Below are 1,153,433 nucleotides of genomic sequence, written 5' to 3' on the forward strand. Positions count from 1 at the left end.
CTGAAAGGGCCAAGGGATAGTACAAGCTTGTTGAGACTGTGATTCAATGTGATATATACTTTGGGCAAATACACTGAGTAGTGTCAGTAACTTATTTATTTGGAATTTTAACTCTGATTTCTTTCAGGGGAAAAAAAAAACTTTGAGGTAGTTTATAAGTTGATCATCATGCAGAAAAATGATACAATAAGGGATTAAAACACAATAGAGATTATACTGTTAATGAGTATAGCTATGCTACTCCCAACTATGGAAATGTACTATTTTTTATTAGATCAGTGAGGGTTAAGAATGAATACTGTTACGCTGAAAAAATAAATAAAATGGAAAAAAAAAAAAAAAGATCAGTGAGGGTTTTTTTCTTGTTCTATACTTTATATAAAATTGGGCCGTAAATGAAAATTTTGGGCATTCTTCATTGTTGACTCGATCATTGGTGACTTCAGATTTTTACCCTCCTTTCCTACTGCTCAGAAATGCTGGGGGTGCCTGGGTGGCTCAGTCAGTTACGCACTGCCTTTGGCTCAGGTCATGATCCTGGGGTCCTAGGAAGAAGCCCCAAGTTGCATCAGGCTCCCTGCTCAGGAGGGAGTCTGCTTCTCCCTCCGCTCCTCTGTACCCTACCCTCAGCCCATGCTACTCTTCTCAGTGAAATAAATAAATAAAATCATTAAAAAAAAAACAAAGAAAAAGAAAAAAAAATGTTGCCCTCAAAGGTGCTCCACAGGGACGCCTGGGTGGCTCAGTGCGTAAAATGCCTCTGCCTTTGGCTCAGGTCATGATCTCAGGGTCCTGGGATCGAGCCCTGCATCAGGCTCTCTGCTCAGCAGGGTGCCTGCTTCCTCCTCTCTCTCTCTCTACCTACCTCTGCCTACTTGTGATCTCTGTCTGTCAAATAAATAAATAAAATCTTTTTTTTAAAATAGGTGCTCCATCTCCCCCCAGCAACCCCCAGTTTGTTTTGCGAGATTAGGGGTTGGGAGAGGGGGACGGGGTTATGGACATTGGGGAAGGTATGTGCTATCATGAGTGCTGTGAAGTGTGTAAACCTGGCGATTCACAGACCTGTACCCCTGGGGATAAAAATACATTATATGTTTATAAAAAAAAAATTGGAAGGGGAGGCGAACCATAAGAGACTATGGACTCTGAAAAACAACCTGAGGGTTTTGAAGGGTCAGGGGTGGGAGGTTGGGGGAACAGGTGGTGGGTAATAGGGAGGGCACGTTTTGCATGGAGCACTGGGTATTGTGCAAAAACAATGAATACTGTTACGCTGAAAAAATAAATAAAATGGAAAAAATTAATTAATTAATTAATTAAATTCAGTTGAATTAAAAAAAAAAAAAAGGTGCTCCACACTGTAGTGTCATCATGAACATAGTGCCTGGAGACCAAGTCTGTCCCCACTGAATTACACAGAGCAGCCTTCAGCTGCTTTGTGACAGCAAACACAAAGGGATAAGACTTGTGTATGTGCTTTTCAGTGAATCATTCATTACCTGCAGTACCTGGGCTATAGATATGATAGCAGGACCCCTGAAGTAAAGCATGCCTGATAAATTATGTAGACAGTGGAAAATTTTAGTGTTTCTCTTTCTAAAGGCTTTAGTTTATCTTGCCAACCAAAGGCATAGTACAAACAACTTCACCAACATCCGTGAATCCCCAAGACCAAGCTCTATTTTTAAAGGTTTAAGAAAGTGATGTATATTGTTTTAAGTCTTTAGTCTTCCAAAGTAAAGAGTTAAAAGTTTCCACAGTTCTGGCTTTAGTGGTTTCCCCCTGACCACTGGCCATCTGTTGTGATGTAGAACATTTCCTACAGGGATACATGCCTTTGCAAATTTTTGTCATCACTGTCATATCAACTCAACATTTTCTTGTCATCTTTCAGTCCTTATAAACTGTTTCTGAATTGACAGCTGTCACCAACATGCTTAGGTGGCAATTTAGAGGTTAACTTAATTGACCAAGGTTAAATTTTCTACTTCTTCACTAAACACAAAAAAATTAGAGTTAATTTATAGTTAGGAACTAATGTCTGATTACATAAAATTTTATAAATGAATTATGGGATATTGTGGTTTCTATGCATCCCTAATAGTACTTGTTCACACAGCACTGGATACAGTATTTTGGCTTTATATGCATCAAAGATTGAATTCACATTCTACAGCTCATTTTATTATAGTTTTATTGATAGAAAGACACGAATATATAGGCTCTGCCATCTTTTGTTAGCACATGATATCTAATCTAATCCTAATTAAGTCTTGAATATCTGAGAAGATACTGTGACAATATTTCTGCTTGAAATATTTTGGTTTTACTTTTTATCATGCTTTTATTGAAGCCTTTTTTTTAAATTTAAAAAAACATGCCCTTCAACGGACAAATGGATAGAGAAGATGTGGTCCATATACACGATGGAGTATTATGCCTCCATCAGAAAGGATGAATACCCAACTTTTGTAGCAACATGGACGGGACTGGAAGAGATTATGCTGAGTGAAATAAGTCAAGCAGAGAGTCAAGTATCATATGGTTTCACTTATTTGTGGATCATAACAAATGACATGGAGAACTTTGGGAGATGGAGAGGATAAGGAAGTTGAGGGAAATTGGAAAGGGAAGTTAACAATGAGAGACTATGAACTCTGAAAAAGGACCTGAGGGTTTTGAAGGGGCGGGAGGTGGGAGGTTGGGGGAACCAGGTGGTGGGTAATAGGGAGGACATGTATTACATGGAGCACTGGGTGTTGTGCAAAAACAATAAATACTGTTACATTAAAAAAAAAAGAAAGTATGAATACCCAACTTTTGCAGCAACATGGATGGGACTGGAAGAGATGATGTTGAGTGAAATAAGTCAAGCAGAGAGAGTCAATTATCATATGGTTTTACTTATTTGTGGAGCATAACAAAGAACAGGGAGGACATGGGGAGATGGAGAGGAGAAGGGAGTTGAGGGAAATTGGAAGGGGAGGTGAACTATGAGAGACTATGGACTCTGAAAAACAACCTGAGGGTTTTGAAGGGGTGGGAGTGGGAGGTTGGGGGAACCAGGTGGTGGGTATTAGGGAGGGCACGTATTACATGGAGCACTGGGTGTGGTACAAAAACAATGAATACTGTTACGCTGAAAAGAAAAAAAAAACATGCACACCACACATACTGAAATGCTTTTGAGAAGATATGTTTTGAAAACTGCATTTTCAAATTCACTGATTAAGGAAAACTACCCTTTCTCTTCAGGCATGCAATTTTTCATTATACATTTTTCAAATGTACAAATTACAGGATGATAAGGGAATTACTGACATGATTTGACCTACATTTAAGGTAATAAAGAGGTTTATCCAGAGCTGACCACAAAGTGAGTTTTCAGAAAATGAGTGATATTTCCACCATTTTATTACTTTGTTCTTCTTCTTTCCCCATCTGCTTGGAAAGCCAAGTGTCAACTATGGATACCTTGCCAGACCCACAGTGATGCACTGAGCAGCTGGTGGACAAATTGTATATGGCCTTCCTCAGACAATCCTGGTGACCCTCTGGAAATGCTGGGTATAAGAAATGCATTTGCTATTTCACTCATTCCCTTGTGGTTACTTTCCCTGCAGGCATACTGAGGTATATACCTTGAGACCTGTTGGCAAATAAAGCACAGGGTTTGGTCTTTATTGTTATACTTTGGGTACTTAATACTCAAACATCATTATAATGTCCTCTAATAATGGGCTTTCTTGTGAATCTGAACTTCTACACCCAAAAAGGACTGGATTGAGTAAGTGTGGATGGCCCAACCTACCATCATAAATGGTAGACCAACTTAGAATGCATAGTTTGTTCCTGCTGCTGAGAATAAGCACTATGTGAAAGACAGTAAATAATTATATTATTGGTAAAGATAATTCCAATTAAACATTTTCTCAGGTTTCTGAGTCTCGTTTATGTGCTTAACTCACAGCTTTTGCTCCCTTGGACTGTATAGTATCTTCTCACAGGACAAGTATCATGCCTGTGATTTGCTCTTATACAATTATACAATGCCTCTTATTGTCCAATAACTGAGACAATTTTAGTTTGGGAGGTGAAAAGGACATAATACCACATTATCTCATCATGGAATTATTTCCTGTATTTCTGCTTGGCTGGAAGTTCTGTATAAATATCTTCTCTTTAATCCAGATTTTAGGCATAAACCCTAAAATTCATTTTAACCAAGTCTATAACTCTTTCTTGAATCATTTGAGACTAGTTATTTAAACCCATATGTCATGGTAACTTTTTGCACTTTCATTTTCTTCATTGCTTTTATTTTATTATATATGATATCAGAATCTATTGCCATACTTTTCTATTTCTTTGCCTTTAAAGGAATTTTCTATTTCTTTGCCTTTAAAGAAACTAAAACATTGCTTAAGTTCTCTGTTCTGATTCATTTTCCTGGTAGTTAATTCATCACTCCTTGTTTTTTGTGCAACAGTTAGAAACAATTTGGCTTTTGGCCATCATATATACTGTCTCTCATTGACTACTGTTTTCTGTACTAGGGAGGTGGATCTTGTTGCCAAGTCAAGGATAAACTCTATTGAATTTTATCTCCTACATCACCAAAAATCTATGTTATTTGTTGACAAACTAAGACCAATGCATATCTCTTCACTTATAACAAAGTTTTATTTATTATTATTATTATTATTTCTTATTATGTTAGTCACCTTACAGTACGTCATTAGTTTCTGATGTAGTGTTCCAAGATTCATTGTTCACTTATAATACCAGTGCTTCATCCAATACATGCCCTCCTTAATATCCATCACTGGGCCAACCCATCCCCCCAAGCCCCTCTCCTCTAAAACCTTCAGTTTCTTTCTTGGAGTCCACAGTCTTTCATGGATCATCTCCCCCGCCAGTTGCCCCCTTCATTTTTCCCTTCCTTCTCCATAATAGAAAGCTTTAATGATTTCTCCAAGTATAAGGACTTACTAGCAAGCACTATAAAAATCTGCAGTCATGTCTTTTCTAATGTGTCTTAACAGTCACAGAAAAGTATTACTATTTTGCTTGGCTAATAAGAGAATTTAGAAGTTTCTTTCTCATTTGTATCATGTGAATAAAACTCTAATATTTTACAAATTACCCACCCCACCCACCATGGTATGGAGTTGGAGGGATACATTTTTGAATTATGCTAAGTGAATAGGTTAGTCAGAGAAAGATGAATACCATATGATTTCACTCATATGTGGAATTTAAGAAATCAGATGAACATAGGGGAAGAGAAAGAAAAATAAAATAAGACAAAAACAGAGAGGGAGGCAAATCATAAGAGACTCTTAACTATAGGAAACAAACTGAGGGTTGTTGGAGGTGGGTGGGGGGATACGGTGATGAGCATTGGGTGTTGTATGCAACTGAGGAATCAATAAATTCTACCCCTAAAATAATATGCTATATGTTATCTAACTTTAATTTAAATTTAAAAAGTAACATTCTTCATGATATATAATGAGAGACTTCAAAATGACATTAAAACAGTCTTCCATCCAGTGATTATGCTGAGTGAAATAAGTCAAGCAGAGAGAGTCAAGTATCATATGGTTTCACTTATTTGTGGAGCATAACAAAGAACATGGAGGACATGGGGAGATGGAGAGGAGAAGGGAGTTGAGGGAAATTGGAAGGGGAGGTGAACCATGACAGACTATGGACTCTGAAAAACCTGAGGGTTTTGAAGGGGCGGGGGTGGGAGGTTGGGGGAACCGGGTGATGGGTAATAGGGAGGGCACGTATTGCATGGAGCACAGGGTGTGGTGCAAAAACAATGAATACTGTTACGCTGAAAAAATAAATAAATAAATTTTTAAAAAAAAAACAGTCTTCCATCCATACTTCTTCTTTTTCTTTACCAGTCATCTGAAAGGAAAAATATCAGTAATTGTGGTAATCTCCACATCAAATCATGAGATACAGTGGATCTTTTTGTTTTTGTTTTTTTTTAAGATTTTATTTATTTGACAGAGATCACAAGTAGGCAGAGAAGCAGGCAGAGAGAGAAGGAGAAGCAGGCTCCCCACCAAGCAGAGAGCCCGATGTGGGGCTCCATCCCAGGACCCTGAGATCATGACCTGAGCCGAAGGCAGAGGCTTAACCCACTGAGCCACCCAGGCTCCCCGAGATACAGTGGATCTTGTAAAAAAAAAAATACAAGGTGACTTAAGAATTGTAAAAATATAACAGGTATTAAATACTCTTCAAAAGCATAAAAATATCAATGACCCAAGAGAGAGGAAGTTGACATTTAAAGCATATTGTAAACTATTATTCAATAAAGCAAATGTATTATTTGATACCTTCTTAGGGTTCAGGAGCAGTTTACAAAATTATGTTTAAATGTCAACAGCTGTTTTATTCCAGATGCATCATCCTATTCCTGAAGCTGTTTAAATGCATATATTTTTAATTGTGATTACTGTAAGGATGCTAACTTATTCTTATGGGATGTTCAGGACCTATTAGAGAAGAAAGACTTTAGTAGGAATATTTGACATTGTTAACCCCTGTGAAGCCCGGTGGAAAAAGTCATGAAGCCCCCAAAGGTATGGGAACTAGCCTAAATTCATTTTACTAGTAACTGACCTTAGGAAAGAACTTCCCCTTTCAGATTTAAGGAAATGCTATTACTGGGGAACAATGAGTAGTGAAAATGCTTACTACTCCTATGTTTTCATAATCCCTTCCCTGAAGACCTTAAGCATTTAGGACTCCAGACCTACTAATTTTGGCTCTGTTCAATGTCTCACTGTTTCTTTAAATAAAATATTACTACATTAGTACCTTTAAGTTGTTTAGCAACCTAGACAAAGGAAGAGTTCATGCTACTCATGCATGGAGATCAGTAATCAAGGGACCAGATAAGTTACTTCAGTTGGTCCAGGGGAGACTCAGAGGAGAGTTTCACACAGTGTCCAGAGGAAGAACAAGAGTCTTGAAGTCAGGCCCAAGATGAAATTGAGATATTAACTAGCACATGGATAAGAGGCCAGAAAGCCTTTCAAAGAATTGACAAAATGCCAGAAGCCTGCCTTCCGATAGACAAGACACCCATAGCAGGGCTGTACAGAGCATCGCAGATGATAACAAATTGTCTCCAAAGTGTTCACATTGAAGGTTTACAGGTCAAGGCTATGTCTATAAAGAACTCAAAGAACAGGGGCGCCAGGGTGGCTCAGTGGGTTAAGCCACTGCCTTCGGCTCAGGTCATGATCTCAGGGTCCTGGGATCAAGCCCCACATTGGGCTTTCTGCTCAGCAGGGAGCCTGCTTCCCTCTCTCTCTCTCTGTCTGCCTCTCTGCCTAGTTGTGATCTCTCTCTGTCAAATAAATAAATAAAAAGTTAAAATATTTTAAAAAAGAACTCAAAAAACAAGCACATCTATTGTAATTTCAAAGGCTTTTCCCTCTCTTTGTTGTGATGTTTAAGCCAGCATTTATTGAACACTGGCAGACAGGTTCTAAGGAATATAGAAATTTATAAAATAGGGTCCTTGCCTACCACAAGTACACAGTATAGTGTGGAGGACTACTGAGAAAACCCACAATTATGAAAGCATTAAGTGGTACAATAATATCATTCAGTGGGAGCTAAGAGAGAGCAATGAAGAGACATCTGCATATTATGGAAGTTTAAATTTTGGGTCATATATGAACAAAACCAAAATGATCTAGAAGAAAATGTCACTGGAGTTGAATCTTTAAAACTAAGGAGAATTGGGGAGCCTGGGTGGCTCAGTCAATTAAGTGTCTGACTCAATTTTGGCTCAGGTCATGATCTCATGGGTCATGAGATCAAGCCCTGAGTCAGGCTCTGTGCTCAGTGGGGAGTCTGCTTGAAGATTTTCTCCCTCTCCCTCTCCCCTCACTTGTGTTCATGTGTGCTCTCCCTCTCCCTCCCTCCCTCCCTCTTTCTCTTTCAAATAAATAAATAAATAAATAATTTTAAAAATACAACAGAATAAAAATATGAATTGGCCCAGCAGAAGGGGAGCATGCAAATTAATAGGAAAAATATGTGCTAAGGCATTGAGGGAAGCAAGTTTGTCTTCTTAGGGAAGCTATAAGTAGGCCGATTTGGGTAAAACAGGGATGGAAAGGAGAAGATGGCAGGACATAATGCTAGAAAGATAAACATGGGACGGATCATGGAAGGCCTTGTAGGCCAAAGTAAACAGTCTGGATGTTACCTTGGAAACAGTAAGCCACTGAAGGATACTAACGGGGTGATATAATCATATTTGCGTTTTAGAAAAAATCAAACTGGCAGCTATGTGATTAGTACTATAATAAAGATAAGCAAGAGGGTTAAAGGAATATAGGGGAGGTACACAGAGGGGTGTACCTAACTAAGTTAATAACTGACAGGTTAAATAGGTCTGTAAAACTGGTATAAGCATTTGTGAAATGTGGAGTTATTTAATTTGAGCTCTTTCTTTTCTCCAGAATTTTTGGTGTTTTTTAGTTTACAGGAGTTGAGGGCATTTGCTAGGATACAATGATTGAAGGATATGGTGATTTCCAACACATGGATAGATTACAGCTGCAAAATGTACTTAGAAGGCTACCAAGATGCATGGGGCAATTTTCCTATTCCTTTAAGGATGACAAGTAAGACAACAGCCTCCAACATGGTCCTCATGGCTTTGTTAGAGACAGAATCCTGACTTCTCATTTCATTAGCAATGTCATTAGAGAAAATCAAGAATTTGATGTTTCACTTTGGGCTTTCTCTACTTAATATGGGTGTCTGAGATTTTTCAAAGAATGGAAAAGGCTGCAAAAGCCAAACAACTTTTCAATTTCCCTTTAGAATAAATGTAAGTTTATACTAACAGCAGGGCCACATCTAGCTCAAGCAATATTGTTCAATGATTTGCCTTGAGGAAGAATAGAAGAAACTTAATTTTAGAATTTAGATTTTCAGTTTCTCTTAGACTGGACTCCAAAGCTACATCGGTGATTAGTTTCCTTTGAAGTGAAATCAAAGGTCATTGTCACCTGATTGAATTGTGGCTCTGGTATTTGTTACAATTATTACATCAAATAGCTGGGAACTTTAACAATGCAAACAGAGCAGAATCACTTGAAAGCAAAGTTCCCCCTGATATTTACACATTTGTGTTTTCATTGCCTAATGCAAGCTGACTAAAACTGTATGTAGCAGAGGGAGTCGGGAAACTGATTTTATTGCAATGGATAAGTAAAATACAAATTAGTAATTGCCAAATCATAAAATATTTCTTATGGTTTTGACATCTTTATGCATGTGTCTTACATTAATTGTTTCTAATGATGTTTTTTAATTGATCTCAATATTCATATTTTGCAAGTTCAGCTGTTATTATTTACACCTCCTGTGAATATCAACAGTTCCTTACTCACAAGGAAGTAAGAATATATTAGGATTATGTATATAAGCCAATATTATTTAACAAGGAAATACAATGTTGCCAAAGACAAAGTTTGTCTGAAGAGTAAAGGTGAACAACTAATCAATACTTGTTTGTACATTATTATTTAAGGGGATAGTTTAACTTAAACTTTGATTCCTCTTAACTCAGAGTTTAGACTTTCATTGTGATTTAACAGCCTATACTTTAAAGTATGATTGCCTTTCATTTTGATATTATAGTCACTGAAACATTCAGGAAAGTGCAGATAGGACTTAAGTCCCCCCAGTTCCCAAGTCAACATTTATTGAAACTTTATGAGGTGTCCAGGACTATATTACTTTTAAAAAGAATATCTCATTGAATCCTCAATACATAACCCTATGAGACAAATACATTTTACATGTAAGGAATTCAAAGTCCAGGGTCATTATGCAGTATGCCCAAGGCTTCACAACTTTTAAGTAATGGAGCCAAGATGTGAATTTAAGCAGAGTCCAAAAATCTTACTCATGACCACTATGCTATTATCTTAATACAGTGTTTTTATCAGTCAGAGTCAAGACTGTCAGCATATATAAGTGAGTTCATACCATTACAAATGAATAGTCTATCTTTAGAACCAAAATTTTATATACATTAAAATTCTTAATCCTTTTATACCCTATGATCTAACTTCCATTCCTAGATAATTACTCTAGAGATAAAAGTATCTCCACAGAAAGACTTTTTTATAAATGCTTATAGCTGCTTTATTCATAACAGCCAATAATTATAAACAATCCAAATTTTTATCAACAGGTGAATGGATTAGGTATATTCATACAATAGAATATCACTCAACAGTTAAAAGAATGAATCACCAAAACACACAACATGGATGAATTTCATACACACAATGATGACTAAAAGAAGCCACACAAAGGAGAATACATACTGTATGATTCCATTTACATAAAGTTCAAGAATAGGCAAAACTAAGCTGTGGTTAAAAAAAAAAATAGAGCAGTGGTTACCTCTGGAGAGGGATTGACTAGGAAGGGCACAAAGAAACTTTCTGGGGGTAGTGTAAAGATCATTTAACTTAATTAAGGTGTGGGATACACAGGTTTATGCATTTTAAAAACCTCATTGAACTGTATACTTAAGATCTGCACATTTTATTCCTTAGAAATTATATTCCATCCAAAACCATAAAACAGAAAAACAAGAGAAGAATTTTACCATCAAAACAACTGTCACACAGTTCAAATGGGTAGAGCATATCCAACCCATTATCAGGACAAGGATCCAGAATCAAGAATTCTGCTGTGAGGAGACTGAGATGGCATTTTGAAGATGCACAGTGGAATTGATGGAACGTGCCTAGCCAGATGTTTCCAAGTGTTTTAGCCAGAAGGAAATGAGCAAAGGGAGTTAGAACCCAAGTTTATCCCCAAGGAAATGACTATGATCTCCTTGAGGGAAGACCCAGTAATGCCAGTGCTTGATATCCCAGGACAAGGATATTGTGATCCGGCCCCAATCGGTGGTTGGGATGCCAGACAACTTTCTTCTGGATATCTTGCCTAGAGGGGGACAGCAATATTTCAGGCTTCCTAGGTAGAAGAGGGCCACATAAGCAGACTGGAAGACCTCCAAAATGCTAATGAAAAATCTCCTTAAAGCATTCAAGATGCTACTGAAAACTGTCTTAAAGCATTCAAAGCTTTAGCTTTGAGCAAAACATCAATAGAAAAGCTTCTGTTTCTTCTGTCTAAAACACTCTGCCCCAGCTATCCCCTCAACTTGCCTCTTCATTATATTCAGGTCTCTGCTCAAATGACACCTCTTCAGGTAGGCCTTCCTTGACCATCTATCTATAATAATCATCCCCTATGCTTACCTTCACTCCTGTTCTCTTCCTTGCTTCACTTGTCTCCATAGACTTTATATTATATTAAATAACTGTTTATCTAGTTACTCTTTGTCTCCATCTACTAGAATATAAGCTCCTTGAGCACAGGAGCTTTATCTGTTTTGCTCACTACTAAATGCTTCTTATAAGTAGCATATTAATGATAAAACCTACTTGTCAAAATAAAATAGTGCAGACTTAACCAGTGAGAGTAAAACCTGTCTCTTTTGTGGTGTAGGAGTACCTGTGCCTAGAGTCAACATACTGTACTCAGAAACATTGGTCTGTTTCATAAAAAGTGCTTAGCATAACTAATAAATCAGGCTGAATTGAGTTGCCTTCTAGTTATAGTTTCTGCCACCTGGGCCATGGAGTTCAAATAGTCTGAAGGGCTAAGGCAGTCGCTCCAATTTGTATTTATGATAGGAGCAGAACGTTCTCCTTTTCTGTGTGTTGACATATGTCAGAGTTAGTCTCCTTTCATACTGAAAGAGATCAGTCCTTCATGTGATAGAGGATTATCCTCTTTGCCACCTGTAAGTTGGTTTTGATCCCTCTTATCTCTTCCTGAAAGGGTGTCACCATTTTACCATTTCTCTAGCAACCTACAGAGTTCTAAACAAGGTACTATTTTAAGTAGAGACATACCTACCAAACCACTCATATATATGGCTATTTCAATGGCTTGAAACTTCTCAGATTTTCTGAAATGAAATGTCGAACATCAGATTTTTAATTTAGGTTAATAGAAGAAGTGGAATTTATGCTACCAGAGCAATACAAAATTTTCTTATTTTTTCCCATCATAGAGTCATTCCACAAACATGACAGTTTAGTTCTCTTTCATAATCAGAACTTAGATTCATTCAATAAGCAAATTTTTATTGAGGTTCAGACTTACTAGCCTCAATGACTGAACCAATTCACTTTAATTCAACCCAACAAGCATTTAATAAACTCTTCTTCCATGCTAGACACTGTACTAGATAAAGAGATAAAAAGACCAACACAATCTCTGCCTTCATGGAGAATATAGTCTGTAAGCATGTAACAAATAATTGAAGGTATGATGAGTAATTTAAAGGAAGATATGCTGGTTAGATGGGTAAAAGCAGCATGGGGAAAATAACCTATAGAATTAGGAAGTCCTTCCTTGAGGAGGCAGTACTAGAGCTGAAACTTAAAAGATAAGTGAAAATTAGCAATAGACAGAAAATGGTTAGTGTTTTTCACATTAAAAGAACGTTTCTTTGATTCTAGCATGCATGATAGCATGTAGTTATGCCAAAGTCCATTGGCTTGTTTCTTAAGTTGGTAACAAAGAATTGGATATAAAGAGAACACCACATGCCTTGAATGAATTTATTCAATCATTCAACAAACATTTATTGTCTGGTATATGCCAGACACTGTTCTAGGTCCTAGGAAGACACTAGCAAATAAGATAGACAATGTTTTTTGTAATCAAGGAGCTTATATCTAGTGTAAGGAGAAGGACAACAAAATCTTAAATGAGGAGATGCCATATATGAATAAATGTTGAGGATTAAATAGACTGAGATGTTTCCTTTTCATTAGATATGAGGTGATATTTAAACTGAGACGTGACTATAAGAAGAAGCCAGTCAAGTAAGGATTAGAGGAGGAAAATCCCAGGAAGATATAGCAGCAAAAGTAAGAGACCTAAGTCAGGAAAAACTTGGCGATCTGGGAGGAAAAGATAGGACAGTATGGCTGGATTATAGTGGGCAAGATGAGAGATTGGATAGAGATGAGGTAGAAAGGAATCAATTCATGTGTAGTTTTGTGAACTCAGAGAATTCTGGATCTTACTCTAAGTGTGAAGAAAGTACCCTAGAACTTAACTATCGAGCATGGTAGGTACTACCCACATGTGGCTACTTAGCACTTAAAATATGTGGCTATTTAAAACTGAGATGCACTGAGGATAAATTACACAGTAGATTTTTGGGACTTAGTGTGAAAAACAGAATGTAAAAATATCTCAATAATTTTATATGGACTGCATATTGAAAGGATAATATTTTGGATAAGTTAGATTAAAAATATATTAATATTACTTTCACATATTTCTCTATACCTTTTTGAAAAGTAGCAAATAGGGATGCCTGGGTTACTCAATCAGTTAAGCATCTGCCTTTGGCTCAGGTCATTGGGATTGAGCCCCACATCAGGCTCCCTGTTTGGCAAGGGTCTGCTTCTCCCCCAGCTTGTGCTCTCTCTCTCTCTCCTTCTTTCTCTTAAATAAATAAATAAAACTAAGAAAAAGTAGTGACTAGAAAATTGAAAGTTACATATATGGCTCATATTTGTGTCTCATATTTCTACTGGATAATACTGACCTAGAAGGTTTCAGACATATTATTTCTGGCTTTCTGAAGATCACTGTGGCTGTTGTATGGAGAAAAGATTGGAGGAAGACAGTAGTGGAAGATAGATAATTAATTTTAAAGTTCATGCAACAATTAGAAAAAGAAAATGGTGACCTGTACTAGGATGATAGCAGTGGAGGTAGTAGGAAAAGGTAAGATTTATGAAATTTTTGGTAGATAGAGTTGATTTTATTTTCTCACAGATTGGATTCAGAAAATGAAAGGAAAGATTACAAAAAACAAAGCTTTGGTTTTTTTTAGCAATTGCATATATGGTAATACCATTTAATTAGAGGAAGATGAAGAGCAGAGACAGTTTCTGGTTAGGGGTAGAAATCAAGCATTCTGTTTAGGAGATCTTAAATTTGAGATATTTGTTACATGTTCAAGTTGATAGGTTAAGTAGGCAGTTGAATAAAAGACTATGAATTGTAAGGGAGAAATCAGAGTTGGAGATATACATTTAGGATTCATAAGCATATAGATGTAAACACAATCTGTGTAAACAGATGACATTGACCAGTGATGATCTATAGAAAAAAGATGAAGTTCCGGGGCGCCTGGGTGGCTCAGTGGGTTAAAGCCTCTGCCTTCGGCTCAGGTCCTGATCCCAGAGTCCTGGGATCGAGCCCCAGGCTCGCGGGGAGCCTGCTTCCTCCTCTCTCTCTGCCTGCCTCTCTGCCTAGTTGTGATTTCTCTCTGTCAGATAAATAAAATATTAAAAAAAAGAAAAAAGATGAAGTTCCAAGGATAGGGTCGTATGACATAAAATCATATAGAGGTAAACAAAAAAGGAGAACCCAGCAAAAAAGATAAAGAAGGAATGTCTAGTGAATTGGAAGGAAAAAAAGGAGTGGAAACACAGAAGACAACTATAGAAAGTGTTCTGTAGCAGGAGGCAATAGTCACCTGTGTTATATGCTGATGAGAAACCAAAGTGAAGACTGAGAAGTGATTGTTCTACTTGGTAACATAGAGGTCATTGATTACTTTGATTTAAAGTGGTGATGGCAGAAGCGCCATAGGAGTGGGATGAGGGAAAAATGTGGGTGAGGAAGTGGAGACATTGAATTATGACAACTCTTTCAAGATTTGCCCTGAGGGAAAGCAAAGAAATGGGACAGTAGCTGGAGAAAGATGTGGTAAGAAGGGAAAATTTTCTTGTTTGTTTTATTAAAGCAGGAGACAGTAAAATATTTAATTTTTTAAAGATTTTATTTCTTTATTTGAGAGAAAGAGAGAGATAGTGAGAGAGAGCAAGAACACAAGAGAGGGGAAGGTCAGAGGGAGAAGCAGACACCCCACTGAGCAGGGATCATGCGAGATCATGGCCTGAGCCAAAGGCAGCTGCTCAACTGACTGAGCCACCCAGGCACCCCAATGCTAAAATATTTTATATGGTAATGAGAATGACCCTATAAAGAGGGAAGGATTAAAAATGCAGGAGAGAAAAGGGACAATTGCAGGGTTATGCTTTGAGAAATCTAGAAGGACATTTTTAGTAGGAAGAGGGACATTTTATCCATTTTAATAGTAGAAGATTGAGAATGTGACAAGACCATCAACTGACATTATGTGTATTTGAGGTAAGAAAGTGTGGAGGGGTGAGGGTCAGAGAAATGAGCAGTTGATTTTGAAGAGAGTGGAAAAGGTGTGAAGAAGGGGCACCTGGGTGGCTCAGTGGGTTAAAGCCTCTGCCTTCGGCTCAGGTCGTGATCCCAGGGTCCTCGGATTGAGCCCCATGTCAGGCTCTCTGCTCAGCAGGGAACCTGCTTCCCCTCCTCTCTCTCTGCCTGCCTCTCTGCCTACTTGTGATCTCTGTCAAATAAATAAATAAAATCTTTTAAAAAAAAGGTGTGAAGAATTTTTTAAGTGCAAAATTAACATACTAGGGAAGTGCAGGAATACCTCTGGGTAATAATCCTGTATACCATCTGAGGGGTGCCTGGGTGGCTCAGTGGGTTAAAGCCTCTGCCCTTGGTTCAGGTCATGATCTCAGAGTCCTGGGATAAAGCCCTGCATCGCATTGGGCTCTCTGCTCAGCAGGGAGCCTGCTTCCCCCCTCTCTCTGCCTGCCTTTCTGCCTACTTGTGATCTCTCTCTTTGTGTCAAATAAATAAAATCTTCTAAAAAATACTGTATCAATGGTATACAGTATTTTTTTTAGAAGATTTTATTTATTTGACACAAAGAGAGAGATCACAAGTAGGCAGAAAGGCAGGCAGAGAGCGTTGTGTCCATGCAGTTAAAGTGAGGTTAGTCCACACAGCTGTATAATTTTCTTCAACAATTGTCTGGAAACAAAAGAAGGAACTTGAAGATATTCCTAATGATTTCAATAGCTAAGTTCATAAAGAGCTACTTGTTGCTTACCTTTTAAAAATTTTGCCTGATGTTTTCTTAGTCTAGCCTAGAAAATTTCCCCCAACCTTGTCTTAATTCTAACATACATCTGGCCCATGATTGTAATAATGCTAAATGATATTTTTTCCATATGTATAAGGAAACATTGAATTTCATGTCTGGTCTTTCCAATTTCCTACTTAGTTTTCTGTCATTTACTCTTTCATCTCAACGTTATCCCCCTCACTCATACTATTTCTGTATTCCTTTCCACACACTACTTGGTCATGTTTCTCAGTTGTCTCTTACTACCTTAAGTATCTGTGTTCTTTTATAGCTCTTCCATCCTTTCTCAGTATTTTCTTCCTGTTTCATGTCTTTCTCAAAACTTCTTACTTGTAGATTCGCTCCCTGCCACATCATATATTGGCATATTTTATTGTGCGATCCCTTTCATACAGAATATATTCTCTTAGGAAAGTACTTATTAATATTTATTAAAGTTTCCTCTCTGAATATTATTTTCTTAACCCAGTATAAGTTCCAAAAAAGAACACCTGTTATTATTATGGAATTATAATAAGAAATCCACTTTCCAATTATAGCTGAAGATTTTTTTGATCACTTGATGTCAGTAATTCAACTGAAAATAGCTACTACTGGAAACTTGGGACAGCATAAAAATAGGTACAAGCTGGAAATATTTCATCAGTGGCACTGGGAGCTTGAGGCATGTATGCCCTCTGCTAAGATGATATGTGTCAGAGTCCCTACCTGAGACTGTTCTGGGAATCTAAAAGCACTGATGATACATATCGTCATCATTCTCCAGCCTTACTGTTGGTATAAATGTTCTTAATTTTTAAAGTTTAAAAATGGTATGATGATTCCTTTATTAACCCTGGCTCTTTTCTAAAGAACCATTATCACCTGATCACTTACTACATCTACTGAAGTACAAAATAAAATCAACTTTGAATTAAGAAAGCTTATAATATACTTTCAAAAAAGCCCAATCTCTGGTATTTTTAAGCACTCTAAATATTAAAGATTACATTAAAATGGTACCTGTTGCTGACAATAATTACATCGGTCCCAGTGTGCTATACAAAATCCAAAAAACTACAGGTTAATTATAATTAAACCTTAGTTATTTTTTTAGGCTCCTAAATTTAACATTCTTTAATGTGATGATCATCAGTTTAGAAAGCACTAAATTTTAGTGGCAATTGAATTACAAGGCTTTTAGGTCCTTCCAAATACAAACATATGCTCACCATCAGTGTAATTTTTACATAACTACCCTAATTCCTGGAATTCTTTTCAAACCCCAGACAAAGTGCCAAATTGACATTCACTTTCTAGGAATCATCACATTTTCAGGCATTGACTATTGCTCTTAGTTTCTCTCCCATCAAGGCATGTGGTAATTCTCCAAAAATGTTCTCTCCCTACCTTTTTACTTTTTTATTTATTTTTATTTTTTAATAATTTTTTTGTTTTTTTATAAACATATAATGTATTATTAGCCCCAGGGTTACAGGTCTGTGAATCGCTAGGTTTCCACACTTCACAGCACTCACCATAGCACATACCTTCCCCAATGTCCATAGTCCCACCACCCTCTCCCTCCCCCCTCCTCCCGACCACCCTCAGTTTGTTTTGTGAGATTAAGAGTCTCTTATGGTTTGTCTCCCACCCAATCCCATCTTGTTTCATTTATTCTTTTCCTACCCCCAAACTCTCCACATTGCATCCCCACTTCTCGTATCAGGGAGATCATATGATAGTTGTCTTTCTCCAATTGACTTATTTCACTAAGCATGATACCCTCTAGTTCCATCCACGTCGTCGCAAATGGCAAGATTTCATTTCTTTTGATGGCTGCATAGTATTCTATTGTGTGTGTGTGTATGTATGTATGTATGTGTATGTATATATATATATATAGATATAGATATAGATATATATCACATCACATCTTCTTTATCCATTCATCTGTTGATGGACATCTAGGTTCTTTCCATAGTTTGGCCATTGTGGACATTGCTGCTATAAATATTCATGTGTACGTGCCCCTTCAGATCATTACGTTTGTATCTTTAGGGTAAATACCCAGTAGTGCAATTGCTGGGTCAATTAAACCTTAGTTATTAATCACAAAAATCTTTCAGTATTGAACTCCAGGTATAATGACAAGCCTAGTTCCCTGCCTCCCTGCCTTCAGCCTCCATGGCTAGGTCATTTTAATCCCCAGCACTGCTTCAACACCTAAAGATCAATCTGGCCACTCATCAGAGGAAATATGAAGACCTATTAGAGCCCTTAGCCCAGCAGCAAGTATGCCTTCATCCACTCTTGCTTGTTTCTTATAACCAAATCCTTGCCAAATCCAAGTTTAAATAACTGTTCCCAACTTTTGTACCATACCACTTGTATAACCCGTTGCTCCCAAATTACCCTAAAACTTGGCCCTACCCACCTGTTGAGATGTCCTATGTTATCTAACATTGGGTCCTTCGGGTGTCAACTGCTTATCTGATTAAACTTCCTAAGATTGCCTTCTGTTGTGATCTGCACAGAATACCTGTACTACTCAGATTAGTATATCTAGTCTCCAGAATTCTGGACATCCCTTCTCTGGTCTACTCTACAGACACCCATTCTCTTTAGGCCCTTTACAATAGTTGCTCAACATAATCATTTGCAAAGAAAAAAGTTCTTTACTCACTAAGCAATAAACGTATCTAGATAAGAAAGCTGGCATTCAGGAGGCTTATCCTGTTTCATCCTTAAGGTATGGTATGATTGTCTTATCTCTCTCTCCCTGAGACTTTCTAGGCAAAAATTGTTCTAATCTAAACAGTGAAGATGATACTTAAAACTCAAATTAAATAGACTCAAGAGCAGTTAGATAACTGCTTCCGAAGAGGAGAAACCAAAACAAATTCATTTGGAGAGTGTTGATTATTAGTAGCATGAACTTCATGGGAAAATTTGGCGTATTTTAAAGTGAAGTTTGGAAATAATAGTTCTAAACATGGAATCTTAATAAATGGATACATCAAGAAATGTGACAAGGACATGGTAAAGGGCTTTCTTATTACATAATAGGTAAACTCAGGAGAAAGAACTCAGAAGCAATTCATAAGCTCAGGTTTACATATCAAAAGAGTGAAAGATGATGTGAAAAAAAGATTGCATCAAAAGTGGGGGTACTTCTGAAGTGAACAGAAATCAGAATCTAGTTAGGTTGTAATTGGGACCAAAGTGAAAGCAAAGGTGGTAAAAATAAAAGTGATGAGTTTCTGCAGAATGAATTTGAAAAGATTGCAGCAAGAGCTGTGTGAAATTGAAGGAGTGCAAGCTGGAAACAGCACAGAATAGAAATGCAAAGCCTTAAAATTTCCTTCAATAGGGTCCTAAGGGTTCCACTTGTCATGGACCAATAATGATAATAGGAGGTAAAGAGGCCTTCTCTGTCTGAACTGCTATATGCAAAAAGCATGGCAGGACAAAAGGAAGTCTATTCACAGAATAAAACATCAGGTTTACAGGGAGAGAGGAAAATAACCCAGAACAAGTTTGAGTATAAAATAAAGATAAGCCTGACAAAGGAAGAGAATGAAAAGAAGAGCTAACCTACATAAAATGCCTCAAAAGCCCATCTATTTCATAATTTTGGTTTTCTGAATGATAGGCAGACGCAAACTCCACCTAAATAACACCTTTTGTGATCTAGAAGTTGTGCCTTACATATTTTGAAATTTCTCCTTGATTTGGGAAATGAAGTCTTTGAATCCTTTTTGAAGTCACAGGAACTAAATATTTTAAATCTTGCAAATGATGGTCCATGAACTCTCTGGGAAAGAAAACCTTAAATTTCATTCTGATAATGGTGACATTTGCATTGTTTACATATAGTATTTACCTTCTACAGTGAAGAAAGTCAGTAGCCATTACTCCAACCCCTGTATCACATCCGCACACAATAAAGTCATTATGTATCAATACTATAGGAAAAGAAAAATATTTTTTTAAAGATTTTATTTATTTATTTGACAGAGAGAGATCACAAGTAAGCAGAGATGCAGGCAGAGAGAGTGAGAGGGAAGCAGGCTCCCTGCCGAGCAGAGAGCCCAATGCGGGACTTGATCCCAGGACCCTGAGATCATGACCTGAGTCGAAGGCAGTGGCTTAAACCACTGAGCCACCCAGGCGCCCAAGAAAAATATTTTTGAAGAGATTCTATGAATTAAGGCCTTTCAAAGTTGAGTACTCTTAAAAAGAAAGAATAATTAAAGAATATATGTTTTATTATATTTAAAAGCCTCCCAGTTTCAAATGATCTATCTTTATAAACACCATCATAATGCCATTTCATTTATAATGTTTTGTTGAAATGATATATAAGTGTTCTAAAATTTTTCATATCCTGGAGAGTCACTGAGATTAGTAAAGAAATGGGTTAAGACAATGATATTAATCTAGACAGAAGAATGTGATCAGTGAGATTCTTAAATATTCTTTTTTTTTCCTCACCGTTGTGGTGATATTTACATATGATAGATTTGCTTTTATATCAGTGTTGAGTAGGAAAATCAATTATATCTTTGCCACTTTTATCCCTCCCAAATATATAATGCACCACCATTTTAAAATAACCATTCAGCATGTTACTTAATTTTTATATTCTACATTACTATAAGCATCCAGTGAAAATAAGAGTAAAATCTAATATGGTCTCTAAAATCAATGAGCCATCATAGAATTGACAAAAATTTTGATAGAAGTTTAGAGTACTTAATTATCACCTAAAATATAGACACTGAGTTTAATCTTGGTTCCAGATGCCTCTTATAATACCACATGTTTAGGATCCTCCATTTACAGATTTGATTTTACAGATGAACATAGTAAAGCCCTAACTTTTAATACTTAGCAATTTTTCACAACCTGTCTCTCTCTCTCAATCTTTCTCTCTCTCTCTCACACACACACACACACCCCAAAGATTTAAACAAAGATAATTACTTTTTTTTTATCCTCTACCTTTTCATAATTGTCTTCCCCATATTTCAACTTTTTGAAACGAATTTTTATTACCACTGTCAGTCTATAACTGGGTCACTTGGTAAGGATGGTAGAAGAAGCCATTCTTTTTTACCATTATGTCTTCCATACCTGATTCTACATCTCTCTCCTTTAATATCTGTCCAGCCACATGTTAATCATATTATTTTTCTCTGTATCTTTGGTTCTCCCATTCTCCCTCCATCCCCACACACTCACATCTATCCTTGCAGAAGATATTCCTCCTCACTTCCAAGATGAGAAATAATAATTGACATTAAAGTAGATAATGTTTATTGAGTGTTTAATATGTGCCAGACATTATTCAAATATCTTTATAGATATAAATTTACCTAATCTTCATTATAACTCTATGATATAAGTACTATTATGACTTTATTGTTATCATTATCATACTCACTTAACAGATGAAGAAATTGAGGCATTGATAGGTTATAAACATTTCTTAAGTTTGCATAGCAGCCAAGACAAAATTCAAATTCCAAATGGTCTGGCTCCAGTGGCCATACTTCTTACCAGTATATTATACTGTGTTAAGATAAAGAAAGCAAGATGCTGAGCTGTCTCAAAGATTCCCTATAGGGAACACTAGGCTTTTCTCCAATTTTATTCCAAAATGTTAAGAAAGTCTCAGAAATGTGAAGTAACAGAAAGGGGAAAATCAGACTTGCCACTCCTGAGATTTCCTTCTCTGAAATTTGAGTAATCCTTAGACAACAGAGACTTTTAGAGTGTGGTTCAAGATGGTGGTATAGGAAGATCCCAAACTCATCTCTTTTCATGGGTAGAACAAATTCACAACTAAATATGGAAAAATTTCCCTGAGAAAGACTTGAAGACTGTATGAACAGAGCCTCCACAACAAAGGATAAAAAGACAGCATTGAAATGAATAGAAGAGGCAGAGAAATTTCTCACAAAACAAAACACTGAGGCATGGCACTCTACAGTTGGAAGGGATCATAAATATATGGGAATTTCCCCTGAGAAGTGGGGGGTCGCTCTGTGCTCCACTTTAGGTACACCAATCCCCAGGTCTCACACATAAAAAATGATCCCTCGAAACACCTGACTGTAAAAACGCCCAGAGATTACATCCAAAAAAAACCATAAAACCATATGAAACAAAGAACACAGTCTTAAGGGGGTTACACACATACTCATTCACCCAGGGACCCAACACAGAAACACCAGTTTGAAAAGTACATAGATCATATGTGAGGGAAACCCACTTAGTAATCTTAAAGCATTTGCTGAAGAAGTAGGAAGTTGTTGGGAATCTCTCTGGGAATGGAGACGATGGCAGGTGTCATTTTTGAGATCTCATTCCAGCCTGCTAATGCCAGTGCTGTTGGGTGTCATTTTAGAATGTTCCCTCTAACTTGTTAATGCTATAGGGCATGATTTGCTGAGGCCCCTACCCACACCTGTGCCACAGCCGTGCAGAGTAATCAGGCTGGGCAAGAATGAAGTGAGAATTTTTCTACCCCTGTGATGCAGCCTCAACCATAACATAGCTTCCTGGTGCATACGGGTCACACAGGGGTGCTGCTTCAGCTCCTGACTCTGGTGGTCAGGAGGGATAGTGCTTCTGATCTCCACAGGACATCACCTATACAAGGCCACTCCTTCAAGACTTGCCTAACACACAGAAACAAACACAAAGAATTAGGCAAAATCAGGAGACAGAGGAATATGTTCGAAACAAACAAATAAGGGAAAAAAAACTCAGAAAAAGACATTAATGAAAGAGAGATGAGCAATCTATCCGAAAAAAAAGTTTAAAGTAATGGCCATAAAGATGCTCACTGAACTTGGAAGAGGAATGAATGAGCACAGTGAGAACTTCAACAAAGAGAAAATATAAGAATGTATCCAACAGAAGTTACAGAGATAAAAAATGCAATAAGCAAACTAAAAAATACACTGGAGGGGTTCAGCAGAGGAAAAGATCAGTGAACTAAAACACAAAGCAATAGAATTCACCTAAACAGAGCAGCAAAAAGAAAACAAAATTAAGTGAGTATATCTTAAGGAACCTATTGGACAACATCAAGCAGAATAACATTCACACTACAGAGGTCTTAGAAGAAGGAGAAATTTATTTGAAGAAAGAATAGCTGAAAACTTACCTACTGGGTGAAAGAAACAGATATCCATGGCCAGGAAGCCCAGAGAGTTTCAAAAAAAAAAAAAAAAAAAAAAGGACCCAAATAGAATGACACCAAGATACATTATAATTAAAATGGTAAAACCTAAACAGACAATCCTAAAAGCAGCAACAGGAAAACAACTTGTTACATACAAGGAAAGCCCACATGGCTATTAGCAGATTTTCCAGTAGAAACTTTGCAGGCCAGAAGAGGTTGGCATGACATATTCAAAGTGCTGAAAGGAAAAAAAAGGTTTCCAACTAAAAATTCTTTATCTGGAAAAATTATCATTCAGAACTGGAGGAAAGATTGAGAGTTTTCCAGATAAGCAAAAACTAATGGAGTTCATCACCACCAACCAACCTTATAAGAAATGTTAAAGAGACTACTTTAACCTGAAAATAAATGGCATTAATTAATAACAAGAAAACATACAAAAGGAAAAATTTCACTAGAAAATGTAAATATATAGTAAAGATAAGGGATCAATCACATAAAGCAAGAATGAAAATTTAAAAACATGTCATAAAATTTATAAAACTACAGTGATTAGTTAAGGAATGCATAAAATAAAAGATGTAAAATATTATATTAAAAACATAAAATGTGTGTGTGGGTAGGAATATAAAGCTTTGGAATATGTTCAAATTGAAGTTTCTATCAATTTAAATCTATCTATCTAGCTATCTATCTATCTATGAAATGGGTGCCTTTATGTGATATATGTGAACTTGATGGTAACCACTCAGCAAAAAAAAATTTGTAAATATATATCCATCCAACATAGTATCACCAAAATGTATAAAGCAATTATTAACAGATCTAAGACAAAAAATTGACAGCAATGCAATAACAGTAGGGGAATTGAACACCCAACTTACATCATCAGATAAATTATCCAGACAATCAATAAGGGTATGTTGGCCATAAAAGACACATTAGACCAGATGGAGAGTATATATATATATTTTCTCTATCTCTCTCTCTCTCTATATATATATAAAAAACATAATATATATAAATATATAATATATATATTTGTATATTTTAAAAAAATATATAAAATATTCCATCCAAAAGCAACAAAATACACATTCTTCTCAAGTGCACATAGAACACTCTCCAGGATAAATCGCGTTAGGCCACAAAATAAATCTCAGTAAATTCAAGATTAAACATATTAAGAACCATTTCTGACCACAGTAGTATGAAATGAGAAATCAATTACAAGAATAAAATTGGAACAACCACACAGATGTGGAGATTAAACAATATATTACTGAACAGCTAGTGGGTCATTGAAGAAATCAAAACAAATTTTAAAAAGTATCTAGAGACAAATGAAAACAAATACAACATACTAAAACATATGGAATGAAGTAAAAGTGGTTCTAAAAAGTATATACCAATACAGGTCTACCTCAAGAAATTAGAAAAATCTCAAATAAATTATCTAACTTCACACCTAATGGAGCTAGAAAAAGAAGAACAAATGAAGTCCAAGTTAGTAGAAGGAAAGAAATAAAAAGATCAGAGCAGAATAAATGAAAAAGTGACTAAAATGACAATAGAAATGATAAATGAAACTAAGAGCTGGTTCTTCACAAACATAAAAAATTGACAAACTATTAGCTAGACTTACCAAGAAAAAAGGGAGGGATCAAATAAATAAAATCAGAAATGAAAGAAAAGTTATGGCTGATACTACAAAAATAAGATCATCATAAAAAATTGCCACAAGCAGTTACACACCAACAAATTGGACAACCTAGAGGAAAAGGATAAATTTCTAGAAACATACAATTATTCAAGGACTGAATCATGACAAAATAGAACACGTGAATAGATAAATTTCTAGTATGAATCAGTAATCAAAAAACTCCCAATAAACAAAAATCCAGTATCAGATGGTTTCACTAGTGAATTCCAAACATTCAAGGATTTAATAGTTATCCTTTTGAAACTCCAAAAAATTGAAGAAGTAGGAATGCTTCCAAATTTATTTTATGAGGCTGGTATTACCCAAATACCATAACCAGTCAAAGACACCATGAAGGAAAAAAGGAAGGAAATAAATTACAAGTCAATATCCCTGATGACATAAATGCTAAAATCCTCAACAAAATATTGACAAACAAAATTTAACAATACATTAAAAGAATCATATGCCATGATCAATTAGGATTTATTTCAATAATGCAAGAATAGTTCAACATTTGCAAATCAATGTGATACACTACATTAAGAGAATGAGGGATAAATATATGATCTCAAGAGAGGCAGAAAAAATTATTTGAACAAATTCAACATCCATTTATGATAAAAACTCAATAAACTGGGTATACCGAGAAGGTGCCTCAACATAATGAATTCCATCTATGGCAAATCCACAGCTAACATCATACTCTATGATAAAAAGCTCAAAGATTTTCTTCTAAGGTAAGGACGCCCATTCTTGCCACTTTTGCTCAACATAATATTAAAAGTCCTAACAACAGAAATAGGGCAAGAGAAAGAAAGAAAAGGCATCCAAATACAAAAGAAGTAAAACCATCACTATTTGAAGATGACATGATACTGTATACAGAAAAGCCTAAAGACTCCACCAGGGGTGAGGGGGAAACCTATTAGAATGAAAAAACAAATTGAGTGAATTTGTAGGATACAAAATTCAGTATACAGAAAATTATGCCATTTCTCTACATTAATAATAAATTATTAAGAAAGAAATCCTTTCAGGATAAACATCATAAAGAGTGGGTGAAAATATTGTCCTTGGGCAGGGAGAGGTTGAAACTCTCAGCTATATATTGAAGTCATAGTAAAAGAGGTGATGTTACAAACACGGAAGAAACTTATTTCTTAGAGAAATGAGAACAAGTCAAATTTGTGATAAAAACTGGTGTCTTGCTCTCAGAGTTCTGCAATCTTATTTCATTTTTGTTGAAATTCTGCGTATCTTTAACATTGAAAATTATGCTAAGGATGAAAATGTTAAGAAACATATACCTTTCAAGGTTCAGGAATATAATTTTATTTTCATCAAATTATGCTTACATGTTATGTTAAAAATTTATTGAAGGATGAAAATGTTGAGGAGACCCTGAATCTTATTTCTACCTATTTTTTAAAAGATTTTATTTATTCATTTGACAGACAGAGATCACAAGTAGGCAGAGAGAGGCAGGCAGAGAGAGAGGAAGGGAAGCAGGCTCCCCGCTGAGCAGAGAGCCCAATGTGGGGCTCAATCCCAGGACCCTGAGATCATGACCTGAGCTGAAGGCAGAGGCTTTAACTCACTGAGACACCCAGGTACCCCTCTACCTATTTTTTTTTAAGATTTTATTTATTTATTTGTCAGAGAGAGAGAGAGCGAGCGTGAGCACAGGCAGACAGAGTGGCAGGCAGAGGCAGAGGGAAAGCAGGCTCTCCGCCGAGCAAGGAGCCCGATGCGGGACTCGATCCCAGGACGCCAGGACCATGACCTGAGCCGAAGGCAGCTGCTTAACCAACCGAGCCACCCAGGCGTCCCCCTCTACCTATTTTTAATAAGGATCTTGTAGTATCTCAAGACCCAGTTGTTGTATGACAACAACTTGTCTTAAAATGGTGCTCACCATTCCCCTCCTTTATATGTTGTGAAGTTTTATCTGCAGAATGTGAGATGATATTATCTAAATTCAATTCACACATTTGGTTCAAGGCTAAATGTCCCCACCCCTCAATGAGGAAGGGGACGGGAAATCCTTTGTTCAATGTTAATGAAAAAATTTCGCCTGTGAGATAGCTTCAGACTGTGTAGTTAAATCCCCCATATATATTCTATGTTCAGTTCTTCAGCTTCCTGCCTCTACCCTCAGCACACTCTCTTTGGGTTCCCCCAAGAAAGTACTTAAATACCATGTTGTACAGATGGTAAATCAAGAGATCTGAGCATGAAGGATCATATATATGACCCTGGAGAATATTACTCCTTTTAAGTATTTCCTCTTCAACTAAATTATAAAATGAATAAGAAGAGACAGAGGCTTACTTTCATGTAGTCTCCTATAATGCCTCACATAGGGGCAGTGCTTGATAAAGGATTATTGATGTTGATCTGAAACAGTCAGCATACTTGACCAGTAACACCCAGATGACTCCACAACTTGGTCGTCTCTGTCCCTGGTGTGGTCCAAGGGCCAACAACAAGAGCATCACCTAGATTATAAGAAATGCAGAATCTCGGGCCCCACCTCAGACTTACTTATTCACAATATGCATTAGAACAGGATCACCATGTGATTTTTTTTAAAGATTTTATTTATTTATTTGACAGATAGAGATCACAAGTAGGCAGCGAGGCAGGCAGAGAGGAAGCAGGCTCCCCGCCGAGCAGAGAGTCCGATGTGGGGCTCGATCCCAGGACCCTGGGATCATGACCTGAGCTGAAGGCAGAGGCTTTAACCCACTGAGCCACCCAGGCGCCCCCACCATGTGATTTGTATGCACATTAATGTCTGTGAGACACTGTTCTATTGCATACAGGGCTGCACATTACTAATCCTATCATCAACACCATTTGGTTTATCCTATATTTCTTCTTGTGTGTCTTATATGTTTCTTTCTTCCTCGTCTGCTTACCATTAAATGCCTACTAATTCCTACTAATTACTTTCTAGTTCACTATATAATTCCAAGTTTTGTAGATGTTAGTCCTCACTATAATGCTTTGAACTCTTCATAAAAAATAACTTCTAATCCTTCCTGCTTACTGAGGTAGCTTTTTTTTTTAAGATTTCGTTTATTTATTTGACACAGAGAGAGAGAGAGAGATTACAAGGAGGCAGAGAGGCAGGCAGAGAGAGAGGAGGAAGCAGGCTCTCCACTGAACAGAGAGCCTGACGCCGGGCTCGATCCCAGGACCCTGAGATCATGACCAGAGCCCAAGGCAGAGGCCCAACCCACTGAGCCACCCAGGTGCCCCCTCAGGTAGCTTTTTGAAAATTATATGAACTTAGATAACAAGATAATTTCTAGCCTTTTTAGCCTTAGTTCTCCTAGGCCAATTCCCTGTCATTTCTCTAAAAAAAATCATGGACTATAATACTATTTCCTTTAAGTAGTGAACAGCATTTTGGTAGGAACATAGCTTCCCTGAAGGGAATGATTTCTGATTCTCATAGCTATGGAATCTTTCATAGCTATGGAATCTATACATTTTGTATAGATAAGGGGCAAGGCAACTAAAAGAAATTTATGCTGAGAATTCAAGCACATATAGGATCTTTATCTTTACCTAATGTGGAGTTTTGCTGTGTTTTGTCTTTCTAAACGCCATGGCGCTTCAAAATTTAATGAGATTATATGACATATTATCATTTGTGAATGCAACTATCAGCTATGATTAATCCTGCTCTTTCCAAGAAGCAGTATTGGATATTATTTTTTCCCTCCCAGTGGGTATTTGTGTCACTCTTACTTTATGAACTTTGACCAGAACTACTGCAGAAGGAAGAGGCAATCAAACGGCATGTTTGTAATAAGATTTTATGACTGACTTTACGTGGGCATTTATGAGAGCCTGAGAAGAAACATCTTATGGGAATTCATATCATCTGGAGAGAAAACAATTTAAATCTTCATATACAGATATAACATATATTACTAATTTGTAGAAGAAAAATAATACTGGATACTTCCTGCTGAATTAAAACATATGTTTAATTAAATTAGACCAACATCAGCTCCTTGTGTGCAACTTTCTCAGGACACCTGTGTAGGCCTTACATTTCAAGGAAAATATAAATGATTAGTCCTAGAGTTCTGAGATCTGTTGAATAAATGAAATGGTAAGTCTCAAGCAACTCCTGTATGCATTTAAGCAATAATTTTTTATACCCACAAGATTGCAAACGTATTCATCAATTAATAAGCAATTAAGTTCACCTGGAATCCTGAGAACTATTGTCTCCAAGAATGAACCTAGAAAACATTTTGAGATTGTGTCACTGTTTGATCCCAGTTGTGTCATCTTAGTACCACCACTATTTTTACCACCGCATAGGCAGGATAACTGAAGCCCTTATTAATTCCATTCTTAGAAGAAGAGGATAGATTTGTAAGGCTTGGGGTGAATATCTTAGGACCAGGACTCACAAGTATTAATCTTCAATCTACTAGTGGTTCTAAAAGCCTCACCTGGTCTTTTTGAGGAACTTCCATACTGTTTTCCAGAGTGGCTGCACCAGTTTGCATTCCTACCAAGAGAGTAAGAGGGTTCCCCTTTCTCCACATCCTTGCCAATACCTGTTGTTTTTTATGTTGTTGATTTTAACCATTCTGACTGGTGTCAGGTGATATCTCATTGTAGTTTTGATTTGTATTACCTGATTATCAGTGATGCCCCTTTTTAACTGGATTATTTGTTTTTTTTGGGTTTTGGGTTTTATAAGTTTTTTAGAGATTTTGAATACTAACACTTTATGAGATATACCACTTGCAAATATCTTCTCCCATTCCATAAGCTGGCTTTTAGTTTTTTTATTCTTTCCTTCACTGTACAGAAGTTTTATATTTTGATGAAGTCCCAATAGTTACTCTTGCCTTTGTTTCCCTTGCATCAGGGGACAGACATATCTAGTAAGAAGTTATGGCTGATGTAACAGAGGTTATTGCCTGTGTTCTCCTCTAGGATTTTAATGGTTTCATGTCTCATATTCAGATCATTCATCCATTTTGAATTTATTTTTGTGTATGGTATAAGAAAGTGGTCCAGTTTCATTCTTTTGTATGTTACTGTGTAGTTTTCCAAATACATTTGTTGAAGAGACTGTCTTTCTCATTGCATGTTCTTTCCAGCTTTGTTGAAGATTAGTTGACCATATAGTTGTGGATTCATTTCTGCATTTTCTATTCTGTTCTATTGAATTATGTGTCTATTTTGTGCCAGTACCATACTGTTTTCATCAATACAGCTTTGTAACTTAACTTCAGGTCTGGGATTGCAATGTCTCCAGCTTTGCTTTTCTTTTTTTAAGGTTGCTTTGGCTTTTTGGGATCATTTGTTGTACCATATAAATTTTAGGATTGTTTGTTCAAACTCTCTGTTGTCTATGTTGTTGGTATTTTGATTGAAATTGCATTAAATATGCAGATTGCTCCAGAAGTTAAAAATAGAACTATCCTATACCCAAAGAATACAAAAAATACTAATTCAAAAGAATATTTGTACCGTGATGTTTTTAGCAGCATTATGTATAATAGCCAAATTATTGAAACAACCCAAGTGTTCATCAACTGATGAATGGATAAAGATGTAAGATATACATGTATATAGATACATATGTAGATATATACACATGTAGATATATATAATGGAATATTATTTAGCCATAAAGAAGAATGAAATCTTGCCATGTGCAATGACATGGATAGAGTTAGAAAGTATTATGCTAAATGAAGTAAGTCAGTCAGAGAAAGACAAGTAACATATGATTTCACTCATATAGAATGTAAGAAAATACAAATGAGCAGAGGGGAAAAAAAGAGAAAGAGTGGCAAACCAAGAAACAGACTCTTAACTCTAGAGTAAACTGATGGTAAACAGAGGGTTGGTGGGTGGGGGCATGGGTTAAATAGACAATGGGAATTAAGGAGTGTTCTTGTTGTGATAAGCACTAGGTGTTTTACGGAAGTGTTGAGTCACTAAATTGTACACCTAAAACTAATATTGCACTGTATTTTAACTAAATGCAATTTAAGTAAAAAGTTAAAGAAATAAAAGCCTTACACCTTACACCAGTTAGAATGGCCAAAATTAACAAGACAAGAAACAAGTGTTGAAGAGGATACGGAAAAAGGGGAACCCTCTTACACTGTTGGTGGGAATTCAAGTTGGTGCAGCCACTTTGGAAAACAGTGTGGGGGGCACGTATTGCATGGAGCACTGGGTGTGGTGCATAAACAATGAATTCTGGAACACTGAAAAGAAATTCAAAATAAATAAATTAATAATTTTTTTTAAAAAGAAAGAAATTAAAAATAGAGCTACCCTATGACCCTGCTATTGCATTACTGGGTATTTACCCTGAAGATACAGATGTAGTGAAAAGAAGGGCCATCTGTACCCCAATGTTCATAGCAGCAATGGCCACAATCACCAAATTATGGAAGGAGTCAAGATGGCTTCAACAGACAAATGGCTAAATAAGATATGGTCCATATACACATGGAATATTATGCCTCCATCAGAAAGGATAATACCCAACTTTTGTATCAATATGGAAGGGACTGGAGGAGATTATGCTGAGTGAAATAAGTCAAGCAGAGAAAGTCAGTTATATGGTTTCACTTACTTGTGAAGCATAAGGAATAACATGGAGGACATTAGGAGAAGGAAAGGAAGCATGAATTGTACTAAATTGGAGGGGGAGATGAAGCATGAGAGACTGTGGACTCTGAGAAACAAACTGAGGGTTTTGGAAGAGAGGGTGTGGGGATGGTTGAGCCTGGTGGTGGGTATTAAGGAGGGCAAGTATTGTATGGAACACTGGGTGTGGTGCATAAATAATGAAACTTGGAACACAGAAAAAATAAAATTGAATTTAAAACAAAACAACAACAAAAAAAGCCTTGCCTGGTTAATTGTAAAAACAGAATTATTACATTTATAAGCCTTTTCCCAAGGGGGCTTTCTGCCAAGGAAAAAACCTAGCTGACAGCTGTCTTTCTTATTTCCCATCTGTGCTTACCTCTCATAACTTTCTTTTACTCCAGCCAGTAACTTGTATCCTCAATTCTTTCATCAGTGTAAGGCTTGGCTAGATGTTGAAACAGGTACAAAGATGGATAAGGGGCATGCTGAAATTGAAAGAAGTGAAGTGACTTGTCTTTACTTGCAAAAGATAATGGAAGAACTGGTGAATGAGAAGTGTCCAGTTATTTTTTTTAATTAAACTGTTCTTTAAACATTGGGAAAAACTTTAAAAAAAAGAACAGTTTAAAGAATGCTGATGCATAGTGTACAACTTCATTTTATAAATAAAGAAACTGTGTCCAGATAGTATGACGTGTCCAGAACTACACTAAACCTACGTCATCTGACACAGGCCAGCACTGCTTTTCCAGCATAATGTCTGATTAGTATTCCATAGGCCAACTGTATCTACCACTATTTAGTTAAATATTGGAGTATACTTATTCTTTGTGCTAAACAAGGAGATTTTGTCATAATTCAAATTTTGGTAACATGTAATAGTATTTAGTGTTTAAATTGGGTAGTAGTAGGGCCTGGAAATCTGTAAAGTCTCTTCCAATGCTAAAAATTTCTAGTCATAATATCCACCAATGCCAAAGGTAAAAGTAATTCATACTAAGCACAGCACCAAGCACACTAGAGCTCTGCTCCTTCCCTTTGAGGAAGATGGAACATTGACTTACATAATCATGTTTTCCTTGAAATTTACTTTTTTTTAAGATTTTATTTTATTTTGGGGTGCCTGGGTGGCTCAGTGGGTTAAAGCCTCTGCCTTCTGCTCAGGTCATAGTCCTGGGGTCCTGGGATTGAGCCCTGCATCGGGCTCTCTGCTCATCGAGGAGACTGCTTACCCCTCCTCTCTGCCTGCCTCTCTGCCTGCTTGTGATCTCTGTCTATCAAATAAATAAATAAAATCTTTAAAAAAATTATTTTATTTTATTTTGACAGAAAGAGAAAACTCACAAGTAGGCAGAGAGGCAGGCAGAGGGGGGAGGGGCAAGTAGGCTCTCTGCTCAGCAGAGATGTGGGACTCAATGTGGGGCTCAATCCCAGGACCCTGAGATCATGACTGGACAGCAAAGGCTAAGCCCACTGAGCCACCCAGGTGCCCCTGAAATTTACTCTTTAATAAGGATAATTTTGTTAGAGTCACAGTGGAATGTGAGCTGATAATGTAGATAAGCTGCAAAGATTTAGTGATAAGATCAGAAATGATCTAGACACCTGGGGTAAATGAGAAGAGAAATGTCAAGAAAAGTTGATGGAAAGAAACTACAAAAGCAAAATAGAAAAAGTCAGAAGTTTTTTAGTACCATAAACACTATACTTTAGTGACTCACTAATGATGAACTCAGTAATGGTAAACTGATTAATAAAGGCAATACTACTTTTTTTCAAAATGGCAAGTGCACTTTTTAATAAAAGAGAGAAACATCTTTCCTGTTTCTACCCAGATTTTAAGGTATTGTTTTTTCAGTGTTTACTAATTATAGTGTTATTCCACTTATACTGAACTATCATGCCTTTTCCAACTGTTCTCTCTAGGTTCTCTGTGCTCTGCGTTGAGCCAGGCACATTTTCTCTTCTGGGTCTTTTCCTCCAACACATAGTATGCATTTGAAGATGGTCATGGATGGGGTGTGCAGTCTATGGTCATCAAATAAAGGGATATTAAGTGAACTATGCTAAAAATTTGGTCTTGGCTTAGAGAACACCATTCTCATCCAGAATACGTGGAATTGGGTTTTTTTCCCTTACATTTATTGACCATTAGTAACACTTCCGAAAGAAATCTTTTTATGACCTTTGGCCATTTCCTGCTGGCCTGTGGGGTTTTAACTTTATGATTTTTTTGTTAGCACATAATGTATTGTTTCAGGAGTACAGGTCTGTGATTAACTCATAAACAGCACAACTGCAGGTATCAAGAAAGCTCAACATTTCCTCTCTTTCCCTCACTCATACCTATTTCAATGAGCAAATAAAATTCTACTGTCTAAATATTATTCTGTTATTGTAAGACCTTAGTCTCTGGCACAGTCATCCTAGATCCTCATCAAATTGTTAGTAATCATTGGCAGCTTAATGTGAATGAAGTGTCTGAGCCCATATTTTTAAAGAAAAGAACAACAACAATGAAGAATCTAGGCCTCTAGTCCAGGTAAAGGGCCCACAGCATGGATGCTAGATAGGTACAGGTAAATAGCCTATTAAACAATTTTGTCTCAAGTGGGCCTGCCCTAGAGGCAAATAACAATGTTTATCAGGCAAGTGAATCAATACTTCTGATCCCATTCATTGGGTTTAGTAAGTGAAGGTTAGTATAGACAGCACAAAGATCAGAAGGCATTGTCATAGACTTTCAAAACTAGGGCCTTCAGACACAACCAAGAGTGAAAGAGGTAAAGCAACTTGTCTGAGATTACAAAAGAAAGTTGGCAGAGCTTTGACTAATGAGAAGGCACTTGATATTGTTTGTCTCAAAGATGTTTTCAGTTAGAGAACTAATGTGATGAAAATAGTGTTTTTATCTGTTTGTAATACTGTTTTCTTATGTGTCAATTTTCAATACTGTGCTTTTCATGGAGTATTTCCCTCTGAGTATGTGCAGATCCTTACCATCCTCTTGCAGAAGTCTCTACCAGCTACCTTAAATAAGGTTAGCCTTGAGATCTACACTCTGGAAATAACCTGTGCATAATTTTTAATTCATGTTTTTATTTTACTTTTTAAAATAGCTGTGCATAATATTTAATTATTTATCTTTTGTATGCAAGGGACTTGTATTATCTTGCAATGTGATTCTTGTCATCTTTTCTATAGAGATATTTTTGGTTTGGGTTTTGTTTTTTAGTCACACTATTTTAAGAGCTGGTGGGTCTCAAGAGTAAATAGTGAATTGCATATTTGAATGGCTTCTGTGAAAGTTAGGGTACATTCTGTTAACCCAGAAATGCCAGTCTGATATAGTCCAAATAGAGGTTTTTCCCAAAATAGCACTTGGCACCTTGGCAGTATGTGCATTTCAACCTGTTTTATTATTTACTGTGGTGCAAGAGTTTAAGTCTCATTCTGGGATGGACTTGTAGTGTTTCATTTGCATGCCTGTTCTGCTGGTAACAAACTATAATTTTTTTATTTTATTATGTTATGTTAGCAACCATACAGTACACTATTAGTTTTTGATGTAGTGTTTCATGATTCATTGTTTGCATATAACATACTGTTTTACTTTTTAGCATCAGTTGTTTCTCTTTCACCACACGTTAAAGTTTGCTAGTTAGATCCACAAGGGAACTATTTGCTGCCCTTTAATACTTATATTAGAAGGCATAATGGGGGGCGCCTGGGTGGCTCAGTGGATTAAGCCGCTGCCTTCGGCTCAGGTCATGATCTCAGGGTCCTGGGGTCGAGCCCTGCATCGGGCTCTCTGCTCTGCAGGGAGCCTGCTTCCTCCTCTCTCTCTGCCTGCCTCTCTGCCTACTTGTGACCTCTCTCTCTGTCAAATAAATAAATAAAATCTTTTTAAAAAAAAAGAAGGCATAATGGAAGAGAGAAAATGTCTTTGTGGTAAATGGCCATTTCCCCCACCTTAATAGCATTCCAGAACAAAGTTTCTTTAGATAGTAATGCTCAACAGAAGGCATTTGTGCTGCCTCATCTTTAATTCGTCCATTCCTATGTTTACCAAAGACTCTGAGGCTGTTGTTTAGCATTTGCTGCATGGCCTGGGCCAGAGGAAGGGTGAACTGAAAAGAAATGAACAAAAACAAAGAATTCTGGAATGCTGCAAAATTCAGAATTAACAAGGGTTTATGATATTAGGTAAGTCCCAGCTTCAAAGCAGTTTTTTATGATGGAAATTAAGTTAGTTTTTAAAAAATCTCTCTAATTATTTATAGCCCAATAGTAGAAGTAAGGAGTCTGAGTCACTCTCCTGCTGAGATGAGTGCAACATTGGCAGAGTAGGGGACTGGGGAGGTAGCAATATTAAGAACTTAAAGGGAGGGTCTTGAATAGGAGTTAACAATAAGACATTTACTTGAAAATCACAGCATATGGCTAAGGACGTGAGTTTTGTGTCCAAATACTGGTTTTTCCCTTTACTAGTTGTGTGACTTTGGATAATTTACTTAAACTTTTTAAGTCTGCCTCCTTATATGTGAAGGTAGTTCAATAATTCAACTTTATATTCTTGCTGTGAAACTCAAAAGAGATAATATATGTAAAGCAATTAGTGAAAGCTTGGTACCACAGTAAGTGTTCAGTAAATGGAAAATAACATTAATATTTTATTTAATTCTCAGCATTTTTTATGACTCCCCTAGGATTCTCCTTTTATTGAAGTATCTCTTAAAAGCACTGTTTCCATTTTCCCCCTTGCTTTTTAAATTACTTTTGTAAAAAATAAATTTATGGAAGTATAACTTACACACCATAAAAATCACCTATTTTAATTTTACATTTAAATGAATTTTAGTAAATTTTAAAAGCTTTGCAACCATCACCATAATCCAATTTAGATCATTTCATCATAACCATCTCTAGGCAACCACTAATCTATTTTCTCTCTCTATGGATTTGACTGTTCTAGATAATTCATATAAATGGAATTGTGTACAATGTGGTCTTTTGTGACTGGCTTCTTTCACTTATCAAAATGATTTTTCAAGATTTATGTTGAAGCATCTGTGTTGTCACATAAATCAGTACTTAATTCCTTTTAGTGGCTGAATAATATTCCATTGTGTGGATATACCACATTTTTATCCATTAGTCAGTTGATGGGCATATGAGCTTGTTGCCACTTTTGGCTATTATGAATAATATTGTTATGAACATTTATGTTCAAATCTTCATTTGGACATATGTTTTCCTATATATTTTCCAGGTAGATACCTAGAAGTGAAATTATGGTGGCATTACTATTAATATTAGCAGTAGTATTTGCTACCGTATCATAATCCACCTGACAACAAGTCAGGTGTACTAATTCTTATGACAAAATGAAATACTTCAGATGCCCTTAAAGAAGTATTCTGAAAAACAACCAGAGGGTTTTGAAGGGGCGGGGGGGTTGGAGGTTGAGGAACCAGGTGGTGGGTAATAGGGAGGGCATGTTCTGCATGGAGCACTGGGTGTGATGCCAAAACAATGAACACTGTTATGCTGTAAATAAACAAACAAACAAACAAACAAAAACACAGGATAAAGACAAACCAATTCAAAAAAAAAAAGTATACCTAAAAACAAAACAAACAAATATGCAATAGCTCTTAAATTTAAAAAAAAAATGGAAACACTACTGCAGGAAACCCAGTTTAATCACAGGATGGATCATTTGAAGGCATTTTATTCATATCACCTTTAGGAGAATTCCAAAGACTATGTTTAAGTTTTGTTTTTGTTTTTTAACACCTCAAGTTTTGTCTTGTCTACACTTTTATAAGATAACCATCTGAAGGTCTAGAGTACATATAATGCCTCAGGATAGCACAGACTTTTCAGTGATTAATACAGGGTATAAATAATGGGTGTCTGAATCTGGGCATCAAAACAAGGGAGATATATCTTGTGATATTCCTAGCTTCTTTTATTCCCTGGGATACACAAATCATTCCTTAAAAGAAATGGGAGAAAAGAAGAATGTTTCCAGCCCAGTCAGTGAAATGAAATTCAGTTCTATTGCAAGGAAGTCTACACAGTAATTTGTCCACAATGAAAGGGTCAGGGTTTTCTAGGTTCCCAGCCAAGTGGTTAGACTCACATGTCCCTCACTTAAAGCAATAAGTGAGTTCCTGAAAAGTAATTGATGCTCATCTTGTGGGTCTACTAATGATATGTATTTTGGTATCAGCTTTGTTCCCAGCTTGTAGAAGTAGTCCTTTAGGCAGGGAAACAAGGTTGGCTTTTGCATGTATGTGTGAACATACACACACACTCACACATACTTCAACAAATAATGGATAAAATATAATACTAAGTTCTAATTTAGATGGTTCCATAGGATTTCAATAAAGTCGAGGTAGTTTGGAGTAGTCATATTAAGCAATAACATAATTTTTAAACATTTTTATTGTAGATTTCTTCAATTTTTTTTTTTCAGGGACAAAAGTCTTGCTTTTTTTTTTTTCCATTTTATTTATTTTTTCAGCGTAACAGTATTCATTCTTTTTGCACAACACCCAGTGCTCCATGCAAAACGTGCCCTCCCCATTACCCACCACCTGTTCCCCCAACCTCCCACCCTTGACCCTTCAAAACCCTCAGGTTGCCCCAACCTCCCACCCTTGACCCTTCAAAACCCTCAGGTTGTTTTTCAGAGTCCATAGTCTCTTATGGTTCGCCTCCCCTCCCCAATGTCCATATTTCTTCAATTTTTTGTTCTTGCCCTACTCACATCTCTTATAAAAAGGAAATTAGTTATTTTTCTTTTACTGCTGATAGGAAAACCCATTGAGTAATGTGTGAAGTCAAAAAGATTCAGTCAGGTTAGATGGCTGTGGAGGAGTGTTTCTAAAAGTGTGGTCCAGATTAGATTAATCTTGAATCTGTGTTTTGGATATAAAGTAGACTTCTTCCAATAAATTCAATTATGCACATAAAAAAATAAAAAATAAAAGTGTGGTCCAGGGAACTTCTTTCATCCAAATAGCTTAGAATGTGTGCTAAAAATGCATGGAAGTAAGTCCAGAAATACTCATTTGGATTATGCTTTTCCAGTGATTGTGATACACACTGGTTTGAGAATATTGAAGTGGAGATCTGAATGTTATCCTTGCTTTATCTTCATCTATTACCCAAATTTAACTTGATGGGAAAGAATTCAATGGGATATTATTTGTAAGCTATAACTGAAAGAAAGGAAGGTAGAATATATGTGAAAATTCCTGTGGCTTCTATCAGAGTCTCAGACAACTCCATGACCCCAGGAAATATTAATAACCATTGTTGCTGGAGACCTTCAGTGAGATCTCCAGCTTTAGTCTGATTCCTTTTGTGTTCCTAGCTAGGCCAGCAGAACAGCAGCATCAAAGAGGAGATGAACATCTTCAACTCTGTTCCTCTCATTCTGCAAGAAGTCCATGTTCAGCCATCCAACCAACATGTATTCCTTCATTTGGATACATATTTACAGAGTACTCACTGTATACCAGACAAAGCCAGACACAGACTCAGCCCTCATTGAGGGAACTGAGTAATGAAATAAAACAAATAAATAAAAATTTCTATTTTTGAAGAATGAGAAAAAAAGAGAGGTGCATCCTTTGGGTTGATTATCACAGTGGGAGGGAGGGTTCTGATGCAGCTCCATTAGTACTCGGGAATGCTGTGAAGTATCTACATTGAAAGACGACTTTGAGAAGTAGAGACAGACTCCTTCCACCCAGTAAGATCCCCATACCTCCTGGTCACTGTAGACAGAGGTAGGTCAATCAGATTTCGGAGTAATAACATCTTAGATTATAGAGAGAGAACCTGAGTCCTCCTTTGCTGGTATTGATGAGGAAAATAGAGGTCTCTGGAGAATGGCAATCCAGCTTTCTGCTCTGATGACTCTCTGTGTGAGGAAATCACCTACTTTCTCATTTCCTCCCTTTGGAAGGCAGATTTTCTTGTCCTATGCCTACCAAAAATCCTCTTCATTATTCAAGTCTAGTTCAAGCTTTAGCTCTTGCACATTTTTTTCCAAGATAACTTTTCTACCACACTGATCACTTTCTTCCATTGACTCTTATGGCACATAATCAATGTCTCAGTAGATTTTACTTTATTTTAAAATTGTTCTATATATTTATTTCTTCAATTAGATTTAAGCTACTGGTAAACAGGACAGAGATGTCTTGACTCCTGTGGTATAACTCAACAAATCCAGCATAATATGCACTAGGCATATAGAAGGTATTCAGTTACTTGAACTGCAGTGACTGGAATGTCAATTTAGAAGGGTTTTTGAACATAGCACCCCAAAATATGCTATTTTGACACACTGATTATTTTGATCTAAAGGGGCTTGAGAAACAGCAAATGCCAAAAGAGCTTCCCTTTCTACCTAAAAACAGGCCATAAAGTTAACCATAAGGAAGATGACCTCCCTATACCAGGGAGAGAAGAACATTCTTTGTTTTTTTTACATTCATTTTAATTCCACCATTGTTAACATACAGTGTTTTATTAGTTTCAGATGGACAATACAGTCATTCAACAATTCTATACATTATTCAGTGCTTGTCATAATAAATGTACTCTTTAATCCTCATCACCTATTTCACTCATGCCCCCCCCAAATCCTCTCTGATAACCATCAGTTTGTTCTCTGTAATTAAAAGCCTGTTTCTTGATTTGGCATGCCCTCTTTTTCCTTTGCTCATTTGTTCTGTTGCTTAAAATCCACATATGCGTGAAATCATATGATATTTGTCTTTCTCTGACTGACTTATTTCACTTAACGCTATACTGTCTAGCTCCATCCATGATGTTGCAAATGTCAAGATCTCATTTTTTATGGCCAAATAATACTCCATTGTCTATATATACCAATTCTGTTTTAGCCATTCACCTATTGATGGACACTTGAATCCTATCTTGGCTATTGTAAATAATGCTGCTATAAACATAAGGGTACACATATCCTTTTGACTTGTTGTTTTTGTATTTTGGGGGTAAATACCCAGCAGTGTGATTACTTGATTCTAGGGTTGTTCTATTTTTAACATTTCGAGGAACCTCCATACTATTTTCCAGGGTAGCCACACCAGTTTGCATTCCCACCAACAGTATGTGAGGATTCATTTTTCTCAACATCCTCAACAACACTTGTTTCTTTTGATTTTAGGCATTGTGACAGGAGTTAAGGTGATATCTCAGTGTAGTTTTGATTTGTATTTCCCTGATAATAACTGATATTGGCCATCAGGATGTCTTCTTTTTTTTCAATATTTTATTTATTCATTTGACAGAGAGAGAGAGAGAGAGAGATCACAAGTAGGCAGAGCAGCAGGCAGAGGTGGGGGAGGAAACAGGCTCCCCGCTGAGCGGAGAGCCTGATGCAGGTCTCAATCCCAGGACCCTGAGATCATGACCTGATGATGACCTTAAGGCAGAGGCTTAACCCACTGAGCCACCCAGGTGCCCCATCTGGATGTCTTCTTGGGAGAAATGTCTGTTCATACCTTCTGATGTTTAGTTGGATCCCTATTTAGTTGGATTATTTGTTTTGGGGGCATTGAGTTTTATAAGTTCTTTATAGATTTTGAATACTAATCTTTTATCAGATATGTCATTTGCAAATATCTTCTCCCATTCTATAGATTGGCTTTTAGTTTTGTTGATTGTTTCCTTCACTGTGCAGAACCTTTTATATTTTGGTGTACTTCCAGTACTTTATTTTTGCTTTTATTTCCCTTGCCTCAGGAGACATATCTAGAAAAATGTTATTATGGCCAACATCAAAGAAAATGCTGCCTATGCTCTCTTTTAGGATTTTTTTTTTAAGATTTTATTTATTTATTTATTTGTAAGAGAAAGAGAGAGCACAGGCAGGTGAAGTGGCAGGCAGAGGGAGAAACAGGCTCCCTTATGAGCAAGGAGCCCAATGTGGTACTCAAGCCTAGGACTTTGGGATCATGACCCAAGCTGAAGCCAGACACTTATCTGAGTCATCCAGGTATTCCTCTAGGATTTTTATGGTTTCAGGTCTCACATTTAGGTCATTCATCCATTTTGACTTTATTTTTGTGCATGGTACAAGAAAGTGGTCCAAATTCATTCTTTTCCATGTAACTGTCCAGTTTTCCCAACACTATTTGTTAAAGAGACTGTCTTTTCCCCACTGCCTATTCTTTCCCTCTTTGCCAAATATTAATTGACCATATAGCTGTGGAGTCATTTCTAGATTTTCTATTCTGTTCCATAGATATTATGTGTCTATTTTTGTGCCAGTATCATACTGTTTTGACTACTATAACTTTATAATAGAACTTGAAGTCTGGAATTGTGATTTCTCCAATTTTGTTTTTCTTTTCCAAGATAGCTTTGGCTATTTGGGTTGTTTCCAGTTCCATACAAATTGTAGTATTATTTATTCTATTCTGTGAAAAATGCTGTTGATACTTTGATAGAGACTGCATTAAATCTGTAGATTGTCTTGGGTAGTGTAGCTGTTTTAACAATATTTGTTCTTTTAATCCATAAGCATGGAATGTCTCCATTTCTTTGTGTCATCCTCAGTTTCTTTCATCAGTGTTTTATAGTTTTCAGAGTTCAGGTCTTTCAACTCTTTGGTTAAGTTTACTCCTAGGTATTTTATTGATTTTGGTGCAATTATAAATGGAATTATTTTTAAAATTTTTCTGTCTGTTGCTTCATTATTTGTGTATAGAAATGCAACAGAATTCTGTATATTGATTTTGTGTCCTGTGACTTTACAAATTCATTTATCAGTTCTAGTTTTTTGGTGGAGTCTTTTGGGTTTTTTACACATGGTATCATGTCATCTGCAAATAGTGAAAATTTGATTTCTTCTTTACAGATTTGGATTATTTTCTATTGGTTGTCTGATTGCTGTGGCTAGAACTTCCAGTACAACGTTTAACAAATGTAGTGAGATTGGACATCTTTGTCTTATTCCTGACCTTGAAGGGAAAACCTCTCAGTTTTTCCCCATTGAGGATGATGTTCACTGTGGGATTTTCATATATGGCCTTTATTATGTTGCATTATGCTCCCTCTAAACCTACTTTGTTGAGGGTTTTTATCATGAATGGATGTTGTATTTTGTCAAATGCTTTTTCTGCATCTATTGAAATGATCATATGGTTTTTTCCTTCCTCTTACTGATGTGTTGTATTACATTCATTGATTCTTGAATATTGAACTACCCTTACATCCCAGGAATAAATCCTGCTTGATCATGGTGAATGATTTTTCTAATGTATGGTTGGATTCAGTTTGGTAGTATTTTGCTTAAGATATTTACATCTATGTTCATCAGAGACATTGGCCTGTAGTTCTCTTTTTTAGTGGAGTCTTTATCTAGTTTTGGTATCAGGGTAATGCTGGCCTCATAGAATGAATACGGAAGTTTTCCTTAAATCCTTTCTGGAATAATTTGAAAATAGACATTAACTCTTTTTTAAAATGTTTGGTAGAATTCACCTGTGAAGTTATCTAATCCTGAACTTCTCTTTAGGGAGTTTTTTGATTACTGATTTAATTTCATTGCTGGTAATTGGTCTGTTCAATTTTTCTGTTTCTTCCTGCTTCAGTTTTAATAGATTATATGTTTCGAGGAATTTATCCATTTTTTCTAGGTTGTCCAACTTGTTGGCATATAAGTTTTCAAATATTCTTTTAGAATTCTTTGTATTTCTTTTTTTTTTAAAGATTTTTATTTATTTATTTGACACAGAGAGATCACAAGTAGACAGAGAGGCAGGCAGAGAGAGAGAGAGGGAAGCAGGCTCCTTGCCGAGCAGAGAGCCCGATGCGGGACTCGATCCCAGGACCCTGAGATCATGACCTGAGCCGAAGGCAGCGGCTTAACCCACTGAGCCACCCAGGCGCCCCTAGAATTCTTTGTATTTCTATGGTGTTGGCTATTTTTCTCCTCTTTGTGATTTTGTTCATTTGGATCTTCTCTCTCTCTCTCTCTCTCTTTCTCATATTTTTTGATGAGTCTTGTGAGGTTTATCAGTTTGGTTGATCTCTTCAAAAAACCATCTTCTGGGTTCATTGATCTGTTCTAATGTTTTTCTTAGTTTCCATATCATTTATTTCTGCTATAATATTTATTCCTTCCTTCTACTGGATTTAGATTTAGTTTGTTGTTCTTTTTCTATCTCATTTAGGTGTAAGATTAGGTTTCTTATTTGAGATTTTTCTTGCTTCTTGAGGCAAGCCTGTATTGCTATAAACTTCCCTCTTAGAACCACTTTTCTTATATCCCAAAGATTCGGACCATTGTGTTTTCCTTTTTATTCATTTCCAAGTACTTTATTTATTTGTTTGTTTGTTTAATTTATTTATTGGGGGAGGGGCAAAAGGAGAGGGGGAGAAGGAATATTAAACAAGCTCCATGTCCTGTGCAGTGCCTCATGCAGTCCTTGATCTCACCACCCTGAGATCATGACTTGAACTGAAATCAAGAGTCAAATGCTTAACCAAATGAGCCACCCAGGTGCCCATTCATTTTTGATTCCTTGGTTGACACATTTGTTGTTTAGTAGCATGCTATTTAACTTCTATATATTTGTCATCTTTCTGGATTTTTTTTGTCATCTTTCTGGATTTCTAGTTTATAATATTGTGGTAAGAAAAGATACATGGTATGATTTTGATCTTTTTTTTTTTGAAACATTTAAATTTATTTATTTTTTTCAGCGTAACAGTATTCATTGTTTTTGCACCACACCCAGTGCTCCATGCAATACGTGCCCTCTCTATTACCCTCCACCGGGTTCCCCAACCTCCCACCCCTGCCCCTTCAAAACCCTCAGGTTATTTTTCAGAGTAGATAGTCTCTCATAGTTCATCTCCCCTTCCAATTTCGCTTAACTCCCTTCTGCTCTCCATCTCCCCATGTATTCCATGTTCTTTGTTATGCTCCACAAATAAGTGAAACCATATGATACTTGACTCTCTCTGCTTGACTTATTTCACTCAGCATAATCTCTTCCAGTCCCGTCCATGTTGCTACAAAAGTTGGGTATTCATCCTTTCTGATGGAGGCATAATACTCCATAGTGTATATGGACCACATCTTCCTTACCCATTCATCCGTTGAAGGGCATCTTGGTTCTTTCCACAGTTTGGCTACCGTGGCCATTGCTGCAATAAACATTGGGGTACAGATGGCCTTTCTTTTCACTACATCTGTATCTTTGGGGTAAATACCCAGCAGTGCAATTGCAGGGTCATAGGGAAGCTCTATTTTTAATTTCTTGAGGAATCTCCACACTGTTCTCCAGAGTGGCTGCACCAACCTGCATTCCCACCAACAGTGTAAGACGGTTCCCCTTTCTCCACATCCTCTCCAACACACGTTGTTTCCTGTCTTGCTAATTTTGGCCATTCTAACTGGTGTAAGGTGATATCTCAATGTGGTTTTAATTTGACCTGGAATGTTTCTGCTGAAACATCTTCTTATAGCCTTACCAGGTTTTCCTTGCATGTAACTGTCTTTTCTTCTCTTGTGGCTTTTAATTTTTTTTCTTTATCACTACTTTTTGCCATTTTAATTACTATGTGTCTTACTGTGGACCTCTTTGGTTTGATTTTTATCCTGGATCTGGATATCTGTTTCCTTCTCCAGATTAGGGAAGTTTTCAACTATTATTTCTTTTTTTTTTTTTTAAAGATTTTATTTATTTATTTGACAGAGAGAGAGGTCACAAGTAGGCAGAGAGGCAGGCAGAGAGAGAGGAGGAAGCAGGCTCCCTGCAGAGCAGAGAGCCCGATGCGGGGCTCGATCCCAGGACCCTGAGATCATGACCTGAGCCGAAGGCAGCGGCTTAATCCACTGAGCCACCCAGGCGCCCCTCAACTATTATTTCTTTAAGTAACTTTTCTGCCCCCTTTTCTCTCTTCTTCTTCTGGGATCCCTATAATATGAATGTTATATCTGATGGAGTCACTGAGTTCCCTAAATCTATTCTCAATTTATGTAATTGTTTTTTCTCTCACTTAGCTTGATTGTAAAACAGATTTCTCTGTTTTACAGGTTATTAATTCATTCTTCCTTTTCCTCTAGTTTGCTGTTTATTCTTTCAAGTGTATTTTTAATTTCATTTATTGTGTTATTCTTCTATGGCTCTTTTCTTTAATCTCTTTTTTAAGTGTCTCACTGATGTCCTCCATTTTCTCCTTGAGTCCTGTGAATATCTTTATGATCATTACTTTAAATTCTCTATCAGGCCTTTTCTCATATCCATTTCATTTAAGTTTCTTGCTGCAGTTTTTTCCCTCTTCTTTCATTTGGGACACATTTCTCCATCTCTTCATTTTGTTTAACTCTCTGTGTCTTTTTCTGTGTATTAGAAAAGTCAGCTAAGACTTTCTCTTGAAGGTAATGACCTTATGAAGAAGAGGTCCTGTGATGTCCTGCAGTGCAGTGTCCCCTGTCCTCTAGGACCTGGAGCTTCAGGAAGTGTCTCCTGTATGTGTTGCCTGTGCCCTGTGGTTGTGTCATGACTGCTTTTTCCTTCAGTCCAGTTGTCTGCAGAGGTTCTCTTTGACTGTTGTGGGCAATGTTTGGTCCTGCCCAGGGTTGGGCATGTTTTAACAAGTTGTGCACTGGTCTGCTTGCAAAATGAGACCTGTCACCACCACCACCAGAACTAAGGCCCTGCAAAAGTTGCAGGTAGGAAGAAGTAGAGCTGGTGAGATTTGTGTTGGGCTTCTGAGGGAGAGGCCTCACAGCACAGGGACTTAGGCAAGTGTAACTGAGAAGGGTGGATCTGCTGAAGGAAGTGATAAGGCTTGTTGTAAGCAAATTAGGTTGTAACTGTTGGTGCTCTGCTGGTTACCACAGGTGCCCATGTGTTTGTGCTGAGGGATAAGGGAGGGAAATGGTGTATCTCTGCTTTTTTTTTCCTGAAGAGGTCTTGCTGTGATCTTAGCCTCTCTGGGACACACTCTGAAATGAGTAAATCACTTTCCCTCTCATGTGTCCCAGGCATTTTTCAAACCGCTGCTTCTACCCTGTATTTCCATAAACTGTTTTTCTGCTGTCTCTTTAAGGATGGGGCCTCAGCTTCCTAATCCCCTACTGGGCTCTCCCAGAGCCCAGTCCACTGATTTTTAAAATTCCAGGCTTTAAGCTCCTCTGGCTGTAACAACTCATAATATTTGGCTCCTTTAGCTTTCAAAGCCAAATATTATATATTATATTATATTATATTATATTATATTATATTATATTATATGGATTCATCTTCCCTGTGAGCTCCCTGGTGTGATAGTCTGTTTCTCACCCTTTTCCATGCTACCAACTCCTCCTGATCACTGACAGCAACGGTCTGTTTCATTCCCCAACTGTGTCTCTACCCTTCTTACATTTTCAAAATGGCCTCTTCCCTACCTTTAGCTGTGGAGTTTGTTCTGCCAGTCTTCGGGTAATTTTCTGGGTTATTTACACTGATATGAGTGTTTTCTCTTTGTATCTCTGGGCGAGGATGAGCTTTGGGTTTTCCTCCTTAACCATCTTCCCAAACTCTCTAGAAGAATATTCTTATCACTGAAGACTGAAAGTAAATGCCAAAGTGGATCTATACAAACAAACCTACTGAAATAACCCTTAATTTTCATTAGATTAACCTATTTATTTCCTATTTACTTTTCCACAATTTGTCATCCCTAGTTCAAGCTTCTTTGTCTTGTTGCACCTCTAGAATTTATTCTCCTTTGTTTCAAAAAGTATATATGCTTTTTTTTAAAAAAGATTTTATTTATTTATTTGACAGACTGAGATCACAAGTAGGCAGAAAGGCAGGCAGAGAGAGACAGGGACGCAGGATCCCTGCTCAGCAGAGAGCCCCATGCGGGGCTCGATCCCAGGACCCTGGGATCATGACCTGAGATGAAGGCAGAGGCTTTAACCCACTGAGCCATCCAGGCGCCCCATCAAAAAGTATATATGATTTGTGGCCTAATGTCTTCTTTGGGTCATCATTTTCCTTTTGAAGACTCCCACATGCAAATAGAAATATTAAATAAAATTTGAATGCTTTTCTCCTGTTAACCTGTCTTATGTCAGTTTAATTCTTAGGCCCCTGCAGAAAACCAAGGATGGTAAAAGGAAAATTTTTCTTCCCTATAATTACTTATAATTATATTCCTACAACTGTATGTCTTCAAAGTTAAGCCTCTATAAGGGACATAGAAAGAATGCTGGTAAAGAAATGGGAAACACATCACATCAGAAGAAAGCCACTTTTATTAAGTAAGAAGTAACTATAGTTTTAATAGTTTAAAATACATTTGCAAGTAAGTCAGATTTTGTTTATAAGGGAGAGGGTAATTGTCCCTCAAAACCAAAGGAAAATAATTGAGCACTTGGATCACACTTTTAAGTGTCTGAATTTTTCTTTGAAGGTGAATAGCTTCTAAAAACAAAAAAAAACTCTAGCTCTTAGAAACCAAACACGACAAACACACACACACACACACACACACACACACACACACACACACACACGATTGCAGTGTGCAATTAAAGTATTACTAAAAAAGGGAAGAAACTAAAGAAGTGGTTCCAATAGCATTTTATAGAATGGAGAGGGTGTAAGAGCTAAGTGAATAGAACAGCACTGGTAGGCAAGAGACTATGGGGGTAGGGAGCAGAGACATATCTGGCAATGAAAAGAAAAAGAAAAAAGAAATGAAATAGAAAAGAGACATAAAAGGAAAACAGCTTATAGTAGTAGGAAGCTTAGAAAAAGGTGACTAAGGAGAAATAATGGCTGAAACCTGAGCACTTGATATGTTCTACTTAAAAAATGACTACTCAGGAATGCAAGTAAGAAAGCCAACCCTCCTCTGCTTTTAGGCAACCTACTGAAAGCAACGTGAAAAGTTACCAGGAGAAGCCTCTTGGCCAAAAGTAACACCTCCCTCCATGAGAAGTCTGAAATCCCAACCATTAAACTCATTGTTTGGGTTGAAGCTTTGCATTTCCAGGTATCATTCCTTAAAAAAAAATAATTTAAATTGATTGCAAGGGTTAAAATACATATAACTTTGATGGGGACATGGACCATTCATGAAAATTAGTCTTTCAGATTACTTTTAAATGGAACCAAGCAGAACAAAGCACTTCATGATTTGACCTGTCCAGCCTCAACTTTTCCTAATCCTTACCCTTTTGCTTGTTACACTCTAGCCATAAATGAGCACACCATGTTCTTTTGTGTTCCTTTGTCTTTGTATGTGACCTTCTTTCTGCTGAGAATGCCCTCCTCTTACCTTTTCCCCAACCTCAGCTCAAAAATATCTCCTGTGAAGCCTTGTGTTCCCTTCTTTTGTACTTCCACTGCCATTTGCATATGCCTTATTTTGAGCAATAGTGTCGATGTATTAAAATTGTTTTCAATATCTATGCTCCTCTCTAGACCACATTTTCATGTTTCTAAAGTGACTGATGCTTATTTCATAACCACATGTATCACACGGTAGAGGCAACACTGTTTAAAGTCTGGGGCACTGGGGTCAGAGACACTTGAATTAGAGTCCCTGCTCTGATATTTTTCTAGCTCTGTGATCTTGGATAAGTTACATAACCTCTCTAAGCCTCAGTTTTGTCACTTAAAAAACAGGGCTAATGACAACAACAACAACAATAACATCTAATAATATTATGGAAATATTCAAATAAAATAGTGCATGCATGCGAAAGTCCTCTGGCTACGCATATGTTTTAAGCCTCCTTCTATGGAAAAGTACAAAAGAAACAGAACTAGGAGAAAAGAACATTGAATGCTATTTTGAGTTTCTGCACTGACTCACTTTTTATTCCCAGTTACTTACTCAAGTTCCCTGTTTTCCCTCTTTACAACAAACATTAGGATATTGGTATCCTACATTCCCTATGTGACCAATGAATTTAAACAGAGGGGTTAACAGAGGAAGGAAATTGGAGCTTCTCAGAGTGAGGTAGCCAAGAAATGCCAGGTGTTGCTATGGCCATCTGAGAAATAGCTGATCATTTTAATCACAATTGTTACCATTTCTTGAAGAATTACTTATAATGTGCCCAGGCACTAGGCCAAGCACCCTATTTATAGTTCTCTGTTTTTAGTTATATATAAGCCAAGGCTGGTTGGTCACCAGGCAAGCATGCAATGAGAGTTTTCAAGTATGGAATTGGGTAGCCTGAAAGCATATGACTTTATTCTTTGGTAGCGTCTTTTACTATCTTGTAGGATTATTTTTTTCTCTTTTCTTTCTTTCCTAACTGTCCCTCCAGCTGTTTTTCCTTTGTTCAAAGAAATATGAAGAGAACAATGCCTTCAACCATTGTGTGAAGTCCTATGTCATATCTGGAAGCTAGTTCATGGGGAAATCTATAAAAGTTGAAACACCAGCTCTATAAAAACAGCAATAAGTGCCTTCTTACTAGAGTGAGGTTACTGCTAAGGTATAATTAGTAGTAACACGTATATTAGCAATTAGAAAGTCAGGGGAATCAAGACACGAACAAAAGACCATCTGTTATGAGAGAAATATCCAGCCCTCAAAATCAGTAGGTAATAGATGCTCTCACCCTGAAACATAATAAATAGTTAAAGAATAACAAAGGAATGTCTTATTGCTTGCTAAAAATACTCTTGGGAATTCCCCCAAAAGAACTACACAATAATAGTAAAGGTTCTGATTTAAAAAAAAAAATAAGCTAGGAAAGAGAACTGGCAACAATTTTCCTCTGACCTTATTCTTATATTCAGGGACTCCCTCAAGAGTAATTGCAGATCTCAATTGTTAATTTTTAAGGAAAGCAATTTTTGGTTATGATTAAAACAGACTGACTTTGAATTTAAAAATCCCTTTAACTCATTTATGAAAATCACATGAAGTATATTTGGTTTATCTCCTGAATGTAGCAGATCATGAGGAATTGCAGGAGATCCTGGAGAGTAGGGACAAAGGCCCAGATTTTGAAGCTGGAGAAAACTGAGTGTTAAAATCCTGCCTTCCTCACTTAATATGGGACCCTGGGCAGTTTCTTAACTTCATTTAACTTGAGTTTTCTCCTCTATAGAATGGAAATAATAATATAATATTGCCAAGCTCAATGTAACTAATGTGCTAATTAGTTAAAAGAACTAATGATAGCAAGCATCCAGCCCAGTGCTATTGCAGTTGTTGTTGTGACAGAATTCTGAGCAAGATGGACCAGAGAGTTATCCTGAGTGATAGTCTGATGTCTTTACCTAATGGTGGCACTTTGACCTGGATTCTGTAAAATGAGGATTAATAATATTAGTACTCACAATATAGGACTATGAGAATACAAGGAGGTGTAGTACAGGTAAAATAGCACAGTACCTGGCATGTAGTATACACTCAATAAATGCTAACTACTATTATTATTTAGTACAGTATCTATACATAGGCTCTCATTAGGTTTCAGGTTTTATTGTTACTCCTAGGAATTCCCCGGTTCACTAAATAATTATAAGAGGGTAGAGATGCCCCCAGCATTGGCTAGTGTTTGGGGAAAACCTACGTTGCTGGTGGACTTGAGCATCAGTGAGAGGAACAGAGAAGAGACAAAATAAATGATACTGCTTATATAATGTAGATTAGATATAGGGGAATAGGCACTTTATGCTAAATTAAGGTGACTAGGTACTCATTTAAAGATATTTCATCCCTGCATTAGCATATCCATTTTTTTCACATCATTTATCATGGTTATTGGAACAGTGTCAGCAGGTTTCTAAGATAAATCCATCCTGCAAAATAAGCTGATGTCCTGTTTCTATTCAGTTTTAATCTGATTGTCAGATCTAACTTGAGGAGATAGACCTGAATTATTTCCAGATAACTTACATGAACATTCCACAAATCTCTTGAGATATACTCAAGTCAAAGTGCTGGTTTGTGTTCCATTGTAATGCAAGGTCAGGGCCTCTAACACAGATATCATTTCAATCCTTTAGTGTTTATTTCCTCTGCAGGACTGTGGATGTTAATTCTGGAGTGCTGTGGTTCCAGGGCCATCTGAAAGACTCTGTGGCTAGGAAAAACTACATTGAGAAAGTGCCCTCTACATTTTTATTCCCATAAAATCAAGTTAAAAGAAAAATCAAAAGCATTCGAAAAATGGAAGGAAAGTCCCTTTTTGGGTATGATGGTGGGAATGTATATTGATTGTGGGGCTTTGTAGACGTGTGAGCTAGCTAGGGAACTGAGGACATCTCCTCTGTTTGTTTCACAGAGTCACTACTCAGTCTACCAGTAGTGTAGGACTTTCCAAAACACCAGCCATGGCTGGGGCATCTCTGCCACTGGTACTTACTTAGTAGACGGGAAGAGTCTCACTACTTTCTGGAGGCTTAGCTATTTAAGGCAGTCTTCATCTATTTTCATTTGCCACAACTTCCATTCTGTTAAGTTTACTTGTTCTTTGGATAATTGTGGTCATGACTATGACTGGACTGCCCAAGGCAGTACGTGGGCATTTGCCTATAATAACCTGAGCCTTCTACTTTCCTCAATTTCCTCCTTCCTTTCTCCCCATTTATTCAAGTAGGAAATAATATTTAAGCTTATATTTATCATATGATAGGCAGAGTGTCAAGCTAGAGATACATAACAGCAATCAAAACATGCATGGCCCTTGTCCTTCGTTAGTCGGTACAATTAGGATATGAACATTAATAGCAGTCATACATTTTTACAAAGTGACAAGTGAGTGGAGGTACTCCCTAATGCACATTTCTGAGCATTTTATGTCAGTTATTCTTATCCTTCACAAGATTTATATCAATTCCCTTTTCTCATAAGGAACTTTGAGATATTAAAACAAATAATAATAAAAATATATATATAAACAAAATATATGGAATTTAAGAAACAAAACAAACAAACAAAGTAAAAAGACAAAATAATAGACTTAAATAAAGAGACCAAACTGGTGCATGAGGAGATGACTGAAATAAGTGAAGGGAATTAAGGGTACACTTGTCATTATGAGCACTAATGTAAAAAATTGCTGAACCACTATAGTGTACATCTGAAACTAATATATTGCATGTTAATTATACTAGAATTAAAAACAGAAACAGCACAGAAGGTGCTGTTAGGGGAAGGGAGGGAATACTGAATGGAAAGTCATCGAAGAGAGAGAAAAAACATGAGACACTCTTAACTAAGGGAAGAAACTGAGGGTTGCTGGAGTCGGGGTGGAGGATGGGGTAATTGAGTGATGGGTATTAAGGTGGGCATGTGATGTAATGAGCACTGGGTGTTATATGCAACTGATAATTTATTGAACACTAAAAAATGATATTAGTGGAAATATTTAGATGCATAATACCATATATATGTATGTGTACATGTGCACACACACATATATAGATATACATATTTAACATAGAAATTTAAAATATGTATAGTCCAAGGTTACTGAAAATCTTAGATAGGTAAGGACTCAGCATAAGGAGGAATAAGGTAATTTAATAAATATGACTCCTTCTAAGCAGTTTACTTTTTCTCACTGTGATACAAGAAAAAATAAGAACTGGATTTTAATTTTTAATTTCGAAGACACTGCTATTTTACTTTGTAAGTGCTTCTTTTCTAAAGAGCTCATAGTAATGTGTGCTATATGACTTATAGATACATCCTTCCTCTATCTTAATGGAGTGCTTGATCGAGAAGCAGAAGAAATTTAAACCTTAAGTGATGTCCCACTTGACACTCCAGGTTACTGGGGAAATAAAGTCTCCAGTCTCCTTGGCTTTCAGCTCTGTGCTCATTAATAGATGTTAAACCCACAGGTAGATGGCATAAGAGACTGCCTCTTAAGTGTGATGTGAAAGACACTGAAAGTTTCGGCCACCAGCCTCCTGAGAAGTAAAAACCTCCTCTCCCATTTCAGTGACTTCTTTGGGATTTATGGAAGTCTGTATTTGAAAGTCAAATATCTGCTTTGAGAGGGCAGCACCACACAGTTCCATCCTGTAGAGGAAATGGTTAGTGGAATAGTGGATTTTCCCCCATGGAGAAGGACTCAGAAAAGGAAAGGTCTAAAATCTGAAATGCCTTTATTTTTACAGTTTATGATTAGTGGATGCTAAGGCCACTGAATACCTCTTGATACCAGCTGCAAGCTGAGGTATATGTATATGAAAATAAAATATATAGGGCATTAAATGATAGGAAAATAGACATGGAAAGGAGATAGAATGTGTATGACCTCAGATAACCTTTCCCTATTTTATAATTTTGTTAGGCTAACGCTGTCTTTCTTTAACAGAGCTAATCCCAATATAAGCACTAGAGTCCTCAAACATGTCTAGCTACTCCACTTGACTATAAGCTGTTTGAAGTTAGAAACCTGGATTTTAGTTATTTTTTATCACTTGCCCCAGGTCTGACCTGATACTTGATAAATGTTTAGTAAATGCTGGGTGGGAGAAAAAACAAGTGAATATCATTTCTGGTTTCTGAAACTTTAGAGTCTTCTCTCGCATCCTTTATTCTGGTCAAATGTCTTCTTGTTGGATATCTTCTCTGATCACCGTATCTAAAATTGCACTGTCTTGCTCCAGCACCTTAATTTGCTTTATTTTGCTCTATAACAATCATCACTACCTGAAATTATATCATGCAATGAATTCTTATTCTGTTTATTGCCTGCCTTTTTTGCTAGAATCTAACTTTTATAAGGGCAGGGGCCTTTTTTGCTTGTTCACTGTTGCATCTCCAGTACATAGAACAATGTCAAATACAAAATAGCATTTTAATAAATACTTGTTGAAGGATGTACCAGCAGCACTAGAAATGGTCTCTCAAATAGCTTTACTCCATGCATTTTTATCGAATTTGGATTCTGAAGAATATGAGCCAAGGTTGGGAGATAATATTAAACATAGATCCTTAGAGAAAAATTTCTTCTAATTCTAGGTATCATTGCTCCAAGTAGTCAATAAAATGTTAAGAAGAATAAAAAAGTAGAATAGGCAATGAAGAAGAAATCTTGTCAACATCAGTATGTTTTCATCTTCTCAGGGGCAGGTGGTTTTTGTAAGTACTTTTTATTTCAAAAGGGTAGCATTATTTGAATTAATTTACTAGTTACAATCTTCAATGCTCAAAAGTGATTTTTCCCATTTCAATGATTATTTTCTGAAATATTTTGAAGGATAGTGGCTTCATGGTGAAAATAGAAAACAGGGGCACCTGGGTAGCTCAGTGGGTTAAGCCTCTGCCTTCAGCTTGGGTTATGATCTCAGGTCCTAGGATCGAGAACCACATCAGGCTCTCTGCTCAGCAGGGAACCTGCTTCTCCTTCTCCCTCTGCCTGCCTCTCTGCCTACTTGTGATCTCTGTCTGTCAAATAAATAAATAAAAATCTTAAAAAAAAAAAACAGAAAATAGAAAACATTCTTGAAGAGCTATATGTAGCTCACGATTAACTGAAAGTTTTCAATCAATATCCTCATGTATTTGGCAATTATTATACTCCTTTAAAATAAGATTCAGAGATGTAAGTATATTTTACAACCAAAAGGAGAATATTTGCCTTGTTTTATTAAAGGTCCTGCATGTAACAGCTCAGCTAATGAGAACAGTCCCTTCTGTCAAATTCAAATTCTCATTTAGCACTTTTCCCAAGCAAATAGCTTTCTACCCAATCATATGATTTCACCTTGAAGCATACTGGCAATGGGCAATATAGGGAGACTTGGAGTCAAATTCTGTTTTTAATATGGAACTAGAAATAGTCCTTTCACTTCCAGGTTTATCCTTAGATGATATATATGTGACACTTTCTTTTTCTGAAGTTCATCCCCTGGATTTACTATGAACACTATCAAGTGCAGACAGATATAAACTTTTACACTCTTTGAAGTAATGCAAGAGAGGATAGTGGTGTATGACTATGATGTGAAATAATAGCACAAAATTCTGTAGGTGGACTATTACATGATTAAGTGAAGAAAAAATGATGTGAGAATCAAATTATGGTTTAGAGTCTCTTTTGTTAGGGGCTTAGAAACAGGTGAGGAGTAAGTAGTGATAACAAAGACTGAAAATTAGATGTTCCTGTTTTTGTTGTTGTTTGGGGCAAATGGTGGTTTCTGAAAGATTCAGTGGTTGAACAGAAGGAGTGTAATTCTAAAAGTGTAAGAAAAAAGAGGACTCATTACCATTAACTGCAAGCTTTTACAATTCTCTGTCCAATATAAACATATTGCTTCCTATAAACATATAGCTATATATGTTCCCTATAAACATATAGCTGCTGGGAGGTGTGCTGGGTGGCGTTCAGTAACATGAGACAGCATATTGATGTTGACAGAGATGGAGCAGTTATAAATTTGGCAAGTGATTCTCATTACTTGTCTTTTTGTTAACTTCTTTCCAACTTATGATTTGTGAGTGGAGTTGCTATGCTGTTTTTCACACTTTTCCTTTGCTTTTCTTTAGTAGCAGTGTTTTGTTGTTTGTTGTTTTGTTTTGTTTTTTTTTGATGGAAATGCATTTTCTATGCCTGCTGATATCAAGTCAGACTTTTTCTTTTCCAGCCATTTTTTTTCCTGTGGTGACATTTGAAAATGAACTTGCAATGTTTTCACTGTGTGTTGTCGGGGGTGGGGGGTTATAGACAAAAAAAATTGATATATCTTATCTTGTTCCTGCTTAGAACTATTATCAGTTTCACACATTCTAGTTTTCTTGTCTTTAAGTATGATTGAGGAGAAAAGAGAGAAGGCATCTCAAAACATATTTCTTACTTAAGACAAGTGAATCTTTTAATATGATTCTATTTGAAAGCTTATAACTCTAATTATTGCTCAACTATGTTGTCAGGACCACTTTTTTGTTGTTTGTTTTTTGGAAACTATCTGAAGTGGAAATCATGTCCTCTAAGTAGCCAGGCTGCTATATTTTCCTTAAGCAGTAAACTGACCAGACTTTAACTTTGACTTCAGCTTATTTCTGGCCTATTCTTAAATGCCGAATTCATCTTAAAAGTCCATAGGATTAATGTTGAAAATTATTGCATTTTTCCCTATTAATTCAGCAATACTGCAATATACCTCTCCCCTTTTCCTCTTTTAGAGCATAAGGGCCATAATCTTGATCTGATTTCTTAAAGCTCAAAAGAGTCACTTTGATGATACCATGAAACTTACCAGGTTATGTTACTTCAAAAGAAAATAATAAAATCATTGCATAAGTGTGTTCATAAGTTATTTACAAGGCAAACTCATTCACAAGACTTATCATTATTTCCTGTATTCCCTCCCCTTTCACCTTCTCAGGCATCCATTAATAGCCACAATATTCTTTAATATTTGGCAAAAGGTATTTTGTGAAAGAAAAGAGTGTTGTGTAAATAACTGCAGCTATTTCTGTAGTCAAGGTGGGAAGAAGAACAAAGCCAGCTTGTTTATTTAGGGAAATGCATTAATGAACTTTTTGGTTGTGAAGGAAAGGCCCTGAGCCTAAGGGTAGATGTTGAAACAAATAGGAGCTAAATTGCTGTTCTCAATATGAGAACAGCATTTTGAATTTTCTACCAGGCAGCCAAAGAGACAAGAGTAAAGACCAGGAATCTTTGGAAAATTGTTGATGGGTGAATGGGCTCCAGAATCATGACAGCTGGCCAGTAACAAAACAGAACTATGGCAGGAACTGGTGCTTGACAGTCAATTTTTGTAAGTCATTACCTACTCTGTGCAGTAATGCCCCTCCATTAGACTAACTTTAGTAAAACTCTGTTACTTGCAAAAGCACTGTGTTAGTGGTACATTAGGAGTCATGCAAAGTGGTTTATATCTGAAGCAGTGCAGAGAGAGAAGAGCTTTCAATAAAAATAATGCCACAATGACAGAAGTAGATCAAGAATAGAGCTAGAAGGTGGAATTCAGAATTAAAGATAATAACACGGGTGCCTGCATGTCTCAGTTGGTTAGGTGACTGCCTTCAGCTCAGGTCATGGTATTGGAGTCCCAAGATTGAGTCCTGCATCAGGCTCCCTGCTCAGTGGGGAGTCTGCTTCTCCCTCTAACCCTCCCTGCTCTTGTGCTTTCTCTCCCTCTCTCTCTCACACACATTCTCTCTCTCAAAATAAATAAATAAAATCATTTTTAAAAGAATTAAAGATAATAATAATGATAGGAAATACAAGAGAATATTAAGAGTGCTGGGCTTCCTGCAATTAATATAAAATAGAGACTTAAGTTCTTTTTTAAAGAATTAGCCCAGAAACCCAGAGAACCAGGGGACATTCAATTTAAATATGTGAGGTAAAATATAAACACATACTTCTAGGGACATGGTAAATATATGAATAATCAGTATTCAGATTTTATATATTTTTCATTATTGTACTTGGCCAGATTGCTGTCTTTTTTTTTCAGATTTCTGTCTTTTTAAAGAAAGATTTATTTATTTATTTGAGAGAAAGAATGCAGTGGGGAAGGGGCAGAGGGAAAGAGAGAGAACCTCAAACAGACTCTGTGCTCAGTATGGAGCCTGATGAAGGGCTTGATCCCATGACCCTAATATCATGACCTGAGCTGAAACCAAGAGTTTGATGCTTAACGGACAGAGCCACCACCCAGGTGACCCAAATTTGTTGTCTTTAAATAAAGTTGTTCAAGATCTGTTTGCAATACCTTTATATTTTACTTGGGTTTAGTATTTTAGATTTATGCATCTGTCATTCTATGTTTTCACTGAAGCCCTATACCTATTTTTCTATAAATTTTAAATGAATTTTCAAGTTAATAATTATAATACTACCATAATGATAAATTGTTTGTTAAAAACTGCCCTCTCTAGCACACTTAATCCTCTTCAGAAAGGGAATCATGTTAAAGCAAACTTGGGAAACATTAAACCAGAATCTACCAAGAACAGATTCTGAGTTCACATCAGCAAAGTAATGGCTCTAAAAGGCACCATGGTCAGGGGGGAACTAATGTAGTACAATAGCGTTATTTGACTATTGAACACATGTTTTTACCTAATACCTATTTATGTCCCATGGACCTAATATTTATTAAAACAAAAGAATCTAGGGGCGCCTGGGTAGCTCAGTGGGTTAAGCCTCTGCCTTCAGCTCGGGTCATGATCTCAGGGTCCTGGGATCGAGCCCCACATGGGGCTCTCTGCTCAGCAGGGAGCCTTCTTCCTCCACTCTCTCTATCTGCCTCTCTGCCTACTTGTGATCTCTCTGTCAAATAAAGAAATAAAATCTTAAAAACAAAACAAAACAAAACAAAAGAATCTAAAGTGCTTTTATGTAATCTCATCAGTGGTCAAAGGGAGAAAAAAATTATAAAACTCCATTTGTGTTTAATACATCTTTATATATAAAGAGATTATACTAAAAACAATTTATGTTTTTTATTTCATGAGAAAATTGAATTCATTCTGACTTTTTCCATCTTACACTCACATTTACTAAGATCTTCATTCTCTCTTTATTACAATGTTTATTATGTTCCACTGAACAGATATAAAGTATTACTATAATGCTTTAATATAGTAATATAGTTTCTTTTGTTTTATATGAGTCCCTCACTTCTGAATCCAGTTTCTCATATAGTTTATATAGCTTCCTCCACCAACCATAGCCTCCATGGAAGATCATGAAGCATCTATATCATTCTTCTGATAATAAGGCAAAAACAAAAATAGTTAAAAGGAATTTGTCTAACATCTATGAGAAAGACACTTTCTCTTAATTTAGGAGTTTGTAATTCCAATCCTCTGGTTTGCTTAATGCCCTCTTCCATTCATGGCAGCCCACCAGATAAGTCCCTGAAATACCCTGAAGCATGGACAACCATGGATCCAAGCCACATAAGATTCTAAGAAATGAAAGCACAGAAAATTTAAGCTAATTAACCAAGATCACACAGTTAGTTGGCAGCAATGTAGAAGCTATAATATGTTACTCATCCTAGTCCTTGCTTCTCTTTTTTATGGAATAATCCAGGTATTTTTTTAAGTTTCCAAAACCAACAACTACTATCCGTAACATATGCATACACACAGAAGCTAAAGAAATACCACATTTGGAAAAAGGCATCAGTGAGATATTTTACTGGTCCATTTACTAAGTCAAAAGAATAATGCCAGAAAAATTATCCTTTGAAAAACTAAATAAAAGTTTATGTTTTTATATAAGTTTTATTGGGAATATTTGCCTGTCTATCTAGCATATGCCTTGATATTATAGCACAACTAAAGGATCGATTTGTGTCAAGAACACACATGTTGAATGATTTCTAAAATCTTGTTAGTGTGACACATAATAATACTTCTTTGGTATGAATTTGAAATTAGCACTTGTTTATAAAAATATAAATAAATATAATGTAATATTATTCAGACATTAACAAGAATGAAATCAGGGCACCTGGGTGGCTCAGTGAGTTAAAGCCTCTGCCTTTGGCTCAGGTCATGATCCCAAGGTTCTGGGATCAAGCCCCACATCAGGCTCTCTGCTCAGCGGGGAACCTGCTTCCCCCCGCCACCCTGCCTACCTCTCTGCCTACTTGTGATCTCTGTCTGTCAAATAAATAATAAAATCTTTAAAAAATGAAATCTTGTCATTTGTGACAACATAGATAGACCTTGAGGACATTACCCTAAGTGACAGAGAAAGACAAATATTATATGATCTCATTTATATGTGGAATCTGAAAATATCAAATTCATAGAAACAGAGGGTAGAATGGTAGTTGCTAGGGACTGAGGGGTGGGAGAAATGGGGGAAATGGGGAGATGTTGGGTACGAATTTTTAGTTATAAGATGAATAACTTCCAGGGACCTAAGGTGCAGCATGGATACTATAGTTAATAATACTGTGCTATATACTTAAAAGTTGTTATGAGTGTAGAGCTTTAATGTTCTCACCAAAACAACAACAAAAAAATGGTACTTATGAGAGGTGAGAGGGACGTGTTAGCTAACATTATTGTGGTAAGCATTTCACAATATATACATGTATCAAATCATCATGTTGTACACCTTAAACTTATACAATGTGTGTCAATTATGTCTCAATAAAGCTGGGAGAGAAAAGAATTACTATATTTTGTCTTCACCATAGAGACTTGTTAGAGATAATGGAAAAACTCTATCTTAACTCAGAAGTTAACTTAGTATATGCTTCTGAAAATCATAGAGATCTAAAAGGTGAAACGACTCTTTTGTGGATATTAATATGCACAACTTTGCTGATGTATATTACTTTAGAATTTCCTAGAAGAAAAAAGGAGTGGGAAAAAATAGTGTTTGGAATAGGAAATGCATGAGTATAACCTAAGAAGGCTGGATGGGAAGTTTATGGGATGATGCTTATTACCTGAATGTCAAAATTGATAGTTGGATTGGAAGGGAAATGCAATAAAGGGTGGGGAGGATAGTGATGTTACTTGAGAAAGGTTATAGGAAAATTGAAATATTGTGTGATAGTGACTTGTGGGGGAGGAATGAGCAAGGTGTGTGGGCTTGATAGGGGAGGGTGATTAATGGGCTGCAATAGAATGGAGGATTTTTTTCAGTGAAGAGAGAGGAAAGGTTAGATAGTCACAGGGAGCAAAAGATGCTAGACTGGGGATTGTGGACTGGATAGGAGTGTGAGATGACAGGATGAACCGTGGACAGGGGAAGCAATATTCATCAAGCTCCTTCCATGTGCCAATCAATAGGCCAAGGTCTTCACATTTATTATCTTACTAAAATCTACCTAGCAGCTCTCTAAAGGATATTTAACTTTGAATCCATATTCATGCTCTGCTTCCCCTTATATTACAATGACTGCAGAGTTCAAGCACATATCAAAGTCCAGCCCTGCCTTATGTGATCTGGGTCCCATTGCCTCAACTTCTCTTTTTAATGGAACATATCCAATGGCATTCAAACATGCTCTACTCTCTCCTGTCTTAAATAAACAAGCAAATGAAACTCTTCAACCTCTACTTTTCCCTTAGCTACTGTCCCATTTCTCTACCTCTTTCATGGAAAAAACTTCCTGAGATTTTCACATTCATTGATTCCATTTCCACACCTCTAATTGGCTTTTGAACATAGGTAGGGGTGGAGCAAGGGGTAACACTCCTTCCTCTTAAGTTCAATTCTCCAAAAGTGTTATGCTGTCATAATTGTTGTTAAGAATATAGTAAAAAACTGGGACACCTGGGTGGCTCAGTGGGTTAAAGCCTCTGCCTTCGGCTCGGGTCATGATCCCAGGGTCCTGGGATCGAGCCCCACATCAGGCTCTCTGCTCCGCAGGGAGCCTGCTTCCTCCTCTCTCTCTGCCTGCCTCTCTGCCTAGTTGTGATTTCTCTCTGTCAAATAAATAAAATATTAAAAAAAAAGAATATAGTAAAAAACTATAGAAGTAAACTATGGGAAAGCATAACCATGAGACAGATAAATTAGTCACAGATTTTCCATCTTTATAAAATGTGCTTGATCTCTCACCAATTGCCCAAACACTCCTCCTCTGGCCTGGACATAACCACGGCCTCATGCCCACACTTCTGCTAGTCAATCAGTTCCAATCTGGCCACTGTTCATCTCAATCAACTGATACAGCTCCTGTTAAAGTCAACAATGACCACCATGTTGCAAAATACAATGGTAACTTCTTGTCTTCATATTATTCCATGTCTCAGTAGCATCCAGTTAATCATGTCTTCTTGAACCTCTGTTTCTCCTGGATTACTTGACATTATACTCTCCTGGTTTTTTTCCCCTAGCTTGCTGTCCAGTCATTCTCACTCTACTTGCTTTCCCTTTTCTCCCTGACCTTTAAATTTTGAATTGTAGGGCACTGGGGAAAAGGAAGCATGCAGGGTGTTTTGTATCCCATCATACCATTTTGGTGGAAGAGCATAGTGGCTATAAAATCTCTTTCTAGGTACATGATTAGTGACTGAACCTCCAGTGCCCTGTGTCCTGGTCATAGTAGAAGATTAATTATCTACATTTTGCATTAATTCCTAGCTCCTTCTTTGCATTTCTGCTTTCTACCTGTATTTTGTTTCCCTGCAGGGCTGTGTCCTTCTGAATCCACTTCTTACTTTACTAAAGTAGCAGGTTAAAAGAGAGAGAAAAGGAATGTAAGGTAGGATCAATGCCTATAAGCTATGATGTCATGGCAGGGGAAAATATCATATTTGAATAGAACGAGGAAAACAGGCTTTCCTTGGTTTGAGGACAGAGGGAATAATTTATAGTGATGATTAAAGGAACAAAATGCAAATAACCTGGCATAGGGGGAGGTCTAAAGATCTCCAAATATCTTCAATTGTACAAATATTAGCTAGAGAAAATATGGATTAGTTTAGTAAATAGTACAAAGGGGTGAAACTAACAATAATGAACTTACACAAAGAAACTAGAGAGGATGCAATGGAAATATTAGAGTAAACATATGGATTAAACTGTGGAAATTCCTTTAAAGGAAGTTTTTACTAATAAAGGGAAACCAAGTCAATGCAATGAAACAAATGACAATTAGGCAAAATCAGTGACATCTTCAACTGCAACCTTGCACAGCAGCAAAGAACACTAGTTCTCTGTCTTCTGTGTCCTTAATGGTGATGACAGTTCCTGTGCTTCCCAATATACCCATAAATGGGTTTTGGGTCAACTTCTGCTTATAGCCATCCCCTGATCTTTTAAAGACAATGATTGCCACCTTGTTTTCATATCAGAGCACATATAGAAAAGGAAAATATATTTGTGACTCTCGGGATATAAGAAGAGACTAGCCACAAACCCTAGCTGCTTCAGACTCTGCTCAACCATCTTAATGATGGTAGGGATTGATATGTTGGCTTACCTGAAATCCATTCCTGGCAAACAAGTACTCTGGTAGCACCATCCTAAAACATTTTGTATTCAAGTTTCAATTCCTTCTTCCATTCTCCCTCTTTTACTAACTTCTTTTTTTAAGATTTTATTTTAATTAATTTCTGTACCCAATGTGGTGCTTGACAAGAGTCATACAAGAAAGGAAAGGTAATCATAATAAACTGGGTAGCTCAGCTATAAATAATGTTATACTATCATTATAATGTAAACACTGAACTGATTTAACCTAAATGTGTTGTATACATTAGGTGAGGAGAAAACTAAGGAAAGCCCAATTCTCAGCTTATAATAGGAAGTCAGCCAATCTATTTAAAAACTGGGAAAAAAAGTTAAAATAATGTGATAAATGTATAATTTAGATATGTATTGATTAACACCAGACAAAATGGAACAAAGAATTGAACGTAGTTTGCTTTTGGAGAATATGGTACAGGGGACTGTTCATTATAAGCCCAGTAGTACCAGTTAACTTTTTAAAGTATGAGCATTGGGGCACCTGGATGGCTCAGTGGGTTAAGCCTCTGCCTTCGGCTCAGGTCATGATTCTGGGGTCCTGGGATCAAGCTCCGCATGGCATCGGGCTCTCTGCTCAGCAGGGAGCCTACTTCCCCCTCTTTCTCTGCCTGCCTCTCTGCCTACTTGTGATCTCTCTCTGTGTGTCAAATAAATAAAATCTTTAAAAAATGAAGTATGAGCATTTATTACTTATGTTAAAAAATTACTTTTTGAAGATGGTATTCTGACTAAATAACCTTTGATGTCTTCTACTTTGAAAACTTAGTAACTATGAAAAACTTGAATACTTCTCTCAAGACCCTTACTCCTTCATTAAATTAGATACTACTTAAAAAGAAGCTGCATTATTAAGACTTCCAAGCCCTTAAAGACTCCCTAGTATATAGCATGCTTAAATTACTCATGTGCATAGTTTACCACTATTGTTAAAATTTGGATAGGTAAATGTATTCCCTGCTACAGATGTAAAGCTGTTTTTACTTTAGATACTGTATGACCTTCATATAGGTACTTGTTTGGAAAAATACATAGAAAGTAAATATGTGTTGAGGCAACACATACATAAATATGTATTTATGAATACATACATACTATGAATAGTATTAGTCTGATCAAGGAGGGAATTTTTTATGTCCCACAATTGACCCATCTCATCTCCCAGGATGTTCAGGTACTTAATTTCTCTTTGAATTACAACTTGGTTTACTTGGTTCTTAATGTTTACCTAAAAACTCCAGTTACCAGTTCTTAATAGGTATCACTAGCAATTATATCCTTTGTTATAATTTTAAATATAACACTGGTGACCACCAGAATGCCATGTAAGTCTTGTTTACTGGTGGGTTTGAGCACAATGTTATTTCTTTTTTTATTCTTATTAGTTACTTCTCTATTAGATGTCATCCATCTTTCATTGTCCATTCTCCACACTGCTTTGTTTACCCTCATAAGAATTAAGATTTTTTTTTCCTTTTTGGTACCAGACATAGTAAAAGGACCAACACAAGCAATTTGTCTCTGGGGCATTTTTTATCCCCCTTACTCTTCTCCCTTCCTCCCATTTATCTCATCAAATCCTTTTACATGATCATAATTCTCATCCTGCCCTCTCCCTTTATTCATGAATATCTAAAGATTCCTGGTGTTGTTACTTTCACATATTAGGAAGTATCTGAATATCTCCTTCACAACAAAGTGAAAAAGGCCACATGGAGATGGGGTAGGGCAGTGAAAACTTAGTCCCATCAAAAAGCATAACTCTGCCAGTGTGGCAAACCACAGTTGGGAGAGATCTCAGAAATCCAGAGCTTCTCTCTGAGGAGTAAGGGATTTGTGCCCCACATTAGGCATTTCATCCCCTGGGGCCTACAATGGAGAGATGAGCCCCCAAAACGTTTGGCTTTGAAAACAAACAGGCTCTTGTCCAGGAGACTGAAGGGACTGTGGGGAACTGAGATACTTCCCTCAAAGGGCTCATGCACGTACTCACTTGCCCCAAAGGCTAGCATAAAAGCTACAGTTTAAAAACAGCCTGAACTCTATGTGAAGGAGGTTTTTTTTTTTTTTTTTAAGATTTATTTATTTATCTGGGAGAGAGAGAAAAAAAAGAGAAAGCATGGGGTCGGGGAACAGAGGGAGAGAGAGAAAATCTCAAGCAGACTCCCTGCTGAGTGCAGAACCTGTATGTGAAGGAGATTTATCTGCTAATCTTAAACCATCTGCAAGGGGGATAAGGGCCTTTTGGACTTTCCCTGGGGCCAGAGGCACTGGCTGGTCCATTTTTCACTCTCCCTCTACTTTCAAATCATCAGTAAACACACTCCAGTCCTGCATTCTCCCTTAGCCTGCTAAAGTTGGTGGGTGCACACAATACACAAAGAGGATACTCCTTGATCACATGACAATGGTAGCCAGTGGGGCTTGTGCTTCTGGGTCCTACAAGACTGTAAACATCAGATATATAGTTCTTAGCAGGCTATTATCCAAAATGTACTACACAGGCAGCAGACTGAAACATACCCCCAGTCTTTCTGTGGAAAAGGCTTATTTACTCATCCCAGAGCTTTAGCCCGAGGGGTAATCTTCAGGTTTGCCACACATCTAAAGGCTGTCAGGGAATGTAGTTGGGGGATCCTATTTTTGCATTCTCCCTTGGCCTTGCTACAGCTTACTGGTAACTCCCAGAAAGGAACTTACATACACTTGTCTGAAGTCCTGATTTTTATGACTGTTGTCCAGATTGTCTAGTCTGGAGGGTAGCAGAGTTTATGATTGTGGTCCAAGAGAACTGTATACACCAGCGTACTTTAAAGGTTGCTGCCTGTAGGTCTCACTTCCAATCAGCCTGAAACTGGTGCTAGGTGAAATGCCTCCCATTGGAGCACTGACAGGTCTTGGCATACCCTCAACAACTAAGACTTATCAAGAATAAATTAGGTTGCTTAGACAATCACAAAGGTTTGATGGACAACCAAGAGCTAGAACAACATTGAAAGAAAAGTTTCATTTCTTACACAAGGCCACAACTTCAACACTATGTATTAGCCATTTTGCCTAATGCATAGAAAGAAATACAGAGTGTCAAGCAAAATGAGGCAACAGAGGAGTATATTCTCCCTCCCCACCCCCCAAAAGAACAGGATAAAACCTGGGGGGGAACACTAGCAAAATGGAGATAAGTAATTTACCTAATAAAGAGTTCAAAGTAATGGTCATAAAGATGCTCACCAAACTTGAGAGAGGAATGGATTAACACATTGAGAACTTCACTACTATAATGTATATAATTACAACTTAATTTAAAAAAAGCAACTGTCTAGATTTTCATCTACCTTGGGCTATGGTCTCTGCTAGAGAATTGGAACTTAAAACTTAATCCAAGTGGTAAGGTTGAGATTTCTTTAATGTAATTTTCCTCCCAGGTAATAGCTGGATGGGCTCCTTCATTCTATATTATTTAAAGAAAGAACAGGTGGTGTGTGTGTGTGTGTGTGCACATGCACATGCACATGTATGTGTGCACACACACACGTGTATGAGGGAATGGCAGCTAATAGCGGGGGACCAAGGGGATTGGGAGGTGTTTCTGGTGGCATTCATTTCTCACTATGTGCAGGGAGTTGCATATTCCTCTATGTACAGTGTTTTTTTTTAAAGGTAGAACTTCATTTGAATATCTTAATTTTGGGTTGGAAATGATACATATTTAATAGACACCATCTATTATTATACTAAAATATTATCACAACTTTGGTAATTTGCATTTCCTTCTGACTTCTTTTTCTTTCAGACCTCCAACAATTTTGAATTCTCTATGTATGTTTGGTATGCCATTTTACTCTGTAAAATCAGTATGCTGTTTCAGCCAATAAAAACAGAAAATGGTTTTTATTTTGTTTTAAGTAATTCATCTCTTCAGTCATTTATTTTTGGCAAGAAAGGTAATTCACTTCCATGAAATATTACCTTTTTGGTGATATTAGCTTGGGTGTTATGGTTTCAGTCCAGCTGCTAATTATGTAGGATTCCTAGGCTCTAGAGAGGTTTTTAGAAGTAATTAAGTGTGAATGACTCCTCATCTGCTCATCTTCTATGCTAACAAGAGCTTTTCTTATTTAAAAGTACCAGCTTTAGCCTAATTTTTTTTTTTTCAGAGTGAGCACTTTAGGATTTGTGAGCAAGCCATGTATTCTCCTTTGATTCAGTCATCATACTTTGGGAAAAGAGACAATATGATAGAAAGGATGCGAACTGAAAAACAACTGTCAGTTTCTATCACCAAGGAAGATTGGATGACAATCATAGGTAATCTGGGGTGTTAGTTTATGCCTAAAACATGGTTAATCTGAGAAAAAGAAATTGTCTTTCTGTAAATCAATAGATTAGAGGAAAAGAGAAGAGAGAAAAAGAGATGGCAGAATACAGCAAATCCAATTAAAGAATGGTGATTCAGGAGCCCGTGGGTGGCTCAGTCAGTTAAGCATCTGACTCTTGATTTTGGCTCAGGTCATGATATGAGGGTTGTGAGATCGAGCCCCATGTGGGGTTCTTAAGATTCTCCCCCTCTCTCTCCCTCTCTCTAAAAGAAAAAAAAAAAAAAAGAATGGTGATTCAACAGCCTGATGGATTTGCTTTAGAAACAACTTATCAGACCACTACTGAGACCAATGCTAATGCAGAAATGAGGAGGTAAGGAGACATTGTGGCAGGAGAAGGAGGAATGGAGACAGCACACCAGGAAGTGTGTCCATTATGACAGTCTAGGTAGAGGAAGTGGAAGGAAAGGAAACATAGCTGTGAGGGGACAAGTTAGTTCCCCATAAGATATTAATGAGGTTTTCATTGCGTGTGTCATAAAGCACAGGCTAAGGAAAGAATTCATTTAATGATGCACTAGTCAAAGAATTATAAAATTTCACAGTGCTACTTCAGTGTTTTTTTTTTTACTGATGATATTTTTTCATGCTTAATGAACTAAACCATTGGCCTGATTTATTTATAGCAGCTATGTCCAGAAATGTGAGTTAATATGTAATTAAATTTTTTCTGATAGCCAAATTAAAAAAATAAAATAAAATAGGTGAAATTTAACTTAATTTATTTAGCACAATGTATTATTAAAAATCTTAACTTTAGGGGTACCTGAATGGCTCAGTGTGTTAAGCCTCTGCCTTTGGCTCAGGTCATGATCTCTGGGTCCTGGGACTGAGCCCTGCATCACTGGAGACTATGCTCAGCAAGGAGCCTGCTTCCCCTCTCTCTCTGCCTGCCTCTCTACCCACTTGTGATCTCTATCTCTCTGTCAAATAAATAAATAAATATTTTAAAAAATCATAACTTTACCAAGTAATCAATATAAAAATTATTGATGAGATATAGTACATTCTTTTTTTTCACATTAATACTTAGAAATCTACTTTGTACTAACAGTGTATCTTAATTTGGACTAGCCCATTTCATGAGTTCAATAGCCACAAGCAACAAATGGCTGTCATATTAAACAGTATAGGCTTAGAACACATATGAAGTAGTCTTAAAGACAAAACAAAGTAGAATTTGATAAAGTTGCTAAATCTTCACTAATACAGTAATCACTAGCAACAAGTGGCAATTTAAATAATAAAAATTAATTAAAATTAAGAATGTGGTAACTTGGTTACACTAGTCACATTTCCAGTTCAAAATAACCACATATTAGGCTAATGGCTACCCTATTAAGCATCACAGGTTTAGAGACTTAATGCTTCTATCATTGAAACTGAAAACTAGAGAATAATTTCTAAATCATAGGGAATGTGTATTACCCTTGATGAAAACAAACAATTCTTCTTTTGCATTTCATTCTGAAATCCTCTTTTACACTGAGAACATCTTGGGCCGCTGCCTTCGGCTCAGGTCGTGATCTCAGGGTCCTGGGATCGATGAGTCCCGCATCGGGCTCTCTGCTCGGCGGGGAGCCTGCTTCCCTCTCTCTCTCTCTCTGCCTGCCTCTCTGTCTACTTGTGATCTCTCTCTGTCAAATAAATAAATAAAATATTAAAAAAAAAAAAACTTACCATGGTCCCGCCTACAGAATACAACATTGTCCAAGAATCCTGAAATTTTAAATTATGTGGATACCCCTTCGGTCTCAATAATCACATTTTTTTCAAGTTTTATAGATGTGTGGCATTTTGTACTTATAATATATGGCACATCTGGAAAAGAGTTGTTAGGAGTGAGCATGCTGACATAACTTCCAAAACGTTATAATTTTAGCTGGCACTCTGACAGTTGTAGGATGTAGATTTAGGAAAGGAAGGAAGGAAGGAAGGGAGGGAGGGAGGGAGGAATGAAAGAAGGAAAGAAAGAAAGAGCAAGAGAGAAAGAAAGATGAAGGAAGGAAGGGAAGGAGGGAGGGAGGAAGGAAGATGCAAACATATAGCAATACTCTTTCTACCCCCCCCTTCTCCTATATTTTAGGGCTTTTTGGTTTTGGTTTTGGTTTTGGTTGTTTTGTGTGTGGTTTGTTTGTTTGTTTTGTTGTTGTTGTTTTGTCTATGCTCTGGGCAGTGTTCTAACTTGATTTTTGCAAGTCAATGGCAAGGCCGGCTCAGCACACAGGGAATTACATAGTCACAGACAATTAGTCTTTTAAAAGGTCTGCTGCTTGGAAATTTGCCGCTAAACTCAGTAGAGCCACAGCACATAATGTAAATTTTTAATGATTATAACTTTTCTAAATTCAGCCTTTAATAAATCTTATAGTAGTCTCTTGAAACTTTTAAATCAAACATAACCCAGTTAGGTTGGTATTTGATTAAACTGAACTGCCACTTCACTGAAGTGTTTAAATAAATCAACATTAATATGCTTTTACTACAGTAAATAAGGTTACATCTATATAGTTGAAATGTCAATACCCACACATGACTCTTGAAAATTAAATACTCTCTGTACTCTGAATAATGAATCCAGTATTAATTTGGGGAAAACTATTGATTTCTTTTTATAGGCCTGTGGGAATACTTTGGCCAAAAATTCTAAAAGTTCTTAATTCTTAAAAATAATAAACCAAATAGTTGTTCAATTTAAAATAACTGAGTTGTCCTAATAATGGTCCTGATTAATGATCTTTTTCTCCCTAAAATGAAATACTGATTGATCCTTCAAAGAATAGCTATATAAGGAATCATTCTCATTTTAATAGGGTAAAATTGTTAGGAGACCTTTGGCTGCTTTGCTTTCCCACTCTGCCAGCAGGTACTTGCCTTGTTTGCCCAATAACCGATTTTCTATAACAGATAGTCTTCATCAAAGTTTAACTAGCATCAAGTGATAGGGAAAAATATCCTATTTCTGTCCATAGGTGCTGCATGATGAACTTAAATATCTCATCTATGGGTAAAGAAAGCTTTTTATTTTTTTAAAGATTGATTGATTGATTGATAGATCTGAGAGAGAGAGAATCTCAAGCAGGCTCCACACTGAGCATGCACCCTGATGCAGGGCTCCATATCATGACCCCAAGATCATGACCCTGAGATCATGAACTGACCCAAAACCAAGAGTCAGACACTTAACCAACTGAGTCACCCAGGCACACCAAGAAAGCTTTTAGAAGCAAGACTTAAGTATGCTGAAAAATATAGCTTTCCATTTTCCATTTCTATTGCTGTCCAATAGATAGTTGTTATAAGATGGTGTTGCATTTTCCATCCCCTACATAGTTCTGCATTTTATTGATAGGCCATCTTTATGTGTTCTTTGATTTTTTTGACTACTCCTCTGAATCTTGCATAGGATGAGTTTCTTTTTTTTTTTTTTAGGATGAATTTCAAAGTACACTAAATTCTTATTTAGGTACCCTCTGTTAGTGGTAAACCTGAAGCAAGTCTACTTTGGGACACTTGTTCACTGGAAAGAGATATTTATACAGTCTATGCTAGAACATGTATGATTCATTAGAATTAGGCTTAGGTGCAAGTGACAGAAAACCTTAAATAAGAGTGGCTTAAATATGGGTTCTTTCTTTCATGCATTCAAGTACAGAATGACATGACAGGACTGGTGTTGTCTAGCCCTTCGATCTTATAGTTCTCCTGTAGCTGGCTTTCATTCTGAAAGGTAGCCTGTGGTCAAAGAGGGCTTCCTCCAGCCATCATGTCTGCATTCTAGCCAATAAGGAAGAAAGGAAAGAGAAGGGCAAACTTCCCCCTTTAAGGAAATTTCTCAGAATTTGCATATTCTACCTCCACTTATATCTCTTCTACTGGGGCTTAGTCTCCTAACCCCAAGTAGGTACAAGGATGACTGGGAAATAGTCTTTTTTTTTAATATTTTATTTATTTGACAGAGAGAAATCACAACTAGGCAGAGAGGCAGGCAGAGAGAGAGGAGGAAGCAGGCTCCCCGCGGAGCAGAGAGCCCGATGTGGGGCTTGATCCCAGGACTCTGGGATCATGACCTGAGCTGAAGGCAGAGGCTTTAACCCACTGAGCCACCCAGGTGCCCCTGGGAAATAGTCTTTATGCTGGGTGACCATAAGCTCAGCTAAGAATCTGGAATTCTGTCATCTCAAAACAAAGGTGTATGTTGGGGGAAAACTAGGTGTCTATGTCATACTGTTCTCTGGCATGGAACTCTTGGTCAGCAAAAGACCATTGCATGAACTTGGCAGCAGCTTCTAAAAAAATAAAGTGACTATGTTTCTGGTAGAGCTGCCTGAAAGAATTACTTATAATGCTTTTTTTTTTTCCTGGCTTGCTATATTTTCAGAGCCCCTCTCACCACAGCATATGAAAACTCCTACTTCTCTCATAGGTCTTAAAATGCCTTAGATTTCAGCTGTCTTTCAAAACTTCCTATACTGGGGCACCTGGGTGGCTCAGTGGGTTAAAGCCTCTGCCTTTGGCTCAGGTCATGATCCCAGGGTCCTGGGATAGAGCCCCACGTTGGGCTCTCTGCTCAGTGGGGAGCCTGCTTCCACCTCTCTCTGCCTGCCTCTCTGCCTGCTTGTGGTCTCTTCCTGTCAGATAAATGAATAAAATCTTTTTAAAACACCTTCCTATATACTGCCCTGATAAGAATTTACTTTCCAATTTTCCACCCTGGCATAGTATGTCAGGAGGAGGAAAAAAGTTGAATCGTTTTCTCATGTGCCTGAACTTTTATTCTTTTCCAGTTTTGCCCTTTTTTAGTTGCCACACATTGAAACACCTCTGCTGACATTAAAACTGTCTACATAACCCAAAATTAGTAGAAGATTCAGAGTTGATTAAATAGTAATAACAACAGTGTTTTGAGTACTTTGTGCCAGGACTTTTATTATTGCCCTTAGATTCTAAGACTTAATGAGATAACGTAAGTGAAACCCATAGAACAATACCTAGATTCCCATCAAGCCTCCTCCCTGGTCTTAACCACAATATGCCCTGATTGGTTGACATTACTCTACATGAAAAAATCTAAATCTATGCTGTTCAATATGGTAGTCACCAGCCACATATGGCTATTTACATTTAAATTTGAATTCATTGAAACAAAAATAAAATCTCAGTCTTCAGTCATGCTAGTCACATGTCATGTGCTCAGTAGACACGTGGTTGGTGGCTATCATACCGAACAGTGCAGGTATGGAACATACTTATCATCATGGAGTCTCTTGAAGAATACTGATCTAGATAACTCAGGTCCTAACCTGGATATCTTTTTAGCCTGAATTATCGGCCTGTCAATGTAGATATGACCAAAAAGAACAGGTATAATATCTTAAGGGAGATATTGACTGAATTTATCACTTTGCCTCATAAATTACACATTTATAAACAAAGATTTGAGTGAAAAGTATGAATATTCCTTGACTACTGTCTCTGAAATCATCACCAACCCATTACCATGTCATTATAACCCTACTTATTATTATATGAATGTGAATATTTTACACTTGATCTTAGCCAAAAGGCCAAGCAGTGATACAATATGAATATTTTAGTGGTGAAATCATGTCAGACATATCATATCAATTCTATATAGTCAGTGTCTGATAGTACACAGCTTGACCTATATAGCATACATGACATCTGGTAGTCCTTTCAATGTTATAATATGATAACTTTGATTCTTTTATTACTTTTGGCATTGTGCAGTGAATGTTTTGACAATAGTAAAAATAAAATGAGAAATGCAAAGATACATATCCATGTGTAGCAGCTAAGTACAATTGCTTATAATCGTATCCTTTGCTATTCTATGAATTTATATTAAAGACTAAAAGGTGAGTACTTAAAAAAGAAACTGGATTCATGTGTGGATTTAATATACAGTAAAATATCCTTTAAAAATATCCTTTAGAAATGTCAGTAGTTACCACTTCAAAACCTATGTGGTAAAAGCACTCAGTCTCACTAAATCATGCCAGCTTTTACCGAAAAATCTCAGTGGGTTTGCCTATTTGAAAATGCCATTTATTTGGTAGTTGGCCAGAGGAAGAGCAACCAAAATGCCTTAATACACTGCTGCATTCAATTGGGCCCACTTTTCTTTTTTCAAAGGTGAAAGAGGAAAATTTTAACTTTAAAAAGCAACATTTTCCTGTAATTTAAATATCTATTGTTTGTGTGGCTAAGAAAACTCATTCCGAGGATAAATTAGCAAAAACCTCAGTCATTTTAATTTTGAAAGAAAAATGTCAGGTTTCTTTCATCACAGCCAAATCAGTAATTTTCCTATTTGTATTATTTCTTACTTAAAGAGCTCCAGCTAAAAATAATAAAATGTCATACTAAGGAAGCATATATTCTCACCTCCACACACTGGAATTTTTCTTAGCACTAATAGGTATTCTTGAAAAAAAAAAAAAGATTTGCATTTCAATCAAAGAACAAAGGCTATGGGAGGGAGCAGTGATGGCTTTTCAAAGCTCCATTTCAATGCTCCTCTGAGATAAAAGGAGATTTCTGACTATTTTTAGCATCCTAGGTTGCACTGTATAATTTGAGGTACTATGTAAAATCCAAAAATATACTTGGTCATTATAAAACCCACACCTCTGAACTGGTTAAAAAAAACCAAGTAGGGGCGCCTGGGTGGCTCAGTGGGTTAAAGCCTCTGCCTTCAGCTCAGGTCATGATTCCAGGGTCCTGGGATCGAGCCCCGCATTGGGCTCTCTGCTCAGCGGGGAGCCTGCTTCCTCCTCTCTCTCTGCCTGCCTCCCTACCTACTTGGGATTTCTGTCTCTCAAATAAATAAATAAATAAATAAATAAATAATCTTAAAAAAAACAAGTATTATAAATGTATGATAATTGCAGTCTTGATTTGAAGAAATGAAGAAATTTAGGGTTAGAAGAAACAATTAAGATCATCAAGACTAATCCTTTTATTTGTGAGAAAAGAAAAGATAACCCCAGATAACTTATCATTAGCAGTGTGGATATAGATCAAACCCTGAATTCTGAAAGAGGAAATCTGAATGTGATTCTCAGCTCTAAGATTTATTGTGTGACTTTAGCTAAGTCACTTTCACTTCCCCTGGACCTCTTTCCTCCTCTGTAAAAAAAACAAATGTGAAACTCCTTTTAGATCTTAGGGTCTATGTATGATTTCTTGTTATTTGCCAAAGTTTAAACAGCTTTAGTTTAAGTTTAGTTAGTATTTTACCAGACTCTAAAACACTAAATTAACCAGAATACATTATGATGGTGATGGTGATGATGACAATTCATTTAATTTGGAGAAGAAGCTAAACCCTAAGCAAGCTAGTATCAAGAATTCATTTTTTTTAAATGGCTTCTAGAAAGTATTTTTAAATATTTAATTAAATATCTCAAACCATGGTCTTAGACATTCTAATTTGCCATCTCCTTCTTTGAAAAGTGGGTTCTGGGGCCCCTGAGTGGCTTAGTGAGTTAAAGCCTCTGTCTTCAGCTCAAGTCATGATCCTGGGGTCCTGGGATTGAGCCTGGCATAGGGCTTTCTGCTCAGCAAGGAGCCTGCTTCCCCATCTCTCGCTCTGCCTGGCTCTCTGCCTACTTGTGATCTGTCTGTCAAATAAATAAATAAAATCTTTAAAAAATAAAGAAAAGAAAATTGGGTTCTGATATGCACAGTGATGACCATAATGTCCTGAGTGATCATCACTGTCAGTAAAAACTCAAAGCTTTTTACTAGATTTTGCTCACTTGAGCTGGAAATTTGCCTTGAGAATTTAAAAATAATTTTCAACAACGGTAAAAAATAACAAAAATGCTTTCTTCTCAACTTTTGATTGGACAGTTCAATTACCTACAACATCCTATTCACCAAGCATTCTAGTTAATGAAGGTTTTACTGTACATTCTTTAAGCTCGCTAGTAAGTTAAGTGGAACAAGTGAATTTTTGGCCTGGCTAAATGTCTGAACTGATGTTATTGCTTGGATTTTATTGTACTATTCAGTAAAGAGCAAATTATAGAAACAGTGATATATGTATGTTTGGCTAAGGCAAAGACACTTCATATATGATGAACACAGTCAGACTTTAGCAGACATAGTTAAGTCCTTGCTACCATGATTACAGTTTCCCAGCCAACTCAGTAAATGATACTGAGACCACTTACCTACATCCAAGAACAATTGTTAGTCAATTCTCTTCTACAGCCTATTTCCTATGCCAAGTCATAATTTAGCTACTTCCATCTAGCAGCTTCCCTTGCACTGAATCATAGGATCTTTCTATTATGAGGAAGGAACTGGGGCTTTTCATCATTGTCTCTCTAGCATGAGACAGAGCGTCTAATACATAGTAGATGCTTCATAAATGACTAATGAACTAAACAATGGAACAAGAAGTAGGAGTTATTTTTGATTAATAGGTTGCTCTTTCAGGGCCAGTTTTATAGTTATCTTAAATTAGATAACTCAAATTCTAGCCATGGAACAGCATGTTATCTGAATGTATTTAGAAATTTACCTCTCCCTCTTCCTCCCTTTGCTGTCAATGAGAGAAAATTGACCAATTTTTTTTAAACAAATGTCATTCATCGTTAGACACACAGAGTAAATTTGTTGACTGTAAATATTGGAAACAAAAGAAGCTTACAGAACAAAGGTAGAGCCGTTTTTGCAGATTTTTTCCCTTTCCTCCAGGAAAAAAAATATATATGTATGTATATCTCTTAGAATTAACTCAATTTAGGTGATGACATTGACAAAGTGAAGAGGGTGTGCCCACAGAAGGGAAGGGTTGACACACTAAACAAGTCATTTTTTCCAGAAGTATGAACATAACTCAGCACCAAGTGAGGGAGCTGCCATGTCAGTTTCCATGATGAAAGCCAAATATTTTAATGAGGGTAATCACACAGGCAGTTTTCTGCCTAATTACTTCAAAGCTTAAAAATGCAGGACTAGGATCAAGTGCATTTTATCTGGAAGTGAAATCCTGACAACCAAGAGCAAAAATGTTTGTAAATTGTTGGCAGATAATTATCAATTGTTGTCTGCTCTGGAGGTAAATGTGAATATGCATGATAGGGACATGCTTCATGACAGTCTGTTGACTGACCAAAAACTGAGGTACTGGAAATGCATTTCATGTTCGAAGAGTTTGGTTTCTGCTTTATCGCTAATTAAAGAAGAATCTGGTTTAACAAGAGCTACAATGTTGACCATACACCCCACACTAAACAATGGTAATAGGCTCTATCTTCTATCAGCAACATATAAGCTAGGACTTTCTGCCAGCAAAATTAAGGGCTGGTCGTTGAAGACTTCACATTTCCATCTTTGATCTCTGTGCCAAAGCATCTAATCAAGGAACTGGCTATGTTTATCTTCATTATATCATTACCAAGACCATTGCAACTAAATGCTGAGAGAACTTCAGTATATGTTTCATGGAAAGTGCTAAACAATGTTCTGCTTCAACCCTTCTGAAAAATGTTTGGAGCCACTCGGTCTGAGTAACTACTAAACAGGTGGGAATTGTGCCCCTCAGTCACCTGTCAGCCAGTTCCCTTTGAATCAAAAGGAAATCAAACCTGTTGAGTTTCTAAAACCTATTGACTATGTGAAGAAAGCATTTTGAAATGATTAGAGGATTGCATGTTTTATGCTATGTAGTTTTCTGGAAACAAAACTATGAAGACGAAATAGGCAGCTCAATATAGTAAATAGATTTTATTGGGAAAAAAAAACACAAAACCTGATGGTAATGGAATGCCTAGCCCCTGATGAGCATCAGGTCCAATTTAAATAATTAGAAAGGTCAACTAGAAAAGAATGGATTTGAGAGTTCAAATGATATACACAGAAAGACAATACTGTTTGATTTCTATTTTGACATGTAATGGAGCTTCTATAATGGATTTTGATGAGAACTAGTGGTTATAAAAAAGGTCTCCTGGGTGATTTGATGCCTAATCTCATGTTTAGGTGATTATTTATATTAATTTATTTCTTTCAGACTCATATAAATTTCTCTTATTGGCATCTCATCCTAAAAATCACTAGTTTCACACTCTGGTTAGGCATCCCTTTCTGCTACCTGCCAGGGCAAGAAGTGGGGCAAGGCATGGGGGAGCAGGGAGTCTGAACTAAATCTATTTTGAGAAAAATCCAAGTCTGTGACTATGGTCTCAAGAGGGTAACCTATTGTCAGACTTGGAGAAGAGTCAGAATAGATAAATATGAAGGGCATTGCAAAACATAAAACTCTCAGTGGTCAAATACATAAAACTATCCCTTTTAAGTAAAATGCTGTCAGTGAAATTGTGTTGCCATAGTTGTTTATAAAAAAATTGTGTGTGTGTGTGTGTTTACTGTACTTTGTTTTAATTTAATTTTTGTTTTACAAGTTGCAGTGATTAAAACCTATTACATAGAAGATGTTGCCTTAGGCAGGAGTTGTATTAAATTTGGTAACCATGGACACCTGGGTGGCTCAGTCAGTTAAGCGACTGTCTCTGGCTTGGATCATGATTCTGGAGTCCCAGGATCCAGTCCCGCATCAGGCTCCCTGCTCAGCAGGGAGTCTGCTTCTCTCTCTGACCCTCCCTCCTCTTGTGCTCTCTCTCTCTCACTCTCTCTCAAATAAATAAATAAAATCTTAAAAAAATAAAATAAATTAACAAATTTGTTAACCATGGTAGGATACCTGGCTGTTTTCGGGTTTATCTGTGTTTGTGTCTCTCTTCTACCCCCATTCCTTGCTTTCCCTCTCTGGAAGGGAGTTCCTTGAGGTGGTTTTCCAATTAGTACTACTTTTACACAACATGTAAAAGGGACGTGGAATTAGCTGAACATTGCAAGTTACTGGTGATGAGAGAGACGGGGAATACAGGTGAAGGGAGGTGTGAAGATTTTTGATGGGAAACACGTTGAAATATATTGGCACAGAAACCTGAAAGGCGTTCAGTTTTGAAACACTGATGCTAAAATTTTCCTTTCTCTCCCCGCTCTCAGAATTCTATCTCTTCTTTGCTTCTGCCTAGCATTTCAGTGAGGCAATTGCCTTTGTTCTCATCCCAGAACATGTCTTCATCTGTTTCCCAAGCGATCCTGCCTGCTTACCACATCCAACGCTTGTTGCTTATTATCTTTAACTATTTTAACTATTTAACTATTATATTATTATTTTATTTATATATAAAATATATTAATATATTATATTATGTCATTATATTATATTAACTATTAACTATTTCTTGAGTAACACTTCTCTAAAGCAAAACCTACTAGCATCAACTGTGACACTGACTAAACTCAAATGTGTCCTCAGAGCAGCTGTCGATATTTTGACTGACAAATCTGATGGGGCAGAGTAAGTTGATTTTGTTAGTTACATAAATGGCCTAGACTAACCAGCCCCATGGAGATGTATTTTTGTCTGGTGTCTCAGGGTTGTAAAACTCAATATAGACCAACATGGACTTAATAAATACCAATGTGGCTTATGGGGAGGGCTTATGAACTCTCTAGTCTGTATGCTCAAATAATTTTGTTTTGATGGTGGGTAGCTTTTCATTGTTACCATGGTTCTCCCTTTTCCCTCTCTACACACATTTTGAATTAACATTTATAAATATGTGTCAGTACAAATAAGGTAAATTAGGACATGATATAAAAAGTAGCACCAGGAGGGGCACCTGAGTGGCTCGGTGGGTTAAGACTCTGCCTTCGGCTCAGGTCAATGTCTCAGGATCCTGGGATCGAGCCCCACATCGGGCTCTCTGCTTAGCAGGGAACCTGCTTCACCCTCTCTCTGCCTGCTTCTCGGCCTACTTGTTAACTCTCACTCTGTCAAAGAAATAAATATATAAGTAGTACCAGGAATACTACACTGAACTTTGCCTTAAAACTAAGAGAAGGCAACAGAATTCTAAATGACAGGCCAAAACTCCTCCTTCCCAGATTCTTACTTGAGATGCTGAATTAATGTGCCATCTCTTTAAATATAACCATGTTTCAACCATATTCTGGACCAGAAGTCATATAAGAAAAGTGCTTCAAGAAATTTGCACTTGGAAAAAAGAGAATTTTGCACTTGGGGTAAATTAGAAGGATTGGTTGATGCTGATGAATTAAAAAGGAGCATCATGGGACCTCTGAGTGGCTCAGTGGGTTAAGCCTCTGCCTTAGGCTCAGGTCATGACCTCAGGGTCCTGCGATCAAGCCCCCCCCCAATACGGCTTTCTGCTCAGCAGGGTGCCTGCTTCCCCCCACCCCCCGCCTTCCTACTTATCTCTCTCTCTCTCTCTCTTTCTCTCTCTATCTGCCAAATAAATAAATATTTAAAAAAATAAAATAGAAAGGAGCATCAGTTCTCTAAGTTAAGATTTCAGCTTTCAGAAAAAAAGTTAGAAATCACCTCTCATAGTCACCAGTGTCTAAGGTATCTATGAAGCTTTAACACACACACACACACACACACACACACACACAAGTTCACGCACACAAACACAAACATACCCAAATTTTCTCTCCAATGGAAATTCAGATTCAATAGATTTGGAGTAGGGCCTGAGCATCTGCATTTTTAAATGTGCCATGGGACATTATGATGTAAAGCCAGTATTGAAAATTTCCTGCCCCAGATGTTTAAATTTGGTTTGGAGTTTGATTCCATGTAGGAGCTTTATTGTGTTACAGATTTATTTAACAAATATTATTTGCCAAGGACTGTTCCAAGTGCTTTAAAATATTAATTCACTTAATATTTTCATATCAACTCTATGAGGTAGGTGTTATTATCACCATTCCCATTTTGAAGATAAAGGCAAAAAGAGGTGCTTAGTTTATTCAAAATCATATTAATAATCTTATAATAAGTAAAAAGATACTAAAGTGATAACCTATATAAATATATTTATTATTCTTAATTGTATTAACTGATTAATTGATATAAAACTGTTAATTTTATATTAATGTCCTACAAACATTGTGAAATAACTATGAAAGTACCTTACTTATGACATTAACCAGAGTGGGGGAAGATACCTGGATCTAGTTTATGAATATTAATGAGTGCCTAAAATGACTTCGCTCTCAAAATCTCCTAAAACAAAATAAATAGCTAAAGAATAGGCTCTCCAGTGAAACCTTATTCCAGGGGAAGGGGAGAGAAAAACAGGACACAAGTGAAATATATTTTAGCATATGAATGGTTGCTACTATCATTAAAGCTTATGATTGTAGTCTTCACTTTGTGCATGTTTATAAATAATAATAATAAACAACCCTAGTCTTCCTCATAACCTTAAAATAGACTCAAATAATATCAATATTATAATCTGTTACTACCAAATTCAGCAGCAGCACTTCAGAATCTAATCCATAAATTCACTTTTTGTGTTTGTTAATCCATGGTGCTCTGCTGACCTTTCAAAACTGTTTTGTTAGTGTAATAGACCAGGGGGTAATAAAGAGACCTGGGTTTCTAATTTCTAGTTCTGAAACTAATGGTCTCTATATTCTCTCCCATCCCAAAGCCTCAATTTCTTCATCTGTAAATTGGATGACTTTGCTTTAGATGATCTCTCCAAGGTCTCTACAGTATTAACACTCAGTTAAGAGCCACTGTGATAGGAAGCACATGACTTTCATTTCTTCAAAATAATTATTTGTTCCTACCTGTGTCCTGGGATCTATGAGTAAGCATCAGTTAGAACAAATGTAGTGCTCTATGGTAGACCCCTGAGTTCTTTTACCTAGAAGAAATGAATCTGTCTTCTTTCATTAGGTGTTGTCAGGTAACATCTTGTTCAGTGATAGACTGAGCCAGAAGTAGTATTAAGCTAACACTCAGTTATACCATGGTTCTAAAGAGACAGTGCATTATATTCTTTTTTTTAATTTTTTAACCTTCTTTTCAGTTTTATTGAGACATAATTGACATACCCAGTTTATTTTAAGTAAACTCTACACCCAACATGGGGCTGGAACTCATGACTCTGAGATCAGGAGTTGCATGCTCTATAGACTGAGCTGGCTAAGCACCTCTATATTCTGCTTCAAATCCTCAAGAATTGAGAAGCCTCAAAACATGTAAAATGGTTGATGAGATACAAGAAATTTTTCCCTACACATTTTAATGCTTTCATTTTGAGATTGTTGCTGCCGTATCTGGTTTTACCATCTTTTAAAATTTGTAAAGATCAGAAGAAAAGATTTCTGGAAAATTTCATTCTGGTAATCACTACTGAGCCTTTGTGCTTTTATCCAAGTTGTTCCTCAGCCTATTGTCTCCCAAAATAGCAGAAGGTGAGGAAAACTTTCGAGGGAAAATAGCCTAAAAAAGATCAAGCTGGAGGTAGTAGTTAGGAAGTGGGAGAGGATTGAGGGCTGTGGAGTAATCATTTTTTTTCTTTGAACAGAAGTTGAATTGTCAGTCTCTTCATTATCAACTTTTCTCCTTTAATCAAATAGTTAGAAGCTGTTGTTCTTATTGAGATTGATTTTTTTCTTTCTCACTTTACTTCATCAGCCGTTTTGGTGAGGAGCAAAGGAATAATTCAGGACATTCTTCCTAAGGTATCAAAGAAGTATGGCTGGTCCCAGCTCCTTAGCCCCTTGCTTGGATGATAAAGGACTTGCTATAAGTTCTTTTGCTGGGCAAAGGATGGCTTGTGATTTTCTTGATGAGCTTATTGCCTGATATTTCAAGAGTTGCTCTAAATTTGGCTTGGGAATCTCTTAGGCTGGGCAAGGCCAGGCTGAAGGGACTGTTTTGCTCCTTGGAGAAGAGTATCTTACAAAGGCTCCTTATTATCTGGGGAAAAGAAAAAATCCATTCTTCTTCCCCTTGCCCCGCAGAGTCTTTTTTCCTACTTTATACTTAATTTGGCAGTGATGTTTGCTGTGTACCAGACACCAAGGAAATAGCCAAGCAGAGTTCTTGGGTAAATATCCTCTACCACGAATGGCACTGGAAAGATCCCCAAGTTATTTTATTTTTTAAAAGAGTTATGTTTTCTAAGATTTCAAAAGTAATAATGAATTTATGGACCTTTTCAAACAATATGAAAGCATACAGAACAAAACATGAAGGTCCTCCTTAATCCCTGTCCCATTCTCAGTGGTTTCATTTGCAATTTTCCAGTTTCCTTTCTATGTATTTACACACACATGTATATATAAAGCTATGTGGTCAACATGGACGGGACTGGATGAGATTATGCTGAGTGAAATAAGTCAAGCAGAGAGAGTCAATTATCATATGGTTTCACTTACTTGTGGAGCATAAGGAATAACACAGAGGACACTGGGAGATGGAGAGGAGAAGTGAGTTGGGGGAAATCAGAGGGGGAGACAAACCATGAGAGACTGTGGACTCTGAGAAACAAACTGAGGGTTTTGGAGGAGAGAGGGGTGGGGAGTTGGGTGAGTCTGGTGGTGGGTATTAAGGAGGGCATATATTACATGGAGCACTGGGTGTGGTTCATAAACAATGAATTTTGGAACACACACACAAAATTAAATTAACTTTTTTTAAAAAGCTATGTGATTTTTTTTCTTTGTGTCTAATAAAACTTTCTGTGATGTGGAAAAATGATCTAAATCTTCAAACCAATATGATAACTATTAGCTACATGTGGATTTTGAGTACTTGAAATGTGATTAGTGTGAGTGAAACTGAGTTTTTCATTTTAAATAATTTTAATCTGTTTAAATTTTAATTTTAATAGCTGTATGTGGCCGTTGACTATTATGTTGGACAATGTAAATCCTAATAGCAGAAATCAGGAACTCAGACAAGAAAATAGCAACAGGGCGCCTGGGTGGCTCAGTGGGTTAAGCCACTGCCTTCGGCTCAGGTCATGATCTCAGGGTCCTGGGATCGAGTCCCGCATCGGGCTCTCTGCTCGGCAGGGAGCCTGCTTCCCTCTCTCTCTCTCTGCCTGCCTTTCTATCTACTTGTGATCTCTCTCTGTCAAATAAATAAATAAAATCTTTAAAAAAAAAAAAGAAAATAGCAACAGTGTCGTATACAACCTATTCGTCCTTGGGTACCAGTGTTTTCCCTGAGATATGTTCTATTATTAACAGATAAAAGAAGCGAGGAAAAGAGAGGTTAGATACCTTGTCCAAAACAACCTAGCTCTAGAAAGTACCTCCCTGAGCTTAAGCATGTGGGAAGCCATGTGGTGAACTGGAAACGGCATGAGCTTTAGCATAGACAAAATTAGGTTTGAATCTTCACTTAGCGAACTCCTTGACCATGTGACATTGGGCAAGTCACTTAGCCTCTTTGTTTCTTGGTTATAAAGCCTGTAAAATAGGGCTTATAATCCTCTCCTTCTTACCATCAATGTGACATCTACTTTAAGATGGTGTATATGCTTTCCCCTCTTCCGTCATCCTTCTCAATTTGCCTTTGGGTGATGATTATCTACTTACATTTGGGGATATTGTCATGAGCCATGAAACAGAATAAAACTAAATGAGTTTAAAACAGATCGAAATTAAGTATACACATTGGTCTCTGTGGACAGAATTCTATTGTATGATTTTTTTTAAGATTTTATTTATTTATTTGACAGACAGAGATCTCAAGTAGGCAGAGAGGCAGGCAGAGAGAGAGGAGGAAGCAGGCTCCCTGCTGAGCAGACAGCCTGATGCGGGGCTCGATCCCAGGACCCTGGGGTCATGACCTGAGAGGAAGGCAGAGGCTTTAACCCACTGAGCCACCCAGGCGCCCCTGTGGACAGAATTCTATCCAGCTTAAATAATTGAGGTTTACCCTCAAGGGAGACAAGGAAGTCTCCTGAACTACCACACTAAGTATAAAGCTAAAGGCAGGAAGTAGCTTGGTTTGCTGGAGATTAATTCATCAATGCCTAAGATTTGTAGTCAGAGTGTAGGTCAAGTTCCAGTTCCAACGCTTATTATCTGTGTGACCTTAGAAAAGTCACCTATCCTCTTTCTGTATCAGTGTTCTCATCTATAAAATGGTGGGCAATAATACTATGTACCTCTTATTGTGAGGATTCAGTTAAGTGCAGGTTAACTACTTAGAGCCTAACACAAGGTATGCAGCAGCAACTGCTCCTGCTGCTACTGCCATTTTCACTCTTCTAAACAGCAGCAACAGCCAGTAGTTCAGTCATCACCACCACCAGTCAGGGAATGCAGATGCTGGTGACCTAGGTTCTGCTCCCAACTCTGCAACACCCTTAAAGATAGAGGGCAGTTCCTCAAACTCCATGTGCTTTGGGCATTTACTTTGTCCAAACAGGATAATGACAATTCTTCATATAGGGTTCCTGTGATAATTAATTAGAAATACCTCTCGCATACCTAGGATATATAGATCCACCCACTTGAAGTGTTTTTTTTAGAGTCACCCACCTGCAAAGGAGAGTTTCTTTGATGTACTGGGATTTGTCCTGACTTGCACATAGGTTTCATGAGATATGTAATTTTTTTACTGGGCTGTCTCTCCCACTTCACATCACCCCCAATGACATGCTGTCAATTGAGGATGAGAAACAATTGAGGAAAGAAAACATTGCAAGCAGATTTCCTTGAGATGCAGCCCTGGGATTGTTTTTGTATTCTTGATTCTCCCTTCATTTTCTTAATTCTGAGAGAAATGTAGGCACTTCTGACAATGTGGTTTATGAACCTTATCACAGTTTGATTGGAATAATGTAGTTCTTGTAACACATTTTAAATGCATGCCTGTGATACACCCCATTGCATGACAGTTTCTCTAAGATCTACTGGAAATGTCAGTTTGTTTAAAGGGAGTTGTTAAATGTTCATGTAAGAACGTTTATGAAGCTCTTCCAGAAAAGGATATTTACTGTGTAAATCATAACACCAACCCAAATGGTTAATGATTTGCTCCTGTTAATTCAGGCTAATTGCAGGAGAAACCAGTCTGAACTGTTGGTGAATCCAAAAAGTAGAATACATGAAAAGGAGTGCTGGGTAGTTGGTGATGAATAAGAATCATGCTGGGCCTGCTTTAATGAAAGATAAGATTCATTTGTAATTGTAATCACTGTAATAATGGGATGGAATTAAAGTACTTGAAAGCACAGTTTGGTCTATTAAGTAGTTTGAATATTCTTCCAGCTTTCCTGTTTATACCGTTAATTTGCTGAGCAAAGCCTTTCTTCATTGATAATGCAAGGTTGATTTAAGCCAAGCCTGTGTTCAAATGATCTCCAAACTCAAGTTTTCATGAAGTGCACATTAATGAGGACTTATTACAATAGTAAGTCCAGAAAGATCAAAACCTAGAGAAGGCATAGGTTATGCTGTCTTTTATTTTACTTAATTGTTTTGTTTTTTCCATACTATAAATTTCACCTTTAGTGCTACTCTATGTGTGATGTTAGGATTAGAAATCTCCTGAAAATACCAGAACTGTGTATTTTTTTTTTAAGAGATTGGATTGGTGGAGAGAAGGGTCTTTTTTAAAAGATTTTATTTATTTATTTGACAGAGAGAGAGGTCACAAGTAGGCAGAGAAGCAGGCAGAGAGAGGGAGAAACAGGCTCCCCACTGAGCAGAGAGCCCCATGCGGGGCTCGATCCCAGGACCCTGAGATCATGACCTGAGCCGAAGGCAGAGGCTTAAACCACTGAGCCACCCAGGCACCCCTGTGTATTTTTAAATAAAGACCAACTTATTAGTGTCAGTTAATCTTCAATGAGTGTAACATCAATAAAGTAAGTAGATAATACAAAAACATTAAATTTTTTTGCTAATCTTAAATTCTGCTTTAAGGTGAAGAAAAACCTTAATATTATGGCTCATGAATCAAGTCACACTAGATTAACATTGTTGTACATTAATCATGAAAATACTTGAGCCTGATTAGTGTCACTTAAAGTTTTTGTGAATCAGGGATATGGCCTTACAAATTAAACAGTTTCAATACACCAGATAAAGAGTCTAGGGAAATAATTCTTATTAAAAAGTGAAAAATTTTGCTTCTCTTCTAAGGGAAAATGTATCATTGGTATAAAATTACATACCATTCACTCTGCAGCCTGATAGGATGGAACTTTGCTGACTATAAAAGTGTAACAAAGGAGACACTAAAATTGATTTTCATTTAAGTAGATTGCCAGTGTTTTCTTCCTTAAATGGAAGGAGTGTTCTGTACTCCTCCAACCTATTTTCAGCCATGATACTCTTTCTACATGCACGATTAGACACCACTCCATTTGAGGATGCTTAAATGTCCCTTGTTACTCCCATCCTAAACTCCAAAATCTTTTTCAGCTTAGCAAGAAAAGAGCAAATCTATAAAAATGAATGTGCAAAAACTTATAATAAGTGTAAAGATAAACTAAATTGTAAGGTAGGCAAAGAAGCTCCCCATTATTTTGCTTACTTTCTGCATGCTTCTCTTCCTCCAATCCTGTTCAGCCCTAATAAACCCAGTGGGCTTCACCCTGGCCCAAGATTTTCTAGTGCAGTGCACCAGACAAACCTGAACTCTCCTCTCCACTTCCTTCTCCACCCAGGACTGACTGCAAAACTTATTTGTTCTGACAATCATTTGTGGCCAGTGTGGCAGGACTGGTTTCATTCAACACAAGTTACAGCAACTTATGTGAGAAAGAACTCCTTAGTGAACTTTCGGTAACAGGTCTATAAATACAGGCCTATCTATAAATATGGCAGGCTTGAGGTTACCCCAACTCCTCCTAGAGCCTAATAAGTACAAATCAGTGTGATTGTCCCAGGGCTGAAGCAATTGGTGGACAATATAAGAATTGGGGCAATCTCCAGATGAGAAGAATTAGCTTTGTGTCAGGTATGAGAGTTCTTCCAACCCCAAGACTATATCCTGAAATATTTGCTACTACACTTTTGCTTCTATCCCACTGCCAAAATCATCACTCTCTCCTGGGTACACTTGGGTATCTCACTGGTTTCAAATCCCATTCCTAATTAGCCATCCATGATTTTGGCTATCTGAGTATAAAAATGCTTTTGTTTCCTTTAATATGAACCATAAGAGTTCAGTATCCAGCTGGCCTTGGTACTTAAGGGAACTGTTGAGCTCTGTTTTAGTGGCAATTGCCTTTGCTGGTTGAAAGGTCTGTTTTGCTCTCCAGCTGTGTTTGTGTGTTACTTATATAAATTAGCTACTTTTGGAACTGCAGGTGATTTTGAGATAAAAACTTTTACTTTGATACAACTATAAGTAAGAGCCCTACCTTCTGAAACTAACCTGAAGTACATACTCTTGCATCTGTTTCCTGACCAGGTTCTAGCTTTGTTCTTCAACTGGAACAGCCATTCAGCAGAGGTGTCCTGGAGCTCACTGCAAAGAAAGCATGCTCTCAAAAGTGCCCCTGGCAGTGGTTCTCCCATGAGTGGTCTTCAAAGTTGACAGTTTCTGGGTCATCTACCTTATGATCATTTTCCATTACTAATTCACTATGCATGATCCCTCATAAACTTCACAGGTACAGGATTTGACCTTGGAATAGGAAAAACTAAGTTATTAGACACTAGCTGTTGGGGTGACAAATCATTCTGGTTTGTCCAGGATTGTTCCAGGTTTAGTACTGAAAATCCTATGTCAAGGGAAACCCCTTAGTTCAAAAGAATCAAGGATTTTGATCACCCTATTTGATCTATTTTAGGCCATATAGTGCATTAGACAGAACACTAGTCTTCAAAAATCTGGGCTCAAGTCCTACCAGTGTTACTTATTATTATATTTAACCATATATTCTTCTGTTTTCCAATAGTCATTATAAAACTTTTAATTCTATATTTTGACATTTATTTAATATTCATGTCTTTCACTAGAGAGTAAACACCATGAGTGCTAGTGTCATATCTCTTTCATTCTCCATTACATCACCAACACTTAGCAAGCACAATGCCTGACATGAAGTAAGCGCTCAACACTTCCCTATTGAATGAATGAAGTCACTTAATTATGTTAGCTCTGTTTTCTTATCCATAATAAAGATATTAGTTATTTCCAAGAATTATTGTGAAGAATTAAGACTGTATATGTGTGAAAGAGGTGATGTACATATTTCATAAGCCATACAAAAAAAGCTTATTGATGATGTGATTATGGTATGTGCTCCATAATACTTGCCTTCTAATTGAATAATATACTGAACTCTAGGCCATTTTAATGTGTTTTTTAAATTCGTTCTTACATTTAGTCTTCAAATAGATAAGTAGGAAGCATCCCCATTTTAGACATGAGTAAACTAAGATTGCAAAAAGATAGGGGCCAACTACAAAGTAAGAGGGCACAGTCCTCAAGATCACCCTCACTTTTGACACCAACTACAAATTTGGATGGCTCCCAAAACCTCCCCTATATAAGATGATTCAATAGAAGGACTCATAAAAGTTACTGAAAGCTATTGTAGTCACAGTTATGGTTGATTACAGAGAAAAAGTACAAAGTAAAATCAAAGGAGAAGCACATAAGGCAGAAACCAGGAGAAGTACAAAATGTGGAACTTCTGTTATCTTCCTGTGGAGTCTGGATACATTACCCTTCTCATTGATGTATGACAGTATGCATGGAGTATTGTCAACCAGGGAAGCTCACCCAAAGCCTCGGAGTTTGGTGTTTACTAAGACTCTATTAAATCAATATACCCACATGGCTGACTTCTGTTTCCAGGTAAGCTGATACTATGTGACCCAAAGCCCTTACTCTAAATTCCATTGTTATGATTTGGCTAGTCCAACACACTTAAACAAATATTATCCTCCAGGAGCTGAGGGAAAAGGCCAGACCTCTGTTTTAAGAAAATTTAAATTCTTTACTACACACAGATACAGAGAAGTCAATCAACTTGCCAAAGGTTGCACAGCTAATATATATGTAAACTCTAGTCAAACTCCCTCTAGTACCCATGCTTTTATTTTTCATTGTTTGTCCTGTGTAGCTGATAAATGAATGCAATTTTGATATACTATAAAATGATACATGCTCTCATATACAGATTAAAGAAAGAACTGCTTGGAGTTAAAAAAAAAAAAAAGTCAAAACCTGCAGCCCTCAAACATGAACCTTTTTTAATGCCTCAAACCCTGACCTTGGTCCACACTGGGAAAAATGTAAGTGGCCAAAGGTAGATAATTTGTCCATGCCACTATTTCACTCACCTCCTCTTCTGTGCATTAAGGCTTATAAACACAATCACATGCACACAAACAAACACATATCTTTACTCACAATGGACTTCATTCTAGATGGTGCATTTAAGAAATTCCATTTTAAGTATTAAATAAGAGTTGACAATTCTTCCTGGGTCTATTTGCTTTTAAAATGAGCCTCTTCAACGTACAAATGGCTAACAGACACAGGAAAAGATGCTCAGCATGACTCATTATCAGGGAATCGCAAATCAAAACTACAATGAGATATTACCTCACATCTGCCAGAGTAGCTAAAATCAAAAACACAAGAAACAAGAAATGTTGGCAAGGATGTGGAGGAAAATGAATCTTCATGCATTGTTGGTGGAATGCAAGCTGGTATAGCCACTGTGGAAAACAGTATGGAGGTTCCTCAAAAATTTAAAAATAGAACTATACTCCAATCCAGCAATTGCACTACTGGGTATATACCCCAAAAATACAAAAACACTAATTCAAGGGGATACATGTACCCCTATATTTATGGCAGCATTATTTACAATAGCCAGATTATGGAAGCAGCTCAAGTGTCCATGAATACACGAATGGATAAAGAAGTGATTTTGTAGCCATAAAATAGAATGACATCTTGCCATTTGCAACAACATGGATGGAGCTAGAGAGTATAATGCTAAGTGAAATAAATCAGTTAGAGAAAGACAAATACCATATGATTTCACTCATATGTAGAATCTAAGAAACAAAAAAACAAGCAATGAAAAAAGAGAGAGAGACAAACCAAGAAACAATCTTAATTATGGAAAACACACTGATGGTTGCCAGAGGGGAGGTGGGTAGGATGATAGGTAAAGAAAGATAAGCCTTGGGGATTAAGGAGTGTACTTGATGCAATGAGCACTGAGTAATGTATGAAAATGTTGAATTATTATATTGTATACCTGAAACTAATATAATACTGTATGATAACTATACCAGAACTTAAAATAAAATTAAATTAATAAAATAAATAAAAATTAAACTACCCTATGATCCAGTAATGGCACTACTGGATATTTACCAAAAAATGTAAAAACACTAATTCAAAAAGATGCATGTGCCCCTATGTTTTTTGCAGCATTATTTGCAATAGCCAAATTATGAAAGCAGCCTGAGTGTTCATTGATAGATGAATGGATAAAAATATGGTAAATACACACACACACACATACACACACACAATGGAATATTATTCAGCCATAAAAGAATGAAATCTTGCTATGTGCAACAATGTAGATAGAGCTAGAGAGGAAGACCAGGAAGGAAGGCAGGAGGGACACTCTAAAGCTCTGAAGTAATATGTACCTGTTCAGAAGTGAGAAAACAGAATTCAAAGTTTCATGTCACACAGAAGAGCACCCCATGCTTAAATCAGCCAGAGAAAGCTTGGGGACCATTTAAGAAAAAGAAGGGAAAGAGTCTGATACATCCCAATTTTTTGTTACCTTTTCTAATGAAAGGGGAGACAGAATGAAAAAACTGCAGCTAATCTATTGCAAGAGGCTAACAGTAGACAGCACTGGCCTTGGAGTCAGGCACACTGAAGTTTAAATCTCAACTCCATTTTGTGACCACAGGAAAATTATTTATCTTTGGTTTCCTCACCTGTACAACTAGTGCTAATAATAGAATAAGCCTCATGGGATATTTACTATAATTTTAAAAGAAACCTCTTATTTGTTTATTTGAAAGAGTGAGTGAGAGAGAGAATGAGCCAGGGAGGGTCAGAAGGAGAGGCGGAATTCCTGCCATCAGGGAACCCAACTCAGGGCTAGGTCCCCAGACTCCAGGATCATGACCTGAGCCAAAGGCTGATGCTTAACAGACTGAGGCACCCAGGTGCCCCTGTAATTAAATAAGATAATGAATATGAGATGTTAACATAGTGTCTGGAGCAAGGTAAACATACAATAAATGTGGGTCATAATAATGATGATGATATGATGATGGTGATGATATTTACTGTTTTCATCCATGAAATAGAGATTACACTCCTGATTATCTCACATGGTTATGTCAGTCTTTGTTGCTATGTTTAATGTTAAAATGCTTTCCAAAAAGTGCATTACAAGATCCTTAAGATCAGCGTTGTCTCTAATTTTAACTTGGCAATGAACAATAGTGCAAGAAAGGTTGGTGGTGAGTATGTGCTAAGCCATTTCCTCAGGTATGATTAAAAACATTAATAAAGTCTTATTATCCTGCTTGGTGCAATGGAAACATCTTGCATTATGAGGCAATACATCAGGTTTAAAGTCAGAATATGCCATTTTCAAGTTGTGTGACTTACACATTTTCTGATAGGAAAATGCTTAACCTTTTTGAGACTCAGTATTCTTATCTGTAAGACAGGGGAAACAGCATATGTTTTAAAAGTAATGTAAAGGACCTATCACAAGGTACTGCTTTCTTTTGGTCCTCAGTGTTTCCAGATCCTAAAGAATAAACATCTTTTTCAAAAACTTTTTAAATTTTGGATTGCTTCAGTCACATATTTTGCCAATCAACTTATTTTTTTGTTTTGTTTTTTGTTTTTTGTTTATTTACAACATAACAGTGTTCATAGTTTTGGCATCACACCCAGTGCTCCATGCAGTACGTGCCCTCCCTATTACCCACCACCTGGTTCCTCAACCTCCCACACCCCCGCCCCTTCAAAACCCTCTGGTTGTTTTTCAGAATACTTCTTTAAGGGCATCTGAAGTATTTCATTTTTGAAATTTTTTTCAGGTTTTGGTTTTTCAAATTTTAAACACCCATTTCTTTTCTTTTTTTTACATATTTTTAAATTTCTATTCAGCATAACAGTACTCATTGTTTTTGCACCACACCCAGTACTCCATGCAACGCATGCCCTCTGTAATACCTACCACCTGGTTGCCCCATCCTCCCACCCCCTGCCCCTTCAAAACCCTCAGGTTGTTTTTCAGACTCCATAGTCTCTCATGGTTCACCTCCCCTTCCAATTTCCCTCAACTCCCTTCTCCTCTCCATCTCCCCATGTCTTCCATGTTATTTGTTATGCTCCATAAATAAGTGAAACCATATGATACTTGACTCTCTCTGCTTGACTTATTTCGCTCAGCATAATCTCTTCCAGTCCCGTCCATGATGCTACAAAAGTTGGGTATTCATCCTTTCTGATGGAGGCATAATACTCCATTGTGTATATGGACCACATCTTCCTTATCCATTCATCCGTTGAAGGGCATCTTGGTTCTTTCCACAGTTTGGCGACCGTAGCCATTGCTGCAATAAACATTGGGGTACAGATGGCCTTTCTTTTCACTACATCTGTATCTTTGGGGTAAATACCCAGCAGTGCAATTGCAGGGTCATAGGGAAGCTCTATTCTTAATTTCTTCAGGAGTCTCCACACTGTTCTCCAAAGTGGCTGCACTAACTTGCATTCCCACCAACAGTGTAAGAGGGTTCCCCTTTCTCCACATCCTCTCCAACACACGTTGGTTCCTGTCTTGCTAATTTTGGCCATTCTAACTGGTGTCAGGTGGTATCTCAATGTGGTTTTAATTTGAATCTCCCTGATGGCTAGTGATGATGAACATTTTTTCATGTATCTGATAGCCATTTGTATGTCTTCGTTGGAGAAGTGTCTGTTCATATCTTCTGCCCATTTTTTGATGTGATTATCTGTTTTGTGTGTGTTGAGTTTGAGAAGTTCTTTATAGATCCTGGATATCAACCTTTTGTCTGTACTGTCATTTGCAAATATCTTCTCCCATTCCGTGGGTTGCCTTTTTGTTTTGTTGACTGTTTCCTTTGCTGTGCAGAAGCTTTTGATCTTGACGAAGTCCCAAAAGTTCATTTTCGCTTTTGTTTCCTTGGCCTTTGGAGACATATCTTGAAAGAAGTTGCTGTGGCTGATATCCAAGAGGTTACTGCCTATGTTCTCCTCTAGGATCAAGAGCCCAGGACCTGACGGATTCCCTGGGGAATTCTACCAAACTTTCAAAGAAGAAATAACACCAATTCTCCTGAAGCTGTTCCAAAAAATTGAAGCAGAAGGAAAACTTCCAGACTCTTTTTATGAAGCCAGCATTACCCTGATCCCCAAACTAGGCGAAGACCCTACCAAAAAGGAGAATTTCAGACCAATATCACTGATGAATATTGATGCAAAGATTCTCAACAAGATCCTAGCAAACAGGATCCAGCAGCACATTAAAAAGATTATCCACCATGACCAGGTGGGATTCATCCCTGGGTTGCAAGGTTTGTTCAACATTCGCAAATCAATCAATGTGATAGAACAAATCAATAAGAGAAGAGAGAAGAACCACATGGTCCTCTCAATGGATGCAGAAAAAGCATTTGACAAAATCCAGCATCCATTCCTGATGAAAACACTTCAGAGTATAGGGATGGGGGGAACATTCCTGAACTTCATAAAATCTATCTATGAAAGACCCACAGCAAATATCATCCTCAATGGGAAAAAGCTTGCATCCTTCCCGTTGAGATCAGGAACACGACAAGGATGCCCACTCTCACTACTCTTGTTCAACATAGTATTAGAAGTTCTAGCAACGGCAATCAGACAACAAAGAGAAATAAAAGGTATCCAAATTGGCAAGGAAGAAGTCAAACTCTCTCTCTTCGCAGATGACATGATTCCTTATATGGAAAACCCCAAAGACTCCACCCCCAAACTACTAGAACTCATACATCAAGTCAGTAACGTGGCAGGATACAAAGTCAATGTACAGAAATCAGTGGCTTTCTTATACACTAACAATGAAAATACAGAAAGGGAAATTAGAGAATCAATTCCATTTACTATAGCACCAAGAACCATAAGATACCTGGGCATAAACCTAACCAAAGAGGTAAAGGACCTGTACTCGAGGAACTACAGAACACTCATGAAAGAAATTGAAGAAGACACAAAAAGATGGAAGACTGTTCCATGCTCTTGGATTGGAAGAATAAACATTGTTAAAATGTCTATACTGCCTAGAGCAATCTATACTTTTAATGCCATTCCAATCAAAATTGCACCAGTATTTTTCAAAGAGCTGGAGCAAATAATCCTAAAATTTGTATGGAATCAGAAGAGACCCCGAATTGCTAAGGAAATGTTGAAAAACAAAAACAAAACTGACAGCATCACGTTACCCGATTTCAAGCTTTACTACAAAGCTGTGATCACCAAGACAGTGTGGTACTGGCATAAAAACAGACACATAGACCAGTGGAACAGAGTGGAGAGCCCAGATATGGACCCTCTACTCATGGGTGAAATAATCTTCGACAAAACAGGAAAAGATATTCAATGGAAAAAAGACAGTCTCTTCAATAAATGGTGCTGGGAAAACTGGACAGCGATATGTAGAAGAATGAAACTCGACCATTCTCTTACACCGTACACAAAGATAAACTCAAAATGGATAAAAGACCTCAACGTGAGACAGGAATCTATCAGAATCCTAGAGGAGAACATAGGCAGTAACCTCTTCAACTTATTTTTTTAAGTAAGCTTAAGTCCAACATGGAGCTTGAACTCATGTCCCTGAGATCAAGAGTGGCGTGCTCTACCAACTGAGTCAGTAAGGTGCCACAAGAATGAGCATCTTAATAAACTGATAGATCCAATAAAAATATTTTTGTACAAACCATCTGTCACACATACAATATGTATATATAAAATATATATACATATATTGAAAAGATTATTTTTCTCCATTGAATGACAATAGCACCCTAGCTGAAGTCATTGACCATAAATGTATGTTTTTCTTTTTCTTGGATTCTCAATTCTATTCCATTAATCCATGTGTCTATCCTTATATCAGCTTTGTAGTAAGTTTTGAAATCAGGAAATGTGATTCCTCCAACTTTGATCATCCATTTCAAAATTATTTTGGTTACTCAGAGTCTCTGGTAATTCTACATGAATTTTTAAATTAGCCTATCAATTTCTGCAAAAACAAAAATGTAATTGGAATCTTGATAATGATTACATGGAATCTTTGGGGAATATTGCCATTTTAACAACATTAAGTATTTCAGTCCATAAATACTGTATGTCTTTCCATTTATTTAGATATTCTTTAATTTCTTTAAATAATGTTTCACTATATTCAATGTATAAATCTTCACTTCCTTCATTAAATTTAAGTTTTCTCCTTCATGCTATTATCATTGGCATTGTATTCTTAATTTCATTTTCAGACCATCCATTGCTATGTACATTTTTGTATATTGATCTTGTATCTTGCAACCTTGTTGAATTCATTTATCTCAAATAGATTTTTGTTGTATTCCGAGGGATTTCTATATACAAAATTGTATCATCTAGAAATAGGTAGTTTTATTTCTTTTCCAATTTGGATTCTTTTTATTTCTTTTTTTTTTTTTCCTAATTGCCCTGTCTATTCCCCTGTAACTTCAGTACAATGTTGAATAGAAGTAGAAAGAGTAGACATTCTTGTCTTGTTCCAGATCTTCAGGGCAAACCTTTCAGTCTCTCATCACTAAATATGCTTCTAACTCTGTGTTTTTCATAGATTACCTTTATCAGGGTAAAGAACTTACTTTGTATTCTTTATTTTTGGGAGTGCTTTTATCATGAAAACATGTTGGGTTTTGTGAAATACTTTTTCTGTATCTATTGAGATGATCATGTGTTTTCCTCCTTCTTTGTTTTATTAATATTACAAAGCTACAGTAAGAAAGATAATGTGATACTGGATAGACATAAAGGTCCATGGAATAGAATTGAAAATCCAGAAGAAATATGATATATCAATGGTCAATTGATTTTTGACAAGGGTACCTAAACTGTTTAATGGGGAATGAATAGTCTTTTCAACAAATGGTGCTGGAAAAACTGGATATCCACATGTGAAAAGATGAACTCAGACCCGTACATCATATAATATAAAAAAGTCTAACTCAAAATTGATCACAGACATAACACATATATATATGAGCTAAAACTATAAAACTCTTAGAAGAAAACTTAGGTGTAAATCTTTGTGACATTGGATTAGGCAATCTTTTCTTAGATATGACACCTAAAACAGAAACAACTAAAGAAAAACTAGATAAGTTAGAATTCTTCAAAATGAACTTTTGTACATCAAAGGACACTATCAAGAAATTGAAAAGATAACCCATATAATGGGAGAAAAAAATTTACAAATCATATGTTTAGAATATATCAAGAATTTTTTAAATCAACCATAAAAAGATAAACATTACAAATTTTAAAAGGTAAAGTATTTGAATAGACATTTCTCTAAAAAGAATATACAAATGGCCAATAAGTTCACGAAGAGATGCATAATATTATCGATCATTAGGGAAATGCAAATCAAAACCACTATGGGACACTACTTCACATCACTTAGAATGGCTATAATTTACAAATAGAAACAAATAAAAATCAATGTTGGTGAGCATATGTAGAAACTAGAAACCTAATGTACTGAAGATAGGAATGTGAAATGGTACAGGCATTATGGCAAATAGTTCAGCATTTCCTCAAAAAGCTATACTTACAGTTATCACATAACCCAGTAATTACACTCCTAGATATATATCCAAGAGAAATGAAAACATATGTCCACACAAACATTCATACATGAATGTTCACAGCAGTATTTTTCATAATAGTCAAAATTTGGGAATCATCTAAATGTCCATTAACTGAAGAATGGGGGGAAAATAAGTTATATCAGCATAATGGAGTATTATTGAGCCATAAAAAGGAATAAAGTACCTCTTCTGAAACTGTAGGAAACAGGGCTGGATAATGTACCCATCATATAGGAAAAAGGTCTTCTAGTATCATCATTTTGTTCTCACTTTCTGTAAGATTGGAACACAAATCTCATTCCAGAAAGATGTGTGAAAAATACTTCTACAATAGCCTGTGGTAGGAGTATCTACACTTTCCCTGGGACCCTGAGAGGCAAAATGCGCTTTTTAATGCTGGACAATTCTGAATTTTAACATTATCTCCTTCCTCATTGTATAACGCTCCCATATATCTTATAGAATTTTTGTCCTTTACTAGCCCCTTCAATTTCTTCCTTCTGTCTCTTGCTCTCAATCCTTATTTTCAGTTTTCCTCCCTGTCTCTTTTTTATTTTGTTTCCTTGATGAAACACAGCTTATATTTTCTTCATTTTTATTTTCTTAACAGGATTTTTATAACTGGGTCTGCCTAATCAGTTTCCTGCTTTTTAGCCTCATCCATCTTTTCTCTGGTGCTACTCAAATTTCTTGGCTGGATTCCCCACCTAACCCTACTGCTGTTCAGAACAAATCAGGAAAAAAATCCCACTGGGACATCTTTCACTTTGAAATATTTTTTGTCTTGCCTCAGAAGCACAGAAATTTGGTCACTTAGATAAAGGAAGTATATTTTCAAGTACTTAACAAAGTGTCCATCTGGACACAATTTGAAACAACTCCTAGAAAAAAACCCTGATTTTTTGTTCCCAAATATTTAGGTATCCATTGATATCTAAATATCCATTTTAGATATCCATTGATATCAATTTTGATCTGCAGGCCTTCTTTATGTTGTCCACACTTTGAAAAAAAACGTGCTTCATAAAGCATCAGACTGAGTACAAGAAAATCAATAAGCAATCTGTGCAATAATTAATTAAGGTACCAGAATGGATTACTATTTATCCCCCTCCTGATTTAGGTCAGAGTTGTGTTTGATTTGGGAAGTTGTCCATTTTCAATTACGGTTTGTTCTGCATTCTTTTGGTGGGGCTGCAATGAATGGCAAAAAAATTATGTTATGACAGAAAACTATGGGATAAGTTTAACATGGTGAAGGCGTAGTTTGGGAAAAGTTATTTCCAAGACAATGCTAATATAAGGGCAAGATAGTATGGGAAAAGTTTCTCTCCTCACATCTATAGACAAGGCTATGATGAAGCCAACTTTGTTCTCTGTGCATTGCTCTCAGTTTTTGTATGTTCAGCAAACATTTAGTGAGCAATTGCTCTATGTCAGGCATTGCCTAATGCCTTAGGCTTGCAGCCATGTACAAGAACATTGTGGTCTGTGAGAGAATGTATAGTCTAAAAAGGGATACCAATATTAAACACAGTCATACACATAATTCATTAATTATCATTTTTAAGGGCTACAAGAGTGTACCTTGCATAGCTTGATTCTTCCACAGTCCAAAGATTACTGTTCAAACTAAAATCAGAAAACATCCTGAAAGCTCTCTATGCCCTTCTGTGTATCATAAAGACTAAAGACATAAGTAAATAGTGAATAAAGGGATTCCTTTTCAGAATGCAGGGAGAGGTCCAGGTGACTCCATTTTGGGGTCTAGAGTATCAGACAATGTGCTGAAACAAGAAGGCTCTCAGTGGTATAATGCAGCTTGTTGCCAAGTCCCAATCTCAACTTCCTGGATACTTGTTTTACTTGGTGAGAACTAGTCCTCTTTGGAACATGGCCTGAAGACTAGCCAATAATAATGAACAAGAATAGGCTGCTTTGAAATAATCCAATCAAGAAATGGGCAGAAGACATGAGCATATGTTTTGGCAAAGAAGACATAGAAATGGCTAACAGACTCATGAAAAAGTGCTCAACATCACTTCGCAGCAGGGAAATACAAATCAAAAACCACAGTGAGATACCACTTAACACCAGTCAGAATGGCTAAAATTAACAAGTCAAGAAATGATAGATGTTGGCCAGGATGTGGAGAAAGGGGAACCCTCTTACACTGTTGGTGAGAATGCAAGCTGGTGCAGCTACTCTGGAAAACAGCATGGAGGTTCCTCAAAAAGTTGGAAATAGAGCTGTCCTACAACCCAGCAATCACACTACTGGGTATTTACCGTAAAGATACAAATGTAGTGATCCGAAGGGGCACGTGCACCCAAATGTTTATAGCAGCAATGTCCACAATAGCCAAACTATACAAAGAACCTAGATGTCCATCAACAGACGAATGGATAAAGAAGAAGTGGTGTATATATATATATATATATATATATACACATATATATATATATATATAATGGAATACTATGCAGCCATCAAAAGAAACGAAATCTTGCCATTTGCAATGATGTGGATGGAACTAGAGGGTATCATGCTTAGTGAAATAAGTCAATCAGAGAAAGACAATTATCATATGATCGCTCTGATATGAGGAATTTGAGAGGCTGGATGAGGGGTCATGGGGGTTGTTGGGTGGTGGGGGGTAGGGATAGGGTAGCTGGGTTATGGACACTGGGGAGGGTATGTGCTATGGTGAGCATTGTGAAATATGTAAGCCTGATGACTCACAGACCTGTACCCCTGGGGCAAATAATACATTATATGTTAATTTAAAAAAAGAACAGGCTGTTTTTGTTGTTAATTAATGTTGGTAGGACCGGGGTGATGACAGATTAAATTCTCTGAGAGAGAAGTATGCCTAATAGAAAGGACTTCTGGATTACCTAGTGTCAAAAAAAATATATCAGAAAGATTGAAAGAAGGAGGCTGGAGAACTTCAACAAGTGAATGGGTTCCTATTTATTCTGGGTGGTAAAGCTGGAAGGTAGGGAGACTGGAGCAGATCTTTCCAGATCTAGGATTTTGTGAAGTTTGACTTACAGGGGCACTAGCACTCCTAGAAGAATGGCTGAATGCCAACTCCACTTTCCTTAAATGTACATTTAAAGAACATTTGCTGGTGCCAATTTATTCTTAGCTCTGTGGGCCTTCCTATGTATATGCCACATAGATAGGGACATTACTTATATTTGATACACTGATCCCAGCCTAAATGTGCTCACACTTCTCATAACTCAATTTAGTGTAATTGTACTCAACTTAGGGAATAAGTAACTGCCCCTTTCTCTTCCCTATGGGCATGTGATTAATTGGCATCATAGTAAAATGCCTTCAATACAGACCTAAGCTTCAGTGGGCTCCCAGGAGCTTAGATTTTAAATCTAGACAGCGTTTACTTGGCCTTACCTCATTAAACTTAGATAAGTCAAGTTTAAAAACCAAGGCCTTTTCATATCAGGAAGGGCAGGAAAAGCCTAGTCATTGCAAGAGTTTACCTTAACATCTGTGTCAGACAGGTTCCAAATACTAGTTGACTAGCACACCTTTATTCATGAGGATGCTGCATTTTAATGCTTAATCCCATTTTATAATAAGTGGCATGTAGAATCTTTCTGGTATATTTTAGGATAACGTTACAGGAGGTGGGGTCATTCTGACTCCATCTGCACATTAAGTTTTCACCAGTATCTACGTGATATTAAACATCTATGATCTTAGGCATATTCAGATATTTGTAAAATCAATATACTGCATGTGTAGATGCATTTGTGGTTATATGAGCACAAATGTGTGCAATGATAGTGGTCTTTTCCTCCAGCTGTACTAAGGACTGTACCATTCCAACAGTTTTAATGATTTTGACCTTTTATTTAGCCTGCCTAAAGAGAAGTAGGCATTACTGCTTAAGTGGTACTATTAGGGAATGGCACGTAGATGATTCAAAGACCTAATCACATTCTTTTTCTACTCTGAGACAGTATACTACTGTTGTTAGGAACACAGGCTCTGGAGTCACATGGCCTGTGTTTGAATCATAGGACCACAGGTTATTAAACCTCTCTGTGTTTCTGTATCCAAATCTATAAAATGGAGATAATGATAGTATTGACCTTATAGGGTAGTGATGAAGATTAGATAAATTAATTCATGTAAAATGCCTAGAGCAGCACCTAAACATAGGTATCATTCAGTGTTTGTCAGTTCTTATTATTATTTTCCAAATAAAGCCCAAATCCCCTTCCTTACTTTTCACTCTTTTTAATCTTTTTTCTTTTTTCTCTCTTTTCACCACTACTATAATCAAAGTCACTTTCACTTTTTGCCCACATTCATTCTCAGCAGTACATTAAGTGTAATCTTAAGACACAAATCCTATCAAGATATTCTCTTATTTAAAAGCTTCCAGTGTCTTGGAACACCAAAAAAAATTAAATTTAAAAAAAGAATTTGAAAAATAACCAGTTGAACTTCAAAAAATAAAAAAAGTAATAAAACTTTCCAGTGGCCCCCCTTCACACTAAGAATATCGCCCAAACTTCTTTCCCTGATCTACAGAGGCTTAAATGATCTGACCCATCCTCCTTCTCAGATCTAGTATCTTATCAATCCCCTACACTTTTCTCATTGAACCTCTATTGTGCTTGCCTGCTTGCTGTTAGTGAAATCACACAAATGTGTCGGCCTTACAACCTTTGCATAAGATATTTTCTCTGTCCAGAACAGTCTTCTCTCTGATCTTTATATGGCTTGGTTCCTTGTTGTTTTGCCTTACCAGAAAGAACCGCCTGGGCACTACCTACCCATCAGCCTGTTTAAATTCTTTGCATAGCACTTAGCACTCTTAGAGACATTTGTTTATTTGTTTATAGTTTGTCTCCCCTCACCAAATTGTAATGTTCATCACAGAAGGATCCTTGAGCACTATTTTATTCATTCAATACATATTTATTTAGAGACTTCTATGTGTCAGGCACAGTTCTAGGGATCTGGGAGATACGATATTGTATAATACAGATAAAAATTATTGCCCTGTTAAAGCTTATTTTCTACTAGGTTTGGATGAGCAATAAGAAAATAAATAGTAAACTCTATTATATACCAGATGATGAAAAGCAGTATGGGAGAGTAATGAATGTACTTTGGTGGCAGTGGTGGTGGTGATGGATGTGTGTGTGTTGTTATTTTAAATAAGGGTGTCAGCTCTGGGTGTTATACTCAGCCAATAAATCATTGAACATTATATCAAAAACAAATGATGTACTATACCTTGGATAATTGAATTTAAATTTAAAAAGTTTCATTCTACAAAGGAAAAAATAAGTAAATAAATAAATAAAGGTGTCAGGAAAGGCCTCACTGGCAAGAGGATATTTGAGCAAAGACATGAGGGTAGAACCATCTGTATATTGGAGGGAAGATCAAGTACACATGCCCAGATATAGGATAAGCATACTGTATTCAAAGAACAAGAAACTACTGGGGTTGGAGTGCTTTGAGTGAGTGGAGTGGAGTGAGGCTGGGAATAGAAGGAGGTGAGCTCAGAGTGGGTAATTTGGGGAGGGGTGGCCAGATCACGTAGGTGCTAGTAATGATCAGGTCTGTGGATTTTCTTCTGAGTTACATGGAGTGTAAATGGCTCAATTTGAATAGAGGAGTAATATGACTTACATGTTTTAGAAGCATCAGTTGGTTTTCTGGATGGAAAATAGTAGGAGGGCAAGCATAGGAGAGAGACTAATTAATAGGCTATTGCAATAATACAGAGTAGGAGATGATAAAGATACAGATCTGGTTGTAGCAGTGCAGATGGTGAGAAATGTTAAGAGTCCACATATACATTTGAGGCATGGGCAATTCGTTGATGGAATTGAATGAGGGGTGTGATATAAAGAGATCAAAATTGAGAGCTTGAGCTCTTTTTTGTTTGTTTCTCTTTGTTGTTATTGTTTTATTTTGTGTTGTTTTTTGACCCTGAGCAAATGAAAGGATGAAGTTGCTGTTTACTATGATAAGGAAGACTGTGAGAGTTTTCTGCGGATGGAGAAGTCATGAGTGTGGTTTTAAACATGTTCAGTTTGATACCTTTTAGACATCAATTTAAGATAGAATTAGAGGGGCGCTGGGTGGCTCAGTGGGTTAAAGCCTCTGCTTTCAGCTCAGGTCATGATCCCAAGCTCCTGGGATCGAGCCCCACATCCGGCTCTCTGCTCGGCAGGGAGACTCTTTCCGCCCCCCCCAACCCCACACCCCCACCCCACACCCCCGCTGCCTGTCTCTCTACCTACTTGTGATCCCTGTCTGTCAAATAAATAAATAAAGTCTTTTAAAAAAAAGATACAAATTAGATGTTTTTGGTGCCTAGAATGGTGTCAAGCATGGGGTTGGCACTCAATAAATAATTTTAACTGAATGGATCAATGCCCTTTAAGTTTCCTCTATTTCCTTTCAACCACAGCCACATCAGCTTACCAAGTCAGTCTACTCCCTCTTCAAGCTGGATTCTCATATTTGATGTCAAGTGAACCTTTAAAAAAATAAATTTTGGGGGCGCCTGGGTGGCTCAGTGGGTTAAGCCTCTGCCTTCGGCCCAGGTCATGATCTCAGAGTCCTGGGATTGAGCCCCACATTGGGCTCTCTGCTCAGCAGGGAGCCTGCTTCCCCCTCCTCTCTCTGTCTGCCTCTCTGCCTACTTGTGATCTCTCTCTGTCAAATAAATAAATAAAAATCTTTGAAAAAAAGTACATAAATTTTTTTACCTTTTTTCTAAGGTGTCTCTACTTGGTCTCAGACACTTTCTGTTTCTTGGAGATATCAGGAAAGTCCTGTTTGCTCTGGTTTCCCATCTGTTGGAAAGAAAAAAACAGCTAGAAAGCCTATTATTAATCTTCTTGCTTCGATACTTACATTGTAAACCTACAGGATCTTCTTTCATTAGTCACAGAGAAGACTAATTACACTGACTAGACTAATGAACTCGGTATGCAAGTGTTCATTTAATGAGATAATCTGTTCAACTTACCCCTGCAGTTGTTCAAATACCTCCTCAATTCAGATTTTACAGCAAAGCCAGAAAATTCCAGAAAATCCCCCACAGTTCACTAGTGTTAATAAATGTGTATATGTATACTTATGTGGGCTTATGGGCTATGGGTACATAAGTATGTACAACTTGGCATGTACACCCATCTTTACAACTTTGATGGTAGACAAAGCAGAACAGGGTGCTTGGACCCAGAAAGGCCCTAAATGACAATGTCTCCGAAGATTATATGACAGAGATTCATAAGCCAGCACCAGCACAGCAAGTCATTATAACTGAAGGAGGGCAGAATGACCCAAGATTTCTGCCATCCTGAGTGAACTGGAGATTAAGAGAGTTACTGACTCTAACAAAAGACAAATGATTAATTCTTTTGGGTAGGGCAATTTTCAAATAGGTAAAAGTCTGCTGTGGTTGCTTCTTTCCCTGAAGGGCAGCTCCAGTGACTGTAGTGGCTTTGGGACAAGTTGGCAAACAACATTTCTGTCAGAGAAGAGTCTGAGTTTCAGGGTCTCTCTCTTCACTGAAAGGTTCTAGTGCAGCTGAGAGTTGCAGGCCGAGAAGACTGTAAACTCCCTTTGAGACCTGCCTATTAACACTAATCTATAAGTCTAGAAAAGGGACTTGTATCATGAAAGATGAGTCACTGGGTATAACTATTTTATCTCCACGAAAAGGAATAATTAAGGGTCATCATCTTCTACTGAATATGACACTCTGTTTTGGAGAAAAGTGTTTTTTTTAAACCCCAGTGAGGGAGCTTTATAGCAGATGTTGTTGTTGTTCTTATGTGTGTGTGTGTAGGCAGGAATAGTATAAGATCTAAAAATTAAATTAAAAGAAGATAAGAGCTGGGAAGTAAGGAGAAAATTTATTTTGAAACTGGTAAATATGGCTGGATGGACAGTGGACACAAATGTCATGACCAGAAAAGGGCTAGAGCATTTAGTTGGATTCTGGAACAATCAGGGGTTAACAAGAATTCACTGGTCCCTAGACAATGACTAGTGGTGTGAAGGGTCCAAAACAGGAATATTTGGCTCATTCATTCATTACTCACTCAACAATCTTTTTTTTCCAAGTGCTTTTTTCTGTTGTATAACTGAAATTTTATTTTGCCTTGTGCTTGCTTGACTATATAGTTTTAGGTTGAAAATATTTTTTCCTCATACAAATTAAGGCATTACCACATCAATTACTTTCTTTTTTTTAAGATTTTTTATTTTTTACTTATTTGACAGACAGAGATCACAAGTAGGCAGAGAGGCAGGCAGAGAGAGGGGGAAGCAGGCTCCCTGCTGAGCAGAGAGCCCGATGCAGGGCTTGATCCCAGGACCCTGGGATCATGACCTGAGCGGAAGGCAGAGGCTTAATCCACTGAACCACCCAGGTGCCCCCCAATTACTTTCTTATTTAGCAAAATTTTTAAATTACAGCAACATATAATATTTATTTCATATAGTGAAACAACTGAAATGTTTATGAATAACATTTACCTGATATGAGATTCCCATTATATATGGTTTGGTATTTGTTTTATAGCAGATTTCCTCAAGTTTCATTGTATTACTCCACTATTGCTAATGAGTTTGACACCTATATAATTCTCACATCTTTGTAAATAATTTTTATATTTTGGAAGTTTTGGGGGGTCTTGCCATATTCTTCATGTTTTAAAATTTCACCATGTAATTTCTAGTTATGAGTATGCACCTAGATATATGCATTTGTGTGTGTGTGAATGCATGTGAGGATGTGCATGTCTTAGTTTGCCTTGATTAATCAAACAGACATGATCCATTCTTCTGGAATTCACATCTCAGTGGTTGAGATGCAGATAGATATGCAAGGAAAAAGTACAATAATAAAAAGTTAATGCTATTGAGGGTTCACCACGTAGGAGACACTCTATAAAGTGATTTATATTTCTTACTCAAGACATGAATGGATCCTGCCAGTCGTTAGCACTTTTCACTACTTGACATGATCTCAATTCCTTATTTATATATTTATTTTCTGTCTTCTGCACCTGTATTCAATGTTCCATGAAAGCAAACATTCTGTCTGTCTTGTTCACAGCTGCATCTGCAGGGTGTTGCACAGTGTTAAATAATAATTTTTTAGATGAACGAATGGATGAATTTTATAGTATCTTCATGTTAGCCCTATTAGATGGCAAGTACAGAAATTATCATATCCATCCTATATATAAGGATATGAGGCTCCAGAATGGATATAGACTTGGAAATCAGAATCAAATAAAGATACTACTACTAATAATAATTATAATAATGCTTTATTGAGTGCTTACTATGTATAATTCAGTGTGCTAGTTTCCCTATATGGCTTATATTGCTGAATTTTCACAATTCTGTGAAGTAGGTATTATTATTCCCTTTTTATATGTGAGGAGTCTGAGGATCAGAGAGATGAACTGATTCGCTCAAGATCATATAGCCAGAGTGTGTAATTAATTCCCTTGTGTTTTGTTTTTCTTTTTTTCTTTAAAGATTCTGTCCATTTATTTGACAGAGAGAGCCCACAAGCAGGGGGAGTGGCAAAGGGAGAGGGAGAACCAGACTCCCACTGAGCTGGGAGCTAGATGTGGGACTCTATCCCAGGATCTTAGGATCCTGACTTGAGCAGAAGGCAGACCCTTAACCTGCTTAACAGACTGAGCCATCCAGGCATCCCCCCCACCCCAATGTTTGTTTTCAAAGCCTACTTTATCTCTACTACACCAAGGTGCTTGCCTTAGTCTCTGAGGACTGCTTGGGCTTCTATAAGACAATGCCAGATAGTGTATTTCTGACTTACTTCATTGCCATTTAGGCTCATTAGTTTAGTGTGAGTACAAAGGAAGAAACTAGAATCAAAAAAGGAAAGTTATTTGCTCAAGGTTTCAGTTTCTAGTGACAGAGCTAAGGCCAGAGCTAGGGCTCCTTATTTCCAGTTCAGTTTTCTTAGACACAACCATGTTATTTCCTCCTTTGTCTCAGTGGCTTTCAAAAGTAACCCCTCCTAGGAAGGTTTGCTTTTCAATGGGGGCTACAAGTATTAAAGGTTCCTTGTACTTTTGGAGGAAAGATCAGAAAATTAAAACTTGTTTCCTCATACTATAATATGTGATTTAGTAAACATTTAACATGCCCTTCCTCTGGGCCAAGCACTGTGCTAGGCACAGAAGAGATGCATGAGATGTAGTCCCTGCCCTCAAGCACTGTCTAGTCTAAGAGGATACAAACTAACTATAATGCCATTTCTTTCCTCAGTAAGCATTTCCAACCACAGGCATTATTTGCCACCTTTTATCTCCTTCTCTTTATCACTTAGCTATTCAGCATACAGAATGTTAAAGACCAGATGGTGTTAAGCTGCCTATTTTAGGACTAGTTGTAAAATTTCATTCTTTACCTTACATTTAACACAGTATCTTAATAATAAAACCATTCACAACGCATTTATGGAGTACTTACTCTTAGTGGGTACCTTGAGAAGGATATAAAAAGGAATGCAGCTGTGGGGCTTTGGGAAAAACCCAAGACTTAAAGTAGGAAAATTTGGGCTTGAGTCAGGGCTTTGCTATTGGCAAGTTGAGTGACCTTGGATGAATCGTTTAACTGTGTTGCTGGGAATATTAAATGAACTAAAAAATGGGAAAGCTGCTGGCTTCAAGAATTATCCAGTTTTTCAGTCTTTCATTAATTCAGTAGAAGACACAAAGTTCTCTGCTTTTAGTGAAATAATTTTCTTTGGGAATATTTAGAAAGACAAAGTGCCATAACAAGCTTCCTATTCTCTCCTCCCCTACTATGTGATGAAATTTGTCTCTTGCTAAGTTTATTATTGACTTTATTGTCAATAAATCCAATGGTCACTTCTAGATCTTCATTTTATTTAACTTTTCAGCAGTTCTCTCCATTGTTGGCCACTTTGTCCTTAATACAAAGTTTTCCGGGTTTCTGTGATACACAATCCTCTATAAATTTCCTGTATAACTGTTCTTTCTCAATCTTGATTTTGAGAACGCCTCTATTATCTAAAAATTATATCTCCTCAAGCCTCAGTCTATACCTTCTTTCCTTCCTACCAGTCTACCTTCCCTAGGCTTCAGTTACTATCTATACATAAATATGAAGCAGATCTATTCATCTTTAGCCCAGCTCTCCTGGGCTCAGACCCACATAGTCAATTACTTTACCAATACCTGCATCTGGATACCCATATTTTATAAGCATCTTAAACTCAATATGTCACAAGACGAATTCACCAACTAACCTCCTCTCTGCAACCCATTCCACTAGTCCTCACGTTTTCCCTCTTTCAATAAACACCCATTTGTTTAAGCCAGAAACCTAGACCTCACCCTTGACAGTACTCTTCTCCATCCCTTCCCAATCTAATCCATCAACAAGTTCTGTTAGTTCTTATGCCAAAATACATGCTGTCTATGTTAAAGTCTCTTAATCTTCTCTGCTATCACCCATGCCTAAGCCTCAAGACACTAAGCTTCTAGTGTCAGTGCTAGAACACTGAAACATTCTCTTAACAAAATCCAGTGTAGGTACTCTTCCTTCCAACCCCAACTTCATTTGCCTGAATAGATCTTTCACAAATATAAATTAGATATTTCATGTCCTTTTTTAAAACTCTAAGGACCTATTAAGATAGGTCCACATTGCCCTTAGAATAAGCCCCTGAATCATTACCATACTCTATAAGGCCCATCATAACCTGACCTATGTCCATTTCTCCAGTGTTATCTTGTACCTTTCTCCCTTTGCTTTTCCCTTCTCACTCTACGAACATAGTGGGCTTCCTATTTTGGTGCCTTCATGAATGCTCTTTCTCTTTCTCCTTTTCCACATGTCAACTTTTAGTTTAAATATCACTTTCACTAGAAACACCCCTGACTAACCCTTGCCCCTAGCCTGGGTTAGTCCACCTATTTTGTATTCCATAAAATCCTGCACTTTACCTTTTTCCTACTCAGCATCCATTGCTTTACTTTTTCAGTGTTTTTCCTCCACATTTTACTCTAAGTTCTATGAAAGCAGGGACTGTGTCTCTCTTATTCATTAAACACAATGCCTAGCATATAAGCAGATACTTGTTAAAATGAACATACACAAATGTTCATAGCAATATCATTCATAATAGCCCAAAAGTAGAAACAATGCACATGCCCATCATGTGATGAATGGATAAGCAAATATAGCATCTCCATACTGTAAGGTTTTATTGGCGAGATAAACACGACACCAGGCGAGGTAGGCACAAGGCAAGATTTATTAAAGGCGCCCTTTGGCGAGGTTCCATGACTCCAGAGAGGAGTCAGGGAAGTCGCCCTGGGAGGGGATCGAGTGGGTCTTTTACCTGGGTTAAGACAGGGAATAGGTTCACAGCCATATAAGGTACGGTATTCGGTGTTGGAGGGTTGGGGGAGTCCTGATGTTCCGGGTTCTTGCATAGGTATCGGGTTACTTGTGGAGACATGACCTGGGCATATATCCTTATGGCAGGAGAGTCAAGGGTTAGGAAAGGGGGAGGGGCCTGGAAGATGGCGGCCCGGCCGTCATTTCTGTTGTTTCTCCTGCATTCCCAGAGCCGCGGACCCAACACATACCATGAAATATTATTTAGGCATAAAAATGAATAAATTATTGATTCACACTACAGCACAAGTGAACCTTGAAAACACTATAATAAACGAATGAAGCCAGTCACAAAAAATCACACACTGTATGATTCTATTTAATGAGAAATATCCAAAAAAGGCAAAACAATCTAGAGACAGAAAATAAATTAGTGGTTGCCAGAAGCTGGAAAAAAGAGGGAATGGGGAGTGACTGCTAACTTTTTGAGGTGATGAAAATACTCTAAAATTAGATAGTGGTAATGGATGCACAAGTCTGTGCATATAGGTATACCTAGGAGATATTGCGGGTTCAATTCCAGACCATCTCAGTAAGGTGAATATTGTAATAGAGCAAATGAAATGATTTTTTTTTGTTTTCCCAGTGCATATAAAAGTTATGTTTATACTGTACTGTAGTCTATTAAGTGCGAAATAGCATTTTGTTTCAAAAACAATGTACATACTTTAATTAAAAATACTTTATTGCTAAAAAGTGCTATACTGTTACCTAAGCTTTCAGCAAATTGTATTCATTGATCACACATTGCCACAACAAATATATTAAGAGTGAAAAAGTTTGAAATATTGCAAGAATTGACAAATTGTGACACAGAGATACAGAATGAGCAAATGCTGTTGGAAATAATAGCACTGATATTCTTCCTTCATGTAGGGTTGCCATATACCTTCAATTTATTTTAAAAAAAAACCCACAATGTCTGTGAAGCTCAACAAAGCAAAGTGCAATAAAATGATGTACATCTGTATAATAAGAAAGCACTAAATCTCACACAGATTATGTGAGTGAGAAACAGGAAATAGTAAAGCTTCATCTTATGAATTACACATACCCATTTCATGCCTCTGTTTTTACCTCCTCAGGCTTCTATAAGACAATACCAAGACTTGGCAACTGGGAGAGGAAGCATAGAGTCCTAAATTTGGAAAGGACCTCAGAGACTATGTAATTCAACTGCCTCATTCTACCTATGAGAAAATGGAGGAGGCAGAGGGAAACTGACTCACCAAGTTCACACAGCAAATTAGTAACCAAATCTATACTAAATCCCTTGTCTCCCAAGTCTCATTTCAGTGTTCTTTCCATTATACCCAGCCAAGTCAGCCTTCTTAAGAGCTTTTCCACAACTGCAGCTTACAAATTATTGTTCACTCCTATCTGCAAACGAGGCTGAGAAATGTAGTTTCTGTTAACAAGGAGGAAAGAGGGAATGGATTTCGGGGAGGCAACTTGTAGTTTCTGCCGCAGATTCTTGTGATAATTTTGGATAGGCCTGTATTGAGATCTGAAAGAATCCAGTGTTCTCTGAGGTTACCTCTGAAGTCAACATCAATGTTTCCAGTAGAGTGTGAATACAATAGTCACACATTGAACACTTTTCATGATAAACATCTCTAGCCCCAGTCCACAGACTCAGCAGTTCCTGAGTAAATTGCATTTGGCAGGGACTGGCTGCAAGGCCCCACTGGCTCAAATGAATGCAACTTTGCTTTAGAAACAAATCAAGGCAGCACTCACTATCCTGACCTAAAAAAACAGAAGGTAAAAGACCCTTTTTGAATGCAAATCGCAGCCTGGAATGAAAAAATGCTGGGTGACTTGTTAGTGTCTATTTCTTTTTTTTTTTTTTTGTAAAGAAAGGCTCAAAATGTTTTCTTAAGTGTTCCTCTTTGCTACATCTAATTATGGCAATTTAAGGGAAAGAGTTGACAAGAGTGGATAATATTTATATTAAAATTATTTTAGAGTATAACAAAAATTGCAGGAATTTAAATAGTTTTATCATCCACTTTACTCTTGACGGCAGTACTAGTTTTAATAGGACGTGATTGACAATATTTTCCACATTTTTTTAAAGATTTTTTATTTATTTATTTGACAGAGAGAGAGATCACAAGCAGGCAGAGAGTCAGGCAGAGAGAGAGGAGGAAGCAGGCTCCCCGCGGAGCAGAGAGCCCGACGCGGGGCTCGATCCCAGGACCCCGAGACCACGACCCAAGCCGAAGGCAGTGGCTCGATCCCAGGACCCCGAGACCACGACCCAAGCCGAAGGCAGTGGCTCAATCCACTGAGCCACCCAGGCGCCCCTCCACATTTTTTTTCTGTTTGTTTTCTCTATTTGTTGGAAACAGCCTCTCTAAAGTAAAAATGTACTGGGGAGGTCTAGGTTGCAGATGGTATAGTGGTCTCTTTTCTCTTAGAGTTAGCAACAACTTTCCCCCAAGGAAATCAGTGTTAATGGTGCTGAAAATACCTGGGAGCTTGAAGTTGAGAGGACAAAAAGAAAAGGGCGACTAGTTCTTATCTATACAAACAATGTGTCCTTATTAAGAAACCGGCTCTGCAGAATCCTTTTTACTTTCTTGACTTAATTTCGTATCAACCCCAAGAGTCATGTAATGTTGTCCATTTGCTGGAAAGAGCATGCAATGACAACAATTCCTCCAGATAAGTTAATTATCTGCTTTGAAGAATGCTTCAAGTGCCTTGATCTACTAATGATATTAGATAGCACGGTTTGTTCTGAGGCATTATAATGAGTACCCATGCAGCAACGACAGTCTTCAGCAAAGTATTTCTGACTTCTAATTAACTTAGAAAGTTTTCTTGGGCATTTTTTTTTTTTGGTTGTTGTTGTTTTGAAACTGAGAGTGAATGAAGGAAATTATATGGTAGGTAGCTAATGTACTCTTTCTGAATCTCTCTCTAGATGACATAAATTAATGGCTGGTCTCATTTTTCATGCTCCTATGCATGAAAAGAAAGAAATTAAGACAGTGATGCTATTTAACTATTATAGGAAGAATTCATTTTTGATCAAAATTATCTAGAGTTTTCCAGCTCTGGCATCCATGTACTTTACTCAGCCACCTCTTGGGTCAACGAACTAACTCAGGCTCTGCCAAATGGCACTGTTGAAATTTTAGTGATTCTGGCCCCAAATCTTACTGTGTGTATCCACTGCATTGAGGGGACACCCTTTTCTGAAGCATAAGAAATTCTATTACCCAGCAGCTTGGGACAAGTTAAATTAGTCTGTAGACAATTTAACTACAGGAGCACTTGCCTCTAGGAAAACCATTAATTTTGTTTAAAGTGACTATATTGCTGTCATTGGGGACTTTCCAAATTTCTTTGTTGCCACAGAGTCTTGCTTAAAGAGAAGAATGTTGATTGATTAAATGCTTTTTTTTTTTTTTGCTCCTTTTTTGCCAAAAAGTTCACCCACACAAATATGCAAATATGTACATATATTTAGCTAAATTTTGATTGAGCTTTTCATGGGTTTTCTGGACAATTAAAGTAGGGCTTTTATAGGTCAAAAAGAGAAAGAAGACTCTGGAACTGGGTTTACATTATGCTCTGCACTAATTAAAATGCCTCACATAAAGACATTTTATAAAAAAGTGAACAGAAAGGTATTTGGGGAGGGGGAACCTGGCTGATGCAGTCAGTTATGTATCTGACTATTAGTTTCAGCCATGCTGTCATCTTGGAATCATGAGATCGAGACCCGTATTGGGGCTCTGTGCTCAGTACTGAGTCTGCTTAAGGTTCTCTATCCCTCTGCCTCTGCCCCTCCCCTCTGCTCACTCGCAAACGCTCTCTCTCCAAACAAATAAATAAATCTTAAAAAATAAAGGTATTAGGAACTACATTTTATGAAATGTAATGTGTGTAGTCTATTAGTCAAAAGTGCAACTTCAATGAATGTATATCAACTTACATTTCTAAATTTATGTGTCAGCTTGCATTTTTTTGTGACTGTAAAGCCCTCAGAGCCACACAAGTCTGTGTGGGTCAAGTCCTATATCCTCACTCTACAGGGTCGCTCACAGATGCAGGAATCTTCTGCATCCAAAGTTGTTACAAAGGAAATAGATTAAATAGATTAATTCTGCTTGTAGCTTTCTAGATGCTCTTAAGGGCAACAAGTTATTCCTTGGGGGAATTATGCATGTTCCTCTAAAGCAATTGTATTATCAGTTAAAGGGCCCTATTGGTCTCTGTCCTACATTAGAAGTGGCTTTTAAAAGATTGCTAGGCCTGCCTAACAGGTAAATAAAAGAAAAAGACAGTCTGCACAGATCTCACCTGTGGTAACCCACCAAGGCAAACATTTTGACAGAAAACCTTGAATCTGTTGCAATTGAGACACGGGCAAATGGCTGTAGTTATACAAGAATGGAACCATTGTTTTTCTTTTTTGACACCAAATCTTTACATAGATCTCAGAACTCTATTAGCGATGCATTCTCCAGGGTCTGACTACCAGCAAACAGGAAATAAGTCTATCTACCTTGAAGGAGTATGAGCTATTCCCCTGGGGAGTATCATTAGAGGTAGTGTTGCTGTTGAGTGCTACCATTGGGCTGTCTTCTGTGTAGCTCATGCTAAGTGGGAATGACATTATTCTCCTAGCCTCTCTCCTCTCTTTCTCTATCATAAATAATGGCATGATGAGGTCTTGGGTATTCTCCTATAGATAAAGTTTACTCTGTGTGTGTGTGTGTGTGTGTGTGTGTTGGGTGAAAAAAAGAGATTTGGAGTTGAGAGAATCTAGCCAGATTCATGAATATATATTACCCAAAAGCTCATGTGTAGCAAAATGTGTTTCTCTGTGTTGTTAGTTTTCCAGCAATACATTCTCATTCACTCTGCCTCACAGTGGGCCTTTCCACGGTGCAACATTGTGCCTCCACTGACTGGAATCTTGCTTTGAATTCTAGCTATGCTTTTGCATCCCTACCACTTCTCTTTCAATCTGTATCTACCTTCCCTGAATCCTCTCTGACACTTAGCTTATTGTAGTTTATATATGAAAATGAAAACTAACCAATTTTTTCCCATGTGTTACTATTGTTGCTTGTTTCTTTCTTCATATTCTGACTTCAGATTTGAGGAGTCGTTATTGATTATTCATAATAATTGTAAGGCACACAGGGGCACCTGGGTGGCTCAGTGGGTTAAGCCTCTGCCTTCAGCTCAGTTCATGATCTCAGGGTCCTGGGATCGAGCCCCACACTGGGCTCTCTGCTCAGCGGAGAGCCTGCTTCCTCCTCTCTTTCTGGGTGCCTCTCTGCCTAGTTGTGATTTCTCTCTGTCAAATAAATAAATCTTAAAAAAATAATAGTAATTGTAAGGCACACAAATGCAATTAATTCAAAGCATAATATGGGAAGAATGAGGGTTTTAGAATGAAAGAGATCTAGATCCCAGTCCTATCCCTATTGTTTATTAGTTACCTTATTTGAGGCACATTGCTTAACTTCCCTTAGCCTCAGTTTTTTCCTCCAAAAATGGGATTTTTAAAACAGATTTTATTTATTTGAGAGAGTGAGAGAGAGAGCGCGTGCACAAGCAGGGCAGAGAGGCAGAGAGAGAGGGAGAAAGACTCAGAGCTAAGCAGGGATCCAGTTATGAGGCTCAATCCCAGGACCCTGAAATCATGACCTGAGCTGAAGGCCACCTAGGCACCCCAAGAAAATGGGATTAATAAGAGTGTTTATTGTTGGAGTTTTAGGCTTAAAAATCATTCCCCTTTCCATATCCTGAGTTCCATATTCTATATTCCACTCTTTGAGTTAGGCAAATGGAAATCAAAATGTCAATCTCATTATTAATAAAGTTGATTTAAAACTGAAACTAATTATTATAAATAATTCCCTATACCTATACCTTGAATTAAACTTACCCAACCAGGCAGTGACAGGCAGAACTGGACAACCACAGTCCTTCCCCACAAGGGTAAACCCTTCCCCAAAGCTTTCCTAATGGTTGAACTGGAACTGACGAAAGACTGGAAACTCAGAAATGAATGATTTGTACTTCCCCAGTCCCTTCTTTCACTTTTTTTAAAAAATATTTTATTTATTTGACAGAGAGAAATCACAACTAGGCAGAGAGGCACCCAGAGAGAGAGGAGGAAGCAGGCTCCCTGCGGAGCAGAGAGCCCGACGTGGGGCTCGATCCCAGGGCCCTGGGATCATGACCTGAGCCGAAGGCAGAGGCTTTAACCCACTGAGCCACCCAGGCGCCCCCAGTCCCTTCTTTCAATCTTGCCCAGCAGATATGTTCTTCTTCCCTTAGGCAGGAGTGAGGAGGAGTGGAGAAAGGTCAGAATTGTTCCTTCTCTACTTCTTGTCCTAGGAAATATAATTCCTCTCTGCAGTAATTTGAGCAGTGAACCATTTCTTTTTAATTTAACAGCTAGGATTATTGGGAAGATTAAATGAGAAACTGCATGTTAGGTATCTTACACAGTGCCTGGTATACAACAGTTCAGATAGACAAAATTAGGATTGAAACCCAGTTCTATTGGCTCACCAGGTGGTTTTGGGCAAAACTTTCTGAACTTCCAATTTTTAACCTTTAAAATGAAGATAATAATAACTAGCTTGCACAACTGTGAAAATTTAAAAAAATGTATGTGAAGAGTTTGGTATATGTGGACACAGTAAATGACAACGATTATCATGACACAGTTATATAAATTTGTAGAATGTGTCCCACAATTTTTCCACAGCAGATTGATGCTTCTGGATATAGTTTGCTTTGGCTTATATGGCCTGGCAGCCACAGTACTCATGCTTACCAATGAAACTAGTCAAGGAGGTGATGGGTCTGCAAGAAGCTGAGAAAGAAGTCCAGGAATGAAGAAAAGAATGCTGGGAAGGCAAGAATTTTTGTGACTTCGTCACACAGCAGCAAACCTACATATTAATATTTGAGGTGACTGAAGCATGAAGTGTCCTTTTTTAATTTAATTATGCTTTTGAAGATTGAAAAAAAATTGCCCAAAACACTTTTTCCAATATAGAACTAATTTTTTTGTAGGAATTTAGAGTTATAGAGCAAGGGCTTTAACACATTTTACTCTTTCTCAGGGTCATAAAATATCTTTCTTTAAAAGATTTATTTATTATTTTAGAAAGAGAGATAAAGAGAGCATGCAAGTGGAGTGAGAGGCAGAGAGAGAGAGAATCCTTAAGCAGACTCCCTGCAGAACATGGAGTAAGATGCAGGGCTCACTCAGTGCCAGGACCCTGAAATCATGACCTGAGCCAAAAGCAAGAGTTGGTCGCTCAACTAAATGAGACACCCAGGCACCCCAGAGTCATAAAACATCTTTTATCTGAGGCCCTGGTCCTTCTTGGTTGATTTAACATTGCTGACAAATGTGCCTATAGGACAACTTAAGTTTCACCTAGGTCCAGAAAATGATTGTCAAGATATTTTGGAAAATTCCTTGTAAAAAATTAAGTTTTCCCTAGATAGGGATTTGGTATAATGGCATCTTCTTAAAACAATAATTTGCAACTATTTTAGACCTTCTGGTTTGGTGAGCTTATTACTATCATGCTTCATATCTGTGTTTCTCTCTGGTGTAACTTACACATCACAATCACGATTTAGAATATTTTATTCTAAATAAGTAAGAGCTTATTTTTTAAGAATATGGTACTTTTTGTTATAAATTAAGTACAAATGTGAAAATTCAATATCTGAGAGTCAAGACCGCATTGTTCAGTTGTTTGTGGGAAATCAGTGAGTTTGATTAGGGGTCAGGTGGGGAAAATGATATAGGAGAGAGAATGTAATATTTTGTTTTGGGGTTTGGGGGTTAATTTTTTACAGGCGAGTCTCTAGAAACTGCTTTCCTAACATCTTTCTTCTAATGGATTTAACCCTTAAAAAGAACAAGTTACCTTCCCATAGTTGACACAGTTAGGCAGTCAAAGCAGGACGACGGAATGGGCTCAGGGCTTGAGACTGTACCATTCATTCCAACAGCTTACACGGCCTACAAGAGGGACTGATCGAGAGTAACTCAGCCACACTACTGGATAAACAAGCTAAAGTTTAAATTTTTTTCTTGAGATTATTAATATAATATAGGCACATGAAGTAAATGACCCACTTTCTACCTTGCAGAACTGTGCAGAGTAAAGACAGAAATAAACTCCATTTTTGAACTGTCTCTATTAGTTGTTGCCTGACAGTCTTAAAGTCAATATTGGACCAGTAAACCTCAGCAAATATTCAAATGGAAATTCCAAAATAGTTGCTGAAAGTAACTAAATTCTCACCTCAGTGTAGAGAACAAAATAGTCTATGCGTACTGTGACTGATTCAATAAAATATTTGAGATGGCATTATCCAACAATTTAAATGAGGCCTTTGGTGGTCCAGAAACAAAAGTCACTAGATGAGTTATTGTGTGTCATCACCAAAGGGCCATCATCCCCTGTAGCTGAAGGAAGGTAATGGTGCAAAGTGCCTCTGGCACTGTGGCTGGTGAGATGATAGGAGAGGACAGCCCTAGGCAGCTACTGTCCTGTTTTCTTGTCTCCCAAGCAGTTGGTAAAACCAGCTAACACACTTAAGTCTATTAACAAATGTGCCAAGTAAACTGAAACCAATTTGTATTAGGAGTAAATTTGCATCACAAAGGTGGCTCACTTGAAAGGTCTGAGCTGGCCAGCCTTTTAGCTACTATAGCTCTGAGAGTTACTTTAGGAATGCCAAATTAACTATAAAAAGGAAAGGAGAGGAGAGGAAAGGGGAGGGGAGGGAAGTGGAGGGGAGGAGAAAGAAAAAGGGAAAGGGAAAGAAAAAAAGACAAAAATTCTCTTACAATGGCCTACAACTTCCAAAGACTTATATGCAATTTCTGTTGTTCTTCTGAAATATATTGTTTTTCGTTTCTCTAGATTTGGTGTTTAAATGATAACTGAATATACCTGTTTGGAGAAGCTCCTATACAGAGAGCTATTTCCCAGTGAGCAGAGATGTGTGAGCATATTACAAAATGTCCATTGTGTGTAATGGTTCAAAAAATTATTTTGGGGTACTCTAGTGGGGGGACTAAATGTGGGGCATCCCAATTGGATGGGGGCTGGCGGCTCAGGAGGTGAAAGAATTCACCCAAGGCAGAACAAAAGAGATAAAGTAGGGGTGCCTGGGCGGCTCAGTGGGTTAAGCATCTGCCTTTGGCTCAGATCTTGATCCCAGAGTCCTGGAACCAAGCTCAGCAGGGAGGCTGCTTCTCTCTCTGCCTGACACTCCCCCTGCTTGTGCTCTCTCTTTCTTATTAAGAAAATCTTTAGCAAAAGAAAGAGAGAGAGAGAGAATTTTTTTAAAAGATTTTATTTATTTATTTGACAGATAGAGATCACAAGCAGGCAGAGAGAGAGAGAGAGAGAGAGAGGAGGAAACAGGCTTCCCGCTGAGCAGAGAGCCCGATGTGGGGCTCGATCCCAGGACCCTGGGATCATGACCTGAGAGGAAAGCAGCGGCTTAACCCACTGAGCCACCCAGGTGCCCCGAGAGAGAGAATTTTACTGAATACTCTGCAAGGGAGTGGTAGGCAGGACTGCAAAGGAGACACTGTGACAACATAGGGGTGAGGGGCCACAGTTATAGAGTAGAGTAAGGGCTTATGGGGAAATATAGAATTTTCCCTTTTTTGGTAATCTTAAGAAACTGTGTCTTGTTGTAATTGGTCAGTTGACCTCTGTCTATGTTGAAATTTGTCTGGCTATGTTGAAATTTGTCACTTAATGAGCCTATTTGCATTTAGCTCGGTGGTTACTATGGGACATTTTGCCCTGCTCAAGTTTCCATTGCTCCAGCCTGTTGCCTCAAAGTGGCGGCTACAAATATGGCACAGAACCCTAACAAAAATGAGATGTAGGGGCGCCTGGGTGGCTCAGTGGGTTAAGCCTCTGCCTTCGGCTCAGGTTATGATCCCAGGGTCCTGGGATCGAGCCCTGCATCGGGCTCTCTGCTTAGCAGGGAGCCTGCTTCCTCCTCCCTCTCTCTCTACCTGCCTCTCTGCCTACTTGTGATCTCTGTCTGTCAAATAAATAAATAAAATCTTTAAAAAATGTTTAAAAATGAGATGTAAATTCTACAATGGGTGGGTGTTTCTTCATTGTTATCTGCAACAATATAAATTTTAATTTCATGCTTTGATAGGTGAGTTACTGTTAGCAAAGCCAGTGTCTTGGGGACAGACCTTATGGATGTTAGTCTTACAGAGAAACCAAGCTCAGCACAGTTTTTATATTTCATAGGGCCCACTTTGACCTGTGATCTAGCCAAGTATTTAGATACAAGCTCTGTCATAACAGGATTCTGTTGTGTTTTACACAGTTCAGTACATCAACTTGAACACCTATGTCTCATGTTAGAAAGAATTTAAGTCATGTTTAAAAGAAGTGAGGAAGCCAGCAAGAATGATCTGAATACAAACTGAGGTATATCGTTATGCGTCTTAGAGGTCATTTGATCACAAGGAACAGAAACCCTTACAAGCTGAGCTAAGTAAAGGAAAATGAATTTTAAGAGTAAAGGAACTCTCATGGAACCTCACCTCACTGGGAATTAGAAATTGTCAAGCAGTTCATCTATCTATCTCTTGTTCTCTGTAGCCACACAATCTGTCATCTCTGCTTCTTTCAGCCATCCTGCCTTCTGCATAATGGCTTCCTCCATTTGGTTCTTAATTTTGACTTCCCCATACCTCCTGCTCATCTGGGGCTTTAGGCTGTTGTTGCACCTATTTTGCCTTCAAATATTTTTGACCTTATACTTCCAGTGACCTTATACTTCCAGATAACTTCTGACCTATTTTGTCTTTGTTTTGCTTTCTTCACATTCTTAAGAGAACTGGATTGGCTTTTGCCAGTCAGTGAATTAACTCATTCCCAGGCATATGTGTCCAACTAGGCAGTGTTGAGGGTGGGAAAAGGTGGTGACAGAGAATGTGCAGGTGTGAGCAATGCAGCTTAAGCAAATGGATTCATTGGGTACTGCAGACAAATGGAATAATGTATCTTATGCAGCCATTATTGTAATGATGATAGTGATGGCTATAGTAAATTAAATTACTATAGTAATTAAATCAGCTACATTTATGGAGCTCTTGTCAAGCATATTACATACACTGTTATTTAATCTTCACAACAACCTTATAAAGGAGATTATATTATTACAGTTATTACTGACAGGAAAATTTAGGCACAGAGAAGTTAAGTGATACATGCAAGGTCACAAGGCTAGTGAGTGGTTGGGCAAGACTCAAACATTGACAGTCTGACACCAGAGGCTCTGTTTTTTTTTTTTACGATTTTATTTATGTGTTTGACAGAGAGAGAGAGAGATCAAAAGTAGGCAGAGAGGCAGGCAGAGAGAGAGGAAGAAGCAGGATCCCCGCTGAGCAGAGAGCTCAATGTGAGCCTCCATCTCAGGACCCTGGGATCACAACCTGAGCCAAAGGCAGAGGCTTAACCCACTGAGCCACCCAGGCTCCCCGGCTCTGCTTTTCTTAACTACTATGCCCTTAACTCCTGAACTGATTATTCTGAACCAGTCATCATTAATTTGTAAAATGTGGGCTGCGGGGACGCCTGGGTGGCTCAGTCAGTTGGGCCGCTGCCTTTGGCTCAGGTCATGATCCCGGGGTCCTAGGATCGAGTCCCACATCGTGCTCCTTGTCCAGTGGGGAGCCTGCTTCTCTCTCTGCCTCTGCCTGCCACTCTGCCTGCTTGTGCTCTCTCTGTGACAAATAAATAAATAAAATCTTTAAAAAAAATGTGGGCTGCAAAGTAGCTTCTTTGTGAAGAAAAAGTAAAATTCATTTTAACCAGCAAAGTCTTTATCATCTATCTATCTATCTGTCATTAACATAGATATAGACATGTGTATAGAGATAGATAGAGAGAGAGAGATAAAGATATCAAGTCCTGACATAAGGAGAAAGGCATTGGGACTTTAAGAAATATGTGTGTCTATGTAGGTGAAAGAGAAGAAGTCCTTTCATTTGAGTTATTCTAGTGCTTTCAGGTAAATGAAATAACCTTTAAATATTTGTGATCAGAGCATTACCCATTTGTCTCTTTGCCTTAATATTTATTCGAATTCAAATTAAGTCTGCCTTTTAGTAAGATCCAGCACTTTGGAGTGAAAGCTAAAGCTGGTGTATGTGATGTTACTGCCCTCCTCCCGAGCTACCATTTTACTGCTCTTCTGGGAATCCAGTTAAATTACAGCTGCTGATATATTGTGGACTTTGGATCTAAATTCTGGCTTTGACCAAGTCAAGGGCTGGTTTCTTTGGGCAGTATTTCACCTCCTGTTTTATCTGTGCTGTCACCTAAATTTAGCACTTAGACTATACTCCCCTATGTCTGTAGAAGTTTTAAATTATTTTCCAGTGATGCATACATGTCCATGCAGAGTTGCATTTGACAGATTTGCAGTAAAATTTTGGAGCTCTCCAACTTCTTTTTTAATAAATTAGATCAGTAGCTCCCATGGATTTGACTTTGGAATGGGTTGTAAGGTGATGTGTTTCCTACAAAACTGAGTTCTCTTCAGGGTTTTTTTTGGCCGTGCTGTGCATTTTTCCATTTGGCAGACCAATCAGCTTCTTGAGAGCAAAAGATAGGTGCTCTCTCCTGGATCTTAGGGGGTGTCAAATGCCTGATGCATTAAGACCCTTCCCCCTTAATTGCAGGAATGACGGCTGTGTGCAGAGCAGAAATAGTGTTCTAAATTGAGGGATCTTGAATAAGACATAAATCCAAATTCCACACCTGTTTTATATGGGCTTTAAGAAGTGTCAGCTGTAATTGGTAGAACAGCCTGACCTATTAATTCATAGATAAAAATGATTTAATTAAAGTGAAATATAAATATCGAAGGTAACGTAAAACCAAATGAGGCACATCACAGAATTTATGTGCAAATAAATTCACTGAATAAAAATTATCCAGTACATACAAAGTCCATATGCTGTCTTGGTAATGCTATAATTAAGTCAGAGAGTCATGTCATACTGGCCTTTTCCATCTGCTCTGTGATCTGTTAACGGACCCGTTCAAACAGAATGACAGCTGACCTCAAAATGATACATTCTGCTGCTGCCCATTATAATAGGGCTGTTGGTTATGCACATTTTGTCTTCATTTGTACTGGGTGTTGAGTGGTTTTCCATTACATCAAGTAAAATGGAACATCTGGTTTTCTATTAAATGGGTCCTCTAAACTGCTGTTTTATTTTCTGAATAAATTATTTGTTCAGTTTTCACAGGCAATAGATGGTCTTGGAGGATTAAAAAAATGTTGTTCCATAAATTCGAGTGGTATTACAAAGAGACAGTGATTAACAAAAGAGGCAATTCATCTCTTTTTCTTCTTAGTTATTGTTATCTGATCAAAGCAAGGGGGTTAATATTTGGAGCCTCAATGTTGTATGTATGTAATTCACATGAAAGTCATATGAATGAGGAAACAATATTTGTAGTACTAATTGATTTCATTTATTTTGCTTCTCTTGTGCATGCCTCACTGTCATTCTTGCCATTATCTTAATGTTGTTTCTAATAATACTCAGAAAAGTCATTTTAAAGCAGGGGATCTGGAACACAGATGTGTCAGGTGTAAAGGCTCTCATCCTCAGAGACATTCAAATTGGCTAAAGGAAACCCCACTGAATGGTGCAGCTGAAGATCGAGCATTTGTCCATCTGTTTGTATCCAGGTTAACTTGTGATAGTCTATTTAATTTCTGGTCCCTGGAGTGTCTCTGTTTCATCAGTACATGCATTTTTTTTTATTGGAACTGCACAAGGAGAGAACTGGCAACCCTTGGAACCAGGGTGACCTTTAGAAAATTAGGTATTTTGTTTTGTTTTGAACAAACAATTCAAGTTCTAACAAGAGGGTTTGCTCAATGTCTCAAGTTATTGGGGGGGATTTTTAAATGTCTCCTCTTTGGGTTTGGAGGCAAAAAAGAAAGAAAGAAATGACACTAGTATAGTATAATAGGTAGTGCTTGGAAAACTGATGTTCAAAATATACACCAATTGAAAAACTTCTTAAATAAAATGTGAACCACAGCCAGGGACAGGCAGTATCCATGGAGTCAATCAGACTAACTCACATAAGAGTCTAGAGAATTATGAAAATATAATAATCAGGCAAATACCCATTGCTGCCTGGGGAAGTGTGACCTTGGCATAGTAGCCTCTCAATCAAATCAGAGAACCTAATCTGCCAATGTGAAAATGTCACATTATACATGGGATATTATTTATAAATAAAAATCCAAATGGAATTTCCTAGAAAATGTATTTGAGTGTGTCTACAAGAAGCAGGAATCACATTCATTCATTTTTGCAGTCAGGAAACATTTGCCTAGTATCTAACAGGTTCCTGGCATTGTTTTAGGTTCAGGGGATATGCTAATGAAAAAAAAAACCAGTCTGTATTGTCATAAAGCTAACATTTCAGTTGGGGGAAGGCAGACATAAACAAAACTGTTATCTGTTCTGTACAATGCAAAGAACCTATCAGTTAGTCTTTAACTTGCATGTTGCTTCAAATATAAATATTAATGATGCTTTCCTGAAACTCCAAAGTTTATACCTAAAAACATCCTAATGAGCAAAATGAAATGGAGAATACTCATTTTAATGAAATAATGTTCATGTTAGCTATTCACTTTGAAAATTTTCCTTTTGTTTTGCCCAAGTCCATATAGTACTTGATTATAGTGCTGTGAGAAGAATACAGGATTATATTCTGCCAAGACACTTATACCTAAGTCCTTATATCCTAGTGGAGACAAACAGCAATTTCTAAAAAAAAAAAAAAAAAAAAAAAGAATAAAAACAAGAGAATGAGCCAGAGAAAGAAAGATGGGAGGAGGGGTTTGGGAACACTTTGTTCCTTGAGATTTAAGGATTTATTTTTACATTGGGACAATCTCCAAGTAGCAGAGTTTAGTTGGTGGGAACCCCATGTTAGGATGGCATCATAGTTTAAGATTCAGTCTTTGTTTGAACTAGATCTATCCCATATTCTTATCCCAACCAGTCATCAAATGCAAACCACAAATTATAAGCAGGTGCCTATATTCCCCACAACTGGAAAAAATAATGAATGAAACATATCCTCATTTTGTATGATCAGCAACACATGGAAATAATTGGTAGATTATCTAAGATTTAGTTGGTGAATTAGAACCATGAAACCTGCCAGACCTTTCAGAATGAAGAGAATACTAAATGGGATATATTTGTGGGTGGTAATGGCTATAGCAGTATGGAGGATTGACTATTTATTTATTTATTTTATTTGAGTAAGGAAAACAATTATTTGAATACATATTTAAACATTCAACCTATATATGCAGGTATATAAATGAACCAGGATTTTTCTTTCTTTCAGTGACCTTGAGACAGGACTACATGTATCAAAGTTCTCATTTTATCCCCCTCTACACTCCTCAAAACCGACAGGCTTTTAAACAAAGACCTTCCATAACTAATCAAACATATCTCTTTCTGGGCGTCTCCAAGACGATTTAAAGATAAGTAGCCGCAGGGAGAGGAGGAGTCAAGATGGCGGAGAAGTAGCAGGCTGAGACTACATCAGGTAGCAGGAGATCAGCTCAATAGCTTATCTAAACATTGCAAACACCTACAAATCCAACGGGAGAGCGAAGAGAAGAAGAACAGCAACTCTAGAAACAGAAAATCAACCACTTTCTGAAAGGTAGGACTGGCGGAGAAGTGAATCTAAAACGACAGGAAGATAGACCGCGGGGGGAGGGGCCGGCTCCCGGCAAGCGGCAGAGCAACGGAGCACAAAATCAGGACTTTTAAAAGTCTGTTCCACTGAGGGACATTGCTCCAGAGGCTAAACCAGGGTGAAGCCCACGCGGGGTCAGCGTGGCCCCAGGCCCCGTAGGGTCACAGAAGGATCGGGGGTGTCAGAGTGTCGGAGAGCTCGCAGGTATTAGAACGGAGAAGCCGGCTGCAGAGACAGAGCCGAGGACTGAACTCTAAGCTCGGGGTTACCTTGAACTGTCGCGGGCTGGGTGAGCTCGGAGCGCGGCTGGAGGCTGGGGATACGGGAGTGATTGGGTGCTGTCCTCTGGGGGCACTGAGGAGTGGGGCCCCAGGCTCTCGGCTCCTCCGGGCCGGAGACTAGGAGGCCGCCATTTTCATTCCCGTCCTCCGGAACTCTACGGAAAGCGTTCAGGGAACAGAAGCTCCCAAAAGCGAACCCGAGCCGATTACTTAGTCCGGCCGCCGGTAAGGGCGGTGCAATCCCGCCTCCGGCAAAGACACTTGAGAGTCACTACAACAGGCCCCTCCCCCAGAAGATCAACAAAATATCCAGCCAGGACGAAGTTCATCTATCAAGGAGAAAGCAGGTTCAATTCCCAAGACAGCAGAACAATTCCAGAGGAGGAGAAAGCAAAGCACGGAACTCACGGCTTTCTCCCCATGATTCTTTAGTCTTGCGGCTACTTCAATTTTTTTTTTTTTTCAATTATTTTTCTTTTTTCTTTTTTCTTCTTCTGCTAAATTTTTTAAAACTTTTACCCTTTTCTTTTTTAATGTTTTGTGACTAGTTCATCTAAATATATATATATTTTCTTTCTTTTTTATATTTTTTATTTGTTTTTTTAAATTCTTTTCTTTTTTTTTCCTTTTTTTTTTTCTTTTCTTTTTTTTTCAGAACCTGTTTTTATCCCCTTTCTCCCCCCCACAATTAGGGGTCTCTTCTGATTTGGTTACAGCGCATTTTTCTGGGATCTTTGCCACCCTTTTAGTAGTTTATTTGCTCCTTCATATCCTCTTATCTGGACAAAATGACAAGGCGGAAAAAATCACCACAAACAAAAGAACAAGAGACAGTACCGAAGGCTAGGGACCTAATCAACACAGACATTGGTAACATGTCAGATCAAGAGTTCAGAATGACGATTCTGAACATTCTAGCCGGGCTCGAAAAAGGCATGGAAGATATTAGAGAAACCCTCTCTGGAGATATAAAAGCCCTTTCTGGAGAAATTAAAGAACTAAAATCTAACCAAGTTGAAAAAAAAAAAAGCTATTAATGAGGTGCAATCAAAAATGGAGGCTCTCACTGCTAGGATCAATGAGGCAGAAGAAAGAATTAGTGATATAGAAGACCAAATGACAGAGAATAAGGAAGCCGAGCAAAAGAGGGACAAACAGCTACTGGACCATGAGGGGAGAATTCGAGAGATAAGTGACACCATAAGATGAAACAACATTAGAATAATTGGGATTCCAGAAGAAGAAGAAACAGAGAGGGGAGCAGAAGGTCTATTGGAGAGAATCATTGGAGAGAATTTCCCTAATATGGCAAAGGGAACAAGCATCAAAATCCAGGAGATGCAGAGAACCCCCCTCAAAGTCAACAAGAATAGGTCCACACCCTGTCACCTAATAGTAAAATTTACAAGTCTTAGGGACAAAGAGAAAATCCTGAAAGCAGCCCGAGAAAAGAAATCAGTAACATACAATGGTAAAAATATTAGATTGGCGGCAGACTTATCCACAGAGACCTGGCAGGCCAGAAAGAGCTGGCATGATATATTCAGAGCACTATACGAGAAAAACATGCAGCCAAGAATACTCTATCCAGCTAGGCTATCATTGAAAATAGAAGGAGAGATCAAAAGCTTCCAGGACAAACAAAAACTGAAAGAATTTGCAAACTCCAAACCAGCTCTCCAGGAAATATTGAAAGGGGTCCTCTAAGCAAAGAGAGAGCCTAAAAGTAGTAGATCAGAAAGGTACAGAGACAATATACAGTAACAGTCACCTTACAGGCTAATAATGGCACTAAATTCATATCTCTCAATAGTTACCCTGAATGTTAATGGGCTAAATGCCCCAATCAAAAGACACAGGGTATCAGAATGGATAAAAAAACAAAAGCCATCAATATGTTGCCTACAAGAAACTCATTTTAGACGCGAAGACACCTCCAGATTGAAAGTGAGGGGGTGGAAAACAATTTACCATGCTAATGGGCATCAGAAGAAAGCTGGGGTGGCAATCCTTATATCAGATCAATTAGATTTCAAACCAAAGACTATAATAAGAGATGAGGAAGGACACTATATCCTACTCAAAGGGTCTGTCCAACAAGAAGATCTAACAATTTTAAATATCTATGCCCCTAACGTGGGAGCAGCCAACTATATAAACCAATTAATAAAAAATCAAAGAAACACATCAATAATAATACAATAATAGTAGGGGACTTTAACACTCCCCTCACTGAAATGGACAGATCATCCAAGCCAAAGATCAACAAGGAAATAAAGGCCTTAAATGACACACTGGACCAGATGGACATCACAGATATATTCAGAACATTTCATCCCAAAGCAACAGAATACACATTCTTCTCTAGTGCACATGGAACCTTCTCCAGAATAGATCACATCCTGGGTCACAAATCAGGTCTCAACCGGTATCAAAAGATTGGGATCATTCCCTGCATATTTTCAGACCACAATGCTCTGAAGCTAGAACTCAATCACAAGAGGAAAGCTGGAAAGAACCCAAATACATGGAGACTAAACAGCATCCTTCTAAAGAATGAATGGGTCAACCAGGAAATTAAAGAAGAATTGAAAAAATTCATGGAAACAAATGATAATGAAAACACAACAGTTCAAAATCTGTGGGACACAGCAAAGGCAGTCCTGAGAGGAAAATATATAGCGGTACAAGCCTTTCTCAAGAAACAAGAAAGGTCTCAAGTACACAACCTAACCCTACACGTAAAGGAGCTGGAGAAAGAACAAGAAAGAAACCCTAAACCCAGCAGGAGAAGAGAAATCATAAAGATCAGAGCAGAAATCAATGAAATAGAAACCAAAAAAAAAATAGAAAAAAATCAATGAAACTAGGAGCTGGTTCTTTGAAAGAATCAATAAGATTGATAAACCCCTGGCCAGACTCATCAAAAAGAAAAGAGAAAGGACCCAAATAAATAAAATCATGAATGAAAGAGGAGAGATCACAACTAACACCAAAGAAATACAGACAATTATAAGAACATACTATGAGCAACTCTACGCCAACAAATTTGACAATATGGAAGAAATGGATGCATTCCTAGAGACATATAAACTACCACCACTGAACCAGGAAGAAATAGAAAACCTGAACAGGCCCATAACCAGTAAGGAGATTGAAACAGTCATCAAAAATGTCCAAACAAACAAAAGCCCAGGGCCAGACGGCTTCCCAGGGGAATTCTACCAAACATTTAAAGAAGAACTCATTCCTATTCTCCTGAAACTGTTCCAAAAATAGAAATGGAAGGAAAACTTCCAAACTCATTTTATGAGGCCAGCATCACCTTGATCCCAAAACCAGACAAGGATCCCACCAAAAAAGAGAACTACAGACCAATATCCTTGATGAACACAGATGCAAAAATTCTCGCCAAAATACTAGCCAATAGGATTCAACAGTACGTTAAAAGGATTATTCACCACGATCAAGTGGGATTTATTCCAGGGCTGCAGGGTTGGTTCAGCATCCGCAAATCAATCAATGTGATAGAACACATTAATAAAAGAACAAGAACCATATGATACTCTCAATAGATGCTGAAAAAGCATTTGACAAAGTACAGCATCCCTTCCTGATCAAAACTCTTCAAAGTGTGGGGATAGAGGGCACATACCTCAATATTATCAAAGCCATCTATGAAAAACCCACCGCAAATATCATTCTCAATGGAGAAAAACTGAAAGCTTCCGTTAAGGTCAGGAACACGGCAGGGATGTCCATTATCACCACTGCTATTCAACATAGTACTAGAAGTCCTAGCCTCAGCAATCAGACAACAAAAAGAAATTAAAGGCATCCAAATTGGTAAAGAAGAAGTCAAACTATCACTCTTCGCAGATGATATGATACTATATGTGGAAAACCCAAAAGACTCCACTCCAAAACTGCTAGAACTTGTACAGGAATTCAGTAAAGTGTCAGGATATAAAATCAATGCACAGAAATCAGTTGCATTTCTCTACACCAACAACAAGACAGAAGAAAGAGAAATTAAGGAGTCAATCCCATTTACAATTGCACCCAAAACTATAAGATACCTAGGAATAAACCTAACCAAAGAGACTAAGAATCTATACACAGAAAATTATAAAGTACTCATGAAAGAAATTGAGGAAGACACAAAACAATGGAAAAATGTTCCATGCTCCTGGATTGGAAGAATAAATATTGTGAAAATGTCCATGCTACCTAAAGCAATCTACGCATTTAATGCAATCCCTATCAAAATACCATCCATTTTTTTTCAAAGAAATGGAACAAATAATCCTCAAATTTATATGGAACCAGAAAAGACCTCGAATAGCCAAAGGAATATTGAAGAACAAAGTCAAAGTGGGTGTCATCACAATTCCGGACTTCAAGTTCTATTACAAAGCTGTCATCATCAAGACAGCATGGTACTGGCACAAAAACAGACACATAGATCAGTGGAACAGAATAGAGAGCCCAGAAATCGACCCTCAACTCTATGGTCAACTAATCTTCGACAAAGCAGGAAAGAATGTCCAATGGAAAAAAGACAGTCTCTTCAATAAATGGTGCTGGGAAAATTGGACAGCCACATGCAGAAAAATGAAATTGGACCACTTCCTTACACCACACATGAAAATAGACTCCAAATGGATGAAGGACCTCAATGTGAGAAAGGAATCCATCAAAATCCTTGAGGAGAATGCAGGCAGCAACCTCTTCGACCTCAGCCATAGCAATATCTTCCTAGGAACAACGGCAAAGGCAAGGGAAGCAAGGGCAAAAATGAACTATTGGGATTTCATCAAGATCAAAAGCTTTTGCACAGCAAAGGAAACAGTTAACAAAACCAAAAGACAACTGACAGAATGGGAGAAGATATTTGCAAACGACATATCAGATAAAGGGCTAGTATCCAAAATCTATAAGGAACTTAACAAACTCAACACCCAAAGAACAAACAATCCAATCAAGAAATGGGCAGAGGACATGAACAGACATTTCTGCAAAGAAGACATCCAGATGGCCAACAGACACATGAAAAAGTGCTCCACATCACTCGGCATCAGGGAAATACAAATCAAAACCACAATGAGATATCACCTCACACCAGTCAGGATGGCTAAAATTAACAAGTCAGGAAATGACAGATGCTGGAGAGGATGTGGAGAAAGGGGAACCCTCCTCCACTGTTGGTGGGAATGCAAGCTGGTGCAACCACTCTGGAAAACAACATGGAGGTTCCTCAAAAGGTTGAAAATAGAACTACCCTATGACCCAGCAATTGCACTACTGGGTATTTACCCTAAAGATACAAACATAGTGATCCGAAGGGGCACGTGTTCCCGAATGTTTATAGCAGCAATGTCTATAATAGCCAAACTATGGAAAGAACCCAGATGTCCATCAACAGATGAATGGATCAAGAAGATGTGGTATATATACACAATGGAATACTATGCAGCCATCAAAATAAATGAAATCATGCCATTTGCGAGGACGTGGATGGAACTAGAGCGTATCATGCTTGTGAAATAAGTCAATCGGAGAAAGACAACTATGATATGATCTCCCTGATATGAGGACATGGAGAAGCAACATGGGGGGGTAGGGGGATAGGAGAAGAATAAATGAAACAAGATGGGATTGGGAGGGAGACAAACCATTAATGACTCTTAATCTCACAAAACAAACTGGGGGTTGCTGGGGGGAGGTGGGATTGGGAGAGGGGGAGGGGGCTATGGACATTGGGGAGGGTAAGTGCTATCGTGAGTGCTGTGAAGTGTGTAAACCTGGCGATTCACAGACCTGTACCCCTGGGGATAAAAATACATTATATGTTTATTAAAAAAAAAAATTTGGAAGGGGAGGCGAACCATAAGAGACTATGGACTCTGAAAAACAACCTGAGGGTTTTGAAGGGTCAGGGGTGGGAGGTTGGGGGAACAGGTGATGGGTAATGGGGAGGACACGTTTTGCATGAAGCACTGTGTGTTGTGCAAAAAGAATGAATACTGTTACGCTGAAAAAATAAATAAAATGGGAAAAAAAAAAAAGATAAGTAGCCGCAAACCTGGCTTGGTTTAGTGCTATAATCATTTATGCCTCCTTTTGGAGATAGCAAATTCTCATCAACCTTGCTCCTATTAATCATGTATCTAAATGGAGCAACATCAGGATAATTTCAAGTTTTTTAAGGCACAACTTGGACTTTGCATCATTTGGCTCATAACATCTGGGGCACTCTGCTTAAGTGCTTAAATAGTCATTATTCCTCCCTGAACTACAAAGCCTTTATGCTGCCAATAGCCCATCCTGCCTTTCTGGTGTCTTTCATCATGTTACCTTTAAAACAGTGATTTTTAAATTTTGTAGTGAGTGGGTGGGGGGAGGTGGAGTAGGTCATAGGTCATTTTTGAGGATCTGGAGAAAACTGAAATCTCCCTACAGGAAAAAAATGCACATGCACACTGGCTTTAAGTACATTTTCAGGGGAATTAGACTTTTGAAGCCCATCATCCATAGACCTCAAATTATAAGGTCTCGTGGTAAAGATTATATGAATCATAAATTTATTTATTTGAAGTAAAGACCACCTCTGCCTAATTATAGACTTATTTATATCATCATATTTTTAAAAACTATTTTATTAAAACAAGGTGTGTCTATTTGTTTTTCTCCTTTTTGAATTTTTTTTGAATTTTTTTAACCTGCTTCAAAAGACTTGTTTGTTTATTAAGTTGATCACAGGGACAAGTATATAAAATGTGAGTAAAATGTTTCGAGTTTTTATGATTCCTAAATGCATCATTTTGCTTTATTTATTCGTTTATTTCCTATTTACTTAGAGAAGGAATTTTTTAATGTACCGTGTGCCTTACACAACCATATTGATCCATGGACAGTCTGAACATTTTTTGTTCCAATGACATATAGTTTGGGTTACTTTCTTTTCCAGCTCTGTTAATTTCTAGAGAATAATTAGAGAGGGGATACTGTTTGTAAATACAGATGCATTTCTTCACTAAATTTACATTGGTTGATGTCATAAATTCTAACAGAGAAGGGGTCATGTCTGTTTTATTTTCCTTTGTTTCTATTTCCAGAGCTTAGCACAGTGCCTGGCAGACAGACGTTGCCCAAGAAATGTGTGTGGAATGTATAACAAGGCACTAAAGTTTGCTTATTTGGAAAACTTAATGTTTTAAAATGTCATTTAATCATTCTAATTCTACAAGTTTTTCCTGTATTTATCTATTTTTCTCAGTCATGTGCTAACTCTTTACTAATTTTGGCTGAATGGTAATTATAGTGATAGGTATTCTATGGGAGGAAGACACACCAAAAAAAAAAAAACCAAAAAACAAAACAACAACAACAACAAAACAAAACCCTTTTGAATGAATGCAATTTTATTTCACTCAGGTACAGAAGTTCCAATTAAACAAAGACTGTTTCCAAGCAGATGTTCTTTGATTTCATTAAGGAAGTAGGTAATAATATCTTATTACTTTTTTCCAGTAGGTAATTACAAAGTACTTAAAATTAGTTCTCTCAAGAATGGTAAACATAGTCCTACAAAATATAATTTCAGAATTAGAAAGAACCTTAGAAACTATGTAGTCCAAACTCCCATCCGGTTTAAGAAATCCTTTGACAATACCTCACTGCAGTGACAAAGAGCATGCTATTTATGTAGGCAGTCTATTCTGTTGTTGAAAAGTTTTTATTTAATATTGACTCAAATCCTGCCTCCTCCATAATTGTCCTAGTTAAACCTCTGTAGCCACACAGAATAAGTTTATTTTTCACATGAAAATGCTTCACATATTTTATGACATCATACAATGCTGACAAATTGACCTATTGACCTAGCATGTAACTCTGTACCAGTATGTACTAGCTGGTGTCTAAGAAATTTCAAGCAAGGAATCAGTTGGAAGAAGCTATTTGGAGGACAGAGATTATATCCATAATTTTTTACCTGATCTGTCCCCTCTTTATAGGGAGTCACCCCTCATGATTTACTAATCATAAGAATGTGGCCATGGTATCATGTTGGCAAACATGCCTGCATAGTAGACACTGGATGTAAACTTACGACCACCATTCATTTGTTTATATGTTCCTTTTTTCTCCCCACATATATTGTTATAGCTTCAAGCTAGTGTTATCTATGTAGTATTATCGGAATGCCTTTTTTTTTCTGCTAAGGATTAAATAAGCTCCCCATTTAGCTATTTGCTAAAGAGGTGAAATTATTTTTCTTCGTGGTCAAATTTAAGTATAGCAGATGTGCCAAAGTGAATTAATATGCCTCTGAAATACCTCTGAATTGGGCCAGAAATTTTAATTGTGAAAACTATTCTCTTTGCCTTAGTTCTCATTATAGATGACTAGGTAGGAAAGGTGTATGTAATGATGTTGGTGTCAGCTGTATTAATATTCTCTGAATGCCAGAACACTTCCTTAGTAACAAATACAACAAGGCAATATACTAGAGGTTCAGTTTTTTCCTAAGTTGGTCAGGTATTGCTGCATGGTTCTGACAGAAGGGCATCACCACATATAAAAATGAGGATAGTCCTCCTCTTCATGACCTTTGATATTTTACCCAGAATTGTTGCTGAGAGTTGGAAATTAATTACAGTATAACAAAAAGGCTATAAGCATTAGTTGAAGCTTCATCTTTGCCTCCTTTTTCTTTCTGAAAATATTGACTCTGGTGATTTTCCTCTAGTTTTTACATGTATGCTATGGAGACTTCCAAAAAAGCAAGCAAGGAAAGGAATTTAATGGCTAGATGCATTTGAGGAGATGTCCAGTAAGGACAGGGTAATCAATGAAGCTATAAACCTGTAAGAAACCAATAACTTTTTCCCAATCAATTGTTTTGATATTTGAAAGACTGACAGCCTCACAGACATTTTTTTTTATCCTAGCAAAGGGAGAACTGTATTGTTAACTACTTCCCTAAAGATTGTCAACCAAATATTTGTTCAATATATTTATCATGGCTTATTAATTTTGTTTTATGTGTAGATATCTACATTTTATCCTAAATAACTCATGAGACTGAGGCCAATCAGTGTCTAGTTTGAGCATGAGTGTAAGTTGTATGGCGGTTTTTGTAGGACAATATATTTTTAGGATTGAAAGAAACAGATCTTTTGAGCTTCCAGCCACATTAGACTAGGACAATGATCCTCTTAGATGAATAGGGTAACCTGTCGAAAGTAACAAAACTAGGTCATGGGAAAGAGTGATAGAAATTTTTGTGTGACTCTATTTAGAAATCCTTATACAAAAAAAAAGAAAAAAAAGGAAAAAACCCAAGAGAGCAATCCCTTCAGATTTTTTTTTTTTTATGTTTAGTTGAGACATGATGTTACATTAGTTTCAGGTACACAACATAGTGATTTAACATCTCTATTCATTATGCCATGCTCACCACACCACAAGTATATTTATCATCTGTCACCATGCAAAGCTATTACAATACCATTGACTGTATTCCCATGGTGTACCTTTTATCCCCATGACTTATTCATTCTATTACTAGAAGCCTGTTATCTTCCACTCCCCTTCACTCATTTTGTCCATCCATCCACCCCTCTCCCCTCTGGCAAACATCAGTTTGTTCTCTGTATTTATAAGCCTGATTCTGCTTTTATTTGTTTATTCATTTGTTTTGTTTCTTAGATTCCACATATAAGTGAAATCATATGGTATTTATCGGTACCTGTCTGACTTATTCCACTTAGCAGAATACCTTCTAGCTCCATCCATGTTTTTGCAAATGGCAAGATTCATTCATCTATCAATGGACACTTGGTTTGCCTCCATATCTTGGCTGCCATAAATAATGTTTCAATAAACATAGGGGTACATATATCTTTTCGAATTAGTTTTTTCATTTTCTCTGGGTAAATACCCAGTAGTGTAATTATTAGAAATATTCTATAAGGGGCCTATATCCAAAATATATAAAGAACTTCTACAACTCAACACCAAAAAAAAAATAATAATGCTATTAAACATGGGCAGAGGAACTGAATAGACATTTTTCCAAAGAAGACATACAGATGGCCACAGGACACATGAAAAGATGCTAAAAATCACTAATCATCAGGGAAATGCAAGTCAAAACCACAATGAGATATCACCTTACACCTGTCAGAATGGCTAGAATAAAAATGACAAGACATGACACATGTTGGCGAGGATGCAGAAAAGAAGAAACACTTGCATACTGTTGGTTGGAATGTAAATTGGTGTAAACACCGTGGAAAACAGTATGGATCTTTTCAGTTTTTAATAACAAATTTCAGTCTTGACAAATAAGTTGTGATGAACCAAAGACTTTATGGAGAACATACTTTGGTGTCTTACTAGCTGTGTTAGGTCCTGAGGATACCACAAGGAAAGCTCAAAGATGCTTCACTCTAAACAAACAAATAAAAACAATTTTTATTGAAAATTTTAAAATAAACAACTGTAAATAGAAAACAGCCAATTTCCACAGTGTACTGCTTCCACAGATATTCAGTCAAGTGTCCTAGACTTCATTCCATTTAGAGATATGGGATTTTATATATTTATGTACTATATACATAGTACAAAAGACAGTTCTTTTATGAGAATGCGTTATGTTTTGCTCTTCAGATTTACATAAACTAAATCAAAATAGGGGCACCTGGATGGCTCAGTCAGTTAAGTGTCTGCCTTCAGCTCAGGTCATGATCCTGGGGTCCTGGAATCGAGCCCCACATCCAGCTCCCTGCTTAGCCAGGAATCTAGTTTTCCCTCTGCCTCTGTACCTCCCCCTGTTCATGCTTGCTTTCTCTCTCTCTAAAATAAATAAAATTCCAAAACTAAATCAAAATAATATTCAAAGGAATCTGTTATCCATCTCCAAATCTGTCTGCTTAAGCAACTTATACTAACCATTAAAGAGTGGCTAAGAAAAGGATCTAATAGAATTCTTGATTCTTGGGCATCTGGGTGGCTCAGTTGGTTAAGTGATTGTCTTTAGCTCAGGTCATGATCCTGGAGTCCCAGGATCAGCTCCTATGTCAGGTACACTGCTCAGCAGGGAGTCTGCCCCTCCTTTGACCCTCCCTCCTCTCACGCTCTCTCTCTCTCTCAAATAAATAAAATCTTAAAAAAAAAAAAAAAAAGAATTCCTGATTCTCCTTTTTGTGTCCCTGGACTTCTCCCAGTCAGGGTTTGGTGAAATATCTCCTCTTTGCGTCAAGACCATTGCTGCTTACCCTTAGGTTTTTTTTTTTTTTCTTTAAGCACTTGTTCAAAAAATGGATTGTAAATGTTATGTCTTTTCTTATTCTTTCCTCTTCCTATTACGCCTTACTACCATCCTCTGTCAGAACCACTTATCTACCACTACACTTAAACCAATATTAACAACCTGGTGTATATTTTTATGTAAATTTCTATACATATAAGCCCACACATGGGAGATTTTATGCGTTTTTATGCAAGTGAGACTGTGCTACATAGACTTGTCTGTATTATCCTGGAAATCCCTTCAAGTACACTGGTATGATACATTCACCTCATTAGTTTCTAATTTACTTTATAATATTGTAAGGGGTGAATATGGCATAATTTATTCATCCATTCCTACAGTGTTTCCTGCCTCTATACATTTAATAATGTTGCCAACCCACCCTGTTTTTACTTCTGCTTCAGATTCTATATATTTTCCAAGTTTGGCTTCTCTTTCTGCTATTTTCCTGATTAAACCCACCTCTTTTAGCACTTGCTTGTAGTCTGTCTTCCATTGCCCTCTAGTGATTTCTTGTATTTAGGACTTAGTTCTATAAATGAACTGTAAGCTCCTTAAGGACATACATGGATTTTGTCTAATATTAACCACAGTAAAAAAAAAAAAAAGTGTTTTCACAGAGCAATAATGTCAGTTTGATAATTCGGCAATGACGGAGTAGAAGTGTTAGAGCTGTAAGTCTAGACCAGCGAAGGATGGAAGAATATCAGAGCCTTTAAATTTTCCTTGTACTGTTATTTTTGCCAGACATTAAATTCTTTTCTAAAACTGCCTTAAAGTATAACCTTCTATGAAGCTGCTTAGTTCTGTGCATTTTTTGTCTCCATGAAGTTATGGCTTTCTCCTAGACATTTGATTTTTTTTCTTCATCCATTTTCTGACTCTTTAGACAGTGTGATTGAATTATTGACAGAATAGAAAGGGCCTCAGGCATTTTAGATCTACGGGTCTTTCTAAATCTCATGTTAACTGTGAACTTGCTGAAGAGGTATCTCTGAGTTACCAAGAGATATCTCTGAGCCCCAGATCAACTGTTATATAATCTACATATTGAGGAGTTCTAGGATTAGAGTTCTTTTTATGCGACCCAACATCACAAGCCTATTGAGAACTAGGTAATTATTTTGGTGTATTTTCCCTTACCATCCACCAAGACAAGTTCACTGAAGCTTGAGTAGCTCCTCTGTTTAAAACACTTCAATGGTACTCCAATATGTGCAGATTAAAATACAAGTTAATTTGTATCAAAACAAGCTCCCAAATGGTCTCTTTTCACCCCACCAACATACTGAGCTTATCTTTTCACTGATCCTAATGATGATGATGATAGTCGTGTTGGTAATCATAATCCTGATAATAGTAGCTAATTTTTATTGAGTGCATAGCATATGCTAGACACATTTATTCTCTAGTTGAATCTTCATGAAACTGTATAATGGGAGAATTTTTTGTTAACCCTATTTTACAGATGACTAAACTGAATCTCAAATTGTCTAAGTAACTTGATATCACAGGGCTATTAAGTGAGAGAACTAAGAATGGTCCTCTAAAAATATTACATTTCTAACCATTATTCCAGTGCTTCTCAAATATTATTATGCATAATAATCACCTGGACTGCTTTAAAAAGCAACAACAACGATTTTTAGACCTCACACTAGCGACTCAGTTTCAATAGGACTGGAGCCTCTCAGGTTAAGGAATCCACATGTTTGCTTAGCACCCCCAGGTGAGTCTGAAGTATAATAGCCCAGGTTTGGGAAGTACTGTCCTACAACAGTGCTTCTCAAACTTTAATATGCATAAGAATCACCTGGGAATTTTGTTAAACTGTAGGTGCTGATTCAGAAGGTCTGGTGTGGGGTCTGATTTTCTGCATTTCTAACAAGCTCCCAGGGGAAACAAATATTGCTAGTCCACAAACCACATTTGAGGTAGGAAAGTCCCACAAAATGGTATGCTTTAATCCATGGACCAAGAGAAAATTGGAGTTTAGCATAAATTTGGGATTAATTGTAGTTGAATAGTATGTTATACAATAGATATATTCCCAAAAACTCATGTGTAAATCTAATTTCTTTTACTTAAATTTCATTTTCACAATGACTTTTATGATCATGACAGAGTTACTGCCATTTTTTTTGGATAGAACTCTAATAACTGATCACTTCAATTTTATTAGTCAAGTACTTGGTAAGGAGTGACCTCTTATACAAAAACTCAAGTACCATAGAAACAAGAGCTAACTAGATATAGAAACCCTCTGGTGACTCCTTTAGTAAAGTGAATGATCTTTTTGTTATGTAAATACATTTAAAAAGAGAAGAAAATCTGAGATTTCTAGATTTAAAAAAGATGAGACCAATTATTTTATTCAAACTTTTAGGGTTTTTTCTTTTTTTAAGATTTTTTATTTATTTATTTGACGGAGATAGGCAGAGAGGCAGGCAGAGAGAGGAAGGGAAGCAGGCTCCTTGCTGAGCAGAGCACCAGATGCAGGGCTCAATCCCAGGACCCTGGGATCATGACCAGAGCCGAAGGCAGAGGCTTAATCCACTGAGCCACCCAGGTGCCCCTCAAACTTTTTGTTTTAAAGATAGGAAAAGAAAGGTGAGAAAGGGAAGTTAGCATGACTAGATTCATAGAGAGAATTATTGACAGAGCTAGAACTTAAACCCTATTCTGGTTGGAGTTTTTATTTATCCTTATTAGCTGGTTGCTTTCATTTTTAAAAAGTATCCTCATTTATAGCTTGGCTGAACTGTTTGAGAAATGTATTTTTACTGTCTTGTGTAAGAGGAAAGAGCTCAACACATATCACTGTTTCCCCCCTTATTAAATATGACTCTAGACAAGGTTTAGAAATCTTATTCTGTAAAGGACCAAGTAATACATATTTTAGGCTTTGTGGGCCATATAGTCTCTATCACAACTATTTAACTGCTATTTTAGCATGGAAACTGCCATATATAATATGTAATATACATGTAAAAATATATGTGTATATATATATGCTGTTGCATGTATATTACATTACATATATATATCCAAATGACCATGGATATGGGCACAGAATTTTGAATTTTCACATTTGTGGAGATATTATTATTCTTTTGATTTTAAAAATCATTTTGAAGTAAACTGTGAAAGTCATTCTTAGCTTATAAACCATTACAAAAATAAGAAGCAGGCCAGATTTGCCCCAAGGGCAAATACCCTGTAAATTTGTTTCATTCTTCCAATCAAATGATACTATAGTCTTTCCTCAGGTTCAGCAGGTATTGATTTCTTGACCATCACATGAAAAATAAGTTATCCTTTCAAAGTATACTTACATGGTTAGTGGTGTTGCAGGAGTTATTCTTTCTTCTTTCTTTCATTCATTCATTTGTTCACTTATTTTTTTATTATTTATTTATGTATTTATGTTTCAGGAGTAGAAAAAGGAAAGCTAACAGTCAGAAAGAGACACATAGCTTGTGACTGGATAGCTCCACTTTGTTAAATTATGTCTAATTGGCTGGAGGGTGGTTGGAAGGGGGTCATAAAGGAAAGCTCGAGAAGATAGGCATGCTAAAAAGCAATTTGCTTCACCATAGTCATATCAGACTTTGTTACTAAAACAACACTGCATTTCTTTTAAAACAGTCTATGGTCTGTGTTACTCACAGGTTAAGATATGAGGAATTTGCTGAAGTTTTAATGCAGTCTGCATTCATGGCAAAGCAGCAGGAAAATGACGACAGTTTGAAAGCAAAAGATGTACAGGTGGCACTTGGTCAAATACCAAAGGTTTCAAGGAAAGTGCTCTTGGTTTATTGTCAGATCACACCAAAGTACCAAGAAAAAAAGGAAAATGTCGTATTAGCATAGTTGTTTTGCAAATGTCAGTTTTAACAATGCTCAGGTGACAAAGTTGGTGCTCCACCACTTACTTATTTATTTTAATCAAAGGAAAATCACAGCTGGAATCCAAACAGAATACTGTCAAATGTCATTAGCCTTTTTACACTTTACTCAAAATGGTGAGTAGGTTTATTCTTCTCAAGAAGGTTCAATTAAGATAATTTCCAGCATTTATAAGTTGGTAAGGGTCCTCATAATAATAATAATCAACATAGAATTCAGGGTTCTTTAAAAAGATCGGCTTCCAGGGAGAAAAACACAAGCATAAATTTAACCATTCCAGCATATTTTTACAGACTGCCCAGCCTTCGAATAACCAGCTGCAGTAGGAAGATGGCCAAGAAAAGAGAACAATGTGCCTGGCTGGCTTCCCACCCTACTTCCTTTCCCAAACCAATGACTTTCCTCATAAAAAGTTATCCCATAAGGAAATCTCAAAAAGGATTCTTGCTAGGGATATAAATGAAAGAAAGAATTAAACTCTCCCACTATGTACTAAGAAGAGGTCATGCTGTTCCTTGTAGTCCCTGTATTGTGATTAAAACAGAACACATTTTGGGCAAACTCGCTAGGGGGAGAAGAGCACAATTTGTGGTTTCTTGGGTTCTCAGAGGTGAAACTTAATTGAAATCGATATGAGAAAAAGCAGAGTAAAAAGTGCTGCTCTGACAGAGGAAACTTGAATCAGCTAAAACCATGATATGTGTAGTTCCTTGTGGGGTTGAAGTTTGCTCAATAACAATGTTTCTATGAAGTTATATTGCTTTCCCTATTTTACTGGCAACAGCTGAGCCTCAGAATCACCACCATTGTTTCTTTTCTTTTAAATATCCACATGTGCATAAATCTAAATGTATCTGTAGTTACCTAAAGATCAATCGAAATATCAAAGTAGAGCTAGACTTAATTTTGTCCAGTAAACACATTACTAGAAATGTTATGTGTAAATAGAATCTTTGAATCAAATTCTACTTTCTCACTGATTTTCATGATTTTGGAGCGACATTTAATGTTATTTTTATTGATCTTCAACAGACCATGGTTGCTAACACTTTAGCATTGTTTCTTTTCCCTCCTATTCTTAACTTTTTTCTAATAGCAAGATATAAACAAAGATTTAAATGTATTTGTAACTTAAGACAAGTTGACTTTAATATTTTCTGTATAGTGAAAACAAGATTTATACTGAAAACAGGATTTATACAAATATCCATTTCAATGTATCTTCTCTTAATTTTAGGATTTTAAATAATGAATTCTACTTGTGTGTATATATGAGTGTGTATATGTTCCCATGTGCACACATGCACACATGCACCCCAAGTGTCTTTCATATAAATATTCTCTCAGGACCAACAATCAAATAATTCCAAATCATATTATATATTTATACTGCACCACCACAGACCTGTAGATGTATTCTTATCAGAAATGACACATTCTACTGCTTTTCTATTTCTGTAAGATATATTAGAGCTTAGTGTTTGTAAAATTGTCTTGCTAATCTCAGACTTCATTTAATTCCATTTTCTCATTGACTTCTTCAGCTTGGGTGGTTTCTGATGTCACAGACTGCTTTTATTAACTGTAAACATTTATCTGTGATGCCAAAATAATCCAAAGTGGATTCAGTCATATAAATTACCTGATCAATACAGTGAGCAAATTCAATTCAACCTCTTTTCTGATACAATTGGCCAACAGCTTGAAAAAATTTCTGGTCAATTAAATAAAAATTTTAGAAAAAGTAGTTTCATGTAGATACAACTGTACTATGGGATTTCATCCCCCAGTCCATGTCATTGAAATAGTGTAATGCATTGCACACTAGTTCACTCAACAAATATTTATTAATTGCCTGTCATGTGATGACCCTGGGCTATGTTCTAGAGATATAATGAGAAATAAGATGGTTATCTCTCTCTTCAGTGTGCTTACAGACAGAATTATTCAAGAGTTGCTTTACTTAGTTTTTCCCACCTGTGGTATCAGATTTCACTAGATCAGGTATTTAATACTACGTACAGGGGCTTTTTATCTGAGGGCCAGGGGAGACTTTATGACCAGTGAAAGAAAGAGTTGATAATTATGAGGACCCACATAGAGTGTAATGTGAATCTATACTATGTTATAAGGTTATACAGTGAATCATAATATTAACTTCCATTTAGTCTTCAGAAAGGATTAGTACTAGTGCTGGCCAAGTACAGATCTTCTCCTATCTGCCCTATATTTGTGCTTTTCCCGCTGAGTCTGATCTCTGCTTTTTTTTTTTTCACCCCCCCCCCCATAAGACCCTTCATTCTAAGACGTAATCTTTGGTCTACAGTTCTAGAAATTATTGTGAAATTGTATACCCCTGCATCTCCAACTGGAGTTTGTTATCCCTTCAGTCTGTCTACCAGAGTTGTTCTTCTGTTTGGGACCAGGATGGGGTAGGAAAAAGGAGAGGTGTTACTTTGAAAAAGTCATATCTTACTTGAATTCGGTGTTACAAAAGGGAACCCCCACTTGGTATTACTGGTGCTATTTGTCCATGCCATCTTTTGGGTAACACAAACATCTCCAGGTAATGGTAGTTACTATTTAATATATTTAGTAATTGTGACTTGACACATCCTGTGGGATGCACTGCAAAATACTCCCCCTGGTGCTTTTATTTCAGTAGTTCTCAATTTAACAGCTATAGTTGGTGACTGGTGGTTTAGTAGTTCGAGCAGCTATTAAATGATTCAGTGTGTTTGTAGAATTCTCCTGTAAACACATGTTACTTTTAGTGAGTTTCTTTTTTTTTTTCAAAGGCTGGCAAAACACCAAATTAGCTGGTTGTTTATCTAGATTAAAATAAAAGAAGAATTTAAAAAGCAAATCTTTATGCCATCCAAGCATTTCATTATCCATTTGCAGACTGCATGATATGGAAAGACTCATTTTGAAATAGTACAGATAATTGCTAAATAAATATTTTTGGCATTACTAATACATGATAATAGAACTTGAGTGGAGAATTAAATTGTAAGATCCTTGATATGAGCTGTATCTTAAGTCATAACTTTAATCCTTAGTAATTGCACGTGATGGGCACTTAAGGCCCAAAAATTATGTGATGATTCTATAATATCAAAATGATTAAGTTGATAATTTGTTAAGGATCTAGCTTAGGGATTTCAGAGGAAGCACAGGATATATTTACCTTTCATAGTCTTCCATAACAAAATATGTTATACAGATGGCCAGATTCTTCTAAAGACTACTTTCTCTGCACACTGTGTCAGAAGGGGTTCAGGGTTTTTAATTACTGGTTGTTGTTCTGCTCTACTGAAACTTTAAGCAGAGGTTTTAAAAATTTAAGCTGTGGATTTGGAACTAACTCCACACTTTAGCACTTTCTTGGGATTGCCACCATAGTGAAACCTGGGAGAGAAGAGTTCCACATAGGTCCTAGAAGGTGGTATCATCAGCTTTAATGGAATCAACTTCATATATGTCAAATAAAGCATAGAATTAAGAGTAACCATGAGAATTAGGGAGGATAGTGTTTTGTGACTTCATGCACTGTTGAATGTATTCAAGGGTTAACAAGATGATTATTCATTGCACCTGAATGCAGGTTAATGCTTTCTTACTGAAAGGAGATTTCATTAGGATAGTGTTTATTCACACTGATCCTGTGGACTTCAGAAGGTGGTATAGATTTTTCTATAGTCAACAACTGTTAGAAGACCCAGGCTTATATTAGATTTTCCCTACTACTCATTTAGCTTACTTTGACCCTTACTGTCTGTTTCTTCTAAACCCTCCTTTCTGGGCAATTGCAAATGGGTGCGGTAAATATTCTCCATATAGGCATGTGCAAATGCTACATGCAGCATACAGATGCTTTGGAATAAATGAGCACTTGGATGACTGTAGTGATTCATACAGTTAAGGAGGCTGTGCTTAAATATGGTGTTTATTTACATTCACTAATTGACTCTAAAGAGTGTTATCAAAATGTGCTCATGGTGTATATATTCAAGTCCTTGGAAGAACTGAAGCCATTATCAGAAAATACAGTATTATCTCAATATTTTAGTTGAAAGTAATTTGTAAAAACAAACTCCCATTTTCTTCTAGACCCCCACCTTACATTACTGACTTTGTGCATTACATACGAAAATAGAGTAGCAAGAGATTAGTGGAGTAGGGATAGAGAATGGGCAGGATAAATGTGGGGACACTTTCTGCAAGAGTCAACATCTAAGGTAGCTTTGTAAGATGGGGAGGGATATACATAAGAGAGCAGTAGAGCCAAATTAGAATGTCCTGTTAGGTTTTCTTATGTTCTGACTTGGAGAGATCTTGGGCAGGGGTAGCTGTATAAATACATGTTGGATTGAGTTGTCTCCCCACTGTGAGCCTTCTCCTGCCCTGCCAAGTAAACTAAATTAAGAATATGATAACTGAGTCATTGTATGCTTTCTAGTGAAAGAATGAAGACTTAAAATAGTAGAACTTGATGAATGGAGAAGGAATATCAGGTGGCCTGAGGCAGGTAGGAAGAGCAGATAGCACTCTTAGAAAGTCCTGTCTTTCCATACACTCTAGATTATGCTGTCCAGTATAATAGCTACTAACCACATGATTCTATTTAAATGTACATGAATTAAAATTCAATTAAAAATTCAGCTCCTTAGTCACAATAGCTACATTACAAGTGTTCAGTAGCCACGTGTGGCTAACCACTACTCTTTTAGATAGCAGATATACAGAACATCTCCACCACCACAGAAACTTCTATAGGGCTGCACTGTTCTAAAGTAATGGGCAGGAATAACTATTGGACACATCAATTGGTAGGAGACCTCTAGAGAGCTATGAGTGACAGAGTGCTAACAAAACTTTTGTGTGTGTGTGTGTATGTTAGAGAGAGAGAGAGCAAGGGAAAACACTAGTGATACTAAGTGACAAAGCAAGAAACAAAAGCACAGATACGTGTGTATATAATGCTCCTGGAAATTTTAAATGTACCTCTGTGATGGTTTTCATTGAAAGACAAACTTGGCCATATATTTAAATCAAGGTGATTGAAAGTTTGTTCTTTTACTTTTAGTTTGTGTTGATTGGTCTGATATTTTTAACTAAAGATATCTGGTGGATTAATAGGTAATCTTACCTATTTTGGTTGTGTTTAGGCCCAATTTCTACTTTGTATGGGTCCACTGTTTTGATGTCAAGGTATTACCAAACTGGTCGAGTACAATTCCAGTATAAAAACAGAGCAGAAACGGATGCTACTTTTTGTGAAAGGATAATTATTTGTCTTTTCTTAACTGTACATTTCAAGATGATAGGGTTTGAGAAGGTTTTTTGATAGACATCAAATACTAATCAAATATAAAACTCTATAGTTATACTGCCCATAACACTTTAAGGGATATACACATTTTGATATTGAAAAGATGTTTGCTTGCACTGTTTTCTGTGATTTTTTTTTTTTACTTGAAACCTGTGTTTGTACCTCTCTCAAAATACAATCTCTTCATGGGCAAAGATAATTGATGCAGTTGTTCTCAGTAAATGTTTGTGAAATTAAAGGGTGACTGCCTGTGCGGATGACAGCTACTAGTATTAAGTTTTCCCTTGGACCCTTTCCAAATGCCTCCACTGACCAGCAAGAAAATTCATTTAGATGGTTCAAATGTTCTTATTTTTGCCTATTAAGGCGTTAGCTTATTTTTTCATTCTTTCATTAAACAATGGAGCACCTACCATATTTGAGGCATTTGAGGGTTAGCAGACTTTGTGAAGTTTGCAAGGTTAAATTAGGCATTCCTTGCCCTTGAGGTGTTTATAATCCTGTAATAGATTACTACCTTAAAATAAGTCAATCGGAGAAAGACAACTATCATATGATCTCCCTGATATGAGGACATGGAGAAGCAACATGGGGGGTTAGGGGGATAGGAGAAGAATAAATGAAACAAGATGGGATTGGGAGGGAGACAAACCATAAATGACTCTTAATCTCACAAAACAAACTGGGGGTTGCTGGGGGGAGGTGGGATTGGGAGAGGGGGAGGGGTTATGGACATTGGGGAGGGTATGTGCTATCGTGAGTGCTGTGAAGTGTGTAAACCTGGCGATTCACAGACCTGTACCCCTGGGGATAAAAATACATTATATGTTTATTAAAAAAAAAATTTGGAAGGGGAGGCGAACCCTAAGAGACTATGGACTCTGAAAAACAACCTGAGGGTTTTGAAGGGTCAGGGGTGGGAGGTTGGGGGAACAGGTGGTGGGTAATAGGGAGGGCACGTTTTGCATGGAGCACTGGGTGTTGTGCAAAAACAATGAATACTGTTATGCTGAAAAAAATAAATAAAATGGGGAAAAAAACAATGAATACTGTTACGCTGAAAAAATAAATAAAATGGAAAAAAAAAAGAGGAAATGACTATAACCAAAAGAGAAGCATAGGCAAGGTGCTATGAAAAGTGAGAGAAAGAAACAGGAAGGGGAGCTGTTGTCATTTATTGAGTACCCACTATATACCAGGTTTTTAACCTATGTAACCCTATTATTACACACCACTGTGTCTGAAAGGCACATGCTGTTATAGAAAGAATACATTTTCAGTAGCAGCTAAATATGAATACCCTTAAGAGTATACAGGATAGTATACAGCATATCTTGACTTTGAAACCCCCAGAAAGTCAGCCTCAAATTAGCATGTGAAAGCTCCCTCATCCCTTTCCAGAATTCTACCCTCTCCCTAGAGTCCTGGCTCCATCATGCTAGTGGCTCATGTGGTAGAAGCCTGTAAGTCTGTCCTTCATGGATCTATGCTGGTTCTTTCAGACCTCTAGAGAGATAAAGTTAAATGTTATTTAGATTCTTGATGTTGGAGCAGTATACAGACAAATCTTTCTTGCTATATGAATAATTTTCTGTGTATAACCTTGCTTATAGTGCTAAAAAGAACCCTTACTATACACAAGGGGTGAAGTTGGAAAGAAACTATAGGGGCATAATACTTCATCCTGTCCTCTGTCCTAATACTCACATACTCACTTCATCTCATTCATCACAAAAGATTTTATGGAAGACATTGAAGAATTTGGATATTGAATATGGTAAGAGCACCCTATGGGTGACAGGACAAATTCAAGTGCTAGGGTTTGTTCTGGTTGTCATTGCTTATTTGTTTCTTTGTTGTTCAGTTGAGCATATTACACAAAATAATTCATATATATATTGAATTCAGAACAGTGAGGAGTTCTGTCTGAGAAAGGAAATGAAATCTGTAAGAGAGCAGTGGGATATAAACCTGGAGATGTTGGTGGGGAGAGATTAGGTTGGGGAGGGTTTCAAATGTCAAGTAAGTGGTTAAAATTTATTTGGTAGAAAAAAGGAGCCATATCACCATCTAATGTGAATCCAGCTGTTTAAAAGTGATACATACTGCTTTGCTTTTTTAGGAACTAAGCTCATTCACACAGACAAATGTCATCTAGATAAGTGTAGGAAAGAACATGTGGTATAGCTGCCTACTTGGTTCATTCAATTACCATCAGACACGGAATGGTACAAGTATGCTAAGGGGAGGAGGGAGACACAAAAGAAATTAAATTAATTAATGTCCTCTGACCTCAGAGAATTTATAATTTAATTAGGGTATAGATTATGGTCACATTTAATGTGACTGAAGAACACTATAACAGAAAATGTTACTAAAACCTCAAGTTATTCTCCTTTTTACTTTTCTCCAGCACCCCAATTTTGTTGTTGGCAGCAACCTACCTTTTCAGATTCACTTGCAACTTTGGTGGTTGTGTGATAAAATTCTGCTGAATGGCACATATGCTGAGATTAGACACTACCTCTTCCTACTTTTTCTCCCTTTTTGACTATAATGCAGTCATTATTAGGCAGGAGGTGGAGCAGCCATCCTGGGGCCATGAAGTGACAAGCCACAAGGGTAAAAATCAAATGTCAGGGATAAAATATAAGGATACAATGAACTTGGAATGTTGATGATGTTGCAAAGGAACTGTACCAGTCCTGGGCTGCCTTATCTCTGGCCTTTTCATTATGTGAGAGGGAAAATAACCCGCCCATTTTGTTTCAGCCACTGCGGCTGGGTCTTCTATTACTACTCAAAGTCAAATTCAAATCCAATTGATACAATACTCATAGAGTAGCCTCTCCCAAAGTGCAAATGAATATGTACCCCATAACACCCTAAGAAGGCTTTATAGAAGAGTTTTTAAGCTGAGGTGTAAACTTTGGAGGATTAAAGAAGTAATTTCAGATACTCAATAGCAAATGCTAATATGGAGTTGTAATGTAAAATTATGTTCATCAGAGGAAAGAATTTTTAAAAAGCCAATGGTAGAATAAATTCATGTTAGGGGTGTGCAACATGCTTGTGAGTTATGTGGAGAAAAAAAGGTGCAAGTGGTGTGGAGGAGCATCAGAAATCATGTAGGTCAAACCGTAAATAAAAAATCCTGCAATCAAATTGGCCCAAAAAATTGTTGCAAGGAAGGGACCAAGCCAGAACGCAAAACCCCTTCCTGGGGATCCATTCATGTCTTCATTTACTCTTCTAAATGAATCTATGATGTGTCTCTGGCTAAACCTAAAGGAATGCCATTCTTTTTCACTAGTAAGTTGTTTAAAAATCAATAACATTTTCTTTAAGGGAAAGCTTAGGTGTTACTAATTTATATCTCATTAACTTTTCCCTTTATTTTCCAGGGTTCAATCTGAGCTACATCTTTCATTTAGATTTTAAGATACAGAATATATGTAATTCTATTGAAATATATTGAAATTCTATAGATAGACAGGATGGGTATTTGAAACCCATAGGTTAATATTACTTTAGAAGGCTTTGATTGTTGCAAGGCTTTGTATGAGGTTAATCATTGTTGTATGAGGTTGTATTAGGGGGGCGCCTGGGTGGCTCAGTGGGTTAAAGCCTCTGCCTTCGGCTCAGGTTATGATCCCAGGGTCCTGGGATCTGAGCCCCGCATCGGGCTCTCCACTCAGCAGGGAGCCTTCTTCCTCCTCTCTCTCTGCCTGCCTCTCTGCCTACTTGAGATCTCTGTCTGTCAAATAAATAAATAAAATCTTAAAAAAAAGGTGTCAAGTAGGGGTAAACAGTGGTGTCGTAGGTTATGGGGGGAATGTATCCTTTTCCCATGTTAAATTTGAAACTCAAGGCAAATTAGGTTGCGATTTTTTATGTGTAGTACTTAAGGCAGGTTACCATGTCCAAGAGAAAGGAGACTTAAGATCTCACCATTTTGGATGCCATATTTCAGGATATATGGATCTAAATAGGACCCAAAAATGATATAATAAAAAGTTATGTAGCCTAACTTGAGCTGTCACAGAGTCTAAAAATTCAGTACAGTTTTCCCCCAAAAGTAGTTGGCTGAAAGTATAACCTCAGTACCCTATTATTTTCCTTGCATAAAATTAACACATCACAACCAATGGTTATTTTCAATTCTATAGCATAAGATGAGTCTTAAAAGAGATTAGAACAAGATTTGTGGTAGTTTTGGAGAATTCCTGCAATTGACAGTTTGACACAGCATGGTTTCAGATTATGTCAAAACGTACAAAAGCATGTGTAGGCTGTTTGGGAGGAAGGAGTCTTTTCAATTCCATCTTGTTGGAAATATTTGCCATGAAGTAATAATAATGCCTTTAATATGCAAATTATTATAATTGCATTTATTAGACTGTCAAATGCAAGCTCAAATACCGTTTCTTTGTTTTACAACCTGACACATCACAAAAAATAAGAGAAATGACTGCTTTCATTATTGAGTTTATAAGAGGAAGAACAAATTATTTTTTCCCTGAAGTTGCCTTTTTTTCATTTAGATGTGTTTCTTCCCCCAACCTTGAAAAAAAATAAGAGTTTAGCTGATCACTGAAAAATTTTGACATACAGATTTTCTCCTTAGCCTTCATCTGTATCCCAATAGTCCTATATGTGCACAACGGTTTTGGTAACACAAATTGCACCTTTGAAGAGGATTTTGCAGTGAACTCCCCTTATTCTTATCTATTTTATTTTAATATATATATACACATATATATACTATATACATATACATATATATGTGTATATATACATATGTATATACTATATATGCATATAGTATATATATGTGTATATATACATATGTACATGTATATGTATGCATATACAGGGAATAAATATATATATTTATATTTTTATAATATATATTTAATTTAATATATAATAATAATAATAATAATTTAAATATATATATATTTCCCAGGGAAATAAATATATATATACATATATATACACATATATACTATATATATATATACTATGTATATACATATATATATATACATATATACACATATATACTATATATATATATAGTATATATGTGTATATATATGTATATACATATATATGTATATACATATACATATATACATATATATACATATATATGTGTATATATATGTATATACATATATATGTGTATATATATGTATATACATATATATGTATATACATATACATATATACATATATACATATATATATACATATATACATATATATGTGTGTATATATATACACATATATATATATGTGTATACATATGTATATATATATGTATTTCCCTGGTGTCTCATCATTTCCTTATCACTTAAACAGGAGTAATGTTTTGTCCTATTCATTTTTCCAGCCACCTCCACTTCATTCACCTGGGCTCATTTTGTCTTCCACTCCTGGCTGGAGAGGCACTTCCTAGATGCTGTGTTTTCCCCATAATTAGGCACATGTGTGAGGAGAAGGGGAGGAAATAGTCACTCTGCAGCTTCAGTCAGGGTTGTTTAAATCTGGCTTTCAGAAGACATTCCTCAGTATGTGGAACTTCTCTATTTTCTCACATGGAGATCCTTTTATTCAGAACATTAAATGCTTTGTTCTCTTGGTATACCTATGAGACTCAAAAGATTATGGCCACAGTCTCCTTTTCTCCTTTTCACAAATGGATGTGGAGGGTGTGTGGGTCTATTGTCTTCCCTCTATTTCTTTGCTTCCCTTATTTGCTCCTGCCAACCTTTCCTGTGCCCATGGTTGCTGCTATTGCTTCTTCTTCTTCTTCTTCTAGATTATATTTGTGTGTGAGAGAGAGTGAGAGCACACAAGCACAAGCAGGGGGAGTAGCAGGCAGAGGGAGAAGCAGGTTCCCTGCTGAGCAAGGACTCAGGGATCATAAATTGAGCCAAAGGCAGACGCTTAACCCACTGAGATACTCAGGCTTCCCTGCCCATGGCTTCTTTTCCTTCTCCCTTTATGGAAGCAACCACTTACACCAATGTTTTATCGGTAGCAGCACTATTTCTTTGGGTTATTTTTTTACTTGTCTATGTTCTTCTTTCCAACTACCTTTTATAGGTAAATAAGCAGATTTACCATCAATATTGGAAGATTCTGAGCTAGGACAGATTTGCGATCAATATTGGGAGATTTTGTTGTTTCTTTTCTCTCTGAATCATAGACAGTTCAAACTCTTATTTCAAATGCAAATCTTAGAAAGGCTGTGCTTTAAATCAGTATCAGCTATTAACTCCTATATACTAATTAGGTTGTTAGAGGTTAGCCTCACTATTATTCAGCCTCTAAGGGGTGGGGTATGAAATAGATAAGTTGGGGTGCTAAGGAGGAAGGAAAGAGCCAGTGCATGGAGTCTTTCCATCAAGGGTATAGTTTATCTCCTCATGCTACTGTGCTTTTTTTTAGTTTATTATTTTTTATGTTATGTTAGTCACCATACTGAACATCATTAGTTATTGATATAGTTTTCCAAGGTTCATTGTTTGTGTATAGCACCCAATACTCCATGCAATCCATGATCTCCTAATACCCATCGCCTAGCTCACCCATTCCCCCACCCCCACTCTAAAATGCTCAGTTTGTTTCTCAGAGTCCATAGTCTCTCATGGTTCACCTCGCCCTCTGATACCACCCCTTCAATTTTCCTTTCCTTCTCCTAATGTCCTCTATGCTATTCCTTATGTTCCACAAGTAAGGAAACCATATGATAATTGACTTTCTCTGTTTGACTTATTTCACTTGGCATAATCTATTACAGTCCCATTCATGTCGATGCAAAAGCTGGGTATTCATCCTTTCTGATGACTGAGTAATATTCCATTGTGTATATGGACCATATCTTCTTTATCCATTCATCTGTTGGAGGGCATTTCTGCTCTTTCTACAGTTTGGCTATTGTAGATATGGCTGCTATGAACACTGAAGCACATATGGCCCTTCTTTTCACTACATCTGATTCTCTGGAGTTATTATCCAGTAGTACAATTACTGGGTCATAAGGTAGCTCTATTTTTAACTATTTGAGGAACCTCCACAATGCTTTCCAAAGTAGCTGTACCAACTGCATTCCCACAAACAGTATAAGAAGGTTCCCCTTTCTCCACATCCTCTCCAAGCCTTATTTTTTCCTGTCCTGTTAATTTTGGCCATTCTAACTGGTGTAAGGTAGTATCTCGGTGTGTGTGTGTTTTTTTTAAAGATTTTATTTATTTATTTGACAGAGAAAGATCACAAGCCGGCAGAGAGGCAGGCAGAGAGAGAGGAGGAAGCAGGCTCCCTGCCGAGCAGAGAGCCCGATGCGGGACTCAATCCCAGGACCCTGAGATCATGACCTGAGCCGAAGGCGGCGGCTTAACCCACTGAGCCACCCAGGCGCCCTCGGTGTGGTTTTGATTTGAATTTCCTTGATGGCTAATGACGAATATTTTTTCATGTGTCTGTTAGCCATCTGTGTGTCTTCTTTGAAGAAGTGTCTGTTCATGTCTTCTGCCCATTTTTTGATGTGATTATTTGTTTTTTGGGCATTGAGTTTGAGAATTTCCTTATAGAACTTGGATATCAGCCCTTTGTCTGAAGTGTCATTTGCAAATATCTTCTTCCATTCTGTGGGTTACCTCTGTGTTTGTTTGTTTTTTTTACTATTTCCTTCACTGTGTAGAAGTTTTTTTTGTTTTTTGTTTTTTGTTTTTTTTTTATCTTGATGAAGGCCCAAAAGTTCATTTTGGCTTTTGTTTCCCTTGCCTTTGGAGATGTGTCTTAAAAGAAGTTGCTGTGGTTGATGTCAAAAAGGTTACTACTTATGTTCTCCTCTAGAATTTTGATGGATTCCTCTCTCACATTGAAACCATTCATCCATTTAGTGTTTATCTTTGTGTATGGTGTAAGTGGATGGTCCAGTTTCATTCTTCTGTATATAGGTGTCTAGTTTTCCCAGCACCATTTATTGAAGAGACTGTCTTTTTTCCATTGGATATTTTTTCTCGCTTTATCAAAGATTATTTGACCATAGAGTTGAGGGTCCATATCTGGGCTCTCTACACTGTTCCATTGGTCTATGTGTCTGTTTTTGTGTTAGTACCATGCTGTATTGGTGATTAGAGCTTTGTAATAAAGCTTGAAATCAGGCAGCATGTTGCCCCCAGCTTTGTTTTTCTTTTTCAACATGTCCTTGGTAACTCGGGGTCTTTTCTGGTTCCATACAAATTTTAGGATAGTTTGTTCTAGCACTTTGAAAAGTGCTGATGGTATTTTGATTGAGGTGGTGTTGAAAGTATGGATTATTCTGGGCACAGTATAAACATTTTAACAATGTTTATTCTTCTGATCCATGAGAATGGAATGTTTTTTCATCTTCTTAATAAAATTATGAATGAAAGGGGAGAGATCACAATTAACACCAAGGAAATAATCAGAAATTATTATCAGCTATATGCCAATAAGTGAAGCAACCTGGAAGAAATGGATGAATTCCTGGAAAACTATAAACTATATAAACCTATAAAAGACTGAAACAGGAAGAAATAGACAACCTGAATAGACCAATAACCATAACAAAATTGAAGCAGTGATCAAAAACCTCCCAAAAATCAAGAGTCCAGGACCTGATGGGTTCCCTGGGGGAATTCTATCAAACATTCAAAGAAGAAATACTGTTTATTCTCCTGAAGCTGTTTCAAAAAATAGAAACAGAAGGAAAACTTCCAGACTCTTTCCATGAGGCCAGCATTACCTTGATCCCCAAACCAGGCAAAGACACTATCAAAATGGAGAATTACATACCAATATCCCTGATGAATATGGATGCCAAGATTTTCCACAAGACCCTAGCTAATAGGATCCAACAATACATTAAAAGATTTATTTATCATGACCAGGTGGGATTTATCCCTGAGATGCAAGGGTGGTTCAACATTTGTAGATCAATCAATGGCATAGAATACATAAGAGAAAAGAATCACATGGTCTTCTCAATTAATGCAGGAAAAGCATTTGACAAAATACAGCATCCTTTCCTGATTAAAACTCTTCAGAGTATAAGGAACATAGGGAACATTCCTCAATTTCATAAAATCCACCTATGAAAAATCCACAGTGAATATCATTCTCAATGTGGAAAAGTTGAGAGCCTTTCCCATAAGATCAGGAACATGACAAGGATGCTCACTCTCACCACTATGGTTCATCATAGTACTAGAAGTCCTAGCAACAGCAATCAAACAACAAAAAGAAATAAAATATATTCAAATTGGCAAAAAAGATGTCAAACCTTCTCTCTTTGCAGATGACATACTTTATGTGGATAACCCAGAAGAATCCACCCAAAATTATTAGAACTAATACAGCAGTACAGTAATGTGGCAGAATACAAAATCAATGCATAGAAATCAGTTGCTTTCTCACACATTAACAATGAAACTGTAGAAAAAGAAATTAGAGAATTAACTCCATTTACATAGCACCAAAACCCATAAGATACCTTGGAATAAACCTAACCAAAGAGGGAAAGAATCTATACTCTAGGAACTACAGACCACTCATGAAAGAAATTGAAGAAGACACAAAAAGATGGAAAATCATGCCACTGTCCTTATGCAAGTTCTTTTTTCAGCCAGGATTGTCTCTTTATTTTTTTAAAGATTTTATTTATTTGAGAGAGAAAGCACAAGCACAATCAGGAGGAATGGCAGAAGAAAAGGGAGAGAGAAGCAGACTCCCCAGTGAGCACAGAGCCAGACATGGGGCTCCATCCCAGGACCCCGAGATCATGACCTAAGCCAAAGGCAGATGCTTAACTGACTAGGCCACCCAGGCACCACAGGGTGGTCTTTTAAAAACTCACATGTCCTATTGAAACCTGTACTGGCTCCCACTATTTACAGTAGAATATTTTGGTTCTTTAGTATAGTTAAGATCCTTTAAGACTTGGCCCTAGCACCTATTTTCTATCTCTCACTGTCATGCACCATCTTCTCACTTTGCTTTCTAGTCCTACAGAGTTGTTTCTACTTTTCCCATGCATCCCATGTGGTTTGATGAACTCCATGTCTTTGTTCACAATGTTTCTACTACCAGGAACATTCATTTCTCATCCTTTGGCTACCCATCGCCAGTACCTACCACAAACAGACCACCCCCTCCCATATCATAAGACTTACCTTCTCTAAATGCAAGGGACATGTTTTACTCTGTTCTTTGTCCCCAACACCTCATAAAAGATCTGGCTGAGTAGTGGTATTCAGCAAATGGTGTTTTTGTTTGTTTTGTTTTTTACAATAAATGTTTTTTGAACCCAGTTCTTATTTTGGAGAATAAACATTAGCAAATCTTTGGTCAAGTGAAATCTAATTTCTGCTCTTCTAATACCAATCTAGGCCCCTGAAGATGGAATATCTCTTAAATCCATTCAATAGTGGTCAGTATTTTGGATATCAAACTGAGATAGTGCACATAGAGTTTCTTTATAAACCCTAAAGTACTATACTGTTGAGACGCATTATTATCTATTTTGTACATATCAAATGAATGAAATTATTCAGACACCATTCAGTCAAAGGCAGGGCTCTGCACTTTTCTATTTCAGCCTTCCTCTGTTCTCTTTGGTCCCTATAACTCCATGAATTTTCCTGCAGTAGTTCAGGTGTGTTGGTGAGGAACTCTCAAAGTGAGGATTATTTACAAAGAAGGATAACATTAGTTAGGGTCTTTATTTCTTAGATTCAGAATCATCCAGCAGCTGAGATAGTCTTGCAGACTTGGATTTCAAAATAATACTAGACAGATTCACCAGACACTTCTGGGCATTGTTACCTCCTTTTCATCTTCTTCCCAGTCTTTAAGAGGTATAGTAGTCCCTTTCTTTGTCCCTGTGGAAGTTTGGTCATTTCTTTCAGGGTCCCAGGCCTATCATAGTGATCCAGCCTACACTGATGCCAGAGCTATTTCCTTTGCTACTGAGACCATAGTAGCTTTCATTCCTAAGAAATCCATTTTGGGCTGTGTGAGTAATTAACCCGGTTCTACATCTTCCTGCAAAGTAGATATATCCTGTTCTGCCTTTAATCTGGGCTGGTCCAAAAGGGTTCTGTTCCCTTTCATATTGATCTTATGCCATATTCTTCTGGCTCTGAATTTGCACACTAGACCTTCAAAGAGCCTCTCCCTCCTGCTCTTGCTCTACTGAGAAAGTCTTAGAAAGTCTGAGAAAGTATCCCACAGCCCGGTCTATGAGAGGGAGGAAGAAGATTCTCTGCCCCACCATTCCTTCTATCTGAGCAGCTGAGAGTTTTCCAAATTCTCTTATCCAGCTCATATAAATCTTACATTTGTATTTTGTATTTCAGAAGCTAACCATTCCTGACTTCTATATTTACTTAAAAATATATAACAGGTTTATTAAGATATACTTCACATAACACACAATAGTCATTTAAAGTATACAATTCAGTGGTCTTCAGTGTATTTATAGAGTTGTGCAACCATTACCACAATCAATTTTAGAACATTTTCACCACCCCCCCAAAAATCCTCAGACCCTTTAACAGCCAAACCTACCCCACCCTGGCCAACTAGCTCCTGGCAAACACTAATCTACCTTCTTTTATTTTTTTAAAAAAGGATTTTATTTATTTATGAGAGAGAGAGAGAGAGAGAGAGAGAACACAGGAAGGAGGGGCAGAGGGAGAGGGAAAGGCAGACTCCCACTGAGCCTGATGTGGGGCTTGATCTCAGAGCTTTGGATCACAACCTGAGTCGAAGGCAGATGGTTATTTGACTGAGCCACCCAGGAGCCCTTTAATATTAGGAATTCAAAGTTGTAGGGTGCCTGAATGGCTCAATCAGTTAAGTCTCTGCCTTTGACTCAGGTCATGATCTCAGGGTCCTGGGATTAAGTCCCATATCAGCCTCCCTACTCAGTGGGGAACCCGCTTCTCCCTCTCTCTGTGTGCATGCCCTCTCTCCCTCAAATAAATAAATAAAAACTTAAAAAAAGAAAATTAGAAATAAAAAAGACTTCAGACTTTTATAGCAACACTAATATCTACTATGTTCTCTTATGAAGGTAAAAGAGAAGGCATTGCTACTCTTGCCCTCTAAATCATAGAGTAAACAAACCTAATTATTAAAGGAAGCTGCCTTTTACCTGCCTTCAAAGTAATCAAAACAGTATATTATTGTGTTCACAAACCCTGTGTAATGAGGTAATTGTTTTATTTTTTTGCTTATCAAAAGTCAATGATAAATTGACATTTGCATTACTAACCACCCTATTTCAAAGTAAAACATCCTTCTCCCAGGAAAATATTTTTTTTCTCTACATATGGCTGACGCTAATTAGCAAACAGACCTACAGGCTATAACACAAATTCTATATTCTCAAGAATCTGTACAAATTACAATTCTGATGGCCAATGTAATGTCCTAATTTTTATTTTATACTTGAACAGCAGCAGTAGGTTGACAGTATCCAAAGGAGTTTATTTGAAATTGAACTATTTGTATTTTATTAATAGTATGCTATGAATGTGTCATCTGATGAAACTTATCTTTTCTTGTTAAATTTACTTAACATTTTATTGAAATCTAGGAAACTTGTTTTGTTACAAAGGAAGTAGAGGTACAATCTCTCAGAGGCATGTGTGAAGATGGGGAAGATAGTGATTTATAGTTTTCTTTTATAGGGAATTCTAAGTTGCCATTTTACATCCACTAATAAGTTCAAGTTTGTCCCTGAACCTAAGACATTTGTAGAAGAAAGCTTCCAAATTAGCAAGGAAATACTCATAGGTCACCAGATGTGCATATTCTTTGTCTCTGTTTTTGAGTCAGAAAATTTAAAAAAAAATAGTGTATCCAATGAAAGATGAGAAAATGACAGCAGCAGAAGCCAACTTCTTAGAGACTGAACTGGGACTTTTAGAGATAGCAAACCATACTGCTCTTTTAGTCTGAAGCCTTTAGCTTTGATTGTTTGGTAAGGAAAATCTATGGAATCTTTTTTAAAATGTCAAACATGTGTTTTAAAGACAACAACCCAAGTTTCTCTTTTAGTCTGAAGTACTTATTTTTGTTTTGTTTTGTTTTGTTTTAATTTGTGGGGAGAATTTCTGGTATCTTCTTTTTAAATGCCAAATATGTATTTAAAATATGTATGATCCCCACAGACTGAAATTTCACTTGAGTGACCTAAAGTCCAGAAAAAAGGAACATAATGAAAAGCCCTTAAGTGAAAGATCTGCAAAATCTGTAAAAAGTAGCTAAAGTAGGGGAGAAAGAGCAGTGGACCTAACATCTGGTTGTAGTCTTATCTCTGCCACTTACTAGGTATATGACCATGAGTACATTGTTTAACTATTCTTTGCCATAGTTTCCTCATCTCTAAAATGGGGATAAAGAGTAATAATACCTACTTCATAATGTTGTGGTGATCAAATGAGAACATGCATATGAAAGCACTATGCGAATGGTAAATCACACTAAAAATATGGATTTAAGTAATTTTTAAAACATCAATATAAATTTTAATTAATAATGATAATAATATATTATTCTTTTTTTTAAATATTTTATTTATTTGGCAGAGAGAAATCACAACTAGGCAGAGAGGCAGGCAGAGAGAGAGGAGGAAGCAGGCTCCCCGCGGAGCAGAGAGTCCGATGTGGGGCTCGATCCCAGGACCCTGGGATCATGACCTGAGCCGAAGGCAGAGGCTTTAGCCACTGAGCCACCCAGGCGCCCCAATAATATATTATTCTTAATAGAAAGGTGATCCTATGGTATCTGGATGTAGTGAAGGGGAAGACTAGATTTACATGAATTTAAATTTTCATCGGTTAACATATGTTCCTTTTAAAAGCTAGGCTTTTGTACTAATTTCCCTTTAGTTCCTCACAGTAAAATATAAGAAATGAAGACACTCCGATATCAGATTCATTTGACATCAATATAAAGTCTTCAGCCAAGAAGGGAAAAACATCACAACACAGTTAAACCAAATACTACTTAATTAACTGAGCACTAACATATTCAAATACTGTTATCAGAAGACACACTGTATTATCAGGACTTTATTCTAGGTACTCTTTTTGGTAACTAGGTCAGAGTTCAACATTTAATTTTGTCTACCAATGTGGCAGAATGATAACAAGGAGGAGCAACCTTTAACTCCAGGGTCCTGAGGTGCAAGCCAGGTCCCAGATGGATCTGTTTCCACGAGACCCACTGAGGGTTAAAAATCCATTTGTTTAAATATTTCACTGGCACTAGAAATGGCTTGTTTAAAGGGCCCCAAGGTGTCTTTCTCTACATATACGGTGCATTCTTTTTGACGTTTCTTAGTTCCCAATCTTGTAACACATCCTCATTACTTTGATGAAATGAACAGCTGCCTCCATAGAAAGGAGGTCTGCTGTCTGTCTCAGGTTGGACCAGGCTGAGAGTTCTCAGGCTGTTTCAGGCTTAGGGACAGAACTAAGTGGTTTGTCTTTCATGGAGCGTAATAAGCGCTTCTGTTGTTGGTTGGTTCATCTTAACTGCTCAGGCTCTGGCACTCAATCTGTCATGGATCTTAATAAGTTACCCTTTTGGTTATGCACTTAAAAACAACACTTGTAGGGGCGCCTGGGTGGCTCAGTGGATTAAGCCGCTGCGTTCGGCTCGGGTCATGATCTCAGGGTCCTGGGATCGAGCCCCGCATCGGGCTCTCTGCTCCGCGGGGAGCCTGCTTCCTCCTCTCTCTCTGCCTGACTCTCTGCCTACTTGTGATCTCTCTGTCAAATAAATAAATAAAATCTTTAAAAAAAAAAAACAACAACACTTGTATTATTAATATAACACCAAATGTTGAGGTAAATCACCACAGGTGACAAACAGAGCTTAAACCATTTGCCCCACTATTTCCTTGAACTGTTCTAGAAAGTGAAGAAATGGAAAAGGAATCAAGTGATAGGAATGTCCTGCATTTGTAGAGAAACAGAGAAAACTACTCTATATTTGAGGGGAAAAGTATATAGTAACTGTATTTCTAAAGAGATTGTTTCAATTATGTGTCACTGTTTCAAAGTTTTCTTTTGATTTCAAATTGTTAAAAAATCTAAATTGTGTCTACTTTCCTGTGTTAATAAAAAGTTGATCAAACTGAAATAAACCTTTCTATAATGATGGGAACACTCATAGTGCCCTTGAGCAATTTTATTGTGTAAGTATGGTCCCCAGTGTCTCGGGACCACTGCTTTGACCATCAGTGAACAATGTCCATAGTTATCTATGGAGATGCAGATGGTTTAGGAGATTGAGCTGAATTGCACTGAGCTCTTCATTCATTCACTAGAAGTATTTTTAATGAAATTACTGTTAATGTTTTTTTTTCTCCATGTGATTTACCATTCTCTTTTCTAAGTAGAGTATTCAAAACATGAGCTGAGAGTTCTCTTAATTGTTATATAATTGTGATCTGGCTCATCCAGATTTTATTTTAGTAGTGGGGAGAGAGACCAAGAGAAGGAGTGAGAGAGAGAGAGAGAGAGAGGCAAGGACAGAGAGAGAGAGATATTGAGATCACAATAATTAAAAAGATGTCCATTCTATGGGCATGTTTATGATGTAGAAGGTTTTAATGAATCTTGGAATGCTGAAAAAATAAAATAAAATGTAAAAAAAGATATGCAGATTTATCACAGTGAACAGGAGAGAATTTAATGAGAGGGAAAATTCTACTTCCTCAATTTTACTGACATTTTACTGACTATTGAGAGTGGGGGTAAGATGATAAACATAAATAGTAAATTTGGGATAATACCCAGAGCCTATATTATTTTAACATATTAGAAAATGAGCTATATGATGATATGACAAAATTTTACTCCTATAAAAATGATTTTTCCGGTCTATATTGCTGACTACAAGTGCATACAATTCATCTTGTAAAAGAATTTTCAACTGGTTGACTATCTTCCTATTCATAGTTTACTGAATGTGCCCTATGGTTCATAAAAATAACAAGGAACATTTTTATTATGTGGTACAGCATTATCCTAAGGAGCCACTGCATAACAACAAGTACTTCATTTGTTGTTTACTAAATTCTCTAATCAAATTAAATGAGGCATTTTATGTGCCTTGTAATTCATTTAAACCATCATACATGTTGGAGACTATGTGCAAAATCCTGACTATTCGTAGGGTCCTATTCAAGGGCATTTTAAAGCCTAAATAGAAAACTCTTCAGTTTCTGAACATGTCAAATATAATTCAATCAGTTAATTATTTTCTTTACTTAGCTCAGCTGAACTCTGAGACAAGCTGACATGTATATGTTAGTCCTCTTTCAACACGCATTAACACCGGAGTTAATTTGGAATAATTCTTCCAACTTGGAGTCCTTTTGGGCAAATGAGCAGGTGTCTTTATGTCTGTAAAGGGCCAAAATATGAATGGATTATGTACTAATAATAAACACCATCATAATACAGCTAACATTTGTTGAACATATTTTATATTCCAGTCACATGACCTACCTTAACTTACTATATTAACTTACTTAATTCTGACAATCAAGTAGGTAATATTTTCATTATCCCCACTTTGTGTATGAGGAAAGTGAATCACAAGGAGGTTAAATAAATTGTCCAGTTTTCCCTGGGTTCAAAGTGGCAGACCTAATTCAGCTAGCCTGAACTTACTATCTACACTCTTAATCACTAAACCATTTAACTCAACAATGTCTGCATAGGATATAGTAGAGCCCCATTTTACCAAAATTATTGGTTTGTTCTTTCATGCCTTTTAGCTTCTGTTAAATTTTTATCCTCTCTTAATCTCAGTGTCAAACACCTATTCTCTCCATTCCCTTACCACTCAGGGTATCCTACATCTTATGCTGATGGTTTGGGTCCCTAAATGTGGCATCTTTTTGAGATCGGAATAAAGGTTGTTGAGGTCTTTGTTTTGTTTTCTTTCTTATTGTGTTCAAGCTCTTTGTTTATGTTGCTCTTTCTACTACTCCTGTGTCTTTTCCCCTGGATTCTCTTCTCTAGCTTCTCTTTTCTCATTCTTCCTTCATTTTTTTCTTATAAATACATTTATAATTATGGCTCCAATTACTACTGCTATGTAGCTTTCTCTCAAACCTGTATCACCAGCTCTAAGTATTTTTATAAGCTCTTTTCTTTCTAACCCCCGACTATACCTGCCATGATGAGCTCACTTTAGCCTAAGAACAAATCCATTACCTTTTTTACCAAACCAGTTTGACTCTCCCTTTTTAATCTTAATAGTGTGATTCAGCCTCAAAACTCATTTGTTATTCATTCTTCTGATTCCCTAACTCAGTCATCAAATCCTGTTGATCCTTCTGTTGTAATGTATCTCACCATTAATTCCTTTATATTCCCAGGGCCTGAATATTTTCCAGGCATCATTGTTTCTTGCTTGCAAGAGTACAATACCCCTCTAATTGGTCTCCTGGCTTCCATAGTGCTTACCACCTTGTGTCATTTATGATTTCGTATCATGATCACCTGTTTGCTGAGGTTAGGGAGGAGGAAAACACCCATAATAAAGTTAAAATAAGTGCCAGTAGAATAGTTTTAAGTAGGGGAACAAGCTCTTATTGTTGGTTGGGGTACTAAGGGAAAACCTTCTAAAGGAGATGGAATTTAGAATTTATATCAATAAAAAAAAGACTAGGGAGGCATTTAAGATGGGGAAACTGTGGGAGTAGAAGCTTGAGATGGAGATGTAAAAAAAAAAAAAGTTTGATTAGGGACATGTGGGTGGCTCAGCCGGTTAAGCATCTGACTCTTGGTTTCAGCCCAGATAGTGATCTCAGGGTCATGAGATAGAGCCCTGTGTTGGCTCCCTGCACAGTGGGGAATTTGCTTTAAATTCTCTCTCCCTTCCCTTCTGCCCCTTCCCCCTCTTGCTCACTCTTTCCCTCTCTCAAATAAATAAATAAATCTTAAAAAAATACCAACAAGTCCTTTAAAAAAAGTTTGGTGACAGTTAGTAGGCTTGGCTGAGCCAGAATGTTATTGTAGGAAAATTGAAGTTGGAAATATAGCCTGGGCTCTGATTGTAGGGAGATTAGAAAATCAGGCAGAGAAACATAAAATGTATCCTATAGAAAATGGATAAAGACATAATAAAATAGGCATTTCAGGAAGATGAATCTGGCAGCTGTGTGCAGGATAGATTAGTGGGAGGAAAGACTGGAGAGAGAAGGCCTGGAGGTTGTAATAGAGTTCAGATGTGAGTTATTGAAGGCTTTCAATAGGATGGCAGTGAGAACAGAACTGATGAGATGAATGCAGATGTGAGAAGCATTATGGCAGGAGATTTGATAAGTTTTTTGAAAGGCTCAATTTGCCCCCTTGCGGTTGGGTCAGGGGACTGTGGGAGGGTTGGAGTCCAGATGACCAGGAGAGTATCTATCAAAATGTTCTTCTCTTTCAAGCTTCAGTGCTTCCTTCTGTAAAAGGATTTGTTTTGAAAGAGCACTGGGAGAAAGGCACCTTGTCCTTAATAGATGCTCAAACAGGATTAGGCAAAAGCCCATTCCAACTGGCAGTGACTTTTTATGCTCTGAGGTCCTAGAGACCTAATAACTGCACTTTTAGTAAACACTTAGCATAAACTGCATGCCTTCTAGTAAACTGACTTTTGAGGATGCTTTACCTCTATAGTGAGAGAGCTCAAGAGCTTCTTGAGGATCAAAACCATGTCTTATTCTTTTGACTTTCATCCTACCTAGTCCAGTTCTAGACCCATAGTAGTGGTTAAAAACATATTCCTTGATTGTTTCCTTTCATTCTCTCAAGGGACTTGGATCAGTCATCTTACAGGCATAGGTCACCATCTGTAAGGCTGATGAGAACTACAGTTTAACTATATTACCATATCTGAATCTTAGGTACTTACTGAGACTTTTAATATCTCTTCCTCCATAGTCTCTTTTCTCCTTCCAATGGTGTTTACTGAATTAGATCACATATTTTATGTTTCAGTAGGTACGTGCTAAATGTTGGTTGATTTTATTCTAACATTTCTGGCTCTGCTTCATAGCTAATGCAGCTTTAACTCCATTTGCATTCTTTAGCAACACTCAAGAAAGTGAATGTATTTGCACAAATGATGGGTTTTGTTGGTTTAATTTTGTAAACTGTTTAAAATTCGGTTCATTTCATTTTTTCATTGAATATTTTTTATTCAAGGTAATTATATGGCTACTCATTTCTTTTTTTTTACTTCATAGATACAACTTTTATTTTATTTTTTTATAGCATTACTGTTATTTATTTTTTTCTTTAATTTATTTATTTTTTCAGCGTAACAGTATTCATTGTTTTTGCACAACACCCAGTGCTCCATGCAATACGTGCCCTCCCTATTACCCACCACCTGTTCCCCCAACCTCCCAGCCCCGACCTTTCAAAACCCTCAGGTTGTTTTTCAGAGTCCATAGTCTCTTATGGTTCGCCTCCCCTTCCAATTTTTTTTTTTATAAACATATAATGTATTTTTATCCCCAGGGGTACAGGTCTGTGAATCGCCAGGTTTACACACTTCACAATGGCTACTCATTTCTGAAGAGATTTGCTATTGCCTGAAAAATACAGTTAGCTTTATGATCTTAATGTTATAAAGCAACCAGGTAATGGAATATCTCTATAAACAAAATATTAATTTGACCTTGAGACTCTTTTCCCAAAAACTTTTCCTTCATACATTGGCACCAGTTACTACAAAGATACATATAAATATTATCTTAAATTAATGATCAACACAATTTATATTGATAAGATTTAATGTAATTGACAGTACTTCCCATTAGAGGAAATTGTTACAGGAATTTCTCTGTTATGGCTAAAATTTGAGAGCCCTGCATTCTAATGCCAGTTCTGCCCCCTTCAGTGTTATGAGAACTTAGGCAAGGCACTTAACTTTTCTGGGTCTCTTTTTCTTCTATCTATAAAATCAGAGTGTTAAACCATACCACCTTCTGTCTTAGCATTATTTTTAGTTTCAAGTTAGCTCTAGGGGGAAAAAAGCCCTTTTAAAGCATAGAAGATGAAAATTTCAGGGGCATGTAAGACTCTATGAACATGTTCTTCCCCAGCACACCACACCTCATGGAAACTGGAATAGCGACAAGAAAGCCATCAGAATTGGAGGTTACTTTCTCTCAGGATCTTCTTAATTACAAAGCTAGTTCATCTCTCTCTCTCTCTCTCTCCTTTCTTTCTGTACTTTTCTTTACTTATCTACAGTATTCTCAGTCACTGGTCTCCTCATAGCTTTGACTTATACTAAGCCTCTAGACCTAAGTCTTCCATGACCTTCTAAATCAGCCCCCACAATTATTAGGCTCATCCTCTTAATTTCCAACTATAAAGATTGAGAGGTAAATGACTGGGCCAGCTCATCTTTTCAAGCCAGACCTCAGAAGTCTTACACTACTGGCCAGCCTATGGAATGAATGTGTTTGTGTCAGGGATTCACAGTAATCTAATTAGCTGTGGTTTTGAGGGTGGGAGGTTGGTGCATATGGAAAGAAAATGGGAGTTAAGGACAGCAAAACCTATATTCCAGGCAAGTGTGTGGGTAGGCACACAGGTATTCTAACTGTACCAAATACATCTTCCATCACTGAAATTCTATGAATCAAAAAGCATTATTTCTTACTGAATAATAAACAAATGCGGTAATGAGTAACATTTTATGAATTAACCCAGCAAGTGGGAGAGATTTTTGTTGTTATTGTTAAATATTAATTTTTCTGTAATTGTAAGATGTATTTCAAGCTGTTGTTACTTATCTTTAGTGTGGATGAGTTTTAGCTTTTTTCCTTCTTAAAAAATAGTTTTGTTTGACTCAGGCACAAAACCTAAGGGTTATTCTTGGCTCTTCTATTTCTACTATATCCCACATTCAATCCATCACTCAGTTCTTCAAAATATATTCCAAATTCCATTATCTCTTCCATTGCTACCTTAATAGAAGAAGATTATCATCATCTCTTACTGGGACAACTGCAAGAGCCTGTATAATTGCCTGCTTTGGGCTATATAATGAAATACAGGTAAAGTAGATTTTCAGGAGATGGCTTGAATAGGAGAAATAACTCTAGGATGAGAGTAAGATAATACGGGCTCTAGTTCCATCTTTTCTATTAACTAACTGTGCAAACTAGGGCAAGTCACTTCACCTTTCTATAATGCAAAGGGGTTACCTTCTTAGCATTGTGTTTTCCCACCTTACTCACCTTCATTGCCTTGATTTTGAATTCTGTGGGGTGCCATCTACTGGCTTTTTGGAGGAACTCTCCCTTCATAGTACCCAAATGCTCTAGGCTGGTGGTTGTGGAAGAGGGAAGTCTAGTTTTTAAAGCACTTAATATGTACCAGGAACTATACTAGGCACTTTACATATATTATCTTGTCTAAACCTCTTCACAATTCCATGAAATGGGTATTATTTATTTCTAAATTTGGCGATAAACTAAGCTCTAAAGACGTTAAACATGTTAAGTTGTAAAGCTAATAAGAATTAGCCAAACATTTCTGGGCTTTCTGTAAGAGAGAATATCTTTCAATTCTTTAGAGACTGAAGATTAGTAGGACATTTTAACTATAAAGGTCCAGAGTTGAGGTGGGGAAAATGTTAAGTGCTGCCATTATTCTCTTTCAGATTGAGAAGAGAGAAACATGGAAAGATAAAAGGAAGTGACAGAAAATGGGAGAATAAGATAGGGCAATAGTTAGGCCTATCCTGTACCAAATCCCTTCCAGAATCTTCTCTCTCTCTTTTTTTTTTTTTTTAGGAATAAAAGCATCTGCACTAACTTGGTGATAAGAGCCTGAAAGTGTCTGTATCTCATAAATTTCCAAATGGGCCTTCTGGAAACACATTGCTTTTACACAAAAACATTACAATAATAAGGAAGGGAATTTTTTTAGAGGTATGTAATCATTTTTTATTAACATATAATGTATTATTTGCCCTAGAGGTACAGATCTGTGAATCATCAGGCTTTCTGATTTCACAGCACTCACCATAACACATACCCTCCACAGTGTCCATAACCCAGCCATCCTATCTCTACATCCCCCAACCCCCAGCAACCCTCAGTTTGTTTTGTGAGATTGAGTCTCTTATGGTTTGTCTCCCTCCCGATCCCATCTTGTATCACTTTTTCCCTCCCTACTCCCCACGACCCCCCACCTGCCTCTCAAATTCCTCATAACCGAGAGATCATAAAATTATCTTTCTCTGATTGGCTTATTTCGCTTAGCAAAATATCCTCTACTTCCATCCACATCGTTGCAAATGACAAGATTTCATTTGATGGTTGCATAGTATTTCATTGTATGTATATATACACATACATATACATACATATATCTGTATATACGTATACATATACACATACACATATACACAACAACATGTTCGTTGTTAATGTTAGACATTCTGACCTGGTGCCAGGTGCCATCTCACTGTGGTTTTGACTTGTATTTCCTTGATGATTAGTGATTTTGAGCCCTTTTTCATGTGTCTGTTAGCCATTTGGAACTCATCTTAGCCTAAATGTATGTTCATGTCTTCTGTCCATTTCTTGATTGGGTTATTTGTTCTTTGGGTGTTGAGTTTGATAAGTTCTTTATAGATTTTGGACACTAGCCCTTTATCAATATATCATTTGAGAATGTCTTCTCCCATTCTGTCAGTTTTCTCTTGGTTTTGTTGACTGCTTCCTTTGCTGTGCAAAAGCTTTTGACCTTGATGGAGTCCCAATAGTTCATTTTTACCCTTGCTTCCCTTGCCTGCGATGTTTCTAGGAAGAAATTGATGCAGCTGAGATTGAAAAGGTTGCAGCCTGTGTTCTCCTCAAGGATTTTGATGGATTCCTGTCTCACACTGAGGTCTTTCATCCATTTTGAGTCTGTCTTTGTGTATGGTGTAAGGAATGGTCCAGTTTCATTCTCCTGCATGTGGCTGTCCAATTTTCCCAGTACCATTTGTTGAAGAAACTGTGTTTTTTCCATTGGACATTCTTTCCTGATTTGTCAAAGATTAGTTGACCATAGAGTTGAGGGTCCATTTCTGGGCTCTCTGTTCTGTTGCATTGATCTCTGTGTCTGTTTTTGTGCCAGAACCATACTGTCTTGATGATGATAGCTTTGTAATAGAGCTTGAAGTCTGGAATTGTGATGCCACCAACTTTGATTTTCTTTTTCAACATTCATCTGGCTATTCAGAGTATTTTCTGCTTCCATATAAATTTTAGGATAATTTGCTCCCTTTCTTTGAAAAAAAATGATGGTATTTTGATAGGGATAACATTAAATGTGTAGATTTCTTTAGGTAGAATAGACATTTTCAGGGCGCCTGGGTGGCTCAGTGGGTTGAGCCGCTGCCTTCAGCTCAGGTCATGATCTCAGGGTCCTGGGATCGAGTCCCACATCGGGATCTCTGCTCGGCAGCGAGCCTGCTTCCCCCTCTCTCTCTCTGCTTGCCTCTCTGTCTGCTTGTGATCTCTCTGTCAAATAAATAAATAAAATCTTTTTTAAAAAAAAAGAATAGACATTTTCACAATATTTGTTCTTCCAATCGGTGAGCATGGAATATTTTTTCCACTTCTTTGTGTCTTCCTCAATTTCTTTCATGAGTACTTTACAGTTTTCAGAGTACAGATGCTTTGCTTCTTTGGTTAGGTTTATTCCTAGGCATCTTATGGTTTTGGGTGCAATTGTAAATGGGATTGACTCCTTAATTCCTCTTTCTTCTGTTTTGCTGTTGGTGTATAGAAATGCAACTGATTTCTATGCATTGATTTTACATCCTGACACTTTACTGAATCCCTGTATGAGTTCTAACAGTTTTGGAGTGGAGTCTTTTGGTTTTCCACGTTAAGTATCATATCATCTGAAAAGAGTGAGAGTTTGACTTCTTTGCCGATTCGGATGCCATTTATTTCTTTCTATTGTCTGATTGCTGAGGCTAGGACTTCTAGTACTATGTTGAACAGCCATGGTGATAGTGGACACCCCTTCCATGTTCCTGACCTTAGCAGAAAATCTCTCAGTTTTTCCCCACTGAGAATGATATTCGCTGTGTGTTTTTCATAGATGGCTTTGATGATATTGAGGCATGTACCCTCTATGACTACACTGTGAAGAATTTTGATCAAGAAATGTTGCTGTACTTTGTCAAATATTTTTCAGCATCTATTGAGAGTATCATATAGTTCTTTTTTTATTAATGTATTCTATCACATTGATTGATTTGTGGATATTACACCAATCTTACAGCCCAGGGATAAATCCCACTTGGTTGTGGTGAATAATCTTTTCAATGTACTGTTCAATCCTATTGGCTAGTATTTTGGTGAGAATTTTTGCATCTGTGTTCATCAAGGATATTGGTCTGTAATTCTCCTTTTTGATGGGGTCTTTGGTTTGGGGATAATGTAATGCTGGACTCATAAAATGAGTTTGGAATTTATCCTTCCATTTCTATTTTTTGACACAGTTTCAGGAGAATAGGAATTAATTCTTCTTTAAATGTTTGTTAGAATTCCCCTGGGAAGCCATCTGGCCCTGGGCTTTTGTTCGTTTGGAGATTTTTGGTGACTGTTTCAATCTCCTTACTGGTTATGGCCTGTTCAGGTTTTCTCTTTCTTCCTGGTTCAGTTGTGGTAGTTTATATCTCTCTAGAAATGCATCCATTTCTTCCAGATTGTCAAATTTGTTGGCATAGAGTTGCTCATAGTATGTTCTTATACTTGTCTGTATTTCTTTGCTGTTAGTTGTGATCTCTCCTCTTTCTTTCATGATTTTATTTATTTGAGTCCTTTCTCTTTTCTTTTTGATGAGTCTGGCCAGGGGGGTATCAATCTTATTAATTCTTTCAAAGAACCAGCTCCTAGTTTCATTGATTTGTTCTATTGTTTTTTGGTTTCTATTTCATTGATTTCTGCTCTGATCTTTATGATTTCTCTTCTCCTGCTGGGTTTAGGGTTTCTTTCTTATTCTTTCTCCAGCTTCTTTAAGTGTAGGGCTAGGTTGTGTACTTGAGACCTTTCTTGTTTCTTGAGAAAGGCTTGTACCGCTATATATTTTCCTCTCAGAACTGCCTTTGTTGCGTCCCACAGATTTTGAACCATTGTGTTTTCATTATCATTTGTTTCCATGAATTTTTTCAAATCTTCTTTAATTTCCTGGTTGACCCTTTCATCCTTTAGAAGGATGCGGTTTAGTCTCCATGTATTTGGGTTCTTTCCAAATTTCCTCTTGTGATTGAGTTCTAGCTTCAGAGCATTGTGGTCTGAATATATGCAGGGAATGATCCCAATATTTTGATACCAGTTGAGACCTGATTTGTGACCCAGGATGTGATCTATGCTAGAAAAGAATGTGTATTCTGTTGCTTTGAGATGAAATGTTCTGAATATATCTGTGATGTCCATCTGGTCCAGTGTGTCATTTAAGGACTTTATTACCTTGTTGATCTTTTGCTTGGATGATCTGTCCATTTCAGTGAGGGGAGTGTTAAAGCCCCCTACTATTATTGTATTATTATTGATGTGTTTTTTTGATTTTGTTATTAATTGCTTTATATACCTGGCTGCTCCCATGTTAGGGGCATAGATATTTAAACTTGTTAGATCTTCTTGTTGGACAGACCCTTTGAGTATGATATAGTGTCCTTCCTCATCTCTTATTATAGTCTTTGGCTTAAAATCTAATTGATCTGATATAAGGATTGCCACCCCAGCTTTCTTCTGATGCCCATTAGCATGGTAAATTTTTTCCACCCCCTCACTTTAAATCTGGAGGTGTCTTCGTGTCTAAAATGAGTTTCTTGTAGGCAACATACTGATGGGTTTTGTTTTTTTATCCATTCTGATACCCTGTGTCTTTTGATTGGGGCATTTAGCCCATTAACATTCAGGGTAACTATTGAGAGATATGAATTTAGTGTCATTATATTGCCTGTAAGGTGACTGTTACTGTATATTGTCTCTGTACCTTTCTGATCTACTACTTTTAGGCTCTCTCTTTGCTTTGAGGACCCCTTTCAATATTTCCTGTAGAGCTGGTTTGGTGTTTGCAATTTCTTTCAGTTTTTGTTTGTCCTGGAAGCTTTTTATTTCTCCTTCTATTTTGAATGATAGCTTAGCTGGATATAGTATTCTTCACTGCATGTTTTACTCGTTTAGTGCTCTGAATATATCATGCCAGCTCTTTCTGGCCTGCCAGGTCTCTGTGATAAGTCTGCTGCCAATCTAATATTTTTACCATTCTATGTTACAGACTTCTTTTCCCGGGCTGCTTTCAGGATTTTCTCTTTGTCACTAAGACTTGTAAATTTTACTATTAGGTGATGGGGTGTGGGCCTATTCTTGTTGATTTTGAGGGGGGTTCTCTGCACCTCCTGGATTTTGATGCTTCTTCCCTTTGGCATATTAGGGAAATTCTCACAATAATTCTCTCCAATAGACCTTCTGCTCCCCTCTCTCTTTCTTTTTCTTCTGGAATCCCAATTATTCTAATGTTGTTTTGTCTTATGGTGTCACTTATCTCTCGAATTCTCCCCTCGTGGTCCAGTAGCTGTTTGTCCCTCTTTTGCTCAGCTTCTTTATGCTCTGTCATTTGGTCTTCTATATTACTAATTCTTTCTTCTGCCTCATTTATCTGAGCCGTAAGAGCTTCCATTTTTTTTTTCATTTTATTTATTTTTTCAGTGTAACAGTATTCATTCTTTTTGCACAACACCCAGTGCTCCATGCAAAACGTGCCCTCCCCATTACCCACCACCTGTTCCCCCAACCTCCCACCCCTGACCCTTCAAAACCCTCAGGTTGCCCCAGCCTCCCACCCCTGACCCTTCAAAACCCTCAGGTTGTTTTTCAGAGTCCATAGTCTCTTATGGTTCGCCTCCCCTCCCCAATGTCCATAGCCCGCTCCCCCTCTCCCAATCCCACCTCCCCCCAGCAACCCCCAGTTTGTTTTGTGAGATTAAGAGTCATTTATGGTTTGTCTCCCTCCCAATCCCATCTTGTTTCATTTAGAGCTTCCATTTTTGATTGCACCTCATTAATAGCTTTTTTGATTTCAACTTGGTTAGATTTTAGTTCTTTAATTTCTCCAGAAAGAGCTTTTATATCTCCAGAGAGGGTTTCTCTGATATCTTCCATGCCTTTTTTGAACCCGGCTAGAACCTTCAGAATTGTCATTCTGAACTCTAGATCTGACATATTACCAATGTCTGTATTGATTAGGTCCCTAGCCTTCGGTACTGCCTCTTGTTCTTTTGTTTGTGGTGATTTTTTCCGCCTTGTCATTTTGTCCAGATAAGAGTATATGAAGGAGGAAGTAAAATACTAAAAGGGTGGCAAAGACCCCAGAAAAATGCGCTTTAACCAAATCAGAAGAGACCCCAAATTATGGGGGGAGGGGGGGAAAGGGGATAAAAAGATGTTCAGAAAAAAAAAGAAAAAAATTTAAAAAAGAAAACAAATAAAGAAAATATATAAAAAAGAAAGAAAATATATATATATATTAGATAAACTAGTTAAAAAAGTTAAAAAAGAAAAGGGTAAAAGTTTAAAAAAATTTAGCAGAAGAAGAAAAAAGAAAGAAAAAAAATTGAAAAAAAAATTAAATTAACTGCAAGACTAAAGAATCATGGGGAGAAAGCCATGAGTTCTGTGCTTTGCCTTCTGCTCCTCTGGAATTACGCTGCTGTCCTAGGTATTGAACCTTGGTAGAAGAACTTGGTCCTGGCTGCATTTTTGTTGATCTTCTGGGGTAGGGACCTGTTGTAGTGACTCTCAAGTGTCTTTGCCCGAGGTGGAATTGCATCGCCCTTACCGGGGGCCGGACTAAGTAATCTGCTTGGGTTTGCTTTCGGGAGCTTTTGTTCCCTGAACGCTTTCTGTAGAGTTCAGGAGGACAGGAATTAAAATGGTGGCCTCCTAGTCTCCGGCCCAGAGAAGCCGAGAGCCCGGGGCCCCAGTCCTCAATGCGCCCCCAGAGAACAGCGCACAATCACTCCCCTATCCCGGCCTCCGGCCGTGCTCTGAGCTCACCCAGCCTGCTACCGGTTCAAGGTAACCCCGAGCTGAGAGCTCACTCCTCGGCTCTGTCTCTGTAGCCAGCTTCCCTGTTCTAACACCTGCGAGCTCTGCGACACTCCGACACCCCTGAACCTTCTGTGACCCTGCAGGACCTGGGGCCACGCTGACCCCGCGTGGGCTTCACCCCGGTTTAGCCTCTGGAGCAATATCCCTCAGTGGAATAGACTTTTAAAAGTCCTGATTTTGTGCTCCGTTGCTCCTCCGCTTGCCGGGAGCCAGCCCCTCCTCCTGTGGTCTATCTTCCCGTCGTTTTGGATTCACTTCTCCACCAGTCCTACCTTTCAGAAAGTGGTTGATTTTCTGTTTCTAGAATTTCTGTTCTTCTCTTCGATCTCCTGTTGGATTTGTAGGTGTTTGCAATGTTTAGATAAGCTATCAAGCTGATCTCCTGCTACCTGATGTAGTCTCAGCCTGCTACTTCTCCACCATCTTGCGATTTTATTGTTTTAATATTCATTGAGAACTGATTTGTGACCCAGGATGTGATCGATTCTGGAGAATGTTCCATGTGCACTAGAGAAAAATGTGTATTCTGTTGTTTGGGGATAGAATGTTGTAAATATATCTGTGATGTTCATCAGGTCCAGTGTCTCATTTAAAGCCTTTATTTCCTTGTTCATCTTTTGCCTAGATGATCTGTGCATTTCAGTAAGCAGGGTGTTAAAGTCCCCTACTATTATTGTATTATTGTTGATGTGTTTCTTTAATTTGTTATTAATTGGTTTACATAATTGGCTGCTCCCATGTTAGGGACATGGATACTTAAAATTGTTAGATCTTCTTGTTGGACAGACACTTTAAGTATGGTATAGTGTCCTTCCTCATCTCTTATTATGGTCTTTGGCCTAAAATCTAATTTGTCTGATATATGTACTGTCACCTCAGCTTTCTTTTGCTGTCCATTAGCATGGTAAATTATTTTCCACCCCCTCACTTTAAATCTGGATGTGTCTTTTGATCTCAAATGAGTTTCTTGTAGACAATATATTGATGGGTCTTGCTTTTTTTTTAAAAAAATCCATTCTGATACCCTCTGCCTTTTGATTGGGGTATTTGGCCCATTTATATCCAGGGTAACAATTGAAATATATGATTTTAGTGCCTTTGTATTGCCTGTAAGATGACTGCCACTGTATATTTTCTCTGTTCCTTTCTGATCTGTTATTTTAAGACTATCTCTTTGTTTAGAGGACCCCAAATATTTCCACTAGGGATGGTTTGGTGTTTGCAAATTCTTTTAACTTTTGTTTGTCCTGGAAGCTTATTATCTCTCCTTCTATTTTATTTTATTTTTTATTTATTTTTATTTTTTTAAAGATTTTATTTATTCATTTGACAGACAGAGATCACAAGCAGGCAGAGAGACAGGCAGAGAGAGAGTAAGAAGCAGGGTCCCCGTGGAGCAGAGAGCGTGATGTGGGGCTCAATCCCAGGACCCTGGGATCATGACCTGAGCCGAAGCAGAGGCTTTAACCCACTGAGCCATCCAGGCACCCTTATCCTTCTATTTTCAATGATAGCCTAGCTGGATATCGTATTCTTGGCTGCATATTTTTCTCGTTTAGTGTTCTGAATATATCATGCCAGTCTTTTCCAGTCTGCCAGGTCTCTGTGGATAGGTTTGTTGTAATATTTCTACTATTGCATGTTACACACCTCTTATCCTGAGCCGCTTTCAGAATTTTCTCCTTGTCACTGAGACTTGTAAGTTTTACTATTAGATGATGGTGTGTGGACCTATTTTTATAGATTTTGAGAGGTTTCTCTATGGCTCCTTGATTTTAATGCTTTTTCCCTTCACAAAATTAGGGAAAATCTCTGCTATAATTTGCTCTGATATACCTTCTGCCCATTCCTCTGGGATCCCAATTATTCTAATATTCTTTCATCTTATGCTATTACTTAACTTTTGAATTCTCCCCTCGTGGTCCAATAGTTGTTTGTCTCTCTTTTACTCACCTTCATTATTCTCTATCATTTGGGCTTCTATATCACTAATTCTCTCTTCTGCCTCATATACCCTAGCAGTAAGAGCCTCCATTCTTTATTGCACCTCATTAACATTGGTTAGATTTTAGATCTTTTTTTTCTCCAGAAAGGGATTTTATTTCTCTGGAAAGGGATTCTCTAATATCTTCCATGCTTTTTTTGAGCCCAGCTAGCACCTTGATAATCATCATTCTGAACTCTAGTTCTGACATATTACTGATGTCCATATTGATAAGGTCCCTAGCCATTGGTACTTCTTTTTTCTGTGGTGAGTTTTTCCACCTTGTCATGTTATCCAGGTAAGAATAGATGAATGAGAGAAAAATACTAAAAGGGTAGCAATGACACCAGAAAAATATACACTAACCAAATCAGAAGAGATCTGAAACTGGGGGGAGAAGAAAAGGGGAAATTAGAAAAATATATACATATATATTAGAGTGGTGAATAGAACAGAGCCACACACTTGATTTTGAGTGTATTTTGGTGTGTTAGAAGGAACTACCTCCTAAAATTTTAAAGAAAGAAAAACTTATGTATATACCAAAATTAGGGTAAATACAATGAAGGGATGGAATATGACCATAAAGATGAAAATTTAAAAATATTCTAAAAAAGATTTGATAAGATAAGAAGTTGGTTGAAAAAAGAAAAAAAAAAGAGGAAAGAATCTGATCGGGCTGGATACTAGAACAAAGCTATGTGCTAGATTTAGGGTATATTTTGATCTATTAGAAGAAACTGTATACCAAAATTTTAAAGAAAAAGAAACCCTACATGTATAAAAGAAATAAGGTTAAATACAATGAAGGGATAAAATATGACTATAACAATGAAAATTTTAAAAGATTTTTAAAAAGGTATTGATAAGATAAAATAGCTTAAAAACATTAAAGTAGGAAGGAGGAAAAATTTTAAAAAATAAAATAAGAAAAAATAAATTAAAAAAATTTAACTTTGAAAGACTAAAGTATCATGGGAAAAAAGTGTTGAATTCTCTGTGTTCCTTTCCCCTAGTTCTAGAGTTCTGCAGTTCTCACTGATTAGTGAACTTGATCATGGCTGGATGTTCTTACTGATCTTCTGGGGAGGGGCCCATTGCAGTGATTCTCAAATGTTTTTGCTTGAGGCAGAATTTCACTGCCCTTGCCAGTGGCCAGGCTAAATAATCTGCTCGGGTTTGGTCTCAGTAGTTTTTGTTGCCTGTACGTTTTCCATACAGCTTTGGAGGATGGAAATGAAAATGGCGACCTCCCAATCTCCAGCCCCATAGGAGCCGAGAGCTCAGGGTCCCACTCCTCAGTGTGTCCTCAGAGAAAAGCAGTTAATCCCCCCAGTGTGTCCTCAGAGGAAAGGAGTCATCCCCTCCCATCACCCTGGGCTTTGGTTGCAGTCCAAGCTCACCCAGCCTATGACTGAGCATTTCTATTTCTGGTGCATGGCCCCAGTTGTAGTCTCCAAATCCAGCAGATTCCTGCAGCATGCTCCCACACTGCTCCTGCTGGAGAAGGAAGGAGGGGGTCTCTCCAGATCTGTTGCTTTTGGGGTCTGTGCTTGAAGAGCAGTGGCCTGACTGTGCCTCAGATCATGGTTTAAGGTAACCCTGAGCTGAGAGCCCACTGCTCAGCTCCGTCTCTGCAGTCAGCTTCCCTTGTCTGATACCTGGGAGCTCTGCCACAGTCAGTCACCCCTGGTCTTTTTGTGTTTCTCCGGGTCCTGAGACCACACTGTTTCTGCCAGTGCTCTAGCACACACTTAGCTTCTGGAGTGAGGTCCCTTAGTGGAGCAAACTTCTAAAAGTTCCAATTTTGTGCTCCTCTGCTCTCTCACTTGTCAGTAGCTGGCCCCACCCCCCGCAGTCTATCTTCCCATCACTTCAGATTCACTTCTCTGCATGTTCTACCTTCCAAAAAGTGGTCAATTTTCTGTTCCTAGAATTGCTGCTCTTCTTCTCTTCCATCTCCTGTTGAGTTTGTAGGTGTTCAGCATGGTTTGATATCTATTTAGCTTAGTCTCCTACTCCTCCACCATCCTGCTCCTTTCCCAAGGAGAGGAATTTTAAGTTCCAAAGTTGGGCAGTAGAAGAGCGATTTGGGGACAGACATGTGAAGTACTTTGGGAAAATTTCTGCTTTTTACTCCATGTCTACATGGAGACATGTTTTCTGCAAGCCTTGCTATGCTCTCTGGTATTTGGCTTAACCCAATACCAGAGGACGGGTGATTGTTTTGCCTTCATCATAGACTTTGAATTAGAAGAGACTTTAAAATTCATGTGGCCCCTCATTTTTCATGAAAGGAAACAGATTGCCTGTATTAAGCGACTTTCTTAAAGCTTATTTAGTTAATGATTACATAGGCCTGGTTTAAAGAGCTAACATACTTGTTGTTATTGTTGGTAATGAATAGGTTTACTTTCCCAGAAAATGTTTACTTTATCAACACATTATCTATTGGGGTCTCACCTAGTAAGTCAACCTGAGGCCCATGCTGCTTTGAACATTTGCCATTATCTAAAGTCCAAAGAAAGCCTTTATCAACTTCTGTCTCCTGTGTTCCTCCTCTCCCACAGAATTGACAGTGAGGATCCACAGACCTGTTAAACTTTCTTTGCAGTCCTTTTTCAAATGTGTGATTCAATTCTAGGTTTCTCATAAGATTTTGACTGAGCTTATTCTTTTAATGTCTGATTGGTCCCTGTATTCATTCCATAGCTCAATACAAGCAGATATGAAAATTGTTCTGGCATCCTAGATGCATTCTGTTACATTTATTTCATTATACAACATGATAAAATTTTATGTGTGTTTATACCACATCTAGGGATGACTCACAATTTAGGGACAGTACTACCACTTAAAACAAAAATGTGAGAATGGAGTTAGAACAATATATATTGTAATTGCTGCTTGCATCTTTAGGGTATTTCCATATTTCAATTTTGCAAGTGTTCTGAAAAGTTTCTCTGAATATATCTACTTAAATATTCCAATATTATATATGTATATATGAGATAGATAGATAGATAGATATTTCAAACTAGTTTATCCATCTGCCCGAAATTTAAAACAAGTAAACCATAAATGTATGAGAGAAGAAGGGAGGGGTGGAGAGACAGAGAGGAGGGGTGTGCTGAGTGAGATAGATTGATTAATTTCAGTTTATCTGAGATAAACAAAAAGGCATCTGTGTTTCCCAACTGCTTTGCTTTCAAACTAGAGAAGTCTACACAGTTAATTAATCCAAATATAAGAAAGGGAATTCAACAGAATATCTGATAAAGAATTTGTCCTCCTGGCCTTACACATGGAATTATTAGAAATGGTCCATCTTGCTTGTAAACTCTAGATGTCACCTGATAGGTAGATCATGTTCCCTTTGAACTGGGCATGGTTAAAATAAGTTGCTACTTAAGTCATTAGCCTGTTTTAGAAAGTACATCAACAAATCATTGCAGTTTTTTTCATTTGCTTGAATTTAAAATTGGATTTTGGATAATAGGATAGGAGACAACTGGGTATAACAACTATACAGTATAAATTGCTCCAGGTGATGGTACCATAGCAAAATTATTATAGGCAGGCTCAAGATGCAAATATTATTTATTTGACAGCAAGCAGAAAGACAAATTACTCAGAGACTGTGTACATGTGCTTCTATAATTGCTCATAAGTTATTATGGTTCATGAAAAAATTCACCCAATTTGTGTATTCCACGTGGTTTTATTTTAAATAAGAAAAATGCAAATTGTTAAGAATTGGAAAATATAAACTGTATGATAAAATGAATTACTAACATTGGAACACAGCAGTTTATTTGCAACTTTTTCATATCACCTATCTGTCAAAATCTTTATTTCATGACAGTTTTTAATACCATGTTGCTTGAAAAACCACAAAAGAAATATCTGACATTGGAATCTAAATAAAATATTTGTCATAAATTAGAGTTCATTATAAGGTGGGTATGTCTTAGACCCTCTCCAAGGAGATTTAGTTTCTGGATGACATAAGGTACTTTCCCTTATCATGTGGCTTTCCTGGCTCTGATCCTAAAAATTGTATTACAGGAAGCTTTAGCAGGCTTATCTCTGAATAGCTTTTTTAAGAAAAATATTATTTTAGAGAAAGAGAGCACACATGTGCACTGTGGGGGGATGCCAGCAGGAGAGGGAGATAAGCAGACTGCCTGCTGGGAGGAGGGGATGGCCAATGCAGGGCTCCATCCCAGGACCCTGAGATCATGATCTGAGCCAAAAATCAAGAGTCAGACACTTAACAGACGGAGTCACACAGGTGTCTCACGCATAGCTTCTTGAGTTGACTTTTATGATAGGAATAAACATCATTAGTTTAGGAATAAATGCCTCATTATGCAATTCAGTCTATGTCCATTCCCCACTGTTAGATGATACTATAAATCAAGTGTTGTATAATGGTATAAAGTATGTGATTATCTTATTTATGCTACAGTGGCAGGAGCACTAGCTGCGGAGTCAAGAATAGGGTTGTAACTTTTGTGTCATGTAAGTAAGTTGCATAGCTTATCCAGGCCTCAGTTTCCTATGTAACTTGGAATAACCTTGTACCCTGTCTACCACCCATGACTTGTAAGGAAAAAAGGGAAATTCTTGGGAAAATACTTTATAAATCTAGAATGGAAGGTATTTCTTTTGCTACTGAAATGATGATTAATTACTTCACAATATTATTCAGAATGTGTGTGTGGCCAGGAACAACTTTGGAATTTTAGGAAGCATTCAAATCAGGCAAAAGAGTATTCTAGGGCCTGTTATATATACAATGGCCACAAGGGTCTGAAGAGAAAATAAACACAAGCCTCCTTAAACAACTATTTCTGTGCTTCAAATGATGTTAGGACAAATATGTTTCATCCACTATTTAATGTAACTGAATTATGTTTTAAAAACCACAATGCACGGAACTTTAAAAGGGCTCTTTACATACATGCAAACCCACATTTATAAAAATGTGGACACTATGCATAATGCTGTGTATGACAGTAGAGTTAGGCAATTGTCTTGGAGTTCCTTTAACGGTTAGATCACATATAGGCAAACTATGACCAAGGGGCCAAACCCGGCTCACTGCCCGTTTTTATAAAGTTCTATTGGAACAGAGCGATGCTTAACTGTTTGTATATCACCTATGGCTGCTTTCTCTTTAAGGTGGCAGAGTTGAGTGTTTCTGATAGTCACAAGGGCCTACAAAGCTGAAAATAATTATTATTATTATCAGGCCCTTTACAGAAAATGTTGGCTGGCTTCTGCTCTATACTGCGCAGAAAAGACTGCTCAAAAAGTCCCTCCCTCTTGTCACATGAAATACACCATTTTTCCATGCTGTGCACCAGCTTTTCTCAGACTTGTTTTTGCCTAATGAAGGAAGCTACAAAGATCAGATGACATGGTTCTTGCTTCTGCTCTTGGTTCCTTCAGGTTTTCTTGCGAACTTTCCCTGTAGAGGCAATAAAAATACAGCTAATCTTCACTAACTGGAGTCCGCTAACAAGTTTAGAAAATTTCATTTTTCATACAAGTATTGAAGGGAGGTAAACCATGTTTTCTAGAAACTTTGATATACCTCTGTTAATATATCATGCATATTTCACATTGAACTAACAGAACCTACAAGTGTGATACACAATAAATACTCTCTATGCTTTTGACCCTGGTCTCTGGGAGCTCCTGTCATTTCTGGATCTCTAGGTCTTGCAGGTTTCTCCACGAATCACACCCCATTCCAAAGAAGGTGGTCATTTCAGGCTCAAGAATGAGAGGAAAGTCTCACAGTCAGGCTTGGCCCAAGGTAAGGAGAGACCAGTCCAAGGTCTTTTCCTATGTGCACTTGTCCATCACATCACTGAGCTCTATTTAAGGACCTGTCATTTCAATAAGACTCCCTACCCCCACCATTGTTCTAAAGATGAGAGTGAAGAGAACTCTTCCAAAGGTATCACACTCTATACAAGTTATCTGGGAAGCTGATGAATTAGACGTTTGTTGTAATGAGTTAAGGACATTCACGTGCTCCTGTCAACAGCTGAAGGTGGTGAAGAATAACTTAAAGGATTACAAATGCGTTTAAAAAAACAAAACAGAGGGGCGCCTGGGTGGCTCAGTGGATTAAGCCGCTGCCTTCGGCTCAGGTCATGATCTCAGGGTCTTGGGATTGAGCCCCGCATCGGGCTCTCTGCTCTGCGGGGAGCCTGCGTCCTCCTCTCTCTCTGCCTGCCTCTCTGCCTACTTGTGATCTCTCTCTCTGTCAAATAAATAAATAAAATCTTTAAAAAAAAAACAAAAAACAGAAATCTTGAATTATGTTGGAATTTACTAATCATGATCTGACAGCAGATTGCCTAGTAATCTGGCCATGCATTAGAAGTAATTGTGCAAAAAGAATGAATACTGTTACGCTGAAAAAATAAATAAAATGGAAAAAAAAAAAGAAGTAATGGCTGATGGAGATCACATATCCTTCTTTGGATATGAGATGGTAAGATTCAAATTGGCCTGACCTGATTCCTAAACTTCCCTTTCTTGATTATGGTTAAATGTGTCAGGATGACCAGTTTTTCCTGTTTTCCCCAGGACTGCTCTGGTTTTAAAACTGAAAGTCTCATATTCTGAAAAGCCATTCAGTCTCAAACAAACTGGGACAAGTTGGTCATCCCAGATTTGACTATTGGATAAAATAGTAGTCTCAACCCTGGATACTCTGCAAAGAAATGTGGAAAAAATAGGTGATCAAATGTCAGCTAATGGCAGAACTGAGATCTGCTAAGAAGCAGAATGAACAGGGCATAAGTGAGAGCTCTGCTGGGTTAATGCAATGGGTAACATATTACAGGGACTCCCTGCCTTAACCACATTCTCTCTTAAGTACTTTGAATTCATGTGTTGTCTCTGCTATGGATTGGCAGGTACCAAAGCATAATGTTTAAAACCTCAGTCTTGGGACTAGAACAGTGTGGGTTTAAGTCTTGGCTCTACCCTTTATAAGCTGTGTGAATGAGTTACTAACCTCTCTGACCATTAATTTCACTGTCTATATATAAGGGTACTAATAGCAATAGCTAACTTGTAGGATTTAGGTAAATACTGAACAAGTCATTACAAAGCACTTAAAACAGTGTTGAACTGAGTATATACTTAGTGTTAGCTACTATTATGATATCATCCCTATCCTGGTTTCTTCTTTGCACATATTGCTTCATGTGGGTGTCTCATAGGACCTCTAACTTAATGTATTTAAACCCTAACTCCTCATCCTTGTCCCCAGTTGCTCATCCTCCTGTGGTGGCTGTCTCGTGAAGGAAGAAAGTTACATGAGCTAGAAACCTTGGACCATTCATGACTCATTTTTTCCTTCACTCTCTACATCCAGGCAATGATACATTATACTCTCTAAATATCTAACACTGGCTATACATTGATTTACATATTCTTCATTTATTATAGAACAGTTGTTGGTTACCACCTATTGTGCTCTAGAATTTGGGAGCTCGGTAGTACTGTCAACCAAGGAGAAACTGGGGATCTGCTAACTCCTCCCTTCCCCTCATTCTCCAAGGCCAATCTTCCTACCTTTTTCACATTGCTTATATTCATCCCTTCCATTCTCTTTTTTATCAGTCTGGTTCATCTTCATAAATTTTTTATGTGAACTATGGTAATAATTTCATAAATGATCTCTATGCTTCCAGTCTTGACTCCCCTGTCCCCAGTCTGCTCAATACTACTACCAGAATGATTGTTGTACAAAACTGTTCTAAAGGTCCTTCAATGGCTATATATAACTTTCAGGATAATTTTCAAACTTCTTAGCTTACTCTACAAAGCATCTTTATGATCTGTCTATTTCCCCTGCTAGAATCATCTCCTGACATTCACCCATATGTTCCTGCCATATGGAACTACTTGTAATTTCCTGAACATGTCACAGTGTTTCAGGCCTTTATGACCTCATATGTATGGTTTCTTCTGTTTGAAATGCCCTTTCCTCTGTATTCATCTAGCTATTGGCTCCTCATCCTTTAAAATTTAGTCCAATAGTCACCATCTCTGCAAAGCCCTCTTCTAGTTCCCAATCTGGCTTAGCAGTTTCCATGACACCTCTTTTCTCTATGGTACCATATTGAAGAGGCAGCGTGCTTAGTGGTTAAAAGCCTCGCCTTAGGATCAGTCTCCCTGGATTTGAATGTTGGCTCTCATACTTACCAGCAACGTGGCTTTGGGCAGGTTACTTAGTCCTCAGTATCCTTGTCTATAAATTGGGAAAATAATAATAATAATAGAACCTACCTCAAGGGGTTTTGGTGAGGATTAAATGAACTAATACATGTGGAATGCTTAGAATTGTGTGTGGTACATGGTAAATACTTTGTGTTGCTTATTAACATCATTATCACCATACTGGTTTATTAAATAATCCCACTAGGCCATAAGCTTCCTGAGAGCAAGGACCTTGCATGACTTGACAGTGTAGTCCTAGGGCTTACTGTTGCCTAAAACACAACTGCTCAATAAATGCTTGCGAATGAATGACTAAGTAAATAATAGAAATAAGTGAAATAAAGAAATAAGAAATGGAGAACTGAAATACCTCCCCTCACTAGAAAGAATTAACATCTAAACCCACCAACCTCCATTTAGTTTCATATACCTGGAAGAGGCAGGGGCTAATGGCTTTCAGCTGGCACCTTCTTTTTGTATACACAGTATCTATTATGCTATTGGGGGAAATTATGCAGGCCTACCTCTGTAAATACCAGGAATTTTTGCCTTAATTATCACTATAAGCCTTGAGAAAATAATCAAAGGATGACACTATCCCCATTCCAAAAGTGAAGTCCTAACAAATCACAAAGGGAAAAACTAAGTGGGAAGTCTTCTTAATCATAAAGCTAGCTGTGCTCCATTCTGCTCATTCTAGACACTTGGAGAGATGATTTTGAGAATTTGCCAGATTCCAGATTAATCAGAAAGTGCATGAACTGGGATGGCTGACAACACAGTAAGAACATCTCTGCTTCACAGAAATGGAGACAGGCTGACCTAGATTTGAGACTGTGCAGTTAGCCAAGAAGAGCCTTCTTGATGACACTTTTAATGGGGAGTGAGGAGGAATCTTCTATTTGATTGGCAGCTCTTCTATAGTTAAGACTTAGTCCAAACTCAGAGCAAGACCATTTTTTTAAATGCCATCAAAAGTTATAAGCTTTATTGCGAATTATCTTATTTCTATCCATTTCTCTTTGTCATCATTACTACTCTGTGGGATTTGATCTTGCCTTTCTTCAACCAGATAACTAGGCAAGCCGGACTTAATGCTACAACTTCTCCCACCTCTTGTCTGAACATACAATCAAGGCGTCCCAGATCACTGACTGGAGCAGTGAGATAGTTGTTCGAACTCTGATATTCAGAGATAATGAGGTGGTGGGAAGCACTGGCCCAGCACGCTATGTTGAACAGGTAGGAGTATTTATGATTTGATGACCAGTATTTACCAATTTATGACCAATTTTGCTGGACCACCACAAAGGACCTCTTTATAAAGAATGATTTCCTAACTCTGTGAATGAGCTATATAGGCAGAAACAAAATTTTCAGAAGATAAGCATTACTTTTGTTTGGTCAGTGTTATTTTTCCTTCCTTAGACCTGCTTCTCATGAACTTGCTCCAACTGCAACACCACTCTATTGGGTTGTTGTGAATGGCGGCAAAAAACTACCTAGTTGATTTGGTTGGTTCAGTCTACTGGCCAGTCAGTTTAACAGGAGATGGCAAACACAATTCTGCAAAAACTGCTTTGGAAGGGTTGCAGATAGAACTGCTAGAGAATGGCACCACCCCAGCTCATCCTCTTGACCCACATACAGACACCATCATAGCAGCTTCCAGAAAAGCCTTGACTGAAGTAGAAGTAGGGCAACTTCATTACAAAACTGTAAGGCTGGGGAAGCATGTCTTCAGGAAAAGCAGTGAAAGAACATGTACTTTGGAGTCAGGACACTGTTTTGCCACTTTATTGTTATTGTTATCAGTAGTGGTATTAGAATGCATAGAGTGTTTGCTAGGTACCCACCTCTACATTGAGTCCTTTATATAGTTTACATTTCATTTTTTAATGACCCAGGAGAAAGGTACTATTACAATCCCTATATTATAGATGGGGAAACTGAGGCACAGACAGGTTATCCTAAATTACCCAGAATCATACAGCCACAATCAATAGCAGATCTTGCATTCAAACTTTGGTATGTCTAATTCTAATTTCTAAATGAACAGCTTTACTCTTCTGCTTCCCTAGCAAACATGTGACTGTGGCCAAGTAATCTAACTCCAAGTTTCCCAGCCGGTGTGCCACAGATAGGCTACAAATGTACCAACACATTAAATCCTCAGCTCTTGGGTGGCCAGTAAGGCCTGGGGTGACCAGTTACTTCGAGCTACTAGAAATGTTGTCATTTTAGCCCAATAAGCAAATATATTTTATTATATTCTATGTGTACAATGACATGAAAAAGTTTAGGCAGTGCTAATTAACTTCTGTTAACTTCAATGTAGTCATCTATAATGTTGGATTAATCATTTTTATTTGCTGGGGTTTTCATGAGGATTAAATGAGATAATATACAGAAGTTACTGCATTACTCAGGGTTCTTCAGAGAATATCTATCTATCCATCTATAGAATGTCTATAGAATATCTATCTATATATCTATCCATCCATCCCCAGTCTGTCCCTATATATATATAATAAATCTCTTTATATACATAAAGAGATTTATTACAAGGAATTGGCTCATGCAATTACAGAGCCTGACAAGTCCTAAGATCAGCAGTTAGCAAGCTGGAGAGAACTGATTGTATAAGTTTCAGTCCAGTTGCTGGCAGGCTTGACCCAGGAAGAGCTGATGTTTCAGTTTGAATACAAGGCATGAAACAAAACAAAACAAAAAACAATGTCCCAGTTCAAAGTAGTCAGATAGGAGGAAATTCTCTCTCACTCAGGGGAAAGTCTTGTTTGATTTGGGCCTTCAACTTATGAGATGAATTCCACCCACGTGAAAGAGGACAATTTGTTTTTTGTTCAGTATACTGATTCAATTGGTAGTCTCATCCAGAAATACCTTTGGAGACCTACACAGAATAAATGTTCGACCATATTAAAATATGTTTGACTAAATGTCTGGGTACTCCATGGCCTAGTCAAGTTGACACATAAAATTAACCACCATAATAACCTGGCATGATATCTGACATGTGGCAAGGACGTAGTAAGGATCCCTCCTTTCAGGGAGTAATGGGTTTATCAGAAAAGGGAATATATGCTCACATATAATAATATCTCTGCTAGGAGGTTTGCACTCATCCGAGGGAGCAAGACCTTCTGATTCAGGAAAACTGCACGATTCCCAGAGTCTCTAAAAGATTACACAAAGGAGGTAAACCCCTTTGGTTGGGGAGGCTTTCAGTGCCTCTCAAACTGAACAAGACCTGGCAGATGGCAGTTGTGAGGGGAGGGGGGTCTGCTTATTCCTCCTATAAATTTAGCTGGTCCTTGGGCACAGTCAGGAAGAAAAATTGGCTTTATATGTTGCAGCCTTGAAAGTCAGCAGACATCAATGAGGTGTCCATGTCAGGTCCCCTCTCCTAGCTATCTCATAATATTGAAGTCAATGTCATAAAGGACAAAAAAATATGTAGCCACCTGTAGCATCTGCCCTGTTACAGAAAGTTTCCATGAATCTTGCTAATAATGACCCCAACCAAAGAAATATATAACAAATGGGGAAGTTTTTTTGAATCTTTTGTATTTGTCATCTGCAAAGCAATGTGCAAATATGATAATAGCAAAAAATTAGAAACAATATATTAAAGTATTTATAACATTTTAAGCGGAGATTATCAGGATAATGAGTTAAATTATGGTTGCCAATGTGAGCTGAATTAATACTACAATTATTAAACATTATTTCTAGTAATGTAAGTCATCATCCTAATATTAAACATTATTTTCAATATCATAAATTATATTACAGATAAGAATTATCACAGTTAAATTCATACATAAAATTGCATTTACTACCTCTATTATAAACAAACTAATACTTACTTAGTGCTTACTAGGTGTTAGATACTTGTGTTCCAAATGCCTGACATATATTTATCATCAAATTCCCACAATAACCGTATACAGTAGGCCCAGATATTACCTCTGTTTTGCTGATATGGAAACCAAAGCACAGAGACGTTGAAATGACTCTGCCAAGGAAACACAGGAAGGGAGTTGCAGGACTGGTAAAAGAACTTACTTCCAAGACCCAAATCCTTAATCCCATGCTATACCACCTATAAGGATTTTTTTTTCTAGACTTTTCTACTATTTCATTCTGTTTGAGAATTTGCTGGAATTAGGCAAAGAATAGTGCCAAAGAATAGGTCCGAGAAGACCTGGCATTTGTGAGGGTTTGGATGAAGGCCAGGTCCTTTGATTTTTTATTTTTGTTTGTTTGTTTTTTTGGAATGGGGTTTGGAGAAGTCCAGACACTGGCCAGAGGTCACACATTAAGCATGTGCCTGTGGCCTGGGCCTGCATCCCCTGTTTAGTAAGGCACAGGCAGGGATGATGTTAAGCTCATATTCTGGGGGGGATTATTGAGCCAGCAGGACTGAGATAAAAGAAACAGTAGGATTTAATGAACCATTGGGACTTCATCAGGATAAATAACTGTTGCACAACAAAGGGAACAATCAGCAAAACTAAAGGCAACCTATAGAATGGGAGAAGATATTTGTAAATGGCATATCTGATAAAGGGCTGGTATCTAAAATCTATAAAGAGCTTATCAAGCTCAACACCACAAAATCAAGAAGTCCAGTAGATGGGATTGGGAGGGAGACAAACCATAAATGACTCTTAATCTCAAAAAACAAACTGGGGGCTGCTGGGGGGAGGTGGGATTGGGAGAGGGGGAGCGGGCTATGGACATTGGGGAGGGGAGGCGAACCATAAGAGACTATGGACTCTGAAAAACAACCTGAGGGTTTTGAAGGGTCAGGGGTGGGAGGTTGGGGGAACAGGTGGTGGGTGATAGGGAGGGCACGTTTTGCATGGAGCACTGGGTGTTGTGCAAAAAGAATGAATACTGTTACGCTGAAAAAATAAATAAAAAGGGAAAAAAAAAAAAAAGTAAAAAAAAAAAAAAAAAAAAAAGAAGTCCAGTAGAGCAATAGGCAGAAGACACGAAGAGACATTTCCCCAAAGAAGGTGTACAAATGGCTAACAGACACATGAAAAAATGTTCAACATCACACAGCATCAGGGAAATCCAAATCAAAACCATGAGATACCACCTCACACCAGTCAGAATGGCTAAAATAAACAAGTCAGGAAACAACGGATGTTGGCAAGGATGTGGAGAAAGGGGATCCCTCTTACACTACTGGTGGGAATGCAAACTGGTGCCGTCACTCTGGAAAACAGCATGGAGGTTCCTCAAAAAGTTTAAAACAGAACGGCCTATGACCCGGCAATTGCTCTACTAGGTATTTATCCAAAGGATGCAAAAATAGTGGTTTGAAGCAGCACATGAACTCCAATGTTTATAGCAGCAATGTCCACAATGACCAAAATATGGAAAGAGCCCAGATGTCCACTAAGAGATGAATGGATAAAGAGAGAGAGAGAGAGAGAGAGAGAGAGAGAGTGTGTGTGTGTGTGTGTGTGTGTGTGTAGATATACAATCGAATATTAGTTAGCCATCCAAAAGGATAAAATCTTGTCATTTGCAAGGTCATGGGTGGAACTAGATGGTATCATGTTAAGTGAAGTAAGTCAGTCAGAGAAAGACAAATGCCATATGATTTCATTCATATGTGGAATTTTAGAAAATGGATGAACCCAGGGAAGGGAAGGAAAAATAAAATAAGATAAAAATAGGGAGGCAAACCTTAAAAGACACTGAACCCTAGGAAACAAACTGAGGGTTGCTGGAGGGGAGGCAGGTGGGGTGATGGGGTAAATGGGTGATGGGCACTTGATGTAATGAGCACTGGGTATATATCAACTGATAAATCACTAAATTCTAACCCTGAAATGAATAATACACTATGTGTTAACTAACATGAATTTAAATAAAAAATTTAAATAGACAGGAGGATTTAAAAGAAGAAAGCTCAGGTTTCAGAGGGGTCTAAGACTCTCTCTCAGGTTCCACCTCTACTGAAGAAAGGATGTTTAAATCTCCTGGGAATTCACTCTCTTGACCTCAGAGTTCAAACAGAATGGCCCCATGTAACCATGGGAGATGTGGTGTTTCTAGAGACAGACCATACTCACAGCAGGTATCCCCAGGCTCTCCCTACAGCTGTGACAGGAACTTCTGGGGTCCATGGTGGGAAAGGCTTCCTATGGGGAGGCCCTCTGGAATCACCCACACCTGATATGCAGTATGATATCTGTGAAGATAAATGCAGCAGACACATGTCACTACAAATGGTTGTATACAGGGATAGAAGGAACAGGACTGTGAAAGTCAGGAAGAAGGTGAGGCTCATGCTAGGGCTTCTACAGGCTATCTTGCTCCCCCACCCTCCCTTTGTCCTTGCCACAACACAGGTTTGTATTGTGAAGGGTAGTCTTTTTTCACTGCCTTAGGTTTGGGAGGTCTGTCAAAGAAGGTGATGGAAGGTGATCTAGCCTCCATTATATGTTAGGGAACATATCAGCCGACGTTGGTCCTGATATCCTCATTTGTTCCTGTTTAGGCTGAATGCCTCCTGTGTTCAGTGCTAACTAAAATAGTCAAAACCTCTGTGTGTACCTATGTATGAATGTGAACAGACCAGACCCTGTTGATCACATTCCCTCTGATCTCTACCCCAACTCACTTGCTTACGTCTCCCTTGAACATACAGACTCCAAAGGGTGGAGGTTAACACTATGGGGAACAGGGAAGACCTCTCTAAGGCCACCACAACTGCAGGTGATTCATGCTTCAGGAAATTTTTCTAGAGGATTGACAATGTAACAACATTCCAGATCTCTCTGGATACAGCTCCTTCTCTAGTTTAGATTTCATGCCCTGGATGGGGTGAAAACAGTGCAGTTTAGAAAAGTAATAGCACCAAAAGTGTGGGTAAGTGGATGAAAGAGAGAAGGAAGGAGGAGGAGTTGAGAGCAGGAGGAGGAAGATTTGTCAATGGTAGGAGGTGGTGTCAGATGGGATATTTTTGGTAAATTTTATTGAGAAGAACTGTTTGGGGGGAGAATCTGTACTCCTATGTACCTTACTGGTTATGCCAAGAATGCAAGGCCCTATCTGTTCTTTACCTGGGCCATTTCTCAGGGTTGTGTTTGCAGCATGCAGCCTTTGAGGGATGAGGTAATGTCTCTCTCAGGACAAAGACTGGCCTTGTTTAATGCTTGCTACAAATTGGTACCTTTTCCTAAGCTCAGTGTTTGGTCAAACCTGGCCTGATCTATGTTGTTCCTGTCAGATTGGAGAGAAAAGGAGAATGTATGCAAGAAGTGTTCATGCTGCTTGCTGTCCTGAATATAATACTATCCCTTGTTTCCAATCCAGAGGTCTTATCCTTCTATCAGCATTCATGAAACAGGATAACTTATTAGCTTGTAGGGTAAAATAAAAATCTCAGCTGTAGCAATAACATGTATAGAAAAGTGTGCATATTTCAGGGGCGCCTGGGTGGTTCAGTGGGTTAAGCCTCTGCCTTCGGCCTAGGTCATGATCTCAGGGTCTTGGGATCAAGCGCCACATCAGGCTCTCTGTTCAACAGGGAGCCTGCTTCCATCTCTCACTCTCTGCCTGGCTCTCTGCCTACTTGTGATCTCTCTGTCAAATAAATACATAAATAAAAATCTTTAAAAAAAAGAAAAGTGCATATATTTCAAATGTACCTCTTAAGGTACTGTCAAAAGTGAACACTTCTGTTATTAGGCAACCTGATCAGTAAACAGAATCTCAACAGTACTTCAGAACACCCGGGAGTTGATGGTCTTGGGAAGGTTGAGGATCTTAGCGAAGATGATCATCTTCAGAAAAGGAGCAAGTCATGGGGAGTCCGTAGTCAGGTGTGAAGCTGACAGCTGGGATCCATTAGAATCTTGTCACATTGGGGCTCCTGGGTGGCTCAGTGGGTTAAAGCCTCTTCCTTCGGCTCAGGTCATGATCTCAGGGTCCTGGGATTGAGCCCCATGTCGGGCTCTCTGCTCGGCGGGGAGTCTGCTTACCTTCCTCTTTCTCTGCCTGCTTCTCTGCCTTCGTGTGATCTCTGTCTGTCAAATAAATAAATAAAAATCTTAAAAAAAAAAAAAGAATCTTGTCACGTTTCCCAGGCCTCATGGGTAGGCAACCTGAAGCATGTGGCATTGTTTAGGTGATGGGGTGGTTCATGGGAACATCTACCCACAGGCACCATGTGTCACTTGCTTTGGAGCAGGAGGTCGGGCAAAAGAGTCAGGGCAGTACCAGGAGGTAGAAGGGGCACTGTACTTCCCCTCACAGTTCCTGTCCTTCTCCTCTATCCTAGGAAGAGACGAGGAAAAGAAAAGGGATTAGAAAAGAGGCAGATGGACCCAGGAAGTCTGGAAGTCAAAGGGAGCAGTCCCTGAGGCTGTAGAAACACCTGGGGAGGGTACATTCATAGAATTGTCACAACTTTTCCAGGAGAACCTACCTCAGCTAAGGTTGCACAGAAGTATGTCAAATGGCATTTTGGAGAATTGCACAGTCCCAACCCTCAAAGACACTGGAGAGGGTCAGCACAGTGCACCCCATTGACAAAGACACCCTATGGTCTGACAACCATCAGCACCAGCACCAGGATGACCTGGGACAAAGAAACAATCAGCTGTGTTTGGCAGTCCTGGGAGGACAGTTGGGGGAAACTCAGTGGATGAAATGCATGTGGAGAAGGCCTGAGGTCAAAGAGTTTGAGCAGGGCAAAGGCAAGAAGGGCAAGAGATTGGGAACATTACCTTATGGATGAAACCAGTCATCCTCCTGAATGATCAAGGAGAGGAACTAATGTGCAAGGCTTCCTTAGGGTCCTGATAATCTGTGAAATGAAAAGGAAAGGGGTGGAGATTAAGAGATTATACTAGTTTTCTAATAGTTATATTAAATTGTCACAAATTCAGCAACTTTAAACAATACCCATTTATTAGCTCACCATTTGGTAGGGTTTGGTTGGGTTTACCAAATTTTTTTGCTTAAGGTCTCAGAAGGCCAAAGTCAAGTGTCAGCCTCGCTTGCCTCTTGGAGGCTCCAGGGAAGAATCCTTCTGTGCTCATTCAGGGTGTTGGAAAGATCCAGCTTTTGTTGGCTGGAGAGTTGAAATGCCCACTGCCTTCCTAGGTATTTGTCAGGAGCCAATCTCTGTGTATTCAGGTCCTTGCTTTCCTTTTTAAGGGCCCTACTCCATCTTCATAAGTCAGCAGTCCTGCACTGTGTGTTTCTCACACTTCAACTTTCTCTGACTTCCCTTTCTTCTGAAGCTGGAGAAAGCTCTCTGCTTTCCAGTACTCATGTGCTTGGGTTAGACCCAATTGAATAATCTCCCTATTTTATGGTCAACTGTGCCATATAACAACATTATCACAGAAGTAGTATTTCATCATATTCACAAGATCTAAGGATGAGGACAGGGCATCTTTGGTGGGTCATTGTAGGATTTCTTTTTTTTTTTTTTAAAGATTTTTAAAAACATTACTTGAGAGAGAGAGGGAGAATAAGGGAGGGGGGAGAATACCAGTGGGGAAAGACAGAGGGAGAAGCAGGCTCCCTGTGAGCAGGGAGTCTGACGCAGGGCTTGATGTGGGGCTTGATCAGAGGACCCTGGGATCGTGACTTGAGCCAAAGGCAGATGCTTAACCAACTAGCCACCCAGGTGCCCCATCTCACTGTAGGATTTCTGTCTGCTACATGAGTGTTTAGTGGGTGGGGAGACTTACTATTTCACCAGGAATGTCAGGCCCCAGAGAGCTACCCCACTCCTTCAGGCAAAGCAGGGTCTAGGAACTTATTTCAGTTCAGGAGATGGATGTAGGGAGAAGATGACAGGCATACCCGGGCAATTATTATCTCTTAACAATTTATGATCTAGTGAAGTTGATCGGTCCCAGAAACTGAGCTACAACGACTGGAGGTGAACATGGAAGGAGGGAGAAATGTGTAAGGAGGACTCTTAGAATTCTGGGACTTAAGATTCTCCTATCCCTAAGTTTCCTAAAAAGAATGTGGAAAGATACCTCCCCCCTCCCAGCCTCCTTAAGTGGAGGCATTACTTACCCCTCTGGAATTGCATGGTGAGACCTTTATGGCAGGGACATATTGCTGTCCAGGCTCACCCATGTCTGAGTCACACTGAATTGCTTAGAGATATGGTGGGTACACAATTGCAGGCTTGCTCAGGAGTGGTTTGGAACAGAGCCAGGAGCAAAGCAAAGAGCAGCAGGAAAATGGGGTGTGTGGCATTTAACTTTGCCTTGCAGGAGGGTAGAGGAAGTGTTAGGCTTCCATGGATTGGTGGGCTCCATAGTTTGGTGGAGTCTGGGGCTCCTTGTTCCAATGGTTCTAACTGTGGCAGTCTGCAGTCTGGGCTGTATTATTCTCAAAGGTTTTGCAAAATGCCCAAACTCATCAGTAAATAGATAATTATTAATAAGGAACTGTGGCCTGGCCGGTGTAGGCATGCTCTGGTAAACCATACCCTCTCTGTTTTACCTTGTAGAGATCTTTCATCCAACCTTCTACTCATGTGCAGACTGGTGTTGGGGTTGGTGTACTTGGGGTTCTAAGAGCATTTTAAACAGAATTCCACCTGATGCTACCTTTAAGTCTTACCTTTACCCTCCCACCACTCCTAGAAGGAACCCTTGCCTCCCATTCCTTGTTATGAGGGGCTGACAAACCTCTATCCCATTAACAAATCTCCTTTGTTCCTTCTCTCAATGCCTCCTTCACCCAGACATCATCTTTCTTCCCTTTACCTTCTTCATTCCATTCCCTCTAGTCTTCCAGGGCATTATCGATGGAGATGGATCTTATCCAAGTGTGTATTGGACACATGCAGGCTGGAAGCCTTGTACCACTGTGTGGTGTCAAATACTACCTGTATAAACAGCTGTGAACAACAGGCTATTGACATGAGGTATCTCTCTTTGACCAGGGAATTCAGGGAAGGTGGAGAGGGTGGTGTCACAGGTGGTGAGAGAAAAAGTACTCATTACCTCAGCATCAAGAATAGTACCTTTCTTTGCATTTTTCCTTTCTAAAATTTGCTTTTTCTTTTTGTCAGGGCTACTAGGAAGCTAACTAAGCAGCTAATGAAAGATTAACCAACCTTTAAGAAGCATTTATTGCACACCAACACTGTACCAGATGCTTTCGATCTGAGTTACTTCAAATGTGTCTCCTGACAACATCAGGAGAGATAGCTTTTTCTCCCCCAGCTCCTACTCTGGTCACCCCACCCCTGCCTAGATCCCAAACATCAGCACCTCTAATACCAGCCACTGCCTGTGTCTATGACTATTTTATGATGAAAAAGAAGGAAACCCTCATTCTTTTCTAATGTACCATAATAATAAGATAGTAACTTGGATAAAAATATTAGTTATACATGATAATTATTCCCATGAATACCCAAGCAGTGGTTAAAAAAATGGAACCTGAAATCAAACTGGTTGTGGAACATCAGGCAAGACATTTAACCTCTCTGAATCTCAGTTTGCTCAAATATAAATTGTGGATATCTATAATTCCTATCTGCTCACATGGTTGTTGTGGAGATTGAGTCAATGCATGTAAAACACTTAAGCAGTACCTGATACACAGTAAGGAGTTAAGAAACTCTCCTATTGTTAATATTATCATCATTAGTATGGTGTGCCAAGTTTTGACTCATTTAAATCTGACAAAAACATTGTGAGGTGTGAATTTCTCCCTAGTTTACAAGAAACCGTTATTCCTAGTAGCACTAATTACAACTATAGTACTAACATAAATGCAAATAACAATATCGGTGATGACTCATAATTATGTCCATTGTACAGATGCATGCCAAGATTCTGAGGAGTGGTAATAATTAGATTATAATATCAATGTAATGTAAATTTTCAATATTCCAAATTCATCTCCACTTCAGAGGAGGTATCAGATAACATCATTATTCTTGTATTGATATCCATTATTAAGGTAGATGCTAAAATAACATTAGCAATAATAATAAGAACATTAATCATGCGATATCATTATGTCATTTCCAAGAGGGGAAGATTATTATACCAGCATTACCAGGTATGGTAGTTACTGTAGTTTTTTAAAAAATATATAATAATGCAATTAACTGCATTAATGCTTTACCTCAGTTATCCTGGTTCTGATGAGATGAAAAGGTTAACATCAGGGTTTCTTAGTAGTATAGAATTAATTTAGTATTAATTATTTTTATTAGTAAATTATTAAACTGTGCTATACTTACTTTAACATTTATAATAAATAATACAATTATGGTATACATAATAGTTAATACAATTGTGGTATTCATTATGATAATGATTAATGACATAATAACTTAATTATGACCTTAATTATAATAATGGATACTATAAAGGTGAATAATTAAATAATACAGTTAATAATAATGTAAGCACAAATAATAATGGATGGACAGTCATTATCCCCAATGAATAAATGGTAAAGCATAGCATGGATCTTCCTGGAGGTGCTTCCAGGGTAACTAATATTATAACATTATAATATTAATTTAAATACAGACAATATTAATTATGTCCCTTTTATCATGTCTACAGTCAATACCCGGGCACAGTGATATATATTTAGTTCTTTAAAGTTAACCTAACTGCGCAAAGTAATATTACGGAATGTCCTATAACCATACCCAGTTCCCAGAGAGGAGAAGGCGAGGCCAGCATCCGGGGTAGTGAAACTATGACTATGGCGCTAACACTACGCAGATGCAGACTATACCCAGGAAGTGCTCTGAGTCGGGCCATTTCCCTGGCAAAGAGGGCTGGGGCCAGCTCCGCAGAGGATGGCGCCCCCTTGAGCAACGTCTTAGGCTTTTTGGTGTTACAGGTACTAAGCTGCGCTGCATCGCCCCCCCCCCCCACCTCAGTCCCTGGCTTCCTGGCTGGCCTGCGGCCCCAGAGCCCACTGCACTTCTCTGCACGCTCTCCCCAGAACACGCTACCTTCTAGCAGTCTCTGAGGAGAGGCGCTCCACTGCGCCTGTGTTGTGGACAGTTCTTCCTTGAGGCCACGTGAGCCGAACCGCACTCCAGGTGCGCCAGGGCTGCGGTTGCCTCCAGTCCTGAAGAGGAGTCGGATGGGGAGGGGACCGGGCGGAGCTGCCGCTGAGGGCAGCGGAGGGGAGAAACTGCTTCCCCCTTTCTTTAGCGCCCTTCCTCAACACCGATCTGAATGAGGCTGGCATTCATGGTGTGTACCCTGCACACGTTGCAAGCGGATGGGAATGAGATGCGCTTTGGGTATGGGGTAAGGAAGGGAAGTGTTCAGGTCTGGGAGATGGTTCTGGAGATAATGTTATTGGGCGGAGGTTATCAAGCAACTCATTCCTTTGGCCAGTCCAGGAACCAGTAATTGCCCCACCCCCAACTTATTTGAACCGGTAAGTGGAGGATGTTGGTAGCCAGGGAGCTAATTGTATATCTGAGGGAATGGTGCATTAGGCATAGGGCACAGCCATTGCAAAGGCCTGGAAGCTAGAAGAAGCAGCTCTGCTGGTTTTATAAATTATCAGAAGGGCCCTAGCACAGACCAATTTGTGTTGACAAATAATAAAAATATTTACCAGCTAACATGGAAGTCTCAACTCTATTTAGCTCTATTCTTCCTTTTTAGGATTGTTACAACATTATCTGATAAATGTTTGTTTAAATATGTGATATTTTATATGAAGTATATATTAGGATGAATCATTCAGTTTTCAATATTTAACTTTTTTGGTTTATAAAAACAGCAATTTCATATGATTCAAACAATTATCGTCAATATACATTTAGTTATAACAATTAATTTTATTCTATAAGTTACATTATGATTACATAAATATAAGGAAAATATGTTATGTAAATATGTGTAAATTTATAAACTACAAGTGTTATATGCAGTCTGTACATTTATATGTCATTTATACAATATAAATATATGCAATCTTTAATAATATTGTAGCATTACACCTATATACATATGAACCTATTACTCTATCATATATAATTAATATGAAAATATATATCATGTCAAAATATTTCATAATGACCCTTCACAGTCCTGAAATGAAATTTATCAGTAATATGACTTATCTCTGCTCCAAATTTGAAAAAAAATTCAATGACCTAACTAATAAAAGATACTTTTTGTTGAAATAATGTGCATTGTTATATGTAAACACTTGGGAAGTATGGTAGAAGAATTAGTAAACTAGATATATAGTTAATCGAATAGTAGCAGTAGTCAAAGTAGTAATAGAAAATACTTGCTGAATATTGTCTGTGTGCCAGGCACTGTTCTAAGCCTTGAAGTAAGCACTTGAAGTGCACTGATGTATTTAATTCTTATAGCCCCCGACAGTCAGAGGCAGCAGAGGGTTTCCATTATTTAGTTAGTTCAGCATGAGGAGGGGTTTGTGGTAGCCCAGTGATGTGCTAAGCTTGCACATGGAGGAGGAAATAAGTTAGCTAAAGAAGACGAGTAAGTCCTAATCGGCACTTAACTTTGGAGTCTGTGTATCCTAGTTGACACAGAATTTGATTTGCAGTAGGGGCAGCCAAGCGTAGAATTGAAGATGTGGGCTCTGCTTGTAACTTTTAGGACCTCGCTATTTGATGAGCAACAATTGTGTCTCTGCCCATGACAGAGCTCTTCCCATGACAGAGCATCTATCTTCGACAACTTCAACAGTATCAGAGGTCTCATCCTGCAATTTGTGTGGCAGTGCATGGCATGGAAACAACTAACTTTGGGCGGAAAATGCTTGTAGACTCTGAGGGTTGCCTGCACTAAGGCTGTGTATGAGAGGGGCAGTGTGTGTTTCTACAGGGTATGTGCACACCTCTGTTTCATACTCTGTGAGACCTCAGCTGACTGGAACCCACATCACAAGAGCCTTCAGTTCTCTGGCTTTTATTCCCACCTATACTCCCCATTGTAAAGCAAACTTTCAGTTACCACAGTAATTTTTCTTCAGTTTACCTATTAATGTGTGCAAGAATCTAAATGTTGAAGGGAATAGTGTTTATATCCAGACAGGGGTTTGAGGTAAGGATGGGGCTGTGTATGGTGGCTAAAGGGGACATTAGCTATATCTGCAATGCTTTAATTCTTTAATAAGACAAAGCTACTGAAAGCAAATTGGAAAAAAAAGTTAACATTATTAAATTTGGATGGTAAAATCATAGGATTTGTAATATTATTATTTTTTTGGTTCTCTGTAATTTTGAAATTAAGAAAAAAAAAAGAAAAAGAAGATTGCCAGGGGAGATTTTCCAATTTAGCACATATGCAGTTTGTCTTCTTGACCAAAGTCTTCATCAACCATCAGATAATCTGTTTTATTGGTGCTGGGTTAAGCTTGTTTAGTGTAATGCCTCCATTTCTTCTCAGAGTAGAAACTGACTTTCTCAGATGTCATGTATCTTTTTAAAGAGGCAGAGGCGGAACGAGAGCCCAGAGTTTCTGATCTCTAGCTAACTCTATGCTTTTTTCATGCTGTTATGGCCTTTTCTTACATTGTCTTGGCATTGGGGTCTAGGGTGACGACACAGAGGGCCTGACAAATCCTCAGTCAATCTAGAAAGATTTTAGTGTCATCATGTTCCTTTACTTACTAAAGTAGAAAAGTGAATTTGGACATTTTAGAAAAGACTTTCAACAATCTAAAGGTTAACCTCCAGCTAATGTGAAAATTAATTAACCAAAGCAACTTATTCTATTTGCACTTAATTGTGCAAGTTGCCATGGAATGAGAATATATAAAACTACATTCAGTAAGACCTACTAAGTGTCTGATCCAGGAGGTACTCAAGGAGCAATGATATGAAAAAGGAAAAAAAAAAAACCATGAGGGGTCTCTGACCTTGGCTTATGTGTCAATCAATATTGCAGGAAAACTGGGATGCCACTTCCACCTTGATACCTAGGTAAGCTAAGCTCAGGGCATGACTAAAATTTGGTTTGGGAGGTGTGGAAGGTGGAAGAAATGGCATGAGGGTGTAGACAGGGGAGAGCTTTGTGGGTAAGGAACCACAGCATAACTGTTTCCTGACAAGGAGGGCTAGGGTAGGACTGGGAGGACGAAGGTCAGCCTGTCAAGAGTAAGGCATTTTGATAGGTAGGGCCTAATTTGGAAGAGCCTGGGTGGTAGAGTTGGCGATTTTAGCTGACTTGCCAGGGGATTATGGGCTCTGGAGCAGGAATGTGGCATAGTTTATTTTGTTATTCTGTTTCTAGTGATACAGGCTAATGGAAATGTGGCAAGCATTTGTTCTTGTGAACACATTTTGTACATTGGGGTCTATCTCTTGACATTCCTATCAGAGTTTGGATACATCACTGTTTTCTGTGGTGGGAAGTACCAGGAGGAATCTTTTTTTTTCCTAAGATTTTACTCAAAAACTAGTGATACACTGTATGGTGACTAACATAATAAAAAAAAGATTTTATTTATTTATTTTAGAGAGGGCAAGAACAGAGTGAGAGTGAGAGAAAGAGAGAGAGAGAGCGTGCACACAAGCTGGGGGAAGGGGCAGAGGGAGAAGGAGAAGCAGACTCTTCACTGAGTAGGAAGCCTGATATGGGACTCAATCCCAGGAACCTGGGATCATGACCCGAGCAGAAGACAGATGCTTAACCAACAGAGCCACCCAGGTGTCCCCAGCAGAAGGAATCTTAAGGTCTTTGATAAATTCAAACAACTTTCAATTATTAGTAAATTTGTTTGGGGAAAGAAAAACCCACATGATTTCATGCCATAAAGATTTAATGAGTGCCTACTATGTACAATTCTTTGGACCTTTTCCCAGAAATACAAAGTAAATGAGATGCCCGTCTAACCGGGGAGATGTGTAGACAAGCATGTGGTGAGAACACTACAGGGGAAAGAATTCACATGGGACAATGAGTAGTTTCATACAAGTGGTGTTTGAAGCTGGATCTTGGAGGATTAGTAGGATCTTAGTAGATAGGCACAGAGGCAAAGGGTATTCTAGAGGAAGAAACCTGAAAGGCAAAGGCAGAGGAAAGTGAATGGCGGGGAAGGTGAGTACTGACTGAAGTATAGGATATGTGCAGAACTATGGGGAGGGGTAGAAACAACAGGCAGTCTAGAGTGAGCCAGTGGAGCTAGGCTTAGGGATGTGCATCCTGGGAGCCATTGTAGGTTTTGAGCAGTGAAAGGACATGTATATGTTTCAGAAAGATCACTTAGTAGCAATTTAAAGAACAGATTGGAATGTGAAAGTCAGAAAATCATTTAGAAGGAAATTACAATAGTCCAAACAAGATAGGAGAAGGACCTGGACTTTCACATCTGTGAAGATGGAGAGGAGGGGAAGAATTTAAGTAACTTTTCAGAAATGACAAACTTTAATGTCTTTTTGGGAGGAGCAGGGGGAAGTCAGTGGGAAGGAAAAGGCAAGATTCAGGGATGATTTCAAACGATTTTGATTTGAATGACTGCAGACTTAGGAGGCGGAGCAGATTTGGCGTGGAAGATAAATTCACTGCCAAGCATTCTGGATTTGAGGGGGCAACAGAAAACCTGCTAGTGGGGTTGGCGGACAGTGCAGATATACTGTCTCCCACAGGCTCATTACATCAGTGCATCTGAGAAGGGCTCCTGACTAGTGACTAATTCCCAAGGAAGCTCTCATCAGGCCTCAGGTAATCAGGAGTTGAAGAGTTGGTTGTAATGTTTCATGCCGCTTCACCTCCAGAACATAATTGAGGCTCATTTGTCGGGTAAAGATGTAAGGAATGATCTTGACAAAGCATAGCACAGATCCTGTAATGAAAGGGAAATGAAGATGGCTGCCAGCGCATTATTAAGCATAATAACTAGGTTGAAATGAGATGAAAGACTTCATTTAGGCAGAAATTTCCCATTGACAAATGGTAGGGGGTAAAGTTGAAAGGAAAGCGTATAATCCAATTCATAAAAAGTGTAGAAATGCTTTTTAAAACCTGAAGCGATAATCACTCATTGTATTTATAGAGCTGGGGTGGCAGATATTTTCTATGTTTATGGATACTGATGCACAGATGAAATTAAAAAAATTTTTTTTCTACTGACAGAATTTTATTCAAAAAATAATGAAACAACTCTGTCCATATTTCTAGGCTGGAAGTAAGGAGCCATGGGTCCAGCAGTAAGGGCACAGGCCATTAACTTCTCAGAGGGTTTGACTTCTTATGTCTGGGGTTGCCTAACTGAGGCAGATAGTGTTCACCATGATGGGTATAAATGCAAAGAAGCTTGTCATTAGTTCTGTGTTTGGGGGAGAACTGAGAAAGAAAGAGAAAGCATTTAACTCCCACATTAAAATATTAAGAATAAGAATAACATTGTGTTCAATAATTATAGTACATAAATACAGATGCTAAGATAAACACACAATTCTATTCCTAGGTTATGATTTTAGGAATTGGGTGATCATTCCTAGATATTTGATTTTAAATATGTCAATATGGGTCAGATAAAATTGATCCAAGTCTTAGATCTACTCTTCAGAAGTTAAATCAAGTATACAAATTATTAAGAATTCATTACTCTGTAAGTACTGTGTGTAATTCATAGATAAATAATTGGCAAACATTATTTGATGGCTATTATTGCCACAATTGTTATTATTTGGGGATAGATTATCATTCAGCTGGAAAGGTCTGCTCTACTGGACAGATGAATGTTCTTTGGAATACATATGACAATTTGGATAGCATCAAGCAAACCTTAGTATTTTAATAGCTCATGAGCTAGATGAGGAGTATAGGAGGCAATGTATAGAACCCACAACGATGAAGAACGTAAGTTCTGGAGTCCAACTCACCTGTGTTGGGATCCACATTCTACTACCACAATTTGGGTAACCTTAAGCAAGTTATTTAAACTCTGAGGTTTTTTGTTTTTTTTTTTTTTCCCTCAGTAAAATGGGAATAAGAGGCCCTACCTCCCAGAGTTAACAGGATAATAAAATGAGAAAAAAAATATGCAAAGCATCTATCACAGCACCCCAGCTATTCTGTACCAAAGGCTCAATGAATGCCAGTAGCTGCTGTTAGACCTTTCTGTTTTGGGTCATCCACCTGCTGTGTGTGTAACCTGATTACCCAGTTTGAGCAAGAACTCAGCTGCATGCTCAACTTTTGGCTCCTTCTGTCACACACTGTGGTGCATCCCCTAGTTGTGCTGTGATCCCTCCCCAGCAACCAGTGGTTGGCAGATAGCAATTTTTTTAGTTTCAGAGGTTAGGTGGGGAATGTGAGTGCCTCGCAAAAAACTTGGGCAGCTCCCCCTCTAGTGGTTATTTGATGAATTGCCCCTAACAATTGTCCTGTTAATTACAAATAGGAGAGCTGGCTGTAAACATGAAAGGGATATAGCAGACATAGTTAAAAGAAAACAGCTGGCTAACAAATGAATTTATTAATCACAAACACATAATAAACTAATCCCAGGTGTATATCTGAGGCAGAGGACTTAATTGTAATGAATATCATCAAGATATCTGGAGCTTGCATATTTTCCGCTGTGCTAATTAGCCATTTTACCTAAACAGAGTCCTAATTTGGGGTAGAAATCCTGAATTGGCAATTCTAAACACAGCTATATATCCTACCCCCCAATAAAAATTGTAATGTATATAGCCAATAGAGTGTAATTTTACTGTATGCAATATTTTTTTCTAAAATAATATAATTATTATCGATGACAAAGTCTTATCCTCTTTTTAGGGATTTATGAACTTTTCTCAGAGCTTTGTTTTCACAGCAGGTTGGTGTAGCAGGTTTTCCTCTCCTGGTTGTTTTGAGGAGAAATCCAAGGCTTGTCTATAAAGAGGTTAAATAGATTTTCTTTTGTCACCCAGGGCACGTCCCATGGGATTGTATTTTAGTTTACCCCTAGGAATCTCCTCTTGGCAAAACAAATTGCATGGATACTGGTATGTCCCCTTATGTGCTCATACAGTTCTTTTGTTGTTGTTGTTGTTTCTATTTGAATCTTCATGTCAGACTCCCCAAGAACACACCTGTTTGGCAGATTGGAATGAAAATGATTAAAACGGAGATTTTTAAAAGATTTATTTTTATTTGAGAGAGAGAGAGAGAGAGAGCACATACATGCACTTACATGCACGAGCATGGGGCAGAGAGGCAGAGAAGCAGACTCCTCACTGAGCTGGGAGGCGGACATGGGTTTCCATTCCAGGATGCTGGCTTCATAAAAAGAGTCTGGAAGTTTTCCTTCTGCTTCAATTTTTTGGAACAGCTTCAGGAGAATTGGTGTTATTTCTTCTTTGAAAGTTTGGTAGAATTCCCCAGGGAATCCGTCAGGTCCTGGGCTCTTGTTTTTTGGGAGGTTTTTGATCACTGAAGAAGGGGCTTTTTTGCTCCATTATAATTGTTTTGGATAGCTCAGATATTAAAGCATTTCTGCCAACAAGGCTAAACTGAGAGTAATAACTTCGTGAACTTTACAGAAATGTAAATCAAGGGAGTAGAGATGAGAATCTAAAGAAATACAGTTTTTTTTTTAATACTTGAATTGTGATTCATAAGACTTAGGAGTGAACACAAAATGGGTAATTTAGAAATAGGAGGTATTTTCTAATGGAATGACAAGTATATTTATAACCATATTGAGTTTTTGTGAAGCACAGAACAGGCAGCATTCACTTACAATTTGATGAGCTTATGCTGTAGCAAGCTTCAATCCAATAGAATTTCACTGTTTTGGGGGGGGAAAGTGGTTTTCTTCTTGTAGGGCCTCTATTTACACTTATGGCTAGTCAGTGAAACCCAGTTCTCAAATCACCTGCGGGAGAAGCTGGTCTGTCCAGAAACCACTTTTCTTTCTTTTTTTTTTTTAAGATTTTATTTATTTATTTGACAAAGAGAAACACAGCGAGAGAGGGAATACAAGCAAGGGGAGTGAGAGAGGGAGAAGCAGGCTCTCTGCCACGCAGGGAGCCCGATATGGGGCTTGATCCCATGACGCTGGGATCATGACCTGAGCCGAAGGCAGAGGCCCAACCCACTGAGCCACCCAGGTGCCCCCAGAAACCACTTTTCTTAGGAGTTCTTTGGGGGCCAACTTAAACAGATGTGACTGGTGTTGTAAACAGAATGGGGCTGGATCACTCTGGATTATAGGCCTGTGCTGATGAGATCAAGCTTGGCAGGCTGGCTTCCTCTGTAGGTTACTCAATTCCACTATGTCACCAACCTGGCCATAGTCTGCACCTTTGTCAACTGCACCACAGATCTCTATTTGCCAATTATTTATAGAGTATCAACATGTGAGGGGCCCTGAAAGTGTGGCATATTATTGCCAGCTCCTTTTCATGATAGAAATGTGACTTGCACTGGTGACTTCTGGTGGCACGACCTTTGATTCCTACAATGATCTTGGCTAATTGAATTGTATGTGACCTTTCTCCTCTTCCTTTTTGTGGCTCTCTCATACCTTTCAGTGCTTCTCTCTTAACCTCACTATTTCAGTCCCTTCATGCTGCCTAGCTACCTAACTTTCCAGGTCTCTTACAGCAGTATATCCTTCTTAGTTTCTTCACTACTCTCAAATCTAAAAGAAATGAGTTTACTATATTGTGGTCTATCCCCTCTTGCCCCATTCTTGGTTTGTTTGCCTAGGAATAGAAACCCAAGAGAAACAAGTCATATCATCATGTTGGAATCTAGTAGTGGTCCAATACTACAATGCCTCAACTCATGGGAATGGATTTCTACTGATGGAAGTTCAGTGTGTGAAAATATCTGGTGGCAGATGGGCTTTCACAGACCCTTGGTAGCATATCCTTTGATTACTTTTGGGGAAGATTCCCTCAGGTTTCTTGAAATACCTTATATTGTAAAGGAAAAGAATAAAGAGGATACCATTTGGAAATTGTTTTCTCCATTACTGCAGATCTATTTTCTGCCTGTTGACTACCTTGTAACTAAATACTTCCACTCTGCTAGCTAAACAAGAGAACAGAGGAAAAGGAACCATGAATCTATTAAATCAAATATATTTTGTTGAAATGGTACTTAAAAGGAAATGAATTCTTGGTATATTCTCAAGGTCTATATAATAAAGCTAATTGTAAAGGCAATTAAATGTCTTCAGCTGTCATTGAGTATGATCGTTGTGTCTCAGGAGCAGATATTTTGATTATCTTCAATACCAACCATGTCCTGTCACTAATGGGCCAAACCAGCCCGTTAACAATGTAAAAGCGAGATTATACAACAGATTGTTTGAAGGAGGCAACTAAAGGGATTTAGGAAACAAATGGAGAAAACATTCCCCAAACTTTTTTTTTTCTGTTAAGTAGCTAATTATAGAGGTTGAAGCTACATTGCTAAGCCAAATCTGCTAATTCAGAAACACTTGCCATGAATTTTAGGGTTTGGGGAAAAACTGGACTCTTAAAGAGTCTTTTTAAATTATCCCCAGGTTTTTGTTGTTGATATATGGGAACAGTGTCACAGACAATCCATAAAAGGGAATAATACAAAATTCATTTAAAGATGATAAAATAAGAAATATTTAAAAAGAGGGAATTTACTGTATATGTATTTTGAAACGGTAGATTTACCCACCTAATATTATTTGATTAAAGCTGATGTTAATATATTGTCATGAGTAAACACAGTTGAATGGCAAGGGAGTCCTTGGGGTATAGAAAGAAATTGAACTGTGATTAAATATCTGCTATTAATAAGTTATACCATGGAAAACCGGCATGTAGATAATGGCAAATAATCTTTAGGTGCCTACTTTAGGTTCCTACTGCTTCCAACTTTTCTCAAAGACAAATAACACGGTCGTCCCTGTCACAATTATAGGCAAAGTATAGGGTAGGGGTTAAGAACACAGTCTGTAGAATCAGAGACTGGTTTTCTACCACTTATTAGCAGTGTGACCTTGGGCAAAGTCACTGAACTTCTCTGAGTCTCAGTTTTTTTGTCTGTAGTATAAGAATCATAAGTGAGGGGCACCTGGGTGGCTCAGTGGGTTAAGCCTCTGCCTTCAGCTCAGGTCATGATCTCAGGGTCCTGGGATCGAGCCCCACATAGGGCTCTCTGCTCGGCGGGGAGCCTTCTTCCCCCTCTCTGCCTGCCTCTCTGCCTACTTGTGATCTCTCTCTCTCTCTGTGTGTCAAATAAATTAATAATAATTAAAAAAGAATCATTAAGTGAATCTCAAGGCTGCTCGTAGGTTATACAAGGGTCCCCTGGAAGTCTTTCTTTTGTGGGGTTCCTGTCCAAATAATCTGAGTCATCTAAAATCTACATGTCAGTGTCATCCTCACAGTCCAATCTCACACAGTCCTGTGAAGCAACTGCCATATGACTGGCAGGAGTAATCCTTTTACCAGGCTGCTCTGCTGGAATTGGAACCTAGTGGTGGGGCCCTGGGACAAGCACATAAACACCCGTGCTGGAGCTTCTTGGAGGATCCAATCAATTCCAGTCAGAAGGTTATTGTAGAGAACTGGAAATTCCCTGGAGGCACAGAGCTAGAATAAGGATCCTGCCTGGGAGGTCTAAGGAGAATGCTGATCCATCTCAAAGAGTCACTGGGAAGATTAAAAGAGGTAGAGGTAATCTATGTAAAGCACTTGCCATGCAAATTCTATGAATCCTGGCTCACAGTAGGTCCTCAGTACATGTTGGCAATGATTGTTGCTCTTATCATTAACAATGCTCACTGCATTTCATGCCCAATCTGGTTTTCTTTCAGTGGATGGCTGCATTGACTGGTCAGTGGATCTCAAGACATACATGGCTTTGGCAGGAGAACCAGTACGAGTGAAATGCGCCCTTTTCTACAGTTATATTCGTACCAACTATAGCATGGCTCAGAGCACTGGGCTCAGGCTTATGTGGTACAAAAACAAAGGTGATTTGGAAGAGCCCATCATCTTTTCAGAGGTCAGGATGAGCAAAGAAGAAGATTCAATATGGTTTCACTCAGCTGAGGCACAAGACAGTGGATTCTACACTTGTGTTTTAAGGTGAGTGCCACATTAAAGTGAATGTTGCATGAAAATATTGCTGAATACCATAGCTGGTAGTCTTTTGATCGGGCCTGGAGTATGTGGAGGTGTTGCTTCTGTTATACAGTGGATATATTCTTGAAAGGTTGCAGTGCATGTAGAGCTTCAGTAAATTCAGTTCTAATTATTTATTGGAAGTGGACAGCAAATTCTTTTTTTTCCCATTTTATTTATTTTTTCAGCATAACAGTATTCATTCTTTTTGCACAACACCCAGTGCTCCATGCAAAACGTGCCCTCCCCATTACCCACCACCTGTTCCACCAACCTCCCACCCCTGACCCTTCAAAACCCTCAGGTTGCCCCATCCTCCCACCCCTGACCCTTCAAAACCCTCAGGTTGTTTTTCAGAGTCCATAGTCTCTTATGGTTCGCCTCCCCTCCCCAATGTCCATAGCCCGCTCCCCCTCTCCCAATCCCACCTCCCCCCAGCAACCCCCAGTTTGTTTTGTGAGATTAAGAATCATTTATGGTTTGTCTCCCTCCCAATCCCATCTTGTTTCATTTATTCTTCTCCTATCCCCCTGCCCCCCCATGTTGCTTCTCCATGTCCTCATATCAGGGAGATCATATGATAGTTGTCTTTCTCCGATTGACTTATTTCACTAAGCATGATACGCTCTAGTTCCATCCACGTCGTCGCAAATGGCAAGATTTCATTTCTTTTGATGGCTGCATAGTATTCCATTGTGTATATATACCACATCTTCTTTATCCATTCATCTGTTGATGGACATCTAGGTTCTTTCCATAGTCTGGCTATTGTAGACATTGCTGCTATAAACATTCGGGTACACGTGCCCCTTCGGATCACTATGTTTGTATCTTTAGGGTAAATACCCAGTAGTGCAATTGCTGGGTCATAGGGTAGTTCTATTTTCAACATTTTGAGGAACCTCCATGCTGTTTTCCAGAGTGGTTGCACCAGCTTGCATTCCCACCAACAGTGGAGGAGGGTTCCCCTTTCTCCACATCCTCTCCAGCATCTGTCATTTCCTGACTTGTTAATTTTAGCCATTCTGACTGGTGTGAGGTGATATCTCATTGTGGTTTTGATTTGTATTTCCCTGATGCCGAGTGACGTGGAGCACTTTTTCATGTGTCTGTTGGCCATCTGGATGTCTTCTTTGCAGAAATGTCTGTTCATGTCCTCTGCCCATTTCTTGATTGGATTGTTTGTTCTTTGGGTGTTGAGTTTGCTAAGTTCCTTATAGATTTTGGATACTAGCCCTTTATCTGATATGTCGTTTGCAAATATCTTCTCCCATTCTGTCAGTTGTCTTTTGGTTTTGTTAACTGTTTCCTTTGCTGTGCAAAAGCTTTTGATCTTGATGAAATCCCAATAGTTCATTTTCGCCCTTGCTTCCCTTGCCTTTGCCGTTGTTCCTAGGAAGATGTTGCTACGGCTGAGGTCGAAGAGGTTGCTGCCTGCATTCTCCTCAAGGATTTTGATGGATTCCTTTCTCACATTGAGGTCCTTCATCCATTTGGAGTCTATTTTCGTGTGTGGTGTAAGGAAGTGGTCCAATTTCATTTTTCTGCATGTGGCTGTCCAATTTTCCCAGCACCATTTATCGAAGAGGCTGTCTTTTTTCCATTGGACATTCTTTCCTGCTTTATCGAAGATTAGTTGACCATAGAGTTGAGGGTCGATTTCTGGGCTCTCTATTCTGTTCCACTGATCTATGTGTCTATTTTTGTGCCAGTACCATGCTGTCTTGATGATGACAGCTTTGTAATAGAGCTTGAAGTCCGGAATTGTGATGCCACCAACTTTGGCTTTGTTCTTCAATATTCCTTTGGCTATTCGAGGTCTTTTCTGGTTCCATATAAATTTTAGGATTATTTGTTCCATTTCTTTGAAAAAAATGGATGGTATTTTGATAGGGATTGCATTAAATGTGTAGATTGCTTTAGGTAGCATAGACATTTTCACAATATTTATTCTTCCAATCCAGGAGCATGGAACATTTTTCCATTTTTTTGTGTCTTCCTCAATTTCTTTCATGAGTACTTTATAATTTTCTGTGTATAGATTCTTAGTCTCTTTGGTTAGGTTTATTCCTAGGTATCTTATAGTTTTGGGTACAATTTGGACAGCAAATTCTTAACAAATTTTCATAAAATGGGACTTTCGTTTACTATGTATGCTCACATAATTTATAAAAGTTTATAATTCATTTTTTCCTCAACTCCATCCCTATCTTAGGGTCTTATATTAATGATTTTTTTTCATAAAGTCAGTTGGCTCAATGGTCTTAATATCTGCCCATGAAAATGGCCTAAAGTATCACTTAGGCCAAGGTCTCTTTTTGTTGATAGAAATAGCTTCAGATGCTCCTGGGAGATCTCTTAGCAAATGAGCTACGATTAAAATTTTTCACATAATTTGCAGTATGAGCTTGAGTCTACTGTATCTAAATATTCAGCATGCAACCCTGTAAACACATGGTCATCCTCAGTTCCTAGGTGCTTTACAGGGAAGATATCACAGATACAATTCTTTCTTGCAAGAAGTTTACTGTGAAAAGTAATCTGTTTTATACTTAGGGATTCCATAATATGTCCTTCCTTCCCCTTCTGCCCTGGTGCTACGATCTAGGATCTAGAATCTCAGAGACTGCATTAGGTATTGAAGTAGATATTGACCTTTAAACCAATGACCTTTAAACCACTTTTCAATTCTGCCATTTTGGGAGTCTCTGATCTTGCACACCAGAGACCTACACTCTATTTTTTGATTTTAACTTCTTGGAAATGCAGATCCTTCCTATTTTTGTCTCATGTGGACTTTGATGCCAAAGCTATGCCACCTTTTCATCAAAAGCACTTCGAAACCCCTGGTGAGGCCTCATTGATCAAAAGGCCAGGAGAACAAGGTGGTGTATAAATAATCTTCTTGATGCTCTAAGCATCACTTTTGTACTTGTATGTTTCGAGTGGGAAGTGTTGGGGAAGCAAGTGGTGAGTTTAGTTTCTGTTTATGGTGGGCAAAAACTCCAGGATATTGGCAGAAATTCTCATCACATCCTTAGTGATACCTACTTGGGTATCTCTTGGCAAATTGAGAAAACGATGGTAATTCAGCTTCAGTGACTGACATTATATTCTTTAGGGTACAGTTACTCTTTTCCTACTTTCCTCCTCTCTACCCCCACCCTCATTAAATCCTGTCAGTCTAAAATAGATCTCTTTCCTCCTTCTGATTCATTTTTTTTCATTTTCACAGATTTAAAATTTTATTTCCAAGGCATCAGTTCACTGTACAAATGTTTTATACTGATAATGAATTATCAAATTAATTATTGCTTATTTTCCCTGCCCTGCTTATATCCCCAGACTTGCTACCCCTCTCCTCTAACCCCATTCTCCTACTCTGAGCAATATTGTAATGCAGTGTGTATCCTTGAATACCTTCTCTCTATTCTTTTTTTTCTCATTGTTTTATAAAATAAAAGAAGAGTTACACATTTCTCTACATTTTCTTTTCTTAGTAAAAATATATAGTAGGAATTTTTCCAAGTCAACTGATAGTTAACTCATCCTTTTAAGTATATAATATTCTGTGTTGTTTTATAATCTATGATACCACAATTTAGTCAATAATTTTCCTATTTATTTGCATGTATTTTGTTTCCAGTTTTTTGTCCCTATAACATGTGTTTTAATAAAAGACCCCTTCATTTGCCTTTATTTTTTAAATTAAATTAACTTAATTTAATTTTTTTCAGTGTTCCAAAATTCACTGTTTATGTACCACACCTAGTGCTCCTTGCCTTTAAATAAATTTACAAATTTTAGAACAGGTTTAGATTTATAGAATTATTGCAAAGATAGTACAGTAGGTTCCTGTATACCCTGCACCCATTTCCCTATTATCAACATCTTACATGATTATGGATCACTTGTTACAATTAATGAAGTAATAGTGGTAAATTATTATTAACGGAAGTCCATACTTATTCAGAGTTCCTCAGATTTTCTTAATGTCTTTTTGCTATTCTAGGATCCCATTTGGGATAATGTATTACATTTAGTTGTTAGGTCTCCTTAAGTTCCTTTTGGCTGTTGGAGTTTTTCAGACTTTCCTTATTTCTTATGACCTTGAGAGTTTTAATAGTACTGTTCAAATATTTCACAGAATGTCCCTCAGTTGCAATTTATCTGATATGTGTTTCATAGTTAGACAGGGTTTATGTGTTTTTTGGGGGGAAGACCACAGATGTAAAATATTCTCCTTATATCAAGGATAGAGAGTTTCAGTTTGCCTTATCACTTATTTATTTATTTATTATTTTTAAAAAATATTTTATTTATTTGATAGAGAGAGATATCACGAGTAGGCAGAGAGGCAGGCAGAGAAACAGGGAAGAAGCAGGCTCCCTGCTGAGCAGAGAGCCCAATGTGGGGCTCGATCCCAGGACCCTGAGATCATGACCTAAGCCGAAGGCAGAGGCTTTAACCTACTGAGCCACCCAGGCGCCCCTGCCTTATCACTTTTGATACTGACATTGATCACCTGGATTGAGGTTGTATTTGTCTTTCTCAACAGTGAAGTTACTTTTTTCCTCTTTTTTTTCATACTCTCCTCTTTGGAAGGAAGTAGTTATTCACAGCCATAATTAAGGAGTGGGGAGTTATGATCCACCTCATCAAGAGCAGAGTACCACATAAAATTGTTTATAATTCTTCTGCATAGGATATTTGTCTCTTTACTCCTATTTATTTAATCAGTATGAGCTCATGGATATTTATATTATACATTAGGTAATAACCCAATGCTACTTTATTTTCTAGCTCAAATTCTTCTACTTCTGTCCATCAGAGTTCTTTCAGTTGGCATATCTGTCCCTTTGACATAGCTTCATCATTGTGTGTGTGTATTTTGAGCATTTATTTATATTTCAGCGCTATAAGATGCTCCAGGCTTATCTTACATATTTCTTGTCCCAGTCCTATTCCTGCCCCAGCCATTTCTCCAAGGAGCCCTCATTCCTTTTAATGGAGAATGGCATTAGAAACCAAGATTTCCATGCTAAATATGCTCATTGCTACGGGGGTGTGATTGCTTCGAGGCCTTCTCAGTTTACAGCCTATTTGCTTTTAAACAAAGCCTTGTAGTAGTTCATGCACAAGTGGAATTTCCCAGTGCTCCTGAAATCCTTTCCTGTAAGGTGGCCCTCTCTTTCAGGTATAAATCAGACTAAATTTATATCTATTGTAGATATCATCTAAGTCTGTGGTTCTCAACTCACATGTAGATCAGTAGAAGAGAAAAGGATGATATCACACTGAGCAGAGGCTTAGATTCATGCAGTTGATCTTTTATTCATGCAATAGATCTTAGGGAGTGACTGATGGGATGACGTGATGTCACTGTCGGGATGTCAGTGACTGACATCACTGACGGGATGGGTGAAACTTTTAAATATCATACCTCATATGTGCCTTGGTAAGGAAAAAAAGAAGTTTGGGAAGCACTGTTCTAAAGGAAGAAACAGTTTTTTTGTGAACTCAGACATAGAGAAATCTATTTCAGAATGATTCAAGTGATGTAACTGGCATTTGGCTGTGTATAATAAATATGTTGTTCAGATCTAGTATTAGCCAGTGACTCCAAATATGTGCCAAGTGAGAAATTCAGTCCATATAGGAGATTTTATGCCATTGTCAAGAGAGTGACATTTATAGTGAAAAAAGGTTCTGAATTTGACATTGTCTGTATCCACCGAAAATCCCCAATTTGATATCACTTTAAGGTAATTATGAGTGATTTTTTTCTATGCATTATTGACCTCATTAAAAATTAGTCTGTTAGATGGAAGACTGTTCCATGCTCTTGGATTGGAAGAATAAACATTGTTAAAATGTCTATACTGCCTAGAGCAATCTATACTTTTAATGCCATTCCGATCAAAATTCCACCAGTATTTTTCAAAGAGCTGGAGCAAATAATCCTAAAATTTGTATGGAATCAGAAGAGACCCCGAATTGCTAAGGAAATGTTGAAAAACAAAAACAAAACTGGCGGCATCACGTTACCCGATTTCAAGCTTTACTACAAAGCTGTGATCACCAAGACAGTGTGGTACTGGCATAAAAACAGACACATAGACCAGTGGAATAGAGTGGAGAGCCCAGATATGGACCCTCAACTCTATGGTGAAATAATCTTCGACAAAACAGGAAAAAATATACAATGGAAAAAAGACAGTCTCTTCAATAAATGGTGCTGGGAAAACTGGACAGCGATATGTAGAAGAATGAAACTCGACCATTCTCTTACACCGTAAACAAAGATAAACTCGAAATGGATAAAAGACCTCAACGTGAGACAGGAATCTATCAGAATCCTAGAGGAGAACATAGGCAGTAACCTCTTCGATATCAGCCACAGCAACTTCTTTCAAGATATGTCTCCAAAGGCCAAGGAAACAAAAGCAAAAATGAACTTTTGGGACTTCATCAAGATCAAAAGTTTCTGCACAGCAAAGGAAACAGTCAACAAAACAAAAAGGCAACCCACGGAATGGGAGAAGATATTTGCAAATGATAGTACAGACAAAAGGTTGATATCCAGGATCTATAAAGAACTTCTCAAACTCAACACACACAAAACAGATAATCATATCAAAAAATGGGCAGAAGATATGAACAGACACCTCTCCAACGAAGACATACAAATGGCTATCAGACACATGAAAAAATGTTCATCATCACTAGCCATCAGAGAGATTCAAATTAAAACCACATTGAGATACCACCTGACACCAGTTAGAATGGCCAAAATTAGCAAGACAGGAACCAACGTGTGTTGGAGAGGATGTGGAGAAAGGGGAACCCTCTTACACTGTTGGTGGGAATGCAAGTTAGTGCAGCCACTTTGGAGAACAGTGTGGAGACTCCTGAAGAAATTAAGAATAGAGCTTCCCTATGACCCTGCAATTGCACTGCTGGGTATTTACCCCAAAGATACAGATGTAGTGAAAAGAAGGGCCATCTGTACCCCAATGTTTATTGCAGCAATGGCTACGGTCGCCAAACTGTGGAAAGAACCAAGATGCCCTTCAGCGGACGAATGGGTAAGGAAGATGTGGTCCATATACACAATGGAGTATTATGCCTCCTTCAGAAAGGATGAATACCCAACTTTTGTAGCAACATGGACGGGACTGGAAGAAATTATGCTGAGCGAAATAAGTCAAGCAGAGAGAGTCAAGTATCATATGGTCTCACTAATTTGTGGAGCATAACAAATAACATGGAGGACGTGGGGAGATGGAGAGGAGAGGGAGTTGAGGGAAACTGGAAGGGGAGATGAACCATGAGAGACTATGGACTCTGAAAAACAACCAGAGGGTTTTGAAGTGGCGGGGGGGGGGGGGATGGGAGGTTGAGGAACCAGGTGGTGGGTAATAGGGAGGGCACGTACTGCATGGAGCACTGGGTGTGATGCCAGAACAATGAACACTGTTATGCTGTAAATAAACAAATAAACGAATAAAAAAAATTAGTCTGTTGAGGGGTGCCTGGGTGGCTTAGTCATTGGGTGTCTGCCTTTAGCTTAGGTCATGGTCCCAGGGTCCTGGGATCAGGTCCTGGGATTGAGCCCATCATCGGGCTCCCTGCTCAGCGGGAAGCCTTCTTCTCCCTCTCCCACTTGCCCTGTTTGTGTTCCCTCTCTTGCTGTCTCTCTCTGTCAAATAAATAAATAAAAATAAAATCTTAAAAAAATAGTCTGTTGATTACAGTGTGTTTAAAAATGCAGATATGAAATATTTAGTAATATTATTCATCCATTTGAATCGTAACAAGAAAAATTTACTGTTTGTGATCTTTCTGTAGCCAATCACTCATTTTTGTGTTTTTTCATTGGCCACCCTCAAAAGTTGTTAGTTGAATTTCTCAGCATATCAGTTAAGGGTTGTGGTAATAGAGAAATGATGGAGAAGTGAGTCGTATTTTGAGAGGTAGTGTCAGTCCAAGAATTACTGTCTCCCCTGCTTCCCACCTGAATCTTTTCAGTGGAGGCACTTAGTAGGATAAAAATGACAAGAGTAATCTTATTTAACAAATCCCACATATCACTTTGCCAACAATTTGTAATGAGGGGTGACTTAAGCTGTGGATGAAGACAGATACATTTATATAATCCTGAATTTAATTCATAGATAATGAAAAGAACGATTAAGTATTATCAAACATCTATAGAAACCTGAGTGTTTGGGTATTACAATGGCCAAGTGAAGTGAACCAGTTATAGGTTCAAAAACCATTATGACCATTTACCTCTTCAACAAAGCAAAGAGAACAAGGAACCCCCTTTTTTAAAAGGGAACATTGTCCAACTATTTTTGGTCTTTAGTAATCTTTGAAATAATGAAGTTCTCAAAATCTGAATGTCTCACAGACTCTTTCTAAAGTGTTTCTTAGTGCGTTTATCCAGCCCTGAGGCTGGATACATTTGCAAGACATTTGCCTTGCTATTCATCATATTTTAGTGATTATTACTCCAACAAAACAACATCCTCAGAAAAGTTGAGGTCATAGAGGTATTTGAAACAAGAAATGTAGCAGGTTGCTAATTATTTTGAATCTGTGTAATGAGTATATGATGGTTCATTATAATGTTATTTTTATTCTTGAGTATATTTGAAATGTTCCACAATGGAAAAGAAAATAAATAATTATAAGTGCACAGTAATTTTGCCTGATATTAATGGCCCTTAAGTGATCCTGACATATAAGTGCCTGTGTAGTATATAATAAACAAGGTTTATATGCTAGTTAACAAATGTTCATTGAGCAGGTACTGTAGGATTTGCTTTATGCCATATTGCAAGGAAACCTGTGTCTTTAGAAAAGAAATGTCTACCTAAGACAAATTTTCAGGAGAGAAGACAATTTCTAATAGAAAAAATGAGAATCTGCATCTTATAGAATTAATTGAACTCAGAAAAGATCAAGATTGTATAGTAGAGTCTTGAGAAAGCGGTGATGTCTTCTCTGGTCTGCATAGACTAAGTGTGATGCAATTAGTCATGTTTTCCACCTGGTTTTGGATGTAAGTGGGAGTCCTGGTTTAACTTATTTTTTGTAGCAAATATGCATAAAGTAACACATATATAATATGAAAAGACTAATATTTCAACCTCCAAAACTTGATTATCTGCTTATTCATAAAATTACAGGTAATGTAAATACCAAAGTAGTAGTGATTATAATTTACTTACATTTCACTGAAAGTTAATTAGATATTCTTTAATATTGAGAAATAAAACTATACTGTTTTATGTTAACTATGTAATAGTTAGAAATATAAGCCACTTTATTGTACAATACCTGTGTAACTTGAACTCTATTTAGTTTGTTTATTGGAGGGGAGCAGATTTTATAGTATAGTCAGCAGATTATGTGCTTTGTAAGAACTAGTGGGTTAGACTTGATAATTATAAAATAAGAATTGATTTCAAATAATCATTGATGAGCTGGTGAATACTGGTATTTCATATATATATATATATACATATACATATATATATATCCCTTGTATCATTATACAAATTTTAGTGACCTTCTATTTTATGATTATTTTGCTCATATCAAGGTTTTAATCTGTTGCAGTAGTTGCAAATTCAAAATCTCTTCAGGGGCCAAAAAGATTTTAGGGCATTGAAGGACTACATCAGTCTCCTCAGTAATCTCATTTCCATGTTTCTCATTTTGCCAATACTGCTAGCTTCCAATTTCTATACCCCAATTCCAATAATCTATTGACCCCCAAAGTTGCAGCTCAGTGATCCTACAATTTTTTAACTGTCCTTTGATCTCTTCCCATATAGCATAGTTTTTTTTAAAAGACTTTATTTGAGACAGAGAGAGAAAGAGAATTAGAGAGAACATAAGCTGAGGGAGCTATAGGCAGGAGGAGAAGCAGCTTGCCCCCTGAGCAAGGAGTCTGATGTGGGACTTGATCCCAGGACCCTGGGATCATAACCTGAACCCAAGGCAAATACTTAACTGACTGAACCACCCAGGCGTCCCTCACCTAGTATAGTTTAAGTTTCATGATCAGTCTTTTAAAAAAAATTTTATTTTTAAATTTTTAAATAAACATATAATGTGTTTTTATCCCCAGAGGTACAGGTCTGTGACTCGCCAGGTTTACACATTTCACTGTACTCATCATAGCATATACCCTCCCTAATGTCCATATCCGCACCACACTATCCTGTCCCCACTCCCCCCAGCAACCCTCAGTCTGTTTTTTTTGACATTCTTTTATGGTTTGTCTCCCTCCCGATCCCATCTTCTTTCATTTTTTCTTTTCCTACCTGCCCAACCCCCCCGTGTTGCATCTCTATTTCCTCATATCAGGGAGATCATATGATAGTTGTCTTTCTCCGACTGACTCACTTCACTAAGCATAATACTCTCTAGTTCCATCCACATCATCGCAAATGGCAAGATTTCATTTCTTTTGATGGCTGCATAGTATTCCATTGTATATATATATACCACTTCTTCTTTATCCATTCATCTGTTGATGTACATCTAGGTTCTTTGTGTTGTTTGGCTATTGTGGACATTGCTGCCATAAACATTTGGGTGTACGTGCCCCGTTGGAGCACCACATTTGTCTTTTTAGGATATATACCCAGCAGTGCAATCACTGGGTCATAGGGTAGCTCTGTTTTCAGTTTTTTGAGGAACTTCCACACTGTTTTCCAGAGTGGCTGAACCAGCTTGCATTCCCACCAGCAGTGTAGGAGGGTTCCCCTTTCTCCGCATCCTCACCAGCATCTGTCATTTCCTGACTTGTTCATTTTAGCCATTCTGACTGGTGTGAGGTTATATCTCATTGTGGTTTTGATTTGTATTTCCCTGATGCCGAGTGATGTGGAGCACTTTTTCATGTGTCTGTTGGCCATCTGGATGTCTTCTTTGCAGAAATGTCTGTTCATGTCCTCTGCCCATTTCTTGATTGGAGTATTTGTTCTTTGGGTGTTGAGTTCACTAAGCTTTTTATAGATTTTGGACACTAGCCCTTTATCTGATATGTCGTTTGCAAATATCTTCTCCCAATCTGTCAGTTGTCTTTTGGTTTTGTTAACTGTTTCCTTTGCTGTGCAAAAGCTTTTGATCTTGATGAAATCCCAATAGTCCATTTTTGCCCTTACTTCTCTTGCCTTTGGCAATGTTCCTAGGAAGATGTTGCTGCGGCTGAGGTCGAAGAGGTTGCTGCCTATGTTCTCCTCAAGGATTTTGATGGATTCCTTTCTCACATTGAGGTCCTTCATTCATTTTGAGTCTATTTTCATGCGTGGTGTAAGGAAGTGGTCCAATTTCATTTTTATGCATGTGGCTGTCCAATTTTCCCAGCACCATTTGTTGAAGAGGCTTTTTTCCATTGGACATTCTTTCCTGCTTTGTTGAAGATTAGTTGACCATAGAGTTGAGGGTCTATTTCTGGACTCTCTATTCTGTTCCATTGATCTATATGGCTGTTTTTGTGCCAGTACCATACTGTCTTGATGATGACAGCTTTGTAATATAGCTTGAAGTCTGGAATTGTGATGCCACCAACTTTGGCTTTCTTTTCCAATATTCCTTTGGCTATTCGAAGTCTTTTCTGGTTCCATATAAATTTTAAGATTATTTGTTCTATTTCTTTGAAAAAAATGGATGGGATTTTGGTAGGGATTGCATTAAATGTGTAGATTGCTATAGGTAGCATAGACATTTTCACAATATTTGTTCTTCCAATCCATGAGCATAGAACATTTTTCCATTTCTTTGTGTCTTCCTCAATTTCTTTCATGAGTACTTTATAGTTTTCTGAGTATAGATTCTTTGCCTCTTTGGATAGGTTTATTCCTAGGTATCTTATGGTTTGGGGTGCAATTGTAAATGGGATTGACTCCTTAATTTCTCTTTCTTCTGTCTTGTTGTTGGTGTAAAGAAATGCAACTGGGGGCACCTGGGTAGCTCAGTGGGTTAAGCCTCTGTCTTCAGCTCAGGTTATGATCTCAGGGTCCTGGGATTGAGTCCCACATTGGGCTCTCTGCTCAGCAGGGTGCCTGCTTCCTCCTCTCTTTCTGCCTGCCTCTCTCCCTATTTGTGATTTCTGTCTGTCAAATAAATAAATAAAATCTTAAAAAAAAAAGAAATGCAACTGATTTCTGTGCATTGATTTTATATCCTGACACTTTACTGAATTCCTTTACAGGAATTCCTTTACTGAATTCCTGTACAAGTTCTAGCAGTTTTGGAGTGGAGTGGATACTACATATAGTATCATATCATCTGCAAAGAGTGATAGTTTGACTTCTTCTTTGCCGATTTGGATGCCTTTAATTTCTTTTTGTTGTCTGATTGCTGAGGCTAGGACTTCTAGTACTATGTTGAATAGCAGTGGTGACAATGGACATCCCTGCCATGTTCCTGACCTTAGCAGAAAACCTTTCAGTTTTTCTCCATTGAGAGTGATATTTTTGGTGGGTGTTTCATAGATGGCTTTGATAATATTGAGGTATGTGCCCTCTATACCTACACTTTGAAGAGTTTTGATCAGGAAGGGATGCTGTACTTTTTCAAATGCTTTTCAGCATCTATTGAGAGTATCATATGGTTCTTGTTCTTTCTTTTATTAATGTGTTGTATCACATTGATTGATTTGTGGATGTTGAACCAACCTTGCAGCCCTGGAATAAATCCCACATTTGTCGTGGTGAATAATCCTTTTAATGTACTGTTGGATCCTATTGGCTAATATTTTGGTGAGAATTTTCGCATCTGTGTTCATCAGGGATATTGGTCTGTAATTCTCTTTTTTGATGGGATCCTTGTCTGGTTTTGGGATCAAGGTGATGCTGGACTCATAAAATGAGTTTGGAAGTTTTCCTTCCATTTCTATTTTTTGCAACAGTTTCAGGAGAATTGGAATTGATTCTTCTTTAAATCTTTGGTATAATTCCCCTGGGAAGCCATCTGGCCCTGGACTTTTGTTTCTTTGGAGATTTTTGATGACTGTTTCAATCTCCTTACTGATTATGGGTGTGTTAAGGTTTTCAATTTCTTCCTGGCTCAGTTGTGGTAGTTTATATGTTTCTAGAAATGTATCCATTTCTTCCAGATTGTCAAATTTGTTGGCATAGAGTTGCTCATAGTATGTTCTTATAATTGTTTGTGTTTCTTTGGTGTTGCTTGTGATCTCTCCTCTTTCATTCATGATTTTATTTATTTGGGTCCTTTATCTTTTCTTTTTGATAAGTCTGGCCAGGGAGTTATCAATCTTATTAATTCTTTTGAAGAACCAGCTCCTAGTTCCGTTGATTTGTTCTATTGTTTTTTAGTTTCTATTTCATTGATTTCTGCTCTGATCTTTATGATTTCTCTTCTCCTGCTGGGTTTAGGCTTTCTTTGTTGTTCTTTCTCCAGCTCCTTTAGGTGTAGGGTTAGGTTGTGTACTTGAGACCTTTCTTGTTACTGGAGAAAGGCTTGTACCGCCATATATTTTCCTCTCAGGACTGCCTTTGTTGTGTCCCACAGATTTTGAACCATTGTGTTTTCATTATCATTTGTTTCCATGAATTTTTTCAAATCTTCTTTAATTTCCTGGTGGACCCATTCATTCTTTAGAAGGATGCTGTTTAGTCTCCATGTATTTGGGTTCTTTCCAGCTTTCCTCTTGTGATTGAGTTCTAGCTTCAGAGCATTGTGGTCTGAAAATATGCAGGGAATGATCCCAATATTTTGATACCAGTTGAGACCTGATTTAGGGCCCAGGATGTGATCTATTCTGGAGAATGGTCCATGTGCACTAGAGAAGAATGTGTATTCTGTTGCCTTGGGATAGAATGTTCTGAATATATCTGTGATGTCCATCTGGTCCAGTGTGTCATTCAAGGCCTTTATTTCCCTGTTGATCTTTTGCTTGGATGATCTGTCCATTTCAGTGAGGGGAGTGTTAATATCCCCTACTATTATTGTATTATTGTTGATGTGTTTTTTTTGATTTTGTTATTAATTGGTTTACATAGTTGGCTGCTCGCACGTTAGGGGCATAGATATTTAAAATTTTTAGATCTTCTTGTTGGACAGACCCTTTGAGTATGATATAGTGTCCTTCCTCATCTCTTATTATAGTCTTTGGCTTAAAATCTTATTGATCTGGTATAAGGATTGCCACCCCAGCTTTCTTCTGATGTCCATTAGCATGGTGCATTGTTTTCCACTGCCTCACTTTAAATCTGGGAGTGTCTTTGGGTCTAAAATGAGTTTCTTGTAGGCAGCATATTGATGGGTTTTATTTTTTTATCCAATATGATACCCTGTGTCTTTTGATTGGGGCATTTAGCCCATTAACATTCAGGGTAACTATTGAGAGATCTGAATTTAGTGCCATTGTATTGCCTGTAAGGTGACTGTTACCGTATATTGTCTCCGTTCCTTTCTGATCTACTACTTTTAGCGTCCCTCTGCTTCAAGTACCCTTTTCAATATTTCCTGTAGAGCTGGTTTGATGTTTGCAAATTATTTCAGTTTTTGTTTGTCCTGGAAGCTTTTTATCTCTCCTTCTATTTTGAGTGATAGCCTAGCTGGATATAGTATTCTTGGCTGCATGTTTTTCTTGTTTAGTGCTCTGAATATATCATGCCAGCTCTTTCTGGCCTGCCAGGTCTCTGTGGCTAAGTCTGCTGCCAATCTAATGTTTTTACCCTTGTATATTACAGACTTCTTGTCCCTGGCTGCTTTCAGGATTTTCTCTTTGTCGCTAAAACTTGTAAATTTTACTATCAGGTGATGGGTTGTGGACCTATTTTTATTGATTTTGAGGGGCATTCTTTGCATCTCCTGGATTTTGATGTTTGTTGCCTTTGTCATATTAGGGAAATTCTCTACAGTAATTCTCTCCAATATACCTCTGCTCCCCTCTCTCTTTCTTCTCCTGGAATCCCAATTATTCTAATGTTGTGTCGTCTTATGGTGTCACTTATCTTTCGAATTCTCCCCTCATGGTCCAGTAGCTGTTTGTCCCTCTTTTGCTCAGCTTCTTTATGCTCTGTCATTTGGTCTTCTATATCACTAATTCTTTCTTCTGCCTCATTTATCTGAACCGTAAGAGCTTCCATTTTTTATTGCACCTCATTAATAGCTTTTTTGATTTCAACTTGGTTAGATTTTAGTTCTTTTATTTCTCCAGAAAGGGCTTTTATATCTGCAGAGAGGTTTCTCTAATATCTTCCATGCTTTTTTCGAGCCCAGTTAGAACCTTGAGAATCGTCATTCTGAACTCTCGATCTGTCATATTACCAATGTCTGTATTGATTAGGTCCCTAGCCTTCGGTACTGCTTCTTTTTTTTTTTTATTTATTTGACAGAGAGAAATCACAACTAGGCAGAGAGGCAGGCAGAGAGAGAGGAGGAAGCAGGCTCCCCACAGAGCAGAGAGCCCGATGTGGGGCTCGATCCCAGGACCCTGAGATCATGACCTGAGCCGAAGGCAGAGGCTTTAACCCACTGAGCCACCCAAGCGCCTCTCGGTACTGCTTCTTGTTCTTCTTTTTGTGGTGAGTTTTCCCACCTTGTCATTTTGTCCAGATAAGAATATATAAAGGAGCAAATAAAATGTTAAAAGAGTGGCAAAGACCCCAGGGAAATGTGCTTTAACTTTCAGAAAGTGGTCAATTTTCTGTTTCTAGAATTGTTGCTCTTTTCTTCGATTTCCCATTGGATTTGTAGGTGTTTGCAATGTTTAGATAAGCTATCTAGCTGATCTCCTGCTACCTGATGTTGTCTCAGCCTGCTACTTCTCCACCATCTTGACTCCACCCCCATGATCAGTCTTTATAATTGGTCCTATATATATCCTCTTGATTTCCTTGACCCTTTCTCCATCTTACTTGTGAAAACCATGGTACTGTTTAAACCAACTCTCCATCTGTGCTTGCACCTGCATCCCTGCAGCTTAACTTGACTGAAGAGAAATATATAATAACTTTGACTACTCTCACTTTGAAATCTTTATCATAAACCTCAGACTCTTAATTTTGCCAAATAGCTTTACGATGTAATCATTCTTTTCAGTCTCTCACCCTCCTAGATGACTATTTTACATTGCTCTCCTCAAACATCAAACATCTCCTCCCTGTGCTTCCTATTTTACTGAAAGAATTGAAGTAATTAAAAGAGAACTTCCACTATATTCACCCACCGACTGGCATCCGTACCTGCATCCTCTGCCTTCAAGTCTGCTATCATTGCTGCTATGCACTTCACTTGTACACTAGATTCTGTCCTTATTTGCCCACTCAAGGAAATTACCTGAACATTTCTCCCATCTCTCTCCTATGTCATGGAAATTTCTATTTCTATTGGATCATTTCCATCAGCGTACAGATAGGTCAATATTTATGCTATCTAAGGAAGTCTCCTGGGTGGCTCAGTCAGTCAGGCATCTGCCTTCAGCTCAGGTTATGATCCCAGTGTATTGGGATCTAGCCCCATATCAGGCAATCTGCTCAGTGGAGTGTCTGCTTCTCCCTCTCCCACTGTGCTCTTTCCCTCTGTGTTCTTTCTCTGACTTTCTCTCAAATAAATAAAATCTTTAAAAAAGGAAGTCTTCTCAGCTCCACTTTCTCTGCCAGACACTGCCCATTTCCTTGCTTCCATTTATGGCAAAACTACTTAAAAACAAAACAAAACTGCTGTCTTCAGAGTCTTGAGTTCCTCTCCATTAATTCTCTATTAAACCCAACCCAATTAGAATTTTACTTACACTATGGCACCAAAATTGCTCATATCAAAGTCTCCAAAGTGTCAATGTTGCTAAATCCAATGGTCAGGTCAATTTTCACTCCTTCTTTTATGTAACCAGTGCATTGGCACAGCTACTCACCCCCTCCTTTTTGTTATGTGTTCTTTACATGACTTCCAGAGAATTACACTATCCTGGTTTTCCTTCTATCAGTTACGCTTTTTTAAATTCTTTTGCTGGAGGGGGACTTGGGACTTGGTCTTTAATTTTGTTTTGTTTTTTCCCCCCATCTCTATCCATACTCCCTCCATGATTTGTTTATATGGTCTTACAGTTTTACATACTATCTGTACACTGATAACTCCAACATGGATCCCTTCCAGTGCAGATCTCTCTCTTAAAATACAGAATCTTTTATTCAATAGGATTTTCAGCATCTCTGCTTGGTGTTAAAACAAATATGTTCCAAACTGAACTTCTGATCTTCCTCCTATCTTACCACAGGTTCGTAGGGGGAAAAATGAGGCAAAAGCTAATGTGTATTAGGGAATATAATCCCAAGGACAGAAGAGTGAAGGAAAAGGTAAGTGAGGCAGGGGAAGGGTCGGTTTCAAGATAGTTGACCTACGAGGAGAAATAGAGAATTTCTCTCTGAGCTCCCATGTCCCATTGGTCAAGAGGTTATCTCACAGGGTCTCCTTCCTTCCTTCCTTCCTTCTTCCTTTCTTTTTTAGATTTCATTTATTTATTTGAGAGAGAGAGAGAGGAGGAGGAGGAGAAGAGACAGAGGGAGGAGCAGAGGCAGAGGGAGAAGTAGACTCCCCACTGAACAGGGAGCCTGATGTGGGACTTGATCCCAGGACCCTGGGATCATGACCTGAGCTGAAGGCAGGTGTTTAACTGACTCAGCCGCTCAGGTGCCCAGTATCCCATAGGATCTTAACTCCCTTAAACTTTGTGGATTACACAATCCACACCTTCCATATCACTGCTATCACTCTGGCCCAAACCATCATCTCTTACCTCTCTTGTTGCAATGACTTCTAATTGGTTTCTTTACTCTTCTACATATCTTCTTTCAATCTCTTCTTAATACTAGTAGTCACATAATGTTTGTGTTCTACTCAGGATGTTCTGATGGTGTTCCATTTCATTTGGAATTAAAGCCAAGACTTTACAGGGGCTTACAAGTCCCTCTAATCTTGTTATTTCTCAAACAGGTATACCTTTAGACAGGTATAATCCAGCCTTAGGGTTTTCGTACAGATGGTTACCTCTGTCTAAAATGCCTTATTCTCCTATAACTACATGATTAACTCCCTCATTTCCTACAGTTGTTCAGTTTCCTCTATTTTAATGTTATCGATGCATCTTCCTTGACTATTTTATTTATATATAATCTTAAGATTCTCTTCTACTCAGTGCCCATACCCTGTACTCCTGATAGTTCTTATCTTGCTCTTATTTTTTCCATAGCAATTAACAACTTTTATGATATATATAATTTACCTGTCATATTTATTGTCTATTTTCTATCTCTTTCTGCTAGGATGTAAGTTCCTTAAGGATAAAGATCTTATGTCTTTTCTGCTTCCTGATATAGCTCAAAGGCCTACAAAGTATACGGTGCATAGTAAATGCTCAACAAATGATTTTTGAATGAGTGAATGAACTATGTCTCTGTTAAAGTTGGGCAATCACCTGACATCCAAATGATTGTTACCATATAGGAATATAGGCCAAATACTACCAGATCTTCTGACTTTTTGAAGAAAAACCTGAGATCTGAACAATTATATAAAATTTCCCTAATTTTTAAATTTTCTGGGCTCCTCTCCTAAGAGTCCCTACTAAGATTCAACCAGTAGACTCACAGTTTACAAACTCTGTACAACTAGGTTTTGACTCCAATATTAACCAAGGGAATAATGGTGTATTTTAGTTGTGTGACCTGTGCCTTGATTTCCTTACCTGGAAAGTGAAAATTTATTTATTCAAATTAAGCTATTTTGAACACTTACAGTAGGTGTTTAGCATATAGCATTAAATAAACAGATTAAAGTTCCTACTCTCCCGAGACTCACCTTCTAGAGTGGGGGAAACATAGATACATTCACAAGACTATGCCAGGTAGTAATGATGATGAGAATAAAAAAAGGTCATGTTACAAGAGTGACTGGAAGGTCATTTGGTTGAGTGGTCAAGAAGGGCCTCCCAGAGAAAGGGGCTTATAAACTGTGACCTGCATGGCAGGAGGAAACCAGTCTTGTGAAGATATATGGGAATAGTGTGCCAGTCAGAATGAACAGCAAGTGCAGAAGTCATGAAACAGGAACAGGCTTTATTCAAGGAAACTAATAAAAAAAGCCAGTCCGGGTGGATGGAGTACAGTAAATTGAGAGGGAAAATGGTATTGGATAGGGCTGGAGAGGCAAGCATAGGTCAGATCCTGCTGCATATTGTGGGACAGAATAAGAAGTTGATTTTTATTAGCAATCAGAGGCAAATGGAGAGAGTTACATTTTGTCTGTTTATTTTAAGCCAGGGAATAACATGATCAGATTTCCATTTTTTTTAAAAGATTTTATTTATTTATTTGACAGAGAGAAATCACAAGAGAGGCAGGCAGAGAGAGAGGAAGGGAAGCAGGCTCTCCGCTGAGCAGAGAGCCCGAAGTGGGACTCGATCCCAGGACCCTGAGATCATGACCCGAGCCGAAGGCAGCAGCTTAACCCACTGAGCCACTCAGGCGCCCCCAGATTTCCATTTTTTAAAGATCACTCTTGCTGCCCCAGTGAGAATGGATTGTATGGAGACAAGCAAAGAGACCACACTGATAAGCAATTACATCAGTTGAAGGGAGATACATGATGGTAAACTTAGATTGGGGTGGTAGCTAAGGAGATGGGGAAAAGTGAATGGAGCCAAGATATGTATTGAAAGATGACCTGACAGGACATACTGATGCACTGAATGTGCAAAATGAAATAGTTGAATAAAGGATGACTTGTGTGTTTTGACTTAAGCAACTGAGTAAATCATTGTGTTCTTAACTGAGAAAGAGAACACTTGAAGAGTGTATGTTACTACAAATTAGATAAGCTTAATTCTTGACTGTATGAAGTTCTGTGATTCTGCTTTCAGTTTCTGGAGTGTAAAATATCATCTGGTGATGAAGATGAGATTCTATTGATTAAAGGTGAACAATAGAGGACAGTGGAATAGAGATTCTTAGTTCATGATAAGTGAGGATCAAGTTAAAGCAGAAATTCCAGAGATAAAAACAGATAAAACTTGTCTTACAGAGTTTGGAAATCTTCGTGATCATTTATCAGTTTCCAAACATTATGTAGACATGCTTAAAAGTTGTTCTCCACCAAATAATAAGAGATGGAGGAAGCTTGCTGGATGTATATACTTAGCTGACTTTCCTTCTTCTGTTTACTCTGATTCCCAAATTTCCAAGATAGAAGATTCATTATGAATCAATTAGAGAAACATATACATTAGTATATGATGAAGTGCTAGAATGAATATAATGAGGTATTATAAAGGCAGGGTTATGTTTTTCAAAAACATATTGCATGAAAACACTTTCTTCCATTCATCTTGAAGGTAAAATATTTCATACTAGTAGAAAAGTGAGAACACATTCTTTCCTAACCACAGTTTTATTTTGTTTTTTAATATAAGGGATGCTTTTTAGCTGATATCATTTCAGGTCTCTGGCATCTATTAGTCACTAAACAAATATTTATTGAGCATCTGCTCTGTGAAAGGTATCAAAAAAGTCAAAAGTGGGGCACCTGGGTGGCTCAGTGGGTTAAAGCCTCTGCCTTCAGCTCAGGTCATGATCCCAGGGTCCTGGGATCAGGCCGGGCATCGGGCTCTCTGCTCAGCAGGGAGCCTGCTTCCTCCTCTCTCTCCCTGCCTGCCTCTCTGACTAGTTGCAATCTCTGTCTATCAAATAAATAAATAAAATCTTTAAAAAAAAAGTCAAAAGTGAATGACAGGCCCCTGCCTTCTAACAAATTAAAACAGGAATTAGGACCTGTATACAAATTACAATTGAACAAGTAAAAATCAAATAAAAGTCCATGTGGTTCAGCATATAATTTTATCCTAAGAAACAGTATAGCAACTAAACAATTTTGAAAGTTTGAATATTTAAGGATTTACTATAGTCCTTTGAAAAACTTCAAGAGGAAGCCAATTTGTAATGCCCAGCAAGATTTAAGATCAGCTTTTCATATTACTTTCATGTTCAATATCTCTTACACATTACAACAACCCAGAAAACTCTTATCTCTCCTCATTCTCAACTAAAAAAAATTCAGTCTGAAATGTTTCCCCTGCAAGTTTTTCCTCTTTTTTTCCCCTTTCCATACTTTATCACATGTTTCTTCTTTGTAAGAAGCTCTTGCTTCCATTTCTATTGTTACTTAATCGCACTACCATTGTTCCTTACAATTTTTCAGCTCTTTCTGCCAATTACAACTGTTCTGCACAGTAAAAGCCCAGGAACTGATCTGGCATACCAAGAATCTTCATAGAAGTTACTGGATTTTACTGGATAAGTAGAGACCCATGCATCCAAAAAGATGATCATCTTTAGAGGGCAAGGAGAAACCTGCCAACACTAACTTAATGTCTTTTTTCCATCACATATGAGAGAAAGTGAAGGGCTACAAGAAAGATAGAGATAAAATAGCAGAAAGTAAGGAAAATAGATTTTGACTTATAAAATCAGGGGTGTTTGAGGTGGTTCTTCTTTTAAGAAAAGATTTTTATTTATTTATTTGGCAGAGATAGAGAGAGAGAGAACGTGCACACACACACACAAGCAAGGTGAGTGGCAGACAGAGGGAGAGGGAGAAACAGGCTCTTTGCAGAGCAGGGAGCAAGATGTGGGGCTCAATTCCAGGACCCTGGGATCCCACTGAACCATCCAGGCATCCTTGAGATGGTTCTTGAGGATCTGAATAGGTGGCAATAGTGGAAACCTTCCCAGGCAGATGGAACAGTGTACAAGGGCAAGGAGGCGGTAAAACATGGCCTATGCACAGGGAAAAACTGGGAGGTCATTTTGGCTGGAATCTGAGTTTATCAAGACCTTTTTACTCAATGTGAAACTAACAATAACTAGATATATTTTGGGAACATGAGACTTTAAGAGTCTAAGGCACTGATCAATTCTTAGAAAACAAGTTAAAAGACACAACTAATGAGGACCTTAACTTATAGTCCCATCACAATGCAAGTTTTTAGCAGATGCTGTTTCCATGGAGAAAGTATACATTTAAATGGGGTAAATTCCCTTCTCTGGTTCCCCTTAATAACAAAAGAAGATGCTGCTGACCTCAGCATTGTCACTTAGCACATGCACTCCAACTTGTTTTCTCAGGGATGGGGATGAATTCACACGAAACCATCCTCATTCTTTCACCACTGTGAAGGGTGATCCACTTCGGCAAGAGAAGTTTAGTAGGTAGAGTCTGGATCTATGGCTGTGAAATACAAAAGCTAAATGGGAGGGTGAGGTGGAATTCCACATCACCTTGATCTCATTAACACAAGACCCAGGTTAACACTAATCTATATCTTCTTATTTTGAAACCAGAACATACTACTAAGGCAATATACATTTATATGGGTGGAGAGATGTCATATACATTGTTATTTTTCAGCCCCATTATTCTGTCCTTTACCAGTACCTTCCTTCAGCTCCTCATAAAGGAGGGTGATTTGGCCATGTTTCGTATTTACATTCATCTCTTTTACTATCAGGTGAAATCTCTCTCTCTCTGTACTGCTCCTTCCTTATCGCCCTCCTTCTGCTTTTTTAACTGGATCTAAAGACCAATAGACTACCCCCTCCCATGCTTCACACACACACAGAGCAGAGCAGGCTTTCCACACATGTTGGTTGCTGACTCACTGGCTTTAACCCTCTGATCACTAGGGTCTGAAGGTTTATAATTTGGTCACATGAACCCTTTGTTCCCCTGATGTGTTAAATTTGCCAATAGAGACAGAAATAGATAAGCAGGAAGGCAGTTATTATGACAGTACAAAGAATGATGCTGGAAACACCACTATTTACAACAAGCTGCAAAGTCATAGAAAATTCTGATTTTTAAGGCATTTAGGGAAGTTTCCTATCAGGTAACATCTTTGTATAAACTTTCTGGCAAACTTTTGACTTTGATCCTGCATGATATAAAGATGAAAAAAACATTGTTTCTAAATTTAATTATGGTTTGAGTTATTTTTACTTTCCATTGTTTTAGAGAAATGTGTAGCCATGTTTGACTTCCCAGAGTGTGGATAGGTCATTACTCTACATTACTCTACATTAAGAGTAGAAAGAGGGAAGTCAGAGGTAACTTCCCTGGTCATTCCCTTTCACTACTTTGCCTGCCATTACCTCAAATGCAAGCCCAGAGAGCATCATTATCATTTTTACAGAGGTAAAAATCACTGTTTTTGACCAAGACATTGGCCCCTGTGAAATTTTCATCCCCTTCCCTTGTCCATTAGAGTTGAGTCTTTCTTCCAGCACCATCATTTTTAAAGCTGTCTTATTCTTTAGCTACCAATGTTACTAAGCATGCTAGCCTGAAGGCTCAAAAGCCAAGTCAGATCACCTCTGTTAGGTTTGTTGAGGATATTTAGTGATAAAATAGAATTAATTCTAATTTATCAAATTCTTTCCTCTGGACATATAGAGAAAAAACTTTAAAATGGCTATAACACATGAAATTATGAAAATATCAGCATTTTTCTGAAATCTTACCAAACATAAATCCTAAATCCAAACAAACTGACTGAATCTCTTTTTGAGAAAACTAAATTATGAAAACAAGTTACAACACCAGAGATTTATGTCTGGTATTCCTCCTAGAACTACTTACCTTCCTTTGCAGTGACCTTGCTAGGCTCCCCAATTGCCCTCCCTTTTGGTTTTCTTTCAGTTGGGTCCTATCCTAATTGGATACTATGTGCAGCTTGATGATCCTTTGCTCCCCCCAACTCCCCACCTACCCCTAAATATGCTTTATTCCTAAATATGTCATTGCCCAGAAGCCCCCACCCCCACCCAGACCTTCTGTACTCATTCTTAGGTGTCTTGTCTAAAGGACACATGAGGGAACCCTCTTCATTTTCCATCTTTTTGCCACATATATCTGTATCCGCTTTCCTCTTCTCCTTTCCCAAAGGAAGAGGTGGCTTTTCCAAACCAATTCAAGTCAACAAATTCACATCCTTTAATTTTTTTGTATATCTGTGAACATTTATTTTCACAACACAGAAATATATAAAGTAGAAGCCCTCCATCCTAATGCCCCATATTACTCCATTTCTTGAAAAGGAAAAACAAGTTTTTTCCAGACCTTTCCTATGCTTTTTCAAACACCAATCTATAACATAATGCACACATAAATCTATAATATACATATACATATGTACATTTGGAGAACTTTGGGGGTTTTGTTTCCTACAAACATATTTTTTATTGAACAGTACATTGGACCTGCCTCCAAAATAGAGTCTATTCCCTTCTTTTACAAATTTCCTGTACTTTCAAGTTTTCCTCAGCTTTCTCCTCCATGGTTCAAGTTCTCCCATATTCAGAAGAACGTTTTTATCTCTCAGTCATGTATCCTACCCATCTTCTTCCCTTCACCACCAGGAGTCCTTGAAGAGCCTCTCTCATGACTGCATTTTGCTTCCCACTTAGTCCCTGGTCCTTGCAGTTTGGTTTCTGCCCCTCCCCTACCCATATCTGCTCAAAAATAACTTTTTCTCCTCCTTAGGGCCTCCCCTGCAGCCCTGGGCACTGCTGAGCATGTGCTCCTTACAACTCTCTTCCCTCTGTTCTAACTATCCCTAAGGATTTGGTTCCCAACCAGGGGTGATTTTGCCCTCCAGTGGACATGTTATAGTATCTGGAGACATGTTCAGTTGTCCCAATGGAAGTGTAGGTGCTACTGCCATCTAATGTGTAGAGGCTAGGGATTTGGCCAAACATCCTAAATGCACAGGACAGTCCCCTGAAACACGTAAGTATCCAGCCCAAAGCATCAAGACTACTGAGGTTGTGAAACCCTGCCGTAGAATTTAAACAAGTCCAAGAATATTTCTGACAAGTACAGGCCCTTTGATAACTACCTAGGGGTCTCGCCCCAAATCTTGAAAATAATTATCTGTATCTGTTCCCAAATGAGATGCCTCAAAGTCATGTCCAGATTCTGCAAAGATGTCCTGAGCCCATGACAGCTTCAGTTTCTAGGTCCACAGTCCCCAAGTAATGTCCAAGTCTCCTCCAGTTTTCTCAGTCTGGTCCAGGTGTGACACCTCACCATCCTTCCACCTGTGAGCTAAACCATACATTTAGCCATACTCAATAACACTTAGCCATACTCAATACAGCTTATAGTCATAAGAGGGGAGACACAGACAATCCTCCCCGTCCCCCTTTCTGGGTATACTCCCCCTCTGGAAATTGATTTCCACTGGGATATGTACTATTTTACATTTCTGAATTCACTAAGGCCTTTGTAGCCAGATTGCCCCTCCTGCTATTATTCGGTGGTGCCTTGGGACAGAGAATCCCTCAGGATGGCACCACACTTTGGTCCGTGGTCTAAACCAGTAAATCCTCTGGGCACTAGCAGTTGCTGACTCACCTCTTTGGCAGTGGCAGGAGTTTCCAGTTCTGCCACTGAGATTGGGGACTGTTCTATTGTGGAGCTAGACAGTCATAGCAGTCCTTGTCTGCAACTGGTGCTGGTGTCCTGTTTGCAGACCTAAAGGATTTTCTTAGGGGTTGCAAATCTCTGCTGTGTTGTAAGCCCAGGGTTAACTACAGGCCTGTTTGGATTGTTTCTCTATAACTTGATCAGAACATGAGCAAGATTCCTGTCCAGTTCATTTCTGGAGACTCTTGGGATGCAGGAATCCTCACTACCCATAACCCTCTGATACTCCTTCCCAGCCACTTCCAACATTTTGACTGTTTGTGGTTTGCAACTGTTCTTCTAGTGCCAGTTTCTGACTTGGAAATAACCTGGTTGCCCAGAACAGGAACCTGCTCAAGTTAGCGTAAAGAAAAGGGGATTTGTGTAGAGTATATTTTCATGCAGCACAATTGTAGAAGTGGAAAAGTGGTCATGTCACAGATCTTCCATCTCTGAGGTTGCAGGATCAACTCCTTTCCTGCTTCTCTGTGCTTGTCTGCTGCCTGGGACCACATTCTCGCATCCTCTAAAAGATACTTGGCTTCTATAAAGCACACAGTTCTTCTCCCTGACAACCAGGACCAGGCCTTGGCTGTGGCCTTGGCCCCAACTCCAAATAACCCACTGTTTCCTTACCCAACACCACCCTGACTATGGAATCTGCTTCTCGGTTCATATTCTCTAATGTGAGAACCTGTTTGGCTCAGGGTGGGTCAGGTGTCCCCTCCTGCTCCAATCATATACAGCCTAGGTGGGGAGAGGGGTGTGTTGCCATATACATGGCTACTCAGGCCCACCAGATACTAGGGTTGGAGAGGGAGATATATACTAAAAAGCTACGGGGCTTCAGGGGTGTGGAATGCTAATGGTCTGAAACACAAAAGAGTTAATCAAAATAAGACTTTTTCTATGTTTTATCCCAACAGCTACCCCATCTTCACCCTCCCCAGCCACCACCCCATACTCCATCTCCCAGCCCACTTTTCCACCTCTCTCGCAACCCTCTTGCCCTATTTGCCCACCCTCCCTACTCCCCCTACTCTTCCCAAACCCTCCCCTACTTCTCCCCTTCCCTCTGAAATTGATTTCCCATTGGGATTTTCTGTTCTACTTCACATTTCTGAATTTACTGAGGGCTTTGCAGCCAGATTCCCCTCCCACAGTGGAAGCAAATTTTCCTCCTTGAAAAATTCACAGCTTTACACCAAGGACAGTCCCAATCCCCAGGCCTGCGAAATATGGGAGGTCTTCTCTGCTGATGGGGTTCGGAGTCTTTCCTGTCTCTTTGGGATTCTTGAGGGTCTGTTCCCTGGGACCCCCCATCAGACTGCGAGCTACCATTAGGGGGCTTCCAGTGGGGAGATGTCGGAGGTGGAGCTCCTGCTGTGACTGTTGCTTCTGGTGGGGATGGTGTGGGCGCAGGTGGAAAGGGGGATGAGGGGCATGAATAGGAGTATGTGAATGAGGCAGGGAGCTGGACAGGAAGGGGTGATGGTGAGACTCTGGATGTAGGCTGGAGGATCCCAGAGAAATAAAACATGTCTGTTTCCACTGACCTGAGATCTCCCTCCCTCTGCCCACCAGAGGTGTAATTTTTCTGCTCCTCAGCTCCAGGAGGGTGCACAAAGCCTCTACCCAGCTTCTGGGTGGCCTCTGCCCCTTCTGCATCCTTTTGTCTTCTTCTTCCTCTTCCTGTGGTGCCAGCAGCTGTAGCAGAAATAGCAGCAGTTTCTGCCTCCTCTTCCTCTTTGTGTGCTCCTTCTGTTCCAACCCCACTGGCAGTGGCCAGATCTGGTTCCTCTGGGACCTGGACCCACTCGCGCTTCCGTGGAGACTCCAGCTCCTGGAGAAAAGTAGGCAGGATTAAGACCTATTCTGGGGGCAGCGAGGGGGTGGGGCAGGGAAATGGGGCCAGGAGATGGGGCAGGGACAAATCGAGGTAATCTTACAGCCCGGAGGAGCTTCCACCTCAGGAGGTCCCTTTCCTTTCGCATCTCTGCCAGGTTTGCTTGTGTCTGCCGCAGCCTGAAGGCTGTCTCCCTGCGCTCCATCTCCTGCTGTGCTGTGAGCTCCTTTAGGTCTGAGGCCAAGGCCTGTGCAGCAGACTTATGCAGTTTGGCGAAGTTCTGCAGCCAGTGCACCCTGCGCCCATGTAACTGGCTCTGCCTGCGTGCAAAACGTATACCCAGGGCCAGGCTGCTCCAGGCACAAGTGTCTTTGGCCTCATTGGGCATCGCTCTGTCATCTAGGATGTCCCTGAGCTTGTTTTCCACCTCATCCCAGGACAGGGCTATATTCTCCAGGTAGAACTCAGGGCCTTTTGTGTGCCCCGCCATCTTCTCATTGATGAAGGCCACAACATTGTTGTGCTGGAACCCACTGCTGGCATCGTCAGGTTTCAAGGCCATAATGGCTGAGGGCCTTAGAGGGTTGGCTGGTTCTGTGGGATGAATCAACTAGTTGCTCTTTCCCGTCCCCTTTCGCCCCTCCCCCCTCAGTCTCTTCCCATCTTATCTCCCTGCCCTGCCCCGCCCCCCTCACCCTCCTCGGACCCTCATAAAGACACACCACCTTCCCCCGACTGGCTTTTCCGCCATAGCACACTACTCACCAGGCCTCACTTCTCTAGCTGGGATTAGTGGAGGTGTGGACCTATGACGCTTGACTAAGTTACGGAAAAAGAAAGCGCACCTCTCTTCCTTTAGGGGCTCAGAGGAAAGGAAGTCTTGGGGCCAACCCTTGAGGCTTTTACCCTGGGACTGTTCCAACTTCCAGAGACAGTGGGGGTGGGAAGGAAAGCATGAGGAAAGTTCCTCTCAAAATCTAGGACATAAGAGAACCTGCCTGCCACATTATTGAAAGTTATCGAAGGCGGGGAAACATCAGTAGGGGTCCGAAATATATAATCAAGTACAAAATATAATCAAGTACAAAAAGTTTAATCCCCCACTCTCCACCCCACCATAATGGTTTATTCCACTTCAGGGGCCCCGCCCCTCCCAGAGGTGGAATGTTCTAGAACAGGAAAAAGCACCCCCCACCCAAGATTCTGTATCTCCTAATCCAGACATTCCTGAATTAGAATATGAAGGTCAGCAAATTTTTTTATGTAAAGGGCCAGGTAGTAATCATTTGAGACTTTGTAGGCTAGAGATCTCAGTCCTAACTACTTATAGCATAAAAGCAGTCATAAAAAGTACTTGAAGGAATAGTGTGGCTATATTCCAGTAAAACCTTATAAAAATAGGCAGCTGGCAGGATTTGGCCTGTAGTTTGCCAACTTCTAGTCTAGACTCATATTTCCTGCATATCCCAAAGATACTGAAAATCCGAATATTCACCCTTTCCACCTGGAGATGATTATACTCCTATATTCCTGTGTTCAGTATAGAAACCTCAAAATTGTCAGCATCACTTGCCTTTAATAACATTAGCAGATTGGCACCCAAGTCTTGTTGCCACTATCTTAGAAACATCTTTTGACATCCATTTCCATTTAGAGAATGCCTGCATTGGCTCCTAAATAATCTCCCTAATTTTAATATCTTTCTAACTCCTAATCTTTCCTATGATTATGCTACTTTCAAGCTTAAAAATATTTGATGGCTTCCTGTGACATACTCCTTGGTCTAATACTAGAATCTCACTTTAGTCTACCTTTCTAATTTAACTCTCTTCATTCTCTTTTCTGTGCCATCATTTATACACTGAAGAGACTGGCCATGCAGAGATAAACTCATTTTGGGTTTTAATTTATTTTCCTATTTGAAAAATAAGAAAATCATTATTTATTGTATGGAAATTATGTTTTGTTCTATGAACTACATTGAAATAGATAGCATTTCTTCTTGAAGGGTCTTGTGTCAGAAAAGAAATGTATCAGGCATCAAAATATTACTTAAGAAGGTGGTTAAATCCCAGAGGTTTAACTCCCACTGCTTTAGGTCTCATTTTAAACTGTTATCTTTTTTATTTTTCATTTCAGTTTGTGTATTTTAAATGATTAGTCTTAAATGGAAAGGGGTTTTTGTTTTGGCTTGTTCAGCAGTGACTTCTATCGAAAGATCATTTAGGAGATGATATAGAAATTGGAATGGCAAGGAAAGAGGGGAAGATAGTGGAGTCAGGGAGACCCATTAGGGGGATGTCACAGTAATCCAATATGTAAACCAAGGCAGTGGATGTTAGAATGGAGAGAAGAATGTAGAGAATGTAGAGAACTCTTTGGTTGATAGAATTCATAGGAATATCAGGGTGAGGGATGAGAAAATGAGTAGGGTAATTCCCAGATTTCTGATAATGGACCTAAACAGCAATGCTGTAGACTTAGATGGAGAATGAAAGAGAAGTTGTTTGGGAGGGAGTTCACCTGTACGCAAACTGATACTGAGATACATGTGGGGCATCCTAGTAGAGATACCCCACAGGCAGTTAGATGTAAGAGTCTAGTACTTAGGAAAGATATCAGGGCTGGAGATATAGTATTGAAAAGTGGATGCTGGGTTCCAAGTAGTGGTCGAAATAATCCAGGGAGAAGATATAGAGCAAGAAGGACAGGGTGCTGAGGAAAGTTCTATTCTTACCACTTGCCACTCTCACTGATGGTTTTATAGCAGCTGACCTGCTTACTCCTTGGCTTTCTATGCTTCTGGCCTCAGAATATTTTTTACCCTTTTCTATTCCTTCCATAACACTGTAAACATGGACTTCAGTTTGTGATCGCTTGTAACTATATGCTACCATTCTTCCACTTCTGCTTATAAATATGTTTAGAAGATTAAAGTCATTCTTTTTAAGTTTTAATTTAAATAACCTGAGGGTTTTGAAGGGTCAGGGGTGGGAGGTTGGGGGAACAGGTGGTGGGTAATGGGGAGGGCACGTTTTGCATGGAGCACTGGGTGTTGTGCAAAAAGAATGAATACTGTTACACTGAAAAAAATAAATAAAATGAAAAAAAAATAAATTCCAGTTAGTGAGCATACAGTGTAATATTAGTTTCAGGTGTATAGTATAGTGATTCAGCACTCCCACACATCACCCAGTGCTCATCACAAGTGCACTTCTTAATCTCCATCATCTATTTCACCTGTTTCCCAGCTACCTCCGCTCTGGTAACCATCAGTTTGTTCTCTATAGGTAAGAGTCCATTTCTTGGTTTCTCTCTTTTTTCCACTATGATCATTTGTTTTGTTTCTTAAACTCCACATATGAGAGAAGTTACATAGTATTTGTCTTTCTCCAACTGACTTACTTTGCTTAGCATAATACTTTCTAGCTCTATCCATGTTGTTACAGCCAATGGCAAGATTTCATTCTTTTGTATGGCTGAGTAATATTCCATTCTATGTGTGTTTATATGTGTGTGTGTAAAAATTTATATATGTGTATATATGTATCACATTATTCTTTCATCAGTCTGTGGACGTTTGGGCTATTTCCATAGTTTGGCTGTTGTAGATAATACTGCTATAAGCATTGGGGTGCCTGTATCACTTTGAATGAGTATTTTTGAATTCTTTGGGTAAATACCTAGTAGTACAATTGCTGGATCATAGGGTAGTTCTATTTTTAAATTTAAGTAGCTCTTTTTTAAATTTAAATGGAGGAAAAACCTCCATACTACTTTCCAGAGTGGCTGCACCGGTTTGCATTACCACCAGTAGTGCTGGAGTGTTCCTTTTTCTCCACTTCCTCCCCAGCACCTGTTGTTTCTTGTGTTGTTCATATCAGCCATTCTGATAGGTGTGAGATGGTATCTCATTGTAGTTTTGATTTGCATTTCCCTGGTGATCAGTGATGTCAGCTGCTCATTTTTAAAATTGGATTATTCATTTTTTTGATTTTGAGTTTGGTAAGTTTTTTTTAATAGATTTTGCATACTAACTCTTTCTCAGCTACATCATTTGCAAATATCTTCTCCCATTCCAGACATTGTCTTTTAGTTTTGTTGATTGTTTCCTTTGATGTACAAAAGCTTTTTATTTTGATGCAGCCTCAATAATTCAATTTTTGCTTTTTGTTTCCCTTGTCTCTGGAGACATGTGTAGAAAGAAATTGCTATGGTCAATACCAAAGTAGTTACTGCTTGTTTTCTACTCTAGGATTTTAATGGTTTCCTGTTTCACATTGTTTTTAATCCTTTTTGAATTTATTTTTGTGTGGAAGAAAGTGGTCCAGTTTCATTCTTTTGCATGTTCCTGTCTGGTTTTCCTAACATCTCATTTGTGGAGGAGACTGTCTTTTTCTAATTGAATCTTCTATGCTGCTTTGTTGTAGATTAATTGACCATAGAATTATGGGTTTATTTCTGGGTTTTCTATTCTATTGATCTATGTGTCTATTTTGTGCCAGTACCAAACTGTTTCCACCAATCAGCTTTGTAACATAACTTGAAATCTGGGATTGCAATGCCTCTAGCTTTGCTTCTCTTTTTCAAGGTCACTTTGGTAGTTCAGGGTCTTCTGTGGTTCCATACACATTTAAGGATTGTTCTAGCTCTGTGAAAAATGCCGATGGTATTTTGATAAGGATTGGTAGGGGTTGTTCATTGCTTTGAGTAGTATAGACTTTTTAAAATTGTTTATTCTCCAATCCATGACCATGAAATGTCTTTCAGTTTCTTTGTGTTGTCTTTAATTTCTTTCATCAGCATTTTTTTAAAGATTTTTTTTTTATTTCTTATTTTTTATAAACATATAATGTATTTTTATCCTCAGGGGTACAGGTCTGTGAATTGCCAGGTTTACACACTTTACAGCACTCACCATAGCACATACCCTCCCCAAAGTCCATAACCCCCCTCCCCCTCTCCCAACCCCACCTCCCCCCATCAGCATTTTATAGTTTTTCGAGTACCAGTCTTTCACCTCATTAAGTTTATTCTTAGGTATCTTGTGGTTTTTCGTGTAATTGTAAATGGGATTGATTCCTTAATTTCTCTTTCTGCTGCTTCATTATTGGTCTATAGAAGTACAACAGATTTCTGTATGTTGATTTTGTATCCTGCCACTTTACTGAATTGCATCAGTTTTAACAATTTTTTGGTGGAGTCTTTCAGGTTTTCATATAGAGTATCACGTTATCTGCAAATGGTGAAAGTTTGACTTCTTCCTTGCTGATTTTGATGCATTTTATTTTATTTTATTTTTATTGTTGTTTTTGTTGTCTGACTACCCTGACTAGAACTTGCAGAACTATGTTAAATAACAGTGGTGAGAGTGGGCATCCCTGTCTTGAGTCTTACTTTAGGGGAAAACTCTCAGTTTTTTCCTCATTGAGGATATTAGCTGTGGCTTTTTCATGTATAGCCTTTATTTTGTTGAGGGTTGTTTCCTGTAAACCTACTTCGTTGAGAGTTTTTAATCAAGAATGATGTTGTAGTTTGTCAAATGCTTTTTCTGCATCCATTGAGAGGATCATATGGTTCTTATCCTTTCTTTTATTCATGTGGTGTTATCAGATTGATTTGCAAATATTGAACCACCCTTGCTGCCCAAGAACAAATCCTACTCGGTTGTGGTGAATGCTTCTTTTAATGTACTTTGGATTTGGTCTGCTAGTATTTTATTAAGAATTTTTGCATCCAGGAACACCTGGGTGGCTTAGTAGATTAAGCCTCTGCCTTTAGCTCAGGTCATGATCTCAGGGTCCTGGGACTGAGTCCCACATCAGGCTCTCTGCTCAGCGGAGAGCCTGCTTCCCCTCTATTTCTGTCCATCTCTCTGCCTACTTGTGATCTCTCTCTCTCTCTCTGTCAAATAAATAAATAAATAAATAAATCTTAAAAAATAAAATACCTTTAAAAAAAGAATTTTTGCATCCATGTTCATCAGGGATATTGGCCTGTAGTTCTCTGTTTTAGTGGAATCTTTATCTGGTTTAGGTATTGGGGCAATATTGGCCTCATAGAATGAATTTGTATGTTTTTCTTCCTTTTCTATTTTTTGAAATAATTTGAAAAGTTTAGGTGTTAACTCTTCTTCTCCTGTGAAACTGCCTGACCCTGGACTTTAATTTGTTTGGAGATTTTTGATGACAGATTCAATTTCGTTGCTGTTTGTCAGTCTGTCTAAGTTTTCTATTTATCCCTGTTTCAGTTTTGGTGGTTTATATGTTTCTAGGAATTTATCCATTTTTTCCAGGTTGTTCACAATTTGTTGGCATATTCTCTTATAATTGTATTTCTGTGGTGTCAGCTATTATTTCTCCTCTTTCATTTGTGATTTTATTTGTTTGAGTTTTTTTTCTTTTGTATAAATCTGGCTAGATGTCCATCAATTTCATTGATTTTTTTTTTCCAAAGGACAAGCTTCTGGTTTCATTGATCTATTTTTTTTTAGTTTTTATATCATTTATATCTGTTTTATTATAATATTTTTATTTTAATTATACATTATTATGTAGTTATTATTCATTTTTATTATATTCAATTAGCCAACTTCTAGTACATCATTAGTTGTCGATATAGTATTCAACATAGTTACATATAACACCCACTGCTCATCACCACATGTACTTCCCTTAATACCCATCACCTGGGTAGCCCATCCCCCTACCCACCTTCCTATTGTAACCCTCAGTTTGGTTCCAGGAGTCCAGAGTCTCCCATGGTTTGTCTCCTCCTCTGATTTCTTCCCATTCAGTTTTCTCTCCCTTCTCTTATGGTTTTCCATGCTATTCCTTATTTTCTACATATGAGGGAAACCGTAATTGTTTTTCTCTGCTTGACTTATTTTACTTAACATATATATTTTAAAAATATATTATTTTATTATAATTAGTATATATCATAATCATTATTATTTCCTTCCTTCTGCTGGCTTTAGGCTTCATTTGTTCTTTTTCTTGCTCTTTAGGTTTAATGTTAGGGTGTATATTTGAGATTTTTCTTTCTTCTTAAAGTAGGTCTGTGTTGATATAAATGTCCTTCTTAGGAATGCTTTTACTGCATCCCATATTTTTTGGACCGTTGTGTTTTCATTTTCATTTCTTCCCATGTATCTTTTTAAACATTTCTTCAATTTCCTGGTTGACCCATTAGTTATTATTTATTTATTTGAGAGAGTGTGTGTGTGTGAGTGAGAGGGGAAGGGAGAGGGAGGAATAACCAGAAGCAGACTCTGCACTGAGCACAGAGCCCAACGTGGGGCCTAAGCCCACAATCATGAGATCATGACCTGAGCTGAAACCAAGAGTTGGACACTTAACCAAATGAGCCACCCAGACACTCCAACACATTCGTGGTTTAGTAGCATGTCATTTAACCTCCATTTATTTTTGGTCTTTCCAAATTTTTTCTTGTGGTTGACTTCAAATTTCATTGCCTTGTGGTCAGAAGATATGCATGGTAGGATCTCTGTCTTTTGGTATTTGTTAAGGCTTGATTGTGACCTAATATGTGGTCTATTCTGCAGAAAGTCCCATGTGCACTTGATTTTGTTGACAGTTTCCTGTGCTGTGCAGAAGGTTTTGATCTTGATGAAGTCCCAAAAGTTCATTTTTGCTTTTGTTTCCTTGGCCTTTGGAGACATATCTTGAAAGAAGTTGCTGTGGCTGATATCGAAGAGGTTACTGCCTATGTTCTCCTCTAGGATTCTGATAGATTCCTGTCTCACGTTGAGGTCTTTTATCCATTTCGAGTTTATCTTTGTGTATGGTGTAAGAGAATGGTCGAGTTTCATTCTTCTACATATCGCTGTCCAGTTTTCCCAGCACCATTTATTGAAGAGACTGTCTTTTTTCCATTGAATATTTTTTCCTGTTTTATTGAAGATTATTTCACCATAGAGTTGAGGGTCCATATCTGGGCTCTCCACTCTGTTCCACTGGTCTATGTGTCTGTTTTTATGCCAGTACCATGCTGTCTTGGTGATCACAGCTTTGTAGTAAAGCTTGAAATTGGGTAACGTGATGCCGTCAGTTTTGTTTTTGTTTTTCAACATTTCCTTAGCAATTCGGGGTCTCTTCTGATTCCATACAAATTTTAGGATTATTTGCTCCAGCTCTTTGAAAAATACTGGTGCAATTTTGATTGGAATGGCATTAAAAGTATAGATTGCTCTAGGCAGTATAGACATTTTAACAATGTTTATTCTTCCAATCCAAGAACATGGAACAGTCTTCCATCTTTTTGTGTCTTCTTCAGTTTCTTTCATGAGTGTTCTGTAGTTCCTCGAGTACAGGTCCTTTATCTCTTTGGTTAGGTTTATTCCCAGGTATCTTATGGTTCTTGGTGCTATAGTAAATGGAATTGATTCTCTAATTTCCCTTTCTGTATTTTCATTGTTAGTGTATAAGAAAGCCACTGATTTCTGTACATTGACTTTGTATCCTGCCACGTTACTGAATTGCTGTATGAGTTCTAGTAGTTTGGGGGTGGAGTCTTTGGGGTTTTCCATATAAAGAATCATGTCATCGGTGAAGAGAGAGCGTTTGACTTCTTCCTTGCCAATTTGGATACCTTTTATTTCTCTTTGTTGTCTGATTGCCATTGCTAGAACTTCTAATACTATGTTGAACAAGAGTGGTGAGAGTGGGCATCCTTGTCGTGTTCCTGATCTCAACGGGAAGGATGCAAGCTTTTTCCCATTGAGGATGATATTTGCTGTGGGTCTTTCATAGATAGATTTTATGAAGTTCAGGAATGTTCCCTCTATCCCTATACTCTGAAGCGTTTTCATCAGGAACGGATGCTGGATTTTGTCAAATGCTTTTTCTGCATCCATTGAGAGGACCATGTGGTTCTTCTCTCTTCTCTTATTGATGTGTTCTATCACACTGATTGATTTGCGAATGTTGAACCAACCTTGCAACCCAGGGATGAATCCCACCTGGTCATGGTGGATAATCTTTTTAATGTGCTGCTGGATCCTGTTTGCTAGGATCTTGTTGAGAATCTTTGCATCCATATTCATCAGTGATATTGGTCTGAAATTCTCCTTTTTGGTAGGGTCTTTGCCTGGTTTGGGGATCAGGGTAATGCTGGCTTCATAAAAAGAGTCTGGAAGTTTTCCTTCTGCTTCAATTTTTTGGATCAGCTTCAGGAGAATTGGTGTTATTTCTTCTTTGAAAGTTTGGTAGAATTCCCCAGGGAATCCGTCAGGTCCTGGGCTCTTGTTTTTTGGGAGGTTTTTGATCACTGCTTCAATCTCATTACTAGATATCGGTCTAGTCAAGTTGTCAATTTCTTCCTGGTTCAATTTTGGGAGTTTGTAGCTTTCCAGGAATGCATCCATTTCATCTAGGTTGCTTAGCTTATTGGCATATAACTGTTGGTAATAATTTCTGATGATTGTTTCTATTTCCTTGGTGTTAGTTGTGATCTCTCCCTTTTCATTCATAATTTTATTAATTTGGGCTTTCTCTCTTTTCTTTTGGATTAGTGTGGACAATGGTTTATCGATCTTATTGATTCTTTCAAAAAACCAGCTTCTAGTTTCATTGATACGTTCTACTGTATCTCTCGTTTCTACCTCATTGATCTCTGCTCTAATCTTGATTATTTCCCTTCTTGCATGTGGAGTTGGTTTGATTTGTTGTTGATTCTCCAGTTCTTTAAGGTGTAGAGACAGCTGGTATATTCTGGATTTTTCATTTTTTTTTAGGGAGGCTTGGATGGCTATGTATTTCCCCCTTAGAACCGCCTTTGCTGTATCCCATGGGTTTTGGACCGAAGTGTCTTCCTTCTCATTGGTTTCCATGAATTGTTTAAGTTCATCTTTGATCTCCTGGTTGATCCAAGCATTCTTAAGCAAGGTGGTCTTTAGCTTCCAGGTGTTTGAGTTCCTTCTGAACTTTTCCTTGTGATTGAGTTCCAGTTTCAAAGCATTGTGATCGGAGAATATGCAGGGAATAATGTCAGTCTTTTGGTATCAGTTGAGCACTTGAAAAGAATATGTATTCTCCTCTTATAGGATGAAATATTCTGAATGTATCTGTTAGTCCATCTGGTCCAGTGTGTCATTCAAAGCCATTGTTTCCTTCTTGGTTTTCTGTTTAGATGATCTGTCCATTGATTCAAGCGAGGTGTTAAAGACTCTTAGGCGCTTACTATTATTGTATTATTAGCAATTAGTTTCTTTTATGTTTGTTATTAGTTGTTTTATATATTTGGGTCCTCCCATGTTGGATGGATGACTATTTACAATTATTAGATCTTCTTGTTGGGTTGTCCCCTTTATTATGATACAGTGCCCCTCTTCATCTCTTGGTAAAGTGTTTGTTTGAAAGTCTATTTTGTCCAGTGTAAATTTTACCCTTCTGGCTTTCTTTTGATGTCCATTTGATAAATGTTTCTCCTTGTATCTTTAGGTATAAAATGAGTCTTGTTTAGGCAGCTTATAGATGGGTTTTCTTTTTTTATCCATTCTGACACTCTATGTCTTTTGATTGTAGCTTTTAATCCATTTGTATTCAAAATAGTTATTGATAGGGATGTATTTAGTGCCATTTTATTACTTGTTTTGTTATTGTTTCTGGAGATTTTCTCTGTTCCTTTCTTTCCTTTGTCGTTTTTGGTCTTACCTTTCCACTCAAAGAGACTCCTTTAGTATTTCTTGCAGGGAGGTGGTTTAGTGTTCACAAACCCCTTTAGTTTTTGTTTGTCTGGGAAACTCTTTCTCCTTCTAGTCTGAATGATAGCCTTACTGGATAGTGTACTCTTTGCTACAGATTTTTCTCATTCAGCAATTTGAATATATCATGTTACTTTCTTCTTGTTTGCCATGTTTCTGTGAGAAATCTCCAGCTAGTTTTATGGTTGTTCTCTTGTAAGTTAAGGATTTGTTTTGTCTTGTTGCTTTTAAGAATTTTTCTTGATCATGATATTTCATACATTTAATCCCAATGTGTCTTGGTGTTGGACTGCTTTCATTGATTTTGATGGGAATTCTCTGTGCTCCTGAGTATGGTTGTCTGTTTACTTCCCCGGGCTAGGGAAATTTTCAGCTATTATTTCCTCAAACAAAGTTTCTGCCCCATTTTCTCTCTCTTCTTCTTCTTGGGCTCCAATAATATGAATGTTATTATGTTTGATAGAGTCACTGATTTTCCTAAGTCTATTCTCATGTTCCATAATTCTTCTTTTTCTCTTTTGTTCGCTTTCTTATTTTCCATTATTTTGTTTTCTATATCACTGGTTTGTTCCTCTGCTTCTTCCATTCTACTGTCAAGCCTATTTCCAAACTCATTTATTGATTCTTCACCTCTGACTGATTTTTAACTCTTTTATCTCTGTGGTAATGGTCTCCCTGATGCCTTCTATTCTTTTCTCAAGTCCAGCAAATATCCATATAATTGTTGCTTTAAATTCTCCATCAGTCTTATTACTTTTATCTGTTTCACTTAGATCTCTTCTGTGGCCTTATCTTATTCTTTCATTTTGGATGAATTCCTCTGTTATGGCATTTTGTCTAAGACTCTGCTTCTTCTCTGTGTTAGAAAAGCCAGTTATGTTTCCTGCTCCTGAGAGTAATGGCTTTATGAAGAAGAACTCATGTAATGTCCAGGGTCTGGCACATCAGGATTTGTTTTCCATGTGTAGTGCATGTGCTCTGCTGTTGTGTTCTGGCTGCTCTTTCCTTCAGACTAGACATCTACAGAGGCTCTTCTTGCCTGCAGTTGGCAATGTTTGGTCCTTGGCCAGAATGTGGTGCATTTAAACTAGGTGTAGTCTGGTCTGTTTGTTAAATGAGACCTGACACTACTTTCACTAGAACTGAAGCCCTACATAACTCTCTGGTCTGGAGATGTGGTGGGGCTGGGGTTTCTCCTGGTTTCTGGGGAAGAGGCCTGCTGCACTTGGACTGGGGGAAGCTTAACTGAGAAGAACAGACCTACCAGACTATAAGGTGTGGGGCTTGGTATAAGCACGTTAGGTAACTGGTATTGGTGCTGTGCTGCATCCCTCAGGTGGCTCTGTGTTTATGCAGAGCAGCAGGGGAGGAAATGGTACCAGCTATTCATGGAAATGCCAGAGGGCCAAATGCCCCTCTGGCATTTCCATGAATGCGGCCTCTCAAGGATGTGTCCCAAGAAGAGCAAATATCTTCGTGCTATGTGTCCCAAGCATTTTCCGATTGCTGTTTCCACACTGCCCACCTCCTAGTTATTTGCCTTCCTTCTCTCCAGGAGCAATGCAGTGCCCTCTTGGCTCTATCTCAGCCAACCCCACTGACCTTTAAAGCTCCAGACTTTAAGCCTCGGTGGTTGTAAGAACTCATGAAAATCAGCCCTTCTTGTTTTTCCAGGCAATGACTTTAGGGAAATGTTCTTGTGTGTTCCCTTGTGTGCTCTATTCTCTCTTACCCTTCTCTATGACCACAACTACCTCTCCTCCATAGCTCACTGTCCTCCACAGCATCTGCAATCCAATTCTCCTCTAAAACATGTTTGCACTTCCTACCTTCTTTGATGTGGCTTTTTCTCTCTTTTTAGTTGTGGAGTTTGTTTTATAAATCTTCCAGTTGATTTCTGGGGTTTTTAGAATGATTTGATAATTATCTAATGTGTTCATGGGACAAGACAAGCCTAGGGGTCCTTCTCCTCTGTCCCCATTTTCTCTTCTCCTGCTAATAAGTAATTTCTTTTGGAGAAGAGAGAAAATGAAGACAGGGAAACCTGTTAAGATGTTACTTTAATTGTGCAGGCAAAACATGATAACAGCTTGAACTGTGGCAGGATGTAGTTGAGATATCAGATAAGGAAAGAATTTTGAAACAGAATTAGCACAACTTGTTAAACAATTGTACACAAGGAATAAATATGGGAAGTGGAAAGGAGGATGATTTTAAGGCATCTGATTTGAGAAACTAGGGGTGTGATTAGTGATGCCTCTAATCATAATAGAATTATAGGAAGAAGAGAAGACTATAGGGAAGAGATAATAACTTTAGTTTGGGACTGGTAAGTGTCTTCATGACAATCATATGGATATACTTGGCTAGATCTTAGGAGAGAGGACAGAATTGGAGAAAAATATTATGGGCTTGGATGTCTTTAGCACTTAGTTTGAGGTTGAAATTTAGTGCTAGAACACTTAATGCTGGAGATGAGTGTTGGAGGGAGAGAAGAACACAAACAAATAAAACACAAGAAGTAATCATGAGGCCTGGGGGAAGATGGAAAACTTTTTTGGAAATAGGTTGAGGAAGATAAGACAGTAATATAGTAGTAAGGAATGATCAGAGATGTAGACAATCATAAGAGAGATATATTAGAAGTAAGAAGAGATTCAGAAAGTTGGAGGAAATTTTTCAAGTGTCAAATAATGTACAGAGGTCAGATAGGATGAGGGTGAACAAGAGTTCATTAGATTTGGCTAATAAAATATCCTTAGTGAGATCTGTGATAGAAATTCAATAGAATGTTAGGGCAGAAGCCAAATGATAGTGGGTCATAGAGTGGTGTTAGAGCAGCATGCAGAAATTTTGATTGTTGACAAGTCTTTCAAGATCTTTGATAGTGACAGCTATAGTAAGTGGGCAGGAGTCAGAAACTAGATCTTGGTGTCATAGGGTATGCCAGCTTAGTTGCTAAGACATTTAACAAATAATTTCAACACCAAGACAAGAATAATACTCTGGCATCTACTGTATGGGGAGGAAGATAACTATATATAAGAAAATTGTGCTTTTGAAGAATTTGAAATGTAACTCAGGCAATAAAGCAGAATCTTTGTGAATACTATAGGAATACTTACAAAATAACATATTACTAGAATTAAAAATAGTGTGATCTAAATAAAAAGCAGTGAAGAAATAAGAAACAGTTATTAGAGTTAGTAAAATTGGTTGGGGAAGTTTTCTAGAGGAGAGTTTTGTTTTTGTTTTTAACAGAAATGACAAGGTTCTCCAAAGATTTCTGAAGAGCATTTTGGCTATGGTATGATGTGAAGCTGATTGATTCTCTTAAAATTTTCTTCAACCAAATAACAAATCTGGGGTCACTCATAAAATGTTGGGGATGATGGTGATGACAGGGAATGTTTTGAGTTTACTCTGATTATTCCTTTACCTTTACCACATTTCAGGCAGTTATTGGTAGACAGATTTTGAACTAGCTACTTGTTCCCTTAGGTGGCAGATTGCAATTGCTTTCCTTGTGAATGGTTACTTGAACTTACCACTGGAAAGATCTGTAATTCTCAATTATCTGTGAATACATTATCTCATATATATAATTTTTTCTTGATTAGGTACCTGACTTAAATGCTCAACCCCCAAATAAAAGTTTGTTTTGATATCAAGGTGTATGACATTTTGATGATAAAATCTTATTTTAAGTAAGTAGTTTTTTTTTTTTTTTTTTTTTTAAAGATTTTATTTATTTATTTGACAGAGAGAGATCACAAGTAGATAGAGAGGCAGGCAGAGAGAGAGAGGGAAGCAGGCTCCCTGCTGAGCAGAGAGCCCGATGCGGGACTCGATCCCAGGACCCTGAGATCATGACCTGAGCCGAAGGCAGCGGCTTAACCCACTGAGCCACCCAGGCGCCCCAGTAGTTTTTTTAATTTTTAAATTTTTTTTTATAAACATATAACATATTATTAGCCCCAGGAGTACAGGTCTGTGAATCGCCAGGTTTACACACTTCACAGCACTCACCATAGCACATACCCTCCCCAATGTCCATAACCCCACCACCCTCTCCCTCCCCCCTCCCCCACCACCACCCTCAGTTTGTTTTGTGACATTGAGAGTCTCTGATGGTTTGTCTCCCTCCCGATCCCATCTTGTTTCATTTATTCTTTTCCTACCCTCCAAACCCCCATGTTGCTTCTCCACTTCCTCACATCAGGGAGATCATATGATAGTTGTCTTTCTCTGATTGACTTATTTCGCTAAGCATAATACCCTATAGTTCTATCCACATCATCACAAATGGCAAGATTTCATATCTTTTGATGGTTGCATAGTATTCCATTGTATATATATATACCACTTCTTCTTTATTCATTTATCTGTTGATGGACATCTAGGTTCTTTCCATAGTTTGGGTATTGTGGGCATTGCTGCTATAAACATTCAGGTGCACGTGCCCCTTCAGATCACTATGTTTGTATCTTTAGGGTCAATACCCAGTAGTGCAATTGCTGGGTCATAAGGTAGCTCTATTTTCAACTCTTTAAGGAATCTTCATGCTATTTTCCAGAGTGACTCCACCAGCTTGCATTCCCACCAACAGTGTAGGAGGGTCCCCCTTTCTCCACATCCTCGCCAGCCTCTGTCATTTCCTGGCTTGTTAATTTTAGCCATTCTGACTGGTGTGAGGTGGTATCTCATTGTGGTTTTGATTTGTATTTCCCTGATGCCAAATGATGTGGAGCACTTTTTCATGTGTCTGTTGGCCATCTGGATGTCTTCTTTGCAGAAATGTCTGTTCATGTCCTCTGCCCATTTCTTGATTGGAGTATTTGTTCTTTGGGTGTTGAGTTTGCTAAGTTCCTTATAGATTTTGGATACTAGCCCTTTATCTGGTATGTCATTTGCAAATATCTTCTCCCATTCTGTCAGTTGTCTTTTGGTTTTGTTAACTGTTTCCTTTGCTGTGCAAAAGCTTTTGATCTTAATGAAGTCCTAATAGCTCATGTTTGCCCTTGCTTCTCTTGCCTTTGGCGATGTTCCTTGGAAGACGTTGCTGTGGCTGAGGTCGAAGAGGTTGCTGCCTCTGTTCTCCTCAAGGATTTTGATAGATTCCTTTCTCACATTGTGGTCTTTCATCCATTTTGAATCTATTTTCATGTGTGGTGTAAGGAAATTGTCCAATTTCATTTTTATGCATGTGGCTGTTAAATTTTCCAACACCATTTGTTGAAGAGACTGTCTTTATTCCATTGGACAGTCTCTCCTGCTTTGTTGAAGATTAGTTGACCATAGAATTGAGGGTCTATTTCTGGGCTCTCTATTCTGTTCCATTGATCTATGTGTCTGTTTTTTTGCCAGCTCCATACTGTCTTGATGATGACAGCTTTGTAATAGAGCTTGAAGTCTGGAATTGTGATGCCACCAACTTTGGCTTTCTTTTTCAATATTCCTCTGGCTATTTGACGTCTTTTCTGGTTCCATACAAATTTTAGGATTATTTGTTCCATTTCTTTGAAAAAAATGGGTGGGATTTTGGTAGGGATTGCATTAAATGTGTAGATCGTTAAATAAGTAGTTTTTAGGATATATAAAATTTCTACTGTAACCTGGTTCATTGGCTGCTCTCTTTTTAAACAACAAAAAACAAAACATCTTTTAAAAACATTATTTTATTTTTTCAGTGTTCCAAGATTCATTGTTTATGCTCCACACCCAGTGCTCCATGCAATATGTGCCTCCTTAATACCACCACCAGGCTAACCTCACCCCCACTCCCATCCCCTCCAAAAACCTCAGTTTGTTTCTCAGAGTCCACAGTCTTTCCTGTTTATCTCCCCCTCCGATTTCCTCCAATTCACTTTTCCTTTCCTTCTCCTAATGTCCCCCATATTATTCCATATGCTCCACAAAAAACAAACATCTTAATTTAAATTACAGTTTCACTTGAGAGTAAGTAGACAGTGTATTAATAGTGGTGATGATGTTAAAAAGGGTTAATTTTTATTGAGCTCTTTCCATGAACTAGGTACTATGCTAAGCATCTTATATGAACTGTCTCATTGTTGGAAGACAATTCTCCATGGGTCTCTTGTACTTCTGTATGTTTTATGACAGAGACACTCACTATCCCTTTTTCCAGATTACCTTTCCAAGGATGTATATATAGAGAACAGTCACAAAAGATAGAAAATACTGTCTTTCACCAGCAAAGGGAAGGTTTGCTTACAGCCTTGGAAAATACAGCTAGTGCTGCCTTTGAAGCAAAGGACAGTCATGCTTATGACCCATTATAAAAGGTCTGTATTTTCTAAACTTGGCATTCTTATCCTTTAACGCAACCCACAGCTTGTGCAGGTGTCATTTGGCCCATACCCAACTTTTGTAGCAACATGGACGGGACTGGAACTGATTATGCTGAGTGAAATAAGTCAAGCAGAGAGAGTCAAGTATCAAATGGTTTCACTTATTTGTGGAGCATAACAAATGACATGGAGAACATTGGGAGATGGAGAGGAGAAGGAAGTTGAGGGAAATTGGAAGGGGAGTTGAACCATAAGAGACTATGGACTCTGAAAGACAACCTGAGGGTTTTGAAGGTTGGGGGAACCAGGTGGTGGGTAATAGGGAGGGCACGTATTACATGGAGCACTGGGTGTTGTGCAAAAACAATGAATACTGTTATGCTGAAAAAATAAATTAATTAATTTTAAAAAAAAGATTAAACTACACTAAAAATTATAAAAATAAGTTTTTCAAAAGATACTGTGTTTCCCCAACTTAGCACAGATATTTTTTCTGTTATTTTTTGTTTTGGGGGGCTCCCCATGGGGACAAGTCCCTTTTAAAAATTTTAATTCTAAGATAGTTAACATACAGTGTTACATTATTTTCAGGTGTATAATACAGTGATTCAACAATTCTGTTACTCAGTGCTCATCAAGATAAGTGTACTCTTAATCTCTTTCACCTATTTCACCAATCTTCCCACTCACCTTCCCTCTGATAACCATTTGTTCTCCATAGTTAAGGGTCTGTTTTTTGGTTCATCTCTTTTTTTACCTTTTGTTCATTTATTTTGTTTTTATTTTTATTGCAGCATTATTTACATAGTATGCATATTTTTATGATTGTATTAAGTTTATATCTGTTTTATCATACATGCATAAGCAACATGGCACATAGCAGATGTTCAATGAATGTCATTTGAATGTATCTGAAAGGTTGCAGCTCTTCATAAAATGATAATATTAAGACATTGATCAGAGCTTTGCCTGTCCTACTCTTTTATTTAAAGATTTTATTTACTTATTTGACAGACAGAGATCACAAGTAGGCAGAGAGGCAGGCAGAGAGAGAGAGGGAGAAGCAGGCTCCCTGCTGAGCAGAGAGCAGGATGTGGGGCTGGATCCCAGGACCTTGGGATCATGACCTGAGTCAAAGGCAGAGCCTTTAATCCACTGACCCACCCAGGTGCCCCTGTCCTACTCTTTTGTTAAGGCTTTTTTAAAAGAGATGTTTCAGATTCACAGTAAAATTGAGAGGAAGGTACAGAAATTTCCCATATACCTCCTGCCCCCACATATGCATACCCTATTATCTGTATCCACTGCCAGATTGAACACTTGTTACAATTGATTAACCTGCATTGACACATCATTATCATCTAAAGTCCGTAGTTTTCATTGTGGTTCACTCTTGTTGTACATGCTATGAATTTGGATACATGTATAATGACATGTATCATACAGAGTATTTCACTGCCCTTAAAGTCCTCTGTGTTCTACCTATTCATCCCTCCTCCCAATCTTGGGCAACCACTGATCTTTTTAGTGTTTCCATAGTTCTGCCTTTTCCAAAAGTTGGAATCCTATAGTATGTAGCTTTTTCAGATTGGCTTCTTTTACTTAGTAATATGCATTTAAGGTTTCTTCATATCTTTTCATGGCTTGATAGATCATTTCTTTATGGCACTTAATAATATTCCACTGTGTGGATACACCACAGTTTATTTACACATTGATCTACTAAAATATATCTTGGTTGCTTCCAAATTTTGGCAATTATGAACAAAACTTCCATAAACATCTGTGGGTAGGCTTTTGTGTGGACATAATTTTTCTACTCCTTTGAACACCAATGGTAGATCATATGGTAAGGGTATATTTAGTTTTGTAAAAAACAAACAAACAAACAAACAAAAACAAACCTGCCAAACTATAGCCAAACTATATTCCAAGTGGCTGTACCATTTTGCCTTCCCATCAGCACTGAAAGAATTTCTATTGCCCCACATACTCACTAGCATTTGGTGTTGTCATATTCTGGATTTTGGGCATTCTAATAGGTGTACAGTTGTGGCTATGTTTGTTTTCATTTGCATTTCCCTGGTGACATATGATATACATCTTTTCAAATGTTTATTTGCCATCTGTATATCTTACCTATTTGATGAGGTTTTTGTTAACGTCTTTGATGTATTTAATTTTTTGTTTGTTTTCTTACTGTTGAGTTTTTAAAATTCTTTTTATATTTTGGATAATAGTCCTTGAGTAGATGTGTCTTCTGCTAATATTTTCTCCCAGTCTGTGCTTTGTTTACTAATTCTGTTGGCATTGTCTATGGTAGAACAGAAGTTTTAAATTTTATTCGCTTTCAGTTATTTCTTTCATAGATCATGACTTTAATGTTGTAATAAAAAAAATCATTGCCATGTCCAAGGTCATTTAGGTTTTCTCCTGTGTTTTCTCAAAATTTTATAGTTTTGCATTTTACATTTGCATTGCATTTAGTTCTGTGTTTTTACTAAATTGTATTAACATTTACATTTGCATTGCATTTAATTCTGTGATCCATTTTGAATTATTTTTCATGATGGGTGTGAAGATCTGTATCTAGATTCCTTTTTTTTTAGATTTGGATATCCAGTTTTTCCAATGCCATTTGTTTATTTTTATTTTTTATTATTTTATTTTATTTTTTAAAAAAGATTTATTTATTTGCTTGAGAGAGAGAGAGAAGGAGAGGCAGAGGGAGAGGAAGAGAGTCTCAAGAAGATTCCCCGCTGAGCATGAAGCCCTACATGGGACTCAGTCTCACAACACTGAGATCATGACCTAAGTTGAAACCAGGAGTCAGTTGCTTAATTGGTGAGCCACCCAGGCACTCCAGTACCATTCATTGAAAAGACATTCTTTGCTCCATTGTGTTGCCTTTGCTTCTCTCTCAAAGTTCAGTTGACTATATTTATGAAGGTCTATTTGCAGGCTTGATATTCTGTTCCATTGATGTGTTTGTCTGTTTTGTCTTAATTACTATGGCTTTAAGGTAGGCGTTGAAAAAAATAATAAAGTAGGTGTTGAAGTCAGGTAGCATCAGTCCTCCAACTTTGTTGTTCTCAGTTCAGAAGAACTTTGTTCTCAGTTTTTTAGTCATTTTCATGTAGATCTTATAGGTACTTTGTTAGGTATATACCTTACTTTGTTAGGTATGACATTTTGGGGGTTTCTAATGTAAGTAGTATCATGTTATTAATTTCAAATTAAAAACTTTTTCATTGCTGGCATATATGAGAGAATTGGATTTTGTGTATTTTTTTTAAAAAGATTTTATTTATTTATTTGACAGAGAGAGATCACAAGTAGACAGAGAGGCAGGCAGAGAGGGAGAGAGAGGGAAGCAGGCTCGCTGCTGAGCAGAGAGCCCGACGTGGGACTCGATCCCAGGACCCTGAGATCATGACCTGAGCCGAATGCAGCGGCTTAACCCACTGAGCCACCCAGGCACCCCGTGGATTTTGTGTATTAACCTTATATCCTGGAACCATGTTATAATTGCTACTAGTTTCAGATTTTGTCAGCTTTTTCAGATTTTCTGCATAGATCATCTATCTGCATAGATCAATCATATATCCATGAAAAAATATACTTTTATATTTTCCTTCTGAATCAATCAGATATTTCCTTTTCATATCTATTGCATCGACCAGGAGTTTTAGTATGGTGTTAAATAGGAATGGTGAGAAGACACATCTTTGCCTTATTCTTAATTTTAGTGGGAAATCTTGTAGTTTCTTACCACTAAGTATGATGTTAGCTTTAGGTTTTTCATAAATACTCTTTACCAAGTTGAGGAATTTTCCCTTAGAAATACTTCTGGGAAAAAAGTATAAATTATGATCTAAAGTAGTGAACATGAAAACTTTGGAATAGGAAGTGAGGTTTATTCATAAATTTGTAAATTATTTTGTGCTGTGCATATTAACATTATTTTTTAACTGTTATATTTATATATCTACATTTTTTTTCTGTGAGCTTCCCCAAGTGTGTATGAATAACCACAACTTAGTTTGATTGTTAACCCATATTAACATCAAGTTCTGAGAGTAGCCAGGGGCTAACAGCCAGGGGCTAACAGCTAACAGTGGTTCTAATCCACGAACCAGTTATATGGGCTTAACTGAATTATTTGTCCTCTCTGTGTCTACATCTTTCTCCCCTGCAAAGTGTAGATAATACTTAACCTGCACAGTTCCTGTATGACTGGCAGAATTAAGTAAAATAAGAGATGTTGAAGTACTTAAAAAATTAGAAATGCATACATTTGTAAGGGCCCTTCTGTAATACCACTGCAAAGGCCCTTTGCTCATATTGAGCCTGAGTGTTCTCCTTGTCCTCCTCAGGATGTGAAGGGAGGTCAAAAAATAAGTAGAAGCCCCATTGTTGCACACTAGTCAGTCTACTTCCTCAAACTTGCACAGCTCTAATTGTACCTAATGAAAGAAAAGTAACATTTCTAGGTCCCAGTTGCAGGAAACATTTTAAATAGAACTGGCCTGGGGCATTTTTCTAAATAAAATCTAAATAATGTAAGATTATTAGCGGGAACTGTATCAGGGCTAGATTACACAGCTAATAAAAATGAACCTGGGGCGCCTGGGTGGCTCAGTGGATTAAGCCGCTGCCTTCGGCTCAGGTCATGGTCTCAGGGTCCTGGGATCGAGCCCCGCATCGGGCTCTCTGCTCAGCGGGGAGCCTGCTTCCTCCTCTCTCTCTGCCTGCCTCTCCGCCTACTTGTGATCTCTCTCTGTCAAATAAATAAATTAAAAATTTAAAAAAAAATGAACCTGAGTCTTAGACTGTCAGGTAGCCTTGATCATACCAACCCCAGGTCAGTGATAGAGACAGTAGGTCTCATACCTGGCCTTTTCTTCAAGTTCCAGAGACCTTGGGTCATCATCAAGTACTCTATACTGGGGCTTGTTCATGTGTTAACAAGCAATTTGTCAACAGCCTTTCACATTCTGGAGACCAGAGCAAGAATGAATTCATGCAAAGACTGAACCTAAGGTTATTTGTGGGTGAGAGTTAGAGAAAACTGAAACATTTTCTCCTTCAGTCCATCAGCCATCCCCAGGTTGGGTTTCCTACCCTCATCCCCATCCCAAGATAATAAAGGTGCTTTTGGTGTGACCTGCATAGTTTATAATTTGGAGGGGTTGGGGAAGGAACACATAAGATCATCTCTTGTTTTTTGTCCCTTGAAAATTTACCTAGAGATCTGAGCTTTATTATAGAAGGGATTTGTCTAAGAAAGTCCCAGAAGTTTTAGTGAAAATTTGCTAACAATTTGACCTCCAAGGTTCTGGCCTTTGCCAAGTAACTACTGCTCATATAAACTGGAAGTTTCTCCCTGCCTTAGATATTTTCTTTTTTTTTTTTTTTTATTGTTTTATTTACTTATTTTTTTTTCATTTTATTTATTTTTTCAGTGTAACAGTATTCATTCTTTTTGCAGAATACCCAGTGCTCCATGCAAAACGTGCCCTCCCCATTACCCACCACCTGTTCCCCCAACCTCCCACCCCTGACCCTTCAAAACCCTCAGGTTGTTTTTCAGAGTACATAGTCTCTTATGGTTCGCCTCCCCTCCCCAATGTCCATAGCCCGCTCCCCCTCTCCCAATCACTTCTTTTTATGTCTATGTCAGTGTATCTTTTTGATCCTTTCAGACCACCATGACCCTCTGGTACTAGGCTTATTGCCCAACTGACCTCTTTAAGACTCTTTCCTATAAAGTAGCACCCTTAACCCAGTGGCACACTTTCACCCATTGCTGCCAATATATTGTTTTTATTATACTGGTTATTGATTGTAATTACTATATCACATGTAAATTATAATTATTATTTATTAGTATTGTGTAACAACTAATCCTAATAGTAATAAGAATTCTAATCACAATTTATCAAATACCTACTATGTCCCAGAAGCTCTATTATAAGTTTTATATATATATTATTTTGCTTAATAGTTACAACAGACTAGAGAGGTCAGTTATTGTAATCATTCCAACTGAAAATGGTAAACATATTTTTGCTCATCGTTGCATAATGAAAGGAATTCCTGTTTCCAACCTCCAATGGAATCACCATAAAGATTTTCTTATCCTCATTTGTCAGCTGAGGAAACTGAGACTGAAAGATGTTAACATTACTTGTTCAAAGAGACAGAACTAGTTGAACCCAGTGGATCTTAGTTCAAAGCTGCGACTTTGTTAAGAAACCACTGTATTATGTTGGTTCCTGACTTAGAGTATGTTTCCCCCCCACCCAGGGCTAAATACATTTGGAATAGTAAGCTTCTTTTAGGGCACTGGACATTCTGTCTTCTTTTATTGCTGAGACTGCAAGTCAATAGCTCTCTTTCCTTGATGGCACACCATAATAATGGGAAGGTATTTAACAACTAATTCTCTTTCATCTGTAGGGATGAATACCATAGAGCAGATATGATGAGTCTGTAACATTAAGAACTGTTCAGAATACTTTGTAAACCCGAGAGGTAATTCTTTCTTCTGTGTTCAATACCTTTAAAAAAAACTGTGACCATTTATCTTCCCTCCATTTCGTATTCCTACCTTAGTCCTCCTTGTCTCTTACTTGTTACTAGTATATTCTTTCTTTGTTAATATGCTGATGCGTAAAACATGACTAATCCTTATCCTTGTGATACAAGTATACCTACAAAATTATCCTGAGTCATATTTAAACAAGGAATGTGACATTTGACCAGCCAAATACCTGAATCTATAGAATGAGGAAGGGAGGTTAGTATCATGAGGGGATTGATGCAAAAGTAAAACAGAGAGGACATGTCTCATCAATCAACATACTTTGATGCCCTCTCTTTTAATCAACTAGTATTTACTGAACATCTACTGTTTATTCATTTAGATCTCAGGGATAGAATGATGAACAAAAGCAACAAATTCCATGCTTACATTTAACAAATAAACAAATGATAGAAGGTTGGAGAGAAGCGCAAGTGTAAAAGTCCATGGCTCAAATTGGTATAGTATATATAAGGAACAGAGGGAATGCCATTGTGACTGTATCCAAAAGTAAAGGACAGTATTATGACAGGCCAGATTATGTAGGAGGACCTCAAAGGAAGCATGGAGACATACATGGAAATGTTTAGCACCAAAGTACTGAAGGTGGGGTCAAGAAGAACCAAATTGCACCAAAATTTTCCTTCTTGCCTGAGAGTATTTTTGTTTTGTTTTGTTTTGTTTTTTTTTCTTATTCTGGTGGTTTTTAGCTTCATGGCTTTTAGAGGGTCAAACATCTAACAAGAGAATTAAATGGTCTTATATTTGATCCCCAGTGGGCATATCCCTAGGATCTAGGAACCTACATTAAGGAAGAGACAAAAGCAATAGCACACAATTTTCATTGTGTAATGGGGTTGCATCTGAACATTAGAACAGGAGTACTTTGATAATATCCTACTCAGATGACACAGACATGGGCATAGTCAGAAGTACTTGCCAGTAATTAACTTCACTAGAAATTTGAGTGGTAGTCATTTTGATTGACTCCATTTGTAAACCCAATGGGCAGTGACCGTCTGCACTTAATGTGTTTTATGTATCTGGCATATTGTGGAATTTCAATGAATAAATAGTATGAATATTGACAATTATTTGAGGTCATCTTGAATTATTGGCTGGCATGCTAATCCCATCTGTCAGGATTGCTATCCTTTGGCTATAAAAACGCTTGGTTTTGAAGTGCCCTTGGCACTTGGTTTTTGTAATAGTAGGTATCCCTTGATGTTTAGAACAGATATCCTGACATGTCCCACCAAGAGATTTATAGTTGACTTTCTTCTAAGTCTTACCAGGTGCTTCTGCTCTCTACCTCATACTTTCCAATTTTCTTTTGTGTGATTGATATGTTCTGCAGCCTAGTCAGTATAAGGAAAAATCATGGGGCATACATAAGGTAATGAAAGCAGGATTGAACTCCATAAATACCCTTACATCATGAGTTAGCCAATTAATGCTCAACTTCTAAAGTGGCCTTATGGTAAAATTCAGTATTGAAATTCCTTTATAATGCTAATGTTGGTGGATACAATTAATCTAGACCAACATTATTCTACTAGAATTTGTTCTTTGTAGGAACCCAGAATTTGATCACTGACATATCTCAGTAAACAATTTAAAAAGCTATTTAAGTTAACAGGCATCTTCTGTGTGTTGATCTGGTTTGGGGTATGTATCTTGAAAAAGTAAATGTTAGGTTTGAAACCAATGACAAATCAAACAACTCTTGGAATACCTTTGAAGGGACTGGCCATAGGGACAGGACAGAAATAACTATAGCTCTAATTACAGACTTTCTCATAAGTTTTCATTATCAGATCTTCAATGTGACAATGTGGGAAAGTAGTCAAGTGTCTTACAGTTTAGAAGATGGGTACAGTTGTTCTATGTACCTACTTGATTGTCAGAGGTGTCCTTAATTAGCATTTTGCTTTATATCTTCCTGTCAGTTGGAATGGAAAATTGTTCTCTGTTGTTTTGATGTTGTTTCTGATTTCTAGGCAAAGTCCTATATGGAAAGGTAAACATCTTGAAATATATAGCGTATAAAGTTTTAAACACCCAGTAAAGCTGTTTTGCTATTTCTCTGTTCTACAGAAACTCAACGTACTGCATGAAGGTGTCAATGTCCTTGACTGTTGCAGAGAATGAATCAGGCCTGTGCTACAATAGCAGGATACGCTATTTAGAAAAATCTGAAGTCACTAAAAGAAAGGAGATCTCCTGCCCAGACATGGATGACTTTAAAAAGTCCGATCAGGAGCCTGATGTTGTGTGGTATAAGGTAACTCGACATGGTGTCAATTGCTTTTTTTTTTTTTTTTTACCTTAAGTCAATAGCTGGCTTGGGGATAGATAAAGGGAGAGATTTTATTTCTAGTTTTTGGCATCAGATATTTCATTGAGAAAAATTAACATACCCACACTCAGAGTTATGACTTCTATATAGTACTCGTTTGTTTTTAAGATTTTATTTATTTATTTGACAGACAGAGATCACAAATGGGCAGAGATGCCGGCAGAGAGAGAGGAGGAAGCAGGCTCCCTGCTGAGCAGAGAGCCGGATGCAGGACTCGATCCCAGCACCCCGAGATCATGACCTGAGCCGAAGGCAGAGGCTTAACCCACTGAGCCACCTAGGCACCCCTATAGTACTCGTTTTAATGACTTCCATCAGCAGGTGTCACGTACAATCCCATCTTCTCCAACTGCTAAAAATAAGTAAAAACTCCCTCCACTCAAACTTTTGAGAGCAAATGAGAAGAAGAATAAAGATTTAAGTAACACATGAAAGAATGTATTTGAGGGACATAGAAATACTATTTATTGTTAGGAGCAAAGGCCCATTATTACAAGTACAAGTAATAGTCCCAACAAGGAAGGAAGCTACAAGTTACCACTCCTAGGTCTACAAAGACAATGAGAAAGAGCAGTGTCACTGGAACCTGGCAATAGCAGAGTGGACCTGACAAGAGCTGTGGCCTTAAAAGAACATATGAGCTGTGGCAGATAAAGAGGGATTGAGCAGGATAAACACCCTAACCCCTCTTAGCTCCTGCCTTCTGATTTCCTCCTAGCACCTATGGAAAATTAAGCAAAATTCAGAGGGCAAAATCAGGAGATAGAATCAATAGTTTTCAGATTCCCCAGGCATATAATAGATCAGACAGGGCAGAGATTAGATCTATGGGAAGAAGCAGAGAAGTAACCGCACAGCCTTCTAGCTGTGACATTCTGGTTGCTAGCCTGTGGCCCTGTGGTTCTATAAGACAACTGTGTACTCTCTACCAACTCTGAGCCATGGTAGTTGACACATGGTATTTGTATGTTTATATGTTATAGTTAGAGGTAACCAAGGGGGTTTTCTGCACAGGTGTTGTGTACATTGTTGGACTCAAACACACATAAAAGAAGGAACAAGTTGTTTCTATAGGATATGACAGATTCTCAGTTTCCAGGGAGGCCTAGACCCTAACTCTTATAGCTGTCATGTGTTTCTATATTTGGAAGCCACTCCATCTTCATGCCTATGGGAACTTACCAGGGGACACCGAAAGCATGCTGTGACCTGGGACCTCAAGTCTCTATGTGAATTGTCCTTCCTTTTCTTTCTTGATAAAGATAATATTCTGACAGATAAAAAGGAACATATGATGATCATTATTCATTAATATAACTGTCTATAATTTAGTGGGGCCCTCCATGCCATTATCATCAGTCTTCTCAGTATTAAAGCACTCACTATATGCCATTCACTGTACTAAGCTTGGCCTCTATATTATCTCAGTTTAAGCCTCAATGCAAATCTTTGTGGGGATGTTATTATCCTCATTTATAGAAAAAAATATTAAGGCTCAGAGGGACGTAGAAAATTGTACAAAACTACTCAGCTAACAAGACCTGGTTCTGTGTTGAAGGCAGTGTTTGCTATTCCAGAGTCCATTTTTTTAATCACTACTCTTTCCTGCAGTGATCCTGGAGTTAAACCTAGCTTTGGTCACAGTCAACACTGGTGCAGAAAAGCCTGTGAGAAGATAGAAGAATGTTTTATTTTAATTTTATATTTGAAAAAGGAAAATTGATCAGCTCCAGAGTTAGCAGCTAGGAGTGAAATCTGGGTCATCAACTTTTTCCTTTTCTTATATATTCAACTATCTCATCTTATTTTTCTACTAAATTCTTTCTTCTTTCTTCACATCTCTAGACCGTACTATCATCGTTGTATAACAAAGCAATTTCTTCCTTGGGAAATGCTAAGCACCATTCTTAGAAATAGACCAAAAATGGTGAAGTAAATAGTTTTTCTAGATCTGCTTGGGCAATAGCTTTTAGGATTTCTATAGCATTTTACAATTGACAAATATTAATCACAATGATAACTAACATTGAGTGCTCACTATATGCCAGGCTGTTTTAAGTGCCTTAGATAGATTAACTCAGTCTCTAGAATTACTGTATTAGGTAGGTATTATTATTATCCCCATTTTCCAGAAGTGACTGGAGACTCAGATAAATTAAGTGACTTAACAAAAGTCACACAGCAGTTTATGACTGGCATTTTGGCTACTGGGCCCATTCTTTTAGTCACTATACTATACTAATGCATCAAAAGAAAAAACTACTGAAAAAATAAATAAAATGGAAAAAAAAATGCAAAAAAAAAAAAGAAAAAACTAAACCCCAAAGAGTTCCTAAAGCTCCCAAGTGTTTTCTTTTTTTTTTAATATAAAATGCATTTCCATTCCTCATACTTTCTTTCTTTTTTTATTTTTAAAGATTTTATTTATTTAACAGACAGAGATCACAAGTAGGCAGAGAGAGGGAGGAAGCAGTTTCCCTGTGGAGCAGAGACCCTGATGCGGGGCTCCATCCCAGGACGCTGAGATCATGACCCGAGCCGGATGCAGAGGCTTATTAACCCACTGAGCCACGCAGGCACCCCTCCCAAGTGTTTTCTTAACTGCTTCTCACAGTTTCAAAGTATATCCTTGAAAAAAATGTATTGATGTAATGGGAAAATATTTTCTACTCAATAGTTTAATAATCTTCCCTGCTGGCTTTAAAGTCTCTGTGTGCCCTATCAGGCTAAGCATAAAGTGATTTTGTTCCAGCTACCACAATGTAAAGACATTTGCCCAGACTTCATTCTGGTGTACATCTAAATTTAGATTTAGATAATATATTATCTCCAGTGCTTTAACAGTAAAAAGTATGCGTGCTACTTGATCAATTTCCAAGTGATAGTCTACTTTTATATAAAATGCAACATTTAATTTTTTACCTAAAGAAAGCTGAGTAAGTCAAGCCTGGTTGTTCATGGAATGTAAGGGATGTGTGGAAGGGGGCTCTCTCTCTCCTCTATCTGAACTCCATCAAGTAGCAAAAAGAGGTGAGGCTACTTATTGGTGACTGTTACCATCATCTTTTTACAGACAAGGAAACGGAAATAGTTTACAGAGGGACACTTGGCTAACACGCAGCTGATTAGAAGTTCAAATCCTGAACTTCTGACTTCTCATACATGTTATTTTTTTTAAGATCTTATTTATTTATTTGACAGAGAGAGAGAGATCACAAGTAGGCATAGCTGAAGGAGGCAGAGAGAGGGGAAAGCAGGCTCCCCGCTGAGCAGAGAGGCTGATGCAGGGCTTGATCCCAGGACCCTGAGATCATGACCTGAGCGGAAGGCAGAGGCTTAACCCACTGAGCCACCCAGGTGCCCCTCACACATGTTCTTAATAGCAACTGACTTGGATTGCTCCATGAAATGTATCTCTTATGTATTTTATACACTCACATCACTAACACAAAAAGAATGCTCTCAAAATTGTTATTTCAGAAACAGTTCCTGAAATCCTTCTGAAGATCTCTTTAATGACTCTAAGTGTCCAGAGGGACTCAAGTGGACCAGAAAGAGATTTTTCTTAAGATCAAATTGGAACTAAGTAGAAGAAATTATATCATTGGGACTTTAGACCACATCCAGCACAACTTATTGCTCATATATGACGAAACTGAAATCCAAAGAAGTCAAGTGATTTGCTTGTCTAATGGAACCCATTTCTCCTTTTCTTTTTGACATTTACTGTTTTATGAAAAGCTTGGAGTCTAGCCAAAAGAAATTAGTTGTATATATTTAAAAATGTACATTTTGACAAATCAGTGTAGAGATGTATGAAGTCAGTTATACCCTGCTCTTCCACACTGTTTTAACCATCTAAGGTAATTAGTGTTATCTGTTTATCATTCCACACTTTCCTCTATGCAAATATACTCTTTCTATATATGTATCATTTATTTTATTTATTTATTTTTTAATTTTTAAAGATTTTATTTATTTATTTGACAGAGTCACAAGTAGGCAGAAAGGCAGGCAGAGAGAGAGAGGAGGAAGCAGGCTCCCCGCTGAGCAGAAAGCCTGATGCCGGACTTGATCCCAGGACCCTGGGATTATGACTTGATCTGAAGGCAGAGGCTTTAACCCACTGAGCCGCACAGGCTCTGCAATATATATGTAGTATTTATTTATACACCCACACACACACATCTCCCCGTCCTTCATTTTATAAAAATGGAAACCTTGTGTACATATCACTTCCGCTTTCCCCATCACACACAAATGTGTCATGAACATCATTCCCTGTTAGTAATATAAATATAAATCATTTTAATAGCTGTATCATAGTTCATAGGATGCAAATGAACTTTTATTCGACCACTCTTCTGATAGATATTCAAGTTTTTTTTTCCTGGGTTTCTTTTTTTTTTCCCCCTAATTTCAGTGTTACAGTAAATATCCTTGTAAATATATCCATATATCATTGACATACAAGATAGGAATGCTCTCTGTCACTACTATTATTCAACATTGTTTTGGAGGTTCTAGCTGATGCAATAAGAAAATTAAATGAAATAAGCTATATAAAACGTGCACATGCACGCGCACACACACATATATTAGAAGAGACAAAATAACTGGGCACCTGGGTGGCTCAGTGGGTTAAGCCTCTGCCTTCAGCTCAGGTCAGTCATGATCCCAGGTCCTGGGATCAAGGCCCACACTGGGGGTTCTCTGCTCAGCAGGGAACCTGCTCCCTGCCCCCCCCGCCTGCCTCTCTGCCTACTTGTGATCTCTCTCTCTCTCTCTGTCAAATAAATAAATAAAATCTAAAAAAAAAGACAAAATAACCTTATTTTTCAGATTATATAATTGTATACCAAGAAACCCCAAGAGACTCAACAATAACAAAAAATAGAACTAATGAGATAATTTGATAAGGTAGCTTAATAAAAATATATAAAATATTCAATAACTTTTGTTTTTACTAGTAATAATCAGACACATAAAATGAAAGAAATGAAATTATTCCATTTACAATAATAACAACTATGAAACACTTTGAAATAAAATTAACGAAGATGGAGGGGATAAAAATATAATTTTATTAAAGGACATAAAATGGTCTAAATTAATGGAGTGACAGGATGTATTTCTGTGTGGGATTATCTCATAGAGTAAAAGGTCTGTTCTTCCCATGTATAAATAATTCATTTTGTTAGAATATAATTTTTTTGAAATTAGACAATATGATAAACATTATAAAGTTTATGTGAATGAATGAATGTACCATAATTGACAAGAAAATATTGGGTTAAACATTCATGAAAAGGGGCTTATTTTACCTGATACTAAAATTACTACAAAACAGCAGCAATTAAAATAGCAAGTTTAGGAAAAGATAAGTCAGTTGAATAGAATAGAGCATCCAGAAACATATTAAAAATACGTATTTTTGAGAACTTAGCATATGACAATATTTCATTTGAATGGGTGTGGAGGGGATAGATAAATGGCTTATTATAAATACTGTGCATATAATTGACTTTCCACTTAGAAAAAATAATTAGATCTCTGACTCATACCATGTTTAAGAAAAGTTCCAGATGAATTATAAGGAGGTAATTTCATCTGCTAAAGTAATATTTTAAGAAAGACTATTTCTAAATGTTGTCACTCATTATAATGACTTAAGCTTCCAAAGTTAAGAGTTTTACACTGATTTATCTTGCTATACATACTGACAATGTTCACAAAGGGGGAAAAAGTCACTGGAGTCCTTGTAATACCACAGTCCAAATGACCAATACTTTCTTGCTAAAATGTAGTTTGGCAAAATACTTAGGGATTTTGAATCTCTTTGGTAATGTAGTGATATTACTATGTACCTTCTTTTGTAATCATAAAATTACATTTCATCCTTAAATTTTTAATCTCATAACTAGAATTTTCAAAGATATTTTTATCTAGAAGGGATGGGCTGTGAAACCCATAAAAGCTTCAGTTTAGTGTGCCTTAAAATCAATGAGTTACATAAGATTAAAGTCCCACTTATCCTTGTTTTTATTCCTATATGTCCCACTTATTCTTGTTTTTATTTCTGACTTTATTAGAAGTCAGAAAGGGATTCTTTACTTTTTTAAGTTACAAAGAATATGGGTTAATGTGAGAGAAATGGGTATTTGAGATACATAAGAAGCACTGGTCTTTGAATCTGGGGACCTGGATTCTGGTCACCATTCCACCGTTACTGCAGATAGGTAATTGTATGTCACTGGACCTCTTTTTCCTCACATATAAAATAGATGTAAAAATGTCTGTCATATGTCCCAGACATATTATAAAAATTTGATGACTAAAGTCCTTACTTGATATTTGCTGCTACTATAGGAAGGGAAATGTTACACGGGAAGCTAAGAAAAATACTTATCTAAGACATCTTAGACTCTAGTTGGGAATTTAAGATTTTTTTAAGTCATGTTATTCTGTATAATCTACAAACATAAAACTTATCATTTTTACCTGTATAATTTGATGTGTTTTGGCAAATGTATACACCAAAATTGAAATAAAGAATGTTTCCATCACTCCAAATTCCTCCATGTCCCTTCCTAGTCAATTACCTCCTCTTAGCCCCAGGCTTTGGTAAAAACTCATCTGGTTTCTGTTCCTATAATTTTGTGGAATGTTATACAAATGGATTAGTATCATATACAGCCTTCTGCGCTTGTCTTCTTTCACTTTGTGTAATGCATTTGAGATTTGTCTGTGTTGTGTTATCAATAGTTCATTCCTTTCACTGATGAGTAGTAGTCCAATATTCCACTGTAAAATTGTACCACTGTTTCGCCATTCACTATTTTTTTAATTTAAATTCAATTAGCAAACATATAGCATATCATTAGTTTTTGATATAATGTTCAATAATTCATTATTTGCATATAGCACCCAGTGCTCATCACATCACATGCCTTCCTTAATGCCCATCACTCAGTTACCCCATACCCTCACCCACCTCCCTATCTGAAACTCTCAGTTGTTTTTTAAAATATTTTATTTATCTATGTGTAAGAGAGAGAGAGAGAACATGAGTGGCAGAGAGGCAGAGGAAGAGGCAGACTTCCAGCTGAGCAGAGAGCTGAATATAGGCCTTGATACCAGGGTGCTCGAATAATGACCTGAGCTGAAGAGATATGCTTAACTGACTAAGCCAACCAGGAATCCCTGCCTTTTTTTTTTTCCAATTATATACCATTTGGCACTCTGAAAGATATTTTATTTATTTTTCTAATTTTATTTTATTTTTTTAGTGTTCCAAGATTCATTGTTTATGCACCACACCCAGTGTTCCATGAAATACGTGCCCTCCATAATACCCACCACCAGGTCCTCCAACCCCCCGTACCCCTCCCCTGCAAAACACTCAGTTTGTTTCTCAGAGTCCACAGTCTCTCATGGTTCATCTCCCCCTCCGATTTCTCCCAACTCACTTCTCTCCTTCACCCGATGTCCTCTGTGTTATTCCTTATGCTCCACAAGTAAGTGAAACCATATGATAATTGACTTTCTCTGCTTGACTTATTTCACTCAGCATAATCTCCTCCAGTTCCATCCATGTTGATACAAAAGTTGGGTATTCATCTTTTCTGATGGAGGCCTAATATTCCATTGTATATATGAACCATATTTTTATCCATTCATCTGTTGAAGGGGATCTTCCTGCCATTTATTTTTGATGATCATTTGGGATGCTGTTGGTCTTTGGCAATAAAATATTATAAGCTAAGTTTTGATTATACAATTTCTGATTTATCAAAATAATGTATTTTTGTCAATTTTTATACTCTTATTTTGACATATATGCTTTTCTCAAGCTTAACAGGAGTTTGCTATTGATCTTTCCTAAATTGCTGTAAGAATCCAGGCTTTGGAGGGACTTCCTGTATATCCTTAATCATGTTCAAGGGATAAAATGAGATCAAAACAAATTAAAGCCTCTTAAGTAATGTCTCTTTCTATACTCTGACTACATTTTATATATCCACTAGAATGATCATTCAGAAATGCACATCTGAATGTAGGATGCCACTATTTAAAACACACCATTGATTCCATAGAACCAATTTGTTAATAGTTCCTTTCCTTGAGTGTTTATAGAACCTAACACTGTGTCAACCATGATCATTTATTACCTAATTTAATTTATAGAACAGTCTTTTTTTAAATTTTTTTAAATGTATTTATTTGACAGAGAGAGATCACAAGTAGACAGAGAGGTAGGCAGAGATAGAGGGGGAAGCAGGCCCTCTGGTGAGCATAGAGCCCGATGTGGGGCTCAATCCCAGGACCCTGAGACCATGACCTAAGCCGAAGGCAGTGGCTTAACCCAATGAGCCACCCAGGCGCCCCAATTTATAGAACAGTCTTACAGGTTATATAGTGAATTGGGTTATATAGTGGCAGAGCTAGGAATTGGACTGCAACAATGTGTAGGCTTTTTATTTATTATTATTAATTTTATTTTTTTAATATATTTTTTATTTTTTTATTAACATATAATGTATTATTAGCCCCAGGGGTACAGGTCTGTGAATCGCCAGGTTTACACACTTCACAGCACTCACCATAGCACATACCCTCCCCAGTGTCCATAACCCCACCACCCTCTCCCTCCCCCCCTCCCCCACCACCACCCTCAGTTTGTTTTGTGACATTGAGAGTCTCTGATGGTTTGTCTCCCTCCCGATCCCATCTTGTTTCATTTATTCTTTTCCTACCCTCCAAACCCCCATGTTGATTCTCCACTTCCTCATATCAGGGAGATCATATGATAGTTGTCTTTCTCTGATTGACTTATTTCGCTAAGCATAATACCCTATAGTTCTATCCACATCATCACAAATGGCAAGATTTCATATCTTTTGATGGTTGCATAGTATTCCATTGTATATATATATACCACTTCTTCTTTATTCATTTATCTGTTGATGGACATCTAGGTTCTTTCCATAGTTTGGGTATTGTGGGCATTGCTGCTATAAACATTCAGGTGCACGTGCCCCTTCAGATCACTATGTTTGTATCTTTAGGGTCAATACCCAGTAGTGCAATTGCTGGGTCATAAGGTAGCTCTATTTTCAACTCTTTAAGGAATCTTCATGCTATTTTCCAGAGTGACTCCACCAGCTTGCATTCCCACCAACAGTGTAGGAGGGTCCCCCTTTCTCCACATCCTCGCCAGCCTCTGTCATTTCCTGGCTTGTTAATTTTAGCCATTCTGACTGGTGTGAGGTGGTATCTCATTGTGGTTTTGATTTGTATTTCCCTGATGCCAAATGATGTGGAGCACTTTTTCATGTGTCTGTTGGCCATCTGGATGTCTTCTTTGCAGAAATGTCTGTTCATGTCCTCTGCCCATTTCTTGATTGGAGTATTTGTTCTTTGGGTGTTGAGTTTGCTAAGTTCCTTATAGATTTTGGATACTAGCCCTTTATCTGGTATGTCATTTGCAAATATCTTCTCCCATTCTGTCAGTTGTCTTTTGGTTTTGTTAACTGTTTCCTTTGCTGTGCAAAAGCTTTTGATCTTAATGAAGTCCTAATAGCTCATGTTTGCCCTTGCTTCTCTTGCCTTTGGCAATGTTCCTAGGAAGATGTTGCTGCGGCTGAGGTCGAAGAGGTTGCTTCCTGTGTTCTCCTCAAGGATTTTGATGGATTCCTTTCTCACATTGAGGTCCTTCATCCATTTTGAGTCTATTTTCATGTGTGGTGTAAGGAAATGGTCCAATTATATTTTTATGCATGTGGCTATCCAATTTTCCCAACACCATTTGTTGAAGAGACTGTCTATATTCCATTGGACATTCTTTCCGGCTTTGTTGAAGATTAGTTGACCATAGAATTGAGGGTCTATTTCTGGACTCTCTATTCTGTTCCATTGATCTATGTGTCTGTTTTTTTGCCAGTACCATACTGTCTTGATGATGACAGCTATGTCATAGAGCTTGAAGTCTGGAATTGTGATGCCACCAACTTTGGCTTTCTTTTCCAATATTCCTCTGGCTATTCAACATCTTTTCTGGTTCCATACAAATTTTAGGATGGTTTGTTCCATTTCTTTAAAAAATGGATGGGATTTTGATCGGGATTGCATTAAATGTGTAGATTGCTTTAGGTAGCATAGACATTTTCACAATATTTTTCTTCCAATCCATGAGCATAGAACATTTTTCCATTTCTTTGTGTCTTCCTCAATTTCTTTCATGAGTACTTTATAGTTTTCTGAGTATAGATTCTTTGCCTCTTTGGATAGGTTTATTCCTAGGTATCTTATGGTTTTGGGTGCAATTTGAAATGGGATTGACACCTTAATGTCTCTTTCTTCTGTCTTGCTGTTGGTGTATAGAAATGCAACTGATTTCTGTGCATTGAGTTTATATCCTGACACTTTACTGAATGCCTGTCACGTTCTAGCAGATTTGGAGTGGAGTCTTTTGGGTTTTCCACGTATAGTATCATATTATCTTCAAAGAGTGATAGTTTGAGTACTTCTTTGCAGATTTGGATGCCTTTAATTTCTTTTTGTTGTCTGATTGCTGAGGCTAGGACTTCTAGTACTATGTTGAATAGCAGTGGTGATAATGAACATGCCTGCTGTGTTCCTGACCTTAGTGGAAAAGCTCTCGGTTTTTCTCCATTGAGAATGATATTTGTGGTGGGTTTTTCATAGATGGCTTTGTCGATACTGAGGTATGTACCCTCGATCCCTATACTTCACAGAGTTTTGATCAGGAAAGGATGCTGTACTTTGTCAAATGCTTTTCAGCACCTATTGAGAGTATCATATGGTTCTTGTTTTTTCTGTTATTAATGTATTGTATCACATTGATTTGTGGATGTTGAACCAACCTTGCAGCCCTTGAATAAATCCCACTTGGTTGTGGTGAATAATCCTTTTACTGTACTGTTGGATCCTATTGACTAATATTTTGGTGAGAATTTTCACATCTGTGTTCACCAGGGATATTGGTCTGTAATTCTCTTTTTTGATGGGATCCTTGTCTGGTTTTGGGATCAATGTATGCTGGACTCATAAAATGTGTTTGGAAGTTTTCCTTCCATTTCTTTTTCTTGGACGACTTTCAGGAGAATAGGAATGAATTCTTCTTTAAATGTTTGTTAGATTCCCCTGGGAAGCCATCTGTACCTGGGCCCTTGTTTGTTGGGAGATTTTTGATGACTGCTTCAATCTCCTTACTGGTTATGGGCCTGTTGAGGTTTTCTATTTCTTCCTGGTTCAGTTTTGGTAGTTTATATGTATTTCGGAATGCATCCATTTCTTCCAAATTGTCAAATTTGCTGGCATATAATTTTTCATAATATGTTCTTGTAATTGTATTTCATAGGTGTTGGTTGTCATCTCTCCTCTTTCATTCATGATTTTATTTATTTGGGTCCCTTCTCTTTTCTTTTCTCTCTCTCTCTTTTAAGATTTTATTTATTTATTTGACAGAGATCACAAGTAGACAGAGAGGCAGGCAGAGAGAGAGAGGTAGAAGCAGGCTCCCTGCGGAGCAGAGAGCCCAATGCGGGCTCAATCTCAAGATTCTGGGATCATGACCTGAGCCCAAGTCAGAGGTTTTAACCCACTGAGCCACCCAGGTGCCCCCCTTCTCTTTTCTTTTTGATAAGTCTGGCCAGGGGTTTATCCTTATTAATTCCTTCAAAGAACCAGCTCCTATTTTCATTGATTTGTTCTATGTTTTTTTTTTTGGTTTCTGTTTCATTGATTTCTGCTCTGATCTTTATGATTTCTCTTCTTCTGCTGGGTTTAGGGTTTCTTTGTTGTTCTTTCTCCAGCTCCATTATGTGTAGGAATAGGTTGTGTATTTGAGATCTTTCTTGTTTCTTGAGAAAGGCTTGTACTGCTATATATTTTCGTCTCATGACTGCCTTTGCTGTGTCCCACAGATTTGCAACAGTTGTGTTTTCATTCTCATTTGCTTCCATTAATTTTTTCAATTCTTCTTTAATTTCCTGGTTGACCCATTCATCTTTAGAAGCATGCTCTTTAGTTTCCATGTATTTGGATTCTTTCCAAATTTCCTCTTGTCATTGAGTTCTAGCTTCAGAGCATTGCGGTCTGAACATACGCAGGGAATGATCCTAATCTTTTGATATCAGTTGAGACCTGATTTATGACCCAGTATGTGATCGATTCTGGAGAATGTTCCATGTGCACTAGAGAAAAATGTGTATTCTGTTGCTTTGCGATGGAATGTTCTATATATATCTGTGATGTCCATCTGGTCCAGTGTGTCATTTAAGGTCCTTATTTCCTTGTTGATCTTTTGCTTGGATGATCTGTCCATTTCAGTGAGGGGAGTGTTAAAGTCCCCTATTATTATTGTATTATTGTTGATATGTTTCTTTGATTTTGTTATTAATTGCTTTATATACTTGGCTGCTCCCATGTTAGGGGCATAGATATTTAAAATTGTTAGATCTTCTTGTTGGACAGACGCTTTGAGTATGATATAGTGTCCTTCCTCATCTCTTATTATAGTCTTTGGCTTAAAATCTAATTGATCTGATATACGGATTGCCACCCCAGCTTTCTTTTGATGTCCATTAGCATGGTACATTATTTTCCACCCCCTCACTCTTAATCTGGAGGTGTCTTTGGGTCTAAAATGAGTTTCTTGTAGACAGCATATTGATGGGTTTTGGTTTTTTGTCCATTCTGATACCCTATGTCTTTTGATTGGGGCAGTGAGCCCATTTACATTCAGGGTAAATATCTATCTATTGAGAGATATGAATTTAGTGCCATTATTTTGCCTCAAAGTTAATTATTACTGTATATTGTCTCTTTTCCTTTCTGATCTACTACTTTTAGGCTCTCTCTTTGCTTAGAGGACCCCTTTCAATATTTCCTGTAGAGCTGGTTTGGTGTGTTCAAATTCTTTTAGTTTTTGTTTGTCCTGGAAGCTTTTTATCTCTCCATCTATTTTCAATGATAGCCTAGCTGGATAGGGTATTCTTGGCTGCATGTTTTTCTCATTTAGTGCTCTGAATATATCATGCCAGTTCTATCTGGCCTGCCAGGTCTCTGTGGATAAGTCTGTTGCCAATCTAATATTTTTACCACTGTATGTTACAGACTTCTTGTCCCAGGCTGCTTTCAGGATTTTCTCTTTGTCGCTAAGACTTGTAAATGTTACTATTAGGTGACGGGGTGTGGACCTATTCTTACTGATTTGAGTGGAGTTCTCTGTGCCTTCTGGATTTTGATGCTGTTCCCTTTGCTATATTAGGGAAATTCTCACAATAATTCTCTCCGATATACCTTCTGCCCCCCCTTCCCAATTTTTCTAATGTTTTTCGTCTTATGGTATCACTTGTCTCTCGAATTTTCCCCTCATTGTCCAGTAGTTGTTTTTCTCTCTTTTGCTCTGCTTCTTTATTCTCCATCATTTGGTCTTCTATATCACTAATTCTCTCTTCTGCCTCATTTATCCTAGCAGTAAGAGCCTCCATTTTTTATTGGATCTCATTAATAGCTTTTTTTATTTCAATTTCGTCAGATTTTAGTTCTTTTATTTCTTCAGAAAGGGCCGTTATTTCTCCAGACAGCGTTTCTCTAATATCTTCCATGACTTTTTCGAGCCCGGCTAGCACCTTTAGAACCATCATTCTGAACTCTAGATCTGACATATTACCAATGTCCATATTGATTCTGTCCCTGCCCTTCGGTACTGCCTCTTGTTCTTTTTTTTTTGTGGTGAGATTTTCCGCCTTGTCTTTTTATCCAGATAAGAATATATGAAGGAGTGAATAAAATACTAAAAGGGTGGCAAAGACCCCAGTAAAATGTGCTTTAGCCAAAGCAAAGGAGACCCCAAATTGTGAGGGGAGAACAGGGGTAAAAAGAAGTTCATAAAAATAAAAAAAATTAAAAAGAGAAAAAAATAAAGAAAAATATATGAAAGACTGGTGAATAGAACAGGTTCGCCTACTTAATTTTGGGAGTATTTTGGTCTCTTATAAGGAACTACCTCCCCAAATTTTAAAGAATGTAAAACATATATAAGGGTAAACATGATGAAGGGATAGAATATGAGTATAAAGATGAAAAAAACTTTTTAATTTCTAAAAAAGGAGTTGATAAGGTAAGTTGGTTGGGAGAATAAAGAAAAAAGTGAAGAGAATTTTCTCAGGTTGGAGACTAGAACAAAGCCCTGTGCTAGATTTACGGTATATTTTGATCTGTTAGAAGAAGTTGTATTCCAAATTTTTTTAGATGAAAAAAACCCTATGTGTATACAAAAAATAAAGTTAGATACAATGAAGCATAAAATGTGACTATAATAATGAAGGTTCAAAAAATATTTTTTGAAAGGTATTGTTAAGATAAAGTAGTTAAAAAACGTTAAAGAGGACAGGGTCAAAATTAAATAAAAATTAGCAGAAGAAAAAAATAAAAAAAATTATTAAATTTGCAAGTCTAAAGACAATGGGGAGAAAGCCATGAATTCCATGCTTTGCTTTCTCCTACTCTGGAGTTCCACTATTCTCCTCAGTAAGTGAAGTTGTTCAGGCTGGATTTCTTGCTGATCTTCTTGGGGAGTGGCCTCTTGTAATGATTCTCAAGTGTCTGCCCCAGGCAGAATTGTACTGCCCTTACCAGGGGCCAGGGTAAATAATCTGCTCAGGTTTGCTTTCGGGAGCTTTTGTTCTCTGAACACTTTCCAAAGAAGAGTTCCGGAGGACGGGAATGAAAATGGCGGCCTCCCAATCCCGGGCCTGGAGGAGCCGAGAGCTCGGGGCCCCCACTCCTCAATGGACCCTTGGAGAAAAGCGCTCAATCACTCCTGTCTCCCTGGCCACCGGCTGCACTCAGACCTCACCCAGCCTGTCACCAAGTGTCTCTGTCTCTGGCACACAGCTCCGCCTGGAGTCTCCTAATCCTGCAGATCCCTGAGCTCTTCCAAGGGAGTCTCACCAGATCCTGTGGGGTCTCTGCTCTTAGAGCAGTCACCTGTGCTATGGATCATGATAAGGTAACCCTGAGTTGAGAGCTCGCTCTTTGGCTCTGTCTCTGTAGCCCGCTTCCCTGCTCTAATACCTGTGAGCTCTGCGACACTCAGACACCCCCGATCCTTCTGTGACCCCGCGGGACCTGAGACCATGCTGTCCCCGGGTGGGCTTCACCCCTGTTTAGCCTCTGGAAAGATGTCCCTCAGTGGAGCAGACTTTTAAAAGTTCTGATTTTGGGCTCTGTTTCTCCGCTGCTTGCCGGGAGCCGGCCCCTCCCTCCGCGGTCTATCTTCCAGTTGCTTTGGATTCACTTCTATGCAGGTCGATTTTCTGTTTCTAGAATTGCTGCTCTTCTTCTCTTCAATATCCTATTGGATTTGTAGGTGTTTGGAATGGTTTGAGAAGCTATCTAGCTGATCTTCTGCTACCTGATGTCATCTCAGCCTGCTACTTCTCTGCCATCTTGGCTCCTCCCCTCTGTAGGCTTTTTAGTAATTTTGTTTCAGCCTACTCATTGCTACTCTCAACAATAAAATTATTCAGATTTTTTTTCTTTACTTCATGTTATTTCTCATCTGAGTGCTTCACATGTTATTCTCTCTATCCAGTATGTCTTACCTAACTTTTATATATTGTTTAAAACTCAACTCAGATATTAATAGTAGCCTACATATACACCAGACCTCTTTGTCCATGCCCAGTCTGCTGTAATCTTGGATGATCCAGGGTTAGAATTACTTCAGATGTTTCTTCCACATCTTTCTCCTCTTCTCTTTTGTGTATTCTTATTACACTTATGTTATACTTCTTTTATTTCTTCCATAGTTCTTAGATATTCTTTTTAAAAATTCTTTTTATTTTTGCTTGTCAGTTTGGGAAGTTTTTATGGACGTATCTTCAAACTCACTGATTTTTTTTCTTGGCCACGCCCAGTTTACTAAAGTGCCTATGAAAGGCATTCTTTATTTCTGTTATAGTGTTTTTTTTTCTTTTTTTTTTCATTTTATTTATTTTTTCAGTGTAACAGTATTCATTCTTTTTGCACAACACCCAGTGCTCCATGCAAAACGTGCCCTCCCCATTACCCACCACCTGTTCCACCAACCTCCCACCCCTGACCCTTCAAAACCCTCAGGTTGCCCCAACCTCCCACCCCTGACCCTTCAAAACCCTCAGGTTGTTTTTTAGAGTCCATAGTCTCTTATGGTTCGCCTCCCCTCCCCAATGTCCATAGCCCGCTCCCCCTCTCCCAATCCCACCTCCCCCCAGCAACCCCCAGTTTGTTTTGTGAGATTAAGAGTTATAGTGTTTTTATTTGTAGTATTTCCTTTTATTTTTTTAAAGAGTTTCCAACTCTCTTCTGTTCTTACGTATTTTCCACCCTTGTCATTAGGTCCATTAACATATTAATAATATTTATTTTAAATTCCCTGACTGATAATTCCAAATTTTCTACCATACCTGAGTCTGGTCCTAATGCTTGTTCTCTCTCTTCAAATGGTGGTTTTTACTTTGTTCTGTTTGTCTCTTAGTATACCATGTAAATTATTGTCAAAAGCCAGGCATAATGTACTAAGTAAAAGGAACTGAGGTAATAGGTCTTTAATTTGAGATTTTTACATTTATCTGGCTAAGAGTTAGGCTGTGTTTACTGCTTGCTATAGGCATAGATATTAGAGGCTAAAATTCCTTCTGGTGTCCTTGATTTCCACTCTCCTGTTATCTTTGGTCTTCCCTAGAGACTTCTTAAATAAGGCCTGAATTGTGCAGTTATTTTTGCAATAATATCCTATTGTTATACAGGATCCCTATTGATGTCTTGTTAAAGTATAGGGTAAGGGAAAGCAATTTGTAATCTTATGATTAGATTTCAGTCTTTTAGTGAGCCTTGTCCCTGGGCTATGACCATCACAAGTGCTTCTCAGCTTCTCTCCCACCTCTGTTAGATGAGACAGGAAGGATAGAGGGAGCTGGTGCTGGCTATTTTTCTTCCCTCACTTCAAAGACTAGAGGGGCTGCCGTCAGATATTTCCCTTTTCCCATATACTTTGAGGACAGGCTGTTAAGGAGAATAGGACTCTTCGGATATATTTCATAATGTTTACTTTTTCCTTCCTTTGCTGGGAGCATAAGGGGATTTTTCTCTAGTTTCCATGCTGAAAACCTGGTGGGGCTCCTGGAGGTAAACATTCTAAAAGTGTGCTCTTCAAAAGATTTGGCCCCCTAGGGGTTTATATATATATATATATTAGCTAGTTCATGGTCTTCAGAAATTAGTAAGTTATCCTTAAGTGCTCCTGCTAGTTGCTGGCTCTTGTGTTTGCTTCAGATTGCAGTAAGTTGTGATTCTCTGTATCACCTGTCTGTGGTTTTTGGGGTGGTGGTTTTCACTGTCACCATAAATATCTGATGAATATAAGAAGAGTTGTTGATTTTCAGTTTGGTCACATTTTTTCTTGTTGTACGGATGGTAGTGACAACTTCCAAACTTTTGCATGTTGAATCAGAAACTGGAAGTCAACACCTGCATTAGAATTATAACTTGGGGGGGTTGCTGGGGTGGCTCAGTTGGTTAAGCATCTGACTCTTGGTTTTGGCTTAGGTCATGATCTTGGGGTCATGGGATCAAACCTTGTGCTAGGCTCTGCTATGCACAGAGTCTGCTTGAGATTTTCTTCCTTTCCCTTCCTGTCCCTCTGTCCTTCCTCCTGCTCTCAATGCATTATCTCTCTCTCTCTCTAAAATAAATAAATAAATTAAATCTTTTAAAAATGAGTTATAACGTTGGATTGTGTTTTGGATTGTCTCAGACCTCTTTAGAAATGTGAATCACATTAATTCCTGAGAGACATTAACATGTCATAATAGATGTGTATGTAATCTGAAAGCAGAGTAATGAGAGTGATAATAATAATAGCATAGTAATTAATATTTATTTTTTTAGCATGTGATGCTCTGTATTACCGAACACCTATATATATTACCTCTTTAAATCCTTATAATTGGCCATATTGGTAAATACTATCACCACTTTTTTCAATAGTTGAAAAACTAAGGTTTAGATCAATGAACTGGCACGTTTAAGAACATACAACTTAGGATTCCAACCCAAGTATTTGAGTCTAGAACGTACACTTTAACCACTGTGGGGTACCAACTTTGACATTAAGACTATGAAGAGAGAAAGAGAAATAGAGCTAGGGAGGGGAAAGACTTTGTCAAATTTGTTTTCCTGTGAATTTGGAGTATTAGGTAGGGATGAAAAGGGCAAAGTTGATACCTAATTTACAATTGTGCTCCTATGTCTTCCATCTTTAAATTGAAGAAAGTTCAAGTTCACTACGGATTGTTAGGTAGATGCCTAGATACTCTATGAAATAGTCTAGTCTCCAGGGGAAAGGAGAGAAATTGGGTCAGATTGCATGAGTATTAGGTATTTGAACAAAAACTTGAGGACCAGAGATTACATGATTGGTTTATCGTTGTCTAACTATTTTGTGTCTGAACTTCAGAATCAGAATAAATATTTAAATAAATCTTCCTGGTGTATTTGCCATGAGAAATGTGTCCTGTGCTCTGACAGCACTGAAATAACCAGACCAACAAATCAAACTGATTAAAAAATACCTGTTTGTATGATGATGATATCTCAGAAATGTACTGTGAATATGGTGGTGACTGTTTCAGGGTGGAAATTCCAACATCCAAATGTGGCTAGCAACATGTTACTTTAAGAAACTTGGTCAACAGATGTTCTTTTTGAACCTTCTATGCTCCCAACTTAGTAAATACTGGCAAGTGACAAGTGCCACTCAGGAAGGCTGGCAGAGAGGGAAGGAAGCTGGGCTTTAAGGATTGACATTATTTTGATTGAACAAGGAGGTTGTACAATAAATGGCTCTGTGAGGGATCAGTCAGGACATGAACTGGAAGTGTTTATTGAACTTAGGTACCTCTGCAAGACTGGCCTTCAGCAAAACCTTCAAGCTGATGAAGTTTATTTTAATGGTCCCAAAGTACAAATATAAGGGACCTGCTCATATTTGAGGCTTTGAAGGTTTTTCCTCAACTCAGATAAATGACCATCTTTAGATTTGATTTACATGTTTCAAATTTCTTTGCTTACAGACTGTCAAAATTAAATTAAATGGATATGGAGCAGTGAGGTATGGCAATGATGCTTGTTCACTAGGAGAGAGGTCATAGGGAGATTGGGGACAGGAGAGAAGCAATGACAGTAGTAAACCTAGCAGCCAGCAGTTTAAGGGAGAGATGCTGTAAACGGTGGAGTAAAAAGGCTGGAAGACTTTGGAGATTTGATATAGGTACCCAGATATGTGAAGGATAGCCAATGAAATAATTTTGTAAAGGATGGGTTGCTTGATGTATGATGGTCATCTATAAGCCTCTTCTGAATAAAATAGAGTTCCTCTACCCACCTGCTAGGATTAGTGTTGGAATGGCCTCTTAAGAGCTATACATTTTCAGTGGATTAAAGTATTATGTTCCTGGGGATGGTTAACCAATTAGTGAAGATTTGTTTTCATCTGATTAGTCCATTAGCACCAGTTTTCACTAGGGGTTTGGAGGAGACATAATCCAAGATTGTGAAAGTTTAGGGATAGAAAGCATTCTCTGTGCTGAAGACCACCATGTATTGTGCTGCCTAACAAAAGTGTAATGAATAAACTCTGTAAGCCTCTGTGCTCTGGCTGCTCACATGGTAGTATATGTTATTTTTATATGTAGAGTAAGAAACTGATACTTAAAGAACCTAAGCAAATTTGACCAAGATAACAGAACTTGGGTGAACCCCAGATTTTGACTTAGAGCTGTCTTTCTCTGACTACAGTTTATCTTTTCATCTATACTACATTGTCTCTAGAAGGGTGGAGATGACCTGACAATAACATTTTCCTATGCCACAGTTTAAAAAAATCCACAAAACTCTATTAAGTACAAATAATCTTTTATAAGGCTAGATGGCAACTTGGAAGGCAGTTGGGACTATCTTGATCTAGCCCAAGATTCCAGGCTGTTCTTCAGCAGGGGTTATTTTCTAACTCTTATACACTCTTTAGATTTTAATTCCTAGGGAAAAAAAGAAATCAAAGCAGTGTGCAGGAAAAATGAAAATGATTAGAGCTAATTGCAGATGGACTTTCCCAAAAATTACATTAGAAAACAAAGTCATTTCTCTTTGAATACAATGAGTGTGTGGGCTCATTTTCCCACCCTCACCACTGCTAATGTGAAAGTGAAGCAGCTCAGTTTTCATTTTCCTTTCCTCTCAAAATGCCCAGAGGGACCATATTTTTGTTTAATAACCTTCAGAATGATTCTTTAGAAATCTGAGGCTATTGGAGTTCGAAGCAATGCGAAAATAATTGTGGATTATTATTGTATGACGATAGTGGCAGCTGGACTATTTTTTTTTGTTGTTGTTGTTCAGACTTTGTTCTTCGTTTTCCCAGAAACCTTATATCCCAAGGTTTAACTCAGAAACAAATCTCATATAGGTGATAAACCTTGCCAGACATGGTATGTAATATAATTTCAGACAGACCCTTAAGTGTTCTTTGGAAAGACCCTACAGAGTGAAGCAGACTTATATTTAGATGCCCTAGATAGTATTACTTTTATTTACTCTCTGACAATGTGTGTGGGTAGTTGTACTGGACATAAAGCAAGTATATCTCTTAAATATTATACCTGTGAACTTAAGTGCCAGTTCTTGTGTTTTGTTGTCAGAACTACTGCTATCATAAAAGAAAAAAATCTGTTACAGTAAGAAACTATTAAATGGATACTCATTCGATTAAATCATTTTACACACTCACACACACATGTGCATACGTAGAGCGGAGGTTGAGAGTCAACACTGATGCTACTTTATGTGAATGTTTAGGATGTATTTGTGGAGGGCAGGAATGGGGGTGAGGAAGAGAAGGGGTGGAAGAGATGTTATATATACCATAATGGGAAAAGCGAAAATTTCTCTTAATTATTTACATCATTGGCCTCACAATCATTTTTTCATTGTCTTAACTGACATTCAAAATTTAGATGATAAAATATTTTTGCCTTGATTACTCAGCACTCTCTCACAGTTGTCCCCTACACCTCCTCTTGATGTTTGTATAGCTTTTGGCCAGTTTGGTTGAACATTTGAGATGAGTGGTAGACATATCTAAAAAGTAGTCTGAGAAAATTCCCAAAAGGCAAAGCCACTTGGCTGAATATTCTTGCATACTTGGTTATTTCTATGTCTTTGTCACTCTCTGGAAAATTGTTAAACATTCCTTTCTAGAGAAGTCCAATCTTAGTAGCAAGACTCCCTCATGTTCTCATCAGGCATGTAGAAAAATTGTCTTCCAAACCCAGATCTTATTCTCTGGTCATGTGTCACTGAACTCAGAAAATGAGCGGATAATTTCTCCTATTTATTACTAGAACAAAATGTATCCTTATTTTACCTAGCTATGTCTCTGAAGAACTGCTTAAGCCTAATCTTCTTGACCCTTGCTCTCACCCCCACCCACCTAGATGGATCTCTTGATTATGGGAAGGGAGACTCTGGAATATTAGCATCAGTCTTTAACTATAAGAAGTAGTTAATAAAATTATTGTAGACTATATTGCCAATGTAAAAGCTTATTATGAATTTTTAATAATGCCTCAGACTCCCTTGTAGTATGCTTTGTTACTAAATTAACACTATTCTTTTAGGACTTTTAGGAAAATCCCTGTCAAATAGAAAAAAATACAGGACTTTATAATGACATTTAGCAACTTTTAAGGTTTTGCTATATCCTTTTTGCTTCTTGGGGAGTTTGTATGCTTTTCCATTTTTGCAGAATATCTCTAAAGACTTTCTGCACTTGGGATCAGTCTTTTAAGGTGGCTATTGGGCTGATAGTTGTGATATTTAAATTGGACACATTAAGATGCTGTTGTGATTTTTTATGGTCATTGACTTAACTCTAGTTATATATTTTGAAAAGTAAAGAGAAGAGCACAAGAAAGTGAAAGTACTAACTTGTCAGTACTAAGACTTGATGAGAATTTAAATTTTTTTGTTTATTCACAAATATTTTCTCTGCAGGAATGTAAGCCCAAAATGTGGAGAAGTATAATAGTACAGAAGGGAAATGCTCTTCTAATTCAAGAAGTTCAAGAAGAAGATGGAGGAAATTACACTTGTGAACTTAAGTATGAAGGAAAACTTGTAAGACGAACAACTGAATTGAAAGTTACAGGTAAGAATTGGTTCTACCAAATTATGGCAAATGAAATTTGAAAACAAATGGAAGGTTTTGGAAGGGAGGAACATGGGGGGATGAGTGAGCCTGGTCATGGAGGTTGAGGAGGGCTTAGATTTCATGGAGCACTGGGTGTTATATGCAAACAATGAATCTTGGAACACTACATCAAAAACTGATGATATACTGTATGGTGACTAATATAACATAAAAATAAATAATGATTTGTTATGGGAAGAAAGAGTTTCCAAAACAAACAGTGAACTTGCAGTGAATTTAGGATTGGCTGCAAATCAGATGGTTTGAAACCTCACTGTTAATAAGTTGTACTGATAAACTATGTGTGGAATATAGACAATTGATTTAGGGAACATGAGGCCAATTGCTGCATATCTCTTCTCTGCCTTTATGATGTGTTTTTAACTCTTCAAGATATCATTGTTACTAAGAATCTCAGAAAAGATACTGGAACCACTTTAGAATGTTGATATGTAGAATCTCCTTATAGGTAATGCCTGCCTCAGAATGAGATTCTACTGGGCTTTTGGAATGATACCCTCTTGGACTGCATCCAGAATATCATTTATACAAAACTGCTCATAAATGACTGATGTTATTGTATGCTTCTAGTGATTCTTAAATGGAAAAAAAATCCCAACAAATAGTATGTATATGTGTATTTTTTTAAAAGATTTTATTTATTTATTTATTTGACAGAGATCACAAGTAGGCAGAGAGACAGGCAGAGAGATAGAGAGGAGGAAGCAGGCTTCCCGCTGAGCAGAGAGCCTGATGCGGGGCTCTGTCCCAGGATCCTGGGATCATGACCTGAGCTGAAGGCAGAGGCTTTAACCTACTGAGCCACCCAGGCGCCCCTATATGTGTATTTTAAATCTGAAGTACAAGTAAAATATAAACTAGTAATTCTACTCATATCAAATGAAGGAGAGAAACTCAGGATATTCTGGTCTGGTGGAGAATGTTAGAAAGTAGTTTTCAGTGACATGACCGAACCTAATACCATAAATGTTATCCCTGATGATGGGTATGATGGACCCAAGAAATTTCATGACAAAAGTCTACCTGCTATTGTTCCTGAGAAAACCTTGCCTAAGTTTTTTCTTCTTATCTATGTTTTAGATGTGTGTGTGTGTGTAAGTGTTCATACACACATTTTTATTGTAGATAAAATCTGAGCCATAGTAAAATTTGACATTATCCAGACAATCATAATTATGATTACATTGATTAACTTAAGACTGATGCTCTTGGGCATTACCAGTTTAACTATGTAATATTGACATCAACTAATTGGTTAATTATAACATATTCACACAAATATCAGAAATACAGATTTCCTTCTATGTTATTTTTGCATATGTTCATCTGACCTTTTCGGGGTAGTATTAAAATCAGTCTACTAATAATGACATTTACTGAGTAAGTTCATTGGTGTAACTCATTTAATTAAGTTTTTGATCACTAAGAGTCAGCAGTTTGTTTTGTCTTTTTCAAAATTGTGAATGTTAACACAAGGAATAAAAAATATTTTATGAGGGGGCACCTGGATGGCACATTTGGTTAAGAATCCAACTCTTGGTCATGATCTCAGGGTTGTAAGATTGAGATCCAAGTCAGGCTCTGTGTTGATGTATGTACATATACTTTAGTTCATTTTTTATCCTAATACATGACAGTTCTACTTAGTCTGAATTTGTAGAGTAACTTCTGTGGAGGTTTGAATTATTCTTTTAATTAGTATTGCACGTCTTTTCCTGTATGAGCTTTCACAATAACTACCCTGTTGGGCCAAATCATATAGGAAAGATCTGCTTTTGGTTGATTTCTGATTTTCTCAATGTGAACTAGACTTCCTGTCTCATTCAAGGAGAAGAGTCAATCAGGAAGTTATATATCATTAATAAGTGACCTGATCATGCACAAATCCTTCCAGTATCATCAGTTTGACCACAGTCACACAATCCTTATCAGCTGTTTGCAGAACACCTCCATTAGGAATTATTTACTAAACTTTGTAACATTATAGTGTTGGCTTGGGTTTAAATTGGACCAGAATAAAGTTAACATCAAACCTCTTTTATGCTCCCATCTGATGGGTTGTGGTGACAGTACATTTACTTTTTTTTTTAGTTTCTTTTTTAGATTCTGGAAAAACAGAGCTAAAGCTACTACTTTTGGGCATTTTATAAGGTGTTAATTCACTTTCCCTAAACTGTTCGCGTGGTTGAACTATACATTTAAAATTTCACCTCAACTCTACTTCCCATAGATTTTCAAACTTTAATGCACATCAGAATCATGTGGAAGAACACGGGTAGGATGAAGATGAGGTTCTTTAAATACAGGTTCCATCTCTTTCTTCAAGATTCGAACTCAATACATCAGTAACAATGGGAACATGCCTTTTTTTCCAGGTAATTCTGTTGTATGCCTTCTAAGGATTATGTTTGGAGAAATAGTAGCTGAGAGAATAATGCTAAAGAAGTTAATCACAGGTTTGATTTTCTTGTGGGCATGTTAGTTCACAGACACACACACCAAACTCATTTTCAGAGGCCCCAAATTGTTTTACCTAACTTCCTAAGAGCTGTCATGAAACTATAAATCCTTGGTCACCAAAGGAAATCTGTTAAGGGAATGTGGGGTTAAGCAGCCTCAGCCACTGAAACAGTAATTTTTCATTTACCATTTGAGTAAAAATATACTGAATATGTATCACATGCTGGAGAAAAAATAATTCAGAATTATCCTTGGGTCAGTGGTCATTATTCTGATAAGAAGATACCAAGTTTTTGTATGTATTAACATACTTCAAATGTTATGTTGGATGTAGAAACAAAATGGTATCTTGTTATACCAGTTCAAGAGGTTGTTTTGTGAAGATTTATTTTTAACTTGTACTTTTTTAGAGGTTTTATTTATTCATTTGAGAGATAAAGGGAGGGAAAACATGAGCAGTGGGAGGGGCAGAGGGAGAAGCAGGCTCCCCTCCAAGCAAGGAGCCTGATGTATGGCTCCATCCCAGGATCCGGGGATCGTGACCTGAGCATAAGGCAGATTTTTAACTGACTTGAGCTACCCAGTTACCCCTAATTTGTACTTTTATATAAGTTATATTGTGATTTGTGTCAGTATTACAAAGCGATTAAACAGTTTATCCTCTCATAATTCAAAATATAAGGCTGGGATTATTTAAAACATAACTCCCTCATACTTGTTTTCTGTTTAGCAATATGCAGGTATGGAATAAGAATTTAAATATAAAATAATAGGATTGACTAATTACAAAATTATGTAGAGCGTGATTCTTTAAAATTATATATTTGTAAGTATGCAAAATATAAAAGTTTATCAAAATTTTGAGTTTTTTTTCTGTTTTTTAAAATTTATGAGTCTGAGAAGTACTTCTTCAGTAAAGCAAGTGTTTTTTTTTTTAAGTGTATAGGTGCTACTTGTTTTAAATAGATCAGTTACAAAAAGATCCAGATATTCAAGACTGATGAACTAGAAGGTAATCATTGGTTTTATGAAATGATTTTTTTCCATATAAAAGAATTCATCATAAGATTTCTTTAAATAGCCAGCTTTCCTGCCGCATTAAAATAGGATTTGATTTAAATGCAACTTTTCTGGAACACTTTTAGTATATAAATTATTTCAGACTTTTGTGATGTCGTGGACATTTCCTTTTATTTCTTCCGAGGGTACAGATGACTAGGGAAGGGTATAACAACAAATAGACATGTACATTAGTGTGTTAGTCGTTTGTCAAAGACACCAACAGCTAACAATTTTATTTCCCACAGCATATTTTAGGTGGCTGTTTGTAATTTTAGAGATATTTTCCCTTTATTCTTACATTGAATTTTGTGCAGATGATTAGTTGAAGTGGTAAGAAGAGAAGGGAGTGTTGATTATATGATAGTGAGAATGTAGAACAGGTGATAATGGAAGAAGATGAAGAGTGGGGGAGGATAGGAAAGATAAGGTAAAAGGGTCTTCTGGGATTAGAGGAGAATGTCTACCTTGAGAAAGTCAAAGGCAGATAAAAATTATAGGGGCTTCCCCAAATGAACAACAACAGGAAAACAGTGCTAATTAACTGTATTTGGAAGATAATTCACCATTCACCTGACAAATCATTCACAAATGCATGATTTTTTATTCAGCTTTTTAGAAATGCACTTGACTACTTAGGAAAAAAACAAAACAAAACACCAACCTGTTCTTTGGTGACTATGCAAATAATACCAGTCCTCCTGATTATTATAAACAGCTCTCGAGTCCAGATTTGGGATTCTTCACATGTTAGGACAATCTTTTAATCCATTTGTGTCTAAATGCTGTGGCTAGAAAGAGAGGTTTATTCTATGGATATATTTAAAGGATTTGCTGCTAGGTTACTATTAAGCAATGGTAGCACACAATCTGGATACACAAAGCTTGGTAAAATTACAAGTAGAAATTGGGATCAGTTTTTGGTGAAGATGTTCAAATGCATGGCTTCAGTAAGTGCTTTTAATTTCACTTCGCCAAGTTATAACTAACTGTAGTGCATTGTTGTGGGTGTCCTTGAGACTGCATAGTTTATTAGAATAACCTTCCTCTGGTATAGAGAATGGCTGCTATTTATACACAGAGGGAGCAATTTCACATCAGGCTTGAAATCAGGCTTTTGTTGGCCCTGGCTGTTTATTTATGACCCTACTGTTAATGCTGAGACATGGGGGTAAAAGTGGGTTTAGGAGAAACAGGGGAATGTGGAGATATGGTGGAGAGTTGGGGGAAGAAACAGAATGGAGATTCTGACTGAGGAATGATAGTATAATAGGAGAAGTGATCTGTAAGCCAACAACTACATGATAATCATAATAGGGGGACCCAGAGATCTAGTATCTATTGACAGCTCACTTTGTGGCAGACATTATGCTTAGTGTTTTTTATTCATTTTTTTATTTAATCTTCAGAACAACCATATGAGGATAGATACTATTATTGCCCCCATTTTATTGAGGAAGAAAACTTAGGTGAAGTAATGTGCCTTCAGTCACATATTTGGTAATTGACAGAGCATGGATATGAATCTAGGTCTTTCTGACTCTCAAATATAACTTTTTAACCACCACCAAGAACAAACCATATATCGCCAGATATATATTACATACATTGAAAAATATATCATAATATTGATCATAATGTTCATTATTCCACTGTAATTTCCTTTCTAGACATTAACTATTCAAAATTTCCTGTTGGAATTTAGATGCCACTAAAAAGGATGCACTTGACATTTTGGAGCCTAGTTCTTGTAGATCTCAGTGATTACCTTAGAGTAGATCAATAGGAATGGGACACAGAATTAAATTTAAACTTAGGATGGTGCCAGGAAACAGGAAACAAGAAAAAGTAAGGTTCCAAGAAAAGCAAGAATGTACAGAAGATGAAATTTGCCAAGCTTCATATTTTGGTGTCAAAGGGCACTATTAATATGAAAATCTATATTGAGAAAAAAATGGATTCCAGTAAGGTTCATAGCAGTTATCATGATTTTAAGCTAACAGAAGTGAAGCAATGGAGAGCAGTCTAGTTAAACAATGTTGATTCAATTGGTAAAGAGGAGTCAACACATAAAATGGTGCCTACTCTGTGCAACAAGGAACATAGGATTCAGATTTCTTAATGTGATTCTGAAATCAGACAGGTAGAGACAGAATTATGTTCCTTTTGGAACCTGAGAATTTTTTAAATTTTTTTCATTAGAACAAATAGTGTTTCAAACAGTTTCTAAACTTTTCCAATTCTAAGAAATGTTGATAGTTATTTCTGGAAGAGAGGAAGGAAAGGAGAGGAGGGGGGTAGAAAAAGGTTCTGTGGCAATGTGTTTATCTGCCAGGTCAAAGTTAAACAGGTCTCTTTTTTGCAAGGCATTTCAGGGCATCTTACTGTATATCATATTCTAATATGTATTACAGTTTTCTGAAAAGGGGATGAGATATAATAGTTTAGGACATTTCCTAAACCTGTATGATCACATAACATAATCCACCCCCTCTAGACTAAACTATGGCTCAGAGTTTAAACCATTTGCCCTGGGGTGGCAGCTGGTGAACGGCATGGCTCTAACTAGAACCCCCATTTCTTATTACTAATATACTGTTTTTTTTACCATATCCCATTATTACTCTGTCCTTAGTCCCTTAATCCTGGGTTCTGGGCCAGAAAAAGAGGAGATGTATCCCCAGAAAGACTCCAAAATTGGAGACTTCAGAGCTCAGGTCTATGGATCCCTGAAATAACCTGGTATATAAAATGTTCATTGGCTAACCCATGGTTTTGGCTTAAAGAAGAAATAGCTGTGATTCTATTCCTTCTATAAAAGGAAAAGCATTTACTGCTGATGACTGAATCTAAACCAGCAAAAGGGTGATGCCCTAATCAATAGTCAAATGCTTCTAGAAGCCAGGTGAGTCATGTACCTGAATGGGTGTGTAAGTAACATGGAGAGGCAAGCTGGAGAACACTAGCATCATTGACTCAGCCCTAGCTGTGAGCATGTGAACTTAAGGATCCAGTACTATTAGGCCCTCTAATTTTTGAAGAGAATGTAGAAGTCTGGATTTTTATGTGGAGATCTGTGGTTTGTTCATCATTGTGTGGACTAAGTAAAACATGCCTATATGCTGAATTCAGTTTGGAAATTGTCTTTTTGTGGCCTTTCCTTAAAGAGTTTGGTTCAGTAGCACTTTGAAACAAGTGAATGACTGTGTGGCTGGCTCAGACTTTCCTCCACTACTTCCACCCCCAGCAGTGAGCAGGGGAAAAAAACAAAAACAAAACAAACAAACAAACAAAAACACAAGTGGCCTGGAGAGCAGTTAATAGACAAACTGAGAACAGCACTCAGAAGCCATCCTAATCACACCACCCAACAGACTGGTCGATCCAAGCAGAGAGTGAAGGGCGCAATTATGGATGTAATACTACAGGAGGGGTATTGGCGAATTTATCACCTTACAGAGAAGAACAATTTAAATGATGAAGCAAGTTGGTCTCAAATATTACAGATAAATGAAAAGCCCTGGGGATAAAGTACCCACCTTGAAACTGCCCCAAAGCAATGGAATGTGAAGCAGTGAGGGGGAAAAAAAATCATTAGCATATGTTCTCTCTCCTTCATGTTCTGAGCAACGAGTTAACATGATCTGAATGTCTGTGTCCTGATTATCATGTGAGAATGTATCTCATTTATACCTTTCGTGTGACTTAAATAGGAAAGCCCTCAGCAGTCAATAGTTCTTGGCCACCTTAAGGAAACTTTCACATGACTGACTGTGCATTTCATAACTGACTGTTCTTTTGCACAGTCGCAGGTGCAAAAATCTTGTGACCAAAACCGGCTGGTAGCAGCTCCTTTGCCTTTCCTCCTAGGACTCCCTCTCCCTTCTTGGGTGACCCTGGCCTTTCCAAGCATACCCAGCCCACTGTGAATGACATCTTTGTCCCTTCTCTGACTCTTTTAAATGTCCTAATGTCCTGTCTTTTCTGTAGCCCATCTCCTCAGATCCTTGTTTTCTGCTGGGTCTAATCTAGTTCCTCAAAGAGATAAAGAATTCCTGACCATAATGGCCCAAAATGTTTCCCTTTACAGCTAACATATTTGCAGTTTAATAGATATTTCAATTCTGTAACTCATAGGCATGACTAATGGTGGGAATTTCTGGCAGCTTTGCAGTGCCTGCAGAGGACTTTTCCCAGAGTGTCACAATTCATACCCTGCAGGTGGCTGCTTTCTTCCTCTAGAAACAAGGTCAACTCTACTCATGACCTTGGGTGACTAGGAGAAAAGAAAAAAAAAGCCTGCGTAGAGTTAGTGGGAAGAAAGGCCTTGAGTATCAGTCTAAGGAGTGATTTTTTCCCCCCTTCCTTTACTGCCTCTGTTGTTTGGTCTTTCCTTTTTTCCCCCTATTTCTCTCCTCCTGCCTCAACCTATGATATAGGGCTATCAACCCTGTTGGTGACAGACAAGGTCCAAGATATTTCTAGTCTCTGTCCTAGGAAAATGTTTGCATGTTTCTATGCCTTATAGGGAGACAAAAAAAAAATAATACTAACTGTCCCATTAGTAGAAAGCTGGTCTTGTTTCTCTGCAAAGTTTCTCTGGAGTATGAGAACATTAATGCCTGTGGGTTTGTTTCGTAAGTAGCTGTACAGGAGACCAGCTTGGAGGGCTGAGGGTGAGCAAGTTAGAGCACATGGCAGCAGGATATGGCAAACGTGCCCAATTCAGGTCAGTTCTGCTCCAGTGGCTCTCTTCCATCACCTGAGGTGATCATTGACTCCTTGGCTGACTCCTCTGACTTGAGTTAGGGATAGGGGAGGGGATTCTTGGGAAGGAATTGCAGTGTGCCTTCTGGGTGTATAGACCTCTAAGATTCATGGACACAGGTTTTCCTAGGTCTGTTATGTTCATTTGTGAAAGTCTCAGCTACCTTGCTCTCCTCCAACCTGAAAGTAGTGGTTTGAACAAGCTAAGACTATTCTCTCAAACCAGTCTTCTAGAGGATGAAAATGAGGAGTTTTATATGGTGGGAGATTAGCCATGAGCCAGATCCAACAGAATGGAACAGATGCTCAGAGGACCACCATTTATTGGGTCAGGTTTGTATTGTACAATCAGTCAATGTTCACAATAACCTTGAAAGTTAGGAGATATTTATTTTATAAGGGAAGAAAGGGAGACTCAGAGGGGATAAGTTACTTGTCTATGATCACACAGATAGTAAGTGGTAGAATTAGGATTCAAACCCACATTTGTTCCAAAACCTTGCTCTTAAAGCAACCAGCTAAAAACTACCTACGTGGCTTCTGCACGTAACAATGCTCACCAAATCCTATTAGTTCCTTTTCTTCTTCTTTTTTTTATTTTTTTATTTTTTTATTTATTTTTTCAGCGTAACAGTATTCATTCTTTTTGCACAACACCCAGTGCTCCATGCAAAACGTGCCCTCCCCATCACCCACCACCTGTTCCCCCAACCTCCCACCCCTGACCCTTCAAAACCCTCAGGTTGTTTTTCAGAGTCCATAGTCTCTTATGGTTCGCCTCCCCTCCCCAATGTCCATTGCTTGCTTTCCTGCTTCATGCTCTTTCACTCCCCTTTGCTAAGACGTATTTGTACTTCGGTACTTCTTCCATGAAACCTTCACAGATTAGTCCCATTTACTCCTAAATTCCCTTGGCAATTTTGAAAAGTTTTCACCACGCTGTTTGACACTAATTTATAATTAATTATCTTGAAGTACTTGGTGTAGGTTTTGTCTCACCAATTAGATTAATGTCCTCCATATTCCATTGTTTCCCATACAAAGGTTTACCTTGACATTTAGATATACAATTATGGTACTAGGAGGGAAGCACTAAGTTTTCGCATATATGATCTCATTTAAGCATGTGAAAATCCTGAGTGGTATTGTCACTTTAGCCCCATTTCACCAATGGTGAAGTTGAAATTCAGAGAAGTTAAGTAATTTTTCTCAGTGTCCTACTGTAACTAAGTAATAGCACTGGAGTGAAGGTTCAGGTGATGGTGGTTGTTTTTTTGTTTTTTTTTTTTTTTAAAGATTTTATTTATTTGACAGAGAGAGAGGTCACAAGTAGGCAGAGAGGCAGGCAGAGAGAGAGGAGGAAGCAGGCTCCCTGCAGAGCAGAGAGCCCGATGCGGGGCTCGATCCCAGGACCCTGAGATCATGACCTGAGCCGAAGGCAGCGGCTTAATCCACTGAGCCACCCAGGCGCCCCTGGTGGTTGTTTTTTTAAAGCCTGAGCCCCTCCCACTAGTAAATCCTTATAGAACTATATATTGTTTGCAGTACTATTGGATTTGACGATAACAAATTTTATTATGTGGAGGTGGTTAAGATCTTTTGCTGAGAAAAATATCTAGAGACAGTCATTTCTAAGAAATTTTAGCTAAACAAAGAATTTGATTCGTAGAGAAGACCTGTGGAAAACTGAAAACTTGATTTGCTTCCTTGGACCTTGCTTCAGAATCAGAAAAACATGACTCAAATCCTTAGTATAATAGTAGCTGTGTGACTTTGAGAAAAATTAATTTATTCTTCTGAACTTCAGTTTTTTCCCCATGCAAAATAAGGACATGTTACTGCGTTGAGTGAAGAAAATATATGAAAATCACTTAGAATGGTGTTTGGGAATTAATATTTAAAAAACGATATTCATTATTATGATTAGCATCATTTTCATCATTATCATAACTGGAAGTTTTGCAAAGATGACCACACAGCCATTTTACCACAAGAAAACAGTCTAACAAATGGTTTAAGACAAGTTGCTATTTTTTAATAGAGTGCTTAATTTACAGGGGATGAATTTAAAAAAAAATAGGGAGTTCACCAGGGGCTATGACAAACTCAAGCACAAGGCTACATTCATAGGTATTTGAGGCCAAACTTTTTCATTCAAGGAGATGCAATCATGTGGAATAATTTGTCAATTAAGATGGTCAGAGAAAATATTGTTGTTTATATAATGAGCTTTTACAGCCAGCAAAACATTTTAATGCTGTGTGAGCCAAGAACAAAGGCTGCTGAGACAAAGCTGAGGTGGAATTGAGTCCCGAGAACAAGCATGTTAAGGAAAGAGACAAAGCTGAGGTGGAATTGTGTCCCGAGAACAAGCATGTTAAGGAAAGTGGCCTTTTCTTGTCCAGAAATTCTTTATGTCATTATGATTCATCACTGGTGGTTTATAAAGGCAGTTAAGTTGCCTCCTTTGGCTGTCAAATAGGAAAATAATTCATCAGTTCAAGTCTATAAATCATTTCTTGGTACTGGGTGTACTCTATATAGCTAGAAATCTCTTTGTGATTTGACACCATGCTCCTGTGGGGATCCTGAGGAGTAACTGGGAAGCACTAGATACAGAAGCCCAAGTGATGAGCTGCGTATTCATGCTTTGATTCTGTCTGACTGGTTAGGAAGAACACCCCACCTGTGTATCTGGCATACAGTAGTCATTTAATACATTTGTTGAATGAGTGAATTTAAATGTTTGTTGTGTTTTGAATCCTTTGCTTCAGAGCCCACCTAGAGTGTCTGATAACTCTTTCCACTGTATTCTGGGAAAATGAGATTAAAAAGGTGGTAATAATTACGTTCAGAAGATAGTGGGCCAATACCCTGACTTGTTTGCTCAGTTTTTATGGTCAGGACATCATAGCCTCACTATAAACTCTGGTATGAAAGTTACATGAGAAATAATTGGGCTTTCACTTTTCCTAATGAAAGCCTTTTAAAATCATAATCCAATCACCTAGCCCCCCTTGCTCCTAAGATCAAACACCTGGTAGTATCTATATCATCATTTTTTAGAGGGGCAGGGAGGAACAGAGGAAGACGGAGAGAGAGAATCTTAAGCAGAACCCAACACAGGGCTCGATCTCACAAACTTGAGATCATGACCTGAGCTGAAATCAAGAGTCAGATGCTTGACTGACTGATGCATGCAGGCACCCTTATATCCTCATATTTTGGCAGTAAAATTATCTTCATGATACTAATTAGTTTACCTCCTGTCTCTATATGAAATAAAAGGTGAAAAGAACATTTTATGACAAGTGAATAGGTATCTATCTAATTCTGTCATTATCAGTCCTGGATCCACAATTAGTATATTTGATATTCTCTTCACATTCATCAAATACTCATTGGGCTGGGCGAATAGAGGTGAACTTTATTCTAAGAGTTAAAAGAGTTAATAAGTTAGCTTTTGCTTTAAGAGATATGGTTCTGCTCTAACTGAGCTTGTTAGTATAATGAAGGGTAAGGAAAACATAGAGATTAAACAAATAAGCACATGGGTAAGTATATAATTAGTAATTGCAATAAGTGATAAAAGGTAAAATAACAGAGACTAAAAAGTACATCATTGGCAAAGTCTACTTGAAGCAAAATAACATTGAGATGGGACCCCGAAGTTAAGAAAAAGTCATCTAGATGAAGAGTGGGGAAAAAAATCTCAGAGTAAATAGCATGTTTTAGCTTTGCAGTGTAAAGATCCTTGTAAGTTTAGGGAACAGAAAGAGAGCAGTGTGGTTAGATCATAGGGAGTAGTGGGAGGAGTGAGGTAAAATGAGATTTGGAAGGTAGGCAAGAGCTAGATAACACAGTGCCTTAGAAGGTTTTGGTCTTTATCCTAAGAGCAGGAGGATGTCACTGAATAATTTTCAGTAGGAAAATGTCACATTCCTTCTGACTTACATAAAAAAAAAAATCTTCCTCTGGATCGCCCATGGAGAATAAATGGAAGGAGGTAGAGAGACATGATAGAAAGCTATTAGAGCATTTCTGAGAAAGATGATGGTAATAGAGATAGAAAAATGTAGACAGATTCAAGAGATACTGTAGAGACAGAAATGATTGGACTTTCTCATGATGATTCCTAGATTTTTGGTTTTAGTAATAGAGTAGACAATAGTGATATTTACTAAAATGGGGAATACTAAGGGAGGCAAGATTTTGTGGCAAGATTCAAGACTTCTGTTTTGGCCATGTTTTATTTGAGATACCCATTAGACATCCTAGAGGAGATGTAGAGTAGGCAGTTGGATATATGAGTCTGGCATTCAGAGAGAAGTCAGCAATAGAAATATAAATTTTGGAGCTATCTGCATGGTATGCATGGTAGGCTACAATGAAGTATTAAATTTTGTGGGACAACTGATATTGCTATAGGAGATCAGTACAAACTGCAGCTGCTAGGCCTTATATTACATATTTTCTACAGAGGACTATGACAGTGGAAGAAAGCTACTTGTCATGATTTTCCCAAACCTCATCAAGTTGTTAAATATCATGTATGGTATTTGTACCTGTATTTTGCTGATATGTGGAGATGACATCCTGCATTTAGCTGACATTTGAATCTCTCAGAGCTAGAGGAATATAACTAATGACATACTAGATATAGTCACTATTATATATGTCAGGTACCATATTAGTCACTTTAAATAAATTTATTTCCGGGGCGCCTGGGTGGCTCAGTGGGTTAAAGCCTCTGCCTTCGGCTCAGATCACGATCCCAGGGTCCTGGGATCGAGCCCTGCATCGGGCTCTCTGCTCGGCAGGGAGCCTGCCTCTCCCTCTCTCTGTGCCTGCCTTTCTGCCTACTTGTGATTTCTGTCTGTCAAATAAATAAAATCTTAAAAAATAAATAAATACATTTATTTCTAATCATTACCACAGCTCCAAAAAGAACAGGCCCCAATTTATAGATGAAGAAACTCAAGCTCTAGTTACATGACTTGCCCAAGGCCACACAGCAGGTGTGCTGGTCTTGTCCCCATTCCAATCCTACGCTTTGGAAAAGTGACTCTAAATTTCTTTTCAAGGTTCTTCCAATTTCCTAAGCCTTTTAAAACTGAAGGAAGAAAGATTGAGATATGCAAACTTGCTGCTAGATCTCCTCAATTTTGAATAAAAGCCTGCTAAGTTAGATTGTTGCAAAGGCCCTTTTATTAGACTTCTGGTGCATACATACAGCCTGCTGTTCTGTACCATTGTTTTCTGGTCATTATTCCTTCCACTCAGGTTTTTTGAGATAAAACTGATATATAAGCTCACTGGTTATTCTGAAGCTGACTGCCTGCCTAGACCAGTAGATGTCTTTGTACCCTCTGGATACCTTGTTCTAAATTCTTAGTCTGAGGACTACTCCCAACAGGAAGACAAGTCCCTAAGTGTGGTACAATGAAGGGAGCACAGAACCTGGTATGTAGTTGGTTCACAATAAATTATAGCTACTATTAGTGTAATTTTATCATCTCGTTGAATGATAAATTAAAAGTCCTATAGAATAGGTGTTAACTATTTTCCTGGTGAGGAAATCAAGACTCAGCAAGGTTAAGTAACTTGCCCAAGGTCACACAGCAAATAAGGGACTGAATTAGTATTTGAAGGCCATCTGTCTGATTCTTAAACTTATAATTCATGCATTCTCAAGTTTAATGACCAAGTGAAGCCAGGGGACTGTGGGAGAACATAGGAAGGTAGAGTTAGTTAGGCAAAGTAGACTTGATTATTGGAGGGCTTTGAATGTCAGGGAGAATAACTCATATTCTTGGAAAATTTAGGCATATGTATCATGGAAAGTTAGCAGTTTTCCTCACTGATAAATAAGGTCCAGCTTTTGGACATTGGGTCCTCTTTCCCAACTGAAATCCCTCACAAATATACATAAGCTCTGCTCCTTCATCTATGCCTGTTAGAACCCAGGAGACTTTCCTTACCTTGTGCTATCTGGTTTGCACACCTTTGCTTCTTGTAGTTCCTCATTTGAACTCAATTCAAGTAAGATTTTTCTACATCTCTCTTCTCTGCAAAGCACTATGCTAGTTGCTGCTGCATTGTTTGTTGGGGGCATACAAGTGTGCCCCATTGAACCAAGTGGCCTATATAAGTCTAGGAAGTAAGAAGAGCCAGGAAGACAGATACTGGAGAGATAGCTAATGTCATTTTCTTGGAGCTTCTGCAAGAGAGAATATGTATTTATTTTGTCCTGTAACCAAATATTCTCCAGTTCTCAAAGCCTTTTTAAAAAATTAATCAGTTTATTTCTACTCACTTGGAATTCTAGGTACACAGACTTTTGATTTAACAAATAACATTTGCAAACAAGAAGTAGCTTCAGTAGTTCAGATTGTCTGAAGAGCATACAATCTTATAACCTCATTCTGTAGATGAGCTAGCAGAACCCAGCGAGGTTAATTTATGTGCTCCAAAGACAGTTTGGGAATAACTAAGCTTGGGCTTTTCCTAATGCAATGCTGTTTTCTACCACTTTCTACCACCCCACAGTGCCTTTCTAGCTTAGTCCCAAGTCTTGTCTCAGAGGCTTTTTTATGCCAGAATTAATCGATGTCTTCATTATAATTGAAATATTTAAGTCAAATTAATGTACAGCCTTCAGAAAGTTCTGCTGATCTGGTTTATAAAAGTCATTCAAACAAAACTGTAAGTATATGGGATTTTTGACATTTTCCAGAAGATATTAGCTTATATTCTTCAATAACTCTCAGAATTTATGATAAAAGAAGACAATTCAAGTTAACCTTGGCAGACTCCATATTTATCCTCATTTGGTTGGTTTGTAAGTCAGTTTTCTAATCCAGAGGCTTCTTTTGGTCTTTGAAGCATGCATCCTTCCTTAGAGACAATAGGTACTGAAAAATCACCTCACGAACTACTTTATGAACATTAAGGTCTATGAGCAGGTACACAACAGGAAGCAGAATTGAGGAAATCATTCCAGCAGCCTTTCTTGTTCTAGATAAGTGTGGCAGATAAGAGTATAGGATTTAAAGTCAGAAAGATTTGGTTTAAAATTCTTTCTTTACCGCTAACTTACTGAGTGGCCCTGGGCATTGAACTACTCTGAGCCTCTGTTTCTACATATGTTTGTGTATCTTTGTCTTACAGAATTGTTGGGAGAATTTGAGGTAACAGAGTAAATGACAGATATTTCTGTTATTGCTATTGTCATTGTGATTATTATTTACAGCCCTTATGACCAGTCCTACTACTAATAGTCCACTGTTACTACTATTAATATCACTAATCTACTTAGTGAGCTGCAAAGAAGGAAAATGTCCCTGTGTATATATTGGCAGATGGAATCAGCTCAAGAACAGAGAAGACGTGAGACAGGGTAAGACGACAAATGATAGGATAAAAACAGTTTGTAATAACACATTGCAAGCTAAAGAGTTCAAATAACCTATGAAATAAAAACTGTAACTTAGTTGAATTATGGAAAATATAACTTTATAAATGCATTTGTTGAACAATAACCTTTTCATTAAACTAACCTTCAAGTTCCAGCAGTGAGTGGAACAATGAGCTAAATATCTTGATAAAAGTCTGCAAAGGGTGCTATGGAAGCCCAGAGGTTGAGAATCTTCTAGAGAGCAGGCAGAGTTGGGGAACTTATGGCAGAGTGGGTGGGAAAGGGAAACCAAAGAAGAGAGAGGTCATTGTGGAGCTGGGTTATTTTGGGTTTGATATGTACTCACTTGTCAGACCTGTCGAGTAGACATTAAGTTTTCAAGGAAAAACAAAACAAAATGACATTTTCCCCCTGCCTCACCTCCATCTTCCCCTTACAATGATAAGCAAACTGGCAGTATATTCCATGCCTATGACTCAAGAAGGAATTCCTAATGTCACTGACAGATTTCTCAGTCTCTGGCAGACTATTCAGTGTTCCTATCCTTTTACAAGACTCCTATAAAGTGGTGTGTAAATTAAATGAGTAAGTTAAATCTTGTTTTAATAAACTGAGTAGTTTGCTATTTGATTCTGTAAATTAAAACATCATTTTGTAATTTTTCCCATATACTTCCATTAAATTCTTCAACTTTGCATAAGGCAACACCCATTTATTTACTTAAGTTTTATTTAAATAACTTCTAAATAGATTTTTCTTGTATACATTTATTTTTAAATCAACTTTATTACCCCTGAAAAGTTTTAGTTAATCTCCTTTACCTCTGGTCCCAGGAAATCAACTATCTTTTTTTCAGTAGATATACTGGGGAAAATCATCCCCTACCTCTTTTTACTATAAATTAAAATTTTTACATACCAAACTTTAGGCTATATATGAATGATTACATAGACTGGGGGTAAATGCTGACCACATCATGCTTGCTTTAGAATGCTTCCTGGGGTCATGGTAGTGGTAGTACTTTCAAGGAGGGAATTCTAGGAAGGATAATCAGTGGGGGCTACAAAATAATGGGACTTTATTTACAGGAAGTCAGTTAATCATTCCCATACAAATTAAGTTATCAATTGTGTATTGATACTCTCACTTTTTGTTAAAAATGTCACCTTTTTGGTAGATATGTATTTATTTATTTATTATGTTATGTTAGTCACCATATGGTATGTCATTAGAAAAATTTCACTTTTAACCTTCATATGTCAAGGGTAGTTTATCTGAATGGACTCATGAGTTGCCATACAGGCCAGGATTTAAATTCTTGTTCCTCCCTCCTGCCAGCTATATGAACATAGACAAGGCACTTAGCTTCTCTGTAAAGTAGGAATAATAATATATTCCCTGTAGGATTATTGTGAGGATTAAAAGGAGACATTGTGTAATAAAGTCTGCTTAGCCCACAAAAGCCATTAACAAATGCAGGTTCCTATAATTCTAAATCATAGACCATCAACAAGTATTTACTGAATACATAATATTCCTGAGCACTTAGCTTCTCTGTAAAGTAGGAATAATAATATATTCCCTGTAGGATTATTGTGAGGATTAAAAGGAGACATTGTGTAATAAAGTCTGCCTAGCCCACAAAAGCCATTAACAAATGCAGGTTCCTATAATTCTAAATCATAGACCATCAACAAGTATTTACTGAATACATAATATTCCTGATAACGTGCTAAGAGGCCCTGAGAGGATTCAGAGGAAGAGTAAGTTATAAGTTTATGGAGTGATGAAACTGGATGAGTCTTAGTCTAAACCTATCATTTTACTAGAAATCAAGAGAATCTGTAGAGGGGTAAAGTGACTTGCTTGAAATCAACAGCAAGTTTGCTCATCATCTATTTAATAAAAAAATATTTGCTGAGTATCTGCTATACTCTGGGTATTATTCTAGGGAATACGGATTTCACAGTAGCAAAAAAAAAAAAAACAACTATCTTCATGGGGTGTACGTTATAGTTGGGGAAGATAGGAAGACAGACAAGACAAATGAGCAGTGTGTGCATGTGCACATGGTGGGGAGGGGTACTATGGAGGAAAATAAAGCATAATATAAGAAATTTTGAGTATATTTTACAGAATGGTCAGATGAGGGCTCAGTGATAAGGTGGTATTTTGAATAGAGGCAAGACAGAAGTGAGGGAGTTAGTCATGCTGACCTCTCAGAGCTGGTTTTTCTAGGCAGCAGGGTAGCAAATGCAAGGGCTTTTGGTGGAAGCCTTTAGATTTCAAGGAACAAGAAGAAGTCTAGAATGGCTGGAGCAGAGTGAGCAGTGGAGAGAGAATTAGGAGATGAGGTCAGAGAGGTGATGGTGGTAGGGTCAGATCATATAGGGCTGCATAGGACTTTATAAAGATTTGCACACTTACTCTTTGATGAAAAGCCATTGGGGGTTTAAGCAGAGGCTTGACATGGTTCAGTATATGTTACAAGGAGCATTCTGGATCCTGGGTGGGACACAAAGTAAAGGGGCAAAGACGGGAACAGAGAAGCCAATTAAGAGGCTACTGATGTAGTACAGATGGAAGTTGATGCTGGTTTGAACTAGGGTATTAGCAACAATGGTAATTTAATGTGATAGAATTCTGGTTATGCTTTGAAGGTAGAGCCAACAGGTTTTTTTGTTCGTTTGTTAGTTATATTGAATGTGAGGTATAAGAGAAAGATACAAGACACAAATAATTCCAGCTTTCTTGGCCTGTGTGACTAAAAAAAAGTAGAGTATCCAATTATTGAGATGGGGAAGAGTAAAGAATTGGGAGTTTGGTTTTGTACATGTTACGTTTGAAATATCTCTTAGACATCTAAGTGGAGATGTAGATGAGCAGTTAAGTATGTGAGTTTAAGGGAGAAGTCTACCATGGAGAAAAACTTCTGGGACTGAACAGCATATAAATAGCAAGCAAATACATAAGATTATTGAGGAATGTAGACAGAAGAAGAGATCCTCAAATCTGTGTTCCTTCCAGGTGCTTGTCCTTGAGAGTATTCCTTCATTCCTTTACATAGCATTTACTTAAGAGCTTGTTGTGTGCCAGGCATTGTTTTAGGTGCTAAAACCCTAAAATAAACAAACATTTGTCTATGCCTTTAAGGAATTCATGGTCTAGTAGAGAAATGAGATGCATTAACAATGATAATACAGCCTGTTTCGTGCTATGGTAGAATCATGTGCAAAATACAGAAACCCAGAATTATCTTGGGTGGAAGTAGGGATGGTGGAAGAAGTCTTTGCAAAAGAAGTGACTTTTGATAATGAAATTTCAGTGATGAAACAAAAGCAAAACTTGTCCAGAAATGTTTCATAGAGCTGAAACTTTTGAGGATTATTTTGAAAGATTGGTTATAATATATCAAGAGGACACATGGGCGAAGGGCTAGAGAGTTAGGCAAGGGCCAGATGATTCTGGGTTCATGGATCCCATACTAAATCCTGGAGCTCAGATTTTATCTTGTAGATGGTTGATTGCCATAGAAGACTTTTAAGTGGGGAAAATTTTTTATTATTACAGGACTCAATGATGACAAATTGGGAAAGGGGAAAAGAAAGGGTGTCAAGTAAATAACTTCCTCATTTTCTCCTTGGGTGATTGAGTTGATTGTTATGCCAAAGTCATGGGTTATTGAAACTCCAATATTGAGTATGTCAGAAACTACAGATCTCTTGCTCAAATTTGATAAAGTTGAGTACCTTTACACTAGAGAAGTGAATACTGCATAACCAGGTGTCTTACTAACACTTGATGAAGTTGGATTTTCCTAAGGGAACCATCCAAGTTCAATGAACTTTTTACTTTTCTATTAGGAACATTTCTTTTTTTGCAAAGGCAAAAGTGGGTCAAGTATTGGGACATGTGGCTCTGAAGGGCCATCAAATGACATCTACAGCTGGGCCCTTAGCCTCTCATAAAGACTGTTTCTGCCTATTTAAAACATCCTTTAGGCTTGATCAAAATCAAAACCATTTTGAAATGTAATGAATTATTTTATTTCGTGAATTGCTACTGCCAAAACATCTTACATGGAACAGGATGTTTGAGAACTGAATTCACTGGGACATTTATGTGACATTTTGTGCTTAAAAAAAAAAGGAAACAAGAGTCTTACAGAACAGATATATTAGAGGTATATTTTTTTAATGACAAAATGCCTGCCTATTACTTTTAAATATTTATTTACTCTTTGTTAACTATTTGACAGAAAGTCAGGGGAAACAAGAGTGAAACTTCAGTGTGGAGGCCTGTGTCCAACTGAATCATAATCCTTTTCAAGTTATCATGATGGATTTGTGGCATTTATGAAACAGTCAAAAAATTATCAGGAATATAAGTCAAATTTCTCAAACATGGGTCTTTTGTTAAGAATCAGTGGTGAAATCACTTTACTAAGGAAACAAAGAGAATACCTGTTGGTCTTTATTTATTTTTAAAATATGCAATACTTGCACAGAGTAAAAACAATCCAAACTACAAACACGTGTGCACTAAAAAATCCCCCTTCTACCTCTAACCTCTTACCCAGATGCACTCCTGTTTTCCAGTTTCTTGGAAATCTTTCCATAAATCTTCTATTGCATGTAATAGTGTTTCTCAAAGTATGGCCCAAGAGCTCCTAGGAACTCCATGACTCTTTCATAAGATCCATGGAAGTTCAAAGCTATTTTCATAATAATACTGATAAAATCATCAGTTATATTAATAGATATCTAACAATTCCACTTCCAGGAATTTTTCTTAAACATAATGACACCAACAGTGTTTGGGAATATCTAATTCCCAAATCCTTGTCAAAGGTTTTTCCCCAAACATTTTGCTTTTGCCCAGCAGGTAGGAGAAACATTTTATCACATTGTAGCCTTATTTGATTTATCTTTTTTTTAAAAAAAATTTTATTTATTTATTTGACAGAGAGAGATCACAAGTAGGCAGAGAGGCAGGCAGAGAGAGAGAGGAGGAAGCAGGCTCCCCGCTGAGCAGAGAGCCCAATGCGGGACTCCATCGCAGGACCCCGGGATCATGACCTGAGCCCAAGGCAGAGGTTTAACCCACTGAGCCACCCAGGCACCCCTTATTTGATTTATCTTATTACAATTATTGTTAAGCATGTCTTCATACATTTTTAAACCATTACATTTTATTTTTATGTAAACCATATATTTTCACTTCTTTAAAGAGTGTCATGGCACCTTGGTTCAGGTAATCTTTAGATATCTAAATATAAATCTTAGACAAAGTAATGTAACCCTTCAATTTTTCCTTTTGGAAGGAACTTAGCACTTCAAACTCTACCAGCTCTTCAGCTCTGACATTTAGCCTCCAAATAGTAACAGATAAAATTGAGCTATGTAAGAAGTTAGCTTAGAATGTTTACATTATAGTGATTGAATGGTTTGTAATAGAACTAGAACTGGAGAGTTGAGCAAAAACAATTTGCAACAATAGATCATAATGTAATGAAAAACTTTCTTTTGATATAAGTGATGTGCTGTTTCCTTTACCTGTCCTTTGTGGAAAACAATGAGGCACGTTATTCCTGGATCTGTCATCATTTCCTACAGTTCAGTGGACAAGTTCCTCAAGATCTTGTACTTTCTGTTTACCAGAGCCTGGCTTTCACAGAGGCAAAGCAGAGGGAAATTTCTGTAGACTCGTATCAACAACCTTGAGCTAAGTAATAACTGGTGTAATTTCAGAAATGAGACTATTCCATGAAATAATAGGACTTCACTAGAGTCACTATCTTTTTTTTAATATGATGGGGCTTCTCATCCAACACAGAAGTGAAGTTTGTCTAACAAAGATCACCAGCCACATAGTTGACAGGTCTGTTTTGAATCCTTTGGTGCAATTTAGTCTACAGAGGAGAATACAACAAGGGAAACTATGAGGAAGAGTCACAGCAACATAAAAGGTGATCAGGAGAAAGCACTGCTTTTTCAATGTCTATCTGCTGAACTTATTTCTCAGAACATCTTTGGGAGCATCCCACTGCTAATTTTTAACGTAAGTAAGTGAAATGAAAAAAAATTAGATGGTTTACCTTCATTTCTTGCTTCATTCCTTTTTTTAAAAGAAGATTTTATTTATCTGAGAGAGAGAGAGAGAGAGACAACATGAGCAGGGGAAGTGGGAGAAAGAGAAGCAGACTCCCCACTGATCAGGGAGCCCGAAGTGGGGCTTGATCCCAGGACCCTGGGATCATGACCTGAGCAGAAGGCAGATGCTTAACTGATTGAGCCACCCAGGTGCCCCTCTTGCTTCATTCTTTAGTTGCCTGTAATGACTGGAGAAATGTTATTTGTTTAGATCTAATGATAGTGAAGAAAAGTAGATTTATCAACAAGTGTACAGATTCTAGTAAGTGCCTACTATGTGCTCAATGCTTTGTTAGATGCTATATAAAACGTGGCACCTGTTTTCAAGGGAAAATGTGTAGGGGAAAATAGTAATTGATCTATCAGGTACTTTGTTAGGTCTTTTACACATGTTATCTCATGTAATGCTCAAAATAAATTTTTGAAGTAGTTGATATTATTTGTACTTAATGGATATGTAGTTTAAGGCTTAGAGAAGCAGTTTGCCAAAGCAGTTTGCCAAAGGAGACATGACAAATAAATGGCAGATTCAGGATGTGAATTATGTCCATTTGGCTCTAAAGTTTGTGCTCTTTCCATTAATCATGTTATCTCAGGTTATGGAGATACATCTAATACAATTAAAATACTTAGAAAACATTCTATGGTAAAGTTATATATTGGGTGGTTAAGTGTGTGTGTGTGTGTGTGTGTGTGTGTGTGTTTTGAAGTGATTCAGTGTGAAGCAGAGTAATTAGCATAAAACATTCAGAAGTAGATGGGCTAGACTAGGCAGTTATATGATTCAGGGGAATTAAGGGGAGGGCATTCAAGACAGAAGCTTCAAAATGAGCATACTATTGAGGAAGGAACAAGCAGTATGTGTGTGGGATTAGTCAATCTAACTTAAACATGAGGAGTTGTAGAAAATGAAGTTGGATAGGAAGGGTGGAGATAAATTATGTAGGACCTTAAAAGTTAAAGCATATATATAGCTTAGGCTTTTTGAACTAGGCAGTAGAGAACCATAGAAGGTCTAAGTGGATTTCTCTGGCAGGTAAGTTTGGTGGCAGAATGACTAGACCTGAAGTTAAGTTATTGTAGTAGTCTGATGTGAGGTTAGGTGAGTATCTTTTTACATGAAAGTATTCGAAAAAGACAAGTTTCTAAAGACATAATTCCTCTATGCTTTAAATTATTTGTTTTAGGTTAAACCAATTAACTCTTGGTAAATGGGTAGGCAGATGTAAACTGAATTCCATTACCTGGGGTATATGTGAGTTAATGACATCTAAATCACTAGGACTAAATCTGGGGAGCATTTTTCAAACTGTGGACTATGACCCATTCATAGGTTATAAATCAGTGTTGAAGATTGTGGTTGGTGTATTTTAACTGAAATAGAAAAAAGAATAAACTAGCATTGGATAAAAGAGTGTATGTTTGTGAAATTTTATGTCAATTATGTGTGTATGTGTGTGCACACGTGTGTATTAAAGTCATGACATAAAATATATTTATTACTATGGTTTGTGGGAGAAAAAGTTTGAAACTGTCTGATCTAGAAAATAACACTGAATTAGATCTTTTTTTTCCCCCGCTCACATAAATTGTCATTGTCAAAGTCTGCGTGATTGATTTGAACATTGATTGACAAGCCCCATCACCACTCTTCTGTTCAGGACCTCTTTACCTCTTGCCCAGTCTGTTTTTTACCACTCAAACTGACCTGTATGCCTTCAGTCTCACACTACCAATCCATAGTATACACAGCTGACGGATCAATCTTTCTAAAGCACTGCTTGCATTATATCATTCCCCTTTTCCAAAAGAAAAAAATGGTCCTTCATTTATTTAATATTCATTCAGCATTTGCTGGCTGATCACTATGAAATGAAACCCAAACTCCTGGTTTAGTAAGATATTGTCTTTCATATTCTTGCTCCAGGTGATCTTTCTCACTTTATTCATAACTATAGCACAACAGAGACCACAGGGATCATCTTAACTGTGCTACTTATTCTTTCCAGAATACATGTGCTTTTATCCCCCCATAACTTTTGTTCATGTCATTCCCTATTTACTTGTCCTTCTCATTCTTTAAGGTCCATGGCAAATATTATCTCTTCTATCAAGACTTTTATAATCCTGAATTTGCTGTGCATAATTAGTTTCTCCTCTGGATCGACACAGTACTGTTTGTCACCCATGTGAGACTCATCACATTTTGTTTTGCATTATGTTAATCTGTTTTGTTCCCTTTTCTAGATAAAAAAAGAAATTATGTTAATCTGTTTTGTTCCCTTTTCTAGATAAAAAAAGAAACTTGAAAGTGAGAGTCACTTCTTTTTCACCTCTGCAGTGGAAGTGATACCTTGCATATAGTAGATGATCAGTAAACAGCTGCTGAATAAATAAGAATACTGAATTCATATAGTGCCTTGGTGGCTTAGTTGGTTAAGTGTTTGACTCTTTCTTTTTTTTCTTTTTTACAGAGAGAGAGAGAGAGAGAGAGAGATTACAAGTAGGCAGAGCAGCAGCCAGAGAGGGGAGGAAGCAGGCTCCCTGCCAAGCAGAGAGCCCGATACGGGGCTCGATCCCAGGACCCTGAGATCATGACCTGAGCTGAAGGCAGAGGCCTAACCCACTGAGCCACCCAGGCGCCCCAAGTGTTTGACTCTTGATTTCAGCTCAGGTCCTGATCTCAGGGTTGTGAGTTTGAGCCCTGAGTCAGCATCCACACTGGGTGTGTAATCTGCTTGGGATTCTCTCTCTGCCTCCCCCAACCCTGCTTGCACATGTGTGCTCTCTCTCTCTCTCTTAAAAAATTGAATTCATGCCACAGTTTAATATCTTTTTTTTTAAATTTAAGCACAATGACCTTGTATAGTTCAGTGAAGTATTTTCCCAATATTTTTCTTAGTGTCACTAACAACATGAGGCAGAATGGACCAAAAGAAAGAGTATTAGGCTAAGAATCAGAAGACTTCAACACTAGTTTTGGCTCTGTCACCAGAAAATTCTGTCACCTTTATTATGCCATTTGATTTCTCTGGTCCTTTTGGCTTAAGGTACTGATCCTATAAAAATATGGGGCTAGTCTAGTTAACTTAAGATCTTTTCTAACATTTAATCCTAGGTTATTTACTATATGAATTTCATTCACCCAACAAATATTTATTAGATCCTTACTGGGGATACAGCATTGAACAGAACTATATACTTCCATGGAACTGGTATTATGACAATGGAGACAAACAATAAACAAATAGAATGTGATATAGTAAGATAGTAATAAATGCTAAAATTAAAATAAAATAGGGCAAAGGGAAGAAGAATGACAGGAAAGGTCTTTCTGGGGAGATAACTTTTGATCAGAAGTCTGAATAAAAATGAGAGATCTGGGGAGCAAGGAAACCTTACCAGACAAATGCAACTGCTATGTGAAAGCCTGAGATCAGAATGTACTTTGCTCTTTGCAAGAACAAAATGCATACCATTATTTCTGGACCATAGAGAGCAAGAGGTTGAGTAGTAGGACATGAGGTCAGAGAGTGCTATGGACTTAATGTTTATGCCCCCCCCCATTTATATGTTAACACTTAATGCCCAATATGATGGTATTTGGAGGTGGGGCCTTTGGGAAGTAGCTAGGTTATGAGGGTGGAGCCCTCATGAATGGGATCAGCATGCTTATAAGAGAAGCCAGATGCCTAGGAACTAAGAAGTGGGCCCTCATTAGGTACTGAATCTGTTTGTGCCTTTTTTCTTTTAATTCATAGCCTCCAGAAATGTGAGAAATAAATTTCTCTTATTTAATTCATTCAGTCTATGGTATTTTGTTCTAGCAGCCCAGATGGGAGAAAATAGAGAAATAGTCAAGGATTAAATCATATGGAATCTTTTCAGTAGGGTAGGGAATGAGAATGTCATTCTAATCATAATGGGAAGCCACTGGAAAACTTTAAGCAGGGCTGTGGCATGATCTGCCTTCCACTTTAAAATGATCACTCTGGCTGCCCTTAGAGAATGGATGGTAAGGGTGGAGTCAGGGAGATTGACTAGGAAGCTATTATAATAGTTTCTTCAAGAGATGATAATAGAGGACAGTCACAAGCCATGTGCTGCTGTGGTGAGAGGGTGTTAGGCTTCCTGAGGCAGCTGAGCAGCCATTCCAGCCTCAGAGCATGGAGCAGGAGGGATGGGTACCACAGCCTATGAGAGGGCACTGGAGTATGAGGTTGGAGAGAGGATCCACGGGTTCATAATGAACCAGGTGACGTCTGTTGCTGAGCAGTCCCTAATTTCAGTGAAGCTTACTCATGACAGCACAGAAGTGAAATACTTACACTTAACCAGTGAAGATACAAATATCTTGTTCAGTGTGCAGTTTTGCACCACTCCCGCAGACAGTACTGGTTCCACACATTCTGGAGCATTCAGTCCTGTGTGGCTCTCAGAAGTACCCATGTAGAGATCCTTTCTTCAAAATATTAAATATGTCACTGTCTACTTTTATGAATGCCTATGTCTTATACTCTGTATCCATTTTCCACACAAAATCTCAAGGACTTCTGAGTCTCCTATGTATTTATATGCAGCCTTTCCCCCATGCTTGCAGGAACTAGATTTCTGGCAGGAAGGATGGTGACTAGAACATGAGAATCTGAGGGACTTCCAGACACCCTTGATCTTTAAAGGAGTTGTCTTTAATGAAATGAAGGGGGAATTTCAGATAATGAGAATATAGTCTCACAGCACCTTTGGAACCAATTCCTGCCTGACCATGCATATTTGGTGATCTCCGGTGGCCATCCATTTTGCATCCCAGACCTCATATGGAAGCATCTTAAACAGTTCCATGCTATCCGTTATCACCTCAGTAATGCTAGGTAATATTTCATTTTTAAAGTTTAATTAATGGTGGGATGATTAAGAGTTGACTTGTTTGCATATACTAAATAACATGGCTTCTCTCACATTTGGCAAAGAATTGTTTGTTCAGAGAACTATGTAAATTAAGTGATTCTTCAGTTAATGGATTGTCCCTCTCATTTACTTGGAAGCTCATTCTGAAGGTCTACAGCAAAAACTCTTATGTGCCCAGCATGATAATTACACCACCTCCTAAAGGAGGACCCTATGCTGCTACTCTCCCTCCCTTGCGTCTCAGCTTTATGATGTTACATGGGAGTGGTAGCTATTGTCCCTCTTCTAAGGCAGACAGGACCAGGAAAGCTTGTAATCCCTGTTAGGGAAGTGCTCTGGAAATGGCAGTTGCCCTTACTAAATCTTGGACATTTGCTTTTTGATAAATTATTTGTTTCAGATATTATTGATAATAAAACACTAATGTGTGCATTTATAAATAAATCAAACACTGCTGTAAAATAAAAGAAAATGATATTTGATTAGACTAATTGATGGCAGTTGTCATGGAGAGAAGTACATAGATTTAGGATATAATTTGTAGGGAAAATAGAACTTGTTAAAGGATTGGCTGTGGGGAATGAAGGAAAAGAGGGTATTAAGGGATGGCCCTCAGATTTCTTGCTTAATCAACGGGGTAGGATAGAGATACCATTTACTAAAATGGCAAAAACTGGGAGTGGGAGAGAGAAAGTTGGAGACTTAGGGCTGGAAACTGAAGTGTTCAGTTTGTGATGTGATAAATTGAAAATATCTTTTAGATATTTAAATGCTGAAGTAAAATATGTAATTGGATATATGAGTCTTGAGTATGGGGAGAATTCAGTACTGGAGATATAATTTCAAGGGCAGTCACTATATAAATAGCACCTAGGAAGTCATCTTAGCTAGGGAAGAAAAAAATATATACATATTAATAAACATTCACCTGAGGTATAAAGAAATTCAACATTTGCAGACTGAGTAGATGAGTCCCCAAAAGACAGTGAGAAAGAGGGGCCACTGAGTATGGATATCACAGAGGCCAAGAGAAGGTACTGTTTCAAGTTGATGGAATTATCATGAATGGCAAATGCTGCTAAGACTTTGAATCAGTTGAGGACTAGGAATATATCATTATGTATGGCAACATGTAGGTCATATGGACACCTTAACAAAAGTTATTTTTAATGTGATGGTAGGGACAAAAGCCTAACAAGAACAGAGTGAAGACAGACTAAGAAATGAGAAAAGGAAGAAAATGAGTGTAAACAACCCTTTTGAGAAATTTTGCTATGAAAGAGAAATTAAGGAATAGCTGAGGAAAGATATGGGCATCAAAGAGGCTTTTTGTTTTTGTTTGCAGGAAGATAAGATACAATGCTGATAAGGTCCCTATCTTATATGAGAATGAGGTGCATTTCTACCATTCTCATGAACATATTAGATCCTTTTTTTAAAAATACACCTTATTCCTTAAGCACCACTGGTGACAGGTTTCATTTAAAAAATATCTCTTTTCCAGGGTGCCTGGTAGCTCAATGGGCTAAGCGTTTGCTTTCAGCTCAGGTCATGATCCCAGGGTCCTGGTATTGAGTCCTGCATGGTTCTCTGCTCAGTGTGGAGTCTGCTTCTCCCTCTGCTCCTCCCCCAACTTATGCACTCTCTCTCTTTTTTTCTCTCTCTCTCTCTCTCAAAAATAAATAAATAAATAATCTTTTAAAAATATATTTTCCTTTATTTTTATTTTTCCCTTCCCTCCCTTCATTCCTCCCTCCTTCTCCCTTCCTCTTCTCTCTTTCTTTTTCTCTCTCAATAAAAAAGAAAAAGCCAAAATTCCCACTTGGCAAGTCTTCACTGCTCTTTGAAATGCTTTGCATTCCTTTCTAAATGGAAATTCTTTCCAAATATATTTTGAAAGTACCAGGTTCATGAGAAAACAAAAACTACAAGCTACTGTTGCTGGATAATAAAACTCATCCTTTTATTATGGCTAATATTCCACACGGGGGGTAAATAATTTAATTTATAGCATTTAGAGATGACTTATAAAGGCCTCGAATACAAAATTAAATGGGAGGCTTGCAAGGGACATCTGCTTGGGACAGAGGAATGTTATGTTTTCATACCATCATTGTATTTACTAAGACTGATAGGGAAATAACTTTTTAAATCCAGCTTTTTAAAATTTTGAGTATTTTTCTTTTTCTTGTTTGAGCAATTAGATGACATTCCTTATGATTACATAGGTTCAATTCCTAACCTTTTGGTTGTAGCTACTTGGTGTGGAGTTGAAAAATTTCAAGCATGGTGTAGTGACTTTCCATATACCATTTCAACAGAATAAATTTTTTTAAAAAGATGCACATTTTTTGCCTTATTTACTTTTCCATTCTTGATATCTTTAAATCTATATTTATATAGATACAGATATATCTCTATATAGATATCTAATTTATAATATAGACAGTATATTATGATGTATAATTATAATATTATGTATATATATATTTCTTCTGAACAATTTGAGAATTGGAGATATTATGCCCCTTCAATCATATATATTTCAGTGTGTATTTCTTAAAGACAATAGAGTATTCTCTTGCATATACCAAGGTCCAGTTAATCAAAGTCAGGAAATTTAACACTGATACATTACTTTTGTCTAATTAGAAGTCCATATTCAAATTTGGGTAATTGCTTTAATCATGTCTTTTGTAGCTAATTTTTTTTTCTAATTCAGGGTCAAATTCAGGAGCACATATTGCATTTAGTTTATATCTATTTAGTTATCTTTAATTTGGAACAATTTTTAATACTTTGTGTTCCTTGATTTTGAAAATTTGGAATGTATAGGCCAGTTATTTTATGGAATGCTCCTCAATTAGAGATTGCTTGATGTTTCCACCTAATTACATTTAGGTTATGCATTTTTGTAGGAATATCACTAAATGGAGGTTGTATCCTTTCCAGTGCATGTTATTAGGAGGCATATGATGTGGTTTTGATGACCTGGTAAGGTACAATCTATCCTCCAGGTTTCTCCACAATGAAGTTAGTTTTTTTTTTTTCCCTTTACAAATAATCAGCAATTTGTGGGGAGTCATTTTGAGGTTATGTATATATTCTTTGCCTTATCAAACTTTTACCTACTAGTTTTAAACATCTACTGGTAGTTTTCTAACTCCAGCATTTCTTTTCCTATGAGTTGACATTTCACTATTAAGAAGTTTCCTTTCTCTCCTACTTGTTTCATTATTTAAATCAACGTGGACTCATGGATTCTGATGTATTCAGTGGGTTATAATAATTTATATGTACCTTTTTAATATGCAGATTGTCCCAGAATTGGCCAGGAGAAATCCCTTCAGTCTGGCTCCTGTGTCTCTTTAGCACATCTTGTCTCCATTTATCAAGCACTTTCTTACTTTATGGTGCAACAAGCTGTTTGGGGTCCATGATATTCTTTCATTATTCCAGACTTAAAAGCAGCCATTTTTGTTCCATAGGCTTCTGATTACTTTTAGTGAGAAATAGTATTTAATAAAAGAAGATCTGGGCACTAAATCTGCTCATTCTAATAAGCTGCATCATTGTTTCTAGTCCTTCTCAGCAGACTGAATGAGAAAAGACATATCTATCTATCTATTATAACTGTGAGTTCATATTGATACCTCTGATTCCATCCCAATGTTAGGTCCCCCAATAATGGGTCCGTGGTCAAAGGAGCGAGACTGATACAAAGCAAAGGTCAAGCAAAGCTTTATTTCTCGCCAAGCATCGAGAATCAAACCAACTGTCAAACCGACCGGTCGGGGCCCGCCTCTTATAGAGCTGGTGACCCCTCCCTGCCTTACAGACTAACTTTTATAGAGCAAAGGCCATGTGGTTGGGCCTGGCCACACACAGGTGGCCAATGAGATTGTAACACACAGAGAAAGTTGCATAGTCATGCTAGGTCACACACGAGTGGCCAATTGAATTACAATTTACCCTAGTAGATATTTGAACTAGCCTATCACCTTGGTCAGAATTGGCGCCCAAAAGGTGGGACCCACACTCCTTGGTAGCTAGGGAGACAGTATGCGTGCCCCACTGATTGGATGTCTCCACCTGGCCTGACCCGCCCTTGTATTTGGGCTTTGTTACCTGGGACTGGTTTCCTGGACTTGCTTTTAAGTAAGTTCCCTGAGCAGGGGCAGGGTCAGTTTAAGTTTTACTGCATAAACAACAAAATCACTGTTTAACTGGATGGAATTGCTCTGGCTAAATAGGCCCTTATACCAATACCACAGAGAACATTCTAGTCTTCCCTTTTTCCATATTTTTAACTCTTTTTACTAAGACAAATGTGGCCCTGAGTATCCTTTGTAAATTTACTAAAAACTAGAATATATAGAAATTAGAATATACAGAATTTAGAATTGCTGACTCATTCCACTATGTTAAGGTAGCTTACAAAGAAGTATTTGGTATTTGTTTACAATTCTTTTTATTTTTGTTGACATAAAATTTACACAATATGAGATGCTTAAGTCTTAATTGTACAGTTCAATAAATTTTGGCCAATGGCTACAGCCATTTTATCCACACCCCTATCGAGATTTAGGCAATTTCAAGTTCTTCTGTCCCCTTTCAAGTCAATGCCTCTTTTCTTTGTTGGGGTACTTGTTGTTCTGAATTTTTTACCAGAGATTATTTTTGTTAATTCTAGAACTTCTTATAAATGGAAACATACACTGGTAATGTTTTATATCTGAGAGATTTGTCCATGTTATTGAGTGTACCAAAAGTTCATTCTCCTTTACTACTGAGTATCCATTCTCCTGTTGATGGATATTCATGTTATTTCTATTTTTGAGGAGTTATGAATAAAGATGTGAACATTGCTATACAAATCTTTTTTTAAAAGATTTTATTTATTTATTTGATAGGCAGAGATCACAAGTAGGCAGAGAGGCAGACAGAGAGAGAGGGGGAAGCAGGCTCCCTGCTGAGCAGAGAGCCCGATGTGGGGCTCAATCCCAGGAACCTGAGATCATGACCTGAGCCAAAGGCAGAGGATTAACCCACTGAGCCACCCAGATGCCTCTATACAAATCTTTTTATGGACATATATTTTCATTCTTCTTTGGTAAATACCTAGTAGTAGAATTCCTGGTTCAAGAATAGTTGCATGGTGAACTTTAAAATAAACTATCAAATATTTTGCCAAGATGATTATATCATTTTATTTCATACCAGCATTGTGTGAGAGGCACAAGGGAGAGGCAGAGGGAGAAGGAGAGAGAGAATCTTAAGCAGGCTCCATGCCCAGTGTAGAGCCCAACACGGAACTTGATCCCACAACACTGAGATCATTACCTAAGCCAAAATCATGAGTCTGATGCCAAACCGACAGAGCAACACAGATGCCCTTGTAAATGGAGCTTAAAAAAATACATACACACACACACACGTGTATATATATATATTCTGAAAAAATTCATGTCAGATATATATTTTGCATGTATTTTCTATTAAGTATATATATTTTTATATATTGTGAGTTTCAATTTGCTAAAATTTTGGTAATTGTTTTTGCATCTATGTTCATGAGGCATGTTGCTCTGTACATTTCTTCTAATATCTTGGGTTTTAGTGTGATGATTATGCTGGCCTTATAAAATAAGTTGGGGAATGGTCTCTCCAACTCTTTTCTGAAATTGTTTACATGTAGTTGGTATTATTTCTTCTTAAAATGTTTTTTTTATTTGTTTATTTACAGCATAACAGTGTTCATTGTTTTGGCATCACACCCAGTGCTCCATGCAGTACATGCCCTCCCTATTACCCACCACCTGGTTCCTCAACCTCCCACCCCCCCCACCGCCCCTTCAAAACCCTCTGGTTGTTTTTCAGAGTCCATAGTCTCTCATGGTTCATCTCCCCTTCCAGTTTCCCTCAACTCCCTCTCCTTTCCATCTCCCCATGTCCTCCATGTTATTTGTTATGCTCCACAAATAACTGAAACCATATGATACTTGACTCTCTCTGCTTGACTTATTTCGCTCAGCATAATCTCCTCCAGTCCCGTCCATGTTGCTACAAAAGTTGGGTATTCATCCTTTCTGATGGAGGCATAATACTCCATTCTGTATATGGACCACATCTTCCTTATCCATTCATCCGTTGAAGAGCATCTTGGTTCTTTCCACAGTTTGGCGACCGTGGCCATTGCTGCAATAAACATTGGGGTACAGATGGCCCTTCTTTTCACTACATCTGTATCTTTGGGGTAAATACCCAGCAGTGCAATTGCAGGGTCATAGGGAAGCTCTATTCTTAATTTCTTCAGGAATCTCCACACTGTTTGATGGAATCTGCAGTGAAACCCTCTGGACCCGGATATATTCTTTGTGGAAAGTTTCTTGGACTTGAATTTATCTGATATATCTAGGGATATTCAGATTTTACATTCATTTTTTTTCTGCTTTGGTAACTGTGTTTTTTAATTTTTCTATTTTATCTAAGGTTTTGAACTGGCATAAAGTTGTTTATACAATTGTCTTATCCTTTTCATATCTGTAGTATTTTTAATGTTATCCCTTTTCTTTCTGGCATTGGTAATTTGTGTTTTTTTTCTTTTTTGGCATCAGTGTCTCTAGTTTTTCAATTTTAGTTATCTTTTCAGATAGTTGACTTTTGGGATTTACTGATTTTCTCTAGTATTTTTCTACATCAATTGATTTATTTCTGCTATTCTCTTTATTATTTCCTTTATTCTACTTAATTTGGGTTTAACTTGTCTTTTCATAACTTCTTAAGCTAGAAATTTAGATAATTGATTTAAAACTTCATTTAGCATAAGCATTTATCACTAAGATTTGTAAATTTTACTATTAGGTGACAGGGTGTGGACCTATTCTTGTTGATTCTGAGGGGGGTTCTCTGCACCTCCTGGATTTTGATGCTTGTTCCCTTTGCCATATTAGGGAAATTCTCTCCAATAATTCTCTCCAATAGACCTTCTGCTCCCCTCTCTCTCTCTTCTTCTTCTGGAATCCCAATTATTCTAATGTTGTTTCTTCTTATGGTGTCACTTATCTCTTGAATTCTCCCCTCGTGGTCCAGTAGCTGTTTGTCCCTCTTTTGCTCAGCTTCTTTATGCTCTGTCATTTGGTCTTCTATATCACTAATTCTTTCTTCTGCCTCATTTATCCTAGCAATGAGAGCCTCCATTTTTGATTGCACCTCATTAATAGCTTTTTTGATTTCAACTTGGTTAGATTTTAGTTCTTTTATTTCTCCACAGAGGGCTTTTATATCTCCAGAGAGGGTTTCTCTAATATCTTCCATGCCTTTTTTGAACCCGGCTGGAACCTTCAGTATCTTCATTCTGAACTCTAGATCTGACATATTACCAATGTCTGTATTGATTAGGTCCCTAGCCTTCTGTACTGCCTCTTGTTCTTTTTTTTGTGGTGAATTTTTCCGCCTTGTCATTTTGTCCAGATATATGAAGGAGCAAGTAAAATACTAAAAGGGTGGCAAAGACCCCAGAAAAATGCGCTTTAATCAAATCAGAAGAGACCCCAAATCGTGGGGGGGAGAAAGGGGATAAAAAGCGGTTCAGAATAAAAAAAATTAAAAAAAGAAAACAAATAAGGAAAATATATTAAAAAAGAAAGAAAAAATATATATATTCGATTAACTAGTTAAAAAATGTTAAAAACGAAAAGGGTAAAAGTTTTAAAAAATTTAGCAGAAAGGGGCGCCTGGGTGGCTCAGTGGGTTAAAGCCTCTGCCTTCGGCTCAGGTCATGATCCCAAGGTCTTGGGATCGAGCCCCGCATCAGGCTCTCTGCTCAGCAGGGAGCCTGCTTCCCTTCCTCTCTCTCTGGCTGCCTCTCTGCCTATCTGTGATCTCTGTCTGTCAAATAAACAAATTTAAAAAAAAAAATTAGCAGAAGAAGAAAAAAAAATTGAAAAAAAAAATTAAATTAACCACAAGACTAAAGAATCATGGGGAGAAAGCCATGAGTTCCGTGGTTTGCTTTCTCCTCCTCTGGAATTCCGCTGCTGTCCTTGGTATTAAACCTGCTTTTCTTGGTAGAAGAACTTGGTCCTGGCTGGATTTTTGTTGATCTTCTGGGTGAGGGGCCTGTTGTAGTGACTCTCAAGTGTCTTTGCCCGAGGTGGAATTGCATCGCCCTTACGGGGGGGCCGGGCTAAGTAATCTGCTCAGGTTCGCTTTTGGGAGCTTTTGTTCCCTGAACGCTTTCTGTAGAGTTCCGGAGGACGGGAATGAAAATGGCGGCCTCCCAGTCTCGGGCCCAGAGGAGCTGAGAGCCCAGGGCTCCACTCCTCAGTGCGCCCCCAGAGAACAGCGCCCAATCACTCCCGTATCCCCAGCCTGTAGCCGAGCTCCGAGCTCACCCAGCCTGCGACCAGTTCAAGGTAACCCCGAGCTGAGAGTTCAGTCCTCGGCTCTGTCTCTGTAGCTGGCTTCTCCGTTCTAATACCTGCGAGCTCTGCGACACTCCAACACCCCCGATCCTTCTGTGACCCTGCGGGGCCTGGGGCCACGCTGACCCCGCGTGGGCTTCACCCTGGTTTAGCCTCTGGAGCAATGTCCCTCAGTGGAACAGACTTTTAAAAGTCCTGATTTTGTGCTGTGTTGCTCTGCCGCTTGCCCGGAGCCGGCCCCTCCCCCTGCGGTCTATCTTCCCGTCGTTTTGGATTCACTTCTCCGCCAGTCCTACCTTTCAGAAAGTGGTTGATTTTCTGTTTCTATAATTGCTGTTCTTCTTCTCTTGGATCTCCCGTTGGATTTGTAGGTGTTTGCAATGTTTCAATAAGCTATCTAGCTGATCTCCTGCTACCTGATACAGTCTCAGCTTGCTACTTCTCCACCATCTTGATTCCTCTAGCATAAGCATTTAAATGAAAACATTTCCTCTAATAACTGTGTTAGCTGAGTCTCAGAAATTTTTATATGCTGTACTTTAATCATTATTCTGTTCAAAATATTTTTCAGTTTTTATTGTGGTTTCTTTTTTGGCTAATACCATGGAAATATATTGCTTAATTTCCAGATATTAGGGCTTTTTAAGTTATCCCATTATTGCTATCATTTCTAATTTAAGTTCACTGTGTTCAGAGAATATATTTGTAATACTTCAAATTTTCAAATTTATTGGGACATATTTTATAGCATATATCTATTTACTTCCCTCTATATATGTATTTATTTTTACTATCTCTACAGTTAGTGTACTTACTGATATGCTTAAGTCTATGCCTTCCATTTGATATATGTTTTCTATTTGTCCCATCTGGTTTTTGTTCTTTTCCTCCTTTCATGCCTTCTTGTGTGTGTGGGGGAGATTAATCAAATATTTTAATAGGATATTTTAATTTCTTTTTAGTCATTCAACTATATTTCTGTACATTTATTTTAGGTGGGTATTTAAGGATTATAGCATATGTCTTTATTTTATCCCAGTGTACTTAAAATTAATTTTCTACTTCTTATAAAATGAGAACTTTGGAACAGTATATTTTTATTTATCTACCCTTGCCTTTTGTGGACAATTATATATACATACATGCATATATATGTATAAAATTTATATTTTATGTATATTTTATTGTATAGACATCAAGACCCAATGCAATGTTATAACATTTAAATTTTAAAAAATAAGAGTTAGGAGAAAACTCCAAGTAAATATATAGGCATCATCAAAAGTAAATATATAGGCAGCATCTCATAAACTGAGAGCTAGAGGGGAAATAGAAATGCTGTGAAAAACAGACACAAGAACTGAAAATTGATAGTGTACTGTGACCATGTTGTGTTAAGCAAAACTCTAAGATCACTGCAACATAGCATAGCAATTGCTTTTCTTAATGACATTGCATGTAAAAAATGTTAAATATTAAATATTAATCAGCAAATATAGTTTCCAAAGGCAGATAAGTATAGAATAATATTTAGAAAGCTTTCAACTCCAAGGCTTTATCTGGAAAATTCAGTTAGGTGAGTATATGTATTCCCTGATAATTCAAGATAATTCACTAGTAACTATTAATGTGTGCATTAAGATAGATATCTTAGATAGAAACAATATGTGTGTATGAGTTCATTTTTGTGACATTGTTCATAAGGAAATTGGGCAATGGAGTTACCAATTTGAGTGTTTCTTCTACTGCTGGTGGTGGTTCGGGGTAAGTGACCTCTTTTATACATCATTTGAACATTCTCTTTAAAAAATGACCATCTGAACCTTAGTTATTCCCTTATATACCTGGGAAGAGTGTGAAACAAAAGCATTATTTCAGGTTAGGACAAGACAACTTGACCCTAGTTGCGAAGAATGGGAAAGAACATGATACTAGAAAATGAAATCCACAATTCAGCTGAAGCAATGAGATGCATCCAGTTCTCTTTTATTGGAAGTATACATCATATCATTTAGTATCTAGAGACTTTAGGAAGTCCGTTAAAGATGACTATAAATAATATGTTATAGCAGTAGTGTCAGTGGCTCAAAGTAGTTCCATTATGGAAAAAGACCTTTAATTTACAACCCTAAGTGTTATTATCAGATAACTTATGTCCTTCCATTGTTCCATGAGGCATGCTACTCTTTGTTCTTTGTTGGGTATTCTGTTTGGATACAGAAATTGTTGGCATGACATTTCCTGAAATTGTATAGTATTACACAAGAGGAAGGCTCAGGAATTAATATGAAATTTTTGAATTTTTAAGAGTATGTTCAGGACTTTAAGAATTGTGCAGATACTCTTAGAACTTTATATATACATGGTAAATAGTTAAGGTAAAATGCAACTTAAGAACTTTGTTTCCCCCCGACACACATATGCCAAATATATTTTTCCTAGATTCAGACCGGTGTTTAGTATCAATTGAATGAGAAAAAAGTGTAAATTAATGAAAAATTAAGATTGTGAGAGACCAACATGTCCACTAAACTATTTGACTTTGGAATATGTGTTCATACAAATATTTTAATATTGTCAGAATCATGCAGCAGGCATTCTAAAAGTTTAGCATAAAGTTGTTCAACTCCCCATTCTGACCCAGTACCTAATCAATTCTGGGAACAGATTGGCTCAATTTTTCTCTTTTTGCTGCCTTTCAAACCAGCCTATGGTGAACTGCCTTAGGTCAAACCTCCCCTGGAAGAAGGTTTCTGAAATCTTGCTTGGAACTTGAAAAAGTTAAGTAAGTCATGATATGGGATTTTAACAAATAAAATAATTAAGTGGTGCTATATGCATTCCCAATCAATGAATTTGAGACCTGGAAGATTAGAAATGATTTTAGAGCCCAGAATAATTCAGCAGCACAATTTGAGATTTAAAAATCACTAGAGAGCTTTGCGCAGTGGCAGTATCGTAGCCAATGAGGTTTATCCAAGGCGCGATTATTGCTAATTAAAAATCACTAGAGGCTCTAATCTAGGCTTCACTAATAATTGGCTTGGTCATTTTGGCTAGTAGTTTACCCTTTTTCATCCAATGTTTTCATTTTACCTCACCTAACACATAATGATTTTTCACAGTAAAAATAGGCTATTTGTTGAAAAACTCTTTGAAAAAGAATACAGCAGGGCGCCTGGGTGGCTCAGCTGGTTAAGCCACTGCCTTGGCTCAGGTCATGATCCAGGAGCTCTGGGATAAAGTCCTGCATTGGGCTCCCAGCTCTACGGGGAGTCTGCTTCTCCTTCTGACCTTCTCCCCTCTTATGCTGTCTCTCACTCTCTCAAATAAATAAATACAAATCTTAAAAAAAGAAAAAACTCAGCAACTTATAATTTTAATATTTACAAATATCTGTATGTTTGACTTCTGAAAATAAGAAAAATATCCTTTCTGCTGGGGTGTAAATATTTATTAAGGATTTAACTGCTAACATCAAATTCCTCTGTAAAGTGCAGTCACTAGTAGTTCAAGCTGGTGTTTTGATGTGGTTTGCAAATACGAAAAAGCTGCTGATTATGTTTATCCATTTTCACAGGGTTTCCACTCTTTCTGCTCTGAGCTTGTGAATTAGTCCTTAGCAGCTTCTTGTATCCCTTCAGCCCAGGTCACAATATTTTCTCCATGTGTCTTATGATTTCAGAGGGACCAAGGCATTTTTAAGAATTGTAATTAATCGCAATCCACATGTGAGGGAAGGGTCTTCTTACAAGAGGTTAGTCTGGATAAGTAAACATAATCCAAGTCATGAAGCATCTTTTATGATACAAGCCAGTTTAAGAAGTTTAGATATTTATTATCAAGGTATTCACAAGCCTCTTAAGGGTTTCATGCAAGGTGTGATATTATCAGGTTTGCATTTTAGAAAAATCACTCTACCTGACTTCTGGACTAAAGGTGGGAAAGACTAGAATGAAGACAGTTAAGAGAAGAAAGATGATGATGATGTCTAAACTAAGGTGGTGACTGTGGGGAGGGAGAAAGTAAATGGATTTGAGAGATATTGAGGAAGTAGAATCAATAGGACTTCATGAGTGATTGAATGTGGGAGTTCAGGGAGGAAAAATAAGTAAGGATAACATCTAGGTTTCTGGAACCATTCATTTAAATTAAAAAGCAAACAACCAACAAATAGCCATTCTACCTTGTGACTGTATTTATTTGGAAAACTTTAGCTATTAGGTTTCTTTTTCTTTTCTGTCTTTTCTAAATGTTATTGGAGACTCAGTATGATACAATGAGTAGAAACACGGGTTGTAGAGTCGGAGAGACCTGGTTTCAAACCCTGGTTCCACTCCTTACTCAATGTGTTATTTTAGGAAAGTTGCTTAACCTTTCTGTGACTCCCTTGGCTTCCTCATTTATAATATAAGCATAGCCATAATACCTATCTCATAGGTTCTGATCAGCGGAAAATTAGTTAATCTTCATAAAGTGTTTAGAACAGTACCTGACAATAAGTACTCAGAAAATGTCAGAAAATGTTATTGTTTTTGATGATGTTGTTATTATTATTAGTTTTAGACCAATTTCACAAATACTACCTAAGGCTATATTTTATATTTTTAATATCTTTCAAGTATGCACATTTGTAATATGAATGAACATTAATGATATCTTACATCCCCATAGACACCTTGACAATAAGATTTGGGAAGAAAAGGAACAAACAGGATGAAAAGTGTATTTTCAGTCCCCTATTTAAAGTAAAAAATCATGTTTGGTGGCCATTCAGCTGATTTGGATTTGTCTTCAGCAGCATTCTTTACCAAATATAAATAGACTTTAGAAGACTGAAATTTCTCTGAAGTGGCTTTTCCTTTTTTTTTCTTTTCCTCCCTAAGAACTAAAGCATTAATATAATTTCAGTGGCAGAAATGAAATTGAAAACAAGACAGAGCTTATTCTGTGAGGTAGCTGCTATTATTTCCATTTTACAGATGAGAAAACTAGAGCTTCGTAAAGTTAAACAACTTGCTTATAGTCATACAGGTAATGTTACAGTTTGGATTCAACTTAAACAGTGAGCATTTTATAAATTACTGTGTGATGAGCACTCTTAGGTACTATATGGGAGGGAAATAAGTCCCTGATCTCTGAGAGTTTTATATTAGAGAACTATACAAGATTGTGCAGAAACAGGGTCCAAGCAATGTCGTACAGCTAGTAAGCATTTCAAAATGAAGAGAAAGAAGACATCTTTGCAGTTTGTTAAGTCAGGGAAGGCTTTTTGGAAGAGATGGAGCCTGAGGTCCCTTTCAAAGGAAAATGTAAGAAATAGATTGTTTGAAGTTGAAGGTAGTCAAGAGAGTGTTATTCCAAGCAGAATCCAAAATAGAGTGAAGACACAGAATGTGCTGTGCTGAAAGAATATAGTGTGGGGGCGCCTGGGTGGCTCAGTGGGTTAAAGCCTCTGCCTTCAGCTCAGGTCATGATCTCAGGGTCCTGGAATCGAGCCCTATATCGGGCTCTCTGCTGGGCGGGGAGCCTGCTTCTTCCCCTCTCTCTGCCTGCCTCTCTGCCTACTTGTGATCTCTGCCTGTCAAATAAATAAATAAAATTTTAAAAAAAGAATATAGTGTGTGCTGAAAGAACTCATGATCTGTTCATGGTAGACAACAGCAGAGTGAGGTACAGAATGGCAGGGTAAGCTAAGCAGATAGAAGGCCTTGAATGCCAACCTCAGGGGTTCTCTCCGCTTTAGAGTTCTTTATTGAAAAAGCAAATTTCTCCTTGTCCCACTGTTGTTATCCATCAAACAGAACAGGAGATATATTGGCTTTCCAATGTGCTGCTATATATCATGTTTGTAAGCGGAAATGTGACGTGATGAGTCAAGATGTCCAAAGACAATCATAGCCATCAATGTGGTATGAAACTTGACTCAAGCTGCTAGGATTTTCATGCTCACCAGCAGCCCAGAGTTACATTGTTTAATATTTTAAATTATATCTTTTTTTCCTTCTTTCTCTAATGGGCCTCTGTTTCTTTCAATGTTCTGCCAGTTCTAGCAGCTCCAGCTGTTGCTGTCACACTTAATAAGGCCGTCGCAGAGCTTAGATACTGTGCTGCTGCACCAACTTTCCCACAGCCCAGGAAAGGAACTTTGAGATGAGCTGTTCTTTCTATATCAGTTGATGTTTAGGTTTCAACCTGACAAAGATCCCAGGTGACCTGCAACTTACCCTGCTATCAGTGAGAGGGTAAGAATCAGTAAGATTAGTTCCTTCTAATGCCACAGCAAGGTCACTTACAAAGCTGGTAGCTTGTTGAATTGCATGAAATGATCCAAACTAGCACAAAACTCCCAATGTATTAAATGTCGGTGCCTGCATTTGCAAAGTCAGGCATCCAAATTGTGCCTGGTATGAAGCATTAGACGGTGGTTCTAGGAAATTGACCTCAAGGCCAGGAACATCATAACTTTGGAATTATTGGCATTGACATGGTTGTTTTCACCCACTGTGATGGGAATGTGTTCATGAAAGAAGCAAGATGATTCTAAAAAGTGCCATGGAATTATGAACAATTGGAGGATTAAAAAGTGTGCTCTCATGCTTTCTTTCTTGCTACTGATTTTTTTATTCCTTATTTTACTTTATAGTAGACCAAATGTCAGTTAAATAAAATATAAGTGGTAGTTTACTCTTTGGTGATTTTACCGCTGCTTGTACAAAATATGCAAATGTCCTAAAATTTGTAAAATGCCAGGATATCACAAATGAGATGCACATGCAGTGGAAATAATACTGTGTACACTCATACATACACAAACACATAGGAGTCTGATCTTTCGAGACTCAGAGAATACTTGGCTAATGGTTTTAAGAAGCAATCATGGAGGGACACCTGGGTGGCTCAGTCAGTTAAGCAGCTGCCTTTGGCTCAGGTCATGATCCCAGCGTTCTGGGATCGAGTCCCACATAGGGCTCCTTGCTCGACAGGGAGCCTGCTTCTCCCTCTGCCTCTGCCTGCTACTCTGTCTGCCTGTGCTCTCTCTCTCTCTCTGACAAATAAATAAATAAATAAAAAGAAACAGTCATGGAAAAGAATGCAAGCAAAAAAGCTAAAGCTCACATTTCCATTGATGAAATACTAGAATGGCTTATGTTCTCAAAACTGGAAGGGAGTTGATCTAAAATGTAGGGAGATATAGCTAGATATGTGTGTTTATACATATATACATATGCCTATATATGTGAGTATGTGTACAGATATGGATATGAATAAAAATACATATACATATTGTATATGTGTGAGTGTGTATGAAGTTCATACTGACACAGAAAATGGCTGGGAACCATGGGAAGAAGCAGTTAGTGCCAAAGCTTGATTGCAACCCTCCTCCTGATTTGTGAGACCATGTTCCACACCTGTGCACCATCTCTGGCTTTGCACAGAGAAGTCCTTGGTCTCTGGAAAATTTTTCCATCCATCTCTGCCTGGGAAATCCTGATCCATCCCTCAAGGTCCAGCTCAGATGCAGCCTCATCCATTAAACCTCTCCACCTTCGGGGCGCCTGGGTGGCTCAGAGGGTTAAAGCCTCTGCCTTCGGCTCAGGTCATGATCCCAGGGTCCTGGGATCGAGCCCCGCGTCGGGCTCTCTGCTTGGCTGGGAGCCTGCTTCCTCCTCTCTCTCTCTCTGCCTGCCTCTCTGCCTACTTGTAATCTCTATCTGTCAAATAAATAAATCTTTAAAAAAAAAAAAAAACCTCTCCACCTTCACCCCTGATCTCATGTCCTCTACCCCCAGGAGATGTGACTTCTCCTTTGGCTATGGAATGGGATGAGACATCAGTTTTGGGGTGTTGGAGACATTAAGATGGGAGCAAGTTGACAAAAAGGATTACAGGTTTGCACTTAGAATTTGTGCTTTGTAGTCATAACAATCACCCCTGGTGATTCTCATTATCAGACAAGTTTGGGAAATGCTGACAGTTTTTTCCCCTCGATTAATAGAGGAGACAAGTGAGGATCAGAGAGGGGGGAATTAAGTTGCTTGAGATCACACAGTCATTTAGTGACAGAACCAAGACTAGCATGCAGATAGATCACTGTCCCTTTAGTCCGGTTATGTACCCCTTTATATTATATTGCCACAGGAGGACCAGCTACAGAATTTTTAGAGCCTAGCATAAAATGAAAATGCAGGTCCCCTTCTTAAAAAATTATACAGCATTTCAAGACAGCAAAAGCAGAGCATTAAACCAAGCACAGGGCCCTTCTACATCCAGAGCCCTGCACAACTGCATAGATCACAGACCCATAAAGCTGGCTCTGTCCACAGAGAATAATGGCTTTATCTTGTATGTGATAGGTCTTTCTATAAATACTTACTGGATTAATGAATGGATCGTAATATCACCTCTCATTTGCCAGGAAGCTATGAGAATGGGACACTGGGCAAATATGTTTTGATACAAACATAGGAGAGAAGAAAAATAAATATGGAACATGAGAGATAGATAAGGTTATAAACATTTGTATTGGGATATCTGCCTGAGTTTCATGCATCAGTTGAGGTTGCTATAAGGGCTGTCCAGTATAAGCAATTCCTAAGTAATCCACACAGACTCTTAGACTAGTGAGAACAATGAATTTCAAACACTTGGGAACCATGAGTGGGGAAGATTTTGCAGCCATATCTGGCCGGGGGGATAGGAGCAAAAGGAAAAAAAAAAAAAGATTCTACTAGACAACTATATATATTTAACAAAGAATGATTTGGGGTACAAAAGTAAATCTTCTGAGTTTCTTAAATCCAGTCTGCCTGGGGAATTGTGTAGTGGAGCTCTTTTGTTAAAGCTTAGACCTAAAGAATAATCAAAATAATCAAAGCTTTTCTGAGATGTCTGGAATTATTGGTCCTTATTCCACCATCTGACCTCTGAAAGCCACAACTGCTTTGGAATATTGTCTGGGTGATTCATGTTATCTCTTTTGGTCACAGATTCTTAATTTAAGTTTATATTAATTTTATATTGCTATATAACAAATACCACAAAGTTAATGGCTTTTAAGCCCCCTATTTTTTATCCCAATTTTTGTAACCCAGAAATCCATAACCAGTGTAACTGCTTTCTCTGATCAGAGTATCACAAGGCTAAAATCAAGTTGAAGTGTAGTCTGAGTTCTCATCTGGAGCTTGGGGTCCTCTCCCAAGCTCATTCATGTTGACAAAATTATGTTCCTTGTGTCTATAAGATAGAGGTCTTCATCATTCTTACTGTCACCTGGGGGGGCCATTTCCAGCTTCTAGAGGCTGTCTTCAGGTCCTAGCTTAATAGCCCTTTCAATAGACAATTCCTAAATGGTTATTTGCTTTCTTTTAGGCCAGCAGGAGAGCATCTCTGCTGCTTAGAATTTCTCTAACTTCTCTGGTTTTTTAAGGTTTCACCTAATTAGGTCAGGCTTAACCAGGATAATTTCCCTTTTGTTAGCTCAAAGTCAACTGATTAGGTACCTTAATATCACCTGCAAAATCCTTCACCTTTGCAATATAGATTAAGCTAATCATGAAAGTGGTATCCTATCATATTCACAAAGAGGACTATATAAGGTGTATATACACCAGGCTTCAAGATTCTTAAAGGCCGTCTTAGAATTCTACCTACCACAATAGCCATGAATGAACTTTGGAGGCATATCTAAAAATCATATAAAATGTCAGGCAAAAGTTTGTGTGACTGCATTTTTCCTGGGAGACTGTTACCAGCTTTCATCAGGGGAGGACCATGACCCAAATGCCATTAAGAACAACTGGCGTGCCAGATAATATGCATTGACAGGAAGTGACCTAGAATCAAATATTTATTTCTGAAAGAATTGTACTTGTAGAACCAAATAATTCAAATGTGTGTGTGTTTTTTAAAGATTATTTTTTTGAGATAGGGAGTGAGAAAAAGCATGAGTCAGGGGGAGGGGCAAAGGGAGATGGAGAAGCAGTCTCCCCACTGAGCACAGAGGAGCCTGACTCAGGACTCAATCCCAGGACCCCAGGATCATGACCTGAGTTGAAGGCAGACACTTAACCAATTTAGGCAGCCAGGTGCCCCTCAAGTGTGGTGCTTATTAAGATGAGAGAGTAAATGGCTCAATTTTCCTTTAAAACATATATTTTTGTGCAACTTTGTTTTAAACTAATAGCTAATGGACATTTCAAACAGATTTTGTTATTATGTTTGTTTCTTTTTAAATTTACCATTGAGGAAGCACCTGCTACTCTCTTTATCATGTTTGTCTGTGTCTCCACTCTTCTCCATCTGGCTGGCTTTAACAGTTTGGCCAATGGCAAGAAGTCAAGTCAGATATATTTTACTGCCCTGTTAGATATTAGTTATGGCAGACAATAACCACTGCTAAATGCATTGCATTTCATTTCCTATCACTTTCCAAATAATTTCACATGAAGCTTGGGATCGTCTGGCTAAGTTGTAAGCAACCTGAGGATGGGCATCAAGTCCTGTGCTGTATTCTGTCTACCTTGACATAGAGCAGAGAATAAGCCCTTAATGAATATTCAGTGAATTATCTTCAATTCTGTAAATAATTTTGAGGTATTGTGTGCAGGAACTGTAACAAAGGATACAACAAAATTCTATACCTCAAGTTTACAATCTAGGGAGTATATGATAATCATAACCCAAAGATTATAATGCGATGCAAGGTTGGAATACTGCCAAGTGGGAAGCATAAGCAAAGTATCAGGCCAGATCACATGTCACATGTGATGGGGAGGTGGGTACAGGGGCTAGGCAGAGAGTACTCTGTAGTAGGCAGAGAAAGCAAAGAAGAGGAGGTGAAATTTGGAAGGTCTGAATAGAAATGGAATACAGAGAGAAGAAACCTTTCAAGTGTAAAAAGGGATAAGGAAACAAGAAAATCATGCTTCAGGTAAATGGATGTATATTACGTGCTCATTGTGGCCCACACTTCTGCTTTTTCTGTCTAGATTCTTTTATATCTTCTCTACTTGCTCAAATGGAAATATCTATCCTTCATGTTCCAGTTCTAAATATCAGCATCTCCATGTAACTTTTCTGTTCAGTCAGGCCAGAAAGAATCTTTCCCTCCAAAATGTCATAGTATATTATCTACATCTCTCTCAAGTCACTTTCTGCTCTTTAGCGTAGTTTTTGTATATGCTCATCTTAGATATTCTACCATCATTAATAAAAAGACCCCTTTGCAATTTCTGTTTAAAAAGCAATTTCACATACATTGTTCTATTGTTCCCTTAATGCAGGTGGAAACAAAACAAAACAATAAAACCTCAGAAAGCCCCAGACCTTACTGTTAGCAAGTCATAAAGCCAGGATATAAGTCTAAGTTTCAGAATTCACACTGATACTTAAAATGTTGTTAGTCCTAACCACTTGACTTCAGATGTCCAGTTAAATTGTCATTTAACTCATGTGACAGATCCACCTTTATAAATCATCTTCCTCACAAGCAAATTATGGGAAAGAGTGAGTCTAACTCAGTTTCATATCCCTACATTTCTTTTAAATGGAACTTTAATACAAATTCTCAGTACCTTTATAATGATATAATTTAAATACTATGAAATTTACCCATTTTGAGTGTACAATGTCTAAATGATGTGGAGTATCTTTTTATGTGCTTATTGACCATTTACATATCTTCTTTGGAGAAATGTCGGTCCAGATCTTTGACCAGTTTTTATTAGATTGTCATTTTATTCTCTGAGTTTTAAGAATCCATTAGGTACTATGGATAAATATTCTTTATCAGATATATGATTTGCAAATTATTTTCTCCCAGTCCATGATTTGTCTTCATTTACTTCATTTATTTAATGGTAACCTTTGAGACAGAACTTTTTATTTATTATTGAATTAGAATTGACATAAAATGTTATATTATTTTCAGGCGCGCAACATATTGATTCATCAATTCTATGCATTACTCAGTTTGCCATTGTAAGTGCAGTTCCCGTCTGTCACCATATAACATTATTACAATATTATAAAATTTATTTATTTGAGATGGAGAAAGAGTGTGTGGGGGGAGGGGCAGTGGGAGAGAATCTTCAGGTAGACTCTTCCCGAGTGGAGGGCCTGACATGGAACTCCTTCTCAGGACCCATGAGATTATGACCTGTGCTGACTGAGCCACCCAGGTTCCCCCACTATAAAATTTTTGATAAAGTCCAATTGACTGTTTTTTTTTTTTGTCACTTGTGCTTTTGGTTTCATATCTAAGAAAACTTTGCCTAACTCAAAATTATAAAAATTTTCTCCAGTGTTTTCTTCTAAGTGTTTTATAATTTTTTTTAATCATTTGCCTTCAGGTCTAGGGTCCATTTTGAGTACACATTTGTGTATGGTATGAGGTGGAGGTCTAAATTAATCTTTTTGCACTGGCCCAGTACCACTTTCTTTAAAAAGACTATACTTTTCCCACTTAAATGACTTTTTACTTTTGTTAAAAGTTTATTGACCATAAACTTTGTTTTTGTTCTATTGGTTTATATATCTATCCTTAAGAAAGTGTAAGTCATCTGACTGTTCTTTTCCAATTGTTCTGGCTGTTCTAGATCCTTTGCCTTTCCATACAAATTTTAGAGTTAATTTAGCAGTTTCTTCTCAAATAAAGCCTACTAGAATTTTTTTTTAAGCCTACTAGAATTTTGATTGAAATTATGTTGAATTTATAGGTAAAGTGGAGGATAACTGCGATCTTAATATTCAATCTTCAATCCATGGACATCAAATGCCTCTCCATTTATTTAGGTCTTCTTAAACTATACATTTTTCTTAAATGAATATGTAAATGGTTTTTTTTTCTGTAAAATAGTGATGTTTCCAATTTCACCCTAGCAAAGGCTGTGTGTATAAGAAAAGACAACTCTAGGTGGTAGGCTAATACAAATTATATTGTCTAGCATTTTTTGAAAACTTAACCAAAGTTGAGTGATTATTGTATTTTTTCATTTATTCATTAGTGAATAATTAATGAATAGGAGATGAAAAGAAATTTGGGTAGAAAAGTTCTAGGCTGTCCAAAAGTCTAAGAAATGTTTGACAAGGCCACCAATGAGTCCTCAAGCGAAGATCAGCTAACAAGGTGTTTTCTGTCTCCCAGGTATGGACCTGCATGTCTATCCCTGCCATGCTTAGTCAGTGCTTGGGAGAAGCCTGTGTGACACATGGCCTCAACACCAGTGTGGTGATGAATTTCAGCACATAGTAGCTAGAGTCCTTGGTCAATTACATTTCTTATAGTTGTAGGTTTGTGAGGTGTGTTCTCATGGCCATTATAATACATGATCAAGGAGTACTCTTCTTCCTCTGGTCACTTTGGCCATGAACCAGTTTCCCTTGGTGTTCAGTCTTACTGTATGCCTAATGCTATGCCATGTAGATTGTCCTACATTAATGTTGACACTGCATTCATGTGCTTGACTGAGTCCTGGTTGTTTCTGAAGAAGTAGCAAGGAAAATGGGACTGGACCTTAGCAACATTGATTATGCAAGTTCTAGCAGTAGGTCCTGCTAAAGAATTATCCAGATAAATTGTGTATGAGATTACCTCTTTATACCTGTGTACTTCTGGCTGTTTTAGCAGGAAAGTGGAAGAAGCAGGAAGTCTCTAGCGGTTGGTGGGAAGGCTTCTTTTCAGAGGATGTAGACTTTGTACCAATTGAGATGAATGTCATGGGAAGAGTCTAAGGAAATGGATGAGAAGCATGACCTTGGAAACAGCATGTAGATAGAATAGAGAGACTACTGAAATGATGTATTCCCTATAGTAGGCACTTTAGTGGCAGATCACCTTTCTTATATGTGTGGGAATTATATATTTAAATGGGCAGATTTAGGAAAGTATACTTTCTTATCTATGTTTTTAATTCTTCATATCTCTAAAAATTAATCTTCTGTTGAAGGTGACTTACCAATGAATCACATACTATCATGTAATTATAAGCTTCTTTCCATTATGATGTTTTTTCAGACTCCAGCAAAGGCAAGAGAGGAGTTGTGAAATGGAACATTCTTAACTTACGACAGTGAAAAAAAATAAATACTACAACTATGAAGGAAGCAGAATTATTGTCTGGGGCAAAGAATTTAGTTTAATCTAAATGGTTTAACTGGTCCCTTTGTCAAAATTTTTCTGATTCTAAGAGGAAGCTATAACAGTTCTCAGATTGCCCTATACTCTCAAAAAAATGTCATTACCATTTCAAAAATATAATCAATCATTTTTTGGAGTTATGGGGAACCTCACCATTTTGAAGTAAAATTATGCTTTACTTCATATGATTTCAAATGTTCTGATTACACTTTAGTTTAGTAGCTTAATTCTCATGGCTCTAACCCATCCTAATAATATATTTAACACAGGGACGCCTGGGTGGCTCAGTTGGTTAAGCAGCTGCCTTCAGCTCAGGTCATGATCCCAGCATCCTGGGATTGAGTCCCACATTGGGCTCCTTGCTCAGCAGGGAGCCTGCTTCTCCCTCTGTGTCTGCCTGCCACTCTGTCTGCCTGTGCTTGCTCTCTCACTCTCTCTCTCTGACAAATAAATAAATAAATAAATAATCTTAAAAAAATATACTTATCACAAAATAGATTGTATTGAGTAAAATTTTACCAACTTGTAATGGAGAAGAGATTTTTAACTTGTTATGGTTTTGCCATGAAAATGGGTATAATAAGTACACTTCTTTCTTCTCTTCCTTCTTGATTTATATATGTTTGCTTCAGTCTGGCCTTGCCATGAATGTCACAAGCAACAAAACCCTACAGAATTTAGTTGAGAGTTGAGACAACAAATTATGATTGAATTATTGAGCAGTGTTTATCAAAGCTCTATTCTTGCAGGTCACTGCTGCCATAGCAAAGGCTATTTTTCTTTGTAGATTGACTATTAAAGTTCAGTCTTTAGAAAATATTTCGTTACAGATTCTTATTCAAAGCTTATTAGTCAACAGCCCTGATACATTGTTGAAATGACTCAGGGCCTAGAAGTGTTGGCTTATGCCCATTTGCTGCTTCGATTGTTGATTTGTGATTATAATACACTCAATTTGCGTATTATAGTATTATAGTATATAGTATTGCGTATTATAGTATCTATAGTATTAGATGCAGTTTAGTAGATCATGAGAACTGGGGTGAACCAGTGATCATCTGGTCCAACCTTCCCATATTTTACCAGATAGGAAACTGTGTGGCCTTAATCACAAGCAAGTAGATGGGAGCAAAACTCTCTTGGGCCAGACTTCATATCTCCAGATTCCTACTCTGGTGCTTATTCTACCTGTGCAGTTTCTTAGTGGCTTGGTTTGAAGTGAGTTTATCAGATATTTGGCAGCTAAATGGAAATTGAAAGTAAGCATTGTCCAAGGTAAGGAACTGTTTAACTTCACATTGAAAATTAAGAGAGCAGGAGTGCCTGGGTTTGCTCTGTTGGTTAAACAGCTGACTCTTGATTTCATCTCAGGTCATGATCTCAGTGTCCTGGGATTGAGCACTGAATTGGGCTCTGTGCTCAGCAGGGAGTCTGCTCGAGATTCTCTCCCTCTGCCCCTACCTCTACTCATACTCTCTCCCCCTAAAATAAAGCAATCTTAAAGAAAAAGAAAATTAAGACAAAGCAAAATGGCTATGAATAGAGTAAGATGAAATTTCTCAAATTCATTGTAGAAAACTGAAGTCTGTTTCACAGGAATTATTTCAGGTTGTTGATCAGATGTTCATGACACCTGATTTGAAACAGAGTCTCTGGGCCTTCACTGTCTGCTTGTGGCTTTAAGTACTTGAAATGTAGCTACTCCAAATTGAAATAGATGAACTGTGAGTGTAAACTGCACAACAAATTTCAAAATATTGTACAAAAGTGATATAAAATATCTCATTAATATTGTAATATTATATATTGAAATTATAATATTTGAATATATTAAGTTAATTAAATTTAATATTAAAATTAATCTCACATGTTTCTTTTTACTCTTCTAACATGGCTACTAGAAAGTTTCACGTTACATATGTGGTTCACATTATATACTGTTGTATATATCTGTTATATGTATATATATGTTATGTGTATATACTGTTGCACTTATCCAGATTGTTGCTATGCAAAGTATGGTTCATGGACTATTGGTGTTGCCATTTCCTGAGAGTTTGATATAAATGTAGTTTTATGTCTCACACCAAAACTATAGGATCTGAATCTGCATTTCAATAAGATTCCCAGGGTGATTTCTGTACACATTAAAGCTTGATAAATACTGATCTGGCATAGGCATTCCTTATTCAGATACTTCCTAGTTCTCCATGTAGAACTTGTTGGATCCCTTCTGCCCTAACATGTGGCAGTTGGGGCCAGGCAACCCAAGGCATTGCTGGCTCTAAGCTTTGGTATATTTTTAAGCTGCCTTTATGTGCTAACATCTTCTGCTCTCAAAGAATTCTACCCTTTGTTCACGTTTGTTCACACAAACATGATTCTTACTAATAAGTCAGACAGTAGTAATGAAGGCAGGATCTCCAGAAGACCAAAGATAAAAAGTGAAAATGCTGTTGATACCCAAATCTGTTTCCTTCTCAGATAACTCTCCTACTTCTACATCTGGACAGGTAACATCTGTTTTATATTTACCTCTGGTATATTACTGGAATCGCAATACAGGGCATCCAAAATGAATTTTTTTCATTACCTCTAAAGTATTCTTCCATCTACATTTCTTGTCCTGATGAATATCACCACATCTACCTATATCCCCAAGTGAGACCTGGAAATTATAATTAATAATCCTTCTCTCACTGTTCCTTCTAAACCTGAAATCCAATTGGCTACATAGAATGGTCAGTTTGCCTCATATCTCTCTCTTGAATTTGTTATTTGTTTCCATTTCAATTGTCCAATTCAGAGTTTTTATTAAATCTTACCTGAATTATTATACCAGTATCTTTCCTAATCTTCTCTCTCTAGTCCCTATCCTTTCTAAGACATCTTCCACATTGCAGCCATAAATACCTTCTCACATACAAATCTGATCATGACTGAAACCCATTCCTGATATCACAATAGCTCTCCTAATAAAATCGGGTTAATAGTAGTACCTATGCAAAGGCTTGCTGTGATAATTAAATAAGTTAATGTATGTAAAGGGTTTAAGAACAGTACTTGACACAGAGTGATTACTCTGTGATTATTTTTCAAGGCCCTTTACAACATATGACCTCAACCTGATTTTTTAATGAAACCAATGTTCTATTTCTTACAACATCCAAAACATTTTGTGGTTTATGTGTGTTCCATGATCCTGTTTGCTGTGCTGGAATATACTTTATTTTTATGCCTAGAAAAATCTTGCTTCTCTCTCTCTCTCTCTCTTTTGCGTGAGTTGGTTTCTGGCCTTCAAGGCTTCTTTTGGATGGCAAATATTTACCTATACCCCATGCCTACATATTGAAATACATCTGTGAACTGAGATTATCTAATGCTGGAAACTTATATAGTTTATCTGATAAATGTATGATGGTGTCCAAATGGAATATGTGGCAACATTTCAGATTTCATTCCCATGAACATTCAAACCAAAGTAACCAAAGATCTCCCAGACAGTGAACTGAATAGCTAATCTTTTAAACAGAACAGCAGGTGGTTTCCTAATTTACCCAAAATCAGAGGAAAAAAACTCATTTGTGACCTTCATATAGATTCAGACAGATTGAAAAAAAATGGTCATTTATTTATATATTAAGTTTTAAAGCACTCTTGCTTGGTGCTTTTCTCCTGTTTCATTTCATATAATTAATTCTAGTTAGGATTATAGGCATACTTTGCTTTATAAAATATATCCATTCTAGAAGAGTTATACATTAGCGGAATTACTTCTAATAAAATATCTTAATGTCATTGAGGAAATTTGAAATTTAAAGAAACTTAGTGACTCCTAACAGGATATCACCTCTTAACTTAAAGTTTCCTTAATGTGAACTCTGACAACATGCATCAGCATCCCTTGAAGGTGCCTATTAAAATTCTCAATTCCTCAGAAGTACCCCAGACCAATAAAATAGAATCTCTGAGGGCAGGTCCAGAAAACTTTATTTTTAAAAAGCCCCCCCCCCCCCCCGTTAGAGAATCAATTCCATTTACTATAGCACCAGGAACCATAAGATACCTGGGAATAAACCTAACCAAAGAGGTAAAGGATCTGTACCCGAGGAACTACAGAACACTCATGAAAGAAATTGAAGAAGACACAAAAAGATGGAAGACCATTCCATGCTCTTGGATCAGAAGAATAAACATTGTTAAAATGTCTATACTGCCTAGAGCAATCTATACTTTTATTGCCATTCCGATCAAAATTCCACTGGTATCTTTCAAAGAGCTGGAGCAAATAATCCTAAAATTTGTATGAAATCAGAAGAGACCCCGAATTGCCAAGGAAATGTTGAAAAACAAAAACAAAACTGGCAGCATCACGTTACCTGATTTCAAGCTTTACTACAAAGCTGTGATCACCAAGACAGTATGGTACTGGCATCAAAACAGACACATAGACCAGTGGAACAGAGTAGAGAGCCCAGATATGGACCCTCAACTCTATGGTCAAATAATCTTCGACAAAACAGGAAAAAATATACAGTGGAAAAAAGACAGTCTCTTCAATAAATGGTGCTGGGAAAACCGGACAGCTATATGTAGAAGAATGAAACACGGCCATTCTCTTACACTGTACACAAAGATAAGCAGGAAATGGATAAAAGACCTCAACGTGAGACAGGAATCCATCAGAATCCTAGAGGAGAACATAGGCAGTAACCTCTTCAATATCAGCCACAGCAACTTCTTTCAAGATATGTCTCCAAAGGCAAAGGAAACAAAAGCGAAAATGAACTTTTGGGACTTCATCAAGATCAAAAGCTTCTGCACAGCAAAGGAAACAGTCAACAAAACAAAGAGGCAACCCACGGAATGGGAGAAGATATTTGCAAATGACAGTACAGACAAAAGGTTGATATCCAGGATCTATAAAGAACTCCTCAAACTCAACACACACAAAACAGATAATCATATCTAAAAATGGGCAGAAGATATGAACAGACACTTCTCCAATGAAGACATACAAGTGGCTATCAGACACCTGAAAAAATGCTCATCATGACTAGCCATCAGGGAGATTCAAATTAAAACCACATTGAGATACCACCTTACACCAGTTAGAATGGCCAAAATTAGCAAGACTTGAAACAATGTGTGTTGGAGAGGATGTGGAGAAAGGGGAACCCTCTTTCACTGTTGGTGGGAATGCAAGTTGGTGCAGCCACTCTGGAGAACAGTGTGGAGATTCCTCAAGAAATTAAGAATAGAGCTTCCCTATGACCCTGCAATGGCACTACTGGGTATTTACCCCAAAGATACAGATGTAGTGAAAAGAAGGGCCATCTGTACCCCAATGTTTATAGCAGCAATGGCCATGGTCGCCAAACTGTGGAAAGAACCAAGATGCCCTTCAATGGACGAATGGGTAAGGAAGATGTGGTCCATTATGCCTCCATCAGAAAGGATGAATACCCAACTTTAGTAGCAACATGGACGAGACTGGAAGAGATTATGCTGAGCGAAATAAGTCAAGCAGAGAGAGTCAAGTATCATATGGTTTCACTTATTTGTGGAGCATAACAAGTAACATGGAGGACATGGGGAGATGGGAGGAGAAGGGAGTTGAGGGAAATTGGAAGGGGAAATGAACCATGAGAGACTATGGACTCTGAAAAACAACCTGAGGGTTTTGAAGGCGTGGGGGGTGGGAGGTTGGGGAACCAGGTGGTAGGTAATAGAGAGGGCACGTACTGCATGGAGCACTGGGTGTGGTGCAAAAACAATGAATACTGTTACGCTGAAAAGAAATTTTAAAAAGTGGAAAAAAAAAGCCTTCCCCCAAGTAATGCAGATATATATAAATGTTTAAAAACCACCGAGTTCAGTCTATATTTGCTGCTTATCCCCAATAGGAAACTTGAACTATAACTTATTTGTATTGCTATGGTGATTCTTTGAATATGCATTGCTCCTTTTGCTTACCTGTCTTTGCTTGTGCTGGTTCTGCCTTTGAGTCATTCTCTACCTTGCCATTGTTTCTTTTTTCATCTTTTACTATTTCATTAGCTTTTAAGATGTTCTCTCTTTACAGATGCTTTCTCTGGATTCTGCTGTTGGGAGCAATCTGTCTCCTGATAAACACTTAGTGTGTACCAATCATGAAATATTGCATGTATTGATTTGCGCTCCTTGGCATATGAATTAGTATTACTCTTATCTCTTCTAGGATGAGCTTCTCTGTCTTATTCACCACTCAATGGCATATGGCACTCATAAGGCAAAAACATGAAACAAAACTTGAAAGGTAGTTTTTTAAAGAAAAAGTGAATGCTTTTTTATATGGAAGCTTTCTGAAATTGAAGCATTGGCACAATTCAGCAGGCTAACCAGATGCCAGGGTGAATCTTTGGAACAAAGGTATGACCTGGAATAGCTTGGTAGAATGAAATCTAAAGATACAAACTTCTAGACCTGTGTCTGCCCAGCCTACGCTTCTCAGATCTTCTGTCTTTTTGCCTCCTGTATTCTACGGGATTCTATGTTGTTTCTCTCAATTTGGTGATCTTACATGGATGTCTCTGCAAAGAATCTGGTCCTTGATGCCATTTTTCCTGATCCTGAACTCATCCTTACCCATATTAGCTCAACTATAGCTATTTAGTGGGCAGGGCCAGATCCCTTCCTTTAGGTAATGTATGAAAGTAAGGAGATGCATCTGCCATTTGATGACTAAAGTAATTGAGAGCTAACTGGTGCCACAATAAGCACAGAGCTGTGTCACAAAGAGTTCCTCTCAGTGGGTATATCTGAAATAAGGAAAAAAGTAGTTGCTTACTCCTGATGCCTTTCTTCTAGCAGTCACAACATTGTTTTAGTTCCTAGTTCCTGGCCTAATTATTTCAAATTTAGAAAAGAAAGCCATGGCATTGAACCAGGACAGAGATTTTAAATGAATGCTTGATGTGTCCAAGCATGTGAGAGCACAGACCCATACATATAAAACTCATATTTACTGCACATAAAAAATTAGATGAAAATCTTTCCAGTAGACTACCTCAAATAGTTGAATCCATTTTAAATAAATGTGCTGTTTTAAGAAAACCACCTTTGAATTGGGATGAGAAAGGATAGAATGTGGTGAAAGAGCTGAAAATAGAGGATTTTCTGGAAGAACACACTAAATTTTAATGTTGCCTGCTCTACCAAAACTTTTACATTGAGAATTCTGGTCTCACTACACAATAGTAGAAACCATGGGTGAGAGAAAATGTCCTTCATTTTTCTCTGAAAACATCTTTTTGCTCTAACACAAAAGAATGTTTTCCAATAAAAATGCACACCCAAATGAGTACAGTTATTGGTTGAGATTAAATATTTCTCATTTAAATGTTTCATGGATGTTATGAAGAAAATTTCTACAGTCCTTGAAACTGCCTGATTGAAACTGATGGAAACCACCTGAGTTATAATACTGGTGAAAAGCCACAGATTTCCCACTTTGAAAATATATGTGATCAGAAAGCCATTTAGCTCAAAAGAAAATGATCATCATCCAAGCAGGAGATTTATTGAGCCTTACCAACCAGATCAGATAAAGTTGTAAAATTTTAGTATCACTCACTTACACACTGCAGAGTTATATTTGAGATACCTAGTGACTGAGATGCTCTTGTCCTGAAAAGGGCTCTGATGTGGCCTGATTTTCTTGTCTTCTCCACTATGGATCCTTTCTAGGAATCATTTATTTATTCAGTAAGTCTTTATCACATGCCTAGTATGTGCCAAACAATTTGATAGTCTTTTAAAACTATGCTGTTCCTTATAACTTTCACATACTTTGGATTCTGGGATACTGTATTTTCCTGGTTCTGCTCTTTAGTTGCAAATGTAGTGTTCTTTCTTTATTTACCTCTAACATGTAGCCTTGTTTCCCAAGGATTTATGCTTGGTTCTTTTCTCTTCTTGTTCTACACCATCTCTGGGTAACACCCCATATTCAGCATGACTCCCAAAGTCTCCACCTCTAACTCTGGCTTCCCTCCTGAAATACAGATAAACACTTCCAGCCTGCCCTACTGGCAAAGTTGTTCTAGTCACTCTGTTGACATGCTCTTTATTTTTTTTTTTGTTTATTTCTTTTCAGCATAAGAGAATTCATTGTTTTTGCACCACACCCAGTGCTCCATGCAATACGTGCGCTCCTTAATACCCACCACTTGGCTCCACCAAACTCCCACCCCCCGACCCTTCAAAACCCTCAGATTGTTTTTCAGAGTCCATAGTCTCTCATGGTTCACCTCCCCTTCCAATTTCCCTCAGCTCCCATCTCTCCATCTCCTTATGTCCTCCATGTTACTTGTTATGCTCCACAAATAAGTGAAACCATATGATACTTGACTCTCTCTGCTTGACTTATTTCACTCAGCATAATCTCTTCCAGTCCTGTCCATGTTGCTACTAAAGTTGGGTATTCATCCTTTCTGATGGAGGCATAATACTCCATCGTGTATATGGACCACATCTTCCTTACCCATTCGTCCATTGAAGGGCATCTTGGTTCTTTCTACAGTTTGGCGACCATGGCCATTGCTGCTATAAACATTGGGGTACAGATGGCCCTTCTTTTCACTACATCTGTATCTTTGGGGTAAATACCCAGTAGTGCCATTGCAGGGTCATAGGGAAGCTCTATTCTTAATTTCTTGAGGAATCTCCACACTGTTCTCCAGAGTGGCTGCACCAACTTGCATTCCCACCAACAGTGAAAGAGGGTTCCCCTTTCTCCACATCCTCTCCAACACACGTTGTTTCAAGTCTTGCTAATTTTGGCCATTCTAACTGGTGTCAGGTGGTATCTCACCTGATTCAGATTAATTTGAATCTCTCTGATGGCTAGTGATGATGAGCATTTTTTCATGTGTCTGATAGCCATTTGTATGTCTTCATTGGAGAAGTGTCTGTTCATATCTTCTGCCCATTTTTTGATATGATTATCATTTTTGTGTGTGTTGAGTTTGAGAAGTTCTTTATAGATCCTGGCGAAAATGAACTTTTGGGACTTCATAAAGATCAGAAGATTCTGCACAGCAAAGGAAACAGTCATCAAAACAAAGAGGCAACCCACGGAATGGGAGAAGATATTTGCAAATGACAGTACCGACAAAAGATTGATATCCAGGATCTATAAAGAACTTCTCAAACTTGACACCCTCTTTATAATCAAAATGACACATATTATCTTCTACCTAATCCCTATTTTTTATGCAGATTTTTCCTTCTCATCATACATCAAATGCTTTCACAGCTTGGTAATTCTATCTTTCCTGTGTATTCTCTCCTTTCCATTCCAACATCTTAGTTTAGACCACTAATTACAAACTGACAGCCTGTAGGCCAGATGTGTTTGTTTCAACAGCAAAATGTTGAATTTTTTAATGTAACTGCCTCTGTGTTCATCAAGCTAAGTGTACTTTTAATCCTCTTTATCTAGTTCACCCATCCCCCAAACTCTGTCCCCTCTGGTAACCCCCTATTTGTTCTCTGTATTTAAGAGTCTGGTTTTTGTTTGTCACTTTTTTCCTTTGTTCATTTCTTTTGTTTCTTAAATTCAGAATATGAGTGCTGAGTGAAATCGTATAGTACTTGTCATTCTGTGACTGACTTAATTCACTTAACATTATATACTCTATGTCCATCCATATTCTTGCAAATGACAAGATTTCATTCCTTTTTTATGGCTAAGTAATACTTCATAGCATATGTATACCCCATCTTCCTTATCCATTGATCTTTTAATGCATACTTGGGTTGCTTCCATATTCAGCTATTGTAAATAATGCTGTGATAAACATAAGGGTACATATGTCTTTTTGAACTAGTGTTTTCATTTTCATTGGGTAAATACCCAGTAATGGAATTACTGGATCATATGGTAGTTTTGTTTTTAATTTTTTGAGAAAACTTATACTGTTTTCCACAGTGGCTACATCAATTTGTATTCCCATCAAAAGTTTATGTGTGTGTGTGTGTGTGTGTGTGTGTGTGTGTGTGTGTGTGTTGAGATCTATAATTTTTTAATATATTTTGGATATTAATCCCTTATTGGTTATATCATTTGCAAATATCTTCTCTCATTCAGTGGATGGACTTTTTGTTTTGTCAGTGGTTTTCTTCACTGTGCAGAAGCTTTCTATTTTGTTACAGTTCCAGTAGTTTAATTTTGCTTTTCTTTCTAGATATGCCAGAGGAGGCATATCTAGAAAAATGTTTCTATAGCCAATGTCAAAGAAATTACTACCTATATTTTCTTCTAGGAATTTTATGGTGTCTGGTCTCATATTTAGGACTCTAACCCATTTTGGTTTATTTCTGTGTATGGTGTAAGAAGTGGTCCAGTTTCATTCTTTTACATGTAGCTGTCCAGCTTTCCCAGCACCATTTGTTGGAGGGACTTGTCTTTTTTCTAATGTATATTGTTGCCTTATTTTCCATAGATTAATTGACCATAAAAGTATGGGCTTATTTCAGGACTCCCTGTTCTTTTTCCATTGATACATGTGTCTATTTTTGTGCCAGCACCATACTGTTTTGGATTACTTCAACTTTGTAGTGTATTTTAAAATCTTGAATTGTGATACTTAGCTAGCTTTGTTATTCAATCTTAAGATTGTTTTGGCTATTAGAGGTCTTTTGTGCTTCCATACAAATTTTAAGAATATTCTAGTTCTGTGAAAAATGCTGTTGATATTTTGATAGAGGTTGAATTAAATCTGTGGATTGCTTTGGGTAATATGGACATTTTTTTTTATAAATGTATTTATTTATTTATTTGACAGAGAGAGAGATCACAAGTAGGCAGAGAGGCAGGCAGAGAGAGAGGAGGAAGCAGGCTCCCCACGGAGCAGAGAGCCCAATGCGGGGCTCGATCCCAGGACCCTGAGATCATGACCCGAGCCGAAGGCAGCGGCTTAATCCACTGAGCCACCCAGGCGCCCCGGTAATATGGACATTTTAACAATATTGGTTCTTTCATCCATGAGCATGAAATATCTTTCCATTTGTTTACATCATCTTTAATTTCTTTCATCAATTTTTATAGTTTCTTGACTACAGATCTTTCACCTTCTTAGTTAAATTTAATTGTAGGTATTTTATTCTTTTTGGTGCAAATATAAATGCAACGGTTTTTTTTTTCTCTTTCTGCTACTTTATTATTAGTATATGGAAGTGCAACAGATTTCTTTATATTTATTTTGTATCATGTGACTTTCCTGAATGCATTTGTCAGTTCTAGCAGTTTTTTGGTAGAGTCTTTAGGGTTTTCTATACATAATATCATGTCACCTATGAATAGTGAACATTTTATTTCTTCCTCACCAATTTAGATGCCTTTTATTTCTTTGTCTTGTCTAATTGTGGCTAGGACTCACAGTACTATGTGGGATAAAAGCAGTAAGTGTAGACATTCTTGTCTTGTTTCTGATCTTAGAGGGTTAACTCTGTTTGAGATTGAGTACGGTATTACTGTGTGTTTTCATTGCCTTTATTAGGTTGAGGTATGTTCTCTTGAAACCTACTCTGTTGAGAGTTTTTATCATGAATGGATGTACTTTGTCAGATGCTTTTTATGTATCTATTGAAATGGTTGTGAGGATTTTATCTTTTCTCTTATTAATATGATTTATTAATCATTTATTAATCATGCTGATTGATTTATGAATATTAAACCCCCCTTAAATCACAGAAATAAAGCCCACTTGATAGTGGTGAGTTTTTTTAATGTATTGTTGGATTCGGTTTGTTAATAATTTGTTGAAGATTTTTGCATTTATGTTCATCAGAGATATTGACCTGCAGTTTTATATCTTTATAGTGTCTTTATCTGGTTTTGGTATCAGGGTAATACTGGCCTCATAAAATGAATTTGGAAGCTTTCTTTCCTTGTCTATTTTTTTGGAAAAGTTTAAGAAGAATAGGTATTAACTGTTCTTTAAGTGTTTGGTACAATTCACCTATGAAGCCATGTCATCCCTTTTGTTTGTTGGGATTTTTGTTTGCTGGGAGTTTTTTAATTTATTTTCTTTTTTTTAAGAGTTTTTATTTATTTTGACAGAGGGAGATCACAGGTAAGCAGAGAGGCAGACAGAGAGGGGGAAGCAGGCTCTCTGCTGAGCAGAAAGCCCAATGTGAGGCTTGATCCCAGGACCCTGAGATCATGACCTCAGCCAAAGGCAGAGATTTAACCCACTGAGCCACCAGGCATCTGAGTTTTTTTTATTTCTGATTCGTTTTCATTGCTAGTAATTGGTCTGCTCAAATTTTCTATTTCTTCCTGATCCTGTTTTGGAAGATTATTTGTTTTTAGGAATTTATCCATTTTTTCCTAGGTTTTCCTACTTGTTTGTGTATAGTTTTTTTTGTCATATTCTCTTATAATCTTTTTTCTTTCTGTGTTATCTGTAGTTATTTCTCCTTCATTTCTGATTTTACTTATTTGATTCCTTGTTTCTTTCTTTCTTTCTTTCTTTCTTTCTTTCTTTTCTTTCTTTCTTTCTATTCTTCTCTCTGGCTAAGAGATTCTCAATTTGTTTATCTTTTCAGAGAACCAGCTCCTGGTTTCATTGATCTGTTCTATTGTTATTTTAGTCTCTCATTTATTTCTGCTCAGTCTTATTTATTTTCTTCCTTATACTGGATATGGATTTTGTTTATTCCTCTTTTTCTAACTCTTTTAGGTATATGGTTAGGTTGTTTATTTGAGATTTTTCCTGCTTCTTAAAGTAGGCTTGTATTTTTAAAAAATTTATATTTTTTAATGCCAGTATTATTAATGTACAGTGTTATATTAGTTTTGGGGGTACAATTTAGTGATTCAGCAATTCTATAAATTACTCAGTGCTCATCCCAGTAAGTGTACTTGTAATCCCCTTCACCTCTTTTACCCATTCCCATACTCACCTCCCCTCTGGTAACCACCAGTTTGTTCTCTATGTTGAATTGTCTGTTTACTGTTTGTATCTTTTTTTCTTTGTCTATTTTGTTTCTTAAATTCCACAATGAGAAAAATCATACGGTGTTTGTCTTTCTCTGACTGACTTTTTGTGCTTAACATTATACTTTCTAGATCCATCCATGTTGTTTCAGATGGCAAGATTTCATTCTTTTTATGGCTGAGTAATATTCCATTGTGTGTATGTTTGTGTGTATATCACATCTTCTTTATCCATTCATCTCTTGATGGACATTTGGGTATGAGGTAGGCCTGTATTGCTATAATCTTCACTCTTACAACAGTTTTTGCTATATCCCCAAGATTTTGCAACATTCATTCATTTTCATTTATTTTCATGTATTTTCTTAAAATTTCCTCTTTAATTTCTTGGTTGACCCATTCATTTTTTAGTAGCTTGTTATTTAGGCTCCATGCATCTGTGTTCCTTCCAGATTTTCTCTTGCAATTGATTTCTAGTTTCATACTGCTGTGCGCAGAAAAGATGCATGATGTGATTTCAATATTTTTAAATTTATTCAGACTTATTTTCTGACCTAACATGATCTATCCCAGAGAATGTTCCATGCCCACTTGAAAAGAGTGTGTGTTCCACTGTTATTGGTAGGAATGTTCTGAATATGTCTGTTATGTCTGTCTGATCCAATGTGTCATTTAAAGTCATTGTTTCCTTGCTGATTTTCTGTCTGGAGATCTATCCATTGATGTAAGTGGAGTCCCCAACTACTGTTGTATTATTACCAGTTAGTTCCTTTATGTTTGTTATTAACTATTTTTATATATTTAGTTGCTCCCATGTTGGGTGCATAAATATTTATAATTGTTGTATCTTGTTGGATTTTTCCCTTTATGATTGTGTAGTATCTTCTTTTGTCTTGTTATAGTTTTTGTCTTAAAGTATATTTTGTCTGATATATATATTTCTACCTCAGCTTCCTTTTTGTTTATGTTTGCATGGTAAATATTTTTCCATACCTTCACTTTCAGTCTGCATGTGTCCTTAGGTTTGAAGTGAGTCTCTTGTAGGCAGCATATTGATGGGTCCTGTTTTTTTCATTCATTCAGTCACCCCATGTCTTTTGAAGATTTTATTTATTTGTCAGAGAGAGAGAGAGAGAGAGAGAGAGATAGCGAGAGAGCACGAGCAGTGGGGAGAGGGAGACAATGTGGGGTTTGATTCCAGGACCCCAGAATCATGACCTGAGCCAAAGGCAGGCACTTAACCAACTGAACCACTCAGTTGTCTTTTGATTGGAGTATTTTGTCCATTTACATTCAAAGTAATTGCTGATATGTATTTGTTGCCATTTTTTTTTTACTTGTTTTCTGGTGGTTTTGTAATTCTTCTCTGTTCCTTTCTTCTTTTGCTCTCTTCCCTAGTGGTTTCATGGCTTTATTTAGTGATATACTTGGATTCTTTTCTCTTTACTTTTTGTGTTGCCTATACAGGTTTTTCATTTGTCATAACCATTAGATTCAGAAACAACATCTTACACATATAGCAGTCTATATTAATTTGACGGTCACTTATTTAAGTTTGAATTCATTCTAAAACACTGCGTATTTGCTTCCCCAAAATTTTATGTATATGGTGTCATATGTTACTTCCTTTGTGTTTTAACTTCTGTACTGGGTTTATAAGAAATTAATCTACTACTTTTATTATGTTTGTATTTACTTGTGAATTTTTTTTTCTTTTCATAATTTTCTTTCTCCTGATTATGGTCTTTTCTTTCCACTCAAAGTTCCCTTTAATACTTCTTGTAAGGCTGGCTTAGTTTTGACGAGCTCCTTTAGCTTTTTATTGTCTGGGAAACTATCTCTCCTTCTATTCTGAATGATAGCCTTGCTACATAGAGGATTCTTGGTTGCAGGTTTATACCTTTCAGCACTTTGAATATATATATTTTTTTAATATTTTATTTATTTGACAGAGAGAAATTTATTTATTTGACAGAGGAAAAAAATCACAACTAGGCAGACAGGCAGCCAGAGAGAGAGGAGGAAGCAGGCTCACCGCAGAGCCCCACATCAGGGTCTCGATCCCAGGACCCTGGGATCATGACCTGAGCCGAAGGCAGAGGCTTTAACCCACTGAGCCACCCAGGCGCCCCAGCACTTTGAATATATTATGCCATTCCCTTCTGGCTTGCAAAGTTTCTGCTGAAAAATTAACTTATAATCTTGTGAGGTTTCTGTTGTATATAAAAGTTTTCTTTTCTCTTGTTGCTTTTAAAATTCTCTTCTTATCACTACATTTTGCCACTTTAATAATTATATGTCTTAGTGTGGACCTCCTTGGTTTCTTTTGTGGGGAGCTTTCTATGCCTCCTGGATCTAGATGTCTGTTTACTTCCCCAGATTAGGGAAATTTTCAGCTGTTATTTCTTCAAATAACTCTTCTGCTTTTTTTTTTTTCTCTCTCTCTTTACCTGGGAACTCTCTAATACAAATGTGATTATACTTGATAATGTTGCTGAGTTCCCTTAACCCATTCTCATTTATTGTTGTTGTTGTTTTTTTCCTTTTGCTGTTCAGCTTAATAACTTTCCATTACTCTGTCCTCTAGCTCACTGATCTGTTCTTCTGCCTCTTCTTATTTATTATTGACTCCTTGTGTATTTTTTAAAATTTTGGTTACTGAGTTCTTCATTTGATTCATTCATTTTCATATTTTCTTTCTCTATGTAGAAGGCCTCACTGAGATCCTCCATTTTTTTCTTAAGTCCAGTGAGTATCTTTATGACCATTACTTTGAATTCTTTATCAAGCATATTGCTTATCTCCATTTCATTTATTGCTTTCTGTAGTTTTGTCTTGTTCTTTCATTTAGGACATATCCCTCTGTTTCCTCATTTTTGTGTCTGTGTGTTTGTTTCTATATATTAGGAAAGTCACTATGTCTCCTGATCTTGAAAATAGTGGCCTTATGAAGAAGAAGTCCTTTTGTGCCCTGTAGTGCAATGTTCCCTATTCATCAGAAGCAAGAACTTCAGCAGTATCTTCTATGTGTGTTGGGTGCCCTGCTGTTGTGGCTAAGCCTCATGTACCTTCAGTCCAGTTGGCTGCATGGTCCACTTTGCTTATTGTGAGCAGGGTTTGATTCCTGTGCTGTTAAGGGCCCAGACTGAAGCCTCCATGGATTTATAGCTAGGTGGTGTCAGCAGTCAGACCAGATGCCTGGGTCTACAAAGCTATTTGCTGGGTCTATAGCTCTACTGAACTGTAGGGCACTCTCCTTGTGTTGTCTCCTGAAGCTTTAGTTGGTGGATGTGGGTGGGACCTGCAGAAAAACCAGATACCTGTCTCTAATACATCTGTTGGGGTTGCTGTAGCACTGACCCTCAAGGTGCTCTCACTGCCTTGTTGCTAAGAGGCTTTTTTGGATGAGTGGGCTGGTAGACCAGATTCCTGCCGCCAGATTTTATGCTGGGGCTGCAGATTCACTTGTTGGGAGGACACTTTCTCTGCACTGCTAGTTATAAGGTTCAACTGCTGGGGCTGCATTCAAACTGCTGGGTATGGTTATCTTTTCCTCTTCCCGGCGCAGAAGTTACTTTGGAGCGGTGTCAGTCCCTTCCAGGGCTACTTTAATAATGAGATGAGGAAGGAATTGCTTTGGAGGGACTTCTGCTGAGTGGTGTGGTTTGGATGTGGCATATCACAGGAGAACACAGGGGTAGGGTGTGTGATGGTAGCAAGTTAGGTGGAGAGTGTTCATGTTCATTCCCACAGGGTCCAGCTATCTAGGCTGTGGAGTTGGGGAGAGAATGGAACCTACCAGCTCTTTTGTCCTCAGAGAAGTCTCCTAAGGATCAATTTCCTTCTGGCACACATTTTGAGATTAGTAAATAAATCTTCATGTACACCCCAGACACTTTTCAAACTGCTGCTTCTACACTGTATCTGCAGAGAGATTGTTGTGCTATTTCTTCAAGGGTGGGTACTTCATTTCCTGTCACCATCCAGGTCACCCAGAGCTGAGTCTGCTGATTTTTAAAGAACTCTGGAGTTAAGCCCTACTGGTTTAAAAAGTAATGCAGTTAAGCCCATTTGATTTTCAAAGCCAAATGTTATGGGGATTTGTCTTCCCAGTGCAGATCCCCGTGACTGGGGTGCCTGGGATGCCTGGGATGGGGTCTGCTTCTCTCACTTTCCATGCTCTTGATGTCCCTCACAGTTATGGTTAGTATAGCAGGGATTTTGGTGTATGATTCCATCTCTACCCTTCGGCTATTTTCAACATGTCCTTGTTTCTATGACTAACTGTGAAAAGTCTCTTTTGCCAGTGTTTGGGTTGTTTTCTGAGTTGGTTGCATTGAGGGGTCTGTTACCTAGGTATGTCCATGAGACAAGGTGGACTTAGTATTCTCCTTCTCTACCATCTTCCCCACCAAAACTTGGCAGTTCCATCATCATAGAGTTGCAGAGAGGATGGTACTTTGGTGAAGCTAAGGGGAGCCAAACTGCAACTGTCCTAAACCAGCTGGGCTCAGCAATACTGTATTTGAAAAGAGGATTCAACATCTTCCCAGGAAAACGGCAAAGGCAAGGGAAGCAAGGGCAAAAATGAACTATTGGGATTTCATCAAGATCAAAAGCTTCTGCACAGCAAAGGAAACAGTTAACAAAACCAAAAGACAACTGACAGAATGGGAGAAGATATTTGCAAATGACATACCAGATAAAGGGCTAGTATCCAAAATCTATAAGGAACTTAGCAAACTCAACACCCAAAGAACAAACAATCCAATCAAGAAATGGGCAGAGGACATGAACAGACATTTCTGCAAAGAAGACATCCAGATGGCCAACAGACACATGAAAAAGTGCTCCATGTCACTCAGCATCAGGGAAATACAAATCAAAACCACAATGAGATATCACCTCACACCAGTCAGAATGGCTAAAATTAACAAGTCAGGAAATGACAGATGCTGCGAGGATGCGGAGAAAGGGGAACCCTCCTCCACTGTTGGTGGGAATGCAAGCTCGTGCAACCACTCTGGAAAACAGCATGGAGGTTCCTCAAAATGTTGAAAATAGAACTACCCTATGACTCAGCAATTGCACTACTGGGTATTTACCCTAAAGATACAAACATAGTGATCCAAAGGGGCACATGTACCCGAATGTTTATAGCAGCAATGTCTACAATAGCCAAACTATGGAAAGAACCTAGATGTCCATCAACAGATGAATGGATAAAGAAGATGTGGTATATATACACAATGGAATACTAGGCAGCCATCAAAAGAAATGAAATCTTGCCATTTGCGACGACGTGGATGGAACTAGAGGGTATCATGCTTAGTGAAATAAGTCAATCGGAGAAAGACAACTATCATATGATCTCCCTGATATGAGGACATGGAGAAGCAACATGGGGGGTTGGGGGATAGGAGAAGAATAAATGAAACAAGATGGGATTGGGAGGGAGACAAACCATAAATGACTCTTAATCTCACAAAACAAACTGGGGGTTGCTGGGGGGAGGTGGGGTTGGGAGAGGGGGAGGGGGTTATGGACATTGGGTAGGGTATGTGCTATCGTGAGTGCTGTGAAGTGTGTAAACCTGGCGATTCACAGACCTGTACCCCTGGGGATAAAAATACATTATATGTTTATTAAAAAAAAATTGGAGGGGGAGGCGAACCATAAGAGACTATGGACTCTGAAAAACAACCTGAGAGTTTTGAAGGGTCAGGGGTGGGAGGTTGGGGGAACAGGTGGTGGGTAATAGGGAGGGCACGTTTTGCATGGAGCACAGGGTGTTGTGCAAAAACAATGAATACTGTTACGCTGAAAAAAATAAATAAAAAAAAAGAAAAGAGGATTCAAAAGAGGACTTTTCCATTTTTTTTTCTTTTTCTCTCCTTTAGCATCTTTCCCTTCCTCCACCTCCTGGTTACAACCGATTATCTGTTGTATCTGTATCTGTTGTATTATCTGTTGTATCTGTAACTATCTGAGGTAGTTTAGGGGCACCTGGGTGGCTCAGTGGGTTAAAGCCTCTGCCTTCGGCTCAGGTCATGATCCCAGGGTCCTGGGATCGAGCCCTGCATGGGGCTCTCTGCTCAGCGGGAAGCCTGCTTCCCTTCCTCTCTCTCTGCCTGCCTCTCTGCCTACTTGTGATCTCTGTCTGTCAAATAAATAAATAAAATCTTAAAGTTTAAATATGTGTTCATTTAAAATAGCACAGTAAACCATTTCACATGATGCTCCCAAAGGGAGGTTGAACTAGTATTTAATTCACCACTGCCAAGGAACATTCCAGTTGTTTGACTAGTGGAAAGCTAGCATTGTTTTTGATGATTTCTCTTGGATGTTCTACTCTGCCATCTGCCATGTAGATTTCTTATTGGAAAAATCTAGATGTTACTCAAAACATATAGAGAATCATTTATTAATAAAGCCTCCAAATTAACAGGTGGTCTCAGATTTTAGTTGTTAGAACTCTCATCACATATAATTTCAGAATCTTGTAATTAATTGTGTATGGAGAATTTGAAAAGAAACTAGAAGTGGGGAAGAGTTGAGGAAATACCTGATAAGTATGTATATAAGGATAAGGGGAAAACATTTTAAAGAAAAACATCAAAATTACAGGTCATTTAAAAAATGGCCCATAAATTCAGCAACATGGCGGGATACAAATCAGTGCACAGAAATCAGTTGTGTTTCTATACAGCAATATGACTGAAGAAAGAGAAATTAAGAAACTGATTCCATTTACAATTGCACCAAAACCCATAAGATACCTGGAAATAAATCTAACAAAAGAGGTAAAGCATCTATACTCTAGAAACTACAGAACACTTATGAAAGAAATTGAGGAGAACACAAAGAGATGGAAAAACATTCCATGATTGTGGATTGGAAGGAAAAATATTGTTAAAATATCTATTCTGCCAAGAGCAATCTACACATTCGATGCAATTCCTATCAAAATACTATCAGCATTTTTCACAGAGCTGGAACAAACAATCCTAAAATTTGTATGGAACCAGAAAAGATCCCAATCAGCTAAGGGAGTGTTGAAAACCAAAGCTGCGGGCATAACAATGCCTGACTTCAAGCTATATTACAAAGCTGTGATCATCAAGATGGCATGGTACTAGCACAAAAACAAACACATAGATCAATGGAACAGAATAGAAAGCCCAGAAATGGATAATCAACTCTATGGTGAATTAATCTTTGACAAAGCAGGAAAGAATATCCAGTGAAAAAAAGACAGTCTTTTCAGTAAATGGTCCTGGGAAAATTGGGCAACTACATGCAGAAGAATGACACTGGACAATTCTCTTATACTATATATGAAGGTAAACTCAAAATAGGTAGAAGACCTAAACATGAGACAGGAATCCATCAAAATCCTAGAGAAGAACACAAGCAGCAGCCACTTTAAGCTCAGCTGCAGCAACTTTTTGTAAGACACTTCTCTAAAGGCAGGGGAAACAAAAACAAAAATGAACTTTTTGGACTCTATCAAGATAAAAAGCTTCTGCATGGCAGGGGAAATAGTCAACATGGAATGGGGGAGGATATTTCCAAATGACGTTACAGATAAGGGCTGATATCCAAGATCTATAAAGAATTTATCAAACTCAACACCCACAAACCAAATAATTCAGTCAAGAAATGGGCAGAAGACATGAACAGACACTTCTCCAAAGAAGACCTACAAAAAAAAAAAAAAAAAAAAAAAAGAAGACCTACAAATGGCCAACATACACATGAAAAAATGCTCCACATCAGTTATCAGAGAAATACAAATCAAAATTACAATGAGATGTCTCTTTACACCAGTTAAAATGGCTAAAATTAGCAAGACAGGGAAAGACAAATATTGGCGAGGATGTGGAGAAAGGGGAATCCTCTTGCACTGTTGGTGGGAATGTAAGCTGGTACAGCCACTCTGGAAAACATGTGGTATGGAGGTTCCTCAAGAAGTTAAAAATAGAGCTACCCTATTACCCAACAATTGCACTACTGGGTAGTTACCCCAAAGATACAGATGTAGTGAAAATAAGGGGAACATGTACTCCAGTGTTCATAGCAGCAATGTTCACAGTAGCTATACTGTGGTAGGAGCTGAAATGTCCTTCAAAAGATACATATATACAATGGAATATTACTCAGCTATCAGAAAGGATGGATACCTACCATTTACATTGACATGGATGGAACTGGAGGGTATTATGCTAGGTGAAATAAGTCAATCAGAGAAAGATAATTATTATATGGTTTCACTCATATGTGGAATATAAGAAATAGCAGAGAGGATCATGTGCTGATCCTGAATGAGAGGAAATCAGAGAGGGAGACAAACCATGAGAGGCTCTTGACTCTGGGAAACAAACTGAGGGTTGTAGAAATGGGAGGTGGGTGGGAAGATGGGGTAACTCGGTGATGGGCATTAAGGAGGGCATGCAATGTGATGAGCACTGTGTATTACATAGCTAACAAATCATTGAACACTACATCAAAAACTAATGATGTATTATATGTTGGCTAATTGCATTTAAATTAAAAGAAAAAAAAACCATAATTTTTATTTTTTATTTTTTAAAAACCATATTTCTGTATTTATTTATTTTAAAGTTCTAGTATATTTTCCAAATAATGTTATGGTAGTTTCACGTATATAGTATAGTAATTCATCAATTCCATATATCACCCAGTGTTCATCATGACAAGAGTACTCCTTAATCCCCATCACCTATTTAATCCATCCCCTCATCTACCTCCATTCTGGTAACCATCAGTTTGTACTCTGTACTTGAGTCTGTTTTCTTGGTTTGTCTCTCTCTTTTTGCTTTGTTTGTTTATTTTTTTTTCTTAAATTCCACATGTGAGTGAAATTATATTTGTCTTTCCATGGCTGACTAATTTCACCTTGCATTATACTCTCTGCCTCCATCCATGTTGTTGCAAATGGCTAGATTTCATTCTTTTTTATTGTTAAATAATATTCCTCTGTGTGTGTGTGTGTGTGTGTGTGTGTAATATTCTCTTTACCCATTTATGTATTGATGGACACTTGAGCAGCTTCCATAATTTGGTTATTGTAGATAATACTCCTATAAACGTGGGGGTGCATGTATCCCCAAATACAAAAACACTAAAAACCTTAATTTTTAAAGTTATAATCCAGTGTTATCCTTATGCTTACGCCAGGCAGATATGTCATCTGAGAAACTACCTGCATGCTCAAAAGTTCAAAGTTAAACCTGGTTAGGTAGGCTTCTAAATAGAACTAAGAGTAACAAAAGTAGATAGCAACCAGATGCAAAACTGGTGGAGAATACACCTATAGCAAAAGTGTGGTTGCTTAATTACTTCGGGTTTTATCTTTTTTTTTTTAAAGATTTTATTTATTTATTTGTCTGTGAGAGAGTGAGCACAAGCAGAGGGAGAGAGAAAGGGAGAAGCAGGCATCCTGCTGAGCAAGGAGCCTGACTTGGGGCTCAATCCCAGGACCCTGGGATCATGACCCAAGCTGAAGGCAGGCACTTAACCAACTGAGCCACCCACCAAAACATCCCTTATTTATTTCAGGTTTTTAAACTAGAGTATACAAAAATCATATTCAGTGGCTTACTAAGTGTGGAAGCAGTCCACTCTAGGTGCAGGCAATAAAGGAGTGCATTGTCTTGTACAGACATACAAACAACTAGAAGTCCAATGTTTAGATGGTGTGTATTTTATTATAATCATGTGTCAGTAATTCTAAACAATGACACTAACAAAAACTTCTCATTGCCAGAGTACACTCCCCCTAACACTCTCTCCCCCCTTAACTTCACCCCCAAAACACATACAACCAGAGTGGTGGGGGAGAGATATACCACTACACCTTATATTACAGTGCCTCAGGCTTAATCACTTGGATTTGCCTTTCTTTTCTGTCTATACTTAGTCCTTTAAGTAATTTCTATATGCTGAATACTCTCAAATTAATATCTCTGTTCATCCAACTGCCAACTCCATATCTGTATATGGAAATCTAATAAACATCTCAAATATAACTTTTCCAAAACTGAATTCCTGGTATCTCCCCAAAACCTACAATTTTCTCCATCTCAATTGATGGGAGCTTCATCCTTCCCATTAGCCAGATCAGACATCTTTGAGCCATCCTTGAGAAATTCTCCTCTAAGAACACAACAGATCCAAAAGGAAGTTATCTTGTCTCTAACTTCAAAATGTTTATAGTATCTAAGCTTTCCTAAGAATGAAAACAGGTCCTTACAAGGGCCCGTAACACCATATCATATACATCTGGTATCCAAACACCTCTGTGATTTCATGTACTATTTCATTCCCTTCACTCATCCACACTAGCTGCTTTGCTATTCCTTGAACACACAGAGCACACCTCAGCCTCCTGGGGTGCTTCTTCTGCCTGTTAGGTTCTTCTACCCTGTTATCTGCATGTTTCACTTCCTTATCTCGTTTAGGTCTGATTCAACATCACCTTCTCAGGGAGGCCTATCCTGACCTGCATGTTTAGTATACAGCTTGCCTGTACTCTATTCCCACCTCCCTATATTCTCTATCTATCTTATCTTGATCTAGGTTTTTCTTTTTTTACATATTATTTATTATTTTCTAACATTCTATGAAATGTATTTATTAGTTTTACTTATTGCTTATTGTGTGTCTTCTGTCACTAAAATATGAGCATATGTTTTTGTCTCTTATTCACTCATATATTCCCAGTGGCTAATACAGTTGCTACATGACATATAATATGCATCCAACAAGTTATTATTGAATGAATAAATGACTTTCATTTAATTACATCTATTTTCTCAACAAAGTAACTCGCTGAGATAGAGAAATCTAGGCATGTGGCAGGTCTAAACTTGATAACCAGACACTTCAATATAGACTTGCTTATACTCTGAAGAATTTGCGGATGTTCATGTATGGTCTTGTTTAGATTATAACCCCATTCTTTTTTTTTTTTTAATTTGACAGGCAGAGATCACAAGTAGGCAGAGAGGCAGGCAGAGAGATAGAGAGGTGGAAGGAGTCTCCCTGCTGAGCAGAGAGCCCAATGCGGGGCTCCATCCCAGGACCCTAGGACCATGACCTGCACGGAAGGCAGAAGCCTTAACCCACTGAGCCACCCAGGCACCCTTAAAACCCCATTCTTAACAGAAATTATAGGTGCTTATACATACATTCTTACAATCCCTTACTCTCTCCCAACCTAGATGAAGACTATATTGTAAGAATGCCCCTGCTTCAGCAAATGTCAGTTACTCTAATTCCTTTTGACACACTGGCACATTCACTCTTTGTGTGCTTTCTGTTATTATTTACTGAGAATTGTTTTTGAAAGTAACTATACAGGATTTTTTCAATTTCAATGATTGTTTACCTAAACCTCTCATTTATCCAGATATTTCCAGTGAAAACAAAGAGACAAAAAAGAGAAATCACCTCTAAAATTACCTGAATTAACCCTTAATTACCTGGTATTTTAAATTAAGCTTTAGTCTCCAACTAACCTGTAACTAAGATATTATTTTACTGTTTTATGTATGAACCAACACCTTTTATCATATAGCCTTATGAGATCTCCCACCAACCATGTGGCAAATGTTAAGAATTATTTTCTTCTCTTAGGCAAAGAACATAATTCAGTAATTTCTTAGGCCTATAGTTTATCACAAGTATTTTAAATTATATGATCTTTTTCTTTTCCATCATTACCTACGATTTTTCTGTATAAATTTTCTTTACAACTTTTCACAAGGAAATCCTGCTGATGCTTTTAGCCACATCCAGTACAATTGTTCCTAAAGGCTTTTGTTGAGAAGAGGGAAAGCTCACTGACTAGCTTCATAAGGGGTAGTATAATGGGATGAGAAATATAATCTTAGAGGCGACTCAGTCCATTCTGTTATAACCATCAATGAAACAGACAAGACAGATTTATTTATGAAACTGAACTAATGGTTAAAACAGGATATAACTTTCTGGGACAAAAGGTTGAAAATATCAATTCTGTAACAAGGTTAAACATGTTTCTTATTTATTTAATCTCAATTAAGGTACAACAGACCATTTATTGATTTAATTTAAAAGAAACAAGAAAAAACATGTTGTAATTAAATTGAACTTTTCTGTCAAGAGGTCCTGGCAATTTGGTTTGACACTGTATTGCTTTGTAGGGTACATTTCGAAAATTCCTACTCCATAATAAGAAAGACTTCATTTCTGTCTTTACAAGATCTCATATATCATGTTTTATCTCAAAAGAAAAACAAGAAAGTACAGCAATTGACTGTGTACTGAAACCTAGGCAATAGATCTGACATAGCTACTTTGTTGAAAAAAATGAGGAATCCTCTAAAATGGAAAGATTGGTCGTGTAGCTAAGTTGAAGAGTCACAGTTGTTGGAAGGCCTATTTATCTTCAGAAAATCATTGAATAGAGCTAGTGAATTTCTGACTTTCCACCAAACAAATCAAGGCTAGCTTTATATGTAGGTAATATGTTCTTTGAAGTCTTAATCTTTTTTCTTTGGTGTCTTTAAAATGGGAAATAGCTAATTAGAAAACTGTATTGTAAATATTTGTAAAATATTTGAAAGATTTTAAATCTTTTCAAAATATTTGAAAAGATTTACCCCATTACCACTACGCTTATACAACTTCTATTAGCATTTTGATTTCTTTCATTTTAGTCTTTTTAAAGCCTATTAATAAAGGTTACATGCTTGTAATTGTACTGTCCTTACAATTTTGCATGCTGCTTTTTAAAATTTAATATTTTATCATAAGTATTTCCTAAACTGTTGCAAAATTGTCATAGTCATGATTGTAATGGCTGCATAACAGGCCATTGAATAAATGTATCATAATGGACATTCGAATTCTTTCTAATTTGGACTGTTGTAAATAACAATTTTGTGGGCATATATGCATACATGTCATTATCACTCCACAATTGGGTATTATTTTCTCTAGTACAGATACCTGCAAATCAAGACATTAAGTCAAGGATATGGTTCTTTTATAAAATGATATTACAGCTTAATTATTTTTTTTGCAAAAGATTGTGTGTGTGTGTGTGTGTGTGTCCAAAAAAACATATATTCTTAAAATTTAACAATGATTATTTCTGCTGGTGGGTTCACAGATAAATAACTACTCTTCTTTCTTTTTTACTTTTAGTTATTGCCAAAATTTTCTACAATTAATGTGAAAGTTTGTAAGTTAAGACATATGATAAAACAAAGGTAGAGCAAAGTGTAATGATTTAGAGCACAGGGTCTAGAGGCAGACTGCCTACGTTTGATTTTCTGCTGAGTTACTTATTAGCTCTTTGATCTTAGGCAGATAACTTAGATTCTCTGTGCCTCAGCTTTCTTGTCTATAAATTGGGATAATAATGGTACATAGCTCATAAAGCTGTTGACTTCATATCTGTGTTTTGAGGATTGAGTTAATCCATGTAATGTGCAGAGAACAATGTCTGTTATATAGTAATCACCCCATAAATGTCAGTTGTTATTATTATTTGGGACTGGAACAGAAACTCAACCGACCCACCCCTCAACTGATCACCTGTTCTGAAATTCTAACATCAGCAATTTAATCCAGTACGGTCTACTCATAGGACGAATATACTTGAATTTACTAAAGAGTTGCAGTGAGTAGGAAAGGTTTTATCTGAAGCCCAGATTCTTCTACTGTCTTGTATGTGTATATACTGTCCTCTCTGCTCTCCAGAATAGTTTTATTGAAGGAGAAAGTAGGATATCCTGAGAGCCCTGGATGCTTGGACAAGGGAAAAGTGTGAAGCAAGCTTTCAAAGACAATCTTCACATACCTTACGATTTTACCTGTGATTGGCACTGAACTTAAAATAGAATGCAGTGAAATATAAATCTGAAAATTTGTAGAAGTGGATATGTCTTGGCACAAATCTCTATAAGTCTCAAAGATGGCTTTCTTCTAGAAGTAGAATTGATTGTCTTGCTTCATCAAACTTTGCTAAACTGAATGTCTTATTAACTGTCCCATATACCAAAGATTATTAAGATATAACCTCTCAGTAAATATAAAAATGAGAACTAGGTTTCATTCATATTATAATAACAACGTGAGTAATCTGTCTAGAAACTCACATTTAATTCTGGGGAATAATTTATGAATTCTTCAATGGATATAAGAAGTCAATGTCTTTTATCCAGCTCTGTTTAAAAATCACTTACCAGATACTCAATTATTTTTTTTATTTTTCTTATTTCCCAGAAACAATATAAACAAACAAGTATACTAGCAAAGTTCACTGTGTGAAGGATCACTAGAGAGATTAGTTAATGTACTGATAATTGTTATTTTATCTATTAGTTAAGTGCAAGTTTTCATATATATAACTTAAAATGTACTTCTATATCACATAGATGAGAACTTTTTAACATTAAGCCCCTCTGAGACTTCGTAATATTTCTAAGTCTCCTGATACTTTAATATTTTTTTTAATTTTTATTTTTAAATTTTTAAATAAACATAAAATGTGTTTTTATCCCCAAGGGTACAGGTCTGTGACTCGCCAGGTTTACACATTTCACAGTACTCATCATAGCACATACCCTCCCCAATGTCCATATCCCCACCACCCTATCCTGTCCCCACTCCCCCCAGCAACCCTCAGCCTGTTTTTTGAGATTGAGTCTTTTATGGTTTGTCTCCCTCCCAATCCCATCTTCCTTCACCCTTTCCTTTCCTATCCCCTCAAACCCCCCATGTTGCATCTCCACTTCCTCATATCAGGGAGAACATATGATAGTTGTCTTTCTCTGACTGACTCGCTTCGCTAAGCACAATACTCTCTAGTTCCATCCACGTTGTCGCAAATGGCAAGATTTCATTTCTTTTGATGGCTGCATAGTATTCCATTGTATATATATACCATATCTTCTTTATCCACTCATCTGTTGATGGACATCTAGGTTCTTTCCATAGTTTGGCTATTGTGGACCTTGCTGCCATAAACATACTTTAATATTTTTTTTAAAGATTTTATTTATTTATTTGACAGAGAGAGAGATCACAAGTAGGCAGAGAGGCAGGCAGAGAGAGAGGAGGAAGCAGGCTCCCCGCAGAGCAGAGAGCCCGATGCGGGGCTCGATCCCAGGACCCTGAGATCATGACCTGAGCCGAAGGCAGCGGCTTAACCCACTGAGCCACCCAGGCGCCCCATACTTTAATATTTTTAAGAAGAAAAGTAAATATCTATCTGGTTCTCTCAAAGTTTTTTTTTTTTTTATTTCAAAGACTTTATAGCATATGTGAAATGGACTTCAAATCAATAATTTCCAATTAGAATCTTCTTGCTCTGAGCATGATTATGGTATTTCATGCTATTCACTAAACCCCATGTTGTTCCTTTTTCCTTCAGATTTATCATCTCCTTTTCATGCCCTGGAATATATCACAGAAGTATCCTCAGGAGGCAGTTAGAAATTTAATTTGCCTACTCCCCTGACCCTCAAGTCAGAGGACATACTACTGGTATATGCTATTCATGGCATAAGCACAGGAATAGACTTAGGCTGTTTGTCTGTATTTCTACTCTAGGGGGCAATATGAAAATCACACCAAAATTATAATAAGGCACTTGAAGGTTAGGGCACAACTGTTGTCCCTCTTGTGATGGGCTCCAGATAGGAAGTTATTATCTGGACCATCAAGGCAAGGAGTTTACATAATAACTGTGATACCTCTCAAACTTTCCTCTTTTCTTAAACTCTCCATCACTTAATTATGAAATATTATAAAGTTAAAATACTTACACACATGCACGCGTATACACACACACACACACACACACACACACACAAACACAGCTTTATTTTAAGCAGTAACCACTGAGTATAAAGCCCAAAAGTCTTTTGAACAAGCTGCCTCTCACTCTAATAAACTCTGTTTTAGAAAATGCAGTTTAATAACTCCCATAACCCAGGTGTCAGTGATTCTATGTCCCAGGAAAATAAAAGGAGATGATATGAGTTGAATAATATTGAGGGCTCTGAACACACAATGCAGTGTATGAACTCCAGGTATTTCGTATTTCATTTTTTATTTCTATGAGCAGTGATCTTTTTTTTTTGTTATAAAAAGAAAATGAAAACTATTGGAGTACTCAAATATTCACTTCTCTGCACAGTATAAGCCACAAGGAAACAAAAGCTCTGCTTACGAATAAGCTCTAAAATCTATCAGGAAAAAAAGCTACCTTTATTTCCATTGTCACCAGAGCCTTATGCCAAATGAGAAAGTAGATGTGCTGACTGAGGCTTTAGTTTGTGACAGCAAGAAAACAGAATTTGACTTGAGATGTCCTGAAGAAGAATGTCAGGCCTTTATCATGCTGGTTTGGGGGGACAGGACTAACATCAGTGTCACAAGCTAACTGGGGTAGACCTGGCTTCCACTGAATGGGGCTGTTGTTTTTCCAAGATAAAGCCTGGCTTCTGGGTATAAGCAGCTCAAGTGTAAGGAAGGCCAACTCTAGTTGAAAACCATTTTTTTAAAGACTTCATTGTGTAATAATTTAGCATCAAAAAGGATAGTAAATGAAGCTATTTTTGTCCAGGTAGAATCATTGAAAGGGGCATTTTTTAAATTTTTTTTAAAGATTTTATTTATTTACTTGACAGAAAGAGATCACAAGTAGGCAGAGAGGCAGGCAGAGAGGCAGGCAGAGAGGGGGAAGCAGGCCCCCTGCTGAGCAGAGAGCCCAACTCAACCTCCCCGACCGAGGACCCTGAGATCATGACCTGAGCCAAAGGCATCGGCTTAACCCACTGAGCCATCCAGGCACGTGAAAGGGGCAATTTTAAACAGCCTTCTTCACTTTTAGCAGAGATAATACATAGGTTGTCCTTGGTGAGAAAGAAGGTTGGCTGCCAACTCCAGAAGGAATGTGAATGTGACATACACGCCTGCTTGGTTTTTTTTTTTTCCCTTAAACTTTTCATAGCAGCCTGAAAAGTACCTGAAAAGGGTTTATCCTGTCTCCAATTCTGACTCCCGACCCTTAGGTCAAGTGTTAACGTTTAACCAATTGTACATACACTATAGAGTGTAGAGTATAGTGGTGTTTGGGGCCAGACAGACTTGGATATGAATTATGATTGGGTCATTTACTAGTTATGTGATCCTGGGCAAGGCACTTAACTTTTCTGAGCCTCATTTTCCACATATGTAAAGTTGAACTAATAATAGCGATTATTGCATAGGTTTGATTTGAGGATTAAGCAAGATAATTAAGAGCTTTTCAAAATGTCCAGTAGACACTCAAAAATGGTAGTTTCTGCTTTTATTATTTTGTTCTGGTATCTTAACTTCTATTTCATAATCATCAGCAGCAGCGGTATCAACATCATCATCATCATCATCATCATCATCATCATCATCATCATCACCATCATCATCATCATCCTTGGCCAACATTGTCTGTAGGGTCTGCCTGGTCAAACTGAAATCACTAGGCTAGAGTTTCTCGATAATGACACCCTTCACATTTTGGGCTGGATAATTCTTGGTTGGGGTAAGAGGAAGTTTTCCTATACATTATAGGATATTTAGTAGCTTCCCTGGCTTTTACCCACTGGTTGTCAATATCATACTCTGCACCTTCAATCTATGCAAACCAAACTATCTTCAGACATGCCAAATGTCCTCTGGGGGGCAACATTGTCCCCAGGTGAGAACTGCTACTGTAGGTATTCTTTGGTTTAAAAATTTCCCTGAAAACTATCTGCTCTTCTACCATTCATAAACCTGTTGCCCTTCATTAGCTTGACTCTGGTTTCATTTGGCAACTTAACTCTTCATTTTGGACTCTCTTTTTGGTTTCTTGAGGTTCCCTCTTTTGGGCCTTCATTTTGGAACTACAACTCTGTGACAGCCAGTTCTAATCCTTAATATATTTCTGGAGTAACAATTTATTTGTCCCTGCTTGGGCCTTCAGCCTTTATCTGCCACTCCCTAGTGCTAGACAAGTGGCCTCCTACCAGAGGCTTTCCTTTAAATTTTTGTATAAAAAATGGTATCCTAGCTTTGCCCATTACTCAGTGATCTTAACCTTAAGGTCTTCATTTTCTTATATCTGTAAAATAAGAATATTAATAGTTACTACCTCATAGGGTTGTTATGGGGATCAGGTCAATTAAAGCATACTTATAGCACTGTCTGGTGCAATAGCAAACACCATGTAAGTGTAAACTATGCTTATTACTACTCTCATAGACTCCTATGTGAGAAGTGTCAGCATAATGCAAGAGTTAACTAACCTCTGGGCCCCATCTCAGTGCTCCATAAAGGCTGCCAAATTTTTCATGCTATGTTGCATATTGAAAATGATAAATATTTGTCCAGCAAACTAGAGTAAATGAAGTAGGCTCTGACTACCTGAGGGCTGAGGAGATCAATATGTCAGCCATGTGTAACCCATTTTGTGATGTGAAGTGGTCTACAACATGCTGGTTTGAAAGCTTTGCACCAGGCTCATCAAAATTAAAGGACAAAGGTTCCAAATGGTGACCTAGTTAGAAATCCTGATTTCCAGTTTTGACACTAAGACCCCAGCACCTTCTAGATCTATAAGACTTGCAATGTCTACAGTGATTCTATGGTTTTCCTCTTTGAACAAGATAAACTAAAACAAAGCAATGTCTGTTGAGTATCAGGTAGTTTTAAATACTTTTTTCTCTTCTAAAACCTCAATCTAGCAAATCCCACAAAGTATAGAGTTATGGGAATTTAACTCAATAATATTTGAGAAAAAGAGCTTTTCAATCAAATTTCACATGATGACCCCCTCTTTATATTTTATACTTTTCTTTGGGGAGTAATGGGGAAAAATAGCTCAGGATATAAAAAGGGCTATTTTCTCTGGTTTTCTGTTTGAGTCCTGTGCTTTTGACTTTATGGCATGATAGGACTGTTTTTCATTTGTGACCTCTCCAAGTGCTGATTTCTAAGCAACTCATTATCATATGCTTCCTCTGCATGATTCAACCATTCAAGCAACTGATTCTTTGGTTTCTTCAGCACACTGTGAATAATATACTATCTTCCTCTGAGAGGCTTTCTAAATTGTGGTTTAAATGTGTTGAGCCAGAAAAAAAATTTTTAAGTCAACTTCCTGAAAAGTATCCTAGACAAGAGTATGGTACAGTGAAACTTTTGAGGTAAGGCAAGGCTTTGGCTGAAGAAGCCAACCCTTCCAATTAAGGTCTTACTTACTTATACAACACACTATCAGCTCTACTATAATCTGCGGCATTGGACACATTGTATTTTCCCATTGCCATTGTCAGTACCCTAGTTTGTGCTTTTGTTAGCTCATGCCTTGACATTGGTGTTAGCCACATGATTAGACTGCTTACTTTTCCTCTTCTAAGACCTACCATAATTACTTCCTAAAACATAGCTTTGATAGTATAATTTCACTTCCCCAAACCCCTCAATAGCTCCCTACTGCTTGATGAATAAACTCCTAGGAATCATAGAAATTCTAGAATGTCAGCATTAGAAGGAATCCTGAAAGATAATTCAGTGGTTGCCAAACTCTGGTCTCTGGACACGTACCAGAAGCTTGCACCAATCCTCAGTGGAAAGAAAAAATATAGAGAAAGTGAAATAAATTTCATAAATGAAATTTATCCATTTTGAAAATTCTCTGAAGTTTTTTTTTGAAATATCTTCTATTTTTTGAAATGATGGTACTAATAGATGATAGTTTTTTATTTCTTTGTTGTTTTTAATGTTCATACTTGGTAAAATGATGTCAGCAACCCTAAACCCTGACTCTTTAAAAACTTCTAGTGATCCATGCAATCTAAAAGTCTGGGATCCATTTATTTAATAAATGAGGAAATTGAAGAAAGAAGGATTAAATGACTTGTTTAAGGCCATACTGATAGTGGCAATTCTGGACTGCAAACCCAGACATTAGCCTCAACACTTTACCATGACATTCAAAGCTCTCTGTATTTAAATCCCATGTGCCTTTGCAACTTTATTATCAGGGTACCCTCAAAGAAACTCTGTGTGTTCTAAACAGTCATGATTATGTGGCGTTCTTCAAATGTGCCTGACATTCTTTCACTACCTCCACTCTCCTCCCCAAATCCGACCCAATTCAAGCACTGCCTCTTGTTATTAAATTATAATAATTTGATGTCAGAGGGATCCTTCCCTTTTCTGTGCTACCATAAATCTCTACCATTTATCAGTATCTTGCCCAGGCTGTCATCAGCTATTGCCTATACCTCCCACTATGTACTCCATTTCAGTAAATGGCATCACCATCTATCCAATTGCTCAAGCTGGAAACTTTGAAGTCATCCTTATCCACTGTCTGTACCAATGTCTAATTAATCATGAAGCTCTGTCATCTTTACCTCCAAGGTTCATCTTGTATATGTCTGCTTTAATTCTTTAACTGGACTACTGTACAGATCATTCTGTATTTCCTTGCTCTACCCTGCAATCCACTTTTTACTTCACCACCAATTTTAGGTCCAGTGCATTTCCTTATAAAATCCTTCAGTGGTTTTCCATAGCCTTCAAAATAAAATCTAGAATATTCAATGTTATACAAGATATGCAGAATCCTTGTCTACTTTTCTAGCCTTATATCTTGCTACTCATGTTTGCACACTTTCCTTCAGCCTTATTGAACTTTCAACTCCTTGAATGCATTTTTCTCACTCTTATACTCTTTTGCTAACAGAGCCTCTTACCTCTCTGGACCCTCACATACACTGTTTACACTGCCTGGAGTACTTCCTTTAGGAAACCCTGGATTCCCTAAGTATCTTTCCCTTTCCATAACACCACATTGTATTATGATTGCTTGTTTAACTGATTACCTTTCTACTAGATTATACGAACCAAGAGGTCAGTCAGGGATCATATGTATTGTACTCACATTTTATTCTAGCTCTGGGCTCTGGCATTTGGTATGCAATTAATAAATCCATACTGTATGGATGAAAGTTTAATACTATACTTCTACTTACACAATTGAAACTTGCATGCCAGTTTTATTTCCTTGATTTGGTTATAATTTCCTGAAAGTCATAGAAGTCTTTTATGATGTAATACCATTTTATAGTACCACACATATTATAGACTGTTGGTAAGTATTTGATAAATACATGATTAAGCTAGTTTTTCTTAAGGGGCCAAGGAACTAGGTACAACCAAGAACAAGAACTGCAATGCATATTTATAGTTGCAGCACAACCCTCTACAATGTAAGGATTTTAGGCTCATACTAGTGCTGATTGCTTATAACCTTACATTTCAGGTACTACACACCCCCCCTATAAAATATTCCTATCTTACCAGGTTTAAATTAGGAGGTATCCTATAGCTTCATAGAAATAAAGCACAGCTTCAAATAAATAATAAATAGAAATAAAACACATAGAAATAAAATACAGTTCAAATAGGGATTCTGCTGCATTTTAGATAATAAAAATTGGAAAACTCTTTTTTTTTTAAAGATTTATTTATTTATTTATTTGACAGAGAGAGATCACGAGTAAGCAGAGAGGCAGGCAGAGAGAGAGGAGGAAGCAGGCTCCCCGCCGAGCAGAGAGCCCGATGTGGGGCTCGATCCCAGGACCCTGAGATCATGACCCGAGCTGAAGGCAGAGGCTTAACCCACTGAGCCACCCAGGTGCCCCAAAATTGGAAAACTCTTAAAGTGATCTAGGATGTCTAGGCCTTCGTGTGTGTGTGTGTGTGTGTGTGTGTGTGTGTGTGTGTGTGTGTGTGTGTTTTAGGGATTGAGCTCAAAGTGGACTTTATAGAAAATTGTGGTAAGAATGATAGCTTTACACTGAAAACAAATATTTTACTTAAACCATCCAAAAGTCCAGTTTTTGTGGAGGGTTTTATCTATTGAAAAGACATTTTTGAAATTCTAGTTTATTGATTTATTTTTCAACATCCAGAACATATGGAGATGTCATCAGTCACGATACTTCATATTGCACAAACTGGGCGCTAATCCTCAGCTTCTCTGTATGCATCATAATTATTGAAATTTTTTAACAAAATAATCTATAAGAAATGAAGCTTTTCTTCTTTCGTTTTCAACAGACTCAACCTAAATGGATTATTTTCTTTGTAAAAGGTGAACAAAGCATCTGCACTGGTGATTGATTTTTTACAGGTTATGCTTCAAGCCTGGCTCATTCCTCTTGTGTACAAGGGTTTTTCCTTCTCAGATCATTTGAATTTATTGAGTTCAGATCAAACTGAAACTAAATGATGGGAATAGTATTTAACTTTTATGTAACCTATCTAAATGACAACCCAGTGTACATAGTGGAGGACAGTGCCAAAAGTCATATTAGGCTCAGGATCCCATTTCTATATCAAATCAGAGAGTTCTTGGCAATGGATTGGACAATGTGGGTGAAGGAAAGGGAGGAAGAATCAATACGACCTTCACCAGTATAATCCCACCATTATTACCTTGCTCATGCTAGGCTTTAAATAAATATTTATTGAAGGAATGAATAGATTGGAATAAAACATATTTGGCACTGTCAGCCACAATATAAAGACTGCAGAATTCGTGCTTGTTCATATTTCTTGATGGCCATATGTGTAGTTGTTAAGACCATAGTTTTGGAAGTCAGGAAGTCTGGGGTTTAAATCCAGACTTTACCATTCAAGCTATGTGAACTAGCAAGAGTTACTTATCCTTGCTTTCCCTGCCTATAAAATGGAAATCAGCTCTTACCAACTTTAAAAGTAGTGGAGACAATTAGATAAAACAATACATTTAATGTGTTTGGAATGGCATATGGCAGAGAGTATTTCACAGAGGTAGCTATTGTTGTTGTTATTGTTAGTGTGTAATAGCATGTACTACCATTAGGTGTCTGGGTAGTAGTAAACATTCAATAATTGTTAGCTATAAGTATTATAATTATTATTATGATAGATTTGGTATTTAAATTATTTTCAGTGGAATACTTAATGGGAACAAAAATTTCACTTTTAATATTGGGCTAATATTAGTCATAATTGCAGTAATTGTTACCTCTTAAACTGGAATAGGCATGGGATAGCTTTGCATTTATAACAATAGGGTATTGGTTATTGCTCTTATCATTTATGTAAATTGTCCAGAAATGAACAAATTGAATGATTTGTTTGTTCTAACCCTGAAAGTTTGCAAAAAATATCAGGACAGGATAAAGTAGGACTTGGCCATAATACCTACGTGGCTTTTGCTTTCTTTGATGAACCATATTTCAAATTCTTTCTTGTGTTTGTTTTCATGCACCTAGCATAACTGCTTCAATTTCTAAAAGTTTGTATATATGTATATGTGTGTACTCACACACATGTATGCATAGCATTCCTATATGTTTATGTATATTTTATACATAATATCAAATTTATATATATATATAAATATATGTATATATAATTAATATATATGATATATTAAAATGTTTGCTACCTAGGACTTCCATGGAGAATAGTTTAAGGAAGTGCCATTCAGATGTTTGGGCAAATGGTAATTGCTGTTGGTAACCACAGATTGAGTCAAGGCAAATTTATAGGCTTTAGAAAAATTACTATTCCCCAGGTTTATTTTCTAATTTGATCCTACAAGTTTTTTTTGGTGTTTCTTTTGGCATTTTTCCAGTTTTACTGAAATATGATTAACAAAGGTTATATATATTTAGGTTGCACCTTGTGATGTTTAAAGTTATACAATGTGTGATCTAATAAACATATACACTGTGAAATGATCAGCACGATCAAATAATTAAGATAATAGCCATTACCTCACATAGTTACCACTTGTTTTTCCAAACAAAAAGGAGATATCATCTCACACCTGTTATTATAGCTATTCACAAAAAGACAAGAGATAACAGGTGTTGGCAAAAATGGGGAGAAAAGAGAAGCCTTTTGCACTGTTGGTAGGAATGTAAATTGGTATAATCATTATGGAGAAGAGAATGAAGCTTCCTCAAAAATTTAGAAATAGAACTGCTATATGACCTTATATTTTTTATTTCCACACAATCCATTTTTCTTTCACTATCTCATTTATTTATGTTGATATGCTATGAGTGATTATTTAGGAAGACAGACTTTACATTATTAACAAACTCAGTCTGATTTTTTAAATAATGAAAACAAGTTTTTTTAATATTGTGGTTAGCAAACCAATAAAAAAAATCCAGAATATTCATTGAACACCTACTATGTGTCTTTTCTCTGTGTTCCTACAATGAGTCAATGAAGAAAGGATGAAGCTCTGTCTCTGCCTTGAAAAAACCTCAACCCTAGCTAGGGAGATGTGATATAAATAACTGGAAATAGAGTTCATCACACAAGGCAGAATATTACTACATTGACAAATGAGTATAGGGCCTCAGAGGAACAAGAACTCTTATGAGCTCCCATGATCTAAAGAGGTTTCTGGAGATATATTAGTTTGGGTTCCATAGAAACAGATTCTGAAACAAGGAGTTGTATGCATAGTTTATTTGGGAGTGATCTTGGGAAACAACACATGCAAAAGTACAGAAGAAAGTCAAAAGTTAAGATTGGGCAGAGGGAGAATTTGACGTATAATATAGTTGCTACATGGCCCCAGCAGATCTTATAGAGCGATCTGGAGCTGGGATGGGCCTTCTTTGTTATCCCAAATTGAAACAAGAGGGCTAGATTTTGAATCTTTGTATATCACTCAGTGTTTAGCTATGGACCACTTCCTACAAAGGGAGTTAACCTCAGTCAAGACAACTCCTTACAGTCAAGGGCAACTATTGTAGGTAGGTCTAGCTTTGATAGTCAGCAGTCTGATATTCCCGGCAGTTGGGGCATGGATACATTGGCCCTAAAGATTACCAGAGTATCTACCACAAGACACTATAACTTGAACTGGACTTCAAAAGTTGGATATGATTTAAATAAGTGTAGAGGAGAATTGACAGATATGCACCATCAGGTGGAGAATGGTATGGGAATAGACAAGTTATATAATGGAGACAGCAAATAAATCAGGTTTTGACTCAACTTTGGTTGAATTCCTACTTTATAAAGGTACTATGCTATGATGGGAATCTTTATAAAGTAGCATCTCATGTGGTCATTATTATAAGCCTTTGAGGTTATTTCCATTTCATAAACAGAAAAGATGGATCTCAGCATGGTTATGAATGGCTCAAAGTCATTCATTAACTAAGTGGTAGAGTCAGCACTTAAACCTAAGTCTTCTGTCTTCAGTGATTTCTCCGTCTCTTATATTATGTTTATGTGATGGAAAACTAAGAAATATACCTGCAAATGGGAGCAGTAGGTTATAGAGAGTCTGTCTAAAGGAGACATTCGGTTCTTGGTCCCATACTTTATAGTGTTGATCTCTAGTTGTCTCAGGAGTATAATATACTGCTATTGCTATTAATAATAATAATAACAATAACAATACATTCATTATTAGTATTAATATTTATAGTACTGGCTATTGTTTGCCAAGACTATGTTACATTTTCCCTCTCTCTATGGATTAAAGCATTTATTCCTCACAACAAACTGGAGGAAGGTAGTATTGTCTTTATTTTATGGATGAGGTAAGTGAAACTCAAACAATGTAATAAACTTATTCAAGGTCACATAATCAGAATCTGACAGAGCTGAGATTAGAATGTGAAAGAGTTAAGATTAGAATCCAGATCTCTGACTCCCAACATCCATAATTTTAAGTACTACACTTTAAGCCTTCTTTCTTGTATCTTCTATAGCACTTTAACATTACTGTACACATCTTATCACTTTAGTAACCTGAGATAAGTGGCTTTGGCTCTCTACTTCAGTGTCCACAATTTTCACAAAGGTGGATAAACAGGAATAGTATGTGAAACCAGAGAGTGAGCTGGTGAGCCCCAAATAATGAGTCTTTACTTGATTTCTTCCAGGTTTCAGGCTCTATAGACTATGTCTATATTCTTGGATTGAATTTATTCATCATTTCATGCTCATCATTCATCTATCCTTTATTATAATAAATATATGTTGAGACTTGTTGAGCCAGGCACTGATCTAGATGGTAAAAAATAAGGCAAAGTTCTTCTCCTCACTGAGTTTATATTCTAGAGCAAAGAGACCTCTGACTATTTACCAGTCACAAGTAAATAGTTAAATTTTGTAATATGTCCAGATGGGGACCAATGCTCTGGGGGAAAAAAAAGTCTAGTAAGGAGTATTGGAAGGACTGGGTTAGCCAGGAGGGTTTTTTGATGAGATTTGAGCAGAGATAGGAAGGAAAAGAAGTGAGCCATGCAGATCTACTGAAGAAGAATATTATAGGCATGGGGAACATCAGCTGTCAAGGCCTGGAAGCAGGGACTTTCCTGGCATGTTAGAGGAACACCCAAATACAATTAATGAGATGTTATAATATTTTGCTAAACGACTCACCAGTGATACGAAAGATGTAAAAGCCTTGTCTCATGTTGGCTATATATATATTTTACTAGAGTGGATTTGGCATAAGAAGAAAGAATTAAAAAACAGGAACAATGAGAAAAGCTCAGTGTTTGGAGCCAAATCATCAAGAAGAAATAAATGATATGGGCTATTTAATGACTGTTTTTAGCAGTTCCATGCAGGATTTTTATAAGGCGCATTGGAAGAGCCTTCTGAGGAGTAAATTTTCTACTTCCCTTTTGGAGGTAGTTACAAATTAAAAAATCAGTCAAGAAAGAATGTGGCTTCTAATGATATGAGAATAATTTGGGGATGGTAGGAAGGAGGAAGGTGGTTGTTTTCAGCCAACAGGTGAGAAGTTTGGAAAAAATACAGAAAAGAGGTTGAATTGAGCAATTTCACAATGGAATTAATCTCTATTTTATTTTCCAACTAAACAAAGTGTTTTGATATAAGGGGAAATAACTCTAAAATGGCAGCTCTACCAACATGTTCTGAGTCATATGCATGAATGACAAGCTTCTAGAGACAAGTATGGACTTGATGTTAAGATGAGTAAGCCTGAAAGTGGGTTCTTAGGGAGGATTGATTGGTGCATTTATTCAGTTATTTATTTATGTACATACTGATGTTTTGCCTTTTCCAAAAATGTGTTGAAACAGGCTACAGAGTTATGTTTATAATACACAAATTGAAAAGTAAGAGAGGAAATTAGGAGGAAATAATAGTAGTAGGAAAAACTAGATATAATGAAATTAGGATGAAACAGCCTAAACTGCATACCACAACATTCTGCACAGTTAGCTAGAGGGAAGCCATACACATTTAGCTCTGAAATTTCTAGAAACAATTGAAAGAGTCCAGTAAATAAATAGTTCTTTGATGTGTAGTTCTTATAAGATTAAAACTAAGTAGAAGTTCAGGAGGGGAAGAGAAATTTTGTCTTCTCTGTGGCAGACAGATCCTGAGGTAACCCTCAGTGATTTCCCACATCCAAATGCTCATGCTTCTGTGTAATCCTTTCTCTTTGAGTATGTGGACACCTGTGACTTGCTTCTAATAAATAGTATATAGCAAAGATGATGGATTGACACTCTGATATCACGTTGTTATGTAAGATTCTGTCTTTGCAGACTGGAGTAGGAGACTATCTACATTGCTTGCTATAAGGATGTAGGTAGCCATATTGTGAAAGGGCCTATGGAAGGGTCCATGTGGCAAGGAACAGTTTGCAGCCTCTAGATGCAGAGAGTCGTCTCTCACTGACAACCATCAGGAAAATGGTATCTCGGGCACCTGGGTGGCTGAGTGGGTTAAAGCCTCTGCCTTCGCCTCAGGTCATGATCTCAGGGTCCTGGGATTCAGCCCCGCATCGGGCTCTCTGTTCAGCTGGGGGCCTGCTCCCCCCCCCCCCGCCTGCCTCTCTGCCTACTTGTGATCTCTGTCAAATAAATAAATAAATAAAATCTTAAAAAAAAAAAAGAAAATGGTATCTCAGTCCTATAATCAGATAGGGATAAATTCTTCCAATACCAAGAATGACCCTGGAAGGAGATACTTCCCTAATCAAACCTCTGATGAGACTACAACACCAGTCAATACCTGGATTGCAACCTGGTGATATCTGGGAGCAATAGATCTAATTAAGCTGTGCCTGGACTCTTGATTTATGGAAGCTATGACATGATCAACTTGTATTGTTTTAAACCACTAAGCTCTGCCTCAAAGCATCCCTCAGTCTCACTCTTCAATAGATCTGAAAGGGAAGTTAGGTGACTAATTTCCATGGAACTTTATACTTCTCACAGAAGGCTTAACTGCAGTTCTATGTAGAATCAAGATTAAATAGGCTTTGTGACTATTGAAGGTGTTTGAGAGATCTTTCCTTACATGTATACGGAACCGTGCTTTGAGATACTTTAATGCAGCAATCTAAATCATCTGGAATAAGGTCTGTCACCTTCCACATAAGACTCTTGTATGGTATCCATCTACTCTTTTGCACTTTGAACCCTTCATGCTTTTATTGAGTATGTAATTACTTTATTGACTGCTAAACAATAATATCATTTGCTGAATTCCTTCATCACTAGATACATAATCATCTATTCAAAAACAATTATGCAAGATTCTCACTGATCTTCTGAATGTCTTCAAAACTTTTCAACTTAAAATTAACACATATATTTGTCTTCTTTGCTTTAGCAAATGTGAAACAGAATGGTTTTCCTGTTGTAGCATTTTCATCATTCTCCAGTCTTCGCTGTAATCCTTGAAAATGTGAAGGTGGATGGGTGCTTTTTGCCTTAACTCAGTGTGATAAAACCCATAGCTTCTATCCAAGCATTCCATTTAATTTAAAAAGGAAACTGATTACTTTTATTCCAAATTAATATGTTTTATCATGTGGGAGACTGATGGAATTATATAATTCTCTCAATTAAAGTGGATGATAAAGTTTTAAGACATATTCTACAACTTTTCACTATTATAAATTACATGGGATTCTAGGTTATTTTTCCCCTTCATAGCCTGTGGAGTTAGGAACACCACCTTCCAAGAGAAAATAGATTTTATCCTGAATGAAAAACAACTGTACAGTATAATCATAGAAAGAAAATATTCTCAATAAACAGGCCTGGTACTTTGCTAAAATAGTCCTTATGTCTTACAGTTTCAACTATCCAGCAAATACCTTGTGAAAGGAGGCAGGTTATCAGTAAGAAACAACAAAACATTTTTTAAGGTATTAATCACTTTGATTTATGGTACTCAACTGGTTATTTACTTTGCTCAGGTTAAGTTACAGCCTTACAAGTCAGTACTAAATCAACATAGCATTTATAGGATTTTATTTTTCACCAGGCTAATGGCTTTGCTTTCAAATGCCACCAATTGTAGAGAAGGAAAAAATTTTTCTTCTGCCTTTTCAGGTTCAGTGCCTGAGGCCTGCAAATTAAGCTGACAAAAGACAGATTAATAGAAGAAAAGGTTAATTTTGCATGCACATGAGAATTTCACAGAAAAGAAGTGAAAATCCAAAGAAATAGTTAGGCTTGAGAACTTGTATACCACTTTAACAAAGGCCAGTACATTGTAGAGAAGTGATAAGGCAAAGGAAAAGGGATTTGGGCTTTTAGGGGCAGTAGATTGTGGGAAGGTAAATATATAAGGAAGCTAGTGGAAGGTATGGGTTATTTTTACTAAGATTTATTTAAGTAGATTCATCTTGGTATTGTCTTTTCATCTTCTGTGATTAGTGTCCTTCTATCTCTCCTGGTATGAGAGTGGGGGAGGAGGAAACCTTCAGAAAGGGAAATTTATACTTTCCTTTTAGGCAGAAAGAGGGAGGTCAGAGAGTCCCTCCTGTGTCTTCTGTTCCTTAATTGCCTTCAATTCAAAATAATCCTTATTTCAGGTCTGAGAATGGGATATTCTGATCACTTTCACTAGTAAAATCTTGATTAATCAATATCCAGAGTATTGTAAATTTTAATTAACTGGAACTTATCCATCAGCAAATTATTAAAAATCTAATTGATTTCAGAGATATTGTTAAGAGAATCAACAACTTCTCACATGGCTTCAACCCCATGTTAAGAATAATCTACATTTTTCCTGTCTCCATCTTTAACCCTTCCCAATGAGTAGTGATTCCTCTGCTCATGATCCTGAGACCCTCTGAAAAGAAGATAATACAGTAATGATAATAACGGTAACAGTAGCTGGCATTTACTTAGTTCTCATAATAATCCTTCACTGTTATTATTTCTATTTATATAGTTAGGAAAAACGAAGCTCAGAAAAATTAACTAACTTGCCCTAGGTCACATGGGTAGATAGTAAGGTAGAATTAGGACCAAACACTAGTTTTCCTGGTCTATTGTAATTTTCATTAAGTTTTCTTATCTATAAAGTGTGACTAATGATCATAGTATGACCATAGATCATAGTTTTGAAAATAGAATAATTTCATATGTCATACAAGCCTGTGATCCTTAGATACATGGTTTTGGGGCTGTTGCTTACAGTTGCTAAAGTTTAGTTTTCTCATTTAGAGTTTTTAGTTATATCAACCTTCTAAGGTTAGTTATTGTGAACATTAAATAAGATAGTCAATGTCATCTTTAGAGCAGTGTCTTATCCATGGTAAGTGCTCAGTGTCAATAATCCATTATTATTATTACCAATAATAACATTATAAGTTGTAATAGTTTATTAGTATAATTATCATCGTAATTGTTTCAGCAAGGTTGTTAATTATTTCCATAGGCCCAACCCAATTTATAGGCCAAATAGTCATACCTGATTAGAAATGCCTTGAGGGATACCAAAAGACCTCCTTGAGCTTAAATGTCTTTTCATAGGACTGGCATACAATTCCATCATTAACGTTAACTTTTAATGGCTTTTTGAATATGCATGCACACACGTTGGCATGCTATTAACCCATTCCTAGTGGAGAACAATACCCTCAGGGAAATGAAAATTAAGTCAGTCAGGGTTTTTTGTTTGTTTTGTTTTGTTTTGTTTTGTTTTTGATTCAGTCAGTTTTAATGGGAGTGGGGATAAGGAAAAAACATTATTGTCATTATATGTAGACTCAGGCACCATTCTAAGTTTTCACTTTTGATCCCTATAACAAACTACTAAGTAGAGACTATTATTCTCCTCATTTTATATGTAAGACAACTGAGAGATGATGGGGTTAATTGACTTGCCCACAGTAAGTCACTAGCACCAACTAGGATTCAAACCCAAATTTGCTTGACTCCAGTATGACTGCTCTTAAGGACAGTTGGTTGCTGGCATATAATCTCCTCAGGGGAGAAACTCAGCAGCCAGAGGAACCCGAGACTGACCTCTGCTATTCAGTACTAATCATTAATAGTAAATTAATAAAGGCTTTTTCTGGGAATATACGGGGTCTTGCTGTTAAAAGTTATAATATTTGGACCATGACTATTACTTTGACTTTTCAATGAAAAGAAATACCACTTATACATTTCTTTTGAAGAGTCATAATAAATGAATGCTTATGGAGAGAGATTTTTTAGTAAATTATTATAAATATGAATTTAGTAAATAAATAGTAAATTAAAATAGGAAAATTTGTTTTCCTATTTCAAACCTTGAACCCCAGAGAGGATTATATAGAGGGGTGTGATAGATTCAATCAGCAAGCATAATTATTTCGATTAGATGATTTGAAGAGTCTGAATCTGAATATAAGTAAGTCTCCAGTATATGATTTTTCAGTTGAAATAATAATTTTCTTTAACAGAATTACTTCCCAAAAGTTAGATTGTACCCATTCATTATTCCTCACTTTTTGTTTGCCCTTTTATTTATGATTTTACCCTTGGGCAATCAACTCTCTATCTAATGAGCACATACCTGGAGCTTGAACTAGTCTCCCTTATTCTTGGATTCTAGCCTACCTGATTTCTCTCTTAGCACTCCTACTTTCCCAAGACATGCCAAATCTCCCTATGAAACCAAACTACTAAAGAACTTCTCATTGTTTCCTCTCTGCTAAATATGCCAATCTCAGGACACCCTCAGTAACCCATTCTTTTTTTTTTTAAGATTTTATTTATTTATTTGACAGAGAGAGAGAGATCACAAGTAGGCAGAGAGGCAGGCAGAGAGAGAGGAGGAAACAGGCTCCCTGCGGAGCAGAGAGCCTGATGTAGGGCTTGATCACAGGACCCTGAGATCATGACCTGAGCTGAAGGCAGCGGCTTAATCCACTGAGCCACCCAGGCGCCCCTCAGTAACCCATTCTTAATTGTTCACAGTGTTTGTGTTAATCATACTCCATCACTATATTTTATCAATGTAAATTTAATTCTTATCAAGGTTCTTTGTGTGTTCTCTGTGACATTGGCTACAGAACCATGAACAGATAATATTTATTTTTTAGATTTGTCAAGTGTTTATTCATTCCAAAAGTGGTAAACAAACCAGGTATAGGCCCACATATCTGTTTCGTTTGACCTCTACTGTTTTCAAAATTTACTTTAGCTGCCAACATTTAAACATCTAAAAATCACATAAAAATCTGTATTTCCAGATTATCTTCAATTTCTTTATGTTAATCATGGCTAAAGTTGAGTAGCAGCCACCTCCTTTCAAAAGAGAATGTAGAATAAATGAAACAAGATGGGATTGGGAGGGAGACAAACCATAAATGACTCTTAATCTCACAAAACAAACTGGGGGTTGCTGGGGGGAGGTGGGATTGGGAGAGGGGGAGGGGGCTATGGACACTGGGGAGGGGAGGTGAACCATAAGAGACTATGGACTCTGAAAAACAACCTGAGGGTTTTGAAGGGTCAGGGAGGTTGGGGGAACAGGTGGTGGGTAATAGGGAGGGCACGTTTTGCATGGAGCACTGGGTGTTGTGCAAAAACAATGAATACTGTTATGCTGAAAAAAATAAATAAAATGGGGAAAAAAAAAGAGAATGTATTCTCCAGGTTGTACCATCTATTTTCTCTTCCCTATTGTTCTTACACCTTTGGCCCATTTGTTCATTTGTATTGCCAGGCTGACTCCTATAGCATGTAAATTTAGAAACCCTGATTATTTTGGAGGAAATACATGTTTCCTTTAGGAAAATTAGAAGATAAAAATAAGCAACAAAAAATTATAGCCATTTACAGATCCACCAGCCATAATTAATGTTTTATTCCCATTCTTCCAGTCAATTCTCTCAGATATGTAGGCAGGTAGGTATAGTAGTGATAATAGACCAATATTTATTGTTTTTCTTTATTGCAGTGCAATGAAGACAGACTACTCAGGGAATGAAAGTTCAAGTTAGTTTTCTAGAAAACTGAGAGATGGGCTTAAACACATTTATTTTAGTATTTGACATGGAAAATATATTCAAATATCACATTCTAGTTTTTTGCCTAATAAACTAGCAATTAGAATTGAAATGGTCTAATACAGAATAAGATATTTAAAATTTTTATGATTCTCATTCAGTGATAGTTGAGGTGGTTATTTAGGAAATGGAAATGGATGGAGAATGTATAATAGTTTGATACTAAATTTAGACTGTACCCTAAATCTTGAGGCTTCATATAAATTCCTTCCTTTTCATGTCTTCTGTGCTGAAGTTTTCTCTATAACTTCACTGTTAGGAGTTTCTAAATCTGTATTTTAATGTCTCCAATGACATAGAACTCATTACCTCTTAAGCCACAACCTGAATTTTTTGTTTAGCTCTTAAAAAAAGCTTTCTTTTAATAAGGTTAAATCTGTGTCCTTACCACTTCAACCCACTAGATTTAGTTCTACTCCTTGGGAGAACACAGAGAATAAATTTATTTTCTTTTCTGTATATCAGTCCTCTAAATATCTAAAGAGAATGCTCCTATATTCTTTCCTCAGTCAAACCTCAGCTCTTTTAATGGATCTTTATATTGTAGCATTGTTTTCAGGCCCTTTTTCATATTGATGGACCCCTCTGAAGATGCTGTTATATACTAATATCCCAGATATTAGCACCCATAAGAGAAAAAAAATATAGTATAAAAAGTAAATCCCATTTTAATAAGAAATTAGTTTCCTTGAGATTTAATCGGAGGCAGTTTTGTTGTTCTTGTTAGAGTCTATTGTGCTGAATCAGTCAAACGATTGCGTAAACTTTACATTGCGTTCTACATCTTGTAAACCATTTTTGTACAATCTTTACCTTTAAATATTTCACGGGTTTCATTAATTCACGATCAAGTTAACTATTGACCATTTTAAAAATTAACTTAATATATAGAGGTGAGATTCCTAACAACTCTTCTTACTTTATCAATCAGTATCATGTTTAGTGAGAGAAAGTCCGAGAAGTCATTCAGAACATACTGCCTAAAATCTCCTCTATCCTGATAGTGTCAGAGTCCCAAAGGGCAATCGTGTTTATTCCAAATGGTCCAAAGAAAAACCTGTACTTGCTATATTACTCAGATTTTACAAAAGTCAAAAGAAATTCCAAAGTCATCATTCATTATGTAGGGGAGGAAAAACTTTCTCTACCCTCTTATATTAAGTCACTGGGCTTGCAAATTAAACTGACAAAAGACAGATTAACAGAAAAAGAGGCATACACATTATGATATTTTTATGTGGATTGAGGCTTCACAGAAAAGAAGTGAAAACCCCAAAGAGGCTGTTAGATCTGTAGGTTTATATACCATTTCATAAAGGGAGGTAAATTGTGGAGAAGTGATTAGAAAAATTTTGGGGCTCCTAAAGGCAGTAAACGGAAAGAGAAGGTGACTAGGAAATGTATGGTAGATAAGGGTTATGTAGCAAGGTTTATTAGGCAGACTCAAATTGCTCTGGTGATAAGAATCATTCTCTTCTTTTTGATGTGGGGGAGCAGGAGGAGACCTTTAAAAAGCATATAAATTTCCCTTTTATAGGGAAGGGGAGGGTAGAGAGCTCATTCTGTATCTGTTGTTTCTCAGCTCAACGTAATCAATATGCTAAAGTAGCATACATTGAGGTGACATATCTTAATCTCCTTTGATTACTCAAAACCAAGCTTGGCATTTTGGAAATTAGTCAACCTGTTCAAAGGTAATATGTAAACTACAGCTACGTTGCTTGCTTTTGAGATAACTGGCATCTGCCCTCATTTATGAGTTGTTAGAAGCTAGCTCAGTTTGTTGAAGTTCATCACCCATGATTTGAACTATAGTATTCATAATCTGTTCTTTATAATATAGCATTTGGTTACATAATGGCTTTTATTATTCTGTAGTTCCTGTACACAAGTCTTGTCTTGCCAACTGTTTCATAAGTTTTTGAAACCAAGACTCATGTCTTATACTTCTTTTGTGCATACCCCCCCCCCCACAACATCTAGTAGAGTAAGCACTTAATAATTACTTCTTAACTGGACAAGATCCAGATGTGGGCTGTGTAACTTGGCTCCATTCTGACATTACAGTTTATGCCATTAAGCCCACCCAGCTTTCTAGGTAGATTTCAGTCACATGGAACTGGGCAAGGAAGTTTAGATGACTTAGAAAAACCAGGCCTCAGTGCTACAGAAAAAAACTAAAAGTTCTTATGCTCCTACTCGGATGTCACATCCCCAGGCCCATACAGACAGTGCACTTAATGAGGCTAACTAGTTGTGGCAAGTTTAAGCCTCTACATGCAGCCTTAACTTGTTCTTTGTGGACCATTGATAAAGGGTGTTCACACATTAGGACAAGTACTCCCCCAGGTCATGGTTTACATGTTTACTTTGAGAGATTTATTCTTCCTCTGGCAAGATTCTTCCCTCTCCCTCCTTTAAGAAATGTGAAATTTGTCTCCAGTCATGAAGATTTTATATTAACCTATTTTTCAATCTTTACTGAAGAAAATCCTTTTTTCTGCTGCTTTTGCTTCGATCAGCAAATGGTAGCTACCTTACTTTAGTACATATAAGTCTGCTACTCAGCACTTCTCAAATTACCTGAGATTTTTGTTCTTCATGGTAGAAGATAAACCTTTAGACTTTTTCATCAGAAATTATTACTACTTTAAAGGAACCCCTGAGAGGTTCCTAGTCTAGATATTAAAAATACAAGCTTTTCAACCATTTTCTCCAAGTCATATCAGCATAATAGAAGTAGGTATATACAAAGGAAACTTGTTATTTATTAAAGAGATAATTTTAGTTCTAAATTTCCTGTTTTAGAATATCAAACTATAGAGAATTCTTAAGGTAGAATTGCAGTAGTTTTGTCTTGTAGAACAATCTGTATATTGATTGACAGTGAACAACAATGCCAGATCAACTATGCCATTAGACATTTGATATAATAACACATTAAACCTTTAAGTTACTTTTATTAAGAAGTGAATACATCTGGGGATGCCTGGATGGCTCAGTGGGTTAAATCCTCTGCCTTCGGCTCAGGTCATGATCTCAGGGTCCTGGGATCAAGCCCCGCATCGGGCTCTCTGCTTGGCGGGGAGCCTGCTTCCTCATCTCTCTCTGCCTGCCTCTCTGCCTACTTGTGATCTCTCTCTGTCGGATAAATAAATAAAATCTTTGAAAAAAAGAGAAAGAAATGAATACATCTGTATAGTGAATAAAATGTTCAAGCAGTATAACATTGCAAGTAAAAAAAAGTAGTCTGCCTCCTGTCCTGTATCATCAGTCTTGTTTCTGAAAGGCAGTCACTCTTAAGAGATTTTTGTCTAAATTTCCCCCAAATTTCTACAATTATACAGGCTTAGGTGTGTCTATATAGATGTATATAGACTGTCTATATACACGTATATAGACTGTCTATATATCTCTTTCTTTCCTTTTAAACAAATGGGGGTAAACAACATAAAATTCTATACCTTGTTTTTCCTTATTTTCACAATATGTCTTGGAGATATTTCATTTCAGCACATATTGATATGATCATCATGTTGAACTACTGCATATGATTTTACTATATAGATGTTCCACAATTTATTTTAACAAGTGCCCATCCACATCTAGGACATTTGTGTGTGTGTGTGTGTGTGTGTGTGTGTGTGTGTATGTGTGTGTGTGAGAGAGAGAGAGAAAGGGGGGAGAGAGAAAATGCTGAGAAAAATTTTTCAATGCATGAATTTGCTAAACATGTTGGAATGATTGATTTTTCATATGATCTTTTCCTGATATTTGACAGTTATACCTGTTGGGAAAAATGTACCAATTCAGTTTTTCAAGAATTTATGAAGGCTTACTCTGTATCTAGTACTATGCTGGACACTATTGTATATTAAAAAAAAAAGTCTTATTGTATATAGGACAAAATCCATATTCCTATGTATTTTCCTTTGTAATTAAGACCAGGTTTACATGCATGAAATAATGAGATAAGATTTTGAGATTGGGTACACTGGAAAAGAAGCACCAATTAGGTGCTCAGTATAAACAGGGCATCTCCCAGAAGGACAGCAGGCTAGGTGTGTAGGCCAGCTAAAGTGACCTTCTCCATCAGAAGAATTCAACACTGGGAATATAGATTGCCTTTCTGGGACACCTGAGGTTTAACCTAATCTCACATTTGAAGACTATGGACAAATTTTGAAGATCATGAGGTTTTCTCACAGAGAAACAACTTAGTAAGAAGTAAGGAAATCTGACAAAAGCAAACTGCAAATTAAAATAATATCTATCGGGGAGGAGTCAAGATGGCGGAGAAGTAGCAGGCTGAGACTACATCAGGTAGCAGGAGATCAGCTCGATAGCTTATCTAAACATTGCAAACACCTACAAATCCAACGGGAGATCGAAGAGAAGAAGAGCAGCAATTCTAGAAACAGAAAATCAACCACTTTCTGAAAGGTAGGACTGGCGGAGAAGTGAATCTAAAACGACGGGAAGATAGACCGCGGGGGGAGGGGCCGGCTCCCGGCAAGCGGCGGAGGAACGGAGCACAAAATCAGGACTTTTAAAAGTCTGTTCCACTGAGGGACATTGCTCCAGAGGCTAAACCAGGGTGAAGCCCATGCGGGGTCAGCGTGGCCCCAGGTCCCGCAGGGTCACAGAAGGATCGGGGGTGTCAGAGTGTCGGAGAGCTCGCAGGTATTAGAACAGAGAAGCCGGCTACAGAGACAGAGCCGAGGACTGAACTCTCACCTTGGGGTTACCTTGAACTGGTCGCAGGCTGGGTGAGCTCGGAGCACGGCTGGAGGCTGGGGATACGGGAGTGATTGGGTGCTGTCCTCTGGGGGCGCACTGAGGAGTGGGGCCCCAGGCTCTCGACACCTCCGGGCCAGAGACTAGGAGGCCGCCATTTTCATTCCCGTCCTCCGGAAGTCTATGGAAAGTGTTCAGGGAACAGAAGCTCCCAAAAGCAAACCCCAGCTGATTACTTAGTCCGGCCCCTGGTAAGGGCGGTGCAATCCCGCCTCGGGCAAAGACAGTTGAGAGTCACTACAACAGGCCCCTCCCCCAGAAGATCAACAAAATATCCAGCCAGGACGAAGTTCATCTATCAAGGAAAGCAGGTTCATTTCCTAAGACAGCAGCGCAATTCCAGAGGAGGAGAAAGCAAAGCACGGAACTCATGGCTTTCTCCCCATGATTCTTTAGTCTTGCGGCTACTTCAATTTTTTTTTTCTTTTTTCAGTTTTTTTTCTTTTTTTCTTTTTTCTTCTTCTGCTAAATTTTTTAAAACTTTTACCCTTTCCTTTTTTAACGTTTTTTGACTAGTTTATCTACATATATATATTTTTTTTCTTTTTTATATTTTTTCTTTATTTGTTTTATTTTTTAAATTTTTTTTTCTGAACCTCTTTTTATCCCCTTTCTCCCCCCACAATTTGGGGTCTCTTCTCATTTGGTTACAGCGCATTCTTCTGGGGTCTTTGCCACCCTTTTAGTATTTTATTTGATCCTTCATATCCTCTTATCTGGACAAAATGACAAGGCGGAAAAAATCACCACAAAAAAAAGAACAAGAGACAGTACCAAAGGCTAGGGACCTAATCAACACAGATATTGGTAATATGTCAGATCAAGAGTTCAGAATGATGATTCTGAACATTCTACCCGGGCTCGAAAAAGGCATGGAACATATTAGAGAAACCCTCTCTGGAGATATAAAAGCCCTTTCTGGAGAAATTAAAGAACTAAAATCTAACCAAGTAGAAATCAAAAAAGCTATTAATGAGGTGCAATCAAAAATGGAGGCTCTCACTGCTAGGATCAATGAGGCAGAAGAAAGAATTAGTGATATAGAAGACCAAATGACAGAGAATAAAGAAGCCGAGCAAAAGAAGGACAAACAGCTATTGGACCACGAGGGGAGAATTCGAGAGATAAGTGACACCGTAAGACGAAACAACATTAGAATAATTGGGATTCCAGAAGAAGAAGAAACAGAGAGCAGAGCAGAAGGTCTATTGGAGAGAATCATTGGAGAGAATTTCCCTAATATGGCAAAGGGAACAAGCATCAAAATCCAGGAGATGCAGAGAACCCCCCTCAAAGTCAACAAGAATAGGTCCACACCCCATCACCTAATAGTAACATTTACAAGTCTTAGTGACAAAGAGAAAATCCAGAAAGCAGCCCGGGAAAAGAAGTCTGTAACATACAATGGTAAAAATATTAGCTTGGCAGCAGACTTATCCACAGAGACCTGGCAGGCCAGAAGGAGCTGGCATGATATATTGAGAGCACTCAATGAGAAAAACATGCAGCCAAGAATACTCTATCCAGCTAGGCTATCATTGAAAATAGAAGGAGAGATCAAAAGCTTCCAGGACAAACAAAAACTGAAAGAATTTGCAAACACCAAACCAACTCTACAGGAAATATTGAAAGGGGTCCTCTAAGCAAGAGAGAGCCTAAAAGTAGTAGATCAGAAAGGTACAGAGACAATATACAGTAACAGTCATCTTACAGGCTAATAATGGCACTAAATTCATATCTCTCAATAGTTACCCTGAATGTTAATGGGCTAAATGCCCCAATCAAAAGACACAGGGTATCAGAATGGATAAAAAAACAAAACCCATCAGTATGTTGCCTACAAGAAACTCATTTTAGACGCGAAGACACCTCCAGATTTAAAGTGAGGGGGTGGAAAACAATTTACCATGCTAATAGGCATCAGAAGAAAGCTGGGGTGGAAATCCTTATATCAGATCAATTAGATTTTAAGCCAAAGACTATAATAAGAGATGAGGAAGGACACTATATCCTACTCAAAGGGTCTGTCCAACAAGAAGATCTAACAATTTTAAATATCTATGCCCCTAACGTGGGAGCAGCCAACTATATAAACCAATTAATAAAAAATCAAAGAAACACATCAATAATAATACAATAATAGTAGAGGACTTTAACACTCCCCTCACTGAAATGGACAGATCATCCAAGCAAAAGATCAACAAGGAAATAAAGGCCTTAAATGACACACTGGACCAGATGGACATCACAGATATATTCAGAACATTTCATCCCAAAGCAACAGAATACATATTCTTCTCTAGTGCACATGGAACCTTCTCCAGAATAGATCACATCCTGGGTCACAAATCAAGTCTCAACCGGTATCAAAAGATTAGGATCATTCCCTGCATATTTTCAGACCACAATGCTCTGAAGCTAGAACTCAATCACAAGAGGAAAGCTGGAAAGAACCCAAATACATGGAGACTAAACAGCATCCTTCTAAAGAATGAATGGGTCAACCAGGGAATTAAAGAAGAATTGAAAAAATTCATGGAAACAAATGATAATGAAAACACAACGGTTCAAAATCTGTGGGACACAGCAAAGGCAGTCCTGAGAGGAAAATATATAGCGGTACAAGCCTTTCTCAAGAAACAAGAAAGGTCTCAAGTACACAACCTAACCCTACACGTAAAGGAGCTGGAGAAAGAACAAGAAAGAAACCCTAAACCCAGCAGGAGAATAGAAATCATAAAGATCAGAGCAGAAATCAATGAAATAGGAACCAAAAAATCAATAGAAAAAAATCAATGAAACTAGGAGCTGGTTCTTTGAAAGAATCAATAAGATTGATAAACCCCTGGCCAGACTCATCAAAAAGAAAAGAGAAAGGACCCAAATAAATAAAATCATGAATGAAAGAGGAGAGATCACAACTAACACCAAAGAAATACAGACAATTATAAGAACATACTATGAGCAACTCTACGCCAACAAATTTGACAATCTGGAAGAAATGGATGCATTCCTAGAGACATATAAACTACCACAACTGAACCAGGAAGAAATAGAAAACCTGAACAGGCCCATAACCAGTAAGGAGATTGAAACCGTCATCAAAAATCTCCAAACAAACAAAAGCCCAGGGCCAGATGGCTTCCCAGGGGAATTCTACCAAACATTTAAAGAAGAACTAATTCCTATTCTCCTGAAACTGTTCCAAAAAATAGAAATGGAAGGAAAACTTCCAAACTCATTTTATGAGGGCAGCATCACCTTGATCCCAAAACCAGACAAGGATCCCACCAAAAAAGAGAACTACAGACCAATATCCTTGATGAACACAGATGCAAAAATTCTCACCAAAATACTAGCCAATAGGATTCAACAGTACATTAAAAGGATTATTCACCACGACCAAGTGGGATTTATTCCAGGACTGCAAGTTGGTTCAACATCCGCAAATCAATCAATGTGATAGAACACATTAATAAAAGAAAGAACAAGAACCATATGATACTCTCCATAGATGCTGAAGAAGCATTTGACAAAGTACAGCATCCCTTCCTGATCAAAACTCTTCAAAGTGTAGGGATAAAGGGCACATACCTCAATATTTTCATAGCCATCTATGAAAAACCCACTGCAAATATCATTCTCAATGGAGAAAAACTGAAAGCTTTTGTGCTAAGGTCAGGAACACGGCAGGGATGTCCATTTTCACCACTGCTATTCAACATAGTACTAGAAGTCCTAGCCTCAGCAATCAGACAACCAAAAGAAATTAAAGGCATCCAAATTGGCAAAGAAGAAGTCAAACTATCACTCTTCGCAGATGATATGATACTGTATGTGGAAAACCTAAAGACTCCACTCCAAAACTACTAGAACTTGTACAGGAATTCAGTAAAGTGTCAGGATATAAAATCAATTTTATAATTTAATTGTGAGTGCTGTGAAGTGTGTAAACCTGGCGATTCATAGACCTGTACCCCTGGGGATAAAAATACATTATATGTTTATAAAAAAAAAAAAAACAATTGGAAGGGGAGGCAAAGCATAAGAGACTATGGACTCTGAAAAACAACCTGAGGGTTTTGAAGGGTCAGGGGTGGGAGGTTGGGGGAACAGGTGGTGGGTAAAAGGGAGGGCACGTTTTGCATGGAGCACTGGGTATTGTGCAAAAACAATGAATACTGTTACGCTGAAAAAATAAATTTAAAAAATAAATAACTAAAAAAATAATATCTATCTATATCAAGACTATTTTGTTCTCAGGAAAAAAACTGAGTAACAGTCTTTCCAAAGTTTACAGGTATAAACTTATCTACACCATATAGATGCATATACTATACATATGCTATACATATGCAAATACTCTAATTTATTTTCAAAAAAACATTCTACTTTTTTCACTGTAAACTGCTGGTTGGAAAAAAAAATAACCCCCATTCAAAGAAGCAAGGGAAAAGATATAAGAGAGGAGTCTGATCCTGGTTAGATTACTGATCTTTGAGGTTTTAGGTATAAGGAAGATTCTTGAGTTTTAAAATATTATACATGGAAATTGAGAGCGTAAAGATTTGCGAGAATACATGAATCATCAATTTCATTTTCTAAAGAAAATGGTGTATTTTTTAAAGAAATGAACTTTTTTTAAAAGATTTTATGTATTTATTTGATAGACAGAGATCACAAGTAGTCAGAGAAACAGTCAGAGAGAGAGGAGGAAGCGGAAGCAGGCCCCCTCTGAGAAGAGAGCCCGATGCAGGACTTGATGTAGGGCTCGATCCTAGGACCCTGAGACCAGGACCTGAACCAAAGGCAGAGGCTTTAACCCACTGAGCCACCCAGGTGCCCCAAGAATGGTGTATTTTAATTATATCTTTTACTTGTATTTTCAAACTTGAAATTTGTTGACTCTTGACAGGTGAAAGAGGTACATATTAGAATCCAATATTTTAGTGGGTCATAGGCTTCCTTTTGCTAATATAATCTATGTGAGCAAAATGATATGGTAATAGAATGTGATAAAATGCATTTGGAGTTAAACATGCTATGCTGCTGGGTATCCAAAATTTGGAAAATGTGTTGTGATAACAGAACGAATGAACAACTTTGACAGAATACATTTAGTTAAGATGAAAGCAGGTAATGGAGAAAAAAATGCCTTTCCTTAACAGATTTTGCAGCTGAACTATAAAACATTTAGTGAAATACATTTTTTAATCCCCAAAAATATTTCATTCATCCATTACGTCTTACTCCTTGTAACATGTTTACCAACTAGGAGCATATGCTCTAGCATTTAATAAAGTACAAAAAATACATTAGCTTCTCAGAAATACTATTCTATCTGATTTTCTTTTCTATTCAACAGATATTTCTTGAGTAGCTATTATGTACAAAACATCATAGTAGGCAAACTCCAAAGGCAGTCCACTGGTTATAGTCAGGAGATTTGCTTCCTAATCCTAGTTCTGCCACATACTAGTTATGTAATTTAGAGATTCACTTCTTGTTTTTTGGCCTAGGGGCTGGATTCGATGTTATCTGAGATTCCTTTCAGCCACAACATGGTTCAATCCAGTGAGTAAAACAGTTTGTGTCCACAAGAGGTTTACAGTATCTTTTTGTGGCTTGAAGCTGTTACAGGGAAAAAAATAACTATGAGAAAAAAACAGAAAGATATCAATAATTTTGAGAGTTATAAACAAAATGATGTAATTTCAAAGGAAGGAGGTATCAGATCTATGGATGATGTCATTAATAGCTTCATAAAGGAAGTGGCCTTGAAGGATTAACCTTTGATAGGCAAAACGAGAAGTCTTGGGAACTACCCAGTTTCTTTTTGGACGTTTTCCAAGCAGGATGTTACTTAGGATTTGTCGTTGATGAAATAAAGATGATAGAAAGTCAAACTTAGAAGGTTTTTTTTTTTAATATTTGAAGTAGTTATCAATGGGTATATTTTGGAGTGGTAAACCATGAAGCTAAAAGGGAGAATGGGAGCATGGAGTCGGGCGTCATAAGAATTTATTTCTTATGTATTTCCCTGCAAATGCCAATTACAGTTGTCCCTTATATTTGTAGAATACTTAATCTGCAAAGTGTTTCAATATCTCCAATCTCTAGGATGTGAGAGTATGATAGAGCTATTAAGCTTTGGACTCAAATCTGGATTTATGTACCAGTCCTGCTATTTACAAGTGGCATAATCATGAACAGTCACTTGGCCTCTTGTGCCTGTTTTCTTTTTTTTTTTTTTTTTAAGATTTTATTTATTTATTTGACAGAGAGAGATCACAAGTAGATAGAGAGGCAGGCAGAGAGAGAGAGAGAGAGGGAAGCAGGCTCCCTGCTGAGCAGAGAGCCCGACGCGGGACTCAATCCCAGGACCCCGAGATCATGACCTCAGCCTAAGGCAGCGGCTTAACCCACTGAGCCACCCAGGTGCCCCAATGCCTCTGTTTTCTTATTTGTGAAATGGGAATAACAACTACATCATTAGATGGTTGTAAGTTTTAAATGATATTGTGTATATAAAGCATTTAACAATGTAACTGACACAAGACATACTCCAAAAATGGTATTTACAAGGTAATATGTCAGATATTGTTCTTCTCTTTCAATAGAAAGTCTAAACTGAGGCTCTGAGATTATCATTTATTAGAATCTAGTATTTTTTCTATTATACCAGTCATTCCCAGACTGAGTTTTCTGGGAGTTTCCCCAGGGGGAATCTGTGAAAGTAATAATGAAAAATTATGAGTCATTTTCAATATTTGAATGTAGCCTAACAGAGAGCATTCATTTACTTGTGATAAATTATACAACTTGACTAAAATGTCAAGTTTCTTTGCTTTTGCCTGAAATTATATCAGCTTGTTTTGGTAATACTGGCTATCTTATGCTGATGGAAAACTGATTGGCAGCTGTATATACCTCTTTGATAATAGAAATGGGAAAAGTAAGTTTTATCATAAATGCAGTTGATCTAGATTTTTTTTAAAGCTTGGGAGAACATGGAAGAAAAAACATTCCCTTGTTGCTTAAACCATTGAGAAGCAATATACTGTACCATGCTTCCTTGATGGCTCAGGGAGAATGAGGAATAGGAGAGTAGAAAGACAGGAAATTGTGCTCAGAGAGAACTTCAGAGTTTGACAGCTTGAAGGTAATTTTTCTTAATTTTTTTAATGTTACATGCGCTTGAAATGAGGACACGTCTTGTGGTTTCTTCCTGTGAGAAAAAGATAAGGAAACTGAATCCCAAAGAGGGGCAAGGAATTGGCCAAACTGGAAGAAGCAGTTTATGGCAGAGCCAATATTTCAATCTAGTCTCACGACTCCCTATTGTTCCATAGCTCTCTCCACTCCAAAGCAAAGAAATATAATTATGTTGTCTTGAGTTCATAATGTCTGCAATGGTATTTCCCTAAACTTGATTTTAATATTGACCTATTCTAGTCAAAGAGAGAGAAACTGGTTAAAAGATGAATGAAAGTGCAATTAGAGACTTACAGACAGCTAACTAAAAAGGTCTCTTTTGTATTGATTGGCTTCTTTATTGACCTGGCAGTACAGATCACCAGATCCTGCTCTAAAGCTGCAGTGGGAATTCTTCGGTTCCACTTCATTCTTCAGAGTTAATACAAATGCAACAGGCACAGAGGAAAAAGAAGATGAATAATCATAATAGTTACAATTTACTAAGCACAAATCATGTTTCAGGGACTTTCCCCATGCATCTCTATTTGTTGAGTGCCTACTATAGGTAGAGGTCTTTTTACATAGATTACCTCACTACCACTTTATAAGATTGGTAGTTATCTTTAATTTACAAATGCGGAACTGAACATAAAATTGGTGAGTGCCTTATTCAAGGTCACACATCCAAGGATATTAGATTTGGAAGTTGAGCCAAGATCTGACTGTTACATGCATGCTTTTCTGTTATTCTTTCCTAGTTGGATTACTAACTATGCAACCTCTCCACAGATTTTGTTTGTCATTATTCTCAACTCCCACTTCTCCTTATATCCATTATTCCTTTATATCATAATGCTGAAAGCATAAAGTTCAGGGAACCAAAGATAGAAAGGCAAATGTATTCATGTCAATGAATGAAGTTGTATATAGGCTAGCTTGCACACTAAACAGAGATATGTAGAACAGTTTGGTTTGGGGAGAGCAGATAGGATACATTTTATGTTAATGGACACAATTTAATGACTACTTATTTTATGTCACTCAGTACACCTTTATGCATGTTAATATGTTTAATTCTTACAACCACATAAAATAGATATTTTTATTATTATCGTCATCCCTATTGTGTAGCTAGGGAAAGTAAACCATAGAGAGGTTACATAACTTGCCAAAAAACCCTAGGTAGTAAGTACAAAAATTTGTTTAAGAGAGATTTAAACCTAGGCAGCCAATTTCCAGACTTCATGTTTATGATCATCAGAATACTACTTACAAAAAAAAAAAAAGAAAAAAGAATACTACTTACAATGTAGTACCCAGTACCGTAATTAAATGATTGTTTAAAATAATCTAGGGGTGCTTGGGTGGCTCAGTCAGTTAAGCATCTGTCTTTGGCTCAGGTCATGATCCCAGGGTCTTGGATGGAGCTCCACGTCAAGCTCCCTACTCATTGGGGAGTCTGCTTCTCCCTCTCCCTCTGCCCTGCTCATTCTCTCTTTCACTCTCTCTTTCTCTCAAATAAATAAAATCTTTAAAAAAATAATCTAGAAGTGAGAAGATAAATGTATAAACTGAAGCTGTAGCAGTGAGAGCTGAAAGAAGAGTATGAATGCCATAGTCATTTTAGAGAATGATGCAACTGGACTTGGCAAGTGTCAGATTTGAGTGACAAAGAGAATGATTGTATCATTAATAGAGATTTTTTATTTAAAGAGATAAAAGATTTGGGGAACAAAACCTTTAAATTGTTTTTTGACACTCTGAAATTGAGCTGATAGTAAAGTATACAAATAGAAGGATCCATTAAGCAGATGAAATGTGGAATTGAATCTCAAATGTGAAAACAGAACCAGGCTCTGGAGGCAGAAGAGAGATATGAAGAAAAATGATAGTGGAAGCGAAAAGAATTGATGAGAACCAGAAGGAGCAAAGGCTTACGACATTTAGACATTGCCTCTTTTCTCTTTCCTCATGGTGTTAGTATTGCAGTAAGATTTAACCTCAGATTTCATTTGTTCCAAGTTAGATGTTTCTGTGCTTTCTCAGACCCCTCTTTACCAATACTAAACTACAACAGAAAGTAATCACATTCAGGAAAGGAACCTGTTAACACATTAAGCCTTTAAAGGAAGAAAACATCCTATGGACCTCTATTGTGCTCTAAAATGTTTATTATATATCATAAAATTCTGGACAGATACAGAATTAGTTTTAAATCCTTCAAGGTATAACTTTTATTCGAAAACAGAATTACGAATGAAATATATATAAAACCACAAAACTGATAAATTAAAATCATGTGAATTAACCAAGTTTTATTGAAATAAGGTCACTACATGAAATATGACTATATATTAACTGATAAGTACAGGTTCTTTTGAGTTCTACAGGGCTGGGTTACTATTTGTTGTATGGTGCTTCGATTTCCCTACCTCTTTTTATTGTTTGGATTACAGTGCACCATGATGTCCTTTGATTCTCATTTGACATGAAGGCATCATTCATATATACTTATATGTGTACACTTATATAGGGTACTGGTTGGTGCCAATATAATTATAAACAAATATGCAAAAGTTGCCACTTAAGCCATGTGGAGTACCCAGTTATGAGAGGATCACCTAGAAAATTCAAAATACATTGTTATTGATTGATTTAGTTGAAATATACATACACACACACACTCACAGATGTCCTCATAGAGGAGTTCTATACCCCAAAATATAATTTGAGAAATGATTATTTGAAGGTAAGAGATAACATATGCAATCTTATTGTAGCTTAATATGTTATAACATTTCCTTAGTACTACTAAACTTGATCCTGCCTATATCATCATAATAATGAAAGTAAGATTTAGGAGTCATGAGTTTTCAACTTGGTTCTGCCACTATGCTGTTATAGGACCTTAAAGAAAGTGCTTTACCTCTCTACCTCAGTTTTCTCAGGTCATTTACAAAGGTAGTTCATGACTCCAAATTTGTTCTGTTGCTGTTCTGGACATGTAATCAGAAATTGTGTACCTACGTTTAAAGCTTATCACCTGCATATCTTTCATCACACTGCATGCATTTTCTATAAAAAATGTATCTAACTTAATGGTTATGAGTAGATAGTTCTGTTTTATTTTGTTTATATAGTTACAGTAGTCAGGACCATTCCCTTATTATGAAACATAAAATTGTACTGTAAGTGAAACAGAATTAGTGTGTAGTTATTTCATCATTATATTTAATTTAATAAAGATCTGTTTGGAAATTAGGGAATAAAGAACTTGGCATTTATAGTAAACTTAAAAAAATTTAAGACCTTTTCAGCTTCTAAAGAATTTAGCTTAATTTAAATAAAAGTGATTGACTTACGTTGTGCTTTCAGTTTCTAGTAAATAGGCAATTGCTGAAAATAAGTTATTCTATAAAAGCTAAAATGAGTAACTCTGACCATGTCAGTTGCCACAATTTTGCCTCACTAAACAAAACATTTAGAATATACATACTCATATTGAAAAATACCACAAGAAGTTTCTGATCAAAACACATACTTTACCAAAACATCAAGATTCTTTTTACTAATAATGACTCAATGTTAATATCATTAAGACAAAATAATTTGTTGTGACTGCAGATTTTCTGCAAACATTGTAAAAAAAAATTAGTGATTTTATGCATATTAGTTGAGAGGTCTTTACAATTTCCAGCTTAAATTCTTCAAGTTATAAGAACAAGCCAGTTTGATCATTGAAAATGAGAGAGAGCATTAACTATAGTTTATGAAGAGGCCAATTTAGTAATGGTCTAATTTACCATTGAAAATAGTGAAAGGTTTACATCTTTCAATATCTCAGCCAATGACTATTTTGCTTGTGAAAACACCCTTTAAGACAAAGTCTGCAGTTGCTTGTGTCTAGATTTACCAGAGGTTTTTGTGCAGAGTATGTCTCTTTTTTTTTTTAAAGATTATTTCTTTATTTATTTGACAGACAGAGATCACAAGTAGGCAGAGAGGCAGGCAGAGAGAGAGAGGAGGAAGCAGGCTCCCTGCTGAGCAGAGAGCCTGACGTGGGGCTTGATCCCAAGACCCTGAGATCATGACCTGAGCCAAAGGCAGAGGCTTTAACCCACTGAGCCACCCAGGAGCCCCCAGAGTATCTCTCTTATTCACAGTTTGGCTTTATTTAATATATCCTGATTGCATCTTGTTATCATTTTGTCTTGATTTGCTTTGTCTCTTATTACATAAAAGGGGTAATACTCTTTGGGAATTAGTTCCTTATGAAAGTCAATTAAAATTAACAACTTGAGTTGTAAGCTTGTATTTATGATTATAAATAATTTACTACAAAGAAATTCTTAGCATGATATATTATCAGCATAAATTACTATTTTTTAAATTTTAATGTGTTTTTAAAATATGATCACAGAAATGATTTTCTGCCTGCTTAGTTTTAGTAGAAGATAATTTTGTGCCTTCCTGCTCCATTCCTAGTTTGGATTCCAAGATATACCACTCATTTGATAGTGCTATTTTGTTATTACTGGTAATTTATGGAATATTTTATTCATAATTTTAAGTATCTTTGACATAAAGTGGATCACCAGATTGAGTTTGATTCTGTTTATCTTTGGAATAAAAGTGTAATTTTATGTCAATCACCACTTGACATTTAATAACTCAGTTTGCAGAGCACCCTTTTTAATGGTTTTTTAAAAAGATAACTCATTTATTGGCTTCCTCACTTTCTTCTACACCCAGTAGCTGGGTATAGGCATTAAATTGTCATTTTACCTAAAAGCCAAACCATTTGACTTTCTCTCTCTCTCTCTCTTTGAGATAAGTGAGAGGGAGAGCAAGTGGGGTGGTGCAAAGTTAGAGGGAGGGGGGCAAGCAGACTTGGTGCTGAGCACAGAGCCTGATGTGGGGCTTCATCTCATGACTCTGAGATTATGACCTGAGTCGAAATCAAGAGTTGTACATTCAACAAACTGAGCCACACAGGTGTCTCTGAGTTTCTCTCTTAATTATCAAATGCTACTATTGAGATGACTTGAACTGGATCATGCATAGTTGTTAAGCAAGTACCGTTCAGGAGCTATGAATGTATTAGAGAAGTTTCTTCAGGGTAATTTTGCTCAATGTTTTTAGGGTAGGAACTGGAGACTGGTCAGCAATATGTTTAATAAATATTCCATTAGCCATCCATGTTTTCCCTTCTTGGGAATTTCCATTCTTCTAGGGCAAATATAGAAGGTGTTTTATTTTGTTCCGATCAGACCAGCAGGTAGGATCTCCAACATTGTTCTTTGAAAAATGATTTCCGGGGTGCCTGGGTAGCTCAGAGGGTTAAAGCCTCTGCCTTTGGCTCAGGTCATGATCCCAGGGTCCTGGGATTGAGCCCCGCATCGGGCTTTCTGCTTAGCAGGGAGCCTGCTTCTTCCTCTCTTTCTGCCTACTTCTCTGCCTACTTGTGATCTCTGTCTGTCAAATAAATAAATAAAATCTTTTTTAAAAAATTTTAAAAAATAAAATAAAAATGATTTCCAAGGTGACAAATGAATATTTTGTTAGTAGAGCCTACCTTTAGGTAGGGTACCTATATAATTTGTCATCCAAACTGGAAAATTTTTGACGGTGAAAGAGGTTACTACTAATAATTATTCTGGGACAACTGGCATAAATTAGGACTGTCCCAGGCAATTACGTTATATGATCTACTCAACTTGGGACAACATGGAGACTTGCTCAACCCTGCTGCCCCACCTTTCCTTGTCCCTCTATCCACCCTCCCTGCAGCCTATGGGAATATTCTGTAAGATACATGTAGCTCATAGTCTCTTCAATCATATTGATCAGTGTTCCTCTTTCCTGAGTCACTTAAAAACTAAGCATCTCTTACTCATCTGTCTTCGAATCAATCAAGAAACATATTTCATCACGTTTCCCTGTTCACTTCTTTTTCTGTGTGTCCCTTTAACAGTCAGACTTTCAGAGAAAAAGGAAGATGACAGCATGCTCTTCCTAAATTGTAAATCTAATCACAACACTCCATTACATAAAATACTTCAGTGGGTATCCACCATGGTCTTTGTGATCTCGCCCCTACCTGAAATCCCACCATTTTCTATCTCCCTCCTTTCACCAATCATGAATTTCTCCCCATTAACAAGCTGGCATTCCAGAGACACAGAAGCGTTTATATTGTTGAAGCCTAGAGGTGAGAAGTGTGCCTATACATCAGAAACTGTGCCATCATCTAGCAGAGTGCCTGATGTATAATCGTGTTTAATATGAGTGAAAATTTAAATGCCCTATCAGAACTTATATATAAGGAAATCTATTTGTAATGAATTAGTATACAACAACCATCATCCTTTTGATCTACCTAGTTAAGAGTTTCCTATGTTGCTTTTAAAGCTACACGCAGAGACATTGCTTTATAAAATAGTATTCCCCACTATCTTATAGACCTTTAACATGCTTAGGGGAAGTTAATGTATTAGTAACAGGAAGCCAAATCCCAGGACCTTACTTAACCAAATTTCATTCTTTGCAATTCTGTGTGAGGGAAATATCTTCACAGATAGTTACACTATCCATGGTAAGAGTTTTTGCCCCGGTATATCCATAGTGAAACGCTAACCTTATAAATATGCATTCCAGATGACTTTCTTCAGATAAGTCTGATAAGAGACACATTGACAAAATAAATTTTTACGTCAGTAGATAAAGAAAATATACGATAAAATAAAGACCTGAAATCACTAGTAGCAACCTCACAATAATTCCTTATATTATAGCATACAAAACACCTTCACAGACATTTTCTTCATTTAATCCTTAGACTCGTGGTGGGTGGGGGGAGCACTGTAAGGTTGGCAAGGTGAGGTAGTTATTATTACCTATTTTTTACACATGAGGAAACTAGCTTGTGATATTAAGTTCATTTATTTCAGCAATGTAGTTAGGCTTCAATTATTTATGGAACTCCAGAGTGAATAATAATCGTGCCATAGAGTAATCCAAGAAATTAATGATATCTAAGGAGTCTGAGTCCTTTAGTATAACTTTTATTTATTTAAAATATGCTATTCTACAAAACCAGGCCATTAGGCTTAACAAGACCATATCTAAAGATTAGAATGATAAAGATTAGCTAGCTTCTGTTGACTACTTATTCTGAATACTTAAGACACATAATCAGAAACCAATGAAGTTTTATTTACTTGTCGATTTAGGACCTCTTATCAGCAACAGCTCACAGAGTTAGTTTGAAACATTCATTGGTAGTAGAGATTTGTACAGGAAAATCTTGTGTTACTCCTTCCTCTTAGGAAACAAAATAAATAAATAAACAAAAGACCCAAATATATACATATATACATACATACATGTGTACATACATGCATAAATGGAATCTTCTGATCTTGACCTCAGTTGATGAAAAATAAGTCGAGCTCTAGACTAGGTATAATCATTTGGCACTTCACCAGTACTTGAATTACTGAATTGTCACCAACATGTATATCAAGTATTTTTCACATTTAAGACATTGTGCAGCATGCCATATACCCCAGGAGAGGATGAGGAACTTTGACAGAGACATATTTTTAAAGGTACAAATGGCATATTTTTGAGTTATGAGCCTTATTCTCAGTAGTCCTAATAATACATTTATTCCTCTTAGTGAAAGGGCCTCATAAATCAGCCATGGCAGTGTGCAATAATTCATGTATGGAGATATATGTATATTTTTAGTATTCCCATCAGTTGCGCTGAAGGGTTGATGAGTGAGTGTGTATGTGTTTCCTCTAGACTTTGACTTTGATGAAAACATTTAGAATCTTGAAAAGACCCTTTATTCAAGTTAACAAATCTCAGTGCATTTCTGTTAGCTATATTCTCTAAGTCCCTGGTTCTTTTTAGCACCAATTTTCAAACTGAAATACTTACTGAAAAATAATTAGAATTAAGGTATGATTAAAAGGAATTTTCTTAGAATCTGGTGATCTCATTAAGATGTCAATTTAATAAATCCTGAGTATTTATTGAGTCAATTCAATGTTATTGAGCATGAATATATAGACTATGCTTGATAGCAATAAACACTAACAACAAATATACACTCATAAAACACTAGACACTAGTGTCAGCACTTAGACATATTTTATATCATTTAATTTTTGCAGCTATGCTCTGAGAACGTTATTATTAATCTCCCTATTTCATAGATAAGGAAACTGAGAATGAGAGAATAAAATGATCTGTCTTTGATCAAAAGGTGTTCAATAATTCTTTTAATAATGTGCTTTCCAATAAAGTGAGTATAAGCAAATTCACAGTATTGTTTAATCAAATGAGATAATATTTGTAAAATGGCTTTTGTGTGCTCTGAACTACCATGAGAGGTTTGTTGTTTACCTAATTTTACTAGCATTGCTAGATTGCTTAATGAGCAGATAAAGCTTATGTTGATGGCATTAACAAGGCAAAGAAATATACAAATATTGATGAATATTTTTAAAGTATAGAATTAGGCATGAGAAAAATATATTTTTGGACATGCTAAAACTTATTTTATATTTTAGAATTGTGTTCACTTTGAATTACCTATATTGAGGGACATGATCTTTTCAGAGCTCTAAATGTTTTAATCTAACTCCTTGAATTTTTGGGTTTGGGAAATTATTTTAATCATCCAGTCTCTCATCATTCCAAAATGTACAAAGAACTGTCTTCTGTTCCTTCTCAAATTTTCAGAGTATCAGCCTTCTTTGCTAGTCCAATGGCATTACTTTAGTTTGGGCCCTTGTCATCTCTTTTTTTTTTTTAAATTTTATTTATTTATTTGACAGAGAGAGATCACAAATAGGCAGAGAGGCAGGCAGAGAGAGAGGAGGAAGCAGGCTCCCCACGGAGCAGAGAGCCTGATGCGGGGCTCGATCCCAGGACCCTGAGATCATGACCTGAGCCGAAGGCAGCGGCTTAATCCACTGAGCCACCCAGGTGCCCCCCCCTCTTGTCATCTCTTATAACTAATCTCCTTCTATAGTCTCCTTCTTCTTTTAATTTATTTAGTTACCAAATAAATTTAAGGAAGGGACGTTCCAAAGGATTTTTAAAGATTTTATGTATTTATTTGAGAAAGGGAGAGAGTGAGCACAAGCGGGGGGTGGGGGGGCAAGGGAGAGGGAGAAGCAGACTCCCCACCTACCAGGGAGCCCAATGTGGGGCTCTATCCCAGGATCACAGGATCATGACCTTGCTAAAAGTAGATGCTTAACTAACTGAGCCATCTAGGGCTCCTCAAAGGATTTTCATATGCTAAAGAAGAATCATAGGATACCCAGAGGCCTTGTTATGGTCAAACCAGGGTTGTTTTTCCCTCTAGGGAGGCATTAACATTAAGACAGTTGGGAGCTTCCTGGAGGATTGTTAAAGTCTGCCTGCCCAAGTATTTGTCAATGGGCTGCAGGTTATAAGGACATTTAATTTTATCTGCATTTCCTTCTGCCTTGGTTTTCCACATCATTATCACTGAGTAGGAAGATATAACAACGTAGCTGGGAAGGCAGTAAGATTTACCTTACCAAAACTCTACTTCTTAAATTCAGGAACCTCTAAAGAATCCCTATTGCTTACCACATCAAGACCAAATACCTTTACATTGTTTTCAAGATCTTCCAAATGCTGACGCTTGACCACAAATCTAGTCTCTAGGTTCACTCTGTCCTTAACATTCTATTCTGGTTAACCCATTCTTCTCATTGTGTTCTATACAAGCTGTGTTAATTCTTGCTTCTAACATTTTGCTCTTGTTTTTGCCCTGACACACAGTGTTCTTAATCCTTTTTTCCATTTATGTAAATTCTTATCAACCTCCAATATTCAGCTCAAGCTCTGAATCTTCAACAAAGTTTTCTCTTTAATTTTAGGTGATGCTCAGTTGCACATTCTCTGATTACCCTATTATAATTATAGCACACATTTTAGTACTTAATTGCGCTCTAATTATTTGATATATGTGAATTTTTTCTCTATAACCAGATTGTTATAGAGTCTGCAGAGTACTGTGCAGTAAGTACCCAATAACTCAATAAATTTTGTTTATGAACTATGCAGTATAGAGAGTCTACAAATTTAATGTTACCTAATTTGGAATACTGTATATGGTAATGTGTATTTTTTATATCATTCACAACTATATGGGTTTTCTTTAAATACTCATATCTTGGCACTAGAAGAAACTAGAAACTACTTCTCTAATCAGTCTTCCTCCTCTGGGACTGAATGTATTCTCATATACACCCTCATGGAACTGTCAGAAGGAAAAGGATGCTCCTTTTTTAAAAGAGATATTCTTAAGCTCATTTTCATTAAGGACAGAAAGTTTGTTTGTGTGTTTGTTTTAAGTTTTCATTTAAATTCTAGTTAGTTAACATATAGTGCAATATTGGTTTCAGGAGTAGAATTTAGTGATTTATCACTTACATAAATACCCAGGGTTTATCACAAGTGCCTTCCTTACTACTCGTCACTCATTTAGCCCACCTCCTGGCCACCTTCCTTCCAGTAACCCTCAATTTGTTTCCTATACTTAAGAGTCTCTTATGGGTTGTCTCCCTTTAAGCTCATTTAAAAAATTATTTATGCATTTTTAACTCCAGTATAGTTATATATATATATATATATATATATATATGAGTATGTATGTATTACATACTCATAAATATACACATATATACATTATATTCATATATATCCATAATGTGTATATGTGTGTATACATATATGTATATGTATATACATACATATATATATATAACTATACTATAAAATATATATTATATGTATATACACATATAATGTGTATGTGTGTGTGTGTGTGTGTGTGTGTGTTTGTGAGGGTTACTTCTGTATCTTAGCTATTGTAAAAATATTGCAGTAAATATAGGCAAAACTGGGCAGGAACATGGAAAAGAATGAAAGTGGAACACTTGCTTACATCATGAACAAAAATAAACTCACAATGGATTAAAAGATATGTGACCTGAGGGGCGCCTGGGTGGCTCAGTGGTTTAAGCCTCTGCCTTCAACTCAGGTCATGATCTCAGGGTCCTGGCATCAAGCCTCGCATCGGGCTCTCTGCTCAGTGGAGAGCCTGTTTCTCCCTCTCTCTCTGCCTGCCTCTCTGCCTAATTGGGACCTCTCTCTCTGTCAAACAAAGAAATAAAATATTTTAAAAAAATGTGTGACCTGAAAGCATAGAATACCTAGAAGAAAACATAGGCAGTAATCTCTTTTACATCAGCTATAGAAACATTCTTCAGATATGTTTCCTTTGGCAAGGGAAACAAAAGCAAAATTAGAGTATTAAGATTATACTGACATAAAAAGCTCTTGCACAGCTTAAGTTCATTTTCAGACCAGAAAGTAGAGCCTAAGAAAAGAAGATTAAAATAAGAGGTACTCAAGTTGCATTGTGACAGAGAAATAAGATATTCATAAGAAAGAAGGGTGAGAGGCAAAGGAATTCTAGACATATAGATCATTGGAACAGAAACATGATGTATCTTCAGTGCGTTCAGTAACTTATAAATAATAAAGATGACTAGAACCTAGGGTTGCTTCAGGGCAAGTTAGGGTATGGGAATAGAAGATGCAGTTGGAAAAAACACTTGATCATTTCCAGAGTTGATGCCACCTTCCCAACTAAGTTGTTATATCTTCCTTCTCAGTGATAATGATGTGGAAAACCAAGGCAGAAGGAAATGCAGATAAAATTAAATGTCCTTATAACCTGCAGCCCATTGACAAATACTTGGGCAGGCAGACTTTAACAATCCTCCAGGAAGCTCCCAACTGTCTTAATGTTAATACCTCCCTAGAGGGAAAAACAACCCTGGTTTGACCATAACAAGGCCTCTGGGTATCCTATGATTCTTCTTTAGCATATGAAAATCCTTTGAGGAGCCCTAGATGGCTCAGTTAGTTAAGCATCTACTTTTAGCAAGGTCATGATCCTGTGATCCTGGGATAGAGCCCCACATTGGGCTCCCTGGTAGGTGGGGAGTCTGCTTCTCCCTCTCCCTTGCCCCCCCACCCCCTGCTTGTGCTCACTCTCTCCCTTTCTCAAATAAATACATAAAATCTTTAAAAATCCTTTGGAACTTCCTTTACCTTTGTTTTCCCCAACCCCTAAGTATATAAGCAGTTGCTCCTCACAACATCAGCATTTTCTGCCCACCCTGTCTTTTAGTAAAATCATCTTTTTGCACCAAAGGCATCTCAAGAATTCTTTCTTGGCCACTGGGTCCAAACCCCAGCAACACTACTCCAAAACCCATCAATTGTACCACCACCCACCCAATTTCTTAAGATTGTGATAGCAGAAATTCAGGTGTCATCCTAGACTCCTCCTCCTTTCCCTTCCCCTCTTCCACAGGAAAGTTCTAAATTCTGCTCAGTGTGCATGCAGATTAACATAGAAAATTGTTAGAAATGAAAATTCTGAAGTTCAAAACCAGAACTGCTGAATCAGAAACCCTGGGGTTAAGGCCTAACTCTCCCTGTTTTAAGGAATCTTCTAGGGTATTCTTATGAACGTGAGAGTTCAAGAGCCATAGCTGCACGCAATGAGTAGTCTTTGAGAGGCTTAAAGCAGGCAAGTGACACAGCTGGATATGCATTTTTAGAAAGGTTATTCTGATATTTAGGTTGAAGTTAGAAAGGAGTAAAACTGGAGGTAACAGGACCAGTTAGTAGAACATTTTAAAAAATCCAAAATGAGATAGAAGAAAAAATAGATAAACGAGCTATTAAAGAGTTAGAATTGATATATTTATGTCATCATTTGAATGAACAGGATAAATCAGAGGAAGTCAGGGTAACTGGTCTTGTACACTATGTAAATATAGTGATAAGGGTTTGGACAAAATAATTAAGGATTTGGATTTTTTTGTTCATTTTATTTTGTGATACTTTGAGTTGAGGTGACTTTAAGGTACCAGGTGTCAATGTTTAGTTAAAAAGTTGGACACTTGAGTCTGAACCTTAGGAGAGAGGAGAGAGAGATCATGGCCTACAGATAAAGATTTTTGAGTCAACAGTATACTAGGTGGTAATAGACATTGCCCAAATGGGTTAAATAACCCAGAAGAACATTTGAGAGTGAGAAGAAGGCCAAAGATGCAAGTTTTGGAGAATGCCAATATTTAAGGGAGGCCTTCAGGGAAGACTGAGGAGTGACTAGAGAGTAAGGGAAAGAGCCAGAAAATTGGTATCATGGAGGCAGGAGAATAGGGTTTCAATGAGAACAACAATAACAAATGCCATAGACAGGTCAAATAAGATAAGAACTAATTGATTTTATTTGTCATTTATGTAGTCACTGGTACACTTAGTAATAGCAGTTTTAGGAAAGTTTTAAGAGCAGAAGACAGTAATGAATTGAGGAGTTAATTAGAATAGATTAAGTGGAAATTTGAAATGTAACTTGTATATGAAAGGAAGGAAAGAGAGAGGAAGTGACAGATTGGCCACACATCAGTGTCTTTCTTTATTAACTGAGAGAATTGTGTGTATTTGCAATCTGAAAGAAAAAAAGCAAGTTAAGAAGGAAAGCCTGAAGATAAAGTAGGGAGACAGGGAACTTGATGGAATAAGATGTAACAAGATAAGTGAGGAGATAAGGTCCAGCGCACAAGAAGAAGTAATAGCTTTGAATACTCTACTGTTCTTATCTATAAATATATTTGCCTGTCCCACCTAAATTGTCCCACCTAAATTCACTTCCCAAGTGAATGGACAATCTTTTTCATCCCTAGTGTACAAGGCCTAATAAATAATTGTTAAATGAATGAAGACTAATTCTTTTGACACTTCCTTTCTCCCCCACTCTGTTGGTTTCCCCCCAATTTTCCATCCTCACCTCTTTTCTTTTGTCACAATATCCATTGATTGATTGATGAGATCTCATTTATTGATGAGATATCATCCATGTCCAAAAGTTCCTCTTTCTGAGACAAGAAAGGCTAAGTTATAACTAGATCTTTTATACTCGGAAAAATACTTAATAATTATACTGTCCCTTGCTTTCTGTTTGCCTTCTCTTTGAGCTGTGGTAAGTAGAAATGGACTGGCTTTGAGGGTTATATTCCAATATGCTGCAGATACTGAACATATACCATTTTACTTCTTTTTTTTTAAGATTTTATTTATTTATTTGACAAAGAGAAATAACAAGTAGACAGAGAGGCAGGCAGGCAGAGAGAGAGAGAGAGAGAGAGGGAAGCAGGCTCACCGCTGAGCAGAGAGCGGGATGCGGGACTCGATCCCAGGACCCTGAGATCATGACCCGAGCCGAAGGCAGCGGCTTAACCCACTGAGCCACCCAGGCGCCCCACCATTTTACTTCTTATTATTCCTTCCAGTCCCCTTTCCAAATCCTCTAACCTCAGGAACTTTCCATTTTCATCCTCCATTGCTTCTTCCAGTAGAAAATAACCTTTGTTGCATGCTTTCTTGTTCTGGGAAAGGCTTCAAAGAAGCTTTTGGATGGTGATTTTAAAATCTATCAGAATAACTTGCTTGTTCTAATAGACTTTGTTTTGACTTTGTTGACTTGTCATTTGCTGAAAGATATAAGTAGCTTCACAGCAAAAGATGGAGTATTTATACATAGGTTAAAGTAGGATAATTATTTTTGTCCTAAGATAAAAATCTTATCTAAAGATATATTTGATATTTTCATGTATGTAATTAGGAATGACCATTTGAGATAGAACTGGAGATGCCCAGGAGACCAATTTCCAAAGTAGTAATTTACTATATTTATTTCAAAGTAAGGCTCTATGGCTAATTTTAGTGAATGCCTTGGAACCAAACCAATGTGCTTTAGAAAGATTTGGGTGTTTAGTTTTTAACCCTTCCATATTTGCTTTTAAAAATTCTAATACTTGGGGTGCCTGGGTGGCTCAGTGGGTTAAAGCCTCTGCCTTCGGCTCAGGTCATGATCCCAGGGTCCTGGGATCGAGCCCTGCATCAGTCTCTCTGTTCCGTGGGGAGCCTGCTTCTCTCTCTGCCTGCCTCTCTGCCTAGTTGTGATTTCTCTCTGTCAAATAAATAAAATATTAAAAAAATAAAAATTCTAATACTTGCCTTTGAATGAAATACATTTAAATATAAGGAAAAAAAACTGTTTCCTTTTCAGTGCCTAGCTGCAGCAACTGGAAGGTGAATTGGAATGCCAGCTGTTATAAAGAGCACATTAATCTTCTTCTAGGGCAAGACTGGTCTTCTTTCTTCTCCATAGTGCCTAACACAGTGCAGGGGAAACAGTAGAACGTCTGCCCATGCTTGTTGACTGGAAAGCTTACAGATACATCTTGACCTCTACCTCCTCCTTGAGGATATCCCTGTTAATGCTATGTTTAGACAATGGGTTCTCTTTTAAATCTGGAGACAAGATTATATCTGTGGAGCAGATGCTCATTGTAGTTCTTATGCATAGTGAACAAAAATTCAGAAAAGTGATGAGGTAATCTGTATAATTTTCAGAAATCCCCTCAAAATGTCCATAAGAATAGGAAGCTGGTAAACATCCTTCCAACTTATCTACTCTTTCATTGGTAGTACCAATGATCTAGTTTCTAATTCTATGAGCCATTTCTTATTCCTTTTGTTTTTTATCTACAAACTTTAAAAGACATTGTGTTACTATCTACTATTGCCACTTTACTGGTTACTTTTTGCATTTTTCTTATAAGCAGAATAAAAATCAAAAATCCATTTAAATATTGCCCATACCTAACAGGCAATCTCCCCTTACCATCCCTATCCTTTTTAGAGGTCTCTTTCTTAATCTTTCAAAAGCACTGTACTTCTGTCTATCACAGCGCTGATCACCCTATATTGTAATTTTCTGTTGTTTTTATCTGTTTTACCCATATTAAATAGATCACAGGAATTATCTTTCATACCTGGCATGAAGTCAAGTGTATAGGGCAAATTCAATATATATTTGTTAGATAAGTGATTGTATGATGTTCCAGTATGGCCAAGTTTGCTAGCTCAATGTAAAAACTTTCATTACTCAGACCCTACTTCAATTATCCAATTTATTTATTTATGAGCACCTACTATATGTCAAGCACTGTTAGGTACAATGGATATAATGGTAAATTAAAATAAAGATGATCCTTACTTTTATAGGACTAATAATCCAGTAGAGGAAGCAGACACATAATCATGCAAATACATGTAAAATTACAACTGTGTCATTAATGAGACATGAATTGTCATTAATGAGGTACCTAGAGCTATAAGAGCTCGTAATAGGGCAGGACGGGACATTGTCTCAATCTAGGAGTAAGTGATACTTGAACTGAGCTCTGAAAGATCACTTGGCATTACCTAAGTAAAATGCAAAAGAAAATGTTCCAGAAAGTAGAAACAGTATCCTATGAAGCTTTAACAGAGGCACCAACAGGAAGAGATGAGGTTGGAGATATAGTCAGGTGCTAAATTATTCAGCATCTTACAGGCCATTTATAGGCTTTGTTTTTATCCTGAAAGCAACAGGGAACTTACCTATTCTCTAATTATATTCTAACCACCATTCCTTTCCACTAATTCAAATCTTATAGGTCATTCAGGTGTAGTTCAAATCTTATGTCCTTCAAAATTACTCCTTGATCACTTCTGTCTAGATGGAGTAACCTCTCAATTTTTATAACACTGATTTGTATTGTTCATATACTCATTCTAATGGCTCAAATATTGTCCTAACTTGTATTTTTATAATGGTTCCACACATGGCTTTTGGCTCAAGAGACTGTAATAATTGTTTTCTGAATCCCTCCTAAATATTCATAGCCCAGTACTTTATTTATACTGCATTCCCAACATATATTAAGCCATGAAACCAGATATAAACCCATATTTGGAATGGATGAAGGGAAATACTTTGATATTAATGCTCTTCCTGATGATATAAACGTAGTCATTTGGAAAAATGAAAAAAAAAATCACTTTGACCAGTTTTATTGGTTGCTTCATGACAATTATTTCACTAAGTTGGCTTGTATTTTTTATTTTTTTTTCAAAGTTTACTCATCTTTTCATTACATTAATCAATCAGTACTTTACTGATTCAACAGGAATATATTAAATGAACATTATGGAGCAATGTGCAGCTAGGAACTAAGGATTAAAATATAAATATAACATGGTCTTGAACATCATGAAGCTCAGAAAGACGATATCCATAGCACATGTTAATTTCCAAAAACACCAGTATAGATTGGTTAACAGTCAAAATCCTTAAGCAGCTTCCAAATGATGCATTTCATTTTCACAGAAAATGCAGGCTCCCCATAAGATTAGGATTACAAAGTTTGGATATTGTAGGATGCATTCAGCATTAAGTTAATGCAACAAAAAATAATTTTCTCTGTGATTATTTCAGTTATTGATATTGAACATCTAGGTATTGTATAGTTAATGTGAAAAGCAGAGCTTTGTAAGAATAGCAACTCATCTACATTTTTCAGTAAGGACAGATAAATTTGCTTCCAGTTGTGAGACAATCCAGAGCCAGGCCTCCCCGTAGTCTGTGATTTCCTTTGTGATGCCACTAACAAATTATGGAGAAGTCCACAGATAGAACAATCAGCCACTTATCATTAGTTTTTTTTAAAAAGTGTTTTGGCCAAGAATACAGAATTTTAATTACTCACCCTAAGTTCTGGAGTTGACTAAAACCCGGCTTAAAATTCTTATCTTCTTAGAAGGGACACAGCTAGCTGATTCTACTAATTAGATGTATTTTTAAGTATCTTAAAGAAAAGTAAATAGCAGAGTTTATGTGTTTGAAAAGATTTCTGCTTTCTGAACTGACAGTCAAAAAAAAGCTCCTAAAATGAAATAATTTTATATAATTGCTTAATTTATTAACATTTAATTAATTGCTTAAATCACTGGGACATGTCACATCAGGGGCTGTTGCTCTAAGATCTTATAAAGAAGCAGTCAAAAAACCTTAGAAAAATGAAAATAAAAAATTTAAAAATAACCTAATATCCATTGAGAATCTTTTTTTGACATCTTCAGTTATTTCATCCCAAACCATACAATCTCTAGGAATTGTCATTAGATTATAAGAATTTCTCAAGAAGGGTATATCACTCTGCTATGATATGCTTATTTCAAAATACTAATGATTCTGAGCCAGAGTATCTATAAACATACTTTTCAACTTTGAATACTAGGTAGACTTTCAGCAAGATAAGGGTAACAAGAAAACTTAACTTTCTTGGTCTGTTTTCAAGGCATGTATGAAGATGTTAAAAAAGGCAGAGGTGGTTGGGTTATAAGAATGTATTATGGTAGCTATTCCCTGAATTAATTTATTTTAGGTCTCTTTTTGTTCATATCTTTTATATCTTTGTCACAACTATTGTAGTTTTATATGATGAAAGTTAGATGAAATAAAACCACTGAGAATATTTACATTGTCTTTGTTGCGGGAGGACAGATGGTGACCTGAGTCATGGGCTGCTTTGGCTTTGATTAAAATTAAAATCTTGTACAGATTCCAGTTCTGAACATATGTCTCAAACTCTACATGCCCACATTATAGTGCATTCAAAATATTTTATGCTAACAGATTACAATAGGTAACAATATGCCTCTGTTTCCTACAAAAGAATAAGTCAGTAAATTGTTCTACTTAGTTATAAAAAGACCAGTTCAAAATGCAAATATATCTCAATAGCTCTAAATCCCACTGTAATTCTTCCTAATTTAAGGCATTTATGAACTCATAACAGAGGCTCAAGCTGTTCATATTTCTAGCTTATTTTATTTATCTTCCTCTTATTAACTGTTCCACTCAAAGCTTTGCAAATCTTGAAAATCCTGCACATGTTAAAGGAGAAACTTCGTCCATTAAAATATACTGCAACACAGTAGGAAGAATAGAGGCATTGTGTGCTTCATGGAGAACTGCATGACTTATGTGAGTTTATTTTTCTTTCCCTGGTTTGTTATAATAACCAAGTTTACCTAGTCATGTAATGATTAGAAGAAGATTCTTAAGTCTTCAGCTGGACTCTGTTTCAAAGTACCTGTTTAACTAGGTGAGGAGAATGCCTTTTTTTTTTTTTACAGTAGGGGATTTGATGAAATGGTTGAAGGTCCATGTAACACATAGCTTTCTAAATGCCTTCTAAGAACAAGTGCAAATGCACAGTTTATTAAAGAGATTCAGCAGTGCAGTTTTCCTGGAGCGTACTCACCAAGTAAGTAACATTTTTGAAATACTACTTTTCTCTTTTTTACATATAATGTTTTTTAATTTTTTTTAATTTTTTCCTTATTGTAAGCATTTATTTCTTTTTATTATTTTTTTTAATTTGTTTATTTTCAGCATAACAGTGTTCATTGTTTTTGCACCACACCCAGTGCTCCATGCAGTACATGCCCTCCCTATTACCCACCACCTGGTTCCTCAACCTCCCACCCCCCCCCACAGCCCCTTCAAAACCCTCTGGTTGTTTTTCAGAGTCCATAGTCTCTCATGGTTCATCTCCCTTCCAGTTTCCCTCAACTCCCTCTCCTCTCCATCTCCCCATGTCCACCGTGTTCTTTGTTATGCTCCACAAATAAGTGAGACCATATGATACTTGACTCTCTCTGCTTGACTTATTTCGCTCAGCATAATCTCTTCCAGTCCCATCCATGTTGCTACAAAAGTTGGGTATTCATCCTTTCTGATGGAGGCATAATACTCCATCGTGTATATGGACCACATCTTCCTTATCCATTCATCCATTGAAGGGCATCTTGGTTCTGTCCACAGTTTGGCGACCATGGCCATTGCTGCAATAAATGTTGGGGTACAGAAGGCTCTTCTTTTCACTACATCTGTATCTTTGGGGTAAATACCCAGTAGTGCAATTGCAGGGTCATAGGGAAGCTCTATTCTTAATTTCTTGAGGAATCTCCACACTGTTCTCCAAAGTGGCTGCACCAACTTGCATTCCCACCAACAGTGTAAGAGGGTTCTCCAATGAAGACATACAAATGGCTATCAGACACATGAAAAAATGTTCATCATCACTAGCCATCAGGAAGATTCAAATTAAAACTACATTGAGATACCACCTGACACCAGTTAGAATGGCCAAAATTAGCAAGACAGGAAACAACGTGTGTGGGAGAGCATATAAGGTTTTTTAAAAAAGATTTTGATTATTTATTTGAGAGAGAAAATGAGAGAGAGAGAGCGAGCACAAGAGTAGAGAGGTCAGCAGGAGAAGCAGACTCCCTACAGAGCAGGGAGCCCGATGTGGGACTCGAGCCCAGGACTTGATCTTGGGACTCCAGGATCATTACCCAAGCCAAAGGCAGTTGCTTAACCAACTGAGCCACCCAGGCACCCTGAAATACTACTTTTTTTTTTCTAAAAAATAAAAAATCCACCCAACCATTATATAAAATAAAAGGGAAAAAAAAAACCTCTTGTTGTGTTGTCTCTAGTCTCAGGGAAGCTGTTTTATGACATTTACTAGCACAATTTGGTTGCAGGTGCTTGTGATTTATAGAGAAGTTCATGGAAATAGAATCTGAATAAAGAACCAAAACAAAAACAAAGGCATTAGATAACTCACATGGAGTACATGTCAAATTCATCATGTTTTTTGTCATGTTGGTTTAATGTTAATGTCTTGAGAAGTACTGGGGACTCATACTCTGTGATCTTCAGATGTCTAGGGAATGGTACAGGATCAAACTCCCAGAAGGATCTTATGTGAAAAGGTTTGTGCTACTCCTCAGCCTGCATGATTTGAGACTCTCCCCTTGCCCTAGACTTAACCAATTTCTGTACACCTCCAAAAGACTATAAAGTTTTGCAATCCTACTGCTGCCTTTGTTCCTTCCTTTGTTAATGGAATAATTTGCTGACTAATCTTTCTTTGGGAAACAAAAATAGATTGCTGCTTAATTTGGTATTTGCATGCAGTGTTTTAGATGGCACATCTCTGACAGATACATGGTTATATGCTCTCTTCCAATGTGACTCATACAGTGATAGTTATAAAATCAGTGTTCAGTAAAGATTTATTAATTGATGATCCTTGTAGCTATCATTTAACTAGTCTTAGACATAAAGTTCAGACGATAAGAGAGCTGGGAATTTTTAATCCTGCTTCATGGTTCCTCCAACCACAGAGATATGAGCCACCTAGTGATGAAGCACCAGAAAAAAGATCAGACTGTAGCTCATCCTTATGAATCAGAGCATGAGACTTGTTGAGGTGATTTTCCCAGTTGATGTAAACCAAGTTCTCATTTCTCATAGTCAGCCTTACAGATCAGTTAGACTAATGTTTTGACATGTCCGCATTGCTTTTCTCAGCCTCTAGGTTACCTCATCTCACCAATATAGAATAGAGTGTTAGTATTTGTTGTAGATAAATTCTAATACGTAATTTATTATCCCTGTAAAACTATGCTTTATTCTTCCCTGAATTTCTCTACTATCTCTTTGTTTTGTTTTTCTTTTATCTTCAGGGATAGGGGAGAGGAAAAAAAAATCCTGAGAAAGGGCACAGTTTCAGCGGTTAGTAGGGATGAAAAGATCTTTTGATCTTACAATTTTATTTTTTACATATTTATAATCAAATGGTTCAACAGTTATAAAGGCCAGGATCAGTTTCTAGCTCTGATGATGTGTTATGTGAATAAGTTTTCTTTCTTCACAGCTTGAGATGTTAAAGCGAGGTTCTTGGTATACATTCAATCTGTACTGCTAGAAAAGAAAAGATTCTTTTGGCTCACAGCATGAAATCAACACATATTAATATATTTTACTATAATTTCTCAAAATATTTTTTCAACTAAATAGAAATATAGGTGATATGTTACCCTAATAAAAATTCCGTGAATAAAATTACATATTTCCCATGCAAGCAGATTTGTGTGTGTGTGTTTTGAAAACATTCTACACCAGTAATGACTATACTTTTTTCTCATGCATAGTGATATACAGATATAGGTACAGATATATTTGTTTTTTATAAATGATGTGAGGTTCACATAAGTGTGATTACAATGTGTTGTACTGAGGTTAGTATTTGTAGATGTGTGTACTTAGATTTTTGGAATTTCACAGCAGTGAAAATTGTTTTGGTTAACAATAATAAAAAGTAAGATAAGCCGGGGGAGACAAGATGGCGGGGAAGTAGGAGGAGGTGCCGTTTCAACCTGTACCCTAAAGTGAGCTGATTACCTACCAAAGAACTCAGATCACCCATGAAATCAGCCTGAGAGCAGAATTATACATGTCTGGATCTCTACAGGGGCAGAAGACGCCAGTGGGCACGTAAAGCAGAGTGGGAACATCGGACTGATATCAGAAGATAAACAAAAGGGGGAGGGAGCCAGAGGCCATCGATTGGAAAGTAATACCCCAATATAAGAGTGCCCTGTGGAATGGGGACCAGCATTAACTTGGAGTCTGGTTGAAAACACTCAAAAAGAGCAAAGGATCGCGGAGGGAAATTGTGGGAATCGGGGCGGTTAGGGACAGGGGCTTAAGTCCCCGGACCCAGGACAGCCTCCTCTGGTGCTGAGCCAGAGAGAGTGCAGCAGAGAAACCAGGTCTTGGTCCCTGAGCCCCAAGCACACCTGAGAACTCATGGGGTCCAGCTCTAGTGAGGGGCTGGGAGCCTTGCCAGACAGCAGAACACTGGGCCCTGCCATTAGAGCCTGAGACGAGTGCGCCCCACACCCTGCCTTGAGAGAGGTGTGGGCAGGCACCAGCCCGGTGCTCGCTCATAGACCCATGAGGCGCCATCAGAGCCTGAGAAGTGCGCGCCCCACACCCTCCCCTGGGAGAGTGCACACAGGCTCCAGCTGGGAGCTCTCGGACCCTGAAAAACCCAGGACGGGCCAGAGGGAAAATCTCAGTGTGTGATTCCTGCTTGGAACCTCTCTGGCAATCTAGAGCTGCCCAGATTGCCGACGCTGCCCTGGTTTTAGGTACAAGGAGGAGATTCTGCATCCCCAGGGACCGTGACTCGGAACCTACTCTGCCAGCAGCTCTGCAGAGCATTCTGAGGCTTCTCTCTTAGGGAGGTCAGGGTGCAGTTTGCTCTCCTCTAAACCTCTAAAAACCATCAAAAGCTGTCAAGGCAAGAGAAAACAGATGAACAAACATAAAAACCTCCAGAGAACAAAAGCCTGAAAAAAATGGTTTGCTCAGAGCCCACCCCCTTGAGGGAGTGGGAGGACCTAACTCAGGCAACATAATTGACTGAAAACCCACGTGGCAGGCCCCTCCCCCAGAAAACTAACCAGGAAGGAAGAAAAAAAAAAAAAAGACAAGAGAACAACCACCACTACTTCATAAATACAACTTTTATTTTTAACTCTTTACCACTATTCTGGTTCACTTTTTTTATACATATAGATAATTTTTTAACCTATTTACCATCACAGTGAGATGTCCAGTACATCAAATTCCTTAATAACCTTCTAACCTGAACTTTTTGATACATACACCCATGTTTTTCTTTTGCTTTTCTATTTTTTTAATTTTTTTTTAAATTTTAATTTAGTCTAGTTTATTCTTTTTTAATTTTTATTTTCTAATATACATATAGAGTTAAACTTCAAGGTAATCCTCTTTCCCCAGTCAACGCTACCCCTATAGGCAAACCAATTTTTAATCCCCCTTTATCTTAGGAAAGTTGAGTCCCTTAAAAAAGACATCAAGATACATCCAGGAAGAATCAAAATAACCTTCTTTGCCTACACTGAGAATTTATAACCACTCTCACATCTTATCCTTCTGCCAGTGTATCTGTGTATTTGTGTTTGTACTGATAGTATACAAATCTTATACTTGGGGTTCTTTTTGATGAGGTTCTTCCTTTTTTTGCTTTCATATATATATATATTTCTCTTGTCATATACGTTTATCAGCCTTTTGTTTGTCTGTTTTTGTCTGTATACTTCATAAATCTTACCTTGGGGCTCATTTGGGCTGAGCCCTCTCTTTAATCTTCCCTTTTATTCCTGTCTCTCTCTCTCTCTCTCTTTTTTTTTCTCTATTTCTTTTTCTTTTCTTTTTTCTCTCATTTGGGTGGGGAATCCTGATTGCTCACAAGCATTCCAGGGTACACCTTGACTGCACCATGGTCGATACGTCCAGCTACATCTGATCAGTCATCTCTCACCAATATGACTAGGAGGAGAAATGCCCAACAGAAGAAAAATACAGAGGATGGGCCTTCTACAACAGAGGTAATGGCTATCGACATAGACAATATGTTGGAAAGGGAATTCCGGCTAACAATTATCCAGGCAATAGCTAGGTTGGAGAAAGCCATGGATGACCAAACTGAATTGATTAGGGCAGAACTGAAAGCCACCAGGGATGATGTTCAAAATGCTGTCAATGAGTTCCAATCTAATCTAAATTCTCTAAAAGCTAGGGTAACTGAGACAGAAGATAGAATTAGTGATCTGGAGGACAAACAGATAGAGACAAAGGATCAGGAGGAAGCCTGGAACAAACAGCTCAGAAGCCACGAAACCAGAATCAGGGAAATAAATGATGCGATGAAACATTCCAACTTCAGAATTATTGGACCCCTGAAGGGGAGGAGAAAGAAAGAAGTCTAGAAGATATAGTGGAACAAGTGTCTAAGAAAATTTTCCCAATCTCATGAATGGAACCAGCGTTCATGTACTAGAGGCAGAATGGTTTCCCCCCAAGATTTTAGATTCTCCAAAGTCCTTACGACACCTGATAGTTAGAATGAAGAATTACAATTGTAGGCAGACCCTCTTGAAAGCAACTTGGACAAAGAAGCTCCTTATATAAAGAAGAAAGCCCATTAGAATAATGTCAGACCTGTCCACAGAGACCTGGCAGGCCAAAAGGGCTGGCAAGATATATTCAGGGCACTAAAAGAGAAGAGCATGCAGCCAGGAATACTTTATCCAGCAAGACTGACATTCAAAATGGATGGAGAGAGAAAGAGTTTCCAAGACTGGCAAGGCTTAAAAGACTATGCAACTACCAAGCCGACACTGCAGGAAATATTAGGGGGGTTCTATAAAAGAGAAAAAATCCTAAGGATATCATTGAACAGAAATATAGAGACAATCTACAGACAGAAAGACTTCAAAGGTAACACCATGTCAATCACAACCTATCTATCAATAATCACTCTCAATGTGAATGGCCTAAATGCACCCATAAAACAACACAGGGTTGCAGATTGGATAAAACGACAGGAACCATCCATATGTTGTCTACAAGAGACCCATTTTGAACCTAAAGATACACCCAGACTGAAAGTGAAGGGATGGAGAAGCATCTTTCATGCCAATGGGCCTCAAAAGAAGGCCGGGATAGCGATTCTCATATCAGATAAATTCAATTTTAAACTAAACACTGTAGTCAGAGATACAGAAGGACACTACATAATTCTTAAAGGGACTATCCACCAAGATGAACTAACAATTGTAAATATCTACGCCCCCAATATGGGAGCAGCCGATTACATAAGAAAACTATTAATCAAGATAGAGTCCTATTGATATGAATACATTAATAGTAGGAGATCTTAATACACCTCTCTCAGTAATAGACAGATCATCGAAGCAGAAAATCAATAAAGCAATAAGAGCATTGAGTGAAACATTGGACCAGATGGACCTCATAGACATATACAGAACATTCCACCCTAAAACAACAGAATACTCATTCTTCTCAAGAGCACGTGGAACCTTCTCCAGAATACACCACATACTGGGTCATAAAGCAGGACTCAACCGATAACAAAAGACTGACATTATTCTCTGCATATTCTCAGATCACAATGCTTTGAAACTGGAGCTCAATCACAAGGAAAAGTTCAGAAGGAACTCAAACACCTGGAAGCTAAAGACCACCTTGCTTAAGAATGCTTGGATCAACCAGGAGATCAAAGAAGAACTTAAACAATTCATGGAAACCAATGAGAATGACGACACTTCGGTCCAAAACCTATGGGATACAGCAAAGGCAGTTCTAAGGGGGAAATACATAGCCATCCAAGCCTCCCTCAAAAACATTGAAAAATCCAGAATACACCAGCTGTCTCTACACCTTAAAGAACTGGAGAACCAACAACAAATCAAACCAACTCCACACATAAGAAGGGAAATAATCAAGATTAGAGCAGAGATCAATGAGGCAGACACCAGAGATACAGTAGAATGTATCAATGAAACTAGAAGCTGTTTTTTTTAAGGAATCAATAAGATCGATAAACCATTGTCCACACTAATCCAAAAGAAAAGAGAGAAAGCCCAAATTAATAAAATTATGAATGAAAAGGGAGAGATCACAACTAACACCAAGGAAGTAGAAACAATCATCAGACATTATTACCAACAGTTATATGCCAATAAGCTAAACAACCTGGATGAAATGGATGCATTCCTGGAAAACTATAAACTCCCAAAACTGAACCAGGAAGAAATTGACAACCTAAATAGACCAATATCTAGTAACGAGATTGAAGCAGTGATGAAAAAGCTCCTAAAACACAAGAGCCCAGGACCTGACGGATTACCTGGGGAATTCTACCAAACTTTCAAAGAAGAAATAACACCTGTTCTCCTGAAGCTGTTTCAAAAAACTGAAGCAGAAGGAAAAGTTTCAGATTTTATTTATGAAGCCAGCATTACCCTGATCCCCATGCCAGGCAAAGACCCTACCAAAAAGGAGAATTTCAGACCAATATCACTGATGAATATGGATGCTAAGATTCTCAACAAGATCCTAGCAAACAGGATCCAGCAGCACATTAAAAAGATTATCCACCATGACCAGGTGGGATTCATCCCTGGTTTACAAGGATGGTTCAACATTCGCAAATCAATCAATGTGATAGAACAAATCAATAAGAGAAGAGAGAAGAACCACATGGTCCTCTCAATGGATGCAGAAAGAGTATTTGACAAAATCCAGCATCCGTTCCTGATTATAAAGCTTCAAAGTATAGGGATAGGGGGAACATTCCTGAACTCCATAAAATCTATCTATGAAAGACCCATAGCAAATATCATCCTCAATGGGAAAAAGCTTGCAGCCTTCCCATTGAGATCAGGAAAATGACAAGGATGCCCACTCTCACCACTCTTGTTCAACATAGTATTAGAAGTCCTAGCAATAGCAATCAGAAAACAAAGAGAAATAAAATGTATCCAAATTGGCAAGGAAGAAGTCAAACTCTCTCTCTTCGCAGATGACATGATTCTTTATATGGAAAACCCCAAAGACTCCACCCCCAAACTACTAGAACTCATACACCAATTCAGTAACGTGGCAGGATACAAAGTCAATGTACAGAAATCAGTGGCTTTCTTATACACTAACAATGAAAATACAGAAAGGGAAATTAGAGAATCGTTTCCATTTACTATAGCACCAAGAACCATAAGATACCTGGGAATAAACCTAACCAAAGAGGTAAAGGATCTGTACTCGAGGAACTACAGAACACTCACAAAAGAAATTGAAGAAGAAGACAGTAAAAGATGATCCATGCTCTTGGATCAGAAGAATAAACGTTAAAATGTCTAAGCTGCCTAGAGCAATCTATACTTTTAATGCCATTCCAATCAAAATTCCACTGGTATTTTTCAAAGAGCAGGAGCAAATAATCCTAAAATTTGTATGGAATCAGAAGAGACCCTGAATTGCTAAGGAAATGTTGAAAATCAAATACAAAACTGGCGGCATCACGTTACCTGATTTCAAGCTTTACTACAAAGCTGTGATCACCAAGACAGCATGGTACTGGCATCAAAACAGACACATAGACCAGTGGAACAAAGTGGAGAGCCCAGATATGGACCCTCAACTCTATGGTCAAATAATCTTCGACAAAACAGGAAAAAATATACAATGGAAAAAAGACAGTCTCTTCAATAAATGGTGCTGGGAAAACCAGACAGCTATATGTAGAAGAATGAAACACAACCATTCTCTTACACTGTACACAAAGATAAGCTGGAAATGGATAAAAGACCTCAACGTGAGACAGGAATCCATCAGAATCCTAGAGGAGAGCATAAGCAGTAACCTCTTTGATATCAGCCACAGCAACTTCTTTCAAGATATGTCTCCAAAGGCAAAGGAAACAAAAGCGAAAATGAACTTTTGGGACTTCCTCAAGATCAAAAGCTTCTGCACAGCAAAGGAAACAGTCAACAAAACAAAGAGGCAACCCACGGAATGGGAGAAGATATTTGCAAATGACAGTACAGACGAAAGGTTGATATCCAGCATCTATAAAGAACTATAAAGATCTATAAAGAACTCCTCAAACTCAACACCCACAAAACAGATAATCATATCTAAAAATGGGCAGAAGATATGAACAGACACTTCTCCAATGAAGACATACATATGGCTATCAGACACATGAAAAAATGCTCATCATCATTAGCCATCAGGGAGATTCAAATTAAAACCACATTGAGATACCACCTTACACCAGTTAGAATGGCCAAAATTAGCAAGACAGGAAACAACTTGTATTGGAGAGGATGTGGAGAAAGGGGAACCCTCTTACACTGTTGGTGGGAATGCAAATTGGTGCAGCCACTTTGGAGAACAGTGTGGAGATTCCTCAAGAAATTAAAAATAGTGCTTCCCTATGACCCTGCAATGGCACTACTGGGTATTTACCCCAAAGATACAGATGTAGTGAAAAGAAGGGCCATCTGTACCCCAATGTTTATAGCAGAAATGCCACCGTCGCCAAACCGTGGAAAGAACCAAGGTGCCCTTCAATGGATGAATGGATAAGGAAGATGTGGTCCATATACACGATGGAGTATTATGGCTCCATCAGAAGGGATGAATACCCAACTTTTGTAGCAACATGGACAGGACTGGAAGAGACTTTGCTGATTGAAATAAGTCAAGCAGAGAGAGTCAAGTATCATATGGTTTCACTTATTTGTGGAGCATAACAAGTAACATGGAGGACATAGGGAGATGGAGAGGAGAAGGGAGTTGAGGGAAATTTGGAAGGGGAGGTGAACCATGAGAGACTATGGACTCTGAAAAACAACCTGAGTGTTTTGAAGGGGCGGTGGGTGGGAGGTTGGGGAACCAGGTGGTGGGTAATAGGGAGGACACCTATTGCATGGAGCACTGGGTGTGGTGCAAAAACAATGAATACTTTTATGCTGAAAAGAAATTTAAAAAAATTAAATAAAACATCTGAACTTAAAAAAATATATAATGCATCGCAAACATACAAAAAAGTAAGATAATTCATAAAATCCACCTGTATTTTTTATATGCATATGTCTGCACAGAACTTGCACTGAACATTTAAACATTCAAACATTCTTACTGTTTTTTACCCTTTGGTTTTACGTTGATTAGTTTTAATAACATAAGATTAGTGCTGATATTAATTTTGATTATTCTTGAGAGAGACCACTAACATTAAAAATCCTGCATTAATATCCTGTAATTGTGTGATAACTTAAGGAGTTTACAGGTATAAAGTATGATAGGCTTTCTTTATCACATAGATTAGCATTTACTTGGAACTTGTTCTGAAAGTTAGGTGTGATGCAGGCTAAGTTTTAGATATAACTCTACCATTTACTTGCTATAGGAGCTTGGATAACTTATTTTTTTTTCTATAGGTTTTAATGCTACTATTTGTAAAATATATTACATCATATTATTCTAAATCCAAATGTTTTTTTTTAAGTTTTTATTTCTTTATTTGACAGACGAAGATCACAAGTAGGCAGAGAGGCAGGCAGAGGGGAGGGGGGATGCAGGCTTCTCACTAAGCAATGAGCCCGATGCGGAGCTCAGTCCTATAACCCAGAGATTATGACCTGTGCTGAACTCAGAGGCCTAACCCACTGAGCCACCCAGGTGCCCCACAACATATTACTCTAAATCACTAACTGATAGCTAAATTTTTATTGTAACTAGTACTTGGTTTATTTCCCAAATCTCTCTTTTAGGTATGTTCATAAGCATATAGTTTAAAATGTCAAGCAAGATGTTAATTACCTTTAGTAATTTTTTCATAACTGTAACTTGAATGCCTCTTCTAAACCACTAAATTAATTTTTGTGTTTAATTAAATTGTTGAAATCATATGTAAAATTCAGGCTGAATTACCATTGGCCCTAAAAATACTATAGATTAAATATTCTTTAAAAATTCTATACATTAAAGGTTCCTGGGTGGCTTAGTTAGTTAAGAGTCCAACACTTGAATTTATCTCCAGTCATGATCTCAGGGTTGGGTCATGGGATCAAGCTCCATGTCAGACTCCATGCTCAGTGGTGAATCTGCTTGAGATTCTCTCTCTCTCCCTCTGCTTTACCCCCTCCCACCACTCGCATATGCCCTCTATCTCTCAAATAAATAAATATTTAAAAAATAAAAATAAAGATGTTATCTATGTAACAATTATTTTTTGAGATTCTGCTATGTTTTAGGTATTGCTTTCAGAGCAAATGATAAAAAAATGATGAATAAGGTCTCTGTTCTTATAGCGATTATATTCTTTGGGTATGAGGCATAAAATGGATAAAAAACAAGCACAAAATATCAGCTACTGGTGTCATTTCGAGAAAATATATGTGAAGTGGTAGAAGGTGGTAAGGTGAGAGGCATCGTATAGTGAGGAATGTCCAAGATCTGAATGCCACAAAGGAGCCAGCCAGAAGATGAGTGGGGAAAATATGTCAGGCTGATGGTATGCAAAGATCTGAAGCAAAAATAAGCTCATCATGTTTGAGGACTTGAAAGGAGATAAGGCACTCAAATATTCAGAATTTAGACAGAGAAGGAGAAATTAGCAAATAGGAAGATTGGTCAGTGAGGTATAAGGAAAGCCTAAAGATGAGCATTTCAGTGGGACAGGAGTAGTATACTATGACAAATATAGCTGAGAAGATAATTAGGGTAAGAACTGAGTAATGGCTGTTGAATGTGGTACTATGGAGATCATGAGTGGTGGTAAAAGAAGTCCAATTAGTGTTGACTGAGGAAAGAGTGTGGAGTTATGAAATGAAGTCAGATAATCCACACAATTCTCTCAAGAAGTTTTGCTGTAAAGCAGTGGAGATAGGAAGCTATGCTCTAAAGGGGCATATTAAGTCAAGGGAGGGTTTTTGTTTTATTTATGTGAAGATTAGAGATACTAGAGTTTGATGTTCATTGATGGAAATAAATCAATAGAGAGAAACACTTTTGCCAGAGGAGAGAAAGGGTGTAATTGTAAAAGCAAAGTTCAAGAAGAGGTGAAAGTGTGGTATCCATTGCACAAAGGAGATGTTGGTGTTTAAAGTAGAAGCTTTTTATCCAAAGCCATAGGAATAAAGGAAGATTTTGAGCATTCATATTTGGGAATTACTGTTTGCTTTCTCCTATTTTCTCAATGAAGTATGACAGGGTCACCAACCTAAGATACAGGGTTGCAGATGAACAGAGGTACAAGGTTGAGGAGAAAAGAGAAAGAATAAAATAGTAATTATGGAACATGGAAAAGAGAATCTACTAAGGAAAACAGAAGACTAATATACTCTGATTTGGAGCAAGTCACTGGGTCTCTTTCTTGGTTTTAAGTTCTTTTTTTCTCTAAAATATAAATATCAGAGGCTATTATTTAAAGTTAAAAATGGAACTTATATGTAATGAGTCAAAGCTCAATATTTTTATAAAATTTTTTTAAACATCAGATAAATATTTGGGGAATTAGTATCTATTATGGTGGAGAAAAATATATTTGAAGTTCAGTAATTTCTTCTAATTCAGTGCAATTTATTTTTTCTTCTGTTAATGTTAAGTAAAATTAATCAATTTAATGCTTTTTATCCAAAATAGAATATATACTGTGATTTTATTTTTGAAGAATTATTTTTCTTTCTCCATCCTTCTATCTATATCTGTACACAGATGGCTGGAATGATGTTTAATAAATATTGATAAAATGTTTCTGAATGGTAAGATTTTGTGTAGTAATATTTGTTGTTTAATTTCTTTTTTGTGCTTTTCCATATTTTATCAATTTTTGTCATATGGTTTCTATAAAATAGTGAATTCATTATTGTTTCAAAACATTGTTTTAATGTAGATAACATGGCATCTTGCTGTAGTAGACAGAATAGCATCCACCATTTCCCCCCAAAAATTGTCCAAATCCTAGTCCCTAGAGCATGTGAATGTGTTTGGTTACATTGTAATGGAGTTAAAGTTGCAGATTGAATTAAGGTTGCTGACCTTGACAAAATCAAGGTGACCTTGAGATGGGAAGATTTTGTTGGACTATCCAGGTGGGCCCATTATAATCACAAGGGTCCTTATACAAGGAAGAAAAAGCAGAAGAGAACCAAAAAGATGGCAGCATGAGAGAGACAGAGCCAATATTGCTGGCTTTGAAGGTGAAACAATGAACTATGAGCTAAGGCATGCCCTAGTTTCCAGAAGCTGGGAAAGGCAAGGAAATAGATTGTCCTCTTGAATCTCCAGAAGGATTACAACCCTACATCTTGATTTTAGCCCATCAAAACCTGTGTTGGAATTCTGATATACAGAACTATAAGATAATAAAGTTTCTTTACTTTAAGCCACTAAGTTTGTGGTAATTTATAACAGCAGCCATAGGAAATTAATACACTTGCTTTCACCTATTCTTTTCCAATTTATTCTTTATACAGCAACCAGAATGAACTTTATAGACCTACATTATATAGTACAGTAGCCACAGGCCACATGTGGCAAATGATCACTTGAAATGTGACTGGTCTGAAATGAGGTGTGCTGTATGGTAAAAATTGCACTCAATTTTAAAGATGTAGTATAAAAAGTGTAAAATATCTCAATGATTTCTTACATTGATGTATTGAAATGGTAATACTTTGGAAATATTGGTCTAAAAAAATACAATATCAAAATTAATTTCATATGTTTTTTTTTACTTTTTTAATGTGACTATTAGAAAATTTTACTTACATGAGTCACATTATATTTCTGTTAGCACTGATAATAAGTTAATAAGATACTCTAATTTCCCCGGTTAAAACCCCTTACTAGTTTCCCACTGTGGAATATATGTCTATTGTATATATGTCAAATTCTCTAATTTGAATTTGTAAGGTCCTGAATCATTTGGTATCTGATACCAGTCTAGGTTTATCCTTTGCCTCTTCCATTCCATTCTAATGGGCGATGCCTTTTTCTTTCTTTCTTTCTTTCTTTCTTTCTTTCTTTCTTTCTTTCTTTCTTTCTTTTCTTTCTTTCTTTCTTTTTTTTAAGATTTTATCTATTTATTTGACAGAGAGAGAGATAGCAGAAGTAGGAACAGAAGCAGGGGGAGTGGGAGAGGGAGAAGCAGGCTTCTTGAAGAACGGGGAGCCTGATATGGGGCTCAATCCCAGTACCCCGAGATTATAACCCGAGCCATAAAGACGGAGCCACCCATGTGCCCTGGGGCCAAGTCTCTTTCTGCCTCAGGGCCTTTGCACATGTTATTTGCTGAGCCTGAAAAACTCATCCTCTTGCTCTTCATCTGACTAAAAACTTCTCTTCTTTCCATTTCAGCTCAGGTCTACTCAGAATTTCTCAGGCCTTCCAGCATAAACTAGGTCCACTGTGTTCACCATTCATAGCACCCTGAAATTTTTCATAATGGCTCTTTTTACAGGTCGTACTGATAACTTTATTTGCTTATTTAAAAAACTTTATTTGAAAATGATAAACTCAATATACTTTTTTTAAACCACTGTATACTTAAGGCTGGGCAAGGTATAGATGCTCAGTAAATATTTATTAAATGAATGTAGAATGATCTAATGAAATGATGTCTATGCAAGCGCTTTGTCAACTGTAATATACTATATACATGTATAGCCTTACAGTAGTAGCAATAATAGGAAGAGATGAAGGAAGTTGGGAAGGAAGAGGAAGAAGAGAAGAAATTGAGTAGTCTTAAAGTCTTGGCCTTGCATCAAATTTTAAATAGATTTTCTTGGTATCTTGGGTTATATATTCAAACCATTAGGAATAAATAGCACAGTAGGCAGCTATATAGTACACTGCCTTTTAAAAACACTTGTATTTTCAAAGACATATTTTTTCCTTAGAGGAAGTTTGTTTTTTTTTTTAAGATTTTATCCATTTATTTGACAGGCAGAGATCACAAGTAGGCAGAGAGACAGGCAGAGAGAGAGAGGAAAGCAGGCTCCTTGCCGAGCAGAGAGCCCGATGTGGGGCTCAATCCCAGGACCCTGAGATCATGACCTGAGCCAAAGGCAGAGGCTTAACCCACTGAGCCGTCCAGGCTCCCCTCCTTAGAGGAAGTTTTTATAGAGGTTCTTCTTAAATGTCTTTCTTCTTCTTTAATTTCTTCTTTCTTACTAAAGAATTCTTCTTATACAAAGTTAACAAAACTGCTTGCCAGTGACTCAGATTCCTACATGCCTTCTCTAAATTATATATTTCTATTTCTGCAGTGGAGGACACCATGGAATGGAGCAGGAGTGGTGGAGAAAATAAAAAACAACATTGGGGATATTTCAGTAATAGTTTTCATATAGTAGAAATCAGAACAAATGAATCAATGACAGAGATATTTCCACCATCCATTCATTTCTTTTGGTTTCCTACATGTTTGGTTTTGCCTGTTCCTCTTATCCCACAACCTATTAGTCATTTCAACAACTAAACATATCACTTGTGATTCAGGTGCTTTTTGATTGAATTCAGTTGGAATGGTTGAACTGGTAGCCTTGGGTAAATACACTGAGGGTGTGGGAAAGACTTTACAAGCCATTGTAATGAGCAGTAGGGCATGAGTCACAATTTTCTCGCCTAAAATAAATTGAATGCTGGAGAAGATAAAATTTGGGAGAGCTTCATGAAGCCCCAAATATATCTAAAGGCATTTTGCAATGACCATATTAGGGCCTTGTGCAGTTCATCATATTTAGGAGAGTAGGTGCAGTAGTAACAAACATTTGCACAGATTCACTATTAGTACTCTAGGTGAAGCTGTCCAAAGATATGTCTGCTTGAGACTGTTAGTTTTCGCAACACCAAAGTGAAATAATATGTCCCTTAGTCTAATGTTCTGCAGTATTGCTATGACCAAATACAATTGCCCTGTGCCTCCTTTATATTTTTTTCTTACAAGAAATTTCTTTTTTTCACTGACAAAATCAGAGTTTAAGTTTAGCCTTTCTTAAATGACCTTAAAGTAAATTTTCCTGCTTTCTACCTTTTCAACAATAGTTTCTTTTTTTTTAAATTTTTTTATTTATTTCTTATTTTTTATAAACATATAATGTATTTTTATCCCCAAGGGTACAGGTCTGAATCACCAGGTTTACACACTTCACATCACTCACCATAGCACATACCCTCCCCAATGTCCATAATCCCCCCCCAACCCTTAACAATAGTTTCTGACTTAAAGTTAACCTTCTCATTAGCATTTTAATAGCCCCCAAAGCCTACCTTGTACTTAGTAGCACATTACAATATACATTTAAATGGGAATGTTGTAAAAGAGCAACATAAAAATTACTTTTGTTAGAAAAGTTGTTTTTCTGGGTTTTGTTTTTATGTTTTCCTATGGCAAAACCTCTGTATTTTAGACAAAGATTGAGGATGCTCTTTTTGAAGTCTTCGAATTAATTCTGAAGAAACAGTTATCAGAACCAATCTCCTATAATTAATAATTAATAAGAACATCCTAATTTGATAGTTGAAAAATAATACTGAGGAATTGATGCTTTCAAAATCAAGATTGATCTGCTCATTTCAAATTAAAAAAAAGGCAAACTAAAACATTTTACCTTGTATTTATTAGATATAACTTGATAGATTGATAGATGGGATAATCAGACTTAAGGCTGTTTTGAATAATGGGAATGTATAATTATTATAAGATACAACTTAATAAGGCATAACCAGAAAAGTTCTATTTCATGATACCTGGTATTCTTTGCCTTAAAAATCTCTCTCTTTTGCCACCACCTTCGTCTTTACCCATACACATATGTCAATTATAGCTCTATTATAACACTCCAATTTCTCCCATCTCTGCCTCTGTACTTTTTTCAATCATGGTGCTTCAGATAAGACTGCCTGAGTTCAAACTTTTTTCACCCCTTACTAGCCATGTGGCCTTGGCATGTCACCCAAACTTTCTGTACTTAGAGAAAGTTTCTTTAACTGTATCTGTATCTGTACCTGTAAAATGAGGATAATGATGGTACTACACGGAATTGTTGTGAAGATGGAAGGTAATACATGTAAAGTGTTTTGACAATGCTGACAATAAATGTAAGCTATTATTTTTGTTGCTTCATACTATGAATACTACTATTACAACTATTTGTTTACCACCAGCCTTCTAAATACCTTACATTTATTAAACCAGCTCCTTAAAACATCCTCCTTTTCACAGCTCTCCTGTATTAAAAAAATATAGATAGGGGCTATTCTCTCACCCCACCTTTGCCTCAGTCCCATTGCTTCTGATTGTCAAGAGAAAGAGACTGACAATCTTAAAGAAACGTATCTTTGGCTCGTGTAATCCCAACCCAAAAAGTAACATATTAAAAACAATGCAGGGCATCGAACCTGGTTCTTTAATTCCATTTCTTTCATCTTCCTAACATCTAGGCCACAATATTTTTTCAGTTTGTCCCCTACCATATGTCTTGCCTGCCTAGCTCAGTTTTGTAAATTACACCATTGTCTTTCTTTTTTCCTCAGAAGTTAATTCATTTCATTCAGGATTAACAAAAAGTATCTGTGTTAGGAAATTGAGAGGGGGTGGGGAAGTTTTTATAAAACACAAAATTTGGAAGCACTGCCTCTCCTACCAAACAGAAATTAGATTTGCATGAGATTTTAAAGATTACTTATTTATTTATTTATTAGAGAGAGAGAAAGAGAGAAAGAGAGGTGAGCACAAGCAGGGGAACAGCAGGCAGAGGGAGAAATAGACGCCCCACTGAGCAAGGAACCAGATGGGAGACTTGATCTCAGGACTCTGGGATCATTACTTGGGCCATGTCCCATATGTATAAAATTTGCATGAAATTTTTAGAAACCCCTGCAAGAAGTAGTATTCATTTGGTAAGCATTCATCACATGTACTGCAATTATTTGTTTTTACATTTTTCTCTATCACCATATGAATTCCATCAAGGCAAGGTCAGTGCCTCAGTAATGCCATCTATCTGCTTTAGTTTTTGTCTTGTAAGGGATACTCAGAGGATGATTGAATGAGAAGATGAAAAGATGAAAGGATGAGACCTGGATCTTAACCTCAAGAAAACTTTTTTTTTTTTTAAAGATTTTATCTATTTGACAGAGAGAATGAGAGAGGTAGCAAGTAGGCACAAGCCAGGAGGGTGGCAGAGGGAGAGTGAGAAGCAGACTCCCCACTGAGCAGGGAGCCTGATGTGGGGCTTGATCCTAGGACCCTGAGATCATGATCTGAGCTGAAGGCAGATGCTTAACTGACTGAGAAACCCAGGCACCCCAGGAAGTTTATAGGCTAGTAGAAAGGACCACCTACATAGATAAATAGCAGTAATCCTTACCTTAGCTAAATTTTTAGTCCCTTCCTCATCTACCCTCCTACTTATTCAATCCACAGGTCACCAAGAATACGACCTGTACTCTTACCTGTACTTCCACAGTTTCTTCTGCCTAGAACACCCTTCCCCTCATTTTCTGCTAAGTAAACTGCTGTTCATTTGCCAAGGTATAATTCTAAGTTTCTTCTCAGTTAAGTCTTTTTTGAGACTCCTCCCAAGCAAAATGAGTACCTCTCTCCTCTGCCCACTTGTAACCCTTTTAATATACCTCTCTTAGCACTTAGTACATTGAATCATAGTTACTTATCTATCATCTCTTCAGCTTTAAGGTAAACTCCAAAAGGACTGGAAATTTATCTTACTGATTTTTGTAACTCTAGGGCCAAGGACAGTTTCTGGCATATAGTTAGTGTTCAACACATCGGGTCTTGGGATCAAGTCCTGGGTCTGGCTCTGTGCTCAGTGGGGAGTCTACTTCTCCCTCTCCCTTGCCCCTCTCTTCCACTTGTGCACACGAGCATTCTCACCTCTCTCTCTCAAATAAATAAATAAAATCTTTAAAAATAATAATATCCTATCAGTATTGGCTCATCAGTTGTAACAAATGTGCTATATTAATACAAGATGTTAATAATAAACTATGTATGAAGGGAGAACTGAAGTACATGCAAACTATACTTTACACTCAGTTTTTCTGCAAACCAAAAAATAAATCCTATTTATAAAAAAATCCAATGAAAAATAAATTCCTAGAAGAAAACTAAAATATTTTACCTAAATACCTAAACTTCCTACTATTATGTGTGTAGAACTGGAATTTATTTAACTTTACCTCATAAATTTGAATTCAGGTGTCACATGAGCAGTATCTATTCACGGTCTTCAGCATCTTATAACACTGACCTTTGCAAATAGCAACGTGTCTTATAGAAGGAAGACTAAAAATCCCAAATCTGCCTTTGAAGAAATGAACACAGATGCAGCTAGATACTGTTCTTCCTTTAGATTTTATATACTTAACATTTGGGGACCCGACTGTACATTTGCAGATAAGCTGATTAAGGCTTTTGCAGATGTAACAATAGTTATAATTATTATTCTATAAAAACATTTTATTTGAGACTGTTCAATTATGCCATGAATTAAGATATAATAATATTTCAGGTATCCTGCATGCAAAAAATTCATCATGTGCATTTCTAGATGGCTCCAGTTCTATAGTAGAAATACTTTTATTAGCCAATAGGAATTTAAAAATAATACAGAACTTGCACAGGGACTTTTATGTTTCTTATGTTTTTAAAATGGGATTTATTGTATTTGTTTGAATGTGCAACATAAGCAATAAAACAAATGTGCTCTCTGGGGGAAAAAACACATGGCAAATTCCATTATAACAATTGGTTAGTGGACATCTACAATGTGTGACTGTTCAGGGATATTGTTTTGTTAAAATTCATCCTAAAACAAGTGGTACGGGGAGCCTGGGTGGCTCAGTGTGTTAAGCCTCTGCCTTCGGCTCAGGTCATGATCTCAGGGTCCTAGAATCAAGCCCCGCATCTGGCTCTTTGCTCAGCAGGGAGCCTGCTTCTCCCTCTCTCTCTGCTGCCTCTCTGCCTACTTGTGATCTCTTTCTCTCTCTCTGTAAAATAAATAAATAAATAATTTTAAAACAAAACAAAACAAAACAAGTGGTCCAGTAGCCACATCTTTAAAGTCTATTTTATTATTTAAAAATTCAGTGTTCTGGTATTCATTTTCATGGGGTTTGGCTTGTATTATCAATCCACTATTATTTTAGAAATGTGATAGTGATAACCTTTTGTTATTACTGGGTTTTACTGAGATTTTTCTGACTTTCTAAGAGTTTGATGAGCTTGTGATAGAAATATCAGTGTAAAAAGCATCTTACAGTCATCATATATAGTTACTTTTAGTATTTGCTTTCATTCTATATGTACCAAGGAATCAAAGTCTATTTCCATAAACCTTCTTAAAAGCCAGAATTCTACTGAACTGAGAGTGGAGGTGTTCATTGTTTTCCAGAAATAGACTTGAATGCTACTATATTTTGGGCAGATGATTACAAACACATTCTCATGAGAAGGCAACAGATGTAAGGAAAAAGTGTTAGATTTATTTCAAACTCAGAGAGCAGTGCAAGTATCACAGAAAATTTGTGTCACTGATTATATATAGTCCTTTGCTGACAGCTTGGTCTACAAAGCTGCTGGAGTGCAGCATCAGCAAGTCTAACCCACAGGCAACTCCAAACTGATGGATAATATTTGATTCAGTAATGAAATCAAGTAGGAGTTTTAAAATCAGTTATGTCTCCTTTCATCACTTCTTCTTGTCATGTTTTTTATGGACTATACATTGGAATTAATAGGAAATGTTATCTGCAAGGGCTTTGTTTTTTCTTTTTTTCCTTGTTGTAAAGTAAGACCATTTGTGAAAAGAAGGAATCATTAAAAATGCATATTTATTACTGATAAGTGATAGTATTTGTGATCCAGTGCTTCAGAATCTCTTCTACATTAAAAAAAAGTAGGTTTGATTTGAGAATATTAAACCCAGGTGTTTTGTTTTATTTTAAATATAACAGATAAAAAGAAAATTGAATCTGGAAGATTTTTGAAGTCATGTGGTTCATTGATTCCCAAAACTATCTTCACATTATAAACCAACTACAAGCACTCTTTGAAAATATAGTCTTGGGTGCCACTCAGAGTTTTAATTCAGGAGATCTGAAATGAGACCTAAGAGCCTACATCACAAGCAAGCCTGGGATATAATTGGTCCATGTAGAATTTTAGAACTCCTGATCTAGTCTAATTCCTTATCCAATGTAGAATCTTCTTTACAAAATCCTTAACATGTAGTCATTTAGTGACACAAGGCAGTCTATTCCATTGTTGGCTGACTCTAATTGGAGAAAGTTCTGTTAAACCCAAGTCCTAGAAACTTCTCCCCAGTAGTGTGTTCCCAAAAACCTCATAATTAATGTTCCACAGTCAGACATGTAGTTGACCCAACAGGGACTCCTTGTCTTGCTTAGATAATTCTGTCTGAGGGACTAAGGACTGTGTTTATCAACAAACTAAATTATAATGCAAGTTACTTTTATATTGTGAAAGCAAAAAATATCCATAGGTTTATGCCCCTTAGTTAATAGTTAAAAGCTTTATTTTAATGTTTTCCAGCAATGGTTTCTTGTTTTTTTTTTTAAGATTTTATTTATTTACTTGACAGAGATCACAAGTAGGCAGAGAGGCAGGCAGAGAGAGAGAGAGGAGGAGGAAGCAGGCTCTCTGCTGAGCAGAGAGCCCCATGTGGGGCTTGATCCCAGGACCTTGAGATCATGACCTGAGCTGAAGGCTGAGGCTTTAAGCCACTGAGCCACCCAGGGGCCCCTCCAGCAATGGTTTCTAATAACAACGTAAATCCTGGCTAAGTATCTAAGATTAAGATTTGTCACATTAATGACAGCACCAACTCAATTGGAATAGGGAAGTTTGAGAATTTTGACTGAAATGCCCCAATAACCCACTCAGAGGTATCAGGGTTACAGCTGGATTTAACTCCAGCCATAGGCAGCTCCTGTAAAGAAAGAGCCTCATCTACTTCTCCTGAACTTCCTTAAGAAAAAAAGACAAGTCTGGGAAACCTATACCAAGATAATCATACCTTTGAGGATAAGAATAGTACACAATTGGGGTAGGAAGTGGAAAGATAAAGAGGGTTTACATTGAAACTAAGCTGAGGTGGGGGTGGAGGGAACCCTCCCAGAAGCTAAATAATGAACAAAGGAACTGAAAGTGTAACTGACAAGCCTTTTCTTTTTCTGTGTCTTCCTTCTCAATATGCATGCTTGTCTCTTGCTTGCTCCAGGGCTCAGCTCTGTTATGCTCATGATTCTACAGAACACCACCCAGGAGTGCCCTGAGTGTCTTCTTCCAAGTAGCCAGCTGAGGTTGGAGGGACAGGTTGTTTACTCTGGTTGTCCATCCAACTGAGCCACCAGGGTAGGGCCACTCTGAAAAGAAATCTAGGGCAGCTCTGAGTCTGTCCTGATGATGAACCACCATCCTCAGTTCTAGAGTGAAGCCAACCTAGAAAAGGAAGTTTAAATCTCACCTTAGAGAGGAGAGGTTGTCACAACCCCACCTGTAACTGAGAACAACAGTCTGACAAAACCATGAAGGGTTGTGGCCCAAATAAAGGAGATAACCTGGGTTAGGGCTCAAAACTTTGTTTTTACTGAATGCAGCTAAGGAGGCAGATGTCATCTCCCTGTGACCACCTGACTGACTTAAAGATAGGTAGGGGAAGAGGCAGATAAATGGACAAGTATAATAAAGAAGATCAGAGTAGAGAAGAGTCAGGAAAAGGGAAACTGAAGAGATAGGAAAAAGAAAGGGATATAATTAAGGATGCTGGGAGCGTTTCCCCCAGGAATTGTAAGTAATGCAGCCAGTCTTTTTTTTTTCCCTCCTGAAGCCAATTTCCATGGATAGGATTCAGCCAGTTTGAAGTAAAATGACAGTAACTTTCTTTTTAGACTCAACTGTCTTTTTTTACTATCTTCTTCCTTTTCTTTACTGGTTTGTGCTCACAGACCCATTACTGGGCAAAGGGGAGCTGAGCATGCGCTGACCTAGACTCCTCCAATCCCTAATTAGTCTCACAAGGTCTTTTAAAGACTGAAGTTTTGATTTTCTCCCCTTTTTTTTGCCCCCAGCTTTATGGAGGTATGATTGACAAAAATTGTATATGTTTAGGATGTACAACGTAATTTTTAAAGCTGTATTTTTAAAGTTGGAGAACTAGAAAGCAGAGTGAATTTCTGCTTACTCTGACATCAGCAATAGCTTTCCAGATTTACTTTAGCTCATTTCAATAAAAAATGCTAAAAATCCCCATAGTGGTGAAAACAATAACATAAACCTGACTAAGTACAAGCCCTATGCCTGGAGATTAAAATAGTTAAAGGCGACCCCTCTCCGTGTTATTCTCTATAATAGCACTTACCTATTTTTGTCATAACACATATGAAAAGCTGTAATTATCTTGTTTATTTTTCCTGTTTTCTTATTTACTGCCTGTCTCCCTTCCCTTCCCATCCCTTATGGCAGATTCATAAGGGCAGGGATTATTGACTGTTTTCTTCCCTTTTATATATATTCCCAGGGCCTAGAAGAGTACCTGTGTAGCAGACTCACATTAAACATGTATTGAGTGACTGACTGACTGAATGAATGAATGATGAGACTCATTGAACAGGCAGAACAATTCCTTAGGAAACATTCAAACCACTAGCCTGTAAAAACCTGTATTCTCTAACCCGTTCCTACCCCTTCAACCTTAGAATCTGCTCTCCCCTGGCCTTTCAACTCCTCTCACACATCATGTTCTTGCTAATTCAGGGTGTCACATGTGTGATTTCATTTACTTGGGATGGTCTTCCCTGGCTTGGCAACCTCTCACCCTTCGTTCTTATTCTAAAAGTCACCTAAGTGAGACTTCCTTTGCCATCCCATCTAAGCAGTATCCCCTCCCACCCCCCACCATGTTACCTTCTTTCACTGTGCCCTGTTCATTTCCTTCAAGTCACTTTTTTTTTGGGTAATTTGTGATTATATGTCTATTTGCTTCTTTATGCTCTGTTCCCTTCTTCTGTGGTATCCATGAGGACTGAGATTGTGTCTCTTTTTCTCAACTCTGTATCTTCAGCACCTTATACCATTTTTGGTACAGATTTGACAATTAAATATTTGCTGACTGTATAAGTGAGTAAAGAGATGGATAAATCAATTACTAAGTATTCCGTCTACTATCCCTCAATCTGCAGACATGCCATCCTGAAGCTTGGTGTTTTAATAATATTCTAGGCATGGCTCTGTTCTCCTAGCCCACATAAGAGGCTTGGTTAGAAAAGTCTTGATAACCTCAATTACATTTTAATGATTTGAAATGAAGTTTACAAACATTATTTTGAAAGGAAGGAGTATAAAGAAGGGATACACTTTTGTTTTCATTTCTTATGCACCGAGTAGTTAGGGTCCAAAGCTAGATTCTCTTTATAAATATACTACACTTACAGCAACATCATATACCATGTTATTTTTTGTCACAAGCAGCAAATTCCCAATTGGGTGTCAAAAATGCTCTTGGAAATTTGACTGGCTGGGCCTTGTAAGGCATTTTAGTTGGATCACTTTGTATTGGTTACTATCCCTGGACTGGATTCCATTCTTCCTCATGTTTGGGAGGGCAGGGCTTGTACAGGCTCCTAGTCAGGTCTCTGGCTGCTAGCACTAGCTGTTTCCCTCTCTCCTGATTCTTCATCCTCCCACCTGTTCTGAGAATCCCTAACACCCCATGACTTTGAGCAGCTGTTTTCTCTGCCTCTGAGTTAGGCATGTGTCCAACAGGGGTTTATATAACTAGGCCCTGGGAGGGATTTTTCCCAAATGGAGCCACCTCAAATATTTTATTTACTTTAGGATATATCACTTCTGCCTTCTTATCCTTCCTAGTAAGTGTCATGTCTCTAAACTTTCTAGAGTCATGTTTATAAATGCAACATCTGTGTATACTATATACAGACTTTGCTGATTTATAGCTCTTGGCACCCCTCCTTCTCTTATACCAAACATTGAGTAAGTATTGTTTAATCAAATTGGATCAAATCCGAAAGCTTATTCGTGTCATTAGAAGAAGTAGAATCCAAAAGGACTGAATTCCTAGGAAGGAAATATCTTCATCCTCTTGACATTTTAAGAAATACATTTGTGTGGACAACATGTTTAGGTGAGATTTAGATTATGGTGTAGGACTAATTACTAACTGCTGGCCTCTATCAGTAACAGGAAGTGTCATTTAACAAATCCATGACTGAGTTTCTAATTCAGTCCCTATTGAAAGTATCTAAAGTAATACATATACAAAGTCATCATAAATAGATGTTGTAGATTTGGAATACTCCAACAAGGATTCTGGTTTTACATATTGAAATGTATGCCTTTAATATACATAAATTCAAAGGAATATATGAAAAAAATTGAAAAGAAAACAAGAATCATAAGCAGAGGAGTTTGGTTAATGTTACAACAGAAAGTAAAATTGGATCATGTAGCAACATCTAGGTTTCTCTATTTTCAAAAAGTAGTATCAGAGTATCAAAATGAAGGCAATAATAATATCTAAAATTAAAAAAACTTTAAAATATTTGATGCACTAAATTAATTGAACTATCAAGGCTTTTCAAAGGCTTAAAGTTTCCTACATATAGGTACTAGTTGTATAAAATGTATGTGAGTTTTAAAAACCCCCCAGTTCCAGACTCCAGGGCTGCAAATAAATATGATAGCTTTTCCTTTCTCTGTTGAAACTGAATTTCACTAACTCTCAGTTTTATTTTCATTTCTGGATCATCACTTTGCTAACTCAGATTTACCTTGTCTACACTTGATCCTAGCCAAAAGGCAGAGAAGCAATAGATTTACCTTGTCTAAATGTCATTTGTTTTCATAATATCTGAAGCCACTCCCCACACAGAGTTCCTGACAGCAGCAGTCAGCTCTGAGATTTCTCCTGAATTTTGAGGCCTCATTTGACTCCACCTTCACCTTACATCTGTTGTTCCTTTCATTCACACTTGGAATGAAAAGGAGCTTCACTTACCTTATTTTTGTATTTGGCAAATGATGCCAAACAATAGTATATATAATTTTTGACATGCATAACTGAGAAAGAAAGCAGAAATGATTTTCCAAGATTTAGTCAATATTAAATCTGTGGTGTATTTGTATAGTCTCTTGATTTGGGCATTTCAGGGATGTAGTGTTCCTCCTATAGAACTAGCCAATCATGCTTAACCCTCATTTACTTTCTTACTCCCAAGATCACTGTGATTTATGTAAAATGAGTGCAAAAAGGTCAGTTGCCTTGAGAATTCAGATCTGGTTGAGAGACTTGGAAATTAGGTGGAATGTGCATGGTTCCCCCCCCCACCCCCCCACCCCCAAAATCTGAAAAGCCTGTGATTTTCGTATCCCTGGAGGCAATCAGTTAGATTAGATAGAGACACCTTCTGCCCCAAAGACAGAAACTCAAGAACAGCTAGAAATATCTTGATCTGAAACAAAAGCCATGCTAGGCTTCATGAAAAAGCTTTGGAATATAAAAATCAGATTAGAATAAGAATCCCAGAATCTTACCTTTTATCACAGAAATTGTTCACTACTTGGCACATGGTCTAGTGCTATATATATTCTAAATAAAAATGGGATTACATAAATTAAATATTGATCAAAAATTTTGAAAATGAGTTTTAAGTTATAAATGAGTTGTAGCTGAACCTCAACATGGTCAGAATGCTGAATATTCAGGAGAGAAGCGTATGGAATTTCTGTTATTTAACTCTAGGAACACCATGAATGTATTTAATCAATCTGGCAGGTGAAAGATACTGTAGGCATCACTCATTGTCAAGAGATTTGATTTAGAGACTGTATAAAAGGTGGTGACACAAAACAATGGTTTTCAAAATTTAACTTGCTTCACAATAAACTGCCATGCTTGATAAAATGCAAAAATTTTGTCCCTTACCAAAGAGACTCTCATTCACTGGATTTAGTGTTGGCTCAAGAATCTGCATTTTAACAAACAATGCAAATTGACTATAGACTACCTTTGGCAGCTAGCTCAACTATGCCCTTGTAGCATGAAATCATCCATAGACCATATGTAAACAAATGAGAGTGAATGTGTTCCAATAAAATTTTATTTACAAAGATGAAATGTCTAAAGCTGGATTTGACCCATGGGCCATATGTAGAATGCATAGCTTTCAGGCCCTGAGCCCTGGCCCAAAGGATTAACTCATCTTACGTACCTAAAACTTCTAGTCTCAGAATTTTGTGGTTTATGTGTAAGGAGCACTTATTGGTCAACTGTGGTATTGAAGCTCATTTCCATTTACTGTTGTAAATATGAAATAAGAGGGAGAACATATTTCCTTAAATTGTGTACATAAAGAATTGTAATGATCCATTTTCTCCAGAAAATCTTCCTGCATTAATAAAACCCAGTCTCCAGTTAGTCAAAACGTTTTCTTGCTTATGTTTTCTCCATGATTCACATTGATAATTTTGAGTGCTTTTATGACAATAATATGGGGCAGCAGGATTGAGTAAGACCATTTTGACAGAGCAAGGATGGAACACACCTGGCATCTGTGCTGCCATTTCCATTTCTTAAACCATGGCAGACATTGCCAACCATTTATAGTACTCTTTCCTTCTGTTTATTCTATTTGAGAGAACTCAATATTACTTCTACTATATCTTTTTTTATTCTACTATATCATAAACTAATTCTGAACCTTTCCCAAAAGAGTTCCATAGTATATTTTGACTAGTTGTCATTGTTTTCCTCTTAGATCATAAGTATTTTAAATTCATGGACTATGCCTAGTTTATCATGCTATACCCTAAAATCATTCCAGAAACACTTGTTGAACGGTATATATAGCATCTTTTCTCATTAGGATGTCAATATTAATTTTGATATCATTAGTATAATACAAACTCCTGCTAATGGTTAACTAACTAAAGTGCATTTGAAACTATAAAAACTAATATTGGCAATTTGGAAATTGAAGATGATTGTAGTATTGTTTGGGGTTAGATATCTATAAACTATAACATAGGTTTTTCACTTGGTCTTAGCCAAAAGGCCAAGAAGTGATAAACTATAGCATATCCTATGAAATAGTGTTTTAGGTCAATTTGGGTTAATACTTACTGTTAAAGGGTTATTTGGCTTCATAATCAAAATGTTTGCTTACCAAGTACAATATAGTGTATAGCATTAAATAGACTCACTTGGATAGCATAGTCCTGACTCTGAAAACTTGTTATGTCATATGCTGGCTTATTGTAGTAAACTTTGTTTAGTGAAACTTGAAGAAAATTACCATTTAACAAAAACAAAATAGTTTTCACAGGATTTTCAATTTTTCCTGATACATTAAGCTCATGTGGAATATTACTGTATCTGATTATTTACTGTTTGTAGTCAGTATTTTATTGTTAGTAGGATTGGTTACAAAGAAGCCTTGGTCAGAAATTCAAACAGGGTTAAAAGCTATGTCCAGAGGATTAATCAGTCCTACTGGGTAGCTTGCCCTAAAATTTCTAGGATAGGACAAGTGCTAAATGGGACTTTTCTAGTGGTATGTGATCTGAGAGGTTATCTCCATCAGACACCTAGCTTTTTACCTAGCAAATTTGATAAAGGCTCAAATATCAAAATAAACTAGATGGGTAGTAGCATCCCTTTATATCTAATATGTGTGTTTCAGCACCAAAACCTCCCTTACCACGTCAAGCCATGTTCTTTTAAGCTTTTCCTACAGTCCCAGGTTAGCCCTTGGAAAACATTATCTGATCTCTGATATTTCCAAAGTTCTATGACAGGACCTGGCTATTTTTATTTTAACCAAATTACTTCTCTTAAAATACAGAAAAGCTCTTCTTGCTGCTCAAAAAAAAAAAAAAATATCAACACCTGTAGGCAAAGAGAGGGCATTTGTTAAAGACTCTAGGAAGAACCGTCTCCAGAAAAAAACAAGTTTCCTGTCTTTATAGTTCTGATGTCTGTCTTTGAGACAGGTAAGAACCTGTCTACCCTAGGTATTCTCTAGTCTTGGCACTTCGTGAAAGCACACAGGAAGTAGGGAGAGTTTATAAGTGAATGTAGGAGAATGATAGATCTGGAACTCATGTGCGAATTACAGGGAGAGAAAAGACAGTGGAAAAGAAATGTTGGTGCAAAGGGGCTCTTGTAAAAGAATCTGAAGTTAAGAAATCTGATGAGAGTTTTGAGTATATTGCAGAAAATCAGATCCATATGGTTTATGGACATGCTCTGGCCAAAATTTGACCAGGCTTGTAAATTGCTTATTGACAAATTCACATTACCAAACAAAGAACCCTCATGTTCCAAAATTTAGGTGGGCAGGACTAGCCCCCAGAAGATTTGGGCAATAGAGTAAGTGTTCTCAGCCTGCATTTTCTATACTTTTCTCAGCCAAGAGTGTTCCCACCATAACTATCATATCTGGTGGTCAGTAGCCTTCCCAGTTATTCAGCATCTCCCTCTGGAAAATCACAACATATGGTAAATATTTGGAGAGCTCATTTACTTTAAAGTGTTAATGATGGCTGATAGGGTTCAGTGTGTTTCTTTTCCCAGGGGAATGTGCTTTAGGTCTAAGAAATATTCTGTTTGAGCAATTTTGAATATTCATCAGTTATATGGGAGAGGTATTGGTGATATAGCCTACCTTTTTACTCACCCTGAAATCATGGCACCTATAAGCAATTGACCACTCACAAAGTCTGCCCTGTGGCTGGTTAAGGGAACAGAGGTAGGGAAGTTGGGAAAAGTTGGCTCTCCCAGTGTTTGATTCAGCACCATCACTAAACCTTTTTTTATCCTTTTATTTGACACTTTGAATTTAGTTTTCTTGAAATGAAGCTCTGATAAGAATACTATAGAGTCCTAAAATACTTATCCCAAGATTTCCTAGAAAAGCAATGTATATATTCTTTCTTTGTTCAAAATTATTGGGAAGTAGGATGGGAGAGCATTTAGAGTTCAGAAAAACCCCTAGGATATAGACACAAATTATAAAGTGTCAGGCAGGCCTCAGGGAAACTACTTGTTACACCCAGGGAGCTCACTGCTAAAAATCAAGCACCAATTTGTTGTTTTTAACCCAAAGTAATTTCTCATCAAGTCATTTTATCTATCTCAACAATTATCTGACAGTAGGTATAATTGATTTTTTTGTCTTGGTGACAGATGGAAAACTAATACTTGTAATGTTATAAACTATGCCTGAGTAGAAATCATTAAATCAACTTGAATTTTAATATACAAAGCTATTCTTGTTTTTTAATAAATGGTTTGTTCATTGGTATAGAAGGTACTTTTATTATCCTTTTCATTACTTCTACATAGTTCAGGGTTTAATATTCTAGTCTAGCCATGCTTAGTTATAAAATTGACACACATCCTTATCACTGAACACAATATAGTGACTATCAATGTATTTTTTCCCCACAGTGACTATATTTGTTTCTAGTGAGAATTGAAAATCATCAGCTATTTATTTACCTGGTCCCATTTCTCTTAGTTTATTAAAACTACTGCTCATATTGTTGGGACCCCTAGTTTATTTTATTGCACCTGATTAAATCAACCTAAATGAATTAAATGCTTCTATTAGTTGCTACATCTACAAAATTAGGAAACTGATAGGATGAATTTAAGGTACCATAGATAAGTCCTCCAATATTCCTTTCAGCACTAAACATCTATGAATCTATGTTTATATTGGTTCTGTAACAATAATACCTTACATAACAATAATACCTGATAACACTTCCTAATTTACTTACATAAGCCTAAATGATTCTTGAAATTATGTATTTACATAATTTACTAAGTTTCTACTAAGTGTCTGTAGTGTCATTAGTCTCTGGGAATGTAAAGCTGAGGGAGATAGTCCAGAGATTATTATCCCCATTTTGGAGAGAAAGAATTGGAGAATCAGAGAAATTTAGTGATTTACCAAAGGTTAGAGTTGTGGAGCTGAGACAGAATTGCAAGTATTTTGACTTAATCTTTTGATAGTTTCATTCTACCTCTTGTGTACAGGTACATGAAATAGCCTGAAATGTAAAAGTTAATGATATGGATAAGGCACCAAAAGCATCACCCATAAAAGAAAAAAAATTGGACTTACTCAAAATTTAAAATTGCCCTATAAAAAACACTGCTAAAATAAGGAAAAGACAAGTCACAGAGTGGGAGCAAATATTTGAAAATCACATATATAATAAAGTACTTGAATCCAGAATATATAAAGAACACTTGAAACTCAGTAATGAGGATAACAAAAATGGAATAGGCACTTAACCAAAGAAGGTATGGAAATAACAGACACAGAAAAAGATGTTAAATGTTATTACTTATCAGAGAAATGCAAACTAATACCACACTGTACTACCATTACATGCCAATTAAAATAGCTAATATTAAAAAAAAAATACCACTGATAATACCAAGTGCTGACAATGATGTGGAGCAACTGGAAATTTCATATAGAGTCTTGATAGGAATGGAAGTGGTTAAGCCATGCTTGAAAATGGCTCATCAGGTTCTTATGAAATTAAACATATGCTTACCATATGACCTAGAAATCTTTAAAAGAAAACTTATGTTTGCATAAAACATCTGTACATGAGTATTTATAGCACTATTCATATTCATAGTTCATAATTGTCACAAACTGGAAATAGCCCACATGCAATTCAACAATGAATGTATAAAGAAACTGTAGTGTATCCACTCAGTGAAATGGTATTCAACAATGAAAAGAAATTGATCATTGATATATGCAACATTATGTATGAATCTCAAAGGCATTATGCTTAATGAAAGAAACCAGACACAAAAGATTACATTCTATATGAATCCACTGAGACAACATTCTGCAGAAGGCAAAACTGTATGAAGGAATAAGATATCAGTGGTTACCAGGGGTTTAAGTATGGGGAAATAGACTGACTTTTTAAAAAATAACATATAATGTATTATTTGTTTCAGAGGTACAGGTCTGTGAATCATCAGCCTTACACAATTCGCAACACGCACCATAGCATATACCCTCCCCACTGTCCGTCACCCGCCAGCCACCCTATCACTCCCTGCCCTCCAGCAACCCTCAGTTTGTTTCCTGAGATTGAGTCTCTTATGGTTTGTCTCACTCTCCAGTTCATCTTGTTTAATTTTTCCCTCCCTTCCTCCCACGAACCCCTGCCCTGCCTCTCAAATTCCTCATATCAGAGAGATCATATGATAATTTTCTTTCTCTGATTGACTTATTTCACTTACATAATACCCTCTAGTTCCATCCACGTCATTGCAAATGACAAGATTTTTTCGATGGCTGCATAGTATTCCATTGTGTGTGTGTGTGTGTGTGTGTGTGTGTGTGTGTGTGTATCTTCTTTATCTATTCATCTGTTGATGGACCTCTAGGCTCTTTCCATACCTTGGCCATTGTGGACATTACTGCTATAAACATTGGGGTGCGCATGCCCCTTTGGATCACTACATTTGTATCTTTGAGGTAAATACCCAGTAGTGCAATTCTGGGTTGTAAGGTAGCTTTATTTTCAACTTTTTGAGGAACCTCCATACTGTTTTCCAGAGTGGCTGCACCAGCTTGCATTCCCACTAAAAATGTAGGAGGGTTCCCCTTTCTTCACATTCTTGCCAATATCTGTTGTTTCCTGACTTGTTAAAACTCATTGAACTCTACATGCAACAAATGTTAAAAAAGTAATTATTATACATTAATCCTTATATCCAAGATTTAAAAAATAAGTGAGAATTGGAAGGCAGCTATGCTTGCCACTATACCACCAAAATTCAGGACTTCAAATTATATTATAAAACTGTAGTAATCAAAACACTATGGTACTGACACAAAAAATTGGCATATACATCTATAGAGCAGAATAGAAAACTCGGAAATGAACCCACAACTATATGGCCAATTAATATTTGACAAAGCAGGAAAGAATATCCAGTGGAAAAAAGACAGTCACTTCAACAAATGGTTTTGGGAAAACTGGACAGCAACACGCAAAATAATGAAGCTGGACCATTTTCTTATACCATACAGTAAAGTAAATTCAAAATGGGTTAAAGACCTGAATGTGAGACCTGAAACCATAAAAATCCTTGGGGAGAACACAGGAAGTAACCTCTTAGACATCAATCATAGCAACTTCTTTCTAGATATGTCTCCTGAGGCACGGGAAACAAAAGCAAAAATAAACTATTGGGACTACATCAAAGTAAAACTTCTGCAAAGAGAAGGAAACAATCAACAAAACTAAAAGGCAACCTCCAGAATGTGAGAAGATATTTGAAAATGACATATCTGATTAAAGTTTAGTATTCAAAATATATAAAGAACTTAGAAAACACCCTCAAATGAACAAATGAACAATCCAATTAAAAAATGAGCAGAAGACATGAATAGACATTTTTCCAAAGAAGACATAGAGATGGCCAACATACAGGTAAAGATGCTCAAGATCACTCATCATCAGGGAAACACAAATCAAAACTACAAAGAGATAATCACCTCATACCAGTCAGGATAGCTAAAATAACACAAGAAACAACAGGTGCTGGTGAAGATGTGGAGAAAGGGGAACCTTCTTACATTGTTGGTGGGAATGCAAACTGGTGCAACCACTCTGGAAAACAGTATGGAGGTTCCTCAAAAAGCTAAAAATAGAACTACACTACCACCCAACAATTATACTACTAGGTATTTATCCAAAGGATAAAAAGTTACTGATTCAAAGGGATATGTGCACCCTGATGTTTATAACAGCATTATCTACAGTAGGCAAATTATGGAAAGAGCCCAAATGTCCATCAAGTAATGGACAGATAAAGAAACTGTGGTATATAATGGAATATTACTCAGCCACCAACAAGAATGAAATCTTCTCATTTGCAGTGATGTGGATTGAGCTAGAGAATATTTTGCTAAGTGAAATAAATCAGTGATAGATAAATACCATATGATTTTAGTCATATGTGGAATTTAAGAAACAAAACAAATGAACAAAGGGAAAAAATAAGAGAGAGAGAGAGAGAGAGAGAAAGCAAGAAATAGACTCTTAATTATAGACAACAACTGATATTTACCAAAGGAGAGGGGTTGGGGGATAGGTGAAATAGGTGATGAGTGACGTGCAATGTATAGAATTGTTGAATCACTATATTGTCTGCCTGAAACTAATATTACTCTGTAGGTTAACTAATTGGAATTTAAAAAGTTAAAAAAGCAACAACAAAAAAAGGAAATATAAAAAAATAAGTGAAGTTTTAATTCAGCACTATACACTTCTTTTATCGCATTGGCAAGATTCCTCTAGGCATCTAGTCTCTCCTCTGTACTTTCTCTCAGCTTTCATGAGATGGGTTCTAAGGATTGGCCAGTGACTAAAGGAGCCATTGTAGACAGAATAGACCCAGAACAACCCTCTGTGCATTTCTGAAACTGAAGCATATTTGCTTAGCTTTTCAAATTTTATTTTGGAGAGTGTATAAGAGTATGGCATAGTCTGTGTGATGCTATAGATGAGTATATATGTGTGTGTATATATATATATATATATATAGAGAGAGAGAGAGAGAGAGAGTGAGAGAGAGAGAGAGAGATCCCCAATACTGAAAACACTCAGATCAAGAAGGGAAATCATAGTTGGAATGAAAAGAAGCATCTTGAAATCTTCACATTGTAATAAAAGAAATCATTTAATTAATGAATTTCTTACATCAAAATTCTGAAACTGTACCAGCATTATTATGTACACATTACTTTATTGGCACTTTCTGAGAGCTGAGTAACTAGTTGCATTTAAATTGCTTTTTAAGTTATCTAACAGTGAGATTTCTTTTGTAAAGTACAAAATGTTTAAAGCAAGAAGTTACTCATGATTGATTTTTTAAAAAGATTAACTTATTAATTTGAGAGAGAGAGAGTGGTGTAGGAGGGCAGGAGGAGAGGGAGAGGAACTCTCAAGCAGACTCAATGCTGAGCATGGAGCACCTCATAGGGCCCAATCTCACAACCTACAAGATCATGACCTGAGACAAAAATCACTGATCAGATGTTTAACTGACTAAGCCACCCAAGCAACCCTCATTATTTATTTTTAAGGCTAATTTACATGTTAGGTTTTCCTAAGGTGGGGCACATGTGTGCAAGAATTGGAAAGTTTCAAAGAATGCAGAATTTATTACCAACTTCTTTTTATATTCTTACTGATATCAAATAGAGTTAAACATTACAAGACATTACAGGCCATACTACTAAGAGTATAGTGAATGTACACTCATCATATAAATTCATGCATATTAATATCAGTAAAAGTAATAAAGCAGCATAGCAGCAATGTCCACAATACTGTGAAAGTATTGTGGAAGGAGCCAAGCTGTTTTGTGGAAGGATCCAAGACATTCTTCAGCAGATGAATGGATAGAGAATATGTGGTTCATATATACAATGGGATATTACTCAGCCATCAGAAAGGTTGAATACCTACCATTTATATCAATATGGATGGAACTGGAGGGTATTAAACTAAGTGAAATAAGTCAATCAGAGGAAGACAATTATCATATGGTTTCACTCATATGTGAAATATAATAGCACAGAGGTTCATAGAGAAAGGGAGGAAAAACTGAATGAGAAGAAATCAGAGAGGGAGAAAAACCACGAGAGACTCTTGACTCTGGGAAACAAACTGAGGGTTGTGGAAAGGGAGGTGGGTGGGGACATGGGGTAACTGGGTGATGAGCATTAAGGAGAGCATGTGATGTGATGAGCACTGGTTGTTATACGCAACTAATGAATCATTGAACAGTACACCAAAAACTAATGATGTACTATATGTTGACTAATTGAATTTAAATTTTAAAAAATGTAATAAAGGACCTCAAAATAAATTAGAGGTGCAGTTCTTTCCAAAATAACACCTTCAACAATGTGTCTGAATTGGTATATTTTACATATTTATTTTCATTTTCATGCCAGGTTTGAAAAATATTTCAAGGTACACATCACAGTGCATAAGACATATGATCTTAATAGTACTTTTTTGCTGTCAAAATCAGATGAAGTGGAAACAGAAGAATTACTAAAGCTATCTAAAGATAGGTGCTAGTAATACCCAATTTTGGATTATATCTGCTGAATCCCAATATTAGTGATCAACTCTATTTAAAAGCATTCCAATCAGAATATTCCTTGAGACAAACAACAATAATGCAGAGAATATTATAGTGAGTTAAGAAAATAGTTGAATGGTTGAATTTTTAGTCATATCCATTAACCTTCAATTTGGATGATATGGATGGAGGAAGAGGGTTTTGTTTTCAGCATGATGAATAAATTAATAGTTTGATCAAAGTGTACTATTAGAGTTTAAAATTATGAGATGGATAGTACAGTATCAGAGAGGCCAGTAAAGCCACAAGAGAAATTATTTCAACCTGAAAAAGAAAAGAACTCATTAATAGTCAGAACAAGATTAAATATTTGCATTTCATCAAAATAAAATGGCTGTGATTCAGTGTTTAAATATTATCAGCTGTTTTTTCTTCCAGGTATTCTACACCCTACCCCCAACGTTAAGCATATTCCACCTTCCTCTAACCACTCCAGCTAGAGGAATGTCTAAGAGTAAATGAAATTTGAGCAGTGGCACAGAGGTGGATTACTTGAGAAATACTGATCTGGTTAAAAAGCACCAAATAAAGGGTATATGCCAAGGATTAAGGAGAAGCTTTAGCTAGAAATGAAGGAAAGATTGAAATGACATAAGACTTAAGATCCTGAAGCAGCCAGCTCCAAATAAGGTGGACAGGAATATTAAATCAGAATAGAGAGAAGAGGTAAAAGACCAAACTTGGTAATCAAAGTAGTAACTATTGAAAACTCTGTTTTGGGGTGACTTGAGGAGGTAAGTTAGGGATTGGGTATCTGTGTGCATTAGAGAGAAGTGCTGTATTGGAAAAAATGAGTTATGAAGCTATAGAATCCCTTTTTGTGCCCATTCATTATACTAAGCTGATATCATTGTGTTTTTTGCCCTGGTCAGATGGGCTGGTTTGTGGTGAATTTCAAAAAAAAAAAAAACTGGCTTTACTTAAGATGGAGTCCTTTAACACATCAGACTGGTGCAATTGAATGATATTGCTGTGGCATCCCTCTTCTTCCGTTAGTCCTCAAAACCCCAAACAGAAAACAAATAACCGATCAGACACATGAAAAAATGCTCATCATCACTAGCCATCAGGTAGATTCAAATTAAAACCACATTGAGATATCACCTTACACCAGTTAGAATGGCCAAAATTAGCAAGACAGGAAACAACGTGTGTCGGAGAGGTTGTGGAGAAAGGGGAACCCTCTTACACTGTTGGTGGGAATGCAAGTTGGTGCAGCCACTTTGGAGAACAGTGTGGAGATTCCTCAAGAAATTAAAAATAGTGCTTCCCTATGACCCTGCAATTGCACTGCTGGGTATTTACCCCAAAGATACAGATGTAGTGAAAAGAAGAGCCATCTGTACCCCAATGTTTATAGCAGAAATGGCCATGGTCGCCAAACTGTGGAAAGAACCAAGATGCCCTTCAATGGACAAATGGATAAGGAAGATGTGGTCCATATACACGATGGAGTATTATGCCTCCATCAGAAAGGATGAATACCCAACTTTTGTAGCAACATGGACGGGACTGGAAGAGATTATGCTGAGTGAAATAAGTCAAGCAGAGAAAGTCAAGTATCATATGGTTTCACTTATATGTGGAGCATAACAAAAAACATGGAGGACATGGGGAGATGGAGAGGAGAAGGGAGTTGAGAGAAATTGGAAGGGGAGATGAACCATGAGAGACTATGGACTCTGAAAAACAACCTGAGGGTTTTGAAGGGGCGGGGGGTGGGAGGTTGGGGAAGCAGGTGGTGGGTAATAGGGCACATATTGCATGGAGCATTGGGTGTGGTGCAAAAACAATGAATACTGTTACGCTGAAAATAAACAAAAAAAAAGCTTTAGAATAAACTAGAAAAAAAAAAAGTAAACAACCGGAATAAGAATGTTATGCAGATCTCAGGTTCATGTAGAAAATGAGAAGCCACATAGTACCCTCTCTTGTCAGTTAGTGACTCACCTTTCTGTCCTGTTGTCATTTGTAAGCTTGAACCTTACCTCTTCTGTCATCTTGGCTTGACTATTGGTCCAGCTCTTGTATGTTTATGACTTCACTTCCTTTGTGCTGCATCTGCTTTACTTCAGATTCTGATTAGGTCCTGTGTTTCTGAGCCTAAATGACGAACCACAAATCCTAATTGTCCCGTGCATGAATGTTTGGTTTTGGAATTTTTATTTGGACTGCACTATGATTCCTATTAATTCCACTATAGTTGCTTAGCCAAAAGTGCCCAAGACCCTTCCCCTAGCAATAGAACTTTTATTGAATAAGAAAAATGGAGGAGAAGGATAGGCAGGAAATGATACTAAGGAGACATTAAGGTAGCTCAGAGATCCTATTTAGCATTTTGTGTTTTATTTCACAGGGAACAAGAACCATCTTCTCCTATAAAATATTTCTTGATTAGAGAAAAAACATACCATATTAGAATGGATAATTGCCCTGGTGCAAAGAAGTATTATGTGGGTCTGGAAAGGAGCCAAGCTCAATGAGAACAGAAAATATCAATAAGAACAGGAATAGGAAGTTGAAATTTAAGATTAACATGCATAATGAAAAACATCTGGTGACCTTAGCTGACTACTAAATTAAATCTGGCTTAAAAGATGATGATTTGGATTTTTAGGAACAGGAGTTCTCAGGTATTTTTCCCTTTTGACAACTATCTGTAACTGCAAAGACAAGGTGAGGACTGCCTTGGCCAGGATTTTTAACAGCAAAGTTGAAACATACAGACTCATGCAGAAAAAAAGTCATGGAGATTTACCTTTCCAAATAAGTTCATATGCCAACCCAGAAAACATCCCCCAAAATGACAGCACATGGAGGGTAGTCCCCTTAAAAAGGAATTCAGTTTTGACTTACCTATACCATAGACCTTGAAAGGTTTAGTCACATCATCCAATGAAAAATGGAGATGTTTGACTTGTGACAGATGATCTGTCCAGGAGTGTTTTCTTTTTGCTATTGCTGCTTCAATTGTATATTTGGTAAATTAGCTGTGATTGATGATAGCATTTTAGGCCCTTGCTAGTTTTTCTGGTGAAAAGATGGCATATTTTAACTATATTAATAGCTTTAGGTTTAAGTGTAGCACAATATATTTTTATAATATTTCTCTTTTTTTAATCTTTTTTAAGATTTTATTTATTTGGCACAGAGAGAGAGAGAGATCACAAGTAGGCAGAGCAGCAGGCAGAGAGAGAGGGGGGAAGCAGGCTCCCTGTTAAGCAGAAAGCCTGATGTGGGGCTCGATCCCAGGACCCTGAGATCATGACCTGAGCTGAAGGCAGAGGCTTTAACCCACTGAGCCACCCAGGTGCCCATATTTTTATAATCTTTCAATAGTGAAGCCACAACTTATACAAATGGATTCATTCTGTCTTTAGCTCAAGCAACTCTGACAACAAGATGTCATTTGAAGTAATGTTGCTCATCCTTCAAAGATGCAAAAGCTGAAGGCTACATTGCTTTGATATGAAATAACTTCATAGTTTTGAATACCTGGCAAAATCTATATATGCCACTAACAGCAGCTTAAGTAGGTTGTACAACTGAGGCCAAATGTACTCCTAGGAGAAAACTATCAATAACAGTGGTGATTTTGAAATAAAAGAGCTAAAGAAACAGTTTTGTTCAGAAACACAAACTTCCCTAAAAACTGGTTATGGAATATTTAATCAAATTAAAGTTTATAAATATAATTTTGCATAATGTGAAGTGTTGGTAATAACAGCAGACTGTAGAGATACTGTTTTGGCTTAAGCAGTCTTTTTTGTCTTTTTCCTTAAGCAATCTTTTTTTTTATTTTAAAGATTTTATTTATTTATTTGACAGACAGAGATCACAAGTAGGCAGAGAGGCAGGCAGAGAGAGAGGGGGAGGCAGGCTTCCTTCTGAGCAGAAAGCTGGATGCAGGGCTTGATCCCAAGACCTGGGATCGTGACCGGAGCCGAAGGCAGCAGCTTTAACCCACTGAGCCACCCAGGCGCCCCTCCTTAAGCAATCTTATTTGGAGTTTGGTGTATATCAGATTTAGGGTGAGTACCCTAAAACTTTTTAGGAAATGTTATCAATTGAATATTATTTTCTACTTGGTCTATTCCTCAGTAAAGATTAGTTTATACTTTTGCTTGTAAACATCACTGTGAAGGAGAAAATACAAGGGTTTACTCATATTGTCTCCTTTAGTATAACTACTATGTTGCAATATTGTGTGGCTCTCACTGCTATTTGAATGCCAGTAGTTCAATTCTGTAAACAGAGAAGAAAGATAATTTGAGAAACTATCTGGTAAGAGATGGGTTTATCTGTCTAGAGTGCTGGTTAATGAAGTATTCACTTAAGCCTTTAGGCCTTGAAGAGAACTCTCAATATTTTTAATATTGAATAAACCTAGGTCTTCTAAAACATGCCAGTTTATATGTATTATAGTCACAATACTGAAGCCATTTTCTCATAGCAACAGCTTTAAAACTAAAATACACTGAGGTATACTTAGTTTATAAAAGTCAAACTGAGACATGACAGGTTTCCAGAGACATGTAAACATGACCCTGAGTGATAAATGTGCTGAGAGCTGGTTCTAATTTACAGGTTGTAGCCTCCATTATATTCTAGTTCAGGGTGTGTGTGTGTGTGTGTGTGTGTGTGTGTGTGTGTGTGTGTGTGAAGTTGATTGTATAAGTGTGTGAACTTGTATTTTTTTAGAGAGAGATAGGGAGAGAAGGGGCAAAGGTAGAGGGAGAGAGAATCTTAAGCAGGCTCCATACCCAGTGCAGAGCCCAGCTCGAGCATTGATTTCAGGACCTGGGAGCATGACCTGAGCTGAAATCAAGACTCAGATGTTTGACCAACCAAGCCATTCAGGTGCCCCAACTTACTGATACTTTTGATAAGTGTTTCTGTAGAGGCTTTGGATGGTACCTCATCAAGTTCAGGGAAATAATAAGGCACCCAGAAGCGAGTTCCTTTGTATGTGATATATATAGCAGTACCTTGGTTGATCCCTGCTGACTTGGACTTTCAAAGTATAATTTTAACACTATTACTTTTTTCCATAGAAACATTTGACCTATAGTATTCATAAATAAGAACTATGAAAATAGGCTCATTATTATGAATTGGGTTCTTGTATACCTGGGGCTTAAGGATGTGTAGTCTTTTGATGATAGGCCCAGGTAAACAAAGTCATAAGGCACAAACTTTGTTTATTCTCTTCAGTATTGCCTTCTATTGCTATACACAAATGTTAACTCCGTATTATTCCCAACCTTGGCAGCATATTTAAAAGCAGAGCTACCCTATGACCCAGAAATTGCACTACTGGGTAGTTACCACAAAGACACAGATGTAGTGAAAAGAAAGGCCATATGCACCCCAATGGTCATAGCAGCAATATCCACAATAGCCAAAATGTGGAAAGAGCCAAGATGCCCTTCACCAGATGAATGGATAAAGAAGATGTGGTCCAAATACACAATGGAATATAACTCAGTCATCAGAATAGATGAATACCCAGCTTCTGCATTAACATGGATGGGGCTGGAGGAGATTATGTTAAGTGAAATAAGTCAAACAGAGAAAGACAATTATCATATGGTTTCACTTATTTGTGGGACATAAGGAATAGCATGGAGGACATTAGGAGAAGGAAGGGAAAAATGAAGAGGGAGAAATCAGAGTGGGAGATAAAGCATGAGACACTATGGACTCTGGGAAACAAATGGACGATTTTGGAAGGGAGATTGGCAGGTAGATGGGTTAAATGGGTGATGGCTATTAAGGAGGGCATGGATTATATGGAGCACTGGGTGTTATATGCAAACAATGAATCATGGAATACTACATCAAAAACTAATGACGTATTGTATGGTGACTAACATAACACAATAAAAGAAAAGCCATCTTTGACCTTTAATTACTCCAGATGGTATGAATTTCTCATCTGCATGATTACAGTTCCTAGCTCTGACAAAAGCACACCTAGAGCTATGTCTACATTTTAACACCCCTACATATTAACACCCCTTTCTTTGTAGTATTTTCCCATCTGAGCTCCCTAATAATGTGTAGTGAAAGCTCTATGCCCAGACTGTTTTGGCATAGGATCATATGCTAGGTCCTCTCTCCTTTAAAGGAAGACAATGAGTCTTCATTTCAAAAGGTAGATCATAATGTATAAGCACTTCATATGTAGTGTCTTCATTGAATTGACAATTTACATCTATTTGGATGTTTTCTAATTCAGTCTAACAGGCTGTCAGTAACCAATTAAACCCATTAAAACAGTAATAAGTTTAGAATTTACTTGTTTAAAGTCTAGCCTCAAATCTTCAATTGTCCTCATGGAATACTTAATAAGTGATCCAGTGAAGAACTCTGAGAGAAAGAAGCAACACTTTGTATTGAAGTTTTCAGTGTGTATTTCAAGGGAATTGCCAAAAATGGAAGTTTGTGAATTAAATCAACTTAGCATAATTTGCAATAATAATCTCTTCTGTTTGAGTAAATTTGTTTATTTACAGAACACATTCATACACATTTGTGAATCTGATTTTTACAACAACCTTATGAGGACAGTAGGATAGACATTGCTATTCCCATTTTACAGATGAGGAAATTTAACAAATTTTGTTAAGGACACACAGACATAAATGATGGAGGCCACAACTCAATCCTAAATCTGTTTTTTTTTTTACTTCCCTGTTAGAATTACAGTAGTACTGTTGGTATTGTTCTTTTTTTAATGAGGTGGATTAATTAGTGACATTACTCATTTGTATCTCTATGTCCTTTTACAGTGTGTTCTCTTGCCCAGAATGTCTCTTCCCTTTTCTGCTAGGCCTAGCTCCAATCCTACCTCCTTCAAGAAACTTCTCTGGTTACTCATGGATCTCCTGCTTCTCAGAACTTCTACAGAACCTCTAGTTTATACTCTAAAATCTAACACTTAATTTTTACTGTTTTATATTTTGTCCAAACTGAAATGTGGGAATGAAACAGAAATTGTACTCCTTGTATAAATGGCTTTTATTATTTATTTTTTTAACTTAATCAAATAAGGATTCTTTATGATTTATGATCATAGGGAGTGCAATGATAAACAGTGAATAAATAATATCATACCATAATATCATAAATGCATAATGTATCATATGTGATAAATATATATAATATACATATTTATGGTATATCATAATTATATCATGATACAATTTATGATCATAGGGAGTGCGATGATTAATGTTGATTACTATAAGTTTTTATTGCTAAATTGTATATATTTATACTTTTAATGTAATATTTAAAAAAGTTTTTATTTAAATTACAGATTGTTAACACATAATGTGGTATTAGTTTCAGGTATACAATTCAGTGATTCAGCACTTCCACACAATACTGGGTGCTCATCACAACAAATGCACTCCTTAATCCCCACCACTTATTTAACTCACCCCACCCATCTCTGCTCTAGTAACTGTGAGTTTGTTCTCTATAGTTAACAGTCTGTTTCTTGGGTTGCTTTTTTTCTTTTTTCCTCATTTTGTTCATTTGTTTTGTTTCTTAAATTCCATATGAGTGAAATCATATGGTTTGTGTCTTTGACTGACTTACTTTGCTTAGCAAATATGCTTAGCATAATAATGGCAAGATATCATTCTTTGTTAATGGCTGAGATATATATATATATCACTTCTTCTGTATCCATTCATCAGTTGATGGACACTTGGGCTATTTCCATAATTTAGCTATTGTAGATAATGCTGCTATAAACCTTAGGATGCATGCTTCCATTTGACTTATATTTTTGTATTCTTTGGGTAAATACCCAGTAGGGCTATTACTGGTTTTTTTTAAAAGATTTTATTTATTTATTTGACAGAGAGAGATCACAAGTAGGCAGAGAGGCAGGCAGAGAGAGTGAGAGGGAATCAGGCTCCCTGCTGAGCAGAGAGCCCGATGCGGGACTCGATCCCAGGACCCTGAGATCATGACCTGAGCCGAAGGCAGCGGCTTAACCCACTGAGCCACCCAGGCGCCCCTATTACTGGTTTTTGTGGGATAGTTCTAATTTTAACTTTTTGAGGAAACTCAATACTGTTTTCCAGAGCAGTGGCACCAGTTTGCATTCCCACCAACAGTGTAGGAGGGTCCCCCTTTCTCCACATCCTCGCCAGCATCTGTCATTTCCTGAATTGTTAATTGTAGCCATTCTGACAGATGTGAGGTGATATTAAAAGGCAACCTATGGAATGGAAGAAGATATTTGCAAAAGACATATGTAATAAAGGTTTAGTATCCAAAATATAAAAAGAACTTAAAAAAATCGACATGCAAAAAATAAATAATCCAATTAAAAAATGGGAAGAAGACATGAATAAACATTTTTCAAAGAAGACATACAAATGGCCAACAGACACAAGAAAAGATGCTCAACATCATTGATCATCAAAGAAACACAAATCAAAATGATAATAAGATATTGGTGTATAAATGACTTTTAAACATCTATATCCCTTGTCCTCTCCTCTTCCTCCCATGGGCTTATCTGATGGCCCACACCCAGAATTATCATTTCACAAGGAGATTGTCAGATATACCTTGCTTTTTAAAAATTAACATATAATGTATTATTAGCCCCAGGGTTACAGGTCTGTGAATCGCCAGGTTTACACACTTCACAGCACTCACCATAGCACATACCCTTCCCAATGTCCATAACCCCACAACCCTCTCCCGACCCCCCGACCCCCTCAGCAATTCTCAGTTTGTTTTGTGAGATTAAGAGTCTCTGATGGTTTGTCTCCCTCCCGATCCCATCTTGTTTCATTTATTCTTTTCCTACCCCCCCAAACCCCTCATGTTGCTTCTCCATGTCCTCATATCAGGGAGATCATATGATAGTTGTCTTTCTCCGATTGACTTATTTCACTCAGAATGATACCCTCTAGTTCCATCCATGTCATTGCAAATGGAAAGATTTCATTACTTTTGAAGGCTGCATAGTATTCCATTGTATATATATACCATTCTTCTTTATCCATTCATCTGTTGATGGACATCTAGGTTCTTTCCATAGTTTGAGTATTGTGGACATTGCTGCTATAAACATTCAGGTGCACGTGCCCCTTCAGCTCACTATGTTTGTATCTTTAGGATTAATACCCAGTAGTGCAATTGTTGGGTCATAGAGTAACTCTATTTTCAACTTTTTGAGGAACCTCCATGCTGTTTTCCAGAGTGGTTGCTCCAGCTTGCATTCCCACCAACAGTGGAGAAGGGTTCCCCTTTCTCTGCATCCTTGCCAGCATCTGTCATTTCCTGACTTGTTAATTTTAACCATTCTGACTGGTGTGAGGTGGTATCTCATTGTGGTTTTGATTTATATTTCCCTGATGCCAAGTGATGTGGAACACTTTTTCATGTTGTCTGTTAGCCATCTGGATGTCTTCTTTGCAGAAATGTCTGTTCATGTCTTCTGCCCATTTCTTGATTGGATTATTTTTTCTTTGGGTGTTGAGTTTGATAAGTTCTTTATGGCTTTTGATTACTAGCCCTTTATCTGATATGTCATTTGCAAATATCTTCTCCCATTCTGTCAGTTGTCTTTTGGTTTTGTTAACTGTTTCCTTTGCTGTGTAAAAGCTTTTGATCTTGATGACGTCCCAATAGTTCATATTTGCCCTTGCTTCTCTTGCCTTTGGTGATATTCCTAGTAAGAAGTTGCTGCAGCTGAGGTCAAAGAGGTTGCTGCCTGTGTTCTCCTCAAGGATTTTGATGGATTCCTTTCTCACATTGAGGTCCTTCATCCATTTTGAGTCTATTTTCATGTGTGGTATGAGGAAATGGTCCAATTTCATTTTTTTTAAAAGATTTTATTTATTTGACAGACAAAGATCACAAGTAAGCAGAGAAGCAGGCAGACAGAGAGGGGGGAAGCAGGCTCCCTGACAAGCAGAGAGCCTGATGCGGGGCTCGATCTCAGGACCCTGAGATCATGACCTGAGCTGAAGGCAGAGGCTTTAACCACTGAGCCACACAGGCGCCCCCCCAATTTCATTTTTATGCATGTGGCTGTCAAATTTTCCAGCACCATTTATTGAAGAGGCTGTCTTTTTTCCATTGGACATTCTTTCCCGCTTTGTCAAAGATTAGTTGACCATAGAGTTGAGGGTCTATTTCTGGGCTCTCTATTCTGTTCCATTGATCTATGTGTCTGTTTTGTGCCACCATACTGTCTTGATGATGACAGCTTTGTAATAGAGCTTGAAGTCTGGAATCGTGATGCCACCAACTTTGGCTTTCTTTTTCAACATTCCTCTGGCTATTAAACATCTTTTTGGTTCCATACAAATTTTGATTATTTGTTCCATTTCTTAAAAATAATGGATGGGATTTTGATAGGGATTGCGTTAAATGTGTAGATTGCTTTAGGTAGCATAGACATTTTCACAATATTTGTTCTTCCTATCCATGAGCATGAAACATTTTTCCATTTCTTTGTGTCTTCCTCAATTTCTATCATGAGTACTTTATAATTTTCTGAGTACAGATTCTTTGCCTCTTTGGATAGGTTTATTCCTAGGTATCTTATGGTTTTAGGTACAATTGTAAATAGGATTGACTCCTTCATTTCTCTTTCTTCTGTCTTGTTGTTGGTGTAGAGAAATAGAACTGATTTCTGTGCATTGTTATTATACCCTGACACTTTACTGAATTCCTGTCAAGTTCTAGCAGATTTGGTGTGGAGTATCCACATATAGTATCACATCATCTGCAAAGAGTGATAGTTTGACTTCTTCTTCGCCGATTTGGATGCCTTTAATTTATTTTTGTTGTCTGATTGCTGAGGCTCAGTCTTCTAGTACTGTTGAATAACAGTGGTGAAAATGGACATGATTGCCATGTTCCTGACCTTAGTGGAAAAGCTCTCACTTTTTCTCCTTTGAGAATGATATTTGCGGTGGGTTTTTCATAGGTGGCTTTGATGATATTGAGGTATGTACCCTCTATACCTACACTTTGCAGAGTTTTGATCAGGAAAGGATGCTGCACTTTGTGAAATGCTTTTTCAGCATCTATTGAGAATATCATATGGTTCTTGTTATTTCTTTTATTAATGTATTGTATCACACTGATTGATTTGCGGATGTTGAACCAACCTGCAGCCCTGGAATAAATCCCACTTGGTCGTGGTGAATAATCCCCCTTTTTTTTTTTTTTGAGGTTTCAATATTTTATTCAAGTTTTACTTTAAGTGATGTTAATTACAGCATTTGAAAGGGAGGATCTAATTCCACACAAAATGGAAGACTCTAAAATGTACCCATTAAACGGCTAAAAAATAAACTGAGTGGCGAGAATATAACAAGTCCAATTTCGATTCCAAGTGTTGTCACAATGCGATTACAGTCACAGAGACTCTTCCTAGTTCAGAGCTGGGACTCTTAGAAGCTATTTCATACTCTGGTGCAAGGGCAGAAAACCACAACATGAGAGGGAATTAAGTCCTGAATTATTGGCTTCATCACATCCAACTTCTCCACCCTCAAAATGGCACAAAAGAAACAGCTACCACACCCTGCAGACTACTTTTGGTGTTAAAGAGGTGATGGACTGGAGTGGAAACAGGTCAGGAAAATCTGTCTAAAAAAGTCTCTTTCAGATGAGTGTGTACATTACCACCCATGAGTCTCTCCTTCCTTCAGACAGGAAACCCAGTTCAATTCTCAAGAAGTCATAATTTCATTCATGTACTCAATACCAATGAACAAATTGCCTACAACTTACCAGCTTCCATTTACAGCCATTTCTAGATAAAAATGAAACTTGGACTCTCGAGAGGGGTGCCCCAAGCTCCTCTAAGTCTGCAGCTCAAAGGACTTTCCTGGAACTGGGTTTCTTCTATACCTCTGAAAGGGTAACATCTTAAAGCTGAATCATCTTTAACCTGGAGGTCTAACATGATATTTAGCAATACTTGCATCCCAGACATATAACATTAAAAGGTACACTAAATTCTGAAGGTAGCTATGCTCAAAATAGTTTAAAATTAAATGATTGTACAGTATTCATTTACGCTTGAAATTCCAGTCCTAGACCAAGCTTGTGGCTGCCAGCATTGACATTCTTACCATCTAGCAGAGCTGATAGCATCAGTTTGATACCTGGCTTTAGGGTCTGAGTGTATCCTAAACCTATCAGGCTGGAGTTGTTCACTTTAGCTGAGAAGCAGGCATCAGGGTCGAGGTCGATCTGATACTTGGCCGCTATTCCTAAGTGAGTGTTACTATTTCCTGCTGTCCAGGCCAGATTGACAGCGGTCTCTAACTTCTTGTTCACCTTCTGATAAATGGAGCCACCAAACTCTGTCCCACCGTTTACGTTAGTGTGGAGCTGGAATTCGTCAGTCTTGTAGCCAACCGCGAAGTTGCTCTGGGTCACTCGAGACTTCGCAGTCTCAAAATTCATCTGGTAGCCAGCCAGCCAGCCTTCTTAGCCCAGCACCACAGCACCCCAGACTGAAGGACCAGCAATGTCGAAATCCACATCATAGCCCAGGTTGATGTGCTCCCGCTTATACCCTGTCTTGATTTTTGCATTTTTTTCCCTTGTGTTTGGTGAGAAGGATGAATCAAAGGTCAGCTTCAGTCCACGTGCAAGCTGATCTTCCACAGTGATCTCTGTGCCTAGCGTGTTGTCAGTGTTCCATTTCTCTGTAAACGTCAGACCATATTCGGTCCACCTGTACTTGGTTTCCAGACTGCCCATCACTTTGGTGGTCTCAGTGTTGGCTGAACCTGAGCTTGTAAATTCCAGTCCATTCTCAGATTTTGTTTTCAAGTCAAGTTTTATTAAGCCAAATCCATAACCCTTGGTGAAGTCATCCCTGGCAGATTTGCCAAGATCAGCACACGGGGGAGGCACAGCCATCTACTGCTCAGCCGTGGCGGGCTCAGCGGCTGCTCGAATAATCCTTTTAATATACTGTTGGATCCTATTGACTAGTATTTTGATGAGAGTTTTTGCATCTGTGTTCATCAAGGATATGGTCTGTAATACTCTTTTTTGATAAGATCCTTGTCTGGTTTTGGGATATAGGTAATGCTGGCCTCATAAAATGTGTTTGGAAGTTTTCCTTCCATTTCTATATTTTGGAACAAAAAGTTAGGCAGAATTCCCCTGGGAAGCCGTCTGGCCCTGGGCTCTTGTTTATTGGGAGATTTTTGATGACTGTTTCAATCTCCTTATTGGTGATGGGTCTGTTTAGGTTATCTATTTCTTCCTGGTTCAGTTTTGGTAGTTTATATGTCTCTAGGAATACATCCATTTCTTCCAGTTTGTCAAATTTGGTGGTGTATAGTTTCTCATAATATGTTCTTATAATTGTTTGTATTTCTTAGGTGTTGGTTGTGATCTCTCCTCTTTCATTCATGATTTTATTTATTTGGGTCCTTTCTCTTTTCTTTTGATAAGTCTGGCCAGGGGTTATCAATCTTATTGATTCTTTCAAAGAACCAGCTCCCAGTTTTGTTGATTTGTTGTACTGTTTTTTTGTTTTTTGTTTTTTTTTTTTTGTTTGTTTCTATTTCATTGATTTCTGCTCTGATTTTCATGATTTCCCTTCTCATGCTGGGTGTAGCTTTCTTTTTTGTTCTTTCTGAAGCTCCTTTGGGTATAGGCTTAGATTGTGTATTTGAGACCTTTCTTATTTCTTGAGAAAGGCTTGTCTTGCTACATATTTCCTCTCAGGATTGCTTTTCCTGTGTCCCACATATTTTGAACCATTGTGTTTTAATTATCATTTGTTTCCATGAATTTTTTCAATTCTTCTTTAATTTCCTGGTTGATCCATTCATTCTTTAGAAGGATGTTCTTTATTTTCCATGTATTTGGATTCTTTCCAATTTCCTCTTGTCATTGAGTTCTAGCTTCAGAGCATTGTGGTCTGAAAATATGCAGGGAATGATCCCAGTATTTTGATATTGGTTGAGACCTGATTTATGACCCAGGATGTGATCTATTCTGGAGAATGTTCCATATGCACTAGAGAAGAATGTGTATTCTTTTGCTTTGGGGTGGAATGTCTGTGATGTCCATCTGGTCCAGTGTGTCATTTAAGGCCTTTATTTCCTTGTTGATCTTTTGCTTGGATGATCTGTCCATTTCAGTGAGGAGAGTGTTAAATTTCCCTACTGTTATTTTGTTATTGTCAATGTGTTTCATTGATTTTGTTATTAATTGGTTTATATAGTTGGCTGCTCCCATGTTAGGGGCATAGATATTTAAAATTGTTAGATCTTCTTGTTGGACAGACCCTTTGAGTATGATATAGTGTCTCTTCTTGTAGTCTTTGGCTTAAAATTTTATTGATCTGATATAAGGATTGCCACCTCATCTTTCTTTTGAGGTCCATTAGCATTGTAAATTCTTTTCCACCCCCTCACTTTAAATCTAGGGGTGTCTTTGGGTCTAAAATGAGTTTCTTATAGACAGCATGTTGATGGGTTTTGTTTTTTTATCTATTCTGATACCCTGTGTCTTTTGATTGGGGCAGTGGACTCATTTACATTCAGGGTAACTATTGAGAGATATGAATTTAGTGCCATTGTATTACCTGTAAGGTGATTATTACTGTATATTGTCTCTGTTCCTTTCTGCTCTACTGCATTTAGGCTCTCTATTTGCTTAGAGGACCCCTTTCATTATTTCCTGTAGAGCTGGTTTGGTATTTATAAATTATTTTAGTTTTATTTAGTTTTGTTTGTCCTGGAAGCTTTTTCAGTGATAGCCTATTTGGTTATAGTATTCTTGGCTGTATGTTTTTCTCGTTTAGTGCTCTGAATATATCTGCCAGTTCTTTCTGGTCTGCCAGGTCTCTGTGGATAAGTCCACTGCCAATCTAATATTTTTACCATTATATGTTACAGACTCCTTGTCCCAGGCTGCTTTCAAGATTTTTTCTTTGTCGCTAAGACTTGTAAATGTTACTATTAGTTGATGGGGTGTGGGCCTATTCTTATTGATTTGAGGGGATTCTCTGTGCCTCCTGGATTTTGATGCTTGTTCCCTTTGCCATATTAGGGAAATTCTCTACAATAATTCTCTACAATATACCTTCTGCTCCCCTGTCTCTTTCTTCTTCTTCTGGAATCCCAATTATTCTATTGTTGTTTTGTCTTATGGTATCGCTTATCTCTCGAATTCTCCCCTTATGTTCCAGTAGTTGTCTGTCTCTCTTTTGCTCAGCTTCTTTATTCTCTGTCATTTGGTCTTCTATATCACTGATTCTCTTTTCTGCCTCATTTATCTTAGCTGTAAAAGCCTCCATTTTTGATTGCACCTCATTAATAGCTTTTTTGATTTCAACTTTGTTAGATTTTAGTTCTTTTATTTCTTCAGAAAGGGCTTTTCTTTCTCCATACATGGTTTCTCTAATATCTTCCATGCCTTTTTCAAGCCAGGCTAGCACCTTGAGAATTGTCATTCTGAACTCTAGATCTGACATATTACCAATGTCCGTATTGATTAGGTCCCTGCCCTTCAGTACTGCCTCTTGTTCTTTTTTTTGTGGTAAGTTTTTCTGCCTTGTCAATTTATCCAGATATGAATATATGAAGGAGTGAATAAAATACTAAAAGTGTGGCAAAGACCCCAGTAATATGTGCTTTAACCAAACCAGAGGAGACCCCAAATTGTGGGGGGAAGAAAGGGCATAAATGGTTCAGAAAAAAAAATTAAAAAATTAAAAAAAAATTTAAAAATTAAAAAAAATTAAAAATTAAAAAAGAAAACAAATAATGAGAAAATATAAAAAAGAAATATATATATATTTCATATATATATATATATATATATATATATTTGACTGGTGAATAGAACAGTTTCACCCACTTAATTTTTGGAGTATTTTGGTCTCTTAGAAGAAACTACCTCCATAAATTTTAAGGAGTGAAAAACATATATAAAGGTAAACATGATGAAGGGATGGAATATGACTATACAGATGAAAATTTTTGTTTTAAATTTCTAATAAGGAGTTGATAAGATAATTTGGTTAGGAGAATAAAGAAAAAGTGGATAGAATTTGTTCAGGCTGGAGACTAGAACAAAGCCCTGTGCTCGATTTAGGGTATATTTTGATCTATTAGAAGTGAATACCATATTTTTTAAGAAGAAAAACCCCTATATGTATACAAAAAATAAAATTAGATTCAAGGAAAGAAAAAATATGAGTATAATAATGAAGGTTCATAAAAGATTTGGGGGGAAAGGTACTGTTAGGATAAACTAGTTAAAAAACGTTAAAAGAAGAAAGGGTAAAAGTTAAAAAAATAGCAGATAAAAAAATAAAATTGAAAAAAATTAACTTTGCAAGACTAAAGAATCATGGGGATAAAGCCATGAATTCCATGCTTTGCTTTCTCCTCCTCTGGAATTCCGCTGTTCTCCTTGGTAAGTGAACTGGTCATGGCTGGATTTCTTGGGGGTCTTCTGGGGGAGGGGCCTGTTGAAATTATTCTCCTTGTGTCTTTTCTGGAGGCAGAATTGCACCGCCTTTAACAGGGGCCAGGCTAAGTAATCCGCTTGGGTTCTCTTTCGGGAGCGTTTGTTCCCTGAACACTTTCCGTAGAGTTCTGGAGGACGGGAATGAAAATGGCGACCTCCCAATATCCGGCCCGGAGAAACTGAGAGCTCGGGTCCCCACTCCTCAGTGGACCTTCAGAGAAAGCGCTCAATCACTCCTGTGTCCCTGGCCTCTGGCTGTGCTCTGAGCTCACCCAGCCTGTGCCCAAGCGTCTCTGTCTCTGGCACACAGCCCGGCCTGGAGTCTCTGAACCCTGCTCATCCCTGATCTTCCCGGATCTTGTGGGATCCCCGCTCACAGAGCATTGGCCTGTGCCACCGATCACCATAAGGTAACCCCTAGTTGTGAGCTCGCTCCTCAGCTCCATCTCTATAGCCCACTTCCCTGCTGTAATACCTGTGAGCTCTGTGACACTCAGACACCCCCAATCCTTCTGTGACCCTGTGGGACCTGAGACCTCTCTGTCCCCAGGTGGGCTTCACACCAGTTTAGCCTCTGGAGCCATGTCCCTCAGTGGAGCAGACTTCTAAAAGTTCTGAATTTGGGCTCTGTTGCTCAGCCACTTGCCGAGAGCTGGCCCTCCCCCACCCCCACCACCAGTGTATCTTCCTGTTGCTTTGGATTCACTTCTCTGCTACTCCTACCTTTCAGAAAGTGGTCAATTTTCTGTTTCTAGAATTGCTGCTCCTCTTCTCTTTGATCTCCTGTTGGATTTGTAAGTGTTTGGAATGGTTTGATAATCAATCCTGCTGATCTCCTGCTACCTGATGTCGTCTCAGCCTGCTACTTCTCTGCAATCTTGACTTCTCCCCCCAGATGTACCTTTCTTTAAGTTTTCTTGCCTGCCAGATTGAGATAATAATTACTATTTTACAGGACTGTTATAAATGAATGAGAATGAATACAAAAGTGCCTCCATTGTTTCTGGCATCTGGGAAGGCACTCAATAAATAGTGTATGATGAAGACATTAAAGTGTTAAAAAGAGTGAGAAAAAGAAAAGGCAGTATTTTAAGTCTTTTTTAGTCTTTTTAGTGATTCCCCTTGGCTTTAGGCATGCCTGCATTTCCACCATTCCCTCTATGAACATCTGTGCTTTGATTACATAAACATTCTTGTTTCCCAGATTAGTCTATCCATGATAACATCTGTGAAAAGATGAGGTATGTGTGTAAGCATAATATCTATAAAGAGAGGCTAAAACCACTTCTGGATACATATTGTCTGCAGGTTCCCATGTCATCCAGTCCAATTTAATGCTGCCTTTGTGTGTATGCTGAATGAAAGACACAAAAATATTTGGTGAATTACCCATTGACTACATTCAACAGAGGGATAGGTAGAGTTTTTCCTCCACTGATAATCATGAATTTATGCACATTGTCTCCGATTGCCTATATAAGTTGTCCAGTATATAATTACTAATCAAAATATAGTTATATGGCCTTAAAAGAAAAACAGTCCTTAAGACACTTTTAGATGCTTCCTGAGTTTATATTTTCAATTGTACCTTTTAATATAGGAGGTACTTAAAAGTATGCTTCATCCCTGGCAAAATTTCCAGTGTTGAGTTCTTCCTGTTTTGCTAAATAACACCTTTGAAAGAATTTTATGTTATCTTGTAATGACCTAAACTTGATGTGTACATTAAAATAAGGGTTGGAAAAAAACCCACTTCATATACAAAAGAAGAAACCCCTGCAATTTGGAGAAGTTTAGAAACAAACCAAAAATTTTTCTGATTTTTGTGGCTATTTTGATCTTTTTAAACTTACTTTTTTGAATGATAAGGTGAAAAACAGAATACACTTAGCAGAAATCATAGATTTTGGTTTCAAGAAAGTTTCAGAGGTGGTAGTATATATCTTCCTGCGCAAACTAGTGAATAAAGTTGCAAAACTAACTGATGGTTTAGGAGCAGTGCTTATGGAAGCCCCAATGAAATTCCTATGCAGACAACATTCCAGCAGTTGATGTTACCTAGAAAAAAATCTTATTTTCACCCTTTATATGCTAGGACAATCATAAAAGAGTCATTGTGAGGAAGTCTTGTCTTGTTAATGGTTCTGAATTAGCTCTCTGCTTTTATTGGGCTTTATTTCTATTGCTCCTGGGAGATCAGAACTCTTTAATTTTGTACTCATATCCAATATATTTTAAAAGAAGCATTTACTGTTTTATAGATGTCATTATTATAAATAATGATGTTAAGCTCTCAAATGACCAAAACTCTCAAAGATTTTTTCAGACTCAACTCTACATATCATGTGTGCTTGTATGTTCTAAATGTCCATCTAACTGAAGAATAAAAAATGAGAATCCTCCCAAAAGTTCATTTTCACTTTTGTTTCCTTTGCTTTTGGAGACATATCTTGAAAGAAGTTGCTGTGGCTGATATCAAAGAGGTTACTGCTTATGTTCTCCTCTAGGATTCTGATGGATTCCTGTCTCACGTTGAGGTCTTTTATCCATTTCAAGTTTATTTTTGTGTATGGTGTAAGAGAATGGTCGAGTTTCATTCTTCTACATATAGCTGTCCAGTTTTCCCAGCACCATTTATTGAAGAGACTGTCTTTTATCTACTGTATATTTTTTCTGTTTTGTCAAAGATTATTTGACCATAGAGTTGAGGGTCCATATCTGGGCTCTCTACTCTGTTCCACTGGTCTATACCACGCTGTCTTGGTGACCACAGCTTTGTAGTAAAGCTTGAAATCAGGTAACGTGATGCTGCCAGTTTTGTTTTTGATTTTCAACATTTCCTTAGCAATTCGGGGTCTCTTCTGATTCCATACAAATTTTAGGATTATTTGCTCCAGCTCTTTGAACAATACCAGTGGAATTTTTCAATATCAAAAGCTTCTGCACAGCAAAGGAAACAGTCAACAAAACAAAAAGGCAACCTACGGAATGGGAGAAGATATTTGCAAATGACAGTACAGACAAAAGGTTGATATCCAGCATCTATAAAGAACTCCTCAAACTCAACACACACAAAACAGATAACCACATCAAAAAATGGGCAGAAGATACGAACAGACACTTCTCCAATGAAGACATACAAATGGCTATCAGACACATGAAAAAATGCTCATCATCACTAGCCATCAGGTAGATTCAAATTAAAACCACATTGAGATATCACCTTACCCCAGTTAGAATGGCCAAAATTAGCAAGACGGGAAACAACGTGTGTTGGAGAGGATGTGGAGAAAGGGGAACCCTCTTACACTGTTGGTGGGAATGCAAGTTGGTGCAGCCACTCTGGAGAATAGTGTGGAGATTCCTCAAGAAATTAAGAATAGAGCTTCCCTATGACCCTGCAATGGCACTACTGGGTATTTACCCCAAAGATACAGATGTAGTGAAAAGAAGAGCCATCTGTACCCCAATGTTTATAGCAGCAATGGCCATGGTCGCCAAACTGTGGAAAGAACCAAGATGCCCTTCAACGGACGAATGGGTAAGGAAGATATGGTCCATATACACAATGGAGTATTATGCCTCCATCAGAAAGGATGAATACCCAACTTTTGTAGCAACATGGACAGGACTGGAAGAGATTATGCTGAGTGAAATAAATCAAGGAGAGAGAGTCAAGTATCATATGGTTTCACTCATTTGTGGAGCATAACAAAGAACATGGAGGACATGGGGAGATGGAGAGGAGAAGGGAGTTGAGGGAAATTGGAAGGGGAGATGAACCATGAGAGACTATGTACTCTGAAAAACAACCCAAGGGTTTTGAAGGGGTGGGGGGGTGGGAGGTTGGGGAACCAGGTGGTGGGTAATAGGGAGGGCACATATTGCATGGAGCACTGGGTGTGGTGCAAAAACAATGAATATTGTTACACTGAAAAGAAATTTTTAAAAAAGTGAAAAAAAGAAGAGAATCCTGACAGATTTGGTTTGAGTTTTAGACTTCAATAACCTTAGCCCTGCAATAGTATATTTTATTAGCATTTTGAAAGTATTTTTAAAAACTTATAAAACAAGGATTTGAAGTGACTTGACAAGAACAGTAAGATGAGGCATGGTGCACATTCACTGCAAAAACGTAAGTTGAACTTTGTAGAAAGCCTTTAAAATGTTCAGACCTACTTTTCAGGAGGGACACTAAGAAATTCAATATACTCTACTCCCACTGAAAAGTAAAATTGGGAAATACCCTTGGGATATTTGGGAATATTGGGAAGTATGTTTTTAGGATCCTATCATCCCACTCTGACACTTATATTTTATGAACTCTCATCTATCCAGTGTCTGATGTCTTCCTACTGACACAAAAGCACACACAGAATCTTCTACATCTTAGACACAATGTAAACACTTGGTAAATATTAGTTATTGGTGTGGATGGAGGTCCCTCTGACTATTTTAGCCACTTTCCCTCATTTGCAAGGCTGGCTTCATGAGGAGTTCTAGGTTCACAGTTCCAAAATAATTTAGGCTATGTATGGTCCATGTTAAATGAATCATCTGAGTTCTGTTTATTCTTTCTGATCATTGACAGTGACTCCAATCAAAGCCACTTGTTCAGTCTTATTTCATCATTAAAGCAGATCACATGGTGTAGCCAAAATTTTGCATCCTCTTGATTTTGTATGTCCAAATATTCAAATAAGACTGATTTTTTTTGCACTGTCTCTTAACAGTTGACCTGTAAATAGCCAATCTACCCAGAAGTAAAGATGCAGCCTTATGCAGTTTCTTTTTTTCTTTTTTTTTTTTTTAAGATTTTACTTGTTTATTTGACAGAGAGAGAGGAGGAAGCAGGCTCCCTGCGGAGCAGAGAGCCCGATGCGGGGCTCGATCCCAGGACCCTGAGATCATGACCTGAGCCGAAGGCAGCGGCTTAATCCACTGAGCCACCCAGGCGCCCCTTTATGCAGTTTCTTAATAGCAAATCCCATTTTCCTTTTAGATTCTCTCAGTTCCCTTTGTCTATGGCAAAGAAATAACACTCATACATTCTCTGTGTTGTGCACTTCAGTCTCCCTCCCTCTACCATATACATCTCCTGCTCCTCCAGTAATTTCTGTAAACTGAGATTATAGTGCCAAGTCAGCAGGGAAGAAGCAAATGCCTAAAAAGTACAAGTTGTTTAGAAAACTATAGCATGATAATATCAAAATACTGTATATTTATTATTTTTTCTAACATGCAAGTTGGAATGGGTCTAGGCAACCTATGGTCCCTGTTGTCTTCAGTTTGATTTCAACCACTTTAACCTCTTTCAGCAGCTTTAAACAATTCCTTGTATTTTGAAATTCTGCAGATTCATATGTACCTATAAGAAATAATAAAGACATCCCATGTACTTTATATCCAGTTTTTCCCAATTGAGACCTCTTGCAAAACTATAGTACAGTATCACAGATGGGATATTGACATTGATACAATCCACAAATTTTATTTAGATTTCCCAATTTTATTTGTGCTTATTTGCATAGGTATAGTTCTACACAATTTTAATATACTTGTGAGTTTGTGTAACTACCACCACAGTTAAGATACTGAGTAATTCCTTCACCCTGTGTTGCTCCTTTTAAATACATCAACCTTCTTGTTCTCTATCTCTATTTTTTTTAAATTTTGAAAATGTTTTATCAATTGAATCATACAATATGTAACCCATTGGAGTGGCACTTTTTTTCTCTCAGAATAATTCTTTGGAGATTCATGCAAGTTGATGCATGTATCATAAATTCATTCCTTTTTATTGCTGAATGATATCCCATGTTATAACTGTACCACAGTTTGTTTAACCATTCATCTGTTGTAGCTCTTTCCAGTTTGGGGCTATTATGAATAAAGCTTCTACAAAGCTTCTGTACATTTGTGTACAGGTTTTTGTGTAATTTTTTTTTTTAGTATGGGATAAACGCCCAAAACTGAAATTGCTAAACTATATGATAGTAGAATACTTATTTTTATAAGAAACTAACAGTATTTTTCTAGAATAGCTATTATACTTTACTTTATTGACAGCAATTAATAGTTGATTCATTTTCTACACATCCTTGCCAGCATTTGGTGTTGTCAATATTGTTTTATTTTACATTTCTGATTACAGTGCAGTGATGTTTCATCATGGTTTTAGTTTGTATATCCCTAATGATTAAGAATACTGAATATATTCTTATGTGCTTTTTTGCTATCAGAATATTTCTTTGATGAAGTGTCTCTTCATGCCTTGTGCTCATTTTATAAGTGAATTATTTTTCTTTTCTTATTTTTTACTGTTATTTTGAGAGTTCTTTATATATTCTATATACTATTCCTTTATCATATATTTAATCTGCAAATATTTTCTCTCACTATGTAACTTGTCTGTTTCTCCTTTAAAAGGGTCTTTAACAGAGCAACACTTTTTAATTTGGTGATGTCCAATTTATTATTTGTTTCCTTTTATGGGATTATGCTGTTGTTGTCAGGTCTAAGAAGTCTTTGCCTAACCCTGGATTCCAAAGATATTCTATGTTTTTTCTAAAGAATTTATACTTTTAAGGTTTTTATTTAAGTCCATGAGCCATTCTGAGTTATTATTGCATAAGATAGAAGTTTTAGGTTGGGATTCATTTTGGGGGGATCTATAGATAGCCAATTATCCTGGCATCATTTAAAAAAATGCTATCCTTCCTTTTCTGGATTGTTTATCACTTTTGTCAAAAATCTATTTTGAATATTTTTGTGGGTCTGTTCTGTGTTTTACATTTTCCCTTTGATCTATATATCTATTCCCCATACTAATGCCACACTGTTTTGATAATTGTAGCTATATAATAGTCCTTGGTATCAGGTAGGGGTTCCTCTTGGTCAAGAGGAACTAATTTTCTTTGGTCAAGATTATTTTCACTAGGGCTGTGCCTTGTCACATAAATTTCTGAATAAACCTGCGTATGTCTGAAAAATACCATGCTGAGATTTTTAAAAAGATTTTATTTATTTATTTATTTATTTATTTATTTATTTATTTATTTGACAGACAGAGAGTACAAGTAGGCAGAGAAGCAGGCAGAGAAAGGAGGAAGCAGGCTCCCCACCAAGCAGAGAGCCCGATGCGGGGCTCGATCCCAGGACCCTGGGATCATGACCTGAGCGAAAGGCAGAGGCTTTAACCCACTGAGCCACCCAGGCGCCCCATGCTGAGATTTTTAGAGGAAGTGAATACACTTTAAAATCCATTTGGGGAGAACTGATATTTTTACTATGTTTAATCTTCCAATTTATTAACATAGTTATTTCTATTTATTTGGCCTTTGATTTTCTTTCTTTGATCACCAACATTTTATAATTTTCTATGAACAGATCCTATACATGTTTTGGTACATGTATGCCCTAAGTATTTCATTTTCTCATTTTTTTTTCAAATTTGATAAATATTTTTATATTCTTTTTTTTGTTCTTAATTTTAATTTATTTATTTTTTCAGCGTAACAATATTCATTGTTTGCACAACACCCAGTGCTCCATGCAAAACATGCCCTCCCTATTACCCACCACCTGTTCCCCCAACCTCCCACCCCTGACCCTTCAAAACCCTCAGGTTGTTTTTCAGAGTCCATAGTCTCTTATGGTTCGCCTCCCCTTCCAATTTTTTTTTTATAAACATATAATGTATTTTTATCCCCAGGGGCACAGGTCTGTGAATCGCCAGGTTTACACACTCCTGAAGTGGGGAGGGGCAGAGAGGAAAAGAAGCAGAATCCCTGCTGAATGGGGAGCCTAATGCTGGTCTTCCCAGGAACCTGAGATTATGACCTGAGCCAAAATCAGGAATTGGGCACTTAACCAACTGAGCCACCCAGGTGGTCCAAGTATTTCATTTTCTATGGAGAGATTATAAATAATATTGTGTTTTAAATTTTATTTTCCACATATTCACTATTAATATATGGAAATATAGTTGCGTTTTTTTGTGTTGATCTTATATCCTATCACTTTGCTGAGCTCATTTATTAGTTCTAGTGTTTTGTTGTTGTTGTTGTTGTTTGTTTTTGTTTTTGTTTTTTGGGTTTTTTTTTTTTGGTAGATTCCCTAGGATTTTCAATTTGGATAATCATGTTTTCTGTAACACTATTTCTTCCTATGCATGCTCTTCTTCCCTGCTTTTCTTGTCTTATTGCAGTAGCTATAACTTCTATTACTATGTTGAATAAGTGTGGTAATAAAAGACATCCTTGTCTTGCCTTATTCCTGATATTTGGGTGAAAACATTCAGTTTTTTTAAAAAGATTTTATTTATTTATTTGACAGACAGAGATCACAAGTAGGCAGAAAGGCAGGCAGAGAGAGAGGAGGAAGCAGGCTCCCTGCTGAGCAGAGAGCCTGATGCAGGATCCCAGGACCCTGGGGTCATGACCTGAGCTGAAGGCAGAGGCTTTAACCCACTGAGCCACCCAGGTGCCTCAGCATTCAGTTTTTGTCAGTTAAGTGTGATATGTGATGTTAGCTGTAGGTTTTTGGCATTTGTTCTTTATTGTTTTGATGTAATTCCCTTCTAAACATACTGAGAGTTTTTATCATAAACTGGTGTTGAATTTTGTCAAATGTTTTTTTCTTAATCAAGTGACATGATCTTATGATTGTTATTATGCCTATTAATATCGTAGATTACACTGATTGAATTTCAAATGTTGAATCATCTTTGTGTAGTTGGTAACAATGCCACTTAGTCATTGTGTATAATTCTTTGTATGCATTTTTAAAATTTCATTTGATATTTTGTTGAAGATTTTACATCTAACCTCTTGAGAGACATTGGTATATAGTTTTCCTTTTTTGTAAAAATTTTCAGGCCTGTTATTGGGGTAAAACTGTCTTAAAATAATGAGTTGGTAAATGTTCCCACCTCTTTATATTTTGGAAGATATTGTATAAAACTAGTATTGTTTTCTCTTTAAATATTTGGTAGAATTATTCAGTAAAGCCATATGGGCCTAAAAAAGTATTTTTCAGGATCTTTGAAATTACCAAGTAAAATAAATAAATAAATAAATAAATAAATTTATTTCTAAACACATTTGACAGAGATCACAAATAGGCAGAGAGGTAGACAGAGAGAGGAAGGGAAGCAGGCTCCCCGCTGAGCAGAGAGCCTGATGCAGGGCTCGATCCCAGGACCCTGAGATCATGACCTGAGCCGAAGGCAGAGGCTTTAACCCACTGAGCCACCCAGGCACCCCCCCATGTCAAATTTATTTAATAGTTATAAGACTATTCAGATTATCCATTTTATCTTGCTTGATTTTGGTATTTTTCAGGGAATTGATGCATATATTCTAAATTGTAGAAATATTTAGTGTAATGTTGTTTATAGTATTTTTGTTATTCTTTTAATGGCTGTACAATCTATAATAATAGCCCTTATTTCATTCATGGTATTGATGATTTCTGTCTGCTCTCAACTTTTGTCTGTCTTGCAAGAGGGTCATTGATTTTATTGATTCTTTTTTTTTTTTTTAAAGAATCAGCTTTCAGCTTTTTTGTTCCTGGATTTTCTCCATTTCATTTCCCCTTCCCAATTTCATTGTTTTCTTCTGTTTATTCTTTCCTTTTTTCTTGCTTTGGGCTTATTTTGCTTTTTGCTTTGTAGTTTCTTGAAGTAGGACCTTAGACTATTGATTCATATCTTTTTGTGTTTTTTAATGCAAGCATTTAGCACTACAAACCTCTCTCTCAGAATTTCTTTAGCTGCATCTTAAATATTAACATATTGCATTTCTATTTACATTTGATTCTTTGTATTTTTAAATTTCCTTTAAGTTTCCTCTTTAACCCATGCATTATTTAGAAGTGTGTTAATTTCCAAGTATTTAGAGAGACCAAAAAAAAAAAAAAAAAACCAGGGAAACTTGGCATTCCATCATTGATTCTTTAGTTTGATTTCACTATAATCAGGTAACAATCTATAAGATTTTAATTATTTTAAATTTTGTTGATGTATTAAAGTACAGGATATAGTCTGTATTGATGAGTATTCTTTTTTAAGAATTTTTTTTAAGATTCACTTATTTATTTATTTGAGATAGAGAGAGAGGAAGCATGATCAGGGGCACAGGCAGAGGGGGAGGGAGAGAGAGAGGCTAGAAGCAGACTCCCTGGTGAGCAGGGAGCCCAACATGGGCCTTGATCCCAGGACCCTGAGAATATGACCTGAGCTGAAGGCAGAGGCTTAACCTACTGAACCACCCAAGCACCCCTCACCTTTTTTTAGATTATTGGTGAGTATTCTTTAGAAACTTAAAAATTGTTTTGTCTGGGGGCACCAGGGTAGGCTCAGTTGGTTAAGTGTCTATCTCAGCTCAGGTCTTGATCTCAATGTCATGAGTTCAAGCCTGGCGTTAGGCTCTACATCCAGTGTGGAGCCTACTTAAAAAAAAATTGCTGTTGGGTAGAATATTCTGTTGATTGCAATGAAATCTTATTGGTTGATTGTGTTTTCAGTTTCTCTATATAATTGATGATTTTATGTCTAGTAGTTCTAACAATTGCTAAGATGGGGTTGTTGAAGTTTCCAACTCCAATGTTGATTTGTCTATTTCTCCTTACAGCTTTATCAGTTGCTTTTTCTTGTTTTAAGACTCTGTTGTTTGGTGTATACATGTTTTAGGATCATAGAGTTTCCTGATGGATTCATTATTTTATAATTATGTAATGTACCTTATTATCACTATTAACTTTCTTTGCTCTGAAATCTACTTTCTCTGATATAAATAACCATTTCTGCTCTTTTTTGGACAGTCATTGCATAGTGTATCTTTTTCTATCCTTTTACATTAAGCATACCTATACTGTTGAAATTCAAGTGAATATTTGTAAACAACATATATTTAGATTCTTCTCTTTTATCTACTCCTTCAGTCTTTTAAAAAAAGACTTATTTATTTATTTTAGAAAGAGAAAGAGCATGAGCACAGTTGAGGGGAGGGGAAGAGAGAGAGCGAGAGAGAGAAAATCTCAAGAAGACTCCCTGCTGAGCGTGGAGTCCAATGCAGGCATTGATCTCATGACTCTGAGATCATGACAAGAGTTGAAATCAAGAGTTGGATGCTTAACTGAATGAGCCATTCAGCCGCCCCTGTCTGTCTTTTGACTGATGCACTTAGACCATTTATATTTAAGATAATTATGGATTTTTATTATTTTTTAATTTTTTATGCTTCACTCTTTTTTATTGTGGTAAAATATACATTATATATTATTTCTCATTTTAATAATCTGTAAATGTATAATTCAGTGACATTAAATACATTCACAATGTTTTATACTGTCATTACTATCTATACCCAAAACTTTTCCTTATCCTGAACACAAACTCTGTATTCATTGAGCAATAACTCCCTATTTCTCCTCTCCTCATCTTCTGGTAAACTTTATACTACTTTCTGTCATTATGCATTTTCCTATTCTAGGTACTTCATACAAGTAGAATCATACAATATTTGTTTTTAAGTTTCTGGCTTAATTAGTATGATATTTTTGAGGTCCATCCCTGTTGTAACATATATAAAAATTTAATTATATTTTTCTGGCTGAATAATATTCTATCATGTATATACACTACATTTTGTTTTTCCATTTATCTATGGATGAATCTTGGGTTGTTTCCATCTTGCTGTCAATAATGCTGCTATAGACATTGGTTTACAAATACCTGTTTGAATCCCTACTTTTAATTCTTTTTGACATATTCTCAGGAATGGAGGAGAGTTGCTGGATCATGTGGCAAAACACATTTTTTTTTGTTTAAATCTTTGAAAAACTACCAAACAATTTTCCACAGTGTCTGCACAATTTTCATTCCCACGAGTAGGGCACAGATTTCTAATTTCTCCACATCCTCAACAATTCTTACTTTATGTTTGTTTGTACTTAATAATAGCCATCCTAATGGGTATGAACTGGCCTCTCACTGTGGGGTTTTAATTTGTATTTATCCAGTGATTAATGATGTTGTGTACCTTTTTTATGTGCTTATTCACCATGTATATATCTTTTCTTAGAGAAATATCTATTGAAGTCCTTTATTTTTGAAATGGGTCTTTTGTTATTGTTGAGTTGTAGTTTTTTAATATATTCTGGATATTAACCCTTTATAAGATTTGCAAATATTTTCTCCGATTATGTAGTGTCAGTAGTGTCAATTATGTAGTTCAGAAGTTCTTAATTTTAATAAAGCCCAGTTTATATATTTTTTTTCCTTTTGTTGCCTGTGTTTTTGGTGCCACACCAAAGAAATCATTGCCAAATCCAATGCCATGAAGATTTTCTCCAATGTTTCCTTTTAATGACTTTATAATTTTAATTCTTAAGGTAATAACTTTGATCCATTTTTAGTTACTTTTTGTGCATGGTATGAGGTAAGGATCTACCTTCATTCTTTTGCATATGGATAGCCAGTTTTCCCAGCATACTTTGTTGAAATGATTGTCCTTTCCCCATTGAGTGGTACCCTTGTTGAAAATTAAGTGACGATATATGTGAAGGTTTATTTCTGGAATCTATTCTATTTATTAGTTTATATGTATGTCTTTTATTTTATTATTTTTTATTGATTTTTTTCAGTTTGATTCCTCTAGTTTTTACTCTTCTATTTCTCTTTTCTTGTCTTTCTGTGAGTTACTTGAGCATTTTTTAAGATTACATCTTGATTTATTTATAGTGTTTTTGAGTGTACCTCTTTACATAGCTTTTGTACTAGTTGCTTTGTATATTACAATATACATATGTTACTTATGACTGTCTCCTGGTATCAGCATTTTACCACTTTGAGTGAAGTACAAAAACTTCACCTCCATTTAGATACTATACTTTTTCCACATTTAAACATTATTGTTTTTATTATCAAACAATATTATTTTTCCCACCATTAAATCTGGTACATAAACTCATAAATAAAAGGATAGCTATTGTATGTACTCATATTTTGCTCTTTTTGTTGTACCTCCTTCCTTTCCAATGCTATAAGATTCTTTCATTTATCATTTCCTTTGCTTGAAGAACATATTTTAACCAAACTTTAAAGGTAATTTTGCTTTAAAGGTAATTTTAGTTTTCCTTCATCTGAGAATGTCTCTATCTTTCATTACCAAAGAATAGTTATGCTGGATATAGAATTGGAAATTTTGCCCAGTTGAGGAAACATTCAGCCATTATTCCTTTAAAAGCTCTTTCAGCCCTGTTTTCTTTCTTTTCTCATTCTGAGACTCTGGTGATACGAATATCAGATCTTTTGTTATTATCCCACAAATCTTTAAGCCTCTGTTCATTATTAGTCAGTTTACTCTCTATTGTTCAGAACATGTGAATTATATTATTTTGTCCTCAAGTTCACTGATTCTATCAGCTGCTATCTCCATTCTACTATTGAGTCTATCCATAGTTTTTATAATTTCTTATATTTTTCAGTTCTATAATTCTCATTTTTAAATAATTTCTATTCCCAGAGCACCTGACTGGTTCAGTCAGTAGAGCATGTGACTCTTGATTTCAGGGTTTTAAGTTCAAGTCCCACGTTGGGTGTAGAGATTACTTAAAAATAAAATCTTAAAAATAAATAAATAAGCAAGTAAATAAATAAATCCATTCCATTTCTTTGCTAAAATTTTATTATTTTTTTATTTGTTTCAGGATGATTTGTTATTAATTGTTCAAGTATTTTATGATGCCTGCTTTAAAATTCTTTTCAGCTAATTCCAACATCTCATTCATCCCAGTATTTTTCAGTTCATTGCATTTTCTCATTCAAGTAGTGATTTCTCTGGTTCTTGCAATGGTGGGTGATTTTTTATCATCCCTATACACTGTGTCTGTTATCTTAGGAAAATCCAAGGCCTATTGCTTTCATACAGCAAAGGAAATGGTGAACAAAACAAAATGATAACCTACTGACTGGGAAAAGATATTTGCAAATGACATATCCAATTATCCAATAAGGGGTTCATATCCAAAATATATAAAGATTCATACAACTCAACACCAAAAAATTGTAAATAATCCGACTAAAAATGGGCAGAAGACATGAACAGACATTTCTCCAGAGGAGATGTACAGATAACCAACAGTCACACAAAAAGATAATCAGCATCAAGGAAATGCAAATTAAAATCATAATGAGATTTCAACTCATTCCTGTCAGAATGGCTAAATTCAAAAACACAAGAAACAACAAGTATTAGAAAGGATGTGGAGGAAAAAGGACCCTATATGCTGTTGTTGGGAGAGCAAACTGCTACTGCCACTCTGGAAAACAATGTGGGGGTTCTTCAAAAAGTTAAAAATAGAACTACCCTTCAATCCTCCTGTTGCTGGATTTAACCAAATATTTAAATACAGTTGTTATATTTAACCAAGGAATACAAAAATACTGATTCGAAGAGATATATTTATCCGATGTTTATAGCAGCATTATTTATAAGAGCCAAGATATGGACACCCAAGAGTCCCTTGAAAAATGAATGGATTAAAAAAAGTGGTGTATATATACAATGTAATATTACCCAGCCATAAAAAATAATAAAACCCTGACTTTTGGAACAAGATGGATGGATCTAGATGATATAATACTAAGCAAAATAAGCCAATCATAGAGAGATAAATACCATATGATTTTACTCATATGCAGAATTTAAGAGACAAAACAAACAAACAAAGGGAAAAAAGAAAGAGGAAAACCAAGAAACAGACTCATAACTATAGAGAACAAACTGAGGGTTACCAGAGGGGAAGTGGGTAGGGGAATGAGGGAAATCAGTGAAAGGGATTAACAGTACACTTATCCTGATGAGCACTGAGTAATATATAAAATTGCTGAATCTCTATATTGTATACCTGAAAATAATATGATACTCTATGTTAATTATACTGTAATTAAAAATAGCTAAATAAAATTTTTAAAAAATAATATTATATATTCAACCTGTTTAGGTTCAGTCCATAGATCCTGTCCTAATTTTACAGGCTGTGTTTTCCATAACTATTTTATTTTTAGAGCATTTATGAATCTATTTTAATCTATTTGGTTCATCTGGTGCTGCTGAAATGAAAGCATATGTGTATAGAAAAACGTATGTCGTTGCTTACAATAGCTAAAAGGTGGAAATAACCTAAATTTTTATCAGCTGCTTCATGGGTGATGAAAACATAGTGTAGCCATGCAATGGAGTACTTTTTGGCAATAAAATAGAATGTAGCACTAATGCATGAATGAGCCTTAGAACAGTATGCTATTAAGTGAAAAGAGTTGTGCAAGCATCAACACAATTTTAGGATACATTCAGCCCTCCAAAAAGAAACCCATGCACATCAGCAAATATTTTCAGGTTTTTCCTGGTCTTGGGCACAGTCTTGCTCATGTGTGTGAGCTTCAGTTATTCATGAATATCTCAGAGCTTTTCAAATCCCTCTTTGGACATCTTATTCACCAGTATTTCCTTTTACATGTTTTTGGTCAGCTTCTTGCTAATTTCAGCGATTAATGTCATCCTAGGCAGCTGAGGTGTTAAACAGTCACCACTGATCATTTTTTCATAAGTCCCTATAGATCAGACTGTTGTCACAGAGTAAGCTCTGTGTCTGGTCAAAGAAATCAAGCTCTAAAAATTGAGTTTTTCATGAAGCTTCTAGACAGGACAAATAGTAAGTTATCTGGGGATGAGGCTTTTGGATTGCTGGAAATCTGTTCTGCTTCCTCCACTCCAGTGACTGCTAGTCTGTTGATTTTTAAGCTACCATAGTGGTGAGGATGTGGGTTTTTAAAGCTGTGATACAGCTCAGGATTAGGGCAAGTTAAAAATGCCACAAATTTCATTGGTATTACTCAGATTCAGTCATTTCTCTTTAATAAAAATTTGGATTGTTTCAAGCCTTAGTTACTTTCCAATGTTATGAAAAATTTGACTTTGACCATTTTTGCCACTGTTGTCATTGCTTTTACAAAGCAGTGGATTTTGGGAGTTATTTTACTCTACCCTTCCATAAGTTGTCTCAGGTGAAGTTTTGAAAATAGTTCAACATAAAATGAATATGTGTGTGTATGCATATGTGTTTGTGTCTATGTATATATTAATCTCTCATATATATATATATAATGTAATTTTTTTGTTTTTTATTTCTTTTCAGCATAACAGAATTCATTGTTTTTGCACCACAACCAGTGCTCCATGCAATACGTGCCCTCCTTAATACCCACCACCTGGCGCCCCTAACCTTCCACCCCCCGCCCCTTCAAAACCCTCAGATTGTTTTTCCGAGTCCATAGTCTCTCATGGTTTACCTCCCCTTCCTGTTTCCCTCAACTCCCATCACCTCTCCATCTCCCTATGTCCTCCATGTTACTTGTTATGCTCCACAAATAAGTGAAACCATATGATACTTGACTTTCTCTGCTTGACTTATTTCAATCAGCAAAGTCTCTTCCAGTCCTTTCCATATTGCTACAAAAGTTGGGTATTCATCCTTTCTGATGGAGGATAATACTCTATAGTGTATATGGACCACATCTTCCTTATCCATTTGTCCGTTGAAGGGCATCTTGGTTCTTTCCAGTTTGGCGACCATGGCCATTGCTGCTATAAACATTGGGGTACAGATGGCCCTTCTTTTCACTACATCTGTATCTTTGGGGTAAATACCCAGTAGTGCAATTGCAGGGTCATAGGGAAGCTCTGTTTTTAATTTCTTGAGGAATCTCCACACTGTTCTCCAGAGTGGCTGCACCAACTTGCATTCCCACCAACAGTGGAAGAGGGTTCCCCTTTGTCCACATCCTCTTCAACACACGTTGTTTCCTGTCTTGCTAATTTTGGCCATTCTAACTGGTGTCAGGTGGTATCTCAATGAGGTTTTAATTTGAATCTCTCTGATGGCTAGTGATGATGAGCATTTTTTCATGTGTCTGATAGCCATTTGTATGTCTTCATTGGAGAAGTGTCTGTTCATATCTTCTGCCCATTTTTTGATGTGATTATCTGTTTTGTGTGTGTTGAGTTTGAGGAGTTCTTTATAGATCCTGGATATCAACCTTTTGTCTGTACTGTCATTTGCAAATATCTTCTCCCATTCCGTGGGTTGCCTCTTTGTTTTGTTGACTGTTTCCTTTGCTGTGCAGAAGCTTGTGATCTTGACGAAGTCCCAAAAGTTCATTTTCGCTTTTGTTTCCTTTGCCTTTGGAGACATATCTTGAAAGAAGTTGCTGTGGCTGATATTGAAGAGGTTACTGCCTATGTTCTCCTCTAGGATTCTGATGGATTCCTGTCTCACGTTGAGGTCTTTTATCCATTTCAAGTTTATTTTTGTGTATGGTGTAAGAGAATGGTCGAGTTTCATTCTTCTACATATAGCTGTCCAATTTTCCCAGCACCATTTATTGAAGAGACTGTCTTTTTCAGTGGCTTTCTTATACACTATTAATGAGAATACAGAAAGGGAATTTAAAGAATCAATTCCATTTACTATAGCACCAAGACCATAAGATACCTGGGAATAAACCTAACCAAAGAGATAAAGGACCTGTACTCGAGGAACTACAGAACACTCATGAAAGAAATTGAAGAAGACACAAAAAGATGGAAGACCATTTCATGCTCTTGGATCAGAAGAATAAACATTGTTAAAATGTCTATACTGCCTAGAGCAATCTATACTTTTAATGCCATTCTAATCAAAATTCCACCGGTATTTTTCAAAGAGCTGGAGCAAATAATCCTAAAATTTGTATGGAATCAGAAGAGACCCCAAATTGCTAAGGAAATGTTCAAAAACAAAAACAAAACTGACGGCCTCATGTTACCTGATTTCCAGCTTTACTACAAAGCTGTGATCACCAAGACAGCATGGTACTGACATAAAAACAGACACATGGACCAGCAGAACAGAGTAGAGAGCCCAGATATGGACCCCGAACTCTATGGTCAAATAATCTTTGTCAAAGCAGGAAAAATATATATATGTAATTTTTATCCTATTAATGTACTTAGACTGTATACCTTCTGTCTATGTTTTGGTTCTGAAATATTTATTATTTTTATTTTTAAATTTAAATTTAGCCAACATATAGAACATCATTAGTTTCAGAGGTAGAGTTCATTAATTTATCAGTTACATATAACACTCAGTGCTGATCACATCATGTGCCCTCCTTAATGTCCATTACATATTTATCCCATCCCTTTACCTCCCCTCTAGCAATGCTCAGTTCCTTTCCCATAGTTAAGAGTCTCTCATGGTCTGTCTCCCTTTCTGATTTCTTCCCATTCAGTTTTCCCCTCTCTTCCTCTATGATCCTCTTCACTGTTTCTTATATTCCTCATATGAGTGAAACCATATGATAATTGCTTTTCTCTGATTGACTTATTTCACTCAGCATAATACCCTCCAGTTCCAACCACATCAGTATAAATGGTAAGATTTCATCCTTTCTGATGGCTGAGTAATGTATCCAAGATCTATAAAGATCTTATCAAACTCAGCACCCAAAAACAAATAATCCAGTTAGGAAATGGGTAGACGACATGAAGTATTTATTATATATATAATTTTTACAAATATTTTTGGCTTCCCCTTAAATATCATCTTCCTTTCCCTTATATAATCATCCATACCTCTGTGCTTATCTTTTAGCATCAATGCAATATCCAAGATTTTGTCCTTCTGGCTTGGGCATATAAGCAGGATGCAAAGGATAATAATACAACATGTCTTGAAGAGAACAAGAAGGTTGCTCTAATAATAGAAAATCTATTTAAATATACTTGACAACCCTTTATATAGAAACTAACAAAAATCCTACATAAATAGCATGAATTTTGAGATATGTGCACATGAGTGTATTCTTTAAAAAAAAAAAAATAACTATTACAAGTGCTCTGTAAGTTCCTTTTTCCAATTGTCTTGGCTATCCCAGTCAGGATTATGATCCAAATCAAGTATCCAAATTCACAAAGATAAGCAAAATGTAATATACATTCATTAAATTACTGTAGAGAAAATTTAGTTAGCAAAAAATTATACTAATCTACTGTGAATATGTCCAACTTATCAATATGATTCTGTATTTTGGTTATCTTGGCCATCCTAAGTTAAAATTCTACTATTACCCCTTGGAATATCAAAGGATTCTTTGCTATCAGATTGGTCCAACAGCTAATCATATGTTCTTAGTACCTATTTTGATAGACAAAATTCTGTCTTCAGCACTGACAAATCCCCCTGATTCAGTTCCCTGTGTTTCTTTTGCCATAGTATATGGGGAAGTAGGTAATTCTTCTCTGTAAGAGTCTCTCTCCAGGTGTCCACACACATGTTTTAATAACAGTCATTTTCATTTAAGAAACTAGACAAAAACTGCAAAAGGATATGCATCTCCAACCTGAAGAATATTACCATCTCCTTATAAGAAAGGCTGCTGATGCTCTGATATCTTTTTCCTCCCACCCTCCATCTCTCCCTTTGTCCCTTCCATCTTTTCTCTTCCCCTTCTTCCCCCCCTCTGTTCCTTATTTCCTTCCAGGCATATGTAAAACACATTTTTTAACATTGTATCTCTCAAATATGGAGTATTAATCACATAAGTGCATAAATAATGACATGCTGTTCTTCTGGGAATTTTTCCAAGCAGTGGAGGCTAGCAAGCTATATAATGAGTTTGCTGTATCTCTTTTTTCTCACCCTGAAATGAAATGGCAGGATCCGTGACTAGAATATTATAATGCTAAACAGACTAAAACATCTGATATTATTTAGTCACTGATGGGTAAGAAGAGTTTCCTTGGTCTCTTCCTTCTTCATTAAAAAAAAAAAGATCCCCCTTAGAAGACTATCTGTATTCACCGTGGGCTTTTTATACAGATATGTGCAAAAATTCTGTCACCTATCAACACAGACCAAATAGCAGACAGTGATTCATCCATTTATCCAGAATAATACCATGTCCGTGTTAATACAATGGCAGTGTAGTTAAAATGGGTCATTTCAGTTTGTCACTTGATAGAGAACATCGAAGGAGTGCAAGCATTTGAGTCAGACAGACACAGCTTTAAATCTGTGTTCTGTTATATATTTGTTATTTTCTGCATATATATGAATTTCCTCTATTTTACTGTGGTTGAAATGTTTGAGGTCTACAGGATTAAATGAAACAATATGTGCAAAGTGCCCAGCACTGTGCCCAGCACATAGGCAGACTCAATGACTATTGTTGGTTGCTTCTGACATTCAAGGAAAATGCCCAGGGCCTCAAGTTCTGAGGATTTCCAAATGGATTTGCTTCATACTTTATAGAATTTTTTTTTAACTGTAGTGTCAGTTGTCCTTAGTGTGTTTTAGCACAAGAATGTAGTCTCCTTCAGCTTCACTGTATAGAAGGAGATTATTAGAGACTGAGGCAAGGAGAAGCTAGTGCTAATGATTTTTTCCCTCATAGACACTTTTATTTAATCAACAAAATCTGAGTTAGAATTTATAATTTACTAAATGTTACCCTAGTGTCTTAAAAAGGTTAATGCCACTTCCAAATTGAATATGTTAGACCCTAAAAAAAATGTGAACACAAATCCATACACATGTGTGAATTAATTTCAGCCTGTTTTTCTTTAACCTTGAAGGCTCAGTCTGTCTAAATAGAAAGCTTCTAGATTCTCTTAAGCAATCTGTGTTTAAGAAAATTACTGAACCTTCCTTCATAAGTAATTCCTTTCATTGTGGAGAACAATATTATCCTGTCATAAATCCACTATAGTAGAAATGAAGTAAGTAATAATAGTGTAGTTCAGTAGCAAGAAAGGAGGCTGAGGAGAACCTAAGGCAAGTTTGTGACTACTTAGAGCAAGACACAGAAGAATGAAGAAATATCTCGGCATATGTGTGTTGAATGTGCAAAAATGTGTGTGAATATGTGTGAGTGCGTATGTGTATAATTTATAAAAGGCAGCCCCATAAGAAGTAAGTATCTTGGGGTACCTGGGTGGCTCAGTAAGTTAAGGGTCTACCTTCTGCTCAGGTCATGATCCTGGCTTCTTGGGATCCTGGCTTCCCGGGATCAAGCCACACATCAGGTTCCCTGCTCAGCAGGGAATCTGCTTTTCCCTCTGCTGCTCCCCCTGCTTGTGGTTGCGTGCACATATGCAAATTATCTATCTCTCTTCTCTCTCTCTCCTTTTCTCTGTCAAATAAATAGATTTTAAAAATCTTAAAAAAAAAAAAAAAGAAGTATCCTGTTAAGATGTTGCTCTCTTAGTTCCTAAACAAGCAGGACACTGAAAAACATCCACCTTCAGCTGTACTCTTGGTTTGCATAGCCCTCCCTCCATGCCACCCCAAACAAATCTTTCATAGAGTATCATTAATTCCTCCTGCCTGGGGATAGTTTCCAAATTATCTCATTACTGGGCTGCTTAGTGCTATCAAAAGTCAGATTGTTAAGGAGCTGTGTGAGCCCTTGTTTCCTAATAATAAAAGCACAATGGCCATCTGGATGGAGATTAATATCTCACTTGGGGTTATGTAATAGTTTCTTTATTCCATTCCAGTTGCCGTTTCCCTTCCTAATTTTTCAAAATGCCACTGAAGCCCATTTCATGAAATTGCAAAGTAATCTGACGGTGATGAATCACTTTTGGAAAGAGAAAATTTGCTGAAGCTATGGATTTGCATTCCCTGTATCATTTTAGTTAAAATGAGAAATGCTTGGAATTTATACATAAACAGCACTGCATTTTGGCCTTATTTATTCAAGTAGGCTTTTGAAATAGCAGCTGGTTTTAATTATGCTTTGCCATTGTGTGGATAGAGAAAAAGTTGTCTTCTTGAATTTAGCTATTTGTTATCAGTTTAGGACTTTTAAGGAATAGTTCGTTAAAATACTATTGAAAAAGTTAAGGTCAGAATGATTGTTCTTAGAGGCAAATCTATGAATTATCTTTCTACCTGGCAATTCATCAAATCAGGGCCTCTGAGAGAGGCAGCCCAATTGTTTTAGCATCAATGCATTCTCTCATTTTCTCCCCACCCTTCTTTTCCAATATAATTCTTTAGTCCTGCATCAAAATTAAGAGGTTGAATTCTTAAATCTCAGCAAACATGGCCTTTTGTCCAACTCAGTGAGTCCACACTACTCATCTTTATTTCAGATCCCTAGAGTACTCTCCTGATCTGGCATCTGTGTCCTGATTCCCGTTTTTTCTTCCCTCTAGTAGTTGTTAGAGAGACAGATTCAGTATTCTGTCTTATGAAATCCCTCCCTTGAAATCACTGGGTAATCCACTTAGCTAAATGGTTTCCTCTGTGAAATGTGATTGTTTGATATAAAAACAGCTAAGAATCTCATTAATGTGATGTGTTTGGGACAGCAGAAAGGATCACTAGCTTTACCTTTAGCAACAGGACATTCACCTTGTTTGGAATAGGCAAGGATTTTTTTTTTTTAACCAATGTTGAATTAAGCTAGAATGTTTTCCCTTTACCTAGATAAGCACCTATTGAACACTCAATGTATAGCCCATCCAATGGACAGTAAGAAGTTAGAAAGTGGATGTAGGCAAAGGATGTCAAAGATGTGGGCCTTGCTGTGGTGCCTGAGAGGCTCAGTCTGATGAGGGATGGACTCTTGATTCCAGCTCAGGTCATGATCTCATGGGTCCTGGGACTGAGCCACATGTTGAGTCTTCCTTCCATCTCAGTGATCAGCATAGAGTTTGCTTGGGTTTCTCTCCCTCTACCCCCTCGACTCACATGCCCCTGTGCGCTCGATCTCGCTCTCTCTCTAATAAATAAATAAATTAAATATATTTTTCAAAAAAGATGTGAGCCCTCTCATAAAGATGCATAAACTTTTGACTTCCTTTGAAGGAATTAGGCAACTGATTTGATCATCCTTCTAGAACCTCAAGAGATACTAGCTAGTTCCAACTCAGTGTTCTACTTCTTGTTTTGCTAATAAACAAGTATTTGACTCGAGGCAGTCATTTTACCTCTTTGGGTTACCATTTATATAAAAATAGAGGATTGACTGCATGCTTAGTGTCTCTCTTTCACACACACACACATGCATGCATGTGCATGTATATATGTGCACATACACACACATATGCCCACCTAGAATACAAGCAAAGTATGCGGTCAGTAGAAAAATAATGAGTCAAAGAAAATTCCTTCTAGGATATAAGTCTTATTTATGTTGTCCTTTAAATATACAGAGGAATGACTGCACCGAGAAGTTTTGCCTCAACTACAGTTTCCAGTTTTATCTAAAATATGTAAATAGGGGTCTGGGTGACTCAGATGGTGAAACGATTGACTCTTGGTTTCAGCTCAGATCATGATCTCAGAGTGGGGGGCTTCATGCTCAGTAGGGAGTCTGCTTGACAATTCTCTCCCTATCCCACTGCCTCTCCCCACTATGCTCTCTGTGTCCCACCATCCCTCACCCTTTCTCTAAAATAAGTAAATAAATCTTCAAAAAAAAATAAAATCTATAAATAAATTGCTTTTCAACAAGATCATAGTATTTGTCCTTTTACTGTAGTTCTGCATGCAGAAAGCAATATAGTTTTATATTCTAGTCCGGGGCATATCCCACTCATTATAGATAAAGCATTTCTAGTTTCTACCAGAGACCATTTATAGCATTCAGCCAAAACTTCCTTGAAGGCAGGGTCTATAAAATCTGGTTCTTTACAGTATCTAGCACAATATCAGGCACATAACAGATATCAGTAAATACCTTTTGATACAGGTATCTTTGGGAAATAACCTTGAGGTATGGCACCAATGTTTGGGCATTCCTATTTAAATTTTGTAAAGATTATAAATTGGATCAACAGAATAAGACTGTGGTAATAATCAAAATCACATGAGCAACAATTTATCAAGTGCTTACTATGTGCCAGGCATTTTACATATATTATCTCATTTAATCTTTACAACAATCATATGAGAAAAATTCTAATATTCTCACTTACCTATGGAGAAAATGAGGCACAGAGTGGTTACATCAATTTTATAAGTTCATATAGCTAATAAGTAGTAGAGCTGGGATTTTTATCCATGTCTGGTCAGTAAACTGTTAACACTGTTGTATTGACTTCTTGACATTAAAGAAAAACCACTTACCAGGACCTGTGAGCTAGCACTTATCTGATTCCATAATCTTCTCTTCTCCTCCCATCTAAATAGAAAACAATGTAGCTTTCACTTCTTTTTCAAGTTTCAATCCTGAGAGACATCCATATTCTCTGTTTTTGAAGTTGATTGTATAAAAGGCTTTTTTTTTTCTGGGCAAGTAAGGTAAACAGCATCAAAAATCTCCTTTAATGGGAAGATGCATTATCATTTTGTACTATCAAGTCATGGAAGTGAGTAATTATGTAACTTGAGAGCTGTTATTTATCTCTTTTTTTATTTCTTTTTTTTTTAATTTGTTTATTTTCAGCGTAACAGTGTTCATTGTTTTGGCATCACACCCAGTGCTCCATGCAGTACATGCCCTCCCTATTACCCACCACCTGGTTCCTCAACCTCCCACCCCCCCGCCCCTTCAAAACCCTCTGGTTGTTTTTCAGAGTCCATAGTCTCTCATGGTTCATCTCCCCTTCCAGTTTCCCTCAACTCCCTTCTCTTCTCTATATCCCCATGTCTTCCATGTTCTTTGTTATGCTCCACAAATAAGTGAGACCATATGATACTTGACTCTCTCTGCTTGACTTATTTCGCTCAGCATAATCTCTTCCAGTCCCATCCATGTTGCTACAAAAGTTGGGTATTCATCCTTTCTGATGGAGGCATAATACTCCATCGTGTATATGGACCACATCTTCCTTATCCATTTGTCCGTTGAAGGGCATCTTGGTTCTTTCCACAGTTTGGCGACCCTGGCAATTGCTGCTATAAACATTGGAGTACAGATAGCTCTTCTTTTCACTACAGCTGTATCCTTGGGGTAAATACCCAGCAGCGCAATTGCAGGGTCATAGGGAAGCTTTATGCTTAATTTCTTGAGGAATCTCCACACTGTTCTCCAAAGTGGCTGCACCAACTTGCATTCCCACCAAGAGTGTAAGAGGGTTCCCCTTACTCCACATCCTCTCAAACACACGTTGTTTCCTGCCTTGCTAATTTTGGCCATTCTAACTGGTGTCAGGTGGTATCTCAATGTAGTTTTTATTTGAATCTCCCGATGGCTAGTGATGATGAACATTTTTTCATGTGTCTGATAGCCATTTGTATGTCTTCGTTGGAGAAGTGTCTGTTCGTATCTTCTCCCCATTTTTTGATATGGTTATCTGTTTTGTGTGTGTTGAGTTTGAGGAGTTCTTTATAGATCCTGGATATCAACATTTTGTCTGTACTGTCATTTGCAAATATCTTCTCCCATTCCGTGGGTTGTCTCTTTGTTTTGTTGACTGTTTCCTTTGCTGGGCAGAAGCTTTTGATCTTGATGAAGTCCCAAAAGTTCATTTTCGCTTTTGTTTCCTTGGCCTTTGGAGACATATCTTGAAAGAAGTTGCTGTGGCTGATATTGCAGAGGTTACTGCCTATGTTCTCCTCTAGGATTCTGATGGATTCCGGTCTCACGTTGAGGTCTTTTATCCACTTCGAGTTTATTTTTGTGTATGATGTAAGAGAATGGTAGAGTTTCATTCTGTCCAGTTTTCCCAGCACCATTTATTGAAGAGACTGTCTTTTTTCCACTGTATATTTTTTCCTGTTTTGTCGAAGATTATTTGACCATAGAGTTGAGGGTCCATATCTGGGCTCTCTACTCTGTTCCACTGGTCTATGTGTCTGTTTTGATGCCAGTACCATACTGTCTTGGTGATCACAGCTTTGTAGTAAAGCTTGAAATCAGGTAACGTGATGCCGCCAGTTTTGTTTTTGTTTTTGAACATTTCCTTAGCAATTCGGGGTCTCTTCTGATTCCATACAAATTTTAGGATTATTTCCTCCAGCTCTTTGAAAAATACCAGTGGAATTTTGATCGGAATGGAATTAAAAGGATAGATTTCTCTAGGCAGTATAGACATTTTAACAATGTTTATTCTTCTGATCCAAGAGCATGGAATGGTCTTGCATCTTTTTGTGTCTTCTTCAATTTCTTTCATGAGGGGTCTGTAGTTCCTTTACCTCTTTGGTTAGGTTTATTCCCAGGTATCTGAAGGTTCTTGGTGCTATAGTAAATGGAATCAATTCTCTAATTTCCCTTTCTGTATTTTCATTGTTAGTGTATAAGAAAGCCACTGATTTCTGTACATTGACTTTGTATCCTGCCACGTTACTGAATTGCTGTATGAGTTCTAGTAGTTTGGGGGTGGAGTCTTTGGGGTTTCCATATAAAGAATCATGTCATCTGTGAAGAGAGAGAGTTTGACCTCTTCGTTGCCAATATGGATACCTTTTATTTCTCTTTGTTGTCTGATTGCCGTTGCTAGGACTTCTAATACTATGTTGAACAAGAGTGGTGAGAGTGGGCATCCTTGTTGTGTTCCTGATCTCAATGGGAAGGCTGCAAGCTTTTTCCCATTGAGGATGATATTTGCTGTGGGTCTTTCATAGATTGATTTTATGAAGTTCAGGAATGTTCCCTCTATCCCTATATCAGGAACGTATGCTGGATTTTGTCAAATGCTTTTTCTGCATCAATTGAGAGGACCATGTGGTTCTTCTCTCTTCTCTTATTGATTTGTTCTATCACATTGATTGATTTGTGAATGTTGAACCAACCTTGTAACCCAGGGATGAATCCCACCTGGTCATGGTGGATAATCTTTTTAATGTGCTGCTGGATCCTGTTTGCTAGGATCTTGTTGAGACTCTTAGCATCCGTATTCATCAGTGATATTGGTCTGAAATTCTCCTTTTTGGTAGGGTCTTTGCCTGGTTTGGGGATGAGGGTAATGCTGGCTTCATAAAAAGAGTCTGGAAGTTTTCCTTCTGCTTCAATTTTTTGGATCAGCTTCAGGAGAATTGGTGTTATTTCTTCTTTGAAAGTTTGGTAGAATTCCCCAGGGAATCCGTCAGGTCCTGGGCTCCTGTTTTTTGGGAGGTTTTTGATCACTGCTTCAATCTCATTACTAGATATCAGTCTATTCAGGTTGTCAATTTCTTCCTGGTTCTATTTTGGGAGTTTATAGTTTTCCAGGAATGCATCCATTTCATCTAGGTTGCTTAGCTTATTGGCATATAACTGTTGGTAATAATTTCTGATGATTGTTTCTATATCCTTGGTGTTAGTTGTGATCTCTCCCTTTTCATTCATAATTTTATTAATTTGGGCTTTCTCTCTTTTCTTTTGGATTAGTGTGGCCAATGGTTTATCGATCTTATTGATTCCTTAAAAAAACCAGCTTCTAGTTTCATTGATACGTTCTACTGTATCTCTGGTGTCTACCTCATGGATCTCTGCTCTAATCTTGATTATTTCCAGTCTTGCATGTGGAGTTGGTTTGATTTGTTGTTGATTCTCCAGTTCTTTAAGGTGTAGAGACAGCTGGTGTATTCTGGATTTTTCAATGTTTTTGAGGGAGACTTGGATGGCTATGTATTTCCCCCTTAGAACCGCCCTTGCTGTATCCCATAGGTTTTGGACCGAAGTGTCTTCATTCTCATTGGTTTCCATGAATTGTTTAAGTTCATCTTTGATCTCCTGGTTGATCCAAGCATTCTTATGCAAGGTGGTCTTTAGCTTCCAGGTGTTTGAGTTCCTTCTGAACTTTTCCTTGTGATTGAGTTCCAGTTTCAAAGCATTGTGATCTGAGAATATGCAGGGAATAATGTCAGTCTTTTGGTATCGGTTGAGTCCTGCTTTGTGACGCAGTATGTGGTCTATTCTGGAGAAGGTTCCATGTGCACTTGAGAAGAATGAGTATTCTGTTGTTTTAGGGTGGAATGTTCTGTATATGTCTATGAGGTCCATCTGGTCCAATGTTTCATTCAATGCTCTTATTTCTTTATTAATTTTCTGCTTCAATGATCTGTCTATTCTGAGAGAGGCGTATTAAGATCTCCTACTATTATTGTATTCATATCAATATGACTCTTTATCTTGATTAATAGTTTTCTTATGTAATTGGGTGCTCCCATATTGGGGGCATAGATATTCACAATTGTTAGATCGTCTTGGCGGATAGTCCCTTTAAGAATTATGTAGTGTCCTTCTGTATCTCTGACTACAGTCTTTAGTTTAAAATCTAATTTATCTGATATTAGAATCGCTACCCCAGCCTTCTTTTGAGGCCCATTGGCATGAAAGATGCTTCTCCATCCCTTCACTTTCAGTCTGGGTGTATCCTTAGGTTCAAAATGGTTCTCTTGTAGACAACATATGGATGGGTCCTGTCGTTTTATCCAGTCTGCAACCCTGTGTCATTTTATGGGAGCATTTAGGCCATTCACATTGAGAGTGATTATTGAGAGATAGGTTTTTATTGACATCGTGTTACCTTTGAAGTCTTTCTGTCTGTAGATTGTTTCTATATTTCTGTTCAATGATATTCTGAGGATTTTTTCTCTTTTATAGGACCCCCCTTAATATTTCCTGCAGTGTCGGCTTGGTGGTTGCATATTCTTTTAAGCCTTGCTGGTCTTGGAAACTCTTTCTCTCTCCATCCATTTTAAATGTCAGTCTTGCTGAATAGAGTATTCTTGGCTGCATGTTCTTCTCATTTAGTACTCTGAATATATTTTGCCAGCCCTTCCTGGCTTGCCAGGTCTCTGTGGACAGGTCTGACATTATTATAATGGGCTTTCTTCTGAATGTAAGGAGCTTCTTTGTCCTAGCTGCTTTTAAGCGGGTCTGTCTTGAAACCTAATTCCTCATTTTAACTATAAGGTGTCATGAGGACTTTCAAGAATCTAAAATCTTGGGAGGAAATCTCTCTGCCTCTAGTACATGAACGTTGTTTCCATTCGTGAGATTGGGAAAATTTTCATAGACAACTTCTTCCACTATATTTTCTAGACTTCTTTCTTTTTCCTCCCCTTCAGGGATTCCAATAATTCTGACGTTGGAACGTTTCATGGCATCGTTTATTTCCCTGATTCTGTTTTCGTGGCTTCTGAGCTGTTTGTTCCAGGCTTCCTCCTGATCCTTTCTCTCTATCTCTTTGTCCTCCAGATCTAATTCTATCTTCTGTCTCAGTTACCCTAGATTTTAGAGAATTTAGATTAGATTGGAACTCATTGAGAGCATTTTGAACATCATCCCTGGTGGCTTTGAGTTCTGCCCTAACATTGTGAACATCATCCCTGGTGGCTTTCAGTTCTGCCCTAATCAATTCAGTTTGGTCATCCATGGATTTCTCCAACCTAGCTATTGCCTGGATAATTGTTAGTCTGAATTCCTTTTCCGACATATTGTCTATGTCGATAGCCATTAGCTCTGTTGCAGAAGGCCCATCCTCTGTATTTTTCTTCTGTTGGGTATTCTTCCTCCTAGTCATTTTGTTGAGAGATGACTGAACAGATGCAGCTGGATTTATCGATTGTCGTACAGTCAAGGTGCACCCTGGAATGCTTCTGTGCAATCAGGTTTCCCCACCCAAATGAGAGAAAAAAAAAAGAAAAAGAAATAGAGAAGAAGAAAGAAAAAAAAAAAGGAGAAGAAAAAAAAAGAGAGGGAGAGAGAGAGACACAGGGAAAAAAGGGAAGATAAAAGAGAAGGCTCAGCCCAAATGGGCCCCAAGATAAGATTTTTGAAGTATACAAACAAAAACAGACAAACAAAAAGACTGGTAAAAATATATGACAAGAGAAAAAAAAATATATATATAAGCAAAAAAGGGGAAGAACCTCATCAGAAAGAACCCCAAGTATAAGATTTATATTCTATCAGGACAAACACAAATTCACAGAAACACTGGCAGAAGGAAAAATTGGGAGAGTGGTTATAAATTCTCAGTGTGGGCGAGGAAGGTTATTTTGATTCTTCCTGAAGGTATCTTGATGTTTTTGTTAAGGGACTCAACTTTCCTAAGTTACAGGGGGATTAGAAACTGGTTTGCCTATAGGGGTAGCATTGATTGGGGAAAGGGGATTACCTTGAAGTTTAACTCTATTTTTATATTTGAAAATAAAAATTAAAAAGAATAAACTAGACTAAACTAAGTCAAAATAAAAAAATTAAAAAAATAGAAAAGCAAAAGAAAAACATGGGTGTATGTATCAAAAAGTTCAGGTTATTAGGTTATTAAGGAATTTGATGTACTGGACATCTCAGTGTGATGGTAAATAGGTTAAAAAATTATCTGTATGTATATATAAAAAAAGAATTAGAATATTGGTAAAGAGTTAAACATAAAAGTTGTATTTATGAAGTAGTGGTGGTTGTTCTCTTGTAGTCTTCTTTATTTTTTCTTCCTTCCTGGTTGGTTTTCCGGGGGACGGGCCTGCCAAGTGGATTTTCAGACAATGATGTTCCCTGAGTTAGGTCCTCCTGCTCCCCTCAAAGGGGTGGGCTCTGAGGAAACTGTTTTTTTTTTTCAGGCTTTTGTTCTCTGGGGGTTTTTATGTTCTTTCATCTGTTTTCTTTTGCCTTGACAGCTTTTGATGGTTTTGGGAGTTTTAGAGGAGAGCAAACTGCACCCTGACCTCCCTCTCAGAGAGAAGCCTCAGAATGCTCTGCAGAGCTGCTGGCAGAGTCAGTTCTGAGTCAGGGTCCCTGGGGATGCAGGAGCTCCTCATTGTACTCAATACCAGGGCGGCTCTCTGGGCAGCTCCAGATGGCCAGAGAGGTTCCAAGCAGAGATTGCACACTGAGATTTTCCTGCTGTCCCAGGCTGGGAATGTCTGTTTTTTCTGGATGCCAGAGCTCCAGGCTAGCACCTGTGTGCACCTCTCACAGGGGAGGGTGTGGGACGCAGGCGTTTCAGGATTGCCGTCTGGCCAGGCTCCCAGCCCCTCATGGGAGCCGGACCCCACTCCTTCTTGGGTGCGCTGGTGGCTCAGGTGCACTGGCAGCTCAGGCACCTAGACCTGATTTCTCAGCAGCACTCTCTCTGGCTCAGCACCAGGGGAGGCTGTCCTGGGTCCAGGGACTTAGGTCCCTGTCCCTAACCACCCCGATTCCCACTATTTGCCCCCGCGATCCTTTGCTCTTTTTGTTTTTTGAGTGCTTTCAACCAGACTGCAAGTTAATGCTGGTCCCCAGACGCAGGGCACTCTGGTATTGGGGTATTACTTTCCAGTGGGTCACCTCTGGTGGCTCCCTCCCCCTTTTGTTTATCTTCCGATATCAGTCCAATGTTCCCACTCTGCTTTACCTGCCACTGGCGTCTTCTGCTCCTGTAGAGATCCAGACGTGTATAATTCTGATCTCAGGCTGATTTCATGGGTGGTCGGTGTTCTTTGGTAGGTAATCAGCTCACTTTAGGGTACAGGTTGAAACGGAGCCTCCTCCTACTTCCCCGCCATCTTGACTCCCCCCTGTTATTTATTTCTGAAATATATTATTAATTGTAAACTATTGTTGATTTATTTTCCTCTGTTACTAAAGATAGACTTCCTTTTATGTTAAGGGTGTTAAAAGTACAAGGATATTAATATTCTTCTCAAAATTTTTATATAGATGTTTGTAGGCAACTAATCAGTTCATCCTGATGATAACTACTTTACCTACCCCTGAATTTTAACCTGATTCTGGATAGCCAAAGGCAAACAGCCCTGAATATATTTACAAATTTAAGGAGTAAGGAAATAAACTATTATCCTAGTTAGTAGATTGCAAGCCCAGCAAGGAAAGTGCTATCAACATTTCAGAGTGGGAAGATTGGCCTGCCTTTTCTGTGGAAGGGGCTTTCTCACTTTGTTCAAGGACAATGGGATTTTAAGAAAATATGTCTCTGACTCAGTTTAATTTTCAAGCTGCTTGTGACTGCTTGTTAGCTGTCAATAAACCTGTTGTCTTTGTTCTGTAGCTTTTCTATCTTTTAAGAGTATAAAATCCCTTGAGCATTCTGAATGGGCATACTTTATCCCTGACATTATTGGTGATGCACATATATCCTCTTAGACCATCCAAATTGGCATATTCCAAGGATTTGCAAGGGATAGAGGTAGCACCATTGAAAGCCAGAATTGATATTCTAAGTCACCCAGCCAAGTGATGACTTTGTCTCCTGAATCAGAAATCAGTATTCTGTAAGTACCAGCCATGAGTATGGTCCTTAAGAAGTTGACCTTTTAGGGGCTGGACTCCTTGGTGACATTACCAAGTGCCTAATATCAAATAATTTAGGATTTTTATTTCAGCTGCTTTTCATTGTCAAGACATATTCAATCACAATATTTTTGGAAAATACATGCTTTTAGCATAAATAATATACTGACTTGAGTTGGTTGGAAATCACAAGTTAAAACTGCTCTGTCTTCTGTAGCTAATAATTTTTGGCACTGGAATTATGTTTCAGGGTGGAAGAACACTCTGCATGAATGCTCTGACTGGTAATGGAATATTAATTGGCTGCAGACATAGGGTTTAGAGCTCCAACTTAAGGATGGCAAAAATGATAGCTTTCATTTGTATGCAAAAACGCTAACTGTCCCTTCAAGACAAATGATTAGAACCAGCTTCATCTGTTACTCTTTCCTTACTTTTTAATAGATGAAAAAGAAAAGAGAATGAAAGACAGAACCTTTCTTACAGATGCTTTGCAAAATCACCTTGAGCCAAACAGGGTGCCTCAATCATATTGCCTCTCAAAAGCCTACTTATTTTTCTCTTTAAATTTTTTATTTGAGGGGCCCCTGAGTGGCTCAGTTGGTTGAGCAACTGTCTTCCACTCAGGTCATGATCCTGGAGTCCCGGGATCGAGTCCCAAGTCGGGCTCCTTGCTCAGCGGGGGGTCTGCTTCTCCCTCTGATCATCCTCCTCTCATGCTCGCTCTCATTCTCTCTCTCTCAAATAATAAAATCTTTTAAAAAAATAAAATAAATAAATTTTTTATTTGATATATTTAACACACAGTGTTAACATTAGTTTCAAGTGTACAGCATAGTGATTCAGTATCTCTATATGTTATACTATGCTCATAAGTGTAGTTGCCATCTGTCACTATACAGTGCTATTACAAAACTATTGACTATATTCCATATGCTGTACCTTTTATTCCCATGATTTATTCATTACATCACTGGAAGCCTGTATTTCTCACTTAGCACTTACCCACTTGCCCATTTCCCCACCTCCCTTCCCTCTGGCAACCATCAATTTGTTCTCTGTATTTATAGGTCTGTTTCTGCTCTTGTTTGTTTATTCATTTGTTTTTGTTTTTTTAGATTTCACATATGACTGAAATTATATGATAATTGTCTTTCTCAGTCTGACTAATTTCACTTAGCAGAATACCCTCTGTGTCCACCCAAGTTGTTGCAAATGGCAAGATCTCATCCTTTTTTTTATGGCTGTGTGATACTCGTGTGTGTGTATCTATCTCACTTCTTTTTATTCATTCATCTATTAATAGCCACTGGAAATGCTTTTGTACTTTGGCTATTGTAAATAATGCAGCAATAAACATAGGGGTGTATGTATCTTTTTGAATTAATGTTTTTGTCTTCTTTGGAAAAAAACCCAGTAGTGGAATTATTGGATCATATGGTATTTCTATTTTAATTTTTGACTAACTTTCATACTAGTTTCACAGTGGTTGCACCAATTCACATTCTCACCAATACTGCAATAGAAAAGCGTGCTTATTTTCTTTTCATCAGATTATAAAGGGCATGAACTGTGTCTTAATCTGTTTGGGCTTCTATAACTAAAATGTCATATACTTGGTAGCTTCTAAACAACAGACATTTAATTCTTATAATTCCAGATGTTGGGAAGTCCAAGATTAAGGCAGTGGCAGGTTCAGTATCTGGAAAGGGCCTGCTTCCTCATTGACAGATATCTTCTCACTGTAATCTCACATGGCAGAAGGGGCAAGGGTGTTTGCTTTATAAGGGCATTCATCCCACTAATGAGGGTTTCACTGTCATGACCTAAGCACCTCCCAAATGTCCCATCTCCTAATATTATCACATTGGACATTAGGTTTCATTATAGGAATTTTAAGGGGACACAAACATCCAGACTATAGCAAGCTGGTATAAGGTGAATATTCATTGAAAATATCAAAACACAACATATTGCCTCTGAGATTTTTAACACTTTAAAGTGATATGTCTAGCTTTATATGAGCTATTTCTTGATGACCAAAGAAAAATATGATCTCCTTTAATATTTTAGTGAAATGAAGTATTGATGTTCATTGCTTTCACCATGCCATTCAATTGCTTGGACAAGTTACTTAGGGAAGGCTTGGCTTTATATGAAGGCAGAGAACAACTATCTGCATAAGGAAATATATATCTGGGACCTGAAAGAGCATCATATTCCAACATAATTCCCTTTGGGTTAGGATTAGATTCTACTACATATAAAGAAAACCCTACTTAATAGTTTTTCAAACACATAAGCACTTATTCTTTCAAACAGTAAGATTCATGGGGCGCCTGGGTGGCTCAGTGGATTAAGCCACTGCCTTCGGCTCAGGTCATGATCTCAGGGTCCTGGGATCGAGCCCCACATCAGGCTCTCTGTTCCGCAGGGAGACTGTTTCCTCCTCTCTCTCTGCCTGCCTCTCTGCCTACTTGTGATCTCTCTCTCTGTCAAATAAATAAATAAAATCTTAAAAAAAAAACAACAGTAAGATTCAGAAGTTAGTCCAGGGTTGATATGGAAGCTGCAAGAAGTCATCAGGGACCTAGGCTTCAACTCTCTTTTTGCTCCCAGATATTTTGCATATAATTTCCACTCCCAAATTATAAGATGACTGCTGGAGCTCCAAACATCAAAACTGTATTCCTTGGAGCAAAGTAATTAGAAATATGAGGTAAATGTCATCTAGGAAACAAGAGTCAGGAAAAAATTGAACTTAGGGCAGGGGACATTGTGATAGGAAAAAGTGGAAGGAAAAGCCTATAGCAGTGGGTTTCTAAACTTGCCTTATTGTAAGAATCAACTGTTGAGGTATAGGAGACTACTTAAAAGTATAGGTTAACACTCAGACTTACTGAATTGTATTCTCTAGTAGAAGGACCCAGGAATCAAAATTTCTATTGGCTTTCTACGTAATGCTGATAATCAGGTAATATATTATCTAGAGTGATACTAGCTGCAGTAAAAAGCAAACCAAAAGATAAATAAGGGTTCAACCATAATAGAAATTTATTGTTTGCTCAAAATCCTAAAAAAGTATTTTTAATTCAAGGACTTAAGTTTCTTTATATATATATATGGAATGTATATATGTAATATATAATATGTTTATATATATATATATACACACACACGCACACATATATTTTAAGATTTTATTTATTTGACACAGAGAGTGAGATCACAAGCAGGCAAAGAGGCAGGCAGAGAGAGAGGGGGAAGCAGGCGCCCTGCCAAGCAGAGAGCCCAATGCGAGGCTAGATCTTAGGACCCGAGACCATGACCCAAGCCGAAGGCAGAGAGGCCTTAACCCACTGAGCCATCCAGGCACCCCAAGGTTCTTTATTCTTGAAACTCTACCATATTTAGCATTTAACTTCCAGGTCTCCATTATCATTTGTATCAAGCTGATTGAAGAGAAAACAGTATGAGGAAACTGTAGGAGATTTTTATGGGCCAGGCCTGGAAATGGTATGTGTCACCTCCATTCACATTGCACTGACTAAAATTAAGACTCATGGTCACACCTAACTGCAGTGGAGGTTGACACATGTAGTTTAAGCACATGTTCAGAAAGAAAAGAAAACAGATTTTGCAGGAGAGTCTGGGGACAAACCTGTTTTTATAGGCATGTGACCTGTGGGTTCACACGGGGCCACATGCTTAGAAGGGCCCCACATTTGGTTTAATGATCTCCTGTTACTATCTTGAAATTCTTAATATCTTTTGAATGAAAGAATACATAGGCGCCATGTTTTCGTTTTGCACTGGACTCTACTATTTAGCTTGTCCAGTTGGAATAAGAATGTCTCAGAGCATGAGGCAAAGCCAAAAAATATGGATTGGTTGGGAAATTTGGGCATTCAGCAGGCACTGTACTTCAGAAGTATTGATTAATGAACCACTAATGTTAACCAACAGAGAGCCCTCTCTCAGGGTACTGTCCTGTTCTGCATTTTTTTTTATTGGTGACTTAGAGGACATATAAATTATAATTTTCACATTTGCAGATGAGAGGAAGTTGGGAGGGGCAGTTAATTCATCAGAAGACATAATTTTTATTCAGGAAGATCTCAGTAGTTTGGAATTATGGGTTGAAACTAACCAGATGACATTTAATCAGAAAAAAAGATGTAAAGTTTTTCATTCAAGTCCAAAAATCCAAATGTAAAAGTACAGTCCTGGGATTTTATTTGGCTAAGAGCACAAGAAGGGTGACTAGTTTGCCAAAAATGCTAATTCAGTCTCAGCCTGTATCACAGGAAGGTAAGGCCCAGAATTAAAGAAGTATTGGTTCCACTATACTTTAGATGACATCTGAAATTGTATGTTCAGTTTATTGTGCCATATTTAAGAGGCCCAGTGACACACAAGATTGTGCCTAAAAACGTATGTCTAGGATGGTAAAAAGTTTTGGAATATGTATCATCTAAAAGACAATGAACAATTGAAAGAATTGGGAGTACTTAGCTTGGAAAAAGGATGATTTTCAGAAGGGCAGGGGGTGGAAAAGATCAAGAAATCTGTCTAAAAACATTTCAGGCATTGGCATATACATGCATTGGTTTATTCTGTGTTATTCCAAAGAGCAGATATAGGACCAACAGATAAAACATGCCAAAGAGAAAGATTTTAGCTGAATGTAAGGAATATATTCTTAATATTTATTAAAAATTGAAATGATCAAACTTGTGAGGTAGTGAGCCTATTGCAAAAAAATTGTCAAGACAAGGTTGAATGCTGGGGACTCTTTAGAGGGAATTCTAGGAGGACTAGAGTCTTTCCAATAATGATTTTGTAGGAATAAATGTGTGTTGAAATGATGCAAGTTGATCAGGATTCTGTTAATCTTATATTTAACAAGGACTCTGGAGCCAGACTGCCTAAATTTGAACCTCAGCTCTGTTTCTTACTTGCTATGTTGCCTCAGGCAGGTCACCTAATTTTTTGATGCCTCGGTATTTTTCTGTAAACTGAAGCTCATAATATGTATGCCATATACAGAGTTGTTGTATTAAATGACTTAATGTCTGTTAAGTCCTTAGAACAGTATCTGACTTATAATAAGTGCCATATAAGTGTTACATACTGTTTTCCAAAAGTAGTTGATTCTTCTCCCTTCTCTTCAGTAAATGTAACCTTTCATTGCAGTTAGGTAAATTTATACTAGACAGAAACTAGAATGCCACGGTGGCAAAACTTGTTAAAACACTGAACAAGCAACCAAAATGGTCCTCTAAGTTTCTTCCTCAGAGGTCTCTAAGAATAGCATAAGACAGCTATATCTCTTGGATGCATTGTTCAGAGTGTAACTTTAGGAGGACATTTTCCACTTTACAGCTTATGTTTTTAGAGTATTTTTTAACCTCATAGGATTTGTATATTTCTTATTTTATTTAATTCTTATATTCTCATAATAACTGTATGAACTACACAAGGCAATTATCCCCATTTTGAAGGTGTGGAAAATAAGCAACATAAAAGTTAACTGAATTGTCCAAAGTCACATAGTAAATTATTAGTGGAATTAGAATTAGAACTCGGATCTCTTAAATTTTAGCTTGGGGCTCAAACAGTAAAGCACATGGAGACTGAGCTGCTGTTAGTCTTTCCATTCCATGTAAGAAATTTCATTAAGCTGATGAAGTGCCTTGTGTTGTTCTCCTAATAATTTGTCTACCTGCTTTGCAGCAAAATTGACAGCCTGAAACTCCATCCAATAAGCTTAATTTCCTTTTGGTTTTTCAGGGGCTAGGGGAGTCAATAAAATCACTGACTTAAACTCAATGTATTATCTACACAGATACTATTGAAACATACCTGCCAGTTTAATCCATTTCCTTACACATTGTTATAGATAGTTTTTAAGCTTGTAAAGAAAAATGCAATCCCCTTTACCAGGGCAGAAGCTGGCTTTTAGATATGGATCTCTATACACAAGTATTGTGGTATCTCAAGGTATTGATTTTTTAAATTTGTTTTATTTTTTAAATAAACATATAATGTATTATTAGCCCCAGGGGTACAGGTCTGTGAATGACCAGGTTTACATACTTCACAGCACTCACCATAGCACATACCCTCCTCAATGTCCATAACCCAGCCACACTCTCTCTTCTCCCCCTCCCCCCAGCAACCCTCAGTTTGTTTTGTGAGATTAAGAGTCTCTGATGGTTTGTCTCCCTCCCAATCCCATCTTGTTTCATTTATCCTTTTCCTATCAAGGTACTGAATTTTTGAAGTGAAACTTGCTTTGGTGATCCTGATGTTCTGTTTCTACCTTGCCCCCACTTCTTCCCTTCAGTACCCCCACGTTTCAGTCTTCCTGTTTGTCATGCCTATTCTGATTCCCTCCCTAAGGGTAGATACAGCTCAATGTTTTATTTTAATTGGCAAAATAATAATTGCTATCATTATTGATAACTATGAGCCAGTTCTCTACTTCATACTTTAGAAACATGATCTCATTTCATCCTCATGACAATCTTAAAGAGTGGGTACTATTACCATTCACAGGTATGTGTTAAGGAAATAGAATCCTGGGGTGTTGAGAAACATGATCAAGATCAAACATTAAATGGCAGAGCCATATTCAAACCCAAGTATTTCTAACCCAGAGTCTATGCTCTCCACAGCAATATTATGGGGCTTGTGACCTAGATAGGAGGTGGCAGATGTTTTTAAAAGTTGAAAGGGGCTTTTCTTATAAAATCATAACATATAAGCAGCCATCTGCTCTGAATTAGGGTGACATCAGCCCAATGCTGATATTTCCAGGATCTGGATACACATAAGACAGGAAAGATGAGAAGCTTTTATCATCCCCAAAACTAAAACTCCCTCCTCAAGAACTAGGTAGGAAGAACTTTTTCTTCTTGTGGGTTCTCTGAGACTAACCATCTATATGCTAGTGAGTCCCAGCTGTCAGGCTAAAGCATTGATGGGGCATCTGTCTATAGACAAAGATCCTAGAGCCCTGGGTTTTGGTCAGATACATAACTAGTCTATCAGGCTAAACTCAGAGAAGTAGACAGTCACCTAATATAAGATCTATCTGCAGTGTTTTCACTGGTTTGTAACCCCAGGTAACCACCTCCACAGAAGAGAGTTTCCTGAAAAGCCTTTTGTTCTCTCACAAATGATCCAACTACTTCTTGACTAAAGACACTATCAGAGAAAGTGCATGTTTACTGTGGAAACATCCAATGGCACCAGATCAATGTGGCAAAAGGCCAGAGAAGCTTTGAGCACCTGGGTTTCCATTTGTACTGGAATGTTCTGTAGGGAAGCATTAAACCAGATCAGGGGATTGGGGTGGAGAGGGGAATGTGCAGATCATCAGGTAAATTAGACCACACTTGGAAGCTGCTACATTTAAACCATTATGGAGAAAACTCTAGTGGGGAGTAAGAGTTTGTGACTATGTTGTCAAAGCATTAGCCTGCCTTATGGTTTTCAGTCTCCTAACTCAGAGATGCAGATTCTCCTTCTGAGCACTGGGTTCAATCTCTTGATGAAATTGCATCAGGAGGTTAATTAATTAAGCTGAGAAAATGGTTATCCTATCAGAATACATAGAGCCATCTTTAAAATTTCAGTTAGAGGGAACATTTATAAAGTTGATAAGAAAGGGAAAGGCATTTTGTTTTGGGATATGTGGATCCTACTTTGAAATTTCTGAGATTTTATATCTCAGTTTCTGGAGACAACAGTCCTTGTCCTACTAACTTCCCAGTTGGTCTTAATGAGATAATAATTAAAAGGATATAGTGCTTTGTAAATTCAATAGATTTTTTTTCTCTTTTCTTTGATTCTTCTGCATTTGATAATTGCATCTTGAAATCACCCAGCTTATATTTTCTCCTTGGAACTGTGAACAATCACAATTGGCTTCATTTGAAAATTAATTCTAGCATTATAGGTCATCAACTTATATTTGAATAATTAAATTAGTGCTCATCAATGTTACAAAGACAGGGAATAAGCTTTGAAACCCCCCAGAAGACTGCCATCATGTAGGAAATTAAATAAGGTTTCCAAATGTTAGGTTCTGACTTGAGTGATGAAAATGAAAAGCAAAATGACTTTACTTTCAGATATTGTTCTAGTAGGATTGAGTTCATTTGAAATGCTATTACATATTTATCCTAGAGATTCAAGGGAAAAGATCCTGGCTTTAAAGTCAGATAGACTTAGATTTGGTTAGCAGTTCTCCCATTTTTGCTAGCTCGGTGAATTGATCAAATTACCCAACCTCTCTGAACCTGAATTTCCTCAACGATAAAACAGGAATGATAGCAGTACTCACTTTAAAGGAATGTTGTGAGGATTAAATGAGACTGGGAGACTACAGAATAGGAGTCAGGGAATTAGAGTTTATATCCTGGTTCTGGACCTTTAGAGCTATGTAACATTAGATGAGTAACATAACTTCCCTGATCCTATTTCCTCATCTGCAAAATAAATATAACACTGTAATGTATAGGTTTTTGATGACCATGCATTCAACTTACTCTCATGCAAACAAAAGGGTTACTCATGATGAAACACTATCTGGAAATTAAAAGATGACATTAAGGAGGGTAAATGGATAATGCCTTGTGATTGATACCAGCTCTATTTTCCACTTTAGATCCCAGAACTAAGTAATTTTTTTAGGTTAGGATGGCTCTCTACTTAGGATAATTTCTTCCTGAGTTCTAAATATCACATCATGTTTAATGTCCACCAAAAGATTACTTGTGAATTAGAAAATTATTCTTATCATGAAACTTTTGATTCTAAAGTAGTTGCTAATTTAGCATCCATAGTTGTGGGTTTCATTGGAACAATTAGCATATCCAAACAGTTTACATTGTTTAAGTGATATTTTGCTTTTCCCTTGTTACTTTGCATTACAAAATATGTTGGTAGGCCATGGATGAGTTCAATAGTAATAAATAAATTTTTTAAAAGATTTTATTTATTTATTTGACACAGAGAGATCACAAGTAGGCAGAGAGGCAGGCAGAGAGAGAGAGGAGGAAACAGGCTTTCTGGCGAGCAGAGAGCTGGATGTGGGACTCGATCCCAGGACCCTGAGATCATGACCTGAGCCGAAGGCAGTGGCTTAAACCACTGAGCCACCCAGGTGCCCCAAATAAATATATTTTTAAAGATTTTATTTATTTATTTGACAGACAGAGATCAGAAATAGGCAGAGAGAGAGAGGAGGAAGCAGGCTCCCTGCTGAGCAGAGAGCCGGATGCAGAGCTTGATCTCAGGACCCTGGGATCATGACCTGAGCTGAATGCAGAGGCTTTAACCCACTGAGCCACCCAGGTGCCCCAGTAATAAATAAATATTAAGGTGAAAAGAAAAGTGTCAATACCAACCCAATTTATTCAAATAATTGTTTTGAATAGACTTTGGTTGCAATACAAAGATTAAGTCTATATTCACAAATTGATTTGGCTGAAATGAGACCAATGAAGAGAAGTTTATTTCATAAAAATAAACACATGCAATGTATGTCATTGTTCCACATGACAATCGAGATATTGTATTCACCTTTGCATTTCATTTATATTTTATTTGATTACCTTTTGTGACATTTTAGTAGGTAGAGCAAGGACCTCTTGAAGATGTCCACATCTTGATCTGTTAGGAATATGTTAGGTTATACAGCAAAGGCAAATTATATTTCCAAATAGACTTATGGTAGCTAATCACTTGACTTTAAAATAGGGCAATTATTCTGAATTATGCCGGCAAACCCAATGTAGTCACAAGGGTCATTAAAAGTGGTAGAGGGAGACAGAAGGGAAAGTTGGAGTGATGTGAGGAGGACTCAACACACCATTTCTGACTTTGAAGATGGAAGAAGGTCAAGCACCAAGGAATGTGGGCAGCCTTTAGAAGCTGGAAAGGAGAGGTTAAATTCTCCCCTCAGAACTCAGAAAAGGACTCAGCCCTGTTAACACTTGAATTTTAGTCCGGTAAGACCCACATCAATTTTTTTTTTCTTTTCCTTCATTTTATTTATTTTTTTCAGTGTAACAGTATTCATTCTTTTTGCACAACACCCACATCAATTTTTAACCTCTCAAATGATAAGATACTTACACATGTGTTGATTAAAACTACTGTTTGTGATGACTTATAACAATAACAATAAAAATGAAACAGGCATTTACCACAGACATTTATACATGAGTATCTCTTGTGCTAGAGTAACCCTGTTGACATAACTCAGTGTATTATTCAAATCTGTACTTTTTCCACAAATTTGTACATCCTAACCCCAGCACAGACACACACGCTGTTTAGTAAAGTACTTTTCTATAATAGAAGAATTATAAAAGTTTGTTAACTGATTGAAACAATGAATGACACCAAATAATCTAAGATTGGATTTTCATCCCACTCTTTGACCTATAGAATTGTATAGACACAACTAAAGGTATTCATCAGCACATTCCCAAACTACATTAATTAAATATCTATCTTCTTTTGATGATGCTTATATGGAAACAAGATGTATTTTGAATTGAAAAGAAACACTCTTAAATCAAAAAACCAAGGAAGAGAGGTGATAGTATGGAATAGTGGCTATGAGTTCAGACTCAACAGTCACGTAGAATTAGGTTGAATCCTGGTCTATTTGTATTTATCAGCAATATGATTTTAGGCAAATCATTTAATCTCACTCAGCCTCAATTTTCTCATCTGTCAAATGTTGATAATATTAGAAACTATTTCATACATTACTGTAAAGATTTAATGAGGAGAATGAATGTAAAAGAGCTTGGCATGGAATGCATGAATATTCAGTTTTAGTCATTGTGTAGTGGCAAGAATGTTGAACTGTAATTCAGAAAAAGGGGATTTAATCTGCTTTATCACTAATTTGCAATATGATGTTCAACAAATCCCTTTCATTTTTACCTTTAAGTTTATTCATCTGTCAAAATAGCTACAAGAATTAGACAACAAGAGCTTGTCTATTTCTAAAATTAACCATTCTTGAGTTTCTTAGGCATCACTATCTGGGCCAAATTTCTAGAATCCAGCAGATCAGTAACCACAGAACCAAATAAAGATATTGATACAAGTTAAAAATTGATCTATCTCATAAATATGTGGTATGTACACACACACACACACACACACACACACACACACAAAATGGAAAATTATTCAGCCATGAGAAAGAAGGAAATCCTGACATTTGTAACAACACAAATGAACCTTGAGGGCATTATGCTAAGTGAAATAAGTCAGGGAAAGACAAATACTGTATGATCTCACTTATACATAGAATCTTAAAAAGCCAAACTCATAGAATCAGAGAGTAGAATGGTAGTTACCAGGGGCTGGGGAGCAGAGGAAATGGGGGGAGATGTTGGTATAATCGTCCTTTTAGAAAGGCTAATTATGTAGTGTGATGTATGTGTTAACATTGTGGTTATAATCATATTGCAATATATAAGTATGTCAAATCAACAAGTTGTATACTTTAAATTTATACAATGTTATATGTCAAATATATCTCAATAAAGTAGGAAAGAAAACTTTATTTATTTTTTTAAAAGATTTTATTTATTTATTTGAGAGAGTGTGTGAGAGAGAGAATGAGCATGAGAAGTGGAAGGGTCAGAGAGAGAAGCAGACTCCCTGCCAAGCAGGGAGCCTGATATGGGACTCGATCCCGGGACTCCAGGATCATGACCTGAGCCAAAGGTAGTCGCTTAAACAACTGAGCCACCCAGGCGTCCCAGGAAAGAAAACTTTAAAACTGGTATTTCTTCTGTTTTACCTCCCATGTTTGCTTAGTGCTAACTCCTACCTAAGTTCCATGTGGAACCCATAAATACACTCTCTTGTTTAATTTCTTGGATAGTATAGGAACTACATTTGGAATGTGTTAGACATCTACAAAATAAAGGTCCAGGGTGTACTATTTTAGAGATAGAAGGCAAAATCTTACTTGAGGGGGAAATGACAAGAAAGAAGAAAAAGCATACTCTGTGAAGGAGGAAAAAAAATGAAAAACCAACTACCGTCACAATCTCTGTTTAACTTTCCATTTGCCCCAAGGTTGTTTTCTTTTCAAGTTTGAAGGAGTTGTTTTATGTCTGGGCAGATTTGTGCTGAATAAACATTCTTCTCTCCAGAGAAGGGCCCTGTGTCAAATGGCATTAAGAAGAAATTGCTCTGCCTTTATGTTCAAGCTTTCCCAAAGCTCATGCATTGCTCAAAACTCAAATATTAGTGGAAGTAGATATGGAATCTAGAAGAAAGGGCACCTGAGGGCAACTGCACAGCAACACTTGACCATTCACCACCCTGAAGGCACATCCACTGAATCACAAGTCAGGACATACGCTCTGAGCCAGATGCCCAGAGTGGTTGCTAGAGGAAACTTAAGCAGTGCAGGGGCAATGGCCAACTAGGTTGCCCAGAATTTCCCTTGGAATTTGCATCTGACTGTAAAAGGATCACTTATTCATTTAAAGAACTTAAAACCTTAATTTCTGTGATAAATAAGCCAAATACTTACAATGGCTTTAAATGATGTCAAGAATATTTTTAATACAACTAGGATCTGTTTTTTAAGAGAGCAATTTAATTCTACAAACAGTACCTCCTATCTGTTTGACTCTGTGGTGCTCCATAATTTTATCTTTCAACTACACACATTAGGAACATGAGCCATCACTATGAGTAATAGTGACTTACTAAAGGAAATTAGACAGAGATCACAAGTAGTCAGAGAGGCAGGCAGAGAGAGAAAGGAGGAAGCAGGCTCCCCGCTGAGTGGAGAGCCCGATGCGGGGCTCGATGCGGGGCTCCATCCCAGGACTCTGAGATCATGACCTGAGCCGAAGGCAGAGGCTTTAACCCACTGAGCCACCCAGGCGCCCCAAAAGGAAATTATTCTTAATGAGGGGTAGGTAGGTGTGGGAGATACATATCAAAATACCTGAAATTTAAAGCACCAGTGGTTTGAAAACAAATACCCAAATGAATCCGGAAATCACTGGCTTTAGTTTTAACTTGAACCAATCACAGCCTTTTTATTATGGCTGAAACACATAGAGAATACATGTTCTCCTTGGATGTTAATAAACAAAGATTATGTGTCAATCTGACCACTCCTGTTTTAAATAAAGCAGAGAATATTAGAGTTTTGGCAGAGAAAATATTTATAAAAAAATAACTGGCCATAGTGCTTAGTTGATGGAGATAAAAACAGGTTGAAATTAAAACCAGATTTGACTTTTAATGGGCATTAATATATTTTTAAATTTTTAAATATGTCTGGGTTCTCTTTCTCTTAAGATTATTAAGATGTCAAGGAATCACTCATAATAATGATGTTGGGATCTCAAGGAAAAGAATGTCTTCATCAGGTTCTACTGAAGGCCACCCTATTTGTTGGCCAATACCAATGTGAAGATAGGAGTTCCAGGAAGGGTCCTTGGGCTCAATATGCATCTGCTGTTTAAACTCCTACTAAGGAGTAAAGCCTATCATTTCACATTTAGAGACTGTCCTTCAAAAGTAATTAGCCTTAGGAGAGGAGGTAGAGATGTCTTAAGTTTGTACTAAATTTTAAATTGCAGAGACTTCTTTGAAGCAAGTTTTGATTAGGGAGACACAACTCCCTATTATTCAGCACAAATCTGCCCTTCTCTCTCTCTCTCTCTCTCTCTCTCTCTCTCTCTATATATATATATATATATATATATATATATATATATGGTGGAATATTACTCATCCATCAAAAATTGAAATCTTGCCATTTGCAGTGATGTGGATAGAACTAGAGGGTATTATGCTAGGCAAAATAAGTAAGTCAGAGAAAGACAATTATCATATGCTTTCACTCATGTATGGAAATTAAGAAATAAAACAGTATCATGGGAGGAGGGAGGGAAAAATAAAACAAGACAAAACCAGGGAGGAAGCACCTCGGTGGCTCAGTCTGTTAAGCATCTGACTTTTGGTTTAGGTCATGATCCTCGGGTCCTGGGATTGAACTCCATGTCAGGCTCCCTGTTCAGCTGAGAGCCTGCTTTTCCCTCTCCATCTGCTTGCCACTCCCCCTGCTTGTGTGCACTCTCTCTCTCTCTGTCAAATAAATAAAATCTTAAAAAAAAAGACAAAATCAGAGAGGGAGACAAACCATAAGAGACTCTTAACCATAGGAAACAAAATGAGGGTTGTTTAAGGCGGGATGAGAGGATGGGGTAACTGGGTGATGAGTGTTAAGGAGGGCATGTGATGTAATGAGCACTGGGTGCTATACACAACTGATGAATCACTGAACTTACCTCTGAAACTAATAATGCACTATATGTTAATTAATTAAATGTAAATTAAATTAAAAACAAAAGGTATGCAAAAAGCTTAGGGCACATTATATCCAGCACTGGATTTATTTGAGCTTATAGACTTAGAGAGTTAAAAATGAAATTAAATACTCATGTTTATTGTGTATTTTTCCTGTATGATCTTCTAACTTAGGGGACTTTCAGTTTAGTAATCTTAAAAATAAAATACTTATATATGACTTTAGATTCACTAAGTGGCCAATAAAATGTGTGCCTCATAATTCAGAATTAGGAAGTCTATGTAGTTAATTCAGAAAGAGTTATTTCTTTCCAAAGATTAATAGTGCTTATGATGTTTCTAGAGATCAGCAATTTCTGGATTCATTCTACATTCAATTTATGAAATCTTGAAACTAGTTGACTCCTTCAACTAGGCTTAGCTAATCTCCATTCATGGTTACAGGAAACTTTTAAAGATATTAACAATATCCCTGGCTCCCTCTAGATCTAACTTGCTTAGTTATGGCTTCAATTTTATTTCCCACATGAAGATCATTCCCAAGTCTTTTTTTCCCAATTTCCTCAATTCCTTTAGAACACCAGGCAACCTAAATTTCCTTCAGGGCAATGGTTCTTAACCATGGGTGATTTTGCTCCCCAGGGAGTATTTGTCAGTGGCTGGAGACATTTTTGTCACAACCTGGGGAAGATGCTACTGCTTGTAATGATTAAAGGCTAAGGATGCTGCTAAACATCCTTTAATGCACAAGACAGCCCCATGCAATAGAGAACTATCTGGCAATAAAGTGCTGATGTTGAGAAATCCTGCTTTAAGGAGTCCTTTTCCTCAAGGTATACATGCAGTCTTGGCTAGGGCTGGAGCTCAAAACTTGTCTATTCACAACCAACACTACAGAAATACAAAGAATTACAAGACAATATTATGAAAAATTATATGCCAACAAATAGGACAGCCTCGAACAAACGGATAAATTCCTAGAAACATATAATCTTCCAAAACTGAATCAGGAAGAAATATAAAATTTGAAAAGGCTGATTACTATTAATGAAATTGAATCATTAATCAAAAAAAAACTCCCTGCATGTGGCTGTCCAATTTTCCCAGCACCATTTATTGAAGAGGCTGTCTTTTTTCCATTGGACATTCTTTCCTGCTTTGTCAAAGATGAGTTGACCATAGAGTTGAGGGTCGATTTCTGGGCTCTCTATTCTGTTCCACTGGTCTATGTGTCTGTTTTTGTGCCAGTACCATGCTGTCTTGATGATGACAGCTTTGTAATAGAGCTTGAAGTCCGGAACTGTGATGCCACCAACTTTGACTTTGTTCTTCAATATTCCTTTGGCTATTCGAGGTCTTTTCTGGTTCCATATAAATTTTAGGATTATTTGTTCCATTTCTTTGAAAAAAATGGATGGTATTTTGATAGGGATTGCATTAAATGTGTAGATTGCTTTAGGTAGCATAGACATTTTCACAATATTTATTCTTCCAATCCAGGAGCATGGAACATTTTTCCATTTTTTTGTGTCTTCCTCAATTTCTTTCATGAGTACTTTATAATTTTCTGTGTATAGATTCTTCGTCTCTTTGGTTAGGTTTATTCCTAGGTATCTTATAGTTTTGGGTACAATTGTAAATGGGATTGACTCCTTAATTTCTCTTTCTTCAGTCTTGTTGTTGGTGTACAGAAATGCAACTGATTTCTGTGCATTGATTTTATATCCTGACACTTTACTGAATTCCTGTACAAATTCTAGCAGTTTTGGAGTGGAGTCTTTTGGGTTTTCCACATATAGTATCATATCATCTGCGAAGAGTGATAGTTTGACTTCTTCTTTACCAATTTGGATGCCTTTAATTTCTTTTTGTTGTCTGATTGCTGAGGCTAGGACTTCTAGTACTATGTTGAATAGCAGTGGTGATAATGGACATCCCTGCCGTGTTCCTGACCTTAACGGAAAAGCTTTCAGTTTTTCTCCATTGAGAATGATATTTGCGGTGGGTTTTTCATAGATGGCTTTGATAATATTGAGGTATGTGCCCTCTATCCCCACACTTTGAAGAGTTTTGATCAGGAAGGGATGCTGTACTTTGTCAAATGCTTTTTCAGCATCTATTGAGAGTATCATATGGTTCTTGTTCTTTCTTTTATTAATGTGTTCTATCACATTGATTGATTTGCGGATGTTGAACCAACCCTGCAGCCCTGGAATAAATCCCACTTGATCGTGGTGAATAATCCTTTTAATGTACTGTTGAATCCTATTGGCTAGTATTTTGGTGAGAATTTTTGCGTCTGTGTTCATCAAGGATATTGGTCTGTAGTTCTCTTTTTTGGTGGGATCCTTGTCTGGTTTTGGGATCAAGGTGATGCTGGCCTCATAAAACCACATGCAGAAAAATGAAATTGGACCACTTCCTTACACCACACACGAAAATAGACTCCAAATGGATGAAGGACCTCAATGTGAGAAAGGAATCCATCAAAATCCTTGAGGAGAATGCAGGCAGCAACCTCTTTGACCTCAGCCGCAGCAACATCTTCCTAGGAACAACGGCAAAGGCAAGGGAAGCAAGGGCAAAAATGAACTATTGGGATTTCATCAAGATCAAAAGCTTTTGCACAGCAAAGGAAACAGTTAACAAAACCAAAAGACAGCTGACAGAATGGGAGAAGATATTTGCAAACGACATATCAGATAAAGGGCTAGTATCCAAAATCTATAAGGAACTTAGCAAACTCAACACCCAAAGAACAAACAATCCAATCAAGAAATGGGCAGAGGACATGAACAGACATTTCTGCAAAGAAGACATCCAGATGGCCAACAGACACATGAAAAAGTGCTCCACGTCACTCGGCATCAGGGAAATACAAATCAAAACCACAATGAGATATCACCTCACACCAGTCAGAATGGCTAAAATTAACAAGTCAGGAAATGACAGATGCTGGAGAGGATGTGGAGAAAGGGGAACCCTCCTCCACTGTTGGTGGGAATGCAAGCTGGTCCAACCACTCTGGAAAACAGCATGGAGGTTCCTCAAAATGTTGAAAATAGAACTACCCTATGACCCAGCAATTGCACTACTGGGTATTTACCCTAAAGATACAAACATAGTGATACGAAGGGGCACGTGTACCCGAATGTTTATAGCAGCAATGTCTACAATAGCCAGACTATGGAAAGAACCTAGATGTCCATCAACAGATGAATGGATCAAGAAGATGTGGTATATATACACAATGGAATACTATGCAGCCATCAAAAGAAATGAAATCTTGCCATTTGCGACGACGTGGATGGAACTAGAGCGTATCATGCTTAGTGAAATAAGTCAATCGGAGAAAGACAACTATCATATGATCTCCCTGATATGAGGACATGGAGAAGCAACATGGGGGGGTAGGGGGATAGGAGAAGAATACATGAAACAAGATGGGATTGGGAGGGAGACAAACCATAAATGACTCTTAATCTCACAAAACAAACTGGGGGTTGCTGGGGGGAGGTGGGATTGGGAGAGGGGGAGGGGGCTATGGACATTGGGGAGGGAGGCGAACCATAAGAGACTATGGACTCTGAAAAACAACCTGAGGGTTTTGAAGGGTCAGGGGTGGGAGGTTGGGGGAACAGGTGGTGGGTGATGGGGAGGGCACGTTTTGCATGGAGCACTGGGTGTTGTGCAAAAAGAATGAATACTGTTACGCTGAAAAAAAATAAATAAATAAAAAAAAAAAAAAAAAAAACTCCCAGCAAAAGTCCAGGACCAGATGGTTTCACAGGTGAATTCCACTAACGATTTTTTTTTTTAAAGATTTTGTTTATTTATTTGACAGAGATCACAAGTAGGCAGAGAGGCAGGCAGAGAGAGAGAGAGGAGGAAGCAGGCTCTCTTCTGAGCAGAGAGCCCGATGTGGGGCTCGATCCCAGGACCCTGAGATCATGACCTGAGCCGAAGGCAGCGGCTTAACCCACTGAGCCACCCAGGTGCCCCTCCACTAACGATTTAAAGACAAGTTAATACCTGCTCTTAAACTACTCCAAAAAGAAAACGCAGAAGGAAATTTTCCAAATTCATTCTGGGGCCAGCACTACCTTGATATCAAAATCAGACAAAGTCACTATGAAAAAAGAAAACTCTGGTGAACATAGATCCAAACACCCTCAACAAAATATTAACAAACCAATCGAGTATTCACCATGATGCAGTGAGATTTACTCCACGCAAGCAAGGGTGTTTCAATATTCACAAATCAGTCAGTGTCATACATCACAATAGGAAGGAGAAAAACTGTATCGTACCAATAGATGCAGAAAACATTTGACAAAGTACAACATCCATTTCTGATAAAAACTCAACAAAGTGGGTGTAGGGTTTACATACTTCAGTGTGACAAATATATATGAAAAACCTGTAGCTAACATCATACTCAATGGTGAAAGCTTTTCCTCTTAGATCAGGAACAAGAGAAGTATGTTTTCTCTTACCATTTTTATTCAGCACAGTACTTAAAGTCCTAGCTGCAGCAATCAGACAAGAAAAAAATAAAAGACATCCAAATTGGTAAGGGAAAAGTAAAACTGTCACTATTTGCAGATGACAGGTCCTATATATAGGAAACTCTGAAGGTTTCCACAAAAAAACTGTTAGAACTAATAAATGAATTTGGCAAAGTTCAGGATACAAAATAATGTACAGAAATCTGTTGTATTTCAATAAACTATTAACAAAATAACAGAAATTAAGAAAACAATCCCATTAACAGTTGCACCAAAAAGAATTAAATACTTAGGCATAAACTTAACCAAGGAGGTGAAAGAATTGTGCTATGCAAACTACAAACCACAGATGAAAGAAATTAAACGACATAATTAAATGGAAAGATATACCATTCTTATGGACTGGAAGAATTAATATTGTTAAAATATCCATATTACCCAAAGTAATCTACAGATTGAGTGGAATCTCTATCAAAATGCCAAAAAAATTTTCACAGAACCAAAACAAATAAACCTAAAATTTGCATGGACCCACAAAAGAACCTGAATAGTCAAAGAAATCTTGAGAAAGAAGAACAATGCTAGAAATAATCCAAGATTTCAAGATATACTACAAAGCTAGAGTAGTCAAAGCAGCATGGTACATGCATGAAAATAGAAACATACATCAATGGCACAGAATGGAGAGCCCAGAAATATATCAATACATACATGACCAATTCATCTATAACAGAGGAGGCAAGAATATACAATGGGGTAAAATAGTCTATTAAATAAAAGGTGTTGGGAAAACTGGACAGTTACATGGAAAAGAATAAAAAGTGGACTATTATACCACACATAAAAATACACTCAAATTGGATTAAAGAACTAAATGTAAGACCTGAAACCATATAATGCTCCTAAAAGAAAATATAGGCAGTAATCTCTTGGACATCAGCCCTAGCAAAGTATTTATGGGTGTTCCCCTCAGGCAAGAAAAACAGAACAAACAAAAAAGCAAAAGTTTACTTCACAGCAAAAGAAATCATCAAAAGAAAAAGGAAACTTCATGAGTGGGAGAAGGTATTTGCAAATGATATATACCATAAGAAGTTAATATACAAAATAAAGAATATATAGAACTCAACACCAAAACAACAACAACAACAAAAAAACTATGTGATTAAAAATGGGCAGAGGCCTTGAATAGACATTTTTCTGAAGAAGACATCCAGATGACCAACAAACACATGAAAAGATGCTTGAGATCACTAATCATCAAGGAAATACAAATCAAAACCACAGTAAGATATCAGTCAGAATGGCTAATAACAAAAAGACAAGAAATAACAAACATTGATGAGGGTGTAGAAAAAAGGTAACCCTTGTGCACTGTTGGTGGGAATGTAAATCAGTGAAACCACTGGAAATTAATATGAAGTTTTCTCAAAAAACTAAAAACAGAAATACCATATTGTCTAATAATTCCACTACTGGGTATTTACCCAAAGAAAACAAAAACACAAATTAGAAAATATATATGCATTCTTATGTTTATTACAGTGTTATTTATAACAGCAAAGATATGGATGCAACCCAGGTATCTATTGATATGTGAATGGAAAAAGATGTGATAAGTAAATATCTATCTATCTATATATATAAATGGAATATTCCTCAGGCATAAAAACGAATGAGATCTTGTCATTTGTGACAACATGGCTGAAAATAGAAGGTATTATACTAAGTGAAATAAGTCAAAGACATATATGATTTCACTCATACATGGAATCTTAAAAACAAAACAAACAAACTCTTATACAGGGATCAAACTGGTGATTGCCGGAAGGGTGTGGGGTAGAAGATGGCTGAAATAAATAAAGGAGATTTAAAAAATTGTGCATTTAGCCTCTCTTTCCTGGAATTTTGAACCTTAATCAAAGTGACACAAGGACAAAGAACAAGATATAACAATGCAAAACAAAAAGAAACACAAAACTAGTTGGTATAAATTCAATTTGTTGATGGGATCAAGAAGAGATTGTTGTGTAGTCTTTTTTGCTTATACATCTAGACCTGGCCTTAGTTGCTCTTCTCTCTAAACTTAGTTCCTCAGACATCCTGTCCATCCTTGAGATATCCTTCTGATAAATTCCCTTTTTGCTTAAATTTGCAAAAATGTGTTTCTGTTCTTTGCAACCTGAGGATACTATGGAAAGCTTCTGACTTTAGAGAAAGAATATCATAGGAAAATTCATTTTGAAATTGTGATTATTTGTTCCAAAATGTCAGACACTATCTTAATTTCTGAGTTATACTTGTCTTCCAGGAGCATAAAAATCTAGTTAGGGAGACTAGACATACCCATGTAAAGTGAGGTTTAATTTGTAATCAAAGTGGTGTATGCTATGAACCAAATAAGTGATTCAAAGAAATAGTAAATGCTTTAGTATTCCATTTTCAGTCAAACCACAGATAGTAAAGGTTAGCTTGGGCTTTTTTTCAGGGAGGTTTTCTGGAAAATGAAGGACTGGATTTTAGAGGTTGGATAAGACTTGGGATGGCAAAAACCAAGGTAAAGTTCTTAGAGAAGCATTGTGGCCATGGTTAAATCAGACCAAACTCACTTGAGATCTCTGCTTTATAGTCCAAAGCTGCTTGACTTTAGGAAAGTTATTTGTAAAATGTAATATAAAATGCCTTAGAACAATGCTTAACACAGGGTAGATGCCCAATTAATGATAATTATGGGAACTGTTATTTGTTTTCAAGCTTAGGGAAAGTGTTTAAGCCAAGAGTTAGAAATTAATGCAATGTGTTAAGGGACAAATGAGGAAAGTAATTTGACCCTCACATTGATAAAGTGGAAGAGGAGTAAAAAGGCGGGAAGGTTTTTTTTTTTTTTTTAAACCTATACTTGGCTTTCTTTATAGTCCCAGCTGACAGTTTCAGATTTTATCCTCTGTAAATATAGGAAACATTGGTAGATTTTTCAGTGGTTAAATGTTCTGATGAAAATAGTGATCTTAGAATGTGATTTCAGTGTTGGTGTGTTGAATGGATTTGGAGGGATCCATTTCATTAACCTTAACCTACACATTCCATAATGGCTTCATTCATAGAAACTAATGAGTAACTTCATGATCCTAGTGTGTTCATACATTTAGTGTCCTTTGCATATAGTTGTACTACTTCCTACCACTTGGTTCTCTGGCAAGTGTAATTAAACAGACAATTTAACAATAAAAGAGAACAATGAAACTTATAATAGTATGTAACACTTAAGCTATATAGTCAAGTAAACTGATTTATTCAATCAAACAACTAATTCTATTGATTTTTTATACTGTGTTCATGGTAACTGATCATTTCAGTAAAACCAATTAATTTGTACATGTATACACAAACTTTACTTATAATAGAAAAAAGAGAGCTAATTCTCCTCAGGAAAGTTAGTGTCAAATGCATAAAACTTAGCTCTATGAAGAAGCAGGCAGAAACAGTAACAGTTTCATTAGCACATTAAGACTACTGTCATGGTATACTCAGTAGAGCAATTACATTCAAGGATAATTAAACATAAGCAGCTACAGAGGGAAATGCAGGGGAGGAATTATGGAGTGAAACATTAGTACCAAACTGCATTGCTTGCTCTCCTTGTTTCAATCAAAACTTGAAGCTTGAACAGTAAATTCAAAGACTAGCACAGACCCCAAATTAGTCCCTGTAGAGGTCCTAGATAAGTTTTCTAATAAAATTGTAAATCTTCACTCTGTTGTTTAGGGGCCTGGATATTGACAGTTCTCCCCTTTCATTTCTCAAATAGTAACTGAATTTCAGTTACTTTTTAAAGATATTTTTAGATATCTTTAGATATTTTTAAAGAGAATAAGGAAATGAACTTGTCTGTCCATGGCAGCATGTTCTCTAGCTAATCTGCAAATGCTGTAATTACACTGGGTGCTGATAGATTTGTCTCTGAGCTGGTGGTCAGGATCCAGATGAACTGCTGCAGTTGCTGTTTTTTCATCACAAATGTCCTGCACTTCTTGGCAATTCCCAGTCCTAGACATGATATTAGAATTTAATGAGGCTCCACACCCATATATCCCACTGGGATGTGTTAAGGTAAGTGTAAATTCATCCCCTTTCATTCATGGGTTTAGGGGAAAAAATGTATGTGTGTGGAATGTCCTACAGCAATCATGTCTCTGTTGGCTATTTGCCACAAAGCCACTCCCACTGGCCTAGGAACCTTGGGTTAGTGTGTAGTCAAAGAGGCTAAAACCATTGATTCAGTATTGAGCATTTATACCTGTCTTCTGCCTACAACTTTAATGTCTTCCTTGCAGTTCTGTAAATGGGTGATTTTGGTCACAAGGGGGCACCAAATGAGACAATGTAAGCTTCATCTCTAAATTGGCCATAATTGTAGCTAGCCGTCTTCCTTACTTTCCAAGACATTGTGTAGATCACATGAGCTAATGTGTCTGAAAACACTTTTTGAAAATTATGAACTGCCTATAAATGTAAGGCATTTAAAATTATCATTTCTATTAATAAATTGGCATTTATTATCAGTAATTGACACTTAACAATAATGAAATCAGGCTAAATATATCCATAGTCCATGGCAGGAGGTAAGGATGAGGGACAACAATGACTCCAAATTCATATCCTGATAAGGATTGAACAAGATATTCATCTTTGAATACAGATGTAGTGAAAAGAAGGACCATCTGTACCCCAATGTTCATAGCAACAATGGCCACAGTTGCCAAACTGTGGAAAGAACCAAGATGCCCTATAATGGATGAATGGATAAAGAAGATATGGTCCATATATACTGTAGAGTATTATGCCTCCATCAGAAAGGATGAATACCCAACTTTTGTAGCAACATGGACAGGTCTGGAAGAGATTATGCTGAGTGAAATAAGTCAAGCAGAGAGAGTCAAGTATCATATGGTTTCACTCATTTGTGGAGCATAAGGAATTACACGGTGGACATGGGGAGATGGAGAGAAGTAAGATAGGGGAAACTGGAGGGGGAAATGAACCATGAGAGACTGTGGACTCCGAGAAACAAACTGAGGGTTTTGGAGGGGAGGAGGTGGGAGGTTTGGTGAGCCTGGTGCTGGGTATTAAGGAGGGCACGTATTGCATGTAGCACTGGATGTGGTGCATAAACAATGAATTCAAACACACTGAAAAGAAATTTTAAAAAATAAATAGGGCGGGGGAGTCAAGATGGTGAAGAAGTAGCAGGCTGAGACTACATCAGGTAGCAGGAGATCAGCTAGATAGCTGATCTAAACATTGCAAACACCTACAAATCCAATGGGAGATCGAAGAGAAGAACAGCAATTCTAGAAACAGAAAATCAACCACTTTCTGAAAGGTAGGACTGGCGGAGAAGTGAATCCAAAACGACGGGAAGATAGACTGCAGGGGGAGGGGCCAGCTCCCGGCAAGCGGCGGAGCAACGGAGCACAAAATCAGGACTTTTAAAAGTCTGTTCCACTGAGGGACATTGCTCCAGAGGCTAAACCGGGGTGAAGCCCACGCAGGGTCAGCGTGGCCCCAGGTCCTGCAGGGTCACAGAAGGATCAGGGGTGTCGGAGTGTCACAGAGCTCACAGGTGTTAGAATGGGGAAGCCGGCTACAGAGAAAGAGCTGAGGAGTGAGCTCTCAGCTCGGGGTTACCTTGAACCGGTCGCAGGCTGGGTGAGCTCAGAGCGCGGCCCAAGGCCAGGATACGGGAGTGATTGGGCGCTGTTCTCTGGGGGCGCACTGAGGAGTGGGGCCCCGGGCTCTCGGCTCCTCCGGGCCAGAGACTGGGAGGCCGTCATTTTCATTCCCGTCTTCCGGAACTCTACAGAAAGCGTTCAGGGAACAAAAGCTCCCAAAAGCGAACCTGAGCAGATTACTTAGCCTGGCCCCCGGTAAGGGCGGTGCAATTCCACCTCGGGCAAAGACACTTGAGAGTCACTACAACAGGCCCTCCCCCAGAAGATCAACAAGAAATCCAGCCAGGACCAAGTTCATCTACCAAGGAAAGCAGGTTCAATACCAAGGACAGCAGCGGAATTCCAGAGGAGGAGAAAGCAAACCATGGAACTCATGGCTTTCTCCCCATGATTCTTTAGTCTTGCGGTTAATTTAATTTTTTTTTCAAAAATTTTTTTCTTCTTCTGCTAAATTTTTTTAAACTTTTACCCTTTTCTTTTTTAACATTTTAACTAGTTTATCTAATATATATATATTTTTTTCTTTCTTTTTTATATTTTTTCCTTATTTGTTTTCTTTTTTTCTTTTTTTTTTTTTTTATTCTGAACCACTTTTTATCCCCTTTCTCCATCCCACGATTTGGAGTCTCTTCTGATTTGGTTAAAGCGCATTTTTCTGGGGTCTTTGCCACCTTTTTAGTATTTCACTTGCTCCTTCATATACTCTTATCTGGACAAAATTACAAGGTGGAAATATTCACCACAAAAAAAAGAACAAGAGGCAGTACCAAAGGCTAGGGACCTAATCGATACAGACATTGGTAATATGTCAGATCTAGATCAGAATGACAATTCTGAAGGTTCTAGCCGGGCTCGAAAAAGGCATGGAAGATATTAGAGAAACCCTCTCTGGAGATAAAAAAGCCCTTTCTGGAGAAATAAAAGAACTAAAATCTAACCAAGTTGAAATTAAAAAAAGCTATTAATGAGGTGCAATAAAAAATGGAGGCTCTCACTGCTAGGATAAATGAGGCAGAAGAAAGAAATAGTGATATAGAAGACCAAATGACAGAGAATCTTTATTCTGAAGCTGAGCAAAAGAGGGACAAACAGCTACTGGACCATGAGGGGAGAAATAGAGAGATAAGTGACACCATAAGAGGAAACAACACTAGAATAATTGGGATTCCAGAAGAAGAAGAAACAGAGAGGGGAGCAGAAGGTCTATTGGAGAGAATTATTGGAGAGAATTTCCCTAATATGGCAAAGGGAACAAGCATCAAAATCCAGGAGGTGCAGAGAAACCCCCTCAAAATAAACAAGAATAGGTCCACACCCCGTCACCTCATAGTAAAATTTACAATTCTTAGTGACAAAGAGAAAATCCAGAAAGCAGCCCGGGAAAAGAAGTCTGTAACATACAATGGTAAAAATATTAGATTGGCAGCAGACTTATCCACAGAGACCTGGCAGGCCAGAAAGAGATGGCATGATATATTCAGAGCACTCAACGAGAAAAACATGCAGCCAAGAATACTCTATCCAGTTAGGCTATTATTGAAAATAGATGGAAAGATAAAAAACTTCCAGGACAAAAACTGAAAGAATTTGCAAACACCAAACCAGCTCTACAGGAAATATTGAAAGGGGTTCTCTAAGCAAAGAGAGAGCCTAAAAGTAGTAGATCAGAAAGGTACAGAGACAATATACAGTAACATTCACCTTACAGGTGACTGGTGTAAGGTGTAAAGACACAGGGTATCAAAATGGATAAAAAAACAAAACCCATCTATATGTTGCCTATAAGAAACTCATTTTAGACGCAAAGACACCTCCAGATTTAAAGTGAGTGGGTGGAAAACAATTTACCATGCTAATGGGCATCAGAAGAAAGCTGGGGTGGCAATCCTTATATCAGATCAATTAGATTTTAAGCCAAAGACTCTAATAAGAGATGAGGAAGGACACTATATCATACTCAAAGGGTCTGTCCAACAAGAAGATCTAATAATTTTAAATATCTATACCCCTAACGTGGGAACAGCCAACTATATAAAGCAATTAATAACAAAATCAAAGAAACACATCAATAATAATACAATAATAGTAGAGGACTTTAACACGCCCCTCACTGAAATAGATCATCCAAGCAAAAAATCAACAAGGAAATAAAGGCCTTAAATGACACACTGGACCAGATGGACATCACAGATATATTCAGAACATTTCATCCCAAAGCAACAGAATACACATTCTTCTCAAGTGCACATGGAACATTCTCCAGAATAGATCACATCCTGGGTCACAAATCAGGTCTCAACCGGTATCAAAAGATTAGGATCATTCCCTGCATATTTTCAGACCACAATGCTCTGAAGCTAGAACTCAATCACAAGAGGAAAGCTGGAAAGAACCCAAATACATGGAGACTAAACAGCATCCTTTAAAGAATGAATGGGCTCAACCAGGGAATTAAAGAAGAATTGAAAAAATTCATGGAAACAAATGATAATGAAAACACAATGGTTCAAAATCTGTGGGACACAACAAAGGCAGTTCTGAGAAGAAAACATATAGCAGTACCAGCCTTTCTTAAGAAACAAGAAAGGTCTCAAGTACACAACGTAACCCTACACCTAAAGGAGCTGGATAAAGAACAAGAAAGAAACCCTAAACCCAGCAGGAGAAGAGAAATCATAAAGATCAGAGCAGAAATCAATGAAATAGAAATAAAAAAAAAAAAACTAGATCAAATCAACGAAACTAGGAGCTGGTTAATTAATTAATTAATTAGTTAATTAATTAATTCTTTGAAAGAATTAATAAGATTGATAACCCCCTGGCCAGACTCATCAAAAAGAAAAGAGAAAGGACCCAAATAAATAAAATCATGAATGAAAGAGGAGAGATCACAACTAACACCAAAGCAATACAGACAATTATAAGAACATACTATGAGCAACTCTACGCCAACAAATTTGACAATCTGGAAGAAATGGATGCATTCCTAGAGACATATAAACTACCACAACTGAACCAGGAAGAAAGAGAAAACCTGAACAGGCCCGTAACCAGTAAGGAGATTGAAACAGTCACCAAAAATCTCCAAACGAACAAAAGCCCAGGGCCAGATGGCTTCCCAGGGGAATTCTAACAAACATCTAAAGAAGAATTAATTCCTATTCTCCTGAAACTGTTCCAAAAAATAGAAATGGAAGGAGAAATTCCAAACTCATTTTGAGTCCAGCATTACATTATCCCCAAACCAAAGACCCCATCAAAATGTTTGGGGTTTTTTGGGTGTTGAGTTTTTTAAGTTCTTTATATATTTTGGATACTTACCCTTTATCAGATATGTCATTTATAAATATCTTCTCCTATTCTGGAAGCGGCCTTTTAGTTTTCTTGATTATTTCCTTTGATACACAGAAGCTTTTTATTTTGATGAAATCCCAATAGTTTTTTTCCCTTGCCTTATATATCTACAAATCTTATCTACATCTTATCATATCTACATCTTACATATCTAGTAAGAAGTTGCTTTGGCTGATATCACAAAGGGTACTACCTGTATTCTCCTCTAGGATTTTGATGGTTTCCTCTCTCACATTTAAGTCTTTTATCCATTTTAAATTGATTTTTTTGTACAGGGTAATAAAGTCCAGTTTTCCTTCTTTTGCATGTTGTTGTCCAGTTTTCCCAACACCATATGTTGAGTCTTTCTTTTTCACATTGGCTAGTCTTTCCTGCTTTATTGAAGGTTAATTGATGATATAGATGTGGGCTTATTTCTGGGTTTTCTATTCTGTTCTATTGACCCATGTGTCTATTTTTTTTTTTATTTCTTTTCAGCCTAACAGTATTCATTGTTTTTGCACCACACCCAGTGCTCCATGCAATACGTGCCCTCCTTAATACCCAACCCCTGGCTCCCCCAACCTCCCACCCCCACCCCTTCAAAACCCTCAGGTTGTTTTTCAGAGTCCATAGTCTCTCATGGTTCACCTCCCCTTCCAATTTCCCTCAACTCCCTTCCCCTCTCCATCTCCCCATGTCCTCCAAGTTATTTGTTATGTTCCGCAAATAAGTGAAACCATATGATACTTGACTCTCTCTGCTTGACTTATTTCACTCAGCATAATCTCTTCCAGTCCCATCCATGTTGCTGCAAAAGTTGAGTATTCATCCTTTCTGGTGGAGGCATAATACTCCATTGTGTATATGGACCACATCTTCCTTATCCATTCATCCGTTGAAGGGCATCTTGGTTCTCTCCACAGTTTGGTGACCATGGCCATTGCTGCTATACACATTGGGGTACAGATGGCCCTTCTTTTCACGCCATGTGTCTATTTTTGTGCCAAGTTAGAAGAAATATATTTGATTCAATGAGGACAAGATGTGTTGTATTCCATCAGTAAAAATTAGAAAAAAATAAGAAAAATTCACTAAAATTTTCCCATTTCAAGCAATTTATATATCAGAAAGATAAAGCTAATGTAACACAGAGCTCTTTTCTAAATGAATTTCTAAGTACGTATGTTTATTAAAAAAAACTATTTTGGGCATCTCAACAAATTTATATATTCCTTTATCTGTCATCTGATAAGCTTATTTTTTTCTCTTCTAAATAGCGTTATAAATATGAGATGAACTTTTCTCATGTCAGCACAGAATTCCTATGCCAGCCGATTAATCATGGTTTAATGACCTCTTAAATGCCCAGCTCTATTCTATGTCTTCTGTGAATTACAAAGACATATAAAACTTATCCCTTTAATACATTAAGAGTTTGGTTGGAGAGTTGAAGCAAGATATAAATATGGGAATAGTTTAAAAGAATTCAGGACATAAATAAAGATTGAAACAAAGGTTGCCATAAACCATTTTGTATCTGTGTGCCAAGTGTTCTCATTTCTTTCTTCAAGGTGGATCTCAAATTTGGCTTTTTAAAAATTTTCCCAGACTCCACCATTAATGACTTTTCATCTCCTATCACCCCTGCCCTGCACTACTGTGTTATTACTGCATACTCTAAGCTGTTTTTGTTCTCCTCTAACCCATCCTATATAGGAAGCCAATCATCTTTAGATAGCACTTCCCTTGAGTCTGTTGTTGCTATAGTTCCAAGAATCTACAATGTTCTTATAGTTACTACATCATGTCCAAATTTCTCTGCATATTTCTCAGGATCCGCAAGAATTAAGTTCCATCCTATCTTTTTTCATTTCTTTTTTTTTTAAGATTTTATTTATTTATTTGACAGATAGAGATCACAAGTAGGGAGAGAGGCAGGCAGAGAGAGAGGAGGAAGCAGGCTCCCTGCCAAGCAGAGAGCCCGATGCGGGGCTCGATCCCAGGACCCTGGGATCATGACCTGAGCGAAAGGCAGAGGCTTTAACCCACTGAGCCACCCAGGTGCCCCTCTTTTTTCATTTCTAATTACTCTACATCATGAGCAACTTGCTCTTTACCCTACCCCACCCAGCTCCTTCTCACCAGATCCTTTTCTTCTAGTCACATTTTGTTCTAAGTTCTACCTCTCTTCCTTGGTTTGCATTTCCTTTCCTTCATTTCTTCTTCCTTACTCTCTACCTTTCCAAATCTTTCCCATTCTTTAAGGTTTATGTGAAGACCCATTTCCTTCAGAAAACTTTTCCAAACTCTGCCAGCCAATATTGACCTTGCCTTTCCTCATTCCTTTACCACATATAGTCTTATGGCTCAAATGCTACCTTTGTTCTATTATCTGTTTATTTTGATGGGCTAACTTTGGTTCATAGTCCTAGATTATAAATTGAGGGTAATTATAGAGACTTTACTTCCTTTTCCCTTAGCACTTGGCACAGGACTTGGTGGACAAAATATGTTCAATCAATATTTTTAATCATTATCCTAATGAAGTATCAGTGTTATATTGTTTCAGAGACTGAGTGGGGAATTGAGCAAGATTCAGAGGTGTAGAAGGTTCAATCCACCAGAAATGTCTATTATGGTTGTATTTTATTAAGAATATTTGGTACCATAAAGTACATATGGAGATTTAATGTTTATCTGATTATACTTGAAGAGATTATGCTGAGTGAAATAAGTCAAGCAGAGAGAGTCAAGTATCATATGGTTTCACTTACTTATGGAGCATAAGGAACAACATGGAGGATATTGGGAGAAGGAGAGGAGAAGTGAGTTGGGGGCAATAGGAGGGGGAGACAAACCATGAGAGACTGTAGACTCTGATAAACAAACTGAGGGTTTGGGAGGGGAAGAAGGTGGAAAGTTGGGTGAGCCTGGTGGTGGCTATTAAGGAGGGCACATATTGCAGGTAGCACTGGGTGTGGTGCATAAACAATGAATTTTAGATCACTGAAAAAAAATTAAATAAAAAAATCAATATTTCTTTGTACTTACAACCTTATAAAAATTACTCAAAATAGTCCATTTGTTTGATCTTGTTTGAAAGTGTAGCTGTTGAAATGGCCAATTTACAGTGAATCATTGGTGCTCTAAATATGCTGGAAAATGGATATTGTGTGAATAGAGTAACAACTCAAGTAAGAACACTGTCTAATAAATGTTTCACACCATCAAGTCTACAAATATTAAATATCATCTGTGATAGAATCTTTCTTATCCTGTAATTTATCTCAATTTTCCCATTACCTTCTTTCACTTTCTCTTCCAGCTTTACTCACAGACAAGCCTCCCAAGCCATTGTTCCCCATGGAGAATAAGCCAAGTGTTATAGATGTCCAGCTGGGTAAGTCCCCTTCTGGGAATAATAGATCCTAAACTTGCTCTCTGCTAACAGATGGGGGAAGATTTCATGAACCAGGAAAGGTTTATTGCCACTGTAATTACATGCAAATCAATTTGTTTCTGCTCATTTATAAGCCTTGGGTTCAGTGCAATAGCAGTTAAAGGAAATGAGTTTGTATTGCATCAGGGAATTGTAATACTAATTGGTTACACTAGGCATTATGTGTGCTATAGAACAGAGCTTTTTAACTCTGTGATTGATAGAGGCATAGATGACATGCATTGGTGATTGGTACAAAAAACTTTTCATGTTTGTCAGCCAAAAATTTTCATTTAGTGAACATTAACTCCTGGACAACAGCACTTTTTTAAAATAAAAGAGCCCTCTAGTAAAATCCTTAAAATGATGTGATAATATTATTCCCAATGGCACAATCCAGGGCTGTTTAAAACTTGTATTTAGATTGAGATCCTGAATATTTATGAATCATAGAGTGTTAGTAAAAGTAACAAGATGATTTATTGGTGCTAATGTTTTTTACAGACTCAAATAAGGACACAAGGTGTTGAGCCTTCCTTTTGAGTCTGTACCAGTAATCCATATGTTTCAAGAACTGTGAGCTTGAGATTCAGAAGACTGTTAGTATCTCTTTCACATCATGGCCTTTACTCTAAACCATGTACTTCAATATTTGTGAGCTTTTATCTACCTTGGGTTTCAGTCTATTCTTCAATTCCCAGAATTTCTTCAGTTTGAAGCAAGAGAAGTGAGCTAATATGCCAGAAATGCATTAGGTTTATTTTGGGTATATGATTTATTGAAATCTGTGACTGTAGTGGTACCTACCAATTGTATAGCCAAGGAAGATGAATTGCCCCAATATTTCACCTACTTTGGAAGATGTTTTACTCAACTTTTGATCTTTCCAATACAATTTGGACTGTTAGAGGCTTACTTCTACCTTGAGAATAGATGAGAGAAAATTACATTCCTAAGAATTTGTTTATTTTTCCAAAAGGAAATATAGCACATTGTAGGTAATGTAGCCCACCTAAGTACTAAATTTAAGTATTTTAAAATAAACAAACAAAAGAAAAGAAATATGTTAGTAATAGATTGTGGAAATAATGAATATTTTGTAGCTAATGTTGATGTATTAGGGTATGGTTCTACCCCTGCCACCACTTCTATTATTTCATAGAGTCATTACATTTTGTTATAGCCAAATCTAGATGTGCAGACACATACCCTCAGTAATTTTTGCTTACACCTTTCCATCAATACTGGGATTAAAATACCTCAAGTCGAACTCTGTGGTTTGCCAGGGATTACACGAACCAAAAGATGATCTTATATCATTAGTTTTCATTAAGGTTCAAGTGGATAAATTATTTTTATATTTTACACAACTACCTCAAATTTTGTGTTTGTGGCCCATCAGTGGGCCATCATTCACCTCTGCTATTCGTCAAGCCTTAACAAAAATGTTAGAGGAGTACTGGTTTAAAGCAAGGAAAGAGACCATTGTAGGGGGTACATTTCACTCAGATTCACTGGGTATAGCAATTATATATGCTATTTAGGACATCTCTAAGATGTATGCATGGTATAAATGTATATTTCAACATAGGTATATATGCCAAAATAGCCCACCATCATCACCCTGTAAAATTACTAAAGTGATTTGCTTTCAATTTGCATTAAGTTCAAGGCTGAACTTTTCAGTTTTTAGTTTGTGACAGAGTTGGGAGGCAACGTTTTTGACAGAAAGATGAAGACCTGCCCATTTTTCATCCCGAAAGACTATATCTCTAAAATGCTAAGGCAACTGTGTAATTGAGGCAAAAGAAAACCAAATCAGCTAAACCAGGTCTTTGGCACTTGAAAGAGCACAAAACTGGTAATTTTAGGTGATTTTAACTTTTCTACATATTTGTCTAGCATCATGTATTCACACCTGTGTGTCATTTTGTAACTTAGACTTATGCTTCAATAGTAAGGTAGTGTTAGGAGCACTATAAATGTCAAAAAACTCAGTGTCAGTGGGAGTTCTGCAGTCAGAAAGTTTAGAAACTACAAGTGCAAAAAAGAGAGAAAAATAATTCAAGTGATTGGATGTCCCTGTTTATATCTGAAAAACTTTCAGAATTCAGTAAGATCATGAAAACTTTTGGAAATTATTTTTCTTCATTTTTTAAAAGATTTTATTTATTTATTTGACAGAGACAGAGAACACAAGTAGGCAGAGAGGCAGGCAGAAAGAGAGAGGGGAAGCAGACTCCCTGCTGAGCAGAGAGCCCAATGCAGGGCTCTATCCCAGGACCCTGGAATCATGACTGGGCAGAAGGCAGAGGCTTAACCCACTGAGCCACCCAGGTGCCCCTCTTCATTTTTTTTTTTAAGTTTATTAGGAGAATTCAGCTCTAGACATCCTCAGATTAGAACAAAAAACAAAAGTACCAAAGAACAGTCCAATTTAAATGGCTAAGCACAATTCAAATGGTTAAGCTCAAGTTTCCCAAATCTCCGTACCTAAAATTTGACACAGCATTCTATTCAAGTTGGCCACAGATTTTTTGCTATCTTACCACCTAAACATAGTTTATCATCCCCTTCCCCTTGAATTCCAAGATGGCCTTAGGGACATGATTGATCAATAGAGTATGGTAGAAGTGGTATTCTAGAATTCTGAAACTACTATGCTATGAGAAGCTCAAGCCACATGGAGAAGTGCTAGAGGATGGGGCACCATTTGAAGAAAAAGAGGCCAATGAGCTTCAAGGCTGGTAAGTGAAGAAGCCATGTTGGAAGTGGATCCAGCTACCCTGGCTTATGCCATGTAGTTCAGGGACAAACCATTAAGGTAAACTGTTCTCATATTTCTAACCCCCAAAATAATGAGCAAAATAAAATTGTTGTCTTTAGCCACTAAGGTAGTTTGTTAAATAACAATAGTTACCAAAACAAACATTTTTTTAAAACATTGTAAATTCCATTTTCCCTATGGACAAGAATCCCATGCAGGCATTTTATGCAAAATGAGAAATATTGTGGGAAATACTTGAGTACTCGCTCCAAGATAGTTTTAGAAAATGTGGTCTGGAATAATTATTTATGTGTTTGTTGAGGGTTATACTAAGTTCTCATTTCTGCATATTTGTAAAGACAATCTAGTAAATGAAATTTTTCAGTAGAAATTAATATTATTTTGTGCATGGTTGGCATCATGGCAGATATTTTGTTGTGCCTCTAGAGGAAAATAAACATCTTGACTTTCTCTTTTCTGTAGTGTAATCCATTAGTCATCAACACTGTTGTAGAAATTTACATACTTTTTTCTGACATAGTGATGATAGTTTGGTTGTTGTTAAATTGTATTCAGATTGCAATCCTAAAAGAAGATTAATCTTAACCAAACAACCATATATTTTGAAATGATAAACACATTCTTAAAGTAATATGAAAACTATTGCTCTCACAAAGCAAGCCTATTCTGCTAAAGCTGCCTCTAGTAATATATGACATATACAGCAATGTACAATGTAATGTATAAAATTATGTAATATAAAATGTAATATAAAAGCAATGTACAAAATACACAAAAAGTCCTATTTGGTCCTATTATCTTCTATTTTCTTACTGTGAAGGTAAATTTTTTTGAATTTGATAAATAAACTTACTATATCAGCGTTGTCCTTTTATGGCAGTTGAAAGTAGAAATATTTTCAAATTTTCTAAGAAAAAAATAACACTGTATTACAGTATATTAATTCATATTACACTTTAATATCAAAGTATTGAAACATCATAACAACATTTGTCCTACTTAGAATGTATCAATGCTAGGTAGACCCTTCTTTGGATACTGTTTTTTGTGGGTTTTTTTGTTTTATTATAGAACTTAAAGGCATGTTTATGAATTAACAGGCTCCTAAAAGCATTGAAAAGCCATGAATAAATGTGCATGAAAAGATTTGAGATCTGACATCTAATTTTTTTTGACATCTAATTTCAATTGAAGCTGAATTTAGAAATGTAATCTGTTCTTCTCATTGATGATGATAATTTTTTTAAATGTCCTAAGACTTAAAATAAACCAGTCATTGTTATGCAGAAAGAAATAGGAATACTGTTTGCTTTCTCTTTTTGTGTTGAAGAGTCAAAAAAAAGTTTTGGGGGCTTAAAGTGTATCAGAAAAACTCAGACCAGTGAGACAGTCCAAGCTAATTGAATACCGCAGGTGTTTCAAAAGAAAAAAAAAAGTCATCTCTGGATAAATCTGATACAGTATTAAAGATTCTCTTCTATTCTTATTCAGAATTTATCTTACTATTACAGGCTCTTCAAATTCATATTTAATGACTCTGTTATGTGCTACTGGTTCAAACTTTCTCTGTGTGTAAAGGAATGTTAATCTTCATGAGAAATCGATTTCACCAGCATATCAGTTTCTACTGAAAATTGTATTAGTTCTAAGAGACTACTGTAAAAGCCTCTACAAAGGAATAAAGCAAAATATAATATTTAATGCAATACTCATGACTACAAAGCAAAAATAAGTAACTAATTGAAGCCTTAAAATAGGAAATGAGCTGTTTAACCATATCTATCTTTTTAAAACTTTATTTACATAGAAACAATTTTTGTGTTCTTAACAGATGTCAAATACAGTGTTAGATCCTGGGGATATAGAGATGAATAAAATGAGATCCTTGACCTTAAGGTATTCTCAGTCTACTGGGGAAAACAGATGTGGAAGCAGAATTACAGTGCAATATGATAACTGCCAAAGTAGAGATGGGAAAAGGGAGAGTGACTATTTTTGTGGGAAGACCTCATAAATTAACAGCTCTACACTTTTTTTTAGCCAATATAATGTTATATCTTTGTAACCTTAACCCAAGTACTACATTTACATGAAAATAATTAAAATTACAAAAGATATAACCTTTTAAAATAATAAATTATTCATCATTTGCATCAATATGGCAATGTTGAGAATGGAAACTTTTTTAAAAAGATTTTATTTATTTATTTGAGAGACAGTGAGAGAAAGAAAGCATGGGGGAAGGGGCAGAAGGAGAGAGAGGAGCAGACTCCCTATTGAACAGGGAGCCATATGTGTGGCTGGATCCCGGGACACTGGGATCATGACCTGAGCTGAAGGCAGATTCTTAACCTACTGAGCCACCCAGGTGCCCCTAAAAATGGAAAACTTATGATACCCTTGCATCTCTTCAGTTTAGCAAAATTAGTCAACTCTTTCTAATGTTATCATAGAACAAACAATCCAAAGCAAGTCACCAACCAATTGAGTGAAAATGTCAAGCCAGAATTACTATCAATATAAATAGCAATATGTGATAATTTCATTAGCTTGAGTAATGATCTGGTATATGTATTGTGGATATAATGGTGGTAGCAAGGGATTTCTTTGAATTCTTTGTGTTTTTGTATACTTTTTTGTATATTTTGTATTTTTGTATACTCCTTCTACACTTTAGCTTCAGGTAACTCCTTGAAAATCTTCATTTGCTCTAGAGTAAGTGAAGACTTTGGGAAGCAAGTTCACTCAGTTTTCTTGGCACACATAGTTCCAGCTGGTTCATGGCAGCATTTATTCTCCCTTATAAGCATTCTAGGATTAATGAGCTATTTCCTGAAGATTTTTTTAATTTTACTTTTTGCTAGATAACATGCATGAGCTTAGCATGGACCACCCCAAACTGAAAACCATTATATTACCCAGAATGTACAACAATGAAAATATACAATTATTTAAAACTTTGAAAAATCTGAGCCAAACCTTTTCCCTATAAGTTGGCTGCCATATTAACACTTTAGACTGAAACTGGTTTACTTATTTTGTCTCAGTTTCTATAACATAGTTGTACTTATTCTGAGACACTTAGGGATAAAAACTTTTAAAAAATCAAAAAGAAAAATTTAATAGTTTACCAAGCTTTGTCTGTAATATGATAAGTTGTCTATGAAAATTTTAGGAATAACATGATTATTGACCAGACCTTTTGCATATATTGATGTTTTGGGCACATTGTCAAAGTTTATGTCCCATTGAGATTTAATATCAGCTTAAAAGTATTTCTTTCTTTTTTTTTTTAAGATTTTATTTATTTATTTGACAGAGAGAGATCACAAGTAGAGAGGCAGGCAGAGAGAGAGAGGGGGAAGCAGGCTCCCTGCTGAGCAGAGAGCCCAATGTGGGACTCGATCTCAGGACCCTGAGATCATGACCTGAGCCGAAGGCAGCGGCTTAACCCACTGAGCCACCCAGGCGCCCGTGCTTAAAAGTATTTCATCACACTTTGTTAATGCCAATATTGTGATTTTATACATATGGTAACAAAGTTATTTGAAAATTCACTATGTACTAGGCACTGCAATATGCATTTGTGCATACACTGTTTTATTTATTCCTCATAAGAGCCCAAAGTAGTAGTTGGTGTTGTTGAAATATTTTGCAGATGAGGAAACTCAGCTTCAGACAGATAAAATAACTTTATTGAGGCTTTTGACTCCAAAGTTGTGTTATTTTTGTCATAGCATACCAAGTGTGGTAAGATTATCTAGGCCTCAGGGGAGGGGGTGTTGGGGAATGGGGCAACTGCGTGATGGACTTTAAGGAGGACACACGATCTAATGAGCACTGGGTGTTATATAGGACTGATGAACCACTGAACTCTACCTCTGAAACTAATAATACATTGTATGTTAATTGAATTAAATAAATTTTGAAAAATAATATAAAAATAAATTAATTAACCAAGTAGGACCATTGTGTAAAAAAAAGATTACCAAGGCCTCATATTAGATCCTCCAAAAAGCTATCACTCTAATACAGACATTTTAATAATAATAACTATATTATGTGTTTAAATATATAAAATAATAGTTATTTAGCAAGAGCTCTACAACTAATATTATTATAAAAATATTTAGTATTAATAATAGATATACTTCTAGTAATAATTGTTATAATAACATTTAGTATTATTTAATAATAGCAGTACTACTATATTATAATACTGATGATATTATTTAATCATATAATCAGTATTATAATACTGATACTATTATTTAATAATAGCTCCAATACTACTACTACTATAGTTATTATTGCTAGTAGTAGTAGTGAAATTATTATTTATTGATTGCTTGAAAGATGCTAGACCCTGTACTAAATATTTTATTGGATTATTTCATTTAATCTTTCCAATAATTCTTTGAGATAGAGGAAACTATTTGTTCCATTTTTTAAAAAAGCATTATTAAGGTATTATTCATATACCATACAACTGACCCACTTATATATTTCAATGATTTCTAATACATTCACAGGGTCATGCACACATCACCACAGAATGTTGCAGCATCCCCAAAAGAAACTTCATACCCATTAGCAGTCATTTCCCAGTCTTCCACCTCCACCCACACCTATGGCTCCAGGCAATCACTAATCAGTTTTCTGTGTCTATAGATTTGCCTTCTGGACAGTTCATATAAATGAAATCATACAGCATGTGTTCTTTTGTGATTGGCTTCTCACACTTAGAATATTGTTCTCAAGATTCAAATATATAGCTTGTATTAACAATTCATCCTTTTTATTGCCAAATAATATTCTATTTATGGTTATATCACATTTTATTTATCTATCCATCAGTTGAAGTACATTTTGGGTGTTTCCAATCTTCAGCTATCATATATAATTCTGCTACACACATTAGTGTATAAATTTTTGTGTGAACATATGTTATCACTTTAGGGTATATATAGAGTGTAGACTTGTTGGGCTATATGGACACTCTATATTTAATCTTTTGATGAACTGCCAGATCTTTTACTAAAGCAACTGCACCATTTTACATTCCCAGCAGAAATGCACAAACTTCCAATCTCTTCACGTCCTTGCCAACACTTGCTGTTTTCCACTTTTTTAAAAAATAGTATTTATACTAATGGGTATATAGTGGTATCTCATTGTGTTTTTGGTTTGCATTTCCCTAATGGCTAATGATACTAAACATTTTTGTGTGTGTGCTTATTTGCCATTTGTATGTCTTCATTGAAGAAATGTCTATGGTCCACTTTTTATTTCTTTTATTATTTTTTAAATTTTGTTTTATTTTTTTCAGTGTTCCAAGATTCATTGTTTATGCACCACACCCAGTACTCCATGCAAGATATGCCCTCCTTAATGCCCACCACCAGGTTCACCTAACCCCTCACCACCCACCCCTTCAAAACCCTCAGTTTGTTTCTCAGAGTCCATGGTCTCTCATGGTTCTTCTCCCCCTCCGAGTTCCCCCAATTTACTTTTCCTTTCCTTCTCCTAAGGTCTTTTGTGTTATTCCTTTTGCTCCATTTTTTAAATGAGGAGATTGGCCTCAGAGAAGTTGTATAACTTACCGAAGCTAGTAAGCACTTCGTAAGAAGTGAGGCCTAAGCTGGCATTCTTAACATTTATGCAAAATACACATTAATGTTAATACTACTTTTTACTCAGTCTTCTTGCACTGGGAGTTTACTTCTGTTCCCTTTTTATAAAAAATAGATTTTTAGACAGAAAGTGAGTGGTTCTATATGAATAAGTTAAAAGGGTATTGAGTGCGAATTGATTCAGTGGAAAAATAAAAATGAGCAAGAGAGCATTATTTTGACTTTCTTTACATTTGTAACTTAGGCCAAAACACTTTTTCAAATGGCAAACTAATTCAAAAGCTGCAGACATACCTGAAAACTGGCTATGAAGCGCAAGGCCACACAGAAAATTTCTTGAGGGATGTACATTTAAATGGTTAGAAAGCTGCATCTACTCCAGAATCTGAAGAAATATTAAGAAATTCATGTGTCATTCAAGGATGGGAAAGACAGATTAAAAACTAAAAACAAATTAGGGAGCTCTCTGCTTTTGGAATTTATTAGGAACATATGTCAAATGAGGACATTATTCTCTAACAATGTGCTCTGTTTGTATTGATATCAATGCCGTCATCTTTATAGTACTTTTTAGCAGTTCTGTCTTCTAATCCATTTTAGTCATTGGGTAATGGATGCTATTTAAATATCTGAAGAGGGAAAAAATAAAACTACACGTTCTATGTTTAAACATCCAACATGAACTGGGGGATAAAACAATTTAGACCCTTCCAACTCAAATGTCTTATATTATTTTATACAAATAAAAGTGGATTTTATATTCTGGTATACCTGTAGAAAAGTGAGATAAATATCATCTGGCTAGTTCATACATAAACCACCTTTAAGTGTTCTCATAATTGAGGAGGAAGGGTGGCTTTGCATCATTTAGATAATTCCCTTAATTATTCTTTACACTTTATTTGTATAGATATGACTTAAACTTTGGAAGACCTTTTGTTCCCTTAGAAATAGTTCTTTCCACAAATTACTTAGAGATATCAGGGGTGATATATAAATATCTGGTCCTATTAATAGACACATGTTTTGCTGTAATTTAGAGAACACCAGAAATCATACCACTTCCCTTACTACCTTTACTCCAAATATCTCCATATTATTATGGCTGACAATAGTAGATCAGGATCAACACAAAAAGGGGGTCAGGCAAGAGATCTGGAGGTAAATCTCAGATGTTTGTAAAACCAGGTCTGATAGTGTAGAGTCAAGGTAGCAACCTGAAGCTTAGAATCTTAGACCTTGCAGGTGTTAGCAAAGTTGTGAACAAATAGCTCAGGTCAAAGAACACACCAATCTTGAGTTTCTAGTAAGATGAGAAAGTCAAAGGCTAAGAAGCCATCAGAAATCAGGCAACAAATGGATAGTGAAAGGTCAAAGGCAGTGACGTTAGACCTACAAGAGTTGATACTTGATTTTCACAAGAGACAAGTATTGTCATGGGCAAAGCCCCTGAAAAAGAAAATTGGAAAGAACTGGAGCTTTGGGTGATGGAGAGGACACATTTAGCAATTAGATGCAGTTTAAGACTTCTTATGTGAGAAAGGAACCTCCCTAAAAAGAGTAGAAGACAACTTGACCTAAGACCAGTTCATGTGTGTGTGTGTGTGTGTGTGTGTGTGTGTGTGTGTGTGTTATGTTAGTCACCATACAGTACATCATTAGTTTTTGATGTAGTGTTCCATGATACATTGTTTGCATATAACACCTAGTGCTCCATGTTCTGATATAAGCAGTATAGTGTTTGCCAATATCTGAATTTCGAAAATTGAATTAATAGTGTATGCATCATATCAAAAAGTGCAATTTTGTTTGTTTACAGATGCAGCATAAAACCAGGGACTTGTTTATTTTTTTAATTTTTAAATCTAAATTCAATTAGCCAAAAAATCATTAGTTTTTGCTATAATGTTCAATGATTCATTAGTTGCAGAACTTCTTTATATCAAAATTTTGCATGTGCCCTAGATACTTGTTTTCAAAAATAGGCTCTCTGGACCACGAGGGTCTAATTCAGATAGTTTAATTTCCTTAGTTGCAAATATCTTGAGAGTCCACATATTGCTATAATGATTAATTTAATTTATGTATAATTAAGCTATTTGTTAACATTTTAACTTGGTGAGATGATAACTATTTTGTGTCTCAAGGCTGATTGTGGTGATAAGTCAGCAAAGGAAAAAAAGATTGTGAATGTGTAGAATGAAACCCTCCTAATGAGGAGAGGGAATTTTGATCAAGACTCAAATTGAAAACCCTCTACCTTAATTATGGGATAATGAACATACTTTGGAAAGGAAGAGAATTATGCTAATTCTGGATAGGAAAATCACAGAAAAAGAAAGGTTAATTTTAATAGTGATAGATCATATTTATGCAGTATATTTCTCCAAGGACTCAAAAGCTTTTATTTCAGGCACCATTTAATTAATTTCTTTAAACTGTAAAATAAGATGAGCCATTATTAACCACTGACACTTGTGGGGTTAAGTTTCTTTGTGACACCCATAGGCAGTTTAATTGAACACACTAGTGAAGAATCTGCTGTATCAGTAATGAATAAATAATTATTAGTCCGACCATTATTAGACACCTCAGAATTACTGTTGGCTCTGCTTTTATATATTGGAATGTACAGCAAGAATGGTCTATCCACTCACCACTAGCTGTTTTGCTACTTCCTTTCTCAGCCTTGTAATTAGCTTATTAACCTAGGAACAGATGTTCTCATGACCGACCACTTAGTATATTAAACTAGTAGCTCTTAAGCTCTGCAGATTGATACTCTGTGCTTTTGTATATTCTCTAGTGCTATTTGTTGATTCCAAGGACTTTAGTTTGTACATTCTTCTGATGGGAAAATAATTATTTTTAAATTTTTTATGTATTTATTTTAAAGATTTTATTTATTTATTTGAGAGAGAGAGAAAGAGAGGGCATGAGCAGGGTGGAGGGACAGAAAGAGAGAGGGAGAAGCAGACTTCCACTGAGCAGGGAGTTCGATGTGTGACAAGATCCCAAGACTCTGGGATCATGACCTGAGCCAAAGGCAGACACATAACCAGCTGAGCCAGCCAGGCACCCTGATGTGCAAAGAATTCTTAAAGAGGACAGGCAAAAGAACAAATAAGGTGGCAATAGCAGTGGGGACAGAACAAAATTTGCAGAAGATGAGAGAAAGAAAGATCTTTCTTTCAAATAATGTGTAAAAATAGCTAAGTAAAAATGTAACTTCTCATTTATGAAAGGCAGGTTCATGGTTCTAACAGCCCACTAGACTGGTGTGTCTTTTAAGTCTTCTACTTCACTTTCATTATGACTGTATATGTAATTCTATTAGTCATAGAATAATTGTATTAGTTATCCTTTGTTTGTCTTCTTCATATGCAACATTTACTTGTATTTAATCTACTCTTACCAGCCTTCCAACTCCTCTTCAGTGACCTTTATTCCAGCAGAAGGAATCTTGTTGTAACTTATTTAATTCTATAAATCTGGATAGGGTGTCACATATGAAGTCACTAAAGAAACAAGCCAAAACTGGGGTGCCTAGGGGCTCAGTCAATTAAGTGCCCAACTCTTTTGATTTTGGCTCAGGTCATAGTCTCTGGGGCCTGGGATTAAGCCACACATCATTTGGTTCCATGATCGGAGGGGAGTCTGCTGGAGATTCTCTCTCTCTCTCTCTCTCTCTCTCTCCTTCTGCCCCTCTCATGCAAGTTATCTCCCTCCCTCCCTCTCTCTCTCTCTCTCTCCCCCTCTCTCTCTTTTCTCTAATAAATAAATAGGGCACCTGGATGGTCAGTCAGTTAAGCATCTGACTCTTGGTTTTGGCTTAGGTCATGATTTCAGGGTTATGCGGTCCAGCCCCATGTGGGGTTCTGTGCTCAGTGGTCTGCTTGTCCCTCTCTATCTGCTTCTACCCCTGCTTTCTCTCTCTCTCTCTCTCTTTTTATCTCTATCTTTCTCTTAAATAAATAAAATATTAAAAAACGAAACATACCAAGACCATTCAACATAAAATGCTTCAGTTTTCTTCCATTCTATTTCAAAATATTTCTTTGTTTTTGTCCTTTCTTTCCGCCTTTTCTCTATTCTAAGAAGAGGTACAATTATCTCTCCAAATTTAAATTGTCTACCTTTATTTATTATTTTACACCTTCCCATATGTTATCCTAACCTTCAGTTACCCCCTCTTACAACTGCATTTTCAAATTTTGTCCCATAATAAATACAGTAAACTCCCCCACCCATTCTAAATGATTATACATATTTAAAAATACTTTCCTTAAAAAAATACTTTCTTTATCCTGCTTTCTCTTCAAGGTACACTATCTCATTTCTCTTTTTGCTATTCACACTCAATTGTTTGAAAAGTTTATATAGACCATTTGTTTTACTATGCCTCCTTTAGTTCTCATCTTACTGAAACCTGACTTCAATCCCACCATTCTGTTAAAGCTCCTCTAGTTACTTAAATATCTTCTTATAATTACTTAATTCTGCATCTTCCTGTATTGCCTCTTTCTTTTCAAGACCATTACACCCTTTGGCACCACTGAAAAGTTATTTGCTACACCTTGTCTGGCACATAAATCAATGGACACTTCCTTTTACCCTTAGATTTCTCTGCTCTCTTAGTTCTCAAACTAATTATCTTCTTTCTTCTCAGTCTTTGCTTCTGATCTCTGTCTACACCTGCTTCCTTAATTGGTTGTGGTAGGGAAGAGGATTGAGTAGAAATTTGAACCATAAGGAAAAATTTTAAATCTTTACAATATTCAATCATGAAAATTAGGATTTGGATAATGTGTAGACCTTTCTTAAAGAATCTAGAAATAAGTGTCTGCTTTGGCATATTTGGTAAAGATGAATGCTTATGCTTATTTAATGAAAGTTTTAGGAATGGCCTCTTATTCTTAACTAAGATTGTTGATAGGACTCATCCAGTCTCTAAGACATTTATTGAAAATCAACTGTGTGTAAGGTCCAGTGGAGATACACAGATGACTAAGGGGTAGACATGGTGCTAGGGAGATTGGAATTTAGCTGAGGTGATTGAGATAAACAACATTAGAGGAAACATCAATAGGCTGGTAGAATAGGAAGCATCAGATCTCCTCTCTCTACAGAAACAACTACTTAACAAAAATAAACAGTTCAGAAAACCTTTATGAGAACTCCAAAAATCAGATAAGAATTCATGGTACCACAAACAAACTCAAAGCCAAGAAGAGTTGCACTGAAAGTGTAAGAAAAGCTATTGTATTTTAACCATATCAGCTCCTCCTCCAAGCTGGAACATCTTGCAAATGGTAGGAAAAGTCCATCTTGCAACTTCTCCCTTGGAAGGGAAAGATAAGAGTGGGGTATACATCCAATGTTCTGACTTTTAGGGGAACTGTGAAATGGATTGTTTTCTGTGTCTCCTGATTTAGAGTGCTGATGTGGAGCCAGCATGTCTGAGATATCTAAGGGACCACAGAAAACAAGAGATTTCAGCACTTTGAGGCAGTACAAGGGAACCTGCAGTATTGCAGACACTGGAGGGAGCAAATACTCTAAGTGCCTGAAAAAGAAAAAAGCAAACCTCCCTAATTGGAAAATTATAAAGCCTATAGAAGATGCATCTGCAGAAAAGATTTGAGAGAACCTCAGAATCTCTAGCTAGGTTGATGAATGAAGGTATTTCCCTATATGAAGCCTTTCTGTAAAGACTGGGAGAGGTGGCTGTGTTTTCCAATGCATGGATAATAGCACAAAGTTTCAAGGCACACAAAGTAATAGGAAAAAAAGGCCCAATTGAAGAAAAAACTAAGTCTCCAGAAACCAACCCTATAGAGATAGAGATAGGTGAATTACCAGACAAAAAATTAAAAATAACAGTCATGGAAATGTTCAGTGAGTTCAGGTAAATGATTCGTGGGCAAAATGTAAGTATCTACAAAGGGGTAGAAAATTAAAAGGAAAACAACACAAAATTTTTGAGCTGAAGAATACTGTAACTGAATTGAAAAAAAAATTATTAAAAAAGTTTCACAACCAATTTGATCAAGCAAAAGAAAGAATCTGTGAACTCAGGATATTCATTTGAAATTATCCAGTCAAAGGAGCAAAAGGAAAAAAAAATGAAAAAGAGTGAAGAAAGTCTGAGACCTAGGGGATACCAATAGGTGGGCCAATATGCACATTATAGGAGTCTCAGAAGGGGAAAAACGTAAAAAGGGGGCAGAAAATATATTGGAAGAAATGAGGAGAGAAAAATCCCCAAAACTGGGGATGGTGATGGACATCCAGATTCAGAAAATCCAAAAGATTTCAATTAGGATGAATACAAAGAAGTCCACACCAATATACACTATAAGCAAATTGTCAAAAGTCAAAAACAGAGAAAGAATTTTGAAAGCAGCAAGAGAAAAATGATTCATTGCATACAAGGAAGCACCCATGAGACTATAAATGAATTTCTCAGCAGAAACTCTTCAGGTCAGAAGAAAATGGAGTGATGTACTTAAAGAGTTGAAAGGAAAAACAAAAACAAAAACAAAACTGCCAACCAAAGATATTAGGTTCAACAAAATTGCTTTTCAAAAAATGAAGGAAAAGTACTTCCCCAGATAAACAAAACCCAAGGGAGGTAATTACCATTAGATCTGCCTTATAAGAAATGGTAAAGTAAGTCTTTCAAGTTAAAAGGAAAGCACAGTAGGTGGCAGCATAAAAACTTATGAAAATATAATGTGCACCTATAAAGTTACTAAATAAACAAATACAGAGTAATATTGTAATGGTAGTGTATAAATCATTTTAATTATGGTATGGGAGTTAAAAGACAAAAGTAGAAGAATAAATATAACTATAAAATATGTTAATGGATCACAATTTTAGAAGGATGTATTTGGTGACATCAATAATATCAAGTTACAAAGGTAGGGGAGTAAGTTTTTTTTGGGGGGGGGAGTAAGTTTTTGTATGCAATTGTAGTTATTATTAGCCAATATAGATTGTTATAACTACAAGATGTTTTCTGTCATCCCCATGGTAACCACAAAGAAAATGCCTGTAGGAGATACACAATATTGAAGAGAGCGGAATCAAAGATTGTCACTGCAAAAGTAAATCAATGAAACACAAAGGAAGAGAGCAGCAAAAAAATGGGGGGAGGGGAGAAAAACTACAATACAGAAAATAATTAATAAAATGGCAATAGTTAGGTCTACACTATCAGTAATTACTTTAAATAAAAATGAATTAAACTCTCTTATCAAAACAATAGAGTGGCTTAATAGATAAGAACCCAAAACAAAACAAAACAAACCCAAAACCCAAGAGATAACTACACATTGTTTATGAGACTTAGTTTAGGTATAAGGACACAAAGAGGTGGAAAGCAAAAAGATGAGAAAAATTTTCCATGCAAATGTTAACTAAAAGAAAGCAGGGGTGGCCATACATATATCAGACAAAATAGACTTCAAGTAAAAAAAAAAAAAAAAGCTGTCACAAAAGACAAAGAAACACATTACATAATGACAGAAGGCTCAATTCACCAGGAACATAAAACAACTATAAATGTATGTACACCAAACAACAGGGCATCCAGATATATAAAGCAATCTTTGACAGAACTAGAGGGAGAAATAGATAGCAACACAATAGTAAGGGGCTTTATTACCCCACTTTCAATAATGGATAGAACATCCAGACAGAAGATCAACACTTCTGTGATCTGAAATAAAGGACTTGAACAAAACTATAGACAGATATACCTAATAGACACATACAGCACATTCCATGCAACATCAGCAGAATATACAAGTTCTGAAGCACACATCCATGGAATATTTTGTGAGGACACATCACATGTTAAGTCATAAAGCAAGTGTTAACAAATGTAAGAAGATTGAAATTTTATCAAGTATCATTTCTGAACATAATGGAATGAAACTCACAACAAATTATAGAAGAAAATCTAGAAATTTCACAAATATGCAGACATCAAATAACACTCTTAAACAACCAATGGATCAAAATGGAAATCAAAAGGGCAACTTGAAAATATCTTGAGAAAAACAAAAGTTAAAATACACCATACTAAAACTTATAGGAGGCATCAAAAGCAGAACTGATGGAAGTTTATTGTAATAAATATTTACATTAAAAAAGGAAAGATTTCAAATAGACAACCTACCTGAACAACTTAAAGAACTGGAAAAGGTACAAACTAAGGCCAGGTTAGCAGGAAATAAAAAGGAAATTACAAAGATTAGAGAAGAAATCAATGAAATAGAGAATAGAAAAACAGTAGGAAAAAAAGCAACAAAACTAAGAGTTTTTTTTTTTAAGATTTTATTTATTTATTTGACAGAGTGAGACACAGTGAGAGAGAGAAAACACAAGCAGGGGAATTGGGAGAGGGAGAAGCAGGCTTCCCACTGAGCAGGGAGCTGGATGTGGAGCTCATTCCAAGGACCCTGGGATTATGACCTGAGCCAAAGCTAGACACTCAATGGCTGAGCCATCCAGGTGCCCCCTAACAGTTTTTTATTTTATTTTATTTTATTTATTTGACAGACAGAGATCTCAAGTAGGCAGAGAGGCCGGCAGAGAGAGAGGAGGAAGCAGGCTCCCTGCTGAGCGGAGAGCCCAATGCAGGGCTCGATCCCAGGACCCTGGGATCATGACCTGAGCCGAAGGCAGAGGCTTTAACCCACTGAGCCACCCAGGTGCCCCAGTTTTTTTTTTAATCAGCAAAATTGACAACTTTATGTAGACTAAGAAAAACATATAGTATTCTCAATTAAGTAAAGTTAGAAATGAAAGAGAAAATACTACAGCTGATTCCACAGAAAGAAAAAGAATGAGAAGAGACCATTATGAACAATTATACACTAACAATGGATAATCTAGAAAAAACTAATACATTCTTAGAAAGATACAGTTTATCAAGACTGAATTATAAAAAAATAGAAAATCTGAACAGATCTATAACTAGTAAGGAGATTAAAGCTGTTTTAACCAAAACCCTCCCAACGATGAAAAGTCTAGGAGTAAACTACTTCACTGGCAAATTCTATAAAAAAATTTGAAGAAAAATTAATTTTAATCCTTTCAAACTCTTCCAGAAATTTGAACAGCAAGGAGTACTTCCGAACTCATTTTATGAGCCCAACATATCCTGCTAACAAATATAGACAAGGACACTACAAGGAAACAAAATTATAGGCTAATATCCATGATGGATGTAGATTTAAGACTCTTCAACAAATTACTAGCAAACCAAATTCAACAGCACATTAAAAGAGACATACACCATGACCAAGTGGGATTTATCCCCACGGTGAGAGGATGGTTTAATATATAGAAATCAGTCAATGTAATAAACCATATTAACAGAATAAAAGATAAACAGCACATGATCATCTCAGTATATGAAGAAAAGGTATCTTACAATATTCTTTCACTCTTTCATGATAAAAACACTGAATAAACTGAGAATAGAAGAAAATTACCTCAATATAGTAATGGTCATATATAAAAGCCTACAGCTAACATTACACTCAACAGTGAAAAACAAAAATTTTCCTCTAAGATCAAGAAAAAGGCAAGGATGCTGATGCTTGCCATTTCTATTCAATACAGTAATGAAAAATCTAGCCAGAGAAATTACTTAAGAATGAGAAATTAAAGGCAATCAATTCAGAAAGGAGGAAATTTATTTCTGTTCATACATGACATTATCTTATATACAGAAATTGCTATGGATTCCATAAAGCAAAAACCTGATAAATGAATCTACCAAAGTTGCAGTATACAAATGAACATATAAAAATCAGTTGCATTTTTATAAACTAGCAATCAACAATTTAAAAAGAAAATTAAGAAAATGATCCCATTTACAATAGGACTAAAAAGAATAAAATATTTAAGGATAAATATAAGGAGATGAGAGACTTGCACACTGAAAACTACAGAATATTGTTGAAAAAAATTGAAGAAGACACAAATAAATGGAAAGATATCCTATGTTTGTGGATCAGAGGACTTAATATTAAAATGTCCTTACTTCCCAAAGAAGTCTACAGATTAAATAAAATCCCTCTCAAAATTCCCATAACATTTTTCACAGAAATATTTAAAAAACAGGTTTTTTAAAATTTTTAAAAGATTTTATTTATTTATTTTTAGAGGCAGGGAGAGAAGCAAAAGGGAGAGGGAGAGGGACAAGCAGACTCCATGCTGAGTGCAGAACCCAATGCAGGGCTCAGTCCCACAATCCCGAGATCATGACCTGAGCCAAAATCAAGAGTCTGAAGCTCAAGCAACTGAACTACCTAGGTGTCCCCAAAAGCATGTTTTTTTCTCAAAAAAGCAGTTTTAATATTCATACACAACTACAGAGTACCCTGAATAACCAGAATAATCTTGAGATGGAAGAACAAAGCTGGAGGCCTCTTACCTCCTGAATTTAAAACACATTTATGAAGATAATCAATCAAAACAGCATTGTACTGACATGAGAATATCCATGTAGACCAATGGAGCAGAGTACAGACCCAGATATAAACTCTTCAAAATGTGCCAAGTTCTCTCTCAATCTCAAAGGATTGTCTCTTTAACAAATGTGTTGGAAAAATTACATATCCCCATGCCAAAAAACAAAAAATGAAATAAAACTCTTGCTCTACACCATATACAAAAATAAACCTAGAATTGGTTTAAAAAATAAACCTAGGGCCAAAAACTCCTACAAGAAAACATGGGGGAAAAACTTCATAACATTGGTCTTGGCAATAATTTCTTGGATATGATATTGAAGGACAGGCCACAAAATTTAAAAAAAATAGAAAAGGGGACATAACAAACTAAAAACATTTCTGCACAGCAAAGGAAATGATCAATAGAGTGAAGAGGGAGACTACAGAATGGAAAAATAATTGTAAACCATGTTTCTGATAAGGGACTAATGTAAAAAAAACATATAAGGAACTCTTACAACACAGTAACAAAAATCCAGCAATCTGATTTTTTAGATTTATTTATTTATTTGAGAGAGAGAGAGCAACAGAGCATGAGAGGGGATAGGGTCGGAGGGAGAAGCAGACTCCCCCACGGAGCTGAGAGCCTGATATGGGACTTGATACCAGGACTCTGGGATCATAACCTTAGCCGAAGGCAGTTGCTTAACCAAAAGAGCAACCCCGGCACCCACATCTGAATTTTTAAATTGACATTTCCCCAAAGAAGACATATTAATGGTTAACAGGTTTATGAAAAGATGTTCAACATCACTAATTATCAAGGGAATGCATACAAAATCCCATTGGGATATGACCTCACACATGTTAGGATATGCATTATTAAAACAACAACAAAAACAAAAATCAATAAGATCCCAGAAAATAAGTGCTGCTGAGAATGTAGAGAAATTATAATTTTTACACACAGTTGATGGAAGTGTAAAATGGTGTAGCCATTATGAGAAACAATATGAATGTTCCTCAAAAAATTAAAGTTGCCGGTGAGTCAAGATGGCGGGGAAGTAGGAGGAGGCACCATTTCAACCTGTACCCTAAAGTGAGCTGATTACCTACCAAAGAACTCCGACCACCCATGAAATCAGCCTGAGATCAGAATTATACACGTCTGGATCTCTACAGGAGCAGAAGACGCCAGTGGCAGGTAAAGCAGACTGGGAACGTCCGACTGATATCGGAAGATAAACAAAAGGGGGAGGGAGCCACCAGAGGTGACCGATCGGAAAGTAACACCCCAACACGAGAGTGCTCTGCGTCTGGGGACCAGCATTAACTTGGAGTCTGGTTGAAAGCACTCAAAAAACAAACAGCAAAGGATCGCGGGGGGTAATAGTGGGAACCTGGGCAGTTAGGGTCAGGGACCTAAGTCCCCGGACCCAGGACAGCCTCCCCTGGCGCGGAGCCAGAGAGAGTGCGGCGGAGAAATCAGGTCTCCATCCCTGAGCAGCCAGTGCACCTGAATGCCAGCGCGCCCGAGAACGAGTGGGGTCTGGCTCCCGTGAGGGGCTGGGAGCCTGGCCAGACGGCAATCCTGAAACGCGCACGTCCCACACCCTCCCTTGGGATAGGTGCTCATAGGCGCTAGCCTGGAGCTCTGGCAGCCCTAAAACCAGACATTCCTAGCCCGGGACAGCGGGAAAATCTCAGTGTGCGATCTCTGCTCCGAACCTCTCTGGCGGTCTGGAGCTGCCTAGACAGCCACCGCTGCCCTGGTTTTGGGTACAACGAGGAGCTCCTGCATCCCCAGGGACAGTGACTCAGAACCGACTCTGCCAGCAGCTTTTGCAAAACAGTCTGAGGCTTCTCTCTGAGAGGGAGGTCGGGGTGCTGTTTGCTCTCCTCTAAACCTCCAAAAACCATCAAAAGCTGTCAAGGCGAGAGAAAGCATATGAAAGAACATAAAAACCCCCAGAGAACAAAAGGCTGAAAAAAACAGTTTCCTGAAAAAAAAAAAGAGCTCACCCCCTTGAGGGGAGCAGGAGGACCTAACTCAGGGAACATCATTGTCTGAAAACCCACGTGGCAGGCCCCTCCCCCAGAAAACCAACCAGGAAGGAAGAAAAAAAAAAAAGACTACAAGAAAACAATCACCACTACTTCATAAATACAACTTTTATTTTTAACTCTTTACCAATATTCTGGTTCTTTTTTTTTTATACATACAGATAATTTTTTAACCTATTTACCATCACACCGAGATGTCCAGTACATCAAATTCTTTAATAACCTTCTAACCTGAACTTTTTGATACATACACCCGTGTTTTTCTTTTGTTTTTCTATTTTTTTAATTCTTTTTTAATTTTAACTTAGTTTAGTCTAGTTTATTCTTTTTTAATTTTTATTTTCTACTATACATATAGAGTTAAACTGCAAGGTAATCCCCTTTCCCCAATCAATGCTACCCCTATAGGCAAACCAGTTTCTAATCCCCCTGTAACTTAGGAAAGTTGAGTCCCTTAACAAAAACATCAAGATACCTTCAGGAAGAATCAAAATAAACTTCCTCACCCACACTGAGAATCTATAACCATTCTCCCAATTTTTCCTTCTGTCAGTGTTTCTGTGAATTTGTGTTTGTCCTGATAATATATAAACCTTATACTTGGGGTTCTTTCTGATGAGGTTCTTCCCTTTTTTTTTTTTGCTTATATATACATTTTTTTTTCTCTTGTCATATACTTTTATCACTCTTTTTGTCTGTCTGTTTTTGTTTGTATACTCCACAAATCTTACCTTGTGGCCCATTTGGGCTGAGCCTTCTCTTTTATCTTCCCTTTTTTCCCTATCTCTCTCTCTCTTTTTTTTTTCCTTTTTTCTTTCCCCTTTTTTTTTCTTTCTTCTTCTCTATTTCTTTTTCTTCTCGTTTTTCTCTCATTTGGGTGGGGAATCCTGATTGCACAGAAGTGTTCCAGGGTGCACATTGACTGCACCACAATCGATAAGTCCAGCTGCATCTGTTTAGTCATCTCTTACCAAAATGACTAGGAGGAGGAATACCCAACAGAAGAAAAATACAGAGGATGGACCTTCTGCAACAGAGCTAATGGCTATCGACATAGACAATATGTCAGAAAAGGAATTCAGACTAACAATTATCCAGGCAATAGCTAGGTTGGAGAAAGCCATGGATGACCAAACAGAATTGATTAGGGCAGAACTGAAAGCCACCAGGGATGATGTTCACAATGTTAGGGCAGAACTGAAAGCCACCAGGGATGATGTTCAAAATGTTCTCAATGAGTTCCAATCCAATCTAAATTCTCTAAAAGCTAGGGTAACAGACAGAAGATAGAATTAGTGATCTGGAGGACAAACAGATAGAGAGAAAGGATCAGGAGGAAGCCTGGAACAAACAGCTCAGAAGCCACGAAAACAGAATCAGGGAAATAAACGATGCCATGAAACGTTCCAACGTCAGAATTATTGGAATCCCTGAAGGGGAAGAAAAAGAAAGAAGTCTAGAAGATATAGTGGAAGAAGTTGTCTATGAAAATTTTCCCAATCTCACGAATGGAAACAACGTTCATGTACTAGAGGCAGAAAGATTTCCTCCCAAGATTTTAGATTCTCGAAAGTCCTCATGGCACCTTATCGTTAGAATGGGGAATTTTGTTTCAAGAGAGACCCTCTTAAAAGCAGCTAGGACAAAGAAGCTTCTTACATACAGAGGAAAGCCCATTAGAATAACGTCAGACCTTTCCACAGAGACCTGGCAAGCCAGGAAGGGCTGGCAAAATATATTCAGAGTACTAAATGAGAAGAACATGCAACCAAGAATACTCTATCCAGCAAGACTGACATTTAAAATGGATGGAGAGAGAAAGAGTTTCCAAGACCAGCAAGGCTTAAAAGACTATGCAACCACCAAGCCGACACTGCAGGAAATATTAAGGTGGGGTCCTATAAGAGAGGAAAAATCCTAAGAATATCATTGAACAGAAATACAGAAACAATCTATAGACAGAAAGACTTCAAAGGCAACACGATGTCAATAAAAACCTATCTCTCAATAATCACTCTCAATGTGAATGGCCTAAATGCACCCATAAAATGACACAGGGTTTCAGATTGGATAAAACGACAGGACCCATCCATATGTTGTCTACAAGAGACCCATTTTGAACCTAAGGATACACCCAGACTGAAAGTGAAGGGATGGAGAAGCATCTTTCATGCCAATGGGCCTCAAAAGAAGGCCGGAGTAGCGATTCTCATATCAGATAAATTAGATTTTAAACTAAAGACTGTAGTTAGAGATACAGAAGGACACTACATAATTCTTAAAGGGACTATCCGCCAAGACGATCTAACAATTGTGAATATCTATGCCCCCAATATGGGAGCACCCAATTACATAAGAAAACTATTAATCAAGATAAAGAGTCATATTGATACGAATACAATAATAGTAGGAGACCTTAATACGCCTCTCTCAGAAATAGACAGATCATCGAAGCAGAAAATTAATAAAGAAATAAGAGCATTGAATGAAACATTGGACCAGATGGACCTCATCAACGTATACAGAACATTCCACCCTAAAACAACAGAATATTCATTCTTCTCAAGTGCACATGGAACCTTCTCCAGAATAGACCACATACTGGGTCACAAAGCAGGACTCAACCGATACCAAAAGACTGACATTATTCCCTGCATATTCTCCGATCACAATGCTTTGAAACTGGAGCTCAATCACAAGGAAAAGTTCAGAAGGAACTCAAACACCTGGAAGCTAAAGACCACCTTGCTTAAGAATGCTTGGATCAACCAGGAGATCAAAGACGAACTTAAACAATTCATGGAAACCAATGAGAATGATGACACCTCGGTCCAAAACCTATGGGATACAGCAAAGGCGGTTCTAAGGGGGAAATACATAGCCATCCAAGCCTCCCTCAAAAACATTGAAAAATCCAGAATACACCAGCTGTCTCTACACCTTAAAGAACTGGAGAATCAACAACAAATCAAACCAACTCCACATGCAAGAAGGGAAATAATCAAGATTAGAGCAGAGATCAATGAGGTAGAAACGAGAGATACAGTAGAACGTATCAATGAAACTAGAAGCCGGTTTTTTGAAAGAATCAATAAGATTGATAAACCATTGGCCACACTAATCCAAAAGAAAAGAGAGAAAGCCCAAATTAATAAAATTATGAATGAAAAGGGAGAGATCACAACTAACACCAAGGAAATAGAAACAATCATCAGAAATTATTACCAACAGTTATATGCCAATACGCTAAGCAACCTAGATGAAATGGATGCATTCCTGGAAAGCTACAAACTCCCAAAATTGAACCAGGAAGAAATTGACAACCTGAATAGACCGATATCTAGTAATGAGATTGAAGCAGTGATCAAAAACCTCCCAAAAAACAAGAGCCCAGGACCTGACGGATTCCCTGGGGAATTCTACCAAACTTTCAAAGAAGAAATAACACCAATTCTCCTGAAGCTGTTCCAAAAAATTGAAGCAGAAGGAAAACTTCCAGACTCTTTTTATGAAGCCAGCATTACCCTGATCCCCAAACCAGGCAAAGACCCTACCAAAAAGGAGAATTTCAGACCAATATCACTGATGAATATGGATGCGAAGATTGTCAACAAGATCCTAGCAAACAGGATCCAGCAGCACATTAAAAAGATTATCCACCATGACCAGGTGGGATTCATCCCTGGGTTGCAAGTTTGGTTCAACATTCGCAAATCAATCAGTGTGATAGAACACATCAATAAGAGAAGAGAGAAGAACCACATGGTCCTCTCAATTGATGCAGAAAAAGCATTTGACAAAATCCAGCATCCGTTCCTGATGAAAACGCTTCAGAGTATAGGGATAGAGGGAACATTCCTGAACTTCATAAAATCTATCTATGAAAGACCCACAGCAAATATCATCTTCAATGGGAAAAAGCTTGCAGCCTTCCCGTTGAGATCAGGAACACGACAAGGATGCCCACTCTCACCACTCTTGTTCAACATAGTATTAGAAGTTCTAGCAATGGCAATCAGACAACAAAGAGAAATAAAAGGTATCCAAATTGGCAAAGAAGAAGTCAAACTCTCTCTCTTCGCAGATGACATGATTCTTTATATGGAAAACCCCAAAGACTCCACCCCCAAACTACTAGAACTCATACAGCAATTCAGTAACGTGGCAGGATACAAAGTCAATGTACAGAAATCAGTGGCTTTCTTATACACCAACAATGAAAATACAGAAAGGGAAATTAGAGAATCGATTCCATTCACTATAGCACCAAGAACCATAAGATACCTGGGCATAAACCTAACCAAAGAAGTAAAGGACCTGTACTCGAGGAACTACAGAACACTCATGAAAGAAATTGAAGAAGACACAAAAAGATGGAAGACTGTTCCATGCTCTTGGATTGGAAGAATAAACATTGTTAAAATGTCTATACTGCCTAGAGCAATCTATACTTTTAATACCATTCCGATCAAAATTCCACCGATATTTTTCAAAGAGCTGGAGCAAATAATCCTAAAATTTGTATGGAGCCAGAAGAGACCCCGAATTGCTAAGGAAATGTTGAAAAACAAAAACAAAACTGGCGGCATCACATTCCCCGATTTCAAGCTTTACTACAAAGCTGTGATCACCAAGACAGCGTGGTACTGGCATAAAATAGACACATAGACCAGTGGAACAGAGTGGAGAGCCCAGATATGGACCCTCAACTCTATGGTCAAATAATCTTCGACAAAACAGGAAAAAATATTCAATGGAAAAAAGACAGTCTCTTCAATAAATGGTGCTGGGAAAACTGGACAGCGATATGTAGAAGAATGAAACTCGACCATTCTCTTACACCGTACACAAAGATAAACTCGAAATGGATAAAAGACCTCAACGTGAGACAGGAATCTATCAGAATCCTAGAGGAGAACATAGGCAGTAACCTCTTCGATATCAGCCACAGCAACTTCTTTCAAGATATGTCTCCAAAGGCCAAGGAAACAATAGCAAAAATGAACTTTTGGGACTTCATCAAGATCAAAAGCTTCTGCACAGCAAAGGAAACAGTCAACAAAACAAAGAGGCAACCCACAGAATCGGAGAAGATATTTGCAGATGACAGTACAGAGAAAAGGTTGATATCCAGGATCTATAAAGAACTTCTCAAACTCAACACACACAAAACAGATAATCATATCAAAAAATGGGCAGAAGATATGAACAGACACTTCTCCAATGAAGACATACAAATGGCTATCAGACACATGAAAAAATGTTCATCATCACTAGCCATCAGGGAGATTCAAATTAAAACCACATTGAGATACCACCTGACACCAGTTAGAATGGCCAAAATTAGCAAGACAGGAAACAACGTGTGTTGGAGAGGATGTGGAGAAAGGGGAACCCTCTTACACTGTTGGTGGGAATGCAAGTTGGTGCAGCCACTTTGGAGAACAGTGTGGAGATTCCTGAAGAAATTAAGAATAGAGCTTCCCTATGACCCTGCAATTGCACTGCTGGGTATTTACCCCAAAGATACAGATGTAGTGAAAAGAAGGGCCATTTGTACCCCAATGTTTATTGCAGCAATGGCTACGGTCGCCAAACTGTGGAAAGAACCAAGATGCCCTTCAACGGATGAATGGATAAGGAAGATGTGGTCCATATACACAATGGAGTATTATGCCTCCATCAGAAAGGACGAATACCCAACTTTTGTAGCAACATGGACGGGACTGGAAGAAATTATGCTGAGCGAAATAAGTCAAGCAGAGAGAGTCAAGTATCATATGGTCTCACTTATTTGTGGAGCATAACAAATAACATGGAGGACATGGGGAGATGGAGAGGAGAGGGAGTTGAGGGAAACTGGAAGGGGAGATGAACCATGAGAGACTATGGACTCTGAAAAACAACCAGAGGGTTATGAAGGGGCGGCAGGGGGGTGGGGGGGGTGGGAGGTTGAGGAACCAGGTGGTGGGTAATAGGGAGGGCACGTACTGCATGGAGCACTGGGTGTGATGCCAAAACAATGAACACTGTTATGCTGTAAATAAACAAATAAAAATAAATATAAAAAAAAATTAAAGTTGCCACTTGATCCAGCAATCTCACTTCTTGGTATTTATCTAAATTAATTGTAATCAGTATTTCTTTTTCATAATTTTTATTATGTTAGCCACCATACAGTACATCATTAGTTTTTGACATAGTGTTCCATGATTCATTGTTTGCTTATAACACCCAGTGCTCCATGCAATATGTGCCTTCCTGTAATCAGTATTTCTTTTTTTTTTAAGATTTTATCTATTTATTTGACAGACAGAGACCACAAGTAGGCAGAGAGGCAGGCAGAGAGAGAGAGAAGGAAGCAGGCTCCCCGCTGAGCAGAAAGCCCGATGTGGGGCTCGATCCCAGGACCCAGGGATCATGACCTGAGCTGAAGACAGAGGATTCAACCACTGAGCCACCCAGGCGCCCCTGTAATCAGTATTTCTAAGAAATATTTGCACTCCCATATTTACTGCAGCATTATTCACAGTAGCCGAAGTATAGAAACAATCTAAAAGTCCATTGATGGATAAGTGGATAAAGAAAATGTAGTATATACAATGGAATGTTATTCAGTCTTTAAGAGAAAGGTATAGGGAGTTAAGATAATGGAGTAGTAGGGGGACCCTGGGCTTGTCTTGTCCTTTGAACACAGCTAGATTGAAATCAGATCATTTTAGACACCTAGGAAATCAATCTGAGCATTAAGAGAACAATCTGAACAAATAGATAGACTTTGGCAGATATGAGATGTGGGAGATGTGAATTAGGGGAGGAAAGCCATGGTGCCTCAGAGGGGAGGGAACCCTTTCCACAGAGAAAGAAAGAGAAAGGGGGAGAGAGAGCAGTGAATAATGTTCACCCAAGAAAAACACTTTCATAAAACCATTGATAAGGAAGTCAAAAGGATCTATCACATTTTTGCAAATAGCAGAGCTCAAATTCTGAGGTGTTGGAAATACATGGCATTCACTGCAGTTGAGCTAGGTCTGTATGGCAGTACTCCAGGGAAGAAGGTGGGCAGAAGCCTGGGAACAAAGAGCATGGTATAGGGATCCCCAAGGTCATGCTGGGAGAGAATGTTCCCCTTTATGGAGTACATTTGGAAGAGGGTATATCACCTCTCCAAGGACAAAAGATCCAGTGGGCACCACTGAGTGACTGTTTATTGGCAGGGGACAGAGGTTCATACAGAGGGTAAATAACTGGGTCAACTGTTTTTTTACTGTGCTTCACTGTAAAGCACCTGTATGGCCATGGGACTGCTTTTCTGGATTAAATGGCACCAGACACAGCTTGGCAAGGCTCTCCTCTGGAGGAGAAGAGTGGCCCATGCCCTACCCAGTTCTTTAAAGATTTGGCGCTTTGAATTCCAGCTTCATTCCAGAGGAAAAACACAGGGCAACTGTGGCACTGGGAGTGCAGATAGCCCAGGCATAGATAGGGTGGATGCAGTGATCTGATGGAAGCCTGGGACATAAGAGGGAAGGAGAGATTGTTCACTTTTCTCTGAGGACTTTCTGAGCAGCAGCGGGTGCAAGCTCCCATCTCCAGGATGGAGAAAGTGGGGGGATATCATTTCCCCACCCATCCACCAGGATGCTGGGACTCAGTGAGCAACACAGTGACCCCAGTGGAGGTTGGAGCTACTTATACCAAATCCCACTCCCACGACACCTTGCAAGTCCATCTTTGCTGGGGCAGGTTTGACTGAGCCAGTGCAGTGGGCCTCTACCCCAGAAGACCAGCACAACCTCCTACATGTCCCAAGTCTACTGACCATAGAGTGTTCCAAAGTGTCAGCTTCAGTTCTGGTGGAAATAGGAACCGGCTTTCTTTCTTTCTCCCCCACCCCCACCGCCTCCTTTGGAATCAGGCTTACAGTTTTGTGTTTGTTTCTTTTTTCATTTCATTTTCTCTTTCGTGAATCAGGCTTCTTCTTTTTTCTTTCTTTTTCTTTGGAATCAGGCTTATAGTTTTTTGTTTGTCTATTTGTTTTTGTTGTTCCTTTTCTCTTGTTTTTTTATACCAGGCTTTTTTTTTTTTTTAGGTCTTTTAGCTCTGCAGCAAAGGTTTCTCTGGTGTGTTCCATGCTCCTTTCAAGCCCAGCTAGTTTCTGATGACTATTGTTCTAATTTCTTGTTCAGTTACATTGCTTACATCTGTTTTGAGTAAATCCCTGGCTTTGATTGCTTCTTGATCTTTCTTTTGGGGATAATTCCTCCAACTTGTCATTTTCTGTGGGTTTCTGTCTTTTGTGTGTTATGAAAGCTTGTTATGTTTCCTGCTCCTGAGAGTAATGCTATAATAAGAAGGGGTTATAAACTGTCCAGAGTCTGGCACTTCTGGAATTGTTTCTGGTGTATGCTGTGTGCACTCTGATGCTGTGTTTTGGCTGATCTTTCCCGTAGGCCAGTCTTCTGCAGGCTTATTTTAAAAAACATATCAAAGCATTCCTAGTTAAAGGTCTACACACTTCCCACTGCAAACAAAGAAGAACTCTGCAGATGACTGGCCTATGGGAAAGAGCAGAAACCTAAGTAAATGACAAGATGGGGATAGTTTCCAAGACAAGCAAAAACTAAGGGAGTTTGTGAACACTAAACCAACTCTGCTAGAAGTACTAAAGGAGACCCTTTAAGTGGGGAAGAGAGACCAAAAGCAACAAAGACTAGAAAGGAACAGAGATAATATACAGGAACAGCAACTTTAGAGGTAATATAATAACACAAAATTCATATCTTTCAATAATTACTCTGAATGTAAATGGACTCAGTGCTTCGATCAAAAGACATAGGATATCTGAATGGATTTAAAAAAAAAAAGAATCACTGATATGTTGCTTACAAGAGACTCATTTTAGACCCAAAGAACCTCTAGATTGAAAATGAGGGACAAGAGAATGATTTATCATGCTAATGAACACCAAAGGAAAGATGGAGTAGTATTACTTATATCAGGAAAAAAAATCACACTAGATTTTGAACCAAAGACTGTAATAAGAGATGAAGAAAGGCTCTATGTCATGATAAAGGGGTCTATCCAGCAAAATCTAATAGTTGTAAATATATATGCCCCCAACTTGGGAGCAGCAAAATAAATAAATTGATTAATAACAAACTTAAAGAAACTTATTGATAATAATATAATCATAGTAGGAGACTTTAACATCCCACTCACAGCAATGGACAGATCATCTAAGCAGAATGTCAATGAGGAAACACACTGGACTAGATGGATTTAACATATACATCAGAATATTTCATCCTAAAGCAACAGAATACACATTCTTTTTGAGTGCACGTGGAATATTCTCCAGAATAATTTACATACCACATCACAAATCAGGCCTCAACCAATACAAAATGACTGAGATCATACCATGATATTTTCAGACTATAACGCTCTAGTCTAGTCAACCAGAATTTTGGAAAGGCCACAAATATGTGGAGGTTAAGAAAATCCTACTAATGAATGAATGGGTTAACCAAGAAATTAAAAACATACATGACATAAATAAAACAATGCATGAAAACATATATGACAGCAAATGAAAATGAAAATACAACAATCCAAAACTTTTGGGATGCAGCAAAGGTGGTCAAAAGAGGGAATTGTATAGTACACAGGCCTTCCTCAAGAAGCAAGAAAAGTCTCAAATACACAACCTAAATTTACATCTAAAGGAGCTGAAAAAAGAACAACAAATAAAGCTTAAAACTGGCAGAAGGGAAATAATAAAGATTATAGCACAAATGAATGATAGAGAAATAAAAAAAAAAAAGAACAGGTCAATGAAACTAGGAATTAGGTTCTTTGAAAGAATTATCAAAGTTGATCAATCCCTAGCCAGACTTATAAAAAAAAGAGAGAAAAGACCCAAATAAATAAATAAATAAAATCACAAATGAAAGAGGAGAGATCATAACCACCACCACAGCAATACAAACGATTATAAGAGAGCATTATGAGCAATTATATGCCAACAAATTTGGCAATCTGGAAGAAATGGATAAATTCATAGGAACATATAAACTATAAAAACTGAAACAGGAAGAAATAGAAATTGTTTTTTAAAGATATTATTTATTTGACAGAGAGCGATCAGAAGTAGGCAGAGCAGCAGGCAGAGAGAGGGGGAAGCAGGCTTCCCGCTGAGCAGAGAGCCCAATGCAGGGCTCGATCCCAGGACCCTGAGATCATGACCCACTCAGCCACCCAGTTGCCCCAAGAAATAGAAAATTTAAACAGACCCATGACCAGCAAAGAAATTGAATCAGTAATAAGAAATCCCCCAACAAACAGAAGTCCAGGGCCAATGGCTTCCCAGGGGACTTCTACTAAACATTTAATAGTTAGTACCTGTTCTTCTAAAATTGTTCCAAAAAGTAGAAATGGAAGGAAAACTTCCAAGCTCATTCTATTAGGCCAGGATTACCCTGATTCCAAAACCAGACAAATACCCTACTAAAAAGGAAAGTTATAGATCAATATCCTTGATGAACATGGGTGCAAAAATTCTCAACAAGATACTAGCAAATCAAATCCAATAGTACATTAAAATAATTATTAACTACAGTCAAGTGAGATTTATTCCTGGGCTACAGGCATGGTCCAATGTCTACAAATCAATCAATATGATATACCACATTAATAAGAGAAAGGATAAGAACCATATGATCTCTTCATTAGATACAAAACAAAATTGACAAAATACAGCATCCCTTCTTGATTAAAACCCTCAAGAAAGTAGAGATAGAACAAGCATAACACCATAAAGACCATATACTAAAGACCCACAGCTAATATCATCCTCAGTGGAGAAGAATGGAGAGCTTTTCCCCTAAGGTCAGGAACAGGACAGCAATGTCCTCTCATATTACTGTTGTTCCACACAGTACTGGAAGTCCTAGCCTCAGCAATCAGACAACAAAAACTGACAAGGAAGAAGTCAAACTTTCACTCATCAAGGATGACATGATACTCAATGTAGAAAACAAAAAAAATTGCTAGAACTGATACATGAATTTAACAAAGTCTCAGGATATAAAATAAATGTACAAAAGTAAGTTGCATGTTTATACACCAATAACGAAGCAGCAGAAATGAAATCAAGAAATTGATCCCATTTACAGTTGCACCAAAAGCCATAAGATACCTAGGAATAAACCCAACCAGGAGGAAACTCTGAAAAACTATAGAAAACTTATGAAAGAAATTAAAGAAGACACAAATAAATGGGAAAATATCCCACACTCATAGAATGAAAGAACAAATATTGTTTAAAATGTCCCTACTACCTAAAGCAATCTACATATTCAGTGCAATTCCTATCAAAATCATACCAGCATTTTTCACACAGCTAGAACAAATAATTCTAAAATTTGTAGGGAAACAGAAAAGAACCTGAATAGCCAAAGTAATGTTGTAAAAGGAAAGCAAAGTGGGAAGCATCACAGTTCTGGACTTCAAGCTCTAATACAAAGCTATAATCATCAAGACAGTATGGTACTGGCACAAAAGCAGATACATTGATCAATGGAACAGAATAGAAGATCCAGAAATGGACCCTCAACTCTATGGTCAACTAATCTTCGATAAAACAAGAAAGAATATCCAATGGAAAAAAAAATAGTTTCCTCATATGGTCAACTAGTCTTCGATTAAACAAGAAAGAATATCTAATAAAAAAAATAGTTTCCCAAAAAATGGTGTTGGGAAAACTGGACAGTGATATGCAAAAGAATTAAACTGGACAACTTTCTTACACCATATACAAAAATAAATTCAAAATGGATGAAAGACATAAATGTGAGAAAGGAAACCATAAAAATCCTAGAAGAGAACACAGAGAGAAATCCCTTTGACACCAGCCACAGCAACTTCTTTCAAGATATGTCTCCAAAGGCCAAGGAAACAAAAGTGAAAATGAACTTTTGGGACTTCATCAAGATGAAAAGCTTCTGCACAGCAAAGGAAACAGTCAACAAATCAAAGAGGCAACTCACGGGATGGGAGAAGATATTCACAAATGACAGTACAGACAAAAGGCAGATATCCAGGATCTATAAAGAACTTCTCAAACTCAACACACACAAAACAGATAATCATATCAAAATATGGGCAGAAGACATGAACAGACATACAAAGACATGAAGACATACAAATGGCTATCAGACACATGAAAAAATGTTCATCATCACTAGCCGTCAGGGAGATTCAAATGAAAACCACATTGAGATACCACCTTACACCAGTTAGAATGGCCAAAATTAGCAAGACAGGAAAAAACGTGTGTTGGAGAGGATGTGGAGAAAGGGGAACCCTCTTACACTGCTGGTGGGAATGCAAGTTGGTGCAGCTACTTTGGAGAACAGTGTGGAGATTCCTTAAGAAATTAAAAATAGAGCTTACTTATGACCCTGCAATTGCACTACTGGGTATTTACCCCAAAGATACAGATGTAGTGAAAAGAAGGGCCATCTGTACCCCAATGTTTATAGCAGCAATGGCCACAGTGAGAAGTGTTTTAACAGAGATTTTTCATGTTAGAAACTTTAGAAGACTTGAAATGCACATCTCCCTCTATTTCATTTTGCATATCATGCCATCAGTGTTTAGAATTCTCCCTACTTAGAATCTTCTGTATCATTGTCTCAACAGCTTCAGATTGGGCCCCTGTATTTCTCACTGGGACAAGTATTATAATGGATTCTAAATTGGTCTCTTTGCTTCTAGTCTTGCACACCTTCAATCAATTATCATCACTATAACCAGTAAAATATAAATGTAAAAATGTAAATCTTATTTATCTCTCCTGATTAAATCACTTCAGTAACTCTTTATTACATACCTAGGAAAGAAAACACTTTTTCCTTGATTACTGCCACCACCTACTTCTTTGGTCCTATCTTGTCTTTGCACCCTTCATTCCAGCTATGTAAAAATATTTCCCTTACTTTTATTTATGCATGAACTCATTCCCTTCTCCACCACCCACCACCTGACACTTTTTTTAATAGCAATAATGAGTTTAACATTACTTTCTGTTTATATCTTTCTTGATCTCTGATTCATAATTCCAGGAAGAAGTTATATCTCATTTTCTTAAAAAAAAATGCCCCTTATGAAAGATTTCTTATGAAATTATCCATCCCATCACATATAGCTTTTAATTATACCTTAATCTGTTGATTGTCTGTCTCTCTTTAATATACTGTGAACTTGACTCTTAGATATTATTTGTTCAGCATTTCCCCCCCAGAAATTAGCACAGTGCTTAATGGTCAGTGAATGTTTTATGTATGTATATGTGCATATATGAATGAATGAATAAACAAGTAAAAGAATTTCTGAGATAATCAAGTTTCAGATGGCCTGGCAACATTCCTCACTGTAGCCCTCCCATTAATTTTTGTATACTTTCCAAATTCAGTTTACTTTAAAAGACAACCTTGTGGTTTTATTCACAGAATCTTAAAATCAGAAGAAATTTTAATTCTTATATTAGTAAGGATAAATAAACCCAGAAAATATAATAAATAAATTACCACAAAACTGAAGTGGATTAACATAAGAAAACTTTAATTTTTGCTATTACAAAGTCTGGTTGGGTGTTCAGGTGATTTTCTATGGTAGTGGCCTTATCATTCCCTAGTGACCTTCCAGAGCCTTCTGCTGAGTCTTCTGCATTTAACTATTGGAAGAGGCAGAAAGAGAGTGAGAGTGAGAGTGAGAGCAAGCATGAGAAAAACAGAGACAGGGAGAGGAAGATATCAGAAAATAGTATTTATTACTTCCAACTGCATTTTACTGTTCAGAGTTCAGCTAATGGTCAACCTATTTTCAAGGGAGGTTGTGGAATGTATTGGAACACATGAATATGGGTGAGCACTGATGGTCCCCACAATAGTCATCTACTCCTATCCAATGTTGGGATACCTCTGGGAACATCTCTAAAAGAGGAGTGCCTGGAAAAAATTTGATGACAATGGAGAACTCACTATCTGCACAAGGCAGCCTGTTCAATTATTTTATGATTCTAGTCACTAGAATATTCTTTACACTGAACCATGACCTCCCTCTTATAGTAAGAGAGCACATGTATTTTTTTCCATTAAGCCATTCAAATATTTGAATAAAGTACCAGATCCCACCACTATCTTATCTTCCTTAAGATAAATATTTCCGATTTTTAGTAATTTCTTATAGAAACTTTACACTATTATGGCTATCCTCTTCTGAATATACTATAATGATGTTAGTCTGTATCTTAAAATATGAAACCATATACCAATTGTGGCCTAAATCTCATAGAGAACAAGATACTGACTTCCTATAATCTGGTCACTATGTGAATTGAATTCATGTGTATGAAAACATTTTTCACAATGTAAAGCAGTATGTTTGTAGAAGGTCTCATTATTATAATAAATGTAACCTGAGATTGTCGAGCTTATTCAGCAGCCACATCACACTGTTGACCAGTACTTTAAATTTGTGGTCAGCTAAATCCCCAAACCTTTTTCACAGGATTGCTATGGGAAAGAGCCCCATAATCATTTGTTCCACAGTTAATGATAACTATTACCATTCATTTTCTGCCTTTGAGAAAATAGGCTTAATGGTATCTAGGTTTTCAGGGCTAACTACCAATTTAAAATTCTTGACAAGTTTTAGGCCCTATCAACCCGCACAAATCACTTTGACCAAATTCAGTGTATTTTTTTAAGTACAGATTCAGTTAGCTAAGTATCCTTTAAAATTTTGTCAGCATGACAACAAATACCTGATTTGAGGCCCATTTTATCTACTTGTGTCATTGGTGTGGGAACAGCCTTAAACTTTTGATTTCCTCTTCAGTAGCTAATGATTTTCTTTTCATTAACTGCTGTCTGTGGTCAAGAACTGCACATTTTCTTGGAATTTGGAAAGAGTAAGAGCAATTTAAATTATAAAGAAGTAAGGAAACCATAAATAATAGTAACCTTGAGATCTCGTTATTAGTATAAAGCAGAAATATGGAAAAAACATAATTTTTCCACAATATTCTTCTCTCTAGGAATATCTGGATCATTTATTTCTCAAGCCCATAGATTAGAGCCATTTCTTAAATCCAGGATTAGCTGTCCATAATGAAAGGATCAGAATTTTTAAATGAAATTGTTTTAATTGCTTAGCCTATTTGTATGTCTCCATAGGGAATGTGATAATGTTTTTTAAATATTGAGCTTTTAAAATAGTACCCAATGAATTAATTGGGCTACTTCAACCTGTAAAAGACAACTACATTATTTAATGTTTGAAGTATATTAACTCTCTTCAATCTTGGTAGACCAGAAGTTACAGTTTTCTAAATAGAGAAAAAAAGAAATTAGCTTCTATGTCAAATAATGAAAAGTCCATAGTGGTTTTGACAAAGCCTAAAAACCTAATAATACTTCTCTATTTACCACAAAAATACAGTGGTGCAAGCCTATGTAAGTAGACTATATATTTCACTGTGACATACTAACCCTTAGTCTTACTTAGTTACTTAGTCTTACTACATATACAGTTTCCTGGGTCTGCTATAAGAAAGTGCCACAAACTGGGTGACATAAAACAGCAGAAATGTATTGTCTCACAGTTTTAGAGACTAGAAGTCTGAAATCAAGGTGTCAGCAGTGTGGGTTCCTTCTGAAGACTCTGAAGGTAAATCTGTTCCATGTTTCTTTTCTAGCTTCTGGCAGTTGCGAATAATGCTTCATCCCTTGCCTTATAGATGTGTCCCTCCAAACTCTGTCACTGCCATCCCATGCTATTCTTTCCCTGTCTGTATCTTTTTCTGTCTCTAAATTTTCCTCTTATAAGGGCAATAGTGATTTGTTTATAGATCTCATCTCAGTGTAAACGTCTCAACTCAGCAAAGACCCAATTTCCATATAAGATCATATTCATAAGTACCAGGTGTTAGGTACATAGCTTGTTGGGTACACAATTCAATCCATAACACCACACCTACTTACAATGATATCCATACGATAGTGAAATCTGGATAAGAAGTTAAATCTTCAGTTCCAAAGTGAGAAGTTTCCTGTGCTTGGAAACCTTGACTTTTGAGTTTTCATATTATTGGTGGCTTCTGGAAAGATACTCTTAGACAAGCATGTAGGTCTCATGCAGATCTTAAAAGGGAAGTCTTATCTAAAAATAAGCTGTGGCTTCAGTCCAGAATTTACAAATCTAGTTTATCAAGTACACAGAGAAAAATCCTTGTATATATATGAAAACTCCTTCAAAATTGGGACATATTTGAAGTGTTTTTTTTTTCTTTCCTATCTTAAGGTCATAAGGACTTACTCATTTTAGCTGTCTCCCTTGACATAAATATTTCCTCATGACTGGGAAAAATCTGGGATCCTGATATGTATATATAGTTTGTATTTATGGAGCAATATCAATTTATAGATCAAAATTGAATTTAAAACTTTCATTATAACATAACAGTGAAGAGAGAAAAATCTAACCAACTTAACCTTAAAGGTATACGTACGTATGATAGAAATGGTATGGTAAACAAGTGCAACTTCAGGGTTATGCTTCTTTCTTATCGTAGCCAAAAAAAATATGAAGAAAAGGAGTAGCTTGGGAAGTGGAGAAAAAATAGCTGACACACATCTCTTGTTATCTTATTAAGTAGATTACAGATAATTATAAATGAGGTTTCTAGATTATTGCTTTGTAGTAGTGGGATTGTGTATTGCTGTATGTCACTAGGATTACTTTTAGTCTAAACATGTGATGCAACCTGGGTCTTCCTTCTAGTATCCAGTACAGGACATTGTAGATGTCGTGTATAGTCAATGTAGTCAATAGGTAGTTCAGATAGTAGATGGTCAAAAAGTGCTGAATAAATAAATGTACTATGATCCAGTGAATAAAAGTATAGGACTCACTTTTTTTATCTCTAGGTCCTGTTAGAGTCAGTATGGCCATGTGGGATGGTTTTTGTTTTTGTTCTTTTGAGAGCCATAAAATACCTCTACTTTCCCTTTCTTACCTAGGGGTGTTCTTTCATGCCCACAAACATGGCCTTTGCCAGTGTATTCTAATTTGCACAGATTTTTATTGGCACTTAATACAAGTAGGTAATTTATGTGAAGGTTCACTAGATTTAACTCATTCAGCAAAGACTTATTGAGTGCTAATGATGTACAGGCAGTGTTCTAAACATTGCGGATATAACACAGATACAGTTTTCCTCATGGTGATTATCGTCTAACAAGGGAGATCAAGGTTAAGTAAATTAACCAATTTTGCATAAATGTGTAATTAAAAATAGTAATTAAGTGTTATGAATGGGAAGTAGAGAGTTCTATGAGAGACTTCAGTTAGATTGTGGATAGAAAGAGATGCATGGTTTCAGCAAGTTTAGAAGTAGAGCCTTAATGAGAAAGAAGCAGCATGCAAAAATTGAGGAGAATGTGTTTCCTGCAAAGGGAATTGCATGCGTTATGGTGCTACAGAAGGGAAAAAGTTGAAAGTACTTGAGACTTAAATACAATATGGCTAGAACATTGCCGTCTGTGGAAACAGAAGTAGGGATGGCCTGAAGTGACATTAGAAAGGTGAGGAGTTGTCACATGATGCAGAACCTCAGGGAGGATTCTAAGCAAAGAAGTCTCATGATGCAATATATATACATGCATATATTTTTTAATTTCTTATTTTGCAATAATTTAAGACTTACAGAAGTTTTGTAAAAATACCAGAGTTCCTATATACCCTTCACTCAGCTTATTTTGTCATTTATTTTATTTTTAAAAATATTTTATTTATTTCTTTATTTGAAGTGGTGGGAGGAGCAGAGGGAGGGGGATAAGCAGACCCTGCTGAGTGTGGAGCATGATGTGAGACTCCATCTCATGACCCTGAGATCGTGACCTGAGCTGAAACCAAGAGTCAGACCCTCAACCGACTGATTCACCCTGGTGCCCTCAACTAGCTTATGTTAGTTAAAAAAGATACTGTAGTATTTCAGGCAAAATATGAAGATGGTTCAGACTAAAGTTGTTGGTAGAGGTAAGATCAATAGCACTTTCCTTAAATGAAACTACTATGTCTCAGACACTGTGTTTAAGTGCTACAGATGCAGTAGTGAGCAAGAAAGACATGGTTCCTGTCTCAAGAAGGTTATATATCGTGGACCTAGTAATGGATTGGATATGGGGTGGTGAGAAAGAGGATAGTGTAAAGTTTACCGTGTTTCTGATTTGAACATTTGAGTGAATAGAGAGATGTCATTTACTGAAGTGGGTGTTTCAATTATATATCACTCTATAACAACCTTAAAATTCAGTGTCTTTTTTTAAAAAAAAGATTTTATTTATTTATTTGACAGAGAGAGAGAGATATCACAAGTAGGCAGAGAGGCAGGCAGAGAGGGGGGAAGCAAGCTCCCCTCTGAGCAGAGAGTCTGATGCAGGGCTTGATCCCAGGACCCTGAGATCATGACCTGAGGCTTAACCCACTGAGTTACCCAGGCACCTCTAAAATTCAGTGTCTTAAAAACAAGTATTTATTATTTCTTATGATGCTGTGGGATTCTGGGTGATTCTGTTGCTGCACATTATTTCAACTGTGATCATTCATGCAGTTGAATTTGGCTGAGAGCTTTGCTGTGCATGGAATATTCATCATGACCTTACTCACATTTCTGGGGCGTTGGTGTTGACCTTGTCAGAAGTACCTCATTTCTCTTCCATGAGACTTCTATTTTCCACATGATATTTATTATTCACTTTTTTTTAGTCCAAGCTTCTTTACTTAACTACTCTCTTCTATGATAGGGAAAAAATACTAGGTCTCTTAAAAACTGGGCCTGAAATGGACATCACTTTCACTATATTCTTTTGGTCAAAGTATATCACAAGGCAAACTCAAATTAAACGGAAAGGAAAATCAATTCCATTTTTCCAAAAAGAAACTACATAATTTTTGGTGGCAATCTTTGGAAACAACCTACTATGGAAAAGTCCGGAAGGAGATTTAGATTATAAATCACAACATCAAATGAGAAGTCAAGATATTAGAGCTAAGAAGATCCTAAGAGAACTTCTGGTCTTATCACATTATTGTTCTTATGAGGAAATTCAAGCCCAGAGAATTTAAGTGATATTTTAAGGTAATATAACTAGTTAGGACCTAATAACTAAGGTACAGTTTTCCCAAGTCCACCAATGCTTTTTATACTGTATTCCTGCTGTCTCTTTGTATAACAAAATGTGATCTACTTTCAAATTCTTCTTTCAACATTTTTAAGCTAACATTTGAAGGAAATGTAACTTATTTTCCAGGGAACCTCATGGGTTTCTAGTGCCTGTGTAAGAATAAATAAACAGGGCATCATTGCAGGAAATCAAGGATATTGGGCTCTGGTTACGTTTTATTTCTTTTGCCTGTTTCTTGAATGGATTCATGTTATACCATTTTAATGCTGTTCTTACTCTAGCTGTCAAGAGGATAAGTTATTTGAATTTGAGTGCCTCATATATTCTGTAAATTGCAAATAGCAACATTCGAATCCACTATTTTGACCTTTTCAACAATGTATAATTTTAAGGGTATGCCACTGTACATCTTCTCTTGTTTACAGCCTCAATGAACTGTAGGAAAGAGGTGAAATGGCTATCAAATTAAAATATACAATACTTATAAGGTAAAAATAATGTATCATGAGCCTATTTTTCAAAGCAAGGATTAAAATCACGATATCTGTCTTAGTACTCCCTCACTTCCCCGTCGTTCCCATCTTACACAAACAATGGAAACATCTGATTTAAAAGACTGTGTACATGATGATGGTGTGAATGGAAGAAATGACAATACAATAACTAAAGCTGTATTAATATTTGAGCTCATTTTGAAAAGGAATTTTGTTATGTATGGACAGTTCTGTAGATCTATTTCACAAATGGGTTTGATAGTGTTGCATTTATGAAACCTAGTCTGGAAATGTTCTTAGGGATCTGTAATCATCTCAATTAAAATATTAATGAAAAATTTAATCCTAATTCATTTTAATGTTAATGTTGAAAAACCATTTAGCACATACTTAAGAGAAGCACAGGGTATCAAATAAAAATAGTAGTATTGGGACTTTAATACATTAAGAATCATTATCTATTTCAGTGCTATTCCCCTTTCAGTAGTGGAACAATTTCTAAAAAAGCAATTTAAAACTGAAGCCCAATATAAAAACATACTGAGGGTAAGCAGCTCTTGTGAAGGAAGACATGATCCTAATGAAGTCTCAATCTCATTGGGGTCCAGCCCATAAATCCCCTAGGGCTCTACCAAATAGCTTTTGAAAATCTCTGTTCTAATGCAATTTACTGCTGCCTGAAACAGCCACCGACCCTCAATAAAGCTAACTTTCATTATATTGCCCCAAGGAAAGTGTGACCCAGAATCCCCCTGAGTGTAGGAGAGGGGTATTTCTTTTTATTTTCTTCTAGACTCCATATACCAGTCTTGACAGTACTAGGCCCACAGTTAGATTTCATTCAATACTTGGTACTACCTTCAATATCAGGGTACTTTTCAGTGATCATATTGCCAAGATTAGTAAAACAACTTCTGAAAGAATAACAAAAGCTAATGGCAGCCGTATACCATAGATGTGGGCTATATTATTCACATGATTTAGCTTTAATCATCAAACTTCTTCTCTTTCATCAAAATTATTGCAAACCTGTTATGTGAATGACTATGTTGTACACCTGATACTAATGTAACATTGTATGTAAGCTACACTCAAATTTAAAAAAATAATTAATTCAAACCTGTTTTTGAATTTCACACTGCCTCCATACTGTTACTTGCATTTCATAGGGCTTATTTCAAGTAGTTAATGTTTGCTAGCTCTGAAGAACTGTTCTTCAGTAGATGCTCTTAGGCTTCAGAAATTGGAAAGAATACTTGTGGAGCCACCCCCACAAGGTCCTTCAGGAGCTGGCAGAAAAAAGGAAAAAAAAATAGCGGGGGAAGCATTTCTTTACTGCTGAGTTATAAAAAGGTAGAAATGTGAGCTTTCCCATTTTTTTGCGTGTCTAACATGGGAGATTTATTCCTTGATCACATACCAGTGCTTACAGATTCATTCTTAAATCAGTGAGGGAAAACATTAGTAAAAACCAACTAAATCATGGTAGATCTACAAACCAATAATTAACAAGTTACATTATATAAAGAAAAGGGCACTTCTCTAAGCATTGGGAGACAAGGGATATGGTCCTAGCTGAGTCACAAAAAAGCTTGATATTAGGTAAGTAATTTTGCCTCAGTAACTCAGATTTTTATTTCTAATCCATAGAATAGGGATTATTCATTTAATCATCATATATTTATTGACCACGGGCTATGTGTCAAGCAAAATTCCAGACATTGGATATTTAACAGAAAACAAGACCAACACACTTCCTTCCCTCATGGTGCTTATATTTTTGGGGGGAAAGAGATAAATATTAGGTAAGCAAACAAATATATAAGATGTTCATAGATCCTGATAACTTCTATGAAGGAAAAGAATAAGATAATGTGGTATAAACTCACTGGGGAGACTACTTCATATGGAGTGATCAAAGAAACTACCACTAAGGATTATGAAAGGAAAAGAATGCACTAACCATGGAAGGAGCTTGAGAAACTTATGACAAAAAGCCAGCCTTTAATTGACCAGCAGGAGGATTATAGGCTGGGACAATGACTGTAGTCATAGACTTGATATAAGATGATGGGCTTAACAACTGGGCCTCATTACTAGCCTCTAGCTAACAGAAAATAATGCAATTTTCTCAGGAGTTAACATGCTTGAAAATATATAAATCATGTTTAGTTCATAAAGTAAAATATATAAGCACTGGTATATATGTGTGTGCTATACCTCTGAGTTCTACCAACAGTAACCAATGAAAACATTTCGAAAGGGAAGATCAGTGCTTAGATGTAGTTTGTAGCCATGGGGTAGACCAATTGGGCTGTTTCTAAAAGCAACTAGAACTAGATAAAACAAACAAACAAACAAAAAAAACAAAAAAAATTAGGGTAGTGTTTCCCACTGGTCCAGCAAGATACACTTACAAGCAAGAGTTTTATAATCAGTTAAATTTGATAAAGGCCTCAAAACCTCTCCCCATCTTGGAATTTTATAGTGAATATTGGTCCATCAGCCTGTGCAATATCATGTAATAAAACAACCTACTGAGTTCTGATTTATTCATCATTTTATAAATGTATTTCACAGTAGGATAACCAGTGTAGCAATGTATATGAGTGTTTGTGTGTTTATGTTTTTATGTATAAATGCATTTGTGTATGTGTGTGTGTTATACCTACCAACATCTCACTAGCAAAGCTCTATCACCTTACCAAAGCTATATCTGCATTTTGGTAACTTGTATGAAAACCAAATGGAGGGCACCTGGGTGACTCAGTCAATTAAGCATCTGACTTCAGCTCAGGTCTTGATCTCAGGGTCCTGGGCCCCATGTTGTGTTTCCCACATAGTGTTCCTCTCCCTTTGACCCTCTCCCTGTGATCCTCTCCCTATGACCCTCTGTCTCCTTCTGATCCTCCCCCTGCTTGTGCCCTCTGTCTGTCTCTCAAATGAATAAATAAAATCTTAAAAAAAAAAGAAAAGAAAACTAAATGGATTCTTTTGTTAGTAACATTGAACTTTACCTCATGTGGTAGATCAAATAAAGCTCCTTTAAAAGTTGTACATAACCTAATCCTTTAAATTTTTAGAATATTACCTTTCATGACAAAGGAATTAAGATTGTAGCTAGAATTACACTATATTATATAGATGGACTCAATGTAATTACAAGAGTCCTTAAAAGTGGAAGGATGTGTATAATAATAAATTTGCAACCACCACAACAGGAGAAAATATTTGCAAACTATCTAAAGATAATGGGCTAATATCCTAAATATATAAGAATTTCCTACCCTAAATAAAAGGAAAAAAAACAAAACAAAAAACTCACAAAAAGTAACCTGATTAAAAAAAAAATAAGCCAAGAACTTGAATAGACATTTCTTTAAAGAAAACACACAGATGGTCACCAGGTATATGAAAAGCTGTTCAGCTTCACAAATCATCAGAAAAATACAGGTCAAAGCTATAGTAAGATATCAACATCTCACATCTATTATGATGGCTACCACTAGAAGAAAAAGGGAAAAAAAAAAAAACCTCAAAAGATAAAAGCAAGTATTGGTAATGATATGGAGAAATTAAAATCCTTGTATACTGTCAATGGGAATGTGAAATCGTATAGCCACTATGGCAAAGAGTATGAGTGTTTCTCAAAGAATTAAAAAGAGAACTACTAACCACATGATCCAACAATCCTATCTTATGGGTATATATCCAAAATAATTAAAATCAGGATCTCAAAGAGATATCTGCACTTCCATGTTCATTGTGACATTGTTCACAATAACCAAGATATAGAAAGAGTCCAAATGTCCATTGACAGATGAATATGTAGAGAAAATGTGGCACATGTATACAATGGAATATTATTCAATCTTTAAAAAAAAAAGGAAACCCTGCCATTTTCAACAGCATGGATGAACCCAAAGGAAATTATGCTAAGTGAAATAAGCCAACCATATAATGACAAATAATGCATGATTCCATTTATAATGGGTATCTAAAATAGTTGAACTCATAGAAGGAAAGAATAGAATAGTGGTTACAGGAAGATGGGGTAAGGAAAAAATGGGAAACTGTTGCTCCATGGGTATAAAATTTCTGTTATACAGATGCAGTTTTAGAGATTTTCTGTACAAGATAATGCATGTAATTAACAATGTGGTATTGTAAAAGCAAAAATGAACTTTTGGGACTTCATCAAGATCAAAAGCTTCTGCACAGAAAAGAAAACTGTCAACAAAACAAAAGAGGCAACCCATAGAATGGGAGAAGATACTCACAAATGACACTATAGACAAAGGGCTGAAATTCAGGATCTATAAAGAATTCCTCAAACTCAGCACTCAAAAAACATAATCACATCAAAAAATGGGCAGAAGACATGAACAGACACTTCTCCAAGGAAGGCATACAAATGGCTAACAGACACATGAAATATTATTCATCATCACTAGTCATCAGGGAGATTCAAATCAAAACCACATTGAGATACCACCTTACCCCAGTTAGAATGGCCAAAATCAACAAGACAGTAAACAAGTGTTGGAGAGACTGTGGGGAAAGGGGAACCCTCTTACACTGTCGGTGGGAATGCAAGTTGGTGGAAACACTTTGGAGAACAGTGTGGAGGTTCCTTAAGAAATTAAAAATAGAGCTCCCCTGTAACCCTGCAATTGCAGTACTGGGTATTTACCCCAAAGATACAGATGTAGTGAAAAGAAGGGCCATCTGTACCCCGATGTTCATATAAGCAATGGCCACAATCACCAAATTGTGGAAAGAGCCAAGATGCCCTTCGACAGACACATGGATAAAGAAGCTATGGTCCATAAATACAATGGAGTATTTATTATGCCTCCATCAGAAAGGATGAATACCCAACTCTTGTATCAACATGGATGGAAATGGAGATTATGCTGAGTGAAATAAGTCAAGCAGAGAGAGTCAATTATCACATGGTTTCACTTACTTGTGGAGCATAAGGAATAACATGGAGGATATTGGGAGAAGGAGAGGAGAAGTGAGTTGGGAGAAACTGGAGTGGGAGACAAACCATGAGAGACTGTGAACACTGAGAAACGAACTGAGGGTTTTGGAGGGGAGGGGCGTGGGTGTTGGATGCACCTGGTATTGGGTATTAAGGAGGGGATGTTTTGCATGGAGCACTGGGTGTGGTGCATAAACAATTAATCTTGGAACACTGAAAAAATAAAATTTAAAAAAATTTAAAAAAATTTGGTGTGGTGTTATAAATTTTATACATTAAAAGGTTAGATATCATGGTAAGTGTTCTTACCACAACAAAACACAAAGGAGCACAGGGAATTTTTGGAGGTGATGAATATGTTTAGTGACTTGATTGGGTTGATTGTATTAGGAGTGTGCACCTAGGTCCAAACTCCTCAAGATGTATACATTAAATTTCAACACTGTGTTTTATATCAATTATACTTTAATAAAGCTAAAAAGAATAAATTTGTTTGATTTTAAGCCACTATATTTATAATAACGTGTTATAGCAGTTGTAGATAACACATACCTTATCTTAGGTAGACTCCACTCAGTGGAAAAGGAGCCAACACCATATAGCAAACACATTTAGTAGACTACTCTTTTGATATGACAGAGAGAATGCAGTTCCCTCAGCCATATTGACTAGATATACTCCTGAAGCTGACCACTCACACTTACATAGAAAGTGGAGATGAATCAAGATCAATTGAACCTCATAAGGCATGCAAATCATAAGATCATTGCACTCATTGACATTCTTATATTTTTCACTGGTTCTGTTTAACTCTTTAGCTATTAGAAAAGATTACTGGTTATGATGAGAAAACTCTTTTCCATTGTATCACAGCTTTGTTACCCTAGGTCCATAAGGATAGTGTGAGTTTGAATAATGTCTTTATTTCTGCAACGGGTATTCTTGGATCCTGCTTATTGAAAGCTGGAAAGAGTTTTCTAGGAAAACTCTTTTCAGTAGAATATTTTTGTGCCATATATATACAAAGCTCCATTGACCTAGCCTCAGTAGGGCATATGCTTTGAATTGTTTTCTAGCCATGAGGAAGAATTTTTCCTGAGCCATCCATCTATCCTCCCACATGTGCCTTCTCCTTAATAAACAGCCAGCAATTCATTGCCCAAAATCAAACTGCAGACTGACACAATAATTTTAGAGATGTACTAGAGAGAAGACAATTGGCTTATATAACTGGACCCATGAACTTGGTCTCTAGTAGCCAGATGAAAAAAAAAAACAGGAAAAAAATTTTACTTTAGGTTTGAGAATGATTATCTTAGCATCTTCTATATAGCATAGTATTCAAAAAAAGCGTATCTCTTTCTTTATAGCAAACATCTTGAAATTTACATCTGAACGAATGAGACTTAATATACTATGCTTAACTGTTTTACAAAGAATATATTTTGTGTTTTTAAAATTGAATTCCTGTGTAATTATATACTTAGATACCAAATGTATACCAGTCAATTTTTAGGTGGTTGGCTCCTTCAGTGAACAGGTAACAGAGGAACTGAAAATTTGAGTGAAACCAAATACTTAAGATACAGTTCCAAACTTCTAAAATTCTTTTTCCCTAATTACAGTGCAACCATATGGCATTTTTGGGTGAAAAATTGTTACAGGCAGCTTTTGTTTTTATGGATTATTAAATTGGCTCTGAACAGGTCTCAGTATAAGTATTGTGATTGGAGATGGGCCTTTCACCTCTTATCTGCGGTTTCTTTTCTTTTTGTGTGTGTTGTGATTTTAAAAAAATGATGTATAATTGGCAAATAAAATTATAAGACATTTAAAATGTACAAAATTATAAGACATTTAAAATATACAATGTGATGATTTGTTATACATTGTAAAAGAGTTCTCCCCATTGGGTTAATTAACACATCCCTCACCTTACATATTTATTTTGTTTGTTTTGGTGAAAACATTTATGTTCTACTCTTTATAAACTTCAATTATATAATACAACATTATCAACTATACATTATATTATCAAACCTTATATATCTTATAATTGAAATTTTGTGCTTTTTTTCCCCAACGTGTCCTTATTTTCCCTACCCTTACCTCCAGCAACCTCTTTTTGACTGTTTCTATGAGGCTGACTTTTTTACTTAAGTTCACCTATAAGTGGTTACATACAATATTTGTCTTTTTCTCTCTGGCTTCTTTCACTTAGCATAATCACCTCCAGGTTTATCTATGTTGTCACAAATGACAGAATTTCCTTCTTTTAAAACTGAATAATATTTTATTGTATAAATGTATATACCTACCACATTTTTATCCATTCATCCCTCCAGAGATACTTAGGATGTTTCCATATGTTAACTTATGTGAGTAATGCTGCTATGAATATGAGAGTATAAATATTTCAAGATAATTATTTCATTTCCTTTGGATTGTTTGATCATGTGGTAGTTCTATTTTTAATTTTTTTGAGGATCCTCCCCAAACTGGTAAGTTTACATCCCCACTTAACAATACACAAGGGTTTGACATGTACAGACAATAACCACTGGAACTCCAGTGCTTAATTTATCAAGCTGAGGAGAACAGTGTGGTTCAGTGTCCTCTGGAGGCATGTGGGGCAACAAGAGATTCTTATTTCCAGTCCTGCTGAATCTTGAGCAAGTTGCCAGATCCTTCTGTGCCTTTATTTATTTACCAAATAAGAGGAAAGACTCCTACCGGAGCACAATTTATACATGGCAAAGAGTGAAACAGATACTACAAAGGTCCAGAAACATAGAATGTTGTTAGAAATAAACATTACATTGTAACACACTATGCCAAGTGTAGTTACGAAATATCCTAGAAGTATACAGGTAATCCAAGAATCAAAGGGGGAATAAAAGAAGGCTTTTGAGGAGAAACTACTGATGTAGAGTGGAATGGGGGTAGCCACAAAAAGGAAGCAAAGGGTTAATAGAAGTTTTGCTTTAGAAATTTACCTAACCAAGTTCCTTAATGACCAAGTGCACCTGTAAGCCACTGTAAACAAAGATTCTGCTTTCTTTAACTTGTTTAAAACATTAACCTTTGTCAGCCTCCAGGGCAGATTCTGCTAGAGCAAATCAATCAAATCAAGGTCAAGGAGAAGTAGAAGAAAAAATAGAGTTAGGATGGGAATGAAGGTAGTGCAGGAGAGCTTTATAAATTGTTCAGTATTATGAATATGTAAGGAAAAATGCTGATGATAATAATAAGGTTACTCCTAGGCTTTGAACTCAGAGTTATTTTCTTTTTAGAATAGCCATGTGTTCATAGCCATTTCCTCCTCCACTATCCCTGAAAGTGGAGAGGATATATATTTGCTGATTGCAACATTCTTTCAACTGAAGACAGAACCACAGACCAGTATTTTCCTGATAAAGCCAAGAGACAGAAACCCCAATAGTTCTTTTTTTTTTTTTAAACCCTAGTGGTTTTCAACTATTTGGCAGTCACAGATCATTTTGAGAATATAATGAAAATTACAGAAACTCTGCAGAAAAAATAATGTCCACAAGCTGAAAATTGTGCAGGAATCTCATAGTGTCTCAGAACACAGATGAGAAATCTGTTTATCATTGGACTACTCTAGCATCTTTTTATGTGCTCATTTGTCAGCTTCACCACTGAAGAGGAAGACTAGTAAGGATATTAGAGTGATTTCTATACTGTACATTTAGACCTTAAAAAAGTCAACCACCTCTCAGGTCAGGGATTATTAACAAGATGAAGCATAACTGGAATGCAGTAGATGGTAAGTGTTTTGGGAGCTCACTGGAGGTTTGAGTGATCAAGGGGATCTTCAGTAAGTCTGAAGGATCTGAACTATCCTTGAAACATTTAAAGCAGGAGAGAGGGAGAAAAAGACTTGTTTATATTATTACATAAGACTGTCTTCAATGGCCAGAGATTCCTGTTATGGATGTGGTGGGAAAGAAAACTAGAAACTTGTAAGTAGGAGGAATAGAAGGTGGAAGAGATATGATCCAAATCCCTTGACATCTGCTTTGTGACTTGGCATCAAGGAAATGGATCAAGCTTATCTGATAAAAGTAAATGGTGTGGGGGGGGGCACCTGGGTGGCTCAGTGGGTTAAAGCCTCTGCCTTTCGCTCAGGTCATGATCCCAGGGTCCTGGGATTGAGTTCCTCATCAGGCTCTCTGCTCAGCGGGGAGCCTGCTTCCTCCTCTCTCTCTCTCTGCCTGCCTCTCTCCCTACTTGTGATCTCTATCTGTCAAATAAATAAATAAAATCTTAAAAAAAAAAGTAAATGGGAAAATATATAGACCTGTGAGAATTGCACCTCTATCTTTGTGATTTGTTTTAGTTTATGTGACAAGAGAATTTTCTGAGCTGTACTTGGATTCACAGAAAATCTATTCCTACAGAAGTTGAGGGATTGTCAGTAAGGTTTAGAAGTTTGTGATGTGTAAGGATATGTTTCTGAGAGAACTCCAGTGCCCACAAGTCAAGGGATGAATGGGAGGGATGGATATGGGTAAATAATATGGGGGCTCAAACATTTTATTTTCAATAAAATAAGGTTCTGGGGACAACTTGTTGCAGTGGTTTTTCCCAGCCAGACCATATTCTCATTGAGTGCATATCGTTTATTTAGATAGCAAGTAACCAGTGCAGTAGTGACTTGGCAAGAAGGAACTTTATCCCTCTTGAACTGGGCAGGGTTTTTTTCATTTAATCCATCATTCTGAAGTTACTGCAATATTTTCAAAAGGCAGCAAGTTATTCAGAGTTGATTTTCACAGCAGCCCTAGAACACAGGAGAGACAGCCCATAATTACAAAATAGCATGACATCTAGAGGAGAAGCTAAAAATCATCCAGGTGTTGGGTATCCAGGATATCAAACACCTGGCTGGGATGAAAGACTTTTAGGGGGCAGTGAAAGCATCTGTTTGGAAATTGTTTAGTTAAACTTTTTGGTTTGTGTGTGTATATATATGTATATTGTGTGTATCCCTGTGTGTATATTTGTACAGGCCACATCTCCCCTAGTGGACGAAAACCTGAGGACAGAATACGTTTGATATCACACTATACTAATTAGAGTGCCATGCACATAAGAAATAATAAATGTAATAAATTCAAGATTGATAGTGATATTTAAAACAGACTTTGACACCATCATTTCTACATTCACATGATGATATTTAGAGTGTCTACTGTGTCTTAGACACATAGTTGGGGATACAAATATAAAATATATACTTATTTTCTAGAAGGACCTCACAGCCCATTAGAAGACACAGAGAAGTAGGTAAATAGAGTGTGTAGTGAGTATTGGTGTGATAGAAAGAGCAGAGAGTCCTGAATTATTTCAGAGGAGGGGTAAATACCCAGATTGCAGGGTTGAACTGGAGTTCAGGCATAGAGGAGATACAACAGGACTAGGTCGTTTGGTATTAGTAGAACATTTGTAATTGGGCTCCAGATTTTCAGACTAGAGTTCGTTCTTCTATACACAAGAAATATGTTTTGTAAGGTCATAGAAATCAAAGGTCAGAAGTGTTTTGAAGGGAAATGTTGCCGGTCATTAAGTAGGCATTATTTATCCTTTATTGACACCAAGATATCATACTAAATGGTGAGGATAAGGCAGGTAATTAATATGAAATGTTCACAGATTATTTTATCAAGAAAGTAAATAACATTGGGGCGCCTGGGTGGCTCAGTGGGTTAAAGCCTCTGCTTTCGACTCAGGTCATGATCCCAGAGTCCTGGGATCGAGCCCCGCATCGGGCTCTCTGCTCAGCAGGGAGCCTGCTTCCTTCTCTCTCTCTCTCTCTCTCTCTCTCTCTCTCTCTGCGTATCTGCCTGCTTGTGATCTCTGTCTGTCAAATAAATAAAATCTTTAAAAAAAAAAAACTTAAAAAAAAAGAAAGTAAATAACAACCAGGTACAACACTGTAAATGTGTGATGAATTTTCTACCTAATTCCAAATTCACATATGCAGTTTCCTCCAAGGTGTTTCAATGTGGTGGTCCTGCTAGTACCTTTAGTTCAAATACAATCAAAACCCTATGGCTATCACTTAAGATCCCCTAAAATCTCAGCAAACATTAATTGTGACTACAGCATTTATTCATTTTATAGTGCAAACAGAAATGCTTGCTGTTTCCCATATATGGTCTGTTGTTTCCACCAATGTGTTTTTGTCCATCCTGTTTCCTCTATTGGAAATTTTTTCTCCCATTTCTGCATACTCAAATTCTTCTCCACACTTTAAGGCTCTATTCAAAAGCTACCCTCCTACCAGGAAATTTCTATTTTCCACTTTATTTTTTTTCTTTTTTCTTTTCCATTTTATTTATTTTTTTCAGCGTAACAGTATTCATTGTTTTTGCACAACACCCATGCTCCATGCAAAACGTGCCCTCCCTATTACCCACCACCTCTTCCCCCAACTTCCCACCCCTGACCCTTCAAAACCCTCAGGTTGTTTTTCAGAGTCCATAGTCTCTTATGGTTCGCCTCCCCTCCCCAATGTCCATAGCCCCCTCCCCCTCTCCCAATCCCACCTCCCCCCAGGAACCCCCAGTTTGTTTTGTGAGATTAAGAGTCATTTATGGTTTGTCTCCCTCCCAATCCCATCTTGTTTCATTTATTCTTCTCCTATCCCCCTAAACCCCCATGTTGCTTCTCCATGTCCTCATATCAGGGAGATCATATGATAGTTGTCTTTCTCCAATTGACTTATTTCACTAAGCATGATATGCTCTAGTTCCATCCACGTCGTCACAAATGGCAAGATTTCATTTCTTTTGATGGCTGCATAGTATTCCATTCTGTATATATACCACCTCTTCTTTATCCATTCATCTGTTGATGGACATCTAGGTTCTTTCCATAGTTTGGCTATTGTAGACACTGCTGCTATAAACATTCGGGTACACGTGCCCCTTCGGATCACTATGTTTGTATCTTTAGGGTAAATACCCAGTAGTGCAATTGCTGGGTCATAGGGTAGTTCTATTTTCAACATTTTGAGGAACCTCCATGCTGTTTTCCAGAGTGGTTGCACAAGCTTGCATTCCCACCAAGAGTGGAGGAGGGTTCCCCTTTCTCCGCATCCTCGCCAGCATCTATCATTTCCTGACTTGTTAATTTTAGCCATTCTGACTGGTGTGAGTGATATCTCATTGTGGTTTTGATTTGTATTTCCCTGATGCCAAGTGACGTGGAGCACTTTTTCATGTGTCTGTTGGCCATCTGGATGTCTTCTTTGCAGAAATGTCTGTTCATGTCCTCAGCCCATTTCTTGATTGGATTGTTTGTTCTTTGGGTGTTGAGTTTGCTAAGTTCCTTATAGATTTTGGATACTAGCCCTTTATCTGATATGTCGTTTGCAAATATCTTCTCCCATTCTGTCAGTTGTCTTTTGGTTTTGTTAACTGTTTCCTTTGCTGTGCAAAAGCTTTTGATCTTGATGAAATCCCAATAGTTCTTTTTTGCTCTTCCTCGCTTGCCTTTGCCGATGTTCCTAGGAAGATGTTGCTGCGGCTGAGGTCGAAGAGGTTGCTGCCTGCATTCTCCTCAAGGATTTTGATGGATTCCTTTCTCACATTGAGGTCCTTCATCCATTTGGAGTCTATTTTCGTGTGTGGTGTAAGGAAGTGGTCCAATTTCATTTTTCTGCATGTGGCTGTCCAATTTTCCCAGCACCATTTATTGAAGAGGCTGTCTTTTTTCCATTGGACATTCTTTCCTGCTTTGTCGAAGATTAGTTGACCATAGAGTTGAGGGTCGATTTCTGAGCTCTCTATTCTGTTCCATTGATCTATGAGTCTGTTTTTGTGCCAGTACCATGTTGTCTTGATGATGACAGCTTTGTAATAGAGCTTGAAGTCTGGAATTGTGATGCCACCAACTTTGGCTTTCTTTTTCAATATTCCTTTGGCTATTTGAGGTCTTTTCTGGTTCCATATAAATTTGAGGATTATTTGTTCCATTTCTTTGAAAAAAATGGATGGTATTTTGATAGGGATTGCATTAAATGTGTAGATTGCTTTAGGTAGCATGGACATTTTCACAATATTTATTCTTCCAATCCAGGAGCATGGAACATTTTTCCATTTCTTTGTGTCTTCCTCAATTTCTTTCATGAGTACTTTATAATTTTCTGTGTATAGATTCTTAGCCTCTTTGGTTATGTTTATTCCTAGGTATCTTATAGTTTTGGGTACAATTGTAAATGGGATTGACTCCTTAATTTCTCTTTCTTCAGTCTTGTTGTTGGTGTACAGAAATGCAACTGATTTCTGTGCATTGATTTTATATGCTGACACTTTACTGAATTCCTGTACAAGTTCTAGCAGTTTTGGAGTGGAGTCTTTTGGGTTTTCCACATATAGTTTCATATCATCTGCGAAGAGTGATAGTTTGACTTCTTCTTTACCAATTTGGATGCCCTTAATTTCTTTTTGTTGTCTGATTGCTGAGGCTAGGACTTCTAGTACTATGTTGAACAGCAGTGGTGATAATGGACATCCCTGCCGTGTTCCTGACCTTAGCGCAAAAGCTTTCAGTTTTTCTCCATTGAGAATGATATTTGTGGTGGGTTTTTCATAGATGGCTTTGATAATATTGAGGTATGTGCCCTCTATCCCTACACTTTGAAGAGTTTTGATCAAGAAGGGATGCTGTACTTTGTCAGATGTTTTTTCAGCATCTATTGAAAGTATCATATGGTTCTTGTTCTTTCTTTTATTAATGTGTTGTATCACATTGATTGATTTGCGGATGTTGAACCAACCCTGCAGCCCTGGAATAAATCCCACTTGATCGTGGTGAATAATCCTTTTAATGTACTGTTGAATCCTATTGGCTAGTATTTTGGCGAGAATTTTTGCGTCTGTGTTCATCAAGGATATTGGTCTGTAGTTCTCTTTTTTGGTGGGATCCTTGTCTGGTTTTGGGATCAAGGTGATGCTGGCCTCATAAAATGAGTTTGGAAGTTTTCCTTCCATTTCTATTTTTTGGAACAGTTTCAGGAGAATAGGAATTAGTTCTTCTTTAAATGTTTGTTAGAATTCCTCTGGGAAGCCATCTGGCCCTGGGCTTTTGCTTGTTTGGAGATTTTTGATGACTGTTTCAATCTCCTTACTGGTTATGGGCCTGTTCAGGTTTTCTATTTCTTCCTGGTTCAGTGGTGGTAGTTTATATGTCTCTAGGAATGCATCCATTTCTTCCAGATTGTCCAATTTGTTGGCGTAGAGTTGCTCATAGTATGTTCTTATAATTGTCTGTATTTCTTTGGTGTTAGTTGTGATCTCTCCTCTTTCATTCATGATTTTATTTATTTGGGTCATTTCTCTTTTCTTTTTGATGAGTCTGGCCAGGGGTTTATCAATCTTGTTGATTCTTTCAAAGAAAAAGCTCCTAGTTTCATTGATTTTTTCTATTGTTTTTTTGGTTTCTATTTCATTGATTTCTGCTCTGATCTTTATGATTTCTCTTCTCCTGCTGGGTTTAGGGTTTCTTTCTTGTTCTTTCTCCAGCTCATTTAAGTGTAGGGTTAGGTTGTGTACTTGAGACCTTTCTTGTTTCTTGAGAAAGGTTTGTACCGCTATATATTTTCCTCTCAGGACTGCCTTTGCTGTGTCCCACAGATTTTGAACTGTTGTGTTTTCATTATCATTTGTTTCCATGAATTTTTTCAATTCTTCTTTAATTTCCTGGTTGACCCATTCATTCTTTAGAAGGATGCTGTTTAGTCTCCATGTATTTGGGTTCTTTCCAGCTTTCCTCTTGTGATTGAGTTCTAGCTTCAGAGCATTGTGGTCTGAAAATATGCAGGGAATGATCCCAATCTTTTGATACCGGTTGAGACCTGATTTGTGACCCAGGATGTGATCTATTCTGGAGAAGGTTCCATGTGCACTAGAGAAGAATGTGTATTCTGTTGCTTTGGGATGAAATGTTCTGAATATATCTGTGATGTCCATCTGGTCCAGTGTGTCATTTAAGGCCTTTATTTCCTTGTTGATCTTTTGCTTGGATGATCTGTCCATTTCAGTGAGGGGAGTGTTAAAGTCCCCTACTATTATTGTATTATTATGGATGTGTTTCTTTAATTTTGTTATTAATTGGTTGATATAGTTGGCTGCTCCCACGTTAGGGTCATAGATATTTAAAATTGTTAGATCTTCTTGTTGGACAGACCCTTTGAGTAGGATATAGTGTCCTTCCTCATCTCTTATTATAGTCTTTGGCTTAAAATCTAATTGATCTGATATAAGGATTGCCACCCCAGCTTTCTTCTGATCCCCATTAGCATGGTAAATTGTTTTCCACCCCCTCACTTTAAATCTGGAGGTGTCTTCGCGTCTAAAATGAGTTTCTTATAGGCAACATACTGATGGGTTTTGTTTTTTTTTATCCATTCTGATACCCTGTGTCTTTTGATTGGGGCATTTAGCCCATTAACATTCAGGGTAACTATTGAGAGATATGAATTTAGTGCCATTATTAGTCTGTAAGGTGACTGTTACTGTATATTGTCTCTGTACCTTTCTGTTCTACTACTTTTAGGCTCTCTCTTTGCTTAGAGGACCCCTTTCAATATTTCCTGGAGAGCTGGTTTGGTGTTTGCAAATTCTTTCAGTTTTTGTTTGTCCTGGAAGCTTTTTATCTCTCCTTCTATTTTCAATGATAGCCTAGCTGGATAGAGTATTCTTGGCTGCATGTTTTTCTCATTTAGTGCTCTGAATATATCATGCCAGCTCTTCCTGGCCTGCCAGGTCTCTGTGGATAAGTCTGCTGCCAATCTAATATTTTTACCATTGTATGTTACAGACTTCTTTTCTCGGGCTGCTTTCAGGATTTTCTCTTTTTGTAAATTTTACTATTAGGTGACGGGGTGTGGACCTATTCTTTTTGACTTTGAGGGGGGTTCTCTGCATCTCCTGGATTTTGATGCTTGTTCCCTTTGCCATATTAGGGAAATTCTCTCCAATAATTCTCTCCAATAGACCTTCTGCTCCCCTCTCTGTTTCTTCTTCTTCTGTAATCCCAATTATTCTAATGTTGTTTCGTCTTATGGTGTCACTTATCTCTCGAATTCTCTCCTCATGGTCCAGTAGCTGTTTGTCCCTCTTTTGTTCGGCTTCTTTATTCTCTGTCATTTGGTCTTCTATATCACTAATTCTTTCTTCTGCCTCATTGATCCTAGCAGTGAGAGCCTCCATTTTTGATTGCACCTCATTAATATCTTTTTTGATTTCAACATGGTTAGATTTTAGTTCTTTAATTTCTCCAGAAAGGGCTTTAATATCTCCAGAGAGGGTTTCTCTAATATCTTCCATGCCTTTTTCGAGCCCGGCTAGAATGTTCAGAATCGTCATTCTGAACTCTTGATCTGACATATTACCAGTGTCTGTGTTGATTAGGTCCCTAGCCTTCGGTACTGTCTCTTGTTCTTTTGTTTGTGGTGATTTTTTGCACCTTGTCATTTTGTCCAGGTAAGAGGATATGAAGGAGCAAATAAAATACTAAAAGGGTGGCAAAGACCCCAGAAAAATGCGCTGTAACCAAATCAGAAGAGACCCCAAATTGTGGGGGGGAGAAAGGGGATAAAAAGAGGTTCAGGAAAAAAAAAGAAAAAAATTTAAAAAATAAAACAAATAAAGAAAAAATATAAAAAGGAAAGAAAAAATATATATATTTAGATAAACTAGTCAAAAAACGTTAAAAAAGAAAAGGGTAAAAGTTTTTAAAAAATTAGCAGAAGAAGAAAAAAGAAAAAAATTGAAAAAAGAAAAAAAAAATTGAAGTAGCCACAAGACTAAAGAATCATGGGGAGAAAGCCTTGAGTTCTGTGCTTTGCTTTCTCCTCCTCTGGAATTGCGCTGTTGTCTTAGGAATTGAACCTACTTTCCTTGATAGATGAACTTCATCCTGGCTGGATATTTTGTTGATCTTCTGGGGGAGGGGCCTGTTGTAGTGACTCTCAAGTGTCTTTGCCCGAGGCAGGATTGCACCGCCCTTACCAGTGGCCGGACTAAGTAATCGGCTCGGGTTCGCTTTTGGGAGCTTCGGTTCCCTGAACGCTTTCCATAGAGTTCCGGAGGACGGGAATGAAAATGGCGGCCTCCTAGTCTCCGGCCCGGAGGAGCTGAGAGCCTGGGGCCCCACTCCTCAGTGCGCCCCCAGAGGACAGCACCCAATCACTCTCATATCCCCAGCCTCTAGCCGCGCTCCGAGCTCACCCAGCCCTCGACCACTTCAAGGTAACCCTGAGCTGAGAGTTCAGTCCTCGGCTCTGTCTCTGCAGCCAGCTTCTTCGTTCTAATACCTGCGAGCTCTGGGACACTCCGACACCCCCGATCCTTCTGTGACCCTGCGGGACCTGGGGCCACGCTGACCCTACGTGGGCTTCACCCTGGTTTAGCCTCTGGAGCAATGTCCCTCAGTGGAACAGACTTTTAAAAGTCCTGATTTTGTTTTAGATTCACTTCTCCGCCAGGCCTACCTTTCAGAAAGTGGTTGATTTTCTGTTTCTAGAGTTGCTGTTCTTCTTCTTTTCAATCTCCCGTTGGATTTGTAGGTGTTTGCAATGTTTAGATAAGCTATCGAGCTGATCTCCTGCTACCTGATGTAGTCTCAGCCTGCTACTTCTCCGCCATCTTGACTCCTCCCCCTATTTTCCACTTTCTTGTCCCTTAAAAAACAAAATAAATTCTTGAAGTGACTGCTACTTTATTCAATATTTCATAGCATTTTATTTGTACTTCTCTCATACAGAAAGAGAGATTTGGGTATCGTCCATGCAAATATAATAATTGAAGCCTTAAAGTAATATGAAATTGTCAAAGGACAAAGTATAGAGAAGAAATAGAATAATATTGAGGTCAGAGTTTAGGGGAACAAACTTTAGGGAGTCTGAGGGGAAAAAGACCCATAGAAGGGGACAGATACAGTAGCAAAGAACTGAGAAAGAACAAGGAGAAAGTTATGGTTAACAGTGTTGAATATGGGGCACCTGGGTGGCTCAATCATTAAGCATCTGTCTTCAGCTCAGGTCATGATTCCAGGGTTCTGGGATTGAGCCCCACATCGAGCCCTGCATTGGGCTCTCTGCTTGCCTGGAAGTCTGCTTCTCCCTCTCCCACTACCCCTGCTTTTTTTCCCTCTATTGCCATGTCACTCTCTGTATCAAATAAATAAAATCTTCTAAAAAAGTATTGAATAAGATAGGAAATCAAGAGAAAGAAATGAACAATGAATATCTGTTGAGTGAATGAAAGGTTGGAGGAAGAATAAACAAATGAAAGAAGACAGAACAAATGAAGAGACCACTAGATTTAACAAGCGGCAATATGGAAAAATTTTGATGGAAGATAAAAGAAAGAATTGAAATCTGAAAAAGCTGTGGTGGACTCCTGGATCTTCTACTGTGTAAATTTAAGCAAGTTACTTCTTTTTTTCTTAAGATTTATTTATTTATTTTAGACACAGAAAGAGAGAGCAGAGGGAGGGACAGAGGGAGAGAATCCTAAGCAGACTACTCCCTGAGCACAGAGCCTGACATGGGACTCTTTATCTCATGACCCTGAGATTATGACCTGAGTTGAAGTCAAGAATTGGAGGCTCACCATATAGTACATCATTAGTTTTTGATGTAGTGTTCAATGATTCATTAGTTGCATGTAACTGAACATAATAAAAAAGAGTCTTACGAAAAGTTGGTTAAATGATAATTTTTGCTACATATATATTTCTATAGTAAAAATAATAGAAAAAATCTCAAATTTTATATCTGTTACATGCCAAAATAATAGTATTTTGAGTATACTTGTTGAATAAAATATATTAAGTTAAAAAAAAAGGAGTCGGACACCCATTGGACTAAGGGACTATGACCCTTTAAGGAGGTTACTTCTGTGAAAGAGATTTACTTTTTCTAGGATTCATGTAGCTCTTCACAACACTCCTTGAAGAAATTACAGTCAGAGAGCCAAAGGTGTTTCAGATCAGTAGTTTTCAATCTCCAGTGATTTATTTAAGTAGTTGGTTACAAATAACACTTGTAACTAGATTCAAGTATAGATTTACTACAATTATAGATTTACTCACTGGATTACATTTCTATCTTAATTCTTGAATGAGAGAAAAAGGCTAGTGTTCCAGGAATTGTTTATAATCTACAACCTCCCTTACTTATACTACAACTCAAATATCTGTGCAACTTCCACTATGAGTACACTGATAGAGAAAAGATTAATAATCAACCACATTTTCAGAGATCATCCAGTCCTATAATCTTATATATAGGTGAGGAAAGTTAAGACCTCAGAAAGGGGAGGGACTTAACCTCAAAATAAGTAGTTAGAAGCAGCAGCACAGATTTCCTGATCTTAGTCCAAGATCATTTTCACTATATCAGCCTTTCTCAAAATGTGTGAATGTGCATGGTGTCACACACACCCACATGCACACACATGCACATAAACACACATTCATGTACATGTGCATACAAGCATTTGTTGGGAGGGGAGGTTAAGTAAAGTTAGAAAGTAATATGCCCTATACCATCTTCTTCATGATTCTGTCATGACATCTCCCCAGATAGTGCCAACACAACTTTTGAATAAAACAAAGTTGGCTTTATTTCTTAGACACCCCCACAAAATTTTGGCTGTGTCTTAGAGTGGGAAAGTGAGGGCAGAATTAATTGAGAATTAGAAGTTTGGTTTATGGTGGCTATTTCAAATGTAGGGGTTTGATTAGAATTCACTGAGAATCATGCATGATACAAAAATGTGTTATTGGTGGAAGCAGCAAGGTGAAGATTTTGAGGGGAGGATTCAAAGAATCTTAGGACTCAAACTGTCTGTTGAATATTTTCCCTTGAGAGTTGGCTGAGTCTTTCAGGTATTTCCTGTAATGGAGAAACAATTTTCTTGTATAGAACAGTCTTGAAAGGGTAAAGAAATGCTAATAAAGATAATGAAATAGCAAAGTCATGTTAATATAGACAACAACGTATGGTTTTGTCTCAATGTGTAAACTAAGTGTGAAAGTAGAAAGTTTTGGTTTTCAATTAATAGTTCCTGGGTAGCTCAGTCCCTTAAGCCTTTTTTGGATGGCTGATCTATCTAACCAGTCTACCTGACTAGGTTCTTCTATTATATGCTACATAATGATTGCTCTCCCCCCTTCTCTGAGAAGAACTGTATAAGTTCTAAAGCTTTTAGTCAAGGACCCTTTAGCGCTACAGGAATTACGTGCCTGGAATAGACAATTCATTTTCCTTTTCATCACTTTGAAACAGAAAAATATTTCTTCGTATCTATATTTCTTACACCTTATTTGTCAATGAGTTGGGGTCATCATTTGCCTTTTGAGATGCTCACACTTAGGTGATTTCCAAATATTACTTTTCAGTTATATTTTAATATAGTTTTCAGAATCATTTCCCAAGCCATTTTAATTAGTAGCTATTGTACATTAATCACCTGTCAAATTTGATTTATAAAAATGAGACTGTTTTGAGTTTATCAGCTTCATAAGAGAAGTGTCAACAAACTCTTAAATTCCTCTTTATCTAATTTTACCACAGCATAGCCAAGACAGGATTTTGCCTTTTTTAAACTTAAAATTGTGCCATATTATTTTTTTTTCTTGAAGCAAAAGTTTATGGCCTATTCATTTCCCTAAATTACTCAAACATGTTCAGGTATTTAGTTACAGGGTCAGGCAGAACTTTAAGTGTGAAAAGACTCAGTGAGTTCAAAGACAATTGTGTGAGTGAAAATGAATTGAAGGGAAACTCACAAATGAAGGATGTAGCTATAATGCTGTGCTTGCTAAAGCTAACTGCTTAGATTCTGTTAGATTACACTTGATTGTTCTCAAGTTCTCAAGGTATTAACCAGATAGTTCCTTTATTATAGCTATTTCTGACAGCAAAGGAGCTCAAGGTGGGGCCATGTGGGTTTTGACAGATGCGTTAAATGGGTTAGAGACTTACATGGGGATTTGGAGGACAAGAACAATAAAATGGGACCAGGGAGGAGCAAATAGACTGTTACTTATGCTCTAGCTGAAATTACATGACAACAGACATTTAAAGAAAATAAAACAGTCACCCGATGTTTAGATGTACATCCTGAAGCTGTGTGTGTCTTAGTGATGTAAATCATCCTTACCACCAGATAATATCAGATGTCACTTAGTAGTATTTGTATAGATAACTACAGCCTACTGACTCATAGGATGAATAAATGGTTTGTGGAAATTTCATTAAATCAATTTTAATTTTTAACATATTCTAGTATTTATTGTTGATCAGCACTTTCACCTGTATTATTTCAGTTGATCCTCCCAGTAACTCTTGACTTGGCTATTATCATACAGGATTAATGTCATACAACCATAATATATGTTAAATTGAGCAATACAGTACAGAGCCATCAATGAATTTTAATTGAATTAAAGCCTTGAGTTTCAAGAGTTAGAACTTTCTTCTGTGACTATAATAAGCTTGTAGGCAGAGTTATCAAGCTTTTGCTATATGGAATTATTTTATTTAAAAGAACTGATTTGACACATAGCATATCTGAGTCATAATGATAAATCTCATGTCTATATAAGTTAGTACTTTTGCATATAACACATTAGGTAAAAAAAAAAACTTCGTTTAGTCATCAAGATAAATTTTCTTCACGATGTCAAGCGTCTGGGTACTCAGAACCATACAGCAATCAAATTGGAACCATCTGGGCATTTAGCAATAATTAGAAACAAATAACATGACATACTTGCCTGTGTACATTAGTCTAACATATAGTGTTGAGATCAGTAATTACATACCTGTATATTGAATCCCACCCCAGCTTCTGGGATAATTTATGTGTCAACGCAGGGAAATATAAAGAATTCTAGTTACTCCATGACTTGGTACTTAGTTCAGTGGTTCTAAAACTTACTGATATTATAGTCAGTCAGGGGTTTTTAAAAAGTATTAATGCCTTGATCTCATTCCCAGAGATTCTGATTAGTTGGTCTGGAGTACAGCCTGGATATCAAGATTTTTTTTAAACTTCACTAGATAGTTCTAACATAAAGACAAAGTTAAGAACCATTGATCTAGTTCATTCACTTGCTGGTCTTGTGCTGTCCTTGGTATCTCAATACTTCCCCAATAATCAGTATCATGTTTCATACAGTAGATCTGTAGTGGTTCTCAATAACTGGATCACTTAAACTTATTTATCTCCTATCAGTCACCTCCCTACTTGGACTCCTACCAAATTCTTTCCACTTAAAATTTAATCATGTGCTTGATCTGGCCCTGCTTGGCTAGAAAAGAGCAGGTCTTAATATGGTTCTTTGTTGACCAGTCTCCTAGTTTTCCAGAGTATGGTGCCCTTTTCCCATGTTCTGACCCCTGACCTTTGACCAAATCTAAGAATCTTCCAGATTTTCAGTACTGATTCTGTTCAGTCTGCTACAACATACTATTAAAAGTTTGATTTACAACATGAGTATGTAGATGATTATGGAATGTTTTGCCTTGGGGCTCCAGGGTGGCTCAGTTGGTTAAGCATCTGCCTTTGACTCAGGTCATGACTTCTGGGATTGAGCTCTATGTCAGGCTCCCTGCTTGGCAGGCAGCCTGCTTCTCCCCATTCCACTCTCCCTACTTGTGCTCTTTCTCTCCTTCAAGTAGACAAATAAAATCTTTAAATTTTTTTTTTTTAATTTTTTTCAGTGTTCCAAGATTGTTTATGCACCACACCCAGTGCTCCATGCAACACGTCCCCTCTTTAATACCCACCACTGGGCTCACCCAACCCCCAAACCCCCACCCCTCCAAAACCCTCAGTTTGTTTCTCAGTGTTCACAGTATCCCATGGTTCATCTCCCCTCCAATTTCTCCTAAGTCACTTCTCCTCCCCTTCTTCCAGTGTCCTTCATGTTATTCCTTATGCTCCACAACTAAGTGGAACCATATGATAATTGATTCTCTCTGCTTGACTTATTTCACTCAGCATAATCTCGTCCAGTCCCATCCATGTTGATACAAAAGTTGGGTATTCATCCTTTCTGATGGAGGCATAATACTCCATTGTATTTATGGACCATAGCTTCTTTATCCATTTGTCTGTCGAAGGGCATCTTGGCTCTTTCCACAGTTGGGTGATTGTGGCCATTGCTTCTATGAACATTTGGGTAAAGATGGCTCTTCTTTTCACTACATCTGTATCTTTGGGGTAAATACCCAGTAGTGCAATTGCAGGGTTACAGGGGAGCTCTATTTTTAATTTCTTAAGGAACCTCCACACTGTTCTCCAAAGTGTTTCCACCAACTTGCATTCCCACCAACAGTGTAAGAGGGTTCCCCTTTCTCCACAGCCTCTCCAACACTTGTTGTTTACTGTCTTGTTGATTTTGGCCATTCTAACTGGGGTAAGGTGGTATCTCAATGTGGTTTTGATTTGAATCTCCCTGATGGCTAATGATGATGAATACTTTTCATGTATCTGTTAGCCTTTGTATGTCTTCTTTGGAGAAGTGTCCATGTCTTCTGACCATTTTTTGATGTGATTATCTGTTTTTTGAGTGCTGTGTTTGAGGAGTTCTTTATAGATCTTGGATATCAGCCCTTTGTCTGTAGTGTCATTTGTCAATATCTTCTCCCATTCTGTGGGTTGCCTCTTTGTTTTGTTGACTCTTTCTTTTTCTGTGAAGAGCTTTTGATCTTGATGAAGTCCCAAATATTCATTTTCTCTTTTGTTCCCTTTGCCTTTGGTTGGAGACATGTCTTGAAAGAAGTTGCTGTGGCTGATGTCGAGAGGTTACTGACTATGTTCTCCTCTAGGATTTTGATAGATTCCTACCTCACGTTGAGGTCTTTTATCCATTTTGAGTTTATCTTTGTGTTTGTTGTAAGGGAATGGTCAAGTTTCTTCTTTTTATACATAGCTGTCCAATTTACCCAGCACCATTTATTGAAGAGACTGTCTTTTTTCCAACTAATCTTTGACAAAGCAATGAAATGTTTTGGCTTGATCCTCCAAATACTTTGTTATTATGCTGCCACAAATGGTATAACATGGTAGTAAATTCAGAGTTGGACTATCTAAAATGTATTACTGGAGTCACATGGCATGTAACTTTTCCAGACTGGCTTCTTTCATTTAGTGATACACAATTGTACTCCACTAATGGGGGATGTTAACCCAGGGGAATTTGCATGTGTAGGGGTGTGGGTGTGTGATGTTAGCTGACAATTACTGCTCAGTTGTTTTATAGAACTAGAACTGCTTTAAAATATATCTACTAATTTAATTAAAAAATAATGTAATCCTGATTCCATCATTTTCTAGCTGCATGACCTTGAGTCACTTATGTAACCTCTTAGCCTCAGTTTTCACATTTATAAAATAGAGATAATGATCATAATTTTTAGGGTTATGAATATTTTTTTAAAAGATTTTATTTATTTATTTATTTATTATTATTTTTTTTTAATATTTTATTTTTATTTATTTATTTGACAGACAGAGATCACAAGCAGGCAGAGAGGCAGGCAGAGAGAGAGGGAGGAAGCAGGCTTCCTGCTGAGCAGAGAGCCCGATGTGGGGCTCGATCCCAGGACCCCGGGATCCTGACCCGAGCCGAAGGCAGAGGCTTTAACCCACTGAGCCACCCAGGCGCCCCAAGATTTTATTTATTTATTTGACAGAGAGAGAGATCACAAGTAGGCAGAGAGGCAGGCAGAGAGAGAGGAGGAAGCAGGCTCCCTGCGGAGCAGAGAGTCCGATGCGGGGCTCGATCCCAGGACCCTGAGACCATGACCTGAGCCGAAGGCAGCGGCCTAATCCACTGAGCCACCCAGGCGCCCCTAGGGTTATGAATTTTAAGTGAAGTAGTACCTGTAGCATGTTTAACACAGAGCCTGCATAGTGAAGTATTCAAATCCATGTTAGCAACTCTGTTTTTAAAAACTAAAAATTCAGCAAGTATTTAGAGTTTGTTTAAAATCAACAAACAATGATTTGACATTAAAACAAATTATCTCATCCATCTTACTTGCCATTTATTCACTAGGTTTCTCATGTTTACAAGTCTTTCAGAACAATGAATCTGCCTTGGAAATACTGAATTTCTCAGGGAAGAAGCAGATATGGATCTACTTTACTTCTAATGTATGGGACACCCATTGCCTTTGATATTACAGATAAATGCTAGGATACTTATTTTATAATTACTTTATTGTCAGGAGTTTTCAACGAAGCCATAAAAGAAAAGAAAAATGATCAACCTACTTGCCTCAAGATAGATATGTAACACATAAATCTCTTGTTTAATGGGTCTAGTAATAGCCCACCTGTTCCTTTGCCTCCTTCCCAATTCAGTTATATGAAGGACTAGTGCTTTCTGAAGTTAACAAGTCCAGAATTTGAAGTGCTGTATTGTAAATTAATGACAGCTTATCTCAATTTTGCATCTTACATAATCAGATAATTCTATTTTGAGAAAATATCCATGCCCTGATTATCACTTTTATTGCAGAGTTATCATTGAGCTATACTCTAGATAGACACACTGGGCTTAAAGTTCTAGCTTAGAGGATGAATAAGAAATAAGTAGAAAAAAGGAGATAGAAAGAAACAGGTGGTGTGGTACTTGCTTGATTTGTTCAAGACCAAATTCAGAGCATTCTAGCATAAGTGAATTTAACATTCAGTCAGGCTGTTCAGCAATCATTTCCCATTTGACTTAATTATTTAATCGATCACAATATTCAAAGGCTGCCATGCATGATCCTATACAGAACATATATAAATTAAGTCTAAATGAGCCTTGCCACTTTTGACATATCAAAGATTTTGGCTCTAGTATTTGGAATTTGTTATGAATCAGACAACTCTGAAGAAATAGGGTGTAATTACTCTCAGCAGATTAACAATGTTATCTGAGGGAGGGAGGGGTGTTTAAACCACTTAAAACACATAGTTTCCAAGCACCTACAAACTCATTTGCTACAAATACTAGGTAGGATAGTTATAAATCATTGTGACAAACATGATGAAACTTGTTATTATGTTTACAGTAAAGATTTTTTTATGAGGACATTATTCATTATTTGCTCTACAAAAACTCAGGGAATATACATTTCTCTCTGGTCTTATTAATAGAAAAAGTTGCACTTACAAGGAAAAAGAATATTAATTATTAATTATTAATTATTAAAATCTGGACTTTCCAGTCAAGACTAGCTGGGGTTAAATCCTAAATCTGTCACTTCCTGGCTGTGTGACCTTTGGAAAATCGCTTAACCTTTATGACCCTCAGTTTCCTCACCTGTAAAATAAGAATAAAGTAGCCCCTTTGGTGAATTCAATGAACAGGAAAAGTAGTTAGAACTATGTTTGACACACATGCAAATGTTCAGTAAATATTTGCTGTAATAGTATCATTTTTTATTAGTAACGAATTTATTTTTTCCAGATAAAGATGTGACTATTTCACTCCTCATATTACTGCCAGACAGCTTAAGTTTGACTTTGTAGTCCACCTCACACAAGAGTAGAGACTTCCTATGTTGTGATGCCTCATTACATTTCAACTATTATTTTTGATTTATTTGACTTTCTTAAATTCTTTGAACATCTCTAAAACCTTTTTTAGACTAGGAAATATATATATAAGCCAAACAATCAAGAAAATATAAGGCATGAAACAAGATGGGATTGGGAGGAAGACAAACCATAAATGACTCTTAATCTCACAAAACAAACTGGGGGTTGCTGGGGGGAGGTGGGGTTGGGAGAGGGGGAGGGGGTTATGGACATTGGGGAGGGTATGTGCTATCGTGAGTGCTGTGAAGTATGTAAACCTGGCGATTCACAGACCTGTACCCCTGGGGATAAAAATACATTATATGTTTATAAAAAAAAAATTGGAAGGGGAGGCAAACCATAAGAGACTATGGACTCTGAAAAACAACCTGAGGGTTTTGAAGGGGGGGGTGGAAGTTTGGGGGAACCAGGTGGTGGGTGGGTAATAGGGAGGGCACATATTGCATGGAGCAGTGGGTGTTGTGCAAAAACAATGAATACTGTTATGCTGAAAAAAAAATAAATGAATTTATAAAAAAAAAAGAAAAAAGAAAATATAAGGCAAATCTAGCTTACCTTCAGTTACTATGAAGAATCAAAGCCCCACAGGAAAGTCTCTTTCAAAAATTGCTATCATTTAGGCCTTTTTATGATTTTTTTTTAATTTTAAAAATATTTTATTTATTTGATAGAGAGATGGAGCATGAGTAGGCACAGTGGCAGGCAGAGGGAGAGGGAGAAGCAAGCATCCTGCTGAGCAGAGAGCCTGATGTGCAGCTCAATCCATGGACCCCAGGATCATTACCTGAGCTGAAGGCAGATACTGAATCCACTGAGCCACCCATGTGTACATTCTTTTTATAATTTAAATTGATTTTTTCCCACTAATCTGAATTGGTGAAATAAATTAATGTTTTATTTTAAGTTTGAAGGCATACAGAAAAGCAGAAAGAACAGTATGAACACCACTGTATCAAATACCTAGATTTTACAATTGTTAAATATCTATCAAATTTGCTACTTTTTCATTTTTCCAAATTTATTTTAAGGTGACTATAAATACATGATATTTCACCCCTAAATACTTCATCATACATGTCTAAAAAAATAAGTGCATTTTCTTTTGTAACCACAGTATGATTAAAACACCTGACAAAATTAACAATATAAATTAGTGTATTTTATTTTATTTATTTTAAAGATTTTATTTATTTATTTGACAAACAGAGATCACAAGTAGGCAGAGAGGCAGGCAGAGAGAGAGCGGAAGGGAAGCAGGCTCCCTGCTGAGCAGAGAGCCCGATGCGGGGCTCGATCCCAGGACCCTGAGATCATGTCCTGAGCCGAAGGCAGCAGCTTAACCCACTGAACCATCCAGGCACCCTATAAATCAGTGTATTTTAAAAGCTGTAGGTTTCTTGGGACACCTGGGTGGCTCAATCGGTTAAGCCTCTGCCTTCAGCTCAAGTCATGATCCCAGGATCCTGGGATCGAGTCCCTCATTAGGCTCCTTGCTCAGCAGGGAGCCTGCTTCTCTCTCCACCTCTGCCTGCTTTTGTGCTCTCTCTCTCTCTCTCTCTCTCTGACAAACTAATAAAATCTTTAAAAAATAATAAAAATAAAATAAATAAAAGCTATAGATTTCTTGAAAGCAGACAGAGTGGCTTCTACTATTTCTCATATCAGTGATTGACAGAGATATGGATATATGTTCTCAGTGCATCCTTGTGAATTGCCTCGTCATTTAATTGCTTCATGCAGTTTTATTGTATTTGCTCAGTTCTTCCCTCTGAAATACAGAGGTAGAAAACTCTTCTTTGCTCTTCTTGTTCCCTCCTTCCTGCCCCTTCCAAAACCATCAAGAAAGAAAGGAATGGAGGGAGATTAAATTACTCTTTGTTTGTAAATTCTTACAGATTGCCCTTCCCATGGCATCCTGAATCTGTAGGCAAGTTAATAACTCTTTCCCCATTGGCAAACACTGATTTCTCATGAACTGTGGTAGTTAATATTTGTTAGCTACTTTGAGAGTCATAGATGGAAGTTGTAATATATACCTGTAGCTATCTTAATCCCACAGTTAAAATGAACTATGTCAGTAAGTAATAATTAAACTAGTTACTATATCTAGCAGCAGGAGTTCTAAGACAAGCCATATTAACTAGCCTCAATCCTTCCCCACCTTTTCCCATATATAATATCTTTACTTCTTTCCTTTCTAGCTTTTAAAAATTCTTTCATTGGGGGCACCTGGGTTATTCAGTTGGTTAAGTGGCTGCTTTTGACTCAGGTCATGATCTCAGGGTCCTGGGATCAAGCCCTGCATTGGGCTCCCTGCTCAGCAGGGAATCGGCTTCTCCCTTTCCTTCTCTCACTCTCAACTCATGCTCTCTTTCTCTTTTAAATAAATAAAATAAAATATTTTTAAAAGTAAAAATTGATAATTTTATAAAATATTTAATAATTTTTGCATGCTAGAGATAAGAAATTTTCTTGAATTTGATCAGATATGATTAGTGTGCTGTCCATTTGAGGCTTTGTGCATTGTTTTCAAGAAATACATTTTTTTTCCTTTTTTTAATTTTATTTATTTTTTCAGCATAACAGTATTCATTGTTTTTGCACAACACCCAGTGCTCCATGCAAAACGTGCCCTCCCCATTACCCACCACCTGTTCCCCCAACCTCCCACCCCTGACCCTTCAAAACCCTCAGGTTGTTTTTCAGAGTCCATAGTCTCTTATGGTTCGCCTCCCCTTCCAATTTTTTTTTTTTAAATAAACATATAATGTATTTTTATCCCCAGGGGTACAGGTCTGTGAATCGCCAGGTTTACACACTTCACAGCACTCATGATAGCACATACCCTCCCCAATGTCCATAGCCCCCTCCCCCTCTCCCAATCCCACCTCCCCCCAGCAACCCCCAGTTTGTTTTGTGAGATTAAGAGTCATTTATGGTTTGTCTCCCTCCCAATCCCATCTTGTTTCATTTATTCTTCTCCTATCCCCCTAACCCCCAATGTTGCTTCTCCATGTCCTCATATCACGGAGATCATATGATAGTTGTTTTTCTCTGATTGACTTATTTCACTAAGCATGATACGCTCTAGTTCCATCCACATCGTCACAAATGGCAAGATTTCATTTCTTTTGATGGCTGCATAGTATTCCATTGTGTATATATACCACTTCTTCTTTATTCATTCATCTGTTGATGGACATCTAGGTTCTTTCCATAGTTTGGCTATGGTAGACATTGCTGCTATAAACATTCGGGTACACGTGCCCCTTCGGATCACTATGTTTATATCTTTAGGGTAAATAGCCAGTAGTGCAATTGCTGGGTCATAGGGTAGTTCTATTTTCAACATTTTGAGGAACATCCATGCTGTTTTCCAGAGTGGTTGCACAAGCTTGCATTCCCACCAACAGTGTAGGAGGGTTCCCCTTTCTCCGCATCCTTGCCAGCATCTGTCATTTCCTGACTTGTTAATTTTAGCCATTCTGACTGGTGTGAGGTGATATCTCATTGTGGTTTTGATTTGTATTTCCCTGATGCCGAGTGACGTGGAGCACTTTTTCATGTGTCTGTTGGCCATCTGGATGTCTTCTTTGCAGAAATGTCTGTTCATGTCCTCAGCCCATTTCTTGATTGGATTGTTTGTTCTTTGGGTGTTGAGTTTGCTAAGTTCCTTATAGATTTTGGATACTAGCCCTTTATCTGATATGTCGTTTGCAAATATCTTCTCCCATTCTGTCAGTTGTCTTTTGGTTTTGTTAACTGTTTCCTTTGCTGTGCAAAAGCTTTTGATCTTGATGAAATCCCAATAGTTCATTTTTGCCCTTGCTTCCCTTGCCTTTGCCATTGTTCCTAGGAAGATGTTGCTACGGCTGAGGTCGAAGAGGTTGCTGCCTGCATTCTCCTCAAGGATTTTGATGGATTCCTTTCTCACATTGAGGTCCTTCATCCATTTGGAGTCTATTTTCGTGTGTGGTGTAAGGAAGTGGTCCAATTTCATTTTTCTGCATGTGGCTGTCCAATTTTCCCAGCACCATTTATTGAAGAGGCTGTCTTTTTTCCATTGGACATTCTTTCCTGCTTTGTCGAAGATTAGTTGACCATAGAGTTGAGGGTCGATTTCTGGGCTCTCTATTCCATTCCACTGATCTATGTGTCTGTTTTTGTGCCAGTACCATGCTGTCTTGATGATGATGGCTTTGTAATAGAGCTTGAAGTCCGGAATTGTGATGCCACCAACTTTGGCTTTCTTTTTCAATATTCCTTTGGCTATTCGAGGTCTTTTCTGGTTCCATATAAATTTGAGGATTATTTGTTCCATTTCTTTGAAAAAAATGGATGATATTTTGATAGGGATTGCATTAAATGTGTAGATTGCTTTAGGTAGCATAGACATTTTCACAATATTTATTCTTCCCATTCAGGAGCATGGAACATTTTTCCACTTCTTTGTGTCTTCCTCACTTTCTTTCATGAGTACTTTATAATTTTCTGTGTATAGATTCTTAGCCTCTTTGGTTATGTTTATTCCTAGGTATCTTATAGTTTTGGGTACAATTGTAAATGGGATTGACTCTTTAATTTCTCTTTCTTCTGTCTTGTTGTTGGTGTACAGAAATGCAACTGCTTTCTGTGCATTGATTTTATATCCTGACACTTTACTGAATTCCTGTACAAGTTCTAGCAGTTTTGGAGTGGAGTCTTTTGGGTTTTCCACATATAGTATCATATCATCTGCAAAGAGTGATAGTTTGACTTCTTCTTTACCAATTTGGATGACTTTAATTTTCAAGAAATACATTATTTAATCCCATCATTCTCTTCTGGGGGAACTCAGTCCAAAATAATGCTATTGGAACAATCAGACCCCTCAAAATTCTTCACAACATGGAAAATGTACCTAATTATTTAATAACATCTTTTATCACCATTTCCCTCAATTCATTCTACCTTGATTGTGTTCTCTCAAATATTAGAGATTAACTCTTGAGTCAAATATTTAATCTTGGACGTCGCATCACATTTAGAAATAGCACGGGTTCCATCATGCCTAGACAAGCACTGTGCAGCTCTTATTCCCATGATGGTGGTTATTGACAGGAATGCTGTCACTCTTTGCTATTACAGGCTACATTAATGCTGCCAGGAAAAAAGGGACTCTGGCATTTTGGCAGATGCTCTTTGCCAGGCTCTAAACTTTTTTCTAATCTTTACAACTTGGCTATACAAAGATTTTAGGAGTGCTATTTGACATCCTGGCTGTTGACTTAGTCATAAGTGAAAAGTACACTAAATTGTCTTTGTGTTGTCTGGTTGGTCTTCTGGTTTTGTGCTTTCTGGGCAGGGGACATATATTACACATAGTCAAAGTTTGATGCAAAGTAATAATGTTCACATTTGATAGTATGGCTCACCTTAAATGAATTTCTGGATTTGATCATCATCATAATGCTAGGGTTAAGCTTGAACTAATTAGTTCATTTCATAGATGAGCAAGCTAAGAATATTTTTGTTTTAATTTCCTAAGATCACAAAGGCCAAGAAGAGAGCCTGGCTTGGCCAAAGTCTAATGTGCTGCTTGCTGATATAACTTGGTTATCTCATTAATGAGAATTTGACAAAAAGGCACTAACCACAACCCAAAAGACTAGGTTTTACAGTCAGTTGGAAGAATTGAATGAATGAATGGCAGTGTCTATAAGTTAAAGAAGGTTGATCAGTAGTTTTTATTCATAAGGTGTCGCATTTGAATGGACCTGTGTTTCTGGATGTCTACTATTTATGTTCCCATGTTGATCAATGTCTCCACCAAGTAAATAATGGCCATTGTGGATAATACGTCACAAATGTGGCTTTCTTTCCAAAGTCTACAAGCAAAAGAGGACATACAGTGAATATGAGTTTGTCCTCTCTGAAATAGTTCAGGGAATCTCACTATTTTTTGACCAGTAGTTACCCTTAGATTAACTGTGGCACAATTTATATGCTAAGGATATTGAATAAATAAGTAAAAAATACGAGTCCTGCCCCATGTAATGATTATTGGTAAAGAACAAACATGGGTATTTCTAAGGAATTTGAATGAGACATTGGCTTTTGGACAGTCTTTTTACCCCTAACCACATGGGAAATCGGTGACCTGTAGTAAGTGGTTGTTCTAGTGAAAAGTCAGAACACCCCAAGGAGGTGGTTATCTGAATGTAACAGTCAGGACTTTCTGGTTCTCTCCCTTGAAATATATCAAGCAGTCCCTCTATGACCCTGCCACCTTTCCTTCCTCTTTCCTTCTTCCACCAGCCTCCCTTCTGCCTGCCATCTTCTCTGGTTACACTTGTTTTAACCAGAACTCCTACCACTGACTCAAATGGAAAATATGTGGAACTGCTGCCCAGAAAGCAGGCATGTGGCAGAATCTGCTTGGACTCCAGTGGTCTCATTGAGTGCTAATGATAGCCTGCAAGGACTATCAGTCATTTCAGGGAATACCCATGTCATAGGATATAGAGATTTCAAAAGCAAAGGGGTAAAGTGAACCATTAAAAATGTGCAAAACAGTAGTTGTTAGTTTCCAGAAATGAATTTGGTAGTGGACAATGTAAGATGGCAATAAGAGTGTCCCCTTGTCAGTATACTTTCCCATCTGTTATGTCATTTAATCCTCATGACAGCCCTATAAAGTAGGCATGGCAAGAGGGTATTATCACCCCTATTTGACCCATAAGAAAACCCAAGTGAAATGACAAGTTAATGACAGAACCTGGACTAGAATTTAGGGCATCTGACTCTGACTATTTATTCAGCCATCCAGCTATTCCTTTCTTTCTTCAAATATAGCAGCTTCTGCCCTAGTATTTCAGATGCCTTTAAGGAGAGATAGTGAATATCTTTTTTTAGATATTAATTTTATTTTTTGTGAATTTATTTACTTGGAAAAATTTCAAACCCACAGAAATATTGCATTAAAATTACAGTGACTATCTATATACCTTTTATCTAGATTCACCGAATTGTTAACATTGTGACATATTCATATTATTTCTATGTATGCACATATGCTTAAGTATATCTGTACGTATTTTTTCTAAGCCATTTGGAAGTAAGCTACAGATATGAGACTTCACTTGTAAATAATTTAGCATGTGTCTTGTAAAAATAAGGACCTTCTACATAACTAGAATACAATTATCATAATCAGGAATTTTAAGATTGATATAATTCTATACCCACTATATATTCTATATTCAAATTTCCCCAATTATTCCAATAATGTTCTTTATAATATTTTCCTGATCCAGAATCTAATAAAAGATTATGCATAACATTTATTCAACAGTTGTTTATAATTTTTAAAATTAATTTTTTTATTTTTAAAATTTTTTAAGATTTTATTTATTTATTTGACAGACAGAGATCACAGTTAGGCAGAGAGGCAGGCAAAGACAGAGAGAGAGAGAGGAGGAAGCAGGCTCCCTGCTAAGCAGAGAGCCTGATGCAGGGCTTGATCCCAGGACTCTGGGATCATGACCTGAACTGAAGGCAGAGGCTTTAACCCACTGAGCCACCCAGGCGCCCCTTAAAATTTATTTTTAATTGAGTTCATGACATTGGCATTTTCAAAGTAACTAGGCCAATCATTGTGTAGAATTACCTTCCATTTGAATTTGTCTGTTTCCTCATGATTAGATTCATATTATGTATTTTTGACCAAAATACTACTGGAGTGACCCTTGTGTCCTTCTCTGTGCCTAACTTATAGAGCCACATGATTTATCTTAGTCTCACTATTGGTTATTTAATGTTTGATCATTTGTTTGAGGAATTATCTGACAGAATAATCCACTGTAAAGGCATCTTCTATCAGTGATGAAATGATAAATATGCATATATATAATTTATATGTATATTTTATACATATGTGTTAAATAATAACTCCCATTTCCACCTACTCCAAGCCCCTGGCAGTCACCATTCTACTTACTGTCTCTCCAAATTTGACTATTTTAGGTACCTTGTATAAGTGGAATCATAAAATATATATTCTTTTGTGCCTGGCTTATTTCACTTAGCATAGTGTCTTCAAAATCCATCCATGTTGCAGCATGTATCAGAATTTCCTTTCTTTTCAAGGGTGAATAATAAATCAATGTTCTGAACATGGATGATGGTGATGGTTGAACAAAATTGTGAATATTCTAAGTGCCTGGAACTGGCACTTAAACATTGTTATAATAAAAATAACTTACTGAGCTGTACATTTAAGATTTGCACATATCAAAATGGACAACACTGGGTGAAAAAGTGTCTGTGAGTCCATGTAAATAAATAGTAATGAAAGGGAGGTGAGCTCTTTTCTTATGTTGGAATATCAATTAATACATGCAGAAGTTAGAAATCACCAGAGATCAACCGTCATTTTCATCACTGATTCAGGAAACAATTATCAACAAAAGGTTTTATGGGACAGAGTATTCAAATTGTCTCAAGGTATCACCCACCAGATTATTCATTAACTATAAAGGATAAAAGATATACCTCATTTTGCTTATCTCTTCACCTTTAGATGAACATTTGGGTTTCTTCTATTTGGCTATTATAAATAACACTTTAAAGAATATCGATGTGCAAATATCTGTTCAAGTCTCTGTTTTCAATATTTTTGGGGATATACCCAAAAGTAGAATTGTGGATCATATGGTACTTATATATTTAATTTTTTTGAGGAACTGCTATATCATTTTCCATAGCAGTTACCCATTTTACATTCAATGCAAATGTTCCAATTACTCCACTTCTTTACCAACATGTTTTTTAATAATAGTAATCCTAAAAATGTAAAATTGTATCTCATTATAGTTTTGATTAACATTTCTCTGATGATTAGTGATATTGAGCATCTTTTCTGTGTTTATTGCCCATTTGTATATCTTCTTTGGAGAAATTTCTACTCAACTTCTTTGCTCATTTTTAAAGTATATTCTATTTATTTGAGAGAGCACAAGAGTGAGAGCAGTTGAAAGAATGAGTGTGGAGAGGGGCAGAGGGAGAAGCAGACTCCCTGCAGATCCGGGAGCCCGATGTGGGACTTGATCCCAGGACCACAGGGTCATGACCTGAGCTGAAGGCAAACCCTTAACCAGCTGAGCCACCCAGGTGCCCATTTTTTGCTCATTTTAAAATAAAGTTGCCTATATAAGTGTTTATTTAAATTCCAGTTTATTAACATACAGTGTAACATTAGTTTCAGGTGTACAATATAGTGATTCAACACTTCCACACCCCACACTGTGCTCAGCACAACAAATGCAATCCTTAATCCTCAACACCTATTTCACCCATGCCCCACCCACCTCCCCTCTGGTATCCTTCAGTTCATTCTCTATAGCTAAGAGTCTGTTTTTTGGTTTGCCTCTCTCTCTCTCTTTTTGTCCCTATGATTGTTTGTTTTCTTTCTTAATTCTACATATGAGTGAAATCATAAGGTATTTGTCTTTCATGACTGGCTTATTTCGCTCAGCTTAATACTCTCTAGCTCTATCCACATCATTTAAATGGCAAGATTTCATTCTTTTTTATGGCTGAATAATATTTCTGTATCTTCTATACCTATTCATCAATCAAAACTTGGGCTGTTTTCATAATTTGGTTATTATAGATAATGCTACTATAAACATTGTGTTGCATGTATCCCTTTCAATTAGTATTTTTGTATTCTTTGGGTAAATACATAGTGTTGCAATTGCTGGATCATAGGATAATTCTATTTTTAACTTTTGGAGGAACCTTCATACTATTTTCCACAGTGGCTGCACTAACTTGCATTCCTACCAACAGTGCAAGAGGGTTCCCCTTTCTCCACATCCTTACCAACACCTGTTGTTTCTTGTTTTGTTGATTTTACCCATTCTGCCAGGTGCAAAGCAATATCTCATTGTAGTTTTGATTTGCACTTCCCTGATTATGAGTGATGTTGGGCATCTTTTCATGTGTCTGTTGGCCATCTATATGTACAAGTTGTTTATTTTTTATTTGTTGTTGAGTTGTAAGCATTCTTCATATATTCAGGATACTAATAACGTATCAGATATATGGTTTGCAAATATTTTCTATCATTCTGTGGGTTGTCTTTTCATTCTGCTGATGGTGACCTTTGATGCACACAAGTTCTTAATTTTGATGAAGTCCATTTTATTTATTTTTTCTTCTGTTGCCTGTGCCTTTGTTGTTATACCCAGGAAATCATGACCAAATTCAGTGTCATGAAACTCTCCCCCTACATTGTCTTCTAGGTAGTTTATCATTTTTTTCTCTTATGTTTAGATTTTTTGATCCATTTTGAGTTAATTTTTGTATATAGTGTAAGTTACAAGTCCAGTGTCATTCTTTTGCATATGGATATCTAATTTTCCCAGTACCATTTGTTCAGAAGACTATCTTTTCTTCCATTGAATTTCCTTGGCCCTTCTGTCAAGTATTATTTGACTCTGTATGCAAAGATTTATTTCTGGGCTCTCTCTTCTATTCCATTGGTTTAAATGTTTCTCTTTATACTAGAACAACACTGTTTTGATTGCTGAAGATTTGTGGTGACTTTTGAAATCAGGAAATGTAAGGACTCCAACTTTATTCTTTTTCAAGAGTATTTTGGCTATACAGAATCTTTTGAGATTCCATGTAGATTTTAGGATGAGTTTTCTTATTTATGCAAAAAAACCACATTGTCATTGTTGATAGGGATTTCATTGAAACTATAGATGGTTTTGAGTACTACTGATGTATTAACAATATTCAGTCTTTTAATCAATAAATGCAGGTTGCCTTTCTATTTATACGTATTTTTAATTTTTTCAGCGACATTGTACTTTTCAGCATACAAGTCTTTGAACTCCTTTGTTAGATTTATTCCTAAGCATTTTGTTATTATTATTATTTAAAGATTTTATTTATTTATTTGACAGAAAGAGAGAGATCACAAGTAGGCAGAGAGACAGGCAGCAGGCTCCCTGCTGAACAGAGAGCCCAAAGTGGGGCTTGATCCCAGGACTCTGAGATGATAACCTGAGCCAAAGACAGAGGCTTTAACCCACTAAGCCACCCAGGCACCTAAGTATTTTATTATTTTTGATGTTATTGTAAGTGAAATTGTTTTCTCAATTTCCTTTTTGGGTTATTTGTTGTTTAGTGTATAGAATCACAACTGATTTTCTGTATTGATTTTTATCCAGTTCAGGGAAGTTTTACATATAAATGTATCTATGTAATTAGCACATCAAGATATAAAACTCGTCCATCACCTCAGAAAATTCTTTCATTCATATATCTAGTCTATACTCCCCAATACTAGTATGGAGTCTATTAGCATACATTTGATTGGCAAGTTTTTGAACTTCATGTAATTGATGCCAACAGTATGCATCCTTTTTTTTTAAATTTATTTATTTTTTCAGCATAACAGTATTCATTGTTTTTGCACAACACCCAGTGCTCCATGCAATATGTGCCCTCCCTATTACCCACCACCTGGTTCCCCCAACCTCCCACCCCCGCCCCTTCAAAACCCTCAGGTTGTTTTTCAGAGTCCATATTCTCTTTTGGTTCGCCTCCCCTTCCAATTTTTTTTTTTTTTTATTTGACAGAGAGAGAGATCACAAGTAGGCAGAGAGGCGGGCAGAGAGAGAGGAGGAAGCAGGCTCCCCGTGGAGCAGAGAGCCCGATGCGGGGCTCGATCCCAGGACCCTGAGACCATGACCTGAGCTGAAGGCAGCGGCTTAATCCACTGAGCCACCCAGGCGCCCCCCAATTTTTTTTTATAAACATATAATGTATTTTTATCCCCAGGGGTACAGGTCTGTGAATCGCCAAGTTTACACACTTCACAGCACTCACAATAGCACAGTGCTATCGTGAGTATGCATCCTTTTGCTCAATTTTTTCATGAACAGAAGTTATTAAATTCCTACATTTGTTAATATACGAAGTGTTTGGTACCTACACAGAGCCCCTGCCTTCAAGGAACTAAGGATTTAATATGAGAAAGAAGTTGCCACCGCTTGAAATAGTGACAGTATAGTTTAGGTGCAGACTGACCTGAATCGACAAACTTGGGTCAATGACATGGCTCCTAAGGTTCTGGTACCCACTGGAGGTGAGATGAGAAGGAAGGAAGTTTGCCAGGTAAAGGGAAGAAGGTGTGCAAACACATGGATAATTCTGGGCTTGTCTGGGGAGCTGTTTGGAGTGTCAGGTTTATTGGAGTGTAGTTGGATGACTTTCATTCCAGAGGTGGATAACCATATGCATGTTTTTGAGATGGATTTATAGTATCCTTGGATCAGCAGTTTATTCTTTTTTTTTAAGATTTATTTATTTATTTGACAGAGAGAGAGCTCACAAGTAGGCAGAGAGGCAGGCAGAGAGAGTGAGAGGAAAGCATGCTCCCTGCTGAGCAGAGAGCCCAATGCGGGACTCGATCCCAGGATCCTGAGATCATGACCTGAGCCGAAGGCAGCGGCTTAACCCGCTGAGCCACCCAGGCGCCCCTCAGCAGTTTATTCTTATTGCTGAAGAGATTTCATTGCATGAATATACCAAAACATGTTTATCCATTCTCTTGTTAATGGACATTTGGATTATTTCCATGTTTTGGCTTCTGTAAATAAAGTTCATATCAACATTCTTGTTAAAATCATTGGTAAATGGATGGACTCATTTCTCTTGGATATATACCTAGGAGTGGAATAACTAGGTCATATGGTAAGTGTATGTTCAACTTTGAAAGGTACTGCCAATTTTTTTTTCAAAGTGGTTTCATGATCTTGGCATTGTAATTGTCATTTTTTACTTTCTGGTGTGTGTGGTGGTATTTCATGGTAGTTTTATTTTGTATGTTCCTGACTACAAATGGTATTAAACACATTTTTATATCCTTATTGACCAGATATCTTGTTTGAGAGATGCTCTTCAGGACCTATGACTATTTTTTAAAATATTGTTTATGCTTTCTTCATTGGTTTTAGGAGTTCTTCATATTTTCAGGTTGAGAAATAGTTTTTTATGTTTTCTGGCACAGTGTTCCAGACTCATTTTGTACATTTCCTTTCCTACCTCTGGAAGGAGTGCTGGTTCATTTCAGGGGATTGGCTTTCTGGGACCAAGGTGTCTGGGCATTAGTTGTGCTTATTGCTATTGGGATGTCATTGATTCTAGACTTTTTCAGAGTAAATGAGTTCATACCAATACTTCTAATTCCAATCAAAACCATAGGTTTCATTCTCTCTTTCTTCCATTTCATCTTTGTTCCCTCCATCCAAATAATGAAACTTGATTTCCTAAAGTGTTAATATATTTATTTATTGGTTCACTCCTACAATAAAAACAAAACAGTTTTGGAATTTTTACACCCATAATAATATCAACAATGAATCTTTTAATTAAAGTTCAAAATTTTGATGCAATTATTTTTGCTCTTACAGTATATCCACTGAGTGTGCATAGTCAGAATACTTTGTACAAAATTTACTTTGTTTATCATCCATAGGGTTATCTATTTGATATATTGTTAGTTATACTTGTTTCTGATTGTACCCAATTTTAAGGTTTTTCTCACCTTTTTAATTTATGTACTTGAATCTGTAAAACATCAACATAGTTAAAAAATCAGCACTGTATAAAGAAGTCAGAGTTCTTTTACTTTAACCCTATGCCTACTTACTCCTTTTATGTAAACAATTTCATTTATTTCTGCCTTATTATTTCCTATGTTTTGCAAAAATAAATCCATAATTACACATTTTCTCTTTTTTCATGTTTCCCTTTTTCTTTCAAGAAAAAGTGTATTATATATTCATTATCTTTTCTAATTTTTTATTTAATTTTGAAATAATTATAAATTCACAGGAGGTTTCAAGGAATGTATAGGAAAGACCTGTGTATCCTTCTCCCAGACTCCCCCAGTGTTATCCTCTTCTATGACTGTAGTTCAGTATCTATACCAAGAATTTTACTTGGCACGGTCCAAAGAGCTTATTCAGATTTCACCAGTTAAATGTGTACTCATTTTTGCTTGTGTGTTCAGCTTTTTAATATTTTATCACATGTGTAGACTTGCATAACCACCACCACAATCAAAATATTTGACTGTAATATCACCACAAGACTCCCTTGAGCAGGTGGAGAAAAGTGAGCCCTGTGCACTATTGGTGGGAATGTAAACTAGTACAACCACTGTGGAAATTATATGGAATTTCTTCAAAAATTAAAAGTAGAACTACCTTATGGCCCAACAGTCTCCTTCTGGGTATAATATATGAAGGAAATTAAATCACTATCTTAAAGATATATGTGTACTCCTATGTTCATTGCAGCATTTTTTTTACAACAGCCAAGATATGGAAACAGCCTAAGTGTCAGTCAGTGGATGAATGAACAAAGAAAATATGATATATATATATATATATCACATTTATGTATATGTATATATGTATATATACATGTATACATATGTATGTATACACACACACATAAACACACAGTGGAATATTATTCAGTCATAAAAATAAAAATTTTACCTTTTGCAGCAATATGGATGATGTTTGAAAGATTTGTTATCTGAAATAACTCAGAAACAGAAAAACACTGTATGATCTCTCTTTGGAATCTTTAAAAGTTGAACTCACAGAAACAGAGATAAAATTGTTGATTTCTGGGGCGGGGGGGAGATGGGGAGATATTGGTCAGGGTACAAACATTTATCTATAATATGAATAAGTTCTGGGTACCTAGTGTATGTCATGATAACTATAACAATATCATATTATATACTTGAAAGTTGATAAGAGAGGAAATCTTAAATGTTCTCAAGACACACACAAACACACCCAAATGGTAATTATGTGTGGTGATAGAGGTGTTACTTGACTCTGTGGTAATCATTTTGCAATATATAAATATATCAAATAAAACTAAGACAAAATCAGAGAAGGAGACAAATCATAAGAGACTCAACCATCGGAAACCAACTGAAGGTTGCTGGGGGGAGGGGGTTGGGGAGTGTGGTAACTGGGTGATGGGCATTAAGGAGGGTATACGATATAATGAACACTGGGCGTTGTATACAACTGATGAATTACTGTACTCTACCTCTGAAACTAATAATACACTATATGTTAATTAATTGAATTCAAATAAATTAAGAAAAAGAAACCTATAGTACAAAAAAGCATCATGTTGTAAACTTTAAATTGTGTTTAAATAGTGTTATATGTCACATATATCTCAATCAAACTAGAAAGAAGACTCCCTCCAGTTACTCCTTTATAGTCACACCACTTCCCTCCTTCAATATCCTCAACCCTTGAGAACTACTAATCTGTTTTTTGTCTCTATTACTCTATTTTGCAAATATTACATAAATTGAATCATACAATATATATCCTTTTGATATTGGATTTTTTTCACTCCAAAATTTCCTTGATACTTATTCAAGTTGTCATGTGTTTTAATAGTTTCTTCTTTATTACTGCTGAGCCGTATTTTATGAAATAGTTGTGCCACAGTTTATATAACTATTCACCCATTGAAGGACATTTGGGTAGTTCCCACTTTTAGCTATAATGAATGAAACTTCTCTGAACATTTGTGGTCAAGTTGCTTCATCCTCATTCATTTTTGCAGCCACATAAAACTTCATTGTGTGGATTTCTTACATATGGGCATGTAGACTCTTTCCAGTGTTTTGATATCATAAACATTCTTGCAGTGAATAATTTTGTGCACATGCATTTTTATATTGTTGAAGTTATGTCTTCAGAGTAAATTCCTAGAAGTAGGAATGTTGGATTGAAGGGTAAATGTTAGCTTTTCAGTCACTTCAATGGTGTGCTGAAGGTGTGCATACTGGTTTTCAAAAATCAACTGTTAACATTTTCAAGAATTTTGTGAGCTAGTTGCAAAACACAGCCATTAGGAAAAATTAAATCACATACACTTAACATATAAAATAATAGTTAATATTTTATGAGAAGACCCAGTAGTTGATATTTTACTTTTTTTTCCCTTGCTTCAGGAGACATCTATAGAAAGAAGTGTCTATGGCTGCTGTTAAAGAAGTCACTGCCTGTGTTCTCTTCTAGAATTTTTATGGTTTCAGGTCTCACATTTAGGTCTTTAATCAGTTTTGAATTTTTTTGTGTGTTTGGTGTAAGAAAGTGGTCCAGTTTCCTTCTTTTGCATGTTGCTGTCCAGTTTTCCCAGCACCATTTGTTGAAGAGATTATCTTTTTCCCATTGGGTATTCTTTCCTGTTTTGTTGAAGATTAATTGACCATAGAGTTGTGGGTTTATTTCTGGGGTTTCTATTCTTTCTGTTCCATTAATGTATGTGTCAGTTTTTCTGACATTACCATATTATCTTTTTTTTAAGGTTTTATTTATTTATTTGACAGAGAGAGAGAGAGAGAGAGAGAGATCACAAGTAGAGAGGTAGGCAGAGAGAGAGAGGGGGATGCAGGCTCCCTGCTGAGTAGAGAACCCAATGTGGGGCTCCATCCCAGGACCCTGAGATCATGACCTGAGCCGAAGGCAGCGGCTTAACCCACTGAGCCACCCAGGTGCCCCCATATTATCTTGATCATTACAACATATTACTTGAAGTCCGGAATTGTGACGTCTCCACCTTTGCTTGTCATTTTCAAGCTTACTTTGGCTTTTTTTTTTGTGGTTCCATACAATGTTTAGTCTTGTTTGTTCTAGTTCTGTGAAAAATGCTATTGATATTTGATAGGGATTACTTTTAATGTGTAGATGGCTTTGGGTAGCTTTTGCACAGCAAAGGAAATAACTGAGAAAACTAAAAGGCAACCTTGGAATGTGAGAAGATATTTGCAAATGGCATATCTGATAAAGGGTTAGTGTCCAAAATATATAGAGAACTTAAAAAACTCAACACCAAAAACCAAATACTCTAATTAAAAATGGACAGAAGACATGAATAGACAGTTTTCCAAAACAGACATCCAGACGGCCAACAAACACATGAAAAGATGCTCAACATCACTCATCTTCAGGGAAACACAAATCAAAACTACAATGAGATATCATTTCGCACCTGCCAGAAAGGGTAAAATCAACAACACAAGAAACAATGGATGTTGATGAGGATGTGGAGAAAGGGGAACCCTCTTGCACCGCTGTTAGAATACAAACTGGTGCAGCCACTCTGGAAAACAGTAGGGAGGTTCCTCAAAATGTTAAAGATTGAACTGATCCTGCAGTTGCACTACTATGTATTTATCCAAAGAATCGAAAAATACTAATTCAAAGGGATACATACAACTCAATGTTTATAGTAGTATTATCTATAATAACAAATGTTCATTGACTGAGGTATGGATAAAAAAGATATGGTGCATGTGTGTATACACATATATAATGGAATATATAATTTATATATATACTGTTTACTATATATGATGGACTATTATTCAGTCATAAAAAATAATGAAATTTGCCATTTATGATGACATGGATAGAGCGAGAGAGTATTATGCTAAGGGAAATAAGTCAGGGAGAGAAAGACAATATCGTATGATGTCACTCATATGTGGAATTTAAGAAACAAAACAAACAAGAATAGGAAAAAAGAAAGAAAGAGGCAAACTAAGACATAGACTCTTAACTATAGTGAACTGATGTTTACCAGAGGGGAGGTGGGCAGGAAGATGGGTGAAATATGTGTTAGGGATTAAAGCGTGCACTTGTGATGAGAACTGCGTGTTGTATGTAAGGGTTGGAATACTAAATTTTACACCTGAAACTAGTATTACACTGTATGTTAACCACCTGTAATTTACATAAAAACATAAAAACCAATAATAATAATATCTATAATTAAGGTAATAAATAATCTAAACTCACCACTTCCTAATTCTTTTAAAGTACATTTTGCTATTATCTGTGTACTTTCAGTGATCTATGTTATTTGTAGTTATATGGCATAAAAATAATATAACCATGTCCTAATGTTCATCTCTTCCCAGTTTGTGTTCAGTAACTTCAGCTTACTAGTTTGAATTTGGCCATTCTGGGAATATTTTCACCAAGGAAATCAGTAAATGGTTTTATTTTGGTTTTATTTTTGGGTTATTTTCCCAAATAAGCTGAGAACCAGCTGTGAAACATCTATCAGCACACCATTGTGTATTTTGAAATTCCCCTTGAAGGAGTTATATCATTCTGCAGTCTTACCAGTAATATATGAGAGTGCCTGTTTCCCCATAGCCTCACCAACAGTGTATTGTCAACTGTGAAATTTTTCAAACTGATGGATGAGAAATTGTTTCTCAGCAGTTTTGATTTACATTTCTCTTATTACAGGTAAAGTTGAACATATTTTTAATATATCTAAGCGAAAATTATATATATATGAACTATTTTATATATATGTGAACTGCTATATATAACATATTATATACTAATAATATATTATATTATATTTTATGAATACTAATGTATATATTTATATGAATATTAATTAAATTAAATTAAATATACTGATATAATATTTAACATAAATATAAATTAAAATATTATATAATTATAAATAAGTATAAAATTATAATATAATAAATTATATATTAAATTATTATATATTATATATTAATATAATAAAATAATTATTATTATTTTAATTTATAAATAAAAATAAAATAAAATAAATAAAATAAAGAATTAAAATTAAATTAAAATTAAAATAAATTTAATTTATTAAATTTAAATAATTTAATAAATTACTAATTTAAATAATTTAATAATTTAAATTTTATAATAATATTAAATAAATTTGATAATTTAAATTTAAAATTTAAATAATTCAATAAATCAAATTAAATTTATTGATTTAATTAATATTATTAAAAATAATTATATAATAATTATATATTAATATGTAATAAATTATATTATTTGTATAATAAAATAAATATAGTTATAATAAACGATATAATAAATTATAATATAATATAATATTGATATAAAATTATAATCTTATTGTAATTATATATAATTATATATATATTATATATATGCTGTTTGTCTTTTGTCCATATTTCCTACACAGTTTTGATCTTTTCCTTCTATTTTGAAGATGACACATTTGTATATTAGGGATATTAGCACTTTTGTGGTAAAAAAAATAACATTGTTTATTACTAATTTGTTATTTTATGTTTTGCTTTGTTCAGGATTTTTTTTGCCATGTAGAAATTTTTATGTAATTAAATTTATCAATATTTTATTGTATCTATAATTTGCATCATAGTATGATTGTTTAGCAATCCTCCCTCCTATGATTTTATTTGGGAGAATAGATCAAACTCAATGAAATAGAGTTTAGGTGTATACTACTTGCAGGATGCTGTGGTGAATACACAGACAAAAAGTCATATCCTTAACCTCAAGGAATCCATAATTTCATGGGAAATACAGACCTGAACCTGACTTTTCTGAACCTGTTAAACATCACTGGCTGCATTCTGTATATTTAAATCTTTTTTTTTTTTTTTTTTTTTTTTTTTCGTTCTCATTTTTAGAGAATTTCCAGGTATTTATTTTTCTCCGCTTCTTTTTTTTTCCCTTTTTATTAATATTTTCAGCGTAACAGTATTCATTCTTTTTGCACAACACCCAGTGCTCCATGCAAAACGTGCCCTCCCCATCACCCACCACCTGTTCCCCCAACCTCCCACCCCTGACCCTTCAAAACCCTCAGGTTGTTTTTCAGAGTCCATAGTCTCTTATGGTTCACCTCCCCTCCCCAATGTCCATAGCCCGCTCCCCCTCTCCCAATCCCACCTCCCCCCAGCAACCCCCAGTTTGTTTTGTGAGATTAAGAGTCATTTATGGTTTGTCTCCCTCCCAATCCCATCTTGTTTCATTTATTCTTCTCCTATCCCCCTACCCCCCCATGTTGCTTCTCCATGTCCTCAAATCAGGGAGATCATATGATAGTTGTCTTTCTCCGATTGACTTATTTCACTAAGCATGATACGCTCTAGTTCCATCCACGTCGTCGCAAATGGCAAGATTTCATTTCTTTTGATGGCTGCATAGTATTCCATTGTGTATATATACCACATCTTCTTGATCCATTCATCTGTTGATGGACATCTAGGTTCTTTCCATAGTCTGGCTATTGTAGACATTGCTGCTATAAACATTCGGGTACACGTGCCCCTTCGGATCACTATGTTTGTATCTTTAGGGTAAATACCCAGTAGTGCAATTGCTGGGTCATAGGGTAGTTCTATTTTCAACATTTTGAGGAACCTCCATGCTGTTTTCCAGAGTGGTTGGACCAGCTTGCATTCCCACCAACAGTGGAGGAGGGTTCCCCTTTCTCCACATCCTCTCCAGCATCTGTCATTTCCTGACTTGTTAATTTTAGCCATTCTGACTGGTGTGAGGTGATATCTCATTGTGGTTTTGATTTGTATTTCCCTGATGCCGAGTGACGTGGAGCACTTTTTCATGTGTCTGTTGGCCATCTGGATGTCTTCTTTGCAGAAATGTCTGTTCATGTCCTCTGCCCATTTCTTGATTGGATTGTTTGTTCTTTGGGTGTTGAGTTTGCTAAGTTCCTTATAGAAAGAAATTGAGGAAGACACAAAAAAATGGAAAAATGTTCCATGCTCCTGGATTGGAAGAATAAATATTGTGAAAATGTCTATGCTACCTAAAGCAATCTACACATTTAATGCAATCCCTATCAAAATACCATCCATTTTTTTCAAAGAAATGGAACAAATAATCCTAAAATTTATATGGAACCAGAAAAGACCTCGAATAGCCAAAGGAATATTGAAGAACAAAGCCAAAGTTGGTGGCATCACAATTCCGGACTTCAAGCTCTATTACAAAGCTGTCATCATCAAGACAGCATGGTACTGGCACAAAAACAGACACATAGACCAGTGGAACAGAATAGAGAGCCCAGAAATCGACCCTCAACTCTATGGTCAACTAATCTTCGACAAAGCAGGAAAGAATGTCCAATGGAAAAAAGACAGCCTCTTCAATAAATGGTGCTGGGAAAATTGGACAGCCACATGCAGAAAAATGAAATTGGACCACTTCCTTACACCACACACGAAAATAGACTCCAAATGGATGAAGGACCTCAATGTGAGAAAGGAATCCATCAAAATCCTTGAGGAGAACGCAGGCAGCAACCTCTTCGACCTCAGCCGCAGCAACATCTTCCTAGGAACAACGGCAAAGGTAAGGGAAGCAAGGGCGAAAATGAACTATTGGGATTTCATCAAGATCAAAAGCTTTTGCACAGCAAAGGAAACAGTTAACAAAACCAAAAGACAGCTGACAGAATGGGAGAAGATATTTGCAAACGACATATCAGATAAAGGGCTAGTATCTAAATCTTAAACCTAAAATAAGTATGTAATTCTACAGGGTAGTTCTACTTCATTTCTCTTTAGGCTCACCTTCCCATGTTCAAGATGACTATTTCATATTTTTTTCTCTCTCATCCAAGCTTTCAACTTTTGCTTATATCTCATTACTTTATCTTGTATTAACATATGATTAAAAACATGAACTTTGAATCTATACTGATTAGCTATGAATTGAAGCTGTATGTCAATATCCCTGTGTGATGTTGAGCAAGTTTCTAACCTTTCTTTTAGTTTCTTCATCTGCAAAATGGAGATAATAATAGTAATTGCCTTATAGGTTTGGATAAATGTGTGTGTGTGTGTGTGTGTGTGTGTGTGCGTGTGCATATGTGTGTGTGCACATAATGCCTGGCAAATAATAACTGTTTATGTTTGTTATCATCATTATCAGCATCAGCATCAACTAGGAATTTCCTCATTTACCTATGCCCAAATCTATAGGCCTACCTTTGTCTGTATCCATACTCTTCCCCTTTCCAACAGTTTCCAGAAGAGGATACATCCCTCATTGTATCAAAAGAAAATCATTCCATCTTTTCTTTATTTTTTATATTATTGGGGTTTTCTATTATTAAAGTATATATGTCAACCAATGTTATATTAGTTTCAGATATACAAGATAGTGATTCAATAATTTTATGTATTACTCAGTGCTCACCACAGTAAGTGTAGTCACCATCTATCCCCATACATTTTATTATATTATTGACTCTACTCCTCATGCTTTAGTTTTATTCTCCATGGCTTTATTTACTTATTTATTTTTATTTAAATTAATTTATTTTTAAATTCCAGTAGGGTTAACAACATACAGTGTTATATTTCCTCAACATCTTTGCCAACACTTGCTATGGATTATATTTTTGATACTAGCCATTCTGACAGGTGCGAGGTGATATCTCATTGTGGTTTTGATTTAGACTTCCCTGGTGATTAGTGATGTTGAGCATCTTTTCCTTTGTCTGTTGGCCATCTGTATGTGTTCTTTGGAAAAATATCTATTCAGGTCCTCTGCCCACTTTTTGATCAGATTGCTTGATTTTTGGTGCATAAGTTGTATAAGTTCTTTAGATGTATTGGGCATTATCCCCTTCTTGACTATATAATTTGTGTGTATCCTCTCCCATTCATTAGGTTACCTTTTGTTTTGTTGATCACTTTCTTTGCTGTGCAAATGCTTTTTATTTTAGTGGTTTAATTTTACTTTGGTTTTTCTTAATGAGGAGATATATCTATAAATATGGTTCTATGACTGATGCCCAAGAGATTACTGCTTATCTTTTCTTCTAGAGATTTTATAGTGTTAGGTCTCACATTTAGGTCTTTAATCCATTTTTAGTTTATTTCTATGTACAGTGTAAGAAAGTGCTCCAGTTTAATTCTTTTGCATGTAGCTATCCAGTTTTCCCAACATCATTCATTGAAAATACTGTATTTTCCCCATTGTATATTCTTGCCTCCTTTGTTGTAGAGTATTTGACCATATAAATATGGGTTTATTTGTGGGCTCCCTATTCTTTTCCATTGCTCTATATGTCTATTTTTGTGCCAGTAGCATACCATTTTGATTACTGTAGCTTTGTAGATATCTTGACTTCTGGGATAGCAATACCTCCATCTTTGTTCTTCTTTGTCAAGATTGTTTTTGCTATTCAGGGTCTTTTATGGTTTCATACAAATTTTAGGATTATTTATTCTAGCTCTGTGAAAAATGCTTTCGAAATTTTAATAAGAATTGCATTGAATTTGTAGATTGTTCTGGGTCCTAAGGAAATTTTAGTAATACTAATTCTTCCCGTTTATGAGCATAGACTATCTTTCCATCTGTATCATTTTAAGTTTCAACAATGTTTTGTAGTTTTCAAAGTATAGGTCTTTTACCTCTTCAGTTAAATTTATTCCTAGGTATTTTATTCTTTTTTGATGCAGTTGTGAATGGAATCATTTTCTTAATTTCTCTCTCTGCTAATTTGTTATTCATGTATAAAAATGCAATAGATACCTGTATTTTTTTTTATCCTGCAACTTTCTTGAACGCATTTATTAGTTCTAATAGTTTTTTGGTGGAGAACTTTAGATTTTTTAAAATATAATATTAAGTCATTTGCAAATAGTGACAGTTTTACTTCTCCCTTACAAATTTGGATGTATTTTGTTTATTTTTCTTCCTACCTGCGCTAGGGCTTCTAGTATTGTGTTGCGAACACTAGAAGTGGCGAGAGTGGTTAACCTTATCTTATTCCAGATCTTCGAGATAAAAATCATGGTTTTCCCAGATTGGTATGATGATAGCTGTAGATTTTTCATACATATTCTTTATTATGTTAATGTATGTTCTCTCTACACACACTTTGTTGAGAGTTTTTTTGTTTAATCAGAAATAGATTTTGGGGGCACCTGGGTGGCTCAGTGGGTTAAGCCTCTGCCTTCGGCTGGGGTCATGATCTCAGGGTCCTGGGATTGAGCCCCCCATCAGGATCTCTGCTTGGCGAGGAGCCTGCTTCCCTCTCTCTCTCTGCCTTCCTCTCTGCCTACTTGTGATCTCTGTCTGTCAAATAAATAAATAAAATCTTTAAAAAAAAAGAAATAGGTTTTGTACTTTGTCAGATGTTTTTTTGGCCTCTGTTGAAATGATCATATGGTTTTTATCTTTTCTCTTATTGATGTGCTGTATCACATTGATTTGGAAATATTGAACCACCCCTACATCCTGGGAATAAATCCCACTTGATTGTTGCAAATGATTTTTGACGTAATATTGGATTTTGTTTGCTAATATTTTGTTGAGGACTTTTGCATCTATGTTCATCAGAGATATGGGCCTGTAGTTGTCTTTTTTTTCAGTGTCTTTATATGGTTTTTGTTTCAGAGTAATTCAGGCCTCAGAAAATGAATTTGGAAGTTTTCCTTCTTCTTGTATTTTTTGGGAGAGTTTGAGAAGAATAGGTATTAATTCTTCTTTAATAGTTGGTAGAATTTGGCTGTGAAGCCATTTCCCCCTGGACTTTTGTCCTTTGGGGAGATTTTTGATTACTGATTTAATTTCTTTGCTGGTTATCAGTCTGTTCAAACTATCTATTTATTGGGGAGGAGTCAAGATGGCAGAGAAGTAGCAGGCTGAGACTACATCAGGTAGCAGGAGATCAGCTCGATAACTTATCTAAACATTGCAAACACCTACAAATCCAACGGGAGAGCGAAGAGAAGAAGAACAGCAACTCTAGAAACAGAAAATCAACCACTTTCTGAAAGGTAGGACTGGCGGAGAAGTGAATCTAAAACGACGGGAAGATAGACCGCGGGGGGAGGGGCCGGCTCCCGGCAAGCGGCGGAGGAACGGAGCACAAAATCAGGACTTTTAAAAGTCTGTTCCACTGAGGGACATTGCTCCAGAGGCTAAACCAGGGTGAAGCCCACACGGGGCCAGCGTAGCCCCAAGTCCCGCAGGGTCACAGAAGGATCGGAGGTGTCGGAGTGTCGCAGAGCTCACAGGTATTAGAACGGAGAAGCCAGCTGCAGAGACAGAGCTGAGGACTGAACTCTCAGCTTGGGGTTACCTTGAACTGGTCGCGGGCTGGGTGAGCTGGGAGCGCGGCTAGAGGCTGGGGATACGGGAGTGATTTGGTGCTGTCCTCTGGGGGCGCACTGAGGAGTGGGGCCCCAGGCTCTCGGATCCTCCAGGCCGGAGACTAGGAGGCCACCATTTTCATTCCCATCCTCCAGAACTCTACGGAAAGCGTTCAGGGAACCCAAGCTCCCAAAAGCGAACCCAAGCCGATTACTTAGTCTGGCCGCCGGAAAGGGCAGTGCAATCCCGCCTCGGGCAAAGACACTTGAGAGTCACTACAACAGGCCCCTCCCCCAGAAGATCAACAAAATATCCAGCCAGGACGAAGTTCATCTATCAAGGAAAGTAGGTTCAATTCCTAAGACAACAGCGCAATTCCAGAGGAGGAGAAAGCAAAGCACGGAACTCATGGCTTTCTCCCCATGATTCTTTAGTCTTGTGGCTACTTCAATTTTTTTTTCTTTTTTTCAATTTTTTTTCTTTTCTCTTCTTCTGCTAATTTTTTTAAAACTTTTACCCTTTTCTTTTTTAATGTTTTTTGACTAGTTTATCTAAATATATATATTTTTTCTTTCTTTTTTATATTTTTTCTTTATTTGTTTTATTTTTAAATTTTTTTTCTTTTTTTTCTGAACCTCTTTTTATCCCCTTTCTCCCCCCCACAATTTGGGGTCTCTTCTGATTTGGTTACAGCGCATTTTTCTGGGGTCTTTGCCACCCTTTTAGTATTTTATTTGCTCCTTCATATCCTCTTACCTGGACAAAATGACAAGGTGGAAAAAATCACCACAAACAAAAGAACAAGAGACAGTACCGAAGGCTAGGGACCTAATCAACACAGACATTGGTAATATGTCAGATCAAAGGTTCAGAATGACGATTCTGAACATTCTAGCCGGGCTCGAAAAAGGCATGGAAGATATTAGAGAAACCCTCTCTGGAGATATTAAAGCCCTTTCTGGAGAAATTAAAGAACTAAAATCTAACCAAGTTGAAATCAAAAAAGCTATTAATGAGGTGCAATAAAAAATGGAGGCTCTCACTGCTAGGATAAATGAGGCAGAAGAAAGAATTAGTGATATAGAAGACCAAATGACAGAGAATAAAGAAGCCGAACAAAAGAGGGACAAACAGCTACTGGACCACGAGGGGAGAATTCGAGAGATAAGTGACACCATAAGACGAAACAACATTAGAATAATTGGGATTACAGAAGAGGAAGAAACAGACAGGGGAGCAGAAGGTCTATTGGAGAGAATTATTGGAGAGAATTTCCCTAATATGGCAAAGGGAACAAGCATCAAAATCCAGGAGATGCAGAGAACCCCCCTCAAAGTCAACAAGAACAGGTCCACACCCCGTCACCTAATAGTAAAATTTACAAGTCTTAGTGACAAAGAGAAAATCCTGAAAGCAGCCCGAGAAAAGAAGTCTGTAACATACAATGGTAAAAATATTAGATTGGCGGCAGACTTATCCACAGAGACCTGGCAGGCCAGGAAGAGGTGGCATGATATATTCAGAGCACTAAACGAGAAAAACATGCAGCCAAGAATACTCTATCCAGCTAGGCTATCATTGAAAATAGAAGGAGAGATCAAAAGCTTCCAAGACAAACAAAAACTGAAAGAATTGGCAAACACCAGACCAGCTCTACAGGAAATACTGAAAGGGGTCCTCTAAGCAAAGAGAGAGCCTAAAAGTAGTAGATCAGAAAGGTACAGAGACAATATACAGTAACAGTCACCTTACAGGCTAATAATGGCACTAAATTCATATCTCTCAATAGTTACCCTGAATGTTAATGGGCTAAATGCCTCAATCAAAAGACACAGGGTATCAGAATGGATAAAAAAACAAAACCCATCAGTATGTTGCCTACAAGAAACTCATTTTAGACGCGAAGACACCTCCAGATTTAAAATGGGGGGGTGGAAAACAATTTATCATGCTAATGGGGATCAGAAGAAAGCTGGGGTGGCAATCCTTATATCAGATCAATTAGATTTTAAGCCAAAGACTATAAAAAGAGATGAGGAAGGACACTATATCCTGCTCAAAGGGTCTGTCCAACAAGAAGATCTAACAATTTTAAATATCTATGCCCCTAACGTGGGAGCAGCCAACTATATCAACCAATTAATAACAAAATCAAAGAAACACATCAATAATAACACAATAATAGTAGGGGACTTTAACACTCCCCTCACTGAAATGGACAGATCATCCAAGCAAAAGATCAACAAGGAAATAAAGGCCTTAAATGACACACTGGACCAGATGGACATCACAGATATATTCAGAACATTTCATCCCAAAGCAACAGAATACACATTCTTCTCTAGTGCACATGGAACCTTCTCCAGAATAGATCACATCCTGGGTCACAAATCAGGTCTCAACCGGTATCAAAAGATTGGGATCATTCCCTGCATATTTTCAGACCACAATGCTCTGAAGCTAGAACTCAATCACAAGAGGAAAGCTGGAAAGATCCCAAATACATGGAGACTAAACAGCATCCTTCTAAAGAATGAATGGGTCAACCAGGAAATTAAAGAAGAACTGAAAAAATTCATGGAAACAAATGATAATGAAAACACAACAGTTCAAAATCTGTGGGACACAGCAAAGGCAGTCCTGAGAGGAAAATATATAGTGGTACAAGCCTTTCTCAAGAAACAAGAAAGGTCTCAAGTACACAACCTAACCCTACATGTAATGGAGCTGGAGAAGGAACAAGAAAGAAACCCTAAACCCAGCAGGAGAAGAGAAATCATAAAGATCAGAGCAGAAATCAATGAAATAGAAACCAAAAAACAATAGAAAAAATCAATGAAACTAGGAGCTGGTTCTTTGAAAGAATCAATAAGATTGATAAACCCCTGGCCAGACTCATCAAAAAGAAAAGAGAAAGGACCCAAATAAATAAAATCATGAATGAAAGAGGAGCGATCAGAACTAACACCAAAGAAATACAGACAATTATAAGAACATACTATGAGCAACTCTATGCCAACAAATTTGACAATCTGGAAGAAATGGATGCATTCCTAGAGACATATAAACTACCACAACTGAACCAGGAAGAAATAGAAAACCTGAACAGACCCATAACCAGTAAGGAGATTGAAACCATCATCAAAAATCTCCAAACCAACAAAAGCCCAGGGCCAGATGGCTTCCCAGGGGAATTCTACCAAACATTTAAAGAAGAACTAATTCCTATTCTCCTGAAACTGTTCCAAAAAATAGAAATGGAAGAAAAACTTCCAAACTCATTTTATGAGGCCAGCATCACCTTGATCCCAAAACCAGACAAGGATCCCACCAAAAAAGAGAACTACAGACCAATATCTTTGATGAACACAGATGCAAAAATTCTCGCCAAAATACTAGCCAATAGGATTCAACAGTACATTAAAAGGATTATTCACCACGATCAAGTGGGATTTATTCCAGGGCTGCAGGGTTGGTTCAACATCCGCAAATCAATCAATGTGATACAACACATTAATAAAAGAAAGAACAAGAACCATATGATACTCTCAATAGATGCTGAAAAAGCATTTGACAAAGTACAGCATCCCTTCCTGATCAAAACTCTTCAAAGTGTAGGGATAGAGGGCACATACCTCAATATTATCAAAGCCATCTATGAAAAACCCACCGCAAATATCATTCTCAATGGAGAAAAACTGAAAGCTTTTCCGTTAAGGTCAGGAACACGGCAGGGATGTCCATTATCACCACTGCTATTCAACATAGTACTATAAGTCCTAGCCTCAGCAATCAGACAACAAAAATAAATTAAAGGCATCCAAATAGGCAAAGAAGAAGTCAAACTATCACTCTTCGCAGATGATATGATACTATATGTGGAAAACCCAAAAGACTCCACTCCAAAACTGCTAGAACTTGTACAGGAATTCAGTAAAGTGTCAGCATATAAAATCAATGCATAGAAATCAGTTGCATTTCTGTACACCAACAACAAGACAGAAGAAAGAGAAATTAAGGAGTCAATCCCATTTACAATTGTACCCAAAACTATACGATACCTAGGAATAAACCTAACCAAAGAGGCTAAGAATCTATACACAGAAAATCTATACACATGAAAGAAATTGAGGAAGACACAAAGAAATGGAAAAATGTTCCATGCTCCTGGATTGGAAGAATAAATATTGTGAAAATGTTCATGCTACCTAAAGCAATCTACGCATTTAATGCAATCCCTATCAAGACAGAAGAAAGAGAAATTAAGGAGTCAATCCCATTTACAATTGTACCCAAAACTATACGATACCTAGGAATAAACCTAACCAAAGAGGCTAAAAATCTATACACAGAAAATCTATACACATGAAAGAAATTGAGGAAGACACAAAGAAATGGAAAAATGTTCCATGCTCCTGGATTGGAAGAATAAATGTTGTGAAAATGTCCATGCTACCTAAAGCAATCTACGCATTTAATGCAATCCCTATCAAAATACCATCCATTTTTTTCAAAGAAATGAACAAATAATCCTAAAATTTATATGGAACCAGAAAAGACCTCGAATAGCCAAAGGAATATTGAAAAAGAAAGCCACAGTGGGTGGCATCACAATTCCAGACTTCAAGCTCTATTACAAAGCTGTCATCATCAAGACAACATGGTACTGGCACAAAAATAGACACATAGAACAGTGGAACAGAATAGAAAGCCCAGAAATCGACCCTCAACTCTATGGTCAACTAATCTTTGACAAAGCAGGAAGGAATGTCCAATGGAAAAAAGACAGCCTCTTCAATAAATGGTGCTGGGAAAATTGGACAGCCACATGCAGAAAAATGAAATTGGACCACTTCCTTACACCACACACGAAAATAGACTCCAAATGGATGAAGGACCTCAATGTGAGAAAGGAATCCATCAAAATCGTTGAGGAGAATGCAGGCAGCAACCTCTTCGACCTCAGCCATAGCAACATCTTCCTAGGAACAACGGCAAAGGCAAGGGAAGCAAGGGGAAAAATGAACTATTGGGATTTCATCAAGATCAAAAGCTTTTGCACAGCAAAGGAAACAGTTAACAAAACCAAAAGACAACTGACAGAATGGGAGAAGATATTTGCAAACGACATATCAGATAAAGGGCTAGTATCCAAAATCTATAAGGAACTTAGCAAACTCAACACCCAAAGAACAAATAATCCAATCAAGAAATGGGCAGAGGACATGAACAGACATTTCTGCAAAGAAGACATCCAGATGGCCAACAGAAACATGAAAAAGTGCTCCACGTCACTCGGCATCAGGGAAATACAAATCAAAACCACAATGAGATATCACCTCACACCAGTCAGAATGGCTAAAATTAACAAGTCAGGAAATGACAGATGCTGGCGAGGATGTGGAGAAAGGGGAACCCTCCTCCACTGTTGGTGGGAATGCAAGCTGGTCCAACTACTCTGGAAAACAGCATGGAGGTTCCTCAAAATGTTGAAAATAGAACTACCCTATGACCCAGTAATTGCACTACTGGCTATTTACCCTAAAGATACAAACATAGTGATCCGAAGGGGCACGTGTACCCGAATGTTTATAGCAGCAATGTCTACAATAGCCAAACTATGGAAAGAACCTAGATGTCCATCAACAGATGAATGGATAAAGAAGATGTGGTATATATACACAATAGAATACTATGCAGCCATTAAAAGAAAGGAAATTTTGCCATTTGCGACGACGTGGATGGAACTAGAGGGTATCATGCTTAGTGAAATAAGTCAATCGGAGAAAGACAACTATCATATGATCTCCATGATATGAGGACATGGAGAAGCAACATGGGGGGTTAGGGGGATAGGAGAAGAATAAATGAAACAAGATGGGATTGGGAGGGAGACAAACCATAAATGACTCTTAATCTCACAAAACAAACTGGGGGTTGCTGGGGGGAGTTGGGATAGGGAAAGGGGGAGGGCGCTATGGACATTCGGGAGGGGGGGTGAACCATAAGAGACTATGGACTCTGAAAAGCAACCTGAGGGTTTTGAAGGGTCAGGGGTGGGAGCTTGGGGGAACAGGTGGTGGGTAATAGGGAGGGCATGTTTTGCATGGAGCACGGGGTGTTGTGCAAAAACAATGAATACTGTTACGCTGAAAAAAATAAAATGGGTAAAAAAAAATTATCTATTTATTTCTGAATCCATTTAGGAGATTGTATATTTCTAAAAACATATCCATTCTTATATTTTGTCTAATTTGTTTGTTAGCATACAATTTTTCATAATATTCTCTTTCTGTAACTCCAATTGTTATTTCTCCTCCTTTGTTTCTGATTTTATTTATTTGAGTCCTCTCTTATTCTTCATAAGTCTGGCCAAATGTTTATCAGTTTTATCTTTTCAAGGAAACAGTTCTTGGTTTCATTGATCTTTTCTATCATCCTTTAGTCTCTATTTTATTTCTCTCTGCTCTGATCTTTTTTTTTTTTTTTTCATTCTCTTTACTGGTTTTGGGCCTTGTTTGTTCTTCTTTTCCCATCATTGTTAGGTGTAAGTTTAGATTATTTATTTGAAAGTTTTTTTTTATTTCTTTAGGTAAGCCTATATTGCTATAAACTTTTATCTTAGAATTGCTTTTGCTCTGTCAGAAAGATTTTGGACAATGGTGTTTTTATTTTCATTTGTGTCTACATATTTTTTATTTTACCCTGGTTTCTTAGTTGACCCATTTTTTGTTTAGTAGCACGTTGTTTGGTTTCTATTTGTTTATGTTCTTTACAGATTTTTTCTTTTTTTAAAAAAATATTTTTATTCATCTGAGAGAGAGAGAGAGAGAGCGAGAGAGAGAGAGCAAGTGAGCACAAGTGGAAGTGCAGGGGTGGAGGGGCTGAGGGAGAAGCAGACCCCCAATGGAGCAGGGAGCCTGATGCAGGGCTCAATCCCAGGACCCTGGGATCATGATCTGAGCTGAATGCAGATGCCTAACTGACTGAGCCACTTAGATGTTTCTTTTCAGATTTTTTTTCTTGTAATTTATTTCTAGTTTTATATTTTTGTGGTTTGAAAAGCAGCTTAATGCGATTTTAATCTTTTTAAATTTATTGAGACTTGCTTTGTGGTTTAACACATGATCCATCCTTGAGAATGTTCCATGTGCACTTGAGAAGACTATGTATTCTCTTGTTTTTGGATAGAGTGCTCTGTATATATCTTTTAGATCCATCTGGTCTAATGTGCTGTTCAAAGCCACAGTTTGTTTTTTGATTTTCTATCTGGATTATGTATCTATTGATATAAGTAGAGTGTTAAAGCCCTCTACTATTACTGAATTAATGTTAATTTCTCCCTTTATGTGTGATAATACTTGCAGTGTGAGTTTAGGTGCTCCTATGTTGGGTGCATATATATTTACAGTTGTTATATACTCTTATGGTATTGATCTCTTTATCATCATACCTTTCTCTTGTTTCTCTTTTGTTATAGTCTTTGTTAAAGTCTATTTGTCTGATATAATAATTGCTACCATAGCTTTATTTTTGTTCCCATTTGCATGGTGTTTATTTTTCCATTTCTTCACTTTCAGTCTATATATATCTTTAAGTCTGAATTTAGTCTCATATAAGCAGCATAAAAGGCAGTCTTTGCTCTTTTTTCCATTTATTCACTCTGTGTCTTTTGACTGAACATTTAGACTATTTATATTTAAAATAATTATTGATAAATATGTAATTATTGTCATTTGTTAATTGTTTTCTGGGTTGTTGGTTTGTTTGTTTTTTATTTTTTGTTTTTCATTTTTCGGTTTTGTTTTTGTTTTTGTTTTGTAGCTCTTCTCTGTTCCTTTTTTCTTCTCTTGCTGTCTTCCCTTTTGGTTTGATGGCTTTCTCTAGTTTTACGCTTGCATTTCTTTCTCTTTATTTCTTATGTATCTATTATAGGTTTTTGATTTTTGGTTGCCAGCTGTTCTTATATAACATCTTATATGTGTAGCAGTCCATATTAAGTTGATGGTAACTTAAGTTTGAATACATTCTAAAAGCACTGGGTTTTTTTTTTTAACTGTTTTTATTTCTTATTTTTTATAAACATATAATGTATTTTTATCCCCAGGGGTACAGGTCTGTGAATCGCCAGGTTCACACACTTCACAGCACTCACCATAGCACATACCCTCCCCAATGTCCATAACCCCCCTCCCCCTCTCCCAACCCCACCTCCTCCCAGCAACCCCCAGTTTGTTTTGTGCGATTAAGAGTAACTTATGGTTTGTCTCCCTCCCAATCCCATCTTGTTTCATTTATTCTTCTCCTATCCCCCTAATGCATCTCCATATCCTCATATCAGGGTCTTTCTCCGATTGACTTATTTCACTAAGCATGATACCCTCTAGTTCCATCCATGTTGTTGCAAATGGCAAGATTTCATTTCTTTTGATGGCTGCATAGTATTCCATTGTGTATATATACCACATCTTCTTTATCCATTCATCTGTTGATGGACATCTAGGTTCTTTCCATCTATATGATCTCAATTTACAGAATTTTTTTTAGCCCATGACTAATTTTTGTGGGTATAAGTGACTTTACTACTTTATGTTTTAACCTCCACACTGGCTTTATAAGTGATTAATCTACTACCTTTACTATATGTTTGCTTTTACCCATAAAAACTTTTTTTATAATTTTTTATTATGTTATGTTAGTCACCATACATCATTAGTTTTTGATGTAGTGTTCCATGATTCATTGTTTGTGTATAACACCCAGTGCTCCATGCAATATGTGCCCCCCCTTAATACCCATCAACTTTTACTTTCATTAGTTTCTTACTTTTAATTATGGTCTTTTCTTTCTATTCAAAACTTCCCTTTAACATTTGAAAGGCCAGTTTAGTGGTGATGAACTCCTTTAACATTTGTTTGCCTGGGAAACTCTCTCTCTCCCTCTGTGCTGAATGATAACCTTGTCAGGTAGGTTATGCTTGGGGATCGGTTTTCTCCTTTCAGTACTTGGGATATATCGTGCCATTCTCTTCTGGTCTCAGAGTTTCTGTTGAAAATCAGCTGATAGCCTTATGGGGTTTCCCTTTTATGAAACTGTGTTCCTTTCTCTTGCTGCTTTTAAAATTCTTTATTATTATTATTATTATTATTATTATTATTATTATTATTATTTTGCCTTTTAATTATTACATGTCTTGGTGTGGCCCTCCTTGGGTTCATCTTGTTTGGGGTTTTCTGTGCTTCCTGGATATGTATGTCTGTTTCCTGTTCCAGATTAGAGAAAATTTCAGCTGTCAGGTCTTCAAATAAATTTTCTGCCTCTTTCTATCTTCTTCTGGGTTCCCTTTAAAGTGAATTTTATTACTTGATGATGTCACTGAGTTCCCTTAACCTCGTCTCATTTTTTTAATTATTCTTTTTTATTTTTGCTGTTATGCTTGGTTGCTTTCCATTATCTTGTCTTCCAGATCTGTTCTTCTGCCTCATAATTTGCTCTTGATTTTTATAACATATTTTTAATTTCAGTTATTGAATTCTTTTACCCGTTTTTTAAAAAATATTTTCTATCTCTTCAATAAAGTTCTCACTGAGATCATCCACTCTTTTCTCAATCCCAGTGAGTATTTTTATGACCATTACTTTGAAATTTTTATCAGGCATATTGCTTATCTCTGTTTCTTTTAGCTCTTTTGCTGTGATTTTTTTTCATTTGTGACATGTTTCTCTGTCCTTATTTTGTCTCTCTGTTTGTTTCTATGTATTAAGTAGGTCAGCTATGTCTCCTAGTCTTGAAAGTAGTGCCCTTGTGTAGAAGAGGTCTTGTGGTGCCCTGTAACACCATCACTCATGGTCATCAGAACCAGTTACTCCAGGGGTGTCCCCTGTGGTGACTGCATGCACCCTAATGTTGTGGCTGAGTTGCAACTGCCTCCAGCCAAGTTTTCTGAAGTGATTCATTTTGTCTGCTGTGGGTGCATAGATCAGGCTTTGGTCCCTGCATTGTTGAGAGGCCTATTTGTGGTTGGTTATTGCAGGCCTGTTGGTGGATGGGTCTAGCAGTCAGCCTAGATGTCTGCAGTTAGCCTCTCTGCCACACCTGCAGATGAACTAAAGTTCAGGACTTGCTCTCTATATGGCTGAGAGGCTCTTGGTGAGTGGGGCAACCAGTGAGACTATCTGCAATTAGTCTCTGCAGGTACACTGAAGAGCAGAGCTTGCTCCCCACATAGCCATTTAAACAGCCAGGATGCTGAAACTGTGGCCATATTGATGTGTGGGGTTATCTCCCTTCACCCCAGGGCAGGGATCACTTAGGAGTAGTACCAGTTCTTTTTTTAAAATTTTATTTATTTGACAGACAGAGATCACAAGTAGGCAGAGAGGCAGACAGAGAGAAAGGAAGGGAAGCAGGCTCCCTGCCAAGCAGAGAGCCCAGTGTGGGGCTCGATCCCAGGACCCTGGGACCATGACCCGAGCCGAAGGCAAAGGCTTTAACTCACTGAGCCACCCAGGCGCCCCAGTAGTACCAATTCTTGAAGGGGCTGCCTGCAAGACCTGGTGGGACAGGGATTTTGGAGGGATGCCTGCTGAGGCAGGTGGGTTGAATGGAGTGAGTCTACAGCAAAATGTCAGGTGGTACATGCCATGCTAGCAAGGTAGATGGAGAGTACTAGCACTGGCTCCTGCAAGCATCCAGCTATGTAGGCTGGGTAAAGGGAAGAGAAATTATATACATTATATATATATATATATATATATATATATATATATATATATGACAAGTACAGAATTGGGTGGGTGCAACAAGAAGGAAGAATTTGCATTAATTTTGTTGTATCTGCAAGAATGTCCTGAAAGGGGCACCTGGGTGGCTCAGTGGGTTAAAGCCTCTGCCTTCGGCTCAGGTCATGATCTCAGGGTCTTGGGATCGAGTCCCACATTGGGCTCTCTGCTCAGTGGGGAGCCTTCTTCCTCCTCTCTCTCTGAGTGCCTCTCTTACTACTTGTGATCTCTTTCTCTCTCTCTTTCTCTCTGTCAAATACATAAACTATTAAAAAAAAAAAGAATGTCCTGAAAACTGTGCACTTGGAGGCTGACCTTTGAAGGAGAAACTTGTATTATGGCAAAAAAAAAAAAAGGAAAACATACCTCATGAGTAATTAAATTCATCTTTATCAGAGGTCTAGTTATCTCTAGGCACAAACTGCATTTCTATAGATCTATGAGATTTTCATATGATTTGGAGTTGAACACCCAATATAATGAATGGCATTATATTCTACTTCTATTTTCTGAAATATATTATTGTTGATTATAGTCAGTGAAGTTGAGCATATGGTCCTAAAATCGCTCTAAATGATTTTATATATTTTCTGTTTTATTATTATCCATCTGATACTTTGAATGAGGCAGCATATGGCAGTTAATTTTCTTCTCCAGTCTCTTGTGCACAATATTAAAACAATTCAAAGCAATGCATATTTCATCTGTCTTATATGGATGTATTATTCCTCTTGCATTCTGTACATGGAGACATAGAACAAGCCATGAGACAGATTTCAGCATAAATGTTATTTTGTTTGCTAGGAAGCATTTAGAGAATATATTTAAAATTATGTGAACTTTAAGAACAAATGGAATGCTGAAATGTTTCTTTAATTATGTCGTGTACAGTAAATCCAAACAAACAGATGAATAGCATCTATGGTGAATTTCTAATACAAAGGGACTTGTTAGCTCTTTCAAATGACATTTAGGTGCTTCAAAAAGACATTCAGTACAATTATAGATTTTAAGTACTGAGGCCATTTAAGGTTTATCTGTTATTGAAAAATCTTCTATAGCATCCCCTGATTCAGTTCTTTCTTATTGTCTAACCAATCCTCCCCAAATTATTTTATTTTATTTTTATTTATTTGACAGAGAGAGAGAGAGATCACAAGTAGGCAGAGAGGCAGGCAGAGAGAGAGGGGGAAGCAGGCTCCCTGCAGAGCAGAGAGCCTGATGTGGGGCTCGATCCCAGGACCCTGAGACCATGACCCGAGCCGAAGGCAGAGGCTTAACCCACTGAGCCACCCAGGTGCCCTCCCCAAATTTATTTTTAAACAGCTATCATTTACTTATTTTTTTTCTCATGATTTTGTAGTTCACCAGTTTGGAGAAAACTTAGCTAAACAGGTTTCATCTGGATTTACTCATATGACTGCAGTCATCTGGTGGCTTTACCATCTAGCAGGTTTGTAGTGTGGTCTCACTCATATGTCCAGTGGTTACTAGCAACTCTTGGCTGCATCTCTCTTCATCTGGTATCTCATTTTAAAAGTTAACACAAACTCCAGCAATCCTTATATCAGATCAATTAGATTTTAAGCCAAAGACTATAATAAGAGATGAGGAAGGACACTATATCATACTCAAAGCATCTGTCCAACAAGAAGATCTAACAATTTTAAATATCTATGCCCCTAACGTGGGAGCAGCCAACTATATCAACCAATTAATGACAAAATCAAAGAAACACATCCATAATAATACAATAATAGTAGGGGACTTTAACACTCCCCTCACTGAAATGGACAGATCATCCAAGCAAAAGATCAACAAGGAAATAAAGGCCTTAAATGACACACTAGACCAGATGGACATCACAGATATATTCAGAACATTTCATCCCAAAGCAACAGAATACACATTCTTCTCTAGTGCACATGGAACATACTCCAAAATAGATCACATCCTGGGTCACAAATCAGGTCTCAACCGGTATCAAAAGATTAGGATCATTCCCTGCATATTTTCAGACCACAATGCTCTGAAGCTAGAACTCAATCACAAGAGGAAAGCTGGAAAGAACCCAAATACATGGAGACTAAACAGCATCCTTCTAAAGAATGAATGGGTTAACCAGGAAATTAAAGAAGAATTGAAAAAATTCAGGGAAACAAATGATAATGAAAGCAGAATAGTTCAAAATCTGTGGGACACAGCAAAGGCAGTCCTGAGAGGAAAATATATAGTGATACAAGCCTTTCTCAAGAAACAAGAAAGGTCTCAAGTACACAACCTAACCCTACACCCAAAGGAGATGGAGAAAGAACAAGAAAGAAACCCTAAACCCAGCAGGAGAAGAGAAATCATAAAGATCAGAGCAGAAATCAATGAAATAGAAACCAAAAAAAAAAATAGAAAAAGTCAATGAAACTAGGAGCTGGTTCTTTGAAAGAATAAATAAGATTGATACCCCCTTGCCAGACTTATCAAAAAGAAAAGGGAAAGGACCCAAATAAATAAAATCATGAATGAAAGAGGAGAGACCACAGCTAACACCAAAGTAATACAGACAATTATAAGAACATACTATGAGCAACTCTACGCCAACAAATTTGACAATCTGGAAGAAATGTTTTCATTCCTAGAGATATATAAACTACCACAACTGAACCAGGAAGAAAGAAAAATCCTGAACAGGCCCATAACCAGTAAGGAGATTGAAACAGTCATCAAAAATCTCCAAACAAACAAAAGCCCAGGGCCAGACGGCTTCCCAGGGGAATTCTACCAAACATTTAAAGAAGAACTAATTCCTATTCTCCTGAAACTGTTCCAAAAAAATAGAAATGGAAGGAAAACTTCCAAACTCATTTTATGAGGCCAGCATCACCTTGATCCCAAAACCAGACAAGGATCCCACCAAAAAAGAGAACTATAGACCAATATCCTTGATAAACACAGATGCAAAATGCTCACCAAAATACTAGCCCATAGGATTCAACAGTACATTAAAAGGATTATTCAGGGGCACCTGGGTGGCTCAGCGGGTTAAAGCCTCTGCCTTCAGCTCAGGTCATGATCCCAGGGTCCTGGGATCGAGGCCTCCATCGGGCTCTCTGCTTGGCTGGGAGCCTGCTTCCTCCTTTCTCTCTTTCTCTGCCTGCCTCTCTGCCTACTTGTGATCTCTATCTGTCAAATAAATAAATCTTAAAAAAAAGAAAAGGATTATTCACCATGATCAAGTGGGATTTATTCCAGGGCTGCAGGGTTGGTTCAACATCTGCAAATCAAACAATGTGATAGAACACATTAATAAAAGAAAGAACAAGAACCATATGACACTTTCAATAGATGCTGAAAAAGCATCTGACAAAGTACAGCATCCCTTCCTGATCAAAACTCTTCAAAGTGTAGGGATAAAGGGCACATACCTCAATATTATCAAAGCCATCTATGAAAAACCCACCACAAATATCATTCTCAATGGAGAAAAACTGAAAGCTTTTCTGCTAAGGTCAGGAACACGGCAGGGATGTCCATTATCACCACTGCTACTCAACATAGTACTAGAAGTCCTAGCCTCAGCAATCAGACAACAAAAATAAATTAAAGGCATCCAAATCAGCAAAGAAGAAGTCAAACTATCACTCTTCGCAGATGATATGATACTATATGTGGAAAACCCAAAAGACTCCACTCCAAAACTGCTAGAACTTGTACAGGAATTCAGTAAAGTGTCAGCATATAAAATCAATGCATAGAAATCAGTTGCATTTCTGTACACCAACAACAAGACAGAAGAAAGAGAAATTAAGGAGTCAATCCCATTTACAATTGCACCCAAAACTATAAGATACCTAGGAATAAACCTAACCAAAGAGGTTAAGAATCTATATGCAGAAAACTATAAAGTACTCATGAAAGAAATTGAGGAAGACACAAAGAAATGGAAAAATGTTCCATGCTCCTGAATTGGAAGAATAAATATTGTGAAAATGTCTATGCTACCTAAAGCAATCTACACATTTAATGCAATCCCTATCAAAATACCATCCATTTTATCAAAGAAATGGAACAAATAATCCTAAAATTTATATGGAACCAGAAAAGGCCTCGAATAACCAAAGGAATATTGAAAAAGACAGCCAAAGTGGGTGGCATCACAATTCCAGACATCAAGCTCTATTACAAAGCTGTCATCATCAAGACAGCATGGTCCTGGCACAAAAACAGACACATAGATCAGTGGAACAGAATAGAGAGCCCAGAAATAGACCCTTAATTCTATGGTCAACTCATCTTCGACAAAGCAGGAAAAAATGTCCAATGGAAATAAGACAGCCTCTTCAATAAATGGTGCTGGGAAAATTGGACAGCCACATGCAGAAAAATGAAATTGGACCACTTCCTTACACCACACACGAAAATAGACTCCAAATGGATGAAGGACCTCAATGTGAGAAAGGAATCCATCAAAATCGTTGAGGAGAATGCAGGCAGCAACCTCTTCGACCTCAGCCGCAGCAACATCTTCCTAGGAACATCGGCAAAGGCAAGCGAGGAAGAGCAAAAAAGAACTATTGGGATTTCATCAAGATCAAAAGCTTTTGCACAGCAAAGGAAACAGTTAACAAAACCAAAAGACAACTGACAGAATGGGAGAAGATATTTGCAAACGACATATCAGATAAAGGGCTAGTATCCAAAATCTATAAAGAACTTACCAAACTCAACACCCAAAGAACAAACAATCCAATCAAGAAATGGGCAGAGGTTACGCTGAAAAAATAAATAAAATGAAAAAAAAAAAAAAAAAAGAAATGGGCAGAGGACATGAACAGACATTTCTGCAAAGAAGACATCCAGATGGCCAACAGATACATGAAAAAGTGCTCCACATCACTCGGCATCAGGGAAATACAAATCAAAACCACAATGAGATATCACCTCACACCAGTCAGAATGGCTAAAATTAACAAGTCAGGAAATGACAGATGCTGGCAAGGATGCAGAGAAAGGGGATCCCTCCTACACTGTTGGTGGGAATGCAAGCTTGTGCAACCACTCTGGAAAACAGCATGGAGGTTCCTCAAAATGTTGAAAATAGAACTACCCTATGACCCAGCAATTGCACTACTGGCTATTTACCCTAAAGATACAAACATAGTGATCCGAAGGGGCACATGAACCCGAATGTTTATAGCAGCAATGTCTACAATAGCCAAACTATGGAAAGAACCTAGATGTCCATCAACAGATGAATGGATATAGAAGAAGTGGTATATATACACAATGGAATACTATGCAGCCATCAAAAGAAATGAAATCTTGCCATTTGCGACAATGTGGATGGAACTAGAGGGTATCATGCTTAGTGAAATAAGTCAATCGGAGAAAGACCCTGATACGAGGATATGGAGATGCAACATGGTGGGTTAGGGGGATAGGAGAAGAATAAATGAAACAAGATGGGATTGGGAGGGAGACAAACCATAAGTGACTTTTAATCTCACAAAACAAACTGGAGGTTGCTGGGCGGAGGTGGGGTTGGGAGAGGGGGAGGGGGCTATGGACATTGGGGAGGGTATGTGCTATGGTGAGTGCTGTGAAGTGTGTAAACCTAGCGATTCACAGACCTGTACCCCTGGGGATAAAAATACATTATATGTGTATAAAAAAAAAAAGAAAGGATGAATACCCAACTTTTGTAGCAACATGGATGAGACTGGAAGTGATTATGCTGTGTGAAATAAGTCAAGCAGAGAGAGTCCAGTATCATATGGTTTCACTTATTTGTGGAGCATTACAAATGACATGGAGGGCATTGGGAGATGGAGAGGAGAAGGAAGTTGAGGGAAATTGGAAATGGAGGCAAACCATAAGAGACTATGGACCCTGAAGAACAACCTGAGGGTTTTGAAGGGGTGAGGGTGGGAGGTTAGGGGAACTAGGTGGTGGGTAATAGGGAGCGCACGTATTGCATGGAGCACTGGGTGTTGTGCAAAAACAATGAATACTGTTACGCTGAAAAAATAAATAAATTAATTTTAAAAAAAAGTTAACACAAACTCCAAATGGTAGGCGTTATGTTTCAAGACCGCAGAAATTTCAGTGGACACATATTTTGTGAGTCTTTATTTCTATCACGTTTGTTAATGTCCCATTACAAAAGCAAATCATATGACCAAGGCTAGTTTTAAGGGATGGAGGAATAGACTATCTATTGAAGGAAGGAGTAGGAAAAGTGTTGCAAGGAAAGATGTAACAATTTGTGGCTCTTAAATAAACTATCAAATTCTGTTACTGTGACTGTATATCTTTTGCTTGATCATCTCTAATGGAAAGAAGTTTACTACCTTCCAGAATAGTCTCTTTCATTAGAGTTCAGTTCTGACTCTCTGTGGATTCCATTCATTGGTGGTAGTTTTTCATTTATGCATACAGCTACTCGTGCCATCAGCAAGTAAGCACACACCTAATATGCTAAGCATTAAATAGCATGAAACAATATAGTGAATAGAACAGATATGATTCTTCCTGTCAAGAAAATAATATCTACTATGGATAGACATACAGTAAACAAGAAAATAAGGAAATGTATTTTGAAAAATTTATATGTGCCTTGAAGTAGTCAAGAGAACCATGAAAGCATGTAACAGGAATATCTGGTCTAAGGGAGAGGAAGTCTGGGAAAGCTTACTTGAAGAAGTGATATAAGGATTAAACATGTAAAGAGTGAGAGAAAACAGCATTTCAGACAGAGTGAACAGCTTTGGCAAAGGCTCTGAGGTCAATGGAACTTTACTTGCTCTAAGCCAATAAAACTGGAATAAAATGGAAAGTGTTGTAAAGTACTTTTGGAAAACTAGACAGTGAGCAATTTGTTTAAGGCCTTGTAAAGTTGTGTTATATTATTTCTTGGAGTCATATAGAACAATCAAATTCCTTTTGTATGTGATAGCAGTTTAAGACAGAGATTAGACTATTGAGTTAGATTGTCTAGATAAGGATCCACACTATCATTTATTATGCGCTCTTAGATCTGTTTCTTCATCTCTAAAATGCAGATTATAATATTTACCTCATGAGTTGTTATGTGAATTAGGTAGAATAATTTATGTAAAGGGCTTAACACAATTTCCAACACATAGTAAATGGTAAATAAATGGTAGTTATTATCACTTTTTGTCCCTTCACCAAGTTGAATCATTGTCCTCCAAATGTGTTCTAAACATAGATTTTATTTCTTTTTAAAAGTTTTTATTCAAATTCCAGTTAGTCATGGGTGCCTTGGTGGATCAGTCAGTTGAGCATCTGCCTTCAACTCAGGACATGATCCCAGGTCCTGGAATCCAGTCCCACATCGGGCTCCTTGCTGAGTGGCTTCTGTTTCTCCACCTCCCTCTGCTGTTGCCCTGCTTATACTCTCTGCCAAATAAATAAATAAATAAAATCTTAAAAGAAACCCAAATTCTAGTTAGTTAACATATAGGGTAATATTGGTTTCAGTTATAGAATATAGTGATTCAACAACTCCATACAACACCTCCATACAACAAGTGCCTCTTTAATCCCCCTCACCTATATAACTCATCCCCCTACCCACCTCCCCTCTGGTAACCATTATTTTGTTCTCTAGAATTAAGAACCTGTTTCTTGTTTTGCCTCTCTCTCTTTTTTTTTTCCCTTTGCCCATTTGTTTTCTTTCTTAAATTCCACATATGAGTGAAGTTATATGGTATTTTTCTTTCTCTGACTGACTGACTTCACTTAGCATGATATTCTCTGGCTCCATACATTAAACATATGGACTTTAACTGGGCCTCCTCTTTGGACTGTCCATAAGAATTTTGGGACAGAAAGATCAACCAAAAATTTAACCAGAGTCCTTCATCTCTGGTATAGAATAAACTCAGTGCCTTGGATTTGTTTTTTTCTAGGTATAAAGAACACACAATTATTACATTATCTTACAAACCTTGGTATGAAGTATTTTATTATTTATTTCCTGACATGCATAGATATGTGTTGGTGTATTGTGTGTGTGTGTGTGTGTGTGTGTGCGTGCGTGCGTGTGTGTGCATCTCTAGTCATAGTTCCCAAATTAATAGCAATGACTGGAATCTCTTTCTCTTTAGTATAGTGGTTAAATTATTTCCCAATAATAAAGACTGAGTTTTTTTTTAAATAACTCAAGTCTGTTATGATATATATTATTGTTATTTATTTGACAGACATAGAGAGAGAGAACAAGCAGTGGGAGCAGCAGAGGAAGAGGGAGAAGCAGGCTCCCTGCTGAGCAGGAAGCCTGAAATGGGGCTCGATCCCAGGACTCTGAGATCATGACATGAGCTGAAGGCAGATATTTAACTGACTGAGCCATGCAGGTGCCCTATATATATTATTAGTCTTAATACAAGTTTTTGGGCTAACAGAGAAACCTTATCCCTCATCTTATGTAAATCTTTCCCATCTAATTCCAGTTTTGTGATCTATAGAGAGATGTATTGCCAAGATTGTCCTTAAAGGAAAGACTTGGTTTATCTGTGGGGATATTGTGAGCCAACAGGCTCCCATTGTCACCTGCTTCAGTGTTTGTCACAACAATAGAGAACAGATTTTCCCAGAAGCATACCATTCCTATCCAATGACTACAGCAGGAATATAGAGGTTGAACCATCTGAATCCAATATGAGACATACTGAGCCATATATACTCCAGAGTTCCCTCTAGGGTTGGCCTGCTTGGCAGTTTTTCTTGGCCTGAATAATCCTATGTCTTTTCTTTGTTTTCAGTAGGTGTTGATCCCTAATTAGCACCCGGCATGACTTAATAAATTCCCTTTCTGTATCTACTTCCAGAGAACCCAACCTGTAACATATCTTAACTCTTGCATCTCACATCTACTTTTGGATCTGAACCTAGAATCCAGTCTCTAAATTTCAAATCTTAGGCTCTAGACAACCATTTTCTTTGTTAAATTTTTTCATAGGTTCCATTTTCCATTTATTTACTTTTTTGTTGCTTTTCTACATATCCCTCCAAAATATGGCCCCTTTCTAGGTTCCAAAATCTGTAAGACTTACTTAGCCTTATACTAATATATATTTCTTTTTTTATTGTTATGTTAGTCATCATACAGTACTTAATTAGTTTTTGTTGTAATGTTCCATGATATATATTTCTATGTACAGAACAAATTCTGGGCGTGATAATGGTACTACTACACAAATGAAAAACTTTTACATTGCAACTCAATTCCAGAAGATAGGATCTGAGAACTCTGAAACTGTCATTGATAAAGAGGGAGAGGCAGAGGAATAGGCAACATTCAGGCAGATAATTCACTGGGGTCCATCTCCCTGAGTGTCTTCTACCTCAATTAGCTCAGCCGTTATAAATCCCCTCATGTCTCATGTTCTGTATTTTCACCTGGATTTCCCTCAGTATAATCTTTTCTCAGTGTCACTTAAAAATGCTGACTTTCAAAGAGCTCTATAAATTTCTTCAAATATCCCCTGACTCAATAAAAAGGGATGGAACCGAATACTAAGGCTATATTCCATTGTCTATCTCACAAGAGTATTCAGATAAACTAGAAAATAAATCTTTCTGTCCCATCCAGGTCATTTCACTAGCCTTAATATTATTTACAGCCCTATCCATCCAATCTCTGTTCCTTACCTTGAAATCATCAGAATGCTTCCTTTCTTTTTGTTGGAAGCTCACAGGGTCTTTCAAACTGAAAATTGCTGATGCCTCTAACACTGATAATGGAAAAACAAATGCTCCCCTGGTTGCTTGTAGGCCATTTCTTAAAGTGGGATGTACTTTAGATATGCAGAGAAGATATGTTTAAAATGCAGGGTGTGGTTCCAGGGCATATTAAGAGTGTCAGAGATTCTGAAAAGTAGTGTTTACCAAAAGACAAAAAGTCTAGAAAGTTATACCATAAAGAGTGGCTATCTCTACTTAGTGGGATTACAAATCATTTTTATTTGGCTTAGCTGTATTCTATATATTAAATATATCACTTTTGTAATGAATTTTATGCTAAAAGAAAAAAGGAGTATCAGCATTCTAAAAAGCCATCATGCTGCATTTTCATACACACACACACACACACACACACAAACGCACACACATATATATACCTACATATGGTATTATTGTTTTATCAGTATAGGACTATATATATATATAAAACATATTATATGTATTTAAAACTGGCATTATTCAGTATACTTCATAAATACAGAGACTAAAGTGAATCCAGGTGAAATTAAGTGACATGCTACTCACAGTTTTATAGTGAATAGTGCTAGAACAGGACTACAGTTCTTTCTCCTGGCACCCAGTCTAATATTTTTCCCACAGCCCAATAGTTTTTTTTTTTTAATAAAGATTTTATTTATTTATTTGACAGCGATCACAAGTAGGCAGAGAGGCAGGCCAGGGCGGGGGCAGGCTTCCTGCTGAGCAGAGAGCCCTGCAGGGATTGATCCCAGGACCCTGAGATCATGACCTGAGCCAAAGGCAGAGGCTTAACCCTCTGAGCCACCCAGGCATCCCCCAGTGCTAGTTTTAATAACACGGAGGACATGGGAAGATGGAGCGGAGAAAGGAGTTAGGGGAAATTGGAGGGGGAGATTAACCATGAGAGACTGTGGACTCTGAAAAACAATCTGAGGGTTTTTAGAGGGACAGGGGGTGGGAGGTTGGGTGAGCCTGGTGGTGGGTATTATGGAGGGCACGTATTGCATGGAGCACTGGGTGTGGTGCATAAACAATGAATTCTGGAACACTGAAAAGAAATTAAAAAATAAAAATTTTTTAAAAAGTAGTGGAAAGTTGCTTTAAAGAGCATTTTTTTTCCTCAAAATTTCAGGATTCCATTATGTCTCTGAACATGCTTATTATTAGGAATATTTTAACAGCATCACTTATGCAGATGGAATGGAGAAGAATCAATGTACTTTCCAAAAAAATATGTCAGAATCAATGCATCTTAAAATAAAAATTGTACCCAGTCTTAATAGATGGCTTTTTTTCTCTCTAAGATTTTTCTTGATTTCAAATTAGTTAACATGTAGTATAGTATTAGTTTCAGGAGTGGAATTTAGTGATTCATGACTTACATAAAACACCCAGTGCTTATCACAAGTGTCCTTCTTCATTTCCATCACGTTTTAAAACAGTATGCAAGTTCCTCAAAAAGTTAAAGGGGGGAACCTGGGTGGCTCAGTGGGTTAAAGCCTCTGCCTTTGACTCAGGTCATGATCCCAGGATCCTGGGATCGAGTCCCACATCGGGCTCTCTGCTCAGCAAGGAGCCTGCTTCCTCTTCTCTGTCTCTCTGCATGCCTCTCTGCCTACTTGTGATCTCTGTTAAATAAATAAATTAAAAATCTTTAAAAAAAAAAAGTTAAAGGTTGAACTACACTGTGACACAACAGTTGCACTACTAGGTATTTATCCAAAGGATGGCTTTTTTTATGATGTAGGTAAAAGAGGATTTTAATCTCAAACATTCAATTCTTGATAAGAGCAATTTTTTAATATTATTTAATTCTTTCTCTTTTACCTCTGGACATTTCTGTTAAACAATTCCCCACCCCCAACCATCTTCATATCCCTCAAAACAGCAGGCCTGCAAAAATAATCTACTCAATAGCCATATATATATATATATATATATATACCCTTCCATTCACCTAAAAATGTTGGTAAGAAACATAAAGCAGAATGTTTAGTGAATATTAAATAAGCAAGAATTTAGCTCCATAAAATGTGTGTAACTTCTGGGCTGCAAATAAAAATATCCACAATCCAACAATGAAGTGATAAAAGTTATGAATTCTCTCTTTCCTAATTACTCAACTTACACTCCATTAATAGGCAGTGAAAAATATCTTTCCTGAGCTAAAGAATGGGAAAATGGTAAGTGAAAAGAATTTCTTTTAGAGACAAGATCTTTGATTCCCTGTATTTACCTATAGTGTAATATCTCTCTGAATAGCAAAAATCAGTTTATGTGTGTTTTCCTTCACTGTACCATGAACATGTGAAGGATAGTAAGCATATTCTAGTTATTTTTTAATTCTGATGCTTAGCACAGTGCCTAGATCATAGTAGGGATTCAATAAATATTTGTTAAGTGATATTCTTAAACCTGTGACAAGTATTTGTTGGTTACCAATACTATCTCCATAATCCCCAAGATTACACCCTGTGGCAGTGATAGTCTAATTGCTCATTGAACTCATTTCTTTTTCTTCCTTGACACATTGCTAGAATACACTCCACACCCTTCCTTAAATGTGGCCTTTGATTGAATTTCTGGCCAATGGCATGTGAATGGAAATGATATAAATTACTTACAGCCCAGGCATAAAAATACTTCCCATGCAATTCTGTCCTCTCTCAATTACCCCATCTTCTGATAAGATGTTGAATCCCAAAGTAACTTTGGAACTCATGGTGCAGGTGACAGAGCCTGCATCTCTGAATAAGTTAGAAATTTCTATTGTGTTAAGACATTAAGATTTTTTGGTTTAAATGCTGCTAGAACTAATGTTACTCTGACTGGTACATGTCTATAATACTGATATGTAACTGTTCAATGTTTGAAAAAATTTTAGTGTTTATACCATCTGTTGGAATGTTGTGGGGTTTTTTGGTATTTTTTTTTATTATGTTATATTAGTCACCATACGGTACATCATTAATTTTTTATGTAGTGTTCCAAGATTCACTGTTTATGTGTAACACCCAGTGCTCCATGCAATATGTGCCTTCCTTAATACCCACCACCATGTTTACCCCTCCCCTACCCCCTCCCCTCTAAAACCCTCAGTTTGTTTCTCAGAGTCCACAGTCTTTTATGCTTCATCTCTCCCTCCAATTTCCCCCTCTTTACTTTTCCCTTCCTTCTGCTAATGTCCTCCATGTTATTCCTTATGTTCCACAAATAAGTGAAACCATATGATAGCTGACTCTTTCTGCTTCACTTATTACACTTAGCATAATCTCCAGTCCCATCCGTGTTGATGCAAATTTGAGTAGTCATTCTTTCTGATGGTTAAGTAATACTGCAGTGTATATATGGACCACATCTTCTTTAGCCATTTGTCTGTTGAAGGGTATCTTGGCTTTGTTGGAATGCTGTTTAATTTAAAATTTATTTTTTTTAGTTTGAATAAACTGATAATTTTTAAAAAAAACACTGAAAATGTTCTGTCAAGTTTAATTTGAGTGAAATATTCTTTGTACTCTAACTGATTTTATTTTTTTAAGATTTTTCATTTATTTATTTGACAGACAGAGATCACAAGTAGGCAGAGAGGCAGGCAGAGAGAGAGAGAGAGGAGGAAGTAGGCTCCCCCACTGAACAGAGAGCCCAACGCGGGGCTTGATTCCAGGACCTGGGATCATGACCCGAGACGAAGGCAGAGGCTTTAACCCACTGAGCCACCCAGGCGCCCCTCTAACTGATTTTAAATGCAAATTTATAGTATCATAATTTTTTGATATCTGGCAAATTATTTTCTGAAAAATTTATAGTAAGAAAAAATAGAAAATTTGCTGGTAGACAGTCCTAGACTGGTGTAACACTGGCAAAGGAAAAAGTAGCTAAAAGAAATCATAACTCTACAGCTACTAATGACTCAGAGTGGACTGAACCAATGTCTGTGGCTTTTTAAAATTTACATATTTTCCCAACAGTATATAAAAGAAAGCTCCAATTTAGTAAGGATAATTAATAATCACTGTATTCAAATAAAACTAGATAAAATTTGTCTCTGGTATTTATATTTGTTTTTAAATTTCTCTAAGTAATTTAAATGGGGCATTAAATATGGAGTTTATTTAATAATATTTGTGTAAATATTATAATAATTAGTTTTTCTAAACAAAACACTTCAAGTATAAAAAATTCATTGTTTTTTGTTTCTCAATCTTGTATACTTGTAGCAACACCAAATATATGATTTATATTACATAACCCAATGTACCAGTTGTCACTTGGGGGAGGACTTAGAAATCTTAGGCTTAGTGCCTAAGGGAAGATAAGATAGCTCAACAGGATTGACCTTAGAAATTCAACTCTGTAAGGCTTTATGTCTATTTTTTGTTTCAGTTTTGAAAAGCTTTTATCTTCAACACTGAGTGCCCCAACTAGGATCCTTACTGAGGCCACAGTCATCCTGAGTCCAAATTTCAAAGTTGATAAAATTTATCTGCTGTATCTTTTTTGTCTCCCCTCTTAATAATGTATCACCTGGGGTTGCCTCACATACCAGAGCTCATTCACAAATATTTAACCTGTGGCCTTTTGCCCCATGGCCCTGCCCTCCATCAGATGGTCTATTCCAAACTAATCCTGATACTCCTCCATCACATGTTCTATTCCAAAGTAATCCTGAATCACCTACACAGGATAGTTTGAACTGTATAATGTGCCTTCTCCTCAATAATATTTATGTTTTGGGGTGTTTAATGTACAGCATGTTGATTATAATTAATAATGCTGTATTATATATTTGAATGTTGCTATAGATTTGATTTTAAATGTTCTCACCACAAAAAAGAAATGATTGTTATGTGATCTGAGGTAGGTATTAGCTAATGCTATGGTGGTAGTCAGCTTGCAATATATGTGTATCAAATCAACATATTGTGTACCTTAAACTTACACAATGCTTTATGTCAATTATATCTCAGTAAATCTGGGAAAAAGAATATTTACATTTTGACCAAGGATTCTAGAAAAATAATACTTTTTGAAGGCAAGGAAACTTTATTTTTTATTTTTATTTTTTTATTTTTTATTAACATGTAAGTATTATTAGCCCCAGGGGTACAGGTCTGTGAATTGCCAGGTTTACACACTTCATAGCACTCACCATAGCACATACCCTCCCCAGTGTCCATAATCCAACCACCCTCTCCCTACCCCCCTACCCACAGCAACCCTCAGTTTGTTTTGTGAGATTAAGAGTCTCTTATGGTTTGTCTCCATCCTGATCCCATCCTGTTTCATTTGTTCCTTCCCTACCCTTCAACCCCCCATGTTGCCTCTCAAACTCTTCAAATCAGGGAGATCATATGATAATTATATTTCTCTGATTCACTCATTTAGCTCAGCATAATACCCTCTAGTTCCATCCACAGCATTGCAAAAGGCAAGATTTCATTTCTTTTGATGGCCGCATAGTATTCCATTGTATATGTATACCACTTCTTCTTTATCCATTCATCTTTTGATGGACATCTAGTTCTTTCCATGGTTTGGCTATTGTGGACATTGCTGCTATAAACATTAGGGTGCACGTGCCCCTTCAGACGACTACATTTGTATCTTTAGGATAAATACCCAGTAGTGTAATTTCTGGGCTGTAGGGTAGCTCTATTTTCAACTTTTTGAGGAACTTCCATGCTGTTTCCAGAGTGGTTGCACCAGCTTGCATTCCCACGAACAGTGTAGGAGGGTCCCCCTTTCTCCGCATCCTCGCCAGCATCTGTCATTTCCTGACTTGTTAATTGTAGCCATCTGACTGGTGTGAGGTGGTATCTCATTGTGGTTTTGATTTGTATTTCCCTGATGCCAAGCTATGTGGAACACTTTTTCATGTGTTTGTTGGCCATCTGGATGTCTTCTTTGCAGAAATGTCTGTTCATGTATTCTGCCCATTTCTTGATTGGATTATTTGTTCTTTGGGTGTTGAGTTTGCTAAGTTCTTTATAGATTTTGGATACTAGCCCTTTATCTGATATGTCGTTTGCAAATATCTTCTCTCATTCTGTCAGTTGTCTTTTGGTTTTGTTAACTGTTTTCTTTGCTGTGCAAAAGCTTTTGATCTGAAGTCCCAATAGTTCATATTTGCCCTTGCTTCCCTTGCCTTTGGTGATGTTCCTAGGAAGAAGTCGCTGCGGCTGAGGTCGAAGAGGTTGCTGCCTGTGTTCTCCTCAAGGATTTTGAACGATTCCTTTCTCACATTGAGGTCCTTCATCCATTTTGAGTCTATTTTCATGTGTGGTGTAAGGAAATGGTCCAGTTCCATTTTTCTGCATGTGGCTGTCCAATTTTCCCAGCACCATTTGTTGAAGAGACTGCCTATTTTCCATTGGACATTCTTTCCTGCTTTGTCGAAGATTAGTTGACCGTAGATTTGAGGGTCTATTTCTGGGCTTTCTATTCTGTTCTATTGATTTATGTGTCTGTTTTTGTGCCAGTACCATACTGTCTTGATGATGACAGCTTTGTAATAGAGCTTGAAGTCTGAAATTGTGATGCCACCGACTTTGACTTTCTTTTTCAACATTCCTCTGGCTATTCAAGGTCTTTTCTGGTTCCATATAAATTTTAGGATTTTTTCTTCCATTTCTTTGAAAAAAAATTATGGTTTTTTGATAAGGATTGCATTAAATGAGTAGATTGCTTTAGGTACCATACACATTTTCACAATATTTGTTCTTCCAATCTATGAGCATGGAATATTTTTCCATTTCTTTGTGTCTTCCTCAATTTCTTTCATGAGTACTTTATAGTTTTCTGAGTACAGATTCTTTGCCACTTTAGTTAGGTTTATTCCTAGGTATCTTATGGTTTTGGGTGGAATTGTAAATGAGATTGACTCCTTGATGTCTCTTTCTTCTGTCCTGTTGTTTGTGTATGACAATGCAACTGATTTCTGTGCATTGATTTTATATCCGGACACTACTGAATTCTTGTACAAGTTCTAGCAGATTTGGAGTGGAATCGTTTGGGTTTCCCACATAAAGTATCATATCATCTGCAAAGAGTGACAGTTTGACTTCTTCTTTGCTGATTTGGATGCCTTTAATTTCTTTTTGTTGTTTGATTGCTGAGGCTAAGACTTCTAGTACTATGTTGAATAGCAGTGGTGATAATGGACATCCCTGCCGTGCTCCTGATCTTAGTGGAAAAGCTTTCACTTTTTCTCCATTGAGAATGATATTTGCTGCAGGTTTTTCATAGATGGCTTTGATGATATTGAGGTATGTATCCTCTATCCCTACACTTTGAAGAGTTTTGATCATGAAAGGATGCTGTACTTTGTCAAATTCTTTTTCAGCATCTATTGAGAGTATCACATGGTTCTTGTTCTTTCTTTTATTAATGTATTGTATCACATTGATTGATTTGCAGATGTTGAACCAAACTTGCAGTCCTGGAGTAAATCCCACTTGGTTGTGGTCAATAATCCTTTTAATGTACTGCTGGATCCTATTGGCTAGTATTTTGGTGTGAATTTTCATATCTCTGTTCATCAAGGATACTGGTCTGTATTCTCCTTTTTGATAGGTTGATAGGGTCTTTGTCTGTTTTTTGGGATCAAGGTAATGCTGGCCTCATAAAATGAGTTTGGAAGTTTTCCTTCCATTTCTATTTTTTGGAACAGTTTCAGGAGAATAGAAATTAATTCTTCTTTAAATGTTGGGTAGAATTCCCCTGGGAAGCCATCTGGTCCTGGGTTTTTGTTTGTTTGGAGATTTTTGATGACTGTTTCAATCTTCTTACTGCTGATAGGTCTGTTTAGGTTTTCTATTTCTTCCTGGTTCGGTTTGGTAGTTTATACATCTCTAGGAATGCATCCATTTCCTCCAGATTGTCAAACTTGCTGGCATATAGTTGCACATCATATGTTCTTATAATTGTTTGTATTTCTTGGGTGTTGATTGTGATCTCTCCTCTTTCATTCATGATTTTATTTATTTGTGTCCTTTCTCTTTTCTTTTTGATAAATCTATCCAGGGGTTTATCAATCTTTTAAGATTTTTATTTATTTGAGAGAGAGAGAGAGTGAGGGAGAGAGTGAGAAGGGAGGTCAGAAGGAGAAGCAGAATCCCTGTGGATTGGGAGGGGTTTATCAATCTTATTTATTCTTTCAAAGAACCAGCTCCTAGTTTTGTTGATTTGCTGTACTGTTTCTTTGGTTTCTATTTCACTGGTTTCTACTCTGATCTTTATGATTTCTCTTCTCCTGCTGGGTGTAGCTTTCTTTGTTGTTGTTTCTTCAACTCCTTTGAGTATAGGGTTAGATTGTATATTTGAGACCTTTCCTGTTTCTTGAGAAAGGCTTGTATTGCTACATATTTCCTCTCAGGACTGCTTTCCCTGTGTCCCACAGATTCTGAACCATTGTGCTTTCATTATCATTTGTTTTCCTGAATTTTTTCAATTCTTCTTTAATTTCCTGGTTGACCCATTCATTCTTTAGAAGGATGCTCTTTAGCTTCCATGTATTTGGGTTCTTTCCAAATTTCCTCTTGTGATTGAGTTCTAACTTCAGAGCACTGTGGTCTGAAAATATGCAGGGAATGATCCCAGTCTTTTGGTACTGGTTGAGACCTGTTTTATGACCCAGGATGTGATAGATTCTGGAGAATGTTCCATGTGCACTACAGAAGAATGTGTATTCTGTTGATTTGGGATGGGATGTTCTGAATATATCTGTGATGTCCATCTGCTCCAGGGTCTCATTTAAAGCCTTTATTTCATTGTTGATCTTTTGCTTGGATGATCTGTCCATTTCAGTGAGGGGGGTGTAAAAGTCCCCTACTATTATTGTATTACTGTTGATGTGTTTCTTTCATTTTGTTATTAATTCATTTATATTGTTCGTTGCTCCCATGTTAGGGGCATAGATATTTAAAATTGTTAGATCTTCTTGTTGGATAGACTCTTTGAGTATGATATAGTATCCTTCCTCATCTCTTATTATACTCTTTGTCTTAAAATCTAATTTAATTTGTATAAGGATTGCCACCCCAGTTTTCTTTTGCTGTCCATTAGCATGGTAAATTGTTTTGGACTCCCTCACTTTATTTTTTTTCACTTTTTTAAAATTTCTTTTCAGCTTAACAGTATTCATTGTTTTTGCACCACACCTAGTGCTCCATGCAATACGTGCCCTCCCTATTACCCACCACCTGGTTTCCCAACCTCCTACCCTCCATCCCTTCAAAACCCTCAGGTTGTTTTTCAGACTCCATAGTCTCTCATGGTTCATCTCCCCTTCCAATTTCCCTCAACTCCCTTCTCCTCTCCATCTCCCCATATCCTCCATGTTATTTGTTATGCTCCACAAATAAGTGAAGCCATATGATAATTGACTCTCTCTGCTTGACTTATTTCACTCAGCACAATCTCTCCCAGTCCAGTCCATGTTACTACAGATGTTGGGTATTCATCCTTTCTGATGGAGGCATAATACTCCATCGTGTATATGGACCACATCTTCCTTATCCATTCATCCGTTGAAGGGCATCTTCCACAGTTTGGGGACTGTGGCCATTGCTGCAATAAACATTGGGGTACAGATGGCTCTTCTTTTCACTACCTCTGTATCTTTGGGGTAAATACCCAGTAGTACAATTGCAGGGTCATAGGGAAGCTCTATTTTTAATTTCTTTGAGGAATCTCCACACTGTTCTCCAAAGTGGCTGCACCAACATGCATTCCCACCAACAGTGTAAGAGGGTTCCCCTTTCTCCACATCCTCTCCAACACACGTTGTTTCTTGTCATGCTAATTTTGGCCATTCTAACTGGTGTCAGGTGGTATCTCAATGTGGTTTTAATTTGAATCTCCCTGATGGCTAGTGATGATGAACATTTTTTCATGTGTCTGATAGCCATTTGTATGTCTTCATTGGAGAAGTGTCTGTTCATATCTTTTGCCCATTTTTTGATATGATTATCTGTTTTGTGTGTGTTGAGTTTGAGGAGTTCTTTATAGATCCTGGATATCAACCTTTTGTCTGTACTGTCATTTGCAAATATCTTCTCCCATTCCATCACCCCCTCATTTTAAATCTGGAGGTGTCTTTGGGTCTAAAATGGGTTTCTTTTAGACAGCATATTGATGGGTTTTGATTTTTTATCCATTCTGATACCCTGTGTCTTTTGATTGGGGCAGTGAGCACATTTACATTCAAGGTAACTATTGAGAAATATGAATTTAGTGCCATTATTTTGCCTGTAAAGTGACTGTTACTGTATATTGCCTCTGTTCCTTTCTGGTCTACTACTTTTAGGCTCTCTCTTTACTTAGATGGCCCTTTCAATATTTCCTGTAGAGCAGGTTTTGTGTTTAGAAATTCTTTCGGTGTTTGATTGTCCTGGAAGCTTCTTTTTTTTTAAGATTTTTTAGTTATTTATTTGACAGACAGAGAGATCACAAGTAGGCAGAGAAGCAGGCAGAAGGAAAGGGGGAAGCAGGCTCCCTGCTGAGCAGAGAGCCCGATGTGGGGCTCGATCCCAGGATCCTGAGATCATGACCTGAGCTGAAAACAGAGGCTTAACCAACTGAGCCACCCAGGTGCCCCTGTCCTGGAAGCTTTTTATCGCTCCTTCTATTTTCAATGATAGCCTAGCTGGATATAATATTCTTGGCTGCATTTTTTTCTCATTTAGTGCTCTGAATATATCATGCCACTTCTTTCTGGCCTGCCAGGTCTCTGTGGATAAGTCTGCTGTCAATCTAATATTTTTACCATTGTATGTTACATGCCTCTTGTCCCAGGTTGCTTTCAGGATTTTCTCTTTTTCACTAAGACTTGTAAATGTTACTATTAGATGATGGGGTGTGGCCCTATTCTTAATGATTTTAGGGGGGTTCTCTGTGCCTCCTGGAATTTGATGCTTGTTGACTTTTCCATATTAGGGAAATTCTCTACAATAATTCACTCCAATATACCTTCCACCCCCCCCCTCTCTCTCTTCTTCTTCTGGAATCCCAATTATTCCAATATTGTTTCATCTTATGGTATCACTTATCTCCTGAATTCTCTCCTCGAGATGTAGTAGTTTTCTGTCTCTCTTTTGCTCAGATTCTTTATTCTCTGTCATTTGGTCTTTTATATCACTAATTCTCTCTTCTGCCTCATTTATCCTAGCAGTAAGAGCCTCCATTTTTTTATTCCTCCTCATTAATATCTTTTTTGATTTCCGCTTAGCTAGATTTAGTTCTTTTATTTCTCCAGAAAGGGCTTTTATTTCTCTGGACAGGGTTTCTCTAATATCTTCCATGCCTTTTCTGAGCCCAGCTAACACCTTGAGAGTCATCATTTTGAACTCTGGATCTGACATATTACCAATGTCCGTATTGATTAGGTCCATATCCTTCAGTACTGCCTTTTGTTCTTTTCTTTGTGGTGAGTTTTTCTGCCATGTTCTTTTATCCATATAAGAATATATGAAGGAGGGAATAAAATACTAAAAAGATGACAAATACCCCAGAAACCAAATCAGAAGAGACCCCTCATTGTGGGAAGAAAATGGGGTGTAAAAACAAGTTCAAAAAATTTAGAAAGAAATCAAATATATATATTAGACTGGTTAATAGAACACTGCCACCACTTGATTATGGGTGTATTTTGGTCTCTTAGAGGAAACTACCTCCCAAAATTTTAAACAACAAAAAACATATATATGTATATATATGTGTGTGTGTGTGTGTGTGTAAATATATATATATAAATAAGGGTAAACACAATGAAGGGATGGAATATGATTGTAAAGATGAAAATGAAAAAAGAATCTAAAAAAGGAGGCAGTAAGTTGGCACATATATATATATATATATATATACACACACATATACACACATATGTATATATGTGTATATATATATATACACACATAAATATATATATGTATATATATATATACACATATATATTTTCACATATATATATATACACATATATATTTTCATCTTTACAACCATATTCCATCCCTTCATTGTGTTTACCCCTATTTATATATATATATATATATATATATATATATATATATATAAATAGGGGTAAACACAATGAAGGGATGGAATATGGTATATATATACACATATATATATACATATATATATATATATATATATATAAATAGGGGTAAACACAATGAAGGGATGGAATATGGTTGTAAAGATGAAAATTAAAAAAGAATCCAAAAATGGAGGTGGTAAGTTGGTTGGGAAAAGAATGAAAAAGAAAGTGGAGAGAAGAGGTGCCTGGGTGGCTCAGTGGATTAAGCCGCTGCCTTCGGCTCAGGTCGTGATCTCAGGGTCCTGGGATCGAGCCCCGCATCGGGCTCTCTGCTCTGCAGGGAGCCTGCTTCCTCCTCTCTCTCTGCCTGCCTCTCTGCCTACTTGTGATCTCTCTCTGTGTCAAATAAATAAATAAAATCTTTAAAAAAAAAAAAAAAAAAAAAAAAGAAAGTGGAGAGAATTTGCTCAGGTTGGAGACTAGAACAAAGCCCTGTGCTAGATTTAGGGTATATTTTGATCTATTAGGAGAAGTTGTAACCCAAGAATTTTTAAAAGAAAAAGCCCTATATGTATACAAAAAATAAAGTTAGATACAATGAAGGGTAAAATATGACTACAATAATTAAGGTTCAAAAAGATTTTTTTAAGATATATATTGTTAAGATAAACTAGTTAAAAAACATTAAAAGAGTTAATAGTAAAAGTTAAAAAATTATAATTAGAAAAAAATAAAATTAAAAAATTCAATTAGCTTTGCAAGTCTAAAGAATCATGGGGAGAAAACCATGAATTCCATGCTTTGCTTTCTCCTCTGGAATTCTGCTGTTCTCCTTAATAAGTGGGCTTGGTCTTGGTGGGATTTCTTGCTGATCTTCTGGGGGAGGGGCCTGTTGTTGTGATTCTCAAATGTCTTTGCCTGAGGCAGAATTGCACTTCCTTTGCCAGGGGCTGGGCTAACTAATCCACTCCCGCTCGCCCTCAGGAGCTTTTGTTCCATGAAAGCTTTCTGTAGAGTTCTGGAGGACAGGAATGAAAATGGCGGCCTTCTACTCTCCCGCTGGGAGGAGCTGAAAGCTGGGGGCCCCACTCCTCCGTGCACCCTTGGAGAAAAGCGCACAATCACTCCCGTCTCTTTGGTCTCCAGCCATGCTCTGAGCTCACTTCGCCTGTGACCAACCATTTCTGTCTCTGGCACACAGCCCCATTTGGAATCTCTAAACCCAGCAGATTCCTGTCACCCTGCTCTTCCCGGTGGCTGTCCCCTGATCTACCACTTGTGGGGTCTCTGCTCAAAGAGCAGTGGTCTTATTGTGCCACGGATCACAGTTTAAGGTACCCTCAAGCTGAGAGCTCACTCCTCAGCTCCATCTCTATAGCCGGCTTCCCTGTTCTAATACCTGTGAGCTCTGCTACAGTCATCGCCCCCGATTCTTCTGTGGCCCTGCTGGACCCAAGACCACACTGTCCCCTTGACGGCTCCACTCCCACTTAGCCTCTGGAGCAATGTCCCTTAGTGGAGCCGACTTTTAAAAATTCAGATATTGTGCTCCATTGCTCTGCCACTTGCTGGGAGCCGGTCCCTCCCCCTGCAGTCTATCTTCCCGTTGTTTCAGATTCACTTCTCCCCTTGTCCTACCTTTCAGAAAGTGGTTGATTTCTGTTTCTAGAATTGCTGCTCTTCTTCTCTTCCATCTCCTGTTGGGTTTGTAGGTGTTGGGATTGGTTTGATAACTATCTAACTCAACTCCTGCGACCTGATGTTATCTCAGCCTGCTACTTCTCCACCATCTTGACTCTATTTTTTTAAGATTTATTTATTTATTTGACAGAGAGAGAGAGAGAAAGAGAGAGAGGGAACACAAGCTGGCAGAATGGGAGAGGGAGAAGCAGGCTTACTGCCAAGTAGGGAGCCCAATGCGGGGCTTGATCCCAGGATCCTGGGATCATGACCTGAACCAAAGGCAGACGCTTAATGACTGAGCCATCCAGGTGCCCCAGGAATCTTTTTTTTTAAAATTCCTTTGGATGCTTTAACAAAATGTTTATTGTTGCTGGTTTCAGCAATTTAATTATATGTCTTAGTGTAATATTCTCTGTGTTTACTCTTCATAGGATTCACTGACCTTCTCTAATTATGTGTTTGATATTGTTAACCCAATTTGGAAAACTTTCAGCTAATTATTTATTCCCATATTTTCTCTTCTCCTCCACTTAATGAATAATTACACATAAATTCGATTGTGTGATATTGTTTCATATGTTACTGAGGATCTCTTTAATTTTTTTAGCTTTTTTCCTTCAATGTCCTTCAGTTGTGGTTGTTTCTATGGCTTAATCTATAAATTTATTTTTTTGCTTCTATAATGTTTAATCATCTATTAAGCCCATCCAGTGAATTTTTCTTTTTCTTTTTTTTTTTAGGTCTAATTGTATTTACTTCCTTTTTTATGTTTTCCTTTTCTATCTTTGTTATGTTCATCTTTTTCTCTAAATCCTCTGTCATAGTCACAATGACTATTTTAATCTTTGTATGATAATACTATTGTCTCTTATAATTTCTGGGTCTGTTTCTATTGGTTAACTTTTCCAAGCTAGGTATGACATTTAACTACTAAGGGTAGGCCTTTCAGCATTCTCTACTCATTGCCTTAGACAGTCAATGAGGTTTCTACAATTCGGATGATTAGAACTCAAGCATTTCATATCTCTCTGTGAGTTTTGGGAATTGCTTTGCTTATGGTTCCCTGGTAGTTTTTTTTTTTTTAAATTTTGTTTATTTGACAGAAAGAGAGACAACCAGAGGGAACACAAGCAGGGGGAGTGGGAGAGGGAGAAGCAGGCTTCCCGCAGAGCAGGGAGCCTGATGCGGGGCTTGATCCCAGGACCCTGGGATCATGACCTGAGCTGAAGGCAGACGTTTAACGGCTGAGCCACCCAGGTGCCCCGAGTTTTTGATTAGCCATTTAGTTTTACCCTGTGCACATGCAGCTTAATATTATGACAAAGATTGAAGAGGACTCCATGTGGATTTGTAAAGTTATTTCTCTGACTAGTGCCATCTTCTTCAGCACTCTGTTTTGCAAATCCCAGTCACTTCAGCCTTCTCAAACCTCGGTCTCTAACTCCTCAACTCAGCAAGACTACAATGCTCTCCTTGGGTTCTCCTGCCCTGCTTTGCAGTTTAAAATTCCCCCAGGCAGAAAGCCAGGGTAACTTTCAGGGTCACCTTGCTTATCTCCTTTCTCTAAAGGATCAAAGTTCTATGTTGCTTGCTGTCAAATATTTGAAAACAATTACTATGAAAGTTTTGTCCAATTTCCTACTTGTTTATGGTAAGACAGTAAGTCCAGTACAGTTATTCTTTCATGGTTAGAAGCAGAAGTCCCAAGGAGGCCTTTTGAAAGCTCTCACTTATAATTCAGAGATGGCTTTCCTTTATGGCTTAGCATGAAATCTGGTCCCTTGACAGTCTCAGTTTGATTAAAGTTATTTCAGACAATAATAGTTCCTTATTAGTTAAAATATAGGTATTTTATATATTATATATATAATATATAATATTCAAGACATTGTATATTTAATGTCTTATAGAATTTTTTTATATATCCCTTTCCCTGTCCACCCCAATCCACATGATGCTATGATGTTACATTGAAGCTTTAACTTTGGAGAAAAGGTTTTGGGATTGAAGCCTTAAATGGAAGGTATATTCAGTTGTCTTCAGTGGGTAACTAAACATTTACGAGTTGTTCTTTTGTCTGAAAGATATTGAGAGTTTCAGATGGAGAATAAAACCTTTTTTTTTTTCCTTTTTTAAAGAGCAAGCTCCATAACTTTGTGAATTTGAAATGTGGGTCTCATTTTATTCACTACTCATTTACATTATGTACCTTTAGTAGTCAGTGATCAGTAAAATCATCTGGACTTCAGAGGCCTTTGCAAAGAAGTGATCAAACAGGCCAAGATTATGGGGCGCCGGGTGGCTCAGTGGGTTAAAGCCTCTGCTTTCAGCTCAGGTCATGATCCCAGAGTCCTGGGATCGAGCCCCACATCGGGCTCTCTGCTCTGCAGGGAGCCTGCTTCCTCCTCTCTCTCTGCCTGCCTCTCTGACTAGTTGTGATTTCTCTCTGTCAAATAAGTGGAATATTAAAAAAAAAAAACAGGCCAAGATTATGTTAGTCATTTAGTTTTTCCTTCTTTAAACCAGAGGCATTATCCACCATATACCCACCCCACTTTAGTATTGTGTCTTACATAAAAGAGTTAATTAAATCAATGACTATTGTGTTCACATCGTCATATTTTGTCATGCTATAGGAGGACATTATCAGAAGCTTTATGTACCTACTTATGTAGCTGGTCTTTCTGAAATTGTTTTGTTAGGTTTTTGCTGGCTGCATGTTTGTTATGCTTTTTTTTTAAGTAATTTAAAATAATGACTTATCCATAGCTACTTGAGAGTACCACTGTTTAGTGTGTTTTTCCCCACAGGGTAGCTGAGAGGCAAGACATAAGATATTTATTCAAGGTCATTCAGTAATCAAGAAATGGAATTAGAACACAAAACTCTATTTCTTGAGGCTTCTATTTCTTGAAGCTGCTCTTTTCTACTGAAATTCTTATTAAAAATAACCGTCTGTGGGCACCTGGGTGGCTCAGTGGTTTAAGCCACTGCCTTCGGCTCAGGTCATGATCTCAGGGTCCTGGGATCAAGCCCCGCATTGGGTTCTCCACTCAGCAGGGAGCCTGCTTCCCCCTCCCTCTCTGCCTGCCTCTCTGTCTACTTGTGATCTCTCTCTCTCTCTGTCAAATAAATAAATAAAACCTTTAAAAAAAATAACCGTCTGCCTCCAACACCATTATAGCATCTCTAACACCATCATCCCAAACCCCAATATCATCATCCCATCCAAGTGGCCTATGAATTACTACATCTCCTTAAACTCTAACACCATCATCCCAAACCCCAATATCATCATCCCATCCAAGTGGCCTATGAATTACTACATCTCCTTAAACTCTAACACCATCATCCCAAACCCCAATATCATCATCCCATCCAAGTGGCCTATGAATTACTACATCTCCTTAAACTCATTCCATTCTCTGCATAGTAATCTTTATTGATAAATACTATGGTACACAAAGAATTTTAGCCTCAAATGTTTAAATTTGTTTAAATTTGAGGACATGCATGTGACTTGCTTGGTAATTAGCATTTCCTAGGAAAAATTAAGTCCTTTCTCTAGTTTTTATTTTGTTCATCACATTATAAATGTTTAATGGAAGATTCACTCAGCTCTTTTATAGACATCAAAATCATATTTGAAATAATTTGCTAACAAAATATTATTGAATCAAATACAGAAAATAAATTAGGTAATAACTGTGAAACATGAAACAGCAAAATTCTCTCTTTAGAGAAATAGAAAAAAAATACAACAGAGTGATCGGCTTCATATGACCTTTTCTGCCATATTGCCACAAAACATAGGGCTATATAAAATTTCCTTTTGATCTCTTACATGGGAATATATTTATTGCATGGTTGTTTGAAGTTGAAAGTCTTCGCAGTTTAGAAAAACAAATCATATCGTACTATGTGCTGTGGCTTAGAGAAGACTTAGAGATCCACACGGCAGATGTTCTAATTTGAAACCGTCTGTTAACAATCCTCATATTCCCCAGCATTGCTGTTAGTGGTGAGCTGTCATATTTCCAAAGAGATGAGAGACCATTGCCCCAAAGCCTATTAAATGAAATAAAGAGAGGCACTGGAATAATACAATATAATCCTAGCCAACAACTATTTTTCCTGGAGATCCTAAAAGAAGTAGTACTTTTTGACACAAATATTACATTCCACCAGATCCCAAAAGAAACACCAGGAATCTCAATATTTTTTAGTAAATACAAATGTTAGCAGCTTTATAGGGAACAGAAACTGCTTCTTGATACTCATGTCTCTGTTAATTAAAAAATTATGTCTTTTGAGTATCATTAATTTGGGCAACAAATTATACTGTTCCTTTGTAATCTTCATGCTATTCTCTTTTCCTGAAATAGAAGAGGACCAATACAAAGGGTTCCCTTCCTAATTCCATCCTGGAGCACAACTCCAAATGTTAACAATTGCCCGTTTTCATGTTACTAAAACTTACATAAGGTGTATCTTAATGCTGAATGAGAGTTTGGAAGAATAGCTGCTCCCTCCAACCCTGCAATAAAAGATTCTAGTTGGCAATTGATATCGTTTTGAATAGTTCATGACACTGGAAATAGTTCATGACACTGTTATGCTTTCATGGGAAATTGCTGTGTGCTCTATAAATTGACTTGCAGATAATCTGCACTGTCTTTATTTATTTGTCTCAGAAGAAGAAAACATGCATAATACTGTCTTTGGGATGTTTTATCTTTTATTTAATATGTGTACTTATTAAAGGTCTTTGCTCATTCAAACTGGTCAATATTCAAACTGAAGATTTAAGGATTCACACCCCCAAATAGTTCCATCACCTATTCTAAGAGGCAACATGGTATCGTTGTTAGGCATAGAGACTCTGGGATCAAACTGCCTGGAGTGAAATCCCTGTTCTATCACTTACTAGTCCTGTGCCCTTGGGCAAGTCTTGTCTCATCTTTTTTTTTTTTTAAGTCTTTATTTAAATTCCAGTTAGTTAACATGTAGTGTAATATTAGTTTCAAGTGTACAATATAGTGATTCAACACTTCCATACAACACCTGGTGCTCATCACAAGCACATTTCCTAATTTCCATCACCTATTTAACCCATCCCCCTCCCACCTCCCTTCTGGTAACCATCAATTATCTATAGTTAAGAGTCTGTTTCTTGGTTTAACTCTCTTTTTTTCACCTTTGCTTGTTTGTTTCTAAAATTCCACATATGAGTGAAATAATATGATATGTCTTTCTTCTGTCTTATTTCACTCAGCGTTATACTCTCTAGCTCCATCCATGTCACTGCAAATGGCAAGATTTCATTCTTTTTTCTGGTTGAATAGTATTCTATTATATATATATATGTATATATATATACATATATACATACATATACATACATAAATACATATATATACACACATATACATCTTTTTTTGTCTCAGTTTATTTTACTGTAAAATGTAGATATAGTACTACATGTCTTGCAGGGTTGTGATAGCAAGTGGACATACACAAATTATTTAGTATGCATGGCCCATGATAAGCACTATTCAGACATCAGCTTTAAGTAGGAAGTGTCTTATAGCAAAAAACACATATTTCACAATCTTCCTTCTCTACTACCTTCATTTCAGAATGTTGTTTAGGTGAAGCTGTTTCCAGATTAGCCAAGGGGAAATGATTCCTTCCACTCACTCCTCTCACTTTTTTGCCTTCTTTATTCTTTAAGACAAAGGTCAACTTGGTTAAATAATTATTTTCTGTTCTGGATGCTGTGTACATATTAACACTCTATGAATATTTATCCATCTGATTAAAAAGGACAACCTCAATTTGGTTTCATAATTTCCCAGAAAGTGAATCAAGATTTGACTCAAACTTTATGCACTTCCAGAAATCTAAAGTAAAATTTTCTTTTCAAATCAGGTAGAAAGTAGTTCGCAGTATCTTGGAGAAATGTTTTAATCATGGTCTTCTACACACTGAACACATTTTACATGTGTAATGAGATTTGTGTATTAGTGACATCTGCTACTGCTTAATCAGCTCCCAAGAATAATAACAAATAACCACAGAAAATGGATTTAGGAAGTCAGTGTTTTAATTAAAGCTGTTTACCTCAACTTTTGTTACGTTTTCTTCCTTCCCTGGGTGTAGGTTCCATTCTATCTCTTGGTACAGTTTTTAATCCTTGCCCAGAGCAGACATTTATCTTTATTTCACATTGCTTCTTCTAAGCCTAAAGCCATTGACTCAAAGAGTCTTCTAATTTTTACTTATAACCCAACTTATCTTTATCAGGTTGCTAGAGTGCAGAGGGAATATATTTATCAGAATCATGGCCAGTTAATTCAGATGGCTAGAATGTACTAATGAGGTTAAGGCCAGGGTTTCTGATCCTTATAAGGGCCAGTTAGATTTACTATTTTCCATCAGAATAGCTCTGACAACAGATGTGTATTCTTGACCAAAAGGGAGATCCATCCGTTGCGAGGTTGTGGATTCTTCAGCAGAAATTTTTCTGTTATCTGAAAAAAGAAAAAAAAAATCTCAGATACACATCTGAAAAGTTCTGAGTCAGTAGAGCCATCTTTGTATATTCAATGTGAATTCTTCAGACCTCTCCAGCTAGTGGTTACAAATCAGTTCATGTGAACTGTAATAATGCCAATATCACTGCCTTATAATTTCCACTTGCATATTTCAGGATTCTTTGATTCTCTCCCCCAAAGTGTCACCCAGTTATGTAGGAAAATCCCCACAGTACTCTCACCTGTGCTCACAAATAGTACTTTCATATTCATCCACTTTAGGCTTCTTGCTGATATCTGTTGTCCAAAAGGACACTTGAAAATGTCACTTTAATATTGTCATTGCTGTCATGCCCTCTTATGAGACCATGATTTTTTGTTTAATCTGTTCTTGTGTTCATCAAAGTAGAAAACTTTGTGAGAAGCCAAAATGACACTTAGGGTCTTTTCAAGCTTCACTGTGTGAACGTTTTTCTGAGTAAAATGGAAAGAGTGTTATTCTGCCCCCAGTCTAGCACTTTCGTCTGGGCATTGAGGCAGTATTGCTTGTGTCACTGTCTTTCCCTATTGATATTATAAAAATGGCTCCTTTGGCTTCTGTCTTAAGTCTTGCTCTCCATGGGGCTCAGTTTCCTATTCTTGAGACTGAGTGGGGCACTAGACATCACCTTGGCCTCTCCTTTTCCCTTTATTTCCTCAGGAACCTGTGCAAAATATGGACAAAATTCTTCCTCTTCCTTCAGCTCTCAAACAGATTTACTCTACTAGTTTACCATAATCATCCTGACGTGCCTAAACTCTAATAACAGGCATAAAAAGACTCAAGCTGAGATCTCTGTCAGGTTTCTCAGTAACTAAATGGAAATGAGACCGCCAAGGCAAGCGAGGGTCCGAGAACAGATTTTTATTGCAGGCACCCTCGGGCGAGGTTCCGCGACTCAAGAGAGGGCAGTGAGTTGGGGAAGTCGCACCCCAGACAAGGTGGTAGGGGTTTATATTGGGTTCTGTTGGGGAAGTCCAGAGAGGAAGTGTTGAGTCTCCGCTGAGTCTTCCTAATAAGGTTTCTGTGTCAAGCTGTCAGCAGCTCATCAGTCCATCGGCGTCCCGGGTGGAGGGTTTCGGTTTCCTGCTTAGGATTCGGTTTATTGGGTCTGACGTGGCTGCCACAGGGTGGTGGCGGGAACCTCGGCCATTTTGGGGTATCCGCCATCTTGAAGAGTTTCCCTTCCCGCCTGGCCCAACAATCTCCACCACATGTTTAAAGAAGGAGGCTTCCTTTAAAAAATTATTGTGTTATGTTAGTTTAAAGAAAGAATCTTCCTTGAGAATCTATATGAAGATTGTTGTTCCGAGCCAGGCCAGCTTAGAGTAAGATATACTCTATGGTAGAATTTCAAGGGAGCTGGGAAGACACTGATACTCACTTGTGGTTCATATATGCAACCCAGTCTTCCTCCAACTGTTGGATGGATACATGGACTTTCATCTCAGAGATGTCTCCTTTCACTTAAGTTTTTTGGTCTTTACAAAAAGAGTTCCTGGAAAGGGCAACATACCACATACTTACAGTCATCTACAGCTAAGTGGGAATGAAACAAAATTTTGATAGGAAAAGAGCAGAAGAGAGTCAAGCTCAGAGAGGTAAGATGGTACATGGACCCCAGAGAGGAAAAAAGGTGAAAGTCAGCCAGTGTATATGAAGATAAACTTTCCTGTCTTCACAGGGTTTCCTGAAGACCATGCCTTTGATAAAGTACACTGCCTGTTAATTAAATCTATGACAATGTATTCTCCATTCTACTTTATGTAGGGAAACATTTTTTTTTTCTTTTCTGAATGTAATTTTGATAATAATTTTTAAAAAAGGACATTTTGTCCCTCTTATTTATGCACATTTTACCCATTGTTTCTTTCCATCTTCTTATACTCTTATATTGCAATCGCAAAACCAACAATAATGAAAGAAAGTAATGAAAAGATGCATCATAAACCTACCTTCCATGAAATCAAATAAGAGAAGCTGAAATGGAAAGGAGAAATGAAGTCCATAGGTGAAATGCCTAGTTTTCATTTGCAGGTACTCCTTAGGTCCCCACAGCTTTATTTCCTTTCAGGCTTGACCTAAGTAGGCTGTTTTCAATTTGTAAGGCTGATCTATGACATCATGGGAGTTAGCTTATCATAATTCATTTTGAACCACAGAATTCATTAACCCTAAACAAAGTCAGTTTTAAACCCTACAAAGAAATGTTATTCTCAGAAAAACGCTGGTAATAGAATGTCTTACCTATAAAATGACCCACAGCATGAACTCTTAGAATAGGGTTCTGCTCTAAGTTGGGGCTATTACACTACACAGAGGGATGGCATACCCTAGTACCATATGCTTACTGAGATATGGTTGCTGTTTGTAAGGATGTGGCCCAAGTGAATTTTGCCCACAGCTCACTTTCAGAAGCCATTAATATTTAGTTTCGTCTTAGGGGTCAGATCTAAAGTGAAGAAGTGCTGGCAGAAATCTTCTTTGATCCACCTTTGCTTTGAAATCCCTGGCCTAGAATTGGTAGGTGTGTAAGAACCAGAGTTACCCAAGTAGTCATTCATGCTGAGGGGCATGTAGCCTCTTAATAAGTCACAGCTGGTAGCTATCAAATCCAAATGGACTTGAGATTCCTACTGACACAGAGGAATCAATATTTATTAACAGGAAAAGTGATATTCATTACTGCCATTTGAAGGTCATGCATATAAAGCATGTATGAGCAATGCTAGAGCTCAGAGCTATTTCCTCTCATAATTTAGTAGATAGAGTACTTCTGGTTCATTTTGCCACTGCACAACAGTCTGGGTTTTTCCTCTGCTAATGTCTAATCTCCAATCCTCTCTTAACCTTTGCTATATTACTTAAAAATAATAGTGCTGTATAGAAATAAGCAGAAGGGAAGCTTTAGGGACAATGCAGGGTTTCACTTTACAAGAGGAGAAAGATTCATACTAAATAGACAATTCCCATAGACAATAAATAGACAATTTAACAGAAAATCTCAGGGTTAGAGCAGAAAACAAGCTGTCTGTGTGTAGCATTTTATTGCCTATGATTTCCAAGTAGACTTGGGCAATGGAGATGCCTGAGGGGACTTGGCCTGAAGCCCTCCAGCTCCCCACTCTCATTATACACAGAGTTGCTCTGACTCTCACTAACCTGTTATATCCACTTTGTTGTTATACTAGTAAAAAGGAAGAGGTGGGATTTGAGATCCATGGTTACCCTATTAAGGTGATAAACCATTCAAAATCTTTTATGACCTGGGAAGGAAATTTAAAGAAGCAGAATTGTCTTTTTTTAAGAGTCACATAATATGGTACATCTTAGGGAATTTATTTATTTTTTTTAAATATTTATTTATTTATTTGACAGAGAGAGAGAGAGAGAGATCACAAGTAGAGCAGCAGGCAGAGAGAGAGGGGGAAGCAGGCTCCCCACGGAGCAGAGAGCCCAATGCGGGGCTCGATCCCAGGACCCTGAGACCATGACCCGAGCCAAAGGCAGCGGCTTAACCCACTGAGCCACCCAGGCGCCCCCATCTTAGGGAATTTAATTACAAGCCTCATAGCCAGGCTTCCAGATAAGCAGGAGTTTATGTCTACACTGAAGAGAAATATTCAAGTGTTCTAGTCAGTAAGAGGGCTTAGTTTAGCTTTCAGGATACTTTTCTTTTCTTTTTTTTTTTTTTTTTAAAGATTTTATTTATTTGTTTGACAGAGCGAGATCACAAATAGACAGAGAGGCAGGCAGAGAGAGAGAGAAGGAAGCAGGCTCCCGCTGAGCAAAGAGCCCGACGTGGGACTCGATCTCAGGACCCTGAGATCATGACCTGAGCCGAAGGCAGTGGCTTAACCCACTGAGCCACCCAGGCGCCCCAGGATACTTTTCCTACAAAGAGGATCAGTAGACAGTAGGAAGTCTCCCACACTCATATCGTGGTCTCCTTCATCCTGAAAGAGCTGAGATTCTCCTTTCATTCTAATGTTTTCTGTAGAATTCATTCATCCAGTTGATAAATGTTTATTTACTGTTTACCGTGTTCCAGGCACTATTCTAGGCATTGGGTATAAAAGAAAATAAAGAGCTTAGTTTTGTGGAGATAATATTTTAGTGGTAGAGGGAGCAAGACAAAAATAAGCAAATACACAAACAGATAAATATATATTTTATCAGATGGTGGTAATTGCTAAGAATAAAAAAGAAGCAAGATAAGGTAAAAGAGAGTAAGAGTAAATGCTCCAATTTTATTTTATTTATTTTATTTTTTAGGGGCTACAATTTTAAATAGGGTAGTCAGGGAAGACCTCTCTGAGAAGGTAATATTTGATTTTCACAATGCATATTTATTGAATACTTATTATGTGCCACCCACATGAATTAACTCATCCCATCTTCACCAAAATCCTATGAGGCACGATCATTATTACTCTTGTTTTGTAAGTAGGGAAACTGGGCCTGAGAGAAGTTAAGTAAGTTGCCCAAGGAAATAGGTAGTAAGAGTCAGAGCTGGACTTTGAGCTCAAGCAGTCTGACACCAAATTTGATGCTTAGAATCACTGAAATACTTGGCATTTTAGATTCTGTGTAAAGGCAGAGGGATGTGCACACTTGTCTCTTTAGCCCTGCAGGCACCAATGGGACTATACAAAAAGTAGCAGACAGGGGAAGTACCTTGACAAAGAAAGTACAGAAAGAGAAAGGAGAATAAGGTAACAATTATTCAAGTATTTTCTATATCTAAGCTATTCTCTACATATAATCTCATTTAGTCATTTCAACAAAACCATGAAGTAGTCAGAACCATATTTATTTTGCAGATGAGAAAATTGGGGTACAGCCTGGCTAAGAAAATTGCCTGAGGTCTCACAGTCACAAAGGATAAAATTATAAATTTGAGTCAGTCTATCATCAAGGTCCATGCTGTCTCTAGAAAGGAAAGAAAAGTAGTACAAGGACATCCAGAGAGAAATACATAGAGACAAAGTGAGAATAAAATAAATATAACAATAAAAATAACAACTTAGTAGGTTTGGAGAGCCAGAGGACTGACAGTGGCTTAAGAAACATTTAATGGCATCTTCATCCCCAACCTCTTCCACACGATTAGGTGGATTTCCGGGAGTTTTTATGATTTGGGGGTTTAAAGAATTGACAGGTCTAGTTTCTTACCAAGACCTGGTGTTTATATGTGAAATAGCTCTTGACCAGTGCATCATCTTCTATAAATGCTACTGTCATTGAATCAGGTACTCCAGGAAAACAAGGCAAGTAAACTTAACAAAGACATGAAGGAAAATTTAAGACCCATTGAGTGAGGGCTAGCATGTAGTTGTTTGATAACCAGATTTTTTTTCTTCAGATGCACATTTTAAAGCTGTCAGCTTTAATGAAATAACTTTAGATATGCCTTGCCTGCAAACCTTTCCTTTTCTAATAGTACAGTAGCAATACTGTGGGAATGTTAGAATAATAGGCTGATGGGCAGTGTTAACAAGGAAAGTCAAATGGAATACTGCCTGTCTTGTGCCTTAGCCTTTGTGTGGTGTGAAGAAGCCAGAATGTGATCAGATCACTTGTGGGATGGTGCCAACTCACCCATTCATTATTCTGGACAAGCAGCAAGGCTGCCTCTTGCCCCATGCCTTCTTTACCTTGTCTTGTTTCTCTCTTCCTTACCTTTCTCTTCCTACACACACTTAAGGCTTTGATTTTTTATGAGTATTAGACAAAAATAAACAAAATAGCAGAGATTTGCCAGTTACATTTTTAAGAGTGCCTTATATGGCTCCCCACAAAGCGAAGCTGAGAGAGGCCCAGCATAGGAGATTAGCTAGCACTATCGTTTTCTTCAGGTAACTCTTGTAAGCCTCCATTTATTTAGCTATAAAATTCAATTTCAGTGGCTATTGCTTCCACAAAACTTTCTAGGATATAGTATACATCCTTGAGAACTAGGTGTGTGTATGTTTGTTAGGGGTTGGGAAAATTGTCATTTTAAAAATGAAAATATTGTCCTTTTTAGAATATACTCAGGGGACCTGAGAAGTCATTGAAATTTACATTTGGCTCTGTAGAGACAGTGTTGGGCTTACTACCCATTCTCTGTTGAAAATGAAATTAGAACTGGAAGTTGAATATAAATAAATTATGAATAAAGCTGATTTTGAGAAGATTATTGCAAGTACATAAGTTTTGAGGACCTAGAAAATGAGAAATCCTGTTACGTATTTTACAGTTTTGTTACAAGGGACTAAGGTAGACTATTTCTATGACAGTGGCCCATCTGTAAAATGGATATTGATGCAGTGCCATTTTTTTAAAAGATTTTATTTATTTATTTGACAGACAGATCACAAGTAGGCAGAGAGGCAGGCAGAGAGGAGGAAGCAGACTCCCTGCTGAGCAGAGAGCCCCATGCAGGGCTCGATCCCAGGACCCTGGGATCATGACCTGAGCTGAAGGCAGAGGCTTTAACCCACTGAGCCACCCAGGTGCCCCAATGCTGTGCCATTTTGATCACAAGTCTTCTATGCCAACATATTCCAGGAATTTTAATCTCAACTTATAAACAAAGTACAGAAAAATCAAGTTGACTGAGGTGGTATAATTGCAAATATAAATATTGTTGTCTCTGTACCATTTTTCCACATTACATTTTCACCTTCCTCTCTGGCTGCCTATGTAATCAATATTAAAAAGCCTAGTTTCCTATTAAAGTCTATACTTGGCAAGTAATATTTAATTGAAACACAGTTTTTGTTCCTTTGGGTTGAATTTGTTCCAGGTTCCCTTTCCAAAACACCAATGACCACCTGCTGCAGCAAGGGAAAGGAAATGGGGCAAAGAAATAAGGAGAAAGAAAGGTTGTAGAGTCATCAGGAGAAAATGTAATTATGGAACATGTTCCACAAATTAAGCAATCTATGGAGAGTAATTTGGCTGGTGAAGATTTTCAGAGTGTCATGTCAGCCTCAGAATCTAAGATCTGCCATCCTAACTTGGCTTGTAGTGATTCACATGGGAATAATGGGAGGGGGAGCCAGTATGGATGGAGGCCAGACAAAAAGAAAATAAAACAAAGTGCTTTGTTTACAGAAGTCACCTCCGAAAAATAAAACCAGTGTCAATTCCATGAATAAAACATGTATCTTCTTAATGACAACAACACAGAAAGAGCCTGGCACCTAAATCTAGTATGTAGCTCCAGAGTACAGGTCACTTGTAAACGGTGGGACAGGAAGTAGGGCCTCCAAAATGAGTACTTGCATGTAGCCATCTCTCTCATTGTGCTTCTTGGCCCAAGTTTCTAAGTAGCTTTACATTTCTGCTTTTAGCTACCTAGCTACCTCAGCCAGGGGATCCTGGCTTCCACATTCTTTTCTAATCAGCCAGAACTGGAAAACTGAACCATAGTGTCTATTTCTTGATGAACTGGAAGAGTATCCATGCATTTTGATTGTGTTAAGAACTTTAACAGCTTAGGTTTCCTATTTCCCAACTGACATAAGCCAGCCTTCCAAACAAGGTACAACTGTGGGACATGCTCCAGTTTGACCATCTGTCTTTCACAACTTCCTCTCTTGATTCTCAAAATATTTTCATGTGTTCACCTACCCTAAAAAATCTGCAGGGCACTAACTCTATGTAGACACTGTACTATGCATTAAAAATACAAAGTGTATAAGATGCAGTCCCTCTCAATCTAGTAGTGGAGATATAGGTAAAATGAAATTGTTGAAATATTATGAGAAAGAGTGAAAAGAGGCATCTAAAAAACTATGCCTGGGAGATTAGAGACTCTTCCACAGAAATGATAATATTTAAGCATGTTAAAAGCAGAGATGTAAAAGAAAAATGTTCTACACAGAGAGAAATTACAAATTAAAAGTCCTAGAGGCACAAAAGTGTGTGACCTGTTTAAGGAAGCACAAATAACCCAGTGTAATGGGGTGGGCGGGGAGGGGATGACAAATGGTATGAATGGAGAAATGTAGTTACTGAAGCCAAAGAGATAACCTAGAGCATGCTCATGTAGAGCCTCCAATTATAACATTTAAAACCAAAATAGACTTCATCCTGAAGTAATTGTGCCCTCTGACCATTTTAAGCAGGAGAAAACATATTCAAGTTTACATTCGAGGAATCTAGTTTTGTGGTATTTTCTGAAAGACGAATTGGATGGCCATACCGAAAATAGGGAAAATAGGGATACTAGTTAAGAAGCTGTCACAGTGATTCATTCACACCTTTGACTAGTAGCTCTTGAGTAGTATATAGGGTATATTTGTGTGTGGGAGGGTAGGAGTTAGCAAGAGATAGTGGAAGAGGAGTAAAAGGCTTGGCTTCAGAGATAGGAATAGAAATGTGTATCAAAGAGGAGAGGAAGGAGTAGAGTTGATAACGAGGTTTCTGATTTTGACTAATGGGTGAATGGCAGTGCTGGGAAAATATATGCCTTCTCAAGCTATCTGCTCTCTTTATTCACCTTTCCTTTTTTTTAGTATCTGCTGCTCCTCTTACCTCAAATAAACTCCTGACAAATTTGCCAAGGGGTTTGAGAAACTTAGAACACAAAACACTAAGGACTTCTGGAACCCATATAAACTGAGAAGCTGTGGCTTGAAGAGTGGCCAAAATCATGTTTGCAAGTGTAGGAAAGATTTTGTAGAGGAAATTTTAACCTTCGATTCCCATCTATGTAGAAGAATAAATGAGGACGAGGGATAAAATTATAGTAAAGAACATTGCAGTGGGATATAAAGAAGGTAGTTTTTAGCTATTCTGGGGAAAGAGATTAGAATGAAACAACTGAATGGAAATCATGCAGATCTTCAAGGGAAGATAGGATAATTGAGATCTAAATAATTTAGATACTACCCTGAAGGTAGGGGCCTATCTTAGATGATCTGAGTATCCATTCTGCAAATGTCCTTCAATTCTGCTGCAGATATTCCCAGAGGAACTATCATCCTATTAATTTAAGTAGATACACGGAGTAAAGGGCCAGAACAAATAATTAAAATTATCTAACCAATATGGTTTTAGAAAGGAAAATAGAGACCAGAGAGAGGGATAAAATGGCTTACTTCAATTTTGAAAGTATTTTTTAAAGTGGAAATTTTAAGTCCAGCTCTGTTAGGGGAAAAATGTGCCTAAGAGACAGAACTTGGAACACACTAGTTTTCCAAGATAAAGGAGATGGAGGGGAGTAGTACAAATAGAGAAATGTAAAGCATGAATGATACACTTCACTAGGCATGAAACCAGAGCATTACACTCTCTCAAAGTCTAAAGCTGTAGTTTTATGAGGAAAGTAGTTTATATTCGAGGGCCAAAGACTGAAAGGCATGAGCATCCTCCATACTCTGACACACGTGGGGAACATTCATAACCATCCATATACAAACAGTACACATATTTAAGCCATGTTTCTAGCAGAAAATCAGAATAATTTATTTTAACGATTAGACATGAGGACCAGAAGACTTCTAGCTAAATAAAATAACATCTTATCAATGATATAGATAGTTCTCTGAGTAATGGGTCATCTTTCATTTCTTCTTAAGAGTTCATTTACATTTGAATAATTAATTCCATTTCAGTGGATTTTCTCATTCTGAATTACTTGGTATCTTCTACCATACCATTATTTGTGGGTGAATCTGGCTTACCGAAATATAAAATCTCATTTTTCAATTTGTCTTGGATTTTCTTAGCCTGGAAAGTTTTATAGACTTTATTAAATAGAACATTATTGATGCATTGGGAATTTCATGCTTTTTTCCCAGGGAGTATTTGCTAAATATCTACAGCCTATAACATTTATCCAAGGATTTGTGGAGAGTTTTCTTCAAAGGAAGATAAAAATCCTAAAAAAAAAATAAAGAAAATCCATAGAGTTGCCATCATGGAGTCACTTCTTAGTAATTTCACTCATGCATTGGATTTTACAAAGAGTACCTGCTGCTATCAGGCCCCAGGGTATATTAACATAATTTAAATAGAAGACAATAAAACTGTCAGAACTCTGTGTGTGTGTGTGTGTGTGTGTGTGTGTGTGTGTGACAGAAGGAGAGAGAAAGAGAGGGAGAGAGAGAGTCAGAGATACAGAGAAACAGAGAAAGACAAAAATAAAAATAGCCATAAACACAGCAGTAATCACATCATCTATGTTTTTGCTGTCTTCTCAAAAAGAACAGTATTGCCCAAGAAGATGAATAATGAGTGATTACCCACTTCTTTCTTCATTCCCTATCACCCTAACTTTGATTTTGTGACATTCTCTGGCTCTTCTAGATGTACTATATGTCATTGATTTATTAAAAAGAAAATCAGGTATGTGAGTTATATCTTAGGCTGTTCTGGCATTGTATGTGACTGATATGAATTGTAACAATGTTCTAGGCATCCTTGAAGTTTAACATATTTAAAAGACTGAGTTATTTGGCTCCTTCAGAGATTCAAAACAGGAATTTTGGGTTACTACCTTGTTAAGGACTTTATCTCTTTATACATGCCAGTCCAGGAAATATCAACTGGATGAATTTCAGTTAAGGCCAATTTTAATTGCAGCAATTCATTGAATAAATACTTTCCATGATTGCATTGCATGGAATTCTGCCTTTAAAAAAGAAATTATTGGGGCGCCTGGGTGGCTCAGTGGATTAAGCCACTGCCTTCGGCTCAGGTCATGATTTCAGGGTCCTGGGATCGAGCCCCGCATCGGGCTCTCTGCTCCGCAGGGAGCCTGATTCCTCCTCTCTCTCTGCCTGCCTCTCTGCCTACTTGTGATCTCTCTCTCTCTGTCAAATAAATAAATAAAATCTTTAAAATAAAGAAATTATTTGAATATGAAAGTGGCCATGACCATTGTTAAATGCATGAAACTACTGGCATTGTACCTAGCCCTCCCTCAAAACAGACCCTGATCTCCGAAATATGTCACTCACCCCAGAGCTACACTGGCAGCATTTTCATTTTTTTAAAGATTTTTAAAATGTATTTCTTTATTTCTTTGTTTGTTTCTTTCTTTATTCATTCATTTATGCTTTTATGCATTTATTTATTTATTTATCTGAGAGAAAGAGAGAGTAGGGAAAGGGGCAAAGGGGAAGGAAGAGGGAGAGAATCTCAAGGAGACTCCACCCTGAGCTCAGAGCCTGATGTGGGGTTCATTTAATCTCACGACCCTAAGATTATGACCTGAGATCATGACCTCCTCCAAGACCAAGAGTCAGATGCTCAACCGACTGAGCCACCCAGGTGCTCCAGCATTTTTTTTATGAAGAGTCAAACATATGATTTTAAGGAAGTCATTTTGTATATGCTTTTTGTGATTAGTAATTTATTGTTAAATCATTGCTGTTACTTGATTGCTGGCCCACACACCCACAAATTGAATTCCTATACCCTCTCTACATAAGAAACATCCATGCCCCTGTTTTTAAATGAAAAGAATTCATCATAAATGTATGGATAATTTAAAAATTACATTTGATTAATAGTTTATGCTTTTCATTTTCTATTACTTCTTTGATCCTCACAACAAACCAGTGTGGAATGATTATTAAGCCCACTGAGTTTAAATGCTACAGGTCACATATCTAACAGTACAAATAAATCTGGTACTCTTGATTCATGATTTTCAGTCTTTTACTCTGTGGTAGTCAATAAACTGTCACAAATATTTCAGGTCTCCTTACATCCATGATAGGATTATATATTCTTGCCCAGTTGAAATTAGATGTAACTATATGACTTGCTTTGGACATTGAAATGTGAGTAGAGTGACATGTATCATCTTTTTGGTGTAAGCATTAAATTGCCAGTGCTCGCTCCCCCTCTCCCAATCCCACCTCCCCCCAGGAACCCCCAGTTTGTTTTGTGAGATTAAGAGTCATTTATGGACATTGGGGAGGGGAGGCGAACCATAAGAGACTATGGACTCTGAAAAACAACCTGAGGGTTTTGAAGGGTCAGGGGTGGGAGGTTGGGGCAACCTGAGGGTTTTGAAGGGTCAAGGGTGGGAGGTTGGGGGAACAGGTGGTGGGTAATGGGGAGGGCACGTTTTGCATGGAGCACTGGGTGTTGTGCAAAAAGAATGAATACTGTTACGCTGAAAAAAATAAATAAAATGGAAAAAAAAAGGAAAAAAAAAAAGTAAAATTGCCAGTGCTCAGCCTTTTAATTATCTTTCTTTGGTGATTGTGGAAGCATATTTCAAGATAGGTCCTCCTTAAGTCATTACCATAGACAGAGCCTCCACCCCACCAAACTACATTACACACGAAACCTAAATAAAAAAGAAGCCTTTCTTTCTTTCTTTCTTTTTTTTTTAAGATAGATATGTGGATGATCATTGTGGCATAACCAAGTCTATCCTGAGTTACAGATACACTCTTTTCAAAGGAATTTCCTCTATATTGTCATTTAAGTAGGTCTTCCTCATAGCTTTTTATCTGTCAAAACTTGCTTTTCTGGGGCCAAAACTATTTGTTACAGCTAAATTAGAAATATTTAATGAGGGATGCCTGTGTGGCTCAGTGGGTTAAAGCCTCTGCCTTCAGCGCAGGTCATGATCTCAGGGTCCTTGGATTGAACCCCGCATCAGGCTCTCTGCTCAGTGGGGAGCCTGCTTCCCCTTCTCTCTCTGCCTGCCTCTCTGCCTACTTGTGATCCCTGTCTGTCAAATAAATAAATAAAAATCTTTAAAAAAAAAGAAACATTTAATGACCTTTCACAGATTAAAGCATTTTGGACTTGGTAGGTTTGCTGAAGTGAGTCAGTGTCCTATTCTCTTTGAATGTAGTATTGATAGATTAATCACATATTGAAGGAATCACACTTGAAGGATTTCATGAGTCCAGCAATTCTATCTCTCAATTTTAAGCAGGTAACCACTTCCTTTTCCTCCATTATGCATACTTTGCATCATAAAGGAAGGTATTTGACATGAAAAGGGAAAGCTACAAAGGGAAGTAGAGAAGAAGAACATGGCACTGATCACAGTGTCATGCATTTGGAGACTGCCTTGTCCTATTAAGCTTAAGTGTACTTCAGATATTGCCTATGAAAGAGAAAACTAAGAGAATGTGTAGGAATTGGAGAAAGAGGGTAGTTATCTTTGGCACCACTTTAGAAACAAAAATTTCCATCTGTCAAAATAGAAGTAGATTTCTCAGAATAAAAAGGCTCACTTTTAAGGATGCAAATGTTAGATGTCATTACCACAGTATTAAAAACACTTTAGAGTCAACTTTTTGTAGCCATAATTCAGGATTAAATATGGCTTTTCTCTCACCAGTTTCTAAATCCCATTCACTTTGTTTGATTGGTCTTATCAAATCACTCACAAGCAAAAATGCAATAGAACCTGTAGAATCTTAGAGTCATAACCTTTATAAATGAAAGAGCCTTAGAAATCATGTGGTTCAACTCCTTCTCATACAGTTGAGGAAACTGAGACCCAGAAAGAAGAGACTTGGTTCAGTTTATACACAATTATCTTTTGCCTGGATATATACATATGACTCTTAGTGTTCATAAATACTTAATAAAATCATAAGATTATATCAGGGACACCTGTGTGGCTCAGTTGGTTAAGCATCTGACTCATAATTTCAGCTCAAGTCCAGGCTTCTCACTCAGCAGAGACTTTGTGTGAGATTCTCTCTCTCTTCCCCTCCCCTACTTGTGCTTGCTCATACTCTCTTTCTCTCAAATAAATAAATAAATCTTTTTTTAAAAAAAGTATCTTATAGCCAAGTTCCTAACTGCTCTATAAGTTATTTTAGTAGCCTGAAACATAAACTAGATCCTTTGCAAGTGATAGATGGTTACAATAATAAATCATTTAAATTAGTTATGATATAGAAGGCTGTGCTGCTATAACAAAGAAACCTAAATATCCATTGTCAAAATAAGATTTTTTTTCTCTGTACATGTTCATTTACATGCAAATAGTCCAGGGCTGATATTGCTGATCCATGCTGTGAAAGATCTAAGTTCTTTCTTGTGACTCTAGTATACTGTTTCAGCCTCATCCACAGGACAAAAGATAATAATCTCATACTATGGTTGTCAATGGGTAATAAGTGCTTCATGTGTTACTACTTCTTACAATTTATTCTTACTTGACTTATTATTTAAGAACATTGCCTTAATTCAAATATTGTTTAGAAAATTAGCATACTGAATTTATCAGATTTATCTCTGGAAAGGGGAACAGTATTGGAGGAGATGATTAATATGCTTGGTATTTGAAAGTATGGTAAGGGAAACTTGGGGGAGGCTCAAAAAAACTAGTCCACAGACAACCATCCACTCTTCTTACATATATAGGAGTAAATCCTTGGTTTGACTCTATTTTTTTCCTTTTACTTCAGAGGAAATTATCAAAGCCTTCCTTAATGATCAGTCACTACATCAGATGTAAAAATCAGATTTTCTTTTTTTTAATTTTAAGATTTATTTATTTATTTGAGAGAGAGTGAGAACACAGTGGGGGAGAAGGGGAAGAAGGAGATGGGAGAGTGTCTTTAAGTAGACTCTTCACTTAATGTGGAGCCCAATGTGTAACTCTATCTCATGACCCTAGAACATGACCTCGGGCTAAACCAAGAGACAGATGCTTAACTGAATGTGCCACCAGGCACCCCCAAAATCATATTTTCAAAAATTTGCCTCCATTCCTAGAAATAAAGATACCCTAAGCATTTTTACTTTTAGTTTCCTTCAGAGCAAGGACACTCAGTCTGCATATCCAATGATATAATAGGTCAAGGGAGCATTTGGTGACATCAGTCTTTCCCTGACATGCCCAGCATTTATCAGACCCTGGACTTCCCCCTCCTCTGCAAGCACAAACATCTAGAAACAGACAAGAAATGATTTACAAGAAACTTTAGCATTAGGAAAAATGAAAATACACCATAAAGATAAGTAACTACGTCAAATCTCATAAAGCAAATATTTCTTTGAAGGTTGTTTATTTTCCAAGAGAAAGTACAGACTTATGGACTGCTTAGGAAAACTTAAGTCTATATTATGATCAGGAAGTTAATTTATGGGTAGAAATTGATTATTCTTTGGTCCTATTGCTTTCTGAGATTAATGACTTTTACATAGTGTCTTGAGTATGGCATATCTTGTTTTAAGTAAACCTAACATTTGAAAACCTTAACTGATACAGAAAATCAAAATTAGATTTTAACTTTATCAAAGAATTCAAGACAGGATTTCTTTATACACTATGGTCATCCTGTTCAAACATAAGCAAACTATGACCCAAGGACAAAACCTAACCAGTGCCTATTTTAATATTTAATATTATAATATTATTTAATTTAATATTTTAATACATATTTTAATTTAAAAAATCTAATATTTCATATCATATAAACATATTATATATTTTACATACAATATTATATATTTAACATTATCATACTATTATTAATATCATAAAATTATATATCAATAATTAATAATCATACTATTATAATCATATGTTATATATGATAATCATTATAATAATTATTAATAATTAATCATTATAAAATTGTATAATAAAATAGTAAGTATATGATATTATATATTATATATATTTATGTTATATTTAAAATAATATTATAAATAATATAATTTAATATTTTAATGAAGTTTTCTTATAGAACATAGTCATGCCCTTTCATTTAGTTTATGGATTATTTCTGGCCATTTTCACACTACATTGGTTAAGTTGTTGCACAGAAACTGTATGGTTGGCAGAGCATGAATTATTTACTATCTGATTCTTTACAAAATAAATTTGCTAACACCTAGTTGTTAAATGTTATTCAGATTGCATTAATGTGATTTATTTGAGGGAATTAAATATATTTTGATATGAGTGGAATAAAGTGCACATGTACAGAAGTGACAGAAATGAAGCTAGTGGAATAAGTAGAGGTCATGAAGAGTTTTTTGTATTCTGCTGAATAATTTAAACTTTATCCTGAAAAAAGTAGGCAATCAGAGAAGGTTTTTAAGTCAGTGTACTGATATGAACCACTCTGATGTCAATGTGACAGATGAATTGGATGGAAATCAATTAAGAAACTCTGAGAAATAAACTGAAGGTTTTGGAGGGGAGGAGGTGAGAGGATGGGGGAGCCTGGTGGTGGGTATTAAGGAGGGCACGCATTGCATGGAGCACTGGGTGTGATATATAAACAATGAATCTTGGAACATTGAAAAAAGAAAAGAAGGAAAGGAAAGGAAGGGAAAAAGGAAAAAGGAAAAGGAAAAAAGAGGCTGTTGTTAACCACGCAAGATACCTGAATTTAGGTGGTAAAGATTAAAGTTTGAATGAAATTGAAGGAAACCAATGCTAGTGTTACCAAGGCAGAAGCAACATGATTTTGTGAATGGGTGAATGAATGTTAGTAGGAAGAAAAAAGAAGAATATGTGATGACTTACAGATTTCTGACTTACAAAACCATGTGCATGGTGGTACCATGAAACAAGGAGGAAAATTTCAAGGGAACAAGATTGGTTTGGCTTTGTACATGGTGATATGATATGTTTGTGAGACATCCAGGTGGAAATATTACTTAACTAAGTTGAACATGAGTCTGGAATATAGTTAAGAGTTCTGAGGTATAGACTTAGAAATCATCAGATATAACTAGAAATTTAGGCCATGGTTTGGAACAAATAATTCAAAAGAATTCTATAGAATAAGAACAGCAGAAGGCTAAGGATGAACACCAATTTTTAAACAATTGCAGAGGAATCCCATGAAGAATGAGAAAACCGCGAAAGACACTGAAAAGGATTTGCCAGTGGTTAAGGAGAAAAAAACCCAGGGGAGTATCCTGAAAACCAAGAGAAAATGAAATTTTAAGAGTGAATGTCATATACATAAGAGATATCAAATAATCAAGTAATATGGCAGAATATTATTCATTGGGTTTGTAAATTAGTGAATTAAATTAAATTAAATTAGTAAATTAGACCTTAGTGAAAACAGTGACTGGGAATTAAGGAAAAGAAAACAGTGAATGTGAGCTAATCTTTTTTTTTTTTTTTTTGAGCTAATCTTTTAACTATTTTTTTTTCTATAAAAACTGGACAGGGCAATAGCAAGAGGGATTCTTAAACTAAGGGAGTGGTTTTTGAGGATGGGAAAGATCAAAGTGTGTTTATTATGCTAAAGGAGAGAAGTCTATAGAGAAGAGAGAGAAGATACAGGAAAGGCCCACTGGTGCTACAAGCTACCAGGCCAAGCAAGATCTGTACACAACCATCCAATCTTCCAGTTTGGCAGGTCAGTGTCAGCCAGGCTAATCCAAAAAGAGTTGACATTTAGACTTTGGGTGATGATCACATGTCTAAGAATGAGACATAGTTCAATGACACTTGCTTTCTCAGAACTGTCTTTCCTTAGTAGAATCAACTAAGAGGGACATATTTTAATTTCTTTTTCCATCAAGCAGGAATCATTAGAAGGTCCAGAGAGAGGCTAGGTAGCAAGAGAATGTATGGAGTGTTGAATGTCTCTTTGCTGTCTATGATGGTAGTTGAATGTGCAATCAGCTCTATGTTAATGCTCTGTTTAGAGAAGTAAAACAGTAGTGTTAAGTACACTTGGGAGAAACCTGAGCTCTTCCTTCTCTGTGCCAGATGGTACAATTTTGAGACTGTAGTAGTACACATTACCGGATATGTGGTCAGAAAAGACCTACTATACAAAATGGCTAATTGGTACAATTTATTAAAATATCCCCCGACTCTTACAGACGTTTACCAGATCATCCATTGGTGCAAAATTAGTGGAAAGTTACTTCTAGAAATATTCACACACACACACACACACACACACACACACAGATGCCTAAAACTTACTGAGCTATTCTAATTGACTATTTTTTTTTTTTTCTTTTTTTTTTTTTTCCCTTTTTATTTATTTTTTTTTCAGCGTAACAGTATTCATTCTTTTTGCACAACACCCAGTGCTCCATGCAAAACGTGCCCTCCCCATCACCCACCACCTGTTCCCCCAACCTCCCACCCCTGACCCTTCAAAACCCTCAGGTTGTTTTTCAGAGTCCATAGTCTCTTATGGTTCGCCTCCCCTCCCCAATGTCCATAGCCCGCTCCCCCTCTCCCAATCCCACCTCCCCCCAGCAACCCCCAGTTTGTTTTGTGAGATTAAGAGTCATTTATGGTTTGTCTCCCTCCCAATCCCATCTTGTTTCATTTATTCTTCTCCTATCCCCCTACCCCCCCCATGTTGCTTCTCCATGTCCTCATATCAGGGAGATCATATGATAGTTGTCTTTCTCCGATTGACTTATTTCACTAAGCATGATACGCTCTAGTTCCATCCACGTCGTCGCAAATGGCAAGATTTCATTTCTTTTGATGGCTGCATAGTATTCCATTGTGTATATATACCACATCTTCTTGATCCATTCATCTGTTGATGGACATCTAGGTTCTTTCCATAGTCTGGCTATTGTAGACATTGCTGCTATAAACATTCGGGTACACGTGCCCCTTCGGATCACTATGTTTGTATCTTTAGGGTAAATACCCAGTAGTGCAATTGCTGGGTCATAGGGTAGTTCTATTTTCAACATTTTGAGGAACCTCCATGCTGTTTTCCAGAGTGGTTGGACCAGCTTGCATTCCCACCAACAGTGGAGGAGGGTTCCCCTTTCTCCACATCCTCTCCAGCATCTGTCATTTCCTGACTTGTTAATTTTAGCCATTCTGACTGGTGTGAGGTGATATCTCATTGTGGTTTTGATTTGTATTTCCCTGATGCCGAGTGACGTGGAGCACTTTTTCATGTGTCTGTTGGCCATCTGGATGTCTTCTTTGCAGAAATGTCTGTTCATGTCCTCTGCCCATTTCTTGATTGGATTGTTTGTTCTTTGGGTGTTGAGTTTGCTAAGTTCCTTATAGATTTTGGATACTAGCCCTTTATCTGATATGTCGTTTGCAAATATCTTCTCCCATTCTGTCAGCTGTCTTTTGGTTTTGTTAACTGTTTCCTTTGCTGTGCAAAAGCTTTTGATCTTGATGAAATCCCAATAGTTCATTTTCGCCCTTGCTTCCCTTGCCTTTGCCGTTGTTCCTAGGAAGATGTTGCTGCGGCTGAGGTCGAAGAGGTTGCTGCCTGCGTTCTCCTCAAGGATTTTGATGGATTCCTTTCTCACATTGAGGTCCTTCATCCATTTGGAGTCTATTTTCGTGTGTGGTGTAAGGAAGTGGTCCAATTTCATTTTTCTGCATGTGGCTGTCCAATTTTCCCAGCACCATTTATTGAAGAGGCTGTCTTTTTTCCATTGGACATTCTTTCCTGCTTTGTCGAAGATTAGTTGACCATAGAGTTGAGGGTCGATTTCTGGGCTCTCTATTCTGTTCCACTGGTCTATGTGTCTGTTTTTGTGCCAGTACCATGCTGTCTTGATGATGACAGCTTTGTAATAGAGTTTGAAGTCCGGAATTGTGATGCCACCAACTTTGACTTTGTTCTTCAATATTCCTTTGGCTATTCGAGGTCTTTTCTTGTTCCATATAAATTTTAGGATTATTTGTTCCATTTCTTTGAAAAAAATGGATGGTATTTTGATAGGGATTGCATTAAATGTGTAGATTGCTTTAGGTAGCATAGACATTTTCACAATATTTATTCTTCCAATCCAGGAGCATGGAACATTTTTCCATTTTTTTGTGTCTTCCTCAATTTCTTTCATGAGTACTTTATAATTTTCTGTGTATAGATTCTTAGTCTCTTTGGTTAGGTTTATTCCTAGGTATCTTATAGTTTTGGGTACAATTGTGAATGGGATTGACTCCTTAATTTCTCTTTCTTCAGTCTTGTTGTTGGTGTACAGAAATGCAACTGATTTCTGTGCATTGATTTTATATCTAATTGACTATTGATTGATGGAGTGATTTGTAAAAGTTTGAGTCGGAGAATTTCTTCCCAATAACTCTCAAGCTACATGTTTGCCCTCGTGGTAAATGCTGATGGTATTAATATAGTGAATCATGATTTGTCACGATCTATGTATGTTATGTCACCTTAGATGAGTTGTAGTTGATCAAAAACAGTCTTTTATGCTTCCCTTTTCTTCCCACTGTAGGCACTAAGTACATACTATTGTGATTGATTTGATTTTTTAAAATATTAGATATATCTCTCCTCAGCCAAAACTGAGGGTACATTTTCTAGATGACACTGACCTATGAAAAAGCACATACACACCCCCCATAAGCCTATATTGAAGGAGTTTAAGTGCCAGAATACAATAGTTGCCCTTCTATTGACCATACTCCTCCACTCACCCCACCAAACCCCAATCCTTTTTTCCATTCTGTGGTTTCCATTGCTCTGAAGTTATGTGAGTCTTGAAGAGTTCAAGATGTTTTCAGTTATAGGAAAATTTTTACTTTCTTTGTGCAAAGCGTACTTTATAATTCATCTATATAGCAGAAAGGCTATAAGTGCTTTTGACCCCCTTCCATAAACACACTTACAGTTCAGTAAATATATATGATTGTCTCACACTGGAAGTAGATCCTGAAACAAACTATTTTTCAAGGGAGGAGTCACCTACTATGTTCAGGGTTAAGTAATATGTCAAACATAAGGGTTGTATAAGACATAGACCATGACTTGATTTTAGTATTTATATTTTATTTTTTCCTACAAATAACTTGGTATAATTATGCTTTAATTCACTTTAAGTCACTAATAAGTCTGAACTAATAGTCTGCCTCACTGGAATTGAAATATTTCCTTCTTAGTTTAGTCTTCTAGAATTCCAAATATCAAAAGTAAGGAGACAAAATCAATACAATTCTGATTCATGTGTTATTGGAATTCAGTGTAGGGTGATATGCTTTCAAATCTGTTGACGCCTTGAAAGTGCACTACATATAATTACAAAAGGAGCAGAAGCCAAACGTTAGTCCTAATATTTATCAGACAAATTTGTACTACTCCTAGAGTTAAGAGGATATATTGAAAATCTATCAGTGATTTCTAAAATCTATGTAAATGTACCATTGTTTAGTTCCTTTCTAGGGTTGTATGATCAATAAATGTTTATTGGATAAATGAATAAAATGATGAGTCTGTGTTGCCCTCAAGGTCCATGTTGTGAGGCTGCCTTGTACTTGAGGTATAGTTTATATTGAGGCTTTCTGCTTCTTCAAGAATTGAATCCCACTGGATAGAAATTCCAGCTACTATGGTATCTAGCCCTCTTCCATCAGGAATAATGTTAGAAGTAGCCTCCCAGTATTTGCCAATGTGCCTGACTTTTGCTTGACTTGAAAATCTTCTGAATGAGCTTTCTATTGGGGATACAAGTTCTGCTGTGTAGTTACATTTACACTCGGCATTCAGGAATATGAATGCTAAAATAGAGTAATTTCTTTCCTTCCGACTAACTTTTCATGTCTGTCTTGTCAAACTAATTGCTTATTTTTACTTTCAGGAAAAAATTCAAACCCTGTGGTGAATTTTCAACCCCTAAAATAAATTCATATGAGGAAGACAAATGTTTAAATATAACCCTGGCTAAAACTTTTTTAAAAAATATCTTAAAACAAAAGATAACCAGTGCTCTCTTTGGCAGCACATGTACTAAAACAAAAGATAATCAAACACATTTGCTTTTTTTTTTCCTTCAGGGAAACTTCAGCAAACTCCCCCATGGCGGGGCACCTGGGTAGCTCAGTGGGTTAAAGCCTCTGCCTTCGGCTCAGGTCATGATCCCAGGGTCCTGGGATCGAGCCCCACATCCCGCTCTCTGCTCGGCAGCAAGCCTGCTTCCCTTCCTCTCTCTCTGCCTGCCTTTCTGCCTACTTGTGATCTCTGCCTGTCAAATAAATAATAAATAAAATCTTTAAAAAAAAAACTCCCCCATGGCAAGCAGTAATTTGTGTTTAATAATCAGTGAAATAGGAAGCTAAAATAAAAAATAACTACTCCTTCTACTCCTACTATTTCTACCACTTTTACTATTTATACTACTATTGCTATTAAACATTGAGATTACTATGAGCCAGATGCTAATCGTTTTATATTATCTTACTTATCACCAAAAATCTGGACAATATTAATGCTCCATAACAGATAAGGAACTAAAGGTCAAAGAACAACATTAATTTGCTCAATATCACATAAGCAGGAAGATGTGAATGTCAATTCACAATTCTGACTCTACTCAACACCAATCATGTGCAGTCATCCATATTGCATCAGAACATAATCAGATTGGTAAAAATGCTACAAATTAAAATATTGGATACCTTTCCAGAACCCAGGATAAAAGATGCAGAGTGATTGTAGTGTCCCCACAGACTATTATGTTGATAACTAAGAAACGAAGATAGTCGTTGAAGCCCAAGTCTTATTCTTTTCCCTTACTATGCACACAAAAGAATAAGACCCATACTGCTCTATCTCTGTGAAATATTATAGCACAGATTGCTTTTACAACTTATTTGCTATAAGTAAATGATTCAGGTAAAACCATCTTTGCAGTCCATGCTCAATAGATATGTGTTGGTAGTTAATTTGTGATATTATTAAGGCTTTTCAATGGAACATTGATGGCAAATCCCATGTGCTTTCCTACTCCAACTCCCATATTTGTATACAGTGAAATAAGGCTAAAATAAAACAAATGGAAAATAACCTTTATTTTAAAGATTTTATTATTTATTTATTTATTTATTTATTATCTAGAGAACATGAACAAGGATAGGGCAGAGGGAGAGAGAATCTCAAGCAGAGTCTCTGCTGAGCACAGAGCCTAATATGGGGATTGATCTCATGACCTTGAGATATGACCTGAGCCAAAATCAACAGTTGGATACTTAATTGACTGAGCCACCTAGGTGCCCCAGAAAATAACTTTTATTTTTAAATTAAGATTTTTTTTTTTTATTTATTTATTTATTTATTTATTTATTTATTTATTGTAGAGATAAAGAGAGTGGGGGAAAGGAGAGAGGGAGAGAGACAAGCAGACTCTGGGCTGAGTGTGGAGCCCAACCTGGGGCTCAAACCCATGACCCTGAGATCATGACCTGAGCTGAAACTAAGAGTTGGACACTCAACCAACTGAGCAAGCCATGTGCTCTGGAAAAGAGTTTGTAAATAAGCAGTATCATTTATATAGATAGAAATATCCTTTTCTGGGCAATATTTATGTCTTGGTTCTGATGTGAGGAGAAAGGCTAAGAACTAATGTTAAGTGAACTTCATATATTGTTTGGCATACTCTGGTAAAGGCCACTTACTTGCCTTGTGTCTACCAGCTGAATAACTGTATAGGTGCCAATAGTATGTATCCCCCATTTCCCCTAACAAGGGGACCAGGGCAATCACCTTGATTCCTTACCATAGGTACAATTAGGGATTCTGCTAATGTTAGACCTTTGACAACAATAGCAAATAGCATGAATTCTGAAACATAAGAACCAGCAGCAGACATATTTTACAACATAAACGCATAAAGGTTGCAGAAGTGGACAAGCAAACAAATTTTTAAAACCAGTTATCAAACCAAGACCTTGAAGCATCTCCAAGAAAGGTTGTTCAGAGAGTAAGGGAGAGAAATATCCTTAGGATAAACTTTATGGGATGAGGCTTTGGCAAGGCTTTGGCAGTTCTTTTGATTGCTTAAAAATGAATACTCCGAGGCCTCATGAGACCAATTTTGTGCAACTTAAAGCATTTCATTAAACTTAAAAATTAAATTTAAAAATATATTAAATTTTCATGCTGCTAAGTAGGAGGGAAAGGGATAACATGATTTAAAAGGGGAGAGAGGGAAGAGATAATCCTAAATCATTAACACTTGGTTTGGAAATGCATTCTGAGTTATTTTTTTTTTCTTTCTATGGACTCACCTTAGATTTTGTTCAGACGAATATGCAAAGTACTTGTAAGTCCCGGGATACACACCAACTTGCATAAGACTGGGAACCTAGATGAAAGGGTTTGACTTAGAATCTGGGATGTACAATCTACTATAGATGAATTACAAAGGAACTTTTTTTGAAGTTTTTATTTAAATTCCAGTTAACAAGAAGTTTTATATTAGTTTTAGGTATACAATATAGTTATTAAGCAATTCCATACAACACCTAGTGCTCATCACAACAAGTGCACTCCTTAATCCCCATCACCTATTTCACCCAATCCCCAAATGACCTCCCCCTGGTAACCATCAGTTTGTTCTCTACAGTTAAGAGTCAGCTTGGTCTTTTATTTAATTTTTTATTATGAACATTCCTCATGTAGTTCAACATCCTTCATTAGAAATTGGATTATGTTTTTTGACCTTTTTAAACCATTTAGACATGCCATAATTTATTTAATCATTCCACTGTTCTTGGACATTTAGGCTGTGTCTAATTTTTCACTAATATAATGAATATTATTGTAAATAATTTTAAACTATATTTTTTTATTATTTCCTTGAGATATGGTCCTAGATTCAGAGGGTAAAATCCCTTCATATCATAATTTCTGTGGGTTTTTATAACAGTTAAGCTTCTTTCTATAAAAATTGTAAAAATTTGCAAACATACTTGCAATTTATATAAGTATTCATTTTGCCATACTTTCCAAGGTCTAGAACACACCTACATATGCATATTTTAGGTACAAAAATAGCATTTCAATTACTAGTATTTGTATTATTTTACTTGAGTTAGGATTTAGGTTTATAGGCTATTTGAATTTTTTTCTTGAGTTACCTACTCACATATTTTGGCTATTTTCACTTGGATGTTAACTATTTTGTCATTGATTTCTACTATTTCTATGTATATCAAGGATATAATACTTCATCTGCCATATCTGTTGCAACTTTTGCCTCAGCTTCTTTGAGGAATAATTTATACACAATAAAATTTGCCCATTTTAAGTATACAGTTTAATGAGTTTAGGTAGTGGTCAGCATCACAACAATCATGATGTAGAATATTTCCATCAACCCCCCCAAACTCCCTTGTTCACAGTTAGTCAATCCCTCTTTCTGTCTTGCCCCAGACAACCAATGATCTGCTTTATAGCATTATAGTTTTGCCTCTCCTAGAATTTCATATAATTGAGAGTATATGGTACAAGTATTTTGTGCCTGGCATCTTTCACTTAGCTTAATTCTTTTTATATCATCCAAGTTATTATATGTATTGGTAATTGTAATGATTCTTTTTATTGTATGAAAATACCACAAATTGTTTACCCATTCAGTATTTCCTGATTTTTTTTTTCATTTTGGGGCTATAATGAACAAAGCTGGTATTAGCAGTCTTTGTGAGAGCATGCATTTTTACTTTCCTTGAAAAAATTGCTAAGTTAATGGTAAGTGCAAGTTTGAAAGAAACAAGGGCTGTATTATCTTGCGTTCTCTAAAACATTGTATGAGTTCAATTTACCCCATGTTTTTGTCAACATATGATATTGTATGATATTGTCAATGTTTTTTTTGTTTGTTTTTTTGTTTTTGTTTTTGTTTTTTTAGAGATGGGGATTGTGTAGGTGCAGTGGGAGAGGGAGACAGAAAATCTTAAGAAGGTTCCATGCCCAGTGCAGAGTCGGATGTGGGCTCCATCTCACAACCCTAAGATAGTGACCTGAGCTGAAACCAAGAGTTGGATGTTTAACTGACTAAACCACCCAGGCAACCCAGTATTGTCAATATTTTTATTTTAGCCATCCCACTGCATGTGAAGTGGTATCTCAATGTGGTATTAATTTACATCTTAATGACTGATGATGCTGAATATTTTTACATGCTTATTTGTCATCATATATCATCTTTGATGAGGTAAGTGTTCAAATATTTTGCCCATTTTTTAAATCAGATAACTTGGGCGCCTGGGTGACTCAGTGGGTTAAGCCGCTGCCTTCGGCTCAGGTCATGATCTCAGGGTCCTGGGATCGAGTCCCACATCGGGCTCTCTGCTCCGCAGGGAGCCTGCTTCCCTCTCTCTCTCTCTCTCTGCCTGCCTCTCTGCCTACTTGTGATCTCTCTCTCTCGCTGTCAAATAAATAAATAAAAAAAATCTTTAAAAAAATAAAAAAAATAAAATCAGATAACTTGCTTTCTTATCATTGATTTATAGGAGTTCTATACATATTTAAGGTCCAAGCACTGTATCAGATGTTTTACAAATCTCTCATCGTATGGGATTTCCCTTTCATTTCCTTCATAGTATGTTATGAGGAGTAAAAGTTTTAAATTTGATTCAGACAGCCCATTTTTAAAAAATTTTATAAACATATAATGTATTTTTATCCCCAGGGATACAGGTCTGTGAATCCCCAGGTTAACACACTTCACAGCACTCACCATAGCACATACCCTCCCCAATGTCCATAACCCCACCCCCCTCCCCCGACCCCCCTCCCCCGACCTCCCTCCCCTTAGCAACCCTCAGTTTGTTTTGTGAGATTTAGAGTCACTTATGGTTTGTCTCCCTCCCGATCCAATCTTGTTTTATTTATTCTTTTCCTACCCCACAAACCCCCATGTTTCATCTCCACTTCCTCATATCAGGGAGATCATATGATAGTTGTCTTTCTCCGATTGTCTTATTTCGCTAAGCATAATACCCTCTAGTTCCATCCACGTCGTCGCAAATGGCAAGATTTCATTTCTTTTGATGGCTGCATAGTATTCCATTGTGTATATATACCACTTCTTCTTTATCCATTCATCTGTTGATGGACATCTAGGTTCTTTACATAGTTTGGCTATGGTAGACATTGCTGCTATAAACGTTTGAGTGCACGTGCCCCTTTGGACCACTACATTTGTATCTTTAGCATAAATACCCAGTAGTACAGTTTCTGGGCTGTAGGGTAGCTCTATTTCCAACTTTTGAGGAACCTCCATGCTGTTTTCCAGAGTGGTTGCACCAGCTTGCATTCCCACCAACAGTGTAGGAGGGTCTCCCTTTCTCCACATCCTCGCCAGCATCTGTCATTTCCTGACTTATTAATTGTAGCCATCTGACTGGTGTGAGGTGGTATCTCATTGTGGTTTTGATTTGTATTTCCCTGATGCCGAGTGATGTGGAGCACTTTTTCATGTGTCTGTTGGCCATGTGGATGTCTTCTTTGCAGAAATGTCTGTTCATGTATTCTGCCCATTTCTTGATTGGATTATTTGTTCTTTGGGTGTTGAGTTTGCTAAGTTCTTTATAGATTTTGGATACTAGCCCTTTATCTGATATGTCGTTTACAAATATCTTCTCCCATTCTGTCAGTTGACTTTTGGTTTTGATAACTGTTTTCTTTGCCGTGCAAAAGCTTTTGATCTTGAAGAAGTCCCAATAGTTCATATTTGCCCTTGCTTCCCTTGCCTTTGGTGATGTTCCTAGGAAGAAGTCACTGCGGCTGAGGTTGAAGAGGTTGCTGCCTGTGTTCTCCTCAAGGATTTTGAACGATTCCTTTCTCACATTGAGGTCCTTCATCCATTTTGAGTCTATTTTCATGTGTGGTGTAAGGAAATGGTCCAGTTCCATTTTTTGGCATGTGGCTGTCCAATTTTCCCAGCACCATTTGTTGAAGAGACTGCCTATTTTCCATTGGACATTCTTTCCTGCTTTGTCGAAGATTAGTTGACCGTAGATTTGAGGGTCTATTTCTGGGCTTTCTATTCTGTTCTATTGATTTATGTGTCTGTTTTTGTGCCAGTACCATACTGTCTTGATGATGACAGCTTTGTAATAGAGCTTGAAGTCTGAAATTGTGATGCCACCGACTTTGACTTTCTTTTTCAACATTCCTCTGGCTATTCAAGGTCTTTTCTGGTTCCATATAAATTTTAGGATTGTTTCTTCCATTTCTTTGAAAAAAAATTATGGTTTTTTGATAAGGATTGCATTAAATGTGTAGATTGCTTTAGGTAACATACACATTTTCACAATATTTGTTCTTCCAATCTATGAGCATGGAATATTTTTCCATTTCTTTGTGTCTTCCTCAATTTTTTTCATGAGTACTTTATAGTTTTCTGAGTACAGATACTTTGCCTCTTTGGTTAGGTTTATTCCTAGGTATCTTAGGGTTTGGGGTGCAATTGTAAATGATATTGACTCCTTAATTTCACTTTCTTCTGTCTTCTTTTTGGTGTATAGAAATGCACGTGACTTTCTGTGCATTGATTTTATATCCTGACACTTAATTCCTATCAAGTTCTAGCATATTTGGAGTGGAGTCTTTTGGGTTTTCAACATATAGTATCATATTATCTGCAAAGAGTGATAGTTCTTTGCTGATTTGAATGCCTTTAATTTCTTTTTGTTGTCTGATTGCTGAGGCTAGGACTTCTAGTACTATGTTGAACAGCAGTGGTAATAATGTACATCCCTGCCATGTTCCTGACCTTAGTGAAGCTGAGAGTTTTTCTCCATTGAGAATGATATTCGCTGTGGGTTTTTTGTAGATGGCTTTGATGATATTGAGGTAGTATCCTCTATCCCTACACTTTGAGGAGTTTTGATCAAGAAAGGACACTGTACTTTGTCAAATGCTTTTTAAGCATCTATTTAGGTATAATGTGGTTCTTGTTCTTTCTTTTATCAATGTATTGTATCATATTGATTGGCAGATTTTGTTTTTTTTTTTAAGATTTTATTTATTTATTTGACAGAGAAAGATCACAAGTAGACAGAGAGGCAGGCAGAGAGAGAGAGAGGGAAGCAGGCTCCCTGCTGAGCAGAGAGCCCGATGCGGGACTCAATCTCAGGACCCTGAGATCATGACCTGAGCCAAAGGCAGTGGCTTAACCCACTGAGCCACCCAGGTGCCCCTGATTGGCAGATTTTGAACCAACCTTGCAGCCCTGGAATAAATCCCACTTAGTCATGGTCAATAATCTTTTTAATGTATTGTCAGATCCTATTGGCTAGTATTTTGATGTGAATTTTCACACCTTTTTTCATCAAGTATATTGGTATGTAATTCTCTTTTTTGATGGGGGTCTTTGTTTTTTTGGATCCAGGTAATGCTGGACTCATAAAATGAGTTTGGAAGTTCTTATTCCATTTTGGTTTTGTTTTATTTTGTTTTGTTTTGCATTTGGAACAGTTTCAGGAGAATAGGAATTAATTCTTCTTTAAATATTTGGTAGAATTCCCCTGGGAAGCCATCTGGCCTTGGGCTCTTGTTTGTTGGGAGATTTTTGATGATTGCTTCAATCTCCTTCTTGGTGATGTCTTTTCAGGTTTTCTATTTCTTCCTGGTTCAGTTTTGGTAGTTTGGTAGTTTATATGTCATTTCTTCCAGATTGTCAAATTTGCTGGCATATAGTTGCTCATAATATGTTCTTATAATTGTTTGTATTTCTTAGGTGTTGGCTGTGGTCTCTCCTCTTTCATTCATGATTTTATTTATTTGGGTCCTTTCTCTTTTCTTTTAGATAAGTCTGGCCAGGGGTTTATCAATCTTATTAATTCTTTCAAAGAACCAGCTCCTATTTGTTGATTTTTTTTTTTTTTTTGGTTTCTATTTTACTGATTTCTGCTCTGATCTTTATGATTTCTCTTCTCCTGCTGGGTGTAGCTTTCTTTGTTGTTGTTTCTTCAACTCCTTTGAGTATAGGGTTAGATTGTATATTTGAGACCTTTCTTGTTTCTTGAGAAAGGCTTGCATCGCTACATATTTCCTCTCAGGACTGCTTTTCTTGTGTCCCACACATTCTGAACCATTGTGTTTTCATTTTCATTGTTTCCATGAATTTTTTCAATTCTTCTTTAATTTCCTGGTTAACCCATTCATTCTTTTTTTTTTTTAAGATTTTATTTATTTATTTAATGAGAGAGAGAGAGAGCGCGCACAATCAGGCAGAGAGGCAGGTAGAGAGAGAGGGAGAAGCAAGCTCCCTGCTGAGCAGAGAGCCCGATGTGGGACTCGATCCCAGGACCCTGAGATCATGACCTGAGCCGAAGGCAGCGGCTTAAACCACTGAGCCACCCAGGCGCCCCAACCCATTCATTCTTTAGAGGGGTACTCTTTAGTTTCCATGTCTTTGGATTCTTTCCAAATTTCCTCTTGTGATTGAGTTCTAACTTCAGAGCATTGTGGTCTGAAAATATGCAGGGATTGATCCCAATCTTTTGGTACCGGTTGAGGCCTGATTTGTGACCCAGGATTGATCAATTCTGGAGAATGTTCCATGTGCACTACAGAAGAATGTGTATTCTGTTGCTTTGGGATGGAATATTCAGAATATATCTGTGATGTCCATCTGGTCCAGTGTGTCATTTAAGGCCTTTATTTCCTTATTGATCTTTTGCTTGGATGATCTGTCCATTTCAGTGAGGGGGAGTGTTAAAATCCCCTACTATTATTGTATTATTGTTGATGTGTTTCTTTGATATTGTTATTAATTGGTTTATATAGTTGGCTGCTCCAATGTTAGCAACATAGTTATTTAAAATTGTTAGATCTTCTTGTTGGATAGACCCTTTGAGTATGATAAATTGTCCTTCCTTATCTCTTATTATAGTCTTTGGCTTAAAATCTAATTTATCTGGTATAAGGATTGCGACCCCAGTTTTTTTTTGTTGTCCATTAGCACAGTAAATTGTTTTACACCCCCTCACTTTAAGTCTGGAGGTGTCGGGGTGCCTGGGTGGCTGAGTGTGTTAAAGCCTCTGCCTTCAGCTCAGGTCGTGATCCCAGTGTCCTAGGATCAAGCCCCGCATCAGGCTCTCTGCTCGGCTGGGAGCCTGCTTCCTCCTCTCTCTCTACCTTCTTGTGATCTCTGTCTGTCAAATAAATAAATAAAATCTTTTAAAAAATAATTTAAATCTGGAGGTGTCTTTGGGTCTAAAATGAGTTTCTTGTAGACAGCATATTGACAAGTTTTTTTTTGTTTTTTTTTTTAAGATTTTATTTATTTATTTGACAGAGAGAGATCATAAGTAGGCGGAGAGGCAGGCAGAGAGAGTGAGAGGGAAGCAGGCTCCCTGCCGAGCAGAGAGCCCGATGCGGGACTCGATCCCAGGACCCTGAGACCATGACCCGAGCCGAAGGCAGCGGCTTAAACCACTGAGCCACCCAGGCGCCCCGACAAGTTTTGTTTTTTTATCCATTCTGATACCCTGTGTCTTTTGATTGGGGCAGTGAGCCCATTTACATTCAGGGTAACTATTGAGAAATGTGAATTTAGTGGCATTGTATTACCTGTAAGGTGATTATTACTGTATATTGTCTCTGTTCTTTTCTGACCTACTGCATTTAGGCTCTCTCTTTGCTTAGAGGACCCCTTTCAATATTTCCTGTAGAGTTGATTTGTTGTTTACAAATTCTTTTAGTTTTTGTTTGTCCTGGAAGCTTTTTATCTCTCCATCTATTTTTAATGATAGCCTAGCTGGTTATAGTATTCTTGGCTGTATGTTTTTCTCATTTAGTGCTCTGAATATATCACACCAGTTCTTTCTGGTCTGCCGGGTCTCTGTGGATAAGTCTGCTGCCAGTCTAATATTTTTACCATTATATGTTACAGTTCTTGTCCCGAGCTGCTTTCAGGACAGCTGAAAGCTGTTCTCTTTGTCAGTAAGACTTGTGAGTTTTTTTATTAGATGACAGGGTGTGGACTTATTGATTTTGAGGGAGATTCTTTGTGCCTCCTGGATTTTGATGCTTCTTTCCTTTGCCATATTAGGGAAATTCTCTACAATAACTCTCTCCAATATACCTTCTGCTCCCCTCTCTCTTACTTCTTCTTCTGGAATCCCAATTATTCTAATGTTTCATCTTATAGTATCACTTATCTCTCAAATTCTCTGCTCTTGGTCCAGCAGTTTTTTGTATGTCTTTTGCTCAGCTTCTTTATTCTCTGCCATTTGGTCTTCTATATCACTAACTCTCTTCTGCCTCATTTATCTTCGCAGTCAGAGTATCCATTTTTTATTGCACCTCATTAATATCTTTTTTTATTTCATTTTGGTTAGATACTGGTTCTTTTATTTCTCCAGAAAGGGCCTTTATTTCTCTAGACAGGGTTTCTCTAATATCTTCCATGCCTTTTTCGAGCCCACCTAGCACCTTGAGATTCACCATTCTGAACCCTAGATCTGACATATTACCAATGTCCATATTGATTATGTCCCTAGACTTTTGTACTGCCTCTTGTTCTTTTTGTGTGTGTGTGTGTGGTGAATTTTTCAGCCTCGTCATTTTATCCAGATACGAATATATGAAGGAGAGAATAAAATACTAAAAGGGTAGCAAAGACCCCAGAAAAATGTGAGTTAACCAAATCAGAAGAGACACCAAATTGTAGGGGGAAGAAGCAGTAAAAACAAGTACCAAAAAATAATAAAAAAGAAAAGAAAAGAAAAAGAATATACAGATATTAGACTGGTGACTAGAACAGAGCCACCCACTTAATTTTGGGAGTACTTTGGTCTCTTAGAAGGAACTACCTTCCAAAATTATATAGAAAGAAAAACTTATACACACACCCACACACACACACACACAAACACACGCACAGAAATAAGGGTAAACACGATGAAGGGATGGAATATGACTGTAAAGATGAAGATTTTTAAAAAAATTCTAAAAAAATGAGTTGATAAGTTGGTTGGGTGAATAAAGAATAAGAAAGTGGATAGAATTTGCTCAGCCTGGAGACTAGAACAAAGTTCTGTGCTAGATTCAGGGTATATTTTGATCAATTAGAAGAAGTTGTATCTCAGAATCTTTTAGAAGAACAAACACTATGTGTATACAAAAAAATCAAGTTAGATACAATGAAGGATAAAATATGACTATAATAATGAAGATTCAAAAAGTTTTTTTTTAATGAAAGGTATTGTTATCATAAACTAGTTAAAAATGTTAAAAGAGGAAAGAGTAAAAATTTAAAAAAATAGAATAAGAAAAAAATAAAATTAAATTAATTAACTTTGTAAGACTTAAGAATCATGGAGAGAAAGCCATGAATTCCATGCTTTGCTTTCTCCTCCTCTGGAATTCTGCTCTTATCCTTCATAAGTGAACTTGGTCTTGACGGGATTTCTTGCTGATCTTCTGGAGGAGGGGCCTGTTGTTGTGATTCTCAAGTGTCTTTGCCTGAGGTAGAATTGCACCACCTTTGCCAGGGGCTGGGCTAAGTAATCTGCTCTGGTTTGCCCTCGGGAGCTTTTGTTCCCTGAAAGCTTGCATAGAATTCTGGAGGATGGGACTGAAAATGGCAGCCTCCCAATCTCTGGCCAGGAGGAGCCAGGGGCTCGGGGCTCCACTCCTCAGTGCGCCCTTGGAGAAAAGTGCTCAATCACTTCTGTCTCCCTGGTCTCCAGCCATGCTCCAAGCTCACCTGGCCTGTGACTGAATGTTTCTGTCTCTGGCATAGAGCTCTGTCTGGCATCTCCAAAACCAGCAGATCACTGCTGCTCTTCCAGGAAGGTCTCCCCAGATCTGCCACTTGTAGGGTAACTGCTCAAAGAGCAGTGGTCTGACTGTGCCACGGATCACAGTTTAAGATAACCCCAGCTAAGAGCTCACTCCTCGGCTCCATCTTTGTAGCTGGCTTCTCTGTTCTAATACCTGTGAGCTCTGCGATACTCAGACACCCTGATCCTTCAGTGACCCCGTGGGACCTGAGACCACACTGTCCCTGCAAGGGTTCCAGCCCTGCTTAGCCTCTGGAGCGATGTCCCTCAGTGGAGAAGACTTTTAAAAGTTCAGATTTTGTGCTCCATTGCTCTGCTGCTTGCCGGGATCTGGCACCTCCCCCCACAGCCTATCTTCCCGTCGCTTTGGATTCACTTCTACACAGGTCCTACCTTTCAGAAAGTGGTCCATTTTCTGTTTCTAGAATAGCTGCTCTTCTCTTCAATCTCCTGTTGGATTTGTAGGTGTTCAGAATGGTTGGATAAACTATGTAGATGATCTCCTGTTACCTGTTGTCATCTAAGCCTGCTACTCCTCTGCCATCTTGACTCTTCCCCTAAGTTCTTGTCTTGATGACTTAGTTATTTTATCACCAAGAAATGTCTTCCTTTACCTCTGATAATATGACTTGCTCTGACATTAATTTGTATGATATTAGCATAGCCATTCCAGATTTCTTTTAATTAGTGCTTTATGGTATATCTTTTTCTGTCATTTTACTTTTAAGATGTTTATTTCTTTTTGTTCTTTTTATTTAAAGAATGTTTCTTGAGTACACCACATAGCTGTGTCTTGCTTTTTTTATTATCAAGTTTGACAGTCTATATCTTTCAACTGATGCATTTTGTTTATTTACACTAATGTAATTTTGGTTGTATTGAAATCTACTATACTGGTTTTTTTTTACCTTTTTCTCTTCCTGAGTTGCTCCTTTTCTGTCTTCTTTATTATTTTTTTATTTAAATTCAATTAGCCAACATATAGTACATCATTAGTTTCTGATGTAGTGTTCAATGATTCATCAGTTGTGTGTAACACCCAGTGTTCATCACATCATGTGCCTTCTTTAATGCCCATTACACAGTTACTGCATGCCCCCTACCCACCTTCCCTTTCATAACCTTCAGTTTATTTCCCAGAGTTAAGAGACTCTCATGGTTTGCCTCCCTCTCTGATTTCTTCCCATTCAGTTTTCCCTCCCATCCCCTATGATCCTGTGCACTATTTCTTATATTCCACATATTAGTGATACCATATGAAAATTGACTTTCTCTGGTTGACTTATTTCACTTAACATAATACCCTCCAGTTCCATCCATGATGATGTAAATGGTAGGTATTCATCCTTTCTGGTGGCTGAGTAATATTCCATTGTATATATGAATCACATCTTTTTCCACATCTTGTCTCCTTCCACAGTTTGCTATTGTGGACATTGCTGTATGAATATTGGGGTGCAGGTGCCCCTTATTTTCACTCCATCTGTATCTTTAGGGTAAATACCTAGTAGAACAATTGCTGGGTTGTAGGGTAGCTCTATTTTTAACTTCTTGAGGAACCTCAATAATGTTTTCTGGAGTGAATGTACCAGCTTGCATTCCCATCAACAGTGTAAGAGGGTTCCTTTTTCCCCACATCCTTGCCAACATTTTTGTTGTCTGTCATGTTAACTTTAGACATTCTGCCTTCTTTAGATTTGAGTATTCTATTAATTCCATTTCATTTCTACCATTGGCTTTTTAGCTATATACATTTTTGTTTAGAACAGTTGTTTTAGAGCTCCCAATAGAATCATTTAGCTTAGTCTTAATACCCCTTCACATATATTGTAAGAAGCTTAGAACAGTTATCTACTCTTATTGACCTTTATGTGAGTGTTGTGATACATTTTATTTCTACATATTATATGAATATCACAATATGTTGTTTGGGTTTTTTTTTTCTTCTAAGATCAATTATGTCTAAAACAATTAAATAGGTGAAAAGAAAGTTCTATACATTTACCCAAATATTTACCATTTGTTGATTATAAAATTATGGGTTGACAGTCTTTGTATTAGCTTTTAAAATATTATGTTCTATTATATTTTGGCTTGAATCATTTTGAAAGAACATGTATTTTCCCTGGTGTCTTTTGAGTGTCTCTTGATCACTAATGTTCAAGAATATAATTATAATTACAGGTTTCATGAAATATTGAACAATTTTAGTCTTTTTTTTTGTCCATTCTTTTCTTTTCTGGCACTCCTATAGCCTTAAATTCTGTCTCCTTAACTCAAAGGTACTCCTAGTCTTCTGGCACTCCAATTAAGTGTATGTAGAATGTTTTTTATCATTACACCCACCTATTCACTTTTTCCATGATTTTCTTTCTGTGTGCTTCCTTTTAAATGACATTTTTTTTCTTTTGTAGTGCTTAATCAGCTGTTGATCTTATGGGTTTCTATATCATTTCAGATATTCTATTTTTAATTTCTAGAAATTCTACTTGTATCTTTTTATATATCTTCTTTTCTTCTCTTTATCATGTTCATGTTCTATGATCTTAAATATACTGAATATATTTATAGTTAAGTTATGCTGTTTTTGTTTGTTAATTTAGTAATTTGCTTTGGTTTTGGTATGTTCTACTGACTGATTTTTCTTCTGGTTATGGTCATATTTTTCTACTTCCTTAAATGCTGGCCATTGTGAATAGTATGTTTTTAAGTATTGGAGTTTTTTCTGTTCCTTTAAATATTGCTGGTTTGTTTTTTTCCAGGATACAGATGTTCCTTGTAATCAGTTGTATCTTTTTGAAGATTGTTCTTAAAATTTTAGTTTAGGTTCAGAGAAGCCTTTAGTCAAGTACTAATTTGTCCCCATGACTAAGGTTATACAGTTCTGGGGACTCTATCTGATATATGATATTTTTCACTCTGGCTTGGGAGAACATAAACTACATCCAGCCTGGAGCATGCTGCAAAGATTGTTCTGCCTACTCTGGTGGTTGGTTATTTCTTGGCTTCAGACGTTTCTCCCAATGCATGCACAGGCCAGTGCTCAACGGAAGACTTGAGAGTACCCCATCTGAAGGTCTCCACAATTCTCTCTGTATGTCCTCTCTAGTATTAAACCCCAAATTATAGATTCTCTGGCCTCCTAAAGCCTTAAATTCTGTCTCCTTAACTCAAAGGTACTACTAGTCTCTGTTGGGGGTCCCTTTCCAAGTTTTGCAGGTGCCTAAAGACTCTCTTCAAGTTGGAAGGGACAATCATAAGGCTCGCTTCACTTAGTTCCTTTTGTCAGAGATCACTGTCCTACTCTGTTTCTTGTCCAATATGCAAAAACTATCATTTTATATATTTTGTCTAGTCATCTCCTTATTTAAGTCAAGAAGTTGAATTTGGCCCTGTTAATCATGAAGAGTGGTAACCCTGTATTTCTTCTTGAATCAATTTTCTGAAGATATTTTCTATACATTTTTCCCATTTTACTGAAGTTTTCAAATTTATTGACTTAAGCTGGCTGACAATTTTTTTATCGTTTGATGCCTACCTTATCTATAACAAGATCTCCTTTCTTATTTGTAAAATAATTATTTGTGCCTTTTCTTTTTTCCTTAATCTTTCTGAAACTCTATTTAGTTCATTAGATTATTCAATAAGCAAATAAAATAAAATAAACAAATTTGCTTTTGTTGATCCCCCTTATTATTTTTTTGTTTCCTATTTTTTTGTTTTCTGTTTTAATTGGATTACTTTATAGTTGATAGTTTTAATGAGAGCATAGAATATTTAAATCTTTATGTTTCTGTTTTCCTGTTGATTTTATGCTTATAAAGTTACAAATTTTACCATAATTTGATAGTCACCTATTTTGTTTTTAGTTTTCTATGTGTTCCTCTCTTCATTTATCATTTCCAAGCAATTTAGAGTTTATTTCAGTATAACATGCAGGGTGAGAATCTAACTTTTTGATTTCTATATATTTAAATAATGTAACTTTATAACCATTAATAAAATAACTTTCAAGACCATATCTTACTGATTTATTATGCCACCTTTAACATAATCTTAAATGTGCTTTGATAGGTCTTTGGGTTTTCTCTTCTGATCCACTGATACTTTTTAATACTAATATCACACTGTTTTGTTTATTTTACCTCTATAGTTCATTTTACCATCTTGGAAGACAAGTTCTGTTTTTAAAATTCTTTTTAAATAGAGCATAAACTATCCATTTTGGTTTACCCCTACAGATGAAACATGAAATAACTATCAAATAAAAAACCATGCTGAGATAGATTAAGTACAATTTAGTTGAAGAAATCTTGAATTCACTACATTACTTCTTTGTCATTTTATCTCCATACCAATAACTTACAGCATTTTATGATTTGGTAAGAGGAAAGATTTTCTTTGATGGCTAAAATCTTCAAATTATATTTTAGATTTATATTTACTTTTCCATTGCTCCTGCAGCCAGTGTAATGCCCCATTATCTACAAAGTTCCCTAGATCATGTTCAGTTGGAACACTAATGTAGACAAAAGTTTAATGATTAAAATATATTTTCCACCAAATAGATTTGTAAGGGTCTGTGTTAAACAATATGAAATAGGCTTTTTACCACTGGAGTTTCTCAGAACACTTAATGTGCTAATGAGCATAATATTGAGGCTATCCAATATAGAAATATAATAAGTGGTATTTCCCAAGACTTTTTTTAAAATTTCTTTTCAGTGTAACAGAATTCATTGTTTGTGCACCACACCCAGTGCTCCATGCAATACGTGCCCTCCATAATACCCACCACCAGGCCCCCCCAACCTCCCACCCCCTGCCGCTTCAAAACCCTCAGATTGTTTTTCAGAGTCCATAGTCTCTCATGGTTCATCTCCCTCTCCAATTTCCCTCAACTTCCTTCTGCTCTCCCAAGACTTTTAACCTGACAATCAGTGTTCTCTGTGATCTTAACCTAGTCTCATAGAATTGCTATAGGGAATAAATGAGTTAAAACTATGAAACACTTAGAACAGTTCCTGGTACTTAGTGAGTAGTCAATATATGTGAATTGTTTTTGTAAATTCTTCAAGTTCTTCCTTCTGCCTAGAATGCCTTTCCCTCCATATTCAAATATGCCAAAGACATACATGCAATAAAACTTTATCTATGAAATCTTTCCTGACTCCTCAAACCTCCTCTCCCCACCAGTACCAGAGATATAATGATATAATGTCTCTTTTGGGGGGGGTATGTTAAATAATCCTTTGAACTTGTCTTTTGAACTACCAAAATACATCCTTACATATTTCCAAATGTCCCCATGGCAGTTTTACTGCTGCTGGTTGAGAACCACAGAGAAGGGAAGCTGAGTGTTTAATAAATACATCTTCATTGGTTATTTCCCAAAATATTTATGAAAGATACAATGATATACCTTCCAAGGACCTTTTTATCAAAATAAGTTTTGGTCAATACATCTGCCTTGAAGTCTACATAAATTTATGATTCTTCTCTTAAAACATGGGTCTGACCACTTTGGTGCCACATAATTTATATCTTATTTCTAACAAAACCTTTTTCCATATCTCTGACAGATGGTGAGCAATGAAAGTACATAGTTCTCCCATGAATAGTGTGCTAAGGCTAAAACTAATTTGCCAAATAGGGTGTGAAACACAGCTACATGGAAGATATATAAAGCACATTGTCACTGGGAATTAGCATAGGTCCATTGAACTAATTAATAAAATAGAATAAAATTTTACAAAAATTTGGAGTGGGTAAACGTGGGTGTTGAGTCTAAGGCCCAAGTTTGAATCCTGGCTCTGTATTTACCAGCTGACTAGCTGTGTTTCCTTAGACCAACTTCCTCACCTCTAAAATGAATGTAATAATACTAGATTCAAAGTATTGTTACACTGATTTTGCACTATGGAGAGATAAGTGAGGTACTCACCTTGGGTGCAAAATGTAGGGAGTACCAAAAGAAGTTGATAATCAAGATATAGGGGTGCCTGGTTTCTCAGTGGGTTAGGCCTCTGCCTTTGGCTCAGGTCATGATCTCAGGTCCTGGGATCCAGCCCCACATCGGGCTCTCTGCTCAGCAGGGAATCTGCTTCCCCCTCTCTCTCTGCCTGCCTCTCTGCCAACTTGTGATCTCTCTCTCTTTCTCTATGTCAAATAAATAAATAAAATCTTTAAAAAATAATCAAGATATATAATATTTAATGCAATCTTTATAAAAAGTAAAATTAATGCAAAAATCCATAATAAATAAAATATATTTTTAAAAATAAAGACAGGAACCAGTTTTGTACGTGGATGACCTGGTCTCACTCACCTCTCTCTAATCCTGGCCCTTATTGTTAGGGAAGATAAATGACTTAGTGGGTATAGATTCATATTTTTTTGATAGTCCCTGCCTTGAATAATTTGTTATAAACTGTAAGACTGAGAAATGGCCTTTTAGGCTTGCAAAAAGCAATTTATAGTCAATGTTTAGATACAAAAAAAAATGTATTTCTTACTCTGTTTTTAATTCTCAATTATATAAATAGGATATAAATATATTATAGGTAAGGTTAGTATACCCTTAGACCAGAACTTTTTCTAAGCACTTTTGTACATAGATATGTAGTGATAAAAATATATAGTATTGTTTTTGTTTCTGTTCTTTTTTTTCATGGAATTGGCATTCACCTGTACAAAAATAGAAGTTTGCTTTTTTATTATTATTTTTTTTATGTAGTGTCTCTGTCTGGTTTTGGTATCAGGGTAAAACAGCCCTTCCTTTTTTTTTTTTTAATTTATTTTCAGCATAACAGTATTCATTGTTTTTGCACCACACCCAGTGCTCCATGCAGTACATGCCCTCCCTATTACCCACCACCTGGTTCCTCAACCTCCCACCCCCCTCCCCTTCAAAACCCTCTGGTTGTTTTAGGAGTCCATAGTCTCTCATGGTTCATCTCCCCTTCCAATTTCCCTCAACTCCCTTCTCCTCTCCATCTCCCCATGTCCTCCATGTTCTTTGTTATGCTCCACAAATAAGTGAGACCATATGATACTTGACTCTCTCTGCTTGACTTATTTCACTCAGCATAATCTCTTCCAGTCCCATCCATGTTGCTACAAAAGTTGGGTATTTATCCTTTCTGAAGGAGGCATAATACTCCATAGTGTATATGGACCACATCTTCCTTATCCATTCGTCCATTGAAGAGCATCTTGGTTCTTTCCACAGTTTGGCGACCGTGGCCATTGCTGCTATAAACATTGGGGTACAGATGGCTCTTCTTTTCACTACATCTCTATCTTTGGGGTAAATACCCAGCAGTGCAATTGCAGGGTCATAGGGAAGCTCTATTTTTAATTTCTTTGAGGAATCGCCACACTGTTCTCCAAAGTGGCTGCACCAACTTGCATTCCCACCAACAGTGTAAGAGGGTTCCCCTTTCTCCACAGCCTCTCCAACACACGTTGTTTCCTGTCTTGCTAATTTTGGCCATTCTAACGGTGAATGGTGATATCTCAATGTGGTTTTAATTTGAATCTCCCTGATGGCTAGTGATGTTGAACATTTTTTCATGTGTCTGATAGCCATTTGTATGTCTTCATTGGAGAAGTGTCTGTTCATATCTTCAGCCCATTTTTTGACATGATTATCTGTTTTGTGTGTGTTGACTTTGAGAAGTTCTTTATAGATCCTGGATATCAACCTTTTGTCTGTACTGTCATTTGCAAATATCTTCTCCCATTCCGTGGGTTGCCTTTTTGTTTTGTTGACTGTTTCCTTTGCTGTGCAGAAGCTTTTGATCTTGATGAAGTCCCAAAAGTTCATTTTCACTTTTTAAAATGACTTTAGAAGTATTCCTACCTCTTCAGTTTTTCTGTAATAATTTGAGAAGGATAGGTACTGACTCACCTTTAAATGTTTGGTAGAATTCACCTGTGAAGCTGTTTGGTGTTAGAGTTTTGTATTTGGGGAGTTTTTTGATTACCAGTTCAATTTCATTACTTGTTAATATTCTCTTATGATCCTTTGTATTTCTCTGGTATCAGTTATTTCTTCTCTTTCATTTCTAATTTTATTTAGCTGGATCTTCTCTTCTTTTTCTTGATGAGTCTGGCTAGAGGTTTTTTATTTTGTTTATTCTTCCAAAAAACCAGCTTTTAGGTTCATTGATCTTATCTATTATCTTTTTAGTCTCTATTTCATTTATTTTCACTCTGATCTTTTATATTTCCTTCCTTCTACTAACTTTGGGCTTCATTTTTTCTGCTTTTTCTAGTTCCTTTAGGTGTAAAATTAGATTATTTGGAATTTTTCATGTTTCTTGACATGGACCTGTATTACTAAGAACTTCCCTCTTGGAACTACTTTTTCTGCATCCCACAGACTATGGAAAGTTGTGTTTGCATTTTCATTGTCTCAAGGTATTTTTTTAAAATTTTCTCTTTGATTTATTTATTGACCTGTTTGTTGTTTTGTTGCATGTTGTTTAGTCTCCATGTGTTTGTGGGGTTTTTTTTTTTTCAGTTTTCTTCTTGCAATTGATTTCCAGTTTCATACTGCTGTGGTTAGTAAAGATATTTGATAACATTTCAGTCTTCTAGATTTTATTGAGATTTGTTTTGTTTCCTAACATGTGATCTCTCCTGGAGAATGTTCCATACACACTTGAAAAGACTATGTACTGTGCAGCTTGGGAATAAAATATTTTGTACTTACCTGTTAAGTTCATCTGGTTTAATATGTCATTTATGGCCAGTGTTTCCTTATTGGTTTTCCTATCCATTGATGTAAGTGGGGTATTAAAGTACCCTACTATTACTATATTACTGTCCATTTCTCCCTTTCTGTCTGTTAATGTTTGTTTTATATATTAAAGTGCTCTTATGTTGTAGATATTTACAAATGTTATATTCTCTTCTTGGATTAACCCTTTTATCATTGTTTAATGCCCTTATTTGTCTTTTGTTATGGCTTTTGTTTTAAAGTCTATTTGTCTGATATGAACATTGCCACTTTAATTTCTTTTCATTTCCATTTGCATGCAATATCTTTTTCCATCTCTTAACTTTTAGTCTGTGTTTTTCTTTAGATGTGAAGTCTCTTATAGGCAGCATATAGTTTTTTTTATTATTATTATTCACTTGTCTACCCTGTATCTTTTGATTGGAGGATTTAGTTTATTTAGATTTAAAGTAATTATTGATAAATTTGAGTTTCCATATTTACTTTTTGAGAATGAGCATCTATTCATATGTTTATCAAACATTTGTGTTTTTTATTCTGTGACCTTTTCATATTTTTTGTCCACATTTCTGTGGGGGAATTTGTCCCTTTCTAATTGAATTTCAAGAGTTCTGTATGTATTTTGGATATTACTAGTTTGTCTTGTGTATTATAAATAATTAAAATAATTATACATAAACTACTGATTTTTGTTTGAACTTGTTAAGAATATTTTGTCATAGAGTTTTAATTTGGTAAAGTTAAATTAACAATTATTTTATTGAAGTACATTGTTTATTTCTTTTAAGATTACTGCCTTGCTTAAAAAAAAACATACACAGTCTCCTATATTGACTTCTATATTATTTGATGGTATTTATGGTTCATTAAAAAACAATTTGGCTTTATTTACTAGTGTTTGATATGGATAATTTTTTCTTTTTTCTTTCCAAACAAATAACCGATTGTTCCAGTATTATTTATATGAAATGTCTCCTTTACCATACACTAAGTTCTGTGGTTATATCTGGGTCTGTTTTGAAGCTTTGTTGTCTTATTCATATATTTTTTCTATTACCATACCACTACCATACTCTTTTAATTTTGAAAACATTATAATATGGTACTTTGACCTGTGAGAGTCAGACATTTTCATTAGGGAAGTTACTCTTAACCACCTTTTAAAAGATTCATAGGCATTTAACAGGTGATAAAAAGGAAATACGAGGGGTGCCTGGGTGGGTTAAATCCTCTGCCTTCCGCCCAGGTCATGATCCCAGGGTCTTGGGATCCATCCCCACATCGGGCTCTCTTCCGCAGAGAGCCTGCTTCCTCCTCTCTCCCTCTGCCTGCCTCTCTGCCTACTTGTGATCTCTGTGTGTCAAATAAATAAATAAAATCTTTAAAAAAAAAGGAAACATGCTCTTCCAGTTAGAAAATAACTTGTTGATAGTTGATATACAAAGGTATGAAACTGTTTGGCATATGTAAGGACTCTGAGTTTGTGTGGTATTACTAGAGGACAGTATTTATAGACCAGGGTGGGTTTTGAGGCAAGAGAAGATCAGGGCCAGGTTATAAAGGATTTTAACTTCTCCATTTTAACTTTTGCAGTTATTCTCAAGGCAGGGAAGACTTATTAGAAGCTTTTGAGCAGAGGAATAATATGATCCGCTGTGTTTGGCAGAAGCGTAAGGATGGTTTAAAGGGGAAAGAGCCTGTGTAACTGCTGTGGGAATTCAGGGAAGGAAGAGACTTTTGCAAACTGAATGAGTCAGATAAAACTTCATAAGGGATTGTTAAGCTGTAAAGAAATAAGAGGATGTAGATAATTTATGGAGAGCACTATGACCCATGGATTCAGAATGATCAATTTAATATATGTTTATTAACTTTATATTTGTACTTTTTTGGTCTTATATCCTTTTTAGAATGAGGTAAATTATAAAGTAAGTAAATAAATATATTGGGTGTAGATATTTTCCCATGTAATTTAACTTAAGCCAAGGTTGTCTTTGTTGCAAAATGGTATAGTAGGGTTCTTTAAGTAATCAGGCTCTAAAATGTCAAAATAAGATCTTTTCATTTACCAAAAGAAAGTAGTCCTCAGAGAATTTTTTAAACAACTAAGGACAAACATGCCTCCAATTCAAAAGACAGTTTGAAAATTGAGAATGAAGGATAGAGCAAGTGGGCAAATAAAGTAGAAATTCAAGTTGAAGGTTAACCAGAAATGAATTATTTTAGCAGACAGAAAACAAAAAGCTAGAGAATTTATGTTTCTGAAAAGTATTTCTGACTTTTAGTACAGAGCAAGAAAGTGTTAATGGGACATCTCAACCTTGAAATGTAATTGTTTAAAAACTGATTAATCTGAGATACATATGGCCAGAATTCTTTTAACAATTACTGCAACAACCTGTTGACAGAAGTAGGATAACCAAAGCAAAAGTTAGAAAACTTCCATGGTCTTCTATTTCTTCCCACTTATTCTATGTGAAATTGTATGGCTACCTTAATTAACTGATTATAACTACTTTATTATATTAAAATTATTTTTAGAGATATTAGTGAGCATATAGTGTGGACTATACAGGGGTTTTTTAAATTAATAATTGTTTATGCCTATGATAATCCAGACTGTTATATCTGCTATTCTAGCCTAATGATTCACCATGAATTATGCATTGGCAACTTCCTGAAATAAAGGCAGAGTTCAGTAGGGAGAAACTCAACTCCTCTCTATGATCTGTTTTGAAACCTCATCCTCTGAATCATGAAAGAATATCACACCCTTTGTGCCACAATCTTTATGTGAGTTAACTCTTATTCTGAGCAACTGCTTCAAACTGTTTTGGCTCTGTGTATTCAAACTATTTAAAAAGCTCTATAAAGAAAAAAAGGGGGTTTATGGGGCCTCATGTACAACTCTCTTTAAAAACCAGTTAGTTGTAGACAACAAATAATTTGGGCAGAAATTAAGAGGTTTTTAAGCAAGGAGATCAATATTAATATTCTTACTTATTAAGAGAGATATAATTTAGATGAAAAAGTTCTGGAAATGGATGATGGTGACAAAGTTGCTCTGCATTGTACAGGTAATTAATACCACTGAATTACACACTTAAAATAGTTAAAATAGTAAATTTTATGTTATGCATGCTTTGCTACAATATTTTTTTAATGCCAGAAAGAAGGGAGAGGAAGAGAGTTATGGATAATAATATAGAGTTCCCCAAAAGGAGCATTTTTCGTGATATGGGAAGAGTCATTGTATATATTATGGTCTTTGTAAAGTTTTAGCTTTTCCTTCTTTAAGCACATGAAACCTGACTAGGGTAAAGATGTCCTCTCTCCATCCTCTGTCCAGGAAGCATACCAGTTTAAACTAAATTGAGAACAGCCCGTGAGTCAGGAATCGCTAAGGTCTTAGCAGAAAGTAATTATAGTTAGCACGTGATTAAGAGGTTTCGGTGCTTAAAGTGACCAGCTTCATGCCAAGCCTTGATGCCCACAGCCTCAATCAAAGCCAACAGATCAGGCAGGATGCAAACAGCTCTTGTGCTCAGGCCAAGACCTAGGGCAATTTTTCTAACCTGAAATTGATCCAAATGAGTTCTAATTAGATTGGGGGCTTAGTATAATCTGATTAAGCTAATTAGGATTGATAACAGTCTATTTTTTGTGATAGGTATTCTTTTTATTCATTTTACTTAAAATTTTTCTTTGATACATTCATGTCATCTAGCCATCAGATTCATAATTATTTTTATTATATAATATATGTAGACAGAAAAGAATAATGATATATAGTTACCCATTGCTTATCTCATTGATTCATGTCTGGAGGGAAGTGAGGGGAAAGAATTAGTTTGATAACCCATATCTATACCACCATGTGATGGTGACTACCTGAATTGCAGATGTATTCAACTAAGATAGAATAACCAAGCTCTTAAGGGCATAGCTAAATATGGAATGTTTGAAAATTCTAGAAACATAGGGATTTTTATTTTTAAACCCCCATATTTTTACTGGCAACGTGCCACTAAGTATGCCAAGGGAACAGTAACTAATTTGAAGAAGTACCATAAAGAAATCAAATATTTTTCCTATGTCTCTTTACTTTTCAGACAGTATGTTCCCTGCTCTTACACATCATACTCCATGGAATAATGGGACTTCTATTCTAGTTGCCTTTGTAAGTCAAAAGGAGAAAGAGCAATGCCATTCTATTGGTCAACCCCACTGAGTTCTGATTATACCTTTTTCTAGGGTTTCTTTTATACTTTAAAGACTGTGAGCTTGAAATAGGACCATAATTGAAGTTTAGTTTGTATCTCAAATTTTGAAAATGACAGACTATTTGTGACTGTGCTTTGATACTCAATGGGAGAAACAAAAAGGACTTTGGGGCCTGGGTTCAAATATTGCCAGGAGAGATTGATAAACTCCAAGTTTAAATTCCTAAGAGCACCCTCTCAGAGAGTTTGAGGGTTCATTGTGAGCCAAGATAGTCAGAAGCCCAATGTCCAGTCTCTGGGTGCATAACATTGTATGAATATTAGGTTGTTGGCCTAATGTAACACCAGGGCCCTTTGCACATGTTCTTTGATCTAGGACTAGTTGTCTTCAGAAGGACAGAAGGGAACTGATTATGGAATGCCTTGGGATCCATACTTAGAGTGACACTGATATCTCCAACTTCCAGGGGACTTATGAGTTCTTTAAGAAATAAGATGAACACTAGAGGAGACATTGTATTTCCTATGGAACCGCTTATAGGAGAAATCTCTGCCTGCTTTGGCTGCTTTTGATAACAGCTCCCAGTGGGGAAAGTGTTGCCATCATCCATGGGAGTACAGACAAGAATAGGTGCTATTGCATATCCATTTGTTTTTAAGATTTTATTTATTTATTTGACAGAGAGAAATCACAAGAGAGGGAGGCAGAGAGAGAGGAAGGGAAGCAGGCTCTCTGCCTAGCAGAGAGCCCGATGTGGGACTCGATCCCAGGATCCTGAGATCATGACCTGAGCTGAAGGCAGTGCTTAACCCACTGAGCCACCCAGGTGCCCGCATATCCATTTTTATATGACAGGTACTTCCCTAGCTGTTGAGTTGGATTTGGTTATAAGATACAATACTGATTTTTGAACACCATATGAACAATAATGACTTTTTTCCTATTTTGTTGACTTACCGACTTATTTTATCAAGCTGAATCTTCTTTCAGTCCGGGTATATATATTTAAATTATTTTTTATTACACTTTGTTAGTCATCATACAGTATATCCTTTGTTTTTGAGGTAGTGTTCCAAGATTCATTGTTTATGTATAATACCCAGTGCCCCATGCAATATGTGCTCTCCTTAACACCCATCACTGGGCCAACCCATGCCCTCAGCCCCCTCATCTCTAAAACCCTCAGTTTGTTTCTCAGAGTTCACAGTCTCTCATTGTTCACCTCCCCCTCTGATTTCCCTCCCTTCCTTATTCCCTTCTTTCGCCTAATGTCCTCCATGCTATTCCTTATGTTTCACAAGTAAGTAAAACCATATGATAATTGACTTTCTCTGCTTGACTTATTTCACTCAGCATAATTTCCTCCAGTCCCATTCATGTTGATACAAAAGTTGGGCATGCATCCTCCTTTTTTTTTTTTAAGATTTTATTTGTTTATTTGACAGAGAGAGAGATCACAAGTAGGCAGAGAAGCAGGCAGAGGAGGAGGGGGAAGCAGGCCCCCTGCTGTGCAGAGAGCCCCATGTGCGGCTTGATCCCAGGACTCTGGGTTCATGACCTGAGCTGGAGGCAGAGGCTTAACCCACTGAGCCACACAGGCACCCCATGGGTATTTATACTTTCTGATGGCTGAATAATATTCCATTGAATATATGGGCCACATCTTCTTTATCCATTCATCTGTTGAAGGACATCTCAGCTCTTTGCACAGTTTGGCTATTATGCACATTGCTGCTATGAACATTGGGGTGCATATGGCCCTTCTTTTCACTACATCTGTATCTTTGGGGTAAATACCCAGTAGTGCAATTTTCAGGTCATAGGGTAGCTCTATTTTTAATTTTTTGAGGAAACTCCATGATGTTTTCCAAAGTGGCTGCACCAACTTACATTCCCACCAACAGTGCAAGAGTGTTTCCCTTTCTCCACATACTCTCCAACATTTGTTATTTCTTGTCTTGTTGATTTTTGCCATTTTAACTGGTATAAGGTGGTATCTCAGTGTGGTTTTGATTTGAATTTCCTGGTAGCTAATGATGATGAACATTTTTTCATGTGTCTGTTAGCCATTTGTATGTCTTCATTGGAGATGTGTCTGTTCATGTCTTTTGCCCATTTTTTGATGTTATTGTTTGTTTTTTGGGTATTGAGTTTGAGAAGTTCTTTATAGATCTTGGTGATCAGCACTTTGTAGTGTCATTTGCAAATATCTTCTCCCATTCCGTGGGTTGCCTCTTTGTTTTGTTGACTGTTTCCTTTGCTGTTCAGAAGCTTTTTATCTTGATGATGTCCCAAAAGTTCATTTTTGCTTTTGTTTCCTCTGCCTTTGGAGATGTGTCTTGAAAGAAGCTGTGGCCAGTGTTGAAGAGGTTACTGCCTATGTTCTCCTCTGGGTATATTATTTTTAAGTTTTTATTTTAGTTATAGTTAGTTAACATACAGTCTAATATTAGTTTCAGGTGTACAATTTAATGATTCAACACTAACATATGACACCCTGTGCTCATCACAAGCACATTCCTTAATCCCTATCACCTATTCAGCCCTTATTCCCACCCACCTCCCCTCTGGGAACCATCAGTTTGTTCTCTGTTGTTAAGAATCTGTTTCTTTGTTTCTCCCTTTCATTTTTCTTTCTCTTTTGATGGTTTGTTTTGTTGTTTAGAGTCCACATATGAGTGAAATCATAGTATTTGTCTTTTTCTGACTGACTTATTTCACTTAGCATAATACTCTCTAGTTCCATCAATTTTGCTGCAAATGGCAAGATTTCATTCCTTTTCATGGTTAAGTAATATTCTCTCTCTCTCTCTCTCTCTGTGTGTGTGTGTGTGTGTGTGTACCAACTCTTCTTTATCTATTCATCAGTCAGTGGACATTTAGACTGTTTCAAAAATTTGACTATTATAGATAATGTTGCTATGAACATTGGGATTAATGTGTCCCCTTGAATTATTATTTTTGTATTCTTTGAGTAAATGCCTAGTAGTGCAATTGCTAGATTATAGGGTAGTTCTATTTTTAACTTTTTGAGAAACCTCCATACTGTTTTCTACAGTGGCTGCACCAGTGTGCATTCTGAACAACACTGCAAGGGGATTCCCCTTTCTCTGCATCCTCCCAGCACCAATTGTTTCTTGTGTTGTTGATTTTAGCTATTCTGTTGGTGATACTTCATTGTAGTTTTGATTTGTATTTCCCAAATGATGAGTGATGTTGAATATCTTTTGATGTGTCTGTTGGCCATCTGAATGTCTTCTTTGGAAAAATGTCCATTCATGTCTTCTGCCCATTTTTTCAATTGGATTATTCATATTTTGCCAGTTGAGTTTTATAAGTTGTTTACATATTTTGGATATTAACCCATCCAAGTCAGCACAGAAGTAAAACATTCACTATTTTCAGATGAAATGATACTCTATATAGAAAAACTGAAAGACTCCACCAAAAAATTGCTAGAAATGATACAAGAACTCAGTAAAGCTGCAGGATACAAAATCAATGTAGGGAAACTGTTGCATTTCTATACAGCAATAATGAAGCAGCAAAAAAAAAAGAGAAATTAAGGAATCAATCTGATTTACAAGTGCACCAAAACCATAAGATACCTAGGAATAAACCTAACCAAAGAGGTAAGAGACCTGTATTCTGAAAAACTGTAAAACACTGAGAAAGAACCTGAAGAAGACACAAAAAATGGAAAGACATCCCATACTCATGAGTCAGAAAAACAAATATTGTTAAAATGTCTATACTACCCAAAGCAGTCTGCACATTTAGTGCAATCCCTATCAGAATACCAATAGCATTTTTTGCAGAGCTAGAACAAACAATCCTAAAATTTGTATGGAACCACAAAAGACTTTGAATAGCCAAAGCAACTTTGAAGAAGAAAAGCAAACCTAGAGGAATCGCAATTCCTCTACTACAAAGCTGTAGTGATCAAAACAGTATGGTACCACCAAAAAAACCAATAACAGACGCATAGATCAAAAAACAGAATAGAAAACCCAGAAATGAATCCACAACTATATGGTCAATTCATCTTTGACAAAGTAGGAAAGAATATACAATGGGGAAAAGACAATCTCTCCAACAAATGGTGTTTGGAAAACTGGACAGCTACATGCTAAAAAATGAAATTGGACAACTTTCTTAAACCATACACAAGAATAAATTCAAAATGGGTTAAAGAGCTAAATGTGAGACCTGAAACCATTAAAATTCTAGAGAAGAACACAAGTAATAAACTCTTTGATATCGGCCATGACCACTTCTTATTAGATATGTCTCCTGAGGCAAGGGAGATAAAAGCAAAAATAAACTATTGGGACTTAATAAAAATAAATAGTTTCTGCACAACAAAGGAAACAGTCAACAAAACTAAAGGGCGACCTCCAGAATGGGAGAAGATATTTGCAAATGACATATCTGGTAAAGTTTAGTATTCAAAATACACAAAGCACTTAGAAAGCTTAACACCCCAAAAAACTAACAATCCAATTGAGAAATGGGCAGAAGACATGACTAGACATTTTTCCAAAGAAGACGATTGGGGCATTTTAAAGACAAATTTTTCTTTATAATACTTTTTAATTTTTTCCTTTGTTGAAGTATAATTTATATATAAGAAAATTCACATTGTAAGTCTACGGATTGATGATATTTGACAAGTAAAACCTCCCATGTAACCATCGTTCCAGCTGAGGTAGAAAATATTACTGCCTCTCTCAAAAGTTCCTTTGTGTCCTTTTGTAGTCAATCTCCAACATCGTCCCCATGTGTGCCCCAGGCAACAACTGATATATATTTTTTTTTCTTAAAGATTTTATTTATTTATTTGAGAGAGAGAGGGAGAGTACAAAGGGTGAGTGGGAGGGAAAAACAGACCACCTGCTGAGTAGAGAGTCCTGTGGAGGGCTCCATCACAGAACCCTGAAATCATGACCTGAGCTAAAGGCAGACAGTTAACTGACTGAGCCACCCAGGTGCCACTTCTTTTTATTTTTAAAATAGAGATTCATTTCACATATTCTAGGACTCCCTGTTAATGGAATCATGTAGAATATATTCATTGGGTTTTGGCTTCTTTTGCTTATCATAAGGTCTATGAACTCTATCCTGTTTTTGTGTGTGTCAACATCTTTTCTTTTTTGTTACTATTGTGTGACTATAATACAGATTTATGAGTTCAACAGCTTATGGGCATTTGAGTTATTTGTGTTTTGGGGGGTATTATAAATTACGCTGCTATGAACCTTCACATGTAATTCTTTCTGTTGATTTATTTTATTTCATTTGGGTAAATACCTAAGAGTTTTGCTAATTGCTAATTTCTAGGTCATGTGATAGATATATATTTATCTTTATGAGAAACAATAAAATTGTTTTTAAAATGAGGTACCATTTTACAGTTCCACCAGCAGTCATGGAGAATTGCAATTGTTCTTCTTCCTTACCAATGTTTGATATTAACAGTCTCCTAAATTGTAGAGATTATAATAGATGCCAAGTTGTATCTCATTGTGGTTTTAATGTCCATTTACCTGATGATTAATGTTGAGCTTCTTTTATGTACTTATTAGTTATTCCTATATTTTTTGAGTGAAATATCTGTACAAATCTTTTGCCCATTTTTATTAGGTGGTTTTCCTCTTTGTTATTGATTTGAAGGAGTTTTTTATATATACTGGATAACTGTCCCTCATCAAGTATAGGTGTTGTAAATATTTTATCCTGGACTATGGTTTGCCTTTTCATTTTTTAATAGAAGCTTTTGAATAGTAAAATTTTTTGCTTTTGACCAAGTCTAATTTATCAATTTACTTTTTTAGTTCATATTTTGAGTCCTACTCAATACAATGTTATGTTGACAAATACTATCATTACTATTAACAAAAATAACAATTGGATACTTATTAAGTAATTACTATTGTTACTGTGTTATGAATTATTAAGGACATAGACATGGGAGTTACTTACACCTGGGTCTCAGGGGTACTGCCACTTTCTATGTGACTGTGGGAAAATGACCTAAACTCTGTTTCTGTTTTCTCATACATAAAATTGGGATGATTTTATTATATACTTTCTAAGACTGTTTGTGAGGATTAAAATAGATAATATATGTAAAGTACTTGTACAGTTCCTGGAATAGCAAACACTTATTAAAAGTTTGCTTTTATTATTTTCAAATGTGTGTCTTTAAGGCTTTCTCATCTTTTTAAAATTCCTCTCTTTTTTCCTCCCCCATCTTCAGCAGGCAGCCAAGAAATTTCTGTACACACATTGAATGGCAAACTCTATGAAAGGATTGTAACTAAAAATGACTCTAGCATACTTTGGCTCTTAATGAAGCAGTCAAGGTGATACTCCTCTGAAAATAAGAGGATCATAGGGGACAGTTAACAAGACCCTGAGTGGCCATTGACCACCTCAAGAAGCAGCTACCTCATTCTGAGGAACTTCTTTGGGCCCAGAGCATCATATAACTCATAGGAGATCATCAAGCTCCCTTTTTCAGACATGCTTTCCTGTATTTGATCTTGAGTCTCATCCTACTCAAAGACCTTTTCTTTATTTTTAATATCCTCTCAAATTCGGAAAGATACTACTTTCCTGACCTTGTCATAATTAACAATAGCTATTTCTTGCTAATGAGCTATTACCTACAACTCCACGTAATTCTTCTGAGAGGCTGGCAGCCAGACTAATTAACAAGGTTTGACCACCCTCTCAAATCAGCTGGCAAGGCTTTGGGCTTTGACACTGAGAAAATTCTTTGAAGCCTACTTACCAATTTTATCTACTGTGTGTGAATAACAAATAAAGTGTTGGTGAATATGGAAGCTTGTCTTCAGCATGTGCTTAGCATATAAAGCCATTTTAAAGCTCTTTTTAATGGATTATCTGATAGGGATTAGAAGTTGTCTCAACCACTTCCCCGTGGATAAACACCTACTTAGAACATTAGCATTAAGTAATTTCATAAAGAACAATTGATTTTTAAACAGGTATCTTTCGGGGCACCTGGGTGGCTCAGTAGGTTAAGCCTCTGCCTTTAGCTTGGGTCATGGTCTCAAGAGTCCTGGGATGGAGCCCCCCATAGGGCTCTCTGCTCAGCAGGGAGCGTGCTTCCCCCTTTCTCTCTGCCTGCCTCTCTGCCTACTTGTGCTCTTTCTGTGTCAAATAAATAAAACCTTTAAAAAAATAAACAGATATCTTTGAAAATTACCATTAACCAGACAAATTTCCCCAAGAAGGTATTAACCTCAATACTTTTGAGGTTGCCTTTTCTTAATATATGTGTCAATTTTACCCACATTTCTAGTAATAAGAAATAGTCACACACACACGAACACAAATACACAGAAGGAACAAAGAGAGGGGAAAAAGAAAAGTATGAGAGGGCTCAGCTGAGAAGCATGGTGGGAAATGGAGTTTTCCAGTCAACTAAACCCTCTGGTTAGGGAAATAGTAGGGAAAACGTCAGAGTTTAGAGTCAAAGTAAGTTTTTAAGTCCTCTTTTCACCTGTGTGACCTTGAATCATAATCTCTGTGATCCACAGTTTTCTTATATGAAAAATTGAGATAGAAATGTGTATGTTACAGAGCCATTGAGACAATTCAAATTAAGGCATAAAATTTCATAAAATATAAATGTTATATAATGGCAAGCAAATGTAAGAGGGTTGCCCATTTATCTCTTGGAACCAACCAGGAGAGGGCTTTCAACTAAGATATCTGTTGAGATGAACATAGAATTGCACTGTTCAGATTTCCCTTCACCAAGAGACTTGTTGCCACAATTACTAGAAGTGTATCAGCTGATGTTTCTTGTTTTTAACTCATTTGGGGACTCACTTGCACAGAGCTGCCTCATGCTCTTCCCAGATTTGAAGGCCAAGCATAGGTGCAGGCAGATCAGTTAAGATGCTTTTAGTAGTTGTCCAAGTGAGAGATGAAGGAGGTTTGGCCAAGTGTCATGGCAGTTGAGATAGAAATATGTATATTAAAGATATGCTTTATAGTTTCAAGTGTTGGGTAAAAAGAACAATGGAGTAAAGGATATGCATAAATTTTGGCTACTTATATGATGTTTATTTTAAAACCATATTAATTTTAAAATGCCTAGTAGACCTCCAGAAGATGTAAAGGGGATAGGCAAATATATGAGTTTGGAACTCAGAGGCGAAATCAGGGCAGGAAATATAGATTTAGGTGTCATCAACATAATGGCATGGGACTAAATGATATTAACTCACTATGATGTGAGAAGCTAGGTCTCTGTACCACTCAAATATGGAGAAAAGTAGTTGTCAATCTCACAATTATACTGTTGTAGAAATACAACACTTAATCAACCAGATGACTTAAATTCAGTAATAAGACCATTTAGAAAGGGGCTTCATTAAAATAAAGAGATTTTGATTTTGCTGTTGTTTTCTTTAAGCTAATAATTATAGAGCTCCTACTATGTGCTAAGTAATTTATATTCATCAGTATTTGATCCTTATGACAAATCTAGGTAAGACTTGCTATCATCCTGATGCTATCATCCTGAGGTTACAGATGAGAAAACAGTTTCAGAAAAGTAAAGCAATTATGAATTACAGAGTTAATAAATAATGCAGGAGGTCTCATGGCACTTTAGCCTCCATATACATTGCATCATAACAGTAATAGCAGTCATTAATGGAGTACATACTATGTCCAGGTCCAATGTTAAAGCTCTCTATATAATGTATCTCATTTCATTTTCATAAAAAAACTCTACTATTATTCTCATTTTTAAAAATGATGAATACTAAGCTTAGGGATGCTTAAGTAATTTGACCAAAACTTTACAGCTTGTGAACGGCAGACTAGGGTTTCAAACACTTTGATTCCAGAGTTCATGCTTTTAACCATTATGTTATATTGCCTTTCATCTCCTATGATCTTTGTTAAGTAGAAGGGAAAACATTTCTTCTAGAAGGAAATATAACTATCCCCAAATGCCAAGCCAATGGAAAGTATAACCTTAAATACAATGGGTATTTCAAAAACAAATTTCATTAGAAATAAGCTGAAGGTGATTATTAAAAATCAACAAGATTATAGAAAGCATCTGTCCAAGCATTTTCTAAAGCTATCATTTTTAAATAATGGCAAAAATATAAATGTGATTTTGTTTCTGAATCTAAATAGTTAATGGCCAAGAAACAGAACGAGCATCATTAACAAACATGGAATTGAATCCATGGCATTGGGTTTTCAGGTGTTTTCAAACACTTCGTGGACTTGAATGAAGGTTCTTCTATGCAGTGTTTTCAAAGACTTAGTGGACTTGAAGTTTATTTTATTACCCATTTTGGAAGGACTAAGAAATGTCCTAATGGCAAAGAAACTTGTGGTCCAATATCCTTCAACATGACATCAACATAAAGATCTACCTGCAGTTTCTCTTCTCCTGCCACTGTTTTTTAGCTCCCAAGGAAAGTGTTTCTAAACATGTCATAAATATATCCAAACTCAACAGATGTTTAATTAATATATGCATTATCCACAACACATTAATAATTGCTTTGAGGACTCCAAATAGTTTTTGAACATTTTGGATGAGGCTTGGCTGAAGGCCTATTAATGGAGAAATTTATCTCAGAAGGTTTCTTACTAAGACAAATACTTGTTTAATTAATAAATGAACCTTCAAATATCTAAGCAAGGTAATGTTCAATAGTGTGAATTTAAAGTATCATGAAAGCCCATTGGTTTTTAACCAAGTTTGCCTCCTCTTAGTAGTGAGGCCTTCCTTTGGAATAAGGTTCAAGTCGAAGGTAAAATTAATGACTTTTTCCTTGTGATCCTCACCCCCCCCCAAAAAAAAGGTCTGAAGGACTCACTAAAGGATTGGTGAATGCTGAACAAATGAACATAAAGTCTGAAACTTTCCACGTGACAGAGACATGCTAGTCTACAGGGAAGAGACATGTGTAGAATCTGTATTTACTTTTTCTTTCTAAGCTGTTGCCAGTCTTTAACGACAATTACTGATTGAGGGTGTTTGGCTTAAAATAATTGTATGTGTGAATATTGCTCTACAATTATGTCCTCAGAGTGGATAAAGTCTTTATTCTCTGATTTTCTAAAGCTACTACCTTGTACACATTCTGAAACACTACTGATGGGGACATTAAGTTGACCATCTGTGTAGCTTACTATGTTTACTGAGGCCAGTGCTCCAAAGAAGCATCCAGATATTCCCTCTGGCTTAAATATGTGTGTATGTGGGAGAGGTGGGAGCAATGACACTCCTCTGTCATTAGTACCAAGCAATTTTAAATACTCCTTGTAAGTATTCTTTGAGAGTTCCCCAAATTGGAAAATTCCACTTGGCTTATTTCAGATCCTCTGCCTTTTTAATTATATCACAATTATACCAAATTTGATAATGGCCTAACAATCAAATGTTTTAAAATATTTATTTAGAACATTGCATACATTTTAAATATATACTTAGTAGTAACACAATAAATAATACCTATTTTTGTGAGCTGAATTAAAAGTAATTAATACTGATAACAATAATAATAATACAAGTATGGAGGCTGCCTAGGATTTCAAAATACTAGTTCAGCTAAGCATCACGTCCTGTGGAAAAAATGCATAGCTAAATACATAGCAGCTGTCTGACACTAGAACAGCAGGAGTGTGTTTCTCAGTAGGAATTTTTCTGTTTTCCAAAATTTTCATTCTGGGTATTATAAATGGGATGTGTTGTTACAGTTCTGTTATCTTTCAATTATGTAATCTGAGAGTATATAGGATTCATTGAGGTAATCTCTTCCAACTTCCCTTCCATTGAAATTACCATTTCTAGGATGGATAGATGGCCACTTATACTTTCTTTGAATGTGTCCAATGACAAGGAACTTGCATCCTATAAAGCAGCCTTTTCTATTGTTGAAGTGTGCTGAGTTTTAGAAAAGTTGCTTTCTGTGTTGGTTATAACCCTAACCATCACTACTACTTTTACTCCCTTGAGTAATATTGAATAAGATTAATCCTTTTTTATATGACAGTTGTTTGTATTTTAAAATACAGCTACCACTGTCCAGCTACCTGTGACAGCCCCCACCCCTATGTTCTTCTAAAAAAAAACAAACCCCATAGTTTCCACATCTATTTCTCTCGTGAGTTTGTCTTAAAAAACTGTCCCCTTGAACAGGTGGTGGGTAATAGGGAGGGCACGTTTTGCATGGAGCACTGGGTGTTGTGCAACAAACAATGAATACTGTTATGCTGAAAAAAATTAAAAAAATTTCAAAAAAAAACTGTCCCCTTTTCTTTGAAATAATATAAACCTGGGTTCAAACACTGACTCCCTACTATGTGAACTCTAAAATGGGGGAAACTATTACTATCAAGAGATTTTGTGAGAGTTATTTAACAGGTAATTTGAATTTAATATTATTGGTTAAGCATTATTCTACTTGTGTTACAAATGATAACACACACACACACACACCCCTAGTATAGTGTTTGATATAGTAGTAGCTTGATAAGATTTGTTTTCTTTCCTACTCACCATTCTATTACCTCTCCTTGGAGTACTCTTCAGTTTCTCAAAATTCTAAACATGGGCCTGATACCCCACAGGTAATCTAGTAAGCAACAACAGAGGGGAAGTTTCTTCTAGTTCTAGGACCAAGTATCATTAGGACACTCTGTAGATTAGATGAACCTAAGTAAATTCTACTGTCTCTGATCACTACATGAAGATCCTTCCCTAAGTTATGGTGAATTACTCATTTATTCAACAAACATTTATTGAATGCCTGTCATAAATAAATCATGGTATCATCTCTTGAGAATATAATTGGTGATAATAAAAACATATATGCCCCATGCCTTTGTGGAGCTTAGAGTTCAGTTTTAAAGATCGACATTAAAAAAACACAAAGATAAACATGTAATTACTAATAGTAAGAAGTTATCAATGAAGAGAATAGGGTGCATTAAGAAATAATAATAAGAATACATTCTAAATCGGGTCAATGTGTACCTAAGGAAAGATCTTTTCTTGGAAAGAAATTCAGGCTGAAACTCAAAGGGTGAATTGGAGTTAGCAAATGATAATATTGGGAAAGGAATAATAATAATAACAATAATAATAAGGAAGGACTTAAAAATTGGTTGAAGACCCTGAAGAGGGAAAGAGGTTGACTTGGTCAAAGACCTAAAAGGAGGGAAGTGTAGTTGGAGAATAGTGAAGAGGAACCAGAGGAACCAACTTCTAAATAAAGTTGGAAAGGTAGTCTGGGGCTGTATCATGCCAGGTGATTGTTCTAAACTGATCTTGCCAATGGGACTATGTGGTACAATGTTGCACAGTCACAGCCAATATTTGGAGAGGTATCTTGAAAGGAGGAAGCTCAAAAGGATGCAGCAAGGAAACCCCACTGGTTGTTCTTAACTCACCTGAAGCTTATATACAAATGTACAATCAATCCATAAATAGTGGTAAATCTTTCTCATTAATACTTCCACTTACCCATTACCTGCATCTATGACTCTCACTTCAAGTTACCTTCCTGTGCCTAGTTTTTGTCCTCCAATCTTCCCCAGATAATCCTTTCTAATCAGAGGTCACCTATATACAAGAGTGGAAGGAAATGGTATTCAAGGCAATTTGCACAAGTATAGTCTACTTCTAGATATGGGGCTGGAACCTATATTCTGAGGTGGTTGAACCTATATACTAGCCAGCCATTTGCTAGCTCATTTTGCCAGTAGTGATACCATCAAATCCCAAAGTTAGGCTCTGGAGTCATACTGACATGGCATGCATTCATAACCAAGGATAATTTCCATGGATAGCTCTGCTACTAATTTTCTGTGTGACTTTGAACAAATAAGTTAACCTCCTTGAGCTTCAGTTTTCTCATTTGAAACATAGTAATAATAGTTACCTAGAAGGGTGGTTGTGAGAATTAAATTGAATAAAATACTTAATATATGCAAAAGCACCTGTCACAGTGCCAAACATGCAGTAGATAATAAATGGTAACTTTATTAATGCTATGAAAAAGAATAAGTCTCTTCTACATAGTCACCATTGAGTGAACCTTCACATCCAAATCATAAAAACTTGTTTATATTTTAGTGTATTTAGACATAGTTGTCTTATTTGAATGTTGCTAACTTCAATTTCTATAGTATTTTTATGAAACCATAGTACTAGCATCTAAAGGGAGCCTGGGAAACCATTTGCATTCTTACCCTGTGAAAATAATGATGAAGAGTCCTAACCCTGAATCATACATAACACATGTGTACATATATATCATAAAATACTAATTGATAGTTCCCTTTGTGCCAAGCTCTCTGCTAGGTCTTGGAGATATTAAATATTAGTAAGCATGATCTGTATCTTCAAGTAGTTCATAGTCAAGGGGCACTTGGGTGGTTCAGTCATTTAAGTGTTCATTTCTTGATTTTGCTCAGGTCATAATCTCAGGATTGTAAGACAGACAGAGCCCCAAGTCATGCTCCATGATCAGCGGGAGAGTTGACTTGAGATTCTCTTGTCCTCTCCTTCTCCCCCTCTCCCTGCTTGTGTTCTCTCTCTATCTCAAATGAGTACATACATCTTTTAAAAAAGTAGTTCATAGTCAAATGAGTATGACAGATCCGTGTGGAACTCTATTACAAGGCTTGATCAAAAAAGTGCTAAATATATTCTGTGGGAGCACAGGGGAAGGAGCAATGAATTATGCCTGTGGAAATGGCCACAATAACTAGGCCTCTTATTATGTGTATTTAATTTTGATAGGCATGTTAACATCTCCAGACTCACTTGCTTAACAACTTAAAAATTGCATTTCATCTTTAACTACTGAACACATTATGGTTTGGAGGATATTATCCTCAAATCAATCAACAAACCTTTTCTAAGTGTCCACTGTGTGCTAGGGGTTTTGAGGGGTAGAGGAGAAACAGATTATTTGGGAGCAGATTATTGCCTTCAAGGGCCTACAGGCTGGACAGCTGAAAGTTTAAAATCCCCCAATAGAGCAATTAGAGAGCAATAAACTACTATTCACTATGGCACTGCCTCTGAGTACATTCAGAAAATAGAGCTCAGGGTGAGTTGAAATAGTTAGAAAAAAGCAGAAATCCTTGTCCTTTCAGATTCAAACATCACTTCAGACATCTAAAAAACTACCTACAGATGTTTAGAGAGCCATTCAGATATTCTCCACTGCATCATAACTCAAAAGAGAAAAATAAGTTGTGTGTTTCAGTATCTCTCCCAATGTTTGTTAAACTGAATTTATAGCACATTGCTTTAGGAGTGCTTTATTTAAATTCTGTTAAAAATGTTAAGTGGGTTGGAAGAATAAACATTGTTCAAATGTCTATACTGCCTAGAGCAATCTATACTTTCAATGCCATCCCAATCAAAATTCCACCAGCATTTTTCAAAGGGCTGGAACAAGCAATCCTAAAATTTGTATGGAACCAGAAGAGACCCTGAATTGCTAAGGAAATGTTGAAAAACAAAAACAAAACTGGGGCATCACGTTGCCTGATTTCAAGCTTTACTACAAAACTGTGATCACCAGTACAGCATGGTACTGGCACAAAAACAGACACATAGAACAGTGGAACAGAGTGGAGAGCCCAGATATGGACCCTCAACTCTATGGTCAAATAATCTTCGACAAAACAGGAAAAAATATAAAATGGAAAAGAGACAGTCTCTTCAATAAATGGTACTGGGTAAATTGGACAGCTATGTGTGGAAGAATGGAACTCGACCATTCTCTTACACCATACACAAAGATAAACTCGAAATGGATAAAAGACCTCAACACGAGTCAGGAATCCATCAGAATCATAGAGGAGAACATAGGCAGTAACCTCTTTGATATTAGCCACAGCAACTTCTTTCAAGATATGTCTCCAAAGGCCAAGGAAACAAAAGCAAAAATGAACTTTTGGGACTTCATCAAGATAAAAAGCTTCTGCACAGCAAAGGAAACACTCAACAAAACAAAGAGGAAACCCACAGAATGGGAGAAGATATTTGCAAATGTTGCTACAGACAAAGGGCTCATAATATCAAAGATCTATAAAGAACTCCTCAAACTCAACACACACAAAAACAGATAATCATGTCAAAAAATGGGCAGAAGACATGAACAGACACTTCTCCAATGAAGACACACAAATGGCTAACAGACACATGAAAAAGTGTTCATCATCATTATTAGAATGGCCAAAATTATCAAGACAGTAAACAACAAGTGTTGGAGAGGATGTAGAGAAAGGGGAACCCTCTTACACTGTTGGTGGGAATGCAAGTTGGTGCAGCCACTTTGGAAAACAGTGTGGATATTACTTAAGAAATGAAATATATTTCCTGCAGTGTCGGCTTGGTAGTTGCATAGTCTTTTAAGCCTTGCTGGTCTTGGAAACTCTTTATCTCTCCATCCATTTTAAATGTCAGTCTTGCTGGATAGAGTATTCTTGGTTGCATGTTCTTCTCATTTAGTACTCTGAATATATTTTGCCAGCCCTTCCTGGCTTGCCAGGTCTCTGTGGAAAGGTCTGACATTATTCTAATGGGCTTTCCTCTGTATGTAAGGAGCTTCTTTGTCCTAGCTGCTTTTAAGAGGGTCTGTCTTGAAGCATAATTCCTCATTTTAACTATAAGGTGTCGTGAGGACTTTTGAGAATCTAAAATCTTGGGAGGAAATCTCTCTGCCTCTAGTACATGAACGTTGTTTCCATTCGTGAGATTGGGAAAATTTTCATAGACAACTTCTTCCACTATATCTTCTAGACTTCTTTCTTTTTCTTCCCCTTCAGGGATTCCAATAATTCTGACGTTGGAACGTTTCATGGCATCGTTTATTTCCCTGATTCTGTTTTCCTGGCTTCTGAGCTGTTTGTTCCAGGCTTCCTCCTGATCCTTTCTCTCAATCTGTTTGTCCTCCAGATCACTAATTCTATCTTCTGTCTCAGTTACCCTAGCTTTTAGAGAATTTAGATTAGATTGGAACTCGTTGAGAGCATTTTGAACATCATCCCTTGTGGCTTTCAGTTCTGCCCTAACATTGTGAACATCATCCCTGGTGGCTTTCAGTTCTGCCCTAATCAATTCTGTTTGGTCATCCATGGCTTTCTCCAACCTAGCTATTGCCTGGATAATTGTTAGTCTGAATTCCTTTTCTGACATATTATCTATGTCGATAGCCATTAGCTCTGTTGCAGAAGGTCCATCCTCTGTATTTTTCTTCTGTTGGGTATTCCTCCTCCTAGTCATTTTGGTAAAAGATGACTAAACAGATGCAGCTGGACTTATCAGTTGTGGTACAGTCAAGGTGCACGCTAGAACGCTTCTGTACAATCAGGGTTCCTCACCCAAATGAGAGAAAAAAGAAAAGAAAAAGAAATAGAGAAGAAGAAAGAAAAAAAAAGGGAAAAGAAAAAAGGAAAAAGAGAGAGAGAGAGAGATAGGAAAAAGGGAAGATAAAAGAGAAGGCTCAGCCCAAATGGGCCACAAGGTAATACTTGTGAAGTATACAAACAAAAAGACTGATAAAAGTATATGACAAGGGGGGAGTCAAGATGGCAGGGAAGTAGGAGGAGGCACCATTTCAACCTGTACCCTAAAGTGAGCTGATTACCTACCAAAGAACTCCGACCACCCATGAAATCAGCCTGAGATCAGAATTATACACGTCTGGATCTCTACTGGAGCAGAAGACGCCAGTGGCAGGTAAAGCAGACTGGGAGCGTCGGACTGATATCGGAAGATAAACAAAAGGGGGAGGGAGCCACCAGAGGTGACCGATTGGAAAGTAACACCCCAACACGAGAGTGCTCTGCGTCTGGGGACCAGCATTAACTTGGAGTCTGGTTGAAAGCACTCAAAAAACAAACAGCAAAGGATCGTGAGGGGTAATAGTGGGAACTTGGGCAGTTAGGGTCAGGGACCTAAGTCCCCGGACCCAGGACAGCCTCCCCTGGCACGGAGCCAGGAGAGAGTGTGGCCGGAGAAATCAGGTCTCCGTCCCTGAGCCGCCAGTGCGCCTGAATGCCAGCGCGCCCGAGAATGAGTGGGGTCTGGCTCCCGTGAGGGGCTGGGAGCCTGGCCAGACGGCAATCCTGAAACGCGCGCGTCCCACACCCTCCCTTGGAATAGGTGCTCATAGGCGCTAGCCTGGAGCTCTGGCATCCGGAAAAACCAGACATTCCCAGCCCGGGACAGCGGGAAAATCTCAGTGTGCGATCTCTGCTCGGAACCTCTCTGGCAGTCTGGAGCTGCCTAGACAGCCACCGCTGCCCTGGTTTTGGGTACAACGAGGAGCTCCTGCATCCCCAGGGACAGTGACTCAGAACCCACTCTGTCAGCAGCTTTTGCAAAACAGTCTGAGGCTTCTCTCTGAGAGGGAGGTTGGGGTGCTGTTTGCTCTCCTCTAAACCTCCAAAAACCATCAAAAGCTGTCAAGGCGAGAGAAAGCAGATGAAAGAACATAAAAACCCCCAGAGAACAAAAGGCTGAAAAAAACAGTTTCCTGAAAAAAAAAGAGCTCACCCCCTTGAGGGGAGCGGGAGGACCTAACTCAGGGAACATCATTGTCTGAAAACCCACGTGGCAGGCCCCTCCCCCAGAAAACCAACCAGGAAGGAAGAAAAAAAAAAAAAAAGACTACAAGAGAACAACCACCACTACTTCATAAATACATTTATTTTTAACTCTTTACCAATATTCTGGTTCTTTTTTTTTATACATACAGATAATTTTTTAACCTATTTACCATCACACTGAGATGTCCAGTACATCAAATTCTTTAATAACCTTCTAACCTGAACTTTTTTTTTTAATTTTTTTTTCTTTTTTACAGATTGAGAGAGAGAGAGAGAGAGAGATTACAAGTAGGCAGAGCAGCAGCCAGAGAGGGGAGGAAGCAGGCTCCCTGCCAAGCAGAGAGCCCGATACAGGGCTCGATCCCAGGACCCTGAGATCATGACCTGAGCTGAAGGCAGAGGCTTAACCCACTGAGCCACCCAGGCGCCCCTAACCTGAACTTTTTGATACATACACCCATGTTTTTCTTTTGCTTTTCTATTTTTTTAATTCTTTTTTAATTTTAACTTAGTTTAGTCTAGTTTATTCTTTTTTAATTTTTATTTTCTACTATACATATAGAGTTAAACTTCAAGGTAATCCCCTTTCCCCAATCAATGCTACCCCTATAGGCAAACCAGTTTCTAATCCCCCTGTAACTTAGGAAAGTTGAGTCCCTTAACAAAAACATCAAGATACCTTCAGGAAGAATCAAAATAACCTTCCTCACCCACACTGAGAATCTATAACCACTCTCCCAATTTTTCCTTCTGTCAGTGTTTCTGTGAATTTGTGTTTGTCCTGATAATATATAAATCTTATATTTGGGGTTCTCTCTGATGAGGTTCTTCCCTTTTTTTTGCTTATATATACATATTTTTTCTCTTGTCATATACTTTTATCACTCTTTTTGTTTGTCTGTTTTTGTTTGTATACGCCACAAATCTTACCTTGTGGCCCATTTGGGCTGAGCCTTCTCTTTTATCTTCCCTTTTTTTCCTATCTCTCTCTCTCTTTTTTTTTCCTTTTTTCTTTCCCCTTTTTTTCTTTCTTCTTCTCTATTTCTTTTTCTTTTCTTTTTTCTCTCATTTGGGTGGGGAATCCTGATTGCACAGAAGCGTTCCAGGGTGCGCATTGACTGCACCACAATCGATAAGTCCAGCTGCATCTGTTTAGTCATCTCTTACCAAAATGACTAGGAGGAGGAATACCCAACAGAAGAAAAATACAGAGGATGGGCCTTCTGCAACAGAGCTAATGGCAATGGACATAGACAATATGTCAGAAAAGGAATTCAGACTAACAATTATCCAGGCAATAGCTAGGTTGGAGAAAGCCATGGATGACCAAACAGAATTGATTAGGGCAGAACTGAAAGCCACCAGGGATGATGTTCACAATGTTAGGGCAGAACTGAAAGCCACCAGGGATGATGTTCAAAATGCTCTCAATGAGTTCCAATCCAATCTAAATTCTCTAAATGCTAGGGTAACTGAGACAGAAGATAGAATTAGTGATCTGGAGGACAAACAGATAGAGAGAAAGGATCAGGAGGAAGCCTGGAACAAACAGCTCAGAAGCCACGAAAACAGAATCAGGGAAATAAACGATGCCATGAAACGTTCCAACGTCAGAATTATTGGAATCCCTGAAGGGGAAGAAAAAGAAAGAAGTCTAGAAGATATAGTGGAAGAAGTTGTCTATGAAAATTTTCCCAATCTCACGAATGGAAACAACGTTCATGTACTAGAGGCAGAAAGATTTCCTCCCAAGATTTTAGATTCTCGAAAGTCCTCACGGCACCTTATCGTTAGAATGGGGAATTTTGGTTCAAGAGAGACCCTCTTAAAAGCAGCTAGGACAAAGAAGCTTCTTACATACAGAGGAAAGCCCATTAGAATAACGTCAGACCTTTTCACAGAGACCTGGCAAGCCAGGAAGGGCTGGCAAAATATATTCAGAGTACTAAATGAGAAGAACATGCAACCAAGAATACTCTATCCAGCAAGACTGACATTTAAAATGGATGGAGAGATAAAGAGTTTCCAGGGGCGTCTGGGTGGCTCAGAGGGTTAAAGCCTCTGCCTTCGGCTCAGGTCATGATCCCAGAGTCCTGGGATCGAGCCCCGCATCGGGCTCTCTCCTTGGCAGGGAGCCTGCTTCCTCCTCTCTCTCTCTCTGCCTGCCTCTCTGCCTACTTGTGATCTCTCTCTGTCGAATAAATAAATAAAATTAAAAAAAAAAAAGAGTTTCCAAGACCGGCAAGGCTTAAAAGACTATGCAACCACCAAGCCGACACTGCAGGAAATATTAAGGGGGGTCCTATAAAAGAGAAAAAAATCCTAAGAATATCATTGAACAGAAATATAGAAACAATCTACAGACAGAAAGACTTCAAAGGCAACACGATGTCAATAAAAACCTATCTCTCAATAATCACTCTCAATGTGAATGGCCTAAATGCACCCATAAAATGACACAGGGTTGCAGATTGGATAAAACGACAGGACCCATCCATATGTTGTCTACAAGAGACCCATTTTGAACCTAAGGATACACCCAGACTGAAAGTGAAGGGATGGAGAAGCATCTTTCATGCCAGTGGGCCTCAAAAGAAGGCCGGGGTAGCGATTCTCATATCAGATAAATAAGATTTTAAACTAAAGACTGTAGTCAGAGATACAGAAGGACACTACATAATTCTTAAAGGGACTATCCGCCAAGACGATCTAACAATTGTGAATATCTATGCCCCCAATATGGGAGCACCCAATTACATAAGAAAACTATTAATCAAGATAAAGAGTCATATTGATATGAATACAATAATAGTAGGAGATCTTAATACGCCTCTCTCAGAAATAGACAGATCATCGAAGCAGAAAATTAATAAAGAAATAAGAGCGTTGAATGAAACATTGGACCAGATGGACCTCATAGACATATACAGAACATTCCACCCTAAAACAACATAATACTCATTCTTCTCAAGTGCACATGGAACCTTCTCTAGAATAGACCACATACTGGGTCACAAAGCAGGACTCAACCGATACCAAAAGACTGACATTATTCCCTGCATATTCCCCGATCACAATGCTTTGAAACTGGAGCTCAATCACAAGGAAAAGTTCAGAAGGAACTCAAACACCTGGAAGCTAAAGACCACCTTGCTTAAGAATGCTTGGATCAACCAGGAGATCAAAGATGAACTTAAACAATTCATGGAAACCAATGAGAATGAAGACACCTTGGTCCAAAATCTATGGGATACAGCAAAGGCGGTTCTAAGGGGGAAATACATAGCCATCCAAGCCTCCCTCAAAAACACTGAAAAATCCAGAATACACCAGCTGTCTCTACACCTTAAAGAACTGGAGAATCAACAACAAATCAAACCAACTCCACATGCAAGAAGGGAAATAATCAAGATTAGAGCAGAGATCAATGAGGTAGAAACGAGAGATACAGTAGAACATATCAATGAATCTAGAAGCTGGTTTTTTGAAAGAATCAATAAGATCGATAAACCATTGTCCACACTAATCCAAAAGAAAAAAGAGAGAAAGCCCAAATTAATAAAATTATGAATTAAAAGGGAGAGATCACAACTAACACCAAGGAAGTAGAAACAATCATCAGAAATTATTACCAACAGTTATATGCCAATAAGCTAAGCAACCTAGATGAAATGGATGCATTCCTGGAAAGCTACAAACTCCCAAAATTGAACCAGGAAGAAATTGACAACCTGAATAGACCGATATCTAGTAATGAGATTGAAGCAGTGATCAAAAACCTCCCAAAAAACAGGAGCCCAGGACCTGACGGATTCCCTGGGGAATTCTACCAAACTTTCAAAGAAGAAATAACACCAATTCTCCTGAAGCTGTTCCAAAAAATTGAAGCAGAAGGAAAACTTCCAGACTCTTTTTATGAAGCCAACATTACCCTCATCCCCAAACCAGGCAAAGACCCTACCAAAAAGGAGAATTTCAGACCAATATCACTGATGAATATGGATGCTAAGATTCTCAACAAGATCCTAGCAAACAGGATCCAGCAGCACATTAAAAAGATTATCCACCGTGACCAGGTGGGATTCATCCCTGGGTTGCAAGGTTGGTTCAACATTCGCAAATCAATCAGTGTGATAGAACAAATCAATACGAGAAGAGAGAAGAACCACATGGTCCTTTCAATTGATGCAGAAAAAGCATTTGACAAAATCCAGCATCCGTTCCTGATGAAAACGCTTCAAAGTATAGGGATAGAGGGAACATTCCTGAACTTCATAAAATCTATCTATGAAAGACCCACAGCAAATATCATCCTCAATGGGAAAAAGCTTGCAGCCTTCCCATTGAGATCAGGAACACGACAAGGATGCCCACTCTCACCACTCTTGTTCAACATAGTATTAGAAGTCCTAGCAATGGCAATCAGACAACAAAGAGAAATAAAAGGTATCTAAATTGACAAGGAAGAAGTCAAACTCTCTCTCTTCGCAGATGACATGATTCTTTATATGGAAAACCCCAAAGACTCCACCCCCAAACTACTAGAACTCATACAGCAATTCAGTAACGTGGCAGGATATAAAGTCAATGTACAGAAATCAGTGGCTTTCTTATACACTAACAATGAAAATACAGAAAGGGAAATTAGAGAATCGATTCCATTTACTATAGCACCAAGAACCATAAGGTACCTGGGCATAAACCTAACCAAAGAAGTAAAGGACCTGTACTCGAGGAACTACAGAACACTCATGAAAGAAATTGAAGAAGACACAAAAAGATGGAAGACTGTTCCATGCTCTTGGATTGGAAGAATAAACATTGTTAAAATGTCTATACTGCCTAGAGCAATCTATACTTTTAATGCCATTCCGATCAAAATTCCACCGATATTTTTCAAAGAGCTGGAGCAAATAATCCTAAAATTTGTATGGAGTCAGAAGAGACCGCGAATTGCTAAGGAAATGTTGAAAAACAAAAACAAAACTGGCGGCATCACGTTACCCGATTTCAAGCTTTACTACAAAGCTGTGATCACCAAGACAGCGTGGTACTGGCATAAAAACAGACACATAGACCAGTGGAACAGAGTGGAGAGCCCAGATATGGACCCTCAACTCTATGGTCAAATAATCTTCGACAAAACAGGAAAAAATATTCAATGGAAAAAAGACAGTCTCTTCAATAAATGGTGCTGGGAAAACTGGACAGCGATATGTAGAAGAATGAAACTCGACCATTCTCTTACACCATACACAAAGATAAACTCGAAATGCCTCAACGTGAGACAGGAATCTATGAGAATCCTAGAGGAGAACATAGGCAGTAACCTCTTCGATATCAGCCACAGCAACATGTCTCCAAAGGCCAAGGAAACAAAAGCGAAAATGAACTTTTGGGACTTCATCAAGATCAAAAGCTTCTGCACAGCAAAGGAAACAGTCAACAAAACAAAAAGGCAACCCACGGAATGGGAGAAGATATTTGCAAATGACAGTACAGACAAAAGGTTGATATCCAGGATCTATAAAGAACTCCTCAAACTCAACACACACAAAACAGATAATCATATCAAAAAATGGGCAGAAGATATGAACAGACACTTCTCCAACGGAGACATACAAATGGCTATCAGACACATGAAAAAATGTTCATCATCACTAGCCATCAGGGAGATTCAAATTAAAACCACATTGAGATACCACCTGACACCAGTTAGAATGGCCAAAATTAGCAAGACAGGAAACAACGTGTGTTGGAGAGGATGTGGAGAAAGGGGAACCCTCTTACACTGTTGGTGGGAATGCAAGTTAGTGCAGCCACTTTGGAGAACAGTGTGGAGATTCCTGAAGAAATTAAGAATAGAGCTTCCCTATGACCCTGCAATTGCACTGCTGGGTATTTACCCCAAAGATACAGATGTAGGGAAAAGAAGGGCCATTTGTACCCCAATGTTTATTGCAGCAATGGCTACAGTCGCCAAACTGTGGAAAGAACCAAGATACCCTTCAACGGATGAATGGATAAGGAAGATGTGGTCCATATACACAATGGAGTATTATGCCTCCATCAGAAAGGATGAATACCCAACTTTTGTAGCAACATGGACGGGACTGGAAGAGATTATGCTGAGCGAAATAAGTCAAGCAGAGAGAGTCAAGTATCATATGGTCTCACTTATTTGTGGAGCATAACAAATAACATGGAGGACATGGGGAGGTGGAGAGGAGAGGGAGTTGAGGGAAACTGGAAGGGGAGATGAACCATGAGAGACTATGGACTCTGAAAAACAACCAGAGGGTTTTGAAGGGGCGGGGGGGGTGGGAGGTTGAGGAACCAGGTGGTGGGTAATAGGGAGGGCACCTACTGCTTGGAGCACTGGGTGTGGTGCAAAAACAATGAACACTGTTATGCTGTAAATAAACAAATAAAAAATTAAAAAAATATATATATAAAAAAGAAATTAAATATAGAGTTACCCTATGACCCTGCAATTGCACTACTGGGTATTTACCCCTAAGATACAGATGTAGTGAAAAGAAGGGCCATCTTTACCCCAATGTTCATAGCAGCAATGGCCACAGTTGCCAAACTGTTGAAAGAACCAAGATGCCCTTCAATGGACGAATGGATAAAGAAGATATGGTCCATATATACAATAGAATATTATGACTCTGTCAGAATGGATGAGTACCCAACTTTTATATCAACATGGACAGGACTGGAAGAGATTATGCTGAAAGAAATAAGTCAAGCAGAGAGAGTCAATTATCATATGGTTTCACTTACTTGCGGAGCATAAGGAATAACATGGAGGACATTTGGAGGTGGAGAGAAGTGAGATGGGGGAAATCAGAAAGGGATACAAGCCATGAGAGACTGTGGACTCTGAGAAACAAACTGAGGGTTTTGGAGAGGTAGGGAATTGGGTGAGCCTGGTGGTGGGTATTATGGAGAGCATGTATTGCATGGAGCACTGGGTGTGGTGCATAAACAAACACTGAAAATAAATAAAATAAAATAAAATGGGGAAAAAAAAACAAACCAAACCAAAACAAAACAAAACCTTAGCTGGAATATTCTTTGCTGGTCTGAAGACAGTTAGGTTAAGCATGTATTAGCGAAGATATTAGACAGACTTACAGGCTCTCCAAGCTATTACACATTTCAGAATAGGAGCAACCTGACATAAGAAAAAAGTAGGGATGCAATGAAATGCTTTCAAACCTTGCTTTTTTGTGTCAGATGAGACTTTGTAAAGGGTGTTTTGAATTTTTGAGGTGCACATATATCCTTTTGTCAGTGAAATGCCACAAGAAGGTGTGTTTAGAAAGAAGCTGACAGGGAGTGAGAAATGAGGAGAGCTGCCAAAGGGCATTAATGAGTTGGAAGAAGGTCAACAACCTATTTCGAGCTCATTAAATCTATTATCTGAGTTCAGAGTGGTCCCAGGTGGAACTTGTGCTGATATAACCAGAACTCCCTGAAAAGCCCAGAGCAATGGAAACAAACAAACAAACAAACAAATGTAAATGTGATGGTGATTTTCATGCTGTTCTTCTAAGTATGAGGAATAGAAATTTCAGACTCCTTGGTTTTGGGGGAAGATTTAAAATATAAACATGGTCAGTGACAGCTGTTTTTGAGAGGCGAAAATTTTTATTGGGTGTTTAAATATACACAAAATTGAAAAATTCTTCACACTAGTCATTTAAATTACATTGAGATATTATTCTCTACCTGTCCTTAAAATCACTCCTGTTTTCTAAGCCTAGAAGTTCTCTAATTTCAGTGTGCATCAGAAACACTTGGAGAAATCATATAGAATGCGGACTCTTGCTCCCCTTTCACTAAAGATTCTCACTAAGTAAGTCTGAGGTTTTGCCCAGGAATCTGCAGTACTAGTGACAAGAATACAAAATAATAAGAGGGAAACAGATTTTCAACTCATCTCAGAAATTGTCTTTCTTTTTATCTATTATTGTTTTTAATGGAATTAAATTGAAGAACAAGCCTCTTCTGTATTTTAAAATGATTTCTTTCTTTAGTAAGCCCTCATATAGCCCTTTTGAAAATCTTAATTTTCTAAATTAAGACTGCACTTTGGGTTAGACCAAAATTTATTGCTTTATTTAAATACATTTTAAATATCCATAATATCATTATCCATTAAATATCATCCATAATAGCATATTTAAAGATAATCTAGCATACTCCTTTATTTTATTTTTTAGCATAATCCTTTAAAGATTATATTTTTTTTCCAATTCAGTACAAGCATTATCCATTTTACACTTATAACTCTAGTTTACAAGTAAATTCCATAGAAGTTAAGTGACTACCCTAATATCACACAGTAACTACTGGCAGAAAGAAGGGCAGGATTTTTATTTCCTGAAAACAAATACAATATTCTGTCAGGAAATGCTGCTTTAAGCTAGAAAATAAATATATAAATGAAGTCTAGGAATTGACATTTGAACCACAAATATTAAAATGTTTCTCCCCACTACCTGGCCAACACTTACCTCCATTATCCCTTATCCACCCCCCACCCTCGACATCCTATCTACTTTCAACCTGAAGTTATCTTTCTATTCTTTAAGTAATAATTTTGGTACTTAAAACCCTTGGACAGTCAGAAAGTTTTTCTCTTGATGACAAGAAGTTGTACTGATCACCATTTGAAATCAAATCTATCCCTGAGCTCCAGTGAAAACAGTTTTATCACATCATTTTTTGGCTTGGGTGTGAATAGGCCCAAAAATGTATTGCTGAGCATGTGTCCCAGAATCCTATTCAATAATTAATGAAGGTGGTTTGCTTCACAAAGTCGTCTCTCCTCAGCCATTCTGCATATGGCAGGTTAAGGAATGGCACCTACGTTGCTGAAATCCTTGCCTACAGTATCTCTGTGAAAGTTTACTTGTTCTGTTCAGGTAAGACTGTGCAGCAGAGTATTTTGCTGGAGATTTCATCTATGGATGAAAGGGGTGGGGTGGGAGGAGGAGGAGCATGTTCTTCCTGCTGACTGTGCCTTTTACATCTTTTGCAAATAGACTTGCAGGCTGTCCTTGCAGAGATGCTTTGATGCTATGGTGCATTGGTCTCACTGCCCATTTCAAAAATGAAAAGACCCAACTTGCTTACTGTAGTTCAACAAAGAGATTAGGCCACCAAGCACGAGGAAATCACGACTTGCCAAAAACTATATCTGAAGGGTTTGAGTTATTCACTAAAGCCTTCCTAACTTTTAAAATCTGTTATCTGTTTCATATGTTGTCTAGATAACCAAGGGGTAAGGTATTTTTATATCCATGGTGTGATTACTGTTAAAAAATGATTTACCAAAATATGTAAAATCGTGACTTTTATCCAGATAAAATGAACAAATATTAAAGACTTTAACTCGTTTTTTAATGAAGAAACAGTTGAGAAGTTACACAATGGATTCAAGAAAAAAAAAAAAGAGAGAGCCATACTTATAGATCAGGAATGTTGAAATGGATGTACAAATAGAAGCAATTTTTATTTTTTTTCCAAAGAGTGTGGAGGGGCACCACTGAACATTCAGTGAATAGAATTTACATATCTGGGGATAAGAATTATTTTTCATTGCTATCAGTTTTCTATAGTTCACAGAGTTATACAATTGCTCAAAAACAGTGAAAAACTAGTATCAGATATAGTGGAAGGGTATGATCTAGATGATGCATAGTTCTTCCATTCAAAGATAATTTTTTTTTCCCTGTATTGTCTTGGGGGAAATGGTGCATGCCTTGGCAAGACTAACCAATGAGCTAAAAGCCATAGTCTCCCTGTTTCCAGTTCTCCTTGATTGCGAACTGGCCAGCTTAGAAAAAAATTTCTTGAACTTTGTTTTAGGGTGATTCAGAATGCTGCTTGATTCCCGTTTTTTGTGTGTGTTTGTTTGTTTTTGTTGTGTTGTTGTTATTGTTTGTTTTAATCTCTTCCTTTGGAATAGTACAATTTGTTCATATGACAGTTATACCAACACAGCTAGGAAATAGAAGAAGAGATTGGCAGCTTCATGGAAAAAGCCAGGAGCTAAAAAGCCACATTTTCCCATCCAGTTTCCACTCCAGATTTCCTTTCCTTAAAGAAAGAGAGTACTCCAAGTTGCTACTCTCTCCTACATCATGAAGCGCAGATTGCCACAGCAGTTTGCTTTTGACTTGGTAAACTTAGTTTCAGTCTTCTATTTGACAGAACTTCTCTTTTTCTTTTCTGTATATTTCAGTCACTGAGACTATATGCAGGATGGTCTGATACACACACCCACACACACCACTATGTATACACTTTAGGAATTAAATGTCCAAGTTTGCTCCCAGATTATGTTAACATCTATTTGACTATTCATGATGAAGAAGAGGAACAGAGGCATGGCTAATCCAAAATGCTAGGTAATGCTCAAATCATGTGATATGGCTTTGGAGTATGTTTTCTCACTGATGTTTGAAATCTGATGTGCCTTATGGAAGGAGACATTATATAGAAAATATATGGAGGGGTGCCTGGGTGGCTCAGTGGTTTAAAGCCTCTGCCTTCAGCTCAGGTCGTGATCTCAGTGTCCTGGGATCTAGCCCCCCACCTGACTCTGCTCCGTGGGGAGCCTGCTTCCTTTCCTCTCTCTCTCTGCCTGCCTCTGCCTAATTGTGATCTCTGTCTGTCAAATAAATAAATAAAATCTTTAAAAAAAAAGAAAGAAAATGTATGGAAAGAAATCCTTAAAAACTCAAAGCATGGTTCCACCTCAAGATTTGTGGCCAAAATGAATTCAATTTCTCTCTTAGCCTCAGTTTCCAACTCTATAAAGTGAGTTTGAACAAAATGATCTCTAAAACCCCTTTTAGTTTTGAAAGTTTCAGGATATTCTAGGGATTGGATTTGAGCCAACATTAAAACAAAAACAAAAACAAAAACAAAACCAGTAATCTAAACTCTAACCCAAGGGAATGCTGGGAACTATCCAATTTCTTCTCTTGACCCTTTGTTTAAACTCTTCTCCAAGACCATCCCGTTGAGAGTGGCCATCTCACTTTTCGAGTCTTCACTCTCGCCTTCACCAAGTGATACACATGGCCATCATTTATTGAGTATTTACTAACATAAATACCCTGCCAAAAACTCTTTATGAATTACCTCAGTTGTCACAACACCACAATGAGGTAAATAGCATTATTAGTTCTGTTTTATAGATGTAGAATTAAGAATCCAATATAGTAAACTTCTTACGCAAGGCCCCATAGCCAGTATTCATCAGTGCTGAGATGAAAACTAAGTCTGGCTTCAAACTCAGAGCTCTTCTTTACTAAACTGTGTTGGTCCTCCATCTACTTATCAAACAAATTATGTGAAGAACTGTGAAAGGCACTATGGAGAACAACATTATACAAGACTCAACAATTGCCTTTAAAAGTTTTAACCAAAATGGAAAATTTTGTATTCATTTATGCTTGCGGGGGTGGTGGTGGAGAAAGCTGTCTGTAAGATAAGCATTAAGTGATGTTAAGTGTCAATAAATTGAAAAGTGAAAAACTAGAAGAATAAATTGCCTAAGAAAAAAAAAAACAGAAATATTTAATACTACATTTCTTATGCAGCTATTTTTCACTCTTGCCCATCAAAGATCCTAGCTCTACCATAAATTTCTGTGCAACATGAGCAAATCCTGTTTACTCTCTGGGTCTTGATAACCTCACTTTCTTTCTCCCTTTCTTTCCTTCTTTCCTTTCTTCTTTCCTCCCTCCCTCCACCTCTCTCTTCTTTTCTTTTCTTTTCTTTTCTTTCGTACCTTCTTTCAGAGAGAGAGAGAGAGAACAGTTTGGGGAGGGGCAGAGGGAGAAGAGGGAATCACAAGCAGGCTCCATACCCAGCATGGAACCTGACATGGAGCTTGATTTCAGGACCCTGGGATCATGACCTGAGCCAAAAATCAACAATCAGATGCTAAACTGACTGAGCCACCCAGATGTGTCCCCACTTCTTAAGTGGTAAGGATATCTGAATGGTCTCTAGTTCTCTCCCGCTGACATTCTATGATTATATGCTAATATGGAACTCTTTCCTATGTCATCCGGAATGGAAGAATGGAGACCGAGGAGGATTTTATCAGGGATCTGATCCAGTTATTTGGTAAGATTCTTCAAAGGAAATGTGTATCTCCAGAAGAGCATCCCAGAGAACTTGCATGCCCCTTTTGTACAGAAATCTAATTGTGATAATGTGGGGGGGGGGGGAGCCATATTTCATAACTTTACTTTGCAACGTGTCTACAGAATATTTAAAATAGAATACATTTGTATCTGAGTTATTCAGGTAAATAGGAAGTGCCAGAGAAGTAAAGACAAATTTAGTCACTGCTTCTGGTATATCTGGTGAAATGTATATTCCAGCCAAAAGGTTAAAACCGAATAGCCCTAAATGCAGAGAATTCAGATAAGGCATATTCAATAGCCATGAACACCATGACTATCCATTATCCCATTTGATCCTTCTTCACAGCAAATGGAAAGGGATGATGAGGACGTGCTGCCCTGACACAGTCTCTAATTTTCTCAGAAATGGGTCCCTCTTTTCTCTGGCATCCAGAATCCAATTTCAGGAATGAATAAACAAACCAACCCTGACCTGCTTCTCCAGCGGCAACATAATTGTCTAGTTCCCTTCTTGACTAGAAATTTAGCCTCCTTAATAAAAGGCAAAATAGCCCAGCACTATTCAAGCTTCAATGTCTTATGCAATGAGAAGGCAAGATTTATTCTCAATGCAAGCTTAGGAATGTCTAAAGCCTTGACATTGTAACAGGAAGATGAAATGATTCAAGCATGCCAGAAGTCCCTGTCCTTTGTCTTTCTTTCAGCTGTCTTAGCACAAAATCACAGCTAATCCTCCTATGGATCTTGGCTTTTGACTTAAGGAATACAACACTTTTAAAGTTTGTGTGACTATTAATTAAAGAGCGGAGGCAGCCTAAAATTTGGGTCCCCAATGTGGCCTTCCTTCTTCCTAACTAATCCTTCCTATGTTTTGTACCATGTTTTGTACCTTATTTTTTTTCAGTCTCACACAACCTTTCCTCTGTCTTATACTCTCCCAGGTCTTCTATTAGTCCTCAAGTTTTTTTTTCCTGCTTGTGCCTTAAGCCTGTCTGAACTTACTATGGCTTAACTTTGCTGACAGCCATACTAAACTAAAGAAGTCCCTGGCCCCTGACCTTCAAAATGTTCAGATGTGGTCTTCATAAATGCCCTGATATTAAAGGCCTGCCATATACTTTTGCATTCTTTACCACATCTAGAGCTAGATGCTGAGAAAATGGTCAATAAATCCTTTTTAGTTAAATATAATGAATGAATTATTCCTCTAGGTTTCAATATGTTTCTGGGAATTAGACATTTTGGCTTTCAACATCTGATAGAATTTGACATTGACACGAGAACTCAAAATTTGACCTGCTTGAGAGACTATAGATTTTTAATATTCCTATTCTATCAGTATTGAATAAGACTTAGTAACAGCCTCAAAATTCAAAGTTGTCACTTTTTACTGAAAGTAGTAGAGTAGGTAATTGGAATAACTTTTTGATAACAATTCTTGGCAATAATCATTCTTGTGTTTAACTCCCAGACATCTCACTTTTAGGAAACAATTCCAAATTTTAAGCAAGATGTTAGCTCAGTTTTGTTTTTGCTGAATAGAACAGAGTTTAATACTTGAGGTCTAATAGGTTGTGAGCTCTTCATCCTTCCATTATAATGTGCCTTCCAAGGTCATATAATATAACTTGTGTAAAATTTGTCATTATTGAAGACCTGATTCCAAATATAACAAATCCAAATTGTTAACTTTCTAAGTTGGGAAAGCCATGGTCCCAGACAGATGTAATCAGACATGCCAGTTCTCACTGAGAGGAGTTTCAACCACACCCAATCGTGCAAATTTTATACAAAACCAACTTTCTTTTCCTTGCTGTCTTGAGGAAAGGAATTTGGCACAGAAACTTTCTCTTGGTGCTCAAGTGCAATGGTATACCATCAACACATTCATTCATTTCATTCTCTTTCCAGTCAGGGAATCATCTCTCACCTCTCAGAGAGAAAGAGAAATATGAGTTACAGGCCAAATATGAAGATAGATCAAAAAAAAAAAGAAGATATATCAAATGGATTGAAACTTATAATGCTGCTTCTCTACTGCAATTTTTGCTATTTAATTCTTTGCTATTTTTTAAATTAACTATTTTTTTTTTCTTTACTGTCAGGCATTCTGTCCAAGAGACCTTGTAGATAAAGGGGGCAACCAAGAACCAAGTCAGCTAGGTCTTTTTGCAGCATGTTATGGAATTAAGAGAGAATGAATACCCTCATAAATTTATAAGTCCTTACTTAGGATGTTTGTTAATAATTATCTTTTGCTTTGGTTTTCCCATAGGAAGATATGGTAAATCCAGAGTGACCCCCTAGTTATCAACTCTCTTGAGCTTATACTAGGTTTCCCTTTGTTTTCTGATCTTCAAAGACTATGAACACAGGAACAGCTGCTGACCTTGAGTCTTGAAATTCCCAAACAATAAAGGAAAATTAATGCTTTCATTATTGAGCCGTATACCAATTTGACAGCAAGTTTGTTAAGATGAGGCATTATATGGAGGCAGGCAGAGCAGGGACCTATATGCTCTGAACTCAAAAGTGCTAGGAAAGCCTCTTTATTTCTCAGAATTTCTGCCACCACTTTCACTTATTGACTAATGTGTATCATTCATTCATTCATTCGTTTGTTTATTTATTATAGTAAGAGTATGCACACAAGCAGGATAGGGTGGCAGAGGGAGGAGGAGAGGGAGAATCTTTTTATTTTATTTTATTTTATTATTATTATTTTTTTAAACATATATCACTTTATTTTTTTTTTCTTTTCAGCATAACAGTGTTCATTGTTTTTGCACCACACCCAGACCGTGGCCATTGCTGCTATAAACATTGGGGTATGGATGGCCCTTCTTTTCACTACATCTGTATCTTTGGGATAAACACCCAGTAGTGCAATTGCAGGGTCATAGGGAAGCACTGTTTTTAATTTCTTGAGGAATCTCCACACTGTTCTCCAAAGTGGCTGCACTAACTTGCATTCCCACCAACAGTGTAAGACGGTTCCCCTTTCTCCACATCCTCTCCAACACAGGTTGTTTCCTGTCTTGCTAATTTTGGCCATTCTAACTGGTGTCAGGTGGTATCTCAATGTTGTTTTAATTTGAATCTCCCTGATGGCTAGTGATGATGAACATTTTTTCATGTGTCTGATAGCCATTTGTATGTCTTCATTGGAGAAGTGTCTGTTCATATCTTCTGCCCATTTTTTGATGTGATAATCTGTTTTGTGTGTGTTGAGTTTGAGGAGTTCTTTATAGATCTTTATAGTTCTTTATAGATGCTGGATATCAACCTTTTGCCTGTACTGTCATTTGCAAATATCTCCTCCCATTCTGTGGGTTGCCTCTTTGTTTTGTTGACTGTTTCCTTTGCTGTGCAGAAGCTTTTGATCTTGAGGAAGTCCCAAAAGTTTATTTTCGCTTTTGTTTCCTTTGTTTTTGGAGACATATCTTGGAAGAAGTTGCTGTGGCTGATATCGAAGAGGTTACTGCCTATGTTTTCCTCTAGGATTCTGATGGATTCCTGTCTCATGTTGCGGTCTTTTATCCATTTTGAGTTTATCTTTCTGTATGGTGTAAGAGAATAGTTGAGTTTCATTCTTCTACATATCGCTGTCCAGTTTTCCCAGCACCATTTATTGAAGAGACTGTCTTTTTTCCACTGTATATTTTTCCTGTTTTGTCAAAGATTATTTGACCATAGATTTGAGGGCCCATATTATTTTTTTTATTAACATATAATCTATTATTTGCTTCAGGGGTATAGGTCTGTGAATCATCAGTCTTATACAATTCACAGCACTCACCATAGCACATACCCTCCCCAGTGTCCATAACCCAGCCACTCTATACCTCTCCCCTACCCTGGAGCAACCCCCAGTTTGTTTCCTGAGATTAAGAGTCTCTTGTGGTTTTTCTCCCTCCCTGGTCCCATCTTGTTTCATTTTTCCCTCCCCCCACCCTTCCTCTCAAATTCCTCATATCAGAGAGATCATACGATAATTGTCTTTTTCTGGTTGACTTATTTCACTTAGCATAATAACCTCTAGTTCCATCCACATCATTGCAAATGCAAGATTTCAGGTTTTTTGATGGCTGCACAGTATTCCATTATATATATATAACACATATCCATTCATCTGTTGATGGACTTCTAGGTTCTTTCCATAGTTTTGTTATTATGGACATTGCTGCTATAAACATTCAGGTGCACATGCCCCTTCAGTTCACTACATTTCTATCTTTAGGGTAAATACCCAGTAGTGCGATTGCTGGGTTGTAAGGTAACTCTATTTTTCAACTTTTTGAGGAACGTCCATATTGTTTTCCAGAGTGGCTGCAAAAGCTTGCATTCCCACAAACAGTGTAGGAGGGTTCCAGAAAAAGAATCTTAAGCAGGCTCCATTCCCACTGTGAAACCAGCATTGGGCTCAATTTCACAACCCTGAGATTAGTAACTGAGCTGAGAACAAGAGTTGAATGCTTAACTGAGTGAGCCACCCAGGCGTCCCTTGGCTAATGTTTAAAATCTAACCATCAAATTGACATCTTTTAGACTTAACGTTTTGATTTCTTTTCAAAATGTAATCTACAGATACATACACACACCCACTGAAACTCCCTAAGTTGTTTTTGGTGATTTATATCTGAGTGTGAATTTTGCATTTAAATTTAGGGAGAAAACATTTGGTGCTGAGCATCTGTTGGGGACCGCAAAGAGATTACCTGCAAGGACTAGGAAGAAAGTACATGGACATATAACAAATGCCTTTGTTTCATGATTTTGCCAAAATTTGACGCTAATAATGCTCCCAATAGGGATAGTTTATATTCTCTTTTCCTTTGTTTTTTTAGGTTTCTGTGTGATAGCTCAGGAAAGAGATCACAGAGCTAACTGAGCTCTTCTTAGGATTGGGAATGCATCTTCCACTTTTCTTGTATGCTTTTTAGTGCCCAAGGGTATATACACCAAAATAAACACATAAATAATATTGGTCAACTTTCCCTGTTTGAAAAGAGGGTTTGAAAGGAGTACAAGAAAGAAAGATAGAATTTCCCTTTCTTATAATCAGATCTACAATTTCTTCCATTAACTCCAAGGCTAATCCCTGTACCCACTTAGTCCCAGTCAACACAATACCTAAGCAAACAATTTGCTGTGAGAGATGAAGCAAAGGAAAGCCAGAATCTATTCAAAGATAGAAGGAAAATATTACAAAGAAATGTCTTACATTCTTACACTAATCACTACGGCTTTCTTTGGAACTGAATAAAAGAGGAGCGGACAAAGAAAAATGCCAAAAGAGATCAGCAGAAAATAGAATTCAATTTACTTAAATTCAACAAAAACATATTGAGACCTTACATAGTAAGGAAAGGAGGACATGGTCCTTGTTCTCATATTCTAATATTGGAAGAGGTTAATGACAAGTGTCAACATGTAGATAAATAGTTCAAACAAAAGTCAGAATTAGAAAAGTTCAGTAAAAGAGGTAGACTCAAATGTTCTCAATTTCTAAATGAAGATATTATACTACTACTAGTAGTAGCAGAAGTAGTGCCAGCAGCAGCAGCAGCAGCAGCAGCAGCAGTAGCAGTAGTAGTAACAATAGCAACAGCAACAATAATAACTACTAGTGTCTACTGAGGTTATTATATATGAAATACTGTGCAGAGCATTTTTGTAAGAAATTTTTCTCATTTAATTTATTTTTTCTCATTTAATTTAATCTTCATACCAACTTGATCAGTTAGGGACCATAATTATTATCATGTTCTGAATGAATAAATTGAAACTAAGATATTTAGTAACTTTCCCATGGTTACATTGCTAAAATGTAGTAGAACTAGAATTATCATTTCAGAACCTATGTTGATAGGAAACATTTCACAAAGATTTAAGAAAGTCTTTGAGGAATGGGTTGGATTTTAATAAATAAGCAATACAAGCAAAACTGTAGAGACCACAAAAGCATATGTGGCATGTTTAGAGGGTTGCAAATGGTAGAGTTTAGCTGCAGCAAAGCCAAATCTATGGCACTAGTGGCAGAAGGAGCCAAATCAGAAGGAAAGCCAGTTTTAGAGCGAAAAATGATGAGTGTGGCTGTAGACTTGCAATAACCTCATCCCTGATTCAAGACTCATATTTTCATCTTCATAGAGGGAAAGATTGATAAAGAGAAAAGAATAGGTCAAGAACAGAAACTTAGGACACAGCCATACTGATGGCATATGAAGATGAACAGCTATCAGCAGTATGGATGAAAACAAAAGCAGTTAGATGGGTAAGAGGAAAGCCAGAGGTTTTCAGTGTGGTAGATGCCATGGAAGATCAGGATGCCAAAAGACGGCTTTTAGTCCCTAGTGTCAAATGCTATCAGAATTGAAGAGAATCGGGACTTATAGTAGGTTAAATTGTTATTACTTCTTGATCACTTTCTGTGCTCCAGATACTATATTCAGTCACTTTATAGGAATTGTCCCACTTGATCCTCATAACCACTGTAAGGTAAGGGCTGTTATTTTACCCCATTTGAAAAACAAGAAAACTAAAATTTGGAAAGGTTTAGAAACTTGATCAAGGCCTCATAGCTAGTTAAGAGTCACAGCCTGGACTTAAACCCAAATCTGTTTAATTCTGAAGCCTATGTTCTGAATCTCTAATATCTGCCATTAAATTTATGGTCCCTTTGAGAAAGAGATTTCAGCAGAGTAGTAAGTATAGGAGTCAAATAACAAAGATTGATTGGGAAGGAGAGGACAGATGTGAGAATGATTATGGAATAAGTGGCTGGTTAGATAGTGGAGGTTATAGGTATCAACTTATTCCGTCTACAGTTTAGAAGGATCAGAAAAGAAAGGTAAACAGTAGGGAAGGGTAGCTTGAGATAACAGAAGAGTCAAGGGAAGTTTCTTTTAGATTAGGGTAGAAGAGAACCCATTGTTTATTGAAGAGTAATAGCCAATGGGGAGGGAGAGAAAAGCAATGTGGCAAAGAAAGGAAGATTAAGATTAAGATTAAGAGGAGAAAGTTTCAGTTTATAAAAAGAGACATTTATTAGTTTGATCCTATCAAAATGTGACTTCCTCGTGTCTGATTCTTTTAACATCTTACTTGGCCAAGTATAATTAATTATAAGCGGTATATTTTATATAAACATTTATTCATGTAAGTATAATAAAATATGAAATTAATATGAAATATTAGGTAAAATTTATTAGGAATTATGAGAAATGAATTAATTGGAAGTGTCAAGGCATTAGATAATAACATAGTATGTTAACTCTGTGATAGTTAAATTTTTGTAGAAATGTTGGAAACAGAGAACATTTACACTGTTCCATGTGACCCTCAGATACAGACCTTATTAAAGTGAACCTGGCATTTATTCAGCAAACATTAATTGAAAGTCTGTTATGTGCCAGACTTTATGGTAGGCATAGAAGATACAGATAAAAGACAAGAGTTAGCATCTCCAAATATCTCACAGCCTAGGGAGGAGGCAGAAAAACTACCATAGCATAGTGTAGCATGATGAATGCCATGATAGAGGTAGAAATAATGAAACACTGGAGCCTTGGATAAGGAGACAAGGGTGAGTTACAGGGAATGCTTCCCAAAGAGATGATATTTGAGATGAATTTTGACCTTGTACTGTTGCTTTTATAGGAAACTGCACAAGGGGCCAGGCATTCCCCTAAGAGATCACCTTACAGGCAACAGCTGCAACTCACCATCCCGGCTTCATCCTCAGTGTCTGACATCAAGGTCACTGAGCTGAAAGTTTAAGGGGGATGGTAAATAAAATGGTCTAAACCTAACTCTGGGCTATTGGGTAGTAGGAGATGAAGGCTGTATGTTCCAAATTATAATATAAATAGGTAGCTTTCCATTTACCAGGGTCCGGATCATGAGAAAACAGGAAGGGGAAGTGGAGAGGGACTAGAAGAAGAAGGAAAAGAAGGAACATCTACCTTGTTATTAGATCTTCCTACCTACTAGGAAGAAAGTCTTATCTCTGCATATATATCACTTTTCTTGTTTCAGACTTCGTTCTTGCACTTTTTCCATGTGAAACGGAAAGTGCATATACCTCACAGCAATGTGGAGACACTTAGAAATAAAAAACAACCATAACAAAGCTCTATTTCTCTTTCCCTTGAAGGGAGAGACTGATTGTAGGTCAGTTTCTATTTTATCTGAACCACTTGGCCCATCTGGAATAGTCACTCTAGGAAATTGAAAGCTAAATTTAAATTTTATAAAGAGGAAATTCTAAAATGACTCCCTCAATCTGATAAGACATACTTCATTGCATCCCTCCATCCTTGCATGATACGAGTGTCTGAAGAAACTGAATGCTAATTGTCTGTTCTTAGTATTAAATTATTTGGCATTGCCCCCATATCCTTTCATTTGCATACTCAGACATACTATACAAAAGACTCAGGTCGAATAGTCTGCCTTTTAAGTTCGCCTCTCATTTTTTTCCTTGCAATTAGAAATAACCAGAAATTGAAGCAGGAAAGACTATGGCTAGACATAAGGAAGAACATCAGGTAAATAAAATACTGGGTTTGGCATTGCTTGGAAGACATTATGGACTTTGTACTCCTGAAGATTTTTGAAAGATTCCTGGTTTTGTTTTGTTTTGCTTTGTTATTTATTTGGTGTTGTTTCCCTTGCTGTTTGGACAAAGATGTTTTTAATAAAAGAAGACATGCTTACTAAGGACAATTTGAGGGAGAAATGAGATAGCTTTACCTTCTGGCTTGTCATTGTGAAGCGTGAAAAGAGCAACATTTTACCCTGAAAATTCTACTCTATGATCCTTAGGTTACCTACAGATTCATTAGCCCTGTAATACTGATAGTCTTCTCTTATACCTGGGAAGGTTTCCTGCTTTCCAGAAGCTCCTTTATTGGTATGGAAGAAGTGTAATTCTAATCAATACAAAAGCATTTGAAATGAACCACTATTTCAAATAAGACTCTTCAAGGGAAAGAAAAGGAGAGGAATATAATTTTAAATAATTAAAACTATTGGAGGACATTGAATTGCAATTGAGTTAAATCTTATTAAAAATGAAATATTTCAGTTTTGGTAGCAGGGATTTTATATACCATGGGCACTATGTATGGTGCTGGGTAGACTATCTTCTGAAAAAAGCAGACCTTTTTTATTCATATACTGGGATTCCCCTGATCTGGCTCAGGCTTTTATGTTGGCATGGCTTTTATTTTTCTCTTATTCTTGTCCAGAATCATCCAGGAGTGATGTCTCATGAAAAAGTAGTAGAGAAGAAAATTATATTAATGATCAAATAAATATTTCATTTCTAAATATGAATTAACACATAGAATGTTTAACAACTTAGCCATGGAGTGAATCTAAGTAGAAATAGAAGTTCTGTTTCAGGAGGTTTATTTTTCTTTTCTTCTAAGTTTCCCCAGTTAGCATTAAGTCCTATCCAGTTTAGTATTCCATACAAGTATCCAGTATGGATTTTGTCAGATTTGTGCCTAGGAGAAAACTCAGTAATTATTTCAAATTTTAAATCTATTCTGGATATCTCCATGTTATATCAGTTTATGATTTCAAAACAGATTTTCAAACTTATGTCATGATTATAACATTTTTATTCTGCCATAAGAACCAATAGGATCTTGCTGCATTGCATGGGACACAACTTACCATAACTCTTCACTGGGCATTTTCCATACACAGCCATGTTAATTCCTCACTCTTGTGAAATCTAGCATTTGTACAACTCTCAGAATGCTGCCATTAGGAAAATATTGAAAATAGAAACTTTAAAAGGGTAACGGAAAATCTGTTTCTCTGGAAACAGAGGGGTTCTGTGCTTAGAATGAAAGATAATAACTTACAGAAATGAAGAGCCTTGTGATGAGCACTGGGTGTTATACGTAACTAATGAATTATTGGATACTACATCAGAAACTAGTGATGTACTATACATCTAGTATTGATGTAGATAGATGAACTATAGATGAACACAATAATAATAAAAAGAAAGAAATGAAGAGCCTTAAAAAAGGGTGAACCCTTGTAGAAAACTAGAATTAATTTCCCCATATAAGTGTTTTACTTCTATAATTCACTTTATCTTCATACCAATAATCACCATTGCTCATCTTTATTGTAGAATAACCATCCAGTTCCAGTTCTATTTTTTCTAAAATATCCTTTAATAGATTTTATAAGCATTCATCTAATTCCTTCACGTCTCCTCTGTCCCCCAAAAGAGGAAAAATAACAATAGAAAAGGAAAAACTGCTCCCACAAACTCACACAGAAAAGCCATGAATTTAAAAGACCCAAGATTTGGAGCCTATTAGCAGAAGTGACAGGCATACTATTTTTCATGGTCTATTGTGGAGTCACTGGTTTCTTATTATAGCCACTCAAGTCATGTCAAACTTCAAGTCTACTCTTTACCATCACTTATGTCTGCTAAAGCTTTGAAGAGAATCTTTGAAAAGCCGCAACTATATCTTTCTATCCATATCTATGTTTTATATCTAATTGAAGACTATATGAATTACTTATGTTTTATGAAATATATAGGAGGAGCTTTTAGTAGTTGTTACTGTTGATATAATTCATATCTAAATTCATTTGAGCTTATGTGGGGATTCTAATTAAGGCCAAGAGCTCACTTGAAAAAATAAATTTGCTACCATCTGTCACTATGGTAGCTACATTTATGAGCTACCATAATGTAAAGAGTTATTGAGCATCACGTAATGTAAAGAGTTATTGAATTACTATGTTGTGTACCTAAAACTAACATAACATTATGTGTCAACTATCCTTAAACAAAATTTTGAAATAAAAAAAATAAAGAAAAGAATTTACAGAAAATTTTAGTGGCCTAGCTGATCAGGAATGGCTAGTAGCAACATGGACCAGTCACACATTTATAATAAAACACCTCTACTCAGTGTCCCCTCTCCCGTCCCCCACCATATTAGCCATGACAGGAATTTTCTTGCTATTTCAGTTATTTTCTCTTATGCAGTAACTACAAATAATGCTGCAGTAGACTCAAAATACCCACATCTTGAGCCCCTGTTACAAGAGGATCATACAGGGCAGATTTTTGTGTTCGGAGATTAAATTGTTGATAGTGTTTGCTTTCATTGTGCACAGATGTCTGGGGAAGACTAACAAGCTATTTGCCTAAAAGCCCTAAACCATTTCAAAAGTTTTGAAAAAGCAATGTAAGTATTGGTCATTAAGGTACACAAAGCCTTTTGAGTAAAAGATATTAAGACAGCCAAACAGGTTTGGCCATTTGTGTTTTTCCCCTCCCTTAAACCCAGGCTCTTGGGCTTCCCAACTAATCTGTTAATGGCTAGAACTGATTGACAGGTGCAACAATGCCAGTGTAGGCACTGTAGGGTCCTAATTGGGTAGTTCTTTATAAAGGGAATTAATGGCTGAGTAAATACAACATTGAAAATAGAAGGAAAACTCAAGAAAATTAAGCACAAAATAGCTAGATTTAGGTTCAAAATACTTAATATCAGAGAAGTCTAGGCTAGCATCTCAAGTTCTGCAATTTAGTCAGCCTATAAGGATGTGAGCCCCTTCAGAAATAGATTTCTTTGAGTAGATATGTCTACCCACAAAAATCCTTAATTTGCACTTGAAAGTTTGTTTGGAGGTTTGAGTATGATATCCAACAATTTATTTTAAAACAAATTTCTTGAGTTCATTCACTCATTCATCAAACAGTTACTAAGCACATAATCTATGCCAAGAATTCTATTAAGGAATACAGAAATGATTAAGATACAACCTTTGTCTGAGAAGCTCACAAGCTAGTAGAGAGGCCAGAAAAATAGCTAGAAAACCTTGACACCATGACAAAAACTATGGAAGGGCTAAGCATAAAATTCTGTGGGAACTCAGGGGAAGCATACCTCACCTTTTGGAGAGATAGGAAAAGGGGACAAAAATACAGGCTTTCCTGAGGAGGTGATGTCTGAGCTAAGTCCTAAAGGGTGAGAAGTTAGCTAGTTCAATATGGGTGACGGATGTAGGAGTTCGAATATTCAGAGGCACATGGATATGAATTAGCATTGCAAGTTGGTGAAAGAGAAATAATTTTATATAAGTTAGAATAAAAGGAACATATAAAAAAGTAATGGATGATGAGAATAGAAAGGTAGATTACAAACCTTGTCTTAGTAGCCATGTAATGGAGTTTGGGGTTTATTTGGTAGATAACTGGAAGTCAATGGTGTGCAAAGGTGTCACATCAGTAGAAATCTTATATTACTCTCAGCATTTTGGAGGATCTGACATCATTATCATGGGAGAAGGCTGGATACAGGAGATTGATTTAGGAGACAGTTTCAATAATCCAGACAGTAAGCAAGGTGAACTTAAATGAAGGCAATGACAGAGAGAATGGAGAAGGCATAACAAATATTTGAATTTCTTAAAAAGATAGTCTTGGATCTATAGGCATGGTGGTGGTTGAAAGAGAGATGGCATGATGAAGAAAAGGAAAGATTCTGGAAGGAATTCTATATTTCTGACTTGGATGACAAAATAATTAGAAGGTGATCCCATCAACCAAGATGGAGAGTACAGAATATTTATGGATGCCAGTGACATCTTCTATGGTGATCATGTTTTTGTTTTTAAATTTTTTTTTTTAAAGATTTTATTTATTTATTTGACAGACAGAGATCTCAAGTAGGCAGAGAGGCAGGCAGAGAGAGAGGAGGAGGCAGGCTCCCTGCTGAGCAGAGAGCCTGATGTGGGGCTCCATCCCAGGACCCTGAGATCATGACCTGAGCTGAAGGCAGAGGCTTTAACCCACTGAGCCACCCAGGCACCCCTATGGTGATCATGTTTTGTTTTTGAGGTGCTTGGTGGGACATGAAGATGTGGATATCCAGTATGTATTTGAACACATGGGTATGGAGCTCAGGAGAAAGTCTTGAACCTTTATGTTTTTTTTGTATGTCTACAACTGATATCTACAAAGCTTTTTGGTTCCACTTTCACTTTCTGACCCTTCTGTGTATTATTCTCCCTCTAATGCCACAAGGTTTTTTCAAGTTCTGTATATCCTTACAATGTTCACTGGCTGCCTAGGGATCCCTGCTAGGGAAGAAGGGCATAATAAGTTACACAATCTCTACTCCTAAATAACCCCCCCCCACATTCTGGGACATTTTCCCCTTCATACCATGACTCCTGAACTCACTCCCCCTCTGTACCCTGCTCCCATCATTTAGCTATCTGGCATCCCATAGCCTCAGTGCCCTTCTAGGTGCTTGGATAGTGTAAAGAAAGTAATTTGTACTCAGGTGTAATGATCAATTCTAGCTTTATGTGGTATATTTCCCTAGTATATTAATATATATCCTTTCTAATAGATACAAGAATGTGGAATTACAGGGATGCCCGGGTGGCTCAGTTGGTTAAGCACCTGCCTTCAGCTCAGGGTCCTGGGATCCAGGCCCACATAGGGATCCCTGCTTAGCAGGGAACCTGCTTCTCCCTTTGCCTTTTCCTGTGCTCCCTCTGCTTGTGTGTGCTCTCTCCCTCTCAAATAAATAAATAAATAAATAAATAAATAAATAAATAAAATCTTTAAAAAAGAATGTGGGGATTACAGTGTAATGGTAGAATAACAGAGAAGACATTGGACATCAGTTGAGCACCTTCAGTGTTTTTTAAGCACCATCATTTAAACATCATTACTCACTTATATGCCACTTTCATTAAAAACCCTGTTACTGAACTCTAAGTCCACTAGAAGTCTTTGCTCCAAATGAATTACTACTCATTAACTATACCCCCCTTCCCTGGATTGAGGATATACAACTAACGTCCAATTTCTGATCTCTCTTATTTAGCTGTGAAATTTATTGTTTTTATTTCCAGATAAAGCTGCCTTATTGGAAATCAGGCTTCTGGGTGTCCATAGAGTCATTTGTACCCTCTTCCCTTGCCTGTTAGGCAATAAATTAGTCCTAGATTATGAGTTGTGGAATTGACTCAGGAGGTCATTTAATTGGATAGTTTCTTTACTAAATAAAACAAAACACAAGGCCCGGAGAAGGGACAGGGCTGACCCAAGCTCACACAACAATTTGTAGTTGATTTTGGCTAGCACCCAGTTCTCCTAACACCTAGGCTAGTTTTCTTTCCATTCTATCACAACTGCCTCTATAGGCATGCCGCTATCACTTGCTTTGCTCAAAACACAATCCCCTTTCACACCTTAAAATTAATCATCCTGATTGACAAGGCTCTGTCCCCTGTAATCTCCATTTTGGCTGTTAGAAGCCTGAACATGAAACCAATACAAATTTTGGATTTTTAAAAGTGTCTTTTCAATGGAGAAATATTCTTCTATGCTGAGTGTCCCATCTGCCATCTTGGCAATAATTCCAGACAAGCTGGCATAACTAGTGTAGGCCTTACAGGGCTGAAGTGGATGGTGGGACTCTCTCACCCACAGTTTCAGGTGTTTGTGATGCTGATGGTATGTACAAAGTTGAAGGCTAAAAATTGTATACAGATAGCTACGGTAAATAAACAAGAGAAGGCTAAATGCGTTGTCAAAGCAAGGAGGGCCTATGATAAGAGTTAGCAGCCAGAATGTAGGGCCTTTAGGGGCTGAGAGTCAGGAAAAAGGGGGTCTGGTTGAAATGAGTGAGTAAGTGGATAAAGACCTAAGACAGAGTGCTTTTGCTTACACTTGGACTTCTGTATGTACCCTTTGGTATGTTATAGAGATGGGCCAAAACCACATAAAGGACTGGGATGGGGACAGAAACAATGCCACAGGTTGGCAGAAAACAGTTAATATATGTATTCTCCATGGGTCATGTTTCTGGTTCTTTGCTTCTTTACAAGAAAATTGGATTCAAGTTAATGGTCCCAGAATTTTACTTGCTCTGTTTCAGAAGTTTCACAGCCAGACAAAGTTTTGTATAGTGTCAGTAGCTGGGCAAGCTCCTTTTCGGCCCTGTCCATCTGCAACCTTTCATGCCCAGTCTGCCTTTGGCATCTTGGCTGAAATTGCTCAAGATGGTGCCATTTGTGCTGGTGATTTGATCCCACCCAGTGGTAACACTTTGTGATGATGACCCATATGGCTTATATTGACAATGTTGTCTTATGGTACAATAATATATTCAAGCAAGTTTTTCCATCATACTTCTTGTTTCAGAAACAAGGTCTCTGACCTGATGTCTTAGTTTTCAGCACTATTTTCCAGGTGGCTCTGTGGAAAGTCCTGCATTCTCTATTCTTATAAAATGATGGCAAATTTCTGTCATAAACACCTGACAATGATGTATTTTCTTCTCTCTTTGATTGCGTAGCTCAAGGTTGCCAAGTCTTCAGGAAGCTTTTCCTGATGGACACAGCCCAGTTTTGAACCTGCTATAATGATTCCCTTTTCCCAATACACTTTCGTCATTTTTGAATTCCTGGGTTGCTTTTGTATGTTTGTTTTAAGAGGTTGAGTTTACCTTCTTTAATCAGATGATAAAAAGCTGTGGTCTTTGTTAGCAGAGGCCATGAATAATCTTATAGACCCCAAATCTCAAATACAACATACTATAAATCTTGATAGTCTAGGTGGTCTTGATAGGTGAGGAAGCAAAGTAGTATATAGAAGGTAAATTCATCTAGAAGAACTGGGTTCCTAATTCAGCTCTGCCATCTATTAGCTGTGTGACTGTCCATAAGGGAGTTATCTTAGAAAATTTTGTTGTTTCATCTGAAAATGGGAGTATATGAATATCTATTTTATAAGCTTATATTTAAATAATTATTTGAGATACAGGTAAAGTGGTTAGCACAGAACCTGGCACATGGGTGTTCAACACATGGCAGCTAATATAATGGTTGGTGTTTATTCAGGTTAATTGCCTAAAGAACTGAGCTCTTGTGTCTGCAGCACTGACAGGTGTAATCTGCAGTCTTGGCCTCCCTGGTCAACCCCCAAGATCATTATTATGGCTGTGCTACTATTTCTAGCATAAGTTCAGCTTTATTATCCTTTCTCCTCTTTTGTTCCCTCTCATGCCTTTTCTTACTTCAACTCTCCCAGATGCCTTATTTCTCACTCCTATTTTCTCTTCCTATCCTGCCCATGATATGAACTTGATTCCACATTGGGTAACCAGGAGCTTTCATAAGCCCTCTTATTTTCTTTAAATATGACCTTGTGGGTTAAGGCAGTTCTTCTTTGTGTTTAGAGCTATTTTGCTCTCCAGAATGAAGATGTGATTGTATTTTATGAAGTTGAAATTACATCACAGCAATGTGTGGAAGGGTGAGTGTGTGTGCATATGTGTGTGTCTGTCTGGGTCTGTGTGTGTTGATTTAGAAGTGATTTGGGGAGGCTTTGTAGAATAGTTCAAATCCTGAAGCTTTTCATTCTGTGAGGAGGGTCTAGATTAGGAAGGGCAAAGTGTTATAATTGCTCCTATTATTCTTAATTGTTGTAATTGTAATTACAAGTGTTTGTTAGCTTTGGGTTTTCTAGGGCTAGTCGTTTTAGGAGCCATTTAAGGAAGTTATCATCCCATTTTTGCAAAGTGTCATAAAATCATTTTTATTACTTTGCAAGAAGGAAGACTACTGCTAGCTAAGTGATATTCACTCCATATCAATCACCAACCACTCTCTTGTGCCTATCAGGTGCTGTGAGAGGTACAAAAATGAGTAAGACAGAATCTTCACCTTCAAAAGAATTTGGTTAGTAAAATGTGGGTAAACCAACTTTTCTAATTAGAACAAAGGCCTTGAGTAGACCCGTGAATCTAACCCCACATATATATCCATTGTAGAAATGAAAATCTGTCTCTCAGTTTTTCCACTATGGGAGAGTGTAACTAAAAGCCTTAGGTGCTGTGCTCTGCATATACCACTGCTTTAGGGGCCAGCTCCTCATAGGCTGCCACCAGCCTATGACTTAACATGGAAAGAACACAATGGCAGGTCCATTCCTGGGAGATACAAGACTCCTCTGATGGATGACTTAGCAAGGATTCCTGACCGGCTTTGCTGAAACTTTTTTAAAAATTGCTCTGCAATTTAAAGCTCATATTAACTAACCCTTATTATTTCCCTCTTTTCTCCACAAGGTTGAGAACTACATCACAATCTGTTGGCTTTACTGGCCTCCTTTCACTTCCTCCCCATTTCCTTCTCAGGTTGCCCCACCCCTACAATAAAGCTCTTTCATGTCTAATCCTGCCATAGCATCTGCTTCGCAAAGGATCTGAACCAATATATCTAGGAACTCTACCAGGTACTTGACAAGTGACTTGTTCACAAGCTAGACCTGGTGAGCAGTCTAATGCTTCAATAACTATAGCGTAGTATGAGAAATATAAACTTTTCTCTTAAGTTCTCTGACCCTGTTGCCAAATGCATAAAATGAGGTACATAATATTAATCTGCTGTGTTGCTGGGAAAAATCATGATAATAGATGTAAAATCCCCATCACATGGTAAGTACTTGATATATTTATTCAGATTAATGAGTAAAGAACTTTCCTACTAATGGCAGATCTTATTTCCTACTTATGGCAGCTTTGTAAATGAATGATAGCACTTTCTCATTAGGAAAAAAATAATCCACAGAGGGGACTCAGAAATGTTTCTGGTACTCAGAACTGTACCTTTTTTTTTCTTTTCTAGTAGAAATGATGACAGGTAGGAAATGTTCCTGGAAATTCTGCCTGTGGCCTAAAATGCTGGGAATTTGTCTAGCTTGCCTTTTGCAGGTTATCTCAGGCTGATAGGGGACAAGAAAATAACAGACAGTCAAGGGAGAAATGAAGCAAGAAAGTGAATTTCAAGTTCTAAGATGCAAATTTATAATCACATTCGCAGATATGGCTATCTTTATTATCTTCAACACTTTCACCAGGTCTGTGATACTGCAGGGAATATGTAGAGCAGTGAAGTGCGCTGCAAGAAGAAAGATATGGGAGGAGGGCAAATTCTGGTCCCCTCGGGACTGCATCTTTATGACGTCACATTTGCTGTGAAAGAGAAGCTTTTAGGTGTTTAACACACTTGGCACAGAGCATTATATTCTGTTTTCTAGGGCAACAAAACAAAACTGTGACCCTCCTTTGGCAAAAGGCACAAGCAAGCTGATCACGAAGTTAGGGTACTTGCCTGAGTGTTGAGAATTCCTGTGAAGCCACTGAAAGGGTAGGGAAAGCACAACACAGCCAGATTCCTAGTACAGTCAATCTCCAAGCATCAGTGTGGTCTCAGAGCCTTGGGCTGAAGGCAAAGCAGACTAACAATACACCTAGTGAGCAGTGGGTGAGAAAAATCAGTAGGTTATTTAAAGCTAGGATTAAAGCCTTTTAAATTGCAAAAGTACCACTTTCTGCATTACTGCTAGTTAATAATAGGAAATTATAACTGGGAGATCCATTATGCAACTTAAGGCAGCACAGCATTTTTAGCTCTCTACTTCCCATGTTTTCTATGTTACTAGATTTCAAGAATCATCAAGATGTAGGCAACAGATTTCCACAATGGAGTAAATTCTATTCCCTTGCCTTAGTCACCCAATAATACTTAACTAAGGACCTAATTATTTTCCCCACAACTCCTTAATTGAACTGATTCCTCTACCCAGCATCAGTCAAGCAAAATGAGACAGAGACAGAGGATTCTAATAATGACCCTAAGGCAATAAATGATCATAATGGGCCATTTAAATTGTCAAGTAGAGATTAAATGATATTCGCTGTAGTTTATATTTAGTGTATTTGGTTTCTTTCCAATTACTTGATAAAACAGTCAGTGATTTTCACTTGGCATCTCTAATGGCTTTCAGTTAACCAGAGTGTTTGATTAACCAGAATGACTCATATTGCTTCCATTACTAAATTATAGTCGTTATGAACTTGAAAAAATATTAGCCAGACTTAAATCACAATGTAGAAAATTTCCCAACAAATATTTGATTTGTGTTCACAAGTGTAGCCAGAACCTACAATAGGGTAGAAGCAAAAAAACTGGAGGAAATGGTGGGTGGGAAATCTGCATGGGGGTATAAATGGAAGTGTTCAAGAAGTGGAGCAGGACAGCTTGGCTAGCTCTGAACTCGAGAGGAGCATTCCTGTCATCTCATAAGAGAAAGTGTATATGCTCACTCGGGAACTTCTGACAAGACTAGAGATCGAAGAATAGGCAGCGGGAAATATACAACTTTTAGGGGTAGAACTTGGCATAGCCGTCATAAGTAGGTAAGGAAAAGTATCTTGAATCTTCTGAGGTCTTCCCATCCTTCAGAAAATAAGGAGGACCGAGGTAGCAGGGCCAAATATGCAGCACATTAGTAGAAAAACAACGTCCTGAGAAAACCAGAATGTGACACAAAGTTCAGACTACAAGAGCTATCTTCCTCTAGATAGTGGTTTCCATCTGTGGTGTCGATCAGAGGGCCTTCTTTAAGCTAAGCCAAGACTTCTTAACCTTAGCACTCTTAACATTTTGGGCTGGATAATTATTTGTGTGGGGGCCCATTTTGTGCACTGTAGGACATTCAGCAACATCCTTGGCCTCAATCCACTGGATGCCAGTAGCCCTATCATCCTTAGTTATGACAAAAAAAAATTTCTCCAGACATTGCCAAGGTCTCTGGGGGGGGGGGTGCAAAATTGCCCCTAGTTGAGAGTCACTGGTTTACAGGGACATTTAGAGGAGCACTTCGTGATGATAGAGAGAAATGGCACCCTCACAGAGTAGCCGAGTTCCAGCTATTATTCTATTAAAAGGTAATGCCAAGATTCCTATATGTTTTTGTTTCTTTGTGACCAATGTTATTGGATTCATAGTCTTCAAATTTTTACTAAATCAAACAGACAGGCCATGGTGGAAATGCCTGCTATTTATTTAAAAAATGACATTTTCCTCAAATCTTCTTTTTATAGAAATAATAATATTGTACTGCACATAAAGAAAGATAGCATTTTACCCTGAATGGAATTCCTTGTCGACTCGTCTCTAAAAAAAACAGCATATTTGGGTGCCTGGGTGGCTCAGTTCGTTAAGCACCTGTTTTCAGTGCAGGTCATGATCCTGGAGTCTCAGGATCAAGTCCCACATTAAGCTCCCTGCTCAGCGGGGAGTCTGCTTCTCCCTCTGACCTCTCCCCTCGCATGCTCTCTCTCTCATTCTCTCTCTCTCTCAAATAAATAAATAAAATCTTTAAAAAATTAAAATTAAAAGACAGCACATTTGCACAACATAAGGTCCCTATTACAGATTCACAAGGTTCTTAGTGTCTGTGTAACAGAATTAAACTAAAAAAGTTCATATGGTAATCAATTTTACCCTCTTTAGTAGGGGACTTATGCCTGATTCTAACAGGAACCTAGGGGCTCAGCTTCCAAGTGAAGAGCCAAACAAACCATCAAAACATTATAAATGTACAGTTAGGTTGGTAAATTATATTGCCTTAGAAACAATTCATAAAGCTTTCATCTGAATTGTAGGGGTGAGTCAGAGTTGGCTTAGTATATTTTAAAATTGATTATGACTTTCTCAACCCTTTGACAGTATTTTTCGCCTAGGTTTTGGGAAAAGTGTTACTTTATTATTTTTTTTTTCCATTTTATTTTTTTTTTCAGCGTAACAATATTCATTCTTTTTGCACAACACCCAGTGCTCCATGCAAAACGTGCCCTCCCCATTACCCACCACCTGTTCCCCCAACCTCCCACCCCTGACCCTTCAAAACCCTCAGGTTGTTTTTCAGAGTCCATAGTCTTTGAAGGCCTCGAGATTTTCCTCCACCATTAGCTTTATTTAGGTTACTGAGGAGAACTAGGAACGGTGAGTTCAGAGTTCAGGAATATAACCCTTGCCTGAGGCTATGTAAGTTGGTAAAACTTCCTATGTCAGTGGCATTTTGAGTAATTTTTCCTTTTATGTAGCTACACAATTTACCCATGAAGACAGAAAAAAAAAGTTGATTTCTGTCTGCAGCAAAAATAATTCTTCTGCACAGTTCAACTCCTTAGAGAAATACTGTTTTTTAGGTTAAGTAAGATTTTCCACTGGCATTTGTCATTGAGAAAAGAAAAAAAAGCCTAATTTTAAAAATATTCTTGGCCTTAGAAACCTGGATGGATATATGCTCTTTTTTTAAGGTAGAGATTTAATTGCATGATTATTTGGCATGAAATACAGCAAGATTGTTTTTCTTATTATAAAGCTAACCCAGCAAAGAAATGATAAACACCAGGAAAATAAACTGAAGAAGAGAAAACCAAAGGGAATTGAGATTGTTCAGCCCGTAGAAAAGCTGGATAAGAGGTGATTAATAATGATCTTCTAGGACCTGAAGGGCAATCATTAGGACCAGATGCTCTCCATCTGCAGTGAGGGTGGAGCCACAGGAAATGACACTATAGAATTAGGAAGTTCAAGAAAGAAATTACTGGCAGTGAAGGCTGTCATACATCACAATACATCACTATGTAGGTTAAGAAATTACCTCTGGGCTGTTTTACAGTTTGGTTTCGACCAGGATAGATTCTCTCTTGTCTGAAATGATTGAGGTGAGGTTAGATCAGAAATATGGGCAAAAGGATAGATCAAGATCTTTCTTAAATTCTATGATTCTATGAAGCCTGTATTTTTATTTGCACCATGTCCCTTAAGGTGCTAGTTTTACAGTGTGTTTTTTGCATTATATTTCCACTTAATGAAGTTTCAATTTCTGAGTTATTCCCCATTATGGAAATTTATTGTATGACTTCTTTACCCTCTTAAATTATTGAAAACTGTGACTTTGCACTACTGTTATTCCTTTCTTTTTCAGCTATTTATTTTCTCCTTTTGCTAATTCTCCCACTTTTCAGCTTTGTGTTCACTCTCCTGGACAGACCGTTTGAGAACATGCAGAGACTTTGCACAACATTTGGCACATTGTTTGAGGCCAATTTAATTGCTCATTATTGTTTTATAATTCCAGGGTATGATGTAATATGGGAGAATGTGATTCCATACAATAATAATTTCAGTGTAATTCATAATCTTCTCACTTGACCTTCACTGAGTGTATGTTTTTGAAGCCATGTTTGCTGTGTCTATATCAAAATAACCATTTGGCTCAGTCATTCTTAGGCAAGGGGTAAGAGGCTGGAATCAGAAAGAGAAACTGTAAATCCACTTAATAGATAACTTTTTTTAAAAGTTATATTCATGAGAGAGAGAGGTAGGGAGGTAGAGGCAGAGGGAGGAGAAGCCTCCCTGTGGAGCAGGGAGCCCAGTGTGGGACTTGATCCTAGGACCCTGGGACCAAGACCTGAACTGAAGGCAGATGCTTAACTGACTGAACCACCCAGGCTCCCCAATATACAATTTTAGATAAAAACTTTCATTTGGTTGTCTGAATCTTTCTTTGCACTGAGTTGCATTGGGGAAATATAGGTACATGGTATGCCTCTTAATGAAAATATCTAAAGAACCATTAGACTGCAATAAGAATCCATCAAATGCCAAGGAGTCCTCATTGCCTATGGAAAAGTAAGTTTTAATGCATCAATCTGACACTCAAAGTCCTCCTCAATCTTGACATGGACCTTCCTCTCTGTTGTTCTTATCCTCAGAATGAGTCCTCTATTGTTACTGTTCCCATCATGTCATGCTTACTATTAAAATCTACTCTTTGTTTAGATGCTTTCTACTACCTAAAAATTACAAGCCTATCCTCTTATCTAATCCTCTTTTTCATCTTTTTCCCATGATCATTCTCATCATTATATGTATACTTGTCAATTATTTACCATGTTTAAGACACTGTGTTAAGCCTTCAAATTCATTAGCCTACTTAGTATTTGCAAGAACACTGTGAGGCATATATTATTGTTCCAGAGCTTATTTTTTTAAGATTTTTTTTTTATTAGAGAGAGAGAGCACAAGCAGGGAGAGGAGCACAGGGAGAGGGAGAAGCTGACTCCTGGCTGAGCAGAGAGCCAGATGTGGGCTCAGTCCCAGGACCTTGGAATCATGACCTGAGCCAAAGGAAGACACTTAACTGACTGAGCCACCCAGGCACCCCTAGAGCTCAGTTCTAACAGTGTCTCTTAGAGACCTCCTTTAACTAAATGAAGCCTAATAATGTCCCCTTTTCTGAATTCATAATACGCTTTGTCTTTACCATTTATTGAGACAGAAAATCTCAATAGTTTTTTAAAAAAGATTTATTATTGTTATTATTTAGAGAGAGAGAGAGCATGCAAAGGTGAGAGGGACAGAGGGAGATGGAGAGAGAATCCCAAGCAGACTCCATGCTGATTGCGGAGCCTGACTTGGGACTTGATCTCACAACCCTGAGATCATGACCTAAGTCAAAACCAAGAGTTGGATGCTTAACCTACTGCACACCCAGGCACCCCAATATTAATATTTCCTCATGTGAATATTATTTCTCTGATTAAAATGTAAGTTCATTGAAAGGAAAATCTGTGACTCATACTAATTTTCATGCCATTAAAATGCAAGGTACATAGTAGACCCACAATAAATATAATACTCTAAGGAAGGAAGGAAAGAAGGAAAAGGAAGAGAAGGGAAGGGAAGGGAAAAGAAAGGAAGGGAAGGAAGCAGAAGAAGGGTCATCAGTTTCTGGTGAAGTAAACTGTGATATCAATGGTATATTATCACTTCATTAACAGATTTTTATTGGACATCTACTGTATACCCAATACCATGCTGTGACCTATGAGGAATAGAAGAGAAGGGTAAAATATTGCCTCTGCTCACAATCTAGATGGGAAGATAAGAGTAAATGCACACTTAGGAGGAAAATGCAATAAGGGTCAGTAAGAAAAACAAGAGCCAAACAAACCAAAAGACACAATACCAACATGGTGCTGAACTGAGTAGTACTGTGTAATACTGGAATGGGGAAAAAATACCTTTTGCATCCCTAGAAAATACCCTCTGTTTGGATTTCAGGTTTTGTTTTATTTTGGTGGCCACTTGGATTTCCCCTTCTTCCTTATGCCTGGCATCAAAATACTTGAGAATGTAACAGAACAGAATAATAGAAATAATTTGTGATGCTTAAAAGCAGAGCCTTTACCCATTTCCTGGCAAAGTAATGGCACACTACAGATGTAGTATAAAACAGAACACTTTTGAAATTCAGTGAGTTTATGAATCCAGGCAAAGGGATTCACACCATATCTGACATAACAATGACATTTTATGTATTGGCCATTTTCTTTCCCTTCCTTACTTCCTTTTGTCCTTCCATTTGCTGAGAATTTTCTTTCTTTAAATGAGGTAGACAGTTGTGATATTTTTTCTCCTGGAAGTAGAGCAATTAAAAAACCTAGAAAGATAGATTCCTGTCAAGAACTTCTCAAACTCAACACACACAAAACAGATAATGATATCAAAAAATGGGCAGAAGATATGAACAGACACTTCTCCAACGAAGACATACAAATGGCTATCAGACACATGAAAAAATGTTCATCATCACTAGCCATCAGGGAGATTCAAATTAAAACCACATTGAGATACCACCTGACACCAGTTAGAATGGCCAATATTAGCAAGACAGGAAACAACGTGTGTTGGAGAGGATGTGGAGAAAGGGGAACCGTCTTACACTGTTGGTGGGAATGCAAGTTAGTGCAGCCACTTTGGAGAACAGTGTGGAGATTCCTGAAGAAATTAAGAATAGAGCTTCCCTATGACCCTGCAATTGCACTGCTGGGTATTTACCCCAAAGATACAGATGTAGTGAAAAGAAGGGCCATCAGTACCCCAATGTTTATTGCAGCAGTGGCTACAGTCGCCAAACTGTGGAAAGAACCAAGATGCCCTTCAACGGATGAATGGATAAGGAAGATGTGGTCCATATACACAATCGAGTATTATGCCTCCATCAGAAAGGATGAATACCCAACTTTTGTAGCAACATGGACGGGACTGGAAGAGATTATGCTGAGCGAAATAAGTCAAGCAGAGAGAGTCAAATATCATATAGTTTCACTTATTTGTGGAGCATAACAAATAACATGGAGGACATGGGGAGATGGAGAGGAGAGGGAGTTGAGGGAAACTGGAAGGGGAGATGAACCATGAGAGACTATGGACTCTGAAAAACAACCGGAGGGTTTTGAAGGGGCGAGGAGGTGGGAGGTTGAGGAACCAGGTGGTGGGAAATAGGGAGGGCACGTACTGCATGGAGCACTGGGTGTGATGCCAAAACAATGAACACTGTTTTGCTGTAAATAAACAAATAATAAAAAAAGAGTGAGAAACAGTAACACAGAACAAGAGAGAGAAAGGGAGGGAGAGATGTAAATAACCTAATAATGGAAGTGATATCTCATTACTTTTGCCATATTCTATTCATTAGAAGTATATCGCTAGGTCAGTGACTCAAGGGGAGGAAATTGTATGGGAAAATGAATATCAGAATGTAAAACTATTTTAGAAGCTATCTATTACAATAGTATAAACAGAGCCACAGTATTTGAATTTGTATCTCACTTTTTTAAAATAAGTTTGGTTCTTAGTCATGTCATGGTCTTGTTTTTAAAGGTACTATGATAATAAGGTTAAAGCAAGAATCACAATGAAACTTTTGCACAGCTATCATTAAAGGACATAAATACCCTCTGGAAAAAAAAAAAAACCTAGAAAGAAAGAGAAAAAAAAATGCGTTCTCTTTCTCACCTTTGAAAATATATTATCCACATGAAATTTTTCTTAAAGAAATGTCTTCAGAATTTCTCAAAATATATACTGCTTCCTCTCTGGGATTAAATGTTTTAAGAGAACAGAACCATGACAGACTGTGGACTCCAGGAAAAAAACTGAGGGTTTTTTAGAAGGGAGGGGTGTGCAGGTTAGCCTGGTGATGGGTATTAAGGAGGGCACATATTGCATTGGGCACTGGGTGTTATATGAAAACAGTGAATCTTGGAACACTATATTAAAAACTAATGATGTACTGTATGGTGACTAACACGACATAATGGAAAAAAAAAAGAAAAACAAAGGGAACAGGACCATCTAATGTATTGCATGTGTATGTGTGTTTGCCTGTACATATTATTTGGGGGAATAAATCAGGAGACTGAATATCAATCTCCTTTATAAACTGATTTTAAGGTCTTATTTTGTAACTTTCATAATGTGTGTGTATTTACACACACAAATATTGTGTGTGCACACTCCTTATGTTAGAGAATTTGAGTGGTATAAGTAATATCCTTCAAAGGTGCTCGATTTAATTCACGAATAAGGAAGAGACCATGGAAATGCCAGAAGCAAGCCCTGGAGAGTCCAGTGACTTGGCTGTGAGTTAGTCATCCTTTGAACTTTGAGGTGACAGTTGAAACTGAATGCTTAATCTTTTAAAATCTTCAATCCAGAAAAATCTTGTGAAGTATTATAAAGTATTATAAACTCTCATCAATATTTCTAGAGACCAATAGAAGACAGAAATTAGGTCTCGTTCTCCCCTAAGAAAATGGAGAAGCAGAAGTTAGCTTTTCTTTTAGGCCATTTATTTCCTCTCTAGGTCAGTACTTCATAGGCCAAATTCCACTTTTTTTTTTTAACCTGCTTTAATCACTTCCCTTAGCCTGTGAGACATGAAGGTTTAAACTCAAAATGAAGAGGTTTTCTTTGACATTGTGAATGAAAGTCTTATTTAATATTTACTATTAATATGGTATAATTTACTATTAATATGATCTCCAGGTCCTGGTATCCAGCCTGACTTTGGGCTCCCAGTGGGGAGTCTGCTTCTCCTTCTCACTCTGCATCTTCCCCTGCTTCTGCCTTCTTCCTCTCTTTCTCTCTCTCTCTCTCTCTCTCTCTCTCTCTCTCTCTGTGTCTCTCTCTCTCTCTCTGATGAATAAATAAAATCTTTTAAAAAAAGGAAATAACTGAAATGGTGGAAAATCCTCATTTTTCATTTTCAGAAGAAAATTGTTCACTCCTTCTGAGAGTAAAGCTTCTTCAGTTGGACCATACAACATGACTTCTTTTCACTAAGAATTTTATTTCCATGTTTCCTACTGCTGTAAGTCAGTAGTACTTTGCTTTAAGGAAAGTAAAATTATGTCATATTCCTGATTTGTTGAGCCAGGAATTTGCTTCCTACCAAGTGTCCAAATATTACTTTTCTTTCTTTCTTTCTTTCTTTCTTTCTTTCTTTCTTTCTTTCTTTTTTTAGATTTTGTTTATTTATTTGACAGAGAGAGAAAGATCGCAAGTATGCAGAGAGGCAGGCAGAGAGAGAGAGAGGGGTAAGCAGGCTCCCCGCTGAGCAGAGAGCTTGATGCGGGGCTCAGTCCCAGGACCCTGAGATCATGACCTGAGCCGAACGTAGAGGCTTCACCCACTGAGCCACCCAGGCGCCTCCAAGTATTACTTTTCTGTCCTGAAGACAAAAATATATCTTGGACTAAAAGCCAGAACTCAAATACCAAGCACCAATATTTAGTCTGCATATATACACATACATATATACGTGTGTGTGTGTGTGTGTGTGTGTATAAAATTTGTTTAATTAGAAAATAAGCATTTATCTTCTAATTTTGAAAATGTCTTCTTTATTGCCAATTACTTTGTAACTTTTGGCTTGTTGGGCTTTATAATATTGTTCAGACAATGTTGTTCTTCTTATGTTCCAGTGAACATATTTGGCTGCAAAAATGTTATGAATAAACTCATCGTATTTTGCATATATCTATTACTTCAATATTAGGGCACAAAACAGAATGCATTTTTGATTGAGATAATATACTTACCATATCACCTATAAACTTGGGTCTTTGAAAAACCATGAATTGGAGAGTAGAATGTGTACAAATGAGATCAGTATTCTTTTCTGATTTTAATTCCTCTAACAATGATATTTTGTTGAGTAAAGAATTAGATCATTGTTATCAACATGATACATCTGACAGAAACTTTGATCCATTGCAATCATGTTTTTGTCTGAGTTGAAACATTGGAAGGTTGACCTTTGTCTTTAATTTTTTTCTCATTTTTTTATCTTTTGGTCATTGTGGAGGAGAGCAGGTAGTAAGAGAAGAAAGGAAAAAATGAGGTCTACGTACACATGTTCCTGTTATTTGTTTCTTTGTTTAGGGGTGGAGACAGATAAAAGAAAAAGAATCACAATACCTTAATAACAAGTCTTCATATGACAGCCTATTTTTCTATTATTCAGCAGAAGAGAAAAGACAAAACATATTTCTTGAGCATGTGTTTTGTGCAAAACAGTTTATCACATGTTCCAGGACACCAAAAATGATGAGATATAGTTATGTCTGCAAAGAGTATATTGCTCAGTGGTTATTTCATTTTTTTCCTTTGAATAATGAATACATGCCGTATCTTTGCTTTGTTTTCATGCAAGGTGGAAACCATAAGATTTAACCTATCACTCCTTTGGGTCCCTCTTAATAAGTGGTACCTTGGATTTTACCTTAGATTTTACTGGTCATCATGTCAATACCTTTCAGCCATGTGGTTTTTTGGTTTTTCCCTTTCCTTTCACAGAGTGTATAGTTGACAAATTTTGCAAAAGATATTGTGGATTTTTCAGTCTCTCAGACCAAAAGTTTTGGATTTAGCTGTACAAGCAGCACATTCACTGTTTGTAAAGAAAGCAACAACTCACTGTTCAGAATGTTGTTTGTTCTACTTCTGACTTGCCCCAGACTCATGGATCACACATACATTACACATAACTTTCCATTAATTTTTTAAAAGATTTTGTTTATTTATTTGACAGAGAGAGACACAGCGAGAGAGGGAACACAAGCAGGGATAGTGAGAGAGGGAGAATCAGGCTTCCCGCTGAGCAGGAAGCCTGATGTGGGGCTTGATTCCAGGACCCTGGGATCAAGACCTGATCTGAAGGCAGATGTTTAATAACTGAGCCACCCAGGCACCCCTTTCTACTACTATTTTTAACTATTAAAATAATTTAAGTTTTTTGAACAGAGACAATATCCTTGTCATATTTATAGTCCCTACAAAATTTACTATTACCCTTGCCACTGCAACTATTTGTGCTCTCTTGTTCTCACTCTTATTCTGTCATTCTCTTCCTTTCTCAATCACGCTATTCTTTTTTTTAAGATTTTATTTATTTGACAGACAGAGATCACAAGTAGGCAGAGAGAGAGAGGGGGAAGCAGGCGCAGAGAACTCAATGTGGGGCTCGATCCCAGGACCCTGGCATCACAACCCGAGCCGAAGGCAGAGGCTTTAACTCACTGAGCCACCCAGGCACCCCTCAATCATGTTATTCTTGACAAGACCATCAAGATATGTACGGTTGTGGTAGGATGATGCTATCCATAATATCAACCTCAAAAATTAAGAACATCCCTATATATTCCTATCTGTCCTTAATTTGTTATCAGTCTATCATCTAGGAATGTATACCAAATTCTCCTTGAATCTAATAATGTATTTTTTTTAATGCTAGTACAGTTATCATGCAGTGCTATATTATTTTCAGGAGCACCATATCAAAAATTCCATATAACATCCAATGTTCTTCATGAGAAGTATACTCTTTAATCCTCATCACCTATTTTATCCATCTGCCCACCCACCTCCCCTCTGGTAAACATCAGTTTGATCTCCTTGGTTGAGAGTCTATTTTGTAGTTATCCTCTTTATTTTTTTTCCCTATGCTCCTTTGTTTTGTTTCTTAAATTCCACATATGTGTGAAATCATATGGTATTTGTCTTTCTCTCACTGACTTATTTCACTTAGCATAATACTTTCTAGCATCATCCATGTTGTTGCAAATATCAAGATTTAATTCTTTTTATGGCTAAATAATATTCCATAGTGTATATATGCCACACCTTTATCCATTTATCTATTGATGGACACTTGGTCTGCTTCTATAATTTGGCTATTGCAAATAATTCTGCTATAAATATAGGCGTGCATGTATACCTATGAATTAGTATTTTTGTATTTTTGGGTAAATACACATTAGGGCAATTTCTAGTTCATAGGATAGTTCTATTTTTAACTTTTTGGGGAACCTCCAGGCTGTTTTCCAGAGTGGCTGTCCCAGTCTGCATTCCCACCAACAGTGCAAAAGCGTTCTTTTTTTTTTTATTTTGTATCCTACATTTATTAACTGCATGTCAAAGGATTAATATTTATTCATTCTTTTTTTTCATTTCTTTTCAGCGTGACAGAATTCATTGTTTATGCACCACACCCAGTGCTCCATGCAATGTGTGCCCTCCATAATACCCACCACCTGGCTCCCCCAACCTCCCATCCCCCACCCCTTCAAAACCCTCAGGTTGTTTTCAGAGTCCATAGTCTCTCATGGTTCATCTCCCCTTCCAATTTCCCTCAACTCCTTTATCCTCTCCATCTCCCCATGTCCTCCATGTTATTTGTTATGCTCCGCAAATAAGTGAAACCATACGATATTTGACTCTCTCTGCTTGACTTATTTCACTCAGCATAATCTCTTCCAGTCCCGTCCATGTTGAAACAAAAGTTGGGTATTCATCCTTTCTGATGGAGGCATAATACTCCATAGTGTATATGGACCACATCTTCCTTATCCAAAGCGTTATTTTTTCTCCACATCCATGCCAACGCTTGTTTATTATGGGTTTTGTTTTGTATATTTTTTAATTTAATTAATTTATTTTTTCAGCGTAACAGTATTCATTGTTTTTGCACAACACCCAGTGCTCCATGCAAAACGTGCCCTCCCTATTACCCACCATCTGTTCCCCCGACCTCCCACCCCTGACCCTTCAAAACCCTCAGGTTGTTTTTCAGAGTCCATAGTCTCTTATGGTTAGCCTCCCCTTCCAAATATTTTTTTTTTTATAAACATATAATGTATTTTTATCCCCAGGGGTACAGGTCTGTGAATCACCAGGTTTACACACTTCACAGCACTCACCATAGCACATACCCTACCCAATGTCCATAACCCCCTCCCCCTCTCCCAACCCCACCTCCCCCCAACAACCCCCAGTTTGTTTTGTGAGATTAAGAGTCATTTATGGTTTGTCTCCCTCCCAATCCCATCTTGTTTCATTTATTCTTCTCCTATCCCCCTAACCCCCCATGTTGCTTCTCCATGTCCTCATATCAGGGAGATCATATGATAGTTGTCTTTCTCCGATTGACTTATTTCACTAAGCATAATACCTTCTAGTTCCATCCACGTCGTCGCAAATGGCAAGATTTCATTTCTTTTGATGGCTGCATAGTATTCCATTGTGTATATATACCACTTCTTCTTTATCCATTCATCTGTTGATGGACATCTAGGTTCTTTCCATAGTTTGGCTATTGTAGACATTGCTGCTATAAACATTCGGGTGCACGTGCCCCTTCGTATCACTATGTTTGTATCTTTAGGGTAAATACCCAGTAGTGCAATTGCTGGGTCATAGGGTAGTTCTATTTTCAACATTTTGAGGAACCTCCATGCTGTTTTCCAGAGTGGTTGCACCAGCTTGCATTCCCACCAACAGTGGAGGAGGGTTCCCCTTTCTCCGCATCCTCGCCAGCATCTGTCATTTCCTGACTTGTTAATTTTAGCCATTCTGACTGGTGTGAGGTGATGTCTCATTGTAGTTTTGATTTGTATTTCCCTGATGATAATTGATGTTGAGCATTTTTTCATGTGTCTGTTGGCCATTTGAATATATTCTTTGGAAAAATGTCTTTTCATATCTTCTGCCCATTTTGTAACTGGATTATTCATTTCTTGGGTGCTGAGTTTTATGAGTTCTTTATATATTTTGGATATTAACCCTTTACTGGATATGCCATTTGCAAATATCTTCTCCCATTCCATAGGTTGCCTTTTAGTTTTCTTGATTATTCCCTTCACTGTATATAAGCTTTTTATTTTGATGAAATCCCAATACTTTATTTTTGCTTTTATTTCCCTTGCTTCAGGAGACATATCTAGAAAAATATTGCTAAGGCTGATGTCAGACACATTGTTACATTCTCTTCTAGGATTCTTATGGTTTCAGGTCTCACATTTAGGTCTTTAACCCATTTTGAATTTATTTTCTTATATGGTGTAAGAAAGTGGTCCGTTTTCATTATTTTGCACGTAGCTGACCAGTTTTCTCAAAACTATTTGTTGAAGACACATTTTCTCATTGAATATTCTTTCATGCTTTGTCAAATGTTAATTGACTATATAACTGTACGTTTATTTCTGTGTTTTCTGTTCTGTTCTATTGATCTATGTGTCTATTTCTGTGCCAATCCCATACTGTTTGGATAACTACAGCTTTGTAATATAACATGATGTCCAGGATTATGATACCTCTAGCTTTTCTTTTCTTTTCCAATATTGCTTTGGCATTTGGGATCTTTTGTGGTTCATATAAATTTTAGGATTGTTTGTTCTAGTTCTGTGGAAAATTCTGTTGTTATTTTGATGGGAATTGCATTAGATCTGTAGAATTCTTTGGGTAGTATAGACATTTTGACAGTATTTGTTCTTCCAGTCCATGAGCATAGAATGTTTTTCCATTTTTTCCTGTCATCTTCAATTTCTTTCATCATTGTTTTATGGTTTTCAGAGTATAGGTGTTTCATCTCTTTGGTTAGGTTTAGTCCTAGTATCTTATTATTATTGGTGCAAATTTAAATGGAATTGTTTTCTTAATTTCTCTTTCTGCTGCTGAATTATTAATGTATAGAAATACAAAAGATCTACACATTGATTTTGTATCCTGTGACTCTACTGAATTCATTTATCAGTTCTAGCAGTTTTTTGGTGAAGTCTTTGGGCTTTCTATATAGGGTATCATGTCCTCTGCAAATATGAAAGTTTTGCTTCTTCCTTACTGATTTGGATGCCTTTTATTTTTTGTTGTCTTTGTTGTCTTATTGCTGTGGCTAGGACTTCTAGTAGTATGTTGAATAGAAGTGGTGAGACTAGACATCCTTGTCTTGTTCCTGAACTTAGGGAGAAAGCTCTCAGTTTTCCTCCATTGAGTATGATGTTTGCTGTGGGGTTTTCATATGTGGCTTTTATTATGTTGAAGTATGTTCACTCTAAATCTACTTTGTTGAGGGTTTTATTATGAATGTATGTTGTACTTTATCAAATGTCTTTTCTACATCTATAGAATTAATCATATGGTTTTAATCCTTTCTTGCATTAAAAGCAGAATGGATTTTCATAATTGAACCCTTGTCCTAAATGGTTATACCCAAGGAGTTAAGCCTTAGATCAAAAGACACTTGATGAGCTCTTATTGTGTATGGGTGTGTGTGCACACATGGGGTATAAGTTTAGCCACCTTAACACAATAGTATGATTTATTATTTTTCTCCTATCATTAGAGGGAATAAAACGAAACTACAAGAGCAAATTGTTGTATTTTTATGAATGGACCTCTAGAACACTTGATTTTTTTTCCATTTTATTTATTTTTTCAGCGTAACAGTATTCATTGTTTTTGCACAACACCCAGTGCTCCATGCAATACGTGCCCTCCCTATTACCCACCACCTGTTCCCCCAACCTCCCACCCCTGACCCTTCAAAACCCTCAGGTTGTTTTTCAGAGTCCATAGTCTCTTATGGTTCGCCTTAGAATACTTGATTTTTAAAAATTACATCCACTGTAATACTATTTAACATTACTTGTTTTTATAAAAAGGACAAACAGCAAGATACTTTCTTTCATTTTGACAGATTAGAAGAAATCAATTTCACTGTTAATTATTCACTGCGTTACTGAAATAAAACATTAATTAACAGCTAAGTATATGTTTATTGAATTTATTTTTTGTCTCTTTTATTGTAGATTTTTTCAAAATGGGTTTTTGCTTCTTTGAGCAAAGAAGGAGTGCAGAATATAGAATAGTTTATGAATTTTTCCCAACTTAAAAGCTAAAACAATAAAAACCACTTAGTTTTATGATCTAATTCAAATAGCTTTAAAATTATCTAATGTAATTTTATGTTTATTACACCTCACAATTAGTTTATTTCTTTGTGTTTTAACAATGTTTTCAACATTAGTGTCTAAATAAAAATAGTTATGTATTTTTGTGAATTATATAGATTTATATAGATTTAAAATATCTTAGGATAAAAGATAACCTTCTACAAACAAGCAAAACAAAAAAGATTCCCTGCATCAGTAGTCTCATTCAGTCCTCTTTCTGGGTTCCATTGCTTCACTTTTCTTAGTGTTCTGCAAATGTACTTATTATCACTGAAGGATAGGAAAGATAAAAACATTGTATATCACCTACATAGAGGAAAGCCTGGCTTGCCTCATTCAAAAACTAACCTTGGCTCCCATATGCAAATATTTCAGATTTTTAAAAAATTTAAACTCAATTAATTAAGCGGTGCCTGGGTGGCTCACTGGCTTAAAGCCTCTGCCTTCAGCTCAGGTCATGATCCCAGGATTCTGGGACCGAGCCCCATCGGGCTCTCTGCTTGGCAGCTAGCCTGCTTCCTTTCCTCTCTCTCTGCCTGCCCCTCTGTCTGTTTGTGATCTCTGTGTGTCAAATAAGTAATAAATAAAATCTTTTTAAAAATAAATTCAATTAATTAAAATACAATGTATTATTTGTTTCTGGGGTAGAGCTCTGTGATTCATCAGTCTTATATAATACTCAGTGCTCATTACAAAACATACCTTTCTCAATGTCCATCACCCAGTTACCCCATCCCTCCTCCCTCTTCCCCTCAAGCAACCGTCAGTTTGTTTCCTATGACTGAGAGTCTCTTATGGTTTGTCTCCCTCTCTGGTTTCATCTTCATTTTTCCCCCCCTTCCCTTATGATCCTCTGCCTTGTTTCTTAAATTTCACATATTAGTGAGGTCCCATGATAATTGTATTTCTCTGATCGACTTATTTGCTTAGTATAATATCCTCTAATTCCATCCCCATTGTTGCAAATGGCAAGATTTCATTTTTATGGTTGTGTAATATTCCATCATATGTATACACCAAATTTTTTCTATCCATTCATCTGTCAATGGACATCTGTACTCTTTCCATAATTTGGCTATTGTGGACAATGTTCCTATAAACATTGGGGTGTGAGCGCCCCTTCAGTTCACTACATTTGTATATTTGGGGTAAATACCCAATAGTGCAATTGTTAGGTCATAGGGTAGGTCTATCCAACTTTTTTTTTTTTAAAGATTTTACTTTATTTATTTGACAGAGAGAGAGAGATCACAAGTAGGCAGAGAGGCAGGCAGAGAGAGAGGAGGAAGCAGGCAGTCTCCCCGCGGAGCAGAGAGCCCGATGTGGGGCTCGATCCCAGGACCCTGAGATCATGACCGGAGCCGAAGGCAGGGGCTTAATCAACTGAGCCACCCAGGCGCCCGGTCTATCCAACTTTTTGAGGAGCCTCCATACCGTTTTCCAGAGTGGCTGCACCAGCTTGCATTCCCACCAACAGTGAAGGAGGATTCCCCCTTCTCTGCATCCTTGCCAACATCTGTTTTCCCTGACTTATTAATTTTTGCCATTCTGACTGGTGTGTGGTGGTATCTCATTGTGGTTTTGATTTGTATTTCCCTGATGCCGAGTGATGTTGTACACTTTTTCATGTGTCTCTTGGCCGTTTGTATGTCTTTAGAGAGATGTCTGTTCAGGTCTTCTGCCCATTTCTTTGCTGAATTATTTGTTTATTGGAATGTTGAGTTAATTTTATTTGATAAATTGTGAGACTTATTTCAAAGTTCATTATTTTTGCTTAAGGATATCCCATTATTCCAGCACCAATTGTTGAAAAGTCTATCTTTTCTCCATTGGCTTGCTTTTACATTTTTGTAAAATATCAGCTGGGCATATTTTGTGTCAGTCTATTTCTAGGTTTCCTGTTCTGTTGATCTGTGTGTCTATTTCTCCATTAATACTGCACAGCCTTGATGACTGTAGCTATATAATAAATCTTGAACTTACATAGACAAATTTATCCCACTTTGTTTTTTGTTTTCAGTATTGCTCTAGCTATTCTGGGTCTTTTGCCTTTTCATATAAATTTAGAATAATCTTGTTTATACATATAAGAAGTCTTGCTGGAACTTTGTAAGAATGAATTAAAAATTTATTTCAATTTGTGAAGAACTAACATCTTTACTAGATTGAATGAAACAATCTATTAACACAGTGTGTTTCTCCATTTATTCAGATCCTCCTTTTAGATTTGTTAGATTTACACCTAAGCATTTAAATTTTTTAATGATGATAAATGACATTCTATTTTTATTTAGTTCTTTTTTTTATTTTTTGTTTTTGTATTTCTGGTTTTGCTATCCATGGTTTCATGATAGCTTATAGAAATACAATTGATTCTTGAATCTTTATATTATATCTTGAAAACTTGCTGAATTTATAAGCTTTAGGGGGGTTTTCTTTTTATATGTTATTTGGAATTTTTGACATAGACATCATGTCATCTTGCAAATAAAGGCAGTTTTTTTGTGTGTGTGTGTTCAATATGCATGCCATTTATTTCCTTTTCTACCTTAGCACCAGCTGGAATTTTCAACAATAGATTGCATAAAAGTTATAATTTTCACCTAATAAGTAATGTATCATTTTGGTCTATCTACTTTCAAAATTTTGTCTTTGTGCTTATTTTCAGAAATTTAAATACAATGTGTCTTTGTATGGATTTCTTTTTTATGTTTATCCTGCTTAGAGTTTATTCAACTTCTTGAATCTGTAGGTTTATGTCATATGCCATTTGTGAGACATTTTCAGCCATTGTTTCTTTGAGTACTTTTTCTGTCCTATCCTCATTTTCCTCTCTTCTTAGAAATCCAATGAATAAATGTTACATCATTTGTTTTGGTCCCTCTCACAGGTCCCACAAGCTCTGTTTAATTTCTCTAGTCTATTTTCTCTGTTTCTTAATAATTGGTTATTTTTATTGTTTTATTTCCACTTCAGTGATTCTTTCCTCTGCCCCTACCACTCTGCTGTTGAGGCCAAACACTGAGTTTCTTATTTTGATTATTGTATTTTTTTTCAGTTCTAAAATTTCCATTTGGTTTTTCGTTATATCTTCTAATTATTTGCTAACACTATTCTTTGCTAAAGCTTCTTATTTTTTCATTTGATTCAAATGTTTTCATAATTGTTTGTTGAAATTTTTTTATCATGGCTGTTTAAATCATTGTCTAATAATTCCAACTCTATCATCTTAGAATTGATATCTATTGTCTTTTTTTAGTTGATATTTAACTAGTAGTTTCCAATTTAAATATGGATGTTTTTCTATTATGTTTTTATTTAAACCTTTCTTTTTATCTGGCTTTCTTTTATTTTCTTTTTCAAATATTTATTTATTTATTTTAGAGTTAGAGTGAGAAGGAGGGGCAGAAAGAGAGGGAAAGAGAAACTTTAATAGAATTCTGCCCTGAATGAGGAGCCTGGCATAGGGCTCATTCCCAGGACCCTGAGATCATGACCGAGCCAAAACCAAGAGTCAGATGCTTAACCAACAAGGCTACCCAGATACCCCTTAACGGATTTTCTTTTGACATTGTTCTATCTGAGGAAAATGGGAGGGATCATCATCTCATTATTGCCTGGTAAAGGTAGAAGTCTAGGTTCACTAGTCAGCCTCTTCTGACACTCAAAGTGAGGCTTTCCTCACTACTGCTGAATGGGTGGGAGTTCCAGTCTCCCCCATGTTCTCCATTGACACCATAGTGTGAATGACTTCATTATCACTCAGCAGTGGTGAAATGCTGCCTCTGACGGCAACTCAGTGGAAAGGTGGAGAGATGCCTGATTACACCTGGGTGAGGGCAGAAGTCCAGACTCCCCACATTGTCTCCACTGACACCACAAAGGGAGGGGAGAAGGGTGGACCTTGTTACAGCTGGTGGGGATAAAAGTCTTGACTTCCTATTTGACCTTCTCTGATACTACCCTGATAGGGATGTTAAGGTACCTTGTTACAGCATCCTGAGAGTAGATATCTAGACCCACCTCCCATAAGTCTTTCCTGGCATGGATAAGAGTGGGGCCACTTGTGTTTATGATGTTTACCTAGAGTAAGGCGACTATTGTCTAAAAGTTTTCTGTTTTCCTAGGTTGCCCTTTTCCTGGTCCTTTAGCTAGAGAGGACAAGTCTTTGTTGGACTTTTGTTTGTGCTTGTTGATATTTCTAGGTTGCTGGCTTGTTGAGCAACAAATCTGGAACATGTGAAACACAAAGAAAACCCAGAAAACTCACCATCATGCCATTCCTTGCATCCTGAGATCCCTAGTCTGTATTTTTCTCTCTGCCTTTTGTCTTCTTATGTTTATTTTATATATAATATCCAGAGCTTAAGTTGTACTTAGCAGAATGAAAAGGAAAAAGTACATCTGCTTCATCTTCTCAGAACCAGAAGTCTAATCAAGCAATTTTTAAAGGGAAAAATTGTGTCCAAATGGGTACCATTCCCCATTGGTAAAAGGTAATGACCCCTTTCAAGATCATGGAAACATCATAGGCCAGAATAGACTTCTGCTTTGCAGTAACTTCCATCATCTCATGGTAGTTTGATATAGGCTGTTGGTGGTGATAAACATTTTCTCAAACACAATTGTTCTTTTATTGGTCAGTTGGAAGGCAGGAGAACTGTTCAGTGTCTCCATAGGTGGTCAGCAATGATTACGAAGAGACCATAAAAAAAAACAACTGTCTTTTCCTTGATGGCATTAGGCTCACTAGAATTCACTTAAGAACTTCTCAGAAGCTAGCAACATTGGGGCCAACTAAAACAATGTAGGAGAAAAACATTCCCTTATACCAAAATACTACCACTATACCCAAATTCTATCACTTGAATATCTACATCATTGAAGGGATCTTTAAAAGTTCACTGATACAAATCTTGGGAGATCTGTTCTACCTTGGATACTGTTTGGTACCATACTGGAGGGGCTGCCACCCAAGGCAAAAGAAGTGTTACATGAGTGGCCTCTTAAGTAATTACATAGCAACAATTGAATGGTCAACTATATAGCACCTTGTCAAAACTGGATAATAATTACATGTATTTTTCATTTCCCTCAACTAGTGTTATTATATCAGAAAAACAACAAGATACTAATCCATAATGCTTTAGTGACTGCATATTTATTTACAAATAACCAGGTGGGACATAAAATTCAATTCTTAAATAATATTTGACAAGGCACACAGTAATTTTCTACTGTTTCCTATGTAAAGTAAACCTCACATTTTTTTAACATTTCAAATGCCTCTTGGAGTTATTAATACTCTTGTTGTTTTAGTTCTTACAATTTTTGATTAACACTTGTGTTTCATAAAGAGGCACTTTACTCTGTAATTGAATAATGTAAATAATTTAGTATAGTTTCTATCTTCCAGTTTCCAGTCCTGTGCATTGAAGATTTTTAAAGTTGATTATTTAGATTACAAGGGAAAATTGTCACTGAACATTGCCAGATCAAACAAAATGATATCAGTTCTATCAGCTCCTAAAAAATTGCTCCTGTTTGTAGTAAATGTAAATATTGCATCTCATAGGATAAGTAAAGCCTGCTTAACTTCATAGAATGATTTTATTCACTAAGCATCTATATGTATTGCACACTTCCAAATTCACACTACTTTCCCATTCTGTATTATTTAAGCTTCTACAATTTCCCCATTCCTTACCACTGGGCTCTAAAACAAGGAAATAGAAATACCTTGGTTAAATTCAAGACAATATTAAGAGTCTGATTCTAAGAAAGTAAAAAAAAAAAATGTTTGTTTTTTTCTGGGCAGTCCTTATTTAAAATACAAGCAGTTTAATATCAGGCAGATAACACTGTTGGCACACTAGGCCAAGTTTTGAGTTTTCTCAAACTCAGTTACTGTTGACATTTAGAATCAGAACATTATTCTATGGCGTATATATATATATATATATATATATATATCACATATACATATATATAATGGAATATTATTAAACCATCTAAAAGAATGAAATCTTGCTATTTGCAATGATGTGGATAGAATAGAGAATGTTATGCTAAGTGAAATAAGTCAGTCAAAAAAAGATTAATGCCATATGATTTCACTCATATGTGGAATTTGAGAAACAAACAGATGAACATAAGAGGAAAAAAGAGAGAGGCAAATCATAAAAGAAACCCTTAAGTGTAAAGAACAAACTAAGGGTTGCTGGAGGGGAGGTAGGCAGAGGGATGGGCTAAATGGATAATGCGTATCAAGGAGGGCACTCGTGATGGGTACTGGGTATTGTATATAAGTGATGAATCACTAAATTCTATTTCTGAAACCAATATTACACTATATATTAACTAAATAGAATTTAAATTAAAACTCAAGGCAAGGGGTGCCTGCGTGGCTTAGTGGGTTAAGCCTCTGCCTTCAGCTCAGGTCATGATCTCAGGGTCCTGGGATCGAGCCCCACATTGGGCTCTCTGCTTGGCAGGGAGCCTGATTCCCCCCCTCCTCTGCCTGTCTCTCTGTCTATTTGTGATCTCTGTCTCTTTCAAAAAAAACTTAAGGCAAAAAAATGTTCTTATGGAGATTACAGTATAGTCAAATTTACTAACATATCATAGCCTATTAGAAAAGTGAAGCTATTCCAAGAGGAAGATTTCCTGAGAGGAATGCTGTACCCTCTGCCTTTTACTAGTGAAGTAAAAATTAGGAGTGTTGTCATCTATGGGAGTTGTAGTTCCTTACAGATATCAAAATTATGGATACATTATCTTCTGATATTTAACCCAAATCAAAATATGTCCATAAACACATAGGGAGTAGAGGTGGACAATAGAAAGAGTAGAAGGAAAGAGGATAGATACAAATACTAAAGAAGTTGTGATATATATATATATATATATATGTGTGTGTGTGTGTGTGTGTGTGTATGTGTATATATATATATATATACATATTACTCAGCCATAAAAAAGAATGAAATCTTGCAGCTTGCAATGATGTGGTGGGAACTAGAGTGCATTATATAAAAATATTCAGTAGAGCTTCTGAATTGTGAAGGGGTCAGATAAGGACAATAAAATCATTTACAAATGTTTCATTCAGTTTACAAAAGTAGAGTTTACTAAATTGTTATGAGTTATAGATATAGTTTAAAAAGAAATGAAAGAATTTTTTATGAAACCAGAAAATAAAACATTAAAATATCAAGAATATTCTTTAAAAACAAATCACATCATTTCATTGTCATATATAATGAATTCTTGTTCTACAGGATCTTGTGCTAGCAGAAGCCTGTACCCAAAAGTACTTGGCATAATCCTTTTCTTGATGAAGCACACAGGCCTTTAGTTGATTGCAAATACCTCTAGAGAAGCATCAGAGCAAAACAAACAAAAAAATCAAATCTATAAAACAAAACAAAACAAATATGAACAACCAATAGAGTCATAAATATAGAGAATGAACCATTGGTTGCCAGAGGGGAGAGGGGGAAGGACAGGTGAAATAGGTGAAGGAGATTAAGAGGTGGTACAAACTTCCAGTTACAAAATAAATAAGTCACAAGGATACAAAGTTTAACATAGGAAATATACTCAATAATATTGTAATAATTTTTTACAGTGACAAATTGTAATACACTTATTGTGGTTAACATTTTGTATTGTATGTAATTATCAAATCACCATGTGCCATACCTGAAACTAATGTAATATGTCAACTATACTTCAATCTAAAAAAAAATCTGAAATATTTATACTAATCACATTTTACCCACACAAATTTAAGTTAGAGAAGGTTGAGCATCTTTTCTGATTTGAAAACTTTCCCCATACAACTCATCAATAATAACATATCAAATAAACCTAATTACTTCTATAACTTCTCTTTTTATGAAAATCATATCTGTGTGCTTTTCCAGGAAGGCTTAAAATATAACTCAGAGGTTATTTTATGCTATATTGTATTTCACATCTAGGAATCGATTTTATGAAGGCAAAATCAGTGAAGAAAGAGATCTTTCTCTTCTTTCTTCTTATAAGGACATGGTTCTATTAAATCAGGGCCCCACCCTTACTTAACCTTATCTCCTAAAGATCCTATCTCCAGGCTCATTGGGGGTCAGGGCATCAACATATGAATTTAAGGATTGTGCAGTTCAGTCCATAGCACATCCACACAGAAAAAACCCTTATAATTTCAATTCTAAAATTTCAGCCATGGGTCAAGTTAACAGAGAAGCATATAACTTACTTATTTACATCAAAAAGCTATTCTCCTGGGTGCCTGGGTGGTTCAGTGGGTTAAACCTCTGCCTTCGGCTCAGGTCATGATCTCAGTGTCCTGGAATCAAGCCCTGCATCAGTCTCTCTGCTCAGCAGGAAGCCTGCTTTCCCCTCTCCTTCTGCCTTCCTTTCTGCCTACTTGTGATTTCTCTCTCTGTCAAATAAATAAATAAAATCTTTTTAAAAAGCTATTCTCCTCTCAGTAGGTAAAAATACTTAACAGACATGAGTTTAAAATTGACAGGCACACAATCAGAAAATATTAATAAATCAGAATTCCTCTTGTCTCTCATCCAACAGGCACAAGCTCTCTTGGTTCCTACTGGGCCAATTTGGTTCAACTATTAATCAATTTACAGGGATCACCAAATGATCAAACCATAAAACCAAATTCCCAATCAAAAAGGTGAAGAAATTATACTCTCTGTTGTCTTTTGCCCTAACAAAAAATATATTTCTATGAACAGTCTATTTACAAAGATCACCAAATGGTCAAATCATAAAACCATATTCTCGGTGGAGAATAATTTATTGGCTGTAAACAAACCTAAAACAAGATTAGTAGAGAGGAAAATGAAATTTGAAAAACATAGTCAACATAGCTTTACTGCCACTTTGGATTCACCTCTGGGAACCAAGGGAAGACATGCCAGGACTAAAACTTAAAAGATACTTTTAAGAAAAAGGTAAAAATCATGACTCTTATATTGATATAAAATGAACATGTGCTAAAGATTTTTACTCTTACAAAATGAGGGAGCCAAGAAATGTTATAATCTGTTTAAAGGAAAAGACAAAAGTGCCTAAATTTTTATAGGATGAAGTATATCACAATTCTGGACTTCAAGTGATATTACAAAGTCATAGTAATCAAAACAGTATGGTACTGGCACAAAAATAGACTCATAGATCAGTACGCTAGAATAGCAAACACAACAATGAACCCACAACTATATGGTCAATTAATCTTTGACAAAACAGGAAAGAATACCCAATGGGGGGGGAACAGTGTCTTCAACAAATATTGTTGTGAAAACTGATCAGCATCATGTAAAGGAATGAAACTGGACCACTTTCCTACACTATACACAAAAATAAATTGAAAATGGATTAAAGACCTAAATGTGAGACCTGAAACCATAAAAATTCCAGAAAGAACACAGACAGTGACTTCTGTGACATGCCATAGCCCCATCTTTCTAGATATGTCTCCTGAGACAAGGGAAACAAAGCAAAAGCCAACTATTGGGTCTTCATTAAAAATCTATACATGACAAAATACTTAAAATGGTTGTGGGTATTTATTGCAGATAACTTTCAAAAAGGAAAGTTCTGAACTGATTTCATTAGAAGAATAATGCAACTAACAAGAAAATTTTGTTATTTTTTTTGATAGGCAATAGAAAGTAGTAAAGTCTGTCCAAAATATTTTAGACAAAATAGTTATAAACATAGTAGTTAAGTTAACCTTATTCTCAAAAAAAAGACAGTGAACATTATATGTAACATTTTTAAATAGATTAACATAATTTTTGCATAGAAAAGAATCTTAAAATATATAATAATCCTGATATAATATGCAATGAATATTCCAAGCATACAGTAAGAATATATAAAGAACATATTCATATCAAGTAAAGTGATTTGATGTGGGGTACATTCTAAACATCTCTATATTAATAATTTTCCACAGGTAAGTGGTGTGAATCTCCATTTGAAAACCACTGGCCTAGAAGATGCTAGATTCTAATTAAAAAATCAAAAATACCCAATTGGGGGGAAAAACAATGTCTTCAACAAATATTGTTGTGAAAACTGATCAGCATCATGTAAAGGAATGAAACTGGACCACTTTCCTACCCTATACACAAAAATAAATTGAAAATGGATTAAAGACCTAAATGTGAGACCTGAAACCATAAAAATTCCAGAAAGACCACAGGCAGTGACTTCTGTGACATGCCATAGCCCCATCTTTCTAGATATGTCTCCTGAGACAAGGGAAACAAAAGCAAAAGCCAACTATTGGGTCTTCATTAAAAACGAACAAGAAAACCTTCTGCACAGTGAAGGAAACAATCAAGAAAATTAAAAGGCAACCTACAGAATGGGAGAAGATATTTGCAAATGACATATCTGATAAAGGGTTAGTATCTAAAATACATAAAACACTTAAAAAACTCAACACCCCCAAAACTAATAATTTTAAAAGGGGCAGAAGATGCGAAGAGACATTTTTTTTTCCAAAGAAGACATTCAGATGGCCAATAGACATGTGAAAAGATACTCAGCATCACTCATCATCAAGGAAATGCAAACCAAAACCACAATGCACTATCTCTTCACACCTTCCAGAATGGCTAAAATCAATAACACAAGAAACACAGGTGTTGGCAAGGCTATGGAGAAAAAGGAACATCTGTGCACTGTTGGTGGGAATGCAAACTGGTGCAGCTACTTTGGGAAACAGTATGGAAGTTCTTCAAAAAGTTAAAAGTAGAACTACGCTAGAATCCAGCAATTGCACTACTGTGTATTTACCCAAATAGTACAAAAATACTAATTCAAAAATAGCAGCATTATCCACAATAACCCAATTATGCAAACAGCGCAAGTGTCCATTCACTGATGAAAGGATACAGAAGAGGTGGTAATCATATAGAATGGAATATTATTCAGACAAAAAAGAATGAAATCTTGCCATTTGCAATGATATGGACACATATAGAGTATTATACTAAGTGAAATAAGTCAGAGAAATACAAATACCATGTGATTTCACTCATATGTCGAATTTAAGAAACAAAACAGATGATCAACAGGAAGAAAGAGGGAGAGGCAAACCAAAAAACATACTCAACTATAGAGAACAACCTGATGATTACCAGAGAGGAGGTGGGTTGGAGAATGTGTTAACTAGGTGATTGGGGTTAAGGAGTGTAATTGTTGTAAGGAGCACTGGGTGTTGTATATAAGTGTTGAATCATCGTATTGCATATCTGAAACAAGCATTACATTGTATATTAACTCAAGAATTTTAATAAAAATCTAAAAAAATAAAATTATGCCATGTGTTAACTGAAATGTAAATAAAAATTAAATAAATTAAATGTTAAAAACAAACAAGCAAAACCTTAAAAAAATAAAATAGTATTTATATGACTTATGAATGGAGACAAAACTGTTTTTCCTTTGAGGGTGAAGGGAAGGAAATCAATTATACCTCTCCCAGGAAGATAGGATTTATAATTTGCAAAGAGTTACAAAATAGCTCAAAGAAAAATGAACAGGGGGGCACCTGGATGACTCTGTAGGTTAAGTGCCTGACTCTTAATTTTGGCTCTGGTGGCCTCCCACCTCAGGCTCTGCGCTGGGTGTAGAACCTGCTTAAGATTCTCTCTCTCCCTCTTCCTCTATGCCTCCTTTATGCTGGCTTGCTTTCTATCTCAACAACAAAAGAAAGAAAGAAAGGAAGAAAGAAAGAAAGGAAGGAAGGAAGGAAGGAAGGAAGGAAGGAAGGAAGGAAGGAAACAGGCTAGAATGAGACAGGCCACAACTTTTCCACTGAAATGTAGATTTCCACTGAAAGACAATATTCTTTTCACATATAGAAGTAACTGAGAATGGTTTTATTTTAGAATACATTCTATAACTAGTTTTTTTTGGAAATACTGCAAATTACATTCTTGACATAGTATTGTTCCAGGTAATTTTTAACTGAGTTCATACACTCTCACAGACTTTGTAGGTAACATCACCAACACCACTACCACCACCACTATCATCATAATGATTATTAGTACTTACATAACACTAACTCACTCCATACATCTTCTAAGCACTGTACATGCATTAATTGATTTATTCTCCACAAGTTCATAAAATAGGCACTAATATTGTCCCCATTTTATAAGTGAAGAAACTAAGACACACAGAATTGAAATAATGTCTATGATTGCACAACTAGCAAGTTCTAGTAGTTAGGCCACTGTGGTGTGAGCTTATTATTTGGAGAATCTCATCTAGATCTTACTAAGTTGTCTTATATGATATAAAAAATGCAAACATTAAAAAAAAATCAAACTGGACATTACTGAAAACCAAAAGATATTTCATTCTTCCCTTGGTTCATTGAATAATTATTAAGTACTGCTATATCCTAGGTGTTGTGCTAAGTGCTATACAAGTGCAAAATGATGGTGTTCAGAACATGCTAGCCCCAAATATGGCATCTTGGCATATTGAATATTTTAAATTGAAGAGTTTTGAGAAAGTAGCAGAAGTAGGAAAATCACTCTGACCTCTTCCTACATACCCTTCACTACTGAAACAGGTCACAAAACCCTCATGTGGGAGGTGCCCTCCCTATACTTGGAAGGAGCAACCTTCTTTCTGGAGACAAAAGGACTCCTAGAAGAATCCAAACAGGCCTTACTAAATCTTTTCTATTTTAGTATACTTACTTCATACTCATTAACCTATTGTTTTTTCTAAACAACTGCCCACTCTTCATCAAATCTAGCATAAAATACTCAGCTCTGACTGATTCTCTGGGTTTTCATTTTCTTATGAAGTATACAATATCACTTAAATAAATTTGTGTGTGTTTCTTCTATTCTCTGTCAGTTTAATTTTCAGATCCAGCCAGGAACTCTAAGATGGTCAAGGAAAAACTTTTTCTTCCCCTACCATATATAAGTGAAGGAACATCCATAGCTTCCAGTTGCCAGTCTAGGGAGGGAAGCAGACATGTATTTAGACAATTATAAATCAATATGCACTAGCAAGAGCGTGACGTTTGCTGATGCAAGAACACACATTTCAAAAAATATATAAATGTTGAAGGAAAGGAAAGATTGAGGACGCTGGCAAAGTTAAAATTGGAAAGAGCTTTGAATACCATGCAAAGTGACTTTGGCTACCCTGATAGTTAAAAAAAAATTACAAAGTTTGAAGTAAGAATTGCATTTTAGAAAGATCACTCCAACATAGTATGGGAAGTAATTAGGTAATAAGTCTGCATCCAGAGAGACTGATGTATCCACTGTCTGAAAAAAAGAACTGTCAAAACTTAGTGGGCCATTTGCTCAAGATACTTTGTATCAGCAATTTGGGCTGCATTCAGCTCAGCTGTTCTGCAGGTCTCTCCTGGGGCCTCATCTGCATGTGTGATCATTTGTGCTAGCTGTTTCCTGGGCTTTTCTTTCCCTGTGTTTTTTTAATCTTCAAGAAGGATAGCCTATACTTTTTTTCATAGAATGGTTGGTGGAATAATGCCTCCCCGAGGGCATCTATTTCCTAATCCCCATAACATGTGAATATATTGCCTTATGTGGCAAAAGAGACATTGCAAATATGATTAAGTTAAGGATCTCGAGATGGAAAATCATTCTTGAGATAGTATCCTGAATTACCCATGTGTGCCCAATCTAATCACAAGGGTTTTTATGAGTGAGGCAAGAAGATCAGAGTCAGAGAATGAGATTTAATGACAGAGCAGAGATGAGACAGTTGGGAAAAAAATTGAATACCCTACACTGCTAGCTTTGGAGCTGGATAAAGGCGTCATATGCCAAGGAATGCATGTGGTCTATAGAAGCTGGAAAACATAAGGAAACAGATTCTTCCTCCAAACCTCTAAAAGGAACCAATCAGATGGGCTGACAACTTGATTTTAATTCAGTGAATCTGATTTTGAACTTCTGACTTCCAAAACTATGTGATAAATCTGTGTTATTTTAAGCCACTGAATTTGCGGGAATTTGTTACCACAGCAATAGGCAACTAGTATACATGGCAACCTTACAGCAGCAAGAGGTTAAATAAAAGCAAAAGCTATGAAGCTTCCTGAGTCTTTGCTCAGAAGTTGCACAATGTCATTTTTGCCACATTCTGTTGGTCAAAGCAAGTCACAAAGACAGCCCAAATTCAGGGATGAGGAAATAGAATTTATCTCTTGATTGGATGAATGATAAAGAATTTGTTGCCTTTTTATTTTTTTATTTTTTTTATTTTTATTTTTTTTTAAATCAAACAAAGCTTTATTTCGCGCCTTTTTAAAATCATCACAAGTTTAGGAGGCAGTTAGAGTAATCCATGTAAGAAGCGAAAAGACTTCAAGGTGCTATAAATTGAATGAAAAGAAAGGGGGAGTTTCAAAAGATATTTAGTAGATAAAACCATCAAAATTTGGTGCTTAATTGAATGTGTGGTGAGGGAGATAAATGTATTTAATTCTCACATGAAGTTAAGTAAACATTATCATTTACCTTTAGCACAGGAAGAAACATTTGTACCTACCTTAAACCCAGAGGGATTAAATGATTTGCCTGATGTACTTTAGCTTAAGCTAGAACACAAGACTCCTGAACCTCTGATATTTTCTCCTGGCTGGATTATGTTGTTTATGTATTGCCATATCCCTGCCTTTACCTCACCCCTTCCTGAGGTCCCAAATTAATGGAAGTATTTCCCCACTTCTTTTTTATCTGGAATGGGTGCCCATGTTTAGGTACCCATTTGAGATTTCATATAACTTGAGATTTCATATAACTGTTATAGCAACACCAACATATTCCAAGCTACATAATGGGAAACTCAATAAAGAAGTTAGTAACAAAAATGCAGATCCAAATAAAGCCATCTTTTAATGATCATACCAAAAGGACAGTAGGTATAAAATGCTGAGCTGACTAAGGTTAATCTGAGGAGTTGAGATTTACAAAGGAAGAAGGGCCCTTTAATGGCTTCTTTCTCTAGAAAAGAGATTATTTTCCTTCTCTTTCTCTTTCTCCTTAGGAATCATTAGTGAATGAAGGAAGCAACAAGCATCCAAAATTGAAGAAGATGAATCTTATTTCTTTTTTTTCTTTTTTTTATTTCTTTTCAGCATAACAGAATTCATTGTTTTTGCACCACATCCAGTGCTCCATGCAATACGTGCCCTCCTTAATACCCACCACCTGACGAATGGATAAGGAAGATGTGGTCCATATACACTATGGAGTCTTATGCCTCCATTAGAAAGGATGAACACCCAACTTTTGTAACAACATGGACGGGACTGGAAGAGATTATGCTGAGTGAAATAAGTCAAGCAGAGAGAGTCAAGTATCATATGGTTTCACTTATTTGTGGAGCATAACAAATAACATGGAGGACATAGGGAGATGGAGAGGAGATGGGAGTTGAGGGAAATTGGAAGGGGAGGTGAACCATGAGAGACTATGGACTCTGAAAAGCCAGATGAATCTTATTTCTTAAGAGCTATTACATCATGTAGCTTGTTTCCTTAGCAACAATATGCATATCTCCCTACATAGTATCATGAAAACTGCAAAGACAAATACAGTAAGTGGTGTTCTTAAAATTAACAACAACAAAAATGCTTCTAAGTACTCTAACTTTGAATTTCCATGTAAATAGCTACATTTTAGCTTTTGGACTCAATCAGTAGACAGTTACTCTAATATTATGTTCTGAATCAATAGATAAGTGAGGTAGTTAAGAAACAAATTTATCATATTTTCAGGAAAAACATTCAGACACAAAGTAAATTTTCACATTGAAAATCTCTGTGTTACCAAGTACAGAATGTCAAGTATTATATATCCATATTACTTCCATGAGACTTACAGCTACATGGTATTAACCTGGCGAAATTATTTTATGGTAAGAAATCTAACCAAAACAATTGTTCAATAAATGTCAGATGGCATTATTATTGTTACTATATTAGAAGTTAATACCAAAAAAATCTAAAAAGAGAAATGCAGATGTCTCCTTGATATGTATTATCTATGTACAAAAACATGAATTCCAAAACCTACCCATGTATGGGATGAATGGACAGTCCTAAGCTGCTCACCTCCCAGGTCAAAATTGGTTTAGAAACAGAAAAGTCTTGGAACACCCAGGTGGCTCAGTTGGTTGAACAGCCGACTCTTGATTTTGACTCAGGTCATGATCTCAGAGCTCTGTCTTGGGCTCTATGCTCAACATAGAGTCTAGTTAGGATTTCTCTCTCTCTCTGACACTCTCCTTGGAGCTCATTCTCTCTAGACATATACACACATGACACTTGAAGACTAAATCAATATTACATTTTATGTGCATGTCTGTATATGATATTTTTGAGTTGTGTACAAATGTGATGACTAAAATGTCAGTTTATTTCAAAGCATTAGTGAATTAGCAGATGTTTTGTCATTAAATATTTTTCTAAAAATGCATGCTAAAAATGAAAGTTATAACTCAGGGAATTTTTGACATTGTTGCACTAGGCTCTGGAGGCCCTTTTTACAAAACCACTGCATGAACAACATAGATATACAAGCCAACAGTTTTTCCCTTCTTCTTTCCGAGATTGACATCAGACCATTAGGATGTAATTCCTACAAGGGATTTTCAAGGGAGAAGAGTACATACAGCATGAATGACTCTTAAACAGCCAAGTATGGTTTTTCCAGTAAATTGTTACTTTCTACAAATGTCACTAGGGTACATTTTTGGTGATGCAAAGTGGTTTATTTTGTCATTATAAAACTATATTCACTTTTATACCTAATTCTACATTTGTAATTTTGTATTGTTTTTCTTAAAGACACCCACTTGAACTGTAGAAACGCTAGGCCCACAAAACCTAGATTGGTCCCCTGTATATGAATTGTTATTTAATCTTCAGAATGTTCCTAGATATGTGTTTTTTACACATCAAAGAGATACACTTTGGTCATTCAGACTTTCGACAAATATTTATTTAGGACCTACTATGTGTTAGTTATTATTCTAGGCTCTGAAAACATCAGTGAACCTTGCACACAAAAATTCTTTCCTTCAGGGGTGCCTGGGTGGCTCAGCGGGTTAAAGCCTCTGCCTTCAGCTCAGGTCATGATCCCAGGGTCTTGGGATCGAGCCCTGCATCGGGCTTTCTTCTCAGCAGGGAACCTGCTTCCTCCTCTCTCTCTGCTTACTGTGATCTCTGTCTGTCAAATAAATAAATAAAAAATCTTTAAAAAAATTTCTTGCCTTCAGAGATCATACATTCTAGTGAAGTAAAATACATTATGTAGACAAATTGTTGCTTATCCTGTGTCATAGATTTAAAAATGAGTAAATAATATTACGCCTGACCACAAACGTTTTCCCTTTGGTACATTTCCCTTTCTTTGAATAGTTTAACCTACGATGGCTCTTGCTTCATCTTCTACATCTTCTGTGGGATAAGATTTAAAATCAATTCTCTTGTAGTCTTGGACAAACCTCTACTTTCTCTGTGACTTTCTCAAGGGTCATAATATGAAGTGAGATACATTTCTTAGAGAGGTTTAGTTATTTTTAACATGGCTTTATTTTTTCTCTTTTGGATAAAACACACTCTGCACATGAACTTTTGGGGTTTTTTAATCCTATTCTCTAGGTCACTGCTTAAGGTTTGTTTGTTTGTTTGGTTGGTTGGTTGGTTTTTTGTTTTTTTTTTTTTTTTGTTACAAGATCGTAAGCAGCTCATGTTGTTGCAGAGAGAACAAATTATTAGCCATCACCTTTTACTTTCTAGGTAAGAGAAAATAGGAGATTACTCCTTTCAAATATCTTCCAGCATCTACTGAATTTCTCTCAGTAGTATCTTTTATCTCCATATAGTCCATGTTGTTTCTTTTGGTTTTGGTTTGCCTACAGAGTTTTTCTCTCTCTGGCTATTTCTCCCACTTTTCACTCATTGTGGAAATGGTTGGTGTTAATAAGAGAAGATAAATTTTCCTAAGGCTATAGAGTACAGTAATAACAGCAATATAAATTGGAATGAGCTAATTGTTCAGTAAGGGTTACCTTTTCTACACTGCTTTTGGCTCCATCAATGTATTCAGGGAAAAGTGATTTCTGAGAGTCAGTTTCCTGGACAAATCTGGCAGGGAGCTAAATCTGAGGCAGGAGTGGGCTATTTTGACATTGAATTACTGAGGTAATTGAGTCATATAACCACATTATTCTCCATGTTTAGACAGAACTTTACACTTCATTTGATCTTCTTCAGACATGTACATTGTGAAAAGAATTTCCCTAAGTGACTTACCTACTCTCCTGGACTCAAATCCTATAATTTGATTTCCCTCATTCCAGATAAAGTATAACTGCCTACCATTCTCCTAAGCATTAGAGATTGAAGTTCTTGAAAATTGCTTAAATCTCAGTGGGACTTTATGGTGACATTTTGCTGGTGTTCTTTGGTAACAAAACGTTTTAGGTTTGGAAATCAAAGCCCATTTCTATGGTTTTATTTTTATTTAAACACACTGATAAGAAAGAAAATATGTCAGAGAGATCAGACTTACTACTTCAGTATTCATTTGCTTTATTACCAGTCTAGAACTTATTTATCAGAATCTATTTAATAGTATTAAGCATTTCATCCTTTGTTATAGAGAAAAATGAAAAAGATATCCTTGTAATCATGTTGATCCAATTTGCAGATTGAAAGGTTTTTGAATTTTTTAAATACTAATAGCTTGAAAAAAATTGAAATCTTTACTATTCCATTGTCTTTTTCAGTACACCCTGTCCTTCTCAAGTGCTCCCCAGTGATGCACCATGTTCACCATCCACATCTGCTTTCCCCCTCCTCTGAACCATATTAATATTTCCTCCTGGACCACATATCCTGTCTGCCTTTGGGATTTACTCCCAGGTGTCCCAGTGAGGATTTACCTTAAAAGTGAATTACATTTGGATGATGAGAATAACTTTATATCTTATCCCTGTTTTTCTCCCAGGAGTTTTTGGATTTTGATAAGGGACACCTGAAAGTAAAATGCATTAACCTGAGGAAGGAATGGTAGATGGAATTGCAGGCACTATGTAAGCCAATTAAGTTTTCAGGAGGGATGAAGGGTATGGAGAAGCAGGAGAAGAGTGTGAACACTTAAATTATAAACATATAGTGGTCTGTTATGTACAAGTATGTGCCTAGACCTTGAAACAACTTACAGGATTCTAATCTACTCATTTAGACATTTGACATCTGTTTAAGAAATGAATTTTCACAATAAAAACTGCTGTTCTTAAAACAGCTGAACACAGAGAGTATTTCTTCTTTACTATATTGCTGCACTGAATTTCTGCAATTCCTCTAGCCAACAACTTAGTTAAAAATGTGTATGTCATTCTAGTCTAGTTAGATCTGTATCAAGCTGATCGCTTCAGTGCAGCTGTGGGTTTATGTTCCAAGTCATGGAAGAACAGTCTCTTTACCTGCCTGCCTGCCTGCCAGGTAGAGCAACTGCTATTTTTTAACTCTCCCCTATACTCAATAATGACTGCTCATTCCATTTGAACATTTTAAGAGCATCCTCATAGATTTCAAATGAAAAACTATATCCTTACTTTTTACATGATACTGTGTTTGTATTGTGGTGTTGTTATTGATAGGTATGTGCTTTTTGTTTTGTTTTGCTGTGTTTTCTTAGTTTCAGAATTTTGTTCTTAGATTGCAAGAGTGACCTCTAGTGTGAAACATCTGTATAGTTATAATCTCAAACTCCAGAGCCTCTTATCCAGCCCTAATTTCCATAGGTATTTGTTGTATACAAAATATAGCCAGCCAGACCCCCACAAATATGATAGATTATTATCCAAGAATGAAAGCCCTAAGTCAGGTTTTTTCTTACTAGTTGTCATGTATTTTATTCCCAAACTTTGGCTACCAAAGGATACTTGCACCCTGGGGATTATAAAATGGCAAGGACAACACTTCCAAAATGCCCTTGCAAGGAACTGGAAGTAAATTATGACATTCTTTATGAGCTGGATGGATTTGGCTGCAGAAAATTGTTTTGCAGGTCTTTTGTTGCCCCTGGCAATCCCGTTGTGAATAATTGGCTGGTGCACTCACCTGTTCTCTTTCTTCTCCAGAGGAAGGAAGTGTTTTCCTTACCACCACACTAAGTAGATATAAGGCATAAAGAACACACTGTACTCTTCACGGGAAAAATTAAAGTAGTCTTGAGCATATGCCCTGCCTTCACACAAGGTCAGCCAGAAAATCTGTAGTAAGGTCAATGGCATTTCTTTTTCCCTACACAAGGTTACATGGAAGCTTTACCTGCCTTTCAAGGACTAGCTCCCCTTGCAGTAAAAATAACAATCCTTCACACTGGCATAATGCTTTAAAACTTACAAAACATTTTCATGCATATAATTTTACTTCCTCCCTTTGCTTTCTTTAGGAATTAGACATTATTTATCCTATTTCAATGATGAAAAATATGAGGACTGGTAAGCTTAAATTGCATGTTAAGGTTAAATACCTTGATGGAGTTTTAAGTCTTTGGACTCCAAGCTTAATATAATTTTTCTCACAGCTGCTTCATAGTCTAACAGTCAGACTTTCCCAAAATAATGTATATATTTTTAAGTAGCCTACATATTAATTTCTATGAGGCTTGAGAAGAGAAAAAGATGATCTGGTTGTAAGGACGGGGGAAAATTTTTATGGATAAAGTCGCATATAATTTCGTTTTTAACAAATAAGAAGAATATGGAAAGATGAATAAAGCCATTCCAAATAAGGCAAAATCAAGGCAATGGAAAAGTATGGAACATGTACAAGAAATAAAAAGTAGTCTAATTTTTTTTAAGTAACAGAGGCAGTGGAAAATAAGATTAGAAAAGAAAATTGAGATCAGGAGATGAAAGTTCCTTAATTCTAGAAAAGCGTTCAGTGCTTTGCAAGATGTTTAGCAATATGACTGGCCTCTATCCACTAGATACCAATAACTCTCCCTCCCCCAGTTGTGACAACCAAAAATATCTCCAGATATTGCCAAATATTCCCTGGTAAGGCAAAATTGCCCCTTATTGAGAATCATCTAAATTGGTAGATTATGAAAGCTATTTCACATTTTAAAGAATAGTGTCGTGAATGAATCTATGCTTAGGGGATACGAACGTGGTAAAAAAAACAAAAGACATATTGTAAGGAGTAAGGCATTGAAGGCAAAAACAGACAAACAAACAAAACCTGTTTGGAGGATATGACAACGGTCTCAACGTAAGGACCAGAGGTAGCTACTATATTGGAAAAACGTTAGATTTAGAGGCAGGGTACTTGGATTGCATTGCAAGTTCTACCAACAGTTAGTATGTGTTCTTAGACCAGTAATTTAAAACCAGTGTGAAAGGATGAGGCATTGATGATCTCAAAGTTCCCTTCTAATTCTGTGAATATGGATGCAAAGATTCTCAACAAGATCCTAGCAAACAGGATCCAGCAGTGCATTAAAAAGATTATCCACCATGACCAGGTGGGATTCATCCATGGGTTGCAAGGTTGGTTCAACATTCACAAATCAATCAATGTGATAGAACAAATCAATAAGAGAAGAGAGAAGAACCACATGGTCCTCTCAATTGATGCAGAAAAAGCATTTGACAAAATCCAGCATCCTTTCCTGATGAAAACGCTTCAAAGTATAGGGATAGAGGGAACATTCCTGAACTTCATAAAATCTATGAAAGACCCACAGAAAATAATTCTGTATACTGTGAATCTGTTAAAGACAGATATGCAAATGTTGTTGCTAAACAACTGCATCTGATCTTTTCTGTACGTCCTTCAGAAGACTCTTGGTGGGTATCAGAGGTGTGTCTGCTTTTCTGTGTAAAGATAAACAGCATGGTCTTACTTCTCAGACTAAGTTGGGTGAAAAAGCAATTCAGCAATAGTGAAGAATTTGAATTATAAGCTACATTTTTAAAACATGTAGATGCATTACGTTCAAGTACATGAAGTACTTAAAACATACATGTTGAAGCTTTGTCTAAGTGAGGTATTTTTGGAAGCTAGTTTAGCTAATTAGTTTAGCATTTACTGAAAGCATACTAAGTGCAAGACACTATGCAAAGCTTCACAGGGGTTACAAAGAGGTTAGTTATGGAGCCTACCACAAAGTTTATAGCATAGTAAGAGAGATGAACAGTATACACAACTATAATAGAACAGAATGTAGTACATGCCAGAGAAATCATTTGGGTAAGTCTCACACACATCAATAGGTTAATTTTCAGGTTGTTTAGTGTAGAATACAGGTGAATTTAGGTTTAAAACAAATCAACAAGTTTTGAAAATACATATCTTTTTCTTTGAGTTGTTAAAAATGGTTGAGTAAGAAAAAAATACATAGCAAAAAATTTTTCATCAACTCAAGATGTCTGAATAATATATATGTTATTATACTGTTTTCAATGCCTTTTTTTCCTTCCTCTTATCTTCCTTTAATAGTACTTTTTCCACACCTAGGCTGACCTCATTTGCCAGTAGAATCTTTTTTTTTTTAATTTTTTTTAAATTTTTTTTTTAATTAATTTATTTATTTTTATTTGCTTATTTACAGCATAACAGTGTTCATTGTTTTGGCATCACACCCAGTGCTCCATGCAGTACGTGCCCTCCCTATTACCCACCACCTGGTTCCTCAACCTCCCACTCCACCCCACCCCCTCCCGCCGCCCCTTCATAACCCTCTGGTTGTTTTTCAGAGTCCATAGTCTCTCATGGTTCATCTCCCCTTCCAGTTTCCCTCAACTCCCTCTCCTCTCCATCTCCCCATGTCCTCCATGTTATTTGTTATGCTCCACAAATAAGTGAGACCATATGATACTTGACTCTCTCTGCTTGACTTATTTCGCTCAGCATAATTTCTTCCAGTCCTGTCCATGTTGCTACAAAAGTTGGGTATTCGTCCTTTCTGATGGAGGCATAATACTCCATTGTGTATATGGACCACATCTTCCTTATCCATTCATCCATTGAAGGGCATCTTGGTTCTTTCCACAGTTTGGCGACCGTAGCCATTGCTGCAATAAACATTGGGGTACAAATGGCCCTTCTTTTCACTACATCTGTATCTTTGGGGTAAATACCCAGCAGTGCAATTGCAGGGTCATAGGGAAGCTCTATTTTTAATTTCTTCAGGAATCTCCACACTGTTCTCCAAAGTGGCTGCACTAACTTGCATTCCCACCAACAGTGTAAGAGGGTTCCCCTTTCTCCACATCCTCTCCAGCACACGTTGTTTCCTGTCTTGCTAATTTTGGCCATTCTAACTGGTGTTAGGTGGTATCTCAATGTTGTTTTAATTTGAATCTCCCTGATGGCTAGTGATGATGAACATTTTTTCATGTGTCTGATAGCCATTTGTATGTCTTCGAAAATTTTATTTATTTATTTGACAGACAGAGATCACAAGTAGACAGAGAGACAGGCAGAGAGAGAGGAGAGAGGAGGAAGCAGGCTCCCTGCTAAGCAGAGAGCCCGATGCGGGACTCGATCCCAGGACCCTGGGACCATGACCAGAGCCAAAGGCAGAGGCTTTAACCCACTGAGCCACCCAGGAGCCCCTTGCCAGTAGAATCTTAACAGGTAGACAGGAATGGCTGGCAAAGAGCAACTTGTTTATGTGTAAATGATTGTTTTAAATAACTTAACATCTTTTTCCTTTTTAAAGCCTTTGACATAATAAATATCTTTCTTAAATCTTATCTATACTATTTTGTTCCTGGCTTTAACAGTCTTTGTTCTAAATTATCAGCATTTTAAATGTTAAAGTTTTATTATATGCCATATAATTAAGTGCAAATTTTGAAGAACACATTTCCTATTGAGCTGTTTTTTTTTTGTTTGTTTACTTCCTCTCTTTATTTTTTTTAATTTTTTTATTTCTTTTCAGCATAACAGTGTTCATTGTTTTTGCACCACACCCAGTGCTCCATGCAACATGTTGAGCTGTTTTCTATTATTTTCTTTCTTGCCTTCCCTTCAGGCCATCAGCAGACCTATGTATATAACATATATATTTCTTCAGTTAATAGGTCCTACTTGAGATAATTTTTGAGGTACATACACACTCATGTGCATACATATACAGTGTAAAAGGAATATGGCAGAGACAGATGTAAATAATTCAGGGGAAAATGCCATGTCATTCATAGATAGATATTAAGCACAGTAAATAATAATATTTACACGAGTGTATATGTGGGTGAGATTAAGTGTGTATATGTATGTCTAGGCCAAAGACAAAAAACACAGATAACTGGTAACTATTCTGGAATTAGTTTTGTCATTTGAATGGCTTATTTTTCTTCCTTTTACCGACCAAGTTACTGTATTGCTTTTTCTTTCCTTATTCATGAAATTAACAGCCAAGTCAGTTTGTCTCCTTTAGCAATCTTCTGGAGAAAAATATTGTAAAGAGAAGTTCAAACTAATACACAATATGTGGTCTTATACTATTTATGGATCTCAATAAACTCTGTTTTCCTTGTCCCCTCTTTGTAAATAGCCGTGGGTAATTATGTTCAGATAATTTTGACCTTGCAAAGACATCTGGAATGATACATACATATCTTGTAAAAGGTAGGAAAAGAGGAGATAAACAGAAGAAAATTTGAAATGTAAAGTAGAAAAAGAGAAAACAAGACTGTTCTAAGGAAAAACTCATGGAAACAAGCTGCTAACTATAAAATGCTATTCTAGCATGGAACTACCTCCTGTCTACAAGAATGTTCAAAGTAACAATATAAATGAAAACACAAGAAAGAAATTATTCACAGAACTTTGGAGAGCTAAGACTAACCATTTTAGTTTAAAAGGGAAGGTTTAAGGCAAATATTAGGAACAAGGAAATTAGAAGAAGTATAATTGGAAATAGACTACTAAAGGAAGGCCTAGACATTGTGGTTGGTTCAGATATTTAAAAAGTGATAGCAGTGAAAACTAAATTGTGCTCTTGAGGACTGTCATTTAAAACAGAAAAAAAATGAAGCAGATTTAATTCAAACAAGCAAACCTTCATTTTCTGTACCCATCTATCCTTAAATTAGGGGTATTCTAGTTAAAAAAATAAATTCAAACCTTTTGGGTGCCTAATAGCATTCTAGCTACTAAAGAGGATAGGCAAAAATGATCCAGTTCTTTATCCTCAGGGAGCTCAATGTATGATCTTCTCAAGGAAATCACATGCAGAAAATTGATATTTTTTTATTGTGTGGTTCTGATAAGAAACAAAGAATAGAAATAACAGGAGCATTGGGTCTTTTGCATTACCAACTGTACTCCTAGTTGCAGAGGCTTTTTGATATGTAAATTTGAGTATTTCTTCCAAAAGGTGTATCCCTGTTTCTTCTGTTTACAAGCTGCCTTCCTAACCCACTTCTAGCTAGTAAATTGAACATCTTTCCTCATCAAAACTTATTTGCCTCTGTGCAAATAAATAGGCTGCCTCTTCCATTGTACAGTCATGAATGTTATTATGGCAGAAGGCCAGTCTGCATACATAAGATATACCTCACAATGGACAGTTTCCTACCCAAATGTATTGGGAAAGATGCATTCCTTTATTTTCTGAATTGAATAGTTAAGGAAAATCATTTTTAAGTGTTTAATTAACTTGAGAGCTGCAAGGGAAAGAGGTTGTGTACAATCAGGCCTTGACTACAGGGAGCAGGTGAAAAGGGGTGTAGAGAATGGGCCAAGGTAGAAGGATACTGAGAGGTCCCAATTAGCTCTAGTCAAATACAGAGGAGGGTGTAACAGAAAAAATAACTGGTTTTGAGATCCTTTTCCAACAAGATCATTTCCCAGCCTACTGTTTGTACAATACTCACACTGTGGGAAATATGGGGCAGCATAAGATACAGAAGCTTGTGAATAGTTCAGAAGACAGAGCAGAAAAAAAGTGATATGAAACTACAAGTCTAAGAAACACCATAAAATTATCTTTGATAGATAGTTCTTAGGGACACTGTGAAATTTTGAATGTAGGGACTGATCATGTATTATTTAACTTTATATCCCCTCAGTACCTAAGAAAAGACCTTGCCCATAATAAACACTTGTTAAATGCTTGTAGAGATGAAGGAACATACTTGTGGAAGAGACCATAAAAACTTAAAATATATAAAAAAATTAAAATACATGTAGATCATTATTTCCAGAAGCCTATTTACAGGATAACTGGGAGGCTGCAGTGTGTGACAGTATTAGGAGAATAAGGGATTTTAATTTTTTTTAATTTTGTGCATTACTGAATTTTATAAGCATTTATTATTTTTATACTGAAAAAAAATCACAGCTTTCTAGAGCCTTTATAAAGGAAAGGACAGGGAAAATCTCATGGAACATAAGGGCTAGATCCAAAGAACAGGAGGAGTGGGGATGATTGAGGAGATAGGAGAGTTCCCTGGAGAATGGGGAAAGAATTTTACAGGAGAGAGAGAAAAGATTGTGAGCATCTGCTTTGAAAACTTTGCATCAATAGGTTAATAGAGAATATTTTTTAAAAGCTCTGCTGCATTAAGCAATTATTATGTTAGCCTGCTCTTTGAGGTGTGTAAGTTAGCAAGGCTGACTGATTAGGAGCAGTGCAGAATACCAACAAAGAAGGGGAGAGCAATGATGGGCAGAGAATTTATCCCTAGCAGGGTGGTCGGCTTAGTGTTGAAGGAGGAATAAAGTAATAACCAGATCTGTAAATCATATATAGTTCAAGGAATGGGGATAAACAGTGGAGGATATACAAGATCCCCAAATCTCACTTCTTCAAGTTTCAGAATTTGATTCAGGCTATTTCTGGTATAAGACTCAGAACTTGGCTTTTGACTTTCTCTGTGAGCAATGATAGGTCTCTGTATATTTTAATCGTCATGCCTTTCAGCAAAGGCATATAGAGAAGGTAGTTTTCCTGTGTTATTATATTGCTAACTATAATAATTTGCTTCAAAATCCTTTTTCTGTTCTTCATGCATCCTTCTGTTTTTAAAGTATAGAAAATTTATTTGAACATATTAAGTAAACAGAATATAACTGTTCCGCTCTTCTTCTTTTGATCCATTGAACTCACTCTCTTTCCTCTTCTGGAATTTATGGACATGGGGAAAGAACAATTCAAGACAAAATAGAGGGGGTATAGCTCAGGGGAGAGCATTTGACTGCAAGACACAATAGAAAAAAAAAAAGAAGAAGTGATGGTGACCGTCTTTGATTGCTATTGCATGAATACAGCACTCTGGTCAATTTGCACAGGCATATAACCATTGCTGACACTGCCTTAATGGAGCTGTTCAAAGGCAACATAGATCATGTCTGTTCCTCTTTTTTTTTTTTTTTTAAGACAGGGAGTGTACAAGAGTTGGGGTAGAGGCAGCAGAAAAGGTGAGATAAAATCTTAAGGAGGCTCCACACCCAGTGCAGAGTGCAACACGGGGCTCAATTTCACAACCCTGAGATCATGACTTGAGCCAAAATCAAAAGTTAGACACTTAACCAACTGAACCACCCAGGTACCCCAGTGTCTGTTCCTCTTTTGTTTTCTTTACCCTCTTCTTTTCTAAGAGGGTAGGGAAAAGAAAAAATGTGAACTACAGGACATTTATTTATTATTTGTGCCCTATTTTATTTCAGAATGAATTTGTGATGGCTTACAAAAGTATATTTAATGCCACAAGAGAAAAATAGTTTAAAAAGAAGAAAACTTGGGGATGCCTGGGAGACTCTGAGACCAGTCAGTTAAGCATCTGAATCTTGATTTCACCTCAGGTCATGATCTCGGTGTCATGGGATCAAGTCCCACATTGGGCTCTTCACTCAACATGGAGTCTGTTAGAGATTGTATCTTTCCTTCTCCCTTTGCACTTCCCCCTGCTCACATAATCAATATGTAAATACATAAATAAATAAATAAAATCTTTTTAAAAGTAAAATAAAAACAAGAAAAATTAGAAAGTTTGATCTAAGCTTTTGAGAATCAAGCAAGTACTATTGAGCACACTATGTGCCTTGCTAGTTTCTCTAAGGAAATGAAAGCAAAATATAGGATGGTTTCCACCTTTAAAGACTATACATTTAATTGGGAAGATGAGACAAATATTTGTGAAAAGCCAGTATAGAAGAGTGGTTAGGATCTTTGGCTGTGGAATCAAACTGTCTGGTTTTACATCTCTGCCACTTGGGATATTTGTGACTTTGGGCAAGATGTTTAACTGCTTACCTCCATTAGCTCATTTGTAAAGTGAGAATAATAGTGAGAATAATAACTAATAAAAGTGAGAATAATAATACCTTATTCATTGGGTTTCTGTGAGTGAGGATTAACTTAGAACATACTAAGTACTTAGCTTGTTTTTGTTATAATTATTATATGAAGTACAGCACGATTAAATGTTTAACTCTCTATGAACATATGCAAATAGGTTTCAGAGAAAAGAGAGAAGTCAGTTTACATATAGTGTAGTCAGGGTCAGCTTCATGGTGTAGGTGACATCTGAGCTAGACCTTGAAATGTGAGGCTTAAGTGGGCAAAGGAGGCAGACAAAGGCATGTCAATCAAGTAAGCAGCCAAATATAGTAAATGAATGGCAAGACCAGGGTGCTTTGTAGTAAAAATAATAATAATAATAATAATAATCGTACTAAAGAACCCTTATGGGACTTCAGACAATCAATAATGTGACACGAATCTGATCAGTAATCTGTAGATAGCCTTAGATTGCATTTTCTCAATGAGGCATTAAACTTGATGCTTCCATTTTCTGAAGGATTAAAGGATCCTTGTGGGACTATTGTAAACATCACTTCTGGAGTCACAGCCTACAAACAACCAACAAGACTTATCAAAGTGAATGGCACCTATGTTAAAACCATAGCCACATTTTATTTTTATTTTATTTCCAAAATATTTTTAAAGCTTTCCACAGCCACATTTTAAACCACACTATTATGCTCAGAAAACACACTAGTATTTTTGTCAGTCACTATATAATACCTGGATCAATCTTCAGATACACTGTAAGAATTGTCATGTTTGTATTGATACATTTCTTCCTCCAAACTGGTATAGTACGATTTGACTAGTAAGTCATTCCTTGTACCAGAAGTTGTGATCTTATCATAAGGGATTCATAAGTACTTTTGATGATGCAGAAGGAGAAAAATACTTTTTTTTAAAGATTTTTTATTTACTTATTTGACAGAGAGAGATCACAAGTAGGCAGAGAGGCAGGCAGAGAGAGAGGGAAGCAGGCTTGCCGCTGAGCAGAGAGCCCGATGCAGGACTCGATCCCAGGACCCCGAGATCATGACCTGAGCCGAAGGCAGCGGCTTTAACCACTGAGCCACCCAAAGATTTCTGTTTCCAATCAGATGTTCTGAAATGACAAAGATGACCTTGTTCAGAGGAAGTAATGGTTATCCTTGTTCTATTTTTACTACTCTCTTGCCTGGCTGCTAAAATAGACCTAACTTTATAAACCTTAACACCTTATTTTGTTTAGTTTGAAATCAAATCTGGAATTGTGATGCCACCCACTTTGGCTTTGTTTTTCAATATTCCTTTGGCTATTCGAGGTCTTTTCTGGTTCCATATAAATTTTAGGATTATTTTTTCCATTTCTTTGAAAAAAATGGATGGTATTTTGATAGGGATTGCATTAAATGTGTAGATTGCTTTAGGTAGTATAGACATTTTCACAATATTTATTCTTCCAATCCAGGAGCATGGAACATTTTTCCATTTCTTTGTGTCTTCCTCAATTTCTTTCATGAGTACTTTATAGTTTTCTGCATATAGATTCTTGGCCTCTTTGGTTAGGTTTATTCCTAGGTATCTTATAGTTTTGGGTGCAATTGTAAATGAGATTGACTCCTTAATTTCTCTTTCTTCTGTCTTGTTGTTGGTGTACAGAAATGCAACTGATTTCTGTGCATTGATTTTATATGCTGACACTTTACTGAATTCCTGTACAAGTTCTAGCAGTTTTGGAGTGGAGTCTTTTGGGTTTTCCACATATAGTATCATATCATCTGCGAAGAGTGATAGTTTGACTTAATCTTTGCCGATTTGGATGCCTTTAATTTCCTTTTCTTGTCTGATTGCTGAGGCTAGGACTTCTAGTACTATGTTGAATAGCAGTGGTGATAATGGACATCCCTGCCGTGTTCCTGACCTTAATGGAAAAGCTTTCAGTTTTTCTCCATTGAGAATGATATTTGCAGTGGGTTTTTCATAGATGGCTTTGATAATATTGAGGTATGTGCCCTCTATCCCTACACTTTGAAGAGTTTTGATCAGGAAGGGATGCTGTACTTTGTCAAATGCTTTTTCAGCATCTATGGAGAGTATTATATGGTTCTTGTTCTTTCTTTTATTAATGTGTTGTATCACATTGATTGATTTGTGGATGTTGAACCAATCTTGCAGCCCTGGAATAAATCCCACTTGGTCGTGGTGAATAATCCTTTTAATGTACTGTTGAATCCTATTGGCTAGTATTTTGGTGACCATTTTTGCGTCTGTGTTCATCAAGGATATTGGTCTGTAGTTCTCTTTTTTGGTGGGATCCTTGTTTGGTTTTGGGATCAAGGTGATGCTGGCCTCATAAAATGAATTTGGAAGTTTTCCTTCCATTTCTATTTTTTGGAACAGTTTCAGGAGAATAGGAATTAGTTCTTCTTTAAATGTTTGGTAGAATTCCCCTGGGAAGCCGTCTTGCCCTGGGCTTTTGTTTGTTTGGAGATTTTTGATGACTGTTTCAATCTCCTTACTGGTTATGGGCCTGTTCAGGTTTTCTATTTCTTCCTGGTTCAGTTGTGGTAGTTTATATGTCTCTACGAATGCATCCATTTCTTCCAGATTGTCAAATCAAGTAAATAATTTTTGAAAGAAATGAAAATAAAAACTTTAAAGTATGAATCTCATATGGATTTAAATCATTTTTTCAATTGGTATGATTACACAGGTTGACTACTCTACATAGGTAGATTTCTAGATCAATAAGGGAATTTTTTTTTAAAAAATGAAGTCATTTAATCTTAAAACTTTTATGGAATTTATCTTTTTTTTTCTTCTACATACCAAATGTTATGCAGATAATCATGTGCATTTAATTTTCAAGAATTAATTAAATCCAAATGGGTTATTTCACAACTAATTATATGTATACTTGAATACACAGACATATAGAGTATTTGCTTACTTCAACTCCTTTGTCTTCTTAATTTGCTGAGTATGAATTAGACTTGCTAGTGTATTGAGTTAATTCCATGGTCTTTGTCTTTTCCCATAGGGAGCTTTTTAAAATCTCTTTGTCAAGCCGAGATATGGAAAGCACTGGATCAAGGGAAGCAGGACCATAAGCCAAGATCAGTGGAGCCAACATAAGCAGCCAGGGGTCAGGGAGCAGAGAGGAACTAGGGTTCAAGGCAAAGTAGGGTTCACAGAGAGGAAAACCACTCTGCGATAAATAGAGAATAGGGAATACACAGGAACTAGGACACCAGGCTTAGTGGTCAGGCAGACTCAGACACAAAACACCAGAACCAAGGGACTTTGGAGCTAAAGCCAAAACCTATCCAAGGCAGAGGTACCCACATCCTCTTCCTCTTAAAGAATCAATGACTGGTACTCTAGGTCTAGGTCTCCAAGTGAAGCAGTTCTCTACCTGGAAAATCCTAATACTCACTTTCACTATTCTAGGCCAGCTACTTAAAATATGAGAGTGCCAATCCAGAAAGAGTCCTTAGAAATTCTCTTAGCAGAATCTATTTTTAGGAGAGGAAACTGAGACTATTTGGGAGAATGAATTTGTCCAAAATAAAAAAAAAAAATCACAGCAACTTAGTGGAATGGCTGAGGCTATAATTCTAGTGTCCTGACCCCAGTACACTTTCCATAACATGTTTTAGCCTTGCCTACATCTGATGCCTTTGAATGGAAAATATGACTGAGAAAACTAGTATTGTTAGACACTGAGTCAACCAGTCCCCCTTCTAAGAAGATAGAGGAGGAGAAAATAAGTGAGGTTTATGGGGATGATAAACAGTCACAACAGAAGTTCCACTCACCCTTAATGAAATTCAGTAACAGAAACTTCTATTGGGATTAAGGCTACTTGAGGAGGTTTGGTAAATCCTATAACTCTAAGTAATTCATCCTCCAGTGAACTTTGCTCCACTTACCCTATAAGACAATCATAGACTAATGCAGCCCCACTGTGCATACTTCTAACCATGTTAACAGTCCTCTGCCTCATCTTTGAGGCCTGCTTCTGTACTACCTGTATAAAGCATAGGCAAACAACTATTGGCATGTTCCATACCACCCCTAAAAAGATTTCCTGGCTTTACATACATTGCAAAACAAGAAACAGTAGAAAGTTTGAGTCCCTCTGCCTTTGTCTCCCTCTTTCCCTTTCTTTCTCTCTCTTTCTCTCTTACACACGTGCGGATGCACGCACATGCATGCGCGCGCACGCATACACACACACACACATTTTTAACCATTTCCAAATAAGAGTACCCATGGACTGTTTCCCTTTATCCTTTCTTCCCTGATCAATTAGCTTTGGTACCTATTTCTTTTTCTCATGAAATCTTACTCTTTCAGGGGCACGTAGAAAAGCCTACTATGCTGCAGTTTCCACCATCTGGACAGCTAACCTATGTTTCTGCCTTATCAACTTTTCATCTCCCTTTGGCTCTTACCAAAAAAAATACATGCTCTTCCAGCCTTTAGCTTCATAATAGTTTCTTCTCAATTACAATTACAAGAGTGCAAAGACTCTATCCTTGATCTCTCACTCAAGAAAAAGTATACTGGAATTGATATGACTAAGAGGGATACACACACACACACACACACACACACACACACACACATATATATATATATATAAATAATAAATAAATAAAGGGATATATATATACATATATACATACACATACACACACACACACACACACACACACACATATATATTTATATATCTCCTCAGTACTGCTGTAAATTTTTGAGGAACTTACAAACTTAAGCACATTATTAGAAAAAATATAAAGGATAGAGTCTTTGCACATGGGAAATGCCCATTAAAAGTGTAACAATGAATGTCATCTCTATCCAGTGTGTTAGGGGGAGAAAGTTGAGGACCACTATACATAAAATACATATATAACAAAATAGTTATATATAGCAGCTTTTCTTTATTCATTTATCTTTCTTTTTTAAATTTATTTTATTTTTTTAAAGATTTTATTTATTTATTTGACAGACAGAGATCACAAGTAGGCAGAGAGGCAGGCAAAGAGAGAGAGGAGGAAGCAGGTTCCCCGCTGAGCAGAGAGCCTGATGTGGGGCTCGATTCCAGGACCCTGAGATCATGACCTGAGCCAAAGGCAGAGGATTTAACCCACTGAGCCACCCAAGCGCCCCTCATTTACCTTTCAATGGACACTTTGGCTGCTTCCATAATTTGGCTATTGTAAATAATGTTGCAATACTCATAGGAATGCATATATTCTTTTGAATTGGTGTTTTTTTATTTTTGCATAAATACCCAGTAGAGCAATTACTGGATCATAGGGTAGTTCTATTTTTAACTTTCTGAGGAAACTCCATACTGTTTTCCACAGTGGCTGCACCAGTTTGCATTCCTACCAACAGCATAAGAGAGTTCCCCTTTCTCAACATACTAGCCCACACTTGTTTCTTGTACTTTTGATTTTAGCCATTCTGACAGGTGTTAGATGTTATCTCATTATAGTTTTGATTTGCATTTCCCTGATGATGAGTGATGTTGAGCATCTTTTCGTGTGTCTGTTGGCCATCTGTATGTCTTCAGAAAAAAATGTCTATTCATGTATTTTGCCCATTTTTAAAAAAGATTATTTGGGGGAGTTTGTGTTGATTTCTATAAGATTTAAATATATTTTGAATACTAACCCTTTATTGTATATGACATTTGCAAATATCTTCTCCCAATCAATAGGTTGTCTTTTAGTTTGTGAATGTTTCTATTGCTATGCGGAAGCTTTTGTTTTGGATGTAGTCCTAATAGTGTATTTTTGCTTCTGTTTCCCTTGCTTCAGGAAATATATCTAGAAAAATATTGTTATGGCCAATGCCAGAGACATCACTGCCTGTGTTCTCTTCTAGGATTTTTATGGTTTCATGTCTCACATTTAGCTCTTTAATCCATTTTGAGTTTGAGTTTATTTTTGTGTGTGGTGTAATAAAGTGATCCAGCTTCATTCTTTTGTATATTGCTGTCCAGTTTTCCCAACACTATTTTTTCAAGAAAGTTTTTCCCATGGCATATTATTGCCTCCTTTGCTGAAGATTAGTTGATTATATAATCATAGGTCTATTTCTGGATTTTCTATTCTGTTCTCTTGATCTATGTGTCCTTTTTTTGTGCCAGTCCCATACTGTATTGACTGACACAGATTTGTAGTATAATTAAAATATAAAATTATGATACTTCCAGCTTTTTCTTTTTTTTTTTTTTTTTTATAAATTTTTTTTCCCCTTTTTATTAATTTTTTCAGCGTAACAGTATTCATTCTTTTTGCACAACACCCAGTGCTCCATGCAAAACGTGCCCTCCCCATCACCCACCACCTGTTCCCCCAACCTCCCACCCCTGACCCTTCAAAACCCTCAGGTTGTTTTTCAGAGTCCATAGTCTCTTATGGTTCGCCTCCCCTCCCCAATGTCCATAGCCCGCTCCCCCTCTCCCAATCCCACCTCCCCCCAGCAACCCCCAGTTTGTTTTGTGAGATTAAGAGTCATTTATGGTTTGTCTCCCTCCCAATCCCATCTTGTTTCATTTATTCTTCTCCTATCCCCCTACCCCCCCATGTTGCTTCTCCATGTCCTCATATCAGGGAGATCATATGATAGTTGTCTTTCTCCGATTGACTTATTTCACTAAGCATGATACGCTCTAGTTCCATCCACGTCGTCGCAAATGGCAAGATTTCATTTCTTTTGATGGCTGCATAGTATTCCATTGTGTATATATACCACATCTTCTTGATCCATTCATCTGTTGATGGACATCTAGGTTCTTTCCATAGTCTGGCTATTGTAGACATTGCTGCTATAAACATTCGGGTACACGTGCCCCTTCGGATCACTATGTTTGTATCTTTAGGGTAAATACCCAGTAGTGCAATTGCTGGGTCATAGACCAGTGGAACAGAATAGAGAGCCCAGAAATCGACCCTCAACTCTATGGTCAACTAATCTTCGACAAAGCAGGAAAGAATGTCCAATGGAAAAAAGACAGCCTCTTCAATAAATGGTGCTGGGAAAATTGGACAGCCACATGCAGAAAAATGAAATTGGACCACTTCCTTACACCACACACGAAAATAGACTCCAAATGGATGAAGGACCTCAATGTGAGAAAGGAATCCGTCAAAATCCTTGAGGAGAACGCAGGCAGCAACCTCTTCGACCTCAGCCATAGCAACATCTTCCTAGGAACAACGGCAAAGGCAAGGGAAGCAAGGGCGAAAATGAACTATTGGGATTTCATCAAGATCAAAAGCTTTTGCACAGCAAAGGAAACAGTTAACAAAACCAAAAGACAGCTGACAGAATGGGAGAAGATATTTGCAAACGACATATCAGATAAAGGGCTAGTATCCAAAATCTATAAGGAACTTAGCAAACTCAACACCCAAAGAACAAACAATCCAATCAAGAAATGGGCAGAGGACATGAACAGACATTTCAGCAAAGAAGACATCCAGATGGCCAACAGACACATGAAAAAGTGCTCCACGTCACTCGGCATCAGGGAAATACAAATCAAAACCACAATGAGATATCACCTCACACCAGTCAGAATGGCTAAAATTAACAAGTCAGGAAATGACAGATGCTGGAGAGGATGTGGAGAAAGGGGAACCCTCCTCCACTGTTGGTGGGAATGCAAGCTGGTCCAACCACTCTGGAAAACAGCATGGAGGTTCCTCAAAATGTTGAAAATAGAACTTCCAGCTTTTTCTTTTTCAAGATTGCTTTAGCCATTCAGGATCTTTCATGCTTACATACAAATTTTAGGATCATTTGTTCTAGTTCTGTAAAAAATGCTATTAGTATTTTTATAGGGATTGCATTAAATCTGTAGATTGCTTTGGGTAATATAGACATTTTAACATTTGTTCTTCCAATCTACAACCATGGAATATCTTTTCATTTCTTTGTGTCATCTTCAACTTCTTCATCAATGTCTTACAATTTTCAGAGTATGAGTCTTTCACCTCCTGGGTTAAGTTTATTCCTATGTATTTTATTATTTTTGGTGCAATTGCAAGTAGGATTTTTTTTTTAATTTATGTTTTTGTTACTTCAGTATTAGTGTATATAAATGCAACAGATTTCTGTATCCTGCATCCTTACCAAATTTATTTATCAGTTCTAGTATTTATTTGGTGGAGTCTTTAGGATTTGCTAGATAAAGTGTCATGTCATCTGTATATAGTGAAAATTTTCTTCTTGCTTACCAATTTGGATGAATTTTGCTCCTTTTTCTTGTCTGAATGCTGTGGCTAGGACTTCTAGTACTATATTAAATAAAAGTGGTGAGAGTGTAGATCCCTGTTTTGTTCCTGACCTTAGCAGAAAATTTCTCAATTTTTCACCATTGAGTATGATTTTAACTGTGGGTTTTTCATGTACGGTCTTTATAAGGTTGAGGTATGTTCCTTCTAAACATACTTTGTTGAGAGTTTTTATCATAAATGGATGTTTACTTTGTTAAATGCTTTTTCTGCATCTACTGAAATAATCATATGGTTTTTATCCTTTTCTTGCCAATGTGATGTATAACATTGATTTGGGAATGTTGAACTGCCCTTGCATCCTGGAAATAAATCCAACTTGATCATGGTAAATGATTTTTTTAATGTATTGTTGGATTTGGTATGCTAATATTTTGTTGAGCATTTTTGCATCTGTGTTCATGAGATATATTGGCCTACTATAGATCAATATTTTTTGTGTGTTGTCATTATATGCTTTTTCGTCTCAGGGTAATTCAAGCCTCATAAAATGAATTTGGAAGTTTTCCTTTCTCTTCTATTCTTTAGAATAGTTTAAGAATAGGTTTTAACTCCTCTTTAAATGTTTGGTTGAATTCGTTGTGAAGCCATTTGGTCCTGGACTTTTGTTTGTTAGTTTTTTAATTACTGTTTCAACTTCATTGCTGGTTAACAGCATGTTCAAATTTTCTATTTCTTTCTGATTCAATTTTGGGAAGTTATAAATTTCTAGAAATGCATGCATTTCTTCTAGGTTGTCCAATTTGCTAGCATATGATTTTTCATACTACTCTCTTAATCTTTTGTACTTTTTGGTGTTGGTTGTTATTTATCCTCCATCTCCGATTTTGTTTGAGTCCTCTCTCTTTTTTGATGAGTCCGGCTAAATATTTATCAATTTGTTGATCTTTTCAAAGAACCAACTCCTGGTTTTGTTGATCTGTTCTATTGTTTTTGTTTTAGTTTCTATTTATTTTGGCTCAAATCTTTATTATTTCCTTCTTTATACTGGTTTTGTTTTGTTGTTTGTTGTTCTTTTTCTGCCTTCTTTGGGTATAAGTTTATGTTGCTTACATGAAGTTTTTCTTGCTTTTTGAAGTAGACCTGTATTATAATAAATTTCCTCTTAGAACTGCGTTTGCTGCATCCCAAAGATTTTGGACTGTTGTGTTTTCACTTTCATTTGTCTCAATGTATTTTTAAAATTTTCTTTTGATTTCTTATTTGAGCCATCCATTGTTTAGTGGCATGCTATTTAACTATATGTATTTGTGGTCCATCCAGATATTTTTTTCTTGTGGTTGATTTCTAGTTGCATAGCACTGTGATCAGAAAAGATGCATTGATTGACTCAGATCTTTGTCAATTTGTTGAGACCTGTCTTGTGGACTCATATGTAATCTAGTCTGGACAATGTTCCATGTGCACTTGAAGATAATATGTATTCTGTTGTTTTAGGAAGGAATGTTCTGAATTATTTGTTCAATCCTTTTGTCCAAATATGTCATTCAAAAGCCACTGTTTCCTTGCTTATTTTCTCTTTGGATGATCTTTTAATTGATGTATGTGGGTTGTTAAATTCCCCTAATTTCAATGTTTTACTACCAATTGATTAACTCATGTATTATTAACTTTTTAAAATATTTGGGTGGTCCTATGTTGGGTGCATAAATAGTTACAACTGTTATATCTTCTTGTTGGATTGTCTTCTTTATTATTACATAGTATCCTTCTTTGTCTCTTTTCATAGTCTTTTATTAAAGTCTATTTGTCTGATATAAGTATTGCTACCCTAGGTTTCTTTTTACATCCCTTTGCATGATAAATGCATCTTTATCCCTTCACTTCCAAACCGTGTGTGTATTTAGGTCTAAAATGAGTTTCATATGCAGCATATAGATGGGTCATTTTTTTTCATCTATTCCATCACCCTAAGTCTTTTTATTGGAGCATTTAGTCCATTTACATTTAGAGTAATATTGATAAGTATGTATTTATTTCAAATTTGTTGCTGGGTTTATGGTTGTTTCTGCAGTTTTTCTCCATTCCTTTATTCTCTTGCTCTCTTTCCTTTGGTTACTTTGTTTTCTTTTTTCTTTGTTTTCTTTTTCCTTTTTTGTATATCTATTTCTAATTTTTGAATTGTGGTTACCATTTTGTTTGTATATAACATTTTATGTACATAACAGTCTATATTAAATTGATGGTCATTTAAGTTTGAACCTATTCTTTACTCCTCTCCTCGCCATATGGTGTCATCCTTAACATCCTTTTATTTGAGTCCTTTAATTTTTTACAGATATATTTATTCTTACTACTTTTGTATTTTCTACTTTGCTTACTCTTGCTTATCATCTTTCCTTTCCACTCAAAGAGTACTATTTAATATTTCTTCTAGAGCTGGTTTTATAGTCATGAACTCCTTTAGTTTTTGTTTGTCTGAGAAACTCTTTATCTTTCCTTCTGTTGTGAATGATAGCCTTACTATATAGAGTAATCCTGGTTGCAAATTTATTTCCTTTTAGCACTTTGAATATGTAATGCCACTCTTCTGATCTGCAAATTTTCTGCTGAAAAATCAGCTGATAGCTTTATGGGGTTTCCCCTTGTATGTAACTGCCTTCTTTTCTCTTTCTGGTTTTAACATTCTTTAGTCATCACTACTTTACTATACTCATTACTATGTGTCAGTGTGGACCTCCTTGGTTTGATTTTGTTAGGGTATCTCTGTACCTCCTAGATCTAGATTTCTCTTTCCTTCTCCAGATTCAGGAAATTTTCAGCTATTATTTCTTCAAATAAATGTTCTGCCCCATTTTCTTCATACTCTACTTCTGTGATCCCTATAATGTAAATGTTATTTTGCTTGATTGTGTTGCTGAATTCCCTAAGTCTATTCTTATTTTGCATATTTTTTTCTCTCACCTACTCATCTTGATTACATTCCATTACTCTGTCCTCTAGGTCACTGATTCATTCTTCTGCTTTGTCTAGTCTACTATTTATTCCATGTGGTATATTTTTAATTTTAATTATTGTGTTCATCATCTCTGCTTGTTGTTTTTTTTTTTAGGGTTGTTCTGCTTGTTTTTTTTTTTTTAAATCTCATTATTAAGGGTCTTGTTAATGTCCTCTAGTCTTTTCTCAATTCTAGTATCTTTATGACCTATCTCTATCAAATTCTCTGTCAAACATATTAATTATCTCCATTTCCCTTAGGTCTCTTGCTGTGATTGTGTCCTGGTCTTTTATTTGGTACATATTCCTCTGTCTCCTCATTTTTTCTAACTCTCTGTTTTTCTGTGTTAGGAAAGGCAACTATGTCTCTTGCATTTGAAAATAATGGTCTTATGAAGAAGAGACCCTTTAGTGCCCTGCAGTTCAGTGTCCCCTGTTCATCAGAAATTTGCACTTGAGGGGTATCTCTTATGTGTGATGCATGTGCCCTGCTGTTATGGTGGAGACTTTTTCCCTTTGGTCAAGTCACCTGTAATGGTTCTCGTTGCCTGCTGTGGACAGTGTTTGGTCTCTGCCTGTTAGTGGGCAAGTCTGGGGATGTGCTGGGCTTGAGTTGAATCAGACTAACCATTTACCAGAGATGCAGTAGTACCATATTGCAGAGCACTTTCCCTATGTTGTACCCTAAGAAGTTTTGTTGGTAGGCAGGGCCTGCAGGCAGACTAGTTGTCTGCCTCCAGCCCACTCCTGGAGTCTCCATCTCACTGTTGTGTGTGGTTATCTTTTACTCTCTAGGGAAAGAATCACTTTGGAGTGGTGCTAGATATTGTAGGGGCTGCTTGTACACTGTCAGGCTCGTAGTACCATCCTGTATGTGTTCTGGCCAAGAGCATTGGAGAGTGTGGATCAGCCAAAGCACAGCACAGAGTTGGGGCATTGGAGCTATGATGCTAACAAGCTTTGCATACATCTGGTCCTCTGTGGAAGAGGCCCTTCAGTGCCAGGGCTGAGGTGGGCCTGTGCAGAGGAGTGGATCTGTGTAAGTACAGCACAGTGGGGTGGGACAGTGGTGCTAGCCAGCTTTGTGTGCCCTTATTCTTCAGGAGAGGCCCTGCAGTACCAAGACTGAGGCAGAACTGTATGAAAAGGTTATCCACTCTGCTTTTCATCCATCTTGTAAAAGTCAAATGTAAGTAGAAGTTCATGGAAGAAAAGAGAAACTCTATTTCTGTTAGCAGTAACAGGAATAAAAATTCTAACTCCTTGGATCATTCAGGCCTAAGATATACAACTTACATGTTTCTGTCATGTAACTTTAGACATCTAGTTAATATGATAGATGGACTTACTATGGTAAAGACTCTGTTCTTGTTCTAAACACAGACAGAGGTTAGGCAAAATAAAACAAAGATTGTGCATGCTTAGCCCAGCTTGAAAGTAAGTAAGGGAAATTTCCAGACTTTAGAAATGAAAAGAGAAATCAAACCCAGAGAAGGGAGCATAAATTGAAGCTAAATACCTCCTGGAAATATCAGAAACAGATATGGACATTAGGAGTATAAGGGCTTAGGACTAGGGTCAGACCATAGAGCCACAGATCTATGTAAAGTGTACAGCTGGAACTGAGATACAAGCAAAAATATAGAAGCTTTAATAGTCTTTAATAGTCTGTGAAGCTTTAATAGTCTGTGAAGCCTAAATATCAATGAAAAGGGGATGAGAAAACTACTCATTGGTCTAGGAAAGCAGCCGGGAAATTCACACTCTGTTGAGGGCCATGCCATGAATGAAAAGAGATACTCAAGAGAAATCAGAACTCTAAATTTGTACCAGTCATGGATGTGGACACTAAATTCACACAACCCACATGTGGTACAAACCCCCAAGCTAAGAAATTAACAAGAACACTTGTTCCAAACCAGTGAAACTTTTAAGGCCTTGGCAGATGCAAACTTGGAACTACTCTGAGGAAATGCCTTTGAAGCCCTCAGCACCCAGGACTCTCACACACACAAAAAAATCCCTGTTGCAGCTAAAAACACAGTAATGAAATTAGAAACCTCACAAGAAAATTAACTACCATGACTGTTCTTCCATTGACACAAATGGGGAAAAAATTGTATCCCAAGAAGTAGAGATAATAGGACATTTTAAAGGAGACAAAATGGTTCATTGAAAATTGTCTAAGAAAAGTCAAGAGTTAAGAACAACTATGTGGCAAGAATATGTTATTGATGGTTAATCTAAGGCCTTTATAAAATCAGTAGCCCATCAAGAGATTGGGGTGGCAGAACTAAAGAAAGTAGAAATTAAATTTTACCCTTGATAAATTCTTAGAAAATCTCAGTACATGGGGAGATTATGATGTGTGGCCAACTCTTAACTATAGAATACAAACTTAAGGTTGCTGGAGGGGAGGTTGGTGAGGGAATGGGATAACTGGGTGATTGGGCATTAAGTAGGGCACATGATGTAATGAGCACTGGGTGTTATATGCAATAGATAAATAACTGAATTCTATATGAAACTAATGATACACTAGATGTTGACTAATTGAATTTAAATTAAAAAAATAAGTTTAAAAAAAGGTGTGTGGGGGTGCCTGGGTGGCTCAGTGGGTTAATCCTCTGCCTTTGGCTCAGGTCATGATCTCAGGGTCTTGGTATTGAGCCCCAAATCTGTCTCTCTGCTCAGCAGGGAGCTTGCTTCTCCCTCTCCCTCTCTGCCTACCTGTGATCTCTCTCTCTGTCAAATAAATAAATAAAATCTTAAAAGAAAAAAGATGTGTGGCCAAAATTAGATTTTATCTTTCCACACTTACCTGCAATTCTCTCACGTTAGGTAAGCTAGTCTCAGGTCCTTTTAAAGCTATCTTACAACAATTGTATGGGTTTGAAACACAAAACAGAATCTCTCTGAGCTAGATGAAACTTATGCATAGACCATTGAATGATTAGGGTGATGACTTTAGTTTTAAAACAAACAAACATTAAGAGCTCATAGAATATGTATACAAAACATACATTATATTTAATTTATTTTGTGTATTGTCCCTTATGTGTCTACTCCCAAATGTAAATTTCCCAAGGACATTGATTTTTTTAACTTTTAACAGCTTTATTGAGCTGTAACTTACATGGCATACAATTTACACACCTAAGGGTACCAGTCAATGGCTTTTAGTAAATGTAAACATTTCTGTAGCCCTCACTACAATGTTGCTTTAAACATTTCCATACCTGAAATCACGCCATAAGTAACTACTGATCTACTTTCTGTTTCTATAGTCAAGTGTTTTCTAGAAATTTCACATAAATTGCATCATACAATATGTAATCTTTTGTGTCTGGGTTCATTTACTCACCATGACTTTGAGGTTTATTCATGTTGTAGCATGTATCAGTAACCATCCATATGTTGGTGGAAATTTTAGTTGTTTTGAGCTGCTACAAATAATGCTGATATGGGGAGGTAGTTCAAGATGGTGATGTAAGAAGGGACTGAACTCACCAGGGAGACACCAAATCTACAGTTACACATGTAACAATTTACTCTGTACAAAACCTGAAAACTACCTGGAAAATTTCTTCACATTGGGCAAACAAGAAAAAGGTCATATGGTAGCAGGTAGGACAAGCTAAGACACAATCTCACCATAAACCTCACCCCTGGTGCAGCAACTTACAATCAGGGGAGAATTCACAAACCTGGAGCTTCTCCCTGAAGAGAAAAAGATTCATTCACCACTTTGGTTACCACCAGTTTTTTAATACCTGTAACTAAGAGAAGAGCCTTCGAATATCTGGTTTTAAAAATCATTGGGGCTCACGTCTCCAAGATCCAAAGGGCTGTAGTGAACTGAGAAACATCTTTTAAAGGGCCCACGAATGGACTCACTCACCCCAGGGCCCAGTACAAAAACAGTTATTTACAAAGCACTCAAACCAATGTGAAAGAGATTAATTTGTTAATCTTAAAGTACCAGCTGGAGGGTCAGGAGACTGTCAGGATACTCTCCGGAGATGGAGGCTAGTGGGCACTGTTTTCACATTCTTCTTCTGCCCTGCTAAATCTATCAGGCACCATCTTTTTTTTTTCCTTTTCTCAGGAAGAGCCATCTTTGGGCTCTCCCTCTGTTGTGCTCCAGAGCACCAGTATCTCCTAGATGGACATTGGGGAGGGGAGGCGAACCATAAGAGACTATGGACTCTGAAAAACAACCTGAGGGTTTTGAAGGGTCAGGGGTGGGAGGTTGGGGCAACCTGAGGGTTTGGAAGGGTCAGGGGTGGGAGGTTGGGGGAACAGGTGGTGGGTAATGGGGAGGGCACGTTTTGCATGGAGCACTGGGTGTTGTGCAAAAAGAATGAATACTGTTACGCTGAAAAAATAAATAAAATGGGAAAAAAAAATAGATGGGAGATTTTACACACATCTTGTACCCTAGTTTTTGTGTCTGGTGCCCTGTCTTTTGTTTTTATTTTTCAGCTGATACCCAGGGAATGCTCCTTTATCTCTTGGTTCCAGAGGCCAGGGGTTTTATGTTCATAGGCCCCATGGGACTGTAACAACAAAAGAAACAGTTCTTCACAGACTTCCACCCCAGGGTGCTGCACAGACAGCAAACTGAAACAGACCCTCAATCTTTCTATGAAAGAGGTCTATTGCTTGTCCTAGAACTAAAGCCTGAGAAGCAAGCTTTAGGTTTGGCACATATCTAGAGGCCTATGTAGATACTCTCAGGGAACATAGGCTGTGGGATACCATATTTGCACCCTGCCTTGCTCCATCTCACTGGTATTTCCCAGAAAGATGCTTGTATGCTTGTCTGGAGCCCCAATTTTTGTGACTGTCACTAGGGGATACCTCCAGCTCATCTGATCTGGAGGCTAGCAGGGCTTATGCTTACAGCCACACAGGACTATGTATATTTGCATACTCTAATCAGCCTGAATTTAGGGGTGACTGAAACACTCCCTTGTGAGATACTGATGGGTCTTTACACACCCTCAACTACTGGGGACTATTAAAAATATAATAAGCTATTTGGACAATCACAAAGGTTTGAGATACAGTGAAGACTATAGAGATACAACTGGGGCAGTTGAAAAACAAGAATCATGTCCTACACAAGGCCACTACTCCAAAACTAGGCGAGGTGCTTATTTCATCTAATATACAGAAACCAACACAGTGGATCAAGTAAAATGAAACAGAGGAGAATGTTCCAAACAAAAGAACAAAGTAAAACCTAAGGAAAAAACAAGTTTAACGAAATGGAAATAAGTAATTTATCTGATTAAGAGTTCAAAGTAATAGCCATAGACGTGCCCCCCAAACTTAGGACAGGGTGGATAAACACAGTGAGAACTTCGACAAAAAGATAGAAACTATAAGAAAGTACCAAATATAAGTGACACAGCTGAAGAATACAGTAACTGCACTGAAAAAACACAGTACAGGGGTTTACAGATTAGATGGAAAAGAAGAAAGAATCAGTGAACTTGAACATAAGACAGTAGAATTTACCCAATCAGATCAGCAAAAAAGAAAAAAAAAAGTGAAAAAAGTCAAGATAGCTTTTGGAACTTAGGGGACAATATCAAGCAGACTAACATTTATGTTATAGGGATTCCAGAAGAAGAGAGACAGAAAAACCCAGAAAATTTATCTGAAGAAATAATGACTGAAAATTTCCCTAACCTAGGGAAAGAAATAGGCATCCAGATCCAGGAAGCTGAAAATACCCAAATAAGGGAAACCTAAAGATACCCACACCAAGATACATAATTAAAATATCAAAACTATTCACCAAGGTACAAGAAAAAGCACCCCAGAACAGTCCAGACTCATGCCACTTTGGCTTCAGATAACTTGTTAGGGCATTCCACATGCAGAACACTTTGGAAACTCTTGGCTGATGTCTGCTTTAGGTCCAGCCATCCTGCCAAATTGTTCCTTGTGTGGAGTGCCCTGGAAACCCCAAGTCTATTCCTGCACTGGTTTCAGTCACTCCACTAGAGCATCCCTGGTGTGAAATGCCCTCAAACACTCCTGTCCCTGTCAGCCACAGTTCCACTCACCCATGTAGGTAAACCACAGTGCTAAACACCTTGAGATACCCCAGCTTGTACCCAATTCAACTTCAGCTATCCCACCAGTGTGGGAGTCCTGGGACATCCTGGCTAATACCCACTTAACCTTTAACCATTCTGCCAAGGCAAATATTGTATGGAGAACCCAGGGACCATACCAGACCATGCCCATTCTGGCTTTAACCATCCTGCCAGGATGCCTGCTGCATAGAACACCATAGCACCTCCCAACCTATATTCCACCTTTGCTCTAGCCACCCCTTCAGGGAGCCCTTTAAGCAGAAAGTCCAGGACCACCCCAGTTTACAACCACTTCAGCTTCAGCTATCTTGCCAATGTTTCATCTGTGGGCAGGGTTTGGGGTACCCCTAGTTTGCACCCACTTCAGATTCAGCTATCCTGACAGGGTACTCTGTGGGAAGAGCTCAGGGGCTCCCAAACTGCACACTATGTCAGTCCTGCCACCCTGCCAAGGTACCCCCTAAACAGAGAATCTGGGACATACCAGTTTGCACCCAATTCAGCTTCAGCTATCCTGATAAGGTACCCTCAGTGCATAGACCCCCAGACACCCCAGCCTGTATCCACTTCAAATTTGCCTGTTCTTACAGGGCAGCTGTTACATGAAAAGCCTCGGGACCCCCATCCCATGCCAGCCATAACTCCATCTAGCCAACAAAAGTCACTAAGTACACACAATCTACATAAGAGACAACTGTATACAAGACCGTCATTTCCAGTTTAGGAGAAGTAGCTGTTTTGCCTAATCCACAGAAACAAACAAAGAAAATCAAGGGAAATAGAGGAATATGCTCCAAAGGAAAGAAGAAAATAAAATCCCCCCCCGCCCCACAAAAAACCTAAATGAAATGTAGACAGCAATATGCCTGATAGAGTATTTAAAATAATCATTGTAAAGATATTCACTGGGATGGAGATAAGAGTGGAAGAACTCAGTGTGGCCTTCAAAAAGAGATAGAAAATACAAAAAGAACCAGTCAGAGTTGAAGAATACAATAACTGAAATAAAAAAAAAATACACCAGATGGAGGGAATCAACAGTAGATTAGTAGATCCAGAAGAATATATCAGTGATCTGGAAGACAAGGTAACAGAGCACCCAAGCTGACAGCAAAAATATAATTTTATTTTATTTATTTTTTGTTACATTTAGTTAGTTGATGTATAGTACATAATTAGTTTTTGATGTAGTGTTCAGTGGTTCATTAGTTAGGTTTAATTGAATTTTTAAAAATGAGGATAGTTTAAGGGATTTCTTAGACAACATCAAGTGACCAAACAATTGCATTATAAGTACCCCCCCCCCAAAAAAAAAGAAGAAGAAGAAGAAAGAGTGTGGCAAAACACATATTTGAAGAATAGCTAAAAACTTTCCTAACCTAGGGAGGGAAATAGACATACAAGATCAGGAAGCACAGAGAGTTCCAAAGATGAGTCCACAGAGGTCTAGACCAAGAAACATAATAATCAAAATGTCAAGGTTACAGATTAAGAGAAAATCTTAAAAGTAGCAAGAGAGAAAAAAAGTTACCTACAAGGGAAAATTTATAAGGTTATCATCTGGATTTTAAGCAGAAATTTTGCAGGCCAGAAGAAAATGCCATGATATATTCAGTTCCCAAAGGAAAAAACAAAAAACAAACAAACAAAAACTATAACCAAGAATACCCTGCCTGCAAGTTTATCATTCAGATTTGAAGGAGCAATAGTTTCCCAAACAAAAGAAAAAGAAGTTTACTGCCATTAAGCCAGGCTTGTAAGAAATGTTAAATGTGATAAGGGACATAAAATGGCAGAGGAGTAAGAGGACCTTGATTCATCTCATCCCACAAATACAACTAAATAACTATCAAAATATTCAAAATATCCAAGAAATCAATCTGAAGACAGACAGAACAAACTGCACAACTAAAGGGAGAGAAAAAGCAACATTAAAGAAGGTAGGAAGTATGGAGATATGGCTTGGGGGAGAAAAGGATTGCTGGTGTTCTGGAGGGGAGGGAACCGTGATTGTGTAAAGAGGCAAGAGAGGACCACAGAAGGGAGCATATCCGGAGAATATTTACCCAAAGCCATTGGCTTGGAAAATGACAGGGGCTAAATTTTGTGAGTTCTTGCAATCAGTGGGGCTTAAACCTTGAAGTTTAAGTGTTGGTGGGCTTGGCTGGGATAGATCCTGGAGGACACTGGACTGTTCCTAGAGAGAAGACAGGAAAACAATCCATGGGGAGATGTCATGGAAACAACAATTTAAGGAATGCTTAGGGCATTTGGTAGGGAGATTATATGCTCTTCTTGGGCAGTGTCCCTGAGAGGCAGTGTTCATGGAGATGCCTCTCTGGGGACAGACAAAGGAGCTGGCTGGCAACATTTTCCTCACCCACCCCTCAGATAAACATCGAGTTATCTGTGGAAAACATCTCAACCCCAACACTGGCTGTCTAACTTCCATACACCAAGTCCCACATCCCTGTGTTCTGGCAGGACTGCCCTTCTCAGTCAAACTTGTCACAGTCCCAGAGTGGCAGGCTTCTCCCCCAGAAGACTAGCACAGGCCCCTAACCACACCACATCCCTAAAGCCTAGAGTTTTACAAGTCAGGAGGTTTGGGTGGGGAAAAGCCCAGAGAACACTGCACTGTTACTGGAGAGAAAGAAGACAAAAAAACTAGAGGTAGATGGTATGGAAACAGCAGTCTGAAAAAAGCACCTCAGACACACAGCAGGGAGATTATTTATTCTTTTCAGAGTGCTTCCCTGAGAGGCAGCTTTTATGGAGTTGCCTCTCCAGGGACAAAGTCACTGGCTGGCCCCATTCTTCTCCCCCAAGCCTCAGCATAAACATAGAACCACTTGTTGGAAGTAACAATGTGCCCACACTGGGTGCCTAACCTCCTTACCCAAGTTCCACATCCTTGTGCTTCAGCAGGACTGCCCTCCTTGGTCAAGCTTACCTCCATCCCAATGCATCAGTACCCTTCCCCAGAAGACCAACAGAAACCCCTGCTCACACCACATCTGCTGACCAGAGCTCTGTAGGGCTTTATTTCTAGTGAAAAGTAATATAAAGTCTTATTTTAAAAGCAGACCAGAATATAACTAGTTAAAACTTGCCACATTCTGGCCAAGGACCAAACACTGCCCACTGTGAGCAAGGAGATTCTCTGCAGATGACAGGCCTGAAAGATAGAGCAGCCAAAACACAATAACAGAGCACACACAATATACACCAGAGAAACTCCCTAAAGTGCCAGGTCTTGGACACTACATGACCTCTCCTTCATAAAGCCATCACTCTCAGGATCAGGAAACATAATGGACTTTTCTAACACAGAGAAGGCAAAGACAGACAATATGCCAAGATGGAGGAATGTATCCCAAGTGAAAGAACAAGATAAGATTATGGCCAGAGATCTAAGCAAAAGAGGTATAAGCAACATGCCTAATGGATAATTTAAAGCAATAATCATAAGGATACTAGCTGAGCTTGAGAAAAGAAGGGGAGACTTTAGGGAGACACTTCCTCATGGATAAAAAATTTTTAAAAGAGCCAGAATTAAAAAAAAATGCAATAACCGAAATTGGAAACAGGCTTGAGCACACAGGCTTGCGCACAAGTATGGAAGAAGCAGAGAATGAAAAAGTAATATAGAGAACAAAGTAATTATCTGAAAAAAGAGAGAAAGAATTATGGAACACGAGGATAGACTTAGATAACTCAGTGACTCCATCAAACATAATAAGATTCATATTATAGGAGTCCCAGAAGAAGAAGAACAAGTAAAGGGGACAGAAAATTTATTTGAGGAAATAATAGCTGAAAATTTCTCTAATCTGAGGAAGGACACCGACATCTAGTTCCAGGAGGCAGAGACAACTCCCATCAAAAACAACAAAGGCAATCCAGGGCCAAGACATATTGGAATTAAATTTATGAAATATAATGATTAAGAAGAATTCTTAAAACCATCAAGACAAAAGAAATCCTTAACTTAGGCGCCTGGGTGGCTCAGTGGGTTAAGCCGCTGCCTTCGGCTCAGGTCATGATCTCAGGGTCCTGGGATCGAGTCCCGCATCGGGCTCTCTGCTCAGCAGTGAGCCTGCTTCCCTCTCTCTCTCTCTGCCTGCCTCTCTGTCTACTTGTGATCTCTCTCTGTCAAATAAATAAATAAAAATCTTTAAAAAAAAAAAAAAAGAAATCCTTAACTTACAGGGGAAGAACCATAAGGCCAGCTGGAGATTTCTCAACAGAAATGTGGCAAACAAGAAGAAAATGGTGTGATATATTCAAATCACTGAATGAGAAAAATCTGCAGCCAAGAGTACGTAGTATGGCATGGCTATAATTCAGATGAAGAGAGATAAAACATTTCCCAGACAAACAAAAACTAAAGGAGTTTGTGCACACTACACTATCCCTGCAAGAAATATTACAGGGGACTCTTTTAATGGAAAGGTAAGACCAAAAGTGACAAAGGTAAGAAAGGAACAGAGAAAATCTCCAAAAGCAACAACAAACAAGTAATAAAATGACACTAAATACATATCTATCAATAATTACTCTGAATATAAATGGATTAAGTGTTTAAGACACAGGGTGTCAGAATGTATTAAAAGAAAAAAAAAAGACCCATCTATATGCTGCCTACAAGAGACTCATTTTAGATGTAAAGACATTTGCAGATTGAAAGCTTGAAAGTGAAGGTATGGAGAAACATTTATCATGCAGATGGTTGTCAATAAAAGGTGGAGTAGCGATACTTATATTGGACAAACTAGACTTTAAACCAAAGACTATAACAAGACATGAAGAAGAGCACTATATAATAATAAAGGGGGAAATCCAACAGGAAGTTCTAACAATTGTAAGAATTTTGCACCCATCATAAGATAGTAAAACAATTATTAACTGTTTTATTAAATATTAAATGATTAATATTAAATATTAAAACAAAAATTAATACCAAATATTAAAACAGTTAAAAAACATAACAGAACTCATTGATAATAATACAGTATGAGTAGGTGAATTTAACACCCCCACTTATATCAATAGACAGATCATCTAAGCAGAATGTACACAAGGAAACAATGGCAGTTAGACAGATCATCTAAGCAGAATGTACACAAGGAAACAATGGCAGTGAATGACACACTGGACCAGATAGACTTAACAAATATGATCACAACATTCCATTCTAAAACAGCAGAGTACACATTCTTTTCAAGAGCACATGGAACATTCTCCAGAATAGATCACATACTAGGTCACAAATCAGGCCTCAAAAAGTACAAAAAGATTGAGATCATACCATGCATATTTTCTGACCACAATGTTAAGAAACTTGAAGTCAACCACAAGAAAAAATTTGGAAAGATCTCAAATACATGGATTAAAAACATGCTACTAAGGAATGAATGGGTCAACTGGGAAATCTCAAAAGAAATTTTAAAAAATACATGGGAATAAATACAAATGAAAACACAATGGCCCCAAAACTTTGGTATGCAGCAAAAGCTGTCCTGAGAGGGAAGTATATAGAAATACAGGCCTACCTTAAGAAGCAATAAATTTTCAAATAAACAAAGTAATCTTACACTGATAAGAACTAGACAAGGAATAACAAGTGAAGCCTAAAGCCAATAGGAGGAAAGAAATAATAAACATTAGAGTAGAAATAAGTGATATAGAAACTAAAAAATATAATTGATCAATGAAACCAGGAGATGGCTCCTTGAAAAAAAATTAAAAAATTAATAAAGCCCTAGCCAGGCTTATCAAAAACAAAAGAGAAAGTACCCACGTAAATAAAAGCAAAAATGAGAGAAGAGAAATAACAATCCACACCCCAGAAATACAAAAAAAAATAAGAGAATATTATGAAAAACCATATGCCAAAAAACTGAACAACCTGGAAGAAATGGAGGCATTCCTAGAAACATGTAAACTACAAAAATGGAAACATCAAGAAATAGAAAACTTGAGCACACAGATAACCAGCAAAGAAATTGCATCAGTAATCAAAAATCTCCCAGGAAACAAAAGTCAAGGACAACATGGCTTCACAGGACAATTCTACCAAACATGTAAAGAAATTAATACCTATTCTTTGAAAGCTGTTCCAAAAAAAAAAAAGAAAAGGAAGGAAAACTTACAAATTCACTCTATGAGGCCAACATTTCCCTGATACCAAAACCAGATAAAGACTCCACTAAAAAAGCGAACTACAAGACAATATCTCTGATGAACAAGGATGTAAAATTTCTCAATAGAATACTAACAAACTGAATTCAGCAGTACATTAAATGAATCATTTACCACAATCAAGTACAGTTTATTCCTTGGCTGCAAGGGTGGTTCAATATTCACAAATCAATCAATGTGATACACCATATTAATAAAAGAAAGTATAAGGACAATATCTTTTCAGTACATGCAGAAGAAGCATTTGACAAAGTACATCCATTCATAATAAAAACTCTCAAAAAATTAGAGTTAGAAAGAACACACTTCAATATAATAAAGGCCATATATGGAAAACACACAGCTAATATTTTCCTCAACCAGGAAAAACTGAGAGATTTTCCTCTATGGTTAGGAACAAAACAGGGATGTCTCTCTCACCACTGTTATTTAACATAGTACTAGAAGTCCTAGGCACATCAATCAGACCAAGAAAAAAAAAATAAAGAAAGAAAAGAAAGAAGGAGAGAGAGAAAACATCCAAATCAGCAAGAAGAAGTAAAATTCACTATTTGCAAGATGACATGATACTCTATATAGAAAACGTGAAAGACTCCACCAGAACTTTCTATAGCTGATACATGAATTCAGTAAAGTCACAGGGTATAAAAGCAATGTGTACAAATCTGTTGCATTTCTATACACAAATAATGAAGCAGCAGGAAGAGAAATCAAGGAATCAATCCCATTTACAAGTGCACCAAAACCCATAAGATACCTAGGAATAGGCCTAACCAGAGTTTGAAAAACCAGTACTCTGAAAACTATAAAACAGTGATGAAAGAAATTGAAGAGGACACAAAGAAATGGAAACACATTCTATGTTCATGAATTGGAAGAAAAATTTTGTTAAAATGTCCATATTACCTGAAGCAATCTGCACATTTAATGCAATCCTATCAAAATATCACAAGAATTTTTCACAGTTCTAGAACAAACAACCCAAAAATTTGTTTGGAACCACAGAAGACCCAAATAACAACAACAACAACAACAACAACAAAAACTTTGGAAAAGCAAAGCAAAGCTAGAAGCATCACAATTTTGGAATTCATGTTACATTACAAAGCTGAAGGGATCAAAATAGTATGGTACTGGCACAAGAATAGACACATACATCTATGGCACAGAATAGAAAACTCAGAAATGAACCTACAATTACATAGTCAGTTAATCTTTGAAAAAGCAAGAAAGAATATCCAATGGGAAAAAGACAGTCTCTTCAACAATTAGTGTTGGGAAAACTGGACAGCTACATGCAAAATATTGAAACAGGACCACTTTCTTATACCATTAAAAAATAAATTCAAAATAGAGTAAAGACCTAAATGTGAGAGAGAAAGCCATTAAAATCCTACAGGAGAAGGCAGTAAGTTCTTTGACATTGGCTATAAAAATTTCTTACAAGCTATGTCTCCTGAGGCAAGAAAAACAAAAGCAAAAATAAACTATTAGGACTTCATCAAAATAGAAAGCTTCTGCACAGTGAAGGAAACAATCAACAAAACTAAAAGGCAACCTATGGAATTAGAGAAGATATTTCCAAATGATATATCTGATAAAAGGTTAGTATACAAAATATATAAAATTTATAGATGTCAACACTCAAAAAACAATTAAATTTTAAAATGGGCAAAGATATGAAGATATATTTTTCCAAGGAAGACATCCAGATGGTCAACAGACACATGAAAAGATGCTCAGTATCACTCATCATCAGGAAATACAAATAAAAACTACGATGAGATATCACCCCCCACCAATCAGAAAGGCTAAAATAAACAACACAAGAAACAACAGGTGTTGGCGAGGATTTGGAGAAAGGGGAACAATCTAACATTGTTAGTGGGAATGCAAAGTGAGGGAACCACTCTCAAAAACAGTACAGAATTTCTCCAAATAGTTAAAAATAGAAGTAACTTATGATCCAGCAATTGCACTATTGAGTATTTAGTCAAAGAATACAAAACTACTAATTCAAAGGGATACCTGCACCTGGAGGTTTATAGCAGAATTATCTATAATAGCCAAATTGTGAAAACTTCCCAAATGTCCATGGACTGACAAAAAATGTCCAAATGTCCATTGACTGATGATTGGATAAAGAAAAGTTGGTGTACATATATATACAATGGAATATTACTCAGCCATATAAAGCAATGAAATCTTGACATTTGCAATGATGTGGATCGAGCTAGAGAGTATAATGCTAAGCAAAGTAGGAGAGTAAGATAAAGGCACATATCACACGAATCCAATCATATGTGGAATCTAAGAAACGAAACAGATGATCAAAGGGGGGAAAGAGAGAGAAAACAATAAACAGACTCTTAACTACAGAGAACAAACTGGTGGTTACTGGAGGGGAGAAGGGTGGTATACTGGGTTAAATAGTTGAAGAGGATAAAAGAGGGCACTTGTGATGATTGCAGGGTGTTGTATGTAAGTGATGAATCACTAAATTGTACACCTGAAACTAATATTACACTGTATGTTAACCAATTAAAATTTAAATAATAGATTTTTTTAATTAATTAATTTATTTTTTCAGCGTAACAGTATTCATTGTTTTTGCACAACACCCAGTGCTCCATGCAATATGTGCCCTCCCTATTACCCACCACCTGGTTCCCCCAACCTCCCACCCCCGCCCCTTCAAAACCCTCAGGTTGTTTTTCAGAGTCCATAGTCTCTTATGGTTCGCCTCCCCTTCCAATTTCCCTCAACCTCCCTCTCCTCTGCATCTCCCAATGTCCTCCATGTCATTTGTTATGCTCCACAAATAAGTGAAACCATCTGATACTTGACTCTCTCTGCTTGACTTATTTCACTCAGCATAATCACTTCCAGTCCCGTCCATGTTGCTACAAAAGTTGGGTATAGATTTTTAAAAAGAGATTCACAGACCTGTACCCCTGGGGATAAAAATACATTATATGTTTATTAAAAAAAGATTTTGGAAGGGGAGGCGAACCATAAGAGACTATGGACTCTGAAAAACAACCTGAGGGTTTTGAAGGGTCAGGGCTGGGAGGTTGGGGGAACAGGTGGTGGGTAATGGGGAGGGCACGTTTTGCATGGAGCACTGGGTGTTGTGCAAAAAGAATGAATGCTGTTATGCTGAAAAAATAAATAAAATGGAAAAAAAATAACAATGATAAAAAAAAGAAATGTTAAAGGCATTCCTTTAATTGAAAAAAAATGGATGTAATTAAACATAAGAAAATTATGAATGAAAAGATGTAAAATATGAAAACATCTACACAAAACATGAGGATGGTGTAAAATAAGAATTTATATTTTTTCATTTTCTTTTTTAAGAATGTGATTGAACTTAAACAACCATCAAATTAATAAAGACTACTATTTACTTAAGATGTTATGTATGAACCACATGGTTACCACAAAACAAAAGTCTATGGTAGACACATAAAATTTTAAAAAAAGGAAAGTCAAACATAAAACTATAGAAACCCATAAATCACAAAGAAAGAGAGCAGAAGAATAAAAAAGGAACAGAGAATTTCAAAAACACCAGAAAACCAATGACAAAATGACAATAAGTACATAATTATCAATAATTACTTTAAATGTAAAAGTCTTAGGGGCACCTAGGTGGCTCAGTTGGTTGAGCCTCTGTCTTCGGCTCAGGTAATGATCCCAGGGTCCTGGGATAGAGCCCTGCATTGGGCTCCCAGCTCCTTGAGCCTGCTTTCTCCTCTCCCTCTGCCTGCCTCTCCCCTGCGTGTGTGCTCTCTCTCTCTCTGTCAAATAAATAAAAATCTTTAAAAATGTGTAAGTCTTAAACTCCAATCAACAGACAAAGGATGACAGCATGGATTTAATTTAAAAGAAAAAAGGACGATCTATATGCTGCCTAAATGAGATTCAACTCAGATCTAAAGACAGGTACAGACTTAAATTTAAAGTGTAAAAGGCATTTACCATGCAAATAGAGAAAAACAAAAAAGCTGGGGGAGCAGTAATTATGTCAGACCAAAAGGACTTTAAAACAAAGTCTGTGCCAAGAGGCAAAGAAAGGCATTACATAATGATAAAAGGATCAATCCAACAAGAGGGTGGGACAATTGTAAATAACTACACATGCAATACTGAAACACCTAAAAGCATAAAGCACCTATTGACTGACATACTGAGAGAAACTGTTGCTTATACAATAATAGTAGGGGAATTTAATACTCATTCACATCAATGAAATGATCATCCAGGCAGAAAATAAAGAAGGAAACAGTGTCATCTGATGACACATTGAACCTGATGGATACAACATATATACAGATCATTCCATCCAAAAAGAGAATACCCATTCTTTTCAATTGCACATGGAAAATTCTCCAGAATAGATTGCATATTAGGTCACAAAACAAATCTCAAAAAATTTTAAAAGATTGAAATCATACCATGCATCTTTTATAATAACTACAGTATATAACTAGAAATAAATCCAAGAAAAAAAACCCGGAATAAAAAACAAATACATGGAGAATACACAACATGATACTAAATATTCAATGTTTCAATGAAGCAATGAAAGAAGAATTTTTTTTAAATGCTGGAGACAAAATGGAAACACAAAAGTCCAAAATCTTTGGGACACAACAAAGGCAGTTTTAAGAGGAAATACAAAGCAATGACAGGCCTGTCCCAAGAGACAAGAAAAAGCTTGAATAAACAATCTAACCTCACACCTATAGGAACTAGAAAAAGAAGAACAAAGCCCAAGTTGAATAGAGGGAAGGAAATAATAAAAATCATAACAGAAACAAATGAAATAGACCAAAGGGAAAAAAAGAGGAAAAGAAAGAAAAAAGTCAATGAAACGAAAAGCCAGTTCTTTGAAAAGGTGAACAAAATTGATAAACCCTTACAAAAACAAGAGAAAGGACCTAAGTAAATAAAATCAGAAACGTTATAGGATATATAACTACTGACCCCACAGAAATACAAAGGATTATAAGAGGATACTATGAAAAATTATAGGCCAAAAAGTTTAACAACCTAGAAGAAATGGATCAATTCCTAGAAACATGCATTCTTCCAAAACTGAGCCAAGAAGAAATAGAAAATCTGAGCAGATAGATTGCAAGCAATAAAATTGAATCAGTAATCAAAAAACTACCAAAATGTGATAGTCCAGGACTAGAGAGATTCACCAGTGAATTCTATTAAATATTTAAAGAAGATTCAATACTATTCTCTTCAAACTATCCCCAAAATAGAAGATTAATGTAAGCTTCCAAATACATTCTACAAGGTCATCATTACCTTGATATCAAAACCAAACAAAGACACCACAAAAAAAAAAACAAACACAGAAAACTATGGGTCAATATTCCTGATAAATATGCATGTAAAAATCCCCAACAAAATACTAGCAAACCACATACAATTTACTAAAAGGATCATTCAACAAGGATTCAACAAGGATCAAAAGCAATTTAGTCTGGGGATGCCAGTATGGTCCAACATTTGCAAGTTGATGTGATATACCACATCAACAAAGTGAAGGATAAAAGTTATAAAATCATCTCAGTAAATGCAGAACAAGCATTTGACAAAATACAACATCCATTCATGATAAAAACTCTCAAGAATGTGGAGATATAAGGGACATACCTCAACATAATAAAGGCTATGTTTGAAAAACCCATAGCTAACATCATACTCAATGGTGAAAAACTAAAAGCTTTTCCTCTCTGGTAAGGAACAAGACAAGGATGCCACTTCTCACCACTTTTATTCAACATAGTAATGAAAGTCCTAACCACAGAAATCAGACAAGCTAAAAAAAAATAGGCATCTATATTTGCTAAGAAGAAGTTAAACTGCCACTATTTGCAGACAATAGGATGTTACACACAGAAAATCCACCAAAGACACCACCAAAAATTTATGAGAAATAATATATGAATTCACTAAAGTTGCAGGATACAAAATTAATGCTCATAAATTGGTAGAATTTCTATACACTAACAACAAAGTAGCAGAAAGAGAAATTAAGAAAACAACACTAGTTATAATTGTAACCAAAAGAACAAAATACCTAGGAATAAACTTAAAGAGGCAAAAGACTTGTACTCTAAAACCTATAAAACACTGAGGAAAAAAATTGAAGATGAGGGGCGCCTGGGTGGCTCAGTGGGTTGAGCCGCTGCCTTCAGCTCAGGTCATGATCTCAGGGTCCTGGGATCAAGTCCTGCATCGGGCTCTCTACTCAGCGGAGAGCCTGCTTCCCTTCCTCTCTCTCTGCCTACCTCTCTTGTGATTTCTCTCTGTCAAATAAATAAAATCTTAAAAGTGGCAAAAAAAAATTGAAGATGATGCAAAGAAATGGAGAGATTCAATCCTCTTGGATTAGAAGAATAAATATTGTTAAAATGTCCATATTACCCAAAGAAATCTACAGATTCAATATAATCATTTGCAAAATACCAATATAATTTTTCACAAAACTGAAACAAATAATACCAAAATTTGTATGGAAGCACAAAGACCCTGAATAGCCAAAACAATTGAGAAAGAAAAATAAACCTGAAGGTATTATAATTCCAGATTCAAGATATACTACAAAGCTGCAGTAATAAAAAAATGTGTGTTATTGGCACAAAAGTAGATCAAAAGAACAGAATAGAGAGCTGAGAAATAGACCCATAATTATATGGTCAATAAATTTATGACAGAGGAAATAAAAATATACAATGGGAAAAAGGCAGTCTCTTCAATAAATGGGGCTAGGAAAGCTGGTCAGCTGCATGCAAAAGAATGAATCTGGACTACCTTTTAACACCATACATAAAAATAAACTCAAAATGGATTAAGGACCTAAATGTGAGACTTGAAACCATAAAAATTCTAGAAAATAATACAGGAGTAGCTTGCTTCACATTGGCAATAACAACATTTTTTCTAGATAATGTATCCTAAGTATCATCAAAATAAAAAGCAAAGAAATCAACAAGACAAAAACCTACTGAATGGGAGAAGATATTTGTAAATGATAAATTGAATAAGAGGTTAATATCCAAAATGTATAAAGAACTTATATAACAATGCCAAATAATCATCATAATTATCATCATCATTGTCTCATCAAAAAGTGTGCAGAGGACCTGAATAGACATATTTTTTCCCAAAAAAGATATCCAGATGGCCAAAAGACACATGAAAAGATGCTCAATATCAGTAATCATAAGGGAAATACAAATCAAAAAACACAATGAGATATCACCTTACACCTGTTAGAATGGCTAAAATAAAAAAGACAAGAAATAAATGTTGGCAGTGATGTGGAAAAGGGGGAAATTGTGCACTGTTGGTGGGAATGTAAATTGGTGCAGCCACTATGGAGAATAATATGAAGATTCCTCAAAAATGAAAGCTATTTCACTTCTGGGCATTAAAAAGAAAAGAAAACCGAAGGGGCACGTGCACCCGAATGTTTAAAGCAGCAATGTCTACAATAGCCAAACTATGGAAAGAACCTAGATGTCCATCAACAGATGAATGGATAAAGAAGATGTGGTATATATACACAATGGAATACTATGCAGCCATCAAAAGAAATGAAATCTTGCCATTTGCGACAACGTGGATGGAACTAGAGGGTATCATGCTTAGTGAAATAAGTCAATCAGAGAAAGACAACTATCATATGATCTCCCTGATATGAGGACGTGGAGATGCAACATGGGGGGTTAGGGGGTTAGGAGAAGAATAAATGAAACAAGATGGGATTGGGAGGGAGACAAACCATAAGTGACTCTTAATCTCACAAAACAAACTGGGGGTTGCTGGGGGGAGGTGGGGTTGGGAGAGCGGGAGGGGGTTATGGACATTGGGGAGGGTATGTGCTATGGTGAGTGCTGTGAAGTGTGTAAACCTGGCAATTCACAGACCTGTACCCCTGGGGATAAAAATACATTATATTTTTATAAAAAAAAAAGAAAGAAAACGAAAAGAAAAATGACCTCAAAGAGATATCTGCACTCTGCACTCTCATGTTCATTGAAGGGTTGTTTAAAATAGTCAAAATATGGAAACAACTTAAGTGTCCATGATGGGTGGCTCAGTGAGTTAAGCCACTGCCTTTGGCTCAGGTCATGATCTCAGGGTCCTGGGATGGAGCCCCACATCGAGCTCTCTGCTCAGCGGGGAGAGCCTGCTTCCCCCCCTCCCACCTCGCCTGCCTCTCTGCCTACTTGTGATCTGTCAAATAAATAAATAAAATCTTTAAAAAAATAAAAAGTAAATAAAATAGTCAAAATATGGAAACAACCTAAGTGTCCATTAATGGATAAGTAGTGTATACCAATACTTACTCCTTTTCACACTTGATTAATATTTTGTGATATGAATGTACCAGAGTTTATCCCTTTACCTGTTAGTGAATATTTGGGCTATTTCCAGTTTTGGGCTATTACAAATAAAGCTGATAGGAACATTCTTGTACATTTTATTGTACAAATATGTTTTGTTTCCTGTCTAGACTTAAGAAAATGATAAAGAAATTGTTAGTAATACAGCATAATCCTAAAGGGATTATCTAAACCCATTATCTTGGGGTCCCTGGGTGTCTCAGTCAGTTAAGCATCTGCCTTCAGCAAAGGTCATGATCCCAGTGTCCTGAGATCAAGCCCCAAGTCCAACTCCTTGTTCAGCAGGAAGCCTGCTTCTCCCTCTCCTTCTGCCTGCTGCTCCCCCTGCCTGTGCTCTTTCTCTTTTTCTTTCTGTCAAAAATCTTTAAAAAAATAAAACCATTCTCTTGTGAAAGGCACAAAACACTGAGAAACTCATTAAGTTCTTTTTATTTTGATAGTTTTCAATCTACTGTACTATGCCCTTTAGATGCAAATGTGAGCTGGTCATCTCTACTAGTAGGGTATACAGTACCATGGGAATGACACTGAATATGTCCAGAGGCAAGACAATACAGTAGCAAGCAGAAGGAAATGGTAGATAGGAGTTTGCACATGCACATGAGCCATAATTTAGAAAAGCCTGGATAGATTTCATTCAGGTCATTTGCTTAATCAATACAGAGATCCCTCAAATATGTTTTGGAAGAGGAGGTGCCCACACTCTTGGACACACTCTTATTATTTGATACAAAAGCTAATCAGAGTGTTGCATACTCTCTCCTCAGAGTACTCTCTTCAGAGTATTGCACATGATGGTTAGATGGTTGTCCTGTTTTAGCCATTAACAAACGAATACTCAGGATATTTATTCAGCATTTGCATAAAAAACTAGACCTCTGAAATATCTGTCTCTTGCATTTATTTAACAAGAACATGTTCGAAGGGAGAGTAAATACATTCCCAGAAGAAATTGCTGCTCTGCATGGTATAGTGCCAAGGAAAGGGCAGAATCTTTTTTTTTAATTAATATATAATGTATTATGAGCCCCAGGGTTACAGGTTTGTGAATCACCAGGTTTACACCCTTTACAGAACTCACCACATACCTTCCCCAATGTCCATAACTCCACCACCTTCTCCATAGGCCCCTCCTGCTGGCAACCCTCCGTTTATTTGGTGAGATTAAGAGTCTTTTATGGTTTGTCTCCATCCTGATCCCATCCTGTTTCATTTATTGTTTTCCTACCTCCCAAACCCCGCACATTGCATCTGAACTTCCTCATATCAGGAAGATCATATAATAATTGCCTTCCTCAGATTGATTTATTTCACTAAGCATAAGACCTTCTAGTTCCATCCATGTCATTGCAAAGGGCAAGATTATATTTCTTTTGATGGTTGCATAGTATTCCATTGTGTATATATACCACTTCTTTATCCATTCATCTGTTGATGGACATCTAGGTTCTTTCCATAGTTTGGCTATTGTAGACATTGCTGCTTTAAACATTCGGATGCATGTGACCCTTCAGATCACTACATTTATATCTTTAGGTAAATGCCCAGTAGTGCAATTCCTGGGTCATAGGGTAGCTCTATTTTCAACTTTTTGAGGAACCTCAATGCTGTTTTCCAGAGTGGTTGCACCAGCTTGCATTCCCACCAACAGTGTAGGAGGATTCCCCTTTCTCCACATCCTCGCCAGCATCTGTCATTTCCTGACTTGTTAATTTTAGCCATTCTAACTGGTGTGAGGTGATATCTCATTGTGGTTTTGATTTGTATTTCCCTGGTGCCGAGTGATATGGAGCACTTTTTCATGTGTCTGTTGGCCATCTGGATGTCTTCTTTGCAGAAATGTCTGTTCATGTCCTCTGCCCATTTCTTGGTTGGAGTATTTGTTCTTTGGGTGTCGAGTTTGCTAAGCTCTTTATGGATTTTGGATAATAGCCCTTTATCTGATGTGTCATTTGCAAATATCTTCTCCCATTCTGTCAGTTGTATTTTGATTTTGTTAACTGTCTCCTTTGCTGTGCAAAAGCTTTTGATCTTGATGAAGTCCCAATAGTTCATGTTTGCCCTTGCTTCCCTTGCCTTTGGCGATGGTCCTAGGAAGAAGTTGCTGCGGCTGAGGTGGAAAAGGTTGCTGCCTGTGTTCTCCTCAAGGACTTTGATGGATTCCTTTCTCACATTGAGGTCCTTCATCCATTTTCAGTCTATTTTTGTGTGTGGTGAAAGGAAATTGTCCAGTTTCATTTTTCTGCATGTGGCTGTCCAATTTTCCCAAGACCATTTGTTGAAGAGACTGTCTTTATTCCATTGGACATTCTTTCCTGCTTTGTCGAAGATTAATTGACCATAGAGTTGAAGGTCTATTTCTGGGCTCTCTATTCCGTTCCATTGATCTATGTGTCTGTTTTTGTGCCAGTACCATACTGTCTTGAAGATGACAACTTTGTAATAGAGTTTGAAGTCTGGAATTGTGATGCCACCAACTTTGGCTTTCTTTTTCAATATTCCTCTGGCTATTCAAGGTCTTTTCTGGTTCCATATAAATTTTAGGATTATTTGTTCCATTTCTCTGGAAAAAACGGATGGTCTTTTGATAGGGATTGCATTAAATGTGTAGATTGCTTTAGGTAGCATAGACATTTTCACAGTATTTATTCTTCCAATCCATGAGCATGGAACATTTTCCCATTTCTTTGTGTCTTCCTCAATTTATATCTTGAGTACTTTATAGTTTTCTGAGTATAGATTCTTTGCCTCTTTGGTATCTTATGGTTTTGAGTGCAATTGTAAATGGGATTGACTCCTTAATTTCTCTTTCTTCTGTCTTGTTGGTGTAAAGAAATGCAACTGATTTCTGACACTTTACTGAATTCCTGGGTTTTCCACATATAGTATCATATCATCTGCAAAGAGTGATAGTTTGACTTCTTTGCTGATTTGAATGCCTTTAATTTCTTTTTGTTGTCTGATTGCTGAGGCTAGGACTTCTGGTACTATGGTGAGTAGCAGTGGTGATAATGGACATCCCTGCCATGTTCCTAATCTTAGCAGAAAATCTATCAGTTTTTCTCCATTGAGAATGATATTCGCTGTGGGTTTTTCATAGATAGCTCTGATGATATTGAGGTATGTACCCTCTGTGCCTACACTTTGAAGAGTTTTGATCAGAAACGGATGCTGTACTTTGTCAAATGCTTTTTCATTATCTATTGAGAGTATCACATGGTTCTTGTTCTTTCTTTTATTAATGTATTGTATCACATTGATTGATTTGCAGTTGTTGAACCAACCTTGCAGCTCTGGAATAAATCCCACTTGGTTGTTGTCAATAACCCTTTAATGTACTGTCGGATCCTATTGGCTAGTATTTTGGTGAGAATTTCTACATCTGTGTTCATCAAGGATATTGGTCTGTAATTCTCTTTTTTGATGGGATCCTTGCCCAGTTTTGGGATTGGTAATGCAGGCCTCATAAAATGAGTTTGGAAGTTTCTTTCCATTGATATTTTTTGGAACAGTTTCAGGAGAATATGAATTATTCTTCTGTAAATGTTTGGTAGAATTCTCCTGGGAAGCCATCTGGTCCTGGCCTCTTGTTTGTTGGGAGATTTTTGATGACTGCTTCAATCTCCTTACTGGTGATAGGTCTGTTTAGGTTTTCTATTTCTTCCTGGTTTAGTTTTGGTAGTTTGGTAGTTTATGTCTCTAGGTAGTTTATATGTCTCTAGGAATGCATCCATTTCTTCCAGATTGTCAAATTTGCTGGCATATTGGCATATAGTTGCTCATAATATGTTCTTATAATTGTTTGTATTTCTTGGGTGTTGGTTGTGATCTCTCCTCTTTCATTCATCATTTTATTTATTTGGGTCCTTTCTCTTTTCTTTTTGATAAGTCTGGCCAGGGGCTCATCAATCTTATTAATTCTTTCAAAGAATCATCTCCTAGTTTCTTTGATTTGTTCATTATTTTTTTGGTTTCTATTTAATTTATTTCTGCTCTTATCTTTATTATTTTTCTTCTCCCGCTGGGTTTAGGCTTTCTTTGTTGTTCTTTCTTCAGCTCCTTTAGGTGTAGGGTTAGGTTGTGTATTTGAGACCTTTCTTGTTTCTTGAGAAAGGCTTGTATTACTATATATTTTCCTCTCAGACCTGACTTTGCTGTGCCCACAGATTTTGAACCATTGTGTTTTCATTATCATTTGCTTCCATGAAATTTTTCAATTCTTTAATTTCCTGGTTGACCCATTCATTCTTTAGAAGGATGCTATTTAGTATCCATGTATTTGGTTCTTTCCAAATTTTCTCTTGTGATTGAGTTCTAGCTTCATAGCATTGTGGTCTTAAAATATGCAGGGAATTATCCTAATATTTAATACCTGTTGAGACCTGATTTGTGACCCAGGATGTGATCTATTCTGGAGAATGTTCCATGTGCATTAGAGAAGAATGTGTATTCTGTTGCTTTGGGATGGAATGTTCTGAATATATCTGTGATGGTCCAGTGTGTCAATTAAGGCCTTTATTTCCTTGTTGATCTTTTGCTTGGATGATCTGTCCATTTCAGTGAGGGGAGTGTTAAAGTCCCCTACTATTATTGTATTACTGTTGATGTGTTTCTTTGATTTTGTTGTTAATTGGTTTATATAGTTGGCTGCTCCCATGTTAGGGCATAGATATTTAAAATTGTTAGATCTTCTTGTTAGATAGACCCTTTGAGTATGATATAGTGACCTTCCTCATCTCTTATTATAGTCTTTGGCTTAAAATCTAACTTATCTGAAATAAGGATTTCCACCCCAGCTTTCTTTTGCTATCCATTAGCATGATAAATTGTTTTCCACCCCCCTCACTTTAAACCTGGAGGTGTCTTTGGGTCTATAATGAGTTTCTTGTAGACAGCATATTGATTTTTTTTTTTATCCATTCTGATACCCTGTGTCTTTTGATTGGCGCAGTGAGCCCATTACATTCAGGGTAACTATTGAGAGATATGAATTTAGTGCCATTGTATTGCCTGTAATTGATTATTACTGTATATTGTCTCTGTTCCTTTCTGATCTACTACTTTTAGGCTCTCTCTTTGCTTAGAGGACCCCTTTCAATATTTCCTGGAGAGCTGGTGTCGTGTTTGCAAATTCTTTCAGTTTTTGTTTGTTCTGGAAGATATTATCGCTCCTTCTATTTTCAATGATAGCCTAGCTGGATATAGTATTCTTGGCTGCATGTTTTTCTCTTTTAGTGCTCTGAATATATCATGCCAGTTCTTTCTGACCTGCCAGGTCTCTGTGGATCAGTCTGCTGCCAATCTAATATTTTTACCATTGTATGTTACAGACTTCTTTTCCTGGGCTGCTTTCAGGATTTTCTCTTTGTTGCTAAGATTTGTAAATTTTACTATGAGATGACGGGGTGTGGACCTATTCTTACTGATTTTGAGGGGGGTTCTCTGCACCTCCTAGATTTTGATGCTTCTTAGCCTTGCCTAATATGGGAAAATTTCCCTAATATGGGAAATTCTCTACAATAATTCACTCCAATATACCTTCTGCTCCCCTCTCTTTCTTCTTCTTCTGGAATCCCAATTATTCTATTGTTGTTTCATCTTATGGTATCACTTATCTCTTGAATTCTCCACTCATGGTCCAGTAGTTGCTTGTCTCTCCTTTGCTCAGCTTCTTTATTCTCTGTCATTTGGTCTTCTATATCACTAACTCTCTTCTGCCTCATTTATCCTAGCAGTAAGAACATCCATTTTTTATTGCTTCACATTAATAGCTTTTTTGATTTCAGCTTGGTTAGATTTTAGTTCTTTTATTTATCCAGAAAGGGCTTTTATTTCTCCAGACATGGTTTCTCTAATATCTTCCATGCCTTTTTCAAGCCCAGCTAGCACCTTGAGAATTATCATTCTGAACTCTAGATCTGACATATTACTAATGTCCATATTGATTAAGTCCCTAGCCTTTGGTACCGCCTCTTGTTCTTTTTTTGTGGTGAATTTTTCCACCTTGTCATTTTATCCAGATAAGAATATAATAAGGAGAAAATTAAATACTAAAAGTGTGGCAAAGTCCCCAGGAAAATGTGCTTTAACCAAATCAGAAGAGAACCCAAATCATGGGGGGAAGAAAGGGAGTAAAAAGAAGTTCAGAAAAAAAATTTAAAAAGAAAAAAGTAAAGAAGAAATATAAAAAAGAAAATATATATATTAGACTGGTAAATAGAACAGGGTCACCCACTTATTTTGGGTGGTATTTTGGTCTCTTAGAAGAAACTACCTCTCCAAATTTTAAAGAATGAAAAACATATATAAGGGTAAACAGGATGAAGGGATGGCATATGACTATGAGGATGCACATTTTCTTTAAAAAATTTCTAAAAAAGGATTTGATAAGATAAGTTGGTTGGGCAAATAAAGATAAAGAAAGTGGAGAGAATTTGCTCAAGCTGGAGACTAGAACAAAGCCCTGTGCTAGATTTAGGGTCTATTTTTATCTATTAGAGATTGTATCCCAAATTTTTTAGAAGATAAAACCCTGTGTGTATACAAAAAATAAAGTTAGTTACAATGAAGGATACAATATGACTATAATAATGAAGGCTCAATAATGATTTTTTTAAATATAATGTTTTAAAAACATTAAAAGAGGAAAGAGTAAAAGTTAAAAAAATTAGTATAAGAAAAAAATAAAATTAAAAAATATTAACTTTGCAAGACTAAAGAATCATGGGGAGAAAGCCATGAATTACATGCTTTGCTTTCTCCTCCTCTGGAATTCCACTGTTCTCCATGGTAAGTGAACGTGGTCTTGACTGGATTTCTTGCTGATATTCTGGGGAAAGTGCCTGTTGTAGTGATTCTCAAGTTTTCTTGCCCAAGGTGGAATTGCACCACCCTTACCAGGGGCCGGGCTAAGAATCTGCTCGGGTTTGCTTTCAGGAGCTTTTGTTCCCTGAATGCTGTCTGTAAAGTTCCAGAGTACAGGAATGAAAATGGCGGCCTCCCAATCTGTGGCCAGGAGAAGCCAAGAGCTCAGGGGCCCACTCCTCAGTGCAGCCTCAGAGAAAAATGCTCAATCACTCCTGTCTCCCTGGTCTCCAGCCATGCTCCGAGCTCACCCAGCCTGTGACCAATCATCTCTTCTTTGGCACACAGCCCCTCCTGGAGTCTCCAAACCCAGCAGATCCCTGTGCTCTTCTAGGGCATCTCCCCTGCTCTTGTGGGGTCCCTTCTCAAGGAACAGTGGTCTGACTGTGCCACAGATCATAATTTAAGGGAACCCCGAGTTGAAAACTCACTCCTTGGCTCCATCTCTGTAGCTGGCTTCCTCGCTCTAATACCTGCAAGCTCTGCGACACTTAGACACTCCCGATCCTTCTGTGACCCTGCGGGACCTGAGACCATGCTGTCCCTACGTGGACTTCACTCCAGCTTAGCCTCTGGAGTGATGTCCCTCAGTGGAGCAGACTTAAAAGTTCTGATTTTGTGCTCCGTTACTCCACCACTTGCCTGGAGCCAGCCCCCCACGGTCTATCTTCCCTTTGCTTTGGATTCACTTCTCAGCTGGTTCTACCTTTCAGTAAGTGGTCAATTTTCTGTTTCTAGAATCGCTGCTCTTCTTCTCTTCCATCTCCTGTTGGACTTGTTGGTGTTCAGAATGGTTGGATAAACTATCTAGCTGATCTCCTGGTACATGATGTCATCTCAGCCTGCTACTTCTCTGCCATCTTGACTCCTCCCCCAGAATCTGTCATTTTTGATAGACCACCTTAAGGAAGTCCCTTTTTGAACATTACTATAATTGTCTTTCTTCATTAAAATCAAACCAGACCTTAGCACCCACATGCTAGGAATTGCTACAAGGTTTTTTATTTGATATATTTTTCAACATAGCCTAAAAGAATAACAACCAGAATTTATGTCTATAAATGTATATACTGGTAGTTTTAGCAACTGGGATTATTTATAGTAATGTTTATCACAGTCTCTGGATTTTCTGCCACATGATTTGATATCCGTTAATACCTTCAATTTCATGGGAATGAACAGTAAGACACAGAAAAGACCCTGTGTTCAAGTTTAGAGAACAAAGCATCTGCTTGGATAAATCACACTTATTTTAGAATCCAAGAAATATTTCTATAGCATGGATAAGAGAAGGCTGTTACCACATAGGAGCTCATAAATTTAAAAAGGACATGAAATTGGCAGAGCCAAAATTAATACTTATCTATCCCATTATCCACATCAGATTATGCTTCAAATTTAGCTTCTTGAAGACCAAGCTTCAGAAGGAAAACACCACCATGCTAAATTTGGATGAGATTTTTGTGGGTTTGTTTTGTTGTTGTTGTTGCTTTGTTTTGTGATTGTTGTTGGAGTGTGTATGTGTGTGTGTGTGCATGTGTGTGTGTGTGTGTGTGTTTCGGATAGGACTTTTTAATTCACCAAATACATTTGTAAACACTGTTTTATCTGAGCTTCCCAAATATTCCCATCCTTATTACATGTATAAAATTTAGTTTATAAAACGTTAGGTAATCTGCCTGGTGCCAGATAATCTGCTTTTCATGATAGAACCAAAACCAGGATCCAAATCTCCTGTGCACATTCCCAGTAGACTACCTTTCATTTTATTGCATTTCATTTAAATAAGCCTATATCACAAAGCATATGTTCATCACAACAATGAATAACCTTGTTTCAGATTTGTGTTAGACATATATGACAGACTACTGGCACCAAAGGTTTTGACATAATTGAATGACCCTAAAGGTCCACAGCATGTCATTTTGCTGAGATATAAATTTTCACTATAGAAAGATCAATATACAAGTCACTTATTATGGTTAAGCCCAACCTATCATCCAGCATCTACATGTTTGTGAAGTTCTTTCAATTTCTACTTTGTCTTAATGTAGAACCTAACTCCCATTACAATTGTTTCTTTTTTTTTTAAAGATTTTTTATTTATTTATTTGACAGAGATCACAAGTAGGCAGAGAGAGAGAAAGAGAGAGGAGGAGGAAGCAGGCTCTCTGCTGAGCAGAGAGCCCGATGCGGGGCTCGATCCCAGGACTCTGGGATCATGACCTGAGCTGAAGGCAGAGGCTTTAACCCACTGAGCCACCCAGGCGCCCCTACAATTGTTTCTTCATGAAAATGGTCCTCAAAGAAAGTCATTAGCTAGTTATGGTAATTAAACAGAAAGTAGTCCCAGAAAGTAATGGTTTTTACGCAATAGAAGTTTTAGATCAACTAAAAAATAGAATGGAAAATTTTTCTACAGCTCAGAGTGATTATGGGAACAAATCATGTACTTTACAAGGAAAAATATTTTTTTAATTTTCTTTATCTGGTGCTTCAATGAGGGCAAAAAATGCATGTTATAGAGAAAATGATAGGCTACATTATGATTTATGAATTGGGGATTCCTTTGTCAAAATTGTCTAGACTGTGCTCTTTAAACTATTCTTCTCTTATTAATCTACTTTGCAAGAAGAAAATAAAATCAATATCAGCAAAAAATAATTTCTTATATATTCGATGATTAAATTTTTAATTAAAACAAAGTTTTTAGCTATAATCACAAAGATGAATAATAAAAAATGCTGTAGTATTGCCTAGAATTGTTTAAATACTATAAATAACTCCAAGAATATAAAAGGCATGTTTAGACTGTTTTCCCAGCATGTACTTTTAATAAATATATTTAAAATATTTTCTTTATTTGTCAGAGAAGGAGAGACAGAGCACAAGCAGAGGGACCCAAAGGCAGAGGGAGAAGCAGGCTCCCTGCTGAGCAAGGAGCCCCACACGGGACTCCATTCCAGGATTCTGGGATCATGAATTGACCTGAAGGCAGACGCTCAATTGACTGAGCCACCCAGACACCCTATAAATATTTTAATTAAAAAGTCTTTCTTTGATTTGCATTATTCAATTTTTCTTAGAATGACAATCATCAGAATAAATGAATTTTCCCAATGCAATCTTAATAATAGTGGATAGTCTATTATTTTCTCACCAATAAAAATTAACATTCTTTTGATTAACGTTAACTTCAAAGGAAAGTCCAAGTAATCAGTAATTAATGCTCTCAAAAAAGAAAAATATGGGGTTTTGCCTTTTCTGGACATTTTATATAAATGGAATCATATAATATATGGTCTCTTGTGTCTGAGTTTTCTCACTTTAACAAGATGTTTTCAAAGTTCATTCATGTTTCAGCATGTATCCACACTTCTTACTTTTTTAGGGTTAATAATGTTACTCCATTCTATGAATCGACACCATTTTGTTTATCCATTCATCAGTCGATAGACATCTGAGATGTTTGCATTCTTGACTATTATGAATAATGATGCAGTGAACATTGTGTATAAATTGTTGTGTGAACATAACATTTTCATTTCTCTTGAGTATATACCTAGTTCTGGAATTGCTGGCAGTTCTATGCTTAACATTTTTTTTTTCCCTTTTTATTTATTTATTTTTTTCAGCGTAACAGTATTCATTCTTTTTGCACAACACCCAGTGCTCCATGCAAAACGTGCCCTCCAAAGGCAAAACCCCATAAAGACAGAAGGCAGATTAGTGGTTGCAAAGGGCTGTGATTTTTAATGGATATAGAGTTTTTTTCTAGCTTTTAAGAATGGTTTGGAATTAGATAGTGATGATCTTACACATCTCTGAATATTCTAAACACATAAAGTGTTCATATAAATGAGTAATCTGAAAACAAAATTAAGAAACAATTCCATTCACAATAGCATCAGCAAGAATAAAATTCTTAGGAATAAATATAACAAAAGAAGTGTAAGACTTACACACTGAAAGCAGCAAAACATTTTCTGAAAGAAATTAAAGACAACCTAAATAAATGAAAAGTCTTTAAAAGGGGAAAAAAAAAAAAAAAAAAAAAAAGAAAAATAAAGGGGTTCCTGGGTGGCTCAGTCATTAAGCAGCTCCCTTCTGCTCAGGTCATGATGCCAGGGTCCTGGAATCCAGTCCCGCATTGGGCTCCTTGCTCAGCAGGAAGCCTTCTTCTCCCTCTCCCACTCCCCCTGCCTGTGTTCCCTCTCTTGCTGTGTCTCTCTAGGTCAAATAAATAAGTAAAATCTTTAAAAAAAGAAAGAAAAAGAAAGGAGAATTCTTTCCATTTGATTTCTTCCTGTTAGTTCCTAGCAAGGAGGCAGTAAAAACAAGCAGTTCTTAAAACTGATTATTTTTCTTTAGCTTTTCATTTTAATAACATCTTAATTCTTAAGTTTCCCAGAAGCTCTTGTGACTAATTTTTTTCTTATATTCAGTGATAAGATGATTGGAAGAAGAGTTGGAAATTAGTCACCTCTGAGCTTTCCTTTGGATGTTAAACAGTCTTTTTCTGTCTCCCAGTGATAACCAGGAGCCATTTATTCAGTTCCTTTTCTCTCTCATCCTCAGGTAAACCTCTGAACATCCCTTGCAAAGCATTCTTTGGATTCAGTGGAGAGTCCGGACCAATGATCTACTGGATGAAAGGGGAGAAGTTTATTGAAGAACTAGCAGGTCACATTAGAGAAGGTGAAATAAGGTATAGAACTCGAATTGGTTATTTTTCTTTGCTCTCTTTGGAGTTAAGCAACGCAACATCCTAGAAGAGCTTCTGCCTGGGATTTTTTTTTCTTTTCCCATTTTATTTATTTTTTCAGCGTAACAGTATTCATTCTTTTTGCACAACACCCAGTGCTCCATGCAAAACGTGCCCTCCCCATTACCCACCACCTGTTCCCCCAACCTCCCACCCCTGACCCTTCAAAACCCTCAGGTTGCCCCAACCTCCCACCCCTGACCCTTCAAAACCCTCAGGTTGTTTTTCAGAGTCCATAGTCTCTTATGGTTCGCCTCGCCTCCCCAATGTCCATAGCCCGCTCCCCCTCTCCCAATCCCACCTCCCCCCAGCAACTCCCAGTTTGTTTTGTGAGATTAAGAGTCATTTATGGTTTGTCTCCCTCCCAATCCCTGCCTGGGATTTTAATTGCAACTCCAAATCATCCCATTTTCTAAAAGCTGATCTGGTGGAAATAGTGAGGCTGACTTCCCTAAGAAATGCAAATGTGTAAGCTCCTTATAAGGAAGTAGTCTCAGGTTCTAAAACTATACCATGGATTGTAATGACCCCCTCAAACCTGCTTAAGCAAATTTCTTTGAGTTTCCAAAGCTTAGGCCACTGTTACTCCATCCAGCCATAGAAAATATCTGTACTTTTTAGGTGACTCCTCAGACCACTGGGCAAATGCTTATTTACTCCCTAGAACAGACAGCTTCCATATGTCATAGGTGTAAAGCAATAGTGACAGTAGTAAGCTACTACTTGCCAAAATAACTGCTGATTCTTGCTGAATAGTGTTTATTTTTCCCAGTACCCACTGCTCATCCTGAAAGTGACTTTCAAATTCGCATCACGCAACATCTTTTCACTCTCTTGTCACAGATACCGCCCTGGTACATAGACATCTCTTCTATTGGTTTTCTCATCCTACTTAATACAGTGTAATTTTATAAATAAAGAATAGGTCATTTTTCCTACCTCAGACTGTGAGTACGAAATTCCTACTATTATTTTCCTCACTCAGACTATGGGATTGCCCTTTGATTTCAGAGGTGGTGATATATAGTGTACATTTTTCATTCCAATAAGAGTTAGGACCCTTCTCCCTCCACCCCCATTAAGAATCTTGTAGTGAAATCCAATCCAATATTTCAGTGCAACCAATGCTAAAATACACTCTTTCACTTTTTTATTAAATGTATAGCAGTGCAAAAGAAACAAGTCCACTTTATATTATTTTCTGTGATTAAATATAATTTATTCTAACTACTGTGACAGTTTCTCTTTACGTGTCCACCCAGTAACTACACCTCAGAGGATCATAATTTTGAGGATCCATGAACTGTCTGAGAGCCTATGCAAAATATTGACTATATGAGCTCATTTCTAGGAAAAAAGTACATGAAAGGTACTTGAATTGTCATTTGTCATTGGGGAAATGCAAATTAAAACACTGTGATAACACTTTATACTCACTAGGCTGGTTATAATCAGAAAGATTATAACTAGTGTAGGCTTGAATGTGGAGAAATTGGAATCCTCAAACGCTGCTGGTGGGAGCGTAAAATGGTGCTGCTACTTTGGATAAGAGTCTGACAGCTCCTCAAATCATTAAATGTATAGTTATCAGCAATTCTCCTAGGCATATAACCAAGAAAAATCAAAACATACATCCACAAACTTGTACACAAGTGTTAATTGCAGCATTATTCATAATAGACAAAATGTAGAAATAACCTAAATTTCTATCAACTGATGAATGGATAAATAAAATGTGGTATATTCATACAATGAAATATTCAGCCATAAAAAAGAATGAATAAAGTACTGATATACACTACAACATGGATGAACCTTGAAAACATACTCAGTGAATGAAGCCGATAGGGGGAAAAAACCCTACATATTATATGCTTTCATTAAATGAACTATCTAGAATAGGCAGATCTATAAAGACAGAAAGTAGATTAGTGGTTGCTTAGGGCTGTACGGATGGAGGAATAGGGGTAAATACTTAAAGTTTATGGGTGATTTTTGTGGGGGTGAGGTGGAATAATATAACATAAATGCACTGTTTTTAAGTGTAAAATTTAGTGACATTTAGTTCATTCACAATGTTGTGCAAACACAACCTCTATAATTCCATAAAATTTTCATCACCCCAAAATCCTGTACCCATTAAACAGCCTGAAGCTTCATTTTGAAGTGATAAAAATGTTACAAAATTGACTGTGGCAATGGTTGCACATATCTGAGAATACACTAAAAATTGTAAAGTGAATTAGACATTTTAAGTGGATGAATTACATGGTATATAAATATATCGTAATAGGGGCGCCTGGGTGGCTCAGTGGGTTAAGCCGCTGCCTTCAGCTCAGGTCATGATCTCGGAGTCCTGGGATCGAGTCCCGCATCGGGCTCTTTGCTCAGTGGGGAGCCTGCTTCCCTCTCTCTCTCTCTGCCTGCCTATCTACTTGTGATCTCTCTCTGTCAAATAAATAAATAAAATCTTTAAAAAAAATATATCATAATAAAGCCATTCAAAAAAACTTCCAATCAATTGCCTGGCTCACAACAGATGTTCAGAAAAATAATCAATATACTATTTATAAATAATTCTTGGCTCTTAATTCCCATTTAAAGTTTTTTTTTAATTTTTAAATTTTTTTATTATGTTACATTAGTGACCATAGGGTACCTCATTAGTTTTTGATGAAGTCACATTTAAAGTTTAAGTTTCCTAATTACTAACAGTTTATTAGCAAATTTCAAGTTTTAAGATTTATGAAATTAATGCAACTGAGCTTCTTTTAAATTATTTTAGAAGATACATGTTTAGGATTATTCTCAATGTATTTTCTTATAAAAGACTTTAAGGATTACTTTTCATTTTTTCGAAAAAAGAAACTGATCCCCAAAGGACAAGTGGTAGGTACACAGCAAAATTTCCACTACCAAAAAGCTCAGAACCATGTTTAATGATAAAGGGTAGTAGTCATATGAACCTAAGATGATTATCTCTCTTGTGTATGCCTGGACTATTCTAAATAAACAGATTTAATGGGGGTATAATTGACATACAGTAAACAGCACAGAATTTAAAGCATACAATCTGTAAGGGTTGATATGTGTATACACTTATGAAACTATCACTATAATCAAAATAATGAACATAGAAGTTGCCCACAAGTTTCTCTTTTGTAATCCCTCCCTCCTGCCCTACTTCCACAACACTGATCTGTCACTATAAATCTGTTTGCATTTCCTAGAATTGTATATAAATATAATAATGCAGCATGTGCTTTTTTTAGTCTGGATTATTTCAGTTAACACAATTATTTTGAGATTCATCCAACTTGTTAAATGTATCAATAGCTCATTCCTTTTATTGCTGAGTCATATTCCATTATATGGATATAAATAGTCTGGTCACTTGTTGAAGGCTATTTGGGTTGTTTGCAGTTTAGGCGCTATTCCAGATAAAGCTGCTATGAACATTCAATTATGCATCTTTGCATGCCCATATATTTCCCTCTTGAGTAAATACCAAGACATTGAGTGACTGAATTATAGTAAGTGTAGATTTAACATTATTAGTTCATTGTTTAGCTCTTTTTAAAAAAAATATTTTTTAGAATAACTTTAAATTTACAGAAAAATTGTGAAGATAAGGTCTTGGTTTGCTTGAGCTGTTATAACAAAAATTCTACAGACTAGGTGGCTTAAACAACAAATATTTATTTCTTATGGTCCTGGAGACTGGAAATTCCAAGACCAAGGCGCCAGCAGATTTAGTGCTTGATGCGGGCCTACTTCCTCATTCATAGATGGTCATCTTCTTGCTATACCTTCACATGTCCTCACATGATGGAAAAGGTGAGAAAGCTCTCCAGACTGTCTTTTGTAAGGGTGCTAATCCCACTCATTAGGGCTCCTCTCTCATGAACTAATCACCTCCCCAAAAACCCCACCTTTCAATACCATAACACTAAAAGTTAAAATTTCAATATATGAATGTTTGTTTTGGGAGGAGCTACAAATATTGAGTCCACAGCGGATAGTATAGATAGTTCCTACATACCCCATACTTAGTTTTCCCTGTTATTTTTTTTCAGTTTTCCCAGATTCATTGTTTATGCACCACACTCAGTGTTCCATGCAATAAGTGCCCTCATTCATACCCACCATCAGGCTCACCTATCCCCCAAGCCCCTCCCCTCTAAAACCCCCAGTTTGTTTCTCAGAGTCCACAGTCTCTCATAGTTGTTCTCCCCCCTCTGATTTCCCCCTATTCACTTTTCCTTTCCTTCTTCTAATGTCCTCCGTGTTATTCCTTATGCTCCATAAACCATATGATAATTGACTTTCTCTGCTTGACTTATTTCACTCTTATTAATACCTTACATTACTATGGTACATTTATTACAATTAGTGAAACAAAATTGATATGTTATCATTAACTGAAGTCCATATTTTATTCAAATTTCATTAGCTTTTTCCTACTGTTTTTTTTCCCCTCTAGGATTAACGTTTTAAGAATCTGCCAAACTATATTCCAAAGTGGTTATACCATTTTATATTTTTATAAAATATACCATTTTATAAAACTGACTGCTACAGCCAGTCTCTAGCAGCAAATGGTTAGAATGGCGAGAGATAAACCATACATATGTGAAACTGTTCAGTAGTCTAAGCTACTTTATTAGGTGCAAATGAACTAACATTTAGTACCATAGAAAGTCAACATTTCAGGACTTGCAAAATGTCATTGTTGATTTGATTTTGTTACATCCTCTTTCTCCACTCTCCCCAACCCTCCCCACAGAAAAAAGATACATACCTATATTTGCAGTGGAGGAAAGTAACATGGAACTTGTTTAGAAAATTTTATAAAAACCCTCTAGTTAACTAGAGATATCCTCAGAGAAGTGTAAACAAAGAGGCAGGGATTCCTAGCCAAGATAAACACATAGTCAGCCATTTTGTAATATTAATTATATGATCTTGATCTATTTGAGAGCTTGTGTGGGTGCAGGAATTCCTTCAGGATATAGCCATTTATGCTAATATAGGAGTTACTTACTAGTTTCTGTCTTCTAGTCTTCAAAGCCAATGTCTTCAAAAGAAAGTATATAGGATTTTTACACAGCATGGTAGATTGGAACAAATCTGGAAGTTTCATTTTAAAAAATGCTAATCATATCACTAGTTCAACCAAGAGAAGATCTGCATTCTTTCATAACCCACACATTTTCCCCAAAGAGAATAGTTCTTATGGTAGAATGCTGAAGATGTTAAGCTAAGGATTCCTCTGGAAAGCATTTCTGGAAAGAAAATTTCCTTCTGGATGCATGGCTCTCCCTCAGGGTATTGCATTTGCTTCAAATTTTAATTGAATAGTAGATCTTATGTTGTGCATGCATGTCAGGAAGTGCACCGCCCCATAGATCTAAGAAGTGGAGATGTAAATAAATTGCTCCCAAGCAGGTGACTTGTGGAGAACCTGCCACAGAGGCAACTGTATCTGGCAGGAGGATGGGTCACACTGCTTATGTTCTCAATTTCCTGGACAGTGGCTTGATCTTAGAAATACATGTTGCAACTTTTTTTTCCCTCTTACTATTGCCCCTGAAGAATAGAGAACTTTGGTCGAGGGGAGAACCTACCCAGGGGAAAAGCTTGGAGATTTACCAAGGGCTTGATGAAATTATGTCATTCAGACTACAGTAAATGCAATTTCTGTACAAAGCAGTCCTCCTGCAGCTTGCTTGAGTAGTATATTTGTTCAAATCCTGAGGAGGGTTTTGGAGTTATCATTTGTTTGCACTCTGGGTTACTTTGTTTTTCCTCTCTCTCTCTGGAGTACTTTGACCACAGTGGCTTCTTGCATCTCCTGACTTGCACCCTATTGCCAAAGCACTCAGACTCCACTCTGGGCATACAGATTCTCCTTTATCACCTTTAGCAGAAATCAGCATAGCCCCCCTCCCACAGTTCTCTGATGTTGCCAAGAGACTGAACCTGAAGGAAATCTGAATCCAAATGTAGTATTCATTCACAACTGCCACCCTATCCCATAAAACTGCATCCCAGATTTTCCAATGACCCCAGAAGATGTCATGTGTAGTGATATTAAAGGAAATTGGTATGTGTAGTTGCATAAGCTGCAATTGTGCAAGTTTAGGTTTTTTTTTTTCCTACCAGTTTAAAGTCATTACAACAAGCCGCTCTCTATACGCTCTACCATGTCTATTCAGAGAAGTCAAATAATCATTGGGAAGAGACACACTGGAAATCATCATTCGGAAAGGACATCCTAATTTCTATCCCTCTGTTAAAGGTTAATGGGAAAAGTTTGCAAAGTGGCATAAGAGAGCTCATGAATCGCCTCCCCTTCCAAATTTTTTTTTTTAATAAATATATAATGTATTTTTATCCCCAGGGGTACAGGTCTGTGAATCGCCAGGTTTACACACTTCACAGGGGAGGCGAACCATAAGAGACTATGGACTCTGAAAAACAACCTGAGGGTTTTGAAGGGTCAGGGGTGGGAGGTTGGGGGAACAGGTTGTGGGTAATGGGGAGGGCACGTTTTGCATGGAGCACTGGGTGTTGTGCAAAAACAATGAATACTGTTACGCTGAAAAAATAAATAAAATGGGAAAAAAAATAAAAATTAAAAAAAAAAGAGAGCTCATGAAAAGTAGTAGTAGTCATTGGGTGTGAGGATTCTCAAAAGGGCAATCCAGTTCCATGTCTTTACAAAACTTCATTTTAATTAATATTACCAGAGTCTTGAGAATTAAAAAAATAATAATTTGCTAGTAAAGTATGTATTCCACATTGCTAATAAAAAATGTCAGAGAAATTGAACTCATCCCATTAAACAGCAACAATAAAAATAGTTTCTAAGCTTGCCTGAAGGATTATAAATTGCATCTGATTGTAAAAGGAGACTGTATGAATTTCAACTCAATTGCTTTGCCTGACTGGAGAGTAATTTTTTATTATAGATTTCGCTTTAAAATCTTTCTATTAATATATGATATTTCCCCCCTTAGGCAATACCACAAAATGTTTACCAAATGTTGATAATTCTTGAGCTGAAAAACATATTCAATTTGTCTTAAGGTTTTTCAAACAAGCTTCATAAAATGCAAATCATTTTATTTACTTTCAATTCCTGAAGGGCTACAAGTTGTGTAGACTTTGTTTGGTTTCAGTCTTACTTCCACCACTTTCTAGCCTTCTGTTTCCATCTCTTTACCTTAACATGCTTTCCTTGAATAAGTAAAATGCTCTTAACAAAGAAGGGAATGTGGTACAGGTATGAAAAGATTTTATTCTTGAAATAAAGTGAACCTATATTAAAGACTCCAAGTAACCTTTCAATAACTAATCAATTAAAAAATACAGAGCTGTGAGTATGTAGTTTGTCCCCCAAGTATAAACTAATGAAGTCCTAGGCAGCCCAAGGCAAATGATATGCTCTGTTTTGGCAACTTTCCACCATAATTTTTCAGTGCCTTGAAACACCCCATCTACTCTGACCTTCCTCAGATTGAGCTAACACACACACACACACACACACACACACACACACACACCCCATCTCTTCTTTTCCTCAATTCTCAGCTCATCTCATTGGAAGAAGGAACACCGATCAATCAATTTGCCTTTGATTTAAATAAGTGTCAAATCTTATGACCTATATGTGAATGTAGATTTTGTAAGTCATGAGTGGGCTTCAGTGGAAAAGTAAGCTTTATAAGCAGCACAGTTTTACCTAAGAGAAGTCTTAATTGCCAGTTATCTGAAGGATGAATTTTGGAGGAGTGATGACTCTACTCTTCACATTCTAGTTCCATAGTGAATCTTAGCCTTGACCTATGCATAAAATATTTAAAGCCTACCTAACACATACTTGTTGTATCTCTTTTTTTACTCAGCAGACTCCAGACACCCAGTATCAAATATAATATAAGCTACTTTAGACAAGAATCTATAATTAGCAAATAATAATAATAATAATAAAAAATCCTCTTCATGATTTTTAACTCCACCGTAAAGTGCAAAAGCATTTTGGCATCCTTAATTACTTGGGATTTTCATGATAGCCATATGAGATAAATAGCATCAGTTTATTTTACAGAATTAAAAAATGGGTTTAGAGACTGAGGAAGAGCTGTCCTGGGCAGTTTGCTCACAGTTCCAGTGAAGCTAGACTAAATTCATCAAGACACAACTATTAGTAATCCTCAGTTGCCCAGAATGGTTTGTTGTATACCATATTTAGGATGTAGAGTCAAAACTTGCCCGGGACTGAAAGAGTGAAAATCAGTCTGGACTGAGAATAAGCCGTCCTGCTATTAATCAACTTGGGAGAGCAGACACATAAAGCCAGCTGCAAAGTTAACAGAAACACTGTTTCTCCCAAGGTCATGCAGCAACTGTAAATGCCATAACGACTCCCACCTTCTTTGAGTGACTACTGTTTTCTTACCGGTGATGTCTCAGACCTACTTTGCTATTTTCATATATTACTGGGAATACACTATTGCTAAGCCATCCTAGCCTCATGAAAATTTTCAGCACCTAGTCAATCCTGTCTTCTCTCAATCCAGCCTTAAAGATCCCAACCCATCCAGAATTTATCAGGGCTTCTTCCCTAGACTCTACTCAGAATCTTTCAGTGGAAATCCAAACATTACAAAAGATGCTTTCTTCCTACCTTCATTTGAGGAATGACCCACAGTTACTCTGAAGTGTCCCACCCTCAATGCATTCATTCAATATATCTGATTTTGTCAGACTATCGGTTTGATCCTGGTCACCAATAAGGCTTTAACAGGCACTTTAAAAATGACATTAAAAGAAAGAATTTGTTTTAAAAACATACTCCTATTCTTGATATTCTCAATCATCATTCCTTGTCAATGATTACTCATACTCCTAATAATAACCCAGAGACTGTGCAAGATACCCAGACCTCACAAGAGGGCTCATTTTGGTTTAAGGGAACATTTAGGATAAAAAGTAATTGGGATTAGATACTTTATTTTATTTATTTAATTTATTTATTTTATGTATTTTATTTTATTTTATTTTATTTTGGGGGAATCAAATCTCTTCACTTTATTTCATGCAAGATTTTTTAAAAATTTCTAGCTTTGTTGAGGTATAAATATAAAAATTGTGTGTATTGCTATCGTGAGTGCTGTGAAGTGTGTAAACCTGGCGATTCACAGACCTGTACCCCTGGGGATAAATATACATTATATGTTTATTAAAAAAAAATTTGGAAGGGGAGGCGAACCATAAGAGACTATGGACTCTGAAAAACAACCTGAGGGTTTTGAAGGGTCAGGGGTGGGAGGTTGGGGGAACAGGTGGTGGGTAATAGGGAGGGCACGTTTTGCATGGAGCACTGGGTGTTGTGCAAAAACAATGAATACTGTTATGCTGAAAAAAATAAATAAAATGGGAAAATAAATAAATAAATAAATAAAATGGAAAAAAAATTGTGTGTATTTAACTTATACAACATAATGTTTTGGTATATGTATACATTGTGAATCAAGCCAAACCATAATCAAGCTGATTAACTTATCTACCACCATACATAGTTACAATTTTTTGTGTGTGTATGGTGAAAACACTTGAGATTTACTCTCCCAGCACATCTCAAGTATACAGGACATTTATTACTAACTATAGTCATCATGCTATACATTAGGTCTCTAGAATTTATTCCTTATATAACTGAATGACCAGCATTTACCTATTTCTTCCTCCAGCTCCTGGAAACTATCATTCTATTCTGTTGCTATGAGTTTGGCATTTTTAGATTCCACATATAAGTGATATCATATCATATAGTATATTTCTTTTTCTGACTTATTTCACTTTGCATAATATTCTTCAGGTTCCCTTATGTTGTTGCAAATGGCAAGGTTTCCTTATTTTTAAAGACAGAATAATATTTTATTTTATATGTAAACAACATTTTTTAAACCATTATTCCATTGATGGACACAGGTTGTTTCCGTATCTTGGCTATTACATAATGCCTCAATGAACATGAGAGTGAAAATATCTGAGATTTTCCTTTGCATATATACCCAGAAGTGGAATTGCTGGGTCATATGGTAATTCTATTTTTATTTTTTGAGGAATATCTGGATTGTTATCCACAGCAACAGACAGTATACAGGTTTCCCTTTTATCCATATCCTGGTTAACAATTTTTACCTTTTGTCTTTCTGATAATAGCCTTTCTAATAGGTGGAAGATGATATCTCAGTGATTTTGATTTGCATTTCCCTGATGATAGTGAAGTTGAGCAACTTTCTATATATCCATTAGCCATTTATAGGTCTTCTTTGGAGAAATATTTATTCAGGTCCTTTGCTCACTTTTAATAAGGTTATTTGTTTTGTTTTGATATTGAGTTTTAAGAGTTCCTTATATGTTTTGGATTTTAACCCCTTATCAGATACATAGTTTGCAAATATTTTCTCCTATTCCTTAAGTTACTTTTCCTCTCTTTTTTTTTTTTTCTTTATTTGTTTTTTTCTTCCAGAGAAAGAATGGCAGATGGGGGGAAGCCAGGAGGGGAAAGAAAGGAGGGATAGAGAGAATCTTAAGCAGGCTCCACGCACAGTGCATAGCCCAACATGGGGCTCGATCTCACAACTGTGAGATCATGACCTGAGCTGAAATCAAGAGTTAGATGCTTAACGAACTGAGCCACCCAGGCGCCCCTTCCACTCTTTTTTTTTTTTAGATTTTATTTATTTATTTGACGGAGAGAGATCACAAGTAGGCAGAGAGGCAGGCAGAGAGAGAGGGAAGCAGGCTCGCTGCTGAGCGGAGAGCCTGATGCGGGACTCGATCCCAGGACCCTGAGATCATGACCTGAGCCGAAGGCAGTGGCCTAACCCACTGAGCCACCCAGGCGCCCTCCACTCTATTTTTGATAGAAATGTGATTGACATACATTAAATTTGTTTCAGATGTACAACATAATGATTTTGTATTTGTATATATTGCAAAATGATCACCACAATAAGTCTAGATACATTTGTCACCACACATAGTTAAAGATTTTTTCTTATAATGAGCAATTTTAAGATTTACACTATTAACAACTTTCAAATATATAATGCAGTATTACTAACCATGGTTGTCATGCTGTACAATTCATCCCCATCACTTATGTATTTTGTAATTGGAAATTTGTATCTTTTCATTCCCTTCACCCATTTTGCCCACACTTCAATCAATCCCCTGCCTCTCCACCAATTTGGTGTTTGTATCTTTGAGCTTGTGGGTTTTTCTTCTTTTTTTAGATTACACATGTAAGTGAGACCGTATGGTATTTTAGCTTTTTAGTTTGGTGCATTTATCATTCTTTTTTGTTTCTTTTGCTTTTCTTGCCTGTGCTTTTGGTATCATATATTAAAAAAATCATTGCCTAGACCAATATCAGAAAATTTTCCCTACATTTTCTTCTAGTAGTTTTATGGTTTCAGATTTTATGTTTGTATTTAATCCTTTTTGGATTGATTTTTGTATATAATATGACATAAGGGTCCAGTTTTATTCTTCTATATGTAGATATAAAGTTTTTCCAATACTACTTACTGAAGAGACCATCCTTTCCCCACTGTGTATCTTTGACATGCTTTCTGAAGATCTGTTGACTATAGGTTGTGGATTTATTTCTCGGTGCTCTATACTGTTTTGTCTGTATATCTATTTTTATTCTAAATCATACTGTTTTGGTAACTGTAGCTTTGTGATATAATTTGAAATAAGGAAATATGGTCCCTCCACCTTTGTTCCTACTGTTCAAGATTGTTTTAGCTATTTGGGGTCTTTCGTGGTTCTGTATATCTTAAGATACTTTTACTATTTCTATAAAAAATGCCATTAGGTAAGGCATCTATAGATTTATAGATCACTGAATCTATAGATCACTCTGGATGGTTTATACATTTTAACAATATATGTATATTGAATACAGTATATGAATACAGGATGTCTTTCCATTTATCTGTGTTTTCTTTAATTTCTTTCATCAAAATTTTATAATTTTCATTATACACATCATTCACTTCTTGGTTAAGTTTATTCCTAAGCACTTTATTATTTTTGTTGCCAACGGATGGCATTATTTTCTTAATTTCCTTTTTGTGGCTGCTCTGGTTTTAATTGAGCATTTTATAGGCTTTTATTTTCTCTTCTCTCTTAGCATGTCAGTCGTAATCTTAAAAAATTGTAGTGGTAGGCCTACAGTTTGCAATACACATTTATAACTAATCTAAATCCACTTATAAATAATACTATACTTATTCACATGTAGTGCAAGTACCTTGTAGCTGTCATTAATTTCACTTATCCATAAACTGTAATCACCAAATACATCAGTGGTATTGTTTTTCACATTTTTAACTTTGCTTTAACTTTGTTAAAAATGATTCACAAATATAATTGTATTATTTAAAGTGTATAAGTGATGATTTGTTTTACATATACCTTGTAGAATGGCATTAACACATCCATCAGCTCACACAGTTAACATAATTAACTCTTTTTTTAAATGTGGTAAGAAAGTCTAAGATCTACTCTCAGCTACTTTCACATATGCAGTACCATATTATTAACTATAGTCCCCACCATGCTATATAATAGATCCTTAGAACTTGTTTTTCCTATAACAGTTATTATTGTTCTAAGCAAACTGTGAGATGTTAGATAAATCATGAATAGAAGAAATAAAATACTTTATCTTCATTTATTTCTTCTTTAACACTCCTTCTTTCTTTATATAGTTCCAAATTTCTGACCTATATCATTTTCAGTTTTTCTGAAGAACTTTTAACACTGCTTGCAAGACAGGTTTACTGGCTAAAGTTCCCTCAGTTTTTATTTGTCTGAGAACTCTATTTCTCCTTCACATTTGATGAATAATTTAGATAGATACAGAATTTTAGGTCAGTGTTTGTTTTTTTTTTTCAACACTTTTAATATTTCACTCTACTTCTTGCTTGCATGGTTTCTAAAGATAAATCTGATGTTTTTCTTATTCTTGTTCTTGTATAGGTACTTTTATTTCCTCTGTATCATTTCAAAATTTTCTCTTTGTTTTGATTCCCTGCAGTTAGAATATGATATATCAAGGTGTCCATTTTTAGTATTAATTCTTGGTACTCTCTGAGCTTCCTATAATCTGTGGTTTGGAGTCTTTCATTAACTTTGGAAAATTCTCAACTCTAATACTTTATATATTTCTAATTATTCCTTTCTTCTCATTTTGGTATTTCCATTACATGTATCTTGCTCTTTTTGTAATTATCCTTTGGGAATTTCATATTTTATTCCATTTTTTCAGACCTTTCCCTCTTTTTTTTTATTTTTATTTATTTTTTTTATTTTTTTTCATTTTATTTATTTTTTCAGTGTAACATTATTCATTCTTTTTGCACAACACCCCGTGCTCCATGCAAAACGTGCCCTCCCCATTACCCACCACCTGTTCCCCCAACCTCCCACCCCTGACCCTTCAAAACCCTCAGGTTGCCCCAACCTCCCACCCCTGACCCTTCAAAACCCTCAGGTTGTTTTTCAGAGTCCATAGTCTCTTATGGTTCGCCTCCCCTCCCCAATGTCCATAGCCCGCTCCCCCTCTCCCAATCCCACCTCCCCCCAGCAACCCCCAGTTTATTTGTGAGATTAAGAGCCATTTATGGTTTGTCTCCTTCCCAATCCCATCTTGTTTCATTTATTCTTCTCCTATCCCCCTAACCCCCCATGTTGCTTCTCCATGTCCTCATATCAGGGAGATCATATGATAGTTGTCTTTCCCTCTTTACATTTTAGTTTAAGAGATTTCTATCAATGTATCTTCAAGATCACCAACTATTTACACCTCTGTCCAGTCTACTGATGAGCCCATGAAAAGCACTATTTCTATTACTGTTGCTGTCTTTATTTCTAGCATTTTCTTTTGATTCTTTCTTAGAGTTTCCATCTCTCTGTTTACATTACCCATCTGCTGATATATATTGTTCATTTTTCCCATTGGATTCCTTAACTTATTAAACATAGTTATTTTGCATTCCCAGTTTGATCATTCCAAAATATCTGCCATATCTGAATATGGTTCTGATGTATGCTCTGTCCCTTCAGACTGTGTTCTTTGGGTTTTTGTTTCTTTGGGTTTTTTTGGTGGGGGGAAGTGTTAGGCTTTTTTCTTTTTTTCACTTTTCAACTTTTTTTTGGTAACTTTTTGTTGTTTTTGAAAACCACGTATTATGTATCAGGTAAGAGGAACTGAGGTAAATGCATTTAGTGTGAGATTTTATGTTTATGTTGTTAGGCTGGGTTTAGTGTTTGGTATAGTTGTAGGTGTAAGAGGCTAAAATTTCCTATAATGTACTCTTTTATGTCTCCACTGTTTTGTGTTTTCCTAGAGACTGCTTCTTAAATAGGGTCTGAGCTTTGCAGTTCTTTCAGATGAAAACCCTTGTTATCATACAGGAGCTGGTGGTAAGCATACCACATACAGATGTGGTGGTAAGCATTCTATAATCCTATGATAAAGTCTCGGTCTTTTAGTGTTCCTGTGCCTCTGAACTATGACCTTCACAACTGCTTCTCAGCTTTCCTCCTCTTTTTAAGTGATACAGGAAAGTTTGAGGGGGCTGGAGTTGGGTATTGTATTTCCTTTCCCTCAGGAAGGTTGGATTTGATAAAATCCAAGTAGTTTAGGCTCTGATAAAAGAGTTTCCTTTCAGTGCAGGTCTTTACTAAAGAAGAAGGGTGTGCTTTGGAATCATTTCAAGATAGTTGCTTTTTAAAATTCTCCTGACAGAGCATAGGGAAACTTTTCTGTGATCTTCACCCTAAGACCCTGGTAGGGCTTCTAGAATCAAACTTCCTGAAAATGTGGAGTACCCCCAAAGATTATATCTAATGGAGTTTTTAAACTCTCAGGTTAGTGTGTAGTGGCCTTACAGTGACTTATTAGTTATAGTTTGTTTCTATCTGTACTGGCTCCTGCTCCTTGGTTTCTGCTCCCAATATAATGTGATTCTCAGTATTGGCCTGTCTCAAACTTTGGGGGCAGGAGTTTGCCCTGTGATGTCCACTCTCTGATGGATTTAAGAATTATTATTTTTAATTTTCTTCAACTGTTTTTCTTATTGTAAGGATGAGAGTGACAACTTGCAAGCTTTTTATAGTATTAGTTTTTAAGAATAGGTCTTGACTAAATAAAACATTTGAAGATGGTAATTTCTGTCACCTGAATTTGTTATTTTCTATTTTTTTTCTGGTGTTTGCTATTGCATATAATTTGCCTTCAATGCTAATCCTTGGAATAAAATGCTTCTGAAGTTACTTCAAGTAGTATATCCCAAGATATACTTCACATAGTATATCCCAAGATCCCCTCATTTGTATCCTCTATTTCAAAACCAGCCTCTGTAATGTCTTTCTTTCACATATTCTGCAAAAACCTGTTCCTATATTCCATCCTAGAAAACATTTCTTTATTCTTTTTGTCTAGGCAGACTCTTCTCAAGTATTTTCCAGATAATTTAGTCAAAATAGTTTCTCCTATCTTTGAAAGCTGTTGTAAGCATGACTGTACCACTTTTTACATCATTATGTCTATATTTTTTCAACTTTGTAGATCTTGTCTCTTGTTTAAATTTTAATGCTTACTGGGAAGAGGGACCTGTTTTTTTTGTTTTTGTTTTTGTTTTTGTTTTTAAGGAAGTGAGAGCACACACAAGTGAGAGCTGAGGAGGAAAGTCAGAGGGAGAGAGAGAGAGAGAATCTTAAGCAACTCCGCACCCATCATGGAGCCCAATGCAGGGCTCAATCTTATGACCCTGAGATCATGACCTGAGCCTAAATAAAAAAACAGACACTTAACTGACTGAGCCACCCAGGTACCCCAGGGACCTGGTCTTTTAATGTTTATATTTATCTTACACCAAATGTCTAGGCCAGAGCAAAGCACTTCATCAGGAACTGACAAAGAATCATTTGCAGATTGTTATATATCAATATTTGCTAGGAAATTATTATTGCGCTACTGAGTGATGTGTAGATATAAACATCAGATAACTCTAACTCCCAAAAAACAAGTCACTTCTAGATACTCAAGAGCTGATAATTAAGACACCTCGTATATATTAATAGATGGATGACGGATCATTTTTCAGAATCCCTCCAGATTCTTTCTACAGCCTGTGAAGAGCTGTTTTTGGAAACTGCATTAGCAATGAAAAGGGAAAGTCTTGGTCTGGAAGGACAGGATCAACTTTCGACCTCATGCCTGGCAGAGGCTGTGACTGCCCTACACATGAAGCTTTAAATCAAACTTAATTTGTGATGCTTAAGCAGCTTCTGGCACTAAAAGGGGTTCTTCCATAGCAGGTTCCATGAAACTAAAAGAATTAAGTGTAATGGGATTTACCCAAAGTAGGGAAAAAAATGGGGAAAGTAAAATTTAATATAAACCATAAAGATGGCAAATTCCCATTTTTCCCTTGGTTAGATATATGTTGAGAGAAGAAAACTACAATTTTGTCAAGGAAGAAAATAGTTAGAAAGACTACCAACAAAATGGGTTAAGAAAATTCTTACATTTGTCTAAGTCAGTGATGGCACATAAGTGTAAAGGGCAGGGGACTTACTCAAGTTGCAAATCCCAGTATTATCTACTCTCAGATATGTGTATCATTGGGAAGGTACAGAAACAGGGTTAATTTTAAAAGTATGTCTATTTGGAATATAACCTGGGCTTCAGATTTCAGTGTGGGAGACTTAGATTCCTCCACCAACCCAACTTTAAGTCTTCTTTTTCTCAAAGGGGAACCAGAAGAGATTAAGCCAACCAAATTTTAAATATCAATAAATATCAATATAAATATTTTTGTAGGAGCCAAAATATAAACAGTTTTTTTGATAATGAAATGCTAATGTCTAATAACATTCCTTTGTATGTGTACAATGCTATTTACTTTTTAAATTGCTTTACCCCATTTTACCCTCCCAACAAAGTTGGGTAGGGTATTTTTGCCAACTTAAAGGTGAGTTAAATTAAGGCACCATTGACTTAATTACTTTGTAAGGATCCAGCTTAAACTTGTAAATTGGAGGCCTGTATTTAGAACCCAGTTTTCTCTAAGCATAGTTGTCTTCTCCAAATTTCTGCTAAATGCCCTTAAATCAGAGGGTTCTTTCCTGCATTCATAACCAGGTGTCAAAAAGGATATGAGAATTAACTTCCCCAGTGCTCCAGTTTTCCATCTTGCTAATACATGTATTAAGAACCTCACTCCAGGGGCACCTGGGTGGCTCAGTTGTTAAGCGTTTGCCTTCAGCTCAGGTCATGATCCCAGAGTGCTGGGATCGAGCCCCATATCTGGCTCCCTGCTCAGTGGGAAGCCTGCTTCTCCCTTTCTCTCTGCAGCTCCCCCTGCTTGTGTTCCCTCTCTTGCTTTGTCTCTCTCTGTCAAATAAATAAAAATCTTTTAAAAAAAAAAGAACCTGGGGCGCCCGGGTGGCTCAGTGGGTTGAGCCGCTGCCTTCGGCTCGGGTCATGATCTCGGGGGCCTGGGATCGAGTCCCGCATCGGGCTCTCTGCTCAGCGGAGGGCCTGCTTCCCTTCCTCTCTCTCTGCCTGCCTCTCTTGTGATTTCTCTCTGTCAAATAAATAAATCTTTAAAAAAAAAAAAAAAAGAACCTCACTCCAGAGGCCCCTGGGTAGCTCAATCATTTATGCATCCAACTGGATTATGGGCCCTGGAGTGGAGCCCTGATTCAGGCTCCACGCTCAGTGGGGAGCTGCTTGGAGATCCTCTCCCTCTCACCTTTTGCCCCTCCTCCTGCTCTCTCTCTCAAATAAAAGAAATCTTAAAAAAAAAAAAAAGAAACTCAGCCCAGAACTTAATGGCATGATTGCCAGCACGTAGACTGGCAAGGGGGTGCCTGGGTGACTCATTCAGTTAAGAATCGGCCTTAGGCCCAGTATATGATCTCAGGGTCCTGGGAACCAGCCCTGAATTGGGTTCCCTGCTCAGAGGGTAGTCTGCTCCTCCCCCTCTTTCTGACCCTCCCCCAACCCCCCCCCCCTTCGTGCTCTCTCTTGCTCTCTTTTTTTCTCAAATAAATAAATAAAATCTTTTTTTTTTTTTTAAGAAGGAAACAGTCAGCAGGGTACCCATTTTCACCTTATTCAAGAGACAGCTGGCCATTGGTGACACTATCTCTCTGAAGAAATGGGAAGCACACTTAGGAAAGGTTCCTGGCAACTCAGTTCCTCTATAAAGAACACCTATTCCTGGCCATTAAGGCCCTTTGTAACTTCACTTGAGAAAACAAAAAGCAGGACTATGATAAAATGTCACATAGGGCAGGGTTTTCCGTATGAGGAGAGAAAGGAGAAAGAAAAACAGGGAGCAGTGTCTGGAAAAGGCAGGGCCATGGCAGGGCACTAGCATCCTTGGTAGGTTAGGGCACAGAGCACATACCTGCATTGGACAAATGCAAGAGGAAAGTGACCAGACTTCTCTCATGGATATTTGGGGATAGAAGGCTACTAAACACTTTCAGTTTACTTTTTATAAGATAAGCATTTTCAAGTCTCATTTCTTTAACTTCTTATCACCTATTATCAAAACTCAAACTTCTAACACAAACACTACACCTATCGATTTTTTCCCTTTATGGCATGGTGCAAAAATCTAATTTGTATTCATACATTCATCTTAGAACATGGAGCCCAATGTTTCCTCATTTTTGCCACACAAATCATGTTGTCTTCATTTGCCAAAGCCTACTGGTATGGTAATATTTCTTTTTGCTGAATGAATTCCTCAGTTGTTTCATTTTCCATCTGATCTTCATATCAAGAGTCACTTTTTGTGTTTTCTTATCGAAGGCGCCATACATTTCACCCAGTTAAGATTCTCCATGCCCACTGGAGACCTTGTGAACTATATAATCATCTAATTTTTGCATGGCTGCTCTCTCCCCAAGTCAAACCAGTTCAACCAAGAATACTGTCTTTATTTCAGGCTCCTCAAAGAGCATCTTGGAGAAAAAGAAGTGGAATTGACACTCATCTTTGATTCAGTGGTAGAGGCCGACCTGGCAAATTATACCTGCCATGTGGAAAACCGAAATGGACGGAAACATGCCAGTGTTCTGCTGCGTAAAAAGGGTATTTATTTTTATAAGTATTACTATGGTTTGTTTAGCTACCAAGTACCTATTGAAGTTAAGTATGCTTCCTGGCCTTATTTTATCATTTAGCATGAACTTCTGTTAAACATTTTGTCTTTTTAAGGAAAAATATCTCTTTTGCTATGGATATTAGCATAAAATGCCTATAATCTTCTATCCATTAGGAAGTAGATAAAAAATGAAATATTGTTATGTATTAAATTTAGTGAGATAAAATGTACCTTGGTTATAAGTGTTACATAAAATTTGATAGGTATTAACATTTAAATTTTTCTCTGTACTTCACCATCTCATATTCCTTAAATGAGAAACTAGGGATTTTATTATTAGATAAGAAACAAGGCACTTTTTTATTCCCTGGCTAAAATATAAATAAAAATAGTGAAGCAATATCATAATATTCTTATAATTGTTATAACAAAGATTATAAACAATATTTCATGATATGATCTGGTGGTGTTAAGAGGCCTCTGAGAAGTGCATATCCTTTAAAATATTTTGACACTTATGGAAATCTCTCTCTAAATTTGGTTCCAGACAGGGTGGAAATTGTATATAATGAACAAGGAAAAGAAACTAAATTTACAGATAAAGGAGATAAAAGCAGATATAGGAACAATAATCCCAGCAGCTGGAGCTGCTTCTGAGATTGGCTCTTACCCTGCCACAACTCTTGATTACTGCAAAAAGATAAATAGTTCTGTATTTGTGTATCTGGCAAAGGTTTTGTAAATGTAACAGAACAAATGTTCTCAATCAGTGTTCTTGTTGTCTAGGCTATAGAGCAATAGAACAGATTCAGTCAACAAGGTCACTAATTGTAACTCTTAACCAAGATGGAATTTCTATTTTCCAGCCAACCCTAATACTTGACTTTGACCAGCCATTCTAAGGAAAGCAGGGAAATGTCTGAAAATAATGCTTTTATCTCTCTAGTACCATTTCTTACTCAATTGGATTTGATTCCATCTTAAAATAATGGAGTTTTTAAATATATAAAGGAATCTAATATGGAAAGTGAAATCAGGAGACCCTGGTTGAAGAGATCCTTGTTCCGCCACTGATTCAACTACTTGGTTCAGCAGGACTAACTTGTCTGATAAGGCATCCTGAACTTCAGTTTTCTTATCTCTAAAACATGGATAATAATATCTACATTGTAGAGACATTTTGAGGCTCAAATGATAATGATGTAGTGTGAAATATGCCACACTCAGTGTTTGCTATTATGCAGAACTTGGATAACTTCTCCTGTGCACTAGGCAACTGATAGTCCACCTACATAAAGGGCAGACATTCATCTTGTCCAGATACCTTATAGCAAAGATCACTTTGTTTCTGCTCATTCCAGTCTTATTTTAGGCTCAGAGATCATCCAAGCCAAGGTCTGTAGCACCTCTGTATCCTCAGCAACTTGGGCAATGTCTGACCACTAATAGGTACTTAGAACCCATCTGGTTAATGAATGTTATCTTTTATTATTGAAGATTATGTATAGCAAGTATTGTGTTAAGTACTAGGAAATACAGTGATGAATAAGATAGATATCCTCAAGGCTGTGTGGGGCGTGGGGCTTATAATCTTAGAGCAGTGAGAGTGCAAAGAAAGACAAACATTAAGCAAAAAATTGCCCAACAAATACATAGACTTCCTGCTATGGGGAAAAATGATGGTGGGTTTCCTATCATTCAGTCAGCAGAGATATGAATGGCCTTGAGTTTAAAAATAAATCCATTTCTCTTTAATAAGGAAAGCAACCACTAGCAACCCTTAAAATTTCTAATAATCTGACAGTAGAAACCAAAGCACAACGTATAACTACCACTTCCTTCTACAAGGAAACGTGTCTAAAGCATGCATAACTGAGAATATTAATTGCCATCTTTCTCATCTCCAAATATCAGAGTGCTGCAGGGTTCAGGTCCCCTCCTCTCACTTACTCCCTAGATGATTCATTCCATCTCCATATCATGGGCTTACTTACATATATGCTGACAACTCCCGAATTTATATCTGTAGCCTGCCTAATCTTCTTGCCTAAACTCCAGAGTTATATTCTTAACTGCCTATTCAACAACTATTCAAAAACTCCACTAGTAGACATATCTAGTAGGCATATCAATCTTCCCTTGTCCCAAATAAGAATTCTGCTTTCTCCTTTCTGTAAACCTGATCCTTCAGTTGCCTTCTCCATCTCCATCACCATCCTTCCAGTTGCTCAGGCCAAAATCCTCAGAATCAGTCTAGTCCACCAGCAAATCCCATGGCTCTGTTTTCAAAATATGTCCAGATTCTGATGACTTTCCTCACCTTAATTGTTACAACCCTAGTCTGAACCACCAACATCAGTTGTTTGGCTCATGGCAGTGGCCTCCTATTGGTCTTCCTGCTTCTTCCTTGTCCCCTTAGAGTCTATTCTCATTACAGTAGCCAGAATGATCTTTTTAATATGTAAGTCAGATCATATTCCTTTAATCAGAGCCCTCCAATTATAGAACCCTCTCTCTTACACTCAGAATGAAATCCCAAATCTATGCCATGGCCTACAATGCATAACATAATCTTTCGTGATATCTGATCTCATTTTCTACTACCATCTGCCTATCTGTCTTAAATAGCACAAACACTAGCTTCCTTTCTATTTCTTGTGTTCGCCAAGCACAATCTTGGCTGATGGTCTTTGCATTTGCTATTTCCAGGGCCTGGAACACTCTTCTCCCCACTGTTCCTATGACTCACTTACTCTTTTCATATAGGTCTCGGCTTAAATATTACCTACTCAATACCTTTCCCTGGCCACACTATATAAAATAATACTACCCAACACTCCTTTAGCTTTTGCTTTTTGTTTTGTTTTCTGTTGTTTAGAATTTTGAAATTGTAATACAGTTTTTTTAAGATTTTATTTATTTATTTGACACAGAGAGGGAGATCACAAGTAGGCAGAGAGGCAGGCAGAGAGGGGGAGGCAGACTCCGTGCCAAGCAGGGAGCCCAATGTGGGGCTTGACCCCAGGACTCTGAGATTATGACTTGAGCTGAAGGCAGAAGCTTAACGACTGAGCTGCCTAGTCACCTCTGTAATACAGTTTAAATCAGTGTGCCAGGTCCAATTCATCTCCTTCACTGCCAGATCTGGGGGCAGGGACTGCTTCATTTTCTCAGCCTTCTCTTTGTGATAACCAAGATATCAAGGTATCTGCACTTTCTCTGTTTAAAAATTTTTAACTTTACTGAGGTGAAATTGACAAAATTGTAAGATATTTAAAGTAACAACATGGTGATTTGATATACATATACACTGTGAATGGGTATCCCTCCTTGAATTAACACATCCATTACTGCACCTATATACCTTCCTCCTCCTCCTCCTCTTCTTCTTCTTCTCCTTTTTATTTATTATTTATTTATTTGGTGAGAATATGTAAGTTCACCCTCTTAACAAATTTCAGTTATACAATACAATCTTATCAACTATAGTCACCATTTTATACATTAGGTCCTCAGATCTTATTCATTTTACAACTAAAAGTTTGTACCCTTTTACCAGTTTCTCCCTATTTCCTCCCATATTCCCAGCCCCTGACAATCATTTCCTTACTCTCTTTTTCTATGACTTCAGGGGTTTTTTTTTTAGACATAGATAAACATATAAGTGATAACATGCAGTATAATATTTACCTTTCTCTCTCTGGCTTACTTTACTTAACAGAATTCCCTCCAGTTTCATGCATGTTTTAGTAAATGAAAGGATTTTCTTCTTTTTCAAGGTGAAATAATATTCAAATATATATGTGTGTGTGTATATATACACACATATATATGTGTGTGTCGTATTTTCTTGATCTAATCATTCACTGAACTATCCATCACTTTCTTTTTTTTCTCTTGCTTGGCTTTATTTCTGTTTATTGTATTTATTATGTATTTGTTTTCTTTTTTATTTTAAATCCAATTAGCCAAGATATAATACATCATTAGTTTCTGATGTAGTGTTCAATGATTCATCAGTTGCTTATAACACCCAGTGCTCATCACATCATATGCCCTTCTTAATGCCCATCATGGAGATGTGTTGGGGGATGGGGTATTTTTGTGCTTATCTCCCCCGCCTCACTACAATATAAACTCCATGAGAACAGGGATTTTTCCCACCTTATTTACGCTATATCCTTAGGGCATAGAATATAGTAGGTGCTCAAAAATATTTGTTTGGTGAAAATCCTTCTCCTAGAGGGCCAGAGCAATAGGCTGGAAATAGGTAATAGGGGTTGGTAAAGACAGGCTGTATCTGTGATTTTTCTCTTGACTAGTGTCTGCCCTGGGCTACCTAAATGCATTTCTCTTTTTAAAGAAATTCAGTTTCCAGATTGGGGATTGAAAACTTAAATACCTCAGGGGCCAGGCAGATAGTGAGATTTTTTTTTTAAGAGGCTGGATATTAGGGAAAAAAAGCACACAGGCTAGAGAAAACTTGCTTCACCTTAAAGGGGCAATCACTACTCTTTTCTAGAAGATTATTGCCATGCTTGTTGACATGTAAACCCAGGAATATGAGAACTTCTGAATTTTCAAGTTAAGTTGAAACACTAAGCATGCAATCTTTTGATTTTTAAATATTAGCATTCATGTTTTGGTAATATTATATAGAGTAACAAAACCTTTTGGGGGAACATGGTATACCAGTGTGCACTCTCTGTTTTAAGTAGCAGTTAAATTTTTTCACTATGCTTTGCAAAAGGATGCAGTTCATCTTCCCTTATTCCATTTTCTTTAGGAGTGCTCAACAATATGGTAGAGCTCCAGAAAAGAGCTAGAAGCCTTATGGCTCTGCTCCAATGTTTTTAAACAGACTAAGGTCTGGCTTGTCTATAAAAACTTCAGGTGTTTCCTTTGGAGTTGAACCTTTCAAACTTTATCACAGCATAGCCTGGCCTCAGTGGCTGCAGTGTTTCCACCTGGAATATGAGTATGGCTTTTTTTATGGAACAGTAAGTTCCTGATGAGCTGTAAGTCAGACATTGAAAATGCCCTAAGTGATAATTATGGAGAAGAAACATTCGATGAATCCTTTCATACAATGAAAAAGCCTTTCATAAGATGAAAACTCATGTCTAATATATCCAATTAACATGGTCAGGCTTTCTCAGAGCAAAACGACCCTTTACAATGTATCTTTTACCTGCACCTATCACTTGCTCACTCCCTGATGAACTATTATCAACAATTACAACTAACATTTTAGTAAGAAGTCCATCCCATTTGTGTATGTGTGTGAACAAGACTGAATTTTTTTAAATATTTTATTTATTTATTTGACAGACAGAGATCACAAGTAGGCAGAGAGGCAGGCAGAGAGAGAGGGGGGAGCAGGCTCCCTGCTGAGCAGAGAGCCCAATGCGGGGCTCAACCCCAGGAACCTGGGATCATGACCTGAGCCGAAGGCAGAGGCTTTAACCCACTGAGCCACCCAGGCGCCCCAGGACTGAATTTTTGCTAAGGAAATTACGGTATTTTTTTCTTATCCACACATATTGCCTTTCCCACAAACAAATCTTATCACTGAATATCTCTGTTCATTCCCAGTGCTACTGCCCCATGCTGAACCCCCAATCTGTACAGGAAACCCTCAGGTGGGATTTCCTAACCTGCTTCCCAACTTATGAGCTAACTCAAAACATTTCCAGTCTTTCCTCTCTCTAGTCCCTTAGGTTCAGCTGCTACTTTGCCCATTCTGTAATGTCCAATCCCCATTCAAAGTGAAGTGATAGTTGGGTTCAAACTAAGAAGGTTAAAAAGAATTACACTTTTACTTTGAGTGCCTACAAAAAGTTACAATCCCATAAATTGCTATTCTGGATATAGCTATCTTTGTGATGTGTATATAAGACACAGTCCAAATAAAATGACTTTCACCTTCTCAGAAAGTGTCCCTAGAAGTATAGATCCTGCTGAGATAGGAAATGGCAGTTGAAAAGAGAAAAGCCAGGTGTCATCTGGGTGATGGCATTCTGCCCTCTAATTATAGGATGCATGTTTCCTTTTTAATGTCTCTGCCTGGGCTGAATGAAAGAATACTGGTTGAGTCTCAGGACTAGGTACACAGTTTTCAACATAAACATCCATCATTAGGTAATATCTTTCAAAGAGATTTTTATAAAATGGACCCCCAAACCACAAATGTACTTTTCACACCATGGTTTTCTTCCATAAATTTACTGCTGAAAAAAGTTTCTGCTACTTGGGAGCACAAATTGTTCCTACTGCTGAAGTTTCTCATCTACCTAAGAGCAACTCTACTCTGTAAATAGCATAGAAATTGCTGAAAAAATTCCCACTTGGTGACTTTGAAAGCAGTTGAATTCTATTCTGACCAGAAAGAAAGACAGAAATATAGGAAAGAGTAAGAGTCAAAAATATTTACAACAGTAAATGAACATTTACAGCAGAAAAAAACATATTGAATCAAGTCAATCAATGTCCTAATACCAAAGAGAATTCAGTTTCTAGAGTAACAAAAAAGTCATTGCTCTGTCAATTTAACACTGGCTGTTAAGAATGCATAATTGATGTAAGATGGTGAGAAAACAAGCAAAGATTTTTATATTGTAGCCCCACACAGGTCTCATAAACAAGGCTGCCTTACCACCCATATACAGGTACACAGTGGCTTCTGGGGAACTGCATTCTATATAGAGGGCAGGAGGCAGAGCTAATATGTGGTATGAGGTGTTTTTTTTTTTTTTTATTTGACAGAGAGAGAGATCACAAGTAGGCAGAGAGGCAGGCAGAGAGAGGGGAGGAAGCAGGCTCCCTGCGGAGCAGAGAGCCCAATGCGGGGCTGGATCCCAGGACCCTGAGATCATGACCTGAGCCGAAGGCAGCGGCTTAATCCACTGAGCCACCCAGGCGCCCCCAAGGTTGTTTTTTTTTTTGCCTGAAATATTGTGGCTCAGTTTTCAAAATGACTACCTCTCACACCAGGCAGGACAGAGATAGAATCCAGTTTCCTACCCTACTTGTTATGGGTCTGCTTATGATATTCCTCATTAATATATTTCGTCCTTCACAGCAGCTCCACTCCCTTCCTTTTTCCATCATTCCCTCTCTCTCCTTACTCAAAAAGAGTGACATTTACTTATGCTTCTTACATTTCCACTCAGTGACTTTCCTGATTGAACATGATGTCTCTGGCTTCTACCATCTCCTCTCTCACTCCACCTCCTTTCCACGACCAAATTCTCTCTCCCCATGAAACCTAAAACTTTTCTTCATATGCTGGACTCCAGAAGACCCTTCTATTCTCTCTGGTACAGCTACAGAATTCTTCAGTATCCTCTAATGAAGTGCATGAGACCTACTCAGTCCTTTCATTCTGCCTGGTGAATTGTAGTTTAGGTTATTTCCCTGAAAAAGGCAGAAGGAGCCAAAATTCACCGCAAGTTACATATTCTTATGAAGCATTACCAACTGTTCTATGAAGCAAAAGAGAGAAGTCTTTCTTCTGTCAATTTCCAGGCTGAAGCTTACAAAACAGTGGTATAATAAAAATGGTCTTGAATTTGAAACTAGAATATCTGGGCTTAAATCCAATTTTGGCCACTTCTTAGGTATATGACCTTGAGTAACTGAATTAAACTACTTAGTCTCAGATTCTTCATTTATAAATTTGCCCTATAGGATTCTTGCCCTCAAGGTTTACTTAAAGAATATATTAATAGACTGGTTGAAAATTTTATGTATAATATTTATTACTTATAGTATCTATTTTATATATATGTAGTTATTTTAAATACTATGTAGTATATGTGTAGTAAAAATTATATGTAGTATATATTGTATATGTTTATCTTTTTCTTTAATCTTAATTGTCATATTGAGCCTGCCTAGTTTCTCTTAAGCAATAACCCTATATAGAGACAAGGGATATCCCCAGGGAAAGTTTGACAATCTGGTTGTTGAGAGACTTTCAGGAGTGGCAATCTGTTATGGTCAGAAATTTGATTTTGACAGTGTCACAGAATTTACCCATCCAGGGAGGCTGATTGATACAAACCAAACTCATAAACAACTGATACACAAACTAGAAAGTCACTCTCTTTTCCAGTTTCTAGCTACATAGTAAGCAGAACTGATAATTTTAAAAAGTCAGTTAGTAATTATGGAATTAGATTAAGGGGAGGTTAACTAATATCTTATGCAATTTTATCTGTTTTATTAAGATGAATGAATATCCCTATCTCACAGAGGAAAATATGTCTTTGGTCTGGTGTCTTTCAGATTCAGTTTTTCTCTTCTAGACATTGCTGAATTCACATTCTAAATTCTCTTCTGACTTCCCATTCCTCTAAATTTCATGGTACTATCCTCTTTTTTGATGATACCCCTTAGATTTGTTAATATCACTAATTAAGCTACACATAAGTCACATTCCCTGAGCCTGGATACACTAGATCTCCTTCCATTATGTGTTGATTTAATTTTGCAGCTATTAGTGTTCTAGGGGTGCTCCTCTGGAGCAGCCTAGGGCTACTATCAGTTAGCCTAGTGTTGGATGAATAGTGCAAGTTATTAACCTGGGTTTTTCATTCACCTTTAGCCCCACTGGGCATATTATATTATGTACATATAATAGTCATTTATTCAAATAAGTAGGGGGAATGGATAAGCTAATTTTCCTATGTCATTGGATTATTTTCTATTGGATTATTTTCCTAGGGTTAAATGAAACAGTTAAATCTTGCAAGCTCATTCAATTTGATTTGATTCTGAGAATAATTTTATGATGTTGCTCTCATGTAGAATAGGGCCTGTGGCCTGAGAAGTACTAGATGGTAATCTTACTAAGTCAATAAGATAATTTAATAGAAACAACAAAATACTGGCCCTAGACCCAGAAAAAGGCAGTTCTAACATTTCCCCGAGATATACTTAAAACAGAAGTGTATATGTAAGATCTAGATGTGTTCAGAACAAATTGGGAGTGACTATTCCTTTTCAAGTAGACATCACTTTCAAGAGTAAAATTATTCAAATCTTCAGAAAAGAGTTAATTTTATGAAAATTTGATTTACACAAATGTATCGAGAACAAGGCTACTTACTGCATTAAGGAAGAATCTTTTGGAGAGAAAAGCAGAATGGGTTGTACATCTTACAGACTAGAAATATGGAAAGATCCCAAGTGTTGCTGATTTAATTACCCTTTCCTGTTTATTCTATTGCTTCCAGATTTAATCTACAAAATTGAACTTGCAGGAGGTCTGGGAGCAATCTTCCTCCTCCTTGTACTTTTTGTGGTCATCTACAAATGCTACAATATTGAACTGATGCTCTTCTACCGACAGCATTTTGGAGGTGATGAAACTACCAATGGTAAGCTGTATCCTGTTCAACTTCAATTAAAAGGCATGAATTTGTGATTAGGTAGGAGAATATCCCTAATCTTAGGAGATACATGATGAAATATTTAGAGTTACAGGGCTCAGACTAAAGCAAATTACCCCTCAAGCAGTTCAGAAAAAAATTATGAATTTATCAAGAAAGAACAAAGGGGAGAAAATATTAACAACAGGACAATCTGGGTAAAGGATATACAGACGTTCTTTGAAAATATTTTATTTTTGTATGTTTGACACTATTTCCAAATAAACAGTTTAACAAGGAGACATGAACTGATCTGGAACTACAACAATTGCTCTCAAAACCCTTCCCCTTACTAAGAAATAAATTAAGAATCAATTTCATTATTTTCCCCCAGAAAATTCAGATTTAGGTACAGATCATTTTTAGCCATTCCTAACATTGAAAAAATAAACAAATCACTTAAGAAAAAGATTAAAAGCTATGAAGAGTCTCTTTTTAAATCTCACAGTGCATCTGGATCCACATATTTTGGATGATTGTAGAACCAGTCTCAAAAATGACCTAAAGGATAGAAATTCAGAATGTAGTTTATAATTTTCTTATATTTGCCATCTAGGGCCCTAGAAATCTTTTGAATGAAATATCAATAAAACATTGTATTGAGCCTTGTTTCTTTGAACAATCAAAAATGATTTAATTTTTCAAGAGAATAAATTACCATATATCAAATCGATATCAATAAGAAATCATGACATGCAACTCGATATGCATAAAATCCTCAGCTACAAACTACTGTAAGTCTTAGAAATATATGTGTGGAACCCCTTAGGTAAACCAAGATTAAAAAGAAGTCCATTTGTAAGTCATTAAAAAGTCAGATTTTGATTCTAAGTTTCATTATATCAAAATAATGAAGGTCAGAGCTTTCATTTGTTTTTGTAAGATCATGGTCTTAAGAAGGATTCATGATTTTTTTTATTTTTATAGTGGTAGAAGAAGGGCAAGGTGATGACTGTAAAAAAAAAATTTGAGGAATCTTCAATATTGGTCCTATGTTTTCTATTATGTAAATAATGATGAGTGGATTTTAACTGACTTATGTTTTCATATCAGTTGGAGAAATGTTGAATGTTTTTTGATGAGTACATATGCATGCTCTTTATCAAAGCAGTATATCTACCTAATTATTATAGCAGCCATTTAAAAGTATTATAGACCCTTATTCAGACATAGTTTCAAAATGAGAGATTAGGGCCTGTTCCAACCATAATTATGTACTCCAACAATATATATGAAAGTATGGTCAGTTTCTATATATAGCAATTAATATAGAAAAATCTGACTTCTCAATCAGAGAAAGACAGCTGTCATATGATCTCTCTGATATGAGGAATTTGAAAAGCAGGGCGTGGATGGGGGGAGGGGAGGGGAAAATGAAACAAGATGGGACTGGGAAGGGAGACAAACCCTAAGAGACTTTTGATCTCAGGAAACAAAACTGGAGGGGAGAGAGGAGGAATAGGGTGGCTGGGTGATGGACATTGGGGAGGGTATGTGCCATGGTGAGCGCTGTGAATTGTGTAAGACTGATGATTTACAGACCTGTACCCCTGAAACAAATAATACACTATATGTTAATAAATTGAAAAAAAGAAAAATCTGACTTCTTACTTGCACATGTAAAATAACTAGATGAAATGTACTACTGAGGAAAATGTTACTGATTCACAGGTGCCAACAAGTGGCTAATTATCCAACTGGGAATATAGAAGACGCATTGCCTAAATGAAAGAACATGAAAGGGAGGCTCCTGTGATTAATTTGTTTTGAGTCATGAATATAAGCAATTTTTCAATACCTTCTGTGATGATACAATTTATTAAGTTAATCTGCAATAATTAATTATATTCATCACCCATACCTAAGAATCCAGATTAACTGATCTGTTGTAGTACATATTTGTAAGACTGAATCCATGCTAGCATCATAGGACATTTCAGGATTAAATTTTCTACTTTGCATCTACATCTCCAGTGTGGTCCATGTAGTCAAAAATGACAAAAATCTAGAGCATTTTGGTTAGAAAATTGTATGTACTGATTCCAAACCTGTTGTTTTAGAGAGCAAATGTAATGTGGAAGGAAGGGACTTCAAGGGTTTTCATTAGGAAGGAGAACACAAATATTTTTTTAATTCCTACATGGAAACTCAGACCTTAAATATACAACCTGTACTAGCTGAATGGAATACTAAAAAGTCAGCAGGTATGTGGTGAGGATGAATAAATGAATATTAAAGCCCTATTAGAAATACTTGGTTTCATGATGCCAAATATCAGCTAGATAACTTCCAAATTTTTCATTTCTTTATTTAAGTACTTTGGCATCTCATGGACACATCCTAGTTTTACCCTTACACTTTTTGTTCATATTTTCTCTTTGATTCATATGTATAGTAGCATTTTCTGAAAGTTCTTGTAAAAATGCCTTGTTTTTACAAAATAAAATCAATCCAACAGACTTTTACTTCTTAGTCATTCTTTATAAATGTCATTTCATTTTAATCTACCAATGATAGCTTCATCTATTTGACCTTTGAGTTGTTCAGTCATTCAATATTTATTAGGTGTCTACTATGTGGCAGGCTTTACGTATGATATATTTACTTATATTCCTCATCTGGATCAACACACATACTCATACTATAGTAGGCACCAGGGATATAATAGTCCACAATGTTACACAGTCTTTGCACTTTAGAAGCTAAGGATTTAACACCGTGTTTAGCGTAGCCCTAGAACTGGGTTGTAAACAGGAATGGCTTCCTGGTGGTGAACAGGATTAAAATGAGCTTTGAAAACTGGAAGGACAGGAGTGACAACGGGAAAATTCTTTGCAGTTTGGTTCCCTTCCTCATAACTTCTCTCTTCACTGGGAACAATATACGTATGGTGATTGCTGTGCAAGCTCTCTTTCTTATAATTCTCTGCCATCTGTATTGTGCTCTATTTTCTGGTTCCTTAGATGAGCTTAGTCAGCATGATTTAACACAGAAGAAGGCTCATTAGCCTTCCCTAGCAAAGTGGTGTTACTTAATTGCCTTTTGGTTTTTAAAACAATTTTCAGGCCTTGTTGTTAACCTTATTTACATCATGTTGTTGATTTTGCTCTTCCATCTTGCTCCTCTCTAAGAGCAACAGCTGTGGCTATTCATGAAATTTTCTTGGCTGCCTATATAAGGCTGAAGTGCGTTTTTTAAACTGTGGCATCTGCATCGCTGCTTGCTCACTAACTGGCATCTTAGAGCTTCTGGGACATCTGACATAGTGGCTTTGAGAGCACTCTTCCTATTCTGTCCATCCACCATAAGCTCTTTAGTTCTTTAATTCTTTAAATTCTTTAAATCTTTAATTCATTTTAAAGGGACATGACTAAAATCAGAAGCAACACTTTTTTTTTTAAAGATTTATTTATTTGACAGAGAGAGATCACGAGTAAGCAGAGAGGCAGGCAGAGAGAGAGGAGGAAGCAGGCTCCCCGCCGAGCAGAGAGCCCGATGTGGGGTTCGATCCCAGGACCCTGAGACCACGACCCGAGCTGAAAGCAGAGGCTTAACCCACTAAGCCACCCAGGCACCCCAAGAAGCAACACTTTTCCAAAAGAATGGTGTGCTTCTAGAATGTTAGGTAAAATTTATTATCCAGATATGTTGGATGTTAACACATATCAAAGACATCCACGTTCTTTATCACAAACTGTTTTGGGATATGCAAATATGGCAATATTTTTCTAGAAGAAAGTCTGTAGCATCACCTATAGTAAGGTATAGGTCAAGCAAGTAGGAATGAGGAATATGTGAGTTTAGGCATGTTTGGAGGGCAAATAGTCTTAGGATAAACAATAGAGACAAAAATATAAAGGCCTGGCCAAATGAGTGAAAGAGGTAGTCATTGCAGATGGTTAGCTCATAGTAAATGCTCAACAAATCATTGCTGAATAAATTAATAAGTAGTTGAATTTACGGAGTTTGCAAAGCAGAAATGTCATCAAAATCAGAGGAAACAAGGGTCTACTGTGACATTATGGAATTTGAGGCAGCAGCACTATCCATTAAGAACAATGAAATACATTCTGTTCATAGGAATGGATCTGTTTGTCCTTTGGCCTAGTTTATTCTTCCAGCTGTATATCATCAGCAGCTCTAAGTCCCAGGTGAGTAATTATAGCTGGAGAAAGTCAAGGACTTGCAGGTGCATCCTGAGCCTGCTTGGAACAGGGGCAGAGGTGCTAAGATTACCAGGAGGTTCTTACATTAGCATTGCTTATGAACATTCTCACTTCCAAGTGATGTTTAATGCATACGAGTGGAATGTGTCCCATTTGTAAGCCAAATGATCTTAACTATCCAGGGCAGTCCTTCATGTGTATCTGCTTCTTGGCAATCAAGTAACCCAACCAAGGTTTATGGAAGCCTTTTCCAGCCAGAGGACATGCTAAAGAAAAGCCTCTTGTCTTCAGGCACCATCATAACATAAATAACCAGAGTTCCTTTCCTTTCATGTGGGAGTGGTGAAGACTGGAATCTTACTAGAACTAGAAAAATATAATCCTGCCTCAGATATCACTAGATAGTCAGGGGGTGCCACGTACTTCTACTCTAAGGTATTTATTTGTCTCCATATACTTATCATTTATTTCTCCTTTAGTAGGTAGAACTAAATCATTAAGGGTATAGATGAGTGGCTGCTTCATTCTGTAAATTATGTTTTGGTCAGGATTTGCTATATTATAATCAGGTCTGCTTTAATGGAAAATATTGATGAGGTCTAGAAACAAACCCTGAAATATTTGCCTATCTTTTAAAATTATTATTTGCAAGTAACAAGGTTTACTAAATATTAACAGTTTCACTTAAGTCTATGTTCACTACATTAACTTTTAAAAATAATTTTCTATAAATAAGGGAATTTAGAAAACCACTATAACTTTTCCAATGTGGCTTTTCTAAAACCAATGGGGACTAATGACTTGAGTGGTTGTTTTCATTAATAATTTTTAGAGGAAAAAATATGTGAACATTTTACATTTTCTCTTTGGAGAGGCTGGAGAGAGAGAGCCAGCACAGCAAAGGAGGAAAAAGAAATACTTTCTCAAAGCATAGTTAATTCCCTAAGTGTGTGAAGGGAAAACCTAATTTAGCAATAATGGAAGGATGTATATTTTGAAACAAAGGCATCTTTTGGAAGCTTGTGTCAAATTATTTGGCCATGGATTGAACAAGGATAACAGACAATGCACTTGTATAAAACCCAGCTGCTGTCTCTAATATTTGATAATGAACTACTTTTTGTATATGAAGATAACGATACTAACCAACTAGAAATATGGCATGTGTTGTGAGTAGTGTCTCCAGGAGTGAGGCTGGATTATTTTGATCTTCCAGACTCTAGGGCCCATCCCCTCTTGGATCTCTTGCACATACTTGTGCAAACGAGGTATATAGCCTGTGACCAAGTAACAGAGCCAAGCCAACTGGCACAGAGAAAGTTCAAATCCATGACTTTGGTCTATTTAGTCCTGCAGTCAAACACACTGAGCTAATCATTCACACATCACTGAACATCACAAATATGTCTAGTCACCTAAATTCACAATAATTCTCTTTTATTCTGTCCTGACTATAGGTTTCCCATTACCATAACTGTTTAAGCTCATATCATACGACTAGGTTATGTGGAAATGTACTAGATTTCTTATAACATGGCATGTGGTTTATTTTTTTTCTAATTGTAAATGACAGTCACTAATTATACTGCTTAGTTCAGCCTGTTAATGGTTATAGACATTTAGTAGCTAAAGAGAAACTACTAATACAAAAAACCCACTTGTTGTTCTTTGTATTTAAGACAACAAGGAATATGATGCCTATCTGTCTTACACAAAAGTGGACCAAGATACTTTAGAGTGTGACAATCCTGAAGAAGAGCAGTTTGCTCTTGAAATACTGCCAGATGTCCTGGAAAAACACTATGGATATAAACTCTTCATCCCAGAAAGGGACCTGATTCCAAGTGGAAGTAAGTACATTCAGTTTTGTATTTAAAATTTGTGTTTCTTTTATGAAGTTATATGGAGGCTTCAGATGTCAGAACCAAGTATTTAGATAGTTGTTTCTCATAGGAGATTTTATTAAATTCAAATTTCTCCACTATGTGTCCTGGCATTCAAACTTTTTAAAAGGTACCCTCACTTGCATTTTAGTTATGGTTTTACATTTTAGGTATCACGCCTTAATGGTATTTTTAAAATTACATTGCCTTAGCATTCTAATAAAATGATGATCCTTTTAAAAATATGTAAGTCAAAGCCTTTTCAATGCATTTCAGTTCCAAAGCTGGTCTTCTGTCATTGTGCTTCTACTTATACCTACATTCATTGTCACTAATAACTGAAAATATGCCTTGTTACTCATTTCCAAATTTATTGGAAAAAAACACATTAAAAAAAGGTATGTGAGACTATTGGGTATAGAACTCACTGTGTATTTAAATTATTTTAAAGAGGCTCTGGACAATGTGGGCTTGAATGTTACTTTTAAATTATGCTACATATTGAAAGCTATATTTGAGATTTTAGAATAAATTCAGGTTCAAGTAAAATATATATATTTAGTTCCTGTTCATGTTCAGAGTGGTATACAGGCTAAAGTATAAGGGAATACAGGAAAGCTTAAAATATGACACTGTCTTCAAAGAGTTTAAAATGCCATTGAAGGTAAATACAACTGCTAGAATTAGTTTGCCTATGATTCTATATTAATATCCTTGAGGGAGGGTTAAAATGTGACTACAAATCAGAATATGATAGTTTGTACCCATGTGATAACAAAATTAAAAAGCTTATATTTCCCATACTTCACAATATATAAAATATTTTCACATAATATAATTTCATGTTTATAATAACCCTATGTAGAAAAAGAGTTGATACTATTATCCTTAACTTACAGATAAGAAAATAAGTTCAAGTAGTCCAAGATCAGACAGCTGGCAAATGATAGAGCTAGGATTAGAATCTGAATCTATTTGACTCTGGTTCTCAGTCTATTAGATCATGCTATTACTCCAAAACATTTATTCAGATTATCAGCTATCCACCAAGTTCACTAAACTGAAAGGAGATATTTGAAACACTTGAATTTTGGTTGTTTATCTCTTTTCTCAGAATGCATATGTATCTAAGTATGTTTCTGTATGCACGTGAATATGCACACTTAAATGTACATAGAAAGAAACAAAGAAAACAATATTTACTGGTCAATTACTCCCTGTACCACAAATGTAATAATTCCCCAAGCTCCTTCTCACAGTCTTCCACTCTTTTCTTTCTGTAATTCTTTTCATCTTTATGACTTGAGATACCAGTTTTACATTGATTGAACCCCAAGGAGCCTGTTGATACCTCTGAGTCATCTTTGATTCTTCTGTATCTCTCTCCTAAATCCAGTGTCCGTTTCATCTTTTCCATTCTCAGTTTTACCTTCTAATGTAGGCCCTAATCACCTCATTACTACAATGTTGATTACTCTCTGCCTTCCTTTATATTCCTCTCAACCATCTATTGCCTCAAATATGTATAATTCCTTGATCATATCACTTCCCCATTCAACCTTAAATTGTTCACCATCTCCTGTAGGATAAAATCCATAACCATCAGTTAAACACTTCTGTAGTCTGGTGTTAGCCCAAATCAATCTCCTAAACTTGTTTTTCACCATTTCCTTACACCTTTCACTCTAACCACATTGTGCCTTTGATATACACTGTGTGTCCTTGTAATGCTTTTGTTCATGCTAGCCTTTTATACCTTTACAAATCTTATTTACTTTTCTCCATATCACTGCCTGTATAAAAGGCCCATAATAATTTCTCCAGTCCAAAGTTCACAAGTAAAGTCACTTTTTGGCCTATAAACTTTTTTACTCCTGTGACATTTTATTTTATTATTTTATATAGTTTCCCACCTATTTATATTTTATCTACTCAGCAAGATTATAAGCTCCATGAGGGCAGAGACTATATTTCATTTATCCCATATTCCTGTCATCATCTAGCAGAAAACTTGAGCTCATTGAGTACTTCATAGGTGCTTGTTGATTTTGTTTAAGCAGTGTCTAAAATAGGAGGAAATAATGAGAATGAAGTAAGTCAGGTTTTAAATTTTTGCATGAGAGTGACTAAATGGCATTTTTTGTTAACAAGGCAAATGTGAAAGCTAAAAGGGAGCTTTCTACTGGGAGAAAAAAAATTGTGAGTAATTCATATGAATAGCCTCAGTCCTTAAACTAGGCTAAAGAGTATATTGTTTTTATTTTTCTTATATTCAAAAGAATACTAAAAGGGGTTTAACATTGATATAAAATTAAAAACATTTCTTTACTATTTTGTTTAATTTATTAGATTACTATTTATTTTTTCTACTTAGTCATGAGTATCTTTTTAAATGTAAAAATTTTGCAACATCAATTTTTAGAGTTATATCCTAAATTGTATTAAAGTAATGTCATTACCAAAGTGGAATTTGTACTCTTTGTTAAGTCATCTTCAATAGGATTCAATGTGGTGCTGGGCTTTCTGTCTTCCTGCATTCCAAAACTGTTGGCACCACAATAGGCAGTCTTTATCAACTCCACCAGTTCTTCTGAACTGGAAAACAGTGCTTTACCATTGCATACATTGGAAAGGGAAATGGGGATAATATGGAACACAAGAGAGTCACTCTTCCTAGGACTCAGTAGATGACACTAGCTTATTATGTAAAGAAGAAGCTATTGTGCATAGGTGAGAGTCAGACCTAGGCAGTATGAAGGTGAAAGAGATGGATCCCCAAATTATGTCTTCTTAATGCTCCCATATAGTCTGTTTTGGTGACCTGACTTGTCAATTTAATCAACAAAGTGGGTCAATGTAGTCAACGGGTGGTAAAATATTTTATACCTCATTGAGTTAGCTAGTTGTTTGGCTAAATTGATTGAAATTAGTTGTTTTGGTGTATCAAAGACACATCTGAACATCCTCTTTGACAATAGAGTGCTTACTACATAAGTAAGCCATATTTCCTAGCTCTAAGCTACAAGATTTGAATTGGGGACTGTGACTCACTGAATAAGAAGAGATGTTAGGAAGTTGTCACCTAGTATACTCTGACATTTAAAGAACTTAACATAAAAACACCCAAGAAGTCATTAGGATGGCAGAGATTTTATAGTCCATAGAAGATCATTTTAATTTTTTTGAGATTATACAACTGTCAGACTGAGCAGGGATTTGGATTCTGTATACTCAGTGGTGCACAGGAAGACTCCTTTTATAAGTAAGCCATTTGGGACAACTATGCAGTTTGTAGATGCAACCACTGGAGGGTGTTTGATTTTAATACTTCCTTCCTAAACGAGGAAATTCATGTTCTCTGAATTCTGATTTGCGAGTATAACCTGCAGAAGTTCTTAAAAAGGCCCTTTGACAATTTTTCTTTTTCCATCAACATTTTAGAGCTGGCTGAGCAGTCACCATGTCACGATTAACGAGTTTTTTCTTGGCATTTTTAACATGCATTCAGGAAGTTGATGAAGTATATGAATAATATACTTGATTTACACATGAATGACAGAGTAGAAAATTTTGGACTTGGTGTGTGTGTGTTATTAAAGAAGCTTCTGTGGTCTGTATTTGCAGCCATTGGTACAGATTTAACAGGTTGTGCTATATAAATATAGACACATTCCTGGGGGGAAAAAACTAGTTACAATATTATAAGCTATGCTTGTCCCTCACATCTCTTTTAAAATATGTTGACCCAAGACTACTCCTTCCTCCAAAAACTAGCAATGAGGTCTTTGAGGATTGTAAAAGCAGACTTCATAATATCATCCTTGATCTACAACAATAATTTTCTATGAATCAAATTAATGAGGTCTATGTCATTAACCCATTAATGTTTAATATCTTCACTTTTGATGTATCTTGAGTTTCTTTTGCACCACTCTCATGGTATTCCAACTCAATCTCATTAGCACACATACCTTTCCAGTGCATACAGTTTCAAAGCACATGAAGGGGACTCCACCCATCTTCTGTCTTCCTCTCAGTCTCTCTCTTCCTCATATGACCAACAGTTCTTAAAATGCTTCAATAGAAAGATGTTACTTTCCAAGATGAGGTTGTGTCTGCACTGTTCCCATGTGCCCTACTAGGGAAGTGTCCTTTGGCCATCATGAGGCAGCAGAGATGGGGAGATTTGACACAAATATTTTTTTCATAAAGGCTAAAACTAAAAGTCTTCAGCTCTGGACATTATTTTCCTGGCAGTGGCCTACCTTTCCATTCTTGAACCTGTAGCCAAGATCTTCCTTGTGTTTTCTCAGGTTTGGTGCCTGAATGTGGCAAGAATTCCTACTTTCCAGTAAAAATTTGGTTTGTCTCTTCCCAGGCTAGAAACATCTGTCCTGAGAATAGCAAAAGCAACTTTGTTGCCAACAGGCGTCTGAATGTCAGAACTGACAGACAACCAAAAGAAAGCCAGATAGAAAACACCCTACTCAAACTGCCTAGAGACACAAACTTGAGAAGTAGAGATTTTCTCACCCCTGCAGCTGCTGGGTTTTGTGGTGTAAAGTACTGTACACAGAGCACATTTTGTTCATGGGGTCTAGTGGATCCTTGAGGAATGAACAGATGTGCTCTGAAGCTGACATGTGACCAATAGAACCCAGCTGTGCAATTGAGATCCTGAGATTGGGGACATTTTTGGATGAGTACCATTTAGGTTCTCTATGCCATCTTATCTCAGTGTTTCTGCAAGGATTAAAAAAACATAAAAATATAAAAGGTTATTGAATTAGGCTCAAGACCACTGATCAAGTGGAGAAAATAACATTCTAAGACTAAAAGTATAAACAACCCAATCCTGTAGCTGTTGTTTGCCTTTAAAAGAAAGCAATCGAGGTACTTAAAAATACCTATGTAATATTTATTAACAAGTAAAAATTGAGCCTGTTCTGTCTGAAACTTCAGAAAAATCTATAAATATCTAAGTAGACTTTGAAGAGAAAAAATTCCTTCAAAAGGATTTATCTTAATGTTCCCATCTATTCATAGAAAAACTGAGGGGATCTCAATGTGAGTTATTCATGCATTATTACACTAGAGAAAGACCTTGTATATTAAAGATACTGTCAAATATGTGTTTGATCATCTCTGTCTGTTGGAGTTATATTTATGAATTTGGCCTCAAGTATCAGTATTACTGAAAGAGTAATTGAGTGAGTGAAACTGAAGAATCCCATAACTCCTTCAGTAATTTAAGGGAAAATGATAATGTCTGATTACATTCTTACATTTCCTCACTATTCTAATCTTCAGTTTTCTAATACTTAGTGCTATCCATGTGATTGTGCTGACAGTGGAATGACAAATGAGTGGAGAATACATCTGGTGTCAGATGATCCCTAGTCACTTCTAAGTGAGGCATGCAAAAAATATTTTTGTACATGGATCTGTAAGTACCCATTGCCAATAGTTCCTCTAATAGCTGGACATATTGGACAGTCTTCAAGTAAATTTTCCTTGGGGAGTAATAAAATCCTTTTCTAGGCATTCTGATGTCTGTGACCTAAAAACTGTGAGGCAGGGGTGACATGCACAACCATGGAAATTTAACACATTGTGAACAATTAACTCAAATGGAATAAAATTAGATATGCCCACTATCCCCTTCATGTTAAAGTCAAGAGAAAGGGAATTGTACCCCAATATGCCCCCAAATGTGCTGATGTCAATGGACTAAAGTTTCTCATGAGCGTTTGAGGTTAAGAAAGAACTGTGTAGAATTTCAATCAAGAAGTCTACTGCTTGAGGGGCACAAAGAACAGACTCCTTAAAGAAAAAAGGATCAGAAGACCTGGAAAAAACTGTCTTTAAGTACAAAGGAGCCACAGAAAAGCCACAGAAAAGAAATTTAAGGAGCAGGTAGTCTTGTTCCTATTCATAAGATAGCTCTGAATAAAATTAATTCCATCTACAAGTTTCTAGGGCATGAGGGTAAGGGAAAAAAGAGGAGAGAAAGGACATTTTGCAGGGGTTTTTTTTGTTGTTTTTTGTTTTTTGTTTTTTGCTACTCTCCACATTATCTTTCCCTCAATATTCTCTGAATGTTTTCTATTACCTATATTTACTCTCAGTAAAGAGGTGAAGAGATATGAGAAAGAATTTAGAGATGAGGATAATATTCCAGAGTTGATTCTGCCTACTGTTATGCTTCCCTACCCACCCATCCACAGGTAAAATGTAACAGTAAAAGTAAGGGATTCATTACCAGAAATAAGTCTTCAAAGTCAAAACTATGAATAAATATAGTTCACTATACTTGCAAGGTCACAGCAAATCCATGTTAGCCATTGATCAACCAACTTATCAATAATAATTAATTAGTATCCTTAACATTACTCAGTAGAGAACAAAATTCTTACCAAAAAATTTAACCCAAAGAACTATCTATGAAATATCAAGCCAAAGACTTGGAGAGGGAGGAGAAAGGGAAAGTTTTTGTAGGATAAGTAATATCACACACTGTTTAGAAAGCTCCTCCTTCCCACACATACCCCTAGTTAAATAAAAATTTTATTGCCTCAATCTTTGTGTCAGACAACACAGGCAGAATCTTACATCTGCCAGAGGCAGAATCAAGACCCAGATCTTTAGTAATATCAGCAGACAAAGTCGGGTTGTCAACCTATATAACTCTTTCAACAGGTTAGTATTAAGCTTCATTATTTAAGATGCATATAGTATTTTCAGTCAGACTACACTATAAAGTACCTCACTATAAGTGTCTAGTTATACCAGAGGGCAAATATCTTCAAATATGTAGTGTTGAATAATACATTTTTCTTTGATACATAGGAAACCTATCTTATTTTTGCTGGTTTCTCTATACCAGTTAAAGGAAAGGACCCATCTCAATCAATTAGAACTCATTTCTGATGTCAATTTAGAGATTAAATCTTGATTTTAAGTCTTAAAATATTAACCCATAGATTTTAGAAATATCACTGTTGATATCTATGAGTTAGCTAATGTTAGCCAAAAATTAATGAATTAGTATCTATATTAATGCATCCTTTCTCATCTTAATGATTTGTCTGTTAGTGGATGTACATAGCTGTGGGTATAAAAACCATTATTATTTGAACCTGAAAAAATAGTAAATTGTGTCTTTGTCTATAGGTTAGTTGTCTTTTAACTTTTTAAAAATATGCCAACTACCCCTTAAAAATGACCCTGACATAAGATTATTTATAAGAAGCTAATTGATTAGTTGATAACCTGATAAATCAGGTTAGTAGGCAGTAGCAAGACCTCATGGACATTCTTAAATATATATGTTTTTTTTTTTCTCACTTGTTCTTCTGCCTACATCTGCAACAGATTCAGCACCTGAGATTTACAAGGGTATTGAATTCTTTTGGGAAAGTATGCACATCACAATAGAAGCAATTTCTTAGGGCTGCCATTCTTCCTGCTTCTATTTTATTGCTTTATTTCTTTCTTCAGTTATGCTTTTTTTTTAGTAAGTGTCCTGTTTCCAAGTCACTTTTATAGAGCTAATTCTGCTTTTCTAGATGCACTGTAATTTTGGTTTATACAACTGCCCTGAAAGAATTTTTTTAAATTGAATTTGCTTTCCTTTTAATAGTTTTAGGTTGTCACTTTCCTTGTTTCCTATTGGCTTAACTTTCTTCATTCTCTAGTAAGTACACACCCCAAAGTGTGCCTAGTGACTATGCATTTCCTTTCTAGAATATTTCCTAATTTCTGTCAGCTCTCAAGATAGACAAATGAAAAAAGGTTCTTTGCACTTGCACTTAAAATGTGAAAAAATGAATTTATAACAACTCAAGCACCCCTATCAAAACTATGTTCAAGGGGATTTTTTCTTTACCAGTTGTGAAGATCACAAATAATTTAAATGTAATTAGCTTTATTTTGTGTCTGATAATTTGGTGTGGTTTCACAGCTTTGCCTAAAGAAGCAGAAGACTATCAGACCCAGGTCTCTTTAATCTTTTTTTTTTTTTTTTGTCATCATAGGTTACTTCAAACCAAAATCTACAAAGAAATAACTTAATGACCTTTTATTTAAGGGATATTTTATACTTTTTATGTGGACAAAAAAGAGTCTTTGAGGGATATCTAATACACAGTTGCTAAATTTGCCAGAATAAGTTAAGGCACGATTTAATAAATATTCATGTGTGCTGTGGATTTAGGGACTTTTTAAAAAAAGTTTCCTTATTATCTCTTCATGGTAACAAGCTTTTTAAAATGATTTCTGAAGGTTTCTAAAATGTCCCCCACAAAACCACAGCTCTACCATGGCAAACACCACTGCCTGTCAGAGACTACACTAACTATGGGCCAGCAATGTCTTAACATGATACCTGTTTCTACTTAGTTTACTTGGAACTTTTCCAAACCTAAATACTCTGATGGTCTCTAATTCAGGGGCAGCAAACTTTCTCTGTAAAAGCCCAGATAGTAAATATTTTTGACTTTGTGAGTCATATATGGTCTCTGTTGCATCATATTCTTTATTTTACAACCTTTAAAGAAATTATTCCTTGCTCATAGACCATGCAAAAACAAGACATATTCTTAATGGATCATGCTCTAGTTTGCAGTCATTGGGTGTAGACATGCAACCTGGGGGTAAGAGAGAAATTATTTGGGGTACTTGCTGGGTAGAAGCCAGCAACAACTCCCTGGTTAAAAATTAGGAAATAAAAAAATATTAGCTCTACCTGTTTGGTCTCTTGTTAGTTTACTTATATTTTTCACGATGGCTATGTCCTGTTTTTTTCCCCAAAGATAAGAAGACAGAAAGTAAAAACTTAAGAAGGGAGAAAAGAAGGGGGTAAACGGAGATAGACAAATAGAGAAAGGGAAAACAAGAGACAGAAAGGCAGAAAGAGTGAGCAAGAAAGCAAAAAGGGGGATAAAAGGACAAGAAGGAGACAGGACAGAAAAAAAAGAGAGAGAGAGAGAGGTAGAGAGGAGCTGGTGAGGGGGGTGATGTGGAGAAAAAAAACATAGAGAGAAAAACAGAGAGCCAGAATATAGAAGCTAGTGCACAGTCTCTCCTTCTTTTCCTTAGAGCCAGGCAGCTTTTAGAGGCACCTCCCCAGCTGCTTTCAAACATTGAGGTTGTTGCCCAGCCACTGATCACTATCCCAAGAAGTGAAATGTGGGCTCCACATCTGAAAACTTCCACTTGGTTTTACACCAAGTGAAATGGAACACAAAATTCAGGGCCCAAACAAATGGCTCATGTTTTCTTTGGGACACTTGGTCTGTGTCTACCCAGGGAACATTTTGATGTACTGACTGACTGACTCCAGTGCATATGATTAATGTATATATAGGGCAAACGAGGATAATTCAGACCTTTTTTCTTCCACAGCAGGTTTTCAGCCGGAATTATCTGGATGGTTGCCTCAACTCTCCACTAGGCTTTGCCAGGATAAGCACAGCCAGTGTAATATGCAGGAGACAGGGACCACTCCCTCTACCCAAGGTTCCCTTTAACATCCACACCCTGTGCAGCTAAGCATAGTGGGATCTGTCCTGACAGTCATTTCTTCTGGAGGAAAATGCAAATTCTAATGAATCTTTAAGAGACCCCCAAAACCCTAAATGTTGCATTTGGCTTAGCTGTCAAATAGCAAAATATAAAAGACAGATGAAGGAGGAGAACCATACAAATGGGAAGAAAAATTGAACCCTGTTCCCTTCCCCATTCAGGAAGAAGAATAGCAAAAGCCAAAGCCCATAAATCCCAATCAAATTAATTAATATGTATATCTATAGTTTCTCTTAAGACTATGGATACCTGGATTATAAATTTTTTTCTTTAAGTAGAGGTATGTATATAAAGACAAACCTTTTGTTTTTAAAAATACAGTTAAAAAATAAATTAGACTACATCCGAACACATAGAAAAAGTGTTGCTCATAGAGGCACAGTTTATGTGGCAGATGTGCTCCTGACAAGATTTGTACAGAGCATTTTTCTAATTAAATGAAAAACTACAATTAATGAGAGAAGACTACTACCTGGATAACCGCTTGGTAAATTATTTCTATAAACAATTCCTCTAAAAAATTAACAATTAACTTATAGTTTACCTGGCAAAATTATTTTCATGGACTCCTGAACTGATGCCATAATTCTGGGATTGGGTTTTGTTTTGCTTTGCTTTGCTTTATGTAGAGGAAAGGTGAAAAGAATAATGGGAAAGATGCATGATAGTTTATTTTACTGTATCTTACAGATCCAACATCTAATGATGAAGCTTCCCACATAACTTCTTTCTTTTTGGGAGCAGAAAGAAAGGAAGAAAATGAAGAGTCAGAGCTGTTGATACATTGGGATAGAATTTTTCCACTCTATTGAAACTTTCTACCTTTCCTTCCATTCTGTTTCACCAGTTCTCTAAGTGATAATTACAGAGTGATAACTTCCCCCATTGTTGTTTATGTGGTATTTTTATTTTGCTTTTTTGTTTTTATTTATTTTACTTTCATTTTTTACAGTTTTCAATGCTGATATTTTTCTTAAAGAAATAATCTCTTTAAATTCTTAAGAGGTCCCCTCTCCACTTAGAAGTTGTCTTACAGTCATTGTAACTACTGCATAAGAAAGTCCTAAAATGTATTAAGTAAAAACCAAAACAATAATAATAGCAAATTGTTAAATGGGCAATTCTATGTGTATCTCCTAAAGAGTTTTTGTTTATCTATAGGGTGTGTAGAAAGTTTACTCATATTCGCTTGTGAAAGTGTTCTTGCTGCCTAGTGGTGGAAATAAAACCCTGGAAAAGAGAGATTCTGTTAAATGCACATCTGTAAAAAAAAGTTTCTCTTCTCTAATGGCTTGTACTGGGTTGTTTCGTGGCCCTACACTATGTACTCCTTGAAAGCAGTCTGTAACCTTGGGCAGATTTGCAGTGACAAATGTTGCTATGCTTCTGTAAGCACTGCTTCTGCTAGAGGGCACTGTACATTGGATAAGGCCTTGTTCTCTACTTAGTAAAGACAGCTTTCTATTGCCACACCTGTGTCCAAGTCTCCATTTGTTAACACATGTGTGTGTTTCCCTTTTTGGCAGGTCAGATTTTGGGAAACATGATTGCAAAAGGATTATTCTGTGGAATAAATAAATCTAGAGTTAGTTGAGTGTTTTTCTACCATGAAAGGACTATAACATATTCACCTCACTCTCAGAATTGCTCCACAAAGTAGGGTAAAGACTCCTCAACTGATAGACTCCACCTTTATTCTTTTACCATTCATTCCACACCATCCCCCACCTGTAACTTCACCCCTATTCTTCCCCAGAACAAAGAGTAGCTGGTTTAAATTAAACTCCTGGGCACACACAAACCACTTTTCTATCTCTCAGTTTGAAGGGCAGCATGGAGAACCTAAGATTGCAATAACAAAAGGTATTCTGAGAAACAAGCTATGATTCTAGAAGAGATTTTCCACATTTCTATCAGTTATCAGATAACTGAAGTTATCTTTGAAGTAGTTCCTATACATACCTGCTAATTGTTTTGTAGTTTGGTAGTTTAGTAGTTGAAAACTGGGAAAAACCAAAACAAACCCGTAAATACAGTGATCTTTCATTCGTTAAACAGCTCCATTTCTCTTTTCATCAATCTGATGATTACTTATTCCCCTAGGACTGTTGATACATTGGGATAAAATTTGGAATCCTGCCTCGAGTTAAATAATTAAATAAATAAAAATAGCTGAAATACACCTAAACTCTGAAGAAGTCAGAGTTTTGTATTAGTCAACAGAATGGTGTAAGTAATGATGAGGGGACAGAAAATAAGTATTAATAAGCGAAGTTTTTTTTTCACTCTTCTTTTTAAGGAAATGTACTTTCTGAATGTGCAATACAAGAAAAGAAAATGTGATGTTCCTTAGTGAAAGACTGGCTTTTTCCTCTATTAGAGTGCAAACCTGATGCTTTAAAGACTGGAAATGTGTTTGTTTTACTCTTTCTCTCTTTCTGTGATTTGTAGCATACATTGAAGATCTCACAAGATGTGTTGAGCAAAGCAGAAGACTTATTATCCTGCTAACTCCAGACTATATTCTCAGACGAGGATGGAGTATTTTCGAGTTGGAAAGCAGACTCCATAACATGCTAGTCAGTGGAGAAATCAAAGTGATTCTGATTGAGTGTACAGAATTAAAAGAAAAGGTGAATTGCCAGGAAGTGGAATCACTAAAGCGCAACATTAAACTTTTGTCCTTGATCAAGTGGAAGGGACCCAAAAGCAGCAAATTAAATTCTAAGTTTTGGAAGCAATTAGTATATGAAATGCCCATCAAGAAAAAAGAAATGCTTTCTCGGTGCCATGTTCTGGACTCTGCAGAGCAAGGACTTTTTGGAGAACTCCAGCCTATACCCTCTATTGCCATGACCAGTACCTCGGCCTCTCTGGTGTCATCTCAAGCTGATCTCCCTGATTTCCACCATTCAGATTCAATGCAAATGAGACACTGCTGCAGAGGTTATAAACACGAGATGCCAACCACCACCTTGCCAGTACCTTCCTTAGGCAACCATCACACTTATTGCAACCTGCCTCTGGCACTACTCAAAGGACAGCTACCCCTTAAGAATACCCTGAATGATACCCAAGAATTTCATAGGAACAGTTCCCTGCTACCTTTATCATCCAAAGAGCTTAGCTTTACCAGTGATATTTGGTAGTAAAAACTCTGAAGTCCTCTGAACAGCTATGTGAGCATACAGAATTTCTGCTTTGCCAAGCGTAAAGTACACCTAATAACATTGAGGTGCTGAATACGTGTTCAAAGTAAAAGGCACAGAATCCCTTTTGTACTTAAAATTTTTGTTTACATTTCCAGAATAGTGGGGGGGTGGGGGGAGGAAGGACCTGCTTTTGTAGTTAGTACCTTGCTTCAATGACTAGTGTTGATTTCTTCCTGAAAGTAAAAAGTTAAATTTCCTTTTGTTTTAGAGTAGGTTTTATGACACCTTTTGGACTGCAGACTTAGATGAGGTATCTTCCCCATATTTATAAATATTTCAGTATTTACATGGCTTTTGAAATAAGAAAAACTTAAAGACTTGAATTGAATTTGAAAATTCTGAACTAAGTTTAAGCGGAAAAGAGAACTTCTACAGAATAACTAAAAAATCAGGAGTTATCAAGAAAGAAGTGTTGAAGCACCCCAATTAAGAAGATTCTTTGTAGAAGAAGATCAGTTAAGAAAAAAATGTGATTGAAATGTTTTGAACTTCTTCAATGTACTGGGCAACTTCTCTAGACTAAATCAATAGCTCATAATGACAGCTTATAGTTGTATAGGGAGCACATCTTCTGTAAGCAAACTGGTGCGTAGGCAAACAATAAGCATTTCTTAAGCAAATGAATAGAGAAGCTGCTAGTTCTTTGAAGATGATTTTAAAGAACTCCTATGGCTTTCTAGCCCATTTCAAGTTTTACAAATTTGAAAACACCTTTTAAGATGCATATTTTATTGTTTGCTAATAATTCACATTTGGATTTTTTTTTCCCAAATGATCTCTTGACCTACTTTTTACAGCATCATTGGAGTTTGAATTTAAATTAATATTGACTGCAAGTGTCAGCAGCAGAAAAGAAGTAAAACAACAATATCAACAGATGAAGTGCAAAATTATTCAAGTTTACTAGTGGTAGAGCAGCAATTGCAGTGATTCTCATCTGAAATGTGGTTGTGAAACAGACTATTCTGCACATACACAATATCTTCTTCGCCATGTGTGCACGGTTCCTGCAGAAGTATCTCTATTCCTGGTGCTTCAAAGAGTATATTTTATAGACTAAACTTTTCCAACTTCACATTATGACTGTGACTGTGCCACACCAGAAAATCCCTGTGAATTATCTAAAATATTATGAATTTACTATAAGGATTGTACCCCTATTCTAGTATTTATTGTGGATTAATACTTTGTGTTATTTCCAATTACTCAGTTTTGGTGTGTTCTCTACCAGGATGACTGAGGGGAGGAATTTTTTTATCAAGGTTGAATCTGATACCTTGCAGATGGTTCATAAATCCTGTTTTTGGACAAATATAAATAAGAACAGATGTACACAATGTGTAAAAATTAAGAATTTGCCCAACCCTTGTAAATGTGAGACTCAAACATATAAGAGAATATTAGATACTATGTTTTGATTATTTCTTTCAACCTTTTTACATTATTAATTCCCTGTGATCCATGAAAGTTTTGTTTAACGTACTTGTTTCTCCATTGCTTTTCCATATCCAGCTGCTCAGAAAATGCATTATGCTTCAACAATATGTAAAAGCTTAGCAGTGATACATGTTCATTTCATACTGAGACAATTAGTTGCTTCTTTGAAAAGTCCTGTTCAACACACATAGATGTTTCATAGATGTATTGTTTCCACTGAGAAAGGTGATTTTGCTTCTGTAAAAAATATAGGAATTTCAAATATGGAAATTTGTCAATTCCAAACTGTTTTCCAAGTGTTATAAAGTTGTATTTACTCTTCATTGTCCTTTAATGATATGTGTAATTACTAAGTTAATAACCTGCATGAAATGAGTAGTATGTATGTTTAAGTGACCAATTGTACTTCTTATTATTTTGTTTTTCACAGAAACCTAGATTAATTCAAATAGAATTTGCAGTGGTATTTTTAAACTAATACTTCTATATTGAGCATGCCAGTTCTGAAAATATAACATGGGTCTCTCTGCTTCCTTTATTTACAATGATTAAACGTGGGTAGCAATTTGAGTTGGCTGGCCACAATGTGTCCTTTCACTACTAGTAAGTATGCAAAAACAGAGCATTCACACTTGTGCTGGGGAACTTGACAAGAAACCTTTTCTACCATTTTCAGGAACGAATGTGTACACTATCTATAAAAATTTATTTCTAGATGGCAATTCAAATTTGATTTTCATCTGAGATTTTTGAAAGATATAACCCATAGGGTATAATAAACATTTAGTCTAGAACATAATTTATTCTTCCACTTGCTTACACAGTAGGAAAAACTTTCTTCTCAATTTTTCACTGAAATGGATTTGAAAATTTAGAAAAAATACTGATGCAATTAGTTCCCATATGTTCATAGCAAATTTATTTAGTTCATTCATCAACAGTACACGGACTTTTAAAAATTAATGCTATTAAAGATAAAAATATCTGAGAATGTCAGAAATTATGAAACAAATAAGAAATGTACAAAAGCAATATATATATATATTCATACCATATATACCATATATATATATATGAAGTGAAAACTGCATTAAGAATTAACAATGCTCAGGAGATGTTCAAAATGTACGTGGTTTTAATTTGGCAAAATATAAGATCTGGCAGATTTGGTAATCTCTGAGCTCTAATCTAACTGTGGAGATTCTGAAAGATAGCTAGATGGTTCCTGAAAAGAAGTAAGAAGGTATCTCTCCTCACCTCCTCTAAACCTTAATTAAATTAGATCCAAATCTGTTCAGATTTCAATCACTCTCATTTAAAAAAAAAATGAGTACAAAAACATTTGTGGGCTTCTAGTAAGGCTTGAACCCAAGGTAGTATCATGTGATAAATTAATACTTTGAGTATTGTAGCTAATATTGTGGGGCTTAAAAGTAGGAAACAAACCACAATAAGAGGAGAAACAGTTCAGGTATAAAAAGGAAGTTTATAAAGGAGTTTCCAGAGGACATGGAAATGATTAATATCCTATGAATTATTTTTGTAACACATTGAAAAATGGCAGGTGTGTGAAAGAAGCAAATTCTCGAAAAAAAGAGGAGACTCTCTGACCCACGTGGTGACTGAAGGTCTTACAAGAGTACAGAACCTCTGGTTTCAAGCTTTTACTGCCCTTTGGCATTTTATTTTTAAATAAATTGGTTGGTTTTCACCCATGTGTTTTCTAAAAAATTAAATAATGACCATTGGAAATATCTTAGAAATTGTACATATAAATCTTTATGCTCCTTATATTAATTTCCCAAGGTGAAGTAGTGAACTGATAAAATCAGAATGAAGTTAAGACAGGGCATAGTTCCATAGTGGCCAGTTAAGTCTGAACACTTGCAATTGTTGTTGCTTTTTTCTGGGAGAGAATTTCATGTTGAAAATTGCCTGGCTCAAATTTCTCTATTACTCATGCATTTTTGTTCTAAGATGTCTGATAGGAAGTTATAGTATTGAATATTAAGGCTCTCTGATGAATGTGTGGTGCTGTCTAATAAAAAATAATCATTAGCTTCAACCTTTTCATATAAAACTTACCTTTATTTACAACTGAAATCAGCCATAGGCAATTAAAGAAGGTTATTGCATTCTAATTACCATGAGATCAGAGCTTGTAAAATCACCTGCACCCACCTAAACCTGTCTTCTCAAATGTTCACTACTGTTCAATCAACCAAGTTTTCTCCAGATAGTACTAAAGTCAATCATGAATATTAAGTGCCCACTGTGTATGGCCCACTACATAAAGTATAATAGAAATATTTTTTAAAACTTGAAGTCCCGGGGCACCTGGGTGGCTCAGTCGGTTAAGCGACTGCCTTCAGCTCAGGTCATGATCCTGGAGTCCCGGGATCGAGTCCCGCATCAGGCTTCCTGCTTGGCAGGGAGTCTGCTTCTCCCTCTGACAACTCATGCTCTCTCTCTCTCTCATTCCCTCTCAAATAAATAAATAAAATCTTTAAAAAAAAAAAAACTTGAAGTCCCTATTTTCAAATAGTGTACACATTATGTGCACAAAGAAAGGGGTATTTTCAAAACATATTCCAGTATAGGAAAATTAATATTTTACATACAGAGTAGATAAGAGAGGTGGGATGATTCAGTTCCAAATTGAGCAAGAGATGGGTTTGGAATAGAAAGAACTGTGGTGGAGAAAGGCAATTTCCCAAGTGCAGAGAACAACACATGTGAAGATTCAGAAGGAAATAAGCAAGTCCTATTTAGCTGATAACAAGCATATTTGGGCTAGCAAGAGCAAAAATCTGCGTGAGGGCATAGTAAGAAATAAGGATAGGAGAAGTGTGGAACATTCATGTGGTACCAGATGCAGGAAGAATTAAATAAGGGAAGAGAATGGTGGCAGGGATTCCAGTTGGGATGCTATTGTCATAGTCTACATCTGAAGTGATAAGAGATGGAGAGTTGTGCCCTGGATACTCTCAGAAAAGGCAAATCAGGAGAAAGAGGGATAGGCAGAATGTGGTGAAGTGAAAAGTGGAAAATTTTTAAAAAGCCAATAAAGACTTCAAGGATAAAGAAAGTTAGTTGCACAAAAGGAATTCTCTTGGAGAACTTACTTTCTTAATTGAGCATCCTGACACTGTAAGGACAATAGAGACAACATAATGATAAGAGTGTTTGCTACTGGAGCAATATTTGAAGCATTTGCAGGAGAATAATGGTCAAGAAAGACAAAGTACTTCTACAGATCTGCTTTAGAAATGAGTAATTACATTCATTCCACTAAATATAATTTCAAATTCTCAAAGAAGGAATTGATGGAGTTTGGTCCTTTGTGTCTCATCTGTCTACTGATTCTATTTAAATTCCTCACTTCACTTCAGAGTATAGAATTATGATCAGAAAATAAAGGCATTGAAATTGTTAAATTAGACAGAACTTCAAAAGGTAGGGATTGAGGGTATTTGTCACTAGTTTGAGCACAATAAAAAAAATACCATAATAGAAAAAAAAATAAAACAGAGAAACTGGACAAGGTTTACAAGGAGCAAAAAATGGTATGTTGAAGTGTGTTGGAGTGGTGGGAGGAAGCTCATGGAGTGGCCCTATGAAGAACAATAAAAAATTAACAATCATGTAAAGCTTGAGACCAAAGAACCAAATTTTTACCAAAATTGAATGTGGAATGATTATAATCTTTAAAATTATGAAGGAAATTTTATATGGGACATTGTATTTGTAAGACTTTATGACTATTGTTAAAGAACAACAACCCAAATTTTGCAGCTTAACACAGTAAAATTCACTGCCTGCTCACATCACAATCTAATGAGGATTAGAGGGGCTCATAGGAAGAGACTGTGCTCCACAATCATTCAGAGATAGGCTCTTTTTATTTTGTTTCTCTCATCTCCTCTAGGTCCAAGGAGTTCTCTTCATTCAGCCAGCAGATTGGTCAAAGGATAGGGCAAGGAGGTTAGAACAAAATGGCCAATAAAATCCACTCACATTAAAGGGTAAGGACGTAGAGTCTAGATGTTTGCTCAGAAGAAAAAGGAAATAGAATTTAATGAACAAATGAACAGAGTCTCAGTTAGTAAGATGTTGAGCAATTCTTTTCCATGATGCCAGGAGATGAAACAAAACAAAACAAAAACAAAAACAAAAACAAAAAAAAGGAAAGTTTTAGGAAAGAGAGCTTTTACCTTCGGAAGCAGAAAACACTAGAAAAGATTAAGATCTTCTGAAGATCGGTGGCCATGTATTATCCCTTGCTATAGTTCAATTACTCAAGACAGTGTTAGTCACAGAATAGGTGCTCACATCACATGTCTTGATTAAAAGGCCGGATGAATTTGGGAGCACCTGTGAAGTTTCAATTCCTGGATTCTTCAAAAATATAAGAATTTTTTTCATTTGCTTCTTGTAGCAAGCAGTTTAATTTATTATTTTCATTTTAAAATGAACTAGATTATCTCTTTATGTACTGTCTAGGTCTAGGATTTTAGAATTCTAGTCAATCTGTGGTTGGAGATCAAAGTTTCTTAAGCATTTTGCCAGTCAAACAAATCATTCTTCCTCAGAGCATCCAGACAATTTAGTTCTATGAAACCACCCAGTGGAGTTTATTGCTCCTAACCACATAGGACTTTTTTTTTTGAAATATGTACTTTACATACTGACTTATCGCCAACAAAAAACATTGTCTCTCCTTTTTGAAAAGTGTACTTTTATGACTATTATCATATTGGGTGGAATAATAGGGATTAGATTAACTTCCTTTACTAAGCACAGGATGTGCCACAGTAGCAATTCCACCAATGAATTCATGATGCAGAAATATTCAAGTTTCTGTCCTCCCTGACATATTTTCTAGACAGCCAATACATTGTGAGTACTCCCAGCCTTCTTGGCAAAGGAGGTATGGGGAAAGAAACAGAAAAATTGAGAATGCCATTCATTTTCATCTTGGACAAATTACTTAACCTTCCATGCTTCTATTTTCTCACCTGTAAAATGGGTATAACAATAACATATATAGGGTTACTGTGAACGATATGATTGAATGTATATAAAGTGCTTTGAAGAATGACACAAAATAAGCACTACATAAAAGTTACTGTTGCAGCTATTATTTTAAAACAAAAATGACACTGCTGACCCACCATCCATGGGAAATGCATTTTTATTTCACTTTCCAAGTGGCAGAAATTGGCTGTTCAATTTCTTGCGTGACTGCCTGTAGTACCAAGGACACTCATTTTCCAGACAGCTGGCTGAGGCTAGAAATGCATTCTGTGGCCATGGAACAAATCAGAGCTAACTGGCCCTTACAAGGAACAAACCTACAGTAACTTTGACCTCATTAGTAATGTGTTCTGAACTAGACAAAAAACAGGACTCTCAGAACATGGATTATTCAGATTTGCTGTCCATGTTAATCAAAGTCCCCAGATGATACTCTCCTTAATTTTAGCTAGGTTTACATAAGACCAAAACATCTGGATCAGAAGTGAAAAAATGCAGATGTTTAAGCCACATGATGGGAAACATCCAGATGTCTCAAATTTGTATTTTTCATTTTGTTCTTTATTTTAAAAGAAAGAGAAGACAATAGAAAAAAAAAATCCACCATGGCTTGTCTTTTTCCTTAACTTGTGTAAAGTCAAGCTGGTTTTTTGTTGTTGTTGTTGTTATAGAAATTTAAAATGCCCAAAAGCTGATTAAAAAGTTCATTGATAATATCACTAGATTAATTGTGTTTTAAGAGGATATTTTTTAATTTTACTTTAAGAAGACATCTTATCCATGATTAACATTTGTGAGAAGAAATTGCTTTTAGAGTGAGACAATATTTTGGAAGACTTGATCATAATGAATTATCCAGGAAAGTATTGCTAGGATGATACTAACAGAAAGGAGAATTTGCTGAAGAAACTCCTCAGACATATTGTTTATTTCCTAAGATCTGAACTCAACAAAATGAGCTCAACTAAAGGAGTAAGAAGTTAAATCCAAAAGGATACATATAAATCTTTCTTCTGTTTATGGAATCATATTTGCTACCTGGAAAGCAACAAAGAGGGTTGACAATAGGCATAAACAAAATAGGTAGCCATTTATGGAGTGTGATTGAAAGGAAAACAAAATTAACGAGGAAGTCTCTGAAATGCCTCTAATAATTTTAACTAAGTGAAATCATGATGTCCCCAGGGAGTTGCCACAATCTGGACCTTATGATCTCACCAAACTCCTCTATCATGAAGCAAAGCAAATTTACTATATACCACATTAATGCAGGTATTCTAATTTTAAAACTGAATGGGGCTTTCAAGATCATCTATTTCAACCCCTTTACTTTACTGGGGAAACTGAGGCCCAGAAAGTAAGTGACCTGCTCTAGTTATATGAAGTAGAGAAGCATACAATTGTGAGGCAGTTGATGGATACATTTTGATAAAGGTACAAGTAGACAGACAGAAAAGAGGAAGGATTCTGGAATTCATGATGGCACTGGGTACAGAGGGAATGCTGGAAATATGCTGAAGATAGGAGAGGGAGTTAGGTGAACACCAAGCAAACAACCCAACATCAATAAACTGCACTTATGAATAATTTTGTTAATATATACATTATTTGATACAAATGGCAGCCTTTTGTGATAGCTCCATCTTCCACAGTGGTTAAAAAGCACTGTTCATAATTTTTTGGGGGAATTGGATCAGTTTATTCGACAGATGAAGATATAATATTTTAAGCTTCCCCCCAAGGACTCAAATAAGGCGTCAAAGGACTAAGCTCAGGTTTGGGGAGTTGGTTTTGATTATCAGGTAGTGCTCAATTGCATAAGCACATGGCAAGGAAAACTACCTTCAGATCAAAGTGAGTCTTTCCAGGTCTCTAGCACTGTCTTTGGCAATGTGTACAGACAAAATACAAATCAACTGTTCTCAAATGCTTTGAAAGGATAAAAAATTAGGAAAATATTCTGCATGCCTGGGTTTCCCCAAGTAGAAAAATCTAAGAGTAATTTTCTCCTCAGAATTCCCTGGTCTTCTCGAGAGTATGTCCATATAATAAAGAGAAGCCTAAATCAAGACATAGCGTTTTTAAGTCTTAAGATCAAAATCCATATAATTGTTCACTGATTACAATTTTCACATGATGACCATTTTATCTAACACAGTTGAAATCTACCTGGAAATAATAAAGTGTGAATTAAATTGAAATATACAATATCAGTATAGAATTCAGAGTTCAACCATTGCACCATACCCGACCATTTATCATTTCAATTTAAAAACAGAAATGCTGCCAGTGGAAACAGAAAACAAGTTGTCAGCATTTTCCCTTAAGCATGATGGAACCACAAAGCCATAGAGTAGGCAGTAAAATTTGTTTTAAAAGCTCAGTGTTTCAAGACAAGTCAGATTATTATTGGAGATATACTGTAAACTACTCAAATTTATTTTGCACTGATGCCAATTCACATGAAATTAGCTTTATTGGGTTGAAAGGTTTTTTTTCTCTTTCCTTTTTCTTTTCCCTTTCTTTCCTTCCCTCCTCTCCCCTTCCCTTTCCTTTCTTTTAATGTGAGCAAACCCAGTTCTGAGCCACACTGTGGAAGATGATGTCATTGATCTCCCTCCTTGCTTTTCAATTTCATTTACAACCCAGAATGATTAAAAATGGCAAAGCCAAAGCTATATTTTCCCCTATATTCACAGTATTTTAAACTCTTTCTCTACTTCTCTACCATTGGTTTCCTTTAATCTCTAAAAACAAGGAATGCTCATGTTAGATGGATCCTGAAAGATCATCTAAACCTCTTATTTTAAAGATGGGGAAACTGAGACTCAGAAAGGTTAAGTGACTTATCAAAAGCCAGAGAACTAATTAGTGACATAGCCAAAACTAGAATCCAAGAATCCTGATTTATCTCTCTCTCCACTATCCCAATCATGCTCTCAGCAATCAATTCATAGACTAGATTCTTAAGATATTTATCTATCCATCTAACTTTTCTGGTGGAGGGCAGCCAATGTCTTGCCAATTCATGTAACTTTAAATATTTTCAAACTCCTTTATGTCACATGTCTCTGAGAACTTAAAAGGCTTAATCAAATATACTACATACAGAGAATGAATTGTGAAACTTCCTCCACTACAACCACCATCAACAACACTTGCAGGACAGAGATATATTAGTCTGAACTATGGAAGCCTAACTTTTAAATTTGGTCTTCTTAGCCCAAGCAAGTTGAAGACATTTTCTAGATACGGTAAGATATTTGGATTTTACTATTCTAATTAAAATGAGTGTTTGGATATGGAAAGCGTGATGAGCATCAACTCTGGAGCCAGACCATCTGGATTCAAATTTCATATTTGAATTTACTGGCTATTTCACTTGGGAGAAGTTATTTAAATTCTCAGCACCCCAGTTTCCTCAGCTGTAAAACAGTAATGAGGTGGTGATGATAACAATATTGTTCACTTTTTAGGATAGTTGAGAAGTTTAAATGAGCATGTAAAGTGCTTAGAGGAGAACCTTCCCTATAGTAGGTATCATAAAAGTTTTAGCTATTACTTGTATTTTTTCCCTGCTTTGTAAGGAAAAAAATTGGTTCAGCAAATAAATGCCCAACATTGAGCATTACTGGGACTGTTTTAAAAGATTTTAACCATCAAATGTATGTAAGTAGGGTACTGTTAATGACTAGCTATGTCTATTAATTAAAACTAGCTGAGCACATCTTTTCCTTGAAAATATCATCATAGTCTTTATTCCAATTACTATTTTCTTTCAAATAACATTTTTTTTCAAATTAAAAAGCAATTCAGCCTTTTCGCTAAGGCAGTAAATAGATCACCCAACTACACTTGAATTAGTGAGTTGTGACTGTATCTCAACACTTCTTCTCCCCCCAAATAATAACAGACATAGACATCTTTTTTAAATGAAATAATTTTTTTTCAATCTGACAAATCATTTGGATTTTCCACTCACAAAGTTCTTAACAGGTTTGAAAGGCCAAAATAATAAAGAGGAAATTTGGGCGCCTGGGTGGCTCAGTGGGTTAAAGCCTCTGCCTTCTGCTCAGGTCATGATCCCAGGGTCCTGGGATCGAGGTCCGCATTGGGCTCTCTGCTCAGCAAGGAGCCTGTTTCCCCCCCTCTCTCTCTCTGCCTGCCTCTCTGTCTACTTGTGATCTGTCTCTCTGTCAAATAAATAAATGAAATCTTTAAAAAAGAATGAATACTGTTGCGCTGAAGGAAGAAATAAAATGAGAAAAAAAAATATTTTAAATAAAAAAAAAATAAAATAAAGAGGAAGTTCACTGGGTCAACAAGCCATTGTGTAGTTGTGGATTTTAAGCAGTCGCAAGTTGAAATGAGTCAATAATGTGGTGTAGTTACTTAGAAAGCAAATGCAGTGTTAGAATAGAGCACTATACAAATAGAATGCCCAGTTCACTAGTGCCAAGGAATTTGACACTAGTAAGACAAGATTTGGTAGGCTACATTCATTTCTGGGCACCCACATTCGAATAGGAACTTTACCAGTCTAGAAAGATTTCAGAAGAAGATAGTCCAGACGGTAAAGTTTCTGAAATCACGCTGTGGATGGAGGATTCAAACAACTGGAAGTTTATTTCCTGAAAAAAAGAAAATTTAGCCAAAATGTGACGTGAAGACAAAATTAGACATATTCAGTGTAGCCCCAAGGGGAGAACCAGGATAACGAGTAGAACTCATGAGGAAGCAAATTTAGGCTTAGGATCACAAAGATCTATCTAAGGATACAAAATACCCATAAATAAAATGGGCTTTCTTGCAAAACAGTAAACTCTGTCATTGCAAAGTGTCAAAGACTGGGAGAATGCAGAAAGGATTTTTACTTTAAATGAGGTTACAATAGTTATGATAGCTGAAATACACATCTAGCTGATTTGTCTTCGAATACACACTGAACACTACTACCTCCTATACTATTGCCAGACTAATCCACTCAATTTTTATTTGCTGCTCCCCCCTACTCTTCCCCATCTCTTCCTCTTCTCTCTTCCTTTCTCTTTTTATAACACATACACACACACAAACACACAAACACAGTTGCTGAGCTATGTATGAAGTTCATGGTGTACCAGCACTCTACATACACTATATGTATTTACACACATACAAACACACAAATGCTTTATATATGACTACTTCTTCTCCTGAATTGGGTCCAAATCTCTTCTCTGACCCTTTGCACCTCCCTACTACCTGAACTCCTCCTTTCTGGTAATCTTATTTCTTTCTCTTTGCCAAAATACATTCTCTACTATTGAAGACATACTAGCTATATCAAATTTATATTCTTTTTAAAAATAATGTATTTTTTAAGATTTTATTTATTTATTTGACAGACAAATATCACACGTAGGCCAAGAAGCAGGCAGAGAGAGAAAAGGTAGCAGGACCCCTGCTGAGCAGAGAGCCCTATACAGGGCTCCATTCCAGAACCCTAAGATCATGACCTGAGCTGAAGGCGAACCCTGAGATCATGACCTGAGCTGAAGGCAGAGGCTTTAATCCACTGAGCCACCAGGTGCCCCTCAAATTTATATTCTACTCCATGACTTTGTATGTATACTTCTTCCTGACATTTTCCCAATCATTCCCTCCAAAAAGTTAAATGGTTCTGACCCTTTAAGGCTGAGTTCTTTCCCGGCCCCTCCCAAGGCAGAGTTCCACCCACCTTTTCCTGACTCTTTCCATGGCTATTATAACCTACAATTTGTCTCTTATCTCCTCTGAATTTGTAAATATACCACTATCATAATTTCAATCTCTAATTTTACATAACCCACAGTCTTGCAAATGAGGAAATGATGATTCCCCCAAGTAAAGTGACTTGTCCTAACTAACCCAGCAAATCAGTAGCAGAGCCAGAAAACATAACAAAATTTACTGTTCTTGGGCTGGGTGTCTTAGCATGCAATATTTTTGTGTCTATTCATTTCATCTTCAGTAGATTCTGAACTCATGGAAGATAAGTATTGCTCCATATTAAAATTTTTCTTTGTATTTTCAGAGAACTTACCACTTTGTTAGGCATATAGGTACTGCTCATGGAGCTCTTACTGAAGTGAAAAAAACAAGTACAAATTCATAACCTTATAGAGCTTACATTTTAATATCTATCCAATAAACTAGAAAAGAAGGCCTGGTTGAAAACATACTTCATCTGACTTTTCTTTCTATAAAACTTCCTTGCATGCTACCAAACTGACTTGAACTAAACAACACCGACCTTAACATGTGGAACAATTTTGGAAACTGGATTCTTGTGTGCGTGTTGTGTGTGTGTTTAATGTACTCATTTAAAAGATCATCTGTCTTGCTTGTATGAATAAAAGTTAAGTCCTAGAAGCTTATAGTCTTGTCCAGTCTCACTAGATCCAAACCAATTTGACCAAAACTAAGAACAGAATAACTGACTTTTGGTGTTCAAAGCCACATTTGCCTAATTAATTCTGTTTTTTTAAATTTTTTTATTATGTTCAATTAGCCACTGCAAAGGACATAATTTTTGATGTAGTTTTCAGTGATTCATTAGTTACATATAACACCCAGTACTCATCACAGCACATGCCCTATGCTGTTCTTTGGATCTATATCTTTAAATAAAAATTCAATCACCTTATCTCTAGGAGTTAGAGATATTATTTTAAGTCACGAAGTTTCAGAAACTGTTAGTCAACATGAAAATTGAAATCAATCAGTGGATACTGAGTATCTATTATATGCTGAATATTACGCTTATAAAGTATAAATGGTGGCCCCTGCTTGCATGATACTAGATAAAAAATAAAATGTGCCTAGTGTGAAATACTAGCACTTCATGTGTAAATACCCCCCTTCCCATCCAGTCGCCAAACAAAACATATGCAAAGGAAATAGTATTGGGGAAAGGAATAACTTAAGGCCAGAAACCAGAGCTCCAAGCTGACAAAACCTGAATATATCCCAATTTTGATGTTGCACCTCAATGGATGAAACCCTAATTTTGAGAGAATAACCTAAGAAATTGAAGGAGCCCTTTTTCTCCCCACTCTTCACTTCCCCCACAGACCAATGCAGACTATGGAATGTAAGTCCACAAACCGCCACATCTCCACTCTTTACCTTGTGAGGAGGCCAAAAATGTTTAGCTATGTCAGTCGGTCCAATGGCCAAACCTCATATTTTTATGCATAAATAATTGGGAGTATGTGTAACGCTCTGTCCTCAGGGTTTTCAGGGGCTGGGAGAGTGTAAATCATTTTAGAGTACTGAATAAATGCAGATTGATAAAGAAATGTACACAGGTTTACACATATAAATTCGCTGATATTAATATGCTGGAACATTTTCTCCAGCAACCTACAAATAACAACTGGACCTCAAATATTTGAAAAAGATTTATAAGTCCAGCAACAGTTCCTTTGCTGTTTCTCCTTTAGAAGTTACAACTGGTGATTTTTATGTGACTTCTAACAGCTCAGCTAGTAGTCGGCGAGTTCCAGCAGCTTGAATAAGGAGACTCAATTTCAAGGTGTGAGAGTACAATCACAAAGTCAGTTTTACAATCCAGAAAATTTAAGTCTCAATTCATGAGAACGCCTCAAAGAAAGAAAGCTTCCCTTGAGGAAAAGGAAAACAAAAAAACAAAACAAAAACAAAAAACTTCCTTTTGGGCCGTAGGCCCTTATTTAATTCTCTGAAGAAGTCTGTTAAAGCGGAATTGTCTAGGTTTACCTACAATGATGGTTCATGTTCAGAACCATATGTTTAATTTTTGGCTCATGGACCATGTTAATAATCTGCTGAAATTTATAGATCTTATTCCAAGGAAAAATGCACATATATACTATATATATATATATATATATATATATATATATATATATGAAATTTTGCACAGCTCACAATGTGAGAGCTAGCATATATTTCCAGAAGCTCATCTTTGGGTGCCATTAAGGATCAGTAGTCCCCAAATTAAGAGTGCCTCCTCTAGAAGTTAAAAAATGAACAGGAAGAAGGAAGACAAAATGTGGGGAATATAACATTTTCAAGACAAAAGGTGGGGAATATAACATTTTCAAGTAAGACAAAAATGCAAAGAATATAAGCAATTTAGAATTATAGCTGTGATAGTCCTATCCCAGGAACAATCAAAACAAAACAAAACAAAAGGATAATGTGAGGAGTTGTCACAAAGCTATGAGCTCTTTACTTTGCAAAAATAAAAGCAGAATATGCTTCAAGATATTCTTGCAGAATGTGGAAACTGTGACCCTTGGCTGCTATCTTTTTTTCTTTTCTATTTTTCTTGCCAAACAAATGTTATGAAAGAATATCTCCAGGCATTCACTCTACCCTGAGGGTTAAAAACATGTACAGGATGGAAACTGGCAGAATCTGAGGTTGGCGAACTCGTTTGCCTTGCTAAACCTTCTAGAGACCTTCAAGTGCTCTAGGGATGAGGGAGTTGTCTTTTTTAGAGAAAATCAGGTCACAGAAAAAGTGTCCAAGTCTTCAGAACAATTGAGCCATGGCAGCAGATTCAAGTAGAAAAAAGTTCTTCAGTGTAGATCCCATGATCTCAGAACGCTGCATTTTACATTAAGAGCATCTACAGGAAATACTCTTGCCAGCACAAATAATCAGAAACTTTTCTCAATTGGAGAAACTGGGAACAAAACAGCAGAGACATTATATCTTGGGAGGAGATAGATGATTGAGGCTTTGAGACAGGATTCTTTGGGGATAAAATTCTCAAAAAGAATTCTATGGAGCTGAAATCATGCTATCACCAGATTTCTAAGGGGTTTTTCACTATTCTCATGCCTCCAAGAAAACCAGCATTATACTTTCTTTTCTATAATTGTGTCAACAAACTTTCTTGTGTTCTTACAGGCTCTGAACTTTTCTAGGCAGAAAGAACATGGCAGAAAGCATAATGGAAATATGTATATTTTTTATTCTTTTTTTTTCCCTTTTTATTAATTTTTTCAGCGTAACAGTATTCATTCTTTTTGCACAACACCCAGTGCTCCATGCAAAACGTGCCCTCCCCATCACCCACCACCTGTTCCCCCAACCTCCCACCCCTGACCCTTCAAAACCCTCAGGTTGTTTTTCAGAGTCCATAGTCTCTTATGGTTCGCCTCCCCTCCCCAATGTCCATAGCCCGCTCCCCCTCTCCCAATCCCACCTCCCCCCAGCAACCCCCAGTTTGTTTTGTGAGATTAAGAGTCATTTATGGTTTGTCTCCCTCCCAATCCCATCTTGTTTCATTTATTCTTCTCCTATCCTCCTACCCCCCCATGTTGCTTCTCCATGTCCTCATATCAGGGAGATCATATGATAGTTGTCTTTCTCCGATTGACTTATTTCACTAAGCATGATACGCTCTAGTTCCATCCACGTCATCGCAAATGGCATGATTTCATTTCTTTTAATGGCTGCATAGTATTCCATTGTGTATATATACCACTTCTTCTATATCCATTCATCTGTTGATGGACATCTAGGTTCTTTCCATAGTCTGGCTATTGTAGACATTGCTGCTATAAACATTCGGGTACACGTGCCCCTTCGGATCACTATGTTTGTATCTTTAGGGTAAATACCCAGTAGTGCAATTGCTGGGTCATAGGGTAGTTCTATTTTCAACATTTTGAGGAACCTCCATGCTGTTTTCCAGAGTGGTTGGACCAGCTTGCATTCCCACCAACAGTGGAGGAGGGTTCCCCTTTCTCCACATCCTCTCCAGCATCTGTCATTTCCTGACTTGTTAATTTTAGCCATTCTGACTGGTGTGAGGTGATATCTCATTGTGGTTTTGATTTGTATTTCCCTGATGCCGAGTGACGTGGAGCACTTTTTCATGTGTCTGTTGGCCATCTGGATGTCTTCTTTGCAGAAATGTCTGTTCATGTCCTCTGCCCATTTCTTGATTGGATTGTTTGTTCTTTGGGTGTTGAGTTTGCTAAGTTCCTTATAGATTTTGGATACTAGCCCTTTATCTGATATGTCGTTTGCAAATATCTTCTCCCATTCTGTCAGTTGTCTTTTGGTTTTGTCAACTGTTTCCTTTGCTGTGCAAAAGCTTTTGATCTTGATGAAATCCCAATAGTTCATTTTCGCCCTTGCTTCCCTTGCCTTTGCCGTTGTTCCTAGGAAGATGTTGCTGCGGCTGAGGTCGAAGAGGTTGCTGCCTGCGTTCTAAGAAACCCAGTCTAGTGGAGAAAACAGAAATGCAAGAATATAATTATAATTAATTGTCCTGAGTGAATTAATAGAAGTATGTACATGATATCAGATAGAACAAAGAAAGGAGAAATTAAGTCTTCTTGAGAAGGTAATACCTTGAATTAAGTCTTGAAAGAAGAGTAGAGGGGCACCTCGGTGGCTCAGTGGGTTAAAAGCCTCTGTCTTCAGCTCAGGTCATGATCCCAGGGTCCTGGGATCGAGCCCAGCATCCGGCTCTCTGCTCAGCAGGGAGCCTGCTTCCTCCTCTCTCTCTGCCTGCCTCTCTGCCTGCTTGTGATCTCTGTCTGTCAAATAAATGAATAAAATCTTTAAAAAAAAAAGAAAGAAGAGTAGAAGTTTGCTAGGTGACAAAATGGAAAAAGGACATTCAAAGCAAAAAATATAGCAAATCCAAAGAGATCAAGAAATAAGAAATAACATGCATGTCCAGAGAAGTGCAAATGGTGTATTGTTACTTGACCATAACATGTGACAAATTAAACAGAATAAAGTTAGTATTTCAGTTAGATCCATTGATTTTCAATGGTTGTAATCTCTGACATCCATAAGATTTATAATTAGGGATTAGATTGACCCAGATAACCTTAAGAAGCCTTTTAACCCGATAGTAGGGCTGCTGAATGGCTAACTCTGCTTCTTAAAACTAAACATCTACACTTCAACATTTTTTTTTGTATCTTCTGCCTCTCAACCCAGTTCAAGTTGGAGTGGAAGCTGTAAACTTCATCACTGAAATGCACAGTTCCACAAAAGCAGCATGAATGGTAATTGCCTACTTCCTTTTAAAGAAGTCAGTAGTTCCTTGTAAAACCAGTAAGCCAGATTTTTTTTACATTCTTAAAAAGTGAAATTCATGTAACGTAAAATTAACTGCTTAAAACATACAATTCAGTGGCATTTAGTACATTTAGAATGCTATGTGACCGACATCTCTACCTAGTTCCAAAACATTTTCATCACACGAAAGGAAAACACTGCACCCATTAAGCGGTCACTCCTTCTTTCTCCTCCCCTCAGCCTTTGGCATCCACAAAATCGGGAAACAGTATGCTTCCTGTCTATATGCATTTGCCAATTCTGTATATTTCATATAAATGGAATCATTCAATATGTGATCTTTTGTGCCTGGCATATTTAACTTAGCATCACATTTTCGAGGTTCATCAATGTTGTAACATGTGTCAAACTTCACTTTTTTATGGCAGAATAATAATCCATTATATGGATATACAACATTTTGTTTATCTACTGATCAGTTGATTGACATTGGGTTCTCTCTAACTTTGGGTTATTGTGAAGGTGTTGGTATGCACATTTATGTATAGGACCTTTTTTGAACACCTTTTTTTCAGTTTTTTCGGATATATACCTAGGAATAAGTACCTTTTGGAATTGCTAGGTCAGATGGGAATTCTCTGAATAACTTTTTGAGGAACTGCTGAATTGTTTTCTACAACTGTATTCTTTTACATTCCTACCAGCAATGTATGAGAGTTCCAATTTCTTCATATCCTTACCAACATTTTCTGGTTTTTTTCTAAGTATTTTCTTTTCTTTTTAAAATGATGGCCATCCTAGTGGGTGTGAATAAGATATAGTTTGCAACCATGTAAGATAAGGAAAGATCTACTTCAGGTCTACTTTGGCAGACTATCTCATTAAGTAGTAGAAACTTTGGTTGACCTCTACCCAGAACATTAAAATCTGCAGACAGTTAGCATCACTGATTAAAATCATGATCATTGGGGCACCTGGGTGGCTCAGTGGGTTAAGCCTCTGCCTTTGGCTCAGGTCGTGGTCTCAGGGTCCTGGGATTGAGCCCTGCATTGGAATCTCTGCTCAGCAGGGAGCCTGCTTCTCCCTCTCTCTCTCTGGCTGCCTCTCTGCCTACTTGTGATCTCTGTCAAATATTTAAAATAAAATAAAATAAAATAAAATCATGATCATCATTAAGTCATAAATATGCTTTTTAGAAAAAAATCTGTTAACTTTATTCTGGATGTGTAGGTAGCTAGATAGCTAGATAGATATGGATATATATATAGAGAGAGAGACATAGAGATAAACATAGACATAGATAGGGCGCCTGGGTGGCTCAGTGGATTAAGCCGCTGCCTTCGGCTCAGGTCATGATCTCAGGGTCCTGGGATCAAGCCCCGCATCGGGCTCTCTGCTCCGCAGGGAGCCTGCTTCCTCCTCTCTCTCTGCCTGCCTCTCTGCCTACTTGTGATCTCTGTCTGTCAAATAAATAAATAAAATCTTTAAAAAAAAAACATAGACATAGATATAGATATATATCATATATCAATATAGTTATAGATATACAGGTGTATTCCAGATATATATAGATATAGATATCCTTAATCCAAATATTCAAAAGAAGAGTAGATATAGTGTATAACCAAATGTAGCAACACAACTATAAAAGGAAAGAAAACCACATTCAAGTTTCAAGATGAAAAGTTAGAACATCTTTATCCTCTATGAAAAATATATTTCTTCATTAACATTAAAGCATATGGATGTTATTTGCTTCATCAAAATCTCATTTTTATAAAATATCTGAGCCTGTTAAACCTTGGGCCAGCTTGGGATTTCTTTATCATCAATTAGAGCTGCAATAATTTTCAGTGATTTCAATTCTGATCACACCCCTGAGGGAACAAAACTGCTTGGGTGGGGTAGAAAGCAAAGAGCTTTGTACAAAAATTCTAGCATTGAGAAGTCTCTGGCAAGCCAAAGCATCTGGATGAGAATAATAGACAAATTCATATGAACCTAGGACCAGATTATATGACAATTTCTTTCTTCCAGAAAATCAGTAAAAATACATTTGCCAAAATTAATTATCCCACAGATAAGCCCCACAGCCAAAAGCAGCATAAAATAAGAGATACCAAAATTTGGGCACCATTTTGTCCTTAAATATATATATTGTATAATTTGTAAATGATACCAGTAATGGTCAGCTAGTGAACAAACCTCTAGATATCTAGGTTTTTCCATGAGTCCAGATATACAAATCAAGACCTAAGGAAGAGGATTTTGAACATCTGAGATATAAGAATCCATAATGGAAGACTGAAGAAAGATAAAGTAGAGTGGAAATTTTTCACCTGTGAAGTTTTTCAAGAGAAGAATTTGTTGGATGCTTGGGAAAGCCCACCCTCTGACCAAATAATAATAATAATAATAATAATAATAACAACAACAACAACAATGTACCTTATTAGCCTGACTTAATACCTGAAAATTTCAACATTAGACTTGTTCTGTCAAGTGTAGGCATTATCTCCAGGGGACTTCAGAGCTAACTTATAAACAAAGAAGACCAGGATCAACACAAATATTTGCCCCACAGAAATGTATTGATAATAACATTCCAAATAACAGGATACTTGACTTTTTTAAAAAAATATTTTATTTGCTTATTTGACAGAGATCACAGAGAGGCAGGCAGAGAGAGAGGGGGAAACAGGCTCCCTGCTCAGCAGAGAGCCTGATGCGGGGCTCGCTCCCAGGACCCTGAGATCATGACCCGAGCTGAAGGCAGAGGCTTTAACCCACTGAGCCACCCAGGCACCCCCAGGATACTTGACTTTATATAGTGTTTATTTGTGTGGAACACTATGCTAAATTTTTTAAGGATTTTATTTATTTATTTGACAGAGAGAGATCACAAGCAGGGCAGCAGCAGGAAGAGGGAGAGGGAGAAGCAGGCTCCCTACTGAGCAGGGAACCTGATGCAGGGCTCCATTCTGGGACCCAGGGATGATGACCTGAGCCAAAGGTAGATGCTTAACCAACTGAGCCACCCAGGTGCTCCTGTGCTAAGTATTTTAAGTACATTAGCTCAGTGAATCTAAAATATAAAGAAGGTAATATTACTATTCCTCTCTTACCAATGGGGAGACTAAGGCTCCAAGGTTGTAAGGGATATAGGCAAATTCATTCAATTTGTCAGTGACAATACCAGAACTGATGTAAATCTGTAAAGATTCTATACATTCTTACTTAAACAAGAAAAATGTATAAAACTTCATTTTGGGCATTTCTTGGCCTTTTATTTATTTAATTTTTCCTTGTTATTATTTTTTTAAATTTGAATTCAATTAATCAACATTTTTTAACTTTATTTTATTTTTTCAGTGTTCCAAGATTCATTGTTTATTCATCACACCCAGTGCTCCATGCAATACGTGCCCTCCTTAATACCCACCACCAGGCTCACCCAACCCCCTCCCCTCCCCTCCAAAACCCTCAGTTTGTTTCTCAGAGTCCACAGTCTCTCATGGTTTGTCTCCCCCTCTGATTTCCCCAAATTCCTTTCTCCTCTCCTTCTCCCAATGTCCTCCATGTTATTTCTTATGCTCCACAAGTAAGTGAAACCATATGGTCAACTAATCAACAATTTTTTTAAAGATTTTATTTATTTATTTGACACAGAGAGAGAGACCACAAGTAGGCAGAGAGACAGGCAGAGAGAGAGGGGAAGCAGGCTCCCTGCTGAGCAGAGAGCCTGATGCGGAACTCGATCCCAGGACCCTGAGATCACGACCCAAGCCAAAGGCAGAGGCTTAACCCACTGAGCCACCCAGACACCTCTAATCAACAATTTTTAACCAGTAAATAGAATTAGGGTTGAAAGTGCCATTTCACAAAATAGTATTTTCCCATTACAAAAAAGGATTCTGCATTCTTTAAAGAACCTGGTATATTTAAATGTTAACAAAGAGAGACTGCTGGATAAGGAATTTTGTGAGAAAAACTTAGCTATGTCATTAAAACCATGTTGAAATTAGGCTGTATATTCCTGAAAATTAAGAATATTGCCATACGTTATTTTCTATTTATTCTTCCATGATACTTAGGGCAGATAGAAAATTATTATTTCTTTTTTTTAAGTATAACTGACATCTAACATTATATTATTTTCAGGTGTACAACAAAATAATATGGTATTTGTATATATTACAAAATAATCATCACAATAAGTCTAGTTAACATCCACCCACATACAGTTACAAATTTTTTTTTGATGAAAACTTTTAGAATCTACTCTTACCAACTTTCAATTCAATTAATCAACATTTTTTAACTTTAATAGAGTACTCTTAATAGAGTATTATTAACTATATTTACTATGCTGTATATTATATCCCCATGACATATTTATTTTATAAGCAGGAGTTAGTACCTTTTGGCCCCCTTTACACATTTCATCCACCTCCTGACTCTGCAGCTAACAATCTGTTTTCTGTATATGTGAGATTTTTCTTATTTTTATTTAGATTTCACATAAAAGTGAAATGACATGGTATTTGTCTTTGTCTTCTGATTTACTTCACTTAGCATAATGCCCTCAGGGTCAGTCCATGTTGCTGCAAATGGCAAGATTTCATTTTTTATGGGTGAATAGTAGTCCACTGTATATACATGCCACATTTTAAAAAATTCCAATAGGGTTAACATACTATGTTATATTAGTTTCAGGTGTACAATATAGTGATTCAATAATTCTATACATCATCCAGTTCTCATCATGATAAGTGCAGTCATTAATACTCATCACTTATTTCACTCATACTCCCAACCCACCTCCCTTCTGGTAACCATCAATTTGTTTTCTATCATTAAAAGTCTGGTTCTTGGTTTGTCTCTCTCTCACTCTCTCTTTTATCCTTTGCTTGCTTGTTGTGTTTCTTAAATTCTATATAAAGGTGAAATAATATGGCATCGGTTTTTCTCTGACTGACTTATTTTACTCAGCATTATACTCTGTAACTCCATGTTGTTGCAGATGACAATGTACATATAGTGTTTTCAGCAGTTCCATACAGAACCCTGCACTCATCATAACAAGTGCACTGCTTAATCCATCACACTTAAGCCACTGTAAAAACAGTATGGTGGTTCCTCAAAAGTTAAAAATAGATCTACCTTATGAATACAGCGATTGTACTACTGAGTATTTACTTAAAGAATACAAAAACACTAAATCGAAGGGATACATACATCCTTATGTTTATAGAAACATTATTTACAAGAGCCAAGATATAGAAGCAACACAAGTTTCCATTGATTGATGAATGGATAAAGAAGATATGATATATATTATACATATATATATATATTCATATTTGAATAGACATTTTTCCAAAAAAAGACTTTCAGATGAACAGGTATATGATCTTACAACTTATCAGGGAAAGAAAACATATATATATATATATATATATATATATATATATATATATATATAATACAGAAAGCTTCTTATTTTGATGTAGTCCCAACAGTTTATTTTTCCTTTTATTCCCTTGCCTCAGAAGACATATCTAGAAAAAGGTTGCTACAGTTGATGTTGAAGACCTTACTGACTATGCTGTCTTCTAGGATTTTTATGGTTTCAGGTCTCACATTTAGATCTTTAATCTATTTTCAATTTATACTTGTGTATGGTGTAAGAAAGTGGCCCAGCTTCATTCTTTTGCATGTAGCTGAACAGTTTTCCCAACACCATTTATTGAAGAGACTATCTTTGTCCCATTGGATATTATTTCTTGCTTTGTTAAGGATTAATTGATTATATAATAATGGTTTTTTCTTATAATTTCTATTCTGTTCCGTTGATCCATATGTCTATTTTTGTGCTAGTACCATACTGTTTTGATTACCATGGCTTTGTAATATAACACGAAACCCTACCTCTAGCTTTGCTCTTCTTTTTCAAAATTATTGTGGCAATTTGGGGTCTTTTGTGGTTCCACATATATTTTACATATATTGTTGTAGTTCTGTAAAAAAATTCTATTGATACTTTGATTAGGACTGCATTAAACGTATAGATTGCTTTGAGTGGTATAGACATGTTAACAATATTTTTATTCCAATCCATGAGTGTGGAATGTCTCTACATTTTTTGTATTGTCTTCAGTTTCTTACATTAATAGTTTTCAGTACAGGACTTTAATCTCTTTGACTAGATTTATTCTTGGTATCTTAATTTTTATCACACATCTTCTTTATCTATTCCTCTATCAATGGACATTGCAGTTGTTTCCATATCTTCGCTACTGGAAATAATGTTGCAATAAACATAGGGGTGCATATATCTTTTTGAGTTAGTGTTTTAATTTTCTTCAGACAAATACCCAGAAGTGGAATTGCTGGATCATATGGTAGTTCCATTTTTAATATTTGGAGGAACATCCATACTGTTTTCCGTGGTGCCTGCAGCAATTACATTCCAACCATCAGTGCACAAACATTCCTTTTTTCCCACATCCTTGCCAACACTTGTTAGTTCTTGTCCTTCTGATAATATCCATTCTAACAGGTGTGAGGTGATACCTCATTGTTGCTCTGATTTACATTTCCCTGATAATTAATAATGATCATCTTTTCATACACTCATTGTTCATCTGAAAATCTTTTGGAAAAATGTCTATTCAAATATCCTGCCCAATTTTAAGAGCCCGTTTGGAGATTCTAAGAAGGAATGCAGCACCTCATATACCTTTGACAGAAGAATGATCCTCTTCTATTGGGGTAGGTCATCCTCTTCAACCAAGTGTGCAGCTTTGGGAAGGACACACATGGAGTGGTGAGTGGGGAAAGGGACAACTGCCTAGCCAGCCAGATCAGCCAAAACAACCCTGGAGATCAAAGTGGGGATAGATGCTGCAGTAAGATCACCCTCACATTCTATTCTATCCATTTTTGAATTGAATTGTGTGTGTGTTTTGTTTTTGTTATTGAGTTGCATGAGTTTTTCATATTTTTTAGATATTAATACTTTATCCGATATGTAATTTACAAATATTTTCTCCCATTTAACAGATTAGTTTTTTATTCTGTTGCTGGCTTCTTTTGCTGTGCAGAAGCTTTTCAGTTTGATGTAGTCCCACTTTATTTTTTCTTTTTCTTGTCTTTGCTTTTGGTGTTAGATCCAAAAATTTATTGCCAGGATTGATGTCATGGAGCTTACCACCTATGTTTTCTTCTGGAAGTTTTATGGTGTAAGGTCTTATTTTCAAGTCTTCAAGCTATTTTGTATTAATTTTTGTGTAGTATGTAGTCCAGTTTTGTTCTTTTGCATATGGCAGCCCAGTTTTCCCAGCCATTTATTGAAAAGTCTGTCCTTATATATTTGTGATATCATTGTCATAAATTAATTTACCATATATGCCTGGATTTATTTCTGGCTCTCTATTCTTTTTCATTTACCCACTGTGTCTGTTTTTATGACAATAGCATACTGTTTTAATAACTAAAGATTTGCAGTATAGTTCGAAATTTGACAGTGTGACAGTAGTGTGATTTGGTAGTGTGATGCTTCCACCTTTGTTCTTTCCCAAGATTGCTTTGGTTATTATACAGGGTTTTTGATGGTTCTATACGAATCTTATGGTTGTTTTTTTCTATTTCTGTGAAAAATGCATTTGGAATTTTGACAAGGATAGTATTGAATCTGTAGATTACTTTGGATAGTATAGACATTTTTAACAATATTAATTCTTCCAATCCATGAGCATGGGATATGTTTCCATTTATTTGTGTTTTCAGTTTATTTCATTAATGTCTTATAGTTTTCAGTGTACAAGTCTTTCATCTTCTTGGTTAAATTTATTCCTTGGAATTTTATTTTTTTCTGATGCACAGGAAAAAAATACCTAGTATTTCTTAAATATTTTTCAGGGATTAAGAGTAGTGTCAGACTACATCTGAAACTAATGATGTATTCTATGTTGACTAATTGAACTTAAATTTAAAAAAAAAGAAAAAAGAGTAGTGTCAGACACAATCATTAGTTAGGACTAGCTTTGTTTTTATGTGACAGAAAAATAAAAATAAACTAAAATGAACAAAAAATACACAAAGTAAAAAGCTGACATTGCTCTCTCTGTTATGTAAGAAAGTGCAAGTGATCCAGAGTAGTATTATGCATAATACTGTCAGGAAGCCAGGTTCCTTTTTACTTGTTGCTTTGCTCCATTATCACTTGATGGTTCAAAATAGCTGCTAGAGTTTCAGTCAATGTGTCTTTATTCTAGCTATCAAGAGTGGAGCAGAAGAAGGACATACTCTCTCTATTTAAGGATACTTTCTGGAATTCCACTCTTTTCCACATTCCACTCTTATACTGATCACTTTATCAATTACCTATTGTTGTGTACTAACGTACCCAACATTTAACAACTATAAAACAACTCACAGTTTTGTGGGTCAGAAACCTGGGCCTGGCTTAGCTGCATCTTCTCTCACAGTCTCTCGCAAGGCTACACTTAAGGTATTGGCTAAGGCTGTGTTTTATGTGAAGATTTGTCTGGGGAGAAATCCATCCAAGTTTATACATATGTTACATGGCAGGATTTGGTTCTTTGCTGGCAGTTGGCTGAAGGTTGTCCCTTGTTCTTGCCAGTTCCTTCTTCTCTAGTCTGATCCATTTAGTCAGAGCTTAGTCTCATGGCTACACCTAAATTCAAAAGAGTCCATGAAATTAAGTCTTTATTCTGGGTGACCATGTGGCAAAATAAAATTAATCATTCTTCTATTAAGGAAGAAGGGTGTTACAGAATATTTGGAAACAACTTATGGTTTCTACTACATATATTTTATATACTTTATCCAATTAATTCTCATAATTACATTGTAATATAAACAATATCACTCCTGTTATACAGATAAAGACTTCAAGGTTCAGTCCCTATTAAATAACTTTTTCAGAGTTAGAAATCAAATTAGGTTGGGTGGAGAAAAGAAAGGAGATAATGGATAGAACAACCGTGCTCATGAAGTGTCAATTATTTTAATCTTCCAATGTGGATGAGGACAAGTACTTCTTGTTTTCCTTGTATTCTACACAATCTTATTTAATAGGAAACAAGCTTCTATGCAGATGAGTGTGTGATCTTATTCAAGTGTCATTCACTTTTAACCACTGTGGTTTTGGCATATTATTACGGTATAAATTAGCCAATAAGAACTGAGAAACCAAGAGGATTCTACAAGCTGCTAAACTTCTGAGAAAACCAGCTGGATTATAAATTCCTTAAGGGTAATATATATGACCCTTTGTTTTTTTCGCCAGAGATTCAGTGATGGTTAATTACCACAATTATTTGGGGGTATGATGGAGTTTATTCTTCTTAAACTGATTAAGATATTTTAATTGACACATTGATAATTTGCATAGGTAAATGTAATTCTGAAGGAAATAAATGCCCAACAGTGAAATAATTATGACCTTAGTTATCCAAATGGCTGCTTCAATAAACTCAGCTGAGTAGATACCTGGGATAAGAAAAGAAAATGATTTTATTAGGTGAGGCTTGTCCTGTATAAAGTTGGAGATATTTTCATTACCAAAGACCCAAAACTAGGAGTTTAAATTGGTTTTTATAGAATTTTAGTTCTCTAGTGACCTCATATTTCCAGAACCTTTGCTAAGCTAAGTAACTCCTTTCCACATTGACCCTTAAGACCACTCTGGTCTCTTGGAGTTTCCGGTTCCAACTTTAATCTCCTTCTACTGCCCAAGTCCCACTGTGACACCCTGCATATTTTTATTTTTATATTTTGTTTATTCTCTGCCTTCTTATTTTTTTTCTACTTTTCCCATACTTTATCTGCCTCCCACTCCTTTTTTCCTCTGCATGGCCTTCCTATGAGAATGGGGAATAGATCATGCCTGTGTGATAGAAGGAAAGAAAATGGACCAAATTTACTCATGTTCCTTTTATCTTCATATCAATGCAAGTCACAAACCTGAAATATGTTTATTATTGTGCTTGCTGAGTATAACCTGGGGCCCAAATGATTCACTGGGAATAAGGGTCTCAGTGAATTCTTTGGGATACTTTAAAGGGGAAATACTCAAAAATCTCTATAACCAATCTATGTACTCCTGCATGTTAAAATCACCACCTCCACTTAATTGCCTCCACTTAATTGCTTTGCAGAAGCTCTCAAATTTATGTTTAAAAACTAGGTGGGCATGTAAATCACTAATGTTTATAAGCATCACAAAAAATGTTTATAACTGGGGCTGCAGTGTAGAAAAGCTCAGCTTTGGCTGTAACTTCTACGAAATGTTCTTTCCCTATGGCCTACATCAGTAATAAAACCATGCTTGTAATAGAATTTTGATAGTCTCCGAATTCTTGCAGAGCTTCCATAAGTGTCTTAAAAGACAAAAGAAATCTAGATCATATGGGATACTTGGAAGATACTGCCTAGTTTGAAAGGCAAGAATATCACTGAGACACGAACACCTCATTTGGGAATTATAATGACAGATGAGGTTAATATCAGTACCTTTATGTGTTTATTAAGCATTATGAAAGCAAACCTTAGAAGATATTCATATATTAAGGTCCAAAGTTGGAAACCACCAGGCTCTGTTGTAGCTAAGTCCTGCTTCACTAGGAAATGGCCTATCAACTTTGCTGAAACATATTAAAATATCAATGGCTATTCAAAGCCAATATGTCAACATTTTGAGAAAAGGTTATCCGAAGTGCCAATGCATACATTTGGAGGTTCTTTGCAAGAGTGCACAGCTGTTCCCATAACCTTAACCAAAGCACATGGGCCTCCCTCTGTGAAGGTCAGCTTCTTCCAAAAAGTGTGCAGTTCCATAAAAGACCCACAAGGAGGACTGGGCAATGCTGCAGGCTGATTTTTCCAAAGTCCAGTGTAAATCTACCTGCTTCTGTAATCGTCACCTTAACCAAACTAAAAAATGCAGAAGGTACTTAGGAGATCTTGCCATTTTGAAAAGCTGAGATTCAATAAGTAAGATAAAATAGAGGTTTTACGGAAAAAATTTTCTTCATGTTTTTAATGGCCACCACTGGGGAGGAACCCATAATTTATAGGGTACATACTATGTTCCAAGTACTGTGAATAAGTTTTTCACATATTATTAGTTCTCCCAATCTTTGTGTAAGTAAATATTATTATCTTCATTTTATAAGAGAAGAAATCATAGCCATGAAGTTAAAAGACTGGTCCAATGATAATGTATAGCTAGAATTTGACAGAATTCCGAATCAAACCCAAGATACCATGACTCCAGGACCAATGCTCATTCTGCGAGAATCTTAGCCAGAGAAGAAAAAAACATAAAGTTTTTTAGGGCTTCTTTTCAGAGGAAGGGGTTGGCCTGAGGGAAACAGGTGGGCAGAATGACTTTCAAAATTACATTTGTGTGATTCTTTACTATAAAATGTTTTTACATACAATATCTTTTAATTTCCACAATGACCCCATGAGGCAGGTATTAATAGTCCCAATAATAAACTTAAATCTGAATATGAAATCCTTTAGAAATTTCTGGAATGCCCATAATCTTGCCTCTTTCTGTTATACTATCTTTAATTCCCTGTGAAAATTATTCCTCCCAGTTAATACACGTTGTTTCAACTTGCTTCAACTTGTCTTTCTCTATTTAACAACTTACTTTCCTTCCTTAATGATCATTAAAAATGACACCCAAGAAACTTGGGAATGAGACCACCATGACCTGAAAGGTGAGAAACTGGAAACTACAATGTAAGCCTGATTATTATAAGTTCTATTGACTGAAGGAAAGATGTTAACCTTTGAGCAGAAATAGTTAAATTCTTGTAGCTTTTCCCTTCAGTGCACTAAAAGGAGAGCAGACAGATAGAATTTCCATTGTTTGAGAGGAAAAGAGAAAATTAAGAAAATTCACTGTTAGTCCTGAAAGTTTTAAAAACTGCAAAAAGGGGGGCACCTGGGTGGCTCAGTGGGTTAAAGCCTCTGCTTTCGGCTCAGGTCATGATCTCAGGGTCCTGGGATCAAGCCCCACATCAAGCTCTCTGCTCAGCGGGGAGCCTGCTTCCCCCTCTCTCTCTGCCTGCCTCTCTGCCTACTTGTAATCTCGCTCTGTCAAATAAATAAATCTTTCAAAAAATGCAAAATGGTAACTTTTAAAAAGACTAAAGTACTTTTCTCAGTTTTTTTCTGAGTACCTTATCCTATCCATAAACAAGGTCCAACCTTATCTCTCTATTCGAAGTTAGAAGCCATTTGGGGGATGAAGAGTTTAATAGATTCAAGTGACCTTCAAAAGAAAATCTAAATGAGTCTCCTTTAAAATGAGAGAAACTAAGAAAGAAAGACCTCCAACATGGTTTGCAAGGTGCAAAGAGGGGTGGGATGGGAAACAAGGTAAGAAAAGAACAAATAACAACAGAAACAACAACAATATGGAAACCATTGAGACAGGCAATGTTTAATGCAATATGATGCCACATAAGTAAGGTTCAGCCATTTGTGTGTTTTTAATTGGAATCAGTAGGCCGAATTGTTGGGTTTCTCCAACCTGGCTTCCCAGTTTGCTCCCCAAACTCCAGAAATATTCAAAGCATTTCCTCTCTCTCCCATTTCTTCCTATTTAAACTTCCTTACGCTTTGCCTTTAGTAGCTTGTTTTCTGCTAGACATATGATATATTTACATATGTTAAGAAATTAAAGGCTAAGAATGATTTATTAATCCTCAGATATACACATTTTGCATTTATTTTTTAAGATTTATTCATTTATTTGAGAGAGAGAGAGAAAGAGAATGGGTGGGGAAGAGGCAGAGAATTTCAAGCAGATTCCCTGCTAAGCAGGGATCACAGCCTGGGACTTGATCCCATGACCCTGAGATCATGACCTGAGTCAAAATAAAAAATTGGACACAACTGACTGAGCTACCCAGGCACCCCAACCCAAGTATATGCATTTTAGAAGACTTCAAAAAGACTTATTCCAAGGGAAGAAAGGATACTCTATGGTGAGAATTTCAGACACTGATACGTGTTGACTAGAGAGCCATTGTGGTGGTGGCGGTAATGTGATTTCAGCATCTTTCAATTCACGCCATAGAAGCCTACACATGGTATATGTATTTGCAGAGAAACAGGGTCATTTTAAAGTTGATAAACTACACTATGAAACAAATAAAATAATATGATGGCATTAAAACCACTGTATTAAGCAAGAACCTACAAATTCAATACTAATTAGGGTGGGTGGGGGAGAAAGAGTATATCTTCGGATAATACATATTTCCCACTTCCTATCCCCAACATCACACATAAGAAACACGTTTTTTGGCACTTACAGATAAGAACAGTGAAAAGAGTGTCTAGGAGGAAGGAACTATGAGTTGGACAGTTTCTAGGTCAGACCAGACCTAATGTCACCAAACATGAGAACAATGTTCTTCCCCTTCTACTTTTGCCCATCTATATACCTCCTCCAACCCTTTCAAATAATGGTCTTCCTATAATTGGACTTTGTTAAATGAAAAATTATGTATGCCATGAGTTTCTAGTTAAAATACATAAATAATAATGATAATATTTCTTCATAAGTGGGAAAGATATTGAATTAAAGATGAACCGATCAGAAAGTCACAAGAATTAAGGCAACTTCTTTGCCCAAGAGGAGCAGAGTGTTAACCAGAAAGTAGCAAACAGATAATAACCATTTGTACAAAGCAACTCATCCTTGAATAGGTATCCCCAGTGACATCTAATATAGAGGTAAATCTTTCATTTCACTTTCGGAGGCCAGCTAGCTAACCACGTGTAAGTACCCAGATATGATAGTGGTTAGCGGAACCCTTTATTTCCTCATTAAATTGCTTTCATCAGACTGCTGACAGCCAAATGACCAAACAGTTCATAAAGAATGTGACATTGGCAGCAAAAAAAAAGCAACCAAATAAAATGGAGAAAAAAAATGTTACAAGACTGTTCATTCAAGTTGGAAATACAAAAAAATAGAATGACATTTTTTCCCAACAGAATTTCTGCATAAAACATTTAGACACCAGGGTAATATATTCCAAATATATGCTTAGAGAAAAACAAAGACATACAATTATGATGCATTTCCTTTCATTGCCACTTAGTTTACCCTGATCCTATGACAATACATGCATTACATAATATTCCACTTTGCTCTTCAATGGTAGTGAAGTTTATAACATTCATGATAGCAAACAAACAGCTATACATCAGAGTAAAACAGCATTAAATGAACCTGAAAATACTTTCTTATCTTTTAGAAATAAAACCTCTAATATTCGTGTTGATAAGCTTGAAAGTTTCTTCTTATGGCAAAGTAGTTTGCTTTAAAGATACTTTTTAAAAATACTGACATAATATTACTTAGAATTTTAATTTATAAATTTAAAATATTTAATATCTGAGGAATATTCACCCCTCTCCTTGAGCAAAGCTCTCATTACTTGGAGTCTTCATTTGCATAGATAAGATTGTGTTCCAAGCCAGAGACTTAGGACAGAAGAAGCCAAATTCAGCCTATTAAGCAGAAAAAAAAAAAAATTTTTAAAGGAGTTTGGTAACCAGACAGGCCTGTGCAAATTTGGTTGAAAATTTTCCCAAAGGAAAATTCACCCTGTGAATGTATATAAAAGTAAACGGAAAACTTTCAATGACCAGTGTTAATTGAAAAACAATGTCATCATGTTGTGTTAGAGACTTTGAGCATGGAGGTTAATCTGTTGAGGGAAAGATATATATGATCATCCTGAGAAACCTGGTAACACTGCTGAGAAATGTTAGTTTGCACAAATTAAATGGGTGATTTTTCTTAATTTTTATGTTTTAATATTAATTCCAGTTAGTTAACATACAGTGTTATATTAGTTTTGGATGTACAATATAGTGATTCAACACTTCCATACATCAAAGGGTGATTTTTTTTTTAACAAAGCATCAAAAAGTCTTCTTCCAAGTAACTAATGGTGTGAGTGAGATTTGGAGCTCACATTTGGCTAAGGGGATCAAGGCAATGAAGAGTATAATGATGAAAGTATCAAGGCCCTCCTCTTCCAATTCTCCTCATTCAATTGGGAATAATTGGGGAAAGGGAGAAAAAAAAGAACATGTGAAATTTGTTTTTTGGACGAATCCATTGAAGTAAACTCAGGAGTTTGAGAGAAAGAGTTATCAAAATTCTGTCTCCTAAAGTAAAGATATTAAATGGCAAGTATTTTAGGAACGTTCTTTCTGTCATTAGATCCAGGAGGAGAAAAAGCTAGGCTTTTCCTCTTAGTGATGCAAGACCAACATATTTTAAGATCCTAAAATTCATGGCTATACTGTATAATTCAGAATTTAATATACTCTTCTAGGAATTGGTACTATTTCATTCTCCTGCAGACTGATCATGGCATGATGGTCAAAGTGGGCAAAATCCAGAAAAGTAAACTTTAGAACACTTTTGAATTCTGTTGCATTATTGAACAATGTTTATTCACTTCCAAAGGATGATAAAAAATCAAAAGTATCAAGTAGTATATAGATTTAAACACCTTTTGACATATGCTAGCAATAATCTAGAGAAAATTTACTCCCCCCCCACCTTTCCTCTAAAAATGTATGATTTAACAATAGAAACAGCTTGTATCAGTCACGGAAAGGATTTTTTAAAGTCACATTTTCACCTATTCAGATATGATAAACTGAGAGACGCTGTGGTTAGAAGAGCTGTTCCTCATCATTATGGGTAGTGAATGGAACAGGCAGCCTAATTTATGGTGTGATTATGGAGATATCACAAAGACATTTTCTGTCTCCTTCCCTCTTCCTCATTATCCCACAAATACCTCCTTTATCTAGCTTGGTGATTTCTAAATTTCAGATATTGCTTTATCTTTTTGGCTTTAGGCACTATAGTATTTGTTCAGAACACAGGCTTGAGATTCAGTCAAATTTATATTCCAAACACATCTGTATCACTTATTAGCTGGGGGCCTTTGGGAAATTAATCAATATCTCTGAGTCCTTCTTCCCAAATTTATAAAATGAGGGTGATAGTAATAGTAATAATAATAATGATAATAATAATACCTAAATTATTGGATTATTATGTAGATTAAGTGAGATAACATGTTTATCACAGTGCCAGGAATAGACTAATTTGGGAATACATGTTAGCTATTAATATTATTAAGATCCAGACATCCTCAGGGAGAGAAAACATCATATTTAGCTTTATCCATCATTTTCTGTTGAATTTAGCAGCTTCCTTCCTCAGAACAGGTCAATAAGGAAATAAAATTGCAGAGAACACATCAGCTTATTGAGGAGGCTATGCATTATGGGGAGAGCACCCCACTCTAGGTGAGTGGAGGAGATGCATGAAGAGCAACGTAGAACCTAAGATATACCCTCAGTCTCACAAGTTTTTCAGGGCCTGTCCCCTCTCCCTTCTGTTTCAAATATTCTCCAGCTGCTTAGGCTAATCAAGTTTGTGAAAATTGGTTTTCAAGGTGGAATCACAAAATGTCCTCCTGAAAAAAAATTGTCCAAAAACATATCTAAAAAAAAAGAAGTAATGTATCGAAAGCTGCTTTTAAAAATAAGGAAAGTCCGCAGGAGAACATTTCACTTCTGGCAGTATGTCAAATTCACTGTCTTGCTGAGATTCCTATGTGATTTCTAGCTTGTTGTATATTCTAGGGGAAATGGCATTGTCTTTGACAAAGGGAAATATAAGCAGTATCCCATCTCATTCTATTTGTTCTACGTTTAAGGAATGATCTTGTTTTATGGCTTCACTTCTGCCCCAGAGAAGTTGAACCTGGACTGAAGAAATGTGAGACTCCAATTGAATAATTAGCATTTCTTTAACATGACTTTAAGGCAGAACCACTTTGGGAACATCAAACTAGTTAAGTCATAGGTCTAAATATTGAAAAGCAGATCAGCTCCTGAAAGTTATCACAGTGAATGTGGGCATCTAAAATTGACTAGTCATGTGACTTGAGCAAGTTGCTTAAGCCCTCTAAGGCCTTGATTTCTTCATATATAGAATGGATTAATATTTCTTGCAGGAACTCTTTGTAGATTAAGTTAAATAATGTTCCTAAAGTTGTTAGTACAAAACCTCCTAAAAAATTGTAGCAATTAATTAGCATTCTTGGTGAAGTAAGTCACTTTGTTGGGTAGTATCATGGTATAATGACAAGAACATGGATTTCAGAGACAAAACAATCTTAATTTTGAATCTCAAAATCCTATGTTACCTTGGGTAAGCTATTTAACCTTCCTAAGTCTCAGTCTATTCATCCACAAAATGGAAATAACAGCACAGACCTCCTGGAGCTATTATAGGAAACAAATAAAATTAAATAATATACATAAGAAGTCTGGTTTAGGGCAAATGTTCAATAAATTTCTGTTCCCTCCCTTTCCACACAGAACCTTTTAAAATGTTCTTTAATGTCTAGGGATTTTAGTAGGAAAGAATTACTTAGAAAAGTTTCTCCCCACCCCAACTGAACAGCTGGACCTAGGATAAAATGAGACATGAAGCATAAACAGCAGGTAGCATTCCCAGCTAGATGTTGCCTCTTCACTGAAGTTTTATATGACTACCTTAGGTAAAGACAGTGTTATCATTCTCTTTCTCCTATCCTATTTATTATTTTCCTAACATCTGTCAAAAGACAGTTTGTTTGTTTTTTTTTTTTTGCTTATTTGACACATAGTAGGTACTCCTTAAATGAATGAATCTCACTTCTTTAAAAGAAAGTCAAATATTGCATGGCCATTTCCTACTTCCCTTGATCCATCAGTGCTTGGAGATATGGTAGATAGTTGTCTTATTTTGCACACTGAAATAGTAATCTTCTGTCACAACACCCTTACTCTTATTTCCCTTTGGAAATCTTTTCCAGAGTTACCAAATCTTCTGAACTACCACCACTAGTAAGACATAGGTTTTGAACTTATTTTAAGGTGTGGAGAGAGGTTTGTTTCCAGCTATTCACATACTTTCTCTGTCCATCCTGTGATGAAGGCATAGTTACTCATAGAATTGACAATGGTTAGTTTTGGGGTCTAAAGTTCTGGAACACAGCAAAAGCTAACAGGTCCAGATGGAAACCACATCCACAGTTTTTGTCTTATTAACCTTTCCACACACATCTACTCAGATAGCAAGAGCATACAAAGCCTAAAGCCAAACCCACAAGCAGGGAGAAATAACTTGATAATTCTTTTTATAGATGGTAACTGTGTCCCAAATGTTAATTTTCAGCATATGGAATAGCTTGAAGGGACGGGGGATCATCCACTCCATCAATCACCAAAAGCTGTGAGAGATGAGACAGTACCACTCTTAAGTAGATTTCTGGTCTACCGAAGGCTCCTCTGACAAAGTAAAAGTTTTCAAAATACCTCTTTTTTTCTCACCTAAAGCTTCAGAAAATCTCTGATCTTAATAGCATTTTGGGGACCCATAAACCCTTTTAAAGATGCTGTCTTATGCTATGATTTATCAAAATTATTAGGGTCTATGATCAGAAGGGTGTGTGCATTTTTCAGCTAACCTGGGAAGCTTAATCATTCAGTTATTTAACAAGTGAATACCTAGTATGTGACAAGCCACTGTGCTAGGCACTGGTAAGCAAGACATTCCAGTCATGGATCTCATTGTCTCGGTATTGAGGGTTACAGTGAATCAGAGTAATGTTTAAAAGGATTAGAGAGAAAAAGGACATTTCTTGCAGTGTACTGCAATGCCTAAGAGCTTTTTAGTAAGGCTATTTATTATTGAAATCATTGACAAAAGTAGCATCCTTCAATCATTCTTAATACTTAAAAAATTATATATTTGTGTGGTGTAAGGAAGTGGTCCAATTTCATTTTTCTGCATGTGGCTGTCCAATTTTCCCAGCACCATTTATTGAAGAGGCTGTCTTTTTTCCATTGGACATTCTTTCCTGCTTTGTCGAAGATGAGTTGGCCATAGAGTTGAGGGTCGATTTCTGGGCTCTCTATTCTGTTCCACTGATCTATGTGTCTGTTTTTGTGCCAGTACCATGCTGTCTTGATGATGACAGCTTTGTAATAGAGCTTGAAGTCCGGAATTGTGATGCCACCAACTTTGGCTTTGTTCTTCAATATTCCTTTGGCTATTCGAGGTCTTTTCTGGTTCCATATAAATTTTAGGATTATTTGTTCCATTTCTTTGAAAAAAATGGATGGGATTTTGATAGGGATTGCATTAAATGTGTAGATTGCTTTAGGTAGCATAGACATTTTCACAATATTTATTCTTCCAATCCAGGAGCATGGAACATTTTTCCATTTTTTTGTGTCTTCCTCAATTTCTTTCATGAGTACTTTATAATTTTCTGTGTATAGATTCTTAGTCTCTTTGGTTAGGTTTATTCCTAGGTATCTTATAGTTTTGGGTACAATTGTGAATGGGATTGACTCCTTCATTTCTCTTTCTTCAGTCTTGTTGTTGGTGTACAGAAATGCAACTGATTTCTGTGCATTGATTTTATATCCTGACACTTTACTGAATTCCTGTACAAGTTCTAGCAGTTTTGGAGTGGAGTCTTTTGGGTTTTCCACATATAGTATCATATCATCTGCGAAGAGTGATAGTTTGACTTCTTCTTTACCAATTTGGATGCCTTTAATTTCTTTTTGTTTTCTGATTGCTGAGGCTAGGACTTCTAATACTATGTTGAATAGCAGTGGTGATAATGGACATCCCTGCCGTGTTCCTGACCTTAATGGAAAAGCTTTCAGTTTTTCTCCATTGAGAATGATATTTGCGGTGGGTTTTTCTTTTTATTTATTTATTTTTTTAAGATTTTATTTATTTATTTGACAGAGAGAGATCACAAGTAGACAGAGAGGCAGGCAGAGAGAGAGAGAGGGAAGCAGGCTCCCTGCTGAGCAGAGAGCCCGATGTGGGACTCGATCCCAGGACCCTGAGATCATGACCTGAGCCGAAGGCAGCGGCTTAACCCACTGAGCCACCCAGGCGCCCCTGCGGTGGGTTTTTCATAGATGGCTTTGATAATATTGAGGTATGTGCCCTCTATCCCTACACTTTGAAGAGTTTTGATCAGGAAGGGATGCTGTACTTTGTCAAATGCTTTTTCAGCATCTATTGAGAGTATCATATGGTTCTTGTTCTTTCTTTTATTAATGTGTTCTATCACATTGATTGATTTGCGGATGTTGAACCAACCCTGCAGCCCTGGAATAAATCCCACTTGATCGTGGTGAATAATCCTTTTAATGTACTGTTGAATCCTATTGGCTAGTATTTTGGCGAGAATTTTTGCGTCTGTGTTCATCAAGGATATTGGTCTGTAGTTCTCTTTTTTGGTGGGATCCTTGTCTGGTTTTGGGATCAAGGTGATGCTGGCCTCATAGAATGAGTTTGGAAGTTTTCCTTCCATTTCTATTTTTTGGAACAGTTTCAGGAGAATAGGAATGAGTTCTTCTTTAAATGTTTGGTAGAATTCCCCTGGGAAGCCATCTGGCCCTGGGCTTTTGTTTGTTTGGAGATTTTTGATGACTGTTTCAATCTCCTTACTGGTTATGGGCCTGTTCAGGTTTTCTATTTCTTCCTGGTTCAGTTGTGGTAGTTTATATGTCCCTAGGAATGCATCCATTTCTTCCAGATTGTCAAATTTGTTGGCATAGAGTTGCCCCACATTGGACTCTCTGCTCCGCGGGGAGCCTGCTTCCTCCTCTCTCTCTGCCTGCCTCTCTGCCTAGTTGTGATTTCTGTCTGTCAAATACATAAAATATAAAAAAAAAGAGTTGGATGTTTAACCAACTGAGTCACACAGGCACCCCATGGATCATCTTTTTATAAGCTTATTTGCCATCATTGTATCTCTTTGGTTAGATGTCCATTAAAGTCTTTGGTTCATTTTTTAATTAGGTTGCTAATTATTGAGTTTTACATATTCTTTGCATATTTTGGATAATTGTTCTTTTTTTCCAAACTTTTATTTAAAGTCCAGTTAGTTAACATATAGTGTAAAATGTCTCTGGTGTAGAATTTGGTGATTTAATACTTACATACCATGGACAATATGCATCACAAGTTCCTCCTTAACCTCCATCATCTATTTAACCCATCCCCCAGCCCACCTCCCCTCTGATAACCATCAGTGTGTTTTTTTTAAAGATTTTATTTATTTATTTGACAGAGAGAGAGAGAGAGAGAGAGAGATATCACAAGTAGGCAGAGAGACAGGCATAGAGAGAGAGGGGGAGGCAGGCTTCCTGCCGAGCAGAGAGCCCAATGTGGGGCTCGATCCCAGGACCCTGGGATCATGACCTGAGCCGAAGGCAGAGGTTTAACCCACTGAGCCACCCAGGCGTCCCCATCAGTGTGTTTTCTAAAGTTAAGAGCCTGTTTCTTGATTTTCCTCTCTTTCCCCCCCCACCATGTTCATTTGTTTTTTTTTTTAATTCCACATATGAGTGAGAAAGGAATCCATCAAAATCCTTGAGGAGAATGCAGGCAGCAACCTCTTCGACCTCAGCCATAGCAACATCTTCCTAGGAACAACGGCAAAGGCAAGGGAAGCAAGGGCAAAAATGAACTATTGGGATTTCATCAAGATCAAAAGCTTTTGCACAGCAAAGGAAACAGTTAACAAAATCAAAAGACAGCTGACAGAATGGGAGAAGATATTTGCAAACGACATATCAGATAAAGGGCTAGTATCCAAAATCTATAAGGAACTTAGCAAACTCAACACCCACAGAACAAACAATCCAATCAAGAAATGGGCAGAGGACATGAACAGACATTTCTGCAAAGAAGACATCCAGATGGCCAACAGACACATGAAAAAGTGCTCCACGTCACTCGGCATCAGGGAAATACAAATCAAAACCACAATGAGATATCACCTCACACCAGTCAGAATGGCTAAAATTAACAAGTCAGGAAATGACAGATGCTGGAGAGGATGTGGAGAAAGGGGAACCCTCCTCCACTGTTGGTGGGAATGCAAGCTGGTCCAACCACTCTGGAAAACAGCATGGAGGTTCCTCAAAATGTTGAAAATAGAACTACCCTATGACCCAGCAATTGCACTACTGGGTATTTACCCTAAAGATACAAACATAGTGATCCGAAGGGGCACGTGTACCCGAATGTTTATAGCAGCAATGTCTACAATAGCCAGACTATGGAAAGAACCTAGATGTCCATCAACAGATGAATGGATCAAGAAGATGTGGTATATATACACAATGGAATACTATGCAGCCATCAAAAGAAATGAAATCTTGCCATTTGCGACGACGTGGATGGAACTAGAGGGTATCATGCTTAGTGAAATAAGTCAATCGGAGAAAGACAACTATCATATGATCTCCCTGATATGAGGACATGGAGAAGCAACATGGGGGGGTAGGGGGATAGGAGAAGAATAAATGAAACAAGATGGGATTGGGAGGGAGACAAACCATAAATGACTCTTAATCTCACAAAACAAACTGGGGGTTGCTGGGGGGAGGTGGGATTGGGAGAGGGGGAGCGGGCTATGGACATTGGGGAGGGGAGGCGAACCATAAGAGACTATGGACTCTGAAAAACAACCTGAGGGTTTTGAAGGGTCAGGGGTGGGAGGTTGGGGGAACAGGTGGTGGGTAATGGGGAGGGCACGTTTTGCATGGAGCACTGGGTGTTGTGCAAAAAGAATGAATACTGTTACGCTGAAAAAATAAATAAAATGGAAAAAAAAAAGTTATATATTTGTTATTTTCGTTAGAAAACGCCCCTAAGCTGTTGGAGGATGAATATATTATAGAACAAATGCTGACACGATGGGCATCTTTGGCATGGCATGTGAAATAAAGAAGAGCCAGGTTAAATAAAAGAATCTAATAAATATAGACTTATTAGTGAATGCTAGAATATTTGAATAGATTCTTAGAAAGGGATCACTTTGTGCCAGATAAAATTAGTACATATATGGGTACTGAATAGACAAATATCTCCAAAAATGTCTTAGATGTGTGCATGCACGACTGACCCATACTGAGCTTTTAAGGAAAAGCAGAGTGGTTGATAAAGTCTTTCAATTATACGATTGCCAGACATTGAAACTTTGAGATGCTACAGATTAAGTATCAGCAAACTATGGCCCCAGAAGCCAAATCTGGACTACCACCTGTTTTTGTATGACCCATGAGCTAAGAATGGTTTTTATTTTTTTAATAATTGAAAAAATAAAAAAGAAAATAATATTTATTGACATACGAAAATTATGTGGCATTCAAATTTCAGTGTCTGTAAGTAAAGTTTCAGTGGAACACAGTCATGGTCATTTGTTTACAAATTATCTATGGCTGTTTTCATTCTACAATGGCAGAATAAAGTAGTTGCAAGAGAGACTGTATGGACTACAAAACAAAAATAATTTCCTATATGACTGCTTACTAAAAAAAAAATTCTGGCCCCCACCATAGACCATAGAAGCTTTAAAGTTTCACAGAATTGAATCTAAGTCCTTACTGTGCTTTGAGAAAACTACTTAACCTCCTCAAACCTCAGTTTTCTTACACAAAAGTGAGGATATGAATAGTATCTTCATATAATTCATATAAAATAATACATGTTAAACATCAGTAGGAACTATTATCCAACAATATTCAATAATTTGAAGGAACACATGTATCCTGATGTTTATAGCAGCATTATTAATAATAGCCAAATTATGGAAACTGCCCAAATGTTCATCAACTGATGAATGGATAAAGTGAATAAATGGATAAAGAAGAGGTGGTATACACACACACACACACACACACACACACACACACACATGCACGAACACAAATGCATGCATGCAGTGGAATATTATTCAACCATAACAAAGAATGAAGTCTTGTCATTTGCAGTGACATGGGTGGAGTTAGAGTATTATGCTAAGTGAAATCAGTCAGTCAAAGAAAAACACCATATGATTTCACTCATATGTGGAATTAAAAAAAAAAACAAATGAACATGGTGGGGGGGAAAGAGAGGAAAATCAAGAAACAGGCTCTTAACTTTAGAAAACACACTGATGGGGACGCCTGGGTGGCTCAGTGGGTTAAACCTCTGCCTTCGGCTCAGGTCATGATCCCAGGGTCCTGGGATCGAGCCCCACATTGGGCTCTCTGCTCGGCAGGAAGCCTGCCTCCCCCTCTCTCTCTATGCCTGTCTCTCTGCCTACTTGTGATATCTCTCTCTCTCTCTCTCTCTCTCTCTGTCAAATAAATAAATAAAATCTTTAAAAAAAACACACTGATGGTTATCAGAGGGGAGGTGGGCTGGGGGATGGGTTAAATAGATGATGGAGGTTAAGGAGGAACTTGTGATGCATATTGTCCATGGTATGTAAGTATTAAATCACCAAATTCTACACCAGAGACATTTTACACTATATGTTAACTAACTGGACTTTAAATAAAAGTTTGGAAAAAAAGAACAATTATCCAAAATATGCAAAGAATATGTAAAACTCAATAATTAGCAACCTAATTAAAAAATGAACCAAAGACTTTAATGGACATCTAACCAAAGAGATACAATGATGGCAAATAAGCTTATAAAAAGATGATCCATGGGGTGCCTGTGTGACTCAGTTGGTTAAACATCCAACTCTTTTTTTTTAATATTTTATGTATTTGACAGACAGAAATCACAACTAGGCAGAGAGGCAGGCAGAGAGAGAGGAGGAAGCAGGCTCCCCGCGGAGCAGAGAGTCCAATGTGGGGCTCGATCCCAGGACCCTGGGATCATGACCTGAGCCAAAGGCAGAGGCTTTAATCCACTGAGCCACCCAGGTGCCCCTAAACGTCCAACTCTTGATTTTTCCGCTCAGGTCATGATCTCAGAGTCATGTAATCAAGCCCTGTGCTGGGCTCCATGCTCAGCGGGGAGTTTATTTGACATTCTTTCTCTCCCTCTTCTTTTCCCCTGTCCCTTCCCTTGCTCATGCTCTCTCTCAAAATAAATAACTAAATCTTTTTTAAAAAGAAGATGATCCACATCATATGTCATCAGGTAAATATAAATTAAAACAATGAGCTATCACTGCATACTTACTAGAATGGACAAAATCTAGAACACTGACACCAAATGCTGGTAAAGATATAGAGCAATAGGAATGTTGATTCATTGCTGATGGGAATGCAAAACTTACAGCCACTTTGTAAGATAGTTTGGTAATTTATTATAAAACTAAACATACTCTGATCATACTATCCAAAATCATGCACTTTGTTACTTACTCAAAGGCGTTAAAAACTTATGTCTATACAAAAATCTGCACACAGAAGTTTATATTAACTTTATTCATAATTTCTAAAACTTGGAAGCAACCAAGATTTCCTTCAGTAAGTAAATGAATAAACTGTGGTGTATCCAGACAATGGAATATTATTCAGCACTAAAAAGAAATGATCTATCAAAAAAAAAAAAGAAATGATCTATCAAATCATGAAAAGACATAGAGGAACCTTAAATGTATATTACTAAGTGAAAAAAGCCAATCTGTAAAGGCTGCATGCCAGATAATTCTAACAATACGACATGTTGAAAAGTTAAAATTTTGTAGATAGTAAAAATATTAGTGGTTGCCAGGGGTTTGGAGGGAGGGGGGTGGGCAACAGAAGATATTTAGGGCAGCAAAAATACTATATATAATTCCATAATGATGGATACATGTCATTAGATATTTGCCCAAACCCATAGAATGTAAAACACCAATAAAGAATACTAATGTAAACTATGGATTTTGGGTAATTATGATGTGTTAATGTGGGTTCATCAGTTGGAACAGACGTACCACTCTGGTGGGGGATGTTGATAATGAGGGAAACTATGCATGTGTGGGGACAGGGGATGTCTGGGAAATATATGTAAGTTTCCCTCAATCCTGCTATGAACATAAAGCTTCTCTAAAACTGTAAAATCTTAATTAAAAAATCCAAGATCCTGCAAAATAATTTAAGCACAGATAGTTGAATAACATATACCTCTTATTCTACATGAGGTATATAACTGTGTCTTATATTTCTTTTCAAATCTGAACAATTATTGATCTGCATAAACACTGGTAGGATTATAATTCTTTATGAACCAAGTCATGTGAAGATCTATTGCTATTTTAAAAAACAAAAAAGAGAAGAAAAATATTGGCATCATCTATTAGAGCAAATGTGTGGAAATTAGAGACCTTTGTTAACTGCTGGTGGGAATGTGTTTGCTACCAAAGATTTGGAAATTAATGTTGCAACAGCTATCAAACATTTAAAATGCACATACCCTTTGAGACAGAAGTTTCAGTTTTAGAGATCTGTACTAGATAATCTAAGCATTGGCACATGGGATATATCTATGATATTTTTGAAGTGTTATTTATAAAAAATAAAATCTGGAAATGACTAGAAAGTCCACCAACAGGTTGAATACATTTTGATATCCTTTGAAATATTATGTAGCTATTTAAAAGAATGAGCTGGATCTTTGCACATTGACCAGGAAAACGTCCACAAGAATTGGTAAATACAAAAAGCAAGTTGCAAGTTAATATATTTAGGAGTTTCTGCTTTTATTTAAAATAGACTTTATTATGGCTTTGTTTATGTTTGTAATAGCATGGAAAATTTTGTGGTAAATATGGTTAATTCATGGGAAGTGGGACTGCAAGAGTGAAGGTGAGACCATTATGTTTTTCTCTTGGTGGGGGGTATAAGTGTTTTTATTTTTTAAAATTTTTATTGAAATTCCAGTTAGTTAACATACAGTGTAATATTAGTTTCAGGTGTACAATATAGTGATTCAACATTCCATACAACACCCGATGCTCATCATGACACTTTTCCTTGTATACATCTATACAGTCCTATTTTTACCCTGCTTTTATCATGAGGTTTTATTACTTTTATAATTTTAATGAAGTATGATTTTTCTTTCTTTCACATTTTCTTGATTACTATGAAGTTGAGTAAGTTTTCATATACTTATTGATTACTTGAGTATCTTCCTCTGTGAATCACCTATTCATAGCTTTTGCCCATTTTTTTTTGGAGAGTTTCTTTTTCTCTATCAGTTTGTAGGAGCTCCTTGTTTATTAGTGTTATTAACCATTTGTTGGTAATATGTGTTACAAATATTTTTCTAGGTCCACTGATGTTTTAATTTTTATTTGATCAAACCTATTAGTCTTTTCTCGCAGTTCTTAGAAAGTTATGTTTACATGTTTTAATATCTATAACATTAAGTGAAGTAAAACAAGTTGTATAGTTTAATCTATCTTATTCAAAAAACGAAAATATGTTTGTATATGTTTACACATATTTACATGAGTAAATATAAAGGTATGAAGAGATAAAACCAGACTGTTAACATTATCTCAATGCTGTAAAGTGGAGGGAGAGGCAATTACTAGATTTCCCTTATACACCCCTATATGATTTAACTTGTTACAGCAAGTATGTATGATTATTGCAATTTTTAAGACATCCTGTCAATGGAAAATATGTTAATGAATAGCATCACTGAGCTTTTAGCATCCTCCTTGGTGAAGAATGCATATCATGTAAAGCAAGCACCACTCTCTTACACAGATTTCCTTTAGAAGCACTGTAAGAGGAATAATCGATTGGGTATGTTCCATAACTTATGTTCCACATTCCCAGAGATGACACACTACCCCTGCAACAGATAAACACTACCTGACCCGAAAGACCCTCTTTAATGTCCCAACACCACAAGGAGAAAAACAGAAAAGATAAAAGTAGGTATTTACAGATTGTGATAAGAATGCACTTTGCTTGGTAATGCCTAAGATCAGGAAGGGATTAAAAGGAGAGGGAAGGAGTGGTGGCAGTGTTTGCATTGCTTGGCACTTGCTCCACATATAAAAATAGCTAGTTATGTTTTTGTGTTCTACCCAAGTGTAGCATTTGTTCTGTGACTTTATATAAAATGTAGTTTCATGGGTGTGACTTGAGGATAGTACATGTCCCTAAGTTGGAAACAAAATAGCAATGTCTTATGTATAAATAGCCAGAGACCACAATACATAGAGGAAAAGAATAATAGTTGTACAGCTTCTCAGAATTGGAAAGGATTTGGAGTTTGTTTAGTTCAATCGATTTTCTAATTCATGAGTTCTTTGTACAAATCCAGGAAAGATGATCATCTAGTCTCTGCTTGAAATATTTTCCCTTTATAGAGACCTCTCTCCTTTATAAAAAGCAGATAATAATTTACAGTGATGATTGTTAGAATGTTCACCCTTAAATTGCTATTAGTCTTACCTTTTTGGAACCTCTATCCATTGATCCTTCTTCCTTATGACTTTCTGTTAAAAATATGTGAAGACAGCTGCTCCATTTCCCTAAACCTTCTCCTCAAAAAATTATACATCACCAGTCACTCAACCTTTCCAAATGTCATGATTTCTAAATTATTCACTATTGTACTTTCCCTAGTTTGGAGACTATTTAATTTGTTTCAAATGTAAAACTCCAAAATAACCACACCTCTTCAGATGTCTTTATCAAGTATGGGGTGCAATTTAAAAAGTGGTTTTGGGGGCACCTGGGTGGTTCAGTGGGCTAAAGCCTCTGCCTTTGGCTCTGGTCATGATCCCAGGGTCCTGGGATGGGGCCCCACATTTGGCTCTCTGCTCAGCAGGGGGCCTTCCTCCTCTCTCTCTCTCTCTCTCTCTCTCTCTCTGCCTGCCTCTCTGCCTACTTGTGATCTCTGTCAATAAATAAATAAAATCTTTTAAAAAATTGGTTCTGATTTGGATATTTTACTGGTCTTTCTGGTATCACTGCAACACTAGACTAACATTACCTTTAAATGTTAATTTTCTCACTTCTTGTGCTTATGGAATTGATTTTTTTTTAACTTATGTGCAAAATTTTACAATTATAGCTTTAAAACATCATCTGGTTTAGGCCAATAATTCTAGACTATTGCACAGTATGATTCTCTACAGAATGGACCTGCTACTTTAATGTTCTAGCCCACACCCCAAAGAAAGCAAAATGCTATAAGCAGAAACCAAAGGAGGAACAAGGTAGCCCAATTCAGCAAGAACTGACTCTCATTTGTGCTTATTCTTTGCTCCATTTCAGTCTGCCCCCTGCCTCCCTTTTCTAACCCCCTGCTTATATTAATCATTCCTGTCAGCTCCAGTCTCATCTCTAGTTTTATCTTTTAAACGTGTCTGCTTCACTGCCTCCCAAATCTATGCCCAATTTATTGCTTGTCTCCTCTACCCTGTTTTGGCCTTGGGACCTTTCCTTTGAACTAACCCTAAAGACTACCTTATGTCTCAGCCCAAACATTTCCTTAACTCTGCTCCCTTCTTGCTCTGACCTTGGAGTACCAGAACTAGGAAAAATACTGTCAGTCTATTTTTAATAGTTCTCCTCACTTTGAGTTCATCAATAAAAGTTATATGTATGTCTTTCATGTTGTCACCTAAAACACTGATAAATAAGTTGAACACCAGGCTAGGGACAGAAAATCTGCACCACGTTCCTTTTAGAGTTTCTGTCTTTAAGATTCTGTTTATTTTTGTCCTCTAAATTTTAACAAACCTGATTTCTTAACTCATATGAAGTTGTACTGTTAGTACAGTGACCATTAGCCATGTGTGTCTATATACACTAAAATTTACCTTAATTAAAATTAAATACAATTAAAAATTCAGTTCCTGAGTTGTAGTAGCCATGTTTTAAGTACTCAGCCACATGTTGCTTATGGCTACCATATTGGACAGTGCAGATGCATTTTCACTACCATGGAAAGTTCTATTGGACAATGCTACTCTAGAATGTATATTTGATTATGCTCAGTATAAGTTTATATCAACATTAAAATGCTCATTATTTGCTATTGATTCATTAGTCAACTGTTTTGTTCCACTAGTCATGAATATGCCTATATGCACTTTATCCATACTGCATTTGTCTATCTTGTCTAAGAGGATATTATAAGATCCTTTGTGGAAATAAAAATATAGTGACTATAGTAGTATCCTGGTCTACTTGGTGAGAAAATAATATCAATTATTTATTGATTTGTAAAATTTAGTGGCTTAAAACAATAATTCTTTTTTATCTCTCATGTTTTGGATGGGTTAGGAATCTGGGAGTAGCTTAGCTCAGAGTCTGTCATGAAGCTGCAGCTGGATGTTGCCTGAGACTGCTATCATCTGAAGATTTGAATGAGATTGGGAAATCCACTTTCAAAGTGGCTTATCACATGATTGCAAGATGGCTGTTGACAACAGGCCTCAGTTCTCCTCCATATAGGTCTCACCACAGGTCTGCTTCAGTGTCCTCAAAGCTTGGCAAATGGCTCATCACACATCAAATACTCTGAGAAACTTTGTTAGAAGCTTTAGTGTATTTTGTAACCTAGCTCTACGAGCCATACTTTATCACTTCTTCTATATTATATTAGCCATATGGGCCTAACACTGATTCATCGTGGAAGGGGATGTCACAAGGTCATGTTAACAAGATGCCTGGTTCATTAAGGGGTACCTAGAAGCCTTGATATTATTACACCATTCAACATAGAACATAATCTGGTTTGTTATGGCTCATTATTAGCATATTCCTGCTTATTCCTGGGAAACATCTCCTTGGACCCATCTGTATAATATTCTGTGAGAATTGTCCTAGAACCAACATCAAGTTTACTGGTTCATGGTTTCTGGAATCTATCCTTTTGCTTTGTTTTGAAAATAGGAGTTTTGCCCTTTTTCAAATTTGTGGTACTTCTATGATATTCCAAAGATCACCACAATCACATCTGAAGGGTTTGTTTTTGTTCGTTGTTTGTATTTTTATTTTAAGTCTGTCATTTTTCTGAGCCTGGAGTTTTGCCCTGAAGTGCAACAGCTGTGTACTTTCCATCAATCTTTACTTTCTCAACTCTTACCTCCCCAAACTTTGTGTAGTGTATCACAATAATTTTTGTTGAACAAAACTTCTCTCAGAACATTCTTGATTTTGTGTTTATGTACGTGTGTGTGTGTGTGTGTGTGTGTGTGCATATGTATTGTTTTCTACAAAACAGAACTATGAACAAGAACCACACTTTTGGAATATATATATATATAAAATCCTATAATTTCTGGGTCATCACCTAGAATTTCTTCAATCCTCAGATTAAATCAAGAATAGAAGCTTTTTTCATTGTTTCTTTTATCTTCTAACGAATGAAATTTTCAGCTTGGCAATTCAAGAACTAATTACATTCTGCTTTTTCTTTTAGAAAAAATTTAAAGGGAATAATTTTAGAATGAGTTATAGCTACATATTTCACCTGAAAAATATCATTGATACATATTTTTAAATAGTAAAGTTGTGCGTATGATATAATCTCAGTTTCGTTAAAACAAATAATAGAACACAAAAGAAAGAGGAAAGAGATGTATGTGTATGTGTGCATGTGTGTGTGTGTGTGTACATGTGTGTTTCCATAAAGTTTAAGATCTTGGAGAATGGCGTAGAAGGATATATACCAAATTGTTAACATGTTGAAGGAAAGAGTGGTGGTGGTGGTTTGTGATTGGATGAAGAAGGTAGAGACTCTTTTTTTTTCTGCATTCACCTTTGAATGTGTTGACTTATAATGAGTATGTATTAATTTTGGAAATTTATGGAGGGGTGCCTCAGTGGCTCAATAGGTTAAAGCCTCTGCCTTCAGCTCAGGTCATGATCCCGAGGTCCTGGGATAGTGCCCCGCATTGGGCTCTCTGCTTGGCGGGGAGTCTGCTTCTTCCTCTCTCTGCCTCTCTGCCTACTTGTGATCTCTCTCTCTCTGTCAAATACATAAATAAAATCTTAGAGATTTTTGGATATAATGATATAAATAATTAAAAATATAGTTTCTATCATTATTAGTTCCTGTCCCAATGGCAGTGTTGTGACCTAGAGTTAGGAAAATATTGCCTATATAGTTCCTGTTATCAGTCTGTAACATACTACCATAATGATATTCTTTCCTCTTTACCTTTTCTTTTTTTTACTTTTTTCCCATTTTATTTTATTTTATTTATTTTCAGTGTTCCAAAATTCATTCTTTATGCACCACATCCAGTGCTCCATGCAATATGTGCCCTCCATAATACCCAACATAGTACTAGAAGTCCTAGCAACAGCAATCAGGCAACAAAAAGAAATAAAAGGTATTCAAATTGGGAATGAAGAAGTCAAACTCTCTCTCTTCGCAGATGACATGATACTTTATATGGAAAACCCAAAAGACTTCACCCTCAAACTACTAGAACTCATACAGCAATTCAGTAATGTGGCAGGATACAAAATCAATGTACAAAAATCAGTTACTTTCTTATACAATAACAATGAAAATATAGAAAGGGAAATTAGAAAATTGATTCTGCAGTTTGTAGATGGCAAGATTACAATATATATGTATACATATGTGTGTGCTTTATGTAATAAAGTTAATTTTAAGTTGTAATCAAAAAAAAAAAGAAAATTGATTCCGTTTACTATAGCACCAAGAACCATAAGATAACTGGGAATAAACCTAACCAAAGAGGTAAAGGATCTGTACTCGAGGAACTACAGAACACTCAAGAAAGAAATTTAAGAAGACACAACAAGATGGAAGAGCATTCCATGCTCATGGATCAGAAGAATAAACATTGTTAAAATGTCTATACTGTCTAGAGCAATCTATACTTTCAATGCCATCCCAATCAAAATTCCACCAACATTTTTCAAAGAGCTGGAACAAACAATCCTAAAATTTGTGTGGAACCAGAAGAGACCCTGAATTGCTAAGGAAATGTTGAAAAACAAAAACAAAACTGGGGGCATCACGTTGCCTGATTTCAAGCTTTAATACAAAGCTGTGATCACCAAGACAGAGCATGGTACTGGCACAAAAACAGACACACAGACCAGTGGAACTGGGTAGAGAGCCCAGATATGGACCCTCAACTCTATGATCAAATAATCTTTGACAAGTCATGAAAAATATAGTTTCCCTTTTATTTTCAATCAAAGGGATATCCATCCTGCTTATGTGATGTATTTCTTCCTATATATATGGATAATTTCTTAAAGTTCAGTGTTATTACTCTTTTTCTTCTTTGAGTTTTCTCTGTTTTCAAAATACACACTTTCTAGTTGTAAATTGTTAGTTGTAACTCTTACTGTGTCAAGCTTGGTGATAGGGAGATTACACACACACACACACACACATTTTCAACTATGTTCACAATACATTATGCATTCAGGGCCAAATACAAGTTTTGTTGGATTTGAAGCTTTTATAATTTGGGGAACCCACTTCAAAAAGGAATACAGAATTGTCAATACAGGATTACTAGGGCTCCTCCTAGGACTTTGGAAATACAAGTGAAGTGTCTTGAAGCATAAGCTTCATTAGTATCAAGGTAAATGTGCTCTTGCATAAGTTTGTTCTGAGTGAAGGAGAATGGCTAACCTAAAATTTCTGTGTTGAGAATTCCAGGACGAGAATGACATGGCCTCTAAGAGGGAAAAGACAAAAACAAAAGGAAGCCCCATGACAACTTCAGAAATTTATCTGAGTTTTGAGTTTAATTTTCTTGTTTTAGTTCTCTTTCTAAAACAATTGTCTTTTTAGAGTAGCATTCCAGTTTTCAATAGCAACAAGACCCGTGTTCAGTTAGGATCAGATTTCCAGGGCCTCATTTTAGAAACAAGCATAGCTCAAATCATGCCGAGCTTAAGAGCATTCCATAACAAGTGACAGAAGCTTTGCAAACTATGGTCAGAAGGCACATTTCATGACCTTTAGCCTGAGAAACATCAGGTGGCTTTTTGCTTTGTCCCCAGAGGAGTGGCATAGGAAAAAAAATCAAAAGGACTGCTCTCAAGAGTGTTGGGGATTGTGGCAGAAATCTTACAGTTTCAGAGGTGTCTCCATAAAAAAGAAAGAACACTTTAAGAAGGTCCATTAACCCAGTGGCTCCCAAAGATGTTTTCTCCCTCAGCAAGCACTTCCTGAGACTCTTTCAGTTATGATGCCCCAGCCCCACACAAGTATACTGGGAGATATTGGATCTTTAGTGTTTGCAAACAAAAATGTTTGAAAGTATTTTTTCAAGAAGATTGCTGTATAAACCAAGACCAGTAATTGTAGACAGCAACCTTGTCTTAACAGAAGTTGGCAACATATTCATTTTCATATATGAGATGTCAGAGTAGAGAAAAACAATAAAAGACAGAACTTTTGTGTCTTTACGTGCTTAATAAATGGTTAATAAAGCATTTTATGAGATTCATTTTTAAAGTGTTTATCAACATTTATATTACCAATCATAAATGTATAAATGAAAAAAGAAAGAAAATGCAGCCTAGAATCTTTTGAATCTATATATTTTATAACACAGACATGTTCTTGCAATATACTTTCTCCAGATCACTGTGACTAGTAATTTACATGAAAAACAATGAATATGTAGTTATCTGTATACAAAAATGAAGTATTGATTTTGGAGTTGTTGTTCCCAAAAGGCATCACTGCCTGGTCACAGAGGCGGTATTATCAAGAGCTAAAGAATAGAGAGATGCACACTGGCCCTCTGAGAGATCAAACCCATACCCTTGGCACCATGTCTATAGTACTCCTACCAACTAAGGTAACTGGTTATAACCTTGCCATTTAACACCTCAGGTCTGCTAAGCACGATTACTCACAAATACAGCCTCCTTCAAGACTTCACAGAACAGTTTGTTCTCAGCCAAAAAAAAAAGTCCCAGGAAGGAATAGGTATGGATTTTAATATTTTCAAGCATTGGAAATTGCTGGGATTTTTACTGCTAGAAGTTTCTTACGCTTGAAATCCATGATTTTTCCCTGTGAGGTGACCCACTTGATAATCTCTGCTCAAGCTGATCGGTGGCTACTCTTGGGCTATAACTGGGTTCCATTTCTTTTTATAAGAGTCCTTGTTATTTCTGTTAGGAGGGTTTGAAGGCTGAAAGGGGGAAAGGGGAACTAGATAGCTCATGGGCCTAGCTAATGTCATCTGATCTCACTCACCCTGAGGCTTTTTTCAATTTGGCTCTTCTTCACACAGCTTAAAATATGCACCTACCCTTCAGTCATTGACAAGTGGGCTCTTGAGTCAGACTGCCTGAGTTGGAAGCCAGTCTCCTCCAATTTCTAGCTGAGAGGCTTTAGGAAAGTTACTTCATCTCTCTGTGCCTCAATTCCCTTGCCAATGAAATTGAGATAATTGAAAACCTGGAAGAATTTTTGACAAAATTAAATGAGATAGTATATACAAAGCACTTAGCCCAGAACATATAGCAAGCATTTGATAAATTTTAGCTATTAAAAAATACCAACAATCAAAAGTTACAAAGCTCTCAGGGCCTTAAGATAACTAATGGATTGGAGGAGAAAGAGATGTAATAATATGGGACATGTGGATGCTGTTGGCAGCTAAATTATTTCTGGGTAAAACACAACCTGACAAGTTCCTAGACCCTGAATGGACTAGGGTTACTTTTATGTAGTTTGAGGTCAGGAAAGAAAGAGAAAAAAGAACATTTTGAAAGGGGAAGTGATGGTTATGGCATAAGGGAGAAAAGAAGTCCTGAAGTTGGAAAACAAGTGCCCTATTTCAAGGTTTCTCCCAGGGTTAAGCCTCATGTTTGGGGGCCACCTATATGCCTTCTGGTCTTAGCTAGGCTGATCTTCCTCAAGTTGGCCACAAAAATTCCCATAATGCCAGCTTACAAGGCAAAGTTTCCATGCTCTTCCATGCCTCATTTTTCCTTGAAAACAATCATAACTTAAAAATGTGTAGGTCTGCTGTCATGTTCTGGTCAAACACCTAGATTCCTCCCCCACCACGGGGGTCCCTCCTGGCAATGTAGCTAATCCCTATGGAGTCTTGAAACCTCTAACCCTCCCACGGAGCCTTGCAACTAGAGAGCCCAGTGATCTAGTCTGGATTCTTTCGCCTGGTCTGGACTTGTCTCTTTAGACAGGCTAAAACAGTCTCTGCCATCAGGGGCCACGGGGCATTTCCCTACATCCTACTTTCAGCAAACCGCATTGTCAAAAAAAAAAAAAAAAAAGAAAAGAAAAGAAAAGAAAGAAAAAAGAAAAAAGAAAAAAAGAAAAAAAAAAGTCTTAACTTAGGAACACTTCTTCCCTTTAGCAAAGATTCTCTAAAGAGTTCCTTTAAATGTTGTATTTCTTGACTCCGTGTTTTGATTTCTGAAAACTAGATATCTTTACAAAAGTGTAACTTTCTATTAACTAGCTTACCTGCCCATCTCTAGTCACGAATTGCTGTTTTCAGGCTCATATTTAGCAACATCCAGAAGTTTTTCTAATCACCCAGGAATTCTTAAACTGTGTTTTAGAAGGGCAAGATTTTGTGCGGTGTAGTTGTCAGGATTTGGATTCTTGGAAAATGCAATTTCTGTATGGTTTACATCATATTTGAATTAACATGAAAATTCGTTCCAGAACATCCGAGTTTCTTTGGGGGGCGGTGGTAGTTGGTTTTCTCCGCACCCGTTAACAGAAAATTTATTTAGGGACTCCCGGTTCCTCAGACAGGCTGTGGCCATTACAGTTCTCACTGGGACTGGGAGGTTAAGGAATGTAAAGAGGTCAAACTCGGAACTTGAAACACACACGAAAGAAACAAAATCCACCAATATATAGAGAATAATTACAAAAGTTAGAGGCGTGTGACAGAAATGGTGAGTTTCAGGTCGGTAGGAAGAATTATTCATTCAAATCTTCCTAGAGGGAGAGAAATTTCTTAATTAAAAAAGAAACAGGAAACAAACCCCCTACATTGCGTTCCAACCCCAGAGAGCCGGTGCGCGAATGCAGTTTGTAAGCTCCAAGGAAAGTAAGCAGCTTCGGGACATTTTCTAAAGTGCTCTTTGCAGTCCAAGAGCTTAGAATGCGGTTAGTTTTACGCACCGAATCCCTTTCCCATAAACTCTTCAAGAGGCGCCTTAATTCTTAAGGCTAAATCCCGTTGTCAGATTCTTTTAAAATGTGTGTCAGATCCCCTGCGCGTTGTGGGGGGAAACGGACGCGAAGAGCCTGGGCACTCAGAAATGTTTTGCAACGAATGAGCGAATGAATGAACCCCGGCCGAGAGATGGAGACTGGGAAATTCGCAGGAACTTTCTCTGTGCTGTTTCAACGCAGCAAACTGCAAGCTTAGGAACAGGGTAGCTAGGGCTTCAGCGACTCAGTCTCTTAACTTCCAGCACCTGGGAACAGGTGCTGTTCCGACTGAGCAGACCGGACCTGGTACCGATTAGCTCTGGGCCAGAAAAGATGCGGCCCGCCTCAAGGGGACATCGCAGCGTCCTGTCCATGCCGCACTGCCCTTATCCAGTGATTTCGAAGTCCAAGCTGTGGTAGCCCTGCAGGGCACTTGGTGCTCTCCCCCCACCCGCACAGAGTCTCGCCTGGGTCTGATCCCTAACGCAGTGCCAAGTCATTTCCTCGTCTAACTTGATGGGTCTTTGAGTAAATGAAGCAATAAAATCAGAGGAGCAGAAAGAGAAAAAAGACAATCAAAAATGGCACAAGTGTTTCTTGGAGAGACCAGGGCGCGGGCTGTTTGGACTGTGGCAGAGCTGTGAGGCCCAGACTGGGAGCGGCGCGGAGCGGGACCGGTTTTCCGGGGCTGGCAGCTGCCTTGAAAAAGTTTCCTGTGGAACATTCGCCAGCCGGGGCGGGGGCGGCGGGTTCAGCGGTGGATGTGGGAGGGGGCGTGCAGTCGGTGGAGGCCACAAGAGGCCGGCTCGCAAACCGTTATAGTCCTTCAGCACCTCCCTCGGCCAGTGCCCCCCACGCCGCCCCCCCCCCCTCCCGCCCCAGCCCGCCTCCCCGCCGCGCGGCTGCCCACCTGGCGACGTGACGCTGCACCAATCCTCTTCGAGCTGCTCCCGGGGGGCCTCCCTCCTTGTACCGCCCCCCTCCCCACCCTGAAAGAGGCGCACCCTTGCCGGGGCAGACACTGCGCTCTCGCCGGGTGGAGCACCCCTCTAAACTCCTTGGTCTCCAGGACCGACGTTCAGGCTCCTCTCTCGCCTTAGCCAAACTTGCTTTCCCGCCTCTCCAACTCCAACTTCCCTCCACTCCTATTTCCCTCCACTTTCCCCTCCTCTATCTCCCAAGCCACAAACCCTAGTCCCCTGTTCCTTTTCCCTGTCCTCTCTCTTTTCCTCTCCCTTTTCAACTTCTTGTCAGATTCCACCTCAGACTACCCGAGCGTGCCTAACTCAGTTGCCCGCTTTAGATTGGCTTGAAGCCATGGCGGGACCTGGGGGTTGGAGGGACAAGGAAGTCACGGATCTGGGCCACTTGCCGGTGAGTAGAGGACGCCTATCTCTTCCGAAGTGCTCTCTTCTTCGGGTTCTGAGCACTGGGGTAGGAGACGGACATCCGCAAGCTGGGCTAAGACAGGACTTCGACGGGGCCCCGTGTGCGGGAACGGACCCTGGAAGCCCGCTTGCGGAAAAGGCGCCCCCCCCCCCCCAAGGCACCCGGGCCACGACAAACTCTCGAAAAGGCAAAGGGAAGGCGGTGGGAGAAAGAGAAGAGGTGGCAGTGGGGATGGTGCGGCCCTAAACTAAGGGACATTTTCTAAATGTGGCCCATTTTGTCTAGCGGTGCTCGGGTACCTGTTCTTGACGGGCTCGAGGAGAGGCTAAAGGGCACGACTACTCGTGGCTTCCTGAGAACACTCTTCCCTATTACCCTGCCGCCGGGTCATTTGTTTCTTTTGCCAAAGGAGATGCCCACTCGCGGAGTGACCTTTACCTCTAGGTGACAGCGGGCTAGAAAATCAAAGCGTTGGAGTCTCACTTCTCTCACTTTATAATGGCGCTTTCCAAAACCTTGTTCTGCCAGGACACCGTTCCCGACTGAGTATTGCAGGAGCGAGAGCACTCGACGCCGCTTGGGGAAGAAGTGAATTCTGCACACCCCAATTTAAAAAAGAAAATATTGTGATCACTAACTAAACAGAATTAACTTTTTCTCACGGTTTTGGTTTGTGGATTCTCCTTTTATTCCCCGAATGTCCAGCATTCTTCCAGATTTTTAATTGATTGGTGAGCTATTATCGCTGTCGTTATTAGTAGACTTGTTATTTTAGCAGTGCCGTTTATTTCATTGGCATCTGGTTTCTGGCAGATATTGGATCCCACCCCGCTCCCTTCTTTAAGTTCCCTTTTTAGATTGGCATTTCACTCGCTCCCTCTCTTGAATGCAAAGGGCCCCTGGACTCTCTGAAAGGGAATAAGCATGCACCAGTGCTGGAATGATCGCCAGGCAACTGTAGTTCAAGGCAGTGGCCTACTTGCTTTGGGAAAAGCTAAATATTAACCTTGAGGTTATAGGACTATTCAAAGCTGCGGTGCTTTAATTGTATACATATTTGGTATTTTAAGACTGTGTTCTTGATGAAGGCAGACACCTGTCCCTATCAAAAAATGGGCATTCTCCAAGCCTCACCTATATAGTTTTACACTAGAATAGTGTAGAATAGGAAGTAATGCATGTGGGTAACATTTTAGCAAATTGTGCTCAGCATTAAAAAAAAGGAACTTCAATATTGACACATTGAATTGCATATATTAGCATTGCTGTTGTTGATACAGCTTTATAAAATAAATCCACAAAATTTTTAAAAGTTGAATATTTTTTCACTTTGCATATGTGAGATTTCTAGGATGTGGAGGCCTCAACTGGTGGTTTCCTTTCTGAACAGAATTTTCTTTTTCTGACTAGGTTTATTATCAAGTAAAAGTATAAAACCAAGGAATAAAATGTTACCCTTCTCCAACAGTCTCTATGTAGGGTGCAGGAAAGAGAAAAAAAAAAGCAAACTAGGGCAAATATGTGAAATCACAAATAAGTAAACTGAAATAACCATTTTCCCCCTAAAATTGACTGAAGAGAGGAATGGGGAAGACCTCACAGAAATAATTGAGCAGGGAATTCCAAACCCAAGGGGAAGAAAGTTTTATTGCCACAAAAAATGGGGGGAAATGGCCTAGACTAACTGACCCGGTCATGGCCCTGGGATGTAAGAACTTGGTGAGAGCTGAGGAGATAAGGGGAAAGGCTGCAATCTTTACATTGCAGTTCAATGGAATATTAGTTTTCTGGGTTTTTGTGAGGGTGTGAAGGGGAAAAAGATGAGATTGGTTTTTAATGTAGGAATACAGAGAAAACAAAACTTTCTGAAAGATTTATAAAGTCTTCAGCTTCAATAATTTCTAAATTTCTATTATGCAGTATATCATTGTGGAGGTCTTCACCTAGCAGATTATGCATATTTGTGCAAGTTATGCCTAATTCTCCCCTCTCCCCAAACATCCAGGTCTAAACCCTAAGAAATCTAGCAGAAGGGTAGCATTCCCTTTAGAATTTCCTTACCGTCAAATTTTTAGAGTTGCAAAAAGTTCACGTTGCTTTGGTCACTAAGGTGTATTTTAATAATTTGATATTTCTTTGCATTTGACTTATTTCCTTAGTTTCTGAAGAAGTAAAAGTAAATGAAGAGGTCAAAAGACATTGAAGTTAGTTAGCTGTTTGGAAGTTTGCATTTTGATGTAAAGTAGATGATAAAGCAAAGAAATATGATTATGGTGGCCACTCAAGATAAAAGTTGCCACTCTTAAGATAATTATCCTTAATAATATCATCCTCATAATATCTGAAGATAAGAAAGTTGGCATCATTCAACACCAAATATACCAATTTGGCAATAGCCAGATAATGAGGGGGAGATTCAGACTTTGGTATTTCACATTGAGCAAAAAATAATCTTGCAGATTTTAAAATAATTAAATATGGGTTTAGTTTAAAATTGATATATTATGTCCTTGTGGGGTTGGCCAGCTAAATGACCACGAGGCAAGGACCTTGAGAGCCATCAGGCTTGGCTATGCAAATTTGAATTTAAAGAAAGTGGTAGAAGGTTATTTGGTACTTTTGTTATTAGATAGATATTATTTTTCAACCTAAAATAGTAAGCAAGAGTGAAACCTGGGGAAGCAGGAGAGGGGAGGGGAGGAGGGAATTGTTGAACTTTTTTTGTATAATGCCCGAAAGTTTACAGACATAAAGTAAGAGAGCCAACGTAGTAACCAGGGAATGACGGGTCAACTATATTTAATTAATAGGTCACTCTAATTTTTTTCTGATTTACTATCGAATAAATATCTCATAGGTGACAAAACAAAAAAGAAGGTACAGAGATTTGTGTTTGTTTCTTCCTTTTTGAAAAGAGAATTGCAAAGCCTTATGTCTTTATGTATATCTGTGTGTGTGCACACACATATGTAGTAGTATTTTCACCTTGCCTGCCAGCAATACCTGTGTGTGTGTGTCTCCCTCTCAGATCTCTCTCTCTCTCGCTCCATATATGTATGTATGTGTATATGTATGTGTATATGTGTGTATATATATGTGGTGTGTATGTGTGTGTATATATATATATGTCACTCAACCCTTGGGACTGGAAACTATTTCCTCATCTCCAAATCTGGCATGTCTTTCACTATGATAGTCCCCTTTGTCTTCTGTGCCCAGTATGGTAATGACATTCCTCATGGCTGTGGCCTTGGTATTTGACACTGCCATGTGTAGTCCTAATCTATATTGGGGTCAGGATTAGACAGGCCTGGAGGACAGTAGTGGCAGAGGTGATCTGAAATAGCACATGATCCAAAAACTATATTTGAATTACATTAGGTTTATATTTAAATATAACTGTCAGCTCTCCCAGTCTTCCACTACCCAGACCAAGCCTGTTTTCTACACTCCATCATGAGAAACTTCCCACTTTACCAAATACCTTAGTCCCTTGTTTTGAAGCAGTTTTACCTTCTAGTCAACAAGTGTTGAAACTTTCACCATGTCCTCCGTTATGTATTTCAAGCTTCACCTCAGCATGACATTGTACCTCAATCTAATTTCTCAGTCTTTTTTCACCCAATTTCTAGAGCAGTGTGTTTTATATTGGTGCACAAGAATATTACACAAGAATCATTTGGGGGATCTTGTGATCCATCTTCGGAAATTCTGATTTAATAATTCCATGGTAGGGACAAGGCATCTGTATTTTATTTTGGTAAGATTTTTTTTTTATTCTTAAGTAATCTTTACACCCAATGTGGGACTTGAACTTTCAACCCCGAGACCAAGAGTTGCATGCTGCTCTGACTGAGTCAGCCAGGTGCCCCAAGTAATCTGTATTTTAAACAAGATTCCCCAGATGGTTCTTAAGTAGGGAGTGTCTCTACAGTCTATAGTTTGAGAAATACTGGTCTTGAGGCAGAGATTTTCCTTTCTAAATTTTCCACTGGAATTGTGATGCCCATTCTTCTATCTCTGAAACTCACTCTGGCACTTACTGTGTTATATATGTCATTTTCAGGTTTTTCTCTTCATAAACTTCATAAAATCTCTATTTCTAATATTTAAAATAAAAGAAGAAATGCCTCTGCTATTCCTTCTAGGTGCTGTGCAATCTTTTCCTTTCCTTTAGCTGTCTGAATAGTAGTTTGTGTTCCCTAGCTCTCTCTCCTTACTGCCCTAAATCCAAAATTTACTGCTACCCATATTGACCATTTATCACTTCCCTTTTGTTCTTAATTTCAGCTATCTTTTGTTCTGTTGATCAGCCTTTGCTTTTGAGTCTCCTCCATGACCAGTAAACACTGCCTTCTAGTGGTCCTTTTTCTTCCTGTTACCCCCCTACCCCCATCCTTAATGAAATTTCCATCAAGGTGTTCATTCCTTACCCCCTCCTTGAATTCAGAAGACAGAAACAACTCCTGAAAATTTTGGGTTTCAGGGAATAACGAGACTAAGACTTTAAAAATTGCAGGAGATATTTTGAATACCTAGAAAATATAACAAAGTGTAAAATGTTTGCCTAACATTTTATGGTTCAAAAATGTTTTAAGACTTAGAATTTTCATAATCTCTTTTGAGAACGGCTTTTATAAATTACAGTTTCTTGTTTACTGACCATTTTTAACTAAATAGAATGCCAAAGCATATGGAACAGCCAAATAATCTCCCAAATTATTGTAGCAGTCATATATATAAAGATCTTTCCTCTGCTGGTTTTCTTATCTCAAGAGTGGCACAGCAGAGGAGAGGACCGAGTAATTATGGAGACTACTCTGATGCGGACTTTTTACTTTCACAGAAGCAAACAAACATACAAAAAAGGTTCATTTTCAATGTTTCCTTCACTGGGACCCCAGGTTAAATTTTCTCTATCATTTAGTGGAAAGTCTGATATAAGAAATTGAGTAATAGTACCCTACTAATAATTAGCACATTTCTTCTCCCTTTGTTTCCCAGTTTGACAATCATTTAGTCCTAAAAGATACTAGTATGGAGATGGGGAAAAAGTATTGCCTAAAACTAAGGAAAAAAATACTCTTAGTAAAGATGAATACTAAGTTGAGTTGCCTTTAAGAATAGAAGAAAAAATTTTTAACATTCTTTCTTTTAAATGTGAGCCTGAGGAGAATTAGGATGTTTTGGTCATTTATGAGCAGGAAAACATTTCCAAACAACATGAGTACAGATGAAATAAGGCCTCCAAGAATTCCACAGGTATTTTATTATCCTGTCCATTTCTTTGGTGTTTTTGTTTTGTTTTGTTTTAGTAATTAGATACCTGAGTTCGAATATGAGTAAGGTATTATGCTTTTGAAGGCTGGAAAAAGGCTTAAAGATATTTAGGACATTTGTGCTCAAAAATTCAGAAACAGAGTTGTTCAGATAATATAGTAATTCTCTAATATGTGGTATTCTTTCAGCTAAAATGTAGCCTTAACTAACAAAGAATGGATTACCAATAGAAATTGACTAACACATTTGATTCTTTTGATGGCCAGATGGCCAGAAGCTGTTCCTTCAGAATTAATAATGTCTAATATAAATCCCTCAATAATATCCTTCAAAGAAATATGCTAAAGTGATAAAGTCTTTAAGCCAAACCTTAGCAACTCCTTTGTTGGCTAACTTTTCTCCCAGACTTTTATCAATGAGTTACAACAATGCTATGCTTAATATCAAAGCCATTATAACAATTTATTTTTATTTTTCTTAAATTCTCAAAATTATCATTTTAAATAACTTTTATATATTCATTTGAAGTATGTTCCCTGAACTCTTTGTTTATAATAATAGAGTGCATATTGTGATATTGATTTTGATGATGACTTTAAGAAAGTAGGCTGCCATTTTTTCTAACAGTGGTCATATCAAATCCAGTTGGGATTTTAGGACATTAGAATATGATTTTTTCTTATAGAAATTTAAAGCTAGGAAATCACCAAACACAAAAACTTCATTTTATATGTGTGAAAACTAAGTCCCAGAAAGAGTAAATAGATTACCCGGAGTCATATAGTTAATTAATGGCAGAGCTGGGGCTAAACCTCCAGTCTCCTGACTCTGGAGTTAAATACTTACTTACTGAAGTAATCCCAGAGCTGTGTCATTTTCCTGTGAGAGTTTTGTTAGATTACAGAAATACCGTGACAGTTTTAAGAAATCCATAATTTCATTCATATGCATTGCATATCCTCAATAGTTTTTCTGTTTAGCTCACATTTCCCACAATAATAAAAATGTTTTCAAACAAAGTTAAACTAAGTTAGTGTTTATAAAATGTGCTTTCTGTATAAGGCATGTGAATCTCTAAGGATTTGCCGAAGATCCCACCATTTTGTGTATAAACTGGCATCTACTCATACCTCGTTTTGGTTTTGCTGAAGTAGCAAAATAAGCTGCTAGACTGAAAGTTTAAGTAGTGATAAAATTCAAGAAACCATGTTTTGTGGTGAACAAGAAAAGGATATCCATATAAAGGTAAAGAAGCAATATTTAAGAATGAGTATGGAAATCTTAGGAATCTCCATAAACAAAATTTTTTTTTTCATAAACAAGTCTATTTTTTCTCCTATGATGCCACATTCAGGGTTAAGACACAGAAAATATCATCAGGAAATTTATGCTGTGAAAAAGTATTCAGCTGATGCAAAATTAACTTAAAAATAAAAAAAGCCACAACTGCTTAGTTAAAAAAAAAACCTGCAGTTTTTTAATGCCATTCTCTTGCTTTGTTATTCATATATATTTAAATTTTTATTTATTTTTATTTTTTTTAAGATTTTATTTATTTGTTTGACAGACAGAGATCACAAGTAAGCAGAGAGGCAGGCAGAGAGAGGAGGAAGCAGGCTCTCCACTGAGCAGAGAACCCGATGCAGGGTTTGAACCCAGAACCCTGGGATCATGACCTGAGCCAAAGGCAGAGGCTTTAACCCACTGAGCCACACAGGCACCCCTATATTTAACTTTTTAAAAAGATTTTATTTATTTACTTGAGAGAGAGTGTGTGAGAGAGAGAGAGAGCATGAAAGAGGAGAGGGTTAGGGGGAGAAGCAGACTCCCCTATGAGCAGGGAGCGTGATATGGCACTCAATTCCAGGACTCCAGGATCATAACCTGAGCCAAAGGCAGTCGCTTAACCAGCTGAGGCAACCAGAAGCCCTATATTTAGCTTTTAAAGAAAACCTGATTTTACTGACTTATCCTGATTTAAGACATTGTACATATTCTTTTGGGGGGCACTAAAGATTTATTTATTTATTTATTAAAAGTATAATTAATATACAGTGTTATGTTTGTTTCAGGTGTACAATAGAGTGATTCAACAATTTTGTACATTACTCAGTGTTCTCTTAATCCCCGTCACCTGCTTTACCTATCCCCCCAAACACTACCCTTCTGATAACCATCCATTTGTTCTCTGTACCTAAGTCTGTTTTTTTGTTTGTCTCTTTTTCTCTTTTTGTTCATTTGTTTTGTTTCTTAAGTTCCACATATAAGTGATATTATACGGTATTTGTCTTTCTCTCTCTGACTCATTTCATTTTGCATGATACTCTCTGGGTCCATCCATGTTGTTGCAAATGATAAGATCTCATTCTTTTTCATGGCTGAGTAATATGCCAGTGTGTGTGTGTGTGTGTGTGTGTGTGTGTGTGTACCACATCTTCTGTTACTCATATTTAGAGGTGATATTCTTTCTCAAGAATTACTATTATGTAAATAACTGTCCAGACTTTGTATCCAGTATCTACTCATCATTGCTGTATGCTAAACTTTCTGCCTGTCTGGTTAGTACTCAAAAATGAATTTTAAAAGAGTATGTCAATTGTAAACAGATAAATTTATTTCTATTTCAATAATTCTTCTAATTGCATTATGAATATGCTTCAACTAGACATAATTGTATGCATTTTACAGGCTTGTAATAAGTTTATTATACAGCTGCTTAATGTTCATGTCATTGTTTCTTTTCCATAAATGACCATACTCTATCCAGGAAAATTGTGACATGTTTATTCTTTTGGTAAAAGACACTTAGATTCCTCCCATGGAAAGTCTAATGAAGCAAGGCAGATTGGAAATGCCATTCTAGATAGTTGAATGCTTGCCTGCTTTTCCAAGAAGACTGACAATTTTTGTTCTACATTTTTGTAGGATCCAACTGGAATATTCTCACTGGATAAAACCATTGGCCTTGGTACTTATGGCAGGATCTATTTGGTAAGTGGAGTTAGATTGTGTATTGGTTCTTCATTTTCAATAACAATGATTGCAAGTGAAAACCCTACACTGCCCAGCAAATAATGACAAAAGCATTTCACTTTGAGAGATGAATCAAACTAAGATAGATCAGTGATATCTATGAGAATTATTACAGAGGAAATGGATTGGAAATCTATAGTGAACCAACAAACCAAACATAAGGTCTATAAAATTATTAGCAGAAAATAACATAAACATAGTTTAAAAATAAAAAATAAAAATTATTAGCATGAAATTAATAAAATTATCAAAAGAAAGGGGAATTAATTCAAATAAGATGTACCCAATAAAATATAATTTGTTTTATGTTATACATCTGTGCCTTTCAAATTACATTCAACCTTTAAACTGAATGTGACAAAATGAACATTTTCACAAATTCTATATCATACGGTGTGTATGTGTGTGCACACATGTGTGACAGAGTTAGCCAAATAATCTGACAAGAAAAACTGCATTTATTTAATGATTATTATGCACAAAACATGTGATGAGCACTGTCATAGTCTCTGGAGTCAAAGTAATGATGATCTTCAGGGCTTATGATCCCTGCTCTTCAGGGCTATGGTCTAGAAATCTGTAAGTAATTAAATGTATGTATGTGATTAGGAAGGATTGGGAGAGGTACATATAATATATATGTAAGTGCACAAATAACCATATATTTGCAGTTATAATATATTCCCTGTGTGGTCACTGAGGATCATGTTGATGTATTCTAGGTAAAGCAGGGATACTGTTGAGGGCTGGCTTGGAAATGGGGTTACTCTAAGGGCCTTATCACCTTCATCACCTTCCCTTATACTCTCCAGTATGGGGATTAGATGTTTTCTCAGTCTTTTATGAGGCTCTATACAAATGCAATGTTCCTTTTCCCTAAGTCTGTCCCTCAAAAACCAAATTGCAGTCCCTAGGCTGATCCTTACTATAGACCAACCACAGGTCCTCTACATTCAGTTGTAGAGAGCTGTCTTGGTATACGTCCAGTGGAAGGGCTTCTCTCTAGTTTAGGCAAGTTTGCCCTCTCCTTGCCAATCCTTGAACCTTTAGCTTGCATCTGCCTAGAAGGGGCTTAAAAAAAAAAATTCATGTACCCAAGTTCAGCACCAAAACTAAGTAGTAAATGTAGCTTTGTGGAAAGTTCCTAAAAGCAGAAAGAACATGTGAGTATAGGGAACAGAGAGAATGCCAATATTTATGACATTTTTAAAAACCATTTTGATGTTATAGCAATACGCTATAGACAGTGATATCATACAAACACAAATATGCTGTTTATGCTACCTCACTTACATCTCAGACTGAATGATTAGATAACAATTGTGTGATCTAGGTTAATTTTGCCACTATATACATCTATATTTACACCTATATATATAGAAGTTCTTCTTCACTTCTTTATATTTACAATCCCTATGACTCCATACCCATTTTAATTCCTGAGGGGTGTGCATGTGTGTGTGTGTGTAAGTGCGTGTGTTTCTGTATTTGTTTTTATTTGAAGGAATACAGCTCTCTCCACCACCAGATTTTAGGAATAAAAACATCAGTCATATGAGGTAAAAAGCAAAGGTAAGGTTGGGTAACACAAAAAGATGGTTTCTCATCATCAGTCATCAGAACTGGGTTGCCATAAAAAGAAGAAAAGTCAAGAGAGTAAAAGGTGAGTTGTGCATGGTAATTCTTTTTTCTTTAAGACTAGGGTTTATTGGGGTATAGTTTACATTTAGTAAAATTCGTTCTTCTAAATATATAATTCTATAAGTTTGGACTAGTCATGTAGTCATTTAGTCATGTAACTATCACCAGAATCAAGATTTTTCCAACATACGTTTTAAATACACAGTATACCTTCAAGAAACATTATTCAAGTAATACTTCACTGTGTGATAAGCAGCTTGCATAGTTTATATTAGTTATATATTTTACTTTTATGTGTGATATAAACCCACAATACTACTACTTTTTCCCCTATGTTCAATACTATTACTTTTTATTTAGTTAATTATCTTTTAGAGCAATTAAAAAGAAGAAAGATTGTATTTTTATTCATTTGAACCCTTTCTGGAATTTTCTTTGGGAAAATTCTTTGGGAAAGTTTCTTTGGGAAAATCCAAGTTTCTATACTTCTTAAGACTGAAGAATTTTCTGTAATATGTCATGTAGTGCAGGGCTTCTTTATTTTTTAGATTTTATTTATTTATTTGACAGATCACAAGTAGGGAGAGAGGCAGGCAGAGAGAGAGAGAGAGGAGGAAGCAGGCTCCCTGCCAAGCAGAGAGCCCAATGTGGGGCTCAATCCCAGAACCCTGGGATCATGACCTGAGCGAAAGGCAGAGGCTTTAACCCACTGAGCCACCCAGGAGCCCCTAGTGCAGGGCTTCTAATGAGTTCTCTGCCTTGGTTTGTGTGGAAATCTCTCACTTCCTCTTCATTTTTGAAATATATTTACACTGGATATAGAATTTTATATTGATAGTTTGTTTTTCTTTCAACACTTTACACTCTATTGTCTTCTGGCTTGCATGGTTTCTGAAGTCTACTATCATTCTTTGCTCCTTTGTATTTTTCTTCTTACTGATTTTAAGACTTTTTGCTTTAACTTTGTTTTTTAGCAGTTTATGTATGAAATGTCTAGGCTTTTTTTTTGTTTTGTTTTTTACGTGTGTGTGTGTGTCTTTGGTGGGCTATTTATCATCCTTGGTGTTCTCTGAACTTCTTGGATATTTGTAATTTGACATATTTTATTTGGGGGGATTCTTGACCTTTAGCTCTTCATTTTTTTTTTTTTTTGCTTTGTTCTCTTCTCCTTGTGGGAAACCAATTTTATATTTCTTAAGCCATTTTATATTAACTCATAGCTCTTGGATGCTTTATTTTGTTTCTTATGTGTGTGTATATGTGTTCATATGTTTATTTGCTTTTATTCTCTTTCCTCTTTGTGTTTCACTTGGATCCATTATTTCCTATCTTCAGTTTTACTGATTCCTCTCTCAACTTTCTTGAGCCAACTGATGAGACTGCCAAAAACATTTTTTAGCTCTTTCACTGTTTATCATTTCTAGTATTTTCACTTGACTTTTTTATAGTTAATATCATTGCTGAAAGCCCCATTTGTTCATGCATATTTTCCATATGTTTCACTAAAACTTTTCACATAGTAATTACAGTCACATTAAATTTTCTGTCTCATACTTTAAATATCCAAGTCATCTCTAAAGCTGGTTATATTGATTGCTTTGTCTCTTGAGAGTGAGCTCTTTTTTTTTTTTCTTGATTATTTGTTTCTCAGAATGTTTGAATGACAGACATTGCTGGCAGAACAGTAAAGATTGAAGTAAATAGTAATTATGCCTTGAAATGGGCACATTTGTTCTTCTAGGTCATTAATATGGGAGGTTGAGTCAATCTAATAAAATGAGCTATGTTTGGATTACGTTGTTGCTATGGTTACCCTCAGTTCATCACCAGCTTCAAGTTACTCTGTTACCATGTGCTTAACATGGTGGTAGGGTTCTCCGTTTTCCTGCTCTACCCTCAGCTTTGGACCTCCCTTGAGCATCTGTGCTTCCAAGAGATTCTTTCTTCATGCTCCTGTGCCTCCCTAATGGTATGTTGGTTTTCCTTCTTATGAAGTGCTTGCTAGCCTGGGACAAGGAGGAATTCTCTATTTTCTTTTTGGTGTGGGACAGGGATGAATTCTCTGTTTTCTTGATTCAAACTCAGCCTTAGGCAGGTCCTGTGCCTCTGGGTCATGGAAGTGGGACTTTCTTAGTTATTCTTTCCCTCTCTAGTGTTAAGACATTTCTTAATGGTCTGGGCCCAGGACTAATTCCTGCCCCTCCACAGAAGTAGAGGAATTATTTTTGTTTTTACATTTCCCCCAACTGAAGTAGGTCTTCCTCTACCCCTCTGGGTGGAACAGTTTGCTGCCTTTCCTTAAAGCTTAGGGCCCTTATTCCTTGGGAAAAGGGAATTGGACATGGTTTCATGCTTTTCCTATTGCAATGGCTTCTGCTCTCTACTAGGTCAGTACTGTAAATCCATAGAGAAAAGCCTGTGAGTGTGTATAAATTCCTCTTTTATCTATGGCTCCCCAAGGGTATTGTACTCTCAGGGTAGCCCATACTTGGCATTTAGCAGTTCATTAAAAATTTAGCTGAATTCTTTATACCACCTTCTATGATGACATTGCCTTTCTCCTGCAGCCACAGGTGAGACTGTGAGAGATGTTCCATCTCTCCTTGTAGATGTTTATCTTTCTTCAGGCATCAGACTAGGTGGTTGCCTTGAGACTTCACTCTGTTTTCAATAAAAGTTATGATTTTGTAGATTATTCAGCTTTTTCTTGTTGCTACGTTTGGGGCAGCACTCTTTCCAGCTTTCCACATTCTTATCAGGAGCCAGAAGTCCATGTCAATTCCTTTTAACGGAATCTTCATGAAGTATCTACCTACCATATGCTAAGTCCTATACACATTTGCAATTCCTAAGAATTTTATATGTACCTACTCAGATCCAGGATAGAGAGCACTTTACCAACAGATCTTCAAAGCAGAAACTTCTATGTTACAAAAGGTAGATGATTACAGGTTCTTTACTTACATTAGACAGATTTTCCTTTGTCACTCATTGCTGTGACCTCTTTTTTTCTACCTCAAATTAATGCCCTTATGTAAAAAGTCTTGGGATGGTGTTACTGTAAATCAATACCTCCTTCCTGGATAATATTCTTGAGTATATAGAACTTCTTTTAAAATATTCATACTTTTTATGCCAATAATCCCACTTTTGGAAATCTATGATAAACACTGACAATGTGGAAAAAGCATAAAGATTTATTTTAGTAGAAAGGTGTGGCATATTGTACTGAAAAAGGGCCTCCTTTGGAATCAGGCAGACCTGATTCAGTACTTACTTGGCCATGACCTTGAGCAAGTCACTTAACCTCTGAGTGTACATGTCCTTATTTATAAAATGGAACTAACAACACCTTACAAGATTTGATAAAATTTAAAAACAGTGTATAACTGATGTTATTATTTGTGAAAAGACAAATTCAGCAAAATCCTAAATAGTAAAAAATAAGATGAAGTGAATACCTACTCAGTCAATTTCATTACTCTTAAAAGCAATGTTTATGAAGATATCTAGCACCATAGAACTATCTTTAATATGTTAAGCCAAGTATTCCATATTATTATATGTATACTCTGATTATAACTATGTTAAAAAATCATATATGTGAAAAATAATAAATAGAAGAGTGAGATACTGCATGTATTTTTTTTCCATATTTTTTCTATATTTCTAATGTTTGTAATGTTATATTATTTAGATAAAGAACATACATATTTGTTTATATATATTAGAGATATATATGTGTATGTATGTATTAGATAGTACCAAATGCTGCATAAATACCTTGTACAACAAAATGGAAGCATGATACCATTCAAAATTAATGTCAGAGTGACTCACAGAGTCCTTTGCTTTTTCAGTGCTGCCAACCACATCCCCTGCTGGTGTTTGTTTTGGTTAAGGTCTCTCCAATGTCTTCCAGCTTGTTTCCAAGACCTTGCTCTCTGGCAGGTTTCCAGCTGTCTGCTGAGGTCTGTGCACATTGAAATGAAGGCTGAGTTGCACACTCCACATTGTAACCCTTTTACTCTGCTGCTTTTTCTTCTAATTAGATGCCTATCTTTCTACCCTCTCCCACCTCCTGCCAGTATAAACCACACTTAAAACAGTGGGTTTTATTTTTCTGTTTCTTTTCAGGAGAAAGTACTGTTCTTCATTTTTCCCCCTAGTAGAGTCATAAAATATAGTTTCCCCTTCACCTTTAGCAGCTAGTCTCATAGCTTATGAGTTGTCACTTGAAGTAGAGGAATATTTAGAATTTTCCCATGTGAGAACATATTAGTAAAAAGAAAGTAGGTTGGAACTTGTTTTTTAAAGATACTATTACAAAAATAAACAATTGCCCAAAGAGCAATGTACACAGAGAGACCACAGTTATTTTATGAACTGTTAAGAGGGACACCAAGACCCTTTAGGGTAGCATAGTGGGTGGCAAACTGACTCTCCCACTAACTGACACTATGCATGTAACTTGTCTTTTCTGGGCTAATTTACTCAACTATATAATAAATGTGTTAGACTAGATAATCTCAAGGACTTCATCTGGCTTTTTGACAATACACTTAGCACAGTTCCTAGAACTCAATAAAATGTAAACTATTCTTATTCTTACTGTTAGCATCATACTTGTAAGTTTTATATCCCCATTACCATCTTGCAAAATAGAAGTTGCTTATTGGTTGTTAGTTGAAGTAGTTCCTCATGTTACCTAATAAAATGATTGGCATCATTTTTTTTCTATTCTTTCCTTATCATTTGATAAAAGGACCTCGTAATTTAACTCATTAATTACTATAATACCTAATGAAAAGATAAAACTGGGTACCAGGTGTATTTTAAAGGTAGGATATTTCATTATATGTTAACTAACCCCACTTTGTTAAGCAGAATACTAGTAGTGTAAGACAAATAACTGAATCTCCAAAATGAACCATTTTTGCCTTGTGTTTTATGAAGTCTTGACTGCACCCTTAATCTTAATCATCTATTCCCATGTTGCCGTTTGCAAGTGCTGGGGGTAGAAAAAGCAGTAGGAAAAGCTTTAAGTCAACCATTTCAAGCAAAGGAAAAATTTACTTGAAATAGGGTAAATGTCTATAATTGGGTCTAAAGCTTAATTGTCACATATGTCTGACACCTAACTGGAATGAAATTAATGCTGGCAAAAAGAAGGGATTGCCCCAAATATCTTATTGTTCTAAAACTTAAAAATATACCCTGGGCATAAGTAAGCATCTATCCTTGAGAGATAGTAGAAGAGTCATCTGCCCCTTGGTAGTCAGCAGATTAAGTCAGATATATCAAAGGGTGGCATTACAACCACAAGCAAACTCCTGAATTGCTTGCATTCTGGAAGCCCACTGCTGAATATGGAAATTTCTTTTCAAAACATTGTCAAATGTATCACTCTTAAATTTGTTTTTTTAAATCATTGCTTGACATATTACTTTTACTTGGAAATCTCACCAGACAGGTGAGATTTAGGTTTATTAATTACATTTTCTGGATTTGAAGTTGGAGCAGGGAATGGGAAAAGAAAGGCAGGAAAAAAATGTCCTCAAAGTTGATGACATACAATTTATGATATTTTAAATTAAGTTTCAGAAACATGGTGCTGACATTTGGGTTGCACAGCCACTAGGCCTATTGGATAGGGGTTTGAGTATTTTTCCTTTTAGGCTGAAATTATACTGTTTATTTGCCTACAAAATGTCTAGTACTGTGAATGCTTTCTTTTTAGGTAGGAAAGTTTCCTCACATCCTTGCCATTTTGCAAATATAGCTCAATTAAGTCAGCCAACAAATATTGCTTGAGCGCCCATTAAGTGTGTAACACTATGCATTTTATTATACATTGCAAGCCTCAGAAGCAGGAGCTGAAGCTGAAGCTGACTTGAGGCTACAGTCTTACAAGGTTGTGGTTCCTTCCTAGTGCAATACCATAAGTCCAGAGCCTTTTCTTGGTTCTGACTTTTTCTTGTGTCATCACCTCCTTATATAATACAACTCAAAAGAGGGGCTTGGCCTTTTTTTAAGTAACCCTCCTGCTGTTCTTCTTAGGAAATATTAAATTTATCCCTTAAATAAAAATATTGCTTTGAGTGTTTAAAATTTTCCATAATGAACAATTTTTTTAATATTCATCAAATGCATACTATGTCCCAAGCACTGTGTTAGTCACTAGGTGCTAGTTACAGTTATCAGAAAACATTTAGGGGGGATTTTATTGATTTAGTTTTAGTAGACATAAGGAAGGAGGTTATTTACCCTCTGACTGTGGCCTTTACATTTGAGGAGGGAGTGATATATGAAAGGAAGGAAAGGGAAAGGTAGGGTCAAATTGGGGAAAATGAAGGAAGAATTAAGGATGCCAGTTTTTGATTTGCTCTGTTTTGTGAATGTAGAAAGTATAATGAAGCTTCTAACTGAGACTCTAGGACAAAAGTTTTTTTTTTTTTCAATAATAGAACTGAGGTTGAATATTTGCAATAGGGGTGAAAAGAACTAATATATGCTAAGCAAACTGAGACTCAGGGGACCAAATTAGTGGAAGGTACTGAGAGTTAAAAGCCTTGGGGGAAAGATGGAATATTTCTGTCTTAACCATGACATCTCTCCAGCTGTGGAATACAACCTAGGCTCTGAGTTGTAGGCTTGTCTTTTCCTTTTTGTGTTAAATCAAAATTTACTTCTGCCTCCTGACAAATCTTGAGGGAGGAAGAAGCAATAGCATCATGGGTCCAAAAGGTGAAAGTCAGAGTTATATGTGGGATTTGTGCTCTTTGGAGGCCACAATTAATTTTTTCACAACCTGTAATCTGCTCAATAAGTCCACAGATATACATGGGGAGAAATTTAAAGTCTATATTTAGTGTGTTTTGGTAAAGCAAAAGTTAGGATCTCATATCTTTGATTTCTAATTAAGTTGATTTTAGGAAGTTGTTCTAGGGATAGAAAGTCAAATTCAAATGTGTGGAGACAAATATGTATTTCTAAACAAAATCCAAGACAAGCAAACTATAGCATTGTGTCTTTGGTCAATCAGGTAAGAGCATCCCAATTATATTTTTTTGTAAAATATAAGTATAAATCACTGTGGAGAGTATAATAGTTACTTAAAAACAGAAATACAAAATTCCACAATTGATGCTTAGTTTATACACTTAAAGATCTTCCTGTGTATAGATTCTTAGTCTCTTTGGTTAGGTTTATTCCTAGGTATCTTATAGTTTTGGGTACAATTGTAAATGGGATTGACTCCTTAATTTCTCTTTCTTCAGTCTTGTTGTTGGTGTACAGAAATGCAACTGATTTCTGTGCATTGATTTTATATCCTGACACTTTACTGAATTCCTGTACAAGTTCTAGCAGTTTTGGAGTGGAGTCTTTTGGGTTTTCCACATATAGTATCATATCATCTGCGAAGAGTGATAGTTTGACTTCTTCTTTACCAATTTGGATGCCTTTAATTTCTTTTTGTTGTCTGATTGCTGAGGCTAGGACTTCTAGTACTATGTTGAATAGCAGTGGTGATAATGGACATCCCTGCCGTGTTCCTGACCTTAACGGAAAAGCTTTCAGTTTTTCTCCATTGAGAATGATATTTGCGGTGGGTTTTTCATAGATGGCTTTGATAATATTGAGGTATGTGCCCTCTATCCCCACACTTTGAAGAGTTTTGATCAGGAAGGGATGCTGTACTTTGTCAAATGCTTTTTCAGCATCTATTGAGAGTATCATATGGTTCTTGTTCTTTCTTTTATTAATGTGTTCTATCACATTGATTGATTTGCGGATGTTGAACCAACCCTGCAGCCCTGGAATAAATCCCACTTGATCGTGGTGAATAATCCTTTTAATGTACTGTTGAATCCTATTGGCTAGTATTTTGGTGAGAATTTTTGCGTCTGTGTTCATCAAGGATATTGGTCTGTAGTTCTCTTTTTTGGTGGGATCCTTGTCTGGTTCCCACCAAAAAAGAGAACTACAGACCAATATCCTCATGAAAGAAATTGAGGAAGACACAAAAAAATGGAAAAATGTTCCATGCTCCTGGATTGGAAGAATAAATATTGTGAAAATGTCTATGCTACCTAAAGCAATCTACACATTTAATGCAATCCCTATCAAAATACCATCCATTTTTTTCAAAGAAATGGAACAAATAATCCTAAAATTTATATGGAACCAGAAAAGACCTCGAATAGCCAAAGGAATATTGAAGAACAAAGTCAAAGTTGGTGGCATCACAATTCCGGACTTCAAGCTCTATTACAAAGCTGTCATCATCAAGACAGCATGGTACTGGCACAAAAACAGACACATAGACCAGTGGAACAGAATAGAGAGCCCAGAAATCGACCCTCAACTCTATGGTCAACTCATCTTTGACAAAGCAGGAAAGAATGTCCAATGGAAAAAAGACAGCCTCTTCAATAAATGGTGCTGGGAAAATTGGACAGCCACATGCAGAAAAATGAAATTGGACCACTTCCTTACACCACACACGAAAATAGACTCCAAATGGATGAAGGACCTCAATGTGAGAAAGGAATCCATCAAAACCCTTGAGGAGAATGCAGGCAGCAACCTCTTCGACCTCAGCCGCAGCAACATCTTCCTAGGAACAACGGCAAAGGCAAGGGAAGCAAGGGCGAAAATGAACTATTGGGATTTCATCAAGATCAAAAGCTTTTGCACAGCAAAGGAAACAGTTAACAAAACCAAAAGACAGCTGACAGAATGGGAGAAGATATTTGCAAACGACATATCAGATAAAGGGCTAGTATCCAAAATCTATAAGGAACTTAGCAAACTCAACACCCAAAGAACAAACAATCCAATCAAGAAATGGGCAGAGGACATGAACAGACATTTCTGCAAAGAAGACATCCAGATGGCCAACAGACACATGAAAAAGTGCTCCACGTCACTCGGCATCAGGGAAATACAAATCAAAACCACAATGAGATATCACCTCACACCAGTCAGAATGGCTAAAATTAACAAGTCAGGAAATGACAGATGCTGGCGAGGATGTGGAGAAAGGGGAACCCTCCTCCACTGTTGGTGGGAATGCAAGCTGGTGCAACCACTCTGGAAAACAGCATGGAGGTTCCTCAAAATGTTGAAAATAGAACTACCCTATGACCCAGCAATTGCACTACTGGGTATTTACCCTAAAGATACAAACATAGTGATCCGAAGGGGCACGTGTACCCGAATGTTTATAGCAGCAATGTCTACAATAGCCAGACTATGGAAAGAACCTAGATGTCCATCAACAGATGAATGGATCAAGAAGATGTGGTATATATACACAATGGAATACTATGCAGCCATCAAAAGAAATGAAATCTTGCCATTTGCGACGACGTGGATGGAACTAGAGCGTATCATGCTTAGTGAAATAAGTCAATCGGAGAAAGACAACTATCATATGATCTCCCTGATATGAGGACATGGAGAAGCAACATGGGGGGGTAGGGGGATAGGAGAAGAATACATGAAACAAGATGGGATTGGGAGGGAGACAAACCATAAATGACTCTTAATCTCACAAAACAAACTGGGGGTTGCTGGGGGGAGGTGGGATTGGGAGAGGGGGAGGGGGCTATGGACATTGGGGAGGGGAGGCGAACCATAAGAGACTATGGACTCTGAAAAACAACCTGAGGGTTTTGAAGGGTCAGGGGTGGGAGGTTGGGGGAACAGGTGGTGGGTGATGGGGAGGGCACGTTTTGCATGGAGCACTGGGTGTTGTGCAAAAAGAATGAATACTGTTACGCTGAAAAAAAATAAATAAAAAAAAAAAAATAAAATAAAAAAAAAAAAAAAAAAAAAAAAAGATCTTCCTAATTTATGAGTCTTAGGAAAATTTATGTGGGCAAAATTTTATAAACCATTTTTTTAAAAGATTTTACTTATTTCTTTGATAGACAGAGATCACAAGTAGGCAGAGAGGCAGGCGGGGGGGTGGGGAGCAGGCACCCTGCGGAGCAGAGAGCCTGATGCAGGGATCCATCCCAGGACCCTGGGAATCATGACCTGAGCTGAAGGCAGAGGCTTTAACCCACTGAGCCACCCAGGTGCCCCAAACCATTTTATATTTTAAGACTTACTTATTTCAGAGAGAGGGAGAGAGAAAGTATGAGCAGGAGGGGCAGAGGAAGAGGGAGATAGAATCTTAAGCAAATGGCACGCTGAGTACAGAGCTCCTATGAGGGGCTCAATCTGATGACCCTGAGATAACGACCTGAGCCACGGAGCCCTAAACAAGGCTTACTCTCACGACCCTGAGATCATGACCAGAGCTGAAGACAAGAGACAGATGCTTTAAAAAACTGTGACACCCAGACACCCGTTTATAAACTGCTTTAGAGATGGAAGTGAGTAGGAGCTGTGCTAGAAACATTAATATACTTTGTGTCTAATACATTCAAAATTTAGTTTTGTTTTATTTTGCATATACATATATATTTATATATACTATATATGTAGAAGTATGAATATATACTTATACACATATGCATGCATGCATATGCAAGTACGTGTATGTGAACATATATACTATATCTTTGTATGTATACATGTTATACTATATAGAATATAAATTATATATATATTGATATATGGATAAATAGACAGGATTGTGGCCAGATTCTCAGTAAATTCAGTAAAGGTTGTTGAAGTCAAGAGTTCTTATTTTCCTTGATCTTCTAGTATCTGACCACTAAAGAAATTTAGCTGGCTTTCCAGTACATTTTGTGAAATAGACACTAGCAAGTAACATCTAGGCAACTCTAACTCTTGAAATAAGAAAGAGTCCTAACTTGGTTTTAAGAAGTTCCGACATTCTACCATATTTGCATATCTGTGTCTAAGGTAGTTTTGTGAGTGATGCTCAAATTGCATTTAGCAATGAATATGCCATGGCAGCTCTCTGGAGGTTTCAAGATAAAGTGGAAGATCTTACATTTTTATGTTGCTGTGGTTATACTGAAGTCAGGTTCTTACAAAGAGGTCTATGAGTAAAATTGTGCTAATATATCAAAGAATATCAGAATATATAAGCAGTTTTTTAACCTGAAGTCTTTTTTTTTTTTCCTGTTCAGCTATACCCAGGTTATAACAAATTCCTCCTTCACCAGAGCATGGAGAAAGAGAGGAAAAATTAGGTATAAATTGTGTGTCATTTCAGTTGCAGAAGTAATGATATAGAGATGGTTTGTGTGTAATTTGTGTTGGAAAAATAGGAAAGCTCCTTTAAGGTATGTCATCTATAGGCAGAGTCCCTTTATGAATTGGAAAAGGAGGTTGGATTATTCAGGGTCCCCTGAGGGAAAAACAGATTGATTATATTCTAAGCACTGCCAGTAACATTTTGTATAAATCATTAACTCTGATGAGAAACAAAACAAAACAAAACAAAACAAAAACACTGCCATAATCAAAAAGGACAAGCTTAAGAATTCTCACAGAAGGATAGCTTTCCTTGGCTCTGAGAAAAATAAAATAAAATAAAATTAATTAGTTGGTATACAAATTGGATGAGGAAGAAAAAACATGGGGAATGAAATTTTAGTCATTTTAATGATTGTGAGCTTAGTGTCCTAAAAGTGGGTAACATTTATTGAATGCTTACATTGTTCCTAGGGCTTAGTTTGTATTCTATTATTTATATTTCGTAAGAGGGCACCATTGTTATCATCATCCTCCCATCCTGTAAGTGGGGAAACTGAGGATCCAAGAACTTGATTTACTAAACAAGTTCACAAACCAAGTAAGTTGCAGAGTCAGTAGTAAAACCAATATTTGCCTGGCTTTTAGGTTTGTGCTCTTAATTCTACTATATTATATTCAGCTCAACGTATACAACCCAGAGTCAAAAAGCATTCAACTAGATCAACCAGCTGAAAAAAAAACCTGCCCAAGTAGAGGAGTATATAGGAACCTGGTGAACTGGGGTCAGTTATGAAGATTGTTCATGATGTGTCCCTCAGCATATTTGTTTCCTTCATGACAAGCACTAAGACACATTCAAGTCTGAGGAAATTTCTCTGGGATTTAGAATTTCAGAAATGGACAGGGACAAATCAGATTGCCTTTGAAGGACACTTGAAGCTCATAACTAAATTCCTACTTAAACTCTTGAAAGCCCTAGGAAAGCAGAGACTGCTTGCTGCCACTTCTTTATTATTTTCTAGTGAGCAGAGGTCTGTCTCCAGCGCCAGAAGATTTATGCCTCAATTACTGCTCCTAAGAGGAGCCTCAGAGAAGAGAGAGACAACAAGGATAATTGAAAGTTAGTGCCTCTCAAAGATAAAACAGAACTTCAGTATCTCCTTTGTGGATGATTGGTTTCTGATTGGTAGGAATATTGAATATTGCAATTTAATAAATTTTAAATGTTTGGGGTATTTTCTAATAGATGCATTTCTAGGAACCTGGGTGAAAATTATATAGATAGATATAATTTAGGGTAGGAACAAGGGTGAAAATTGTATATATGTATACGCACACACACACACACATATATATACACACAAATATATATACATATATATATATACATACGATATAAATTATGTAATAATTTATACATATTTAACTTAGAGTACTTTTGTATGGTCCCTGCTTAAATATAGATTCTCTTCCAGAGTCTAGGCTGGAATAAATTACATGTAGGGGCTAAGTGGCTATAGCTTGAAAGATTAGAGGTTGGCAGAAGAAGAGAATTGAGCAGGTGGTTGGAGGCAGATTTAACATTGAGGTGAGGAAATGTATATATGAGGCATGTTGGTTAAGTAAATTTCTCTGTATATTGTCCCATCAAATGGACATACATGTTTCAACAGAACTTACATCTTGAGGCTTTCCTGTGGTTAACCTCTACAAGAATTTTTCAAGCTGCCAAGTTCCTCCCACCTTGTCACAAAATAAATTGTTGGAATGATAGTAGAAAACCAGCTACAAGTCTTGGAATGAATGCTTAAGAATTTATTGGTCTTTAAAACTAGTATGCAAATTTCTTCAGGGACAGATGGGAACTTTTTAATTTTGGCTATACCTCCAGAGGACCTAGTAAGGTGCCTTGCACATAGTAGGCTAAAGGACATCAGGGATGTATGACAAGAAAAACTTGGAATGTAGATATAATATGTTTTCTATTGCTTATGCTCATTTTCTCCCTATATTATCAGTGTTGTCATCGTACAAGTAAGTATTTTGAAAAAATTATATGTCTCCAAAAACAACCAGAAAATCTATATTAATCACCTATGTAATCTCTTTGAAACTAGCAAAATACATATGGGTGTGGGACTAAAAAGATGTGTACAAAAGTGACCCCTCCCAAATGACATATTTTAACAGGCACTCTCTGCAGATGTGCCCTGATGGAAAGAATTGACTAATGACACCCTGCTAAGCCAATGCTGGAGACAGGTTGGCCTTTCAAAATTATACCACCTAAGTAACTTTCTACTCTGACTATTAAAAAAAGGTGGCAGTGTGTAGAGATAAATATTTCCAAAGGATGGAAATATTAGCCTTACTTTTTTTTTTATTACTTTCTGCTGAATGAGTCATTTAGGAAGTTTGAAAGAGTATATTTTTTCTCAGGGTACTGTAGTTTGCTGTAGTGTTGTTGGCATGACCAAGTATAAGGATGGCTTCAAGAGAGCCTCATACCTTCAGGAAGATGTCTAGAACATGTGCAAATATTTCCTGACTCGGAAGATTGGCAGCCATTAGAAAGAAAAACACATAAATAAGAGTCTACAAATGTCCTTGCTTCTCTTAGCCTCTATCCATGCTTGCCAGTTGCTGTAATGGGTTTTTAAACTACCTTAGATTTCAAAACAGTTTCAAAAAAATTAAATTCCTCCAAATGTTAAACTCTACAAGTTTTAGTAATGTGGATTTTGCAGGTTCTACAGACATACATACACATAAAAACATACATACATACACATATACACTGCTAACTCACCTTGGTTTGTTGGGTACTTTTCTAGTACTGTGTCCTAGGAAACTTCTATCAGTCTAGGACATCATACATATATGCTTGATTTATGTCTTTTAACACTTAAGCAACATATTTTAATGAGTAAGAGATAGTAAATCCTCCCCTCAACTGCACTATAGGGGTGAAATTAACAGATGTGACTAGAAAGGTGCAAACTAATCTAAGAAAAGTGGAAAACAGATACAGATACATATGTAGGGACCATAGTCTGTGTTCACTCCAATCAGGACAATGTAAAAATTGGTTTGACTAATTTTTTCACCACTACCACCACCACCCTTAAAAAAAGATACAGACAGAATTAATTGGTTATTTGACAGAAATTACCAAAATGTTTGCTGGCATCCAGTACATATAGCCTTATTAAAATGGAAAATGGGTGTTCTACATTGCATCAAAAATGCTTTCTAGAAGAGACCTCTCAGGCAGATTTTAATGCTTGGACTTCAAGAGAAGGAGATTAGAGAAGCACAATTTACTGTCAACTTACAGCAACTGGTATATATAATTATGTGCTCTCAACTCCTTTATGAATATTTATTTCTTTTGAGTTCTGTTGATGCTGTGAATTACCTTTCCATTTACCCAAATTTTATTTTAAGATTTTATGTATTTATTGGTCAGAGAGAGAGAACACAAGCAGGGGGAGCAGAAGGTAGAGGGAGAAGCAAGTTCCCTGCTCAGCAGGGATGCAGGACACAATCCTAGGACCCAGGGATCATGACCTGAGCCGAAGGCACACACTCCACTGACTGAGACACCCAGTAGCCCCTACTCAAATTTTATATATCATGATGCACTTGGTAGAGAATTACAATGCAGTTAAGGTAGCAGAGACTTGGTGCCTGAGAATATATCTCGGATTTATATAGAAGCAAAAGCCACTTGAGTCTTTAAGGATGCAATCTATCATCCATTTGCTTTAAAACCTGAAGAATGAGATGTGGACCCAAGCAGCTTCACTTGGTCCCAATCAAACTTTTCAATTCTAGAAAAGCTATGAGGGCAGGGACTAGATAATATATACTGCTTTCAAAATTTTCCCTGTAGTAACACTGTGCTGAATCAAATTTTGTTGCTTAATTCTATATTTTGTGGTTTTCTTTATTTGAATCTTATATTCCAGGGTCCTTTATAATCAGGTAGGGGGATGAGAAAAATGGAGTGAAGAATGGTAGAGAAATAGAAGGACCTTAGAACTATGGTTGCCAGATTAGAAAAATAAAAATATAGGCCAAAATTAGCAAGACAGGAAACAACATGTGTTGGAGAGGATGTGGAGAAAGGGGAACCCTCTTACACTGTTGGTGGGAATGCAAGTTAGTGCAGCCACTTTGGAGAACAGTGTGGAGATTCCTGAAGAAATTAAAAATAGAGCTTCCCTATGACCCTGCAATTGCACTGCTGGGTATTTACCCCAAAGATACAGATGTAGTGAAAAGAAGAGCCATCTGTACCCCAATGTTTATAGCAGCAATGGCCACGGTTGCCAAACTGTGGAAAGAACCAAGATGCCCTTCAACAGATGAATGGATAAGGAAGATGTGGTCCATGTACATGATGGAGTATTATGCCTCCATCAGAAAGGATGAATACCCAACTTTTGTAGCAACACGGACGGGACTGGAAGAGATTATGCTGAGTGAAATAAGTCAAGCAGAGAGAGTCAAGTATCATATGGTTTCACTTATTTGTGGAGCATAACAAATAACATGGAGGACATGAGGAGATGGAGAAGAGAAGGGAGTTGAGGGAAACTGGAAGGGGAGATGAACCATGAGAGACGATGGACTCTGAAAAACAACCTGAGGGTTTTGAAGGGGTGGGGGGTGGGAGGTTGGGAAACCAGGCGGTGGGTAATAGGGAGCGCACGTATTGCGTGGAGCACTGGTTGTGGTGCAAAAACAATGAATACTGTTACGCTGAAATAAATAAATTAATTAAAATAAATAGGGAAAAAATGAAAAAAAGTGAAAAAAAAAGAAAAAGAAAAATATAGGATGCCCAGTTAAATTTGAATTTTGATAAAGAACGCATTTTTGTGTGTGTTGGTATGTCCCAAAAGTGTATACTTACACTAAAAAATTACTTGTTTATTTGAAATTCAAATTTAACTGGACTTGTCCTGTACTTTATTTGCCAACCTTATCTAGAACCAGCTTGACCGGGGTCACAGATCTGCCACTTGCCAGCCCTGTGTTAAGAAATAAGAGGAAAATTGTTCCTCCTACCTGATGTGATATGGCAGAGAATGCCAGTTCATCCTATCTAAGGAGTTGCCAAAGGATGGGGAGGATATGATCTTTGGGGCTAAAACAGTGGCCACTCCTCCCTGCTTCTGGCAAATGTTTGGTATTACTTTCAAAGCTGTATAGCAAAACTGCTTTGCTGGTACTTGTAGGGGCCACTGAGTTCAAGTGACTAATTCCCTCCTTACTGAGAGGCTAAGTAAGGGAAAGAAGGAGAGTTTTCTCTTTGAGAGGCCAAGAAGAGCATTTTGCCTGCTCAGTCCCCTGAGCTAGAGAAAAGAATCAAGATCACTTTTTTTGAAGGACAGGCTCTGGGCTGCTGATTTGATTCATCATTCTCCAATTTTATCATGCCTAATATGGTTCCAAGAATCTAATGTGATTGCAGTCAATAGCAATCAATGATTTTGTTTTGTTTTGTTTCGTTTTTGGTGAAAGACCTTATGTTCTATTTCATGGGCCAGGTTATCACTGGCTACAATCTATAGACTTTTCACAGAAAGACCGTTTGTTATTTAGAGCCCTGTTGCATGTGGTATATTTCCTTTGGGATTTGTGAGTTAAATCACTCATTTGGCCTGTGGCACTGGGAGGTTTACCTTAAGGAAGGATACATGGGTCATGACTGATCTACAGTGCAAAATAGAGGTAGACTGTCACCAGAAGTATTTAAATCCAATCATCATATCAGGTAGCTCCTAATTCCTTCAGGATGGCTCAGAGAATGTACTACCCATTCTTCCCTTTTGTAGATAATGTTTCCTCAAGGAAAACTGATAATCTAGGAAGGAATAATGCTTCTGTAGATTTTATGAAGATCCCCCAAAAGGCAGCAAAGCAATATACTTAATGTCTCCAGATGATATGGCATTGTTAGTTAGGATTTGGCATTGTTAATTAGGATTTGCCAAGAGTCCCAGTAGAGACAGAAATAGGGCCTGAAACAATGTCATTTTCTTCCAACTTTCCCAAGGACTCGATTTGCTGGAACTTTTACCATCATCAACTTTTTCTTCAGGAAAAAATAGTTCCTAAGTAAGAAGTGGAGAAAGCCATTTACTATAATGTAGAGATACAAAATAAGTTAGTCTTCAATTCTAGCCAGTAACAATTCAAGTTAACATTAAGAGTTTACTATATACCAGACCTTATTCTATATACTTTATAGGCATTAACTTGTTTGATACTTATGGAAATCCTATATGGTATGGATGTTATTTTCATTTTCTGTATGAAAATGAGGCATAGAGATTAAATAAATCATGCAGTAATTCACTAAGGCAGGTTGAAACCAGATCTCCCTGGCCCACAAAACTCTCACCTTTATGCTATATAAAACTATAAGAGGGGTGCCTGGGTGACTCAGTGGGTTAAGCCTCTGCCTTCAGCTCAGGTCATGATCTCAGGGTCCTGGGATGGAGCCCCACATCGGGATCTCTGCTCCGTGGGGAGCCTGCTTCCCCTTCTCTCTCTGCCTGCCTCTCTGCCTATTTGTGATCTCTGTGTGTCAAATAAATAAATAAATAAATCTTTTAAAAATAAATAAAACTACAAGAAGATTGTTAACTACAATTTCTATATGATATTATTGGATTCATGAGAACATGGAAGGTGGAGCCCCCAGGCCAGCAAGGAGTGTTTATGATGAGACTCCAGTGTATACAACACTGCCTGTTTCAGTACTGTTACTGTTTTCTTCTAGTCAATTGAAGCTTTTCTGATGAAGACAGAGAGAATTAGAGAATTATCATTGCAGTCAACTGACAAAGCTAAATTACATGGTACATTTTATGGGGAACATCAGAAGCTACATAAGAAATTAATTAGCCTTTCACAAAGTGCCTGTACTGAATAGTAAATATTTAAGAAAGATTCAATTTAATTTTCTCACTGAGTAATAGCTTTTATTTTTAAGAATAAATTTTATGTAAAATCTTTTAACAGCAAAGTGATGCACAATATAGGTTTTAGAACTAACCAGCACAGAAATAAATTAGAGATGCTATTGATATTGTGCTATACAATTTCAAGGGGGAAAGCTCTTCCCTCAAAAAACTAAACAGGAGGGGCACCTGGGTGGCTCAGTGGATTAAGCCGCTGCCTTCGGCTCAGGTCATGATCTCAGGGTCATGGGATCAAGCCCCGCATCCCGCTCTCTGCTCAGCAGGGAACCTGCTTCTCTGCTCAGCAGGGAACCTGCTTCCCTTCCTTTCTCTGCCTGCTTCTCTGCCTGCTTGTGATCTCTGTCAAATAAATAAATAAAATCTTAATAACTCCTTTAATAAGGGTTCTGGCCAGGGAGGTAGTGGTTTAGGTTCATGAAATAGATTCTAAGTAATCAGCTAAAAATTCATGTAGGAACTTATTTTGACACAAGTTTAAAATATGCAGCTTCTATCCTTGTATAATCAAGTCTGCCTAGTCCCCTGCTATGCCACACTGGGAGTATGTATTTTGGTGTCACACAGATGTGAATGACCAGGAGGTGGGTCTCTTAAAATTTCTTAGCCTCAGTTTCACAAAAAAATAATGAGGACAACAAAACCCATTATACGGTGTAGCTGTTATTATCCCCATGAGAGAACATGCAAAAAGCCTGTCATCAATACTGAAAACATCATAAAAATGTTATTACCCCTGAGAGTGGGGGAACTGGTGAAAGCATGCCTTCCTTTAATTAAAGTTTATTTTAATATTCACTATTCAATAAGCTGAGGCAAATGAAGAAGAATTAAAGAATTAAACTATTGCAGGACAGATATGAAAGGACTCCCTAGAGGTAGCGTAATTTACAGATAACAAAACTCAAGCTCTGAGAGGGGAAGTGACTTGCTTAAGGTCAAATAACTAGAGGTATAAAGCTTCACTTTTGTATCAAGGTACCATGTTCTTATCCCTTGCTAACACACACTCAATTGTTCAAGGCTTCCCAGATACTAACTAATGCATCCAGGTGGTCATCCCCTAAATATCCTATTTCTTCCTGGGAAACTGAAGATAAAATATGTAATTTTCCCCCTCTCATACCAGATTGAACATAATTAAAATGGTGATAATTCAAACTTATAGTAATAAATATTATCATATTAAACCAATAAAACTATAATTTTATAAAACCAGAAATGATTCAAGTGTCCCTCCAGACTCTTATAAGTGACAGCTATGAGTAAAAGGTATTTTTTTAATTTATTTATTTGAAAGAGAGAGATCACAAGTAGATAGAGAGGCAGGCAGAGAGAGATAGGGAAGCAGGCTCCCTGTTGAGCAGAGAGCCCGATGTGGGACTCCATCCCAGGACCCCGAGATCATGACCTGAGCCGAAGGCAGCGGCTTAATCCACTGAGCCACCCAGGCGCCCAGTAAAAGGTATTTTTAAATTTACACTAAAGAGGCCTGTTGGAATAGCCAAATTATGGAAGAGCCCAAATGTCCATTGACTGATGAATAGATAAAGAGGATGTAGTATATACAATGGACAATTACTCATCCATAACAAAGAATGAAATCTTACCATTTGCAATGATATGGATGGAACTAGAGGATATTATGCTAAGCAAAATAAGTCAGTAAGAAAAACAAATACCATATGATTTCACTCATGTGGAATTTAAGAAATGAAACAGATGAACATAAGGGGGAAAAAAGAGAGGCAAACCATAAAACAGACTCTTAACTATAGGGAACACTGGGTGTGGTGCAAACACAATGAATACTGTTATGCTGAAAAGAAATAATAAAAAAAAAACTATAGGGAACAAGCTGAGGGTTGCAGGAAGGGAGGTGGTTGTGGAGATGGACTAAATGGGCAATAGGCCTTAAGGAGGGCACTTGTGATGACCATTGAGTGTTCTATGTAAGTGATGAATCACTGAATTCTATTCCTGAAACTAATATTTCACTGTGTTAACTAGAATTTAAATAAAAACTAGAAACATAAAAAGAGGCCTGTTGGTGTTTATCAAAACAAGGAGAAAAATATTCATATATCAGGAGTTAGTTTCTCTAGCTTCTAAAAATGAAACCTTTGTCTTCAGCTCATATCAGCTCCCTTCACATCTCTGTCCCTTGACAAGTTCCTCTTTTTTTTTTATCTCTCCCTTATTTATTTTGGATATTACCAATTCTAAGTATGGTAAATGACCTTTTCTGCTGTGAGTCTTTTTTTTTTTTTTTTTACAGAATCTGGAGAAATGTAAAAGCAACTTCTTACTTGACTTTCTAGAATCATTTTTCTACCATGCTTATTTCCATGTGCTTTGTATTATTATGTGGAATTTTGAATAACTTGTCCCAAGTATATTAGGTGGCAATGAACATTTGAACGCACTGAAATCAAGTAAAGGCCTGGTCTGCCTCACCTTAAAAAGTTTCTCTGTATTTTTCCTTACATGGCCCTGTAACCAGGTCAAATAACCACTGATATTAGATATGCAGAGAGATGAGAGGCAGTGAGAGAAACTAAATGAAATATTGTATACTCTTGGATGTTAATGTTGTGGTCTTTTCAGTGAAATCAATAATTTCACATGAACTGAAAAAATGTGTTTAAGCAACATTGTGAGCAGAGGCAATATCAGGCATGGACTTGCTGCCTTCTGATGGAGGAGAATGCTGTTTTTTCTGTATTCCCATGGTTCTCAAGCAGGAGCACATATCAAAATCCTCTGGCAGAATAATTTGAAAAAAGCAAATGCTCAAGACACGCTCCAGAGATTCTCACTGGGAACCACTGCCTATCTGAAACGAGATTCTAGGTGTATACTAGAAACCTCAGAGAGGATTTACTTCTTTATTCAGAAATGGAAAAAAATTAAATATATGTGCTGGGAAGTTGCAGATTTGTGGTAGAGTGATTTGCAGGAAAGATATCCCAGATCAAAAATATGTCCTACAGAAAAACCTGCCACATTCCTTGAAATTCCCATTATTAGAGAGTCATTCATCTGGACTTCTTACCAAAAATCACCGGTTTACATGCATATTATAAATTAAGTAATGCATTAAACCACTAATTAACACTTTACTACAAATGAAATTAGGTCTCACCTTGATCCCAAGGGAAATGAGGTACAAGGCAGGTAAATTATGTTTGATGGCTGTGAGAGAGGGGAGAGGGAGATTTTGTAACATGGAGAGGTTTTCCCAAGAAAAGCAAAGCCAGATGTAGCAACTATGTAAGAGGAGAGCCTTATGGACAACAGTGGAAGGAGGACAGGGGAATGAAGGCAAAATACACTTGGCCAATTGCCCTTGATGAAGGGAACCTGCTTTTCTCACTCTTTCAGGCTCAAGTATCTCTTGCTAAGCATGACCCACCACTGACCTTGTTTTATTTAAATGCAAAGCAACAAAAAAAAAAAGACTGGAGAGACTTAATCTTACAATTTAGGTTACAGGGTATTAAACAGCTGATTGATTTGGCCTGTTCAGTGAAGAGAACACACACACACACACGCACACGCACAGGCACACATATTCAAAGCAACTGTTTGTCAATTCAGAGAAAAAAGTTAAACTATATTAGACGATGGAGAAACAAATTTCTCAATCTTTTTTGCAAAGCCATTTTCTGTTTGCTCACCTGAATCTCCGCCAGAGCTGTGGGTCCTACTCAGTCCTTTGGTGGAGGAAAACTAACTCTTGGGAGAAAGAAAAATACTGTCAGAACCTTGCAATATGCTGAAAATGCAGGCTCAGGGATCTAGACTGAAGGTGGGTTAGAGGGGTTGGGGTAAATGGTCACTTAGATTTGGCTGTTTTAGGTTAACTGAGAAAGGTGAAATGGTGAAAGTTCTGGTCTTGGTTGTAAAAAGTTTGGGACATTGGTGATCATAACTTCTACTAAGAATTTTGTCTTTCTTTCCAGATATCAATAAAGCACATTTATCCAGATGTCCTGAGCAGCATATAGTTAAGAGATTATATTCCCTTAAAAATGTGGTCTTCTTTCATCTGCTTTGGATCATTCAGTTGTTCTTTGTTCAGATGACTTAAATCTTGGACTTTCCCCCCTTTTTTTATATTTGGTCATGTAAAACAGGGATTAAAGCACATAACAAATCTAAACAGCAGGATTTAAACCAGGCCAAGTGCATGAGCTTTCTTTCTTACTCCCCTCCCACCTCAAAGTTAGCATCTTAAGCAGCACCAATGTTTTCAATTAAGAAAGTCAGCTGAAGTTGTATGAGTAGGGACCACTTTCTTAAGAGAAGCCCAGAAGCCAGGACTGAAGTCTTGGAAGAAAACATAGTGGAGTTAAAATCTAGTCAGTATGGATTTACTAAAAGTATGCTCAAACTTTCCCCAAACCCCCAAGATCTTAACAGTTTTGCTGGCAAAGGAAAGTGAAATATAGTAATTTTTTAAAAAGTTTTTAAACACCCTATTACAAATACCCTTGTGAATTAAACCCACCAACAAAGTAATGAAATTAATTTTTTTATCTTTTCTGGCTTACCAGTTTCTTCCTGTAAAGTTCAGTGCTGTGTTGCAGCCAACCTTGAAATGACTCTTTAGTCTTTATTTTGTGACTTTTTGAAGTGGTTGATTCACAGATTCTACTTTCACGTGTTAATGCCCTGAGTATAGTGGTTCTCAAAGTTTAGCCTCTGGACCAGCCACACCAGTATCACTCAGGAACTCATTAGAAGTGCAAATTCTTGGTTGCCACCCCAGAAGTACTAAATAAGAAACTCAAACTAGGGAAGGAATGCTGGTTGTGGGAGCAGGTGAGCTGTATTTTAACAGATTAGATATTTCTGATGCATGTACCAAGTAGAAGAGCCACTGCCTTAGTACATTCCTTATCCTTGAAGGTGCTCCTTTTTCCCCCTATTGCACATACTATATGTCCCCATGACAGGTATATGCATTTATATACATTATTCTCCACATTAACTCCTTAGAGGATATAGACTTGAGGAAGGTATTTATTTAAGACTCTCTTTCATAATAAAAACAAACTATAAACTATGAAAGCATGTCCTTGGGCATTGATAAAAGCAAATCTGATTCCTCTACTCCCACAAATCCCTAAAAATGTAGAAATACATGTAGCCTTAGTTTTGATTATAGAATTAGTTATTTTTCCTCACTTTGCATATGTATTCTGTTAGTGAATTGGAAACTTAAGCAATTTGTTCCTTACATCTTAATATATAGTTGAATAGCATTTTGGGGTTTGTCTTCACAAAATTCTTTCTTGGCAAGTTACTGGTGGCAGCTTAGTGTCATGGTTCAGAGTACTGTAACAGCATTCTGTAGCAAATATCTCCAAGATGATGTCTTACAATTGACTAAATGTTTTTATATAACTTTCAGATCTGAAAACCTGGGCAAGATTTCTCAGAAAGGACATAAGTTGCAGCTGGTAATGGAGAGAGCTGTATGATCCCCTCTCCTGGTAGTATTTTTAGAGTGAGATATTTGCAGTTGATTTGAGGACCTTCATTTTTTTTTTAATTTATTTATTTTTTCAGCATAACAGTATTCATTGTTTTTGCACAACACCCAGTGCTCCATGCAATACGTGCCCTCCCTATTACCCACCACCTGGTTTCCCCAACCTCCCACCCCCGCCCCTTCAAAACTCTCAGGTTGTTTTTCAGAGTCCATAGTCTTTTATGGTTCGCTTCCCCTTCCAGAGGACCTTCATTTTTGGTTGCCAGATTAGTCTGCTCTAGTTAACTTGTTCAATCAACTTAATAATAAAAAAGCTTTGTTAAACCAGTTGTTTGACTAAATTAGTGTTTGATTAACTGTATGGCTGGTTATTTCATTCAAGACACATAGCCTGAAGACACAGCCTAAGTTCAATATAGTCCTTATAAGAAACTGAGGAAACACTAACATCTGCAAGCCACATGAATATAATTTTATGTTTGGTTAATGGGCTTCAGATGAAACTTAATCATTTGAGTCACAGGAAGCACCAAACTTTTTATACTTTAGTACACTTCACCTACATTTCTTTTAACCTGCACCCAAGTTGACTAAACCCAGGTTTGCTATGGTCTGGTACATAACATTTTAAGTGCACATGTCAGGTGATGAATGTTCTGCTCTTTGTAGGTTGAGTTTCAGTATTTACAAGGGAATCTTTAATTGTATTAGCTCTCCTTATTCTTATTTTAAATAAAGAAAACCTGGATTGCTTTGGGGAGCTGCATAGTATATTGCAGAAAGCTTAAGCTTTGGAGTCCCTCAGACCAGGGTTTTAACTCTAACTCTGCCCCTTTCTGGGTGATTTTAAGCAAATTATTTAACTTATCTGAGCCTCAGGTTTCATCATCTATAAAAGTAAGGATGGCAATATTTACTTCACAAGACATAGTACCTGGTACTTAAGAATTTCTTGGTAAATTCTAGTTATCCCCTTTTAGGACAAAGGTATCTACACTTGAGAATCTAAATTAATAGGCATAAACATGGAGTTGTCCTGGTGACCTGGGGGAGTATACTGTTCGTCCTCCTGACAGAATCAGTCATGAGCTGTATGTATGGTAATATATAAGCTATTGAACAGAGGGCAAAGAGCTGAGGTTGTCATCTCTGTGATCTGATTTAATAACAAGGATAAAAACAAGAGTTTTGATTCAATGAAGAAAACAATACCAAATGGTAAAATGCAAGTACAGAATTCTGAGGAAAGAAGTAAAAAGTAGAATTGGGAGGAGGAAAGTTACCTTTATAGCTTAACTAGGGGAGAATTCAGAAATCATTGTAATACAGCACATATTGTAATAGGTACTATAAAAAGAACTATGAATGACAAAGTTGTTGTAGAGAAGGAGGAATCGACATACTGAAATTATTCTGATTGAGAAAATTGGGGGTGGGGGAGTTTCTGGAAGCTTTCTCCTTACAACATCTCACTTCCACTAGTTGGGAGACAAGTCTGCATTTGCAGCATATGTAATTGATTATTTCCTCATGTGACTATCTTCTGAGTGATCTTTAACTTATAAAACAAAGGAATGAAGGAAATTATTGCCAATAGAAGATATTCGTGCCTCACTTTTTCTGAGACAGCAATATTTTTTTCATTGTGCTTTGACTTTGACAGAAAGAAGATAACATGAAATCCACTAAACCACTGTAGATATTATGTTTTTCTGTGAAAGATGGAAGATGTAATTAAGGTACCAACTCATGCCACACTTTTTTCTATGCCTCACTTTTTAACACCATACTAATGTACCTAACATTAAAAGAATAGCAAATGTAATAATACATTAAGATGAGCTGTCATTCTATACCTATTAGTCAATCAACAGTGGTTATGGTTTTCCTGTAAGTCATATGACCCATGAAAATAATTTTATTGAATTTTATCACTTTTTCAAGTTTTATGTTTATCAACCTCACTTGAAAGGAAAATTCAAGGTAGTAATAATATTTTTGTTGCTTCTTCTACTGATCTGTTTTGTGTAATAATTTCTTCTTTAAAGAAAAATCTTTTAGACACCTTTATCTTATGAAAATTGATCTAAATACGTTGTTTCAGATATATTAATAGTTGCTTGCAACAAATTTGAAAACCAAGAAAGTTATGAGAAAGTTCTTCTGAGGAAGTGTCTAGGTACGTAAAAACTCTCACTGGAATTCTTATTCTTAACAGAATTCCAAATTCTGGGATTATGCTTATTTTTCACTTTTGCCACTTGATCTTTAAGGTATGTAAACAGTCTGTAATAAAGTAACACTAATGCTCCTGGAAAGCCATGAAAAATCTCATTTTAGTCCATTATGTCATAGGGTTAGTGCTTACGTGCATACGATGTTAAACATCTGGATATTTGACATTTGAATGTTATGGTGTGATATTGATATTGCCAATGTGCATGTTCATTAGTTAATAACTTTCATGGGTGCAACAGCGGTACAGAACAACATCAATATTTGTTATGTTTGTAGGCCATTCCAGTTTCATGAAGTAGAAAAAAATTATATGCCAGGGTAAGGATATCATTGCCATAGGACCACTGACATTTTAGAGACAGAAATAGGGACCTTGGGACCACTTATAGGGATAAAAAGGTCTGATTTTCTTAGATACAGCAGTATATAAAATTAACTATCCACATATATGAGGCTATTTTGAACAGATGCTAAATCAAGTAAGTTTAATCAGTTAGTGCATTGCTGAGGTTCAATTAAAAAATTATTTTACTCCACAAATAGTGAAAGGTAGTATTGTATAATCATTAAAAACACGGGATCTAGATTTTTCTGGATTTATACCTTGGCTCAGTCACACATGAGCCTGGACATGTGTCCTCTCAATTTTCTCATCCATACAGTGGGTATAATAATAATCCTCAGTAATAAATAAGTAGCAAATAGTAAGGATTAACTGAATTTATATACGTAACAATTCTTAGAACAGATTCTAGTACATAGACAGCCATCTAAAATTATTTACTTTTATTGTTTTTATTAGTTATTTGAGTCTAATAGCTCATTGTTGGAAATAGTGGCAACACAATAATCAGCATATTAAAGAATTGAGATTGATCCATTTCCTTTTTTAAGCAATCATTACTTTTATTGCTCTAATCTGCTATTAAGAATATAGTATTGCTCTATAATCTTTGATTAGAATTACAACCCTCTTAAGATATAGACTTTCAGTTAAGAAGCAAAAGATTTGTACAGATTCATGTTGCACATTACTCTTTAGCCAGCTACCAAGCAACCAAATGTAAATAATTTATAAACTAAACCTTGCTCTTTGTCAGAGGATTTGAAGTCATTTAAAATGTTAATATCCATTGTTAAGATTAAGATGAAAGATCAGAAACCAATTAGGAGAAGAATAAAGATAATTCTCTCAATAAGATAAGGAAATAAGTTCAATCGAATAATAAAAATCTGAATGTTCTGGAAACCAAGGCCAAATTAAAAAAAAAAGGAAAAAGAAAAACACACCTTACCCAAAACTGTGATGGCATTTGCACCAATTTGTAGAGAACTATATATTTAAGGGAAAAGAAACTAAATTTTTGCAATCATATTTCAATTGGTTCAGCCAAACCAAAGAATGCCTTAATTTACTGGGGGTTCTGTTACATAAATAACTTGTAGGACAAGAAATAATGAAACAAGGTTAAAAAGCTATTTCCAGGCATTTTTTGTGGGCAGGCACAAATTCAGCAGGGTTTCACAAATCCTTTGTCTATATTAACCTTCATTCAAGACTGACTCTGCAAAATATATGAATAAGCAAAGTTTCCTACGCTATTTTCTCTCCCTCTTTGTTGCCGCTTCCTTCCTTTTTCCCTTTCTCACTTCCTTTTTTTTCCTTCCTTTCTTTGATTTGATAGACTCCTTCACAGGATTGTCACCTGAAGAACCTTAGTTGATCAAGTAAATTGACCTATATTGCCTGCCTTTCTCTGCTCTACTTAGTAAGGGAGCAAATGGACTCTGGCATTTTAAAAAGCTTTCCAGCAAAAATGGGATCAAGAGGGTTTTTTTTGGTTCCCTCACAATTAAGTTAAACATTCAGTAAAAGAGAACTTTTTATTGACTGGTAAGTCTATTGCCAGCACTGTCAATATAGTAAGAATAAAATACCACCTGAAGGGATTTTCTGGTATAGTGAGACTATTCTATATTTCAACTGTGGTGGTGGTTATATGACTGCATGTGCTTGTCAAAACTAATAGAAATATACACTAAAACAAGTAAATTGTACTAATGTAAATTATCCTTTAATAAACCTGCCTTTAAAAAAAGTGTGCCATCTCCAATCTTTTCTTTGTTTGTGGTGTCAGAACGGGAGGAATTTGAAAGATATGTGGATGGATGGATGGATGGATAGGTAGATATCCAAAATTCTATAAAGATAAAATTATGTAGTTATAGAAAAGCACTGAGACTGAGACCCTAGAAGCAGAATTTCGGGCTTAGCCACACCTTGAGCTCTTCCAAGTGACACCGATAAGTTTACTTTCCCTTTCTGGAGGTCTTTTTTATGGCTATAAACCTAAGGGTTTGGACTAGAATCTCATTTAAGTTCAGCAATTCTCTGTTGAGGTGACCTGATTTGGAGGGAGGGTGGAAAGAGAGGTTAGGGAGATTTGTTTAAGTGTCAGAAAGTAAATCATCTGTCACAAAAACAGGTGGAATGGATAATGTCATGTGAAATTTGAGAAACATCTGTTCGCTATAGCAGTGTCTGGGTCAAGATGGAGCCACCTGGGTGAAGTGATGTATTGGGTTGCAGAAATCAGAATCTCATTGACCCAATATATTTGACCAGTGTAAAAAGAAACTATTATCAGTTTTACAGTTTTTAGGGTTGTTTTTACTTTATTTAATTTCTGGGATTTTTGGGGGGGGAAGCTAGTAGAGGAAGAGGAAAGTTAATTAATGAAGTTATTCTCAGGTAATAGAAGTATACTTAGAAGAGTAAAGATTGCCTCTAAGATGAATAGTTATTATTTTATGAATATTTTATTGGTCTGCTTTCCTGTAATTTCTTGCTCAAATAGATCTCTTTAAATTAAAGAAATGAGAAAAACCTATATCATTGATTGCATCAATGTAGAAGGTGAGAAAGTAATTCATTGAGCAATATTGAATGTGCTGTAATATAACCTGATTATATCTGAGAGACCTGGGTTTCCTTTCCCATGCACAAATAAACCTACAAAAAATAGTAAACTTGATAAGAAGACAATTTGAAAAAGAAATAATAGGAGCAAAAGCAAACCATGTTCTCTGGTTGAACTTGGTTGTTTCAAGCTTTAATAGCATCTATAAATGAAACCTACCAGATAAGATTCTCCAGTGATAAGTTAGAGCACTTTTATGTCAATTACTTATGAATAATTGTATATAGCGAATGTCAGCATGGTTTTAGTGATTCATAACCCAATGAGGGTTATGAATTAAGATAATAAGATAAAATTAAGATAAACTCTGGCTTGAGTTTAGAGAACTGTAGCAACTGAGAAGACTGCATATATCTCAGAAACACACTGGAATGTGTTCCTTAATAGAGTGCAGGGACCCAGGCTTCTATTGGAAAATACTTAAGAAAAATATATTATAGATATCCCAGATATCCCAGATGAGTGATAACTACTTTGTAGTGTTCAATTAACAGCCACATGCATAAGTAGAATTCTTTACACTATTTGGTGCTCCTATAATCACATGCTTGATTGTGGAGGGTGGGAGCATGCAGAAGATTTCTGAGGGAACAATATGGGTAGTTGGGGATCCCTTGTCACACAAAAAGCTTGTAAAGAGTAATAAAACTTGTTGGTGGTAATTTTTAATTGCCTAGTTTACCCTGAACCTCTTGAAGGTGAAGTCCTAGACTAATTTGTTTTTGAAGCTTAAGCCCAGCACCTTGCACTGAATAAATTAGTTGTTTGGTTTTATATTCTTTTAGTGATTACTATGTGTGACGTACCATGTTACTCCTTTCATGTATGTTCTTTTAATCTCTAAAACATTCCTGTGAGAAAGGTAGCATCATTCCTATTTTACAGATGATGAAACGGACTCACAGAGGACAAATAACTTGCTTATGATTGGTCACATAGTTAGGTAATGTTGTAAAGCTGAATTTCAAAACCCGACATACTCTTTCTACCATAGCAGAGCTTGCTTCACTGTCCAAAGAGATTATCCATATATTAATGTATTACTCTAATGCATTACTAATAATTATTAAGCTGTTTCTTTAAAGAAATTAAAAAATTAAACTGTTCTGTAAAGACTAGAGGCAATTCATACTTAATGTTCCCACAGTCAGTATTTAATTTATTTTCATTTTTAGGTAAAAGCTTTATTGAGTTTAACTTCACATAACATTTACTTTTTAAAAGTATATAATTTGGGGGGCACCTGGGTGGCTCAGCAGGTTAAAGCCTCTGCCTTTGGCCTGGGTCATGATCCCAGGGTCCTGGGATTGAGCCCCACATCAGGCTCTCTTCTTCGCAGGGAGCCTGCTTCCTCCTCTCTCTCTCTCTGCCTACTTGTGATCTCTGTATGTCAAATAAATAAATAAAATCTTTAAAAACATAAAATACAATAATAAAAGTATATAATTTGGGGTTTAGTATAAGCATAAATTTGTGTAACTACGATCGCTATCTGATTCTAGAAAATTTTTATGACTCACAAAATAAACCCTGTACACACTAACAGTCATTCCACATTCTGCCTCTCTCCAGCCTCTGGCAGCAACTATGTACTGTCTCAGAATATTTGCGTATTCTGGGAATGTCACATAAATGGAATCACACAATATGTGACCATGGGTAACTAGCTACTTTCTCTTAGCTAGGTAATCATCCTATACAAATTAAGTAGAGGCATAAGACATTTTTGAAAACAAATAATAGTGCTACATTTTATGGTTCATCATATTGTAGTATGAATCAGTGCATCATTTTTTTATGACTGAATAATAGATAATTGTATGGACATACCACATTTTATTAATTCTTCAGTTTTGTGGGACATTTGGGTTGTTTTAATGATTTTCACTATTATGAATAATGTTACTGTGATGATTCACGTACAAGTTTTTGCATGAAAATATGTCAATCCTAGTGGGTGTATACCTTGGGGTGGAGTTGCTAGGTTATATGGTAACTATATGTGACCTTTTGAGGAACTGTAAGATTGATTTCCACAGTGATTGAACCATTTTACATTCAAATTAACAGGGATGAAAGTTCTGATTTCTTTCCATCATCCCCAATATTTTTGGGGAATATTAATACTTAATACTAATTTAAAAATTATTATAGCCATCCTTATGGATATAGAATGGTATCTCATTGTGGTTTTAATTTGCATTTCCCTAAGGACTAATAATGTTGAGTATATTCTCATGTGCTTATTGACCACTTGTATATCTCCCTTGAGTTGATGTCAATTTAAAATCCTTTACTAGTACAATTTCTTGATCATAGATATGATTTGATATATTTTATCTTATTCTGTGACTTTCCTTTTCATTTCATTTTGATAAAGTCATCCTATCTGTATTTTCTTTTGTTGCTCTAAGATAACATTAGTTAACCCAATGTTACAAAGATTTACCCATATGTTTTTCCTGAAAGTTTTATAGTTTTAGCTCTTGCATTTAGGTAGGTGATTCATTTTAAGTTAGTTTTTGTATATGGTATGAGGGAGAGATACAAATTCATTTTTTTTCAGGTTATTTCAACACCATTTGTTATAAAGACTTACTCCTTCACCATAATTATCTTGACACTCTTGTCAATAATCACTTGAGCATATGAAAGAGTTTGTTTAGGTTATTTTCATCTAATTAGGTGAATTTCATCTAGTTATCAAGACTTTTTAATGTCTGCCATAAATTTTATTTATATATTTGAGTTTCACACTAAATGAAATGGTGGTAAGATACAAACCATCCTTACCTGGAGTAAAATAATTATAGAAATAATTTTGTCATCAAGGAAGAAGTTGTGAGTTGTTTCTAACTTTGAAAATAATTATAAAAAAAATAAAAAAAAATAAAAAAATAAAAATAAATAAAAAAATAAAAAAAATAAAATATAAAAAAAAATTAAAAAAAGAAAAAAAAAGAAAATAATTACACTTGGGTCTTTGTTACATTAAATTATTTTTTACTATAGTTTAACCTTAACTGTGAAATGGATTACCCAAGAGCTAGTTTTGGATAATGTTATATACATATGCCACCGTTGACTGCCTTCTATTAAATGCAAAAAGAATTTCATATTGATTAGCCACTAAAATTACAAAGGGGCAAAAAAAAATCAGCCAGATAATTATCCTATACAAATTAAATAGAAGCATAAGACATTTTAAGAACATATAAGAATAAAAGGAAAGTTGTCACTCATTTCCAAAATGAAGAGGAAATATATTTTCTAGTCTCTGAAGTGCTTTTCTTACGATTTTCCTCTGAAATTCATTTCAAAGAATAACAATGGGTGACATAATATTTTGGTACTATGATATGTATCATTTGATGTACGAACAAACTATACACAGAAAAAGTTGGCTTTAAAATGGGTATATTTGTGCCTTTAACTTTTCTAAGTCAACATTTACAATGAATACAATTAGTGGCAGATGTTGAAACCTGGGTGGAGGGTCTTGTGCTTATTTGTGCTCTTAAAGCATCTAAGCAAGTTGAATAAATTTGTTCCCAGTGGGTAACGTATTTGTGTAAGAGGGGCAGTAAATAGTATTAGCTAATTCATACTCGAACAGTCTTTAAGTGATCTGAATGGTGAGTGGCTTTTTTCAGAATTAGGAGTTTAGTCATTAAAATGTTAGAAGAGATTATATTCCATTTATGAAGAATAGGCCTGGGAAAAACAAACAATGTTGTATAAATGGTGAACAAGGAATAATAATTAAGCTATGGGATGGTATGATACATGATTTATATGATTTTTATGAAACCTGAGCCCAGGTTTTGTATCGTATTGATTATATTTCCTGAAAAGAAAGAAGGAATGGCGCTTTGGAAAATGCTAGAGGTGATTCTAAGAATGGTGAAGGCACAAAAGGTTAAAAAAAAAGCAATTGCATTATTAAATACTGTTATTATCAGGGAATAGAGTTTTGTTCTGATACTCTCTATTTAGACTAGCCAAACTTCAGACTTTTTGGTTAGATAGTGTAACACACACACACACACACACACACACACACATACACACACACACACGAGTTTTTAAAAGTCTCTGTGAGGGGCACCTGGGTGGCTCAGTGGGTTAAAGCCTCTGCCTTCGGCTCAGGTCATGATCCCAGGGTCCTGGGATCGGCCCCACATCGAGCCTCACATCGGGCTCTCTGCTCCGCGGGGAACCTGCTTCCTCCTCTCTCTCTGCCTGCCTCTCTGCCTAGTTGTGATTTCTCTCTTTCAAATAAATAAAAAAATAAAATTAAAAAAAAGATTTAAAAGTCTCTGTGAGAAGAAAGTAACCCATTCCCATGTGTTATCATTCTAATTGTCAGAATTCTTGCTGTTTAGTCAAAATCTTTCTGGCTTTAATTAAAGCCTATTTATCAGTTTCCTGCAGTCACAGCAGCATCCATGACCTTCTGTATATTTTTTTAAAAAGATTTAATTTCTTCATTTGAAACAGAAAGATAAAGAGAAGGGGGAGAGCTCATGAACAAGGGGAAAGAGGGAAACAGACTCCCTGCTGAGCCAGGAGCCCAATATGGGGCTCAAGATCCCAGAACCTCAGGAATCTGACCTGAGCTGAAGGCAGTTGCTTAACTGGCTAAGCCACCCAGGTGCCCCTTTCTGTATATTTGGAGACAATCATCCAGGTTACCATTGAACCTTCTCTTCAGTCAGCTCAACAACCTTAGTATCTCTGAACTTTCTTAGATCTACTTGCCATCACTTTAGTTATTTTTTTTATTCTTTATGAAAGGGTGTTCTTCTCTTTAAAAGATAACAATACTCAAATTGGCTTAGGTGGAGTCTCTTTAGAAGAGTCTCTGTTTTGGTTTTGTTTGTTTGTTTGTTTGTTGGGTTTTGTTTGTTGGGGGGGTATGAAAGAGAGAGCGTAAAATTTCAGAATTCTATCTAGGAGACTTCTATTTCTCACCTTGACATTTGTCAAACTGTTTATTTTTTGTCACCTTGTATGATCATATCTGAAAACTACATTAGCAAAGTTTATGCCAAAGCTTTCTCAGAGGCTTTTGCTGTTGGAATCAATTTAGCCATTAACCCAGGAGAAGAATTGTTTAATCAAGTTGAGTCACTTTTTGCAAGAGAACAATCTAAGCTTTCCTTTATCCAGGGTCATTCAATGCCATGCATAAACAGTATAAAGTTGTAGTTTTGTTGGAGACTTAAAAGTTGGATTAAAAGGTACTTTCCCCTATTGCTATAAATTTGTTTAGTATATATATTTCAGTGATGGGCTGAATTTAATTTATACATCTGAAAAGGCAGAGCTTAGAGTTACAAATTCATATAAAAAGGATCACACAGTTCTTGGTTTTGTTTAACTTCAAAAATCTAAGTGAGACACACATAAAACACAGATATTTAATTTGTAATGCTGTATAGTACATCTAGTTACCTCATAAACATAGAGTAGATCTTAAAACATCTGAGGGCCACTGGTCAGTCATAACTTGGCCAATTCTGCAAATTTACTTACCTTGTTTATTAGAGAAATCCTGTTTGAGCTGGAAGTTTCTAAATCCTTTATAGTTAAAAGGAATAAAGTAAAATTAGTGGAAAAATTCTGAAACCCTCAAACACACCAAGTAGAAGAAGAAATCAGATCTTTATATAAAATCACAATTTATTTTAGCTAGTAGCAAAGACTCATCAAACCATTCAAAGGTTAATGAATATATATCTATTAAGTGAAACACACATATGCACATGCACACATATGCATGGTTCTCAAAACCTGAATAATTTTATTGGTGCAAATTAGTACTTAATTAAGCATGTTGGTGTAGAAAAACTAGTTTCTATTTAGTTTTCTGTAAGACAGGACTTTGTCAGGCCAGAATTAATTCAGGAGAATGAAACTAGATCATTTAGGGTGTCTGAATTTTGCTGAGCAGCTAGTAAAAGTTACAGATGTTAATCAAAAAGAACTAGCAAGATGAAATGATTTGGCTTCAGACCTTGCCTACTCTCAAGGGAAAGTTGGTCTTTCCTCTCCCTCCCCCGCTTTCCTCCTCTATTTCTTCTCCCCCTCCTCCTCATCCTTTTTCCTCTTCTCCTTCCTTCTCCTCCTCCTCCTCTTCTTTTTCTCCCCTCCACTCTCTCCCCCGAGTCTTTGTCCCCTTCATCCCCCTCCATCACCTACCTCAGTTTGGCCTCCAAGACAGCCTACACCTAATCATCCCATCACCACCACCAACCACCTTCACCCAGTCAAGGTGGATGGTTCTACTCCTCTGTTCTATACAGCTACCACTTGGGCTCCTCTTGGGAGATTTTTTTTCCCCTTCAAGATTGCCTTAAATATCTATTAAAATCTGTGAATCTTCCCTGCATTTAAATGCTTGTTGCACTCTTTAACAGCTGCTGACACACACCACAGGGCTCCATTTCAGTATGACAGTTATGAAAAATTTCACTGCCTCTCAAAGTCCAAACCGGGAGTGGTAAATTCAGTAGAGTGAGAGGAGAGATAATAGAAGGTAACTGTGTTTCTTGGAGAGAAAGCTTAATTTTTGCAGGTACAGTGTCCTTCTTAAGGGGGCCCCTGAGCTCACACTCTTTCAGGTCCTGTCCCATAAATATATAGGGGTTTTCTGACTTCTCATAGTTGATTTAAGGGCTAAACAGTGAAAAATATAAGCTAAGCCTAAAGAAAGCATCTTGTGGTTACAGAAAGTGTCCCAGTAACCAAAGATGGAACAATCTGAGCATTAAACTAAAGGTAATATAAACTGGGGCCCTGGGTGGCTCTGTGGGTTAAAGCCTCTGCCTTTGGCCCAGGTCATGATCCCAGGGTCCTGGGATCGAGCCCCACATCGGGCTCTCTGCTCCGCAGGGAGCCTGCTTCCTCTTCTCTTTCTGCCTGCCTCTCTGCCTAGTTGTGATTTCTCTCTGTCAAATAAATAAAAATATTTTTTTAAAAAGATAATATAAACTATAACCCAGAGAATAAAATAAATACCTAAGAATCCATGCAGATATAAAATAAATGACTGAATAAATAGGGAAGAAGGGACAACTCTTTTTGCAGAAGAATTTCAACTCATAAATGATGAAGGAATGAGAGAAATAGAAAAGTCACCATTAGAACACCACAGCACTGACCGGTACAGGCAGATCAGCCCATACATGCAAAAAGTAGTGGGCAAAAACTTAAAGAGAAACAAGATATTTACAGAGTTTCTACACACAGCCCCCAAATATTTATGGATTAAAAAGAGAGAGTAACTTTACAATGGAGAAACCAGGCAGATACTATCATAACCAAGGGATTAAGCATAACATCACCAATAATAAGACCTTTCAATATGATGTACCCCCAATCCAATACATTGAGAGGTTCGTTCACATCACTTCAATGGGATTCTTCTCCAAAATCCATTATCTCAATCTAACTATGAGAAAGCATTAGACAAACCCAAATTGGGGGACATTCTACAAAATACCTGACCAGCATGTTTCAAAAGTGTCAAGGTCATAAAAGACGAGGAAAAGCTGAGGAACTCTCACTGATGGGAAAAGAATGAGGAAACACAACAACTAAAGGCAATATGGCATCCTGTATCAGATGCTGGAACAAAAAAGAATAGTAGGAAAAGTGGTAGACTCTGAACAACTAGTTTGGTCAGTGGTATTACAACAATGTTATTCTCTTAGTCTTGACCACTGTACCATGATTATGCAGGATGTAAACATTATAGGAAGCTGGGTGAATGGTTTATGGATCTTTCTGTACTATCTTTGCAAATGTTTTGTAATTCTAAAATTATTTCAAGTAAAAGGCTATATATGCATATGGATTTTCTGACTTCTCATAGTTCACAATGGAATAAAGGTATATGTATTAAAAATAAGAGCAGCTTCTGAATTAACTCATGACAGTGACTCATGACCAAAACGACAGTGAAGACCCTTGGAACCAGAGTATTTTGATTTGGTGGAAGCTCAGGTGTTGGCTTAGAGAGAAAATGGATTTGTTTTTATAATTGTCTTGATGAAGGAAACTTTGCAGTATTTCAGCAGCTGTTAAGGGTTGCAACAAACATTTAAACCCACACAAATGGCAAAGGCCCCTGAGCTACTACTTATGTAAATATTATAATTTGGGGCTGAAAAGAGTTGGATTTTTTGCACTAATAAATCAAATTGGTATAAAGAAATAAATCATGTGCCTTTGCTACTTTTTTTTGTAGCCCTCTTAATCTATTTCTGTATTTGCCAAAGACTTACTAAGGAAAAAGATACTAGTCTTAAAATCTTGTAGTTATTGCAATGTCAAGATGATCTTTTCCTCATTTAGATTCTCCTAACACAGCCATTTATCAGTCAATCCAGTTCAGTCGCTTCTTTTTTTTGTTTGGTCCAAGGAACACTGCTTAGCCTAGGGAGTACTCTAGGTGGCATAGCTCTCAAAAAATATTAAGTCAGGCACTTAAAACAAACCACAGCAAAAAGTAATCAACAAAAGTCAACAGATTTTTTAATAAGTTTTAATTTGGTTATGAAGTCCCAAATGAATATTTTTTCTTGCCTTAAATGTATTTTACTATTGAAAAAACTTTATTGCATAATGATATTAAAATTCAAAGTTTATTACATAATGATAAAAATTTTCGTAAAAAAATTTGGTATATGCATTTTTGGTATATGCATGTAGAAGTATATGTAAATGCACCAATGAATATATCCTAAAAGTGAAGCTAAATTGATAGAAATACAAGGTGATATTGATCCATCCACAATCACAATGACAGTCTTTGATGCCTCAGAATTTTACAGATATAGTTGACAAAAAATTAATAAAAATGCAATTAGCAAGCTTGCTTTCATCGAAATATGTAGAATTCTACAACCGGCTATTAGAGAATAGACATTCTTTCCCAACACTTAAGAGACATTTTGAAAAATTTACTGTATGTTTGGCTATAAAGAAAGCCTTAAATATTAAAAAATCTGTATCCTGCAGAACATACTCTGTGGCCAAAATTCAGAGCAATTTAGAAAGCAACAATAAAATCTTCATGTATTTAGAAACTGAACACATTCATATGTACATAATTCATGCAGCGATAAATATTTTAACATACTAAAAATTTATTCAATCAGATATTTATCCAATCCAATAATACTTTTGATTGAATAAGAACAGTATTTTGAATCTTATATGCATATCAAATAATAGTAAATAAACCTATTGCATAATAATTCATAAATACTTGGTTGATTACAAAAATGTGTTGTCAAAACAAATGAATATAATAAACAATAGTAAGAGGATAATTTAATGTATTTAGAACACTTTTTTCAAGTCCTTTTGCAGCCCTAGATTTTCTGTCACACACTTCCCAGCTCAATGCTTTGCAAACAAGCATTCAGTTAGTTTTTGTTGGCTTGAATACAGTAGAAAATAGTGAAAAACTATACCTTAGTACAGTGTTGATGAATTAATTAAAAATCATTCTTACCCAGTCATTAAAGTAGATTCTCCAAAGTTGTCTATTAGGTAACCAGGGTCAATATATTGAAGTTACTTCAATTTAGATTTTGAAACAATTCAGATTGGTCTTCTTGAATGTTCTGCTAAATTAATGAAGCATAACATAGTTGTTTAATCTTTTCAAAAGGCAAAGTGACTCTTAAAGGTACTTATTACAAATGCTCTCTTATACAAGTTGAGTATGGGTGAAGTATCTTCTCTGGACTCTACACTCTGATTTTAAGCCAGGTATGAATGTATGGTTTTTGAAAGGTGTGATGATTAGTCACGTGGGTCTACCTAAGATTATAAATAGGTGACCTAAACATAGTGGCCTAATTCTAGACTAATAATTGGGTTCCAATACCTGATTTATACTAATCCACTCTGAAAATAAATCTCATCAAACATATTTGTATTATTTAATATGTCCCAACATTGCCAGGCAAACACTTAGCTGGTTAAGGTAATATTTAAACAATGCATTTGTACCAGTATTTGAATTCATGGAAATTTTTATAATAAAATTAGTTTTTCCATTATAAATAGAGATTAAAACATTTAAAAAATTCAATCATCCTGTTATACCAGTTGTTTTCTTTATATCCTCCAACTATTAGCAGTTTGCTCCATTAGATTAATCATGGACCCATCCTGAAGCTTATGATTATAACAGTAATATGTGATATTATAATCAATATGAGATCATGTAGAACCTTTACCTAATGAAGTATAAATGTTATATATAAAATCATATATGATTTAATATAATCTTTTTATATTATATGTAATATAATACAAACTGTGACTTTGAAAATAGTCAAATACATAGACTCATTGATTTTGGGGGGATGCTGGTCTGAATTTGTGAAATATTTTCAACAGGAGAATCTTAACTATAATTCTAATATTTCTAAGGATACTGTAATACTTCATTTGTACCCTTATTAGGAAAATTGCTACATTGTCTCCTGCATTATGGTAGTTTGTGTATCTTTATTACTGTATTAAAAGTTCCTTAAAAGTAGAAATGGTAACTTTTTTTATAATGCCTTGCCTGGTCCAGCATATAGGTAGGATTTAGTAACTACTTCTTAAATATGGAAGTTGTGTGAAGGAGTGAAAAGAGCACCAGAGTGGGAAAAGAATCTTGGGCTTAATTGTGGCTATGCTACTAATCTAAGAGATTAGTATTGGAAAATATAGCAAGGAAAAAGGTAAAGCTATTTGAAGGAGGAAAGAAAAAAGTGAAAATTGTGAAGAAAGCAAAGTTGGTTTCTTTATGATCCCATGATCCCCTTAGATTTCATTTCTCCTTTCCTTCAAATCTGGGAATCATTGTTACACCCCCACATTGCTTCCCACTAACAGTCTTCCTTTGTGTGTATATATATGTATATACACTCACAGGGATGCAGATTTTATTAAAATATGCAGATATTTTATATAAATATGTATTTTCAGCCTTATTAATCAATCTTATTATTGCTTTTGTCACTTAGTCTTCCATATTACATTGCTAGATTTGACTTGCCTCAGTGGCTTTCCTCTTTCAGGTAGCCTTAAGTAAGATCTTCCTATACTTGTAGTTTATTCTCCTGTGTTCTAGCATCATTCTCTTTTTATTATATTACAAATTTCAGCTCAGCATTTTCTATGTGGCTGTATCCTGCTGTCCTTTTCCCTGAACCTACCTCTGTTTGCCAACAACTCTGAGGAATATACTGAGGGGTTTAACTTTGAACCATTTAATTGATTTCACACCCCAGATTTCATTTCTGTAGGTTTGAAGTAAATAGCCTGTTATTGACAAATCCAGCACTATAGTAGCCAAAATGTGCTAAAATTCCCACCACCTAGATAATTCCATAGGGTTAAAAAGGCCCCCAGAAACAAACATCTCCAGTTAAAATGCACAAGTAGTACCTTAGTAAGAAGGAAGGTCACTGGACAAGACCTTCCAGATACTTCGATAAAGGAAGGTTGCTAATGCTTTGATATTGAAAAGACCAGAGGAGGATCCTAAAGAAATGGGGCAGCAGAGTGGAGTGTTAAGGGAGTAAATATCTGACTAGAGCATAGAGCATTATCCACAAAGGTCAATTCAAGGAGAAGTATCTTTAAAATCAACCTAGGGGTTAGAATGAAGATTCCCCCCTTCCTTTTTTTTAGGCTGGCAGGAACTGGGAGTTAGTGGTAAATTACCATATTGATATTGATGGAATACATCTTTTACTTTCTTTACATCTATGCCTTATAGCATTGGTTAGACTATAAGAGTTATTGGTATTTCTCGGCCTATCTTCTATGGAAGACATTTTTCTTCTATTCTTTTTCAATCTTTTATACTTTGTGCCTGTTCTCTTACTTTTCCCACTGCTACTTCCTTTTCCATTTTCCCTCCTCCTTGGCATTTCCCCAAGGTTTAGTTCCATCCCATCAAATGCAAACTCTCCTGAGTTCCCTTTGAGAACCACTAATCACTGCTATAGATTGTGGAGACAATTCTGTTTATAAGGACTTTTTTTTTTTTTCCTGTAACGCTTCAACGTCCTCTCCACCTTAGCTTCATGCTAAGGGCTGTTGTGTTTGTCCCTCTGTGATAAACCTGGGAGATTTGAGAATCCTGTTTTGATTGGGTAGATTTTGAGGTAAAGCTCCTTCTTTTTGTTGAGTCCCTCTCCATCCCCATCACCCATCTGTCTCAGTGATTTTCTTTCAACTACTTGTGCTGTTTGATAGAATTGGAAACACTGCCACTTACATCTGTCTGAGCAGATGGAATGCATTTTGCATGAGTGTTAACTGATTCATGCATTGCATAAAGAAAGCAATCTGTGTTAAAATATTGTGACATTGTAATGAAGCATTATCTGTTGTGTGTTGAAACCTGTTTGCTTATAGAAAGTTTAATTCTTTGCCCTTGCCCATTCCTTCACACACTACCTCCAGGGTCAAGCCCAGAAAAACTTTAAAGACAAAAAGTATACTGTGACACTGGGAGAACATGAAAACCGAAAGAAAAAGAAAATCTTGATACAAAGGTGGCTTTTGATAGCTGAGTCTCCTTTTATTTTTGTAGTGTATGGTCATTATGAGAGAGATAAAAGAAGACTGTGGGGGAAGAAGGCTTCTCCCATGAAGTACTAAATTGTCATATTTCACTAGGTCATGATTTTACTCTGCTTTATAAAGCATTGGGAAAGTTTTTAGAGTGTTTGACAAGGTACGGACCCTAGTCTCAGTTTCTTTAGCATGAGCACATTTACAGACTGTGTCTTTAAACTTGAATTTGTGACCAGCAATGAAAGTTTTATAATGTCACCCCTTTCTAGCACTAATCCTCAGTACTTTTGTACTTCTGTCCCCTGTAGACTGTGATGTGCTTTCATTTAACAGTGCATTGAGGTTTCTCCTTAGTTGCCTACTAGTAGCTATTCATTTACTTCCACCAAATGCTGTATGTATCCTGCAGCCAAGAACACTGCACTTTTATTTCCTATTTTGTGAAATTCACTGTTTGAAAGCTGTAACACAATAGAGAGCAGTTCCATTTCCAAATGATGTTACTACATGTTTTGACCTATTTTTCCCTGCAGGAGTAATAACAAGGGTAATAAAACTTAGTTGAAGCTGCCATATAAGCACACAAACTGCCTCAAATTACAGGGAAGTTTCTAAGCTACAAAGCCACTGAAACCACGAAGGCCCTCTTCCGATTCCTTTCATAGTTCTAATAAGCAAGACCATTACTGTCCCACATTTCTGGATGAAGAAAAACATTATTCTGTTTGATTATGGTGGTGGTTCAGTAGCTTTATAACTACAAAATTTCCGTTTCAGTACATATTCTTTGGGTCCATTTAGCTAAGGTTTGGGTAATTTGGGGGTTTGCTAATAAAACAAAGAGATGAGGAACTTGGAGATCTCAGCATCTCATGTACTCACAGTTGACATAACAACAGTGGTTATAAACAGCAGATCTTTGGTGAAGAAACTTTGGGAGTAGTAGCTATGGATTAGGGGAAGTATGGATAATAATTAGGTAATATCACCTGACAAAACAAACTTGAACTAATTTGGCAAGAGCCTTGGCAATTTTATTACTTATGTAGGTTCATACCCTGACCTTCAACAGCTCATATCTTCTCCCTTAAGGCTTTCTGACTGAAGAGAGCTCTGAAGAATTTTGAGTGGCTTCACAGTGGAACCACAAAGATGATATATGGTTAGAAAAATTAAATTAACCTGTAGACAAATAATGGCCTCTGAGTTCCTGGAGTACTCTGCTATACTGCAGAATTTTACAGTCTTTGTCAGGAAACCCCACTGTATCTTGGGGCACATTGGACTTTGGGCTCCCTCTAACTCTTCTCCCACATAAGCTGGCATGAAAGCTGTGTAATTTCTACCATTACACACACATATACATATAAACACCTTTGCCTGTATATCTCCTCCCAATTTAGAGCTCCACGTGGAGACTGATTTGGTTTAGTTCAACACATTTGTTGCATGCTTGTTATGTACGAGGCATTGTGCTAGAATCTAAAGATATATAGAAAAAAATTGCCTCTAGAGAGCTGCCAGTCCAGTAGTGGAGATGCATTGGTAAATAGACTACAGTTGACCCTTGAACAAGGTGGGATTTAGGGGAACCAACCTCCCACATAATCAAAATTCATGTATAACTTTCGACTTTCTGAAAACTTAATTACAATAGTCTACTGCTTCTGACAGCCTTACTGATAATATAAATAATTGATTAACACATATTTTGTAAGATATATATGTATTATATGTTATATATGCATATATTATATGTATTGTGCTATATTGTATATAATAAATGAAGCTAGAGAAAATTTTAAAAATTAAGATTTTATTTATTTATTTGACAGAGACAAAGAGAGAGAGATTGCACATGCATGCATATGCACACAGTCAGGGGGAACAGCAGAGAGAGAGGGAGAAGCAGGCTCTCACTGAGCAGAAAGCCAGATGTGGGGCTTCATCCCAGAATCCTGGGATCATGACCTCAGCTGAAGGCAGACACTTAATGACTGAGCCACCCAGGTACCCCAAGAAAATAAAATGTTAAGAAAATAATAAGAGAGAGAAAATACATTTACAATACTCTGCCGTACTTATTGGTATCGTAAGTTTCATATATTTATTGAAAAAAATCTGCATATAAGTAAACCTGTGCCGTTCAAACGTGTGTTGTTTAAGGGTCAACTATAATTAGGTAAGAGGATTTATGAAGCCTCAGGATTATGATATACCAGTTTATAATGTAAGTTTCATTTATGTAGCTAACGCAGTTTGAATGCAGATTTATTCTTATAGTTTTAAAGATATGGCATTTCTGCATAGTGACCTAAAAGTGACAACTGTCTCATAAACAATATATATAAAGTCCAGCAACAATCTGTTACTGTTCTTGAAGGAAGAGTAGTTCCTGTGCTCCGCCCCCCCCCCCAAACTGCAGTGTTTGCCCTGAAAATTGTAGCATCTTGATTATAGAAGGCTTCAATCCTAAAGTGCCAAGGTTAAAATAGTATTTATGTAACTCCAGGCTTTATCTGCTCAAAGCCAGAAATATCTGCTGCTGCTTATTCTAAATTCTCTCCAAAAGAAGAAAGTCACACCCAAAATGAATTCTCCAACTTTGATACACTTGGCTGTATCAAAACTTTTGCAATGATGGGGTACTCATGCAAATATCAAATCAGAAACTCTCTTCAGTGATCTTTGTCAGGTAAATGGCTATTGTCCCAAAATCAAACATAATGAGCATGATTTTTTGTGGCCTAGCAAAATCCCACTAGGCTTTGTGAGAGTTTTACAAAATGTGAGTCTTAATCTTGTCAGTTATCAAATAGTACTTCAAATATTTACACATTTGTGAGTCTCTTAAAACTTTTAAAGCAAATCTAAAGCTGAAGTCTGTGGAAATCGCTTAAGGAGCTTTACAAACAGTCTACATCTCTTCCTTTGGCAATCTTTATAAATAAATAAATCTTACTGATGAAATTGTGAAGTTGAAGGCTGACTGACATATTCTCTTTTATGTTCCCAGCTCTACCCACTCATCACTACTACCAATCTGTGCTAGATTCCCTCCAATCTCAGCCACACCTCTAAACCCTAACTGCTCCAAATTCATCAATCCCTTAGGGGTTGTTGAGCCTACTGGTGGTGATTAAGGCTAGAAAGGGAAACAAAATGAAAAGACTTTCAAATAATAACCAAACCACTATTACTTCTCATTTCACTCTAAAGTCCCTGCTTAGAGACATGGATATGGACTTGCTAATTTTGAAAGTTCTCTCCAGCCTAATGTCTTTATTTTTCTGCCAACACAATGCTGACATAAACTACCCTGTTAGCCATATTGTCTCATCTCTCCACAGCACAGCACAAAGTACTCCCAGATGCTGTTTATGACCGCACTCTTGGTGGCCTTGAAGCATCACTTGATTTGTTTGTTAGGAGAAAGCTGGCATTCAAACAAATGACTAGAAGGAAAAAATTGTGTGAATAAAAAACAAGGTTACCAAATGGACATGAGTGTAGTGAGTGCCTTGTGGCCTTCCGCCACCACAAAACCAATTGAAAAGAAAGAAAGAATGCCCTGGGGATTATGTGGTTTAGATTTGCCAACCGAAGGCGAAGCAAATAACTGAAAGGACAATGTAGGAAGTGCTGAATAGTTGACAGTCTTTCCACAACAGTTTCCTTAATTGCATGATTAAAAATAAAGTTTTTAGCCTAATCAAAATTACAAGGCCATCAAGGACTGTCTTGTATTCTTTCTGGGGAAAAACATAGTAATTAACTGCCACAGAATGATGGAGTTTTCCAACACAGCTGTCACAACTGCTATTTTAAATCATTTGTTATGGTTTAAAATCTGTAATCTCCAAGAAATTGATCATTACTGCAATTCAGTACTAATTTTTCAGTGCTTTAACCACTCTGAGCTTTACATTCAGACCATTAACAGAAGCCAGTCATAAAATACTAAACAACTAATGGTTAATTACTCCATGATCACTTATTTTCAACAAGATATTAATTAAAAAATTGTACACTGAGGGCGCCTGGGTGGCTCAGTGGATTGAGCCGCTGCCTTCGGCTCGGGTCATGATCTCGGGGTCATGGGATCGAGTCCCGCGTCGGGCTCTCTGCTCGGCGGGGAGCCTGGTTCCTCCTCTCTCTCTGCCTGCTTCTGATCTTTCTCTGTCAAATAAATAAATAAAATCTTTAAAAAAAATTGTACACTGAATATTCTAGCATAGCATAAACAGGTGCATTCTCACATCCTCTTCTTTTCATCTCTTTTTATGGCCACTCCCCCTTTTTCCTTTTCTTTTCTTCTTTGGTAGCTGTACCTTATACTTGACATATCTTTTAACCTTTGTTCATGGCATGTCATTCATTGGTTCTACCCTACCCTTCAGAATTTGTTAAAATGTTATGCCATATTTATGGTCCAGTTGATATTCTACCTCTTCCAGGAAGCTTTTCAGTTATTCTATTCATCATTCACTCAACTATTATTTATTAAAATGGTCTTATATATCAGCCATTGTGATAGGCACTAGGGATACCAAAATAAAAGAAATCTATCCAAGATTTCAAGAACTTTTATGTTTCACTGAATTTTATTGATGGAGTGACTAAATCCTTGATATAACTATGTGCTTCATAACTAGATTTCATTACCTTAATGTATTTTTTTTCATTATTACTGTCTTATGTAATTAATTTATCCTTTTATTGTCAGTGTGGTTCTGTACTTAATAAAGGATTTCTGAAGACTGAGTCCTATCTAAGACTTATCACCTATTCCCTCTTTTAGCACTAACCCTCCCCCTACTTTCCTTTCCATGACTGTATCTACCCCTTAGATTTGCTAATAGAAATAATTAATAAATAATATTATATATAATATTATATATTATTAATAATTAATAATTAATATCTGGAACAGCTATTTACCTCCATCTGAACAGGGTCAAGCTTATGAAAGAAAAATGGAAATCTTAAGATGATGTGTGCAAATAGGAAGTATGATGGACTGGTTGGTCAGTTAGAAGTCAACAAGGCTAATTCTTAAGTGACCAGGATACTGAAAATTTACAATTTTCTTCTGCAATATCGTTTGATTCTGGGTCCCTAATGTATAAATTGACCTGCTATATTACTTTTGAGTTATTCCCCTAAATTGGAAGTAATCTGAAAGGTAGTAATTTAACTTTCCAAAAATAAATTTAAGAAGTTTGGTATTTAATGAAAACTAGTACAAGTCCACTTGTAAACTAGAGAATTCTTTTATGACCACCCCTTCATTTTTTGTTATGTATATCAAGATATCCCTGCACTGATTTTTGTTTAAAGCAGGCACATGTACCTTTTAACAGTGTTTTTTTTTTTATGTGCCCAGTATTCTAAATTCAGGAACGTGCCACATTTTCTATTGATAGGATAGACCCAGAATGATAATGTTCAGGTTGGAGGCATTGCAGAGCAATAGAACAGTAATAAAGTGTTTTGCCTGGGGGAAATAGACTAAATAATGCTGCTTTATTTGATTATCTAAATTAATTACTTAAGAACACAAATTCTTGCTAAATTGAAATCAACACATTGAGGATTTAATGTTCTTTCCTGCATAATTTCAGGTGGTCCTGGAAAAATAATACACATTTGTCCCAATTACTGTCTTTTAGAGCAGTAAATAAAAAACTAGAAAATAGTTGTAGGAACATAAATTACTCAGGGATTTGTTTTTTAGGATTTTATTTAAGACCTTCACATGGCATCACATTTTCATTCTCTTGAACCCTTTAAACTGTATTTAAGCTATATTTGGCACCCAAGGATTCATGTTGACTATTAGTCTTTGCATTTGGTTCTATTCTCTAATTGTTTCATGTGTATACATTGTAAAAACTGTAAATTCCTCTAATAAAATAGAGACTTGTCACATTTTGTCTTTTCACTTCTCCAACCACCCACCTCATTTTTACCTCCCTTCACACTTTGAGTATCCCTTCCCACTCACCTTTACTTTGTTCTCCATTCCAGGGACAACTTTTCTTGGAACTCTTCAGACTCTAATATTTTCCTTTCTCCACCTTCTGTTTCCACCAACACCTAACTGTTCATTGTCATTGTTGCATTTATCTAATCTGATCATCCAACTTATGATAAAGTGTTAATGGCAAAAAATAACTCAGTGTGTCTTTCTCTTAGTTAACATTTGAATAATCAGGGAGTTTTATTACCTTAATAAAATTGAGGACATAATGAATGATTTTTGCACTTTTGCAGGTAGTGGGGTGGAGGGGGGATTTTTTTGAGTACTTGACCTTCTGTTGTCCCTTAAATTATATTATATGAGATGCATCTATTAAAAATTAAACTTGAATAAGTTGAATGAGCTTGATGACAAGACAAAGAGCTGCCTGAGGTGAAGATATAGATTACTTGATTCTGAATGTCAGTAGATTTGAACTTCACGTCAAGAATGACTACAAATCATTGTTACTACATACCATCTTCTGTTATTCAAATATGAGAGGGTCTATGAACTTACACAATAGATTTAAGCAGCAGTTTATTTTCTTTTAATAGGAGTAGGGGCTAGGAGAATTTTCTTCTCTTTGCTCTGTGATGCTTGAGAATTTATTAAAAAGTCATACTTTGCATGCAAACTCTGTTTCAGGAATCTTTGCTAATACAGTGGTATTATTATGGCTAATAATAGTGGTATTATTGATTGTAGGGGAAAAGCAGAGAAAAGCCCACATCTATAGTTTAAGACTTTCTGTGTGATTTTACTGTATAATATTCACAAAGACCAGTGAAAACTGTGATGTTATTTAACACTCAATCTAGAGTTCAAAACCAAACTTCTTTTTTTAATATATCTACGTGTCTTTTCAACAAATGGCGTTTAAAATTAATTTCTTATAAAACATATACTGCAATTGAAAAAAGGTACATTCTAGAAATTGGATTTGCTGGTTTTGGTTCATATCTCATTGAGGGAGACGACCTATGACAACATGGCCTTCAGTTGAGATCACCGAACAGCTTCTATGTGGTCAGTGAACCACAAGGTGGCACCACTGAACAATTAGTTTATCTCAAGATGATTTCTAGGATCTCTGGATAAATGCTGTAGAATAGTGTTACCCCTTTTCAAAACTAACATCAAGCACTTCTAATGAATAGAGTATGAAAGAGAAAACTTGTAACTTTACAGTGAAGAAACTTGGTAGACATCACTTTAACCGAATAGTCAAGATTAACATCACTGGTGATCAGTCATGGTCATACCATATGCTCCTGGTATGATGTGGTGAGAAGGGCACTTCATCTCTGTGATGTTCTTTTCCCAAACCCATAACCTCAGTCTAATTATGAGAAAACATCAGACAAACGCAAAGTGAGGTGTGCTGTACAAAATACTTGACCAGTACTTTTGAAAAGTGTCAAGGTCATGAAAAACAAGAAAGAGTAAGAAACTATCACAGATTGGAAGGACCTAAGGAGGTATAACAGCTAAATGGAATGTGGAATCCCAGTTTGAGTCTTACAAGAAGGACATTAGTGAAAAAATATGAATAAGGACTATAATGTGGTTAAGAGTATTGTACCAATATTGATTCTTAGTTGTGACAATTGTGCTGTGGTCATATAGGATGATAACATTAAAATAATAATAATAAAAATATGTTAACATTAGAAGCAGTTAGATGGAGGATAAGCAGAAATGTTCTGTATGATCTTTGAAACTATTCTTGAAATCTAAAATTATTTGAAGTGAAAACTTTCATGTCAAGGAACTCTCAAAAATACTAGGTTAACAAGCAAAAATTTTCCATTTTTTTTACTTAAATTCAATTAGCCAACATATAGTACATCATTAGATTCAGATGTAGTGTTCAATAATTCATCAGCTGCGTGTAACACTCAGTGCTCATCGCATCACGTGCCTTCCTTAATGCCCATCACCCAATCTATAAAAGCTTGAAAAATGGTTAGGCATATTAAACCAGGTATGGTTTCAAGATCTGGAGTTTAATTCCTCTATAGACACAGTGAATATGTTTACGAAATCCCACACTAGGATACTTTGTCTGACAATATGTGTTCATGCAACTCTCAAGTGAGACAATAAATCACAGGTAATAAGAACCAAGTTGGTTATCTCTGTTCTATGGCCTTTGGTGACATCTTTTAAAGACATTCAGTTATCTCACTAAATGTGTGTCATGAGTATGATAACTGTGTATTCTAACCTAGCCTTTTAAAAGCTCTGTGGCTTACTAACCACTGGTCATATGAGACAACATATGGCTATTTTCTTTCCCAACGTGTCACATATTTGAGTAGGACAGAATAGAAATTTGGCCCATAAGTATCCTCTTAGAGTCAAAGAAGGAAACATTTTTAACTCCTTTAAGGATGTATGAGAACCAGTTTTCAACCTGTCATATTTGTGCATACAGATGTGGGAAAATTTTGACTAACAAGGCTTTCATTAATGATTAGGAAAACAATAATTTGTAAGTAAAAATAAAATAATTAATTTTAAGTAATAAATACAGGGATGCCTCGGTGGCTCAGTGTGTTAAAGCCTCTGCCTTCCGCTCAGGTCATGATCTCAGGGTCCTAGGATCAAGTCCTGCATTGGACTCTCTGCTCAGCGGGGAGCCTGCTTCCTCTTCTCTCTCTCTCTCTCTGCCTGCCTCTCTGCCTACTTGAGTTCCCTGTCTGTCAAATAAATAAAATCTTTAAAAAATAATAAATACAAAAAATAAAATAAATTTTAAAACAGTAATTTGTAAGAGCAAAATTTAAAAAAAAATAATGTGTATTTTCTCCCAGAGATGCAAGTAAACATGGGAGTTTCCAACATATTCACATATCCACATACAAAAGAATGAAATTGAACCCCTATTTCACATCATTCACAAAAATTAACTCAAAATGTGTTAAAGATTTAAATAACCTGAAACTGGAAAATCCTAGAAGAAAGCATAGGGGAAAAAACTTCTTGACATTAGTCTTGGCAGCACTTTTTTGGATATGACACCAAAAGTACAAGCAACACAAACAAAAATAAATAAGTGAGACTACATCAAACTAAAATTTCTGCACAACAAAAAAAAAATCATCAACAAAATAAAAAGGCATCATATAGAATGGTAGAAAATATTTGAAGACCATCTATTTGATAAGGGGTTAATATCTAAAACATTAACTTCCTTTCTCTGACCAGTCAATAACTCACAAATTTTCCTTTACTTTAAAAATTCTAGTTTTTGGTAGCTGTCATGCTCCACCCGAAACTGGTCACCTGGTTCTAGACATTTCCTTATACATTAGTTAGTAGTTTCTGAACCCTATCCCAACTCCAGCCCATTCCTTTATCTTAGTTGCTATCCCTCTATGTGTATCAATTTCCTAGGGCTACTGTAACAAATTACCACAAACTGGGTAGTTTAAAAGGAAAAAAAAAACTGTTCTCTCACAAATCTGGAGGCTAGAATTCTGAAGTCAAGGAGTCTGCAGCGCTATTTTTTCCTCTGACTGGTCTAGGGAGAAAGTCTTCGTTGCCTGTTGGCAATCACCAACAATCCTATTTTTTCCTTGACTTGTATATACATCAGTTCAATTTCTACTTCTGTCCTCATATGGCATCCTCTCTGGGTATCTGTATTCAGACATCCTCTTCTTAAAAGGACACTTGTCGGGACGCCTGGATGGCTCAGTTGGTTAAGCGGCTGCCTTCGGCTCAGGTCATGATCCTAGAGTCCTGGGATCGAGTCCCGCATCGGGCTCCTTGCTTGGCGGAGAGCCTGCTTCTCCCTCTGCCTCTGCCTGCCACTCTGTCTGCCTGTGCTTGCTCTCTCTCTCTCTGACAAATAAATAAATAAAATCTTTAAAATAAAAAGGACACTTGTCATTGGTTTTAGGGCTAGCCCTAATCCAGTATAACTTCATCTTAACTTCATCACATCTGCAAAGACCTTATTTCCAAAAAAAGTCAGATTCAGAGGTACAGATGGTTAGAACTTCATATTTTTTGGAGGACACAATTCAACACAAAACACCCTGACCTAACTCTCAGGCCTGATTCCATAAACTGAAAATAGCAACACATGCCTCTTCCTATCACTGCTATAAACATCTAACCAGTATAATTATTTAATGCTTAATTATTTGGCAAGAACTGGAGTTAAGCCAAGGTGGCAGGATTTTTAGACATACTTTAGTTACTGGAAAGTCTTTTGACCCATTTCTGACACATGACCCCATTTACAAACAGTGGCATGCTCAATAAGATTGAAGTAGCCTTAAATGTGTGGAATTAAAACCTATCAGTTTCATCAGTGGGGAAAAAATAGAGGTGTTGACATCCTTATGTAGCATGTAACATCAGTGGAAATGGTAGAGAGTTCTTTTCCTTTTTATTTTCTTTGATGAGTTGGCTTTATTTTCTTTTAAAGATTTTATTTATTTATTTGACAAAGAGAGATCACAAGTAGACAGAGAGGCAGGCAGAGAGAAAGAGAGGGAAGGAGGCTTGCTGCTGAGCAGAGAGCCCAATGCGGGACTCAATCCCAGGACCCTGAGATCATGACCCGAGCCGAAGGCAGCAGCTTAACCCACTGAGCCACCCAGGCGCCCCAAGTTGGCTTTATTTTAATGAGAGAACTTGTAGGAATCTTCTAAGAATGGCATTCATATACTTTGAAGTGGATGCTTTATAAAAAGAGATTTGACAACAAACAAATAATATATTTAAGGATCACATTTCTGAAATCAGTTCATCTTTTGCATTTACTCACGGACATGTTACCAAAGATATTAACAATATTATTCAGACACACCATCCCTCATTTGATTATTCTATAAGTAAAAACTGTTGTCTTTCTCATGAGAGCTGTGGCTAGTGACAGTCCTTTTGTTTGAATACCTCTGTATTTTCTACAGCTGTAGCAACAAAGCAACAAATTAGGTGTCTTGAAACAACAGAAATTTATTCTCTCACAGTTCTCAAGGCTAGAAGGCTATAGGGTCATTCTCCCTCTGAAAGCTCTAAGGAAGATTTTTTCCCTCTTCCTAGCTTCTAGTGGTTGCCAGCAATCCTTGGAATCCCATGGTTTATAGCTGCATCACTCCAGTTTCTTCTGTCTTCACATGGCTATCAAATTTTTGTGTCTGTGTCCATGTCTCTGTGTCCAAATCTCCCTCCCCTTTCTCTTGCCAAGACTGCAATCACTGGCCACTGTAATCCAGTATGACCTCATTTAACTTGACTACATGTGCAAAGACCTTATTTTCAATTAGGTCACATTCTGAAATTATGCATTAATCTAAATTTGGGAGAGACGCTATCTAACTCACTATAGCCCCCAAATCAATTCTTCTGCTAGATAAGGCATTATATTTTCAGTTGAAACCTTACTCATGTAAATATAAAACTGATTTTTTTCTATGACTACAAGTTGAAATATTTTTAATGATTTTATTTATTTATTTATTTATTTATTTAGAGAAAAGAGTGGGAGAATACGGGGAGAGCTGGGGGAGACAGAGTGAGAGAATGTCAAGCAGATTCTGCCCTGACCATGTAGCCCCCCTCCGTGGTGGGGATTGATCTCACAATCCTGCATTCATGAGCTGAGCTGATACCAAGAGTTGGATGCCTGACTGTGCCTCTCAGGTGTCCCTACAAGTTGAAACATTTTAAAAGGCACCAGCCACAAAATGAAAGCTCTGATTCCAAACATCTATGTCTTTTTTTTTTAATTATAAATCTATAACTTGTACTTGCATTTAGGATAAGACTAAATTTTTAGAATTCATAATGTTTTCAATAAGAAAGAATCTTTTGGGGGCCCCTGGGTGGTTTATTTAAGTGTCTGGCTCTTGGTTTAAGCTCAAGTCATGATCTCAGGTCCTGAGATAGAGCCCTATATGGGGCTCCATGCTCAGTGCAGAGTTCTTCCCCCTCTACTCCTCCTCCTGTTCCCATCCTCACTCTCTAAAATAAATAAATAAATGAAATCTTAAAAAAAAAGAATCTTTCAGGACTTTTTCCTTTCATAAATGTCATTGGTTCTCATGACTGAGGGCTTACTAAACAGTTTACAGGTCATTGGATTACTTATGTATCACTCTTACCTGTGATCCTTATGGAAAAAAAAAAACTTGTTTGGTGTATAAGAGGAGTTCACTGGGAATATATGTCTACATAAGACCACATAACCAATTGAAAAATGTTGAGTATTAACATCGCCTTTTCCCCTATCTTCAATCTGCATTTTTACTTTTCATATAGATGCCCTGGTGCCATGTAAATCAACTTAAAGATACTAAGAAATCAGTGCTTTCAAATGCGCAGTTATGTCCACTATTTTAATACAAACACAAAAAAGCAAAACTACTCCATAAACTTGCTTGATTTTTCAAGTGAGCCGGTTGGAATTTCTTTAAATATTCATAGTTTAGGGGTGCCTGTGTGACTCCATTCGTTAAACACTAGACTTGTGATTTCAGCTCAGGTCATGGTCTCTTGGGTCTTGGAATAAAGCCCCGAATGGGGCTGATTTAACAATTCTATACATTACTCAATGCTCTTCAAGAGAAGTGCACTTTTAATCCTCTTTACCTATTTCAACCATCCTCCCAACCCCCCTTTAGTAACTACAAGTTTGTTCTCTATAGTTAAGAGTCTATTTTTTGATTTGTGTTTTTTTTATTTTTTTGCTCATTTGTTTTGTTTCTTTTATTCCACATGAGTGAAATTATATGGTATTTGTCTATCTCTGACTTAGTATTATACTGTCTAGTTCTGTGTTATTGCAAATAGCAAGATTTCCTTTTTTATGGCTGAATAAAATTCAGATATATACATATATATCCATCTTCTTTATCTATTCATCTATGAATACTTCTTGATTATATAGATAGCATTTAATGTTTATTACTATCCTGTGTTTCAGGGACTCCATGAAAAAACTGGTGCATTTACAGCTGTTAAAGTGATGAATGCTCGTAAGGTAATGTATCTTGTCCATATTCTGTTCACTTAATGGACTATGGCATTGAGATAAACAGCTCGGAAAATGTTTGTTTTTTAATCATTATTATACATAATTATAATTATGTTAATCTGGATTTTTATATTTAATATTATTTCTGTTAGTATAGTATCTTTGTTATTGATTTAATATATTTACACATAAAAATGTTTCACAGTGAAAGGTCCACATATTTTGGCATTCTATAAGAATGAAGAAAATATCTATATTCCTGCCTATTTCTAGTTGATAGAAATACAATGTTTCCAGGGATAGCAAAGAGGAGAGTTCCTCTAATATTATGTTCATCCTTCTGTGTTCCATCACATATTTTTCCCTGTCCCAACCTTTCCTTTTGAGAACTGAGGCCATTAGATTCTCAGTGATGGGCAGAAGGAAAGAACTTGTCAAAGATGTACATTTTTCAGGCATTTTCTGACAGATGAGCAAGAGAGACAGTTTAATTGGCATTGTTCCTGCTAGCATTCATAAATTTGGGTCATGGTCCATAGCATATTGTCATAGAATTTGCTAAGCACTGATTTATGTCTTCAGCATGACTGCCTCACTTTCTCAAGATGATATTAGCATGAACATAGCATAGGTCAAAAAATTTTCACTTCACTATACCCTAAAGAAAAATTATCAAATATTATGATTGAAAAACTATATATATTCACTGAACTGTTGTCAATGTCATAAACTGTTCTTTTCCAATTTGTGCAGGGAGTGAATTGCTGGAACGATTTAAGGAGTTTTACGTCTTTTATTTTGCCAGTAAACGTCAAATGTTGAAAAAAATTTTGCAAACCTATGTGAATTTCAAGAGATTTTGAAGTTTTGTGGATTTATTTTGCCCTAAAAACCATGGTTTCCAAATAATAAACCTAGTACTTTTTGAGTGCTACCTTCTAAAATACTTATTTCCTTGTTTTGACTTAAAAGAACTTTGACCTACATTTAATCTACATTTTAAATACTTTAACTTTTGAAATATTCAGAAAGTGTGTTCAGCCCATAAATAGTATCAATTACGTTGTTGTAAGGAGAAATAACACTTTACTAACATCAAATTGTAATTTTCCCATCAATATGGCAGTTAAATCTGTTACTGTGAATTTAGTGCCAAGTTTCTGTATATATATGAATCTTATTTAAGTAAAATTATTAGTGAAACCTGAGAGGAAGAATATCATGTTACTCTTCCATTTAGTGCCAAAAGAACACAAAACATATAAAAATAAATCATTTTCAGAGTGTACCAGTGCGTCTAATAACATTTTGTTCTTGGTTTTATAGACCCCTTTACCTGAAATAGGAAGGAGAGTGAGAGTGAATAAATATCAAAAGTCTGTCGGATGGAGATACAGCGTGAGTACTGAAAGTCCCCATTAGTTCTCAAGTTGTCTTTCCTTTAAATTTCAAATTTAACCCTTTGTATCATTATCTCTAGAAGGCTGCCACTAAAATATTCTTGCCTGGAAGTGATAACATATTATGTTTTAACACATTCACATAGATTCAATCATTACATTTGAACACTAACATCTGTCAGAAAGCTGGAGCTAGAAGAAATGTGTCCCTGAACAGGTAAGTATTGACAGCAGGTGAAGGATTGATTATATCCACAGAGCATAGAGCCCTGTAGCTGAGTAGCAACACAAAAGATAATAAAACTAAGAGAAGATTTCTGCCTTAAATTGGCCTTTTCAGGTCTTTTTTAACACCTTTACAGGATATTTCAGACTGGTTATTCCCCTAGTATGATGCTAAGAAACATTGCTATTGTATATGAGCTAAATGAGGACTACTCTTTTTTGTCATAAGAACAATAGCAGACAAAACCATAGGTTATCCAACCTAAAAGTCTTCCTGGCATAGTACTCAAATATATAAAAGAGTGTGAAGATGCTTTCTACTTGAAGCTGTTTAACTGTCTTACAAAGCAGTCTCTATGACTCTAATAATTTTCTGGCTCTTGAATAAGATCAGACAAATAAAATTCGTTTTTGGGAGATATTAGTGATCTTTTTTTTAATTTATTTATTTTTTCAGCATAACAGTATTCATTGTTTTTGCACAACACCCAATGCTCCATGCAAAACGTGCCCTCCCTATTACCCACCACCTGTTCCCCCAAACTCCCACCCCTGACCCTTCAAAACCCTCAGGTTGTTTTTCAGAGTCCATAGTCTCTTATGGTTAGCCTCCCCTTCCAATTTTTTTTTAATAAACATATGATGTATTTTTATCCCCAGGGGTAGAGGTCTGTGAATCGCCAGGTTTACACACTTCACAGCACTCACAATAGCAAATACCCTACCCAATGTCCATAACCCCCTCCCCCTCTCCCAACCCTACCTCCCCCCAGCAACCCGCAGTTTGTTTTGTGAGATTAAGAGTCCTTTATGGTTTGTCTCCCTCCCAATCCCATCTTGTTTCATTTATTCTTCTCCTATCCACCTAACCCCCCATGTTGCTTCTCCATGTCCTCATATCGGGGAGATCATATGATAGTTGTCTTTCTCTGATTGACTTATTTCACTAAGCATGATACGCTCTAGTTCCATCCACGTCGTCCCAAATGGCATGATTTCATTTCTTTTGATGGCTGCATAGTATTCCATTGTTTATATGTACCACAACTTCTTTATCCATTCATCTGTTGATGGACATCTAGGTTCTTTCCATAGTTTGGCTATTATAGACATTGCTGCTATAAACATTCGGGTACACGTGCCCCTTCGGATCACTACGTTTGTATCTTTAGGGTAAATACCCAGTAGTGCAATTGCTGGGTCATAGGGTAGTTCTATTTTCAACATTTTGAGGAACCTCCATGCTGTTTTCCAGTGTGGTTGCACCAGCTTGCATTCCCACCAACAGTGGAGGAGGGTTCCCCTTTCTCCGCATCCTTGCCAGCATCTGTCATTTCCTGACTTGTTAATTTTAGCCATTCTGACTGGAGTGAGGTGATATCTCATTGCTGTTTTGATTTGTATTTCCCTGATGCCGAGTGACGTGGAGCACTTTTTCATGTGTCTGTTGGCCATCTGGATGTCTTCTTTGCAGAAATGTCTGTTCATGTCCTCTGCCCATTTCTTGATTGGACTGTTTGTTCTTTGGGTGCTGAGTTTGCTAAGTTTTTTATAGATTTTGGATATTAGCCCTTTATCTGATATGTCGTTTGCAAATATCTTCTCCCATTCTGTCAGTTGTCTTTTGGTTTTGTTAACTGTTTCCTTTGCTGTGCAGAAGCTTTTGATCTTGATGAAATCCCAATAGTTCATTTTTGACCTTGCTTCCCTTGCCTTTGCCATTGTTCCTAGGAAGATGTTGCTGTGGCTGAGGTCGAAGAGGTTGCTGCCTGTGTTCTCCTCAACGATTTTGATGGATTCCTTTCTCACATTGAGGTCCTTCATCCATTTGGAGTCTATTTTCGTGTGTGGTGTAAGGAAGTGGTCCAATTTCATTTTTCTGCATGTGGCTGTCCAATTTTCCCAGCACCATTTATTGAAGAGACTGTCTTTTTTCCATTGGACATTCTTTCCCGCTTTGTCGAAGATTAGTTGACCATAGAGTTGAGGGTCTATTTCTGGGCTCTCTATTCTGTTCCATTGATCTATGTGTCTGCTTTTGTGCCAGTACCATGCTGTCTTGATGATGACAGCTTAGTAATAGAGCTTGAAGTCCGGAATTGTGATGCCACCAACTTTGGCTTTCTTTTTCAACATTCCTTTGGCTATTCGAGGTCTTTTCTGGTTCCATATAAATTTTAGGATTATTTGTTCCATTTCTTTGAAAAAAATGGATGGGATTTTGATAGGGATTGCAATAATGTGTAGATTGCTTTAGGTAGCATAGACATTTTCACAGTATTTATTCTTCCAATCCAGGAGCATGGAACATTTTCCATTTCTTTGTGTCTTCCTCAATTTCTTTCATGAGTACTTTATAATTTTCTGCATATAGATTCTTAGCCTCTTTGGTTAGGTTTATTCCTAGGTATCTTATAGTTTTGGGTGCAATTGTAAATGGGATTGACTCCTTCATTTCTCTTTCTTCTGTCTTGTTGTTGGTGTACAGAAATGCAACTGATTTCTGTGCATTGATTTTATATCCTGACACTTCACTGAATTCCTGTACAAGTTCTAGCAGTTTTGGAGTGGAGTCTTTTGGGTTTTCCACATATAGTATCATATCATCTGCGAAGAGTGATAGTTTGACTTCTTCTTTGCCGATTTGGATGCCTTTAATTTCTTTTTGTTGTCTGATTGCTGAGGCTAGGACTTCTAGTACTATGTTGAATAGCAGTGGTGATAATGGACTTCCCTGCTGTGTTCCTGACCTTAGCAGAAAAGCTTTCAGTTTTTCTCCATTGAGAATGATATTTGCGGTGGGTTTTTCATAAATGGCTTTGATAATATTGAGGTATATGCCCTCTATCCCTACACTTTGAAGAGTTTTGATCAGGAAGGGATGATGTACTTTGTCAAATGCTTTTTCAGCATCTATTGAGAGTATCATATGGTTCTTATTCTTTCTTTTATTAATGTGTTCTATCACATTGATTGATTTGCGGATGTTGAACCAACCCTGCAGCCCTGGAATAAATCCCACTTGATCGTGGTGAATAATCCTTTTAATGTACTGTTGAATCCTATTGGCTAGTATTTTGGTGAGAATTTTTGCGTCTGTGTTCATCAAGGATATTGGTCTGTAGTTCTCTTTTCTGGTGGGATCCTTGTCTGGTTTTGGGATCAAGGTGATGCTGGCCTCATAAAATGAGTTTGGAAGTTTTCCTTCCATTTCTATTTTTTGGAACAGTTTCAGGAGAATAGGAATGAGTTCTTCTTTAAATGTTTGGTAGAATTCCCCTGGGAAGCCGTCTGGCCCTGGGCTTTTGTTTGTTTGGAGATTTTTGATGACTGTTTCAATCTCCTTACTGGTTATGGGCCTGTTCAGGTTTTCTATTTCTTCCTGGTTCAGTTGTGGTAGTTTATATGTCTCTAGGAATGCATCCATTTCTTCCAGATTATCAAATTTGTTGGCGTAGAGTGCTCATAGTATGTTCTTATAATTGTATTTCTTTGGTGTTAGTTGTGATCTCTTCTCTTTCATTCATGATTTTATTTATTTGGGTCCTTTCTCTTTTCTTTTTGATGAGTCTGGCCAGGGGTTTATCAATCTTATTTATTCTTTCAAAGAACCAGCTCCTAGTTTCATTGACTTTTTCTATTTTTTTTTTTTTTTTTTGGTTTCTATTTCATTGATTTCTTCTCTGATCTTTATGATTTCTCTTCTCCTGCTGGGTTTAGGGTTTCTTTCTTGTTCTTTCTCCATCTCCTTTAGGTGTAGGGTTAGGTTGTGTACTTGAGACCTTTCTTGTGTCTTGAGAAAGGCTTGTATCACTATATATTTTCCTCTCAGGACTGCCTTTGCTGTGTCCCACAGATTTTGAACCATTGTGTTTTCATTATCATTTGTTTCCATGAAATTTTTCAATTCTTCTTTAATTTCCTGGTTGACCCATTCATTCTTTAGAAGGATGCTGTTTAGTCTCCATGTATTTGGGTTCTTTCCAGCTTTCCTCTTGTGACTGAGTTCTAGCTTCAGAGCATTGTGGTCTGAAAATATGCAGGGAATGATCCTGATCTTTTGATACCGGTTGAGACCTGATTTGTGACCCCAGATGTGATCTATTCTGGAGAAGGTTCCATGTGCACTAGAGAAGAATGTGTATTCTGTTGCTTTGGGATGAAATGTTCTGAATATATCTGTGATGTCCATCTGGTCCAGTGTGTCATTTAAGGCCTTTATTTCCTTGTTGATCTTTGGCTTGGATGATCTGTCCATTTCAGTGAGGGGAGTGTTAAAGTCCCCTACTATTATTGTATTCTTATTGATGTGTTTCTTTGATTTTGTTATTAATTGGTTGATATAGTTGGCTGCTCCCACGTTAGGGGCATAGATATTTAAAATTGTTAGATCTTCTTGTTGGACAGACCCTTTGAGTAGGATATAGTGTCCTTCCTCATCTCTTATTATAGTCTTTGGCTTAAAATCTAATTGATCTGATATAAGGATTGCCACCCCAGCTTTCTTCTGATCCCCATTAGCATGGTAAATTGTTTTCCAACCCCTCACTTTAAATCTGGAGGTGTCTTCGCATCTAAAATGAGTTTCTTGTAGGCAACATACTGATGGATTTTGTTTTTTTTTTATCCATTCTGATACCCTGTGTCTTTTGATTGGGGCATTTAGCCCATTAACATTCAGGGTAACTATTGAGAGATATGAATTTAGTGCCATTATTAGCCTGTAAGGTGACTGTTACTGTATATTGTCTCTGTACCTTTCTGATCTACTACTTTTAGGCTCTCTCTTTGCTTAGAGGACCCCTTTCAATATTTCCTGGAGAGCTGGTTTGGTGTTTGCAAATTCTTTCAGTTTTTGTTTGTCCTGGAAGCTTTTGATCTCTCCTTCTATTTTCAATGATAGCCTATCTGGATAGAGTATTCTTGGCTGCATGTTTTTCTCATTGAGTGCTCTGAATATATCATGCCAGCTCTTTCTGGCCTGCCAGGTCTCTGTGGATAAGTCTGCTGCCAATCTAATATTTTTACCATTGTATGTTACAGACTTCTTTTCTCGGGCTGCTTTCAGGATTCTCTCTTTGTCACTAAGACTTGTCAATTTTACTATTAGGTGACGGGGTGTGGACCTATTCTTGTTGACTTTGAGGGGGGTTCTCTGCATCTCCTGGATTTTGATGCTTGTTCCCTTTGCCATATTAGGGAAATTCTCTCCAATAATTCTCTCCAATAGACCTTCTGCTCCCCTGTCTGTTTCTTCCTCTTCTGGAATCCCAATTATTCTAATGTTGTTTCGTCTTATGGTGTCAGTTATCTCTCGAATTCTCCCCTCCTGGTCCAGTAGCTGTTTGTCCCTCTTTTGTTCGGCTTCTTTATTCTCTGTCATTTGGTCTTCTATATCACTAATTCTTTCTTCTGCCTCATTTATCCTAGCAGTGAGAGCCTCCATTTTTTATTGCACCCCATTAATAGCTTTTTTGATTTCAACTTGGTTAGATTTTAGTTCTTTAATTTCTCCAGAAAGGGCTTTAATATCTCCAGAGAGGGTTTCTCTAATATCTTCCATGCCTTTTTCGAGCCCGGCTAGAATGTTCAGAATCGTCATTCTGAACTCTTGATCTGACATATTACCCATGTCTGTGTTGATTAGGTCCCTAGCCTTCATTACTGGCTCTTGTTCTTTTGTTTGTGGTGATTTTTTCCGCTTTGTCATTTTGTCCAGATAAGAGGATATGAAGGATCAAATAAAGTACTAAAAGGGTGGCAAAGACCCCAGAAAAATGCGCTGTAACCAAATCAGAAGAGACCCCAAATTGTGGGGGGGAGAAAGGGGATAAAAAGAGGTTCAGAAAAAAAAGAAAAAAATTTAAAAAATATAACAAATAAAGAAAAAAATAAAAAAGAAAGAAAAAATATATATATTTAGATAAACTAGTCAAAAAACGTTAAAAAAAGAAAAGGGTAAAAGTTTAAAAAAATTAGTAGAAGAAGAAAAAAGAAAAAAAGAAAAAAAATTGAAAAAAGAAAAAAAAATTGAATTAGCCGCAGGACTAAAGAATCATGGGGAGAAAGCCATGAGTTCCGTGCTTTGCTTTCTCCTCCTCTGGAACTGTGCTGCTGTCTTAGGAATTGAACCTGCTTTCCTTGATAGATGAACTTTGTCCTGGCTGGATATTTTGTTGATCTTCTGGGGGAGGGGCCTGTTGTAGTGACTCTCAAGTGTCTTTGCCCGAGGCGGGATTGCACCACCCTTACCGGCGGCCAGACTAAGTAATCGGCTCGGGTTCGCTTTTGGGAGCTTCTGTTCCCTGAACGCTTTCCGTAGAGTTCCAGAGGACGGGAATGAAAATGGCGGCCTCCTAGTCTCCGGCCCGGAGGAGCCGAGAGCCTGGGGCCCCACTCCTCAGTGCGCCCCCAGAGGACAGCACGCAATCTCTCCCGTATCCCCAGCCTCTAGCCGCGCTCTGAGCTCACCCAGCCCGCGACCAGTTCAAGGTAACCCCGAGCTGAGAGTTCAGTCCTCGGCTCTGTCTCTGTAGCCAGCTTCTCTGTTCTAATACCTGCGAGCTCTGTGACAATCCGACACCCCTGATCCTTCTGTGACCCTGCGGGACCTGGGGCCATGCTGACCCCGCGGGGGCTTCACCCTGGTTTAGCCTCTGGAGCAATGTCCCTCAGTGGAACAGACTTTTAAAAGTCCTGATTTTGTGCTCCGTTCCTCTGCCGCTTGCCGGGAGCCGGCCCCTCCCCCCGCAGTCTATCTTCCCGTCGTTTTAGATTCACTTCTCCGCCAGTCCTACCTTTCAGAAAGTGGTTGATTTTCTGTTTCTAGAATTGCTGTTCTTCTTCTCTTCGATCTCCCATTGGATTTGTAGGTGTTTGCAATGTTTAGATAAGCTATTGAGCTGATCTCCTGCTACCTGATGTAGTCTCAGCCTGCTACTTCTCCGCCATCTTGACTCGATATTAGTGATCTATCAAAATATTCTGTGGGCCTAAAAGTAGAATTCCTGCTCTTATCAATGTAATTCTTTGATATTTTTTTTTCCTACTTTCCTCCTTAGCTATCTGGTATTTGAATATTTTCAGCCTTTTGTGTCTTAATAAATATGATCTCAGGATGTAAAATAACTTTTTCCACTAACACAATCACGTTCAGAAAAACTTTGTATTTATATTAGAAAAGTATTGATAAACAGCTTCATAATTCATCTAGTAAGCACCAGGCTCTTGTTTTGTTTAGAGTGTATCTCAGGAGACAAAGCATATCCAAATGAAACAGATAGTAGTGATTAATAGCATGCTTTGCTAGATTAAGAAGCTGCAAAGGGTAAAGAATGAAAAATATAATTGACTAATTTTGCTTTCATCAAAGATTTCTGTTAATAAATCCTCTTCTTCCCCACACTCTCTTTGGTATTCTTTCACAGGGAAAATATTTCGGTTCTACAATTGGGTAAAATTATAAAGGAAGTTGTGGTATCTTTGAGCTGTCTCTTTTTGACAAAAATTAGGATATTCATGCTACTCTGGGATCACCTGGCCCTGAGCCAGGAAATGCTATAGCATCATATTACTAGGATATGTGTGAGAGTTTTAAATTACCCGCTTGACCTGATAGTTATAATGTACTTATGTGTTTCTCAAAAGCTCGACTTCCTGTTAATTGAGAATGGCAAACACACTAATGCTTTCCAAACATATCTGATCTTGGTTTATTGGTTTTGGGGGAGTTTTGGGAAACTCACTCTTAAGTTTCTTTAGTTGGGAACTTTGAACTCTATGATTATATATTTTAGTAAGGAAAATAACTGCTAGCTGATCAGCCAGTTAGCATCTCTAAATCATCCTGAATCCTTAAGGATAAGTTTGTGACTTGCATACACATCTCTTTGAGTCAGGGGTTTATGGAAATTGCAATAATGTGAAAGATCAGACATACAAGTTTAAATCCCATGTCTATCACTAAATAGCTAAGAAATACTTGGAAAACTGGTCCTGCCTCTCTAGGCCTCAGATTCCTCATAGGTGTAATGGTACCAGAATATTTGGCCTACTTATAAACAGGGTTAAAAATGTGGTCAAATGCAACTGCATAGATTTCTGGAGCCCAGCCATTCTATTCTTGCTTGGGTACATGAACTTTCTAAATCAGAAAGAAAGAAAAAAAAATCTCTTTGATAATCAAACTACCAAATAAATTAAAGGACTCTGTCTGGCCCCTGCTTCTTTTACATGTTCTATGTGTTCTTACCCTCACACAATCATCTCATGCCTATTTATCACACTCTATGAATTCATATTCCTTTCAGCACAACTATGGTGTCTTTCTAGGAACTTAGAGTGTACATACAGAATTGGTAGTTCCTGAGGTTTTTTCTATATGATGGCAGATGTTGTTACCACTTTAAAGGACAACCACATCAGAGGGAAAGCAGAAAGTTCAGTGTTCCTATATGGAAAGATTTAGTCACAAGGATCAACTTTTAGCTTTGTGGAAAACAGGTTAATGGATTTCAAAGAGAGCTTATTAACTGAGCTTCTTTGGGAGGCTGGGATGAGACTGGAACTTGAACTTCTATATAATTCTCATGCTACAAGCTGATTGTTTTATTTATTTCTGCCTTTATTACATAATAAATACAGAGAGAGAAACTGTCATTGGGTTTCCAGCTAGAGAAACCAGACCCCTTTCCTTCCCCCAAAGACAAATAGGTGTCTAGATTTATTTTCTAGTTGTTGAATATTTATGGGTAAATCTGGAAAATTCCAGAGAAATGTCAAAGGATGTTTTGCAGCTGTTAGTTATTTCTCTGAGATTTCAAAATTTTTCCAAGATATGTTATGAATACTTGGGGACATTTCAGAACCTAGTACATTGCCTTATATTTATTTCATAACTATTTTTAAAGTCTAACCACACTATTGCTAAATATTAAAAAAATAAGTCCATCTCTTCTATAGGGTCTCAGAGAATAAGCTAAAAAGGAAAATGATAACTGACTGGATATATTCAATTACCTACTAATTTCAGCTAAAAGATGTATTTTCCCCTACCCCTAGGTCATCAAGTCAAGCTAATTGAGGGAAATTTGGGGGAGAACTAATGATAGACAGTTAGTTCCCTAATTACTTTACATGCCAATAGGCCCTTTTCTGATTCATTGCCTCAGAGAAGTCAAAGGTATCCTTTTTCACTTGATTTCAGAACAGGAGCTCAACTATTTTTAATTAAAAAGTCTTCTATTTTTAGTTTTTTGAAGAACCTTCATACTGTTTTCCACAGTGGCTATACCAATTTACATTCCTGCCAACAGTGCACAAGTGTTCCTCTTTCTCCATATCTTTCCCAACATTTGCTATTTCTTTTTTTTTTTTTTAATTTAGCCATCCTACTAGGTAAAATAAGTCAGACTCAGAAAGACAAATACCATATGATCTCACTCATGTAGAATCTAAAAAAAAAAACAAATGAATAAACAGCAGAGTCAAACCTATAAATACAGAAAACGAAGTGATGGTTGCCAGAGGGGAGAAAGTAAAGGGATGGGTAAAATAAGTGAAGGGGATTAGGAGATACAGGCTTCCATTTATGGGATGAAGAAGCCACAGGGATGAAAGGTGAGGATAGGGAATGCGGTCAATGGTATTATAATAGTGTTGTGTGGTGAAAGATGGTATCTATACTTGTGGTAAGCATAGTGTAACATATAGAGAAGTTGAATCACTATGCCATATGCCTGAAACTAATGTAACATTGTATGTCAACTATACTCAAATTTAAAAAATAAATAAATAAAAATTACACTTTTTGGTGAAATAGTATTTCTTTACGTACTACAACATATAATTACTTTGTATAAGAGTACTCTTGAAAAGGTTATATAAATTGAACTTTTATAGATGCAGTAGGAGAACTTTTTTATTTATAATCAAATGAAGTTTAGAGCTAGTAGGAATTCAAAAGACCTAGGTGGTTAATCCATTTGCCAAATGTAATCACTTCCTGAGTCATTTCATATCACCCTCAACTTCATTATGCACTATCCTGTATTCATCAATGGTTGTCATTCATTTATGTGAATCTTATTTCCTGGTAGGTAAGTTCCGTTAAGTTGGGGATATGATATCTAAATGCATAAACCAATGATACGCTCACTGGAAATTCCTAAACAATTTAAGTTACTTTTTTTAAAGTTAACATTTTAGAATATTTTTCTTCAATGCATTACACCTGTATACACATAAAGTGTGATGATTTTAAAATTATTGAGAAGCAAAGAGCTTTTCTTAGATTGGCTCAAATAGTTAACAGATAGATTACGGAACATATGGAAACTACTTGGTTGTCATGGTGTAAGGGGACAGCTGAATCTTAGGGAGAGAGAATAATTTCCCATTCCCTCCAGTATAATAAAAGTAATGGAAACAAAAGTTGCTGATGTTTGTAGATTAGGGCAAGAAGTGAAAAAAGTTGCGTAGTTCTGATAACACTTAAATGCAAATGAGAAGGTCAAGTAACAAAGATACTGTATGATAATACCCTGCATTTATAACATTCTTCTTTCAAAGACTCCAAAGGACTTTCAATTAATTTTCCCATTTAGCTCCACTAATGTTCTATGGAGATAAATCATGGCTACCAACTTCCTTCAGGTTTCTGAGGATAGATTCAACCTTGGGAAGATAAAGTGAATTTCCAACTTTTAGCTGTTAGTGGTGGTAAAACCTAGGTGTCCTAATGCCCAATGCAGATTTTCTTTTTTTGAGAGGGTGAGAAATAGAGGGTGGGGAAGGAAGAAGCAGAAGGAGAGGGAGAGAGAGAATCTTAAGCAAGTTCCACACTGGGAACCTGAGATCATGACCTGAGCCCAAATCAAGAGTTGGATGCTTAGCTGACTGAGCCACGCAGGTGCCCGTAGATGCTCTTTTCTTTCTTTCTTTTTTTTTTTTTTAAAGATTTATTTATTTGACAGATAGAGATTACAAGTAGGCAGAGAGGCAGGCAGAGAGAGAGAGAGGAGGAAGCAGGCTCTGTGCTAAGCAGAGAGCCTGATGCGGGACTCGATCCCAGGACCCTGGGATCATGACCTGAGCTGAAGGCAGAGGCTTTAACCCGCTGAGCCACCCAGGCGCCCCTAGATGATCTTTTCTGATGACATCACACCGTCTTTCACTAAAAATGTCTCTTGAAATTATGTATTCTACCTTGGAAATCCCATACAAAAGGGTGGCTTCAAATATCACTATAGAGATAATCCTCAAAAACAATACCTTTAGCCCTGACCTGTCCCAAGCAGCACACCCATATCATTAATCTGCACAATTCTATGCATCCATAAAAAGGAAGTGCATTTATGTTTATTGATATAGAAACATGCAATTTAAGTATTGGGTAAGACATGCAAGTTGCAGAGTAGTGAGATATATATGTTCTGGAGAAATAAAAATGACTGGAGAAATACACACTCAACTGTTACCACTAGTAGAAGGACATTCAGTAAGTGTATAGCATTTACATATTTTACTTTACATATATAAATACATTTAATCCATATAGAAAACAAATGACTTTAAGCATATCTTTACAAAAGACTAACACAGATCAAACCTGTATCTTAAAAATCCAGTGAGTCATAAACCAAGTCAGTGTGGTACAGACATAAGGATAGACATACAGATCAGTGGAATAGGACTATTTCCATATATTTATGGTTAATGGGTTTTTAAAAATTTTATTTTATTTTTGCAGTGTTCCAAGATTCATTGTTTATGCACCACACCCAGTGCTCCATGCAATATGTTCCCTCCTCCTTAATACCCACCACCAGGCCCTCCCAACCCCCCAAAACCCTCAGTTTGTTTCTCAGAGTCCATAGTCTTTCATGGTTTGTCTCCTCCTTCGATTTCCCCAAACTCACTTCTCCTTTTCTTCACCCAATGTTCTTTGTGTTATTCCTTATGCTCCACAAGTCAATGGAACCATATGATAATTGACTCTCTCTACTAGACTTATTTCATTCAGCATTGACAAGGTTACAAAGACAATTCATGGAGAAAAATAATCTTTTCAACAAATAATGCTGAGACAACTAGATGTTCACATGTAAAAAATTAACTTACACCCCTTGTTTATATAAAAATTAGCTCAAAATGATCAAAGGTTTAAATGTGAGAATTAAAATTATAAAACACGTAGAAGAAAACATTTGGATAAATCTTCATCACTTTAGATTGGCAATGGATCCTTAGATATGACACCAAAAGTACAAACAAAAAGACAAGAAATCAATAAATCAGACTTTACCAAAATTAAAAATTTTGTTTCTCAAAAGACACTATAAAGATAGTGAAAAGACAACCCACAGAACGGGAGAAAATGTCTGCAAATCATACACCTTATAAAGTATTTGGATCTAGAATATATAAACATTACAATTCAATAATAAAAAGACAAATAACCCAATTAGAAAACAAAGGCAAAGATTTTCAATTAGACATTCCTCTGAAGATCATACACAAATGGCTAATGAGTACATGAACAGATCATTGATATGATTAGTCATCAGGGAATTGCAAGGGAAAATCACAATGAGATAAAAACCACTAAGATGGCTAAAATGATAAAACAGAAAATAGTAAGTGTTGATGAGGTTATGGAGAAATTAGAATTATCATTACCGTTGGGAGTAAAAATAGGTACAGCACTTGGAAAATAATTTGGCATTTTGTCAAAATGTTAAATGTGGAGTTAACATTTGACCTAACAATTTAATTCCTAGGTATATACCAAAAAGATATAAAAACATATATTTACACAAAAACTTGATATGAATGTCCACAACAGCATTATTTGTAACAGCCAAAAGGTGGGAATCACCTAAATGCCTATCAACTAATGAGTGAAAAATGAATAAAATAATGATATGCTGTATAAGATGGATAACTTTCAGAAAAAAATCACAAAAGTCCACATACTATGTGGTTTTCATTTATATAAGATGTTTAAATAAATATATCTAAAGAAATAGAAAATATATTATGAGTTCATTAAAGCTGGGATGTGTGTGTGGCAGAATTTGGGAGTGATAACTAAAGAGTAAAAAGTTTCCATTTGGGAGATAAAAATGTTTTAAAATGGATTGTGGTGATGGTTGCACAATTCTGTAAATATACTAAAAACCATTGAATTTTATACTTTAAAGATTTTATTTATTTGCTCGTCAGAGAGAGAAAAAGAGAGAGAGCATGAGGGTACAAGCAGGCAGAGTGGCAGGCAGAGGCAGCGAGAGAAGCAGCCTCCCTGCCCAGCAAGGAGCCTGATCTGGGACTTGGTCCCAGGACCTGGGATCATGACCTGAGCCGAAGGCAGTGGCTTAACCAACTGAGCCACCCAGGCATCCCGAATTTTATACTTTAAATGGATAAATTATATAGTATAGAAATCATCTCAATAAGACTGTTAGAAAATAAACAAAAATATAATGATTCTATTCAGTGAAAAGTTTATACAGCAGCCACTGCTGCTCGTGCAAGGATCATACTTTGAGAAACACTGAATTTAAAGGATCTTCAGTTAAGCTTTATTTTCTCCCAAATTCCCAGTTCACCAGAGGTCTCCATTCTCTGACATTTCTAAATGAGACTTTATTATAAATTGCTCTGTGACATAATGGGTAGCCATAGGATTTCCCTTGTTTTACCATAGGTTAGGATCCCACAGTTATTAACTGGCATAGCTTAAGAGCTTTATCATCTATTGTCTATTCTTATTCTGCAGGATGAGGAAGAGGATCTCAGGACTGAACTCAACCTTTTGAAGAAGTACTCTTTCCACAAAAACATTGTATCCTTCTATGGTGCTTTTTTCAAGCTGAGCCCCCCTGGCCAGAGGCACCAACTTTGGGTATGTATTTAATTACCTTGATCTTATTTCCTAAGACTAAGTCTCACCTGAGGAAATACATATTCATAAACCGAGATGTCATTTTTGTGCATCTACAAGAACATTTAAGAACTCAACTGCTCAAAGTAGTTTTGTCAAAGTGACAAAATGTGTTTTGATTCCTGGAGATGGGAGTGATAAATATGGAATGATTTCAGGAAACTTAAGTTCCTGGTGAGGGACTTCAGGGTAAAATAGGGAAGGACTCAAATAAATACTGGGAATATCTAACATATTTCTTAAATATAGTTTTGCTGCTTTCAACTTTTTTTTTAAAGATTTTATTTATTTATTTGACAGAGAGAGATCACAAGTAGACAGAGAGGCAGGCAGAGAGAGAGAGAGGGAAGCAGGCTCCCTGCTGAGCAGAGAGCCCGATGCGGGACTTGATCCCAGGACCCTGAGATCATGACCTGAGCCGAAAGCAGCGGCTTAACCCACTGAGCCACCCAGGTGCCCCTGCTTTCAACTTTTTATGTACATTTACTGGTATATTAGAGGTATGGACTTGCAAATGATGACTGGATAAATATAAATTCAAATTAGCATTTGGTATTAACATAGGGATGCATTTAATTGTTTTTAAGTATATGCACTTATGTTTAAACATAACTCCTAGCCGTTCTTTTCTAAATGGTTAGTTAGGTGAATTTCCCTTTATCTTTGTCATTTTATGTCTGTACTATCACAAATTACTAATCAATGAGATGTAAATTTTAGAGGGCATCTAAAACCTACACTACAGTTACCAGAATTGTTGCTGCTTCCCACTATAGCAGAAACAGTCAAATTACAAGAATATGAGTTTTGGTCAAAGATATGCTTATTTAAAAGGGGATATTTAGGGGGGGAGGAGTCAAGATGGCGGAGAAGTAGCAGCCTGAGACTACATCAGGTAGCAGGAGATCAGCTCGATAGCTTATCTAAACATTGCAAACACCTACAAATCCAACGGGAGAGCGAAGAGAAGAAGAACAGCAACTCTAGAAACAGAAAATCAACCACTTTCTGAAAGGTAGGACTGGCGGAGAAGTGAATCTAAAACGACGGGAAGATAGACCGCGGGGGGAGGGGCCGGCTCCCGGCAAGCGGCGGAGGAACAGAGCACAAAATCAGGACTTTTAAAAGTCTGTTCCACTGAGGGACATTGCTCCAGAGGCTAAACCAGGGTGAAGCCCACGCGGGGTCAGCGTGGCCCCAGGCCCTGCAGGGTCACAGAAGGATCGGGGGTGTCAGAGTGTCGGAAAGCTCGCAGGTATTAGAACAGAGAAGCCGGCTGCAGAGACAGAGCCGAGGACTGAACTCTCAGCTCGGGGTTACCTTGAAATGGTCGCGGGCTGGGTGAGCTCGGAGCGCGGCTGGAGGCTGGGGATACGGGAGTGATTGGGTGCTGTCCTCTGGGGGCGCACTGAGGAGTGGGGCCCCAGGCTCTCGGCTCCTCCGGGCCGGAGACTAGGAGGCCGCCATTTTCATTCCCGTCCTCCGGAACTCTACGGAAAGCGTTCAGGGAACAGAAGCTCCCAAAAGCGAATCCGAGCCGATTACTTAGTCTGGCCGCCGGTAAGGGCGGTGCAATCCCGCCTCAGGCAAAGACACTTGAGAGTCACTACAACAGGCCCCTCCCCCAGAAGATCAACAAAATATCCAGCCAGGACGAAGTTCATCTATCAAGGAGAAAGCAGGTTCATTCCTAAGACAGCAGAGCAATTCCAGAGGAGGAGAAAGCAAAGCACGGAACTCATGGCTTTCTCCCCATGATTCTTTAGTCTTGCGGCTACGTCAGTTTTTTTTTTTCTTTTTTCAATTTTTTTTCTTTTTTCTTTTTTCTTCTTCTGCTAAATTTTTTAAAAACTTTTACCCTTTTCTTTTTTAACGTTTTTTGATTAGTTCATCTAAATATATATATTTTTTCTTTCTTTTTTATATTTTTTTATTTGTTTTATTTTTTAAATTTTTTTCTTTTTTTTTCCTTTTTTTTTTCCTTTTTTTTCAGAACCTGTTTTTATTCGCTTTCTCCCCCCCACAATTAGGGGTCTCTTCTGATTTGGTTACAGCGCATTTTTCTGGGGTCTTTGCCACCCTTTTAGTACTTTATTTGATCCTTCATATCCTCTTATCTGGACAAAATGACAAGGCAGAAAAAATCACCACAAACAAAAGAACAAGAGACAGTACCGAAGGCTAGGGACCTAATCAACACAGACATGGGTAATATGTCAGATCAAGACTTCAGAATGATGATTCTGAACATTCTAGCTGGGCTCGAAAAAGGCATGGAAGATATTAGAGAAACCCTCTCTGGAGATATTAAAGCCCTTTCTGGAGAAATTAAAGAACTAAAATCTAACCAAGTTGAAATCAAAAAAGCTATTAATGAGGTGCAATAAAAAATGGAGGCTCTCACTGCTAGGATAAATGAGGCAGAAGAAAGAATTAGTGATATAGAAGACCAAATGACAGAGAATAAAGAAGCCGAACAAAAGAGGGACAAACAGCTACTGGACCAGGAGGGGAGAATTCGAGAGATAACTGACACCATAAGACGAAACAACATTAAAATAATTGGGATTCCAGAAGAAGAAGAAACAGAGAGCGGAGCAGAAGGTCTATTGGAGAGAATCATTGGAGAGAATTTCCCTAATATGGCAAAGGGAACAAGCATCAAAATCCAGGAGATGCAGAGAACCCCCCTCAAAGTCAACAAGAATAGGTCCACACCCCGTCACCTAATAGTAAAATTGACAAGTCTTAGTGACAAAGAGAGAATCCTGAAAGCAGCCCGAGAAAAGAAGTCTGTAACATACAATGGTAAAAATATTAGATTGGCGGCAGACTTATCCACAGAGACCTGGCAGGCCAGAAAGAGCTGGCATGATATATTCAGAGCACTCAACGAGAAAAACATGCAGCCAAGAATACTCTATCCAGCTAGGCTATCATTGAAAATAGAAGGAGAGATCAAAAGCTTCCAGGACAAACAAAAACTGAAAGAATTTGCAAACACCAAACCAGCTCTCCAGGAAATATTGAAAGGGGTCCTCTAAGCAAAGAGAGAGCCTAAAAGTAGTAGATCAGAAAGGTACAGAGACAATATACAGTAACAGTCACCTTACAGGCTAATAATGGCACTAAATTCATATCTCTCAATAGTTACCCTGAATGTTAATGGGCTAAATGCCCCAATCAAAAGACACAGGGTATCAGAATGGATAAAAAAACAAAACCCATCAGTATGTTGCCTACAAGAAACTCATTTTAGAGGGGAAGACACCTCCAGATTTAAAGTGAGGGGGTGGAAAACAATTTACCATGCTAATGGGCATCAGAAGAAAGCTGGGGTGGCAATCCTTATATCAGATCAATTAGATTTCAAGCCAAAGACTATAATAAGAGATGAGGAAGGACACTATATCCTACTCAAAGGGTCTGTCCAACAAGAAGATCTAACAATTTTAAATATCTATGCCCCTAACGTGGGAGCAGCCAACTATATCAACCAATTAATAACAAAATCAAAGAAACACATCAATAAGAATACAATAATAGTAGGGGACTTTAACACTCCCCTCACTGAAATGGACAGATCATCCAAGCCAAAGATCAACAAGGAAATAAAGGCCTTAAATGACACACTGGACCAGATGGACATCACAGATATATTCAGAACATTTCATCCCAAAGCAACAGAATACACATTCTTCTCTAGTGCACATGGAACCTTCTCCAGAATAGATCACATCCTGGGATACAAATCAGGTCTCAACCGGTATCAAAAGATCAGGATCATTCCCTGCATATTTTCAGACCACAATGCTCTGAAGCTAGAACTCAATCACAAGAGGAAAGCTGGAAAGAACCCAAATACATGGAGACTAAACAGCATCCTTCTAAAGAATGAATGGGTTAACCAGGAAATTAAAGAAGAATTGAAAAAATTCATGGAAACAAATGATAATGAAAACACAACAGTTCAAAATCTGTGGGACACAGCAAAGGCAGTCCTGAGAGGAAAATATATAGCGGTACAAGCCTTTCTCAAGAAACAAGAAAGGTCTCAAGTACACAACCTAACCCTACACGTAAAGGAGCTGGAGAAAGAACAAGAAAGAAACCCTAAACCCAGCAGGAGAAGAGAAATCATAAAGATGAGAGCAGAAATCAATGAAATAGAAACCAAAAAAACAATAGAAAAAATCAATGAAACTAGGAGCTGGTTCTTTGAAAGAATAAATAAGATTGATACCCCCTTGCCAGACTCATCAAAAAGAAAAGAGAAAGGACCCAAATAAATAAAATCATGAATGAAAGAGAAGAGATCACAACTAACACCAAAGAAATACAATTATAAGAACATACTATGAGCACTCTACGCCAACAAATTTGATAATCTGGAAGAAATGGATGCATTCCTAGAGACATATAAACTACCACAACTGAACCAGGAAGAAATAGAAAACCTGAACAGGCCCATAACCAGTAAGGAGATTGAAACAGTCATCAAAAATCTCCAAGCAAAAGCCCAGGGCCAGATGGCTGCCCAGGGGAATTCTACCAAACATTTAAAGAAGAACTCATTCCTATTCTCCTGAAACTGTTCCAAAAAATAGAAATGGAAGGAAAACTTCCAAACTCATTTTATGAGGCCAGCCTCACCTTGATCCCAAAACCAGACAAGGATCCCACCAAAAAAGAGAACTACAGACCAATATTCTTGATGAACACAGACGCAAAAATTCTCGCCAAAATACTAGCCAATAGGATTCAACAGTACGTTAAAAGGATTATTCACCACGATCAAGTGGGATTTATTCCAGGGCTGCAGGGTTGGTTCAACATCCGCAAATCAATCAATGTGATAGAACACATTAATAAAAGAAAGAATAAGAACCATATGATACTCTCAATAGATGCTGAAAAAGCATTTGACAAAGTACAGCATCCCTTCCTGATCAAAACTCTTCAAAGTGTGGGGATAGAGGGCACATACCTCAATATTATCAAAGCCATTTATGAAAAACCCACCGCAAATATCATTCTCAATGGAGAAAAACTGAAAGCTTTTCCGTTAAGATCAGGAACACGGCAGGGATGTCCATTATCACCACTGCTATTCAACATAGTACTAGAAGTCCTAGCCTCAGCATCAGACAACAAAAAGAAATTAAAGGCATCCAAATTGGTAAAGAAGAAGTCAAACTATCACTCTTCGCAGATGATATGATACTATATGTGGAAAACTCAAAAGACTCCACTCCAAAACTGCTAGAACTTGTACAGGAATTCAGTAAAGTGTCAGGATATAAAATCAATGCACAGAAATCAGTTGCATTTCTGTACACCAACAACAAGACTGAAGAAAGAGAAATGAAGGAGTCAATCCCATTCACAATTGTACCCAAAACTATAAGATACCTAGGAATAAACCTAACCAAAGAGACTAAGAATCTATACACAGAAAATTATAAAGTACTCATGAAAGAAATTGAGGAAGACACAAAAAAATGGAAAAATGTTCCATGCTCCTGGATTGGAAGAATAAATATTGTGAAAATGTTTATGCTACCTAAAGCAATCTACACATTTAATGCAATCCCTATCAAAATACCATCCATTTTTTTCAAAGAAATGGAACAAATAATCCTAAAATTTATATGGAACCAGAAAAGACCTCGAATAGCCAAAGGAATATTGAAAAAGAAAGCCAAAGTTGGTGGCATCACAATTCCGGACTTCAAGCTCTATTACAAAGCCGTCATCATCAAGACAGCATGGTACTGGCACAAAAACAGACACATAGATCAGTGGAACAGAATAGAGAGCCCAGAAATCGACCCTCAACTCTATGGTCAACTAATCTTCGACAAAGCAGGAAAGAATGTCCAATGGAAAAAAGACAGCCTCTTCAATAAATGGTGCTGGGAAAATTGGACAGCCACATGCAGAAAAATGAAATTGGACCACTTCCTTACACCACACACGAAAATAGACTCCAAATGGATGAAGGACCTCAATGTGAGAAAGGAATCCATCAAAATCCTTGAGGAGAATGCAGGCAGCAACCTCTTCGACCTCAGCCGCAGCAACATCTTCCTAGGAACAACGGCAAAGGCAAGGGAAGCAAGGGCAAAAATGAACTATTGGGATTTCATCAAGATCAAAAGCTTTTGCACAGCAAAGGAAACAGTTAACAAAACCAAAAGACAACTGACAGAATGGGAGAAGATATTTGCAAACGACATATCAGATAAAGGGCTAGTATCCAAAATCTATAAGGAACTTAGCGAACTCAACACCCAAAGAACAAACAATCCAATCAAGAAATGGGCAGAGGACATGAACAGACATTTCTGCAAAGAAGACATCCAGATGGCCAACAGACACATGAAAAAGTGCTCCACGTCACTCGGCATCAGGGAAATACAAATCAAAACAGCAATGAGATATCACCTCACACCAGTCAGGATGGCTAAAATTAACATGTCAGGAAATGACAGATGCTGGAGAGGATGTGGAGAAAGGGGAACCCTCCTCCACTGTTGGTGGGAATGCAAGCTGGTGCAACCACTCTGGAAAACAGCATGGAGGTTCCTCAAAATGTTGAAAATAGAACTACCCTATGACCCAGCAATTGCACTACTGGGTATTTACCCTAAAGATACAAACATAGTGATCCGAAGGGGCACGTGCACCCGAATGTTTATAGCAGCAATGTCTACAATAGCCAAACTATGGAAAGAACCTAGATGTCCATCAACAGATGAATGGATAAAGAAGATGTGGTATATATACACAATGGAATACTATGCAGCCATCAAAAGAAATGAAATCATGCCATTTGGGACGACGTGGATGGAACTAGAGCGTATCATGCTTAGTGAAATAAGTCAATCAGAGAAAGACAACTATCATATGATCTCCCTGATATGAGGACATGGAGAAGCAACATGGAGGGGTAGGGGGATAGGAGAAGAATAAATGAAACAAGATGGGATTGGGAGGGAGACAAACCATAAAGGACTCTTAATCTCACAAAACAAACTGGGGGTTGCTGGGGGGAGGTGGGATTGGGAGAGGGGGAGGGGGCTATGGACATTGGGGAGGGTAAGTGCTATCGTGAGTGCTGTGAAGTGTGTAAATCTGGCGATTCATAGACCTGTACCCCTGGGGATAAAAATACATTATATGTTTATTAAAAAAAATATTTGGAAGGGGAGGCGAACCATAAGAGACTATGGACTCTGAAAAACAACCTGAGGGTTTTGAAGGGTCAGGGGTGGGAGGTTGGGGGAACAGGTGGTGGGTAATGGGGAGGGCACGTTTTGCATGGAGCACTGGGTGTTGTGCAAAAGAATGAATACTGTTACGCTGAAAAAATAAAATGGAAAAAGAAAAGGGGGATATTTAGAACATAAGTAAAGTCAGTATACACTTGCCGGCTACATTTCCATTTCTGGGTCAAGTCAAGAATAGCATTGTTTCTTCTAAAATAATAATTAAGAATTTTCAGAATTTTCAGTTTTCAAGGAAAGATTGTTACACTTCATATAATGGACTTTAGGAAGAATGTGGACATTATAGAAAGGTTTTCAACAAGGGATTGAATTGAAATCATGGTGTTCAAACTTTAGCATGCATGAGAATCTCTTGGAAAGCCTGATAAAATATAGATGGCTGAGCTCCACCCCTAGTTTCTGATTCAGTTGGTGTGGGCTGTGGGTCCATGAATCTGAACTTAACCAATTCACAGGTGATATTCATGCTACTGGTCTGGGTACCACACCTTGAGAACCTGAAATCTTCATTTTAACTCTATTTTCTTCCAAATATCCAGATAAGTATATTTCTATTTTCTGACAACTGCAGTTGACATTTTACTAATTATTGCTACATAGCTTTAATGGCTACTGGCATATTTTTGGCATACAAAATTTGTCTTTTAATATAGTTTTACTTACATTTTTTTTCCTTTTACCTATACAGCAGTCTCCTTATTGGTATATTTAACAGTACTCAATTCATTCAATCATTTAACATAGGCATCCAGAACCCATCTATTTGGGGCCCCTGGGAGACTCAGTTGGTTAGGCATCTGCCTTCAGCTCAGGTCATGATCCCAGGGTCCTGAGATTGAGACTGACATCTGGCTCCCTGCTCAGAGAGAAGGGAGCCTGCTTCTCCCTTTCCCTCTGCCTGCAGCTGCCCCTGCTTGTTCATATGCTCTCTTGCTCTCTCTCTCTCTCTCTGTTAAATAAATAAATGAAATATTTTTTAAAAATCTATTTGCCATTCCTTCTGCTAGATTCTGAGGATACATGGATGAGCTGAATAGACATGTCCCTGACCTATCAGGGCTTACAATTCACTTGCAATGACTGGTAGCACTCAAATAATGACACATATGAATAGATAATTAATTGGTCAGAAGGGAAATAACATGCTTCTATGTGGGCAAATAACAAAGGAATCTAAATTAAGTTAGGGAACGAGAAACTCTTCTTTGAGGAAATTTTCCTTGAACGGCGATCTGAGGGATGAATAAATTATTTGTGGAGCTAAGAGTTTTCATGAGACCATTTACAATTTCTTGCCTATTTTAATCAAAACAAATAGGAAGTAAGTAAATGACTAAATACTTACCAATTATAAAGTATATGTGCCGGGCATCATGCATACAAAGCTGGGAAAATAATTGAGAGTGTCTTACATTCCTTTCAGAGTAGAGCTTTTCTGACTCAGGTAGTATTAGCAAGACTTCCAAGGTACATCTGAATGAATAACTATAATTCAGGTTTGTCATGATTTAAAATGAGTCTCTTTTCTTCCATTACCACAGTTGTACATGTCGTGCCCGTTTAACATGAAAATTGAGCTTTTGTGGCTTATCTGTGTTATTAGTTTTGTTTGATTCTTCTCTTCTGTTTCATGAGAGTATACTCAGGTTAAAGACATGCTGTAATATTAGTTGTGAACAAATGTAAATTAAAGAGTGATTAAGGTAGACTTTTAAATATTCATGTTTGGGGCCTATTTTTTTTTTGGTTTCCTTCTTAGAAGAAGGAAAATTAATTAGCTTTCCTACAGTTCAAAAAAGACATGTTTTGTTTTATTTATATAACAGTTTTGACACAGACACTGATGCATAAGCCTGTGCTTAAAGAAAGGTTTTCTGGGTTGTTTATAATAGGTATATTCTCTTTCACATTGGCCAGTCCTCTGGTTAGCTAAAGTGGGAAAGGAAATTTACTAGTTGGCCCCCTGATTCATTGATGGCAACAAGATAAATTTTCTGAGAAATTTAGTTTATTAATAAAGTAATAACTGAATGAGATGCTGTCAGTGATAGTAACCTTAAAATAGACTTTCTTTAGCAGTAAAATCATTTGGGGAAAAAATGCCCTATAGGAATGCAATTGACAGTTTCTCCCTTGAAATTATAGTTTGCCAGTATCTTAGGGAAAAATAGTCTAGAATTTAAAATAAAAACAAAACAATAAATACCAGTCTTGCCTTAATTTTGAGGTTTAAATTCTTTTGAGATCCTGCTTTCCTGTTTTTTTCACACGCCATCAAATTGTTCCCTCAGCAGTATTTTTCCCTTGAGCTCCAGTCATCACTCAGGCTTGTCTCCTTTACAAGCTTCTTTCTAAACAAGCTTGATCATTCTGTTTTCAATAAACTGAATGTTCTTCCTCCTCAGTACATTCAAACATTATCTATCCTTCAAGGCTTAGCTCAAATTCCACCTCCTTGTTAAATATCCCTGGTGTGATACCTCCTTTTCCTCCTTCCACAGATCCCTGGATATGTTCCAACTTTTTTAAATTCCACTAGCCTTTAGAGACCTCCCCCAGACAACTGAGCCAGTCTTTGCAGTGTCTTAATCTCTAAACATCACATATAAATACAAGCCATATGGACTAAAACTCTCCAGATATTTTCAGAGAATTACTTTCTAATTCTTGACACTTTACTGGATTCCCTGTAGATGGTGATGGAGTTATGTGCAGCAGGCTCAGTCACTGATGTAGTGAGAATGACCAGAAATCAGAGTTTGAAAGAAGATTGGATTGCATATATCTGCCGAGAAATCCTTCAGGTGAGTCTTCATATAGTCGTTCTCCCCTGGCCTTGAAAACACCTGGGAGTAATATATGCAATGTACCTTATACCTGCCCATATAGGATGGTTCAAGAAATTCTGAACATAGCCTCTAGATCAGGATACCAAATACCTAAATAGCTTTAGAGAGAGGAGATTTTCAGATGATGTCCTTAACTTTGGGTAGACTGAAAGGTGGGTACCCAGGCCCTTCCAAATCATGGTTTTTAATGGCTCTGTCAGAGTTAGACTGTTGTGTTCATTAGATCATGGAAATAACCACTTGGAATATTTATTACATTATTTAGATTTTTAGAGTTCTTTTAAAAAAGTAGCACTATCATTAGAGATTAAGAAAAAAGTGAGACAAAAGTCAGTTAACTGAATGGACCCAAACCATCCATAACCATTTTGCAGACAGATATCCTATTTCAATAATGTCCTGCTTTAAAACTTGCTTTATTTTGAATACCAGACTGGATGAGAACAATCTTCTTAGTCTACCACACTCAAATTTTTCTCTGTGGTTTAAATTCTTAGGGTCACTAGAGGAGGATATTAACAGAACTGAATACCACCACTGATATGTAATGTTAGAATGGTCTTCTTTATATCTTAATTGGATTCACTTGTTGTTAATAGTATAACTAGTTGAGTGTAAATTCAGGACTGAGTTTAATTTCTGGTTCATCACTTATTATATTTGTGTCCTTGAATCAGTTACTTAATTTTCAAAATCTCACTTTCTTGATGTGGGGTGATGTCCTCAAAGGATTGCAGTGATGATTTCATAATTTCCTCCATGTAAAGCAGTTAGCACAGTCCTGGGAAAAAAAACTAAAATAAATTTAATGACTCAATAAATATTAGCCATTTTTACTGTTACTTCTATTATTAATCCCAAGTTATTATCAGGAGATTTCTCTTTGAAGCCAGGTCACAGGTTAGTTTTAGTGGTGAATAGGTTGGATCAAGCATGGTGAGCCAATACAAATTGCAAATGCTTTAAAATGAATTTCCATATTCCCCCAAATTCTCAGCCTACAAGGTTGACTAGAAAATATTTTGGATTAAACAAATGGTTGGATGAGGAATAGAGTAAAACAGTGGCTGAGCTATGATATTTAAGATGTCCATGTCTTCATTCTTATGGTTAGTTGGAAATATGGAGACTAGAAAGGAAGGTATATGGCCCAATGTATCAAAATATTACTTTTTGGTGTTCTTTTCCTTTCATGGTTTTCCTGATTTATTTTCCTTTCCTTATAGCCAAAAGTAGAATTTCTGGGAACTGGTTGTAGTAATTCCAGCCTAAAGAAAGAATTTTGTCTAAAAAATGCAAGTCTGGACCATTTTTCTTACCAAAAGATCTTCTAAAAATACTAAGAACGTTAACAGAAAAAGAGAAAATGTATATATATTGATGTGACTTTTTGAATAAATACGTATCTATCTATGTGCAGGGCCTAGCTCATCTTCATGCACACCGTGTAATTCACCGGGACATCAAAGGTCAGAATGTGCTACTGACTCATAATGCTGAAGTAAAACTTGGTAAGTTTGTTCTTGTACTTTAAGTGAGGCCCCAAATATTTTAATGGAGATGGGGCCTTTAAGATAACTGTATTTTCTATCATGTCACTAAGAATATCCTCTACTTATTTAGGCTGTGTTTTCCTTGCTTGCAAAACCAGTCAAAATTTGAAAATTTGTTTGGGGAAGGAGTTAGGTGGAGTAGGAGAAAAATGCACCTTTTACTGCTTCTCTGAAATCATGTGGTTAAAAACTTCTAAATTCTAATGGAAGGCTTACATTTTGGTCATTGTTTTACTCTCTATTAAGTATAGATATTATATTTATTTTAATAATTGAATTGAGTATTTATTTTGTGCAAGTTTCTATGCCATGGACAAGGAAACGAAAAGATAATTCTTCCACATCACAAAATCATATTTTCCAAATAATATGAAAGAACTTTTAAATTAATTAAATACAAATTGCTTCTTTGGAATTTTCCCTCAAATATTTAAAGAACTGATATTAGTTGCTCCCATAGTATCCAGATCAAGTTCAAAATTAGAAATCAAAAGACTAGAAAGTCCTTGGTTTTCTATTCCAGGATTCAAAATGGCATAATTTATTCAAAAACAACCACACATATTGTCTCACAGGAACACAGGACACAATTTATTGCATCCTTTAATGTTCAAAATAAATATTGTTGGTTGGTTTTTAAATAATACCATAAAAATAATGTCAGTACTATGCAATGGCAGATAACTTCATTGCTATAGAATGTAAATCATTGGTTATTAAATCCTGTATTATTTTTAAATGATAATCAGTTCTTGCCTTCCATGTCTCCAGCATGACCTTAGGATAGTTCCCATTTTCCTGATGAACAAAAACAACAGTAGGAATTTTGTTCATTCATTGAGAATGTTTTCATTGAATATTTGTGGAAGAAGCTTGAGGTAATTGCTCTTGAAATAAGAAAAAAAAGTAATTTCAAGAAAATGTATAATGTCTTATGTGTCTAAAAGCTACAAATCTAAGAACATAGTATTAAGACACTGTTAATATATAAGGAGAATTTTGACCTCACATTCAAATGTACAGGATAAATAGTCTGTTACAAAGTTATATACACAGTATGTTCACATGTGAAAGCACTCCCATATATTTCAGTAACTTGCAATTTTTGCAAATTGCAATTTGCAAATTTGCAAATTTCGGTAATTTGTAATTTACAATTCGGTAATTTCCAATAATTTCGGTACCATTTGCAACACAGAAGAAGAGACACTGTAAATAAATGAAGTGCCACTGAAAATTCTGTCACAAAGTCCACACACTAAATGAGTCCACACACTTATGACTCTACCCTGTAGGAGAGACCTTTTAGCACTGGATTAGAATTTAATCAGGCTCATTTTACATACAACCATTATACATTTGGTTTTACATTTCCTCAGATTCCAGTGTATGTTTAAGCAACATATCATAAGAAGATTGCAGAAGGCAAACCCAAGGACATCAGAGGGAGTGTTGAAAGAGACTGGAAAGTAACTGTATTGCAATAGCAATTGATCAGTAATCAATCTCTACTTTTATCTAAATTTTAAGCTTTTCTATTTTCCTTTCCTTCCACTCATCACCCCTTTCATTTTCTTCCCTAAATGTCATATATATTAACTCATGGCTGACATAGGTATCTCTTGCCCTTAAAGTTCGCCCTCAAGGGACAATAAGAATATTGAACTTTGATTAAATGTATTCTCAAAAAAAAAATCTAGATAATAAGATTGTTTAACATCCAGTGATGACTTTCACATATTACAGACTTTTCTTGTTTTGTTAAATCCTTCCTTAAATCTACTTTAAACTACTAACTTTAAAATTTTTCATTTCTTCTCTTAAGTTCTTCAAACTACTATTCAGTCAGTGTTGTTCTCCATCCTTTAGATTCCTGGAAACCATTCTAAATTAGAAAATCTACTTCATTTTTCATCCCTGAAAAAAATTCATCTACTTTCATTTTTCATCTTATTTTTTCTGGACTAAATAACTCCAGTCTACTTTGGCCTTTTTTTTTCTGTCTGTTACTGAGGATACCATACTAAATATTTTCTTATAATGTATCCCACAGATGAATAGAAGACTGAACTTTTATAGTCTAAACTAAGATATAGATACCACAATAAATATTTGCATCTGATTCAGGAGATCTGTAGAAAAATTTGAACTAAATTGTAGCAGAAAAATAACTTTTCTTCATTGGTGTAATAGGACTTTCTAATGTCATAAATGAGGCTTCCTAATAAACTACTAATAGATTTTAGATTTCTTAGATGTTGCCTATAGTGTTGGTATTCCTCCAGCGGATGGCAGGTCCAAACACTACATATGTTATCACTTCAGAGGTTCGGGGTATACTGATGGAACTTTATTTTTAATGTTCATGGTAAACTCAGCCAAACCTACTGTAGATTTATAATAGCACTTCTGAGTCTCTTTCCAACATAAATAGCAGCAAAAGTCTATTTCCCAGTATTCCTGGAGTAGACTTCATGGTAAAGTTTTCTGGGCTGGAATGAAAATCTGTTATCCATTGTGGATTTTGTATTGGCTTTCCAAATTAAAGAAATAACTTATTGAGCTCTTTGTTACTGATTAATTATTTTTATATATGCTGAATTTTGCAGTGGATTTTGGAGTGAGTGCCCAGGTGAGCAGAACTAATGGGAGGAGAAATAGTTTCATTGGAACACCATACTGGATGGCACCTGAAGTGATTGACTGTGATGAAGATCCGAGACGTTCCTATGATTACAGAGTAAGTGTGAGGATTCAGATAGTGAGAATCAAAGTTTGGAAAGGGCTTTTGACTACTGTTTACTTTTAAATGATAAAAGAATAAAAAACAGGCAACTCCTTTCACATTAAACTCTAGTAAGAAATACTAGCTGCTATTCATATAGTGGTTTGATTATATGCATAAATACAGTATTTTTAAAGAATTTAGACAAAGTAGACTATTGGAATTATCCATATTTGAAGAATAATGTCTAGTTCATGTTGCTTGCAATATCTTGGGGGAAATATTATATTATGTGGCTTTATATGGAAATTGAACTTCCAGGGACAGAGAACTTTGTAAACTTAAAAATGAATTAATGTAAAGCCAATTATTAATCCCCACACTTATCTCCAAAAAGAAAAAAAAATGATAATTTGATTACTCATGGTAAAGGAGAAAATCCTTGTCATGGTTCACCTCCAAACCACTGAAAACCAGTGGAATAGAATAATTAAGAAATAATTCTTGCTATTTATTAAAATTTCCACTGAAACTACAATTTGGACAATATACATCTATGTACACATTTCAAAAAAGCTGATGTGGAAAGAGAACTCCCCATTTGCTATAGACTGGAAAAACCACACTCACTTTTCACATCATAAGTCATCCAAACAATTCATTGTGGTTTTAGTTGTGTAGAACCTAGGACTCAATACTTGAAGTTGATTAATTCAAGTCTCATCTTTTTTCCCTTTCCCTTAAATGCCCTCTGCTTTATCTGCAAGCAGATCTATTGAGAGCTTATAGTCTAGTGCTGTTACATGCTATGGAGCCTGTGGAGGCACAATGTTCTTTTAAGTGGCTTACTGTAAACAACTTTTAAGTGGATGCTTTATATCTGAACAACTTTTTGCAGTCTTCCAAGGACCTTCTCTTATATTAATTATTTATTTTTAATTTTTAGCCCCATGTAAATTGAAAGAAAACTTCAACTTACACCATCACAATAATTCTTTGAAGCTAAGAAATCTATTAACTGAGATTCTCAACATTCAGTTAACTTTTTTTTTAATATTTTATTTATTTGACAGAGAGAAATCACAACTAGGCAGAGAGGCAGGCAGAGAGAGAGGAGGAAGCAGGCTCCCTGCAGAGCAGAGAGCTCGATGTGGGGCTTGATCCCAGGACCCTGGGATCATGACCTGAGCCTAAGGCAGAGGCCTTAACCCACTGAGCCACCCAGGCGCCCCAACATTCAGTTAACTTTTATAGAAGTCATACAGCCAGGCAGTATACCTCCAGCCCTGTGCCCTTTCCACATTCTAAAACATAAAGTACAGTTAATAGTGAGGATAATTTCCTTGAGCTTCTTAGAATATAATTTCCTGGAATAAAAATAGGTATATTCTCAATATACTATATTCAAGGAACTGACTGAAAGTGCTTTTATGTATGTTATTCCATTTAATACTCATATCAGTGCTATAAGATAGATATCATTATTATCTCCATTTTATATAGAGTGAAACTGAGGTACAGAGTGTTAAATCATTTACTTAAGATAGCACAACTAATACATCTATGTGATAGGGTTTCTTCACAGCAAGCTCCTTTTTTTATTTCAGTTAAGGCAACAATAGCGATACATTCGAGATAATTTTCCTTACACTGAACACTGTCCCATATCATCCTGTTGTGTAGTGCAGTTACTGGCTGATCAAAGGTCAGATAACGTCTTCCTATAACGCCAGCCTATAACGAAAGTTCATTGTAGAAAACCCATAAAATGGCTCTGGCATTGACAATTTCCCACCTGAAGATTGTTTTGAGATTCTAAATACTATTAGTTTCCCATTGTTAAATGACTTTTTGGGGTCATTTTTTTTTTCTTTCGCAGAGTGATGTGTGGTCTGTGGGAATCACTGCTATTGAAATGGCCGAGGGGGCTCCTCGTGAGTAAAAATGTTTATTTATTAAAAAGTTGGGGAAGCATGCTGTACAAATCTGCCACTTGTACCATTTAGCTTCTACTGGTCATACAGGCATAATACTATTGCCAAACTGTAAATGATGGCCTTTTCAATGATTATCAAATGTTCTAGTCAGAATGGCCAGATATATATAGAGAGAGAGAGACATTGTGTTTTCCCTTATGATACATTATTTTAGGCTATTGAGTGTTGTTTCAATTTGGCTTCAAAGTATTTTGTACTTACAGTCCTGACTAATGAGAATCTAAAGCCATTCCAGCACATAGCGATTGGTAGAATAATTAGGTTCCAGAATATTTATAGTCACACACTGCTACTGTTTCAGAATGTGATAGTTAAGAAAATCTTCCCGTGTTTCTTTGAAATCAAACCAATCCTTAAACTTGGGAAGTCAGGTTTTCATGTTTTTTTGTTTGTTTGTTTTGTTTTTCATTTGAAGTCACTCCAGCTCACCTTTGGTGCCTTCCTTGATCCTTTTAGCCACTCCAGTGGCCTTAATTGCTCAAAAGGCTCAATTTCCTCTTGTTTCTCCCTCATCTCCATCATTTAAATGATTTGTCAGCATCCTGTTCTCTCAGGACACTGCTTTCTGATAGGAAAGTGAAATTGAAATGTGAACTTGGCTATAAATGATTGATAACCATCTAATGTATGACCCCCATAAACAGAGCATAATTACTGTCTTTAATATCTTAATCTAAAGATATAATTGATAAGTACATCTCTGGTATTGTTGGATGAGAAGTGAGGAAATGCCTGGAGTATTTGCTGGGGGGCAGGCAAGTGGGGGTAGAACTTCTTTGCTTCCACCTTTCTGAGATCCTGTAGGTTCCCATGTTCCTGCACGCTTTATCTGCACAATGTTCACCCAACAGGCTTTATAAATTTGGACTATCTTAGTACTGTGTTTCAAGGCCAATGGGAGTAATTTCAAGGGGTAAAAATAGTAGTAACATGATTGTTAAGAATTCCTGTTGTCCCTTAGGATATCACAGAAGAAGCTTAGATTAAATCTGGGATAGATATTAAGATCAGGTTACTGCTGCCTCTCTTTTAGTGCCCCCCAAAACTACAAAGTATCTATGTTGGGTAAATAAAAAGTCAATGATGGAAAAAAATGTATATCACATATATAAAATTGAAATAAGAAAGGGAAGATACATATTATTCCTCTTCATCTCCAGATTATTTGTTTTTGTGAACATACTCATATTATATTGATCAGCAACTTCTCCTCCTTTTTCTGTCTCCCCCCCTTCCCTTTCCTTTCCCCTCCCCCTCCCTTCCTCCTCCTTTTCCTCCTCTTCTTCTAGTTCTCCTCCTCCTCCTCCTCCTCCTTCTTCTTCTTCTTTTCTCTTCCTCTTCTTTCTCTTCACAATATATATTTCATATAAGTATTGATGCATGTTTTTATTTAGAATACATGACTGCATCAAGTAGAATATTTTTTCTATTGTTTCTGAATGTTCCTTGCCATTTCTTTTCCAGAAAACTAGCTTTCTACATTTTGTAGATTTGTATTTCCTGATTAATCTTTATTTTGTTTCATTTTTTCATTCAAAAATATTAAATTATAGGAGAAAACTCACAGAAGGAGTACAGAGGAGTTTTACATGGAGTACAAATGGCAAACTTCTTACAAAATATGTGTAAGGATCAGGAGCTTCTTAATTCACAATGAGAAAAACAGTAGGACAAACATTCCTAAATAAGTAATTGGAATGCTGCAACTTTGGTCATGAGCAACTTGAAATAACCACACTGCTAAAACATTGGTCTTTTGCTAGCCTCTAATGTTGCCTGGAGTATTAACTTTGGATGGAAATTATTGTCATTAATTTAAGTACAGAAATCCTCCAGGTTTTGATAATTATCATCTCAGAGGAGGTGGCTCTCCAAAGTGACAATTATATGATAATTGTCTCTGAGGTCCAGGTAACAAAATTTCTTTCTTTCATTGGTGAGTCTCTCCCCAAAAAATAAGAAAAAAAAGGAGAGTAATTTCCAATAGAAAGGGTGCTATAGAGGCTCTCGGAGGAGAGAAGATCTGTACCATCCCAAACCAGGACCTTCTTAAGGACTTGTGTTCATTCTTCTTTATTTGTTTTGTTTCTTAAATTTCACATATGAGTGAAATCAAATGGTGTCTGTCTTTCTCTGACTTATTTCACTTAACATTATACCCTCTATGAAATGTATTTTTAAAAGAGATTTGCTATTTCAAAGAAATGAGACTCTAATGTGAAATATTTAGGCATGTTAGATATGGGATAAACAGAGCATTTGCTGGTATTCCTAAAATTAGACTATATAGGAAACGTCCACTGTTTGACATAGCTCTTGTACCCACATGCTCCATTCCTTTGTGGACTTCTCATTTCCCTTAATGAAAATTTCCTTAGTCTGTGCTCTATGTCTTGACCCCTGAGGATGTTGTTAGTTGACTGCATGATGTTCAAATGTTAATAAATGACAACTGCTTAATATTGTACAAGCCTACCTAAAATATGTTTAAAGGACAGATTCTGGTGACTGACTGGACAGAGTAAAGAAATGAAGAGAATCAAATATGATCCTGATTGAATGATTGATTGATTGACTTGATTGACTTGAGAGAACAGAGAGTGTGTGCCTACAGATGCACGCCAATGAGTTGTGGGAGAGGGGCAGACAGGGAGAGAAAGGGAGAGGGAGAGAATCTCAAGCAGACTCTACACTGAGCCTGATGCAGGGCTCAGTCTCAGGGTGCTGAGATCATGACCTGAACCAAAATAAAGAGTTGGACACTTAACTAACTGAGCCCCCTGGGCACTCTTGATCCTGATCTTTTCAGCTTGGGGATAACTCTGCCCTCAATTATAAACCTGTACATCTATTAATTTTTACCTATATAATTGAAAAAAAAAAGCTTGACCTTTTAACAATCACCTTTATATCACTCTATTACAAGAGGCCGGTTTGGCATTGTAGTTTTTCTAGATATGAATTTTGGAGGATAAAGGGTGACTCTAAAGAGTCAATAACATCAAATTGTCCTCACGAAAATGACACACTTGTAGTACTAGATAAAACCTTTTGGTGAGGATATGGAGAAAAAGTAACCCTCTTGTACTATTGGTGGGAATGCAAATCAGTACAGCCACTGTGGAAAATAGGATGGCGGTTCCTCAAAAAGTTAAAAATAGAACTACTTTATGATCCAGTAATCGCAGTACTGCATTTTTACCAAAAAACATTCATTTGAGAAGATATATGCACCCCTACATTTATTGAAGCATTATTTACAATAGCCAAATCACGGAAGTGTCCATTGATAGATGAGTGGATAAAGATGTGGCATGAAATCTTGCAATTTGCAACAATATGAATGGAGCTAGAGTATTACGCTAAGTGAAATAAATCAGTGAAAGAAAGACAAATACCATATGATTTCATTCATATGTAGAATTTAAGAAACAAGGCAGGCAAAGAGAGAGAGGGAGAGAGAGAGGCATATCAAGAAACACACTCAACTCAAACTGATGGTACCAGAGGGGAAGTGGGTGGGAAAAGGGGTGAAATAGGTAATGGAGATCAAAGAGCACACTTATCATGATGAACACTGAGTAATGTATAGAATCGTTGAATCTTTATATTGTATACCTGAAAATAATATAATATTATGTGCTAACTATCCGTGAGTTAAAATTAAAAACTTAATAAAACAAAATGTATCAAGAAAGAAGAAATTTAAAGTATGGCTCTCCTTTGGGAATTTTTTTGCACTGCCGGTTTTCTTTACTCAAAACACAAGAGGAAATAAGCAAAGTGAAAGACATACTTAAATGCTTATAAGGAAGCTTACAGAAAATTCTCAGACCAATAAAGTAATGAATTTATATGACGTATAATGGAATAGGCTTTTCTTTATATAGCTGTGTGTTTCAAAAAGTGAATGGAAGTCCTGTAATTTGGCACAGATATGAAGTGCCAGATAGTTAAAACTTTACTGTAATACCAATAGCTAATATTTATTAAGTGCCCACTCTATGCCAGACACTTTTACATGCAGGTCAATCCTCATGGCAACTCTTTGAAGGAATTCCTGATTTTTTTTTTCAGATAAAGAAACCAGGGCAAAGCTAGGTTAAATAATTTGCCTGAGTCACAAAGAAAGAACTAGGATTTAAACCCAGGTGATTTTACTCTAGAGGGTGTGTTTTAATAGTTACACTAAATCTACTTCTTAGGACTGTCAGTTTTCAAAACAGATTATTCTCATATTTTTAGACTGATAAATCATTCCTTATACATTGTTGGGCTTAGCTATTAATTTGGTTGACTTCTTAAGCCTATAATGACATATTTCAATTTTTATAAGTGTAGATACCTACAACACAATATACATAAGAGTGTCTCTATTTTTGTTTACTTCTCTAGATAGAAATCATCAATCATACATTTTGAAATCTTTATCCAGTGTAGTTTAATTAATTTGCCACACCTGGCAATGGTAAAGCTTGAGGATCTTATATAATGGACTGTTTACATTAAAATGAAATTTTCCTGTGATTATATTATCTTGTATCTATTTATTCCTTAATGTCTATTCAGCATGATATGTGAAAGAGCACCGAGAATCCCCTCTAGAATGAGGAGTGTGCTCTGTTTTTACCCTTCTCATTCATTCTAAACATATCTATTTTCCTTTGCAGCCCTGTGTAATCTTCAGCCTTTGGAAGCCCTCTTTGTTATTTTGCGGGAATCTGCCCCCAAAGTCAAATCCAGTGGATGGTAAAGATGAATGATTTAATCTCCTAAACACATTAACTTGACACTTTTTATGTAGCAAATGAGTCTTAATTAATTAAATTGATTAATTAAATTTAAATTAATTAAATCAAATCAAATTAATTAATTAAATAATTAATTAAATTGATTGATTGAATTTAAATTAATTAATAAATTAAATTAATTAAAATTAAATTAATTAAAAATGAGTTTTAATTAGTCTTGTTTCAACATCTTTGTTGGACAATATTGGCCTTAAAATTAATACATTAATTGGGGGTCCTAATGATTAGTTTTCATTAAAAGATAGCTAGCCAACTAGATATAAGTAATACCTTCCAGAGTATATTATGATGACCTCACTGCCCTGCAATTAATGGCATGTTTAGTTGTTTCTCCGTTAGTGGCATGGACCATCAGAAATCATTTGTGACATTTCTCACTGTGCCTAGATAAGTAGTCAGTGATTGTGATATACAGCTCACTTGTTCGGCCCATTAAACTAAACATCCACAGACCTAGAGAAGAGGATTTGTTCTCTCAGGGTATTAAAGGCCACCTAACTTGGGAACGCTTTATACTAAAGCTTTTTGGTTGAATGTCAGAAGCTCTTGCTTATTTTGAGTGTTTATAGCTTGCACTGCTAGAAGTGGTGGCTGTGATTTGATTGCTGACATTTTTCCTTGTGATTCAATATAACCCTTCCCACAGATTCAGGCTTTCTGGACACTTCTGTTTTCATGGGCCATTTTATAAGATTAGTCCTGGTGCTACTAACACCATTTTTGGATTATTACATTTACAACTATATAGCTCAAAAGGCGTGTGGTCAAGTGAAACATTCAGACTTCAAAGTGTGACTTTTGTGGGCTGACCAGTCTAGATACATGTTCTATATATATCACATTAACCACTCCATTGCCATCCTACCACTTGACTTCATACCATGTACATACTTCTGAACTCATTGAAGTTTCTTCTATTATTTAAATGCCATTGACTCTGGTTTATCTGAGGTTTGAGTGGTATTGTTGTATAATGTATATTGTCAAGCTTTAAGACATATGACAGTTTATAACTAGAGGCAACTTTCTCCAAAAATATGACTGAAGAGTAGCATATGTGTGAGGATGGGAGAAGATATGGCAAGCCTGAGGATGCTCTTTTATCCCTTTGACTCATTTCTTTTAGGTCTCGCAAGTTCCACAACTTCATGGAAAAGTGCATGATAAAAAATTTCCTATTTCGTCCTACTTCTGCAAACATGCTTCATCACCCTTTTGTTTGGAATATAAAAAATGAAGGACACGTTGTTGAGTCATTGAAGAAGCATCTTATTGGTATCATTAAAAAGAGACAGAAAAAAGGTTGGCATGTGTCAACTTTTATCTTACTGGATGAATATTTAGATGAGAGCAGATTTTATTCATTTTTGTCACAAAAAATAATATTTAAGAATTAGATTGAAAGTAAAAATTCTGAGGACTTCCACATTTAGTTTTTCCACTAATATGCCATGTACAGTTAATTTTCTCTCACCTGATCATCTGTATATATATGATTATAAATTGTTGCCAATTACAACTGACAAGTGTTCATATTTATAAAAACCTTGAAAGCATCAAGAAAAATTATGTGATATGCCAGTTTTATTTTAAGAAAACTAACTAAAGAGATAAAATAAATGAAAAGGTAATAAAATCTATATCTTACTATTCTTTTCTTGGATATTTTAATTATCTCCAATGAGATAAATAGATTTGTAATTATGTATCTATTGATTGTTAATTTTGAAGTAATTTCTGTGTACCATATTAAGTATGTTTTGTGTACTAATCTCCAACTCTATAAGAAGTAATTAAAAGAACTAATTTATGCAGGTAAAAGTTAATTTCTATAATATTAATACCAAAAATGGCAGGATGGTTTTTCATCAAATCCAGATTAAACTACTTAGGAAGTTTTAACATTGTATTGTATGGCATATTCCACATTTAATCTGGGGCACCATGGGTAGTATTGAGAGTGGTGATATAATGGAAAAGGGGAAACTGGAAACATAGAAGTCATTCTCAGAATAGCTACACGATTGATCTCAGTAGAGTTTCTTCCATCTACATAATTATATGTATCCTATTTTGGAGTGAGAAGCAGCAGAAATTAATTTATTTAACCATGGGTGAAAATTCATTGGATCAGCATCACAAAAGCCAGCTAGTCTCAAATGGGTGTGGGAAGACCCCATTTCTATTTGAGAATTTGCTAATTTCCAGAGTTGTAAGAGTTCCAAAATGTTACCTGCAGGAAAAGTCACATTTATGTGGGAATTACATAGATGTAAATACAGTTGCCTTACCTGGATGGCTCAGTGGGTTAAAGCCTCTGCCTTCAGCTCAGGTCATGATCCCAGGGTTCTGGGATCGAGCCCCGCATCGGGCTCTCTGCTTCACGGGGAGCCTGCTTCCTCCTCTCTCTCTGCCTGCCTCTCTGCCTAGTTGTGATTTCTCTCTGTCAAATAAATAAAATATTAAAAAAAATAAAAATAAATAAATACAGTTGCCTTAAACATTTTTATTTGGGAAATTCAAAAGAACACTCTTGTTTGTAAGCTTCTATATTTCAGTACAGCATAGCAGAAATGAAAGAAGCTGAACATGTTAAATGTATTAAGTATAAAATCCAGAATTTAGATTTTTACCTTTTCATTGGAAAGACCATTGTTCCTGATCCTCATTTTCAATGACCCTCATTGAAAGGACCAAAGATAGAGTGGGCCTAAGCCATAAAATCCTCACATCTGGGGCGCCTGGGTGGCTCAGTGGCTAAAGCCTCTGACTTCAGCTCAGGTCATGATCTCAGGGTCCTGAGATCGAGCCCCGCATCGGGCTCTCTGCTTGGCAGGGAGCCTGCTTCCCCCCCTCTCTCTCTGCCTGCTTCTCTGCCTACTTGTGATCTTTGTCTGTCAAATAAATAAATAAAATCTTAAAAAAAAATCCTCACATCTAACTCACGCACCTTTAAGCCATGCTCAACAACTATCTAAAGAGTTTCACTTGTCCCTTTCTCCCTTTGTCTTTCTCAATTATTTCTCTTTAGATTGCAGGTACCAAATTGCTAAAATTCCCTTTCCTGTGCCCAGAGAAATTAGTCTGTATGTAATAGCTTCATTGTACTGCAAAAGTAAGCCTAGGAACCAGGATATGGTCCATATTACCAACCAAGTGTGATTTGAAGGGTTACCCTCTTGTCCTTGTGATTCACCTGACATCCCGAGCATTAAAGGGTGAAAATTGACTAAGGTAGATCATACTAACCTCTGCTGATTTTTTTTGCATTATTTTTTCTCTTTTATAAAAAGGAATACCTCTGATCTTTGAAAGAGAAGAAGCTATTAAGGAGCAATACACCATGAGAAGATTCAGGTGTGTTAGATAAATCACAAATATAATTTGTTGTTAGCAATTTATGTAAGACAGCTGATTCTATCCCATTAACATTTGACTCATAAGAGCTTAATCCCTCTTGATACAACAAATAACAGCTCTCTCTATATTTTCAAAACATATTTGAATGGAAATTTTGAGGAAAAATTGTTCTTACTACTCAAAGATTCCTTAATTTCTGGCAATAGAATGAGAAAGTAGATTATTAGATAATTAATACTGAGTATATTAGTAATACAAAGAATATTTCAGACATTACAGGAATGATTCAAAAAAGATTTACTGAAAATATCTTTATTGCACAAAATTTCCATTTTTAAAAATAAACGCATTTCCCTGAATGGCTTCACTCCACTGACAATACTTATATAGAAATCATTTATATGTTTTTTCTAGAGGACCTTCTTGTACTCATGAGCTTCTGAGACTGCCAACCAGCAGTAGATGTAGACCACTTAGAGTTCTGCATGGAGAACCGTCTCAGCCAAGATGGTTACCTGATCGAGAAGAGCCACAGGTCCAGGCACTTCAGCATCTACAGGGAGCAGCCAGGGTGTTCATGCCACTACAGGCTCAAGACAATGCACCTAGGCCTCTACAGGGGCAAGCCCAGGCACCTCAGCGACTACAAGGGGCAGCTCGGGTGTTTATGCCACTACAGGCTCAGGTTAAGACTAAGGCATCTAGGCCCCTACAGATGCAGATTAAGGCACCTCCACGAATACGGAGGGCAGCCTGGATGCTTATGCCACTGCAGGCTCAGGTTAAGTCATCTAGGTCTCTACAGGTACAGGTACAGGTACCTAAAGAGCAGCAGGCTCAGGCTCAGTCCCAGACGTCAGAAGAGCCACAGGATCTGGACCAGGTACCAGAGGAATTTCAGGGGCAAGATCAGGTGCCTGAGCAACAACAAAGGCAGGGTCAGGGCCCTGAACAACAGCAGAGGCAGAACCAGCTACCTGAACAGCAGCTGGAGCAGCTACCTGAACAGCCAGAGGTACAGGAACAGGCTCTTGAGCCCACACAAGCAGAGACTGAGTCAGAAGAACCTGAGTCCTTACGAGTACAGGCCCAGGTATTCCTGCCCCTACTCTCACAGAACCACCATGTACTGTTGCCACTACATTTGGATACTCAGGTACTCATTCCAGTAGAGGGGCATACTGAAGGGTCACCTCAAGCACAGGCCTGGGCACTAGAGTCCCCACAGGCAGTTGGCTCAGTTCAAGAACTGATAGAGGGACTATCAGGAGGCTTACTTCGAGCACCAAACTCACATAACTCAAAGCCACTTGGTCCACTGCAAACCTTGATGGAAAACCTGTCTTCAAACATGTTTTACTCTCAACCAGAACAAGCACGGAAGAAAAAATCAAAAGTTTCTAGTCTAAGGCAGGCATTGGCAAAAAGACTATCACCAAAGAGGTTCCGGGCAAAGTTATCACGGAGACCTGAAGAGTTTGAGCTCTCAGATTTAAAAGCCCGCAGGCGAAGGCGCCAGAACAGATGGGAGGATATCTTTAATCAGCATGAGGAAGAATTGAGACAAGCTGCAAATGTAAGAGTTTCTGGTATTTTAATTGAATCAAATATGCAGAGAAAACATGCTAGTTCATGCCCATGTTTCCTTCTGTTAAGACCAAATGAAATAAATATCCTTGTGTCCCAGAGAAGATTAATTTAATAATTTGTAGTTCAAGTAAATTATCTTAAAATTTCCAGATAATAATGACTAAAGTTGAAAAAGAAAAATTGGCTTGAATGATCCAGGTAATTGCTTTTTATCTTTGTGAGATATAGCTTTAATTATTAACTAACAAAGAGACACCATAAGGACATTTAAAATTACTATATTTGATCTTTGAAAATTGCTGGAGCATAAGGAATAACATGGAGGACATTGGGAGATGGAAAGGAAAAGTGAGTTGGGGGAAATTGGAGGGGGAGAAGAACCATGAGAGACTGTGTACTCTGAGAAACAAACTGAGGATTTTGGAGGGGAGGGAGGTAGGGGGTTGGGAGGGCTTGGTGGTGGGTATTAAGGAGGGCACATATTGCATGGAGCACTGGGTGTGGTGCATAAACAATGAATCCTGGAACACTGAAAAATAAAATAAAATAAAATTTAAAAATTTTTTAAAAAGAAAATTACTGTCATAGTTCAAAATTTAAAAAATAACTCATTAAAAATAAACACACAAAAACTTTGGTTTTGTTCTCCAACCTCTAAGTCAATTTGTTTTTCTTCCCAAAGAATGCTGAACTGTGCTACTTAAGTGAATTGTACCATTTCTTTTTTCATTTCAGGATGTTTAAATCCAGGCTAAAATGAAACAGAAAAAGCAATTTCCAAAGCATTTTATATTTACCATATGTATGACTTGTCTCACTAATTTTCCACCATTTTACATAATTAATCAATGAAATTTCTGCATAGAACATGACACAAGTTACAAATGCATCTCTGTACTCCTGAAATGCAATATGTTACTATCGTTTTCTTATTTTCCAATAGTCAAAACTTCATTCTTTCAAATTCTCTAATATAAGTGGATATAATTTGGCTGGAGTTGATGAATTCTATCTGGCAGATTTAATCTGACAAAGAAGGGTTTCTGGGCTTTATAAGCAAATTAAAGAGGTCAATAGGGGGCGCCTGGGTGGCTCAGTGGGTTAAGCCTCTGCCTTTGGCTCAGGTCATGGTCCCAGAGTTCTGGGATCGAGCCCCGCATCGGGCTCTCTGCTCGGCAGGGAGCCTGCTTCCCCCTCTCTCTCTGTCTGCCTCTCTGCCTACTTGTGATCTTTCTCCCTCTGTCAAATAAATAGGTAAAATGCTTAAAAAAAAAAATTAAAAAAAAAAAAAGAGGTCAATAGGATTAAGAGAGCACTTGTTTTCTAATACTTCATAGCATCCATTTATATAAAGGAATCCTAAATTAAAGCCTGGTATCAATTAAACGAATGTTTTTTCCCTAACATGTTTAACTCTAGAGAAGGTAAAAGCAACATGTGAAGAAAGGCCCCAAAGAGGAAATGGATGCATATTCCCAATAAAGGGGGAGATAGGAAGAGAAAGAAACCATATAGAGAAGTGGAGGTATAAGTCTAGAGTGGTGATATTTGCCTGAAATTAACGCATCTAAAATGCTAGTGACTAATTTCAATGAGGAATAGTAACAATTAAATCTAATGGGTTTTTCATTTATGAAAAAGACGTGTATGCATCCCTGCCAGACTCATAGCATTAGTAGCATGACACATACTTATTGTCATTTGGTGTTTTAAATATACATGTGAGAAGCCATTCTAAAATGGAAGAAAAAGTCAATAAATTCTAGTCACCAATTCCATGACCCTAGGATCTTGTACAGGCATTCATATCTTTATATGTGATTTTTAAAGAAAATATTTAAAAAATGATACTAACTCAAAGTCGTAGATCTTGTGAATTGCCTAAAAATTTGTTAACATTTAGAAATTTATGTGAATTCTTCAACTAACCAAAGAAAAGAAAACTCATTTTCATTACTCTTTATGAGTTGAAGGAATAATACTGATTGGTTTAAATGTGAAAACAGGAAATTTCCTAAGCTTCTGGAGCTCAATTAGTGAGAAATATTTGCACTGCTATATTACAGATCTTTCATTGCACAAGTGGAGTGAACTTCGTAGTTATAACTGACTGGTAAATGTGACAGTTTGGGGTTATGAGTTAAGCCTTAAACCAGATATTCTTAACCTGGGTCTAATAGATTCGCTGCAGGTGGTCAATGATCCCCCTGAAAATATATGCAGACACGTGTGTCTGTATGCAGTTAGAATCTCCTCAGATTCCAAAGTTATTCTTTTAAGTTGTACATTGTGAAGATAGTTGCTCCCATCATTTGCATTTTAAAAACAATTAAAATATTTATTTTCCTTTTTGTTTCAAAGGACAAAGAAGATGAATCATCAGACAATGATGAAGTATTTCATTCAATTCAAGCTGAAGTCCAAATAGAACCAATGCAACCATATGTTCCAAATCCTAAAGGAAATGAGGTAAGTATCTCAGTATGAGTTGTTGTGACATTAATAAGTGCCTAGAACAGTGGTTCTTAAACTTTTGGTCTCAGAATATCTTTATACTCTTAAACATTGAAGACCTCAAAAAACTTTTGTTTATATGGATTGTGTCATTCAATATTTAATGAATTAGAAATTAAAATAAAAATTTAAATATTTATTAATTCATTTAAAAGTGAATAAAAGTATTCTATGTCAACATATGTCAACATAAGAAACAAAATTTTAATAAAGAATAACTATTTTCTATTATACTTAATGGAAAAAAACTGGATTGTCATATCTTTCTGCATTCAATTTTTTGCCATATGTTTAGGTTGAAGTATATGAGTAAAAGCTGGCTTCTCACATATGAGTAGTTGGGAAGAAAGGATTTTCATAGCTTTTTCAGATAGTTGTAGAAATTCTTTGATAATATACCAAAACTACAGAAGTGGAATTTAAAACCCTATCAGTGAAAATTTGCATATTCAGAAATATTAAAATCCATTGTTCTATTGTATGCTATGAATAGATGTTTTCCTCATTTGCAATTTTTTATCCTCATACATTGGTCAGTTGGAAAACATTGGTTCAGTGTGTATGTAGATGTTTCCAAATATTTACACATTTCATTATACAATATCAATAAACAGCATTTGTTAATGTCACCAATTTCATCAGAAAAATGATTGAGTGTTGATAAGTCAAGTGCATGGTGACATATAATAAATCTAAAATTTTAATTTTCACTTCAAAACTCAATTTCATCATTGCTAACAAATAACATCAGTTGTTTGTTTTTCCTTGGATTGACAGCCTAACTTCATTGATTTTAAATAAAATGCCTGCCAAATACCCAAGTTGAATAATCATAGTTTTTTTTTTTAAAGATTTTATTTGTTTATTTGAGAGAGAGAGAGAGAGTGAGAAAGAGCATGAGAGAGGAGGTCAGAGGGAGAAGCAGGCTCCCTGCAGAGCTGGGAGCCCGATGTGGGACTCGATTCTGGGACTCCGGGATCATGACCTGAGCTGAAGGCAGTGGCTTAACCAACTGAGCCACTCAGGCGCCCCAATCATAGTTTTTTTTTTGTCATTCATTCTTTTAAGTAAAACTATTGCCCATAAAAACCTTGAGTGGTTCAGCTTGTAACACAATCACACATATCTTTTCCCTTGATTATTCTGGGATGTAGTTTATGACAGGGTCTGAGTCATTTAATCTGTGGTTTATTTTTTTACACTTATATGAATAATCAAGTCAGTCCTCATGTCCAAGTTGACTTCCGTTTTCACAACTATATTAACAGCATTTAGCTTAGGGTATTGGTAAGGCCCAAGTTGCAGTTGCAGTTTCCATGTGGACAAGTTATTATCATCATCCAGCATTCCTAACAACTAGCCATCTAAAAATATCTTGACCACTAAGGATGAACAGATTGTTGGGTGAAGAACTCAGAAATTCTTGCCTTACTAATAGTGGGTCAGGAGTCTCATTGTTATTCTTAACCAGCACAAGGGCTCCAGATGACTATATTTCTTCTAGATGCTTCGGGGTAGTCCTATGATGTCTTTCATGGACAATTATCCTTTTTAAATATGTTACTTCTGATACTAACAGTCCTCTGAAGTGAATAACAGAGTATCACTTTATAATTACTAACCACTGGCATTTTTAATTACAAAAGGCCCTGTGTATCTCTCTCTGCCTTATTAAATTATGACTTTACACCTACTCTTAAATAACAATTATTACCTTTAAGCATGCATTTTTAATCAGGAAATATAATAAGTTGTACCTGATTGTTCTGGAATGCATCATTTTCCTTATATATGCTATTCATATAAATCATCTTCCTATTTTTTGGACCAAAACAGCCAATTCATATCAGGCATTAGCTTTTCTTAATTTTCTTAATTTTGGTCTTTATCCTTTCTGAGTAATCCTTGTCTCTGGCTTACTAGTGTCAATGAACTTTCTGAGATCAGTTTCGTAAACCAAGAGGTGTAGACGGGGTCAACATGATGCCAGGTATCTGAATCAAATGTGGAAAAAGTCAGATGTTTATCATGCAAACTGCCAAATATCTGGTTACATTTGAAAGCACTCATTAGCAGAATGTGAGCAATTAACATTTTTCGTTTCTTACCCAAGTGTCTGTTAGAGTTTAAATACAACCTTGATGTGTCACTAGATAGAGAGAAAATAGTGTAGTAAAGTTAGTGTAGTTTCGAGAAACTATAGTGACTTTATCAGCATGAAAATGCTTATTTTTTTAATGTAAAATGTTTACTTTTTCTTTCTAAATAATCTACTGTGACTGCCTCGTTGAATGTCAGAATAGCCTATTTTTTGGTTAGCTAAAAACTATTTTAAGTAGAAACCTAATGATATAAATCTAAATGAGGTGAGGCAATACTACATGGTCCTATCTACTAATGTTGGCAGAAATTAAATCTGCCTTACTGATGGATGCTGGCTCATTTTATGTGCCCTTTCTCAAGTATTTACTATATTAGATGAATGAACAATTAATAGAAACCAAAATCATTTAGAATTGAAAAAGTATTAGAACACTATGACATTACAGTCCAATTGTAAAGCGAAAACAACATACTTACTTGGAGGTACTTTTGACACTTGAGACATTTTATTGATGTGTTTATGTGTATTACGACTTTTGAAAATCTAGAGTTACCTTAAAAGGGTGAGTGAGTGAGAAGTTTGAGCTTAAATTCTGAGTGATAAATTTGGACTTGATATAAAAGTAATATGAAAACATAAAAAGAGCATTAAATTAGCAGTTGAGGGACCTATATTCTGATTATAGATATTCTTTAATTTGACATAAAATTCTTAGGGAGTTGATTTTTCCTCTCTGAGGTACAGATTCCTCAAAAATAAAATTAGAGTGTTTATTATATAATCCCCAGAATCTGTTATTATACTAAAATTCAAGGATACTATGAGAAATTGTGATTAAGCAGTTCTAATGTTATACTATAAGTAATCATGAAAATACAATCTAATTATGAAAATCAAATTTCATAAGTTTGATTTTTAGTCAACTATCTTTATATGAAGAAAAGCATTTTCCCATGAATTAATAACTCAAAGGAATTTACAATAAAAAATTTTACCAAAGTATTTCATTGTCTTTAAGGTCCAAGAAAGATCTACTTCAAAGCCTTACAATCAGGATTGTGAACACCATGTCAAGATCTCTTCAAAGTATGTGTCTCTGATTTCTATATTTCAATTACTCACTATTTACTATCACATGGAAAATTAAAGCATATTTATTTGATAATAAGTTTTATGTAAAGTCAAAACTAAAAAATATTAATGACAACATTGTCACTAATGATATCATCATCTTACACTTAGAACCTTAACTATAGTAATTCATTAACTAGGTATTTCATATTTGGATATACTGTAGTCTCAGTGTCATTTAGTTTAATAATTAGCTGATAAGACCCAAATTTAATAAAAGAAATGTCAATTAATTATTTGAAAGCTTTCAATTGGTACTTTAAAAGAAAAAGATGTGGGGCGCCTGGGTGGCTCAGTGGGTTAGGCCTCTGCCTTCGGCTCGGGTCATGATCCCAGCGTCATGGGATCGAGCCCCATATCGGGCTCCCTGCGTGGCGGGGAGCCTGCTTCTCCCTCTCTCACTCCCTCTGCTTGTATTCCGTCTCTCTCTGTCAAATAAATAAATAAAATCTTTAAAAAAAAAAAAGAAGAAGATGTGAAACTTTATATGTATCATGCACTTCAATTATACATTTTGTCATGTAATATATCATTAATATCATGTATATGTACTACATGTTAAAATACACACAGAATTCCTAACTTCAGAGGTTAATGCCATGGAATGGGCAAGCTTAAAATGACTTATGGGGAAAATCAAATCTAAAACTCAGTATTATAGCAATGATATATTATACTGGTAACTATATTTTATATCTCTATATATTGGTGATCAGTAATTTTTGAAGATCATATTTCATATTTTAGATGTCATGTGCAAAGCATTATATTTGAAAGCTAAATAAAGTTGTTTATTTACTTGTTTACTTATTTAAGATTTATTTATTTTAGAGAGAGAGAAAGAGCATGAGCAAGAGAGGCAGAGGGAAAGGGAGAATCTGAAGCAGACTCCATGCTGAGCACAGAGCCTGACATGGGGCTAGGTCTCACAACCCTGAGATCACAACCTGGGCCAAAACCAAGAATTGGATGCTTAACTGACTGTGCTACCTAGGTGCCCCTGAAAGCTAAATTTTAATGTAGATTTTCCTTGAAAATCATACCCCCTCAAACTCCAGATTATAATGGATAGATCTTAGCCTATATTCATTCACTCAGTCATTTGCTAAATATTTATTGAGCACCTGCTATATTCAAGATACTGGACTGTATGGTCAGATTGTATAGAGTTGATGGTATGTAGCATATATATTACTACCTCATTATTATTTAAAACCCTGTATGTCCTTAGACTTACCTTGTGTGCAGAAATCTTGGAAAATTAGAAAGCAAGATTAGGAACTTTTGCTTTCTCTGCCGTCAGTGAATAAGTTTTCATGGTCCTTCTGACCACAAAGGGAGAAAACAGCTTAATTTTGTATATCTTTTTGGTATCATGGGATATGTCTTTAACAAAATCTAATACATAACAATTAATATTGCTTTAAACTGGAATTGGCTCTTCCATTAGAAAAAGATTTTTTAATTTATGAATAACAAATATATTGAGTCCTTCTAAAATGTAGGGTCATAGAAAAGACTCTTGTCTGTTCTAGGCTGAGATCAATAACCAAAGCCTTTTCTATATAGAAATTCCAAAGTGACATAAAATTTAACTTTTAACTTAAAGTTTAACTTAGCACAGGTCCAAAAAAGCTTTCTAAATATTCCCTGAATTTGAATATTAAAAACAAAAAGTTATTATATTTATGTCTATCCATCTATCTAAATCAGGAACAGGACACTTAAAAATGTAAAGGCCAAATCAGGATGATAATAGTGGAATATTTGACATAACAGTAACAGCTTCTTATATTGTTAAAATCCTCACATAGACTATTATATTTATCACTGTGTTACTAGGTATATAATGTCTGAGTATTACCTGAAAGAAAGTTTATTGAATTTTTAGAAATTAATATGATATGTGAAGGAAATGTAAACTATATGGAAACATTTTATCTATATTTTGGAAATTATTTATCTGTTCTAGATAAAATAGCACAGTTGAGGAAAAATGGGAATTTGAAGTATTTCTTAAGCTCTACTTCTTTTTAGTTTGATATATACCCATATACCTAAAATTTTTGTTGGTCTTGATTTTGAGCTGTATATTCCCTTTGTGAGTATTAGGACATGGCGTATGGTTTTCTGTCTTTCATTTAGTGTTCCTCAGCAGTCTGTTTTGGAACAATCTCAGAAGCCCATTGACATCAGACAAAGAAGTTCGCAAAATCTTCAAAACTGCCCAGCAGCATCAGGTAATGCAAAGCACAGAGTTTAAACAGTCAAAACACAAAGCTAATGTTTAACAGTTTGTATTTCAAAAGTGAAGAAAGAACTTCAAGAAGTAATGAGTCAAAAGTGTTAGGGAAGCCACATAGAATTAAGAACAAGAGGTCACTGAATTTGGCAACTGGGTGCTCAGTGGTGACCTTTAGAAATGGAAAATAATTTTTCTAAAGTTTTTTTTCTTTAAGTTGTGTAGTAGTTAGGAATGTGTCTGGGGGTGGGTGTCAACTTTGATTTCCATACCATGTATGAAAAATACGGGAAAGGAACTTGAGAGAGAATTAACAGACTAAAATTTATAGGCAAACCTTTAAATATTGAAGTATTAGATAGAGTAGTTGTGGGCATGTGTTTTATTTATCCATTTATTTCACCACCCCAAAGTAAGATATATACAGTGTCTCATAAACATCCTTAAATGTTAGAAATTGGTGTTTTTACTCAAATGCATGAAAAAGTTATAAAACCATAGAAAATGTTTCTTTTGAAGGCTGCATAATATTCCATTGTGTATATATACCACATCTTCTTTATCCATTCACCTGTTGATGGACATCTAGGTTCTTTCCATAGTTTGGCTATTGTAGACACTGCTGCTATAAACATCCGGGTACACGTGCCCCTTCGAATCACTATGTTTGTATCATTAGGGTAAATACCCAGTAGTGCAATTGCTGGGTCATAGGGTAGTTCTATTTTCAACATTTTGAGGAACATCCATGCTGTTTTCCAGTGTGGTTGCACCAGCTTGCATTCCCACCAAGAGTGTAGGAGGGTTCCCCTTTCTCTGCCTCCTCGCCAGCATCTATCATTTCCTGACTTGTTAATTTTAGTCATTCTGACTGGTGTGAGGTGGTAGTTCATTGTGGTTTTGATTTGTATTTCTCTGATGCCGAGTGATGTGAAGCACTTTTTCATGTGTCTGTTGGCCATCTGGATGTCTTCTTTGAAGAAATGTCTGTTCATGTCCTCTGCCCATTTCTTGATTGGATTATTTGTTCTTTGGGTGTTGAGTTTGCTAAGATCTTTATAGATTTTGGATGCTAGCCCTTTATCTGATATGTCGTTTGCAAATATCTTCTCCCATTCTGTCAGTTGTCTTTTGGTTTTGTTAACTGTTTCCTTTGCTGTGCAAAAGATTTTGATCTTGATGAAATCCCAATAGTTCATGTTTGCTCTTGCTTCCCTTGCCTTTGGCACTGTTCCCAGGAAGAAGTTGCTGTGGCTGAGGTCAAAGAGGTTGCTGCCTGTGTTATCCTCAAGGATTTTGATGGATTCCTTTCTCACATTGAGGTCCTTCATCCATTTGGAGTCTATTTTCGTGTGTGGTGTAAGGAAATGGTCCAATTTCATTTTTCTGCATGTTGCTGTTCAATTTTCCCAAGACCATTTGTTGAAGAGACTGTCTTTATTCCATTGGACATTCTTTCCGGCTTTGTCGAAGATTAGTTGACCATAGAGTTGAGGGTCTATTTCTGGGCTCTCTATTCCGTTCCATTGGCCTGTGTCTGTTTTTGTGCCAGTACCATACTGCCTTGATGATGACAGATTTGTAATAGAGCTTGAAGTCCGGAATTGTGATGCCACCAACTTTGGCTTTCTTTTTCAATATCCTTTGACTATTCGAGGTCTTTTCTGGTTCCATATAAATTTTAGGATTATTTGTTCCATTTCTTTGAAAAAAATGGATGGTATTTTGATAGGGATTGCATTAAATGTGTAGATTGCTTTAGGTAGCATAGACATTTTCACAATATTTATTCTTCCAATCCAGGAGCATGGAACATTTTTCCATTTCCTTGTGTCTTCCTAAATTTCTTTCATGAGTACTTTATAGTTTTCTGCATATAGATTCTTAGCCTCTTTGGTTAGGTTTATTCCTAGGTATCTTATAGTTTTGGGTGCAATTGTAAATGGGATTGACTCCTTAATTTCTCTTTCTTCTGTCTTGTTGTCAGAAATGCAACTGATTTCTGTGCATTGATTTTATATCCTGACACTTCACTGAATTCCTGTACAAGTTTAGCAGTTTCAGAGTGGAGCCTTTTGGGTTTTCCACATATTGTATCATATCATTGGCAAAAAGTGATAGTTTGACTACTTCTTTGCCGATTTGGATGACTTTAATTTCTTTTTGTTGTCTGATTGCTGAGGCTAGGACTTCTAGTACTATGTTGAATAGCAGTGGTGATAATGGACATCCCTGCCGTGTTCCTGACCTTAGCGAAAAAGCTTTCAGTTTTTCTCCATTGAGAATGATATTTGTGGTGGGTTTTTCATAGATGGCTTTGATGATATTGAGGTATATGCCCTCTATCCCTACACTTTGAACAGTTTTGATCAGGAAGGGATGCTGTACTTTGTCAAATGCTTTTTCAGCATATACTGAGAGTATCATATGGTTCTTGTTCTTTCTTTTATTAATGTATTGTATCACATTGATTGATTTGCGGATGTTGAACCAACCTTTCAGACCTGGAATAAATCCCACTTGGTCGTGGTGAATAATCCTTTTAATGTACTGTTAGATCCTATTGGCTAGTATTTTGGTGAGAATTTTTGCATCTGTGTTCATCAAGGATATTGGTCTATAATTCTCTTTTTTGATGGGATCCTTATTTGGTTTGGGTATCAGGGTGATGCTGGCCTCATAAAATGAGTTTGGAAGTTTTCCTTCCATTTCTATTTTTTGGAACAGTTTCAGGAGAATAGGAATTAGTTCTTCTTTAAATGTTTGGTAGAATTCCCCTGGGAAGCTGTCTGGCCCTGGGCTTTTGTTTGTTTGGAGATTTTTGATGACTGCTTCAATCTCCTTACTGGTTATAGGTCTGTTCAGGTTTTCTATTTCTTCCTGGTTCAGTTGTGGTAGTTTATATTTCTTTAGGAATGCATCCATTTCTTCCAGATTGTCAAATTTGTTGCCATAGAGTTGTTCATAATATGTTCTTATAATTGTTTGCATTTCTTTGGTGTTTATTGTGATCTCTCCTCTTTCATTCACGATTTTATTGATTTGGGTTCTTTCTCTTTTATTTTTGATAAGTCTGGCCAGGGGTTTATCAATCTTAATTCTTTCAAAGAACCAGCTCCTAGTTTCTTTGATTCGTTCTATTGGGGTTTTTTTTTTTTGTTTGTTTCTATTTCATTGATTTCTGCTCTGATCTTTATTATTTCTCTTCTCCTGCTGGGTTTAGCTTTCTTTGTTGTTCTTTCTCTAGCTCCTTTAGGTGTAGGGTTAGGTTGTATATTTGAGACCTTTCTTGTTTCTTGAGAAAGGCTTGTACCGTTATATATTTTCCTCTCAGGACTGCCTTTGCTGTGTCCCACAGATTTTGAACAGTTGTGTTCTCATTATCATTTGTTTCCATGAATTTTTTCAATTCTTCCTTAATTTCTTGGTTGACCAGTTCATTCTTTAGAAGGATGCTGTTTAGTCTCCATGTATTTGGGTTCTTTCCAAATTTTCTCTTGTGATTGAGTTCTAGCTTCAGAGCATTGTGGTCTGAAAATATGCAGGGAATGATCCCAATCTTTTGATACCGGTTGAGACCTGATTTTTAACCCAGGATGTGATCTATTCTGGAGAATGTTCCATGTGCACTAGAGAATAATGTGCATTCTGTTGCTTTGGGATGAAATGTTATGAATATATCTGTGATGTCCATCTGTTCTAGTGTGTCATTTAAGGTCTTTATTTCCTTGTTGATCTTTTGCTAGGATGATCTGTCCATTTCAATGAGGGGAGTGTTAAAGTCCCCTACTATTATTGTATTATTATTGATGTGTTTCTTTGATTTTGTTATTAATTGGTTTATATAGTTGGCTGCTCCCATGTTAGGGGCATAGATATTTAAAATTGTTAGATCTTCTTGTTGGACAGACCATTTGATTATGATATAGTGTCCTTCCTCATCGCTTGTTATAGTCTTTGGCTTAAAGTCTAATTGGTCTGATATAAGGATTGCCCCCCAGCCTTCTTCTGATGTCCATTAGTATGGTAAATTTTTTCCACTCCCTCACTTTAAACCTGGAGGTGTCTTTGGGTCTAAAATGAGTTTCTTGTATGCAGCATATTGATGGGTTTTGTTTTTTTTTTTTAAACATTCTGGTACTCTGTGTCTTTTGATTGGGGCATTTAGCCCATTAACATTCAGGGCAACTATTGAGAAATATGAGTTTAGTGCCATTGTATTGTCTGTAAGGTTACTGTTACTGTATATTGTCTGTTCCTTTCTGATCTACTACTTTTAGGGTCTCTCTTTGCTTAGAGGACCCCTTTCAATATTTCCTGGAGAGCTGGTTTGGTGTTTGCAAATTCTTCTAGATTTTGTTTTTCCTGGAAGCTTTTTATCTCTCCTTCTATTTTCAATGATAGCCTAGCTGGATATAGTATTCTTGGCTGCATGTTTTACTGGTTTAGTGCTCTGAATATATCATGCCAGTTCTTTCTGGCCCGCCAGGTCTCTGTGGATAAGTCTGCTGCCAATCTAATATTTTTACCATTGTATGTTACAGACTTCTTTTCCCAGGCTGCTTTCAGGATTTTCTCTTTGTCGCTAAGACTTGTAAATTTTACTATTAGATTATACGGTGTGGACCTGTTCTTATTGATTTTGAGGGGGGGTTCTCTGCATCTCCTGGATTTTGATGCTTGTTCCTTTTGCCATATTAGGGAAATTCTCTACAATAATTCTCTCCAATATACCTTCTGCTCCCCTTCTTCTGGAATCCCAATTATTCTAATGTTTCATCTTATGGTGTCACTTATCTCTCAAATTCTCCCCTAGTGGTCCAGTATTTGTTTTTCTTTCTTTTGCTCAGCTTCTTTATTCTGTCATTTGGTCTTCTATATCACTAATTCTTTCTTCTGCCTCATTTATCCTAGCAGTAAGAGCCTCCATTTTTTATTTCACCTCATTAATAGCTTTTTTTATTTCAACTTGGTTAGATTTTAGTTCTTTTATTTCTCCAGAAAGGGCTTTTATCTCTCCAGAGAGGGTTTCTCTAATACCTTCCATGCCTTTTTCGAGCCCAGCTAGAACCTTGAGAATTGTCATTCTGAACTCTAGATCTGACATATTATCAATGTCTGTACTGATTAGGTCCCTAGCCTTCGGTATTGCCTCTTGGTTTTGTGTGTGTGTGTGTGTGTGTGTGTGTGTGTGTGTGTGTGTGTGTTTGTGGTGAGTTTTTTCGCCTTGTCATTTTGTCCAGATAAGAATATATGAAGGAGCAAATAAAATACTAAAAGGGTGGCAAAGAACCTAGGAAAATGTGCTTTAACCAAATCAGAAGAGGACCCCAAATCTTGGGGGGGAGAAAGGGGATAAAAAGAAGTTCAGAAAAAAAAATTTAAAAAAGAAAACAAATTTTAAAAAAATATAAAAAAGAAAAATATATATATATATTAGACTGGTGACTAGAACACAGTCACCCACTTAATTTTGGGAGTATTTTGGTCTCTTAGAAGAAACTACCTCCCAAAATTTTAAAAAATGAAAAACATATATAAGGGTAAACACAATGAAGGGATGGAATATGCCTATAAAGATGAAAAAAAAATTTTTTTAATTTCTAAAAAAGGAGTTGATAAAGTAAGTTGGTTGGGAGAATAAAGAAAAAGAAAATGGAGAGATTTTGCTTGGGCTGGAGACTAGAACAAGCCCAGAGCTAGATTTAGGGCATATTTTGATCTATTAGAAGAAGTTGTACCCCAATTTTTTAGAAGAAAAAACCCTATGTGTTTACAAAAAATAAAGTTAGATACAATGAATGATAAAATATGACTGTAATAATGAAGGTTCAAAAAAGATTATTATTTTTTTATAAAAGGTATTGTTAAGATAAACTAGTTAAAAAACGTTAAAAGTGGAAAGGGTAAAAGTTAAAAAAAATTTCAAAGAAGAAAAAAATAAAATAAAATAAATATCAAATTAACTGCAAGACTAAGGAATCATGGGGAGAAAGCCATCAATTCCATGCTTTGCTTTCTCCTCCTCTGGAATTCGGCTCTTCTCCTTGGTACGTGAACTTGGTCCTGGATGGATTTCTTGTTGATCTTCTGCAGGAGAGGCCTATTGTAGTGATTCTCAAGTGTCTTTGCCCCAGGCGGAATTGCACCATCCTTACCAGGGGCCAAACTAAGTAATCCGCTTGGGTTCACTTTCGGGAGCTTTTGTTCCCTGAACGCTTTCTGTAGAGTTCCGGAGGACAGGAATGAAAATGGCGACCTCCCAATCTCCGGCCGGGAGGAGCCAAGGGCTCCGGGCCTCACTCCTTAGTGCACCCTCAGAAACAAGTGCTCAATCACTCCCATGTCCCTGGCCTCTGGCTGTGCTCCGAGCTCACCAGGCCTGTGAACAGCTCAAGGTATCCTTGAGCTGAGAGCTCACTCCTCGGCTCTGTCTCTGTAGCCAGCTTCCTCACTCTAATACCTGCAAGCTCTGCGACACTCAGACACCCCCAATCCTTCTGTGAACCCACGTGGGCTTCACCCCAGTTTAGCCTCTAGAGCGATGTCCCTCAATGGAGCAGACTTTTAAAAGTCCTGATTTTGTGCTCAGTTGCTCTGCCGCTTGCTGGGAGCCGGCCCCTCCCCCCGCGGTCTATCTTCCAGTCGCTTTGGATTCACTTCTCCGCCAGTCCTACCTTTCAGAAAGTGGTCGATTTTCTGTTTCTAGAATTATTGCTGTTCTTCTCTTCAATCTCCTGTTGGATTTATAGGTGTTCGCAATGGATTGATAAGGTATCTAGCTGATCTCCTGCTACCTGATGTTGTCTCAGCCTGCTACTTCTCCGCCATCTTGACTCCTCTCCTATTTTTTAAATATTTAAGTAATTTCTACACCCAGCCAGGGGCCCCTAAATTTGCATTTTAAATGGAAATATTTACACTATGGAATCAAGCTACATATTATAACAACTAACCAAATTAAAACTAAACTTAATTGCAAATGTTCACTAGCCATGTGTGACTACTGGCAAATGTATTAGACATGCAAATACAGAACATTTCTATTACTGCAAAAAGTTCTAGTGCACAACATCACTATAGAAATATTCCTAGCTTTATAAAAAGGGTTAAGTTTTGTCTCTTTTCAGTTGTTTGCTTTTCAACTCTATTGAAATACTTCAAGATATATCATTGAGTGGAAATTGGGGGATTAAGATTGTAGGGTCAAATCTCCTCTTGAGAATTTTGTCTAGTCTATCATCTTCTAATACACTGTCGGGCTCTTTTTCTGCTGGTTAATATGGGAGCCCAGTGATAACCACCTAGCTCTTCCTATTCTTGGTACATATTATTATTATTATTTTTTTAAATGTAACTGTCTACCAGTCTTAGTGGGTATCTTCCCACACAGATAGAAATATTTAGCAAGTGTACACTTAATATTGAAAACAGAAAAGCCATATAGATCTACAGACAACAAAACCTTGAGCCTGTCACTCCCCCAGCAAACAGAATCTAGGATCCTGGCCGCATGAGGGTTTATTAGGTGATATTTCCTGAATGGAAAAAGGCAACAAGAAAAAATACCAAGTTATTAAACCAGTACACTATAAAAGTGAAGGGAATGGCTGCAGTCATCGCTGTTACTAATATCTTCTTGTCATTCCACAGACTCTTCTTCTGAGGAAGAGAGTCCTGTGACCTGGAGGAGGTCCCAGTCATCACCGCCTTATTCCACTATTGATCAGAAGTTGCTGGTTGATGTCCATGTAGGTTTTCATCTTAACTCTTAACACATTGATCTGTTTTTTTAAATGTTTTTCAACTTATGTATTTTCATCTTCACTTGAGGTAAAGGTCAAAGTGTTCAGTTTTTAAATTAATCTTTCAAAGATAGATTTCCATTGTTATGTGAGTATGCGGAATATGAAATCTAGAAATTAAATTTGAAGTGGAGAAATATTTAGTTGATTGTAAAATATTTTATATTAACATTCTTTTATCAGAATATATTCAGAGGAGTGATAAAAAGGTCTTTGTAGAAGCTAATCTCAAATCAAGGAGTAGAAGATAGATGTTCACTTTTCATCTAATATAATTTCTTGGATGATAACACAATGCATAAAAATAAAACAATTAGGGAGAAATAAAATGCCCTCTGATAGCATATAACATTCTTCCAATTGTTTTTGCCCTATGCTTTCAGGTCATTTCATTTTATTTTTGTAATTACTCCTACCCTACCATATACACAATCTCTTTCAGATTGCCTAAAGGTTGATTATATGACACTTACCATACTTAAAGCTAGCTTTATATTACTTTGTTTATTATAAGTGTTTGATCTACTTCAAGACAACCTATGTACAAAACTAAGCTGGAAAATTAACAAATCAATTTTAAGAGCTATGTGTTAATCCTAATATTAGAGAATAAAATGAAAGAATAAAGTAACTATATCTTCTATAGAACATCAAATAATCTGTTATATTCTCTAACACCAAAATGAAATGTTTACTCCTCAGCAGAGAAGTAGGGGTAATAAAAAAGAGTAAATTTTGACCTGTGTGAGCCAAAAAGGCCATTAATGATCATAGCCTGAAGTGTGGGTTTTGACATCTCATCCTCACAAAAATGTTTCTTTATCTAGTGAGTAAAAATCTTCACTTCAATTGAAAATATATTTTAAAATACTGTCAGCATGAAAACTTTCCAATTTAGAAGAAAATGAAAGGCTACTGGAGACTACATTAACCTTTCTTGTGCACACAGGTTCCAGATGGATTTAAAGTAGGAAAAATATCACCCCCTGTTTACTTGACAAATGAATGGGTAGGCTATAATGCACTCTCTGAAATCTTCCGGAATGATTGGTTAACTCCTGCACCTGTCATTCAGCCACCTGAAGAGGATGGTGATTATGTTGAACTCTATGATATTGGTGCTGATACTGATGGTGATGATGCTGATTCTAATGATGCATATGAGGATACCTATGATCATGACAATGGCAATGATGACTTGGATAGCAAGCTTGATCAGGATAATGATGTTGGTGAAGACTATGATGATAATGACAGTGATGGAGCTATTGATGACAAAGCCAATAATCATGATGATGCCCCTTTTTGGCTAAGGTTGGTTTTTCTGTATTATTTGCACTACCAAAGTTTTAAAATTTCAGAACTGTTTGCACCTTTGTTTTACTTTCAGATTTTATTACCAGGAGGATGAATGAATTGCACTTGCATATTTGTAAATGGTTGATTTTCAATAATAGATTTTAAATTATTTTAATGCAAAACAATTTTGAATTTTTGTATACTATATTTTATTAGTATTCAAGTATTAAGTTACTTATAACTGCCAATTATTCATGTTTCTATTAAAATTAATGTTACTGAATGATCTTACCCTCTAAAACCACAATGAGTATATGAAATGAGGTGACAAATAGTGTGCCACTTAATAACTGTAAGAGGAAGCCCTGATATTTGCATGCAAAATCTTCAAATTTGCTGAGAAAAATGAATTACAACCTTTATTTTTCACTTGATAATTTTAGGCTGAAATGTACTAACAGAATTATTTTTGGAATTCTGCAAACTGCTGTAACTAAATTCAGTACTTAGTCAATTTTATCTTCTTACATAGCAACTGCCAGAAGTGGTAATACTTAGTGAAGTTATATTTTTGGAATGCCACCAGTTGTTTGTTATATATATAGTTTCTATCTCCTGCTCTAAACAGGCCAGTGTATTCTTATTTGTATGTACATGGTTTATATTCAAACTGTTCTCAAAGAAGTTTACTTAATATAGTAAATGTTTACATTTGTAGAAAAATGATTAAGAGTGGGAGAATTGTTTACTTTATAATATTGAAATCCATATATTGTTTTGTTAATCTTCAAATGTGATTAGGTAGATATACATGGCAGAACTGACTACACATTATTCAACATTTTTTTCTTTTTTGTCAATTAAAAAAATCTACCAGGAATTTCATCATCAAATAAATTTGCTTTTAGGATTATCATAGGTACCTGGATATGTTGTCTTTAATGCAAAAAATCATTGTGACATTTGCTAAGATTGCTGTTTCAGCAACTAAATAAATGACTATCTTATCTTAATGAGATCTATATTACTGAATTTCCTGGTGGTAGTCATAGAAAAATCAATGGGATTCTTTAGCAAAGTAGTTATTACACATGTTAGAAAATCAAGACACATGTTAAAATTAACAGAAATTAAATAAATTGCAAAAAATAAGTATTCAATTATGTTGTGGTTGTGCCAGAAATATGGGCTTAATCATTTATGTGGCTGTGAAGTTGCAAATGCATGTAGTCTATTATTTAAGCAACCCCCCCAAAATAAAACATATTTTTGCTGCTAGCCTAACACATGTTCCTAATAAAGGATACAAGCTCTCTTCCATCTGCAGTCCATGTGCAGTCAGGAAATTGATGGTGGCTATGGTGTTAATTCAGTATTTAAGATTGACAAGATATAGGGGTATTTTTCTTGTCCATATCATACCAATAGTGTTCACATAGAGCAAAAACATTCCTAGAGATAGTACATATATATCAGATATATCCTAATTCTGTTTTATTTGCTGACTTTCAAATGTATTTTTGTTCAGTGGCTTTCTATCATTAATTGGATCTTGTTATCAGAACAAGCTATGGCAGAGATGGAAGCTGCAAGCAAGATGGTAGAGATGGAAGTGATGGTGGAGAAGAGACCTGCAGCAGCTATGGAAGTCAGAGAGTCAGTAGAGGCCATGGAGAAAATGTAGCCAGTGGGAGCAGTGTAGTCATTAGAGACCATGAAGAACTTGGAGCCAATATAGGCAATGGAAGAAGAGTTAAGAAAGTTAATGGAGGTAAGGGAATCAGTGGAACCAATGAAGAAAGTGGAGCCCTTGAACTCAGTGGAGGAGAAAATTTGTCAGAGACAGATAGTCAAGGGTTGGAGAGACCAACATCCCACGACTTTGAACATCAACAAGAGGTAATGCACCATTTGAAAAGGAGAAAAAAAAAGTGAAAAGGACAATGAATTCCTCTCTTTGTAAATTTTTTTTCATGTGATATGCCACATTTCCAGTCATTTCAAATATATTTTTAACTTCTAACCCAAAGCCTTAACCATTTTAATTTATAGCTGTAGATTTTAACTTTTTCTCATTTGGATGGTTCCTATTTGTTTCCTGGGACAAAAATACATTTTTTGTTCACCTTTATTATTCAGATTACACATGTGGGGTAGTGTCTCTTAACATATACAGTTTATTTTTCTGGGAAATTATCATTGTAAAGTTTACATAACAGAATTTTCCATCTTTACTACTTTACATATACAATTCAGTGGCATTAAGTACATTCACAATATTGTACAACAATTATTACTACTCACTTCTAGAGCTTTTTCATCATCCTAAACAATTAAATAATGAACTCCCTATTATCCCTCCTCCCAGTCCCAAGTAACCTCTGTTCTACTTTCTATGAACCTTATATATCCAGATCACACAATATTTGTCCTTTTATGTCACATAGCATAATATTTTCAAGGTTCAACCATGTTGTAGCAATTATCAGAATTTTCTTCCTTTTTAACACTGAATAATATTCTATTGTATGATATATCACATTTTGTTTATCCATTCATCTGTTGATGGACACTTGGATTGTTTTCACCTTTTGGCTATCATGAATAATGCTGCTGTAAACAGCATATAACATCGGTATATAACTATGTGTTGTAGAGTGCCTGTTTTCCATTATTTGAGCTATTTACCCAGGAGTGGAATACCTAAATGTAGAATTGCTAGAGTGCCATTGTTAGATTCTATTTTCACTTTTTGAGGAACTATTAACACATATAGTTTAAATGTAAGTAACGTATTGTGTTAGGCAATGATTTTATCATTCAGAAAACATCACTGACTTTATAAATGGGCGTAAAATACTCAAATAGTACCCAGTTTAGACTGCATCTCATTCATAGCATTTTTAAGTTTGGCCTGATTAGATCTCATTTCTGCCCTTAGAGATTCTATATTGTCACTAATGCTTTTTTCATGATTGCTACCCTGAAGTCTATCTCTGACATCTTGCTTATATCTAAACTGTGGAAGGAGTCAAGATGCCCTTCAACAGATGAATGGATAAAGAAGATGTGGTCATATTTACTTTGGAATATTACTCAGCCATCAGAAAGGATGAATACCCATGATTTGCTTCAACATGGATGGAACTGGAGGGGATTATGTCAAGTGAAATAAGTCAAGCAGAGAAAGACAATTATCATATGGTTTCACTCACATGAGAAACATAAGGAATATCATGGAGGACCATAGGGGAAGGAAGGGGAAACTGAATGGGAAGAAATCAGAGATGGAGACAAACCATGAGAGACTCTGGACTCTGGGAACCAACCTGAGGGTTACAGAAGGGAGGGGGATGGTAACAAGGTGATGGGTATTAAGAAGGATATGTGTGGTGATGAGTACTTGGTGTTATATACAACTAATGAATCATTGAACACTACATCAAAAGCTAATGGTGTACTATATGTTGGCTAACTGAACATAATTAAAAATTTTTTCTAAAAAATACTCAAATAGTTTCACATATGCTAGATCAATAGGAATGATCACAAAGAATATTTCCAGAGCATATGATATTTGAACTAATTCTTGACAAATAGGGAGTATTTGGATATCTGAAAACACAGGTGAGATTCTGGACAGAGGAAATACCATTGCAATTTACTTTCCCAGCCTGCTACCTATCAACATAAACTGGCTTACAAGATGCCAAGTTCCTTCATGAATTAATGCCCTTGTGTAAGCTGTTCCCTCTGTCTATAAGGCTGCCCCCTCATGTATTCTCTGCTTGGTTTATTAGTCATTCTCATGATCCAACTCATATATCATCTTTGACTTTTCAAGGTGAAATTATATTCTCCTCCATTATTAAGCATTTTGCCTATAGTTTCATTTTAGTACTTGTGACATAGTATTTGGTTGTTGACTTGCTTTTCTATCGTACTAGATTGTGAACTCTTAAAGGGCAGACACTAGGAGCACCTGGGTGGCTCTGTGGGTTAAGCGTTGCCTTTGGCTCAGGTCATGATCTCAGGGTCATGGGATCAAGCCCCACATCAGGCTCTCTGCTCGGCAGGGAGCCTGCTTCCCACCCCCTCTCTGCCTGACTCTCTGTCTACTTGTGATCTCCCTTTCTGTCAAATAAATAAATCATTTTTAAAAATGTGAAAAAAAATGCAGGAACTATGTTTAATCTATTATTGATTACTTTACCCACTCACCCAACTCCAGGACCCAACCTAGGACTTGGTTTATGATAGACAGAATAATTATGAAAGAAATCAATGAAGGAAGGAAACATCCTAAATAGTTTCCAATGGGAAAGCAGTATGAGTGAGAAAGTCTCTCTCTCTCTCTCTCTTTCTCCCTCTCCCACCCTCCCTCCTACTTACCTATCTTAATTAAAGACTTTAAATCAGGATGTCCCATCACAGTCTTCATACCTCCCCCAGTTATCTCCAGTGATTGCAAGGAATGTTTTTGATATTTAGGGAGTGAGTATACATTCTTCTCATTTTAATTTGAAAGGACGTGTTATCATACAACACTTTTGTGGTTGGAAAGTTCATAAAAACAAGTCTTTGACAGGGCAGCACAGTTCTCTCAATGCCAAGAATCACTGTTTAGATGGAAATAAATGCTTATCAACAGACAGGCTCACCAATAACAGTTGGTATGTTTTTCCACAAGATATGGCATCCTACGTAAATTCTGTTACATTTTGTGGCTTTTATCCTTGAGTTTTTTCTATGTAAGTTAATGGAAGCCAGCTAGATTTTCAGTGAGGCAGAGTCACACCCTTAAATTTGTGTTGATTGATTTTTCCATCATTAGCTTTGTCATTTGACAAAGTAAATTGATAACCCCAACTCTGGTGTTTTTTTTTTATGTTCTCAAGTGGCTGTTTAGCATAGCGTAGCTGAACATTAACTTTGAAATCAGACTTTGGCTTCAAACTCTGGTTCCCCTACTTTATCTTTATGATTTAAATAAATTATTTAACTTTGCTAAGCTTTTGTTTCCTTGTAAGTAAAACGGAGATAATTACACTTACTTTTTAGGTTGTTGTTAAGAATTTTCAATTTTATGTAAATAAAATAACTAGCAGTATGCCTAGTATATAATAAAAATTCCACTAACATTAGGCCCCAAATTGCACATCTTGGGATTTTAAGCTCCTTGAATTTTTCCTTTGACATCAGTTGTTTCAATATAGGTTAGTTCTCTCTCTTCTGATAACATTGATGAATTCATCTGATAAATGTGGAATTTCAAAGGATGCAGAATTATAGAGGCTAAAATTTTGCATTCTGTTTTTCAAGTGACCTCTAGGCATATTGTATTTCTTTCACAGTTAATCACTGAATGAAGTCAAAATTGATTTTTGATCTTCTTTTAGGAGCCTGGTGGTAGAAGCGAGTCCTCAAATGCCATTGCCTCAGGTGCTGCACTAGCAGCACCTGATGATGAGAATAACAGCATGGACATATCAGAAGCGTCAACACAATCAGGTTTTTCTGCCAGCCACTCTTCTTCCAGTGGTTCTGGGAAAGCTGCAAATGCTGACTTTGCCAGCGCCATCTGTAAGTGCATTTAATATAATCTCCAAATGCTGCAGTCACACATTACAGTGTTTGACCACTGGTTCATGGTCTGAAAAGAATGAAATCATTCTGATATTTAATTAACATAAATTCAGATGGATACATGCTTTAAAAGATATCCTCCTCATTGAGGCTTTATGGTACCTGAATTTAAACTAGAACTGAGTAATTGAATCTCTCATCTGGATTCTCTTTTGTAATCTTATCACAGTAACTTGAAATATATTCATATTCAGAAATAAATTTAACCAACATGATTTGTGTTATTTGATGGTTTAGGAGTTATAGAAATGATACCTCCATTAAAAATAAAATACAATAAAGGAAAATAAACTTCTCTGGGCTGTGTCTTATTTGTGGAAACATTCAAGTACATATGGTATATATACCAGTAATTTCTCTGAGTATGTCCCCCGTACTTCTTCACAGTATATTCTGGATTGGTAGAAGCACCTGAGAAATCACCTAAACGACCCTCTGAAGTCAATGTTAACCCACTATATGTGTCTCCTGCATGTAAAAAACCACTAATCCACATGTATGAGAAGGAATTCACTTCTGAGATTTGCTGCGGTTCTTTGTGGGGTAAGTTTGGTTTCTTAAAACTGAGTTGTTTTTTAAAAGAATATATTTTTTATCAATGCAGCAAACTTGTGAAAAATCATAGATGTAAAACATTTATTACCACATCATTATAAAACAAATAAAAATATATAATTATAGTAGCTAATTTGTTCCCTTTTTTTTTACTGATTTATTTTCACTCAGGGCAGTTTGGTGTTTGAATTTGCACTTCCTCCCCTTTTTACTGTTTTTCTTTTTAACTTGAATTGACTTGAATGAAACATAGAATTGGACTAGGTTATGATTATTTAAAAATTTGAGCTTAGTAGAGTGTCTGGGTGGCTCAGTTGTTGAGCATCTGCCTTCAGCTTGGGTCCTGATTCCAAGAGCCTGAGATCAAGCCCCACATCGGGCTCACTGCTCAGTGGGAAGCCTGCTTCTCCCTCTCCCATTCCTCCTGCTTGTGTTCCTTCTCTCGCTATCTCTCTCTCTGTCAAATAAATAAATAAATCTTTTTAAAAATTGAGTTTAGTATTTTTACTTTAAGATGTTGTGTAGCATTTAATAACTAATGAGGTATTACAGGAAATATTTCTGTATGTTCTTGTTTTTAAATAATCTTGTGGATTTGTAGAGAAAGTTCTTTCAATAATGTCTCTTTTTTAATGTTTCAAGTTCTTATCTAAACTCTAGTTAGTTAACATATAGTGTAATTTTAATTTCAGGAAGAGAATTTAGTGATTCATCACTTATATATAACACCCAGTGCTCATCACAACAATTGCCCTCCTTAATGCCCATCACCTATTTAACCCAGCCCACTACCACCTTCTGTTAAGCAACCTTCAGTTTGTTCTGTCTCTTTTATGGTTTGCCTCCCTCTCTTTCTTTTTCATCCCCTTATGTTTATCTGTTTTTTTTTCTTAAATTTCATAAATGAGTGAAATTATATGATATTTATCTTTCTCTAACTGAATTATTTCACTTAGCATAATGCTCTCTAGCTCCAACTACATCATTGCAAATGGCAAGATTTCATTATTTTTGGTGGCTGAGTAATATTCCTGTGTGTGTGTGTGTGTGTGTGTGTGTGTGTGTGTGTGTGTGTGTGTGTGTTTATACCACTTCTTCTTTATCCATTCCTTGGTCAGTGGACACTTGGGCTATATCCATAATTTGGCTATTGTTGATAATGCTGCTGTAAACATTGAGGTGCATGTATCCCCTTGAATTAGTATGTTTATATTCTTTGGGTAAATACCTAGTAGTGCCATTGCTGGATCATAGGGTGGTTCTAGTTTTAACTTTTTATGGAACCTCCATACTGTGTTCTAGAGTGGTTGCACCAGACTGCATTCCCACCAACAGTATAATAAGACGGTTCCCTTTTCACCAAATCCTCACCAACATGTTATTTCCTGTGTTGTTAATTTTAGCCATTCTGACAGGTGTGAGGTGGTATCTTTTTTTTTTTAATTTATTTATTTTTATTCTTTTATTTACAGCATAACAGTGTTCATTGTTTTGGCATCACACCCAGTGCTCCATGCAGTACGTGCCCTCCCTATTACCCACCACCTGGTTCCTCAACCTCCCACCCCCCCACCCCCCGCCGCCCCTTCATAACCCTCTGGTTGTTTTTCAGAGTCCATGGTCTCTCATGGTTCATCTCCCGTTCCAGTTTCCCTCAACTCCCTCTCCTCTCCATCTCCCCATGTCCTCCATGTTATTTATTATGCTCCACAAATAAGTGAGACCATATGATACTTGACTCTCTCTGCTTGACTTATTTCGCTCAGCATAATTTCTTCCAGTCCCGTCCATGTTGCTACAAAAGTTGGGTATTCGTCCTTTCTGATGGAGGCATAATACTCCATTGTGTATATGGACCACATCTTCCTTATCCATTCATCCATTGAAGGGCATCTTGGTTCTTTCCACAGTTTGGCGACCATAGCCATTGCTGCAATAAACATTGGGGTACAAATGGCCCTTCTTTTCACTACATCTGTATCTTTGGGGTAAATACCCAGCAGTGCAATTGCAGGGTCATAGGGAAGCTCTATTTTTTATTTCTTCAGGAATCTCCACACTGTTCTCCAAAGTGGCTGCACTAACTTGCATTCCCACCAACAGTGTAAGAGGGTTCCCCTTTCTCCACATCCTCTCCAACACACGTTGTTTCCTGTCTTGCTAATTTTGGCCATTCTAACTGGTGTTAGGTGGTATCTCAATGTTGTTTTAATTTGAATCTCCCTAATGGCTAGTGATGATGAACATTTTTTTCTCAAACTCAACACACACAAAACAGATAATCATATCAAAAAATGGGCAGAAGATATGAACAGACACTTCTCCAACGAAGACATACAAATGGCTATCAGACACGTGAGGTGGTATCTTATTGTAGTTTGATTTGTATTTCCCTGATGATGAGTGATGTTGAGTATCTCTTCATGTATCTATTAGCCATCTGTACGACCTTTGATAATGTTTTAACTTTGATATATTTTTTTCAGTCCTTTCCTCTAGAAGAATTATAACCATATTAGTAGGGCTCAGAAAATATTTTACCTCAAGCCAGTGTGAATCATAAATGAAACAGAATAAATAAATGGGAGGGATGAAATTCAAAGTAAATGCCAACCTCTGACTTGCAATTTCATAGATTTTGCTTACTGCATGTTTGAACCAAAGACAGAATTTTAAATAAAAATAGAGCAGTGTAGCAAACATTATACCTATATAACTTAGAAATAATAACTTAGAAAAAAACACGTTACCATCAAAGTTAATATATTGTGTCAGATAACAAGAAAGCAGAGTTTACCGCATTATCATTTCAGTCCAGCAACTACCCAGAGATCTAATTAATGTCTAGTAATTCATTTTTATAACTCATGGTTTTGTATTTTGAAAAATAAAAGATTGTAGTCAAAATTGACTGTATTTCCCCCTTCCTCTATGATTCCTCTTTGGGAGTAAATGCAATTCCTAAATCTGCCACAAGCCTTTATTTAGAGAGCTGGTAAAGGACTGAATAGAAAAATGAAAGCAAAGACACTTGTCTTTTTTCCTTATACCTTTGAAATACAAATAGTCTCCAAGTAAAAGAAAAACACTGAAGTGCTCTCCATTATATAACTTGGCTAAGATTTTCCTATGTCTCAGGTTATGGGGAAAACTCCCATAGTGGTTTGAAGTGTATTATAATTTAGCTTAATTTTCTATATCAGTCCTCTCATTCAATCTTTTAACGGCATTTATATTTGAATAAATAGAGCCAGCAGACAAAGAATAGAATGTTGGAATTTAGATACATAATAGTAGGAATTACTTTCACAGGTATTTTGCAATATAAGTTTTTTAATATATGCATGAACAGACTCACCCAATTTAAAAATAATGTTCATATAATTACTGTAAAAACATTAAACCCTTAGTTATAATTAGTAATGAGGAATCAACTGAATTGACTTCTTCATATTCACTAGACATCCTTTATGTTTAATGGTAATTTTCAAAAAGGTTGATTGATTTTTATAAAGTTTAGGATTCTGCTAAAGGGTGGTGAGATATTTATAAAGTTCTCCTTTTGAGATGCCACACCAGGCACCAGCTAGTAGAAATATTGCCAGAAGTTATTGTCTTCTACATTTTAATGTATTTCAGAGAAATTTGTTTTGTTGGTAGAGTTCATTGTTACGTAGTATGAGGTCAACATTAGCCTAAAGTGATATGTCATCTTTGCACAGACCAGCGCACTGTAATTGCAAAAGTACTAATATAAATTCAATTATAAAAATATAATCTGAGCTAATATAGCACCTTTCTTTTTATATGCAAACAGGAGTGAATTTGCTGTTGGGAACCCGATCTAATCTGTATCTGATGGACAGAAGTGGAAAGGCAGACATCATTAAACTGATAAAGCGAAGACCATTCCGTCAGATTCAAGTTGTAGAGCCACTCAATTTGCTGATTACCATCTCTGGTTTGTTTAAGAACTAAAATTAGCTAAGTAATTATGTAGATTAATTAGGTTCCAAACTAGGCTAAAGACTTTCTTAGGTAAAAATATTCATAGGAAAGCACTTTAAATATAACCTTAAATTGGGACACCAAACTTCCCTACTTATGTTTTCTTATCTATTTATAGTTTATTTTTTTATTATGTTCAGTTAACCACTGTATAGTATATCATTAGTTTTTGAGGTAGTGTTCAAAGATTCATAAGTTACTCATAACACCCAGTGCTCATCGTAACACATGCCCTCTTTAATACCCATAACCCTGCTACCTCTTCTTTCCATACCCCTTCCCTCTGAAACCCTCAGTTTGTTTCCTGGGGTCCATAGTCTCTCATGGTTCATCTCCTTCTCTGATTTTTACCGCTTCAGATTTCCCTCCTTTCTCCTATGGCCTTCCGTACTAATGCTTATATTCCACATATGAGTGAAACCATATGATAATTGTCTTTCTTTGCTTAACTTACTTCACATAGCATAATCCCCTCCAGTTCCACCCATGTCAATGCAAACAGTGGGTATTCATACGTTCTGATGGCTGAGTAATATTCCATTGTATATACAAACCACAACTTCTTTATCCATTCATCTGTTGAAAGATATCTTGGCTCCTTCCACAGTTTGGCTATTGTAGCCATTGCTGCTATGCACATTGGCTGCATGTACCCCTTCTTTTAACTACATCTGTATCTTTGGAGTAAAAACCTTGTAGTACAATTGCTGGGTCATTCTATTTGCAGTTTAAACTAACTTCTCACTCTCCTTTGGTGTCTGGATATTTAATTGTGACGCACCTCACCTAGCTTATTTGATAAGAGAAAAAAACTTGTCATTTACATCTTTCAGGTCTTTTCTGAGTATCCACCTGCAATTTTTCAACTCACAATTTCATCCACCCATATGCAGATGAGCACATCCATCATATACTTTCTCGTAATGTGCTAGAAACAACAAAGTACAAAGTAGACAATAATTGGATAAAAATGAAACTCTGTTGTCCCTGACAGCACCGTATCATGAGTACCTACAGATAGGATTAGTAACAAGAATGGATACCCTAAGACCTCTACCTTCCTCCCACATAGTAATTGAACTTCTTAGTTTTGGTCAGCCAGAACCTGAATCTCTGAATACGAGAGAGCAAATAAATAGATGTTAATAATAATTGTCATTAGTAAACATTACTTGGTATTAGAAAACATTAGTACTGAAGTCAACTATAGGCAAAAGACAACTGACAAAAGGATAGAAAAAGTTAAAAAATGGTTTAATAAAATGATAAATGAATAAAATGATGCTAATTTAAAGTTATTTATACGTGTTTGCATGTTTCCTGTCTATATCTAATAGCTATATGGCACATTAATTAATGATTATGTATATTCCTAAAAATTATTAACTTTGCTTTAAGTTTTGGTTAGGGGATAAAATCCTCTATAGATATGCTAAAGCTTCATGATTTTTTATCATGTTTCATTTTCACTCATTTATAATTGTTTGAGGTACACAGATGTAATATTTAGATTTTGAAAACATCTGGGTGGCTTAGAGTCTGCACATCTGGATAAGATCTCTTTAATTTTTATCCAGCTTTCTCTAACCCAAATGTGCCCTTTTTTCATGCTTAAATTTTTGTCAAATGTGGATTATTTTTGCAAGAGTGCAAATTTATTCTACCACTTAAGATTAGAATGGAAATACACATACATGTCTGAATTCTAAATTTGCTTAAAAAATGTCATGTAAAAACATCTATAAAACTAATCATGTAAGTAATAATCTTATTGTTGAGCCTAGAAATTTTGTAACAATAAACTGTAAAAAATGAATACAAAGTCACTACGTATGAAAACAAACGTATAATTCGATGGCTTTTTTTTCCTGAAGGAATTGTAAGAATTTGCTGGGGTTTACGATTAGAAAATTAGCAACAAAGATAAATTTGATTGAGAAAAAAATAATAAAGCTTTATTTTTTAAGTGTGATTGAATGAAAGAGCACTAAGAGACCCTTCCCACTAGCCCTGTATTCCTAACAGTCAATACATCAGACGTCCGTCTCATTCATACGTACTATCAAGAACAGCTTCTGGGGGGCGCCTGGGTGGCTCAGCGGGTTAAAGCCTCTGCCTTCAGCTCGAGTCATGATCCCAGAGTCCTGGGATCGAGCCCCACATCGGGCTCTCTGCTCCGCGGGGAGCCTGCTTCCTCCTCTCTCTCTCTGCCTGCCTCTCTGCCTACTTGTGATCTCTGTCTGTCAAATAAATAAATAAAATCTTTAAAAAAAAAAAAAAAAAAAAAAGAACAGCTTCTGGGTCTCTGAATCCCAGAGGGATCATGACTTAGATAAAAGCCAAAGTATAAATGAATGTATGGTAATTCTGTTGCCATGGCAGTCTTATCCTGTCCCAAAGAAGTATTTTACTTCTCTTCAGACAGGCACATAGGTAGCTGATAGACATTTTGACTCTTGGAAGTGAGAGACTAAGAAAGACTTTGCTATCATATTTAAAAACTCTGAAGGGAAGAACCTAATAGTGTAGTTTTTTCTAAAAGTGCTTTCTACTTTAATGAGAATATTTAGTTAAAAGGGCCAAATACATTTATTATTTTGTTTTTCTAATATATGAAAAAATAGACTGAATAAAAACACTCCATCTTGTCTATCAGGCCATAAGAACAGACTTAGGGTGTATCATTTGACCTGGCTGAGGAACAAGATTTTGAATGATGATCCAGAAAGTAAAAGAAGACAAGAGGAAATGCTAAAGACAGAGGAAGCCTGCAAAGCTATTGATAAGTTGACAGGATGTGAACACTTCAGTGTCCGTAAGTCCCATTTATGTTTACGATAGCTATATAACGTTTGCTTTCTTTCAGTTAGTGAAGTACATTATTGTGAGAGGCAAAGTAGATAATGAAAATAATTTGCAACTTCCTATACAAAAAATGAGTGAATTTCACTGAAACAATTTCCAGGTCCTCGATGCCACAATCATAGTTGTTGAGAAAATATCGTTTAACTTAAAAAGCTATTGAAGTTTGGTTTACTTTCTCACCTTTCTCCCCTTTCGAGTCACTCTCATTGTCCAGATAAACTGATACTTCTTTCTTGCTTTATATAACTCCAACCATATAAATGTTCTTGATGCATCTTCAATAACCTGCAAGGAGATTCATATGATACTATCTTTCCTTGGAACCGCTGTAAAATAGAATTACATAATAATTCCACTTTCTTAAATTGGAAAAATTATCTTAATAGTGACCAGGGAGCTTTGCAATGAATCCAAAAGAAAATTCTTCTGTGGTCTACTGGCTCTTGCTCCCACTGTCAATATTCATGAGTATAATTGCTATGTATTTTCTGTCTGATTAGTGTTTTTTCTTATTCCCTATCTGTTTACAACCATTCACTACAAAATGAAGTCATAGCTCCATGGTCTCAGAATCCCTCTCTCATTTGTCAACAACTAGAAAGTGATATTATCCTATTCTATTCTGTTTTTGAAGCAAATCCCCTCTATTATCAGCCTTTGTTTTCTTCTTTCTTTTTCATTAATTACCCCTTCAGACAGAGCTACTGGCATAGGTAAGAGATAGTTGGAATCACATAATATGAGTTTTAGCAGGTTATTGTTATTCTGACTAACCATTTCTGTTTTGCATATATGGGCTTTTCCAGAATAGATTTCTGTATCTGTGTATGTAAGTACTCATACACCATTAAAAGGAGAAATGAATACCCAAACAAACCAGGAATTAAATAAATACACTACTTTCTTCTAGTTTTACGTATCACTGCTCTCCTCCAAATCATATGTATTTGGTAGCAAAAGGTGAAAGAGATCCCCAGATGTTAAACAAGGAGTTTATATAGCAGAACTGCCTGCCTCTTATTAACTTGTCAATTTTTTAATTCAATAAGAGTTTACAAAAGTGAATTACAATAATATCTTGCAAATCTGTGTTCTTGCTAAGGAGATGGACTAGTTAAGATGTGTTTTCCTGGCTGTCCCCATTCTAGCCCTCCCCAACTCTCATAACAACCAGAAACCTTTGTCTACTGGCAGGTGAAACAATAGCACCTTCACACAGTAAGACAGCCATGTACTCATACTTGCATGCTGTTTTCATAGCCTTTCAACATCCATAAAATAATTGATTGACACCAATTACTGCCATATATTAAAATTATAGGAAATGTTTGTTTAACAGAAAATTTCTTTGCTTGTTGGAGGTTAACTAATCATGCTTATTTGACCAGCTTGGGGACAGTTTAAAAGAGAAAGATAAAATAACTAGAATCAGAGATAGAGAATATGAATAAGAGAAGGGGGATAGAAAAAGAAGCCTTATATTTGAAATCTGACTAGAAAGGACAGAAGCAATGTTCCTGCCAAGGAAGAAGGGTTTTGGTACAAAATATAAATCTAGCAAGTAGGCTAACATATTCCATAAGAATCAGAAAGTCTATATGAGAGAAAGCATATACTTCTTATTCTTTTTTCTCTTTTCTTTTTTTAAAAAACCTTCATTGGAATAATTTATATATCAAAAATGTACCCATTTAGAAGTGTACAATCAATGGTTTTTAGTATGTTTATGGAGTTGTGTAACCATTTTCATAATCCCATATTCATTATCCCAAAAAGAACCCCCATAGCCATTAGCAATCACTCCACATTCTACCCTTCTTAACATTTACCTTATTCTCCTCACAGTCCTAAATAACCACTGATCTACTTTCCTTTGCTCTATTTTTTTTTCTTTTCTGGACAGTTTATTTAAATGGAATCATATATGGTCTTTGTGATAGACTTCTGTCACTTAGTATAATGTTTTCCAGGTTCATGCATTCTATAGCCTGTATCAGTACTTGCTTTTTACTGCTGAATAGTATTTCATTGCATAGATACACCCTTTGTTTATACAATTTTTATATATCCATTGTTTATATATTTTCCTTTCTCTTGGATAGTACTACCACACTGTTTTTCAAAGTGGCTGTGCCATTTTACATTGCCATAAGTATGGAGACTCCATTTTCTCTTTATCCTTGCTAGCACTTGTAGATGTCTGTCTTTTGATTCTAGGTATCTAAGTGGTTGTGAAGTGGCGTCTTATTGTAGTATCGATTTATATTTCCCAGATAGCTAATGTTGTCAAGTATGTATGTATGCATATATCTGTCTTCTATCTATCTATCTGTCTATCATATTTTTGTTATTGAGTTGTAAGCATTCTATATATTCTGGATCCTAGGAGCTTATCAGATATATGATTTTCAAATATTTCCTCCTATTTCATAGGTTGTCTTTTCATTTTCTTGACAGTGTCTTTTGATACCCCCAAATTTTAGTTTGAATGAAACCCAATTTATATTTTTTTCTCTTGCTGCTTATGCTTTTTGTGTCAAATATAAGAATCCATTGCCATGAATATCTATCCCTATATATGCCATGAATATCTACCCCTACATATGCTTCTCAGAGTTTTATAGTTTTAGATCTTTGACCCTTAGGTCTTTGACCCTTCTGAATTAGTTGCTGTGTATGATGTGAGGTAAGCAACATGGGGGGGTAGGGGGATAGGAGAAGAATACATGAAACAAGATGGGATTGGGAGGGAGACAAACCATAAATGACTCTTAATCTCACAAAACAAACTGGGGGTTGCTGGGGGGAGGTGGGATTGGGAGAGGGGGAGGGGGCTATGGACATTGGGGAGGGGAGGTGAACCATAAGAGACTATGGACTCTGAAAAACAACCTGAGGGTTTTGAAGGGTCAGGGGTGGGAGGTTGGGGGAACAGGTGGTGGGTGATGGGGAGGGCACGTTTTGCATGGAGCACTGGGTGTTGTGCAAAAAGAATGAATACTGTTATGCTGAAAAAAAATAAATAAAAAAAAATAAAAATAAAAATTAAAAAAAAAAAAAAAAAAAAAGAAAAAAAAAAAAAAAAAAAAAAAGAGGTTCAACTTACTCTTTTGTATGTGGATATTCAGTTGTACCAGTGCCATTTGTTGAAAAGAGTATTCTTTCCCAACTGAATGGTCAGGATACCCCTTGGCCATAAATGTATGGGTTTATTTGCAGACTCCCAGTTCTAGTCTGTTGATCTATGTGTTTATCCTTATCTCAGGATGACACTCTTTTGATTGCTGTATCTTGTAGTAAGTTTTGAATTTGGGAAGTATGAGTCATCCAACTTTGTTTTTCTTTTTTCACAATTATTTTGACTATTTGGGGCCTCTTCCAATTCCATGTGAATTTTAGGATCAACATTTCCTTTACTGCATAAGAGGATTTTAATAGCAATTGCTTTGAATCCATAAATCATTTTGGATAATACTCTCCTGTTTTTGAAATACTGACATTTTTATTATTTTATTTATTTAGTTACTTAAAACAACAGCGATTTATTTTTTTTTCTCATAAGTCTTTGAGCTGACCAGGATCAGCTGATTTTTTTTAATATAGTTGATACCTAATGTTACGTTAGTTTCAGGTGTAAAACAGTGCTTCAAATTCTGTGTGTTATGCTGTGTTCATCACAAGTGTAGTTAACATCTGTCACTATACAACGTTATTATAATATCATTTATCGTATTCCCTATGTTGTACCTTTTATTTCCATGATTTATTCATTCCCTAACTGGAGACTTATACCTCCCACTCCCCTTCACCCATTTTGCTCATCCTCCACATGCTTTCCTTCTGGAAACTATCAGTTTGATCTCTGTATTTATAGGTCTGATTCTTTTTGTTTGTTTATTCATTTTGCTTTTTAGATTACACATGAAGTCATAAGTATTTGTCTTTCTCAATATGACTTATTTCACTTAGCAGAATATCCTCTCAGTGGGGTGGCTGGGTGGCTCAGTTGGTTAAAGCCTTTGCCTTCAGCTCAGGTCATGATCCCAGGATCTTGGGATCGAGCCCCACATTGGGATCTCTGCTTAGCAGGAAGCCTGCTTCCTCCTCTCTCTCTCTGCTGCCTCTCTGTCTACTTGTGATCTCTGTCTGTCAAATAAATAAATAAAATCTTAAAAAAAAGAATACTCTCTAGGTTCATCCATGTATTGGCCTCTTAACAATGTTAAGTCTACCCATCCATTAACAGAGGAAATCTTTCCAATAATTTAAGTCTTCTTTAATGCCCTTCAACAACGTTCTGTAGTTTTCAGTGTATAAAGTGCTCTTGAAGGCTAATACATACACTTCATAAGACTAGATAGTTTTGTCACCTTTTGGGGGGCATCAAATTGTAAGTAAATAGCTTTTCTAAAAATACATGATCTGCACTTTTATGTTGTAGTTATAGTTTTCATGACTAACACAAATACTACAGTGTTCTTATTAACTCTGTGGCATTGTTACTTCTTTGTATTTTATCATTGTAGTTCAGCATGAAGAAACTACATATATTGCAATTGCTTTGAAATCATCAATTCACCTTTATGCTTGGGCACCAAAGTCCTTCGATGAAAGCACTGCTATTAAAGTAAGTGGTCTCCTTCTTCTTTGGATCATATGGTTTTTCTTTTGAGAAATTGTAAACAGAGCAATATTTTGAAATATAGTAGCAAAAATGTATACCATTCTTCTACAGTTAATGTAATGTGACTATACCATGTCAATAATTATCATTTAACCCTTTATTAGATAATTCACAGGCACCACAGCAAGGGAGAATGTGAGGGAAATCCCTGATCCATCCCCTTAAAGGACTTCCCTACCAGCTCCGAACTCCCAATTACTGTAGTCAACATGAAGACCTTCTCTTCTAGAGCCCCAAACACAGCCTTTCGGTGCCACCCCAATGACTTGAAGCTAAGAAAGTCCCTGTTCTCTCTTAGTGGGGGATGGAGAGCAGAGGGAAGATAAGGAAAGGTGTGGCAATGGTAGAAGGGGGAGCCCCATTGGAAGAGGAATGAGGGAAGAGAAAGCCTTTGCTCTAATTACCAGGGCTACAATAGATGGGGGTGGGGAGGAAAGGGAAGGGCGGGTCTATATTTCTTCCAAGCTGGAACTCTCAACACATTTCTCTCCAGAACTATTACAAGGAATGGTGGTTAGGCTTATTTGGATTACCAGTAATATTTCCACCTTTATTATGGTTTAACTGAACTTCTATGGATCAGCCTCTTAAGGTAACCAGTTGGTGTCCCAAACAGTTAAGTTGCTAATGACTTTTTAATCTCATCTCATAAACTGGGGATTCTTTTTATCTTTATTATTTTTAATAATACTCCAGAATTCTATGTCAATAGGATTATTTTGTGTTTATTCCATAGCAGTGAGGACTGATTAATGAACTGGGAGCATTATATAGAGTCAAGTAACTCCTAATCTGGAGTGTACATCAGAATCATCTGGAGCATTTGTTAAAAATTTGGATGTCAGACCCAACCTCAGGCTGAATTAGTAGGTCTGGAGTGTGGCCTGGGAATCTATATTTTTAGCAAATGTTCCAGTTGGCTTTGAACTAGTTGGTCCATGGACAATTTTTACAAAGCACTGATTAAGGATACATCACGATAGACTCCAGCAAGGTATTTATGATGTATTTTTGTATCTTAGGTCAAGGTCTGCTTACATGGTATATTTTGCAGCCAAAACATCACATGTATGCGATAAAGATGGACTAATTTTTATGACTACCTCTCTATGTCTATTTGTACAATAAATATGTTCTTTTGTAAATAGCACAGACTACAATATAGACAGTCTGTGTCTGACACAAATTATATCTCTGATCTGATCTCCCTAAATTGGGCCTTGGGTCAGCTCTCCGTATTTGGATATGGGTTTGTTCTTGGCTGTCTGCTGATTGGTCAGAGCTGCCTGATATGGAGCTGGAAAATAAAGAAGATAAGTACCAACAGTCTGTCTAGATTGATATACAGTTTCTGGTCTAAGTCCTCCCTCCAGTTCTTGAATCTCACCTCATGACTACAATATGGTGAATCCTGTGATGTCCAGTCCTCTACTGTGACCTGAACTTGGCAATGAATCCTGTTTGGCTTTTTGTTTCCTTGGACTAGGAACCATAGGAGCCTAGAGTACATCCAGTCTATGGTAGGTTAACATGTCTGGCCTTTTTCGTTCCCTACCAAGTATGCATTGATCAATCAGCAGACTCCGAAGGAGACTACATGTCCTATGAAGCCTATATACGAATACTGGCAAAAATACAGGCAGCTGATCCAGCGAACCGGTTTAAGAGACCAGATGAGCTCCTTCATTTGCTGAAGCTCAAGGCAAGGAATTTAAAGACAACAAACAGAGTGATGAGCCATACAAGTTTCTTACGATCATTGGAGATCCAGCCTCTGAAGGGAAACTCAAAATTTAGAACCTGAATATAATTATGTTGTTCTTTTTTTAAAGACTGTATTTATTTATTTGATAGAGAGAGACACAGCAAGAGAGGGAACACAAGCAGGGGGAGTGGGTGAGGGAGAAGTAGGCTCACCACTGAGCAAGGAGCCTGATGTGGGCCTCAATCCCAGGATCCTGGGATCATGACCTGAGATGAAAGCAGATGCTTAATGACTGAGCCACTCAAGCACCCTATAGAACCTGAATATAATTATGTTCTTGTGGTAGTAACAGACCTAAGAAAAAGTTATAATACAGAGTCTATATTGTGTAATTTAAAGAATCAACCAGGATTTTATAAACCTGTTAAACAAAAGAGCAGGGGGAAGTTTTGCCTTAGTCAGAGTGTCATTTTTGGCCTTTTGGCCATATTTGGTTTTATATCTACAGGTGTTTCCAACAGCTGGTCATAAGCCAGTGACAGTTGACCTGGCTATTGCTACTGAAAAAAGACTAAAGATTTTCTTCAGCTCAGCAGATGGATATCACATCATTGATGCAGAATCTGAGGTTATGTCTGATGTGACTCTGCCAAATAACGTAAGATCCCTAGAAATTATTGTACACCATGATTTTAGTTTTTCCTATTGTCAAAACTCTTAAAGGTTTAAAAATATGATTATTAATATCTGTACTGGAACTGAAACCTAAAAGGTAAGTATAGAGTGTCAGAAAGTAGTAAGGGATAAGCAGAAATGACTGATGGTTTCTTAGTCCAGACAGCTGAGTCTATTCTTCAGCTAGAGTTTGTTTGTCTGGCACAGTTTTTTTGTTTGTTTTTAAATGAATTGAGTGTACACCTAAAAATCTGGACTTCTGTTGATGAAACAAAAGAGCTGATAACATCTGGCAGTTATTACTATCTGGCCATTATCAACTGGAAATGATTCATGCCTGCCCCCTTTTATTTAAATTTTTTTATGCCTGCCCTCTTTTGGATGGACTATATACTACACATTGTGTATCCATTCACTTTTATATATTTATAATAACCAGTCTTAATAGATGAATGAGTTTGCAATCTTTCCTTTCAGTTTTTCTGCACCCTATAATACATAAACAGACTCTTTAAAAATTGCACCAGTATTGCAGCATTATCATCCTCCTTCTTTATCCAAATTGTAGAACTTTAACCATGATATGTAGCAAGTTATCATAAAGTGTTCTCTTATAGTATCAATTATGGTTAGACTTTCTGATCAAAGGATTCAGCATTTTAAAAGCTAATGCACTTCAGCTCTTAACTCTTAAATGATTATAAATAATAATTCTATGGCACAATATCTAAAATATGGATAATTATAAAAATAGCATATATATCATTTATATAGGGTTCAAACATAATACCCCATATACACATTCACCATACAAAATATAATTCTACTGTGTCTCAGATTTGATGGTAGCAATGATGTTTGTTTTTTGGAAAATGATGTTTAAAAGAAAGGGCTGAACCAACAAACCCCTCTTCACCCTTTTTTAATTCCCCAGTGTGTTGACAACTAAAATTTCAGGAGTTTAGCATTCTATAAAGAAGAAAACTTTTAAGTACTTTAAATCGCTGTGGTAATGTGATATTTTGCATAGCTTTCAGATTGTCTCATAAATCTCTGACAAATTACATAGAGCAATTGTCAAACAATCAGTGGAAACATTAAAAATATTTTGGTCATATTAACAATACAATTAACTCATAATTCAGTTGTCATCTATGAGCATATAGAAATCACCCTGTTTATAATGTAGAAAATGTTTAACTGAGCCCAGCCAAACCACTTAGATATGAGTTCAGATTAATATTAATATAAATATTATAGTACTTTTCAGTTGGAGTGTTCCATAGCTTCCTGCATCTTATTTTTTTATGTAATGGCAGATAACTTTTATTTTGAAGCTAGTTCCATATTAAACATTGCAATATTAGTCCAAGTTAATACTTATTTGAAACATCACTCAAGAAGATTACACTCTGTGTTCCACTTGATTACCAAGCAAGGATAAGTATTTCATTTTGAAGTAATCAGTTCATTATCACAGAAGCAAGAATGAGAGATCGGTTTTTTAAAGAAATATATTTTCTGACCTAATTAGGATAACTTAAGTATATTCAAAAATAATATTTTTAGCTAAATGCCCTAGTGTCCTGACCCATTAAAAGAGAAAGAACTCTAATAAAAGGGAGGGAAGTGTCTTCTGAAACAGAATGTACTAAAAATGATATTTTTCCGAGAGTGCCAGATTACAAAACCTGTAATGCTACAAGGGAGCCATGTGTGCTAAAGAATATCTGGTTACTGCTGGAATTATCTGAGAAACAAGGAATTACCTCTGGGGCCTTCTGGATTTGCAGCAGTCCAGCTTTATTCTAAACAGATTCTTTTTGAGGCAATCTTTTTCTTGGAATTTCTTTTTCTCTCTTCCTTCGTCTCTTTTCTGATTCAATTGCTCATGCAAGTGCCCAGGGAACGTATTAAAATTGCTTTTTGCCTCTGGATCCCCATTTTAGTTTTAAGGATTGTTGTTGCTGAGACATGGCCTCAAGCACTTGGCCTGAGTACGCTGGGTTTGGCAAGTATAGTTTCTGACCTTTTTTTCTCGTAACTTGCTAATTTAGAGAAATAAAGGAATGTAATTGTTAATTTCTCAGGGAAATACTATTGATATGGCAATTTTTGTAGCTTAAGTAAATTTTGTCACATTGTTTTATGCATCATAAAATTTACAAATTTTTATATATTTCTTAGTATTTGATATTATGTCATCTAATACAGCTCTGTATTTATATATTGAAGACATTTAGTGATTTATAAATTAGATTAAAAAGCCTGCATTTTTTGTAAAGGGAGAATGACTTATATTTCAAGTAGTGATAAATATTTTAAAGTTGCCCCTTGTAAACATTTTAAGCTCAAGCTATTTTTTTAAAAAATTTTATTTATTTATTTGACAGAGAGATAGAGAGCACAAGTAGGCAGAGAGGCAGGCAGAGGGAGAGGTAGAAGCAGGCTCCCTGCCTATCAGGGAGCTGGATGTGGGACTGGATCCCAGCATCCCCGGATCATGACCTGAGCTGAAGGCGGCTGCTTAAAGACTGAGCCACCCAGGCCCCCCAAGCTCAAGCTATTTTTAAGTTAATTTTCTATTTCTGATTTAAATGAATTGGGTAACCAAATGCTTGTATATTTGTTAGTTGGTTTGCATATTCACCGCTGAATTATTCATTAATGTGCTGAAATGAATCTGAAGTCCCACTCTGTAACAAGTAATGTTTCTTCTATCATTATACACATTTTGTTAAATTTCAACAAATTTTTCTCTATTGGAGCTGTATCTCTGTTTTTTTTTTTTTCTTTTTTTTTAAGATTTTATTTATTTGTCAGAGAGAGAGAGCGAGCGAGCACTGGCAGAGGGAGAAGCAGGCTCCCTGCCGAGCAGAGAGCCCGATGTGGGACTCGATCCCAGGATGCTGGGATCATGACCCGAGCAGAAGGCAGCGGCTTAACCAACTGAGCCACCCAGGCGTCCCTTTTTTCCATTTTATTTATTTTTTCCCCGTAACAGTATTCATTGTTTTTGCACAACACCCAGTGCTCCATGCAATACGTGCCCTCCCTATTACCCACCACCTGTTCCCCCAACCTCCCACCCCTGACCCTTCAAAACCCTCAGGTTGTTTTTCAGAGTCCATAGTCTCTTATGGTTCGCCTCCCCTTCCAAATTTTTTTTTAATAAACATATAATGTATTTTTATCCCCAAGGGTACAGGTCTGTGAATCGCCAGGTTTACACACTTCACAGCACTCACCATAGCACATACCCTCCCCAATGTCCATAGCCCCCTCCCCCTCTCCCAATCCCACCTCCCCCCAGCAATCCCCAGTTTGTTTTGTGAGATTAAGAGTCATTTATGGTTTGTCTCCCTCCCAATCCCATCTTGTTTCATTTATTCTTCTCCTATTCCCCTAACCCCCCATGTTGCTTCTCCATGTCCTCATATCAGGGAGATCTGTATCTCTGTTTTATTCAAACAAAGTTTTCTCCTAAATATAAAGGACACTATTAATCAGTAATGCCTTTATGTCCTAGAAAAAGCTCTTTTCAAGTGTTGGATAGCATGTTATTTAATATTAATATAGAAGTTTCTCTTCCTCCCTGCACTTCAAACTCTTTTTTGGTCTTTATTGCTCAGCCAATCTGCTTCAGTTAAAGTAGTAGTAATAAAATGTTGGACATATAAATCTTTATGAAACATAATTCCAGCCCCTGGAAATCATTATACCACAGAATATCATCATTTTACCTGATTCCTTGGGAATTGGCATGATGCTCACTTTCAATGCTGAAGCCCTTTCTATGGAAGCAAATGAACAACTCTTCAAGAAGATCCTTGAAGTGTGGAAAGACATACCATCTTCAGTAGGTACGTACAAAAGTTTTTCTCTTTTATATGATCTCAGAGAAAGTTCTGAAATATCATATTTTCTTAAGGCATATCAGGTTAATTTAGGATACTGTATACTTATTCCCTTAGTAAGGGGTGTATGTTCACCATATGTTTAATAAACTCACAAGGCTACCACGAAGAGATTAATTTTGACTGTCTTAGTTGTTCATGTGAAATAATAATATAATTAAACTAGGGAAGGAATTCCTTTCCACAATAATTTGTAATTTTATTTTAACTCCCTTTGCTTACACATTTTATGCAGATGTTGGAAATGCTCATTCCCTCACCCTGATCTTTGGGGTTTACCTTTATCTTAGGAGACTGCCAAATAATCATAAAAGAGCAGAATATTTCTACTTCATATAGTAAATAGTGTTTTATTTAGAGAGTGATAATCCTGTGAAGAATCAAATACAAACTAAGTATGTGACATTTTGGTTGTCACTAGGATTTCATCATTCTTCATTTACAAAAGAGATAAATATGACTGTCTGGAATGCCTATTAGGTACTATCCAGATGGCAACAAAAAGAAATAAAGAAAACTGCCTTTCATCTTCATCATTCCAGTACATTTTTTTTCTTCTTAATGAATGCAGGACTGCTGATCTGGAAAAGATGAATAACTTGAGACTCTTGTGTATGTCTCTGAGGCTTGGTGACTATAAAGGTGATTCTAGACAAGGAGCAGAATGCATATGAACAGTACAATTATTAGGGAGAGTAGAATGATTTGATGGAGGACAAATGTTCCTGAAAAGAAGAGGGGATTAATGAAGTAAAAAAGGAAAAAGGGGAAGGAGAAGTAAAGGGAAGGAAGGAGAAATAGAGAGAAAGGCTGTTTGTCTCTTAAGGACCCAAAAGCTTCTGAAATCTTTATGAAATAGCTAAATGTGTTCCTCATGCAGCTTTAAAGGCCAATTTGATATGCTTTTTAATGAACATTTTTTTTCATTATGAGATGATGGCACTTTGCATTGCATCTGCAGAATCCTTTCTTTTTGCACTCATAGTGTTAACAATTGTCCTGAAAACCTCTTCCAATTTCTTCAAACAGGGAAGAACTCCCAAGGGCTTAAATAAGGGGCAGGAGTAAATGCTTATAACTGACAGAAAAAGAAAATGAAAATAACAAATCTTGTTCTAACCTTTACAGTGGTATTTTGTGATCAATATGTTAATCAGAAATTAAAATAAAGAAATTCAGTTCAAATGGGAAACTGAGCAAACCTCTATGTTTATGCCACTAGACATTCACAGGAATCAAAGAGATCTTAAAATGTCATCTGGTAAGCTCTTGTCCTTAGGCAGAACAATTTCTGACCTAAAACAAAAAGCTATTTTAAGTTGAAAGAATTTGAAACATATCTCTCTATGTAAATAAATTATAACACTATAAGAATGTGATATTTTGGCTTGTGTATTAAGGATATTTTGAGAATATACTAAGGACTGTAGTATAACATTTATATTAAGGAAATCAATTTCCCTTCCTGTCTAAAAACAACTGCTTTGCTATTTAAAACTAACCTAGATCCAGATTTCCCCACCTAAAATTTATATTTCTTGAGATATACTAGATATTTTCAATAATAAGATCATTGCTTTGTATTTTCAAACAAATATATAGAAGCATAGCAATCACAGCAGGTATCACTAAGCATTCTCATTCCAAATTATTGGATCCCACTTCATAAGCAAGCTAACTCAGTTGCTAGGTTAAATGGCAAATTAATGTTTTTCAGAATTAAAGTAGAAATTATGTGATGTCATATGATCAGTGTGTTTGGACTCAGCAAGTATTAAATTTAGAATTTTTTGCTCTGTGTGGTTGTTGACAAAATACCAATTTTAATGAAGTATCCACATAGGTATTAAAAATAATTGAAACCATGTGTTAATTGACTTTCTTTGTTTGACTTACTTCACTCAGCATAATCTCCTCCAAGCCATCCATGTTGATGCAAAATTTGGGGGAATGGGTGAGCCTGGTGATGAGTATTAAGGAGGGCATGGATTACATGGAAGAACTAGGTGTTATATGCAAAGAAGGAACCACATAACTCTATATCAAAAACGATGTACTGTGTGGTGACTAACATAACACAATAAAAAAACTGATATTATTTTAAATACAGGATTGAATTTATTTATGGAAATTTACTTTCCTATGAAGTACAGGAAAAAAATCAACTTAAAAGTTAAACATTTACTGATAATGCTGCTCCCTGTGTCAGAAAATACCTCACAGAATCAGCTGAGTATGTGGCTATTTACATAATTAGGTTTTCTGTTTTAAGGCAATTGTCATATTTTTAAATTGAAGTGTAGTCGACATACAATGATATATTAGTTTCAAATACACAACGTGGTGATTTTATAATTCTATGCACTATTCAATGCTCACCATGATAAGTATAGTCACAATCTGTCAACATCCAATTATCGTAATTTTTATTGTTACCACGTAGGTGACACAAGGTCCAAAAGTTAAAATCTTAATAAAATTTCCTGAGTCAGACTCAGCCTAAACAGTATCAAATCAGGTTCAGTTTTGCTTATAATGTGGTCATTCATTGACTTGAATTAGAGTTGCTAAAGTCATTATCTGAACAAGTCTTTTTTTTTATATTTTATTTATTTGACAGAGAGAAATCACAACTAGGCAGAGAGGCAGGCAGAGAGAGAGGAGGAAGCAGGCTCCCTACTGAGCAAAGAGCCCAATGCGGGACTCTATCTCAGGACCCTGAGATCATGACCTGAGCCGAAGGCAGAGGCTTTAACCCACTGAGCCACCCAGGCGCCCCTGAACAAGTCATTTTTAACAGTTTTAATTTTGAAGTTAATTGGGTTTTTATGTATATCACTTGAGCACAAATACAAACCCTTATGAAATGTTGTACCTCAACTAAACTGGAAAATAAATGGCTGTTGGTGGATTTTACTTTCTACAAACAGGGTAAAATTCATGTTTATCTTTTCCTGTGGTGTAAGAGAATAGGAATATAAAAACAAATTAAGATCTTGTTATTCACTGTTGATCACAATTGTAACAGTGGATAGCTTGCTTGAATACCACTGCTAAGAAGCATAATGGTCAAATGATTAACTATAGAAGGAGGAAAATCAGAATGTGTTTACCTGCACTGTAATAATGAGCATCTTAATAATCAAATGTTGACTGTGGTTATAATTTGCTATTACTAATGGAAAAAATTGTATTTTTCTGATTTTTACATTTTTCCTGTAGCTGTTGAGTGTACACAGCGAACCACAGGATGGGGCCAGAGGGCCATTGAAGTCCGCTCTTTGCAGTCAAGAGTTCTGGAAAGTGAACTGAAGCGCAGGTCAATTAAGAAACTGAGATTTCTGTGTACCCGAGGTGACAAGGTATTGTTTATATCTCCTAGTTAAAGCAAAAATAAAGCAGGCAATGAAAATTAAGTAAGAAAATCCTTTTCCTAAAAAAAAGGGAGAAGATCCTTTTCCTTCTGGCCATAAATATATTTGTGGTATAATTCCCAAATTGGCAAACTATTGATAAAAACAAGTTTTCATTTTGTAGTAGTAATATTCCATTTTACAGGAAAGAAAAATAAATTGAGATTTGTCAATTATTTGTGTAATGTGATCAGTTTTAACAACCAATTCAGATAGTTTCAATGGAAAATATGCTTTGTATGAAATCATTACAGTCTCTACATACAATGAGAAATAATAGCATGAAAAAATAATCCTAATAAAACTAGGAAACATCCACATTTTGAAATGATTGCAGAGAATTCAAACTAACACCAAAACATGCAGGGTAAAGCATTGTACATGAAGAAAAGTATTGGTTTGCAGTATGAAGGGATATAATGGGAAGAACCAGTGTTCAAAGTCAGATAGACTTAGCATGCAGTCCCGACTCTGTCACCTAATGAGGTATAAGAACCTGGAAATTTGATTAATCTTCTTGAGTCATAGTTCCGTCATCTCCAAAATGAAAATATTAATAACTCTTCTGGTAATAATTTTGAAAATTAATGATAATGTATATATAGTAAGCATCTCACAGATTGCCTGGCACATAAAATGTGTTAAGTCAAGGGTAGCTAGTGTTATCATCATCAGTATCAAAACCCTTCTAAGTATATTCATTGTGGATGTGGAAAACCTTACTCCTAACAAGGAGACCTCTGTTTGCTATTTATGTTCATGCTCTGTTTTAATTTTCTTTAAGGCACAGACCATATTCATAAGACATGTTCCTCTCTAAGCTGGTTGGTTTAACTCATAATATCATTCTATTGATGTCAGCCCATTTCACTGAAATAGAAAATCCTTCACCAAGTAGAAAATTTCAGTGGCCTCTTAAACACCAGCAACAATGGTAAACAATATCAAATAATTTAATAATTTCCTTATACTAAAAGAAAAAGTAAAGCCAACTTGAGTAAAAGTAGATTTTTTTAAACCAAATGGGATCCTTAAACAACAAAACTAATCAAGAATGTCCATAGATGAATGCCACACCAAAACTTAATTTTATTTAAACCATATGAAGTACCATTATATAGAATACGGTATGATTGTTTTTTAATATATAATTTAGATTTCATACCAATTTAAAGTCTTGTTCTTTCAGTAAATCCTGTTCAGTAAATAGTATGGCTTAATATTTTAATTGGTTAATATGGAATAATTGAAATTATAGTTGTATCTGTCATGTATCAGGTTACAAGATATTAAATATTTACTGATGGTGTCTCTTTTTCTCTTTTTAAAGCTATTCTTTACCTCTACCCTGCGTAATCGCCACAGCCGGGTTTACTTCATGACCCTTGGAAAACTTGAAGAGCTCCAAAGCAATTATGGTGTTTAAAAGGTTCCAATGATTTATTACAACATTTACAAACATCATAAATATACAATTTACATCGTAAAATTTCCGAGATTAAATAAACATTCAGTTTTCTTGTTAGGGAAAAATTAAATCAGATATTTTACTTTTAATGTAGCACAAAATAGTTCTAATGAGAAATGCATCTTTATATATAAAATTAACTATAGCAAGCTCTATGTACTCCAATGGTGTACGATATCTTTTGCACAAACTTCGTAACTTTTGTTACTGTGAATTCAAATATTACTCTTTGGACAGTTTGGACAGTATCTACATTCAGATTTTACTACATGGAGTAAAGAAACTTGTAATGAGTTAGGTTCCAAATAGCTTTCAAAATAACTGGCCCTTAGTGAGGTTTTTCAGAAAAAAATAAAAATAACAACAAACTATATGCACATTTGTAAAGTCATATAAAGAACCAAAGTTTAGATTATTAAATGAAAATAATAAGGACTGTGCTATAAACCAGACTAAGGCTGAACAACCTGCATGCCTGGAGAAAATTGCAGTGATAAAGGGGAAAAGACCACCCATTCTTACTGTTCTTTGTCAGTTAAACTCCCAGTCAATGACCAGTTGTGCTTTTCATTACCATGTTAAGCTGGTTTCCTCCTGATAAGGAGGAAGTCTTAGATGCTTGATTTTCCTTACAAGCCCTGAATATGTGCAATAGCTGTTAAAAAAAAAAAACACCGAATAATACCCTTGCAAGCCTGAATACAGGACTGAACTCCTATACACATGTACTGTACAAAGAGTTTTTTAAAATGCTTTAAAGTAGGCGTCAAATTCTAACTCCCAAAAAGAGATTGGTTGATTTATCAAAATTTTTATCTGGCCAACAGTGGGACCATCAGGCAATATAGAATATTTTCCCAATCCCAGATTAAACCATATAAAAGTTTCCCTCAGTTGTAAACAAAAAGAACAAAATATAACCACAAAAACCTAATACTTATTTTTTCCTATTTCTATTTCTGTAAAATCAGAAATTAATCTAAAGTGATAAGTCTACATACTGAAACAATGTTTAGGTAAAGAAAAAAGAAATGAAAAGAAAAGAAAAAAAAGAAGAAAGATTTTGAAAAAAAGTACAACTTTCATCAAATTTAGAGTAGTGAAAACCATGCTAATCCATCACCCAATATGTTATAGACGCCATAAATAGGTGGTGACTGCTACCTGGTGAAAAGCATAATTTCTGCAATATCCATCTTCAATTCCATGGTTAGTTCTGGGGCAATAGAGAAGCAACAGAACTACCGCAAAGTATACCTCAGTATAATTCCTCTAGTTCTGCTTCATAAGTATGAAGACAGTGCTAGTGGGATAATAATTTTCAAACTACCTGGTTAACCAAAATACAAAAGCAGCTGACTGTGTGTGATTTCATGATAGCACATTATTTCTTGACACCTTGGTGCCAAGAATGACGATTTGGATTTTCCTAACAACTTATATCAAGAGTGTAGTCTCTCAAAATGAGAATTTAGGAGAACCTAAATCCATGAAATAAAGAAATAAATGTGATTCACATTTATGTTACTGTGACACAATAATGTGATCCTAAAACTGGCTTATCCTTGAGTGTTTACAACTCGAATGATTTTTTAAATGCAGTAGTTTAAAGAGAAAACAAACATTTATGTCAAATTATTTCCTTAGAAGTAGTCTTCATTACTATAAATTTGTACACCAATAAGCCATGGGGAACTTTGTGCAAGTACCTCATTGCTGAGCAAATGGAGCTTGCTATGTTTGAATTTCAGAAAATTTTTTCATTTAAGTAGTGTGTAGAATCAAGTTTTTTAAGAATACATTTTTTCTTAATAATATTTACTTAAAGTTAAGATTAAAAGATAAGTTTTATCTTAAAGTCATATTTTTAAGGCAGTAAGTCTTTAAGGCAGTTATTTTAGGAAGCCAACTCCCATTGTGCTTTGTGGCTGTTATTCTAGTAAACAGAGACCATAGTGAAGTGAATCTACAGAGATGTCCCAAAGTAAACAAACAAGAAAAATTGCAGATGTGTAACTGAACTTTAAAGGATAGGGTGTTAATGAAGAAAGGAAGCTGGGCACATATTATGAAGGGAGATTGAAATCTGGAGTAGCTCAATAGAAAGGATTGAAAAATTTAAAGTGGTTCCTGAGTAATGAATACTCTATCTGGATTTTTTATATCCAGATATAAAATTGTTACTCTATCTGGATTTTTTATATCCTTTGCCAGCTGAAACAAGAAAGTGAAGAGACAATTAAATTTCATAGGCAGTGCACAATAATAGAAGAAATTATGTCTATACCTCACTTTGTAGATGAGTACCTGGAAGCCCCAGCTCTTTACAGAAGCAATGAAGGGGGACTCCTGACCAACCAATTCCCTCAGCCATGTGATTGAAACATGAAAGTTCTAGCAGGTTGTGAGTAGCATTGAGACAGAATACAGTTTTATTTTAGTGTACTTTAGTTTTTACACTAAAGCCCTTATCCAGAATAAAAGGCACTGTTACAAATATTTGAAAACTAGAAAATGATACATGAAAAGAGTTGACAAGAAAAGCTCTGAGTGATTAGGTCTGTTGAAGTAAGCTAAGAGCCCCAGAGGAAATAGTAGGAAAGGATAATCATTTAGATAGTAAAATAGGAAAAGCAGAAATTATACATGGGCACATACACACATGTACGCACACATACATTCATACACACAAAGTGTTAGAATGCATATTTTTTAATATTTTCAGTGCTACCAGTATCTAGAATAATCACTAGGTATTTTCTGTGAGAACTAATTTAATTGAAACAGTATTCATAAAACTAGGAATAATGCCACATGCATTCAATGGGATCTTTTAAATATCTTCAATTCTTTTTTAAAAATGTACTTATTTAAATCAATTTGTATTCAAGCTGTGTTTTAACTTTAAAAGTTATTGAAATAATCTTTGAAATTGTTAATTGTTTCATTAGAAAGTCTGCAATGAACCGTTGTTCAACCTCTAAAAATAAACATTTTTTAAAAATTATTGAATGATATCATTATTTGAAATATGTTTGTCAATGCATCAGAATTAGGATTCGTTCAGGGAATATATATTTCTTTAAAGTATGTAATAAGACACTGATTGGAGAGTGTTAGGGGTTTTACTTTTTGTTCTGTTAGGAGTGCAGGCTAAGGAGGGTTATATTGATATGACTAAAATTTTTCTAGGTACAATGGTGGAATGAGAAACCAATTCATTTTCCTCAAAATGTGTGGGACTTTACACAGACAAATAGCATTACACAGCATAGTCAAAACCCAAGGAAATTTTAATCTGGCTCCCTTCCCATCCCACTCCAGTGTCCTGAAGTCCAGTGGAGAAGTAAGAGGATAAAATTTATACAAAGAGAGAAGCAAAAGATTTATAGTTTTGGGGCACCTGGGTGGCTCAGTGGGTTAAGCTTCTGCTTTTGGCTCAGGTCATGGTCTCAGGGACCTGGGATCGAGCCCTGCATGGAGCTCTCTGCTCAGCAGGGAGCATGTTCCCCGCCCCCCCCCCCCACCTCTCTGCCTACTTGTGATCTCTCTGTCAAATAAATAAATAAAATCTTTTTAAAAAAGATTTATAGTTTCTTAGCATTCAAGAAAGTGTCTAGTGCAGACTGATTTTTGAAAATGGAAAATGGAATAATTATGGCAGGTTGTCAAGGAAGCTGAGTCCTTCAATTGGAAAGATAAGAGGAATGACACTTCTTTCAGCAGATCACAGAAGCATTAGAGGCATGGTCTCATGAGTATTTTATTGTCTCGGAACATTCCAGAGAAAAGTTTATCAAGCTTTCCCATTAGGGCCAGCTGAGTGTGGTGCTAATTTGTCAAGTGTGTCAAGTCATCCACGAGTTGGGTTACCTGGACATGACAAGCTCATCCAGGCTTTCAGAGTCTAAATTCAAAGTGCTTCTTTGATCAAACTGACTATTCAGCTTAATATATAGTGCCCACATGGAGGACATAGAGGAGGAGAAGGAAAGGAAAAGTGAATTGGGAGAGGGAGAGGGAGATGAAGCATGAGAGACTATGGAGTCTGAGAAACAAACTAAGGGTTTTGAAAGGGAAGAGGTGGGGGGATGGGTTAGCCAGGTCGTGGGTATTAAGGAGGGCACGTATTGCATGCAGCACTGGGTGTGGTGCATAAACAATAAATCTTGGAACACTGAAAAAATAAAAAATATATAGTGCCCACAGTCTTCAACAATCTTAAGGGGCAGTGAGCCAGGGAATAAAAATATCATCACAGATTGGATTTAGAATGGGTAGGGGGATAACCCCAGGCTGAAAGAGGGCATTATCATAGGAACACTTTACCAAAGCATAGGGACAGAGTAGGTCATGAGTAGAAGTTGCTATTAATAACTTAATCATTCTCAAATGGACCAGTGGGTTTACAGCTCCAATACGGCAAATCTATTAACCGAACCTTTCCAACATTATGAGTTCCCTTATAATAGCCTTTTTATTTACAGAGACTTTGGCCATCACTTAAGAATACTCAGGCTCCTGAAGGTAATAAAGACTTTGGCCATCACTTAAGAATACTCAGGCTCCTGAAGGTAATAAAGCCATTGAGTATAGCTACTCTTTAATTCCAAAAATTGAGTAGAAGGTAGCTAATGACTTAAAGGCCAAACATGTTTCAGAAAACATTATGTCATGTTTTATGTTTTTCATAACCATTTCAACTGATTAAAAGTAGTTCCTGAAGGAATAAAATTTATTCTATATAGATTTATATTTTTAGAAGCTAGTACACACCCTACTTTGTAGATGAATACAAAATCAGGTCGGGGATTAACTTTTTCTAATAGCTTTGCCACCCTATATGTCAAAATGCCTTGTTTGGTGCTTAGCATAGAGCAAAGACAAAAAAACATGAGTTGAAAAGGAAAAGGGGACTTTTTTTTTTGCCTTGATTGTCCTTTACTACTTTATCTATAACAGTTTTAAAGTAAAATTCACATATCCATTTGTTTCATCAAAGTGCCATCTGTATCTGGGGACCAAAAGAGTAATGACCTATTTTGGGTAATTTCAAATGATTTTACACTTCAAACCTGAAATGAAACAAAGAATAAGTAAAAATAAAATTTAAATTTAAAGTGTCTCCTCAAGTTTTGTTTACCTTTATTTTTTGAAGTTTTATATTTTGTTTTTTATTAAAGTATAATTCAGATACAGTGTTGTATTAGTTTCAGGTGTACAATTCAGTGATTCCACAATTCTGTACATTAGTCAGTACTCATCACAGTAAGTGTACTCTTAATGCCCTTTATTTCACCCATACCCACCCTCAGCATTACCTTTAAAAGCAACACATGAGAGGCCACTATGCCTCTTTAATAATTACCCAAAGGTCATAAGTAATTACAAAGATTGTTTAATAACATAAAAACAAGCCATTTGACTGGATGTTTTGTACAAACATTTGTTTTGAATGTAATTCTTCATAAGATTGACTCTGTTATATCACCTTAAGACATATTTAAGGGTCATCAAAACTTGTCAATATACTTTTTGATCTCGAAATTTTAAGTTACGTTCTCAAAGATACATATCAAATCCCAGGCATTCCCTGAATGTACATTTTGAGCATATGGAGTATATCTGACTTGCAGGTAGACAGATAGCCATTAAAATGCATGACAAATGGGACCTTCTTTCCAAAAGTTTAAAGGAAAGCATGCAACACCATGGATTTGAGAATTGCAAGTGAAGGGAATCAGAAATGAATATAATAAATTTCAAAGCAAATTAGACTACTCACAGAACTAAAACAAACAATCCTAAAATTAATATGGAACCACAAAAGACCCCAAATAGCCAAAGCAATCTAGAAAAGGAAATTAAAGCTGGAAGCACAATTACAGACTTCAAGTTATATTAGTGATGAAAATCTTCTCTCTACTAAAATTAATATTATATGACAGACTGGAAAAATGAGTGCTTAATTTTTAAAAAATGGGCAGAAGACATGAACAGACATTTCTCCAAAGATATTCATATGGCCAACAGACACATGAAACAATATTCAACATCACTCATCATCAAGGGAACGTGAATCAAAACTACAATGAGATATACCACCTCACAACTGTCAGAATGGCTAAAATCAAAAGCACAAGAAATAAGTGTTGGTGAGGATATAGAGAAAAAGGAATCATCTTGCCCTGTTGGTGGGAATGCAAACTGGTGCAGCCACTGTGGAAAATGGTTTGGAAGTTCCTCAAAATATTGAAAATAGAACTACCCAACAATCCAGTAATTACACTACTGGATGTTTTCCCCCAAAATGCAAAAACACTAATTCAAAGGGATAAATACACTCTTTTTTTTTAAAAGATTTTATTTATTTGACAGAGAGAGATCACAAGTAGATAGAGAGGCAGGCAGAGAGAGAGAGAGGGATGCAGGCTCCCTGCTGAGCAGAGAGTCGGATGCGGGACTCGATCCCAGGACCCTGAGATCATGACCTGAGCCAAAGGCAGCGGCTTAACCCACTGAGCCACCCAGGTGCCCCAGGATAAATACACTCTTATGTTTATAGAAGAATTATTTATTTATCTCTTTATTTTTTTAATTTATTTTATTTTTTTAAGATTTTTATTTATTTATTTATCAGAGAGAGCAAAAGCACAGAAAGCTACAGGCGAGCAGGCAGAGGGAGAAGCAGGCTCCCGGTTGAGCAAAGATCCCGATGTGGGACTCGATTCCAGGACCCTGGGATCATGACCTGAGCTGAAGGCAGAAGCTTAACCAACTGAACCACGCAGGCATCCCAGAAGCATTATTTATTTATTATTTATTTATTTATTTATTTATTTATTTTCAGCGTAACAGTATTCATTGTTTTGACACCACACCCAGAGCTCCGTGCAATACGTGCCCTCCCTATTACCCACTACCTGGTTCCCCAACCTCCCACCCCCAATCCCTTCAAAACCCTCAGGTTGTTTTTCAGAGTCCATAGTCTCTCATGGTTCATCTCCCCTTCCAATTTCCCTCAACTCCCTTCTCCTCTCCATCTCCCCATGTCCTCCATGTTCTTTGTTATGCTCCACAAATAAGTGAAACCGTATGATACTTGATTTTCTCTGCTTAACTTATTTCACTCAGCATAATCTCTTCCAGTCCCGTCCATGTTGATACAAAAGTTGGGTATTCATCCTTTCTGATGGAGACATAATACTCCATCATGTACATGGACCACATCTTCCTTATCCATGCGTCCATTGAAGGGCATCTTGGTTCTTTCCACAGTTTGGCAACCGTGGCCATTGCTGCTATAAACATTGGGGTACAGATGGCCTTTCTTTTCACTACATCTGTATCTTTGGGGTAAATACCCAGCAGTGCAATTGCAGGGTCATAGGGAAGCACTATTTTTAATTTCTTGAGGAATTTCCACACTGTTCTCAAAAGTGGCTGCACCAACTTGCATTCCCACCAACAGTGGAAGAGGGTTCCCCTTTCTCCACATCCTCTCCAACACACGTTGTTTCCTGTCTTGCTAATTTTGGCCATTCTAACTGGTGTAAGGTGATAATTCAATGTGATTTTAATCTGAATCTCCCTGATGACTAGTGATGATGAGCATTTTTTCATGTGTCTGATAGCCATTTGTATGTCTTCATTGGAGAACTGTCTGTTCAAATCTTCTGCCCATTTTTTGATATGATTATCTGTTTTGTGTGTGTTGAGTTTGAGGAGTTCTTTATAGATCCTGGATATCAACCTTTTGTCTGTACTGTCATTTGCAAATATCTTCTCCCATTCCGTGGGTTGCCTCTTTGTTTTGTTGACTGTTTCCTTTGCTGTGCAGAAGCTTTTGATCTTGATGAAGTCCAAAAAGTTCATTTTCGCTTTTGTTTCCTTTGCCTTTGGAGACATATATTGAAAGAAGTTGCTCTGGCTGATATCTAAGAGGTTACTGCCTATGTTCTCCTCTAGGATTCTGATGGATTCCTGTCTCACATTGAGGTCTTTTAATCATTTCTAGTCTATCTTTGTGTAATGTGTAAGAGAATGGTCGAGTTTCATTCTTCTACATATAGCTGTCCAGTTTTCCCAGCACCATTTATTGAAGAGACTGTCTTTTTTCCACTGTATATTTTTTCCCGCTTTGTTGAAGATTATTTGACCATAGAGTTGAGGGTCCATATCCGGGCTCTCTACTCTGTTCCACTGGTCTATGTGTCTGTTTTTATGCCAGTACCATGCTGTCTTGGTGATCACAGCTTGAAGTCAGGTAACGTGATGCCTCCAGTTTTGTTTTGTTTTTCAACATTTCCTTAGCAATTTGAGGTCTCTTCTGATTCCATACAAATTTTAGGATTATTTGCTCCAGCTCTTTGAAAAATACCAGTGGAATTTTGATCAGAATGGCATTAAAAGTATAGATTGCTCTAGGGAGTATAGACATTTTAACAATGTTTATTCTTCTAATCCAAGAGCATGGAATGGTCTTCCATCTCTTTGTGTCTTCTTCAATTTCTTTCATGAGTGTTCTGTAGTTCCTCAAGTACAGATCCTTTACCTCTTTGGTTAGGTTTATTCCCAGGTATCTTACGGTTCTTGGTGCTATAGTAAATGGAATCAATTCTCTAATTTCCCTTTCTATATTTTCATTGTTAGTGTATAAGAAAGCCACTGATTTCTATACATTGACTTTGTATCCTGCCACGTTACTGAATTGCTGTATGAGTTCTAGTAGTTTGGGGGTGGAGACTTTGGAGTTTTCCATATAAAGTATCATGTCATCTGCGAAGAGAGAGAGTTTGACTTCTTCATTGGCAATTTGAATAGCTTTTATTTCTCTTTGTTTTCTGATTGCCGTTGCCAAGACTTCTAATACTATGTTGAACAACAGTGGTGAGAGTGGGCATCCTTGTCGTGTTCCTGATCTCAACGGGAAGGCTGCAAGCTTTTTCCCATTGAGGATGATATTTGCTGTGGGTCTTTCATAGATAGATTTTATGAAGTTCAGGAATGTTCCCTCTATCCCTATACTTTGAAGCGTTTTCATCAGGAACGGATGCTGGATTTTGTCAAATGCTTTTTCTGCATCCATTGAGAGGACCATGTGGTTCTTCTCTCTTCTCTTATTGATTTGTTCTATCACATTGATTGACTTGTGAATATTGAACCAATCTTGTAACCCAGGGATGAATCCCACCTGGTCATGGTGGATAACCTTTTTAATGTGCTGCTGGATCCTGTTTGCTAGGATCTTGTTGAGAATCTTTGCATCCATATTCATCAGTGTTATTGGTCTGAAATTCTCCTTTTTGGTAGGGAAGGTCTTTGCCTGGTTTGGGGATCAGGGTAATGCTGGCTTCATAAAAAGAGTCTGGAAGTTTTCCTTCTGCTTCAATTTTTTGAAACAGCTTCAGGAGAATAGGTGTTATTTCTTCTTTGAAAGTTTGGTACAATTCCCCAGGGAATCCGTCAGGTCCTGGGCTCTTGTTTTTTGGGAGGTTTTTGGTCACTGCTTCAATCTCATTACTAGATACCGGTCTATTCAGGTTGTCAATTTCTTCCTGATTCAATTTTAGGAGTTTATAGTTTTCCAGGAATGCACCCATTTCATCTAGGTTACTTAGCTTATTGGCATATAACTTTTGGTAATAATTTCTGATGATTGTTTCTATTTCCTTGGTGTTAGTTGTGATCTCTCCCTTTTCATTCATAATTTTATTAATTTGGGCTTTCTCTCTTTTCTTTTGGATTAGTGTGGCCAATGGTTTATCGATCTTATTGACTCTTCCAAAAAACCAGCTTCTCATTTCATTGATATGTTCTACTGTATCTCTGTTTTCTACCTCATTGATCTCTGCTCTAATCTTGATTATTTCCCTTCTTGTGTGTGGAGTTGGTTTGATGTGTTGTTGATTCTCCAGTTCTCTAAGGTGTTGAGAGAGCTGGTGTATTCTGGATTTTTCCATGTTTTTGAGGGAGGCTTGGATGGCTATGTATTTCCCCCTAGAACCGCCTTTGCTGTATCCCATAGGTTTTGGACCGAAGTGTCTTCATTCTCATTGGTTTCCATGAATTGTTTAAGTTCTTCTTTGATCTCCTGGTTGATCCAAGCATTCTTAAGTAAGGTGGTCTTTAGCTTCCAGGTGTTTGAGTTCCTTCCAAACTTTTCCTTGTGATTGAGCTCCAGTTTCAAAGCATTGTGATCTGAGAATATGCAGGGAATAATGTCAGTCTTTTGGTATTGGTTGAGTCCTGCCTGTGACCTAGTATGTGGTCTATTCTGGAGAAGGCTCCATGTGCACTTGAGAAGAATGAGTATTATGTTGTTTTAGGGTGGAATGTTCTGTATATGTCTATGAGGTCCATCTGGTCCAATGTTTCATTCAATGGTCTTATTTCTTTATTGATTTTCTGCTTCAATGATCTGTCTGTTACTGAGAGAGGTGTATTATTAATGTATTCATATCAATATGACTCTTTATCTTGATTAATAGTTTTCTTATGTAATTGGCTGCTCCCATATTGGGGGCATAGATATTTACAATTGTTAGATCATCTTGGTGGATAGTCCCTTTAAGAATTATGTAGTGTCCTTCTGTATCTCTGACTGCAGTCTTTAGTTTAAAATCTAATTTTTCTGGTATGAGGATCACTACCCCGGCCTTCTTTTGAGATCCATTAGCATGAAGGATGCTTCTCCATCCCTTCACTTTCAGTCTGGGTGTATCTTTAGATTCAAAATGGGTCTCTTGAAGACAACATATGGATGGGTCCTGTCATTTTATCCAATCTGCAACTCTGTGTCGTTTTATGGGTGCATTTAGGCCATTCACATTGAGAGTGATTATTGAGAGATACGTTTTTATTGACATCGTATTACCTTTGAAGTCTTTCTTTCTGTAGATTGTCTCTATATTTCTGTTCAATGATATTTTTAGGTTTTTTTCTCTTTTATAGAACCCCCCTTGAAATTTCTTGCAGTGTCGGCTTGATGGTTGCATGGTCTTTTAAGCCTTGCGGGTCTTAGAAACTCTTTATCTCTCCATCCATTTTGTGTGTCAGTCTTGCTGGATAAAGTATTCTTGGCTGCATGTTCTTCTCATTTAGTACCTTGAATATATCTTGCCAGCCCTTTCTGGCTTGCCAGGTCTCTGTGGACAGGTCTGATGTTATTTTGATGGGCTTTCCTCTGTAGGTAAGTAGCCTCTTTGTCCTAGCAGCTTTCAAGAGATTGTATCTACAATTATGATTTTTCAATTTTACTATCAGGTTGCCTAGATTTTTTTTTAAGAATCTATAATCTTGGGGGGAGACCTTTCTGCCTCTAGTACATGAACGCTGGTTCCATTTGCGAGATTGGGTAAATTTTCATAGACAACTTCTTCCACTATATTTTCTAGACTTCTTTCTTTCTCCTCCTCTTCAGGGATTCCAATAATTCTGATGTTGGAATGTTTCATGGCACCATTTATTTCCCTGATTCTGTTTTTGTGGCTTCTAATCTGTTTGTTCCAGGCTTCCTCTGGTTCCTTTTTCTCTATCTGTTTGTCCTCCAGATCACTAATTCTAGTTTCTGTCTCAGTTACCCTAGCTTTTAGAGAGTTTAGATTAGATTGGAACTCATTGAGAGCTTTGTGAACATCATCCCTAGTGGCTTTCAGTTCTGCCCTAACATTGTGAACATCATCCCTGGTGGCTTTCAGTTCTGCCCTAATGAATTCCGTTTGGTCATCCATGCCTTTCTGTAACCTAGTTATTGCCTGGATAATTGTTAGCCTGAATTCCTTTCCTGACATATTGTCTGTGTCAATAGCCATTAGCTCTGTTGCAGAAGGCCCATCCTCTGTATTTTTCTTCTGTTGGGCATTCCTCCTCCTCGTCATTTTGGTGAGAGATGACTGAATGGATGTAGCTGGATGTATCGACTGTTGTGCAGTCAAGGTGCACCCAGGAACGCTTCTGAGTAATCAGGATTCCCCACCCAAATGAAAGAAAAAAGAAAAGAAAAAGAAAAGAAAAGAGAGAGAGGGAGAGAGAGAGAGGGGAAAAAAGGGAAGATAAAAGAGAAGGCTCAGCCCGAATGGGTTCCAAGATAAGATTTATGAAGTATACAAACAAAAACAGACAAACAAAAAGACTGAAAAAAGTATATGAGAAGAGAAAAAAAAAGAAATATATATATATAAGCAAAAAAAAAGGAAGAACCTCGTCAAAAAGAACCCCAGGCATAAGATTTATATACTATCAGGACAAACACAAATGCACAGAAACACTGGTGGAAGAAAAAGATGGGAGAGTGGTTAAATTCTCAACGTGGGCGGTGAAGGTTATTTTGATTCTTCCTGGATGTATCTTGATATCTTTGTTAAAGGACTCAACTTTCTTAAGATAAAGAGGGATTAAAAATTGTTTTACCTATAGGGGTAGCATTCATTGGGGAAAGGAGGTTACCTTGAAGTTTAACTCTGTATGAATATTAGAAAATAAAAATATAAAAAAGAATAAACTAAACTAAAATTTAAAAAAAATAGAAAAGCAAAAGAAAAACATGGGTGTATGTATCAAAAAGTTCAGGTTAGAAAGTTATTATGGAATTTGATGTATTGGACATATCACTGTGATGATGAATAGGTTAAAAAATTTATTGATATAAAAAATGAGGGAGAGGAGTCAAGATGGCGGAGAAGTAGCAGGCTGAGACTACATCAGGTAGCAGGAGATCAGCTCGATAGCTTATCTAAACATTGCAAACACCTACAAATCCAACGGGAGATCGAAGAGAAGATGAACAGCAATTCTATAAACAGAAAATCAAGCACTTTCTGAAAGGTCGGACTGGCGGACAAGTGAAACTAAAATGACGGGAAGATAGACCGTGGGGGGAGGGGCCGGCTCCTGGCAAGCGACAGAGGAACGGAGCACAAAATCAGGACTTCTAAAAGTCTGTTCCACTGAGGGACATTGCTCCAGAGGCTAAACCAGGGGGAAGCCCACATGGGATGAGCGTGGCCCAAGGTCCCGTAGGGTCACAGAAGGATCGGGGGTGTTGGAGTGTCGCAGAGCTCGCAGGTATTAGAACAGAGAAGCCAGCTACAGAGACAGAGCCAAGGACTGAACTCTCAGCTCGGGGTTACCTTGAATTGGTCGCGGGCTGGGTGAGCTCGGAGCGCGGCTAGAGGCTGGGGATACGGGAGAGATTGGGTGCTGTCCTCTGGGGGCACACTGAGGAGTGGGGCCCCAGGCTCTCTGCTCCTCCGGGCCAGAGACTAGGAGGCCGCCATTTTCATTCCCGTCCTCCGGAACTCTACGGAAAGCGTTCAGGGAACAGAAGATCCCAAAAGCGAACCCGAGCCGATTACTTAGTCTGGCCGCCGGTAAGGGCGGTGCAATCCTGCCTCGGGCAAAGACACTTGAGAGTCACTACAACAGGTCCCTCCCCCAGAAGATCAACAGAATATCCAGCCAGGACAAAGTTCATCTATCAAGGAAAGCAGGTTCAATTCCTAAGACAGCGGCGCAGTTTCAGAGGAGGAGAAAGCAAAGCACGGAACTCATGGCTTTCTCCCCATGATTCTTTAGTCCTGCGGCTAATTCAATTTTTTTTTTCTTTTTTCAATTTTTTTTCTTTTTTTCTTTTTTCTTCTTCTACTAATTTTTTTAAAATTTTACCCTTTTCTTTTTTAACGTTTTTTGACTAGTTTATCTAAATATATATATTTTTTCTTTATTTGTTTTACTTTTTAATTTTTTTTCTTTTTTTTTCTGAACCTCTATTTATCCCCTTTCTCCCCCCCACAATTTGTGGTCTCTTCTGATTTGGTTACAGCGCATTTTTCTGGGGTCTTTGCCACCCTTTTAGTACTTTATTTGATCCTTCATATCCTCTTATCTGGACAAAATGACAAGGCGGAAAAAATCACCACAAACAAAAGAACAAGAGCCAGTACCGAAGGCTAGGGACCTAATCAACACAGACATGGGTAATATGTCAGATCAAGAGTTCAGAATGACGATTCTGAACATTCTAGCCGGGCTCGAAAAAGGCATGGAAGATATTAGAGAAACCCTCTCTGGAGATATTAAAGCCCTTTCTGGAGAAATTAAAGAACTAAAATCTAACCAAGTTGAAATCAAAAAAGCTATTAATGGGGTGCAATAAAAAATGGAGGCTCTCACTGCTAGGATAAATGAGGCAGAAGAAAGAATTAGTGATATAGAAGACCAAATGACAGAGAAAAAAGAAGCTGAACAAAAGAGGGACAAACAGCTACTGGACCAGGAGGGGAGAATTCGAGAGATAACTGACACCATAAGACGAAACAACATTAGAATAATTGGGATTCCAGAAGAGGAAGAAACAGAGAGGGGAGCAGAAGGTCTATTGGAGAGAATTATTGGAGAGAATTTCCCTAATATGGCAAAGGGAACAAGCATCAAAATCCAGGAGATGCAGAGAACCCCCCTCAAAGTCAACAAGAATAGGTCCACACCCCGTCACCTAATAGTAAAATTTACAAGTCTTAGTGACAAAGAGAAAATCCTGAAAGCAGCCCGAGAAAAGAAGTCTGTAACATACAATGGTAAAAATATTAGATTGGCAGCAGACTTATCCACAGAGACCTGGCAGGCCAGAAAGAGCTGGCATGATATATTCAGAGCACTCAACGAGAAAAACATGCAGCCAAGAATACTCTATCCAGCTAGGCTATCATTGAAAATAGAAGGAGAGATCAAAAGCTTCCAAGACAAACAAAAACTGAAAGAATTTGCAAACACCAAACCAGCTCTCCAGGAAATATTGAAAGGGGTCCTCTAAGCAAAGAGAGAGCCTAAAAGTAGTAGATCAGAAAGGTACAGAGACAATATACAGTAACAGTCACCTTACAGGCTAATAATGGCACTAAATTCATATCTCTCAATAGTTACCCTGAATGTTAATGGGCTAAATGCCCCAATCAAAAGACACAGGGTATCAGAATGGATAAAAAAAAACAAAATCCATCAGTATGTTGCCTACAAGAAACTCATTTTAGACGCGAAGACACCTCCAGATTTAAAGTGAGGGGGTGGAAAACAATTTACCATGCTAATGGGCATCAGAAGAAAGCTGGGGTGGCAATCCTTATATCAGATCAATTAGATTTTAAGCCAAAGACTATAATAAGAGATGAGGAAGGACACTATATCCTACTCAAAGGGTCTGTCCAACAATAAGATCTAACAATTTTAAATATCTATGCCCCTAACATGGGAGCAGCCAACTATATCAACCAATTAATAACAAAATCAAAGAAACACATCAATAAGAATACAATAATAGTAGGGGACTTTAACACTCCCCTCACTGAAATGGACAGATCATCCAAGCCAAAGATCAACAAGGAAATAAAGGCCTTAAATGACACACTGGACCAGATGGACATCACAGATATATTCAGAACATTTCATCCCAAAGCAACAGAATACACATTCTTCTCTAGTGCACATGGAACCTTCTCCAGAATAGATCACATCCTGGGTCACAAATCAGGTCTCAACCGGTATCAAAAGATTAGGATCATTCCCTGCATATTTTCAGACCACAATGCCCTGAAGCTAGAACTCAATCACAAGAGGAACGCTGGAAAGAACCCAAATACATGGAGACTAAACAGCATCCTTCTAAAGAATGAATGGGTCAACCAGGAAATTAAAGAAGAATTGAAAAATTTCATGGAAACAAATGATAATGAAAACACAATGGTTCAAAATCTGTGGGACACAGCAAAGGCAGTCCTGAGAGGAAAATATATAGCGGTACAAGACTTTCCCAAGAAACAAGAAAGGTCTCAAGTACACAACCTAACCCTACACGTAAATGAGCTGGAGAAAGAACAAGAAAGAAACCCTAAACCCAGCAGGAGAAGAGAAATCATAAAGATGAGAGCAGAAATCAATGAAATAGAAACCAAAAAAACAATAGAAAAAATCAATGAAACTAGGAGCTGGTTCTTTGAAAGAATCAATAAGATTGATAAACCCCTGGCCAGACTCATCAAAAAGAAAAGAGAAAGGACCCAAATAAATAAAATCATGAATGAAAGAGGAGCGATCAGAACTAACACCAAAGAAATACAGACAATTATAAGAACATACTATGAGCAACTCTATGCCAACAAATTTGACAATCTGGAAGAAATGGATGCATTCCTAGAGACATATAAACTACCACAACTGAACCAGGAAGAAATAGAAAACCTGAACAGGCCCATAACCAGTAAGGAGATTGAAACAGTCATCAAAAATCTCCAAACAAACAAAAGCCCAGGGCCAGACGGCTTCCCAGGGGAATTCTACCAAACATTTAAAGAAGAACTAATTCCTATTCTCCTGAAACTGTTCCAAAAAATAGAAATGGAAGGAAAACTTCCAAACTCATTTTATGAGGCCAGCCTCACCTTGATCCCAAAACCAGACAAGGATCCCACCAAAAAAGAGAACTACAGACCAATATCCTTGATGAACACAGACGCAAAAATTCTCGCCAAAATACTAGCCAATAGGATTCAACAGTACATTAAAAGGATTATTCACCACGATCAAGTGGGATTTATTCCAGGGCTGCAGGGTTGGTTCAACATCCGCAAATCAATCAATGTGATAGAGCACATTAATAAAAGAAAGAACAAGAACCATATGATACTCTCAATAGATGCTGAAAAAGCATTTGACAAAGTACAGCATCCCTTCCTGATCAAAACTCTTCAAAGTGTGGGGATAGAGGGCACATACCTCAATATTATCAAAGCCATCTATGAAAAACCCACCGCAAATATCATTCTCAATGGAGAAAAACTGAAAGCTTTTCCGTTAAGGTCAGGAACACGGCAGAGATGTCCATTATCACCACTGCTATTCAACATAGTACTAGAAGTCCTAGCCTCAGCAATCAGACAACAAAAAGAAATTAAAGGCATCCAAATTGGTAAAAGAAGAAGTCAAACTATCACTCTTCGCAGATGATATGATACTATATGTGGAAAACCCAAAAGACTCCACTCCAAAACTGCTAGAACTTGTACAGGAATTCAGTAAAGTGTCAGGATATAAAATCAATGCACAGAAATCAGTTGCATTTCTGTACACCAACAACAAGACTGAAGAAAGAGAAATTAAGGAGTCAATCCCATTTACAATTGTACCCAAAACTATAAGATACCTAGGAATAAACCTAACCAAAGAGACGAAGAATCTATACACAGAAAATTATAAAGTACTCATGAAAGAAATTGAGGAAGACACAAAAAAATGGAAAAATGTTCCATGCTCCTGGATTGGAAGAATAAATATTGTGAAAATGTCTATGCTACCTAAAGCAATCTACACATTTAATGCAATCCCTATCAAAATCCCATCCATTTTTTTCAAAGAAATGGAACAAATAATCCTAAAATTTATATGGAACCAGAAAAGACCTCGAATAGCCAAAGGAATATTGAAAAAGAAAGCCAAAGTTGGTGGCATCACAATTCCGGACTTCAAGCTCTATTACAAAGCCGTCATCATCAAGACAGCATGGTACTGGCACAAAAACAGACACATAGATCAGTGGAACAGAATAGAGAGCCCAAAAATCGACCCTCAACTCTATGGTCAACTCATCTTCGACAAAGCAGGAAAGAATGTCCAATGGAAAAAAGACAGCCTCTTCAATAAATGGTGCTGGGAAAATTTCACAGCCACATGCAGAAAAATGAAATTGGACCACTTCCTTACACCACACACGAAAATAGACTCCAAATGGATGAAGGACCTCAATGTGAGAAAGGAATCCATCAAAATCCTTGAGGAGAATGCAGGCAGCAACCTCTTCGACCTCAGCCATAGCAACATCTTCCTAGGAACAACGGCAAAGGCAAGGGAAGCAAGGGCAAAAATGAACTATTGGGATTTCATCAAGATCAAAAGCTTTTGCACAGCAAAGGAAACAGTTAACAAAACCAAAAGACAACTGACAGAATGGGAGAAGATATTTGCAAACGACATATCAGATAAAGGGCTAGTATCCAAAATCTATAAGGAACTTAGCAAACTCAACACCCACAGAACAAACAATCCAATCAAGAAATGGGCAGAGGACATGAACAGACATTTCTGCAAAGAAGACATCCAGATGGCCAACAGACACATGAAAAAGTGCTCCACGTCACTCGGCATCAGGGAAATACAAATCAAAACAGCAATGAGATATCACCTCACACCAGTCAGGATGGCTAAAATTAACAAGTCAGGAAATGACAGATGCTGGAGAGGATGTGGAGAAAGGGGAACCCTCCTCCACTGTTGGTGGGAATGCAAACTGGTGCAACCACTCTGGAAAACAGCATGGAGGTTCCTCAAAATGTTGAAAATAGAACTACCCTATGACCCAGCAATTGCACTACTGGGTATTTACCCTAAAGATACAAACATAGTGATCTGAAGGGGCACGTGTACCCGAATGTTTATAGCAGCAATGTCTACAATAGCCAAACTATGGAAAGAACCTCGATGTCCATCAACAGATGAATGTATAAAGAAGATGTGGTATATATACACAATGGAATACTATGCAGCCATCAAAAGAAATGAAATCATGCCATTTGCGACGACATGGATGGAACTAGAGCGTATCATGCTTAGTGAAATAAGTCAATCGGAGAAAGACAACTATCATATGATCTCCCTGATATGAGGACATGGAGAAGCAACATGGGGGGGTAGGGGGATAGGAGAAGAATAAATGAAACAAGATGGGATTGGGAGGGAGACAAACCATAAATGACTCTTAATCTCACAAAACAAACTGGGGGTTGCTGGGGGGAGGTGGGGTTGGGAGAGGGGGAGGGGGCTCTGGACATTGGGGAAGGTAGGTGCTATCGTAAGTGCTGTGAAGTGTGTAAACCTGGTGATTCACAGACCTGTACCCCTGGGGATAAAAATACATTATATGTTTATAAAAAAAAAATGGAGGGGGAGGCGAACCATAAGAGACTATGGACTCTGAAAAACAACTTGAGGGTTTTGAAGGGTCAGGGGTGGGAGGTTGGGGGAACAGGTGGTGGGTAATAGGAAGGGTACGTTTTGCATGGAGCACTGGGTGTTGTCCAAAAACAATGAATACTGTTACGCTGAAAAAATAAATTAAAAAAACAAAACAAAACGAAAGAAAACAAAAAATGTACCAGAATAGTACAAGCTAAAAATTAAAGTTGCATCTTTGAAGTAGTGATGGTTGTTCTCTTGTCCTTTTTTTTTTCTTCCTTCCTGGTTGGTTTTCTTGGGGAGGGGCCTGCCACTTGGGTTTTCAGTCAATGATGTTCCCTGAGTTAAGTCCTCCCGCCCCCCTCAAGGGGGTGGGCTCTGAGGAAACCGGTTTTTTAGGCTTTTGTTCTCTGGATGTTTTTATGTTTGTTTGTGTTGTTTTTTTTTTTTTTTTCTCTGGCCCTGACAGTTTTTGATGGTTTTTTGGTGGTTTAGAGGAAAGCAAACTGCTCCCCACCCTCCCTCTCAGAGAGAAACTCCCTGTGGGTGTTGCAGAGCTGCTGGCAGAGCAGGTTCTGAGTCTCGGTCCCTGGGGGTGCAGGATCTCCTCCTTGTACCCAAAACCACTGCAGCGGCAGCTGTCTGTGCAGCTCCAGACCTCCAGAGAGGTTCCAAGCAGCAATCGCACACTGATATTTTCCCACTGGCCCGGCTGGTGTACCTGGTCTTTTTGGTCAGAGAGCGCAGGGCTGTGCCTGGTCCTTCTGGGTCTGAGAGCACTGGGTGGGGCGCACAGTGTCTAAGAGCGCCAGGCTGGCGCGCACCTCGCCCAGGGGTGGGTGTGGGGCGCGTGCGCCTCTCAGGTTCTGCCATCTGGCGAGGCTCCCAGCCCCTCACAGGAGCCGGACCCCACATGTTCTCAGGTGCGCTGGCGGCTCAGGGACCAAGACCTGGTTTCTCTGCCGCACTCTCTGGCTCAGTGCCAGGGGAGGCTGTCCTGGGTCCTGGGACTTAAGCCCCTTTCCCTAACCGCCCCATTTCCCACAATTTCCTCCCCCCCCCCCCACCAGTGATCTTTTGCTCTTTTTGAGTGCTTTCAACCAGACTCCAAGTTAATGCTGGTCCCTAGTCACAGGGCACTCTCGTATTGGGATATTACTTTCCAATCAGTCGCTTCTGGTGGCTCCCTCCCCCTTTTGTTTATCTTCCGATATCAGTCTGACATTCCCACTCCGCTTTACCTGCCCCCTGGCCTCTTCTGCCCCCGTAGAGATCCAGACGTGTGTAATTCTGATCTCAGGCTGATTTCATGGGTGATCGGAGTTCTTTGGTAGGTTATCAGCTCAGTTAAGGGTACAGGTTGAAAAGGCGCCTCCTCCTACTTCCCTGCCATCTTGTCTCTCCCTCCCAGATGCATTATTTATATTAGCCAAGATGTGGATCCAAGGTTAAAGATGGGAAATACACACACACCACACAGAGAGAGAGAGAGAGAGAGAGAGAGGAATATTATTCAGCCACAGAAAAGAATGAATCATTGCCATTTGCAACAACATGGATGGAGCTTGAGTGTATAATGCTAAACAAAATAAGTCAATTAGAGAAAGACAAATACCATATGATTTTACTCATGTGTGGGATTTAAGAAACAAAACAAATGAGCAGAGGAAAAAACAGTAAGAGAAACAAACCAAGAAATACCCTTAACTATAGAGAACAAAGTGATGGTTACCAAAAGGAAGGTGGATGGGGGGGATGAAATAAGTGATGGGGATTAAAGAGTACACTTATCATGATGAGCACCCAGTAATGTATAGAATTGTTCAATCACTGTATTGTACACTGGAAACTAATATAACACTGTAAATTAACTATACTGGAATTAAAATTAAATACTTAATTAGGGTGCCTGAGTGGCTCTGTCAGTTAAGCCCTGCCTTCAACTTAGGTCTTGATCCCAGGGTCCTAAGATTGAGTCCCACATGGGGCTATTCACTCAATAGAGAGTCTGTTTCTCCCTCTCCCTCTGTGATCTCTCTTGCTTTTGCTCTCTCTCAAATAAATAAATAAAATCTTTTTAAAAACTTAGTTAAGAAAGACTTATATCCGGGTGCCTGAGTGGCTCAGTGGGTTAAGTCTCTGCTTCAAACTCAGGTCATGATCTCAGGGTCCTGGGATTGAGCCAGCATTTCGCTCTCTGCTCAGCAGGGAGCCTGCTTCCCTGCTCTCTCTCTGCCTGCTGCTCTGCCTACTTGTGATTTCTCTCTCTGTGTCTCAAATGAATAAATAAAACCTTTTTTTGAAAAGACTTATATCCGAAAATGTAAAACATATTTGTGAATTTTACACCACAAACTTGAATGTGAAAAAACCAAACCAAACCAAACCAAACCAAACAAAGAAAAAAATGAGAAAACAAAAAAAGGGTTATTGGAACTCCCAACTCTTATCCCATCAGTCTAATAGGAAATTTAATCTTAATAATTATTTGGACTTACTCATTCATCCATTAAGGTAGTACAAATGTCTGGGGAAGTCATAAAGTTGAGGGGTACCCGCTGGTCTATAGTCTACACTAGTCAATATTGATTTATTTAGTCATTTAGTCCCTTGCACTGACTCTGATACATCTGTGTTATGTCTGGTCATGGAAGTCTTTGGCAAATCAGGGAGTCCAGATAACTTGGGTCATACCTACTGTGTTCACACTACTTCCCTGGGTGCTGAGAGAGCCTGAATCCTTGCTGTTTTAGGAACCTGAATTCCTTATAACTTTCCTATTCCTGATGAATTTCTTTCTCTAGAATTTAACTCTTATGTTTTTGTTCCCACCTCATCACTTACAAAATGTAATTACATCTTTCCCTTTCTTTCATGAAAATGACCTAACATAATTGTGTCAAAGAGCTTAGGCTTTAAAAAATCCAGCAAGAGATATTGAGAAAATTTTTGCTTAAGCTCCACTATATAACCTCTGTACCTACCCAAGGAAAACCCTCCATAAAATTGGGGAGAGAAACTCAGGGAGAACAAATTAAGACTACAATTATTTTATCCTGTCACCTACATATGAAAAAAAGTTCAACTTAATGCAATCAAAAAATGAAAATTTATTGCTATAATGAGGAAGTCCAGAAATTTCTAATCATCTCTCATTACCATCTCTACAAACTCCTTCCTCATACCCTGATACTTTCCTTTATGTCCTGTTGCAGCTTCTAAGCCATTGTCCCTTCTAGATCAACATCCCTCCTTTCTCCTTGGTAGCCCCACCTTTGAAACTTTTGCTATCTGATGATATTATCCGTTACCCTTCCTTGTTGCAGTCATCTATAGACCCCCACATCATTCCTCCTTATTCCTTAAAAACATTATCATGACTGTCATTTACTCCAACACTACTAATTCTTAATAAAGTTAATATCTACTTAGCTGATTCTGTCAGTGTCCTTCCTCCTGTAATCCAAGACTTCCTACACAAATAAACTTGACCCCATTATCTCAGCCACCTACTTCCACAAGAATATACTCTGGACTATAAAATTACCAATAACTACACTTCTCTTACAACCTTATTTTCAGTTGTCTCACTCTCATATCACTAATTTTTCCAGCTGATTCCCTCTATCACTGGACTCCGAAAATCCTTTGACCTCATCTGGATCCACAGTCCATTGATTTTAACACATTTTTATTCCCCTTCACCCTCACTCAAAGAAGTTCTCACTCTCTTGCTTAGCTATGATTTCATGGTGTATCAACCTAATCAATCTTTTGCATGGACCCTTAATTCTATAGCTTTTCTTTAGCTTGGTAAAATCACAAATATCTTTGAATTGAACTTTCCACCCCTTTCATACCCACATCTGTGCAGATGGTTCTGGTTATGGAAAATACACAAATGTGCTAATTTGTCTCATTTTTAAATCATGACTGTAAACCACCAGTGGGCTGACAATGTCACCTAGTGACATGATACATTCCCTTAGTCCACTCACATCTAAGAAGATTAAAAATTCATTCTTTTTCTTCTATCCTTAAACCCTCCAAATCTCCTCCCTCATTCTCATTTTCACCTAATGACCTCTATTTACACTTCACTAGAAAATAAAAATAACTTTCTTCTCTTACCTACCCACATATCAAATTGGTTTTATTCAGTTCCTCTTACTCAGATCAGTTTTGTATTAATTTCAATCAGATTTTCATCCCCAGTACTCCATGCAAAGAGCTAAAGAGCTCTTCTCAAGGTCATCAATGACCTCTACAATGTAAAATACGATGCTAATTCTTTGCAGTGCTCCTCTTTTTAACATGTCAGTAATTTTGGCAAAATTGACCACTCTCTTCTCCTTGAAACAGTTTCTTCTCTTGGCTTTTGAGATAACTCTCTTCTGATTTGTCTCCTACATCACTAATGCAGTTGATTGTGACTGTAGAAAAATATATGATTCTGCTAACTTGTCTCATTTCTTCTGGTCTTCTCTACTGGTTTCTTTTCATCTTTCTAATATCTAAATATGGTAGTATCTCAGGGCTCAGCTCTAGTATCTTATATCTTTTTATCTACAATTTCTCCTTAGATGATAGCACCTAGTCTCATATATTTTTTATGTCCTCTATCTATCCACTGACAACACCCAAATAATTATCTCTAATCTAAACTACCCCTTTGAGCTCCAGACTCATATAACCTACTGCTTGCATACCATAAAGTTTACCACTTTAAAGGGTATAATTCACTGACTCTTAATATATTCAGATATTGTGCAAATATCACCATAAATAAATTACAGAACATTTTATCACTCCCAAAAGAAACCTTACACCCATTAGTGGTCATTCACCATTAACCCTCCAACCTTTCACAACCCTAGGCAACCATTAATATGCTATCTGTCTCTATACATCGCCTATTTTGGAGAGTATATATAAGTGGAATTATACAATATGTGGTCTTTTATGATTGGATCTTTTCAATTAGCATAATGTTTTTCAGGTTAATATATTTTATAGCATGTACTTCATTTCTTTTCTTGTTGAATAATATCCCATGGTATGAACATACTACATTTTATTTATCCACTTATCAGTTGATAGACATTTGGATTGTTTCTACTTTGGACTATTATGAACAATGCTGAACATTCGTGCACACATTTTTGTGTGTATATGTTTTTATTGCTCTTGGGTATATACTTAATAGTAGAATTTCTGAGGTGTGTGATGACCCTATGATTAACATTTTAGGATTTGTCAAAATGTTTTCTAAAACTGCTGCATCATTTTACATTCCCACCAACAACGTATGAGGGCTTCAATTTCTCTACATCATAGAAAATACTTATTTTTTTAAAATAATAGTCATCCTAGTGTGTGTGAAGTATTATTTCATTATAGTTTTGATTTGCATTTCCCTAATGACTAATGATATATATCTTTGAGTGATATATATTAATATCCTTTGTCATTTTAATGAGGTTAGTTGCCTGTTTTTGAGTTGTAAAAATCCCTTATATATTCTGGATCCAAGTGACTTAACAAATATGTAATTAGCAATTTTTTCTACCATTCCATGAGTAATCTTTTCATTTTATTATTGGTACATATATACTACAGAAGTTTTTAATTTTGAAGAAGTCCAATTTACCTTTTTTTCTTTGGTTACTGTGGTTTTGGTGTCATATCCAAAAAATTGTTGAAATCCAATGTTATTAAGCTTTTCCCCTATGTTTTCTTGTAAGAATTAGATAGTTTCAGTCTTTTTATAGTTAGGTCTTTGATCCATTTTGAATAAGTTTTTTTGTATGGTATGCAATAGAAGTCCAGCTCATTTATTTTTTTTGTACCTGGATATTCAGTTATCTTAGAAACATATGTTGAACACACTTTCCCCAATGAATTGTCTTATTTCCCATGTTAAAAATCAATGTACCAGAACTCTCAATTTCATGCCATTGCTCTCTATTTATGCCAGTACCATGCTATTTTAATTACTGTATAATTGTACTAAGTCTTCAAATTGGGAGTGTGACTCTTCCATCCTTGCTCTCCTTTTTCAAAATTATTTTGGATCCCTTGTAATTCAGTATACATTTTAAGATTAGCTTTTCAATTTCTGAAAAAAGTGGAAGCCAAGTGTTTCATAGGGATTGTGTTGAATATGTAGATCAACATGGAGAGTACTATTATATTAACAATGTTAAGTCCATCAATCCATAACACAGATTGACTTTCCACTTATTTCTGTCTTCTTTAATTTCATTCATTGATGTAGTTTAATGTGTACAAAGATTGCATTCCTTTGATTAAATATATCCCTAAGCATATCATTCTTTTTGATGCCATTGTAAATGAAATTTTTTCTTAAGTTCCTTTTTATATCTATATTACCTCAAATACTAATTTTTTTAATTTCTCAGTGAGCAAATTGCAAATATTTATACCTGAATTTTATTGACCATCTAGCACTATATTGATTGTATAACCATTTAATAACTGGCTAAAAACCTATCGTGTGCCAGGAATTTAATGTAAACAATAAAAAGACAGTTTTTTACATTCCATAGCACTAACAGAGAAATATAGTATAAAAGTCATTTAAAAATTATTTTCATATTTGCACTTTCTAAGATTATAAATAGTTAACTGCCAGCATTTCAAAAGAAGTAAATTTAGCTCAACCTAATTATCTCAAAACAAATCCAAAGAGAACAGTAAATATTTTTTAAATGTATGGAGAAGTAAAAGATTCACCAAAAGATAACTAAGCATATCTAGCAAAAGACAACAGTGAAAATTTATCTTCTGGAATACAAATTCAGCTACTACATTTAGTTTTTTGCAGTTTTTATAAATGATATTATTTGCAATTTTGTTTTCTAATTATTTCTTGCTACTGTATAGAAACAGAATTAAATTTTGTTTATTGACTTTGTTGTATCCTATCACCTTGATAAATTAACTTAGTTTTAGGAGCTATTTGTAGATTCCTTAGGATTTATTATGTACACGACTATTTCATAATAAAGACAGTTATATTTAAAACTTTCTTTTTTATATAGTTTATTGATTTCATGTGTTTATCTAGTATCTGGCAACTTTGTTGTATTCATTTATTTGTTGTAAGAGTTTGTGTAGAATCTTTATGATTTTCTATGTTTAAGACCATGCCATCTGTGAATAGAAATGATTTTACTTCTTCCTGTACAATTTGGATGTCTTTTACTTCCCAACATCCAAGTAAATCCCATTTATGACAGTGCATAATTTTTTTAAAGATTTTATTTATTTATTTGACAGACAGAGATACAATGTAGGCAGAGAGGCAGAGAGAGAGGAGGAAGCAGGCTCCCCACTGAGCAGAGAGCCCAATTCAGGGCTGGATCCCAGGACCCTGAGACCACGACCAGAGAGGAAGGCAGAGTCTTTAACCCACTGAGCCACCCCGGCACCTCAGTGTGTAATTATTTTGATATGCTTTTGAGTTATATTTTGTTGACTATTTTTTTTTGTATTTAATTTCAGGAGAAGTCTTCATCTATAGTTTTCATTTGGGGATTGTGTTTATCTATCTTTGGTATCAGAATAATACTGACTTCATGAAATTATTTGGGGAGAATTTTCCCCTCATCTATTTTCTGGAAGAAAATTTGCAAAAGTGTGAATTCATTCAATGTTTGTTAGAATTATCCAGCAAAGCAATCTGGGCCTTAAAGATTTCTTTTTGGGTTGGAAGGAATGTTGAAATTATAAATTAAATTTCTTTAATGGTTATAGGGCTATTCAGATTATTTAATTCATCTTAGTTAAGTAATACTTTTTATTAGTTTATTGTTTTTGAGGAATGGCCCAATCTTTCTAAGGTGGTCATAGTATTCCCTTGTCCATTAAATGACTTAGTGATATTCCCTAACTCAATTTTGGTAATGGTTATTTATGTCTTCTATCTCTTTATTTTTTCTGTTTTACCAGAAGTTTCTCAATTTTATTGCCTTTTGGAGAAACATGTTGTTTTACTGACTTTTTTTTAGTTTTCCAATTTTCAATTTCATTGATTCTTGCTCTTTTTTTTCTTACTCTTATCTTTGTTATCTCTTCCATCTGCTTGCTATGGATTTATTTTGCTCTTCTTTTCCTATTTCCTTGATGTAAGAACTTACATTATGGATTTGAGACCTTCTTTTACTTCTAATGTAAGCATAAATTGCCATAAATATGTTAGGGCTTAATTCTGCAATTTTATTATTTTTTCTGTTTCATCTACTTCTCTTTTTTTTCTGTTTCTTCTTCTTTTCCTGTGTGTTTGTTGAATATTCTTAGGATTCCATCTTGATTTATTTATAATGATTTTTGTGTATTGCTTTGTATAATATTTGTAGTGTTTACACGGAATATTAAAGTATATGTATGTGACTTATCATAGCCTATTTGGTCACGTGAAGTAAAATGTGGAAACCTTATTCTCAGATAGGTTGTTTTACCTTCCTCATTTGAAAATATGATTGACTTAACAAATGGTGTTATAATCCTTTCAACTATCATTTATATATGATGATATGTAAATTATTTATCATTTCACATAATGATATCTAAACATCATTACAATTTATATAGCTCATGATGGAAGAAATACTTTATTGCACCATTATCTTTCTGCTCTTTCTTTTTTTCCTGAGTCTTCAGATTCTTTCTTGTATCATTTTCTTTCTGTTGGAAGAATTTCCTTTTACTGATCTTAAGGCGTAGGTCTTCTAGAGACCAATTCTTTTAGTTGTCCTCAGTCCTACAGTGAATTTATTTATACCTTCATTTCTGAAGAACATTTTCACAAGATATAGAATCCAAAGTGGACAGTTCTTTCAGTGCTTGAAAGGCAGTTGGCCATTTGGCCATTTGGCCTCCATGGTGTTAAGATGAAAAATCTCTCATTCTAGCTGATGTAACTCTATTGGTAACTCATTCTTTATCCCTGGATGTTTTCAAGATTTTTGCTTTACATTTTGTTTTCAGAAAATTAATTATGCCATGTTTTGGGGTAGTTGTCTTTGACTTACCATTTTTTAAATTTTATTAAATTCTTGAATTTTTAAGCTCTTCACCATATTTGAGATGTTTTCAGTCATTATTTCTTTGCATTATTTTCCATTCCTCTCTTTCTCTCTCTTGTCCTTCTGCAACCATGATAGTACAAGTGTTACTCTTTATTATTTTCCCACAAGTCCTTGTGATTTTGTTCATTTTTATCTTTTTAGTCTATTTTCTTTTTATTGTTCAGTTTGAAGAAATTCTATTGACCTTTGCTCAAACTCACTCATTCTATTGCTGTCATCTCCACTCCACACTTGAACCTATTTAGAATGTTTTTTTAAATTTCTACAATTCCATTTTACAGTTCTATAATTTATTTGATTATTTTTATAAAATTTATCTCTTTCTTGAGATTTTCTAATTTTCATTAATTTCAAGAAAATTTGTAATTTATTTTCCACTGGGTGTTATAAGCAAACAATTAATCATGGAGCACTACATAAAAAACTAGTGATGTACTGTATGGTGACTAACAGAACATAATAAAATAATAAGTAAAAATAAAATAAAATTGATAAAATTATTTAAAAATTGATGTTTGAAGTATTTTATTACTGCTTTAAAATCTTTGTCAGATCATTTCAACATTTTGGGGTAAGTTTTAAAAACCTTACTAAATATAGATCATTACTACCAATGAAAATTTAGTATCCAATCTGAGATTTACTGTATCTCTAAAATACATACTGGATTTCAGAGGTGTAGTATGAAAGAAAGACTGTAAGATATCCTAGTAGTAAATATTTTGTATTGATCATAGATTGCAATAATATTTTGGATAATTGGGTTTAATAAACTATGTTGATAAAATTAATTTCAGAGAGCCTTGGGAAGATTGCTCACTTTGTCCCACATTTAAAAGTATATATCACTCACATCCCAGTAAAAAACAAAACAAAACAAAACAAAAAGTAGAGAGTCATCCAAAGACTGGCAAAATAAATTCTACAAATTAATGTAGAGAGGAAGACACATAGGAGATATGAGGTAGGGCAGAAAAGATGATTGGAAACTGCTTGCAGGAGGAAGGGTAGCTGCAGTCACAGAAAAGAGGAAGCACCAGGAACACACACGGGGTAAATAAATCACAGTAACATCTGGACTTGAAAACTGGAGGGACTGAGTTCCCTGAGTTTATATAACCAGAAGGACTTGGAGGCTGGAGTTTTAAATATCAGCTGACTCAGCACTGGGAGAGCCAGGAAGGTGAGTGATAGCCAGGTCCCCAGCCTTAAAGAGACAACACCCTGCAGAGAGGCAACATGGAAGAGATAGCTTGCACAATAGGAGGGGGAACTGTTTATACCGATTTCAGAGTATGAGAGTATGTTGAGGATTTGTCTAGAAACAAAGGAACTGACAGGTGCCACCCCACCCCCCCCCATCACAACATAAACACAGGGACACCTGTGACAATTGTTATCTAACCTGCTAATTGTGCACTCCACCCACAAGTTCTGAGGACTCACACACTCCAAGCCTGCTGGCTTCCACCCTGGGCTTAGTGCAAATTTTGTTGAGGCCCTGCACACCCCATCCAACCACTGTCTCCACACACTGTGCCCCCTCAGCCATCACACTTCAGGAGATCCTGCCTAGGACTAGTGACTCAGGGCAAATTTTCACACTGCCCAATTACCACATGCCTCCAGCCACCATTATGCTTCATGCTCAGCCTCTGCATACACAGATGTCATATGCCATGTCTAGCAGTCTTGTCCCTGGTTTCTGCCTCTAATGCATGCAACCCACCAGGCCACCACCATGCCTCAGGGCATCTGGTCAAGGGCTAGTGGCTCAGTGCAATTTTACTAACACCACAACCCCATTCCTGAGACCTTCTATGATCATGTGACCTCAGAGCCAGCTTGCTTGTGTCTCACTAACACCACAGAGAGAAAGCACAGCCCACAATAGGCAGAGAGCCAGTGCAGATGTCTGGACTGAAAGGGAAAGCAGCTGAGACACAATAACAGGATACAGCAATACATATAGAAGACTCCACTGAAATGCCAGGTTCTGGTAACAGGGGACACTGAACTGCAGGGCACTATGGAAACTCTCCTTCATAAAGTCACTACTTTCAAAAGCAAAAGTTGTAGCTAACTTTCCTAACACAGAGAAACAGATACAGACAGACAAAATAAGAGACAAGAATTTGTCCAAAATGAAAGAACATCACAAAAAGCAGGAGATTTAAGAAAAAAGTAGTATGACTGAAGAGAATTTAAAGTAATGATCATAAAGACATTCATTGGACTTGAGAAAAAGGTGGAAAACATCAGTAAGACCCTTAACAATGATGAAATAAAAACCATATCAGAGATGAAGAACTCAATACATGAAATTAAAAATACAATAGTTGGAATAAGCAGAAGGATACAGGGAGCAGAAGAACGTATCAGTGACCTGGAAGACATAAGGTAATGGAAAGCAATCAAGTCAAACAGGTGACAGACAAACAAATACTGAATAATGAGAATAGACTTAGAAAACCCAGGGCCGCTGGGTGGCTCAGTGGGTTAAAGCCTCTGCCTTCAGCTCAGGTCATGATCCCAGGGTCCTGGTATTGAGCTACATATCAGGCCCTCTGCTTGGTAGGGAGCCTGCTTCCCCATCTCTCTTTCTGCCTGCCTCTCTGCCTACCTGTGATCTCTCTGTCAAATAAATAAATGAAATCTTTAAAAAAAAATTTTATAGAAAACCCAGTGACTTCATCAAGCATAATAACATACACATTATAGGGATCCTGGGGAGGGGCATAAAATGTGTTTGAAGAAATAATAGCTGAAAGTTTCCTGACTCTGGGAAGGGAAACAGACATCCAGATTCAAGAGGCAAGGAGAACCCCCAATAAATTCCACCCAAGAAGGTCCACACCTGTACCCCTGGGGATAAAAATACATTATATGTTTATTAAAAAAAAAAATTTGGAAGGGGAGGCGAACCATAAGAGACTATGGACTCTGAAAAACAACCTGAGGGTTTTGAAGGGTCAGGGGTGGGAGGTTGGGGGAACAGGTGGTGGGTAATGGGGAGGGCACGTTTTGCATGGAGCACTGGGTGTTGTGCAAAAAGAATGAATACTGTTACGCTGAAAAAATAAATAAAATGGGGGAAAAAAAGAATAATCTATAAAATAAAACACACACACACAAAAAAAAGAAGGTCCACACCAAGACACATAGTAACTAAAATGGCAAAAAATAGTGACAAAGAATGAAATTGGTTTTTTTTTTTTTAAGATTTTTATTTATTTATTTATTTGACAGAGAGAGATCACAAGTAGGCAGAGAGGCAGGCAGAGAGAGAGGAGGAAGCAGGCTCCCTGCGGAACAGAGAGCCCAATGCAGGGCTCGATCCCAGGACCCTGAGATCATGACCTGAGCCGAAGGCGGCGGCTTAATCCACTGAGCCACCCAGGCGCCCCATGAAATTGAAATGTTAAAAGAGAAGGTAGCTGCATACAAAGGAAACCCCACAAGGCTATCAGCTGATTTTTCAGCAGAAACTTTGAAGGCTAGAAGAAAGTGACACATTATATTCAAAGGGCTGAAGGGCAAAATCTTTAGCCAAGAATACCCTATCCTGAGAATCTATCATTCAGAATGGAAAGAGAGATAAAAATTTTCTCAGGCAGAAACAAAACAAAACAGAACAAAACAAAACTGAAGGAGCCAATGACCTCTAAACCAGTCCTACAAGATATATTTGAAGGGCAGACTTTGGGTAGAAAGGAAAGATCATAAATGAGAATGTACAAAGTAAAAAACACAAGAGCAGTAAAAATAAGTACTTCTATAAAAATGAATAAAAGGATTCATAAAATAAAAGGATGCAGAATGATACAAAATATCTGAAACATGGAGGGGATGTGAATAAATAATGAGTTCAACATTAAGTGGTCATCACCTTAATATAGACTGCTATATGTAGAACATGTTTTATACAAACTTAATGGTAACCATAAATGAAAAAACAATACTAAAATTGCAAAACTTAAAGAGGAAGGAATCCAAGTGTGTCACTAAAGAAAGCAGCAAACGATCAAAGAGAGAAAGAGAAGAAAGGATCAGAGAAAAACTACAAAAAAAAACAAACAAAATGGGAGTAAATACATATTGAACATTAATTACTTTAAATGTAAATAGATCCCAATCAAAAGGCATAGGGTGAGAGAATGGATAAAAAGACAAACCCATCTGTATCTTGCCTATAACAGAATCATTTCAGGCATAAAGATATCTGAAGATTGAAAGAGAGGGGATGGAGAAGTATTTGTTATGCAAATGGATGTCAAAAGAAAATCCAAGAGTGGCAATATGTATATCAGACAAAAAAGACTTTAAAACAAAGTTGGTAAAAAGAGACAAAGAAGAACAATATAAAATAATGAAGGGGACAATCCAATAAGAAGATGAAACAATTTTAAGTGTTTAGGCACCTAACATGGGGACACCAAAATATATAAAACAATTAGTAATAAACATAAAGGAACTAATAAATTCCAATACAATAATAGAGAAGTTTAATATCCTACTTACACTCATGAATAGATAATCCAAAAAGAAATTCAACAGGGGAACAGTGGCTTTGAATGACACATTGGCCCAGATGGATTAAACAGATATATACAAAACATTCCATCCTAAAACAGCAGAATACATATTATCAGAATACCTGTTCTCCAGAATAGATCACATATTAGGCTACAAAATAAGCCTGACCAAATTCAAAAAGATTGAATTTGTACCATGCATCTTTTCTGAACACAACACTATGATTCTATAAATCAACCACAAGAAAAAGTATGTAAAGACCACAAATACATGGAGGTAAAATAACACACTACTAAACAATGAATGAGTGAAATAAGAAATCAAGGAAGAAAATTTAAAAGTACATGAAAACATATGAAAATGAAAAGAAAACACTTAAAATCCTTAGGGATGCAAAAAAGTGGTTCTAAGAGAGAAGATTATAGCAATACAGGCTTACCTCAAGAAGCAAGAAAAATCTCAAATGAATAACTTCACCTTACACCTAAAGGAGCTAGGAAAAAAAAAAACTCAAAACCACAAGAAGGAAAAAAATATATAAAAATTAGAGTAGAAATAAATTATATATGTCTGATAGCCATTTGTATGTCTTCATTGGAGAAGTGTCTGTTCATATCTTCTGCCCATTTTTTGACATGATTATCTGTTTTGTGTGTGTTGAGTTTGAGGAGTTCTTTATAGATCCTGGATATCAACCTTTTGTCTGTACTGTCATTTGCAAATATCTTCTCCCATTCCGTGGGTTGCCTCTTTGTTTTGTTGACTGTTTACTTTGCTGTGCAGAAGCTTTTGATCTTGATGAAGTCCAAAAAGTTCATTTTCGCTTTTGTTTCCTTTGCCTTTGGAGACATACCTTGAAAGAAGTTGCTGTGGCTGATATCGAAGAGGTTACTGCCTATGTTCTCCTCTAAGATTCTGATGGATTCCTGTCTCACATTGAGGTCTTTTATCCATTTCGAGTTTATCTTTGTGTACGGTGTAAGAGAATGGTCGAGTTTCATTCTTCTACATGTAGCTGTCCAGTTTTCCCAGCACCATTTATTGAAGAGACTGTCTTTTTTCCACTGTATATTTTTTCCTGCTTTGTTGAAGATTATTTGACCATAGAGTTGAGGGTCCATATCCGGGCTCTCTACTCTGTTCCACTGGTCTATGTGTCTGTTTTTATGCCAGTACCATGCTGTCTTGGTGATCACAGCTTTGTAGTAAAGCTTGAAATCAGGTAACATGATGCCGCCAGTTTTGTTTTTGTTTTTCAACATTTCCTTAGCAATTTGAGGTCTCTTTTGATTCCATACAAATTTTAGGATTATTTGCTCCAGCTCTTTGAAAAATACCGATGGAATTTTGATCGGAATGGCATTAAAAGTATAGATTGCTCTAGGGAGTATAGACATTTTAACAATGTTTATTCTTCCGATCCAAGAGCATGGAATGGTCTTCCATCTTTTTGTGTCTTCTTCAATTTCTTTCATGAGTGCTCTGTAGTTCATCATCACTAGCCATCAGGGAGATTAAAATTAAAACCACATTGAGATACCACCTTGCACCAGTTAGAATGGACAAAATTAGCAAGACAGGAAACAACATGTGTTGGAGAGGATGTGGAGAAAGGGGAACCCTATTACACTCTTGGTGGGAATGCAAGTTGGTGCAGCCACTTTGGAAAACAGTGTGGAGATTCCTCAAGAAATTAAAAATAGAGCTTCCCTATGACCCTGCATTTGCACTACTGGGCATTTACCCCAAAGACACAGATGTAGTGAAAAGAAGGGCCATTCATACCCCAATGTTTATTGCAGCAATGGCTACGGTCGCCAAACTGTGGAAAGAACCAAGATGCCCTTCAACGGACGAATGGATAAGGAAGATGTGGTCCATATACACGATGGAGTATTATGCCTCCATCAGAAAGGATGAACACCCAACTTTTGTAGCAACATGGACGGGACTGGAAGAGATTATGCGGAGTAAGTATGTCGGACAGAGAGAATCAATTATCATATGGTTTCACTTATTTGTGGAGCATAACAAATAACATGGAGAACATCGGGAGATGGAGAGGAGAAAGGAGTTGAGGGAAATTGGAAGGGGAGGTGAACCATGAGAGACTATGGACTCTGAAAAACAACCTGAGGGGTTTGAAGGGGCATGGGTGGGAGGTTGGGGAACCAGGTGGTGGGTAATAGGGAGGGCATGTATTGTATGGAGCACTGGGTGTTGTGCAAAAACAATGAATACTGTTATGCTGAAAAAATAAATAAATTTAAAAAAATAAAAAAAGCATTCACCACGATGAAGTGGGATTTGTTTCTGGGTTGCAAGGGTGGTTTGATATTATTCACAAATCAACAAGATACATCACATCAATAAGAGAAAAGAAAAAAAGATGTGACTATCTCAATAGACTCAGAAACAGCATTTGACAAAATACAATATTCATTCATGATAAAAGTCCTCCATAAAGTAGGTTTAGAGTAATCACACCTTAACATACTGAAAGCCAAATATGAAAATCCCACAGCTATCATCATCCTCAATGGGAAAAAAACTGAGAGGTTTTTCCCTAAGGTCAGGAACAAGACAAGGATGTCCACTCTCACCACTGTTATTCAGCATAGTACTGGAAGTCCTACACACAGCAACCAGACAACAAAAGAAATAAACAAAAAGAAATAAAAGGAGGGGCACCTGGGTGGCTCAGTGGGTTAAAGCCTCTGCATTCGGCTCAGGTCATGATACCAGGGTCCTGGGATCCAGCCCCGCCCCACATCAGGCTCTCTGCTCAGCAGGGAGCCTGCTTCCTCCTCTCTCTGCCTGCCTCTCTGCCTACTTGTGATCTCTGTCAAATAAATAAATAAATAAAATCTTTAAAAAAAAAGAAATAAAAGGAATCCAAATTGGCAAGGAAGAAGCCAAACTTTCACCATTTGCAAAGGACATGATACTGTATGGAAAAAGCACTGAAGACTCCACCAAAAAACTACTAGAACTGATGAATGAATTTGGGAAAGTCTCAGGATACAAAACCAATCTACAAAAATCTGTGGCATTTTTATACACTGATAATGAAGCAGAAGAAAGGGAAATTAAGGAATCAGTACCATCTACATTTGTACTAAAAAACAATAAAATACCTAGGAATAAACCTAACCAAAGAGGTGAAAGACCTATAAAACATTAATGTAAGAAATTGAGGAAGACAGAAAAAATGGAAAGAAGTTCCATGTTCATGAGTTGGAAGAGCAAATATTGTTACAATGTCTATACTACCCAAAGCAATCTGCACACTTAATGCAATCCTTATCAAAATACCAACAGCATTTTCCACAAAACTAGAAGGAACAACCCTAAAATTTGTATGGAAACACAAAAGACCTTGAATAGCAAAAGCAATTTTGAGAAAGAAAAGCAAAGCTGGAGGCATCGCAATTCCAGACTTCAAGTTATATCACAAAGCTATAGTAATCAACAAAATAGTATGGTACTGACAGAAAAATAGACACATAGATAATACAACAGAATAGAAAACCCAGAAGTAAATCTACAACTACATGGTCAATTAATCTTTGACAAAGCAGGAAAGACTATCCCACGAGAAAAAGACAGGCTCTTCAAAAACTGGTGTTGGGAAAACCGGTGAGCTCCATGCAAAAGGATGAAACTCAGCCACTTTGTACACAAAAACAAACTCAAAACAGATTAAAGACCCAAATTTGAGACCTGAAACCGCAAAAATCCTGGAAGAGAACTCAGGCAGTAACGTCTCTGATGTAAGCCATAGCATCATTTTTCAAGATATGTTTCCCGAGGCAAGGGAAATGAAAGCAAAAAATAAACTATTGGGACTTTGTCAAAATAAAAATCTTCCATATAGTGAAGAAAACAATCAACAGATGTCAAAAACAACTAACCGATTGGGAGGAGATATTCTTGGAAATGACATATCTAATAAAGGGCTAGTATCCAAAATATATGAAGCACTTACACAACTCAACACCCAGGAAAAAAATTCCAATTAAAAACGTGCAGAAGATATGAATAGATATTTCTCCAAAGACATCCAGATGGTCAAAAACAAATGAAGAGATACTCATCACTTATCATCAGGGAAATTTAAATCAAATCTAGAATGAGGTATAATCTTGCACCTTTCAGAATTGCTAAAATCAAAACCACAAGAAACAATAGGTGTTGGTGAGGATGTGCAGAAAAAAGATCCCTCTTGCTCTGTTGGTGGGAATGCAAATTGGTGCAGCCACACTGGAAACAGTATGGAGGTTCCACAAATTTTAAAAGTCGAACTAGCCTATTATCCAGTAATTGCACTACTGGTATTTACCCAAAGAATACAGAAACACTACTTCAAAGGGATACAGACATCCCTATGTTTATAGCATTATTACTTATGGTAACCAAGATATGGAAGCTGGCAAAATGTTTATTAATTGATGAATGTATAAAGAAGTGGTATTTATAAACAATGAAATAGTATTCATCCATAAGAAGTGAAATCTTGCCATTTGCAATCACATGGATGGAGCTAAGAGCATATAATAAGTGAAATATGTCAGTTAGAGGAAGGCTAATACCATGTAATTTAAATTCGAAGGAATTTAAGGAACAAAATAAAGGAACAAAGGGGAAAAGGAGAGAGAAACCAAGAAAGAGACTCTTAACGATGGTTACCAGAGGGGTAATCAGGTGGGGGAATGGGTGAACTAGGTGATGGGGATTAAGGAGCACACTTCTTGTGATGAGCATTGGGTGATAAAAATAAAAATAAAAACAAAAAATGTGGGGCTTAGTCATTTAGTGTCTGACTTGATTTGGATTCAGGTCATGATCTCGTGGATATGAGATCGAGATCCGCATCTGGCTCCATGCTGGGCATAAGCCTGTTTAAGATTCTCTGTTTCTCCCTCTGCTTCTGTCCCTCTCCTCAATTCATATTCTCTCCCTCTCTCAAAAAACAAAACTAAAAACAAAACAAAAAACCATAAAAAGTGTGATACAGGTACAGACCTATTAGAATGGCTAAAATCCACAACACGGACTCCATCTAATGCTGGCAAGATTATAGAGAAACAAGAACTCTCATTCATTTATGGTGTGAATCGAATGCAAAATGTTTTAGCAACTTTGGATTATATTTTGGCAACTTTTTTTTTACAAAGATAAACACAGCCTTATCATCTGCTTAAGCCAGTGACCTTTTGGGTATTAAGTTATTTGAAAATTTACATCCACACAAAACACTTCATGTAAATAATTATCACAGGTGTATTCCTAACAGGCCCCAAACTGGAATCAACCAAGATGCCTTAATAAAAGTGAATGAATAAATAATTGGTACAGCCATACAATGGAATATAATTGAATGATAAAAAGAAAAGAACTGTCAAGCCATAAAATGATATGATTGAATTTTTTTTATTTGTTTATTTTCAGCGTAACAGTATTCATTGTTTTTACACCACACCCAGTGCTCCATGCAATACGTGCCCTCTCTATAACCCACCACCTGCTTCCCCAACCTCCCACCCCCCGCGCCTTCAAAACCCTCAGGTTGTTTTTCAGAGTCCATAGTCTCTCATGGTTCATCTCCCCTTCTAATTTCCCTCAACTCCCTTCTCCTCTCCATCTCCCCATGTCCTCCATGTTCTTTGTTATGCTCCACAAATAAGTGAAACCATATGATACTTGATTTTCTCTGCTTGACTTATTTCACTCAGCATAATCTCTTCCAGTCCCATCCATGTTGCTACAAAAGTTGGGTATTCATCCTTTCTGATGGAGGCATAATACTCCATTGTGTATATGATTAAATTTTAAATGCATACTGCTTGGTGAAAGAAGCCAGTCTGACAAGGCTACATAGCATGGGATTCCAGTTATATGACATTCTGGAAAGGGCAAAACCTTGGAAACAGTAAATATATCAGTAGTTATCAAGAGTTCAGAAAGAAGGGGAATTGAATAGATACAGCATAGGGTATATTTAAGGCAGTATAACTATTTGGTATGATAATGTAAAGTTGGATATATGACATTCTGCATTTTTCAAATCCATAGCACAAAATTTGCATTTCAGAAAGTGAATCTTAATGTATACAAATTTTAAAAAATGGTTTAGGAGGTCAGAGGACCCCATGAATAAGTATAGACTGTAAAAAGAATATAACTGTATTAAAATATATGAAACAACTTTACTTGCAAGGGCTAGGTGAGAATGTGCTTACCTAAACAAATTTGGAAAAGACTGGAGTCTGTAAGATGAAAGACAAAGTAGACTTCATGTTAGTATTGTATTCTATATGAGAAAAAATGTTTCCCCATATGGCTATGATTTAACAATCTTAAAACTACTAAGCATGTAATACTGGAATAGAGCAAATAAATAGAACATTGGAAGATGATAGGAAATAAATTTCTCACTATTGGACTCAGAGGTTAGAGACAAGCAAATAGAGGAGGCTAAGGATACATGTGGTAATAGACTAGAGTTGGAGACATCAGTATAAACCCATATTTGGCTCAATATTGATGCAATGATTACATATAAAAATCTTTGTAAATATGTACACATACACTAGTACACAGATATGTATCTCCTTGCTCTGTCAGCTGAGAAGGCCTAGAACAATGACACTTCAGTAGCAATGAGCGTATCTCACGCTCAGATCTTGTTTTTTATTACAGTTCTCTAAGAAAGAGTCCACAACTTCTTGGAGCAATGAATAATTCTGGAAATAGTATGGGAAATGTACAGAATGAATCTTGAGCCTCTTAAAATGCTAGAAAGTAAAGAAGTGCTCAAAACAAGCATGATGACAAGGTATGTCAAAGATACATAGGATCCTATTGAAAGATCTTTCATTGACCAATTTTGAAACAATTTGAACAACAAAATAAGTAACATGTTATTGGATTATAACTCAAAGTATAAAATTAATACCCAGAATTCCATAAATGATTTAATAAATAAATACATTGGAGAAGAATAGACAGATAACCAAAGAAGTAGAATTCCAAATATTCTATGTAGATATTCTGCCCTCAAGAAAGTGGAGCATAAATCCCTGTTCTTAAGTGTGAGCTTCACATAGTGACTCCCTTCCAGAAAGTACTGGATGGAACAAAGAAAAATAAATAGTAAATTTACAATGGAGGACCTTATCAATGCTACTTTATCCAGGTGATCAAGGTCTGCATCAAGAGCGATAAGCCAGGTTGATCATATGAACTTTTGATGTGATAAGAATGGCACTTTACCTCTGTTGTATTTCTCAAAAAACTCATAACCCTAGTCTAATCATAAGAATATATAAGAGGGCGCCTGGGTGCCTTAGTGGGTTAAGCCTCTGCCTTTGGCTCAGGTCATGATCTCGGGATCCTGGGATCAAGATCCACATTGGGCTTTCTGCTTGGTAGGGAGCCTGTTTCCTCCTCTCTTTCTGCCTTTCTGCCTACTTGTGATTTCTCTCTCTGTCAAATACATAAATAAAATCTTTAAAAAAAAGAATAATATAAGAAAATTTTCAATTGAGAGACAATCCAGAAAATACCTGACCAATACTCATGAAAACTAAGTCATCAAAAACAAGGAAATCAGAGAAACTGTCATAACCAAGAGGATCTCAAGGCGACATGGCAAATAAATCCAATGTGATATCCTGGGTGGGATTCTGGAGCAGAAGAAGAACTTTAAGTAATAACTAAGGAAATATGAATAAACTATGAACTTTTCTTAGTAATAATGTATCAATAGTGTTCCATTATATATAAAGAGACTTTTGCTAATTTTCTTTTCATATAGTTTAAATGGATCCAATTTATTATATATAAGTGATACTTCAATAAAGTTAGTTTTAAAAAATAAATTTTTTGTAATAGTTTTAGATTTATAGAAAAAATGGATAAGATATGAGCAAAAGGGAAAGAGACAGAGAGGCAAATCAAGAAAGAGACTTTTAACTGTAGAAAACAAACACATAGTTACTAGAGGGGAGGGGTGGTGGGAGAATAGGTGAAATAGGTGAAGGGGATTAAGGTGTGCACTTGTGATGAGCACTGGGTTTTATATGGAAATGTTGAATCACTATATTGTACGCATGAAACTAATATTACTCTGTGGGTTAACTAACTGGAATTTCAATAACAACTTCAAAAACATAAGCTATATGAAGAGACTTTTAAAACATTTTAGGTAATTGTAGATTCGCATGTAGTTGTAATAATACAGATAAATATTTTGTATCCTTTATCCAGTTTCCCATAGTGACTAATACCTTGTAAAACTATAGCACAACATCCCAACCAGAATATTAACATTAATATAGTCAGGATACAGAACAGTTCCATCATCACAAGGATACCCAGGTGAGGGGAGGAGAAGGATAGAGAATGGTGTGACTATAAAAGGGCAATAAGAGGGATATTTCTGTTGATGGAACTGCTTTGTATCTCGACTGTATCAATATCAGTACACTCATTGTGATATTGTATATACCACAAATGTCCCCACTGGAGGAATCTACCTTAATTCTTCTCTGTGTCTTCTTTTTTCCCACAGAACTTATCACACACTAAAATTCTATATAATTTACATCTTTATTGTATTTATTATTTTCTGACCCTACTAGAATACAATTTTAATGAGAACATGAATACCAAATACTTTCTGTTTTGTCCCTGATGTATTGCAAGTACTTAAAACAGTGCCAGGCCATACTACGAGTTTGAAAATACTCATTGAATAAGGCAAAGTAAAAATTATTTTAAAAATATCACTTTTTTTTTTACTTTCTAAAACTTTCTACTTTTTTTTAACTTTTTTTTCCATTTTATTTATTTTTTCAGCGTAACAGTATTCATTCTTTTTGCACAACACCCAGAGCTCCATGCAAAACGTGCCCTCCCCATTACCCACCACCTGTTCCCCCAACCTCCCACCCCTGACCCTTCAAAACCCTCAGGTTGTTTTTCAGAGTCCATAGTCTCTTATGGTTCGCCTCCCCTTCCAAATTTTTTTTAATAAACATATAATGTATTTTTATCCCCAGGGGTACAGGTCTGTGAATCACCAGGTTTACACACTTCACAGCACTCACGATAGCACCTACCCTCCCCAATGTCCATAGCCCCCTCCCCCTCTCCCAATCCCACCTCCCCCCAGCAAACCCCAGTTTGTTTTGTGAGATTAAGAGTCATTTATGGTTTGTCTCCCTCCCAATCCCATCTTGTTTCATTTATTCTTCTCCTATCCCCCTACCCCCCCATGTTGCTTCTCCATGTCCTCATATCAGGGAGATAATATGATAGTTGTCTTTCTCCGATTGACTTATTTCACTAAGCATGATACCCTCTAGTTCCATCCATGTCGTCACAAATGGCAAGATTTCATTTCTTTTGATGGCTGCATAGTATTCCATTGTGTATATATACCACATCTTCTTTATCCATTCATCTGTTGATGGACATCTAGGTTCTTTCCATAGTTTGGCTATTGTAGACATCGCTGCTATAAACATTCGGGTGTACGTGCCCCTTCAGATCACTACATTTGCATCTTTAGGGTAAATACCCAGTAGTGCAATTGCTGGGTCATAGGGTAGTTCTATTTTCAACATTTTGAGGAACCTCCATGCTGTTTTCCAGAGTGGTTGCACCAGCTTGCATTCCCACCAAAAGTGGAGGAGGGTTCCACTTTCTCTGCATCCTCGCCAGCATCTGTCATTTCCTGACTTGTTAATTTTAGCCATTCTGACTGGTGTGAGGTGATATCTCATTGTGGTTTTGATTTGTATTTCCCTGATGCCGAGTGACGCGGAGCACTTTTTCATGTGTCTGTTGGCCATCTGGATGTCTTCTTTGCAGAAATGTCTGTTCATGTCCTCTGCCCATTTCTTGATTGGATTGTTTGTTCTTTGGGTGTTGAGTTTGCTAAGTTCCTTATAGATTTTGGATACTAGCCCTTTATCTGATATGTCGTTTGCAAATATCTTCTCCCATTCTGTCAGTTGTCTTTTGGTTTTGTTAACTGTTTCCTTTGCTGTGCAAAAGCTTTTGATCTTGATGAAATCCCAATAGTTCATTTTTGCCCTTGCTTCCCTTGCCTTTGCCGTTGTTCCTAGGAAGATGTTGCTATGGCTGAGGTCGAAGAGGTTGCTGCCTGCATTCTCCTCAAGGATTTTGATGGATTCCTTTCTCACATTGAGGTCCTTCATCCATTTGGAGTCTATTTTCGTGTGTGGTGTAAGGAAGTGGTCCAATTTCATTTTTCTGCATGTGGCTGTGAAATTTTCTCAGCACCATTTATTGAAGAGGCTGTCTTTTTTCCATTGGACATTCTTTCCTGCTTTGTCGAAGATTAGTTGACCATAGAGTTGAGGGTCGATTTCTGGGCTCTCTATTCTGTTCCACTGATCTATGTGTCTGTTTTTGTGCCAGTACCATGCTGTCTTGATGATGACGGCTTTGTAATAGAGCTTGAAGTCCGGAATTGTGATGCCACCAACTTTGGCTTTCTTTTTCAATATTCCTTTGGCTATTCGAGGTCTTTTCTGGTTCCATATAAATTTTAGGATTATTTGTTCCATTTCTTTGAAAAAATGGATGGGATTTTGATAGGGATTGCATTAAATGTGTAGATTGCTTTAGGTAGCATAGACATTTTCACAATATTTATTCTTCCAATCCAGGAGCATGGAACATTTTTCCATTTTTTTGTGTCTTCCTCAATTTCTTTCATGAGTACTTTATAATTTTCTGTGTATAGATTCTTAGTCTCTTTGGTTAGGTTTATTCCTAGGTATCTTTTAGTTTTGGGTACAATTGTGAATGGGATTGACTCCTTAATTTCTCTTTCTTCAGTCTTGTTGTTGGTGTACAGAAATGCAACTGATTTCTGTGCATTGATTTTATATGCTGACACTTTACTGAATTCCTGTACAAGTTCTAGCAGTTTTGGAGTGGAGTCTTTTGGGTTTTCCACATATAGTATCATATCATCTGCGAAGAGTGATAGTTTGACTTCTTCTTTTACCAATTTGGATGCCTTTAATTTCTTTTTGTTGTCTGATTGCTGAGGCTAGGACTTCTAGTACTATGTTGAATAGCAGTGGTGATAATGGACATCTCTGCCGTGTTCCTGACCTTAACGGAAAAGCTTTCAGTTTTTCTCCATTGAGAATGATATTTGCGGTGGGTTTTTCATAGATGGCTTTGATAATATTGAGGTATGTGCCCTCTATCCCCACACTTTGAAGAGTTTTGATCAGGAAGGGATGCTGTACTTTGTCAAATGCTTTTTCAGCATCTATTGAGAGTATCATATGGTTCTTGTTCTTTCTTTTATTAATGTGCTCTATCACATTGATTGATTTGCGGATGTTGAACCAACCCTGCAGCCCTGGAATAAATCCCACTTGATCGTGGTGAATAATCCTTTTAATGTACTGTTGAATCCTATTGGCTAGTATTTTGGCGAGAATTTTTGCGTCTGTGTTCATCAAGGATATTGGTCTGTAGTTCTCTTTTTTGGTGGGATCCTTGTCTGGTTTTGGGATCAAGGTGAGGCTGGCCTCATAAAATGAGTTTGGAAGTTTTCCTTCCATTTCTATTTTTTGGAACAGTTTCAGGAGAATAGGAATTAGTTCTTCTTTAAATGTTTGGTAGAATTCCCCTGGGAAGCCGTCTGGCCCTGGGCTTTTGTTTGTTTGGAGATTTTTGATGACTGTTTCAATCTCCTTACTGGTTATGGGCCTGTTCAGGTTTTCTATTTCTTCCTGGTTCAGTTGTGGTAGTTTATATGTCTCTAGGAATGCATCCATTTCTTCCAGATTGTCAAATTTGTTGGCATAGAGTTGCTCATAGTATGTTCTTATAATTGTCTGTATTTCTTTGGTGTTAGTTCTGATCGCTCCTCTTTCATTCATGATTTTATTTATTTGGGTCCTTTCTCTTTTCTTTTTGATGAGTCTGGCCAGGGGTTTATCAATCTTATTGATTCTTTCAAAGAACCAGCTCCTAGTTTCATTGATTTTTTCTATTGTTTTTTTGGTTTCTATTTCATTGATTTCTGCTCTCATCTTTATGATTTCTCTTCTCCTGCTGGGTTTAGGGTTTCTTTCTTGTTCTTTCTCCAGCTCATTTACGTGTAGGGTTAGGTTGTGTACTTGAGACCTTTCTTGTTTCTTGGGAAAGTCTTGTACCGCTATATATTTTCCTCTCAGGACTGCCTTTGCTGTGTCCCACAGATTTTGAACCATTGTGTTTTCATTATCATTTGTTTCCATGAAATTTTTCAATTCTTCTTTAATTTCCTGGTTGACCCATTCATTCTTTAGAAGGATGCTGTTTAGTCTCCATGTATTTGGGTTCTTTCCAGCGTTCCTCTTGTGATTGAGTTCTAGCTTCAGGGCATTGTGGTCTGAAAATATGCAGGGAATGATCCTAATCTTTTGATACCGGTTGAGACCTGATTTGTGACCCAGGATGTGATCTATTCTGGAGAAGGTTCCATGTGCACTAGAGAAGAATGTGTATTCTGTTGCTTTGGGATGAAATGTTCTGAATATATCTGTGATGTCCATCTGGTCCAGTGTGTCATTTAAGGCCTTTATTTCCTTGTTGATCTTTGGCTTGGATGATCTGTCCATTTCAGTGAGGGGAGTGTTAAAGTCCCCTACTATTATTGTATTCTTATTGATGTGTTTCTTTGATTTTGTTATTAATTGGTTGATATAGTTGGCTGCTCCCACGTTAGGGGCATAGATATTTAAAATTGTTAGATCTTATTGTTGGACAGACCCTTTGAGTAGGATATAGTGTCCTTCCTCATCTCTTATTATAGTCTTTGGCTTAAAATCTAATTGATCTGATATAAGGATTGCCACCCCAGCTTTCTTCTGATGCCCATTAGCATGGTAAATTGTTTTCCACCCCCTCACTTTAAATCTGGAGGTGTCTTCACGTCTAAAATGAGTTTCTTGTAGGCAACATACTGATGGATTTTGTTTTTTTTATCCATTCTGATACCCTGTGTCTTTTGATTGGGGCATTTAGCCCATTAACATTCAGGGTAACTATTGAGAGATATGAATTTAGTGCCATTATTAGCCTGTAAGGTGACTGTTACTGTATATTGTCTCTGTACCTTTCTGATCTACTACTTTTAGGCTCTCTCTTTGCTTAGAGGACCCCTTTCAATATTTCCTGGAGAGCTGGTTTGGTGTTTGCAAATTCTTTCAGTTTTTGTTTGTCCTGGAAGCTTTTGATCTCTCCTTCTATTTTCAATGATAGCCTAGCTGGATAGAGTATTCTTGGCTGCATGTTTTTCTCGTTGAGTGCTCTGAATATATCATGCCAGCTCTTTCTGGCCTGCCAGGTCTCTGTGGATAAGTCTGCTGCCAATCTAATATTTTTACCATTGTATGTTACAGACTTCTTTTCTCGGGCTGCTTTCAGGATTTTCTCTTTGTCACTAAGACTTGTAAATTTTACTATTAGGTGACGGGGTGTGGACCTATTCTTGTTGACTTTGAGGGGGGTTCTCTGCATCTCCTGGATTTTGATGCTTGTTCCCTTTGCCATATTAGGGAAATTCTCTCCAATAATTCTCTCCAATAGACCTTCTGCTCCCCTCTCTGTTTCTTCCTCTTCTGGAATCCCAATTATTCTAATGTTGTTTCATCTTATGGTGTCAGTTATCTCTCGAATTCTCCCCTCCTGGTCCAGTAGCTGTTTGTCCCTCTTTTGTTCGGCTTCTTTATTCTCTGTCATTTGGTCTTCTATATCACTAATTCTTTCTTCTGCCTCATTTATCCTAGCAGTGAGAGCCTCCATTTTTTATTGCACCCCATTAATAGCTTTTTTGATTTCAACTTGGTTAGATTTTAGTTCTTTAATTTCTCCAGAAAGGGCTTTAATATCTCCAGAGAGGGTTTCTCTAATATCTTCCATCCCTTTTTCGAGCCTGGCTAGAATGTTCAGAATCGTCATTCTGAACTCTTGATTTGACATATTATCAATGTCTGTGTTGATTAGGTCCCTAGCCTTCGGTACTGTCTCTTGTTCTTTTGTTTGTGGTGATTTTTTCCGCCTTGTCATTTTGTCCAGATAAGAGGATATGAAGGATCAAATAAAGTACTAAAAGGGTGGCAAAGACCCCAGAAAAATGCGCTGTAACCAAATCAGAAGAGACCCCTAATTGTGGGGGCGAGAAAGGGGATAAAAACAGGTTCTTTCAGAAAGTGGTTGATTTTCTGTTTCTAGAGTTGCTGTTCTTCTTCTCTTCGCTCTCCTGTTGGATTTGTAGGTGTTTGCAATGTTTAGATAAGCTATCGAGCTGATCTCTTGCTACCCGATGTAGTCTCAGGCTGCTACTTCCCCGCCATCTTGACTCCTCCCTCCTAAAAATATCACTTATTTATTAATGGCATATCCAAACCTGAAGGGTGTTATCCTTCAAAGTTTCAAATCTGAACTTCCTGGTGTCTCTCATATTCCTCTCGTCCTATTGACAATGAGTTAGCACTTTTAATTCTAGCATGGTTGAGAGTGAGTCTATCTAAAGGCTGCTGTTCCTAAGGTCTGTCCTCTTATGAGTATCTCCTTGTGAATTCCTAAGGATGGTCTCACATATGATCTTCACCTTGATCTAAACTTTTGCCCTTACACTGCATTAGCTACCAACCACTCTGCCCTTCACAAAAGTTATTTGCTATCTATTTAATCAGAAAATATGGGCATCTTTAAACTTTGACTCCCAACTTTTCAACAATCCTCAAATTGATACATGTTCCTACTCCCTCAAAATGTGTATAATTTCCTCCTTCAGATTTCCAAGGAAGCTGTATTCTTGCTTAACTCAACTTCCCAAAATTACGGTGTTATGGATATTGCATTTTCAGGAGCAAAAGCATCCTTGCCTTTTTCTTTGGTGCATCTCCCAATATACAAACCTTGTCACAGCTGAATTCATACTCAGATCTTAATTGTTGAAGAGAGTTGTCTATATTTAGTCACTGTTTCCAATTCCTTTCTTCCCATTCTCTGTTGAATCAACTCCAGTCAGATTTTTGTCACCATAATTTAACTGAAAACAGTTTTGTCAATGTTACTATGCACTTCTATGTTATTAAAACCAATGGCTAATTCCTAGTCATCATATCACTTGACCTATTTGTATTTGACAAATTACTCCCTTCTCCTGGAAGTACTTTTTTCACTTGACTTTCAGGATCACGCATTCTTGGTTCTACACCTACCTCATGGTCACTAATTTTTAGTCTTATTTTTTGTTTCTTCTACCCATTTGAACCTCTAAAGATTGGAGAATCCCCAAGGTTCAATTACTAGGCCATTTTTCTTCTCAATCTACACTTTTCCACTATGTGACTTCACATTTCCTGGCTATATTACCTTCTATACACCTTTCAACTGCCTACATGACATCTCCCCTTGAATATCTAAACAAATTTCAAGTTTAATATGTTTGAAACCAATCAACCAATCCAGCCAAAACAAACAGGCAAACCAATAAACAGAGTAAAACAGATAAACAAAAACCTTACTGCACCATTTTTTTCCTCCATCTCAGTTCATTTCAATTCCTTCAACTTGCATGGAGCAATAACCTTGGAATCATCCTTGACTTCTTTCTTTCATGTACTCCTTAAATATGATTGATCTGGAAATTCTGTTGGTCCTACTTACATACAATATCTCCAACCAACTATTTCTCATTCCCTCTAATGCTATACCCTCGTACAAGCCACCGTGATCTCTCAATTCATTTTAGTAGCCTATTTACTGCTTTTATTCTTGCTCTCCTGCAGCCTATTCTTAAAAAGTCAGAATAATCCTTTTAATACCTAAGTCAACTCATATATTTCTTATGCATAAAACCCTCCAATGACATAATCTCAGAAGAAAATTTGAGTCCTTCAAATGGTATATAAGATCTTAACCTTATGACTTTTTTTTTTTAACTATTCCTCATCTCAATCAACTACAGCAATTCTGACCTTTTTGCTCCTTGAACATTCTAGGCATATTCCTACCTCAGAACCTTTGTACTTGCCATTTTTTCCTTCTTGTTATGTCTTGTTGAAGTAGACATATAGCTCAAATATTAACTCAATGAAATTTATCCTGACCACCTTATTTAAAATTATAACCAACTCCTTTTAACAAGCATACTTCCCTTTTAGCATGCTTTATGTTTTCTATAGTGTTTCACCTTCTAAAATTTTAAAATTTACTCAAGTAATTTTGCTTATTTAGTATCTCATTATGTTAGAAAATAAGCTCTATGAGAACAAAGAGTTTGTCTCTTTCATTCACTGCTATATCACCAGCACGTAGAAGGGAGAATCACAAATATTAGTTACTCAAGAAAAGTTGGAAAAAAAATTTTTAAGATTTTTTAAAATTTATTTATTGGACAGAGAGAGATCGCAAGTAGATAGAGAGGCAGGCAGAGAGAGAGAGAGGGAAGCAGGCTCCCTGCTGAGCAGAGAGCCCGATGTGGGACTCGATCCCAGGACCCCGAGACCATGACCTGAGCCGAAGGCAGTGGCTTAACCCACTGAGCCACCCAGGTGCCCAGAAAATTTTGAATCATGCTCCATTTGAACTGTTTTCAAGGCTGCTTTTACCTGAACATGTGTCACACCCTGGATTTACCCATTTTTACCAGTGTTATCTTGCTGCCACTGCCTACACTCAGGAGGTTGCTATTACTGACTGACACTCTCCATCTATAAGTGCTGTCACCAACTGAGGTAAATTTGTCCAAAGTCACCTTAGTAGATATCCTATCTATTCAGAATTCTAGATCATAACTTCGTTTGCCTAAATCATTATCCACACCATCACAGTGTATAATTTGTTATAATGATTTCTTGGACTTAAGCTTCTTGGAAATACAAGGAAATGACTTTCTAATTACATCTTTGTACTGGTTTAAAAAGGTATAGTAGTAAATATGCAAGGAACTCTTGTGCTATAATACATTCGGTTTTATGCTCATAGCTATCTCTTTTCCTAGGACACAAAGGTGCCTCTTGGGAGTGGAGTCAAGGTGGGTTCAATTGTCTTGGACTGAGTATGCCTTGATGATGTCAGAACGCCCATACTGTACCAAAACTTACTGTCCTCTAACTTCAGTCTTTGTTATATACTTGACTCAAGCTCTTTTGTCACACCATCCCCATACATTTTATCAGCTGTGTCTCTGTGCAGAGCATATAAACCTTTAGTATACAAAATCAAGTTCTTCCCTAGAAGATGAATTGTATCTAATAAGGGCCTTCATTAAGGACGGCATAGCTGAGGTCTAGCCTACACAGACTCTATCTTTCTACCTGTCGCATGTGTCCTGTAAGGTATTTATATGACAAAGTGAAAGTAGATTTAGTTTCATAGAGTCAGGATACTTTTATCTGAGGGAGATTGTGTCCCAGAAGTATCAAAGGGAAAATACCCCTGAATTTCCCTTCAGCTGTATCTGAGGAAATATTATTGAGGAAAAGACACCATATACTTGAAGACTGGGTGGCCCCATCTGGAAATAGCAGTGTTCCAGTATAACCAATAAGGTCTGAAGTGTGGCTGCTTTCCTGTCCTTTAGTTGTCTATTTGAGACCTGGCAAGCCAGGAAGGGCTGGCAAAATATATTCAGAGTACTAAATGAGAAGAACATGCAACCAAGAATACTCTATCCAGCAAGACTGACATTTAAAATGGATGGAGAGATAAAGAGTTTCCAAGACCGGCAAGGCTTAAAAGACTATGCAACCACCAAGCCGACACTGCAGGAAATATTAAGGGGGGGTCCTATAAAAGAGAAAAAATTCTAAGAATATCATTGAACAGAAATATAGAAACAATCTACAGACAGAAAGACTTCAAAGGCAACACAATGTCAATAAAAACGTATCTCTCAATAATCACTCTCAATGTGAATGGCCTAAATGCGCCCATAAAACGACACAGGGTTGCAGATTGGATAAAATGACAGGACCCATCCATATGTTGTCTACAAGAGACCCATTTTGAACCTAAGGATACACCCAGACTGAAAGTGAAGGGGTGGAGAAGCATCTTTCATGCCAATGGGCCTCAAAAGAAGGCTGGGGTAGCGATTCTCATATCGAGCAGATATGATTAGATAAATTAGATTTTAAACTAAAGACTGTAGTCAGAGATACAGAAGGACACTACATAATTCTTAAAGGGACTATCCGCCAAGATGATCTAGTTATCTATTTGAAAAATACTTTATCCTTAGGATAGGATTAGGATCTGCAGCCAATGTCTAAAAAATTCAATATTACAGTGGCTTAAATAATTTAGAAATGCATTTCTCTCATATGAAAGTCTGGAATTTCACATTTCAGTGGTGACATAGCAGCTCTGCTCAATAAAATCCTTGAGAACTTAAGTTCCTCCAGTTTACTCTTCACCTTGTTGAATATAGCCTTCTTCCTTAGGTCTGAAGCATCAACTCCATGCCACGAGGCAGGGCAGAGGAAAAAATGAAGAAAAAGGCACAATGTGCAAACTTTAGCACGTTTATAAAGATGGTTGTTGGAAACTTTTACATGACATTTCTGCTTTCATCTTGTTGGCCAAAATTTAATCATATGTCACGAATAGGAAGTCTCAGAAATTTGTTCTTCAGTCTGAGCAGCTGTATTTCCACCTAAAACTACTAATTGCTTGGCTGATTGAGTCTAAGGGCCTTAATCAGGCTTGCAAAGAATGGATATTAGGAGCAATATATGCTACAACCCTTCTTGACTAAGCTACCTTTCTGTTACATATATGCATAATACAGTGAGCAACTATAGGTGTATGGGTGTATGTGTGTGTGCATGTGTGTGTGTGTGTGTGTGTGTGCGTGCGTGCATGTAGTAGTAGTAGTAGTAGTAGTAGTAGCCCCTTTTATGGGAAAGGGGGTTATAAGATGAGATAGTTGTCTTGGATTTGATTCTGGTTAATTTCGGTGTGAACCTAAAACTGCTTTAAAAAATAAAATATATCCAAAATAGAAAACAACTCCATGAACGTGAGTCAGTAGGCCTCAGATTTAAACCTTAGTTCTTCTACTAACGAGCTTTATGACCTTGGACAAATTATTTAATCTCCCTGAACATCAGTTTCCCAATGATGAAGCAGGAATATCACAAAATCTTGAGGGTTCTGTAATTTTAATATCAATAATATATACAAATTGCTTGAATAAAAATAAATTCAATAAATAAAAGATTTTATTACTTTATGTACATAAAGTACATAAAGTACATTTACATAAAGTACATAAAGTAATAATAAAATTATATATATGTATATATATATATGATTATTCACATAAAAACTTACCCATATATCCACAAGGAGGCTTTTCAAATAGTAGTTTCAAAGTTGTTGTATTACTGTGCATCAATTTTCAAAGAGATAGTGTGGCTTTAAAAAATGACTCTAAAGTCAGAAGCACTGAGTTTTAACTCAGATGGACTTGGGAATTATTTTTTTTTCTTTCTTCTCTCCTTCTTCCCTTTTTTCTTCCTTCCTCCTTTCTTCTCTCCCTCCTTCCTCTTTCTCTCCTTTCTTTCCTCCCTCTCTTTCTTTTTCTTTCTTCCTTCTTCCCTCTCTTTCTTTTTCTTTCCTTCCTTCCTTTCTTTCTTTCTTTCTTTCTTTCTTTCTTTCTTTCTTTCTTTCTTCTTTCCTTCTTCATATTGTGGTATCAAGAACCATGAGAGGTAATAGAAATACATTAGGGAAAATATAAAGTACTTTCTTCTTAACATCCCTGGTCTCTACACACTGCATGGTAGTAGCACCCACCTCACTTATTTGTGACAATGAAAATTGTTTCCAGACATTGCTAAATGTTCCCTGGTGGGGAAGTGCAAATTTGACTCCAGTTGAAAATCATTATTCAAGGCAATAAAAAATATGCTATAATACTAAAGTTGTTGAACATTTTGTAAAACTGCAATTGTTTTTTTTTAAAGATTTTATTTATTTATTTGACAGACAGAGATCACAGGTAGGCAGAGAGGCAGACAGAGAGAGAGGAAGGGAAGCAGGCTCCCTGCTGAGCAGAGAGCCTGATGCGGGCTCAATCCCAGGACCCTGGGATCATGACCTGAGCCAAAGGCAGAGGCTTTAACCCACTGAGCCACCCAGGCACCCCTGCAATTGTTTTTAAATAATCTAGTATGAAGTGGAATAATGAAATTGAATGTCACTATATATCTTAGCCAGGCCTTCTAATTGACCTCATCCAGCTATTCAACACCCTGGCTCCTGAATAGTCATTTTGAGCAAGGTAGGGAATAGGCCTTAATTTTTGTTATAATTTTTTTGAGAATTCCAAGAACACCGTTGTATTTTCACAAAATAATTGAACATGTCTCACATTTTTTTTAAATGTCTCACATTTCTTATACTTGAGCCTATAGCTCCTCTTAGTGGCTAGTGTGGTTCATAGGAAAAGCAAGAGTAGTTTTCTTCCTAATTCCTTAATTCCTAATAGGGAAATAGATGCTATTTCTATATTCTGATTTTGAGAAAACACTTAAAATAATCAAGTTCATCAGAACTATAATCCAAATATCAAATAGTAGTAGTTTCATCTAATCTCAAAGAAAAATCATATTCCCCCTTGATAGATAATGTATTAGAGGCTTAAGCTCACATATCCAAGTGAGGGGACTCTTTTTTTTCAAACCGCCTGATTCTGCTGAAAAAAACATTCGACCAAGGTAGAAGGGTCAAAGGAAAGTGAGCATCTAATAATAGGACAAAAGAGCTTTAAAGAGGATAATGACAATCAGAAATATTATACAGTTTATAAAAATATTTTTTGAGGGAGAGGCCTTTATTTTATTTTATTTTGTTATTAAAGTAATGCATGCACATTGCAAATAATTCAGA

General features: G+C 36.9%; 3 protein-coding genes and 2 pseudogenes across 3 annotated transcripts; 3 read left to right on the forward strand and 2 right to left on the reverse strand.

The window, feature by feature from the left end:
* Positions 1–186,898: 186,898 nt before the first annotated feature.
* On the forward strand, positions 186,899–893,546 carry IL1RAPL2 (interleukin 1 receptor accessory protein like 2). The gene is made up of 14 exons (XM_045994802.1): positions 186,899–187,132; positions 188,546–188,633; positions 193,152–193,285; positions 198,194–198,314; positions 198,635–198,676; positions 209,217–209,490; positions 262,599–262,785; positions 284,983–285,136; positions 528,520–528,594; positions 843,893–844,022; positions 863,138–863,283; positions 872,536–872,679; positions 878,576–878,746; positions 890,816–893,546. Exons 1-14 carry the CDS (start codon positions 186,899–186,901, stop codon positions 891,511–891,513), a joined length of 2,598 nt encoding a protein of 865 aa, XP_045850758.1. The 3' UTR covers positions 891,514–893,546.
* TEX13A (testis expressed 13A) lies at positions 236,159–237,440 on the reverse strand. Its single transcript, XM_045994498.1, has 2 exons — positions 236,982–237,440; positions 236,159–236,875 (listed from the first exon to the last, which is right to left on the reverse strand). Exons 1-2 carry the CDS (start codon positions 237,438–237,440, stop codon positions 236,159–236,161), a joined length of 1,176 nt encoding a protein of 391 aa, XP_045850454.1.
* LOC123935608 lies at positions 323,325–323,480 on the forward strand (annotated as a pseudogene).
* On the reverse strand, positions 460,434–461,433 carry LOC123934412 (annotated as a pseudogene).
* Positions 893,547–947,250: 53,704 nt separating the features above from the next.
* On the forward strand, positions 947,251–1,102,799 carry NRK (Nik related kinase). Its single transcript, XM_045994442.1, has 28 exons — positions 947,251–947,569; positions 955,790–955,855; positions 1,012,008–1,012,064; positions 1,013,385–1,013,456; positions 1,027,461–1,027,586; positions 1,037,611–1,037,721; positions 1,039,187–1,039,277; positions 1,041,929–1,042,059; positions 1,043,924–1,043,978; positions 1,048,712–1,048,790; positions 1,049,979–1,050,154; positions 1,052,146–1,052,209; positions 1,052,627–1,053,788; positions 1,056,164–1,056,271; positions 1,059,439–1,059,506; positions 1,061,697–1,061,791; positions 1,069,447–1,069,544; positions 1,070,548–1,070,912; positions 1,072,460–1,072,796; positions 1,076,297–1,076,480; positions 1,076,931–1,077,086; positions 1,080,916–1,081,059; positions 1,083,763–1,083,921; positions 1,088,498–1,088,598; positions 1,090,869–1,091,018; positions 1,094,739–1,094,898; positions 1,098,175–1,098,314; positions 1,099,696–1,102,799. The coding sequence occupies exons 1-28, from the start codon at positions 947,513–947,515 to the stop codon at positions 1,099,789–1,099,791; spliced, it is 4,608 nt and encodes a 1,535-aa protein (XP_045850398.1). The 5' UTR covers positions 947,251–947,512; the 3' UTR covers positions 1,099,792–1,102,799.
* Positions 1,102,800–1,153,433: the final 50,634 nt, after the last annotated feature.

This window comes from Meles meles, chromosome X (assembly GCF_922984935.1).
Source record: "Meles meles chromosome X, mMelMel3.1 paternal haplotype, whole genome shotgun sequence".
Lineage (NCBI taxonomy): Eukaryota > Metazoa > Chordata > Mammalia > Carnivora > Mustelidae > Meles > Meles meles.

Bases quoted from the DNA above. Each gene is read 5' to 3' on its own strand.
- IL1RAPL2 (XM_045994802.1), top strand. From the start codon at position 186,899: ATGGCGGCAAAAAACTACCTAGTTGATTTGGTTGGTTCAGTCTACTGG. The intron at 188,634-193,151 runs GTAAACCCCTTT...TTCTGTTATTAG, and splicing joins TAAAAGATTACACAAAGGAG to GCAACCTGATCAGTAAACAG. The intron at 285,137-528,519 runs GTAAGAATTGGT...TTTCTCTTCCAG, and splicing joins AACTGAATTGAAAGTTACAG to CTTTACTCACAGACAAGCCT.
- TEX13A (XM_045994498.1), bottom strand. From the start codon at position 237,440: ATGGCCTTGAAACCTGACGATGCCAGCAGTGGGTTCCAGCACAACAAT. The intron at 236,876-236,981 runs GTAAGATTACCT...ACTTTTCTCCAG, and splicing joins GGTGGAAGCTCCTCCGGGCT to GAGCTGGAGTCTCCACGGAA.
- NRK (XM_045994442.1), top strand. From the start codon at position 947,513: ATGGCGGGACCTGGGGGTTGGAGGGACAAGGAAGTCACGGATCTGGGC. The intron at 947,570-955,789 runs GTGAGTAGAGGA...ACATTTTTGTAG, and splicing joins CGGATCTGGGCCACTTGCCG to GATCCAACTGGAATATTCTC. The intron at 1,012,065-1,013,384 runs GTAATGTATCTT...TTGGTTTTATAG, and splicing joins AAGTGATGAATGCTCGTAAG to ACCCCTTTACCTGAAATAGG.